Below are 815273 nucleotides of genomic sequence, written 5' to 3' on the forward strand. Positions count from 1 at the left end.
GGCAGGAAGGGGGGAAAGTGCCTGGTATGGAAGTGATTAAAAATGGGATTAACTCCAGAGATAAAACGATAGTTCTCCCACTCTACAAGACTCTGGTCTGGCCGCACCTGGAGTTTGCCATCTAGTTCTGGGCTCCAGTCCTCAGGAAGGATGTGCTGGAACTGGAGAGAGTCCAGAGAAGGGCAACAAAGCTAATTAAGGGACTAGAGGATCTCAGCTATGGGGAAAGACTCCAAGCACTGAACTTATTCTTTCTGAAGATGAGACGCTTGAGAGGGGATATGATTTCAATATACAAATACCGTACTGGTGACACCACAATAGGGATAAAACTCTTCCGCGAAAAGGAAATTTTAAAAGACACGTGACCATTCACTAAAATTAGAAGAGAAGCAGTTTAACCTTAAACTGCGTAGAGGGTTCTTTACTGTCAGAGTGGTAAGGATGTGGAATTCTCTTCCACAAGCAGTGGTTTCAGCAGGGAGCATAGATAATTTCAAAAAACTATTACGTAGGCATCTGAATGACCATAACATACAGGGATATACTATGTAATACTGACATAAAAGCACACACAAAGGTTGGACTTGATGGACTTGTGTCTTTTTTCAACCTCACCAACTATGTAACTATATAACTATGCCATAATGAGGCAGGAATTGGCATCTCCTGGTCCATCTGATCCAATAAAAGACAAAAAGAGGAAAACCTAGTGCTGAACAGCACGGTAATACCCCTCTGGATTTTAGAGGTAGACCAGGTAATGTAGTAAAAAAAGGGTATTTTATTATAAATATACAATAAAATTGCAAATAGCAAGAAAAGTACAGTTACATAAAAAACGTGTGTAACAAATATACTCAGGTAAACATTGGTAACACCAATGAGAACACATTGAGAACACATACTGCAAATTACACCTAACATGTTTCGGACCCTGTAGTCCTTCTTCGGAGGCTTATGTCATTTTTATATAGAAAATCATGAGTATTCTAGAATATAGATATAATAATGTATTAGTAGGATAATAAGTTGGTATAACAGTTCTATCTAATGATTGCACAAGAAAAGAGAGTTGCTTTTTAGTCAAAACAGACATGCATCTCCAATCACATTTAATTTCAACTTAACAACAAGAGAGACTATACTTACAAAGATGAACAAATCTCTGATAAAAGCAACCAGGGGGCCAAGACTAGCTTCCCACAGGGTGAACGCAAAACCAAGGCCTCAGATATATACCGGATGGAAAGAGATGGGCATGCACAGGAGGGTGAGAGAGCAGAGAGGCGGTAACTGTCCCAACTGCAAGGACTTCAGGCGTGTGGAGTAAATAACTCCTGCCAAGATCCTGAACAAAAACAGATGGGTTCTCGATATGTGCTGCAGTAAATTGCTGTATATGGTTCTCTGTATATGTGTAAAAGAGAAAGAAACAAACAAAAAACGGGGTATAAGAAGGAAAGGTACTTATAAAATATTATAAGAATGCAAGTTGATAGGGATATGAATGCCATAGGCATGATTGTAGTGGGACCTAAGCATAGATATGCAGAGACAAATGAAGCAGTAAAGTAGAAAGGAAGTATGTTTCAGTTTGAAAACTAGAGAACATTTTGTGCTGTTCACATACTTCTGCCTTGTATCCCATACAATGTGCCGTCCTATCACCTCCACGGCATCACTATGTATGTCTGGGGTGTGTGTTAATATACCCCCAGTGGAGCAAGCTGAAACCAATTGCACTTAGTGCAAGTGAGATCAGCTGGTGATAACTATGCCATAAATCTATCCCCTATTTTGTAGATGCTATAACTTTTGCGCAAACCAATCAATATACGATTATTGCAATTTTTTTTACCAAAAATATGTAGCAGAATACATATTGACATAACCTGATGAAGAATTTTTTTTTTCATTTTTGGGGGGATATTTATTATAGCAAAAAGTAAAAAATATTGTTTTTTTTTCAAATTTGTTGGTCTTTTTTTGTTTATAGCACAAAAAATAAAAACCGTAGAGGTCAAATACCACCAAAATTAAGCTCTATTTGTTGAAAAAAAAAAAAGAACATCAATTTTGTTTGGGTATAACGTCGCACGACTGTGTAATTGTCAGTTAAAGTGACCCCGTGCCATATCACAAAAAATGCCCTGGTCATTAACCACTTCCCTCCCAAGGACGTCATATGACGTTTTTGACTTTCAGTGGGAATATCTGAATGATGCCTGCAGCTACAGGCATCATTCAGATATCTTTGTTTTCAGCCGGCGATTGCACCATAAGAATGATCATAGCGGCAGCTCCACCACTTGATTGTTTTTACAGGTGATCGGAGGGGACAAACCCCTCCCGCCACCATCCGGTGCTTCTCCAGGCTCTCCCGCGCCATTGAGGACCCGGAGAAAGAATCGGCCGCTGCCAGAAGACGACCATAGAGATTTCCGGTGACCAGATGGTCACCAGTCATCTCTATGACCATCGGTGGCCTGAGCGCAACGTTTTACTCGGTGTAACATCATCTTTCACATTATACAAAAAAAATTGGGCTAACTTTACTGTTTTGTTTTTTCTTTTAAATCATTAAACTTTTTTTTTCCCAAAAAAAAAGCGTTTGAAAAATTGTTGCGCAAATACCGTGTGAGATAAAAAGTTGCAACAACCGCCATTTTATTCCCTAGGGTGTCTGCTAAAAAGAAAATATAATGTTTGGGGGTTCTGAGTAATTTTCTAGCAAGAAAATTATGATTTTTACATGTAGGAAAGGAGTGCCAGAATAGGCCCGGTATGGAAGTGGTTAAGGGGGTAAATCCTTCCGGGGCTGAAGTGGTTAACGCTCTCCTTCCCCGGCCTATCAGTTTAAGTGGACGGCCATGTCTTGGTAAGTTTGCAGTTGCCATACTCTTTCCATTTTCGAATTATGGATTGAACAATGCCACGGGAGGTGTTCAAAGTTTGGGATTTTTTTTTTTATAACCTAACCCTGCTTTAAACTTTTCCACAACTTTATCCCTGACCTGTCTGGTGTGTTCCTTGGCCTTCATGATGCTGCTTGTTCACTAAGGTTCTCTTACAAACCTCAGAGGGCTGTTTAAATTACACACAGGTGGAATCTATTTACTAATTAGGTGACTTCTGAAGGCAATTGGTTCCACTAGATTTTAGTTAGGGGTATCAGAGTAAAGGGGGCTGAATACAAATGCACGCCACACTTTTCAGATATTTATTTGTAAAAAAAAATTGAAAACCATTTATCATTTTCCTTCTATGTCACAATTATGTGCCACTTTGTGTTGGTCTATCACATAAAATCCCAATAAAATACATTTACCTTTTTGGTTGTAAACTGACAAAATGTGGAAAATTTCAAGGGGTATGAATGCTTTTTCAAGGCACTGTATATAAAATTTTGTTAGTAACACTTCTGGTAGTAAAATAGTACATTTTGTACGAAGTATACATCGCACCAAAAACTGAGGCTGCATAGGGACAGAGGGATTTGGTCTCAAAAGAGGGACACTCCCTCCAAATGATGGGAGCTATGGATTCACTATTATCCTATTCTACAACAAAACATTTAATCAGGGCAATTAGTGTATGGCAGACATCCCAAGTCTCCCGAGAGGTGCGGGAGCCTCCCGCATTTCAGGGGCGGCTCCCGGATACCCGCAAGTGCTGCCCGATATCCCAGCTGCGGGGCTGATCCTGGATGGTCCACTGGTTCACAGTCGGGGATAATTGGTGCAGCAGGAGGGACAGCTGTGAACAACGATCTCCCTGCGTAGCTGACATCCCCTTCTCCTTCTCTCCCATGGCTGTTGGCTAAAAAGCTATACAGGGAGATCGGTGATCACAGCTGTCCCTCCTGCTGCACCGATCATCCCCGACTGTTCCCTGCATCCTCCTAGTCCAGCCCCCCTCCGTGTCCTTCTAACCCCCTGTTCTTCTCCCCCGTTCTTCTACGGCTCCCCTCCGTGACCTTCAAACCCCCCTCTTTTCTGCCTCCTCTTCCGCCCTCCCTCGTCCCTCACAGCCAGCTTCCCTCCTCTCCCGCCAGCTGTGGGGATCTGTCAGGATGGAGAGCGGAGGAAGGGACCGGTCATTTACCGCTGTCTCCTGTCAATTCATCTTCAATGCTGAGAAAGGGACTGGGAAATCTCTGTCCTCAGCCTCTTTCTCTGTCTCAAAGGGGAGATGTCAGGGGTCTGTTTAGACTCCTGATAGCTTACCAAAGCCCAACCCCCCCCCCCCCCCCAAACAGGGTTGACTTAAAAAAAAATGCAAACAATATTAAAAAATGTAATTGTAAACAAAAATTATAAAAAATGTAATTATAAAAAAATATATAAAATAAAAAACTTCTGACATCACCCCCCTGCCCTACCAACACTGTCCACTGCCCCAACCCCCTCCCCCCAAAAAGCATAAAAAAAAGAAAAGAAAAAAAATTGTAGAAAAAACAATATGTAAAAATAAAAACTACTGACACCAACCACTGCCCTGCTGACACCATCACCACCACATACTCCCCACCCCTTCCCCAGGAGCACTGTGAAAAAAAATTAATTGGTTAAAGGAAATAATAAACAACAAAATTGTAAAAAATAATAGAAAAAATAATAAAAACAAAAAACTACTGAAAGACTGCTTTACTGACACTGTCCACTACCCCCAGCGCCACTCATTATGAAAAACAAAAAATAAAAAAATGAATTGTAAAAAAATAAAATTGTAAAAGAATAATGATAAAAATAAAGAACTACTGACACCATCCTACACATACTACTCACCGCTGTCTTTGCACTCCTCACATGCACATTATACCCACCTCCATACACTCCGCACTATACTTTCCCTATTTAACATTACTACTATCTGCACTATGTAAGTCATCTCAGACTCTATAAAACCACACCCCATTTAAGCCACGTGCAATCTGTAGCACGGTTTAAGCCACGCCCACCTCCCTGAAATTAGTTTTTGTAGGTTGGGATGAAGGGAGATAAGGGGTGAGCTTAGAGTTGCCACTTCATCCCTTTAAACCCGAACACCTTTGAATTACACAGGTTCTGAGGCTAATTAACCACTTCAGCTCCGGAAGAATTATTTACCCCCTTCCTGACCAGAGCACTTTTTGCGATTCGGCACTGCGTCGGTTTAACTGACAATTGCGCGGTCGTGCGACATGGCTCCCAAACAAAATTGACGTCCTTTTTTTCCCACAAATAGAGCTTTCTTTTGGTGCTATTTGATCACCCCTGCGCTTTTTATTATTTGCGCTATAAGCAAAAAAAGAGCGACAATTTTGAAAAAAACGCATTATTTTTTACTTTTTGCTATAATAAATATCCCCCAAAAATATATAAAAAAAAGTTTTTTCCTCAGTTTAGGCCGATACGTATTCTTCTACATATTTTTGGTAAAAAAAATCGCAATAAGCGATTATTGATCGGTTTACGCAAAAGTTATAGCGTTTACAAAATAGGGGATAGTTTTATGACATTTTTATTAATATATATTTTTTTTTAAATGGCGGCGATCAGCTATTTTTATTATGACTGCGACATTATGGCGGACACATCGGACATTTTTGACACATTTTTGGGACCGTTGTCATTTATACAGCAATCAGTGCTATACAAATGCACTGATTCCTGTGTAAATGACACTGGCAGTGAAGGGGTTAACCACTAGGTGGCAGTGTAGGGGTTAAGTGTGTCCTAGGGGCGTGTTTCTAACTGTGAGGGGCATGGCTGTGTGTGACATGTGACTGATCTCTGCTCCGATGACAGGGAGCAGAGATCCAGTGACACCGTCACTAGGCAGAACAGGGAGATGCTGTTTGCATCAGCATCTCCTCGTTCTTCCTCCCCGTGAGGCGATCGCGGATATGCCCGCAGCGATCGAGTCCGCGGGACCCGCAATCCGACTCACGAAGCGTGCCGCGGCTGTGCACGCGCGCCCGCTGGCCGCCTCTTAAAGGGGAACGTACAGGTAAGTGGTTTTTCCTGTACGAGCCCTTCTGCCGCAGTATATCTGCATGAGGCAGTCGGCAAGTGGTTAAATGCAGATAAGGCACCAAGTGAGTTTAATTACCACCTTAATCAGCCACAGAACCTGTGTAATTAATATGTGTTCGAGTTTAAAGGGATGAGGTGGCAACCACAGACATCTCAAGTCTCCCACATTTCTACGGTGGCTCCTGCACACCCGCCAGAGCCTTGTGATCTCCCGGGAATGCACGATGTGGCGGGGAACAGCTGTGAACGCCGATCTCCCTAGTGTAGATTTTTAGCTGACAGCCGCTGGAGATTGGTGTCCACAGCTGTTCCCCGCTGCACCGAGCATTCCCAGCTGTTTCTTCCTGTGTGCTCCTCCCCCAGCCTCCTCCGTGTCCTTCTCTGCCCCCCTGTTCACCACCGGCCCCATGTTCTCCTCCGCCCCTCCTGTCCGCTGACTCCCCTCCTCTCCCGCCGGTGTTCAAGAGCACTGTGAAAGATGTCTGAATACATGAGTATAGAGGGTCACGTTAAATGTGCAGTGCCCTCTCTAATTATACAGCAAACTGGCGCACATTGCCTGCTTGGATGTCTGTGCCTGCGCCGTGTCATGTACAGAAGGGGGAGTGCGCGGGGAGCGCAGAACCTGTGAGGGAAACTGTGCAGGAAAATAGGTGGGAACTTGGAGGAGGGAGACCTCAACGGAGTCCGGTACTGAGGCGGAGTCCGGTACTGAGGCGGCCACGGAAGGGGAGACGTTCACTGATATCAGGCTTCCCAGTGGATGAAGGGACCTTCATGCTGTCCTTTTCTGACTTACATTTCTGTAAGGAAAAGAGCAGAGTGCAGAAGCTGAGGTAAAAAGAAACGGTCCCCTCCCTCCCATAGTCTTTATTTATGTGGCGTGACATGAAGAACGTTTTATGTATAATATGAAGAGAACCTGTCACTGGCCAGCTCCATGTGGAGACATTTCTTATATAAAATTCAAGAACATCGGCTGCGGGGGGGGAACTGTCAGGAATTGGACACAGTGAGCGAGATCGCTCCTGTGTCCTGTGATAACTGAGCAGAGTAAACTGTGATTACTCTGCTCAGTTTATGAATGGACAGGAGCCGCTGTCTCCTCTTCATTCATCTTTAGTGCTGAGAAAGGGACTGGGGAATGTGTGTCCTCAGTCCCTTTGTCTCAAAGGGGAGATGTCAGGGGTCTGTCTAGACCCCTGACATCTCAACAAAGCCCCCCCCCCCCCCCCGAAAATATTTTTAAAAAATTCTAAAAAAATGAAAAAGTGTAAAAAAATTAAATAAAAAAACTACTGACACCACTCTCCCCTGCCCTACCAAGAAAAAATTGAAAACACTTTTTTTCATGTAGAAATGTGTAGGTTTTCCAAGAATGTCTAATTGCACTAATGCGGATAATTTTCTTAATTCAGGTTATAGTACTCTAAACCTCAACCGTTATTTTATCATATATATTTTTTATTAAGTATCAAAAAGATAGCTGTGTTTTTATCTTCCTTTCTCTCCAGTGCGCATTGCGCCCTGTATACATAATCACAGTCCACACTATCATGGCCTCCGCTCGAGAAATGGAGACACGTACCATTCTACTTTGTACGCCTAGCGATACAAAGCAACTTCCGCCCAAACCTACTTTAACTTCCGGTACAGCGCGGGCTTCCTTTCTGTGTTTTAGTTTTATCGAACGTTGGCTTTGCCATCATTTTTCATTGTATTAGTAAAGGTGTGAGGTCTATCGGCTACGTGTGAAGGAGAGTGTGGTGTGCTGCTTGTGAGCCGTCATGAAGCTGGTCAGGTATGTGAGAGAAGGGGGCAGATGGACGTGGATTGTGAACGGCGGGAAGGGAGATTTATAGCTGCCGCTGATCTGCTGGGATCTCGGCGGCGCCACAAAATGCCGGGGGAGGTTGGGCTGTACATCGGCTGATAGCCGGAGTTCACTGTATTCATTTGTGTTGCAGGTTCCTGATGAAACTCAGTCATGAGACGGTAACGGTGGAGCTGAAGAATGGGACTCAGGTGCACGGCACGATCACAGGTAAGACAGCACTCTGACTGGAATATAATCCTGACACAAGCTTCTCCATGGCTTAGGTCTAACCATGGCGGATTTCATTGTTCTTTTGTCCCATATACTCTGAGCTGAGGAGAAAGAACAACGGCACCTTCCTCCCCCATCACACGTTACTGGGCACAAGCCTTTCCTCTGATCAGTGCTGGCCCTCAATACACGCAGGATGACAGAGCCCTACGTTTGTAAACACTGCATGGATCATCAGGTGTTTCCATAAGGATGTTAGTATAAGGCAGAGGTATGGAATGAAAGTTTAGAGGTCCAAACATTATTTCTTCCAGCAGACGTCCAAGCTGGATATTTGTGCCATGACTGGTCCTTCACATCACAGCTCCCTTCCTCTTATATCACGATCCCTCCTTCACAGCAATGTCCATCTCCTGTCCCCTCCTTCACAGCAATGTCCATCTCCTGTCCCCTCCTTCACAGCAATGTCCATCTCCTGTCCCCTCCTTCACAGCAATGTCCCTCACTCCATTCACATCACCCCCATCCACACGCGCACAGCAGTGTCCTCTGCGCGCCCCCTCACATCACTCCCTCTCCCCTATGGTGGTGTCCTCTGCCCCTTCCTTCACATCGCCACACAGACCAGTGTCTTTTGCTTCCTCGTCAGCCCCCCTCCTTTTGCAGTATTCTCCTCTGCTCCTTCGCATTACCCCCATTGGTGTCCTCTACTCCCCTCCTCCTTACATCAGATTCCTGCAGCTCTGCCCCTGCACTTCACATCACAGCCCCTCCCGCAGCTCTGCCCCTGCACTTCACATCACAGCCCCTCCCGCAGCTCTGCCCCTGCACTTCACATCACAGCCCCTCCCGCAGCTCTGCCCCTGCACTTCACATCACAGCCCCTCCCGCAGCTCTGCCCCTGCACTTCACATCACAGCCCCTCCCGCAGCTCTGCCCCTGCACTTCACATCACAGCCCCTCCCGCAGCTCTGCCCCTGCACTTCACATCACAGCCCCTCCCGCAGCTCTGCCCCTGCACTTCACATCACAGCCCCTCCCGCAGCTCTGCCCCTGCACTTCACATCACAGCCCCTCCCGCAGCTCTGCCCCTGCACTTCACATCACAGCCCCTCCCGCAGCTCCGCCCCTGCACTTCACATCACAGCCCCTCCCGCAGCTCCGCCCCTGCACTTCACATCACAGCCCCTCCCGCAGCTCCGCCCCTGCACTTCACATCACAGCCACTCCCGCAGCTCCGCCCCCCATTTCACTCCTTCCCACATCCTTGCCCTACACACCTCCATGCAGCTCTGCCCCAACACGTCTCACAGCAGCCACCCCCACTTCACTTCACAGACCCCCACAACACAGGAGAGCTGGAGGCAGGAGAGCGCTTGACAGATGGCGGGAGCTGTAGCTGGAATTAACTTTTCATATGAACAAGCTGATGATTGGTTGCTAGAACTGCCCTGCATCCTAGCAACCAATCACCAGCTGGTGAACTTGAAAAGTTAACTCCGGCAGTTCCTGCTCTCCCTTCACAGCAGTTTTGCCTCTAGATCTCCGCGCTTTAAAAATTATGGAGGCTGGGGGAAGGGCCGGCTGCTAAATGGCAGGACTGCGGCAGTCTGTATTGGACAGTGACCCAATCCAGACCGCGGTACACCATTTAGTGATGCCTGTTATAAGAGCTTGTTTAGTCTTGCATATAACAAAAATAGTTGTTTAGTCTTGCGGTTGAGCCGCTTCCCTTTAAAATAGAACTATAGGCAATTTCTTTTTTATTTTGGATAGAGTAATGATTGGTTATAACCCCTGTCAGGGTTTTCTTTCCATCTGCATCCCATAGGGGAGAGTTTCATTTATTTCCTGTCCAATAACCAAAACTAGAAGTGAAGCAAATCCCTGGTTGTCACAAGATCTATGGTCCCCATTGGAAGATTTCATATACCCTTATCTTAGTGTTGCTCGGGGTCTCTGGGCTTCAGCAAAATGGCAGCTTCTGGCAAGAAGAACCAGGAGCAATGCTGGAGGCAATTTACAGCATACACTAATCTTGGTAGTATAATTATTAACGTAGAAAGTATGTTCCTTGCTAAAGAATTCACACCAGCATTCACGGCAATACCTCATATGTGCACACTTGTATGTGTTTGTTACTGGGGACAGGCAACTTCAGTTCTTATTTTTCTTAGTTATAGGTTACTTTATTTTTTCACATTTAGGCCTCATGCACACTGGACGTTTTTACAGCAGCTGTTTTTGGCTTCAGACGTTTTTTTCTACAGTCAATCAACTTTCCATCATGTTATCCTTTGTGTCCATGCACGTCAAATGCTCTAACGTCAAATGCTCAAAAACGTGGCTCATCGTCGTTTGACGTTTTTGATCCATTGAAAAAAATGTTTAAAAAAATGTTCAATTAAAAAAAAAAAACGATATTGGAAAATTGTTACTCACTGCAAAGCTACTGGCGTTTTTATAACGTTATTGTAATGTCCAGCGTGCATGAGGCCTTAATGTTTATTGCTAACAAATGGCCTTCTAGGTGATGGTATGCTGTAGTTGACAGGTTGTCTTTATTGAAATTGAGATGTCAGGCTTCTTTTAACCGCTTGCCGCCCGCCCGCTGTCAAATGACAGAGGGACAGTATGGCTCTCTTTCTGGGTGGACATCCTATGACGTTGCCCCAGAACGGCTGCTCTCGTTCCAGGGGGGTGCGCATCACGGCCGCGCCATGTTTCTAGGACACGGCTCAACCGCAATCTCTGTAAAGAGCCGATCCGTGGCTCTTTAACCAAGTCCGATCGCAGCCGATCACATGTAAATGCGGAAGTGCCGGTGATCGGCTCTCATCGCCTCACACTGACAGCGTATGGCGAGGAGAGCCGATCAGCGGCATCTCCTCGCAGGGAACAGCCGGACATGTAATCGGGGTACTGATCATCAGTGCCCATTTTACAGTAAAGGCCCCCAGTGCCCATTAGTGATGCCAGTCACTTCTGCCCATCAGTGCCCATCGGTGCAGCATATTAGTGCCGCCTCATCAGTGCCCATAAGTGCAGCCTCCTCAGCACCCATCAGTGAAGGGGAAAAATTACTTATTTACTGACAAACTAAGAAAACTTTATTTTTTATTTCTGGTCTTTATTTTTTTTTTTTAGTAAAAAAAATAAAACCAGCAGTCATTAAATACCACCAAAAGAGAGCTCTATTTGTGTGAAGGAAATGATAAAAATTTAATTTGGGTACAGTGTTGCATGACCGTGCAATTGTCATTCAAAGTGTGACAGCGCTGAAAGCTGAAAATTTGCCTGGGCAGGAAGGGGGTGAAAGTGCCCTGTAGGAAAGTGGTTAAACCCCTGTTGTCTCCTCTGCTCTCTGCTGAAGCACAGATTGTGCCCTGTTAGCTGTTTCTCTGGCCAAAGCAGTTGGGGGAAGTGACATTGCTTCCATCTTCTTTTAGCAGAGGGTAGATAAACAAACAGATATTCCCTATGACTACATATATCATGTCATCTGTGCATTTCCCATTGTGGAGTCCCTTTTTAGAAATGGGGTTTAGGGAGGCGAAAATGTACCTAATACAGGATGTGTGAGGCCAGAGCTGTGATGTCATAACATTAGCATGAGAGGCTGGTTGTGCCATCTCACCTCAAAACTCCTTTATAAGGACCTGTTTGGGGAACAGCAATCAAGCCCTATTTGACACAGCCAGCGAGAGCACTTGAAAAATTGGTCAGGTCTGGGCACGTAGGTCCCCATATTTGTTCTTTCTCCTCTTCTTACTCTATTTGGGTTTTACATAGGTTGAAAAAGACACAAGTCCATCTAGTTCAACCATAAAAATAAATAAAAAATATCATACAATCCCATATACACAATCCTGTACCCACAGTTGATCCAGAGGAAGGCGAAAAACCCCAGAAAAGCATGATCCAATATGCTACAGCAGGGGAAAATATTCCTTCCTGATCCCCCGAGAGGCAATTGGATTTTCCCTGGATCAACATTACCTATAAATGTTAGTACTCAATTATATTATGTACATTTAGGAATGAATCCAGGCCTTTCTTAAAGCAATCTATTGAGCTGGCCAGAACCACCTCTGGAGGGAGTCTATTCCACATTTTTCACAGCTCTTACTGTGAAGAAACCTTTCCGTATTTGGAGATGACATTTTTTCCTCTAGGTCTAAGGCGTGCCCCCTTGTCCTCTGTGATGACCTTAAAGTTAGTGGCATTAAACCGAAAAAAGTTTTTTTTTTTTATGTCATAATGTAGAGTATAAGATTTCCTATCATTTGAGCCCAGTCTTGCCGCAAAGAGTAAATCCAGCACTGAGCAATCCTCTTTTATTGTTCAGTGAGATAAAACTTGACAAACCGAGAAAAACTTTGTCAAATCCTCCCCCTTGCTGTGATTGACAGGTGATTTACATATCTTGTGCACTAGCCTAAGACATGCATTATTTTTTAATTCCCACCCCCACTCCTTTCTTCAGCAGCTCTGCAAGGATTGGCTGTTCCACACCTCAGCATGATTTGGCATGTTGAAATCATGTGGTTACTTTCCTGGCTTTTCACTGGATGTTAGAGATCATAGCAGAAGTTCAGTGTAAGAAATACACAGGAGAAAATGCATATTGACAAGGGGAGTGTAGAGGTGGGCAGGAGTCCACTGACATCACAACTCCACCCACCGAGCTCCAGACAACAGACCCACCCACAGAATATGCAGTTTTTCAGCTCTCATAAGACAGAGGGGAGACATTTGACAGGTAGATACATTCAGGAGGCACGTATATCCTTATAGATAACCCCTATGGCAGTAGTTTAGAAAGGATGACATTGGGTTTACATCCACTTCAATAACTCAACACCAAGTTCCCTATATTGACCACTTATGTATTTATACATGTTGATCATATCCCCCCTTAATCTCCTTCTCTAGACAATACATTTAGTTCCTCCAATCTTTCCTCATAGCCAAGCTCCTCCATGCCTCTTATCAGTTTGGTTGCCCTGCTCTGCACTTTCTCCAGTTCCCCGATATCCTTTTTGAGAACTGGTGTCAAAAACTGAACTGCATATTCCAGATGAGGTCTTACTAATGATTTGTACGGGGCAAAATTATATCTCTCTCTCTGGTGTCCATATCGCTACAAGAAAGGACTTTGCTTGCTTTGGAAACCACAGCTTGACATTGCATGTTATTATTGAGCTTATGATCTACCAAACACCCCAGATCCTTCCCCCCTCTACGGATCCCCCTAGTATGTATGATGCATGCATATTCTTAGCGCCCAAGTACATAACTTTACATTTATCTACATTAAACCTCATCTGCCACATAGTCGCCCAATTAAACGGTGCATTGAGGTCAGCTTGTAAATTGGAGACATCCTGTAAGGATGTTATTCCACTGCATAGTTTGGTGTCATCTGCAAAGACTGAAATGGTACTTTTAATCCCAGACCCTATATGATTTATAAAGATAAAAAGTAAGGGTCCCAATACTGAACCTTGGGGTACACCACCGATAACCTTAGACCATTGAGTATGAATCATTAACCACTATGAATTCTTTTAGCCAGTTTTCTATCCATTTTAAAACTAATCTTTCCAATCCTGTTGACATTCCCTTTCACATTAGCTGTGTGTGGGGAACTGTATCGAACGCTTTTGCAAAATCCAAGTATACCACGTCCACAGTCTTTGGTGAGATATTAGAGGTCTAAACAGACCCCCATATCTCGTATTTTGAGACAAAGAGCCTTAAGATAGTCCCTTTTCTCTGCAGCACTTTACTTGAATGAGGAATCTGTATAGAGATTCATTCATAAAATGATAGTCTGTTACATTGTAAAACTCGCGGTTACAATATATCAGCTGTCAGTGGGCATATAGCAGCGATCAGTAATGATCGCTTCATGTGCCCTCTCTACTACAGAGGGCGCTTAGAAAAAATATATTTATTAAGCCCCTACTTCACAAGAGGAGGGATACTGGCTAATGAGTGGAGCTGGTTTGCAGGGGGAGTCAGATCGGGTGGAGGGGGGGGGGGGGGGAATCTGCTGAGGGGGGTGAAGGGGAGAGGAGAGTGGGGGGGGGCAGTTTTAGATTGAAAGGAGAGGCAGGGGACGGGGGGGGGGGGGGGGTGTGTTGTCACATTAGGGGTTAATAACTGATCAGCAGGTTGTAATCCACTCATGAGAGCTTATGGTCATTGAAGTAAACCTAAGCTTATAGGAGAGGGAGAAAGGTGGTGTGTACGCCGTACTGACTTGGCCACCTGCAGGCGCTTCTGTAGGTCCGTACGGTGTACGGACTTGGCAATGAAAGAGTTAAAGGTCCTCGCAGTACACATTTTTTTTTTTTTTTTTTTTTTTTTTGGTGAACGGTCTCGCACCACTGCAATACAGTGATGTAAACTAGCCATAGCAGAGACAAGACTTTTTGCCTTGGCTTTGTGGGGGGGTTTGGGGGGGTTATGGTGGGACTGAGCTGGATTAGCCTCCCAATGCAGTCGCACAGAACCTAGTGTGAATGTAACTTTTCTGGTTAACGTACGTACATCCAGAGTGTGAAGAATTTACAACAAGCTCCATGAGCTTGTGTTTGACTTCTTTCTTCTCCTAGCTGTAATGTGAAAGTAATTTGAACAGGTGGTGTGGCACGTTCAGTTACTTTTACACTGCTGATGGTGTGGCATCCTCCCCTCTGTGGTTACTTGGCTTTTCCCAGGAGCCCAGGACCACAATTGTGCTCAGAATGGCGAGTAGGAGGAGTTTGGGGAATGGACATTCTCCCAATCTCTACTGCTGCGTATAAAGCAGAGGAGCATGTTCAATTTCAGCTGTCATTCCTCTGACTGCTGTGGCCAGGGAAATACACGATCTGTGCTTGGTTAGCTGCAGGGGAGGTATTTGGGGACTAATTGACTCCCAATTTGTGCATAAAAATTATCTATCACTTGCCCAATGCTATCACATAGCCCCCTTGTGATAGCAAAATGGTTTAAAGTTAAAAAATATATTAAAAATAATTTTGAAAGCAACTCAATCACCCTGCACACATGTATGTATGTACAAATGAAAAAAAAAAAGAATCCCGCTCCCCCAGGAGATCATGCAGAACTCTCAGATCAAGACTGCAGGGTTTTTTAACCGTCACCCACCCACAATTTTTGCCGCCGGGACATCTGTCTGGGGAGGATATAGAGGGAGGTAATCGAATCCTGTACATTCGGATCGGAGTGTGTCTGTGTGACGCCTTTTTTTTTTTTTTTTTTTTTTTTTTTTTTTTATGGGCACCAGCATTAATTTTTCAGGATGTTGAGCTACAGTAGCTCTTCTATTAGATCAGACTAGAAGGGCCAGCCTTTGCTCTCCATGTACATCAATAAGCCATGATCCTGTTGTCTTTTTTTTTCTTTCTTGGACCACTTTTGGTATGTTGCAGACCCACTAGGGCAGACCCATCTAGCCATTAGTTTGGCCTCAAATCTTTATGCTTGCCAATTTTTTTGCTAATGAGAACATTGAACTATTTACATATTATTGAAAAACCGTAAAATGGCTAAAAACAGGCCACTCCGGACCTCTCTACCTGCTTTTAATGTGACGTTATTCATTCTCAAAGTCCCAACGAAGACTTGAGTTTGGTTTCAGTCAGTTTCTAGCAGCTTGGCAACACCTAATGATTGGAAGGCTGATAGGCTTCTGTTCTCTAATAATAATAATAATAATTAATTTAAAAAAAAAATGTGCTTGTTGCAAAGTTTGAAAATTAATTTCTTAACAGTGCTTGAAGATAGAGGTGAATGAGGGCCTGTTTTTAAAGTTCAAATATGTGATTAGTGTGCATCACCTGAGCATAGGTTCACTGTAAATCTCTCTGTGGCAAAAGATCCAGTTCAAACTTGTAGCCCCAGACCAGTGGTCTCCATACTGCAGCCCAGGGTCCAGATGTGGCCCTTTGCTTGCCTTTAGCTGGCCAAATTCCACCAACTGACACCAATGTTGGAGCACCACTCCCCCCTACTAACACTATTAATGCAGCACTAATCTTCTCAATGATATTGACAATGGGGCACTCATTCTCCCATTGAAATCAATGATGGGGCACTGGTGCCAGGGCATTCGCTACTCCCACTGGCCACAGCCCAGCCCCCTGAAGGACAATGAACTGGCCAAAATTTGGAGACTCCTGCCCTAGACTAAAGTATGCCACACAATTCACCTGTGCTTCTATAAGGAGTGATCAGGAATGTAACTTAAAAGTGGCTTCTGAGAGCTGTATAGTGCATCTTAATGTCTTTGGGTACTTCTACCTGCAATAGTGTAACTTTTTTGTTTTGTTTTTCTGTTTTCAGGGGTTGATGTAAGCATGAATACACATTTGAAAGCTGTCAAAATGACCGTAAAGAACAGAGAACCTGTTCAGCTGGAGACTTTGAGTATACGGGGCAATAACATCCGATACTTTATTCTACCAGACAGTTTGCCCCTCGATACCTTGCTTGTTGATGTTGAACCAAAAGTTAAGTCTAAGAAAAGAGAAGCTGGTAAGTATTTACTAATGCTATTAATTTTCTGTTTTAGTGTTTGTTTTTTTATTCATTTCATAGTTTTCATATATACTTGACAATTTTTGGTACAGACACTCCAAAAATACAATAGAATGCTACTGACATATACAGCAAAACGTTATATAGATTTGTTGGTTTGAATCTGGTGTCTAGGAGTAGGCCAGGGACAGAGTGCCTGGCTCAGAGCTAAAACAACAAACAGACTGCAGTCCCCAAACGGTCATCATCAAATTTAACTGCACTTGAGCAGTTCTGCAGAAAAGTCTGGGCAAATATTGCAGTGTCTAGATGTGCAAAGTTAGTAGAGACATAACCCAACAGACTTAAGGCTGTAATTGAAGCAAAAGGTAGTCCAACAAAATACTGACAAGAAGGTGATCCTTTTTTACAACTATATTTTTTTGTTTTTTTTTTATCTTTTTTTCTGATATGTTATATCTTTCACTTGGATGTTACACTGAGTAAATACAGCTGGATGAAACAAACTTTCTACACCCACTGTATATTCTTTTCTCAAACAGCTTAAATTTTGGACAGGTCCACCATATGTGGAACACTGTACACATTTGTCTGCAGCCTATAAAACAAACTAGAAAGGTGTCGGAGTAGGTTTTAGCAATCCTAGCCAGGATTAGATCTCGGCAAGCAAGAACTTTATAGTTGGCCTCCTATCAAGGCCATATTAAGTTTTCCTTTTTATGTACTCTAGTGGTCTAGGAAGTCCAGTCTTCCTCGCTGATGTCTTACTTAAATGTAGTTCTCCTGCCACTCTGTGAGGCAACATAGTTGAAATGGTGGAGAACACCTTGTATAGTAAAGAAATGCCACCTTTCTGATTCTCATCCCACATGCACCTGTTCTCAGAAGCAAGTAGTACTGCGATATCATCTGTGGTTTTTTTTGTTTTTTTTTTTTTTTTTTTTAACGATGTGCAGAATATGGTGCATACGGAATGTTTTCTGTGAGGAGCATTTTTTGGTTTCGAAGATACTCCTGGGATTGGATCTCTATGATCAAGAATGTCTGATATGATACAAGTCTTTGTCTAACCATTATTTGAAGCACTGAGTTTCCCTACCTTGCAGGAATGCATGGTGCGGTCACTGGGGTGTGTAAAAATTTTAAGTGTGAATTATTTACAAGACGCAATGAGTGGGAAAGTGTAGGGTGCCCCATGATCCTGAATGGTCATCCAATTTGGTACATAAGTGAAATGGGTCTCTTTTGGATTTACTGGGCTACTCTATAGTATTTTAAGAGATTAGGAACTGCTTGATAGTTTAGGAGTGTGTACAATCTTGTGGGCAAATCTGCATCCTCTGGACCCCAGGTGTATTTTAATATGCAAGACTGACCTCCTTTTTTTTTTTTTTTTTTTTTATCTTTTTTTTTTGGCTAAGGGAGGGTATATTAACAGGCAAGGTGTGCATGTAATATAATATTTTGGCAAGAGGGTTTATTTATTTTTTTATTTTAATTAAAGCTGTCCTGCCTGTTTATAAGAGGATAGGTAGTCCATAGATCTAATTCCTCTGTTAATCTTGCAATAAAAGTAGTGTAGTTTGATTTTGTAGAGGGTAGTGATGTCAGAGGTTATTGCTAAGATATGGCATAGCGTGGGTTGGGCTACGTGAAGGGAAATGGATTTAAAGGGCTGATAAAGTAGTCAGATTATTGTTTAAGATTCTGATTTGCCATGATAGCTTGTATAAACTGAGCGCCTTTGTTGGTTGTGCCATTGCTATTTCGACCAAATGCCTAATTATATTTTCGCCATCAGTTGCAGGCCGTGGCCGAGGAAGAGGTCGTGGGCGGGGAAGAGGCCGTGGCAGAGGGAGAGGTGGACCAAGGCGATAGCTTCACCACGAAAATTAGCTCCACAATAACAAAAAATATTGTTTTTGTACAGATTTTGTTAACTTTTAACAAAGGATTGTTGAACTTGTGCTCGTCCAAGCTGGGGTTTACTCACAATTCCCTTCTCCCTGTATTTTGATTTTTTTTTTTCTTTTTTTGGAATAAAAATGTAAATTTTCAATGAGTCCCTAATGTGTTTTTTTATTTTTTTAGGACTTTTGCTGATTAAGGAAATTGTCCCTTCTGGGCCAATGCAATATGATACTGGAACAGGGTGTCCAAAAAGGATATATTAGTAATAGCTTAAAAGAGGTTGACCTGTTGTGGCTTTTTGGCAAGAGTTCTAAATAAAAAAAACAAAAATGTAAGTTATTGCAGCTTACCATTCATTCATTTTTTTTTTTTCTGTTGGATGAAAAATGCAGACTCGCTGTGCTGTATATTAAGAAGCCATGTTACCCCACAGGACTACACTTCCCCCTCTCTTCCTCTCCATTACATAGGGGGAGGTGTTTTGTGACTTTTAACGTCCTTGTGCTCTCTGCCTGTGACTGACTGTTATCAGTTCACAAGATTTGTCAGGATGAACAGGTATTTTTTTTGCACTTATCGAGCAAATATATGTAAAATATTCAATTTTATTTTTATCAGAAAAAATAGGAGTTTTGGGGTTTACAAACAATTTAGTCTGATAATCTTTAAAGGATCCCATCATGGAGGCTATCACCACAACAGGCAATCTTTTGCTTTTTGGCACTGCACTGCATTAATTTAACTGGCAATTGCGTGGTCATGCAACTCTGTATACAAATTTAGATCATCGTTTCCCCACAAATAGAGCTGACTTTTGGTGGTATTTAATCACCACTGGGTTTTTTATTTTTTGTGCTATAAACAAAAAGACTGAACATTTTGGGAAAAAAAAACCAATATATTTTGTACTTTCTGCTATAAAACATATCAATTTTTTTTTTTAATCGGATTTTGCCAGAAATTTAGGCCAATGTGTATTCTGCTACATATTTGGGGGGGGGATCGTATATTGATTGGTTTGCACAGAAGTTATAGCATCTACAAACTGGTGGGGAAACTAGTTTTTTAACTAGTGATGGCAGTGATCAGTGACTTATAACGGGATTGCAATACTATGGTGGGCTATCTGATGCTGACACTTTGTGGAAACCAGTGACACTAATGCAGTGATCAGTGCTAAAAATATACACTGTCACTGTTCTAATGACACTGGCTGGGAAGGGGTTAACATCTAGGGTGATCATGGGATTAAATGTGTGCCTAACAGTCCTTGGTGCATTCCCTATGTGCTCTTTTTACAAAGGTATCTGACTGTTTTTATTCCCTGCTTTGCAAGGAAACAAAAACCGGCACATCCCCGTTGACAGGACAGAGCTGTCCCATAATCCTCGACCCCGATCAGCGGGTGTCTCTGGCCCATCCAGTTCAGGGAAGCAGTGGCCTGTTGGTGTGCTCCATTCTGTGTGCCTGAGGGGCCACGGGATCTGGGCTGGCAGAAAGGCAGTCTATCTGGGCAGGGACATTCTGGTGAGGGTGTGGTGGCAGGGTGGCTAGAATGCAAGGGCGAAGGTGGCGGTGCTTCCGGTCCCAGCAACATGGGGGTGCCAGGAGGCTCTATTTAAGATGACTGTTTCTTACAGCATTCCAAACATGTTATGCTTACCTCTGTGCAAGGGTTTTGCACAGAACTGCCCCAATCCTCCTCCTTTCCTGGGGTCCCCCGGCGGTGTTGCTGGATCCTCTGCATTGCATGCCCCCACAGAGAGCCACATTCCATAGAGGCACCCATGCGGGCATGCTCCCAAGTCCTGCTGCTGCGTCCATTGACACAGACAGCAGGACTCGGCCCCGGCTCCCATGTCACTGCTATCAATCTAGCCAATGAGGACCCGAGACAGCGGCTGGAGCTGCTGGACTCGTTCTACCCTGTTTCCCCGAAAATAAGACCTAGCGTGATTGTCAGTGATGGCTGCAATATAAGCCCTACCCCCCAAATAAGCCCTACCCTGTTTCCCTGAAAATAAGCCCTACCCTGAAAATAAGACCTACAAGGTCTTTAACTAGGGCTTATTTGGGGGGTAGAGCTTATATTGCAGCCATCACCGAAAATCACGCTAGGTCTTATTTTCGGGGAAACAGGGTAGTTGCTGGAAAGATCGGGTTTAGGTCAGTAACAGTGCTCAGTCTGAGGCTGTGGAACTGGTATAAGTGGTGAGTTAAAAACCAGAGGGAGAGTGAACAAGTCTTGCTTTTTGTTTGTTGGTTTGGATTTTTGGGGCTTTTTCTTTTAGTTTTTCAATCACCTTTTTCTGTCACTTTTTAAATAGCTTTTTTTTTTTCTCTGGTTTAAGGGGGGGTGGTTAATTGCTCACAGGTGCCTATATAACTGTGTGTAGAACTCATTCTGAGCGTACTCAGTGTAAGTGGAACTGGTATAAGTGGTGAGTTAAAAACCAGAGTTGAAAACAGAAGGTTATAACAGGGGTCATAGTACTTGTGTAGTGTGAGTACCTGAGTGTTTTCTGAGTAGTGTGTGTGTGTGTGTGGATCGTTAGTACTTGTGTATTGTGTACTGTATACTTGAGTATTGCGAGTGCACATAGGTCTGCGACTGTTCTGCGATTGCACGTAGGTCTGTGAGTACCTGGGTATTGTCTTGTTGTGTACCTGTGTATTGTTTTGAGTATTAGTGCCAGGAAGCTAGCTGTTAGGTAATTTGGACAGGGTAAAATCCCCAATCCTCACTAAATTTAATAGGTACGATGCCCGGCGGGTGTGGAGAGGCGACTTTTTGTACATCTTGCCGCATGTATGCGTTCCTTGATCATCCGATCGAGGGTGAATACTGCTGTGCAAAATGTAAGCACATTGTTTCCCTGGAAGCCCAGGTTCTGAATCTGGGGAATCAACTGTCAGCACTGAGAAGTCCCTCCATACTAAAGGAGAGCCAGGAACGTACACGGCAGGGGCCAGCACAGAGGCGGGTGGAGACAAAGAGGTGCAGGCACTAGCAAAGAGTAGAGGGGGAAGTGCCAGGGAGGCCGATCCAGGATTGGAGCATCCCAATAAGTACGCTCCATTGAGTGACATTGGTGAAACCAGTCAGGGACCAGCACTGCTGGAGCTGAGGGACTCTCCTAGCTGCCAGGGGAAGAACTCCTCCAGTGAGAGTGGGGGGGGCAGCAAAGGGAAAGGAAAGACAGATTCTGGTGGTAGGGGACTCAATTCTTAGGACAGAGAGGACAATCTGTAACCAAGACCTGAAGCGCGAACAGTATGTTGTCTACCGGGCGCTCAGGTTCGGCACATCATGGATCTTGTGGACAGATTACTGGGAGGGGCTGGAGAAGACCCGGCTGTCATGGAGCACCAATGACAAAGTCAGAGGCAGATGGAGTGTCCTAAAGAACGATTTTAGGGACTTAGGAGCTAAATTGAGGAAAAGGACCTCCAAGGTAGTATTCTCAGGAATACTACCGGTACATCGAGCCACACCAGAAAGGCAGAGGGAGATTAGGGAAGTAAACAAGTGGCTGAAGAGCTGGTGTAGGAAGGAGGGGTTTGGGTTCCTGGAGGACTGGGCCGACTTCTCAGTTGGTTACCGGTACTATAGAAGGGACGGACTGCACCTAAATGAGGAGGGTGCAGATCTGCTGGGAAGGAAGATGGCCAAAAAGTTAGAGGGGTTTTTAAACTAGGCGATGGGGGGGGAGGGTCCAGAGACAGAGATAGCCAGCGTGGAAGATATTCCAGAGGGTAGTATTGGGGGCATTAGTGGTAGGTTAACCAAAGCACAAAAACACAAGGTGAGTATAGTAGCAAGTCCTAGTTGCAATCTCGAAACACCCAATACGAGGACAATATGCGACCGGTCTAAACTATGTGGCATGTTCACCAATGCCAGGAGCATGGCGGACAAGATGGGTGGACTAGAGATACTGTTGTACAAGGAGGATTTGGATTTTGTGGGAATTTCAGAGACCTGGTTCAACAGCTCTCATGATTGGCTGGCAAACATTCAAGGGTATACCCTATACCGCAAGAATAGAGAGGGTAAAAAAGGGGAGGGGTATGCCTATATATCAAGAATAATGTACAAGCGAATGTGAGAGATGACATCACTGAGGGAGCTAGAGAGGAGGTGGAATCCTTATGGGTAGAGCTCCAAAGGGATGAAGCTAAGGGGAAAATAATACTGGGAGTATGCAATAGGCCCCCTAACCTGAGGATCTCCTATCACAAATTGGATTAGCAGCAAGGATGGGAAGTGTTATCATAATGGGAGGGATTTTAATTATCCAGACATAGACTGGGTGGAGGGAACCGCGCATTCATTTAAAGCTTGCCAGTTCCTTAATGTCTTGCAGGACAATTTTATGGGTCAGATGGTAGGCGCACCAACTAGAAATAAAACATTACTGGATCTACTGATTACCAACAATACAGACCTGATCATGGATGTGGAAATATGGGGCAATTTAGGTAACAGCGATCACAGGTCAATTAGTTTCAGTATAAATCACACAAATAGGAAACCTAAAGCGAACACAAAGACACTGAATTTCAAAAGAGCCAACTTCCATAAACTACAAACCTTGCTAAAAGGCATAAATTGGGATAAAATATTAGGAACAAAGAATACGGAGGAGAGATGGGTTTGCTTTAAGAGCATATTAAATAAGGGCATTAGCCAATGTATCCCATTGGGTAATAAATTTAAAAGAGTGAACAAAAATCCTTGATGGCTTAACTCCAATGTAAAAATGCATATAAAAGCAAAGGAGAAGGCCTTCAAAAAGTACAGGGTTGAGGGATCATCCTCAGCATTCAGACTTTATAAAGAATGCAACAAGAAATGTAAGGGTGCAATTAGGACGGCTAAGATAGAACATGAAAGACACATAGCGGAGGAGAGCAAAACAAAAATCCCAAGAAATTCTTTAAGTATGTAAACAGGAAAAAAGGGAGGACAGACCATATTGGCCCCATAAAGAATGAGGAAGAACATCTGGTTACAAAGGATGGGGAGATGGCGAAGGTATTGAATTTATTCTTCTCCTCAGTCTTCACGAGTGAATCGGGGGGCTTCAGTAACCAAAACTGCAGTGTTTATTCTCATGACACAACACAGGAAGCACCTCCATGGCTAACAGAGGACAGAATTAAAATTAGACTTGAGAAACTTAACATTAATAAATCACCGGGACCAGATGGCTTGCATCCGAGGGTACTTAGGGAACTCAGTCAAGTGATTGCCAGACCGTTCCTAATTTTTACAGACAGTCTATTGACTGGAATGGTACCAGCTGATTGGAGAAAAGCCAATGTAGCACCAATATTTAAAAAGGGCCCAAAAAACATCCCTGGGAATTACAGACCAGTTAGCCTAACATCAATAGTATGTAAACTCTTGGAGGGGATGATAAGGGACTATATACAAGATTTTAGTAATCAGCATGGATTCATGAAGAATTGTTCTTGCCAAACCAATCTATTAACCTTCTATGAGGAGGTGAGTTGCCATCTAGATAAAGGAAGGCCCGTAGACGTGGTGTATCTGGATTTTGCAAAAGCATTTGACACAGTTCCCCATAAACGTTTACTGTACAAAATACGGTCCGTTGGCATGGACCATAGGGTGAGTACATTGATTGAAAACTGGCTACAAGGGCGAGTTCAGAGGGTGGTGATAAATGGGGAGTACTCAGAATGGTCAGGGGTGGGTAGTGGGGTTCCCCAGGGTTCTGTGCTGGGACCAATCCTATTTAATTTGTTTATAAATGACCTGGAGGATAGGATAAACAGTTCAATCTCTGTATTTGCAGACGATGCTAAGCAGGGCAATAACTTCTCCGCAGGATGTGGAAATCTTGCAAAAAGACCTGAACAAATTAATGGGGTGGGCGACCACATGGCAAATGAGGTTCAATGTAGAAAAATGTAAAATAATGCATTTGGGTGGCAAAAATATGAATGCAATCTATACACTGGGAGGAGAACCTCTGGGGGAATCTAGGATGGAAAAGGACCTGGGGGTCCTAGTAGATGATAGGCTCAGCAATGGCATGCAATGCCAAGCTGCTGCTAATAAAGCAAACAGAATATTGGCATGCATTAAAAGGGGGATCAACGCAAGAGATAAAACGATAATTCTCCCACTCTACAAGGCTCTGGTCCGGCCGCACATGGAGTATGCTGTCCAGTTCTGGGCACCAGTCCTCAGGAAGGATGTACTAGAAATGGAGCGAGTACAAAGAAGGGCAACAAAGCTAATAAAGGGTCTGGAGGATCTTAGTTATGAGGAAAGGTTGCAAGCACTGAACTTATTCTCTCTGGAGAAGAGACGCTTGAGAGGGGATATGATTTCAATTTACAAATACTGTACTGGTGACCCCACAATAGGGATAAAACTTTTTCGCAGAAGAGAGTTTAATAAGACTCGTGGCCACTCATTACAATTAGAAGAAAAGAGGTTCAACCTTAAACTACGTAGAGGGTTCTTTACTGTAAGAGCGGCAAGGATGTGGAATTCCCTTCCACAGGTGGTGGTCTCAGCGGGGAGCATTGAAAGCTTCAAGAAACTATTAGATAATCACCTGAATGACCGCAACATACAGGGATATACAATGTAATACTGACACATAATCACACACATAGGTTGGACTTGATGGACTTGTGTCTTTTTTCAACCTCACCTACTATATAACTATGTAACAGGGGTGGGCAGCTGCACCACAGAAGGTTTTTCCCATACCTCCCAACTGTCCCTGATTTGGAGGGACTGTCCCTGATTTGGAGCAATGTCCCTCTGTCCTCATTTGTCCCTCATTTTGGTCTGATCTATATAGATGTATATGAAATGGACTTTTTATCTATCAAAAAGTGTTTCCCAGTGCTAAACCTGTCATTTGATTTCTAAATTGCTGAATTTGTAGATTCCAAAAGCCAAAATAAAGGAATAGCAGTGGTTAAAAAAAAACACTCGTGGGTTTAACTAATATATAAATATATATATATATTTTTTTTTTGTACAATTCTCTTCAGGAGGTGTGGCAAGCGCTGTGTCATATGCCTGCATACTCTTGCTGATAGGTGTCCCTCATTCCCATTTCAGAATGTTGGGAGGCCTGTTTTTCCCCTTAATGCATGAAATGCATTAAGGTGAAAAACCATGAGACTTTACAACTCATTTAAATCTAAAGGCCCTCCCCCAGCTCAAAGAAAGTGCCTTTTCTGCAAAAAATACCCTCGGCTACATAGCCCAAACCGCTGTGCAAATCCTGCACCTCAGACCTTCTTAAGGAGTAATCTTTGCAACAATGCAAAGATTCATTTTCCAAGTCATCTTTCAGGACAGCTTACAGAGAGATGGGCTCCTCCCCACCTAGCACAGGAAACGCATGATCCACATTATAAAAGTACAGACACAGGCAATAGCCCCTCAGTATTTGTTTCCTCAGGACAGTCGGGAACAATTTTGTTTTACCGGGCCTATGTGTTAGGTGGCAGGGGCCTCCCTGTGGTCATATCCCTTAACAGGGGAAGTACTCCTGGGGATAGGAATGTGCTTGGGTCATTCTTGGACCAGGTAAGCAGGTCTGGATGAAAATTGAAGGGACCCCCCCTCTCCCTTGTTGGTGTGTAACCTCAGTGAAGGTACCTGTTGGTGGAGTCTAGAGCTGAGGGCCTGGTCGGTCCTTCTTGAGGTGTGGAGGGTGTCTTCATGGCGTCACCGTTCCCCGCTTTTCTTGTTTTTCTTCCTCCTCTGGTAATGGCTGCTGAGGAAGGAAGAATCTTTCCACTGTCTCGTGGTCGGATGACGTCCCTTCTGGCGTCGGGACAGGAAGTGATGCGGCTGGAAGTTGAACGTTGGCCATCTTGGTACACCCTAATTCTTCCAGGAGGAAAAACCTGGGTGTGTGGCTGGGATAACAGCATCAGGGAAGCCCTTATGCTATACAGGTGGCAGCGCCGGATCCACAGCACCGCTCCGGCTATTCCATTCCACCATATAAAATGGTGGTGGCAAAGCATGGCATCCAGTGACTATTCAGGTGAGCCAGCATGGAGGAAGCAGCCACCATAGAAGCAGGTCTGGAGGTGCCATCAGCTGATACCGGCCCTAAGGTAGGAAAACAGGGGGCTAGTTTACTCTCTTCTTTTTTCCTTTTCCTCCTGTGGTGGGGGCACAGGGTTTTTTTTCTTCTGCATAGTGGCCTCAGTGGACAGGGGTCTCGCTGATTAGTGCTAGCTACAGTGGTGGGTGCTTTCCAAATTATTCATCGGGTGTTTGCCTATATATGTGTTACTTCAGGGTATCCAATTAGGGTGGAATTGTTCTCTTTAATATGTTTCAGGACAAGCCCGTGAGCCCAAAGACAGCAAAGCAGAGGCACCTAGAAAGCGGTGTCCGATGTGCACTAGGAAAATGCCTTCTGGTTGGAAAAAGTGTCTGCCAAGATTGTGTTGATACACTCATGAAGTCAGAAACGGCGCCTGTTTTCGAGAATTCTTTGGATTCATTGAAAAAAGAGATGATGCAGACTTTACGCTCGTTTAACCACTTCCCGACCGCCGCCTGTAAATTTATGTCGACACAATGGCACGGACAGGCAAATGGGCATACAGGTACGTCCCTTTAAATTTGCCGCCCTGCTATCGCGTGCGCCTGCCGCGAGCTCCGTGAGTGTGATCGAGGACTCGATGTCCGCGGGGATACCTGCGTTCTGCCTAGTGACAGAACACTGATCACAGCTCCCTGTAATCACATTTAGTGATATGTGATTAATCTACATAATCAGCGTTCTGCATCACATGTGACTATATGGGATCACACTTCCCCGTTCTGCCTTGTGACATGACAGAGATCACCTGTCGTCAGGAGCAGTGATCGCTGTCATGTGAGTTGTAGCCCATCCCCCCCACAGTTAGAATCACTCCCTAGGACACACTTAACCCCTACAGCGCCACCTAGTGTTAACCCCTCCAGTCACATTTACACAGTAATCAATGCATTTTTAATCGCACTGATCAATGTTTGTGAATGGTCCCAAAATAGTGCCAAAAGTGTCCGATGTGTCCGCCATAATGTCGCAGTCACGATAAAAATCGCTGATCGCCGCCATTACTAATAAAAACATTTAATAAAAATTCCATAAACTATTCCCTATTTTGTAGATGCTATAACTTTTGTGCAAACCAATCAATAAACGCTTATTGCGTTTCTTTTTTTTTTTTTTAATAAAAATATGTAGAAGAATACATATTGGCCTAAACTGAGGAAAAAATGTTTTTTTTTATATATTTTTTGGGGGATATTATAGCAAAAAGTTAAAAAAAAGCGTTTTTTTTCAAAATTGGCGCTTTTTTTTGTATATAGCGCAAAAAATAAAAACCGCAGAGGTGATCAAATACCACCAAAAGAAAGCTCTATTTGTGGTGAAAAAAGGACGTCCATTTTCTTCGGGAGCCATGTCGCATGACTGCACAATTGTCAGTTAAAGCAATGCAGTGCCGAATCGCAAAAAGTGCTCTGGTCTTTGGCCAGCCCGATTGCCGATAAAAGTGGTCTCTGCAGCGGATTCACTGCGAGATCACTTTTATCGGTGGCAGGAGAGGGCCCCCTCCGCCGTTTACCGTAGCCGCGGAGGCGATTGGGTCTGCTCACTGGCTTGGAGAGGAGTGAGGGAAAGATGGGCCCCCACCCGTCTCCATACCATTGCACGGCGGAAGCGACGTCAAAAAGTCACTTCCGCCCATAGCTCTTAAAGAGGCATTTTTTTTTCATTGTATTTTAGTGTAACTATGAGATCTGAGGTCTTTTTGACCCCAGATCTCATATTTAAGAGGTCCTGTCATGCTTTTTTTTTTTTTTTCTATTAGGGATGTTTACATTCCTTGTAATAGGAATAAAAGTGGCGCAAAAAAATAAATAACTGTCAAAATAAGCTTGCTCACGTGCAGAAGCGAACGCACACGTGAGCAGCACCTGCATATGAAACCGGTGTTCAAACCACACATGTGAGGTATCGCTGTGATTGGTAGAGCAAGAGCAATAATTTTAGCCCTAGCCCTCCTCTGTAATTTAAAACATGCAACCTGTAGAATTTTTTAAACGTTGCCTATGGAGATTTTTTTTTTTCACGGTTAAAATCTCAGTTTATTGATAAAAGAGTAAGCATGGTATAAAACAGAAAAAGGAAAATGGTAGTCGTTACAGTACATAAAATGTTAGAAGTGATACCCAATATAAAATATCTGCTTATGTAGATGACCTTATGTTCACCCTAAGTAATCCCATAGTGTCGCTTCCAAATCTCTTAAGGGAATTTGATAGATATGGCACTCTTTCAAATCTAAAAATTAATTTTGATAAGTCTGAGGCCATGGGGATTAATATAACACCAAATAGATTGCGATCTATAAAATCACAATTCAAATTTAGATGGTCAGACACCTCCCTCAAATATCTGGGGACCCTGATTCCCAGTGATTTACGATATGCCTTTGACCTTAATCCCCCCCCCCCCCCCCTGCTGACTAAAACTAAAATACTTTTGGAAGAATGGATACATTCCTGGTTCGGCAGATGTAATTTGCTTAAAATGTCCATACCTCCGAAATTCTTATATTTGTTTCAAGCATTGCCAATTACAATTCCACCCCAATACTTTAAGCAAGTACATTCCATTTTCATCAAATTCATATGGGCAAAATCAAAACCTAGACTGCGCAGAAACTCTAATCTAATATTACCCAAACATTACGGAGGACTGGCTCTCGCAGACCTAAAAAATTACTACAGGGCAGTACACCTGGGCAGAATAATAGACTGGAACCGGCATGGCAAAAACAAGCTATGGATAGATCTAGAACAGACACAGTCCGAGGCTTCACTGAAGGGAGCGGTTTGGTGCTTTGATCAACTGCCCGTGACATTGAAATTGCACCCTATAATTGGCACATCACTTCGGGTGGGAGCCTCCACGATACTTGCAAATTCCTTATCCTTTGGTAGCTCTCCTTTGTACCCAATATTGGGTAATCCAGCTTTTCCTCCGGGTCTGGAACGATCAGGGTTTGAAATACTCAATTCGACAGGAAGGGATCAAGCTTCACATTTCTTAATAGACAATAAATGGCCCTCCATACAATCTTTGCTGCTAGATAGTGGCCAATTCCAACTCCCATGTTGGACAGCAATACGTTTGCATAACTTTCTACTTACGATTCCCAATCCAACACAGTTGAACCATGATCTGACGACCTTTGAAAATTACTGTAACGACGAGGGAACCTTATCTCAGGTACTGTCCAAAACTTATGCCTTGATTAACTCCTCTCTGGCACAACCAGATCTGACGTTCATACGTACATGGGAAACTGACTTACAACGTACATTTACTAGTGCCCAAAAACAAACTATCACATTCTCCTTAAAAACATCTATCTGCACTAAAATACAGGAACTTAACTACACGTTGTTAACTAGATGGTACTACACCCCTAGTAGACTTCACAAATACTTCCCGGACACATCAGACAAATGCTGGAGATGTCAAGCAGGTAAGGGGACACTCCTCCACATCTTCTGGTCTTGCCCACTGCTGCAGCACTTTTGGACGACAGTCCGCATGATCACGCAAAAATTCACGGATTACACAATAAGTGATGATCCAGCTTTCATCTTGCTGCATGTGACCACAATCTCGACACGAATATATAAAAAATCGATAGTACGACACTTATTGAACGCAGCTAAAGCGTGCATCCCACTTCTATGGAAGAAGAATTTGCCGCCGACTGTAGGTATGTGTCTGCGCAGGGTGGAGGAGATCAGAAGATTGGAGGATTTGGTTCAAACGACGCAAAACAAACGAGATCAACATTCCCAGACATGGAGGCTGTGGAATATGTTCATACTCTCCGATGAGGGATTAGCCCTACTGGCCACCTAGAGCACAGTAACACAATAGAAGTCGACACACCTGGCCCTAACACCCTACCCCTCCTCCCCTCTCCCCCCCTTTTTCCTCTCCTACATTCTCTACCTCGTTCTTCCTTTCTCTTTCCTTTTCTCATTCTCTTCTGTGTCTCTCTCTGGCTTCTCACTCCCTTGTCTTTTTTTATGGAACCTACTTGTTCCCACTCTTTTACTTCTGTTTTTTATGGTGAAGATATTTCATATCAGATGTCTCACAACACTTCAGGAATGAAGCTTGTACTGCATACAGAATGTGATGATTTGTATTGCCTACAAAAATTGATTTTGTTAGATGGATGTCAACTAGTAATACACTCAAACACTGAACACTCAAACACAAATGCCGTTATTACTGTTATTATAACCGATGTACATCGAATACTATGATGGGAAATGTATCTCAATTTAATCTTTGTAATCTTTGTTCTCTTACTCTTTTTTGAAATAAAAATTTATATTTGAAAAAAAAAAAAAATGTTAGAAGTGGTTACAGAAACCTAGACATTAAATATAATCACAATTACTTTTGGATTTCAGACCTGAAGTAACAATCGTCAGTTTCAATGAGTCAGAACGACATTTTAGCAAAGCATTCCAGACACAATACAGGGGATAAACAGGGGGGAAGGGGGGGGGGGAGCAGAGGGCAGCCCAAGCAAACGGGAAGGGAGGAACCCTTCCACGTTATTTAAGTATGATATCTAAAGTCTTCAAGCCGTCCAGGGTAACCATATACCTTCAAACTTTTTGGGACATTTCCTGTTCAGATAAGTCATTTTATACAGTGGAAGAGCCTTATTAATAGTGTCTTCCCAAAGAGTCATAGTGGGGGGGAAGTAGAGTTCCATCTAAGAAGAATAGTTTTTTTTTGCATAGTATAGTAAAAATGCAATCAGGAGTTTAGTGTAACGTGGCATTTGGTCGTCATTCTGTATGCCAAGCAGTGCTAGCTCCGGAGACTGGACCAATGACATTCCGAGGCGCTCATTAATGGCTTCAAACACCGCAGCCCAAAATCGGGCCACTCCAGGACAGCTCCAGAACATATGATAATATGTCCTGACCTCCTGTCTACATTTACCACACAGGGGGTCTCTCAGGGGGTATAGTCTGTGCAGCCGCTGTGGGGTATAGTGCACCCTATGAAGAAACTTGGCCTGTATCACCTTATCCCTAGAGGAGATAACCAACCCAAAGCTGTCCTCAAAACAGTAATTCCAGTCCTCCCTCTCCAGTGTGGTGATATCTGTCCTCCACGCCTCCCATAGCCTCTCCAAACCGGGAGAGTCTAGACTGAGGAGCGACAAATACAGGGAGGAGAGAGGCTTGGAAAGCGATTCCCGGGCCAACAGCTCCTCTATGGGATCCATGGAAAGGACAATATGCTCCGGGATCTGTGCTCTTGTTGTGTGTCTCAACTGCTGATAACAAAAATACATCCAGCCAGGCAAATTAAATTTGGTGGAAAGGTCTTTGTAGGACATTAGCTTCCCTGCTGGCATAATATCTCGAAGTGACTTCACCCCATATCTCGCCCAAACCTAAGGGTCCGGGATTGTATGGAAGTGTGGAAGACTAGGATTACCCCAAAGGGGTTGAAAGGGTGACCACCGATTCGGCTTATGAAACCTCTTCCTAGCAGCCACCCCCACTCTGAGCGTCGTCCTAGTAGGAAGCGGGAGATCAGGGTAAGCACCAGGACCCCTATACACTAGGATCCCAAGGTCACCGAGGGATCCCAAAAGAGCTGCCTCAAGGCACATCGCAGCATTGGCCCTGGAGCGGACAAACCACCAGCGGACCGACACCAACACTGCCGCCCAGTAGTATACCTTAAAATTGGGCAACGCCAATCCCCCACACTCACAGGAAGACAGAGGGTGAATCGTGCCAGTCAGGGGGTGGAGCCTCCCCTAATAAATGTCCCAATACAGCTATCGAGTTCTTTGAAGAATATGCTTGGAACCCACACTGGAGAATTTCTAAATATATAGTTAAACTTGGGGAGAAAGACCATCTTGATTAGGTTAACACGCCCTAACAAATTAAGTGGAAGATTCCTCCAAGAGGCACATCTAGCTTTCAACTGTAGTAACACGGGTCGCAAATTGAGTTAAAAAAAATCCGACGTGTCTCGGCCCACCTGTATTCCCAGGTATTTAAAACTAGTAACCCACTGTTGTTGGGTGGTGGCCGCATTGGTCCGCGACCCTGGGTCTAATGGAAAAAGTACAGACTTTGCCCAATTTATTTGGACCCCCGAGAAGCGGCCAAACTCATCAAAGAGCTTCAGAGCAGCCCGCAGTGAGGAGTCCGCGTCATGTAAGTACAACAGGGCATCGTCGGCGTTTAATGACACCTTCTCCTCCAAGGGGCCGATCCCCAGTCCCTCCACCTCCCGAGACGCCCTAAGTAGGATGGCCAGGGGTTCCAGCGCCAAAGCAAAAAGGGAGGGAGAGAGGGGGCAACCTGGCGCGTGCCATGTTGCAACGGAAACCGCTTGGAAATCGCACCATAAGTCCGTATACAAGCTGAGGGCTTTTGATAGGGTAACTGCAGCGAGCACAAAAATTGGGGGCAAAACCCATATCTACCCAGTACCTCCCAAAGGTAGCCCCACTGCATCCAGAGAGGCAATGACCCTGATACCAGCGTTATCATGAGGAATAGACAGGTTGAGGTGAAGCCTTCTCAAATTAATATCAGTGCCCTTGCCGGGCATGAACCCCATCTGATCCATGTGGATGAGCTCATCTAGGACCTGTGCCAGATGATTGGCCAACAGTTTCGCGTCGACATTAATTAAAGAAATGGGCCGGTAAGACGCACAGTCCTCAGGGTCCTTACCCGACTTGGGCACCAACACAATTACAGCCTCGGACATGGAATCTGGCAATAATCCTATCTTGGTGAACTGGGCGAACAACATGGTAAGCCTAGGAGCCAGAAGTTCTTGATATGTGGAATAAAATTTGATCGGTATGCCATCTGTACCGGGGGTTTTACCAGGTTGCATCTGGGCCATAGCTAACTGGACTTCCTCAAGGGTAATAACGCTATCTAGATTCTCACAGGCGCCCTGGGACAGGCTAGGAAAGTCCTCCCCATCCAAGTACACCCGGAGGTCTGATATTTCATAATCCACCCTAGTGGAATAGAGGGAACTATAATAACGCATAAATCTAGCAAGGATTTCATCTGAGTTCGTAAGGGGGACACCTCCCTCATCCCGGACACTCCCAATATGAGTACCTCCAGCAACCGCACAGACTGTTTCCGGCTGTTAGCAATGCAGAAGATATATTCCCCCCTCAGCCATCCCTTAAAGGCATCCCAAACCATCCAGGGCTCTGTAAGGTCAGTATTTTCAAGCCAAAAATGACACAGCGCCTCTGGCATATCTTCCTGAACCTTAGGGTCCACTATCCAGTGCCCCGACAGTCTCCACAGTTTCCGCCCAGCAGTGGGCCCCAATAGCACAGTAATCATGAGAGGGGCATGATCGGAGTTGCCTCTAGGGAGGATCTGTACCTTCGACACCCGCTGCAGCACCGCCCGAGTAACAAACCCCAGGTCGATGCGGGAGAGGGTACAAAAGGTGGATGAATGGCAAGTATATCTTCTCTCAGATAGATTATAATGTCGCCAGGCATCAATTAGTTCAAATGTATCAGCCCACTGCATGAGATCAGGTGTCCTTCGGGTTGACTGGTGGAGTCTGTCTAGGGCCGGACACAGAGCCAAATTAAAATCCCCCAATATCATGACATGAGGCGTTCCATACTGTATGACTAGTCTCATAATATCATACAAGAGGGAGGTATCCGCAGGAGGTGGGAGATAGAGTCCCACAGTCACGCACTCTGTATTAGCAATTGTAGCATGCATAATAATATATCTTCCGCCTGGTTCGGTTTTAATATCATGGAGCTGAAAGGGGAGAGATCTGTGAACTAGTATGCTCACTCCCCAGGAATAACTAGAATATGTAGCATGGTAGTGTGAACTCACCCATGCTCTCCTGAGTCCAAGAACCCGTGAGCCCACAAGGTGAGTCTCCTGTAATATGCAAATTTGGGGAGCATACTTTTTTAAATAATTAAATACCAGGGAACATTTAACTGCTGAATTTAATCCCTGGACATTCCAGGAGAGTACTGAAAAACTAGTCATAATCTATATAAGTAGGGCAGGTGACCCAGGAACCAACACCCCGATACCCCTTCCCTGGGGGTAAGGTATCAACCCTAGCGGAAGACCAATTACAACTGCTAACAGCAACGTAAAGACCTGAAATTCCCATGATGCATTTTCTTTTACCATATCCAAGAACATTAAACATTAGTGCAGAAAAAAAGAATCGTGAAAAACAAAAGGAATAAACAAAACAAAACCATCAAGGGCCAGCAATGGCTGCCCACCCCTCCCCCCACCCCGCAGACCCCCAAACTTGGATCATGCATAATTCCCCATACCCCCATGTCTTAGAGTGACCTACTCAGGGAGGCGTGTCTTAGTCAGCAAGGGAGAGCCAGCCACCCCTCTACATCAATTGCACAGGGGGGGGACCACAATCCAAGCTAACAAAAGGGCACCTAAGTTCCCATTGGAGATGCTAGAGAACTAGTTAATAACCAGTCATATGTTAATGCATAAGTTCAAATCACCTGGACTAGCCAGGGGCACGAAACTTAGAAGGGTAGAACTATAGAACCTGGAACTGTGCAGGATAATAGTCATAGTAGGGCTTGTCCTCCAGACACTTATAGGAACAGTTACCTATCACTGCGGTGTGTCAAAGCGGCCGCAGCAGGTAAACCTGCAAACCCTGGTGGCCCAGGACTCCCTCCTGCATAGGGAAGATGGCACCAAAAGACCTGGGGCCCTCATGTAAAATGGTGCATAAAAAACAGCACAACCTCTGCTCCCCAGAACTAAAGACACAGGGCAATTAAGTGTCGCCAGCAAATAGACATTAAACGATCAGGATCCACTCATTTCAGGGAGGGTAGCAACTCCAGCAATGAGGTAGCCTCCCTGGGATTGGTAAAAAATCGCACTGTCTCACCATCGACCACTCTCAGCTTTGCCGGGAAAAGGATGCTGTTTCGCCCTCATGGCCGCCTTGACCGCATTGAAGGATCTTCGTTGTTTCTGGGTCTCCACCGTATAATCAGGGAACAGGAGCAATCTGGAGTTTTGATAGGATATCTCCTTCATCCCCCGTGCAGCCCGCAGAAGTTCATCCCAGTCCCTGAAGTTTAATAGTCGCAGGATCAATGTGCGGGGGGGAACCAGCCGGTCCCCGCTGCGGTGGGACTCTGTGCGCTCTTTCAACTGTAAAATACGGGGACAACTGGGCTCCAGGAAGCAGGGATCGCAGGAGATCTTCCACAAATGTAGCTGGGTTCTGTCCCTCTGCAAGTCCCACTATCCTCAGATTGTTACGCCTGCTGCGATTTTCGGCGTCCTCGGCACGATATTCAAGGACCTTAACTTTAGTTTGCAGGGTCTGAATCGCCACCGAGTGCTCCTCCGTAGCATCTTCCACCCGACCAACCCTCTGTTCAGCAGCTCCCAGCCGGGTACGGATTTTATCTAAGTCCTGCCTGATCAATCTGACATCAGTCTGAACAGCCTCTATCTTCCCAGACAAGGCAGCCTGGCATGCTGTTATTGCCGCCATCACTTCAGGGATGCCAGGGAGGGATGGATAGGCAGTCTCCTCAGGTGCCGTCTGAGTGGCCATATTGGACTGGCCACGTGGGGTTCCCGCTCTGTGCACTACGGGATCGTCAGGCACAGGGACGGTTGGGGGAAAGCGGAGGTTCTTACCGCTCTTCGGTCTGGCGGAGGATCGGGACGGCATAGAGGGCAAATCACCCAGCTTAGGGCTAATCAGTCCAGGTAGGAGAAGAAATTTGGATAAATCTCTAGCAGAGCTCCGGAAACACGTCTGCTCACGCTGACATCTTGGACACGCCGCCTATGGAGATTTTTAAGGGTTAAAAGTTTGTCGCCATTCCACGAGTGGGCGCAATTTTGAAGTGTGACATATTGGGTATCAATTTACTTGGCGTAACATTATCTTATCTTTCGCAATATAAAAAAAATTGAGCTAACTTTACTGTTGTCTTACACTTTTGTTATTATTAAATATTTTTTCCAAAAAAAAGTGCGCTTATAAGACCGCTGCGCAAATACGGTGTGACAAAGTATTGCAATGACCACCATTTTATTTTCTACCCAAAAAAACCCCAAAAACTTGTAAACACCAAATCTCAGAAAGAGGCTCGGTCCTTAAGTGGTTAAATCCCAGGAACAGGATCCTGGTGCAGAGCCAGTCCCTAGTACGTCCAGCACCAGCTCTAAGGGTACAAGGCAGTCTGGTCATCTTCCCACACAAGTTCCCCAGGACCAGGGGACCACTGGAGAGGCTGAATTTTCAGATTCAGCCTCTGATTCAGAGGAGGGAGAGGTCAAAGAGGATAGATCTAGCAAGATCCAGAGGTTTCTGTTCCTTTCGGATGAGACAGAGGAATTGCTTAAAGCTATATATGATACCCTAGAGCAGTGATGGCGAACCTTGGCACCCCAGATGTTTTGTATCTACATTTGCCATGATGCTCAACTACACTGCAGAGTGCATGAGCATCATGGGAAATGTAGTTCCAAAACATCTGGGGTGCCAAAGTTCACCATCACTGCCCTAGAGCTAGAAGATTGCACAACCTTTTTATATACAGGGCTTCAGTCCAAGCAGACCAGAACCTTCCCGCTATATGCTTCCTTAAAGGAGACAGTGATCCAGGAGTGGAAAGATCCAGAAAAACATGTTCTTTCCCAAGAATTTAAAACGGCATTTTCCTTTCAAGGAGGAAGATACAAAGCTGTGGGAGAAGTGTCCCAGATTGGACGCTTCCCTCTCAAAAGTCTCAAAGAAAACAGAACTTTCATTTAAGGATGCAGGCCCTTTAAATAGCAGCTACGGAGCTCATGAAGTCAGATACTCCCCGAGAAGATATTTTGGAGGCTATTCCAACCCTCAGCAAGGCAGTGGCCTTTATAGAAGCTGCCTCCACAGAGTCGGTGAAATTTTCTGCCAGATCTACAGCCTTAATAAATGAAGCCAGAAGGGCTATTTGGATAAAGGCCTGGGAAGGAGATACAGTATCTAAGAGTAAGCTCTGTTCCCTTCCCTTCTCAGGGGAATCACTCTTTAGCAAGGAGCTGGAGTCTGTGTTGGAGAGGTCACTGGACAAGAAAAAAGGCTTTCTTTTTTCCAAAAAGCAGAAGAGAATTTTTTGTCCTCCCCAGGGATCCAGTGAAGGTCCAGGCAACCGCCGTCAGCAATACAAGAATTTCCCATCTAAACAGGAGCAGAGAAAGCGCTGGCAGTATAGAGGGGAGAAGGTCAGGAGTGGCTTCCTGTTTAACCCCCCCCCAAGCCTAAAGACATTTCCCAGTGACTCGGCCGGCCATGTGGGAGGAAGACTGGGTGCATTCCTCCCACAATGGCAGGCTGTATCTTCCAACAGCTTTATTCTAGACCTTATTCAGTTTGGGTAGTACAGGATAGAGTTGTTGGATTGTCTGTCCCAAACCTACAATCCTACCAAGAGACAAGGTGAAAGCTACTATAATGTCCTCACTCCTGCAGAAGGTGTTAGAAGAGAATGTGATCAGCAACATTTTGCTTGGGGGGGATGTAATTCTTGCACCTTTTTAGTACAAAAGTCATCTGGGAAGTTCCGACTCATTCTAAACCTCAAACAGATGACTACTTTTGTCAAGTACAAGCGTTTCAAGATGGAATCCATATATACAACAAGAGAGCTGCTGCACCTGGGGGTCTTCATGGTGTCGTTAGACCTTAGGGACGCCTATCTTCACGTTCCCATTTGTTGGGACTCCAGAAGATACCTCAGGTTCACAGTGCAGAATGGGTTCAAGACGTTATATTTCCAGTTCAATGCCCTGCCATTCGGCCTGGCTTCTGCTCCCCCATATCTTCACGAAAGTGCTGGCAGAAACTCTTCAGACACTGAGGTCAGAGAGGATCCAAATAATCCCTACCTGGACGATCTGCTGCTCTTTGCAGATTCTCCAGGGGAGGTGGAACAGAATCTGAGCAGAACTATAGATCACCTCCAGCATTTGGGATGGCTGGTCAATCTGGATAAATCTCATCTCATTCCCACTCAAAAGATCGTGTTTTTGGGGTACCAGTAGACTCAACAGGGTCCAGGATTTTTTTGACAAAAGAAAAAGTACGGACTTTATCAGAAGTTACCAACCTCTGTGCAAGCCCAGACTCCTCAATACAGAATGTAATGTGAGTCCTCGGGCTTATGCCAATACAGAATGCGAAAACTCCAATATTTTCTCTTCACAGGGAAGATCAGGCCATGGGGCTAGATGCTTTTGCCCACCCATGGACCTACCCCTTGTGCTACGCATTCCCTCATTTCAAAATGATCCCTCTGGTGCTCAGAAAATTCAAGGCAGAGGCCACAGACTTGATCTTTTGGCCAGAAAGGCCATGGTTCATGACGCTACTAAATCTAGCCACGAAGCCCCCCTGGAAGCTACCATGTAAAAAGGACTTAATAGCCCTGGGAGCCCTGAACCATCCAGAGACGGATCGTCTTAAGTTAACGGCCTGGTTTCTGAGGAGGACCTCTTAAGGGCCAAAGGTCTGTCACAAAAGCTTATTGCCATCCCTCTTTCAGTGGCAGCTCTTTCAGTTTTTTGGGAGAAAACTTTATTGCAAGAAGTTTTGGTTAGGTTTTTCAGGGCCTTGGCACGAAACAGGCCTGTGGTCCTTAAAGTTTTGGGATTTATCTCTTGTGTTGCAGGGGTTCACAAAAGCTCCGTTTGAACCCTTAGAAGAAGTATCTTTGAAAAATTTAATTCTAAAGACAATTTTTCTGGTTGCGATAACTTAGGCCCTAAGAATAAGTGAGACGCAGGACTTTCACAGTCGTGGAATCTTTTTTAGTTATTTTCCCAGCCCAGATAATTCTCAGAACGGATTGGGCCTTTCTTCCAAAAATGTCTTCATCTTTTCACCGTACTCAGGAAATACCCACTCTCTCTTCGACCCCAGCTAATCCAGGGGAGGAGGCCTTTCATACACTAGATGTAAGAAAATGCCTGGTACAGTACCTAGCCTTAACCAAAGACTTCAGGAAATCAGATGCACTTTTCATAATCTTTGCGAAAAGCCTGCAAAGGGGAAAAAGCCTCCAAAATTACACTGGGGAGGTGGCTTAAATGGGCAATCAAAGAGGATTACGTGGCTCTGGAGAAAGAACCTTCCTCGGGTATTGTGGCCATTCCACAAGGTTGATGAAGGCTTCTTGGGCCGAAAGGGCCCGTGCTTCACCTGAACAGATCTGCAAGGTGGCCACATGGTCCAATTTTTCTACTTTAATACGGCACTACGGGCTCAAACTACTGTTGGCTGCAGACCAGGCCTTTAGTAGGAAGTTACTGTAGGCAGTGGTCCCACCCTAGGGTAAGTTTCTCAGTTATCCCCTCCAGGTGCCGCCCTGAAAAGCGATTTTGGAAAACCTTAATAAACTAACTGGAACATTACTAACACACGATCAGATTTTCCGACGGGAATTGTGTGATGACAGGCTGTTGGCGGAAAATCCGACCATTTGTACGCTCCATCAGACAATTGTTGGCCAACTTTTCATGGACAAATGTTGGATAGCAGATTTATACATTTTGCACGGACAATGGTCTGTTGTTGGATTTTCCGAGCTTGTGTACACAAGTCCGTCGGACAAAAGCCCACAGTACAAACACGCATGCTGAGAAGCAAGGACGAGCCGGAAGCGGTCGGTCTTGTAAAGCTAGCGTTCGTAATGGAGAATTAACATTTGTGACGCGGCAAATTATGAAATGTTGAAATGCAGTGCACATTCTCTTCTTCTTTAACCACTTGCCGACCAGCCGCCCTCATTTTGCGGCAGGTTGGCACGATGCCGCGAACCGTCGTAGCTGTACATTGGTCCCTTTAAGTGGGATTGCACAGCGGGGGTGCCGATGCTTGTGACCGGCGGTCGTGATGACCGCGTGCCATGAGCGATCGTGGGCACGAGAGGCAGAACAGGGGCGTGTGTGTTTGTAAACACACACATCCCAGTTCTGCAAGGAGAGAGAGATCGTGAGTTCCTACGAGCTGGGAACCACGATCTATCATCTCCTATAGTCAGTCCCATCCCCCACAGTTAGAACACACACATAGGGAACACAGTTAACCCCTTGATCGCCCCCTAGTGTTAACCCCTTCCCTGCCAGCGACATTTATACAGTAATCAGTGCATTTTTATAGCACTGATCACTGTATAAATGTCATTGGTCCCAAAAATGTATCAAAAGTGCCCGATATGTCAGCCATAATGTCGCAGTCCCGACAAAAATCACAGATTTATTTATTTTTTTTACTAGTAATTGCTCCACATCCATCTCCCTCCACTTATTTGCCGTCAGACACCCAAATGCCTCAGCTGCATCTGGGTCCATCCTGATGGCAGTAGTGGCCTGGCTGAGGAAGGCAGCTGTGTCCTCATCCAGGCTCCTGCTCTTCCTGGCCTTTTTAGCAGGAGGACATAGGGGTGGGACCTAGGACTCAGTGTGGCTGCTGGCCATGGGCTCCTCCTGACTGTCCCATTTTCATACACAGGAAAGTATTAATTAGTTTTTGGTCATCAATCACGCACACTTTTGAGCTCATGACTGTTGCAAATTGAATGTGGAGAAATAGAAAAGACTATCATTTTGACCCCAGCATTTTGTAGTCTTGTTCCAATCATTTTTGGGCACTACTGTCTATTGATATGGAAACCACTTTGTTAAGGCCAAAATTTTTGAACAATAACGTCTAGTTATCATCATTCTATTATTGGATACAAATATGTTCAACAATGCTATACCTGGGTCAAGCTGGGCCCACATCCTCATCCTGTGTTGAAAGACCAGGGTGGACCTCAGGATCTGTGGCCTTAGCCTGGGTTCGGTTTGGTCTGACAAAAAACGCAGGCTGTGGTAGTACCACAGCCTGGGGACATACCGGTCATCTGCTGCTGCTCCCAATCGCTCAGATTCCAGGACCTTCTTGTGCTCCCTTTTAAATGTACTACAAAGGTTCCCAAATTTGCTGTTTACAAAATTGAGGTCTCCCCTGGGGTACAAAGGCTTCACCATTTCCAACAGTTTCTCCATTGCTGCATTCTTCTTGATTATATTACAGTAATCCTGACTCTTCACCTTCCAGAGACAGGGCAGCTCCCAGTACTGGTCTATAAATTGAGGCAAAAATTCCAGTGCAGTGAATTTATCAACCATGATAAATTATCAGATGCCTGCAAGACAGAACACAAGACAAACCATAATGTCAGACTTAACTCATAATCTGGTAACAATATAGCCCTCAAACTAAGTAGTATAGGCCACTAACCAACGATGCCCCAATTTACAATTGTACCTTCGTTTTATGGCTCCTTTTGCGTGATGGCGATCGTTCGTCCTCCACTCCCAGATTGTTCCTACGGCCGTTCCATCGATCCCCGCCTCTTCTCTTTCGGGGCAGTGGGAGATTGAAAGGTGGCGAGACAGCAAGTGTGTGTGTGGTGAGAGAAAGCATAGATGAAAACCCAGAGAAAGCGACTTCCAGATCCAGGAGGAGCTATAAGGCCACAAATATGTCCTTTGAAGAAACGGTGGACATCTTAGTGAGGACAGACTATGATGGGAAGCATGGGCCTTACAGAAACCCAAATGCCAGAAAGGCCAAGATCATGGATAAAGATGTGAGAAGTCTGCACAGGAATTTTGGGGTACCACGTAACTACTGAAATGTCAATTTTATTCAGTATCAGTAGAGGACACTCAGCAGCTGTTACGCAGCTGGACGCAGGAGCACCAGTGTGGGACACCATAACACCATTGTTGTGGTGTCCCACGCAGGTGCTCCAGTGGATACTAGGGGTATCTCCATGTGTGCAACTTGCACAAAACAGATAAGTATTCCTGCTTTGGGAAAAAACATTTATTCAGCTTGGATCTCTGCCAAAACAGATAATTGAAACACACTTCAAAATCATGTTTCATATTACTATTTCTAGCCTAACATATCTGTCAGCTAATTTTTTTTTGGATTCACATAGGGGAGAAAAGAAGAGGAACATCTGAGCTGTGTGTGGACACCAGTAACCCAGCACCTCCTGAAGAATCAGAAAGTCAACTCACCAGACACCCTGAAGAAGATGTTGATGTTGATGTGCAGGAAGTACTGTGTGAAGTTCTTGAAACTGTGTCGACGGGGGCGCATGCGTGACTTCTGCGTGACTGGCTGCATGTTTGAGTAGCTCCGTACTACTCGAACCGTCTAGCCTACTTCCAGGGGCTAGAATTGCACACACTTCTCCACAACTACCTCCAACACCCCCCGGATCACGCTGTGCATGCCGCCGAAAAATAAAAAGGGAAAGAAGTCCGCACAGAGGTCTCTAACCAACTATCTGCTGTGGACTCAGGAGAGATACAGCATGTCTCAAGATGGCGCTGGCAGCCCTGCTTCTCCTTTACCACAGACTTTACAAGACGTCTCCGCTCCACTACAGAACAGTGAGTACTTCCCCCCTCTCACAAAGGAAGATTTGGACAGGAGCCTGGAGTCTATTTACAGCAAAATGGCCACTAAGTTCCAAACAGAATTGCACGAATACCCCAACTCAGGAGATTTCTGCTTTAGGAGCCCGTACGGATTGCTTAGTGACTAAGCATGATGAGCTCAATATTGCCCACAATGACCTCTCTAGAGAATTTGAATCCCTTACTGCGACTGTCTCTCAATTACAATCCCAAGTCGAGGACCTCGACAATCGCAATCGCAGGAACAATCTCAGGATCAGAGGGGTTCCTGAGACTACCTCTGACCTTATCCCTGCTATACACAAGTTATTCCAGTCCCTCTTACCAGACCATGAGATTGAATCTTTTACTTGTGATCGCATACACTAGGCACTTAGCCCAAACCCCCCCCCCCCCCCCGATAAACCCCCTTGTGACATTGACCTCTGCCTAATAGACTTCCTCATTAAAGAAGAGATCCTTAGGGCTGCCCGCAACTCACACAATATTACCCTGAATGGTACTCCTGTACAAATCTATCTAGCAACCCTGGACAGACATTGCAAGATGAAAGAAGTGACCACAGTGCTAGCAACTGCACACATTCGCTACAGATGGGGCTTCCCCTTTAAACTCTCAGTTCCATATAATGGTACAACTTATACAGCAACAACACTCTTGGAAGGGAAAGAAATTTTAGTTAAATTGGGCCTCCTGGATGCTGAAGCCCTTCCTCGTCCACCCTGCACTGCCAGATCAACACCTATCTGGCGCACACCCTCTCCGAGACGCGATCGTAGACGCATCAGACATGATGCTGACCAAAACGTCCATCAACTGATTGAATGTACTTTGTTGTCACCATTAAGGTTTTTCTCTCCCACTGCTCACACTAAATCCTGGTGATCCTATGGAGTTTTCTGATGTCTGAGCTCCATCTACTGTCCGCTTTTGGAAGTTCCGGTATACAACATATCCTACACCACAAACTATTTCTTACTCCCATCTACAACAAACTTCCAGACTATCCAAATGACATGATCCCCCCGATCCAGATGACATCTGTACCTTCATGGCAAAAATTCAGGTCACCTGCATACTTTGCCATGTATGCAACCCACATTCTGTGTGGCTACAAACCAATCATCCCCCCCCCTTTTTTTTTCGGGGGGTTGGTTGCATCCTCTTTTATAATCTGGTGGGATGTTTTTTTTTTCCGGGACTTCCCCTGTTCTCTATAAGGTACTGTCCTCAGATCCTCAGTCATGGAGACAACCCATGCCAATTTATTCTTGCATGCACACGCATTGTTTTATTTCTAACTTAGTAGGCTAGTTTGGCGGATGTTGATGCTATGCCACCCCACTCCTCCCATATCTTGAGTTCCACCGGAACTCAAGATATGACCACTGGATTTAAGGGCGCTTTTGCCCCTTACATATCTAATTTCTCAGCTTCAGGTTTTTGCTTTTTGCTTACCTGAACCGACAATAGTCCAGCTCAAAATCATTACGCTGGCGTTCTTTTTTCTTATTTTTTTGGTTGAACATTTTCAAGTTATGTTTTTGTTTTTGCAGTTAACAAAGAATACCAGTCACAGTTTATGTTGCAATGATCTTAATACTGTATACTGTATAAGGTATTCCCCGATTGGTGTTCCCCTTGTGTTGGAGAATTTTGGTGCTGTATGGACGTCGCCACTATCCCTTCCAGGTGAGCTTGAAATGTTTTCCCTTAATAAATGGTGATAACATGTATTACACATAACGTGCAGGGCTTTAATTCTCCTCACAAGCGAAATAAAGCTTTTACTAACTATGAGAAATTGGGAGCTCAAATTATACTTTTACAGGAGACTCACTTCGCCTCTAATAATCATCCAACTTTTTTCCATAGGGCATATAAGCAAGCCTTCTATACCAGTCAAAATGCAGAAGGGTAGCTATATTTTTGCATAACTCATTCCCCCTAGAGGTGAAACAGGTCTATAAAGACCCAGGTAGCAGGTTCCTTATAATTAAAGGTTTAATTGCTGAACGGGAACTCACGATAGCGAATGTGTATGCCCCTAATGTAGCACAAGCTACCTTTTTTGTCGCCTTCTTTAAAATCCTTGAACGATACTCCTCAACAAACATGTTTGTAGGAGGTGATTTGAACTGGTGGCCTACCCCCAGATAGACAGAAGCAATGCTTCCCAGCTCAATTCAGCTTTCCCCAAATCAATGTCCAAAACACTACAGTCCTTCCAATTATCTGATGCTTGGAGAGCACATAATATAGGTGCAAAGGATTTCACCTTTTACTTTCACCCCCACAATTCTTTTGCCAGATTGGATTACATCTTTTGCACTCCCATCATTCTGGCTAACTCCACAAACTCTGCTACCCACCTCTGCCCTTGGTCTGACCACGAGATGGTTACCTTGTCTACCTCTTTCATTGGCTTGTCGGACACTCCCTACACTTGGCGATTAAACAATTCCCTTCTTACTGATCCTGTAACACGCCAAGAAATTTCTACTGCTATCCAATAATACTTCACTATCAATGACACTCCGGACATATCCCCTAGTACTCTTTGGGTTGCCCACAAGGCAGTTTTGAGGGGTCGGCTCATCAGTATAGCCTCACGAAAAAACAAGGAACGCTGGCAACAAATTTATACGTTAACTACTGAACTAGACAAACTACACAAAATTCAAATAGCGAACCCGTCAAGGTCCAAGGTAGCTCGGAAGAGGCTTGAGTTAGATATCCTGCTATCAGCCAAAACTGAAAAAGCCCTCCGCTGGTCCAAGGCCAAATTTCTCTTGCATAGCAACACCGCATCCTCCATGTTTGCCCGTAAATTGAATCAAACCTTGTACCCTCCTCATCTCTATAAAGTCCGTAACTCCACCGGTAATATGGTCTCACACCCCAAGGAGGTCCTGAATATTTTTGAAAATTTCTATTCTAAACTACTTACCCACCCACCTCCCTTCCCCTCCCAAACCTCTCAAGACTGGCTAACCTCCCTCCCCCTAATGCACTCTTAAAATGCACTCTTTACAGAAGAAGAACTGTTGAGGGTAATCAAATCCTTAAAACGCTCTGTGGCTCCGGGCCCAGAAGGGTTTACGGCCAGTTACTTCAAATATTATGCCTCCATCCTAATCCCGTGCTTAACCATTATGTTTAACAAAATTCTTAAGGGAGAACAGTTCCCTACTGAGATGACCCTGGCCAACATGTCCCTACTTCCCAAACCCCTTAAGGACCATTCGCTCCCACAGAATTACAGACCGATATCGGTCATTAACAATGACCTTAAAATCTTTAGCCGTGCCCTAGCTGATAGACTTGCTAATATTATTGAGATATTCTGACCTCTCCTGACCAATCGGGCTTTATTCCAAACAGACTCATCACTGATAATATCCGTTTGACACTGAATGTTCTCCAAGAGGCTAACCTACACAAGAAACAGGTCCTTCTATTGAGCCTAGACATTAATAAGGTGTTCAATAGCACACTCTGGCCTTACTTATTCACTGTTCATATGGGCTTCAGGAACGAATTTCTGATGGGTGTGCGGGCTTTGTACCACCATCCGAAAACAAGAATTAAACTGCTGGGTTGTAACTCTGGGTTTTTCACACTAGGTAAAGGCACCCGTCAGGGTTGTCCTCTGTCACCCTTATTATTTGCCCTAGCTTTAGAACCCCTAGCAACCGCTATTAAACATCATCCAGACATATCTGGATATCCATTGACGTCCACCCTTCCTAAACTCTGCATGTATGCAGATGACGTCATGCTCTTTCTGACCCAACCCCAAATCTCCCTACCCAACTTATTCACCTTACTATCTAAATTTGCCTCCATTTTGGGACTTACAGTGAATGTAACGAAGTCTACTGCACTCCCCATCAACCTATCCTCTGCTCAGTGTGAGACTCTCCGAGAATCCTTCCCATTCCAATGGTCAACAGACAAAATACCCTATTTGGGCATCTATATTACACCACAATGGTCCTCCATCTTCGCTGCAAACTATCCGGCATGTGTGTCCCGACTTCGGAATCTGCTTAAAGTCTGGTGCTTCTACTGCATTTCGTTTCTTGGGAGAGTCACGGCAGTCAAAATGACACTTTTACCCAAACTTTTGTATTTATTTAGAGCCCTCCCTATTATTATCCCCAAATACTTTATTGATAAACTGCTACAGGAGGTTAACAGGTTCATCTGGCAAAACAAACGTCCAAGGTTTTCTAAACACGTTTTATATAACTCTCAAACCACTAGTGGCCTGGGTCTACCGCATCTTTGGCTTTATTTCTTAGCCGCTCGTTTTTCCCAGATAGCTCAATGGAATATTCCGTATTCCAAGGTACCCTGGGTCAGGTTTGAATCTATATCTATCAGACCTTATTGTCTCCCATATATTCTATGGTCTCCCACCAACTCCACACATAAACTTACCTCCCTTAATTCCTTAGTGACTCATTCCCTCACCCTTTAGAACCGCTATAAGGGTAAATTTGGCCTAATATCTCCTGCACCACAAGGCTCATCTTTCCTAGGAGAGCCCTTATTTACCACAGCATTTAAACACCCATATGGTTTCTCATGGTGGATTTCAAACTCTTTTGTCACATTAGCTGATCTCCAACTAGGTGATACATTCGCCACGTTTAACCTCCTCCACACACAAAAACAGATCCCACTTAGAGAACACTACCGCTTTATACAAATAAGGCATTTTTATACCTCCCACTTTGCTCTTTCCCCATCCTCCCCTCCTACACCGTTTAAACAGATCTGCAGTGACTCCCCCAGAGGCAAGGGCCTTATTTCCGTCCTTTATGAAACAGCACTGTCCTCAGGTTTCCCTGGGGAGCCTCCATATAAAAGTAAATGGGAATCGGACTGTGATGAACAGTTCGCCCCAGAAGATTGGGACACAATGTTGGATAACTTGTGCAAAGCCTCAAAATCCTTGGCAGTTAGAGAAAGGGCCTACAAGGTATTGACTAGATGGTATTATACCCCATCCAGACTTCAGGCCATGTTTCCGGGGACATCTGGACTATGCTTCAGGAGCTGCCAGCTCCCAGGTACTTTTAAGCACATATTTTGGGATTGCGTACTACTTTCTCCAGTTTGGAAGAAAGTGACTGCCATTGCTTCTGCAATATCGGGTACTCCTCGACAGCTCACAATCTCAATGTGCCTTCTTGGAGCATCAATCCCAGCTATCTTCCGCAAGGAAGAATGTCTAATACACAATATTTGCATATCTACCCTATGGGCTATTGTTCTGCACTGGAAGACCCCCGCAGTACCCCTGTCCTCCGTTCCAAACAGAATGGATACGATTATGCTAATGGAGAGGATATTGTATACATTACTTGATAGAAGGCACCTGTTTGATTGTAGATGGGATGCTTGGAAAATCCACAGGCAGGTTTTACTATCACAAGACTAAATGTCAATCTAGGTTACCAGACCTTGCATAAGTAATACTCTCAGGTATACCTCCCCCCTACTTTTGTAGGTATATTTTATGTCAGATATTAATGATCAGTATTTTTTTTTGATGACTTTCTTGTATGCTTCGGAAGTTTTTGTTATTTATTTTGATTTCCATAAATGACATTCATTTTATGTTATGTACTGTCATATGACTGTATATTTTCCTTTGCCTTAATAAAAAACGTTTGTAAACAAAAAAAGAAACTGTGTCAACCACAGGTCAGTGTCTGAGACCACTGCTTCAAGTAATGGATGGATGTCTGCATACTTCTAATGGTGTGTTTTATATTTTTTAGGTGATGTGGATGTTGTGGAAGACAAAACTCACTTCAGCAGTGCACAAATACTTATCAGTGAGCTCTTTGTTTGCAATAGGGAATTGGAGAAAATGAAAGAAAACATGCATGATCTCCAAAACAGAGTTATCAACATCATCGATATTTTAGCTAAAAGTTAAAAAGCAAACATGTTTTATTTTTTTTGTTCTGTTGTACATGTGTTTGTCCAGTTTGAAATTGACTAACCTTTGCACATTTTTGTAATAGTTGCAATTGTTATTTTTGAATGTACGATTTCACTTTAGCAAAAGATTGACATGTGAACCTGCAACTCCATGACTTGTCATTATCTTTTTTGTTGCCTATATCATGTTAAACAGGATCAAACCAATGCGTTTCAGCACTTGCAGCCTTCCTCGGATTAGTAATTATGCTTTAGATGAAACACATCAGCTTGTTTCCTATTTACATTTTTTGTGAGAAAAAGAGGAATCATTCAGTTGCCAGCTCCTATTTTAACTTTGCCTATTTCTCAGGGTGGTTTGCTTCCCCAGCTACAGCACCAAATTGGACACAGCACATTGTTGAATATGGTGACCCCAAAAGTTTGTCCAAAAGTATTGTTATGCACAAAGAGCTTGAAGGTGTGCTTTCACACATTGTACAAATATTCATGTTTTGTATATTACTATTTCACCCAAAAACTTGAATACCTTCAACAGTTTTAGTTACACATTTACCTGTAATTTTTGTAGTTTTCTAAAAAACTTTTATAAGAAATGTGGCTGTTAGCCAAGTTACATCTAAAAAAGTATGAACTAACTTTGTGCCTGTCCTTGCTTCTTTAGGAATGCTGTATTTTGTTTGCAGGAAAGTAAAAATACATACTTTGTTAATTTAGGATGCAAATCGGTTTGGGCAACAAAGCCTTATGTGGCAAGTGCAAAAATCAATGTAAGCCCTGGTTCACATTGATGCTACTTTGAAATCGCGCTACTTCACTTGATCAGTATAAATCACACAAACAGGAAACATAAGGGGAATACAAAGACACTGAATTTCAAAAGAGCCAACTTCCCTAAACTACGAACCTTGCTAGAAGGCATAAATTGGGATAAAATCTTAACAACAAAGAACACAGAGGAGAGATAGGTTTGCTTTAAGAGTATATTAAATAAGGGCATTAGCCAATGCATCCCATTGGGTGATACATTTAAAGAGTGAACAAAAGTCCTGGATGGCCTAACTCCAATGTAAAAATGCACATAAAAGCAAAGGAGAAGGCCTTCAAAAAATACAAGGTTGAGGGATCATCATCAGCATTCAGACTTTTTAAAGAACGCAACAAGAAATGTAAGTGAAGTGCTTACCCCCGTAGGAGCGGCTGAATATTTGTTATATCCATAATTCACGTTTACTACTCAACCCTCGCAGCCCATAGATTTAAAAGTCACAGTCCTTAGTGCTTTTTCTTAATGCTTTATTCATCAACATAAACTGGGATGGGAGAAGGACTTTCTTTGAGATGCTCTTCTGTTACATTGTCATTTTTCCATGAATCATACAAGAGAATCTGAGTACAATTGTGGACAATCAAGAGATCATTTCTCAACCTACCTTTTTACCACTACTTCCCACCGACATGGTACTTCCAGATTAAGCTAAAGGAGAGCAAATCTGAATAACTCCTCCCGCTTGACTGATTGGAATCCCGGGGCAATGCTGAACTCAAAGTCATAGGCCATCACTGCCCATCTCACTGACTTGTGCACCAACAACCCTCAGTCTCTGGTATTACCTTTCCCTTGGGCTTTCACTCACGTGATCGATAGTCCACGTGCCACTCATAAACGATCAATCGCCCAGTTTCCTTCCACTTTATTGCTACTTCATCCGCAATGTTTCTCAGTTTCCTTTATCTCTTTGTGGCCCATTCCCCTCCCTGCAGGGGCGGCCTACGACATCCATCACTACACGCGGCAAGATGTCATCTGTTCCTTCACGAGGACCTGATCTCCACCCTTCTCGCTAGGGTGAAGCTCCGTTGGCTCTCCGGAGGGGAAAACCTCCAACTTCCCCTCTGGGAACCAGGCTGGCTCTCTTACTCCTCAGAGCTGGACTGGACTCGAACCCCCGGGCACCATGTGACCCCCCTTTTTATACGAGAGTCCCGGGATTACCAAGCAAATTAATGATTGGCTGAGACCACATAAACACCTGTCACTCAAATATAGAAATCAAACAATACAGGCCTGCTGCAAATAGCATCAGCCTATCTAAATTTACCAAATATAGAAAGCTAACAAGAAAGGTCACCTACCTAAAAGTAGGTGCCCGCTACATACACCCCCCACTTGAATCACAACTGTCCCCAGTTGTAAGGGAAAAATTTCAAAGTGACTCTTTAAAATTTCAAGGAAGAAAGAGCATCTCATTACATCAAGGGGAATGGGGAAATACGGAATAAACATTAAACAGGGTTAACATACCTGTCACAGTATACAATATTAACATTCAAAAGGAAATATTTACATGGCCTAACTGTAGATCCCTACATTTAACACTCAATACAAGTGGAACCAAAGCACTGCTCCCGTGGGAGGAATACTCTGATTACCACAGGCCTTCTTCTGTGGAATGGACAGCCGTCACATCTCCAATATACCTAAAGGAAAACCACACAATCATTTCTAACTACTACACAAACATTACCACGCAGAGGGGGTTATAATCCTCTACCGGGTAATTTAAACAATATACATTTCTTTATGGCATGTATGTTCCCACTGAGATAATCGCTCTCTCAAAAGGAGTCCAATAGTACTCCTGCAAAGCGTATCCCAATAGACATGCTCGGCAGATAAATCTGTTTGCCCGTTGGCAAAATAAACTTTCTGTTTGGCTCTCAAACATGAGTCCTTGAAGAAGTACTTGTGCTACAAAGGGATTCAAGCAGAGACAGCACACCCTAGTGTCCTTAACTTTGTCCCTGTTAGACACCATGAATGCGGGTCTCCTGCTTAACAGTTCAATTGGGGAAAACCCACCCTAACCCATCTGCCATCCTGCAGTCAATCTGGGTAAAAGACATATACTTGTGAATACAATCCTTCTACAAATAATATCTCGGGTCAGGCAACCTCTTGCGACTATCTCCCGGTCCTCTCACCGAGATAGAGTAACTGCGGGTATTTTGTCCAGCTTTTACCACCAACACTCTGTCTTTGTGGATCGCTCTTCCAAGCTTCCACTCTCGATGAATGTCTTTGAACCGAACCCAAACCTCACTGTCAGGTGTCCCTTTTGGCTTGGGAACATGAAGATAGTCCCACACAAGTTCATCCTCCCATGATTCCCGGGAACTTTCCACAATGTCCATAACTTGTTCCGGGACATATGGAAAATCAAAACCCCATTCTTGCGCCACCTTTCACTGCACCTCTCTCTGAAATCTAGAGAGTCTAGGCAAGTCTTTAGCCTTTCCTCGGCCAGGCAGGACACATGTGTCAGTAGCTCTACTGACTCATTTCTGAAATGTAGCTGGCCTGCTAGGAACAATGGTACTTGTCACATTAAATGGAGGTGTTGAAACTTTAACTGAACCAGACACTCCTGTGGAAGCCTCCACTGAAGTTGAACTCTCAATAAAACATTCCTCACTTGAATCAAACTCTTCAGGGGATGACCATTCAAACAGATCACTCATTGATCCATATTTCTGCAAGATCTGTGGTGATCCCCAATCTACAACCCGATCTTCGCTTAACCTGTCTGGCTCACCCGAGGGATCCCCCTCCTGTGGTTTAGGCTCCTTCTGGACAGGTAAATCAAAGGGCTCACTGTTAACTGGCTCCTCAGGGGTTCCCTCCGAAGACTGGGCAACAACTTCAACAGTCCCCAAATCCCCAACCAAGTCACAGGCTTTGTCAGTAGATCCTACCTGATCTCCTGATGTCTCTGATTCAGCCAAATCAGATGGGAGCTCCTCTACTGCTGCTGCAGGTGACACATGACCCTCTCCGGCCTTCCGAATCACCCATTCCCGCGGCAGACAAAGTCCCGTTTTTTCTTTAACAAAATAGTACTTGACCTCCTGTTGGACGGGTCCCAATCTTGTCAACTGGATCCCGCAATGTCCGCACTGAGCCCAGGCGACAACTCCAACCGTAGGCCTCCGACATCCAGGACATCACATCAGACAGCCTGCACATCAGACAGCAGCTGCACAGCAAACGTGTCCTCAACACTTTCCGCCATCTTGCTCTGGCGCGTGGCACGCTGAAACACTGAAACTTTTAGGTGCCCGCTACATAAGGGTGCAATAAGGACGGCTAAGATAGAACATGAAAGACACAGCGGAGGAGAGCAAAAAAAATCCCAAGAAATTCTTTATGTAAACAGTAAAAAAGGGAGGACAGACCATATTGGGCCCATAAAGAATGAGGAAGGACATCTGGTTACAAAGGATGGGGAGATGGTGAAGGTATTGAATTTATTCTCCTCAGTCTTCATGAGGGAATCGGGGGGGCTTCAGTAACCAAAACTGCAGTGTTTATCCTCATGACACATCACATTAAGCACCTCCATGGTTAACAGAGGACAGAATTAAAATTAGACTTGGGAAACTTAACATTAATAAATTACTGGGACTAGATGACTTGCACCCGAGGGTACTTAGGGAACTCAGTCAAGTAATTGCCAGATCATTGTTCCTAATTTTTACTGATAGTCTACTGACTGGAATGGTACCAGCTGATTGGAGAAAAGCCAATGTAGCACCAATATGTAAAAAGGGCCCAAAATACATCCCTGGGAATCACAGACCAGTTAGCCTAACATCAATAGTATGTAAACTCTTGAAGGGGATGATAAGGGACTATATACAAGATTTTAGTAATGAGAACGGTATCATTAGCAGTAATCAGCATGGATTCATGAAGAATCGTTCTTGCCAAATCAATCTATTAACCTTCTATGAGGAGATGAGTTGCCATCTAGATAAAGGAAGGCCCGTAGACGTGGTGTATCTGGATTTTGCAAAAGCATTTGACACAGTTCCCCATAAACGTTTACTGTACAAAATAAGGTCGTTGGCATGGACCTTAGGGTGAGTACATGGACTAATAACTGGCTACAAGGGTGAGTTCAGAAGATGGTGATAAATGGGGAGTACTTGGAATGGTCAGGGGTGGGTAGTGGGGTCCCCCATGGTTCCGTGCTGGGACCAATCCTATTTAATTTGTTCATAAACGACCTGGAGGATGGGGTAAACAGTTCAACCTCTGTATTTGCGGACGATACTAAGCTAAGCAGGGCAATAACTTCTCCGCAGGATGTGGAAACCTTGCAAAAAGAGCTGAACAAATTAATGGGGTGGGCAACTACATGGCAAATGAGGTTCAATGTAGAAAAATGTAAAATAATGCATTTGGGTGGCAAAAATATGAATGCAATCTATACACTGGGGGGAGAACCTCTGGGGGAATCTAGGATGGAAAAGGACCTGGGGGTCCTAGTAGATGATAGGTTCAGCAATGGCATGCAATGCCAAGCTGCTGCTAACAAAACAAACAGAATATTGGCATGCAATAAAAAGGGGATCAACTCCAGAGATAAAACGATAATTCTCCCGCTCTACAAGACTCTGGCCGCCCGCACCTAGAGTATGCTGTCCAGTTCTAGGCACCAGTCCTCAGGAAGGATGTACTGGAAATGGAGCGAGTACAAAGAAGGGCAACAAAGCTAATAAAGGGTCTGGAGGATATTAGTTATGAGGAAAGGTTGCGAGCACTGAACTTATTCTCTCTGGAGAAGAGACGCTTGAGAGGGGATATGATTTCAACATACAAATACCATACTGGTGACTCCACAATAGGGATAAAACTTTTTCACAGAAGGGAGTTTAACAAGACTCGTGGCTACTCATTAAAATTAGAGGAAAAGAGGTTTAACCTTAAACTACGTAGAGGGTTCTTTATTGTAAGAGTGGCAAGGATGTGGAATTCCCTTCCACAGGCGGTGGTCTCAGTGGGGGGCATTGATAGTTTCAAGAAACTATTAGATAAGCACCCGAACGACCGCAACACACAGGGATATACACACATATAGGTTGGACTTGATGGACTTGTGTCTTTTTTCAACCTCACCTACTATGTAACTATGTAGTGCGATTTCTAAGTAGCAAGGTCAGCGCGATTTCAGGTGCTACTTGATAGACAATTGTGTGGCTTCATGCCCAGATGTTTATTGAAGTCGCACCTAAAATCGGAAAAAGTTGTGCAGGAACTACTTTTGCAAATTGGTGCGGCGCCACCAAATCGGTGTTGCACCGATTGGAACAGTGCCATTGCCTCCAATAGGCTGGGACTTGTCACGCAATTTTATCTCTCAAATCGCATGACAAATCGCTCCAATGTGAACCTAGACTTTAGTGTCCGAGGTCAGTGTTTCTCCTCTAGGTTCACCAACAGGTCCTGTTTTCTGTATTTTCCGCAGTGTAAAAACGACTGTGTGAATTACTAACCTAGAAAATGATATCATCACCTGTGCCAAAAGCAAAAACTATAGAAAACATGACCTATAAATGCATCTGGAGAAGGAGAGTTGGGAAACACTGCCCTAAGTAATGTTAATTGTAATCTTTATGTTTTTAAGAATCGCAAAGCCAAAAATTGAAGATGCCCACAAATTATGCCAAAACCTTCTTATTTTCCTCATGATCACATGCCTAAAATGAGTGTCTTTCCCTACAGCTAGTTTGCTAAAACCACAAAACACACAGTGGGGGTTATTTACGAAAGGCAAATCCACTTTGCATTACGTGCAAACTGCACTTGAAATTGCACTGAAAGTGCACTTGGAAGTGCAGTCGCTGTAAATCTGAGGGGTACATCTGAAATGAGGGGAAGTTCTGCTGATTTTATTATCCAGTCATGTGCAAGCTAAAATGCTGTTTTTTTTATTTTCCTTGCATGTCCCCCTTGGATCTACAGCGACTGCACTTCCAAGTGCACTTTCAGTGCAATTTCAAGTGCACTTTTCACTTGTAGATTGCACTTGTAGTGCAAAGTGGATTTGCCTTTAGTAAATAACCCCCAGTGTGTCAACATGTGCTAGCTCCCATCATGGGGTATCAATGGACGTGTTTGGAGGGTCCTTCCTCTGATCTACTTTAATTATAAGGGAGGGGTTGCACCCCCAAAACGCATACATTGATAACCCGTGATGGGAGATAGCACATTTTGACACACTGTGTTTTTTAGGGCTTTAGAAATGAACCCGTTTGTAACTACACACATTTTCGGCAGGGGATCATAAGGAACATTTAAGAGTTATGCCTCTACGTGTACGTGGCTTCAAATTTTGCCTTTTGGAGGGGTGAGATCACACCATCTGAGGAAGGCAACATCCACATAGTCTTGGGATACTAATGTCTCATTTGGCCTTCAGTTTACCAAACTCGAACTTTGTAAGTTCGTGAGTTGGGCATGTGTATCTTATGTTTTCAAACATGCCTGTTTAGCCCCAAAAAAGGCAAATTAATGGAAATCATACATGTTAGTTGGTTTGTTCTAAAACCTTAGAACGCAAATGTGAATGTGTAAAATGAGTAAAATGTTTTTTTAATAAACAAAGTGTGGCTTATTATTTCAATGCTCAATGCCAGTGTATTTGTTAAGTTGTTGTAGTTACAGTGACAATGTGCTCTTAAATGTGGCCAACTCAGGCAATTTTATGGCCTACAAAAAATTAAAGGAGATGAAAAGGCATAATGCTTTCCAACTTATTGCATTAGATACATTAAGAACAAAAACTTTGTGTGTGTGTGTAGCAGACCCACAGCACACCATAATAGTTAGCTGAAGAACAGATTGTCACCCCATGTAGCAAATAAGGTACGTTTGCACTATTGTAGCAAGTGGCCAAAATAAAGGCCATTTGAGAACCTATTATACAGATAAGAAACACAGACAACAGTAGTTCAAATGAAACAGCAGTTTATGATCAAAGAAAAATATTATTTTGAATCAGCTACAGTTTGCTGCCAAGCCACTGCCCCCTCTACCCACAAAATAATACATGTATTTTTGCCGGATATCTCTGGCATTTTGGGAGGGCAATCCAGCATGGCCAGTTTCGAAAGCCGTCATCACGCCCACCGACAGACCAGCTGCAGCCTCTTCAGATGGGCCTGACACTGCGGGGTCCACATCAGTTGGCACTGAGGCAAGGTAGCTGCTAGCATTCCTACGGAAAATTGTGGGGGATACAACAGCACAATACCACATGGTTTACTTTGTATAGTAATGTGAAAAAGGTGCAGTGCTAACATAAGACACATATAAGTGAACTAACAAAGTTCAGTGATAAAAATCAAGTTCATTATGTGTATAAAGAAGGTGATAAAGTCCAAACAATGAGATGAATGGCAAATCCATTAAGACTGAAGAAATCTTCTGACATACGATTCATCTAAGTTTAACTCTTGTGGTAAAGAAGGTGAAAATATTCTTACCAGAGCGGGTGGATTTGAATGCCAATAACACCGAATCAAATAGGCTTAAGGAACCAGATGTAAGGTTCTCCCAGATGGTAATAGAGGTCCAGGATCTCTGAAGGTGTCTCCTCTAGGCTGAAACCACTGTGATGATGTCCCCCAAATTAAGGAAAGCAGCACATCCGATGGGAGCGTCCCGGTTCTCATAGACCAAAAGGTATGGGGAGAAAAATATACCAACCAATATACAAAGATATAAAAAGTGATCACATAAAATATTATAGAAAAACAATGTAGGGAACTGAGACCCTTGTCCGGCGCGTTTCATCCAATTTGGACTTCTACAGGGGAATGCATCCATGCACGGGCATTCCCATTAATTCTATTGGGAGACAGGAGCTGCATGGACACAACCGGTGCTTCCCAATTTGACTCCCAGTAGGTGCGGGTCTGTATACAGGGTCTGCTTTATCTGCATTTTGGGGCCCACGCTATTGGGAGTAGCAGCTGTACCTGTGCAGCTGCTGCTTTACAGTAGACATCAATGCCTGCCTGCATGGAAAACCTGCTCATTCCCTGGAGGTAAAAACTGACATTTAGCCTAGGTTCACACTAACTGCAGAAAACACAAATCCATACCAAGGAAAGATAAGTATAGAAAAAGATGCCACATCTATGGTCAATGCCAACAGACCTTATTTTGTACAGTAAACGTTTATGCGGAACTGTGTCAAATGCTTTTGCAAAATCCAGATACACCACGTCTACGGGCCTTCCTTTATCTAGATGGCAACTCACCTCCTCATAGAAGGTTAGTAGATTGGTTTGGCAAGAATGATTCTTCATGAATCCATGCTGATTACTGCTAATGATACCGTTCTCATTACTAAAATCTTGTATATAGTCCCTTATCATCCCCTCCAAGAGTTTACATACTATTGATGTTAGGCTAACTGGTCTGTAATTCCCAGGGATGTATTTTGAGCCCTTTTTAAATATTGGTGCTACATTGGCTTTTCTCCAATCAGCTGGTACCATTCCAGTCAGTAGACTGTCAGTAAAAATTAGGAACAATGAGTTGACTGAGTTCCCTAAGTACCCTCGGGTGCAAGCCATCTGGTCCAGGTGATTTATTATTGTTAAGTTTCCCAAGTCTAATTTTAATTCTGTCCTCTGTTAACCATGGAGGTGCTTCCTGTGATGTGTCATGAGGATAAACACTGCAGTTTTGGTTACTGAAGCCCCCCGATTCACTTGTGAAGACTGAGGAGAAGAATAAATTCAATACCTTCGCATCTCCCCATCCTTTGTAACCAAATGTCCTTTCTCATTCTTTATGGGGCCAATATGGTCTGTCCTCCCTTTTTACATACTTAAAGAATTTCTTGGAATTTTTTTTGCTCTCCTCTGCTATGTGTCTTTCATGTTCTATCTTAGCTACCTTATTGCACCCTTACATTTCTTGTTGCATTCTTTATAAAATCTGCATGCTGATGATGATCCCTCAACCTTGCATTTTTTGAAGGCCTTCTCCTTTGCTTTTATATGCATTTTTACATTGGAGTTAAGCCATCCAGGACTTTTGTTCGCTCTTTTAAATTTATTACCCAATGGGATGTATTGGCTAATGCCCTTATTTAATATGCTCTTAAAGCAAACCCATCTCTCCTCCGTGTTCTTTGTTCCTAAGATTTTATCCCAATTTATGCCTTCTAGCAAGGTTCATAGTTTAGGGAAGTTGGCTCTTTTGAAATTCAGTGTCTTTGTATTCCCCTTATGTTTCCTAATTGTGTGATTTATACTGAAGCCAACTGACCTGTGATCGCTGTTACCTAAATTGCACCGTATTTCCACATCCGAGATCAGCTCTGTATTGTTGGTAATCAGTAGATCCAGTAACGCTTTATTTCTAGTTGGGGCGTCTACCATCTGACCCATAAAATTGTCCTGCAAGACATTTAGGAACTAGCGAGCCTTAGATGAATGCGCAGTTCCCTCCGCCCAGTCTATGTCTGGATAGTTAAAATCCCCCATTATCATAACACTTCCCATCCTTGCTGCTAATCCAAATTGTGATAGGAGATCTGTTTCCCCTTCCTCCCTCAGGTTAGGGGGCCTATAGCATACTCCCAGTATTATTTTCCCCTTAGCTTCATCCCTTTAGAGCTCTACTCATAAGGATTCCACCTCCTCCCTAGCTCCCTTAGTGATGTCATCTCTCACATTCAATTGTACGTTATTCTTTATATACAGTCAGGTCCATAAATAGTGGGACATCGACACAATTCTAATCACCACAATGGATTTGAAATGAAACGATCAAGATGTGCTTTAACTGCAGACTTTCAGCTTTAATTTGAGGTTATTTACATCCAAATCAGGTGAACGGTGTAGGAATTACAAAAGTCTGTATATGTGCCTCCCACTTTTTAAGGGACCAAAAGAAATGGGACAATTGGCTGCTCAGCTGTTCAATGGCCAGGTGTGTGTTATTCCCTCATTATCCCATTTACAAGGAGCAGATAAAAGGTTCAGAGTTCATTTCAAGTGTGCTATTTGAATTTGGAATCTGTTGCTGTCAACTCTCAATATGAGATCCAAAGAGCTGTCACTATCAGTGAAGCAAGCCATCCTTAGGCTGAAAAAAACAAAACAAACCCATCAGAGAGATAGCAAAAACATTAGGTGTGGCCAAATCAACTATTTGGAACATCCTTAAAAAGAAAGAACGCACCGGTGAGCTCAGCAACACCAAAAGACCCGGAAGACCACGGAAAACAACTGTGATGGATGACTGAACAATTCTTTCCCTGGTGAAGAAAACACCCTTCACAACAGTTGGCCAGATCAAGAACACTCTCCAGGAGGTAGGTGTATGTGTGTCAAAGTCAACAATCAAGAGAAGACTTCACCAGAGTGAATACAGAGGGTTCACCACAAGATGTAAACCATTGGTGAGCCTCAAGAACAGGAAGGCAAGATTAGAGCTTGCCAAACAACATCTAAAAAAGTCTTCACAGTTCTGGAACAACATCCAATGGACAGATGAGACCAAGATCAACTTGTACCAGACTGATGGGAAGAGAAGAGTATAGAGAAGGAAAGGAACTGCTCATGATCCAAAGCATACCACCTCATCAGTGAAGCATGGTGGTGGTAGTGTCATGGCGTGGGCATGTATGGCTGCCAATGAAACTGGTTCTCTTGTATTTATTGATGATGTGACTGCTGACAAAAGCAGCAGGATGAATTCTTGCCCATATTCAGCAAAATGCTTCAGAACTAATTGGACAGCGCTTCACAGTGCAGATGGACAACGACCCGAAGCATACTGCGAAAGCAACCAAAGAGTAATTTAAGGGAAAGAAGTGGAATGTTATGCAATGGCCAAGTCAATCACCTGACCTGAATCCGATTGAGCATGCATTTCTATGCGTTCCAGACTTCAGGCTGTAATTGACTGCAAAGGATTTGCAACCAAGTATTAAAAAGTGAAAGTTTGATGGATGATTGTTAATCTGTCCCATTGTTTTTGGTACCTTAAAAAGTGGGAGGCACATATACAAACTGTTGTAATTCCTACACCGTTCAACTGATTTGGATGTAAGCACCCTCAAATTAAAGCTGAAAGTCTGCAGTTAAAGAAAATCTTGTTTGTTTCATTTCAATTGTGGTGGTGTATGGAGCCAAAAAGATTAGAATTGTGTGGATGTCCCAATATTTATGGACCTGACTGTATAGGCATACCCCGCCCCCCCCATTTTTTTTTAACAAAGAACATGTTTATTATTGTTCAAAAACGTCAAACAGGTGAATTGCATAGCATACAGTTACAGGAAGGAATTAATGTACAATACTTGTGCGTGAGTATGAATGACATATAATATGACAAAATATAGAATTAGGTATAACTTCAAATAATACAAAATTACCATTTCCCCTTTAGATTGTCTTCCTCTGTTATCAGGGTTGTCAACACTAGGTGTCTCCGATGGTTTAGTTCATTGGAGGTATGCAACGTGAAATGACTCCGTCCCTCCCAAGTATTAGTGTTATCTAGCCATCTGTCCCATATCTTGTGGTATTTGGCTGGGCATCCCCTGTGTCTGTACAGCACCTTTTTATATGGCAATGACGCATTTACTTCCCCTACCCATGCCTGGATAGTAGGAGAAGTGGCCCTCATCCAGTGTTTGGCGACTAACTTTCTAGCACAAAATAAAGTTTAGCTGAGAATATCCAGGGACCTGTCCATGTTGGCGTCTGGGAGTAACCCCAGCAGGCATGGTTTTGGGTCTAATTGTATTGGCGAGCCCATGTGGTCGTGGAGGAATTTTATAATTTGTGCCCAGTAGTCTTGTATCACCCCTCCCCCCTTTTTACCCTCTCTATCCTTGCGATAAAGGGTATACCCTTGAATGTTTGCCAGCCAATCATGAGAGCTGTTGAACCAGGTCTCTGAAATTCCCACAAAATCCAAATCCTCCTCCTACAACAGTATCTCTAGTTCACCCATCTTGATCTCCAAGCTCCTGGCATTGGTGAACATGCCACGTAGTTTAGACCGGTCGCATATTATCCTCTTATTGGGTGTTCCGAGATTGCAACTAGGACTTGCTACTATACTTACCTTGGGTCTATGTGCTTTGGTCAACCTACCACTAATGCCCCCAATACTACCCTCTGGAATACAGTGGGGACGGAAAGTATTCAGACTCCCTTAAATTTTTCACTCTTTGTTATAATGCAGCCATTTGCATGTACACACAGCACCCCATATTGACAGAAAAACACAGAATTGCTGACATTTTTGCAGATTTATTAAAAAAGAAAAACTGAAATATCACATGGTCCTAAGTATTCAGTAGAAGCACCCTTTTGATCTAATACAGCCATGAGTCTTTTTGGGAAAGATGCAACAAGTTTTTCACACCTGTATTTGGGGATCTTCTGCCATTCCTCCTTGCAGATCCTCTCCAGTTCTGTCAGGTTGGATGGTAAACGTTGGTGGACAGCCATTTTTAGGTCTCTCCAGAGATGCTCAATTGGGTTTAAGTCAGGGCTCTGGCTGGGCTATTCAAGAACAGTCACGGAGTTGTTGTGAAGCCACTCCTTCTTTTTTAGCTGTGTGCTTGGGGTCATTGTCTTGTTGGAAGGTAAACCTTTGGCCCAGTCTGAGGTCCTGAGCACTCTGGAGAAGGTTTTTGTCCAGGATATCCTGGACCTCATGATTCTCATTTGCTCTTGACATGCACTGTGAGCTGTATAGACAGGTGCGTGGCTTTCCTAAGCAAGTCCAATTAGTATAATCAAACACAGCTGGAGTCAAATGAAGGTATAGAACCATCTCAAGGATGATCAGAAAAAATGGAGAGCACCTGAGTTAAATATATGAGTGTCACAGCAAAGGGTCTGAATACTTAGGACCATGTGATTTTTCTTTTTTAATAAATCTGCAAAAATGTCAACAATTCTGTGTTTTTGTTCTTTAAGGGGGTCTGAATACTTTCCGTCCCCACTGTAATGTTCCACGCTGACTATCTCTACCTCTGGACCCTCCCCCCATCGCCTAGTTTAATAACCCCTCTAACTTTTTGGTCAACTTCATTCCCAGCTGATCTGCACCCTCCTCATTGAGGTGCAGTCCGTCCCTTCTATAGTACTGGTTATCGACTGAGAAGTTGACCCAGTCCTCCAGGAACCCAAACCCCTCCTTACTACACCAGCTCTTCAGCATCTTGTTTACTTTCCTAATCTCCCTCTGCCTTTCTGGTGTGGCTCGATGTACCGGTAGTATTCCTGAGAATACTACCTTGGAGGTCTTTTTCCTCAATTTAGCTCCTAAGTCCCTAAAATTGTTCTTTAGGACACTCCATCTGCCTCTGACTTTGTCATTGGTGCCAACATGCACCATGACAGCTGGGTCTTCCCCAGCCCCTCCCAGTAATCTGTCCACCAGATCCGTAATGTGCCAAACCCAAGCGCCCGGTAGATATCATACTGTTCGGCACTTCAGGTCATTGTTACAGATTGGCCTCTCTGTCCTTCTAAGAATTGAGTCCCCTACCACCAAAATCTGTCTTTCCTTTCCCTTTGCTCCCCCCCCCCCCCACTCTCACTGGAGGAGTTCTTCCCTGACTGGTTTCACCAATGTCACTCAATGTAGTGTACTTATTGGGATGCTCCAGCCCTGGATTGGCCTCCCTGGCACTTCCCCCTCTACCCTTCCTGACTGTCACCCATCTACTCTTTGTCTCCACCTGCCTCTGTGCTGGCCCCAGCCGGCACCTGCCGTGTACATTCCTGGCTCTCGTTTAGTATGGGGGGACTTCTCAGTGCTGACAGTTGCTTCCCCAGATTCAGAACCTGGGCTTCCAGGGAAACAACGCGCTTACATTTTGCACAGCAGTATTCACCCTCGATCGGATGAACAAGGAACGCATACATGTCGCAATATGTATAACGAGTCGCCTCTCCACACCCGCCGGGCATCGTACCTATTCAATTTAATGAGGATTGGGGATTATACCCTGTCCAAATTACCTAACAATTAGCTTCCTGACACTAATACTCAACAAGACAATTAAATGTTTGATAAAAATATCCAAATACACAGAAGCATAAAATCATTACAACCTCCACCATTCACCATCTAATGACAAAGTTGTCGATAGACAAACTAAATAAGGGAACATGTTCACTGCACATGTACCATAGTAAAATGGCCCGTACACACGATCCAAATATCGTACAAAAACTGTCGTCCAAGGAAGAATGGTACGATTTTCGGATCGTGTGTACACTACTTTCGAGAGCCAATCACTACAGTTCATCCAATATTATTCGATCGGACAAGCGCGAAAATTTTCCTCGTACGATACCAGATCGTATGATTTAAGTTTAGTCAGTATAAATACAAATACAATACAACACATGACATCACTTCCGATTTTTTTTCTGTCGTACTAGAATTTTCGTGACCTATTCAATTTCTACTTGTGACGATTAAGCGAAAAAAAGTCGTACGATCTGTCGTACAATATTCTGATGGTATGTATGGGCCATAAGCCATAAAAAGCACTATAAAATAAATGTGCAATGTGGCAGCAAACACCGTGGGGCCAGGCAGTCCTTATAGGAGAGTATTGTGGAATTGTGGAGGGGCAGGAGCCTGCACATATCAAGACCAAAAAATTAAATCAAAAGCATCCGAAAATCAAAAATCAAAGGGTCATTATCTGCAGTCTTTGGTTATTGGGGACATACGGCAGGAAAGGTAAGAAATGTAAGCTAGTAAAATTCCACCTCATAAACACTGATCTTTGCAGAGATCCGGAAAGCAAATAGAAAAACTGACATCATGACAATCAAGGATAAAGTCAAGATAATTTCAGCAAATAGAGCACAATTGGCAATAGGTATACAAATGTTGTAGTGTACTTTACCAAGATAAAAGAGTAGATGCTCTACAGATGATAGACGTTACCATAATTTGCCATGCTCAGTTATCCATTATCCGCAGGGATGAAGGTAACAATAGGGTCCAATGGACTGAATATCAGTACAGCTGAGCGAGGGATCACCTAATTTTCCTACCATTTCCTACTGAGCTTGTCACCGCATATGCCGTATCAGGAGTCCCGTCACCCGGGCTGAATGGGGAGTAACTCCGTAACCACGTCAGAGACGGTAGGCTTATGGATAGCCGCTGGATGTGGTTACCAAAAGTGCCGTTGTCCCGCACCTACATGCCCAAAGTCGTCCGTGCAGAGGATTTCCGACGATGGTGGAAGGTGTACGGAGTGTCAGACGTTCAGAGGAGAGGGAGTGACGTCAAGACGTTTCACGGGGAAACCCCCACTTCTTCAAGACACACTGACAGCCCACACTGACCTAGCACAATTTCATTCCCACATGTCACTTCGAGGGCGATTTCACAGACATCTGTGTGGGCTTCTGCACAGATGTCAAAGGAAATCGCACCCTGAAATCGCCAAAAGTAGTACAGAAACTACTTTGGGGAAGCGGTGCGGCTCCGCAAATGTGGCGTCGCACTGATTCAGACGCTGCCATTGCCAGCGATTTCCGGCAATTGCCGCTGATTTGACATGCGATTTGACATGTCAAATCGCATTAATGTGAACCAGGGCTTACATGAGTGTAAGCTTAAGTACACCCATGCAATGGTAATCCGGCGTTACATCAGAGGGGGGCGGGGTCACCCGTACACATCACTGGGAAACCTCGGCGTTTCCCCTTGTCAGGAAGGGGACGGGGTCACGTGATGAGTGGCCCCGCCCTCAGCTACATAAGAACTGTCAAGCTGGCGCCACGTCATTGGCTGGGTGCCTCCGGTGGAGGCAGGAGCCTGTGCGTGTTCCTCGCTGGAGTCACTGGGGATCGAGAATTGGATTACATTGCTGGAGTAGGAGCATGGATTAATTGGATTACATTGCTGCAATCTCTTTTTTGTTTTTTTATTTTTAATAAAGGACTTATCCCAAGCCGTCTCCTGTGGTTTTTTAACATTTTGACACTTTCTTTTTGTGAAATGGTAGGGGTACAATGTACCCCTTACCAATTCACATGAGGGGGGGCGGGATCTGGGTGTCCCCTTTGTTAAAGGGGGCTTCCAGATTCCGATAAGCTCCCAGCCCGCAGACCCCCACAACCACCAGGCAAGGGTTGTGGGGATGAGGCCCTTGTCCCCATTAACATGAGGACATCCTCCCCATGTTGAGGGCATGTGGCCTGGTACGGTTCAGGAGGGGGGGGCGCTTTCTCGCCCCCCTCTTTTCCTGCGGCCTGCCAGGTTGCGTGCTCAGATAAGGGTCTGGTGTGGATTTTTGGGAAAACCCCACTGCATTTTTTTTTTAATTTTGGTGCGGAGTTCCCCTTAAAATCCATACCAAACTGGTCTGGTATGGATTTTTGGGGGGGAACCCCACGCCATTTTTAAAATAAATTTTGACGCGGAGTTCCCCTTAATATCCATACCAGACCTGAAGGGCCTGGTAATGGATTTTTGGGGGACCCCCACGCATTTTTAAAAAAAATTTTCAATGACTTTTATGTGTATTGTCGGGACCGACAATTCATTAATAGCCGGCACTAGCGCTAGCACTTTTAAATTACTTTGTTTTCCTTTAGAAATGTCATTTTGCTTTCGGACTGTTATAAACACGGGAAACATGCGCTACTTTACAATATTTCACTTTTATTGTTTCACTTTAAGCATTATTAAAATCACTGCTCCCGAAAAAACGGCCGTTTTTAAAACTTTTTAACTTTTAACTTGATAAAAAGTCAATATTTATGATGAACCAGATCGAATGTGTGGATTAGTAAGGTGCGATAATAGAAAAGCCAGTAACCCTAAGTTGATCCAAGTGGGGGAGAGGGGGGGGGGGAGGGGGAGGAAGGGGAAGGGGAACAAGACCTGGGAAGGAGGGGAATGGAAAAGAGAGGGAAAAGGGGGGAGGGGCGGAAAGGAGGGGAGGAAGGTGGGGGAGAGGAAGGTGGAGGAGGGGAGGGGGAAAAAGGGGGAAAGGGAGTGGAGGAAGGTGGGGGGGAAGGGAGGATGGGGGAGAAAGGGAGGAGGAAGGGGGGGGAGAGGGGGAAAGGGGAGGGAAAGGGGGACGGGAAGGAAAGGGAGGAAATGGGAAGGGACCAAAGGAGAAAGGGTGGGGAAAGAAAGGTGGAGGATGATAGGATACGGAAGTGTAAGAAGGGGTGGAAGGGTTTTTTTGCATCCATCGAGGACTCTTTGTTTTATCGATTGCTGCATTTCTCCGAGTGCCTCTATTTATTTTGTGTTAAAATTCATTATTACTCTCTTGATCACCCAATTGCAATCAGGGTTAGGTACCCCGTTTGATATTTTGACAATGGACGTTCTTGGCACTGACTGGACAGGTTTTATGACGAACCTACAGACGGCTTGTCTGAGCCATCATAAAATCAAAGATGATATCAAAAATTTTTTGTGAGGATGTTTAGTTTACTTAAGTGCAAGTCGCATTTATATTGGCATATTACATATTTTAAAATGTACGTAACAGAAAAGATTTGTCCAATTGACCTGAGAGGCCATATTCATCCCACTATTAAGGATCCAACTATTGAATTTAAAAAATCATGAGAAAACATATTGACTAATTGCAGTCTCGACCTGATGAGAGCACTCATTACACAATACACCCTGGACATGATCACTCTTGATGGTAAAATTGAACGACTGAGTATTCCCATCTGACTTATAACACTACGTTTGTCGTTAATGAAAAGAACTCAAAGACCGATTGGAAATTCTCAGTAAGGACATTATTGTCAAAAAGCAAAACCAACTTAGCAAGGACAGATCTGCCTTTGCTGAGGGTTATGCATACCGATGGTCGGAGAGGAGCTCTGGTAGGAGGGGTTTCCCCCGGGCCAACTATAGGAGAGAACCCCCACCACCAAAGCCGAATCCGAGTCATCCTTATCATCTACTTACTCACAACAAAGCAGCTTGCGCCCTACTACTACTCCTTTAACTAATTCCTCATGGAAAAGATCACGTCATGATGGCAGTACTCCAACTAATCCTAAGAAAGACAAAAAAGGCCCTAAGAATACTAAAAGCACACGTGCACCTTCTATTTGCACACCCACAGACACCACTAATTTGGCTGAAGGGGCTGCTGGCCAGTCTACTTTACATGGCAGTATTCCCAAAGTCCTTAACTCGGCACTTATGACTAATAAATACACTAAGGCCAATGAAGACCTAATTTTTTTAGACCTCAAGAAACAGCAAGGGAATCTAGATACCTATATGCTGAAACCTACACAACTCCCACCCAACACCCCCAATACGACACCAACTTGAATATTATCAACCTCACCCCTTACCAACTGACTGATGATGATGAATCCTCTGTACTCCAGCTAGGTCTGGGTTTCTGCCCTCTAGATGCCTTAAAAGTTACGGAGACTATCAAGGACTTATATTTATTCGCCCGTAACCTCACGTTTAAATTTATTTTTGACAAGGTTTGTAACAAACTTAACCTTGAGTGTGAGCTCACGGGCGCACCCGGCACTTCACCATGGAGGAGTTGCAGGCGCTCCGAGATCTCATGCTCCTTTATGACGAGGGTGCCGTTGAGGTTCCTGGACCCCCTTAGACGGCCCCTCCCTCCTCTGCACCTCGGAATGCTTCCACCCTTGCCCGTGGACCTACACCCAACTCCTTCAAACTACGCTCATGCAGATTCCCAGACTTAATGACCTGCCCGACTATATGGGCATTCTTGCAGGCTACCATCAGGGATCTTAAGCAGCAACAGTGGCACGATCCCAATCTCACCAAGCAGTCAACTAAAGCACTCAAAACTTTACAGAAGCGGACTGACATTGTCATCAAGCTGTCAGATAAAGGCGGCAATATCGTCTTGATGGCGCATAGTCAGTATCAATCCATGTGTTTAACTATTCTTAACAATCACCACTGGTATCGACCCATCCCTCAATCTCTTGTATCCACCTTTACCTTGGAGCTCCAGGTCCTTTGCACTGAGGCCTTTCAGGCCTCATTGACAAGGACACTCTTGAGTTCCTGGTCCCCAAGTTTCCACGTGTCCCTACATTTTATTCCCTTCCCAAAACCCACAAAAATACCCAGACTCCTCCAGGTAGACCCATTGTCTCTGGGATTGGTTCCTTAATGGACAATGCAAGCAAATTTGTGGATGCTTTTTTGATGCCCCATGTGCAGAGTCTCCCTTCTTATATCAGAGACACCACAGATCTCCTACAACACCTTGAGGGGATCCAGATTCCTCCGGATGCCCTGCTCGTGGCTATTGTGGCAGGGTGTCCAGATGGCTGGATCCTTTCTCGGAGAACAAGACACCACTACCCGGCCTCTCTTATTTTTGCAGACCCAAGGAGTTGCCATGGGCACGTCATGTGCTCCGTCCAACACAAATCTTTGCTTAGGTGGATGGGAGAGATACATCCATTTGGATGAAAGATTTACAGACTTTCTTGAGGACATACTCTTATGGTATAGATTTATAGATGATCTGTTCCTGGTGTGGACCGGGACTAGGGATAGGCTCTTGGAATTTGTTCACAACTTGAATGATAATGATTTCAACCTCAAATTTACTTTCAACTTTGATAATGGTCAGATCCCATTTTTGGATCTGTCCATTATCAAACAACCAGACGGCACGCTGGGCACCGATTTATAGCGTAAGCCCACTGCCGGCAATACGTTATTATTCACAACCAGTGCCCACTAGTGTGCAGTATACCTTTTGCGCAATACTTGCACCTTAGAAGGAACTGCACACTTGAAAGTGACTTCAGGACCCAGGCCAATGCTTTGCCCGAGTGGTTACTACTGAGAGGCTACTCGCGTACGAATCTCAGAAAGGCATTCAACAAAGCTGTTTCACGTCCCAGAAATTATTTACTCTATAAGCGCCGTAAACCTCCACCTCCTAACGACTCGGTCAGATTTATAACCACGTATTCAGCTCACCACAAGGTATTGAAAATGATTCTATCCAATCATTGGCACTTACTTGCCGAGCACCATATCTTAGGCAAACATGTGCGACCTACGCCCGAATTAGTGTTCCGCAGGGTCCGTTCTTTACGTGACTGTCTGACCTCCAGCCACTATGTGCCCCCAAAACCCTTGAGACCAGGACCTACCGGTACCTTTAGATGTGGGAACTGTCCCCACTGTCCTTGGGTTTTAGAGGGAAAGCAATTTAATCTACCCAATGGTGAAATTCACTCTTTACGCACATTCGCAGATTGCGGAACAAGGGGGGTCATCTATCTCATGGTATGTAGGTGCAACGCCTTTTACGTCGGTAAGACCATCCAACAATTCAGGCAAAGGATAGGTGATCACCTCTACTACTCAGATAGTGGTAAGCTTACTACCATAGGCAGACACATTGGACTTTACCACCATTATGATATCTCTGTGGTACAATTTTTGATCCTTGAAGTGGTTCAGTAAAGCTCCAGGGGTGGCGATTGGGACCAAACCATCCTACAGAGAGAGACACATTATGAATCGAATGGCTAAATGCCACCTATCCCCCGGCCTTAACGAGATGGTCTCCTATAAACCTTTTTTGTAATCCATGATATGTCTGGTTTCCTGGCTTCATATATTCCCCCCCCCTACTCATCCCTATGGTGTATTTATTTTCTTTTATATGACGTGGAATATCTCCCATTGACGTATAATTTCCCTATGTGCCTGTTCTGCCTCTTAGGATGCCGACTATATGCCCTCTAGTCTGACTCATTCGGATTACCTGTATTCCCTGATTGTAGGAATTTGGGTGACGCGCTGGTTATGTAAGTCACCAGTGCTGTATATTTTTATCATCTTCTTCTAAAACTTCTTATAATTTGTAATTGCAATCTGTATGTTTTGCATAAAATACTCTTTTTCTACTGTTGCATAAGAAGATCTGCTCCCCCTGGTGGCTGATTGGGTGGTACGGTGTCCCTTTCCTCTTCCCCATCGGCGGACTTGTGTTTGCCCTGGCAGGTGGGCGGTTCTCACGCCCCTAGCTTGTCCTGATTGGCCTGGGCCTCCGGCCTATGGGCTTCACCAGGACGCACTTGCGCAGTAGCACGGAACCGTGCACCTGTGCAGTGCGGACAATCTGACCCTGTGACGTCAGACGCCGCCTCAGGCGGCGTATGCTGACATCTGCAGGGTTGGGGAACTCTTATAGCGGCCCATCTGGACTGCTAGATGAGCACCAGTGACTCTCCAGGCAGGGCTGCTGTACGGGCAGAATCTATTCAGGTTAGTGACAGCCTTGTGAGTGGATGGGGGCCAGATGTCTCTCCCCCCCTCCCCCCTCTAGTGTCTTCCATGCTGTCTCCTTACTTTTTCCTCCATCCTTCTTTCCCTAATCCCCTTTTCTGCTTCCACACCCTCTAACACTTGGCTACCTCTCCTGGTTTCCCTGCAGCTTACAATCTGTACGAAGGGACTGTAGACTTACCAGTCACTTGTGTCCACATTATTACACTGGCTATTGCACTGTTTAAAGCCACTCACGACGGCACATCTATTTACCTATACAACTGCCCTCCAGTACATCCAGCCCCAGCAATTAATCTTATTTAGCCATGTCTCCAATATGGCGAGTCTTTTACATTCATAAGACACTGTGTGTGGTGTGGTGCTATTTCCATGGTTCTACCACCCCCCCTTCCCTTTCTCCCCTCCCTATCCTGCCCTCCTTTGTCCCCCCCTCCCTTTTTCCCCCCTCCCCCCCTTCTTACACTTCTGTATCTTATCATCCTCCACCTTTCTTTCCCCACCCTTTCTCCTTTGGTCCCTTCCCATTTCCTCCCTTTCCTTCCCGTCCCCCTTTCCCCTCCCTTTCTCCCCCATCCTCCCTTTCCCCCCCTACCTTCCTCCACTCCATTTCCCCCTTTTTTCCCCCCTCCCCTCCTCCACCTTCCCCCCCACCTTCCCCCCCCCCTTTTCCCTCTCTTTTCCATTCCCCTCCATCCCAGGTCTTGTTCCCCTTCCTTCCCCTTCCTCCCCCCCCTCTTCCCCACTTGGATCAACTTAGGGTTACTGGCTTTTCTATTATCGCACCTTACTAATCCACACATTCGATCTGGTTCATCATAAATATTGACTTTTTATCATTACCCTTCAATCAGAGTCACTTACAATCCCCCGTGTCTGCCGTAAGGGGAAATTGTGGGATCCTGTTGCTAGTTGTTCTGGTCCATCTGGGTAAGCAGACTTCCTTGTATCAATATGGATTGTCTGTGAAACTACTGTATTGTAATTTTAATACACTGTTCTTTTTGTAGAGCGTTTTATCCTCCTGAAGAAGCGGTTTTGACCGCGAAACCGGTAGAGGAATTTTGTATACTCCACTCTAACAGAAACATTACCGGGCAACCCGTGAATAGTTAGTCACATGTGGTGTAAATATATATATACACATATATTTTTTAATATATTCCCTGTTTGTTGTTACTCAATAAAATTTGAATTTTACATATGTTGTTGTGATTGTATCAAGTACCGAGATAGTCCATTTAATTACTTCAGGTGGTTATGTGCACTGGTCAGCTTCAGCAACTGCCCTCACATCTCCACCTCTCCCCCATTTCTATATGTCAACTTGGATGATGGTACCTTTACATTGTAAATGACTGAACATTACGTGAGGCTATAATCAAAAATCAACTTGCATATTAACCTTTACAATTAACACTTTTGATTTCTCCCATAAACTTTTAAAGGGCGTTCCGCAAGTTTCCGTTGTAACGGAATTTGGATCCGAAATTCGTCAACGAAATTTCATATTTCGTATAAAATAACAATTCGTATTTCAGATGCTTCCGAATGTACGAATTTTCGGAAATTCATACAAATTTTCGATTCGTACAAAACTAATCGCACATGTCTAGTACTGATAGATATATGGGATGCAAACACAGAAGGACTCAGATAAGATTTTGGTTCAGCCAAAAAAAAAAAAATTGGCTAATGCTCAAATTGGTGTTTGTTCGCAAGATGCAGAAGAGCAACAGCATCTTGCAGAAGCTACAGAGCAATTCAATAAATTCACAACGCAATTGTCACAAAATAGCACCATTAGTTGATGAAAGTCAGGGGCACGTTGATATGTCACAAGAGTCTGCATTGAGTCTTGAGGAGTATAAGGAAAAAGAAGGTAATGAAAGCTATCTGAAAGTCTTGAAGAAATACCAGAATCGGAATTCAGTACATTGGAAAAATCTTATTTTCTAAAATCTGAACTACGTTCACTTACTGGTTTATCAATAGAAAGTACATCATACACGTCAGATAACATTTTTTTAGTATTTGAGTTGCTTAGATGTTCTTCTTCAAATGTTGTCCTGTAAACGTCACAGTGGATGTACCGCACCATCACCAACATTTCTAAAAAATGTACAGGTTCGTTACTTAAAGTTCAATCTGTGTGGAAAAGTCAACCAATGTAAAGAAATATCCAGCAGGCAATATATTGCTGTCTGCTGCTATCCTGTACAGTGGCTCAAATTTTTTAAAAAATTGTTAATTTTTTTCAAATTTTAGGAGCACAATCTATCAGTAAAGATACTCATTATAAAAATCAGTCACGTTACCTTTTCCCTACAATTGACTATAATTGGAAAAAGCATCAGTTGAGCCTTTTTGAAGAGTTAAAGGATAAACCCATATGTTTATTGGATGATGGGCAATGTGACAGCCCTGGCTAGCCAAATACTGCACGCACACATTTATGGAGTCTACTACCAAAAATATAGTTGGATTTACTGTGGAACAACTCTCCAAGGGGAAATTTTCTGTTGCCCTAGAAAAAATAGCATTTAAAAAAACACTTGATGGCCTGCTGTTGTTAAACCTGGAAGTAAAAATAATTTGTACTGATCGTCATGTGGGAATAAGAAAAATTATGTGTGAAAAATACCCTAAAATTGCACATGAATTTGATGTTTGGCATTTGCAAAGTCCATAGGAAATAAGATAATAATGCAAACAAAATTTTTTTTTCAACCTCTGGCTCTTTGGGTAGTTCCAGTAGAAAAAATTATGGTGGTCAGCTACACACTGTCAGTGGGATCCCGATTTACTGGTGCAAATGTGGATGTCATTGATACATCACACATACAACATCCAAAGCTGGTCTGATTTTGATCTGTATAAACAGTAAGACCATCCAACGCTCACAGAGGAGACTTCCAAAAAAAGGATGTGGCAAATACCTGGAAGCTTATCTCACAACAAACTGCAAGACATAATTGGTAACAAGACATACGCCAAATATCAAATTTTTGTCACACGGGTGAACTTGAGGTGTTCCACAGTATGGCCCTAAAGTATAGGTCCAAACGGCACCATTTTTTCATTGATGTTATGTTTGCAAGGACACAACTTGCAGCACTTGACCATAACCATAATGTTAAAAGGAAACGGGCAAGATTTCAACAAGTCACACACGATGGTGACAGTGTAGGTGCTCTGATGCACAAAACACTGTACTCAAAGCCAAAAGGACAATAAGAAGATATATCAGCCTGTTAGTCTTGAATTTGTGGACAAATTAATTGCTGACACAGTAGAATTTGGCAAAGGAAATGTTACATTTTCATGGGCACCCCAGAGACCACTACAGCCTAGTAATGTTGCTCCCAAAGACAAGCCTTCCAAGATTGACCCTGTGCAAAAACATATTTCATGTTTTTCAGAAGTAACGTACTTGTTAACGTTTTTCTTTGTTCCCTGATACAGTCAAATAGTCCTCACCTCAATTTGTTGGTTTATTGACCAAGTTTTCTCCTTATGTTCTTTACATTTACCATTTTTCATTAAAATAATACTTTTGAATGTTTAATAAACAAAATGACTTGTGTTTGCTAATTTTTACTGTTGTTACACTGGTGGTCAGAGAAGAATGCCTCCATTGCAGGGGCTGTTAGAATAACATCCATAGGCAGCCCATACACTTTTTTTCGGCTAGCTTGCTGAACAACAAAAAAAAAATATTTTACGGATTTATATATTCCTGCTAAGCACATAAATCAAGGAATCCACTATACCAGTCCTTTGCTGTCAGAATAGCCAAAACTATGGCTGCGGTCATTGTTTGTCCATTAGTCTTTGCACAGGTTTCTTAAACACAATTCATATGAAAAAATTACTTATGTAGAACAGTGGACTATAGACTTAACAGGTGCAGGGAGAAGATCCCCAGCCCACTATTACAATGGGGATCAGGGGGGTGAGGGGGCTGCTGCATCAGGAACATATTACATGTTACACCCTAAATATGGGAGTAACATGGAACATGTTATGAAAGAAGAAACTATCCTTTAGAGCGGTAGTAAACTGTTGGGTGTTTTTTTTTTATTTTAAACCTCAAAGGCAATGTCATAATGTGCTGGGATGCATCGCATCCCAGCACATTTTTTGAAACTTGCCTGAAAACAAAGACTTCCAGCGGCGCACTGTCAACACTCAAGGTGCTTCCATCTTAACCTAGTCTTCCATCTATGTTCACGGACTTCTGCTGTGTGAGTGGCCAGAGCCGCGATGACATCACTCCGGCATGAGGAGGCAACATATAACCTCCTGTCAAATGCCCTATAAAAACCAATCAACCATGGATTGCTTTGCAGAAGGCACAGCTTGTGCGAATGAGCCCTTAGAACCATCTACAAAGGCCATGGCTTAGCACAGAACTATGCAGGCATCATCAGATGGGAGCTCAATCAATGACACCTCGAGGAATTCCTAGTAACGTCAGGAGGAACCCCAGGGAAAGGCTGTTGTTTCATATTCTTTTACATGAGTTGGGGGGGACGGGGTTGTGTGTGTTAGATATATACATAAAAAGACATGAAAACTTTTTTAAATTTTTTTTATTATTATTATAAATGTAGATAAATATGTGTAAATATTCATAAACAAATTTTAATATTTTTTTTTAATCAAAAAACAATTTAAGCATATACAAGTATTAATAATTTAAGAATATGGAGTAGAGTATTATACATCCAAAGCCATATCTGCTGCAGGACTATCCCTTGCATAAGCAAAACCAATGTAGGTGCCTTCTGGATCAGGAAAGGTGCGACATTTTTTTTTTTTTTACTATTATTATTAGGCCCCTTTCACACTGGGGCATGATGGTAAAGTGCCGAAAAGTGCCGATATTTTTAGTGGTGCTATACCCAATGCTGTATTCTGGCCTAGGCTGACAAGGCCCAGGCCTAGGGCAGCACTTTGCAGGGGGGCAGCACAGAAAGAGTCCCCGCCGGTTTGCGCTACACTGTTAGTATAACACCAGTCTTATGGGGCATACTGGGCTGAGAGGCAAATTAGTCTAGCGCCCTCATAAAGCAACCGCACTGCTTCCGGTATGCAGGCAGCCGGCATTCCACAACTGTGGGGGAGGGGGGCGCCGCTTCTAATTTTGACTGTCCTTTCATCCTGGACCACAGACTTTCCTCAATGTGCTAAATGTTTTCTGCTGCACCATTGGCATGGTTGTATCTTCTTAGTCCTCTCAATAAAATTATCAGAAATTTGTGCTTAAAGTAGAACTATAGGCAACATTTTTTTTTTTTTCATTTTGGATAGAGTAAAGGAGGGTTATAGCCCCTGCCAGTTTATTTTTTTACCATCCCTGTCCCACTGCAGAGATTTCCCTTCACTACCTGCCCCATAGCCAAACAGGAAGTGAGAGGAAATCTATGCAAACTAGGGGAATCCATTGCCCCCCCCCCTCAGGACCTCAGAACTAGTGTCCCCACTCAAAAATTTCAGGGCAGGTCTTAAACAGAAAGGGGTCATATTTAAATTAGGGGGTACTCAAGTTTAGTCTGGCCTAGGGCAACACAAAACCTAAATACACTACTGGCTATACCGCTGCTTTTGCGGGGGTTTTTAGACGCTAGCGGGGCGGCTCTAACCCCCCCTAGTGACCAAAAAAGGGTTAAAACGACCCGCAAATCGCCACTGCATTGGCACTTTGCTGGCGGTGCCCATTCAGGTCAATGGGCAGGAGCGGTGAAGGAGTGGTGTATACACCGCTCCTTCACCGCTCCAAAAGATGCTGCTAGCAAGACTTTTTTTAGAGTCCTGCCAGCGCACCGCTCCAGTGTGAAAGCTCTCTGGCTTTCACACTCGAGAGATAGGAGAGGCTCTTTATAGGTGCTATGCAGAAGCTATTTTTATTGCTGTAGCACTTGTAAAGCGCCTCAGTGTGAAAGGGGTCTTATTATTATACCGGATTAGTATAGCACCAACAGTTTGCGCAGCGCTTTACAACATGAGGGCAGACAGTACACTTACAATTCAAATCAATTCAGGAGGGATCAGAGCGCCCTGCTCGTTAGAGCTTACAATCTAGAAGGGAGGGCAAAAGGTAATACCTGTGGGGGTGAGCTGATGGAGAAAATGAAAATACAGTTGTTAGGTGTAGGTAGGCTTCTCTGAAGAGAAGGATTTTCAGGGATCGTCTAAAAGCTAATAGAGTAGGAGATAAGCGGACAGATTGAGGTAAGGCATTTCATAGGATTGGAGAGGCTTTGGAAAACTCCTGGAGGCGAGCATGGGAGGGGGTGACGAGGGAGCTAGAGAGCAGAAGGTCTTGAAGGAATGAAGAGAACGAGTAGGTTGGTATTTAGAGACTAGACTAGTGATGTAGCTGGGGGCTAAATTGTGGATGGCTTTGTAAGTAGTTGCTAGCATTTTGAATTTAATTCATTGGGTGAGCAGAAGCCAGTAGAGGGATTGACAGAGAGGGATAGCAGAGAGAGCGATTATACTATATTATGTGTAGATACTACACAGGCTGGAATAGGCACCCGTACCTCTGGCCCAAGAAATCCATGTGCAAACCCTGTGTATGATCTGTAGGCTGATTTACGCAGATATCTGCAGATACGTACAAGAAAATATATTATAACTTTGACTGATATAAAATTACATAATAAACATGAACAACCATTTAAATTGTCAATATATTATCTGATGACTGCATGTGTTTATAAAAAAATAATTTGCTTGTTTATAATGGAAGTCTATTAAATGCAACTTGTTTCCTTTTCTTAAGGCCCCTTTCACACTGGGGCGGTGGGTGCGTCGGCGGTAAAGCACCGCTATTTTTAGCAGAGCTTTACCGTCAATTTTGCGGTGCTATTTGGCCGCTAGCGGGGCACTTTTACCACCCCACTAGCGGCCGAGAAAGGGTTAAAACCACCGCAAAGTGCTGCTCCAGCAGCGCTAAGCCGGCGGTATAGCTGCGCTGCCCCATTGATTTCAATGGGCAGGAGCGGTTTAGGAGCGGTGTATACACCGCTCCTTCACCACTTCAAAGATGCTGCTAGCATGACTTTTTTTAACATCCTGCCAGCGCACCGCTCCAGTGTGAAAGCCCTCGGGGCTTTCACATTGGAGAGACAGCAGCGGCTCCTTCAGGGCGCTTTGCAGGCGCTATTTTTAGCGTTATAGCGCCTGCAAAGCGCCCCAGTGTGAAAGGGGTCTAAGAGTACCTACCTGGCTATTCATTATATGGTAACATATTATTTAAAAAGAGCATGCCTAAACCTTTTTTGGCTGTACATATCTTCTTTTACTAATGTACTCCTATGACACAGTCATCAAATAACAGGCTATTGTCCTCAATCGGCTGCTGGGGGCACAGCTATGCCATTGCTGGCCAGGCTCAGAAAAGATGACCACAATATTGTCAGGATCCAACCGCCTGTTTGCTTGACATCTGGCTGTGCTTTTCAGCACGTGGCTGGAACCAGCCGCACCCACCCTCTCCACAGCCAGCACTCAATTGAACGTTGGAGCGCCAAATTAGGGGGTTGGGACTGACACTCATAGCACTATGCTCCAAGCAGACCAAGAACTGAGCGATCATGTAATCACTCACCTCTCATCATAGGTGTGCGCAGCCTATTGCATTAGGGTGTGCACCTCAAACCAAAGCTCAAACACACGTGCGTCTGTGTATATATATATATATATATAAAAATATATATATATACATACACACAGGCTGATCCAGATGATAATAGGCCTGTGATAAACAAGAAAACAAATCCCCAAACTCCTCTATGTAGAGATATATAGTCTATTGGAGGAGGCAGTGCATAATAAAGATATATAATATGGGAAACTACTTCCACACACGGCAATCTGGGATGTGCATCAAAAACAACAGAGGGAATGAATACTCAGGGCTGTGTCAAATGACTTTATGTACAATAGGTACTTGCCTGTGTCATGTACACGAGTTCACCCATCATCATTTATGCACTTGACACTTTTAATGTATTTTTGTACATTTGTAATATTTCTCATCACTTATTATCCCCAGTTGAATACTCACCCCTAAGGTGATCCGTGGGGGTGTTTGTATTCCCTTAGCGCTGCATTTTTTATTACTTATTCTATAAGCAATTTGTCATATTGTTGATGCTAGCTGCTATTTTCTAGTAATTTTTTTGTGTCACTAGTGGAGCAACTTTTCTCACATATTTATATATATATATATATATATATATATATATATATATATATATATATACATATACACTTACTTTTTGCTGACAAGCCAGGCAGGGTTCATATTGATTTGAATTGTGTATATATATATATATATTACACACACACGTATGTATGTATGCATATATATACATTACATATACAATTCAAATCAATATGAACCCTGCCTGGCTTGTCAGCAAAAAAGTAAGTGTGTGTGTGTATATATATATATATATATATATATATATATATATATATATATATATATATATAATAAAAATGCACACTTACTTTTTTGCTGGTAGGGACAGGGTTCATATCGAGTTGCCTTTTCTGTTTTTGGTCCATCGTGTGGCTGCCCTTTCCTGCAGTGCTCAGTGCTGTCTCACTGCCACTGCTCACCTCACTGAGCCACCCACATGCCGCTATCCGATTCCAGGCTCCGCTGAGTCCGCTGCTTCTTCTAAGGGAACAGAGAGAGAGGAGGCCGGAGGGGGGGCGGAGTGCAGATGTATATCACTCCGCCGCCTGCGGGACCTGCGCTGCCGGAACTATAGAAGACCCATCGGCAAATGCGGCTGGATCGCTTCGCCGCAGCTGAGGTCCCGGCGACTACCTAGTCCCTGCAGTGCAGCAAACAAAATGTTTTTTCTTGCCAGGACCAACCCAGGCCAGTGGTGACAACTGTGACATGAGCAGTAGCCACAACTACTCACAGCAGTCACAACTAGGCAATGAGAGCACAGGGATGATTAGGGTGTGCCTGGGCACACCCGGCACACCCCGTGGGCACGCCTATGCCTCTCATTCATAGTGGTGGCATGGGGCTGATGCAGGGTCACAAGAAGGCTGCATCATAGAGGTGAGTATGTATATTCATTTTTTTTACCCTAAAATTTTCTTTTACGTGCTGATTGTGTATAACACAATCTATGCTCCTTTACTGTGTGTGGGTGATAAGGTGGTTCTAAAGCTAAAATGTTTTTTACTCTCATGTATTCCCTGCATTGAGGTAAAAAAAACATTTTGCCACTTGCTGTTCCATTCTCCCCTACAAATGCTTACCTGCGTTGAATCCTGTATCGATCTAGAGCTTTGCTCATCTGCAGTTCTTCTCACCTCTTTTTTCACAGAATGATAGGGCAGCAGCTGGAGGCATTGTCTACTGCTGTCGTCATTTAACTCCTGTGAACGGAGAGCATGGGGCTGGCTGAGGAACACTGTTTGTGTCTATGGATATAGACAGCCCGGCTTGTGAGTTAGCCTGTACGTCTGCCCAATAACAAGGGGCTTGCTATGGGGCCAGATACAGAATAGAAGGAGCCAAGATCACTGGTGTGGGACCCCAGAAGAGGAGGTTTGGCGTATTGAACAGAACAGGTGTGTATACCATATTTATTACTTTAACCCCAAAAATGTTGCCTTTACAAATGCTTTAAGCTTTTCATACACAGTTTGATTTTTCTTTATCGTACAACACAGGACACAGAGCCTCAGTATTCACTAATGGGTTATATAGGCACCACTAGGTGATGGACACTGGCACACCCTAGACAGGAAGTTTAGCCCCCTATATAACCCCTCCCCTAACTGGGAGTACCTCAGTTCACTTGGTCACGAGTAAAGATGTGCTGTGCTGAGCTCCGCTGGAATATTCTTTACTGGGGCAAGCCATGCAACCGGATCCATTCAAAGTGCTTTTTCTAGGCTGAATTGAATGGTACCCGGGCCTTGTGTCCGAAACGAGGTTCTGTCTGTAATGCTTCTCTTCTTAGAAAGCTGGACCCTGGTATCCAGTATTTGTTTTTTTCAGCCATATTCCTGGCGGGATGCTTTACAGAGCCAGAGCTAGGATCCCCCCTTTTTTAAAGGAGGCCCTAGTCCCCCTGAAGGTTTTTTCAAACGGAGCCCACCGTGAGAGGTGAAGATTGGGTCTGTTACCACAGAACCCTGCAGCTGGATAAGGTAAGGGAGAGTCCTAAGGAATTTTTCTAGTTTCTTATGGTAGGATGTGGAATGGGGGGCTTTTTTCTCTCAGAGAATGTCTCCCCACAGCTCTTTTTAATCTAGGGCAGTCAGCGGTACCTGCTCCACCTCCCATCGCCGCTGCCGCATTATGGTGGTTTCTCATCCACCTACCCTCCGCTCTCCTCCGCCCCAGCCCCCCTCCATGGCGATCCAATCAGGATCGGAACCCTCGGCTCGCGTGGGAAAGCAGGGCTTGTTCAGAAGAGGACAAGGGGAGGGGCGGTATGGGGGCTTGGAAAAAGGGGGCGGGGCATTAGCGCGGCGTCTGTCATGGGTTGACGCCCACAACGAGGGCTAATTGAGGCTATAAGATGTACTCTTTTACATGTGCACAGTTTCAAGGAGGGACACAGAGCGAATGGAGGGCATGTAAGTGTGGCTGACACAGGCATCCCCAGGCAGCTTTACTTAGCACGAGACTGGGCCTTTTATAGCAGCGGTAGTTGCTGGACTATATTGCTCAGCAGTACGTGCATTTCTGGTTGTACCTCAGCATTTGTGCTTGGCACTATGGGCAGAAGAGGTACAGGTACCCCGAGAAATAGGGGCTCAAGGGGATCTCCCTCAGGCTCTGAGGACCCCCCTCTGCAGCACCATCTCCTCCTGAAGAACATAGGGAGGTTGGTCAGGATGAGCCGTCGGGGTCAGGGGCTACATCTGCTGCTGGCACTTCAGCCCCTGTATTTATCACTCAGGAGGTTTTTTCCTCAACCACCAAGATTAATGGCCGTGATTACATCTTCACTAGGGGCAAGAAAGCGCATTAGATCCCCTTCTACCCAGGACCCTCAAACAGAGGAACTCTGGGAAAGGGGAGATGATTCCCCCTCTGGAGATGAGGATGACTCCTTTTCCGGGGAATCTAGTGAGGAAGGTCCCTCTCCGGCTTCCCAGGCTAAGAAATTGCTGGTGCAATCTCTTACTGAAAAGGTCTGCTCCACACACAGATTGCCCATGTCTGAGCTGCTTGAGAAACCAATATCTAGTTTGGGTTCACTTAAACCTCCTCAAGCTGTACATACTTTTTCTGTTCATTCCCTGCTGGAAAAGCTTATTTATTCTGAGTGGGATCACCCAGATAAACATTTTTTCCTTCCTAAAAGGTTCTTTACTCTTTATCCTATGGAGGAAAAGTTCACAAAGATGTGGGGTATACTGGCAATCAACACCGCTATCTCCTCTGTGAACAAAAATTTGACTTGTCTGGTTGACAACGCTCAAATGCTTAGGGATCCATCTGATAAAAAGATGGAATTCCTGTTGAAAAACGTTTTTGCCTTGGCAGGTTCAGTAGCTCAACCTGCAATAGCGCCAATTGGGGTATGCCAGTCCTTAAGAGACCACTTGAAACAGGTGCTCAAGGTTTTCTCTGAACAGCAGGCCCAAGAATTAGCCGAGCTGCCAGCACCCTTGTGTTTTGCGGTTGATGCAATCAGAGATTCTATCCTTCAGACCTCTCGTCTTACGCTTGGGCTGGTAAATATTCATAGAATCTTGTGGCTGAAAAATTGGTCAGCCGAAACTCCTTGCAAAAAGCTCCTGGCGGGGTTCCCTTTTCGTGGTAAAAGGCTGTTTGGGGATGGCTTGGACAAATATATACAAAAGATATCAAGTGGGAAAAGTACCCTTTTGCCAGTTAAGAAACGGAGTAAACGTCTTTCATTTAAAAGGACTCTTTCTCCAGCACCTGGGGCATCAGCCTCCAGGCCGTCGCGACAGCCTCCACCATCAGGTTCAGGAGGTAAAACTCAGAGTCAACTCCAAGGACAAAGGAAATCCTGGGGGAGGAAATCTACAAGACAGAACTCTAAAGCCTCTTTATGAAGGGGCGCCCCCACTCGTTCGAGTAGGGGGAAGACTGCTACAGTTCTCAAGGGTCTGGCAGGAGGAATTTCAGGACAGATGGGTGATCTCCACAATAACTCTAGGTTACAAACTAGAGTTCACAGAATTCCCGTCTCCTCGTTTCCTCAGATCAAATGTCCCCAAAGACCCAGAGAAAAAGAAGTCTCTCTTCCAAGCGTTGGATCAACTTCTGTTGCAAAAAGTAATCATGGCAGTTCCCATGCAAGAGCAGGGGTTGGGCTTTTATTCAAACCTATTTACGGTGCCAAAGCCAAATGGAGATGTCAGACCCATCCTGGATCTCAAGGATCTAAATCGGTTTCTAAAGATTCGATCTTTTCGCATGGAATCAATCCGATCTGTAGTCTCCATCCTACAAGCAGGAGAACTTCTGGGATCAATTGACATCAAAGATGCTTACCTGCATGTACCTATTTTCCACGCTCATCAGAAATATCTGCGTTTCGAAGTGGAAAATCGTCATTTCCAGTTTGTAGCTTTGCCTTTCAGTATAGCTAGTGAACCTCGGGTGTTCACGAAGGTCCTGGCTCCTCCTCTGGCCAGGTTAAGGGCCCAAGGTATAACGCTTGTAGCGTACCTGGATGACCTGCTCTTAATAGACTGGTTGGTAGCCCGTTTAGACCAAGGCTTGGTCACCACAGTCAACTACCTGGAATATCTAGGTTGGGTTCTCAACCTAGAGAAATCTTCTTTAAAATCAGTAAGAAGATTAGAGTACTTGGGTCTTATCATAGATACAACCCAAAAAAGGGTATTTTTACCCCAGGCAAAAATCAGTGCAATAAAGGTGCTGGTTCAGCTAGTCAGGGCAAAGAAGAGTCCTTCTATTCGCCTTTGTATGAGATGCCACATCAGTGGCTTATATCAATCACCAAGGGGGCACCAGGACTCGTGCAGCCCAGAAAGAGGTAAACCAGATCCTAATCTGGGCAGAAAAGCATGTGCCGTGCATATCGGCAATCTTCATTCCAGTGGCAGAGAATTGGCAGGCAGACTACTTAAGTTGCCAGCAGTTGTTCCCAGGGGAATGGTCTCTTTACCCCGACATCTTCCTGGCCATATGTCAAAGATGGGGGATCCCGGATGTAGATCTGTTTGCGTCCAGGTTCAACAACAAGATTGCCTTGTGTCAAGAAAAGGGATCCTCTTGCATGCAGGAAGGATGCGTTGGTGACTCCATGGCATCAGTTCTCACTGATTTATGCATTCCCTCCTATTCTGCTGATACCACGGCTTCTTTGCAGGATCAAGCAAGAAAATAAGTCAGTGCTTCTAGTGGCCCCAGCGTGGCTCAGAAGATCTTGGTATGCAGAAATAGTAAAGATGGTGCTAGGGTCCCCATGGACCCTACCAGTACGTCCAGACCTGCTATCGCAGGGACCAGTGTTTCATCCTACTTTACAAATGCTAAATTTAACGGTTTGGCTATTGAAACCCACATTCTGAAGAGTCGTGGGCTTTCAGGCCCAGTAACTTCTACCTTGATTAATGCAAGGAAGCCAGCTTCCAGAGTCATTTATTATAGAATCTGGAAGGCTTATGTCTCCTGGTGTGAATCCAGGGGTTGGCATCCCAGGAAGTATGTTATAAGGAGAATCCTTGCCTTTCTGCAAATGGGGTTAGAGATGAAATTGGCCTTGAGTACTAACAAGCGCCAGGTCTCGGCCTTGTCTGTATTGTTTCAACGTCCGCTTGCTTCACATTCTTGGTCCGAAGCTTTATACAGGGGGTAACGTGGCTTAATCCACCGGTTAGAGCCCCCCTGAACTCCTGGGACTTGAATTTAGTTCTGTCAGCTTTACAGAAACAGCCTTTTGAGCCGATACAACATATTACTTTGGTCCTTTTGACAAGGAATCTAGTTTTTCTAGTAGCCATTAATTCTGCAAGAAGGATATCAGAATTGGCGGCTCTCTCTTGTAAAGAGCCATATTTAATCATTCATAAGGATAGAGTAGTGTTACCTCCTCGTCCTAGTTTTCTTTCGAAGGTGGTTTCAAATTTTCACCTAAACCAGGATATTGTTCTGCCTTCATTCTTCCCAGATCCCTGTTCTAAGGAAGAAAAGTCACTACATTCTCTGGATGTAGTGAGAGCGGTCAAAGCCTATTTGGAAGCGACCGATCAGGTTAGCAAAACGGATGTTTTGTTCATGTTGCCTGAAGGTCCTAAGATAGGACAGGCAGCGGCGAAATCCACCATTGCTAAATGGATTCAGCAGGTAATTTTTCAAGCTTATGGTTTAAAGGGGAAAGTTCCACCTTTTCAAATCAAGGCGCACTCCACCAGGGCTGTTAGTGCTTCTTGGGCAGTGCATCACCAGGTCTCCATGGCTCAGATCTGTAAGGCTGCAACTTGGTCTTCAGTCCATACATTCACCAGATTCTATCAGGTGGATGTGAAAAGGCATGAGGATATCGCTTTTGGGCATAGTGTACTGCAGGCCACAGGACAGGGTCCTCAGGTCTGATTGCTCTCTACTTTGTTTGTGTCCCCTCCCCTCAGGTGGCATTGCTCTGGGACATCCCATCAGTGAATACTGAGGCTCTGTGTCCTGTGATGTACAATAAAGAAAATAGGATTTTTATAACAGCTTACCTGTAAAATACTTTTCTTGGAGTACATCATAGGACACAGAGCTCCCGCCCCTCTTTTTTGGAGATATGTATTACACACGTATTGCTTTGCTACAAAACTGAGGTACTCCGAGTTAGGGGAGGGGATATATAGGGGCTAAACTTCCTGTCTAGGGTGTGCCAGTGTCCATCACCTAGTGGTGCCTATATAACCCATCAGTGAATACTGAGGCTCTGTGTCCTGTGATGTACTCCAAGAAAAGGATTTTACAGGTAAGCTGTTATAAAAATCCTATTTTTTAGGTTCATCTCACAGGCTAAATGGAAAAAAATTAACAGATTCATCCAACCACACATATGGTTTGGATGGATGAATGCTCCTGCCAAGATTTTGCATTCTTACATCTGTGAAGGGCAGCTGTCTAAATATGCTAGAAATAAAAGAGAAGTGCTGGAAAAAAATAAAAAAGTAAACCTTCATACTCACACAGGTGGATGCAGCATTGATCCTGCATCTGTCCCCCGCTGATTCTACACCAAGAACTAAGCAATCAAAGATCAATGATTTCTCAGTTCTCAGTCTTAAATGAACAGAGAGCCATTGACTGATAGTTACCGGCTCTCTGCTCTGTTCCTCCAGAGCTCGGGAGGTGGCAGGAACAGCTGGTTCAGGTACTCAGATGAGCACTGAGAGGCTAAGCCAGTTGACGGTCAGGCATCAGAGTATATACAGACATTTAAGTCAGGGTCTTTGCAGGGTGTGGATTGGCTGAATACAGGTCACAGAATGAGTGCAGAATGGAGTACACTACTGTGATCTACAGGAGAAGTAGAGATAAAGATTTTGCCCTACTTCTCTCAGTTCTGTCTTTAAGGTGGGGCAAACGGGGCAGCTACCCTGGGCCCAGACATTGTTGTGGGGCCCAATATCTCGCAACATAGTGCAGATGCAGCTGAAGGGAAAAGGAAGCAGTAAGCGGCATCATGACTGACACCGGAGCTGGCCGAGTGTGACAAGCAGTTTCAGGGACCGGAGGAGTGAGGGATTATCATGGAGAGGAGACAACTACCGTATTTATCGGCGTATAACACGCACTTTTTTCCCCTTAAAATCAGGGGAAAGTCGCAGGTGCGTGTTATACGCCGATCCCCTGCGATCCCGAGCTGTCACAATTTTAAAATCGCCGACCGCGACTTGAAAATGGCGCCGAAATACACCGAGCCGGTCCTCGGCTCTTTCCGGCGGCTCTCGTTTACTTTCGGCTCCACTCGTAGTCCCGAGCGGAGCTATCCGAACCTACTTGGCTAGGTTCGGATAGCTCCGCTCGGGACTACGAGTGGAGCCGAAAGTGAACGAGAGCCGCCGGAAAGAGCCGAGGACCGGCTCGGTGTATTTCGGCGCCGGCGGCGCCATTTTCAAATCAGCTCAGGACAGGGGATCGAAGGCTGCACTGGGAAAGGCTGCACTGGGAAAGGCTACACTGGGGAAGGCTGCACTGACATGGCTGCACTGACATGGCTGTACTGACAAGGCTGCACTAACAAGGCTGCACTGAGAAGGCTGCACTGACATGGCTGCACTAACAAGGCTGCACTGGGGAAGGCTGCACTGACATGGCTGCACTGAGAAGGCTGCAATGATGGGCATTTAAATGTAAGTTTTTTTTCCTTCAACTTCCCTCCTAAAAGTTTTTTTTTCCTTAAAATTCCCTCCTAAATTGGGGTGCGTGTTATACGCCGGTGCGTGTTATACGCCGATAAATACGGTACATTCCTCAGGCAGCATGGATGAGTGCAAAAGCCAGTGGGCAGTGAGAGTCCTGATTCTGAATGAGCGCGTGTGCTTAGTTGAGCTGATGTTTTCCACTGTTTTAGCTGCTAAAGTTTAAAGTTTAACCACTTAAGGACCGCCTAACGCCGATTTACGTCGGCAAGGCGGCACGGGCAGGCAAAATCACGTACATGTACGTGATTTGCCTCTCGCGGGTGGGGGGTCCGATCGGACCCCCCCCCGGTGCCCGAAGCGGTCCCGTTCTGTTCCCCGGCGATCCGAGATGAGGTGGAGGCCATCCGTTCGTGGCCCCCCCCTCGCGATCGCCGCCGGCCAATGGGAACACTCCTTTGCTGCTGTATGCTAAACAGCAGCAAAGGAAATGATGTCATCTCCCCTCGGCTCGGTATTTTCCGTTCCAGCGCCGAGGGGAGAAGACATCAATGTGAGTGCACAACACACACACACACAGTAGAACATGCCAGGCATACAAAACACCCCGATCCCCCCCCCGATCGCCCCCCGATCCCCCCCCAATCACCCCCCCCCCCTGTCACAAACTGACACCAGCAGGTTTTTTTTTTTTTTTTTTTTTTTTTTTTCTGATTACTGCATAGTGTCAGTTTGTGACAGTTACAGTGTTGGGACAGTGAGTATCACCCCCCTTTAGGTCTAGGGTACCCCCCTAACCCCCCCTAATAAAGTTTTAACCCCTTGATCACCCCCTGTCACCAGTGTTGCTAAGCGATCATTTTTCTGATCGCTGTATTAGTGTCGCTGGTGACGCTAGTTAGTGAGGTAAATATTTAGGTTCGCCGTCAGCGTTTTATAGTGACAGGGACCCCCATATACTACCTAATAAATGTTTTAACCCCTTGATTGCCCCCTAGTTAACCCTTTCACCACTGATCACCGTATAACCGTTACGGGTGACGCAGGTTAGTTCGTTTATTTTTTATAGTGTCAGGGCACCCGCCGTTTATTACCTAATAAAGGTTTAGCCCCCTGATCGCCCGGCGGTGATATGCGTCGCCCCAGGCAGCGTCAGATTAGCGCCAGTACCGCTAACACCCACGCACGCAGCATGCGCCTCCCTTAGTGGTATAGTATCTGATCGGATCAATATCTGATCTGATCAGATCTATACTAGCGTCCCCAGCAGTTTAGGGTTCCCAAAAACACAGTGTTAGCGGGATCAGCCCAGATACCCGCTAGCACCTGCGTTTTGCCCCTCCGCCCAGCCCACCCAAGTGCAGTATCGATCGATCACTGTCACTTACAAAACACTAAACGCATAACTGCAGCGTTCACAGAGTCAGGCCTGATCCCTGCGATCGCTAACAGTTTTTTTGGTAGCATTTTGGTGAACTGGCAAGCAAGCACCAGGCAGCGTCAGGTTAGCGCCAGTACCGCTAACACCCATGCACGCACCGTACACCTCCCTTAGTGGTATAGTATCTGATCGGATCAATATCTGATCCGATCAGATCTATACTAGCGTCCCCAGCAGTTTAGGGTTCCCAAAAACGCAGTGTTAGCGGGATCAGCCCAGATACCTGCTAGCACCTGCGTTGTGCCCCTCCGCCCGGCCCAGCCCATCCCACCCAAGTGCAGTATCGATCGATCACTGTCACTTACAAAACACTTAACGCATAACTGCAGCGTTCGCAGAGTCAGGCCTGATCCCTGCGATCGCTAACAGTTTTTTTGGTAGCATTTTGGTGAACTAGCAAGCACCGGCCCCAGGCAGCGTCAGGTTAGCGCCAGTACCACTAACACCCACGCACGCAGCATACGCCTCCTTTAGTGGTATAGTATCTGAACGGATCAATATCTGATCCGATCAGATCAGATCTATACTAGCGTCCCCAGCAGTTTAGGGTTCCCAAAAACGCAGTGTTAGCGGGATCAACCCAGATACCTGCTAGCACCTGCGTTTTGCCCCTCCGCCCGGCCCAGTCCAGCCCACCCAAGTGCAGTATCGATCGATCACTGTCACTTACAAAACACTAAACGCATAACTGCAGCGTTTGCAGAGTCAGGCCTGATCCCTGCGATCGCTAACAGTTTTTTTGGAAGCTTTTTATTGAACTGGCAAGCACCAGCGGCCTAGTACACCCCGGTCGTAGTCAAACCAGCACTGCAGTAACACTTGGTGACGTGGCGAGTCCCATAAGTGCAGTTCAAGCTGGTGAGGTGACAAGCACAAGTAGTGTCCCGCTGCCACCAAAAAGACAAACACAGGCCCGTCGTGCCCATAGTGCCCTTCCTGCTGCATTCGCCAATCCTAATTGGGAACCCACCACTTCTGCAGCGCCCGTACTTCCCCCATTCACATCCCCCAACGAAATGCAGTCGGCTGCATGAGAGGCATTTTTATGTGCTCCCGAGTACCCCTACCCAACGAACCCCCCCCAAAAAGATGTTGTGTCTGCAGCAAACGCGGATATAGGCGTGACACCCGCTATTATTGTCCCTTCTGTCCTGACAATCCTGGTCTTTGCATTGGTGAATGTTTTGAACGCTACCATACACTAGTTGAGTATTAGCGTAGGGTACAGCATTGCACAGACTAGGCACACTTTCACAGGGTCTCCCAAGATGCCATCGCATTTTGAGAGACCCGAACCTGGAACCGGTTACAGTTATAAAAGTTAGTTACAAAAAAAGTGTAAAAAAAAAAAAAATATATATAAAATAAAAAAAAATAGTTGTCGTTTTATTGTTCTCTCTCTCTATTCTCTCTCTCTATTGTTCTGCTCTTTTTTTACTGTATTCTATTCTGCAGTGTTTTATTGTTATTGTTATTGTTATTGTTATTGTTATTATGTTTTATCATGTTTGTTTTTCAGGTATGTAATTATTTATACTTTATTGTTTACTGTGCTTTATTGTTAACCATTTTTTTGTCTTCAGGTACGCCATTCACAACTTTGAGTGGTTATACCAGAATGATGCCTGCAGGTTTAGGTATCATCTTGGTATCATTCTTTTCAGCCAGCGGTCGGCTTTCATGTAAAAGCAATCCTAGCGGCTAATTAGCCTCTAGACTGCCTTTACAACCCGTGGGAGGGAATGCCCCCCCCCCCCACCGTCTTCCGTGTTTTTCTCTGGCTCTCCTGTCTCAACAGGGAACCTGAGAATGCAGCCGGTGATTCAGCCAGCTGACCATAGAGCTGATCAGAGACAAGAGTGGCTCCAAACATCTCTATGGCCTAAGAAACCGGAAGCTACGAGCATTTTATGACTTAGATTTCGCCGGATGTAAATAGCGCCATTGGGAAATTGGGGAAGCATTTTATCACACCGATCTTGGTGTGGTCAGATGCTTTGAGGGCAGAGGAGAGATCTAGGGTCTAATAGACCCCAATTTTTTCAAAAAAGAGTACCTGTCACTACCTATTGCTATCATAGGGGATATTTACATTCCCCGAGATAACAATAAAAATGATTTAAAAAAAAAAAAAATGAAAGGAACAGTTTAAAAATAAGATAAAAAAGCAAAAAAATAATAAAGAAAAAAAAAAAAAAAAAAAAAAGCACCCCTGTCGCCCCCTGCTCTTGCGCTAAGGCGAACGCAAGCGGCGGTCTGTCGTCAAACGTAAACAGCAATTGCACCATGCATGTGAGGTATCGCCGCGAAGGTCAGATCGAGGGCAGTAATTTTTGCAGTAGACCTCCTCTGTAGATCTAAAGTGGTAACCTGTAAAGGCTTTTAAAGGCTTTTAAAAATGTATTTATTTTGTTGCCACTGCACGTTTGTGCGCAATTGTAAAGCATGTCATGTTTGGTATCCATGTACTCGGTCTAAGATCATCTTTTTTATTTCATCAAACATTTGGGCAATATAGTGTGTTTTAGTGCATTAAAATTTAAAAAAGTGTGTTTTTTCCCCAAAAAATGCGTTTGAAAAATCGCTGCGCAAATACTGTGTGAAAAAAAAAAATGAAACACCCACCATTTTAATCTGTAGGGCATTTGCTTTAAAAAAATATATAATGTTTGGGGGTTCAAAGTAATTTTCTTGCAAAAAAAAAAAAACTTTTTCATGTAAAAAATAAGTGTCAGAAAGGGCTTTGTCTTCAAGTGGTTAGAAGAGTGGGTGATGTGTGACATAAGCTTCTAAATGTTGTGCATAAAATGCCAGGACAGTTCAAAACCCCCCCAAATGACCCCATTTTGGAAAGTAGACACCCCAAGCTATTTGCTGAGAGGCATGTCGAGTCCATGGAATATTTTATATTGCGACACAAGTTGCGGGAAAGAGACAAATTTTTTTTTTTTTTTTTTTTTTTTGCACAAAGTTGTCACTAAATGATATATTGCTCAAACATGCCATGGGAATATGTGAAATTACACCCCAAAATACATTCTGCTGCTTCTCCTGAGTACGGGGATACCATATGTGTGAGACTTTTTGGGAGCCTAGCCGTGTACGGGACCCCGAAAACCAAGCACCGCCTTCAGGCTTTCTAAGGGGCGTGAATTTTTGATTTCACTCTTCACTGCCTATCACAGTTTCGGAGGCCATGGAATGCCCAGGTGGCACAAAACCCCCCCAAATGACCCCATTTTGGAAAGTAGACACCCCAAGCTATTTGCTGAGAGGTATAGTGAGTATTTTGCAGACCTCACTTTTTGTCACAAAGTTTTGAAATTTGAAAAAAGAAAAAAAAAAAAAGTTTTTTCTTGTCTTTCTTCATTTTCAAAAACAAATGAGAGCTGCAAAATACTCACCATGCCTCTCAGCAAATAGCTTGGGGTGTCTACTTTCCAAAATGGGGTCATTTGGGGGGGGTTTGTGCCACCTGGGCATTCCATGGCCTCCGAAACGGTGTTAGGCAGTGAAGAGTAAAATCAAAAATTCACGCCCTTAAAAACGCTGAAGGCGGTGATTGGTTTTCGGGGCCCCGTACGCGGCTAGGCTCCCAAAAAGTCCCACACATGTGGTATCCCCATACTCAGGAGAAGCAGCTAAATGTATTTTGGGGTGCAATTCCACATAGGCCCATGGCCTGTGTGAGCAATATATCATTTAGTGACAACTTTGTGCAAAAAAAAAAAAAAAAAAAAAAAAGTGTCACTTTCCCGCAACTTGTGTCAAAATATAAAATATTCCATGGACTCAATATGCCTCTCAGCAAATAGCTTGGGGTGTCTACTTTCCAAAATGGGGTCATTTGGGGGGGGGTTGTGCCACCTGGGCATTCCATGGCCTCCGAAACTGTGATAGGCAGTGAAGAGTGAAATCAAAAAGTTACACCCTTAGAAATCCTGAAGGCGGTGATTGGTTTTCGGGGTCCCATACGCGGCTAGGCTCCCAAAAAGTCCCACACATGTGGTATCCCCGTACTCAGGAGAAGTAGCTGAATATATTTTGGGGTGCAATTCCACATAGGCCCATGGCCTGTGTGAGCAATATATCATTTAGTGACAACTTTTTGTAAATATTTTTTTTTTTTTTTTTTTTTGTCATTATTCAATCACTTGGGACAAAAAAAATAAATATTCAATGGGTTCAACATGCCTATCAGCAATTTCCTTGGGGTGTCTACTTTCCAAAATGGGGTCATTTGGGGGGGTTTTGTACTGCCCTGCCATTTTAGCACCTCAAGAAATGACATAGGCAGTCATAAACTAAAAGCTGTGTAAATTCCAGAAAATGTACCCTAGTTTGTAGACGCTATAACTTTTGCGCAAACCAATAAATATACGCTTATTGACATTTTTTTTACCAAAGACATGTGGCCGAATACATTTTGGCCTAAATGTATGACTAAAATTGAGTTTATTGGATTTTTTTTATAACAAAAAGTAGAAAATATCATTTTTTTTCAAAATTTTCGGTCTTTTTCCGTTTATAGCGCAAAAAATAAAAACTGCAGAAGTGATCAAATACCATCAAAAGAAAGCTCTATTTGTGGGAAGAAAAGGACGCAAATTTCGTTTGGGTACAGCATTGCATAACCGCGCAATTAGCAGTTAAAGCGACGCAGTGCCAAATTGGAAAAAGACCTCTGGTCCTTAGGCAGCATAATGGTCCGGGGCTCAAGTGGTTAAAACAGTACTGTTTTGAAACTGATCCTGGTCGGCGTCATTAACCCCATCTTTTCTGTCTCATGTTAAATTCTGCTGCAATGCAAGACAACACTTCTACTTTGGCAAGGGGACTGCTGTGAGTTTGTAGCATATTCTATCTAGCAACCAATCAGTTAGCAGTAATGATTTGTTGTAACCTCTAGCAACCATCAGTTAGCAGTAACAATGTGCACTGGTTCATAATGAAATGGACAATATTCAATCATCATGCAGCCAGCTTAACCACTTGCCGACCGCCTAACGCAGATATACTGTGGCAGAATGGCACGGGCAGGCAAAATCACGTATCTGATACGTGATTTGCCTCCCGCGGGTGCCCGATGCGGTGGGCACTGTTAGGGGAGTGATCCATGCTGAGGGGGAGGCCACTCATTCGTGGCCACCCCCTCGCGATCGCTCCCAACGAATGAAAATCTTCCTCTGCTGCTGTAATGTAAACAGCGGCAGCGGAAGTGATGTCATCTCTCCTCGTATCAGTCTTTTTGTTCCGGCGTCGAGGAGAGAAGACATCCAAGTAAGTGCACCAACACTACACTTATAGTAGAACACTCTAGGCACACTTTTCACCCCCCAATCACCCCCTGCACCCCCTGTCACAGTGACACCAATAGCAGTTTTTTTTTTTACTGATAACTGCATTGGTTTCAGTTATTTTTGTGACAGTTATAAGTGGTAGGGTAGTTAGTGGTAGGCCCCTTTAGGTCTAGGGTAACCCCCCTAATAAAGGTTTAACCCCGTGATCACCCCCCGTCGCCAGTGTCACTAAGCGATCATTTATCTGATCGCTGTATTAGTGTCACAGGTGACGCTAGTTAGGCAGGTAAGTATTTAGGTTCACTGTCAGCGTTTTATAGCATCAGTGACACCCATATACTACTTAATAAAGGTTTTAACCCCCTGATTGCCCCCTAGTTAACCCTTTCACCAGTGATCACCGTATAACTGTTACGGGTGACGCTGGTTAGTTAGTTTATTTTTTATAGTGTCAGGGCACCCGCCGTTTATTACCTAATAAAGGTTTAACCCCCTGATCACCCGGCGGGTGATACAAGTTAGGTTTTAGGGTCAGATAGGGTCTGCGTCGCACCAGGCAGCGTCAGTTTAGTGCCAGTACCGCTAACACCCACGCACGCCTCCCTTAGTGGTATAGTAATATCTAAACTGATCATATCTATACTAGCGTCCCCAGCAGTTCAGGGTTCCCAAAAACGCAGTGTTAGCTGGATCAGCCCAGATACCTGCTAGCACCTGCGTTTTGTCCCTCCGCCCAGCCCAGCCCAGCCCACCCAAGTGCAGTATCGATCGATCACTGTCACTTACAAAACACTAAACACACATAACTGCAGCATTCGCAGAGTCAGGCCTGATCCCTGCGATCACTAACAGTTTTTTTGGTAGCGTTTTGATACAGTCGCTAACAGTCAGGAGCTTTTTTACCTGTGAGTCTCACTAGTGTACCACTAAATTTAGAGCCCAAAATGGCAAATCGAAGGTACACTAGTGAAGAGGCCTACACGTTTCTGAGCATGACAGATAGTGAAGAGGAAGTCACTCATCTGTCAGATTCAGGCTCAGAATATGATCCTGTAGAGGACAGCGGCTCCATGACAGATAGCTCTGACGACGCAGTTGTGGTCCCTGCCAAGGTCAGGCGTACTCGACCCCGATCTTCTTCTTCTGTTGTTGATGTGCAAGAACTGCAGGTCCCTCATATCAAGGAGAGCAGGACTAGGGCCGCTATTCCTTCTGGTGAACTGGCAAGCACCAGCGGCCTAGTACACCCTGGTCGTAGTCAATCCAGGACTGCAGTATCACGTGGTGACGTGGCGAGTCCTATAAGTGCAGTTCAAGCTGGTGAGGTGGCAAGCACAAGTAGTGTCCCGCTGCCACCAAGAAGATGAACACAGGCCCGTCGAGCTCATAGTGCCCTTCCTGCTGCATTCGCCAATCCTAATTGGGAACCCACTACTTCTGCAGCATCCGTACTTCCCCCATTCATTGGCCAACCCGGCATTCAGGTGGAAACAGTTGATTTTACGTCACTTAATTTTCATTTGCTGTTTTTCACCGAAGATCTCTATAGATCTATTGTGGACCAAAGTAATTTGTACGCTGGTCAACACATCGCCACTATTCCCCAGTCCTCCCTTGCCAGAGATTGGAGACCAATTACGGTTTCCGAATTTAAGCTCTTTCTGGGCCTATCCCTCAACATGGGCAGAACTAAAAAGAGTGAGTTGCGGTCATATTGGTCCACTGTCCCAATTCACCATATGCCCTTGTTCTCTGCCTCCATGACCAGGGCACGATACGAGCAGATCTTGCGGTTCATGCACTTCAATGACAATGAACTCTGTCGTCCTCGTGGAGACCCTGGATACGATCGGCTCTACAAAATTCGGCCCCTCGTAAACCACTTCAACCAACATTTTGCAGACTTGTTTACTCCCCATCAAGTTGTCTGCATTGATGAGTCCCTGATTAAGTTTTCTGGACGCTTGTCATTCAAACAGTACCTTCCCAGCAAGTGTGCCAGATACGGGGTCAAGATGTATAAGCTCTGTGACAGGGCCACAGGCTATACATGTAGTTTTATGGTTTACGAGGGAAAAGACAGCCACGTAGAGCTGACAAACTGCCCTGACTACATAGGAAGCGCTGGCAAGATTGTGTGGGACTTGGTGTCACCCTTATTTGGAAAGGGGTACCACTTGTACGTGGACAATTATTACACGAGTGTGCCACTTTTTAGTCACTTGTTTGATCAGCAGATTGGAGCATGTGGCACCGTGCAACATAATCGTAGGGGCTTTCCCCAGCGGCTTTCCCCAGCGGCTTGTAGATTCCCACCTTAGGCTGGGGGAGAGTGCCTGCTTCAAGTGTAATAACTTGCTCGCTATGAAGTGGAAGGATAATAAGAATGTTTTTGTTCTTACCTCCCTTCATGCAGACACGACGGTCCAAATCACTACGGCGACTGGTGTTGTGGAGAAACCCCTCTGTGTCCACGAATATAACCAAAATATGGGAGGGGTGGACCTCAACGACCAGTTGTTGGCACCGTACCTAGTTGCCCGTAAGGCCAGACGCTGGTACAAGAAAGTGTCTGTTTATTTATTTCAATTGGCTTTGCTGGACGCTCATGTGCTATACAGAACTTCAGGACGGACTGGATCCTTCCTTAAATTCCAGGAAGAGATCGTCAGAGCCCTTCTGTTTCCAGACGGTGCTCCACCTGACCTTCCCCAACCAAATGCAGTAAGCTGGCTGCATGAGAGGCATTTTCTTTATGTCCTCCCGAGTACCCCTACCCAACAAACCCCCCAAAAAAGATGTTGTGTGTGTGCAGCAAGCGCGGATATAGGCGTGACACCCGCTATTATTGTCCCTCCTGTCCTGACAATCCTGGTTTTTGCATTGGTGAATGTTTTGAACGCTTCCATACACTAGTTGAGTATTAGAGTAGGGTACAGCACTGCACAGACTAGGTACACTTTCACAGGGTCTCCCAAGATGCCATCGCATTTTGAGTGACCCGAACCTGGAACCGGTTACAGTTACAAAAGTTACAGTTACAAAAAAAAGTGTAAAAAAAAAGTAAAAAAAAAAACACAAAAAAATATATAAAATAAAAAAAAACTAAAATAGTTGTCGTTTTATTGTTCTTTCTCTATTCTCTCTCTATTGTTCTGCTCTTTTTTTTACTGTATTCTATTCTGCAATGTTTTATTGTTATTATGTTTTATCATGTTTGCTTTTCAGGTATGCAATTTTTTTATATTTTACTGTTTACTGTGTTTTATTGTTAACCGTTTTTTTGTTTTCAGGTACGCCATCCAGCTGCAGAGTGGATTTATTTATCTTGACAGCAACAGCATTTGCTCCCACGATACATAAAGCCGTGACCCCAGAGCTGTAGAAGGTGATTTCACCACTGCAGTTAAAAAAAAGAGCATATATGCCGAAGCATGGGGGCAGCAGGGGCGGAGGAGCGATTTGCTCCTACCTTTTGGGGCGGATGCCCCCATGCTTCGGCATATATAAACGGTGCATGTATGCCCATCATTAGAAGTGGGTGGATGAAGGGAGGTATTCTAATGGTGGGCATACCCACCGATCAATTTCTTTTTTTCATGCAGCCCACAGGCTGCATGAAAAAAAAGTTTACAATATACTGTATGCCCAACAAGGACCAGCAACGTACTGGTATCTTGCTGGACTTTGAGTGGTTATATCAGAATGATGCCTGCAGGTTTAGGTATCATCTTGGTATCATTCTTTTCAGCCAGCGGTCGGCTTTCATGTAAAAGCAATCCTAGTGGCTAATTAGCCTCTAGACTACTTTTACAAGCAGTGGGAGGGAATGCCCCCCACCGTCTTCAATGTTTTTCTCTGGCTCTCCTGTCCCAACAGGGAACCTGAGAATGCAGCTGGTCATTCGGGCAGATGACCATAGAGCTGATCAGAGACCAGAATGGCTCCAATCATCTCTTTGGCCTAAGAAACCGGAAGCTACGAGGATTTTATGACTTAGATTTCGCAGGATGTAAACAGCGCCATTGGGAAATTGGGAAAGCATTTTATCACACCGATCATGGTGTGGTCAGATGCTTTGAGGGCAGAGGAGAGATCTAGGGTCTAATAGACCCCAATTTTTTCAAAAAAGAGTACCTGTCACTACCTATTGCTATCATAGGGGATATTTACATTCCCTGAGATAACAATAAAAATGATTAAAAACAAAAAAATGAAAGGAAGTTTAAAAATAAGATAAAAAAGCTAAAAAATAATAAAGAAAAAAAAAAAGCACCCCTGTCCCCCCCTGCTCTCGCGCAAAGGCGAACGCAAGCGTCGGTCTGGCGTCAAATGTAAACAGCCATTGCACCATGCATGTGAGGTATCACTGCGAAGATCAGATCGAGGGCAGTAATTTTAGCAGTAGACCTCCTCTGTAAATCTAAAGTGGTAACCTGTAAAGGCTTTTAAAAATGTATTTAGTTTGTCGCAAATGCACGTTTGTGCGCAATTTTAAAGCATGTCGTGTTTGGCATCCATGTACTCGGCTTAAGATCATCTTTTTTATGTCATGAAACATTTGGGCAATATAGTGTGTTTTAGTGCATTAAAATTTTAAAAAGTGTGTTTTTTCCCCCAAAAAAATGCGTTTGAAAAATTGCTGCGCAAATACTGTGTGGAAAAAAAATTAAACACCCACCATTTTAATCTGTAGGGCCTTTGCTTTAAAAAAAATATATAATGTTTGGGGGTTCAAAGTAATTTTCTTGCAAAAAAAAATAATTTTTTCATGTAAACAAAAAGTGTCAGAAAGGGCTTTGTCTTCAAGTGGTTAGAAGAGTGGGTGATGTGTGACATAAGCTTCTAAATGTTGTGCATAAAATGCCAGGACAGTTCAAAACCCCCCCAAATTACCCCATTTTGGAAAGTAGACACCCAAAGCTATTTGCTGAGAGGCATGTTGAGTCCGTGGAATATTTTATATTGTGACACAAGTTGCGGGAAAAAAGACAATTTTTTTTTTTTGCACAAAGTTGTCACTAAATGATATATTGCTCAAACATGCCATGGGAATATGTGAAATTACACACCAAAATACATTCTGTTGCTTCTCCTGAGTACGGGGATACCACATGTGTGAGACTTTTTGGGAGCCTAGCTGTGTACAGGACCCCGAAAACCAAGCACCGCCTTCAGGCTTTCTAAGGGTGTAAATTTTTTATTTCACTCTTCACTGTCTATCACAGTTTCGGAGGCCATGGAATGCCCAGTTGGCACAACCCCCCCCCAATGACCCCATTTTGGAAAGTAGACACCCCAAGCTATTTGCTGAGAGGTATGGTGAGTATTTTGCAGACCTCACTTTTTGTCACAAAGTTTTGAAAATTGAAAAACGAAAAAAAAAAAATGTTCTTGTCTTTCTTCATTTTCAAAAACAAATGAGAGCTGCAAAATACTCACCATGCCTCTCAGCAAATAGCTTGGGGTGTCTACTTTCCAAAATGGGGTCATTTGGGGGGGGGGTTGTGCTATCTTGGCATTTTATGGCCTTCGAAACTGTGATAGGTAGTGAGGAGTGAAATAAAAAATTTACGCCCTTAGAAATCCTGAAGGCGGTGCTTGGTTTTTGGGGCCCCGTACGCGGCTAGGCTCCCAAAAGGTCCCACACATGTGGTATCCCCGTACTCAGGAAAATCAGCAGAATGTATTTTGGGGTGCAATTCCACATATGCCCATGGCCTGTGTGAGCAATATATCATTTAGTAACAAGTATGGTTAGAGAGGTAATTTAATGGGATTTTATGGGCGCCAAGCAAATAATTTTAAACAGACATCAAGATAAAAAATATATAAATGACATTTTATTGAACATAAACAAAGTTTAAAAATTTATGCTGGCTAAGCATAGTATAGAACCAACAGCGATACATATCAACGTGAGAAGTAAAAGGTCACTCAGCACTATAGTCCCGATATGTTTCGCCCGTTGGGGCTTCCTCAGGGGATATGCGTTGGGTGACCAAGCCGGATAATATCACTGCTGTAAAAAAGACCAGGCATGGGAGGACGGACACTGCGCTGTATTATGAAAGATAAACCTAGGTGGGCCTAGTTAGGTCTAAAGGGAAGCAAGGGCTGCCAAACGGGAATGTTTGTCTTATACACAAAGCAACGCCGAGGTGGCAGCCCGTCCATCATCTGGCAGATACCACATGTGTGGGATACCACATGTGTGGGACTTTTTGGGAGCCTAGCCGGGTATGGGGCCCCGAAAACCAAGCACCGCCTTCAGGATTTCTAAGGGTGTAAATTTTTGATGAGGGAAAAAAATGTTTTTTATATATATTTTTGGGGATATTTATTATAGCAAAAAGTAAAAACAATGTGTTTTTTTCAAAATTGTCGCTCTTTTTTTGTTTATAGCGCAAAAAATAAAAACCGCAGAGGTGATTAAATACCACCAAAACAAAGCTCTATTTGTGGGGAAAAAAGGACGTTGATTTTGTTTAGGAGCCATGTCGCACGACTGCGCAATTGTCACTTAAAGCGACGCAGTGCTGAATCGCAAAAAGTGCTCTGCTCTTTGGCCAGCCAAATGGTGCGGGGCTGAAGCGGTTAAACAAGATTTTTACAAAATAAAATTTTAGGATACTCACTGGACCAGGGGCAGTATTCAGTTGTTTCTTCTTCTGGGAAACCTTTTTGTTGAGTAGAAATTGAAGGAGCTCTGTATGCATAATAATTTCATAACAGTAAGATTAGATTATATGACAAGACTTCTAACATTCATGTCATAAAATAAAAAAAAATTAAAAAATGTGATATACTTGTAATCGATGGTGTTTGAGAAAAAGTACATTCTTCTACAGTGCTCGATGATGACCCAGAGGATAAACTTTGGACCTATGCCAAAGAAAGATTATTTTATTAGGTGTTCAGGAGTTTCAAACTGGTCTATGTGCTTTATAAAGACTTGTCTATAAAGATGTATCCGAGCAATATGGGGCTTCCTTATTCATTCCCTATGCAAATGTTGACAGAACAAGATAGAGCAGGCAGCAAGCAACTCTATAGTGCTCTGAGGATAGCACTTCTCTCTCCCAGCAATCATTTCTTGATTATTAGTGCCGGTTCACATCTACGTGGCTTCAAAGTTGCACTACAGACCACATCCTGCGTGACTTCATTGTGGCTTGCTAGCGACTTCATTAACAGAAGTCTATGCAGGTCACGATGAAGTTGCCCAAAAATAGTGCAGGGACCCTTTTCTAAGTCGCTGCGATTTGAGTCCCACCGATTAGAATGGTACTATTGCCGTTAATGGGGTGCGGCTTGTCATTGGACTTTGAACTCTCTAGTGGCATGACAAGTTGCTGCAGGGAGAACCGAGCCTTAAAAGAGAGATATAAGAAGTGATACAGTGATTTGCTCTAGTTTGATTGTTCTATGGACAGTTACAAAGCACGAGCTGGTGTGATCGGGTCCTCCTGTTTGTTTTTCTGGCAGACCCAACTGGACCCGTCATTCTCCTTTATATAGAGGCGGATGTAAATTGACTTTTGTCTGTTTACACCCACCTACCTCCAATCTTATCTGACAATAACTAAACGAATAAGGGTATCTATTCCTCTCCATCTAATCAGATTGGAGGGCAGTCGGTTGTAAAAAAAAAAAAAGCTGGTTAACATCTGACTGCCCATAGAGCAGAGCGGGCTGTGTCCATGTCATTTCCACATAAGCGGAGCAGACACTGACCTGTCCTCTGCCCACTCCGCTTAGCTCAGCAGGGGATCAGCACAGCAGACAGTTATCCTGCCAAGGATAACAGATCCGGGCCTTAATGTTTCTTGTCACTCTGTAGTGTGTGCCTCACAAACAGAGGTCAAATCAGGTTTTTTTTATTTTCTTTAGGTAGCGTGCATAAAACAAATATACAAGGATGAACAAAAAAAACTGATTAGATTGTTGTACTAACTATGCAATGTTTGTGCAGTGATCTCCCCGCTAAGCTATTGTGTCCTCTCCAGAACACACCAGTCAGTGCTCACAGCAATTGGCTGCCAGCGCTGATCGATGCCAATTGGATGCTGTGTTTCTAGGATTCCCATTCAGCTTGTTTCTGTTGAACCGGCTAATGTTTGGCAAGTGTGTTCCAGGCTTTAAGCCGGGTTCACACTGGTGCGACACGACAGCCGTCCTACTTTGGATCTGACGTTGCCCTGCGACTTGAAGCCGACATGCGTCCGACTTTCAATGAACGGTATAAATCTTGAGGGGGAACTCCACGCCAAATTTTAAATAAAAAACCGGCATGGGTTCCCCCTCCAAGAGCATACCAGGCCCTTCAGTCTAGTATGGATTTTAAGGGGCACCCCCTACACTGAAAAAATGGCGTGGGGGTCCCCCAAAATCCATACCAGACCCTTATCCGAGCACGCAGCCGGCCGGTCAGGAAAGGGGGTGGGGACGAGCGAGCGCCCCCCCCCCGAACCATACCAGGCCGCATGCCCTCAACATAGGGGGTGAGTGCTTTGGGGCAGGGGGGCGCCCTGCGGCCCCCCCACTCCAAAGCACCTTGTCCCCATGTTGGTGAGGACAAGGGCCTCTTCCCGACAACCCTGGCCGTTGGTTGTCGGGGTCTGCGGGAGGGGGCTTATCAGAATCCGGGAGCCTACTTTAATAAGGGGGCCCCCAGATCCCGACCCCCCACCCTATGTGAATGAGTATGAGGTACATCGTACCCCTACCCATTCACCTAGGAAAAAAAGTGTCAATAAAAAAAAACACACTAGACAGGTTTTTAAAATAATTTATTAGGCAGCTCTGGGGGTCTTCTTCCACCTTCGGGGGTCTCTTCCTTCTTCTCCGCGCTCTCCGGCCTCTTCTCTGCGTTCTCCGGTTCTTCACCCGCTTTCTGGTATCCTCTGCCGGGCTCCTCCGCTATCTTCTGCTCTTTTGCCCGCTCTTTTGCTAGCGGTGGCCTGGTCTTCTCCGCCGTCTTCTTCCCTCTTCCGATGTTGACACGACGTTCTCTCCCACTGTAATGCCGTGTGCGTGGTCCGCAATGACTTATATAGTAATGGGGCGTGGTCACTGGGTGATTTCACCCGGTGACCCTGCCCCTTATTACGTCACAGTCCCATCATGCCCCGGGACTGTGACGTAATAAGGGGCGGGGTTCTGGGGCCCCCCTTATTAAAGGGGGCTTACGGATTCCGATAAGCCCACCGCCCGCAGACCTCGACAACCAACGCCCAGGGTTGCCGGGAAGAGGCCCTTGTCTCCCCTTGTCTCCCCTGCCCCAAAGCACCCCCCCCATGTTGAGGGCATGCGGCCTGGTACGGTTCAGAAGGGGGGGGGCTCTTGCTCGTCCCCACTCCCTTTCCTGACCGGCCGGGCTGAGTGCTCGGATAAGGGTCTGGTATGGATTTTGGGGGGAACCCCACTCCATTTTCTTCATCGTAGGGGGTGCCCCTTAAAATTCATACCAGACCGAAGGGCCTGGTATGCTCTTGGAGGGGGAACCCATGCCGGTTTTTTATGTAAAATTTGGCGCGAGTTCCCCTCAAGATCATCTGAGCACAAGTCGCATGCCAAAGTCGGATCATGCAAGACGGCGATCCGACTTTGATCCAACTTCAGTTATAGTCAATGGGCTGAAGTAGGATCAAAGTCGGACCAAAGCAGTACAGGGAGCATTTTCAAAGTCGGACCGACTTGTGTCGGACCAGTTAGGACGGCTCCCATAGGGAAACATTGATTTTCACACGTCATGAGCTCCCACTGTCGGAGCGTTTGTCGCACTAGTGTGAACCCGGCCTTAGTCTAGGATCACCTACTGTGAGGGATTAGACTGATTAAGTTTTAGCATGGTTTATTAAACAGTCAACTACTGTATGTTACACATTATCAAAACTCACCGACGTGGACTGATTCTCACTGTGTAAGGAAACCGTGGACAAAGAATTGGACTCACTAGTGTCTGATGTGAACTAAAAAGCAAAAAGTAATTGGATCACAAACATATTTTTTTTTCTAACAAAGATGAAAACAATATCTGTTTACCTCCTCTGCTGATGAAAAAGATAGTGTTTTAGAATGTATTTCTGCTGTGGTTTGGTCTGCCTAAAGAAATACTGTATATTTTAACTGAAGAAAAACAAAAAATCATGTTACAAAAAAATAAATATAAACCATGTCAAAATGTGAGACAGAAGACACCGTGGAGAATAAAATGATGGCAGCTGCAAACAATTTTGTTGCAATTTATTAATTGCATATTTTCATCAAAAAGTACACAAACATTTTTATTAACATACACAGACACAATATAATACATAATTTTGGTGTAGAATATAAAAGTTGAGGTTGCGTCAATTAAACAAATATTGAACATGTCAAGCCTTAAAATTGTGTGCACCAGTGAAATCACAAAAACAAAGCTATCTATAATTCTCTATAAACAACACTTTAAAAGCCTTTACAGGTTATCAGTTTATGAATTATGCCTTTAAATTTTTGCTCTCACTTTAAAGTTTCATACATACCCAACCATGTGTAGCAGAATTTATGTTTACATACACATTTGTGCCCTAGGCTGCACATGTGCATTATAATGTGTACAGGGGTGCTTTTTTTATTATTATTTTAGTATAATTTATTTTTGAACACTTTCTGTCTGCTGTTGGCATGCAGTAAAAAATGTCAGGGTAACATCGGTTGGGAGGTCAGCAGGGCAGATGATAGGGTCAGCAGTTTGTAGAGGACTGTACAGAGGCCATGTATTTATAGGACAGTGTGCAGGGGTCAGCAGGGCAGAGGATGGGAGGTCAGTATGACAGTGTGCAGGATTCAGTACGGCAGAGGACAGAGGTCAGCAGGGCAGAGGAGGGAGTACAGCAGTGAAGATAACAGAGGTCATTAGGAAACAGGACAGAGATCAACAGTTCAGACGGCAGTAGAGGAGAAGACAGAGGTCAACAGTCCAGAGGACAAAGGTCAGCAGTCCAGAGGGCAGCAGTCTAGAGGACAGAGGTCAGCAGTCCAGAGGGCAGAGATCAGCAGTCCAGAGGGCAGCAGTCTAGAGGACAGAGGTCAGCAGTCCAGAAGGCAGAGGTCAGCAGTTCAAAGGGCAGATGTCAGCAGTCAAGAGGGCAGAGGTCAGCAGTCCAGAGAGCAGCAATCCAGAGGTCAGTAGGACAAAGGTCGCTGCTTTGGCAGGACACACATAATTCTCCTCCTCCCCACATAGCACACACTTGCTACAGAATTATCTTACAAACAGCCTGGAATATACACAGTGTACATAGAGATGCATCTTAGACCTGCTCACTGTTTACACAGAGAATGTCTTGATATGCACACTGTATATACAAATAGCCTGCATGTGTGTGGATACTGTATAACTGACTGGTATTCTCTGATTTTATGATGTGGGAGCTGCAGCAAGCATACCAGTCAGTTATACAGTCTCCACACACATGCAGGCTATTTGTATATAAAGTGTGCATATCAAGGCATTTTCTGTGTAAACAGTGAGCAGGTCTAAGCTGTATCTCTATGTACACTGTGTATGTGAGGAGGAAGAGCTGAGTGCCTGTGTGTGTGTGAAGTGACAGGATAAGAGGAGCAGAGCAACCAGTGTCCACAGAAGGAAGGTGCCCTCAAGATCCTGACCAGGGATGGTCCCGATGTTCGTCCGACTCGAACATCGGGTGTTCGCCGAATAGCGAAAAATTTGGGGTGTTCGCGGCAAATTCGAAAGCAGCAGAACACCCTTTAAAAGTCTATGGGAGAAATCAAAAGTGCTAATTTTAAAGTTTAATATGCAAGTTATTGTCATAAAAAGTGTTTACGGACCTGGGTCCTGCCCCAGGGGACATGTATCAATGCAAAAAAAAGTTTTAAAAACGGCCGTTTTTTCGGGAGCCGTGATTTTAATAATGCTTAAAGTGAAACAATGAAAGTGTAATATTCCTTTAAATTTCGTACCTGGAGGTGTCTATAGTATGCCTGTAAAGGGGCGCATGTTTTCCGTGTTTAGAACAGTCTGCCAGCAAAATGACATTTCTAAAGGGATAAAAAAGTAATTTAAAAGTGCTAGAGCTAGTGCCGGCTATAATGAATTGTCGGTCCGGCAATACGCATAAAAGTTCATTGATAAAAACGGCATGGAATTTCCCCACAGGGGAACCCCGAACCAAAATTTAAAAAAAAAATGCGTGGGGGTCCCCCTAAATTCCATGCCAGGCCCTTCAGGTCTGGTATGGATATTAAGGGAAACCCCATGCCAAATTAAAAAAAAAAAAAAGATGGCGTGGGGGTCCCCCTCAAAATCAATATCAGACCCACGCAACCTGGCAGGCCGCAGGAAAAGAGGGGGGATGAGAGAGGGGCCCCCCATCCTGAACCGTACCAGGCCACATGCCCTCAACATTGGGAGGGTTGGGGGAGCCGCTACCCCAAAGCACCCTCCCAATGTTGAGGTACGCCTGGTACGGTTCAGGAGGGGGGGCGCTCTCTCATCCCCTCCACTTTTCCTGCGGCCTGCCAGGTTGCGTGCTCGGATAAGGGTCTGGTATGGATTTTTTGGGGGAACCCACGGCATTTTCATTTTTAATTTTGGCGCGGGGTTCCCCTCAATATCCATATCAGACCTGAAGGGCCTGGTATGGAATTTAGGGGGACCCCCACGCATTTTCTTTTTAAATTTTGGTTCGGGTTTCCCCTGTGGGGAAATTCCATGCCGTTTTTATCAATGAACTTTTATGTGTATTGCCGGACTGACAATTCATTATAGCCGGCACTAGCGCTAGCACTTTTAAATTACTTTTTTTTTCCCTTTAGACGTGTCATTTTGCTGGCAGACTGTTCTAAACATGGGAAATATGCGCCCCTTTACAGGCATACTATAGACACCCCCCAGGTATGAAATTTAAAGGAATATTACACTTTTATTGTTTCACTTTAAGTATTATTAAAATCACTGCTCCCGAAAAAATGGCCGTTTTTGAAACTTTTTTTTGCGTTGATACATGTCCCCTGGGGCAGGACACGGGTCCCCAAACACTTTTTAAGACAATACCAAGCATATAAGCCTTTAAAATTAGCACTTTTGATTTTTCATGTTCGCGTCCCATAGACTTTAACGGTGTTTGCGTGTTTGAACAAATTTTTTGCCTGTTTGCATGTTCTGGTGTGTCTGAGCTGTTCGGCTCATCCCTAATCCTGACAAGCCTTTCAAAATTTTATCTCATATTCTCAGCAGTAGATTAGAGGCACATTGTTTACCATCTGGCCAAGCAGTCAGCTTCTGTTTCCTGTATGAGGTCCTATTACTATGGAAACAGAACCATGTGACCAACGTACTCGTTCATAACACAGCCATGTCTCTCAGGGGAGGGGGGACAGAGGCAGGAGGTGTGTTGGTGTGTTGTTGAAGTTGTATATACCCCCTGAGAACTTTTCAGACAGTTTTTGCCAGCTGAAGGAAAGTTCATGTGCACATGCTGTAAAAACGAAAAGAGGTAGGAAAAAAATATTGGCTGATATGTGATTAATGTAATATGTACTAGTTATTTAACCCATTCCATACTTCTCTTTTAAAGGTCAGCAGTGTTTCCTGGGAAAATGGGTGGAGCTGCGATCTCTCCAGGTGCTGTCCTGAAAGGCTCTTAGAAATACCATCACCGATAAGTCTAACTACGGCCCCTTTCACTGAGGCGTTTTTTAGGGGTTTTAGCGCTAAAATTACCGCCTAAATACCGCCTCCCATGTATCTCAGTGTAACCTTTCACACTGAGGCGTTGCGCTGGCTGTGCATTGAAAAAAATCCTGCAAACAGCTTTTTTGGAGCATATTTTGGGCGCATAAAATAGAGCTGTAAAAATGACTATCCCCATTGAAATGAATGGGAACGGCTGTAAAACCGCGGTAATACCGCTTTAAAACCGCCCAGAAGCTGTGGGAAGGTCACATGACCGCAGTACAGTGGAGGATGCTGGGATACCAGGAAATCCTGTTGAGAAGGGGAGAGGAGACCAGACAGAGCAAGACAGAGTATCATCATGGAGGAGGAATCTGTAGAGATGCAGCCTACAGCTGCAGAAGTCGTAGCAGAAAGACCCTCTGGTATTTGAGATCCAGAGGAATTTATTGACACAATGCGGAGGCACCCAGAACTTTGGGACAAGAAACATAACTGGTACTCCAACCGCTTGAAGAAAAGAACTGGATGGAATGCTGTGGCCGACCTTCATATAGAAAACTGGAATTCCCTATCAAAAAAAACAAAAAGCTGAGAAAAGTAAGTTCAAATCCCAATCTAGTTCCTATTCCCAATCCTGGTATTCTTTACCCTATTTCTTTTCCCATTAGTCCCAAACTCCTAACCCTAATCCCACCCCTCATAGTCCCAAACTCCTAACCCTAACCCCACCCCTCGTAGTCCCAAACTCCTAACCCTAACACTAATCCCACCCCTCATAGTCCAAACCCCCAATCCTAACTCTAATCCCACCCCTCCTAGTCCCAAACTTCTAACCCTAATCCCACCCCTCCTAGTACCAAACTCCCAACCCTAATCCCACCCCTCCTAGTCCCAAACTCCTAACCCTAATCCCACCTCTCCTAGTCCCAAACTCCTAACCCTAACTCTAATCCCACCCCTCCTAGTCCCAAACTTCTAACCCTAATCCCACCCCTCCTAGTACCAAACTCCCAACCCTAATCCCACCCCTCCTAGTCCCAAACTTCTAACCCTATACCCACCCCTCCTAGTCCCAAACCCCCAATCCTAACCCTAATCCGACCCCTCATAGTCCCAAACCCCCAATCCTAACTCTAATCCCACCCCTCCTAGTTCCAAACTCCTAACCTTAACTCTAATCTCACCCCTCCTAGTCCCAAACTCCTAACCCTAACCTCACCCTTCTAGTCCCAAACACCTACTTAATCCCATCATTGTAAATGTGACTTTAATCTAATTATGAAATATTGTTAGTAACTTTATAATGTAATGTAGTAATTTAATATAATTCACTCACAAAAAATATTAACAAGTGAATTTATTATAACATGTAACAGTAGTGAATTGATACATGGCTTTAATAAACATACATCAAACTATTCAAAAGAAATATTTTTTTTTTAACAAGAAGAAAATGTTTGTTCGATTTTTTCAATACAAGCAATGCATATACACAGTTGTTCACAGAAAATAGTTATATGAAATGACACAGGACAAATGGGCTGCACCTTTAAGCAGGAGAAAGATGTGAAGAGCTGTCAAGTTACATCACATTAGGATATGGGTTCGGAGGTAGAAGATTCCAGCAATACTAAATAAGGAGGTCCTGGGGAGGTGGGGGCGTAGGGAAAGGCAGGATACGTGGAAGATAAAAAAGGGGGGGATGGGATGGGAGGGGAAGAGGAGGGGGGGTAGGAGGAGGAGGGAGGGGAGCAAAGGAGGGACCTCATCTACTTTGCTAAGTTCACAAAGCTCAAATAATAATTAGACAATCAGGAGATCGTAGCAGTGGTACACTATTGCAGGGCAGGTCTAGCAACAATATCTTAGTGATTTTCCGCCAGTTCTGTGGCCCAGGCATCTATCCATCCCGACCATATCTTGTCAAATTTGCCATGGCAGTTTCGGTTGGCATAGGTAAGCTTATACAATGGCAACACCGAGTTCAGTGTTAGGCACCATGAGGACACCCTGGGAGGTGTAGCATCCTTCCAATGTATATCTCTCTGCGGGCATAAATAGTAGCATAACTCAGGAATAGTCTAGTGTATTTGCCCCTTACCCTGGGGTCAAAAACATTTAGCAGCATCATTTTGGGGTCTGTTTCCAGCTCCAGGGAGGTGACCCGGCTAAGGGTGTCAGGTATCCCTGACCAATACTCTCCGAGGCGGGGGCATGACCATGTCATATGAAAGAAGGAGGCGGAGCTCTGATCACATCTAGGGCAGGCCACCCGGGTGTTAGGATTCATAATTGTTAACCGCTTTGGAGTGTAGTAGGCTCTGTGGAGGAACTTGACCTGCATAAATCGGTCTCTGGCCGAGATCATATTAGTGACAAAGGAAGATATACATGTCTCCCATTTCTCCTCTGACAGATCTGGGATGTCTAATTTCCACTTTTCTACGTTTTTTTCAAGTTTCTTCAAAGGAGCTATGGACAAGTGGAAGTACAGGGAGGAGAGGAGTTTATCTATTCTCTTGGCAGTAAGTAGTCCCTCCACAGAGTCTGATATCAGTATAAGCTGCACTGGGAACTGTTTCCTATACACATGTCGAAGCTGGTAGTATGGAAACAACATCCACCCCTAGAGTGAGTAGGCACTTTTGAGATCAGAAAAGGATCTCAGTTTACCCCCTGTAACTATATACTTCAATCTGACTATACCCTTCCTTGCCCAAACCTGGGGGTCTGGAACGGAATTCATGTGTGATAGGTTGGGATTGCCCCAGAGAGGGATGTGGGGAGAGAACGTCTGGGGGGAACCGAAACTTGTCCTGGCTTTATTCCATACATTGATGGTTGTGCACATCAGCTCCGTGATGCCAGGGTGAGATCTCATCCCCATGAATACCACGTTGCTGAGGGAGGAGTATGATCCCATTATGGCTGCTTCCAAGGTCATTGCTGGGTTGTCCTGTGGTTGGGAAAACCACCATCTGACCGTCACCAGGACGGTCGCCAGAAGTAGATCTGAAAATCTGGTAGGGACGGGCCTCCCTTGGTGATGGGCAACTGAAGGGTGGTAATGGCTAATCGTGGGGGCCTTCCAAACAAAGGAAGATATTATACTTTTTATTATGGCGAAGAACGAAGCCGGGGGATCAGAGGGGCATTTCTAAAAAGGTAAAGGAATTTGGGGAGATAAACCATCTTAACTAAGTTTACTCTACCCGCTGGTGATAGGGGAGGGTCTTCCAGGCTATACATTTCTGTGAGAAGTTTTTAAGCAATGGTTGAAAGTTGAACTCATAGTATGAGGACAACAGAATCCCGACCCTTACTCCTAGGTATTTGAATTCATATGTCCAATTTAGGGGGGTGCCTGTTGGTGAGTGGGGGCCTAACGCATTTAATGAAAAAAGGAGTGATTTCCCCCAATTAACCTTGATACCCAAAAATGAGCCAAATTCATCTATTATTTGAAGTGCTGGGAGGGAGGAGATGTCTTGATGAAAGAGGAGGGTATCATCGGCATATAAGGATATTTTATCTGTTATTACACCGACTTGGATTCCCTTTACTGAAGGGGCGGATCTAATACGAGCTGCCATGGGTTCCATGGCTAGCGCAAATAATCCAGGAATAGTGGGCAACCCTGTCTGGTGCCCTGGGACAGGGGAAACGGCAAGGATAGTGAAGTATTTGTGCGTATATGGACCGTGGGGTTGTGGTATAGCATCTGGACCCAGCTGATAAAACGAGGGCCAAACCCGAATTTGCAAAGGACCGCGAGTTAGCTCCACTCAACCGAGTCAAAAGCCTTTTCAGCGTTTAGAGAGGCGACTACCTCTGAGCCATCCCCGCTTGCCCTAGAGAGATGTGTAAGGAGGCGTCAAATGTTTATGTCGGTCCCCCTGCCCGGCATAAATCCGGACTGGCCTGCGTGGACCAATGCCATAATCACAGTGTTCAGTCGACTGGCCAACACCTTAGCCAACAGCTTGGCGTCCACATTAAGGAGGGAGATTGGGCGGTACGAAGAACACTGTTCAGGGGGCTTACCAGGTTTAAGGATGACCACTATAACTGCCTCAGACATTGTCGGGGGTAATGAGTCCCCTTCCATGGCTTTTTACAGTACTAATTTGAACGGTGGTAGTATTTCCTCTGCATAAGTAAATTCGGCAGGTATTCCATCTGGGCCTGGCGTTTTGCTATTTTGCAAGGAGGCTACTGCTCTCTGTAATTCCTCTAATCGGATAAGTCTAAAGCTTCTCTAAATGTGGATGTCAGGCAAGGGAGCTCCACCCAGTCGAGGTATGTCATCAACTCTTCGTCCATGCACTCCATTCGAGAACCATATAGGTCTCGATAGAATGATGCAAATCTATCATTAATGGAAAAGGGATCTGTTAGGATCGTCCCATCCGAATCGCATATGGTTGAGATAGTCACCAGGGAGGAGCTTTCCCTCGCCAGCCATGCCAGCATACTACCAGGTTTTTCCCTGTGTTCAAAGATTATTTGGGACTGATGTAGGAATTGAGTTTTGGTTGATGTTCGTAACAAGAGACTATCCCTCAACGCTGCCTGAAAGTTAGGAGTATGCTCTCGGAGTCCCTGACTCTGAGTATTCCTCCTCAAGTACTGTCACCCTTTCCTCAGCCTTTCGAGTCTCCTCCCTCAGATCCTTACGGATCTTGCGGATATGTGACTGCAAGCTACCCCTGGTGAAGGCCTTGAATGCGTCCCAAGACGTGAGACAGAGACACCGATTGATCCAATTCCCGCCAATACTGCATCGCCTCAGACCTAAAGGGTTCAGATATTCTGGAATCAGACAGCCAGAACCTGGACAGTCTCCACAGACTCTCCCCCGGTGTACAGGACATGCTCAGCTTCAAGGCGAATGGGGAGTGATCGGATATGCCACGGGGGAGAATGGGGATATCCCTGACCCTGGGTAGGACAGCCCCCCCACATAGGCAAGGTCTATTCGTGAAAGGGTTTTGTGTGAGGCCAACAAGTGGCATGTATAGGCCCTCCGAGAGGGGTTACGCCATCTTTAGACATCAGTGAGGTTAGAGGCTTCCGCCCAGGCGAGCAGCTCTGAAGATGAGCCCGCTCCGGGTGAGAATCTGTCCATCCCAGGATCCGGGACCAGGTTGAAGTCCCCCAGCATCACCACATTATCTGTAGTATAGGCGGCAACTTTAGAGATAAGCCGGTTAAGTAATCTCGTGAAAGCCGGGGGGGGGCAGGTACAGTCCCACCACCACTAGCTCCAATCTGTCTACCATGGCATGGAGTATAACAAAGTGACCCTCCGGGTCTAGTTCCAGCGCCAGCAGTCTGAATGGTAGAGATTTATGAACAAGAATGCTGACCACCCTAGAGTAGTTAGTGTACGTGGAGTGGTACTGATGTCCCACCCAGGGCCGTCTAAGGCTTAAAAGCTTACTGCCTGTCAAGTGGGTTTCCTGCAGTATACATATTTGGGGATGATAGGTTTTGAGAAACTGAAACACTAATGACCTCTTTACAGAGGAGTTCAAACCCCTGGTGTTCCATGAAACAATAGTACAGTCAGCCATAATTATCTAATGGTACATTTTCAAGCTGTGGACCTCCACCCAAAATTAGATGCAAGGTCCAAACCACTATATGAGTCAGAACGTGGCATCCCAAATATCTAGTGACATACATATTTACATCGCTTGTGAAAAAACAGTTAAAGAACCAAACATAACAAAACATACCCAACCAACTCCCCCACCCCGCCAACCCCAGCCCCAACTTTGGGGAGGCTCAGGATCCCAACTTAGAACCAAGGCGAACACACCTGTTATGGGGGAACATGTGCAAAACGGCATCCGCAGTTCAGCAGTTAGATGTTACATCTAGTCTCTTGCTGGAGACTGGTTCAGAAAGAAGCGGGTGCAGTCTCCCAGCAGCTGCCAGGGGTACAAACTTAAACGTTAACGTTGCAGAGTTAAACAAATTATTCCAGCCATTGCCGAATGAGAAAAACCAGGGTGGCAGGGTGGGAAAAGGTGGCAGAACTGGACATGGCAGACTAGGCCGAAGCCGCGGACTCGCTTAAAAATCCTGCCCACGGCCTCGCGGGGCCAGCGTGTTACCCGTCCGGACGCCGGGAAGGGTGATTTCAGCAAGCTCTCCCTGTCCCCCTCCGCCCCTGGTACCCTCCCGGGATATGCAAAGGAGGAAGATCTAGCCCCGATCCCGGAAAAAGGCAGCGAGGTCCGACAATACAGACAGGGCCACAGCCACGGCCTCGCCTAGGACTCCTGCCCAGATGGAGAACCAGGCCGAAGACCCCAACAAGCTGCCTGCTACGGCGGCCGATTTCAAGGCAGTTCTACAGGCCATAACCACCCTGACTGGTAAGGTGGACCATATTCAAGCCAATGTGGAGTTTATTAGGAAGGACTTTGATGCCTTTCGTGGCAGAATGACTGAAGTGGAGCAAAGGGTCTCCCAGGCGGAGGATACAGTACGTGATCATGGGGCCGACATTCACGCACTTAAAGCCAGGGTAAAGACACTTGAGTCCCATGCAGAAAATCGCAACAGAAGGAATAATTTATGTATTCTGGGACTCCCTGAGGGGGCGCAAGGCATGAACCCTACGGCCTTCGCTGAACGCTTATTGCAACAGCTACTCCCTTCAGCATGTTTTTCTCCATTTTTTACTGTGGAAAGGGCTCATCGCATACCCACCACCAGGGGGTCCCAAGGAGAACCACCCCATACCTTAATTTTTAAACTCCTTCATTTTCGAGACAGAGATATTGTGATGAGGGAGGCTAGGGCCCAAGGCGAACTCCGCTTCCAAAACGCAGAGCTTCTGATCTTCCCGGATTATTCGCTGGAAACCCAGAAGCAGCGGCAATCATTTGATGCCGTAAGAGCGAGGCTCCGCTCTCACCATATTAAGTACAGCATGCTCTTCCTGGCCAGGCTGAGGGTGGAAGATGGGGAATCTGTTCGGTTCTTTATGTTCCCAGAGGAGGCCTTCAGATGGATCCACACACCCCCGCACAGATAAGTAACCTACTTGAACGCCCGATTGAACAGGCTGCTGTCATCTGCTGTTTTCTTCCACGTGCCTTTTTCTACACAATGGCCTGGGTCTTCATACTGGGTTCTGCTACCCTCCACGGCCTACGGTTTCCCACTTCTGAACCCCAAAGGCCAGAAAGCTAAGCCTCGGAATACCCTTTGAGGCCTTATTGATGGAAAGATGGTTCCAGGTCTGTATCCTGCTTCTTCCCTCCTTCCCCCTTTTCCCCATCCAGGACCCAGGCCCTAACCCCAAATGCAACAGCATTTACTCAGCTACTACTATCCCTATGATAGGGAATTCAGCTCATAACTGCCATAGCCACCTGTGGCCGTAAGGACGTGCCTCTCTTATACATTGGCCCGAATAGGGCCCCCTCGGCCTGGATCATCCACTGAGCGCCACTGCATACCCACCCTTTTGGATGATGGGGGTCTTGGGAGATGATGCCCCTCAGCCCCCCTTGAGGCCGATTATGGCATCTTGAAGGGGGAAAATATATGAAGGTTGACTCCTGCCATATCCTCTCCCCCCCCCACCCCCGGCCGGCCGATTCTTTCCCCAGGTACTCTGGAGTGGCCCCCTGTCAGAAGAGATGTGAAGGGGTCTTTTTAGGGGCCTGCACCCAGTAAAAAAACGGATTATTATATCCGGTCCTGGGGAGCTCAGACAGACATTGTCAGGAAGATCCTGCCAGTAACAGGCGTCCTGTGCGTGCAGTTACGCGATCACGAGTGGGCGCGAACGCCAGGCGGGCTATTTAAACCTAGCTGTCACACGGGGATCTTGCTGTCTGCTCTACAGCGTTACGTGTGTTGATCCTTGAGAGCCTGTTTCTGTACCAAAGACCCGGCTTGTTCCTGATTATCCTTGTTATCTGCCTGCATCTGATCCTGGGTTGTCTCCGACCATCCCTGTCTTCTGCCTGCATCCAACCCCGGCTTGTCTGACCACTCTTCTGCCTGACCCTCTGGCTTATCCACAGTCCGCTTGGCTATTGATCCGGCTTGTCTGACGCTCCAGCCTAGTATACTGACTTCAGTTCCAGTCTGCTGTTTGATTCCAGTCTGCTGCACCAGTGTTCCAGTCTGCTATCCGGTTCCAGTCTGCTGTGTGTTTCCAGTCTGCTGCACCAGTGTTCCAGTCTGCTATCCGGTTCCAGTCTGCTGTTTGATTCCAGTCTGCTGCACCAGCGTTCCAGTCTGCTATCCGGTTCCTGTCTGCTGCACCAGTGTTCCAGTCTGCTATCCGGTTCCAGCCTGCTGTGTGGTTCCAGTCTGCTGCACCAGTGTTCCAGTCTGCTATCCAGTTCCAGTCTGCTGTTTGGTTCCAGTCTGCTGATCCAGCTCCTTCCAGGTTCCAGTCTACCTTCCAGCACAGTCTGAAGTTCTACTGCACAGCGCTTCCTGAGTTCCAGACCCACTTCCTGCTGTTGATCCTGCCAGGCACTCGTGCCACTCCTGACTCTTGTATATCCTACCAGGGCCCTCGAGTCGGAGCCGCAAGAGAGGCCATCCCCTGCAAGTCAGGCTAGTACAAGGAACGTGACAGTAGCAGACAGCCATGACCGAGCCCAAGCAGGGAGCCTCTCCTATGGAAGAACTTTGTATGCACCTGGCCGGCCTTACACAGGCTGTTGAGAGTCTCCAGGAAGGATATACATGTCTGGAAGAACGGGTCCAAGTACTTTCTGGTCCCACTGTAACTCAGGGGCCTTCTCTGTCGTCTACTTCTGCCAGCAGTACTACGTCCCCTACATTAGTTATGCTGCCTCCTGAACCAAGAGTTCCCACTCCTGAAAAGTTTTCCGGAGAACAAAGTAAATTCAGGACATTCCGGAATTCGTGCGACCTGTACTTCGTCCTTCAGCCTCGCACCTTTTCACTTAAAGCCACTAAAGTGGGTTTTCTGATCTCGTTACTCCTGGGTGACCCTCAAACATAGGCTCACCACCTTCTGGAACTGAAAGCCGAGGTATTGACTAATTTAACTACCTTCTTTGACACAATGGCCCAACTATACGAGGACCCACAGCTTTCTGCAACTGCAAAAGCCACCCTGCACACCCTTCAACACGGGCGTAGGGCAGAAGAGGACTATGTTGCGGAATTCCGCCGATGGAGTGCAGACATGGACTGGAATGACGCTGCCCTCCAGTACCACTTCCGTATGGGGCTCTCCGATCCCTTAAAAGATGAACTGGCTCGAGTGGGAATTCCTCAGACTCTGGAAAACAGCTTTTCGCACTCGCTTCGGGCACTTTGAGTACATGGTAATGCCACTTGGACTATGCAACGCCCCTGCAACCTTTCAGTATTTCATAAATGATGTCTTCCGGGACTACTTGGATCTGTTCATCATAGTCTACTTAGATGACATTCTCAACTTTTCTTCCTCCCTGGACTCCCACCGCAGACATGTTAAATGTGACTTAGCTCGACTCTGGCTACATGGCTTGTACGCTAAGGCTGAAAAGTGCGAGTTCGAGCGAAGTATTCCATTTTTGGGACTAATCATTTCCGTGGAAGGGATTAAGATGGACCCCCATAAGATTGCTGCAATTCTTGACTGGCCAGCCCCCACTGACAAGAAAGGAGTCCAACGTTTTATTGGCTTCGCCAATTTCTATAGAAAATTTATTAAGGGGTTTTCAGCCATCATTGGCCCCATCACTCAGTTGACCAAACAAGGGGTGCGTTTTCATTGGTCGCCAGAAGCTCAATCCGCCTTTGAATCTCTCAAAAGACTGTTTACTTCTGCTGCTGTTTTGAAGCATCCTGATTCCTCTTTACCGTTTGTCCTGGAAGTGGACGCTTCCGAGAGTGCTGTTGGAGCGGTTGTTTCCCAGCGACAAGGGACCAAAGCTTTGTTATACCCTGTAGCCTTCTTTTCTCGCAAATTATCAACTGCAGAAAGGAATTATGATGTAAGAGATCGGGAACTACTGGCCATAAAATCCGCTCTTGAAGAATGGCGATACCTTTTGGAGGGAGCTGCTCATCCTATTCTGATCTACACAGATCACAAAAACCTGGAATATTTGAAATCCGCAAAGAGGTTGAGACCACGACAAGCCAGGTGGGCCTTGTTCTTTTCCAGGTTCTCCTTCCACGTGACTTATCAGCCAGGCTCTAAGAATATAAAACCTGACGCTCTGTCTAGGATGTTCCACAAGCCTCAAGAAACCTCACCTCCAGATACGATCCTTTCCCCGGGAAATGTTTTCCTGTTGCAAGAAGATCTACTCTCCCGGATTAAGCAAGCTTCAGTAGGGTCGGTACCTGCCAAAAGGACAAAACTACAATCAAAGGATGGTCTGTTTTGATTCGGAAGTAAGATCTTTGTACCTGAAGGCCTACGGGTCACAATTTTAGAACTTTGTCATGATCACGCACTAGCAGGGCATTTTGGTGTTACCAAGATGGCTGATCTTATCCTGCACACCTTCTGGTGGCTCCAAGTGTTTAAAGACTGCAAGAAATACGTGGAATTCTGTACCACCTGTGCTCGGAATAAAGTCAGTAGAACCAGGGCCTGGGATTACTGAAACCTCTACCTGTCCCAAGCAGGCCATGGAAGATGTTGTCCATTGACTTCATTGTCGAGTTGCCTCCGGCTGAGGGGCACACTGCCATCTTTGTGGTGGTAGATCGGTTATCCAAAATGGCTCATTTTATTCCGATGAAGGGTACTCCCGCTGCTCCTGAAACTGCACAAACGTTCATTAGAGAAGTAATTGAACTCCATGGAATTCCGGCTAATATCATTTCTGACTGAGGAGTACAATTTACTTCCCGATTCTGGAGAGCCCTGTGTAAAGCCCTAGGAATTGAACTATCATTTTCCACCGCCTATCATCCCCAGACGAATGGCCAAACTGAGAGGACCAACCAGACTCTCAAGCAATATCATCGTTGTTTCTTGTTTCTCCTTTTCTCAGGATGATTGGTTCTCTCTGCTTCCCTTGGCTGAATTTGCCTATAATAATGCTGTCCATTCTGCCACAAAACAAAGTCAGTTTTTTGCTAATTACGGGTTTCATCGTTCCTTTTTGCCCAACTCCATTCCTGAAAGTTCTGTACCAGCAGTCCAGGAAACAATACATTTTTTCTCTTCCAATAACCAAATATTACAGGAAACCATGACGAAGTCTCAAAAACGTAACAAAGAAACTTTCGACAGGAAAAGACGAGGGGAATTGCTACTTGAACCAGGTAACCTTGTATGGCTATCCACTGTAAACCTGAAATTGACTTGTCCCTCCAAGAAGTTGGGTCCTAAATTCCTGGGTCCTTTTCCTGTAAAAAGGAAAATTAATGAGGTAGCATATGAGCTGGAACTCCCGGACTCACTCAGGATTCATCCTGTTTTTCACATCTCCCCGTTGAAACCTTTTGTCTCCAACCCTTTTCCTGAACAGAATCTGAATCCCCCGGACCCTGTAATAGTGGACGGAGAGGAAGAATTTGAAATCGAAGCCATCCTTGATTGCAGGAAGAGGAATAATCAAGCCCAATTCCTGATCAAGTGGAAAGGGTATGGCCCGGAAGAGAACTCTTGGGAGCCTGAGGAGAACATCCATGCTAAAAGCTTAGTTCAATCCTTTAAGAGAACCCATCCTGAGAAATGGGCCGGTTGGGCATCCGGAGGCTGCCCCTTGGGGGGGGGCAATGTCAGGAAGATCCTGCCAGTAACAGGCGTCTTGTGCGTGCAGTTGCGCGATCGTGCGCGCGCGTGCCAGGTGGGCTATTTAAACCTAGCTGTCACACGGGGATCTTGCTGTCTGCTCTACAGCGTTACGTGTGAGAGCCTGTTTCTGTACCAAAGACCCGGCTTGTTCCTGATTATCCTTGTTATCTGCCTGCATCTGATCCCGGCTTGTCTCCGACCATCCCTGTCTTCTGCCTGAATTTGACCCCGGCTTGTCTGACCACTCTTCTGCCTGACCCTCTGTCTTATCCACAGTCCGCTTGGCTATCAATCCGGCTTGTCTGACTCTCCAGCCTAGTATACTGACTTCAGTTCCAGTCTGCTGTTTGATTCCAGTCTGCTGCACCAGTGTTCCAGTCTGCTATCTGGTTCCAGTCTACTGTGTGTTTCCAGTCTGCTGCACCAGTGTTCCAGTCTGCTATCCGGTTCCAGTCTGCTGTTTGATTCCAGTCTGCTGCACCAGTGTTCCAGTCTGCTATCTGGTTCCAGTCTGCTGTGTGTTTCCAGTCTGCTGCACCAGTGTTCCAGTCTGTTATCCAGTTCCAGTCTGCTGTTTGGTTCCAGTCTGCTGCACCAGTCTGCTGATCTAGCTCCTTCCAGGTTCCAGTCTACCTTCCAGCTCAGTCTGAAGTTCTACTGCACAGCGCTTCCTGAGTTCTAGACCCACTTCCTGCTGTTGATCCTGCCAGGCACTCGTGCCACTCCTGACTCTTGTGCTTCCTGTATATCCTACCAGGGCCCTTGAGTCGGAGCCACAAGAGAGGCCATCCCCTCCAAGTCGGGCTCGTCCACAAGGTACGTGACAGACATGTCTGCTCCCATTGCCATCTTGGACACGCCCCTCAAAGGAAATATTTAGTCTGAAATACAATAAAGGCTGTAAATTGAAGGTTTACATCATGTTTTCTTGCCAACTCAGTGCACTAGCCGGCCTCATAAAGCAGTCCGCAAAAGCATCTCTAATTGTGAATATGGTCCACGTACATGAAGAAAATTGGCAGGTTCAATATTGTGTGACAGTGTATCCTCAAAATTTACTCCATCTCTCTCACCAAATTATGTAATATACACGCGGCCTTAATTACCTTACATGCATGTTAAGGTTTATTGGTTTTAGAAAAATTTGCCACTTGTTCGCCAGTATACCAAAAGCGCATTCCAAAAGTCTACGTGCCTGACACAGCCCGTAATTGAAGATCCTCTTTCTTGTATCTAGATTTCTCAGCGAATATGGTTTCATGAGACGTTCGTCAATAGCAAACGCATCGTCGGCTACAAACACAAATGGCATATCAGGTCCCTCTGTTCCGGGCAGTGGTCGGTTATCTGGTAAATCTAATTCATTATAGGCAAGACGTTTTCCGAATCTACTATGCTGGAAAACAGCGGAGTCTGCACTGCTCCCAAACGATCCAATATCTACATAATTAATTTGTAGTCTGCATCGACCAAAACAACAGAAAAATACTTTTTATAATAGTACAGGCATCCTGTCACGTACCCGGTAGGTTTTGAGCCTGAAGTGCAGAGGGAGGCCTCCCCTACGGCTCCCACTCTCGTTCCTCTGGAATGGAGACAGAGGACACAGGAGTAAGGAGTGGTATGGGTGCCTGGCAGGATCAACAGTCACCAGAAGTTCAGGAGTGGTGGAAACCTCTGGAACCAGGAACTGAAGAGAAGACTGGAGACTGGAATGCAGACTGAACCAGGAACCACAGCAAGTAAGTAGGCAGGAACTGGAGTGCTGGACTGGAACCAGGAACAAGCAGCAGGTAACAGACTGGATACTGGAGCGCTGGACTGGAACCAGGAACAAGCTGCAGGTAACAGACTGGATACTGGAGCGCTGGACTGGAACCAGGAACAAGCAGCAGGTAACAAACTGGATACTGGAGCGCTGGACTGGAACTAGGAACAAGCAGCAGGTAACAGACTGGATACTGGAGTGCTGGACTGGAACCAGGAACAAGCAGCAGGTAACAGACTGGATACTGGAGCGCTGGACTGAAACCAGGAACAAGCAGCAGGTAACAGACTGGATACTGGTATCAGGCAGAGGAATGGTCAAACAGGCCAGTGGTCGATATTGGGCGGACAGCAGAGGTACCAGGGATGAAACAGGAGAATGGTCAGGCAAGCCAAGGGGGTCAGATGCAGGCAGATAGCTGGATAGTCACAACAGGAAGCCGGGTCAGATAACAGAAGGGTTCAGATCAGGTCAGAACGCTGTAGAGCAGACAGCGGAGATTAGTGTGACAGGCAGGTTTAAATAGCCCGCCTGACGCCAGCGGGAGTGCGCGCGTGCCCGTGCGTGACAGCGCGCGCATGCGCGGTAGTGCCTGTGGCCGTGTTCCAGTGCGCCTGAAGCGCCGATTACTGGCAGGATCTTCATGACACATCCACTGACATGGTTTTATTAGCCTAATATGTTTTCCATCAATAGCTCCTAAACAGTTTGGAAAATTGGTCTTGTTCAAAAATTGCTGGGCAACATCTTCCCATTTATCCTTATTTGGAATTGGCATGAATGTACTTCTCAGATTCCAGATTGCATTACATGTTTTCTTCACAATTTCACTTATGGTTGATATCCCAATTCGAAATTCATATTGCAGTGATGAGTAAGTATTTCCTGTTGCAAGATATCTGTAAAAGAAAAAATGTATTTTATCTTTCAGTAAAACTGATCAAGCAGCGATGGAAAACATTAAGAGATAACTTTAAACGAGAGTTAGTGAGACAACAACAAATTAGAAGTGGATCCAGTGGGAAAAAAGGGAGAATTTACTGTTACTACTAAGAGTTGGAATTTTTAAAACCAGTGATGCAGGACAGACAGTAAGTAGTAAAATTTTATACATTGTTTAAAAAAAGTTTGTTTAAAAGAAATGTATAGAAATAATAGCAATAATCATGTAGCACTGTCTAATCATTTATATTTTATTCAGAACAGAAAGCAATTTCAGTAGTGAGAGTGAGGCAGAGCTTACTCAAGAAAACAACACTACTAATGAACCACAAGCTGTCGAAGAGGAAAATGTTGAAGATATTAGAGAAACAACACCGGAGCCACCACGAAAGTCAAATTCCAGAGCCAAACCTAAAAAAAAAACAGCAAACGCAGGAATTCAATGACGTGGTCAGAAACCTGATTGATAGCCAAAAAAATGAAAACGAGATATCATCTTGTACTTAAAGTTTGATTCCTCAGATTGCGCAGGTGAACCAAGAATTCCAATGTGATCTTCGAATTGACATTATAGAAGTGATTAAATCTTACCAACAGAAATCAAATCCTCCAAGTGTACACGCCCAACCCTCAGAAAATCCAAACCCACAACAACATGTTCGTTATGGGAATCCATGGGAATAATCATTTTATCATGCCTCTTCTTATAATCCTCCATGTAGACCAAACGTTATGTCCATGACCCCCCAATTTAATACAAGGTTCCATGCAGGCCAATACGACATGCCCCCTAATTACTATCCCCCAATTCAAGCTCCTCCTCCTAACACCGCTAGAGAGGATTCACACCCTCACCCCTCATTTTATCAAGATCTGTAATTAGGAATTAGTTATATATTTTGAGTTTGCTGATTACATTTGAATTACAAGTGTTATTAAACCTTCATGTCATATTTTTTTCCTGTTTATTGATTATTTTTATTTTAAATCTTCTTATATATTTTTTCGTTATTAGAAAACATTTTTTCCATGAGCTTTTTTTTGGAAATAAAGGTTCATATAGTAAAGATGATAATAAATTATTATATAGATTTCTATTATTCTAAAAAAAATGTACAGTATTACATTTTATGCATATGTTGTGTAATTTGAAAAAATAAATGTTCATTAAAAAAAAAAATGGTAGTATGTTTATAGTTTATGAATGTAAATATAAATGCATGTAATCATAAAATAGCTTACCTCAGCATTATATGTAAGCATTCGCATGGTGATATTGCATCCCTGAAATTAGTATCCTGTCTCAACAACGCAGGTGTCAGCAGATCAAGAAGAAAGTCAAATCTACGAAAAGAAACAGATTTGTTAAAAACCACAGGGAGTAGGAGTTTGGGACTAGGAGACGTGGTGATTAGGGTTAGGAGTTTGGGATATGGAGGAGTGGGATTAGGGTTAGGAGTTTGGGACATGGAGGAGTGGGATTAGGGTTAGGAGTTTGGGACTAGGAGAGGTGGGATTAGGATTAGTGTTAGGAGTTTGGGACTAGGAGAGGTGGGATTAGGGTTAGGAGTTTGGGACTAGGAGAGGTGGGATTAGGGTTAGGAGTTTGGGACATGGAGGAGTGGGATTAGGGTTAGCAGTTTGGGACTAGGAGAGGTGGGATTAGGGTTAGCAGTTTGGGACTAGGAGAGGTGGGATTAGGTTTAGGAGTTTGGGACTAGGAGAGGTGGGGTTAGGGTTAGGAGTTTGGGACATGGAGGAGTGGGGTTAGGGTTAGGAGTTTGGGACATGGAGGAGTGGGATTAGGGTTAGGAGTTTGGGACATGGAGGGGTGGGATTAGGGTTAGGAGTTTGGGACTAGGAGAGGTGGGATTAGGAGAGGTGGGATTAGGGTTAGGAGTTTGGGACATGGAGGAGTGGGGGATAGGGACTACCGGGACTGGCATTAGGGGTTTTGGACTACCGGGAATGGGATAAGGGACTTTGGGACTACCGGGAGTGGGTTTAGAGAACTAGGATATACTTACGTTGCAATGCTCATCCAAGTGTAATTTTTGAATTTATCAGGGTGCTCTCTCAGGTCATGATAAAGCAGCACAAATTGTCCTCTCTCTGAGTGCATTTGTTGGAAGGGAAGAACCCAAAAGCGACGTTGCGGTCTCTGTTGTTGGAGAATATGTTCCCAATCATGTAGCACAAACAACAACAGCAGCTCATGAAACTCCATCTTCTCCCTGTTCTATTTCTTCTCTGACGAAAACACAGGAAGTGCACAGGATGTGATGTAAGGGGGTAGGGATGTTTGCTGATGCTAACGCTTAAAAAACGCGATTAAAACGCATGGGTGTTAGCGCTATTTTTAGCGCTAACGCGGCAAAAACGCATTAAAACCACACTAATAACGCTCATTGTTTTTAGCGCGGTTCTGCAACGCCTCAGTATGAAAGGGGCCTAACTTTTACACCAAGGTGCTTCAAAAACGCCCTAAAACACCTTAGCGTTATTACCGCATTTTAGGGGCGCTAGCAGTAACATTAACGTAATGCTGCAGGCGTTTTAACAGCGTTTTTCAAGCGTTATTGAAGCATGTGTTATTGATGCTATCTTTCTGCTTGCATGTTTATCCTTTGTGAGATCATGTAAAACAAGCAGTGTCTTGTAAAGTAACAAGCAGTGTCTTGTTTTACTTCAAATCTTCATTTTTCTGGGATTAATTCTTTTTTTGGCACTTTGATGGTCTGTTTAATCATTCTGACCCTCCCACAATTTCAGTCCTGTTGTTGTAGATGCTCTCTTTTCTGCTTGCATGTACCTTTTTGTGAGTTTATGTGACTTTTCTACAGTTCAGGGCAGATTATAGGCGCTATTCAGGCGTTTTTACAGTGTTTTCAATTCATTTCAATGGAGAAGGGCGTTTTTGAAGTGCTTTTTTCAACGCCCAAAAGCTGCTCCAAAGATGCTGCTTGCAGGACTTTTCTCAACGCCCCGCCAACGCCACGCCACAGTGTGAAAGGGTCCATTGAGATGCATGGGGAGCGTTTTATAAGCGTTTTAATAGCGTTATTTTTAGCGCTAAAACGCCTTGGTGTAAAAGGGGTCTAAGGTTTTTTTTTTTTCTTGTGGCTACCAGTTTTCTAGCAGAAAGTCATTTGAGTGGCTTTATAGCAATCTGATCACTTCTATATGCTCAGAATCGTGTGCTTAGCTCTAAACACTGTGAGGTTCAGAGCAGGTTCAAAGCAGCTTGCTCTGGGGGCACCCAAGCAGGTGCGCTCCCGAGTCGTGGCTCTGGCCATTAACACAGGAAGCCGTGGCTCAGCCCCGCCCCCCTCCGTCTCCTGATTGGCTCACTGGCTGTGATTGACAGCAGTGGGAGCCCATGACTCCCGCTGCTGCTAAAAGCCAACCAGGAGTGCAAGTCCCCGGAGAGGCAAGGCTTTCGTGGACATCGCTGGATTGAGATGGGGCTCAGATAAGTATTAGGGGGGGGGGGGCTGTTGCACACACAAGTTTTTTTTTTTTTACTTTCATGCATAGAATGCATGAAGGTAAATAAAACCTTGTACCTTTACAACCACCACTGTAGCATTTACTTTTTTTTTTTCTTTGACCGCCCCCTCCCTCTTCCCCATTTACTTTTACCTGGTAATCTGGCCAGTAACGCGCTTCCTGCCTTGGAAGGTTCTACTCTATGGAGGCGCAGTGGATCCATCCTTGGACAGCAGCATTGGCAACCTGTGCCCCAGACCATGACCCTCCCACCACCATGCTTGACTGTAGGCAACACACACTTATCTTTGTACTCCTCACCTGGTTGCCGCCACACACGCTTGACACCATCTGAACCAAATAAGTTTATCTTGGTCTCATCAGACCACAGGACATGGTTCCAGTAATCCATGTCCTTAGTCTGCTCATCTTCAGCAAACTGTTTGCGGGCTTTCTTGTGCATCATCTTTAGAAGAGGCTTCCTTCTGGGACGACAGGCATGCAGACTAATTTGATGCAGCGTGCGGCGTATGGTCTGAGCACTGACAGGCTGACCCCCCCACCTCTTCAGCCTCTGCAGTAATGCTGGCAGCACTCATATGTCTATTTCCCAAAGACAACCTCTGGATATGATGCTGAGCACGTGCACTCAACTTCTTTGGTTGACCATGGCGAGGCCTGTTCTGAGTGGAACCTGTCCTGTTAAACTGCTGTATGGTCTTGTCCACAATGCTGCAACTCAGTTTCAGGGTCTTGGCAATCTTCTTATAGCCTATTCCATCTTTATGTAGAGCAACAATTCTTTTTTTTAGATCCTCAGAGAGTTCTTTGCCATGAGGTGCCATGTTAAACTTCCAGTGACCAGTATGAGAGTGATACCACCAAATTTAACACACCTGCTCCCCATTCACATCTGAGACCTTGTAACACTAACGATTCCCATGACACTGGGGAGGGAAAATGGCTAATTGGGCCCAATTTGGACATTTTCACTTAGGGGTGTACTCACTTTTGTTGCCAGCGGTTTAGACGTTAAATGGCTGTGTGTTGAGTTATTTTGAGGGGATAGCAAATTTACACTGTTATACAGGCTGTACACTCACTACTTTACATTGTAGCAAAGTGTCATTTCTTCAGTGTTGTCACATGAAAAGATAGAATAAAAAATTTACAAACATGTGAGGGGTGTACTTACTTTTGTGAAATACCGTAGATCAGTGGTTCTCAACCCTCTCATGTCGTGACCCCTCGATAAAATTTCTCAAGTTGTGGGGACCCCTAACACTAAAATTATTTTTGCAGCATGATTTTTGCAGCATGGGTTGTCAGCACCTAAGGCAAGACAAGTAATTTGCTCCCCTTACTTGCGGACATTTAGTGCTCCCTGAGTCCCTTCCACTCGTACAGTATTAAAACCCCTTCTGATACATTTTTGGATGTACCATTCTTTCTCTTTGTTCTCCCTTCTTTCCCTTTTATCTCTCTCTCTCTACCCTAATTATTTTATTTTTTCCCCATCTCTCTCTATCTGTCTTTCTTGTTCTTTCTCGAAATATTTCTCTCCCTTTTTCTTTGTTCCTTCCCCTCTTTTCCTCGCTCTTCCATGTATTCTCTCGTTTTTTTTTCTTTCTCTTGCTCCTTTTGGGGGGGGGGGGTTTCTGATCAGCCAACTTAGGTGCTCTTGATCAAGGTCATCTGCTGATCTGAAAACTGTAGTGGGGACTTTTAATGACAACTATAATCACAGGCAGTGTTACTCATTGTGTCTCCGGCTCTGTGGTGTCTCGCAGCAGTGTAACCTATGCCGAAATCATGAGATAGGGTCTCTTCCATCCCCTCCCACTAGACTCTTCCCCCCAGCCATGCCATGAACTGAAAAGGCAGCCTCAGGCTCCAGGAAAAGCCCTGCTGGGAGAGTGGCGTGGGCTCCGGGAACAGCCCAGCATTCGACCCCCAGGTGGAGAACCGCTGCTGTAGATGGACCTGAGTAACAAATTAAAACTGAACTTCAGTTCTTTTTAAGCAGTTACAGCAACTGTTTTTTCTTTGTCCTTTTTTGGGATAAAAATGTTGAATACAGAACAGTACCCAGACCCTGTGCAATGGTCTTGCACAGAGCAGCCCAGATCCTCCTCTTCTTGGGTGCCCCGCCGGCGCTCCTGGCCCCGCCCTCCTGCCACCACAGCAAGCAGCTTGCTATGGGGGCACTTGAGCTAAGCCGCTGCTCTGTATGTCCATTCAGACACGGAGCTATGGCTCGCCCCCGCCCCCTTTCTCTCATTAGCTCACTGACTTTGATTGACAGCAGCGGGAACCAATGACACCCACTGCTGTCTCAGCCAATGAGGGGGGAAGAGACCCGGACAGCCAAGGCTCTCGTACAAGATCGCTTGATCAAGATAGGGCTCAGGTAAGTATTGGGGGGCTGCACACAATAGGTTTTTTTTTATCCCAAAGCATAGAATGCATAAAGATAAAAAATCTTTGGTTCTAAAGGCGAATTTAAGGTCATCACAGAGGACAAGGGAGCACTCTTTACATCTGGTGGAAAAGAGATTTAATCTTCAAATATGGAAAGGCTTCTTCACAGTAAGAGCTGTGAAAATGTGGAACAGACTCCCTCAAGAGCTGGTTCTGTTCAGCTCAGCATATTGCTTTAAAAAAGGCCTGGATTATTTCCCAAATGTACATAATATAACTGGATACTAACATTTATAGCTAAAGCTGATCCATGGAATATCCAATTGTCTCTTGGGGGATCAGGAATATTTATTTTCCCCTGCTGGAGCAAATTGGATCATGCTTTGTTGAAGTTTTTTTTGCCTTCCTCTGGATCAACTGTGGGTATAGGATTGTGTATTTGTTTTTTCCTTTTATTGGTTGAACTAAATGGACTTGTGTCTTTGTGAAACCAAACTATGCAACTATAGCCCTATAACAAGTATGTGAATATCTCTACTTCTTGCAATACACTTATTAGTGTCTCCTAAATAGTATTTGTTAAAACGATTAAACAGGAAACAGGGATCAGGAAATTTATGTTTGACTTTATTTACTCGTTGAAACTTTGAAACTTTGAAACTTCACAGAAAGTACCGGATCACACTGGAACATGTTCAAAATGCGCTGTCTGTGATCTGCAGTGGGCAGCAGTGTGAATTTAACAACCCAAATGCAGATAGCAAACGCCGTGCGGTTTTAAAAGTAGTGCATGCACTTACTTTTGGTGCAATTTCAATTGAATGGGCTGAAAATACACTGTACTCAAATCACACAGGAATTTTACAGAAAGGGAGTATGTTCCTGTGTGACTCGGTGTGAACCGGCCCTAAAACTTCCACCATTCACACTCAGGCCAGCTATAGACTTTCAAATCTCGGCCAGTTCAGCAGGAACCAGCCAAGGTTTGAACGATGTATGGGCAGGCTGAATGTACCAAGTTGATTGATCAACTTAGGTACAACCAGCCTGCTGGATTTACTTGCAATTATTGTGATAATTACGGTCTTCTCCCGGCGGTGACGGCTTCCCCCCACCCCCCTGCCGGGGAGAATACTTCTCCACAGGAGGGATTCCCCTGTCAGCACCGTCTATGTTGATGGAGGAATCGTGCAAATTTCTTTCCTGCAACCACAGGTCAAAGAAATTCTGCACCGTCTAAGGCCTGCCATAGTCTTAGGTGGATGATCAGGTGTTACATCACAACACACAATGCACTGTTACCACCAACTTCGCTCAGAGCCTTTATAAGGTACTCATTTCCCTTTTGCCACAAGGATTCTGCTTACAGGATGGTTGATATCTGGGTTACTGTGTTTTCTTCTACAGACAGGCTTATCCCATTTCTGCAACCTATTCCATGAGTACCCCACAGGAAAGTACCCTTTAGTGATAGCAATAACGTAAACCAGGTGCAAGGGAATTGTAGCAAACATTCTCTCTGCCAATATATAAGTTACATAGTAGGTGAGGTTGAAGAAAGACACGTCCATCAAGTCCAACCTATGTGTGTGATTATATGTCAGTATTACATTGTATATCCCTGTATGTTGCGGTCGTTCAGGTGCTTATCTAAAATTTTTTTGAAACTATCGATGCCCCCCGCTGAGACCACCGCCTGTGGAAGGGAATTCCACGTCCTTGCTGCTCTTACAGTAAAGAACCCTCTGCACAGTGTAAGGTTAAACCTCTTTTCTTCTAATTTTAATGAGTGGCCACGTGTCTTATTAAACTCCCTTCTGCGAAAAAGTTTTATCCCTATTGTGGGGTCACCAGTATGGTAATTGTAAGCTGAAACCATATCCTCTCTCAAGCGTCTCTTCTCCAGAGAGAATAAGTTCAGTGCCCACAGCCTTTCTTCATAACGAATATCCTCCAGACCCTTTATTAACTTTGTTGCCGTTCTTTGTACTTGCTCCATTTCCAGTACATCCTTCCTGATGACTGGTGCCCATAACTGGACAGTATACTCCAGGTGAGGCCAGACCAAAGTCTTTAAGAGTGGGAGAATTATCGCTTTATCCCTGGAGTTAATACCCTTTTTAATGCATGAAAATATTCAGTTTGCTTTGTTAGCAGCAGCTTGACATTGCATGCAATTTTTGAGCCTACCATCTAAAGCCCTATCATGTAAAGCCGTCAAACTGCTCAAAGTGACATTGCATTTCTGCATCCATCTCTAGCTCTATCTCAGGCACCCAAGTACTGGCCTATCCGAACAGGGCAAACTTCTCTGCAAATATGTCCGAATTTTTCTGACAACTAATGGCCTTAATTCAGTCATCATTGGCCAGAGCCTAAAAGTGCCAGACTTCTTTTCCACCTTCTCTAGCTGACTTGGAAGTGGTACTATTTCCTTTAGAAGAAGTAGACATGGAAAACTTTGAAGACCTAAAGGCAGTGCTAGATATTAGCAGATGATTTCTCACTCCAGCCTTTCATACACCTGATGGTATGGCTTCATGCAATATGCTTGCCAATGTAAGTATGCTCTCTTCTACTGTGAAGCCTTGGTATAGTCACACTTGATTGTACTCAGTCTCCCCAGGTCCCTATGGGTACTGAGGCCTGAAAGTGTAAAAAAATAAAAATAAAAATCCCTAATCATGAACAAATGGAACTGGCAATTTATGAAAATTGAGTTTCTTCTGAAAATAATTTCACCCCTCCCGAGAATCATTGTTGATTTCACTAAATTGCAATTCACTTCAAAGTGGACTGTTTTGGTAGTAAAATATGCTGTTTCAGTGTTAAACGAACATCTTACTGTGTCAATAGAGGATGTTCCTTCAAAGATTCTGCAGACTTGAAATCTGAGATGTATTTTGAGGTCTATTCCTGCAACCAGCTATTGTTGCAATCCTGGTTTGTCAGACCGCAGCTAAGTGGACTAGCGCAATAAATGCTCAACAGGATCCTGTCTTTCAGGACTGAACTCTGGTGGAACACCAGAAAAACAGCACCTATCTTTTCAATGTTGATGTACCATGACACAAATTTCCAAAATGGCTCAGAATCACAATGCACAGAATCTTATGACTGAAGGCCTGGTCAGCTGGAAACTGCCTGTAAAAGCCACCTCACTCGTATGCTCTTTGAAGGAGGGTGTGTCTTTGACAAATTCATAAAGGGTCCATTAAAGTGGATGCAAACCCGATTCATGAAATTTGAGCTGGGCACATACAGTGGGGAGAACAAGTATTTGATACACTGCCGATTTTGCAGGTTTTCCTACTTACTTCCTGTAGAGGTCTGTAATGTTTATCATAGGTACTCTTCAACTGTGAGAGACAGAATATAAAACAAAAACCCAGAAAATCGCATTGTATGATTTAAAAACATTAATTTGCATTTTATTGCATGACATGAGTATTTGATCACCTACCAACCAGTAAGAAGTAAGAATTTCCGGCTCTCACAGATCTGTTAATTTTTCTTTAAGAAGCCCTATACTGTTCTCCACTCATTATTTGTATTAACTGCACCTGTTTGAACTCATTACCTGTATAAAAGACACCTCTCCACAATGGCCAAAACCAGAGAGCTGTGTAAGGACATCAGGGATAAAATTGTAGACCTGCACAAGGCTGGGATGGGCTACAGGACAATAGGCATGCAGCTTGTTGAGAAGGCAACTGTTGGCGCAATTATTAGAAAATAAAAAGTTCAAGATGACGGTCAATCTCCCTCGGTCTGGGGCTCCATGCAAGATCTTACCTCGTGGGGCATCAATGATCATGAGGAAGGTGCGGGATCAGCCCAAAACTACACGGCAGGACCTGGTCAATGACCTGAGAAGAGTTGGGACCACAGTCTCAAAGAAAACCATTAGTAACACACTACACCGGCATGGATTAAAATCCTGCATTGCACGCAAGGTCCCCCTTCTCAAGCCAGTGCATGTCCAGGCCCGTCTGAAGTTTGCCAATGATCATCTGGATGATCCAGGAGAGGAATGGGAGGTCATGTGGTCTGATGAGACAAAAATAGAGCTTTTTGGTTTAAACTCCACTTGCCGTGTTAGGAGGAAGAAGAAGGATGAGTACAACCCCAAGAACACCATACCAACTGTGAAGCATGGAGGTGGAAACATCATTTGGGGCTACTTTTCTGCAAAGGGGATAGGACGACTGCACTGTATTGAGGGGAGGATGGATGGGGCCATGTATCATGAGATCTTGGCCAACGACCTCCTTCCCTCAGTAAGAGCATTGAAGATGGGTCATGGCTGGGTCTTCCAGCATGAAAATGGCCCGAAACACACACAGCCAGGGCAACTAAGGAGTAGCTCCGTAAGAAGCATCTCAAGGTCCTGGAGTGGCCTAGCCAGTCTCCAGACCTGAACCCAATAGAAAATCTTTGAATGGAGCTGATAGTCCGTATTGCCCGGCGACAGCCCCGAAACCTGAAGGATCAGGAGAAGGTCTGTATGGAGGAGTGGGCCAAAATCCTTGCTGCAGTGTGTGCAAACCTTGTCAAGAACTAGAGGAAACATATGATCTCTGTAATTGCAAACAAAGGTTTCTGTACCAAATATTAGGTTCTGTTTTTCTGATGTATCAAATATTTATGTCATGTAATAAAATGCAAATGAATTACTTAAAAATCATACAGGAAGTCCCCGAGTTACGAACACAATAGGGACTGTAGGTTTGTCAGTAAGTCACAGTTTTTGGTAAGTCGCAACACTACATTTGTAAGCATAACTTAACCGGTCGGAACACTGCATTCGTAAGTGTAACGTCCGCCTGTGCATGGATGTGGGATGTTCTGGGTGCTTGTTATGTTATCTGGGGCTCTTTTGGCCATGCAGTACTGCAGTATGGGATGTGTCCGCAGGTATCCAGGACCAGCGTGGAGCACAAGTGGTCGGCATTTGAGGCCGTTTGTAAGTAGGAGTCATTCATAACTTGGCACTGCCTGTACAATGTGATTTTCTGGATTTTTGTTTTAGATTCCATCTCTCACAGTTGAGGAGTACCTATGATAAAAATTACAGACCTCTACATGCTTTGCAAGTATGAAAATCTGCAAAATCAGCAGTGTATCAAATACTTGTTCTCCCCACTGTATATCTGTAGTGTTTTCTTATCTCTCTCCAAAACACTAAAGTCCCGTGGTTTTCTCATGCTCTGTAGCTCTGATAACTTCTGACAAGTTCTCCAACACAGGAGATAAAAGCAGCCTAAAATTTGTGTCATGGGAGATGGCTATAAATAGATTAGCAGAGAGCTTGACTTCTCACAGCAGAGCTCTGCACATTACTTCCTTCCTTTGCCAATGTGAAGTAGGGGTGTGTGCCCTTCCTCCAATCAGCTGTCTTGGCTGTATGCCGATAACCCACTCCCAGTGCTGAACAGGAAGAGAGAGTCTGTAACACGATGAGCAATTTCTAAAGGATATATAAAGCTGAAGACAGCAGATATACATGTAAAACTTATGTAGGGAGATTTGTTACATCTCTGTGTATCATCTGAGGCTGTTCACTTCACTAGGTATATGTGAGGGTTTACATCCACTTTAGGGCTATGTTTCCACTATTGCGTCCCCAAAGTCGCGCGATTTTGCCGTGATTTTTTACAGCGATTTTACCGCGACTTTTTACCGCGATTTGAAGCAATGCCTGTATCTATGGACCTCAAGTCGCATCAAAGTGGGACCAAAGTAGTGCAGGGACTACTTTGAAGTCGCTGCGACTTGACGTCGCACAGATATGAACGGTACTCATTGGAAATCATGGGATACAATTTGTCATGCGACTTTTCAGTCCCAAGTCGCATGAAAAGTCGCACTAGTGGAAACATAGCCTAAGGCTCGGTTCACATATGAGCCACATGCGGCTCACAGCAGGGGTCTGGTGCTTGCCGGTACACTGTTTCAGGTCCAATTTCAGACCAAATTTTGGGCTGAATTCGGACCTTAAACAGACCAAAAGACGCACAGCGTTTTTGTGCAAAACGCATCAGACCTGCTGAATCGCCTCCATAGAGAGCCGATCAAAATCTCCTGCTATTGCGAATTGGATGCGGGTATCCCGCACCCAATTCGCAATGGTGTGAACCCAGCCTAAGTCTTATGTTTGAAGCACCCAAATTAACAAAACATAAGTATTAATTAGGGCAAATTAGGAAAACATACAAAGCAAATTATCCTAGCTCTCTATGTAATCATTTATATGCATTTCTATTTTATGTACTTTGATATAATTGTATATTTAATCTGCGTGCGTGTGTGTATATACACACATATATATATATATATAACATTTTTATATTTTTTAAAATATATATACAAACACACACATAGGGGGTTATTTACTAAAGGAAAATTCACTTTGCACTGCAAGTGCACCTGGAAGTAAAGTCGCTGTAGATCCGAGAGGGACATGCAAGGAAAATAAAAAACAGCATTTTAGCTTGCACATGATTGGATGAGAAAATCAGCAGAGCTTTCACTCATTTCAGATCTACCCCTTAGATTTAGAGCGACTGCACTTCCAAGTACACTTGCAGTGCAAAGTGAATTTGCCTTTTGTAAATAACCCCCATAGTTTTTATCTGAGACTCTCATCCATGTTTTTGTAGATGGGTTTATTTTTATGAGAGTATAAATTAATACATTTTGAAGATGTATATGTTATGCTAAATATACTGGTAAGTAGCTTCTGGCCATTTATTTATCTATTGATGTAGATGGTATTGAAAATGCGGCCATCAGAATAATACCTACCGTTTACAATTTACCGGTTGTTTTTAACATTATGGGCCATTTCTCTCCTTTTCCTCCTTGATAGGAGATACAGTATATTCAGTCACTTTATTAGTTTTGGATAAAATGAAGAAAGGATAGATCCACTTTCAATTGTTAACTGCTATCCAGGGCTTCATTAGAGAGATTTCCCTTCACTTGTCCTGCTGACATTTATACTAGAAAGGAAGTGAGGGGAAATCTCCAACAGCAACACAGGTGGAAATGTTCTGTCTGCGTTTCTATTGCAGATTTTCCATCATTTCTTGTTTAATGAAATTGTTGTCATCAACACAGGAAGTGAGGTTAAATCTCACTAACAGAGCACTGAATAGCAATATCTGACAGGAGTTCTAATCCTTTCCCACGCTATCCAAAACAAGAAAAAAGGTTTTGGGTTGACATATACTTTCATTTTTTACTCAGTAGACACAGCTTAGTATAGGGAAAATGTGAAGGGCATCCAAGTTAGCCATATATAAATGACAGTATAACAGATATAAATATACAAACGATATTTTATTTAAACATAAATTGAGTAAATTTGCATGTAGTAATGCTGAGTAACAAAAGCATTACAGTCATAAAGCAATATGTAATTTGTATAAAAGCACTGCAGTACCTGTGTACATTCTTAGAATGGACATAGTAAATGAATCTACTGTATATTCACATTTATTAACTATGATTACTTCTCTAATATGTCATATTAAAAATATAGAATTAAAATAAAACATACACTACAAAAATATTTCAATATTTTAAAAAGATGTGAGATTTCTGATTGGTCCATAAGAAGTCTATAATTAAAACAATATATTTAAAGCCAGTTTATTTTGTTAACGCAGATGTAGTATATCCATAGGAAAAGAACAACATGTAAAAAGAAAAAAAGATGCAAGAATAAGCACATAATACAACGGTAAACAATACATAACAAACATAAAATAAGTAATTTTGGCAATAGCAGTCCATACAAGTGCCGAGCTTTTCAATACATAGCACTATCACATTGAACTGTTTTGGCATAATATACATTTACTAATTTAATTAATTGACCTGTTAGTCATGAATTTAAGAGAACCCGTCAACATAGACTATAGGATCTGGCCTGTTTTTGAAGGTGCATGCTGGAGGGCCTTATCCTTCCTTTCTTATGAAGAAGTGCCCCAACACCCGATATACTCATGCTTGTTTGTGGGTCAGTGACTCGCCAAATAGTGAAGGAAGACAAACCTGGAATGCATCTTTGAAATCAGGTCAGAAGTTGAAACGCCCATATTTATATCTTCAAAGGTTAATTTTAAATTTTGAAACATTCTAGGATTAAAAGTCATTACACGCAGAAAGACCTTAGAATATTCCATCTTGGCACACAAAACAAAGATATGAAACATACACGAGCAATTAATTTGCATAGCATATAAAAATAAGGTTTTAAATTTTTTCTACATTTTGACTGCATCATGGACTAAAGTGTGCAATGTCTTGGAAATAATAGGTTAATTAGAAATGTATATAAAAATACTGTCATTTTCCCCTTCCCCGAAAATATGTTTTAAGAGCAATACTTGAAATAAGAATACTGGGACAGAAAAAAAATGAGATCTCAATTAATTTCTTGTAATTTGGTAAATAAATATGTTTAGCAATTGCTAAACATAGTTATTTAACGAATTACAAGAAATTAATTGAGATATCATTTTTTTTAAAGGCAATTCTAAACATTTTTTTTTTTTACATGGAGGTAATTAAGGCACAATCTCCACTAACTATGGTCACTAACTTCATTACATGAATTAGAAAACCTGGTTACTGGAAGATATTTCTGATGCATGGCTTGAATCTGTCAATGGTAATATGTAATTTAAGAAATTAGTATTTATTGCACATAGTTATGTTTATCCAGCCATTTGAAACAAATATACTGCAACATATACAAGGTAAATGTATCACTTTTGTAGACCACCAACCCTTAATGACATCTAGCCAGAGTAAGATAAATGCTGTAAAATGTCTGAATGTGTGTTTTGTGATCACCGATACTATTCATACTTGGCAGTCAGACATCCCGAATACTGCATGATCCTATCGCTGCTCTATGTCAGGCTGAATATCCTACTAGTTTTCAAAAGCACCCAACAGTGGAAGTCATCTAGAATCAGACTATGGACAGTGTAGGAATTAAAGGTTCCACAACTTCACAATATGTCTGTGATATATTTTCTTTTGATAAGTTTCAAGCCCTTTTAAGCTAGGGTGCAAAAACAAATATATTATGATAAAGAAATATAGGAGACATGTTTGTAATTTGTAAACTAAAATAAAAAATGAACAAATTACAAAACAAAACAAATACAGGCAGTCCCCTAGTTACAAACGATTCCTACTTACAAACGGAGGGAGACAACAGGAAGTGAGAGGAAATCTACCCCTAGGAAGGGAAATTCACTCCTGTAAGAGCTATTATGGGAAAAAGGTATCTCCACTGAAGCTTTATCACCAAGGCTTGTTTCCACAACAACCCAAAATTGTCAGAATCCAATTCTAAAAGGGACAGAAAGTGAGCTGAAATCTTCTGAACAGGGGCGCAGACAGCAAAAAACATTACAGGGGTGTTAACCCTTCCCTATGCTATATCCAAAAAGCTTGAAAACATTTTTTTTTTGGCTGGAGCTACACTTAAAAAATGTACCTGTTCCGACTTACAAACAGATTCAACTTAAGAACAAACCTACAGACCCCATCTTGTTTGTAACCCGGGAACTGCCTGTACAACATATTGTAAGGAATGTGTACTATTGGCGCAGTGTGCTAACTTGTCAGAAGCACAAACCTGTGCTGAGGATGTATGGAGGTTGCAAATGCTGTCTTTTTCTTCTGAATGTACTAGTTGGCTTTAACACTGATCCAAGAGCTTCAGTACTTTTAAAGTCACTGACTTAGAACAAGTTATAAAGATTGGGGGATCTGACAGCAATAGCAGCTTCCATATTTCTCTCCGATTTGCTTCAGAACCGGTTGCTATTGAGCAAGAATATGAACCTTTTGTCCTAAATTACTATAATTTTACAGGTTTACTATTTAACCCTTTTTATTTATAACTGTATTTACATTTACTTAGGAGTCTATTTAAAATCTAGCGATACTTCCATAAAAAAATGCTCTGCACATTAATTAAGCATTTATGCTCTCCATTATAAATAAGCACATCGTTTGTTTGAGGGATAACACTTAGTGCTAAGAATCAGAAATGTGAAGCTCTAAGGTCTGACATTTACTGCACATGGTCTTCCAGCTCCCAAATAACCCTACCACCGTCAAAACACAGACCTCTGTAGCTGCTTACATTTCTTATAATGGCAGGGATCGGTTAGGTTATACTTTTACCCTTGCTTGCACACATTAGAAGACAATGGTTATTACCATGAGGTCGGGCAATTGGCAGAGCAGAAACTGTGACATCTCACCTCTAATTCCAGGGGTCTAGAGCAGTGTTTCTCAAACTTGTTTCAGTCAAGGCACCCTTTAAAATTATGGACAGTCTTGAGGCACCCCATTCTAAAATGTAAAAAACGATTCTAATAATTTTACATAATGCAGCAACATCCACACATGTAGGACACCCAACGTTTGAGGTGATTTTTTTCTTTCAAAGCAAATACACTTTTGCACACTGGTACTCCCTAGTATTCCAATGTTTCTCTTCTCCCTCAATTTATCTTCATCAGTCAGCTAATGTGACTCCAGTGCTGAGGGAGAGAGGTAGAGGAGGGTCAAACAAGAATACTGTGGAGGCAACCGACATCCTACATATCAACTGATGACAACATTGGTTGCCAGTGTCTAGAAAGTCGTAAATGCGTATAATGAAAACCTGTGGCTTTGTGTAACTAAAGGACAGGCTTCATCCACCTGCTGGCTTGAATACCATTTTTGATGCATTTTGCCAAGGCTCCACTAAAGAAGCTTCAAGGCACCCTGGTTGAAAAAGGCTGGTCTAGAGTCATCATCAGATAAAGTCTTTTATGCTAAACAAGGTGGCAATTATGTCTTTTTATGCTAATTAAAGATTTGGTGACTGATTGTACTTATTTATAAATGATGTAGGATATCTCTGAGAGTTGAAAAGACACAAAGTTGAAAAGGCATAAACCACAAAGTATTTGCATTCAAAACAAACATATATTGTACAAGCCAAAAAAAGACAATTCTTAGAGTTGGCACATTACAGTAGCTATGGATTGAATGATTCTAGGTTTATCTTTAAATTGATACAAGCCAAAATACAATTATTCTTCCATCTCTGTAAGGTTATTACAATTTTGTGTACCTGTGTGAGTCCTTTTCACTACAGGGTGTAAAAGGTGTTTATATAGCTGTTAGTAATGTGCATTTCTCTATGAGGAACATATATATTGTACCTGATCTTTTAGAATCCATAAATAAATGGAAAATAATTCCATATCCTAATATTTATATACATGGTCTAGAACCTTTTGCACAGGTGTTAAAGAACATTACAGTAAAATCTGCTCATAACAGACCACAATTGGAAAACAAAACCTGCATACACAATCATCATCATTACATCAACAGCCAATGTAAAATCACCATTGATAAACACCATACAAAATGAAATGATGAAGTTATCCATTTTTTTGCTTTTCCTTACATTTGTGAACTACAATAACTTGCCTGTAAAATTTCACTTACAAATGTGCCTTCATCAGCTCACAGTTAACCTGTAACTTCCACATTATCAGCAATCCAAACTAAACGTATGATAAAAAAAAAAAAAAAACTAAAAAAAAAAAAAAAAAATACCACATCAAAACAATCAGAGGCTTCAAAGTAATAGACAGTGGAGTTCTATACACTTTTACTATGAAGGTTGTATTTTGGCCCTGACTCTGCCACCCCCAAAACCTCCCTGTTGTTCACGGTGTATGATTAGTTTGAGCAACAGGAAGCTTGAGAAAGCCAAAGGGCCAAGCTGAACTTTTTCAAGAAAAAAAAAAATTGTATAGAATTACAGATGCCTATATCCCTGATATGTACTCATCTTTTTGACATGTGGTTTTCAGAGGGTAAGTGCTGTTTTTTGGATTTTTTTGTAACATGCTCAGCTTGAATTGCTCAAGTTTTGCAGCAGATTTTTGTTACATTTTTAAACCAATCTACCACTGTATATTCTCAATTCTTTCAAAAACACTTGCACATTTATTTCCATTAACATTCCTTTAACTCCAATGCTAAAGCACAGTTTTAAATTCTATTAGTTATTAAATGCAAATATAGAGAAAATATCTGACAAAAATATAACACTAAAAAGTGTATGCGCACCACTATCTGTACATATGGGATACAATTCATTAATTTAGTGCATGGTACACTTTCCTTACATGTACAAAGCATAAAGGTGAGAAGAATGGCTTTACTCTTAACTTTTTTTGTTTAGAAATAATATTTTCTTAACATTTTGCAAAGGTTTTGCACTTCAAAACGTGAATTGTATCCAACTCCCTCTGTTCTTGTAGGAATGCAAAGAAAATGTGATTGTGTCATTAAAAATAAAAATTGTAACCAACTTTTTTTTTTCCCAAAGCAAGACTACATTTTCTTCAGGGAACCAATCATGACTTTTGACACAAAATTCACTATAGCACTAGCCGGCTGCTCTGGATCATGTTCTGCAAAGAGGTGGCAGATGTTCTCATTTCCATTGCCCTTTCTGGCTACAAAGCCAAAGACTCTGTGGGGAAAAAATATAAAATAAAAAAAATGTATATCATACTACATAATGCTTATCATGCAATATAAGCCTTTAATTAATGGTTTTCATTTATCATGGTCAGGTATAAAAACAATATATAAGGTTTTCTTTTTTTTTTTAGTCAGGTAAATAGCAATAATATATTTTCAGTTATAGCCAGCAAAGCTCTCTGCTTCTTTTCTCAGGTTTTCCAAGTTATCCTTACTGGCATTCTTTTAAAAAAAGACTGCCTTTACTTACAGAGCTCAACAGCTGAAGCTCAAGTCTACACATAGAAATCAATGATCAGAGGAGGGATTCATCCTCCCTCCCTCCACTTGCCTTCCTGCTGTGTTCTCAGTTTCAATCAAAGGGAGGGAGTCGGAAGGATAATAGCTCATCTAATCTCTGTATTAAATGTTCATTTGTCCAAATAAATGTACACCACTGCAGTTTCTGTTTCATGACATACCCTCCTCCGTTAGATTGTATTAAAAAAGTGTAACCCTAACTGTAGCACCTGTTTAATGCGGCAAAAGCTTGATGGATATTGGAAGCAGGCTGTTTGCTCTATAGTTGTGGGTTGGAAAAGAGAGATGGATAGCATCATGGAGGCAGAACAGTGGATCCATGATGTTAAGAATAAACTTGATCAATTCAAAGACAAATAGTCCGGCTGGATGTAGTACTATGGGATTCCGGATTCTTGAGGGTTTTATGGCATAGATGGCCCTCTCGCTTCGAAATCCCTAATGCACATGAAGAGCTACTCCTACTACTAGCTCCATTGCTCTGCATTCCCCCTACTCAATATACTTGATCTCCGAAACATTGAGCTCAGAATTTCAGCTTGTTCTTACACATGTGGTTTCTGTATGCAGGTACCCTTTTTGGGTTCATTTTGCGTTCATTTTAGGAATAAGATTTTATGTTTTTGCTGCTATGTATGTGCCCTTGTACATTATCTGGCAAGCTTGCTATCTAGTGGCTGGATTCTTGTAGAAGGTCAAATGATGATTGCAATAATCTATATGTACCTTTGTGGTAGCTTGTGACCTTTCTTGCGATGTGAACTATATGACGTGGTGTATTGGGGTACATCTTTCCTTCTCTTTGGTTTATGGTGCGCCTGTATTGTATTGTGTTGTGTTGTATTGTAAACTCCAATATAAAAAAAATTAAAAAAAGCTGTGTGCTATGGGGGCACACACGCTGGCATGCTCCTCAGCTGGGCTCTGTGCATCCACAGACACACATAGCACTGAATAGGACTCACAGCAGCAGAAGCCAATGGCTCCCACTGCCATCAGAGCTTCCACAGCACTGGATTGGGAATGTAAATGTTTAATGAGTAGGCTGGGGTGATCTGATGTTGAAAGGTTTTTACCATTTCCAGTCACATCTTTTATATGTTGCCAAAAAATTGGGTAATTTTGGGTGTGTTTATGTACATTAAATTAATTTGCGTTATTTTACTAAAAATATAGGTTTGATAAATAGCAGCACACTATTTACTATATATTATTGAGTCACATAAAAAAAAGAAACTAAAGGATCGAGCAGCAAAAATGTTAATCTGATTTTGTATACCTGTGGCCAGATTCCCAGAAAGTATCTGACAGGTTCATTGGGAATATACTTCCAGATGTTTGTCCTGTGCAAGATCTAATTTTGCTTTTTGTATTATCAACCACATACAAAAAGGCAGAGTCCAACCTGAATAGCAACAGTGAGAAATTGCTTACACTGTCTTTCTTTGATAGCAGGATTTTATTTGTGAAAGACAGCAAAGAGCTAGGTATGTTTAGTATTAGCTCTCCCCTGTACGCATTCTAAGGTTTATTTTTACATTTTGACAGAAGCGTACCTTTATACTTGACCTGTTTTTTTTTTATATTTATACACATTTTCTTTAAAACATTCTACCTGCACATTAGTGACATGCATTATCACCAAAATAGTACATCTAATTCAAAACAACCTATACTTACTTTGCAGAAAGTCCATCTCTCTTCCATCTAAATGGAAAAACAAAAATTAGCTGCAAACTTTGGATGGATATTCAATATTAGCTTCTGAGTGACATAAATGTTTCTTACTTTCTGTCCTGTGGATCGAGGGCACAGAATATCACAGTATTAACTGGATAATGTCTTCGAAAGAAGAGTCTAGTACAGAAAGTAGGGGAAAAAAATGACTTTTGTTTTAGGGTATATTATTATTTTAGCTGCATATTATTATGTGTATACTCAGGTGGTCAATGAAACAATACTTTACAACAATGCATGCCTGATATTTCTCCTGTTTGCCTGTATTTTTAATTCAGGAACAACAGTACTGGGATATAAAAGATAAGTCGACAAACTATATTTTACGTGGCATTGCAATGTGCTACCTCTAGGCGAACAGTACTTGTGTGCAAAAATACATTCTAAATAAGTTATGGTTTTATGCAAAGCCAGAAACAGCAATGTGTGTGGTATCTTTGAGAACCCTTTTTTAATGACATAGCTGTTATTTTCAAATCCACTGGTGCTTTCACATATCTTTGTGGCTCCAGAGAAAGAGACAGGTTGGCTGGACTTCCTAGATTACTGTAATACACTTTCATAGTGACTATTACTTGTAGGATGTAGAATACATGGCAAAAAAAAGTATGTGAACGCCTTTGAATTAACTGGTGTTCTTCGGTCATTTGCCATAAAATGTGATCTGATCCTCATCTAAGTCACAACAATAGCTGATAACACAAACAATTTTAATGTTTATCAATTTTAATGATTTTGGCAGCTCAGGATCAGACCTGCACAAAGTTCATAAGGAATTTTTGACCATTCTCATCCACAAAACTGCTCCAGCTTAGACTCATTTGTAGGATTTCTGGTGTGAATGGCTCTCTTGAGGTCGTTTCACAGCATCTCTATAGGGTTAAGGTCTGGGCCATTCCAAAGGGTGCATTTTCTGTTTCTGAAGCCAGTCTGTGTTGGATTTACGTGGATGCTTAAGATAATTGTCCTGCTGCATCATCCAACTTCCACTAAGCTTCAGCTGGCGGACAGCCACCCTGACATTATCCTGTAGGATATTTAAGTAAACTTGGGAATTAATTTTCCCCTTGATGATGGCAAGTGCCTGGGGCAGCAAAGCAAGCCCAGATCATGATGTTTTCTCCACCATACTTCACTGTTAGAATGAGAATTTGATGTTGGTAAACTATGCCCTTTTTGAGCCATACATAGCACTGAGTATTCTTCCAGAACAATTAAATTTTTGATTAATCGGTCCATGAAACATTTTCCTAGTAATGTTGCAGTTCACCAAGTTGCCTTTTGGCGTGCAGCAATGTCTTTATTTTGGACAGCAGCGACTTCCTCCATGGTGTTCTGCTATAGACACCCTGCCTGTTCAAAGACTTTTGTATGGTAGACTCATGGACAGAACAGGCACGTGAAATTTGCTTTAAGCTGTTACTTGTAGGTCTGTCTTTACCTTATTGGGGATTCTGCATTGTGCCTTGGGAGTCAGATTGGCTGGGCGTCTACATCTAGGAAGCATAACCACAGTAATAAACAGTCTGCTTTTACAGGCAATTTGTCTAACTGTTGCCCATCCAACCATCAGGATGCCTGAATACTTTGAGATTGCTTTGCATCCATTTCAGCGTTTTGCAGATCAACTATTCTTGATCGTATAGGTCTTCACAAAGCTCCTTTTTGCGCGGCATGGTTCACATCAACTGATACTTCCTATGAACAGCAATCTTAAAATGTTTTAGTGTATTTTATCAATCATTGTAGCGCTAAGCCCTGAATGCGACTTTGAAATCGTACTACTTCACTTGAAGCTGCATGATTTCAAAGCTGCAGGTCAGTGTGACTTCAGGTGCAACTTGGCTGACATCTGTGCAACTTCATGTACAGATGTCCATGCAAGTCGCACCTGAAATCAGCAAAAATAGTGCAGTGCATGTCTTTCATTTGGATGCAGCACCGTAAAGTCGTCATTGCACCGAATTAAACAATTCTATTGCCCACAATAGGGTGCGACTTGTCATGCGATTTGGACCTGTGAAATTGCATGACAATTGCACTGGTTTGAATGGAGGCTAAATTACATCTCCAAACTAATTTCATTAATTGGACTCCAGGTGTGCAAACTACTGACCGCAATTAGCTTTTGTTGAAGTTATTAGTCTATGGGTTCACTTACTTTTTCTTCCAGCACTGTGTTTTTTCAATGGGTGTGCTCAATAAAGACACGAGAAATTAGAATTTTTTGTGTGTTATCAGCTTAAGTACATTGTGTTTGTCTATTGCTGTGACAAATTTTATGGCAAATTATTGCAGAACACCAGGTAATTCCAAGGGGTTCACATACTTTTGTTGCCGCTGTAAATACAATATTCCAGATCTACTTCATAGTAGCCAACCAAGAATTTTGAGACTGACCACTGCACCTGAGTAATAGCCAAATCAGTGGTAGGGTATAAAAGAACTGCAGAGTGCTTAAAGGTTTGATTAACCACGGGCCGGTTTCCTGAGAGCAGAAAGATCAATGGACTACAAGGATGCTCACCAGCGCCCTTGCAGCTCACTGAAAACTACAAGCCGTCAGCCTCAATGGATGATGGTACTCGTAGGCATTCATTTACAGGAAACTGTGAATGAATGATGTGGCCGCGTGGGCGGAGGCCTGCACAGTTGCACTATTTTCAAATAGTGACAGCGGGTGCAGAGAGAAGATCCCCAGCCCGCTGTCACAGAGAGGGTGGGAGCAGGGGGAAAGGCTGTAGACGCTGGAACATGTTACATGTTCCACCCTAAAAACAGGTGGAACATGTAACATGTTCCAAAAGTGAACTTATCCTTTAAGCCCTAAAAGCTGAGAACACACAATCAGGGGGAATTCAATAAAGCACTTACAACACTTTTCAGGCTTTTTCCTTTAAAATGGTCTGTGGCAGATTGGAAATGCTGCCAGCTTCGGTAGCGTTACCAAAATGTGTGGCAGATTCGGGTTATTCTTTCTTTTGTTTTAATTTTTTATTGATTCTGAGAGAAGGGGTCCCATAGGGACAACATTTCAACAATATATCAAATACAAGGAGCATCAAATCACAGGAAATGAGTTACATTACAATATCATACAGATTATCCATCTCATTACTTTCCTTAATGTTACAGGGATTGATACCCCACCAGGTGTGTAGTTAGTAGTAATGGTCTGGATGATCTCTTATGACTGTTCTGGGTGTCACCCATGTTCATCTGTCCTCTTATGAGACCGGACTGTAATGTGATTCTGCCTTCTATTGACGTGAGGGGTTGACTAGCGTCGTTGGGTGGTCGTATGTGTCTCAGAAAGCGTCGAAGCTGTAGTGCTCTAAAAAAGTCTAGGCGAAAGGGGCCTGTGGGATCTACCAACTGTGCTATAGTTTTCCCATCTGCCCTAGGAGCTAAAGTGTGATGCCTGAAAATGACCCACCTCACTCAGTCCCCGAAAGGTTGTGTCGTATAAGCCCTGTTCAAACTGGGGGTTGCCTAGTACAGGGTATAAAGGAGAACTCCGGGAAGGGGAGGCAGCAATGGATATAAGATGTGAGCAGATTTTGGTGGTAGTACCTATTAGTGGGTGTCGCTTGATAGCCATAGGGAGTGTCAAATGGCACCAGGGGGCTCTCCGAAGAGGGATGACATTTTGGGCTTGCTCTATTTGAGGCCACAGTTTCGTCTCCTTGTGTCTGCACCAGTCTACTAAGAGGAACAGGACGATAATAAGTGTGGACATCTGGTAGCGCCTGGCCCCCATATAGTTTAGGGAGGTACAGTATCCTTCTACTGAGACGGGGTCTTTTCCGTGCCTAAACAAACGCTATGAATAGTGATTGTACTTGTTTAAAGTAGCTCACCGGGATAAGTATGGGAAGGGCCTGCAGAAGGTAAAGGAACTTAGGTAAAATGGTCATCTTCAGAATATTACAAAGGCCAAACCATGAATGTAGGCCAGTATTCCACTTATCTAGAAGCTGTTTGACTGTTTTCAGGAGGGGCGGGAAGTTAAGATCAAATAATTTGGAGAATTTCGGGGGGATAAACGTACCTAGGTACTTTAAGGCCGTGGTAGTCCATTTCAGGTTTATGCTAGTCTGGAGGTATGTGAGCTGTGGCTGCGGTATGCCCACCCCCATCGCCTCTGACTAGAAGTTTATCTTGAGGTTGGCAAGAGTACCATAACGTTCAAATTTGCGTAGTAGATTCGGTAGTGAAATTGTCGGGTTGGTAATCGAAACCATCATGTCATCAGCATGAGCCGAAACCTTTTGTTGCGAGCGATCCACCTCAATCCCTGAGATGTCAGGGTTGCGCCTCACATGGCAGAGGAAGGGCTCAAGGGGGACAGGGCGAAAAGCAGGGGCGACGGGACAGCCCTGTCTAGTCCCGTTCATGATAGGGAATGGGTCCGAAGACACTCCATTGGCCCGGACTCTGGCCGAGGGACCTGCGTAAACCGTGGAAATCCAATTGATCATGTTGCTCCCGAGTCCAAAATGGCTCAGGATCGCAAACATACATGGCCAACTCACCCTATCAAACGCCTTTTCGGCGTCTGTGCCTATAAATACACACAGCGTTTTGGTGGTTTGCCACGTGCAACAGGTTAAGGACTTTAATGGTACTGTCCCAGATTCGGGTTATTCTTAGATCTGTTTCACACAGGCTACGTCTTATATATGGAGAGTGTAAACAGCCAGCTTTGACAAAGCACATGGAGAATTTTCAGCAAGCTGTATTAAAGCTTTCAGGGTACCATTCATCTCCAGTTTATAAATATTGAATGCAGATCCTAATGGGAGTGTGGACTGCCACTTTAAGCAAGCTGCTAGCAGGCTTCAGCAGTCTTTCAACAAGCTTCAAAAGGTGGATGTATAGTGAGTGCAGTAATATTAAAGGCAGTCCTGCAGCCCTGTTTTCACTGTGTTATATGATGTCCCAAAAGGGGCAAATTAAATTAGAGTGAAGTAAATTTCCCTTGTTATGTTCAGGTATCGTGGAAGTGGTGTACTGTTATATGCATGTTCATATAAGTTTGCTAAGGTTTTCTTTGAAGAGACAATGGTATAGTATATGAATAATAGGATTTCTCCCCTTTGCTAATATTTGTGTATAGAATTGTAATTATAAATGCTTTATTCTGCTTGAAAAATGTGTAATTTGTTTGGAATACATGTTCATATTTAACATGTTTTGGTGACTCTTGGAATGGTATCGCAGTGGTATTTTGAAGTTTGCAAAAGGGATGTGTTTAGATTGGAGGGGGTTGTTGTATAAGAAAAGGGAATGTTTCCGAGAACGCCCTACGGTGTGATGAGATTAGTGAGTTTAAAGGTGTTTTTAATAAAAACATCTTACATTGTTGAGGGGAAGGTAAGTTAAGTTTGAAGGTGAAGACAGAGGGAGAGAGAGAGAGAGAGGCGTTATTTAGTAATGAAGGTTTCTATCATACAAGCCGATTTCAGAGCAGTTTTAAAGAAATGAGAAATGACACGCAAAGAATAATAGTGCTTTTAAAAACGGGAAGTGACAGTCGGAGCTGTTTGAGATTTAAAGGGGACATGAATGTTGGGACATTTCTATCGGCATGGCATACCAGGCGTGGACGAATTGATTTTTGATCGATTTGTGATTTTTTCATGATTTTCTGTAGCAAGTGCGAGAGATTTTCCTGGTCATGTATTTATTGACTACGAAATATATCTGAGGAAACGGTTTCAGAGGAATAGCCGAGACAGGAGGTTTTGAGCAGTTAACACAGAGAAAATTGAGTACTGTCCGTGATACTTTTTTTATTTGCACTAACATACAATTTTTCAGGACAAGCTTTCGGGGTATGTCCCCTTCTTCAAGGTCCAAGCAGTACTGATTCACAAATTTTTAAGCAGAATGTTAAAGAAGAAGAAAAAAAAAAAAAAAGAGAAAACCAAACACATACAAATCAATGGTAATAAAGATAGCAGCAGAGTTAGTGAGATAAGACAGAGGGAGAGCTAGGGGGGAATGCAGGGGGGGGATACTAGTCACAGAGCGGTCGTAAAACTTTAGCATAATGTGTAAGGAAACCAATATCTAAATTCAGGCCATTATTCTTCGTGTCAAAAAGAAGTATCATTCTTAGTTCAAACGTTTTCCTTTCCTGGATAGTTCTGAAATTCCCTTTAAGAACTAAGACATTGAGGTCTTCTATAGTGTGGTCCGATTGTGAGAAATGATGTCCCACAGGTGTGCATAAACTGTCTTCTTTATGTTCTTTGATGGTATGTCTGTGCAAATTCCTTGTCAAAAGAAGTTTATTGAGTATACAATGTTATAAAGATACATAAAGTAAGTTTACAAGGATCTATAAAGTAAGCTCATTGTTTTACAGTAGGGTTTATATAGGTAAATATCATGAAATTTCAAATATTAAACATTGGGTTCACGTAAACCTAAATTAAAGATATATATCATTTCCTTAGTTACTTTTGTAGGTATTTAAATGATTTATACCTACTATACATATTGTTTACAAATAGAGTGTATATAGGTCAAATAAATTCTGATAATGAGCTTTAATCATAAGATGGAGAAAAGGAAAGAGAAAGAAGAAAAAGGGTTGAAAGGTAGAGGTATGGTCCACAAGGTTGTCCCGCTCATCAGTTTATTATTCTTTTTAGTTCTCTTTGAAGCCTTAGAATGGGTGTCTCTGTAAGTCATTTAATCTGTTACCATGGCAATAGGACAGAGTCATTGAAGTTTGACAGGAACTGTTGTTTTATCCAAGGATGCCAAAGTTTTTCAAATTTTGGAATTTGATTTTGATCGATGGCTACCATCTTAGCATGGGACATTGTATTATTCATTCTGTGAATTGTTTCTGCTAGTACCAATGTAGGAGATTTCCATGCCTTGGCCACTATGTCTGTGCAAATTCATCCTCGCTTGCAACTTCTGTCCTGTTTCACCAACATAAGATCCTTTGCTGCACCTTTTGCATTGGATGAGGTACACAACATTACTTGAGGTACAGCTGTAAGATCCCATGATACTGAAGGTCCCATTTGTGTGTGTAACACTTTTGGATAGATTTATCTGGTTGCATAGTTTGCAGCGTTTTTTATTGCAGGGTTTGCTACCATTATTTGTGACTTCATAATCAGAGTGAAGTTTCCTGCTGATTAGTTTGTGTCTGAGGTTGGGTGGTTGTCTGAAAGCCAATAATGGGGGTTGTTGGAATATTCCTTTCAGAGTTTCATCCTCTGTTATAATGGGTTGTAAATCTTTGATTATCTTTTTGATCCCTTCAAGTGCTGGGTTGTATGTGGTGACTAGAGGTACTCGGTTATTTGTTTTTTTCTCTGTGTATTGGAGGAGATTTTCTCTTTGGGTTTTCAAGGCTGTGTTTATGCTGTTGTTGATGGTTTTGTCTTTGTAACCTTTCTTATGGAAGGAGTCTGCCAGTGTTCTGAGATGTTTATCTCTGTCTTCTGGGTCTGAACAAATTCGGTGGTATCTGATGGTCTGGCTGTGTATGATGGCCCGTTTGGTGTGTTGGGGGTGAAAACTGGAACTATGAAGATAGCTGCATCGGTCAGTAGGTTTTCTGTATATCGACGTGTGTAGCTTGTCATCCCTGATGTATACTGTAGTGTCCAGGAAGTTGACATGTGTGTTCGAATAGTCCATTTTTAGTTTGATAGATGGGTGAAAAGTGTTGATCAATGAGAAGAATTGGTTTATATTTTCTTCACCTTCAGTCCATATCACGAATATATCATCAATATAGCGATAATATCTGTATGGCTTTTGTTGTATGCTGTTCAGAAATTTGTCCTCCAGGTCAGCCATAAATAAATTTGCATATTGGGGTGCCATTTTGCTTCCCATAGCAGTACCCATACACTGGAGATAGATGTCATTATTGAAAGTGAAGTAGTTGTGTGTAAGAATGAATTCAATGAGCCGTGTCACATCCTCAGCAGTGTATTTGTGGTCTGGTGAGGATGATAAGAATCTGTGACATGCCGCCAACCCATCCTTGTGAGGGATGTTACTGTACAGAGATTCTACATCCATAGTGACTAGAAGTGTATTAAGTGGTAATTGTTGTATATTGTTAAGATTGTTCAGAAAATCAGTGGTGTCTTGCAGGAAACTTGCAGTGTTCATGACTAAAGGTTTTAACATGTTTTCTACAAGGCCTGAGATATGTTCGGTAAGTGTATTCATACCTGTTATAATGGGTCTGCCTGGATTTCCTGGCTTGTGGATCTTGGGCAGCATGTAGAAGTCTCCAATTTCTGGATTATCCGGAATCACATTGATGAGTTCTGAATGTAGGTGGCTTGGTATTGTCGCAATGAGACCTTTTAATTGCTGAGTAAAATCCTGGGTCGGATTATAATCCAGTTTTTTGTAGTAAGTAGTATTTGCCAGCTGCCTCTGGCCCTCTTGTATATATTTGTCTGTATCCATCACAACGACTGCTCCCCCTTTATCTGCTGGTTTGATGGTTATGGCCTGATTATTGCGCAGGTCATGTACAGCTCTTCGCTCCAGTGGTGAAAGGTTGTATAATATTTTCTTTTGCTGGGTGGATATCAGGGATGTAACTCGCAGCCTGAAGCTGTCAATATAGGTATCCAGTTTGGGGTTGCGTCCTTGTGGAGGTGTGAAGTTACTGTTCTTTTTCCTTTTGTAACCTCCTATTGTCCTAGGATTCCTTTCCTTACTGTCAAAATATTGTTTGAGCCTTAGTCTCCTAAAGAATTCCTCCATATCTGACCATACCTGTAATTTATCCAATTTGGTGGTTGGGCAGAATGTGAGGCCTTTGGAGAGGACTGTTGTTTCTGGTGTAGTAAGTTGATGATTTGACAAATTTATGATTCCGAGTTCCTCTGTTATATCCACATTTTCTGTAAAGTCAGCATTTACACAAGGGATACCTTGGGATTCTGGATTGGCTTCCAAGTTGCTGATAGCAGGAGTTATAGAAGTTGTGTTTGTTTTGTGTTGTTTAGGTTGTATCCAAAAGGTCTGCTCTTGGTGTAGCTTTTGGAGTTTTTTTTGCTTCCTGTTCATGGCAAGTTTTTGCAGTTGTCTTTGTAAGGTTTCAATTTCATCCTTAATTTGGTTGATGCTTGTGGGGTCCAATGGTGTTGAGGTTTCAAACACCAACTGCTTTTGTTTCCGGATTGTTTCCCTTTTACCATAGAGTTTATGAATGAGGTTGTTCCTTAACCTTTCGCTGGTACGTCTGCAGAGTCCTTCTGCATAAGGAGAGAGCAGTTAACACAGAAAGAGTTTTGTTTAAAATAAGGAAGTTAAAGTGTCACGGGCCAGGTTTAAAATTTGGATTATCAGTATGTTGTTAAAATAAGGATTTTTGTGTAAACGTACCCTGTTTGTTTGTTGAAGTTATAATGGGGTTGGTACAGGTGGGTCGGTAAAATGTGCAGATCACTGTTCAGCAACAGGCACAGGTACAGAGGGCGGTGGGGGCTGATTCCCAGACATCGGGACATGGTGCCTCTACTGCACCAGACATATCTGATGTAGGGGAAGAGGACTGTGAGACCGAGGCTTTGGGGGAGGCATCCACACCTGCACCCACACCAGGAAAAGGTTCGACCAAGGGCAAAAAGAGAGAGAGCTGGTGCGGAGGCTAGAACCCTTGCAGAAAGCACCCCACCTCGTCCAATGAGCTGCCCCCGATGCTGGGGTCTTGTGAGACTTTGCGAGATTACGGTACCAGAGATTTATAGAAACACCGATATGTCAGTTTATTGGGCAGTGATAAAATTATCGCTGCTAGGTACACTAACAGGGGGACACGGTTACTGTTTTGGGGGAACTGAATGAGGTAGAGGGTAGTTAAAAATCTTCTTCCTTCTCCCTCAGATTCCCTCTTCACTCCCCGATTCTCCACCTCTGAGCTGGTGAGTTTGGGGGTGTGAATTCTGACGCTGAGATCGCAACTTCATAAACTGGCCGTTTCTGTGTCGATTAGTGAGGATTCTCAGTGTGCGGAGATCATCGGAGGGAGAACACGTTTAAACACTTCTCCCGCGATTGTCTCTGTTTCATGGACTGTTTGTGGACTGTGATCAGTGACAATCCTTGGGATCGCCGCTGTTCGCAGTTTCATGAGATGGACACCTAAGTAGAGGAAAGTTGTTAATAGAGAGAAACGCTTAATTTTATGTGTATGTGAATTTTTGTCTTGTTTTGGAATTCCAATTTAAAGTATGAGTTGTTTTTTCTTCTGAATGCAGATGGATTGTTGGGTAGTTGATACATGTCCTATGACTCTGCCAAGACAGAGAGCGTTGCTAAAGTGGGCAGGTGAGAGGGACAGAGTAGGGTACTCATCTGTGTGGGGTGCTTTAAGAGGATTGAATCGCGGATTTGGACAAGGAAAAGTTACTATTTGAGTGATTCCTCCTGTCCAAAGTATTGTTTAGCACAATGCATGGAGGTATATATCCGCTCGCAGAGATCTGCTATTTTGCTTCAGGTGGAAGAGGGAATCAAACCACCGACCAGGCCTTCACCACCGCTTTTGTGGAGAGCACACAGCTATATTTGCATTCCATATTCAGCGAGTCAGAGAGACTTGCTGTACTGGAGAATGATTGTCAAAGAAGGATTTAATTGAGAAGAGTTATCTATATAGATTTAAAATGTTGTACATGTTTATTGTTAAAATGTTGCAACTATTGTCAATCTATTCATGAAATGTGTTGGGCACATATTAAGCCCATGTCCACTACATAGTAGATTGAGAACATTAAAAGGGGAATGTGACAGGTCACTGATAAATTACATGTATGCGCTGGTACCAAATGTTTTTTTTGAGGAATCTGATCAGATACAAATTTTTAAAAGTAGCATTTCAATTTATGTATAGGGTATCTTGATTATTTTGGTTAGAGTCTGACTTTAAGGACTGTTTTAGTTGTAGTTGCCAATCTTTACATTATTGAAGTTAAAAGGTGTTTCTTTTCTAATAACAGCAAATGTGCTATATTTGTGCAAATGGTTTTAATTGTGTTGAAGCTGTATTAACAATGATTGGGAATTTTAAAATGTTGATTTTAACCAAATACAAGTTTAAGAATATTATAATTGAGAAGTATATCTGTGCTAAGAATGAGGAAGTTTTATATTCTGGGTGGTATTGCCAGATGAATTGTGGTTGGTAAAGAAAAAGGAAGTGACTTTAAGGTTGTGTAATTCTATGCACTACAGAAAAATATTAAGGTTTTAAAAGGTGTTTAAAGGTGTTCAAAGGGGAAATAAGAAAAAATGGAGAGTGAGTGGATTGGCCAAATGAATGTGGAATGAGAAAGTGGTTGTATTGTGTTTAATGAACGCATAGGGTATTATTTTGATTAATAAAGTATTTTAAGTGTGTGTTTAAAATTTACACAAGTTGTCTCATATTGTGTTTAGGCCCATGCTGGTAACAGAAGTGTGAAATTTGGGAAAAAACGTTGCTGCATATATTGAGTGCATGAGGTACTAAAATGTGATGGGAAGGATTTGTTTGAAATAAGCAATCAGAATGAATATTCTTGATATTTACCTTTTGAATTCCCAGAGTGTCAGTCATGAAGTGTTGATGATGTAATGTTGTTTATCCATCAATGTTTTGTTTGTGCTGATGATCAGACATATTTGCAAAGTTGGGAGACTTCTGAGTCAGAATATGTGTTTGGGTAAAATGTTCTGTTCTAAGTCCCTCGGGTCCACTTGGGTCCCGGGAATAGAAGAAACTAAAGGGGTTTAAGTTTTGTTGAAGTTCTGCTGTAATACTGGATTTGGAAAAATGTTTAGTTAAAAATATTGAATCTATATAATGAAAACCCTTGCTGAGAAACATTTTCATTCCTGCTTGCTTTACTTATGTTTGAGTCAATGAAGAATATTATTTTTAATATCTCCAATGGTTAAGGCCTGAATTGATCAGGTAGATTCTGTGATTACTCATGTCGGATAGGGAGTATCTGCCCCAGCCAGCATTCACCCACAGCCCCTTACACATGAAGAAATGCCCACCCCAGTCATACCCTACACCCCCATTCATACCCTGCCCTATACCCTATCCGGATGAAGAGATGACTACAGTTTTTACATGGAAATCTTCGTCGTTCATCTTTGTTGTTAAAATACCATAGGAGGTGCTTAAATGACTAAAGGCGGACTCCTGCTGGAAAGTGTTCCTGGGAATGACACCTTGAGGGCAAGCCAAAATGACGCAAACCCGAGGTTTACGAAATTTCAGTGAGCACCACATGAGAGAGATCCAGATGTGCCAGCCCGAAGACCCAGGTCTAGCCCAATGCATCAGTTCCAGTTTGTCTGTGGATATCAAGTTCTGTCCTTACAAAGAGGCAGTGTTTCGGGGTAGTGAACTCATGTCTATACATATGAATGATCACAGAACTGAACCAAAGGTTTTGGGAAAAGTTGAGGAGAATGAGAGTTATAATGTGGACATTTCCTTTTCCTTCCTTTTTTTGCAAATATAATGGACATTCAGAAGCCATCCAAGAGACTTTCTTTTTGTGTATTTCTTTGGGACTATTTTTATTTGGCCTAAAGGCTGTCATGCCCCTCCCACTTATTTTTATGGACTGTCACGCCCCTTCCTCCCTTTGCATTCCATGGACAATTGCTATGCAGCTGAGATTACGTGTTTATTGTTTGCTATTTTTGCATGTTTAGAATGTGGTCCAGGTGAGGGTCAGGGGCATATTGGGATTGTTGTTGTAGTGTGCCCAGGACGTGCTCAACCACTTCAGTGTGTAAGATGGTTTGAAACTGCAGCTGTTGGATAATGTTTGGAGGGATGCTGGCATGAGCACTGTACTATATATGTACTGGTTCCCATGTCATCCACCAGCCTCTGTGTTCTGGGGGGGGGCTTAAGGTTATATGTGCCCCACCCGACAACACCACTAATAACACACTCATTAGACATAGAGGGGATGTGTATTCAAAGTCTGAGGGGACTCCACAGTGTTTGACACCTTAGATCGTGCACTACATCACACTATCTATACCTTCATGCATACCTCTGACCCCTATACTGAGATGGCTAGGCTACTCTCACAGCTTGCCCTTACAGGATTCTCTGAAGGTGCCCAATGGGTCCTTAGCAGACAGCCACTGGCCTTGGGCAAGAGCACGTACATTTGTTATGGAAGCACATGCCATCCATGGATTCCGGGTGATCCCAAGGGATGGTGTTACTTGGCCTCATTGGTTCCGATAATGGGAATTCTCGGGGACAGTGAGGAACGTCACTTGCTCAAGGCTGGTGTTCATCCTAAATGCCCCCTCAAACCATTATGCCAGGTCATTGTTTTTGGAAAAGGACATGATCTGGGCATGGTTCCCCTCGGGAACCTAAGGGGGTATTGACATGATGAAAAGGCTAAATAATTACTTGGGAACCCCCTGGGTAACATGGGATGGTTTGGTTTCAATGGAGCATTTTCCTGGATCAGGGATATTGCTGTGTGTATTGTAGTTATTTTGCTCCTGGCATTACTTCTGTGTGCCTGCTTTGAGTTTGTTACGTGTGTGTCACAATACAGAGAAGTCAGTCACCTTCGTGTCTGAAAGAGGGGCTTGTAGTAATATGACTAAACAGAAGTGACTCCATCTTTATATAAGTTCATATAAGATTGACTTGGGTTAATCTGCTAGTTAGTTTACTTTCTGTATTCTCAGACTGTGACAGACTGTAATGCCGCGTACACACGAGCGGATTTTTCGACCAGACTGGTCCGACGGACCGAGTCTGGCGGACAATTCGACCGTGTGTGGGCTTCATCGGACCTGCAGCGTTTTTTTCGGTCGAAAATCTGACGGACTCCACTAGTGAAAGGCATTTGGCTCTTCATAGGCTGTGGGAAAAAGTGGGCAATTAACTATGCCGGTCAAAGTAAGGCATGGAGAAGCCAGGCTGCTAGAAAAAATAGATTTTTAATACAGCTTACCTGTAAAATCCTTTTCTTGGAGTACATCAAGGGACACAGAGCACCATAATAATGACTATCTGGGTTATACACCACCTATAAGTGATTGGACACTGGCAACCAATAGACAGAAAGTTCCCTCCATATAACCCATCCCATACAGGAAGTACCTCAGTTTTTGTAGCAAGCAATGAAGATCCCAGAAAAGAGGGGAGGGACCTCTGTGTCCCATGATGTACTCCAAGAAAAGGATTTTACAGGTAAGCTGTATTAAAAATCCATTTTTCTTTATCGTACATCACGGGACACAGAGCACCATAATAATGACTATCTGGGATGTCCTAAAGCAATGTCCCTGAGGGGAGGGAGACACCATTATAGAAACTGCCACCAAAGGAGGACCTACTCCGTTATTTGTAATACGCTGAGGCCAAAGGCAGTATTTTCTTGACATCAACCTGGTAAAAACCCTGTAGACGTATAAACCAAAGACCAAATAGTGGTCTGCTACCCCTGGGCCACCGACATCTGATGATGGATGGCCCAAGATACTCCCACACCTGGTAGAGAATCTCTCCCCAGAAAAAAATGAGTTTTTTTTTTTTTTTGCCATTTAAACCATAGGCATCATTGATAAACTGGCAGATCCACTGCTAAATATTCAACCTGGATGCCGCCTGCCCTTCCTGGCCTTTTCTGGCAGCACAACCAGGATTCCTGACTTGTGAAGAGAACTCAAGTAGACCCTGAGCGTCTGAACTACCTCTAGAGTAGGTAGCGATCTTTCTCCAGCTGATTGCGGATTTAGGAGAAATATAAAAGGCAAGACACTGTCTTGATTCAAATGAAAAACTAGAAACCACTTCAGCCCCGGACCATTTGGCTGGCCAAAGACCAGAGCACTTTTTGCGATTCGACATTGATAATTGCGCAGTCATGCGACGTGGCTCCCAAATAAAATTGACATCCTTTTTTTCCCACAAATAGAGCATTCTTTTGGTGGTATTTGATCACCTCTGTAGTTTTTATTTTTTGCGCTATAAACAAAAATAGAGTGACAATTTAAAAAAAAACGCATTATTTTTTACTTTTTGCTATAATAAATATCCCCCAAAAATATTAAAAAAAAATGTTTTTTTCCTCAGTTTAGGCCGATACGTATTCTTCTACATATTTCTGGTTAAAAAAAAAAATCGCAATAAGCGTTTATTGATTGGTTTGCGCAAAAGTTATAGTGTCTACAAAATAGGGGATAGTTTTATGGCATTTTTATTAATTTTTTTTTTTTACTAGTAATGGCGGCGATCTGCGATTTTTATTGTGACTGCGACATTATGGCGGACACGGACAATTTTGACACATTTTTGGGACTATTGTTATTTTTACAGCGATCAGTGCTATAAAATTGCACTGATTGCTGTAAAAATGACACTGGCAGTAAAGTAGCTAACCACTAGCTGGCTAGGAAGGGGTTAAGTGTGTCCTAGGGAGTGATTCTAACTGTTAGGGGGCGTGGCTATAAGTGCACGTCACTGATCACCGCTCCCGATCACAGGGAACTGTGATCAGTGTCACTAGGCAGAACGGGGAGATACTTGTTTCATTAGCATCTCCCCGTTCTTCCTCTCCGTGAGATGATCGCGGGTATCCCCGCAGACAGAGTCCGTGGGACCCGCGATCCTACTCACGGAGCCGGCGGCGCGCACGCGATGGCACGACAGGAAATTCAAAGGGACGTACAGGTACGTCTATTTGCGCAACTGTGCAATTCTGCCGACGTAAATGTACAGGCGGCGGTCAGCAAGCGGTTAAGCAATAAAAAATGGATGAGGACGCAACATCACCTTGTGATGTGAGACCAAGCATGGTTCCTTGCATGAAAGAGCCGCCAATACTGACACTCCACTTTGTGAAGTGATAGAAACCAAAGAAGGCACCTTCTGAGATAAAAGGACCAACAGAATCCCCTGATTGGTTCAAAAAGTGGCCTCTGCAAGGACAGTCAAGACCAATTCAAGTCCCAAGGACACAAGAATGGCCTGACAGGTGGGACTGTCCAAGTTACATACTGTATGAGTTATGAAAAAAGGAGTGAGAAGCAACGACCCCTGGAAAAAACATGGATAGGGACGAACCCTGACCCTTAACGGTACTTAAGGTCAAACTCATTTCTTCTACTGATTGGAGAAAGAAAGAGAAAACCTTCCACCCACATATTTTTGCGGGTGCCACTTCCTGGCTTTACGCCAGGCAAAAAAATGTTTCAAGTCCTGTAATTGAAGTTCCCCGAAGCTGGCTTCCAGGGGCTCAACATTGCTGAGATACAGGACTCAAGACCATCAGGTCCCACTGGACTGGGAGTATCCAAAGGAGTAACCCCAAGACCTGCTATGTCTGCGTACCAAGCCCCCCTGGGCTAATTGGGCCAACACTAATATCAGTGTTACCACCTTATGGATTCTTCACAACAGATGTGGCAGAATCCTAAACAGGGAAAAAAGCGTCAAATAAGGGAGAACCAGACCTTAAGTTATTACCAGTGTATGTACCACCATTGGCAGTGGGACTCTTGTCTTGGACACACCTATCCCAAACGGTTGTAGAACTTGAATAAAGGGATATTGCCACAAAGTATTAACAAATTTCACCATTAGGGGGTACCATCATCCTGTATTGATATAGTAGAGAAGAGGGGGAGAATATACAAGGGCTACACCAAAAAATGCCCTAAATCAGTAAAAAATACAATTTATTATATAATTACAAAAGGTACAGGTTACAAAAACAGCATAGTAGTTGTTTCACAAAATACATATAAACAATAACATTTAAAATTAACGTTTGAAAAAACCCCCACGGATGTGTAGAGGCAATCTGATGTGAGTATAGACGTTGACCTCAACAGTTTCGCGGCCAATGCCGCTTCCTCAGGAGGCGTCCAACCATAACATCTACAAAACATATAATCAGAATTACAGTAACACAAATTTGTAAAGTATAATCATATTGCCAAAGGCATAATAGTATTGGAGTATTTAAACAATGTGCAGCATAACTCACCAATAAATGCCCGGGCGGGCAACAGACGGCAATTTTGAGACACTCAAAAACGGGTGTTCCCCCTGGAGGCGGACAAGGATTAAATTAGTATCACATGGGTGATTAGTATCACATGGGTCTGGACATCAGGCTAGTGCCTGTAGAACTTGGAATCTAGTAGATTCCCCTGCAGAGTTCCCCTTGCCACTATCCTATGCCTGGCATATGTATTGGCGATGGAGACAGCACTTGTACTGTCCCAGACAGAATGTGGTACACCTTCCTGAGTCGCATGACCTCTGGTGCTGCCCTGGTGGTTGATATATATATGCCTGCAGAGGCATTTCCAGATTGAACCTACAACAGGTTTGTCCTATAATCCAGAGCAAGGCATACTGGCCAAAAAATTACCAGCTATTGGACAGTATTTTATCCTGTGGAGATCAAGCCCACTGAACTGTAGCCAGCCTTAAGTCAACTTAGAGAGACTGGCATCAGTGGTTATCTTCCAGATACCTGAAAAGGAAGAATATCAAGCACCAATCTTTGCTCTGCATCACCCAAGAAAAAGAGCCTTCCGGCAAAGCAATGCCTGGCTCCTCAAGTTCCCAACAGGGAATGAACCTCTACCAAGACCTGGAGTAGGGCTGTATGTAGAGAACGTGCCTTGACCCAAACACAGCTTCCTTCTGTAGATTGAGGTAAAGAGTATTGAGGTGTCTTCAGCAAGCCCAGCACTGGGGCTAGAAGCTTTGAGAATCCTGAGCTGTGGCCAACCCAAAGGGAAGATTCACAAAAAAATGGCATTCCACTACAATTACAGAAATCCTTGAGCCTGGAAACAAACCGCCACATGAAGATGAGGGCTTACAGATGATTATGAACCCCGAAACCTACCTCTTGCAGAGAGGTCATCACTGAACGTCTAACCTATCTGAAAACAGAAGGATGTTCAGCAGGGTTGGGATCTTAAGACAGACCTCATGTTCCTATTTGACTTTGGAACTGCCACCATTTAATTGTCTCACAATAATGAGCCCAAAACTTCTTCTCTAAGAGCAAATGTAAGGCAAAGACTGACGACTCTGTGACAGACCAACACCCAAGAGGTGCCCTTAAACTACCAGGTTTCTGCTGGAAAAAGATGGAACAAACCACCTTAGAGACTGCCCTAAGTCTTACTGGCCTGAGATACTCTCAAAAAAAAAAAAAATAGCAGCCTCAAATGCTTCCCTCACCCGGGTGGGGAATAGCCTACAGCATCTGGTATCCCCAGGCAGTCTCCCCTCTGTATACTACCCAGGCTTGATCCTGCTTAGGCTTCAATCAACCAAGATCAGGCATGAGCAAGGTGATGTGGCCGCAGTCTGACGAAAAATGAATGCACCAGGACACACTGCAATGCCAAACACCACAGTGGTTCAGATGCACCCAAAACCACTGTCCATCGGGGGATGTGGATACCTACCAGATCACTGAACCTGAGAACCTGAAGCTCCTGCTTCTAGTGCTCCTGCCTCTTTTTTTTGGAACCGTTTAACTGGTACAACACGTAACCTAATAAACAGTCCTCCAAGGATGCAGGCCTAAAACAATGTTGGTTTACCTCTATGCAAGCCCTTAGGTATGCAAGTACCTAGGCATGCAAACATGCAGGTATACAAGTGCTCTTGCCATTCATGTATGCAGTACAGGGTCAATACGCTCATACGGATGTACCCTCAGGCAAACAAGCACCCAGGCAAATAGGCCCATATGTATGTAGATAAATACATGGGTAAATAGTCCCGGAGAAAACAAGTACATATGTATACAGCTTAATGTAATAAACATATGTATGCTGTACAAGTGAAAACATGCCAGCATGTGTTTAAGCAATATGATTCTATGGAAGCATGTGTTCATGCAAATATGCATTTGGGCAAAATATGAAAGTGTGCGCTATATACACGCATTCATGCAACACGTGCCCATGGAGACAGGCATTCTTGCAATAAGCAAGCATGCGTTTATGAAACTTGTTTATGCAACATGTAGACATGTATAAACATGCATCTTTTTGCAACCATGTATTTTTATGTGCGATCATGTATCTTTATATGATCCAGCGTCTATATGCGATCCAGCATCTTTATGCGAACTAGCATTTTTCAAGCATCCTTATATGATCAAGTGGCTTTATGTGATCAAGCAGCTTTATGTGATCAAACAGCTCTAAGTGATCAAGTATTCTTATGCAACCATGGGGGTTATTCACCAAAGGCAAACCCACCCCGCACCACCAGTGTATCGCAAGTGCACTCGGAAGTGAAGTCGCCTGAGATCCGAGGGGGATATGCAAGGAAAATAACAAACAGAATTTCAGCTTGCACACGATTGGATGATAAAATCAGCAGAGCTTCCCCTTTTTTTCAGATGTACCTCTTAGATTCAGAGCGACTACACCCCCAAGTGCACCCGTAGTTCAAAGTGGACTCGCCCTTCGCAAACAACTCCCCACGTATCCTATGTAAACAAGTATGTTCAAGTAAACATGTATAATCTTTATCTTTATCTTATCATAAAGCATTATCTTTATGCAATCAAACATCTTTAAGCGATCAAGCATTTCTGTGCGAACATGCATCTTTATGCGACCATTCATCTTTATGTGATCATAAATAATCATGTCCATTTATATAAACATGTCCAAACATGCATCTTTATGTAAACATTAATAACCATGCATCTCTGTGCGATTATGCATTCTGTGCAACCATGAACATGTATCTTTATGCAAACATGTAAATTCTTGTACATTTATGCAAACATGAAACACCCAATACGAGGACAATATGCGACCGGTCTAAACTATGTGGCATGTTCACCAATGCCAGGAGCCTGGCGGACAAGATGGGTGAACTAGAGATACTGTTGTACAAGGAGGATTTGGATTTTGTGGGAATTTCAGAGACCTGGTTCAACAGCTCTCATGATTGGCTGGCAAACATTCAAGGGTATACCCTATACCACAAGGATAGAGAGGGTAAAAAAGGGGGAGGGGTATGCCTATATATCAAGAATAATGTACAAGTGAATGTGAGAGATGACATCACTGAGGGAGCTAGGGAGGAGGTGGAATCTTTATGGGTAGAGCTCCAGAGGGATGAAGCTAAGGGGAAAATAATACTGGGAGTATGCTATAGGCCCCCTAACCTGAGGGAGGAAGTGGAGACGGATCTCCTATCACAAATTGGATTAGCAGCAAGGATGGGAAGTGTTATCATAATGGGGGATTTTAATTATCCAGACATAGACTGGGCGGAGGGAACCGCGCATTCATTTAAGGCTCGCCAGTTCCTTAATGTCTTGCAGGACAATTTTATGGGTCAGATGGTAGACGCACCAACTAGAAATAAAACATTACTGGATCTACTGATTACCAACAATACAGACCTGATCACAGATGTGGAAATACGGGGCAATTTAGGTAACAGCGATCACAGGTCAATTAGTTTCAGTATAAATCACACAAATAGGAAACATGAAGGGAACACAAAGACACTGAATTTCAAAAGAGCCAACTTCCCTAAACTACAAACCTTGCTAAAAGGCATAAATTGGGATAAAATATTAGGAACAAAGAATACGGAGGAGAGATGGGTTTGCTTTAAGAGCATATTAAATAAGGGCATTAGCCAATGTATCCCATTGGGTAATAAATTTAAAAGAGCGAACAAAAATCCTGGATGGCTTAACTCCAATGTAAAAATGCATATAAAAGCAAAGGAGAAGGCCTTCAAAAAATACAAGGTTGAGGGATCATCCTCAGCATTCAGACTTTATAAAGAATGCAATAAGAAATGTAAGGGTGCAATTAGGACGGCTAAGATAGAACATGAAAGACACATAGCGGAGGAGAGCAAAAAAAATCCCAAGAAATTCTTTAAGTATGTAAACAGTAAAAAAGGGAGGACAGACAATATTGGCCCCATAAAGAATGAGGAAAAACATCTGGTTACAAAGGATGGGGAGATGGCAAAGGTATTGAATTTATTCTTCTCCTCAGTCTTCACAAGTGAATCGGGGGGCTTCAGTAACCAAAACTGCAGTGTTTATCCTCATGACACAACACAGGAAGCACCTACATGGTTAACAGAGGACGGAATTAAAATTAGACTTGAGAAACTTAAGCTGGCCATACACCTATAGATTATCTGCAGATTTTCTATGGTTAGATGGAAAAAGTGGAAGATTCCTCCATCCACACAGTTCAGCGAACATGGAGAGATCTGTTGCACTTTTTCTATCTAACCATAGAAAATCTGCAGATAATCTATAGGTGTATGGCCAGCTTTAACATTAATAAATCACCGGGACCAGATGGCTTGCATCAGAGGGTACTTAGGGAACTCAGTCAGGTGATTGCCAGACCGTTGTTCCTAATTTTTACAGACAGTCTATTGACTGGAATGGTACCAGCTGATTGGAGAAAAGCCAAAGTAGCACCAATATTTAAAAAGGGCCCAAAAAACATCCCTGGGAATTACAGACCAGTTAGCCTAACATCAATAGTATGTAAACTCTTGGAGGGGATGATAAGGGACTATATACAAGATTTTTAGTAATAAGAATGAATAAACATGCATCTTTGTGCATCCATGCATACTTAAGCAACCATGCATTCTGTGAAACCATGATCATGTAAATATGCAAATATGTATAACCATGTATATTTATGCAAATCGTGCGTTTTTAGCAACCGTGCTGTTTCAGCAGGTTTTGCTGGAGATATGCCCACGTTTTACCAAACGTGTATATTTAAACATGCATTTAAGCAACAAGATTGCAAGCATGTATACTACGCTGCACCTGCTTTTAGAGCAGTCAACACTTTAAAGTGAACTGCTAACCATCCAGGGGTGTTTTAACTTTCAGTTGTACAGTCCCCCCCGGATAAGCAGTAAATATGCAGCATATAATCATGACTTGTCTTCATATAATTCTCCCATAGTAAGTACTCACACTTTGTTAATATCTTTAGGCTGCTGCTATTTCTCCAGAGGCTTACTGAACCTGTTGCCACATGGCATGGCCGCCCTTCCACTTCCTGCCTATATAAAAATATGCCATACTGAGTGAGTCTGCACCCTCTAGTGGCTGGAGGAGAAACCGCAGCCACATGAGTAGGAGTACATAGCATGATTAAATGGCACACTGCTCCTAGTGGCCACCGGGAGAACAGACAGCCAGATTTTTCTCTCTCTCTTTTTTTTTTTAAAAGAGAAACTGCAAACAAATGCAGACTTACCATTCCTGCTGCAGGACTCTGAACATAACAGGAGTCCAATCTTCACCCATCACAGTGAGCTTTGTCATAAAAGACCTTCAGAGACTGGGTCCCCCTTAATCTGGGGTCCACTCCCCTGGACCTGTATAGCACCCTGCAGGAAAGCACCTTGGTCAGAACAGACACTGCACAGGTTTCCATTACGCAGGGTCCGGCGTCATAAGGCTGCAATACAGGCAAAACCTCAAGGAATCTACTCTCCTTCCCATGAGGCTCGAGTACCATCCATTTTGGCTTTCATGCCATCCGAATTGATCCGATCATAACGCCCTTTACTGGGACATTATTAAGTTTTGAAGAGCTTCCAACAGCCATGACCATCACCTTCAAGACACTGGCGAAAAAACTGAGGTACTTCCTGTATGGGATGGGTTATATGGGGGAACTTTCTGTCTATTGGTTGCCAGTGTCCAATCACCTATAGGTGGTGTATAACCCAGATAGTCATTATTATAGTGCTCTGTGTCCCGTGATGTATGATAAAGAAATCTTATTTTATCCCAACGTATAAGGGAGTGGTGTATTATTGGGTTCATGATCAGGAGCCTGTCTCTCGCTGGTAACTAAGTGAGATTTTATAAAGGAATTAGGCACCGACTACATCCAAACATGTCGACATGGGTTATTCACTTGTGGCGTCAAAAAATAATAGAAGTGCCACACTGTCAACAGGCGAGTGGATGTAAACCTTAAAATTTTTTTTTTACTTAAGGCTTGTAACTTGTACAGTATAGAATTTCATGTCATCTGTGTCCAGTCTTGCCACAAAGAGTTAATCCAGCTATGAGCAATCCTCTTATCTTTTTTCAGTGAGATAAAAACAGACAGAGAAATACCAGTCAGTTCTTCCGCATGCTGTGAGTGACAGGTGATTTACATATCTCATGCGCGAGCCTTGGGGAGGCATTATGTGTAATTCCCATCCCCCCTCCTTTCATCCTATGTAGACTGCGGAGTATGTGCACATGCGCAGGAGTGATATGGGGCCATGACCGCGCTCTGCTTCTTCACAGAACGCACTCTGCCACTCCTGTGCATGCACTTTAGTCTACCCTGGCGTGAGGCTTGTCCTCGCAATGCTTGCTGGCCAGGGGAGTGTAGTAGCGGGACGGATTGAGTCCTCCGACATCACAACTCCACCCACCGAGCGCCAGACAGCAGATCCGCCCACAGATTCAGGAATATTGCAGGGCTCCACTAAGCTAAAGGGGTGAATTATAACAGGTAAGGATACATGCAATAGGCATGTATATCCTTCTAGATATGTCCTATGTTATTAAATTAGAAATAATGACAGTGGGTTTACATTTTAAGAAGAGGGGGATAGTTGGCCTTATATAAGGCATCATAGGTTGGCTTGAGATGGGTTCTCAAATATGGCAAATTATTGGTCCAAGTAAGTTTGAAATTGAGTTGGGCTTGTTGGGAGTGCGTCCTGCTGCAGGGTGCTACTTATTGCCTTGGACTTAGTCTAATTAATATATAAGCCCAAGATGTCTGCTACAGCTGCGAGCATGCATGTTAGCTTAGATCAACTGTTTTTTTCTTTTGCACTTATCAAACAGATTTAAAAACAAAATTCTAAGAGTAAATTTAACAGATCAAAATGGAGCAATAAGAGAAGTTCATGGTTAGAGTTTACACTTTAGCATAAAAATGAGGGTATAATGTTCTTACTTCCGTTGATTGTCTGTTAGAGTGATTCCTTGAGCAGACACCTTGAAATGCACCACAGTGGACACGGGAGGTGGATCCTGAATTTGGGTTATGCTGAGAGCTTTCTGCACCGCTTGATACCCTGTAAGGGACTCCATTTCCACTGAATTCAGATACCAAACATTACATGCTGCAATGATAAATTAAATCAGAAAATTAACCAGAACATTAACCACAACATGATTGTAGTTTTGATGCGTGTTTTGCTGTGAGTTGTGTTGGGGCAGCCCACAGAAATGGTGCCAAAGAAGTGCATGAAAAAAGGATTAGTAAGACCTCATCTGGAATCTCAAAAAGGATATCGGTAACTGGTGAAAATGTGAAGGGCAACCAAACTAATAAGAGTAACGGAGGAGCTCAGCTATGACAAAAGATAAACTAAATAGAATTTATTCTCTCTTGCGAAGAGGTTATATAATCACCATGCATAAATACAAAAGTAGTTCATATTTGGAATTTGGTACAGAATTATTCATCACAAAGGAAAAGGGGCAAGTAGACAGGAAGAGAGAAAGATGCAGCTCACAAACACTCTTGTTCTGGAATGACACCGCCCTAGTGAGAACTGGTTCCAGGTGCTGGCTTTGCTAGGTGCAATGAGACGAGAAGAAGTCCTGGATAGCCGCACTCTAGGATAAGGACATCTTTATTGAAGTAGAATACAACAATACAGGCAAATGCAGAGAAGTACAGGGTGGTAAACTGCCTTATCCCAGAATGCGGCTAGCCAGGATTTCTTCTCGTCTCAAAGGAAAAGGGGCACTCTTTATGTCTGGAGGAAAACGGAAAATTGTATACTCACCTTTCCGTAATTTTCCTTTCCTGTCGCATCTTCATGGCAGCATACACTTTGGGTTGTGACTCTGCCTCCACAACCTGATAGGACCACATAGCTATAAATTAATGAGTAGGCACCCACCCCAGTATTCTCTGTATATATAAGTCACCTTAGAAGGGTGGGCGATTGTATGCTGCCATGAAGATGCGACAGGAAAGGAAAATTACAGAAAGGTGAGTATACAATTTTCCATTTTCCTGTCGCATCATGGCAGCATACACTTTGGGGAGTAACTCGCCAGACTGGGTGGGAATGCAAAGTAAGTTTATTGACAAGAAATAGAAGAGTTGGCCTGTATAACGGCCTTCCCGAACTCTACTGCTGATAAGCGTGCAGCATCCACTTTATAATGGGATATAAAGGTGTTTCTGGAGGACCAGGTGGCCGCTCTACAAATGGTTTCCGCAGAGACTCTACAGTAAGCTGCCCATGAAGTAGCCACTGCCCTGGTAGAATGCGCCCTTAAGCCTTCTGGAATCTGCAAGGTGCTCAAGTAGGCCTTCTTGATGATTTTCACCAACCATGAGGCGATGGTACGGGCAGATGCTGCTGGCCTTTTCTAAACCCGTGTGGGATGATTAGGTTTTCAGACTTTCTGAACGGCTTGGTTATTGAGAGGTACTGTAAAACGTTGCCCCTGACATCCAGTGGATGAGGAGTGCCCTGATCTGTGACAAGGGCGGGAGGTCAATCTCCTGGTTAAAGTGAAATGAAGAGGAGACTTTTGGGATAAATCGATCCGAAGGTTTCAGGGTTAGCCTGTCCGGGTAGATCATCAGGTACGGTTCTTTGACTAGCAAGGCTTGCATTTCTGGGACTCTCTTCGCTGATGTAATAGCGATTAGAAATGAGACCTTTAGTGTCAGATCCCAAAGGGAGATGTTTTCAAGTGGAAAGAATGGTTCCCTGGATAAGACTTCCAAGACGGTTGAGAGATCCCATGTCGGAAATGAAGGTTTTCTAGGAGGCCTTAGTTTTAGACAGGCCCTTTGGAATTGAACCACCAGTGGATTGAGGGCCCACTTAACTCCTGTCAAGGCAGAGATGGCAGATACTTGTACTTTTAGGGTGCTGGACCCGAGACCTTTGTCCAGGCCTGACTGGAGGAACTCGAGCACTTGCGCTACTGATGGAGAATAAGAGTCCCAACCTTGATCCTGATCAAAGGAGATAAACTTTTCCCAAATCCTTCTGTAGTTGCTATTCGTGGTAGACTTCCTAGCCTGGAGCAGGGTATCCACTACCTTCTGAGAGCAGCCTTGGCCTAGAAATCTAGACCTCTCAGCCTCCAGGCCGTTAGGTGTAGCTTCTCCGGGCTCGGGTGGAGTAGCTGGCCCTGGGTTAGTAGATCTGCCGACACTGGGAGGGGAAGTGGATCCGCTGTGTTTAGCTGTAGGAGGGTAGTGAACCAAGGCCTCCGCGGCCAGAAGGGAATCACAGCCAGCACTAGAGCTGCTGAATGCTTGAGCCTCAGAAGAAACTTGGCTATGAGAGGAGTTGGTGGAAAAATGTAGCCTAGGCGGAAGTTCCAGGGGTGTTGGAGACAGTCCGTTCCCTCCACTGAGGGAAAGGGAATCCTCGACAAAATCTCTGACACTTCGTGTTCGCTGGCGTTGCTGCGAGGTCTATGTCCGGACGACCCCATGTCTGGGATATGAGGGCGAATGCTTGGGAGCTCAGAGACCACTCGTTGTTGGAAACGAATGTTCTGCTGAGTGAATCCGCTAGGAGATTCTGAGTGCCTGGAATATAAGCTACCCTCAGATCCAGAAGGTTCAGTTGGGCCCATTGCATCACCGGGCCGACCTCCTGCATCATAGAGACGCTCCTTTTACCCCCCTGCCTGTTGATGTAGGCTACTGCCACTCTGTTGTCCATCTTTATGAGAACTTGTTTCCCTCTCAGAAAGGTGCTGAATGCCAAGAGGGCCTGGAAGGCTGCCTTCATCTCTAGAACATTCGAGACAGAGTCCTGGGTTTTGAAATGCCAGCGGCCGCGAGCCGCGTAATGTAGATAGTGTGCTCCCCATGCCTCCAGGCTGGCATCCGAAGTTACTACTTCCTGATGGGGGATGACTATCTGTTTGCATATCCTGAGATTGCAAGGACGCGTCCACCACTGCAGAGATAGACTGGCTTCCTCCGAAATGTAAATCAGTTGGGACACGGACAAACCGTCCCACTGGCGCAAGAAGGAGGCTTGAAGGGGTCTGGTATTCCATTGCGCCCACCGGACCTATGGAATGGTTGCCGATAGAGAGCCCAGAAGACTGAGGCATGCTCTGGCTGGTAAGAACGGAGCCGAGATTGATTTTTTTACTTTCTGGATTAGCAGAGGTATTTTTTTCCGTGGCAGTTCCACTGTATTTGCTTGGGTATCCAGTTCGGCCCCTAGGAAGACCATCCTTTGGGTAGGCTGGGTGTTGCTTTTTCCCCAATTTATTATACATCCCAAACTTTTTAGTATGGAGACTAGGATCTCGTGATGTTGCACGAGTGATTCCCGGCTGTTTGAGAGGAGGAGAATGTTGTCCAGGTAGTGGTGAACCCTTAGACCTTTCTCTCTTAAGGAGGCTATTGCTGGTAATAGGACCTTTGTGAACGTTCTGGGGGCTGTCGAGATCCCGAAGGGAAGACTCTGAAACTGAAAGTGTCCGTGATCCACCGAGAAACGCAGGAATCTTTGGAATGCTGCATGAATTGGAATATGCAGGTAGGCGTCCTGGAGATCTATGGAAAGCATCCAGTCTCCCAGATTTATGGCCTGGAGGATAGACTGCAAGCTTTCCATCCTGAATGACTCCACCCGGATGGATCTGTTGAGATTCTTTAAATCTAGAACCGGACGTAGATCCCCCGATTTCTTTTGACGAGGAATAGTGGAGAATAAAATCCCCTGCCCCTCTGTGCTGGCGGAACCTTTACTTTCGCCCGCTTTTGGAGAAGATCCTGAACATAATTCAGTAGTGACAACCTTTTTTCCCGAGATGGAGGAATGTGGGTTGGACGAAATTGATCCCTTGGGGGTCGATTTTTGAAGGACCACCTGTGGCCGAAACTGATGGTGGCCAGAGTCCATGTATCCTTTATGGTCTCCGCCCAGGCCAGCTTGAATCTGGAGAGTCTTGCTCCCACTACCGCTGGCTGGATGGGCGCACCTTCAAAAGGGCTTCTGATCACTGGAAGCGGGAGTCTTGGGCTTTTGGAACTTCATAAAAGATGACTGAGGATTTTTCCAGCTCCTTCGGTACTCTTTCCCAGGTCTGTACGCTTTTGCGTCTCTATACCTCTCCGGAAGGTTTCGCTTAAAGGGAGGAGGTCTCTGCTGTTTGGGCCTTCTATCCGAGGGGATGAGCCCAGATTTGCCACCAGTCACCTTAGAGATAGCTGAGTCCAATTTTGTCCCGAAGAGGTTCTCCCCGTCAAACGGGATGCAACACCAATTGGACTTGGAGGCTGGATCCACCGTCCAGGGCTTCAGTCATAACGCTCTTCTGGCCGTTACCGAGGCCAGCATAGACTTTGATGCAGACCTGATGGTATCGACAGAGGCCTCTGCCACAAAGTCGCCCGCCATGCTTAGTTCTTGCAAAGCTTTAACTATTTTTTCCTGGTCTGCACCCTCCAATACGAGCTTCTCGGTGTTTGCAGACCAGCTCGAGATGGCTCTTCCCACTGCTGCAAGCGCTATCGCAGGCCTGCAGGCGCCTCCTGCCGACAGGTAAGCCCTCTTGAGGTCCGTGTCGATCTTCCTATCGAGCACGTCCCTGAATGTTACCGCGTCCTCTAACGGGAGTGTAACGTGCCTGGCTAGGCACATCAAAGATGCATCCACCACAGGAGGGGACACCAGGGGGGTCACTTTAGGCTCCTTGAGCGGATACAGCTTAAGAAGTCTGTTATTCAGACTAGATTTCTTCTCTGGTCTTTGCCATTCCTCCTTAATCAGGTCACCCAGTTCGTCTATAAACGGAAAGGCCTCTGGATCCTTCTTAAGGTGAGGGAAATATTTCCTTTGTTTTTGTTGAACCTCCTGGGGTTCCTCCCATGCTATTGTCTCCTTGACCGACTTGACAAACGGCTCTATTAGAGAGAAGTCAAAGCCGGCCGATACCTCCAGACCCTCATTATCGGACAGAGAGTCTTGCTCCCTTGATGTGCTGGCCCGGGCTGGAGAGGCACTGTGGGTAGAAAAATCCGCTTCCGCTATCAAGGCCTGCGGAGCTGAAATTCCAGCGGATTCTCCAGTATCCGAGTCTCTTTCTTTTGTGGCCTCCTCTAGGCATTTTTGACAGGCCAGTTTATCCGGGAGGGCCACCGCACCGCAAACCCAGCAGGCGTTCCTGGAGGGATGGGAGTGGCGTGCGGGAGACCGGGGTCTGCGTGAAGGAGATCTTCTATGGCGGGATCGACTGTGTCTAGAATATGATCTAGACTGGCTCCTTCTGCGACTTCCTCTCGAGCGACTTCTCCTGCGATAGGAACGGCTCCGTCTGTGTCTGGAGGGACTTCTTCTATGCAAGGTCACTCTCTGTCTTGAAGCAGACGTTCCTGAGGACCTGATAGGGCTGACCAATTTAGGTAGCATTAGTAGTGCTCTCTTTTTCAATCTTCACTACTTACCATGTCTTCCCCCCCCTTACCTATTAGGCTGGCGGTGATCTGCTGGGGCAGCGGTCTCCATAGTGGAGGAGTGGTGAAACCTGCAGAAACAGTAAGGATTAAGACATGCAGAAAGGAATAAGGTTTAGGGGACAGCTGGACCAAAAGACAGGATACCTACCTTTGTAGAGCGTTTTCTAAGAAAAAAAAACTGTCTCGGGTCAGTCATACAGCAACAGCAAGGAAACACTGACCTTGGGGCTTTTTAAATCTGCTGCCATTAGCGCCGAGCGCTCGCGCATGCGCAGTAGCGCAGCGAGACACCCGGCGCCATCTTGGAACCTGGCAAAGGCAGAGAAGCGCCCTGAAACGACGCACTGCGCTTGCGCGAGAACGCTCGGCAATCACAGAGGATGGTTTGGAGGACAACAGAGCCCAGAAGGTAGGAGAGAGTGGGGGGGGGGAGACCGCTGCACACAACTAAGCCTATTTAAGGCTTATTTCCTGAGGCCAAGCGGAGACTCCCAAGGCCATTCCACCAGCAAGCCTATTTAAGGCTCTATATGGGTTGCTAACACGTCAAGCCTGTTTATATCCTGGTCAGGCAGAAATATGACAAAAAGGGGGTGCCCCTGAGATCACCAGAGTGGGGCTCCTTCCATTTAGCTCGTTTAGAGGCTGTACAGGAAAGACTTCCACCCAGGAGAGGCTAGAACCTGGTTGGGGCGAAGCGGTAAGGGGGTGCTGATCCGTGCGGTCCTGACAGGTGAGGAAAAAAAAAGAGAATACTGGGGCGGGTGCCTACTCATTAATTTATAGCTATGTGGTCCTATCAGGTTGTGGAGGCGGAGTCACAACCCAAAGTGTATGCTGCCATGATGCGACAGGAAAACAGATTTACCCTCCACATACAGAAAGCTTCCGAGCTGTGAAAATGTAGAATAGATTTCCTTAGGAACTAGTTCTGGCCATCTCAGTAGATTGTTTTAAAAAAATAGCTGGAAGCATTTGTAAATACACAAAACATAACTGGACATGAACCATAAGTAATAACACTAGAGATTGTTGAACCAGGGAATATCCGATTGCTTTATGGGGGGGGATTTTGTATTGGTTGAACTAGATGGAATTGTGTCTTTTCTCAACTTATGTACATTTTTTTTAACCACTTAAAGACCGAGCCTCTTTCTGAGATTTGTTATTTACAAGTTAAAAACAGTTTTTTCTGCTAGAAAATTACTTAGAAACCCCAAACATACATTTTTTCTAACCCCTAGAGAATAAAATGGCGGTCGTTGCAATACTTTCTGTCACACTGTATTTGCGCAGCGGTCTTATAAGCGCACTTTTTTTGGAAAAAATATACTTTTTTGAATTAAAAAATAAGACAACAGTAAAGTTAGCCCAATTTTTTTTATATTGTGAAAGATAATGTTACGCTGAGTAAATTGATACCCAACATGTCACGCTTCAAAATTGCGCTCGCTCGTGGAATGGCGACAAACTTTTACCCTTAAAAATCTCCATAGGCGACGTTTAAAAAAATTTACAGGTTGTATGTTTTAAGTTACAGAGGAGGTCTAGGGCTAGAATTATTGCTCTCGCTCTACCAATTGCGGCAATACCTCACATGTGTGGTTTAAACACCGTTTTCATATGCGGGCGCTAGTCACGTATGCGTTTGCTTCTGCACGGGAGCTCGTTGGGATGGGGCGCGTTTAAAAAAATTTTATTTTCTCATTTTACCTTTTTTTGACATTTTTACACTGTTTTTTTTTTTTAAATGTGTCACTTTTATTCCTATTACAAGGAATGTAAACATCCCTTGTAATAGAAAAAAGCATGATAGGATCTCTTAAATATGAGATCTGGGGTTTTGACGTCGCTTCCGCCCTGCAGTAATATGGAGACGGGTGGGGGCCATCTTCCCCTCACTCGTCTCCATACCCAGCAAGAGGACAGACGCCATCGCCTCCGCCGAAAAAATCTTGCGGCGAATCCGTCGCAGAGACCACTTTTATCTTGTAGCTGACCGCCCGCTGAAGAAGAGGATACCGGGGTTATGGCAGCTAGCTGCTGCTATAACAACGATATCCCCCTTCAAAGTCATCACGTAAAACAACGGTGGGTGGTCCGGAAGTGGTTAAAAACACAGAGCACGGGGCGGAGCCAGCAGCTGATATGTGAGCAGCACTGAGACAGAGCTACCTGCAGGACAACTAATCCTTCAGACATCCTGGGTGTCAGAGACACAGATTCTCCACACCAAAGCCTTCAATACCCTCTCTGGACCTGGCTGAACACGGCAGTATGGTTAAATATGGGCGAGCATCCATGGAATCCTCAGCAGACCGTCTCTCTCAGTATGCCTGGGGATCTCAAGATGGCCGCGGCCATGAGGCAGAGGAAAGACACCACAGCAATACACAGCAGAGCGGACCAGATAAATCCCCTTCTCACTCTGGCAAGGTAAGCCCACTGCCTCCTAGAACTAAGGGAATGAGGAAAGGACTCTCCCTGGATGGGTTACCACAGGAAGAAATGGGAGATATAATGCCAGAGGTGGGGGAGGGGGAGCCATCTCTGAAACAGATTATGGAAGCTATATGTACCTGCCAGGCCACACTGACTGAACACATTGATGGCATAAGGGCTGAGATGTCGTTTTTAAAGAATGATGTACAGAATATTAGAGAAAGGGCCACTGAAGCTGAACACAGAATTAGTGACCTGGAAGATGTAGTCTGCCCTTTGGAGAATAAAGTTCAACACATCCACTGTGAAGTAAATGCTCACACAGATAAGCTCAGTGATATGGAAGACCGCCAAAGGAGGAACAATATTCGCCTGGTTGGTTTCCCTGAGAAGGCAGAGGGCAAACAAGCTGAAGACTTCCTTGAAATGTGGCTTAAGGAAAATATGGCGAACGATACCTTTTCACGCTTATTCGCCATAGAGAGGGCTCATAGGGTGCCATCTAAACCTCCCTCTCCTGGGTCTCACCCGCGTCCAATGATAGCCCGGATTCTACATTTTAGAGACCGTGAAAATATCCTTCGCGCTGCCCGCACTATAGGAGACTTGCAATTTAATGGTAACCAAATTTCAATCTACCCTGACTTTTCTGCTGCTACACAGAAACAGAGAGCCAGTTTTGTGCATGTCAAGAAAAGACTCAGAGATCTCCAGCTGGCCTATAGCATGTTGTATCCTGCAAAACAGAGTGGTGGATAGGGGAAAAGTTTCCTTCTTTAGCTCTCCCATTGAAGCCTCTCGCTGGCTGGACACTAGGGGGCGCAATAGCCCTGAAGATAGACACTGAAAGAAAGACACACATCCTTTTGATGGATGCCACTGCAGCATACCTCTCCAATCTTCTTTTGCTTATCAGTCATGAGACTCAAAATAGTGTCCTTGAGCTCTGACACCTCAACTACACCGTGCTTGTCCTGCTCGGTTCTACATGTTGGTTCAAAGTTCATTCTACTAAATTTCTCTTGGATACAAGAGGTTTTTTTCTCCTTCCTTTTATTATTTTAAATTTTTATTATTATTATTTTTTTTTTTTGGGGGAACTTTATTATCTACTCCCCCTGAGTATATTACTGAACTGTGTATTGCCGGGAACTTGTACTTTTAAGATCCTTTTATACAGAAGAAGAGGAGGTGTTTTTTTTTTTTTGTTTTCTCTTTTTCTTCTTTTCTGTTTTTTTTGTCGCCGGTATTGGCTACAGAAATTGTTTCCCTAATACATACAGGGAGGGCAGGGGGCGGTGGTTCACTCTATTTGTTTTTCCCCTTACCACCGCAAGATTCACTACAAACTGGTAAGCAGTGGGTCCCCCCGCTGAAGAACTATAACTTCAGAAGTTGACCACGACCTATGACCCTCTGAGGTCATCCATTATTGTTATAGTTATGGGATATGGGCGCACGGCATGTTGGGGCTGTGTGCAGGGTGGGAAGGGAAGTTATGCTCTGTTGGTTCGTGCTGTTGTCTCTCTCTGTTTTAGTCCTCACAGATTGAAGTGGCTGGCCAAAAGCTGGTTAGCCGATGCTCTCCTAGGAAGCGAGTCCTGGTATCACTCCTCTTTCAATGGCGGGTAAGATAAATATATTATCATGGAATGTCCGTGGTATGAACTCAAAGATAAAGAGGTCTCTTGTCTTTGACTTTATCCGAAGATATAAACCCCATATTGTCCTGTTACAAGAGACACACCTACAGGGGTCCAAAGTCATGGCGTTAAAGAAAGCTAACATTATGAGGGTCATACATGCCGAATATTCAACGTATTCTCGGGGAGTGGCCATCCTGGTTACTAAGAAAGCAGCGGCACAAATTATACAGGTCAAATCAGACCCTAATGGTAGATATGCCATATTAGTGTGTCAAATGTTTGGTATATGTTTAACTTTGGTGTGTGTGTATGTTCCACCACCGTTCTCCTTCCAAGTACTAGAAAGCATTCTAAATGAAACTGTGAAGATAGCACAGGGCCCGCTATTGTTAATGGGCGATTTTAATGTAGTGTCGGATGGGGATCTTGACAGGCATGGATGTGCCTCTGGTGTGCGCCACACCCTTTCATCCTGGCTCGATAGTTATGCACTTATTGATGTATGGCGTCGCAATAACCCAGGAGTCAGAACGTATTCATGCCACTCGGAAACTCATAAGACACTGACTAGAATAGATATGCTCCTGTCCTCCATGGATGGTCTCCAAATTATATCCGGGGTCAGGTATCTTCCTAGAGCTCTGTCGGATCACTCTCCAATGGAAGTCACATTAAATTTGAATGTGCCCATTGGAAGACGACAATGGCGCCTAAAAACACAATGGTTACAGGAGGAATACGTGACACTTGGCTGCAAGACGGCTATTAATCATTACTGGAGGGAGAACGGTGCTGAGACCTCGATACATAATCAATGGGAGGCTTTTAAAGTCACCATGAGGGGGGTGTTCAATAAAGAGACGAGAGCCTTTGCAAATGCTTTAAACTCAGATATTAAACAGGTTGAATGTGATGCTGCAGCGGCTGAACAGGAATATATACAAAACCCCTCACCTCAGACTTATCAGTTTTGGCAAGACTTGACAAGGCAATTTAAATTACTTCTGACTGACCAGACTATGAAGAAACAACTACAACAAGCTAGATCCATATTTGAATTTGGCGACAAAAGTGGCCACCTGTTGGCCTTTTTGGCACGTCCTCTGTATGCCCCCATGTCGGTACTGCACCTTAAACAACCAGGGGGAGACTTGGTGAGGGATTCACGAGATATTCTGAACACGTTTGTAGACTTTTATGACACCCTATACCAGTCCCAATCAGGATGTACTGATCAGGAGCTTTCCTCCTATTTGGGGGACCTGGACCTTCCATCTTTGGCACCAGAAGATAGTGTAGCATTGGAACATTCCATTACCTCAGAAGAGATAGCTGGTGCTATTTCCTCCTTTAGGCCGGGTAAGTCACCTGGACTTGACGGCTTCCCGGCGGAATGGTATCAGCTACACAAAGAAAGCTTAATCCCGCGACTCCAGAAAGTGTTTGTAAATGCAGAAAAAGAAGGTATACTACCAGAATCCATGCGTGAGGCCCTTATTGTTGTGATACCAAAACCTGGTAAAGACCCAAGCGAATGTGAATCATTAAGACCGATCTCCTTGATCAATACTGACGTCAAAATATTGGCCAAAATCTTGGCTTGTAGATTGCAGTCAGTAATCCTTAAATTGATCAACTCAGATCAAACTGGGTTTATCCCGGGCCGTTGTACCCACATGAATCTTAGAAGGCTCTATGTAAATTTACAAATTTCACACACAAATATAGGTAAAAGAGTGGTGGCGTCGCTCGACACAAAAAAAGCATTCGACTCGGTCGAATGGAATTATCTGTTTTCCCTGCTTAGTAAATTGGGCTTTGGACCTAGATTTGTGAACTGGGTTAAGTTACTGTATAACGATCCCCGGGCATGTGTTAGAGTGAATGGGCTCATCTCAAATACATTTAAGATAGGTAGGGGGACGAGACAGGGATGCCCCCTGTCTCCGCTCCTCTTCGCCCTAGCTATAGAACCCCTTGCGGTTAAACTTAGGAGTCGGGATGATATCAGGGGGCTCTTGGTTGGGGATCTGGAGGAACGAGTATCATTATATGCGGATGATATGCTCCTATATTTAGGAGATCCGGAACTCTCATTATCTAATGCATTCAATGTAATTCAGGAATTCGGTAATTTCTCTGGTTTCCGAATTAACTGGTCCAAATCATCACTGTTTCCTCTAGATCCTCAGCCGAACTTAGTACTTCCCACCCAATGCCCTCTAGCAATAACAAACCAGTTTAAGTACTTAGGAATACAGATCCAATTGCCAGTGCAATCATTCACAAAAATGAACCTATGGCCTGTAATCAACGCCTTCAAGGATAGAGTACAGAAGTGGAAAGATCTTCCACTCACATTGTTGGGGAGAGCTAACTTATTTAAAATGATTTTTCTCCAGAAATTTTTATATATACTCTCTAACGCCCCACTATATATACCTAAAAAGACGTTCCGATACATTGACTCCCTGTTGACCTCCTTTTTGTGGGGAGACAAGGCAGCTCGTGTGTCGCTGGCTGTTCTACAGCTACCAGTAAGAAGGGGTGGTCTGGCGATACCCGACCTTCGCTTGTACTACTTGGCGTCTCAACTAGTTCAGGCCCACTGGCGCATGTTTCCGCAGCTGAATAACGCTGCCACTGCAGTGGAGGAAGCTGTCGCGACCTCATACGAAGCACTTTTAAATTTCTTTTTTAGAGGGATGGTGCCTACTCAAGACGGGGTAACTGTACTTCAATCAGCTAAGCGGGTACTTGAGATTTCTATAAAACATATACAAGATGGACCTCCACGCCTATCACCAAATACACCACTATGGTTCAATCCTCGTCTAAAGGACCTTTCTCGCTTGGAGGATGGATATAGGTGGGCCAAATTTGGTCTTACGTATGTGCATCAACTATTTGAGAGGGGTGAATTTAAAACATTTGCACAATTGAAGAGGGAAATGGGTGTCCCTGACACATGGGCGTTCCATTATTCCAGGCTGCGGCATGCTGCACATGCACAATTTGGAACGGGGATGGTTCTGTTAGAAAACACAAAACTTGAATCAATGCTTGCAGAACCTGACCATACGAAACGTATTTCCACTTATTATGCGGTACTTAAGGAAAAAACACAGCCGAGGGAGAAGAAAATGAGAGAGAGGACAGACATTATCCCAGAGTTGACTGAGGCTCATTGGAATGAGGTTTTAACCTCCTATATGTCCACGGTCATCTCTGCGAGGGATAAACTGATCCAACTAAGATACCTACATCAAATGTATTACACCCCATACAGACTATATAAGATGGGCAGGAGAGCAGACCCTATTTGTCATAAATGCCTGGTGGCAGAAGGTACTTTTATGCACATGGTTTGGGACTGTAGTAGGGTACGACCTTTATGGTCACAGGTAACCCAGTTTGTTGCGGAAACCTTTGATCTTCCGAATATATGTAGCCCACTGCTGGGTATCTTGGGGGTGATAGAGGATGATGTAATGAGCAACAATACTAGAATGTTTTTGAGATTATTGTTTTACTATGTCAGGAAGCTGATTGTCTTGAATTGGATAAAGAAGGATCATCTTACCTTAGGAGCTTGGAAAAGATTAATCAATGCAAATATTACACTGTATAAAATGACATATGAAGCAAGAGGAAGGAAGAAAAAATTTAATAGAGTATGGGGCAGATGGATAAACACAAAAGAAACTACACCATGTGACATCTAAAATTATTTTATTATAAAATATAGCCAAATGATAGACTGGGTAGGATGATATTGTGAGAACATGTTCCAGGGGACTGGAGGGATGACAGCGCACAGCACAATTGGTTTAGGAGGTATATACCTCTTTGGTTTAGTTCTTTAACTTTATACATATATACTTTTATATTTTTTTTTTTTCAAAATTTTTTATTTATCAAAGAAAACAGGTCCACAAGGAGCGATACATCGGTATTTAACATTGCAACAATACAACTCGAACATTTATTTAAGTCTTATACCGGAGACTGTCTCTCACTTATTTTAAGGATCTCTTGCGTTGTGGTGTAGTGTGAGATTGGCATATTCCATAGGTTACAACTGTGTAAGATCTTCTAGAGTGGTGGATGACAATGTTGTTCTTTATTGTCTTCGGGTTATAATAGTGTCATGGTGTGTTCGTCAAGTAGTATCAGTATTGTAGGGCCTATTGATTGTTCCCTCGTGTACCCTGTTCTCTTCCTCGTTTTCATTTTCTATAAATTAGTAGAGCCGAGATAGGAGAGAGAGTGTAGAAAGAGAAAGAGCAAAGAGGGGGGGACGAGACGGGTAGAGGGGGAAAGGTGGGTAGGGAGGGGTCTGCGAGCAAGGGGGACTCCTTATTGTCCCGTGAGATTAATTTTCTAATCTGTCAATTAGTTACCTATAGAATTCAAGTATGGACTAGGTATCTGTTTGCTCTCTCTGAAGGGCCTGTCCTTCTGCTGAGTATTTAAATATATTCCACAGCTGCCAAGTCTTGGAGTATGTCTCACTTCTGTTCTGGCTCGTGAGGATTAGATCTTCCAATGTGCTAATTTCGTCTACCTTCCTAAGCCAGCTAGCGATAGAGGGCGGCTCGGGGGATTTCCATTTGAGGGGAATGCAAATTTTAGCTGCGTCTAATAGGTGGCGAACAATTGATTTTTTATATATCCGGGTAGGTGTATCAGTGGCGTGTAGGAGGAAGTAGGCCGGTTCATCAGGGACATTACGATCGGTGAATTTCTGTATTATCTCACGGACCTTTTCCCAGAAAGGCCTTATCTGGGGACATGACCAGAAGAGATGTATGAGCGTGCCTGTGTTCTGCTGACATCTCCAGCATAGTTTCGATGTCTCGGGAAAAAATTTTTGTAATAATGCAGGTGTTCTGTACCATCTCGTAAAAATTTTGTAATTGGTTTCTTGAAATCTGGTACATATGGATGATTTATGAGTAAAGTGAAGTATGTGTGTTCTTGTTTGCGGAGTAAAGTGGCAGTTCAAGTCCTTTTCCCATTTATCAAAACTGGGATGTTGGTAGTCTCCAGGAGGTGTGATGAGCATGTTATAGGTCAGAGACAGCGTGTGCGGTAGCACACCGCTTTCTAGACAGATTTCTTCAAAGGTAGTGTAGGGAGGGTCAGTTACAGTCGGGGGAGTCAGACTGTTAAGGAAGTGTGAAAGCTGGCTTGCCCTCAAAAAGTCCAATCGGTATAAACCGGTCGGATCTGATAGTTCAGTCAGAGTTGCCCACCTTCCGCCGGTGCTGTAATGGGAAGCTTGGTATATCCCTGAGTTTCTGAGTGCGCGGAATGTAGGGTCTGTCATGCCTGGGGTGAATTGTGGATTGCCTATTATGGGTCTCAGTAGTGAATTTTTAGTAGAAAGAGATGCTTGTGACATTAAGCGTGTACAGATGTTCGTTGTGGTTCCAATTAGCGGATGTGATCGTATTCGTGCGGGGAGTGTGGATCCGCTCCATGGAGCTCTATTTAGCGGGATGTCAAATTGTGATTGTTCTATCTGGGGCCATAGCTTTGTTTCCTGGTGTCTACACCAGTCAATAAGCCTACTCAGATGCACTGCTTGGTAGTATGTTTTAATTTCTGGCATGGCCATTCCGCCGTGGTGTTTTTGTAATGAGAGTGTCTTTCTCGGTAGGCGTGGCTTTTTCCCTGCCCATAAAAAGGTTGAAAATAGTGAGTGTACTTGTCTGAAATAGTTTGCGGGTATGTGGATAGGTAAAGCTTGTAGTAAGTACAAAAATTTGGGAAGGACCATCATTTTTAGTATATTGCAGCGTCCGAACCATGAGTGTAGGCCATCTTTCCAGCTGTGTAGTAGTATTTGGACTTTTTTTAATAAAGGTGGGAAATTGTGTTTGAAAATCTGGGAGAGTCTAGGAGGGATATAGGTGCCTAGATATTTCAGGGCTTTGTCTGTCCATTTAAAGTGGAAGTTATTCTGGAAGTGTGCGAGTTGGGTTTGTGGAATCCCTATTCCCATAGCTTCGGATTTGTTAAAGTTTATTTTTAGGTTGGAAAGATGTCCGTAGATCTCGAACTCTTTCATTAAGTTTGGAAGGGAGATGGCTGGGCTAGTGATGGTGAACATCAAATCATCTGCATATGCAGATACTTTATGTTGGGAATCCCGTACTGTGATCCCCTTGATGTCTGGGTTTAGCCTCACGTGGCACAGGAAGGGTTCTAGTGATATGGCGAAAAGCAAGGGTGACAGCGGGCACCCCTGCCTAGTTCCGTTTGATATTGGGAATGCCTCGGAGACAACACCATTAGCCCTGACCCTGGCTGATGGATTCGAATATGCTGCAGATATCCAACTAAACAGCCTTTCCCCCACTCCGATATGTTTCAATGTTTCAAACAGAAATTTCCAGTGTATGCGATCAAACGCTTTTTCTGCATCTGTGCTAAGAAAGATGCTTGGCGTCTCATTTCTATTTGCTATGTCGAGTAGGTTCAGAACTTTGATGGTGTTGTCCCTGGCCTCTCTGGTTGGCACGAAGCCCACCTGATCTAAGTGTATGAGTTGTGGTAAATGTTGCTGTAACCTAGAGGCAATAATTTTGGTAAAAAGTTTTAGGTCGGTATTTAGTAATGATATTGGGCGGTAGCTGCCGCATTGTGTGGGGTCTTTACCCTCTTTTGGGATTACTGAAATCTGTGCCTGGAGTGTCGAGGGGTGTAGTTTTGAGCCGTAGCCAAGGTCATTGAATAGTTTCGTTATGTGGGGGCCTAAAGAAGGGAGGAAGGTTTTGTAATAGTTAATAGTTAGGCCATCGGGTCCTGGTGCTTTCCCCTGTTTGGTGGTTTTTATGGCTGACTGGAGTTCTGTGAGTGTAATGGGTTCCTCTAGGGTTTCCCTTGTCTCCAGCGGTAGGGATGGCATTAGTGATGAGGATATATATTCATGTGTATTGTCTGGTGTGGGTGGTGTCATCTGTAAATTATATAAAGAGTTATAGTACGTTTTAAATTCTTCCGTAATTTGTTTGGGGAGGGAGACTGTCTTCCCGAAAGTGGTCGTGATCTTAGGTATGTATGATGCTAGCTTTTGTTGTTGCAGGGATCGGGCTAACAGTCTCCCACATTTATTGCCAGATTCATAGACTTTTCTTCTGCATATTTGGAGCGCTGCTTTTGCTTTAAAGCGCAAAATGTCTGTGACTTGTGTACGGGTGTTATCTAATTCGGTCCCTAATTCCCTTGTGGGTGTTAGTTTATGACTTGTTTCTAATGTCTGTAATTTCCTAAACAGAGTGTCTAATTGTTCTGTTCTTTTACGTTTTAGTCTGGATCCATGTTTAATAAGCACACCTCGGATCACGGTCTTATGTGCCTCCCACACCAGACCAGCGCCACTGTCAGGGGTATTGTTAGTTTTAAAGTAGTATTCAATTTCTTGTTTTATGTCTGCGCAGACTTCCGGGTCTTGCAGTAAGCTTTCATTTAGTCGCCAAGGTGGGCGCTGGGTCGTGTGCGGGTCAGCAATTGCATATGTTAATGATATCGGTGCATGGTCGGACCATGTGATAGGTTCTATCTTAGTGTGTAGAACAGCCTGTAAGTTTTTGTGGGGTATTAGAAAATAATCTATGCGGGAATATGATTGGTGGGGCCGAGAAAAGAACGTATAGTCCCTCTCCCCAGGGTGGAAGAGGCGCCAGGCGTCCATTAGTTGTGCCGAGTGAAGGGCCATTTGTATCTTTTTGCGTGAGGTGTTTGAGGTCGAGGATGTACCAGAGGACGTGTCTTCTGTCGGGGTTAGGGGCGTGTTGAGGTCTCCCCCTACTATCAGCTGTCCTGCGGTGAACTGTGTAATTTGGTCTAGTCGTTTCTTAATAAATGTGTCCTGGTGTTCATTGGGGGCGTATAGGTTTGCGAAAGTCATTTTTGCGTTTCCTATCAGTCCTTTTAAGTATAGATATCGTCCTTCTGGGTCTGTTTTAGATTCTAGGCATGTCCATGGAACTTTGGCTGAAATTAGGATGGAAACCCCTCTGGATTTTGCTTGCGTATTGGTGGAGTGGTAAACAGTGGGGTAGTATCTGTTTTTAAGAATTGGTATAGTATTGTCTCTGAAGTGCGTTTCCTGAAGCAGGATTACGTCCGCCTTCATGCGTCTCATGTCATTAAGAAGCATCCGTCTTTTCTCTGGTGTGTTTAGTCCTTTTGTGTTTAGTGATATTATGTTTAGGGTGTCCATGCTTGCAATTTAGGAAGGGGGGGGAAGTGGGGAAGAGAGAGGTTGGGGAGAGAGTCAGATAATAGGTCAGAGTAGAAATAGTAGATAAGACAGAGAGAATAGTGTCAGGGCAGATTGCCCCTAAAGTGTAGGAAGTCTAGAGAGCTGTCACTAGGTTGTGCAGCGTGAGAGGATACTAAGGGTGCAAGAAAAAGTACTTGCTGAAGCGCTGTCCGGAGAGAGTCCGGCTATGTAGCGCTAGCCTAGGTGGGTTTGTGGGAGGACACGGTCAAGGGATGAGCCTCCTCGAGTCTCATTCCGCCCGTGGCATAATGTAAAGTCGTGAGTTCAATCGGTATAATGTTGTAGTCTGATATGTAGAATTCAGTACAGGAATTAGCATGCAATATCAGGATATTCTTCAGCGGTAGTGTGACTAACATTTCAAAACAAATAACTAAAATCATCAAAAACTAAAAGATATAAACAGTGATCCCTCACTCAACCCTGAGTAAGTGTCAGGAATTACTCTGCAAACCTCTGAATCTTGTTTCTGGGTACTTACGGAGGGTTTCTAATCCATAGAGGTACCAACTCTCCTCTCCCACATGGAGAGAGCCAGTCCGCATGTCTCGCAATGTATATGAAAGGTGTTGAGATGTCTTTCCAGAGCATGCAGGCTAGAACAACGTCCATCCCTCCCCCTCGCACCCTCATCTATGCAACAAGGTTCAGTCTACAGCGAGAGGCTGTGCCATCCAGGCTTGTAAGGGTATTAAAGTTCCGATAGTTCCTTCATAGCCGACCAGTAAGGAGGATGGTATTTTCTTCTGTGCTGCATAGAAGGGTTTTTCTGTCCCAGTTTCTGACTACCACAAAATGTATTTCTATAGTAGGCTCTCTTACTAGTATGTGAGGAAGTGATCCACCTCTGTTTTGCTAGGTAGTTTGTGGTTTAAACCAGCGGGTCCTCCCGTGGTAGGTCGGAATGGTGTGGGTCCAGGGGACAGAAGTCACTTATCAGGTTAAGCCCTCACCGCGGGGGCGACCCCCCTGGGAAGAGGATGTAGGGGGGGGCCGGCAGTAAATTGAAACATCCCCTCTCTCATCTGCATCAGGTGGGCCCAGCCGGGGTGATAGACATAAAGTATTGGAGTGTTTCAGAGGGGGGGTGTTCGAGGAGAGTGTTTTCCGGGAGTCAGTAATGGTGTGATAAGGGATGCAGGTCAGGTGTGAGCGGGGGTCGCAGGACATCCTTACTCACGTGCAGGACCTCCAGATGTCGAGCGGCGTCTCCTCCTTCCCCGTTGATGAAGCGGCAGAGGAACCCGTGCAGCCGAGGGGCCCGATCTTCCTGTCGGGCGTGGGAGGATTTGTAGCCAGTCCGGGATCGAGATCGGTGGCGCCTCTAGGAATCGGAAGAGTGCTGGTAAGTCCGCCGCTGTTTGCAGTGTGAATGTGGCTGTGTCGTTGCGGAAGGTTACCGAGAGTGGGTATCCCCAGCGGTACGTAAATCCCTTCTGTTTTGCTAGATCCAGAAGGGGTCGCAACATGGCTCGGCGTTTCAGGGTGGCTCTCGATAGGTCCGGCAGGATTCTGACTCGAGATTCGTTGTATTCTGCGTCGCCATGTTCCCAGGCGCGACGAAGGATGGCTTCTTTCTGTGTGTAGCGGTGTAGTCTGCACACCACGTCACGCGGGTTAGATGGATCTGTTGGCCTCGGTCCCAATGTTCTATGCACCCTGTCTAATTCTATGTCCGTATCGTTTTCATCCAGAACGGTGTGGAAGATATTTTTCACTGCATCTGCTAGGTTTTCTGAACTGGTTGTTTCCGGGATGCCTCGTAGCCGCAGGTTGTTTCGGCGGCTTCTGTCCTCGATATCTTCCATATGTAACTGGAGGGAGACGGCTGTGTCTCTGTGTAGGTCTCTGGATTGCTCCAGAGCTGATACTCTTTCTGCCAAGGAGGACACTGCCGTCTCTCCCGAGGAGACTCTGTCTGCCAGGCTGGACACTTCACCCCTCACTTCTTGTATGTCCCGGCGGTGGTTCTCTTCAAGCCGCAGGATCATCGCTTCAATATCGTTCTTAGTGGGGAGTGCTTGTAGGAGCGCTCGGATTTCTGGGTCCATTGGTGTTGGTTCGGGAGGGTATGTGGAGGTCATTTCTCCCGTTGTGGTATTTTCTGGGAGCTCAGGCACCAGATTGAGTGGTGTAGATAGATTCTCCAGGGAAGTCTGGATGTCTCTGGTAGAGGCCTGGTGTGCGAGCTCCCGTTGCAGGCCTCGTGGCGCTGTAGGCCCGGTACTAGGGGAAGTTTCCTGTCTGAAATAGCGGTGTATTTCTCCGGATTTCTGGCTGGAAGGGATCCCTTTGGATACTGCTCTTGTCCTGTATCGTTTAAAAGTTTTCATACCGATTGGAGTGGTATAAAATCCCGGGGTTAGGAGTTTGAGATCGGGAGCTCAGAAAGAAAGCAGCCTCACTCAGCCATGTCCAGGCCACGCCCCATACTTTTATATTTTTTTGCTTTATTTTATGTTTTATGCCAGATATTGGATTGCTGATAATTTGCATTACGATTACAGAAAATAACTGGTATTTTAGAGTTAAAAAATTGCTACCTGTACTGATATATCGTTTATCATAGGATGTTTATCCGAAACTACCCTTGAATGTTAATTATATTTTGACGGTTGCAACCGACAATATACCTTACATGCAATGTGTTATTCTATGTATGTACATCTGGCAAATAAAAACCTTTTAAAAAAAAAAAAAAAAAAACACAGAGCACCACAAGCCATGGTAATAAGTTACATGCGTTGTGGCCCACTGCAATACATGTGCCTTATCAAGCTGAATTGCAGTGCCATTAGGAATGAATAGCACTATAGTGCACCTACAATAAACACGCATGCACAGATGTGAACAAAGCCTAAATGTACAAACCAAATACCATAACTGCATATTTTTAAGCCTCATGAAATTAAAGGCACCTTTTTCCATTATGGATAGAGTAGGAAAGGATTAAAACCCCTGTCATTTTTTGCTATCTGTTTTAAATGTAGACACAACAGATGTAGGAGGAAATATATCCAAAGTGAGGTAAGTCCCTCCTCAGAACAGATGTCCTGATTAGAAGATTTCCCCTCTATTCCTGTTCTGGTAGCAACTCGAAAAGTTGGATTTCTACATCACATTTGGTCACCGTGAATGGTTATCAGAATAGATAGTGAATCTCCCTTGTGGGGGCATAAACTGCAACAAAACCCTAACAGAGGTTCTAACCCATCACCACGCGATCCACAATTTTAAAAAGTTTATCCTTCAGATACACTTTAACCCTTTAAAGGTGAAATGCCAGGAAAAAATACTGGATTCAGAGAAAAGCCCAAAAAGTTAAAACTAGAGACAAAAACAAAATAATCTAATTGTTTCCATTGCATGCATTCTGAAGTTATCTAATTTGGGGCTAGCTCCTATTTTTGCAAATACAAATCGATGTGGTTGCAGGTTCTAAATGAATCATTTAAGACCTCACATTTATGGTTGAAACGTATGATCCCTTGCATATATAACAATATATGCACAGTATTAATATATTCATAATATGATTTCATAGACTGCCCACTGCCCTCTACTAAAGCCAAAAGGCAAATCTCCTGGAAAATCTCTATGTGATCATTTCCATTTTATTGGACAAAGGGAAATTCATTTTTTATGTTACTTGAGTCAGAGAGATTCTGACAAATTTCAGTAACAAAGCAATGTGTACAACAATTGGTAGATGTCACATTGCTCATTATTCCCAGTAAGATATTTGTCCATCTATAGCCATAGCTATTCTTTCTTAATTCTTTTATTAACCCCATTTTACTTTGTCCCTCATAGTTTTGTTATGCCATGATGCTTTAAAATTTGTTAACAGGAAGCCCTTAACAATATATTGGGTTGGGCAGCCACATGGCAGATGAGGTTCAATACTGAGAAACGTAAAGTCATGCACTTTGGTGCAAAAAATACATGTCCAAATTACACATTAGGAGGGGCTCCCCTAGGAGAGCCTCAGCTATGAGAATTGGTTACAATTGATCACAATTGTTCACTCTGTAGAAGAGGCGCTTAAGAGGGGATAGGATTACAATGTACGAAAGTAGCAAGTCAAAGGTGACTTCAGTAATTGTAATAACTGGGTTCCGCATAGAGCAGCAGCTCTCCTACATTGTGAACACATGAGGTCAGCCGTTCGGCAAGGGTGCTATTCAGAAAATGCTTTGCATTTTCTCAATAAATGCAAGACATTTGTTCAAAAAATATCACTGCTCTGCTTCTCCACATTGTCTAATCAGTGAATGATTTGCATTCATTCAGAAAATGCAAAGTATTCCCTGATTGGCACCGATGCTGAGCAGCCGACCTCCTGTATTCACAATGTATCAGGCAAGCTACTCAGCATTGGACCCAGAAGCAAGTAAAGATTGCTGAAGTATTGGTATTTACCTCAGTGATTTCCAGCTTCCAGGAGCATCAGCCACGTATGGTATATACATAATTGCATTGGTCCAAGTTGGACCAATGCAACTATATGTAAAATACCGTGCCTGGAAATATTATTTAATGCTATACAATTGTTGAGTAAGGATCTGAACTAGGCAGTCTATGCAAGGAAGCCTATCAACATCCCAGAGTTGAGAGGCAGAGTTGTTTCGAATAAACTAGAATTCGTACAAGGTAATATAAAGGACTGGTCAACAGAAATATTTATGTGCAGTTACTGCTACCCAGGAAAGCTGTGGGGGACACATTAGTTACCGAAAGCAAAAGTTCACATACTATAACCACACAAAAACATACCATGTTTTAAAAGTTCATATTTATGCATAAATATTGAAAGTTCAAACACTTTAAAGCGGAGTTTCGCTGCCCCCCCCCCCCCCCCCCGCAAAGAATTAAAAGTCAGCAGCTACACATACTGTAGCTGCTGACTATTAATATTAGGACACTTACCTGTCCTCGAATCCAGCAATGTCGGCACCCCAGCCAATGTTTCCACTGGCTCTCGGATACTGCTGCCGCCATTGTCTGTAAGGAAAACCGACAGTGAAGCCTTGCGGCTTCACAGCCAGCACCCTACTGTGCATGTGCGAAGCACTTTCTGAATGGCTCAGCGGCAGAAGGAGGGGGGCCGAACTTCCGAGTGATCGCTTCACGATCTCCTGGAAGTAGGGACAGGCACCAGCTCCCCCCGAAAGGTGCCAAATGTGGCACCGGATGGGGGAGGCGTCAATTAAGCGGAGCTTCCACTTTTGGGTGATACTCCGCTTTAAAGTACCACTATACCTCCTTAACCTCAGTTCGGAAAGCCACAATAGCTATTTTACTTGTGATTGTTATTCAATGGTTTTTGCAACATAGATGTTACATTTTTCAAATAAATATTTTATATGTTATTTTTTTCCCTTGTCCCAAACCTAGAAGCTACCAGTTCCTCAATACCTGAACCAACAGTTCCCTGCTGATCACTAGCAGCAAACTGCTAGGGTCACTAGCTCAAAGTTAATTCTCAAAATCTCTGGAGTAGCCTATCAGTCCGGACAAAGGTAGACAGGTATTTCTTGGGCTTTGAATCTCAATCACACCAAGGTCAGAGTTAAGATCATCTAATGGAGGAATTTTGCAATAGCGAGCCCACCTACAGGTGGCCATCCTGACATAATCTCTATGAGAAATATTAAAGTGGATATTCACTGCATCTGGGCACCAAAAACCGAAACAGTATTTAATTAATTTTTAATAAGCAAAGCAAACTTCCCCACCCACCCTGTCTCTATGCTTTATTTTGTTGAGAAATCACTTTGAAAAACATCCTCCTAGCATTTCTGACTGTGGCCATCTTGAGTAAGGGCAAATGATTCATGTAGCATTTACTTCCTGGGATCTATCTGCCTTTAGCTCAAGCATACATTCAGGAGAGTATGCTTAGCTGAGGAAACCCCTCCTCCTTTCCCACCCTCCTGAAGACCCCTGGGATGTATGACATCATTTGTTTGGCAAGAAACCAGGAAGTAACTGAAGAGATGTAAAAAAAAAAAAAGTTTTAAAAAAAGTAAATTTTAGATACTTTTCTATCTATTTACTATGCTAGCGAGCATGACGAGTAAAAATAATCAATGTTGATGGGATCAATGGGAGTTATGTCATAGATAATTAGAAACCACACCACCAACCTGCTCCCTGTTTGAGTAATTCTGCAGCAGAATTGGCAGCAGTCTGAGGAACTGTCTCTGCAATCTCTTCCAAAGGATCTGAAAAATAAAATTTAGTTATAAAAACTGACCATTGATAAAAAGTTTAGAACTGTAAATATAGTTTAAACACAAACAGTGAACAAAGAAGCACATTCTCTGTATACATATGGGTGGTTATAATATTATGGCTGATATATATATCTATAGATAGATATCTATACATAGATATCAATCCATATAGACATATATAGATATTTATTTCTGAATGTTTTACGATCCTAGAATCAAGGCAAACCTTTAAAAAAAAGTTGTGTGGTCCTAAATATGCTAAAAAAACAAAAAAACAAAAAACAAAAAAACAGACACTGACATACAGTTGTATGCGTTTGAGCACCCGTGGGCAAACTACATACAGTATTTAGTTGATTTTCTTTTTACAACTAGTAAACAATTACTGGAAAAAACTGTAGGAATGTGTTAAAAACAATGCAAACACACAGCCACATATTGTTTTATGAACTCTACAAACACAGTAAAAAATGTAATTTGTCCATTGAGAAAAACAGTTTTTTGCAAGGTCACTGACCCCAATTACCCCATTACACCTTATTAGCATTAGAAATTGTCACCAGTTGACAACTGCAAAGTTTAATAAAATCTCTGATATTCCAAACATTTGACATTCCAACAACCATGGTCTCATATACTTTGCTACATTTTCCTATTTCAATAAATCTAACAGCTAAATGCAATGTCTTGGCAAGAACACCATAGCCATAGTTGCACAGTACTTTCATAGAAAATGACAGTGTTCTACTGTGTCTAATAATTACATGGCTGTTAGTGAGCAGAACCACAGTGTGCAGCAGGTGACTAGGCATTCAACTCTCCGGGGAATTATGCTGTATGCCCAAGATTTTTTCACCTGCAGCTACTTTCCAAGAGTTCAAACAGAGCCTCTGGTCCTAGTCACAGCGGTCCCTTGGCCGACAGCCCCCCACTTCGGTGGCGAGGAGTTCTGTCTGGAGGGTCACCTGCACCATGGATCGTTAAGTACAGTTTCCCCTTTGTGCGGTTAGGGGTGGATGCGGGTACCCTCCAGGGATGGTCAGATCTGCTTGCAGGATCCCTCCTCCCATCCTAAAGCGGAGCTGCGCCGAAATGTTTTTTTTTAAAAGTCAGCAGCTACAAATACTGCAGCTGCTGACTTTTAAAACATGGACACTTACCTGTCCAGGGTGCCCGCGATGTCGGCACCCGAGGCCGAACCGTCTCTCGGTCCTCGGGTGCTGCCGCCTCCATCTTCGGGAAGGGAATCAGGAAGTGAAGCCGTGCGGCTTCACTTCCCGGTTCCCTACTGCGCATGCGCAAGTCGCGCAGCGCAATACGGCAGGTCCCTGCTGTCTCTGGGACCCGTGTGTTTCCCAGCAGACAGCGGGGGGGAACAGGGTGTGGCGTAAATAACCGCAGATTCTGCGGCTATCTACGCCGGAAGTGGGTACAGATACCTGTAATATACAGGTATCTGCACCCCCCTCCCCCCTGAAAGGTGCCAACTGTGACACCGGAGGGGGGGGAGGAATCCGATGAGTGGAAGTTCCACTTTTGGGTGGAACTCCACTTAAAGTCCCCTGGTTAAACTGGGCTTCCCCCTCCCCCCATGGATTGGTGGGAGTACCAGGGCAGGCAGCAGAGACCTCTGGGGGTCTCCCCTGCCATTTCCCTTCTGGGTAGTGTGTCCTGCCCTGGCAGTATGGGAGGGGTTCCAGTGCAGAGGGTGCAGTGGAGACACCTAGGTGCTTGCCCTGCTGTGTGTGTGCAGTTTGAGGTAGTGTGCAGCTTGGGGGTTCCAGTGCAGAGGGCACAGCGGTGTCCCCTTAAATGTTCACCCTGCCTGGTGGTACAGTACCTTTTTGAAAGGGGGTCCCCTTGCAGAGGGTGCAGCAATGTGGAAGGCACAGAGAGGATCCTGGCAGCATGCTTCAGCATGTCAAATGGCCGGCGGCCATTTTTGGGTGGTCTGATAACATCACGTCTTGGTCTGGCTGGTCTCCGGCTGGCCGCCATGTTTGTTTAGCCGTTGAGGTCACGGCAGCCATTTTCCGTTGGTCTGGCTGGCGGCCATGTTTGTGTAGCCGATGAGGTCATGGCGGCCATTTTCCGTTAGTCTAGTGAGACACTAGAGACGGCCAGAACCTCATGGAAATGCCAGAGCTCCTCCTCTTCCTCCCCTATGCTTCTTTTCCTTTCCCGAGATATATGAAAGTCCTTAGCGGTCTCAGCAGCGAGTGAAAAAGCGCTGGTGGAAGCACTTGTTACTGTGGTGCAGGAGACTCTAAAGATGGGGGATGCGGCTGACAGGGCCACAGACGTGGCTATGTCCTTTGGTACGCATAAGTCACCTCGCACACCAAGGGTGTTTCCTTATCTGCCTTATTTTGATAGGTTTACCTATAAGGAATGGGAACAACCAAAATCATCCATTGTGATCCCCAAAAGTTTCTCAGTATGCTACCCCTTTGAAGAATCACTTTTAAAAAAAGTGGACTACCCGACCAGTGGTGGACCCTCCTGTTTCCAGGTTGAACAGAGCAACCATGATCCCAGTAGAGGAATCCCAGTCCTTTAAGGACCCGGCTGACAGGAAAGCAGAGGCTGTGGCATGCAGCATGTTTACTATACCTGGGTCGGCATTGCGTCCAGTCTTGGCCTCGGCCCTGGTGTCACAGACCCTAACTGAATGGGCCAAGCTTTTGCGCCAGGGTCTAGGTAGTGAGCCTGCTTATGTTGATTTAGCGGACCAGTTGGTCCATGGGCTACAGTATATTCGTGATGCAGCCTTGGATGCAGCTTCTGTGCTGTCCAAGCTTTCTATATCAGCGGTGGCGATTAGACGTGTGCTGTGGCTTAAGAATTGGTTGGCAGACCAAGCCTCTAAAAAAGCTCTCATTGATCTGCCCTTTCAAGGCGACTGCGTGTTTGGGGCTAAACTGGATGACATCATTAAGGGTGTCACAGGGGGAAAGAATGCCTCAATCTAGGAAAGGGAAAGAGCCTCGTCGCAGATGGGGGCCTTCCTTCTCAGCCCATAAGAAATTCTTCCGGGCTCCTGGGACGGCAGATAAAGGAAACAGATCTCTCAAGTCTTCCCCGGGAAGTTCCAAGTAATCTTGGTCTGATAAGCCTAGAGGATCCACTGACAAGACTCCTTCAGCATGAAGGTCTGCCCTCACCCATTGCTGGGGTGGGGGGACTTCTTCGCTGGTTTCCAGATTCATGGACTTCCTTCGTGAGCAACAAGGGGGTCCACGAATTTAACCTTTTGGGGGTACCAAAGAAGGGGGACAGAATTTATCCACTTTGGGGGGCCCTGTGTCTCCTTGTGTGGGTATAATTCCTGTAAAGGTTCGGGTGACGTCCGAACTACCCAAGGTCCCCTCTAGCCCTGTCCAGGAAATTGGGCTACCTGGGTCTGACTCTGGAGTGAATACTGACCAGGTTAGTAGTTTTTCTTCTCAAACATCGGCCCCTTCAGCAGGTTCAGTTCCAAGGGAAGTAACTGAGGCTCGTGGCAATCTCACAAGTTCCTCTGGTAGACGCCACAGTCCTAGTGTCACTGCGGTGCCAACGCCTTCCTCTTCTGCGGTGCCTGCAAAAGACCGAGGGCAAAAGTCTTCCGGTGGCCGTAAACGTCCCTTGGAAGCTACCTCTAAAAGAGGACCAGTTGTTCCAAGGGCTGAGCTTCCATTCTGCTTTACAGAAACTGGTTTTAATGGCCTAGCCATTAAAAGCCAGGTACTGAGAGATAGAGGTCTGTCGGGATTAGTGATCCCTACTATGGTGAAGGCGAGGAAGTCGACTTCTAGTAAGATATACCATCGTATGTTGAAAGCGTACATTTCTTGGTGCGAGTTGATTGGCGTTCATCCTTGATCCTTTTCTGTGGCTTGGATCTTGGCTTTTCTTCAACAGGGCGTTGAGCAGAAGTTGGCTTTGAGCACCATCCATCAAGGACCAGGTGTCTGCCTTAGCAGTCTCCTTTCAGCGACCCCTAGCCAGTCACTCTTTAGTACCTTCCTTCAAGGAGTCCGGCATGTGGCTCCGCCGGTACGGTCTCTTTTGCTGCCATGGGATTTAAACTTGGTGCTATCGGTTCTCCACCATTTGAGAATATTCGGGAGATTCCCTTACCTACGTTGTCCCAGAAGGTGGCATTCCTGGTGGCTATTACCTTGGCCCACAGGGTTTCGGAGTTGGCGGCATTGTCCTATCCCTATTTAGTACTCCATAGGGATAAAGTGGTTCTTCGTCCCTGCCCGTCATTTTTGCCCAAGGTTGTTTCTGACCTCCATTTGAATGAGGACATTGTGTTGCCATCCTTGTATCCCAAGCCGGCTCATCCCAAGGAATTTGCTTTGCAAAGCTTGGATGTGGTTCGTGCGATTCCGGTGTATCTGGAATCCACCGAGTCCTTCCGGAGGTCAGACTCACTTTTTTTGGTTACACAAGGACCAAGGATGGGGCTGGCCGCTTCTTCGGTTACCATCTCCAGATGGATCAGACAGACTGTGACTCAGGCCTATTCTATTAAGGTTCTGGTTCCTCCTTTCCCAGTCACGGCACATTCTACTCGGGCGCTTAGTACTTCTTGGGCTTTCCGTCATCAAGTGTCAATATCACAGGTTTGCAAGGCGGCCACTTGGTCGTCAGTGCATACCTTCACTAAATCCTTTAAAGTAGATATTTTGGCATCTGCGGATGCTTCTTTTGGCCACAAGGTTTTGCAGGCTGCTGTTTCAGATGGGGCTCCTGTGACCCGGTTAAGGCTCTTGTGGTTAGCCTTGGGTTATTTTCCCACCCCTCATTTTTCTTTGGCACTGCTTTTGGACGTCCCAATGGTCAAGATTAAGGAGGTGCTGTGTCCGTCGATGAACAAAAGAGAAAATGGGATTTTTGTACTCAACGTAAAATCCATTTCTCTGAGTTCATCGACGGACACAGTGCCCACCCCTCTATGGAGTTTTTGATACTTCTATTACTGCTTGCTACTAAACTGAATACCTAGAGCAGGGAGGGTGTTATATACTGACTGAGGACAGCCCATGGGCATAGCCAGGTGTTTTTTGTTCTGCCTAGTCCTACTCCTGGAGAGGCAATATATCCCAATGGTTAAGATTAAGGAGGCGCTATGTCCGTCGATGAACTCAGAGACATGGATTATACGGCGAGTACAAAAATCCAATTATTTTGCTTATGCCAGCAACACAATAGTCTTAAAGTGTTTGTGAACCTATATATAAAAAAACTACCAGCCCCTCTATTAGAGGTAGGCATAGCACACTGTACATGTCTTTTTATAAAAAACGAGGCATGTAAATACTTTTTTAGAACGATCTTCATTCAGACCAGTCACGTGACTCGCGGCCACTTTACATCTCCGATACATGGCTTCTGCAGGGGGAGGGGGGCTGAGATCTCCCTCTGACATCAGCCGGGGAGGTCACATGGCCGCGCAGCCCATCCTGCAATAGCCCTGGAAACCAGCCGAGAGTAAAGTGACCGACCTGAAGATCGCTCTGAAATTATATTTACATGCCTCGTTTTTATAAAAGACTAATACAGTGGGGTATGTCTGACTATAATAGAGGGGCTTGGCAGTGACCATTTATAATTTTTTATTTGTACTAATAGGGGCTGGGGGGCAGAGACAGAGACACAGAACACGGAGCTGACAGGCAGGGAGGGAGGGGGTGAGGAGGAGAGCAGGGCTGCAGATGACAAAGGAATGTACGATGACCACGGTGGTCAGGGCTCAGCAGCCCTGATTATCGTGGTCAGCGCAGAGAGGGGGATACAGGAAGTGGCAGGATCAGTCAGGGTTTTTACAGTTTAGGGAGGGGCAGATTATACAGCACAAGCACTGTGCTGTTTAATCTGCTTTAAAGGACCATAATTTCTATTTTTTGGGGGTTAAACACTTTATTCCCTCACAACCCTGCACAGTAACTTAACATTCTCTCTGCCTGTTCATTTTTGCAGAGAGGACAGTAATTAAAGTCTGCATATCCAGTTCCAGCACTCTCTGGTAATCAATTTAATCTCAAGTAGGGGGTAGCAGAGTGTGTAGGGTGACCTGAAGGCTTGATCAGTAACCAATTTGAATGGTTACCAATCAAGTGATATGAACGTTTTCTACCACCACCACCACTGCTGCAAGATTCCAGAGCATTTAAAAGGACAAAAACAAAACCCAATCACTTTTACATGCTGTCAGACACCCCATTTCCTCCAGAAAGCTTCAGGATGGAAGGCAGTCTGCAGGATGGCCTAGGTGTTTGGGAACACCTTTCACCGATTTCTTCTCTGAACCCTGAAGTACTCAGCTTTGAGCACTTGTGGGTTCAGAGCTGTCAAAATCTTGGCACATCATCTCAGTAAGCAGCAGATTGGGTACCCTATGTCTCATATCTGCATGGGCTACAGGCTGAGGAAATCTAAGGGGGCTAAAGGACTCATCATGTCGTCATAAAGAGGACCTGTCACTATCCATAGGGGGCTTATCAGATCTCTTGTGACAGAAGTTGAAAAGAAAAAAAAAATCTGTAAAACATTAAAAGATATCAAAATATAAAAAATGTAAATGTGTACTTCATTAAATGCAAGCACATACATACATATATACATAAATGCAGTCAGGACACACGTACATGTATTACACATAATACATCTCTACACATTCCAAAAGGTAGAAAAACAATTTAAGGGTCATCATTTTTGTTTATGTTAACTCTGAATTGATGGCTTGTAACAATTTAGTTTGTTGTCTAATTATTTCAGGTAGCTTAACATTTTTGGCATTTTGCAAGCACATACATTTTTGAGCCTAGAAAAAATATTTAATCAACGCAGTTACATTTTTTTTCTTATTTAACCTATTCAAAATGGTCCTGTTGTTTATTAGGTTTTTCCAGACTAGTTGGTGACTTACAACCATTACACTAAAAATGCTAATATCTAGAAATGTAAAATACGAGCACCTGTTTCTCGAATACAGCTAATGTATGTATCAAAACTGACAAGTATTTGGGGCCCCCATACCCAGAACGAATAGGAGAAAATAATTTAGTAAACATAATTGTTATAGTATTAATTACCATATTTATCGGCATATAACACGCACATTTTTTACCCTGAAAATAGAGGGTAAATCCTGCCTGCATGTTATACGCCGATATCTGTTTTTTTACCAACAGGGGGCGGGGATCAGGCGGTCCACCCCGGGTGCCAATGATTGGTAGGGTGTCAGGCCGGCCGCCCCGCCTCTCCTGGCCGTGGAACAGCACTGCCAGTAAACTCTAAAGGTCAGAAAACATTACTGCAGTGCCAGCCCTTTGTGATATACCGCTCCTCCTATGTAACTCAATGTAAATCTAAGCCTCTGAATCCCTTAACGTGGCTCGTTGTGGCTGCTCTCCTCCTCTCGCTCCGCCTCCTCCTCGTGTGTAGCTTTTGATTGGAGGAGGAGAGAAGTCGCATGACTGGGTCAACGAGAGAGAGCGGCATTAATGGAGATATTTAGAAGCTTTGATTTACAATGAGTGACACAGGAGGAGCAGTGTATGAGTAGGGGCTGACAGTGTGAAGTTTTCTCAACTTTAGAGTATGCTTGCAGCGCTGTCCCTGTCCCAGTGCTGGGAGTGCAGGGTCTTTATAATGAAAGGGGGTCCGTGTACTATGCAGGGGGTCCGTGTACTTTATACAAGAAAGTGAATATTCCAAGGGGAATCACAAGAGAGGAGACCTCCCTGGAAACTAGACAGCTACTATTGGCTAAAGAGGGCAATAAAGGAGAGTGAGTAAAAATCAATACAAAATTTATTAAAGTATCAAAACTACATAGAGTAAAACATTTTGCTTCAACAAGGAAGCTAGATATAGCTGGTCCTCATGAACAACCATGGAATAGTATACCAGATGTAAAGATACATGTGGTATACCAATGGAACAGATAAACAGACAGTAGACAGACAATAACACACAAAGGACACAAGCGGCGCAGGCGCCTATATTATCACACATGCATAGAAACCCCATAGGCTAAACGCCAATGAGGAGGTTATAAATAAAAATAATAATAAAGATAAGTACAAGGGAAACTATGCTTGTGTGGCCCCCCGGGGTGACGGAATAAACTAACGAAGTTGATGCCGCCAAGGATATGCTGCCAATCAGAAGGGTAACTGTCTATTGAGTCTCCAAATTATACTGACAGATAGTTCTTATTAAATATGCTGGAAATGATTCAAATTGTACAATTGCATGCGCATGCAGGAGGCATTTCTTAAAAAAGTATCAATTCCAGAAGAAAGACTGTAACTAAAACAAAGTTCAGCATATCTTTGACAAAGTACATTGAAGAATAGACCGATATATTGGTCAGGCGGTACTTGGGTGACAGTTGTCAAAGGAAAAATGGCCTTAATCGAAGTAGGTTAAATAATGCTACTACAGGTATCCTCTTGACCATCACCAGAGCAACGCGATCACTGACAAAATGTCCATCACAGCAGACTATCCCGGGATCAACATCTATCCCCAGGCCACACAGTTCGTTAATAGCAGAATGTCTAAACTTGGATGCAATCATACATAAGTGAATGTTATAGTTGTAACGTTACCGCCTTCTTTCCCCGTGCAGGGATGCTGGCCGTGAACTCAAATGCTTCCAGAACGGCAGAGCAGTCTCGTCATGTTCCCACCCATCAAGAGAGGATAGACCAGCGGGCGCTGTTGAATGTGCCGTGTTGCGTGTTTGCTGATTCTCAGCTCGTTTTACAGCCGCGCTGCGGCGGCAGCATTAAGCAGATTGCAACTTCACTAGTGACAGCTTCAACTGTGTAGGCTAGGTACTTCGCTCAAAGTTTCTCCACCTTCCATTGTACTTGGGGGATCGCTGTAGCAGTGTCTGCACACTGCAATTACGTTGGCGCGTTTCGCAACGTCATGTCACGTAGCTTCAACTAGACGTGGAAGGGGCAGACATACACCTCTCCCTTAATAATGCCTCGAGGTGTAGTCGCCCCTCCTCCTACTATTTTCTTCATTGATAAGTTTAACCGGAACCTAATTGCGGTGTGCAGACGCCGCTACAGCGATCCCCCAAGTACAATGGAAGGCGGAGAAACTTTGAACAAAGTACCTAGCCTACACAGTTGAAGCGGTCACTAGTGAAGTTGCAATCTGCTTAATGCTACCGCCGCAGCGCGGCCGAAAAACGAGCTGAGAATCAGCAAACACGCAGCACGGCACATTCAACAGCGCCCGCTGGTCTATCCTCTCTTGATGGGTGGGAACATGAAGAGACTGCTCTGCCGTTCTGGAAGCATTTGAGTTCACGGCCAGCATCCCTGCACGGGGAAAGAAGGCGGTAACGTTACAACTATAACATTCACTTATGTATGATTGCATTCAAGTTTAGACATTCTGCTATTAACGAATTGTGTGGCCTGGGGATAGATGCTGATCCCGGGATAGTCTGCTGTGATGGACATTTTGTCAGTGATCGCGTTGCACTGGTGATGGTCAAGAGGATACCTGTAGTAGCATTATTTAACCTACTTCGATTAAGGCCATTTTTCCTTTGACAACTGTCACCTAAGTACCGCCTGACCAATATATCGGTCTATTCTTCAATGTACTTTGTCAAAGATATCTGAACCTTGTTTTAGTTACAGTCTTTCTTCTGGAATTGATACTTTTTTAAGAAATGCCTCCTGCATGCGCATGCAATTGTACAATTTGAATCATTTCCAGCATATTTAATAAGAACTGTCAGTATAATTTGGAGACTCAATAGACAGTTACCCTTCTGATAGGCAGCATATCTTTGGCGGCATCACCTTCGTTAGTTTATTCTGTCACCCCCGGGGCCACACATGAATGGTTTCCCTTGTACTTATCTTTATTATTATTTTTATTTATAACCTCCTCATTGGGGTTTAGCCTATGGGGTTTCTATGCATGTGTGGTAATATAGGTGCCTGCACTGCTTGTGTCCTTTGTGTGTTATTGTCTGTCTACGGTCTGTTTATCTGTTCCATTGGTATACCCCATGTATCTTTACATCTGGTATACTATTCCATGGTTGTTCATGAGGACCAGCTATATCTAGCTTCCTTGTTGAAGCAAAATGTTTTACTCTATGTAGTTTTGATACGTTAATACATTTTGTATTGATTTTTGCTCACTCTCCTTTACTGCCCTCTTTAGCCAATAGTAGCTGTCTAGTTTCCAGGGAGGTCTCCTCTCTTGTGATTCCCCTTGAAATATTCACTTTCTTGTATGCTGTTTTCTGGCTATGGCTGGAGCCTCTAAATCAGAGGAGTGGCAGTGAGTGAGCAACCACCACTACATAAGTGGCGTGAGGTATAAGTGTGGTCACCTGTCTGGTGTTTGTGGTCCATGTAGTTTGCAGGGGGTCCGTGTAAAGTTTTTTTCCGGAAACTTCCCTTGTAGCCTCCCTGGCGGTATGATTATGTCAGATTATTGCGTCTCAAAGCGGTATAATTATTTTGCATAGAAATTTGGCATTTTATATTGTAGGCCTGTAATTCTTAGCAATAACACACTTAAATCTGTCCTAACAAGAGTCTAGTAGATATCCCGGGTATGATGAAGTTTGAAACACAAAATAATAAATTATAATATAATAAATAAATATAAATAATTATAAAAAATAATAATATAAAAATAATAAAATTAATTTCCCCGCGATTCACTATCGCGCAATTCCGCAAGTGTTCTAATTTACTATCGCTGTTTTCTAGCTGGTCTAAAACCACTTTTGACGTAAAGGGACACTTTTTGGTTGCTATGGACAATCTTCAGTTTCCAGGCAGAAAGAACAGTATTTATAATATAAAACTGCATTGCGGGGCATTGGACAAAGCACTGGGGACAAAAAGGGATGTGAAATAATTTCATACAGTAATGTAATCTGCGGAGCCTGGCACAGAGAGGCTTCGGGAGGAGGACACAGCCCGTGTCCGCAGACACAGCGGGGGGACATCGCAGGATCCTAGGGAAAAGGTAAGTACACTGTACCAGGATCCTGCAATGCAATCCCGAGTGTGGCTCAGCGTTACCGCTAATGGGGCTGAAATTTAACCCCAAGCCACACTCGGAAAAACCGCCAGGGAGGTAAAGTTAAGGTGCATGTTATACGCCTGGGCTTGTGATATACGCCGATAAATACAATATATGAAATTTTATGCATTAGGCAAACCAAAACTATTTTTTTATGATATAAAATTTATACTGGGCATTAAAAAAATATATATTATGGCCTCATATGTGCATAGTATACGTAACGTGGTTAGAAAGTTATTGCTATATAAAACAGAACAGACCGCGATTTTTAAACATGGTCTGGTCATAAAGGTTTTGATTACTCCTGAACCTGAAAGGGTTAAAAGGAAGTGATGTGAAGATCTGTATGTTAATTTAGCCATCTACATTTCTTGATCTACTATCGTAGATTCTCTGTCATTTTAATATGGTTTTTACTGAAGTTAAAAACTTTCACTATATGCTTTGTTAGAATCGACCAGGTTTGTGCCAAGATTAAATGAAGTATATCTGAAGTATACAAAGAATCTTGCTTGGTTTATTTTTTTATTTTTTTTAAAGGGTAAATTTATTGGTTTTTCACAAAACATAATACACAACATTAACTATGCATTAAGAAATATACAGTCACATACGCAAACATAAGCATTATTGATCAGTAAACCATAGGAAAGCAAAAAACGTAATCCTAGAGCAAATACAGCAGGTATCATAAGACTAACAGTACTAACAGAGTCATGCTCCATAAACCATAACATGGTATTAATGGGTATTTACGGCTCAATGTCACCAGAAACCGAGGTGAGCCATCCGGACCACAGTTTCTCAATTTTTTTTGGGAAACCTCTAGAAGTATTTGTAAGTTTAAACAGTGGCAGTGCTTTATTAACTAGATCTACCCAGAATTGAACAGACGGGGCAATGAGATTTTTCCATTAGAGCACTAGCACCTTCTTAGCATACAAAAATAGGATACACAGGAGGGCTTTCTTATTTATTTCTTCACTTATTTCATATTCTTATTTCTTCTCCGTTGAAGCTTCCAAGGAGGCACCTCGCGGGGAATAGATGTTTGGGAAGGCCAGTCTATCCTCCAAGAATGTCAATATTGCCCTCCAGAATTATGCTACTCTTGGGCAGCCCCACACCATGTGGAAGTAGTTCCCCTCCCCTTCATGACAGCGGGGACATTCAGGGGAGTCTGCTCTACCCATCCGATACATACGGGCCGGGGTGTATAATATATTCTGTGTAGAAAGTTAAATTGTATTACCTTGTCCCTAGCAGACATAACCGAGGGCAAGAGATCCCCCACCGCTTCCGTCCATGGTTTCATCTGTCAGTGTTGGGATGTCGTAAGTCCACTGTCTCGCCACTTTTTCCATTCTCTTAGCCGCAGAGGACAGGAGAAAGGAATAGTATCTGGATATCAGTTTAGCATGGTCTTCTTCACACATAGGTTTCTCTAACTTAGAGGGGAGAAGCGATACCTCCGTCAGCCCGAACTGCGCTGTGATCGTATGCCGCAATTAAAAGTAGCCATAAAAATACTTGTTGTGGATATTGTATTCCAACTGAATGTTTTAAAGACCCCTGCAGAGAACAATTGGTGTACATATTTAATTCCATAATTAGCCCATCGAACTACATCCTGTATTTTGTACACTTCTGGAAGCTGGGGATTAAGCCAGAGAGGGGCGTTAAGCAATTTGGTCAAAGAGGAGTCCCCCATCTTTTTGTGGCATGTATGAAAGATTTTGTACGAAAGTTTAAGGCTGTTGGTGCCTGCTATGGGGTATGGACCATTTCTATACACTACATCTCTCAACGCTTCGTATGAGTGTACCCAGGCAGCATGCGATGTCAAGGTCCGGAAAGAACCACCAGTGGATGTGGGTCAGTTGGGCCGCTAGATAGTAACATTGAAGATTGGGCAGGGCCAATCCCCCTTCCCTAATGGGCAGGTGTAAGGTTTCCAGAGACACCCTGAGTGGTTTCGAGCCCCACAGGAACGATGTGATCATTCCATTGATTTCAGAGAACAGTTTTTTGGAGATATAGGTCGGGGCATGCCGAAAATATACAGAAATCTAGAGAGACAGATCATTTTGATAATATTGATTTTACCCAGTAGATTGAGGGGTAGTTTGGACCAAGTCTGCAAATTTATTTTCAGGTGTTGTACAAGGGGGGTGAGATTAGAGATAAATGCTTTCAGGGGTATTTGTATCTCCACACCCAGGTAGCATCTGGGGGCATTGTGGGAATGAAAAGGGGGTCTACTGGGAAGACTACAGATTTGCCCCAATTAACCTTAAACCCTGAATATGAACCAAAGTCAGAGATTATGTGTAGTGCCCGAGAGAGAGATCCCTGAGCATCTGCCAGGTACAGCAACACATCATCTGCGTACAAGGATGTCTTTTCTTCCAAGTCGTTCAGCCTACAGCCCCTGACTGCGGTATCTACCCTATCGCAATGGCAAACAACAGGGGTGACAACAGGCACCCCTGTCGCGTGCCCCTACGAATTTCAAAGGTATCAGTGATAATATAGTTTACCCGTAAACGAGCCAAGGGACCGGCATACAGCAGTCTCATCCAAGCAATAAATTTAGGTCCAAAACCCATCCGCTCAAGGGCTACCATTACGTAGTGCCATTCGATATAATCAAACGCCTTGTGGGTGTCTAAGCACACCACAATACGTGTATCAGGATCAGGTCCCATAGACTGCAGGACCGTGAACAGCCTGCGGAGATTAATAGCCGTTGAGCGCATTGGTATGAAACCAGTCTGATCAGAGTTAATAATGGATGCAATCACCTTATTGAGTTGCCTGGCAAGGAGTTTAGCTAGGATTTTAGCATTAACGTTGATTAATGAGATAGGACGATAAAACTCACAGAGCCTATGATCTTTATGTGGTTTGGGGATTAGGACTAAAACTTAAAGCCTCTCTGAGTGAGTTTGGAAGCATACCCTTCTCAAAGGCATCATTGTACACTTCCAGTAACTTTTGTGCTAAGAATTCCTGGTACGTACAGTACCATTCCACTGGATATCCATCCAACCCCGGTGTTTTGTTAGAATGGAAGAAGTGCAGAAAAAATGGAAGAACTCCGAGACAGAGATTGGGAGATCCAGCCCTGCCACCGCCTCCAGAGACAGAGCAGTAAGTGGGATTTATTCTAGGAAACTCTGCACCTCCATCGCGTCATAGCGCATGGAGGATAAATACAGAGTGGAGTAAAAGTGGAGGAATGCACTCCCTATATCCTCCGGGGAGGTGCAGAGTCTGGTGTTCGTCATAAATTTGGGGAATAGAGATAGGTGCGTGTTGTGAATGGGCTAGGTAGTCTAGTATTTTACTATTCTTATCTCTGTATTCAAAAATTAGTTGAGATTGGTAAAGTAGTTCTTTCTGAGTTTTCTCTATCAGTACCAGCTCTAATTGTCTAGCAAGATCTCGCCATACCCTAAAATTAGAGCAGGACGGATTTCTGATATATTCTACCTCAGCATCAGTGGCCGCTTGTTCACAGTCCTTGAGTTTCCATTCCCTGTCCATTCTAATTTTCGTAATGACCCCGGAGGTGGAGCCCCTAAGGGTAGCTTTAAATGCATCCCACGTGATACTCAGGGCGACCTCTCCTCTGTTGTCTTGCCAGAAGTCCCCAATAGCGGTGGCAGAAGATCTTTTGAACAATTCCTCTTTGAGCCAGATGGGGCTAAGTCTCCACAGGTTGTACCCCGGTGAATGGCCAACGGTCACTGTCAGCAGTAGGGGGGAATGGTCTGAGATTGCCTGTGGGAGATATTGTATCGCCACCACCCTGGGTAGGATGTCCCTAGTTAGAAAGGACATGTCTAATCTCGAAAACGTATTGTAGGTAGAGGAGTAGCAAGAATAAGAAAGGGTATCAGGGGTCTTCCATCTCCAGGCCTCCACCATACCATACTGAGACATACAATTTGCTGGTGGAGAGCTGCAGCTGGACCTGGCATTCAATCTATCCTTCTCAGGGGAGAGGACAGTGTTCAAAACACCAGCTAGAATAGGGCCCTCCGCCACTCGTAGTACCCTTGTCAGCACATCCTCCCATCCCGCCAGTGGAAATGGTGGCAGAATGTATACCGTTACAAAAGTATATGACATATTATTAATAATAAGTACCGCCACCGCGAACCTCCCATACGGGTCTGTGACAATGGTCTTAGGAGTATATGTTAGGGATTTGGCTATCAGCACAGAAACCCCCCCTGGCATAATTAGAGTACAGAGAGTGAAAGGCATGGCCTATAAAAGCTTGTTTAAGAGCAAGAATTTTGGATCGTGTCAGGTGGGTCTCTTGCAGAAAAACAACATGGGACTTGTGTTTCTGTATGTAATAGAACACCAGTGCTTGTTTGATTGCAGAGTTCAGGCCCCGTACGTTCCATGAGATTAGGTTAAGGTTTTGTACGTGATTAGCCATAATATCTATAGATCATCCTACAGAGGAAGCCAGGATGTGCCAACAAGGGCTCCCCACAAGGAACACAAATCCAGCTCTCCACCACACACATTGAGAAAGGGTGACCGTAATGACATACAGGCTGTAAGGAATAATGCACATCTTTGCATAGTAAGATCATAAGGAAAAAAGAAAAAATTGAAAACAGAACCAAACCGTGAGATAAGTAAGATAAGCTCACTTAGTAGTGACATTAAACAGTAGAACTTTCCCCAACACCCCCCCACCCTTCCCACAGTCCCAAACACACTATAGGCTTTTCCCCCCAAACAACATGAAAACAATGTCACCCTATAGGGGGGCTTCTTCTTCGTCCATCCGGAGAGGAAGAAAAGGGTGTTGATATGAACATAAAAAAAAAAATAATACTCTGTTTTTAATAAGACTTTATGGTGGCTGTCCGTGAGGTCTAATGAATACTAAGGATATCTTTATGGAATATCACTGCAACACACATAGCCGCTTTGGGGAAGGGCGTTTACCCTTTTGTAATATGGCGATTCTAGTCGCGGGACACCCAGAACTCAGAGCTGTTAGGGCAAAGGGCGTTTGCCCTCTTTCAAAATGGCGTCAACAGCCGCGGGACACCTTGAGCTCAGATGGGGGCGTTCCGGTGAAGTGATAGGATATATATAGGTTGTGAGTCAGAACGCCGCCCGTGCCCCTGGAAGACGTCAGTTGTGACGAAACGGCGTAGGGAGGAGCGGCGTGCTGACGTCACCACTGACCTCGCTGACGGGCAGCAGTTTGTAGCCGGCCGGCATTTGATTTTATACGAATTTTCCACTTCAACATTGTAAGTGTATTTCTTTTTTCTTTTAATAAATTTTATTAAACGTGTTACGCTATGGGAGGTTTCTTTATCTATATTTCCATGGGGAACGAGTACCCATCCATCATTTAGAAGATTCCTGTCAAGGAGGCCTCTTTGGGATCCGTTTACAGTTCATACCTGAGGCTGGGGTAGACAGCCACACGCCCGCATGATCTCCTAACAAGAGATCAAAGGAGTCGGTAAGGGGCAGTGTATTCATAGGTGGAGGAAACTTTCTGTCACCACAATTTCCTGGATGATAAAGTTGTATGTCACACACGCTTTGGATGACTGTCACGCTTTCCTTTGCAAAAGAATACTCCACTTATATGAACGTTTCACTCTATGTACTTTGCAATTGTGTGACGTGTTCTTGCCTCCACCAATAGTCTACAAGCATTATCAAGCCTAGCAGATGAAGATATGACCACATGCATTTGGGGGGGTCTCAGCATCTTCCTAGCAACGCTCAAGCCCTGTTTATGCTTCACAACCACTGCTCAATACACAATACACAGGATCATGATAGCTGTAATAACTGTGCAGTACTTCAAATAGTCGTATTTTAAAAACTATAAATCCTACAGTGAAGAGTTTTATATTGTGAGAATCACAAGACCCTGACCTAGATTTTGATGCATAGTATGTCTCTGAAATATTAAAATTGAAGGCACAGTCGCAGTTTAGATATTGCCCTTCAAATTTGAAGTGGCTAGAGTGGCGTTTCAATGAATGTCAATGGACGGCGTGAGTTGCAAACAAATGGTCATATTATGAAAACTATCAGGACTGTGGCTTAGCCAATGACATGTTTAGTGGCAGCAGGGATAGCTGAACGTTTTCATATAAGATTTGTGTAGGTGGGCTTGAAAACGAGGGAGTGATGGCAGTTTAGAAATCATGTCCTGATTTTTCAGCTTTTGTCACCTCCCACTCTAGTTTTGAACATTTCACCATTCATTCCTATGGGACCAATTTTGCCGCAAAAACTATATTTCGTGAACCATCCGGTGAAACGTTCCACAAAGTAATAGCACACCAATCGGGAACAATCCGCACGTTTCGGTATATTACTTGTCTATGTAGTGTAAAAACTGTGGGAGGAGTTAGGGTGGTAAATTTGGCTATAATAAGAATAATAATATATATGTGAGATAACAGTAAGTGGTCTTGCTATGCAAGAACACTTAATTAAAAACAGAACCACACAAAACTATCTCCTGGTGCTTTATTAACAAAACTCTTTCAGCCCCATGCTAAATATGTATATCTCAAGATGGGTGTGAAAAAAGGCAGGCAAGTAAAACGGAGTAATGCAATCAATCCTCTGTCTTACTGAAACTCCTCTATTTCTGTACTCAATTGTGAGTGTTACTTGAAGCTGAACTCCCGTATAAGCAAATACTGTCTAAATACAAGAGGCATGTATATTTTTCCTTGAATGTTGGTGTACTTTGTGTATTTCTTCCAGATCTGTGCAGTAATCCAGTATAAAACCTTGCCCTTGTGCAGAAGCTTCCGATCACTGCTGCGCTCTCTCTCTCCTTGTACAGAGTGACTGGTCTTGTATCTACCCCCTTTTGTAGTTTTCTGCAGGTAACCTGTAGTGGGTGGCACCTGTTGGTCCCTTTCCACAGCTCTGCTCACTGTACAGGTTATGTACAGCACTGTGATGATGTCATTCTGACTTTTACCAGGTAGTATCTGGGTTTACAAAGGCATTTGGTACACACAAAGTGGATTTATATTCTTTGTGGCTACTGAGGATTTTTTTTTTTTATTTATATGTTTTGTGCACAGAGTTCATCTTTAAAGCAATCAGACATTAAAGAACCACTCTGGAAAATATTGTGTTCTGGCAGCTCCATATGTTTAACACTTGTAATGATGATTTTTTTAAAATGTTTTTTTTTTTATATATGGCAGCGTTACAGCGGTTGGACAAACTCTATAATATCATAAAAACCATGTTTACAGTGGTCAACTTTTAGTCACAGTGTCTAACCCTTTCAGAGCTGGTTTTGCTAATTTTTTTGCCTAGAAATAATTTTAGGCCTGAAGATTAGTTAAAGTTCCCAAACATTATGTATTTTCTGAAAGCAGACAACCTGGAGAATAAAAAAGTGGTATATCTAATTTTTTTATGTCACGTGATATTTGAATGGTTTATCAAGCACAAATCCTTTACAAGCACAAATGTTTTATGTTACGTGATATTTGAGCAACAGTTTATCAAGCACAAATACTTTACAAGCACAAATGTTTACTAAAAATACAAAAATCTGTTGCTGTAACTGCTTGAAAAGCCTGTGTCAGAAAATACTGCACTACTTGCTTAAACCTTCAATCTCCTCCAAGTATCCTCACAAGATGGTACAGGATTCCTGCTGTACAGCACAAATTCTACTGTAGCTTATTTGATTGCTGTTGAAATGCAACCAAGAAACGTGATTCATCATATATTCTGGCCTTGCCCAAAAATGCTTCCCTTCTGGCAAGTGGTTAGTACTTTTTCTCAAAAATGTGCAGAATATGTACTGCCAGAAGACACATCTCTATCTCTTGTACAAATCCCCCATGCCTAGGAGAACCTACTGGAGAATTGTCTTCTTTAACGTAGGAAAAAGCCTATATTGTCCTGATGTGGAAAGATTGCTCACCTCCTTTTATACACATGTGGCTAAACAGATTGGACAAAAATAAGGAAGGAGGAGCTTCCTATGATAAACATGAAATTTACTTTAAAACATGGTTTTATTGGATGGACTTCTTCGAAGAGAAAAAGACCCTTGGGGAATTGGGGTTTGGGGATTCAAAGAACGTGCCCTAATGTAACAATGGAGAGTTAAAGTAGGCTTATAGAAGATTTTTCTGCAGGAAGAATACTTTTGACATCCTGGTATTCAGAATCAACCATATATACTCTTACCATCTCAGAGAGAATCAGAGAGGGCTTCTTCAGGCACAACAACCAGTTGAACTCCTCCAAAATGGTTTCTAGATCCTGATCCTGATGTGAACCAGCCAAGATCAAAAGATTTTCTATGTATTCTACAATGGGAATACCCATTACATGCAGAGGTGCTAACACTAGAGCTAGCTACTTGATGAACACCAAGGGGTTTGATGACAATCCAAAGAGAAGGGCCACAAATTGGTAGTACTCCTCTCCTAACACAAGGAGACAGATGAAAGCGTGAGGTGAAAAAAACACTTAAGGTGGGAAGTCTGATGCTACAGCTTTCCTTACCCAAGTAGTTGAGTGTCAGGACCTGGATCACCTGCTGGTGGTATTGTGGTCCCCTGAGCTGAAGGGCGCCGTTCAGGGGGCCATCAGTGTGTGTCTCTCATCTGAGAAGGTCTATAACCCATCCCTTGATCTGCATCAGTGCTTCAGTGTTTTGTGTAGCCATATCCTTGTTTGCTGATTATCCTGATTCCTGCTTTATCCTGCACACTGCATCTAGTTTCCTGTATCCCCCATCTCTGCTCTCCCTGTTCCCAGTCCTGGTCATGCCCTGGTTATGTCAGCTTAGGGTTGCCACCTCATCCCTTTAAAACGTAGTAGGTTTCTAATCAGTGAAGTACAGCCTAGTGAACTACTAGTCCACAATCATCTCAGAGCCCTGCAATCACTTGCAGGATTCCAGTGTCTGTTACTCCAGTCCAGCCTGATCCAAAGCCTGCTACTCTAGTCTAGCTTGATCCAATGCCTGCTACTACAGTCCAGCCTGATCTAAAGTCTGCTATTCCAGCCCAGCCTGCCTCTGATGGTCCTGAGCCTGCTGCCCAGCCTGCTGTTGCTGATCCATTGCCTGCGAATCAGCCAGGCTCAAACCCAAAGCTCTTCCAGCTTTTTGGTCTGATACCTGTGAGTTTCCACTTTTGTTGCCTGTGAGGGAATGAGTTATCTTCCAAAAAAGGAGAAATACAATCTTCTCCCTTAAAGTGATTGTAAACGATCATCTTGTAAAACAACCCATTCAGTTTAAAATATAAATGAAAGGCAAAACATTTGTGTATAGATATTAAAAAAAACCCATTATAAATACCTCTTTTCCTATTTTTTTATTAGTGATCATATTTCCTCTGCTCTCAGCTGCATTGGAGCTGGGGGGAGGAGAAGCAGCAGCAGCAGCATACCGGGCTTCCCAGTGAATGGCTGTGGAGGGGAGGCATGTTAGGACAAGTCTGATTATTGGAGGAGAGCCCACTGAGTTCCCAGCACAGCTAGAGAACTGACCACTGTACTAGGAAAGCAGAGGGACTGGCAGGAACACCAGGGATTCCACATACAGAAAGCAATACAAAGAGAACAGGATACTTTCTCATACAAGTACATGGTAAAGCAGGCACATATCAGGAATATGTAGTGTTGGGGTTAACAAATGCTTTAAAGTTTAGGTAGATATATTTATTTTTACAGAGATCTCTATAAAATCTGTTACTCTTTACATGGAACATTTTATGTGGTCAAAAATTGAGAAAGATTATAACATAAAAACAAAACAAAAATGTGCTGTAAAAGTAGATTTAACATGCATACCTTTGTCTGGGATGAGTAATTTACAAGGCAATGCCAGAGGTGTAATGGAATGTTGGTAAATCAAAGCTGTCAAACTCCCTAAGTCAAGAAAAAAAAAAACAGATAAATATTTAAAAACAAAGCAAAACTGCTCTGGGTCACATTCAAATAGTAATATGGGTTTTCCTTAAACTTGGATATCCATACAATTTCCATCCATAAAAAACAAAAATGTACATTCTTATTTCATTGATATTGTTATGAACCATTGCTCTTCCTGCTCTAGGCAACTAAACTAACATTGTTTTAGAATTGTATAGCAGATAGATGGGAGAATCTGAGAATTCATGCAGATGATTCTTTTGATTATAAGTTTACGTAAATATAGCAGTGAAACAAAATTTCTACTTTCAATTGCTAGCAAATATCCTATTTACAGGAAGCAGGCAATATGAAAAACAGACGTAACACCAAGCAACCAAAAAGCAGTTTGATTGTTTTGACTTTGTAAGCAAACAAAACGTGAGATATGATTGGCTGCTATTATTCCCAGAATCTTCAACATATTCCTTTTTATTTGCTATATTAATTGAGCCTACTCTTGTTGATTTATTTTTAAACTCTTAAGCCTCATACACACGATCGGATTGTTGGCCAACAAAACCGTGGAATTTTGTCCAAAGGGCGTTGGCCCAAACTTGTCTTGCATACACACAATTGTTGGCCAACAATTACGAACGTAGTGACGTAATACGTTGTTTTTCAGCTTTTTAGCGCCACCCTTTGGGCTCCTTCTGCTAATTTTATGTTAGTAGAAGTTTGGTGAGTGTTGATTTGCACATTTCATTTCATTTTTGAACGACTGTTCGTCAACCAGCCATGTTGCGGAATCGGAGGAGATAACGTGTTATTTATTATTGGCCTTGGAGTTATTGCTTTGACATAATTTTTTTGGTTGCATAATGATTTGATTTTGTATATATTCTATATTTTTGGATGCATAGAATGCACTTTTTGGTTAAGTTCTTTTGGCAGATAGCATGTCTAATTTTATTTGTTTTCTTTTTTAAATGAACAATAAAAAAATTGTGGAGAATAATACTTGGCTATGTGTTTTACGTCAAATTACATTTTTGGAGTAGGCAGTTACATTTTAAAAAATACAATGTAAAATTAACAAGGGACACCAACATAAGATCTTTGATCTTAAAAACTACGGGATAATGGTGTTGTGGTAACTTGCCCAAATAAAAAAACAAAAAAAAAAAGCATAATAATATTATTCTTGATATCACTAGAAAAAAAAAGCCATTGAAAATTAGTTGGCAAGAACTCCATCAGTATCAGCAGCAAAGCAGCTTCATTATTATTAAAGAAGAAGAGAATATGCACTGCATTTCGAGATTGCATAATTTGCCACGTCACGAATGTTAATTCTCCATTACGAATGCTAATTTACAAGACCAACCGCTTCTAACTCGTCCTTGCTTCTGAGCATGAATGTTTGTACTTTGGACTTTTGTCTGACGGACTTGTGTACACACGCTCGGAAAATCGGACAACAGACATTTGTCCGTGGAAAATTTATAAACCTGCCATCCAACATTTGTCCATGGAAAGTTGGCCAACAATTGTCCGATGGAGCATACAAACGGTCGGATTTTCTGCCAACAGCCTATGATCACACATTTCCGCTCGGAAAATCTGATTGTGTGCATCAGACTTAAGGCTCCAAGCGCACTGGCTTAAAAATCGCTGCTTTTACAGGAGTTTTGTGTTCTGCCTGTAGAAGCAGCTCAATGTTATCCTATATGTCTATGCACATTAGGACGTTGAGAGGCATATTTTGAGGTCAACGTTTAGGAGGCAGAAATTAAAAACCCTTCTGGTTTCTGATTGGAGCTTACTGGCAGAAAAAATGTAAAGCTCTCCTAAACTTGTCTAAACTTTGTACATAAAATGCTCTATATGAGTGTTTTTTATGGCCAAGGGAACAGACTTTTTTTAAGCCCAGTGTGCATGGAGCCTTAGTCTAAGCTTTGCTTTTTTACAACATTTTAAAACTTTGGTTTTATGGGAAAAATAGGATTTCTATACTCAACATAAAATCCTTTTATTGTAGTTCAAATGAGACACAAAGGAATTCAAATGCTGTTCGGATATACTGCCGCCTATAGGAGGATTGAACACACAAATAAAAAAAAAAAAAAAAAGTGTAAGCAAGCTTAGGATAACCCCTACTATACCCAACATGCCTCAGTTTGCAGCACCAAAAGCGAGAACATAAAAACACAGAGGGTTCAGACCAGTGTTCCTCGATGGACTCCAAGAAAAGGATTTTATGACAAGTACAAAAATCCTATTTTGTTTTCTTGTCCACTAAGGGACACCAATTCAGATACTGTAGGTATGTCCCCAAAACAGTCTAATGCCCCGTACACACGGTTGGATTTTCCGACGGAAAATGTGTGATAGGACCTTGTTGTCGGAAATTCCGACCGTGTATAGGCTCCATCACACATTTTCCATCGGATTTTCCGACACACAAAGTTTGAGAGCAGGATATAAAATTTTCCGACAACAAAATCCGTTGTCAGAAATTCAGATCATGTGTACACAAATCCGACGGACAAAGTGCCATGCATGCTCAGAATAAATAAAGAGATGAAAGCTATTGGTCACTGCCCCGTTTATAGTCCCGACGTACGTGTTTTACGTCACCGCATTTAGAACGATCGGATTTTCCGACAACTTTGTGTGACCGTGTGTATGCAAGACAAGTTTGAGCCAACATCCGTTGGAAAAAATCCTAGGATTTTGTTGTCGGAATGTCCGAACAAAGTCCGACCGTGTGAACGGGGCATAAGAGGTGGGCAACTAAGCAACAACTACTACCAGGCCCAACAAAACAGAACAGGGGGATGCCTGTAGCCCAAGAGCTGCCTGAATCAGATACCAGATAAGGCTGAGCCCCCTCTACCTGATAGGGGAGCCTGTCAACAGATCAAAGGTAGGACAAGAGGAAATCAACCTGATACTCAAGAAAAAGATAGAGGGTTACCACTAGAGGGAAAAGGCTCCATACAGAAGGGAGCACTGAGCTCTGGACCAAGTGAGAAGCTGATCAACCAGAACCCACCAAAAACAGGTGGAACAACAACAAACAACAACAAATCTCATGCAAGGAATAAAAGACCCACAACCTGATGAGGTCAGCAAGGAAGGAACAAGTCCAGGTCATGGGACAAGAACGCGGTGTTTATAGAGATTATCTGGACAGACAACTAGCCTTGTTAAACAAGACATACCAATGAAAAACCCTGTATACAGCTATAACACAGCAGCGTACAAGGGTTGTGAATTGAATGAGTCTGACAGAGAAAATTGGATTCAATCCTATGATGTCAGCATATCTGAAGTGGTAAGGTGCATGGGAGCACCCCCAACAAGGGTAGGAAGGAGATGAAATTTAGCTAATGCCAGACTAGTGAGATGGAAATAAGCTGAGGATAAAGCTGATACAGCCTCACTAGCATGCAAGATTCCTCCCCCTTCCTCAAGGGCCTGTAAATCAGTCTTGGAAAGAGGACCTTATGTCAGATGAGGATGACTCCAAAGCCATTAAGGCATTCGCCCTTCTATTCAGAGGAAACCTGGAGACTCATTCAGATCCCTATCTGCCTGGGGGACAGCCCACCCACCTGAGGGTCTCCAAATGCAGGGTGGTGTGTATTGCATCAATAGGGGCCAAAAGGACCTCTTGCAGTGACAAAGGGAGACTGTGGTGCCTCAAAAAACGTCAGAGACAGATTGTGAGGGGAGCCGCTTGAATCAGAAATGGTTCCTGTGACTGCTGGCTCAGTTTGTTTCGAAGGCCTAAGGCCTTTTGTTTGCCAGTGTCCAATCCTCCTGTAGATGGCTGTATAACTCAATGGTATCTGAATTCCTGGGTCCCTCAATAGATGAAAGAAATTATATAGTTATCTTGGCTAAAATTTCTGCCTGTGCGTGCCCCACTAGTTTTAATTTTTCTGTCTTAAGTTTTTTGCATTCTTGGGCAGTAGAGTAGAAAACTCTCCCTTTTCACTCTGTTACCCTATGTATAAAGAAACTTCTGACATTTTTAAACAAACTAATTCAGGAAGCTTATGGCTCCCAGTAGAGATTCTGGCACACTCACTTAAGGGTATGGCTATGTGAACTTTTTCCAGGGTCTCAGCTGAGACTATTTTGCTAGGTAAAAAATCCAACATTATCCAGCCATGATGTTTCAGGAAATGTTATACTCACCATTGCATATTTTTTTATTTTCCTGGTGCATCTAATGGCAGTATACCTTACCCTTTCCTGAATTTACTGCTCATGTTCGTTATAGTTCCAAAGATGGTATCTATGGCTGGGGAAATTTTTATATAGGTATTTGGTCCTATTGGGTTGAGAAGTGGAGTTTTAACCTACAGTATGCTTCCCTTACCTGCACCAGAAAAGGAAATTATGAAAATATGATAATACAGTTTCCCATTTTATCTGCAAAAGCCTGCACCATTTATCTTCCGTAGCCGCTAATTAAATCTTTAAGAAGGTAGGAAGCATTTTTGACCCTTTCCAGTTGACCAGTGTTTTTTTAATCCAGTTCTGAATTATCCACAAAATGACATGTTTTCAGAAATGTCATTAGATAAAACAGCTGTGGTAATCAGTGCCAGATTTAGACATTTGGGGGGGGGGGGGGGGCTTGGAGCACTTTAAGTTTGGGGGCCTCTCAAAATAGAATTTTAATTTATATGGCAAATAAAAAAGGGAACTGAAATTAATGATAAACTGCATTTGTTCTAAAAGAAATATGTTAGATTCAGAAGATGACACTCATTTTTTCGTAATTTTATTGACTGTAAGTATTGACATAAAGTCTTTCTTCCTGCACTTTAATTTTAATAATAAAACAAATTTTATAATTATTACATTTTTTTTATAAAGGAAGTCTGGGACCCCCTCTGGCAGGGGGGCCTGGGGTAATTTCCCCTTTTGCCCCAATAATTATCCAGCACTGGTGGTAATTGCTAAATTGGTGACACTGATTGAATTACTTTTGAAAGAAGAAACTTATCAATGCCATGCATAATTTTGGGCAGTCTGATGGCCTGCCAAAGCATTTGAGTCAATCTTTTGTAGATTAATTTCTGTGTTTTGAAACATTATTATGTTGCATAACACAATTCCTTTTGAGATTTAAATCATAGTTTCCCAGTGATCTTAGGCTGAATAAAAGGAATCTAAATGTGTATGGCCAACTCTCCTGTGCCATCATGCCAACTGGTTTCACAAGAAAGAGTGTTTGCGTGGCTGTCTTATTATGGATATAAAGCTATACCTGTTCATATATCATAAAGTTTTTAAGTAGAGTGACATTATCTATACAATCTTCAGATGGGTCCACCCAAAAAGAGTGGTCTCTTTTGTGTTTAAGAACAATTTGTGTTTAAGAACAATTTGTGTTTTGGACCTATTGGCTGCTTTTATCTCTGGATCCATCAGTAATAGAAACATGAAATGTTCACTGAATGTACCATTCTCAATCTTTTTGTGCTATTTTAAATTTGCAAGGTTTGCGACAGGTTAAAGTGTTTGTAAAGGTGTTTTTTTTTTTTTTTTAAAATAACAAACATGTTATACTTACCTTCACTGTGCAGCTCGTTCTGCACAGAGTGGCCCCGAACCTCGTCTTCTGGGGTCCCTCGGCGGCTGTTTCAGCTCCTCCCCGCAAGCATTCACCACCTTAATGCGAGCTCCCTCGCACGGTGGTGAGTGCTTGCGGGCGCGCTCCCGTGATACAGCCGGCGGCTATAGCCGCTCGCTGTATCACTCGGCCCCGCCCCCCGGCGCGCCGCGTCATCGGATGTGATTGACAGCAGCGCGAGCCAATGGCTGCGCTGCTTTCAATCCATCCACTGCAGCCAATCAGCGGCCAGGGTGAGCGGAGGAACAGATGTCGGGAACGCGAAGCTGACTTTCGAGGCGTCAGGTAAGTAAAACGGGGGGGCTGGGGGCGGCGGTTCTGTCAGAAGTTTTTTCACCTTAATGCATAGAATGCATTAAGGTGAAAAAATTTTTACCTTTACAACCCCTTTAATTTAGCCATTGCAGAACTTCACTGCAGCACCCAAACAAAAATTACGCAGTTCCTGATACTTCGTTCTTAAGCATGGAGGTTAGAAAAACCTTGAATTTCAAACTTGACATAGAAACTCCAAAATCTGCTCACAGCTTTCATATTTTTTGTTCAGGAGCTGGACCCTAGCAATCAGATGACTGTTGTCCCTGGGCAAATAAAGCCTGAAGGGGAAAGTCTAGTAGTCCACTGCTGTTCTATTGTGGGTGTCTAGATGAATTTGGAATTTTCATGTTGGGCTCTGAAACTGCTAAAACCTGTAAAAGCTCTATCCTGGGCAGATCCAACATATAAATATGTGTTTAATTCACTGTTCTTCATAGAAATAGAAAGTAATGCAAAGCAAATTCTCTTCCAAAAGATGAGAAAAGTGAAGCATGTAACTTACTTTGGGGATATTAATACCACTATTAACAAAGTGGATTTAATCAAACACCATAAACAAAGTGGATTTATTTAAATCAAACAAATGTATCTACTTGTGTGTATATATTATATTATATATATATATATATATATACACACACACACACACACACACACACACACATACAGTACCTGACCACGAGATTGTGTTTCCAGCGTGATCCCATCGCGCTGGTTCTCGGCGACAGGGTACTGTGCATGTCGCGCTGGCTCACTGATCGGGAAAGGAAAACTTTTTTTTCCTTTCGCGATGAGTGACAGGCAGTGCTGACAGCTGTCTGGTATGAATCAAAACGGTGTGGGCCCCCCCCCCCCCCAGGAGCATACCAGGCCCTTAGGTCTGGTATGGATTGTAAGGGGAACCCCCTACGCCAAAAAATCGGCGTTGGGGTCCCCCCCTAAATCCATACCAGAGCACACAGCCCGGCCGGTCAGGAAAGGGGATGGGGACGAGCGAGCGCCCCTCCTCCTGAACCATACCAGGCCGCATGCCCTCAACATGGGGGGGTGGGCACTTTGGCGCAGGTGGCGCACCCTGCGGGCCCCCCCACTCCAGAGCACTTTGTCCCCATGTTGATGAGCACAAGGGCCTCTTCCCGACAATCCTGGCCGTTGGTTGACGGGGTCTGTGGGCGCAGGACTTATCAGAATCCAGGAGCCCCCCTTTAATAAGGGAGCCCCCTTTAATAAGGGGGCCCCCAGATCCTGGCCCCCCACCCTATGTGAATATGGGGTACAAGGTACCCCTACCCATCACCTAGGAAAAAAAAAGTGTCAATAAAAAAAACACACTACACAGGTTTTAAAAGTAATTTATTAGGCAGCTCCAGGGGTCTCCTTCCGACTTCGGGGTCTTCTTCCGTCTTCTCCCGGTGTTCGGCTTCTTCTCCCGGGCCCCCCCGCTACCGGTCTGCTGCTGCTGTCTTGTCGCCGCTTCTCTTCTTCCGATGTTGACACGACTCTCTCTCCTGTTGGAATGCTGTGTGCGAGCTGCGCAGCCATTTATATAGGCGGTGACCCCGCCCCCTTGTGACGTCACAGTCCCAGCATGCGCATGGGACTCTGGGGTCACGCTCCCTTATGACGCCAGAGTCCCTGCGCATGCTGGGTCTGTGACGTCACAAGGGGCGGGGTCACCGCCTATATAAATGGCTGCGCAGCTCGTACACAGCATTCCAGCAGGAGAGAGCTCGTGTCAACATCGGAAGAAGAGAAGGGAAGAAGAGAAGAGGCGACAAGACAGCGGCGACAAGACAGCAGCAGCAGACCGGGCCCCGCTAGCAAAAGAGCTGGAAGAAGAGGGGAGAGGGGATATGATTTCAATTTACAAATACTGTACTGGTGACCCCACAATAGGGATAAAACTTTTTCGCAGAAGAGAGTTTAATAAGACTCGTGGCCACTCATTACAATTAGAAGAAAAGAGGTTTAACCTTAAACTACGTAGAGGGTTCTTTACTGTAAGAGCGGCAAGGATGTGGAATTCCCTTCCACAGGCGGTGGTCTCAGCGGGGAGCATTGATAGCTTCAAGAAACTATTAGATAATCACCTGAATGACCGCAATATACAGGGATATGTAATGTAATACTGACACATAATCACACACATAGGTTGGACTTGATGGACTTGTGTCTTTTTTCAACCTCACCTACTATGTAACTATAAGATAGCGGGGGAGTCCGGCAGAAGATACCAAAGAAGAACCGGACATCTGCAGCAGACCGGGCCCCCCGCTAGCAAAAGAGCTGGAAGAAGATAGCGGAGGGGCCCGGGAGAAGACGGAAGAAGACCCCAAAGTCGGAAGAAGACCCCCGGGATGCCTAATAAATTACTTTTAAAACCTGTGTAGTGTGTTTTTTTATTGACACTTTTTTTTCCTGGGTGAATGGGTAGGGGTACCATGTGCCCAATACTCATTCACATAGGGTGGAGGGCCGGGATCTGGGGGCGATAAGTCCTCCGCCCGCAGACCCCGACAACCAACGGCCAGGGTTGTTGGGAAGAGGCCCTTGTCCTCATCAACATGGGGACAAGGTGCTTTGGGGTGGGGGGCCCGCAGGGTGCCCCACCTGCCCCAAAGTGCCCACCCCCCACGTTGAGGGCATGCAGCCTGGTACAGTTCAGGAGGGGGGGGGTGCTCGCTCGTCTCCACCCCCTTTCTTGACCGGCCGGACTGCGTGCTCGGATAAGGGTCTGATATGGATTTTGGGGGGGAGCCCAATGCCGATTTTTCGGCGTAGGGGGTTCCCCTTACAATCCATACCAGACCTAAGGGCCTAGTATGCTCCTGGGGGGGAACCCACTCCGGTTTTTTCATTTAAAATTTGGCGCGGCATTCCCCCTCATGATTCATACCAGACAGCTGTCAGCACTGCCTGTCACTCATCGCGAAAGGAAAAAAAAGTTTTCTTTTCCCGATCAGCGAGCCAGCTCGGCGCTGGCTCCCGCGACGGGGCTCACAGGTGTCAAATCTCGCCGATCAAAGCGGCGAGATTGACACAATATCGCGGTCACCTACTGTATATATATATATATATATATATATATATATATATATACACACACACACACACACACATACAGTATAAATATTTCATAATGCACTACAGTGAAAACAGTGAACTATTGATATCAGTTATATACATTAATTGGTTTCAGTTTTTTTTTTAAGACACATTTTCTATATAAGGCCCTAATATTATAATAACAACACTACATCTGCGTGAAGTAATATTTACCAAAATATGGTTCATTTGGACATCCCTTCAATCGAACTCCTTTCTGAATGCATTCAATTAGGAAGTGGCGTACTAACTCATTGGCCATATCGCCAACTAAAGAAAACAAAAAAACATACAATATTAAATCAGGATTATGCCTAACAGGCAATACACAATTAGCTATGTAGGGCCTTAGACATGTTTTTTTTTTTAATAAAGCTAGAAAGGGCAAAATTAGTCTCAATTCTGCAGAGAAACCAATCAGCTTCCAGGTTTTATTGCTAAAACTTAAAGGAGAAGTCCAGCCTGAGCTTTTTAGGCTGGGCTTCTCCTCTGGGTTACAGGAGTGCAATTAGTTTTGCACTACTTTGACCGACTTCCCAAGTCTGGATCTGCCAACTGCCTTGATTGATGGCAGTTTTAGCATCTCAGCGAGCCGCTGAGACACTGAGACGGCCGCTCCTCGTCCCTTCACAGCTCAGTGCTCCAATGAGCGTGGAGAAGCAGAGAGGAGAGACGCTGACTGACAGTTCAGTTGCTCGGTTTTCAGTGCAGAGACGCCGGGGGACAGCTGCAGCATCGGTCTGGTGCTGCATCCACATAGGTAAGTATGAATCAAAAAAAAAAAACAACATACAGGTAAAAGCCAGTAAATTAGAATATTTTGAAAAACTTGATTTATTTCAGTAATTGCATTCCAAAGGTGTAACTTGTACATTATATTTATTCATTGCACACAGACTGATGCATTCAAATGTTTATTTCATTTAATTTTGATGATTTGAAGTGGCAACAAATGAAAATCCAAAATTCCGTGTGTCACAAAATTAGAATATTGTGTAAGGGTTAAATTTTGAAGACACCTGGTGCCACAAACTAATCAGCTGATTAACTCAAAACACCTGCAAAGGGCTTTAAATGGTCTCTCAGTCCAGTTCTGAAGCCTACACAAACATGGGGAAGACTTCAGATTTGACAGCTGTCCAAAAGGCGACCATCGACACATTGCACAAGGAGGGAAAGACACAAAAGGTTATTGCTGAAGAGGCTGGCTGTTCTCAGAGCTCTGTGTCCAAACACATTAATAGAGAGGCAAAGGGAAGGAAAAACTGTGGTCAGAAAAAGTGTACAAGCGATAGGGATCACCGCGCCCTAGTCAAGATTGTGAAAAAAAACCCATTCAAAAATGTGGGGGAGATTCACAAGGAGTGGACAGCTGCTGGAGTCAGTGCTTCAAGATCCACCACCAAGAGACGCTTGAAAGACATGGGTTTCAACTGCCGCATACCTTGTGTCAAGCCACTGTTGACCAAGAAACAGCGCGAAAACCGTCTCACCTGGGCTAAGGAAAAAAAGAGCTGGACTGCTGCTGAGTGGTCCAAAGTCATGTTTTCTGACGAAAGCAAATTTTGCATTTCCTTTGGAAATCGAAGTCCCAGAGTCTGGAGGAAGACAGGAGAGGCACAGGATCCACGTTGCCTGAAGTCTAGTGTAAAGTTTCCACCATCAGTGATGGTTTGGGGTGCCATGTCATCTGCTGGTGTCGGTCCACTCTTTTTCCTGAGATCCAGGGTCAACGCAGCCGTCTACCAGCAAGTTTTAGAGCACTTCATGCTTCCTGCTGCTGACCTGCTCTATGGAGATGGAGATTTCAGGTTCCAACAGGACTTGGCGCCTGCACACAGCGCAAAATCTACCCGTGCCTGGTTTACGGACCATGGTATTTCTGTTCTAAATTGGCCAGCAAACTCCCCTGACCTTAGCCCCATAGAAAATCTGTGGGGTATTGTGAAAAGGAAGATGCAGAATGCCAGACCCAACAACGCAGAAGAGTTGAAGGCCACTATCAGAGCAACCTGGGCTCTCATAACACCTGAGCAGTGCCAGAAACTCATCGACTCCATGCCACGCCGCATTAATGCAGTAATTGAGGCAAAAGGAGCTCCAACCAAGTATTGTACATGCTCATATTTTTCATTTTCATACTTTTCAGTTGGCCAACATTTCTAAAAAATCCCTTTTTTGTATTAGCCTTAAGTAATATTCTAATTTTGTGACACACGGAATTTTGGATTTTCATTTGTTGCCACTTCAAATCATCAAAATTAAATGAAATAAACATTTGAATGCATCAGTCTGTGTGCAATGAATAAATATAATGTACAAGTTACACCTTTTGAATGCAATTACTGAAATAAATCAAGTTTTTCAAAATATTCTAATTTACTGGCTTTTACCTGTACTTCTTTTTTAATTCAACAAGCTGAGGTTAGAAGCTGATTGGTTTCTCTGCATAATTGTGACTATATTTGCCCTCTTTAGCTTTAGTAAATAAACCCCTATATCTCTATTACAAGCAGAATAGGATGGTCATAATAAATAGAGAAGATTTTCCCTGACTTACACAAGGCCTTCAACTTGGTGTTATAGGACTACCTATTTCATACACTGGACAAATGGGGAATGTGACATTTTTTTGTGTTTTAGGAACTTTATATTTTTTTCTTGGATGAACAGTATATTGTAAATGATATTTAAATGACTTTGTAGTTTGTCTACTATTTTGGGGCATTCCGTGAAATTAATGATTAAATCCAAGGTAATAAAATTCATCTGGGGCCAGAAAGATGTAAACTCCTCACAAAATGCTATGACTAAGCAATCTGGGATATTGGACATATCCAACTTAACCAAGTATATATTCAAGGCAAGAGGAAAAAAGAAAGAGTAACATACTTTTCTTACTTAATTCTGATGCTTTATTACTTTATTGTACACTGTATACATAGAAGTCTATTCATAAAAACATTTGTTCCGAAAATGTCAGAAGCATTTGTGCAAGTTGATTGAAATAATATGGGACATCTTGTTCAACCTGCAAGATGTCCCAACAGACCCCTTAATGCTTTTTTGAAAATCAATAAAAACATTAAAAAAGCATAAAGCAGATTATAAATTGTATAGAAAATATACAGTGTGTGCGTCTATCTTAATCTATCACCACAGACACATACAGTATATATCAGGAAGAAGGAACCAAGCACAGCTCTTCATGCATAATTTCTTAGCTTTAGAGTAACCACATGATAGCACACAGCAGTTTTGGGCACCAAAGCTCACCAGTTATATCTGCAGCGGTTATATGGGTACTCTAAAATGAAGCGAAGAATGCATGAATGTTTGGATATCAGAAACTCCTCCTTTTACATAATTTGGTAGTAAAAAAATGACACACACCCTATCAACCAATAGAAAAAAAAATTATACACACACACAAATGGAAAACCTCCATATGAGTGCTATAACCACAGTTGATCCAGAGGAAGACAAATAAAAACCCCCAATAAAGCATGATCCAATTCGCTATTGACATAAACAATTTTAAGCCCCTGTACCTGGAAAAGGCATGCAGTCCAGGTGTTCTGACTTTTTTTCTTTAAAGACATTATTGCCGTATATATTGGGACATACAAATCAGTACAGGATAATGATACACAGGTCGTCATCCCAGTGCAATATAGGCATACATAACAATTCATACAGCTGTATCAACACGTGCCCTTATTCACTGTTCTGTGAATTGTACAAGGGCTGAAACAACTAATCAATATAATCAATTATAAAAATAGTTGTCAACTATGTTCATTATCGATTAGTCAGCAAATTAGTTGACCTGCATACCAAATGCATAATTTGTTTACATATCAGGACATACAGTGCAGCACAAATACAGCTCAGTTTACCGTCCACACGTCAGTAAGTGACAGAGAACTTGTGAATGAGTGAAGAGCAATGCCTCATGGGACATGTAATCCTGGGCAAGAGAAGGAAGAGATTTAAAGCGATTCTAAAGACACAAGTTTTTCTTACCTTGCTATAGGGGCACGCTATACTATACTTTGCGGATTGCTATAGGTTAATGAATGAAGGCAGGAGGAGCCAGAAGCGATGGCGGGGGACCCCAGAAGAGGAGGATGACGGCTGCTCTGTGCAAAGCTACTGCACAGAGCAGGTTATTGAAAAAAAAAATCCAACGTTTACAATCACTTTAAAGGCTCTGTACAGGAAAGATCAGCATTTGAACGCAGAGAAGCTGGAGGCTGACAGATAGGAGGTAATATAGGGCATTACAATTACATTTACAGGAAAAGTTTACCAGTATTGTGCATTTTATTTCAACTGATTACATCCATGCAAAAAAGTTAAGGCCTTTAGTACTACTTTAATATAAATTATTTACATCCCCCCTCCCCTTCATGTAGATTCATATCTGACTCCCAGTTAATATACCCAGTATATCCTACTTCTGGCTATATTTACATGACATTTATATGACAGCAGGCGCATATAGCTTGTATCTAGCTTCCTGTCTATGACAAGAGTATATTACAGTCCCATCTGAAAATCTGATCTGGTATGATGCGTACCAGATTCAACCTCTGATAGTGTGTATATATATATATATATATATATATATATATATATATATATATATATATACACACACACACACATATACACTATCTTCTGTCTGTTATTCTCAGAGTGGATTAGATATTTTGTTCCCCAACGATATAGCTTGATATTTATATATATTTTTATAAAGATATTTAAGAATAAATTGTCTTTTTTAAAACTTTATATATTACTGTATTTATTGGCGTATAACACTCACTTTTTCACCATGAAAATTGGGTGCAAATAGTGCGTGCGTGTTATACGCCTATACTTCAGTTTTAGTTGCCCCGGAGGGGACGGGGGGGGGGGGGGGAAGGACGAGCACTGTCAGATTACATACAGTGAGAATTTCCTGTTTACTTGGCGGCCTCTGTAATAGGAACTCCTGTCTCCTGGGCCGCCATTGGACCACTGTTCTGTCTATCATAGGAGATTCTCACTGTATGTAATCTGTCGGCACTCGTCCTGCCCCCCTCCCTGTCCCCTCTGGGCTGCAGATGGGCATCGATCAGGCTGCACTGATGGCAATGGTGAGGCTGCATTGATGTGGACTGATGAGGCTGCATTGATGGCACTTGTGAGGCTGCAGATGGGCATTGATCAGGCTGCACTGATGGCAATGGTGAGGCTGCAGATGGGCACTGACCTTTATTTTACTTCAAAGTTCCTTATTTAAAATTTAAGTTTTTTTCCTGAAACTTCCCTCTTAAAATTAATGTGCGTGTTATACGCCGATAAATACGGTAACTCAATTATACACCACACGTTTTTCGAGGTTTTTATCCTTTTACCCGATTAGTCAAAATGGACAGAAACTCAAAGGAAAAAGTCAAAACTGTGGGGTGCATCAGTACTATTGATGACCTGGGGCCCTTTTACAAAGGCTTTCTGATCAAGTTTGGACTTGATCAGAAGCTCAATGCAGCTCTATGGACAGGCAGATGTAAACAGACTTGTGTCCGTTTACACTGGCCTACCTCAGAGTTCCTCCAGGTCCATAAAAAAAAAAAAAAAAAAAAAAAAAAAAAAAAGGAAAAAGGACGCAGTCCTAAATGTGACAGATGGAAAAATAGCCGGATATAAATGGACACCACAGTCCATTGATGAAAACATTATCAGATGTGACCAGTTCATTATTGCACCCCAAAAACTAAAAAACAACTTCCCCTCCCAGCTCACCACCCCAAACCACTGTAAAGCTTCTGCCCCAAAACAAGGTTAAAGTATTATGGAATGCGTAAAGAGGGATTAGAACACCTGTCAGGTTTTTATTGCTGTCTTTGTCCCTCTTTTTAAAGCAATGTTGGTCCTGCCACAAGAAAAATGAGATTACAATCAGTCCCAGGCATTAGTGGCATTAGTGGGTACATAGGGTATGGATATATAAGGTTTGGGGGCTAAGGGTTGGGGGGATGATGGAAAGCTCCCCCACTACCTGGCAGTATTGGAACTTTGCTCATTTTAAATGAAAAACCATAAAGAACAGGAAATATATAGCAATACAGATCTCTAAACACTGCTTACTGAAACTGTCTTTGGCTGGGGACACATGAGAATATTGGACAAAAATCTTCTGAACCATGGTGAAAAATCATTTTGACCAATACCTTGTAATTTTACCAGTTGTTCGCCATCGTTTAGTACCTATAAAGAACGGATGTAATTTTTGTTCATTATAGGAGTTGTAAAGGCAGAAAACTTTTTGTGTGTAGCAGCCTCCCCAGCACCCCCTAACTACTTACCCGAGCCCCATCTTTCTCCAGCGATGTCCACGAGTGTCTTAGCCATCCGGGACTCTCCTCCCGATTGGCTGAGACAGCAGCGGCGCCACTGGCTCCTGTGGCTGTCAATCAAAGTCAGTTAGGGGGGGGAGAGGGAGCTGGGCCGGGTCGAGGCTCCGTGTCTGAATGGACACACGGAGCTGTGACTTGGCTCGGGTGCCCCATAGCAATCTGCTTGCTGTGGGGGCACTCGACAGGAGTGAGGGGCCAGGAGCAGAAAAGAGGGATGCGAGAAGAGGAGGATCCAGGCTGCTCTATGCAAAACGTACTGCACAGAGGAGGTAAGTATAACATTTTTTTAGTTTGTTTTTTTTAAACGGGACTTTACATTCACTTTAAATCAATGTGCAAATAATAGGATTTTTTAAAACAGCTTACCTGTAAAATCCTTTTCTTTCGAAGGACATCACGGGACACAGAGCCACAGTAATTACTGATGGGTTATATAGGTATCACTGGTGATTGGACACTGGCACACCCTATCAGGAAGTTCAACCCCCTATATAATCCCTCCCCCTTGCAGGGATACCTCAGTTTTGTAGCCAAGCAATATAGTGTATTAGAAGAGGGGCGGGACCTCTGTGTCCCGTGATGTCCTTCGAAAGAAAAGGATTTTACAGGTAAGCTGTTTTAAAAAATCCTATTTTCTTTCTCGAACATCACGGGACACAGAGCCACAGTAATTACTGATGGGATGTCCCAGAGCAATGCTACCTGAGGGGGGGGAACCACGACCAAGTAGGGTGCAATCAGACCTGAGGACCCTGTACCGCTGCCTGCAGCACACTACGCCCAAAGGCGATATCCTCATGCCTTCTCACATCCACCTGATAGAATCTGGTGAATGTATGAACTGAAGACCAGGTTGCGGCCTTGCAGATTTGAGCCATAGAGGCCCGGTGATGCACTGCCCAAGAAGCACCAATAGCCCTTGTGGAATGTGCCCTGATCTGAAACGGAGGAATCTTCTGTTTCAAACCGTAAGCTTGAATGATCAACTGTCGAATCCATTTAGAAATGGTAGCTTTTGACGCTGCCTGTCCTCTATTGGGGCCCTCTGGCAGCACAAACAAAACATCCGTCTTGCGGATCTGAGTAGTTGCCCCTAGATAGGCCTTAACTGCTCTTACTACATCCAACGAATGTAGAGATCTCTCTTCCGGAGAACAGGGATCTGGAAAAAAGGAAGGTAGAACAATGTCTTGGTTTAAATGAAAATCAGAAACCACCTTCGGTAAAAAACTAGGATGAGGGCGTAGTACCACTCTATCCTTGTGTATAATCAAATAAGGCTCCTTACAGGAAAGAGCTGCTAATTCTGATACTCTTCTAGCAGAAGAGATGGCCACCAGAAAAATTAATTTCCTTGTCAACAAGACCAAAGGAATCTGACTTATTGGTTCAAAAGGCTGTTTCTGTAACACAGCCAGGACCAAATTCAAGTCCCAGGGGTTTAGGGGCGCTTTAACCGGAGGATTAAGACGCATCACCCCCTGCATAAAGTTTCGGACCAAAGAATGCGAAGCAAGTGGCCGCTGAAATAATACTGATAAAGCAGAAACCTGGCCCTTGATGGTACTCAAGGCCAGCTTCATCTCTAATCCCATCTGTAGAAAATCAAGGATTCTACCTATGACATATTTCCTGGGATGCCAACCTCTGGATTCACACCAGGTTATATAAGCCTTCCAGACTCTATGATAAATCATCCTGGAAGCTGGCTTCCTTGCATTAATCAAGGTAGATATGACAGGACCTGACAGCCCACGACTCTTCAGAACGTGGGTCTCAATAGCCAAACCGTCAAATTTAGCGTTTGTAAGGCAGGATGGAACACTGGACCTTGAGATAACAGGTCTGGGCGTACCGGTAGGGTCCACGGGGAACCCACCGTCATCCTTATTATTTCTGCATACCAAGTCCTTCTGGGCCAAGCGGGGGCCACCAGAAGTACCGACTTCCTTTCCTGCCTGATCCTGCGAAGGAGTCGTGGTAGTAGCAGAATAGGCGGGAATGCGTAAATCAGTGAGAACCGATGCCACGGAATCACCAACGCATCCGTCGCATGCAAGAGGATCTTTTGTCCTTGCCACAAATCTGTCTATCTTTTTGTTGAATCGGGATGCAAAGAGATCTACATCTGGAACCCCCCATCTTTGGCATATGGCCCAAAAGACGTCGGGATGCAGAGACCATTCCCCTGGAAGTAACTGCTGGCGACTTAGATAGTCCGCCTGCCAATTCTCTATTCCCGGGATGAAAACTGCCGATATGCATGGCACATGCATCTCTGCCCAGACTAGGATCTGGTTCACCTCTTTTTGAGCAGCTCGGCTCCGGGTGCCTCCCTGATGATTGACATAAGCCACTGCTGTGGCATTGTCGGACTGGATCCTGACCGGACAACCCTGTAGCCTGATAGTCCAGGCTTTTAGAGCTAGATGTATCGCCCGGATCTCCAGAATGTTGATGGGTAAGGTCCTCTTTGTCTTGGACCATACCCCTTGGACCGCAGCCTGTTCCAGAACTGCTCCCCAACCTGACAGACTGGCATCTGTTGTTACCACCGTCCAGGTAACCGGTAGAAAGGATTTCCCCTTCTGCAGGTTTTCGGGTATGAGCCACCAATTGAGGCTCTGACGCACCGCATGCGACAGGTGCATCGGAAAGTCTAATGCCTGAACCTTCTTGTTCCAGGTCGACAGAATACTGTGTTGCAGCATTCTTGAGTGAAACTGAGCATAGGGAACTTCTTCGAATGAAGACACCATCTTCCCTAGTAGCCTCATACAAAGGCGGACTGAGGGACCCTTCTTGGTCCTTACTGTCAGAATCAGCTCTCTCAAAGCAGTGATCTTTGCCTGGGGTAGAAATATTTTCTCCTGGCTTGTATCTATAATCAGACCTAAATACTCCAGTCTTCTTACTGGTTTTAGGAAAGACTTTTCTAAGTTGAGGATCCAACCCAGGTGTTCTAGATACCTGACCGTGGTCCTCAAGTTTCCATTCAAAGAGGCTACCGACCGGTCTATCAAGAGCAGGTCGTCTAGGTATGCTATGACAGCTATACCCTGAGCCCTTAATCTGGCCAGAGGAGGAGCCAAGATCTTTGTGAACACTCGAGGTGCAGTGGCTATCCCGAAAGGCAGAGCCACAAACTGGAAATGGCGCCCTCCTACATCGAAGCGCAGAAACTTCTGATGAGCAGGAAAAATGGGCACATGCAGATATGCATCTCTGATGTCTATTGATGCCAGAAATTCTCCTCCCTGCAGGGTGGGAACTACTGTTCGAATTGATTCCATGCGGAAGGATGGAATCCTTAGGAATCGGTTCAGATCCCTTAAGTCCAAAATGGGCCTGACATCCCCATTTGGCTTTTGGACCGTAAAAAGGTTGGAATAGAAGCCCAATCCCTGGTCCTTTGCGGGAACTATCATAATGACCTCCTGCGACAAAAGTCGCTCTAACGCTAGAAGGAGCGACTGCTTCTTCTCTGGGTCTCTGGGAACATTTGATCTGAGGAACCGAGGAGAAGGGAATTCCTGAAACTCCAGCTTGTACCCTAAGGTTACCGTGGAGACTACCCATCTGTCCTGGAAGTCCTCGTGCCAGAGCTCTGAGAACTGTCGCAGTCTTCCCCCCACTCGAGTGAGCGGGGGCACCCCCTCATGCAGAGGTCTTAGTGTTTTGCCTAGTAGGCTTCTTTCCCCAGGACTTCTTTTGTCCCTGGGGTTGACTCTTGTCTCTGGACCCCGATGGAGGCGGCCGTCGAGACTGCCTGGAGGCTGAAGCCCCCAGCGCTGGGGAAAGAGTCCGTTTGAAAGAGGGACGCTTACTCTTCTTCTTGACAGGTAAGAGAGTGCTTTTCCCACAAGAGATTCTCTTGATATAGTTATCCAAGTCCTCTCCAAACAACCTTGCACCACGAAATGGAAACCCAGCCAGTAGCTTCTTACATGGTGCTTCGGCTGACCAATTTTTCAACCATAGGATTCTACGTATATGCACCAACCCCAGTGAAAGAAGGGAGGTTTGCACAATAGAATCTCTAATGGCGTCAACCACAAAGCATAAGGCCGCTGGAAGGTTAGCAAACCCCTGGGCCTGCTGTTCAGGTAATACTTTGATGACCTGCTTAACATGGTCTCTTAAGTATTGACAGACTCCAATCGCTGCTACTGCAGGTTGGGCCACTGATCCTGCTAAGGAGAAAACATCCTTCAATAGGGATTCCATCCTTTTATCTACAGGATCCCTGAGCATCTGAGCATTGTCTACAGGACAAGTCAGGCTATTATTTACGGAGGAAATGGCGGCATCAATAGCCGGTATTCCCCACATTTTAATAAACTTTTCTTCCATCGGATAAAGTGTTGAAAACTTTCTCGGCGGAAAAAAACGTTTGTCTGGGTGATCCCACTCAGAATAAATAAGCTTTTCAAGTAAAGTATGAACAGGAAAAGCATGTGCTGCTTGGAAAGGTTTCAGTGACCCCAAAGCAGAAGAGGATTCTTTAGCAGTTTCAGGTATGGGCAACTTAAATGTGGAGCGGACCAATCCAGTGAGGATCTGCACTAAGACTTTCTCCTCTTGGGAAGTCGCAGAGGGTCCCTCTCCACCTGAATCCTCCGAAGAGCAATCATCCATCCCATCCCGATCCTCTGAAAGGGATTCATCTCCTTTATCCCAGAGCTCCTCTGTCTGAGGGTCTTGGGGAACAGAGGAAAGCCTAGTGCGTTTTCTTCCACTGAGTGAAGACGTAATCACGGCCATTAATCTTTCCTCTAGACCATTAATGGTTGAGGAAAAAACCTCTTGTGTAATATATACAGGGGCTGAAGTGCCAGAAGCAGGTGTAGCCCCTGACCCCGATGGCTCTCCCTGGCTAGCCGTCCCTGCCCCATCTTTAGGGGGGGAGGATGCTGCCGACAGGGGGCCCTCAGAACCTGAACGAGATCCCCTAGTGTCTCTGGTTCCTGGGGTGCTTGAACCTCTTCTACCCATAGTGCAAAGCAACAAGGTGTGAGGTATACAAATGAACACTGCCCGCTGAGCGATGTAGTCTGGCTAAAAGCCTTGCTACCCAATGCTCAGTCTGGTGTTACTTCAGTAAATGCTGCCTAGGAGAATGCCTGTGTCCCACCTTACATGCGACCGTCAGCTCTGTGTCTCTCAGAAGGCTGAGTGCACCTGTACAGAGTGCCTTTAATAGCCTGCAGCTGGCCTGAGTGGGAGTCTAAACACTCTGTGCTGACATCCCGCCCCCTCCTCTACCCCCCCCCCTCGAGTTTTGAAAAAAACGAGCGCTTCCCGCACTGCCGACTCTCCTGTCATGCTTCTGGAGAAAAGGCAGGGGATGGGGGGGGGGGGAAGGAGGGAGACTGGTAACAAGATCTGCCTGAACGGCTATCTTCAGATATGGTGGCCATTAGGCCGCAGAGCCCGGGTGGTATAACCACTTTCTAGACCCCTGTGGCCCCTCTCTAGCCTGGGGGGAACATTCAAACATGAGAAATCCCCCTTACCTGCTTGCAGCCTGCTTTGAGATGCTGGGACATAATCAGCACTGAACACCTGAGACAGTCAGTCAGCATGTGTAGGTTTGTGCTCTTGGCAGCCCCCGGTGGTCACAATAGGCATAGCATGCATTTACCTTAAAGGAGAAAAGCCACTAGAACTCAAAAATTCTGTGGAATCTCCTCTTACCTTATCCAGCCGCAGGGTGCTGTTTACACAGACCCAATCTTCACCTCTCACGGTGGACTCCGTTTGAAAAAACCGACAGAGACTGGGGCCCCCATCAGTAGGGGGATCCAACAGTTCTGGGACCGTAAAGCACCTCGCCAGAAATTAGGAAGTTTAAAGCCATTTTCTGATCTGCGGGGTCCAGCTCTCTAAAAAGAGAAGCATTACGGGTAAAACCTTGTTTCTTCGGACACGAGGCCCGGGTACCATTCAATTCGGCCATGAAAAGACACTTTGAATGGATCCGGTTCGCCTGGCTTGCCCCAGTATAGGATCTTAGGATATTCCCTTTGGAGCTCAGCACAGGACATCTTTACACGTCCATCACCTAAGACACTGGCGTAAAAACTGAGGTATCCCTGCAAGGGGGAGGGATTATATAGGGGGTTGAACTTCCTGATAGGGTGTGCCAGTGTCCAATCACCAGTGATACCTATATAACCCATCAGTAATTACTGTGGCTCTGTGTCCCGTGATGTTCGAGAAAGAAATTGAATCTTCCTATTTTGGGATCAATTAGTGCTTTGCTTTGATTCCATCATAGAAGTCAATATGTACATGCCTCGTAAACATATCACAAGCCTTCAAGTCCTTAGAATACCTTTAATATATCACATTATCTAGGGCGTGGCCGCGGCATGCATGTGTGAGGACGTGCTTTTAGTGAGCTCCGTGTGATCCACTCTACTGCACTTACAGCAGCTTTCCAGGGGGGAACTTGGCATAAAACTATGCCCCCCAAGTGCAAGCCGTCCCTGCCGTCACAGCGGACCTCTCTGAGCCTTTCTGGCTTGCTGGACAACTATTTCTGAGACCCGCCGGGGAACAGCAGGATTGTCCAAGATGGCGCCGAGTGAGCACGCTGCCCGTGCAGCCTCTCCTATCTGTTCTTCGCACCTGTCACTGTCATTGCTTCCTCTTCCTCCTGCTCTGATAGCCAGGACAGACAATCGGTTGTGGGTGAAGCACTGGGGGATAAGGACCTCTCATATCCTATCCCTCCCCACTAAGGCCGATTTGGAGCTCTCTGCTAACAGGGTGGAGAAGGCCCTGTGCCAGGACATTGAAGCACTTCAGGCGGACACAGCTCATTATAGGGGGCAGAATTGAGGCTTTGGAGTCAAAGTGGAAAGAAACTACCCCCTGCCTTGCAGGCGCTCACTGACAGATGTAAGACACAGGATCAAAGGATTAATTCCTTGCTGGATCAAATTGATGACTTTAAGAACAGGATTCGCAGAGTTAACATCAGAGGCCTGACAGAAGCCACGGTACCACGGGACATAGTCCCCACTTTGCAGGGTGCCTTTAAGCAGATATTATGCCGTGAAGCTCTGGATTACATAGAAATCGATCATGCCCACAGGGCTCTCCTGTCCACTATCCGAGGATCCAGACAAGCCCAGAGACATTATCTGTAAACTGCATGAATACTCCCTAAAAGAACGCATCATGTTTCATGTCAGAGGGCTCCATCATGTGGATTTTGATGGTGCTAAAATGATCCCTCTTTCCGAATCTCTCTAGGTGCACTTTGATGCAACGCCCTGCTCTCAGGCCGCTGCTGGAGGCTCTAGAGCAGGGATATGCAATTAGCGGACCTCCAGCTGTTTCAGAACTACAAGTTCCATGAGGCATAGCAAGACTCTGACAGCCACAAGCATGACACCCAGAGGCATAATGGGACTTTTGCAACAGCTGGAGGTCCGCCAATTGCATATCCCTGCTCTACAGGATGCAAAGTTGATATACAGATGGGGCTTTTCCTTCAGCCTGGCGATTACTAAAGATGGCCAGCAATTCACCCTACAGAATAAGGACGACCTGCCCCAGTTCCTGAAATGCCTTGGTCTGCCTTCTGTGGAAATCCCAGACTGGCGCTCTTCCCTGGAGATCCTACTCCCTTCCCTGCCCACAGCCCTGGCGCCCGGCCCGTCCTAGGGGTCAGAATAGGCCCAGGGGAGACTCCTCTCGCCAGGCCTTGCAATCCTCCTCTCCCCGGGGGACTACCTAAACCTCTGCTATAGACTTTGCTGACTCTTATTGCTGCCCTTCAGTTTTCCCCCCATTCCTGCTGTTTCAATTACTATCCTAAAATTAGGGTACAGGCTTGTACCTTTTATGTAGCGGGTCTCCCATTGGACTCGCACGTGGTGCCTTACCACTCACCCCTAGCTGCTCGCTGGCCTCGACTCTTTCCTCGGCCCGGGGACCGAGTGGAGACCCCCGACTAATGGTATTTGTGCACATTGGTGTGCCTTTTCAGGCTGTGAGCTCTTTTGCTTTTATTTGTTATGACTGTCTCTTGTTTTCTAGGATCTTATCCTTGTTGTGTTTCCTCAGCATTCCTTGATTCATGGTTCAGCATGCTGCAGATCTCTCTCCTCCTCGGGTTGGGGTCCTGGGCGGTCTCCTGTCCTTCCCCTCATCATGGCCTCCCTTATGATCGTGTCGTACAATGTCCGCTCTGTCCCTCGCCTACCTACCCATTTATACAACCTATGGTACCTCAGTAATTCCCAGTGTGCTAAGTCGTGGGTGGGAGGTTGCCATAGCTATTCATAAACAATGTCCCTTTATCCCGACGGACCACTTGGCTGACCCTAATGGCTGGTATGTGTTTCTAAAAGGCACCATCCTTCAACGCAAATTCACCTTTGCAGTTGTGTACGTCCCGGACACTGGACAGCTTTCCTTTTTGGACTCGGTCCTGGATTCCCTATCCTCTTTTAGAGAGGGCCAGCTGATATTGGGGGGTGATTTTAATGCGAGTCCTGAGCCGCACTTAGATATATCCTTGGGCCATTCTACTCATTCTTTTGCCTTTCTAAAGGAATTTCTTAAGTCCCTATATGCTCACCATCTGGTTGCCTGCTGGAGAGTACTTCATCCCACTGGAAAGGATTTTAGTTACTATTCAGCTGTACACATGTCTACACCTGAATAGATTTCCTGATGATGGATCAATTTTCCCTCTAGACTCTCTCCAGCGCGTCCATTGGCTCGCTCACAATCTCGGATCATGCTCCGGTCTCCGTCTCCCTGCATCCACTGCCCTCAGATGCACCGTCATGGACCTGGCGCCTGAACGAGAATATGCTAGATGACGTAGTAGCCTTACAGTGTGTTTCGGACACTATTTCCTTATACTTTACAGAGAACTCGACAGGTGAGGTGGGGAAAGCTTTTGTTTGGGAGGGACACAAAGCAGTGGTTCGAGGGGAGCTTATCTCCCAGGGTTCTAGGCTAAAGAAGGCACGTGAAGGTAACCTGCAAACTCTTCTGTCGTAAACGTCACACTTCAGTCCATCCGCCAGGAGTTGGCTGGCCTACTCGACACTCTGATTCGAGCTCGGCTACGACACGTCTCCCATAAATTCTACGAATCTGGGCATAAGTGTGGGAAACTGTTTGCTAGGGCTCTTTGACTGCAACGCGCGTGGGGTCATGTGCATAAGCTACATACGGCGACAGGTTCCCCAGTAATACACTCTTCAAAGATTGCGAAGGCATGTAGAGACTATTATGCCCACCTTTACCACCATACTCTACTGGGCACTATGGAGGCCCAGAAGGCTGAGCGGATCCTGCAATATTTCCCGCAGCTCTCCACCCTGATTGGTAGTCAGTTAGATGTTCCCATTTCACAGGCAGAGGTTGCAGTGGTTATAAAAGACCTTCCGAAAGGGAAGAGTCCGTGACCCAATGGATTCACAAAACGCCTACTATAGTAAATTCCACTTGATCCTTTCCAGCCCGATCTGTGCCTATTTTAATGCTTTAGCCTCTGGCACTGCTTATGCCCAAAGAGGTACTGCTGGCCCACATTACGGTCATGCTTAAAGAGGGGAAGGACCATACTATTCCTGGCAACTATAGGCTGATCTCCCTCCTTAACACCGACATCAAAATACTTGCACGGATTTTGGCCAACAGGCTCAAACCTATCATACCAACGATAGTCCACCCTGACCTGGGATTTATCGCTGGGAGGGAAGCCAGGGATAATTCTAATCGGGCAATTCAACTAATCCATTGGGCTGAGTCGCAGGCTGACCTTCCACCCTGTCTCCTGCTCTCCACAGATGCTGAAAAGGTGTTCGACAGGGTGGATTGGGTTTACCTCCAGATGGTCTTGGCCAGGCTGGGACTGGGCCCCAATATGCTCTCCTGGATAACCTCACTATATAGCTCCCCAGAGGCTAGGGTTAAGTATCCTCTCTGACTCATTTCCCATCAGCAATGAAACGAGGTAGGGGTGTCCCCTCTCTCCACTCATTTTTGCTCTTACCTTAGAACCACTGTTTAACAAAATACGTCTGAATTCAGCAAAGGGCTTTGTGGTTGGTCCAACAGAGCATAAACTGTCTGATTATGTGGATGATGTCTTATTTTATGTGTCTGACCCGTTAATCTCTCTACCCAATATCATGGTGGAATTGCGGGACTTTCATTTGCTCTCAAACTTTAAGATGAACTATAATAAGTCTGAGATTTTGCCGCTGATTGTGCCCTCGGGTTTGCGTACACAGCTGCAAGCTTTGTTCTCCTTTACCTGGTGCCATACCTCCTTAAAGTGTTTGGGAATCCATCTTCCGGCACATTGCACTCAGTTGTACACCTGTAATCATGCCCCTCTGCTCTTTGTTACCCGAGCAGATTCACAAAGCTGGAACTACTTTTTCATGGATGGGCCGAGCCTGTATCTTAAAGATGAATGTGTTGCTCTGTATCCTCTTTTACCTGCAAATGGTGCCCATTTCCTTACCCAGGTCTTTCTTCTCAACCCTCAACAGTCCATTTGTGAAATATGTGTGGCATGGGAAAAGTCCAGGTTTGGCCCTTTGCACCTTGCAACGCCCTAAGCGGGAGGGAGGTAATTCGTACATACTATGAAGCAATTGCCCTGCAAAGGATATAGGATTGGTTTCACAATGTGACCACCAAATCTTGGGTCCCACTTGAAAAATTCTTGGCAGGCCATAATATATCTCATCCCCCCTGGATCCCCTGGGAGTGCCATGGATTATCTGAGTTTGCCTCTCCCATGGCCATTCATGCATTAAAACTATGGGGTGCCTTAAATAATATGGGGAAACTTGCCCCTTCGATCTCCCCTCTTGCTCCCCTAGGGGGCTTCCCTTGGTTCACTCCTGGGGAACACCTTTCTTTTTTTAGAACTTGGGTGGCTGATGGAGAAATGAGATGCGGTAGATTTATTCAAGACCAGGGATTGTTATCTTTAGCTGTCCTGAGGGAACAATATGGCCACTTTCCTCTAGATGAATGGCGTTATAGGCAGCTCCAACACTTCATCTGCAGCCTGCCTCAGGTTGTTTGATCCCCCATCTTAGCTTCACCTTTCGAAAAGCTTTGTATGTCTAAAGCTGCAATTCCACACTCCATCTCTGTGCTGTATGGGATGTTTTTGGAGAATAGGGGAAAGCCTATTTTCATAAGGGAGTGGGAGAGAGATCTGCAGCATGTATTTACGGAGGTACAACTTGACCATCTTTACCGCCTTACCCATACAAGCTCTGTAGATACTAAAATGCAGGAAAGTGGCTTTAAACTACTCACCCATTAGTACAGAGTACCCTCCAAGCTGGCTAGAATTTACCCAACACTATCGAATGCCTGCTGGAGGGAATGTGGGCATAGAGGCCCATTTGGTGGGAGTGCCATAGGCTACTACCCTACTGGCTAGACATTAGATCCCAAATCAAAGATATTATGAATATTGATTTACCAGACTCCCCGCTGGAGTTATTACTGCATGTCCCCACCATTCCTCTCAGCCATTACCGGAAGTCGGTGCTACCCCACCTTCTAAACACCGCTCGACAGCTCATTCCGATATTCTGAAAGATACCCCAAATTCCTAGTCGGGGGGACTGGAGTTGCCTGGCAAACGATATGATGGCTGTAGAGGAATGGATGGCGACCTGCAAGAACCGTTATATGTTTTATCGTATTTGGGCCACGTGGCTACATTACACCAGTAAAGCCACCTGTGGCTCTCAGGGGGCTCCCTCTAACCCAATACCTGTTCTAGTCACGGTCAGGTTCCCTAAAGCCTAGGAGTTTTAGGTGTCCTTGTTTCTATTTGTTTTAGAGGGTCCATCCCAGGACTTTTGTATTTGTTCACAATTAACCGACCTTGTCTTTTAGTGGAGTGCAACCTTTTACGTCTCCCCCCCCCCATTTCTCCCTCCCCTAGCCCCCCCCTTTTTTTTCTTTTGTTATTGTTCTTTGGCAATGGGTCTATGGTGAAGGTTCAGAGTCCCACCTGGCTTTGGCATGGGGAAGGGGGTTATTTGAGGCGATATAATGTTGGTATTATTAATCAGCTGTAGCACGTTTATGCAGCTCTCTTTGCCTTACCACTTCTCATTCCAGTGTTGTGTTCTGTACTAGGGATCGACCGATTATCAGTGGGGCTTTTTCAGAAGTATCGGTCAGAAAAACAGACTGGTAATATCGATATTGCTTCAAGGATTTTTACTGGTGTGATGCATGCATCACACTGGTACCGTTCTGTACAGCGGACGGTCGGCTTTATTGTATTAACAGCCGATGTGGCTCAGCAGCGGGAGGGGATGTCCCCCACCGCTCCAGGCTCTCCCGTCCCACCGGGAGGCCCGAGCAACTAGCCGATGCTTTGTTTGGGTCTCAGAGCTAGTAACCCAGAAAACGATGTCATGACATCACTTCCCGGATTACTGGTATCTTAAAGGTGTCAGTTTTAAAAAATATAAAGTATTCAAAAATGCCGATCTTCACATTTTGAATACTTTCAAGTGCAGTGGAGGGGTCTTATAGACCCTCAATCCCTCCATAAAGAGTACCTGTCACTGGCTATAACTGTCACAAGGGACATTTACATTCCTTGTGACGGCAATAAAAGTGATAAAAAAGTCAAAATTTTTAAATGTAAAAGTTTAAATGTACAGAATATCGGCAGACAATAACGGCTATCGACCTGAGAGGTGGCCAAAATATCGGTACGGAAAAAACGATATCGGTGGATCCCTATTCTATACCATGACTGTTATTTGCCTGGGCCTGTAGGACTTAAAGATGTTCTTAATTTGCTTGTTACAAAATTTTAAATAAAGATTATATAAAAAAAAAAAATAGATCATATTTTCAAAATAATGCCACCTTTACAGTGGGGCAAAAAAGTATTTAGTCAGCCACCAATTGTGCAAGTTCTCCCACTTAAAAAGATGAGAGAGGCCTGTAATTGTCATCATATGTCATCATATGTGGAAACAAATCCAGACAATCACATTGTCTGATTTTTGAAAGAATTTATTTGCAAATTATGGTGGAAAATAAGTATTTGGTCCCCTACAAACAAGCACGATTTCTGGCTCTCACAGACCTATATCTTCTTCTTTAAGAGGCTCCTCTGTCTTCCACTCATTACCTGTATTAATGGCACCTGTTTGAACTTGCTATCAGTATAAAAGACATCTGTCCACAACCTCAAACAGTCACACTCCAAACTCCACTATGGTGAAAACCAAAGAGCTGTTGAAGGACACCAGAAACAAAATTGTAGACCTGCACCAGGCTGGGAAGACTGAGTCTGCAATAGGCAAGCAGCTTGGTGTGAAGAAATCAACTGTAGGAGCAATAGTTAGAAAATGGAAGGCATACAAGACCACTGATAATCTCCCTCGATCTGGGACTCCTCGCAAGATCTCACCCCGTGGGGTCAAAATGATCACAAGAATGGTGAGAAAAACTCCCAGAACCACACGGGGGGACCTAGTGAATGACCTGCAGAGAGCTGGGACCAACGTCACAAAGGCTACCATCAGTAACACACTACGCCGCCAAGTACTCAGATCCTGCAGTGCCAGACGTGTCCCCCTGCTTAAGCCAGTACATGTCCAGGCCCGTCTGAAGTTTGCTAGAGAGCATTTGGATGATCCAGAAGAGGATTGGGAGAATGTCATATGGTCAGATGTATCCAAAGTAGAACTGTTTAGTAGAAACACAACTCGTCGTGTTTGGAGGAGAGAGAATGCTGATTTGCAACCAAAGAATACCATATCTACTTTGAAGCATGGGGGTGGCAACATCATGCTTTGGCGCTGTTTCTCTGCAAACGGAACAGGACAACTGATCCGTGTACATGAAAGAATGAATGGGGCCATGTATCGTGAAATTTTGAGTGAAAACCTCCTCCCATCAGCAAGGGCATTGAAGATGAAACATGGCTGGGTCTTTCAGCATGACAATGATCCCAAACGCACTGCCCGGGCAACGAAGGAGTGGCTTCGTAAGAAGCATTTCAAGGGCGGCACAGTGGTGTAGTGGGTAGCACTTTCGCCTAGCAGCAAGAAGGGTCGCTGGTTTGAATCCCAACCACAACATTACCTGCTTGGAGTTTGCATGTTCTCCCTGTGCCTACGTGGGTTTCCTCCGGGTACTCCGGTTTCCTCCCACACTCCAAAGACATACTGGTAGGTTAATTGGATCCTGTCTAAATTGTCCCTAGTATGTATGAATGTGAGATAGGGACCTTAGATTGTAAGCTCCTTGAGGGTAGGGACTGATGTGAATGTATAATGTATATGTAAAGCGCTGCGTAAATTGACGGCGCTATGTAAGTACCTGAAATAAAAATAAAATAAAAAGGTCCTGGAGTGGCCTAGCCAGTCTCCAGATCTCAACCTCATAGAAAACCTTTGGAGGGAGTTGGGAGTTGAAAGTCTGTGTTGCCCAGCAACAGCCCCAACACATCACTGCTCTAGAGGAGATCTGCATGGAGGAATGAGCCAACATACCAGCAACAGTGTGTGACAACCTTGTGATGACTTACAGAAAACGTTTGACCTTTGTCATTGCCAAGAAAGGATATATAACAAAGTATTGAGATGAACTTTTGATATTGACCAAATACTTGATTTCCACCATAATTTGCAAATAAATTCTTTCAGAAATCAGACACAATTGTTTCCACATTTTGTGTCTCATAGTTGAACTATACCTATGATGACAATTACAGGCCTCTCTCATCTTTTTAAGTGGGAGAACTTGCACAATTGGTGGCTGACTAAATACTTTTTTGCCCCACTGTATTTTGGTATCTAGCCACCATTTTCAACTGTACAAATGTAAAAAATGACATCAATAAAATAAATGTGTAACTTATATTGCAGGTGTGGAAAAGGGTTTTCTAATTTCTGTCCTTATCAGGTAGGTAGGAAGATTCTTCAGTCATATAAAATAAGTTTGTGTGTATACAGTACATATGTACACTAGTGCTTCTATGTGCACAACACCTTAAATACACTCATACACTGCCATACCTTTCTTGTTCAGTTGCATTACAGATGGAGGTGGTGTAGCTACTTTCATAGCCAATCCATAGGCTCCTCGGAAGGAATGACTATCTCTAACAATAAAGGAACCAGGTTCTTTGTCCTTAAGAACTGCAATAGCTATTTAAATGGAAAAAAATGATTAGTACAATCTCATGCACATCTCCTTTCACGACTAAGTCATTTTTAGGTTTTAAAAACATAATTATTTTTAGTATTTCTAAACATATATAGCTAGGCAATTTTTTTTTTCCACAAAATATATTTTCCCCATATTTTTTACATTGATAGACAGGCTGCTTTTTTGTTAGCTAAAAGTAGGAAAAAATATTGGATGGATTCACATATAAATACATTACACAGGACAGGAGTAATAGAGCAACGGCTTAATATTGTTTCCAATAACTTAACCGCTTGTCGACTGCCGCACACAGATGTACGTCGGCAGAATGGCACAGGCAGGCAAATGGGCGTACCTGTACGTCCCTTTAATTTTGCCACCTATCGGGCACACGCGCGACGCCGCAGGAGCGTGCCCGCAGGTCCCGGGAACTCGATGTTCGCAGGCAGCCCGCGATTGTGGTGTAGAGAGGTAGAATTGGAAGATGCCTATGTAAACAAGGCATTTTCCCGTTCTGCCTAGCGACATGACAGGGATCTACTGCTCCCTGTCATTGGGAGCAGTGATCGCTGTCATGTCAGTGGTAGCCCATTCCCCCCCACAGTTAGAACACCTCCCTAGGACACACTTAAACCCTTGTTCGCCCCCTAGTGTTTAACCCCTTCCCTGCCAGTAATCAGTGCATTTTTATAGTACTGATAGCTGTATAAATGACAATGGTCCCAAAATAGTGTCATAAGTGTCCGCCATAATGTCGCAGTCACGATAAAAATCGCAGATTGCCGTCATTACTAATAAAAAAAAAAATTAATAATAAAAATGCCATAAATCTATCCCCTATTTTGTAGACACTATAACTTTTGCGCAAACCAATCAATATACGCTTATTGTGATTATTTTTTTTACCAAAAATATGTAGAAGAATATATATCTGCCTAGACTGAGAACAAAATTTGTTTTTTTTATATATTTTTTGGGGATATTTATTATAGCAAAATGTAAAAAATATTGCTTTTTTTTCAAAATTGTCGCTCTTTTTTTGTTTATAGCGCAAAAAATAAAAATAGCAGAGGTGATCAAATACCATAAAAAAAGCTCTATTTGTGGGAAAAAAAGGACGTCAATTTTGTTTGGGTACAACGTCGCACGACCGCGCAATTGTCAGCTAAAGCGACGCAGTGCCGAATGACAAAAATGCTCTGGTCAGGAAGGGGGTAAAATCTTCCTGGTCTGAAGTGGTTAAAGTAGCAATAAATACTCACATAAGCCCACAGAATTGATTACCATTTTGTGATACACAGTAATGAAGCAAATCCTCCCACATAAGCTGTACCTCTTTTTTTTTTTGTTAAATTTCTTTTTATTGTTTTTGCAGAAAGTTAATTATACAATAGCCTGATAACCAGGCTTACATAACAAACAACAACACTAGACAGCAGCACAAAGCCATCAGCACAGCTTCAGGCTAATGTAAATCCCACCTAACATAGTATTATTTTCAGAATAGGTTTGTCTATACAAAACAGTTTTTTATAATATTACATTTTTCCGTCTCTCATACTCATGAATTACTACATACATAAGGCAATATATGCCCACATATCACATGAGCAATGCATAGATTTGCCCACATATAGAGCATCCTAGTAGAGAACTCTAGATCACTGTTCCACAACACTGTACATTGGGCAAACCGTCAATTCTAGAGGCGAGAAAATAAAATCGTCTATTCAGATACAGTAGACATATTGATAGATCATCCTCCCCACACTTTATCAAATGTATTAGGAACTCCTCTGCTAGTATAACTTGCCCTATAAAACGGTAAAGCCTTGTTGATGAGCGCTTTTTAGGCTAAGATACTAGGAGCTGCAGATTTTTTCCAAGAGATATTTAGAAGTTTCCTGGCATAATACAGTACTATTGTTTGCAGAGTACGGATTATCTTTTGGGGGCCAAGGAGTCTACCAATCCCAAAAGACATATTTCAATAGATGGCTTTATAAAAAGTGTCGTAACATCTTGAATACATTGGATAACTTCCTTCCAAAACCTTTGTATAACTGTGCACTCCCAGAATATATAGTATCTCACAAAAGTGAGTAAACGCCTCATATTTTTGTAAATATTTTATTATATATTTTCATGTGACAACACTGAAGAAATTACACTTTGCTACAATGTAAAGTAGTGAGTGTACAGCTTGTATAACAGTGTAAATTTGCTGTCCTCTCAAAATAACTCAACTTTTAAAAAGTACTCACTTATATTGCCAGCGGTTTAGACATTAATGGCTGTGTGTTGAGTTATTTTGAGGGGACAGCAAATTTACACTGTTATACAAGCTGTACACTCACTACTTTACATTGTAGAAAAGTGTCATTTCTTCAGTGTTGTCACATGAAAAGATATAATAAAATATTTACAAAAATGCGAGGGGTGTACTCACTTTTGTGAGATACTGTATGTATGAAATCTGACCTAGAAGAAGTGCACCACCAGCAGCTGGGTGACTGAGTGGGAAAGGTCCTAGCCAATCTGGCAAGTGTGGTAAATTCTGTGTAAGAATTTGTACTGTAAGGCTCTAGGCACAATGGCTTAAAAAACGTTGCTTCTACAGGAGTTGTGTGTTTTGCCTGTAGAAGCAGCTCAATTTTATCCTATGTGTCCATGCACATTAGGACGTTTAGAGGCATATTTTGAGCTCAACGTTTAGAGGCAGGAAAAAAAAACCTTCTGGTTCACGTTCCTGGTTGGAGCTTACTGGCAGAAAAAAACGTAAAACTCTTCTAAACTCATCTAGACTTTGTACAAAAAAATGCTCTATATGAGCGTTTTTTATTCCCAAGAGAACAGATGTTTTTTTTTTTAAGCCTAGTGTGCATGGAGCCTTAGAGATGGTCTCTAGCTGACACGAGTCTAGAAAAATTAACCTCCCAGAGATCATCCAAATCATCGTCATCCAGTTGAGGAAAGTCCATCACCCATGCATTTCTGCAAGGTGCGAGGGCCTTAACCAGTGGCGGCCTGTCCATTAGGGGAGCACGAGCGCCGCCCCCCCCCCCTCCATGCGTCTGCCCTGCTGATCTATATACAGGGCACTGAAATTTCAAGTAGCGAAACAAATATGGATTAGGCAAATGATACAAGGATTTCATAATATCAAATTGAAGGAGTATTCTGTTCCGCACTACATGACCAACCTTTTTGATACCCAACTTGGTCCACGTACTAGGGTCCGGATAATTGTAGAAATTAGGCAATTGTAGGTACTTCCACAATGGTGTGTATGGGGAAATCTCATGGCTATCTCCCAGCTCGGTCTGTCTAGCCACTCCCCATGCCCTGATAGTAGCACGCATAGATGCAGTCAGAGTCTCCTCTGAACAACAAATGCGTCAACGCCTCATAGGAACCAACTATGGCTGCCTCGAATGCTATCGCGGCATCGTCCTCAGGAATGGTTGACCAGCAAGTTGTACCTCTTTACCTGCAGCCCCTCTTTATTCCACAGCCTTTCAAAGTACACAGATCACATGGTATTTCTCAGCTACCAGGAGGCAGGGGTCTGACAGGCGTGTTGTCTAGTATTACAGCCCGCTGAAGCGAAATTTGCCAGCATCAGAACCTGCTACACATACCACATTTGCTAACATCTGGTGAAGTTTGAACCGTTAAATTCACTGTATGTGAATAAGTCAACTTAATGATTTTCAGGTATCAAGTCTAGTATCAAGTCTATAGGACTGCTGTAGACAGGGTATTTAGGAAATAGCAAGATTATGGGATTATCTTTATATTGTATATATTTATATAGTAATGGGGAAATAACGGGAGAAACTGAAATTAAGTACTCAGTGACAAATACCTTGTTCTCTTGAAATATCAGGCTTATACCAGAATTTGGAAGTGTCTTGCACAAACTTTACTGTCATGTGCTTATTTTCCGTTGAGTTATCTGAAAAGAGGTGACAATAATAAGTAAAACACAATCAATAAAACAATGCTGCTTTATGCTACTTTTGCTAGCCATGATGTGTTTTTTTTTTGCCTGGGATTGGCTGCCAGTTGTTGAAGTCATAATTACCAATCCAGTTTTAGTTTAAATTATACAGTGCCTTGCAAAAGTATTCACCCCCTTGGCTTTCTACCTATTTTGTTACATTACAGCCTTTAGTTCAATGTTTTTTTAATCTGAATTATATGTGATGGATCAGAACACAATAGTCTAAGTTGGTGAAGTAAAATTAGAAAAATATATACACTAAACTATTTTTCAGAAATAAAAAACTGATAATTGGCATGTACGTATGTATTCATCCCCTTTGTTATGAAGCCCATAAAAAGCTCTGGTGCAACCAATTACCTTCAGAAGTCACACAATTAGTAAAATGATGTCCACCTGTGTGCAATCCAAGTGTCACATGATCTGTCATTACATATACACACCTTTTTGAAAGGCCCCAGAGGCTGCAACACCTAAGCAAGAGGCACCACTAACCAAACACTGCCATGAAGACCAAAGAACTCTCCAAACAAGTAAGGGACAATGTTGTTGAGAAGTACAAGTCAGGGTTAGGTAAAAAAAAAAAATCCAAATCTTTGATGATCCCTAGGAGCACCATCAAATCTATCATAATCAAATGGAAAGAACATGGCACAACAGCAAACCTGCCAAGAGACGGCCGCACACCAAAACTCACGGACTGGGCAAGGAGGGCATTAATCAGAGAGGCAGCACAGAGACCTAAGGTAACCCTGGAGGAGCTGCAGAGTTCCACAGCAGAGACTGGAGTATCTGTACATAGGACGACAATAAGACGTACGCTCCATAGAGCTGGGCTTTATGGCAGAGTGGCCAGAAGAAAGCCATTACTTTCAGCAAAAAACAAAACGGCACGTTTTAAGTTTGCGAAAAGGCATGTGGGAGACTCCCATAATGTATGGAGGAAGGTGCTCTGGACTGATGCGACTAAAATTGAGCTTTTTGGCCAAAGAAAATGCTATGTCTGGTGCAAACCCAACAAGTCACATCACCCAAAGAACACCATCCCCACAGTGAAACATGGTGGTGGCAGCATCATGCTGTGGGGATGTTTTTCAGCAGTCGGGACTGGGAAACTGGTCAGAATTGAGGAAAAGATGGATGGTGCTAAATACAGGGATATTCTTGAGCAAAACCTGTACCACTCTGTGTGTGATTTGAGGCTAGGACGGAGGTTCACCTTCCAGCAGGACAATGACCCCAAACACACTGCTAAAGTAACACTTCAGTGGTTTAAGGGGAAACATGTAAATGTGTTGGAATGGCCTAGTCAAAGCCCAGACCTCAATCTAATAGAAAATCTGTGGTCAGACTTAAAGATTGCTGTTCACAAGCGCAAACCATCCAACTTGAAGGAGCTGGAGCAGTTTTGCAGTGAGGAATGGGCAAAAATCCCAGTGGTAAGATGTGGCAAGCTCATAGAGACTTATCCAAAGTGACTTGGAGCTGTGATAGCCGCAAAAGGTGGCTCTACAAAGTATTGACTTTAGGGGGGTGAATAGTTATGCACATTGACTTTTTCTGTTATTTTGTCCTATTTGTTGTTTGCTAAAAAAAAAAAAAAAAACAAAATGTTCTGTAAATTAAATGATGCAAAGCCTCAAACAATCCATGTTAATTCCAGGTTGTGAGGCAACAAAACCCGAAAAATGCCAAGGGGGGTGAATACTTTTGCAAGGCACTGTATATTGGAATAAAATACGTGTATACAGAAATGATAAATTTGTTTTGCTGACTTTAAAATGTTATCTTTATTTAAGCAGAAGTTCATTCTGGGAACGGGAAGAATAGTGTTCATTTACCAGTCAGGTTTGCAGTGGGTTTAACTGGGATTTGGAAGAGTGTAAGGTATATAATGTATATAGTACTGTATATACAAAAGCATTTAATGTACAACACAGTAAATAGGCAAGCATATAACACATAACACAGTGTAAATGACAGAGCAGAGTAGAATATACAAAATTCAAGTTATAAATTGGTGCAGTATGGAGTATATAACATATAATACTGTGAAGTATATCATTTACAAAACTGTACATACAGTTTAGTAAGTTATATTATATAATGTACAGCATAGTACATAAGGTGTAAAGTAGATAATGTGTAAAGAGTAAGCTAATAATGGCTATATCATTAACAGTAGAGAATCACCCCCTTTAAAATAATCACAGAAAATTCTCCACAAATGTGGCTTATATGGGAGGGTTGCAAGAAAAAAGCCACTCCTCAAGAAAGGCCACATGCAGTCATGACTGAGCTTTGCCAAAATGCACCTTGAGGATTCTGAGGCCACATGGAAAAAGGTGGCCGGTCAGATGAGACTAAAATGTAATTATTTGGCCTCAACTCCAAACAATATGTCTGGCAGAAATCCAATACAGCTCACCATCCAAAAGTTATAGTGTCTACAAAATAGGGGATAGATTTATGGCATTTTTAAAATTATTTTGTTTTTTTACTAGTAGGGGGCGGCGATCTGCGATTTTTATCGAGACTGGGATATTGCAGCGGACAAATTGGACACTTTTGAAACATTTTTGGGACCATTGACAATTATACAGCGATCAGTGCTATAAAAATAATAAAGCGTCGCTATATACAATTATTAATCATGGAGAAGCAATACAAGCGAGGCCCAGAAAAAACTTAGCGGATTGAAGGCCGCACAGAGGAAATTCCTCATAAATTGTCTAAAATACATCCTAGACCATAACTACTTTTGGTATGAGAGTAATTATAAACAGATCTGTGGAATAGCAATGGGCGCCAAATATGCGCCGAGTGTACCAAATTTTTACATGGCTGAATGGGAGGAGGATGCTTTATATAACAAGAAACCACAGCAATTCCTCCTATTCAAGAGATTCATTGATGATATCATTGTAATTTGGGTTGGCGACAGAGAAAGTTTGATGGATTTTGGGTTTGACTTGAATACAAATAATAAAAACATTAACTTGACATGGGAGATAAGCGATGTGAAAATCCAATTTTTAGATCTGGAAATCTCAAAAGAAGAGGGAAGATTGATAACACAAACACACTTTAAGTCTGTTGATAGGAATAGCTATCTCCCACTGGATAGCTGTCATTATGCCCCCTGGTTGGAGAACATACCTAAAGGCCAATTGATTAGGTTAAGAAGGAACTGTACCAAAGAGGAGGTGTTCATGAAACAAGCAGAATTTATTGGTGAGAGATTTATCCAAAAGGGGTATCAACACAATTTCATTAAGGAAAATTAAAGAATGTAACTGCCCTTGATAGAAAAAAAAACGTATTCAAGATTCAACCAGAAATTAAGAATATATGAGTGGTGTCCCATTTGTTATGGCCTTTAATATCCAGCATAAACAAATAGAGAAGATATGTAAAAAATACTGGAATATCGTAAAAGCTGACCGACACCTAGGGCCAATACTATTGGAAAAGCCAAAATTCACTTATCGGAGAGCACCCACTTTGAGGGATCTTATTGCGAAGAATGTGTTGGATCCCCCTGCTCAAAAGTTTTCCTTTTTTGAAAGGGAAGGGATTCTATCCCTGTAAAACATGCTATACTTGCAGGCATACGAAAGAAAGCAAGAAGAAAAAATCAAGTCTTAAATCAACTGTCACCGGCAGAGAATATCAGATTAAAGATTTTATATCAAGTAGAACAGAAGGGGTGGTCTACGTCCTAGAACGTCCCTGCCGGATTCAGTACGTTGGAAGAATAAAAAGGGAACTCTGGAAGGGACTGAGGGAACATACACAAAATATAAAGAATGGTTTCCCAAAACATAGTCTGTCCAGACATTATGACCAGTTTCATAATAGAGACCCCTCCTCATTACTGGTATGGGGGATAGAAAAATATAAACCCCATTGGAGGGGTGATAATAAAGTGATAAAACTTAGTCAATTAGAATCCTGCTGGATACACGAGCTCTGTACATTAATACCACTGGGACACAATGTGGAATTCAACTTAAATGGTTTCATTTCTAATTATTGATATTAGATTCACTCTCTCCCTTTCCTTTTAATCCTTGGATTTTTAATTTGATCTGAAAAGTTGTATTTATTCTTCTCCTCTTTTCTTTTTAATTTTATTTTATTTTTTTAACTTTTTTACAATTTTAAATTAGCAAGTACTCCTTGGATGTTAATGCTGAGTTGCCTTTTAATATATTTAAGGAATCCATTTTTAATCACCTATTATATGGAGCCTTTCTGTGTTTTAAATATTAGGACTGCAATTCCTTAATATATCCACTAGATGTCATGTTCTTGCTACTAGCAGTTATTATTGAGAATAACGTTTAGTTGCTTTTAGTTTTGAAGAGCTGTTATCGACTTGTCCACCAGATGGTGCTGTTTTTTTAGTTATTGTGGTCAAAATTTATTATTATAAATATTTTTTTCCCCCCACATTTGGTAGTTAATGGTATTAGTATTATTATGTGGATGATATTGTATGAATTTTTGAAAGATTTGAATATTCGCTGATGCAATGAAGGTTACTATGACAACCGCTCTGCTATATTAGTCACTTCCGTGCACCCGACTCTATACCCTTCGAAAAAGTCACGTGAACAGTGACACAATGCGTCAGAGAAAAGAGCCGGGTGACGTCACTTCCGGCCGCGGCTGAGACCGGACGTTCTTTGAGACATTACACTGTTGAATATTAACCTAAACGTAAGTTACTTTTATTTAATAAAATCATTATTGCTTATACTGCACTATGGAGCCCCCCTCTCTTCTCCACGTTTGTGAGCCTGTACATCTTGTGACAACGCTGAGGAGATCCGGGGAATCAATTGACCAGTGTAGTATTATCATTAAGGCTTACTTACTGAGCCTATGAGGTGAGAGGGTGGGGAAAACGATTTACACAGTGGATTGTGGAGACCTTTCAGTGGCTGGTGGCACATTGCACTTTTATTTGTGGACGTTTGTTGCTGCACAGTGTTTCTGCTTGGACTGATTTTGCACTGTGTATATATGTATATATAAATATATATATATATATATATGCACATTGAACTTGGGATCTAAAGCACTTCTGTTTCATTTTGGAAATACCTCATTCCCTTACTGGGAGTGATTTTTGGACTATTTTTTGCACTTTATTCATATTGCCATTTTGCACTGTATATTGATATTTGCACAGATTACTGATATTTATTGCACAATTATTTTTGCACATTATTTACCTTTGTTTGCACATTAATGTGCACATGCGTTTATGCCACTGATGCATGTCTTTTATTCACTTATTGGTGTTCTTACCTCCTTGGTTTGGACTTATTATTGAATTGGATCTACATGCAATTATGCGAAGTTTAGTCACCTTCTTAGGACATTATTGAACATTGTTTAGAAAGCCGATTGCTGTTTGCACATTCATTCATGTATTGTTATAGCATTGGTTTGTTAATCATTTGCTATACAATTTATATAAGAGATTAATTTTTAGGACGCTCTCATTTATTTGGATCCTTCCCTATGGAATTTCCAAGTAATTGTTTTATATATTAGGGTTATGAAAATTAATTGTATGTTTTAGATATTTATATATATTCTTTACAAAGAGCCACATTTATTTGTATTTATTAGTAAGCGCCACATTACCTGCTATTACTATAAAAATGCACTGATTACTGTATAAATGTCACTGGCAGGGAAGGGGTTAACACTAGGGGGCGATCAAGGGGTTAACTGTGTTCCCTCACTGTGTTCTAACTGTAGGGGGGATGGGACTGTCTAGGAGGAGAGAGAGATCGGTGTTCATACTTAGTATGAACACACGATCTGTCTCTACTCCCCTGAAAGAACCAGGATCTGTGTGTTTACACACACAGATCCCGGTTCTCGTTCTGTCACGAGCGATCGCGGGTGCTCGGCAGGCATTGCGCCTCCGTCAGCGTGCACCCCTAGTGGCCAAAAGGAAAAGTGACGTAAGCTAACGTCGATTTGCCCAGCCGAGCCAACCTGCTGCAATAAAACTGCGGCGACCGGTCCGGAAGTGGTTAAATATATATATATATATATATATATATATATATATACACACACATATATATATATATATATATATATACACTACAGGTGTATCTTCCTGGTGTGACACGATTAAGAGGCATCGAGAAACTCAGCTATGAAAAAATATAAGATATATTTTTTTAAGCCTGTGAACTAACACACAGTGCAAAAAAAAAAAGTGCACACACAAAAAGTGAGAACATAAAAAAGTGCCACAGAGTGTACACATGGACCTCCTCTGAAAAGGAAGGACCCTTACCCTGATACCCCGGGGCACAAGGCTTCTGACAGGGACTTATGTACTCGCTGGCCCACCTAGCCGAAACCAGGCGGACCCCGTTCTATGGGAGGTCTGCCGAAACAGACCAACCCCAAGTACTAGGAGGGGCTTCTCTGAAGTGAGATCCCATGAGAGAGGGCAAACCAAGCCAGAAGGCCATGTTCATCCCCTCCCAAGACTTTTAGGGAAGGCCCGAGGACCAACACCCTACTAATCATGGTGAGTAAAGTGCACAGTGCAAGTGACAAAACACACAAAAACACAAATAAAAGTGGGGAAAAGGAAGCGGAGAAGTGTAGTAGTACCATAGTGCAATGCCATGGCAGGCCCTTAGGCCAAGAAACAAAATATTCTCTGGTCCCAGCCAAAAGGCCCGGTCATAGAGGCAGGTGCGAAAAAAGTTTGACATGGTTTAGTGACCTTGGTGCCATAAACTCAAAGTGCCCGGTACACAGTGAGTACTACGGCACCCCTGGACTGCCACCCCAGGGGCACATACACTGCAGGCTTCTTTCACAGCCCGGCCCTCGGCCAGACCAGTGCAGCCTCATCAGAACTTGCGAGCTTAAGGAGAGTCTTGCCTACAACTGGGGACACGCCTTGTGCACAAGGCCGGATTCAAGCCAGGAGAAAAAAGCCCCCCCCCACCTAATTACATCAAGGAAATTCTGTCCCCCCAAATTGGCGAAGGGGGTCAGGGTTCTTTCCCAAATGACTGATAAGAACAGATACGCACTTGATCTTAGCCAAAGATTAGCTGAACTGAATGTATTGTCTGTTGAAAAGAGATTAAAAGGGGGATATGATCAACATGTATGAATACATAAGTGGTCCTTATAGTGAACAAGGTGTAGAGTTATTCACTTTAAGGTCATCACAGAGGGCAAGGGTGCACTCTTTACATCTAGAGGAAAAGAAATTTCATCTCCAAATATGGAAATACTTCACAGAAGGGCTGTGAAAATCTGGAATAGACTATCAGCAGTTAAAAAAGGCCTGGATTCTTTCTTAATAACTGGATACTAATATTTTTAGGTAAAGTCGATCCAGGGCGTATCTGATTTCCTCTTGGGGGATCAGGAAGGACTCCCCCACCCCCCGCTGGAGAAAACTGGATCATGCTTTATTGTTTTTTTTTCTTGCCTTCCTCTGGATCAACTGTGGGTATAGGATAGTGTATTTGGAGGTTTTTGATTTGTATGTGTTTTTATGTGTTTTTTTTTATGTGTTTTTTTTTCTGTGAGTAGAACTGGATGGAGTTGTGTCTTTTTTCAACCAGATTAACAATGTACCTATGTAACTATGATTCACCTGCAGTAAATGTTTGGAGAATGCCATTTTTACTGCTTTATAAATATGCCCTATTGTCTGGTGTACCCAAAGTACAGTTAAAACATTATCTTACCTGAGAGTGATGAATCAGTTAGAGCCTTTGAAAAATCAGGAAGAAAATTAGGAAATGGAATACTGATTGTACTGCCACTGTGGGGACTTGAAAAGCCACTCGAAGAAGGAGAAATGGAGCCAAATGATCGTTCACTTTCAGAAAGTCTTTTTTTCTCTGGAAGTGGTGGCTGTGACTGCTCGGTTTTTCCTACATGCTGTAATATTGGACTTCCTTGGTTATAGGAATTGTCATTGTCCACTGAAAGCTGTGCCCTTAATATTTTCGGAGAAGCATTTGTACTAGAGAAAAATGATACCTGCTTCTCACTAAGCGCAGGATTATAGTTAGCATGAACAAAGCCATCATAATTACAGTTTTCCTGAACAATTTTACTTCCTGGTCGCTCTTGGACATCTGCAGCTACATAACTTGGATTGCTTTTTTCAAATGTCTGCAGCCCTGGAGCAAGGTCACTATTCAGTATTATTTTTTCTGGGCTCAGAGACACAGTCATTTCTTGGTTAATCACTGGAATCCTACTCCTCTCCTTTAATGAATATTGATAAGGTAGCGTGGGCTTTAGTGGACTTTCCATCCATACTTGTTCAGCTTCTGAAGCACTGTAAAGGTAAAAAATATTCATATTGGCATCAATTCTAAACAGATTCTACACCAGATAAGGGCAAAGACAGCCTAAGGATAAGAATCTGTGGAACCACAATTTTCCACAGATGTCATTTTTTTTGTTGCCTTCCCATGCATTCTTATATTTCTCAGATGATAAGCCAGTGGTACACTTACCCCACAGTTTCTATCTCTGCATCCAGGCCACTATAATAACTTAACACAGTTTCTGTGCTCTCTATAAAGTAAAATAGGTCAACTGAAATTCTCTTACAATTGCAGCAGCAGGTAGTAGGCATTGGGGTTGATTTACTAAAACTGGAGAGTGCAAAATCAAACGCAGCTGTGCATGGTAGCCAATCAGCTTCTAACTTCAGCTTGTTCTAATAAGCTCTGACAAAAAACCCTCTCCAGTTGCACTCTCCAGTTTTAGTACATCAACCTCATTGGTGGATGCAACCTTCAGGCCAGAATTGAAAAATGTGGTGGGTCAATGTGCAGTCAAAGTTGACTTTAAAAGCAAAATGTTACTATAAAAAAATTTGAAAAAAAAAAAACCGTATGTGAAATATTTGTCATGGTTATGCAATAGAGTTTTCTCTGTCAGCTTACCTGTCTCCATGTGTTCTTCTCTAAAGACCAGCTGCCTCTCACCTGACTGGTTTTATAACCTCTCCTCTAAGTATGGCCCCACCCCAGGCCCTATCAGGGAACCCTATATTAACCTGTGCACTGCAAGCCAGCGGTGCTGATCAACCATTGTGTGTTAGCCTCCATTTGTACTTGCTGTGTTTCCTACGTCTGATTCCTGTTACCGACTTTGGCCTGTTCTCGACTCTCCCTGTCTGCTTGTTACCCTGAACTTTGGTGTGTTATGTTTATCCTTGTCTGCTAGTCGCCCTGACCTTTGGCTTACCCCTTACTTCCCTGTCGTTCCAGCCTGCTGCCTCCTTCCTCTTCTTCTGTAGTCTACGGTGAGCTGTGAGACCCTGGGGGCCGCGACCTGGAGCCAGACTGCAGCGCAGTCCATCCTCACCACTAGAGGCTCTGGTGAACACCCGCTGGCTCTTAGACTCCGCGCCCTGGGGAATCTATGTTCTAGCTCCCACTGGGATCCATGTTAGTTATCCTGTAGACCTGCTTCCTGAACCTTCCAGGGTTCAATCCGCAGCAGTCAGTCCTAGGGTCCACTACCTTAGCGGTGCACTTCCGACTCCTACAGAGTGCATCTGTCACCTGGTCCCAGGTGACCTGACAATATTTTTGAATATAGTGTTGAGACAGAATGTGTGCACTTTCCCTGAGATCCATTTTACAGCTCTAGTTGTTATTTATAAAACTCACCTTTCTTCTCTCATTGCAAAATGAGCATTCCTGTGTGAGGAAGATCTTTGCAGTTCTGTCATGAAAAATACAGAGCTGGTCCCATCAGTGCTGTCAGAGGGTAGTTCTCTTCGTTGAAGGCCTTCACTGCAATTCTGTTTATCTAAAGTAGGAATGAATATTGCAGAAATGATTATATGTAGGCTTTAACTACATTTTTTTTTTTTTACTGAGAGAAATGTAACAAACAAGTTTCAACCAAGATAGTGGTGATCAGTGTGATTAGTTGTGCGAGACTTCAAAGCACTGCAGATAAGAGTCAGCCAGAGCACAATCAAAGTTAAGACTACAACTAAGATGTGCAGAAAAATAATTTTGTGTAAATTAATAGTTCATGAATAGGGTAGAAATGTCAAGCCTGTGGGCCACAACATGCTAATCTTGAGCTGTAGCAGTACCTATTTTAGGTGCGACCCAAGTCACTGCAGGTTGTACCCAAAGGTCGCTGTCCCCAACAGAGGAGAGGTGAAGTGGCCATTTGCAGCTGACAAAACTTTATTAGGACTGCACAAACTGCAGCAGGAGCAGCAAAAGAATGTACTGTACCCCCTAGCTAGGGACCAACAATGCTGCAGTGTAATCAGCCTATCTACTCATCGTATTAGTAGAATCCACAAAGCTAACCAGAAGTCATGTTAATGATGCTCTGAAACTTGAGGGGTTTGCTGTAATTACACAGATTCTTTGAACTGGCCTGTCATATGCAGATTCCTCAAGTACAAGCATTATTTAGTAGGCCACTGTCCAGAGCAGGGCCATTGCAGTGAAACATTTTCTGTAACATTAGGGAGGCGCTGCACTAATTGGCTGACTGGAGAGACACACAGGATCAATATTCTCTGGCTATAACTAAATTTTTATTTGCAGAACAGAGCTGGGGAAAAAAACGCCTTCCTCCTAAGGACAATAGGAAAAACCCTTGGCTCTGTTGCAGTAATGGGATAAAACCAGAAGGTGGAGCTGCCCCCTTTGATTTTTTTTTCTAACATCCTAGTGTCCATTCCTTCTGCAAGTGGCAGCATATGCCCACAAGTCTCTATTACAGCACTGTGCCCATTAATTTTTCAATGAATGATGGAGAAATTACTTTTATCTAAATGTCAAATGAAGTCCTTCCCACCTAGTGCAAAAAACTCTGCCCTTTTCTAGTTCCAGCTTCTCACAATCTCCAGGAAATTAATTCAGGTACGCGTGTCTGTCCCTCACAGTCAATCTTTATTTTACAGTCTACAGCTATCTGTGTCATCACAGTAAGTGAGTTATGTCCTATTTTATGAAATAACCCATCAATGAAAAATAAGACTTCTCTTGAAAAAAAAAAAAATCTCTCGTAAAAAAACAAAAAACAAAACAACCACCAAACATTTTTGCACTGTACATTTTTACAGTTACTAAACATCTCAGTAAATACTATTGCTATAATTTATAGCAGGGTTAACATTATTCCACATGATATATGAACATATAACGGTGTAATATACAATTAAAGCTTGCTGTAGTGTGATAAACACTGCCAGGTGCACAGTACTTCACACGTAAAACATTTCAGATGTATTCTTATACTGAGCTAACAAACTATGGTAAGTTTTTGATATATATATAAACACAATCATAATAGTAAACCAAAAACTCACTAAAATTATAAAATATTTCCATGCACAAAGCATTCATTTTAAATCTTTCTCCATCTACATATATCAAACACAATTCTAACGTACTAAGATTTCTGGAACGTAGAATAGAAGACAGGCAAACCATTTACAATGCCCAGAGATTGTAAACTAATCAAATTCCACAGCGAAGTGTAAAAGAACAGACACCTACCAAAAGAAGCAGACATATCAACCATTCTTAGAAATTGTAAGAGCTTCAGCTGCTAGGAAAAAAAAAAAAATTTTCCAAAGCACTGTGCAGATCTGTTACTTTTCCCAACTATAAAACTTCCTGCAGCCAGTGAACTCAACAAGCGGATGTGTTCAGATAGAGGAGGCTCCTGCTGCTGCTGGTTTGCTCCCTTTTCTTTGCACCCCCCCCCCTTTCTGAATATTCTGACACATGCATTCAGGATAGGGATGTTAGTCTAATCCGCTGGTCGGAGCAAGAGTAAAAAACATTCTCTCTGAAGGTGGGGGCACATGGGACATTTGTCAGCCAGCACTCTTTCTTAGTAAGCTAATTATAGGAAGGGGCGCACAACAGCTTTGCATGCCAGAGTTTTTTTCTTAACAAACAAAGTGACAGCAAGCAAATTCTTGTCTCAGCTGCAGTCACCTTGTGGCATAAGCCGTGTGAGAATGTTTTACTGCTATTTTGAAACTGTCACTTCAGACCTTACTTCAGCCAAAACACATTTTTTTTTTTTAGACACAGCGGGGAAGGGTTTGAGCCTCTTTCAGGTTTTAATTGTCATCTGGGTCCTTATTTGGGCAAAAAAGTGATGAAAAATCTCTCCAATGGAGACAAAAACACATTTTTATTAAAGAAACAATTATTGCTGTCCAAAACTTGCTTTCTGTCCTAGTGCTGAGATGAGATCAAAGCAAAAAAAAGACAAAGGTTTAACTTATTATCTAAAAACTAGACTGGAGTCATGCTTTAAAAGGAAACACCTGAAAAAAGATTTTTATTTGTTTAACCACTTCCCATCCGGGCCAATTCTGGCAGTTCGCGCCTACATGTAAAAATCCAAATTTTTTTTGTAGAAAATTACTCAGAACCCACAAACATTATACCGTATATACTCGAGTATAAGCCGAGTTTTTCAGCACATTTTTTTGTGCTGAAAAAGCCCACTCAGCTTATACTCGAGTCACTGTATACATCTGCAGCCTCTTGCGCCTGGCGCTGTGACATGCAGTCTAGTCGGGCGGCTGTCCAGTGTTACAAAGCCCCACCTTCTCCTCGTCTGTATTAGGCGGAACACTGACTCACTGCTTGGAAACTGAATCAGTGTTCAGTCACGGACAAGGAGGAGGCGGGGCTTTGTTACACTGGTTGGCTGCCGACTAGAATGCATGTCACAGCGCCGGAGATCAGGTACATGAGGCTGCAGATGTACACAGTGAGATGGCACAGTGAGGCTGCAGATGGACACAGTGAGATGGCACAGTGAGGCTGCAGATGGACACAGTGAGATGGCACAGTGAGGCTGCAGATGGACACAGGGAGATGGCACAGTGAGGCTGCAGATGTACACAGGGAGATGGCTCAATGAGGCTGCAGATGGACACAGCGAGATGGCACAATGAGGCTGCAGATGGACACAGAGAGATGGCACAGTGAGGCTGCAGATGGACATAACGAGATGGCACAGTGAGGCTGCAGATGGACACAGTGAGATGGCACAGTGAGGCTGCAGATGGGCACAGGGAGGCATGCAGATGGGCACAGGGAGGCATGCAGATGGGCACAGGGAGGCATGCAGATGGGCACAGGGAGGCATGCAGATGGGCACAGTGAGGCATGCAGATGGACACAGTGAGGCATGCAGATGGACACAGTGAGGCATGCAGATGGACACAGTGAGGCATGCAGATGGGCACAGTGAAGATGGGCATTGTTGACCCTCTTTTCCACTTACAGTAGCTGCTGCATTTCTCACCCTAGGCTTATACTCGAGTCAATAAGTTTTCCCATTTTTTTGTGGTAAAATTAGGTGCCTCAGTTTTTGTTCGGGTCGACTTTATACTTGAGTATATACGGTATATGTCTTTTTAGCAGACATACTAGGGAATAAAATGGCGGTCGTTGCAACTTTTTATGTCACAAGGTATTTGTGCAGCGATTTTTCAAACGCGTTTTCAAAAAAAAAAAAATAGTTTCATGAATTAAAAAAAAAACTGTAAAGTTACCCCAATTTTTTTGTATAATGTGAAAGATGATGTTTCGCCTAGTAAATATATACCTAACATGTCACGCTTTAAAATTGTGCACACTCGTGGAATGGCGACAAACTTTTGGTACTTAAAAATATCCAGGCAACTCTTCAATTTTTTTTTACAGGTTACCAGTTTAGAGTTACAGAGGAGGTCTTGGGCTAGAATTGTTGCTCTTGCTCTAACGCATGCAGAGATACCTCACATCTGTGATTTGAACACCGTTTACATATGTGGGCACGACTTACGCATGCGTTCCCTTCTGTGCACGAGCACGGGGGTGCTTTTACAAATTTTTTGTCTTTTATTATTTAATTTTTACACTTTCCCTTTACATTTTTTTGATCACTTTTATTCCTATTACAGGGCATGTAAACATGCCTTGTAATGGGCGGCACAGTGGTGTTGTGGGTAGCACATTCGCCTAGCAGTAAGAAAGGTTGCCGGTTTGAATCCCAACCACGACACTACCTGCTTGGAGTTTGCATGTTCTCCCTGTGCCTGCGTGGGTTTCCTCCGGGTACTCTGGTTTCCTCCCACACTCCAAAGACATGCTGGTAGGTTAATTGGATTCCATCTAAATTGTCCCTTGTATGTATGAATGTGAGTTAGGGAACTTAGATTGTAAGCTCCTTGAGGGTAGGGACTGATGTGAATGTACAATGTCTATATGTCTATGTAAAGCGCTGCGTAAATTGCTGGCGCTATATAAGTACCTGAAATAAATAAATAAAATAAAATAATAGGAATAGTGCATGACAGGTCCTATTTATGGGGAGATGTGGGGTCTATAAGACCCCACATCTCTCCTTCAGGCTGTACATCCGTAAATCTCCCTTTTAAGAAAGACCCACAAGTACTCAATAGGGTTTAGGTCAGGTGAGGAAGGGGGCCATTGTCATTCTTTTATCTTTCAGGCCTTTACTGGCTAGCCACACAGTGGAGTACTTTGATGCACGCGATGGAGTATTGTTCTAGACTTTTTCCTGTACCACTGCTTGAAGAAAGTGTCTTCTAAAAACAGGCAGTAGGTTTGGGAGTTGATTTTGATTCCATCTTCAACCTAAAAAGGTCCAACTAGCTCAGCTTTAATAATATCAGCCCATACCAGTACCCCACCTCCACCTTACTGGTGTCTGAGTCGAAGTGGAGCTCTTTACCCGTTACTGATCCAGCCAAAGGCCCATCCATCTGGTCTGTCAAGAGTCACTCTCATCTCATCAGTCTATAAAACCTTTGACAAATCTGTGTTCAGATATTTCTTGGCCCAGTCTTGATGTTTCAACTTATGTGTCTTGTTCAATGGTGGTCAGACTTTCTTACCTTGCCCAAGTCTCTGAGCACTGAACACCTTGTACTTCTGGGCACTCCAAGAAGGTTGCAGTTCTGGAATATGACAGCATAAGAGGATAATGGGTTCCTGGTAGTGTCAGGTTTGATTCTTCTCAAATCTTTTGCAGTTAATTTGCGTATTTTTTTCTCAACACGTTTCTTGCGGCAGTTAAGTTAAAGGGTAACTCCACTTTCGCAGGGAAAAAAATAGCAAATAAAGAAAAAATAATATAGTGCATATAACTGCGACACAAGTCATATTGTAATTGAATATTATTAAAAATTACCTTTGCGAGAGGCGTGTCCAAGACTGCGACTGGAGCAGAAGCACAGTGAGAGAATTCTGCTATCCAGCCTGCTATTAATAATGTTTCCCTGCAGATTTCCATCCTTCTGAACCCACAAAGCCCTGATAAGGATTCCCAGACCTGGTATGCCCTATAAGCGCAGATCGACGGTGCACCAGAAAGCCTCACCGTCTCCCTTGCAGCGGGTAAGCGGGGCCCCGCAAGCTCTCCAACATGGCGTCGCAGACAGGAGGAAGCAGACCCCACGATTCAAGAACAGGACAACTTTACTGCCCTGATGCAAGCCATCAACACCTGCCAAACCACCCTGACGGGAAAGACTGATTCCATCCAACGGATGCTGAGGACCTGCTACGTGACCACTCCACTTCCCTCCATACCCTCACTACCAAGGTAGGGGCACCTGAATACCGAGCCGAAGATGCCAAAAACCGAAACCGAAGAAATAATCTCCGCATCATAGGGCTCCCAGAGGGATCGGAGGACTCCAACCCTGCGGCTTTCACCGAACGCCTCCTCCGCCAGCTGCTCCCACAGGCGGCCTTCTCCCCGTTCTTCGCGGTCGAACGTGCCCACAGAATGCCTACTGCCCATGGAGCCCCCCCGTGCACGTTCAATCCTCTGGCTCCTGAATTTTCGCGACAGGCACCTGGTATTGAGCGAGAGCAGGAAGATAGAAACTCTGCGATTTGAAAGCTCCTGACTCATGATCTTACCAGACTTCTCCGTGGAGACACAGAAACAGCGAAAGTCCTTTAACCACGTGAAGCTCACCCTGCGACAAAGAGGTCTAAAATATAGCATGCTCTTCCCTGCTAGGCTGAGGGTACAAGATGGGGAGTCCCTCCGCTTCTTTACCTCTCCAGAGGAGAGCTCTAATTGGATTGAATCCCGTCCACCCCGTTGAAGCCATGGGTCAATATGGGACTTGTCTCTCTCCTCTCCTCCCCTTCTCGGATGGGTGAGTTACCTCTTTGCTTGTTACTGCTCTGACTGTCCCATGCATGGCTAACTATGTTTCTGGTCCCCCCCCCCCGTTGGAATTACCTGCATTTCTGTCTGACTATGCCTGTTCGGGGATGTCGTTATTGGGATTCACCCTGCCACTAGGAGCTGTAGCTGTGGATACCTGCTGGCCCCATCCTCAAGTTGGAGTTTTTACACCTGTGAGACTGGGGGCTCGCTAATGCTACCAAGCTGACTTTTTCTCCACAGAGATGAGAGGGTAGAGACGCCAGTCCTGGCTTATTAGTTTGAAACCAGGTTTGGGAACCTGCCCACACTTCCTTTTAGGATCCTTAGGTTTATTAAGAACTGTGCGCCCAGTGTTAACTGGGGGAATGCCTTCCCGAAGGGAGGACGATACACTAACCCCTTGTCAGGGGCTATTCCTATTCTCTACAGGCAGCACTGTTGCTGACTAGTTTGAATGCACTTTCCATTGTGTCATCTAGGCGCCCTTTTGGTATACTGCTCCCCATAGACTAGTATGTCATGTTTTGTTTGGGATGTCAGATGTGCCGTGGTTTGGGGGCAACTTGGTGTGGGGGGAGTTGGCGTGTTATACCAGTTGCAGCAGCATTTGGGGTTTTTATCTTGGGTTTTATTTGTTTTCCATTTTCTGTTTTTTTGCACTGTTCATAATGAGGTGTGATTGTGCTATATGGAAAATGCTGGATAAAATGTTCTTATAACTGATCTTAATGCTGGCTCTGGATGGAGATCCGGGGGGGGGGGGTTACCACGTTGCTATTATCCCATTTTTACCGTGGCTCCCCTGAGAATGCTCTCCTGGAATGTGCGGGGGTTGAACTCTAAATTCAAACGTTCCTTGATTTTTTCTTTTCTTAAGAAACACCTCCCGCACATCTGCATATTGCAGGAGACCCATATCACTGGATCCAGGGTGCTCTCCCTCAAAAAACCCTGGGTGGGTTCTTACTACCACTCCACTTTCTCCCACTCCCGAGGGGTCAGTATCTTAGTTCATAAAATACTTTCCTTCACGCTGTTAGATCTCCGTCTAGACCTGGATGGTCAATATGTGATTATGCATGCCTTGTGTGATCGAATTGATGTAGTAATTGTTGGTTTGTATGTACCACCGTCCGCAAGCATGGCGGTCTTGCATAGGATCCTGAACATTGTGGCCAAATTTCCCACCATCAACATTATCCTTGCAGGGTATTTTAACATGACCCTCAATCCCAGTGTGGACAAACTGAGCCCTGGCCTGGCCACCGACTCGGCCCTGTCTCGCTGGGCAGAGCTATATGGCCTTCATGACACGTGGCAATGGAAACATCCACATGCAAGACAATTTACGTGCCACTCAGTCACGCATGCCACACTCTCTCACATAGATTTGGTATATGTCAGTGACCCTTTATTAACCAGAGTGGCCACTGTCTCTATCCTCCCACGTGACATCTCAGATCATGCTCTGGTCCTGGTGAGTTTCGCCACTGACTCGGCGGCTGGCTTGGGGCTATGGAGACTTTCCAGGTACTGGATCACAGATGAGAATATGGCGCCACTGATTCTGTCTGAGGTTAGGGACTATTGGACTCACAATGACCAATCTGCACCCCCAGCCATGGTCTGAGATGCATTTAAAGCCCATGCCAGGGTAGATACCAGTTTAATATCGCCAAAAGGTCAGGAAAGAGTCGAGACTCAAGCTCTCTGGGGCTGAATTAAGGGCTCTGAGACTCGAAGAACAATACACGAGTTCCCCGGACCATGGCACACACACGGATATGCTCACAGCTTACAGAGAATTGGTACTGATTCATGCCACTTCCTGTCGGCGCTTTCTCCTAGCCCAGACCCAGCGCATTTTTGAGCAGGGTGAACGTCCGGACCAGCTGTTGGCCTGGTTGGAGGCTGAGAGGACAGGGAGCCCCTGTATTGTGAACATTAGAGACGATGATGGTACCTTGCTCTCAGACCCAATACACATTAATGCCAGATTTGAGCAATACTATAAGCACCTTTATGCCTCTAGGGCTACCTACTCACTAGATGACCTGACCAAGTTTCTTGACACAGTGGATTTTCCAACCCTGACCGCAGAAGCCGTGCAGACCCTCGAGAGTCCTATCACCCTGAAAGAGGTCCAGGGGGCTATTAAATCTTTACAGGCGGGTAAAACCCCGGGTCCTGATGGACTTCCTTCAGAATTATACAAAACAAATCTAGATGTTGTAGGCCCGCACTATTTCTCAACACTCACCAAAGCATTAGAGCTGCAGTCCCTCCCATCTTCTATGTCGGAAGCTGTGGTTGTTGTCATACCCAAGCTCGGAAAGGATCCAGAGCTTTGCTCGTCCTATCGGCCCATATCTCTACTTAACATAGATGCTAAAATCCTAAGATACTGGCCAATAGATTGAACAAGGTCATACTCTCCTTAATACATGGAGACCAAACAGGATTTATGCCGGGCAAGGGTACAGACATCAACATCCATCGGCTGCACACCAACATAACATTATTTAGGGACAAAAACACTGGGGAAGTGGTGGTCTCTCTTGACGCAGAGAAGGCCTTTGATTCTGTGGAATGGGACTTCCTCTGGCAGGTACTGGCTAGATTTGGGTTTGGCCCCAAATTTATCTCCTGGATGCAGTTGATATATAGATCCCCGGTGGCTCAGGTGCGTACTTGTGGTATCCTCTCCCCCCCCCTTCCACCTCTGTAGGGGCACGAGGCAGGGCTGCCCCCTCTCCCCAGGGCTTTTTGCTCTTGCCATAGAGTCCATGGCGATCCTGATCCAATCATCGGACGAGGTGGGGGGACTGCAGGTTGGCCCGCTGGTGGAGCGGATATCGCTGTATGCGGATGATGCCCTTCTGTACCTCAGTAATGAAACAGACTCCCTTGCGGCGGCACTAGCGATCATTGACAGGTATGGTCATTTCTCTGGGGTTAAAATTAATTGGGATAAATCCAATCTATTCCCACTCTCCGACTCTGCTCCCCCCCCATCTCGACTGACTCCTCTACAAAGGGTCTCTCAATTCAGATACCTTGGCATTGGGATCACCAATGAACTCTCCCGTTACCCGACAAACAACCTCTATCCGGCCATGCAGACTTTGATAGACAAATGCCAATCTTGGAGAAGTTTCCCCCTGACACTGGTGGGACGAGTGAATCTGTTAAAAATGACTTTTCTTCCCAAATTTTTATATATATTTTGGAACACCCTGGTCCCCATCCCCGCTGCCTTCTTTCGCAAATTAGATGGGATAGTCACTTCTTTCATCTGGGTGGGAAGGTCCCTAGAATAGCTAAAAACAAACTACAACTCCCACTATCCTCGGGCGGCCTGGCGTGGCCCTGCTTCCAAAAATACCACTGGGTGGCAGTGCTGGTCACTGTCCGCTGGTGGTTTGTCCAATCTAGGTCCAACCCTGCGGTCAATCTTGAGGCGGCTGTGATGGGCTCCTACTCTGCTCTAACCAATATAGCATACAGGGGGGTGAAGGCCAGCCCACAAGCAACGACCTCGACGTGAACCATGGTTCAGGTTTGGGAAAAGGTTACTGTTGCAGTTAAGGCTACCTACACTATTTCACCCCACACCCCGTTATGGGGCAACCTCAAACTTTCACACTTTAGATCCATCCCGGATCCCAGTCTCTGGGCTAGATTTGGGGTGGTGAAGTTGCAACAGATTATGCCCAATGGGGTGCTACTCCCTTTCCCTGAATCAAAGGAGACATTTCAGCTTCCCTCGTGGATGCTGTTTCCTTACCTACAGTTGAAACATACCACACAGGCGCAATTCCCCGCTCCAGTCTCTGTGATGCCGCATGTTGTAGAGAGATTTCTCACCTCCAGGGGCGTAGATAGAATGCTATCCTCTCCGTACCTAAGTCTTACATGTGAAGACTCTGAGAAGGCATTTCCTCTATTCCACTTGTGGAAAACAGTTATCAACTCCCTGTCAGAAGAAGATTGGGACATGGCCCTACAACAATATATCGCAACAGTGATCTCAGCCAGAGACCGCTTTATACAGCTAAAATTCATACACAGAGCTTACTACACCCCAGAGAAGCTAGCTAGAATATACTCTACACAATCCAAGATGTGCCCTAAGTGTCAACAGGCGGTTGGGACATACTACCATGTCATTTGGGATTGCCCACTCATTCAGGCCTTCTGCAGACAGGTGGTCTCAGATATCAATGCTGCCACCAGCCTCTCAGTATCAGTGGATCCTAAGGTACTTCTCCTGGGCGTAACCGGAGCAGTGACACACTCTACACATACCAGGCTACTGCTATTTTGTGTTTTTATGCCAGGAAGGTAATCCTACAGCACTCGAGGTTGGCATCGCCCCCCACAGCCACCCAATGGTACACACTGGTAGACTCTGTGTTGCCCCTGTACAAGCTTACATACATGGGTTGCAAATGCCCCCAAAAGTTTGATAAGGTATGGGAGTCATGGGTGCAAAAGTGTGAACAAGATATGGTGAAAAATACTCCTGCGCTTGTGAGATCGTTTGCTGTAAAACAAAGGTAGTATTGTAGTCAGAGATAGGACTGGGGGAGATGATGGAGCGTGTCCCGCTGCCTTAGCTGACCAGGGGTGGTCTGCAAAGGACTGTTTAGTAGGAAGTGGATGGAAGGCGCGTGATCAGACGCTTACATCAAGAAATGTATGGTTTATTTATGTAAAAGAATACAGACATATAGTCATATAGATATAAAATCATACAAATACTACATAATATTATAAAAAAAAAGGAAAAACAGGTAACAAAATAAGTACTAGGAAGTACGCGCCTTCCATCCACTTACTACTAAACATGGGAGTCATGGGTGAAAGCCAGGTCGCTCAGCCTATAGCCCTTGAGGTTACTGATGGAGAGACCAGTAGTGCTTCATCTCGGGAATAATTTGAGTTCCGTATCTTCTTCACTTGTACAGGCCACACTGAATGGGATCATTCAGCTTAGACCCTTGCCAGCTGTAATCACTCCTTTGATGCAAGAAAGCAACGTGTTTCTTTCTCATCTGGCCCCTTCTCCCACCCAGCCCCTTCCCCTTGCTCTCCCCTCCCCTCCTGACTTCTCCCCTACCCTCAACTAGGCCCTGACCCCTAGGGGAGGAGGGCCCTTTGGTCGATGCTCGACGGACCAGGAGCGGTCTGGGCACATCGCTGATTCCTGTGAAGTCTTCTCCTCTCTCTCTTGGATCAGATCTCTCCTTTAGAATATATAATCTATTTCAGAGTTAGAACTTGCTCCACTCTAAAGACACAATCTTGACCTCTGCATGTCCAGCATTACACCATTATACGTATATGTTTATGTTCTGTTAATATCTTACTTGCCTCATTAATGTATGCTTAAGATGTTTTGTTATTTTTTTTATATATAAATAAAAACTTTTCTGTTAAAAAAATAATTACCTTTGCTTTTCAATCTGCAGCTCTGTAATTTTATGAGAATGCATTGCAATATGGCCACCTGGAGTTGTCCTGTACACAGAATGTGTACTGACCACTCCCCAGAAACATAATTTCCTGCTTGTGTGATTGGCGCACCAATTTCCCCAGAAGTCTGCCTAAGAGACAAGTCAGATTTCAGGCATCCCCTGCAACAAAAATGTCATTTTTGGAGAGATACATTCAATAGGAATATGTCTAAAAGGATGCAGGCCCAGCAGATTGCCTCACAAGTGTCCTGCAGGTGCACAGCTGATAGTTTATTAAGAAACCACTCCCATTAGACCCACTCAGAACAGAGGCACAGACAAACACACATGGATTTCTTTAGAATAACAAAAAGGTAGGAATCTGCAACAAAGTTTGTTATAATCCTTGCAATGTACATAGATCACCCAGGAGGGAATGTTTTTTTTCTCAACAAAAGTGGAGTTACGCTTTAAATATCTTTTTTTGGTCCATTTTGCCTGAGGAAAATAATAATAATATAGGGTGTTGATCTCCTTAGGCCACACCCTCCCTCATTACATAAATACACATCACCTGATATGCTTAAATCCAATAAGCAATCAAGTTTATACAGCTTGGAGTTAGACAATATGCTTAAAAATTATGATTTGGTCAAAATACTCACTTGCCTAATAATCGTGCAGACAGTGTACAAACAGGGGTAGTAGCCAAGGACTTTTAGTGGAACATATAGATACAAGGAAAACACTGCACATATAAAAACTATAACTTAAATTGTAACATTGCATAAAAGCCAAAACACAAACCAGACAATAAAATATTGAATATAGGGTTCAAGTATTTGTTTAGATCCAATACACTCCACATGTAGACTCAATGCATTTCGATAGATCTTCTTCAGGAGTACCTGTGAACGATCAGCATGATAAAACCCATAATTCTCATTGTACTGAAACCACAGATTCACTGGAATCATATGTGTGTGCGTCTTCTCTATCCCATGTGGTTGGGGGGGGGGGAGAGGGGTAGGAGGCTTTCATATAAGGTTTATATATAAAAGGTGTTAGAAAGCCCTCAATGGTCATCCATAATCCAATTAGATTGCCACATCAATTAGACGATAAAGGCACACCATCTATGTTTCAAAACGAGCAAAAGAGGGCTCGGGGCTTATCCACATCTTACTGTCAAACCATTCTATGTCTGGAGAACAGGCAACCAAAAATTAACAGAGGTCAGATGGGTAGGGAGTCATTTCAAAAATGTCCTTTCCTTCACACCCAAAGTTCCAGTGGTCAGTCACAACATTACCAGGTGCTGCAATGGCATAGTTTACAAGAAAGTGTGGCTCTTTCACATGCCCTGGCAATGCTTTCTGGCAGTCTGTATAAACATAGACACATAGAAGTGTGACTGCAGAAAAAAGACCAAATGGTCTATCAAGTCTGCTCCATTTTTTAAAATATTTATACTTTTTTTTTCTGAGCATAGATCTAGATTTGTCCCATGCATGTTTGAGTCCAAAACTGTTGACTGACATGGGCACAGAGACCTGCACAGCATGAAGCCTATTTCAAGCATCAACTACTCTTTTCATAAAATTATACTTTTTAACCACTTCAATACCAGGCACTTTCCCCCCTTCCTGCCCAGGACAATTTTCATTTTTCAGCACTGTCGCATTTTGAATGACAATTGCACGGACATGCAACACTGTACCCAAACTAAATTTTTATCATTTTCTTCCCACAAATAGAGCTTTCTTTTGGTGGTGTTTGATCACCTCTGTGGTTTTTATTTTTTGTGCTATAAACAAAAAAAGACTGACAATTTTGAAAAAAAAAACTGATGGGCAATGATGGGCACAGATTGGTGGCACTGGATAAGCAGCACTGATGAGCAGCTACTGACAGGCATTACTGAGTGGCATCTGAGGGGCACTGATAGGCATTACTGATGGGGCACTGATTGGCACTGTTGTGAGCACTGATTGCCACTTTTATGGGCACTAGAAGGCAACGTTTGTGGGGCACAGGCTGGCAGGTGATGGGCACTGATTGGCAGCTGATGGGCACCTCTGATGGGGGCCGACCTGATAATCAATGTGCTGATTATTAGTGCAGACCCCCCTCTGACAAGGAGAACCACTGATCTGTTCTCCTTCTCAGCGTGAACCGAGGAAAGCCGTTTACCGACACTTCCTGGTTCACGCAATGATCAGCTGTGATTGGTCACAGCTGATCACGTGGTAAGAAGCCTCTGTCAGAGGCTCCATACCATGATCGGAGTTGTGTTGAGTCAGACTGACACACAGTAACTCAGATCGCCGCGCTGCGCGCCGGCTTGTTGTCCTGATCACGTCATATGAAGTCCGATCATGATAACAAAACCACTTTGCTGTCGTCATATTGAAGGCCCCTTGAACCGCCTTTAGAGAAAGGGAGCCTTGACTGTGTCTCTCAGCCATCACATCCCCTGAAAATTGCTGCTCTGACCAGAAGGTGTCTCTCCTCTACACCCAGCAGCCTTCCCCTATGCTCATTCCTTCATGAGATGGGGCCCTTCACAGCAGTTACTGGCGCTGATGGCGCTGGCTCCTCACCTACTTTCTGCCCACAACCTGTGAGGACTTTTACTACAGCATCTGCCTTGATTAATGGACACTGCCTTCCCTACCTAGGATTCCTAGAGCACTGCCATCACATGTGAATGGACCTCAGACTTTGGACACTTGCAGCATCTCACTTACCTGGATTCTATCAGAGATACTGAGTTCCCTGTGCTCTATAGAGCAGGAACTGATGAATCCTGTCAGCTCTCATCCCCTCCATCATATCACTCAGCTCCTCTCACTGCCTGTGTGAGGGATCAGGTTTCATACTGCAGGAGGCAACTACTAACTCTTTCCATCCCTGCCTCAGCCTGCATGCCAGCCAGCTCTCCTCTTCAGTGACATGTGATTTCAGTGTTACAGACTCCCCAAGTGACATGCCTCAGATTCTCTGACAGGGCTTCTGTGTCACTTGAGGCAGGAGGCTCCTTCTTATTAACCCCTCATGTCCCGACACAACCTCTGACACAGAGTCAACTCCTGGACTCCAGACTCTCCTTCCAGCTCTTTCTACAACCAATCATCAGTCCTCCTACTCTACCTCCTTTGGGTAAGTATAATTATAGGGTGGTCTGAGATAAGTCAAGTGTAGCTGTTTTAGGGCCACTGATGCATTTGTGCAGCAGTCCAATCAAATCTTATGTTTACTTTATTGGCTGTCACGTCAGCTGTGGCTCCCACCCCTTCCCAAGGGTCTGGTTCTCACCTGGGCGGCCCTCTAAAATTGATTTCCCCCTGTCGATTTGCACTTAGTACAGGGGATTAAATAAATACATTTTAACAATGGCACCGTGAGTTCACTGATGTGCTGACGCTGGTGCTTTTTAATACACAGACAGCTGACATATAGAAAGATATTTATGTTAATACTAAGGGTGAAAGTCTAAGCAGCTTCCTTGTATTGTTAGGAACTGGCTGCAGGGTTTCTGTGCCTATGCATTGCTCTAAAAATAAAAAAAATAAAAAATAAAAAAAAACAGAATTAGTCCCTTCTTCCCTATTCAGTTCTGTGGATCTCAGTTGGGAGGTCTACAAAATACCCGTATTTATCGGCGTATAACACGCACAGGCTTATAACATGCACATTCATTTTAAGAGGGAAGTTTCAGGAAAAAAAATACAAATTTTAAATAAGGAACTTTGAAGCAATTTAAGGGTCAGTGCCCATCTGCAGCCTCACCATTGCCTTCAATGCAGCCTGATCAATGCCCATCTGCCGCCTCACAAGTGCCATCAATGCAGCAACCTCACCATTGCCATCAATGCAGCAACCTCACCATTGCCATCAATGCAGCAGCCTCACCATTTCCTTCAGTGCAGCAGCCTCACCATTGCCATCAGTGCAGCCTGATCGATGCCCATCTGCAGCCTAGAGGGGACAGGGAGGGGGGCGGGACGAGCACCGACAGATTACATACAGTGAGAATCTCCTATGATAGACAAAACAGTGGTCCAATGGCGGCCGAGGAGAAGGGACTTCCTATTACAGAGACCGCCAAGTAAACAGGAAATTCTCACTGTATGTAATCTGATGGCGCTCGTCCCGCCCCCCTGCCTGCCCCCCTCCGAGGCAGCTAAAATTGAGGTATTGGCGTATAACACGCACACGCCATTTGCACCCAATTATCATGGTGAAAAAGTGAGTGTTATACGCCAATAAATACAGTATATGGAGGGCTGTGCTGTTTAATTTTGATACCCAGTTTTGCCTAAAAATGGCTGCCTGGAAATAACTAAGTTTTGACTGCAGAAATGTTAGTCTATGGTATATGTATATTGACCTGCGTTGGTAGCTGCCAACTTTATTCACTCTAGCGCTGACTTTTACTCTGCATATGGTTATTATTCATGTACCAGCACAGGCCAACTTCTTTTCAGTCACATGCACAGATCGTCAGTGGTATACAACTGCTGACGGTTTAATGAGAGCCACTGTGTGCGCACAACTTTTATTCCCTTGGCGGTGGTGGCCACCCAGTAGTCGACTTTCTGAATGGGGAATACACCACCTACCAAACTAGGTAGTTCATCCCTCCTAAGAGGAAGGATGCCAGTGAAAGTCTCAAGGAAGTTGCACTGGCTAGACCTGTACCCTTTCAGTAGGGAGGCATGGATCTTACAGTCGGGATTTAACTGGGGGTTTTGGATCGCTTTCATCACCCCTAACGCTCCTTCGGGTTTCCTCTCTTGGTGTGGTAACTAAAAAAATAAAAAAATAAATAAAAAATATGTGTGTGTGTGTGTGTGTGTGTGTGTGTGTGTGTGTATCAACTTATACAACACTTTCTTTCCCTGCAGGCTTGTTAGTTAATGGTGGTATTGATCAGGAGAATTCCTGGGACCAATACTCTTTTGATACAGCACTTTCTTAGCTAAATTCTCTGGTGCTTCTACCCTTCTGGTGAAGGCTGACGTGGAATCTGCCTTTCACTTCCTACTGTACACTGCGATTGTTCCATCCCCACAACATGGAAGATCCTGCCCATCTTCTGTCCTTTTTGGGCATTGAGATTGACATTGTGGGGATGGTCTGCCGACTTCCTGGGGTTAGCTTCTTTCCTTGGTTAAATTCCCAAGGGACTCTAGGAAGCCAGGGCTGTAGCAGCTTCAACCTTTTTGGGCCATCTTGTTTTCACATTCCACATACTTCTGATGGGCAGTGCCTTCTGTGGGCCCCTATGATATGTATATCAGATACACGTCATTATGTACCACTTATTAGCTCCTATGCATGATGACTTGGAAGCGCGGTTGTCCTTCTTGCACTTCTCTAATGGTCCTTCTTGGATGAATGGAGGAATTGTCGAACAAGGTTCTGTGCTGGGACCAATCCTATTTAATTTGTTCATAAACGATCTGGAGGATGGGATAAACAGTTCAATCTCTGTATTTGCAGACGATACTAAGCTAAGCAGGGCAATAACTTCTCCGCAGGACGTGGAAACCTTGCAAAAAGACCTGAACAAATTAATGGGGTGGGCGACTACATGGCAAATGAGGTTCAATGTAGAAAAATGTAAAATAATGCATTTGGGTGGCAAAAATATGAATGCAATCTATACACTGGGGGGAGAACCTCTGGGGGAATCTAGGATGGAAAAGGACCTGGGGGTTCTAGTAGATGATAGGCTCAGCAATGGCAGGCAATGCCAAGCTGCTGCTAACAAAGCAAACAGAATATTGGCATGCATTAAAAGGGGGATCAACTCCAGAGATAAAACGATAATTCTCCCACTCTACAAGACTCTGGTCCGGCCGCACCTAGAGTATGCGGTCCAGTTCTGGGCACCAGTCCTCAGGAAGGATGTACTGGAAATGGAGCGAGTACAAAGAAGGGCAACAAAGCTAATAAAGGGTCTGGAGGATATAAGTTATGAGGAAAGGTTGCAAGCACTGAACTTATTCTCTCTGGAGAAGAGACGCTTGAGAGGGGATATGATTTCAATTTACAAATACCGGACTGGTGACCCATCAATAGGGATAAAACTTTTTTGCAGAAGAGAGTTTACCAAGACTCGTGGCCACTCATTAAAATTAGAAGAAAAGAGGTTTAATCTTAAACTACGTAGAGGGTTCTTTACTGTAAGAGCGGCAAGGATGTGGAATTCCCTTCCACAGGCGGTGGTCTCAGCGGGGAGCATTGATAGCTTCAAGAAACTATTAGATAAGCACCTGAATGACCACAACATACAGGGATATACAATGCAATACTGACACATAATCACACACATAGGTTGGACTTGTGTCTTTTTTCAACCTCACCTACTATGTAACTATGTAACTATGTAACACACAGCTGGAGTTTTTTACAGGTCTGCATTCAGCTCCTGTTGCTTTGGCATTTTATTCCAGGATGACTGGTCTGCTGAACTATGGTGGGCCTCTTTGACCCAAATATTTGTTGTGTAACATTATGCTGTTAGAGCCCTTACCTATTATGGTCAAGTGGTTAACTGCCTCTCTGCACGCTCTCCAAGTTTGTTCTCCCTGTTGTGTTTTTCTGGTGCTTGGATGTCTTCAGTTGACTGTGTGTTTTCAGATGTAGCTAATTGCTGTGGGTCTTCCTTGTCCTTCCTTTTTTGTGTAGTCTCGTTTCTGACTCCTTTTTCTCCCCCTCCGTGCCTCCCCTCCCAGACAATCCAGGTAACCTGTCGGCAACTTTCAGACAAATGGGTGCCTGCACCTGTCAATGATATCTACTGTAACCCCTGGGGGTAGGGCATCTGGATCTTTTCTCCTACCTCCTCGACCTGCAGGATATAGTTGTGGCTGGTTCGACAGTGGGTACTGCTCCCTCTGCTGTATTGTTTGGTTCAGACTTTTCAGCTGGGAGGACATCTCCAAAGTTTTCTTATTCAGAGGATTTTGAAGGAAAATGGTTGGAAACATCTGACTTGCTTCCCTTATTCTCGGCACCTGTTTTCTGTGCACAACTTAACCAACATTCTCTCCATTTTGCCTTCAGGGCTCTCTTGTTTCAAGTTTTTTTCTTGGGCATTCTTTGACACCTTTAGGGTTTGTGAACTTACTTGCCGAGGACAAATGCCCAGTTTATGGTAACCCAGAGGATGTGCTGCTCACAGAATCATTTTTTATCTCGCTTATTCTTCCAAACTCAACAAACTGGAATTTTTTCTGGTTTTGTGCCTTTTCCTTTTCCCAGCTGCCTCCTCATGATTTTTCCATGTATTCTTCTCCCATTGGTGCAGCCATTGCTGCCCATGGGGTGTTTTTTTTTTTTTTGGATGACAGAGATGACAGAGATGGCTTTTAGGTAGATGGGAATCATTAGAATTTTTGCTACATGTTTGTCCTCACCTTTTATTCTGATTTCATGTCTCTCCCCAGAATTACCTTGGATCATTGTTGTTTATTGGGCCTCTTGCCATGCTGAATTTTGATATTGTGGGGCGAATTTTCCTTTGCAGTTGGCAGAATTTGTTGTTGCAGTTTTCATGGCCTACACTGGCTGCTGGTATAACCTGAGACAATTTGTTTTAGGCCCCTTCATTCTTATCATACATGTATGGGGTAACAATGTAGGGCATTACCGGCCTGTAGATTCCACCTCCTCTATTAAGCATGGTATTGCTCCGTGTTATGCCAGTTTTAACTATCTATTGTTTGGTCCAACATTGTTCCCCCTTTTCTGGTTTTGGCCCGTCACATACTTCGTTCTTGTTTGGAGCTGTTTCACTGCAAGGTGAATGCCTTTTTTTTAAAAATTTGTCCATAGGATTGGTGGCATTGTTGTCTGCCGCTGGGGTCTTGAGGGAGATAACAGTATTTATTAAGACCTGATGGGGTTAATTTAAATGATCGGCCTAAATATGTTCACCTCGGCCTACAATTTGGTGTCGAGCAGGTGCTGGCTACGGTGGGGCGCTCATTAGTGTACCACGTGTGGCGGTTTTGACCTTACCAGCAATTGATGTTGATTTATGGGCTATGCCCTCAAGTTAAATTCTGGGGTCAGTCTAATGCCTGTCTGGCACTGATGGTAAAGACGGGCCTCTTAGACTATGTGAGTTTATGTTTATGGGTGCACACGGTATACTATGACTGGCATGTTGTTTGGCAAATTCTGGGGTTGGTCTAATGCCTGTCTGGCACTGATGGTAAAGACAGGCCTCTTAGACTATGTGAGTTTATATTTATGGGTGCTCATGGAATACTGTGACTGGCATTGTTTGGTACATTTGGAAAGTTGTACTTTTGAAAAGTTCAATAAAGCTATGGCCTTGCCCTATTTCCAACTTAATCAGCTTCTGTGTCTTTTTGGGGGGGCAAGGTATTGGTTTATTAGTTGGTCATAAATGAGCCTATGCTTCTCAGCAGTCATGCTATATGGCGGGTGGCAAGTGGTTAAGATTCGTTTTGAACTTCCTTCCTGCTAGTTTGAGGTCATGTCCCTGTGCTCTTGATGTCATTTTGAAAATACTGCCCTCCTTAATGTTATTAACCCACTTTGCCTTTCCTCCAGACTGTACACATTAAGTTCCTGTAGTCTCTCCTGATACTTTTTATCCCTCAGACTAATTACTTTATTTTTTGTAAAGATTTCAGAAAGATAAGATGCTCTCTCAGATTTTTATTGCTATGTGTATCAATATTTGGGAGACTTCCCCTCAATTAGAAAGAACAGGCCTTGACAGCCCCCCACTCCATTTTGTCAGGCAGTGTGGAAAGAAGCAAACAATAGAAATACACAAATTAAAGCCGATTCCTATGAATCTCGAAACTCAAGTTGTGTATTGCCAAGCTTTATACGGTTTGTTTAGGTTTTTTTTACTGTTCATTGGGAATAGTTGCCCTCATCCGGGTATACCAGTACAAAAAATAAGAGGAAGAGGTGTCACCATTTAAGAAGGGGGTGTTGGCTATCAAGGTCTATTTTTAGCACAGCATCTGGATAAAGATCCCCAACAAAGCTTCACTTTCACCTTCTGAATGCAAGTGGTCATTATGAAATATAATGGGTAATATTTCATGTTTACCCAGCCAAAAAATAGGTAACTTTTTAGTATTGAACATAAAAAAACATTTTAGTCCTCTTTAGATTTTCAGGCTAAAACAATACAGTTTTCATGGAGAAGACTGCACAATCATAACAATTTAAGATGGAATATTCTGATTTTTATATGAGCAGAGTCGTGTTACTCTCTAAATCAATAAGGCAAGAAGTTTTAGCTAAGCAGTAACACTTCAAGCTAAGTGAAAAAAGCCTGTTTGCCACCATCCTAAAGTGAAAAAAACGGGAAAATAATTAAATGATTGTTCTGCATGTTATGAGCCTCATGAGGCTTAAGACTTTCCTTTGTGTGCCTTCTGTCCTAACTCCACCTCCTCATTTTTTTCCAATCATGTCTGCGACCCTCTCTTAATGTCAATACACAAAGCGCATTGTTTATCACCGTTTTGCTCCCAGTCACAACTACCGCTACCTCTGTAAAGAATGTGAACTATTATGTAGAAATAACAAAATAAATATATATATATATATATATTACATACACACACACACACACACACACACACACCTAACCCCTACAAAAGGGTTTCACACCACAGGTAATATTTGTATTTTAATGTCATTACAAACTAAATCACAGCGGATTTACACAGATCACCCAAAATTAACACAGATTAACCCAAATTTACTCTTCAAAACTACACGCCAGACATTTTTTTATATGGACCTATAAAAAATAAAGCAGCTCAGGCCGCAAAACCACCCTTAATCTGGAATTCTCCCTCATATTACTTCTATTCTGCCACATCACACGCCCAAAGTATGCAACACCTAGCTTGCTTCTTTGTGACTGTTGTGGGGTCATGATTACCTGCGTCCAGAGCTGTGCATCTATCCCTGTACGGATGTAAATACTGGCATGTGCTGTCATTGATTTTTACAGGCTGGCTGCATGGTACACCAGTTAATCCTCAAGTGCATAAATATGAGTTATGGGCCTATGCATCTCTGTGAATGAATACACACAGCACCCACAGCCCACATTGCTCTTTTTTAGGAGGATAGAGGCTACAGCACAGGGCAGAACTTTTCTTTTCAATCTGTAAGGGGTCATTCACAGAGGCCCATGCAGTGTCTGCATTAGGTGCGGTTTCACCCATCCCGCAAAGCTGTCAAACTGGGGAGCGTGGTTGAGTCCATACAGCTGGTGCATCTACATTGACTAACATTGGCTGCCTGAACACAGCTCCACACTGTTCCAGATCCATAAACAAATGGTTGAATCATGCTGTGCAGGTCTCTGTGCCCGTGTGAATGAGCTCTAAGTGTATGTGCTCATGTGTACAGTGCATATTGTGTATACATTTTTGTGTGTATTATGCAGATTGTGTGTGTATAGTGCACATTGTGTCTAAGTTAACTTGTACTGTGAAAATTGTGTGTATATTGCAGGACTGTGTGTTTATGTGTAAAGTGTACAACTGTGTATTTGTATAGTGCATGACTGTGTATTATGAGGCTCTATAGGTGTATACGTTTTTGTGTATAGTGCAAGACTGTGTGTGTTTTGTGTGTATAGTGCAAGTTGGCCTTACCTGGGGAACTTTGGAAAATCAGAATTCCTGAAAATGGGCATGGGAGTAGGGGAAGAGTGGTGATGGGTGGGGCTAATAAGGGCATGCAGGGGTCAGGTGTGTAATGTACAGAGCATGGGGGTTAGGAGCAGGGCAGCCATCAGAAATGTTAGGGCCCCTTACACAGCTTTAAGCCTGGGCCCACTCGGGCTTGACCACCAACATTCACCAGTGACCGCCCACTGACTGTCCCACAAAGGCCCATCCCATGTCCTCCTCATCCTCCTGCAATCCCATCACCTCCATCAAATGTACTCCTACTACAGTCCCATCTCCTCCATCGCACATCCTCCTCCAGTCCCATCTCTTCCATCCCACCTCCTCGTCCTCCTGCAGTCCCATCTCCTCCATCCCATGTACGCCTACTCCAGTCCCATCTACTCCATCCCACATCCTCTGCCAGTCCCATGTCCTCCTCCTCCTCCAGTCCCATCTCCTCCATCCCACTTCTCCTCCGGTCCCATCTCCTCATACTTTAGTCCTATCTCCTCCATTCCACATTCTCCTCCTCCTCGAGTCCCATCTCCTTCATCCCACATCCTCCTCCTTCACCAGTCCCATCTCCTCTATCCCATGTCCTCCTCCTGTCCCATCCCTCCATCCCATGTCCTCCCCCTCCCCCAGTCCCATCTCATCCATCCCATGTCCTCCTCCTCCAGTCCCATCTCTTCCTACCACAGGAGGAGGGAAGTGAGACAGGAAGGGAGCAGTGGGACAGATGGGGGGGCAATGTGTTAGAAGGGGATAGGGAGACAGGAGGGGGGAGTGTCACAAGAGAAAGGCAGCGTTAGACAGTAGGGGGACAGTATGACAGGCAGGGGCAGCGGAACTGGAGGGGGAAGTGTCATAGGAGGAGTTCAGTGGGACAGGTGGGGAGCAGCGGGACAGGTGGGGTGCAGAAAGACAGGAGGGGGAAATTTCGTGGAAGAGGGGCAGCAGGCAGGTGGGGGCAGTGTCACAGGTGGTGGGGGGCATTAGAACAAGTGAAGGGGCAGGACAGGTGGGGGGCATCAGGAAAGGTGGAGGGCATTAGAACAGGTGAACGGGCAGGTGGGGGGGAGCATCACAGGTGGGAGGCAGTGTCTCACACACCTAGGGAAGCAGCAGTCCTCCCAGCTCTTACCTGTCCAGCAGTACCAGGAGGGGTAGCTGAGCCTGTGTCCCATCAGCTGCAAGAAAGAGCGGAGGGGGGTGGGACTCTACTCCATCCTGACCTCCTCCTCCATGGGGCCCTCCGCTGGCACCAACTGGCCTCGCCCCGCCCCCCGCACAATCCGGCGCACACTGTAGTACTGGAGCAGAGCCTGCGGGCCCCGACCTGCACACACAAGAGAGCGGGGGGGTGTCTCCTCCACCATGGGGCCCTCCACTGGCACCAACTGGCCGGTGCACACTGTAGTAATGGTGCAGAGCCTGCCTGATAGTGGGCCCCGAACTGCAGACACCTGGGATCCGCCGCCATCCTCCTCTGCATCCTGGCAGATGGTCCGCTATGACGGCAGCTGCCATGTGTTAAAGATGGCCCGGGCCCTTCGGATGCCCGGGCCCCTTGTCTACAGGCTGTACCCCCCTGGTGGCGGCCCTGGTTAGGAGTAGATAATGCAGAGTGCAGAGATTAGGTGTATGTAACGTGCAAGGCTTAGGAGTCAGAAGTATACACAGCCCAGTGGACAGCATCGCTTTTCTTTTCTCCATCACCCTTTTATACATAGTACTACAGGTACCTTTGCACATACATACATTAAATTGTGAAAATACAATGTTGTCCAATAATTACAATCACTCCGCCTTATATAAATTCCACACGACATAAAATAAACTGTATATATACTATATATCAGCATAAGAAAAATAGAAAAAAGTGCAGCCACTATAGAATTCACATATCGTGTGACCAAAAACAATTGTGCTTTGAGCAACAGGAATATCTTTTTGATAATAAAGATTAAATTTATAAAATCCACAGTAGTGAAAAAATGCAGTAAACTTAACACCTGAAACATTCAAAAATGTAGTCCATGAGTTAAGTGAAAATCAAGTGCTAGCAATCCACTGTGCAGACTTCAGTGCTCCAACACCAATTTCCCTACCAGATAGTTTGATCTAATACTGAGATCAAATGGCACTTGTGTGTAAAGCCATGGAGCAAGGTCACCAAGCAACCATAAGGATAGATGTCATCACTCCACAAAAATCAGCAGTCAGATAGTGGCAGCAGTTTAACCAAGCCTCAATCCCATCGCCAGCACCCTCACTGATCAAAATAATGTTATGGCCCCAAATGACATGAAGGAAAGCAGAGGAACCTAAAAAGATACCCACAAAGATCCAGATAAACACAGCATGTAAAAGTTGGAGCACGCCATGCGAGACATGATCACAACCAAGGCCTTGCCAAACAAGTTTCGTCACAGCAGACATTTTCAGGAGACTCTGATAGGTTGGAGATGACAACAGTCGGCACAGTGGTGTAGTGGGTAGCACTCTCACCTAGCAGTAAGAAGGGTCGCTGGTTCGAATCCCAACCATGACACTACCTGCCTGGAGTTTGCATGTTCTCCCTGTGTCTGCGTGGGTTTCCTCCGGGTATTCCGGTTTCCTCCCACACTCCAAAGACATGATGGTAGGTTAATTGGATCCTGTCTAAATTGGCCCTAGAATGTGTATGTATGAATGTGAGTTAGGGACCTTAGATTGTAAGCTCCTTGAGGGTGTAGGGACTGATGTGAATGTATAATGTATATGTAAAGCGCTGCGTAAACTGACGGCGCTATAGAAGTACCTGAAATAAATAAAAATAAATAAATAAACAGTCCATTTTATACACAGCTAATGGCAAGCAATAGGCAGTAATCCTTCCCTCAACAGCTCATCCTAAATTGTGATGCATCTGCAATATTTGAGCTCAGTAGCATCAAATAGTATACTATACCCCTCAATTCAATGTAAAAAGTAATTACAAAAATTTGCCAAATAATAACATTCCATATAAATTAAAATAATCAAGTTTCGAACTCCACCTTGTGGCCAAATAGGATGGTTGCACTCAAAAAGAGACCACATATATAGATGAAAGGCCAGCAGAATCTATGGGAAAAACAAAATAGAGGTTGTGGGGAGATCTGCTAATTTGCCTTCCCTTGTATTCCAACAAAGCAAATGGCCAATACCATAGAACATATTCGATGATACACAAAATGAAATAAAAAAAAATATTGAACCCCACCTTTTTTTACTTATCTTCTGATATCTCTCTGGCCAGTACATGCAAGAAAAGTGCAGAAAATGCAGTCAGTGAGCAATTTAAAATACAAGCTCAGTTTGAGGAGTAGCTTATCCTAACAGCTTTGCACTGGAACATTGGCGACAAGAGTAATACTCTTAGAAAGGTTTAAAATTATGCTGCAAAAAGAACTTTCCACTTCACATGGGAGATTAGGGAACTGGGCAGCCGCACTGACACCCTTGAGGATAACATGGATGATGTCATTACTGCCGTAGGGAGTCACGAACAGAAAACCGACACCCTTAGAAGTGAACTGGACCAGGTTCTTCTGCAATGATAGGATTATGAGAACTGATCACACAGGGGCAACCTCAGGCTATGCGGTCTCATGGAATCCATAACCAAGCTGACTTCCACAGCCACCTCGTTCTTTCAATGTTGGGTACAGGTAGGCGGCATTGTTGGCACATAATTACTCAAAAGCGGCAAGAGACTTCATTGGATGGATACAAGACACACAGGTAAGAAAAAAAATGCTGTAGTGAGCAGTATTTCCAAGCATCCGTAGGGAAACTCACATACCGCTACATCAAGTTGCTCAGTGGTGTAAGCTTGCCTCCTGTTAGGAAAGAACAACAGCAGGTGTCCCCATCTGTAGCGCAGTTTTTAAAATAGAGCAAGATGTACATCTGGAGGAAACCACAAAAAAAACACAAAAATCCCCCTACCGGGTATAGTATGGTCATCAGAGGGTTAGGGAGCCAACACTATTCACTACGTTCCACAATTTAAGGGTGTAGTGGGTCAAGGGAGAGGCAGTTCTGAATGGCCCTTTAAATTTTCAATGGCAAGGGGGGCTAAATTTCTACCATAAATTTTTCAATGGGTACCCACAGCTTAGCAGAAATACAAAGTGTCAGTTCAATATAGCGCAACTGTCTGTAGCACGTAACCCCAAACTGCTCATCTCCTTAGGTCTCCCCAGGACAAGCATAAGCCAGTCATGAACTGGGTATTTTATGGTGCCCGAGTTCCAGGAGAATGAAAAGACCTGTTACAATTGTTTGGCCATGACTGGAGGAATGGTATTTTAAACTCTCTTTTAACATTGACACACTCCACATTCTAACAGTAAAATCTACATTTTCTAGGAGCTTTGTGAAATAATTTAAAAAAGTGGAAAATTCTCTGCATCAGGAGATTCCCCCTCGGAAGCCCTCTGCTCCTGCACCTATTAAACTAAAAATTTGGTAATCACTGAACTCGCCTTATGTGACTAGCAAAATACCTCTTCCAAGGGATATAGAAAAAGATTACTGAAAAATTAATAACGCTCTTTGTACCATTATGTAACAAATGTTATTCTATGTTTATATACTTGGGTTTTGATTTGATTTTGGTATTGGTTTATCAATACTGATTTTCAGATGCAGAGCATCTTGTCACTATCAATTCCTTATGTAAATAAAATGAAAAAGTTTAAAGATGTACTTGTGTTATGTTCTTTGGTGTAAAGATTTTGTTACATTTGCACTCCATGCTTCCTAACCCATAAATTAACCCTACTCTGAATAGTTGGAAGTCATGGATGCATGAGGTCAATAGGCTCCCTCCTTTCACATGTAAACTCTGGCTCTGCACTCTGAAGGTTTTCTAATTCAACAGCTACAGAAAACAATCCTTCAGTTGGGATAAATACTAAAGAGGCAAAAGGGAAGGAAAGGCAAGGTGGGGTCTGAGCTTGCAGGACAATGTCCTGATGACAGCCTAGAAAGAAAACTTGCATGTTATGAATTGCATGTAAACTTTTTTTTGTGCAAGAGCAGTGTGAATGTGTATAGAGTTACAAAATGGAATTACAAATCCATACCTTGCAAATGTATTTATGTGCTATTTAATGATAGCTTTGAGGTTCTAGTCTCTTTAGACTGTAAACTGCTTCAGCTATGAGGTGACTGAAATTATATTTCCTCTTAAAAAATGTGTTTTTGTTAAGTAGCAGGAAGCTCAGCAAACAAGGAAACAGACCAATTATGTAAGGTAAGATTTATAGTTATAAAGTGCAAACGTAACATGAAACAAAATGTTTTAAAGTAGCTGTCATTGTAAAAGATCACTAACAATATAATTATACCCTTTAGTTTACATACAAATTTGCAAGATGTAGATCATTTTTAAAGAGTACTCAGACCAAACACATTTTTCACTTTTAAATTAAAACGTTTGCACACCCTTATTTCTTCCTTATTTCCTAATATCATACATTGTCTCTGGTCTCTTTAGCATTCATGCCGGCTTGTGGTCTTGCATGATTTTTATTTTTGATTGAAGCCTTTTATTGTCTCATGTGGTAAAGTTATCCATTCTGCTTGGCAAAAGGCCTTCGGGTCCTGCACATCTTGGTTGTCTAGCAAGAACTCCTTAAAGTGGCTTGATCATGTTGAGGTCAGGAGAGAGTGATGGCCACTCTAGACCAATCAGTTTTTTTCTGCTGCAGCCACCAAAGGGTACATTTTGCCCTATGTTTGGGATAATTGTAATGTGTGGCGCATGCGCAGCTTCTGGGCTGACAAGTGCAAATTTTCTGATAATATGCAATAATCTTGCCATCAATTTTAACTAGGTTTCCTGTCCCACTGTGTCTCACGACCCTTCACCCCCTCAAAACAGCAGAGATTCATCTCTATGCTTTGTCGAAAAGATGAGATACTTCTTTTCCTTCTTTTGCATTTGTTAACTCCTCTGTAAACACTGCGTTTATGGTTATAACTAAAGAGTAAAATTTTGGTCTCATCACTGCAAATTTAGAGCAGATGTTTTGGTGCTTCTCTAGGTGCTGTTTGGCATTTTGCCATCAAGCGGTTTTGGGGAACTGGTGCAGCAAAAATGGCTAACATTTCACACATTCTGTCAATGGTATGTAAACTTATGAGCACAACTATACCTCCAATTTTTGGTACACCCTATCCTGGATCCTCTAGCATCTGACACTTTTGGGTGTGCCGGATGCCTGTGTCTCTACAGCTGTAGTTCCACCTGATGGCTGTTACGACACTGCCATCTTGGACTTTCCGTGCTACTTGTCCATACAGTACCAGTGTGTAGGGTATGTGTGTGGTACACTTTTACAAATTAAATTGCTCTAACATGACACACTCTCAACAGGTTTCAAAGAAACAAAATAAAGCTGCTAGAATGACCCAGCCAATCACCTGACTTGAATCCAATAGAAAATCTATAGAAAGAACTAAAGATCAGAGTTCATAGAAGAGGCCCACGGAACATTCAAGATTTGAAAACTGTTTGTGTGGAAGAATGGGCCAAAATCACATCTCAGCAATGCATGCGACTAGTTTCTCTATACAGGAGGCAACTTGAAGCGGTCATTACCAACAAAGGTTTTTGTACGAAGTATTAAATACATTTCAGTTAGCGTGTTCAATACTTTTTCTCTGTGTCATTCCATTTTATTACACAACTTAATTTCTGAACTTATTTGTTTTGATTTCTTTGTATGTATGCATGGGTTGTTACCGATATGTGGTGCAAATTACATGTCAATAGCACCTGTAGAAATATATTTACCTAGAAAAACTGTTGTTCAATATTTATTTTACCTGCTGTATATACAGTATCTCACAAAAGTGAGTACACCCCTCACATTTTTGTAAAAAATTTATTATATCTTTTTATGTGACAACACTGAAGAAATTACAGTTTGCTACAAGTACTGAGTGTACAGCTTGTATAACAGTGTACATTTGCTGTCCCCTCAAAAAAACACACAGCCATTAATGTCCAAACCGCTGACAACAAAAGTGAGTACATCCCTAAGTAAATATGTCCAAATTGGGCCCAATTAGCCATTTTCCCTCCCCGGTGTCATGTGACTCGTTAGTGTTACATGGTCTCAGCTGCGAATGGGGAGCAGGTGTGTTAAATTTGGTGTAAATCGCTCTCACTCGCTCATACTGGTCATTGGAAGTTCAACATGGCACCTCATGACAAACAAACTCTCTGAGGACTTGGAAAAAAGAATTGTTACTCTACATAAAGATGGCCTAGGCTATAAGAAAGTTGCCAAGACCCTGAAACTGAGCTGCAGCACGGTGGCCAAAACTATACAGCGGTTTAACAGGACAGGTTCCACTCAGAACAGACCTTGCCATGGTCGACCAAAGAAGTTGAGTGCACGTGCACAGCATCATATCTAGAGGTTGTCTTTGGGAAATAGACGTACAAGTGCTGCCAGCATTTCTGCCGAGGTTGAAGGGGTGGGGGGGGTCAGCCTGTCAGTGCTCAGACCATACGCCACACACTGCATCAAATTGGTCTGCATGGCTGTTGTCCCAGAAGGAAGCCTCTTCTAAAGATGATGCACAAGCAAGCCTGCAAACAGTTTGCTGAAGTCAAGCAGACTAAGGACATGGATTACTGGAACCATGTCCTGTGGTCTGATGAAACCAAGATAAACGTATTTGATTCAGATGGTGTTAAGCGTGTGTGGCGACAACCAGGTGGGGAGTACAAAGACAAGTGTGTCTTGCCTACAGTCAAGCATGGTGGTGGGAGTGTCATGGTCTGGGGCTGCATGAGTGCTGCCGGCACTGGGGAGCTACAGTTCATTGAGGGAACCATGAATGCCAACATGTACTGTGACATACTGAAGCAGAGCACGATCCCCTCCCTTTAGAGACTGGGCCGCAGGGTAGTTATCCAACATAACGACCCCAAACACACCTCCAAGATGACCACTGCCTTGCTAAAGAAGCTGAGGGTAAAAGTGATGGACTGGCCAAGCATGTCTCCAGACCTAAACCCTATTGAGCATCTGTGGGGCATCCTCAAACAGAAGGTGGAGAAGCGCAAGGTCTCTAACATCCACCAGCTCCGTGATGTTGTCATGGAGGAGTGGAAAAGGACTCCGGTGGCAACCTGTGAAGCTCTGGTGAACTTCATGCCCAAGAGGGTTAAGGCAGTGCTGGAAAATAATGGTGGCCACACAAAACATTGACACTTTGGGCCCAATTCGGACATTTTCACTTAGGGGTGTACTCACTTTTGTTGCCAGCAGTTTAGACATTAATGGCTGTGTGTTGAGTTATTTTGAGGGGACAGCAAATTTACACTGTTATACCAGCTGCACACTTCACAACTTTACATTGTAACAAAGTGTCATTTCTTCAGTGTTGTCACATGAAAAGATTTAATAAAATATTTACAAAAATGTGAGGGGTGTACTCACTTTTGTGAGATACTGCATGTAAGTGAACTACACCTATAGCAAGGGCATTATTCAATTTTGGTCAAAACTGCACAGCTTGTTTTTATCTACAGAAGTCACTTATCTGTACAGGCAGTTTTTTGATAAAGGTAAACTATGCCTTTAAAGTCTATTTATACTTAACCTAACTTAAGAATAAGTAACTATTTGAGTGTCTAAACCCTGGCCACGGCTCTACCTTAAAACCAAACGCATTTTGAATACAACAGTGCAGCACAACTTGTGGAGGGTGCCCATTGGTGGACCACAACAACAACACCAGAAAATTATGTAAAACAAATTAAGCCAATATTTTCTAGGAAATTTAAGCGTTCATGTAAATGTGCTTACCATAAAGTGTTGAAACAGGGAAAGCTGGTGTGGGTGGAATAGCTTCATCAATTTCATTTCTGTTTCTTGTGTAACTGAAGAGATTATCTGTGTCATCAGCATCTTCTTGGTAATTAGAAAATGATTCCTGACAGTAGGAAAAAGTAAACAATTAATAAGGAGTAAAAAAATAATAAAAAGAAAATATGTTGGTTTATTAATAATATCTGCCCCTATTTATGTCGTCAAAATGGACCTCTCGGAGATCCACAGAGTAGGCAAAAAATTAAGCGTTTCGTTGCTCCCATAATCTGTATATTATTGTTACTTAAAATTATGCCCAGTACCCTCCCCCCCCCCCCCCCTTCAAAGCCAGCAGCCAACACTTTGAGCCGGGGTACCAGTCAGAGTCGTTTGAGATTATGTCATTATAATGTCAACTCTGACACAGTAATTGCATGGAGACTGGAGACTTTGACAAAAATGAAAGCCTGCAGATGAACACTGCCATCTTCTGAATGCAATGTTCATCTGCAGACATCCATTTAACGGTGTACTTGTAGGATAGAGTTTTACAATTAAAAATAATAAAGTCATTAAAAAATAGAGAAAAAAAAAATGTTAAAATAAACAAATGATTTATGTTTAGTGTCCCCCACCTGTGACAAAGAGTTTGGAACACTTCCATGGAGAGAGACCATTCCCCTGGATCTAGACGTTGACAGCTGAAAAGTGTCCACCTGCTAGTTGTCCATGCCTGGGATGTGGATGGTCCTCAGGGCAAGAACGTGTAGATATGGTCAAACTAGAACGAGGTCCACTTTTCTTTGAGCTACGCTGCACCTGGTGCCCCCCCCCCCTCCAGTGGTTGATGTGAGCCACTACCATGGCAACGCCGGACTGAATTCTGGTTGGGCAACTCCAGAGTACCATATCCAGTGCTGAAAGGCTCATCGAATTGCCCTAAGCTTCAGGATGTTACTGGGAAGCCAAGCTTCCTCCAGCAACCAAGTCCCCTGATCCAAAAGGCTACCAGTGCTCCATTGTAAGAACTGCCCACCTCACTTGAATTCCTGACTCCAACGCCAGATTAGAAATCCGCAACATTAGAGAGCTCTGACCTTGTTGGTCAAATGTAGAGGGCAATCTGGAGCCCAAATCTGTTTGTCCCAGAATACTGAGTTGCAATAGTCTGGAGTTAAGTTGGACATACTGCTTTGAAGGAGGCTACCACTAGACCCACAGCCTTCAGGCAAAATCATATGGAGGGTTAGCTCTTGGACTGACGGGTCTGAACAAGAGTTGCAGAAAAGGAGCTTGTCCTGGGTAAGAAAGATCTTGGGCAGGTATCAAATACTAGGCCCAGATACGCCAAGGTTTGAACAGGGCTCAGTTCTAATTTCTGGAAATTGAGGATCCATCCAAAGATCTTCAGAGTCTGCACTTTTAATAGGACAATGGGCTTCGATGGACTGGTCCTTTAGCAGGAGATTGTCATGGTTTCCCACTGTGAGCTAGGGCAGGAGCTAGCACATTGGTGATAACCTGAGGTGCCATGGACAGGCAAAAAAGAAGAGGAACAAATTGGTAGTGTTGCATTTCCATTTCCACAGCATAATGCAGATACTGAACATGCCTGCAACTTTAAAGATGTTTTTTTTTTTTTTTTATTGTGAAGCAAACAACAAATAGGACAAAATAACAGAAAAAGTCACTGTGCATAACTATTCATCCCCCTAAAGTCAATACTTTGTAGAGCCACCTTTTGCGGCTATCACAGTTCCAAGTCGCTTTGGATAAGTCTCTATGAGCTTGCCACATCTACCACTGGGATTTTTGCCCATTCCTCCTTGCAAAACTGCTCCAGGCCCTTCAAGTTGGATGGTTTGCGCTTGAGAACAGCAATCTTTAAGTGTGACCACAGATTTTCTATTGGATTGAGGTCTGGGCTTTGGCTAGGCCATTCCAACACATTTACATGTTTCCCCTTAAACCACTCAAGTCTTGCTTTAGCATTGTGTTTGGGGTCATTGTCCTGCTGGAGGGTGAACCTCTGTCCTAGCCTCAAATCACATACAGAGTGGTACAGGTTTTGCTCAAGAATATCCCTGTAAAAAATGAGGCCTTTAAGGTGTTCCTAAACCTTTTGTCTACAGAGTCCTTAAAAACAAGGACATCCTTGATGGGAGGATCCATGACTGGGACTGCCCATTTCTGAAGCAATCCTATTCAATAGGGTAATGCTAAGCAAAACACTTGAAAGAGGCAAAGATATTTTCAGGGGAAGGGTCGGGAAATGTACCACCTAGGCTCCAGGAGCAAATGTGCAGGAAATGTCTTTGCCCACTCATTTTTTTTAGAGATCCCATACTTGTGGATCTTTGGGTCAGCTGACATAGTTCGTTCCAAGGCCAGGCACAAACGTACTGCATCGGATAGGGATCAGAATGGTATTCTTAAGCTTAGGAAAGATATTAGCAGAATGAGCTTCCTCTTGTGCCTATTTCTCAAATTCTAATGAGGTTTCCTCTCCATCCACCTCAGGGAGAGGGGCAGCCACAAGAGGAAGCCCAGAAAGAAACTCAGGTGGGGGGTTGAGGGGCTTTAAGAGACTCAGATTGAAGACTGAACATTCGAGGGCCAACTGAACTAAGGTCTTTAGAGGAAGGACAACAAAGCACCCCCCCAAAGTGTGAGTTGCCAAGACCCGCAGAACCATTTCCCATGCACCTGTGGTGATTCACCATGTGCAGTGAGAAAGGTTCCCCTAGGGGCTACATACAACCACTACTGCATAGGGGGGCTGGAACTCTTTGATGTCAAGCATTGTAGGCAGATGGAACAATCTGATGTCAGTAGATCATTGTGCTGTGTGCTGGTGGCCAGAATCAGTTAGGTCAGAGAGCAGGCAATAAAATGTGCTGCAGATGCTCAGCGAAGAGACCCAGAATGTGACAGATTCAATAAAAAAAAGGAATTGGAGCGACAGCACACCTGGAACCAGATTTAAGTTCGAGGCCCTGGCTTACCACTGCCAGCAACATAGCCCCTAATGAGGGGTTATGATGTCATGGACAAGCCCCATCTTCAGGGTCAGAGAACCACTGGTGTGTGGACAACTGCCCTGAACCTGTATTGCACCCTATGGCTAACTTAAGGCATTGCACCATGTGCGAAGGTGAGCGCCAATAGAGGATTCAGGGCCCGAAGCAACAATACAGGCTGGCCATGCATCTTCTTTCTGGTGGGATCCGGGAACAATGGCCTGAGGCACAGCTAAGTAGTTAACCAATATTGAAAGCTTCAAGAGGAAAGCCACAATGGCTATGGTGCAGCTAGAGCTTGATAGAAGAATCTTGAGAAAAATCAAAGGACAAAAAGAAAGTAGTTAGCTTCTCACAGTAGAGAGAAGACACCCATCACCTATATACACCAAAAAAAACCCGAGGCTTGCTGGGAATAAAGCCGGCCATACAGGGATCAAAATTTCAATCCATGTATGGGCACTGGGGTTGTACAGAAATCGATGTGCCAATCGACTTCTGTACAACTAGCCTGTCAGGTTTTTTCCTGGGAGATCTTCTCCACAGGCTATAGCCGGCAGCACTGATCATGTATTCTGACAGTAGGGGAATACAATAACTCAGCGGAAGGGAGGATTCCCCCATCCACCTTGAAAAGCTTAAGTGCAGAAGTAAATGGGAAAGGGACCTGGGCAATATATCGGATGAACAATGGAAAAAGATACTGGTGGGAGGTCATCAAGTCTTGGTCTCACCCGCACAGAAGTTCTCATATTTAATGCTCCTACATAGGACTTACTACACACCTAAAAGATTGTTTGAATTCGGGCGGAGGGTGGATGCCAATTGCCCAAGGTGCCAGAATACCAGGGACCTGATCCATATGATATGGAAATTCCCTAAACTATTCCGGTATTGGTTGGGAATACTAGAAACTATAAATAAGATCTTTAAATTAGGACTGAAAATGGATCTGAAGTTGTGTATTTTGGGAGTTGGGGAGAGTCTAGGCGAGGTAATAGTAAAATTAAAGCAGTGTTGAGATGCCTCTTCCAGGCAAGGAAATTAATAGCACAAAGGCAGAGAGACCCCCCTCGAAGGAAGACTGGATTAGAACAGTAACCGAAACAGTATGGAAAGAAAAGGTAGTTTATGCAAGGAGAAAAAACTTAAAGGAGTTAAAAAAAATCTGGAATCCATGGTTAGAGGAATTGGGTTATCCTATGTAAGGTGTGTGTAGGAAGGAGATGACATAGAGTTATGTATGATGCCAAGAAACTCACGAAGGTGTATTAGCAAGAATTATAAGACAGGGGGGAAGGTAATAGGTAGGTCTTTAGTGGCGGGGTGGGAGGGTTGGAAAAGGGGGAAAATTTGGCGAGCAATTTCCTGAGTTATTTTATATATGCATTGTAATGTATATGGTGTATGTAAGAATTACTGTATTTGGTAACTTTTGTATATTACATAGAAATAAAGATTATTTAAATTAAAAAATTGAATGTGTGGATCGGGGGATGGGGTCAGTTTTTTTCCGCTCAACCCACTGCTTTAATAAAAAAATAAAAAATGACTTGTATAGTATGGGTTGCCTAAAAGGGGTTATATTCGGGCTGTCCCTGCAGCTTTTGTTTTTTGCCTGTGTCCAGGCACCTGAAGGTAGCTGCATATAACCCACTCTTAAGGCTAAAGATCCTGTGTCCTGTACTATTCAAATTATGATTTTTTTTTACATTTTTGTACATTTGTCAGCCTAGAATTAAAACAGTAGGACTTTTATAAAAACAACACACCAAATAAAAACTGTTTATGTCCTTAAAGTGGTTGTAAAGTCACATATATTATATTCTTCTATCCTCTCTGTTTTAGGAACATAATAAATACAGTGTGTGTATTTTTTTTTTTTTAATTCTAAAGCTAAATACGTTATTTGCCCAGCTCTGCAGTGTAGTCACATGTCCTCTTTCTGCTCTCCTTCTCAATCTAAGGAGTACAGTGGGAGGGGTTGAGATTCCACTCTGATGTATGCAAGCTAGCAGAGGGAGGAAATGTGACCAGAAAGCAGCCCTGGGCAAAGAAGGTATTTAGCTTTAGAATAAAAAAAATAAATACACACTGTAGTTAGAGTGTTCCTGAAACAGAGAGGATAAAAGTATATAATAGATGTTACTTTACATGATACCAAAGGAAAGGAGCAGCTGCAGCAGAACATTCAATCAAGGCAGATGGAGAGGGGAGAGTCAGGGAGATCGGCTTTACAGTTTACACACAGACTACAGAAATGACAGGGAAAGAGGGAGTGGCAGATGCAGAGACGCTGAATATACAGCAGGATGACAGTGGCACATAATCTGACCATGCTATCAGGGATCAGCAGCTATGGTAAGCATGGTCAGCACACACAGGGGAAGACAGGAACAGGCAGGATCAACCAGGTATTGTAGAGCATAGAAAGAGACAATTGCCATGCCAAAAGCACAATGTTATTTCTCATGCCTTAAAGAGACAGGATTTTATTTCTTTTTTCTTTTTAGGGTTTCAACCAAAGTTATAAAGTTATTGTAAAGTTAGCAAATGCAAACATTTCTGCATTCACCCTAAACCCCCTCAGCATAAACTGCTGTATAAATATCTGAATGATATTAAAAAAAAAAACCTTTATGTTCTACATGCAATGCTACATAAAAATATATAAAAATGAATAATTCATACCATAAAAATGTTCTGGTGGAATTGCCTAGGCATTGCCAGCAAAAGTGGGAGGGGTTATCTGACAAAACTAGGTACCCACCCCCAAAATGTTAATTGTGTAAGGTTTTTTTTTTGGTGGTAACTTGAACATGGTACAGTTAAGAGTAAACATGAACTAAACAGATTCAAGATAGATACCTCTCTAGACTGTAAATGCTCCATCCTAGTAAAAGATCTGGATATAGACTCTTCTTCAGGACTCTTCTTCCATTCAAATCTTTTATATGGAGAATGTGGGGTATTATCATACAGACCAAGGCTATGCTTTCTGCTGCTAGCCAATGAAGTGTTGGATTTTAAGCCTGTGAATATAAGCAAATTAAATTGTTTTATTAAGTTTAGAATCTATAAAAAGCAGTGATAACATTACAGTTAATAATGGAAAAGTACCTTCATATAGTTTCACTATATATATCGCCATGCTAAGGTAATTTTAGAGAAAGTTTACCAGTTAATGATCAGTGCAGACAGATGTCTCTTCATATATAGAACATCTGGGGGTAGCCAATGCTATCTACAGCTGTGCTCAAAAGTTTGCAGAGAATTGGAAATATATAGTAGGTACCATTTTTATGGTTGAATATGTTTTATAGTTTTTTTCGAATAAAGCAACATCGGGTACAGAAAGGAAAGGGGGAGGGTAATGGTAAACAAATACCACAATGCGTATAAAACATTGCATTCAGTTCATTTTCAGTACATATACGAGAAACAGTTCTCAAAAACATACTTTTATGTCCATATCAACGTGGATCACATGTAGTAGAATGTAAAAAACAATCAATTAGGGAGGGTGTGGAAAGGGGAAGAGAAGAGAGAGAGAAGGTAGGAGGAGAGGGGGGGGGGGATCATGAACACAATGTATAGGGCATAATCCCAACACCTGTTATCCAAAACGCGGAAGACCGAAGGTAACTATTATTACCCAGAGCATAACCCTGCTGGTCAACCCCATCGGGGCTTAACCAGTGCTATATATCTAGACAAAGGTAAACATGACTCTTATGCAGATATCCTGTTAAGCAGATTGTCCGAGGATGAATAATGAAGCCAAATGTACCACAGTTTGAGGTGTTAGGCTCTGGCGTCTCCTTCATTTGCCTGCAGCTCCTCCACAAGCATGGTGTCGTTAATGATGTCTATCCATTTATGAAGGGGGGGGGTCTCTGATTTCCAAAACTGCATTATTAATTGGCAGGCCACTTACAAAAAGAATCAAGTTATTTTTATGCAGTATAATTGGACCAGGTAGGATGGATAAAAGGGTCACCTTAGGGGGTGGGAATGAGAGAATCATCATACAGGTCTATGTAAATTTCAAAAATCTGGCTCCAAAAAGGGTGAACTCGAACACACTCCCACCACACATGGAGATAGGTTCCGTTTCCTCCGTGACAGCGCCAGCAGACGTCATTAGTGTTGGGGAAGATTCTGTGGACAGTGACTGGATCTATAAACCACCCAGATAGTAGTTTGTAATTCGTCTACTGTGTAAACCCGGAAATAGATGACTTGTGGGTAAATGTAAATGAGGTATGCCATTGTCCTGGGGGTATTTCAGTCCCTGGACCACTTCTGCGTAGAGTTAGGAAATACATTATGGGTATGGGACAGAATTTCTTTATATATCAGACACAGAGTATGTCTGGGGATCTGAGAGAGACTACACATTTCCTCGAAAGCTGCAAGTGCTCTGTGAATCTGTCCAGACAGGTGAAGAGTTTTGCTGAATTGCGACAAGGACAACATAGATAACCAGTCAGATGTAGCGGGGGGTTGGTGACCTGGTCATGGTTGAAAACAGCCTGTCGTAGTGTGAACAAACTGCCGTGCCGTGGGCCATGGAGTCCTTTCATAAGTACCACAGCGCCCCAAGGCATTATTATAAGAAAGAAGCGCCGGGTTATCAAACAATGGGGTCAATGGACTGGGGTCTGTGGATAATGCAAAGGTAGCCTGCCAACGGTACCATAGGGATAGTGCTGCCAGCGTCAGGGGGGAGAGCTCAGTCATGGTGCGGAATTTAGTATTATATCCCCATAGCAGAGCTCGGAGGTCCACTAGAGCCATGTCTTGCTCTACAGTCATAGAGGGTTTGGTTAAAGGGCGGGGGAACCATTCAAGTAGTCTGGAGAATATGGCTGAGGCATGATAAATCTGAAAGTCCGGGAGACCAATTCCCTCATTGAGTCTGTGAGAGCACAGTATTTTATATTTGAGTCTGGAAGGGCGATGTTGCCAAATTAATTTGATCGCCAGCAAGCGGAGTGTGTGAAAAAAGGCACTGGGGAAGGTGATAGGGAGGACTTGAAATAAATATAATAATTTGGGGAGAATGTCCATCTCGAGGAAATTCATTCGGCCAAACCAGGACAGCTTAAGATGGTGCCATGATTCTAAAGAGAGCCTAATCTTAGTCAGTGGGGACAGAAAGTATTCAGACCCCCTTAAATTTTTCACTCTTTGTTATATTGCAGCCATTTGCTAAAATCATTTAAGTTCATTTTTTTCCTCATTAATGTACACACAGCACCCCATATTGACAGAAAAACACAGAATTGTTGACATTTTTGCAGATTTATTAAAAAAGAAAAACTGAAATATCACATCTTCCTAAAGTATTCAGGCCCTTTGCTCAGTATTTAGTAGAAGCACCCTTTTGATCTAATACAGCCATGAGTTTTTTTGGGAAAGATGCAACAAGTTTTTCACACCTGGATTTGGGGATCCTCTGCCATTCCTCCTTGCAGATCCTCTCCAGTTCTGTCAGGTTGGATGGTAAACGTTGGTGGACAGCCATTTTTAGGTCTCTCCAGAGATGCTCAATTGGGTTTAAGTCAGGGCTCTGGCTGGGCCATTCAAGAACAGTCACGGAGTTGTTGTGAAGCCACTCCTTCGTTATTTTAGCTATGTGCTTAGGGTCACTGTCTTGTGGGAAGGTAAACCTACGGCCCAGTCTGAGGTCCTGAGCACTCTGGAGAAGGTTTTCGTCCAGGATATCCCTGTACTTGGCCGCATTCATCTTTCCCTCTATTGCAACCAGTCGTCCTGTCCCTGCAGCTGAAAAACACCCCCACAGCATGATGCTGCCACCACCATGCTTCACTGTTGGGACTGTATTGGACAGGTGATGAGCAGTGCCTGGTTTTCTCCACACATACCGCTTAGAATTAAGGCCAAAAAGTTCTATCTTGGTCTCATCAGACCACAGAATCTTATTTCTCACCATCTTGGAGTCCTTCAGGTATTTTTTTAGCAAACTCCATGCGGGCTTTCATGTGTCTTGTACTGAGGAGAGGCTTCCGTCGGGCCACTCTGCCATAAAGCCCCGACTGGTGGAGGGCTGCAGTGATGGTTGACTTTCTTCAACTTTCTCCCATCTCCCGATTGCATCTCTGGAGCTCAGCCACAGTGATCTTTGGGTTCTTCTTTACCTCTCTCACCAAGGCTCTTCTCCCCCGATAGCTCAGTTTGGCCAGGCGGCCATCTCTAGGGAGGGTTCTGGTTGTCCCAAATGTCTTCCATTTAAGGATTATGGAGGCCACTGTGCTCTTAGGAACCTTAAGTGCAGCAGAAATTGTTTTGTAACCTTGGCCAGATCTGTGCCTTGCCACAATTCTGTCTCTGAGCTCTTCAGGCAGTTTCTTTGACCTCATGATTCTCATTTGCTCTGACATGCACTGTGAGCTGTAAGGTCTTATATAGACAGGCGTGTGGCTTTCCTAATCAAGTCCAATCAGTATAATCAAACACAGATGGACTCAAATGAAGGTGTAGAACCATCTCAAGGATAATCAGAAGAAATGGACAGCACCTGAGTTAAATATATGAGTGTCACAGCAAAGGGTCTGAATACTTAGGACCATGTGATATTTCAGTTTTTCTTTTTTAATAAATCTGCAAAAATGTCAACAACTCTGTGTTTTTCTGTCAATATGGGGTGCTGTGTGTACATTAATGAGGAAAAAAATGAAATTAAATGATTTTAGCAAATGGCTGCAATATAACAAAGATTGAAAAATTTAAGGGGGTTTGTACAACGTTGAAGTCCTGAGGGATCTCAGTCCCCAGATATTTAATCATTTAATCGACCTATATTAAATGAATGAAAAGGGAATTTCTGCCAAATCGTGGTCAAGATATGTTTAGGGCTTCTGTTTTGGAGATGTTCAATTTAAAATTACTATGGGTGCCAAAGCCATTAAGCTCCTGGAGAAAGGCGGGGATACTAATACAGTGGAACCTTGGATTACGAGCATAATCCATTCCAGGAATATGCTTGTAATCCAAAGTACTCGCATATCAAAACGAGTTTTCCCATTGAAGTCAATGGAAACTAAAATAATTAATTCTTCATTGACTTCAATGGGATGCAATACCGCATGCGGCCAGAGGCGGGGGGGGGTTGGGGCTCGCCGGAGAGCCTCGGAAATGGCCGAAAAGCCCCGAGGACACTTCAGCGGACCTCGGCAAACCTCGGAAAGACTTCCTGCCCGAGATTTGCCAAGGTCAGCCGAAGTGTCCTCGAGCCTTTCCATGCATTTCCGAACGGCTGCGATCGGCAACGTTTGGCTCTGCTTGGCTCCAGCACCCCCCCACCTCAGGCCAAAAGTGGTACTGCACACCACTTTGGCCTGAATCGTGCTCGTTTTGCGAGACAACACTCGCAAACCGAGTTACGATTTTTAAAAATACAGTGCTCGTATTGCGAAACGCTCGTTAACCGCGTTACTCCAATCCGAGGTGATATAAAGTAGCAAGTCGCCAGCATAAAGAGATGCCAGAGCACTTTTTGCGATCCGGCACTGCGACGGTTTAGCGGACAATTACGTGGTCGTGCGACGTGGCTCCCAGACAAAATTGACGTCTTTTTTTTCCCACAAATAGAGCTTTCTTTTGGTGGCATTTGATCACCTCTGCGGTTTTTATTTTTTGCTATAAACAAAAAAATTGTGACAATTTTGAAAAAAACGCATTATATTTTACATTTTGCTATAATAAATATCCTCAAAAAATATATAAAAAAAACATTTTTTTCCCTCTGTTTAGGCTGATACGTATTTTTCTACACATTTTTGGTAAAAAAAAAAAAAAAAAAAAAAATCGCAATAAGCGTTTATTGATTGGTTTTGCGCAAAAGTTATAGCGCCTACAAAATAGGGGATAGTTTTATGGCATTTTTATTAAATTTTTTTTTGCTAGTAATGGCGGCGATCAGTGAGTTTTATTGTGACTGCGACATTATGGCAGACAGATCGGACACTTTTGGTGATATTTTGGGACCATTCACATTTATACAGCGTTCAGTGCGATTAAAAATGCATTGATTACTGTGTAAATGTGACTGACAGTGAATGGGTTAACCACTAGCTGCCGCTGTAGGGGTTAAGTGTGTCCTAGGGAGTGATTCTAACTGTGGGGGGGACACGACACTGATCACAGCTCCTGATTACAGGGAGCTGTGATCAGTGTCATTAGGCAGAACGGGGAAACGCTTGTTTACATTAGCACTTCCCCGTTCTTCCTCACCGTGAGACAATCGTGGGTATCCCTGCAGACATCGAGTCCGCGGGACCTGCGATCACGCTCACGGAGCTCACGGCGGCACGCGCACCCGCAAGCTGCCTCTTAAAGGGCAACGTACAGGTACGTTAATCTGCCTGTACGTGCCCTTCTGCCGCAGTATATCTGCATGAGGTGGTCAGGAATCAGTTAAAGAAAACATGAGTGAGCAGGCAAAACATTTTTTTTTATTTCTTATGGGATTCATATTCAACAGTAGGTCATAACAGAATGGCACAATCATAAAACAAAACATGGTATAACTGCCCATTCGTCTTGGCAAAATGCCCCCAGATCAGGCAAAGTCTTTGGTGGTCCAGCATGAACATCACGTCTGAGATCTCCCCAGAGTGACTCGATGATAATAGAGTGATTGTAAACTATCATGTTGTAAAACAACTCAAATGAACAAATGAAAGCCAAAACATTATAAATGCCTTTTTCCCCCCTTTTTTATAAGTGATCACATTCCCTCTGTTCTCAGCTGCATACAAGCTGGGAGAGGAAAAATAGCAGCAATCCCAACCAGTGAATCCAATGGCTGTGCAGGGGGGGGGGGGGGGGGGTGTGTCAGGACAAGTCTGATTATTGGAGGTAAGGACACAGAGTTCTCAGCATAGCTAGAGAACTGACCACGCTGTGTTCTCCTGCTTAGCATGGTCAATTTTTAATAGGCAAGCAGAGAGACTGGCAGGAACACCAGGGACTTCACACAAAGGAAGCAATACAAACAGAATAATTTATCATACAATTATATGGTACAAAAGGCACATATCAGTTATGAAATGCTGGGACTACATACTCTTTAGGCCTCATGCACACTGGATGTTATAAAAAGCCAGTAGCGTTAGCTGTAGAATGAGTTTTGTAGCATTTTTGCAGTAGAGTTTTTCAGCAAAACTATACTCCCACAAAAGCTTATGGCTAAAAAAAATGCTGATAAATGCCGAATAGCCATGCTTTTCCGCTTTTATCAGAGTTAGAGCATTTTTACAGCTGAAAAACTCCTCTTAAAAAACACCAGTTCTGGATTTTTTTACAGCCAGAAAACGCCCCTGCCAAAAAAACGCTGATAACAGCCTATGTTTGTATGGACACATAGGATAACATCAATAAAACAGTAGTTAGTGCAGCGCAATATTATAAGGTAAAAAGTCCATTTCACAATATCAGGACTCAGATGTCCAAAAAGGAGAAAGGCAAGTCCCCTCGTGGCGGAAAACCGGATCAGGTGGACCTCTATATTATTGGAGGTCATAAGCGCATATATCCCCTCAGGGATGTAGGTACACTCAAATGCAACTTTAGGGGTCCCCAATCCGTCACCATGGGACACCGATCCAGCAGCGAAATGCAGCGGTACTGGCTGCAATGAAACAAGGACATACATTACCCTGGGGGAACAGGGGTGCAATAATATAGAGGTCCACCTGATCCGGTAAGCGCATCTGTTTGTCTGTGGTGGAGGATATTGTCACCGATACACTACTGGAGAACATATTTCCTTTTCCATCACAAGGGAACTTGCCTTTCTCCTTTTTAGACATCGGAGTCCTCATATTGTGAAATGGACTTTTTACCTCATAATATTGCGCTGCATTAACTATTGTTTTATTGATCTTATATAGGCTTTGTGATTACCTATAGTGTTCAGCTTGTATTTATTCATTTTCATTCATCTGTTTGCGCTGATTGCTCCCTTTTTTTATACATAGGATAACGTGCTGGGGAGTTTACTCTATGCAGAAAAAAATGCCTGAAGCCAAAAAACAGCAACTGTAAAAACATCCAGCGTGCATGAGGCCCAGAGGTCAGGAGACTGATGGACACTCTAGAACCATCACCTTTTTTTTACTGTAACCACTGGAGGGTGAACTTGGCCTTGTGCTCAGGGTCACTGTCATGCTGGAAAATCCAAGAGTGTCCCATGCGCAGCTTTCATGCAGAAGAATGCAAATCGTCTGCCAGCATTTTCTGATAAAATGCTGCATTCATCTTGTCATCAATTTTCACAAGATTTCCAGTGCCTTTGGAGCTCACCCCCCCCCCCCCCCAAAAAAAAAGCATCAGTGAGCCCCTGCCATGCTTCACAGTGTGGATGGTATTCTTGTCACTATAGGCCCTATTGACCCCTGTCCAAACATAGCGCTGTGAGGTGTATCAAGGTGTTGTCGGGCATATTGTAACTGGGCTTTTTTGTGGCATTAGCGCAATAAAAGCTTCTTTCTGGCAACTCGATCATGCAGCTTATTTTTGTTCAAGTATCATTGTATTGTGCTCCTTGAAACAACCACACTGTCTTTTTTCATAGCAGCCTGAATTTCTCCTGAATTTAACTTATCTTTATATCCTGAACAATTCTTGTGGCATTTGTGGCTGCGATCTTTCTTGGTCTACCTGACCTTGGCTTGGTATCAAGAGATCCCTGAATTTTCCACTTCTTAATAAGTGATTGAACAGTACTGACTGGCACACTCAAGGCTTTAGATATCTTTTTAGGTTCAATAAGTTTTTATTGTTTTCAACACAAGTTTAAACAGAATAAACAAGAACAGGACCAAGTGCCTGACAAAAGGCGTTCTGGTCTGGTAAATTTGGGTTGAGGTCAAGTTCCAAGCATAGTACTAACATTCGTACAAGTGTAATTTCTGTCGGTCTGGGCGCCCCTGCGGGAACCTACTGCGACCGGAGACCGAGGAAATCAATGTATCTAAACTGAACATTGGGTATTATCAGTACAATAGTATTGGTGTACTTTCAGATCCCTTGGATGATTTCAGTGCTCATATAGAGGAGCTAAAATACAAGTGATTTCATAGTATGGCTATATGCAGCCAAATACAGACATAGATGAGAGAGGGGAAAACGAAAGAAAAGGGGGGGAGCTAGATAAAGAGAGGGAGGGGTGTGGGGGTAGAAGGGTGAGGGAGGGGGAGATGGAGAGACAGCAAGCCTCATTCAGAGGGGGGGATTGCTAGTCTAGGATATGAGGGTGTAATTTTGTGGTTAGTATCTCAGGAAGTACTCGTCGTATGCCTCAATTTGTCGAAAGTAGAGTAATGCCTCCAGGTACTCCAAATAAAGGAAAATGTTTTTGTATTTATCTAGAGACTTGGCTTGCCTCTCCTCCATAAGCATAATGTTGTTTATCTCACCCACCCATTCTATGAGGGATGTGGGGGAGGTGGTTTTCCAATGTCTAGGAATTACCTGCTGACCTGCACTGAGGAAAAATTTCAGAAGGTTGTGCTTTTGGGATTTAATAGTACCAGGTAGTATGGAAATGAGGGCAATGGAATGGGAGGGTATGAGCAGTTTGTCATATATTTCAGTGTAAATTTGGAAGATTTGCCCCCAAAATAGGTGGATTTCATCGCATTCCCACCAAATGTGATACGTACGTACCCTTCGCCGAATTACATCTACAGCAGATATCGGTAACTGATGGGAACATGATCTTGAGGTTCGTTGGCACTTGATACCACCTGGACACCAGCTTATAATTTTTTTCCTGGGTGTAGCTCGAGATAGATGAGTAAAGAGAAAGGCCTTACCCCATTCTGCCTCTGATATGTCTCTCCCGAGCTCCTCTGACCAGGCTTTAGTGTACTTAGGTAAAGTACCATAAGTATGTTCTAGGATCAGTCTGTAGATCGTTGATAGAGTGTGCCGGGGCGTTTATGAAAATGTGTGCATAGCTATTCAAAGCCAGTTAGGGGTCTGTGAATTTGTTGAGAATCGTGAAGTTTCTTACAATAGGAGGTCAAGTGTAGGCGGGTCAGCCATGTTATATTGGAGACTGTGGTGTGGTTTGTCACAAAGGTACCCTGGGTGTCATTGACAAATTGTTGTGCTGTGGGCCAGGTGGATCTGTTATAATCATCTATGGTTAGGGCTGATCTACCCTCTGAGAGGGCTGGGTTGTCAAATAGGGGGGTGAGTGGGCTTGGTTCAGTGGATAGTGAGTAGCTGTCTCTTCTGCGGTACCAGATTTGTAGAGCGTCTCTGGTGAGGGGGTATAAAGTTGGGAGAGATTTGTACATCCGGTCTTAACCCCATAGAGGTGCTCAGAGGTCAACCAAGGACAAATCTTGAGGTGGAGGCTTTAATCAGACGGTGGGGGAACCACTCCAGGACCCGGGAGACCACTGCGGATGTATGGTAGAGCTCAAAGTCTGGTAGGCCTACCCCGCCAATGAGGGGGAGAGCATAAGGGCTTGTGTTTCAGTCTTGGGTGATTACCCTGCCATACAAAATGAATGGCCATGGAACGAAGGGTGCGGAAAAAAGCGGATGGAAGTGCAATCGGAAGGGCTTGAAAGAGATACAATAACTTGGGGAGTATATCCATTTTTAGTATGTTCATGCGACCAAACCATGACACTGGTAGGTCCATTCTGTTTTCAGTGAGGCGTGAGTTTTGTGAGCAATGGGCTAAAGTTTAGAGCATATATGTCTGATATGTGTGTTGGGATGGCTATGCCTAGGTATGACATTGAGTTTGATGGCCACTGAAAAGAGAAGTTGGTCTTAAGGGAGGAGAGGGTAGGTTGGATTAAGGAGAGGTTCAGTGCTTTAGTCTTGAAGATGTTCAGTTTGTAGTTGCTGAAACGGCCGAACCTGTGGATCTCTAAGAGTATGGATGGAATGCTGATGTGGGGTTGGGTCACGTAAAGGAGAAGATCATCCGCGTATAAGGAAGGTTTACACTGAGAGCAAGAGGTTTGTACACCATGTATATTTGGATTCGCTCTGATGGCTTGAGCTAGATGTTTAATGACTAGGGCAAACAGAAGTGGGGAGAGGGGCAGCCCTGTCTGGTGCCATTGGCGATTGTAAGCTTCTCTGATTAAATGGATATCTTTTTATATAGTTTTCCATTTTTATAAAGTTTCATTACCTTGTTACACAAGTTTTTTGACAGTTCTTGTTTGCTCCCCATGGCTCGGTATCTAGCCTGCTCAGTGCACCCACGTGAGAGCTAACAAACTCATTGACTGTTTATACACAGACACTAAACGCTAGGGATGCACCGAATGGGTTTTTTGGTGCCGAAACAGATACGGAAAATAAATCTTCCTTGATCCCAAAAACCGAAACCGATACTGAAACAGCACCAAAACTGAAATAGGCTTTTTTTTCATATATTACACAAAAAAAATTATTGGATATACATAATTGTGTTACATTCGTAATATTATTTATATTCAACTTAATCATTCATTTTATGAAGAAAAGAATACTACAATCCAGTAATGTCAAAAAGTACTGCAATAAAAAGTAACCCACATAAAATTGGACAGTGGACACAGAAGATAAAAATAAAATGAAATAAGACTGCAGTCAGTGCACATTGCACCACCATACCACATAAAACAGGCATAAAAAAATCAAATAAATAATAATAATAATAATAATTATTAATATAATAATATAAAAATGCCAAAGACTGACTTTTTTATATTTTATTAATTTCCAACTTACATCAGAACTAGTAATTCAATTCTCTCTCCCTAAGGTGTCAGTGGCTGGATGTGCGATAAGAATGTATGTAGCTGCATGTTACATACATAGTCATACAGTAAACCGCACTGTGTTCCGGCCCCGGGTATGGGAGACATCCTGGAACACAGACTAGTCTACAGCAGCGGTGCTCAGCCAATCACAGCAAGCAATGTAGACTAGTCTGTGTTTATGGAAGTCACCGCCCATACCCAGAATACAGTGCGGTACTGTAGACAGCCACGGATACAGAACAAAGTTTTGCACACGCAGCGGGCTGACAGCTTAGGGATAGACAATGACATAGTTTGGCCCAACAACAGAACAAACTATGTATAAGTAAGTAGTACTTTAAAGAACAACTCTCTCAACCATAACAGAAATATAACAGAAGGCCGTTATTCTTTTTCACAATTTCTGTAAATATAACATAGTACAGTGCTATCTGCTATGCTATAATAACATTTTTATTATATTATTTTCTTTCAACTTAAATGAGAACTAGTAGTTTTTTTCCCCCCCAAGTTCTCTCCCTAAGGTGTCAGCGGCTGGATGTGCCATATAAAAATGCATGTATGTAGCTGCGGGTTAGATACATACTAGTCACACAGTAGACCGCACTGTGTTCCGGCCCCGGGTATGGGCAGAGACATCCTGGAGGTGGAACACAGACTAGTCTACAGCAGCGGTGCTCAGCCACTCACAGCAAGCAATGTAGACTAGTCTAGTCTGTGTTTATGGAAGTCACCGCCCATACCCGGAACACAGTGCGGTATAGTACTGTAGTATGTAGACAGATACAGAACATACAGTTTTGCATTTGCACATGCAGCGGGCTGACAACTTAGGGAGAGGCATAGTTTAGCCCAACAGCAACAAACTATGGTACAGCAGTACAAAAGTTGGAGTTCTCTTTTAAATTGAAGTGCAAAAAACTGTAGAAGAACTACAATGAACAACCAACAAATGGCACAACTAGACAATTGGAACATACTAGGTAGTCAGTCATATTATGCTGTATGTTCCAATTGTCCAATAGCACAGTCCAATACCAATTCATTTACTATGTTCAACATGGTAAATGAATTGTTCTATGCTACAGATTTTTAAATCTATTTCAGTAAAAGTGGCAGATTTCGCTTTAAGAACAAAAGCTGTTCACAGGAGAGACGGTTTCTCTTCTCATCAAGAATATGAGATGCTAGACTGAATAGTCTCTCACTCTCTGTACTGGTGCTTGGGGCAGATAAATATCTGTGTGCAATCTGTGCAAGCAAGGGAAAACGTTCTTTGTTGATGTGCCAGTACTCAAGGGGATTGTCGCTTCTGGCAATAGGCTTTTCAGTTGTGGCACCGCTATGGATTGGGGTGCATTCGTGTAAAATTTCTTCAAACATATCAGATATGGAGGGAGTGTGTTCCTCTTCACTTGTATGTGATCCAACAAACTCACGTGCGGTAAGTAGGATGTTTTTCAATTGAAATTTGTCATCTATCCAATGCGCTGTCAGGCTAAGCATGCTCCTTGGGCTGACGTCTGAACTCCAAATGTCGGTATTAAAACTGATTGCTATGATGTCGGTAGTCATGAACTCATGAACGTGTTTTCTAACACTGCAAAACAATTCAGGTAGACAGGTATCTGCAAATTAGCGTCTGCTTGGTAGTGAGTAACGTGGCTCAATATGTTGCATGAGCCTACGGAATCCAACGTCCTCCACAACAGAGAATGGCTGGTCGTCTAATGCAATAAATTCCATAATTTTATCTGTAATGGCACGAGCTTTGGGACAGTCACTTGTAAATTTTTTAACCTTTTCAAAGACTGTGGCCACAGATGGTATTAAGTCTGAGGCACTTTTTGAAAGTGGCGCTGTTTTCTTATAATCTGCATGCTGAACTGGATGACGTGTTTTCAGGTGGTGTATCAAACCTGTTGTTGAAAAATGCCTTGGCACTGTACACCCTCTTGAAATTTCTGCTGAGCAAAGACTAGATTGCAAATCTGAGGTCTTTATCAGAAACTTTAAAATATTTCCACACTACAGACATGGTCCACCTTTGCTGGTAGCACAGAATAATAGCATAGAATGATTTTTATAGTGGGAGTGAAATCTGAGCGGGGAAAAAAAGGACAAAATCAATTTAAAAGCTAAACCCAGAAGGCAGCTTTAAAAAATAAATAACCAATCTTTTTTTTTTTTTACAGTGCAGCTCTTGCCATGCAAGGTAGTTATGTTTGCACTGCAGTACATCTGACTTGTACTAAAAAGATAATTGAACTGATTAAATTTGATTTGAAATGGAATGGATTGCTTGCAGTTTGCAATTGCATGCTATTTTATTTTTTTGAGCTATTCTGTAGTATACTATAAACTTGTGCTTGTTGTCATTGAATTTGACACTTTGTCAGCATAGTATACTATTATTATAGTTATACTAAATAACTATATTATATTTATTGTATACTGTCATGCCATGTTTAAAAAATTAATGCGCTTGCTGTCATGTGTAGTATAACTATACTCAATGACAACCACAAGCGCATACATTTTATAGCTACAGAATAGCTAAAAAAAAATAAATAGCATGCAATTGCAATCCATTTCAAATCATATTTAATCAGTTCAATTATATAAAATCTTTTTGCTACAAGTCAGATCTACTGCAGTGCAGACAGACAGAAATTTTAAATACTAGTATTGCATGCAAGAGTGCTGGCTTGTTGTTTAACAAAGGCCACGTAGTAAGTAATACATGTTGTTTGACTGCTATAGACAGAAAGATTGTCATTTCAGTTTCAGTACTATAATAAAATAAAATAATACTACTTGTTGGATTGTTTCTATCAGTTTAAATAAGGCAAAATGCTCACCAGTGAATAGTAGTAATGGTAGCCATGCAGGAAGGACAGTGCCCACTGTACTTGAGTATGCTATGTGCAGCCCTCTATGAAGCCGTCTCCTGGGTCCCAGCAGCGTCTCTCGGGTTCCAGCAGTGTCTCTCGGGTCCCAGCAGCATCTCTTGGGTCCCAGCAGCGTCTCTCAACACAAGGAGCGTCCGTGGGGAAGGTGCCAGCGTCTCAGCAGGGAACATGCAGGGAACGTGCTTACGAGTGCGGCGTCTTAACCGCGAGGAACGTGCATGCCGCCCACCGCTACTGCACGATTTTCGGCGAGAATTCTCTTTCGGCATTTTGCCTAAAAGGCCATTTTCGGCCGATATGTTTTGGCGGCCAAAATTTCGGTGCATCCCTACGAATTGCAATTTAAGAACCAACCACAGATGTGGGAAATTAAACTTTAACTGTGATTGTAATGTGTGTGTTTCACTTTGTGTGTCTGTACCAAGGCCAAACATTCCAGGGTATGTAAAATTTTAATTAAGTGTGAACAAACACCCATTAAGGTGAGGGCACGGAGAGCACTGTGATGATTGGGAAGAAGTGGTTTTGAAGATTTCATGCAGCTGAAAGTCGCAATTATTCACTTTTTATGAACTGTCACCACGTCAATATGCTTTAATAATTTTGGACTATTTTTTATTAAGTGGTTATTTTATTTATCAGTTGTGATACACTTTATAATATGTCTGCAACATACTTATATGCATTTGTAGCACGGCATTTATATATTTTTAGTCACACTTTTTTTTTTTTATTTGCATATAAAACATAACGTACACAAACATACAAGAACTCAAAGTTATTCTGGCACGGCTTTAGCAAAAGACCCACGCAGGGGTCTTCGTGAGGTGATACATCAACATGTATTGCATAGATGCCGTGACACGGCAGAAACCAATACCTTTGTTGGCTCATGTTCAAAACTCCAGTACGGTGACCTGCAGATAAAGAGGGACATCTAAAGAAGACCAAAATTTTTACCAAGAGGGGATATATAGGCTTATCCAATAGACCTCTCAGGCAGGGGATTGCAGTGGATGGTTCAGCTAACCATTTAGCTCACACTCGCTGTCATTTTCTTGAGTAGCCTCTATGGCGGTATGTATCTTTATAAAGAGGTAGTACAAAATTTACATGTGCATTCCAAAGAGAGAGGGAGGGGTGGGGCCCGTTTCTTCCAGCATAGGATGATCATTTTCCTGGCAAAAAAGAGGAGCCTGCCGATCAAAGTTCTCTCGGCCACCCTGGGTATCAATTCTTCCACCAGTCATAATAGGCAAATTTGTGGAAATGGAGCTATAGAGATACCTAATATGTCTTTCACCACAGAAAGTATCTGCGTCCAGTATTCATCGATTGCAGGACAAGACCAAAATATATGGCTGTAGGGGCATGGGCATGGGGGCACAGCAACAGCACTCAGACAGGGAGGTTTTCATTTAATGCAATCTATAAGGGGTAATGTATGCCCTATGGACAATCTTGTATTGTATGAGATGGTCTCTTATGGAGACAAGAATTTTAAATGGAAATCCCACATGTCCTGCCAATCCACAGAGTCAAACTCTGGAATATCTTGGGACCAACGTTGACAAAGTGTTAATAGCTTAGGGGAGGAAACTCTGAGGAGATGTGCGTAGAGGACAGAGGCGGGTTTCTCTGCACACTCATATCGCAAGACCCTTTCCAAATCAGGCTGTACCACTTATGTCTCTCTGGGAGGGAGCTGGCTCTTGAAAGCAAGGGATAACTGTAAACATTTAAAGAGGTGCGAAGGCGGGACGTTATAATGAGACATTAGATGAACAAACGAGTGTAGGGAGTTAACTGAGGTAATATCTGAAATTAATTTATTGTTGTGTTTAGCCCACATTTTGGGTTCAGGTAGTGTAAAAAAAATGTGGTAGAGTGGGATTGTTCCACAAGGGGGCATTTGGAGAGACCGCAGACATTTTTCATAAACTAGCTCTGCTTTCCAGGCCTGAAGGGTTGTAAGCATGGAGGGAGTTAAGTCATAGGGTGCTTTAGCTCCCCAGAGAGGTAGATTTGACAGCGCCTCCACAGAGAGGACCACCGAAGCATGGTAGGACATATCTGGAATCAGCCACCAAACCGCTGTGACCAACTGGGCTGCAATAAAATATTTCTGGCAATCCAGAAATGCAAATCCCCCCTGCGACACAGGACGCATAAGGGTGGCTGGCTTGAATCTAGGCGGACTCGGGCCCCAGAGGAAGGAAGAAATAAGTTTGTTCAGTTGAGAAAAAAAAGGATTGGGGAATCCACTGCGGGGAGTTACAACTTAGCCTTGACACTGTGAACCGGGTTTAAATTTAAGGGGATAAAACTTGCAGCGTCTCTCCAGACACATACCCCCAAATAAGTAATTTTGTCTACCCACTTAAGCTGAAGATCCAGCAGGGCCTAGCGTTTGGCGTCTGGATCAATAGCAAGCTGCTGGGACTTGGACCAGTTCATTTTTAGCACTGTTACTCTTGAGAACTCAGAACTTGTACAGCACCTTGTAAGGAGGCGTCCGTGTCATTCAGAAAGAGCAGGAGGTCATCCGCATACAGGGCCACCCTCTCCTCCAGCTAAGCCAATCTAAGTCCTCTAATATGGGGCAAGACTGGGAGCGCCTCAGCCACAGGTTCCATTGCTATAGCAAAAAGTGCTGGGGAGAGAGGGCAGTCCTGCCTAGTACCCCTGGACAGTGAATAAGTGGGAGACACTTGACCCCCCAATCGATATATTTTTATTCACACTTTATTAATTGGTTGAACACCATTTGATGCATGCAGCAACCTATTGATTTTTTTACACTTTTCACATACTATTGTTTGTGATCAACACTATTTTTGAGGGTTGCATTAAATAGAACACACTTGGTGGTGCAGGAGTTATAAACATATATGTAAACTTGATAAGGGCCATTTGGGTGATTTCTGTTATTACTATGATTTAAAAAGGAGCAAAACGACTATGTGACAATAAATGGTTTCATATGATCACTATCCCAAAATAAAAGTTTTTTGGCACGATCAGTCATATTTTCAATATCGATGCCAAAATTTCACGATTTCTGCAGGGAATGCAAACTTTTGAGCACAACTGTATCCAGATCAATCACATTAAGCGTAAGAGCAATTATACTAAACTAAACGAGGGCCACAACCCTAGGCAGTTTTAACTGGTGAAAAATGCCAATAAGCAGAGACACCTTTTAGTGAAAATGTAATGTAAAAGTGTCATGTACCACTTTATAAACTCACCTTAGAGCTCAGGAAAAAGATGTTTGACAAGTTATGGAATCGTTGGGTTTCTAGCCCACTTACTCCAGTTTCTCTAGATCTGGGATGCTAAGATCTAAATGCTGCTTGTCTGCTTCACTGATTTCTCGCACAACTTGGTTTACTGTATAGGCTTTGACTTTGTTACTACGGTTATGTAATGGTAGACATGAGAGACCATTGTTGGTTTATGTGTTTTTTTTCTATGTATGGTCTTTATTTGAAAACCAATAAGAATATACTGTATCTTAAAAAAATGTGGTATGCAGATTCCGAGGTATAGGCAAGTGAAGTTAGATTCAAATGTTGACACTTCTAGTAAAATTAGTGCTTGCCCATGCCCCACACCAAGCCTTCTTATTGTCATTTCAATTTGATGGACTATCTTACTGATGTATAAAGAAACTTAGAGTGGGAACAGGCCAGTTTGACTTTAACAAGAAGTTATGGTGTAACTTCAGCTACTTAAAGCTCAGAATATAAATATCTTCATCTGAAGGAATCACATTAGTGTGGTGGCCCAATCTTCATTTAAATAGAGTGCATTAGTCTGGTTCAGAGTGAAGCTGTGCTCACAGGAGTTAGTCGTCCAAATAGCCTATCACAGGAATCCCCTGCTGTCTCAGTAATGCTAGTAAGCACTTTGCTAAACACCTGGGGAGTGGAGCCCAGACCAATAGGGTAGTGCCACAAATTGATAATGCACCTTCATGAAACCCCCAAAACCATCCTGGGTCCAGAACTGGGGCTATCATGCCCTAGAGAAGTAGATCCCACAACACCCTGTGAAAAGCCAGTAGAGGAGATGGGGAGAGGTGAAGATGGGAAGGAAGGCACTTAACTGCCAATAACCAGAGATCCACGGGTCTCTTAACCAACAAAGATGACCTCCTACTCAGCAATAGGTGGGGGCAAGCCTTCATGGCTGCTGGCCAAGTGGACTTGTGAGGTTAAGTGTGCTTTGTGCCACCCCTGGGAGCCTGAAGGGCTTGGATCGCTAGTCCAGTAACCCTGGTGAGCAAAAAAAAAAAAAGAACGCATTTGTTTAGTAGAGAAGGGAGGACTCTTCCCTGGATAGTAGGAGAAAGGTACTTCTTCTGCAAAGATCTTAAGATGCTGGCCAGGGTAGCATCAAGGAGCTGTTGACCCCGAAGAGAGGGAATTCAGCCTAGGCCTTCTAAGACGTTTCGATTACAGACCAACGCTTAGGCCGGCCAGAGAACTTGCTGGAGTACCACAGTCAAGGCGGTGAACTTTGAGAGCAGCGGACCTACATTCAAGGGTGCATCACACATGTACTTGAGGCCCCAAACCAGTTGGTCCGCCAGTTTCATGTAGAACAGGGAGACCTGCTTTGTGGCCAAAACCAGGCGAAGGGCCACTGTAAACATCGAACGGACGGCCAATTCTATCTTCGCGACGGGTCGCAACAGAATATCCACCGGCCAGCCAGAATCTCCTCGGTACAAATGGGGAAGAATAGAAGCAATGACATTTCAAAGGGGAGGAGGTGTCCTTGTAAAGACTGACCAGCCCCAAATCCACTACCACCTGGGGAAGACACACAGGGAACCCAAGGTCTACCAAACCGCAGAAGGGGAGAGAAGATGTGGGAGGAAGGGCATGGACACAGACAACCATGGCCCAGAGGGTGGAGGAGAGCCTGCAGGGTCGACCAATCCAGGGAGTACCCGCAGCCCGCCACCTCGCCCGAGGAAAACTATGTACTGGTTCAGCAGAGGTAGCAGCTGGTTAACTACCAGCTAGGACTGCCGTCTTTTTTCTGCTTGATGCCCTACTCCTGAAGGTGCTGCTATAACCCTAAGGTCAAGAATAAGGAAGAGATGGGTCGTTCAATGAGAAATATACATATCCCTGAAAAATATATATATTGACATTCTTACTCAGTGCTGCTTCCCTGAATTTTATGTGAAAGAGTTAACAGTTGGCAGTTTAGTCTGATACTGGTCTGTTGGGTTGGAGAAGGGGGAGGGGAGTAGGAGGGAGATGCAGAAGAGTGCCTTGTCATCCTACACAATGGGGGGGCCTTGATGCTGGAGAAAAGAGTCACCCTGAAACAGGAAACCCTAGACAGGGTGACTCTTCAACACATGTGCTGCCGGTTCTTTTTTTGGCGTGAAAAAATGACTAAGTATGAAAATTGGCGAAAAAAAGACTAAGTCCCCACCGTCTGTTCGTCAAAGACCTTCTAAGTACGAAAATCTTCCAAAAAAAGACTAAGTCCCCACTTTTTTGGGGTGAAAAAACGACTAAGTCCCCACTTTTCCCCCCAAGCTGGCCAACGACTATTAAGCTGGGGGGACTTGCTGCGGGGGGGTGTCTCAGGGTCGGGGGAGACTGTGAAAAAAATTTGGGGGGCGGGGGAGGGGGGGTAGGGGGGTGGGGGGCCCCGCCAGGGAAGGGTTTCTGGTCAGCTTGGCGCGACGAGGGGCCTACTTTGAGCACCTGTATCCGGGGACCCTTACAGTGAAAGCCCCCCAAATTTGGCACAGTCGTGCGGAAGACTGATGGCTACACGTGGAAGAAATTTCGGGTCCAGGGAACCTAAGGCCGGCCGGTACCGACGACCCAAAGTTGACCACTCGCGTCGTTTTGGCGCCTGGGGGAAAATGGCGAAGATAGGGGGGCAACTTTGGGCTCCGGTATCCGGGGATCCACCGAGTCGAATCCCCCCAAACTCGGCACACTTGTAGGGGAGCTCCACGGCTACACGTGGAAGAAATTTCGGGTCAAGGGACCCGAAGGACGGCCGGTACCGACTCCCCAAAGTAGCCCGCTTGCTTAACATGGAAGTCTATGGGGAAATGAGGCGAATTTGGGGCTCTTTTCACTTATCGCTTAACCGTTCGAAGACCGAATGGGCTAGAGGCACCAAACTTGCACCCCTTCTTCCCAGATAGCACAGCTACACCTCCAAAAAATTTGGAGGTTCGGGGGTGCTTTACCGGGGACTTACCGGGGCCACAATGTTGACCGTCTTCTCGGTACCGGTGCTCCCGGACCCTAGGTCACAAAATTACCAAACTTGGGGGTGTTGTAGATTCACTCTCTGGGTACCCCCACACCGATTTGGGGCCCGGTACCCCCACCGGAACCTTCCGGTAACCGGAAAATGCCACTTTGAAACGGTATAGCTCGGGCCCGGTTCACCGGGGAAAGCCCCGGTAGGGCTCAAAAGAATATTTCATCGTTTTCCAGTAAAATGAGACCCCCCTCGACTTTCGGGGGTCAATAACCGCTTCACACAACACCGGCAAAGACGTGCGCGTCGCTCTCCGGTTCTATGGGTCTTAAAAATACACAGACACCGAGAGGTTGTGGGGACACACTTCAGGGACTCACTGGCCAAGTTTGGGGTCCAGGGAACCGATAGCGGGCCGGTGGCACCCCGAAAAGTGAAAACCGATTTAACATTGGAGTCTATGGGAAAGTTGGCCAACTTTGGGGTGTTCTAAATCGTCGGCTGTTGGGGTTGGGAACCCAAAACTCGGCACACTTGTAGGGGAAGCGATGATCTACATGTGGTCCAAATTTGGGGTTCCTAACCCTTAAGGTTGCCCCGTGACCGTCTTCCAAAGACGGCACCCCTAGGACCAGATGACCGGCTGAAACCGAAAATTGCCTACCGACCATGGGGCACCAGGGGACCGTTTCCGATCTAGCGGTCACTCGCTCCCCCCTCGGCCGCGGTGGCCACCATGGGTCGGTCAACTTTGGAGGACCCTATCTCCCCCATACTTTGAGCTAGAGACCCCAAATTTGGCAGGTCGCTACAGGTGGATTTTAGACACCAGATCCGGGTGGAACGACCCTCCTGCGAGCCACCGTGTGGAAGTTTCTCTCCGATTGAACCCGGAATACCACCCCGGGAAAGAGGGGACTCATCTAAGGTCACTGGGCCGATCACCTCTCGTAGTGGTTCGGATCAAAATTCGCCTAAGTCCCGCTGGGGAACTTTTCTTCCATAAAAACGACTAAGTCCAAACTTTTTGGATGACCGAGTCCCCCTAATTTGGACCCCCAGATAATCGATTTGGTCCCCGCTTTTCACGCCAAGCTGGACACAGTTCGTAGAGCAGTCCCAGGGCTACACGTGGAAGAAATTTCGGGTCCAGGGAACCCACAGCCGGCCGGTACCGACTGCCCAAAGTGGGCCCCTCGCGTCGGTTTGGCGCCTGGGCAAAAGGGCGCATATAGGGGGGCAACTTTGGGCTCCGGTATCCGGGGATCCACCGAGTCGAATCCCCCCAAACTCGGCACACTTGTAGGGGAGCTCCACGGCTACACGTGGAAGAAATTTCGGGTCCGGGGACCCGAAGGACGGCCGGTACCGACTCCCCAAAGTAGCCCGCTCGCTTAACATGGAAGTCTATGGGAAAATCACAAGTATTCAGGCGAATTTGGGGCTCTTTTCACTTAACGCTTAACCGTTCAAAGACCGAATGAGCTAGAGACACCAAACTTGCACCCCTTCTTCCCAGATAGCACAGCTACACCTCCAAAAAATTTGGAGGTTCGGGGGTGCTTTACCGGGGACTTACCGGGGCCACAATGTTGACCGTTTTCTCGGTACCGGTGCTCCCGGACCCTAGGTCACAAAATTACCAAACTTGGGGGTGTTGTAGATTCACTCTCTGGGTACCCCCACACCGATTTGGGGCCCGGTACCCCCACTGGAACCTTCCGGTAACCGGAAAATGCCACTTTGAAACGGTATAGCTCTCGCCCGGTTCACCGGGGAAAGCTCCGGTAGGGCTCAAAAGAATATTTCATCGTTTTCCAGTAGAATGAGACCCCCCTCGACTTTCGGGGGTCAATAACCGCTTCACACAACACCGGCAAAGACGTGCGCGTCGCTCTCCGGTTCTATGGGTCTTAAAAATACACAGACACCGGGGGTTTATGGGGACACACTTCAGGGACTCACTGGCCGAGTTTGGGGTCCAGGGAACCGATAGCGGGCCGGTGGCACCCCGAAAAGTGAAAACCGATTTAACATTGGAGTCTATGGGAAAGTTGGTCAACTTTGGGGTGTTCTAAATCGTCGGCTGTTGGGGTTAGGAACACCAAACTTGGCACACCTGTAGAGGAAGCGATGATCTACTTGTGGTTCAAATTTGGGGTTCCTAACCCTTAAGGTTGCCCCGTGACCGTCTTCCAAAGACGGCACCCCTAGCGTGGTTTTGGCGCCTGGGGAAAGGGGCGGATATAGGGGGGCAACTTTGGCCTCCGGTTTCCGGGGATCCACCGAGTCGAATCCCCCCAAACTCGGCACACTTGTAGGGGAGCTCCACGGCTACACGTGGAAGAAATTTCGGGTCAAGGGACCCGAAGGACGGCCGGTACCGGTTCCCCAAAGTAGCCCGCTCGCTTAACATGGAAGTCTATGGGGAAATGAGGCGATTTTGGGGCTCTTTTCACTTATCGCTTAACCGTTCGAAGACCGAATGGGCTAGAGGCACCAAACTTGCACCCCTTCTTCCCAGATAGCACAGCTACACCTCCAAAAAATTTGGAGGTTCGGGGGTGCTTTACCGGGGACTTACCGGGGCCACAATGTTGACCGTCTTCTCGGTACCGGTGCACCCGGACCCTAGGTCACAAAATTACCAAACTTGGGGGTGTTGTAGATTCACTCTCTGGGTACCCCCACACCGATTTGGGGCCCGGTACCCCCACCGGAACCTTCCGGTAACCGGAAAATGCCACTTTGAAACGGTATAGCTCTCGCCCGGTTCACCGGGGAAAGCTCCGGTAGGGCTCAAAAGAATATTTCATCGTTTTCCAGTAGAATGAGACCCCCCTCGACTTTCGGGGGTCAATAACCGCTTCACACAACACCGGCAAAGACGTGCGCGTCGCTCTCCGGTTCTATGGGTCTTAAAAATACACAGACACCGGGGGTTTATGGGGACACACTTCAGGGACTCACTGGCCGAGTTTGGGGTCCAGGGAACCGATAGCGGGCCGGTGGCACCCCGAAAAGTGAAAACCGATTTAACATTGGAGTCTATGGGAAAGTTGGTCAACTTTGGGGTGTTCTAAATCGTCGGCTGTTGGGGTTAGGAACACCAAACTTGGCACACCTGTAGAAGAAGCGATGATCTACTTGTGGTTCAAATTTGGGGTTCCTAACCCTTAAGGTTGCCCCGTGACCGTCTTCCAAAGACGGCACCCCTAGCGTGGTTTTGGCGCCTGGGGAAAGGGGCGGATATAGGGGGGCAACTTTGGCCTCCGGTTTCCGGGGATCCACCGAGTCGAATCCCCCCAAACTCGGCACACTTGTAGGGGAGCTCCACGGCTACACGTGGAAGAAATTTCGGGTCAAGGGACCCGAAGGACGGCCGGTACCGGTTCCCCAAAGTAGCCCGCTCGCTTAACATGGAAGTCTATGGGAAAATCACAAGTATTCAGGCGAATTTGGGGCTCTTTTCACTTAACGCTTAACCGTTCAAAGACCGAATGAGCTAGAGACACCAAACTTGCACCCCTTCTTCCCAGATAGCACAGCTACACCTCCAAAAAATTTGGAGGTTCGGGGGTGCTTTACCGGGGACTTACCGGGGCCAGAATGTTGACCGTCTTCTCGGTACCGGTGCTCCCGGACCCTAGGTCACAAAATTACCAAACTTGGGGGTGTTGTAGATTCACTCTCTGGGTACCCCCACACCGATTTGGGGCCCGGTACCCCCACCGGAACCTTCCGGTAACCGGAAAATGCCACTTTGAAACGGTATAGCTCGGGCCCGGTTCACCGGGGAAAGCCCCGGTAGGGTTCAAAAGAATATTTCATCGCTTTCCAGTAGAATGAGACCCCCCTCGACTTTCGGGGGTCAATAACCGCTTCACACAACACCGGCAAAGACGTGCGCGTCGCTCTCCGGTTCTATGGGTCTTAAAAATACACAGACACCGGGGTTTTATGGGGACACACTTCAGGGACTCACTGGCCAAGTTTGGGGTCCAGGGAACCGATAGCGGGCCGGTGGCACCCCGAAAAGTAAAAACCGATTTAACATTGGAGTCTATGGGAAAGTTGGTCAACTTTGGGGTGTTCTAAATCGTCGGCTGTTGGGGTTAGGAACCCCAAACTTGGCACACTTGTAGGGGAAGCGATGATCTACATGTGGTCCAAATTTGGGGTTCCTAACCCTTAAGGTTGCCCCGTGACCGTCTTCCAAAGACGGCACCCCTAGGACCAGATGACCGGCTTAAACCGAAAATTGCCTACCGACCACGGGGCACCAGGGGACCGTTTCCGATCTAGCGGTCACTCGCTCCCCCCTCGGCCGCGGTGGCCACCATGGGTCGGTCAACTTTGGAGGACCCTATCTCCCCCATACTTTGAGCTAGAGACCCCAAATTTGGCAGGTCGCTACAGGTGGATTTTAGACACCAGATCCGGGTGGAACGACCCTCCTGCGAGCCACCGTGTGGAAGTTTCTCTCCGATTGAACCCGGAATACCACCCCGGGAAAGAGGGGACTCATCTAAGGTCACTGGGCCGATCACCTGTCGTAGTGGTTCGGATCAAAATTCGCCTAAGTCCCGCTGGGGAACTTTTCTTCCATAAAAACGACTAAGTCCAAACTTTTTGGATGACCGAGTCCCCCTAATTTGGACCCCCAGATAATCGATTTGGTCCCCGCTTTTCACGCCAAGCTGGACACAGTTCGTAGAGCAGTCCCAGGGCTACACGTGGAAGAAATTTCGGGTCCAGGGAACCCACAGCCGGCCGGTACCGACTGCCCAAAGTGGGCCCCTCGCGTCGGTTTGGCGCCTGGGCAAAAGGGCGCATATAGGGGGGCAACTTTGGGCTCCGGTATCCGGGGATCCACCGAGTCGAATCCCCCCAAACTCGGCACACTTGTAGGGGAGCTCCACGGCTACACGTGGAAGAAATTTCGGGTCAAGGGACCCGAAGGACGGCCGGTACCGGTTCCCCAAAGTAGCCCGCTCGCTTAACATGGAAGTCTATGGGAAAATCACAAGTATTCAGGCGAATTTGGGGCTCTTTTCACTTAACGCTTAACCGTTCAAAGACCGAATGAGCTAGAGACACCAAACTTGCACCCCTTCTTCCCAGATAGCACAGCTACACCTCCAAAAAATTTGGAGGTTCGGGGGTGCTTTACCGGGGACTTACCGGGGCCACAATGTTGACCGTCTTCTCGGTACCGGTGCACCCGGACCCTAGGTCACAAAATTACCAAACTTGGGGGTGTTGTAGATTCACTCTCTGGGTACCCCCACACCGATTTGGGGCCCGGTACCCCCACCGGAACCTTCCGGTAACCGGAAAATGCCACTTTGAAACGGTATAGCTCTCGCCCGGTTCACCGGGGAAAGCTCCGGTAGGGCTCAAAAGAATATTTCATCGTTTTCCAGTAAAATGAGACCCCCCTCGACTTTCGGGGGTCAATAACCGCTTCACACAACACCGGCAAAGACGTGCGCGTCGCTCTCCGGTTCTATGGGTCTTAAAAATACACAGACACCGGGGGTTTATGGGGACACACTTCAGGGACTCACTGGCCGAGTTTGGGGTCCAGGGAACCGATAGCGGGCCGGTGGCACCCCGAAAAGTGAAAACCGATTTAACATTGGAGTCTATGGGAAAGTTGGTCAACTTTGGGGTGTTCTAAATCGTCGGCTGTTGGGGTTAGGAACACCAAACTTGGCACACCTGTAGAGGAAGCGATGATCTACTTGTGGTTCAAATTTGGGGTTCCTAACCCTTAAGGTTGCCCCGTGACCGTCTTCCAAAGACGGCACCCCTAGCGTGGTTTTGGCGCCTGGGGAAAGGGGCGGATATAGGGGGGCAACTTTGGCCTCCGGTTTCCGGGGATCCACCGAGTCGAATCCCCCCAAACTCGGCACACTTGTAGGGGAGCTCCACGGCTACACGTGGAAGAAATTTCGGGTCAAGGGACCCGAAGGACGGCCGGTACCGGTTCCCCAAAGTAGCCCGCTCGCTTAACATGGAAGTCTATGGGAAAATCACAAGTATTCAGGCGAATTTGGGGCTCTTTTCACTTAACGCTTAACCGTTCAAAGACCGAATGAGCTAGAGACACCAAACTTGCACCCCTTCTTCCCAGATAGCACAGCTACACCTCCAAAAAATTTGGAGGTTCGGGGGTGCTTTACCGGGGACTTACCGGGGCCACAATGTTGACCGTCTTCTCGGTACCGGTGCTCCCGGACCCTAGGTCACAAAATTACCAAACTTGGGGGTGTTGTAGATTCACTCTCTGGGTACCCCCACACCGATTTGGGGCCCGGTACCCCCACCGGAACCTTCCGGTAACCGGAAAATGCCACTTTGAAACGGTATAGCTCGGGCCCGGTTCACCGGGGAAAGCCCCGGTAGGGTTCAAAAGAATATTTCATCGCTTTCCAGTAGAATGAGACCCCCCTCGACTTTCGGGGGTCAATAACCGCTTCACACAACACCGGCAAAGACGTGCGCGTCGCTCTCCGGTTCTATGGGTCTTAAAAATACACAGACACCGGGGTTTTATGGGGACACACTTCAGGGACTCACTGGCCAAGTTTGGGGTCCAGGGAACCGATAGCGGGCCGGTGGCACCCCGAAAAGTAAAAACCGATTTAACATTGGAGTCTATGGGAAAGTTGGTCAACTTTGGGGTGTTCTAAATCGTCGGCTGTTGGGGTTAGGAACCCCAAACTTGGCACACTTGTAGGGGAAGCGATGATCTACATGTGGTCCAAATTTGGGGTTCCTAACCCTTAAGGTTGCCCCGTGACCGTCTTCCAAAGACGGCACCCCTAGGACCAGATGACCGGCTTAAACCGAAAATTGCCTACCGACCACGGGGCACCAGGGGACCGTTTCCGATCTAGCGGTCACTCGCTCCCCCCTCGGCCGCGGTGGCCACCATGGGTCGGTCAACTTTGGAGGACCCTATCTCCCCCATACTTTGAGCTAGAGACCCCAAATTTGGCAGGTCGCTACAGGTGGATTTTAGACACCAGATCCGGGTGGAACGACCCTCCTGCGAGCCACCGTGTGGAAGTTTCTCTCCGATTGAACCCGGAATACCACCCCGGGAAAGAGGGGACTCATCTAAGGTCACTGGGCCGATCACCTGTCGTAGTGGTTCGGATCAAAATTCGCCTAAGTCCCGCTGGGGAACTTTTCTTCCATAAAAACGACTAAGTCCAAACTTTTTGGATGACCGAGTCCCCCTAATTTGGACCCCCAGATAATCGATTTGGTCCCCGCTTTTCACGCCAAGCTGGACACAGTTCGTAGAGCAGTCCCAGGGCTACACGTGGAAGAAATTTCGGGTCCAGGGAACCCACAGCCGGCCGGTACCGACTGCCCAAAGTGGGCCCCTCGCGTCGGTTTGGCGCCTGGGCAAAAGGGCGCATATAGGGGGGCAACTTTGGGCTCCGGTATCCGGGGATCCACCGAGTCGAATCCCCCCAAACTCGGCACACTTGTAGGGGAGCTCCACGGCTACACGTGGAAGAAATTTCGGGTCAAGGGACCCGAAGGACGGCCGGTACCGGTTCCCCAAAGTAGCCCGCTCGCTTAACATGGAAGTCTATGGGAAAATCACAAGTATTCAGGCGAATTTGGGGCTCTTTTCACTTAACGCTTAACCGTTCAAAGACCGAATGAGCTAGAGACACCAAACTTGCACCCCTTCTTCCCAGATAGCACAGCTACACCTCCAAAAAATTTGGAGGTTCGGGGGTGCTTTACCGGGGACTTACCGGGGCCACAATGTTGACCGTCTTCTCGGTACCGGTGCACCCGGACCCTAGGTCACAAAATTACCAAACTTGGGGGTGTTGTAGATTCACTCTCTGGGTACCCCCACACCGATTTGGGGCCCGGTACCCCCACCGGAACCTTCCGGTAACCGGAAAATGCCACTTTGAAACGGTATAGCTCTCGCCCGGTTCACCGGGGAAAGCTCCGGTAGGGCTCAAAAGAATATTTCATCGTTTTCCAGTAAAATGAGACCCCCCTCGACTTTCGGGGGTCAATAACCGCTTCACACAACACCGGCAAAGACGTGCGCGTCGCTCTCCGGTTCTATGGGTCTTAAAAATACACAGACACCGGGGGTTTATGGGGACACACTTCAGGGACTCACTGGCCGAGTTTGGGGTCCAGGGAACCGATAGCGGGCCGGTGGCACCCCGAAAAGTGAAAACCGATTTAACATTGGAGTCTATGGGAAAGTTGGTCAACTTTGGGGTGTTCTAAATCGTCGGCTGTTGGGGTTAGGAACACCAAACTTGGCACACCTGTAGAGGAAGCGATGATCTACTTGTGGTTCAAATTTGGGGTTCCTAACCCTTAAGGTTGCCCCGTGACCGTCTTCCAAAGACGGCACCCCTAGCGTGGTTTTGGCGCCTGGGGAAAGGGGCGGATATAGGGGGGCAACTTTGGCCTCCGGTTTCCGGGGATCCACCGAGTCGAATCCCCCCAAACTCGGCACACTTGTAGGGGAGCTCCACGGCTACACGTGGAAGAAATTTCGGGTCAAGGGACCCGAAGGACGGCCGGTACCGGTTCCCCAAAGTAGCCCGCTCGCTTAACATGGAAGTCTATGGGAAAATCACAAGTATTCAGGCGAATTTGGGGCTCTTTTCACTTAACGCTTAACCGTTCAAAGACCGAATGAGCTAGAGACACCAAACTTGCACCCCTTCTTCCCAGATAGCACAGCTACACCTCCAAAAAATTTGGAGGTTCGGGGGTGCTTTACCGGGGACTTACCGGGGCCACAATGTTGACCGTCTTCTCGGTACCGGTGCTCCCGGACCCTAGGTCACAAAATTACCAAACTTGGGGGTGTTGTAGATTCACTCTCTGGGTACCCCCACACCGATTTGGGGCCCGGTACCCCCACCGGAACCTTCCGGTAACCGGAAAATGCCACTTTGAAACGGTATAGCTCGGGCCCGGTTCACCGGGGAAAGCCCCGGTAGGGTTCAAAAGAATATTTCATCGCTTTCCAGTAGAATGAGACCCCCCTCGACTTTCGGGGGTCAATAACCGCTTCACACAACACCGGCAAAGACGTGCGCGTCGCTCTCCGGTTCTATGGGTCTTAAAAATACACAGACACCGGGGTTTTATGGGGACACACTTCAGGGACTCACTGGCCAAGTTTGGGGTCCAGGGAACCGATAGCGGGCCGGTGGCACCCCGAAAAGTAAAAACCGATTTAACATTGGAGTCTATGGGAAAGTTGGTCAACTTTGGGGTGTTCTAAATCGTCGGCTGTTGGGGTTAGGAACCCCAAACTTGGCACACTTGTAGGGGAAGCGATGATCTACATGTGGTCCAAATTTGGGGTTCCTAACCCTTAAGGTTGCCCCGTGACCGTCTTCCAAAGACGGCACCCCTAGGACCAGATGACCGGCTTAAACCGAAAATTGCCTACCGACCACGGGGCACCAGGGGACCGTTTCCGATCTAGCGGTCACTCGCTCCCCCCTCGGCCGCGGTGGCCACCATGGGTCGGTCAACTTTGGAGGACCCTATCTCCCCCATACTTTGAGCTAGAGACCCCAAATTTGGCAGGTCGCTACAGGTGGATTTTAGACACCAGATCCGGGTGGAACGACCCTCCTGCGAGCCACCGTGTGGAAGTTTCTCTCCGATTGAACCCGGAATACCACCCCGGGAAAGAGGGGACTCATCTAAGGTCACTGGGCCGATCACCTGTCGTAGTGGTTCGGATCAAAATTCGCCTAAGTCCCGCTGGGGAACTTTTCTTCCATAAAAACGACTAAGTCCAAACTTTTTGGATGACCGAGTCCCCCTAATTTGGACCCCCAGATAATCGATTTGGTCCCCGCTTTTCACGCCAAGCTGGACACAGTTCGTAGAGCAGTCCCAGGGCTACACGTGGAAGAAATTTCGGGTCCAGGGAACCCACAGCCGGCCGGTACCGACTGCCCAAAGTGGGCCCCTCGCGTCGGTTTGGCGCCTGGGCAAAAGGGTGCATATAGGGGGGCAACTTTGGGCTCCGGTATCCGGGGATCCACCGAGTCGAATCCCCCCAAACTCGGCACACTTGTAGGGGAGCTCCACGGCTACACGTGGAAGAAATTTCGGGTCAAGGGACCCGAAGGACGGCCGGTACCGGTTCCCCAAAGTAGCCCGCTCGCTTAACATGGAAGTCTATGGGAAAATCACAAGTATTCAGGCGAATTTGGGGCTCTTTTCACTTAACGCTTAACCGTTCAAAGACCGAATGAGCTAGAGACACCAAACTTGCACCCCTTCTTCCCAGATAGCACAGCTACACCTCCAAAAAATTTGGAGGTTCGGGGGTGCTTTACCGGGGACTTACCGGGGCCACAATGTTGACCGTCTTCTCGGTACCGGTGCACCCGGACCCTAGGTCACAAAATTACCAAACTTGGGGGTGTTGTAGATTCACTCTCTGGGTACCCCCACACCGATTTGGGGCCCGGTACCCCCACCGGAACCTTCCGGTAACCGGAAAATGCCACTTTGAAACGGTATAGCTCTCGCCCGGTTCACCGGGGAAAGCTCCGGTAGGGCTCAAAAGAATATTTCATCGTTTTCCAGTAAAATGAGACCCCCCTCGACTTTCGGGGGTCAATAACCGCTTCACACAACACCGGCAAAGACGTGCGCGTCGCTCTCCGGTTCTATGGGTCATAAAAATACACAGACACCGGGGGTTTATGGGGACACACTTCAGGGACTCACTGGCCGAGTTTGGGGTCCAGGGAACCGATAGCGGGCCGGTGGCACCCCGAAAAGTAAAAACCGATTTAACATTGGAGTCTATGGGAAAGTTGGTCAACTTTGGGGTGTTCTAAATCGTCGGCTGTTGGGGTTAGGAACACCAAACTTGGCACACTTGTAGGGGAAGCGATGATCTACATGTGGTCCAAATTTGGGGTTCCTAACCCTTAAGGTTGCCCCGTGACCGTCTTCCAAAGACGGCACCCCTAGCGTGGTTTTGGCGCCTGGGGAAAGGGGCGAAGATAGGGGGGCAACTTTGGGCTCCGGTATCCGGGGATCCACCGAGTCGAATCCCTCCAAACTCGGCACACTTGTAGGGGAGCTCCACGGCTACACGTGGAAGAAATTTCGGGTCAAGGGACCCGAAGGACGGCCGGTACCGGTTCCCCAAAGTAGCCCGCTCGCTTAACATGGAAGTCTATGGGGAAATGAGGCGATTTTGGGGCTCTTTTCACTTATCGCTTAACCGTTCGAAGACCGAATGGGCTAGAGGCACCAAACTTGCACCCCTTCTTCCCAGATAGCACAGCTACACCTCCAAAAAATTTGGAGGTTCGGGGGTGCTTTACCGGGGACTTACCGGGGCCACAATGTTGACCGTCTTCTCGGTACCGGTGCTCCCGGACCCTAGGTCACAAAATTACCAAACTTGGGGGTGTTGTAGATTCACTCTCTGGGTACCCCCACACCGATTTGGGGCCCGGTACCCCCACCGGAACCTTCCGGTAACCGGAAAATGCCACTTTGAAACGGTATAGCTCGGGCCCGGTTCACCGGGGAAAGCCCCGGTAGGGTTCAAAAGAATATTTCATCGCTTTCCAGTAGAATGAGACCCCCCTCGACTTTCGGGGGTCAATAGCCGCTTCACAGACCGCGGGCAAAGACGCGCGCGTCGCTCTCCGGTGCTATGGGTCTTAAAAATACACCGACACCGGGAGGTTGTGGGGAAACACTTCAGGTACTCACTGGCCGAGTTTGGGGTCCAGGGAACCGATAGCGGCCCGCTGGCACCCCGAAAAGTGGAACCGAGAGAAACCGCGATTTAACATTGGAGTCTATGGGAAAGTCACTCGACTTTGGGGACTCCTATTTCTTTGGCCGTTGGGGTTGGAAAGGCCAAACTGGGCACACTTATAGGGGAGATGGTGCACTACATGTGGTCCAAATTTGGGGTTCCTAGACCCTACGGTTGGGCCGTAACCGTCTTCCAAAGACGGCACCCCTAGGGCGGAAAAACCGGTTCTGCTACCCGAGAATTTCGGACTTAGGCTCTGGCGGGTCCCGGTCGGAGCACTTTGAGGGCTCGTATCTCCGGCCCCCTTGGGGTGCACACTCATGGGATCTAGGTCTACAACATATCCAAAAATTGGACCCCTAGCTCAAACGGTTCGGAAGTTTACTTTCTTGGAGCCAAAAAATCACTTGAGATTGAAAGTTAGGTTGACACAAAGGCTACAAGGTGATTTCCAGAAAAGTGATTTCGGCCGCCTTTGGTTCCAGAGACCCCAAATTTGGCCTGCACCTAGGGGGGCTCTAGAAACCCCCAAGTACCGAGTTTGAAGTTCCTGTGACCTACGGTCCCGGAGATATTGACCGGTAAACCGAAAAATTCAGGCCGGCCATGGGGCACCAAGGGACCGTTTCCGATCTAGCGGTCACTCGCTCCCCCCTCGGCCGCGGTGGCCACCATGGGTCGGTCAACTTTGGAGGACCCTATCTCCCCCATACTTTGAGCTAGAGACCCCAAATTTGGCAGGTCGCTACCGGTGGATTTTAGACACCAGATCCGGGTGGACCGACCCTCCTGCGAGCCACCGTGTGGAAGTTTCTCTCCGATTGAACCCGGAATACCACCCCGGGAAAGAGGGGACTCATCTAAGGTCACTGGGCCCATAACCTGTCGGTCGTGGTTCGGACGAAAATTCGCCTAAGTCCCGCTGGTAACCGCAGCACATGTGTTGAAGAGTCACCCTAGGCAGCATTTATGACACTAGATAAAACTGAAACATAGGCATAAGTTGCATTCTCAGTAAGTGATTAAAACAGCTGCTGAAAGTTAAGTAAGGTGAGTATTATCACTTTAAGCTATAAAGAAATGTGATGATGCATGCACAAAGTGCTGCAACATTATCAGGCATGGGGACTAAAAGCACAATATTAAATGTAAAAAAGAATGTAATATTAGTCACTATGAGTAATAATATGTACTAATTTACACCCACAATTGTTTAATCAGATCAAAGTGACATACCAATTGAAGTTTTGCAAACTAAAAAGTCAAACTTCTTAGTTTCAAAGAAAATAATTCAGTTCTAAAGAAACAATGACTGCCTCCTCAAAATCTCATTGATGATTTAGTTGAGTGAAGAACTCACTGATGAGTAATGTATAACATGTGAGAACTGTCTTACTTGTTACTATATGATTTTGTAATACCTTAAAGCGGTATTAAACCCAAATGCAAAAACATTGCTGTTTGTATACTGTGTGCAATGGTTAATTTGTTTACGTGATCTGTCATGTGTGCCTTTTCCCATTTTAAGGCCACTTAATGTTTGTTCCTCTGCAAAACTAAGCAGTACTATCTATGCTTAAAGTCATGGTATTGGATTGTTTTATTAAATATTTCTTCTGGGATCGATATCCTAGTGATCTCTGTTAGCCGTTATTATGTGGGAGATTTTTTTGATGATGTACTCAGATGTATCTCACTGATGTCTGTATTTTCCATCACTCTTTAAACAAATAAAGGAATTACAAAAAAACAAATGTAAACATTTATTTTATTGCAGCTGATCCTGCCAGTAAGTCTGTTTTCCAAAAGAAAAAGCTCTCCTGAAAATGTATCAGTTAAGAGTCTTGAGACCATTTAACACTGACAGGGGTACTTACAATAATCAGATTTTATTTATTCATGTAAAAATTTAGTTCAAAAGAAACAAACTGTTGTAGCAACTGCTTGTGCAACTGCAGTGTGAGCTGGAGACTGGCCTGAGTTTGTTAGTGCAGCTAAATCTGCTAGTACAGTCCCTGACAAAAGTCTTGTCGCTTGTGTACAAATTGACCTGTAGTGCCGCTAAAATATATTTCTAATCAAGATTTTGTTACAAGAAATGGGTCATTTTAATTCCAACAGCTTTTGTAATAATGTTTCAGTGCAAAACGAAACTGACAAAAAGTATTCTAATATTCACAGCTTGGTAAAGCCCATTGAGTCAATTTTTGCCAAGACATAAGTGTTGTCACCTTGTTATATGAGCTTCACCTGTGACTAATAATGGATCAATTAGGTCTCAGGTGTGTATAAAAAAAACACCAGTACACTAGACCTTCTCAATTGCAACTAGACCTCTGCAAACATGCCTAAGATTCACCCGGAGACTAAAGTGTTGATTATCAAGAGGCTGAAGACCAGATCCACTGCTGATGTGGCAGACACCTTCAATGTGTCTCAGCGTCAAGTTCAGAGGATAAAAAAAAAAAAAAAGATTTGAAGAGACTGGAGACGTTTTGGACAAGGCCAGGTCAGGCCGACCCCGCAAGACAACTGCTCGAGAGGACCGTTTGTTGGCTCGAAAATCCAAGGCCAGCCCATTTTCCACTGCAGCAGAGCTCCACGAGACCTGGTCACCTGAAGTCCCTGTGTCAACCAGAACAGTTTGTCGGATTCTGTCTCGAAATGGCCTCCATGGTCAAATCCGTGCCCATAAGCCAGCACTAAACAAAAGACAATTGAAAAACCGTGTGGCATTTGCCAAGGGCCAGAGCCTGCTAAGAGGATGGACTCTGGAAAAGTGGCAGAAGGTGGATTTTTCAGATGAATCTTCTGTTGAATTACACCACAGTCGCCGCAAATATTGCAGGAGACCTACTGGAACCCGCATGGAGCCGAGATTTACCCAGAAAACAGTGAAGTTTGGTGGAGGCAAAATCATGGTCTGGGGTTACATCCAGTATGGGGGTGTGCGAGGGATCTGCAGGGTGGAAGGCAACATCAATAGTCTAAAATACCAAGAAATCTTAGCTACCTCTTATATTCCCAACCATAAAAAAGGCCAAATTTTGCAGCAGGATGATGCTCCATCGCATACTTCCATCTCCACATCAAAGTTCCTTAAGGCAAAGAAGATCAAGATGCTCCAGGATTGGCCAGCCCAGTCACCAGACATGAACATCATTGAGCATATGTGGTGTAGGATGAAAGATGAAGCATGGAAGACGAAACCAAAGAATATTGATGAACTCTGGGAGGCATGCAAGACTGTTTTCTTTGCTATTCCTGATGACTTCATCAATAAACTGTATGAATCCTTGCCAAACCGCATGGATTCTGTCATTCAAGCTCATGGAAGTCATACAAGATATTAAATTTGGATCTCACAGCACCACTACTTCATTTGCTGACATATTTTTGGATTTTCAGTAAAGTTGTTCAATTTCTGTATAGGCGACAAAACTTTTGTCTTGCCAAAATTTGACCTGTGTCTTGATTAAATGATAAATCTTTTTTCAGTGAAACTAATTTATTTCAGTGCATTAAACATCATTTGGGAGGACTTCAGCTTTTCATATGAGCTATTTCTAACACCAATTGATTAATTAAAAGTCAGGTTAATAGCAGGAGTTTCTACAAAATAGAGAAGCGACAAGACTTTTGTCAGGGACTGTACATCTAAAACTCCCCACCCTCCAGACTGACAATGAAGCTGTCCAAAGATGAAACAAATCCTCCCTCATAAATTGTACCTGTTTATCTGCAGCCACCTGTCCTCTATAGTCTTCCAAAACACACATTTTACACAACATCTCTCAACTCTGAAAAGCAGGGGGCAGGGATCTGAAGTCTTATGCCCTGTACACACGGTCGGATTTTCCGATGGAAAATGTGTGATAGGACCTCGTTGTCGGAAATTCTGACCGTGTGTAGGCTCCATCACACATTTTCCATCGGATTTTCCAACACACAAAGTTTGAGAGCAGGATATAAAATTTTCCGACAACAAAATCCGTTGTCAGAAATTCCGATCGTGTGTACACAAATCCAACGGACAAAGTGCCACGCATGCTCAGAATAAATAAAGAGATGAAAGCTATTGGCCACTGCCCTGTTTATAGTCCCGACGTACGTGTTTTACGTCACCGCGTTTAGAACGATCGGATTTTCCAACAACTTTGTGTGACAGTGTGTATGCAAGACAAGTTTGAGCCAACATCCGTCGGAAAAAATCCTAGGACTTCGTTGTCGGAATGTCCGAACAAAGTCCGCCCGTGTGTATGGGGCATTACAATGCAGAGCTCAGTGAGGAGAGCTCTGAGCCCTCATTGGAGGGAAGAGACACACCACCCTCCTCACAGTACAGGGGAACAGGCACAGCTGTGGCTGTCAATCACAAGCTGTATGCTGGAACTCTCCTACCCTATAACCAACTATCATTCAGTGGCGGCCGGTGGTAATTTCTTTTGGGGGCGGCAAACAGTATGCAACAACAACAACCCCCCCCCCCCCGGGTCGGTAGCACTTACCCCATCGCTTCACCGGCGGCTTCTCCTGTTCTCCACGGGTTATCATGGCGCTGGCCTCCCGTTCCCCTGCTCTCCACGGATCAACATGGCGGCTTCTGTTTCCTCCCCTTCCTCCTCGGCGGCCAATCGAAAAAAGGGTCTCACACCCACTTCAGATTGGCCTGGATGGAGGATCAGTGTTTCAATAGCAAATATTCATTCGCTGTTGTAACACCTGGGTGGGCCCATGGCGCAAAGCTCTGCGCCACGAGCCCACCCTATTTTGAAGCCAATTAGAGCCTATGGCTCTAATCAGTTGCTTTAACCACTTCAATACCGGGCACTTATACACATTCCTGCCCAGACCAGTTTTCAGCTTTTAGCGCTGTTGCACTTTGAATGATTTGCGTGGTCATTCTACGCTGTACCCCAACTACATTTTTATCATTTTGTTCCCACAAATAGAGCTTTCTTTTGGTGGTATTTGATCACCTCTGTGGTTTTTATTCTTTGCTAAACAAATAAAAAAAGACCGAAAATTTTGAAAAAAATAAGTTTTGCTTTTGTTTCTGTTATAAAATTTTGTAAATAAGTAAGTTTTCTCTTTCACTGATGGGCACTAATAAGGTGGCACTGATAAGGTGGAACCGATGAGGTGGCACCAATGAGAGGTCACTGACGGGCACCAACGATGGGCACTGATAGGTGGCACTGATGGGCACTCATGGGTGGCACTGGTGGGCAATGATGGGCACTGATAGGCGACACTGATGGGCACCGAAAGGCTGCAAAGATGGGTACTTATGGGTGGCACTGATAGGCGGCACTGCTGGGCATTGATATGTGGCACTGATGGGCACTGATAGGCATTGATTGGCAGCTGCCTGGGCACAGATTTGCATTTCCTTGGGGGTCTAGGGGGGGCATACCTGGTGGTCCAGTGTGGATGGCTATCCTGGTGGTCCTGGGCGGCATGATCGTGGTCCTGGGTGGGATCCAAAGGGGGACTGCATTGATAAACAATCAGCACAGACCCCCCGTCAGGAGAGCAGCCGATCGGCTCTCCTCTACTCGCGTCTGTCAGATGTGGGTGAGGAAAGGCCGATCACCGGCTCTTCCCGTTTACAACGTGATCGGCCGTGATTGGACACGGGTTAAAAGGGATAGTTATAACCCGTCATTTTTTATTTATTTTGCCATCTGTGTCCCATTAGGTATATGTAGCTTCATCCCCTGTCTAAAAGCCAAAAACAGGAAGTGAGAGGAAATCCCTCCAAACTGAGGGAATCCCTGGTTATCACCAGGGTGGCCAGATCTAATGTCCCCATTAGAAGATTTTCCTTCTATTAATGTTTTGGTGACAACCCAAAATTTAGGACATTTTTTTACTTTCAATGATAAAAGTAAACATGACAAATAGAGAGGGGTGAAGCACAGACAGCAAAAAAAAAAAAAAAAAAAAAACAGACAGGCATTATAATCACCTCACCTCCCTTCTTCCCCATTCTGTGCAATATTAAAGAAAAGTTTTGCCTTTAGTTAGACTTTAATAGATTGGCTCATTCTTCATCTGTTGTACAAATAAATCTTCTTTAAAGGCTAAGCTTTAAAAAGAAAAAAATGCACCCACATTTGTAAAAAAACAAATGTATTATTATGTTTTGCATATGTTTCTGTTTCATCAGATTATGCGACCCGTCAAAATGTGTAACGGAAGTGACCTTCCGTTGCCGCCATCTTGCTACACCCCGCACTCCTCCATATTAAGGATACTCTGAGAAGGGGGAAGGCGGACATCTTGTTACACACACTGGAGTTTTGCATTTTACACTTATAACAGTAAACTGAGTTTATACAGCGAAATACAGTACTTAGAACTCCGTATGAATGTTTACATGTTGAAATTAAAAATCAGCGAACTTCTGTCAGATAAGCAAACCTATGAGATGAGCAGGCTTGCCGCTGCTTTTAAAATTCAACATCTAACCAGTCAGACGGAGTTCTAAGTACTGTATTTCACTATATAAACTCACTTTACTGTTAAAAATAAGTGTAAAATGCAAAACTCCAGTGGGTGTAACAAGATGTCCGCTTTCTCCCTTCTCAGTGTATCCTTACTATGGAGTTTTTTGGGTGTAGCAAGAAGGCGGCGACAGAACGTCACTTCCATTACACATTCTGACGGGTCGCCAAATCTGACGAAACACCTGCAAGGCATTGCAAGCACACAAGCAAAGCATAGGTAGATGCCAACTCCATGTTCATACCAAGATAAAGATTTCCGGTAACTGAGCTGCAATGAATGCAAATCAGCTATGAATGCTATAATTGACCTGTGCTTCAGTTTGCTGTATATCTGTTGAAGTTTTCTTGGTGCTATAGAAAAAAACGTAACCGAGATGTGGATTTAAAGTGAAAATTTGAAAAGTGAAAATTTGAAATAAAAGGCAAAACATTTGTGTATGGATATGAAAAGCCCATTATAAATACATTTTTTCCCCTTTTTATATATTCCCTCTGCTCGACTGCATAAGAGCTCGGGGGAGGAGAAGCAACAGTATACTGAACTTCTCAGTGATTGGCTGTGCAAGGGGAGTGTGTCAGGGCAAGTCTATATATTGGAGAAGAGCAGGCTGTCAGGGATCTCTTGCAGCAGGTGCTCATTCCTGTTCAGCAAATGCCAAATCTTACACGCATGTCCAGTCACCAGCATAGACCCAGACGAGCAAGAATTGGAATGTGCACACAAATATACATTGGCACATACATGTGGGCACGTGCGTGTACACATAGGTGTGCGTACGCATCCACAGATTCTCGCGCCCAGCAGCCTAGTGCTGGATTGTCTTAAGCTTTGGTTCCTGATTCTAATTCCATTCTAATAAATGTCTGCGAACCTTGTTTCTGACTCAGCTACATCTGAAACCTCTCTTGGATCACCCCTGCCTTCTATATATGCTTCCTGCTTATGCTAACAACCCGGCTTGGATTTAGGACTAAATCTCTGCTTCCTACTTTGGTACCCCTCTGTCAGCATGTTATCGACTTCTGCCTGTTCCTGACCTTGAACCTGATCCTAATTGTGCACCTATCTGCCTGGCTCTAGGTGAACAAGGTTTGTGATCGGACTCCACATCAGCACTGGAAGGACTCTTGTGTCTCCAAGCTACAGCTCACCCCTACAGCTTCCAGGCACCTGTGCCCTTCCACTGCTCTAGCAGTCCCTGTCTCCATTACCAGGGGTGCTTGGATGGGAATTGTGCAAGAGGCCAGCCTGTGATGCAGGCTGAGTTAACAGCACAGCTAGAGAACTGACCGCGGGTGTGTTCTCCTGCTTAGTGTGGTCAGTTTTTAATAGGGAAGCAGAGGGACTGGCAGGAACACCAGGGATTTCACACAAAAGGAAGAAATACAGAGAGAAAAGGATACTTATTCATACAAGTACATGGTACAGCAGGCACACATCAGGAATATGAAATGCTGGGTTTACATACAGTATTCTTTAACGTCAGGAGACTGTGATGACTACTCTAGAACCATCACCTTTTTCTGCTGTAACCACTGGAGGGTCAACTGGGCTTGTGCTTAAGGTCACTGTCGTGCTGGAAAGTCCAAGAGCGTCCTATGCAAAGCTTTCATGCAGAAGAATGCAAATTGTCTACCAGAATTTTCTGAATACATGCTGGATTCATCTTGTCATCAATTTTCACAAGATTCCCAGTGCCTTTAGCGCCCCCCTCCCCCCCCTCCCCAAAAAGCACATATCAGGAATATGAAATGCTGGGATAACAAACACTTTAAATGCTGTGAAAGAACTGCTACCTTGGACACGGATTGCATCTTGGAAGAAGATGTGGAATAATTTCTTCTCTTTATGCAGTATATTAATAATGATTTGAAAAAGTTAATTACTTGGATTTTCTGGAACTACAAATCTGTGCTACGTGTAGTCTGTTATAGACATCTACTTATCAAAAATGCACAGCAACAAATTCTTAGTAGTATTCCCCTGATGCAGAGAGCAACTACAGCTCATAAAGATGACATTTAATCTGCTTAAATTTAGCCTTTCCAGATTTCACCTTTACCCCTCATTACTGTGCTTATATATATTTTAAATGAACCGTTTTCATTACATACATTTTAGACCCAGCGAGAAGCTCACCGTGTGCAGTGAAATCAGAGTAAGCAATTTCAGTAGCGTACAACTGTGCAAAAACTAAAGGTAATGCTGAAGTTCAACTTTAACCTCTATTCCTTCTCTGAAAAGCCTTGTGAAGGACTCTCACAATACTTTCTCAGTATTTAATGGGTGCAAAATGCATTATGGGGCGCACTTTCATACACCTGTATGAGCCATGACCATAATTTGTAGTTATTTTGCTTCTGTTCATCGAAAGATCAGTAATTATCGTTTGTGAGTTAAAAAGAATAACTTGTTTGGCCTCATTAACGCAACAGTACCTATCTGTACACCCATGTGAAGGCCAGTCTTTGCCCATATGGGATGTACAGGTGTTGCCATCCATCTGCGCACAGGCAGCTCTATTCATGTTTACTGGAACACAATCACTGGTCCTAATTTGTCAGCCATGTAGTTGCGTGTACCTGAACGCAGAGAACGTGCATTCAGGGATATGCACCCACACGGCTGTCAAATTGGGACCAGCGGCTGTGTCTGTGCAGCTGTTGCATACCAATAAACATGAATAAGACTTCCTGCGTGCGGATGTACAGAACATAGATAGGTATATGCCCATGTTAAATGAGCCCTTATTGACTGTTGTCATACTCCTCTACTCCACATATCGCCACCATCATAACAGCCATATACAGTATCTCACAAAAGAGAGTATACCCCTCACGTTTTTCTAAATATTTTATTATATCTTTTAATGTGACAACACTGAAGAAATGACACTGTTATACAAGCTGTACACTCACTACTTTACATTGTAGCAGTGTAAATTTGCTGTCCCCTCAAAATAACTAAACACACAGCCATTAATGTCTGAACCACTGGCAACAAAAGTGAGGACACCCCTAAGTGAAAATGTCCAAATTGGGCCCAATTAGCCATTTTCCCTCCTCGGTGTCATGTGACTTGTTAGTGTTTCAAGGTCTCAGGTGTGAATGGGGAGCAGCTGTGTGAAATTTGGTGTTATCGCTCTCACTCTCTCATACTGGTCACTGGAATTTCAACATGACACCTCATGGCATCTCTGAGGATCTGAAAAAAGAATTGTTGCTCTACATAAAGATGCCCTATAAGAAGATTGCCAAGACCCTGAAACTGAGCTGCAGCACGGAGGCCAAGACCATACAGCGGTTTAACAGGACAGGTTTCACTCAGAACAGGCCTCGCGAAGGTTGACCAAAGAAGTTGAGTGCACATGCTCAGCGTCATACGCAGAGGTTGTCTTTGGGAAATAGACTTATGAGTGCTGTCAACATTGCTGCAGAGGTTGAAGGGGTAGGGGGTCAGCCTGTCAGTGCTCAGACCATATGCCGCACACTGCATCAAATTGGTCTGCATGGCTGTTGTCCCAGAAGGAAGCCTCTTCTAAAGACGATGCACAATAAAGCCCGCAGTTTGCTGAAGCCAAGCAGACTAAGGACATGGATTACTGTAACCATGTCCTGTGGTCAAGATAAAATTAGTTGGTTCAGATGGTGTTAAGTGTGTGTGGCGGCAACTAGGTGAGTAGTACAAGGACAAGTGTGTCTTGCCTACAGTCAAGCATGGTGGTGGAAGTGACGTGGTCTAGGATGGCATAAGTGCTTCCGGCACTGGGGAGCTACAATTAATTGAGGGTACCATAAATGCCAACATGTACTGTGACATACTGAAGCAGAGCATGATCCCCCCCTCTTCGGAGACTGGGCAGCAGAGCAGTTTTCCAACATGATAACGACCCCAAACACACCATCAAGACGACCACTGCCTTGCTAAAGAAGCTGAGGGTAAAGGTGATGGACTGGCCAAGTCTGTCTCCAGACCTAAATAAACCCCATTGAGCATCTGTGGGGAATCCTCAAAACGGAAGGTAGAGGAGCGCAAGGTCTCTAGCATTCACCAGCTCCGTGATGTCGTCATGGAGGCGTGGAAGAGGACTCCAGTGGCAACCTGTGAAGCGCTGGTGAACTTCATGCCCATGAGGGTTAAGGCAGTGCTGGAAAATAATGGTGGCCACACAAAATATTGACACTTTGGGCCCAATTTGGACATTTTCACTTAGGGGCTGGGACTGGTCCCCGAGGGACTTCCATTACTTTATCTTTCCTACTCTTAACCCCCCCTTCCCATTATGGCAGTCATACCACCTCTTAATCTAGCATCCTACAATTGTAGGGGCTTTAACACCCCAGAGAAGCGCAGCCAGACCCTCTACCACTTTCAAAAACAAAGAGCTAACATCCTGCTATTGCAGGAGACACATTTCTGTACTGGCTCGATACCCACGATACGCAACCGCCATTACACTACCTGGTTCCATAGTACTAACCCTCTAGCTAAATCTAAAGGGGTCTCCATTGCATTCCATAGGTCTTTTCACCATGAGGTACTTGACTCCTGTTTTGATGACAATGGACGTTTTGTGTTTCTCAAATTAAAACTTAATAACTTTCTCTTTACAGTGGCCAATATATATACGCTCCCAACGTGGACCAGGCTCGCTTCCTTTCTACCACTCTCACCAGACTGTCCTCCTTCGGGGGTCCCTGTGTTATCATCGGAGGTGAGTTCAATGTTGCTCTGTCCTCGACTGCCGACACGTCCTCTAGTAATTCATCCAATCCACAACCTCACTCTCACACATCAAGTTCCTTCTACACTCCCATCATTTAGTAGATGTATGGCGCATACACCACCCCACAGACAGAGATTTTACCTATTTCTCAATAGCCCACAACTCCTACAGCAGATTAGACTATTTCTTAATTTCACAATCCCTCTTAGATACCCCACTACAGACTTCCCTGGGACATGCCCTCTGGTCTGACCACTCCCCGGTATACTTATCCTTTGCTCGACCCCCACAGTCATGCTGAAGTTACTAAAGCGATCCAAAACTTTCAATCTGATCACTCCTCAGACACCACCACCCCACTTAATCAATGGGAGGTCCTGAAGTGTGCGGTCAGAGGCGTCCTCATACAAAATGGCTCCCGGTTAAAAAAAAATTAGATTGGACGACATACGGCGCCTCCTCACCACCATCTCAGATTTGCAATCCCTTCATAAACAAACCTTGGACCCGTCCACCTTTGTTACCCTCTCAAATGCCTGTCGTGACCTCCAATTACTAGACTCCCACTCCCTAATAGTCAGAGACCATGCCCGCAACTACTATTACTCCATAGCCAATAAGTGTGGTCAACACTTAGCACGGGTCATCCACCCTAGACCCCCCCGCCACCCCATCCCCTTCATCACCAAACCAGACAAGACCAAGGTCTTCAACACCAACGGCATATCTACCTCATTCAAAGACTTTTACTCCCAATTGTATAACCTCCCACAAGCAACCCCACACTGCCCTTTATCGTCCTCTCAGGACCCAATGCAGGCCTATATCACTGAAACGGCGTTACCCACAATTGACCCCCAGGAATCCTTGGATCTAGATAGACCCTTGGCTGATCTGGAATTCTTTGGTGCCATCAAAGGACTAAAACTAGGCAAGTGTCCAGGCCCAGATGGCTACACCCCGAGGATTAACAAAACCTTTGCACCTCTGTTAGTACCATTCCTAACTAGGGCCTTCAACGCCATTGACGACAGTACCCTCCCCTCCAAAGAACTCTTATCAGCCAATGTATCCATCCTTCTGAAACCTTGTAAAGATCCCTCCCAATGTAGCAGCTATCGCCCATTTCTTTATTAAATCTTTGCAATTGACTCCCGAAATAGCCCATCTTTCCATCCTACCAGGATCAATAACTTCCCATAAACGGTGCCTACTACGCTTTTTTTATCTGCAGCCCGTCAACTCATACCCCTTTTTTGGAAAACTACTACTATCCCCCCTGTTATCTCTCTGGGCCTCCACGATGAATGATATTATGAGAATGGAAGAGATGTTGGAGCTGGACAATAACACCTATGACAAATACAGTTTTGTGGTCGGTATGGTGGCGCTTCTCATCCTGATACTCTGGCTGCAATGCTTCCTGTTTCCCCGAACTCAGCTCTCTCTATACCCTGATCTCTGACTAAATTCAGAATATGATCCTCAATTGACAAATTAGTGTCCTTCCTTTCCAGTCCCTGCCAGCAGACCCCTCCCCACCCCTCCCTTAACCCTTCCCTTTCCATCTTCTCTCTCCCTTTCTTTTCTTCTCATACTCTTTAATTGTTTGGCATAAACTGATTGTATGACTTTACATGTATTATCAGACGCCAGCACTGCTGTGGGCGATAGCCATTTGGCATGCTGGTTGTCACTTTTCTGTAAACAATTTGTCAACTGTGCTTTTCCTTTCTGATACTTTTTACCAATAACAATATTTTCAACCCTAAAAAAGGGTATTAACTCCAGGGATAAATCGATAATTCTCCCACTCTACAAGACTTTGGTCCGGCCTCACCTGGCGTATGCTGTCCAGTTCTGGGCACCAGTCCTCAGGAGGGATGTACTGGAAATGGAGCGAGTACAAAGAAGGGCAACAAAGCTAATAAAGGGTCTGGAGGATATTAGTTATGAAGAAAGGTTGCAAGCACTGAACTTATTCTCTATGGAGAAGAGACGCTTGAGAGGGGATACGTTTTCAATTTACAAATGCCATACTGGTGACCCTACAACAGGGATAATTAGCGGAAGAGAGTTTAAAAAGACACGTGGCCACTCATTAAAATTAGAAAAAAAGAGGTATAACTTAAAACTGCGTAGAGGGTTCTTTACTGTAAGAGCCGCAACGACCACAACATACAGGGATATACAATTTAATACTGACATATAATCACACACATAGGTTGGACTTGTGTCCTTTTTTCAGCCTCACCTACTATGTAACTATGATACACAGGGATGAAACAAATCTCCCTACATACTTTTTACATGTATATCTACTGTCTTCACCTTGGTTTAGAAAGTGCGCGTGCTGTTAGAATTTTCTCTTCCTGGTTCCCCTGTTGGAGGGGAGTATTGCTAGACATTGTGAGACAGCTGATTGGAGAAAAGGCACACACCCCCTCCCCACACATGCAGAGGTTGGCTGTGAATAATTTAGCAGTCTGCTAATCTATTTAAAGCAACCTCCCACGACACACACTTCTATCTCCCATCTTGGAGAGCTTGTCTAAAGTTATCATGCTGAGAACAGAGGACCGGAGGAGGACAAAGCTACAGAACTTAGTGCTTTGAAGAAAGATAAAAAAAACACTGCAGATATATGTGCCCAGCTCAAATTTCATGAATTGGGTTTACATCCAATTTAACTTAGTTTTGCTTGAAATTGCCTTAAAATGTTTTTAACTTTCTCAACTTAAAATCATCTTCCTTTATTGAGAAATGCAGCTTCTGAAAATTCATGACTTGTGGGATGTTGAAAAGCAGATCCAAAATGAATGACAGGCAAGAGCTTACGCTTAAAGGGTGAGACTTTGAAGCCAAGATAAATCAAGGATTGATCACACAGTAGTCTGCAAGACCTTGCAGGCAAAGGTAGAATCCCTTGAGTTAGCTACATTCATTATTTGGAACTTGAAGGGAAACTGAAGCCTGGTGACAAAAAGCCCAGGAAGAACTTACTGCTTTAGTAGAGTGAAAAATGATAGGAAAATTATCCTAAGGTTTCTAGGTTTGAGAAATATTACTTGTGAATCTAGCTAGAGATGGTCACGATGGGAGCTGCAGTACTTTTATGAGGTGAATGGGCGGAGCATGCACTCTAGAAAAAGCCTACGCCGAGGCATCCCACTGTCCTGACGCCTTCAGACATGTTGCCTGCCCAACCACTTGTTCTGTGAACATTTGTCACAGCTTTATTGGCAGTTGGATTTTGTCAGAAGCATTGCATTTTTTGGATAATGCTCTTTAATTTGAATTTTGGGTCAGTTTGATGCCAGTTTGATGGTAAGGTTAAGGTTTACATATGCTCACAGTATAACTGACTGGCACTGGTTATTTGTTATATTTGAAAATTTCAATAACACTGTGGCCTTGCAATGTAAATCAGCCTCTGTGTCATTTTTGGGCAAAGTATGGATTTTAGTTGGTCGTGACTGAGCCTATGCTTCATGCAGCTCATGGGAAGAGTGCCGGTACAGGTGACCCTTTATAACACTTAAAAACAATATCATTTCATTTTATTCACCTGTTATTCCAGGAATCACACATTGCAACTTTTGAATCTATTAATTTGCACACAGTTCCCAGTGCAGTGTCACTGTGCCAAATGCAATGTGTTTGGATACAGTCACTGTTTATGGTAGAAGATTAACGTGCCAGCATCTGTGTCACACTATGCAGTAACAATGTCACTCTCACCTCATGCATTATCAGAGTGTCATGTATATTATTACTATTAGGTTGTGCCTGCCACTCTGCAGACACTCTCTGCTCCCTTAATTGTGAAAGTGCTAGTATGTGATCGTTGTCATCCCAAGGCAGAAACACTGTGATTACAGTCACCGTGCACATAATCAATATGCCCACACGAAGTAACTAATTCTTACTCTGCCATATTCTTACATCACACACATGACATGTACACACACATATATCTATATATATATATAGTAGATTCTAATGTGCCCTGAATGAACATGCATGGGAAGTGAAAAGGACCTACGGTAAGTCAAATAGTCAACAAGTGTCTCTTCTACTGACATCTCTGTAACATAGAGCAAGAGATGCATATGTGTGAGAAAGAATAGTATGGTATAGTTTTCTGTTTCTGTTTGCAGCTGGGAGACAGGTGGAGATCCATATGTGGGCCACCCAGTTTGACAACACTGATTTGTATTATAAACACATTTTTACCCATGATTTTCAGACATTAGAAGACAATTCTAATATTTTACTTGAACCAATATGTTATGGGGGACTGCAGAGAATTACTGACCACTAGAAGATCCTTGAATTTGTTCAGGGACAACACTGCTCCTAAATCAAGCTTCATAATAGCTGTGGGAGTGTGTGATGAATAAAGTAATTTAAAATGCTGTAAATCTAGTCAAAATATATGTAACCTGTTCTTTTGTTTAAAGAGTATAAGGGCAACTATGATATATGTCACCGAAGGCTAGAAACATTTTTATAACTCTTGCTGTATCTAGTGTTCTCTAAATCATGCTATATTCTGGGTTCAAAACCTTTTCTTTTCACATGTGTACCCTTTGGCAGCCTATTTCCATAAATTGTACCCATCAAGAGGGAGGAACACCCAATTGTGGTTGTGGCCAAACTGCACTTAAAAGTGTATGTGTGTGTGGGGGGGGAGTTTAAAGGATAGGTCATAATGACTGTACTCCTGAGGGTCTATGGATGGAGAGTAGGGTGGGAGATAACTGGCCTCCTATACTTACTGTGCAGGGAGCATTATGGGTCACCTAGCGCTAAGAAGGCCCAAAACCAAACAAAACAAAACCATAGTCATGGCAACAAATCAGGCCTAGACTATTTAGACATAATTTCACTGCATTGCATCTCAGTGACTGACCAGGCTCTTCTCGCAGACGTTTTTATAGTAGGTCTTAAGATTAGGCAGTGGAGCAGATTGTTTGCTTATCATTGTAAATCCCTCAGCTGTATCCCTGCATTTTCCCCTCAGATGGCTGGTGTTCAGGGAGGAGTGAGACTCCAGCAGTGCACTGCAATTTTTCTCTGCATGGCACCAGTGCACATACACTTTGACATCTCAGCTAAGCACAGTGCCTGGGCAGGCAGTGCGAAAAGCCTCTATCTCACTCCGTGCTTCTGATCATGTGACCTGAGCTGCAAAGGAAGTCTGGGTTAGAAGGCTTCCTCACTGCACAGTGCTGCTCTGAGAACTGCATGTTCTAGATATGCACTTGCAGATACAGTTATGCCACTGCCAACACCATCAACATATTTTAAGTTCCCTTTGGGTGTACAGGCATGCATGCCTTCCCCAGGTTGGAAACTGCTGCCCTAATGAATTTTTTACATTTCAATATTTTTATTGAAGTAACAATGTCAATTAAGACACAATCAATAAACAATAATGGAAACAGATGTGAAATTGAGTATCCACACAGAGTGCCTTTCCTTCAAAATGTTCATAAACACAAGACCTTTGAATATGAAACAGAGCAATCTCAACATGAGATGTGCTTGGTGGAAGTACCAATAAAAATGACCAAACAACATAGGAAATACAAGTTATTAACTGTAGAGTCAAGAAATATATGTCCAATCAACTAAGGACCGATTGTGTATTATTCCATCAAGCTACTTTAACATGTATCATTAGGAAGGTTGTGTATTGTCCCATCAAGCTACTTTAACATGTATCATTAGGAATGACTATGTCACAGGGAGAAAGAAATATGGCATATGAGAGAGAGAGAGAGAGAGATGCCTTAAGGCAGTGTTTCTCAACTCCAGTCCTCAAGGCGCACCAACAGGTCATGTTTTCAGGATTTCCCTCAAATCAAACGGCTGTGGTATTTACTAAGGCAGTGAAACTGATCAAATCACCTGTGCAAAATTAGTGGAAATCCTGAAAACATGACCTGTTGGTGCGCCTTGAGGACTGGAGTTGAGAAACACTGCCTTAAGGTGTAGATAAATATTGTATCCATGGATCCCATGTTGCATCAAATGTCTTAGTAGAATTGCAAAGGATACAGTCAAGTCTATCATTAACCATGATCCAGTTAAGTTTATTCTTCACGTAATCAAGGACTGCTTCCAAAATTTAGCATGTTATTCTAGCTGCCAAGAACATATATATTATAGAATACACCAGGTTAAATATTCAAATCCAAAATCTAGTGACTACAGGCAGAGGCGGCTCTCTAATTAGGCAGTCGCCTTAGGCCTCAAACTCACAGGGGCCTCGCGGCCGCCTAATTTGCCTGACGTGTGCGGGAGTGGGAGAGAATGTCCCCAAGCTGGCGGGGTGAGCGAGCGAGTCAGTAAAAAGTCAGTATAAAGCGCTGCACGCCTGCACTGCTATATTAACTGCGGCGACCTGAAGCATTTTCCTCCACCTCCCTCGGCACTCTCCAGTACCTCCCCTCACTATCCTCCAGCTCTGCCTGTGTTCCCGGCTCGACGATTCTGACAGAACACATGCAGACAAATTGTAGATGTGGAGGCGGAGCTGCTGGCTGCTGCTGAACCTGCTAGGAGGGATGCATGGACGCACATGCAGAAGTTCGTTCAGATGTGTAGAGGGAGGTGAGCTGTCAGCTTTTTGGGAGAACTTGGGACTTGAGGAAGGGACTTAAGATGGGGAGGGGGTGGTGAGAGCAGTGTCTGCAGCAAGGAGGGAGAGGCCAGTTCTGGTGCTGTGCTGCTAACTTCAGTTGCTCAATGCATGCCACTGCAAGGTGGCCCCTGCAGTGATGGAGCAATAAATTAGGGCTCATTCACACCATATACCACCTTTATACCATCTGCACCCCTCTCATGTACATGCTAGCCACCTCCATACACCCCGCACCCTTCTCATGTACTTACTACCCACCGCCGTACACTCTGCACCCCTCATGTACATACCACCCACCGCCATACACTCTGCACCCCTCTCATGTACATACTACCCCCGCCATACACTCTGTACCCTTCTCATACATACTACCTCCCCCCCACAATACACTCACCACCCCTCTCCTGTACATACCACCCACCTCCATACACTCTACTCACCGCCATACACTCCACACCCCTCTCATATACATACTACTCGCCGTCATACCCTCCACTTTCCTCTCCTATTCATGTTTACTGCCATTGTACAGTGCCATCATAATAGCATCATGGGCCAAGTAATGTACTGGGGCCCCCACTAGGGAGATGGTGACCTGTGGCATACACAGCGTACCTCAGAAAACAGTGAGTGTGGCTTAATTATGCTACATATTGGGCATGGCTTTTTAGTCTAAATAGAAATTGTCAGATTTTTTTTTTTTTTTTTTAGTTTTATTATTTTTTTTTTACAATTTTTACATTTTTTTATGTTTTGGTGAGAGAGTTTTTTGATCTCTTTGATGAGATATAAGGGGTCTAAACAAACCCCTTAAGTCACACTTTTGAGACTGAGAAAGGGACTGAGGAAACACTTTCCCCAGTCCCTTTCTCTGTAGCCTTAGCTGCACTGCAGATGAATGAACAGGAGACAAAGGCGCCTGTTAATTCATAAACAAATCTTAGTAAACACAGTTTACTATGCTTCAGTTATGAATGAACACAGTGAGTGATCAGTACCGATCACTCACTGTGTTCATTTAGAAAAGGAAGAGGCTGGTAAATTACCTATTTACCAGCCCCTTTTTCCGGCCTCCATCCGGAAGATCCCCCACAGCAGTCAGCGGGAGAGAAGAGGAGGGAAGTAGGCAGCGCTCTGGGGGGCACACAGTTAATTTTTATCGCTTGAATTATTTTTCCCATTTTGGGTGTGAGTGGGGCCTCATCTCTAAGTTTTGCCTAAGGCCTCACAAAGCCTAGAGCCGCCGCTCTGACTACAGGGCACTGCCACCAAACATGAAACATCGTACCCATCTGGTGACAACATCTAATGCAGGTGGGTGATGCAGACGAATGCACCCTTGTGACTCTGGACGGGACCAAATACCAACGTAGAAGTGTTTTATAGTTTGCTTCAATTAGTGTTGTATTAATAAATATTTTGGATAAAGCATAGGCAATATCTTGCCAATCAGATAATTCAAATGTGGTGTTCAAATCCAGTTTCCTTTGAGTCATGTAAGGGAGCTTAGCAATCGGGTCCATAAGGGTAACATATACCGTAGATAGAAATCGAATATTCCGCGCTTAGGATCAATATCAACAAGGAACTGCAGCCCCCCAGGCAAACTGGAAACACCGAAGTGAAATCCACGTACTACAATGTATTCTATTAGGGGAATGGCGCTGTTCACAGACAGTAGAAAAATCAAAAAGCCAGAAAAACAAAAAACACCAAAAAAATGTGAATGAGAAAATATTTAAAAATGTGAATAAAATATTAAAAAATATTAAAAAATTATTTTGTTGGAAAAGAAAATGGACAATGAGTGTGGGGTGTGCACCAAAGTCCACAACTGACTAAGTGAGGGATTCTTGCTGAAATCCTGCAAGCTATTCCATTGTGTGTTTTACATAAGATATGAGTCTGCAATTCACTACCACTGGTGAAAGAATTACAAAATCATACAAAGTAAAAAATAGATAAAAGTGACATTGAAAATTATATCAACATTTGAAGATCCCACTCACGTGCCCAGTGACATAAAAAGTACATGTAAATAGGCCAAATAATAATGAACATCTGTAATCCCTCTTGACATAAACCATGAGAAAAAATGTATATAAGTGCAAACAGAATATGTGTATGTATGAGATGGATTAATCAAAAAATGTATAATGGTGAATAGGTGCAATCAAAAAGATATATAAAATAATGTATGTGCTGCAATCAAAATCGTCCAATGTAAATGTCCAATAAATGTGAAGGAGATCCCTCTACACAGATGGTAGGTCTATCCAACAGACGTGTAATCCCCAGCAAATTTTCAATAATGATGTGTCCGTGTTTGGCAGGCCCCCACTTGTGCCCTCACTCACCAGAAAGCCCAACCCCTGCAGGGGTGAAGGGCATGAATAGATCCTGTGGCCGGAATCCTGGACGCCCGGAATCCCCCTCTCAGGTTCAGCGAGCTCCTTCCCTCTAGATCCACAGTGTTCTTTATATAAGTATCCAGCGGAAAGAATCCATATGTATGGAGAAACAAGGAATCCTCATAGTGTAAGTCCGTAAAAACTCAAAGTTTATTTGCCAAAAAGTTAGTGTTAAGTTAAAAAACGGGGGCTGACAATGCTCCTCTGACAAACAGAAGCGGATGGTATCTGGGGTAGCGAGGTGGCGGCGTGCGTTCCACCAACCTAGCTACCGAAACCGGCAGTGCAGAGTCAGAACGTAGGAGCGACGTGTGCGTACCGTATGACCACGTGGTGGTCATACGGTACGCACACGTCGCTCCTACGTTCTGTAGGACATACAGTACGCACACGTCGGACATACGGTACGCACACGTGGTGGTCATACGGTACGCACACGTCGCTCCTACGTTCTGACTCTGCACTGCCGGTTTCGGTAGCTAGGTTGGTGGAACGCACGCCGCCACCTCGCTACCCCAGATACCATCCGCTTCTGTTTGTCAGGGGAGCATTGTCAGCCCCCGTTTTTTAACTTAACACTAACTTTTTGGCAAATAAACTTTGAGTTTTTACGGATTTACACTATGAGGATTCCTTGTTTCTCCATACATATGGATTCTTTCCGGTGGATACTTATATAAAGAACACTGTGGATCTAGAGGGAAGGAGCTCGCTGAACCTGAGAGGGGGATTCCGGGCGTCCAGGATTCCGGCCACAGGATCTATCCATGCCCTTCACCCCTGCAGGGGTTGGGCTTTCTGGTGAGTGAGGGCACAAGTGGGGGCCTGCCAAACACGGACACATCATTATTGAAAATTTGCTGGGGATTACACGTCTGTTGGATATACCTACCATCTGTGTAGAGGGATCTCCTTCACATTTATTGGACATTTACATTGGACGATTTTGATTGCAGCACATACATTATTTTATATATCTTTTTGATTGCACCTATTCACCATTATACATTTTTTGATTAATCCATCTCATACATACACATATTCTGTTTGCACTTATATACATTTTTTCTCACGGTTTATGTCAAGAGGGATTACAGATGTTCATTATTATTTGGCCTATTTACATGTACTTTTTATGTCACTGGGCACGTGAGTGGGATCTTCAAATGTTGATTTAATTTTCAATGTCACTTTTATCTATTTTTTACTTTGTATGATTTTGTAATTCTTTCACCAGTGGTAGTGAATTGCAGACTCATATCTTATGTAAAACACACAATGGAATAGCTTGCAGGATTTCAGCAAGAATCCCTCACTTAGTCAGTTGTGGACTTTGGTGCACACCCCACACTCATTGTCCATTTTCTTTTCCAACAAAATAATTTTTTAATATTTTTTAATATTTTATTCACATTTTTAAATATTTTCTCATTCACATTTTTTTTGGTGTTTTTTGTTTTTCTGGCTTTTTGATTTTTCTACTGTCTGTGAACAGCGCCATTCCCCTAATAGAATACATTGATATACCGTAGATACCCATCCCCACAAGAGGCCCATCGTTTGACAAGATAGTTCAAAAATTGTAAGTGTAAGGGGTCTAACAGGTTAAGTTTATATCGTTCAAAATAAATAAGCCAATTATACCTAAATAGTTCACCAGAGGGCATCTGTAATGCGTCTTTAAAGTATTGCAACGAGTATGGTTGATTCCAATTAAAATAGTCCCCTATACTAAAAACCCCCTTGTTGAGCCACCATAGGAATGGCATTGGAGTCATTCCGGGGGAGAACTCAGGGTTGCAGAACATGGGAGCTAGTGGAGTATGTGGGGAGGACAGAGGTTTGTGATGTCACACTCCATCCCAGACCACTAGTGAATGAGACAGGGTAGGACACAAAATAGGAGGGCAAAGATGACTAGGGAGCCAATGGCAAGAAGGTCGCACGAAAGAGCCTCAATAGAGACCCAGAGGGGTGTAGATCTCTTGGCCATTGTGTAGGAAAGCTGAGTTATTTGAGTAGCTTGATAGTAAGTTTGTAAATTAGGGAGGCCAAGCCCACTACACAGTTTCGAGATATATAATGTTAGCCTATTCATTTGAGGTTTCTTACTGCCCCAGATAAAGTGAAGGACGTCTGATTGTAATTGCTGTAGATCTTCCCCCAGGACCGCAATTGGTAACGTCCTAAAATAATAAAGTATTCTGGGTAGAAAGGTCATCCTAATAGAATTGATTCTGCCAAACCAAGACAAGGGATAATCTGCCCATCGCTGAAGATCTTCCCGGAGTGGATGGAAGAGTGGAGGATAATTAGCCCGGTAGAGAGAGTGTCAATCGAGGGTGTCAGCTGGATGCCTAAATATGAGATCGACATCATCAAGGGAGACAAAGTAATATTAAGGCCTGTCGTTTTTGGGGTATTTAAAGAAAGCCCTGAGTGCTGGGCAAATTGATGTAACAAAGCCAGTAGATTAGGTAAGGTAATTTGAGGATTTGTGACACACATGAGGACATCGTCGGCAAACAAGAAACCTTTATGCTCTTCTTGTCCACAACATATGCCATGTCCGTGGAATCTTTGTGTGGTTTGGGTATACACTGATGTATGCCCTAAAGCGACTTCTCCGCCATCTCGCAAGAAATTAAAGTAGAGAGCCATATGAGGAGCCAACAATTCAGAAAACTTTTTGTAATAATTAGGGAGGCCGTCAGGGCCCGGTGATTTATGTAATAACAATATCCTAATAGTTTTATGTATTTCCTCACGTGTAATTGGTTGGTCCATAGGTTCCCTATGAGATTCTGTGAGAGATGGCAGAGATGAGGTATTCAGCAAGTCATTAATGGAAACAGGAATGTTACCCTGGGATGGGTTGAATAATTTAGTGTAGAAGTCTTGAAATTTCTGAAGAACCTTTTGGGGATGTTGGGAAAGGTTGCCTCCTGAGAGTCTAATTTTTAGAAAAGTTACATGTGAATGTTTAGGGGTAAACTTATGTGCTAACAAAGAACCTGGACGATCACGCCAAGTGAGGAATTTATGATTGGTCCAGGGTAAACGTTTCTCTGCCTTTGTGGTAAGCCAGATATTAAGTTCCGTACGGGCCTTTTCAAGTTTGATCATCAAGTCAGGGTGTGGGGAACGTTTGCATTGGGTAGCTAGGGCTTCCTACTCCCTAGTCTTGGCAGTGAGCACCTCATTGCGAGCTTTTTTTTAAGTTTAGATGCTAACTGGATCAAAAAGCCCCGCACAGAAGCCTTGTGTGCCGCCCAATTGATGGCGGGGGGTGGTGTCCTCTGCCTTATTGATATTAAAATATGTTTTCAAGTGGGTAATGATATCTAAGCAGTAAGATTTGTTTGCCCTAATGAATTTAAACAATAAAATGTTTCATATGTGTTTTTCCTAATCAAGTGTTTGTCATTTAGATCTTCTGTCCTCAGAGGGAGACAGGTATTGGTCTATGAATAAATGCAGTCCTCTTGATTTCTGGCTTCTCTACAGATAAAATCACTTGCTAGGTTATGTTCTAAGAAGTAGATCTTTCTGCTATTAGGCAGGCCATACACATTTCAAATCTCGGCCGGTTTAGCAGGAACCGGCCAAGATTCGAACTGTGTTTGGGCAGGCTGAATGTACCCAAGTTGATCAATCGATCAACTTGGGTACAACCAGCATGCTGGGTTTTACCTGCGATTATTGCTAGGAGCTGCTCTAGCCGCTAGCAATAACCATGGTCTTCTCCCGACAGGGACGGCTTCCCCCACCAGGAGAAGACAATGGCTTGGCAGGAGGGATTCCTGCATCAACACTGTGTTGATGGGGTAATTTAGCAAATTTCTTTACTGCAACCCGTGGTTGTGGGAAAGAAATTTGCTCCTTGGCCGACCTTAATCTGTGAAGAAAATTTTCTTCAACTGCTTCCATTACTGCAGGTTCCAACTTTTGAAAATATATTTGACAAAAAAAATGAATACATACCTCTGCAGTACATGTACATTTCGCCATGTTTTGTTTTCTAAAACACTGCAAGAACAGAAAATACCTGTTGATCCTGCCAGACACCCAGTGAACTCCTAACTTCTTGTAGTCAGCTGCCAATGTCTCCATATGTCCCTATTTCTGTAACCCCTCATCGTTTACTCTCCTGCTATGCCATGCTCTAAAGTGGCTCATGGGGAGGAGAGGTGTTCTGTAGTCAAGCCGAGGAGAAATCATGCAGGGGTGACAACACTGCTTAGGAATCTGGTGCAGCATTGTCAGCTCATTACAGAAAGTTACAAGCTCACTGGATGTATGACAGGGTCAACAATTATTTTTCAGTATATGTGTTTTTTAAAGGATAAGTTCACCTTTGTAAAAAAAAAAAAAAAATAAATAAATATATGCACATCTTTTTTGCAGGTAAAAAAATATGCATTTATGATTTTTTTTTTTACTAGGAGCATGCAAAGCATTGTACCTGCAATCAGCAGATTGCGGGTGCAATGCAGGGCTCTTGCAGACTTCGGTGTAAGCTGTCTGCTCATACCTTGTACGAGCAGGCAGTTACACACTGACAGGAAGCCTCAATAGTCTACCTAGAGCGCTCAACAGTGCCCTGGTAGTTTGTTGAGTACTACAAGCCGACAGCTGCAAAGGATGTCAGTACTTGTAGTTCTCATTCACAGAACGAATGTGAACGTGAATGAATGACACAGCTGGGTGGGCACAGCCCTGCACAGCCGCGGGCTTTGTAAATTGTGACAGTGAGTGCAGGGAGAAGATCCTCTGCTCGCTGTCAAAACGGATTATCGGAGGGATGTGGGGGGCTTATGCAAGTGCAGTTCACGAAAGGTGAACTTTATCCTTTAAGAGAAATAACATGGGGAAATGTGCATGTAGTGCAGTGATATAATGCAGGTTTTTTTTCTTTTCAATAGATTGTACATTCGCATCAGTCCCTGCCCTCAAGGAGCTTAAAATCTAAGCTCACATTCATACATACACATACTAAGGCCAACTGATACAGGAGCCAATTAACCTACCAGCATGTGTTTGGAGTGTGGGAGGAAACCAGAATACCCGGAGGAAACCCACGCAAGCACAGGGAAAACTTGCAAACTCCAGGCATTTAGTGTCCTGGTTGAGATTTGAACCAATAACCCTAGTGCTGCTAAGTGGAAGTGCTAACCACTTAAACAGAACCGCACTATAATATACTGGAACAAGCATGCAAAATATTTGGCAATTGAGATTATGAGCAAATGCATCACAAAACAAGCTTTGATAGACTACTCCATAAATGCATTTTTCATATACAGCTTATTCATTTTGAATTCATAAAATCATTCTTGTTTTGCTTATATTTTTAGTAAAATAACGATGTGAAATGCTATTGCATTAGAATATGAATAAACATGACACAAAATAATGCTTACCTTCTTGAAAGATTTTTCTTTTCTTTTCTGCATCTAAAGGCGAAGAAAGGATGCTATAACTGGAAGTAATTTTGTTTGCACCTGTAGTATTAGAAACAGTTTGGACTGGTGCTAGCTCAAAAGTTGGATCCAACTCCAGGATTAATTTATTAAGTTGCTCAATTGACTGGTCAATATCCAGTGTTGGAGAGGAAGGCATGTCTTCATTCTTTTCTTCTATCCAATCTGATGATTTTGGTGCCAGTAATAAATTATGGAAAGTTCCAGGCCCATCATCTTGTGTAGACTTTGAAGTGCTCATCTGTACAGGATCTCTGTTGTCAAATCCAGTATTAGATATAGGAAGAGGTATTGATGTTTTGGGCATATTAGAAGATGAATCTAAAGTGTGAGATATACCAAAACGACTTTCATTAGCAGGGGCATAACAGTATTGATGAGAGCTGATCATTTGTTGATGCACCCAAGTTTGAGTAGAATAGTTGCTTTGTAAATCAGTAGGTACTTGAGATACTGTTTGTTGAGTTTGTTTAGGTTCTCTGATATTATATGGCTTTTCATACATTTGATCAATGTTAATTCCCAGGTCAGGTGTGATGTTATAGTTACGTTCATCTGCAGTGTTACTGTAACAACTATCAGAAAGCAATGAATTTTGACTACTTTTATGGCTGCTTAAATGCAAGGATAAAAGGTTGTTAGACTGTTGCCCTTCAGAGGATGACAAAGTACCTATGCTGTCGACGCTATGCAAATCATGATTTGGCATTTCGTCATCTAAAATATCAGTTTCTCTCTCGCTAAGCTTCACGTTTCCATTTCTGTGAATTTGGATTGGGACAGCATTGTTTGCTCCACTATACTTGTTTTGCACATCAGTCATATCCTCTTGTGAGTATAAAGGTGTATACACTCCAAAACCACCTAATAACTGATCCAGTTCAGCCTTTTCTTTTGAACTCAGATCTCGTTTGATTTGGGATCTAATATTTTGCACACTTCTTGTCCTAATGGAATCTGTAGAATGGCCAGAATCGCTGCTGCCAGACAAAGTGGGATCAGTGTTATCAAGGTTGGTCTTCAATGAAACCGCATGATCAGTAACTGCAAGAGATCCATCTGGTAGGCTTTTCTTTCCTAGTCTGGAATAAATGCTTCCATCTGTAAGTCTCTGGCTGTGAGGCACTGTGAAAGAACAAGTAAGAAAATGTAAATATTTGCAGTGGGCCACATGAAAGACATCCTAAGCACCCATACCTAAAACACATAAATGAGAAATTCCACCTAGATCTTGTGTCTGTCGATATAGAACTCTACGTCACTATACAAGGTGGGATTCAACTTAATTTCACTTTATGTGGGCCAGTATTTTTTTTTATCAAACAAACAAAAAAAAGTATAAAAGAAACTGAAAAAAAAAGTGTGTAATAATCTAAGAAATGTACTAGTAATATATAGTCAAATACTAAAACTATAGTAAAACCATCAGGAGACTATTTCAGACCTCTGACATTCCAGGGGAAAGAGTGATTGGCCTTGTTGGACATCTTTGGTGAAGCCAGAGAAGATAGAGATTGGGATAAACTGTGTTGCATCATCTGCCAAGCTCTGCTGAAGTGCTAGAGAGTCCTATATACGGTGCGTACAGACAGTTCTATCTGTTCCGTTAGCTGGACAGCCCTTGGTGAGTTTATCATTAGTGGGGTGGGCCTAGCTGTGGCAAAACAGGAAAGCAATGCTTTAACATGGGTGCTCAACCTCTGTTGCGGAGCTACAAGTCCCATGACACACTGCAAGGATGACAGTTAAAAGCATGACTCCCAAAGGCAGAGGCATGATGGGACTTGTAGTTTCCGCAAAAGCTGGAGGGCCACAGGTTGAGCACCCATGCAAGAATCTTTTGACAGTTCACTCCTTTAGAGAGGCTCCGTGGGGAGAGGTCCCCTGGAAGCTGGCTGTATGCTTGGAAAGAGACTGGAGCTGGGGCCCAGAGGGTATCTCTCTCCTCTATGTGAGCAGGCTGTGTGCTTGGAGGCCATATGGGTCTAAAAGAGCCTGCTAGGCTAGACAGAAGAAATATTCAAACCACCTATTTTGTGGCTGCTACACTCCAGAGGAAGATGTGTGAGGTTCCTGGAAGCTGACATCCTGTCAGTGACTGTTAGCTGAGTAGGAGTCCCTTAGAGTTTTGGGTATTTCTATTCCTCCTGTCCTACCTTCTTACTTTAAGTCTGTAATAAAGAGTTAGTGGTTATAAAGGCAGATTTTTTTTATCTTAATGCATTCCATGCATTAAGATAAAAAAACCTTCTGTGCGCGGCAGGCCCCCTAATACTTACCTGAGCCACATCTCGATCCAGCGATGTTGAATGAGAGACTCGGCTGTCGAGGACTCTCCCTCCTGCTTAGCTAAGACACACAGCGAGAGCCACTGCCTCCTGCTGCTGTCAAAGTCAGTGAGTAAATGAGGAGAGAGAGGGGGAGGAGCCAGAGCTCCGTGTGACATTGTAACCATATGAAAATGTTGTCCTTTTTTTAACAGAAAAAACCCAGTGGTGATTAAAAACCACCAAAAGAAAGCTCTATTTATTTTTGCACTATAAACGAAAAAAACAAAAAAAAAAAAACAAACATTTTTCTTCGTTTGTTCTAAAATTTTGCAAATTAGTAGTTTTTCTTCATAAATTTTGGCCAAAATTTATACTGCTACATATCTTAAAAACGTAAAAAATAATCAAACGCAGTGTATATTATTTGGTCTTTGTTATAGAGTCGACAAGCTATGGTCCCAATCATTGGAAATTGATTCACATCTGATGTACTGACAGCCTATTTAATTACTTGAGACACTAAGCCCCGGTTCACACAGGGGCCACTTGTCAGGCGACTTAGCCACCTGACAAGTCGTGTCCCGTTCCGTACTACGGAACCGTTCTAATAGGAGCGACGCAAGTGAAGTCGCGTGCAGGTCGCCTCGGTGAGTCGACCTGCAAGTCGTGTTGCCCCTGTGTGAACTGGCACTAAGTGTCGGTTCACACTACAGCAACTTGCCCCAAGTCGCTGGACATAAGAAATGCCAAAGAAGTGAATGAGAACCATCTTAATGTACACTACTGAAGTCGCTCCGACTGCAGAAGACTTCGCTCCGACTTCAGAAAAGGTTCCTGCACTACTTCAAGGCGACTTGTACCCATAGATTTCAAGGGAAGTCGCCTCCAGTCAGATCTCCATCTATATTGAAGCGACTTTACAGGAAAAAGAAAATAATTTACCCAGGTACTCCCCACGTTTACCCAGGCAACCCCCTCCCACCCACAGAGCTGATTATTCTGTGATTAGCCACAGCCAAAGTCACCTGTCCTGAAGGCGACTTTAAGTCACATTCTAAGTTGCTGAAAGTCAAGCTGTAAGTTGGGTTGCCCCTGTGCGGCACTAACAAGCCAGGAAAGTACAAATACTCCCCAAATGACCCCTATTTGGAAAGTAGACAGTCCAAGGTATTTAGTAAGAGGCATGGTGAGTTTTTTGAAGTTGTCATTTTTTCCCACAATTCTTTGCAAAATGAAGATTTTTTTTCTTTCTTTTTTTCACAACATTGTCATATTAACAGGTTCTTTCTCTCACACGACATATGCATACTTGCAACTACACCCCAAAACAGATTCTTCTACTCCTCCTGAGTGAGGCGATACCACGTGTGAGACTTTTCCATAGCCTGGCCACATACAAAGGCCTAACATGCAGGGAACACCGTCAGGTGTTCTAGGGACGTAAATTACACATCTAATTTCCTGACTACCTATTACACCTTTGTGAGGCAAGGCACTGATGAGCACTGTAGTGGCACTGATGTGGCACGGATAAGCACTGTGGCATGGATGAGCACTGATGTGGCACGGATGAGGCACGAATGTGGCATGGATGAGGCACGAATGTGGCATGGATGAGGCACTGATGTGGCTCGGATGAGGCACGGATGAGCACGGATGAGGCATTGATAAGCACAGATGAGGCATTGGTAAGCACGGATGAGGCATTGGTAAGCACAGATGAGGCATTGGTAAGCACGGATGAGGCATTGGTAAGCACGGATGAGGCATTGGTAAGCACGGATGAGGCATTGGTAAGCACGGATGAGGCATTGGTAAGCACGGATGAGGCATTGGTAAGCACGGATGAGGCATTGGTAAGCACGGATGAGGCATTGGTAAGCACGGATGAGGCATTGGTAAGCACGGATGAGGCATTGGTAAGCACGGATGAGGCATTGGTAAGCACGGATGAGGCATTGATGAGCACGGATGAGGCATTGATGAGCACGGATGAGGCATGGATGAGCACGGATGAGGCATGGATGAGCACGGATGAGGCATGGATGAGCACGGATGAGGCATGGATGAGCACGGATGAGGCATGGATGAGCACGGATGAGGCATGGATGAGCACGGATGAGGCATGGATGGGCACGGATGAGGCATGGATGGGCACGGATGAGGCATGGATGGGCACGGATGAGGCATGGATGGGCACTGATGAGGAATGGATGGGCACGGATGAGGAATGGATGAGGCACGGATGAGCACAGATGAGGCTTGGATGGGCACTGATGAGGCACAGATCAGCGATGTGGGAACTCCAGATTCAGCCCACTTGCGCTGCTGCACTGGCTTCCTCCTCTCCTCACACGCTGTACCAATCAGTGTGAGAAGTGGAGAAAGCTGAATCAGACATGCGCCGGTTTGTTGACAAGTGATCGCTCCATCATCCGATCACATGGTAAAGGGCCGCTGTCATTTGCTCTTTACCCCAATCCGTGACACGGACACTTCTGGGTGCGCACCCCAGGGAGCCCCAGTTCAGAAGGACTTCGTAGTATGCCCTCCCGGAACTAGCCGACTGTGCTGTAGCCATCATTAAGCTATAGTCTGGTTGGCAAGTGGTTAAAAACGCAAGAAATACACACTAAAAATATTTCTCTTTAAATCCTATGGAACTCTTTACAGCAGCGAAGAGCACCAAAACCATAGCACATAATAGAAGTCTATGAGAAAGCGCAGATGACCATAAAAAAAATCATTGGTTAGCTGCGCTTTGCCCAAAGCGCAGTGTAAAGCCACCCTAACATGGCAGGACCGTTGAAGTAACTGTTAATACCTGTTAAAAATTACCATATCTACAGCTCATGGGTGTGATGGTCACTGGGAAGAATGCCCTTTACATTGGGAAGAACCCCCTCTTACAAATAGCTGAATTGTTGGTGTCAGTGGTTACTTATCGGAGGAGTAAAAATTGCTCATGGAACCACTAGGAACCTCTGGAGGAACCCTAAGCTTCCATGGGACCTTGGTTGAGAAAGGCTGTTATAGTATACGTAAATGGCTTTTCACACCACTGTGCTATGGAATCCATTAGCTCTTAGCTCAGGCATGCATGTGCAAGAGTGTGCTTAGCTGAGAAAACCCCTCCTGAAGCCTCCTGGGATGTATGACATCATTTGCCTAGGCCTGGAAAGCAGGAAGTAACTGAAGAAATGTGAAAAAAAAAGGTTTAAAAAACAAGCAAATATAACCCCTTCCCACCGAGTGTACGCAGATGTGCGTACTCGGCTTTCGAGGAGTTATACCGGGATGATGCCCGCAGCTGCAGGCATCATCCCGGTACTGTTTTTTAGAGCCGGCGATCGGCTTTCCTGGTATAACAACTGATGCGGCTAAAAGCCGCTCGGCTGTTATACCGGAGGAGCGGGAGGGGATGTCCCCCCTCCCGCCGCTCTTACCGGGCCTCCCGTTCCATTGGGAGGCCTGATGACCAATCTGCCTGCTGGAACGAAGCCGTGAGTGGCTTTGTTCCAGCCTCCTAATAGTAAACACAGAGGCGATGTCATGATGTCACTTCCCATTTACTCGGCTGCCAATGACGCCAGTTTTAAAAAAATATACAGTATTCAGAATCGCCAAAAATGGCGATCTGAATACTTTGAAGTGCAGAGGAGGGATCGGGGGTCTTTTAGACCCCGATCCCTCCATAAAGAGTACCTGTCACCACCTATTACTGTCACAGGGGATGTTTACATTCCTTGTGACAGCAATAAAAGTGATTATTTTTTTTTAAACACAATTAATATAAAAATAAATAAAATAAGAAAAAAAATTTTTTTTAAAGCGCCCCCGTAAGCTCACGCAGCAAAGAAAACGCATACGGAAGTCGCGCCAGCATATGTAAACTGTGTTCAAATCACACATGTGAGGTATCGCCGCGATTAGAGCGAGAGCAATAATTCTAGCACTAGACCTCCTCTGTAACTCTAACCTGGTAACTGTAAAAGAAATTGAAAGCGTCGCCTATGGACATTTTTAGGTACCGTAGTTTGTCGCCATTCCACGAGTGCGTGCAATTATAAAGCGTGACATGTTTGGTATCTATTTCCTTGGCGTAACATCATCTTTCACATTGTACAAAAAAATTGGGGTATCTTTACTGTTTGGTTTTTTAAGATTCATGAAAGCGTCCCTTTTCCCAAAAAGTTGCGTTTAAAACACTGCTGCACAAATACCGTGTGACATAAAATATTGCAACAATCGCCATTTTATTCTCTAGATTCTCTGCTAAAAAAATATATATAATGTTTGGGAGCTCTAAGTAATTTTCTAGCAAAAAATACGGATTTTAACTTGTAAACACCAAATTTCAAAAATAGGCTTAGTCATGAAAGGGATAATATACTTTCCTATCCATTTAGTAATGCTACCAGCTTAAGGATTAAAAATAGTCAATATTGATACAGAGTGCGAAGTTCCATTTTAACCACTTCAATACTGGGCACTTTCCCCCCTCCCTGCCCAGGTCAATTTTCAGCTTTCAGTGCTGTCGCACTTTGAATGAGAATTGCGTGGTCATACAACACTGTACCCAAACTAAATCTGTATAATTTTCCCACAAATAAAGCTTTCCTTTAGTGGTATTTGATCACCTCCGGGTTTTAATTTTTTGCTAAACAAACTAAAAAAGACCGAAATGTTTGAAAAAAAAAAAAAATAGGATTTTTAAAAACAGCTTACCTGTAAAATCCTTTTCTTTCGAATGACATCACGGGACACAGAGCCACAGTAATTACTGATGGGTTATATAGGTATCACTGGTGATTGGACACTGGCACACCCTATCAGGAAGTTCAACCCCCTATATAATCCCTCCCCCTTGCAGGGATACCTCAGTTTTGTAGCCAAGCAATATAGTGTATTAGAAGAGGGGCGGGACCTCTGTGTCCCGTGATGTCCTTCGAAAGAAAAGGATTTTACAGGTAAGCTGTTTTAAAAAATCCTATTTGGTTTCTCGAACATCACGGGACACAGAGCCACAGTAATTACTGATGGGATGTCCCAGAGCAATGCTACCTGAGGGGGGGGGAACCACGACCAAGTAGGGTGCAATCAGACCTGGGGACCCTGTACCGCTGCCTGCAGCACACTACGCCCAAAGGCGCCCTCATGCCTTCTCACATCCACCTGATAGAATCTGGTGAATGTATGAACTGAAGACCAGGTTGCGGCCTTGCAGATTTGAGCCATAGAGGCCCGGTGATGCACTGCCCAAGAAGCACCAATAGCCCTTGTGGAATGTGCCCTGATCTGAAACGGAGGAATCTTCTGTTTCAAACCGTAAGCTTGAATGATCAACTGTCGAATCCATTTAGAAATGGTAGCTTTTGACGCTGCCTGTCCTCTGTTGGGACCCTCTGGCAGTACAAACAAAACATCTGTCTTGCGGATCTGAGCAGTTGCCCCTAGATAGGCCTTAACTGCTCTTACTACATCCAACGAATGTAGAGATCTCTCTTCCGGAGAACAGGGATCTGGAAAAAAGGAAGGTAGAACAATGTCTTGGTTTAAATGGAAATCAGAAACCACCTTCGGTAAAAAACTAGGATGAGGGCGTAGTACCACTCTATCCTTGTGTATAATCAAATAAGGCTCCTTACAGGAAAGAGCTGCTAATTCTGATACTCTTCTAGCAGAAGAGATGGCCACCAGAAAAATTAATTTCCTTGTCAACAAGACCAAAGGAATCTGACTTATTGGTTCAAAAGGCTGTTTCTGTAACACAGCCAGGACCAAATTCAAGTCCCAGGGGTTTAGGGGCGCTTTAACCGGAGGATTAAGACGCATCACCCCCTGCATAAAGTTTCGGACCAAAGAATGCAAAGCAAGTGGCCGCTGAAATAATACTGATAAAGCCGAGACCTGGCCCCTGATGGTACTCAAGGCCAGCTTCATCTCTAATCCTAATTGTAGAAAATCAAGAATTCTACCTATGACATATTTCCTGGGATGCCAACCTCTGGATTCACACCAGGTTATATAAGCTTTCCAGACTCTATGATAAATCATCCTGGAAGCTGGCTTCCTTGCATTAATCAAGGTAGATATGACAGGACCTGAGAGCCCACGACTCTTCAGAACGTGGGTCTCAATAGCCAAACCGTCAAATTTAGCGTTTGTAAGGCAGGATGGAACACTGGACCTTGAGATAACAGGTCTGGGCGTTCCGGTAGTGTCCACGGGGAACCTACCGTCATCCTTACTATTTCTGCATACCAAGTCCTTCTGGGCCAAGCGGGGGCCACCAGAAGTACCGACTTCCTTTCCTGCCTGATCCTGCGAAGGAGTCGTGGTAATAGCAGAATAGGCGGGAATGCGTAAATCAGTGAGAACCGATGCCACAGAATCACCAACGCATCCGTCCCGCATGCAAGAGGATCTTTTGTCCTTGCCACAAATCTGTCTATCTTTTTGTTGAATCGGGATGCAAAGAGATCTACATCTGGAACCCCCCATCTTTGGCATATGGCCCAAAAGACGTCGGGATGCAGAGACCATTCCCCTGGAAGTAACTGCTGGCGACTTAGTCCGCCTGCCAATTCTCTATTCCCGGGATGAAAACTGCCGATATGCATGGCACATGCATCTCTGCCCAGACTAAGATCTGGTTTACCTCTTTTTGAGCAGCTCGGCTCCGGGTGCTTCCCAGATGATTGACATAAGCCACTGCTGTGGCATTGTCGGACTGGATCCTGACCGGACAACCCTGTAGCCTGATAATCCAGGCCTTTAGAGCTAGATGTATCGCCCGGATCTCCAGAATCTTGATGGGTAAGGTCCTCTCTGTCTTGGACCATACCCCTTGGACCGCAGCCTGTTCCAGAACTGCTCCCCAACCTGACAGACTGGCATCTGTTGTTACCACCGTCCAGGTAACCGGTAGAAAGGATTTCCCCTTCTGCAGGTTTTCGGGTATGAGCAACCAATTGAGGCTCTGACGCACCGCATGCGACAGGTGCATCGGAAAGTCTAATGCCTGAACCTTCTTGTTCCAGGTCGACAGAATACTGTGTTGCAGCATTCTTGAGTGAAACTGAGCATAGGGAACTGCTTCGAATGAAGACACCATCTTCCCTAGTAGCCTCATACAAAGGCGGACTGAGGGACCCTTCTTGGTCCTTACTGTCAGAATCAGCTCTCTCAAAGCAGTGATCTTTGCCTGGGGTAGAAATATTTTCTCCTGGCTTGTATCTATAATCAGACCTAAATACTCCAGTCTTCTTACTGGTTTTAGGAAAGACTTTTCTAAGTTGAGGATCCAACACAGGTGTTCTAGATACCTGACCGTGGTCCTCAAGTTTCCATTCAAAGAGGCTACCGACCGGTCTATCAAGAGCAGGTCGTCTAGGTATGCTATGACAGCTATACCCTGAGCCCTTAATCTGGCCAGAGGAGGAGCCAAGATCTTTGTGAACACTCGAGGTGCAGTGGCTATCCCGAAAGGCAGAGCCACAAACTGGAAATGGCACCCTCCTACCTCGAAGCGCAGAAACTTCTGATGAGCCGGAAAAATGGGCACATGCAGATATGCATCTCTGATGTCTATTGATGCCAGAAATTCTCCTCCCTGCAGGGTGGGAACTACTGTTCGAATTGATTCCATGCGGAAGGATTGAATCCTTAGGAATCGGTTCAGATCCCTTAAGTCCAGAATGGGCCTGACATCCCCATTTGGCTTTTGGACCGTAAAAAGGTTGGAATAGAAGCCCAATCCCTGGTCCTTTGCGGGAACTATCATAATGACCTCCTGCGACAAAAGTCGCTCTAACGCTAGAAGGAGCGACTGCTTCTTCTCTGGGTCTCTGGGAACATTTGATCTGAGGAACCGAAGAGAGGGGAATTCCTGAAACTCCAGCTTGTACCCTAAGGTTACCGTGGAGATTACCCATCTGTCCTGGAAGTCCTCCTGCCAGAGCTCTGAGAACTGTCGCAGTCTTCCCCCCACTCGAGTGAGCAGGGGCGCCCCTCATGCAGAGGTCTTAGTGTTTTGCCTAGTAGGCTTCTTTCCCCAGGACTTCTTTTGTCCCTGGGGTTGACTCTTGTCTCTGGACCCCGATGGAGGCGGCCGTCGAGACTGCCTGGAGGCTGAAGCCCCCGGCGCTGGGGAAAGAGTCCATTTGAAAGAGGGACGCTTACTCTTCTTGACAGGTAAGAGAGTGCTTTTCCCACGAGAGATTCTCTTGATATAGTTATCCAAGTCCTCTCCAAACAACCTTGCACCACGAAATGGAAACCCAGCCAGTAGCTTCTTACATGGTGCTTCGGCTGACCAATTTTTCAACCATAGGATTCTACGTATATGCACCAACCCCAGTTAAAGACGGGAGGTTTCCACAATAGAATCTCTAATGGCGTCAACCACAAAGCATAAGGCCGCTGGAAGGTTAGCAAACCCCTGGGCCTGCTGTTCAGGTAATACTTTGATGACCTGCTTAACATGGTCTCTTAAGTATTGACAGACTCCAATCGCTGCTACTGCAGGTTGGGCCACTGATCCTGCTAAGGAGAAAACATCCTTCAATAGGGATTCCATCCTTTTATCTACAGGATCCCTGAGCATCTGAGCATTGTCTACAGGACAAGTCAGGCTATTATTTACGGAGGAAATGGCGGCATCAATAGCTGGTATTCCCCACATTTTAATAAACTTTTCTTCCATCGGATAAAGTGTTGAAAACTTTCTCGGCGGAAAAAAACGTTTGTCTGGGTGATCCCACTCAGAATAAATGAGCTTTTCAAGTAAAGTATGAACAGGAAAAGCATGTGCTGCTTGGAAAGGTTTCAGTGACCCCAAAGCAGAAGAGGATTCTTTAGCAGTTTCAGGTATGGGCAACTTAAATGTGGAGCGGACCAATGCAGTGAGGATCTGCACTAAGACTTTCTCCTCTTGGGAAGTCGCAGAGGGTCCCTCTCCACCTGATTCCTCCGAAGAGGAATCATCCGTCCCATCCTGAACCTCTGAAAGGGATTCATCTCCTTTATCCCAGAGCTCCTCTGTTTGAGGGTCTTGGGGAACAGAGGAAAGCCTAGTGCGTTTTCTTCCACTGAGTGAAGACGTAATCACGGCCATTAATCTTTCCTCTAGACCATTAATGGTTGAGGAAAAAACCTCTTGTGTAATATATACAGGGGCTGAAGTGCCAGAAGCAGGTGTAGCCCCTGACCCCGATGGCTCTCCCTGGCTAGCCGTCCCTGGCCCATCTTTAGGGGGGATGGAAGCTGCCGACAGGGGGCCCTCAGAACCTGAACGAGATCCCCTAGTGTCTCTGGTTCCTGGGGTACTTGAACCTCTTCTACCCATAGTGCAAAGCAACAAGGTGTGAGGTATACAAATGAACACTGCCCGCTGAGCGATGTAGTCTAGCTAAAAGCCTTGCTACCCAATGCTCAGTCTGTTGTTACTTCAGTAAATGCTGCCTAGGAGAATGCCTGTGTCCCACCTTACATGCGACCGTCAGCTCTGTGGCTCTCAGAAGGCTGAGTGCACCTGTACAGAGTGCCTTTAATAGCCTGCAGCTGGCCTGAGTGGGAGTCTAAGCACCTGTGCTGACGTCCCGCCCCCTCCTCTACCGCCCCCCCCCTCGAGTTTTGAAAAAAACGAGCGCTTCCCGCGCTGCCGACTCTCCTGTCATGCTTCTGGAGAAAGGCTGGGGATGGGGGGGGGGAAGGGAGAGAGGCTGGTAACAAGATCTGCCTGAACGGCTATCTTCAGAGATGGTGGCCATTAGGCCGCAGAGCCCGGGTGGTATAACCACTTTCTAGACCCCTGTGGCCCCTCTCTAGCCTGGGGGGGAACATTCAAACATGAGAAATCCCCCTTTCCATCTTACCTGTTTGCAGCCTGCTTGAGACGCTGGGACATAAAACCTCGTTTCTTCGGACACGAGGCCCGGGTACCATTCAATTCGGCCATGAAAAGACACTTTGAATGGATCCGGTTCGCCTGGTTTGCCCCAGTATAGGATCTTAGGGTATTCCCTTTGGAGCTCAGCACAGGACATCTTTACACGTCCATCGACCTAAGACACTGATGAGGTGGCACTGATATGTAGAATTGATGGGCGGCACTGATGAACACTGATAGGTGGCACTGGATAGGCAGCACTGATGAGGAGCTGACAGGCATTACTGATTGGCATCTGAAGGGCACTGATTGGTAAATTTATGGGCACTGACAGGTGTTACTGTTGGGGCACAGACTGGCAGCTGATAGGCACCTCTCATAAATAACCACCAGGACCAGATGGCTTACACCCGAGAGTCCTTAAAAAACAGCCAGACCACTATTCCTAATGTTCATGGACAGCATACTGACAGGAATGCCAAAAAGCCCACGTGGTACCATTATTCAAAAAAGAGCCAAGATTTATTCCTGGGAACTATAGGCCTGTCAGTCTAACGTCAGTAGTTTGTAAACTATTTGAGGGGATAAGGGACCATATCCAAGAATTTGCTGATGAAAACAGTATCATTAGCAGTAATCAGCATGGGTTTACGAAAAGGTCGCTCTTGCCAAACCAACCTAATCATTTTCTACGAGGAAGTGAGCCATCTGGACAAAGGTAGGCTGGTGGATGTGGTGTATCTGGATTTTGCAAAAGCATTAGCTACAGTCCCCCCACAAACACTTCATCTCCAAGCTGAGGTCTGCAGGCATGGACAATAACATTTGTTCTTGGATAGAAAAATGGCTACTGGGGCATGTCCAAAGGGTTGTGATAAATAACTTATACTCAGAATGGTCTAGAGTAGTTAGTGGAGTAACCCAAGGCTCTGTCCTGGGACCATTTCTGTTTAACTTATTTATAAATAATATAGAGGGTGGGATAAGTAGCTCAATCTCAGTGTTTGCTGATGACACAAAGATATGTAGGGCAATAACAACACAGCAGGATATAGAGACCTTACAAGAGGACCTGAATAAATGAATGGGGTAGGCTACTGCATGGCAAATGAAGTTTAACGTTGATAAATGTAAGGCAATGCACTTGGGGGGGGTAAAAATATAAGCGCAAGTCACTCATTAGGGGGAGAACACTTAGGGGTTATGAGGATGGAGAAGGATCTGGGGTCCTAGTAGAAGACAGACTGAGCAATAGCATGCAGTGTCAAGCTGCGGCTACCAAAGCCAGCAGATTATTAGCATGCATTAAAAAGGGAATTTACTCCAGAGATAAAAAGATTTTTCTGCCACTTTATAAAACTCTGGTTCGGCCGCATCTGGAGTATTCCATCCAGTTCTGGTCACCAATCATCAGAAAAGATGTGTTGGAGCTGGATAGAGTCCAGAGAAGGGCAACTAAATTAATATGTAGACTGGAGGACCTCAATTATGAGGAACGACTACAAGCGCTAGGTTTATTTTCCTTGGAGAAGAGATGCTTGAGAGGAGATACGATATTGATATATAAATATCTCAATGGTGATTCCAGCGCAAGTACGAAACGTTTCAGTCCCAGGGAGTGTAAGAGGACAGGGGGCCACACAATGAGACTGGAATTGAAGTGGTTTAACCTTAAGCTGCGTAGGGCATAACGTTCTTCCAAAAATCTGTGGCGTCGGCAGACAGTATCGATAGTTTTAAAAGACTCTTGGATGTGCATCTTAGCGAAAACAATATACGGGGATATGGGAAATTTTTTATTTATTTTTTTCTCTACACACACGTGCACTTGCAAACCTACACAGGTTGAACTGGATGGATTGTGGTCTTTATTTAACCTTACCAACTATGAACTATATAAATTGTGTGAAAAGCTGGAGTTCTTCTTTAAGGATGCCAAATTGGAAACTTGTCTTGCATTAGTGATGGCGATGAAAAAGGCCATCCTGCAAGCAACAATAGACAGGGGAATATGAATGATAGCTTTAAAGGGTATATTTTAAAGAGCCAACAGAACTTGGCTGAGATTCTACAGAGTCAATGGGGAATGTACAGAATGAAAAATGTGTGTAACACCCTGTATAAAGGCCTTCATCAGGGAGTGAGAGGCAAGCAGTCTCTGAAAAAAAAAAAGAACTACCAAGGCTGATAACCTATCCTTGATTGCACTCAAGGCCAAATGCAGATCCAGACCAAGCTGGAGAAAAGACAGGATTGGTCCCACACAGAACAACTTCCACTGGAATTTCTTTGTCTCTTTGAATGGAACACCTAAAGGAGTTGTAAAGGTTGGTTTTTTTTATCTTAATGCATTCTATGCATTAAGATAAAAAAACCTTCTGTGTGTGGCAGCTCCCCCCCCCCAGCACCCCTCTAATTACTTACCTGAGCCCCTTCTCTGCAGTAATGTCCACGAGTGTCTTAGTTGTCCCAGACATTTCTCCTGATTGGCTGAGACACAGCAGCAGTGCCATTGGCTCCCGCGGCTATCATTCAAAATCAGTCAGCCAATCAGGGGAGAGGGGGGGTGGGGCTCCGTGTCTGAATAGATACACGGAGCTCTGATTCGGCTCGAGTGCCCCCCCTGTAGCAAGCTGCTGGGAGGGAGGGGCCAGGAGAGCAGATGAGGGACCAGAGAAGAGGAGGCTCCAGGCTGCTCTGTGCAAAACCAACTGCACAGAGGAGGTAAGTATAATATGTTTGTTATTTTTAGAAAAAAAAAACGAGTCTTTACAATCACTTTAAGTAAGGAAGGGGCTTTAGGTGGGGGCGTGTCAGCGCACAAGTCTAATAGTTGGTAAAGAGCAGACTGAGTTCCCAGCAAGGCCAGAAACTTGAACACCCTGTTTGCTTTTACGCCTAGTGTGGTCAGTTTTTATCTGGAAAGCAGAGGGACTGGCAGGAGCACCAGGGATTTCACACAACGGAAACAATACAAAGAGAAGAGTATTTTTTCATACTAGTGCATGGTACAGCAGGCACATATCAGAAATATGTTGGGGTAACATATTGTTAAATGAAAGAGTAACCTACGGTTACTGATAGGGAATTTTATATTACCTCATGGGGGACAGATACATATACAAAAAATATGTAGGGTCTTTTTTATGCAGCTTTGAGGTCAACATAGAAAAACCCAAATCCTTTAAGCTGTTTGAATGCAAGGGATTCTGTAAAGCTACACGTGGGGTTGACGATTTACTAAAACTGGAGAGTGCAAAATCCGGTGCAGCTCTGTATAGAAACCAATCAGCTTCCATTCTTTTTCTTTTTTCTGGTCAAAGCTTAATTGAACAAGCTGAAGTTAGAAGCTGATTGACTACCATGTCCAGCTGCAGCTGATTTTGAATTCTCCAGTTTTAGTAAATCAACCTCACGGTGTTATTGCACAGTGCATATTTTTATGTAAAGTCTCAGAGACAGCCTAGTTTAACAGCACATATTGGACTGTCAATTATATTTTTTTCTTTTAGCCTAGGTTCACACTACTGCGATGTGATGTACTGCGAATTTGATCATTTTTTCTGTCCTGTGTGAGGTGCAAATTTGCCTTCCATTCTGAGGTGGACAGGTGCAAATTTACCGTGATTTTACTGCGAATTTCAGGATGCAGACAGTGAACAATTCGCAGAGATGTGAACTGTGTGCTGCGGGTTTACTGCGAGTTCAATTGAAGCCTATGAAGATAAAATTCGACCTGCACCATAGGAATTTGCATCGCACCCGAAGTCAACGCGCGCAGACCCTTTTTGTTTTCTCTCACCAAATTCGCAACGCATAGTATTCCAAAACCATGGACTACTATGCTTTTTACATGACCAGCGAATCTGTGTGTTCCCAAATGCATCAAACCCGCTGTAAATTGGCATCAGTGTGAACCCAGGCTTACAGTTAACTTGGCTTACACACAGCAGCATGCCCCAATCTGTATCACTGCATTGAAAAAAGGCTTTTTTCAAGTAGTTTTGGCAGTGGCACATACTTTTTCAAATTCATATCCCTTGAGCATAATTTATATGCACCGATGACTCCTTTTAGTGACCCATTAGGAAAATAATTTATCCCTGTATCCTCTTGTTCATGTATTTGGTTTTTCATTGGTATTTTCATATTTACTTTTATTTATTGTTAACTCTTGTTGTTGCTGGGTGATAAGTGAATGCCTTGTCATGCGCTTTTAGATAAAGTTAAACCTAAAGTGTAAGTCAAGCAACCCCCAGACCCACTTATTCACTAATCTTCACAGTGCTCCTCTGCAACTGCTGCAAAAAAGAAGAACAGTGCTTCCAGATATGGGGGAGCATGTGACCTCTTCCCATAATGCAGTGCTTGGGCACAGAAGCCCAAATAATCACTAAATCCGCACATTGTCAGCCAAATGACATCATCCCCCTGTTTGACATGGAGTTTACATGGAGAACTTTGCAGTGGTAGCAATGGAGAAGGGAGCAGCAAAGGAAAAAAAATGTTAGGTCGAGTATAAGGCAGTTTGAAGGGGGGGGGGGGACGGGGGCATTTAAAGATACTCTTTGCCCTTTGCATATTTCCCTAATAGGTTACAGGGTCTGTAAAACAAACTCTACAAAAAAAAAAAAAAAAAAAAAAAGGAAAATTTGAATTCCAGGAAATACAACATATTATTCCTTGATTTAGCCCCATGTTTTTCAGCTTGTTTCCATACAACTGACTATGCTCAACACGCAGAATCCTATAGTCCCTGTTTACACTTGTATGTTCAGTCACCCTACACTCTATGACCTACATTCAAAAAAGCACATCAGCTTTTTTTTTTAGCATTTGCAGACATTTTTGGCCCCAAAGTCTTCAATAGAAGGGCTGTCATTTTTGAGACCGAAGAACACCTTTCTTCCTCTAGAACTGCTCTCCTCCCTTTGCCCAACACAGAAAACAAACGCCTTAAGCTTGATACATATGCAATAATGCCTGTCAAATATATATTAAAAAAATACCTAAAAAAAGAAAGCTTCAAAATCACTAGGTATACTCTCTGCTCCTTAAGTCATTTTATAATTTGACTCATTACCAGCCTCAGTAGAAACACAGATTTTACACAGTCAGGATGTTCTATTCAGGAATACGATGTTTGCAGCTGTATCCCATTATACACAAGCCCCTCTACTGTCCCTTGCACAATCAAGCCATTCAGAAATATGTAGTCATGTTTTCCATTTCGATATTGCTGTTTTAGCAGGCACATAAAAGCAGGCTGCTGCCTAATATGAATACATAAATCGTATGCTTTTCTGGTCCAAATAAGTTGTGAAGCCTAAATAGGCTTGGAAAGCAGAAGACTACCAGCTAATTGAATTACAATTATCTAATATAACATTACTTCATATACAGGGTCATTCATAAAGAAGTATACAGTTTCCAGATGATGTAAAACAGTAAGGGTTGAAGACACGGACCACAACTGCGAACTGCTAGGTAGATGTACTCAAAGTTTGTGTCCTGCTACTGAGGGAAGTGACACATAGGCGTGTGTGTCACGTGACTAGTCAGTCAAAACAGCAGCATCTGCAGTGGAGAAGGTGTTTTGTGTTCTTGAATTGAGCAAAACTGAATCTGTACCTGTTGTGCAATGGCATTTTCACGATTCGTGTTGTCGGAAATTCCGACTGTGTGTGGGCTCCATCGGACATTTTCCATCGGATTTTCCGACACACAAAGTTTGAGAGCAGGCTATAAAATTTTCCAACAACAAAATCCGTTGTCGGAAATTCCGATCGTGTGTACACAAATCCGACGGACAAAGTGCCACGCATGCTCAGAATAAATAAAGAGATGAAAGCTATTGGCCACTGCCCCGTTTATAGTCCCGACGTACCAGAACGATCGGATTTTCCGACAACTTTGTGTGACCGTGTGTATGCAAGACAAGTTTGAGCCAACATCCGTCAGAAAAAATCCTAGGATTTTGTTGTCGGAATGTCCGAACAAAGTCCGACCGTGTGTACGGGGCATAAGGGCCAATTTACACCACTTGTGATGTAACTACACATTTTGTGTGCGCTGGTGCACTGCAGTGCCATTCATTTTTTTTTCTTGTGTTAAGAAGCTGATTTAATAGGTAAAGTCTAATTTACCATAAATGTAGTTGCAGGTAAACAGCATTCACAGATGCGTAGAGGCACCAGCAAACCATGCTCTGTGATGAACTTGGGCACAACCAGTCTTTCTAAATTTTTATAGCTGCTAGCAGTAATCATTGTGCTCTGCTCCCTGCGCCCCCTTCCCCCCGCCGGCAGAACACAAACTGCAGAATGCATTCCCCCATCAACACTGACTGTGCTGATGGGGGAATTGAGGGATTTTCTTTCCTTCCGCCCGTGGTCATCTATGGGCTGCTTTACTGTGTATGTGGTGGAGAAAAGATTAAGATGACGGTTTGAGTAGTTTAGAACAGTGTTTTCTCAACCTTTTTTCAGTTGTGCCACCCTTAAAATTCCATTCAATCTTGAGGCACCCTATTGTAAAATGTAAAGAACTAAACAAATAGATTTACATCACGCAGCAACATCCACACCTGTAGGACACCCAACATTAGAGGTGATTTATTCTTAATAAGCTAATACACTTTTGCACACTGGTACTGACTAATTTTGCAGCTTTCTTCTTCTCCCTCACCCTCTTCTCACTCTCCCTCTAAAGTGACCCCAGTGCTGATGGAGAGGGGCAAACAAGGATGCAGGTACCTAACGTCCTCCTTCTCAACCAACGATGTTATAGATTGCTAGGATACCAGCAGCCAGGTTTCTCAGTGCCCAAAGTTGTAATGCTGCACAATAAAAACCTGTGGTTACTGTAACAAAAGGCAGGCTTGATCCACTTGATCCAGGGCTGATACCACGAAAATATTGTGCATTCTCTGTCCATAACAGAACTTTGAGTGCATTTCTGTCAGATCAACAGGTATTGTTCTGTACTCCAAGCTCCTCATTCACTCCCTTGTTATCTCTCGCCTTGACTATTGCAACTCCCTTCTCATTGGCTTACCTCTCCATAGGCTATCCCCTCTTCAGTCTATCATGAATGCTGCTGCCAGACTTATCCACCTTACCAACCGCTCAGCGTCTGCCAACCCTCTACTCCAATTCCTACACTGGCTCCCAATCACCCAGCGAATTAAATTCAAAATACTAACCACAACATACAAAGCCATTCACAACTCTGCCCCGAGCTACATCACTAATCTTGTCTCCAAATATCACCCAAATCGACCTCTCCGCTCTTCTCAAGACTTCCTGCTTTCACGCTCTCTCATCTCCTCCTCCCATGCTCGTCTCCGGGGTTTCTCCAGAGCCTCTCCCATCCTCTGGAACTCGCTACCTCCATCTATCCGGCTATCCCCTACTCTTGCTACCTTCAGGCGATCCCTCAAAACTCATCTCTTCAGGAAAGCCTATCACGTCTCCAACTAATCTCCTACCACTTCCATCAGCTCATTCCCCACAGTTACAACCTTTTGTACCACCTGCCCCACCCTATTAGATTGTAAGCTCTTCTGAGCAGGGCCCTCTTAATCCTCTTGTATTTTATTGTATTATAACTGTATTGTCTCCCTTTTATATTGTAAAGCGCTGCGTAAATTGTTGGCGCTATATAAATCCTGAATAATAATAATAAAAAAGGAGAGGTTTAGGAGAAGGATGTTACAAAGAGGCAGAAAAACACAGTAAGAAACAATTTCATGAAAAATTGAGTATTGTTTAGGGTCACTTTAATACTGCAAAATGCTCAATTAATATCCTAACTATGCAAACCAATTATAGTATAAAATTGCTCATGCGTTGGTGCATTGTCCGTGGCTCTTGCATGAAGTCCCTGGCTGTTTCTCACTGCTTTAGGAGTTGCAGTGCAGAAGGCACTTACAGAATCTGTTAGTTTGCCCCCTTTTAATCACATCCATTCAGAAGAATACAGTGTAAGACCTGATGAACAAAAAACTATTGACTGCATCAAAAAAGATTTTGTTTACTCAAACACATCTTTACTGTTGCAAAGCAGATGATTGACAGGTAGTCAATTAAAATGCAAAGGTCAATTAAAAAGCAAATCAGTCCTTACAAGGAACTTAAATATTGTATCAGCCTACTGAGGAAGCCCAGAACATGGGCGTAATGCATACAGGGCGCTGAGCCACATCGATGACGGTTTATTGGGGTCACCTAAGTCTGAGTAAGGAGGAGATCGTTCCATTTCATGTATCCATGTCTGTATCATAGCACTAAATGTGTTTTTTTATGCAAGTGCATTTTATTTATTTTTTAGTTTTAATAAAAAGTTTTATACTAGGAGAGATAGACATACAAAAAGAGCGGATATGAAATGGGTAGAGGTAGTGTCTCAGTCCCAAAGTAGTATGCACACAACAAAAAATATTTAGCTCACGGGACTTTTAAAGAGTCATACCTCAAACAAAATATATAAAAAATAATATGAAAAATGTATTCACATACATTTAAAAACCACATACAATGTAATAAAACTTGTTAATGAACATCAACGCATAAATAGTGTATCACATGAAAATACCTTTTTGATAGGACCTACAAATGCCAAAAAGATGCCCCCATCAATCTGGAGCAACTGTGCAACTAATCTCGACGCGTTTCACCAGACAATGCTTGCTTCTTCAGGAGAGGCACAGGGGAGTATGGTTAATTGCATGATGCTTGCTAACTCACGCCATGGTGGTCAGGCTGCAGAGTATATGAAAAAAATCATATATAGCCATGTATATGGTATCCCAAAAGGGAAAAAGAAAAATCAATAGAGGTCCACTATTCTTCTCCCGGAAGCTGTGAAGGGGCGGGGAGATGACAAAAAAGTGATGTGCTCACAAACAGGAGCCCTGGCGATTGATGTTTGATCCAGCAAAGGAAGAAAAACGCCACACACCCTTGAAGGAGAGAGACAAAAATGGCCAGAGATCAGTTCACATGGCAGACACATGTCTGCCATGTGAACTGATCTCTGGCCATTTTTGTCTGTTTGTAGGTCCTACCAAAAAGGTATTTTCTTGTGATACACTATTTATGCATTGATGTTCATTAACAAGTTGTTAAATTGTATGTGGCTTTTAAATGTATCTGAATACATTTATCATATTTTTTTATATATTTTGTTTGAGGTGTATCTCTTTTAATGCCCCGTGGGCTAAATATTTTTGTTGTGTGCATTATACTAGGAGAGCACTATTAGTTCCATTCTGTTTTGCATGTCATACGCATGAGCACAGTTCCAGAAGAGGAAGGAAGAATTCTATCCGGGGATCTGTGGATGATATAGCTCAAGAAGGGGCAAAAGTGCATTTTGACCTTGATTTATGATTGGGGTCAATATTATAAGGATCGGTGCCTGCAACTCTATTTATTGGTTTGCGCAAAAGTTATAGCGTCTACAAACTAGGGTACATTTTCTGGAAATTACACAGCTTTTAGTTTATGACTGCCTATCATTTCTTGAGGTGCTAAAATGGCAGGGCAGTACAACCCCCCCCCCCTCGACCCCATTTTGGAAAGTAGACACCCCAAGGAAATTGCTGAGAAGCATGTTGAGCCCATTGAATATTTATTTTTTTGTCCCAAATGATTGAATGACAAAAAAAGTTTTTTTTTTTTTTTTTTTACAAAATGTTGTCACTAAATGATACATTGCTCACACATGCAATGGCTATATGTGGAATTGCACCCCAAAATACATTTTGCTGCTTCTCCTGAGTACGGGGATACCACGTGTGAGACTTTTTGGGAGCCTAGCTACGTACGGGGTCCCAAAAACCAATCACCGCCTTCAGGATTTCTAAGGGCGTAAACTTTTGATTTCACTCCTCACTACCTATCACAGTTTTGAAAGCCATAAAATGCCAAGATGGCACAAGCCCCCCCCAAATGACCCCATTTTGGAAAGTAGACACCCCAAGCTATTTGCTGAGAGGCATGGTGAGTATTTTGCAGCTCTCATTTGTTTTTGAAAATGAAGAAAGAAAAGAAAAATGTATTTTTTTTTCTTTTTTCAATTTTCAAAACTTTGTGACAAAAAGCGAGGTCTGCAAAATACTCACCATACCTCTCAGCAAATAACTTTGGGTGTCTACTTTCCAAAATGGGGTCATTTTGGGTGGGTTTGTGCCATCTGGGCATTCCATGGCCTCCAAAACTGATAGGCAATGAGGAGTGAAATCAAACATTTACACCCTTAGAAAGCCTGAAGGCAGTGCTTGGTTTTCGGGGTCCCGTACGTGTCTAAGCTCCCAAAAAGTCTCACACATGTGGTATCCCCGTACTCAGGAGAAGCAACAGAATGTATTTTGGGGTGTAATTTCACATATACCCATGGCATGTTTGAGCAATATATCATTTAGTGACAACTTTGTGCAAAAAAAAAAAAAAAATGTCTTTTCCCCGCAACTTGTGTCAAAATATAAAATATTCCATGGACTCAACATGCCTCTCAGCAAATAGCTTGGGGTGTCTACTTTCCAAAATGGGGTCATTTGGGGGGGGGGGGGTTTGGAACTGTCCTGGCATTTTATGCACAACATTTAGAAGCTTATGTCACAAATCACCCACTCTTCTAACCACTTGAAGACAAAGCCCTTTCTGACACTTTGTTTACATGAAAAATATTTTTTTTTGCAAGAAAATTACCGTATTTATCGGCGTATAACACGCACCCCAACTTAGGAGGGAATTTTAAGGAAAAAAAAACTTTTAGGAGGGAAGTTGAAGGGAAAAAAAAACTTACATTTAAATGCCCATCATTGCAGCCTTGTCAGTGCAGCCATGTCAGTGCAGCCATGTCAGTGCAGCCATGTCAGTGCAGCCATGTCAGTGCAGCCATGTCAGTGCAGCCATGTCAGTGCAGCCATGTCAGTGCAGCCATGTCAGTGCAGCCATGTCAGTGCAGACTTCCCCAGTGCAGCCATGTCAGTGCAGACTTCCCCAGTGCAGCCTTGTCAGTGCAGACTTCCCCAGTGCAGCCTTGTCAGTGCAGACTTCCCCAGTGCAGCCTTGTCAGTGCAGACTTCCCCAGTGCAGCCTTGTCAGTGCAGACTTCCCCAGTGCAGCCTTGTCAGTGCAGACTTCCCCAGTGCAGCCTTGTCAGTGCAGACTTCCCCAGTGCAGCCTTGTCAGTGCAGACTTCCCCAGTGCAGCCTTGTCAGTGCAGACTTCCCCAGTGCAGCCTTGTCAGTGCAGACTTCCCCAGTGCAGCCTTGCCAGTGCAGCCTTCCCCAGTGCAGCCTTCCCCAGTGCAGCCTTCCCCAGTGCAGCCTTGCTCCAGTGATCCCAGCCATTCTGGGCTTCAAAATCGCTGATCGCGATTTGAAAATGGCGCCGCCGGCGCCGAAATATACAGAGCCGGTCCTCGGCTCTTTCCAGCGGCGCTCATTCACTTTCGGCTCCACTCGTAGTCCCGAGTGGAGCTATCCGAACCTAGCCGAGTAGGTTCGGATAGCTCCGCTCGGGACTACGAGTGGAGCCGAAAGTGAACGAGAGCCGCCGGAAAGAGCCGAGGACCGGCTTTGTGTATTTCGGCGCCATTTTCAAATCGCGGTCGGCGATTTTGAAAATGTGACAGGTCGGGATCGCAGGGGATCGGCGTATAACACGCACCTGCGATTTTCCCCTGGTTTTAGGGGGAAAAAAAGTGCGTGTTATACGCCGATAAATACGGTACTTTGAACCCCCAAACATTATATATTTTTTTAAAGCAAAGGCCCTACAGATTAAAATGGTGGGTGTTTCATTTTTTTTTTGCACTAAAACACACTATATTGCCCAAATGTTTGATGAAATAAAAAAAGATGATGTTAGGCTGAGTACATGGATACCAAACACGACATGCTTTAAAACTGCGCACAATCGTGCAGCGGCGATAAACTACACATGTTTTTAAAAGCCTTTAAAAGCCTTTACAGGTTACCATTTTAGATTTACAGAGGAGGTCTACTGCTAAAATTACTGCTCTCAATCTGACCTTCGTGGTGATACCTCACATGCATGGTGCAATTGCTGTTTACATATGACGCCAGACCGACGCTTGCGTTCGCATTTGCGCGAGAGCAGGGGGGGGGGGCAGGGGTGCTTTTTGTTTTTTTATTTATTTTGCTTTTTTATTTTATTTTTAAACTGTTCCTTTCATTTTTTTTTTTATCATTTTTATTGTTATCTCAGGGAATGTAAATATCCCCTATGATATCAATAGGTAGTGACCATATTAACAAAGCTTCTTTGATGTGATGCATTGATTTCTGATAAGTGAGATAAATTGCACTTTGGGGGTGGCCATCACGAGCACTGCACAGTGGAAGACATCTTGTGGATGATCTGTGGACACCAATGGTGGAACTTTTAATACACATTTATGTGGTGGACTTTCATAATTTGGGACTAATTTAAATTTCTTCCAAGTTATTTTATTTCACTTTGGCAGCTGTCATTTGTTAAGATTGCGTATGAGATCCTGCCATTTGTGAGCGTAGTGCCACCTTGGGTCTGTTTATCCAAGTTTTTCAGACACTGTTTGAAGACCATGGTGCAGCCGACAGATATAAGGAATATGCAATGTTGGTTTTAAGGGGAAAAAAGTGCGTGTTATACGCCGATAAATACGGTACTTTGAACCCCCAAACATTATATATTTTTTTAAAGCAAAGGCCCTACAGATTAAAATGGTGGGTGTTTCATTTTTTTTTGCACTAAAACACACTATATTGCCCAAATGTTTGATGAAATAAAAAAGATGATGTTAGGCTGAGTACATGGATACCAAACACGACATGCTTTAAAACTGCGCACAATCGTGCAGCGGCGATAAACTACACATGTTTTTAAAAGCCTTTAAAAGCCTTTACAGGTTACCATTTTAGATTTACAGAGGAGGTCTACTGCTAAAATTACTGCTCTCAATCTGACCTTCGTGGTGATACCTCACATGCATGGTGCAATTGCTGTTTACATATGACGCCAGACCGACGCTTGCGTTCGCATTTGCGCGAGAGCAGGGGGGGGGGGCAGGGGTGCTTTTTGTTTTTTTATTTATTTTGCTTTTTTATTTTATTTTTAAACTGTTCCTTTCATTTTTTTTAATCATTTTTATTGTTATCTCAGGGAATGTAACTATCCCCTATGATATCAATAGGTAGTGACAGGTACTCTTTTTTGAAAAAAAATGGGGTCTGTTAGAGCCTAGATCTCTCCTCTGTGTCCTAGTTTGTGCAGTGCTGTACCCTATGCTAACACTCCACTAGTGTATGGTAGCGTTCAAAACATTCACCAATGCAAAGACCAGGATTGTCAGGACAGGAGGGACAATAATAGCGGTTGTCACACCTATATCCGCGCTTGCTACAGACACGACATCTTCTTCGGGGGACTCGTTGGGTAGGGGTACCAGGGAGGACATATGGGGGTACCTAATAAAGGCTTTAAAAGCTGACGGTGAACCTAAACAACAGGCTAACTAGCATCACCCGTGACATCAATACAGCGATCAGAAAAATGATCAATTAGTGACACTGGCGACAGGGGGTGAAAGGGTTAACTGGGGGGTGATCAGGGGTTAAACCTTTAGTAGGGGGGGTTAGGGGGGTACCCTAGACCTAAAGGGGCCTACCACTAATTGTCCTAACACTTATAACAGTCACAAAATGACACCAATGCAGTGATCAGTAAAAAAATTAAAACTGCTATTGGTGTCACTGTGACAGGGGGTGCAGGGGGGTGATTGTGTGCCTATGTGTACTAGTGTGCTGTTGGTGCAAACTCACGGTGATGTCTTCTCTCCTCAGGCTCCGGACGAAAAGACCGACACAATGAGAGATGACATCACTTCCTCTGCTTCTGTTTAGTTTCAGAAGCAGAGGAAGCTTCTCATTCGTCAGGAGTGATCGTGAGGGGGTGGCCATGAATCAGTGGCCTCCCCCTCAGGACGGATCGCTCCTGCAACGAAGCCGACCGCCTCGGGCACCAGGTACTTTACTCTGCCTGCCCGTGCCATTCTGCCGCAGTATATCTGCGTGAGGCAGTCGGCAAGTGGTTAAAGAGGTATTACTACTTTGAGCAGGACGATCAATGTAATGTTGGGAGCTAACCATATTAACAAAGCTTCTTTGATGTGATGCATTGATTTCTGATAAGTGAGATAAATTGCACTTTGGGGGTGGCCATCACGAGCACTGCACAGTGGAAGACATCTTGTGGATGATCTGTGGACACCAATGGTGGAACTTTTAATACACATTTATGTGGTGGACTTTCATAATTTGGGACTAATTTAAATTTCTTCCAAGTTATTTTATTTCACTTTGGCAGCTGTCATTTGTTAAGATTGCGTATGAGATCCTGCCATTTGTGAGTGTAGTGCCACCTTGGGTCTGTTTATCCAAGTTTTTCAGACACTGTTTGAAGACCATGGTGCAGCCGACAGATATAAGGAATATGCAATGTTGGTTTTACATATTCCTCAAGGCCTGATTCACACCTATGCAGGTTGCAGTTTGCATATTGCAAGTGTGTTTTTCATTACAGGCCTTTCATCTACTGAAGTCTATGGAACCAAAAACCAGAAAAAAGTCCTTGTCCCTTTCCATAAAATGCACAGATGTAAACTACATCCATAGGAAACCATGTTAAATGGGCTGTAGTGTGTTTCTGCAAAACTGAAAATGCGCTAAAAAATGCATAGGTGTGAACCAGGCCTTAGACTGCACAGACCTGAACAAACATCTTCAAACTAAGAACATGAGCATTCCATTCGCAGCATATGGACATCATGCACAGAAGAGAAATATGAATTGCGTGCAGCATTGTTTAAAGGGGTTGTAAAGGTTCATGTTTTTTTACCTTAATGCATCCACTACCGCCCCCCCCCCCCCCCAGCTCCCCCATTTTCTTACCTGAGTCCATTCACCTGCTGCGCTCACCCCCAATTTCCTCTTCGCCGCTCAGCCTGGCTGTTGATTGGCTAAAGTGGATGGATTGAAAGCAGCGCAGCCATTGGCTCGCGCTGCTGTCAATCACATCCAATGACGTGGCACGCCAGGGGGTGGGGCCGAGTGATACAGCCGGCGGCTATAGCGTATAGCATCCCGTGTATCACAGGAGGGCGCCCGCAAAAACTAAACACCATGCGAGAGAGCTGTAATGGACTAGTGCACTCCCTTTTGCTTTGTCAGTAATCTGGTGATTTCAGAACTGATTTTGTTTTCCAACTGAATATATGAAAAGCTCTGTCAGCTTTGGTTTCAGTTAATTATAATCTAAGAATAGGGTAATTAAGCTGACTTTAAACAGATCTGCAGTGTTTGCTACTTAGCCTTAGAAGTTCCAAGGAAATGCATAGTGGGTTACAAATATTTCTTTTTTTTTTTTATAATGCGAACGGACATCTGCCAACTATGTTGTGGTTTGCTTAATAAGAATTCGATTTTCACGGAACTAAACTTACGTTTTAGAAAACTGCGAGCTGGCAACTCATTATTGCAGAAAAGATTGGCTTGATCTCTTCCTTCTGCAATAAAACACACTTACCTACTTGCTCCTAGTTTCTATTTAATGTATGCTGAGCTGTGCATGCGCAACTCAGTGTGCATTCACGACAAAGTCCATCTATGCCGGAATTAGTGACTTTTGTGCATATGTGTAGGATGATGATATGCTCATACCATATGGGAATAAACCCTAATTAAGTGCACACAGCTATAGGATACTTTAAAAAAACTTAAAGCTAAATTCCAGGTATTGCGATGTTTACATAGTTTCATTGGTCCTGCTTGGACCAAAGTAAGTATGTGTCATACCTGTGGGATGCCCATGGATTCTGGAAATCACTGTAGTAGGTTCTCCACTAGCTTTCAGATTCTGTGCCAAGCAGCTGCCCTGCTGCACTGTGAAAACAGGAAGTCACTTGTCAATTAATGCAAAGTGTTCTCTGATTAGATGGGGCCATCAAACCAATTGCTGACTAGGTCGGTGCTTGTAAATCACTATGGAAGAAATATTAAAAGGTCCAGCTCACTTCTAGTCTGTTCACATTGTTTTCAAGCCCCGATTAAGTGGGGCGTCTTGGATCCCTGAAATGCATTGGGATACTTTTTGGATTGTCCCTCTGACTTTTTTGGGGGGAATAAAGTTGTAACTAGACCTCTTAGCAATGGTGTGATGTTTTAATCTCCATTTTGGTTATAATACTCTGATTAGAGGCGGCTGAATTTGTGAGGTCACCTTCTTGCCTCTCTACCTCATTCATTGAAAAAAAAAATGCCTCCTGCGTGTACAATGTAGCAGGGCAGCTGCTCAGTACAGGGCTCAGAAACTAGTGGAGATCACTGTAGTAGAGATGCCAACCACAGGGATCCCCCTGGTATGGCACAAACACTTATATAACTATGTAAAAATTGCCATACCTGTAATTCAACTTTAACCACATCCCAACCAACGTACGTTTATATACAGTGCCTTAAAAGAGTATTCATACCCCTTATAATTTTCCAGATTTTGTCATGTCACAGCCAAAAATGTATATGTTTACAAATCAATATGTGAAAAGTGTGGCGTGCATTTGTATTCAGCTCCACTGAGTCAATACTTTGTAGAACCACCTTTTGTTGCAATTACAGCTGCAAGTCTTTTTGGCTATGTCTCTACCAGCTTTGCACAACTAGCAAGTGAAATTTTGTACCCATTCTTCTTTGCAAAATAGCTCAAGCTCTGTCAGATTGGATGGAGAACATCTGTGAACAGCAATTTTCAAGTTTTGCCACAGATTCTCAATTGGATTTGGGTCTGGACTTTGACTGGGACATTCTAACACATAATTATGCTTTGATCTAAACCATTTAATTGTAGCTCTGGCTGTATGTTTAGGGTCGTTGTCCTGCTGGAAGGTGAACCTCCGCCCCAGTCTCAAATCTTTGCAGATAGGTTTTCTTCTAAGATTGTCCTATATTTGGCTCCATCCATTTTCCCATCAACTCTGACCAGCTTCCCTGTCCCTGCTGAAGTAAAGCATCCCCACAACATGATGCTGCCACCACCGTGTTTCACAGTGGGAATGGTGTGTTGAGGGTGATGTGCAGTGTTAGTTTTCCGCCACACATAGCGTTTTGCTCTTAGGCCAAAAAGTTAAATTTTAGTCTAATCTGACCAGAGCACCTTCTTTCACGTTTGCTGTGTCCCCCACATGGCTTCTCGCAAACTGTAAACAGGACTTGAATTGGCTTTCTTTCAACAATGGCTTTCTTCTTGCCACTCTTCCATAAAGGCCAGATTTGTGGAGTGCATGACTAATAGTTGTCCTCTGGACAGATGCTCCCACCTGAGCTGTGGATCTCGACAGCTCCTCCACAGTTACCATGTGCCTCTTGGCTGCTTCTCTGATTAATGCTCTCCTTGCCCGGCCTGTCAGTTTAGGTGGACTGCCATGTCTTGGTAGGTTTGCAGTTGTTTGCACAGTGCTCCGTGAGACGTTCAAAGCTTGGGATATTTTTTTATAACCCAACCTTGCTTTAAAACATCTCCACAACTTTATCCCTGACCTGTCTGGTGTGTTCCTTGGCCTTGATGATGCTGTTTGCTCACTATGGTTCTCTAACAAACCTCTGAGGGCTTCACAGAATAACTGTATTTATACTTAGATTAAATTACACACAGGTGGACTCTATTTACTAATTAGGTGACTTCCTAGGGAAATTGGTTCCTCTAGATTTTAGTTAGGGGTATCAGAGTAAAGGGGGCTGAATAAAAATGCATGGCACACTTTTCAGATATTTATTTGTACAAAATGTTGAAAACCATTTATCATTTTCCTTCCACTTTACAATTATGTGCCACTTTGTGTTGGTCTATCACATAAAATCCCAATAAAATACATTTACGTTTTTGGTTGTAACATGACAAAATGTGCAAAATTTTCAAGGGGTATGAAATTTTTTTTAAGGCACTGTATATCTTTTCATGTGACAACACTGAAGAAATTACACTTTTCTACAATGTAAAGTAGTTAGTGTACAGCTTGTATAACAGTGTAAATTTGCTGTCCCCTCAAAAAAACAACACACAGCCATTAATGTCTAAACCGCTGGCAACAAAAGTGAGTACACCCCTAAGTGAAAATGTCCAAATTGGGCCCAAAGTGTCAATATTTTGTGTGGCCACCATTATTTTCCAGCACTGCCTTAACCCTCTTGGGCACGGAGTTCACCAGAGCTTCACAGGTTGCCACTGGAGTCCTCTGCCACTCCTCTATGATGACATCATGGAGCTGGTGGATGTTAGAGACCTTGCGCTCCTCCACCTTCTGTCAGGATTCCCCACAGATGCTCAATAGGGTTTAGGTCTGGAGATATGCTTGGCCAGTGCATCACCTTTACCCTCAGCTTTTATAGCAAGGCAGTAGTCATCATGGAGGTGTGTTTGGGGTCGTTATCATGTCTGCATACTGCCTTGTGGCCCAGTCTCCGAAGGGAGGGATCGTGCTCTGCTTCAGAATGTCACAGTACATGTTGGCATTCATGGTTCTCTCAATGAACTGTAACTCCCCGATGCCGGCAGCATTCATGGAGCCCCAGACCAGACACTATGCTTGACTGTAGGCAAGACACACTTGTCTTTGTACTTATTAAATTTACTTCTGCCCTGCAATGGTATGGAGCAGAGCGGGGGCCTTCTTCCCCACAGTTAGCTACATACCACAGACCGAGAAGGATCCAATCGCCTCCGCCGCTACCAACGGCGGGCACCGGAGCGCGGCGGGAAAGGGAGGCCCTCTCCCGCCACCGATAAAAGTGATTTTGCCGCAGAGACCACTTTTATCTGAAAGCCGACCGCCCGCTGAAGAAGAGGATACCGGGGTTATGGCAGCTAGCTGTTGCCATAGCAACGATACCCCTCTTCAAACAGCCGACGTAATACGATGGCGGGCGGTAGGCAAGTGGTTAAAGCGTTGCCAATGAAACATAGTTTGTTGCAGTACCAAGGGCGTATCTAATTTTAAAGCGTGACATGTTTGGTATCTATTTACTTGGCATATCATCTTTCTTACCAGAAAAAAAGGTATATTGTGTTTACTAAAATGTATTAAAGCGTATTAAAGTGAAAATTTGTGTTTGATAAACGACTGGGCAAACATCATGCGACATAAAAAAAATTGCAACAACCACCAATTTATTCTCCAGGGCCTCTGCTTAAAAATTATATAATGCTTGGGGTAATTTTCTTGCACAAAAATGCAGATTTTTTCATGTACGTGAAAAATGTCAGAATTGGCCTGGTTTTTTAAGTGGTTAAAATGAAAACTTAAGGCATTTTTATTTTTAAAGACTTGGATAGAGTGGTGAGAGGTAAAACCCCGGTCAGGTTTTTATTGCGGTTTGTAACCTCCTCAGGGAGATGCACTGATCACCAATATCACCAAGAATAAAAAAGTGAGGGTAAATCCAAAATGTAGTTACCAGCAAATCAGCAAGAGAGAAATATTTCAAAGGGGACACTTCTTTCCATGACATCTGCCTAAGGAGAGATTTTCTTCACACTGGTAAGAGATTCTCTCCCTTCTTGTTGAGTCTATAGGGCAGGAACTGAAGAGAAATCTCCTATTGGAAAACAGATTTGCTTGCAGCCAGCAATAGATTACTATAAGGCCCCTTTCACACTGGGGCAGTTTGCGGGCGCTATTGCGCTAAAAATAGCGCCTGCAAACCGACCCGAAACAGCCGCTGCTATCTCTCCAGTGTGAAAGCCCCGAGGACTTTCACACTGGAGTGATGCGCTAGCAGGATGGGAAAAAATATCCTGCTAGCAGCATCTTCGGAGCGGTGAAGGAGCAGTGTATACACCGCTCCTGCCCACTGAAATCAATGGGACAGCGCGGCTATACCGCTGGCAAAGCGCCTCTGCAGAGGTGCTTTGCGGTGGTTTTTAACCCTTTCTCGGCCGCTAGCGGGGGTAAAACCACCCTGCTAGTGGCTGAATAACGACGGTAAAGCGCCGCCAACGCCGTCCCCGCCCCAGTGTGAAAGGGGCCTTAGAAGTAATCTGCTGCTGCACAACTGCATGCATTGGGAAAAGGGGGGGGGCCTGAAACAGATCAGTGGGAACAAGAAGGAAATTATGATGTCATCCACCCCTCCTCTAAGCCTCATCCAATGAAAAAATGTCTTGTATTTATTGAAAAAAATTACAAGACGCTCTCTGACTGGCTGAAGTGCCGAGCTAGCTCATATGTTCAGTATACAAGGCAAGTTGCTCTAGCAGCACCTGGAAGAGGCCAGCACTAACCGCCCTTTGCACAGCCTACTACAGTGAATTTCTGCATCCCCAGCAGCTACCTGGATGTAAGCTATTGAGGATTAAATGTAACCAAGCTGGGCCACTTCAAGTTTAAGAAATGAACATTCCTGGAGTTTAGTTTTAGGGATGGTTCGCACCATGAATGGCACAGGAATGTGCTGTGCGTTCCTGTGCAATTCACATGCGGATCCAGGTTTGGTGCAATTTCAGCCCATTTATTTGAATGGGCTGAAATTGTGCCAGACTGCACCAAAAGTAGTCCATCCACTACTTTACAAAACGCACAGCAACCAGATTGCATGGCACGAGTTTACCACACGATCCGATGCATGCAAACGAACTGCGCTTGCGGCCTGCGTTTGGGTTTTATTAGGTTAACACTGATATCCCCTGCAGTGTGCGGTGCATTTTAAATGTGGTGCAGGAAACAAGGAGGGAACGTGCGTTTCCCACACTGCATTCTGGTGCGAACTTGCCCTTAAGCTGGATTACACACTATACAACTTTTTATTGTTCGATTTCCTTTAGGTTTACCTTCAACTATGTAGTGCAAGGGCCTGCCTAACTGCATACAAATGGAAAAAGTGTTTATAATTGACTTCATATTATATGGTTTTGGCAAATCTAAAGGAAAAAATCTAAAGAAAATTATATCGTGCAGGGGTGGGCAACCTTAAAGAGGGGGAGATCTACCTGAACAACATGGGAGAAGTCAAAGATCACCGGCCAGAGGGTAGCCTCCTCACACCTAATTTAAACCTCTAATTGCTGTACTACCGTGTAGCAATTGTGTGCATTGCACGGCAATCATGGGTTTAAATCAGGTGAGGATGCAACATATCACCTCCTCAGCACATGTCAAACACACTCGGATAGCTTTTCAGGGGAGCAGCAGTGCCTGCTGCTTTTATGAATGAACCCTAATGCCCTGTACACACGATAGGATTTTCCGACAACAAAATCCATGTTTTTTTTTCCGACGGATGTTGGCTCAAACGTGTCTTGCATACACGCGGTCACACAAAGTTGGTCAGAACTTCCGAATGTCAAGAATGCGGTGACGTACAACGAGCCGAGAAAAACTAAGTTCAATAGCCAGTGCTGCTCTTCTGCTTGATTCCGAGCATGTGTGGAACTTTGTGCGTCAGAATTGTGTACACACGATCAGAATTTCCGACAACGGATTTTGTTGTTGGAAAATTTGAGAACCAGCTCTCAAATTTTGTGTGACGGAAATTCCGATGGAAAAAGTCCGATGGCACCTACACACGGTCAGAATTTCTGACAACAAGCTCCTATCAAACATTTTACGTCGGAAAATCCTATCGTGTGTATGGGGCATTACTGTTCTGAGCCCCATACAAGGCTACTTTCACACTGATGTGCTGCGGTTTACCCACACCACGGGTGCAACGCAGTGCATCTGCAAATTTCCTGGGTTAACTGCACGTTACCATAGACTTCTATTATATCCCGCAGGTTCTGGAAGTGCACCAAAACTCCTGCATGCAGGATATAATAGAAGTCTATGGCTAAGTGCAGCAAGCCAACAGGAAAGCTGCAGGTACACTGCACTGCACAGGCTGTGTGGTTAAACAGCAGTGCATCAGTGTGAAAGCAGCCTATACTATTATGCCCAGTGTATTGCTTTACACCTGAAGATCTCTTCTTTCTTGCTGCTGACACCACTCTGGAGACCGCTACCTCTGCTAATAGGTGGAGTGCAGTTGGTATCACTCCACATGGGACAGGAGTCAGCACTATAAAGGAGGCATCAGCTTATGGGGCTCTTGCTCCCTACTACAGCTCCAACTTTACAAGTAGTCCCTCTGCATTGCAGTCTGTTTGATGCTCTGGAATGGTGGGTCAGCAAGCCCAGACTGCGATCTACCAGTCACCTCTCTATGAAATACTGGTTGCTGACCCCCGGTATAGCTTGTTTCCAGCTTTAAAGACTGCAATGAAAAGCATTCCCTCTTTCACTGAATATCTACTTGTTACTACAGGTATACAGGAGGCAGAAAAAATTCCTCGGCTCTTACATTATGCGATCTCTGCATATGATCTGAAATGCAGAGAATGTTACAAGAATGTTACAAAAGTAAACATTTGATCCTGAGTTGATAACAGCAGTGTCTGCACAGTTTGTTTCACAGAAAAGCACAGCCACTGGCCATGTTTTTCTGTCTCTATTTAAATTCCAACAGCAACATGTAAGCAGGAAGGGAGGTACTGCCTTCACAAATGGTACAAGTCATTAAATCATCCACCGCAAACTCTGTTAATGATTTACAGTGGTAGCTTATGAATATATATGTGTATCTGGAGTCATAACTTCATACCCAGTCTCTTTCTACGCTGGCTACAACTTTATTGTTTTTCCTTTAGTTACAGCTAGAAGCCTATATTCTCAAAAGGTAAACATATAAGAAAATAAAAACACACACACATACACTTACACAAAACCCTACTACAAGTGTAGAGATTTGAAGTGTTTCAAAAGAAAAATACATAAATAAAATTAAAAAAAAGCCACAACATTTTTCTACCGCAAATATAACTGGGAAAAAGTAACAGAAAAAATTGGTATATGACATTTACCACTAGATGCTGCAAAACGCGCACACAATCGTTTACAATCTTGCCTGCCAAGTATATGGTCAGTATATACACATTCCAAGTCACTGCTCATTTGCATGACTTTAACCCCTATGAAATCAGAGTGAATTTAAAAAAAAAAAGTATGACAAAATTAAAACATGATCGGTAAGAAAAAAAAACTAAAGGAAGACACAGAAAAGTACGCTTTTTAAGACTTTCAATTGATTCCTGATGTTTCCTGTTTTCAAATGCAAATACCTGAAGCCAGTTTTGAATGAAATACTGTCCTTTCTTTACTTTATGCCACTGCTATTTTTCTTTTTAGCGGACGACTTGCAACTATGCCCTTATCCCTTAGAAAAACAATGGCAAACATAAGCCAACCCGGGAAACACATTCTAGGCTGAGACAAACACAAAGGCTTTTAAGCAAACTCTAAACCAGGACTCCAACAAATAAATCCTTGAAATGCATTGTAGACGTTCCTACATGCATGCTCACAAACAACTTCTGCATACCACTCCCAGCAGATTCCTAAAGAATGGAGTCTGCAACAGGAAAAAAAAAGGTTCTTACCTTTCCAGAGGAATGTGGCAAATCTGTAACAAATTCTCCTTTAAGATGCATTACACTTTAAAACAATGCTAGAAAAAATACACTGCTGTGAGCAGCTGGACATAACCGATACACAGAAAGACTGGATTCAGAGTAAACATGACGATGAACAAGGGGAAGAAAAACCCCTAAACATCTGAAATATGAACTCCTGGAACACAAAAGTAAAAGGGGGAGGTGAGCGGAACCCAGGAGAAATGTGAAAGTGAGCATGTAAGCAATTTCATTCAGCAAGGCTCCACCTCTTCCAGATATGTCATTTAACCATATAACAGCCTCATCCTACAGCACACATTTACTGCTGGGTTGAAAATCAGCAATACCCATTTGTTCACTAGCACAAGATCAAATTAACATGTAGTTTAGAACCTTATAGCATTCTGTCAAGTTATTAATACACATTTCTTAATTATCACCTTTACAACTACCATTTAGTTAATATCATTTTTAGAAATGTATACAAAAAGGATGATGTGTATGGTCCAGGAACAAAGTACATATACCAACTAGGAATGCACCGATACCAGTTTTTTAAGGGGAAAAAAATTCCTTATACATTTTCTCAAGTATTCGCTGATACCAATTACCGATACCGATTTTTAGTGTCATGTGACAGTATTTTCAGGGCTCGTTCACACCATACATGCATTAAAACAGATTTCATTCGCAGAGCCATCCATTTCACATCAGTTTCAGTGCGTTTTTACAGCCTGTTCACATATGTGCAGGTGGCTGCAGTGCGCTTTGAAAAAAAAAAAAAGAGTTCTGTGCAAGTACTTGTGCAAATGATTGGTATCGACACCGATATCAGTATTGGTGCAGACCTATTACTAACATACAAGATCTTACAATCAGAGGCGCCCTATCCCTTTTGTATTAATCATTTTGTGATTATTCAATTTGCTTAATGCTGGGCAAACACTAGTCGAAAAACTTTGGAAAATCTGTCATTTGGACCATTTGTTCGTTTTTCATCCAGTTAAAGCGGAGTTCCGACTAAAAAAAAAATTAAAAGTCAGCAGCTACAAATACTGCAGCTGCTGACTTTTAATAATTGGACACTTACTTGTCCCAGGATCCAGCGATGCAGGGGGAACTCAGCCCCGCTCGTCTCCCCCTCCTCTCTGCAGCGATGGCATTGTTACTGTGGGCACCCGGCTGTGGCTTCATAGCTGGGCACGCACTGCGCATGTGCGAGCCGCGCTGTGACTGGCCGGGCAATCATCTGGGACCTGTGACATGTCCCAGATGATTGCCGAGAGGGAGGGGGGAGAGGTGAATATACTTCTGGCGCCACGGTAGGAAGTGGGAGCTAGAACCCTCTACAAAGAGGGTTTCCACTCCCTCCCCGAGAAAAATGACATGCGAAATGTGGCATGTCAGGGGGTCACCTTCCCTTAAAGCGGAAGTTCCATTTTTGGGTGGAACTCCACTTTTATGGGCACAAATAGAAAACGTTGGAACAGGTTGGAAAATTCTGCTGAACAAACGATAACTTGAAAGGTTAATGTGTTTCTCGCTCGTTAAAGACTGAACGGTTTGCACTGGGCATGTGTGACAAAACGAACAAAAAACTGATTCATTTATGTCCACGGACCGATTTATCAATCAAAAATCAGTCAGTACACAATGGCATTATTGTTTGCTCTCACAGCCGAGTGTTCGTTATTTGAAAACGGTTTGAGCAATTTTTCATATAGTGTGTGGCGAGCATTAGATTTACCTTCAACTATGTAGTTTAAGGACCTGCTTGATTGCATTCAAATTGAAAGTGTTTAGGTTTGACCTCATAATATATGGTTTTGGTAAATTTAATTGAACAAGAAAATTGTATAATATATGGCCAGCCTTAGTTTTTCTCATCCTCAGAGCACTCACTGGAGCAACAGGTACCAACTAAAAGTGACATTATGATTTATGAAATATTACAGAGGAAAATAAACAGTGTATAATTCAGGCAACCCACGATTTTGTATTGTTCCCATTATACCCCAATCAGTCTGAAAAGTTGACAAAATTGCTTAGTGTATAGTCCAGGGGTCTCGAAACTTTCTAAACAAAGGGCCAGTTTAACTAGTTCTGGCTCCCCTGCATGAATCGCCGTCATTGTACATCGGTCGCGCGCGGGGACAGGGGGCGCGCACGCGCCTGCCGTCTCCACAACAATCGGATTCATTCCAGAACTGATCAGTCTCCAGGCCAATGGTTTCTAGCATGGACCTGGTGATCGGTTCTGGCGAATGACAGACTGTCCTATACCTGTATAATGTAAACACAGGCAGTGGAAATAAAGTCATCTCCCCTCGTGGAGCCCTTTTCGGTTCCAGTGCGAGAGGAGAGGACAGGTTACTGTGAGTACACCAACACTACACTAACACCAGTACACGTAGGCACACTTTTCACCCCCCGATCACCCCCCCAGTTAACCCTTTTACTCCCTGTCACAGTGCCACCAAGTGCAGTTTTCAGATTTTTCACTGATCACTGTACTGGTGTCACTTGTGACACTAATCAGCGTTAGGGCAGTTAGTAGTAGGCCCAGGTAGGTTTAGGGTACCCCCATTAACCCCCTAATAAAGGTTCAACTCTCTGCTCGCTCCTATTTAACCCTTTCACCCCCCTGTCACCAGTGTCACTATTATAGTGTACAGATCTCTTTTCTGATCACTGTATTTAGTGTCACGGGTGAAGCTAGTTAGCGTCACCGTCATTTTTTTATAGCGTCAGGGTACCCGCCATATATTACCTAATAAAGGTTTAACCCCTTGATCGCCCCCAGTTAACCCTTTCACCCCGTCACAGTGTCACTAGTATAGTGTACAGATATTTTCTCTGATCACTGTATTAGTGTCACGGGTGACATCAGTTGTTGTCAGTTTGACAGGGTCAGTGTCAATCCCAGGCAGCGTCAGATTAGTGCCAGTAGCGCTAACGCACACACCATACAACTCCCTATTATAGTGTTTGAACAGATCAATATCTTTGATCTGATCAGATCTATACTAGCGCCCCCAGTAGTATAGTGTTCCCAAAAATGCAGATGGGATCAGCCCAGATACCTGCCAGCACCTGCGTTTAGCCCCTCCGCCCAGCCCAGCTAACCCAAGTGCAGTATCAATAGATCACTGTCACTTACAGTGCCTTGCAAAAGTATTCACCCCCTTGGCTATTTACTTATTTTGTTACATTACAGCCTTTAGTTCAATTTTTTAATCTGAATTATATGTGATGGATCAGAACACAATAGTCTAAATTGGTGAAGTAAAATTAGAAACATATATACATAAATCTATTTTTCAGAAATAAAAAAGCTGATAATTGGCATGTGCGTATGTATTCACCCCCTTTGTTAAGAAGCCCATAAAAAGCTCTGGTGCAACCAATTACCTTCAGAAGTCACATAATTAGTGAAATGATGTCCCCCTGTGTGCACATGATCTGTCATTACATATACACGACTTTTTGAAAGGCCCCAGAGGCTGTAACACCTAAGCAAGAGGCACCACTAACCAAACACTGCCATGAAGACCAAGGAACTCTCCAAACAAGTAAGGGACAATGTTGTGGAGAAGTACAAGTCAGGGTTAGGTCATAAAAAAAAATATCCAAATCTTTGATGATCCCTAGGAGCACCATCAAATCTATCATAACCAAATGGAAAGATTATGGTACAACAGCAAATCTGCCAAGAGATGGCCGCACACCAAAACTCATGGACCGGGTAAGGAGGGCATTAATCAGAGAGGCAGCACAGAGACCTATGGTAACCCTGGAGGAACTGCAGAGTTCCACAGCAGAGACTAGAGTATCTGTACATAGGACGACAATAAGTTGTATGCTCCATAGAGTTGGGCTTTATGGCAGAGTGGCCAGAAGAAAGCCATTACTTTCAGCAAAAAACAGAATGGCACGTTTTGAGTTTGCGAAAAGGCATGTGGGAGGCTCCCAAAATGTATGGAGGAAGGTGCTCTGGTCTGATGAGACTAAAATTGAACTTTTTGGCCAGCAAAGAAAACGCTATGTCTAGCGCAAACCCAACACATCACATCACCCAAAGAACACCATCACGGTGAAACATGGTGGTGGCAGCATCATGCTGTGGGGATGTTTTTCAGCAGTCAGGACTGGGAAACTGGTTTACGAAGGAAGTGATAGTCACGTGGAGCCCCCCAACTGCCCAGACTACATAGGGAGCAGCAGTAAGATTGTTTGGGACTTGGTGTTACCTTTATCCGGAAAGGGGTACCACTTGTACGTGGACAATTACACAAGCGTGACACTTTTTTAATTTTATGATTGTGGAATTGGCACATGTGGCACCACGCGATCGAATCGCCAAGGTTTCCCCCAATGGCAATCCTGACTTAGATGGGGGGAGAAAGCCTGCTTGAAGTGTAATAAAATGCTTGCAGTGAAGTGGAGGGACACACGAAATGTTTTCGTTCTGTCCTCCATTCACGCAGATACGACTGTTGAAATTCCAACGGCCACTGGTGTTGTTGAGAAGCCCCTCTGTGTCCACAAATTCAACCTTAACATGGGAGGGGCGGACTTCAATGACCAGAAGAGCCAGAGACTGGTATAAAAAAGTATCTGTATACTTATTTCAATTGGCTCTGCTTGAATGCTGATGTGCTATACAGAGCGTCAGGACAAACTGGATCCTTCCTAAAATTCCAGGAAGAGATCATCACAGCCCTTCTGTTTCCAGACGGTGCTGTGGCCCAACTTCCCAATGCAAATGCAGTGAGCCGGCTGCAAGAAAAGCATTTTCCGTATATCCTCTCTGGTACCCCTACCCAACAAGCACCCCAAAGCAGATGTCGTGTCTGCAGAAAATGCGGATATAGGCGTGACACCCACTATTATTGTCCCTCCTGTCCTGACCAACCTGGTCTCTGCATTGGTGAATGTTTCCGTCGCTACCACACACTAGTGGAGAATTAGCGTAGGGTACAGCACGACATAGTCCTAGGGCACACTTACACAGGTTCTTGAAAGATGAGATGGCCATTACATTTTGAGAGACCCTAACCTGGAACATTTATAGTCAAAGTAAAAGTGGGAAAAAAAGCCAAAAATAGTTGTCATTTTATTTTTCTTCTTTATCTATTGTTCTCCCTCTAATATTACTGTATTTTATGCTTAACTGTAATGTTTTATTGTGTTTGCTTTGCAGGTATGGTATGTCCTACTGTTATACTGTAATGTTACTTTGTTTTATTGTTAACCATTATTTGCTTTGAAGATACGCCATTCAGCAACAGCACGGGTTTATTTATTCTGACAGCAACAGGGTTTGCTTTCACAATACGTAAATCCATGACTCCAGCGTTGTAGGAGGTGATTTCACCACCACAGTTAAAAGAAAAAAAAAAAAGCATATATGCCAAAGCATAGGGGCAGGGGTGGACATAGGGACAGATCGCCCCTATGCGTCGGCATTTTTTTTATATTTGTTGTATGCCCATCATTAGAAGTGGGTGGATGAAGGGCAGTATTCTAATGGTGGGCATATCACCGATCGATGTGAATGGAGGTATCTGTTCTCTTATTTCATTTAACCCACAGGCTGCATGAAAAAAAAAAAAAACATTACAATATATTCCCAACAAGGACCAGTGACGTACTGGTATGTTGCTGGACTATGAGTGGTTATACCAGAATGATGCCTGCAGGTTTAGGTATCATCTTGGTATAGTTTTTTCAGCCGGCAGTCGGCTTTCATGTAAAACCAATCCTAGCGGCTAAAAAACGGCTAGACTGCTTTTACAAGCAGTGGGGGGGCATCCCCCCTGCCCTCTTTTATTGCTTTCTCGGGCTCCCTTGTCCCACCGGAGAACCCAAGAATGCAGCCGGTGGCTCCGCCAGCTGACCAAAGAGCTGATCGGAGACCCAGAATGGCTCCAATCATCTCTATGGCCTAAGAAACCAGAAGCTACTAGCATTTCATGGCTTCGGTTTCACCGGATATAAACAGCATCATTGGGAAATTTGGAAAGCATATTATCACACCGATCATGGTGTGGTCAGATGCTTTGAGGGCAGAGGAGAGAACAAGAGTCCAATAAACCCCAATTTAAAAAAAAAAAAAAAAAAAAAAAAAAGGAGCACCTGTCACTACCTATTGCTATCATAGCATTCCCTGTAATAACAATAAAAATTATAAAAAAAAAAAAAAAAAATTAAAGCATCCCTCTCCCCCCGTGCTCGTGCGCAAAGGCAAACGCAAGTGTCGGTCTCATGTCATATTTAAACAGCATGTGAGATATCAGCTCGAACGACAGATCAAGGGCAGCAATTCTAGCAGTAGACCTCCTCCGTAAATCTAAAGTGGTAACCTGTAAAGGTTTTTAAAAATGTACGTAGTCTGTCGCCACTGCATGGTTGCGTGTGATTTTAAAGCATGTTGTGTGCGCTCAAACAGGTTTTATATGACTCTCAATCTCAGGTTTTCCCTAAACACTGTATTGATTGGGCTGCGGGAGGAGAGGAGGACTGTGCACCTCACGCCCCCCCGGGGCATTATTTCTAATGGCTGATATGGCTAACAAGGGCCTGCTACTCCTATCATGGAATGTAAGGATGCATGGGTGACAAGGTTAAGAGAAATGCAATTTTTAAATTCTTTGGTAGAATGCAACCGCATCTGGTCTGTCTTCAAGAGACACATTTGCAACCTGACTGTCCACCTGCTGTGCTCCCGTAAATATCCAATACAGTTTCATTCTACACACTCCTCCTATTCAAGGGGGGTTAGTATTCTGATTTCTGCCACTGTCACAATTGAATGCATTCAACAGCGGGTTGACAGAGGGGGTAAATATGTTTTCTTATTGTTCAAATTAAATGGGTTTATGTGCATTATTGCAGCAATATCCCTCCAGCATTCTCAGTGGTCCCCCTTCAGAGCCTAGCTCAATTTATGGCGTTATTCCCAGATGTACTGGTAATGGCCCTGGGGGACTTTAATAACACCCTGGACTCACCTCTGGATAGGTTGCCCTTAACACTCAGAGCAGCAAGATCTAATACAGGAAAGACGGCCTTTGCCTCCCTGCTTACTGAACTGGGGCTTCATGATGTGTGGCGAGAAAGACATCCCAAGGACAAATGTTATTCCTGCCACTCGGCCACACATGATGGACTCTCCTGCATTGACATGGGGTTAGGTAATAGTGCATTATTGCAGCGGGTGAGGGACTCTGCATATGAACCACGCCTCTTATCTGATCACTCCCCATTTTAGGTGCGGCTGGATGCCATTGTCTCCTCTGGCCGTCCATTGTGGAGAGGGAACCCCTTTTGGCTGACCCTGTTCCCATCTCCTGATGGGGTATTAAGTGCACTGGGTGAATTTCTGCCAGTGCAACAATGGTTTGGGACTCACTCAAGGCATTCTTAAGGGACTGCGAGAAATCACAGGCATTAAGAACCATTCTAGAGAAAGGGAGGATAGAGTTACGGGACGAAATGAGAGGCAGGGAGCAGGCATTGGTCACTGACCCATCTCAATCCTATCATGAAGCCTGGAAGGAGGCACAGTCGCTGTATAACTCTGTCCTAATGTATGCAGCTGAGAAAAGGAGATACTTCCTTCAACAGGGATATTTTGAGGAGGGGGAAAACACAGGTCATCTCCTGGTCCTAGTGGCCAGAGAGCAAAGGGATTCTGCTACTATTACAGCCATTAAGGCTGCTACCAGGGAAGTACATACATGTAATTCTGACATACTAAATTAATTTTACCAATTCTATAATGGCTTATATGCCTCTAAAACTAATTATACCTCCGCAGAATTAACCACATTCTCACAGAACTGCCCTTTTCCCCAGATCTCAGATGCTGACAGGGAAATGTTGAATGCCCCAATCACTCTAACAGAGTTGACAGATGCTCTAGCAGAGGCACCTCATCACAAATCACCAGGCGCGGACGGGCTGCCGGCCGAGGTATACTCCAAATATGGTGAGGTTCTTCTCCCACCTCTATTGCAGGCTCTTAATGAGGCCTTAGAAACAGGCAGCCTCCCTGATAGTATGCAAGAGGCCATTATTGTAGTACTCCCCAAGCCGGGCAAAGATAAGCTTCTGCTGGATTCATATTGTCCGATTTCTTTATTGAATGCAGGTGTTAAATTGCTGGCACGAGTTTTGGCCACCAGGCTCGTGATAGGAGGATTGGTCCACCGTGACCAGTCTGGGTTTATTCCTACCCGATCCACGGCTGATAATATTCGGCGTCTATTTATAAACCTGCAGGTTCCCCTGGATAATCCGGGGGGTGGGGCCATTTTGTCATTGATGCCGCAAAGGCTTTTGACAGCATGGAGTGGCCCTACCAGGAAATCTTGGCAAGGTTTGGTCTGGGGAGCCAATTTATTGCTTGGGTGAAGGTGTACTTGGGGCCCAAGGCTAGAATCCGTGTCAATAATAATTTAGCCCCCTCCTTTAATCTGCACAGGGGCACCCATCAAGGATGCCCGCTATCCCCATTGCTGTTCGCTTTAGCGGTAGAGTCTCTAGCCATCCTGATTCGCAATGCGCCAGAAGTTGTAGGATTTCTTAGAGGCCTACTGGAAGACAAAATATCCCTGTATGCGGATGACACACTCATCTATCTGGGTGACGCCGCTGCCTCTCTGCGAACAGTGATGGGGATTATAACTGATTTTGGCGGATTCTCTGGCTTTACCATAAATTGGTCTTAAATCAATCTTAATGCCTATTGACCCCCTGGCAACACCTCTGCCGGCAGGAGCAAGTCAGATTGACACTGCACACAGCTTTAAGTATTTGGGGGTGGCGGTGTCCCCAGATCCTACAGATTATCTTGGACTGAACTTGGGTCCATTACTAGACAGGCAGAAGGCTAAATGTAACAGTTGGTGTAAGCTTCCCCTGTCAGTGGTAGGACGAGTAAATTTAATTAAAATGGTATGGGCCCCGCAACTCTTGTACGTGTTCCACAATTCACCTGTGTGGATCCCGAACAAGTGGTTCAAACGCATAGACTCCCTAATGAGAGATCTGATATGGAAAAAGAAAAAAGCAAGGATCAGTCTGACCAGCCTACAATATGGAAAGGATAAGGGAGGACTAGCTGTACCACACCCCAAAATGTATTTCCTAGCCTCACAAATTCAACAACTAGTGGGGTGGGGAAGGGATGCAGGTGACAACCCCGTAATTAACCTGGTAACCATGACTAACCCCTTGCTGAAGGCAGCCTCCCATATGGAAATGGACCTACCAAGTATCCCACACTCAGCCCCCATCAGTGGCCTCCTTAAAAAAGCATGGAAGGGATTTCAGAAGGCGATGGGGATGGGGATTGGGGGTCCAATGCCCTTCACTCCACTGTGGAACAACCCTAGATACCCAGAACTTCGGGAACTGCAGGGGTTCTCCCCATGGAGAGAAAATGGGATCTGGTTCTTCCCGCAGCTTTATGAAGGGACAGTACTGAAAACCTATGAACAGATATGCAGGGAGTTTCACTTGACCCCAAGGGGTTTCTACAAATACCTCTAACTTAGACATGCCCTGTGGGCGCAGCAGCAGACCCAGTCCTTAACAGTGATATCGTCCCCTTAGCTGATGGAGGTCCTCTAGGCTGAGACACGGAAGGGACTTATATCTAGGATATACGCGGAGCTGTTGTCCTCCTTCTAGGATCATGCCTCTCTCAAGTGTAAAATTAAGTGGGTAGAGGAGATCGGAGACATAGATGGTGATCAGTGGGACATGGCCCTGGAGTCAATACCTGCGGTATCTGTTTCAGCATCTCATAAACTGTCACAATTATTTATCCTACATAGAGCTTATAGAACACCAATACAACTCCACAATTGGGGATGTAAAGACTCTTCCCTGTGCCCAAAATGTAAAGTACATCAGGGGGACTTCATACATTTGCTCTGGAGGTGCCCGAAACTCCGCCGGTACTGGGGGGAGGTATCTCAATGCATATCCAGACTAGCTCAGGTTCCTGTTCCCCTGAACCCCCTGGTGTACTTACTTGGGGCAATAGATGAGGAAAAGAGGCATGTATTATATGATTACTAGACTGATGTATCTGTATAGCACAGTATTGGATGGCACCTGGGGTCCCCACAAGAAAACAGTGGATTGCATATGTTAATTCTTTACTTCTCAGAGAGCGGTTGGCCTACAACTGCAGAAAGCCTTGGGGAAAATTTAATCTTATTTGGCAACCATGGTTGGATGACCCCAGCCTAGCTCCACCACAATTTGTAATGGATAGACTCCTTCAGTAAAAAGTCATCAACAGATGGGGGGGGGGAGATAGCAATAGAGAGACAGGATACACAAGTTTGGTTAAGTTTAAAGGTTATGCACTAGACTTTGCTTTATCCACAAACTGAAGAAAAGTATAACATTGTTTTATTATAAAAGGTTGAAAGTGCTGGTTAAACCCCTTTCAATTTTTTCTTTTTTGGGGATGGAAAGGGTAAAAGAAATCTATCATCTGCACCATCTCCTGTTATTGCTCGGACGCTATGTATACTTACAGAAACATATACTGTATGTATTGTTTTTCTTTGTCTTTATAATATGAGCAATTTATCAATAAAAAAGTTTTGATAAAAAAAAAAAACATGTCGTGTTTGGTCTCTATGTACTCGGCTTAAGATACTCTTTTATATTTTACCAAACATTTGGGCAATATAGTGTGTCTTAGTGCATTCAAAAAAATGGATTTTTAATACAGCTTACCTGTAAAATCCTTTTCTTGGAGTGCATCATGGGACACAGAGCACCATAATAATGACTAATTGGGTTATACGCTACCTTTAGGTGATTGGACACTGGCAACTGATAGTAAGACGGTTCCTCCCATATAACCCCTCCTATACAGGAAATACCTCAGTTTTGTAGCAAGCAATGACGATCCCAGAAAAGAGGGGAGGGACCTCTGTGTCCCGTGATGTACTCCAAGAAAAGGATTTTACAGGTAAGCTGTATTAAAAATCCATTTTTCTTTATCGTACATCACGGGACACAGAGCACCATAATAATGACTAATTGGGATGTCCTAAAGCAATGCACCTGAGGGGGGGGGACATAATATTCCTAAGCCCAAAGGGGCAAGAGACTATAAAGCTGCCTGCAACACGCTGTGGCCAAAAACAGTCTCTTGTTGAGATCTAACATCCACCTGGTAAAACCTGGTGAACGTAAGAACTGAAGACCAAGCGGCCGCTTTGCAAACCTGAGCCATAGACACCTGTTGGCGTACTGCTCATGATGCACTAATCCCTCTAGTGGAGTATGCTTTTAAATCCCAAGGTGGAACCTTGCGCCTTAATCCATACGCCTGGATAATAGTTTGGTGAATCCACCTACAAATAGTTGAACTTGTTGCCGGCTGTCCTTTTCCAGGACCTTTCGGCAGGACAAAAAGGCAGTCAGTCTTCCGAAAAGAAGCTGGTATATATAGTGTAGCGCTAGTTTGAATGACAAAAGCTAATGAGATAGCAAAAGAGGATATATCAAACAGTTGTTCATAACACCATGCGTTCAAACTGGTACTGAAAAATACTTCAATATGTATCTATTATATAGAAAATCTGATGACCAAAAAAGTCCCAAACAGATGGTGGTGTTCATACACCACATAGATGAAATGGAAAAAAGTAATGCACAATAATTGGATCCCCTGTATGGAAGCAATGCAGGCTTACCGGAACCGTTGGACTCATAGAGACATATGTCCCCTGAGTCAGTAATGCTTGTATTGCCACCAGGCAATGAGATGGGGTCTCTCAGTGGAACAATATGAAATCCAGATGTTGTTTCTAAGGCTCCCGGCACAATTCTCCCGTGTATAGCCCAGTTTCGTAGTAACTCATAGAAGGTAAAAAAGGGGCCACATAGTATAATACTGTTTTATAAAATAAAATTTAATTAAAGTAAAACACTTACATTCTCCATGTTAAAAAAGGGCTTATAATAAAACAAATGGCAGGCAGTGGACAGATCATTATTAGCTGATACACATTTGTTGCACCTTTACTAAGTTATTTTGTTTCCACAACCACGTTATGACTAGTCTCATAATGAGGGATTTCACACATTTTCTATTTTCTATTTTTTATACACATTTTTTATACACATTAAAATAAACATTAAAATAAACATTAAAATAATCATTAGGCTACTTAATACACATAGCTGTTTATTTATATGGCACACAGTGCGTGCTGCGCAATGGCACGTCACATATCTAGCGGTGGGCGGGCTGTATGACCAGACCGCTGGTGACGACATCGCGCCGTGTTTACTACTACATTGAGGCGTGGTACGCATGCGGCGGACGGCCGCCTAGCTTGCGCTCCACTCGGGCGGAGGATGACGCTATTTGCGTCATGAAGAGCAGCCATTTAGCTTTACTCACTTCCTGTGAGACCACCGGACGATTTCTTTTTTTCATCCACATCACTTCTTCACTATTTTTTATATGTTACATACTTAATATTTATATCACTTGGGAATTTCTTGGCAAATTGGCATATTTTCCTTCTTTATTTTTCATACATAATACTTATAAGGAAGGGCTGGAACGCATATTGGTTACTAGAGAGAGGCCTGGAACGCACGCGGGGCCGCCATTTTGGCGATACCCGGAAGTGCATGTAAACAAGCGGCACATGCCGGATTCTCATCAAAGGGGGTCTTGGTTCCTATAAAAGTGAGTATGGCAGCAGTGGTAGAGTACCCGAGATGAAGTCTGAGTAGACAAAACGCGTCGGGAGACTCCACTGCCTGCCATTTGTTTTATTATAAGCGCTTTTTTAACATGGAGAATGTAAGTGTTTTACTTTAATTAAATTTTATTTTATAAAAACGGTATTATACTATGTGGCCCCTTTTTTACCTTCTATGAGCTACTACGAAACTGGGCTATACACGGGAGAATTGTGCCGGGAGCCTTAGAAACAACATCTGGATTTCATATTGTTCCACTGAGAGACCCCATCTCATTGCCTGGTGGCAATACAAGCATTACTGACTCAGGGGACATATGTCTCTATGAGTCCAACGGTTTCGGTAAGCCTGCATTGCTTCCATACGGGGATCCAATTATTGTGCATTACTTTTTTCCATTTCATCTATGTGGTGTATGAACACCACCATCTGTTTGGGACTTTTTTGGTCATCAGATTTTCTATATAATAGATACATATTGAAGTATTTTTCAGTACCAGTTTGAACGCATGGTGTTATGAACAACTGTTTGATATATCCTCTTTTGCTATCTCATTAGCTTTTGTCATTCAAACTAGCGCTACACTATATATACCTGCACTGTTTACAAATTTCCTTTTTTTGTTGTGTGAGCTGCTATTACTGAGTAAGCGCGGTGTCTTTTGACATATTTTTTTCACTTCCGAAAAGAAGCTGCCATCTTTAAGTAAACTTTGAGTGCCCTCACCACATCAAGCGAGTGAAGCGACCTTTCCTCCCTAGTTTTAGGGTTTAGAAAAAAGGAAGGTAGAATGATATTCTGATTCAAATGAAATTTGGAAACCACCTTTGGTAAAAAATCCGGACGAGTGTGCATGACCACTCTGTCCTGATGAAGATCAAAAAAAGGTTCTTTGCAAGAAAGGGCGGCCAATTCTGACACCCTTCTAGCCGACGTTATAGCCACCAGAAAAACCAATTTCCTGGCTAATAGGACAAATGGAATATGCCCAATAGGTTCAAACAGTTGACTCTGTAAGGCTGACAGCACCAAATATAGGTCCCAGGGACATAAAGGCGGTTTAACCGGCGGCCTCAGGTGCGTTACTCCCTTGACAATGGTTCGTACCAAAGAATGGGATGCAATTGGTCTTTGGAAAAAAACGATAATGCCGAAATCTGTCCTTTAATTGTCCCTAAAGCCAGCTTCAAGTCTACTCCTGCTTGAAGAAAGGCAAGAACTCTTCCAATCGTATACCTACGAGGGTTCCATTTCCTTTCCTCACACCAAGAAATGTATGACTTCCAGACTCTATAATAGATAGCTCTAGAAACTGACTTTCTAGCGTTTATCAGAGTAGACAAGACTGAACCCATAATATCACTGTCTTTCAATACTCTGGTCTCAATAGCCATGCCATCAAATTCAGCAACCGTAAAGAAGGTTGGAATATGGGTCCTTGAGACAACAGGTCTGGACGATATGGAAGGACCAATGGGTCCCCCACTGCCAACTTCACAATCTCCGAGTACCAGGATCTCTGGGGCCACGCTGGGGCCACTAGGATCACTGGCTTTCGTTCCTCCTGTATTCTGCGTAGTAAGTGCGGCAGAATTTGGATCGGAGGGAAGGCATATATCAGCGAGTACTGATCCCAAGGAACTACTAATGCGTCTATCCCGACAGCAAACAGATCCTTGGTCCTGGATACAAACCTGTCCAGCTTAGCATTGAACCTGTATGCCAGCAGATCCACATCTGGGGTCCCCCAGTGTTGGCAGATCTGTAGAAAAACCTTGGGATGCAGGGACCATTCCCCTGGCAACAATTTCTGGCGATTGTCCACCCCGGGTATAAACACTGCCGAAAGAAACGGCACATGCTTTTCTGCCCAAGTCAATAATTTACTTCTCTTTGGGCTGCCAGACTCCTGGTACCTCCCTTGTGGTTGATATATGCCACTACCGTGGAGTTGTCGGACTGGACTCGGACAGGGAGACCCCGTAACCTGGACATCCAGAAGCGCAGAGCTAGATGAGCTGCCCGAATCACCAATAGATTGATGGGCAAGGTCCTTTCTGCCTGGGACAATATATTCCCTGGATAGACGCCTCCTCCAGGACTGCTCCCCAGCCGAGATGACTGGCGTCTGTAGTTACCACTCTCCAGGCTGCTGGTGGAAAAGATTTTCCTTTTCTCAAATTGCTGGTTTTTGAACCTTCGAGAGAGGTTCCGTTGTACCTGTGGGTACAGAACCATAGGATGATCTAAGGTTCAAGCAGACCTGTCCCAGGCTTCCAGAACACTGTTCTGGAACACCCTGGAGTGGAACTGTGCATATGGAATTGCGTTGAAGGATGACACCATTTTGCCCAGCAACCTCATGCACAGCCGAATAGAAGGTTCTTTTTTCACCTTCTGGACGAGTTCCACTATGGAGACGACCTTTAAGGGGGGGGGGGGTTAAAAACACCCTTTCTTGGGCGGTGTCCAAGACCAGACCCAGATATACCAAGGCTTGGGTCGGACAAAGGGCTGACTTGTCCACATTTAGAATCCAACCTAGGCATTGTAAAACCCGCACTGTTCTTGACACGTTTTGGATAAGGATGGGGCAAGAGCAATCCCTCAGGAGAAGATCTCCCAGATATCCTACCACGGAGATCTTCTGGGACCTTAGGGATGCCAATACCGGGGCCAGAATCTTTGTGAAAACCCTGGGGGCCGTGGCTAGATCGAATGGCAGTGCCACGAATTGAAAATGACAGCCCTCTACTGCGAAACGCAGAAACCTTTGATGTGGACCAAAGATCAGTACATGAAGGTATGCGTCCTTGATATCTATGGATGCTAAATAATCTCCTTTTCTCAGAGATTTTATTATTGAATGAACCGACTCCATACGGAAGGACCGGACATTTACAAAGAGGTTGAGAGCCTTGAGGTCCAAAATGGGCCTTACTTCCCCATTTGGTTTTGGCACGGTAAAAAGGTTTGAGTAAAACCCCTTGAATCTTTCTTCGTGCGGAACCTTGACAATTACCCCCTGCTTCAGCAGATGCTGCAAAGCTAGGAATATGCAATCCTTTTTCTCTGGATCCGACGGGACCCCTTGAGTACAGAAAACGGTTTGGAGAAATTTCCCGGAACTCTATTCTGTAACCCTGTGTTATAGTGGAAATGATCCATCTGTCTTAGACCAGATCTTCCCATGCATCCGAAAACAGCCGAAGCCTGCCCCCCACCCGTGAGAGCGGGGGCGTCCCTTCACAAGGTTGACTTGGAGTTGGACTTGGCTGGCTTTTGGTTCCAGGGCTTCCTCTGACCCTGAGGTCTTAACACCAGACGGCTGAGGCCGTCGATACCGCTTAGGGGAAGAAGCACTAGGTCCTGGAGCATTGGGAATTTTATAAGAGGGTTGCTTACCTCTCCTTTTAGTAGGGAAAAGGGCACTCTTTCCTCCAGAGATCTTTTGGATATATTTATCCAGATCCTCGCCAAACGAGCGTTCTCCATGGAATGGAAAAGCTGCAAGTAGCCTCTTGTATGGCGTCTCAGGAGACAAGTTCTTTAGCCACAAAACCCTGCGCATATGTATGGACAGTAACGCAAAACGAGACATCTGCTGGATTAAGTCTTTCAATGCGTCCACTGCAAAACATAAACCATGAGGAAGCCGACAATTCCTCGGTAGGTTCCTCCTGACAAGGCAGGTTTTTTATTAACCTTTTAAAACGGTCTTTTAGGGATTGGCAAATCCCAATAGCTGCAACTGGCTGAACTGCTGCACCAGCCACCGCAAAAGAGGCTTTTAATAAGGACTCTAGCTTTTTATCGGCCGGATCCTTAAATACCTGGGCATTATCCACTGGGCAGGGTAAACTTTTATTCACTGAAGATATGGCGGCATCCACCAAAGGTGTACCCCATCTCTTCCTGAACTTTTCCTCCATAGGATATAAGATAGAAAACCTTTTTGGAAGTAAGTATATCCTGTCAGGATGATCCCAGTCTGCGTAAACCACAGATGCCGCAGGTCTTTCAGGGGAGACTGAGGCTGCATCAGCATGGGGCTGGTCTCCTGTTTTCAAGGGAGGTACTCTTACCCCTGTGCTTGCCCTGCTCCCTGTACCTCGTTTTCTGGAAGACATTGCTTACATACGAGGAAGAAAAGTACTCCCCACAAGCTGTAACCAGCGTTTAACCTGTCGCAACTTTGTCCAAAAAACCTCCACACTCACGTGCCCACATATAGCTCTGTGCTGTCCCAATGCACGCCAGGAGCTCCAGCTCCTTATAAAGCCTAACCTGGCAGTGGACTGAGCGCATGCGACCAGCGGCATGCACGCCGCACGGCGCATCTGCCGAGCCTAGACACACGGCACGCACAACGGCGGCGCATGTGCACACCCACCATAAGTGCGCGCCATACCAGCCATCTGTAATTTCCAAACACAAGCATAAGGTCTTTCAGTGGAACAGAGGGAATATATATATATATATAAAAAAAATCCCAAAGGGAGTACTCACCATCCCAAGCAGCAGGGCCTGTTTTACCAGGCCCAATCTTCCCCCATCACGGCGGGTAGCGCCTCTGAGGACCTTCAAGGACCGGGCCCCCCATTCTTTGGGGTCCACACCTTTGGACCTGTAAGACACCCTTCTGGTTTACCTTGGGCAAGTTATGACCAAGAATACCAACTTAACAAGGGTCCAGCGCCATATAGGACACATTACAAGCAAAACCTCGCTCTTGAACCGAGGATCGGGTACCATCCACTTTAGTTTTCTTATGCCATCCCAATGGATTCGATTATAACATCCTCACTGGGACATTATTTTGAAGAATTTTGAAGAGCTTCAACAGCCATGACCATCACCTTCAAGACACTGGCGAAAAAACGGAGGTATTTCCTGTATAGGAGAGGTTATATGGGAGGAACCGTCTTACTATTGTTTGCCAGTGTCCAATCACCTAAAGGTAGCGTATAACCCAATTAGTCATTATGGTGCTCTGTGTCCCGTGATGTACGATAAAGAAAAGTGTTTTTTTTCCCAAAAAATGCGTTTGAAAAATTTCTGCGCAAATACTGTGTGAAAAAAAAATTGCAACACCCACCATTTTAATCTGTAGGGCCTTTGCTTTAAAAAATATATATAATTTTAGGGGTTTCAAAGTAATTTTCTAGCAAAATAAAAAAAATGTTCATTTAAACAAAAAGTGTCAGAAAGGGCTTTGTCTTCAAGTGGTTAGAAGAGTGGGTGATCTGTAGCATAAGCTTCTAATGTTGTGCATAAAATGCCAGGACAGTTCAAAATATCTCTATATCTCTTTTGTTTTCTTTTGGATTCGCAATATCGGTCATATATTGGACGTAAATAGAATTGATGTTAAGATATACTCTAATACGCATGCAACTAAAGTGTGTTTGTTTATATGTATAAAAATTGTTGGAATAAATAAAATAAAATAAAATATAGAATTTAAAAAAAAAGAAAAATTGCTGCTGTGCTCAATAAAAATGTCCAGAGATTCTTGCAGTCTGAACAATTTATTTAAACTCATCGCTATGGAGACCAGCAAATGTTTTTGCTCAAGTTGTTCATAGACACCGTGGCACAGTGCTCCAGTCCCAGATACAATCTGCAGTACTTTGAAAAATACATAATTGAATCCCTGACAGGCATGGCATATGCTATAAAGAAACATCTAGAGATTCCTAAAGTCCAAGAAATGTATTTAACCTGGTCAATAGATCAAAGATCCACAGTCTGTGTTCTGCACAATTACATGGTCATACGTTTGCAAACAGAAGTATTCAATGTATAACACTGAACTACAATTAGCAAAAGAAAAACATACTGTATCAGGATATACAGGGGATGATGTTAAATATGAGATCAAAATTTCAGAAAATGTTAATTAATTTGATCTGTAAATGTTCAAGCAAGAATTGAGGATAAACATAAGCCAAGTGGATTTAAAGTGGTTCTAAAAAGGCAAGAGTTTTTTTTACCTGAATGCATTCTCTGCATTCAGGTAAAAAAAGCTTTCAGTACCAGCTCTCCCCAGCCTCACCTTAAACACTTGCCTCCTCTCTCGATCCAGCTCTGTGCCCATCTGTAGCAGCAAGAGCCTGTGAGAAGAGAATCGGGCGTGGCAAAGCTGCGCTGTGTCTATAAATGCGCACAGCCAGCTCAGGAGTGCCCCCACAGCAGCCGGCTTGCTATTGCGGCACTCAAAGAAAAGGAGGGGACAGTGCCAGCAGGAGGTTCCAAAAAAAGAAGAAGAGGTAAGGGACCACTCTGTGCCATACCATTGCACAGAGCAGGTAAGTATAACTTGATTATTATTTTAAAGGATACGTTCACTTTTTTTTCTCTTCTAAATTCCAGCTCCCTTATGTACCAATATAGCGTTAATGTACTTTTGCAAAAAGTATCCAGCAGTGCATCCAAGCCACTTTATTCCCTCATACATTCCCTCAAAAAATTATTATGTATGCATATTTTGCAAGCTTTGTGGTGTATGCACTCGTTTTCTGTTGAACATGAAACAAAGAATAACAAAAAATGTAATTTAACCCTGTCATGCCAATTAATATCTGTGGCCTTTATTTTCCATCTCCAAAGCTGTTAATTGCTTTTTAGCAAAACACATTTACATAGTAACAACCTATGGACACAATTTAATTATATTGCTGTTCTTTATCCATGCCTGTAGATTCTTCCATGCTCATAATTGTAACTGCTTTCAGCCCCATGTCTCTCCCCCATGCTAGCAGACTTGAGGATCGCTGGCACACCAAGCCGCCCAGGCTATGTAACCCGCGGTGGCATTGTGGGAGGCTACAGTAATTTTGGACATCAATGACTGGCCTCTATCTTGCGCCCCCAGTAGACTTGCACAGTCCACTGGGGAAGCTCGCTGTGTTGGCGGGTGGTTTGGGCGTAGCCCGATTCAGACGTGCGTGTGTGACCGTGCATGCGCGCCATGGACGGAGCGGCGCGCACCCAACTCAAGGGGCCATCCACGGCTAATCCTCGCCTCCTCCTTCTCCAATTCCATCAGCTGTTGCAATTAGTTGCGCCAGCTGACTGAAGAGGGAGGGGTATTTAATAGTAAACTAGGAGCCAGTCCAGCATCCACTGCATTTAGCTGCTGGATGCCGAGATGGGCTGTCAGGATTTCAAAAGCTCTTGATAAAATATGGGTCCAACTGATATGATTATTTTGCTTAAATTACCACTACTAATATCTCAATAAACACATCATAAATGAACAGCTTGATTATTCTAATTAAACTCATTCATTTATTTAATAATCCAAAATAAAATAAAAATATATTTTTTTACTTTTCCATTACATATATTAAAAATTAATGATCTAAGCAATTTAACTGACTGATCCACAATCTTTCTTTACATCTTTCTAGCCATGATCAGCTATTATATACTACAATCATCACCTATTTGTTGGCTCCTCAACTGCTACTCTCAGGTACACTATATTTAAAAAAACAAATGTCTTTTCATATACTATACAAGACAAATACCCATTTATATTCTTCGAAAAATTCCCCCTTTTTTGAAATAAGAAAAACAATGTACTCTGTTTTGCTATTTACGGGACCCGCCATCTGGCCCCAGCAAATTTTCAGGCCATAAACTGCTTATGCTGGGGGGCTAAGAGAGTTTTGGGCTTTTTTTTACTACAATCCCATTTTTTTACTACCACTTTTTCAAAAATACTTCTTTTTGATCTGGCATGGATGTAAAACGTCCTATAAAACAATTATACTAAGAGCTTTTGGAGCCAAAAATTTGCCTGGCACACCTGTCCTAAATCTCTGTTGGTTTTAACTATAACACTATGGCATGTTAACTCATCACAAATTCGTAAGTGTACTATGTGAAAACTGTTTGTGGAATATTGTATACATGTGATGTCATATATGCTTAGCCTCTGCTTTTCAATATATTTTATTTTAGAATAGAAATCTTTCTTGCTAATATCCCTGAGGAAGGAGATACATGTACTCTGAAACGCGTTGGTTGCAAGAGTATTGTATACTACTGTATGTATACTGGTGACAATGTTGTAAACGCATTCCTTATGATACATGTTTAAACTCTTTTATACTACAGATTTAATAAATTATTTTTGTTTTTAAAATACTCTTTTACCCTTTATGTGCCTTAAAAGTCCACCACTAGGGGTTTTTGTTCTTTAGCATATACAGTAGAACGGTCAAGTATGTTGAATGAACAGTGAGCGATTAAAGTAAAAAAGGATTCCATCCAGATATGTACACATGGAATCATTCATGGTTGCAAATTGAAATTGTCTGTTTCTACACTGTGCAGGTTTCAGATTCAAGAGGGCTTCTTTCGTGTCTCTGCCAAAAAGCGTGTAGACCAACTGGTATATGTATATATGGTAGATCTAGTATCTCCTAATTTTAGGGGATTCCCACCATATGTGTAGGAGAGTGCCAGGAGACTGAGATTCCCTAAAAAAATACAAACCTCACCAAACATTGCACATAAGTAGTTTAAATTTGGACTCCCTTACCAATACATACATAGAACAGTCAGCCCTGCTTTCCTAAATTGGTCTCCAGTCCTCCTGTTCCAAACTGGCCCTGAGATCCTTTTCACATCATTCAACAGAAAGAAGGACCTTAGGTACTTGAAAAGCTCATTAAAAATGGTATAAATATTAGAAATTATACCTTGGATGTAGGAGTCATGTAAGCATATATTGTGTGTTCAAAAGGAGTCAAAAGTTTCAAGGAGGAGGACTGCTTAATAGTGTAAGTGAAAACGTTTTTAATTTGTACAGAATGGCATATTTTAGGCAGAGGAGCGCTATGATAGCTTCATAAGAAGAACAAAGTTATTGATTCCCTTAAAGTGGTTGTAAAGTCACTTTCATTACTAACTAGTATGCCCTCTGTTACATCAGGTTAAATTGTTCAGTACCATTGTTTTTTTGTAAATGATGCAGCGCAATACCTTATTTTGCAGCGCTGCTGACAGCCAGCTGATATCCTGGCATTCTCCTGCCCTGCTCTGAGGACTACAGAGGGAGGGGCTGAGGTTCCCTCTGACCTCACCAGAGGAGAGGAGTAGAGCCTCAGGCAGTCACGTGACTGCTCAGCGGTGGTCTTCAGTAAGGTAATGTGCTGCATCATTTTTAAAATACAATGGCACTAAATCATTTAACTTGATATAACAGAGGGCATACTAGTTAGCAATGAAAGTTATTAGGCATAGTATGGCAGCAGCAGGGGAGGGCACAGCTCACACATGAGGTGACAGGCAGGGAGGGGGGAGAGGACGGGGCAGAGAGGACAGAGAAGGACAGAGCAGGGCTGCGGCTAACGGAGGCACATAAACTGACCACGGTGTCAGGGCTCAGCAGCCATGATATACCGTGGTCAGTTTACAGGGGGAGGGCAGAACCAGGCAGGATCAGCCAGGTTTTTTAGGTTATAGAAAGGGCCAAATGACACAGCACAAGCACTGTTCTGTATAACATGCTTTAAAGAAACAGGATCTTTTTTTTTTTTTTTTTTTTTTTTTAAGGTTAACAAACGCTTTAATCTTCACTAAATTCTAGGGTTTATGAAGACCCTATGACACCCACTAGCAAAATCAAGTTGGCTCTGTGTAAAGTAAATGTGTAAATTCTGAATATAAAATTGTATTCTATTTTGTATTAAAAAAAAAAAAAAAAAGACACCCTCGCCTTGGTGATCTACCAAAGATATCCAAAATTGATTATAGTGATATAAGGAGCCACTGTCTATGCTATCCAACCGGATTAACAAACATTAAGTATAAAATCCTTTGGGTTTATTCATAAAAATGACAGCAGTTGCAGTGTATAAACGTTAAAAAAATGCCACTATGCTGTTGAAAAACACCCCTCTGTGTAGTGAGATGGACACTATCTACTTCCAGGCGTGCGTTCCACTCTCTGGGTCACTCCAATCAGCTGATGCTCCCGTGCATCACTTCCGACCCGGAGAGAGGAACGCACGCCAGGAAGTAGGTAGCGTCCATTGCTCTACACACACAGAAGTATAATTTTCAACAGTATAGTGGCGTTTTTTTAATCGTTTATACGCTGCAGCTATTCTCATTTCTATGAATAACTTTTCATTTATTTTTCACATGCATAATAACGTTTTGGAAGAGCCTCTGGGATCGCAACAGGAAGGAGTCTGGACCTGTGGGAGTTACAGTGCCTTGTAAAAGTATTCATACCACTTGGAATTTTCCACATTTTGTCATATTACAACAGAAAACGTAAATGTATTTTATTGGGATTTTGTGTGATAGACACAAAGTGGCACATAATTGTGAAGTGGAAGGAAAATGATAAAGGATTTTCAAAATGTTTTACAAATAAATATATGAAAAAAAGTTTGGCGTGCATTTGTATTCAGCCCCCTTTACTCTGATACCCCTAACTAAAATGTAGTGGAACCAATTGCCTTCAGAAGTCATCTAATTAGTAAATAGTCCACCTTTATTTAATTTAATCTCAGTATAAATACAGTTATTCTGTGAAGCCCTCAGAGGTTTGTTAGAGAACCTTAGGGAACAAATAGCATCATGAAGGCCAAGGAACACACCAGACAGATCAGGGATAAAGTTGTGGAGAATTTTAAAGCAAGGTTAGATTCTAGAAAAATATCCCAAGCTTTGAATATTTCACGGAGCACTGTTCAATCCATCATTCGAAAATGGAAAGCGTGTGGCACAACTGCAATCCTAAAACATTCAAAACATGACCAACCACCTAAACTGACAGGCCAGGCAACGACAGTATTAAATCGAAGAAGCAGCCAAGAGGCCCATGGTAACACTGGAGGAGCTGCAGAGATCCACTGCTCAGGTGGGAGAACCTGTCCACAGGAAAACAATTAGTCGTGCACTCCACAAATCTGGCCTATATGGCAAGAAGAAAGCCTTTGTTGAAAGAAAGCCATAGAAAAGCTCAGTTTACAGTTTGGGAGAAGCCATGTAGGGGACACAGCAAACATGAAAGAGGGTGCTCTAGTCAGACGAGACCAAAATTGAACTTTTTGGCCTAAAAGCAAAACGCTATGTGTGGCAGAAAACAAACACTGCACATCACCCTGAACACACCACCCCCACCATGAAACATGGTGGTGGCAGCATCATGTTGTGGGGATGCCTTCCTTCAGCAGGGACAGGGAAACTGGTCAGAGTTGATGGGAAGATGGATGGAGCCAAATACAGGGCAATATTAGAAGAAAACCTGTTGGAGTCTGCAAAAGACTTAAGACTGGGGTGAAGGTTCACCTATCAGCAGGACAAGGAACATAAACATACAGCCAGAGCTATAATGGAATGGTTTAGATCAAAGCATATTCATGTGTTAAAATGGCCCAGTCAAAGTCCAGACCCAAATCCAATTGAGAATCTGTGGCAAGACTTGAAATCTGCTGTTCACAGATGTTCTCCATCCAACCTGACAGAGCTTGAGCTATTTTGCAAAGAATAGGCAAAAATGTCACTCTCTAGATGTGGAAAGCTGGTAGAGACATCCCCAAAAAGACTTGCAGCTGTAAATGGAGCAAAAGATGGTTCTACAAAGTGTTAACTCAGGGGGGCTGAACACAAATGCACGCCACACTTTTCACACTTATTTGTAAACAATTTTGAAACCATTGATCATTATCCTTCCACTTCACAATTATGTGCCACTTTGTGTTGGTCTATTACATAAAATCCCAATAAAATACATTTACGTTTTTGGTTGCAACATGACAAAATGTGGAACATTTCAAGGCACTGTACCAGAGGACACCAGAGAGAGTGGAACAGGTCCCCCTAAATAAGACCTACAAGCCTAGTTGACTTTTCTTACTATATAGCAAGGGAGTCACCAACATCTGGTGAGTGTAGAATGAATATACCATTGCACGTGGTGGAAACACAGGGATACCCTGGGATCAAGGCACAATTTCACTTTTTTATTGAAGAATGTATTAGGAATATTGTTTGATATCACCATCCTAGTGGTATTTATAGTATTCACTATAGTGTTTTTAGTATAAATATTAGATTATGCACTAGCATGCGCTGCCTAATTCTTCTTCTATTTTGTATGAATACTGCAAGCATTGTGCACACGGCACTAATAATGTTTTGATTACATGTTGCATTCTTTCGAGTACTGATTGGAATTTAGTCTGTCTATGTTACGCCCCTTGCTACCATAACAGTACAATTGTAATATTAATGTGATACTTACATAATCATGTGTATAAAAAAACTTAAATTGTGTCAAATAAACAGAAGTTATTTTGGAAAGATAATACACTAAAAATATATTGTATGCCAGACCCTCAAGGTACTGATTCCCTTATTATTAAGTCAAAAAAAAAGTAAAACAATACTAACATATGGGGATTGGATACCCTTAAAGACTTTAGAAAAATGAAAAAGGGGGGGAGAAGGAGGGGATGGGAGCTCACGGTATACTCAAGATTAAATGACAAACTTAAAAATAAAAACCTGTAAAAGTTCAACCAAAAGTGAAATATTCCTTTAAATTTCGTACCTGTGGGGTGTCTATAGTATGCCTGTAAAGTAGCGTATTTTTCCTGTGTTTAGAACAGTCCCTGCACAAAATGACATTTCTAAAGGAAAAAAAGTAATTTAAACTACTAGTGGCTATAATGAATTGTCGGGTCCCGGCAATACAGATAGAAGTCATTGAAAAAAACATGGCATAGGATCCCCCCCCCCAGTCCATTACCAGGCCCTTTGGGTCTGGTATGACTATTAAGGGGAAACCCCGAACCAAAATTAAAAAAAAAAAAAATTGAGTGGGGGGGGTCCCCCCAAATTCCATACCAGGCCCTTCAGGTCTGGTATGGATATTAAGGGGAACCCTGCGCCAAATTTTAAAAAAAAATGGCGTAGGGGTCCCCCTCAAAATCCATACCAGACCTGACTCTGGTATGGATTTTAAGGGGAACCCCGTGCCAAATTAAAAAAAAAAAATGGCATGGGGTCCCCCCAAAAATCCATACCAGACCCTTATCCAAGCACGCAACCTGGCAGGCCGCAGGAAAAGAGAGCGAGAGATGAGAAAGCGCCCCCCTCCTGAACCGTACCAGGCCATATGCCCTCAACATGGGGAGGGTGCTTTTGGGTAGCCCCCCAAAGCACCTTGTTCCCATGTTGATGTGGACAAGGGCCTCATCCCCACAATCCTTGCCCGGTGGTTGTGGGGGTCTGTGGGCGGGGGGCTTATCGGAATCTGGAAGCCCCCTTTAACAAGGGGAACCCCAGCCCCCATTTGAAATGGTAATGGGTACCATGGCTTTCCTGGGGCGTCAGAGGGGTGCGGGGCCACCCACTTACGTAAACATGTGGCCCTGCCCCCTCTGACGCCACGGGGAAGCCATTGGGATGTCCCCGTGTGCCAGAGGGGGGCAGGGTCACCCAGGTACGTCACTGCGTGGCCCCGCCCTCAGTTATATAAGAACTGTCACCTGCGAGGATGTGTCAGACGGCGGGAGCCTCCCATGGAGGCATGTGGGGGCGGGGTTTTTTTTCAGTCCATCCGTGGAGCCATAGAAGAAGATAAATGGACTTCGTGGGACATTTTTATTTTTTAATAAAGGACTTGTTCCAAGGTGTGTCTTGTGGGTTTAACATTCTTACACTTTTTTGTGAAATGGTACAGGTACAATGTACCCGTTACCATTTAAAACAGGGGGGGCGGGATCAGGGGGTCCCCTTGTTAAAAGGGGCTTCCAGATTCCGATATGCCCCCCACCTGCAGACCCCCACAACCATTGGGCAAGGGTTGTGGGGATGAGGCCCTTGTCCCCATCAACATGGGGACAGGTGGCTTTGGGGAGGTACCCCAAAGCACCCTCCCCATGTTCAGGGCATGTGGCCTGGTACGGTTCAGGAGGGGGGCGCTCTCTCGTCCCCCCCTCTTTTCCTGCAGCCTGCCAGGTTGAGTGCTCGGATAAGTGGGGGACCCCCACGCCATTTTTTAAAAATTTTGGCGCGGGGTTCCCCTTAAAATCCATACCAGACCTAAAGGGTCTGGTATGGATTTTGAGGGGGACCCCTACGCCATTTTTTAAAAAACATTTGGCGCAGGGTTCCCCTTAATATCCATACCAAACCCGAAGGGCCTGGTATGGAATTTGGGGGGACCCCCACGCAATTTTTTTTTTTAAATTTTGGATCGGGGTTCCCCTTAATATTTATACCAGACCCAAAGGGCTTGGTAATGGACTGGGGGATCCCATGCTGTTTTTTTTTCTATGACTTTTATCTGTATTGCCGGGACCCAACAATTCATTATAGCCGCTAGTAGTTTTAAGTTACTTTTTTTCCTTTAGAAATGTCATTTTGTGCAGGTACTGTTCTAAACGGGAAAAATGCGCCACTTTACAGGCATACTATAGACAGCCCCAGGGTATGAAATTTAAAGGAATATTTCACTTTTATTTTTTCACTTTAAGCATTATTAAAATCACTGCCCTTGAAAAAATGGCCATCATTAAAACTTTTTTTTGCATTGATACATGTCCCCTGGAGCAGGACCCATGTCCCCAAACACTTTATTACAATAACTTGCATATTAACCCTTAAAATTAGCACATTTGATTTTTCATGTTCGTGTCCCATAGACTTTAACGGTGTTCGCGTGTTCGAACGTATTTTTTGCCTGTTTGCATGTTCTGCTGCGAACTGAACTGGGGGTGTTCGGCTTATCCCTAGTGTTGAATCAAGGTTGAACTAGTAATCAAAGAGGGAGGATGAATGAAGTCAAACCATAAGGTTGGAATTGTGAAGGAATATCAGTGGTTCTCCCGATCTGCATTGGAAAACTGTGGACAAGTGGATGATTGTATGTTGAAGTAAAAAAATGATTGATGAAAGGGGGAGCCTTGCTAGGTAACAGTGGTCAAGAGGAGGTATACATGTGGGGTGGTATATGTATTTAAATGTCTAATAAGATGATGCGTGGCTCGCTAGAACCATGAATAGATGAACACAGTCCTGCTTAACCTCCCTCTCACTGTACCAATCAGTCCCTTTGAGACTTGCTCTCAAACCCCAAATGAGGCAGCCATAAGAAGTAGTAAATATTTCCAAAAGGTGATAAGTATACCTAATTTATTAGAAAGGCCTATCAGCTTGTAATCAAGTCCACAGATCCAAAGTCCCAGGGTATGTTCCTTTCTTATCTTTGAAAACAACAGCCAAAATGGGTCAAAAGCATGTAGTCCAGAGATGGGCCGTGCTGGCCTGACCGGTTTCACCGATCACTGACGGCTGCGTTAGAGGCTGGTTGCCAATGCAGTGCCCTCACCATGTGAAACATCCAGGCTTTAAATGGACGCCAAAGCGTGTGTCCATGTGCGTCACTTCCGCTTCATATTGCGCGCCACGCCCCTCCCCGTGCGTCATGACGTCACTGTGTCTATGTACTAGACAGTCTCTTCTCCCCACATCATGAAAAAGAAAGGGGAGGGGTGAGCATGGAAGATGTGACTGCTGATACTTAGAAAAAAATAGAAAATAGAAAAAAAATAATAGCATAACCACAAAATAGTGATGTGGACTCTTTCTTATATGGATTGACATCCACAGAAAGAATACTATCAACGTAAACTATCTTTCAAGCCAGGGGGCTTAGTAGCCTCCAACTCTCATATCCAACATGATTCACTTATACACTGCAGTCAGAAGATGAAGTGAAGTGGAGAGGAGAGGAGAGGCTCATTGGCGGATGTGAATGTAGCAAAAAACACACGCTGTAGGGGGAGACGCAGACATTCCCCCAACCCCCTACACCACACCATCTGCCCCCCACCGTACACATCCTCTGAGTACCCCAATAATAACAGGATCAATTAAAAATCTTGAATTTATCTACATATGAATTGACAGACACACAGACCACACTTTTGACCAGGGGCTTAACTTTCTGTCCCACAATGAAAGGTTATATATTCGACATGTTGGAAGACATCTACTTATTTGCTAGAAAGTTGATTTTCCAGGTGTTCCATGATAGAAAAAAGAATGGTACTCCCCTAGGACCCTTGGGTGACTGGTCAAGTTTGACCAGGCATGAATATCGAACCCTTAGGGATTTGATAGAACTTTGGAGGAGGGACATGTGGATCAACATGAAGAATCAGAGGTAGACCCTACAGAACTTATGCTGAATATAGCTGTGGAAATATGTGAGGATAAGGAGGGAACGAGTTTGGGCTCTGTTAAGGTCACTACATTGAAGGATGTGGGTTATGCAATAGATCAAGAATTTTTCCCCCTTTGTCTGCAGTCTCCGGGGTGGTCTGCTTTGTACGAGCAGTCTCCAATGACATTAGGAAACTCAGGTGGGAACACTGTCCTCGGTACAGTTAGTCTACTGATGAGAGATCAGCACTCCAAACATTACGCTCACACAGATTTGATTATTAAGGCTGCGGACAAAGGGGGTATATTGTTTTTTAATGAATCGCACCAAATATCTCCAAATGTGCCAACGTAAATTAGGCAACAGACAGTGGTATACCCCAATTCCCAGCGTTAATATGGAAAGAGATAAAAGGAAATTATTTGCCATTTTGGATTGTGCCCTAGCAAGGAAGCTTATTGACAAGGAGACAGTTGAGTATCTTAAAGTTGATTTCCTTAAGGTACCAGTTTTTAACGCGTTACCAAAGTTCCACAAGTCATTGGACGATCCTTCTGGATTTCCAATTATCTCGGGAGTGGGCTTACTCACCGAGAAGATTAGTGAGTATGTGGATCTAATTTTGCAGCCCTTTGTGGGCAATCAGTTCTCATATGTCAAGGACATGTCTCACTTGCTCACACTATTACATGACTTGACTTTACCGGAGGGTACTCTTCTAGTTACCTTGGATATAGAGGCCCTTTACTTCTCCATACCCCATGACGGAGGTTTACAAGCCATTAAGAAAATCTTGGATAATAGACCGCTGGATAAAAGAGCCCACAATGTGTTCATTGTAGAACTACTGGTGTTTCTGTTACAAAACAACAAATTCCAATTTGATGGCAAGTACTACCGTCAGGGCCAAGGGCACTAAATGTGCCCGGATTATGCCAATATCTACTTGGGTGATTGGGCGCACTGGCTCTTTGACGGAGGGGGGGGGGGCGTCGTTGTCGTGCCTGTCCAGGATTCTGTCCTGGTACAGGTACATCAACGACGTCCTCATGCTATGGTCCGGTAATGAGGAGGAGTTGCAGTCTTTTATGGACACTTTGGGCATCAATGCCTACAATTTGAACTTTACGTTTGAATTTCATAAGGAACAGGTAACCTTTCTAGACTTGATGATTTTTGTAGACAAGGATGGTCACATTGGGACCAAATTGTTTAGGAAACAAACTGCTGTCAATAGTCTTCTACACACAGATAGCTTTCATCCAAAAACACTGATCAGAAATATACCAGTGGGACAATACCTAAGGGCCCGCTGGAACTGCACAAAGGAAAAGGACTTTAAAGCGGAGGTTTGCTGAAAAAAATATTAAAAGCCAGCAGCTACAAATACTGCAGCTGCTGACTTTTAATATATGGACACTTACCTGTCCAGGGAGCCCGCGGTGCTGCCGCCGCCATCCTCAGTAATGGAATAAGGAAGCCGTGCGGCTTCACTAATTGGTTCCCTACTGCGCGTCCTCTCAGGTCCCTGCTGTATTCTGTGTCTCACAGAATACAGTGGGGGAGGACGGGGTAGGCGGCGGAAGTGGCGTAGGTCACCGCAATCCCCGCAGTGATCTATGCCAGGAAGTGGGAGCAAATACCTTATTTAGACAAGTATCTGCTCCCCCCTCCCCCCTGAAAGGTGCCAAATGTGACACCGGAGGGGGGGAGGAATCCAAAAAGTGGAAGTTCCATTTTTGGGTGGAACTCCACTTTAAGCAGGAAGCTGTGGTCCTCAGTGATTTCACTCAAGGGGGTACTTTTAGAAATGGCTCAGTAAGGCCTAACAGAGCAAAGGACATTGACAGAGAATCCCTAATTTTTCAACCGAAGGGGGAACAAGACCAGGGGGGTAGGGACCCACAAGATTGAGTATACAGTATACCCAACAGGCCAGTAACGTTAGGGATATCTGCTCAACACACTGGCACCTATTGAAGGATAATTCAGTGGGCAAATTTGTCTCTCGGGATCCTCAGTTGGTATACAGACCGGCCCGTTCCCTCAAAGATATTTTGGTACACAGTGACATTTCTTGGACCCCCCCACATTACATTGTATGTGGAGGTATGGCCCGCTGTGGCAGCTGCGACTTTTGCCCCTATGTTATGGAGGGTGACTCATTACTGTTACCAACTTGGAGGCGTCTCGTGAGGGCTAATTGTGACACTATGGGAGTCATTGTGTGCTCCTGCGGCTCTTTTTACGTGGGTAAGACCATCAAACCCATACGTAAGTGGTTCATAGAACACATTTATGAGATTAATACATACCCATCTGAGGGTCCCTGTAGCTACACATGTATGCCTACAACATGGATAGGGACCCCCGTTGTCTCAAATGGTGGGTCTTAGAGGTGGTCCCCCAGGACAGAAGGGAAGTAACTTTGACCAAATTGTTCTCCAACGTGAATCACGTTGGATATGGGAGTTGGAGACTACTAAGCCCCCTGGCTTGAATGATAGTTTAAGTCCCTTTTCTTACATGGTCCTTTGATCAGGGTACATTTAGTTCTGCCTAGGCGGCGACACCGACCATTATGCATTCATTTTTAATTTTCAACATCCATTTTTACATGTGTTTTTTTTTTTCTTGAAACTTCATTTATCGTGTACAATGTGATTGCAGTGTATGTATATATATATATATATTCTTTCTAATGATGTCAATCATATAAGAAGGGGTCCTCCATCACCATATTGTGGTTATCCTATTATTTTTTCTATGCAGTTCAAAATATGTGGACTTTACCTTATTTTGTGCTGCTTACTCCAAATATTGCTCTAGGGGGAGATTGAAATGTATCAAGAAAGTATCAGCAGTGTATTATTCCACATCTTCCATGCTCACCCCTCCACTTCCCCTTTCATGATGTAGGGAGAAGAAACTGTCTAGTACATAGACGTGGTAATGTCATTACGCACGCAGAGGGGCATTACACGCAATCTGAAGTGAAATTGACGCAAGCAGACACATGCTTTGGCGTCAATTTAAAGCCTGGATGTTCCACGTGGTGAGGGGACTGCATTGGCAACCAGCCTCTGACGCAGCCGACAGGGATCGGTGAAGCCGGTCAGGCCAGCATGGCCCATGTCTGGTCTACATAGTTTTGACCCGTTTATGGTACTACATACTTTACAAGGCTGTCATTTTCAAAGATAAGAGAGGAACATACCCTGGGACTTTGGATCTGTGGACTTGATTACAAGCTGATAAGTATATCTAATTTATTGGAAAGGCCTATCACCTTTTGGAAATATTTACTTCTTCATATGGCTGTCTCATTTGGGGTTTGAGAGTGAGTCTCAAAGGGACTGATTGGTACAGTGAGAGGGGGGTTAAGGAGGACTGTGTTCGTCTATTCATGGTTCTAGCGAGCCACACATCATCTTATTGGACATTTAAACACATATACCACCCCACTTGTATACCTCCTCTTGACAACTGTTACCTAGCAAGGCCCCCCTTTCATCACAGTCATTTTTTACTTCAACATACAATCATCCACTTGTCCACAGTTTTCCAATGCAGATCGGGAGAACCACTGATATTCCTTCACAATTCCAACCTTATGGTTTGACTTCATTCATCCTCCCTCTTTGATTACTAGTTCAACCTTGATTCAACACCAGGGTCACTCTTCATAGGTCATGGGACCTGGGGATATTATCCCAGCTGTATTATAGGATTAACAACCTTTGAAATCTGGGTGGAATTATACCACCTATCCAGAGATGGTCCTTTTTGCTTTTATAGCTCCAATGCTATGTATGAATGTTGTTTTTAATGTCCTTTTCTTAACTTTGACATCAATAAATTAGTTTTGCTAATCATGCTTGTATGGTGAGTGAAGAGCCATTAGATATGTACTACCAAAAGGTTGGTTGAGCGATTACAGGTTTTTACTTTTAAGTTTGTTATTTTGAAAAGATGCTGAGTGTATCGTTTGTGTCTGTCCCCTACTGCAGTAGTTATTTATTGAGAACCACTAATCAATATGAGGATAGGAGTTGCCTAGCTATAAAATATCCAGAACATCTATAAAGCCCAAGGGAAGCCAAAGCATGGTGTGAAAAGCAGAAAGCCGAGCGATTTGCACAGCGGAGTAATATTTGGCTATATGTGGAATGCCCCATACAAGGGTATGGTGTTGTCCCAAATAAAAGTAAACATTTGATTCTAGAGGATTTTCAGGATATAAAAGTGAATCCCGATACAGAGCAATAAAGGCGGCGTACAACAATTCAGGAAAAACGGTAATTTTAACTGCTGCGATGCATTCCAGACAGAAAATTTGTTGTAGGAGAGCTGGATAGTTGGCTGAGTAAAGGGTGTAGTAGAAGGAAGTGATATAGACCCCCAGAAATATAGGCTGGTGGATTCCCAAGTAAAGGGAATAGAGTTTTGGACCTGTGAAAAAACATCCTGGATAGGTTTATGTCCAAGGCAAGACATTTGCTATTGCAAAAGGGAAGTTTCCCCCCAAAATGGGGTACTGTCGGCAGCAGAAATTGGAAGAATATAGGATGGTATAATTTATAGAAATATGCTTTTATTGGTGATAACTGTAACAAAATGACATTGACAGTTAAAATATGAGCATATATCATATATCAATTTCATATATTATATCATATTTTAACTGTCAATGTCATTTTGTTACAGTTATCACCAATAAAGGCATATTCCTATAAATTATACCATCCTATATTTTTCCAATTTCTGCTGCCGACAATACAATTTTTGGGGGAAACTTCCCTTTTGCTATTATTCGGGGTGGGCAGCATCTCTCTTTCTCCTCTAGGAGCCTTCCTCTTTACTGAGACATTTGCTATTAATCCACAGACCTGAAAAATTCTGAAACCTGTCCAACACTGAGCATAAATTTGGTATGGTGATGAGTGGGTTTGTCAGGAACATGATGACATTGCAAATACACAAAGTCTGTTTGTAGTCTGCTGGGTCAAGTCCCTTTATATTAGGATTTTGCCTGATCGCGAGTGCTGGTGGCTTGATTGTCAAGGCAAACAGCAGCAGAGACAGAGGGCATCTTTTTCTAGTACCTCTGTTGAAGTCGAATAGGCCAGAACAAAAACTTAAATACTGTATAAATGCCTCTATAAAGGGCTTTTACTAATTTTCTAAAGTTAGGGTAAATCCCCAGTGTTCAAGGAGAAATATCAGGTAAAGGACTGAGTCAAAGGCCTTTTTAATGGCCAACAATGCCAGGCATAGTCTCTTTTTGAAGAAGTGGAAAGGTTGGGGAATGCGTTGCACATTATCACTAGCCTGTAGCCTCAGCAAGAATCCAACCTGGTCATCAAAATTTAGCAGGCCTGGTAGTTGGTATAGTATACCAAGCAGTATTATCTTATTTTTAGGCAACAGGCAGATGGCAGCATTGTTCTCTCTACTACAGTTATATTATCACTGTAAATAAGCACCAGACGGGGGGTGGTGGTGGTGGGGGGGTTTGGGCAGCATGTCTGCTAATTTATCATAGTATAGAATTGGGAAGTCATCTGGGACTAGTCACTTATTCTGTTTTAGATATGTACCAGCTAGTTGTACTTTGGGGATGTCTTACCAATTTTTAGATGTTTGGGATTCATAGTTGGTTCGGGTAGTCGTAGCATAATGGCTGGGAGGGTAGTTATCGGGCATAAAAAATGTTTTCGTTTTGCCAGACTGGGATACCAAAACAAAGATGTAACGGAGCTTTGATATCAGCATGTTTCCTACTAAGGTCAGGAGTGGGAACGGACTGGGCACTCAAGAAATGGATTCTTCTGTTTGAATTTCAGATTCATAATGCATTATTTTTTCATTTGAGAAGCAATTTGGATTAATCAACCCCTGATGACCAATTTTAGGCATTACAAAGAGATTGGAAGTGTATTTTAAGTCTTTTAATCTATATCCAAAACAAAAAACTTCATAAGTACACACATAATGATGATTCATTCAAATCCATGATAAATTGCACATTCATTTATATTTAGTCAGAGGAATACAGGTGTAGAAGCACATAAGCAAAAAAGGATGCAGGATTGATAAGTGGGTCAATCCAGACCTCAGGGAACCAGCACAGTGCCAGGGGGAATCCACTTCCTGGAAACACAGGAAGACGCCTGATGACAATTGACATAAATTCCGGGACGGAAGCAGTACATGGACATGATTAAGCAAAGATAGATAGAAGAAAAAAAAAAAATCACAAGACATTTTTTCAAAAATTATATTAAAAAAATTCAAAAGAATAACAAAAAATTCTCTGACAAAACTGGACCACAAAAAAAAAAAAAAAAAAAGAATAATTGTTAAATATTTCGGAAATAAAAATAAGAATATTAAATTTTTTTTTATTGCGATGAATTTTGCAAAATGATAATAATGATTCCCCAATGTGTAGCAATTAATGAAAAGCGCTGAGCCCCGGAGTACGTGAAAGCCAACCCTTGAATAAAATCTATAAACTATAAAGGTTTGTTACTATAGTAATTGGTAATTAATAGCAACTAGTCGTTAAGAACAATGGTAGATCCAACTATGATTCCATAAAAATCTACAATTTGTCCTCAGTAAGGTTTAGTGAATCAGAACTTGGGTTACTACAGAAAGGCCTTAATTTTGTCCCGCCCTACCCATCAGGTTTAGTGAATCAGAACTTGGGTTACTACAGAAAGGCCTTAATTTTGCCCCCCCCCCCCCCCCCGAACTGTTTGAGTTATTTATAGATTTAAATAGATTCACACGCAACCTTACCCTCAAACGTTTTTTCTCTATCAAATATAATAAGGAGTCTGGGAATAGTACTTATCCCTGTCACCCCAGAGCATATCAGCATTGACCATGACTATGAGGCATTGCAAATGCTAGAGGAGTTGTGGTCTGAAGGAGCCCAGTGTAATGACTTGTCGGCAGCTGAAATTCCATCCAATTATGCCAGTTTGGCTCCCATGGCCCATACTCATTTCAGGCCAAGATCTGTTTTCCATCCCCACTGGGCCAGAGCCAAGTACATTCCTACGTGGTTTACTCCGAATTGGTACAACTTTGTCATGGGGCCAAAAAGGATTATTCTTCCTCCATGTCCTTGTCTGACAAAAGAGTTCTGGCTCCTTAAAGAACAATGATAAAGTGATCATTAGACAGGCAGATAAGGGGGTTAGTCTTGTCATACATGATAGACTTGACTATTTAGCTGAAGCATCCAGACTCCTTGGGGACACCAGTTTCTACGAGAAGTTGGATGGTGATCCGGTTGGTCCATATAAAGAAGCCCTGAAATTATTAGTGGATGAAGAATACAGTGATGGGGTCATTTCGAAGTCTGAATTGTATTTCTTATTATGTCCATGTGGAAAAGAATGGAATCGCGCTAAATACTGATATACATACATATACTCACTAGTTTCAAACCGAAAACTGTATATTTTTTCAATAAGGATTCCAACTTTTCTCAACCTTTATAACAAGAAGAAACCCTTGAAATAACGCTATGGTCTCAGGAAAACCCTGCCAATAATTACTCTATTTACAGCTTGTTGGCTGGTGCAGTCTATACTCCCCACTGTAGATGGTGCCTGATCGAAGCAGCAATGCAGAAGGGCAGATAGGCCATAGAGTTATTTCAAGGGTTTCTTTTTGTTATAAAGGTTGAGAAAAGTTGGAATCTTCATTGAAAAACAATATACAGTTTTCGGTTTGAATTTATTTTTTCTAATTGCTGTGTTAGTTTTAAAAAAATTCCTGGGCTAAAAGCCACGTTTGCTTAACCGCATGTGACATGACATGTTAGGTCTTGATCTGCTAGGTTCTTTACTGCAGAGTGGAAGGGTTCCTCTTTAGGTGTCCATATTGCTGCCCATATTGGCAAGCCAGCAGCCAATTTATCTCAGGCTCCAAAATACTGTACAATGTGAAGATGTCTAGGACTGTTCTACAGCTGGAAATGGCTCTGGCTACAGACATGGATTCAGTAAAACAAGAAGGGCTCAGCTTTGTGTCCAGCAGCATCTGAGTGTCAAGAGAAATAAAGTATCTCACAAAATTTTAAGGTTATACACTATTGGAGCCTTCTATCTATCTGCGAGTTGGAGATAACACGTGGCAGTTTGAAACACACATGTTTCCGGTGGCTACGTTCTGGTTATGATATTACATCCTAAAGACCTTGGCTTATCGGACGTGGTCCGGAGGAATGATTCCTATTCAGGCTCTCTCTGATCCTCTGTAGTGGGGGATCATGAGTCTCTGGTAAGCGGCCAACTTACATCTTTTGGTGGTGGATCGAGCACTATCTTTATATTGATAAGGATCCCACAGTTCTTTGATGGACTTTTCGCATCAATTTATCCATTCATCACATGGGTGATACAGACATTTATGTGTTTGGACTCACGTTTATATTTATTTTTATCATTTATTTTTAATTGTTTATAACAATATTTAATAATTTTTGGTGATGACACTCTTCAAATGCTCACATTTCACGTGATACACATTCAGGAATTTATTGCTGAACTAGTGAGTATATGTATGTATATCAGTATTTAGCGCGATTCCTTTCTTTTCCATTTGTAATACACTGTGGACAAAAACAATAAAAATACTGCGCTTCCCTACACCCCTAAGCTGCAGTTCTCATTCATAGGTAGGAATCAAATTAGTAAAACAGTCAACAGAACCTCGCTATAAATCATATAGTGAATAAATACCCCATTCAACCTATTATCTTGATTATAATGTTATAAATAAAACAACATATTATAATTTAAACCCAGATATCAACAAAACTTGATCGTGATCAGTATCATAAATATTAGATATTGTGACTATAGACAAATAAATCAGTGAAGAAAATGATAAAAAATGATGAGAAAAAAATGATGAGAAAAAGAAGGAATAAGTCCGTGGCCAATATTGACTTCAAATAAAAATAGTCCTTATTGCAAATAATTTCACCAATAGTGACTACAGGCTTGATGAACAAAAAACACCTCGTGAGAAGGATCCACCACCTATAAGGATGTATGCTTACCAAAGGCAAGCTTTCATAAGGCTTATGTATGAAATCCACTCAGCGGGGACACCACCAACGATACCAGCATAGAGGGAGGATCGCCCGGAACTCTCCAACATACAGGCCAAAAACTCAGCATGAGGAACCCAGGGAAATAAAAGACACATCCTCCATAGTGTGAATCGGTATAAACAATTTAATGAATAGAGAATAAAAGTAGCACACTCACATTAAAATCTTCAAGTAACAGCATGTGTTGTATATCAGCCGGCCGGCCTGCATGCACCCGTTCGCAATGGGGTAGAAACGATGACGTCAGCGCGTCTGCCTTCCGACGTACGTTTCGTCCTATTGGACGTTGTCATAGGAACGGGCGACGCACTGACTCATCGCTCCTTAAATACAGATATAGAGCCACACCTCGTTCTGACGCTCTGGTGGCCACATCCCATCTCTTCAGAAACCAGGAAGTAATCTGAGTAAAACCAAGCCTCACTTCCGTTTCAGGATAGTGACGCCGATGAACCCTATCTCATAATGTACGAAGGGATAAAACACATAGAGGACATAGAACCAACCCACACTCCAGCATTAAAACAATGAGAATGCTAAGGGGGCCGGAACCACATATATACATCACTAAAAGTATTAGTAACCTAAATGAACCACACAGGCCAATACTAATAAGATATTTCCCACCAAGTACAAAACTAATTTAAAACCGTCTTTAATAAAATATATCACAAAGAGATTGAAGATATGCCATCTAGTGGGGAATAATAGAAAACATATATTCCTGGATGGCAAATATAATTGGCGTTTATGTGAATGAACGTAAACCTAATCATACCATACCTGGAATGATAAACCACTCTATTTAGGGCTCAATAAATGTCATATACTCCCCTAATAACATCCATAACGTAAAAAATAGGGTGAATTAGATTACATTATAGAACTAGGGATGAAAGAGCCCCATATAAAAAATGACTTAATAAAACTAACCAAACAGCTAATATAAAATTATAATCGGGAGGACAAAAGGCCTCATATTAAAATTGAAATCACCAAACTAATGGACATGATTCTTTGCCATATTAGATAACAATTACCGAGTCCAAAAACTCAAAAATCTAATGAAAAAAAAAAAAAAAAAAAAATTTTTTATATAAATGCAATTATAAACTGCTAAAAAAATCTTAAACATTCTAAAACCGGAAAGCCATATACCTCCATCCCAGGGGTATATAACACCCTGATAGCCATAATAGGCACTCATAGTACTAATTGTTTAGGCTGATAGGAGTTCCTACCAAAAAAGGGAATAGAACCACTACTGGTTACTTGGCAATAACTGATTTGCAATCAAAACGGGCCACCAGAGGTTCAGAGCGGGTTTACACCAAAGCAATAAATTCAAAAAGAAACTAATGGCTAATGGCCAGTGGTCATATAATAAGATATAATTCTCTATTTTAATCCTATAGCCCTCACAACCCCATGTCTGTAATATGGAAAGTGTAAACTCATGAATTATCCAAGAAGGCATTGAGGTCTAACTCAACGTTGAGCCCAAATGGGGTGTAACACCTGAGTTTGTATATCCAGGCCATCTCAAGTCTGGAGATCCCCCTTAAAAGGGAGCCCCCTCTCCAGGGTGTGGAGTATCTGTCGATCCCCAGAAAAATTGTCTTTCTAGGGTCTCGATTATGGGTCTCAAGATAATGTCTAGAAACCGGGTGCTTAGGAAAGCCTGTCAGGATGTTAGTTATATGCTCGTTGAGCCTTACCGAGAGGGGGCGCTTAGTCCTCCCCACGTATTGCAATCCGCAAGGACATTGCAATAAATATACCACACGTTCAGTAGAACACGTAATGAACGATTTGATTTCAAAAGGCTTCATGATGGCAACTGTCGGTGGATATATAAAAGAATTACGGTCAGTATTCTTAAAAAAAGTTGCCGTAGTGAATTGTCCATCTCTAATTCCTATCCTGAGATCCAAAAAATTAATCTCGGTTTGGCTTGCCTCATATGAGAGTCGTATACCACAATCGTGTAATACACTGTGTTTATGTTGTGCAGAGGAATTGCTGCTTCTTAGTTTGCACAACCATTTAGTTTCACTACTTAGGGTTTTGATAATTTACCAGAGCGCAGTTTCTTCCCCTTTTTCTCCACTTATTATGTCCATGCCCACCTACACCATTTCTGTATCACATCCCGAAAACCCATAAGGAAGAACAAACCCCTCTGGTCGGATCATCATTTCGGGCATAGACAGCCTTACTGGTCATATGGGAAGCTATATTGATCATTTTCTCAAAGATTTGGTGGTCCAGCTTCCATCGTATGTTCGCAATTCAGGGCATATGTTGGAAACTTTGACCCACTATCCCTGGTAAACAGGTTATCATTGGCTGTCACTGGACGTGGCCGCCTTGTACACATCTATACAGCACCAATTTGGACTGCAGGCTATACAATATTTATTGGCTCATGAAAATCATTTGCATCCCAGGCAAGCTTCCTTCATCGTGCATTCCATCGAATACGCCCTCACACACAATTTTGTGTTTAAGGATGTGTATTACAGACAAACCAAGGGCACATGAAGGCCAGGTTTGCCCCAAATTATGCAAACCTCTTTATGGGGTATTGGGAGCAGTTCCACATCTTGTCCAATAATCCCTTCAGGGGGGAACCTGGTCCTTTATGCTCACTATATTGATGATATCCTGATCATCTGGGATGGTGATGATAGCCAATTGAAAGCATTCTTGGCCCATTGTCAGAATAATCGCTTTGGGGTTGAATTCACCTATGTGCTTGATAGCAAGAATTTGGTATTTTTAGACCTTGAACTGATGGTGGGTGATGAATTGTGTATTTTTTCTCATACCCATTTCAAACCATCAGCAGGTAATTCAAACCTTCATGCCCGTAGCAATCACCATCCCCGTTGGATCAAAAACGCACCTCTTGGTCAGTTTCCATAGGACCAGCTCTCGGCTAAAAGATTATGATGAACAGAGCAGTGACTGAGTAAAATTTTTTTGGAAAAGGGCTATGATCCGGCCACTATTGAAGATGCACGCACCAAATATAGGCTTAAATACCCCGAGTTCGCCGGGAAGGTGAATTCCTAGCATGAAGTGGGGCGTACCTAATATGATGGGAATGGCTCAGTCAAGGAAAATACTGGTACTTGCATGCCATTCTGATGTGACTTTTAACACTCCTATTAAGTGGATCATAGAAAAATATTTGAGTATTCTCCACTGAGATCCTTGTTTGACCAATGTTATTCCAGAACGCCCGAATGTCATTTTCCGTAAGGGGACATATTGCTCCAAACCCAAAACTGTGGCCAACCAATGTTGGAGCCAAAAGGATATATCTTTAAGTGTGGTGTCCCCAATTATGGAGCATGCCAATATATGTGGCATAGGAAGGAGGTTACAGGTAGTGATGGCCAAACCCATGCCATCCGGCAATTCATCAACTGTGGTTCACAATTTGTAGTATATTGCTTGATATGCCCCTGTGGCCTTCTTTACGTGGACTGCACCATCCGGGTTTTACGCACACGGTTTGGGGAGCATAAAAGGAATATACTCAAAAGTGTTGACAACCATTCACTACCATTACATTTTTTGCACCAACATTATCATAATCCATCTGGTCTTAGGCTACTTGGCTTGGAAGTTATGGGTAAGGATGCCGATACTGGCAGGCCCTTTCGGAGACTTTGTAGAAGCAAAATCTTTTGGATACATCGTTTAGGAGCCTTATCACCTAGGGGCCTGAATGTGAGGCTGGATGTTCAGACTCTTACGTGACCCCCTGGTCCTCTTCCCCCTTCTGTTTTTTGCCTTAATGTGAATGTCCCTCCAGGAGCTCATTATACCAACATGTCCTGTCTCTTTGGTTTCTTTTTTCTTCTTTCGTCCATGTATTTGTGTACATTTTTATCTTTATTTTTACTTTTATTTTCATATTAATACTTATATATTATTATTACAATTTTTACTTGAATCTACCATTGTTCTTAACAGCTAGTTGCTATTAATTACCAATTACTATAGCAACAAAATTTTATAGTTTATAGATTTTATTCGAGGGTTGGCTTTGACGTACTCTGGGGCTCAGCGCTTTTCATTAATTGCTCCATATTAAGGAATCATTATCGTTGTGCAAAATTTTTCGTAATAAAAAATTTTCAATATTTTTATTTCCTGAAATGTATAACAATTTTATATTTCTTTTATATATAAATTATATAATATAGCCGCACTAATGTAAAAACGACTAAATCCATGTCAAAAACCTATATCCAAAACTAAAAAAGGCCATCATAAGTACACAAATAGATAAATAATAATAATACAGATAAATCCATGATAAATTGCACATTAATTTATATTTAGTCAGATGCATACAGGTGTAGATACACATAAGCAAAAAAGGATGCAGGATTGATAAGTAGGTCAATCCATGTCTCATCTCTCCATGCCTGAAGTAGCTGTGGGGGGGGGAAGGGGGGGGGGGGTTGGGCACTCAGAGGTGTCCAAAACCTGCACATTGTGATCACCCGACCGGAAGCTTCAGAAATGCCAGGAACGGGGTGAGAACCCCAACAGCCACCAGCGGGATCATCCCCGCCGATCAGTGAACACCTGATGTCACACAGGCACCTTACCAGACCCCAGGGACCCAGCGCAGTGCAGTTATATATATATATATTTATATTGTATTTATAGTCCTATTAATAATTTCCTATCAACAATTTATTTTTAATTTTTTTTTTTGTTTTGCTTTCCCTCCCCTTTGAGGGCATGGCTCTTCTTGACACACAGTTTTCAATTCTACCATTCCCTATAAAAGCGCTTGCTCATGGTGTATGAGACTAGCCTAGCTCTGAGGAAAGGGGTGTGCCCTGAAATGCGTTAGCTGTACCCCATGTTCTGTGCATGTTCATGCACTGTGTTTATGGCCTTTTGTCAGTTGCATTTTGCGAGTACTCATTTTTATACAAAAAATTCTTATTATTAAATTATCTCTGGTAATGCACTAGGTGTGCGCGCCTTCCATTTCTGTTTTTCTTGTAGTTCCTTTTGGCTTACCCCATCTGAGGAGGGCAGCATCCACCTAGTTCTGGGATACCATATATACCTTTCACACCACCATTTTATCTGACATCTGTTACCCCTCACCTTGGAAGACCTATTAGCACTGGAAGTGACCGTTTTTTGTATCTCTAATGTATTTTAGGCATAATATTCTGCCAGAGTATTGTAACTTTTATGGGGCCCTTTCAGATTTGCTTAAGAGAGACTTATTCAGGGACCAGATAATTTTTTTTTCACAAGAAAAGGGACCAGATTATTTAGCGTTGGTGACTGGGGAAAAAGAAGGTAAATCTATGAAATACCTTCTTTAGCTCTGTGTATACAGAGGAAAATGGGGGAGTTCAAGTCAATAATGGGAACAGCATTGACACAGCCTCAAAAGAACCCCAATGGCCCAAAACGTTTAACTTGTATAGTCTGGGAGATACTAGAAAGTTTGATAAAAGAATGCATAGACAATTTTTTGATAGAAAACAATATTTTAGGCAACAGGCAGCATGGGTTTATGAAAGACTGAAGTTATCAAACACATCTGCTTATTTTTATGAGGAACTCAGCACAAATGTAAATAAAGGAGTGGCTGTGGATATAGTATATGAGCTGTCTTATCCACATAGAAATGGTGGAACAAAAAACTGGTTGACCTTTAGGGGGACCACCAGGAATGACAAAAAGAGTCAGTGACTGTGAGGTAAACTCAGATAGCACAAATTACATCCAGGCATCATAGGGAAATTTCCTTCTGATGAACTGGAGCCAGACAGAGATGGAAAAAAAGTTCTGGGTAAGGAGAAAGGCTACAACCACACGGAGGAAGGAGCCTTTAAACCGTAACACCACCTTATCCTTTTGTAGGACCAAAGGGGTTCTATACAGGATAAGCCCGTCAACTCAAGACACATCTTGCAGAGGTGATGGCAGTCAGGAAATGTCTCACAAAGTATTTCCTGCAATAAAACCTTCTTGTTTGCACCAGGTGAAGGAAACTTTAGATGTGCAATGATAGACCTTGTGAACAGTAGATGACCTAGCTTTTAAAAGAGTGTGAATTACTTACTCCGAGACCCCAATGTCTTAAGAAGCAGGCTTCAACAGCTATGTGGTCAAATCCGAAAACCATTAAGCAGGTTGGTAGACTGGACCTTGAGATGGAGGATCCGGTCAATCTGGAAGAGCCCACAGAGTATCTGCCAGAAGCTTGAACAGGTCAGCAGACAACAACCATTTAGGCCAGTTCGGGGGTGTAAGGAATACTGGAGAAGCCTCCATCTCGATCCTAGATGAGAAAGGCGTTTCAGAGAAGGAAAAGTATCGATCAGGCTATACTGATCCTGTGGGGTCACCAGAGCATCCACTGCTTCCACCAGAGGATCTCTGCAAGTAGAGACAAGCCTGCTCAGTTTCGTATCAAACTTTGAGTCCAAGAGGTGCACATCTGGCATCCCTCACCGTTGACACAGGTCTTAAAACACTAATGGATTAAGTAGCCTGGCTGTCAATTGTCTATGCCTGAATTATAAACTGCAGACAAGGCTGAAACAATGTGTTTGGCCCAGGCTGGACTACTTTCTACCTCTCTTGCAAGTGAAAAGGTAGGAGTGGAAACTTTCCTGCAATGGTACAAGTGCAATAACTCCTGGATTCAAAGGGTCTGCAAGGGTCTAAAACTGGAGAAAGAAAAATATTTTGAAACTGCACAGAAACCATACAGCTTTCAGGTTTTATTGCCAAAGCTTAATTCAACAAGCTGAAGTTGGAAGTGGATTGGCTGCCTTGCACAGCTGCACCAGATTCTGAGTGCACCAGTTTTTAGTAAATCTACCCAACAGGTAGATTGTGCAACATGAAGGAAGACAGAGGGTGGAACTCTAGCTTGTAGACTCTGGACAGTATGTCTCTTATCCAGGCACCGGAAATGCTTTCTGACGAGATGTCGGCAAAGGTCAACAGATGCCCCCCCACTTTGAGAAGTGGGGGCATCCCTTTATTACAAAGTCTTGTCTGCATGCTTTGAAGATTTACAGCCACAAGGCTTGCAGTGGAAATGGGCCCCTCGCATAGGCTTGGCTTTGGAGTGAGAAGCCTGGGAGAAACAAAGGAGCTCTTTTTTAGATTTAGAGGCAGGAGAAGATTTGCCAGACTGAGGCTTAAGCTTCCTCTGCTTGTGTAAATTCGTACTCTTATCACCAATGATTACAAAATTATTCAGTGAAGCATCAAAAAGATGTTCACCGTCTGGGAAATGCCACTAGCAGAGCCTAGTGCCCAAAGGACATATTCAAGGCAGGCCCTGCAATCTTCGATCCAGCGAGTTCCAGGTACAGCTCCTAAGGCATCGCTGAGGATTAGCTGATCTGGGTAGCTATACATAGAGCCCAGCTAAGCAGCATGTCGATGATATCTTGATTGAAGAAAACAATCTTGATAAAAAAAAATTAATAAAACAAAATGGTTAGTTTACTAAAGGGGGTACATTTTTCTCAATAGGGGACACGAATGTTTCTAAAATGTTATCACCACAAACAAGTGAACTGCAGGAGGATAAGAACGTTACCTTCCTAAAGCATGAGCCCTCATTGGGAGGTCAAACAATGGTTAGAGGTGATTACTTTGAAAGAATACGTATTCATACAGCATTTTCTGTATTTAGTTGAGATGAAACAAGCTTGGATCCTAAAGGATAAGTTCACCTTTGGAACATGGATGTTCCAGCATCTACAGACTCTACCCTCTGATCCTTCCTCCCTGTGACACAATTTGAAAACAGCATGGCCGTGCAATGCTCCGCCCACACAGCCGCAACATTTATTTCTAGTTTCCTGTTAATGAATGCCTTCAAGTACCGTCAGCTGTTGCAGCTGACGGCTTGTGGTTCTCAATGAACTACAATGGCGTTGATGAGCGCTGTCGCAGTCCATTGATCTTCCTGCTCTCAAGTAATTGCCTGCCTGTACAAGGCATGAGCAGACAGCTATGCTGAGAGTCTGCAGGAGCCTGATATTGCACCAGCGTTCTGCTAATCATGGGTGCAATGCACTACAGACTTCTTAGAAATAAAAATAATAAATGCACATTTACCTGTAAAAATTTTTTTTTTTTTTTAAAGGTGAATTTATCCTTTAACATTTAGGCCCCTTTCACACAGGGCGAACTCCGTTCCGATCAGCTTTTTTTTATACTTGCTTACCCTTTGATCACCATTTACACCTCATTTAAAGTCCCGTGGGCGACGTTCATTTGCTTTTTCTTTGATATTAGGGATGGAGGTGTTTTATGTTAGGGGTCAGTTCTCAGACATTCTTTATAATTTGTACCCAGGTGGAAAACACCATAATGCCCTCGTCTGATGCTGACCCTAGATCTTAGGGGCTACATTGGTTCGGCTACTACTGAACCTTAATTACTTTACTAACATACCTTCTAATATGATCATGTTGAATTTCCTATCTACTTGCAGACCCAGCTCTTTCACTGCACCCATGTTTGGGCTGAGCGGTCTGTTTACCCTCTGGGAGCTGCGATGCACAAATGGGGATTCATTTCCCCAGCTGTCCCCGTTTCTCTGGCTTCTCCGGAGGGGCGGGGCCACCAGGGCATCGGCGTCATGCTTTTCCACGCCCACCTGGGGATGCTTGCAATCCAGCGGTATCCCCCTCCCCGATGGGCGGGATGTGTCATCCAGGCGGCGGCTGTGGATCGCGAGTGCCTGCCCTATGCGGTGGGTGCGTTGCGGTCTCCTTTGCTCCGCCTGACGCATGACGTTAGGGGCGGAGAACTCGGCGGATATCCGGGTATAAGGCGGGGGGTGACAGTATGGCAACCTTTCCTTCACTACCTCTCCAACACTCAGTCGGGACGCTGCACTATACTGGTAGGCACCTTATCTATTTACTCTAATATGAATACCTGCACCTCACAGCGTACCTATCCTCACTTGCTGTTTCTGACTGACTCCTCCAATCACATTCTGCTTCTTCACACATAAGTACTTTTCCAGTTCATTACACCAATAATCATTTTGCCCCTTATTTCACCGTGCCTCTCCTCCCTTCACTTCACTCACTTTTTCTTTCCTTCCCCCTGGTCCCGTCCCCCCTCTTTTCATTTCTCTTCTCTTTCTTTGTCCTTTTTCTGTTACTATTCACTTCACTTCCCCTTGTTTTCCTCTCCTTCCCTTCCCTCTCCTTTCTCATTCACTCTTTCACCCTGTACCCTCCTTTTTCTCTCTGCTCTGCGGGACACTTTGTGCATATCATGCAAGTAGCACATATTTTGTATTTCTATGACAATACCAATGACATTACTTTAGACCTTGCTTACCAACATACCTTGCATTTATGCCACTACATACATCTCATACTTCCAAACTCTTTAATCTTATATTTATATCCCCATACAGTGAGTCGCCCTGCATTGCATTTGGGATCAATTTGGGTTCACGCTCTCCTTTCTCTCTCTCATTCTGCCATGCTGCCCCCCACGCCTGGCCTCGGTCCTCTGGTTGGGTCCTCGGCCCCTTCAGCTCCCGGGGGAGATGCCCTCCGCCGACCCGTGCCTGGGCTATGTGTCTGTAGCTTTGGTCCTACAAGTAAGTATGGGATTACCAGGTCTGGCTTCTTGCTTTTACCCTATCATAACCGATACTCTAATTACTTTAATCTGTATTTACAGACAGCAGTTATGCACATCAGCCCCTGATGAAGCGAGGAAAGCTCGCGAAACGCGTCGGGTTAGAGATGTACTATGCATACCTGTATTATATGTATTACTATTATATGATGGCTATGTTTTAGGACTACATTGCAATGTTGCTGTTTTATGAACCTGTTCACCCATGCTCATGTCCTACTATGGATTATGCTGTTGTTTTCAATAAATATTTGTACTTTTATACTTGCTTACCCTTTGATCACCATTTACACCTCATTTAAAGTCCCGTGGGCGACGTTCATTTGCTTTTTTTCCGATCAGCAGGGGATCTATGAACTGACCCCTTGTTGATCGGAGCAGAGCAGGCAAATGACACACCCAAGCAGCTCTGCTCTATGGGCAGCCGGGGGTAAATGGACTTCGCTGTCCGCTCACACCTGGCTACCTCTGGGTCCAATCAGGTCCTCTAACAAAATATGGAAGAGGACTCTGTTTTCCATTTTTTTTTAGCAGACCTGATTAGACCTAGAGGTAGGTGGGTGTAAAAGGACACAAGTCCGTTTACACTCACCTGTCTATAGGAATGCATGGACCTTACAACCAGGTCTGCCTGAAAAACTGACAGGTGGACCTGATCGGAATGTCTGTGTGAAAGGGGCCTAAATAGTTTTTACTTTCTCCCTCCTGGAGATTCTGAGGGAGAAATTGAACTGTAGAAAACTGTTCAAAGAAACTGAACTGTAAAAAAAAGTAGACTTTTCCAATAATAATCTGAGGTGCAGAAATACAGAGAACAATCAAATTTCAAAAATATTGGAAGCAGAAATCTGTGACAAATTGGATTCAATTGAAAAAAAAATCAACACAGAGAAAAAAACAAGTTTGAAAGAGAGAAAATGTACCGTGAAATGGACAAAGTATATACTTGGAAAAAAGGGGAAAACAATAATAATAATAATAATAATAATAGGGATATGGGATGATAAAAAAAAAAAAAAAAAAGGAAATCTATTTGGTTTTGATAAAGGAGACAGAATTTGAAGAAACTATGTATGGAAATGCTGATTTCCCATTGGATAAATCAAACAGATATGTAAAGTGCTTGGTACGCACTGAGTTTTATTTTCGTTCAATCAGCAGGCTGAAGGAAAAAAAACTCAGATTCCTGCATCCACACAAATGATCAAAAGAAACAATATATATTTCAGCAGGACCATTTTACAGAAGTCGATCTAACGAACGTCTTCTGCTGAACAGAAAGGGATATACATGGATCAAAATTCAGCTGGTTCCTGCTGAACCGTTCAAATCTGAATCCATTTGTACCCAGCTTAAGTCAATTGAGTGTAGCATTTTTCAGCACTGATGATAAATTCGAGACAAAGGAAAGGTTCCTCTTAGATCAATCAGGGGGAATCCAATTCTCCTACACTAGAAGCCAAGCACAAATTAAGAAAATCAAATATTCCACTCGACTAATAGATACTTAAAGTGATATTAACCACTTCCGGACCGCCGCATGCCGATATACGTCGGCTGTTTGAAGAGGGATATCTTTGTTATGGCAGCAGCTAGCTGCCATAACCCCGGTAAGCTCTTCTTCAGCAGGTGGTCCAGTTTCCAATAATAGTTATCAAAAGGAATGGAGGTTTGTATAAAGGAATCTGCTGCGTGTACCATCCAACATCCCAAACGTAAATTTTGTACATGGTTTCCCCTTGGGGGTGGGACTTTAAAGGCATGGACTATGAAACATACAATATTGTAAAAAATAGTAATTTTATTAAATACTGTATCAAGAAAGATATAAAACTCATACAAACACAAATAGGAAAATCTATACTAAAACAGCTTTACGGTGCATAATGTTCCAGAAGGTTCACAGAAAAGAATGCACGCAAGTTATGGACATAAAACAATAAAAATGCATACAATATTTCCTACGCGTTACGAAGAAACAACTGCTTCAGTAGGACACAGCAATCCCCCAATGTGCAGCCCGGGACCACAGCAGCAGGAGGCTAAGGGATAGAATGAGTATAATGAAAGGTCTAACTGTCTATCACTATCACAGTTAGACCTTTCATTATACTCAAAATAAGAAAAAAATAATCAATTTTTAAACGTGCCCCATCCCGCCGAGCTCGCGTGCAGAAGCGAACGCATACATGAGTAGCGCCCGCATGTGAAAACGGTGTTTAAACCACACACGTGAGGTATTGTTGCAACAGCAATAATTATAGCCCTAGACCTCTTCCGTAACTCAAGACATGCAACCTGTAGAATTTTTTAAACGTCGCCTATGGAGATTTTTAAGGGTAAAAGTTTGTCGCCATTCCACAAGCGGCCGCAATTTTTAAGCATGACATGTTGGGTATTAATTTACTCGGCGTAACATTATCTTTCACAATACAAAAAAAAAAAATTGGGCTAACTTTACTATTGTCTTATTTTTTAATTCAAAAAAAGTATATATATTCCAAAAAAAGTGCGCTTGTAAGACCGCTGTGCAAATACGGTATGACAGAAAGTATTGCAACAACCGCCATTTTATTCTCTAGAGTGTTAGAAAAAAAACTGTATAATGTTTGGGGGTTCCAAGTAATTTTCTAGCAAAAAAAAACTATTTTTAACTTGTAAACACCAAATCTCAGAAAAAGGCTTGGTCCTTAACCACTTGCCTATAGGGCACTTTCACCCCCTTCCTGCCCAGACCAATTTTCAGCTTTCAGCGCTCTCACACTTTGAATGACAATTACTCATGCAACACTGTACCCAAATGAAATTTGCGTCCTTTTTTTCACACGAATAGAGCTTTCTTTTGGTGGTATTTAATCACTAGTGGGTTTTTTATTTTTTGTGCTATAAATAAAAAAAGACTGAAAATTTGGTGAAAAAATGCCTTTTTCTTTGTTTCTGTCATAAAATTTTGCAAATTAGTAATATTTTTTAATAAATTTTGGCCAAAATTTACACGACTACATATCTTTGGTAAAAATAACCCTAATTAGTGTATATTATTTGGTTTTTGTGAAAGTTATAGAGTCTACAAGCTATGGTGCAAACCATTGAAAATTGATGTACTGAAGACTTATCTAATTTCATGAGACACTAATGCCCCATACACACGGTCGGATTTTCCGATGGAAAATGTCCGATCGGAGAGTGTTGTCGGAAATTCCGACCGTGTGTGGGCGCCATCGGACATTTTCCATCGGATTTTCCGACACACAAAGTTGGACAGCAGGAGATAAAATTTTCCGACAACAAAATCCGATCGCGTCAATTCCGACCGTGTGTGGCCTGTTCCGACGCACAAAGTGCCACGCATGCTCAGAAGAAATTCAGAGACGGGACAGCTCGTTCTGGTAAACTTAGCGTTTGCAATGGATACAGCACTTTCGTCACGCTGCAATGTTAAAAATGGTTTAATACAGCGCACTCTCTTCTTCTTTATAATGTGACAAGAATTAAGTAGTTTTGCTGCTCATATTCACACACACTTCTCACAAACTTATTTCGTTACTATTTATCTGGATTCCCTCAATATATTTTGATTTCTCACATCTGACAACATTTTTTTTATATTTTATTTTTTTTTTTGTCTTTAATGTAGATTTTTTTTTTTTGTGTTTCTCTTTTTTTTTTTTTTGATGATTTTGATTTGTACTCCCGAAAATGTTTGTGTGTGTTTTTTGCGACAAGTTCCCACAACACCATTGATATGTTGTTCTATTTAATCTGTAGGAGATTGTTTCGTGTTGTTGTCCCTTGTTAATTTCACATTGTACTTTAGAAATGTACCTGAATCGTCACCAACAAACTGTCCTTTTTGGATGAAAACACACACAGGAGAGTAGAATTTACCTAAAAAATTTTATTAAGGGCTCACAACTAAACAAAGAGGGAGGCAACGCTGGAGAAACTGCAGAAGCGGGTGAAGCCTTGGACCCCCAGGGCAGACATCAATTATTTAAAAGCAAAATTGGTGGCCTGAGGAGTCCTGATCTATGGGAGTGCAGTCTGGTCCAGAAGTCCCAGAGATCTGGAAAGCAGCAGATGACATCTGTGTCCCCAGGCTGTGGTCATACGAGAGACTGCATCTTCTGTCAGACCAGACTGAACCCAGGGTCATCACTCTTTGGTCTTCTTTCCACGCTTCCTTCCACGCTGTGGCTGTGGTGGTGGAGTTGTGGCAGCAGGAGGAGGAGGAGGAGGAGGATCGTCGATCTCAATGACATCCGTCTTGGGTGTTAGTTCCCCACTCAACCCCTTACGTAGGACTTTATAAATCAGGTCCTCAGAGAGCCTGCATTGACCCTCCTGCATGCCCTGCAATTTTGTGGCAGCCATGCAGGCAAAGGCCTCTTCAGGACTGGAGAAGGCTCTGAGGGACGCAGAAGCCTCCTGGATCAGCCTGTATGCTGAATCCTGCACGGGACTCGGAGTCGTCTTCCTGGCTCGTTTATGTGGCAGGCGGAGGGGAGGAACCTGAGACTCAGTCAGGCTGCAAATGGTCCCAGGCTTCTCTTGGCTGACACTTAGCCCCGCCTCCTCCTGGCTGCCACTAATCCCCGCCTCCTCCTGACTGCCACATTCCACAACCTCCTCCTGGCTGAGGTCTTCCTGTGTATGAAAAAGGGACATAGTTTGAGATTTTTAGTCATCAATCACACACAATTTTCACCTCCTGACTGCTGCAAATTTAATGTTAACAAATATAACAGACTATCCTTCTGAGCCCAGCAGTTTTCATTCTTGTCCCAATTTTGGGTGCCCACTACTGTCTATTGATATGTAAAACACTTTTTTTTATCAGCAATTAGTGATTAATAATAACATCTAGTAAACATCATTTATTTTTGACCAGAAATCTGTAGAAGAATGCTATACCTGACTCCAGCTGGGCTCCTCCACTTCTTCCTGGCTGGAAGGCCCAGGTTTGACATCGGAAGCCTCAGCTGGGGTGGAAGGAAGAGTGGAAGGAAGAGTGGAGAGGGATTCCCTGACTTCAGTCTGGTCTGACAGAAATCGCAGTCTCTCATAGTACCACAGCCTGGGGACATAAACGTCATCTGCTGCAGCTCCGGATCTCTGGGAATCCGTGACCTTCTTGCGCTCCCTAAGATATGTGCTCCTCAGGCCACCAATTTTGGCTTTTAAATAGGGGATGGTTGCCGTGGGGACCACCGGCGTCACCAACTCCAGCAGTTTCTCCAGCGCTGCCTGCCTCTTCTGTTTGTGGTTATAGTGGGGGTGTCTCACTTGCCACAGACAGGGCAGCTCCCTGTACTTGTCTATGAACAGGGGCAGGAAATTGTGGTCGTTGAACCCATCCATTTTCTCTGCAATACACAACACAATACAAACCCTAATGTCAGGCCAAACTCCCCTAAACTTGTTACAATATAGGCTTCCATTTCGAAGCAGTATAGGCCCGAGTTTAGATCCTACCTTCGTTAGCACGATCGGCGTCTCTGATGCTCCTTCCTCCGCTCACAGATCGTACGTAAGACAAACGTGTGTTACGCTTTATACACACTGCGCATGCGTATAACTCCGCCCGCCCCTGACGTTCTTTCTAGTCTATTCCCCGCCCCTTTTTGTTCGGCGCAGTGGGGGAAGAGCACATGGCGGATAGACAGCATGATCGTGATAATTGGAGCAACGAGGAGGAGGAAAGGCCGGAGCCTGAAACGTCCCGATCCAGAAGGAGATTAAAGGACTCAAATATGTCCTTTGGGGAGATGTTGGAGATGGTGGACATCCTGAAGAAGGCCGACTATGATGGAAAGTATGGGCCTTACCCCAACCCCAATGTCCGAAAGGCCAAGATCATGGCGAAAGTGGTCAGGAGTCTGCACCGGAAATTCGGGGTACGACGATCGAAAGATCAGCTCAGGAATCGGTGGTCGGACCTGAAATTACGAGAACATGAGCAGTACAGAAAGATCCGGAGAGTGCTGCAAAAAAGTAAGTAGTTGTGCTGTGTTCCTATTCTTTATGTTTATTACGTTCGTGCTGCTCCATGTGCTTTTAGGAACTGCTGTACAGTTTAAAATGGCAACTTTCATGTTCATGGGCACATTTTTCTTTCGGATCACACATTTTTCTTTTGGACTATAAAATATCATTGTTTAGCCCATATGCATTTGGCCAGCATTTTGAGGCCCTATACTTGTCTTCAAAGAATTGGGTTGTGTAGATGGCTTTGTTACTAGAATGAAATGCAAACTAGATTGTGTGTAAGGAGAGGACACTGAGCAGCTGTTTTCACATCTAGACACTGGAGCACTAGTGTGGGAACCCAGAACACCATTTTTATTAGGGGGCCACACAGGTGCTCCAGTGTATACTATAGGGGGGATTACATCTGTGAAGCTTGTACCAAACAGGTAAAGTATTGCAGCTTGACAAAGGCCAATAAAAAATATACATCTTGGAACTCGGCTAAAATAGACAATTGTACCCCACTTCCAAGCAATGTTTCCTATTTCTAGTTCTGCCATCAAATATCTGTGTGCTAATTCTACCATTTTTGTTTTACATAGGGGAGAAAAGACTCGGAGGACACCCCTCATCCCAGGAGAACACAGACCCCCCACCTTTGGAAGAAGGTGAAATACCAACAACCCAAGAAGAAGAGCAGGAGGAAGAAGAAGATGTGGTGGAGATTGGCACCACAACAGGTGAGTGTCTGCGACCACAGGCTCAGGTAAACGAGATGGATGGTGGCAGATTTTTGAGACCTTTTTTTTTTTTTCTTTATCTCTTTTTAGGTGATCGTGATGTGAGGGATAGAGAACGCTTTACTTCTGAAAGTGCCCAGATCCTGATCGGGGAGATCATGGGGTGTAATGCCGAACTGCAAAACATCCAGCAAAAAATCAATGATGTTATTATAAAAAATAATAACATCATTGTTGTTTTGGGGCAAATTTAAACCCCACAAAATCACTTGTTTTATTGTGGTCCAATCTTTTAAAATTTTTTGCAATGTTTTGAAAAGCCAAATTTGGAGGATGCACACAGTGTGCCAACATGTGCTATCTGCCATCACGGGAGATCAATGGACGCGTTTTGGGGGTGCAACCCCTTCCTCAATTATAAAGTAGCATTGAGGAAGGGCTTGCTCCCCCAAAACACGTCCCTTGATCCCCCCTGATGGCAGATAGCACATGTTGACATTCGTAAATTTGTGTGCATCTTCCAAATTTGGCTTTTCCAGGGGTGATTTCCCCCCATCTGAACGCTATATCAAACCCAGTTCCTAAATACTGATGTCTGATATAGCCTTCAGCTTTTACATAATGTGAACTTTGTAAGTTCAAGTTTTTTGGCTTTCTTGTTGGTTTTACACAGGCCTGTTTTATCTGAAATGGATATTTCGATTTTTGATAATGCTACTGCAAAAATTGTTATACAACAAACATGTTGGTTTGTTTTAAAAACCTTTGGTAAATGCACATGTGATTGTGCAGGTATAAAAAATGGGCTTACTCAAGAATGTGTGGAATATTGTCTCAACACTACAACACTTTTGGGGTGATGTAATAGCTGTTTTATGCAAAAGTGGGGGTTATTTCCTAAGGGCAAATACACTTTGCACTACAAGTGCAGGTTCAGTGCAGTTGCAAGTGCACTTGGAGCGAAATGTGTTTTTGCATTTAGGAAATACCAGCCAACAGTGCTTTGTATAATAAGGTTACACAATCACGACATTTTCTGGACTCCACACATTTCTGTCAGGGTCAGCTAAAACAAACACAAGCAGTAAATGTCCACAAAGAATTTCTTTTTTTTTTTTAATTTGAAAAAGGCTTCACATATTGTCTGGCATATTGATAGCCCCCCTACCTGCAAAGAACTCCAGGTATCGTAAACGGACATCACGGGCACTCAGGGAGGGCAAGCCAGGACGGCCACTTTCAAGCGCCGTCAGTGTTGTTGGATGTAGGATTCCGGCCTCTGGCCCAACTGAGCCAGCATAGTTGGCAGAATGTTTTCTTAAAAAATTATGGAGAACACAGCACGCCAGTATTATATGGTTCAGTTTACACTCCGCCATATGGATGGGTGTCAGAAATAGTCGGAACCGGCTGGCCAGGATTCCAAATGTGTTCTCCACCACTCTTCGGGCTCTCGCCAGCCGGTAATTAAAAACCCTCTGTTCCGGGGTGAGGGTCCTCATCGGGAATGGCCGCATCAGGTGGTCCCCCAGCGCAAACGCTTCATCAGCAATGAACACAAATGGGAGACCTTCCACATTGTCCTCTGGAGTTGGCAAGTCCAAGCTGCCATTCTGGAGACGCCTGTAGAACTCCGTCTGGGCGATCACTCCACCATCGGACATCCGGCCATTCTTCCCCATGTCCACATACAAGAAGTCGTAATTAGCCGACACCACCGCCAACATCACTATACTATTAAACCCCTTGTAATTATAACAGTACGACCCTGAGTTGGGTGGTGGGACGATGTGGACGTGTTTCCCATCAATTGCCCCTCCGCAGTTAGGAAAGTCCCACCACTGGGCAAAGTGGGAGGCCACAGTCTGACATTCCTGTGGCGTGGAAGGAAACTGTTGAGGAAACAATAAACATTACTATTTTTTCACAGAAACATGGCAAGCAGATTATACACAAACATTATGGGGCAACCTCCAGATAGCATTTATTAAGGGGAATTTAACAACGCCAAAGTATAAGGTACACCTATCATATTCCCCCTCCACCCCTCTCATGGGCCATTTCTAACATTATAGGGGGGGAACTCTTGGACAGGTAACCCTCTTCACTTCATTGAGAGATGAATGCCTAAATACAGGGTATTACTTGGAACAGCCCCTCCTTAGTTACACTATTGGCAGCCCACTGGACAGGTAAGAAGTGTCATAATACAAAGATATAAATACACACTGTACACATTTGAGGACATTTGGACATTCTGCTATTACAAAAACTTGAAACAGTACCATTTGAAAGTATACAGGCAGGCCCTTGCACTACATACTTTGGGGAATTTATTCATAAATCAGAGCACTAAAGAGATGGGTATAGTGTGTATGGGTTTGGCAAAGTCAGCAGATAGATGATTGAGGATAGAGAATTGGGATCAGCTGACTTAGCAGTTGGGGGAGGGAGGGTTACTAAAAATTATTTGGGGACACCACAAAAAAAAGCCTCTGGCACTCTGCCTGAATTTAAATCAAAAATAACATTACCAAACATTTTAGGGGGTGTTTGGGGTAAAGCACTACTATGGAGCAGATAAAATACATTGTTAAGTGACTACATGAGGTGAATATAGGGCCAAGAGACACCATGCTGGGGAGGTTATTGAAGGGCAAATATGTATGAAGGACCGAAAATAATAATTACATAAAAATCCAGCATGCATGAGGACAAAGGGGACATTCACAGCATATTACAATCATGGTAATTAGGGAATAAGGAAAGAAATACAATATATTATCAAACATTAAAGACAATAAAATGTGATATAAAAGGATAAAAATCTTACCTTCATATACTCCTTCTGCAGGACCTGTATGATGGCAGAACAGGTCTCTGGGATAATGATCCCCAGAGCCTGGGGGGAGATGCCTGTCGAGAACTTCAAGTCCTGCAGACTTCTCCCTGTGGCCAAATACCGCAAGGTAGCGACCAACCTCTGCTCTGGAGTGATGGCTTGCCTCATGCAGGTATCCTGCCTGCTAATATAAGGGGTCAGCGAAGCCAACAGATGGTGAAACACGGGGTCCGTCATCCTGAGAAATTTCCTGAAATCATCAGGATTATTCTCACGGATCTCACGGAGCAAAGGCATATGAGAGAACTGGTCATGCTGAAGCAACCAATTCTTGGTCCATGAACTCCTCCCCACCCTGTTCATGGACTGGACTTGTGTCAAGGTCAGGACCCCAACACCAAGCCCCCGCACAGCACGAACTCTACGAGGAGTACGCATACGAAACATGGCTAGAAAACGGTCGGCTGCTCAGAACGAAGTAACAGAACGCACTGAAGAACAGCCAGGCCTGTGAAGAGCGACCTGAAAAACAGCAACGAGCAGGCAAGATCACACAGAAAACTCCGATACGAACTGACTGCACGCACTGAAGAGCAGATACAATCCCACAAGCACAAACTGAACGGCAGAAAACGATCTGAAAGCCACGAGTCTGAAAAAGCGCGAATCGTCTCTCACCAAACTTTTACTAACACGAGATTAGCAAAAAAAGCCCAAAGGGTGCCGCGCCGCGCTTGGTTCTGAACCGGCCTTTTCTAGTCTCGTCGTACGTGGTGTACGTCACCGCGTTCTTGGCGATCGGAAATTCCGACAACTTTGTGCGACCGTGTGTAGGCAAAACAAGTTTGAGCCAACATCCGTCGGAAAAAATCCTAGGATTTTGTTGTCGGAATGTCCGAACAAAGTCCGACCGTGTGTACGCCCTATAACAAGCCAGGAAAGTACAAATACCCACAAAATGACCCCATTTTGGAAAGCAGACACCCCAACGTATAATCTATGAGGCATAATGAGTGTTTTGAAAGGTTCCTTTTTTCCAGAAGTTTTTGGAAAATGTGGAAAAAAAATGAAAACGCATTTTTTTTCCACAAAGTTGTCTATTTTTAAGATATTTCCAACACATAGCATGTACATAGCAAAAATGACACCCCAAAATACATTCTGCTACTCCTCCTGAGTATGGCGATACCACATGTGTGAGACTTTTACACAGCCTGGCCACATATAGAGGCCCGCCAGGCAAGTAGCACCTTCAGGCGTTCTACAAGCATAAATTACACATCTCATTTCTCAACCACCTATTACAGTTTTGAAGGCCCTGGAGCCCCAGGACAATGGAAACGCCCACAAAATGACCCCATTTTGGAAAGCAGACACCCCAATGTATAATCTATGAGGCATAATGAGTCTTTTGAACGGTTCATTTTTTTCCAGAAGTTTTTGGAAAATGTGGAAAAAAAATGAAAACGCATTTTTTTTTCCACAAAGTTGTCCATTTTTAAGATATTTTCAACACATAGCATGTACATAGCAAAAATGACACCCCAAAATATATTCTGCTACTCCTCCTGGGTATGGCGATACCACATGTCAGACTTTTACACAGCCTGACCACATACAGAGGCCCACCATTGAAGTAGCACCTTCAGGCATTCTACAAGCATAAATTACACATCTAATTTCCTGACAACCTATTATTTTTGAAGGCCTTTATATTTCTAACACATTGCATTTACATACCAAAAATTACACTCCAAAATAAATTCTATTGAGGAAAGGGTAAAAAAAAAGTATTACCTGTGGTTTTAGTAGTGTCCCCAGAGGAGAGAATTGGTGCAGGCAGCAGGCAGGGATGTGCTTAGCAACATTAGTAATTATCCAGGCAGCAGGCAGATATATTGTCTATAGTCAGCACAAGGATATCGTCAGCACAGCCAAAGCATTTGTCCATAGAAATTGTCCAGGCAGAGACAGCCAACACAGCCATAATATTGGTCCTGGTACACTGTTACCTCCCTGCACTCATTATTGTACCGCTCTCCAGCCCTTCATAAACATACTGCCTCTTGCTACAGCTAATTATTTCCATAGTCCAGGTAGCAGGCAGAGGTGTGGTCAGTTTATGCTGCAGGCAGGGGGATGGCGGCAGTAAGTCAGCAGCAGGCTGAGGGCCGCAATCAGGTAAGACCTGTGCACAGGGGCACAGGGGTAGAGGCTTCGACCCACCCAAATCTCTATGAAGCCTCCGGACTCCAGACCCTAATCCAGAAATTACGAAACCCGGAGACAACAAAAAAAATTGTTTTCTCCATCCGGAAAAACATTTCTGGAGCCCCTCACATGTGAGACCCCTGTGTCCTACAGTAGCAGGGCAACAGATCAGTCCAAGCGGTAGGCAAAAGCAAAGTCCATAAAACAGGCCAGGGTCATATGACGTGCAAGCAGTCCAAGTGGTGGGCAGAAGCGTAGTTGGTAAAACAGGCCATGGTCAGTTCACATGTAAGCAGTCCAAACATTAGGCAGAAGCATAGTTGGTAAAACAGGCCAGGGTCAGTTCACATGAAAGCAGTCCAAACAGTAGGCAGAAGCGTAGTTGGTAAAACAGGCCAGGGTCGGTTCACATGTAAGCAGTCCAAACGGTTGGCAGAGGCATAGTCAAAAAACAGGCCAGGGTCAGTTCACATAGAAGGCAGTGGAATGGTTATTTGAGGAAGCATGGGAAATGGTCAGCACAGATCATGAAAACGGGGTAGTGGTTAAGAATATGGGCTAATATTTAAGGGATGTGTGATATAGTCTGAAGCATTCACCAATGCAAAGGCCGGGTTCAAGGGGACACTGGGAACAATGGTAGCTGGTATCTCTTCGAAATACTTTACTGCTGCATACTCGACATCTTTTTTGGCGTCTTCGGCCTGCTTCAGATGGGGGAATGTGGTCCGGGAAGTGGCATTCATGTAGTCGGCTTACAGCATCAGAGCGAAGGTTTTCTGGGGCGGGGTCTTTGATGGTAGATGAGGGACGTGACAACTTCTTCAATGAATTTTAGGAAGTGGGCAGGGCTTTCGGTGGATTTGGTGTAAATTATGTAGGCATTATAAATGGCCAAATGAATTAAATAGAGTGCTACTTTCTTGTACCAGAAACGGAACCTCCTTATTGCTAAATAGGGCTGAAGCATTTGGTCGTTGAAATCCACCCCCCCCCATGTACAGATTGTAATCTTGTACACATTTTGGCTTTACAATGGGACCTCGTCTTCTCTGAACTTCAACTGTAGTGTCGTCATGGATGGTGGACATCATGTACACATTCCTGGTATCCTTCCACCTCAAGGCCAGCACTTCGTTGCATCTCAAAGTTGCTCTTTCTCCCCTTCGCAATTTCTTGTTTACTATGGCTTGTGGGAAGCCATTTCTATTCTTTCTGGAGGTTCCACAGGCCAGGGTTTGTGCGAGGTACAGGTGTTTGACAAGGGGCAGGCTGGTATAAAAGTTATCCAGGTATATGTGGTAACCTTTCTTCAGCAGTGGGTAGGCCAGGTCCCATACAATTTTACCAGTTGTGCCCATGTAGGCCGGGCACTCGGGGCTGGAGCTGGGAATCTCTTCCTTCGTATATGCGGAACGCATACAGATATCCCGTGACTCTCTCGCAAAGCTTATAAAATTTCACTCCGTATTTGGCCCTTTTGCTAGGAATGTAATTTATCGTAATTTGGATGATTGCGGGGAGGGCACTGGGTGTTACCATTGAAATGAAGGAAGCGCATTATCATTTCGTATCGGGACCTGGGCATTACAAAAGAGTAAATGGGCATGTGGTGAATGGGGTGGGTGGACCAATAGGCATGTCCTTCATTTTTTTTTGTAAGCCCCATGTTTATGGTGAGACCCATAAACATTTTCAACTCCTCCAGAGTCAAATCCTTCCACTCGAATGGACGGGCATAAGAAGATTGGGGGTTGTTGGCAATATGCTGCTGGGCATATAAATTGGTCTGGTCCAAGATGAGTTGCAGCAAAGTGTTGGGCAAAAATAAATTAAAACAATCAATTGCAAAAAAATTTTGGGTATTGGCCTGCACACCTGGCTGTGCCGTGAAAGGGGGAATTCTTGCTGATCCTGAGTCGGAAGGCAGCCATGTTGGATTGGCAAGACCTTCTGGGAGATATGTAGCGGCCCTGGCTCTTGGGGGACGTGGCACTCCAGTGCTGGTAGTTGGAGTTCCTGTGCTGGCATTTGGGCGTGATGCTGCGGAAGTGCTAGTACTGGGCATTTCTTGTGGCCTTTCACTGGCGGCAGCTCTAGGACTGGGCCTTTGGTTTTGGGGTCTATCGCTGGCAGCAGCGCTAGTACTAATTTGATCCTGGGGTATATTGCTGGTGGCTGCCTGGTTTCCAGAGTGCCGTGCTCTTTTAGGAGGGATCCATTCTTCCTCTGAATCGTTTGCGATCCACTACTTTCGATTGGTTCAAATGCTGAATTTGATTCACAGGAATTGGCATTTGAATCTGATGAGAGCTCCCTGCTGCTCTCATCAGTCATGGAGAGGATCTGGAACGCCTCATCACTTGTATAAAATCTTTTGGACATTTTTTCTGATGGGCTGTGTGACAGGTGACAAATTACGGTTACTGATGGGCGACAGGTGATGGGTGACAGGTGACGGTCACTGATGGGTGACAGGTGATCGGTGACATGCGACGGTCACTGGTGGGTGACAGGTAACAGTTGACAGTCATTGATGGCAGTCTCTGATGGTGACTGGTGCACTTTATTGGACTGATAGGTGACAGATAAGGGTCACTGATGGGTCACTGACGACGGTCACTGATGGGTGACAGGTGCACCGTTGACGGCAGTCTCTCGACGGTGACAGGTGCACTTTGTGGGCACTGACGGGTGACAGGTGCACTTTGTGGGCACTGACGGGTGACAGGTGCACTTAGTGGGCACTGACGGGTGACAGGTGCACTTAGTGGGCACTGACGGGTGACAGGTGCACTTTTATAAGTACTGATGTGGTGACTGTTGGGTGACAGCTGTAATGGGGGGGGGCAATGTGACAGGTTCTCTTTGTGGTGTTGGTGCAGTACACTACAGAACACACATAGATCGGTCACTCACTGCTCCTGGCTCTTCTCTCCTCACACTGGAAACGGTGTGTGAGGAGAGAAGAGCTGGTGACAGCTAGTAACCGGTCTATGTTTACAGTTAGTGATCGGCTGTGAATCGATCACAGCCGATCATGTGGTAAACAGCCACCAGCCATTGGCTGTTTACCCTTGTCGGTGACGAGCAGTGTTCCTGGGAACACGCCGCCACCGACGTGACCGCGCTGCGTGCTCCCGATCGCGTGCATGCACGGTCTAAAGCGGGAATACCCTTTGTGATCGGCCGTGACGTAATCGCGGCCGATCACATGGTAAACAGCCATGCCCAATGGCTGTTCACCCCTGTCGGTGACGCGCTGTGTCCCGGGGACACGGCGATACCGACAGAGCAGGGCTGCGCGCCCACGCGCATGCCCTGTGTAAACCAGCCGCCGTCATATGACGGCGGCCCAGAACAAGTGCCGCACCGCTCCGCCGTCATATGACGGTGGGCGGGCGGCAACAGGTTAAGTGGTTAAAATCCAAGTTTTCTTTTGTTTTTTTAAAAACCATAAACATGTTATACTTACCTGCTCTGCGTAGTGGTTTTGCACAAAGCACCCCCAATCCTCCTCCTCTCGGGTCCCCCGCTGTCGCTCCTGGCCCCTTCTTCCTGCCAAGTGCCCCCAGAGCAAACAGTTTTCTGTGGAGACACCGAAGCAGACTCGCTTCCGAGCCGCTGCATGTCCATTCATTAAGGAAATATTCACCAGCACACCAAGGATCTTCAATTACGTCCAAATTTAACGTGGCGTCAGTGGCCCTTGCTGACTAGCGTCCCTTGTTACCGGGATACAGCTGGCTGCATACAGCATGTGTTGCTAGCACCCTGGGGCTGGTTGGACTCCTCTGAGCATGCGTGGCCGCACCCTCGGACGGATTGGCTGGCACGGCGGGTTTGTTCAGCAACTGATGACGCTGAAAGGACTCCTCCGATCGGGCGCATTCGACAATTGCACCCAAACAATATATTTAAGATATGTACGGTTTTATGAAAGGCTAAAAAATATCCATCACTGTCCCAATGCCATGATTCCCCAGGCACAACAGACACACTGATCAAGTATAGCAGCATTTAGGTCATGTATATGTGACACTGTAGATTAATTTTGGCAGGACATTTGCTCTCTGATCCTGATGGGTATATATTTAAATACTTTTGTACAACTATATGCACCTATCACATGCCTACGAAGGGGTCCTGCGTGCTTACGAAACATTGCACTACACAGTTTGTGATGTGATCTTCCTTCAATAAAAAAAGATCCTTGGTGTGCTGGCGAATATTTACATTCTGTTGTGTATGTTCCAGTATACAGCTGGTGGTTGATGCAGCATGAGGTACCTTGAGAGCTCATTCCAGGAACGTAAAATATATTGGTGACCCTGCGCTTATGGCAATGAATGGGATGGAGAAAAGAACTGCTGCCCCTACTGGTACAACCACCTAAGTGGAATGTAAATGCAAGTGTTAAATAAGGAAAGGTAGGTGTGGCGCTGTTCTAGGTTACAATAATTGCTTGCCCCTATGTGACACTTTGTGTATCCCTATATTATACTCCCACTAAAAATAATACAAATCAGAGTGTCAAATACTTAGTGCAAAGCCTAGTGTGTGCAAGTGCTACCAATGCACATATGCAAGAGTAAATGAGTGTGTTGTAATCAAAAAATTACTAAAGTGACAACTGCTCTTCAAAACCATGCCTTGGTGATACTCATATATATATCAAAACATTATTTTCATGCAAAAAAATATAAAAATGTGTATGCGTATATATAAATGCATATATATGTGTATATATATATGCATGCGCTGTGATCATAAATAGTCCATAGTTCATTTCAGAAAAAAAAAAAAAAAGTGAAATATAAAAATTGAACATTAAAAATTTTAAAAAATGACAGGTGTTCTTCAAATCTGTGCTCCTTATAGATCCCCTATACCAGGGGTCTCAAACTGGTGGCCCTCCAGAACTACAAGTCCCATCATGTCTCTGCCTTTGGGAGTCATGCTTGTAACTGTCAGCCTTGCAATGCCTCATGGGACTTGTAGTTTCCCAACAGCTGGAGGACCGCCAGTTTGAGACCCCTGCCCTATAGGTATTGCACTCACCCACCACAGGGGTATCTTGCTTTCACAGTATCTGCCATTGTGCAGCAATCATCAGATCTTTATCTGCTGTGTCAGCTACATCTTTCCGTGCTTGCGGTATTAGGTGTATCTTTCTTCTTTAGATCTCCCTCCGCATTTCCCACATTGATTCAAATGCATATAAGCCTTTAACCACTTCAGCCCCGGAAGGATTTACCCCCTTCTTGACCAGAGTACTTTTTACAATTTGGCACTGCGTCGCTTTAACTGCTAATTGCGCGGTCATGCAATGCTGTACCCAAACAAAATTTGCGTCCTTTTCTTCCCACAAATAGAGCTTTCTTTTGATGGTATTTGATCACCTCTGCCGTTTTTATTTTTTGCGCTATAAACGGAAAAAGACTGAAAATTTTGAAAAAAAATGATATTTTCTACTTTTTGTTATAAAAAAAATCCAATAAACTCAATTTTAGTCATACATTTAGGCCAAAATGTATTCGGCCACATGTCTTTGGTAAAAAAAAAATGTCAATAAGCGTATATTTATTGGTTTGCGCAAAAGTTATAGCGTCTACAAACTAGGGTATATTTTCTGGAATTTACACAGCTTTTAGTTTATGACTGCCTATGTCATTTCTTGAGGCGCTAAAATAGCAGGGCAGTACAAACCCCCCCCAAATGACCCCATTTTGGAAAGTAGACACCCCAAGGAAATTGCTGAGAGGCATGTTGAGCCCATTGAATATTTATTTTTTTGTCCCAAGTGATTGAATAATGACAAAAAAAAAAATTACAAAAAGTTGTCACTAAATGATATATTGCTCACACAGGCCATGGGCATATGTGGAATTGCACCCCAAAATACATTCAGCTGCTTCTCCTGAGTACGGGGATACCACATGTGTGGGACTTTTTGGGAGCCTAGCCGCGTACGGGGCCCTGAAAACCAAGAACCGCCTTCAGGATTTCTAAGGGCATAAATTTTTGATTTCACTCCTCACTACCTATCACAGTTTTGAAGGCCATAAAATGCCAAGATGGCACCCCCCCCCCCCCAAATGACCCCATTTTGGAAAGTAGACACCCCAAGCTATTTGCTGAGAGGCATGTTGAGCCCATGGAATATATTATTTTTTTGACACAAGTTGTGGGAATGTGACAAATTTTTTTTTTTTTGCACAAAGTTGTCACTAAATGATATATTGCTCACACAGGCCATGGGCATATGTGGAATTGCACCCCAAAATACATTTAGCTGCTTCTCCTGAGTATGGGGATACCACAAGTGTGAGACTTTTTAGGAGCCTAGCCGCGTACGGGGCCCCGAAAACCAATCACCGCCTTCAGGATTTCTAAGGGTGTAAATGTTTGATTTCACTCTTCAGTGCCTATCACAGTTTCGGAGGCCATGGAATGCCCAGGTGGCACAACCCCCCCCCCCCCAAATGACCCCATTTTGGAAAGTAGACACCCCAAGCTATTTACTGAGAGGCATGGTGAGTATTTTGCAGCTCTCATTTGTTTTTGAAAATGAAGAAAGACAAGAAAAAAAAATGTTTTTTTTCTTTTTTCAATTTTCAAAACTTTGTGACAAAAAGTGAGGTCTGCAAAATACTCACTATACCTCTCAACAAATAGCTTGGGGTGTCTATTTCCAAAATGGGGTCATTTGGGGGGGGGTGGGGGGTGCCACCTGGGCATTCCATGGCCTCCGAAACTGTGATAGGCAGTGAAGAGTGAAATAAAAAATTTACGCCCTTAGAAAGCCTGAAGGCGGTGCTTGGTTTTTGGGGTCCCGTGCGCGGCTAGGCTCCCAAAAAGTCCCACACATGTGGTATCCCCATACTCAGGAGAAGCAACAGAATATATTTTGGGGTGTAATTTCACATATTCCCATGGCATGTTTGAGCAATATTTCATTTAGTGACAACTTTGTGCAAAAAAAAAAAAAAAAATTTGTCTCTTTCCCGCAACTTGTGTCACAATATAAAATCTTCCATGGACTCGACATGCCTCTCAGCAAATAGCTTGGGGTGTCTACTTTCCAAAATGGGGTCATTTGGGGGGGTTTTGAACTGTCTTGGCATTTTATGCACAACATTTAGAAGCTTATGTCACACATCATCCACTCTTCTAACCACTTGAAGACAAAGCCCTTTTTGACACTTTTTGATTACATGAAAAAATTATTTTTTTTTTGCAAGAAAATTACTTTGAACCCCCAAACATTATATATTTTTTTAAAGCAAATGCCCTACAGATTAAAATGGTGGGTGTTTCATTTTTTTTTTTTCACACAGTATTTGCGCAGCGATTTTTCAAACGCATTTTTTGGGGAAAAAACACACTTTTTACATTTTAATGCACTAAAACACACTATATTGCCCAAATGTTTGATGAAATAAAAAAGATGATCTTAGGCCGAGTACATGAATACCAAACATGACATGCTTTAAAATTGCACACAAACGTGCAGTGGCAACAAAATTAATACATTTTTAAAAGCCTTTACAGGTTACCACTTTAGATTTACAGAGGAGGTCTACTGCTAAAATTACTGCCCTCGATCTGACCTTCGCGGTGATACCTCACATGCATGGTGCAATTGCTGTTTACATTTGACACTAGACCGACACTTGCGTTCGCCTTAGCGCGAGAGCAGGGGGGACAGGGGTGCTTTTTTTTTTTTTTTTTTTCTTTATTATTTTTTTGCTTTTTTATCTTTTTTTTAAACTGTTCCTTTCATTTTTTTTTTTAAATCATTTTTATTGTTATCTCAGGGAATGTAAATATCCCCTATGATAGCAATAGGTAGTGACAGGTACTCTTTTTTGAAAAAATTGGGGTCTATTAGACCCTAGATTTCTCCTCTGCCCTCAAAGCATCTGACCACACCAAGATCGGTGTGATAAAATGCTTCCCCAATGGCACTGGTTACATCCGGCGAAATCTAAGTCATAAAATGCTCGTAGCTTCTGGTTTCTTAGGCCATAGAGATGTTTGGAGCCACTCTGGTCTCTGATCAGCTCTATGGTCAGCTGGCTGAATCACCGGCTGCATTTCTCAGGTTCCCTGTTGAGACAGGAGAGCCAGAGAAAAACACAGAAGACGGTGGGGGGGGGCATTCCCTCCCACTGCTTGTAAAAGCAGTCTAGAGGCTAGTTAGCCGCTAGGATTGCTTTTACATGAAAGCCGACCGCTGGCTGAAAAGAATGATACCAAGATGATACCTAAACCTGCAGGCATCATTCTGGTATAACCACTCAAAGTCGTGAATGGTGTACCTGAAGACAAAAAATGGTTTACAATAAAGCACAGTAAACGGCGAGGTATAAAAAATTGCATACCTGAAAAGCAAACATGATAAAACATAATAACAATAAAACATTGCAGAATAGAATACAGTAAAAAAGAGCAGAACAATAGAGAGAGAGAGAGAACAATAAAACGACAACTACTTTTTTTATTTTATATTTTTGTTTGTTTTGTTTTTTTTTTACACTTTTTTTTGTAACTAACTTCTATAACTGTAACCGGTTCCAGGTTCGGGTCTCTCAAAATGCGATGGCATCTTGGGAGACCCTGTGAAAGTGTGCCTAGTCTGTGCAATGCTGTACCCTATGCTAATACTCAACTAGTGTATGATAGCGTTCAAAACATTCACCAATGCAAAGACCAGGATTGTCAGGACAGGAGGGACAATAATAGCGGGTGTCACGTCTATATCCACGCTTGCTGCAGACACATCATCTTTTTTGGGGGGGTTCGTTGGGTAGGGGTACTCGGGAGGACATAAGGAAAATGCCTCTCATGCAGCCGACTGCATTTGGTTGGGGATGTGAATGGGGGGAAGTACGGGTGCTGCAGAAGCGGTGGGTTCCCAATTAGGATTGGCAAATGCAGTAGGAAGGGCATTATGGGCACGACAGCCTGTGTTTGTCTTCTTGGTGGCAGCGGGACACTACTTGTGCTTGCCATCTCACCAGCTTGAACTGCACTTATGGGACTCGCCACGTCACCAAGTGTTACTGCAGTGCTGGTTTGATTACGACCGGGGTGTACTAGGCCGCTGGTGCTTGCCAGTTCACCAAAACGCTACCAAAAAAACTGTTAGCGATCGCAGGGATCAGGCCTGACTCTGCGAACGCTGCAGTTATGCGTTTAGTGTTTTGTAAGTGACAGTGATTGATCGATACTGCACTTGGGTGGGCTGGGCCGGGCGGAGGGGCAAAATGCAGGTGCTAGCAGGTATCTGGGCTGATCCCGATAACACTGCGTTTTTGGGAACCCTAAACTGCTGGGGACGCTAGTACAGATCTGATCGGATCAGATATTGATCTGTTCAGATACTATAACACTAAGGGAGGCGTATGCTGCGTGCGTGGGTGTTAGCGGTACTGGTGCTAACCTGACGCTGCCTGGGGCTGGTGCTTGCCAGTTCACCAAAACGCTACCAAAAAAATTGTTAGCGATCGCAGGGATCAGGCCTGACTCTGCGAACGCTGCAGTTATGCATTTAGTGTTTTGTAAGTAACAGTGATCGATCGATACTGCACTTGGGTGGGCTGGGCTGGGCCGGGCGGAGGGGCAAAACGCAGGTGCTAGCAGGTATCTGGGCTGATCCCGCTAACACTGTGTTTTTGGGAACCCTAAACTGCTGGGGACGCTAGTATAGATCTGATCGGATCATATATTGATCCGTTCAGATACTATACCACTAAGGGAGGTGTACGGTGCGTGCGTAGGTGTTAGCGCTACGGGCGCTAACCTGATGCTGCTTGGGGCTGGTGCTTGCCAGTTCACCAAAACGCTACCAAATAAACTGTTAGCGATCGCAGGGATCAGGCCTGACTCTGCGAACACTGCAGTTATGCATTTAGTGTTTTGTAAGTGTCAGTAATCGATCGATACTGCACTTGGGTGGGCTGGGCCGGGTGGAGGGGCAAAACGCAGGTGCTAGCAGGTATCTGGGCTGATCCCGCTAACACTGCGTTTTTGGGAACCCTAAACTGCTGGGGACACTAGTATAGATCTGATCGGATCAGATATTGATGCGTTCAGATACTATACCACTAAGGGAGGCGTATGCTGCGTGGGTGTTAGCGGTACTGGCGCTAATCTGACGCTGCCTGGGGCGATGCATATCACCGTCGGGCGATCAGGGGGCTAAACCTTTATTTGGTAATAAACGGCGGGTGCCCTGACACTATAAAAAATAAACGAACTAACCAGCGTCACCCGTAACGGTTATACGGTGATCAGTGGTGAAAGGGTTAACTAGGGGGCAATCAAGGGGTTAAAACATTTATTAGATAGTATATGGGGGTCTCTGTCGCTATAAAACGCTGACGGCGAACCTAAATATTTACGTCCCTAACTAGCGTCACCAGCGACACTAATACAGCGATCAGAAAAATGATCGCTTAGCGACACTGGTGACAGGGGGTTAAAACTTTATTAGGGGGGTAAGGGGGGTACCCTAGACCTAAAGGGGGCTAATACTAACTGCCCTACCACTTCTAACTGTCACAAACTGACGCCATGCAGTAATCAGAAAAAAAAAAAAAACCTGCTTGGTGTCAGTGTGACGGGGGGGGGGGTGATTGGGGGGTGATCGGGGGGTGATCGGGGGGCGATCGGGGGTGTAATGTATGCCTGGCATGTTCTACTGTGTGTGTGTGTGTTTTACACTTACTCAGATGTCTTCTCTCCTTGGCGCCGGAACGGAAACTGCCGAGCCGAGGAGAGATGACATCACATCCTCTGCCTCTGTGTACTATACAGAGGCAGGGGATGTTTCTCATTGGCTGGGAGCGATCGCGAGGGGGGGGCACGATCGGATGGCTTCCCCTTCGCCTCTCACCGCTCCCAGACCAAAGCCGACCGCCGCTGGCACCGGCCCGCGGGAAGGCAATCACGTACCAGGTACGTGATTTTGCCTGCCCGTGCCATTTTGTTGACGTATATATGCTTTAGGCGGTCGGCAAGTGGTTAAACACAGGAAGCTGGGACGATCCGCTTTCCACGGGCCCAAAACTGTTAGTGATGCAAAGACACTAGATGCCTCGCCCTATGCTTTTCGTCATCAAGACGTCATCTGGAGCGGAGCATCTAGCATCTTTGCATCACTTCCGGTTTCGGGCCGTGGAACGCGAATCGTTCCTAATGCCTGTGTTTTTTTAAAGGCTTATATGCATTTGAATCAATGTGGGAGATGCGGATGGAGATCTAAAGAAGAAAAATACACCTAATACCGCAAGCACAGAAAGATACAGCTGACACAGCAGATAAAGATCTGATGATTGCTGCACAGTGGCAAATATTACGAAAGCGAGATACCCCTGTGTGGGTTAAATGGTTCAGGTGAGTGCAATACCTATAGGGGATCTATAAGGAACATAGAATGCATGAAGCTAAACAACCTTGAGCCTTTAGAACCACTTTTTGTGTATATGAAGTTAATCTCCTTTCCCAGTGCCTATACTTTGTCCTTAGGAAGAATGTAATTTTAGCATCCTTCTCCACAATTTAAGATGTTAATATGTTTGTCTAAATCTCAAGTTAAAGAAACATATTTGTAGGGGGGTTGAAATGATGGAAGGTGAGAATGTGCAGAGGAGTTGGGACGTTGGTTGAGGATCATAATAAGAATATGTACAGGATGCTAGGGATGGGTCCTGGAAGGTAGGTATGTGTGCCCATTATTTGGATTGTTGTCCCTTTAAGATAGAGTACAGATTTGGAGTACTCAGGGATTCTCACCTATGCAAGGTGAGGGGTACCGGGATTATCCAGGAAAAGGGGGAAAACTGGCTTGCAGTTTCTCCAGGATTGTTTAGTCCTGGTAATGGTACACTAAATTTAGAGGCTTGAAAAAATGTTGGGTGGAAAAAAAGCCTCTGTTCATGACTATGAGGACTGTGGTCCTGAAAGGATTAACCTTGCCTCTGCAGGGAAGGGCTGAAAAAGCGCAAAAAAGTCAGCAGTAGGTAGGTAGGTAGTGTGGAGCAGGACACAGCTGCGTGAGGACAAAGTGCTGTCTGTAATCAAGACATGGCTGAACTGTGGAGACCTCTTCTTTGGCACCCCAGGAGCAGACAAGATTTATACAAGATTTATGGGACAAGATTTATACGGGCGGTGAGCCATATCCTTGTTTTTGAGCCACAAATATATGGACTATTTGTTTTTTGTTTATGCTGAGGGAAGCCACTTTGTTTTGACTATGTTGTTTTTAAACCTCCCTGGCGGTAAACCCGAGTGTGGCTCGGGGTTAAATTTCAGTACCATTAGCGGTAACCCCGAGCCACACTCAGAGCCGGTTCACACGGGGGCGACTTGTCAGGCGACCTAGCCGCCTGACAAGTCGCCTCCCGTTCTGTACAATGGAACCGTTCTAATCGGAGCGACGCAAGTCGCTCCGACTTAGAAGAAAGGTTCCTGTACTACTTTGGGGGCGACTTGCATAGACTTCTATACAGAAGTCGTCTTGCAAGTCGCCGCGGCAGTCGTGTGCAGGTCGCCTCGGTGAGGCGACCTGCAAGTCGTGATGCTTCTAATGTGAACCAGCGCTCCGGATTGCATTGCAGAATCCTGGTGCAGTGTACTTACCTTGTCACCAGGATCCTACAATGTCCTCCCGCTGTGTCTGTGGGCGGTTTCCTCCACCTGATGCCCTGTGTGCCGGGCTCCGTTCCCTGTGCCGCGATGTATGGAGGCGGAGCCCGGCGTCAAATTCAAAAAGTACACACAACATAACACATACAGTACACTGTAATCTGTAAGATTACATTAACGTATCAAATCATTTCACATCCCTTTTGTCCCTAGTGCTTTGTCCAGTGCCCTGCATGCAGTTTTATATAATATATACTGTTTTTTCTACCTGGAAACTTGAGATTGTCCGTGGCAACCAAAAAGTGTCCCTTTACGTCAAAAGTTATTTTAGACCACTTGGAGAATTAAGCAATAGTGAATGATGAGGAAATAAATTTTATTTTATTATTTTTTAAATAATTTATAGTTATATTATAATTTATGATTTCGTACTTCAAACTTTTATACCCGGGATAACAGGTACCCGGAATAATGGTTAAACAAAGCCTTTCATTTACAAACACGCCTAGCTGGTGATCCCAGGCTCCCCCAAATTTTACAAATATAACATCAGGTCATACAATGGATTTTCTAATAGATATAATGGACTGAGAATAGAGAATTTTTTCCTGAGCATGTGACATGTATAGAACTAAATTACCTATTCCATACAATCTAGGGTGATGTTTATCAATGTATTGCAGAGAACTACAGAGAGTGATTTTGCTAGGCTAACAAAAAATTCACCAAGTTATTTTCCATGCAGGCAGAAGAGTAGTGGAGAGGAGAGCATTTATGGAGAGGAGGGCATTGTAGAGGATGCTGAGATAGAACCATGTTTGAGGTAAAACATTTTTAAATATAGTGGATTACATGATACAGCCTAAATGACAATTAAGACATTTGGTATTTGACATTTATGATGTGGTATTTGATAAGGACGTGTTTAGCAAATTGAATAAATTATGCAAATTATCACAAGAATACTTATTTCTCTCCAGGTAGAACTTTAGTGGCAGGAACTAGGTCACTGAAAGAAAATTCGGAACTTCGAGCAGACACCCTTTCATAAACCTTGGTTATTACCCAACTAGCTATTTTAGGAATACAAAACAACTTTTGTCTAAGGTGGATGGCATGAAGCAGTAAAAGTTATAAATGTGCAAATTGAGATTTAAAGATTTTATAATCTTCCATATCACATACTTTGGGTTTTGTAAGCAGTGTAATTTTACCTTTACTGGGACACGGGTTATTACTTAACCACTTCAATACAGAGCACTTTCCGAACCTTCCTGCCCAAGACAATTTTCAGCGCTGTCACTTTTTAAATGACAAATGTGCGGTCATGCAACACTGCACCCAAACAAAATTTTTATCATTTGGTTCCCATAATATGGAGCTTTCTTTTGGTGGTATTTGATCACCACTGGGGTTTTTATTTTTTGCTAAACAAATAAAAAGAGACTGAAAATAATTTTGAAAAAAAAAAAGTTTTTCTTTGTTTGTTATAAAATTTTGTAAATAAGTTTTCTCCTTCACTGATAGGCACTGATGAGGCTGCACGGACGGGCACTGATAAGGCAGCACTGATGGGCAGTGATGAGGTGGCACCAATGAGGTGGCACTGATGTGCACCGATGATGGGCACTAATGGGCACTCATAGGTGGCACCGATAGGCACTCATAGGCGACACTGATGGGCACTTATGGGTGGCTTTGTGACTTCAGCCCACTGTCTGCTAAAAACGAGTCACAGGAGTGCAGAACGAACTGCACTCCTGTAATCCGCAAGAGAAGTACAGCCAAACGAGCTTGTACTTGTACTTCTCCTTTAAAGACAGGAAGTTATTGTTAATGACACTTGCTGATCCTTTAGCCCACAATTTTTTATTTGATGGTATTATTTGCAAATATGAAGAGCTTCTAGTTTTGGTCTTTGCTTCCTTTGCTTTCTATACATGGGGTTTTTGGGGCACCAGTTCCTTTTTTTTTAGTAGCATCAATCCCTTTTAAGCACAGAAAATGTGTACTCACCATGAACTCTTAGGAGTTTACTGAAGAACATAGAATTCAGAATTAATTTGGGTTATGCTGCCTCCTACAGGATGAATTTGACACTTGCAAAAAAAAAAAAAAAATGATAAAAACAGTGACCAGCCCCCCCCCCCCCCCCCCCCAACATGTTTCAGTTCTGTAATAAAGCAGCGCCAAAAGCAAGATCATAAACACAGAAGGATGGGGCCTGTGTACCTCAATGATTTCCAAAAAAATGTATGGCTAGTAGAAAAATCTTATTTTATTCATTGTTCATTGAGAGACAAATGATTTGGATACATTTGGGATGTCCAAAAGCACTACAACTGAAGGGTGCTATACAGCCAAAATAACACCAGCAGGTCCATGGAATAAGAACTGAAGACAACTGGGAACTAAGAAGCACTCACATATCTAGTAGAATATGTCTTGACAGAATGGGTGAAACCCAACCCTTAGTGTTTTTTTAAGCCTAACACAAACATTCCATAGTAAACTGTTAAACTGCTTACCTAAGCGCTTGCAGTTTACTGCTTTAAAAGCTGCTGACTCTCTCTCCCAGTGCCGTTTCCATGAACTTCTGTTTTTTACAGGACAGAGTTAACAGTGGACAGTGCAGTCTGCAGTCAGTCTGTTAGGTTGGAGAAGGGAGGAGCAGGGGAGGGGAGTGCCTTTCCATCCTAGGCTATGGGGCTGTGTGTTTGTTTATGCACTCTATGTAGGGAGATACCGCTCTATTCCATGCATGCAAGGGTGGTTCCATGTTACAATGCAAGAGAAAGCTGCTACCCGGAAACCGGAAATTTTGGTAGCGGTCATGGCACCAGCTTAAACAGGAAAATTGAAAAGGATTAAAAGACGAAGCTGCCTACTCAATAAGTGATTAAATCAGCTGCTGAAAATTTTTAAAAATTAGGGTTATTTTTCTTTTCAGGTTCCTTTCATAGCCCCTTCCCCCTCCTTCTACCCCTCTTTCATCCCTCCCTCCATCTCCCATCCCCCTCTTCCCTTCCTGTGTATTTGTCTATTCCCCTTTTCCATCCTCTCTCTCATCCCTCACTTGTCCGGGATCCCTCCCCCCCTTTGCCCTTCACATCCCCCCCATTTTTTAATTTTTTAATTTTTATTCACTTTCTCTTATTTCAACCTTTCTTATTTAATCCATACACATAACAAACTCACCCACCATAACCCCCTTTATATTTTTTAGTTTTTAATATAAGGATAATTTAAACCTAGTATTATTTCTATTCTATCCTGATACAAATATGCGAATGCTTATATGCTGCTGGTTTTAGAAACACATATAATAGTAAAACTAATTAATATATTTCCATTATTTAATTATTGGGAATACCCTAATACTCCTATCCATGCTATAAAAATGCACTGATAGCATTGTTACTTGATGCTTCAATTGCAGGTGCTGCTTGTTCGCCCTCACGCCCCTTCCTGGCAAATGGGAATCTATCCACCTGTGTGACTCCTCGTAAGTCACGCATGAATGGTTGGCTCCCTCTGGTGGTGTTTCGGCTGGCCAGGGACCCCTGCCGGGATCCATTGAGGGAGGTTCTAGAGGATTTCAGGCTCAGGAGAAATCACTCAATACAATGTGAGTGGTAACTATACTGAAAAATGTCCATCGTCATTATAGTTCATTTTATTTTGCGGTTATATCTATGAATCTCAATACAAATAATATTCCTCTACAGCGCAAAATCCTCTGAAGAAGACCCGGTGGGGTCAAAACGCGTCAGTATTCACTTAATTTCTCACTGTAGCGCTTGAACATTGTAGAATACTATATTTACTTTTACTTGTGTTGTTGCTTTCATATTTCCTGTTCCACGGCTCATATTTTAACTGTCATTGTCAATTTTGAGATTATGCTATTAATAAAATCTATACAATTTTAAACCACGTTATCACCATTCTACTCATTTACTGCCTAGAAAACCCCACATGGGGGACATTTCCCTTTTTTATAAGCTAACCCTGCTTTAAACTTATCCACAACTTTTGCCCTGGCCTGTCTGGTGTGTCTCTTGGTCTTAATGAGGCTGTTAGGTCACTAAGGTTCTCTAGCAAACTTTCTGAGGGCTTCACAAAACAGCTGTATTTATACTGAGATTAAATGGAATCAATTTACTAATTAGGTGACTTCTGAAGACAATTGGCTCCACTAGATTTTAGTTAGGGGTATCAGAGTAAAGGAGGCTGAACACAAATGCACGCCACACTTTTCACATATTTGTAAATAATTTTGAAAACCATTTATCATTTTCCTTCCATTTCACAGTTATGTGCCACTTTGTGTTGGTCTATCACATAAAATCCCAATAAAATACATTTACGCTTTTTGTTGTAACATGACACATTGTTGAAAATGTCAAGGGGTATGAATACTTTTTCAAGGCACTGTACCTGTTGATCTGGCTAGTAAATGTATTATTTTTCTAATGCCGCGTACACACGAGCGGACATTACGGCGGACTTTGCCCGGCGGACTTTTCGATGTACTTTCCGACGGACTTTCTGAATGAACGGACTTGCCTACACACAATCCACCAAAGTCCGTCGAATTCGTACGTGATGACATACGACCGGACTAAAACAAGGAAGTTCATAGCCAGTAGCCAATAGCTGCCCTAGCATGGCTTTTTGTCCGTCGAACTAGCATACAGACGGCGGACTTTTCGACCGGACTCGATTTCAACGGATAAATTTTAAACAAGTTTCAAATCTAAGTCCGTCCAACTTTTGAGAAAACAAAGTCCGCTGGAGCCCACACACATCGAATTGTCCGACGAAATCCAGTCCGCCGGGCAAAGTCCGCCGTAATGTCCGCTCGTGTGTACGCGGCATTACTCTTAACAGACCAAGCTGTCCAGCAAAAGTGTCAGAGGGTTGAGATAAACCATTTAACAGGGTTGCCTACAATTAAGCTTTAAAGCAGGGATGTGCAATTAGCGGACCTCCAGCTGTTTCAAAACTACAAGTCCCATCATGCTTCTGCCCTTGGCTGTCATGCTTATGGCTGTCAGAGTCTTGCTATGCCTCATTGGATTTGTAGTTTTGCAACAGCTGGAGGTCCGCTAATTGCATATCCCTGCTTTAAAGTGTTACTAAACCACAACAGTAAAATCTGTCTGTATATGCAGTAAAGCATGCTTGTTATACTCACTGTGGAACATAAGGGGATAATCCTGCGCATTGTGTAAAAAGGCTGTTTGATGCTGTCTTCTCTGATCCTCCCCTTCTTCCACAGTCCCCAATCCATCTGCTGACAGTACAGAGCCTTGGGGTTACTCTGTGCAAGCTCAGTTTGGTGTGTATTGCTACTAAAGAGTCGTTTTTTTTTTCTTGGGATGCTGCATGTGATCGATGCAGGGCCAATCAGCACTGTCCAGACAGAGGGTCAGGGGTCCTGCAGCCTCATAAGGCAGTCAGAGGAGAATGAAACTACACCTATATGCTTTAATCAGACACTGATAGAAGTCATAAGACTGCTATATATTGCTGATGCGAAAAGGTATTTAGCAGTTTATATTTACTAAATTAATTGCATTTCAATGTTCTGTGTACTGTGGGAGACCAGATATAGTGAATGCAGGGTCCTGGGTTTACTAACACTTTAAATCATTTATGTAAAACCTTTATCCCAATAGGTAAAAAAAAGGTTTCTGTAACTGCGTAAAGGCTATGTTTATTGTCTACTCATAAAGAGTTTAATCACTTGCCGACTGTGGGACGTCCTAGGTTTGTGGGGGTATATCTGAATGATGCCTGCAGCTAGAGGCATCATTCAGTTATTGCCGTTTTCAGCTGGCGATTCCCTACACCATAAGAACGATCATAGCAGCGGGTCAGCCGCTTAATCGTTGTTACGGGCAGCGAGAGGGGACGTCATCCCCCTCCCTCTGGTGCTTCTACCGACTCACCTCTGCGATCGGTGAGTCAAAGAATGGATCCGCCAGTGCTGGATGTCCACCATAGAGATTTCCGGCGGACCAGATGGTCACCGGAGTCTCTATGATCGTCAGAGGCCGGGCGCGATGTTATGACGTCATGCCCGTCCTCTGCATTTAAAAAAACAGCGCCGCCTCAGCTGGGAAGCCGTGATCGTTTTATTATTTTTTTTTTTTTGATTCTAGGCTTCCCAGCCTAGAGGTGAGATGTGGGGTCTTATTGACCCCATATCTCACTGTAAAGAGGTCCGATCATGCCATATTCCTATTACAAGGGATGTTTACATTCCTTGCAATAGGAATAAAAGTGATCAACATTCTTTTTCTTTTTTTTAAAGTGTCAAATTAAATTTTTTTAAGAAAAATTAACAATAAAAAAAAAAAAAAAAAAAAAAGAAATTGCCCCCGTCCACGTGTGCTCGCACACAGAAGCGAACGCATACATAAGTCCCGCCCACATATGAAAACTGTGTTGAAACCACACATGTGAGGTGACGCCATGAACGTCAGAGCGAGAGCAATAATTCTAGCCCTAGACCTCCTCTGCAAGTCAAAACATGTAAGCAGTAAAAAATTTTAAAGCATCGCCTATGGGCATTTTTAAGTACTGAAGTTTGGTGCCATTCCACGAGCTTTGCAATTTTGAAGCATGACATATTAGGTTTCTATTTACTCGGCGCAACTTCATCTTTCACATTATGCAAAAAAATTGGGCTAACTTTACTGTTTTGGTTTTTTTTAAGCATGAAACTTTTTTTTCCAAAAAAAAGCGTTTGAAAAATTGCTGCGCAAATACCGTGCGAGATAAAAAGTTGCAATTACCACCGTTGTATTCTCTAGGGTCTCTGCTAAAAAAAATATATAATGTTTGGGGATCTGTGTAATTTTCTGGCAAAAAAATGATGATTTTTAAATGTAGGAGCAAAGTGTCAGAATTGGCCGAGTTGGTAAGTGGTTAAAAAACCAACTATGCGGAAATAGTGGGATTATAGGAGTAGGGAAGAGGGAAAGAACACTGAATTAAGGGATGAAAGGGGGGGGGGGGGAAGGAGGGATAGGAGGAAGGGGAGTGGAATTGAGTTATTATTAAAATGTTGAAGATGATAATTTTAATGTTTTTTACTTGATTTATTGGAAAAGAATAGATATAATTAAAAAAAAAAAAAACACACACTATAAGTGCCAATTTTTTTGCAATTATCTTATCAACGTATAGTTCAACATTTTCTTAGTTTTATCTTCAAAGTGATATTTTGTTCTACTGCTTCTTATTAGTTCTGCAAAGCTGATGTTAACAGCTGTGGTGTGATTGAAAGGAGGTGGGGATTTTTTTACACAGGTCCCTGTTGGGATATTTAATCAAGAAGAGGTCTATTGTAAACACCTATGTGCGAAATAAGTCAAGGCTCCCTTGGTGCTGTTTGTTTCATATGCATACCTCTTACATATTAACTTCGCAATGAGCAAGAGCAGACTCATTGTGAATTTTTTCATGATTGGGACCAGGCAAGGTCTAAAATCTGCAGTTTTGTTATGTGTTGCACTGCTGTCTTTGTGGCAAGGACTTCACTGTTTGTACACACGAGGTCTGTCCAGAAAGTTAGAGATGTTAATTGAAGAAGATACAAGAAACATTGTACATAGGACAATAACACCCCAGTTCCCTTCAAAGTAGGCACCTGCTTGTTGCAGCCCTTCCAGAACATGGATCATTTTCAACATATTCTTGACCCTCTTTGAAGCGTTTGTGCTGTACTCATTGTACTGTCCCTGAAAGCCTTCTGAATCATCCGAACAGTTTTTGCAGAATAATGTTCAAGCTTAATACAAATTTGATGCAGATTTGTTGTTCGTCTCGCTCAGTTATTTTGAATGGGATGGACACACAGTACACATGTTCACTCAACAGCATCTAATGCCACCACTGACTAGTACAGTTAAGGAGTCATTGTTTAAACATGCTTATTGCAATCCACTCTCCTTTGGCTGCCAAAAGTACATCAATGACGTGCAAACCGTTCTCGTTATATTAAACTTTTGTTTACTACCAATAGCAGTCCAAGAATAGATTCTGAAACTGAACAGGTAACTTTCTTTCACTAAAACCTTAAAGTGTTACTAGACCCACAACAGTAAAATCAGCCTGCATATGCAGTAAAGCATGCTTGTTATACTCACTGTGGAACCTAAGGGGTTAATCCTCTGCATTGTGTAAAAAGGCTGTTCGATCCTGTCTTCTCTGATCCTCTTCTTCCACTGACTCCAATATATTTTCTGATATTTACAGAGCCAGGGAACAGGCTGCACATGCTCAGTTTGGTGTGTATTGCTAGATAGGTTTTTTTTTTTTTTTCTTGGGAGAGTGCATGCGATCAGCACAGGGCCAATCAGCACTGTCCAGACAGAGGGTCAGGGGTCCTGCATTCTCAGAGGACAATCGTGGGAGAATGAAAACACCTCCTACAAGCTTTAACCAGACACTCATAGAAGTCACAAGACTGATCTAACTGCGTATGAGAAAAGGTATTTAGCAGTTTATATTTACTAAAATAATTGCATTTCCATGTTCTGTGTACTGTGAAAGACCAGATATAGTAAATGCAGGTCCTAGGTTTAGTAACACTTTAAATGCAAAGTTCACCTTTAACAAAAAATAATAAATGCACATATTTTTGCAGGTGAAAAAAAATGTGCATTTATTACATTTTTTTTACAGGAGCCTGCAAAATATTGGTGTGCAATGTCAGGCTCCTGAACACTCTCCCTACAGCTCTGTGCCCAGTAGGAAATGTCAATGGACTGTGTAGGAAGTGGACGGTGTAGGAAGTGTTAATGGACTACAAGAACACTTCGCATGCTTGCAGTCCATTGAAACTACAAGTGACTCGTTGGCTTTATGCTTGTGGCAAAGGAAAGGGGTTAAATACGTTTAATGAACTCTTTACACTGGATGGCATCAAATCCGTCAGCTACCTCCAGGGACACTGGGGACCTACCAGCCTCGGAGGCTTTTTCATCTTCAGATTTCGCATCACATTAGAGGCCTCATTAAAAACAAGCCTGGCTCCCGAGGCAATTAACACTTTTGAGAATTGGGGCCTGAAAGATCCATACTCAAAAGGGGCTGATCTCAGACCTTTAGGCCTCCTTTGTGAATACCTTCAGCTCTGTGAAACGTTTGTACCTGGTGAAATGAGAAGCTGACCTGGGCAAGGCCCTGGATCAGGCAACTTGGAACAACATTTGGCTGGCCTCCCCCATATGGTTTCAAAACATCTTGGTTCAAGAGAATGCATATAACTTGCTCTCCCACTGGTATATGACCCTTAATCGCGTGTCCCAGTTTGACCTTAATGCATCCTCGATGTGCTTTCGGGGCTGTAGGGAACGAGATACCTTCTTCCACATTTAGTGGACTTGCCCTAAAGTGATCCGTTCCTGGTCTCAGGTACAGTATAGGCCTCGATCAGAACGGTCTTGGCTATGCCCTGGCGCAAAACCCGTAGGAAGCCTTATTATATAAACCTGTAGCAGCTTTGTCTAAACACCAGTGGAGATGGGTGGGCTTTGTTTTCTTGGTGGCCCGTCAAACACTAGCTAAGGTCTGGTGTCAACAGTTCCTTCACTTGGCCGAGGTTTGGCATCGACTCATGGGGACTATGGTGCACGAGAAGCTCACCTCCGTTCCGAACGATAAGCACGCTCAATTTCTGAAAGTGTGGAACCATAGTTCGCACATAATGCGGATTTGCACCTGGACCGCTCTTTGCTCTTGACCTGAGGATGCTGATGCAGCCCTAGTTTTGTCTATGTGGTGGTCTCCTGCGGGACCCTCCCCCCTCCCTTTTTCTTCTCCCTCTTCTTTCTCTTCATTTACTGTATTGTTTGGGGGCTTATAGGCTTTTGGTCCACAAGCTGGTTTGGTGTGCAATTACTGCCTCCTCCCTAAGGTTGTAGGTGGCCCTGATCAAATATGAGGTTCACACCCGTGAGATCAAATGATCTCCTGCGCAACTGGATACCTGTATTTTGGTTGTGCGGCCTTATTGTATCAACCGCCACCTTGTGTTACACTGCTCTCGATGCCATTGGCCCATATTATCTTAATATTACTTTTCTATGTATTACTTTCTATATTGAGATCTTGTTCTGAAGGTTTATTTTTGAAAATCTCAATAAATAATTTGTAAAAGAAACTACAAGTGGCAGATAGGACTTTCGCTGTGAATAAATCATGCGGCTCAGCGGGCAGATTTTAAAACATGACAGTGGCTGCGGTGGACAAGAATCCCTGTCCGCTGGAAGGAAGGGGGGTGCTGAACATGTTACACCCTGAATACGGGTGTAACATGAACTTATCCAATTAAGTAAAAATGTTACATAGTTAGGTTGAAAAGACACAAGTCCATCTAGTTCAACCATAAAAATAAATAAATAAATAATATCAAACAATCCCATATACCCAATCCTATACCCACAGTTGATCCAGAGGAAAGCAAAAAAACCCAGCAAAGCATGATCCAATTAACTATAGCTGGGGAAAAAAAAAACCTTCCTGACCCCCAAGAGGCAATCAGATTTTCCCTGGATCAACTTTACCTACAAATGTTAGCACCCAGTAATATTGTGTGCATTTAGGAATGAATCCATCCCTTTCTTCAAGCAATCTACTGACTGGCCAGAACCACCTCTGGAGGGAGTCTATTCCACATTTTCACAGCTCTTACTGTGAAGAAACCTTTCAGTATTTGGAGATGAAATCTCTTTTCCTCTAGGCATAAAGAGTGCCCCCTTGTCCTCTGTGTTGACCGTAAAGTGAATAACTTCAAGTTCACTATATGGACCCCTTATATATTTGTACATGTTGATCATATACCCCCTTAATCTTCTCTTCTCAAGAGTGAATAAATTCAGTTCCTCTAATCTTTCCTCCTAGCTGAGCTCCTCCATGTCTCCTATCACTTTGGTTGCCCTTCTCTGCACTTTCTCCAGTTCCCTGATATCCTTTTTGAGAACTGGTGCCCAAAACTGAACTGCATATTCCAGATGAGGTCTTACTAATGATTTGTAAAGGGGCAAAATGATATCTCTCTCTGGAGTCCATACCTCTCAATACAAGAAAGGAATTTGCTCGCTTTGGAAACCGCAGCTTGGCATTGCATGTTATTATTGAGCTTATGATCTACCAAAACTACCAGATCCTTCTCCACTATGGATTCCCCCAGTTGTACTCCCCCCTAGTATGTATGATGCATGCATATTCCTAGCCCCCAAGTGCATAACTTTACATTTATCAACATTAAACCTCATCTGCCACATAGTCGCCCAATTAGAGAGTGCACTGAGGTCGGCTTGTAAATTGGAGGCATCCTGTAAGGACGTTATTCCACTGCATAGTTTGGTGTCATCTGCAAAGACTGAAATTGTACTTTTAATCCCATACCCTATATCATTTACACAGGTATTAAAAAGTAAGGGTCCCAACACTGAACCTTGGGGTACACCACTGATAACCTTAGACCATTCAGAGTAAGAATCGTTAACCACTACTCTCTGAATTCCGTCTTTTAGCCAGTTTTCTATCCATTTACAAACTGATATTTCCAAGCCTGTAGACTTTACCTTACACATTAGCCATGTGTGGGGAACGGTGTCAAATGCTTTTGCAAAATCCAAGTATACCATGTCCACAGCCACCCCTCTGTCCAAGGTTTTACTTACCTTACTTCATAAAAAGAAATCAGATTTGTTTGACAACTTTCTGTCTTTCGTGAACCCATGCTGTCTGTTGCATAAAATATTTTTTTTCCAGGAAGAACTCGTCTATGTGGTCCTTTATTAAACTCTCCAGTATCTTCCCGACTATAGAAGTTAAACTAACAGGTCTATAGTTAAGTCTATAGGTAAAGACTTTGTTCCCTTTTTAAATGTAGGCACCACATTGGCCCTACGCCAATCCAGTGGCACCATTCCCATGATTAATGCGCCCCTAAAAATTAGAAACAATGGCTTTGAAATGACAGAGCTCAATTCTTTTAGGATCCGTGGGCGGATGCCATCTGGTCCAGGTGCTTTATCGACCTTTAGTCTGTCTAAATATTTCTGGAACATATCACTTTTGAGCCATTGTGGATCATTTGGGGCTGTGTCAATACCATCCCCATTATGGACTTAAAGCTCCCCCATGCTCCTTTGTATAAACAGAACTGAAGAATGTATTTAATGAATTTGCCTATTCTTTGTCCCCAGTCACCCACTCTAGATTATTTTGTAAAGGGCCTACATCATGCTCTGACCTGACCTTTTTACTATTAATATATTTGAAGATTTTTTGGGGGTTTGTCCTACTATCTTTTGCAATCGGTCGTTCGTTTTTAATTTTTGTGTCCTTGATTTCCTTTTTACATATTCTGTTATATTTTTTGTAACATTTAAACGACAATAGTGTTCCTTCATTTTTATATTTTTTAAAAGCTCTTTTCTTATTGTTTACAGCTTTTAACTTTGGCTGTGAGCCACATAGGTTTTATTTTTAGCCTTTTAAACGTATTACCCATTGGAATATACTTTGCAGTGCGTTCACAGTCTTTTTTGAAGAATTCCCATTTCTGTTTTGTGTTTATCGATGCCTATATTCCCTCCCAGCCTATATCCTGGGGAGCAGCCCTCATCCTTGGAAAATTTGCTCTCTTAAAGTTGTGTTTTTATCTTTCCCATGTGTGTTTTTTGCTTACAGCTAACATCAAATTAAATCATGTTACGGTCATGTTATGTAAATGAGGACAGTCACTTCAAGGTCCATGGAGATACATTGAGATTATCTAATTTAGCACTGGAGAACCCAAAACAGGTTTATTTAAAATCCAGGAGAAATAACTAAATAAAGAACTAACTTGTCACTTCTATCTTTGGCTGATTGATATCAGCATTTAAAACACCATTACACTATCAATGGTTGCATGCTGGAAATATATGGCATTAGTTGACAGATGAAGAACCAACAAAAATAAAAGTTACCATCAGTAGTCCAGTATTGAATATTATAACCGGTATTTTATAACTAGAATTTAAATTGATCTACATGACCCACACCTAGACGTCTGTTTTTTTCGATAACTGCTATAGTGGAAGCATATACGGTAGCCATATATTGAATTGGTTCATAGAATTATCCATAGGTGATGCTTAAAAAGCCTTTACAGGTTACCAGCTAGAGTTAAACAGGTCTGACAGTAGAATTATTGCTCTCACTCTGACATTTTCAACGATATCTCACATGTGTGACCATCATAATGTTATCATAATGGGGGATTTTAATTATCCAGACATATACTGGGCGGAGGGAACCACACATTCATCTAAGCTCGCCAGTTCCTAAATGTCTTGCAGGACAATTTCATGGGTCAGATGGTAGACAAACCAAACAGAAACAAGGCGTTACTAGATCTACTGATTACCAACAATACAGACCTGATCATGGATGTGGAAATACGGGGCAATTTAGGAAACAGCAATCACAGGTCAATTGGCTTCAGTATAAATCGAACAAAAAGGAAACACAAGAGGAACACAGACACTGAATTTCGAAAGAGCCAACTTCCCTGAACTACAAACCTTGCTAGAAGTTATAACTTGGGATAAAATCTTAGAAACAAAGAACACGGAGGATAGATGGGTTTGCTTTAAGAGCATATTAAATAAGGGCATTTGCCAGTGCATCCCATTGGGAAATAAATTTAAAAAAGAGCGAACGAAAGTCCTGGATAGCTTAACTCCAGTGTAAAAATGCATACAAAAGCAAAGGAGAAGGCCTTCAAAAAATACAAGGCTAAGTGCCGGTTCACACTAAACGCGGCACGACTTGCAGGTCGCCTCACCGAGGCGACCTGCACACGACTGCCGGGGCGACTTGCAAGACGACTTCTGTATAGAAGTCTATGCAAGTCGCCCCCAAAGTAGTACAGGAACCTTTCTTCTAAGTCAGAGCGACTTGCGTCGCTCTGATTAGAACGGTTCCATTGTACAGAACGGGAGGCGACTTGTCAGGCGGCTAGGTCGCCTGACAAGTCGCCCCCGTGTGAACCGGCTCTAAGGGATCATCATCAGCATTCAGACTTTACAAAGAATGCAACAAGATATGTAAGGGTGCAATTAGGGCAGCTAAGATAGAACACGAAAGACACATAGCGGAGGAGAGCAAAAAAAGACTTAGTGTCAGAGAGGTTACCTGGTTGGGCGCCGGTGCACGTTGGCGCACGCGTTCCTGTGCGTGCTCCTGCTGGCACTAGTGGGCATGTTCCAGCTGACCCTGGTGTGCGCGCGTGTGCCTTTGGGCACTGGTCTGCGGGTGCTGGTGCGCGCGCCGGTGTTCGGGGGCGCGCGCACACGTGCACCGGGTTTGCCGCCAATCGCCCTATTTAGGCCTGCTTTACACTCTCCTCGGTGCTGCCTGATCAACAGCTCTTCCGTGCCTTGTTCCTGTTTCCTGTATCTGTGCTTTGATCTCCTGACGACCCGGCTTGTTTCTTGGATTCCTCTGAACTCTGCCCGCACCTGACCTCTGCCTGTTTGACTGCTCTTCTGCCTGCTCCATTGTACCTCGTAGCCTGCCTGTTGCCGAACCCAGCTTGTACCCGGACTTCCCTGCTCTGCTCCTGCTCAGCACCTGTTGCCAGTGTTCCTGATTCCTGACTGCTGTTTGACGTTCACTTCTCTTCCGGCATCTGGACTCCTGCATCAGGCTCCCATACCACTCTGCACTCCTGTGCTTCCTGTATACTCTACCAGGGGCCGCGAGTCGGACGCGTAAGGGAGCCTACCCTCTGCCCAAGCGGACTCACCAGTCTTGTAAGTAGAGGTCTGACAGTTAGACTTACCGGTGACAGCATTTCTAAGAGCCTTTCAGGACAACCTTTGAGAGAGCGCAGCTCCGCCCATTTTCCAGGAAACACCTACAGCCTTTAAATCCCTCCTCTTCCACCGTGGCTTCAGTTATTATGTGGTCTCCGACATACTGGAAAGCAAAGCAAAGAAAACCACCATGGCAGACACTTAAAACCACTTCTAAGGTAAAAGGGAGGGAAGTAGCGGTTGTCCTGAAAGGCTCTTAGAAATACCATCACCGGTAAGTCTAACTAAGTCTTTCTCAAATCGCCTTTCAGGACAACCTTGGAGAGGATAACCGAGAAACTTACCCTAGGGGTGGGAATACTGCCTGCAGTACCTTCCTGCCAAAGGCTTGATCTGCGGCGGACAGTAAGTCCAACCTATAATGTCGGAGAAATGTCGAGTAGTTGGACCAAGTGGCAGCCTTACAAATTTGTTCAGGCGTAGCACTGGCCCTTTCGACCAGGAAACTGCCGTTGATCTCATAGAATGAGCAGCAATACCCCAGGGGGATATTTCTCCCTCAGCTATGTAGGCCTCCGAGATTACCCATTTAAGCCACCTGCCCAGAAGGCTTTTGGAAGCTTTTTCCCCTTTACATGACCCTGAGAATATCAAGAAGAGAGCATTTGATCTTCTAAACTCTGTGGTGACTGTTAGAAAGTGTAGCAGGCATCTCCTCACATCCAGTGTGTGGAAAGCTTCTTCTCCTGGAATGGCAGGAGCTGAGGAAAAAGTGGGTAGGACTATTTCCTGTGAACGGTGAAAACTCGAAGAAACCCTAGGTAGAAAAGCTGGATCTGTTTGAAGGATTACTCAGTCTGAAAAAACTTTTAGAAAGGGTTCTGTGACCACCAGGGCCTGAAGCTCGCTGACTCTTCTTGCTGACGTGATGACTACCAGAAAAATTGTTTTAAAGAACTACATTTTTTAAGGATGCTTCCTGTAAGTGTTCAAACGGAGCTCCTGTAAGACCCTGTAAAACAACAGACAAATCCCAACTGGGAAAAACTTTAAGGGCTACCGGCCTATTCCGTGCAAGTGCCCTAAAAAAATCTTGAAATGAAGACCTCTCTAGATAGAGTCTTCTCGAAAAAAAACTGAATCAGCCACCTCCTGGGTTTTTAGGGTGCTGGCTGCCAGCCCCTTCTCCATCCCATTATGGAGAAATTCTAAGAATGACACCAAACTTTTGACCTGGAGGCCCTTAGAAGTGCACCAGGAATTGAACTTTTTTCCAAACTTTCAGGTATAAGGCCTGAGTTACCTCCTTTCTACTGGAAAGAGGGTCTTCACTAATTTATCAGACAGTCCCTTGGCTTTTAGGAGGTCTTCTTCAGAAACCAAGCAGTTAGATGTAGCCGGTCTGCTTTCGGATGGTACACAGACCCCTGCGTCAGCAGGTCCTTTCTGGGTGGCAGCTTCCTTGGAGGTTCAGCGGCCAGGTTTAGTAGTGTCGCGAACCAGGGTCTTTTTGGCCAGAAGGGAGTGACCAGGCTCAGACTGGCATTTTTCTCCCTGAATTTCCTTAGAATGAGTGGTATCAGGGGAAAGGCGTAGCACAGCTGGTAATGCCACGGATGGGCAACAGCATCTATGTCTACTGCCTGGTCTTCTCTGTGGAGTGAGAACTTCTGTACTTTCGAATTCTGTTGGCTGGCAAACAGATCTATTTAAAGGTTGCCCTCAAGTTTCAGAGATCATCAAGAAAACGTCTTGGTTTAGACTCCACTCTGCTTCTACCACTCTCCTTCTGCTTAGTAGGTCTGCTAGAAGATTCTGGGATCCCTTCAGATGGACTGCTGACAAAGAGGCCACATTCTGTTCTGCTCAGGTAAGTAGATGACTGGCCAGTTCCAGGAGTCCTCTGCTCCTGGTTCCTCCTTGTTTCAATACAAAACTGCTACTGCGGTTGTATTGTCTGAGAGAACCTGAACGTGTTGCCCCTTTACCACTTGTTGAAAGACTAGGAGACAGAGAAAAATGGCCTTTAGTTTCCTCCAATATGAGGACTTGCGGGCTTCAGCTTTGGACCAGGCCCCCTGAGAGGTTTGGCCGTCTAGGTGGTCTCTCCAGCCCCAAGAACTTGTATCTGTTAGACGCTTGTCTAGGGGAAAAAACCCAGGAGAGACCTTTTTCCAGGTTGATTGAATTCCTCCACCACCAGAGCGCCTGTTTTACGTTTGAGGTAAGTTTGATCTGTTTCTCTAGCGACTCCTGGAGCAACCATCTTTGTAAGATATTCATCTGAAGAAGTCTGGAATGTAGTCTGGCCCACTGAATAGCTGAGATTGATGCTGTCAGAAGGCCTAAAGACTGGCTGATCGGACCGAAACTGAGAGATTGGTTTTTCATCTTCTCCTGTGGCAGAAAAACTCGGTGCTTCAAAAAGTTTATCATATAGCCCAGGAACTTAATCTCCTGCGTGGGTTCTAGATTTGATTTTTATAGATTCAGGAGCCACCTCAAGTTCTTGAGGTGAACCTGAGATACCTGGAGATTTGTCAAGACTTGTTCTTTGGAGTCCATGAAAAACAACAGGTCATCCTGATGGGGTGACTGAAATCCCTCTTAGCTTCAGAGGCTCCAGGGCTTCTGCCATTATCTTTGTAAAGATTCTGGGGGAGGATAAAAGTCCGAACAGCAGAGCTCTGAATCGGAGATGCCAGACTGAAGTCCCCAGGTTGAGGACCAGATGGAAAAAGCACCGGAGTTATCGGGACGTGTAAATAGGCGTCCCTTAGATCTAGGGATGCCATGAAACAGTTTGGAGTCAGTAATTTCGTGATTGAATGGATCGTGTCCCTCCAGAAATTTTTGTAGCGGATCTGTTAAGAATCTTTAAGTTCAGAATCAACCGATACTTCCCGAAAGCTTTTTCACCAAGAAGATGTGGGAATAGAAGCCTTGGCGTTTCTGATGTTTTGGGACCTGGATAAACACTTCCTGTTGAATCAGATCCTGTAGCAGGCTCATCATTGTGGAAGCTTTTTCTTGATCCTTTGGAATAGCCATAACATAAAATCTGCTCGGGGGGTCTCTGAAAACTCCAGACGGTATCCCTGGGAAATGAAGTTTTTCACAAACAGGCTCGTAGTTGTTTTGTTCCACTGTAGGTGAAAGTCAGACAATCTTCCCCCTACTGGGGGTAAGATTGTCATTTGTTTTTAGGGGCTGGTCTGAGGTAGATCTGAAGAGAACTCCTACTCCTCCCTTATCCCCTTTGGGAGACCCAGCGGTTCTTGTGGTCTTGTTCCCTGTTTTTGTAGGGCTGTTGAACAGCACAAAAATTATTTTTGATCGGTTGTTTCTTTTTGGAAGAAGCCTTTTTTTTGTCGGCTGTCTTGTCCAAGACTGTTTCAAGGTGTGGACCAGAAAGATCACCCGAAAAAGGTAGGCACATAGCTTAAATCATGGAAGCTGTGTCACCAGACCAAGTCTTTAGCCAGACAGCACGTCTGGCTGAATTCACCAGCACCGACGACCTTGCTGACATCTTAACTGATCCAGCTGATGCATCAGCCATGTACTTTACTGCCTTCAGTATCAATGGGAAGGACTTTAGAAGATCTTTCCGCAATGTACCTGCCTCTACATGGCTGTTCACCTTCTCTACCCAGCATTCTAGGTTCCTTGCGACAACCGTGGAAGCCATAGTGGGTTTGAGGCTGGCTGATATGGAATCTCACACTTTTTCCAATAGGGAGTCCACTCTTTTATCCATCGCATCCTTCAGCATCGTCCTCGAATGCTACGTCTGTGCGATGGGAAACCTCCACCTTGGAGAGAGCGCAGTTCTCTGGTTCCATCATGCAATTCCACCATTGTGGAGGAAACACAATAACTGAAGCCATGGTGAAAGAGGAGGGATTTAAAGGCTGCATGCGTTTCCTGGAAAATAGGCAGAGCTTCGCTCTCACCAAGGTTGTCCTGAAAGGCGATTTGAGAAAATCCCAAGAAATTCTTTAAGTATATAAACAGTAAAAAAAAAAGGGAGGACAGACCATATTGGCCCCATAAAGAATGGGGAAGGACATCTGGTTACAAAGGATGGGGAGGTGGCGAAGGTATTGAATTTATTCTTCTCAGTCTTTACGAGGGAATCGGGGGGCTTCAGTAACCAAAACTGTAGTGTTTGGCTTCATGACACATCACAGGAAGCACCCTCATGGCTAACAGAGGACAGAATTAGAAACAGACTTGGAAAACTTAACATGAATAAGTCACCGGGACCAGATGGCTTGCACCTGAGGGTACTTAGGGAACTCAGTCAAGTAATTGCCAGACCATTGTCCCTATTTGTTACTGACAGTCTACTGACTGGAATGGTAGCAGCTGATTGGAGAAAAGCAACACTATTTAAAAAAGGGTCAAAATACATCTAAGGGAATTAGAGACCTAACAGTTAGCCTAACATCAATAGTACATTGCATGTGGGACCTACGTGCGCATTCACATTTGCGTGTGGGCATGGGGGATTTAAAAAGTGATTTTTTTCATTTATTTTACCCTTTTTTTGTTAATCAACTTTATTGCTATTGCAAGGGATGAACAACATCCCCTGCGATAGCATGGGCAGTGACAGGCACTCTTTTTTTTTTTTTAAATATATATGTTTTATTAGAAAAAGGTATAACGACTAGAAAAGCTACAATTTCTGGGGAAATTGTGTGAAGTGTTCTTGCCTCCACCTACAGTAGTCTACAACTGGAGTGGGCGGAGTAACTGGGTGGAGTGGCTGAAGTAACTGTGAAAAGTGTTAAAAAGCTTAATATTTTAAAAAGTATAAATAGTAGTAAAAAAGTTGAAGAAGTCCCATCATTTTTTTGAAAAATGATTTTTTTTTTTTTGAAAAATGATTTTTTTTTTTTTCAAATTATTATTTTTTTTTTCATGGGGTGGTCATAATGTTTTGGCTGATCATGTTGTGGTCATAATGTTTTGGCTGATAATGGGGTGGTCATAATGTTTTGGCAGATCATGGGGGTGGTCATAATGTTTTGGCAGATCATGGGGGTGGTCATAATGTTTTAGCTGATCATGGGGTTGTCAGCTTTTGTCACCTCCCACTCTAGTTTTGAACATATCGCCATTCATTCCTATGGGACCAATTTCGCCGCAAAAACTACAATATTTCCTGAACCATTTGGCGAAATGTTCCACAAAGTAAAAGCACACCAATCGGGAACAATCCACACGTTTTGGTATATTACTTGTCTATGTAGTGTAAAAGCTGTGGGAGGAGTTAGGGTGGTAAATTTGGCTATAATAAGAATAATATATATGTGAGATAACAGTAAGTGGTCTTGCTACGCAAGAACACTTAACAGGAGAAATAAGCAACATATAAGGGACTTTCAGCATTTACATAATACAATCTCGGTTGAAATATCATAACATAGCACAGTGGTGTAGTGGGTAGCACTTTCGCCTAGCAGTAAGAAGGGTCGCTGGTTCGAATCCCAACCACGACACTACCTGCCTGGAGTTTGCATGTTCTCCCTGTGCCTGTGTGGGTTTCCTCTGGGTACTCCGGTTTCCTCCCACACTCCAAAGACATGCTGGTAGGTTAATTGGATCCTGTCTAAATTGTCCCTAGTATTTATGAATGTGAGTTAGGGACCTTAGATTGTAAGCTCCTTGAGGGTAGGGACTGATGTGAATGTACAATGTATATGTAAAGCGCTGCGTACATTGACGACGCTATATAAGTACCTGAAATGAAATAAAATAAACATAGTAGTTACCCAGCTAACAATTAGATGGCATCACAGTGGGTACACAGTGATAAAAAAAAGGCAATAGTTACAGCCAACAATAATGATAAGAACCTGAATCAAGCATAAGAACATTGAGGTGAAGTCACTCATAAGGAGTCCTACGTACTGTAGGGAGGGGTGGTGGGAAGGGAATAGGCAGAGCAAGATATGGGTGGAGAAGAAATCACAGAAATAAAATATTTAATCTAAAGAAAAAGTAGTCAGGCACCCATCACGGTGGTAATGGAGGATCATCATCTGAGCCCCAGGAGTCTTATTATCCATGCAGACCATGTTTTGTCAATTTTTTGGGGGCAATTTCTATTGTTGTAGGTGAGCTTATACAATGGCCATGAGGCTACAGTGGGTGAATTAGTGGATTTGCAATGACTGAGTATCTCCCTACGTGCAAAGAAGTAGGCACAACATATAAACAACTTCATCATATTGCCGCAGAGTAAGGTCCTCAATAACATTCAGAAGTAATACAGTTAGATCCAATCCAAGGATCAACTCACACATCCTATTGATATTAGCCACAACATTCATCCAAAAAATTTGAGGGAGTGGCAAGACCACACCATGTGAAGAAAGGACATCTCAGTCATATGGCTGCGAGGACAGGAGGAGGAGGCAACAGGTACCCTTTACTAAGAGATCTGGGGTGAAACTGGTTTGATAAGATACTCTGATCCAGTCTAGATTTTGCAATAGGAGATTATGGAGTTAAAGACTGAACACTTAGTTTAAAGCAAGCATATACTGTACACTCCAGGTGGATCAGAACAAAAAGGTGTGCAAAGTCAGATGTTTTTTCCTATAGCAGCTACAGACCATTCCCTACCAGCAGCTGCAGAGTGGGGCCCTTGCTCTCTGTGTAGAAGCAGTGATCTCACAGTAAATGTCCAATAGGCTTTAGTATTGAGTCAGACATTTAGCTGTGCAGTCAGCAAAGCTCATGCTTCCCACTGATTGTAGAGCTCTGACACAGCAGGAGCAAAAAAATTCACTTCTTCCCCACAAAGAGCATAGGTTCTACTCTGCAGCTGCTGGCAAGGGTCAGGCTTTTCTACTCTGGTTGTGGCTGCTTTAGACCCATACACTGCCATGGAGCAGTGTATTTGTGCCTTGGGTAGCACAGGTGGATACAATCTGCCACAGCCAGCAAGCCTGTACAAATCAATGAAAGGCTAAGGGGTTTAACTGGGCTTTAAGACATCTATAGAAAAGTGTCTGACCTATTCTCACCTAGCTACTTTGGAAACATTAAAGTTGTCTAAATATACTGTATATAGTTAGCTGGTCACCTATATGTTCATTAATTTGAAAGTGCCAGAATGCATTCAACTTCTAGCTTTTTCTATAGAGACAGTCATCTCCAGTAAAGATTGAGTAGACTAATCACAGATGGTGCTTGAACAATGTTGATCTCAAATAAGGCAGTATGGTTTTGGATATAAACATATAGTCTATTCTATATAATGTATGCTTAGCAATAGTATGGCAAGAATATACTAATGTTGAGGAAGGTCTAAAAAAAAAAAATAAATAAATAAAAAAACTTGGATCAATCCAGTCTAGCTCAAAAATAATATGGGCTCATGTCAACGGGTGTTTTACTTAATTTGACATGCATTTGGAGCACGTCAAGCGTAGGTCAGCAAAATCCCATTTAACTTTAATCTACACATTTAAACAGTACACATGGCAGTTCAGAGGCTGTGTTTGACCTGCTTTGTGTTGTGCCACATTTCTTTTGATGCAGCATGTCCTATTAAGGTGTATTTGAACTGCAGGTAAAGCAGGTCAAAGGCAATCTTTTTTTTTTTTTTGCAAACGCTGTTTTGTCATTTGGAATACAGCTTCATGCATTTCAGAGAAAAACATAGTGTTTGACTACAATTCTCGTCATCATGAACCCTGTAATGTACGGCATGCTAATACATACGAGGGTCTGGATCACCCTTCATATCTTGTCCCGAAGACACAACAGTATGTGAGAAAGAAGCTCTCCAAAGTGAGCAAATCCACACTTAGTTGTCATTGCAAGAAGAGTCTTCACTGAAAAAAATTACCGCTATTCCTGTTCTGGTGGCAGCTTACAAATTTGAATTATTCTCACTTTTAATCTCAGTAAAAACTGTCACCAGGACAGATTAAGAGAGTGAAAGAAAAAAAAAAACTGACTAGCTTTTCCCTACTCTAGCCAAAATGTAAAAAAAAATTGGCTTTAGACACACGTTAGAAAAAAAAATTTATAAAAAACGGGAAACACCTACCAGAGAGTTTTTCCTGATTTCTTGAAAATACCAGTTCGATTTTTCCATAGTCCGGAAATCTATTATCTATATAAAGGAAAAAAATATGTTACATTAAAAAAAAAAAAAAAAAGAAGCAGCCACACTGATAGTCTAAATATTATGTGTCTATATATAAAAAAAAAAAAAAGTCCTAGGTAATATATGATGCATCAATTACGTGGAATTTTGCAAAGGTACCATGATGAAATTCACAGTTCATGTCTTTATTCAGAGTTTTGTCTTCAGGATCAGAGCAGTTTTCCACTGATAAAACTATTAAATGCCTTTTGGATGGATTAGAACCTTGTCAAGGTTGGGAGGTTTTCATGTTGTAATCTAGAGTGCGATGCTGCTACAGACACAATATGAGATGGTTTTCTATCCAGTTGAGTGAAAGGCAAGTTAGATTGACCATCTGCTGAACAATGGTACCTAAAAACACTCACTAGTTGATAAAGTGAGACATGGGCTGTATGCACTCAAATCACTATATGTAAACCATAATTAAATTTGCCAAACCAAAACACCGACTTTGGAAGAATGCTCTGAAGCACTTGAGGACATAGACTTTGCAGACTATATATCTTTACTGTCCCATGCTGGCTGCTAGATGCAAGAGAAAACTTTTGCCAGAGAGGTTGGATTAAGGCCTCATGCATACTGGACGTTATAATAATGTTATAAAAACGTTATAAAAATGCCAGTAGCTTTGCAGTGAGTTTTTCAATGTTTTTGCAATAAAGTTTTTTGGCATTATTCAGCGTTTTTAAGCGTTTTTTTTTTTTTTCAATGGGATCAAAAACGTTAAAGAACGCTGGTGAGCCACGTTTTTGAGCGTTTCTCTGCGTTTTTTGATGTTAGAGCGTTTTTACAGCTGAAAAATAGGATAACATGCTGGAGATTTTATTGACTGCAGAAAAAAAAAACACCTGAAGCCAAAAACAGCAGCTGTAAAAACGTCCAGTGTGCATGAGGCCTAAAGAACAGCGAATGAAAAACAGACTATGGAGTTGATTTGCAAGGATTGTGTCAATGGTAGTAAAAGATTATAAATACCACAATCTTCTGGCTAGTGATAATTGGGAGGTTCTCTGAGGTATCTACAATATCTTTAAATGTATGTGATCTGCTAATGTATTCCAGTAGATGAGTGATGGAGGTGGGTCTCTGGCTGTACAGTTCTTACAAAAGGGGCTTCAACACACAGAGATAAAAGAGCTTCCTGCAGCCCTGTATTGGTGGCCATTAGGGTAATTTGCAAATGATTACAAATGCACAGCCTTGGAACTCACAAGTAATAAGTACATATCACAACATAACAAGGCACCAGGAATATAACCACAACTTGACATGGGTGACTATATATCACATTTGAAACCACTATAGCAAGGGTCACCAAACTTTCTACAGAAAGGGCCAGTTTACTGTCCTTCAGTCTTTAGGGGGCTGGTCTGTGCCCAGTGGGAGTAAACAATGCTCGATCTTTGGTATTAGTGGGAGTAATAGTTGGTGTCATTGGGATGAATAGTACCCCATTTCAGTGGAAGGAATTATGCCCCATCGTTGGTGTCGCTGGAAGGAAAAGCGCCCCGTTGTTGGTGTCAGTGGCAGGAATTATGCCCCATCATTGGTGTCAGTGGCAGGAATTATGCCTCAAGGGCTGGATAAAGACAAGCAAAGGGCTGCATCCAGCCCCAGGTCCGCACTTTGGAGACCACTGCACTATAGTGTACAATCACAAGTTTAGTCAAAGGCAAACAGAAGTGCAGCTTATACATTCCAGAGGGCTTAATAGGTAATGATAATGAGAATTAGTTTGAATGACATATATGTGATATGAACAGACATCTACCAGATAGTCAAAGAACTGCTCAAGTGAATTTGACTGCTCAAGAATTTTGACTTACCCGTAAATTCCAAATCTTGGAATAAAGTACAGGACATGGGCAAAGTATTCATAGACCCTGGGTTATAGGTTCGCACCTTCAGGTGATTGGATACTGGCAAAGCTTCTTAGAAAACGCCCCCCTGGGCACCTTCCCTAAAACCCTACTCCACTCCGTGAATACATTTTGTAGCAAGCAATGCATATTAACAAAGGAATAGAAGGGAGATTGTCCTGTGTCCTGTACGCAAAGACATGGAATTTACAGGTAAGTCAAAACCCCTATCTTAATTGTACAGTACAGGACACATAAAAAGTATTTATAGATCTTGGAACACCTCCAAACAATGAATGAAAAGGGTAGTCAACATTCAGGCAAATAGAACTGTGCCATCAGGCCCAACAAGGGTCAAAATACCCAACTTCAGACTGCCGCTGCTAGAACTTGCAGCTGAAAGATGCAACCGCAGGAGATTGGACATCCACTTGGTGGAACTTAAAATATAAACAGAGAAGCAGGTGGCTGACTTACAAAGCTGGACTACAGAGGCATGATAACAAAATGCACAGAAAATCTACCGATATGGTGAAAAAGGAGCATAAAAGTGCAGGAAAATATTTTCCCTTGAGGGAGTAAACTCTAGTGATCAAATTTCTTATCCATCTTGATTGTGAACTTGGAAGCAGAGCGTACTGTGCAAGGTCCTGAAAACAGGACAAACGGTGAACCCGTTTCTCTGACAGAAGCTGTACCTTTCAGTTAGACTCTGATGGCACTGACCATGTTCAGGCAATGTAAATAAATGTACTTATGATGCTTTGGAACAGGGCATATTGATGATAGGACTATGTCCTCAAAAAAAAGGATGGCCTTGGACATAAGATGATCCTGTCTGTATGAAGTATGATGAACAACTCCTTACAGAAGAGGGCCGCCATCGTCTGACTGACCTGACAGCAATCAAAAAGTTTACTTTGTAGGAGAGGTCATTATAGTTACACAGTCAGTATCATGTACCTGGTGGATGAGTCTGACGTGATGAAAAAGGCCTCTCACACCTCCGGCTCGGGGCCCCTAGTAGAGTGAACAAGTGGCACAAGTGCCCGATGGTCTTAGCCAGTAATGGAGATGAGCAGGGCCTTAAAGTGGCAACATAAGTAGGCCGACAGCAGACCACAACAGGATAGGCTGGGTGAGCAACAGCAGATGACTGCCTGAACAGTAGGCAGGAATGAGCAGGTACCGACCAGTCAGCAGACAGGTGTGAGCAGGAACTGGCTGGACAGCAGACACGTAAAGGGCTGGCACCAGCTGGTCAGCAAACCGGTGTAGACAAGAACAGGTTGGCAGTAGGAAGGTACTCAAGGCGAACGGCTAGGCAGCAGATGGAGGCGCAGCAGAGTCAGGCATACTGGGTCAGTAGCAGATAAGCTGATCGGGTACAGACACAAGGACAGGACTGTGGTCAGGGTATAAGCCGAGGTCAGGAACAGATGAGTGGAACAATGAAAGAAATTTGGCCGCAGCCCTCTGAAGCACCCCACAGGTCCCAGTAGGCTGCGGGAACAATCATAAAGCGCAGGATGGCTCATGCATGTGCAGTGGGAAGCCAGATGTGAAGCCGCAAAGAGTCACAGCAGTTTTTCCACGCTAAACATGCTGGCACCAAGAACCCAAAGACCAGGGTGAGGAGAGCGCTGGATCCTTAGAAAGGTAAGTGTCCTTTTTCAAAAAGTCAGCAGCTACAGTACTTGTAGCTCCAGACTTTTAATTTTTTTCTTTCTAGGGTGAAAATCCTCTTTAACCACTTGCCGACCGCTGTCAGCACATATACGTCGGCAGAATGGCACGGCTGGGCAAAGTAACGTACCTGTAGGTTACTTTGAATTTCCTGCCGTGCGCGTGCCTGCCGCGAGCTCTGTGACCGTGCCCGCGGGACCCGCGGACTCGATCGCCGCTGGGATACCCGCGATCGTGTCATGGAGCTAAAGAACGGGGAGTTGCCGATGTAAACAGCATCTCCCCGTTCTGCCTAGTGACAGGACACCGATCTTCTACTCCCTGTCATCAGTGTCATGTCACTGCTAGCCCATCCCCCCCACAGTTACAATCACTGCCCAGGACACACTTAACCCCTGCTAGTGGTTAACCCCTTCACTGCCAGTGACATTTTTACAGTAATCAATGCAATTTTATAGCATTGATCGCTGTATTAATGCCAATGGCCCCAAAAATGTGTCAAAATTGTCCGATGTGTCCGCAATAATGTCGCAGTCACGATTAAAATCTCTGATCGCCGCCATTACTAGTAAAAAAAAAAATTATTAATAAAAATGCCATAAAACTATCCCATATTTTGCAGACGCTATAACTTTTGCGCAAACCAATCAATAAACGCTTATTGCGATTTTTTTTACCAAAAATATGTCGAAGAAAACGTATCGGCCTAAAAGGAGGAAAAAAAATGTTTTTTTTATATCATTTTGGGGGATATTTATTATAGCAAAAAGTTAAAAATAATGCGTTTTTTTCAAAATTGTCGCTATTTTTTTTTTATAGCGCAAAAAATAAAAACCGCAGAGGTGAACAAATACCACCAAAAGAAAGCTATTTGTTTTTTTTTTTTTTTTTTTTTTTTTTTTTTTTTTTTTTTTTTTTAAAAGAAAGCTATTTGTGGGGAAAAAAAGGACATCAATATTGTTTGGGAGCCACGTCGCACGACCGCGCAATTGTCAGTTAAAGGGATGCAGTGCCGAATCACAAAAAGTGCTCTGGTCAGGAAGGGGGTAAATTATTCCGGAGCTGAAGTGGTTAAAGGTACAATCCTGAAAAAGAGTCATGGCTGTTCATTGTCCTAGTCCAGTTAGATGCAGTTTGACATACTCAAATTGCAGAAGGAAATGGTTGCAGGAGAGCGTTTAGATAGATGCATCTCAAACTTTCTACCTGCAGAATCTTTGAAAGAAGGAACATCTTTTTTAGGTACACAGACTACTACAAGAGGGGGGAGTAAAAATCCTGGAGTGATCCAATTGTCAGACTGCACATTCTGTTTATGAACAGAAAAAGTTTTTGAAGATCTCTTTGCACCCAAATTGTACCAATTTTTGACCTAGGCCAGAAACCAACTGAAACAAATCTATTTACTAATACTAGCAGCTTAAAGTTTAAAAATAGTTTAAACATAGTTAATGTGGATTGTGAGAGTTTAGTTCTGCTTTAAGACACTAACACAAAAACAAAGGATTTACAAAGTGGGTTTATAGGGGAGGTGCCCAGGGGGAATGTCCTCAAAAGCTTTGCCCATGTCCAATCACCTGAAGGTATGAGCCTATAATACAAGATTTATGAATACTTTGCCTTTGTTTTGTACAGTATGTTTAGGATATACGTATGAAGCTACTAAATAGGCCAAATGCATGTAAAGAAATAGTTTTTTGTTAAAATGGACTTAGACTTAGGCATGTTTAAACACTGTGAGACAAGTCAGTTGTAAAAGATATATGACTGTAGTCACCATACCGGTAAGGTGCGAGTGATCACTTAGCCTCCTAATGACATCAGTGAAATCCAGTATTCAGAATCAGGAGTGGGCACAGCATGCCCCTGAAAGGCTTATGTGAAGTTGGAAGAACAGAGAGTACCTAAGCTCTGTCACATTTGAATTGCTCTACTGCTTCTAATCAGAATTATAGGCTAAACAGACATTCTTTTGTAGCGGTCTCCCAGACCTCTAAGGGCCTGATGGTGACCCCCAGAGTCAGGGAGAGCTGACATTCCTCCTCAGGGGGCAGGTTACTAGGCATGGTGGGTGTAGTACAAGATGAAAAAATGGGCACCAGTCACTTTTAACCACCTCAATACTGGGCACTTTCAACCCCTTCCTTCCCAGACCAATTTTCAGCTTTCAGTGCTCTCTCACTTTGAATGACAATTACTCAGTCATGCTACACTGTACGCAAATGAAATGTTTATCGTTTTCATCATTTTGTTCACACAAATAGAGCTATCGTTTGGTGGTATTTATTCACCACTTCATGTTTTATTTTTTGTGATATAAGCGAAAAGAGAGCGAATATTTTGAAAAAAAAACCAAAAAAAAACCCAAAAATGTTCTACTTTCTCTTTTAAAATAAACAAAAAAAAAAAAAAAAAAAATCACATTTTGTTGAAAATTTAGGCCAAAATGTATTCTACTACATGTCTTTGGTAAAAAAAAATCCTGATAAATGTATGATCATTGGTTTGTGTGAAAGTTACAGAGTCTACAAGCCATGCTACGCATTATTGAAAATGTATCAATCCTAATGCACTGATAGCCTATCTCATTTCTTGAGGCCGTAAAATGTCAGGACAGTACAATAACCCCCCCAAATGACCCCTGTTTGGAAAGAAGACAGTCTGAGGTATTTAGTAAGGGGCATAGTGAATTTTTTGAAGTTGCAATTTTTTCCCCACAATGCTTTGGAAAATTAAGAAATGTATATATATATTTTTTTTCTTCATTTTCAATTGCAATTACACCCCAAAATACATTCTTCTATTCATCCTGAGTATGGCGATACCCCATGTGTGAGACTTTTCCACAGCCTGGCCACATACAGGCCCAACATCCATGTAGCACCATCAGGTGTTCTAAAGGCATAAATTACACATTTCATTTCCTGAGTGCCTATCACATTTTTAAAGGCCCTGGAGCACCAGGACAATGGAATTACCCACAAAATGACCCCATTTTGGAAAGAAAACACCCCAATGTATATTCTATGAGGCATAATGAGTCTTTTGAACATGTCATTTCTTTCCAAAAGTTTTTGGAAAATGTGGAAAGAAAATGAAAATTTATTTTTTTCTCACAAAGTTGTCAATTTAGAAGATCTTTCTAACACATAACATGTACATAGCCAAAATGACACCCCAAAATACATTCTGCTACTCATCCTGAGTATGGCGATACCCCATGTGTGAGACTTTTCCACAGCCTGCCCACATACAGAGGCCCAACATCCATGTAGCACCTTCAGGCTTCTAACATAGCATGTACACACCAAGAATTACACCCCAAAACACATTCTGCTGAGCAAAGGGTAAAAAAAAGGCTCACCTGTGGTTTTAGCAGGGAGGAATACCGTTCCAGAGCAGTCAAAGCATTTGTCCAGACAGCCAAAGGAAATGTCCAGGAATTGTCCAGGCAGCAGACAGATATGGAAAAGTATGAACATGGTTCAGTACAGTCCAAAGTTTAGCAGGCAGTTCAGGTAACAGGCATAGGCATGGCCAGTTCAGGTGGCAGGCAAAGGCATGGCCAGTTCAGGTGGCAGGCAAAGGCATGGCCAGTTCAGGTGGCAGGCAAAGGCATGGCCAGTTCAGGTGGCAGGCAAAGGCATGGCCAGTTCAGGTGGCAGGCAAAGGCATGGCCAGTTCAGGTGGCAGCAGGCAGCACTTTGTACATTGGGCCTTGGTCAGGTAAGACCTGAGGACAGGGATAGAGGCTTCTTCCCACACAAATCTCTACGAAGCCTCCGAGTCTCCAGACCCTAATGCAAGAAAACCAAAAACCCGGAGAAAAAGGTTTTCTCCACTCGAAAAACCTTTTCTGGAGCCCCTCACATATGTGAGACCCCTGTGCTGTACAGTGGCAGGGCAAATGATCAGTTCAGGAGGCAGGCAAAAAGCATGGTCACTTAACAGGCCGAGGTCAATTCACGTTGTAGGCAGAAACATGTTTGGCAGAGGCATAGTCGTTAACAGTCCGGGTCATTCACAGAAATGGCAGATAGTGGAAACTGGAAAAAAATCATCTTCACTTTACAAATAGTATAGTGAAGTATGATAGCTCTGATAGCAGATTCCAATACAGAGGCCTGGCTGGGAGGGACATTGGGGACAGTAGTATCGAGTGTCACGGCAAATTCCTCTACTTAAACACACACAACATTTTTTGGGGGTTTGCGACCTGTTTGGGTAAGAGAGATTTCGGGAAAGTGCTTTCATGGAGTCTGGCTAATGAATCGGAGCAAATTAGTTGAGGGGCTTGGCCATGGGGATAGAGAAGGGCTGTGACAACGTCTTCTTGGAATTTTAGAAGGAAACTTTGGGTGCACTTAGAAAAAATAATATATGAATTGAACAGGGCTAGTTGCATCAAATAAATGGCAACTTTCTTGTACCAAAAGAGTGATCTCCTGGTGGCCAAGTAGGGCTGCATCATCTGGTCGTTCATATCCCCCCCCCCCATGTATAGGTTGTACTCATGCACACATTTTGGCTTCTGGATGGGGCCTGTTCTTCTCTGCATTTCCACAAAGGTGTCATCATGCATTGTGGAAAGGATGTAGACATTTCTTTTTTTAACTCTCCACTTCAGCGCTAGTACCTCTTCAGTCCGCATACTGGCCATTTCACTCTGTTTCAATTGCTTCGCGATCAATCTCTGTGGGAAGCCTTTGCGGTTGGTCCATGCTGACCCACAAGCCACAGTCTCTTTTGGTACAAATGGCGGAAAAGTAGGAGACTTGTGTAGAAATTGTCTATGTATAGGTGGTAACCTTTCCCAAGCAATGGTTAGATCAGCTGCCAGACAATTTTGCCACTTGTTCCCATGTAGGTAGGGCATCCAGGGGGGGGGTTTAGCTGTCTGTCTTTTCCCTCATAACTGATAAATCATATGTGTGACCCGTGGCCCTGTCACACACCTTATAAAATTTTTCCCCACATCTGGCTTTTTTACTGGAAAGGTATTGCTTTATTCCAAGTCTTCAGGTGAAGTGTACTAGGGATTCATCTACACAAATATTTATATCAGCGGTAAACATCTGCTTGAAGCTGGTGCAAAAATAATTGATTAGGGGCCGAATTTTGAATAATTTATCGTAACTGGGATGATTTTGAGGGAGACATTGGGCATTGTTGTTGAAATGTAAAAATCTCATAATCATCTCATAACGGGTTCTGGGCATCAATGACGAATAGACCAGCATGTAGTGGATAGGTTGGGTAGACCAGTAGAAATGGAGTTCATTTTTTTTTTGTCAGCCCCATATTGCGGGTTAAGCCAAGGAAAATTTAAAATTCTTCCACGGTGAGGGGTTTTCAAACAAAAGGAAGGGCATATGAAGAACTTGGATTGTTGGCTATATGTTGTCTGGCGTATAGATTACATTGCTCCACAATGTAGTTTAGGAGATCATTGGTAAAAAATAAGTGAAAATAATAAAGTGGGGTTACATTTTCCGTCTGTATCTAAGGGCCTGGCTGGGCTGTAAAAAGGGGAATTACAGGTTCTACTGACGTAACAGGCAGCCATGTTGGATACAGTAGAACATCTGGGAGGCTAGTATGGGCACTGCCTCGTTGATGGGATGCTCTGTTGCTAGCATCTGGCCTATCCTCTAGGAAGGTTGCAGAACTACTGGTGGATGCCTGCCTATCCCAGAGTGCTGCTGGTGGATCCCTGCTGGTGGATGCCCTGGAGTGCTGCGCTGCTGGTGGATGTCTGCGCCTGCTCATTTCTCCCGATTCTCCTTGTTAGGATTCTATCTTCTTCGGTTTCCATCTCGGAGCCACTGCTTTCCACTGGTTCATAGTCGCTATCCGAGTCTGACAGAGAGTTCCCCGCTACTCTCGTCCGACATACTCTGGAGTATCTGGAGAGCCTCCTCTGCGCTCTATGATCTTTGAGTCATGTTAGCAGGTAGATGTGTCAGATGGCGGGCGGCAGATGTGCCTGATGTTGGCAGGCAGCTGTACCTGATGTTTGCAGGCTGACGTGCCAGCTGTTGGCGGGCTGACGTGCCAGCTGTTGGCGGGCTGACGTGCCAGCTGTTGGCGGGCTGATGTTCACTGTATGACAGGTGTTTTCACTGTTTTGGGGACACTGTGTTTTGGGGCCACTAGCTGAGTGATCAGTGGGTAAACAGCAGACAAACAGCTATAAACTCACTGATGTCCGGGCTGCAGCACAGATCTCTCTTCCTCTCCTCACTGACAAGCTCTGTGTGAGGAGAGGAAGAGATGAGAGCAGTTACAACAGCTCTCTATTTACATTACATGACCACTGTGATTGGGATCAGGAGGGCAAATCACATTGCCCTCCTGCCGTTCCGAGATGTGGCGTGTCCAGGGGACACGCGCGCATTGGGATCGCGTGGCTGGTCGATCAGCTTTTTCTGAAGGACGTTCAGGAACGTCCACTCAGAAGGAGGGAGCTCCCACCCGGCCGTTTATGTGCAGTGGCAGGGTGGGAAGTGGTTTTCTCTTAACAGGGCAGAGAGGGTTAGGGCACAGGACACCCTTAGGGAAATGCAATAGCAAATTGGCAGACTCTGCAGACAAAAATAGAACTAGGCAGACAGCAATATAGAAAATTAAACTGAATGCAGCGATCTGCATCTTGTAGCAACTGCTGCCTCCTATCGCAACAACTTCACTCACAGTATCCCATTGTAGATCCTCAAGCTTAGCTCCCAGCTACCCGCTGGACTTCTCAAGCTTCACCCACGCTACCTGCTGGGTTCCTCGGACTCTCAGCTACCCACTGGATCCCTCAGGCTTGACTCATAGCTACCCGCTGTACTTATCTTCAAGCTCTACTTACAGCTACACGCATGTACTCCTTCAGGCTTTGCTCACAGCTACCCACTGTATTCCTGGATGAGTCTCTACTGAAGCGTTCCCACTTAATACAGCGTCCCTGGCTAGTGAAGCTTCTGCTCTGGTACTCCTTCAGAACTCCATCCCTTTGACACTTGCCTCTGGCAACAAGAGTGGTTGACCCTCTGGCAACAACTTCTCCTATGCATCCTGGCAATGATCAGGCTCCCCTCGGGCTGAGCCCCGTTACACATGGCTAGGCCTCAGGCTTTAAGCCTACACCTCTGCTGCTGCTCCACACACACCCACCCACCCACCAAGGTCGCAGCCCGGATGGAAAGAACCCCGATCACTTGACTCCTTCAAAATAAATAGACTATCCCAGCATGCTCAGTGGCCAAAGAAAACTTCTGCTAGTTGGCTGAGACAACATATTAACTCATAGCCTGACTTCACTGCAATCTATTATCCTAATGCCAAAGGCAACAGTGCCACCTATTAAAGAGAAGAGAGAGACTACAATTAAACTCAAGCTTAGGAGAAAACCCAGTTGATCAAGACTACAAATTAGCCAGGCCAGTTACCACCTAGCACAACTAAATTTACAAGCAGCCCTGTTTAGGACAAGGGTGCTAAACTTTATTGACTTTTTTCATGTTTTCCTGTCCTAAAGAATCCCTATTAGACAGCTAAAGCTTTTTGTGTATACAGTGGGGAAGATTTACTAAAACTGGTGCATTTAGAATCTGGTGCAGCTGTGCATGGTAGGCAATCAGCTTCTAACCTCAGCTTGTTCAATTAAGCTTTGGCAATAAAACCTGGAGGCTGATTGGTTTCTATACAGAAGTGAGCCTGGTTTTGCACTCCAAGCTTTAGTAAATAAGTCTGTGTACCTAAAAAAGATGTTCCTTCTTTCAAAGATTCTGCAGGTAGAAAGTTTGAGATGCATCTATCTAAACGCTCTCCTGCAACCATTTCCTTCTGCAATTTGAGTACGTCAAACTGCATCTAACTGGACTAGGACAATGAACAGCCATGACTCTTTTTCAGGATTGTACCTTTAACCACTTCAGCCCCCTAAGAATTTACCCCCTTCCTGACCAGAGCACTTTTTGCAATTCGGCACTGCGTCGCTTTAACTGACAATTGCGCGGTCCTGCGACGTTGTACCCAAACAAAATTGGCGTCCTTTTTTCCCCATAAATAGAGCTTTCTTTTGGTGGTATTTGATCGCCTCTGCGGTTTTTATTTTTTGAGCTAAAAACAAAAGCGACAATTTTGAAAAAAACGCATTTTTTACTTTTTGCTATAATAAATATACCCCAAAAATATATAAAAAACATTTTTTTTCCTCAGTTTAGGCCAATATGTATTCTTCTACATATTGTTGGTAAAAAAAAAAAAAAAAATCGCAATAAGCGTATATTGATTGGTTTGCGCAAAAGTTATAGCGTCTACAAAATAGGGTATTGATTTACAGTATTTTTATAATTTTTTTTTTTTTTTACTAGTAATGGCGGCGATCTGCGATTTTTATTGCAACTGCGACATTATGGCGGACATATCAGACAATTTTGACAAATTTTTGGAACCATTGGCATTAATACAGCGATCATTGCGATTAAAAATCCATTGATTACTGTAAAAATGTCACTGGCAGTGAAGGGGTTAACACTAGGGGCCGGTGAAGGGGTTAACTGTGTTCCCTGGGAGGTGATTCTAACTAAAAGGGGAGGGACTAACTACAGGAAGTGACAGATCGTGGTTCCTAGCTAATAGGAACATACGATTTGTCACTCTGGTCAGAACAGGGAAGCGTGTGTTTACACACACGCGTCCCTGTTCTGTGTCTCCAGCTCACAATTGCTCGTGGCCGGCGGTCATTGCGTGCTGTGCACTTCCAATTCCCATTGGAAGATTTTCCGTCTATTCCTATTCTGGTCACAACCCAATATTTGGGATTTTATTTCACGTTCAGTAGCGGTAAAAACCTGACAAGTGTTCTAATCCCTCTCCACTCTAAAACTAAAGAAAAGTTTTGCCTTTAGGTGATCATTACCCTAGCTGAATCAGGTCATGCATCTAGGAGAGCGGAGAAATTCCAAATGGAAGTCACTGTGGCCACAGTAGCCACTCCTAAGCAGGCCTGCATTTCTCCTTTCAGCTGGTTATATTTCATACAGGGGCATTTGTCAAAACTCGAGCAGCCAGAATCTGGAGCAGCTGCCCATGGGAATAAACGGTCTATTTTTCATTTCCAAAGCATGACTAAACAAGCTGAAGATAGAAGCCGATTGGTTACTATACAAAAATGCTCCAGATTTGATAAATACCCCCCAACGATGTGTGGTCAAAGTAGGTCCTTTGAAGCTCCCTGGACAGTAAAACTGCAATGATGTCAGTTCTCTCAAACATGGTAGAATAGGACACACGGAGGAGCACTGGTTTGATGCAGCACTTTATAATTGCACAAAGTGTGTGGGGCACGTTGCATAGGACATTTAGGCACACAAATTTTGGACACTGATGGACTTTTATGTTAATGCATTTTAACAGTGGTGACATTATATTGCTAATTTATCATTGAGGTTTTCAATTTTGAGGGTTGTATGTTGTTTGAAAAAGTACTGCCTATCAAAGTTTATGTGATTTCTAAAGCTGGGCATCTAGGGAAGTCAGGAGACAGGCTTGCAGCAACACAACTGTAATCAACATCTAACTCCAACCACACCCTTAATCAACAAATATATCAATACAAATATATATCAAATATATAAACACTGCACACACACACCTTGTTATGGTGACATCTGGCATTCACCTTAGCACATTACATCTATATTAAAATGGAATTACTGTATTTATTGGCGTATAACACTCACTTTTTCACCCTAAAAATTGGGTGTAAATAGCACGTGCATGTTATACGCCAATACTTCAATTTTAGATGCCTCGGAGGGGACAGGGAGGGGGGCGGGATGAGCGCTGTCAGATTACATACAGTGAGAATCTCCTGTTTACTCGGCGGCCTCTGTAATAGGAAGTCCCGTCTCCTGGGCCGCCATTATACCACTGTTCTGTCTATCATAGGAGATTCTCACTGTATATAATCTTTTGGCGCTTGTCTCGCCCCCCTCCCTGTCCCCTCTAGGCTGCAAATGGGCATTGATCGGGCTGCATTGGTGGCAATGGTGAGACTGCAGATGGGCACTGACCCTTATTTTGCTTCAAAGTTCCTTATTTAAAATTTCCCTCTTAAACTTCCCTCTTAAAATTAATGTGCGTGTTATACACCTGTGCGTGCTATACGCCGATAAATACGGTAATTTAATATAAGGCTCTAGTTACACCTGCACTTTTGGTGTATTGCAGGTGTCCAGCTTTCTGATTCTTTTATGAAGTTTCCAGGGAAAAAAACTAAATATAGGAATTATTAGTAACATAATTATTGTAAAACATGCCTAAAATGTGTAAGACACTGCCAATGCATTCCGAGATGTAAACTCAAGGGATGAAAACACTAGGGTGATCAAGTAAAAGCAGCAAAAAGTAGGCATGGTCAATTTAAATAACAGGTGTGTTTTTCCAATAAAATCAATTCGCCACATAAATGCTTCACATCCCATAAAAATGTTTCATCATGCAGAAAATACTGGCAATTGCCAACATTTCTCAAAGTACATGGCTTATCAAATCCTCTTCACTCCACCACTCCAGACCAAAATCACCATACAAAGTCACATTTTCAACAGGTAGACAGAAAGCTCTGAACTGAATCTTTTTCAGTCTCCTGCTCAGTGCTCAGAATTAGTGCTCTACCATTGCGCAGGATGCTGCTGATGTGAGGCTGACACTGTTTTAGACAAACAGGTCCTAGGATATAGTGAAGAGAGAGTTTAAGTTCCTTTATCAGTGTCAGTGGGGAAAAAATATATTTTAATCACTGGTGTCAGTGGGATAACGTAGATCTCAATTGTTGAAAAAACAAGCTTCAACTATTGGTTTCAGTGGAAAAAAATGATTACAAAATCTCTAGAAGGTAAACCAGTATGCATCGAAAGCAGACACAACTGCATGATTTGTGCCCTGCCTGATGACCAAGTTACATTGGTGTAGGTTGGGAGGATCCAGAGTCTTTAAAATTCTGCGTAGAGTTGCTGGATCCATCCTGACATCAGTATGACAGCAGAGAAGGAATTTCTTGATTTCTTCCAGCATGCTGAACAGCTGACAATGTCCACAATGTTTGATTAGTGTCTCTGATGACCAGAGGAGGTCAGTAGAGGACTAAGGCCCGATTCACACTGGTGCAGCATGCCCTCTGACTTTGGGAGCACAAGTCGAATTAAGTGTACAAATCAATGGTTCCCTATGAGAGCCGTCTTAACTGGTCCGACACAAGTCGATCAGACTTTAGAAAAGGTTCCTGCACTACTGTCAGAAAAGATGAAAACAGGCCGAGACAGAAGTACAGTTAAATCACACTTGTTTAATAATAAAAGTAAAAAGAACAAAAGTAGCCAAAACATAGCCAAAGTTCAGTAACCGGAACGGATAGTCAGCCAAGCCAGAAGTCAGGGATCAATGTAGTGGAACAGCAAGCAGGATCTGGAGCCAGAAGGGATGTCAGCAAAGCAGGTATTGAACAGGATCGCAGGAGATAGTTTCTGTGATGTGACCAAGGCGAAGGCAGAGCTCCTCTGGACTGGACGACATAAGTAGGCAGGACTGACGAGCAGGATATCATCAACAGCGGAGTAACTGTGGAGAGATAGGAGCTGGCAATTAACCGACAGCTGAGCGGCCAGCTAAGAGAAGGAAGGGCTGAGCCCAGCCCTGACAGTACCCCCTCCTCAACGACCGTGTTGTAGGAGGCCCAGTGGAAGGAGTTGTGGAGTCTTACTCTGAGCACACATGGAACAGGCAGCTATGAAGGCAGTTACATCAGCACGTAGACTAGGCCACCAGAACTGTTGGGAAATGGTCCAAAAGAATTGATTCTTCCCAGGGTGGCCAGCAGCCTTGGGAGAATGGTAAGTCTGGAGCACAGCCGTACGGAGACTGGCTGGGACAAAGCAGCGGTCACAAGGTCTCTTAGGAGGAGCATGGACCTGAGCAGCAAGAATTTTGTCAACCAAAAGGAGAAGTGAGACTGGTGCGAACCGTAGCCAGAATAAGATCAGGAGGAATCACAGGAACCGGAACAACTCCAACTTGGAAGTAGAGTGTCACGCAGCTGCAGCGGAATCGAGTGCTTCAATACAGAGGCAGCATCCATGAACAGGCCTGCAGCCCCAGAGTCGATAAGAGCTTGTATCTCAACAAACGACTCAGCCCAAGAAAGGGTGGCCAAAACCAGGGGCTTATCCTTCTGGATAACTGGGGATGAAATGCCGCCACCTAAGGTCTGTCCGTGACAGGACCCCAAGGTTCAGGCGTTCCCTGGACAGGTAGGACAAGACTTCAAAAAGTGACCTGCCTGGCCACAATAAAGGCACAATCTCTCCCTCCTCCTGAAGGCTCTCTCATCCGGAAAGAGACGCGTGAAACCCAAGTGCAAGGGTTCACCTTCACTGACCGACTTGGTACCAGGAGGCATGGGAGGGGACTGCAAAGCTTGGAGACAAACGTACAGGAGGCTTCCACAAGCGCTCCTTGAAAGAGTCTTTCTCTGAGTCTGGAGTCAATGAGGATGGCAAACGTGATCAACTTCTCCAGCTCAGTGGGTATGTCTCGGGCTGCTATCTCATCCTTGATGGTATCCGAGAGACCATGAGAAAACGCAGCCACAGGGGCCTCATTGTTCCACACAACCTCTGCTGCCAGAGTACGGAATTCAATGGTCGGCAACAGTTCTCATACTCTGTTTGATGGACATGAGGCACTTGGCAGCAGAAGCGGAGCGTGTGGGAACATCAAATACCCTTTTAAAGGAAGCCACAAACTCAGGGTAGCTCAAGACAACAGGTTTTTGCGTCTCCCATAGAGGGTTTGCCCAGGCCAAGGCTCTCTCAGAAAGCAAAGATATCACGAAACCTACTTTGCTTCTGTCCGTGGGAAATGCATGGGACAGCATCTCAAAGTATAACTCAACCTGGTTGAGAAACCCTTTGCATTAGACTGGATTGCTCCCAAATCGCTGGGGAAGCGGAGCGGAACCAGACATACCTCTTATAGAAGAAATACTCGAGGTGGGTGCCTGCACAGAGAATGGAGCAGCAGCAGGGTCGGCCTGAAACATAGGCTGTACCGGGGCGGCCACAGTGGGAGATACCAGGTAAGCCATGTGACTCAGGAGCGTTTGTAACGCCATGGCAAACTGATCCATGCGGTGATCCAGTTCATCCAATCTGGAAAAAATATTACCAACAAGTGGATTGATTGCATCTTCTGAATTCATGGCCTTTGCCTACAGTCAGAAACCATGAAATCGAGCCAAGACAGAAGTACAGTTAAATCACACTTGTTTAATAATAAAAGTAAAAAGAACAAACGTAGTCAAAACATAGCCAGAGTCCAGTTACTGGAACGGAAACCCTGTTAGGTAATTTGGACAGGGTATAATCCCCAATCCTCACTAAATTTAATAGGTACGATGCCCGGCGGGTGTGGAGAGGCGACTCTTTGTACATCTTGCTGCATGTATGCGTTCCTTGATCATCCGATCGAGGGCGAATACTGTTGTGCAAAATGTAAGCAAATTGTTTCCCTGAAAGCCCAGGTTCTGAATCTGGGGAAGCAACTGTCAGCACTGAGAAGTCCCTCCATACTAAAGGAGAGCCAGGAACGTACACAGCAGGTGCCGGCGGGGGCCAGCACAGAGGAGGGTGGAGACAAAGAGGTGCAGGCACTAGCAAAGAGTAGATGGGTGACAGTCAGGAAGGGTAGAGGGGGAAGTGCCAGGGAGGCCGATCCAGGACTGGGGCATCCCAATAAGTACGCTCCATTGAGTGACATTGGTGAAACCAGTCAGGGACCAGCACTGCTGGAGCTGAGGGACTCTCCTAGCTGCCGGGGGAAGAACTCCTCCAGTGAGAGTGGGGGGGGGGGGGGCAGCAAAGGGAAAGTAAAGACAGATTCTGGTGGTAGGGGACTCAATTCCTCAATTCTTAGAAGGACAGAGAGGGCAATCTGTAACCAAGACCTGAAGCGCCGAACAGTATGTTGTCTCCCGGGCGCACGGGTTCGGCACATCACGGATCTTGTGGACAGATTACTGGGAGGGGCTGGGGAAGACCCAGCTGTCATGTTGCACGTTGGCACCAATGACAAAGTCAGAGGCAGATGGAGTGTCCTAAAGAACGATTTTAGTGACTTAGGAGCTAAATTGAGGAAAAGGACCTCCAAGGTAGTATTCTCAGGAATACATCGGTACATCGTGCCACACCAGAAAGGCAGAGGGAGATTAGGGAAGTAAACAAGTGGCTGAAGAGCTGGTGTAGTAAGGAGGGGTTTGGGTTCCTGGAGGACTGGGCCGACTTCAGTCGATAACCGGTACTATAGAAGGGACAGACTGCACCTAAATGAGGAGGGTGCAGATCTGCTGGGAATGAAGATGGCCAAAGAGTTAGAGGGGTTTTTAAACTAGGCAATGGGGGGAGGGTCCAGAGGTAGAGATAGTCAGCGCGGAAGATATTCCAGAGAGTAGTATTGGGGGCATTAGTGGTAGGTTAACCAAAGCACAAAAACCACAAGGTAAGTATAGTAGCAAGTCCTAGTTGCAATCTTGAAACACCCAATACAAGGACAATATGCGACCGGTCTAAACTATGTGGCATGTTCAACAATGCCAGGAGCATGGCGGACAAGATGGGTGAACTAGAGATACTGTTGTAGGAGGAGGATTTGGATTTTGTGGGAATTTCAGAGACCTGGTTCAACAGCTCTCATGATTGGCTGGCAAACATTCAAGGGTATACACCCTTTACCGCAAGGATAGAGAGGGTAAAAAAGGGGGAGGGGTATGCCTATATATTAAGAATAATGTACAAGTGAATGTGAGAGATGACATCACTGAGGGAGCTAGGGAGGAGGTGGAATCCTTATGGGTAGAGCTCCAAAGGGATGAAGCTAAGGGGAAAATAATACTGGGAGTATGCTATAGGCCCCCTAACCTGAGGGAGGAAGTGGAGACAGATCTCCTATCACAATTTGGATTAGCAGCAAGCATGGGAAGTGTTATCATAATGGGGGATTTTAATTATCCAGACATAGACTGGGCGGAGGGAACCGCGCATTCATTTAAGGCTCGCCAGTCCCTTAATGTCTTGCAGGACAATTTTTATGGGTCAGATGGTAGACGCACCAACTAGAAATAAAACATTACTGGATCCAACCAACAATACAGACCTGATCACGGATGTGGAAATACGGGGCAATTTAGGTAACAGCGATCACAGGTCAATTAGTTTCAGTATAAATCATACAAATAGGAAACATAAAGGGAATACAAAGACACTGAATTTCAAAAGAGCCAACTTCTCTAAACTACAAACCTTGCTAAAAGGCATAAATTGGGATAAAGTATTAGGAACAAAGAATATGGAGGAGAGATGGGTTTGCTTTAAGAGCATATTAAATAAGGACATTAGCCAATGTATCCCATTGGGTAATAAATTTAAAAGAGCGAACAAAAGCCCTGGATGGCTTAACTCCAATGTAAAAATACATATAAAAGCAAAGGAGAAGGCCTTCAAAAAATACAAGGTTGAGGGATCATCATCAGCATTCAGACTTTATAAAGAATGCAACAAGAAATGTAAGGGTGCAATTAGGACGGCTAAGATAGAACATGAAAGACACATAGCGGAGGAGAGCAAAAAAAATCCCAAGAAATTCTTTAAGTATGTAAACAGTAAAAAGGGAGGACAGATCATATTGGCCCCATAAAGAATGAGGAAGGACATCTGGTTACAAAGGATGGGGAGATGGCGAAGGTATTGAATTTATTCTTCTCCTCAGTCTTCACGAGTGAATCGGGGGGCCTCAGTAACCAAAACTGCAGTGTTTATTCCCATGACACAACACAGGAAGCACCTCCATGGTTAACAGAGGACAGAATTAAAATTAGACTTGAGAAACTTAACATTAATAAATCACCGGGACCAGATGGCTTGCATCCGAGGGTACTTAGGGAACTCAGTCAAGTGATTGCCAGACCGTTGTTCCTAATTTTTACAGACAGTCTACTGACTGGAATGGTACCAGCTGATTGGAGAAAAGCCAATGTAGCACCAATATTTAAAAAGGGCCCAAAACACATCCCTGAGAATTACAGACCAGTTAGCCTAACATCAATAGTATGTAAACTCTTGGAGGGGATGATAAGGGACTATATACACAAGATTTTAGTAATAAGAATGGTATCATTAGCAGTAATCAGCATGGATTCATGAAAAATCGTTCTTGCCAAACCAACCTACTAACCTTCTATGAGGAGGCGAGTTGCCATCTAGATAAAGGAAGGCCCGTAGACGTGGTGTATCTGGATTTTGCAAAAGCATTTGACACAGTTCCCCATAAATGTTTACTGTACAAAATAAGGCCCATTTCCATGGACCATAGGGTGAGTACATGGATTGAAAACTGGCTACAAGGTCGAGTTCAGAGGGTGGTGATAAATGGGGAGTACTCGGAATGGTCAGGGGTGGGTAGTGGGGTTCCCCAGGGTTCTGTGCTGGGACCAATCCTATTTAATTTGTTCATAAACGACCTGGAGGATGGGAAAAACAGTTCTCTGTATTTGCAGACGATACTAAGCTAAGCAGGGCAATAACTTCTCCGCAGGATGTGGAAACCTTGCAAAAAAGATCTGAACAAATTAATGGGGTGGGCAACTACATGACAAATGAGGTTCAATGTAGAAAAATGTAAAATAATGCATTTGGGTGGCAAAAATATGAATGCAATCAATACACTGGGGGGAGAACCTCTGGGGGAATCTAGGATGGAAAAGGACCTGGGGGTCCTAGTAGATTATAGGCTCAGCAATGGCATGCAATGCCAAGCTGCTGCTAACAAAGCAAACAGAATATTGGCATGCATTAAAAAGGGGATCAACTCCAGAGATAAAACGATAATTTTCCCACTCTACAAGACTCTGGTCCGGCCGCACCTGGAGTATGCTGTCCAGTTCTGGGCACCAGTCCTCAGGAATGATGTACTGGAAATGGAGAGAGTACAAAGAAGGGCAACAAAGCTAATAAAGGGTCTGGAGGATCTTAGGTTGCGAGCACTGAACTTTTTCTCTCTGGAGAAGAGACGCTTGAGAGGGGATATGATAAGAAAACTAGCCAGGAGAAGAATAGAATCTCTCATGGCGTCTATTGCCAAACATAATGTCACTGGTAACTCGGTTAAATCCTGGGCCTGCTGATTAGGAATAATCTTGAGCACCTGTTCAGATTGGTCTCTCAAGGATTGACATACACCAATTGCTGCTAGCGCAGGTTAAGACATATGAAAAAAAAAGTTTCTTTTTGTTTTTTTTTTTTAATAGGAATTTCCAACTTTTTATCCGTTGGATCCCTAAGCATTTGAGCATTGTCTATCGGACAAGTCGAAACTTTCATTCACAGAGGATATAGCGGTGACAATTGCTGGTATCTCCCACTTCTTAGTGAATTTTTCCTCCATAGGAAAAAGTGTTAAAACTTTATAGGAGGAAAAAAAATGTTTATCTGGGTGATTCCATTCAGAATATATAAGCCTTTCAAGCAATAAATGGACAGGAAAGGCATGCACAGCTTGAGGAGGCTTTAGTGAACCCAAACAAGAAAGTGGGCATTATCAACCGACTCAATGAAAAGTAGCAAAAAAAAGTGGAGTGGACAAATTCAGTAAGAATTGCACCATCAATCTTTCAGATTGTGAAGTTGATCCCCCTGCATTTGACCCCTCAGAAGAGGAGTCGTCAGCCTTCTCATGGTCCCCTGAGGGAAATCGCATTTTTTTCCATTCTGGGATGCGAATAAAGCCGCTAGCCAATCATGGCTTGAGGAAAACCCTCTTCAGTAATATAGAAGACAGGGGCTGCAGTGTTGAAAACAATTGCAATATTTGATAGCCCTGATCGCTTACTCTGACCGGCCACCCCAGAACTCTCATGGGGAAAATGCCAATGTAGAGTGTTTAGAGCTTGCAGGAGTCCCTTTTAAGCCCTTTTGGAGTCCAACGCCGCGCTAAACCATGCCCACTCTGTGTTCCCACCGTGCCCTCCCCCTCCTCTTTTAAAAAAAAAGAGCATTTTCCCACGTGAGCGCGGGCTCCGATCCGATGGGTTCGTGGGGGGAGGGCAGCAAGGAGAGCTGTGACAAAGCGCCGTACAGAGGCGGTGGAGAACGGAGCGGCATCCGCCAATCGTTCTGCTTCTCCCTCTACTCAGAAAGAGGAGGAGAGTGTTTTTTTAGAGAAACCCCCCCAATATCTTACCGGAGTCCTGTGACTGCTAGCCGGAGAGAAATCTGTCAGCGTCTGCTGACACAGCATGATCTGAAAAAGCATGACAAGGTACGTGCTCTATACAGCCTCCAGTGGTGACTTTTAGGCATGACAACATTTACTTTTTAAAGGAAACAATTCAAAAGACACTTTAATTCTTTAGAAGTCTCCACTTACCTTTCCCGCCACAGGGATTTCTGTGGTAAAACCAACAGAACCAATCTTCACCTTTCACGATGGGCCCTGTTTAAAAAACCTTCAGGAACTGGGGCCCCCTTTTTATCGGGGGATCCGCACTCCTGGACCCGTAATAGCATCCCCCCAGAAAAAAACAAAAGCACTGGATCCCAGGGTCCAGCTCTCTAAAAAGAGAAGCGTTTCGGGCTAAACCTCGTTTCTTCCGCCACAAGGCCTGGGTACCATTCAATTTGGCCTAAAAAAACACTTTGAATAGATCCGGCTGCATAGCTAGCAACAGCAAAAATTGCTCCAGTGGAGCTCAGCACAGCACATCTTTACTCGTGACCAACACCTTAGACACTGGCGAAAAAACTGAGGTACTTCCAGTAGCGGGAGGGGCTACATAGAGAATGGACTTCCTGTCTTAGGGTGTGCCAGTGTCAATCACCTGATGGTGGCCTATAACCCACATAGTAATTACTATGGCTCTGTGTCCCATGATCTTTGATTAAGAAATCAATGGTTCCCTACGAGAGCCGTCTTAACTGGTCTGACACAAGCCAGTCAGACTTTTGGTCCTGCTTCAGCCCATTAACGGCCAGTGGGGCAGCAAATCAGCGGGTCCGCCGGCCGCCTGCAATCGTTCCCCAGAGAGACAGAATGGGATCTGCATTTGTAAACAAGGCAGTTCTCTGTTGTGACAGGGGATCACACAGAGATCCTGTCTTTCTGCTATGCAGGAAGACGGATCTGTGTGTTGTCCCAAGCAGCCCATCCCCCCACACAGTTAGAAACACACTGAGGGAAACAGTTAACCCTTTAATCGCCCCTGATGTTAACCCCTTCCCTGCCAGTGTCATTAGTACATGTTAGTGCAATTTTATAGCACTGATCGCCGTAATAATGTCACTGGTTCCCAAAAAATGTCAAAAATGTCAGTTGTATGACCCATCTGTCCGCCTCAATGTCGCAGTCGTGCTAAAAATTGCTGATCACCGCTATTACTAATACAAAAGAAAAAAAATTATTAAAAATGCCATAAATCTATCCCCTATTTTGTAGACGCTATAACTTTTGCACAAACCAACCAATATACACTTATTGGGTTGTTTTTTTTACCAAAAATATGTAGCAGAAAACATACTGGCTTAAATTGATGAAGAAATTAGATTTTTGAATTTTTTTTTAATTGGGTATGCTTTAAAGCAGAAAGTAAAAAATACTGTTTTTTTCCAAAATGATATATTTTTTTTTTTGTTATAAACAAAAAAAGACCGACAACAATTATTTTACATACACTGGTAAAACCCTCACCATTATTTGCATGATCCAAGTTTTCTTTCCCAAAATAAAGTCTCTGGCCATGAACAGCTCCTGTATGGAATTGCAGCCTGAAAATGACATCCTGGTTTTCAGTGTAATATGATTTATGGTAACATTTGATCTGTAAGAGAAGGATAACATAATTGTAACTAATCAAAAGTAAAAAAATAACACACACCTGATTCCATTCAAGTTAGCCATTTTTTGTGAATAGCCTAACTCTGCACAGCCTTTAACCATGGTTTGAACCTCAAAGCAGCCGAAAAAAGTGGGAGCAAGACAACTCAGCCTCTACCTACAAGCGGTGGGGGGGGTTGGGGTAGAGGTTGAGGACAGCCATCTTGTTAGCAAACTGGAGCTGCTGGTAGCGACAGAAAAGGTAGGGCTGTTCTATGGGAACACGGTGTAGGCAATTTATTGAATAGCACACTTGCACATTATAGCACACCTACTTTCGGGTGTGCTCTCCTCTGGCTATGTGAGGTCCTTGCCCCCCACCTCCACTCTATCGCTGCCCTCTTCTTCTGGGTTTGGCATCTGCTTGGATTGGCCGTTTTAATGCAATTGATTATGTAACTCACATGCATTACATAAGTTACATTATCTTGGCCCTGGCTCCATTCTTAGCATTTTACAGATGCCGGAAATAGGCTTGGATTGTACACTGCATATGCACCACAGAAGATAACAGAAATTTGCTGCCAGAAGATACTTATAAAATCTATTCTAATGAAAAACTGTACTTTCTAGCAATTTTTGTGTACCGAGATTAGTTCCATTTATGAAATAATATCTGCCAGAAACTCATTCATTTTCATCTGTTATTCCCCTGGCAGCAGTTTTTTGTATTGCGTTTATGTCTGTGTGTTCCATAACTAACCATATAAGTGCAGTTTTGTTTGAGTAGTGGGTCTTTGTAGTTTGCACAAAGCTGTTTACACTAGCACTGCATAATATTACCACTTAGTAACCTATCAGCAGCACCAGTAGGAAAATGTTAAAACAAAAAAAAGCAAAAGTAGTTAGGAGTTACAGCACTCAGGCATAGGTAAGTGGGTGGGTAAAAATTGTGCAGTGGCACCAGAATTGACTAAGGGAAAGAAAAAAAGGTGCCAGGAAGTATGTTGGTGCTTTGCAACACCAGGACTTCTTACACAGGCTTAAACAGCAGCACCAAAAATGGTGTCAGTGTCTTGTCTTTTCCCTTAACAAATTCAACAAAGAGAAGAGTCTCAGAATAAGGATTCACAGGATGAGGACAATGAGGAGGAAGGAGTAGAAGTGACAGAGCTAGTAACATCATCCATCAAACAGGCATCGCTCTTGCTTCATCCTTAACAGCAAACAAAATTTACCCAGTGTATATTGAACAACTAATGCTATCCCTGCCTGGTTTGGCTTAACCAGTTGTTGGTGACATGGGTACCCTGCTGCTGACCACATGGTCTAACGAGAGGATTGCATTTTGCTTCATGATTGTGGAGGACAGGAATGGCCTTCTGAGAACAATAATACAATTAAAAATAAATATATTAATATTAATAAACATTTAAAATAAAAAGATAACATAGTTAGAAAGATATTTATGGTGGCTGGGTATCTGCCACTGTGATGCTGCAGAGGCAGGAACTGCAAGAACTGTATGTTTTTATTAAGTGATATGGGAAAAGCTGCAGTGTCAGGAACTTGAAACTCGCATTCTGATGCTGCACATGGGGTAGGTTACAAAGAAAATTTTATTTCCATCCCAGTGACTGGGGAGGAAAACCTGATGGATGACAGTTTTTGCCCAAGTAGAGCCAAGTGAAACATGTACATACTACATACCTAGGAAAACGCCTTAAGGAGTTATTTGGGACAGGACTGCACCAGCAGGTGTATCTCAGTCCTGGATCAGAAAAATGCTCTGCGGCTAAGCAACAGTGTACCAGGGGTCTAAAAAGTGCCCAAGGTGACGTTACAGGCTGGTCACGCACATTCATCATTAAAAGAGGGTCCAGGTACAACTTTCATGGCTATGCCAAGTACTGGCCGATCCAGAAAAACTGAATAAAAGAGCACTCCTGTCTCAGCAGTAATTTAAGAAGCTTGAAGAAAAAAAATAGTATTTTTTCATCATACTTACCTGTAAAATCATTTTCTTTAAGAACATTATGGGACACAGAGTTAGGCAAATATTACCTACTGGGTTATACGCCATCTCTAGATGAATGGACACTGGTAGACAAAGTCTTAGACAGGAAGTGATCCCCTTTATAACCCCTCCCATACAGGAAGTACACCAGTTATGTAGCAAGCACTGAATCCTCAAAAAAGAGGGGAGGGGTCTCTGTGTCCCAAGATGTACTCAAAGAAAAGGATTTTACAGGTAAGTATGATGAAAAAATCCTATTTTCTTTTTCATACATCATGGGACACAGAGTTAGGCTAATATTCATTACCTACTGGGACGTCCCAGAGCAATAGCCTTGAGGGGAGGAAGACACCCTGCCAAACAATAGCCATCAGACCTTATACGGCAGCCCACAGTACACTGCAGCCGAAAGCCGAATCCTCGGCTGCTTGAACATCCACTTTTTTTTTGTGAACGTATGCACTGAAGACCAGGTAGCAGCCTTACAAATCTGAGCCACAGATATCTGATGGCGAAAAGCCCAGGAGGTTCCTACACCCCTGGTAGAATGAGCTCTCACCATAAAGGGAGGAGCTTTACGTTTCAGACCATAGGCCTGAATGACCAATTGACAGACCCAATTGGCAATGGAAGCTGCCTGCCCCTTCTTGGGTCCTTTTGGTAAAACAAAAAAGGAGTCTGATCCTCTGATCTCCACAGATCTAGACAAATAAACCTTGACTGCCCGGACAACGTCCAAGGAATGCAGTCGTCTCTCTACCACCAAACGAGGCTGAGAGAAAAAAGAAGGCAAAATAATGTCCTGATTTAAATGAAAGGCTGACACCACTTTTGGCAAAAACAGGTCGTAACACGACCCTGTCGTGGTGAAGGATGAAGTATGGTTCCCTGCACGAAAGGGCGCCATCTCAGACACCCTTCTAGCCGAGGTGATGCCCATCAGAATTTCCTTGTTGGGCTCAAATGGTTGTTTCTGTAACACAGACAGCACCAAGTTCAAGTCCCAAGGACACATAGGTGATTTAATGGGGGGAAGCAAATGAGTTGCCCCCTGCATAAAGGTTTGGAACAGCGAGTGGGAGGCTAAAGGCTTTTGGAAGAATACTGACAGGGCCAAAATCTGACCTCTGATTGTACTCAAAGCCAATCTGATTTCCACAGCTAACTGTAGAAAAGAGAATTCTCCCAATCACATATTTCTGAGGATGACATTTTCTGGCTTCACACCAAGCAGTACAAGTCTTTCAGACCTTATGATAGATCTTCCTAGTGAAAGCTTTTCTAGCAGTAGAGTAGATACCACTGGTCCCGAGATGCCACGGTCCTTCAACAACCTGGATTCAATATCCATGCCATCGAATATGGAGACTGTAAATTGGGGTGGAATATAGGGGAGATCGGGGCGACGTGGAAGCGTCCATGGCCTGTCTATTATCAGTCTCACAATCTCTGGGAACCAGGGCCTTCTGGGCCAGGCTGGTGCTACCAGAATGACTGGAACCCCCTCTCTCCAAATCCTGTGCAATAAATGTGGAAAGAGAGGGATCGGGGAGAAAAGCATAAACCAGGGATTACTGGCTCCATGGAACTACCAGTGCATCTGCTCTGATTGGATCCCTTGTTCAGGACACAAACTGCTGTAGTTTGTTGTTGAACCTGGATGCCAATAGGTTGACCTCTGGCCATCCCCAATGCTGGCAAATTTTCTGGAACACACCTGGGTGTAGGAACCATTCCCCCGGGTAGATCTGCTGGCGGCTGAGTTAATCTGCCTTCCAGTTCTCTACTCCCGGGATATGGACTGCCGATAGAATCGGCACATGTCCCTCTGCCCAGGCTAGTATGTGGTTCACCTCCTTCAGAGCTGAACAACTCCTGGTACCGCCTTGGTGGTTTATATAGGCCACTGCAATGGCATTGTCGGACTAAACCCTGATAAGGCAGTCAGGCAGCTCCAACGTCCAGGACCATAGGGCCAGACATACTGCCCGTAACTCCAGGACGTTGATGGGCAGGATCTGTTCTGTCCTTGACCATTTCCCCTGAGCTGTGAGCCCCACTAGGGTCACTCCCCAGCCTGAGAGACTGGCATCTGTGGTCAGTACTCTCCAAGTTACCGGGAGGAAGGATCTTCCCTTTTGCAGATTCTCATCCTGCAACAACCAGTTTAGGCTTAAGCGTGCCTGAGGAGATAAGAACATTGGATAATCCAGGGCTTGTCCTCTCCTGTTCCAAGCCAACAAGATGTCTTGTTGTATAGGCCTGGAATGGAACTGGGCATAGGGCACTGCCTCGAAGGAGGACACCATCCTTTCCTAGAAGAATCATACAGAGCCGAGGGCTTTTCTGGTGCCCCTTACCTGACGCACCTGATCCTTCAGGGCACAGATCCTTACGGGTGGCAAAAATACCCTTGCTTGGACCGTATCTAGGATCAGACCTAAATACTGCAGACTTTATGCTGGTCTCAAGGCTGACTTTTCGTTTTTTATGACCCAGCCTAAGCTTTCCAAATACCGCACTGTGCCGGTTATGCTCTGTTCTAGGGCCTGTTGTGAGTGATCTCTGAGCAGGAGGTCGTCCAGATACCCGAGCACCAAGATCCCTTGGGCCCTTAAAAGACCCAGTACTGGTGCTAGGACCTTTGTGAACAACCGGGGATCTGTGGCAAGCACTAAGGGTAGAGCCACAAACTGAAAATGACATTCTTCTACTGCAAATCGCAGGAACATCTGCTGAGGCTGAAAGATAGGTACGTGTAAATATGCGTCCTTTATATCGATGGAGGCTAAAAAGTCTCCCATGTGGAGTGAGGATACAACTGAGCGGACAGACTCCATCCGAAAGGACTGGATTAGTAGATACTGGTTTAGGGATCTTAGATCCAAAATGGGCCTTGTGTCCCAGTTTTTTTTTTTTTTTTTTGTTTGTTTAATTAGTTTTTATTGAAAAAGAAAGAGGTGTACACTGTATTTCTTAACATATAACACCGATATGCAATACATAGTTGTTTTGGACAGACATGTCATATATGTTTGTAATAACAGGGCGTACCAAAGATACACACTACACATCAACTATACCTCCTATCAAGGTTTCAGGTACCTCTGATATACGTACATCATCTCAGAGGTACAGGCGTTGTCCGCTTCCCTGTAAATGATCTTAGATAGAGTACACATCTTTAAACAGTGTAAATTTAAATAAGAAAGAAGAAAAAGTGAAAAGCGAAAGATAAGAAAGAATAGGAATAAGGGAGGTTGGGGGGGGGGGGGGGGGGCATACAGCTGCCTCGGTCCAAGTTCACTTATGCAAATTCTTATCTATTAACATGTTACATGGGTTGAGACATAATTTCCGCGTATGCGGTGGTGAATTTGAAGGCAAACCAGCAGGACCATATCTTCTTTGCTAGGACAGATTTGTTTCTAAGGGAGAGAGTCATATCCTCCATGTAGTAGGTGTTGTCTACTTTCACCAGCCATTGACTTAGTCATGGAATGGTGTTTTTTTTCCAATATTGAGGAATAAGTGCCTCTACAGCATTAAGAAGGTGTGGTGTGATTGATTTTTTTATAGGGTCCCGCTGGTTTACCTGTACAGTGAAATAAAACAAACCACGGTTCATTGGGGACCTCCCAACCCTGAATTTCCCTGATCTAGTGTAGAATAGTCAACCAAAACCGACGTATCTGTGGACAGAACCACCAAATGTGAGCGTGTGTTGCTCTTTCTCCGCAACCTCTCCAACATGTAGATGAAATTTGTGGAAAGGTTTTGTGGAGTACCACAGGTGTATAGTGCCACCTCGTCAATAATTTGTAGTTTACTTCTGCCATTCTAGATGCACCAGATGAGGTGTGGGCCAATGAGAATGCTGGACCTTTGAATTGTTGTCAATTCTCTTTGTAAATCCTGTTCCCAGTTGCGAATAAAGGTAGGGGTTCTAGTGGAAGCCAGAGTTAGCAAAATTTTATAGAAGTGGGAAAGAGGTTTCTCTACAGGTCGATCTTCGGAGAATGTGGCTTCCAAAGGAGTCAAATCTGAAAAGGATCTCAGGGGTTTCGGGAGAGAATGCACAAAAGCCGCTAGTTGTCGGTATCTCCATTGATCCATGGTAGAGATGGTGGAGTTAAGTAGTAGTGTGGATAGAGGTATTATACCTGAGGGGTTGGTAACTTGGTTTAAAAGGATCTTGGACCCAAGGTTCCACGTATGGATCCCAGGGTCAATATTTTCCGGGGGGATAGTAGTTATGTCCAGTCAGAGGCAGCAGAGGAGAATTATATGGCCATTTACGTGCCTTACACAGAGAGTCCCATGTCATGAGGGAGGAGCGTGTTAGTGGAGATGTGGAAGAGGACAAATTTTTGTATTTCCACAGTATCCAAATTTGTGTAGAAAGATCCGTGCCGCTGAGCTCCATTTCTAAGGTTACCCAGAGTTTAGTGTCTCTGATATTTTCAGTCAGAAATTCTATTTAAGACAATTGATCGAAAGTACTTCTTAAAGTCTGGTAATGCGAGGCCTCCCTCTCTCTTGGGTCTAATTAGAAGGGACCTAGAAAGTCTAGGTCTTCTCCTGTTCCATATATATCTACCAACTAGAGAGCTTAATAGTGTAAAAAATCCTACTGGCATACCATATGGTATCATTTGGAACAAAAACAGCACCCTGGGCAATATATTCATCTTTACGACTCCAATTCTCCCCAACCATGAATGAGCAAGCTGGGACTATTTCTGCAGGTCAGATCTAATTCTGTTCAGAAGGGGGAGAAAGTTAGCGCAGAATAATGTGGCCGGATTTGGAGAAAAATACCTAAATATTTCATTTTTCTTGCCTGCCAGCTAAAAGGAAAGGCTTGTGTCACAGTAGAAGAGGGGCAGATAGGTTTAGAATCTCAGATTTGGTCATATTAATTTTGAAATTAGAGATGGTACTATATGTTGAGAATTCCACCATGAAGTTAGGGAGGGTTATCAGGGGCTGTTGAATATAAAACAAAATATCATCCGCATATGCAGCGTATTTATGTTCTGATGTACCTGTGACTATCCCGTGAATACAAGGATTATGTCTTACTGTAGAAAGGAAGGGCTCCAATGATAAGGCAAATAAGATTGGTGAAAGGGGGCAGCCTTGGCGTGTGCCGTTGTGTAGGGTAAAGGGATCACTTAGTGTGCCATTTATGCGTAATTGTGCCGTGGGGTGATTGCATAACACGGAAATTTGGGATCTAAGAGATGGGCCAATGCCCAGAGGGGTCAATGTTGAAATTCCCAGTCCACCCTATCAAACGCCTTTTCAGCATTGGTCGAAAGTAAAAGGGTGGGCTGGGAGGTTCCGCGAACATGCACCATCAATGAGAGAGTGCGAAGTAAGTTGTCCCTTGCTTCCCTACTCGGGAATAATCCCATTTGGTCTTTTGAAATCCATTGCGGGATCAGAGGGAGAAGTCTGTTTGCGATGGTTTTGGCATATTACTTAGCGTCGATATTCAACAACGAAATGGGCAATAACTTCCACAGTTACTGGGATCTTTTCTGAGTTTAGGGATGACTGTAATATGCACATGAATAGTCTCGGATCGGAGGTTACCACCTTTAGAGGTCACGTTAGCATAGTCAAACGAGGTAGCAGTATATCTGCAAAAGATCGATAGTAGGCTACCGTAAGCTAAAAGTAAGCTTTTAGGGCAATGCGTATCTCAGAGGCGGTAAGCTAAAATATCAGGTGAGAGACTAGGTAGGTTTGCGCACTCTAATGCCCCATACACACGGTTGGACATTGATCGGACATTCTGACAACAAAATCCTAGGATTTTTTCCGACGGATGTTGGCTCAAACTTGTCTTGCATACACACGGTCACACAAAGTTTTCGGAAAATCGGATCATTCTGAACGCGGTGACGTAAAACACGTACGTCGGGACTATAAACGGGGCAGTAGGCAATAGCTTTCATCTCTTTATTTATTCTGAGCATGTGTGGCACTTTGTGCGTTGGATTTGTGTACACACGATCGGAAATTCCGTCAACGGATTTTGTTGTCGGAAAATTTTATAGCCTGCTCTCAAACTTTGTGTGTCGGAAAATCCTATGGAAAATGTGTGATGGAGCCTACACACGGTCGGAATTTCCGACAACAAGGTCCTATCACACATTTTCCATTGGAAAATCCGACCGTGTGTATGGGGCATTAGTATTCCCTAATGTGTCTCGTCTTAACCTCTCGATCAACAATCGAATGTTGGACATGAAATAATTGTTGGTAAAACTCTCGAAATTCTTTAGCTATATTTGGTGTGTCGTGTAGCATAGTTGCTGAAGAGTTTTCAATTTTTGCTATGAAAGAGGCAGATTTCTTTTGCTGAAGGGAATGGGCTAGCAATCTACTTGGTTTGTTTCCCCATTCATAAAAACTTTGAGCCACTAAGCGGGTCCATTGCTTTTGATCAACATGTAAGAAAGATTTCAGTTCTTCTCTCTTCTCAGTCAGGGTGTGAAATATCGCCTGGGACTGTCTAGCTTTATGTTGTTCTATTAATTTGCCCCGAATATGGGCCTTATGGGTCTCCCATAGTGTCCCTGATGAAATATCAGGGTGCAAGTTTTCCTTAAAATAAAGAGATAATTCTTCACCTATCATTTTTTTATCAATTTTGTCCATTAGGAGTTCCTCATTCAATTTCCAATTAGTGGATTTAAAAGGTAGGGACGGGATTTTAACAGTGAGCGTGATCGGTGCATGATCAGATATGGGTGAGGTTTCAATTACAGATTTCACTAATAAAGATAGATGGTGATGGACAATAAGGAACAAATCAATTCTGGAGTAAGTCTGGTGAACCTGAGAATAATGGGTGAAATCTCTTTCCCGTGGGTGCATAATCCTCCAGGCATCTACTAACTGGCATTCATGCAAGCATTTGCAAAATGTATCTTAGACATGTATGTGACATGCTAGAGCTCCCTCTGGAGGTGTCTAAAGCAGGTTCCAGGGGCGTGTTGAAGTCACCTGCAAGGAGAACGCACCCACGTGAAAAGTCTCTTAATTTCTTAAGTGTGGAAGCTATGAAACCTGCCTGGTCACGGTTAGGAGAATATAGAGTCGCCAAGGAACAGGGCATACTACCCAGGGTGCCCTTCAGAAACAAAAATCATCCTAACGGATCACTCAACAGACTCCAGTGTAAACGCAGTTCCCCTGCGGAACCCAATGGCCACACCTTTTGCTTTATGTATATCCAAGAGACTATAATACCACGTGGGGTATTGTTGCGAGTAAAGATTTACAGAGGTAGTATGTGTAAGGTGGGTCTCCTGCAGGAAGATCACATCCCCCCACAGGCGATCCAGCTCTCTATATAAACTGTGCCTCTTTCCAGGGGCATGCAGGCCCCGTACATTAAAGGAGAGTAGATTTACCGTAGCCATGGGGACCAGAAGAAGGGATCTGCAACACTGGCATCACGAAGAGTTGGACCTGAGGCAGAATGAGAGGGGTTAGGGTAAATGGGGGATGGGGACGGGGAGTGAAAGGCTGAGAATGGTAGAGAGAGTAAGGAAAGAAAAAAAAGAAAATTAGTATCACACATCGAGAAAGGTACAGACCACCGTGGGGGAGTGACTGCAAGTTCACGCATGAATCTGCAGTGCATAAACAGGGTAAACACAAGGTCCAGCATTCCCACATCCACAACCCACAAAAGGGCAGGAATATGAGGACGCAAGCCCACGCAGCCCCTGCTAAAGGGGGGGGGGGGGGGGGTGATGATTCCTGGGCATCCAGACACAAGCTCCAGGGGGAGTATAGGCAGCGTCCCGATGCCCCAGCTTCCACACCCTATATGAAAATATAAAATTAAACTCAGTAAAATAACACTAAACAGAAAAACATAAAATCGTTACCAGACCACCATACGTATGAAACGCTTGATAAAGAGCGAGAGACCCAGGAAATAGTCCACTAATTTCACCCAGTTCGGGGGGGGGGCACGGCCATGGTAGGTAAACTTAGATAGAAACTGTCAGGTATATGTGACCGACTAAAAGAACTGGTATAGTACTATGAAAGTCAGGGTATGCTTGCAAATAGAGACGGCCCATCGCCGTCCGGTGATGGATGTGCGTTTCTTAAGGTAGCAGGTCGAATGTTCAGCTTGGCTGGTGCAATGATCCAGAAGCTGAGGTGCGATGTTTGTGATCCACCTTCTGCCATTTCGGTTCAGAGTTTACCGGGTAAAGGCGGGATGACATCTTGTCAACCAGGAAGCTCCGGCCGGCATATGTTCAGATCCATGCAAAATTTCTCCAGGTCCTCTGGGAACCAAAGGACAGCCGTTTTGCAGTCTCTGCTTGCTATTAGGGCTGCTGGGAAGCCCCATCTGTAGTTGACAGATGCAGCACGTAGCTTCTCTGTGAGGGGACGTAGGGCCCTACGCCACTCAAGGGTCTCTCTCGCCAAATCCGGATAGAAAGAGAGGGTTTCTCCATCAAAGTCCAGTGATGTGGCTTCCCTGGCCTTTTTCATAATCAGCTCCTTTTCAGGATAGTGGTGCACTCTGCAGATAACATCGTGCGGGGTGTCTGAGGAGAGATTACGGGGACGGAGAGCCCTGTGAACTCTGTCAATTTTCAGGAGATTGTCTGCGGCTAGACCCAGGAGGGTATTAAAAATACCTTGGGGGTGCGCATGACCGGGTCTCCCAACATGGCCGCGTAAACCAGGAGCTCCGCTCTGCCCGAGCCAACAAGCCGCACTAGCGCAGGAACCGGACCTGAAGGAAGCCCGCATTTAACGGGGATAGCATGGGGAGTAGTCCTAGCACACTGGGATGACCAGCAGCTCGGTCCGCCGCAACCTGGGGCCACAATTCATGGCCGAAGGAACACAGGCCGCTTCCAAGATGGCGGCCGCGTCTCAGCCACAAGACTCACAAGCAGGGGGACATTCGGAGCTCAGGCAAGTGATAAACCCAGCCACTCTATCCTTCACCCCCCAAGCGAATCTAGGCTGCCATAACATCACAACCCCCTCGCCTGCATCAACAGTATCGCTGCGTGAACGCACATTTGAAAATTACATGCTGTCTCCCATGAACAATACACCAGGCCCAGGGGCTGATAATTCCCCCTCATGTAACCAGAAGCAGGCCTTGGCTCAGATACATGACATTCCCCTAAACGCAGGGGATTTATTCATTAAATTTTCCGAACTGCTTGAGCGAGGTCTTGCCATTACAGCCAGTAAGATCACTACAGATATAAGAGCAGACTTCCAGAACCTGGGCTCTAGAATAGAAGCCATTTCTTGGATGGCGCCTTTGATGTCTGCACCTAGTGCCCATGAGGGTAGCGTATTTTTGTGAGTAATTCCAACCAAATTTCGACCTTTGCTCGCACTTTGGCTATACATATATATTATAATTTATTATTACTTTTATTTTATGAATATTTTGAATACAGTGGTATTTATACATACTTATATGTTACCTATAGATGGATGGTTGTCGCTTGCTCCTGATGAGTGATGGTTCACGAAACGCGTCGAGCATACTGTGCGACAACTCTATTGATCGACCAATTAATGACTAATTTTATGTACCTACCATTGATGTGATTATTGTATTTTTATTGCTGCAAATTTGCTGTAGCTATGATCTTAATGTAACATTTTGATTCCTTTATATTTTGCAACATGGTTACAATTGTAAAACAATGTTCAATAAAGTATTTTATAGAATGTGCATTCACCTTTGGTATATGGATCAATGCATTCACACCTAGGTCTTGCCTATTGTATCAACTTTTGGAAACACACCTCATTTAAAGTCCCAAACTCCTCTCTCTATTTTTGGCAACGCCACAGGGATGGAGGTGCATATCTATTGTCACCTCATTTAAAGTCCCAACCTTTTTTTCTTTTGTTTGGCTCAGATACATGACATTCCCCTAAACGCAGGGGATTTATTCATTAAATTTTCCGAACTGCTTGAGCGAGGTCTTGCCATTACAGCCAGTAAGATCACTACAGATATAAGAGCAGACTTCCAGAACCTGGGCTCTAGAATAGAAGCCATAGAACACAAGTTAGACATAACGGTCTCCAGGGCTAATCAAAATACAGACCATATACAAGTAATACAGGATCATTTGGAAGTGGCGTTAAACCGTATTGATGACCTCGAAAATCGCTCCAGGAGAGACAATTTTAGGGTGAGAGGTATCCCTGAATCAGTTACTGATGCACCTAAAGCCATACAGGACCTTATACAATCTCTAATCCCTGCAATATCGCCACACAAGTTGGAACTGGACAGGGCACATAGGTCACTGGGACCCCCTAGGAGAGACGGGAACCCCAGGGACATAGTAGTAAAACCACACCACTACAGTGTGAAAGAAGAGATCATGCGGATATCCAGGAAACAGTCACGCATCTCATTCCAAGGTCAAGACATTCAGATCTTTGCGGACATTTCCCCGATGACCATTCAAAGACGCAGAGCATTAAAACCATTACTACTCGTTCTTTCCCAGAAAGAAATAAAATTTTGGTGGTCCTTCTCTTTTGCCCTTAAATTTACCTTTAATGGTAAAACTCACTCTTTCTCCACCTTCACAGAAGGAGAACAAGTTCTTCTTGCCCTCAAACTCATCACTCTGGAGTCAGACATGGACACAACTAACCTGCAGGCAAGTTCATCCAAAAGATCATCACCCGCCAGCCCCCTCTCTCCATTGTGGAAGTCGACCAAGAACAAGCGAGCGAAGGATCAAATGCCAACCTGAAGAAGATCACCTATGCTCTTCTATATTTTCTTTTTCCTCAGGGCGCGACCCTGATAGGAGACATCTACGAGACCCTCGTATCAATCCTTGTAGTCTCGTATCTCCACTAGAATTTAAATATTTCACCTCTTCTGTCAGAAGTTTTTTTTTTTGCATTCAAATCGGTTACGGACCCTCAGCTCACACACTGCAGGGTCTGGACTATCTTCATTTCTTAAGACCCTCTTGAAGAAGAAGAGATCGTTCCACAACAGGGACCAGGACCTGATCCTATTGGTTTAAGCAATAAGGACATCATCAACCCTGGGCATCAGATACCGGGAGGTCCAAGGACTTCTCTACTGAGGACACATATCTTAATGGAATGTTATATTTGCAGAAAGCAGTCTTAGTCTAGCACCCTCCTCCATGTAACTCACATGAGGGGATTTCCCCTTTCTCCTGGACTTTCAGACTGCTTTTTTTGTTTTTTGTATGTTTTTTTTGTTGTTTTTTATTAATCTCCCTCCCCTCCCAAATTTTTTTTTTTTTTTTGGGATAAATTACATAGTAATAGGTGTGTTAGGTGCAGATGGACCGGTTCCATTTATAGTTTTTCATTTATACTGTTGGACTCTGATACAAGTATTATCTTTTATATAAGCTAGGTTTAACGAGTTTCAAGGTCCTTAATCGACTGTGGCTCGGGCAGCAGTCATGCGCGCCCTCCCATCCCCCCAATATGGCTTTTCTGTATTTGGGCGATGGGAAGTCAGCCCTCTCAGAGGGCTGCTCAAAGTTGTTACCCACTAATGTAGGAGGGGGTTCCTCCCCCTTTCTTCGTTACAGGCCTATGATTGGCCTTCTTGCCTTTCTTCTTTATTTTCCTTTTTCTTCTCTAACCTTTTCTTTTTGATTGCCAGCACTCGGTGGATCCTCTTTTGTCCGGAGGCTCCAGGTCCCAGGTTTTATCACGCAACACTGTCAAGGTTGATCACATCTAGTCTTCCTGGGGTAAGTGTTAAACACATTGATACATCTCTTTTTACATCAGATCATGCCTTCTAATACCGTAACCTCACCGTTGCTCAGAAGCGTCTCCCATAACGTGCAGGGATTAAACTCAGCGGTCAAGAGAAGGAAGATCCTGCAGGAATACCGCTCCCAGAAAACGGATGTGGTGTTTCTGCAGGAAACACATTTTCCAATACAGTATAACCCTTCCTTCCTCCATGCTCACTATACCCTGTTTCACTTAGCAAACGCTCAGGACAAAACAAAAGGGGTGGCAATTTTGTTTGCTAAATCTTGCCACTTTAAGACCACACAGGTTTACAAAGACACGGAGGGCAGATTTATCCTGGTGAAAGGAATGCTAAATGATCAACTGTACTCCCTGGTCTCATACTACTCCCCCAACAGAGGTCAATCTCAATTTTTCCACCTCCTGTTCCAAACGTTAGAACCCTTGTTAGAGGAGTAGTGATATTAGGAGGGGACTCCAACATAGCATTCGACTTATCCCTAGATAAATCTAAACCTCTTTCATCTCAACTCACGTGCCCCAAAAAAATTAGTACTAAAATTGCGAAAATGATCTTTAATCAAGGTCTTGCTGACATTTGGAGAGAAACCAATCCGACCCTGCAGGGACTACACTCATTTTTCAAATCCCCATCAATCCTATTCCAGAATAGACCACATCTTCATTTCAGCTCTTCATATACCTTTAGTTAAGAAATCCCTCATCAAAGACTCCTCCCTATCGGATCACTCGATGGTCATCCTAGTGATACAAGGGCTACAATCCAAACCCCCCCCCCAGTGGAGACATAGGGAATCCATCCTTAAAGACCCTATCCAGGGTCACTATTATTGAGAAGTCTCTGAAGGAGTTCTTTCTACTAAATGACGTAGAGGGAACCTCGGCTGAAACAGTTTGGACTGCCCATAAGGCTACCATAAGGGGAAAACTGATACAAATGACATCACAAATCAAAAAAGAGAAAACCTCTGATGTTATTAAACTTGAAAATAACTTTGAGGCTTTATGTAAGCAACATAAATCAGACCCCTCTAAGGTCAATACTGCACAACTAGAAGCCGCGAGGGTGGCTCTGAACTTAGCCCTCACGGTTAAAGCCGAGGTTTCCCTGCGTTGGACCGGTGCAAAATTTTACCAGCAGAAGGATAAAATGAACACTCTTTTGGCCTCCAAACTCTCCCCCAAAACACGTAATTTCACCCTACCTAAGATCAGGCAGAAAGATGGCACGTCCACTTTAAACCCTCAACGTATTCTACAATCATTCCAAGATTTTTATACAAACTTATACAAAAAGGGAAATCACATTGGGTAATCCGGAATTGAGGTATTCATGGCAGATCTAAAAATTCCTCGCCTTCAGAAAAGTCATGCAGATTTGATCGACGCACCTTTCTCTACAGAGGAAACCCTAGAAGTGATTAAAAATTTAAAAATTAACTCCGCCCCAGGCCCAGATGGTTTCTCCAACATTTATTACAAAACATTTGCAGTTACTCTAGCTCCTCATCTCAATAAATTTTTCAATTCCAAAAGAAAAGGCGAAGCCATCGAAACCCATGCAAACTCAGCCTTCATCTCAGTTATCCCCAAACCTGACAAGGACCCATCCCTAGTAGAAAACTATAGACCCATCTCCCTAATTAACAATGATCTGAAAATCCTAACCAAAATTTTAGCCAATAGACTAAGCTCTTTTATAGGACAATACATTCATAAGGACCAGGTGGGTTTCATCCCAGGGGACAGGGCCCGGACCAAATTAGGAGGGCGACTGATATTGTTTCAATCCTCCAGTCTGCCTGGGATGGAAGCCCTCAGCAGGAGGGCCTTTTGTTGTCATTAGATTTATGGAAGGCTTTTGACTCGCTATCGTTGTCATACCTGTTTTCTACCCTCCGCAGATGGGGTTTTGGGGAATATTTTATGGGGATCTTACAATCCCTATATTCAAGTCCGGTGGCCAAGGTCAAACTGCAGGGCTTTGTTTCCAATCCCATACCGATCTCCAGAGGGACCAGACAGGGTTGCCCTCTCTCTCCAATAATCTTCGCCATAGCGATTGAATCATTGGCCATAGCAATCAGAACAGATGTCAACATTCAAGGGGTTAGGTGTGGACAATCAGTCCATAAATGTGCCCTCTTCGCAGACGATATTCTGCTCTTCGTTACTTCTCCAATCACATCATTACCTAATATAAACAAGCTCTTGAACTCTTTTGGTGATATCTCGGGTCTACAAGTGAACATGGCTAAATCACAAGCTCTGAATGTTTCTCTTCCCATAGCCCTAGTTGATCGATTGAAACAGTCCTTCAAATTTAAGTGGAGCGACACCTCAAATCGTTATTTAGGGATAAATCTTACCTCAAAATTTGAACTCTTATATCAGGCAAATTTTCCCCCCATGTACCGTAAACTAGAGAAGGATCTTCACATCTGGTCCCTGCACAACATTTCATGGATAGGTAAAATTAATTCCATCAAAATGACCCTATAACCCAGATTACTCTACCTTTTTCGTTCCCTCCCAATTCCTATTAGGAAAGATCATTTAAAATCATTCCAAGGCAAAATAATCAAATTTATTTGGGGCAAAAGAGGCTATAGACTAGCTAGAAAGGTCCTATACAGCCATAAAACGAAAGGAGGACTGGGTCTTCCAGACCTTTTTAAATATTATCAAGCAGCCAGAGTAGCTCAACTCTCAATGATCTACTTTAGATGCAAAATCCCAGATTGGATCAATATATAGGCGGTCCCCACATACACGTTAGACTTCCTTCTATGGTCTCCTCGCAAAACTAGACCTCCTATCATGTCCCCCCGCTCTCTCGCATTCCCTGAGGTTATGGAATGATATAAAAAACTCACCTTCTCTGACATCTGAAATACAACCGCTGGCTCACATCTTTCATAATCCCCTCTTTAGACCGGGTATGGATATCAAATCATTTCAATGGTGGTTGGATAAGGGGATGTACAGGATTGGACATTATTTCACTCCTTCGGGCCCTGTCTCCCTGAAATTCTGTATGGAAAAGCTGGAAATTCTGGTCTCAGAAAAATTCAGGTATTATCAAATTTCCCACTTCCTTAACGCAATTTGGAAAAACAAACCCACCCCCTGGTCTTCTCTAATTATGAACGCTGGTGCGGCCAGGGTACAGAGCAAAAATGGGGCATATCCATAATTTACTCTTCCTTATTAGAACCCACCGCCAAATTCTCATACATGGAAGCCTGGGAGAGGGACTTACAAGAAACCTGGAGATATGGCACAGAAGAGGAATAAGAGCTCACAAAGGTATCCTGAACATTTCATTAATAGAAGCTAATTGGAAAGTGATGACTTGATGGTATTTGGTTCCGTTAAGATTGTCTAAGATGTTCCCCTCCTCATCTCCTCTATGCTTTAGGGAATGCCAAGCTCAGGGTTCCATGCTTCATATTTGGTGGGAATGCCCGAGAATTAGAGGTTTTTGGAATAAAATTTTTAATCTCATCCGCAAAGTTACAAACCTACCGATACCGAAGACTCCACAAATTGCTCTACTGAACGAGCAAATCCCCAAGATTCCTAATTTTTCTCATCGTTTGATTACTTTCATGCTAATGGGAGCGAAAATTACGATTGCCAAAGCCTGGAAGACACCAAAAATTTCCTATGTAGCGGCTAAAAGAAAAATCTCGTGGATAATGTCCCAGGAGAGATTAGTGAGTAAAATTCTGGACAACACCAAAGCCTTTGAAGCAACATGGGAACCCTGGGCTGGGCATTTAGGTATATCCCTGGTCCCTGGGATTTCCTAGCCTGGATAGTCTTACATGAGCTGAGTGTTGACTTTCTTTCTTTCTTTCGATCTCTTTCCTCCTTTCTTTTCTATCCCTTTCCTCCTTTTCTATCTCTCTTATTTCCCTGATATTGAAAGAATAGATGGCTATCATTCTTTTGCCATTATAAGTTAATGTTCATCACTTATCTGATTTTGTATGAGTTCTTATATGTTACTCTTTCATTAATCTAAAGTGTTCTCCCTTAGGGGGTGGTGCAGTCTCTCCGTTGCGATTCGGTGGCTCCAGAGGGGGGGCACATGACCCCTTCTATACAGGGCAATCTCTATTTAGTCTATATAAGGTCTAGACCAGGACACAGTGTGATCCCATCAGGGGTGTCTGGTCAGCCCCTAGTTCATAATGCTCTATTAAGCAATAGATATAACACGGATGCTGATTTTTGAACGGCTCATTTCTCTTTTTACGTTATGTATCCTTAGAGTAATGGATGTTAGGAGTTGAGGATTTGTACTGAGCACTGTATTGTGATGGATATTCTTTGTAATATGATATCTCTCAATAAAATAAACGTTAAACTTAAAAAAAAAAAAATACCTTGGATAGAGGGGAGATGATCATCATCCCTTGTTGCCTCAGGGAGACCCCTAATCCTGATGTTATTACGCCTGTTTCGATTTTCCTGGTCCTCTATTTTGTAAAGGGCCATCCTGTGAGCAATAGCAAGTTGGCGTGTAGACGTCTGTAGGGTCCTAATGGCGGCCGTGTGGCGATCTAAACGCTGCTCAGATTCCTCCATTCTCTCTAGCACATGAGAGAGGTCAGAGCGGACCGCGGATACCTTTCTTGATAACCCGCTCAAGGCTCAGTAGCATAGACGCTAGGTCAGTCTTAGTAGGTAGGTCACTCACCAAAGCCACGACCCCCGAGTGCCTGTGTGTGCTCTCCTCTCCTTCCAATCCGGCCGATGAATCAGGGGAACAGCGTCCAAGCTCAGGCCTGTTGCAGGAGGCGGGGCATGCGCCAGAGTGCACGCCATGAGGTGAGTGGCCTAGTCCGTCCATTTCTTCCCCCTCCTCAGGTTCCGTGGCTAGGAACCGCTTTATAGAGCCAGCTTTTTAGGCAGGGGCTTACCGGATCTCTTCCTCATGCACTAGTGATGGTGGTGTGTCGGTAAAAGCTAATAGATCTGTGTCGGAGCCGGAGCCCCTTACAGGTAGAGGAACCTGCACAATCACTCCTTGATGCACTAAATGATGTAGTGCCTGAAACAATAAGTTTCTTCTTGGAGGAACCACGGGAACGCTGGATCTTAGAAAGCTCTGAGGGGGAACCCTCCATAACTCCAGCTTGTAACCAAGGGATATAGTCAAGGTGACCCACTCGTCCTGAACCACTGTTCTCCAAATGTCCACAAAGTGCAGCAGCCTTCCCACCAACTGATAGAGTGTGGGCATCCCCTCAAAAGGAGGGCATGGTGCTGGGTTTAGAAGAGCTTTGGATCCAGGGATTTTTCTGGCCCTGGCCTTGCGACTTGTCCCTGGCTCTAGCGCCCTGTTGGCGGCGGAACTGTCTTGGCGCTGACACACCTGAGGAAGCAGTCCCTGAGGTTTTAAACGGTGGATGCCAGGTGCTTCTCTTTACTGGAAGTAGAGAGCTCTTGCCTCCGGAAATCTTCTGGATATATTTAAATCACCAAACATTTCCCATGAAAGGGGAAACCTGTCAATAACTTCTTACAAGGAAGCTCGGCTGACCAGTTCTTAAGCCACAAAAGTCTGCGCATATGTACAGACAAGAGAGCCAAACGAGAAACCTGCTGTATTGAAGACTTTAAGGCATCAACGGTAAAACACAGCGCTCGAGGAATATCTGCCTTATTTTCAGCAAGATCATCCTCCTGGTTAGGCCTGTCAGGCCATCTGACCTGATCCTTTACGAACTGGCAGATACCAATTGCTGCAACAGCTGGCCAAATAGCTGAACTGGCCAAAGAAAAGGAAGCCCTAAATAATGACTCCAGTTTCTTATCAACAGGGTCTTTCAAGCCCTGTGCATTATCCACCACACAAGTTAAGTTCTTGTTTAAGGAAGAGACTGCTGCATCTACGGCTGGCATGCTCCACTTCTTAATGAACCTTTCATCCATGAGATATAAAAGTGAAGACCTCTTAGGAGGAACAAAAATCCTGTCATGATATTCCCAAACAGCATACACCGCCCGTTCCAACAGTAGGTGTAAGAGGAAAGCCAGTGCGGCCTGAAGAGGACTCAGTGACCCCAAAGAGGACCAGGGGGGCTCAGTAACCTCAGCAAAAGGCAACTTAAAGGCAGAACGAACCATCTTGGTAAAAGTCTGGATCAAAAGCCTCTGTGACTGAGAGGCAGACACCAACTGGATATCTTCTTGTCCAGATTGCTCAGAAGCAGACTCATGTGTCAGGCCCTCCACAGAATCCTGAACTTTTAGCTCTTCCCCATCCTCAACCCATTCCTGCTCCAAACTAGGAGGCTCAGGGGAGGGGGATCTGTCACGATGAAGGACAGTTCATCCTTGTGATAAAGGGTAAAGCAGCAGCGTTGACTGTAGGCACCATACAAGATAGGCGCAGCGGCTCAAATTGCCCAGAAGGCTCTGGTCTTTCAGGGGATACAACACTAGGAATACGACTAGGTTCATCAGGAGCTACTGGCAACATAGGTGTGCCCTTCCCTATAGTGTTAGTCCCGCTACTCTTTTGAAGACATTTACAAGCCACAAAAAGGAGTACCTGGGTGTAGTATTAACACACCTCAGAAGGAAGACCCTTTAATAGGGCTCACCAAGCCCCTGTGCAACAATCCTGCTAAGCACCTTAGCCTGCCAAGCACCACCTGGTGACTCGCGTGACCCGGGTAAGGAGAAATTAACTGCTGCAAATGCCTGGTTCAGAGCCTGCTCTGTGTCCCAAAGCTGCTGAAGCACCGCATGCTTGGCATACACAGCTTAAATAAGCTGGCTGTGTGCCGGGACATTCTGCACATGCGTGCGCACATGCGCGATCCCGGCAAACAGGCGCGGCTGTATTCGCATATGACGCAAATCTCCGTGCACCCAGATTAGACTACGGCGCATGCGTGGCTCCGAGTGTGCACAATGCAATGGTGAAGCTGCATTCGCCATGGCCGCCAAACTGCTGAGCATAGCAGAGCTCTTGTGAATGCACGTGCGCCATGGTGAACTAAGGCGAAATGGTATAAAACAGCCAGACGCAAGCAAAAAAAAGGTACACTTTACAGACACCCACAGCTGGCCCAAAACTCCCCTGTATGGTCACTGCACACAAGTCCAGCCTCTAGCTAGCTTGACTGACTGTTACAATCACTGGGACACTCCACAATAAATAAGGGGGTTTCACTTACCGTCCAGGCACAGGGCAGCTTAGACACTAAGAGCCCAATCTTCACCCATTACAGTGAGTTCCTGTAACTTGAGGGCCTTCAAGGACTGGGTACCCTTTTCATGTTTAGGGTCCACTCCCTTGGACCTGTATAGCACCCTGCAGGAATGCCTTAGCTCTGTGGTCTCCAGGATTACACTTTGCAGGGTCCAGTGCCCGAAGTTCGCATTACAGGCAAAATCTATCAGGATCTTGTGTCTTCTTTGCAAGGCTCGGGTACCATTTATATAAGCATATAGAGCCTGTGTCAAATGGATCCAATTGGTCAATCCCTTGATTCATTTAAGAACTGTTAGTGGGACTAGACACCTGGAGCTCAGAGAACTCAAACAAACATACCCATCCAACTTGCAGACACTGGTAAAAAAACGGAAGTACTTCCTGTATGGGAGGAGTTATATAGGGGATCACTTCCTGTCTAAGACTTTGTCTACCAGTGTCCATTCACCTAGAGATTGCGTATAACCCAGTAGGTGATGAATATTAGCCTAACTCTGTGCCCCATGATGTATGAAAAAGAAAGACCTTGAGAAAAACAGAAAAAAGTCTACTGAAAAGGGTTTGTTTTTTTCTAAGCAGAGAAGATGTTCATTCTCCTAGGACACAAGCAAAAAACCAAAGCATGATGTGAGTGGGAGGATGTTTCCTGGCAGACCAACCGCTTTTCGTGTCCGTGACAAATCTGCTGTAGATAGCAGCATTAAAAAAAAAAAAAAAAATTAGCAGCACACACTATGTAATTGAAGCTTTGGAGAGTGGAGTAGAGTTATAGGCGTAGGCCCAGGGGGTGAGTTCAGCAAAACTTAGCCAGTGTTCAATCACCTGTGGCAGCCTATAACCCAGGGTCTATAAATATCCAGCATGGGTCCTGTACTCCAAACTGCTGTGTTCATCACGCATAGGGCAGCCTATTCACTTGAATTGACTGCCCTATGCATAACAAAATGCTCCAAAGAAGCTCCAGAACTCTTTTTCGAGTGGAGCATGGTGCATTTCTTTACCTCGCTTTTTGGTGCATTTGCAGCACGTTTCTCGTGTGAGAAAATACATGGCAAAAATGTGCCTGATATCCATGCTTGGGGTGCCATTAACATTAAATGATAAGGCAAGAGCCATGGCATTTGCAGCACATTTTTAAAATGTGTGGCAAAGTGCGCATTTTTTGTTCAGAAACGTGCAGAAGTTAATGGAGCCTCATTGTTTTTGTGTAAACACACCAATTTCACTTTCAGGCCCCATTCACACCTAACATAGTGGGACCAGGTGTTTTTTGGCTAGTTTTTCCCACAACATGCATAGCAGAGCTCACTGATTTCAAGGGGCTGCCCTAGATGCAGCAAAGTGGCTCATGGGAGATTTTGGCGTGTTGCGGTGTGGAAATTTTTTACTGTGTGTTTTGCTGCATTTGACGCTTGTTTTTTTTCATGTGGCACAATGTGTGTTTGCTTCCACGTTTGGGGTGCCATTAACAATCAATGGCACTGAAAGCAACTAGCTCATTTTGGTGTATAAAGTTGATCATACACTATACAAATCTGATAGTACAAGCTCTGTACAATTTCCTTTAGCTTTACCAAAATTATGGAATAAGAGGAGGACCCACCTATCTATCCATTCACTCTGTATCCAATCAGGCAGGCCCTTGCACTGCATCAGGGGTGTCCCACCCGTGGCCGGCATGTGGCCCGGGTTCATCTGGAGAGACACTAGGGATGTGTGCAAGGTGTGTGTGCTAATGTAGTCAGCTGGTAAACTGCTTCCTGTGTCTTAATGGCTCTCACGTCCCAAAGCTACATACCAGGAAATCATTACGTTTTCTATGAACAAAGCAGGGGCTGTAAAGCCTTTGTGGCATAAAGCTTTTATTTGGTACATTAAATAGTATATTGGTACATAGGGGAACTAGATTTTAGAAAAAAAAAAGAAAAGGTGAACTTAGCCTTTAGGGAGAAATAATATATCACCTTAGGAAGAAAGGTAAGTTTTTTGTTTGTTTTTTTTGTGCCCAAAAAATAAGGAAGCACATTAAAATTAACAATGGTTGCACTCACATGTTTCATACAAGAAAGCGCTTTGTATGTTGGCAGTAACAACAAGCTCCTATGTGCAGCTCAGCCTAGTGTGGAGCTGTGTTGTATGCCTTCCTGCAGCCTGTCAGCCTGCAGTGAGAGATCCAAACTTCATGCTGAGCAACCACCAGACATCACTGGTCATGATGTGATAAATTCTCCAACTCCAGCAAGATTGGGCTGCATACAAGGCGGTTTAAGTACCGGAACGACTAGTCCCTCAAACAAGAGATGGTTCAGGGCAGCCTGCAAATTTTTATGAGGGGGTAAAGTTTTTAACTCTATTTTGCACCACTTTGAAACAGGTTTAACCCAAACGTCTTAGACATCTGTGACCCAGAGAAAGGTATATTGTAAAAGACATCCCACACTCTTAGGAGTGAGGGCTCCACTTGTCAAAAGGGTTTTGGAAAGGACCAGGTAAGTCCTGTGCCAAAAGGAAGAACTAAGTTTTTTGCTTGCCCGGTGGTCTCTGTATATTCCTGCCCATGGTGTTATCATAAAGAACAGCACAAGACATGAAGTCTGTAAGGTAATAAAAACCAAAGATGGGGCTATGTTCCTCCTACTAAGCACCAACGATGGGGCATTTATTACTCCCACTCATCCCCAAAGTTTTGGATTATTTTTTGTTTAATGATACTGAAACTGGTTGAGAGTGAATTGGCCTTTTGCTTGAAAAGTTTTGGAAGAATTGTTCTAAACGGTGTATAAACATACCCTTCTAGATCAACGGATGCCATAAACATTTCTTTTGGGATGTTTATCATTCATTAGATTGATTATATCCAGATGTGTCCTATAATGAAGTTTATTTAGATAATTGTGTTTCATGGTAGAACAGAAGATGCCACCTGGCTTTTTCATCACAGTTTATTTGAAAATAGTGTAAAGTTTGGGGAACCAGCTAGATCGCAGGACACAGACTTTTCAATCAAAAGGAGGTTTATTAAATTTAAACAGCTTCACAGCAGCAAAAACAACAGAAAGAAATATCAGTCTCACCGACTTGCAGAGCTCAGAACTGCTGTTGCAATTTGTATTGCAGGTAACTTTCCCTGCTAGTAGGTTTCCAGGCAGGGCACTGCTGTGCACTTTCACAGCTATTCACTGTCCACCATTCACCATCCACAGTCTCCACTATACTCCTCCACACCCACCTACAACCTCAAGTCTTGTTTTAAACCCACTTCCTCTGACAGGTGAGTTAACCCTTTCTTTCCCTTAAAGGGACCACAGTCCAAACAGAGGGGAAATATAGGGTCCTTCCAGGACCCAGCCACGCGTCCTGTACAATAATCATAACAACTCTCTTCTATAGACTTTGTTAGTGACTTTTCTGCTTGTCTGAATGCGATTCATCAGCAATCACTGCAATTATAAAGAGTATGCTAACTGAAGAGAAACCTGAAAACTACTTACAGAAACTCTGCTACCACTATGTAAGACAGACAGCTTGCTCATCCCTGGCTTCTGGTATGGCATCACTTAAGGTACTGTTTTATAATGTGAGGGGTCTCCGCTCTCCACACAAACGCACCAAGCTATGGTTAGAACTTAAACGTTTAGGTTAGGGGCCCAGATAGTATTTTTACAGGAGACACACTTTAGGCAACAGTCCCTCCCCAAGATGCCCACACACCTCTGCAACCAATGGTTCTTTAGTAACTCCCCGGTTGCTAAATCTCACGGTACAGCAATTGCATTCCATAAATCATGCCCGTTCCAACTCTCGGAAAGCTGCCTAGACCCTCAAGGCCGCTATGTCTTTGCGAAAGAGGTCATAGCCGGCCAGAAATTGACCTTTGCGACCCTCTACGCGCCCAATGCTCAACAACTTTCCTTTCTAGATACAGTTTTGGAGAAGTTGGCAGACTTCCCTGAGGGCCTCCTGATTCTTGGGGGGGGGGATTTCAATGTCAGCCCAGAACCCCCTTCTTCCTCTCATGGCTACCGAGTACACTCAATCGCTGCAGAACAACTTCCTTATTGACACCTGAAGAGCGTTAAAGACTCCAGACAGGGACTATAGCTACTACTCCAGGGTGCATGAGGTTTATACCCGCATAGACCTTTTGTGTGTGGATCATGACACCCTGGAGTTGTTGCTATCGGCTGAGATAGGGAGCATCACTATCTCTGACCACGCACCTATCCTAGCTACGTATCCTAGCTACAATACAAATTCCTGATGGGTCCCCTAGGGCGTGGTCTTCGAGACTGAATGAGAACTTGCTAGATGATGCCTTGGTGGTATCCAAGGTGTCTGATGCCATCTCGCACTATTTTTCGGAAAATGTGTCCAATGAATTATCGGAGGGAGTAGTATGGGAGGGCCATAAAGCGGTGCTTAGGGGTGAGCTGATTTGGTTAGGATCTAAACTTAAAAAAAAAGGCAGATTGACTTTCAGAGAGTACTGACCGCCTTACAACAGACAGAGCTCAAGCATAAACACCAGGGGGATGCTGAAGCCCTTAGGCGTTTGGCTGACCTCAGGGAGTTGTTCTCGTGCATTTTGTCCATAGGCAACTACGCCATCTGTCTCACAAATACTATGAGCATGGCAGCAAGTGTGGCAAAATGCTTGCCAGGGCACTTCGGAAGAGATTAGTGGCTACCCACATACATAAACTCAAATCCCCTGGTGGTGAGGCGACCCAGATGGTTTCATTATTTCAGGACTATTATATGGAATTATATAATTTAGATAAGAACGACCCCCTGGCAGAGAAAACTTCTAGTTGTGCGCCATCCGCTAATACCTCGCGTCTACGGGTCTCCCTTCTCTGACGTCGGAACAACAACCAGATCTTGAATCTCCTATTTCCACTCAGGAAATTTCTGCAACAGTAAAATCTTTGCCCAATGGGAAAAGCCCTGGTCTGGATGGATATACCAAAGCGTACTACGCCAAATTTTTCCCTCTACTGCTAAATCACCTATGTAGGTATTTCAACTCATTCGCCAATAGTAGCCCAATCCCACCCGAAGCCCCGTTGGCTCATAGCACAATGCTTCCAAAAGAAGGTAAAGATCCTGCCCTCCCCCAAAGTTATCCGATATCACTACTCAATGTAGATGTAAAAAAGTGTGCAAAAATATTGGCAAACCGTTTAAAAAAACCCTTTACCGTCTATTATACATCCTGATCAGATGGCAGTTATATCAGGTCAGGAAGCTAGGGATAACTCCATCCGGGCCACGCAGCTTATCTATTGGGTACGAACTCGCCAGGACTCCATACCCTACCTCATTCTGTCTACCGATGCCGAAAAGGCATTTGACCGGGTTGACTGGTCGTACCTCAGAGCGGCCTTGGAGGCCCTGGGCTTAGGGCCTCACATGCTAGAGTGGATTATGGCCCTCTATACGACTCCAAGTGTGATGGTTCGGGTAAACAGCCTCTTCTCCCTTAGGTTCCCAATATGGAATGGCACGAGACAAGGATGCCTCCTCTCTCCCCTTCTTTTTGCCCTGGTTCTGGAACCATTTCTTTAAACATTTAGGGCAAGTGGCGACATAAGGGGGATAACAGTGGGGTCTACTGAGCACAAACTCTCAGCTTATGCTGATGACGTTCTCTTCCACCTTACGAATTGTCTCGCTGCCTCACCTTATGCAGGAACTTCAACTTTTTGGGCAACTATTAAACTTTAAAATCAACTACGCTAAGTCTGAGGTTTTGCCTATTACCTTATCTACAATGCTAGCTACCACCTTAAGGGAAGTCTTCCTGTTTACTTGGGCTACATCCTCCATTAAATATCTCGGGATTCAACTCACTGACCGTTTTGAAACGTTGTACTCTGCCGACTATCCTCCACTATTGGGCATGGTGCGTAGGGATTTGCAAAGCTGGACAAAGATAACCTTCATCTGGCTAGGTTGGGTTAATATAGTTAAAATGAATATCCTCCCTAGGGTATTATTCCTTATGCAGATGCTACCTGTCTCCCTCCCTAAAAGCTTCTTCACCCAATTTCAGAGTTTTCTAATGAAATCTGACTTATTAAATATCTCATTACCTAGAGACGAGGTTTCTTCATTGGTAGCGTTATTTCCTTTTCATTGGCAAGAAGTATCAGTGGAATATTTAGGAGTTAAAATTCCAACAGATCTTACTCTGGTTTACGAGCTAAATTTTCTCCCACTTCTATTACGAACACAAACCGAATTGTTATCATGGTCGAAGCTTTCTTTACCATGGTTTGGCCGTATTAATTCTATTAAGATGGATACTCTCCCAAAGTATCTATTTTTATTCCAAACCTTACCTATTAAATTACCTAAAACATTTTTTAAAAAATTGAACAGTTTTCTATCACAATTTGTTTGGAAAACTATCAAACCTCGAATTAACTGGAAAACACTTTGTCGATCCAAAAATCGTGGAGGAGCAGCTTTGCCAGATTTTGAGTTTTATTATAAAGCAGCTATATTTTCTCATATTCTAGATTGGTTCCATCACCCCGACGATAAACAATGGGTTCAATTGGAAATTGGCTCTTCCCCACTGAATCCTAAAGCTGCCTTGTGGTTCTGTTTCAAAGATATAGGATTGCGGTCTTCTTGGCCTTGGCTTACTTATACGCTTTTGGAGAGCTGGCATCATTATTTAAAATTATTCCCTCTGTCTACTATCCCAGCTCCACTCACTTCTTTAAAAGACAATCCTTCTCTATCTATCGGTGTGCATTCAAATGCTATTCTAACCTGGGACAAATTCTATTGGCCTCAGATTAGGCATATGATTTTGGAAGATATCTTTATGCCATTTGTACATTTTCAAGCTCTACATGATCAAAAAAAGGTACCGTACATACTCGAGTATCCACTTCAGCCCCGGAAGAATTTACACCCTTCCTGACCAGTGCGTTTTTTGTGATTCGGCACTGCGTCGCTTTAACTGACAATTGCGCGGTCGTGCGATGTTGCTCCCGCATTTTTTAAAACTTTTTGATATAATAAATAATCCCAAAAAATATTTAAAAAAACACTTTCAGCACATTTTTTTGTGCTGAAAGTGCCCCCCTTGGCTTATACTTGAGTCAAGCACTTTTCTGGTGCAAAGAATGACATTTTCCAAACCGATTTTGGGGCCCCGTATCTCGGGGCCATTTGGTGATAGGAACCCGAAATTTGGTGTGCAAACCCAGTGGAGCTAGCTGGGGTTCCTAGCACCAAGTGGCCCCGAGATATGGGGCCCCAAATTCGGTTCGGAAAATGTCATTCTCTGCTGCAGAAAAAGTGCTTGACATTTTCTGAACCGATTTTGGGGCCCCGTATCTCGGGACCACTTGGTGCTAGGAACCCCAAATTTGGTGTGCAAACCCAGTGGAGCTAGCTGGGGTTCCTAGCACCAAGTGGCCTCAAGATATGGGGCCCCAAATTCGGTTCAGAAAATGTCATTCTCTGCTGCAGAAAAGGTGCTTGACATTTTCTGAACCAATTTTGGGGCCCCGTATCTCGGGGCCTTTTGGTGATAGGAACCCCAAATTTGGTGTGCCCAGTGGAGCTAGCTGGGGTTCCTAGCACCAAGTGTCCCCGAGATATGGGGTCCCAAAATCGGTTCGGAAAATGTCAAGCACTTTTTCTGCAGCAGAAAATGACATTTTCTGAACCGACTTTGGGGCCCCATATCTCGGGGCCACTTGGTGCTAGGAACCCCAGCTTTGAATATGTTGTAGTGCTAGTCCCAAAGTCGGTCAACTGTGTCCATCTGCAGCAATGTCATTTCGGGACCCCTTGGGTCCAGAGACCCCAAATTTTGGCTGCAGCTAGGGGGCATCTAGGAACCCTTAACTACCGAGTTTGAAGTTCAGGGGACCTATGGCTGTAAATGGGCACAGTGAGGCATGCAAATGGGCATTGTTGACCCTCTTTTCCACTTACAGTAGCTGCGTATTTCTCACCCTAGGCTTATACTCGAGTCAATAAGTTTTCCCAGTTTTTTTGTGGTAAAATTAGGTGCCTCGGCTTATATTTGGGTCGGCTTATACTCGAGTACATACGGTATATGGTTTGTTTGCAATTGAGGAGTTTTTACTCCTCTTTAACCCAGAAACACTCTATCCATCTACCGCTTACAAATTTTAAGCAGCTATGCATATCTCTGGAACCACCAACACATACTATATCTAAGATATATATGTTATTATCTATCTTTAACTCACCTGGTTTACCATCATATACGGCCAAATGGGAGATGGAGCTAAATAGATTAATACGAGCGGAAAATTGGGATCAAATTTTTATCAATACCCATAAACTTTCAATAGCTTGTGATACTCAAGAGCGCAATTTTAAACTGCTATCTAGATGGTATGGTATGGTACTCCAGTTAATTTAAATCAAATTTTTCCATCACAATCAGATATATGCTGGCATCTCATCTTTGGTGGGCTTCTCCCCCTATTTACAAATTATGGGATCAAGTAATTAGCTTATACAATTGTGCTACGGGTGAATCAATTAACAACTCGGTTGAAGTAGCTCTCTTTTCTTTTTTACCTCGATCATTATCTAAAACCAAAAAATCTCTTCTTTTCTTTGTTTTATTCTCTCAGCTATTAGACAAATGATACCCAGATACTGGAAAACTTCTACTGCTCCCTCAATTCCGGAGTGGATTGAGACTCTTAATGGTATTATGCATTTGGAGATATTGGTAGCTGAAAATAATGATATTATACAGAAGGTTAATGGGGTGTGGCAGACCTGGATAACATTTAAAGATTCATCAAAGTTCTTGGAATTTTTTTTAACTCCTAAGACTGTTTTTTGGAAAATACATATTCTATCTTTGTTTCAAATCTGTAAAAAGTTGAAGAAAGAACCTGTAATTGTAAGAAAGTGACACCATTATATATGTTCTCCCCCCGTTTTTTTTTTTTTCTTAAATCCCCCCCCCCCCCCCCTTTTTTTCTGTCCTTAATACAGAGGGTTTTTTTTTTTTAGAGGGATGTGTTTATTCTATAAGCTAGTAACTACACAATTAATGAACATCTCAGCTATCAATATGTATTCAGGATGACTGTATTGGTTTGTGTATAGTTTGTTGTTGTTTGTGAAAAACTTTGAAAATTAATCAAAATATATTGGAATAAGTTTTCTGGTCGGGTTTGTACGGAACAAAAAAAAAAAAAACACGGTTGGCCATGTCCCTACTTCAGAGATCTAAAGGGATGGGGAGTTTAAGCCTCTCTGACATACGCCGCTACTATAGGGCCATAATACTCCAACGTATCCTAAATTGGTGCTTTCATACCCGTTCCAAAGTGTGGGTCTCTTTGGAGAAGAGTCTGGCAGGCCGCAACCTATCGTATGCCCCTTGGTTGTCCCGGGAACACAGAGGGTTCTCAAAGTCAGTCTCCCCACTGACTACTCCTGTTTTACGAGTCTGGGACCGCGCCCTGTATTGCCTGGTCCCCTCTGGGTCCCCGCTGACACCACTAGGAGGCTTCTTATAGTTCCCTCCTGGGGAACGCATGGGTCCTGGGTCACTGACAGCAACCCTAGTTGTGGCAAGTTCTTGGAGAATGGCAGGCTGATCCCCCTAGAAACTCTCAGGGATAGATTTGGGTGCTACCCAATGGGACTGGTGGCGATATAAACAGTTGCACCATTTTTTTGAGACCCATGTAAGTTCTCTTAGGTAGCTCACTACCCTTACTCCATATGAACGGCTGTTCATTGAGAAGGAACCTGTCCCTCATACCATGCCAAAGCCGTCCTTTATCCGGGAGTGGAAGCGTGACTTGGAGCTGGAATTCTCAGCGGAACAAACTACACACATGCTTAACCTCACACATACTAGCTCTATAGACTTCAAGGCAAAGGAGACTAAAAAACTGCTGGCACGCTGGTACCAGTTACCTGCAGCCCTTTCCTGTATCTACCCCTCTGTCAACCGTTGCTGGCGGGGATGCAGGTCAGAGAAGCACACTCCTTCAGCTTTGGTGGGAGTGTCAGGTGATTCGTTCATTCTGGTTTGACATTCAAACTCACATAAAAGATGCTCTCGTGGTCGACATCCCGCTTTCTCCAGCTCACTTTCTCCAGCACATCCCTACCCTCCCGTTGAGTCACTACAAGAGGAGTGCGCTACCGCACCTCCTTAATGCAGATAAACAACGTATACCTCTCTACTGGAAACATCCACAGGTGTCCACTACAGCTGAGTGGCTCAAGAAAGTGGATGAGATTAATGAGGCAGAGGAATGGGTGGCAACGTGTAAGGACATACACACGCGGTTTACCAATATCTGGACACCTTGGCAGAAGTACACTGCTGACCCGGACCCAATGCCATCCAGCCTGGAGGTTGCATTGTTGGAGCTGGCAGAACCCTCGCTGAGAGTACCTACTAACTGTGATGCTTATGCCTGAACCCAATCTTTACAGTCCTTCCTGCTGTTCTGATTTGTTTTTTTTGTTTTCCTCTTCTGTTAGCTGGTTCTTGTGGGAGACTACACTAAGCTAAATTATATAATTCTACTATTTTTTTTTGCTTTTTCCTTTATTCCTTTATTTTTATGCTATATGATGTGTTTTTCTTTCAGTTCCCGTTCTTGTAATATATGGTATACTGCACTAAGTAAAGTACTTGACCTATAATCCTATTGCATTAGCAGGGCTCCTGCCCTGGGTGGTCTGGGATGGGCCTGGGCAACTGTACCCCTAGATGGTTTGATGGTGGCCTTGTTGCCCCCCTCCTCCGGGGGTGGAGCCGGTGGGGTCTTCCGCGGCTTCTTCACGGGGGGAAGCCGCGGAATTTCTAGAGTTGATCTATAGCATGGATCTCGCATTTTCCCCAGGGTCACCTAGGGGATATCCCCCTAGAAATGTAGCTTCATGTGTTTCCCCCCTTCCCAAGTTTCCCTCCCCATCCCCCTTTGTATCTTATGTTTTTGTATTCAGACATGCCAAAGCATTTATCTCTGCTTCCTTATATGCAAACCCTCATCAGTGTGGCATCGTTTGATATGTTGTATTCTGTGTCAAAAATAAAGATTATATTAAAATAAAAATTAAAAAATTTAAAAAAAGCACCTTATTGGTTCCATTAGGCACCTTCTTAGCAAGGATTTCACTCACTTTATCAAATGTTCTACAGTATATAAGCTTTACCCAGCTACTGTTCCTCATGGTCGGTCTTTAAGTATGCCTCTTACCATGTTTATGAAAGCTGTAGCACTTGCCACCATCCCTGCCCATATAGCTGAGAAATTGCTGTTAACTGGTTTAGTTACAATTAGCAGAGAATTTGCTACACAATCTCTAGGGATTTGGCTGCAACACAATGGGGTTGATTTATGGGGTTGGCTTTTTTTCAAAGCTTAATTTAACAAGCTGAAGTTAGAAGCTTATTGGCTACCATGCACAGCGGCACCATATTTTGCACTGTCCAGTTTTAATAATGTTTTCTGTGACCTAGTCAAATGCTATAACCCCAATAGTCACAGTTATTGCAACTGCTTTATAATCCCAGTAGTTGCAGTGATTGCCACAAACAGCCTCTAAGAAGTTATGCAACAAGCTCCATGCTTTATGTCAATTTGGTTTTTGAATTCAGACATTTTAAAATGACAGTCAATCTTTTTTTTCATGAATTTAGTGAAAGAGTTTGCACTTTTGGAGAATGGTCCTAAAATGTTAAAAATTCTATTTTGTTAACATTATTTTGTCTTTTCACAACTTTAAAGCCCAGATACAGATGAAACTGTTTTACTTAATTTAAAGAGAAAGGGAGGGCTCATAACCTCCATTAGGTTCTATGGAACAGGACCCTTCAGTTTAATATCGGAGAGGGTAATATAAGCCTCCTGTGTGAATTTCTCCTGGATGTCACAACCGCTATCTTTGGATTCCTCCTTTTCACACTTGGCAGAGGACTTTTATGGGACTTTTTACATTTATTTTATACACTGCCACACTGGTGTTTATAATTCATTTGCATAATGTTATATAAAGTATGTTATTTTGTAATATTGAGTTTCACATGCACTGGTTATAGCGCTGCACTTTATTTCAGTCACTCCATTAGGTTCTGTCTGTGTTCCTGCTGAGATTTTCCTTCGCTTATTATTCTGTCTGATGTCTATTAGCTCAACAAGTAGTATGGAGAAATCTCCCCTATGAGGAAAGATTTACTAAAACTGGAGAGTGCACAATCTGGTGAAGCTCTGCATAGCAACTAATCAGCTTCCAGTTTTTTGTTTTTTTGTTTTGTCTAAGGCTGGCCATAAATGGGTCGAATTCTGAAAGAATTTTTTTTTTTAAAATCTTATCTAAGAATTTTCGTTCAAATTTTGCACCATTAGTGGGCCGCAGCAACGGGCGCTTTTCATGCAGTCATTGAATTTGAGTGATGTTGGAAATTTTTTTTTTAAAAACGATTTTCTAATGATGGGAGATATAAATCGAAAAAGAAATGCACATGAGCACAAGAAAAGAAAAATTCCCATAAAGAAAAGAAAAAAGTCCCAAAAAGAAGATTCCTGGCAAAGAAAATTATTTTCTGTAGCAACAGGAGGTGAAATTGAAGGCTTGGTTGGTCGAATTTCTAAATCAATGATAGCATCATCAGATCACAAAACGCACAAAATTTCTGATTTTCTAAAGAATATTTGTTTGAGAATTCGACCCATGTATAAGCTTAATTGAATAAGCTGACGTTAGAAGCTTACTGACTACCATGCACAGCTGCACCAGATTTTGCACTCTGCAGTTTTAGTAAATTAACCCTACAGCAACTAAAACCTAATAGAAGTTAATACTGGGTTGATTTTTGTTTTATATGTTGCCACTTTGAGGAGATTCTCCTCACTTCCTGATTTGTCTAACATCAGTCAGACAGACAGGAAGTGAGGCGAATTCTTTCAAACGAGGACAAAGACAACAACAAGGTTGTAACCCCACAAAACTTTTCACTCTGTCTTTATAATGTTCTTAAATTCCTACAAATCAGCAAAGCAGATTTACATTTTTTCAAGAGTCCCATATAATTAATTCTCAATAGATATACCTCTTCCTTAACCCCATTTACTGCAAAGTCACTGTAATTGACTGACAGTTTTCACGTGATCCAGAACCTGACCTGGGAACACACAGTGAGCACGCACTCGGCTCGCAAACCTGCCCTTAAAGTGATTGTAAACGATCACCTTGTAAAGCAACCCATTCAGTTGAAAATAGAAATGAAAGGCAAAACATTTTTTGTATAGATATAAAAAAAATACCTTTTTCCCCTTTTTTACAAATGATCACATTCCCTCTGTTCTCAGCTACATAAGAGTTGGGGGAAGAAGCAGCAGCTCACTGAGCTTGCCAGTGAATGGCTGTGCAGCGGGGGCGTGTCAGGAAATGTCTGATCTTTGGAGGAGAGCATAGCTAGAGAACCGACCATGGTGTGCTCTTCTGCTTAGTGTGGTCAGTTTTAAATAGGTAAGCAGAGGGGCCGGCAGAAACACCAGGGATTTCACACAAAGGAAGCATACAAAGAGAACAGGATACTTTCTCATACAAGTACATGGTACAGCAGCCACATATCCGGAATATGAGTTGGAGTAACAAACGCTTTAGGGCAGAAATTATCTCTTACAAAAACATCCAAGGCTCCCATGGGTCAGCTAGGAGGGAAGGGAAGCAAAACCAGCAATACACATCTAGGTAAGCGGGCACAGGTCTATAAATCTTTCTAGGCAGAACTGTGTTGGACAGCACCATTTGAAGGGCCATGACTACCCAGTGGGCGACCTGTATCTGAAGGGTACAGCAGCTCCTGGTAAGCGGCAGAGCAGGAAAAGATCAACCAAGGATACCAAGTGTCACAACATTTCTCCTCCCTGTTGTTGTAAGGCATTCCATGCGTTCAATGTTATTGAGTTTAGACAGCCAGAGAAATGGGGGGAGTGACTAGTTGTTTCCATAGGGCAGGGATGCAGGCCTTGGCTGCACTCGGTAAAATTAACTTTTTCATAGCCAGTATAATCTTAGATAATTTAAACATGATATGAATCATGTAAAGGAACAAAGATTAAAAGCCCAACAAAAAGAAATACCCTTGCACTGGGGCCCCACCACACTGCAAGGGTTACATGCTCATTAAAGGTTACCTAAAACAAAAATTTAAATACTGCATCTTACCAGTTCTTACATGTGGTGGCTGCATTAGCATTCTTTTTCCAGCCATTATTTTATTTTCACTTGCTGATCCTGCAAATAACACTTCCTGTCCTTGAGTGGCTATGCTCACCTCTCCAATGTATCTATGAAATAAATCATGGTTGGCATCCAGGCTTTCCTTTAAACATATCGGTCTTTGTTTATATGAATTCTACATATGAGATGCTAAGATTAGTAGTTTACACAAATTATTAGTTTTTTTGGTTAAGCCCATGTGCGCACACACATGTGGTGCAGGACACCGCATGTAATTTACACAGGAATCGCAGCACATTCCTGTGTGAATTACATGCGGTGTCTCTGGGATGCATTTTGAGCCATGGATTTGTATGGCTCAAATCGCACAGCATTCGCACCAAACTCCTGCAGGACCCTTATTTTGTCTGCCCCGGAATGGAATTGCACTGCGTTTTACAAACAGATTGTGGGGTGTCATTAACTTAACATGCACTCCGCAGTCTGTTCACATGAATGGGTTGTGATTTTCATGCGGTGCAGAATTTGCTGTGAATTTGCACCGCATCTAGTGTGAACCGAGGTTCAAGGTCAGCTCACAGAAAGTGACAAGGAAACTACATTTCTGGCAAGATCCATAGAATGATAAGCAACAATATATTACAGGAAGATTTTTTTTTTGGCCATCCTATGGATCAACTGTGGGAATAGAATTGTGTATATGAGGGTTCTCTATTTATTTATTTTTTGCTATTGGTTCAACTAGCTGGACTTGTGTCTTTTTTTCTCAACCTTAACCTAACTATGTACTGTAACTATGTAGCCATTTTTTACTTGGGTTTAGTTATGCTTTAGGTCTAAGGTTGAGTAATAAGGTGCGACGTTTACCTAGTAGTTTCACTACAAATCGCAAAATGCAGGTTCAAGTGCCATTATTTTTAATGGCACGTAAAACGCGGTATGGTTTTGCTGTGATTTACTGTGTGGCAAACTGGATCGCGTGAGCTTGTTGCCCGAAACAATCTTCTTTTAGGCAACAAGCTTCAAGTGATGCAATCTGCCGTGACTGCAGCGTGATAAATCGTGTTAAAATGGCGGCAAAACTGCACTGCCATTGAAAATAATGGCACCTGAACATGCAATTTGTGATTGCAGTATGTTTTGAGACCGCTGACAGAAACGCAGCGATTCTGCCCGAGATCCCAAAAATAGGATTTTTATAACAGCTTACCTGTAAAATCCTTTTCTTTTGAATTACATCACTGGACACAGAGCCATAGTAATTACTATGTGGTTATAGTCCACCTTCGGGTGCTGGACAATGGCACACCCTAAACAGGAAGTTGCCTCACTATATAACCCCTCCCACTACTGGGAGTATCTCAGTTTTGTAGCAAAGTAATACACGTATATACTAGAAAGAGGGGCGGGACCTCTGTGTCCCGTGATGTACTTCAAAACAAAAGGATTTTACAGGTAAGCTGTTATAAAAATCCTATTTTCTTTAATTGTACATCACGGGACACAGAGCCATAGTAATTAATATGTTGGATGTCCCAGAGCAATGCAAACTGAGGGGAGGGAGACACAACCAAAGTAGGGCACCATGAGATCAGAGGATTTATACTGCTGCCTGCAGTACACTGTGTCCAAAGGCGACATTCCTCGTGTTTTTTTACATCCACCTGATAGAATTTGGTAAATGTATCGATTGAAGACCAAGTTGCAGCCTTGCAGAATTGAGCCATGGAGTCTTGGTGATGCACTGCCCATGAAGCACTAACAGCCCTAGAGGAGTGCGCTTTGATTTGAGAGGGTAGAACTACCTCTTTAAACCATAAGCTAGAATGATTACTTGTCAAATCCATTTAGAAATAGTATATTTCGATGTTGCGTGTCTTCTTTTAGGACCTGCAGGCAACACAAACAAAACATCCGTTTTCTGAATCTAAGCAGTCACCTTTAAGTAGACTGACTGCTCTCACCACATCAAGAGAATGTAGCGATTTTTCTTCCATAGAACAGGGTTCTGGAAAAATGAAGGTAGAACAATATCCTGGTTTAGATAAAAACCTGATATTACCTTCGGTAAAAAGTTAGGATGAGGACGTAATACTACCTTATCCTTGAACAATAAAAATATGGCTCTTTACAAGAAAGAGCAGACAATTCTGATACCCTTCTTGCAGCAGATATGGTTAGTAGAAAAAATAGTTTCCTTGTCAAAAAAGGACCAAGGGAATATGTCATATCGGCCCAAAAAAAGGCTGTTTTGTAACGCCGACAAAACTAAATTCAAGTCCCAAGGGTTCAGGGGTTACCTAACCGAAGATTAAGCCATGTTACCCCCTGAATAAAGTTACGAACCAAAGAATGTGAAGCAAGTGGTAGTTGAAATAATACCGAAAAGGCCAAGACCTGTCCTTAGAAAGCACTCAAGGCCAGCCTTATTTCTCACTCCATCTGCAGAAAGTCAAGGATTCTACCTTTGAATTATTTCCTGGGGTGCAACTCCTGGTTTCATACCAGGAGACATATGTTTCCCAGACTCCATAATATATCATTATGGAGGCCGGCTCCCTTGCATTAACCAAGGTAGAAACTACAGAACCTGACAGCCCATGCTTCTTCAGAGTGTGGGTCTCAATAGCCAGACCATTAAATTTAGCGTTTTTAAAGTAGGATGGAACACCAGACCTTGCGAGAGAAGGTCTGGCCGCGATGGTAGGGTCCATGGGTCCCCTACTGCCCTCTTTACGATCTCTGCATACCAAGATTTCCTGGGCCCGCTGGGGGCCACAAGAATCAACGACTTCCCTTCCTGCTTGATCCTGCGAAGAAGTCGTAGATGCAGGCAGAATAGGAGGGAATGCATAAATCAGTGAGAACCGATTCCACAGGAATAGGAAGGCATCCGTTCTGCATACTAGCGGATCCTTTGTTCTTGACACAAAGTTGTTGATTTCTTTGTTGAACCTGGATGCAAACAGATCTATGTCTGGGATCTCCCATCTTTGACATATTGACAGGAAGATATCGGGGTGAAGAAACCATTCTCCCGGTAACAATTGCTGGCGACTCAAGTAGTCCGCCTGCCAATTTTCTATTCCTAGAATAAGACTGCCGATAGGCAAAGTACATTGTTTTCTGCCCAAGATAAGATATGATTCACCTTTCTCTGGGCCGCACAACTTCTTGTGCCCCCTTGGTGATTAATATAGGCCATTGCTGTGGCATTGTCAGATTGAACCCTGGCAGGATAATAACGTAAACTGACCGTTCAGGCCCTCAGGACCAAGAGCTCTGCCTGAATTTCTAAAATGGTAAAAGGCAAGTCTATTTCTGATCCGGTCCACTCTTCAACTCTTGGACAGTTGCCTCTTACAGGACTGTTCCCCAACCTAAACAAAAAAGGTTGGCATATGTTGTTACCACTTCCCAGGTAACTGAAGGAAGGATTTTCCCCTTAGTAGATTTTTGGACATGTCTCCTAGGTTGAGAATCCGACCTAGATATTCCAGGTAGTTGAATGTGGTGACCATACTTTGGTCTAAGCGGGCTACCGACTGGTCTACCAAGAACAGATCGACTAGGTAAACCATGATCGTTATACCTTGGGCCCTTAATCTGGCTAGAAGAGGGGCCAGAACCTTTGTAAACACTCAAGGTGCAGTAGCTGGACTGGAAAGTAGAGCTACACACTGAAAATTAAGATTTTTCCACCTTAAAAAGTAGATATTACTAGAGAGCGGTCCCCTGAGGGAATTTGTCTTCTCCTGCCCCTAGTTCCTCAGTTTGAGGCTCCTGGGTAATGGAAGAGAACCTGTCGCATTTTGACCCACACTGGGATGCAATGAAAGTCGCTTTTTTTTTTTTTTTTAATTATCATAAAATCCGACGGGATCGGCTGAGTGAGGGAGGGATGGTGTGGAGGAGACCTGGAAGCCGCCGCCGTGTAGGGGCGGAGAAAAAAAACAGCATTGCCAATCATTTTTAGTTCTCCCTTATACTCAGCCTCTTGAAGAGGGGAAGAGTTCAGCTCAGATGGGGATGTCTGGTGGAAGCAAAACCCTCCAAACTTACTGGAGGTCTGTCTGCTAGCCAGAGGAAAAATTCTGCTGCTTCTGTGACACAGCGTGATCTCTGAGCAAATCACGAGAAGGTACGTGCTCCATACAGCCCCCAGAGATGACACTTAGGCATGACAACATTTACTTTAAAAATTCCTTAGAAAAACTCCACTTACCTTTTCCGCCACAGGGTTTTCTGTGGTAAAACCAACAGACCCAATCTTCACCCTTCATGGTGGGTTCTGTTAGCAAACCTTCAGGAACCGGGGCCCCTCAGAGAACCCACAATCCTGGACCTGTAAAAAGCGCCCGCCAGTAAAACCTTATGGCCTTAATACCAAAAGTACTGGATCCCGGGGTCCAGCTCTCTAAAAAGAGAAGCATTACAAGCAAAACCTTGTTTCTTCGGATACAAGGCCCGGGTACCATTCAATTCTAAAAGACACTTTGAATGGGTTCGGCTGCATAGCTTGCCCCAGCAAGGATTGCTCCAATGGAGTGCAGCACAGCACATCTTCACTCGTGACCAACACCTTAGACACTGGCGAAAAAAACTGAGATACTCCCAGTAGTGGGAGGGGTTATACAGGGAGGCAACTTCCTGTTTAGGGTGTGTCAGTGTCCAGCACCTGAAAGTGGACTATAACCACATAGTAATTACTATGGCTCTGTGTCCCGTGATGTACGATTAAAGAAAACACCAAGTGTGAATGGAGCCTTATTCCTTACTCTAAAATGCTCCCTCCATATGTGTAACTGGTCTCCCGCAGCCTTCTCTGTAAGGCACTTTGGCCAGCGGTCATGGGCTCCCCTTCTCATATATAATGTAGGATGAATAATCCTGCATTGTATGTGATAAAGCTGAGGAACCACCCACAACCCAGAGTGACAGGAAATGGAGGAAACTGCCAGAGCCTACAATAGAGTAAGGAATACCCCTTCTTCCTCTATTCCCTAGCATTAACAAGCATTTAACCCTTACAGTGCATGGTCTTAATTTTACATCCTATAGTTGGGCTTTAATGTACACAAAAATATACAGAAATTAAACTGCTGTTACCTTTTCTCATCAAAACCCACAAGGTCACTTACCATGATGTCACCCTTGATAAGTTGAGCTGGTTCAACGGCTATATAAATCCTGTTCTGTGCCTCAGGAGTAATATTGCTAAAGAGAAATAAAAACAATCAATCCATACCATTTCTAAAAATCAAAATAAATATAACATTGTGATAACTATTATTATAGTTAGAAAGAAACACTTATAATGAAAAAACAGGGTAAGGACCAGAGAAACATGCTGTATTACACACAAAAACTGTCAGGGAATGCTGAGGCAGATCGTAGGGAGGATATGGAGAAGGCTGGGACTGCAGATCAGCATACACAAGCAGAGAGGGAACAGGATGCAGAAGATCTGTTTAGCAGCCCTGGTGATGCTGATGACACAGCCTCTCCTATTCCCCTGCTTGCTGACACTGTACAGGATGAACTGAAACAGCCTACTCTGGCAGGAATACCGCGTGCAGTGCATATGTGAACAGCGTCGGTCAACACATTTAGACCCCTTTCACACTGGAGGCATTTTGCAGGCACTTTAGCGCTAAAAATAGCGCCTGTAAAGCGCCCAAAAAAAGTCTCATCTGCAACCTCAGTGTCAAAGGCAGAGTGCTTTCACACATCAAAAAAAGTCCTGCTAGCAACTTCTTTGAGGCACTTTAGGAGCAGTGTATACACCGCTCCTCACGCGCCCCTGCCCATGGAAATCAATGGGCAGCGGCGGCAAAGCACCTGCAAGGTGCCTCGCGCTTTTAACCCTTTATTCGGCCGCTAGCGGGGGTTAAAAGCTTCCCACTAGCGCCCAAAAAGCTCTGCAAAAACTACGGTAAAGCGCCGCTAAAACTAGCGGCGATTTACCAATGCCCCCGCACTGGCAGTGTGAAAGGGCTCTAAAAGATCAATTTGGGTGCCTGCAGGAACAGATGTCGCTGCTGCGCCAAGACCTCCAAAAGATCCGGGAGAGGACGACTGCAGTGGAGAGTAGAGTCAGTGATATTGAAGACAAGCTGCCACCTATGGCTAGGGAGAGCTGGGCAGCTCACAGCTGGCACAATACACTAACAACAGGGCGGAAAACATGAAGAACAGTCTGTGACAGAATAACGTCCGCATTGTGGGGCTGCCGGAAAAAACAGAGGGCAGAGATCCCACCACCTTTGTAGAAAGATGGCTTACAGAAGTGTTTGGTAAGGGGCTTTCTCACCTTTTTTTTTTACTGTTGAAAGAGCTCATCGCACTCCAAGCCGACCACTCCCTCTGGTCCGGCCCGCCCCCCCCATTTTGAGGTGTGCAAGGGAACGTGCTACCATTCAATATAATGGCACCAGAGTGTCTTTTTTTTTTCTTATGAATTTATCTATTTCTTTAACAAATCCATAGCTGCATTGGTCTTATTTTACACTGCCTTGGGTTTGACTTTCAAAATGCCCCTATCAAGTGCAGTCCATGTTACCTTCAGGCCAGGATTTAGGGGGTGCCCTGGCATTCCAGGAGGAGCTCCAGAGGGTCCGGGGGGGGGCATGGCAGGTCCTGCCATTCCGTGAGGTCTGTTGTAGCAGGGTGGCACAGGTCCCGAGGCAGGTACTGGGCCAGTCCCAGAGGCTGCAGGTTGAGGTAGTGTTGGCATCTGTTGCATGCCTGGCATGGGCCTTTTGCCCTGCACAGCCATCTGTAAGTGGTCAGGTAATGGTTGACCCCTGGCCAGCATCTTGTACGCCATTATCTGTGCTCGTAACTGATGCAACTGATTCTGGTTAAAGGGGGTCAGACTGCGGCTCGCCTGCTGCTGTTGCTGAGGGTCTGGGTTCTCCATGGTCACTCCTCCTGAGCTAGAGGGGATTGGAGGTCCAGGTGGTGGGCTATTGGAGGGCACTGGGCTTGGGACATGCTCTGAGCTGCCTAACGGAGACGGATAGCCTTGAGAATGCTGATCCATTGGACTTAGTGGGGGTCCCATACCAGAGAGTCCACCAGGCCTCATTGCCATCCCTTTCATCTGGTTATAACGTGGGTCTTCCGGCATGTTCTTCTCATGTATGGATTCCATCGGCTTGTGCATCTGATGCATGTTCTCTGCAGGATATCCGCTAGGTCCCTGGGAAGGGATAGGAGGACCAGGGCTTGGTCTCATCATACTGTGCGCTGATCCAGGCTAGGGGCCAGCATAGCACCAGGAGAAGGCCCTGGCCTGGGGGACTGCACAGGCCTAGCTAGGGGTGCCCCCCACAGGCGGATCGGGGGTGGACATTGCTTTCTGGAAGAGATTTGGTCAGTCCAAATCTGCTAAAGTGCTCCTCCTCCTCTCCTCCCGCAGTCTCCGCTCTCCACCAAACCCGCAGCCCTTCCCGGCCGCCTCCAATGCTCAACTCAACAACCAGTGTCTTTCTATCCTGATTTCTCATAAAACAAAATAAGTGCAGCGCATTGATATTTAAGACAATAGATGAAAAAAAAGTCCCCAAGAATTCAATTCAAGCAGATGAAATCTGTCAGATCAGATCTTTATGTCACTGGTCAAAGGAGATACAATCCCAGTGTGATATATTCGCTTACCAGATGCTGTGGACCCCTGCACAGCAGAGGTCAAACTCACGTGTTTCCCCTCAGGGATGTTGGTGTCCTGGAAGCTGTCACTGGAGCCGAATCCTGATGTCCACACACAGGCACGAGTCTCCACAGGAAAGGGCCCCCAAGCACTATAAGAATCTGGAGCGGGATATCCTCACAAGTATCTCCCCGGTATCCACCAATGAAAGACAGAGAGAAAAGGTTCTCTAAGAGTAGTCCGTTTATTCAGCTTAAAAATGTGGTAACAACCACAAATGAGAAGGCGCTCACAGGCGCTAAACATCAATTTCACAGTGTAGAGTCGGGCTGCGGTGCACGAGCAGACCCGACAAACAGGCGGAGGCAGCGGGTGACGTCCGTGGTTAGGCTCCTCCCCCCGTACGCGGCGTTACGTCCTCTAGGACTTCGTCAGCGAGGGGTGGAGCCTGACGTACACCCTTTGCATTTATGTGTTACGTTTACGGTGTCCTCACAGGGTCACAGGTACCAGGAAGCAGAAAAGCTTCCTTAGCAACTGTGCCCTAGATACAGCGCGTCCATTGGGGGACAGCAACGTTACATAGATAAATCTATGCTATAAGACAAGATTAAAATTGATCGCTGGATGGAGATACCCGATGCTTTATATTCTAAAATAAGCAAACGGCCCTTAAAAGTAATATATGATATAAAGACATGATAAAGCATCTTATATATCCTCATACAAAGAGCAGGGCGGACATCATCCAATACTAAAATACTCTAAAGAAGTCTCCCGCTGTCTCCTCTGTTTACATAAATCATCCTTAATAAAAAATACTCTAAAACCAATAAGAAAAGGGGGCACATAACACTTAAAGTTACAGCGTATAGAATAATGATGCAGTAAAAAATCACACTATGTATAAAAATGACAAAACTCAAACACTATATTTTATAAAATGTAATACGACTATTTGTTGGAAATAAAACAATTAAGATCGAATTCCACATTCAATCCGTTAGGGAATAGTACCTGGGTCTCATGAATCCACATGGATTCCCGCTGGCTTAACTGTCTAATAGAGTTACCCCCCCGCCAATGTGGATTAACTCTTTCAATACCCCAAAATTTTAAGTGTCTAGGATTGCGGTCATGACATCTTCTAAAATGTTTGGAGACACTATGAGTAATGAGTCCTTTTTTAATGTTGTTCACATGCTCCGCGATGCGGACTCCCATAGGTCTGGAGGTCCTCCCTACGTATTGGAGCCCGCACTCGCATTCCAGCATGTAAACAACCCCCACCGTGTTACATGTGATGAATTGTTTGATATTGTATTGCTTATTGGTGGTAGACACTATAAACTCTTTCTTTCTTTTCATATTCCCCTTGCATTGCTTACAGGCCGGACACCTACCACATGCGTAAAAACCTGTAAGCAAATTACAAATCCTATTTTCTTCCTTGAATGTTGGGGGATCCACAACACTGGGTGCCAAAATATTTCTTAGTGTTGTTGGTTTCCGATATACAAATTTTGGACGGGGAGGCAGTGCTGGGCCCAACACGTTGTCTCTTTTAAGAATTTCCCAGTGTTTAGAAATTATTCTCTCGAACTTTTTATATTGGATGTTATAATCCAGGATAATTTTATACTCAAAATTATCGTGAGATGAGTTGGAGTCAATAGGTTTTTGAGCAATAAGAGAAGTGCGTTGTAAACCACCCATTGCGGTATGATAATTACCAACCAGAAGAGGGTTTTTTAGGGAACCCCCAATCCCAATGGCCAATACCATGGGAGGGCACCCCGGGTGGAAACAATGGGGGAGGAAAAAGAAGGGAAAGAGAGGGCGAAGAGCCGGAAGAAAATTACAAAAGAAAAAAATCACACTAGGGACAGGGATCTATAATATTAGCGGTACAGTCTTGTCAGAGGATGAACTGAAGGTTTTAGATAAAGGTCTCAAGTTTGCCCCTGTAAAAAATTTTAATAAATTTCAGACATACATCAGCCTCCAAAAGTTCATTAGGACACTCAATATTAAAAGATACTTTTTATCTAAACCAGGGGAGAAATCCAGTCAGATATGTAACACTGCCCCCACAGGTGGCCATTCAGGCCTGGCTAATAAATCCATTTTCCTTGTCAAAAGAAGTTTATTGAGTATACAATGTTATAAAGATACATAAAGTAAGTTTACAAGGATCTATAAAGTAAGCTCATTGTTTTACAGTAGGGTTTATATAGGTAAATATCATGAAATTTCAAATATTAAACATTGGGTTCACGTAAACCTAAATTAAAGATATATATAATTTCCTTAGTTACTTTTGTAGGTATTTAAATGATTTATACCTACTATACATATTGTTTACAAGTAGAGTGTATATAGGTCAAATAAATTCTGATAATGAGCTTTAATCGTAAGGTGGAGAAAAGGAAAGAGAAAGAAGAAAAAGGGTTGAAAGGTAGAGGTATGGTCCACAAGGTTGTCCCGCTCGTCAGTTTATTATTCTTTTTAGTTCTCTTTGAAGCCTTAGAATGGGTGTCTCTGTAAGTCATTTAATCTGTTACCATGGCAACAGGACAGAGTCATTGAAGTTTGACAGGAACTGTTGTTTTATCCAAGGATGCCAAAGTTTTTCAAATTTTGGAATTTGATTTTGATCGATGGCTACCATCTTAGCATGGGACATTGTATTATTCATTCTGTGAATTGTTTCTGCTAGTACCAATGTAGGAGATTTCCATGCCTTGGCCACTGTTTGTTTTGCAGCCGTTATTAGTTGGATCATTAGTTTGAATTGAGAGAGTGTTAACCATTCCGGTTTTAGATTAAGTAAAGTTAAATATGGATCTGGTTGTATTATTTTTTTAAATATTTTAGATGCAATCACGAAGACTTCCTTCCAGAAGGTTTGGATTACTGGGCACGTCCACCATATGTGTAAATATGTGCCTATTTCTGGGCATCCTCGAAAACAAAGAGCTGAGGTATTAGGTGAATATTTTGCCACTCTAGCGGGTACAAGGTACCAGCGAGTTAGGAATATATCCATTTTCAATCCACCTAAAAATGACCATCGTCACATTGAAGTCTTTAGGAATATGGTTAGCAGTGATCTGCAGGAGATGAAGGTCAAAAGGATAGGTGACCCTGCGTATCTTAAAAGGGGTATTAGTACATTGGAAAAAAATAAAGACGTTGTCATCCGCCCCGCGGACAAAGGGGGAGGGGTCGTCGTTATGAGTAAATCATATTACAAATCGGAAATGGAGCGACTTTTATCTGACAACAAAACTTATCAATTATTAAATAATGACCCAGTATTTAAATTCAAGGAAGAACTAAACCAGCTTGTCACATCAGGCAAAGCACAGGGAGTATTGAACAAAAAAGAGGCCTCTTATCTTAATCCCAGTGCTTTCAGAAGACCCATAATCTATTTTTTGCCCAAAATTCATAAGGATGCCAGGTCCCCCCCAGGCCGTCCTATCGTTAACGGTATAGACTCGGTTACTGCTCGCCTGGGTCAATATATAGATTATTTTTTAAAACCCTTAGTGTCCAATACCAAAGCATATCTGAAAGACACTAAACACATTATTCAGATTCTGGATAATGTTATATGTAAAGAAAATAGTCTTTTAGTTACTGCGGACGTAAGCTCTCTCTACACCATTATAGGCCATAGGGATGCCCTTGCGTCTGTACAATGGGCTCTTAATGGTTCTAGTCTCCCCCTCCCTGTAAAAGATTTTATATTGAGGGCTCTGGATTTCTGCCTATCCAGAAATTATTTCTGGTATGGTGGGAGATTCTTTCTCCAAACGCTTGGAGTCGCAATGGGGGCTCGGTTTGCGCCCAGCGTTGCCAATATCTTCATGGCACTATGGGAGGAGGAGGTGGTCTTTGGTAGTAGACCGGCTCAGCTGGTCTGCTACCAAAGATACATTGACGATCTGATTATGATCTGGGAGGGAGATCTCATAAGCCTGCAAATGTTCATGTCCAAACTCAACGGCAATAATAAGGGGATCCACCTGTCCTGGAATGCAGATTCCACGTGTATTTCTTTCCTAGATCTTGAAATATTTAAGCAGGGGGACAAGTATGCCACAAAAAACTTTTTTAAACCTACGGACAGGAATGGTTTTATACCGCTGGACAGCTGTCACCACCATTCCTGGCTGTATAATATCCCCACAGGACAGTTTATCCGGTTGAGGAGAAACTGTACTCTTGACTCCGACTATTTTACCCAAGCTGAGATTCTAGCGAACCGCTTTTTGCAGAAGGGTTATAAGGAGGAGCAGATTAGAAGTGATCTGGCTACTGTGGGTGGTTTACAACGCACTTCTCTTATTGCTCAAAAACCTATTGACTCCAACTCATCTCACGATAATTTTGAGTATAAAATTATCCTGGATTATAACATCCAATATAAAAAGTTCGAGAGAATAATTTCTAAACACTGGGAAATTCTTAAAAGAGACAACGTGTTGGGCCCAGCACTGCCTCCCCGTCCAAAATTTGTATATCGGAAACCAACAACACTAAGAAATATTTTGGCACCCAGTGTTGTGGATCCCCCAACATTCAAGGAAGAAAATAGGATTTGTAATTTGCTTACAGGTTTTTACGCATGTGGTAGGTGTCCGGCCTGTAAGCAATGCAAGGGGGAATATGAAAAGAAAGAAAGAGTTTATAGTGTCTACCACCAATAAGCAATACAATATCAAACAATTCATCACATGTAACACGGTGGGGGTTGTTTACATGCTGGAATGCGAGTGCGGGCTCCAATACGTAGGGAGGACCTCCAGACCTATGGGAGTCCGCATCGCGGAGCATGTGAACAACATTAAAAAAGGACTCATTACTCATAGTGTCTCCAAACATTTTAGAAGATGTCATGACCGCAATCCTAGACACTTAAAATTTTGGGGTATTGAAAGAGTTAATCCACATTGGCGGGGGGGTAACTCTATTAGACAGTTAAGCCAGCGGGAATCCATGTGGATTCATGAGACCCAGGTACTATTCCCTAACGGATTGAATGTGGAATTCGATCTTAATTGTTTTATTTCCAACAAATAGTCGTATTACATTTTATAAAATATAGTGTTTGAGTTTTGTCATTTTTATACATAGTGTGATTTTTTACTGCATCATTATTCTATACGCTGTAACTTTAAGTGTTATGTGCCCCCTTTTCTTATTGGTTTTAGAGTATTTTTTATTAAGGATGATTTATGTAAACAGAGGAGACAGCGGGAGACTTCTTTAGAGTATTTTAGTATTGGATGATGTCCGCCCTGCTCTTTGTATGAGGATATATAAGATGCTTTATCATGTCTTTATATCATATATTACTTTTAAGGGCCGTTTGCTTATTTTAGAATATAAAGCATCGGGTATCTCCATCCAGCGATCAATTTTAATCTTGTCTTATAGCATAGATTTATCTATGTAACGTTGCTGTCCCCCAATAGACGCGCTGTATCTAGGGCACAGTTGCTAAGGAAGCTTTTCTGCTTCCTGGTACCTGTGACCCTGTGAGGACACCGTAAACGTAACACATAAATGCAAAGGGTGTACGTCAGGCTCCACCCCTCGCTGACGAAGTCCTAGAGGACGTAACGCCGCATACGGGGGGAGGAGCCTAACCACGGACGTCACCCGCTGCCTCCGCCTGTTTGTCGGGTCTGCTCGTGCACCGCAGCCCGACTGTACACTGTGAAATTGATGTTTAGCGCCTGTGAGCGCCTTCTCATTTGTGGTTGTTACCACATTTTTAAGCTGAATAAACGGACTACTCTTAGAGAACCTTTTCTCTCTGTCTTTCATTGGTGGATACCGGGGAGATACTTGTGAGGATATCCCGCTCCAGATTCTTATAGTGCTTGGGGGCCCTTTCCTGTGGAGACTCGTGCCTGTGTGTGGACATCAGGATTCGGCTCCAGTGACAGCTTCCAGGACACCAACATCCCTGAGGGGAAACACGTGAGTTTGACCTCTGCTGTGCAGGGGTCCACAGCATCTGGTAAGCGACTATATCACACTGGGATTGTATCTCCTTTGACCAGTGACATAAAGATCTGATCTGACAGATTTCATCTGCTTGAATTGAATTCTTGGGGACTTTTTTTTCATCTATTGTCTTAAATATCAATGCGCTGCACTTATTTTGTTTTATGTCATTTTTCAGGTTTTTATTGTGATTACCTGTAGTGTACAGCTTGCAATTTGGGTGAGGGTTAAGGTGGTTGCGCTGATTGTTATTCCATATATTTATCCTGATTTCTCTGCAGAAGTGCAGAGAAGCCGTGGAGCTCAAGAAATGCCTGCTTAATTTGCAACTTACCTATGCCATGTTATATCCTGCAAAACTGCATGTTACAGCCAGCGGGCAGGCACAGTTTTTCGAATCGGCCAGGGAGGCCTTTGCGTGGTTGGATCGCAACGAGCAAGCTCTGTGAAACCGCCAAGCTGGCGAGGCTGGCGAATGATCAGTATGAAATCCCTCAGTGCCATGCTTAACTGGTTTACAGTCATCTAGAGAGTTTTCCTGGCCTATTTACTCACTTTCCAAGTATTTCCACAAGAGCTAGGAACACAATTCGACTTTACGATGAGATGGCAGATCAACTGCTTAATTTTCTGTTGCTTCAATGCCTTCTGATCTGTGCTGTTAGCAGATGGGAACTTTTTGTTCTTTTTTTTCCTACTTACAGTTTTGATAGTTACCTGGATTATTTGAGCCTTATTATAGGCCTGGATACAAGAGTTGGCACCGTTGTGCCGCATTGGTTGATAATCTGGTTTATGGCCCACTGCCCATGGCTGAGCAATATATGGAGGGCTTCTACAAATGTACTCAGCCAGAACGTTATCTGCTCAAGTTGCACACTGCTCTGCACAGTTATAATGCCTACTATACGATTTTGAGAGTTATGTGCTTTCCTTTGTTACTGACTGCATGCCCATGACGGAGATTCCTGTGATTTCATGGAATATTAGAGGCCTGAGCACCCCTCTGAAACGAACGAGGATTCATACTTGCCTTAAAAAGTTTCCTCCTGCCACTTTGTGCTTTCAGAAAACTCACTTGACTGTGGACACCAAGAGCTGCTTAAGATTTCCCTGGGTGGGCTGGGCGTACCATTCCACTCATACCTCATTTTCCCAGGGTGTAAGTGTAATGGTGCATGGTTCCTTAGATTATCAGGAGTGTGATGTTAACATTGACTCAGAGGGACGTTTTCATACATTGCCACATTGGGATTTTGATATGTATCTTGGCTAGTATTTACATACCCCCGCCTTTCACTGTACGGGTACCCTGGCTTCTCCTGACATACCTTGAGGGGAGGCCGGATCTCCCGTTGTTGATAGTGGGGGATTTTAACTGCTGGTTGAATCCTTCTCTAGATAAACACCCACCCCCGAGGGGTCTCACTCCCCAGAGGGAGACCCCCCTGGTCGGTTTAATGATGGAAGTGGGATTGATAGATTTTTGGAGACATCATAATCCTTTAAATAAGCAATACTCCTGCTTTTCCAAAACCCATGGTATAATATCCAGGATTGATTTGGCGGAGGGCAACCTAGACCCAGATGTGTCTGACCACTTGCATGTGGTGGTGCGCCTTCTTGTGGCCCCACTTTCCAAATTGCCCAGGGCACCCTGGAAATCCAATGGCTTTTGGCTAAAATTATTCACCTCTCACAAGGAATTAGATTGGAGCATCCAAGCATTCTTTACTGACCAACAGGGTACAGCATCCATTCTTGTTCAATGGGAGGCGTTCAAGGTATATTTAAGAGGGCTTCTTATAGCCGAGCTCACCAAGATTAAAAGACACTTGGAGACAAAAAGGAAAGGATTCCCCAAGTGGGGTTTTTAGGCAGCAAAGAGGAAGGTAGGAGGCCAATATGTAAAAGTAGATAAATTTTATTGTACAAAAGTAGCTTCAACACACTGGTTAAAAAATGAGCTCCAATACAGAGTGTTTACAAATCACATGACACTCAACACATACAATGTAAGCACGTATTCATAACAACATTGCATATGTGTTGACAAATATCTAGATTGTAGATCTGACGCATTTCGACCTATATATTCCAGGTCTTCTTCAAAGGTCAATCTGCTAAAATTATACCACAAAGGTGCATATGTCAAAAATTAAATATGTATATTTGAAAACAAGTATATCACACATTGACATGGCATAATTACCCAATGATGAGTGTCCTAGAGCGAAAAGCTTTCTGTTAGAGAGATCCCCTTAAAATCAAAGAGTTGCCTGTTCACCTTCCCCCAGAGGTCCCATGACACACCGCCGCAGCCCCCAATCCCAGGGGAAGATCCCAAAGATGTGGCTTACAAGAGATCACACTGTGAAGCACCCCCTATCTATGGCACGGACTCCACGGTCAATCCGATGGGGAGGACACCTGCAGCAATAACCCAGGAAGGAAAAAACAGTTCGAAATGATATACATTGTATGCACTCCAACGTTAAGTTTAGAGAGTGTATATATATATGTAACTGCTTGGTTGTAAACTGCCATAGGTACATGTATGCACCTATTGAGCTGGCCATAGCCTTCATATACTGGGTGTGTATGTGTGCGTGTAAAAACCTACACACATATGTATGTGCACACATATATATATTCATACTTGTAATTTATAATACATCTTTAAGTATAGAGAGTATCACAGAGTGCATGCGTAGGGTATGTGGAATAGGAAAGAGTAATTGATGCCAAAAAGAAACCTCAACCATATAGGTAAGGGATGTGAATAGAATAGTCAGTGTTGGTGGTGAAGAGTAACACTTAGATGTAAAAAGTGGAGGAAAGTGTGGAAACAAAAAACCGTAGATCCCTGGTGTGGGCAACAAGGATGTGTAAAAAGTGAACACACAGGAAGTGTGAACCAAAGGTAGTGTAGGTGATGAGTGAATAAAAAGAGAAAAAATGGTGAGAGAGTGCCTACATGTGGGAAGAAAAGAGGGAAAGACAAGTGAACGAGGTATATTACCTAGTAGACAAGGTGAAAATAAGTGTAGAGACCGCACTGTGTTGCCCTATGTGCTTGCACTTGGGTGTGACCTGACCCGGGATTGGTCACAACCTTGAACTGGGCTCAATAAACGCCCGTCCAAGTTAGCATTTAGCAAGTCTGAAAATATAGAATAGAAAAATGTTGTATACATTCAAGTATTTAAAATGTATGTATGGTCATTGTAATAGACCAAGTATTATATATGGGACAACAACAGTGCGAAAACAATTTGTCATAATGTGTACTTACAAAGTGAGACTGCAGAGTGAGCCACCAACCAAACGAGAGGATACTCGGCATAGTGTGGAAAAGGATGGAAAGGTATATATGCCCTTGATTTAGGGCGTGTATCCGACGAGGGTTAATTGATGGCAGGTGCGGACGCCCCATCCGATAGGACCACTCAAGGGGGACCGTGCTTGGGGGCATGGCAGCCGTAGCCGGCCTCGTGTGGCCCCCCCGGCGTTCAGGGCGGGTCGAGACTCCGTCCACTGACGTCATCGCCGTCGCAATTGCGTGACGCGTCCGCATCACGTGGCATGCGCGGGGCAGTGAGCGGAAACGTCCGGGGATGTCCCTGAACACCGCCGGCAAGGAGGGAATCCCCAACGTAGTAGCCAGGACCAGCCTGGGTATCCAATGGGGAAAAGGGGGAGGAGCCGGCCATGCAAGGGGCCCTCCCCCCCGCCTTACCTTGCCGGGAAGACACATCTAGGGAAGAGAACCCTGGTACGTGGGCAGCGGCAGCAGCCATAATGACTGCTCATGTAGGAAAAGGCGAGCAGAGCATAGATGGAGCAGGGGCTCAATTGATATACAAGATCAAAAAAAAAAAAAAGGAAAAATACATATGGACTGATGGTCCATCACATATGTATACAAATAAAAAGTGCTGCGCAAATAAGAATCCATAAACAACTAAAAAAATTGTAGTGTGGTAACAGTATGAAAGAGCAGGAACCACCGGTGACAATAAATATCTGGATGGTGACTTTATCCCTCCACCACTCTTAGATGGCCCCTCACCTCAGATATTCGACCTGAAACAGGTCACACCGCTTTAAGGATTGAATGGATCAGTCTTTATAATACTCATTCACTTCCTTCAGCTCACAATGCTCAGTAGGCAGATGATGAATATAGAATAAGATAAAAAGCAACAAACCATAGTGTTCTCCGTATAAAGTTTATTAAAATTGATAAAGAAAAAGCACGTCAATAACACTCACATATAACCGGCACTCCGATCCGAGTGCCGGCCAGCGGGCTTGTAATCGTATCTGTCGGATGACCGCGGGTGACGTCACACGCTCCTTACCCCGTACGCGTTACGTCCTATGGGCGGGACTTCATCGGCGTGGGGCGGGATGCGTAGTGACGGCCCGCATTGTTGTTATTATACTCCATGGTGACGGCGGCACCAATCAGAAGGACAGGAGCAGTGATCAGGAGGGCAAACGCCTCCCTATCATTATTTAATGGCCATTGGTTCCTATTATCCTTTACTCCCAACGGAAATTGCATAGATCAGCACCGCCAGCAATAGACAAACTTAAAATGTATGATATACAAAAAAGATTGCTTGCAATATCCAAATGGCATATGTCCTCATGCATAGCAAACTTTCTAAATGTATATGTCATAATGTTTTTAAAAAATATACGCATAAGTGATGCAAAGTCGCATGCAAAATAAACGCATATCATATAAGAATGATTGCTTACAATGCCCGAATGGCATATATCACTATGCACAGCAAACACTCTAAATCTCCAAGTTGGAGTATTTTAAACATAAAAATTGGTAAAAATTAAATGCGCATAAACTAATGCTGCAAAATCGCATGTGAAAAAATCGCATGCTTAAAACCCCATACATAATATGTATGAATAATAAAAAAGAGAAAAAAGAAAAGACATCAACCCACGGGAATCCGTCAAACATGATCACATGTACAGTATTAAAAAATAATAAAATTAACAACAATAATATCATCTATTTGAAATAAAACAATTTAAATCAAAATCAACGTTCATTCCAAAGGGGGAGAGGACTTTGGTCTCATAGATCCAGAACGATTCCCTACGGCTGAGCTGTCTGATGTAGTGACCACCCCTCCAGTGTCGCGGCACCTTTTCTATCCCCCAAAATTTTAAGCATTTGGGGTCTTTTTGATGAAAAAGGCGAAAATGTCTAGAGACACTGTGGGTTTTTACCCCCCGCTTGATGTTACTAATATGTTCTCCAATTCTTACATGGAGTGCTCTTGAGGTCCGGCCCACATACTGAAGGCCACAATCACACTCCAGCATGTAGACCACCCCCACTGTCGAACACGTAATCAAACCCTCAATTTTGTAACTTTTTTGTGTTGCATATGAAACAAACTCCTTGCGTCTCTTAATGTTTCTGCAGGCCTTCCTGCATGTGGCACACTTCCCACATGCATAAAAGCCAGAGAGAAACCTAAACAGGCCACTAGTCACAGTTTTAGGCGGATCAATGACCCCAGGTGCCACACGATCACGCAAAGTCGGAGCCTTACGGTATATAAACCGAGGTTGATCGGGAAGCACTGGGCCAAGGGTCCTATCTCCCTTGAGTATAGGCCAATGTCTGGCTATAATGTGTTCTAATTTTTTGTACTGGATATTGTAATCGAGTATAATACGATAATTGGATATATTGGCACTATCCTCCAAGGGTTTAACCTTGTCTGCGACTACGGTATTTCTATCAATTGCCAGTACATTGGCTATTTCCGCATCTACTGAAGCTTGGGTGTACCCTTTCTCCTTGAACCTCTCCGCGAGCACCTGCGACTGTGCAAGAAAGTCATCATCTGAAGTACAGTTACGGCGTAGGCGGATAAATTGGCCTCTGGGTATGTTACAAAGCCAGGATTTATGGTGGCAACTGTTGAGAGGGATATATGCATTCCTATCAGTTGTTTTAAAATGATTCCTGGTGTGGAAAGCCCCTTCTCCTTTGAATATTTCCAGGTCAAGGAATATAATCTGTTGGTGGCTAATCGTCCAAGTTAGCTCGATGTTTTTATTATTGGCATTCAGCCCATCCATGAAAATCTGTAGACTGGGCATGTCCCCCTCCCAGACCATGATTAGGTCGTCTATATATCGTCTGTAACACGACAATTGTGGGGGGGATCATGAAATATAGTGTCCTCCTCCCAGTGGGCCATGAACAAATTGGCCACACTGGGAGCGAACCTAGCCCTCATGGCGACTCCTCTTGTCTGCAAGTAGAAGTCCCCATTGAACCAGAAATAATTGTTTAACAAACAAAACTCCAAACTTTCCAATAAAAACGAAATGTGATCACTTGAAAGATTGGAGGTCATCAGGGCCCATCTAACTGAATCTAGGGCCTGTTTGTGATCAATGATAGTATAAAGAGAACCCACATCAGCGGTAATAAGAATGCTAGATGGGGTACAAGGAAGAGTAGATAAGATTTTTAGAATTTGCTTAGTATCCCTTAAAAATGATTTGGTTTTTAAGACAAGTGGCTGGAGGAAGAAATCAAGATATTGGCCCAATCTGGAAGTCACGGAATCAATTCCGTTTACGATCGGACGACCAGGTGGTTGTTCTGCATTCTTGTGCAGTTTGGGTAAAATATAAATGATTGGGGTCCTACAATAGAAGGGGTCCAGGTAAGCAGCTTCTTTAGAATTTAGGATCCCCTTGTTTTTACCTCTTTCTATAAGACAATGTAAATTGTTCTTGAAAGGCAACATAGGGTCACTCCTCAGAAGCTCATATGTATTCCTATCATTCAACAGTTTCTCCATTTCTGCTTGGTAATATGTTTTGCTAAGCACAACCAACCCACCACCCTTATCCGCCGGCCGGATAACTATGTCTTTCCTCTGTTCAAGGGAAGTGATAACTCTCTTGATGGCCTGTGAGTCTCTAGCCCTTTTGACCTTGAGTAAATCGAGATCATGGCACACCATATTCCTAAATACCTCTAAGTGTTTGTTGTCATTACAAATAGGATTGAACACAGAGCGATTCCGAAGGTTGGAATGTCTAGAACTAGTAGTTACGGAAGAGGTGGTATGTGGCACCACATTGGAGAGAAAGTATTTTTTCATATTCAGATTACGTACATATTTCTGAATGCTGATGTAAGCTTGAAATTTGTTCAGGTTGCGGACCGGAGCAAACTTCAGGCCCCTATCTAGGACTAGTAATTCATCAGCAGTGAGAGGAATGCCACTAAGATTAAAGATGCCAGTACCTAGTGGGGTCTTGACCTTTTGGAATCGTCTTCCCCCCCTGGACCCTCTCTGTGTTTTCTTTTTAAACTGCCTTGATCCCTCCTTGGGTCTTGTGGACCTCTCCTCTGATTCTGGGAATTCGCTTGTTTGGCCGGTTCTCTCACCCATAGGGGGGTCCTTGGAGGTCCCCTCCAGGGGGTCCTCTCCTGCCCTAAAAAATGATTTTGATTATGTTGTGATACACTTTGAGAGTTTTGCAAGGGGGCATAGTAATTGGAGGTATAGACAGGTGTCTCTCTTATTGAGTTCCTTCTCCCTTGAGATTTACCTTTTCGTTTAGTAGGTACTGTTTGCCACGAATGGTTCTCAGGTTGTAGGGATTGATGGTCATACCCATTTCCATAAGACCTAGGGTGGGGATGATGGTTCTTTTTACCTCGACCACGTTTGTTCATTCTAGGGGGGCCCTGTCCCCTCCCTCTTGGTGTGTTAATCAAATTTGGTACATTTTGGGGAAACTGAGAAGGGGGTATTTCATAATTAAAATAGCCTTGTGGAGGTAAGTTAGTATCTGGTGGCGGGATCATGGCTGCTGCGCCTAAGGGATTATTGGCTGGAAATGTGTCTTGTGTTTGCCATTTAAAAATCTGTTTTCCCTCAAAATCCTTAATATCTCGTAGAAATTTCTTCCTCTTTTTGTCTCTAGTTTCCCTATCCCATTTAATGAGTTTAGATTTTAATTCACCAGATAATTGAATAAAATCATTGGAATCTTTGTGACTCTCAATACGGTCAGTAATTTCTTTGATCTGATTCTCCAGGTATTGCTTTTTCTTCAATTTGCGAGCAAGCAGAAACCGGAGAAGATCAAAGCTTTTCCCAACAAAAAAGTTACACCATTCTGTGTTAGACTCATTATCAACCAAACCATCATTAGGTGGCAATTCCCACCTTAAACGCCTGGGGACAATATTGGCAGACAAATACTGTTCAAAGGAAACAATATCCCACCAAGTTTTTATCTTTTTTTCAAACAAATAACCCAGTTTTTTAAAGGCATATCCAAGGTCGTCATGTTGGGAAACAACCACATCTCTTGAAAAGACTTCTGTGAGAATGATTTCTCTGTTCTCAACATATGTAAAAACTTCCATAATCTGCAGCTGAATTAGTCTTGAATTAAATAAGCATGGAAATAATGTAATAAATTCAGCGCTGACTGATATGACAATATAAATGCAGGCAGGCACTAAGGTCAACTCAAAAAATACCTCAAAAACATATATACAAATAAAAAGTGCTGCGCAAATAAGAATCCATAAACAACTAAAAAAATTGTAGTGTGGTAACAGTATGAAAGAGCAGGAACCACCGGTGACAATAAATATCTGGATGGTGACTTTATCCCTCCACCACTTTTAGATGGCCCCTCACCTCAGATATTCGACCTGAAACAGGTCACACCGCTTTAAGGATTGAATGGATCAGTCTTTATAATACTCCTTCACTTCCTTCAGCTCACAATGCTCAGTAGGCAGATGATGAATATAGAATAAGATAAAAAGCAACAAACCATAGTGTTCTCCGTATAAAGTTTATTAAAATTGATAAAGAAAAAGCACGTCAATAACACTCACATATAACCGGCACTCCGATCCGAGTGCCGGCCAGCGGGCTTGTAATCGTATCTGTCGGATGACCGCGGGTGACGTCACACGCTCCTTACCCCCGTACGCGTTACGTCCTATGGGCGGGACTTCATCGGCGTGGGGCGGGATGCGTAGTGACGGCCCGCATTGTTGTTATTATACTCCATGGTGACGGCGGCACCAATCAGAAGGACAGGAGCAGTGATCAGGAGGGCAAACGCTTTTATGCATGTGGGAAGTGTGCCACATGCAGGAAGGCCTGCAGAAACATTAAGAGACGCAAGGAGTTTGTTTCATATGCAACACAAAAAAGTTACAAAATTGAGGGTTTGATTACGTGTTCGACAGTGGGGGTGGTCTACATGCTGGAGTGTGATTGTGGCCTTCAGTATGTGGGCCGGACCTCAAGAGCACTCCATGTAAGAATTGGAGAACATATTAGTAACATCAAGCGGGGGGTAAAAACCCACAGTGTCTCTAGGCATTTTCGCCTTTTTCATCAAAAAGACCCCAAATGCTTAAAATTTTGGGGGATAGAAAAGGTGCCGCGACACTGGAGGGGTGGTCACTACATCAGACAGCTCAGCCGTAGGGAATCGTTCTGGATCTATGAGACCAAAGTCCTCTCCCCCTTTGGAATGAACATTGATTTTGATTTAAATTGTTTTATTTCAAATAGATGATATTATTGTTGTTAATTTTATTATTTTTTAATACTGTACATGTGATCGTGTTTGACGGATTCCCGTGGGTTGATGTCTTTTCTTTTTTCTCTTTTTTATTATTCATACATATTATGTATGGGGTTTTAAGCATGCGATTTTTTCACATGCGATTTTGCAGCATTAGTTTATGCGCATTTAATTTTTACCAATTTTTATGTTTAAAATACTCCAACTTGGAGATTTAGAGTGTTTGCTGTGCATAGTGATATATGCCATTCGGGCATTGTAAGCAATCATTCTTATATGATATGCGTTTATTTTGCATGCGACTTTGCATCACTTATGCGTATATTTTTTAAAAACATTATGACATATACATTTAGAAAGTTTGCTATGCATGAGGACATATGCCATTTGGATATTGCAAGCAATCTTTTTTGTATATCATACATTTTAAGTTTGTCTATTGCTGGCGGTGCTGATCTATGCAATTTCCGTTGGGAGTAAAGGATAATAGGAACCAATGGCCATTAAATAATGATAGGGAGGCGTTTGCCCTCCTGATCACTGCTCCTGTCCTTCTGATTGGTGCCGCCGTCACCATGGAGTATAATAACAACAATGCGGGCCGTCACTACGCATCCCGCCCCACGCCGATGAAGTCCCGCCCATAGGACGTAATGCGTACGGGGGTAAGGAGCGTGTGACGTCACCCGCGGTCATCCGACAGATACGATTACAAGCCCGCTGGCCGGCACTCGGATCGGAGTGCCGGTTATATGTGAGTGTTATTGACGTGCTTTTTCTTTATCAATTTTAATAAACTTTATACGGAGAACACTATGGTTTGTTGCTTTTTATCTTATTCTATATTCATCATCTGCCTACTGAGAATTGTGAGCTGAAGGAAGTGAAGGAGTATTATAAAGACTGATCCATTCAATCCTTAAAGCGGTGTGACCTGTTTCAGGTCGAATATCTGAGGTGAGGGGCCATCTAAGAGTGGTGGAGGGATAAAGTCACCATCCAGATATTTATTGTCACCGGTGGTTCCTGCTCTTTCATACTGTTACCACACTACAATTTTTTTAGTTGTTTATGGATTCTTATTTGCGCAGCACTTTTTATTTGTATATATGTTTTTGAGGTATTTTTTGAGTTGACCTTAGTGCCTGCCTGCATTTATATTGTCATATCAGTCAGCGCTGAATTTATTACATTATTTCCATCACATATGTAGACATATCATCTTATGTTATTACATACATTAATTGGCGTTTTGAGAGAATTACACATGAGGTATCCATTATGCAGAGTAAATTCACATGTCTGGGTGTATAGAGAATAAAGAATAAAACACATGTTTGAGCCAAAAACAAAAAAGAACAAAAAAATAAATTAAAATATAAACAATATATACACTAAATATGCAGAAAAAACAAAGATCAGTACCTAAATAATCATAAATGCCACTAGGCTACCTGGGGGAGAAAGAAAGGGGAGGGGGAGGGGAAAAGAAAAAGGGAGGAAGAACAGGGAAGAATATTCGGAAGTGGAACAGGGGGAAGGACCATAAAAAGCAGGATTCCTTTATGTTGCTTACAGAGGGCAAAGAGGGCTTTATTGGGTCTTGCCCGAAACAAACCCTTTTAAAAACGGAGCAAATGAGATGGCCTCATTTAGTCCCGGAAACGAGGTGGCATTTAATTTAAATATCCACCTTTGTTCGTGTTGCAACAGGATTTTGTTCCAGTCACCGCCTCGGTTTGGTATGTGTACCCGATCAAGGGCGGTGAAGGACACTTTTGGCATTCTGTAGTTGTGTACTGACACTACATGTCGACCCAATGGTAGATAGTAGTTGCCAATCTGCATATGATAAATATGCTTGGACATACGGCGGTGGAATTCCTGCTTGGTCTTACCAACGTAGTAAGCACCACATTCACATGACATAAGATATACAATCCCTCTTGTTTGGCAATTAGTGAAGTGTTTGGGCTTGAATAGTGCCCCATTTGGAAGACGGACACTCTTCAAAGTTAGCATGTATATCGGCGTGCGGCAGTTCGGAAGTGGTTAAAGACCTTTAGGATGGTTAATACCATATATTGCACATTAATCTGGAAAAACTAGCCCCCTAGAATAAAACTAGAACACCTGCAATGCCCCAAAATCTGTGGCTATACTACTTGGCCTTGCAACTGCAACATCTGATAGGCACTATGCGTATGGATGCTGAGCATAGCTCTTCAGTGAATGTTATGCTCCATACGGTGGGAGGTAACTCTATTCCGACGGCCCATGAAGCACAGGCTTTTGGGAAACCACATAAGAAACTTTTACAACGTATAATTTAATTCAGAAAGTGTGGGACAAAGTCAAATACCTTCAGGGAGCTGCGGGTATTACAGAATTTAGCCCCATTTGGTCAAATAATACCCATCTTGAGTTAGCCAAATTACAGCATGGGGCCCTGTGGAAGATGCACGGCATTGTGTATTTGAGGCAAATCTTTCAAAATGGCAAGCTGCTCACTTTTGATGCTTTACGGGAGGCATTTGATCTTCCACCCTCCATGCACTTCTATTACATGCAATTAAGGCATGCAATAGTGACCCAGTGTAGAACTTCTAATTGGTCCATGTCTTCGGTACCCCTACTCACCCTGATTAAGGAAGCAGCAACCTCCAAGAGTTTTTTATCTCAAAGCTATGCCATGTTGCTTCAGCTGTATCTACACAAACATCCCCTAAGAGTAAGGGCTAAGTCAGAGGGTGATGTGGGTCCATTAGTTGGGGATCAGTAGAAGAAGGCTCTGCAGGCTGTAACGACTTGCTCCTTGAATGTAACTCAGAGATTCCCGAAGCCCTATATTCTTTTGAAAGTGTACTATACCCCTCATAGTTTGCACAATATGGGACTGCTGCCCACGCTGATGTGCACTAGGGCCACGGTGATCTAATTCATTTATTGTGGAGGTGCCCCAAACTGCACCTATATTGGAGGGGAGTGGTGGACACCCTGAACAGAGTATTTAAGTGGTCACTTCCTCTGGGCCATAAATCTTGTTTGCTTAATAGATTAGATAAGTTTGATTGGGAAAATCATACTAGAGAGGCTGTTACAAGGACCTTTTTTTAGATCGTAAAATGATAACGCTGCACTGGAAATCGGAGACTCTTCCTACGGTCAAAGAGTGGGTGGCTGCTGTGGGAAACACTATGTACATGGAGAAACTTCTACCAGAATAGGGGGTGCTCACGAAAATATGAGAAACTTTGGGAACCGTGGTTGGATGTACCTGGTCTGGCCCCGACAGATCTAACCATGGATAGGCTCCTGGGTTTTAATATAGGCTAAATATATAGTTTGAACTTAACCTAGGAATGATGCTGATGAGGATGTGTATTTCTGTTATGTCCGTTGCACTATATATTTGTGTTGACTGATTTTCAATGTTAACATTTGGCAGGCACTGTCGATGCAATTTTGCTTTGTTTTTATACTGTGCAGTATATGTGGATGAATATGTAATGGGAAAGACATCTATATGAGAGAAAAGTCTGCACACCCCAACTGAATTGTAAATGGGAAAGGTTCCCACACTGGGTTTTTTAGCAACATAATATCACATATTATTTAATGTATAAAAGTATTTTATTAAATGAGCAAAGGTCACATATTAAACATTAAAATATGAGCTCTGGTCGTGAGGCATTGTACACGTACCAGGATGCAGCATTGCAAACATACATTTGTACAGTATTACAGATAATAATTGTTATATCAAAAAACTTGATGCATTTCGACCTGATTGTAAAATTTGCAATTAAACTTTAAATGCCATTTTAAACTGTGCGTGTCAGTTTCTGTGTCTGTACCAAGGCCAAACATTCCAAGGTATGTAAACTTTTGATCAGGGACATTTGGGCGATTTCTGTTATGATTAAAAAAGGAGCTAAGCAGCTCTGTGATAATAAATGGCTTCATATGATCACAACCCTTCAATAAAAGAATTTTTTGGCATGATTAGTCATATTTTTAATATCCATGCCAAAATTTCACGATTTCTGCCTGGGTATGCAAACTTTTGAGCACAATTGTATTACTAGTTTGAAATAAAAAAAACAATAGTAAAAATAAAGAGCAATTTGTCATACAATTAAAAGTCCATGAGGATATTTGTGTTTCTCAAAAACACACAAACAGGATCAACTATGTGAACTACAAGGATTTTGGCAGACATTGAGGATTGTACAGTACATGCTATCTAGTGTCATGTTGGACATTTTGCTATTACTATATTCACATGACTAGTCCAGGTGTTCTGATAATCGCAATATACCCAATAACCAGTTAAAATACCTTACAAAAGGGAAACATGAGGACATTGCTGGGGATGCCAAGAACAATCTCTGCCTGTAATTTAACCCTCCATTCCATGCAGACACGCATGGACATGCAGGAATATGGCAGCAACCCATGTGAAACACCATCTACAACCTGGATACAGTTGTCAAGGTCGCAAGGAAGAATCTTTTAAAAAAACCATACATGTCTGCCAATGGAAGTGGAAAGAAAAAATAGGATTTTTATTACAGCTTACCTGTAAAAACCTTTTCTTGGAGTACATCATGGGACACAGAGCAGCATAGTAATTACTATGTGGGTTATAGGCCACCTTCAGGTGATGGACACTGGCACACCCTAAACAGGAAGTTGCCTCCCTATATAACCCTTCCTCCTACCAGGAGTAAATCCGTTTTTGTAGCAAAACAATATACGTATACATATATATAGATTATATATAGAATTGATAAAATTCTGGTGAATGTATGGACTGCAGACCAAGTTGCAGCCTTGCAGATCTGAGCCACGGAGGCTTAGTGACGCATTGCCCAAGAAGCACTAACCAACCTGGTAGTGTGCGCTTTGACTTGAAAATGAGGAATCTTTCCCCTTAAATCACAAGTCTGAATTATACCTTGCCGAATCCACTTAGTGGATTTCAATGCTGCCTGTCCTTTCTTAGGACCCTCTGGTAGAATACTGTAAATTAGACATCAGTCTTTCTAATCGGAGCAGTTGTCTTTAAATAGATTTTCACTGATCTCACAACATCAAGACAATGTAGTGACTTCTCTTCCCTGGAACATGGTTTTGGAAAAAACAATGGCAGAACAATATCTTGGTTCAGGTGAAAACCTGAGACCACTTTTGGTAAAAAGTCTGAACGAGAGCATAACACCACTCTGTCCTCATGAATAATCAAATATGGCTCTTTACAAGAAAGAGCAGCCCATTCCGAAACCCTCCTCGCTGAGGAGATAGCATCCAAGAACACTAGCTTCCTTGTCAGAAGGACTAAGGGAATATGCTGTACCGGTTCAAATGGCTGTTTTTGTAACACTGACAAAACTAAGTTCAAGTCCCAAGGGCTCAAAGGTGATTTAACTGGTGGATTAATCCGCATGACTCCTTACATAAAAACCCCAGACTAAAGAATGCGTAGCAAGCAGTCTTTGAAATAAGATCAATAAGGCTGAGACTTGGCCCTTAATAGTACTCAAGGCCAATTTCATCTCTACGTCTAATTGTGGAAAGGCAAGAATTCTGCCTATGATATATCTCCGAGGGTGCCAACTCTTGGATTCACACCAGGAAACATAAGCCCTCCAGACTCTATGATATATAGTTCTGGAAGCTGGTTTCCTTGCATTAATCAAAGTAGAGATAACTGACCCGAAAAGCCCACGTTTCTTCAAAATGTGGGTTTTAATAGCCAGGCCGTTAAATTTACCATTCGTAAAGTAGGATGGAATATCGGCTTCTGCGATAGCAAGTCTGGCCTTAGTGGAAGGGACCTCCACTGCCATGTTTACGATTTCTGCATACCATGACCTTCTGGGCCATGCTGGTGCTACCAGAATCACCGGCTTTCTTTCCAGCTTGATTCTGCAAAGAAGTCAAGGTAGCAACTGAATAGGGGGAAATGCATAGATCAGTGAGAACTGATCCCACGGGGTCACCAATGCATCTGCTCCGCATGCGAGTGGATCCTTTGTCCTGGACACAAAGTTGACTAACTTCATGTTGAATCTGGACGCTAGAAGATCTACGTCCGGAGTCCCCCATCTTTGGCAAACAGCCCAAAAAATGTCGGGGTGAATAGACCATTCCCCCAGGAATAATTGCTATCGACTTAGGTAGTCCGCCTGCCAATTCTCTACTCCCGGAATGAAGACTGCTGATAGGCACGGAACATTCCTTTCTGCCCAAGTTAGAATATGGTTCACCTCTCTCTGCGCTGAGAGACTCTGGGTGCCCCCTTGGTGATTGATATAGGCCTCAGCCGTGGCATTGTCGGATTGGATCCTGACAGGACAATCCCTTAACCTGGAAGTCCAGGCCTTCAGAGCCAGACGCACTGCCCGAATCTCTAGGATGTTGATGAGCAAGGCTCTTTCGGTTCTTGACCACAGTCCCTGGACAGTCGTCTTCTCTAGTACTGCTCCCCAGCCTGAAAGGCTGGCATCTGTCATTACTACTTTCCAGATAATTGGTCTGAAGGATTTTCCTTTCAGCAGATTCTGGGTTAGTAACCACCAACTGAGGCTTTGGGACACCCTTGGGGACAGCTGTATTGGCAAGTCCCAAGCTTGGATCGTTTTATTCCAAGCAGACAGGATACTGTTTTGCAACAGTCTCGAATGGAACTGGGCATAGGGGATTGCTTCAATTGAAGCCACCATCTTTCCTAACAACCTCACGCAAAAGGCGAATTGAGGGATTTCCTTTCGACCTGAACATCCGCGTCTTGTATGGCGTTGATTTTTGCCAGAGGCAAGAACACCTTTTTCTGGGCTGTGTCTATGATCAGGCTTAAATAATCCAGCTTTTTTAGCGGTTTTAAGGAAGACTTCTCTAGGTTGAGAATCCAACCCAGATTTTCCAGGTAACTGGTTGTAATGTGTACACTTTGCTCCAAACAAGCCACTGACTGGTCTATTAACAATAGATCATCTAGCTAAGCCAAGACTGTTATGCCCTGTGCCCTTAACCTGGCTAAAGGTGGGGCCAATACTCTTGTGAACACCCGGGGTGCTGTAGCTAGCCCGAAAGGCAAGGCTACAAACTGAAAGTGCTGCTGTTCTACTTCAAATCGCAGAAACATTTGGTGAGTGGGAAATATAGGGACATGCAGATATGCAACCCTAATGTCAATGGATGCCAGAAGTTCTCTTCCTTGTAGGGTAGAAACTACTGACCTGATCGACTCCATGCGAAAGGAGCGGATTTTCAGGAACTGATTTAGATTCTTTAGATCTAGAATGGGTCTGACATCCCCATTTGGTTTTCGTACCGTAAAAAGGTTTGAATAAAATCCCAAACCTTGCTCTTCTGTGGGGATCTGTATGATCACCCCCTGAGCCAGTAATCGGTCTAATGCTTGAAACAGAAATTGCCTTTTATCTGGATCTTTGGGAACGTTTGATCTCAGAAAACGAGACGGTGGAAACTCCCGAAATTCTAGTTTGTATCCTAGAGACACCGTGAAGATGACACATCTGTCCTGAATTTCCTCTTGCCAGACTTCTGGGTATTGCAGAAGTCTTTACCCCACTCTGGCGAGGGGGGGCACCTCTTCATAATGAGGCTTTAGTATTCTGCTTTGCAGATTTCCGGCCCCAGGTCTTCTTTTGCGCCTGGGCCTGACCCTGAGGTTTTCCTTTAGAGTCTGGCAGCGGAGGCAGTCGCCACTGCCTAGAGGCGGATGCCCCTGGCGCAGGAGAAAAAAGGTCCACTTAAATGAAGGACGTTTATACTTTCTTTTGACTGGCAAAAGAGTACTCTTCCCACTAAAAATCGTTAGGATGTATTTATCCAAATCCTCCCCAAATAGACAATCCCTAAAAGGGAAACTAGTCAGAAGCCTTTTGCAAGGTGCTTTGGCTGACCAAAAAAAAAAAAACTTTTTTCATATTTTAGCTACAGGTTAAAAGCACAAGCGCAAGGCGGGATGCCTGGTGAATAGAGTCTTTCATGGCGTCTATGACAAAACATAGCGCCCTTGGTAGTTCGGGAAATCGCGGGCCTGTGTGCAGGGAGTGACCTCTTCAAGGGCCCGTCTAAACTGGTCCCAGACAGATGCCTATTGCTGCAACTGCAGGCTGAGTAACCGCACCTGCCAAAGAAAGAGGATTTTAACAGAAATTCCAATCTTTTATCAGTTAGATTTTTTTAAGCATTTGTGCATTGTCTATTAGACAAGTTAGGCTATTATTCACACTGGAAATCGCAGCGATAACTGCTGGTAGCTTCCAGCTTTTGGTGAATTTCTCCTCCATGGGATAGAGTGATGTGAATCTCTTTGGAGGGAAAAAATGTTTATCTGGGTGATCCCATTCGGTATAAATAAGCTTTTCTAATTAATGCATATACAGGAAACGCATAAAAAGGCCGTGAAGGTTTAAAGGAACCTAAGAAGAAACAAAACTATCAGCTAACTCTATTAGAGGTAGCTTGAAAAGAGGCACAAGCCATCTCTGTAAGAGATTATACAGGCAATCTCTCAGATTGCGAGGCTGAAAAGGTTCATCTACCATTGTTTCCTCCGCAGAGGAGTAATCAGTTTGGCTTTCTTCCTGATCTCCTGAGGGTACCACCTCATCCTCTACCCACTGTTCCCTTGATAAGGGGTCTAAGATGGGGAGGGTGATCTAATGCGCTTCCTATCCTTTTGGATAGCGGATGCGATTAACGTAGCTAATCTTCCTTCTAAGCCCTGCAGGGCGTAAAAAAACGCATTTTCAGTCATGTATGCAGTGGCTGAAATGTGAGAAGCAGTTGCACCACCAATTGGTCCCAATGACTCACCCTGGCCTGCCATATCTGGTAACTCAGGGGAGGATGACAGTGTGGACATACGACTGAAATTCCCAGCGCCTGGGGGTGGAACTTTTGGTACTTTTGGGGTGTCTTCTTTGGGAGCCATAGTGCTAAGCACAATATAAATGATGGCCAAGTGTACACAAAGCCTTAGGTCCCATTCACACCAGAAACTGCACATAACTGCGCATTTTTGACTGCATATTTACATGCATTTGAAGCACGCTTGACATGCACTTGAACGCATTTTGCATGCGCTTTGTGCTGCATTTAGTACTGTAAAACAAAGTCAACCAGCGCAAACCACAAACCCTAGCCAAACAGCAGCTGTGATACTGAGGGTAATTTATCAAATCCCATAAAATTGCATATATAAAAAGCAGTACAGCGCATAAAAATAAAATATGAAATAAAATAAACAAAGCTAAAAGTCCAATAAGAACAAAATGCAGGCAAAATCCAGTGATTCCTCCAGTGACACTAGTGACATGAGAAAAATGCAGGGTGACTGTGATGACAAACGTGGACCTCCACCTTCGGTGATACTAGCCGCTCACCTCAATAGATGGACCCCTGAATATATCAGTCAGGTCAAAACAGCGGTTCCCTCACAGGGATAATACCAGGAAGAGATGTATGCACGGTAGGCATCAGCAGCAGCAGCTTCAGTAGCCAACACACAGGCAGTGATCACATGTAAAAAATGGAAAGAATCTAGTGCTCTCTGAATAGTACTCAAAAAGATTTATTAAGATAAGCGGAATAACTCACAATAAGATGCACTGTGCCCCTGTGCGTAGGATAAAAGCATGGATGGAGTGGATATCCCATACAGGATGGACAAGCGGAGCGTGGGTGACGTCATGATCAGGGCACGTACACAATGCCGTACGCATTACGTCCCTCGAAGTGGGCGGGACTTCCTCAGCGGCGATGGCTGAGCGTGATAACACCCATTTACATATGTTTCCGCTCCTCCCAGGCAACCAATAAGCTTGAATGTATACTGATCACTATGGTAACCAAAAAGTACTTCAAACCAGAAAGTGACTGTGTCCATAGAATAGCCATGTAGACTATAGATAAAAAGGCTATTAATGAATAGCATATAGTTAATGTACCGAGGCAACATATCTCTAAAGCTTTAAACATATAAAGTAGTGAGACAAAAAATAAATATAAAAATGTGGATAAATGCAAAAATTTAATATAAAAACAACGACGACGTAAGCCCCGCACATCCGCTCATCAACCTGGGTCATCCAATACCATAATAATGGATACATATAATAACAACATAATGAACTTGAGATAAAAAAGCATTTAAGATAAAAAAGCAGTTACTAGCGGTCAGAGATGAAGCAGTTAACATCAAACTCGACGTTCAAGCCCCCTGGAACAAGGACCTTAGTTTCGTGAATCCAATGAGATTCTCTATGACTAAGTTGGCGTAAGAAGTTGCCCCCCTCCAATGTTTATTAACTCTCTCTATACCCCAGAAGCTTAGACTCCTGGGGTTTTGATTGTGTACCAATTTAAAATGCTTTGAAACATTATGTGTTTTTATGCCTTTTTTAATGTTGTTGACATGTTCCCCTAAACGAACATGCAAGGGGCGGGATGTCCTACCAATGTATTGTAAGCCACACTCACACTGTAACATATAGACAACTCCAATAGTGGTGCACGTAATGAGTTGATCTATTTTGTATTCTTTACCTGTGGAGGTGGCTCTAAAACTTTTATGTTTTTTAATTGTTGCACTTAGAGTGCCTGCAGGCTGTGCACCGCCCACAGGCGTAAAATCCTGAGAGAAAGGAAAATAATCTACTTTCAGATTGTATGGGGGGATCCACCACACCTGGGGCTAGGCGATCTCATAAGGATGGGGCTTTTTTGTAAATGAATGAAGGACGAGGTGGCAGCAGGGGACCCAGCACGCAATCTTGTCTAAGAATTGACCAATTCTTCAAAACAAGTTTTTCAAATTGTTTGTGCTGGATGTTGTAATTCAATACCATTTTGAAATTGGAGACATCTGAACTAGTATTTTTGACTCTATCAGAAATCAAGGAGGCTCTATCCATGGCCAGGACCTTCTCAACCTCGCTGTTTAGTGTGTATATATCATATCCTTTTTCTACAAACCTTGATGAAAGTAAGGCAGATTGGGAGACAAAATCACTATCTTGTGTGCAATTTCGTCTGAGTCTGACAAATTGAGCCCTGGGAATGTTACAAAGCCAAGATTTATGATGACAACTCCCCAGGGGAATGTATGAGTTGCGGTCTGTAGGTTTAAGATAATTACATAATCTAAACCCCTCATTATCTTTCCAGATCTCAAGGTCAAGAAACACTATTTTTTCTTTACTAAAATTCCAGGACAACTGAATGTTCTTAGTATTATTATCAAGTTTCTGGATAAAGGAATCCAAGCTAGGCTGATCCCCATCCCAGATCATGATAAGGTCGTCTATATACCGTTTGTAGCATACGAGCTCCGGGGGGTGATGCTTGAACACTACGTCTTCCTCCCAGTGGGCCATAAAAAGATTGGCCACACTGGGAGCAAAACGAGCACCCATCGCAACGCCCCTTTTTTGAAGGAAAAATTGGCGATTAAACCAAAAATAATTCTTGGCCAAACAAAAGGCCAGACCTCTCAACAGAAACTTTTTATGTTTCTCAGGGAGGTCAGAAAACACAGATAGGGCCCATTGGACAGAAGATAAAGCGTCCTCATGACCAATTATGGTGAAGAGGGGCCCTACATCGGCTGTGATCAATATACTGGAGGGGGAGCAACTAACAGATTAAATACTGGGCTGAGTGCAACTTCCATTCTCAGTGTCTTGGTGGTGTCCCCCTTGCGTTTTGGAGCCCGCATGGTATGTTTTGGGCGTGTGGGGGGTGGGAAGACCGTGGGATATGGGGGGGCGGCAATTTGACCGCTATGCGATGCGATTGGTTTGCCTCCAGCATTACAAGATTATGTTGATCCAATAATGCATTTTTTCTTTATTATAGTGGTTTTACTCTCTGCAGTACATCTCTACATTCCCCTGATGAAGCCAATGTTTTGGCGAAACTAGTTGGGAACATAAGACTATGATCACCCTTCAACATCTTTGGTGACGGTCATTTATTTGAACTGTATTTCTGTTTTTGTTTTGTATATTTTTTGTACTCTTTCATGTAAACATTTTAGATGTTTTGATATCAATAAAATAAATGATTTTATATAAAATATCATTCTAGTAATTTTGAATTTTGGTGGCACCGTAATAATCCCATCATCCCCTTTTCCCCCATTTTTTGAGATCTTCGACTCAGGATGAGGTGCCGTATCTGGTAGAACACACCACCCACCATCCGATTTGAATAATGTGTTTTGTGTCCTTAAGGAAGGCCTCCGTTTTGAAAACTAAGGGCTGAAGAAAGTGGTCAATATATTGGCCTAACCTGGAGGATATAGAGTCAATACCATTTACTATGGGCCTCCCAGGGGTGTTGTTAATATCCTTATGAATTTTTGGGAGGCAGTAAATGATAGGGGTTCTACAAAAGAGGGGATCTAAATAGGAAGCCTCCTTCTTATTGAGAACATTCTCCTTTTTTCCTTCCTCTATTAGCCAATGGAGCTCATCCTTGTAGACTAACATAGGGTCCTTGTTCAGAATTTGGTAGGTGTCACGGTCTTCCAATAACCTATTAAGTTCTTCCAAATATTTAGACTTATCTGGGGTGGGTCTCTTCTCCCATCATTGTTATGATAAGGATATGGACCATGTTTCTGATTATCCCATCCCCGAGATGACCCATAATCATGCTGGTAGTGTGGATGGTCAAAATTATCTCTACCGGGGGTATTTAGGGGGCCCCTTCCTCTGCCTCCACCTCTCTTGGAGTTCCCTCTATTTCCCTGGCCCCCTCTAGTGGGCGGGGCAGGTGAGGGGTGACTATAGGAATTAAATATAGCAGGAGGTGGTGCTGATGTGCTAATTGGATTTTTTTGTGTAATGTGAGGGTTGGTCCCGGGTGGGTTAGGAGGGGGAGAAGCCTGCCATTTAAATATGTTCCCACTCCTAAAGTCATCTGAGTCTCTCATATATTTTTTCTTTTTCTTATTTTGAACCTCGAGGTCCCATTTAGTCAGTTTATTACCAAGATCAGTGGATAGCCTAAGGAACTCTTCACTGTTTTTAAAAGGTTCAATGGTATTCTTAATGTCGCGAATTTGCGACTCAAGAAATTCCATTTTCCTTTCTTTACGTGATAATAATAACTGTAATAGTTCAGAACCTTTTTTAATGAAGAAATCTCTCCATTCAATCATAGATGCCTCATCTAGGAGGCCATCATTTGGTGGAATATCCCACCTAAGCCTCCTAGGGACAAGATTAGGAGAGATATTGTTTAAAAGAGGCAATATCCCACCAGGTTTTCACCTTCTTCTCAAAAATGTGATTCAATTTTTTAAAAGAAGAGGTCAGATCATTACTTTGTTCTGATATGGGGGTATGTGAGAAAACCTCATCCAATTTGATTTCTCGTTTTTCAAGATAATAAAATACATCCATGGTTGCAGCTGAAGTTGTGATAAATTCAAATAAACATATGTAAAACAAAGTCAACCAGCGCAAACCACAAACCCTAGCCAAACAGCAGCTGTGATACTGAGGGTAATTTATCAAATCCCATAAAATTGCATATAAAAAAAAAGCAGTACAGCGCATAAAAATAAAATATAAAATAAACAAAGCTAAAAGTCCAATAAGAACAAAATGCAGGCAAAATCCAGTGATTCCTCCAGTGACACTAGTGACATGAGAAAAATGCAGGGTGACTGTGATGACAAACGTGGACCTCCACCTTTGGTGATACTAGCCGCTCACCTCAATAGATGGACCCCTGAATATATCAGTCAGGTCAAAACAGCGGTTCCCTCACAGGGATAATACCAGGAAGAGATGTATGCACGGTAGGCATCAGCAGCAGCAGCTTCAGTAGCCAACACACAGGCAGTGATCACATGTAAAAAATGGAAAGAATCTAGTGCTCTCTGAATAGTACTCAAAAAGATTTATTAAGATAAGCGGAATAACTCACAATAAGATGCACTGTGCCCCGGTGCGTAGGATAAAAGCATGGATGGAGTGGATGTCCCATACAGGATGGACGAGCGGAGCATGGGTGACGTCACGATCAGGGAACGTACACAATGCCGTACAAGTTACGTCCCTCGAAGTGGGCGGGACTTCCTCAGTGATCGTGACGTCACCCGCGCTCCGCTCGTCCATCCTGTATGGGACATCCGCTCCATCCATGCTTTTACCCTATGCACCGGGGCACAGTGCATCTTATTGTGAGTTATTCCGCTTATCTTAATAAATCTTTTTGAGTACTATTCAGAGAGCACTAGATTCTTTCCATTTTTTACATGTGATCACTGCCTGTGTGTTGGCTACTGAAGCTGCTGCTGCTGATGCCTACCGTGCATACATCTCTTCCTGGTATTATCCCTGTGAGGGAACCGCTGTTTTGACCTGACTGATATATTCAGGGGTCCATCTATTGAGGTGAGCGGCTAGTATCACCGAAGGTGGAGGTCCACGTTTGTCATCACAGTCACCCTGCATTTTTCTCATGTCACTAGTGTCACTGGAGGAATCACTGGATTTTGCATGCATTTTGTTCTTATTGGACTTTTAGCTTTGTTTATTTTATTTCATATTTTATTTTTATGCGCTGTACTGCTTTTTTTATATGCAATTTTATGGGATTTGATAAATTACCCTCAGTATCACAGCTGCTGTTTGGCTAGGGTTTGTGGTTTGCGCTGGTTGACTTTGTTTTACATTTGTTTATTTGAATTTATCACAACTTCAGCTGCAACCATGGATGTATTTTATTATCTTGAAAAACAAGAAATCAAATTGGATGAGGTTTTTTCACATACCCCCATATCAGAACAAAGTAATGATCTGACCTCTTCTTTTAAAAAACTGAATCACATTTTTGAGAAGAAGGTGAAAACCTAGTGGGATATTGCCTCTTTTAAACAATATCTCTCCTCTAATCTTGTCCCTAGGAGGCTTAGGTGGGATATTCCACCAAATGATGGCCTCCTAGATGAGGCATCTATGATTGAATGGAGAGATTTCTTCATTAAAAAAGGTTCTGAACTATTACAGTTATTATTATCACGTAAAGAAAGGAAAATGGAATTTCTTGAGTCGCAAATTCGCGACATTAAGAATACCATTGAACCTTTTAAAAACAGTGAAGAGTTCCTTAGGCTATCCACTGATCTTGGTAATAAACTGACTAAATGGGACCTCGAGGTTCAAAATAAGAAAAAGAAAAAATATATGAGAGACTCAGATGACTTTAGGAGTGGGAACATATTTAAATGGCAGGCTTCTCCCCCTCCTAACCCACCCGGGACCAACCCTCACATTACACAAAAAAATCCAATTAGCACACCAGCCCCACCTCCTGCTATATCTAATTCCTATAGTCACCCCTCACCTGCCCCTCCCACTAGAGGGGGCCGGGGAAATAGAGGGAACTCCAAGAGAGGTGGAGGCAGAGGAAGGGGCCCCCTAAATACCCCCGGTAGAGATAATTTTGACCATCCACACTACCAGCAGGATTATGGGTCATCTCGGGGATGGGATAATCAGAAACATGGTCCATATCCTTATAACAATGATGGGAGAAGAGACCCACCCCAATATGCATATGGGGGGTCAATTACCCCTGTCTAACAGGTTTGCTCCATTACAGCAGGTTAGTAATGAGGGAGGGGATTTTTTATGGGTTCAGAGTGGACCGGGGAGAGGGTCGCAGTCCTACCAGCCCAATCCGGGAGAATGGTGGAAATATCGACCACAAACTCCCCCCCCCCCCCACAAATAACAGGTCCACCTCGAAAAAGAAAAGAGAGAGAGGAACTAGAGGGGGTAGGCGATTACAAAAAACAAAGACCCCACTAGGAACAGGGATATACAACTTAAGTAGCGTCGTTTTGAGCGAGAGTGAGGTTCAAGTCCTAGACAAGGGGCTGAAGTTCGCTCCTGTTCAAAACCTGAACAAATTTGATACCTATGTCAATATACATAAATTTGTCAGACATCTTAACATGAAAAAGTATTTTTTGTCAAATTCTAGTAGACCAGCCACTATTGCAGGAGGTCATCACTCCAATTTACGCAACAAATCGACTTTCAATCCTCTCAATGCCGATAACAAGTATCTTGAAGTATTCAAGAACATGTTATTTAATGATCTGGATAAAATGAGAGTTAGAAAGGCTGTTGACCCATTACCCATTAGGCAAGGTATTAAATCCTTGGAAACAAGGAATGATATCATCATCCGCCCAGCGGATAAAGGAGGGGGTCTAAATATTTGGAAGAACTTAATAGGTTATTGGAAGACCGTGACACCTACCAAATTCTGAACAAGGACCCTATGTTAGTCTACAAGGATGAGCTCCATTGGCTAATAGAGGAAGGAAAAAAGGAGAATGTTCTCAATAAGAAGGAGGCTTCCTATTTAGATCCCCTCTTTTGTAGAACCTCTATCATTTACTGCCTCCCAAAAATTCATAAGGATATTAACAACACCCCTGGGAGGCCCATAGTAAATGGTATTGACTCTATATCCTCCAGGTTAGGCCAATATATTGACCACTTTCTTCAGCCCTTAGTTTTCAAAACGGAGGCCTTCCTTAAGGACACAAAACACATTATTCAAATCATCGAATCTGTTAGTTGCTCCCCCTCCAGTATATTGATCACAGCCGATGTAGGGTCCCTCTACACCATAATTGGTCATGAGGACGCTTTATCTTCTGTCCAATGGGCCCTATCTGTGTTTTCTGACCTCCCTGAGAAACATAAAAAGTTTCTGTTGAGAGGTCTGGCCTTTTGTTTGGCCAAGAATTATTTTTGGTTTAATCGCCAATTTTTCCTTCAAAAAAGGGGCGTTGCGATGGGCGCTCGTTTTGCTCCCAGTGTGGCCAATCTTTTTATGGCCCACTGGGAGGAAGACGTAGTGTTCAAGCATCACCCCCCGGAGCTCGTATGCTACAAACGGTATATAGACGACCTTATCATGATCTGGGATGGGGATCAGCCTAGCTTGGATTCCTTTATCCAGAAACTTGATAATAATACTAAGAACATTCAGTTGTCCTGGAATTTTAGTAAAGAAAAAATAGTGTTTCTTGACCTTGAAATCTGGAAAGATAATGAGGGGTTTAGATTATGTAATTATCTTAAACCTACAGACCGCAACTCATACACTCCCCTGGGGAGTTGTAATCATAAATCTTGGCTTTGTAACATTCCCAGGGGTCAATTTGTCAGACTCAGACGAAATTGCACACGAGATAGTGATTTTGTCTCCCAATCTGCCTTACTTTCATCAAGGTTTGTAGAAAAAGGATATGATATACACACACTAAACAGCGAGGTTGAGAAGGTCCTGGCCATGGATAGAGCCTCCTTGATTTCTGATAGGGTCAAAAATACTAGTTCAGATGTCTCCAATTTCAAAATGGTATTGAATTACAACATCCAGCACAAACAATTTGAAAAACTTGTTTTGAAGAATTGGTCAATTCTTAGACAAGATTGCGTGCTGGGTCCCCTGCTGCCACCTCGTCCTTCGTTCATTTACAAAAAAGCCCCATCCTTACGAGATCGCCTAGCCCCAGGTGTGGTGGATCCCCCCATACAATCTGAAAGTAGATTATTTACCTTTCTCTCAGGATTTTACGCCTGTGGGCGGTGCACAGCCTGCAGGCACTCTAAGTGCAACAATAAAAAACGTAAAAGTTTTAGAGCCACCTCCACAGGTAAAGAATACAAAATAGATCAACTCATTACGTGCACCACTATTGGAGTTGTCTATATGTTACAGTGTGAGTGTGGCTTACAATACATTGGTAGGACATCCCGCCCCTTGCATGTTCGTTTAGGGGAACATGTCAACAACATTAAAAAAGGCATAAAAACACATAATGTTTCAAAGCATTTTAAATTGGTACACAATCAAAACCCCAGGAGTCTAAGCTTCTGGGGTATAGAGAGAGTTAATAAACATTGGAGGGGGGGCAACTTCTTACGCCAACTTAGTCGTAGAGAATCTCATTGGATTCACAAAACTAAGGTCCTTGTTCCAGGGGGCTTGAACGTCGAGTTTGATGTTAACTGCTTCATCTCTGACCGCTAGTAACTGCTTTTTTATCTTAAATGCTTTTTTATCTCAAGTTCATTATGTTGTTTTTATATGTAGCCATTATTATGGTATTGGATGACCCAGGTTGATGAGCGGATGTGCGGGGCTTACGTCGTCGTTGTTTTTATATTAAGTTTTTGCATTTATCCACATTTTTATATTTATTTTTTGTCTCACTACTTTATATGTTTAAAGCTTTAGAGATATGTTGCCTCGGTACATTAACTATATGCTATTCATTAATAGCCTTTTTATCTATAGTCTACATGGCTATTCTATGGACACAGTCACTTTCCGGTTTGAAGTACTTTTTGGTTACCATAGTGATCAGTATACATTCAAGCTTATTGGTTGCCGCTGAGGAAGTCCCGCCCACTTCGAGGGACGTAACGCGTACGGCATTGTGTACATGCCCTGATCGTGACGTCACCCGCGCTCCGCTCATCCATCCTGTATGGGACATCCACTCCATCCATGCTTTTATCCTACGCACTGGGGCACAGTGCATCTTATTGTGAGTTATTCCGCTTATCTTAATAAATCTTTTTGAGTACTATTCAGAGAGCACTAGATTCTTTCCATTTTTTACATGTGATCACTGCCTGTGTGTTGGCTACTGAAGCTGCTGCTGCTGATGCCTACCGTGCATACATCTCTTCCTGGTATTATCCCTGTGAGGGAACCGCTGTTTTGACCTGACTTATATATTCAGGGGTCCATCTATTGAGGTGAGCAGCTAGTATCACCGAAGGTGGAGGTCCACGTTTGTCATCACAGTCACCCTGCATTTTTCTCATGTCACTAGTATCACTGAAGGAATCACTGGATTTTGCCTGCATTTTGTTCTTATTGGACTTTTAGCTTTGTTTATTTTATTTCATATTTTATTTTTATGCGCTGTACTGCTTTTTTTATATGCATTTAATACTGCATTATAGTGCATTTTGCCATACTGGCAATAAAGCTCAGCTTTAGTTGTTTATCAGAACGGTGGAGAGATTGGCGTCTCATCCTGCTCCCTGATAAGAAAAAAACAGGTAAGGATTAACCACACTGATAATTTGTTTGCTGTACTGGAAATGCCATGCATGCCTTACGTGCCCCCAGCAGTGTTCGCTGCAGCTGTTGAGCTGTGAGAGTGAGCGTCTGTCTCTGTCCCCAGCGCTTGTGCCGTGTGCCTCATGTACTCACATCCTGCACACAGCGCCGTGCCTTAGCCACTCCCGTAAGCCACGCCCCCGGCAATCAACATCCTCCCTCTTTTTTTTTTTTTTTTTTAATTTGTCCATAGTCCGCGCACGCGTGGACGGCTGACACCCTCTTTGAGCGAGAGGCAAGGGAGGGCTGGGCGGCGGGAAGTGAAAAAAACTTCTGTGGGGAATAGAAAATTTTCTAATAAAAAACCCGCTGCCGCTGCCACCACCACGCCCCATATTACTCCCTCTAGTGGAGACTTTAGGCATGACAACATTATTACTTTATGTAAAGTAAGAAAAAAGCATAGATGGACTTTTTACAGTTCCTAGGCTTCTTCCCTTACCTTTTCCTCACTGCAGGATACTGCTGTAACAGACAGATCCAAACTTCACCCATCACGGCGGACTGCGTTAGCAAATCTTCAAGGACTGGGTCCCTAATATAAGGGGTCCACGGCCTTGTACCTGTATACCACCCCTCAGGTAAACTTTAGGTAACGTAGCATGACCAAAAAGTCTTGGGTCCTGGGGTCCAACCCTCAAGGAGAGGCATTACAGGCAAAACCTTGTTCTTCTTAAGCGAGGCCCAAGTACTATTCAGCTTGGCCTTAATGGCACTTTGGATGGATCCGATCTATGGAGGCTGTTTAAATCCAGCATGGGATCCCTCCAGCTTGGAGCTCTTTCAGAGCACATCTTCACTCGTGACCAACACCCTAGACACTGGCGAAAAAACTGAGTTACTCCTGGTAGGAGGAGGGATTATATAGGGAGGCAACTTCCTGTTTAGGGTGTGCCAGTGTCCATCACCTGAAGGTGGCCTATAACCCACATAGTAATTACTATGCTGCTCTGTGTCCCATGATGTATGATAAAGAAATAGGATTTTTATAACAGCTTACCTGTAAAATCCTTTTCTTGGATTATATCACGGGACACAGAGCCATAGTAGTTACTATGTGGGTTTTAGGCCACCTTCAGGTGATGGACACTGGCACACCCTAAGACAGGAGATCCACTCCCTATATAACACCTCACACTACTGGGAGTACCTCAGTTTTGTAGCAAAGCAATATACGTGTATTAGAAGAGGGGAGGGACCTGTGTCCCGTGATGTACTCAAGAAAAAGATTTTACAGGTAAGCTGTTATAAAAATCCTAATTTATCGTACATCACGGGACACAGAGCCATAGTAGTTACTATGTGGGATGTCCCAGTACAATGCCAACTGAGGGGAGGGAGACACAACAAAAGTAGGGCAGCATGAGACCAAAGGACTTATACTGCTGCCTGCAGCACACTACGCCCAAAGGCAATATCCTCACGCCTTCCTACATCCACCTGATAGAATCTGGTAAGTGTATGGACTGAAGACCAAGTTGCGGCCTTGCAGATTTGAGCCATGGAAGCTTGGTTATGCACTGTCCATGAAGCACTAACAGCCCTAGTGGAGTGCGCTTTGATTTGAGAGGGTGAAATCTTCCTCTTTAAACCATAAGCTTGAACAATTACTTGCCGAATCCATTTAGTAATAGTAGATTTCGATGCAGTCTGTCCTTTTTTAGGACCTTCAGGCAACACAAACAAAAACACAATCAGTTTTTTCCAACCTGAGCAGTCGCCTTCAAGTAGACCTTGACTGCTCTCATCACATCCAGAGAATGTAGTGACTTCTCTTCCGTAGAACAGGGTTCTGGAAAAAATGAAGGTAAAACAATATCCTGGTTTAAATGAAAACCTGACACTACCTTCGGTAGAAAGTTAGGATGAGGACGCAATACCACCTTATCCTTGTGAATAATTAAATATGGCTCTTTACAAGAAAGAGCAGCCAACTGATACCCTTCTTGTAGAAGATATGGCTACCAGAAAAATTAGTTTCCTTGTCAAAAGAACCAAGGGAATATGCCGTATCGGCTCAAAAGGCTGTTTTTGCAATGTCGACAGAACTGAATTCAAGTCGCAAGAGTTCAGGGGTGACCTAAATGGAGTATTAAGCCGCATTACCCCCTGAATAAAGCTACAGACCAAAGAATGTGAAGCAAGTGGTCGTTGAAATAAAACCGATAAGGTCGAGACTTGGCCTTTGATAGTACTCAAGGCCAGCTTAATTTCTAACCCCATCTGCAGAAAGTCAATGATTCTACCTATGACATTCTTCCTGGGGAGCCAACCCCTGGATTCACACCAGGAGACATATGCCTTCCAGACTCTATAATATATGATTCTGGAGGCCGGCTTCCTTGCATTAATCAAGGTAGACACCACTGAACTTGATAGCCCACGCTTCTTCAGAATGTGGGTCTCAATAGCCAAACCGTTAAATTTAGCATTTGTAAGGTAGGATGGAATACTGGACCCTGCGAGAGAAGGTCTGGACGTGGTGGTAGGGTCCATGGGTCCCCTACCGCCATCCTTATGATCTCTGCATACCAGGATCTTCTGGGCCACAAGAATCACAGACTTCCCTTCCTGCTTGATCCTGTGAAGAAGTCATGGAAGCAGCAGAATAGGAGGGAATGCATAAACCAGTGAGAACTGATTCCACAGGAACACCAAGGCATCAGTTCCGCACGCTAGCAGATCCCTTGTTCTTGACACAAAGTTGTCGATCTTTTTGTTGAACCTGGACGCAAACAGATCTACGTCCGGGATCCCCCATCTTTGGAATATTGTCAGGAAGATATCGGGGTGAAGGGACCATTCTCCCGGGAACAACTGCTGGCGACTCAAGTAGTCTGCGTGCCAAGTTTCTATTCCTGAAATGAAGACTGCCGATAGGCAAGGTACATTGTTTTCTGCCCAAGCTAGTATATGATTCACCTCTCTCTGGGCCGCATGACTTCTCGTGCCCCCTTGGTGATTAATATAGGCCACTGCTGTGGCACTGTCGGATTGGATTCTGACAGGACAATCCCGTAACCTGTATGTCCAGGCCCTCAGGGCCAAGCGCACTGCCCGAATCTCCAGAATGTTGATGGGTAGGTCATTTCTGATCTGGACCATTTCCCTTGGACAGTCGCCTCTTCCAGGACTGCTCCCCAACCTGAAAGGTTGGCATCTGTTACCACCTTCCAAGTAACTGGTAGGAAGGATTTTCCCTTTTGAAGATTCTTGGTTATCAACCACCAATTGAGGCTCCAGCGCACCCTTGGAGACAGACACATTGGGAAATCTAGAGCTTGGACCTTCTTATTCCAAGCCGATAGGATACTGTTTTGCAGCAGCCTCGAATTAAACTGAGCAGAAGGAACGGCCTCGAATGAAGCCACCATCTTTCCCAATAACCTCATGCAAAGTCGAATAGAAGGATTCTTCTTTGCCTTGACCACCTGAATGAGTTCCTTTATGGTACTGATCTTCAACTGGGGCAAGAATACCCTTTTCTGGGCTGTATCTATGATCAGACCCAAGTATTCTAATGTCCTTGATGGTTTTAAGGAGGATTTCTCTAGGTTGAGAACCCAACCTAGGTATTTCAGGTAGTTGACTGTGGTGATCATACTTTGGTCTAAGTGGGCTACCGACTGGTCTATCAAGGGCAGATCTTCTAGGTAAGCTATAATCATTATACCTTGGGCCCTTAATCTGGCTAGAGGAGAGGCCAGGACCTTTGTAAACACTCGAGGTGCAGTAGCTAGACCGAAAGGCAGAGCTACAAACTGAAAATGAAGATTTTCTACTTCGAAATGTAGATATTTCTGGTGAGCGGGGAAAATAGGCACATGGAGGTATGCATCCTTGATGTCGATTGACGCCAGAAGTTCTACCCCTTGTAGGATGGAAACTACTGATCGGATTGACTCCATGCGAAAAGAGCAGACATTCAGAAACCGGTTTAGATCTTTGAGATCTGGAATGGGTCTGACATCTCCATTTGGTTTTGGTACCGTGAAAAGGTTTGAATAAAACCCCAATCCCTGTTCTTCCCTGGGGATCACTAAGATCACTTTTTGAGACAAAAGATGGTCCAATGCTTTAAAGAGAGAATTCTTTTTCTTTGGATCCCTGGGAACGTTTTATCTGAGAAAAGAGGAGACGGGAACATTCGGAACTCCAGTTTGTACCCTAGAGTTATTGAGGAAGTCACCCATATGTCTCGACGCTCTTCCTGCCAGACCCTTGAGAACTGCAGAAGTCTTCCCCCCACTCGAGCGAGCGGGGGCGTCCCTTCATAAGGAGGCTTTAGTGTTTTGTCTCGTAGGTTTCCTCCCCCAGGACTTCTTTTGTCCCTGGGGTTGATCCTGAGGTTTACCTCTTGAACTTAACGGCGGAGGCCGTCGTGACTGCCTGGAGGCAGATGCCCCTGGCACTGGAGTAGGAGCTTGTTTAAATGAAATACGTTTACTCCTCCTCCTAACTGGCAAAAGGGTACTTTTTCCACTAGAAACTTTTTGGATGTATTTATCCAAACCATCACCGAACAGCCGTTCACAGTGAAAAGGAAAACTAGCCAGGAGCTTTTTGCATGGTGCTTCGGCTGACCAATTCTTCAGCCATAAGATTCTACGCATATGTACCAGCCCAAGCGTGAGGCCTGGAGAATAGAATCTCTCATAGCATCTATTGCAAAACATAAAACCCCTGGTAGCTCGGTTAAATCCTGGGCGTGCTGATCAGGAATAACCTTGAGCACCTGTTTAAACTGGTCTCTCAAGGATTGCCATACACCAATTGCTGCCAGCGCAGGCTGAGTCACTTTACCTGCCAGGGAAAAAAATGTTTTTAATAGGAATTCCAACTTATCTGTTGGATCTTTAAGCATTTGAGCATTGCCTACCGGACAAGTCAAACTTTTATTCACAGAGGATATAGCAGCGTCAATTGCTGGTATCTCCCACTTCTTAGTGAATTTTTCCTCCATAGGATAAAGTGTTGAAAACTTTTTAGGAGGAAAAAAATGCATATCTGGGCGATCCCACTCATAATACATAAGCTTTTCCCAGCAATGAATGGACAGGAAAGGTATGCACAGCTTGAGGAGGCTTTAGTGAACTCAAACAAGAAGTGGGCTTATCAACCGACTCAGTTAAGGGTAGCATAAATGTGGAACGGACCATCTCAGTAAGAGATTGCACCATCAATTTTTCAGATTGTGAAGCTGATCCTTCTGCATTTGATCCCTCAGAAGAGGAGTCATCAGCCTCTTCACGTTCCCCTGAAAGAAATTTGTCTTCTCCCGACCCTAGTTCCTCAGTTTGAGGGTCCTGGGTAATGGACGGGGACCTGTCGCGTTTTGTCCCACCTTGGGATGCGATTAAAGTTGCTAACCTTTCTTCCAAACTATTCATGGCTGAGGAAAAAAAAAAACTTCTTCAGTAATATTGACAGGGATTGCAGTGTTGAAAACAGTTGCAACATTTGCCAGCCCTGATGGCTCACTCTGACCAGCCATCTCAGATCTCTCAGGGGAGGATGCCATTGTACAGATGAGTTTAGGCTTTTTAGAGCTTGAGGGAGTCCCTTTTGAGCCCTTTTTTGGGGTGATTATACCTCCCCTTCTGACCATAGCCCGATGCACAAATGCAGAGGTACTACCAGAAGAAAACTGCACCCACTGCTTGAGCAAATAGTCCAGCAACTGCAGCTGCTATTAATACTCAGCCTAGTGCTTTTTTGTAAATGTGCCAAGGGAATACCTGTGTCACCACTTACATGCCCCCTTTTTGCTCTTGTGTCCCTTCAACAGCTTGCAGTCAGCACAATGAAGCTTTTTAAGTGTACTCCCACGCTGGTCGCTGCAGCACGCCAATGTCGCGCTAAGCCACGCCCCCTCCATATTCCCACTGCGCCCCCTCCTCTTTTAAAAAAAAAAAACTTTTTACCGCGCGGGCCTCCAATTGGGATGTGGGGGTGTGGCGAGGAGGAGAGCTGACAAAACAGCCATACAGAGGCGGTGGGGAACGGGGCAGCATCCGCCGATCGTTCTGGCTCCCCCCTCATCTAGGGAGAAGGGGAGAGCTGCTATCCAGGTGGGGGGTGTTTTTGGAAAAAATCCCCCCCCCCAATGTCTTACCTGGGACTGCAAGCCGGAGGGAAGTCTGCCATTTCTGCTGAGACACAGTGATCTATTGGAAGCATGACAAGGTACGTGCTCAATACAGCCCCCAGTGGTGACTTTTAGGCATGACAACATTTACTTTTAAAAGGAGACAATTCATAAGAGAATTTAGAATTCCTTAGAAATCTCCACTTACCTTTCCCGCCGCAGGGATTCTGTGGTAAAACCAATCAGACCCAATCTTCACCCCTCACATTAACAAACCTTCAGGAACCGGGGCCCCTCCTTTTTATCGGGGGATCCACACTCCTGGACCCGTAAAGCACCCAACCAGGAAAACTTTATGGCTGAAAAAAACAAAGTACTGGATCTCGGGGCCCAGCTCTCTACAAAGAGAAGCGTTACGGGATAAACCTCGTTTCTTCTACCACGAGGCCCAGGTACTATTCAATTCGGCCTAAAAAGACACTTTGAATGGATCTGGCCGCATAGCCTGCCCCAGCAAGGAATATTCCAGTGGAGCTCAGCATAGCACATCTTCACTCGTGACCAACACCTAAGACACTGGCGAAAAAACTGAGGTGCTCCCCGTAGTGAGAGGGGTTATACAGGGAGTGGACTTCCTGTCTTAGGGTGTGCAAGTGTCCATCACCTGAAGGTGGCCTATAACCCACATAGTAACTACTATGGCTCTGTGTCCCGTGATGTACAATAAAGAAATGAATGTCACCAAAATAGCCAGGAGCAAAGACAGATAGATATTACTACTAATATATCAATAATCTTAGTTACTACTACTAAAAATCGTGTGTGTAAATTTATACTTACTAAATTCCAGATGTGTAAATGTGCTGCATTGCTTGGAAAACCATTATAAATGGCTGACATACTGTAAGACAACAGTAAAACAAAAATATTTTTATGGTTGTTGCAAAAGTGTTGTAGCATAATGCATATTTTAAAACAATCAGTGCACTAATAATAAACACTCTAGCTCCTGTTATATACCTAGAAAAATCAGGTATGTTTGCAAATATAAATCTTTTCTTTTCTGCAATTCTCTAGGAGCTACACTTCACCACAGATTAGCTGGGACACTCTACCTACATTCATAACAAGCAAATATTTTAAATTTGTTTTATTTCAGCTTCGGTTTACAAGGAAACGGCCGGGAATGAGTTTGGGTGTCCTTCAAATTCATCTCTAACCTGAACTTGGATGTCTGTTTTTTTTTTTTTTGTACTTCAGTAAGCTTCGGGGCAGGGAATGACCTGGCACACAGCTCTCTGGAGCAAAAAAAAAAAAAAAAAGTGGAAGCTCAGAGTTAAGGTTAGAGAGGAGTTCTGTGGATGCCAAAGCTCATCTTTAGAAAGGACCAAACACTCTCTTGTTGCAGGTGCTGCTTACTCCAAAATAAGAACTAATGGTGCTGCCAAATGTTCACATTTCTGCCTCCTTGGATTTGATCAACTTTTACCCACCTATATCTGAGGGTTGCAGCTCCAATTTTATAGTAAGACAGACACCAACCTGCAGGTAGTGTCTTCACACGTAAGCCTTTTGGTGTTGTCATCAAAACCACCAAGGGCTGTAGCTCTATTCCTTTAGAAAAAAATTTCCCTGTTGTGGCTTCTCACTTCACATCTAGTCATGCTGGCTTTTTCTTACAAACATGGCTGTCTCCGGTCAATAACAAAAAATAAGTTTTGAACCCCAAAAGCATAACAGAAGTTTTCCAGCCCTCATAAGTGAGGCCTGGAAATACCATTTGTACTGGAAAGGTTGTAGTAGTCTTAGAACTCACAGGGATTTGTGAGACGTTAGGTACTGCCAAAATCATGGAGGTAGGCAGTGACAAACATACTCCCCAGATCTTGGATCCCTCATGGACTGTAAGCCTGAGCAGTGCTAGTTCCCCATCATTGTATAAAACCTTCCTGTTAGGAGAGTGGAGGGTGTGATGTCGTCAGGCAGCACCCACACATTTACCATACATAATATGGCCTCTGGCACCCAGCCACAACATGACTGCTGGAGCTTCTCAAAGTAAGACACACAGCCAGGCCAGACAGTACAGACAAGCCACATACATTACGGGAAAAAAGTATTTGATCCCCTGCTGTTTTTGTACGTTTGAAAACTGACAAAGAAATGATCAGTCTATAATTTTAATGGTAGGGATATTTTAACAGTGAGAGACAGACCACCACAAATATCCAGAAAAACGCATTTCAAAAAAGGTATACATTTTGCAAATTAAGTTAAAAATTTGCATTTTAATGAGTGAAATAAGTATTTGATCCCTTATCAATCATCAAGTAATTACTTGGTGGGTTATGGGCCTACCTTGGATTCACACCAGGAAACATAAGCTTTCCAGACTCTACAATATATAGCTGTAGAAGCTGGCTCCCTAGCATTAATTAAAGTAGAAATAACTGCCCTGGAAAGCCCACGTCTTTTCAGAATGTGGGTCTCAATAGCCAGGCCGTTAAATTTAGCATTCGTAAAGTAGGATGGAATATCGGCCCCTGTGAGCGCAGGTCTGGCCTTAGTGGAAAGGGACCACAGATCCTCCACTGCCATCTTTACGACCTCTGCATATCATGACCTTCTGGGCCATGCTGGTGCTGCCAGAATTACCGGTTTTCTTTCCAGCTTGATCCTGCAAAGAAGTCGAGGCAGCAACTGAATAGGGGGAAATGCATAGATCAGTAAAAGCTGATCCCACAGTATCACCAACACATCTGTTCTGCATGCGAATGGATCCTTTGTTGTGGACAAAGTTGACTAACTTTATGTTGCACTGGATGCTAGAAGATCTACATCCGGAGTCCCCCAGCCTTGACAAACAGCCCAAAACATGTCGGGGTGAATAGACCATTCCCCTGGGAATAATCTGCTGGCGGCACATGTAGTGCGCGTGCCAATTCTCTATTCCCGGAATGAAGACTGCTGATGGGCACGGAACATTTCTTTCTGCCCAAGTTAGAATATGGTTCACTTCTCTCTGCACTGAGAGATTGTTGGTGCCCCTTTTGGTGATTGATATAGGCCACAGCCGTGGCATTGACGGATTGGATCCTGTTGGGACAATCCCTTAACCTGGAAGTCCAGGCTTTTAGAGCCAGACGCACTGCCCGAATCTCTATGATGTTGCTGGGCAAGGCTCTTTCGGTACTTGAACACTGTCCTTGGACAGTTGTCTTCTGTCATTACCACTTACCAGATAAGTGGTCTGAAGGATTTACCCTTTAGGACATTCTTTAGTAACCACCAATTGAGGCTTTGGGACAGCCTTGGGGACAGCCGCATTGGCAAGTCCAAAGCTTGGACCATTTTGTTCCAAGCAAAAAGAATACTGTTTTGCAACATTCTCGAATGGAACTGGGCAAAGGGAACTGCTTCGATGAAGCCACCATCCTTTCTAACAACCTCATGCAAAGGCGAATGGAGGGACCTCCTTTTGACCTGACCATCCGCACCAACTCTTTTATGGAGTTGTGTTATTTTTTTGTTTTTCTCTTTCAGGGCAAGATGACCCTTTTTCTGGGCTGTATCTATGATCAGACCCAAATACTGCAGCCCTTTTTTAGCGATTTTAATGGAGACTTTACTAGGTTGAGAACGCAACCCAGACCTTTCCAGGTAACTGGTTGTAATGCGTACACCTTACTCCGAACAGCGATTGGTCTATTAGCAATAGATCGTCTAGATATGCCAAGACTGTTTAAGCCTTGTGCCCTTGACCTGGCTACAGGTGGGGCTAGCACCTTTGTGAACACTCGAGGTGCTGTAGCTAGCATGAAGAGCAAGGCTATAAACTGAAATGCTGCTGTTCTACTTCGAACCGCAGAAACCTTTGGTGAGTGGGAAATATATGGACATGCAGATATGCATCCGTGATGCCGATAGGCGCCAGAAGTTTTCCTCCTTGCAGGATAGAAACTACTGACTTGATCGACTCCATAGAAGGAGCGGATCTTCAGGAACTGATTTAGATTCTTTTAGATCTAGAATGGATCTGTTGAATTTCTGCGTGGCTCTGTACATGTACAGGAAACGCATGAAAAAAGGCAGTGAAGGTTCCAAGGAACCTAAGAAAAAACAGAACTATCAGCTGACTCTACTAGAGGTAGCTTGAAAGAGGCACAAATCATCTCTAAAAGAGGTTTGTACCAGCAATTTCTAAGATTGCGAGGCTGAAAAAAAAGTTCAACTCTAGTTGTCTCCTCTGCAGAGGAGTACTCGGTTTGCCTTTCTTCCCGATTACCTGAGGGTAATCCTTCATCCTCTACCCACTGTTCCCTTGATAAGGGATCTCAAGTGGGGGATCTAACATGCTTCCCATCCTTGGATAGCGGATGCGATTAAAGTCGCTAATTTTCCTTCTAGGTCCTGCAGGGCGGAGGAAAAACGCATCTTCAATCATGTATACAGAGGCTGAATATTTTCTCCTCTCAGGCTCAGTTTCCACTATTGCAACCCCAAAGTTGCGTGATTTTACCGTGATCTTTTGCAGCCGAGAATACGTTGGGGCGCGATTTTGATGCAACAGGAAACAATGCCTGTGTATTCTAGAGGTTTATGGACCTCAAGTCGCATCAAAGTGGTACCAAAGTAGTGCAGGGACTACCTTGAAGTCGCACAGATCCGAACAGTATTTCTTGGAAATCATGCCCTAGAGACTGACGGTGAAGGCCGTCACTGCTGCCTAGAGGCAGCTGCCCCTGCGCAGGGGAAGGAATCCGTTTAAGTGACTTGTCCAAGGTCACAAGGAGCCAACGTGAGGACGAGGTCCCACGTCTTTCAGGAAGCCTCCCATGGCTACGCTGGCTGTCAGAGTAGTTAACCTGTTAGGAGTGGCTCCTTCACTAGTGAACGCCGACATGTGGATCTGAACCCATGTCTGTCAGGAAGTCTCCCATGGCTGCACTGGCCATCAGAGTGCTTAACCTGTGAGCTGTTGTGGCTTCACTTTAAATAAAAGGACATTTATACCTTCTACTGGATAAAAGAGCTTTACTGCTAGAAATCATTTGGATGTATTTCACCAAACCCTCCCCAATGAAAAGGGAAACTAGTCAGACACCCTTTTTTGCAAGATGCTTCGGCTGACCAACCCTTTTAACCACAGTGTCCTAAGCATGTGGTTTAGCACAAGCGCAAGGCGAGACGCCTGGTGGATAGGGTCTTTTATGGCATCTATGGCGAAACATAGCGCCATTGGTAGGAGGATTTTAACAAAAAAATTCCAACTCCCTATCTGTTGGATGCTTAAGCAATTATGCATATTTATTGATGCTGGAAATCGCAGCATCTACTGCTGGTACTTTCCAACCTTTGTGAATTTTTCCTCCATGATAGAGAACTGAGAAACTCTTTGGAGGGAAAAAATGCTTATCCAGATGATCCCATTCAGCATAAATAAGCGCTGTAAAAGGTTTTTTTTTAAAAAAAAAACAAAGAAGGGACCTGGACTTTCAGCTTACTCTGTTAGGAGTAGTATAAAAAGTGGAATGAACCATCTCTGTAAGAGTTTGTACCATCAATCTGTCAGATTGTGAGGTTACATAAGGTTCATCAACTGTTGCTTCCTCTGCAGAAGAAAATTTGGCTTGTTTTTCCCCGTGATCACCTGAGGATAACACCTCACCCTGTGCCCACTGTTCCCTTGGAAAAAGGGGTTTGAGGTGGGGGAGGGGGATCTAGCATGCTTCCTATCCTCTTGGATGGAGAATGCGATTAAAGCCGCTAATCTTACACAGGGGCTGAAGTGTGAGAAGCAGCTGCACCAATTGCTTCCAATGATTCACCCTGGCTTGCCATGTCAGGTATCTCCAGAGAGGATGACAGTGTGGAGGCATGACTGGAGTTCCCAGCGCCTGGGGGTGGAATCCTTGGTACCTTTGTGGTACACTGGAAATCAAATGTGCTAAGCACAACAGCAGAGGCACTTTAACAAATTATGGTATTTGCTGAACAATAGTTTTAGCAAAAGAAAACAATTTCACCATAAGGATCAGCCTTTGATGCTGAGTAGCATAATATTTCCTGTGCTGAAAATGCCTGTTTACACACCTTTACATGCCCAGTGCCCCTGTGTCTCCTAGTGTGACAGACTTCTGTCTTCAGCATATGAACTGAGAGCGTCTGTGTTAAGCCTCAGGTGAGAGCCTGATTACACATAAGTGTCAGCTGTTACCACACCTCTCCAGGAGGAGAGGGGAGGGGGAGGGGAATTTTTATCAGCAGTGTTTGTTAACCACTTGGCGACCGCCTCACGCCGATATACGTCGGCAGAATGGCACGGGCAGGCAGAATCACGTACCCCCCCCCCGTGCCAGCGGCGGTCGGCTTTGGTCTGGGAGCGTTTAGAGATGAGGGGGAGGCCATCCGATCGTGGCCGCCCCCTCACGATCGCTCCCAGCCAATGACAATCATCCCCTGCCTGTGTGTAGTACACAGAGGCAGAGGATGTGATGTCATCTCTCCTCGGCTCGGCAGTTTCCGGCACAACACACACACACAGTAGAACATGCCAGGCACACTTTACACCCCCGATCCCCTCCCCTCCCACTGACACCAAGCAGTATTTTTTTTTTTTTCCGATTACTGCATGGTGTCAGTTTGTGACAGTTAGAAGTGGTAGGGCAGTTAGTATTAGCCCCCTGTAGGTCTAGGATACCCCCCTAACCCCCCCTAATAAAGTTTTAACCCCTTGATCACCCCCCGTCACCAGTGTCGCTAAGCGATCATTTTTCTGATCGCTGTATTAGTGTCGCTGGTGACGCTAGTTAAAGACGTAAATATTTAGGTTCGCCGTCAGCATTTTATAGCGTCAGGGACCCCCATATACTACCTAATAAATGTTTTAACCCCTTGATTGCCACCTAGTTAACCCTTTCACCACTGATCACTGTATAACCGTTACGGGTGACGCTGGTTAGTTCATTTATTTTTTATAGTGTCAGGGCACCCGCCGTTTATTACCGAAAAAAGGTTTAGCCCCCTGATCGCCCGGCGGTGATATGCGTCGCCCCAGGCAGCGTCAGATTAGCGCCAGTACCGCTAACACTCAAGCACGCAGCATACGCCTCCCTTAGTGGTATAGTATCTGAACGCATCAATATCTGATCCGATCAGATCTATACTAGCGTCCCCAGCAGTTTAGGGTTCCCAAAAACGCAGTGTTAGCGGGATCAGCCCAGATACCTGCTAGCACCTGCGTTTTTCCCCTCCGCCCGGCCCAGCCCAGCCCACCCAAGTGCAGTATCGATCGATCACTGTCACTTACAAAACACTAAACGCATAACTGCAGCGTTTGCAGAGACAGGCCTGATCCCTGCGATCGCTAACAGTTTTCTTGGTAGCGTTTTGGTGAACTGGCAAGCACCAGCCCCAGGCAGCATCAGATTAGCGCCAGTACCGCTAACACCCACGCACGCACCGTACACCTCCCTTAGTGGTATAGTATCTGAACGGATCAATATCTGATCCGATCAGATCTATACTGGCGTCCCCAGCATTTTAGGGTTCCCAAAAACGCAGTGTTAGTGGGATCAGCCCAGATACCTGCTAGCACCTGCGTTTTGCCCCTCCGCCTGGCCCAGCCCACCCAAGTGCAGTATCGATCGATCACTGTCACTTACAAAACACTAAACGCATAACTGCAGCATTCGCGGAGTCAGGCCTGATCCCTGCGATCGCTAACAGTTTTTTTTGGTAGTGTTTTGGTGAACTGGCAAGCACCAGCGCCCTAGTACACCCCGGTCGTAGTCAAACCAGCACTGCAGTAACACTTGGTGACGTGGCGAGTCCCATAAGTGCAGTTCAAGCTGGTGAGGTGGCAAGCACAAGTAGTGTCCTGCTGCCATCAAAAAGACAAACACAGGCTCGTCGTGCCCATAATGCCCTTCCTGCTGCATTCGCCAATCCTAGTTGGGAACCCACCGCTTCTGCAGCACCCGTACTTCCCCCATTCACATCCCCAGCCAAATGCAGTCGGCTGCATGAGAGGCATTTTCTTTATGTCCTCCGGAGTACCCCTACCCAACGAACCCCCCCAAAAAAGATGTTGTGTCTGCAGCAAGCGCGGATATAGGTGTGACACCCGCTATTATTGTCCCTCCTGTCCTGACAATCCTGGTCTTTGCATTGGTGAATGTTTTGAACGCTACCATACACTAGTTGAGTATTAGCGTAGGGTACAGCATTCCACAGACTAGGCGCACTTTCAAAGGGTCTCCCAAGATGCCATCGCATTTTGAGAGACCCGAATCTGGAACCGGTTACAGTTATAAAAGTTACAGTTACAAAAAAAAGTGTAAAAAAAATAAAAACACAAACAAAAATATAAAATAAAAAAAAATAGTTGTCGTTTTATTGTTCTCTCTCTCTCTATTGTTCTGCTCTTTTTTACTGTATTCTATTCTGCAATGTTTTATTGTTATTATGTTTTATCACGTTTGCTTTTCAGGTATGCAATTTTTTATACTTTACCGTTTACTGTGCTTTATTGTTAACCATTTTTTTGTCTTCACGTACGCCATTCACGACTTTGAGTGGTTATACCAGAATGATGCCTGCAGGTTTAGGTATCATCTTGGTATCATTCTTTTCAGCCAGCGGTCGGCTTTCATGTAAAAGCAATCCTAGCAATTTTGCAGACCTCACTTTTTGTCACAAAGTTTTGAAAATTGAAAAAAGAAAAAAAAAATTTTTTTTCTTGTCTTTCTTTATTTTCAAAAACAAATGAGAGCTGCAAAATACTCACCATGCCTCTCAGCAAATAGCTTGTGGTGTCTACTTTTCAAAATGGGGTCATTTGGGGGGGGGGGTTTGTGCCACCTGGGCATTCCATGGCCTCCGAAACTGTGATAGGCAGTGAAGAGTGAAATCAAAAATTTACACCCTTAGAAATCCTGAAGGCGGTGATTGGTTTTCGGGGCCCCGTACGCGGCTAGGCTCCTAAAAAGTCCCACACATGTGGTATCCCCATACTCAGGAGAAGCAGCTAAATGTATTTTGGGGTGCAATTCCACATATGCCCATGGCCTGTGTGAGCAATATATCATTTAGTGACAACTTTTTGTAATTTTTTTTTTGTCATTATTCAATCACTTGGGACAAAAAAAATGAATATTCAATGGGCTCAACATGCCTCTCAGCAATTTCCTTGGGGTGTCTACTTTCCAAAATGGGGTCATTTGTGGGGGTTTTGTACTGCCCTGCCATTTTAGCACCTCAAGAAACGACATAGGCAGTCATAAATTAAAGGCTGTGTAATTTCCAGAAAATGTACCATAGTTTGTAGGCGCTATAACTTTTGCGCAAACCAATAAATATACACTTATTGACATTTTTTTTACCAAAGACATGTGGCCGAATACATTTTGGCCTAAATGTATGACTAAAATTGAGTTTATTGGATTTTTTTTTAGAACAAAAAGTAGAAAATATCATTTTTTTTCAAAATTTTCGGTCTTTTTCCGTGTATAGCGCAAAAAATAAAAACGGCAGAGGTGATCAAATACCATCAAAAGATAGCTCTATTTGTGGGAAGAAAAGGATGCAAATTTCGTTTGGGTACAGCATTGCATGACCGCGCAATTAGCAGTTAAAGCAACGCAGTGCCAAATTGTAAAAAGTGCTCTGGTCAGGAAGGGGGTAAATCCTTCCGGGGCTGAAGTGGTTAAGCTCCTAGTTTTAAAGGAAGACTTTATACAAAAAAAATGCAAATGGCTGGTTTTGTATGTTCATAAACTACTGCTGTAACCCCTTTAGATCCCTCAGAAGAGGAACACCATCTGTTCAATTAAGAACTCCCCTTTGGCTGCAGGGACCACACCCGCTGCTATACAGTAGCCAGACACAGAGCTGCTGAAAAAGCATTGTACTAGGTAAGTGTAACAGGTACAGTGCCTAGGCTTCTCCCCTTACCTTGTCCTCGCTGCAGGATACTGCTGATTTAACAGACAGATCCAACTTTCACCCATCATAGCGGGCAGCGTAGTTAAACCTTCAAAGACTGGGGCCCTTTTTAAAGGGGTTCTGCTCCTTTGGACCTGTATAGCACCCCTCAGGAACAACTTTAGGTAATATGAAAAACCAAAAAGAGTCTGACTGAAAATCTCAGTCGTGTAGTGGACAGTCATTTTAAACCTTTTGTAACATGTATGTCATCTTATGCATGGGATACTATCCACTTTCTGCAAATAATTCAAGATATGCATATTGAGGACAATACCCAATTGGTCGCTATAGATGTTGAGGCCCTGTATAGCACCATTCATCATGAGAAGGGCCTTGCAGTGATAAGTCATGTGTTCTCACAATCTAGCGAATGTGAACCCAGTTACACCGATTTTATTCTAACATCTCTTGAATTTATACTTTACCATAACGCCTTTGGCTTTGATGGTTCCCACTACCTCCAGGTACAGAGGGTGGCGATGGGGACATGCTGTGCCCCATCGTACGCCAACCTGTACCTGGGGGAGTGGGAACATTCACTGCTCCCCAATGACTCGCTATCTATGTTACATAGTTACATAGTAGGTAAGGTTGAAAAAAAAAACAAGTCCATCAAGTCCAACCTGTGTGCGTGATTATATGTCAGTATTACATTGTATATCCCTGTATGTTGCGGCCCTTCTGGTGCTTATCTAATAGTTTCTTGAAACTGTCGATGCTCCCCGCTGAGCCCACCCGCCTGATTTCACATCCTTGCCACTCTTACAGTAAAGAACAAGCGTCTCTTCTCCAGAGAGAATAAGTTCAGTGCTCGCAACCTTTCCTCATAACTAATATCCTCCAGACCCTTTATTAGCTTTGTTGCCCTTCTTTGTACTCGCTCCATTTCCAGTACATCCTTCCTGAGGACTGGTGCCCAGAACTGGACAGCATACAAAGATATGGGCCATGTACTTGCATGGCACCGCTACATAGATGATGCGTTCATAATTTGGGATGGATCGGATGACCTTTTACACGGGTTTATGGCCTGCATTAATTTAATTTACTAATTTAAGATGTACTCATTAAAAAACAGACAGATGGCGGCCTTTCTAGTGAACTATACCATAAATCTACAGCAGGGAACTCCTTATTACATGCATCAAGTTTCCATCCTAAACCCTTACTTGCATCAATCCCTTACAGCCAATATTTGAGAGCTCACCGGAACTGCTCAGATGACGCCAGTTTCAAAAATGAGGCTGACACTGAGAAATAGATTTCTAGAAAGGGGATACTCCAGTACCTGTCTCAAGAAAGCCTATAGAAAAACAATTAATCTATCTCGCCGAGATTTATTAAATGCACACAAACAATCCTCAAACGACGATACAACTAGAATTATCAAATGTGGCTATTGCCAATACATGGATAGGCGTAAACACATTGATTTGCCCAATGGACGCAATTTCCTTCCTACACATTATGTAAATTGCAGTACTCCCGCCATAATGTACCTACTCCACTTGTGATTGTGGGTGCTACTATGTCGGGAAGACCATAAATGAATTTTGGAAACGAATATACCAACATCTATCCACCATACACAAACGAGACTCCGATGTCCCCATTGGTCACCATATGGCCCTAGTTCACCCAGAATCTATCCCTAAGGTATATTTCCTGGCACTTGACCGTATACATTTCAACAAGCGTCTCCTCCAATGTGAGTTGAGATGGATATTTAATTTACAGGCCACCTCACCACCTGGCCTAAATGAGGCATTTAACTTTAAATCCTTTCTTCCGGGCTTTGTCTCAGGGGGCTGTGAATTAAACCTATAGCTCCCCCTTCAAAGTCCTGCTTTTAATGACATCTTACCTTCCCTGCTCCATGCTATATCTTTCACACTATGGCTTCATAGATTCATTAGCTATGCAAGTGCCCCTTTTGACACTATGGGGACACTATGATTAGTGACACTATAGCTTCCCTATATTATGATGCATCTCTCAAATACAATCTTGTGACTGCATTATTACCTTCATAATTGCATGTATGCAATATGGATGATTTATTTGATGTTTTTGCATTGTAAACACATTGGCTGTCACTGTCCTTTTGGTCCACTGGGTGGTGCACGGTGTGCTCCCTGGGCTGCCCCGTTTTTTTTCACACCACCCGGCTGGTAGGCTCCAGCTGTGCATGGCTGGTGGATGACAGGGATCCCTCCTACCTGTCCCCGCTGTGTCTACAACACGGACAGAGACTTCCTTTTCACCGCTCCGCGTCAGAGAGACACTGAGTCCGGCCTCAGCTGTTCTCTATAAAGCAAATAAGGCCGGACAACCAGCACCACCCCCTGTGAGAATTGGCTCCCTCATCAGGTGATTCCCTATTTAACAGCGCTCACACACAGCTGGCATGTCTCGGTCTGAGCACGGCCGCTCTGATGTCTCCTAAGGATCTGAATCAGTGGCCGGCCCGGAGTTGCATGCCTGTCCACCCATGTTGTCCATGCAGACTCTCTCAGCCAACGTGGAATCTTTACAATTGTTTTTACTATTTCCCCATGTCCTACAATGAACTCTTTATGTAAATACCTTTAAGCCTAAAAACCATAAAGTTTACTGTAAAACTACTTGCTTTTTTTTTTTGCAATATAGTACAAATACTATGTAACTTCATCTGTGTTGCAAATAAAGATAAAGTCACCCAAATGTAAACCACCCCTGATGAAGGAAAAAATATATACCAATACATTTCCGAAACATGTCAGGATGTATGCTACAAATCTTCACGGACTGACCGCAGTGCCTGGATTATTAGCTTTGGGTTTGATATATACATTTATGTATTAAATGGTTCATTGGTATACTTTGTATATTTTATTGTTACTGTTCTTGTTTATAAAATTTATTACATATTGTGTACTCAATAAAAGTGGCACTCTGTTGCCTTTTACCTACTCTTCTACTCCTATTTCTGCCTTAAAAGTTCAAGGGGACGGCTCCTGCTAAACTTGTTGCATGTCTCTTCATTTTAAAATTTCTGGCTCCCAGGTGTCTTCTATACTGGTAACAAGTTGAAATTAGGAGCACTCTCTTAAAGGGAGTGCTCCTAATCTCAGCTTGTTACCTGTATAAAAGACACCTGTACACAGAAGCAATCAAAACAAATTCCAATCTCTCCACCATGACCAAGACCAAAGAGCTGTCCAAGGATGCCAGGGACAAGATTGTAAACCTACAGCACACAAGACTGGAATAGGCTACAAGACCATTACCAAGCAGCTTGGTGAGAGGGTGACAACAGTTGGTGCGATTATTTGCAAATGGAAGAAACACAAAATAACTGTCAATCTCTCTCAGTCTGGGGCTCCATGCAAAATCTCACCTCATGGAGTTTGAATGATTATGATAACGGTGATGAATCAGCCCAGAACTACACGGGAGAATTTTGTCAATGATCTCAAGGCAGCTGGGATCATAGTCACCAAAAAACAATTGGTAACACACTACGCCATGAAGGACTGCAAGGTCCCCCTGCTCAAGAAAGCACATGTACAGTCCCGTCTGAAGTTAGCTAATGAACATCTGAATGATTCAGAGGAGAACTGGGTAAAAGTGTTGTGGTCAGATGAGGACAATATCGAGCTCTTTGGTATCAACTTAACCCGCCGTGTTTGGAGGAGGAGGAGGAATGCTGCCTATGACTCCAAGAACACCATCCCCACCGTCAATCATGGAGGTGGAAACATTATGCTTTGGGGGTGTTTCTCTGCTAAGGGGGCAGGACAACTTCACCGCATCAAAGGGACGATGGACAGGGCCATGTACCGTCAAATGTTGGGCAAGAACCTCCTTCCCTCAGCCAGGGCATTGAAAATGGGTCCTGGATGGGTATTGCAGCATGATAATGATCCAAAACACATGGCCAAGGCAACAAAGGAGTGGTTCAAGAAGAAGCACATGAAGGTCCTGGAGCCTCCAGACCTTAAAGCCCCCACCCAAAAGTGGAACCTCCGCTTTTTCATGTCCTCCCCCCTTCCGGTGCCACATTTGGCACCTTTCAGGGAGTAGGGCGGGGAAGGGGACCTCTTCTTGAGAGGTCCCCTTCCCCAATTTCAGAGACGGTGCCGCGCCGAAGCTCAGCCCCCCTTCTCCTTCCACTGCCGCCAGGCCAATTAGAAAGTACAGTGCGCTCTACGCATGTGCAGTAGGGAACCGGCTGTAAAGCCGAAAGGCTTCACTGCTGGGTTCCCTTACTGGCAATGGCGGCGGCTGCACCCGATCCGAAGATCGGCTGGGGTGCCGATATCGTGGGCTCCCTGGACTGGGAAGTGTCCATATATTAAAACTCAGCAGTATTTGTAGTTGCTGACTTCTAATTTTACGTGGGGTGGGCGGACCTCTGCTTTAAGCCCATAGAAAACACCTGGAGAGACCTGAAGGTTCGAGTTACCAAACGTCAGCCTCAAAACCTTAAAGACTTGAAGAGGATCTGCAAAGAGGAGTGGGACAAAATCCCTCGTGAGATGTGTACAAACCTGGTGGCCAACTACAAGAAACTATATTTGATGTCATATGGACTTTATGCACTTTATATGCACTGGCACTGTTGGTTTATACCATTTTATCATTATCGTTGTGATATTTTATTGTTGAGTATTTTTGTTTTGAATATTCATTTATCATATTCACCTTATATTGGTCAAATTTTATTGCTTATTTCATCTTCATCAGCGCTGCACTATACTACTTTATTTGTTCACTTATTCACAGATTATCTGATGTGCTGGCAGCTATCACTATAAGCGCGTTTTATTCACAATTTTAACTACAAGAATCGTCTGACCTCTGATTGCCAACAAGGGTTTTGCCACTAAGTACTAAGTCATGTTTTGTGAAGGGGTAAAATATTTATTTCACTCATTAAAATGCAAATCAATCTATAACTTTTATGAAATGAGTTTTTCAGGATTTTTGTTATTCAGTCTCTCACTGTTAAAATAAACCGACTATTAAAATTATAGACTGATCATTTCTTTGTCAGTGGGCAAATGTACAAAATCAGAGGATCAAATACTTTTTCCCTCACTGTAAATATAGTAAGACCATTAGCTGTACCCATCATGTCAGCAGGGGCAGAAAAGGACCAAATGCTGCCCACATGTAGAGAGACTCTAGCTATACAAGTGCACCAAGCACCATTGGGGTTGAACTGAAATAGGGTACCAACTGACTGCTCCAAGCCACACAGGGAGGGTATGAGGGTGAGGAGTATGCCTACTTACCACAACATAAGGATGAAAGATGGGTACCTTCTCTGTGACAGGCCAACTCATAGGCTGCCCTAGGATCCAGGGTAGGATTGTCACAGAAGAACTCACACGTAGCAAGGATCAGCATGCACTCAGAGCTGGGGGGACTACAAGGATTTAGATTATCCATCTGGTCACCCAGCTCAGGTGTTGGAAGACTTTTACAATATTTTTATTGAAAGACATTTTAACCAGAAAACGGATATCAAAGTCATAAACTGGTAGTGACAATGAATCCAGCCATCCACATAACTATCAAATAGGCCTCGCGCAAACAAGAGACAAAGAATTGGTCTAAAGATAAAGTCCCAAAAGATGTAATATTTTGATAGAGGAAAAGATCATAACTACTCCAGGATCAGATACACAGTCAGGTGTAAAGCAGAATCTAGATGGTTTAAATTGAAACCAAAAATGAGATACAGAGCAACTACCGCGGTCGACCTGCGGACAATATACAGAGCTAAAAGACAAGGCCAAAGCTTGGTGGAGCCTCCAAATAAACCAGCTCATATGGTAGGCTACGTTAGGTTTGCACAGAAGTGAAGTTCTCAGTTCATAAAAAATGAGAACACAAGGGGACAAAAAAATGTTGTTAGGTGGTGGTCTGGTTGCTGTGCTTTGTTTTTGTGCCTAGAGTCCAACTCCTGAAAGCAGCATTATGACCCAATGGTCAGATTCAAGATCTCCACTATGTCCTTCAACAAACAGAAGAGAAAAAACTGCTGATGTACCAGAAATAAATATAGTATGCACCCACCTTCTGCTTTTAAATGGCAACACAGGTGGGGAAATTAATAAAAAGTGTCTGATGAAAAAACTGTAAACTGGAGTGCAACCAAACAGCTTTAAAATTTAAATTTTCTAAGCTGTGTGGAAAAAATGCAAGCTAGAAACTGACTCGTTGCTATGGGCAATGGCACCAGTTGAGACAGAACCCCCCTTTCTCCTCCCAGCTCTAACTTTTCCTTTTGTACAAGCAACACAGAAAGTTATTAACTCAAAAATCTTCTGGCAAAATCAATAGGTGATTTTTAACACTTATTAATCAGATATAATAATAGCTTTCAAAATGTATTTTTAGCTGACCAAAGGTCAGCAAATAAGAGAAGTTAATTGTGAGGGTTTACATATACTCTGGTGGTGCATTTAAGTTAATGTGGTGGTGTACCTTCCACCAAGCGTGGATTTATTTTCTTTGACCATCTGAAATAAACCTTTAACTTAATCACTCCTTCTACAGATATTTAAATCACTAGAATTCGATGTACAATTTAATATTTGATCTACTTCAAAACTCACCATCACCAGAAAATAGGTGATGTGCAAATACCACCTCCTACAAACAGAAGCATTTAAGCCTTTCGATCAGACTCTGGCTCCCTGAACCAAAACCATGCCACAGCATTTTGCAGTGCAATACACTCTGGTCTATGGCTTGTTGATGAGGGGTTCATTTTATAACATAATGACCCAAAACACACTTTCAGGCTCCGTGTCAAAACTTCTTTAATAAAGAAAAAAAGTAGTGGTGGTCAAGTGTGGCCACCGGCGCTTCCACAGTGCTGCATAATAGCAGCACATTTTCACACCCAAAAATGTTGGTTCTCCTGCATTTTTTGCAGCATATCGCAATGTACACTTAAAGTGGAGTTCCAACCCAAAAAAAAAAAAAAAAAACTCGCCTCTAACTCAACTTACTCACCTCTAAATGCCTGTTGCTAGGGGGTCCCTTCGTAGTCTGCCTCCTTCGGTGCCTGGGCTCCTGAAGTCACTTCCCTCAGCGCCGGGAGATCGCCTCTCCACCCTCCCTCTTGTCAATCATCTGGGACACGTGACCAGTCCCAGATGATTGCGGGGCCAGTGACAGCGCGCGGCGCGGCTCGCGCATATGCAGTGGGTGCCCGGCTGTGGCTTCGCGTGCCCACAGTTAAAATGCCGGCGCTGCTGAGCGGAGGGGGGGGGACGACCCGGGGTTCGATCCCCCGCATCGCTGGACCCTGGGACAGGTAAGTGTCCGATTAAAAGTCAGCAGCTGCATTATTTGTAGCTGCTGACTTAATTTTTTTTTTTTTTAATGGTAACCCCGCTTTAAGAGGTTGGAGTACATTAACCCTAAGCTTTGGTGTTCTTTAATGCAATAACCTCTTATCATTAACGTCAGCGAGTGCAAAAATAACCCCCATCAATGGTGTCAGCGAATGCAATACCCTTCCCATAGAACTGGTGTCAGTGGAGGTTATAACAACCCCCCCCCCCAACACTGATGTTAGTGGATGCAATAATAACCCCCAGCATTGGAGTCAGTGAGTGCAAAAATAACCCCCTGCACTGGTGCCTGTGCACGAAATAATAGACCCCGACATTGGTGTAAGTGGATGTAATAATAACCACCAACAATGAAGTCAGTGAGCTCAATAATCACCCCCTGCATTGGTGTCAGTGGATGCAATAATAAACTCCAACATTGGTGTTAGTAAGTGCAATCAAAACCCCCAACATCGTTGTCAGTGGACACAATATTAACCCACAAAATTGGTGTTAGTGGACACAATAATAATTCATAGCATTGGTGTCAGTGAATGCAATATTAACCCCCCCCTGCATTGGTGTAAGTGACTGCAAAATTAAACCCCGCCATTGGAGTCAGTGGGCACAAAAAAAAATAAAAAAATCTCAGCACTGGTGTCAGCGGACGCAATAATAGCCCCTAGCACCTAGTTGTCAGTACTATTACCCCCTCCCCCCTACCTTGGTAATAAGTGGCAGTGAACATTAACCCACTAATACCCCCTGCACTGGTAGTTATTGCAGTAAAAGTTACTCCCTTGACAGAAGAGAGGGAAAGGAAAGCAACAAATTTGTGGGCAAAAATGTGAGTCTCCTGCGAGCCACAGATGGATCAATGCCTCCTAGGTTGTGAAACCCTTAATAAAAAATTTTTTTTAAAGCAGCAAACACTAAACCACGTTTCATAGCGTGTGATATAATGCATAAAAATAATTGTGCCTGCGCTAAAAAAAATACTAAAAAATGACGTGCAAAAATATTTGAATTAAACCACAATAAATATGCTAATAAAATCATACATGTGTAAATATATATAAATGTGTGCGATCTTTTATATTAAACCTCAAAGTGCATACAACATTGTGCAATATTAATATAAACCATTGAAAGTGCACCGTGCATAAGTAAATTATAAATGCCAAGTGCTATCCTGTGAAATACGAGTGTCCAACTCAATCGGCAAATTCAAACTAAAAAGAGTGTGCGTAAACAGTGTCCATGAAATAAATGTTCATCAAAATTCTTCTGAACGGTGTCCAAATCACAGCAAACAATATGTGCTCTCCCGTGACACCCCACATGTGCTTGCGCTCACCTCCAACCGTGTGACACAGTAACTAAACTGTGTCAAACACGCAATGGGGGCCACTCCTGGGCTCCCTCAGGCTAAAATGATGTGAATACAATCCTCACAGGTAAAGCCAGAATCCACATTCTGTGAATATAAAGTATTTCTGGTAGTTGGCGATCCCTCTGCTTCAGGATGGTGACTCCAACAAACCAGACAATGACAGCCAAGCTTGGTATGGTGTGTATGGATAGATCAATATCCCAGATTCTGGTGATGTGCTTAGGATCCTCTCTTTCAAATATCTGTGAAGAAGTACCTAGAGAAACAGGGCTTGCTTTACTGATAGTGACAGCTCTTTGGCTCTCATATTGAGAGTTGACAGCAACAGATTCCAAATGCTCCATTTCAATGCTCCAATCCATTTGGAATCTGTTGCTGTCAACTCTCAATATGAGAGCCAAAGAGCTGTCACTATCAGTGAAGCAAGCCCAGTTTCTCTAGGTACTTCTTCACAGATATTTGAAAGAGAGGATCCTAAGCACATCACCAGAATCTGGGATATTGATCTATCCATACACACCATACCAAGCTTGGCTGTCATTGTCTGGTTTGTCGGAGTCACAATCCTGAAGCAGAGGGATCGCCAACTACCAGAAATACTTTATATTCACAGAATGTGGATTCTGGCTTTACCTGTGAGGATTGTATTCACATCATTTTATCCTGAGGGAGCCCAGGAGTGGCCCCATTGCGTGTTTGACACAGTTTAGTTACTGTGTCACACGGTTGGAGGTGAGCGCAAGCACATGTGGGGTGTCACGGGAGAGCACATATTGTTTGCTGTGATTTGGACACCGTTCAGAAGAATTTTGATGAACATTTATTTCATGGACACTGTTTACGCACACTCTTTTTAGTTTGAATTTGCCGATTGAGTTGGACACTCGTATTTCACAGGATAGCACTTGGCATTTATAATTTACTTATGCACGGTGCACTTTCAATGGTTTATATTAATATTGCACAATGTTTTATGCACTTTGAGGTTTAATATAAAAGATCGCACACATTTATATATATTTACACATGTATGATTATATTAGCATATTTATTGTGGTTTAATTCAAATATTTTTGCACGTCATTTTTTAGTATTTTTTTAGCGCAGGCACAATTATTTTTAAACAAATTTGTGGGCACTTCTACAACAGCACTGGAAATAACTTTCATAATACTTGTTTTCCTTTAAAGAAAAAATGCTAGGAGTGTGTTCATCTGTTTTATCTGCAAAGGGTGGCCACTTTGACGAGTCAAAAAAATCTATTTTCATTTAATAAAATAATTTCCATGATTTATTTTTATTTCCAATTGTTTATTTGGCTTTAAAAAAAATGTAAAAGGTATTTTACTGGGATTTTAGTGGCACATCATTGTGAAGTGGAAGGAAAATGATAAATGGTTTTCAAAATTTTTTACAAATAAATATCTGAAGGCAATTGGTTCCACTAGATTTTAGTTAGGGGTATCAGATTAAAGGGGGCTGAATACAAATGCACACCACACATTCAGATATTTATTTGTAAAAAAACATTTGAAAACCATTTATCATTTTTCTTCCGCTTCACAATTATTTTCCCCTTTGTGTTAGTCTATCATATAAAATCCCAAACAAAATATTTGCATGTGATAAACCAACACAACCACAATCTAGTGGAACCAATTGCCTTCAGATATTTTTTAAAAATTTTGAAAACCATTTATCATTTTTCTTCCACTTCACAATTATGTGCCACTAAAATGACAATAAAATACATTTACGTTTTTGGTTGTAACATGACAAAAGAGTGGAAAACGTCAAGGGGTATGAAAACTTTTTCAAGGCACTGTATATTTGTTTTTGGAAGAACAAGCCCCTACAGTTTGTTAAACGTACAAATCATGTAAAGGAAAAGTACCCATACCTTAAATTACTTACCACCAGTTGTATCAAAATTTGGAATGCCATGAAGAATAACATATTGCAAATATACTGGGGCCGTGTTCATTTTCTGCACTCCAGAAAGGAGTTCATTGAGAAAATTGACATACCTATGTAAAAAAGAGAAACCAAGAATATCTGAATGGCAATACAAGATAAGTGAAGTAATGTACTATGTTAACCACCAAGCAGTATCTTTCATAATACAACCACACAATAATAAACTATTTGCACTATAGCATTTACCTAGCAGGTCAGCAGCAACATTTGGCCATTTGAGCACAGGTGAAATTGATTGCACAATAGGGTCTGATAAAAATAACAGAACATTGCTGTAAACTCCACAGTAAATCAGATACAAGAAAATCAATTACAATTGGGATATCATGCATGGTTTTCCCATAAGACACTTCTGGGAAAGCCGAGAGTTCTTCTAGCATGTGGTTTGTGGTGTAATGATTTGTGTTTTTTCATCAAAGTCAACTGACTGAGAAGTTCAAAACTGTATCACATCCGCTTGAAGATTTTACTTCTCACCTCATTTGCAAGTGGGAGATGTATGTTTTGACCCAAAAGTCCCCAAAACAACAAACTAGATATACAAACTAACCCACTCCTTTAATATAGCTAATACATTCTAAAAAAGGGAACAAGATCCTATCTCATTGTTACCAAATTCCAGCAGTCCTCCACAGGTTTTTCAAACAAGGAGGTGAGAATCTGAACAAGGCACTTTATTACATCTTTTGGTTTTGCCAAAAACTCAGCTTTTAGGACGCAATTTAGAAGCATAGTGAGAGGTGACCTGAGTAGACCAAGGAAACAACTCAGCCACATACCTTATACATTGAAGTGACCACCCCATTAAAAAAAAAATGGATTTTCGTACGCACCATGAAATCATTTTATTGGAGTGCACTCTGGGATATAGGAATTTCTAAAAATTTCCACACTGTTGGGTTATACTGCCACCTATAGGAGAAATGGACACCAGCAACAGAAAAAGCCCTTGGCACAGGATAAACCTGCCCACAACCATCTTGTCTAAGGATGGCCATAGAGGAGTCTGTATTTCTTGTTCAACCAGCGGGTTAAATGAAAAAAAAAAAAAAAAAAAAAAACAGACCCAATTCCCCCATCCACATATTCAAGGTAGATGGGGGCATCCTCCCTACTGTGCCCTTACATTCTGACAGCAGGGAGACTTCCCTGCTGTCAGAATATGCTGCAGGTTCCATACAGAACTTTCCATCAGGCTAATTGAACAGAAGTCAATCGGTAGATCAACTTCTTTTCAATCCAAGTGCCCATGCATACATGAAAATTCGTTCAGCAGGGAATTTCAATCCATGTATGGCCAGCTTAAGTTTTGTAGCAAAGTAGTATTGAGAAAATGAAAAAAAAAAAAACACTAATTGGAGGGGTATGTTCTTTCTCGCCCATTGAGGGACATTAGAATCTTTAGAGTGTAGGGACATACAAAAGCAAACAAATGGATGGGCAACATAGCAAAATAGGCTAACAGGCCCAAGAAAAGAAAATGGAAAACTGGGGCCTCCTTGCATCTCAAAGAGCAGTCTGAAGGAGCTAGCACCTAAAAATGGCAGCAGATGAAGCTTGAATATTCACCTAGTAAAGCTAAAGACATTTTTTTGATAGAGTAAGGGGCAGGTAGAACCCCTGTCAGGCTTTTTTGCCATCTTTGTTCCATCAAGGATATTTCCCTTCACTTCTTGTCCCACAGATGGAAGGGAAAGTGAGTGGAAATCCCTCCAAGTGAGTAAATTGCTGGTTGTCGACAGAACAGGTTTCCCCATCAGAAGATTTTTCTCTCTGTTACTGTCCCAGGGGCAACCCTACTGAACACCTTTGGCATAAACTGGGACACCAATTGATTGAAAGCCTTGACTTCTAATTCAACATCAGTACATTACCTTCAAAATTATAAAATACTGCATTTTCTCAGCAAATTGACCCCAGTATGAAAATTTTCCACCTTCTATGTCCAGTAAATACCAGACATGGTGCAATATATTATTATAAAAATTCTAAAATAACCACAAGGAAGAAGAAGAAAAGAAGAAAAAGTGCCTGTACTCAGAGATTTATTAGAAAAAAAGTATAGATAAATATAGTATAGATAAATAAAATATAAACTCACTCATATAAGTAACTGGAAATAACAATGTTGTACATAGTAATACAAACATAACCCTTTTTCCTTCCAAATTCACAAAAAAACTAAAAAGGTATCCTACTTTAAGGCTGCTGTTGAAATTGCAACCATGACTGTGAGGGCACTTTAAATCGTTCATCAGGTAAGACTTTCTTCCTCTCTGTTTTCACCTGGTGATCTGGCCAATAACACACCTACCTTATTAGAGTGCCTACACTAGGGGGTAGTGTTAGATGCACTAGCAGATTTAGACAATTTGAAGCCAAACTCCAACACTTTTTTAAGCAGTTGCCGCACAGCTTATTTTTTTTCTTTTGGGATAAAAGTTTTAGATAAATAAAAGCAGATTATTGTAAACACCCCTGTCAGTGTTAAATGGTTTGTCTCAACTCTCTAACTGCTACTTCTGCAGGACAGCTTGTCCTGTTAACCACCTGCCGACCGCTCACAGTAAATATACTGTGAGCAGACAGCAGGTGCAGGCTCTGCAACGTTCATGTACATTGATGACTTTATTCCGGGTTTGGGGCATGCATGATTGGAGACAGCAGATTTCAGCCAATATAATATAAAGAGTGATCAGCGCAACTTATTAACAGCTGTGTGTATCTTAACCACTTGCCGACCGCCTAATGCAGATATACTGCGGCAGAATGGCATGGGCAGGCAAAATCACGTATCTGATACGTGATTTGCCTCCCGCGGGCGGGGGACGCATCGCGCCCCACGGTGACCGAGGCGGTCGGCATCTTTAGGGGAGTGATCCGTGCTGAGGGGGAAGTCACTCATTCGTGGCCACCCCCTCGCGATCGCTCCCAACAAATGAAAATCTTCCTCTGCTGCTGTAATGTAAACAGCGGCAGAGGAAGTGATGTCATCTCTCCTCGTGACGGTCTTTTCGTTCCGGCGCCGAGGACAGAAGACATCAAGTAAGTGCACAAACATTACACATTACAGTAGAATACTCTAGGAACACTTTTCACCCCCCAAATCACCCCCCTGCACCCCCTGTCACAGTGACACCAATAACAGTTTTGGGTTTTTTTACTGATTACTGCACTGGTGTCATTTTGTGACAGTTATAAGTGATAGGGCAGTTAGTGTTAGGCTCCTTTAGGTCTAGGGTACCCCCCTAAGGTTTAACCCCGTGATCAACCCCCGTCACCAGTGTCACTAAGCGATCGTTTTTCTGATCGCTGTATTAGTGTCACAGGTGAAGCTAGTTAGGGAAGTAAGTATTTAGGTTCACCGTCAGCGTTTTATAGCGTCAGGGACCCCCATATACTACCTAGTAAAGGTTTTAACCCCCTGATTGCCCCCTAGTTAACCCTTTCACCACTGATCACCGTATAACGGTTATGGGTGACGCTGGTTAGTAAGTTTATTTTTAATAGTGTTAGGGCACCCGGTGATACAAGTTAGGTTTTAGGTTCAGATAGGGTCTGCGTTATGTTAGTGCCAGTACCGCTAACACCCACGCACGCAGCATACATCTCCCTTAGTGGTATAGTATCTGAACGGATCAATATCTGATCAGATCTATACTAGCGTCCCCAGCAGTTTAGGTTTCCCAAAAATGCAGTGTTAGCAGGATCAGCCCATATACCTGCTAGCACCTGCATTTTGCCCCTCCGCCCAGCCCAGCCCACCCAAGTGCAGTATTGATCGATCACTGTCACAAAACACTAAACACATAACTGCAGCGTTCGCAGAGTCAGGCCTGATCCCTGCGATCGCTAACAGTTTTTTTTTGGTAGCGCTTTGATACAGTCGCTAACAGTCAGGAGCTTTTTTTTACCTGTGAGTCTCACTAGTGTATCACTAAATTTAGAGCCCAAAACGGCAAATCAAAGGTACACTAGTGAAGAGGCCTACACGTTTCTGAGCATGACAGATAGTGAAGAGGAAGCCACTCATCTGTTAGATTCAGGCTCAGAATAAGATCCTGTAGAGGACAGCGGCTCCATGACAGATAGCTCTGACGACGGAGTTGTGGTCCCTGCCAAGGTCAGGTGTACCGGACCCCGAACTTCTTCTGTCGATGTGCAAGAACCGCAGGTCCCTCGTATGGAGCAGAGAAGTACTAGCGCTGGCAAGCACCAGCGACCTAGTACACCCTAGTCGTAGTCAATCCAGCACTGCAGTATCACGTGGTGACGTGGCGAGTCCCATAAGTGCAGTTCAAGCTGGTGAGGTGGCAAGCACAAGTAGTGTCCCGCTCCACGAAGAAGACGAACACAGTCCCGTCGTGCCCATAGTGCCCTTCCTGCTGCATTCGCCAATACTAATTGGGAACCCACCACTTCTGCAGCACCCGTACTTCCCCCATTCGCTGGCCAACCCGGCATTCAGATGGAAACAGTTGATTTTACGTCATTTGATTTTTATTTGCCGTTTTTCACCGAAGATCTCTATAGATCTATTGTGGACCAAAGCAATTTGTATGCTGGTCAACACATTGCCACTATTCCCCAGTCCTCCCTTGCCAGAGATTGGAGACCAATTACGGTTTCTGAATTTAAGCTCTTTCTGGGCCTATCCCTCAACATGGGCAGAACTAAAAAGAGTGAGTTGTGGTCATATTGGTACACTGACCCAATTCACCATATGCCCTTGTTCTCTGCCTCCATGACCAGGGCACGATACGAGCAGATCTTGCGGTTCATGCACTTCAATGACAATTAACTCTGTCGCCCTCGTGGAAACCCTGGATACGATCGGCTCTACAAAATTCGGCCCCTCATAAACCACTTCAACCAACATTTTGCAGACTTGTTTACTCCCCATCAAGTTGTCTGCGTCGATGAGTCCCTGATTACGTTTTCTGGACGCTTGTCATTCAAACAGTACCTTCCCACCAAGCGTGCCAGATACGGGGTCAAGATGTATAAGCTCTGTGACAGGGCCACAGGCTATACATGTAGTTTTATGGTTTACGAGGGAAAAGATAGCCACGTAGAGGCGACAATCTGCCCTGACTACATAGGAAGCGCTGGCAAGATTGTGTGGGACTTGGTGTCACCCTTATTCGGAAAGGGGTACCACGTATATGTGGACAATTATTACACGAGCGTGCCACTTTTTAGTCACCTGTTTGATCAGCAGATTGGAGCATGTGGCACCGTGCGACCCAATCGCCGGGGCTTTCCCCAGCGGCTTGTAGATTCCCGTCTTAGGCTGGGAGAGAGAGCCTGCTTCAAGTGTAATAACTTGCTCGCTATGAAGTGGAGGGATAATAAGAATGTTTTCGTTCTTCCCTCCCTTCATGCAGACACGACGGTCCAAATTACTACGGTGACTGGTGTTGTGGAGAAACCCCTCTGTGTCCACGAATATAACCAAAATATGGGAGGGGTGGACCTCAACGACCAGTTGTTGGCGCTGCACCTAATTGCCCGTAAGGCCAGACGCTGGTACAAGAAAGTGTGTTTATTTATTTCAATTGGCTTTTCTGAACGCTCATGTGCTATACAGAGCTTCAGGATGGACCGGATCCTTCCTTAAATTCCAGGAAGAGATCGTCAGAGCCCTTCTGTTTCCAGACGGTGCCACCTCACCTTCCCCAACCAAATGCAGTAAGGCAGCTGTATGAGAGGCATTTTCTTTATGTCCTCCCGAGTACCCCTACCCAACGAACCCCCCAAAAAAGATGTTGTGTCTGCAGCAAGCGCGGATATAGGCGTGACACTCGCTATTATTGTCCCTCCTGTCCTGACAATCCTGGTCTTTGCATTGGTGAATGTTTTGAACGCTACCATACACTAGTGTAGTATTAGCGTAGGGTACAGCACTGCACAGACTAGGCACACTTTCACAGGGTCTCCCAAGATGCCATCACATTTTGAGAGATCCGAACTTGGAACCGGTTACAGTTACAAAAGTTAGTTACAAAAAAAGTGTAAAAAAAAAAAAAAAAGTAAAAAAAAAAAGTAAAACAAAAAAAAAAAATATATAAAATAAAAAAACAAAAATAGTTGTCGTTTTATTGTTCTCTCTCTATTCTTCCTCTATTGTTCTGTTCTTTTTTACTGTATTCTATTCTGCTATGTTTTATTGTTATTATGTTTTATCAGGTTTGCTTTATAGGTATGCATTTTTTTTTATACTTTACTGTTTACTGTGTTTTATTGTTAACCATTTTTTCAGGTACGCCATTCAGCTGCAGAGCGGATTTATTTATCTTGACAGCAACATCGTTTGCTCCCACGATACATAAAGCTGTGACTCCAGCGCTGTCGGAGGTGATTGCGCCACCACAGTTAAAAAAAAAAAAAAAAAAAGAGCATATATGCCAAATCATGGGGGCAGCAGGGGTGGAGGAGTGATTTGCTCCTACCTTTTGCGAGTGGATGCCCCCATACTTTGCATATATATATTTTAGGCACAGTTTGCGTTAAAAAATGTTTTATTTTTTACTATTTTTTTTTGTATTTGCTTTGCAGTTATGGTAAGTCTTACTGTTATACTGTAATGTTACTTTGTTTTATTGTTTTATTGTTAACCATCATTTGCTTAGCAGGTAGGCCATTCAGTTGCAGCGCGGATTTATTTATGTTGACAGTAACAGCGTTTGCTCCCATGATACATAAAGCCGTGACTCCTGCGCTGTAGAAGGTGATTTCACCACCACAGTTAAAAAAAAGAGCATATATAAAGCATGGGGGCAGCAGGGGCGGAGGAGCGATTTTCTCCTACCATTTGGGGCGGATGCCCCCATGCTTCGGCATATATAAACGGTGCATGTATGCCCATCATTAGAAGTGGATGGATGAAGGGAGGTATTCTAATGGGGGGCATACCCACCGATCAATCTCTTTTTTTTCGTTCAGCCCACAGGCTGCATGAAAAAAAAGTTCACAATATATGCCCAACAAGGACCAGCAACGTACTGGTATGTTGCTGGACTTTGAGTGGTTATACCAGAATGATGCCTGCAGGTTTAGGTATCATCTTGGTATCATTCTTTTCAGCCAGCTTTCATGTAAAAGCAATCCTAGTGACTAATTAGCCTCTAGACGGCTTTTACAAGCAGTGGGAGGGAATGCCCCCCCCCCCCCCCCGCCGTCTTCCATGTATTTCTCTGGCTCTCCTGTCCCAACAGGGAACCCGAGAACGCAGCCGATGATTCGGCCAGCTGACCATAGAGCTGATCAGAGACCAGAATGGCTCCAATCATCTCTATGGCCTAGGAAACCGGAAGCTACGAGCATTTTATGACTTATATTTCGCCAGATGTAAACAGCGCCATTGGGAAATTGGGAAAGCATTTTATCACACCGATCTTGGTGTGGTCAGATGCTTTGAGGGCAGAGGAGAGATCTAGGGTCTAATAGACCCCAATTTTTTCAAAAAACAAAAAAAAAAAAAAAAAGAGTACTGTCACTACCTATTGCTATCATAGGGGATATTTACATTCCCTGAGATAACAATAAAAATAATTTTTAAAAAAAATGGAAGGAACAGTTCAAAAATAAGATAAAAAAGAAAAAAAAAAAAAAAAAGCACCCTGTCCCCCCCTGCTCTTTCAATTGCACCATGCATGTGAGGTATCACCGCGAAGGTCAGATCGAGGGCAGTAATTTTAGCAGTAGACCTCCTCTGTAAATCTAAAGTGGTAACCTGTAAAGGCTTTTAAAAATGTATTTAGTTTGTCGCCACTGCACGTTTGTGCGCAATTTTAAAGCATGTCGTGTTTGGTATCCATGTACTTGGCCTAAGATCATCTTTTTTATTTCATCAAACATATGGGCAATATAGTGTGTTTTAGTGCATTAAAATTTAAAAAGTGTGTTTTTTCCTAAAAAAATGCATTTGAAAAATTGCTGCGCAAATACTGTGTGAAAAAAAAAAATCAACAACCACCATTTTAATCTGTAGGGCCTGTGCTTTAAAAAAAATATATAATGTTTGGGGGTTCAAAAGTAATTTTCTTGCAAAAAAAAAAAAAAAATTTTTCATGTAAACAAAGTGTCAGAAAGGGCTTTGTCTTCAAGTAGTTAGAAGAGTGGATGATGTGTGACATAAGCTTCTAAATGTTGTGCATAAAATGCCAGGACAGTTCAACCCCCCCCCCAAATGACCCCATTTTGGAAAGCTATTTGCTAAGAGGCACGTCGAGTCCATGGGATATTTTATATTGTGACACAAGTTGCGGGAAAAAGACAATTTTTTTTTTTTTTTGCACAAAGTTGTCACTAAATGATTTATTGCTCAAACATGCCAGGGGAATATGTGAGATTACACCCAAAAATACATTCTGTTGCTTCTCCTGAGTACAGGGATACCACATGTGTGAGACTTTTAGGGAGCCTAGCCGCGTACGGCACCCCGAAAACCAAGCACCACCTTCAGGCTTCCTAAGGGTGTAAATTTTTGATTTCACCCTTTACTGCCTATCACAGTTTCAGAGGCCATGGAATGCCCAGATGGCACAACCCCCCCCCCCCCAAATGACCCCATTTTGGAAAGTAGACACCCCAAGCTATTTTCTGAGAGGTATAGTGAGTATTTTGCAGACCTCACTTTTTGTCACAAAGTTTTGAAAATTGAACATAGAAAAAAAAAAATACAATTTTCTTGTCTTTCTTTATTTTCAAAAACAAATGAGAGCTGCAAAATACTCACCATGCCTCTCAGCATAGCTTGGGGTGTCTACTTTCCAAAATGAGGTCATTTGGGGGGAGGGGGGGGGGGTTGTGCTATCTTGGCATTTTATGGTATCCCCATACTCAGGAGAAGCAGCAGAATGTATTTTGCGATGTAATTCCACACATGCCCATGGCATGTTTGAGCAATATATCATTTAGTGACAACTTTGTGCAAAAAAAAAAAAAAAAAGTTTGTAATTTTCCGCAACTTGTGTCAAAATATATAATATTCCATGGACTCAACATGCTTCTCCGCAAATAGCTTTGGGTGTCTTATTTCCAAAATGAGGCAATTTGGGGGGTTTTGTGCCATCTTGGCATTTTATGGCCTTCAAAACTGTAATAGGTAGTGAGGAGTGAAATCAAAAATTTACGCCCTTAGAAATCCTGAAGGCGGTGCTTGATTTTCGGGGCCCTGTACGCGGCTAGGCTCCCAAAAAGTCCCACACATGTGGTATCCCCATACTCAGGAGAAGCAGCTAAATGTATTTTGGGGCGCAATTTCACATATAGCCATGGCATGTGTGAGCAATATATCATTTAGTGACAACTTTTTGTAAATTTTTTTTTATCATTATTCAATCACTTGGGACAAAAAATGTAATATTTAATGGGCTCAACATGCCTCTCAGCAATTTCCTTGGGGTGTCTACTTTCCAAAACGGAGTCATTTGGGGGGTTTTGTACTGCCCTGTCATTTTAGCACCTCAAGAAATGACATAGACAATCATAAACTAAAAGCTGTGTAAATTCCAGAAAATGTACGATAGTTTGTAGACGCTATAAACTTTTGCGCAAACCAATAAATATACACTTGACACTTTTTTTTACCAAAGACATGTGGCTGAATACATTTTGGCCTAAATGTATGACTAAAATTGAGTTTATTGGATTTTTTTTATAACAAAAAGTAGAAAATATAATTTTTTTTCAAAATTTTCGGTCTTTTTCCGTTTATAGCGCAAAAAATAAAAACCGCAGAGGTGAACAAATACTTTCAAAAGTAAGCTCTATTTGTGGGAAAAAATGGACGCAAATTTCGTTTGGGTACAGCACTGCATGACCGCGCAATTAGCAGTTAAAGCGACGCAGTGCCAAATTGTAAAAAGTGCTCTGGTCAGGAAGGGGGTAAATCCTTCCGGGGCTGAAGTGGTTAAAATGAATATGTAAATATTGATTTCAGCCAATGATTTCCGCAGAAACCTGCTTATCAGCTGTGTCCAAATCACAGCAGAGTTCAGTGTTTACAAACACACAGCATCGGAAGAAGAGAAGACGACAGAGAAGACCGGGCCAACGCTAGCAAAAGAGCAGAAGATAGCGGAGGAGCCCAGCAGAAGAACCGGTGAGCGGGAGAAGAGGCCAGAGAGAGCGGAGGAGTCGGAAGAGACCCCCAGAGCTGCCTAATAAATTACTTTAAAAACCTGTCTAGTGTGTTTTAATGACACTTTTTTTCCCACAGGTGAATGGGTAGGGGTACGATGTACCCCCATACTAATTCACATAGTGTGGGAGGCCGGGATCTGGGGGCCCCCCTTATTAAAGGGGGCTCCCGGATTGCAATAAGCCCCCCGCCCGCAGACCCCGACAACCAACGGCCAGGGTTGTCGGGAAGAGGCCCTTGTCCTCATCAACATGGGGACAAGGTGCTTTGGGGTGGGGGGGGGGGGGGCGCAGGAAGAACAAAAGAAAAAGTGCCTGTACTCAGAGATTTATTGGAAACAAAGGTATAGATAAATATAGTATAGATAAAATATAAACTCACTCATAAGTAACTGGAAATAACAATGTTGTACATTGTACAAGCATCCACCCCCCCCCATGTTGAGGGCATGCGGCCTGGTATGGTTCAGGAGGGGGCGCTCGCTTGTCCCCACCCCCTTTCCTGACCGGCCGGGCTGCATGCTCGGATAAGGGTATGGAATGGATTTTTTTTTCGGTGTAGGGGGTTCCCCTTAAAATCCATACCAGACCTAAGGGCCTGGTATGCTCCTGGAGGGGAACCCATGCCGTTTTTTTATTTAAAATTTGGCGTGGAGTTCCCTGTCATGATTCATACCAAACACCTGTCAGCAATGCTTGTCGCTCATCGGGAAAGGAAAAAACAAGTTTTTCCTTTCCCGATGAGCGAGCCAGCTCGGCACTGGCTCCCGCAACGGGGCTCGCAGGTGTCAATTTCGCCGATAACAGAGGCAAGATTGACACAATATTGTGGTCACCTACTATAAAAGCAGCACACATTACACTTGTTAGGCTCACACCCCTTTATGTTATCCCCTTTCCAGCCAGTAAGATTACTACAATGTACATTATTATCACTGATCCCTGTATTAGTGTCACTAGAGACGTCAGTGTCAGTTAGTGACCCTCCCAGCCAGTGCCTGTTAACGCCAGATTGCACGCCACACTATCACCGTCACACTATAAGTCGCTGTTTGCCATCATTACAAGTATAGAGTCTTTAAACTGTGTATATTCCAGTATACAGCGGGGACGGAAAGTATTCAGACCCCCTTAAAGTTTTCACTCTTTGTTATATTGCAGCCATTTGCTAAAATCATTTAAGTTCATTTTTTTCCCTTATTAATGTACACACAGCACCCCTTTTGACAGAAAAACACAGAATTGTTGACATTTTTTCAGATTTATTAAAAAAGAAAAACTGAAATATGACATGGTCTTAAGTATTCAGACCCTTTGCTGTGACACTCATATATTTAACTCAGGTTCTGTCCATTTCTTCTGATCATCCTTGAGATGGTTCTACACCTTCATTTAAGTCCAGCTGTGTTTGATTATACTGATTGGACTTGATTAGGAAAGCCACACACCTGTCTATGTAAGACCTTACAGCTCACAGTGCATGTCAGAGCAAATGAGAATCCTGTGGTCAAAAGAACTTCCTGAAGAGCTCAGAGACAGAATTGTGGCAAGGCACAGATCTGGCCAAGGTTACAAAAAAAATTCTGCTGCACTTAAGGTTCCTAAGAGCACAGTGGCCTCCATAATCCTTAAATGGAAGACATTTGGGAAGACCAGAACCCTTCCTAGAGCTGGCCGTCCGGCCAAACTGAGCTATCGGGGGAGAAGAGCCTTGGTGAGAGAGGTAAAGAAGAACCCAAAGATCACTGTGGCTGAGCTCCAGAGATGCAGTCGGGAGATAGGAGAAAGCTGTAGAAAGTCAACCATAACTGCAGGCCTCCACTAGTCAGGGCTTTATGGCAGAGTGGCCTGACGGAAGCCTCTCCTCAGTGCAAGACACATGCAAGCCCACCTAGAGTTTGCTAAAAAAAAAAAAAAAAAAAACACCTGAAGGACTCCAAGATGGTGAAAAATAAGATTCTCTGGTCTGATGAGACCAAGATAGAACTTTTTGGCCTTAATTCTAAGCGGTATGTGTGGAGAAAACCAGGCACTGCTCATCACCTGTCCAATACAGTCCCAACAGTGAGGCTGGGTTCACACTGGTGCGACACGACAGCCGTCCTACTTTGGATCCGACTTTGCCCTGCGACATGAAGCCGGCATGTGTCCGATTTTCAATGAACGGGGATCCGACTTGGATCCCCGCCAATGCCCGGCACTGTGTTTGGTATGAATCTTTAGGGGGAACTCCGCGCCAAATTTTAAATAAAAAACCGGCATGGGTTCCCCCTCCAAGAACATACCAGGCCCTTGGGTCTGGTATGGACCTTGAGGGGAACCCCCTACGCCGATAAAAACGGCGTGGGGGTCCCCCCCAATCCATACCAGACCCTTATCCGAGCACGCAGCCCGGCCGGACAGGAATGGGGGTGGGGACGAGCGAGCGCCCCCCCCCCCCTGAACCGTACCAGGCCGCATGCCCTCAACATGGGGGGTTGGTGCTTTGGGGGAGGGGGCGCGCTGCGGTGGCGCGCTGCGGTGGGACTGTGACGGCATAAGGGGGCGGGGTCACCGCCTATATAAGTCAGAGCAGAGCGCACAGAGAGCATTCCAGCCGGGGAGAGCGTCGTGTCAACATCGGAAGAAGAGATGAAGAGAAGAAGCGGCGAGACAGCGGCGACAAGACAGCGGCAGCAGACCGGGCCCCTCGCTGGCAATAGAGCTGGAAGAAGATAGCGGCGGGGCCCGAGAGAAGAGGTGGAACACCGGGAGAAGTCGGAAGAAGATACCGGAGCTGCCCAATAAATTAATTTTGAAACCTGTGTACTGTGGTTTTTTTTATTGACACTTCCCTAGGTGAATGGGTAGGGGTACCATGTACCCCATACTCATTCACATAGGGTGGGGGGCCGGGATCTGGGGGCCCCCTTATTAAAGGGGGCTCCTGGATTCCGATAAGCCCTCCGCCCGCAGACCCCGACAACCAACGGCCAGGGTTGTCGGGAAGAGGCCCTTGTCCTCATCAACATGGGGACAAGGTGCTTTGGGGTGGGGGGCCGCAGCGCGCCCCCTCCCCCAAGGCACCAACCCCCCATGTTGAGGGCATGCGGCCTGGTACGGTTCAGGAGGGGGGGGGCGCTCGCTCGTCCCCACCCCCATTCCTGTCCGGCCGGGCTGCGTGCTCGGATAAGGGTCTGGTATGGATTGGGGGCGACCCCCCACGCCGTTTTTTTCGGCGTAGGGGGTTCCCCTCAAGGTCCATACCAGACCCAAGGGCCTGGTATGCTCTTGGAGGGGGAACCCATGCCGGTTTTTTATTTAAAATTTGGCGCGGAGTTCCCCCTCAAGAACATCTGAGCACAAGTCGCGTGCCGAAGTCGGATCATGCAAGACGGCAATCCGACTTTGATCCGACTTCAATGATAGTCAATAGGCTGAAGTAGGATCAAAGTCGGACCAAAGTAGTACAGGGAGCATTTCTAAAGTCGGAACGACTTGTGTCGGACCAGTTAGGACGGCTCCCATAGGGAAACATTAAATTTCACACGTCATGCGACATGAGCTCTCAATGTCGGAGCGTTTGTCGGACCAGTGTGAACCCAGCCTGAAGCATGGTGGTGGCAGGTGTTTTTCAGCTGCAGGGACAGGACGACTGATTGCAATCGAGGGAAAGATGAATGCGGCCAAGTACAGGGATATCCTGGACGAAAACCTTCTCCAGAGTGCTCAGGACCTCAGACTGGGCTGAAGGTTTACCTTCCAACAAGACAATGACCCCAAGCACACAGCTAAAATAACGAAGGAGTGGCTTCACAACAACTCCGTGACTGTTCTTGAATGGCCCAGCCAGAGCCCTGACTTAAACCCAATTGAACATCTCTGAAGAGACCTAAAAATGGCTGTCCACAAACGTTTACCATCCAACCTGACAGAACTGAGGATCTGCAAGGAGGAATGGCAGAGGATCCCCAAATCCAGGTGTGAAAAACTTGTTGCATCTTTCCCCAAGAGACTCATGGCTGTATTAGATCAAAAGTCTGCTTCTACTAAATACTAAGCAAAGGGTCTGAATACTTAGGACCATGTGATATTTCAGTTTTTCTTTTTTAATAAATCTGCAAAAATGTCAACAATTCTGTGTTTTTCTGTCAATATGGGGTGCTGTGTGTACAGTACATTAATGAGGAAAAAAAATGAACTTAAATGATTTTAGCAAATGGCTGCAATATAACAAAGAGTGAAAAATTTAAGGGGGTCTGAATACTTTCCGTCCCCACTGTATATACCATAGTTTGTAGACGCTAAAACTTTCATACAAACCAAATAATATACACTTATAGGGATTGTTTTTTTGTTTTTTTTACAAAAGACGTGCCAGAATATATTTTGACCGCAATTTTCGAAGTAATTTTATTATTTTACTGGATATGTTTTAGAACAGAAAGTAGAAAATATTGTTTTTTTCAAAATCTTCAGTTTCTATAATAAAAAAACAGTTTTTCATGTAAATTAACCGCTTCAGCCCCGGAAGATTTTACCCCCTTCTTGACCAGAGCACTTTTTGCGATTCAGCAATGCATCGCTTTAACTGACAATTGCGCGGTCGTGCGATGTTGCACCCAAACAAAATTGACGTCCTTTTTTTCCCACTATTAACAAAAAAAGAGCGACAATTTTGAAAGAAAAAAAAAACAATATTTTTTAGTTTTTGCTATAATAAATATCCCCCAAAAATATATAAAAAAATATTTTTTTCACTCAGTTTAGGCTGATATGTATTCTTCTACATATTTTTGGTTAAAAAAAAAAAATCGCAATAAGCATATATTGATTGGTTTGTGCAAAAGTTATAGCGTCTACAAAATAGGGGATCGTTTTATGGCATTTTTACTATTATTTTTTTTTTTATTAGTAATGGCAGCGATCTGCGATTTTTATCATGACTGTGACATTATGGCGGACACATCGGACACTTTTGACACATTTTTGGGATCACTGTCATTTATACAGCGATCAGTGCTATAAAAATGCACTGATTACTGTGTAAATGACACTGGCAGAGAAGGGGTTAACCACTAGGGGGGCGATGAAGGGGTTAAGTGTGTCCCAGGCAGTGATTCTAACTGTGGGGGGGGATGGGCTACAACTCACATGACAGCGATCACTGCTCCCGATGACAGGGAGCAGTGATCTCTGTCATGTCACAAGACAGAACAGGGAAATGCCTTGTTTACAAAGGCACTTCTGCATTCTGCGGCTCCGTGACACGATCGAGGGCACAGTCACGCTGTCCGCGGCGCGCTAACCCCGCCAATTAAAGGGGACGTACAAGTCCGCCCATTTGCCCACTGCTGTCATTGTGCCTACGTATATCGGTGTGCAGCGGTCGGCAAGTGGTTAAAAATAAAAAACCCAGTGGTGATCAAATACCACCAAAAAAAAAGCTAATTTGTGTGAAAAAATTACATAAATTTAATTTGAGTACAGTGTTGCATGACCGTGCAATAGCCAGTTAAATTAGCACAAAATACGTTATGAAGGGGGTAAAACCATTCAGCAGTCAAGTGGTTAAAAAAAAAAAAAACAACAGACTTACTGGCAAAATCACCAGGGGAAAAATAGGGAAAGAAAGCCTAAAAAAGTAAAATATGCATCTATCACATCTAAAAAGTGGTTAGCTGCATAATAATAAATGTTTGCTTTTGGATTTAATACCACTGTAATAAATGTTCCCAAAGATGTGCACACTAAGTTTGCAAAGTGTACACTTCCACACTATTAGTATGCACAACACCATTCTACTGAAGCAATATTGCACAGGTCCTCATAAGAACTTTTCAGTGTCCCATATGAGCTCACAGAGTTGTGCATCCCTCCAGCACATCCCTATTAACAGTCTCTATGAATGTTTAGGTTGAAAATAAAATTGCACAAACTCCCGTATGATTATATTCAATGTGCCATGTGAGCCCACAAACAAGAGTTTTGAAACAGTCTCTGCTTTTAGTGGTCACTCTTAATGCATATGAAGTGTAATAAAGTAGTGTAGATGTGAAGCTTTTTCAAGCCCTTATGTACAGTTTTTTGCATACCTTTGATTTTCACCATTGTGTAAAAAAGGCATGATTTCATATATTTGTTATTACAAACACATTTTTAGATGTTTTATATTTAGTATGCAATTTAGAAGTTATAACGAACATAGAAGTTATAAAGAAGGAATATCCATACTAGATGTGCTTAAAAAGTAAATCAATTATAAAAATAGTGAATGATAAAGACAGCTGCTAGCACGGGTCAATAGATAAAACAACCAATAACAATCAATAAACATATAGTGCAGCGCTATCACTCAATGAGCATGTATAGCAAGATCTCAAAAATGTGATAAACATTGTGAAAGGTAAATGTGATGAATGAGAAAAAACAAAAAAGGGGTGTGATAAGTTCATCAAAAAAAAAAAGAAGTCCATAAAGCATCCAAAAATCAAAAGTCAATGAAAGAAGAAAAATGAATTCCAGTGTCCCAACAGATCAAAATCCACAGGGGAGTAGAAAAGATTATTATGTGCATAAGAGAGCCAGCTTCCCCAGATCCTCTGTGTAAAACACCTCCAATGCAAAAGATGGCAGCTTACCAGAATGTGGTGGCTTTCAAATTAATGGAAAAGCCAACAGCGCATTGGGGAAAACCTTTCCCAGGTGTATCCATATAGGTGCTGGCGGTCCTGGCGTGCTTCAAATCAATCTCATACCAATTTTTCATCTACAGTGACGAGTTGCGTGTCTTGACTTTGGGTCTGTGCCAGCCTCCATGTGGAAGTGTTCAGTGACCTGCTCGGGTACAGTAGCGCCGCCACCGCTCTCCTCACCGACATTTGCCTTTTTTTTTTTTTTTTTTTGATCTGTTGGGACACTGGAATTTATTTTTCTTCTTTCATTGACTTTTGTTTTTTGTATGCTTTATGGACTTTTTTTTTTTTTTTTAATGAGCTTATTATCACACCCCTTTCTGTTTTTTCTCATTTATCACATTTACCTTTCACAAAATGTATCAAATTTTTGAATTCATGCTACACATGCTCATTGAGTGATAGCTTTGCACTATAGGTTTATTAATTTAGAAGTTATGTTGTATTTGTGTGCGTTGATTTTTGTGTATTTTTATTGAAAATTTAGCTTTGATAAACACTTGTGCATCTATCAACATCTTTTAATTCTAGAAAATATTTAGTTTGGGGGTGGGGTCATTTATTAATGTTCAAAGCGGATTATAAAAAAAACTGAAAAACAGCAAAAACAAAAGTTAAAAATAAGCCAAAATAGTATAGCCATTTGAGGTGTAAAATGGGGGGACTGGGCCCAGCAGCAAAAGGGTTAATTAGCCCTTACCAACAATTGAAATTTCCTTATTTATCAAAATTTCCTTCCAAGTATGTGGCAACTAGTCAGAGGTCCTTTGCTTACACATGAGAAGATTAAGAGAATTAAGAAAACTTTTTTAAATTAAGAGCAGGGACTGCTGGTCTTCCCTGGAGGATTTTAAAACTGTTACAGCTTTCTCATTGCAGAGACACAAAAAAAAAAAAAAAAAGGTAGAATAGATTTACCCCAGGCCAGGGACAATACAGACGCAGGTGGCCCGGGTCAGGCCAAGACTCTTAAGCCTCATACACACGATCGGATTGTTGGCCAACAATACCGTGGACTTTTGTCTGAAGGGCGTTTGCCAAAACTTGTATTGCATACCCACAGCACACAATCGTTGGCCAACAATCACGAACTTAGTGACGTACTACATGGTTTTCAGCTCTTTAGCACCATCCTTTGGGCACCTTCTGCTAATTTCGTGTTAGTAGAAGTTTGGCGAGTGTTAATTCGTGCTTTTCATTTTGTTTCTGAAGGCCGTTCGTCAACCAGACATAGTTACATAGTTACATAGTAGATGAGGTTGAAAAAAGACACAAGTCCATCAAGTCCAACCTATGTGTGTGATTATGTGTCAGTATTACATTACATATCCCTGTATATTGCGGTCATTCAGGTGATTATCTAATAGTTTCTTGAAGCTATCAATGCTCCCCGCTGAGACCACCGCCTGTGGAAGGGAATTCCACATCCTTGCCGCTCTTACAGTAAAGAACCCTCTACGTAGTTTAAGGTTAAACCTCTTTTCTTCTAATTGTAATGAGTGGCCACGAGTCTTATTAAACTCTCTTCTGCGAAAAAGTTTTATCCCTATTGTGGGGTCACCAGTACAGTATTTGTAAACACGTTTCAGAATCGGAGGAGATAATGTGTTATTTATTATTGGCCTTGGAGTTATTGCTTTGACATTATTTTTTGGTTGAATAATGATTTGATTTGGTATATTTTCTATATTTTTGGATGCACAGAATGCACTTTTTTATTAAGTTCTATTGGCAGATAGCATGTCTAATTTTGTTTTCTTTTTTTAATGCACAATAAAAAAAATTGTGTAGAATAATACTTGCCTGTGTGTTTTACGTCAAATGACAGTTTGGCAGTAGGCAGTTACATTTAATAAAAATACAATATAAAATTGACAAGGGACACCAACATAGTTGTATCTGTGATCATAAAAACTACGGGATAATGGTGCTGTGGTAACTTGCCCAAATGGAAAAAAAAAAAAAAAAAAAAAGCATAATATTCTTCTTGATAGCACTAGAAAAAATAAAGCCTTTGAAAATGTTTTTGCAATAACTCCATTAGTATCACCAGCAAAGCAGCTTCATTATTATCCCATTAAAGAAGAAGAGAATGTGCGCTGCATTTTGAGATTTCATAATTTGCCACATCACGAATGTTAATTCTTCATTACGAATGCTAGTTTACAAGACTGATTGCTTCTGGCTTGTCCTTGCTTCCGTGCATGCGTGGTTGTACTTTGGAATTTTATCAGACGGACTTGTGTACACACGCTCAGAAAATCAGACAACAGACATTTGTCCGCTGAAAATTTAAAAACCTGCTAGTCAACATTTGTCTGCGGAAAATCCGACAATTGTCCAATGGAGCATACACAAGGTCGGATTTTCCACCAACAGCCTGTCATCACACATTTCCCGTCGGAAAATCCAATCGTGTGTATGAGGCTTTAGGCTTCATGTACACTGCTGCTGGTAAGCGGATGTTTAGGAGCAGTTGGGAGTTTTTTTCCAACTGCCCCTGAACTCTCCTCTGTGTTATCTTATCTGTCCATGTACACAGGGTCATTTACAGTGATTTCTAGGCAGTTGAGTTTAGAGGCATATATCTTCCAATGCAGGACCACAGAGGACATTACCATGTTTAGGATGTTAACGGACATGTAACTGCTGCCTGTGTCTCCTTTACTTACATCCTCGGGACCCCGCTGTGTGCCAAATACTCTCAAATACCCTATTGGGTCCTGTGTGCTTTCACTCTGTGTGCCAAGTAACTAGCATAAGACTGTAGTCCTTTAGCAAGAGATTTGACAGTGATGTGGGGCATGCATAACTGTAGGTTCATAAATCTATTTAGGATTTATGCAGCTATAGAAGAAATACAAGTGTAGATGAAATGTATACCAAATTCTTCCACAGATAAGAGTAGTTCCCTCTGATGTTTGCATTACTCTTTCATTAATTGGTGTGCAGTAACCCCAAAAACACATGAAGGGCCCAAGGGGTAATGGCACACATTTGCAACAAAACACTCTTATGCATTAACAAAAAAAATAAAAAAATCCAAAAAGTACATTCTGAACTAAAACCAAAACTGATTTTTTTTTATTTATTTCAGAAAAAGTATAGAAAATGATTAAAATCACTATCAATTTTTTTTTTTTTTGCTTTCAGGAACATCTCACTTCCTGATTCCAAAACACAACAGGAAGTGAGACTAAGTAATTTCAAATGAGAGGAAATCCCCTCTTAGTCCTCACTGAAACAGATGTCCTTACTGGAATGTATCCCCTTCTATTTTATCACATGTATAATGTTGGTTCTCCTATCATTCTGTGTCCCAGGTACAGTTGTCAACTGGATAAATAGAGAGGGAAACTGACAACAATGAAAATCTGAGAGGGGTTTCAACACTTCTTCAACCATAAATAAAGAAAAAAGTTTGAGCTTGGAATATATAAGGGGTCTTTTATATTTTCTTTAGAAACTGTGAGGCCAGGAGGAGTAGTAATTGGTTGTGTCTGAGAGTGTCATGTGACGAGTCTGTCTGGCAAGCCAGCTGACCTTGCAGTTTAGTAGAATTTGTAATTTGTTTTTGAAAATCTTAATAAAAACAGTAAGCGCCGGTTCACATTAGAAGCGGCACGACTTGCAGGTCGCCTCACCGAGGCGACCTGCACACGACTGCCGCGGCGACTTGCAAGACGACTTCTGTATAGAAGTCTATGCAAGTCGCCCCCAAAGTAGTACAGGAACCTTTCTTCTAAGTCGGAGCGACTTGCGTCGCTCCGATTAGAACGGTTCCATTGTACAGAACGGGAGGCGACTTGTCAGGCGGCTAGGTCGCCTGACAAGTCGCCCCCGTGTGAACCGGCTCTTAAAGTGTGGAAAATTTTTGAAGAACCCTCCTACTTTTAATTATGTGGCCACAGCTGATCTTCAGTGCCAAGCCGTGTATCTTTTCCAATTCAGTATAGATAAAGGATGAATATGTATGCCCTTGCATATAAAGAACCTACCTTTTCTGGGAAGGTTGCATCAATACTGACACTTTATCATCAAAAAATTTCTTCATTGCAAAGCGATCAAGAGCTTGGTCAGCCCTGAGAAAAAAAAACAAAAAAAAGATAACTACATGAGTTTATGAAGAGTTACCAGGAATCTAGAGATATATAGTATAGGAGGGCAAATCTCCCGGTGTGCCTCAGTATTCTGACATATGGCCCTGCCAGTTACAAAAATATCTAAACATTGATTGCATCAGTCTGGATAAAGTCAATTTCAGCTGACGAGTTTCTACCCAGCTCCACAGATTGAGCCAGTCCACAAGTGGTTAACTTAATTTACTTAATTAACCCTGTCTGTACTACATTCGCAGTTCATTATCTGCTGTAAACTAGATTTGATCAGTCTGTCCTAACAAAGGTACAAAGACACTTGAGACTATCCAGAAATTCTTACAATCAGCCATGACACTGTCTCCTTAACAACATCTACAAGCCCAGGTTCACACTGCCCCGACATGAAAGTTGCACAACTTCCGAACCGACTTTGCCCTGCAACTTCAGTCTGACTTTGATCTGACTTAATGTGACTTTTTAAACTTTATGGCAGGCATGCCATCAGCCACCGTCCCATCCGGATTCACGGTCACGTCATTTAGGAGCCGCTTCTTTTCCCCAGCCTCGGCCGCTGTCATTCTCTGCATGTCGGGAGGCACAAAGGTAATATCCCAGGTGCGGGAGGCACAGCTCTGCATTGGGGGCGAGTAATAAGCTGAATGCTGGTATTAAGCGGACTTTGGGAGCAGTGTTGGGACAAGGCCATTTGGTGCCCAGGGCGAGATGGCAAACTGCACCCCCCCCCCCCCCCCGTTTTTAATAAAGAATCAATGTTGTTTCAAAACAAGAATATACTTAAAACAATACAAGTTCAATTATGTTTAATGCGATAGAAACAGAGTTCACTCACACATTTTAATATGTATTTTTATTGGAGGCACTTTGAAATAATAATGCAACAAATGTGCTTGTAGAAAGGCCTGTTAACTGTTTTTTCTGTCAAGGCTCATGTGAACATACTAAAGTTTTCAGTTTTGCATTATTTTGTGTGAGGTAGTGCCCCAATACCAAATATTCACATAAATAGGAAAAGTGCAAAAAATCAAAAAATTTCACAAACTTCTCAACCAACATACATGGCCTTCAGCAAAAAAGAACCCTTAATACAAAATATTAATATATAAAAGTGCAAAATCAAGGGATTACACTATTTCTCACTGAAACATATAACATTCAACTGTAATCTTTCCTAAAGGTAGTCAATGCCCGAATACAAAATATTCATATAAATATGAAAAGTGCACAAAAAAAAAAACAAACAGACATATTTTAAACAACATACAGGGCCTTCAGCCAAAAAGAACCCCTTAGTACAAAATATTCATTTAAAAAAGTGCAAAATAGAAATCAAGGCAATAAATGAAAATTTCTGTAAACTTGCCGAAGACAGTTGCAAAAATGTCAAGTACAGTGGGGATGGAAAGCATTCAGCCCCCTTAAATTTTTCACTCTTTGTTATGTTGCAGCCATTTGCTAAAATCATTTAAGTTCATTTTTTTCCTCATTAATGTACACACAGCACCCCATATTGACAGAAAAACACAAAATTGTTGAGATTTTTGCAGATTTATTAAAAGTTACAGGGAAGGTCTAGGGCCAAAATTATTGCTCTCGCTCTACCGATCGCAGTGATACCTCACATGTGTAGTTTGAACAACGTTTTCATATGCGGGCGGGACTTACATGTGCATTCAGTTCTGCATGCAAGCACACAGGGACAGGGGCGCTTAAAACATTTTTTTTTTTTTAATTGTTCATTTTACTTTATTTTAGTATGACGCTTTTTTCCAAAAAAAAAAAATTTTTTGACCACTTTTATTCCTATTACAAGGAATGTAAACATCCCTGTAATAGGAACATGGCATGACAGGTCCTCTTTACAGTGAGATATGGGATCAATAAGACCCCACATCTGACCTCTAGGCTTTGAAGCCTGAAATAAAAAAATTTAAAAAAAAAAAAAAAAAACGATCCTGGCTTCGATCAAAGCAGTGAGTCCGTAGAAGCACCGGAGGGCAGCGGGAGGGGGGGTTGTCCCATCTCGCCTCCCGTAAGAAAGATCAAGCAGTGGAACAGCCGCTATGATCATTCTTATGGTGTAGGGAATCACCAGCTAAAAAAGCTGATATCTGAATGATGCCTGTAGCTGCAGGCATCATTCAGATATCCCTGCACAAACTCAAGGACGTCGTATGACAGCTGGCGGGCAGGAAAAGGTTAAAACGCTTTTTTTTTTTTTTTTAACACAAAGTTGTCCATTTATACAATATTTCTAACACATAGCATGTACATACCAAAAATGACATCCCAAAATAGATTCTCCTACTCCTCCTGAGTACGGCGATACCACATGCCTGGCCACGTACAGCTGAGCATGGCCGAGTATGGCTGAGTATGGCTGGGTATGGCAGAGTATGGCGGGGTATGGCAGAGTATGGCGGGGTATGGCAGAGTATGGCAGGGTATTGCAGAGTATGGCGGGGTATTGCAGAGTATGGCGGGGTATCGCAGAGTATGGCTAAGCATGGCTGGGTATGGCATGGTATTGCAGGGCATCGCCGAGTATGACTGGGTATCACCGAGTATTGCAGGGTATGGCAGAGTATTGCGGGGTATTGCACAGTATTGCGGGGTATTGCAGAGTATTGCACAGTATTGCGGGGTATTGCAGAGTATTGCACAGTATTGTGTGGTATTGCAGAGTATTGCAGTGTTGTGGGGTATTGCAGAGTATTTCAGGGTATTGCACAATGTTGTGGGGTATTGCAGAGTATTGCACAGTGCTGCGGGGTATTGCACAGTATTGTGGGGTATTGCAGAGTATTGCACAGTATTGTGGGGTATTGCAGAGTTTTGCACAGTGTTGTGGGCTATGGGCCAGTTAAGTGGTTAACCTCGCCTCCTCCCCTCCCCCAATCCAGCCATTTATTAATCTTTTTTTTAGTACTTTTACACAAGTTCAGTCAGAACACTGGCACACACTGCAATCTAAATCTTCTACCTTAGCTTCCTTCCAGTCTCCAGAATCCAGCAGCAGCTACACTAGTAGAGACAGCCAGCCAGGCAGGCAGCAGCTCCTCAGCTCCTCGGCTCCACAAGGTAACAGCGCGCCGACTCCGACACAGCTCCCTGCGCTCCTCTGGGTCCTCCCTCGCCTCCGGCCGTGAGTGACGTCACGGCGCTGGCAGGGGCTACGGGACTCCTCCATAGGGGAGTAAACTGTCTGTGACACAGAGTTGTGCTGAGGTCCGGAACTTAGGGATCATGCAGGAGGCAGAGCACAATTATACAGTGCCGCTGGGCGCTGACATTATGAAACATAGGTCACTTTCACTTATACACTGGCAGTGGTGGGAGGCAGCCGTGGCAGAACTTCGTCTGCAGGCTGCGCGCCCCCCCCCCCCCATAGCAAATGGTACCGCCCAGGGCACGTGCCCCTTCCGCCCCTGCCTTGTATTCTCCCATCCACACAATCGAGGAGGATGGGTGAACTGTCCCCACTGCGCTACTGTATGCTGACAGCAGAGGGAAGCATCCGCTGTCAGAATACACAGAGTAGCACTACAGCTGCTGATTAAGAAGCTTTTTTTCCAATTCAACAGAAGTCGGATTGATAGATCAACTTCTGATGACACAAATGGTTTTGAAATTCGGCAAGTGCCTGCCAAAACTGCCAAATTTCGATCCATCTATGGCCACCTTTCGAGAAGAAAGGTTTTGTAGAGCAGTGAAAGGATTAAGCTGGCCATAGTGTAATTTTCCCCAACACTCGATTCCCCCATCAACCCAGCCATTTTTGATTGGGGAACCATTCCCGCTGAGCTATTATGTGTTCTCCCGACAGGGAGGGGGGGTTGGGAGTTGAGAAGGCGCAGGGAGCCGTTCCTGTCAAGAGAACACAGTGATTATTGCTAGCTGGCAATAATCACATGAAATATCCAACATGCTGTTTCTTATACCAAAGTTGATCGACTAGGGTACAATCAACCTGCCCATATATGGTTGGAATCTCAGCCGGTACTTACCGAACCGAACGAGATTCAAATGGTCTATGGCTTACTTTAGTTGTGGGGAAAAAAAGAGCGAAAAGATATGGGGTGGCAAGGCAATCACTAGCAGTGAAAAAAAACATACTTCAGACAACATAAAATGAAAGCCATTAGTACGTACTGATTATTTTGTATTTTGTTTTTGTCAGATTTAATATCAACAAATGCTTCTGGAGGATTTAAGGCAAGTTTGCACCAATATTAATTAGGATTATGACTTAAAGGGTTACCTTTAAAATTATTATAGCATATATGTGTCTATAATGCCTCATGCACACAGGGCATTAGAAAAAAAGAGCTGCAAATCCACTACCAACGCCAGGAAAAAACTGCTGTAAAAACGTGCTTTTAGTAGCTTTTTGCATTGGCATTAATGCATATTTAGCCGCGCCAGCTTTTAGCAACGTTTCTCTGCCTCTATGCAAAATCAATGGTTTCTATGACAGCCCATTGATTTGAATAGAAGCCGCACCACAACACGGATCATGATGATCCGATTTGCGGTGCGGCTTGTGCGCCGAGGATCTTGAAGAGGAATCCTCACCAAAATGGGAAAAAGCAAACTGCCATGTGATTCCCCCCCAAGAGCATACCAGACCCTCTGGGGTGGTGATGTCACAAGGGGGTGTGGCCTCCAGATGATGTCACCGGGTGGCCCTGCCCCATGGCTATAAAAGTAATGGCACATGGCGGACCCATCATTACAGCGGGAGAGAGCTTCAGGAGAACAGAGGGAAGAGACACGGCAGAGGGAGAAGACAGCGGAGGGAGGAGAACCGGCAGCAGGAGAAGACAGCGGAGAGAGGAGAACCGGCAGCGGGAGAAGACAGGGGAGAGAAGAGAACCGGCAGCGGGAGAAGACAGGGGAGAGAAGAGAACCGGCAGCGGGAGAAGACAGGGGAGAGAAGAGAACCGGCAGCGGGAGAAGACAGGGGAGAGAAGAGAACCGGCAGCGGGAGAAGACAGGGGAGAGAAGAGAACCGGCAACGGGAGAAGACAGGGGAGAGAAGAGAACCGGCAGCGGGAGAAGACAGGGGAGAGAAGAGAAACGGCAGCGGGAGAAGACAGTGGAGAGAGGAGAACCAGCAGTGGGAGAAGACATGAGAGAGAAGAGAACCGGCAGCGGGAGAAGACAGGGGAGAGAGGAGAACCGGCAGCGGGAGAAGACAGTGGAGAGAGGAGAACCGGCAGCGGGAGAAGACAGCAGAGAGAGGTGAACCGGCAGCGGGAGAAGACAGCGGAGAGAGGTGAACCGGCAGCGGGAGAAGACAGCGGAGAGAGGAGAACCGGCAGTGGGAGGATGAAGTCATCGACGAAGGGAGAAGAAATCATAAGGAGAAGAGATGCCGGAGCTGCTTTAATAAAATTACTTTGCCAAAAACCTGTGTACTCTTTATTTTTGAAACTCTTTTTTTGTGAATGTATGGGGTACAATGTACCCCATACTCATTCACATAAGGTGGGGGGACGGGATCTGGTGGCCCCCTTGTTAAAGGGGCTTCCAAATTCCGATAAGCCCCCCCCGCCCAGAGACCCCAACAACCACCGGCCAGGGTTGTCGAGAAGAGGCCCTTGTCCCACATGGGGACAAGGTGCTTTGGGGGTGGGTACCCCCAAAGCACCCACCCCCCCCTATGTTAAGGGCATGGTATGCTCGAGGAGGACCATACCAAGCGTGCCCCCCCCGCGCACGCGCGCTTTCCTGGCCTACCAGGCTGCATGTTCGGATAAGGGTCTGGTATTGGTTCTGGGGGGAACCCCATGCCGTTTTTTTTTTTTTTTTACATTTTGGCGAGGGTTCCCCTTCAAGATGTTCAGCACACAAGCCACAGCGAAAGTCGAATCATCATGATCCGACTTGTTGTGCGATGTCTAATCAAATCAATGGGCTCTCATAGGGAACCATTGATTTTGACATGTCAACATTTTTTAAAAAGCCGCTTGAGGCTTAAAGTGGCTGTATCCAGCATTGAGCTGCGTCTAGCAGCTTTTACTCTAACGCTGGTCCTCAGAACGCACTGGCCCTGGTTTTTTTTTTTTTTTTTTTTTTTTTTTTTTTTTTACAGCTTGAAAACTCCTATGCCACTTACAGCTCCTAAAAGCCTGTGTGTGCATAGACACATAGAATAACACGGAGAGGGGTTTTTAAGCTGCAAAAAAAATAAAGAAATAAACGTCTAATGCTGCTAAAAGCAGCTGTAAAAATGCCCTGTGTGCATGAAACCTAATGCCCCGTACACACGGTCGGATTTTCCGATGGAAAATGTCCGATCGGAGCGTGTTGTCGGACATTCCGACCGTGTGTGGGCTCCATCGGACATTTTCCATCGGATTTTCCGACACACAAAGTTTGAGAGCAGGCTATAAAATTTTCCGACAACAAAATCCGATCGCGTCAATTCCGACCGTGTGTGGCCTGTTCCGACGCACAAAGTGCCACGCATGCTCAAAAGAAATTCCGAGACGGAACAGCTCAGTCTGGTAAACTTAGCGTTCGCAATGGATACAACACTTTCGTCACGGTGCAATGTTAAAAATGGTTTAATACAGCGCACTCGCTTCTTTATAATGTGAGAAGAATGAAGTAGTTTTGCTGCTCATATTCACACAGACTTCTTACAAACTTATTTCTTTATTATTTATCAGGATTTCCTTAATATATTTTGATTTGTCACATCTGACAAAAATACATTTTTTTTTTTTTTTTAAAGGCAGATTTTTTTTTTTTAATTTTAGGTTTGTATTTTTTCCAAGGCTGATCTTTGTTTTATTTTATTTTTAGTTTTACTCCAGAATATTTGTGTGTGTGTTTTGTGTGTCAAGTTACCACAACACCATTATTATCTTGTATTATTTAATCTCAAGAAGATTGTTTGGTGTTGGTGTCCCTTGTTAATTTCACATTGTAGTTTTGAAATGTACCTGAATCCTCACCAACAAACTGTCCTTTCTGAAGGAAAACACGCATAGGCAAGTATAATTGCAACCAAAAATCCTTTATTAAGGGCTCAGAACCAAACAAAGAGGGAGGCAACGCTGGATAAACAGCAGAAATTAGCGAAGCCTTGGACCCCCAGGGCAGACATCAATTCTTGAACATCAAAATTGGCGGCCTGAGGAGTCCATATGTAAGGGAGTGCAGTCTGGTCCAGAAGTTCCCGAGATCTGGAAAGCAGCAGATGACATCTGTGTCCCCAGGCTGTGGTAGCACAAGAGGCTGCATCTTTTGCCAGACCAGACTGGACCTAGGGTCATCACTTTCTGGTCTTCCTTCCACGCTTCCTTCCTGGCTGTGGCTCTGCTGTTGGAGATGTGGCAGGAGGAGGAGGAGGACTAGTAGGACCTGGAGGAGGAGGAGGAGGAGGACCATGTGTGAGGTCACAAATGTGGGTATCAGATGTTATTTGGCCACTCAACCCCTTATTGAGAGCTTCCAACATTAATGACTCACACAGGAGTTGTTGGCCCTCCTCCATCCGCTGCATTTTACACGCAATTATGCCAGCAAAGTCCTCCTCCACAGTGTGTGGTGCTCCCAGGGCCTCTGTAGCCTTCCAAAAGAGGCCTATGGCAGCCTCCTCTAGGGTACTCCTCTTCCTGCCACTTTCTCTTTGCGGGTGTAGGGGAGGGACCTGCATATCAGACAGCCTGCTCGGCCCGGCCACCTCCTGGCTGAGACTTCCCTGTGTATGAAAAAGGGACATGGTTTAATGTTTTGCATCATCAATCACAATCCTAAATTATTACTCCAAACTAACATCTAGTTAACATCATTGATTGGACAAGCAGAAATATTTAGAAGAATGCTATACCTGGCTCAAGCTGGGCTCCTCCACATGTTGCTGCCTGGAAGGCCCAGGTTGGGCGTCAGAAGCCTCAGCTGGGGGGGGGGGGAGACTGCCAGAAAATGCAGCCTGTCATAGTACCACATCCTGGGGACATAGATGTCATCTGCTGCTCCGTATTTCTGCGAATCCTGGACTTTCTTGCGCTCCCTTAGATATGTGCTCCTCAGGCCACCAATTAGGATCTTCAAATAGGTGATGTCTGCCGTGGGGATCACCTGCTTCACAATTTCAAACAAATGATCCAGCGTTGCCTTTCTCTTTGTTTGGTTCTTATAATGTGGGTGGTTGATCTCCCACAGACAAGGCAGCTCCCTGAACATGTCAATGAAGATTGCCATAAAGTCGGTATCGTTCAAGATATCCATTTTCACTGCAAGACACAACACAAGACAAACCCTAATGTCAGCCAAAACTCTCCTAATCTAGTTACAATATAGGCCTCAATCTAGAAGCAGAATAGGTCCAAGTTTGGCTCTTACCTTCGTTATCACGATCGGCGCCTCCGATACTCCTTCCTCCACTCACAGATCGTATGTACTACGCACGCGTGTTACGCTTTATACACACTGCGCATGCGTGTAACTCCGCCCGCCCCTGACGTTCTTTCTAGTCTATTCCCCGCCCCTTTTCGTTCGGCGCAGTGGGTGTAGAGCACATGGCGGAGTCAGAGCAGGGGCGTGCTAATTATAGCAACGAGGAGGAGGAGGAAAGCCCGGACCCGGAAATGTCCCGATCCAGAAGGAGACGATTTAAGGCCTCAAATATGTCCTTTGGGGAGATGTTGGAGATGGTGGACATCCTGAAGAGGGCCGACTATGATGGAAAGTATGGACCTTACCCCAACCCCAATATCAGAAAGGCCAAGATCATGGCGAAAGTGGTCAAAAGTCTACACCGGAATTTCGGGGTACGACGATCGAAAGATCAGCTCAGGAAGCGGTGGTCGGACCTGAAATTAAGAGAGCCCGAGCAGTACAGAAAGATCCGGAGATTGCTGCAAAAAAGTAAGTAGTTGTGCTGTGTTCCTATTCTTTTTGTCTTTATTACGTTCGTGCTGCTCCATGTGCTTTTCTTAAGTGTTGTACAGTTTAAAATGGCAACTTTCATGTTCATGGGCCCATTATTCGTTCGTATCAAACATTTTTCTTTCGGCCTATAAAAGTTTAGGCCATATGCACTTGCCAACATTTTTTAGGGCCTACTTGTATGAAAAACATTTGGTTGTGTAGATGGGTTTGTGACTAGAATGAAATGCAAACTAGATTCTGTGTAAGGAGAGGACACTCAGCAGCTGTTTTCACATCTGGACGCTGGAGCACTAGTGTGGGACACCAGAACACCCTTTTTATTAGGGGGCCCACACAGGTGCTCCAGTGTATACTATAGGGGGGTCTCCATCTGTGAAGCTTGTACAAGACAGGTAAAGTCTTGAAGCTTGACAACAGACAATAAAAATGCTACATCTTGGAACTCTGCCAAAATAGACAATTGTACCACACTTCCAAGCAATGTTTCATCTTTATATTTCGGCCATCAAATATCTGTGTGCTAATTATACCATTTTTGTTTTACATAGGGGAGAAAAGATTCAGAGGACACCCCTAATCCGAGGAGACCACAGACCCCCCACCTCGGGAAGAAGGGGAAATACCCCCAACCCAAGCAGAGCAGGAGGAGGAAGAAGACGTGGTGGAAATTGGCACCACAACAGGTGAGTGTCTGCGACCACAGACTCAGGTAAGAGATGGATGCCGGCATATTTATAATACCTGTTTTTTTGTGGTTTTCTCTCTTTTTAGGTGATTGTGATGTTGTGGACCCAGGGCATTTCACCTCTGAAAGTGCACAGATCCTGATTGGGGAGATCATGGGGTGTAATTTAGCTTTGGAAAACATCAAGAAAAACATCAATCATGTTATTCAAAAAAATAATAACATCATTGATGTTTTGGGGAGAGTTTGAAACCCCTCCAAATCACTTTGTTTTTTTGTGTGCTACAATGTTAAAAATGTGTTAGCGATTTTTAGAAAAGCCAAATTTTGAGGATGCACACAGTGTGCCAACATGTGCTATCTGCCATCACGGGAGATCAATGGACATGTTTTGGGGGTGCAACCCCTTCCTCAATAATAAAGTAGCTGAGAGGAAGGGGTTGCTCCCCCAAAACACGTCCCTTGATCCCCCGTGATGGCAGCTAGCACATGTTGACATTCGTAAATTGGTGTGCATCTTCAAAATTTGGCTTTCCCTGGGGTGACTTCACCCCATCTGAACGCAATATCAAACACAGTTCCTAAATACTCATGTCTGATATTGCCTTCAAGTTTTACCATATGTGAACTTTGTAAGTTCAAGATTTGTGTCTTTCTTGTTGGTTTTACACATGCCTGTTTTATCTTGAATGGACATTTCTATTTGTGATAATGCCACCCCAAAAATTGTTATACAACAAACATGTTGGTTTGTTTTAAAAACCTTTTCTAAATGCACATGTGATTGTGCAGGTATTAAAAAGATTGTTAATCAAGAATGTGTGGATTATTGTCTTATGCTAGAACACTTTTGTGGTGATGTAATTGCTGCTTTCTGTGAAAATGGGGGTTATTTCCTAAGGGAAAATCCTCTTTGCACTACAAGTGCAGTTTCAGTGCAGTTTCAAGTGCACTTGTAGTGCAAAGTGTCTTTGCCTTTAGTAAATAACACCCAACAGTGCTTTGTATAAAGTTACACAATCACGCCATTTTCAGGACTCCCCACATTGCTTTTAGGGTCAGCTAAAACAAACACAAGCAGTAAATGTCACCAAAGATTTTTTTTTTATTTGATAAAGGCTTCACAAATTGTCTGGCATATTGATGGCCCCCCTACCCGCAAAGAACTCAAGGTATCTTAACCGGACATCACGGGCACTCAGGGAGGGCAAGCCAGGATGGCCACTTTCAAGCGCCGTCAGGGTTGTTTCATTTTGAATTCCGGCCTCAGGCCCAACTGAGCCAGCCTAGTTGGCCGAATGTTGCCGTAAAAAGTTATGTAGAACACAGCAAGCCATGATTATATGATTAAGTTTATACTCCGCCATATGGATGGGTGTAAGAAATAGGCGGAACCGGCTGGCCATGATTCCAAATGTGTTCTCCACCACTCTTCTGGCTCTGGCCACCCGGTAATTAAAAACCCTCTGTTCCAGGGTGAGGGTCCTCATCGGGAATGGCCGCATAAGATGGTCCCCCAGCGCAAATGCTTCATCCGCAACGAAGACGAATGGGAGTCCTTCCACATTGTCTTCTGGAGACGCCCTTAAAACTCCATCTGGGCGATGACTCCACCATCGGACATCTGGCCATTCTTCCCCACGTCCACATACAGGAAGTCGTAATTAGCCAACACCACCGCCAACATCACAATACTATTGAACCCCTTGTAATTATAATAGTACGACCCCGAGTTGGGTGGTGGGACGATGTGGACGTGTTTCCCATCAATTGCCCCTCCGCAGTTAGGAAAGTCCCACCGCTGGGCAAAGTGGGAGGCCACAGTCTGCCATTCCTGTGGCGTGGAAGGAAACTGTTGAGGAAAACAAAAAAAAAAATGTAGTATTTTTGCACATAAACATGGAAAGCAGATTAGACACAAACATTCTTGGCTAACATCCAGATAACATTTATTAAGGGGAATTTTACAACACCAAAGTATAAGGTACACCTATCATATTCCCCCTCCCCCCCTCTCATGGGCCATTTCTAACATTATAGGGGGGATCTTGGACAGGTAACCCTCTTCACTTCATTGAGAGATGAATGCCTAAATAATGGGTATTACTTGGAACAGCCCCTCCTTAGTTACACTATTGAAAGCCCACTGGACAGGTAAGAAGTGTCATAATACAAAGATATAAATACACACTGTACACATTTGAGCACATTTGGACATACTGCTATTACCTATCAAGATAATAATAGGATTCAAAAACTTGAAACAGTACCATTTGAAAGTATACAGGCAGGCCCTTGCACTACATGCTTTGGGGAATTCATCCATACACCTGACCACAAAAGAGGTGGGTATAGTGTGTATGGGTTTGGCAAAGTCAGCAGATAAATGATTGAGGATAGATAGAGAATTGTTATCAGCTGACTTAGCAGTTGGGGGAGGGAGGGTTACTAAAAATGATTTGGGGACACCACAAAAAAAAAAGCCTCTGCCACTCTGCCTGAATTTAAAGCTAAAATAACATTTCAAAACATTTTAGGGGGTGTTTGGGGTAAAGCACTACTATGGAGCTGATAAAATACATTGTTTTAAGTGACTACATGAGGTGAATATAGGGCCCGTAGAGCTTGCTGTAGAGGTTAGTGAAGGACAATCTGTATGAAGGACCTAAAAAATTAATTACATAAAAATCCAGCATGCATGAGGACAAAGGGGACATTCACAGCATATTACAATCATGGTAATTAGGGAATGAGGAAAGAAATACAAGATATTAGCAAACATTAAATACAATAAAATGTGATATTAAAGGATAAAAATCTTACCTTCATATACTCCTTCTGCAGGACCTGGATGATGGCAGAACAGGTCTCTGGGATAATGATTCCCAGGGCCTGGGGGGAGATGCCTGTCGAGAACTTCAAGTCCTGCAGACTTCTCTCTGTCGCCAAGTACCGCAGGGTAGCGACGAGCCTCTGCTCCGGAGTGATGGCTTGCCTCATGCAGGTATCCTGCCTGCTGATATAGGGGGTCAGCGAAGCCAGCAGACGGTGAAACACGGGGTCCGTCATCCTGAGAAAGTTCCTGAAATCATCAGGATTATTCTCACGGATCTCACAGAGCAAAGGCATATGAGAGAACTGGTCACGCTGAAGCAACCAATTCTTGGTCCATGAGCTCCTCCCCACCCTTTTAATGGACTGGACTTGTGTCAAGGTCAGGACCTAACACCAAGCCCCCTCACAGCACGAACTCTACGAGGAGTACGTATACACAACATGGCTAGAAAACGGTCAGCTGCTCAGAACAAAGTAACAGAACGCACTGAAGAACAGCAAGGCCTGTGAAGAGCGGCCTGAAAAACAGCAACGAGCGGGCAGGATCGCACAGAAAACTCCGATACGAACTGACTGCACGCACTGAAGAGCAGATACAAGCCCACAAGCACAAACTGAACTGTAGAAAACGATCTAAAAGCCGCAAGTCTGAAAAAGCGCGAATCGTCTCTCACCAAACTTTTACTAACACGAGATTAGCAAAAGGAACCCAAAGGGTGCCGCGCTTGGTTCTGAACTGGCCTTTTCTAGTCTCGTCATACGTGGTTGACGTCACCGCGTTGTTGGCGATCGGAAATTCCGACAACTTTGTGCGACCGTGTGAACGCAAAACAAGTTTGAGCCAACATCCGTCGGAAAAAATCCATGGGTTTTGTTGTCGGAATGTCCGATCAATGTCCGACCGTGTGTACGGGGCATAAGGGTTTGTCTTTGCCACAAAGAGTAGCCTCCTGTGTTTCAGTTTGTGCCTTCAGATACAAATACCTGGTGATTCCGTCAGTCTCTGACATTTACTTTTCTAAATTGAACATGCTAAGCACAGAAGCACATCCGTGCTGGCGTGATCAGTTTGTGTCCAATTCTTTCCTTGATAGAGATACAGGAACGCCATGCATATCCATGGGGTGCCTGTCTCTCTGTACTCAGGTTTACAGACACATCCCCTGGCCAGCACTGCTGCTTCAAGAAGACTGGGACAATGACTGTGAACCATTAGCCAATCACAGCAGGTTCTATGCAGCTGCAGCTAATAGGGGTGTGCTGTGTATGACATCACTCACAGCCTGGAGCACAGAAGAGGCACACTCCTGCAGTGCAGTGCAACTTACACAGCAGGAGAAAGTACTCCCCACTGTGTTAAACAGCCCACCCACCTTAAAACACTGACACACACCCCCACAATCCCAGGATACAACACAGGAGAGGCTTTGGGGCCATGTGACTGATGAATTAAAAAAAAAAAAAAAAAAGATGCCAGATTTTTTTTTTGGGAAATGTATACATATATAGGACAAACATATAATTTACTCTTCAAAGGGGTGCTTTGCATAAAGTGTGTTCAGATACTTTAAAAATGGCCAGGAACAAGCAGTTTGATAACCTGAGCACAGTAACATCAAAATTAATAGGAATGTTACAGACCACTAACTGAAATGAGTACTTAAACCAACAGGGGATATTTTGTTGTTTAATTCTTGGATTGCCAATTGTTCAAAAATCCTCTTAACCACTTCAGCCCCGGAATGTTTTACCCCCTTCCTGACCAAAACATTTTTTACAATTCGGCACTGCGTCACTTTAATTGGTAATTGCACGGTTATGCAATGCTGTACCCAAACGAAATTGGCGTCCTTTTTTCCCACAAATAGAGCTTTCTTTTGGTGCCATTTGATCACCTCTGCAGTTTTTATTTTTTGCACTATACAAAAAATAGCGACAATTTTGAAAAAAAAAAGAACAATTTTTTTTTACTTTTTGCTATAATATAATATCCCCCAAAAAGTTTTTAAAAAATAAAATTTCTTCATCAGTTTAGGCCAATATATATTCTACATATTTTTGGTAAAAAAAAAGTTATAGCATCTACAAACTATGGAAAAGATTTATGACATTTTTATTATTATAATTTTATTTTTTTTACTAGTCATAGTGGTGATCTGTGATTTTTAGCAGTATTGAGATGGACAGATCAGACACTTCTGACACATTTTTGGGACCACTGACAGTTATACAGCGATCAGTGCTATAAAAATGCACTGATTACTGTGTAAATGACACTGGTAGGAAAGGGGTTAACACTAGGGGGCGATCAAGGGGTTAAATGTGTGTTCCCTCAGAGTGTTCTAACTGTACAGGGGTTGGACTGAGTAGGTGAGGAGACACAATGCTGTTCCTACTTACTAGGAATAAACAACATGTCTCCTCTCCTCTGACAGCACAGCTGGCCACGCACATCATGTCCCCTGCCGTGCAGGGCGTGTCCTCTATCGGCTCTTAAAGGAAACCCGTACGGGGTTTCGCGCAGGGGAGCCATCCTGCCCCCATAAATACACGTGAGTCGGTCGGGAATCGGTTAAACAGCACATAGAAGTCAATACGAGAAAACTGTTGGCAACTTTTTAATACTGTACTACTACTCTCCTGTGTAGATTAAAATGTAATAAAAGAATTTAATACATGATCAATATGATGGGAGGGTATATAGAGCAAACATTAGTAAGAAAGATGTAGTCCAACAAGGTTTGTCTGTTGAAGAATAAATATTAGAGGAAGTTCTGCACTTCCAGAAACAAGTACAGTACCTACAGTTGGAGCCTAAAGCCTAGTACACATGATCAGAAAGGCGGACAAAAAATACCACTTTTAAAACGTTCGTACAATAATCTGATCATTCGTACGCTTTCGAGAGCAGATTACGACAGTTCATACGAAATTATCCAAAGGGGCAAACATGAAAATTTTTCTTGTACGATATCAGATTGGGTGAAATCCCGTCTTTAATGGTTTGCACCATAGCGGATGTCCCCATTGGCAGATATTCCTTCTACTCTAGTGAATAAAACCCATTACATTTTGGTTGGATCTTCTTTCACTTTCTGTCCCTATGACAAAGGTTACTAAGAAGTCTACTGGTGAGGTTGGATCTCACCAGTGGGGACACATACATTTTAAAAACAAAACTGACAGGTTCTAACCCTTCACCACTTTTGTAAAAATGGATAAAATGATTTGTCAAAAATCTCTGATGTGACTTTCATGTTTTATTACACATACTTGCTCTTCCATAATTCTGTTATTATATTAAAGAAGAATTCTAGGTAGGAAAATGTTATACATACAGTGCCTTGAAAAAGTATTCATACCCCTTGAAATTTTCCACATTTTGTCATGTTACAACCAAAATCATAAATGTATTTTATGATAGACCAACACAAAGTGGCACATAATTGTGAAGTGGAAGGAAAACGATAAATGGTTTTCAATTTTTTTTACAAATAAATATCTGAAAAGTGTGGTGTGCATTTGTGTTCAGCCACCTTTAGGCCCCTTTCACACGAGGCGGGCTCCGTTTCTACGGAGCCCGCCTCGGTCCGCCGGCTCAGCGGGAGATCAGTCCGTTGATCTCCGCTGAGCCGGCGGATGTCAGGTCCCTCTCTGCTCACTGAGCGGGGAGGGGCTTGTCAGGCGCCGCTGCCGCCTATGGAGGGATCGGACGAAAACGGACAGCGTGTCCGTTTTCGTCAGATCTCACCCGATCCGATAGCGACGGATCTGGACGTAGAGCCATACATCTGCTTTTAGCGGATCGGACAGGGTCGGATGTCAGCGGACATGTCTCCGCTGACATCCGACGCTCCATAGGCTAACATGGATCGCCCGTTCAGGTCCGCCGTCAAAACTGACAGGCGGACCTGAACGGTCCGATCGTGTGAAAGGGGCCTAACTCTGATACCCCTAACTAAAATCTAGTGGAACCAATTGCCTTCAGAAGTCACCTAATTAGTAACTAGATTCCACCTGTGTGTAGTTTATTCTCTGTATAGATACAGCTGTTCTGTGAAGCCCTCAGAGGTTTGTTAGAGAACCTTAGTGAACAAACAGCATCATGAAGGCCAAGGAACACACCAGACAGGTCAGGTTTAAAGTTGTGGAGAAGTTTAAAGCAGGGTTAGGTTATAAAAAAATATCCCAAGCTTTGAACATCTCAATACATCATCCCCACCGTGAAACATGGTGGTGGCAGCATCATGTTGTGAGGATGCTTTTCTTCAGCAGTGACAGGGAAGAGGTTGTCAGAATTGATGGGAAGATGGATGGGGCCAAATACAGGGCAATCTTAGAAGAAAACCTGTTAAGAGTCTGCAAAAGACTTGAGACTGGGGCGGGGGTTCACCTTCCAGCAGGACAATGACCCTAAACATACAGCCAGAGCTACAATGGAATGGTCAAAGCATATTCAAGTGTTAGAATGGCCAGTCAAAGTCCATTCCTAAATCCAATTGAGAATCTGTGACAAGACTTGAAAATTGCTGTTCACAGACGCTCTCCATCCAATCTGACAGAGCTTAGTAACATAGTAACATGGTAGGTAAGGTTGAATAAAGACAACAGTCCATCCAGGTCAACCTGTGTAGGGGTGGGTGTGTGTGTGTGTGCGTGCGTGCGTGCGTGTGTGTGTATGTGTGTAGGTAGGAAAATCATTTCCCATAGCACCATATATTGTTTTTACTAAGATGCACGTCCAAGAGTCTTTTAAAACTATCCATACTTCCTGCCAACACCACCGATTGTGGAAGAGAGTTCCACATCCTTACTGTCCTGACAGTGAAAAAACCCATACGCACCTTAATATTAAACCACTTCTCTTTCAGTCTCATCGTGTGGCCCCGTAAGGCCCATACACACGATCAGACTTTTTTACAACAAACATGCAAATTACCTGTTTTAAGGCAACATCTGACCGTGTACGCTCCATCGGACAAACTTTTTCGGTTTTCATCGGACAAATGTTGGCTGTGCAAACAGACAAACTTTCCGGCAACAAAAGTCCTATGGTGCAAAATCCTATCGTGTGTACACAAGTCCATAGGACTTTAGTCCAAAGTACAAACACGCATGCTCAGAACCAATGCAAAAGATCAGACAACAACACAGAAGTTGACCAAAGGGTGGCGGTAAAGATCTGAAAAACCACGTGATTTGGTGAAAGTTGGCTGAAAAAGTCCTGCTTGTGTATGCATACCAAGTTCACGGCCAACGCCCTTTGGACAGAATCCCACAGAAAAGTTTGTTTGAAGTCCGATCGTGTGTATGAGGCTTTACACTCCCTGGGACTGAAAAGTTTCATACATATGCTGGGATCACCGTTGCGATATTTGTAAATCGCAATCACATCTCCTCTCAAGCATCTCTTCTCCAGGGAGAATAAATTTAACGCTTGTAGTCGTTCTTCATAATTGAGGTCCTCCAGTCCCCATATTCATTTAGTTGCCCTTCTCTGGACTCTCTTCAGGTCCAGCACATCCTTTTGGAGGACTGGTGACCAGAACTGGACAGAATACTTCAGATGCGGCCGAACCAGAGTTTTATAAAGCGGCAGAAGAATCGTTTTATCTCTGTGGTAAATTCCCTTTTTAATGCATGCTAATATTCTGCTGGCTTTGGTAGCCGCAGCTTGACACTGCATGCTATTGCTCAGTCTGTCTTCTACTAGGACCCCTAGATCCTTCTCCATCCTGGAAGCCCCTAGGGCAGTGATGGCGAACCTTGGCACCCCAGATGTTTTGAAACTACATTTCCCATGATGCTCATGCACTCTGCAGTGTAGTTGAGCATCATGGGAAATGTAGTTCCAAAACATCTGGAGTGCCAAGGTTCGCCATCACTGCCCTAGGGATTCTCCACCTAAAGAGTAACTTTATATATTTATAAAGTTTATATTTTTTACCCCCCCCCCCCCCCCTCAAGTGCATTACCTTACACTTACCAGTATGAAACTTAATTTGCCATATAGCAGCCCACTCCTCTAATTTATTAAGGTCCTCCTGTAAAGTTTCTATATCCTGCTGTGTTATTGCCCTGCATATTTTTGTGTCGTCAGCAAACACTGTGATCGAGCCATTTATCCCATCCTCTATATCATTTATAAATAAATTACCAGAGATGGTCCCAAGACACAGCCCTGGGGTACCCCACTAACCACTCTAGACCATTCTGAGTACACATTATTTATCACCACCCTTTGGAAAACACCCCTGTAGCCAGTTTTCTATCCAGGTACATACCCCATGGTCCATGCCTACAGACCCCAGCTTGTAGATTGAGTGTTTGCGTGGGACTGTATCAAATGCTTTTGCAAAATCCAGATACACCACATCCACCAGCCTACCTTTTGTAAATCTGCGCTGATTTCTGCGAATGATAATATTTTCATCAGCAAATTCTTGGTTATGGTCCCTTACCATCCCCTCAAATAGTTTACAAATTACCGATGTTAGACTGACAGGCCTATAATAGTTCCCAGGAATAGATCTCTGCCCTTTTTTGAATATTGGTACCACGTGGGCTTTTTGCCAATCAGCTGGTACCAATCCTGTCAGTATGCTGTACATAAAGATTAGGAATAGTGGTCTGGCTATAACCTGAGTTCTTTAAGGACTCTCGGGTGTAAGCCATCTGGTACCGGTGATTTATTTATGTTAAGCTTCTCTCTAATCCTTTCTGGATTCTAGCCTCTGTTAGCCACAAGTGTATATCCAGTGGCGTGCTGCTAACAATACTGTCGTGGGCGGTATACCCCTCCTTTTCCTGTGTGAAGACTGAGGAGAAGAAAGCATTTAGCACAGCTGCCTTGTTCTTGTCATCTGTAACCACCTTCCCTTCCTCGTCCTTTATGGGGCCTGTGTGTTCCATACTTGCCTTTTTACTGTAAATATATTTTAAAAAACGGCTTGAGCTATTTTGCAAAGAAGAATGGGCAAAAATGTTACTCTCTAGATGTGCAAAGCAGGTAGAGACATACCCAAAAAGACTTGCAGCTGTAATTGCAGTGAAAGGTGGTTCTACAAGGTATTGACTTAATTCTGAATACAAATGCACGCCACACTTTTCAGATATTTATTTGTAAAAAATTTTGAAAGCCATTATTTTCCTTCCACTTCACAATTATGTGGAACTTTGTGGTGATCCATCACATGAAATCCCAATAAAATACATTTATGTTTTTAGTTGTAACATAACAAAATGTGGAAAATTTCAAGGGCACTGTATTTGTCCAGCTTAGACAATGTACCTAAGCATATACCATATCTGGTCGATCCCCCTGGAAATCACTGAAACAAACACTGCTACTCCAGTGATCTTTGCTTGTTTCCAGGTACAGTGCAGTCGGAAAGTATTCACACCACTTCACTTTTTTCACATTTAGTTATGTTACAACCTTATTCCAAAATAGAATAAATTAATTATTTTCCTCAAAATTCAACAAACAATTAACACCCCATAATGACAACATGAAAGAAGTTTATTTGAAATCTTTTACAAATGTATTAAAAATAGAAAACAACTCCAGGTCCTTGTTTTCTACATATACAGTATATGTTTTTGTTTTGTTTTGCTTGTTATGGCTTGTACTGTATCAAACTTTTCTTGAATGTGTTCCAGTTTAACACTGCCATAAATGTGGTTTCTGTATTTTACCATGTGCTGTTCTAAAATAAAGTATTGGAAAAAAATAAATAAATAAATGAAAAAAAATCACTCACAGCCTTTGCCATGACACTCAAAATTGAGCACAGGTGCATCTTGTTTTCACTGATCATCTTTAACCCCTTCCCGCCGAACGTACGCAGATGTGCGTACTCGGCTTTCCGGGGTTATACCGGGATGATGCCCCCAACTGCAGGCATCATCCCGGTACTGTTTTTTACAGCGGGTGATCGGCTTTCCGGGTATAACAACCGATGCGTCTAAAAGCCGCTCGGCTGTTATACCGGAGCAGCGGGAGGGGACGTCCCCCCTCCCGCCGCTCTTACCGGGCCTCCCGTTCGATCGGGAGGCCCGGTGACCAATCAGCTGCTTCCGGCACCTGGGGGGGGGGGCTGGAACGAAACTGTGGGCGGCTTCGTTCCAGCCTTCTAATTGTAAACGCGGAAGCGACGTCATGACGTCACTTCCCGTTTACTCGGCTGCCAATGGCGCCGATTTAAAAAAAAATACACAGTATTCAGAATCGCCGTTTTCGGCGATCTGAATACTTTGAAGTGCAAAGGAGGGATTGAGGGGCTTTTAGACCCCCAATCCTTCTATAAAGAGTACCTGTCACCACCTATTACTGTCACAAGGGATGTTTACATTCCTTGTGACAGCAATATAAGTCATCAAAAAAAAAAGTTTTTTTAACACAATTTATAAATATAAAAATAAATAAGAAAAAAATATATATATTTTTTTAAAGAGCCCCCGTCCCCGCAGCAGCAGAAAACGCATACGGAAGTCACGCCCGCATAGGTAAACGGTGTTCAAATCACACATGTGAGGTATCGCCGCGATCGTCAGAGCGAGAGCAATAATTCTAGCACTAGACCTCCTCTGTAACTCTAACTTGGTAACCGTAAAAAAAATTTAAAGCGTCGCCTATGGAAATTCTTAGGCACTGTAGTTTGTCGCCATTCCACGAGTGCGTGCAATTATAAAGCATGACATGTTTGGTATCTATTTACTCGACGTAACATATTTCACATTATAGAAAAATATTGGGGTAACTTTACTGTTTGGTTTTTTTAAAATACATGAAAGTGTCCCTTTTCCCAAAAATTTGCGTTTAAAACACCACTGCACAAATATCGTGTGGTATAAAATATTGCAACAATCTCCAATTTATTCTCTAGATTCTCTGATTGATATATATATATATATATATATATATATATATAAATAATGTTTGGGGGTTCCAAGTAATTTTCTAGCAAAAAATACGGATTTTAACTTGTAAACACCAAATTTCAAAAATAGGCTTAGTCATGAAAGGGTTAAGAGGTTTCTACAACTTGAATGGAGTCCACCTGTGGTAAATTCAGTTGATTGGACATGATTTGGAAAGGCACACACCTGTCTACATAAGGTCTCACATTTACCAGTGCATGTCAGAGCACAAACCAAGCCATGAAGACCAAGAAATTGTCTGTAGACCTCCGACATAGGATTGTATTGAGGCACAGATCTAGAAGGGTACAGTAAAAAATTTCTGCAGCATTGAAGGTCCCAATGAGCACAGTGGCCTCCTTCATCTGTAAATGGAAGAAGTTTGGAACCACCAGGACTCTTCCTAGAGCAAGACACTTGGCTAAACTGAGCAATTGAGGGAGAAGAGCCTTAGTCAGGGAGGTGACCAAGAACCCGATGGTCAATCTGACAGAGCTCTAGGGTTTCTCTGTGGAGAGAGGAGAACCTTCCAGAAGAACCACCATCTCTGCAGCACTCCACCAATCAGGCCTGTATTGTAGAGTGGAAGACACTCCTCAGTGAAAAGGCACATGACAGCCTCCTGGAGTTTGTCAAAAGTCACCTGAAGGACGCTGACCATGAGAAACATAATTGGTCTGATGAAACAAAGATTGACCTCTTTGACCTGAATGGAAAACATCATGTCTGGAGGAAACCAGGCACCGCTCATCACCTGGCCAATACCACCCATACAGTGAAGCATGGTGGTGACAGCATGCTATGGGGATGTTTTTCAGCAACAGGAATTGGGGGACTAGTCAGGATCAAAGGAAAGATTAATGCAGCAATGTACAGAGACATCCTTCATGAAACCTGCTCCAGAGCGCTCTGGACCCCAGACTTGGGCGAAGGTTCATCCTCCAACGGGAGAATGACCCTAAGTACAGCCAAGATAACTAAGGAGTGGCTCCAGGACAACTCTGAATATCCTTGAGTGGCCCAGCCAGAGCCCAGAAGTGAACCCCTCTGGAGAGATCTGAAAATGGCTGTACACCGACTTTTCCCATCCAACCTGATGGAGCTTGAGAGGTCCTGCAAAGAAGAATGGGAGAAACTGCCCAAAAATAGGTGTGTCAAGCTTGTAGCATCATGCTCAAAAAGACTTTGGGCTGTAATTGGTGCCAAAGGTGCTTCAACAAAAGTATTGAGCAAAGGCTGTGAATACTTATGTACATGGGATTTTTTTTTTGTTTTTTATTTTTAATACATTTGCAAAGATTTCAAACAAACGCCTTTCACATTGTCGTTATGGGGTATTGTTGGTCGAATTTTGAGGAAAATAATTAATTGAATCCATTTTGGAATAAGGCTGTAACATAACAAAATGTGGAAAAAGTTAATCGCTGTGATACTTTCCGGATGCACTATGCCGTGCTGAGTGGCTGCCCTGCTGCATTCAGAACCCTGGAGGTCTGCTGTTCAAACCTGAATCATATATATATATATATATATATATATATATATATATATATATATATATATATATATATATATATATATATATATATATATATATAAAGCCAATCATCATAAGAATGACAATCGATTTTTACCTGTTTTGTTATGTAAAACAATGATAAGAATATGTTGTGTACAGAGAGACAGATAATTAGCTAAACTATTTCTTTAGTATACCTATAACAAAACCTTCCTTGTTTTAGATAGCACAAAAAATACTTTTTTGTCTGAAGGCTTGTGAGGCGACATCCCTTTACTTCCTGTTCCTGGGACTCAATGAGATGTGACTAGAAATCTCTACAAAGCAAAACTATTGAAACAGTTTTATAGTGTCTTATACACAACTGCCACTGGAGCAAGTGTTGCTAACTGGAAGACTTCCTGTTCCAGTAACAACCATAACAGTTTAAGTTTCCATCACCTTTTGGCTTAGTGACAATGGACAATAGCCATACAAAGGGTCGCACACTTTAAGTTAAAAAATATTTATGTAGGAATTCAAAGCCAGATGTACACATAACAAGATTTACTGTACATATGCCCACAGACATCTGAGAATATTTCCTCAATCTGGCTGTTTATAGCCCAGTCAAGGAACATTTGTATACCTATTGGTCCTTATTAACCATGGCAGATGCCCTTTGCCCAAACTTTCTTAGCGCTCTTAGTAGCTCATGACCTTAAGCCCAAAAGGTGTGTAATAGTAATGTCACATGTATGCTAAAGTTAAACAAGGATGCATCTCTAAACAATCACAAGTTGCTGGAAGCTGAAACCAGTTCTTTCTGTACTGCAGCGGCACTAAATCCCGATGAGGGCTCCCCATTTGTTTTTAGTTGCATTTTTTACCTACTGAGGCCAAGAGTACCACAGAAATCACCCTGTCTTATCTTCAACATCTCCTGGGTGACCTCAGTCCAGGGGCGGACTGACCGGTCGGTCACTTCGGCCTTGGTCCAAGGGCCCGCCGCCTGCTGCAACGTGCGGCCGTGGCGACCATCTTTTCTGGGCCCGGGCCCCAGCGTGCACTATAGCTGGGTGGTTGAAGTCCCGCACGCTGCGCGCACATATCCGTGGCAGGCTGGCATCTGGCATCTCTCCCCATGGCTGCATCTGATACACAGACAGAGCCCACTAATCCAAGCGAATTGATCCCGCCCCTCCTCCTCCTGCTGTGATATGTTCCTGTGCACAGACAAGGAGGAGGAGGCACACCACTCAGCCTTATCCACACTGTTCTGAGGTCTGTATATAATATACCGTACATGCGACTTGCTGGGAGAAGGATATGGAGAAGGGGGTGAGGGGAACAGGTTTACAGAGATCACTTAGTGTGATTGGAGGGGGGGGGGGATATGTGCTAGGGGCACCTTGAGAGGGAATGGGAGAAGGGGACTTGTTTTAGAAGGGGGTTGGTTGGATATAAAGTCCATCCTCCCCCCTCAGCACAAGTCTTCTCCTCTCACAGAGTGCCCCCTAGCACATATCCTTCTCTCCCTATCCCCCCACCCGCCCCACCCCCCCCAAATCACTCCAAGGGATCTCTGCAACACACAAATTGCACAGGAATGCTCTATGCATTCCTCCTGATGAAAGAAAAAAATGCCCATGAAGACACCTGGGATGTATGACATCATTTTTGGCCGAGGTCAGAAACCAAAAAGCAAGTGAAAAAAAAAAAAGAAAGGTAAAAAAAAAAACAACAAAAAAACAAAAAAAAAAAAAAACACAATTTTAAAACATGTACAGTAAATATAATTTACTAATGCTAGCAGCATACTGACTGAAAATAGTTAATGTTGATTGAGAGAGGTTAGTTCTGATTTAATGAGAAGGTATAAAAAGGGAAGCCAGTAATTCCAGATTTTATTTGCAGTTTCACATCAGTCATATAAAAATATTTGATAACTCACCCTAGAGAAACTTCAGTAAAGTGCATATATGATGATATAACAACTCCAATTCTTCCCTTTCCACCCTAAAAAAAACCAATGACACAAAAATAAAAATGATGTAGCATTAACAGAAGTTTGTTGGTGAAAGCAATCTAATGGTCTTCCTAGCTCAAACACAGACTGAAAACACAGAAAAAGCTCTATAGTAAATTAAATCTCAAAATCTACTTAGAAAGCAGATTGTTTTTTTTTGTTTTTTAACTCGGAAGCTGTTGCAATGAGGGATGAGCCGTTATTGTCAAAAAAGTGTTTGGGGACCCTGGTCCTGCCCCAGGGCATATGTATCTATGCAAACATTTTTTTTTTAAAAAACAGTCGCTTTTTCGGGAGCAGTGATTTTTTTAATGTTTAAAGTGAAACAATAAAAATTAAATATTCCTTTAAATATTGTGCCTGGGGGGTGTCTATAGTACATCTGTAAAGTGGCACATTTTTCCCGTGTTTAGAACAGTACCACAGAAAAATGACATTTCCAAAGGAAAAATTGTCATTTAAAACTGATCGCAGCTGTAATGAATTGTCAGGTCTCGGCAATATAAATAAAACTCATTGAAAAAAAGAGCATGGGATCCTCCCCAGTCCATTACCAGGCCCTTTGGGTCTGGTATGAAGATTAAGGGAAACCTGAACCAAAATGAAAAAAAAAAAATTGTGTGGGGGTCCCCCTAAAATCCATACCAGGCCCTTCGGGTCTGATATGGAAATTAAGGGGAACCCTGCGCCAATTTTTTTTAGAAATGGCGTAGGGGTCTCCCCCAAAATCCATACCAGACCTGATTTTAAGGTGAAGGAACACTAGTGTCGTTTAAATGTTACAAAGAATTTAACAGAATATATAAAAAGGAAATCACAGATGCAACATTTCAAAATGAACAACAGATTGCAAAAGATAGGACAAACCCCAAAAAATTCTTCAAATATATTAATAGTAAAGAGATCAGGTCTGAGCATGTAGGCCCTTTACAAAATAATCTAGAGTGGGTGACTGGGGACAAGGAGAAGGATAATTTATTAAATACTTTCTTCAGCTCTGTGTATACAAAAGAGCATGGGGGAGCTCATGTCCATAATGGGGGTGGTATTGACACAGCCCTGAATGATCCACAATGGCTCAAAAGTGATATGGTCCAGAAATATTTAGACAGAATAAAGGTGGATAAAGCACCTGGACCTGATGGCATCCACCCATGGATCCTAAAAGAATTGAGCTCTGTAATTTCAAAGCCATTTTATCTAATTTTTAGGGACTCATTAATGATGGGAATAGTACCACTAGATTGGCACAGGGCAAACGTGGTGCCTATATTTAAAAAGGGATAAAGGTCTTTACCAAGTAACTATAGACCTGTTAGTTTAACTTGTATAGTGGGGAAGATACTGGAGCGTTTAATAAAAGACTACATAGATGAGTTCTTGCTGGAAAAAAAAAAAACATTTTAAGCAACAGACAGCATGGATTCATGAAAGACAGAAGTTGTCAGACAAACCTGATTTCTTTTTATGAAGAGGTGAGTAAAACCTTGGACAAAGGGGTGGCTGTGGACGTGGTATACTTGGATTTTGCAAAAGCGTTCGATACAGTTCTGCACACACGGCTCATGTGTAAGGTAAAGTCTACAGGCTAGTGGTTAATGATTCTTACTCTGAATGGTCTAGGGTTATCAGTGATGTACCCCAAGGTTCAGTGCGGGGACCCTTACTTTTTATCTTTATAAATGATATTGGGTCTGGGATCAAAAGTAACATTTCTGTCTTTGCAGATGACACCGAGCTATGCAGTGGAATAACGTCCTTACACGATGTCTCCAATTTACAAGCCGACCTCAATGCACTGTCTAATTGGGCGACTATGTGGCAGATGAGGTTTCATGTTGAGAAATGTAAAGTTATGTACTTGGGGGCTAAGAATATGCATGCATCATACATGCCAGGGGGAGTACAACTGGGGGAATCCATAGTGGAGAAGGATCTGGGGGTTTTGGTAGATCATAAGCTCAATAATAGCATGCAATGCCAAGCTGCGGTTTTCAAAGCGAGCAAAGTCTTTTCTTGTATTAAGAGAGGTATGGACTCCAGAGAGAGAGATATCATTTTGCCCCTGTTCAAATCATTAGTAAGACATCATCTGGAATATGCAGTTCAGCTTTGGGCACTAGTTCTCAAAAAGGATATTGGGGAACTGGAAAAAGAGCAGAGAAGGGCAACCAAAACTGATAAGAGGCATGGAGGAGATCAGCTATGAGGAAAGATTAGAGGAACTGAATTTATTCACTCTTGAGAAGAGGAGAATAAGGTGGGAGATGATTAACATGTTCAAATATATAAGGGGTCCATATAGTGAACTTGGTGTTGAGTTATTCTCTTTACGGTCAGCACAGAGGACTCTTTACGTTGTCATGGTTATGCAATAGAGTTTTCTTTGTCAGCTTACCTGTCTCCATGTGTTCGTCTCTAAAGACCAGCTGCCTCTCACCTGACTGGTTTTATAACCTCTCCTCTAAGCATGGCTCCACCCCAGGCCCTATCAGGGAACCCTATATTAACCTGTGCACTGCAAGCAAGCAGTGCTGATCAACCATTGTGTGTTAGCCTCCGTGTGTACTTGCTGTGTTTCCTACGTCTGATTCCTGTTACCGACTTTGGCCTGTTCTCGACTCTCCCTCTCTGCTTGTTACCCTGACCTTTGGCGTGTTATGTTTATCCTTGTCTGCTAGTCGCCCTGACCTTTGGCTTACCCCTTACTTCCCTGTCGTTCCAGCCTGCTGCCTCCTTCCTCTTCTCCTGTAGTCTACAGTGAGCGTGAGCTGTGAGACCCTGGGGGCCACGACCTGGAGCCGCAGCGCAGTCCATCCTCACCACTAGAGGCTCTGGTGAACATCCGCTGGCTCTTAGACTCCGCGCCCTGGGGATTCTATGCTCTAGCTCCCACTGGGATCCATGTTAGTTATCCTGTAGACTTGCTTCCTGAACCTTCCAGGGTTCAATCCGCAGCAGTCAGTCCTAGGGTCCACTACCTTAGCAGTGCACTTCCGACTCCTACAGAGTGCATCTGTTATCTGTGTCCCAGGTGACCTGACATATGTCTAGAAGAAAAGAGATTTCATCTCCAAATACGGAAAGGTTTCTTCACAGTAAGAGCTTTGAAAATGTGGAATAGACTCCCGTCAGAGGTGGTTCTGGCCAGCTCAGTAGATTGCTTTAAGAAAGGCCTGGACACTTTCCTAAATGTACATAATATAACTGGGTACTAACATTTATAGGTAAAGTTGATCCAGGGAAAATCCAATTGCCTCTTGGGGGGATCAGGAAGGAATTTTTTTCCCTTGCTGTAGCAAATTGGAGCATGCTCTGCTGGGGTTTTTTGCCTTCCTCTGGATCAGCTGTGGTTATAGAATTGGGTATATTGGATTGTACGATATTTTTTATTTTATTTTTTTATGGTTGAACTGGATGGACTTGTGTCTTTTTTCAACCTATGTAACTATGTAACAAGACACAGCTTAGGAAAAAGTCCTTTATTAAAAAATAAAAAAGTAAAAAATGTCCCATGATGTCCATTCATCTTCTATCACGCCGCGACAGACCGAAAAAAAAAAATTTAAATCTGTAACCAACCCGCCTCCATGGGAGGCTCCTGCCGTGTGATGCTTCTTCGCTTGTGACAGTTCTTATATAACTGAGGGCGGGGCCACCAGGTGATGTAACCGGGTGACCCAGCCCCCTCTGACGCACGGGGACTTCTCCATGGCTTCCCCGTGGTGTCATAGGGGGCGGGGCAACCCGGTTACGTAAACGGTGACCCCGCCCCCTCTGACGCCATGGGGAAGCCATGGGAAAGTTCCTGTGCGTCAGAGGGAGAAGGGTCACCGTGTGGGGCCTCCCTCAGTTATATAAAAGCTGTCACAAGCCAAGAAGCGTCAGGCAGCGGGAGCCTCCCATGGAAGCAGGTTTTTTTTTCTTTTTCGGTATGTCGCAGCGTGATAGAAGAAGATGAATGGACATCATGGGACATTTTTATTTTTATATTTTTTTTTAATAAAGGACTTGTCCCCAAGCTGTCTTGTCGTTTTTAAAATTTTGACACTTTTTTGGTGAAATGATAGGGGTACATTTGTACCCCGTTACCATTTCACACTGGGGGGAGGCCGGGATCTGGGGGTCCCCTTGTTAAAGGGGTAATTATTTGTCAGTGGATCTACGCTTCAGGATATTTTTGCAACTGCTGCCCCCCTATGTAGGCAGGGGACACTTCCATGTAACCCCAAAGGAATAAATTCAGAAAGTAGGGAGTGGCGCTGTGCATAAAAGAGGGAAAATCGGTATATAATAATCCAACTATTTAGAGTGACTGGCGTGTCTATATAATATTCTCAAGAATACAAATGCCAATGTAGTATTGGATACAATAGTGTATACCACACATGTAAAGTGATAAGTGCTAATTGGTGTGAAAAATTAAATACTATATATTAGTGCAACCATAATCCCATATACTCAAAAAGAGAGAAATTAAAAACTAAATATTTTTGTTAGTGTAATCATGATCCCATATACAAAAACAGAGAGAGATCATGAAATATAAGCACTAATGGCCTATACGGTGATCCGCTTTGTGTTAATCGGTCTGTTTTATAAAAAACAAACAAACCAAAAGTGACAAGTGCAAAGTGACGGGTGCAGACCAAACTTCATCTCTCATAACAGCAAGACAAGATTCAGATGTACAATCCCTTCTTAGTCTGACCAGTTGTCCCTTTGGAATATTCAACAACCAGGATGAATGATGACAACTGTCCATAGAGAGGTAGCTGTTCCGGTCGACTGTTTTGAAGAAAATCTTGGTCTTGATTCTTCTCTCTTCCTACCAGATCTCTAAATCTAGGAAATTGATTCTTGATTTATTTATTTCCCAGCGGATGTTCGGCTGGGAACAGGATTGGAATAGGGGATAGCGCACCTTTTCCCCCTACCTCCTCCCTTTGCATGAGTGGATGACCCAGATCGAGGGATTTGAAATTGAAAGGATATCAACACCTAAGGATTCGGAAGGACATCGGAACCTGGAAAACAAACATCTTACGCTTATAGCCCTGCAAGGGTATAGCGCTCCGGTGAGTGCAATCACATCAGGGGGAGTCTGTTAAGATCAGGAAGAATTCAGTTGGAAGACATATTATGTCACTTTATGAACATTTGATATTGCACATTATATAGGACTCTTTTCTTTGGTTGAAGACTCAACATAAAAATACATATTATATATATTTTTTTGAGAATATAGAGGATTTACTACAGAAATGTCATATATTATTTGGAGTTTACCTGCACATTACCACTTAGGGGTGTGAATATTATTATTTGGTTCATTTTGCAATTGTCATTTTTTTGGTTTTGTTCTATACTGAGGATTTATTATAGGATTATTACATATTATTTGAAGTATATTTGCACATTACCATTTAGGGGTTGAAATACCAATAATTGGTCTGCACCCGTCACTTTGCACTTGTCACTTTTGGTTTGTTTGTTTTTTATATAACAGACCGATTAACACAAAACGGATCACCGTATAGGCCATTAGTGCTTATATTTCATGATCTCTCTCTGTTTTTGTACATGGGATCATGATTACACTAACAAAAATAGTTAGTTTTTAATTTCGCTCTTTTTGAGTATATGGGATTATGGTTGCACTAATATATAGTATTTAATTTTTCACACCAATTAGCACTTATCACTTTACATGTGTGGTATACACTATTGTATCCAATACTACATTGGCATTTGTATTCTTGAGAATATTATATAGACACGCCAGTCACTCTAAATAGTTGGATTATTATATACAGACTTTCCCTCTTTTATGCACAGCGCCACTCCCTTGTTAAAGGGGGTTTCCAGATTCCGATAAGCCCCCCGCCCACAGACCCCCACAACCACCGGGCAAGGGGACAAGGTGCTTTGAGGAGCTCCCCATGTTAAGGGCATGTGGCCTGGTACGGTTCAGGAGGGGGGGGCGCTCTCTCTCATCCCCCCCCCCTCTTTTTCTGCGGCCTGCCAGGTTGTGCGCTCGGATAAGGGTCTGGTATGGATATTGTGGGGGACCCCTACACCATTTTTTTTTAAATTCTGACACAGTGTTCCCCTTAATTTCCATATCAGACCCAAAGGGCCTGGTATGGATTTTAGGGGGACCCCCATGCAATTTTTTTTTTAATTTTAGTTTGGAGTTCCCCTTAATATTCATACCAGACCCAAAGGGCCTGGTAATGGACTGGAGGGGGATCCCATGCTCTTTTTCTCAATTGCCGAGACCCGACAATTCATTACAGCCGCGATCAGTTTTAAATGACAATTTTTCGTTTAGAAATGTTATTTTGCTGTGGTACTGTTCTAAACACGGGAAAAATGTGACACCCCCCCAGGCACAATATTTAAAGGAATATTTCATTTTTATTGTTTCACTTTAAGCATTAAAAAAAATCACTGCTCCCAAAAAAACAGCTGTTTAAAAAAAAATGTTTTCATTGATACATGTCCCCTGAGGCAGGATCCCTAGTTGCAATTACTTAACCACTTGCTTACTGGGCACTTAAACCCCCTCCCTACCCAGGCCAATTTTCAGCTTTCAGCACTGTCACAATTTGAATGACAATTGCAACGCTATGCATAATTGAAATTTTTTTTCACACAAATAGATACATTTTGAAAACAGGTAACTTTTCTTCTTCGTTGATGTGCACTGATGAGCACTGATAAGGCAGCACTGATGGGTGGCACTGAGGGCACTGATGGTTGGCACTGATGGGTGGCACTGATAAGCACTGATTGGCAGCACTGGTGGGCAAAGGTAGGTGGCACTGTTGGGCACAGATGAGGCAGCCACGGCTGTGTGAGGGACCGATGTCCCTCTGACGGAAACCGGTGGAAAAAAAAAAAAAAACCGATGACCGATCTTCTGTTTATATCAGGTGATCAGCTGTCATTGGCTGACAGCTGATCACATGGTAAGGGGCCGAGATCGACCCCTTACGCCGATCTGTGATCAGCCGAGTCTCAGACTTAATGATCACAGAGCGTGCCGTGCATGCAGGCAGCTTATGCATGGGAGGACGTCATCTGACGGCCTCCCGGCAATTAAGGTCCGCGCTGTAGCCATCATTCAGCTATAGCGCGAGCAGGTTAAAGCAGATCTGAGCCTAGAAACAACAAATTCATATATTGCAGCTTACCAGGCTTTAGTTGTGGTGGCTGCATGAGTTTTAATTTTTCAGGGTAAGACCATTTTTAGCAAGTACAGAAAATACCTTTTAAACTTCTTAAGAATGCAGCGTTTGGGCCTGTTCACAAGAGTGCAGTGACCGGTATTTTTCCACAGGCAATGCCAGTCACCACTGGGGTACATAGCAAACAAATGTTTTTTGTGCCCCGTTTTCACCACAACACAGCCCGGAAGGGCTGTAAAATGCAGACAGGCTGCACCACGTCACCACACAGCAAGCGCAATGCACCACGGGCTGTGTGGTGACAGGCATGAAGTGTCACTTTGTACTCTTCAAATACATTTCCCCCCCAAAAATGGACCTCTGATGTGGATGAGTCAATGGTTGAGAAGGATCTGGGTGTTCTTATAGATCACAGAGACTTAATAGAATGCAATGCCAAGCTGCAGTTCCTAAAGATAAAGTAAAATACATTTTTGTATTAAAAGACAAGAGAGACAGAGAGAGAGAGAGAGAGAGAGACAGAGAGAGAGATCATTTTGAGAGAGATCATTTTGACCCTGTACAAATCATTACTAAGACCTCATCTGGAATGTGCAGTTCGGTTTTGGGCACCAGTGTAAAAAAAGGATATCGGGGAACTGGAGAAAGTGCAGAGAAGGGCAACCAAAATTATAAGAGGCATGGAGGAGCTCAGCTATGAGGAAATATTACAGGAACTGAATCTAGTCCCTCTTGATAGGTGATATGATCAACATGTATAAATACTGTATATAAGTGGTCCATATAGTGAATCTGGTATAGAATTTTTAACATTCGGGTCTCTACAGAGGACAAGGGGGATGTTTTACGTCTAGAGGAAAAGAGATTTAACCTCCACATACAAAAAGGCTTCTTCACAGTAAGAGCTGTAAAAATGTGGAATAAACTCACTCAAGAGCTGGTTCTGGCACGCTCAGGAGATTGCTTTAAAAAAGGCCTGGATTGTTTCCTAAATGTACATAATATTAGGGCCGAGACAACTAATCGATTATGAAAATAGTTGTCAACGATTTTCATAACCGATTAATCGGCCAGTCGATTAGGTGCCCTGCATACAGAATGCAATATTTGTTTACATATCAGGAACTACAGTGCAGCACACATACAGCTCAGTACACCATCCATACATGTCAGTAAGTGCCTGAAACCTTGTGAATGTGAATGTGTGAGTGGCGATGCCTCATGGAAAATGTAGTCCTGAGCAGGAAGTGAGTGGTTCTAAAGTCAGAAGTTTTTTTTTTACCCTGCTATACTATACTTTGCAGCTTGCTATAGGGGCACTCTGAAGGCAGGAGGAGCCAGAAGCATCAGTGGAGGTCCCTAGAAGAGAATCAGGGCTGCTCTGTGCAAAACCATTCACTGAGCAGGTAAGTATAACATGTTTGTGGTCTAATGAAAATAACTTTAAAGACTCTGGGAAGATCAGCATCTGAACCCAGAGAAGGTGACAGCTGATAGACTGGAGATAATATAAGGCATTACAATTACATTTAAAGTCAACTTTTACCAGTATTGTGCATTCTATTTAAAATAATTATATCCATAAAAAAAAATAATTAAGTAAAAGTCTCAGCTTTTAGTACTACTTTAAAATAAAAAAAGATTTATATCTCTCCTTCCACCCTTCATATAGCGTCATGTCTGACTCCTAGTTAAAATGTCCATATATCCTACTTCTGGGTGTACTCATTATTATATATATATGATATAATATATATTATTACTTTCACTGTTTCACAGTATAAATGAACCCCTTATAGTAGCGATTAGCTGCTGTTTTTGTACTATAAAGGGCTAATTTTAATTTTTTTAAACCCCATTATGACAGGTGATACAAAAAAAGCATGCTGCTACTAAACGTCTAATGCCCCATACACACGGTCGGACATTGATCGGACATTCCGACAACAAAATCCATGGATTTTTTCCAACGGATGTTGGCTCAAACTTGTCTTGCATACACACGGTCACACAAAGTTGTCGGAAAATCCGATCGTTCTGAACGCGGTGACGTAAAACACGTACGTCGGGACTATAAACGGGGCAGTAGCCAATAGCTTTCGTCTCTTAATTTATCCTGAGCATGCATGGCACTTTGTGCGTCGGATTTGTGTACACACAATCGGAATTTCCGACAACGGATTTCGTTGTCGGAAAATTTTATAGCAAGCTCTCAAACTTTGTGCGTCAGAAATTCCGATGGAAAATGTGTGATGGAGCCCACACACTGTCAGAATTTCCGACAACAAGGTCGTATCACACATTTGCCATCGGAAAATCCGATCGTGTGTACAGGGCATTAGACCTGGTTCACACTTCTGCGTTTTTTGGTGCTTTTTGCAGAAACGCACTGCAGTTCATTTAACATGGTCTCCTATGGGACACATTCACATCTATGCTTTTTTCAGCGGTTGCATATTTGGAAAGGGTCAAGGACTTTTTCAACGCAAAACAGTGCTTTTTTTGGTTCAATATACGTCAGTGGAGAAGCTGCAGAAAAGTATGTAGTGCGTGCATGTAACACTTCAGTCCCAGAACGATTTGCCCCCTTAATGACCAGGTCATTTTTTTTTTTTGCGATACGGCCTGCATCGTTTTAACAGACAATTGCACGGTCACGCGACACTGTACCCAAACAAAATTGAAGTCCTTTTTTCCCTACAAATAGAGCTTTCTTTTGGTGGTATTTGATCACCTCTCCAGTTTTTTTTTGCACTATAAGCAAAAAAAGACCAACAATTTTGAAAAAAACTTTTTACTTTCTGCTATAATACATATCCAAAAAAAAAAAAAATCTATAAAAAAACAAAATGTTTTCATCAGTTTAGGCTGATATATATTCTCCTACATTTTTGTTTTTCAAAAACATCACAATAGACATATATTGATTGGTTTGCGCAAAAGTTATCGCGCCTACAAACTATGCAATAGATTTAGGGACTTTTATTTTTATTGTTTTTACTGGTAATGGCGGCGATCTGTGATTTTTAGCGGGACTGTGACATTGCAGCGGACAAATCTGACCCCAAATGACACTTTTTGTGGACCAAAACTAAAAATGCAATGATCAATGTAAAAATTACACTGGCGGGAAAGAGGTTAACACTAGGGGGGCGATAAAGGGGTTAAGTTTGTTCCCTCGGTGTGTTCTAACTGTAGGGGGGATGGACTACCAGGGACATGACAATCACCAGGAACAGAAGATCTGACATATCATCTGGTGAACGGGGAATCACCTTGTGTGGCTGAAGGATTGTGTATATGGGATTGTATGATTTTTTTTTTTTTCTGGGGGGGGGGATTTTTTCCCCCTTTTTATTGGTTGAACTAGAATGTTAAATAGACTCCCTCAGGAACTGGTTCTGGGCAGCTCAGTTAATTGTTTTTTAAAAAAAAGCTGAATGCATTCCTAAATGCACAAAATATAGATGGATACTAACATGTAGAGGTAATAACACCGGCGGGTAGTTGATCCAGGGAAGAGAAGATTGCCTCTTGGGGGATCAAATTGGATCATGCTTTTTTGCTTTATTTTTTTTTTGCTTTCCTCTGATTAAACTGTGGGCAAATGGTTGTGTATATGGAGGTTTTCTTTTTTTAAATTGGTTGAAGCATATGGACTTGTGTCTTTTTTTCACTATGTAATAAAGGACATGCTGAATTGCAGGAACAATAGCATGGAGTGTGTGTGCACAACACATACCAGACTAGTCATTGTTTTTTTTGTCAGTGACTAAATCCTCTTGTAGGCAGCAACATAACCCCATCTGTCGCTATGTGTCCCTTGTTACATACAATTAGTATTTCCACTGGAATCTGTTAGATATCCACCTGATGTAATACCTGCAATAATAGAGGGAAGGGCAACACTTTCAACCAAGACTATCAATTTGCAGAGAGTTGATCAGCCTAAATCTAGGAGGTTGTAACTGTACAACTGCCTTTAGATTTACCAACAAGTGTGTAGTGGGAGGACCTACCTAAACAATCCATTCAATTTATATCCAATAAGATAAGCTCTCATCCTACATAGGGTGCTGTTGGCAAATCTAAAGACGATCGTGCAATCAGATTGCAATAGGTAGGACCAGCTTACCAGAGAACATATTTTTAAGGGTGAGAGGAAAAGAAATGACTTGTCCAAGCAGCAGGTAAAAAGAGAAGTGATAAGCACTTACAGTGATAAGAATTTCAGCAACCATTTTCCTATAATTATTTGTCAAATGGCTGAGAACATTATTGAAGGAGAAGAGAGTTAAAAAGGAAAGAATGTTAGCAGCTGTAAGGCCTGGATCACACCTCTGCAGTTTTATGTGCGTTATACAGCATATAAAAATATATTGGGGTTGATTTACTAAAACTGGAGAGTACAAAATCTGGTGCAGCTCTGCAGAGAAACCAATCAGCTTCCAATGTTTTTGTCAAACCTTAATTAAACAAGATGAATTTAAGCTGTCCATACATAATACAATTTTCCTTTAAATTTACCAAAACCATATAATATGAAGTCAAACCTAAACACTTTCAATTTGTATGCAATCAGGCAGGTCCTTGCACTACATAGTTGAAGGCAAAGCTAAAGGAAATTGAATAAGAAAATTGTATAATGCATGGCCAGTCTTAGAAGCTGATTGGCTACCATGCATAGCTGAACCAGATTTTGCACTCTCCCGTTTTAGTAAATCAACCCCACGGAGTCCTTTGAGGCTGTTCCCATCTGTGTGCTGAATTGAAAAAAATGAGGCATGTCCAATTTTACATGCATTTATCTGTGTTTTCTGGCTCATTGAAGTCTATTGAAGCACATAAAAAGTATTTTCAACTTGTTGTTTGTGAGCACATTGCAGTTTGTCATCCCATGGTAACAAGCACCGTCCTCCCTGTATAAATGCCTTGTACTCCTCTGCAATGAAGACTACAACAGTTGCTGTGGCTGCAAATAGGGATGTAAAATCGGTCACGTTTGCTCAGCTCCATACATTGAAACCAGGAAGCAAATCCCCTCATGTCACTACACAAAAAGCATTCTCACTAGTTAACAATAAAAATTCACAATGCATGAAAGGCATGCAAAACAAACTAAAATGGCCATAAACAAGCACTTAAAAATGCCCGTAAAAGTGCACGAAAGTAAAAACAAAATGATTTGAACAGGGCCTAAGAGTAGGGTAGGATATACTGTATGTATGGGTATAGAACAGAAAGATTATGATTTTTGTCAGAAGTTGCGAAAACTGCTCGTCATCCACTTATTCACAAACAGCCTACAAATATATTATATCAGACACGCTTAAATGTTGAAAACAATTTTTACCTTTGCGTTTTGGGACCAAAGGTTGATTTGCTAAAACTAGAGAGTGCAAAATCTGGTGCAATCCGCCTCCAAGTTTTGTTGTCAAAGCTTAATTAAACAAGCTGAAGTTAGAAGCCGATTGGCAACCATGCACAGCTGCACCAAATTTTGCACTCTCCAGTCAACTCCTAGATGACAAAAAAAGAGATCTGGCTATTCTCAAACAAATTGGGAGACATTGATGAGGTACCACAGGAACTGACAGCTAACACTCCTTCGGGGATTACAGGAAATGTAAATCCTACGAATTAATTTATTTTATTTGCTACCCTTTGCTCCGTGCAAATGTATGATTATAATGCATTGTGTTAAATTTGTTGGATAAATGCAAAAAGTTACCTAATAACCTTGTTAGAAACTGGAAGCTGTCTTGTGCCCTGTGCCTACCCTGTTCTTACCTGGTTATCTTGTGAACAATGGATAAAACATGGGGAACTAGGCATGTATTGCAAATTTTTTTTCTTTTTTATTAATTTAGCTGTGGCTTACACTTTACAGTAAAAAAACCCTATTCTCTTTTTTAAAAATGTCATTATTTACCCCCAGCAATAAGCCAGCATTAGAGTGTCCCATGGTTTAGCTCCTTTAGGTATTACTAAAATAAAGGAAGCTTAGTACAGAATTTAAGCTTCTCAGCCAGATAAAACAAAAAACACTGTAGCATTTTAAATTTACATACATTTGCTACGCACTTACTCTGCAGTGAATTACAACTACATGCAATGGGTCACTGTTCATCCAAGATTCCATTGCCTTACAGATGGAACACATTTTATCCAGAGGGGGAGCATGTAGCTCAGGCCAGCCCATGTCCATTACCTTTGTACAAAAGAAAATGTGTTTAATCATTTGAAACAATCATGTGTAAAAATAACTTTATAAAGCCCAAAAAATCTAAACTTTAATTTTGCTTTGGATAGAGGGGAAAATAGAGAGACTCTGTCGCATTTTATTGTTGCCCGCGTCCCTATTTGGAAGATGTTCTCTCACTTACTGTTAGGAGAGAAAGTGAGAATAATTTCCTTCAACAGGAATAGAAACAAATACAAAACACATTTTAAAGGGCTGATGTACATGAACAGTTTGATGCGCAAATGGTCTCTAGCGTAAATATTTTAGTGTTTTTCCACAGCTGGGGAGCAACAGGTAGCACATACAGCCAGCCATACGAGTAATGGCTGTATGTAGCTGTACTCAGGTAAACGCTGATGCTTTTCATATTATTATACAGGATTTATATAGCGCCAACAGTTTGCGCAGCGCTTTATAACGTTAGGGCAGACAGTACAGTTACAATTCAATAGAGTAGAAATCAGAGGGCCCTGCTTGTACGCGTATAAACACTGATGTGTGCAAGCATCAGTGTTTACTTCAAGCACAGACATGTGTATAGCTATTCACTTCTATAGCCAGTGTATGTACTGTATCAAAAGTAGCAAAAAGTAAAAAATAATGCTTTTTTTTTTCAAAATTGTCACTCTTTTTTGGTTTATAGCGCAAAAAATAAAAACCACAGAGGTGATCAAATACCACCAAAAGAAAGCTCTATTTGTGGGAAAAAAAGGATGTAAATTTTGTTTGGGTGCAACGTCGCACGACCGCGCAATTGTCAGTTAAAGCAACGCAGTGCCGAAACGCAAAAAGTGCTCTGGTCAGGAAGGGGGTAAAATCTTCCGGGGCTGAAGCGGTTAAAATAAACACAGTCTGGAATTGAGTTTAATATAGAACACTGTGCATAAAAAAAAGTTCTCTAAAAATAATGAATTAAAGTGGAAGTCCATGCTAAAACTAAAATCCCTGCATCTATAGCCACCAGCATTCCAACTCTAACCTCTCTAGCCCTGTAAAGAAAAAATTAGTACACATACCTGTTTTGCAGGCGATTCGACCCGATCCCACGCTGAGCTGTCAGCCGCAGCTTCGCTGTGGAGGTGGGTGCAGAGGACATGTCTGACAACGGAAGCCCCATAAAAAGTCTATGAATGACTCCACATCCCATTCATTTCACAGCCGTTGTCGGCCGTGTCCTCTGCAGAGCTTCCACCGCTGGAGATCGGGTTGGATCGCCTGCAGAAACGGTATATATATTCATTTTTTCTTTACAGGGCTAGAGAGGTTAGTGTTAGAATGCTGATGGCTATAGATTTTAGGGATTTTTGCAGGGATTTTAGTTTTAGCATGGACTTCCACTTTAATTTTAAAGCACAGTACATTGTGTTTTACCAAAATATCTTTCTCCAAGGGTCTTCTTGCTGGACTGATGACATTGGTCTTTCTTCTTCTCTCCTAGTGGCAGCTAAGGGGCTCCCTCACTACTATATAGGGCATCGCGTGTGTAATGACGTGCAAGAGCCATCTAATGCAGAAATAACAGGTCCACTAGAGCCTGGGTTGGTGCTGAATCAGAGGACTTTCAGTAAGTTTATACACAGCTTTAAAGTGGTTTTATATTATTATATATTTTATATATATTATTTATAATAATTAAACACGTTATACTCGTGCACTGGTTTTGCACAGGAGCACCCCTAAACCCTCTCTTCTGGGATCCTCTGCCGGCGCTCCAGGCTCCTTCTCTTCTCCGTGTGCCTCCACAGCAGGCCACCTGCCATGGAGGTACGCATTTTTGATAGCGCTGCATTTTTTGGTAGGGGAAGGAGACTGGATGCTGGTTGTTAACCCCTCCCATATGTACACATACAGTATATGCAGCCTCACAGAAGCAGGTCTTCAACCATGGGGCCGCATATAAGCGTACATATGTTTGTGCTGCAAGCACGCTGCACAGCGTGCTCCCAGTAAAGGGACTGGGCTCTCACCAAGGGACCCAGGTCTCGTATTAACGCCCTTGTTTTTTTCCTCCTTTTGAATGGAGAAAAAGATACATTTGTATCTCAGCCTGTTTTGGCTATGGGACAAGAAGTGAAGGTAAGGGGAAATAGACTGCAAAAATAAACCTACAAGAGTTATCACTCTCCCTAGCACTTTCCAAAAAAAAAAGAAAAAGTTAAACAGAACCATAGCAGAAATGTAAGCCTGCTCTGGTCCATAGGTGTACAGGGGTGAGAGGGGAAGATGATAAAACAAAAGACAGTGTTGTCAGAGTTCTGATCTAAAATTAAGAAAACACGAAGACTTGTCAGCTAGAATGGAGACACTACAAAAATCATAATTTAACCAGTCCGGCAGTCAGCTGCTTGATAGTAGTAAAGTAGTTTCAGTAGCTGGAAGAAAACAGGTCCCTACTCTTTCGTACTAGGTGGTATACTGACACACACCAGCAGTTGGGGGGTTAGGCCTCCTAAAGGAGTTGTCCTCCTAGTCGCCCTTTTTACATAGTAGGTGAGGTTGAAAAAAGACACAAGTCCATCAAGTCCAACCTATGTGTGTGATTATGTGTCAGTATTACATTACATATCCCTGTATATTGCGGTCATTCAGGTGATTATCTAATAGTTTCTTGAAGCTATCAATGCTCCCCACTGAGACCACCGCCTGTGGAAGGGAATTCCACATCCTTGCCGCTCTTACAGTAAAGAACCCTCTACGTAGTTTAAGGTTAAACCTCTTTTCTTCTAATTGTAATGAGTGGCCACGAGTCTTATTAAACTCTCTTCTGCGAAAAAGTTTTATCCCTATTGTGGGGTCACCAGTACAGTATTTGTAAATTGAAATCATATCCCCTCTCAAGCGTCTCTTCTCCAGAGAGAATAAGTTCAGTGCTCGCAACCTTTCCTCATAACTAAGATCCTCCAGACCCTTTATTAGCTTTGTTGCCCTTCTTTGTACTCGCTCCATTTCCAGTACGTCCCTCCTGAGGACTGGTGCCCAGAACTGGACAGCATACTCCAGGTGCGGGCGGACCAGAGTCTTGTAGAGCGGGAGAATTATCGTTTTATCTCTGCAGTTGATCCCCCTTTTAATGCATGCCAATATTCTGTTTGCTTTATTAGCAGCAGCTTGGCATTGCATGCCATTGCTGAGCCTATCATCCACTAGGACCCCCAGGTCCTTTTCCATCCTAGATTCCCCCAGAGGTTCTCCCCCCAGTGTATAGATTGCATTCATATTTTTGCCACCCAAATGCATTATTTTACATTTTTCTACACTGAACCTCATTTGCCATGTAGTCGCCCACCCCATTAATTTGTTCAGGTCTTTTTGCAAGATTTCCACATCCTGCGGAGAAGTTATTGCCCTGCTTAGCTTAGTATCGTCTGCAAATACCGAGATTGAACTGTTTATCCCATCCTCCAGGTCGTTTATGAACAAATTAAATAGGATTGGTCCCAGCACAGAACCCTGGGGAACCCCACTACCCACCCCTGACCATTCTGAGTACTCCCCATTTATCACCACCCTCTGAACACGCCCTTGTAGCCAGTTTTCAATCCATGTACTCACCCTATGGTCCATGCCAACGCACCTTATTTTGTACAGTAAACGTTTATGGGGAACTGTGTCAAATGCTTTTGCAAAATCCAGATACACCACGTCTACGGGCCTTCCTTTATCTAGATGGCAACTCACCTCCTCATAGAAGGTTAATAGATTGGTTTGGCAAGAACGATTCTTCATGAATCCATGCTGATTACTGCTAATGATATCATTCTTATTACTAAAATCTTGTAAATAGTCCCTTATCATCCCCTCCAAGAGTTTACATACTATTGATGTTAGGCTAACTGGTCTGTAATTCCCAGGGATGTTTTTTGGGGCCTTTTTAAATATTGGTGCTACATTGGCTTTTCTCCAATCAGCTGGTACCATTCCAGTCAATAGACTGTCTGTAAAAATTAGGAACAACGGTCTGGCAATCACCTGACTGAGTTCCCTAAGTACCCTCGGATGCAAGCCATCTGGTCCCGGTGATTTATTAATGTTAAGTTTCTCAAGTCTAATTTTAATTCCGTCCTCTGTTAACCATGTAGGTGCTTCCTGTGTTGTGTCATGAGGATAAACACTGCAGTTTTGGTTACTGAAGCCCCCCGATTCACTCGTGAAGACTGAGGAGAAGAATAAATTCAATACCTTTGCCATCTCCCCATCCTTTGTAACCAGATGTCCTTCCTCATTCTTTATGGGGCCAATATGGTCTGTCCTCCCTTTTTTACTGTTTACATACTTAAAGAATTTCTTGGGATTTTTTTTGCTCTCCTCCGCTATGTGTCTTTCATGTTCTATCTTAGCCATCCTAATTGCACCCTTACATTTCTTATTGCATTCTTTATAAATTCTGAATGCTGTGGATGATCCTTCAACCTTGTATTTTTTGAAGGCCTTCTCCTTTGCTTTTATATGCATTTTTACATTGGAGTTAAGCCATCCAGGATGTTTGTTCGCTCTTTTAAATTTATTACCCAATGGGATACATTGGCTAATGCCCTTATTTAATATGCTCTTAAAGCAAACCCATCTCTCCTCCGTATTCTTTGTTCCTAATATTTTATCCCAATTTATGCCTTTTAGCAAGGTTTGTAGTTTAGGGAAGTTGGCTCTTTTGAAATTCAGTGTCTTTGTGTTCCCTTCATGTCTCCTATTTGTGTGATTTATACTGAAACTAATTGACCTGTGATCGCTGTTACCTAAATTGCCCCGTATTTCCACATCTGTTATCAGGTCTGTATTGTTGGTAATCAGTAGATCTAGTAATGTTTTATTTCTAGTTGGTGCGTCTACCATCTGACCCATAAAATTGTCCTGCAAGACACTAAGGAACTGGCGAGCCTTAAATGAATGCGCGGTTCCCTCCGCCCAGTCTATGTCTGGATAATTAAAATCCCCCATTATGATAACACTTCCCATCCTTGCTGCTAATCCAATTTGGGATAGGAGATCCGTTTCCACTTCCTCCCTCAGGTTAGGGGGCCTATAGCATACTCCCAGTATTATTTTCCCCTTAGCTTCATCCCTTTGGAGCTCTACCCATAAAGATTCCACCTCCTCCCTAGCCCCCTCAGTGATGTCATCTCTCACATTCACTTGTACATTATTCTTGATATATAGGCATACCCCTCCCCCTTTTTTACCCTCTCTGTCCTTGCGGTATAGGGTATACCCTTGAATGTTTGCCAGCCAATCATGAGAGCTGTTGAACCAGGTCTCTGAAATTCCCACAAAATCCAAATCCTCCTTGTACAACAGTATCTCTAGTTCACTAGTTCAGTTTTTACTTTTTGTGTATCTAGCATCCTACTTCTGTTGATGGTACTGAAACCCATTCGTTTTGATTGATCTTCATTCAAATGTCTGCGTCTCTTAATGAGCAAAAGAAAAATAGAAATCTCCTTGAGTAGTTTTCACACTCTACTAACAATGCGTTCCAAAACCTTAATAAATGGTATAATAAAATAGCGTGTGTGTGTTTTTACTAACACAGTGGGGGAGATTTAATAAAACCGGTGCACGCGGAATCTGGTGCAGCTGTGCATAGTAACCAGCTTCTAATTTCAGCTTGTTCAATTAACCTTTCGCAATAAGCCCCCGGTTCACATAGGTGCGATTAGACATGTCAAATTTCACTCTCCCAATCGGTGCGACGCTGACTTTGCGGCCCCGCACCGACTTCCAAATGTAGTTCCTGCACTACTTTTGGCAACTTCAGGGGCGATTTCAATAGACATCTGTGCATGAAACTGCACAAATGTCTTTCAAATCGCACTGAAATGCAGGTTTGAACTCGCATGATTTCAAACACGCATTTAGTGGGAACAAGAGCTAAAACCTGGAAGCTGATTGGTTTCTATGCCTAGCTGCACCAGACTCCGTGTGCACCAGTTTTAGTAAATCTTCTTCTCAGTGCACACATGTATATTAGTCTTCCCTCACAATATAGGAAAATAATACAAATGACACTGTTTAAAAGCTCTGTATACTTTTAGTTCTTGATATCTTTTATTGCTCCATTTAGCATCAATGACAACTTGTAGTATTTTTGTCATGTAATAAAGCTGCGCAAGAAACCCCGCTAGGTATATTCTTTGGTTGTCTAGCAAGAAATTCATTTTTAAGATCTCCCCAAAGTGGCTCAATGATTTTGAGGTCAGGAGACTGTAATAGCTACTCTAAACCTTCAATTTTTTATGCTGTAGCCACTGAAGGATCAACTCAGCCTTATATTTCAGATCACTGTTATGCTGGAAAATTGTTGTAAATTCTATGCCTTAGAGTGAAAAACCTTCTGTGTGCAGCCCCCCCTATTATACTTACCTGAGCTCAATCTCTATTCAGTGTTGTGCCCAAGAGCAGTGGCTCTCGCCTCACTGGACATGGTAGCAGCAGTGGGAGCCTTTGGCTCCTGTTTCTGTCAATCGCCTGTGAGAGGAGCTGTGTGTGTGTGTCTATCAACATACACAGCATGTGCTCTGTAAAAAGCGGCATGCTATGGGGGCACTTGGCAGGGGGAAGGAGCCAGGAGCGTCAGCGGGGAACCCAAGAAGTGGAGGATCTAAGCTACTCTGTGCAAAACCATTGCACAGAGCAGGTAAGTATGACATGTTTGTTATTAATAAAAAAATATTTTTACAATCACAAGTGCTAGTTCACACCAGATTTTTTCTGCACTAAAAATGCATGCAGTGTTTTCCATGCATTTCAGTGGCTCTAGTTCACACCAGTGCAGTCAGTTTCTAATGCAGAAAAAAAAAAAAAAAGTAGAGCGTGCTGCATTTTTTTCTGCACAAAACTGTAATGGAAAATAGTAAATTGTATCAAAAAGGCACTGGAACTGCGTGTAGTGTGAACTGTAAGCAAAAACTGATGCGGAACGTATCTGGAGTGCATTTTTCTGGTATGAACTGGCCCTGAAAATGCATGCACAGTGAAATTTCTCTAATGGCTCTAGTTCACACCAATGCAGTCAGTTTCTGGTCAGTGTCCGGTTGCAGAAACTGACCGGAAACTCACTGCATTGGTGTGAACTAGAGCCGTTGGAATACATGGAAAACACTGTGCATGCATTTTTAGTGCAGAAAAAAGCACACGAAACTGCATCTGGTGTGAACTGGCCCTAAAAGTACACACCACAAGCAGCTTCTGGATGAATTTTCTTCTAATATGCTGCATTAATATTGCCTTTGCATACTCTTCAAAACAGCAGAGATCCACTTCCATATTCAAAGTAGGGATAGTTTGGTTTTGTAGACCTTGTTCACTACACACACAGTGTTTATGCTTGTGATCATAGAGTCCATATTGATCTGATCACTCCAAAAGATTTTGCTTCAGAAGTTTTGAAGCTTTTTTAGGTGCTGTTTGGCATACTGAAACCGGGCTGTTTTGTGGAGTTGGTGCAGCAGACATGGCTAACGTTTTTTTTTTTTTTTTAACTCTTTTCTCTTGTTTTTTTTCATCTGGTGATCCACAAAATATAAAATGCAAAAAAAAAAAAGTTAATTTTAAATACCTTTGTGTTAAGTCTGGAAAGCTCATAACACTTTTCTGATAGATTCAGTACCTGTAAAACAATGAGAAAACAATATTGCAGTAGCAGCTATATAGGCCATAAAAATGACTATTATGATGTATAGGCACCCATTATATAGATCTTGCTTATCTATGAAGCATCCCTAAACAACCTGATTGCATTTGTTTTTACCTACTGTGCAGTAAATACTTTGTATGTATTCACTGACTGTGCAACAATCATTCAAGATATAAATAGAAAATATGCATCGTATACTAGCACATTATGTTAAACTTACCTTAAAACGAAGCCTTCCAGCGCTGCCCTGTCACCACTGCAGGTGCTCCCATCTTCACCCGATGCATGCGCATGGGAGCTGCAGTTTACGGCACAGGACTCTGAAGGAACGGCCAGGGTGGCCGTTACTTCAGAGCGCATGTGCCGGTGAGGTCACCGACTGCATGTACAGTAAATATGTACTAAACAGTGCATGTTTAGGAGATATTTAAACTATCTATAGTTAAGCCTTATTAAAGGCTTACCTATAGCTAAAAGTCAGAGATGGGAGTTTCTTCCCACTTTTAGCATAGTAAACACCAGCAGTTTTTTTTTTCAATTCTTTATTACACGGCAATATATACAGTAGGGACGGAAAGTATTCAGACCCCCTTAAATTTTTCACTCTTTGTTATATTGCAGCCATTTGCTAAAATCATTTAAGTTCATTTTTTTCCTCATCAATGTACACACAGCACCCCATATTGACAGAAAAACACAGAATTGTTGACATTTTTGCAGATTTATTAAAAAAGAAAAACTGAAATATCACATGGTCCTAAGTATTCAGACCCTTTGCTGTGACACTTATATATTTAACTCAGGTGCTGTCCATTTCTTCTGATCATCCTTGAGATGGTTCTACACCTTCATTTGAGTCCAGCTGTGTTTGATTATACTGATTGGACTTGATTAGGAAAGCCACACACCTGTCTATATAAGACCTTACAGCTCACAGTGCATGTCAGAGCAAATGAGAATCATGAGGTCAAAGGAAGTGCCTGAAGAGCTCAGAGACAGAACTGTGGCAAGGCACAGATCTGGCCAAGGTTACAAAAACATTTCTGCTGCACTTAAGGTTCCTAAGAGCACAGTGGCCTCCACAATCCTTTAATGGAAGACGTTTGGGACAACCAGAACCCTTCCTAGAGCTGGCCGTCCGGCCAAACTGAGCTACCGGGGGAGAAGAGCCTTGGTGACAGAGGTAACGAAGAACCCAAAGATCACTGTGGCTGAGCTCCAGAGATGCAGCCGGGAGATGGGAGAAAGTTGTAGAAAGTCAAACAACACTGCAGCCCTCCAGTCGGGGCTTTATGGCAGAGTGGCCCAAGACACATGAAAGCCCACATGGAGTTTGCTAAAAAACACCTGAAGGACTCAACTCAGAGAAATAAGATTCTCTGGTCTGATGAGACCGAGATAGAACTTTTTGGCCTTAATTCTAAGCGGTATGTGTGGAGAAAACCAGGCACTGCTCATCACCTGTCCAATACAGTCCCAACAGTGAAGCATGGCGGTGGCAGCATCATGCTGTGGGGGTGTTTTTCAGCTGCAGGGACAGGACGACTGGTTGCAATCGAGGGAAAGATGAATGCGGCCAAGTACAGGGATATCCTGGACGAAACACTTCTCCAGAGTCCTCAGGACCTCAGACAGGGCCAAAGGTTTACCTTCCAACAAGACAATGACCCTAAGCACACAGCAAAAATAACGAAGAAGAGGCTTCACAACAACTCCGTGACTGTTCTTGAATGGCCCAGCCAGAGCCCTGACCTAAACCCAATTAAGCATCTCTGGAGAGACCTAAAAATGGCTGTCCACCAACGTTTACCATCCAACCTGACAGAACTGGAGAGGATCTGCAAGGAGGAATGGCAGAAGATCCCCAAATCCAGGTGTGAAAAAATTGTTGCATCTTTCCCAAAAAGACTCATGGCTGTATTAGATCAAAAGGGTGCTTCTAGTAAATACTGAGCAAAGGGTCTGAATACTTAGGACCATATGATATTTCAGTTTTTCTTTTTTAATAAATCTGCAAAAATGTCAACAATTCTGTGTTTTTCTGTCAATATGGGGTGCTGTGTGTACAATAATGAGGAAAATTAACTTAAATGATTTTAGTAAATGGCTGCAATATAACAAAGAGTGAAAAATTTAAGGGGGTCTGAATACTTTCCGTCCCCACTGTGGATAGATAGATAGATAGATGGAATAATACCAGGTAGGATTAAGGTTTCAACAGAAGAGGGCCGTGTGCCCATGTAGTCTGATTATAACAAGAAATAATATCCACTGTAACAGCAAGAACCCATCTAAGAGAGGTTTTTAAATATGAGAAATATGAGTGTTCATTAAAAGGAATTTTGTATCAAAATAACCATAGTGGCATAGAAGTGTCATCCCGGTCTGGTTGAATTGGAGGAAAAGAAGAGTCTGTCTGGGACTTTGAAAACACTTCTAAGCACACTCAAATAGGAACAAACCAAAGAATTTTATATATAAAAAAACCCAAATTTTATTTTATACAGTTTAAAATATCAAAGAGATGCAGCAACACCACAGCTACCTAAAATACACCACATTAACCAATGCACTAATCCTCAGTCGTGGTCACAATCTAAGAGGGGTATGTAGCATCCGCAAGTTCCCCCTTGGAGACCAAGGGGCTACGTGGTTGGTTGTCTCTGTACCTAGTGTTTTTCTTTAAATATTATGGATAGCAAGAATAAAAGATAAAGAGGGAAAATAAAAACAGATTTCATTTAAAAATGGGTGGGGGGAGATAGGAATGCGGAGAGGAGCAAGGTCCACGACATCCCCGATACCTATGGACTCCGCAGTCCAGCAGTACGACTTCCAAACGTCACAGAAGGACAATTAAACCCATCAGGGAAGGGTACTCATCTGAAAATTAAAAATTTATGCCAGTAGAACCACTTCTAAAGGAATTTGTTCCGAAGGCCCTTTTCGTGGCCACCAGATCCTCCATCTCATTAATTTCTGAGATCTTTTTTCAGGCAAACAGAGATCAAATGTGCTTGCGACTGCTTCCAACAGAGCGGTATGCAGCCTTTCGTGGCAGTGAGCAGAATTGGTACAATAGAACTTCTCTGAGATTTGGTGATGATGCAGGAGAAAAAACGCTGTGTCCCATGGTATAGCTTGATCAGTACATTTCTGAGTAATGTGACGCACCCCTGACCAAAAGGCATGCAGAGAGTGGCAGGACCAAAAGATGTGAAGGAGAGAACCAGTCTCCTCCCTGCACCGCCAACACACATTGGGACATTAGGGAAACATCTTATTGATCCGAACAGGGGGTTACCTTGCGGGCGCGCTCCAGAGTCCAGCATTTGCATCTATAGAGACAGAATGCCGGACTCGACCCCGCCTCCCATCATTGGATTTGATTGATAGCAGCGCGAGCCAATGGCTGCACTGCTATCAAGCTATCCAATCAAGAGCCAAGGGCCCGTGGAGAAGGAGCCAGCGCGTCCCTGTCAACTGAATGAAGGGGTTCAGGTAAGTAAAACGGGGGGCTAGGGGGCAGGTGACTGCCAGGTGTTTTTTCACCTTAATGCATAGGATGTTTTGCTTCTTGCCATGGTTAATCATTTTCAGTTTCTGTATTTATCAATTTATGGTATATTCAGCAAGTGGAGGAAGCTAAGACCTGATCTTGCTTAGGTTACATATAACTTATTTTTCTATAATAAAAATTGTCATTGATTAACTTTGCTGTTCTGTGACTTACATTTTAGTTCATAGCCTTACTAAATGTATATTCATTGCACACTTTATTATTGTTGTGACAATTTCACCAGTTCTAATTGAGTCAATCCAGGTGACATTCAGGATCTACTTTAACACTGAGTAGTTTAAATTTGGGTTGTAGAGTATATAGGCACAATCACCTAAAGCCTTTTGATATTTGGCATTTTTGGATTGTTGTTTGCATATTTTGTTCACCATTATTGTTTGTGAGATTTTTAGAAAAACACTTGAAGCTACATATGCTATTACCCTTTAATTAGTACTTTACAGTCAAGTGTAGTGATCTAGTATATTAATATTATATTGGGTGTATAGATAATTAATATTTAGGTATTATTATATAATGATGATGATATAAGTACTCTTCCGCAGCAACCCAATTCTTCCAGAGAGATGCACTTTATTGATTGGCCAACATATTACAACATCAAGGTTGTCTTCCCTTGGAGTATTTCTTTTTTATTATAGGGTAGCTGGGTTTCCTACTCAAAATTTTGCTCTAATCTCTTCCATGCAACATTAAGGCCCCTGTCTTGTTCATGGATGTGATCAGTTTAAGGCCTCTCAACATAATCAGACAACTGAGGACCTATTTAATTAAATTGAAGTCTATTAAGACGAAACGCGTAGGGTTAATACGCCGGCCCTGGCCACCCTTCACTGCGCTCTGTTTTTATTTGCTGATTACCTTTATGGAAATTGTATTTTTTGGATATCCCTTTTTATTTTGTTACCAATAAATCCTGCACGGATTTACACCATGTGGAGATTCTTTCTTTCCCTTTGTCAGAGAGTGCACCTCGGCAGGCAGGGTGCTCGCGGTGGTGTGCGTCAGGGCCCGTCGGCGCGCGCGTTCCTGCGGGTTCCGCTGCGCGTGTTCCTTGCAGTGCTGGCATGCGTGTCCTGGGCGGGTCTGTCGTGTGTGCCGGTGTGCGGGGGCGAGGGCCTGTGCTCGCACGTGCACGTCGTTTGGTGCCAAACGGCCCATTTAAGCCGGCTTCCCTCTGTGATCAGTGCTGCCTGATCAACAGCTCTGCCGTCCTTAGTGCCTGACCCTTGTACCTGTATTGATCCTGATATCCTGACGACCCGGCCTTGTTTCCTGAACCTCCCATTGAACTCTGCCTGCACCCGACCTCTGCCTGTCTGACTATCCGTTTGCCTGCTCCACTGTACCTCAACTGCCTGCTTGTTGCCGAACCCAGCCTGTCTCCTGACTATCCTGCTCAGTCTTGTTGCCTGTGTTCCAGCCAGCACCAGCTGTCATAGCCTGCTCTTCCATCTGCATCTGGACTCCTGCAAACAGGCTCTCATACCACTCCGCACTCCTGTGCCTCCTGTTTACCTTACCAGGGGCCGCGAGTCGGACGCGTAAGGGAGCCTACCTTCTGCCCAAGCGGACTCACCAGTCAGGTAAGTAGAAGCCTGACACCCTTGCATGTTTTTTAACATCCTTTATCTGAACCGGAAGCAAGCGAACATCTGGTTGGCCGGCGCTGCCACCTTCCATCCATCTCCATACTTGACGCCCTGGAGGGTCATTCACAAATTGAAGGGGCCATTGTCCAGTCCCGCTTGAGAGTTCGGCCTCAGATCCTCCGATTTATGCCTGACTGACCCGCCACCGTATGGTGAGTTGGGTCCACCACTTCTGGTAAGGGTACCCCTCTTCTTCCTGTGTCCCCTCGATGGTGACAGCACTTCCGGGTGCACCCTTACCACCGAACACATCTACCCCAGAGACTGTTTGATTTCTGTTGATACTGCCTCTATTTACCATCAGCATTTTTGGGACTCGCACAGCTTTTAGACCTTTTATTGGATTTTTCTACATATGTCACATTGTTTGATTTTTCTTCACCAGCCATTGAACGTTTCTTTTTAGTTTAGTAGAGAGAGAGAGAGAGAAACAGAAAAATGAGCACCACTCAGAAAATAGCTCCTTAGTTCTAAATAAAAAAAAATAAAAAAAACTTTAAGCACGGTACATTATATAGAAATATATAAGCACACCCTTCCTCAACCCATAAAAATCAAGACAACGTTATCCTCACACAAGCATACACACTCACCACAAAGGACTGTCTGTTGAAAGATAACCTGGGAACTGTAACAAAGCACATGGACTGCCTATGATATTCAAGCTGGTCACAACTGATAGGAAAAAGGCAGATGAATTAAAGTGGTTGTAAAGGCAGAAGGTTTTTTTATCTTATTGCATTCTATGCATTAAGATCAAAATCATTCTGTGTGCAGAAGCCCCCCTCAGCCCCTTGAATACTTACCTGAGGTCCCTCTAGCTCCTGCAATGTTGCAAGAGTGTCTTGGCTGCCCAGGACTCCCCTCCTCATTGGCTGAGACAGCAGCGTGGCACCATTGGCTCCCGACGCTGTCAAAGACAGTCAGCCAATGAGGAGAGAAAGGGGTCGGGGCCGGGCAGCAGCTCCGTGTCTGAATGGACACAGGGAGCTGTAGCTCGGCTTGGGTGCTCCCATAGCAAGCTGCTTGCTGTGGGGCACTCAACAGGAGGGAGGGGCCAGGAGCACCGAAGAGGGACCTGAGAAAAGGAGGATCTGGGCTGCTGTGTGCAAAATCACTGCACAGAGCAGGTAAGCATAACATGTTTGTATTCTTTTTAACTAAAAAAAGTGAGACTTCACAATCAAAGTAATTTTCAACTGTCAGTTTTTACAGATGTAAAAAAAGGGTTTGATAATCTTTAACAGTAGTAATAAAAATATTTCACCTGTTGACTGAAAATCAGATACAAAATAAACTAGAGAGGTTTATTGTCACCAGGTCCTGGTGGCTTACACCTGAGAGTACTTAAGGGAACTTAGATCAGGTATAATCAAGTCACTTTTTAAAATTTTTAAAAAGACACCTTACTGACTGGACTGGTACAAACTGATTGGTGTACAGAAAATGTGGTACGAATTTTCAAAAAAGAATAGAGATGCATGCCCAGAAACTACAGAGCAGTCAGCCTAACCTCAATAGCATTTAAGGTATTTGAGAGAATGGTAAGGGACTTTATACAGAAATTTGTTTGCGATAAAGGTATCATAAGTAACAACCAGTGTAGATTTTTGAAAGACCATTCTCATCAGTCCAACCTGTTATTATTCTAAAGGATTGGGAGGTGCTTGCACATCACAGACTTAGCATCAGCATGCGAAGTAGCAACTAATAAAGCTAGCAAAATATGGTCATGCATTAAAAAGGGAATACTTTCCACTTTTTAGAGATAACATTTTCTACCCCTTTACAAAACACTAGTTTGGCCTCATCTTGAATATACAGTTCAGTTTTGGTCACCAGCACTCAGGAAACAGGCTGTTGAATTAGAGTTCAGCGAAGGGCAACAAAATTATTAAGGGGGGTGGAGGACCTTAGCTATGAGGATAATTTACATAAACTCCAGAGAAGAGGTGAGGGGGATATGATTAACATCATAGGTGACTTTAGAAACGGATAAACTGTTTACTCTAAGATCCCTAAAGAGAACATGTGGCTACGATCTGAAGTTAGAAGAAAGGAAATGTAAAGCGATTGTAAGACTTCATCTTTTTTTTTTAAATAACAAACATGTCATACTTGCCTACACTGTGCAGCTCGTTTTGCACAGAGTAGCCTCGGTCCTCGACTTCTGGGGTTCCTCGGTGGCTCTCACGGCTCCTCCTCTTATCAGATAACCCCTTAGGAGAAGCGCTCTCCCGGGGGGTTACCTTGCTGGCGCGCTCCCAAGTCTAGCATTTGCGCTGCTATCAATCTATCCAATCAAGAGCCAGGACCCCGTGCAGTGAGGGAGAGCACGTCTCCGCCGAGTGAATGAAAGGGCTCAGGTAAGTAAAACTGGGGGGCTTGTTAGTGCCAGAAGTTTTTTCACCTTAATGCATAGGTGCAAAAAAATTTCCTTACAAATTATATTTTATTACACATTATGCTATTTATTATTTATACACTCCTATTACATATCATATCGGTTTACCAAATAATTTTCTCCATGTTTTAATTTCAGCATCTGGGTCACTTCCCGTATGTTGTGGAGGTATGTTTCATTTGAGCAGTTACTTGAGAACGACACGGATATAATCCGCTCTGTTATAAAAGTGAGGTCAAGTTCTCCTTCCTCCATGTTGCAATTAAAGTCCACGTTTCTGCAATTGGAAAATGAAATGTATTATTTTTCCTTCTTTAAATTTCCTTTAGAATCATAATATAAGTACAATAGTATACAGGTACATTTAGAGAGTATATAAAAGGAAAATGTATAAAACATGAAAAATAAATTTAAAAAAAAAGAAAGAAAAATGATAAAAAAATAAATAAATGAAAATAAAAATGAAAGTAAAAAATAAAATAAATAAAATAAAAATAAAAAATAAAAATATAAAAAAAATTAATGAGAAATAAAAAAAAAGGGGGGGGGGTGAGGGCGAGGATTACAGGTAGATGCCTTTAAATTAAAATCGCATAGGTTCCTGTGTTGAGGTCACGGTTGAACATTTCCGTTTCAAATAAACATTTATATATGAAAACAATGGGTACACTGGATATTGTATATATCCTAAAATGGTTCTTACATTAAAGGAGTGTGTGTGGTTAAGTGCATCCTCAAGAGAGAGGAAATAAGGGGGGGGATTCAAGATTATGGAAGAAGCACAGTAGAGGTTAGAAAAGATGAAACCAAGGTATAAAGTTATAGATTTATAAGCATGGAGCATAACTGATGGCATCATTTAACCCTGGTGGCTGCCCGTAATTTAAATATCCACCTGGCTTCGACTTGAGGGAACTTTTGGTTAAGGTCGCCACTTCGAATTGGAGGATGCATTCTGGCAAGTACTTGAAATTTCAATGAATCTGTTATGCAGTTGTGAAACTCTGTAAAGTGCCTAGGTTTCTCAATGATCCCTATTTGTATGTCTGTGACATGTTCCTTAACCACTTAAGCCCCGGACCATTTGGCTAGCAAAAGACCAGAGCATTTTTTGTGATTCGGCACTGCGCCGCTTTAACTGACAATTGCGCGGTCATGCGACATGGCTCCCAAACAAAATTGACGTGCTTTTTTCCCACAAATAGAGATTTCTTTTGGTGGTATTTGATCACTTCTGCAGTTTTTATTTTTTGCGCTATAAACAAAGTAAAATAGCGACAATTTTTCAAAAGACGCATTATTTTTTACTTTTTGCTATAAATATCCCCCCAAAAAATATTAAAACCCATTTTTTCCTCAGTTTAGGCCGATTCAATTTATACAGCGATCAGTGCGATTAAAAATGCATTGATTACTGTGTAAATGTGACTGGCAGTGAAGGGGTTAACAACTAGGGGGCAGTGAAGGGGTTAAGCGTGTCCTAGGGAGTGATTCTAACTTGGGGGACGTGGCTATGTGTGACACGACACTGATCACCGCTCCCAATTACAGGGAGCTGTGATCAGTGTCCTGTCACTAGGCAGATCGTCTCACGGAGAGGAAGAACGGGGAAATGCTGATGTAAACAAACATTTCCCCGTTCTTCCTCTCCGTGAGACGATCGCGGGTATCCCCGCAGACATCGAGTCCGCGGGACCCGCAATCACTCAGGGAGGTCGCGGCGCGCGCAAACCGGTTACTAAAGGGCAATGTACAGGTACAGTAATCTGCCTGTACGTGCCCTCCTGCCAATGTATATCGATGCGAGCCGGTCGGCAAGCGGTTAATACTCCTCCAAAAATTGCGTGGTTTTACCCACGTAATGGTTTCCACACCAACACGTGAGTAAGTACACAATACCAATTGTGTCACAGTTCACAAAGTGATGCATAACTAAATTTTTGCCTGTAGGCAGCTGAACATTTTCCCCCGTTTTAATGAATTTACAGAAACCGCATTTCCCACATTGGAAAGTGCCTTGCGGCAGAGAACTGCAGGGATCCATGTTCTTTTGAGGTGAAAAAGTCCTTGACACCAAGATGTCTTGCAACGATTGGTTGCATTTAAATATCAAATGTGGCTCAGATTCAATGAAAGGTTTCAGGGCTGGCTCATCCCTTAGTAAATGCCAGTGGGCATTTATAATGTTTCTTAAGGCTTGATGTTGATTGTTGTATTGTGTAATTGGGCGTATAACCAATGGGTAAGAAGATGTGGATGTTTCGCCTTGGAAGGTCACGGGGATTATCGTTTGCATTTTTAAAGGCCTTTTTGGAGGGACTTTCTACTATATTCACAGTCTAAAAATCGTTTTTGCAGACGGGATGCCTGCGCCTTGAAATCCTCCTAATTACTGCAATTGCTCATAGGTATTGTCCCTTGGGATAGAATTTATCAGGTGGGGTGGATGGGCACTTGTAAAATGCAGCAGGGAATTTCCCGCTGTATCCTTATGATGAAGGTTAGTAGTAATCTCGCCCTCTATATTTTTATGTATGACCAAATCCAACAATGGAAGGGTATCCCTGTGCCAGTTGAGAGTGAAAGAGAGATTGTAGTTATTCTGATTGAGTCCCTCAACAAATGCCAATAGGAACTCAATTGTCCCTGTCCAAAAAAAAAATCAAGATATCGTTGATGTACCTGCATCACAACAAAGCGTGGCACAGGTACATCGAACAATAGTTCGAGGCAAAAACCTCCCGCTCCCTCCTCCCCCCAGGTGCAGGTTGGCGTACGATAGGGCACACTTGGTCCCCATCGCCACGTCCTGCACCTGAAGGTAGTGGGAGCCATGAAAAGTAAAAGCATTACGGGTCAAAATGAAATGCAACATTTCAGTAATAAACATGTTATATGGTATTATATCTAGGTCCTTTTCGTTCAAGAAGAGTGATGTCATTTTAATTCTTTTGTGGTAAGGTATACTTGAATACAGAGCCTCCACATCTATTGAGGCCAAAATTGTATTGGGAGATACAGATAGGCCCTCCAGCACAGTAAGGACATGAATGGTGTCCTTTAAATAGGTAGGTAAACTCTCCACGTGTCATCAATAAGGGAGCTGGCTTGCAGGGTGAGGCAGCCAATTCCTGAAATGATGGGTCTAACTGGTGGTTTGCAGAAGGATTTGTGAGTTTTAGGTAAAGCGTAAAATGTGGGGGTAATGGGATGATGAATTTTCAAAAAGTCCCATGTGTTCTCAGATATTAAACTTCTGGATAAAGCTCCATCAATAATCCTGAAGAACTCCTGTTGGTAATCGCGGATCCTCATAGGAGAGATCCGACGGTACCAATAAAAAGAATATTGTGTCATAAATCCTTGATTTTGTTGTTTTAGGTCCAAGTATATTTGTGTTTCTTTTATAACATACTTTTATACTGCAAATTTAATCCCCTCTCAGTTATAGCAGTCAGTTTAGGGTTAATACTAAGGCTTGCTGTACTATTATTATTATTTTTTTTTTTAATCAGCTAGCGAAGCGTTAATACCCAATACAGTCATACTGGCCTAGCCACTGAATTTTGATCAGTGTATGGACAGCTTTACTCTGAAGCAAACTGCATGCTGCGCAGGAAACAAAAACCAAGCAAACTTTGCTGGGTACCTTCTATTTTAACCCCCCTCATTTAAAATAAATTATTATTTGAACCCTGACTGGGTGTGGCAGAAAATGTCATACATTTCTTGTATTTTTTGTTTTGTGCATATTTCCATTAGAATACATGGGACAGTTACTGATCGTGTATGTAAAGGGTTAACTGCAACCCTTGCATTAGCAGCAATAATTACCCACAGTCTGCTGGCACTTAGATTATTTTAATGAAAACTGGAAAATCTCTATGCAGGTTGAGGCTGAGAGAGCAATCATCACTGATGGCAATGAGAAACAGACTGCTGTGGTCAAAACTAACAGACTGAAATGTAAAGGTTGTTTAGAGTAAAATAGCTTGTGTAACCATTAACCACTTCAGCCCCGGAAGGATTTACCCCCTTCCTGACCAGAGCACTTTTTACAATTTGGCACTGCGTCGCTTTAACTGCTAATTGCGCGGTCATGCCAATGCTGTACCCAAACGAAATTTGTGTCCTTTTCTTCCACAAATAGAGCTTTCTTTTGATGGTATTTGATCACCTCTGCCGTTTTTATTTTTTGCGCTATAAACGGAAAAAGACCGAAAATTTTGAAAAAAAATGATATTTTCTACTTTTTGTTATAAAAAAAATCCAATAAACTCAATTTTAGTCATACATTTAGACCAAAATGTATTCGGCCACATGTCTTTGGTAAAACAAATGTCAATAAGTGTATATTTATTGGTTTGCGCAAAAGTTATAGCGTCTACAAGCTAGGGTACATTTTCTGGAATTTACACAGCTTTTAGTTTATGACTGCCTATGTCATTTCTTGAGGTGCTAAAATGGCAGAGCAGTACAACTCCCCCCCCCCCCCCCCCCCCAAATGACCCATTTTGGAAAGTAGACACCCCAAGGAAATTGCTGAGAGGCATGTTGAGCTCATTGAATATTAATTTTTTTGTCCCAAGTGATTGAATAATGACAAAAAAAAAAAATTACAAAAAGTTGTCACTAAATGATATATTGCTCACACAGGCCATGGGCATATGTGGAATTGCAACCCAAAATACATTCAGCTGCTTCTCCTGAGTACGGGGATACCACATGTATGGGACATTTTTGGGAGCCTAGCCGCGTACGGGCCTCGAAAACCAATCACCGCCTTCAGGATTTCTAAGGGCATAAATTTTTGATTTCACTCCTCACTACCTATCACAGTTTTGAAGGCCATAAAATGCCCAGATGGCACAACCCCCCCCCCCCAAATGACCCCATTTTGGAAAGTAGACACCCCAAGCTATTTGCTGAGAGGCATGTTCAGTCCATGGAATATTTTATATTTTGACACAAGTTGCGGGAATGTGACAATTTTTTTTTTTTTTTTTGCACAAATTGTCACTAAATGATATATTGCTCACACAGGCCATGGGCATATGTGGGATTGCACCCCAAAATACATTTAGCTGCTTCTCCTGAGTATGGAGATACCACATGTGTGGAACTTTTTGGGAGCCTAGCCGCGTACGGGGCCCCGAAAACCAATCTTTGCCTTCAGGATTTCTAAGGGTGTAAATTTCTGATTTCACTCTTCACTGCCTATCACAGTTTCAGAGGCCATGGAATGCCCAGGTGGCACAAACCCCCCCCCCCCCCCCCCAAATGACCCCATTTTGGGAAAGTAGACACCCCAAGCTATTTGCTGAGAGGCATGGTGAGTATTTTGCAGCTCTCATTTGTTTTTGAAAATGAAGAAAGACAAGAAAAAACATTTTTTCTTTTTTAAATTTTCAAAACTTTGTGACAAAAAGTGAGGTTTGCAAAATACTCACTATACCTCTCAGCAAATAGCTTGGGGTGTCTACTTTCCAAAATAGGGTCATTTGGGGGGGGGGGGGTTGTGCCACCTGGGCATTCCATTGTCTCCGAAACTGTGATAGGCAGTGAAGAGTGAAAACAAAAATTTACGCCCTTAGAAAGCCTGAAGACGGTGCTTGGTTTTCGGGGTCCCGTACGCAGCTAGGCTCCCAAAACGTCTCACACATGTGGTATCCCCGTACTCAGGAGAAGCAACAGAATGTATTTTGGGGTGTAATTTCACATATTCCCATGGCATGTTTGAGCAATATATCATTTAGTGACAACTTTGTGCAAAAAAAAAAAAAAATTTGTCTCTTTCCCGCAACTTGTGTCACAATATAAAATATTCCATGGACTCAACATGCCTCTCAGCAAATAGCTTGGGGTGTCTACTTTCCAAAATGGGGTCATTTGGGGGGGTTTTGAACTGTCCTGGCATTTTATGCACAACATTTAGAAGCTTATGTCACAGATCACCCACTCTTCTAACCACTTGAAGACAAAGCCCTTTCTGACACTTTTTGTTTACATGAAAAAATTATTTTTTTTTGCAAGAAAATTACTTTGAACCCCCAAACATATATTTTTTTAAAGCAAATGCCCTACAGATTAAAATGGTGGGTGTTTCATTTTTTTGTTTCACACAGTATTTGTGCAGCGATTTTTCAAAAGCATTTTTTGGGGAAAAAACACACTTTTTTAAATTTTAATGCACTAAAACACACTATATTGCCCAAATTATTACCAGAGTCTTGTAGAGCGGGAGAATTATTGTTTTATCGCTGGAATTAATCCCCTTTTTAATGCATGCCAATATTCTATTTGCTTTGTTAGCAGCAGCTTGGCATTGCATGCCATTGCTGAGCCCATTATCTACTAGGACCTCCAGGTCCTTTTCCATCCTAGATTCCCCCAGAGGTTCTCCCCCCAGTGTATAGATTGCAGACATATTTTTGCCACCCAAATGCATTATTTTACATTTTTTTTACATTAAACTTTATTTGCCATGTAGTTGCCCACCCCATCCACCAGGTAGTTTATGAACAAATTAGACAGGATTGGTCCCAGACGCGTAGCTACACACGGCATGCGATAGGACGTGTGAGCTAGCTCCGCGGAAGATCCTGCCTAATCCTACTTAAAGCACCGCCATCCTTAGCAGCACAGACCCAGGAATACCCGCGTTTACTGCCGAGGCTAATCCGCTACACTCGGCTGGGTATGTTGCTGCACTGACATGTCCAGGAGAGCAGCGAGGCCTAAACTTCTTCCGGACACCCCGGGCCATGATGGCGGCCTCCCACCCCGCTCAGCGAAGGAGGCCACGCAAAGATTGTTTGGTAAGGGCTCAGCCCTGAAAGATCTGGCATCCCTCCAGCAGCTTGATTACGGTGAAGAGCACAGCGAGCCGGAGATGGGATCGCTGGATGGTGTCCCCAGGCTCCTGGACGATTCCCAGGCCACATCAACTGAGTACTAGGCCTTAGGGCTCCAATATGGCAGCGACGTCCCTGCCCCAGAGCCCACATTAAGGGACATACTTGCAGCGGTGACTACATGCAGCTCTTCCATTGCAGACCTGACAGGGGAGGTGAAGAGCATGAAAGTTGAGAAATCCCTGGTCAGGCAAGAACTTGCGGGAGTGCACATCTGCCTTAGAGGGACGTCTCAGCACATTAAAAGATGAATGGCAGCCCCTGCAAAGAGATGTTAGACACATACAGTCCATGGCCTCGGCTAAAGCAGCCCGTTTAGAGGACATGGACAACCGTTTACAGAGAAATAATATATGTGCAGTGGGTGTCCCTGAAGGAGTGGAGGGTAAAAACCTGGTGGTCTTTATTGAAGCATGGCTCACAGATACCTTTGGCCATGATGCTCTGTCCCCTATGTTTGCAGTGGAAAGGGCGCACAGGGTCCCAGCAAGGCCCCCACCGCAGGGTGTTTCGCCAAGACCCTTTTTGTTTTGCCTGCTGAATTATAAAGACGCCATTTTGAGTAAGGCCAGGGCTGCTGGTATACTAAAAGTGGACAATGCCAAGACTTCCCTATTTCTGTATTTCTCCGCAGAAGTTCAGAGGCAAAGATCCAAGTTCATGGATATAAAGAGGCTGCGTGCTCTCACTGTCCAATACTTCATGCTCTATCCTGCAAAGCTGAAAGTCATCTCCAACGGCAATTCATACTTCTTCGACAATCCTACGGCTGCAATGCACTGGCTTGACAGGGAGGAAAGGCATCCGGCGCAGCAACCGCCCTATTAACACTGGGAAACTCCTAACTCATTACAACCACTTCATAGGTGCTTTTGCTGAATCCTAGCAGACCAGCGGGGATGGCTCATGCAGTCTGACATCTCTACATCAAACAAAGTTTGTTCAGTTCGTTTCAAATGTGCACCATTATTTATGGCACAAATTGGCTATCAGCCACACAGCTACTATTGAGCCTCCAGAAGATGGTCCTGTGAGGACTTGTCCCCCTAAGTGTTTGGGGGTGTTACTTTGCTTTTTTTTGGGCCCAGTTAGCCAAAGACGGTATTGATTTTTGCTTCTCCAATATGTTGCTCTCTCTCTCCCCTTGATGCTTATATCTCCACAGAAGACACAACTGATGACTCTGACTTTGATGGCCATGCCCCAAATATCCACTAGGTGGTGCAAGATCACCTAACAGTTGGGTAAAGTTGCTGTGTTCAAGCACGTTTTATATGACTCTCAATCTATGGTTTGCCCTAAATGCTGTACTGATTAGCTACAGGGAGGAGGGGTATTGTTAATTTCACCCCCCCCCCTCCCCCCCCGGGCGTTATTTCCAATGGTTGATATAGCTAATACAGGCCTGTTGCTCCTGTCATGGAATGTAAGAGGCATGGGAGACAAGGTTAAGAGAAATGCAATATTTAAATTTTTTGGTAGCCTGCAACCGCATCTAATCTGTCTCCAAGAGACACACTTGCAACCTGAATCTGTTCACCTGCTGCGCTCCCGCAAATACCCAACACAATTCCACTCTACACGCAACTCCTACTCAAGAGGGGTCAGTGTACTGAATTCTGCCACTGTCTTATTTGAATGCATTCAGCAGCGGGTTGACAGAGAGGGCAAATATGTTTTCCTATTGTGCAAACTAAATGGGCTCATGTGCATTATTGCAGCAATATATATCCCTCCGCCATTTTCAGCGGTCCCCCTCCGGAGCCTGGCTCAGTTTATGGCATTCTTTACAGATATACCGGTGCTGGCCCTGGATGACTTTAACAACACCCTGGACTCACGCTTGGATAGGTTGCCCTTAATACCCAGGGCCGCAAGACCTAATACAGGAAGGTCGGCTTTTGCCTCCTTGCTTGCTGAATTGGGGCTTCATGATGTGTGGCGAGAAAGACATGCTGATAATAGATGTTACTCCTGCTATTCGGCCACACATAATGGACTCTTCTGCATTAACATGGGGTTAGGAATAGTGCACTATTGCAGTGGGTGAGGGACTCTGCATATGAGCCATGCCTCCCGTCTGATCACTCTCCATTTTGGGTGCGGCTGGATACTGCCATTTTGCCATTTCCTCTGGTCGTCCATTGTGGTGAGTTAACCCCTTTTGGCTGATCCTGTTCCCATCCCCTGATGGGGAAATGGGTGCACTGAATGAGCTCCTACAATTCAATAGGCGATCTGCCAGTGCAGCGGTGGTTTGGGACTCGCTCAAGGCATTCTTGAGGGGCTGCCTCAAAGAAAATCACAGGCATCAAGAAACGTTCTAGAGAATGGGAGGATAGAGTGTGAGATGAAATGAGAAACAGAGAACAGGCATTGGTCACTGACCCATCTCAATCCAATCATGAAGCTTGGACGGAGGCACAATCTCTTTACAATTCCATTTTAATGTCCGCAGCAGAGAAGAGGAGATACTTCCTTCAACAGGGCTATTTTGAGGAGGGGGAAAATACTGGCCATCTCCTGGCCCTAGTGGCTAGGGAGCAAAGGGATTCTACTACTATTACAGCCATTAAGACTGCTACCGGGGGAAACACATACTCTTAATTCTGACATATTAAATGACTTTCACCAGTTCTATAATGACTTATATTATGCCTCTAAAACTAGTTATGCTTCCACAGAATTAACCTCATTCTTACAAAATTGCCCTTTTCCCCAGCTCTCGGATGCTGACAGGGAATTGTTGAACTCCCCAATCACTCTGACAGAGCTAACGGACGCTCTAGCGGAGGCAACACATCACAAATCACTGGGTTCGGACGGTTTGCCGTCCGAGGTGTATTCTCGTTATGGTGAGATTCTTCTCCCACCTCTACTGCGGGCCCTCACTGAGGCCATCGAGACCAGCAGCCTTCCTGATAGTATGCAAGAAGCCATTATAGTGGTACTCCCCAAGCCTGGCAAGGACAAGCTTCTGCCGGATTCATACCGCCCGATTTCTCTATTGAACACAGACGTTAAGCTACTGGCACGAGTTTTGGCTACTAGACTTTCTCGAGTGATAGGCGGACTGGTCCACTGGGACCAGTCTGGGTTTATTCCTACACGATCCACAGCTGACAATATTCGGTGCGTTTATGAACCTGACCTGCAGGTGCCGGTGGATAATCCGGGGGGTAAGGCCGTTCTGTCACTGGATGCCGCAAAGGCTTTTGACAGTGTGGAGTGGCCCTACCTCTTGGAAATCCTGGCAAGGTTTGGTTTGGGGAGCCAGTTTATTGCCTGGGTGAAGGTGCTATATTCAGGGCCCAGGGCTAGACTACTTATCAATAAGAATTTGTTCCCCTCCTCTAATCAACACAGGGGCACCCGTCAGGGATGCCTGCATCCCCACTGCTGTTTCGCTTTGGCGGTAGAGCCTCTAGCCATCCTGATTCGCAACGCACCAGAGGTTGTAGGACTTGGTAGAGGCCTACTGGAACATAAAATATCCCTACATGCGGATGACACACTCATCTATCTGGGTGACACCGTTGCCTCTCTGCAAACAGTGATTGGGGTTTATAACTGATTTTGGCTGATTCTCGGGCTTTACCATAAATTGGTCCAAATCAATTCTGATGCCTATTAATCCCCTGGCGGCACCTTTGTCGGCAGGAGCAAGTCAGATTGATATTGCGCACAGCTTTAAGTACTTGGGGGTGGTGGTGTCCCCAGATCCTGCAGATTATCTTAGACTGAACTTGGGCCCATTACTAGACAGGTAGAAAGCTAAATGTAATAGTTGGTGTAAGCTTCCATTGTCGGTGGTGGGACGAGTAAACCTAATTAAAATGGTATGGGCTCTGCAACTCTTGTACGCATTTCACAATTCACCTGTGTAGATCTCGAACAAGTGGTTCAAACGCATTGACTCTCTAATGCGAGATCTTATCTGGGGCGACATCAGGTATAGACGAAACGTACGTCGGGAGGTTGACGCTCTGACGTCATCACACCTTGTCACGAACGGGCGCTCGCTTGCCGGCCGGGGATCTGCTCTTTTTATGCTACTTATTTGTAAGTTTTCTTCTTTTTTAAATAAATTGCTCTGTCGGAATTATGCTATGGCTGCTTTCTCTTTACCCCTATGCCCTGTAACTCGGGTTGGTGTGTGAGTGGAGGTACGCTGTACAGAGGGACACCATTGACAGGACTCTGGATCGAGCCTTTACACGCTTGAGATGCTTACCATCCACTGAGATATCTGAGGAGTGTGTCAGTGCTAGCTGTCCAATCTGGATGCAACCCTGAGACGTGCCTGTTTGCGTTTGCCATCTGGTAAGCGCATATTTTTGGTGGTGGAGGATCACGGTGTATGGTGTATTATATTTTCCATTTCCATCAGACTTCCACGGAGAATTGTTGGGGGATTCTTCCCATCCTTTCACTAGACCTTTTTCACCTTTCTTTCACCCATGGACTTTGTCAATATGTATGCATTATTTGATGCGATCTGATGTTTTTGTGATATTTGCATATATTGAGGTTTTATGCACTTTTCAATCAAAATGAGCGCAGTTTTTTCTTAGTTTTTGCTGGCTGTACCACACCCTAAAATGTATTTCTTAGCCTCACAAATCCAACAACTAGCGGGGTGGGGAAGGGACGCAGGTGACCACCTCATAACTGAACTGGTAACTAAGGCTGCAACTAACGATTATTTTCATAATCGATTAGTTGGCCGATTATTGTTTCGATTAATAGATTATTCGGGTTAATAACCTTAAAAAAAAAAAAAAAAAGTGTGGTGTATAATTTAGTTAATGTGTAAAGTTTTAAAAAAAGGTTATATAGTTACATAGGTTGAAAAAAGACACAAGTCCATCTAGTTTAACCATAATAAAAAAAAATTAAAAAAAAAAAAAAATATCGTACAATCCAATATACCCAATTCTATACCCACAGTTGATCCAGAGGAAGGCAAAAAAACCCCAGCAGAGCATGCTTCAATTTGCTACAGCAGGGGAAAAAATTCCTTCCTGATCCCCCAAGAGGCAATCGGATTTTCCCCGGATCAACTTTGCCTATAAAATGTTAGTACCCACTCCCTGGTTATCTCTCGCCTTGACTACTGCAACTCACTCCTCATTGGCTTACCTTTAAACAGACTATCCCCCCTTCAGTCCATCATGAATGCTGCTGCCAGACTCATCCACCTTACAAACCGCTCAGTGTCTGCTACCCCTCTCTGCCAATCCCTCCATTGGCTACCACTCGCCCAACGAATTAAATTCAAAATACTAACAATAAGTTACAAAGCCATCCACAACTCTGCCCCCAGCTACATCACTAACCTAGTCTCAAAATACCAACCTAATCGCCATCTCCGTTCCTCCCAAGACCTCCTGCTCTCTAGCTCCCTCATCACCTCCTCCCATATCCGCCTCCAGGACTTCTGCCGAGCCTCGCCCATCCTCTGGAATTCCCTACCCCAATCTGTCAGACTGTCTCCAAATTTATCCACTTTTAGGCGATCCCTGAAAACTTTCCTTTTCAGAGAAGCCTATCCTGCCTCCATCTAACAACTGCACTATTTTCTCCATTAGCTCATCCCCCACAGCTATTACCCTTATGTATAACTTGACCCTCCCTCCTAGATTGTAAGCTCTAACGAGCAGGGCCCTCTGATTCCTCCTGTATTGAATTGTATTGTACTTGTACTGTCTGCCCTAATGTTGTAAAGCGCTGCGTAAACTGTCGGCGCTATATAAATCCTGTATAATAATAATAAAGTACCCAGGGGGCAGCATGCGCGAGGCGCGATATGGACGCTTCCTCGTAGAGCTCCGCCGCCGCAGACACGGGACCGCATAGTGCGCCCTGACCGCTCAACCTAATTAAATTACCAGCGATCACCTCCCGCATTGGTAGAGCCTCATCCGGGATGGTTTTGACGGGCCACAGAGGCAAAAATAAGTCCAAACCGATCGAGGCCCTGGCCCGCGCCTCTTCCAAGATGGCGGCGAAAGCCCTCGTCAAACAACACGCTGCATCCCCAGCTAGATCGGGACAGGCAGACAGTGAGGAAGAAGATGAGACAGACCCTATCTACAGCGGCTCACCTACTCCACCACAATCAGGTATGTCTCAGCCAGACTTCTTAAAACACATGGAGATGTTAAATAAAGCCCTGAAAGCTACACCTGATCAAATCACAAACAGACTGTCACGTGAGATAAGGGAGCTGGGTCAGCGCACTGCAGACCTGGAAACCAGTGTGGATGATATAGAGCTTACTATTCAGGAACATGCTCAGAAATAGGCAGCACTCCGTGAGAAAAATGCTACACTACTCTCACGCTTGGAAGACGCTGAGAACCGCTCACGCAGATCTAATTTACGACTCCGGGGCATCTCTGAAGTGGTTGATGACATACAATCTTTTACCACGGCACTCTTCCAAGAACTTTGCCCCTCCGTTCCCATTGAACGCCTAGAATTTGATAGGATTCACAGGGCAGTTACTCGCCGCCAGCCAGACGGCCCTCCATGGGACATAATAATTAAGTTGCACTTTTTCCGTACAAAAGAACAACTACTCGCAGCTGCCCGGAATAAGGACGCTCTCCTGTTTCAAGGCCACACCTATCAAATTTTTTCTGACCTGGCACCCCTTACCATTGCTAAACGGCGGGCCATGAAACCGCAGCTACAAATCTTGATACAGCATCAGATAAAATATACCTGGCGTTTTCCTTTCTCCCTCCAATTCACGTTCCAGGGGCAGAAACACTCCTCCACTTCTCCAGAATCCCTACAACATCTTCTGGAATCTCTTCACTTGACGCCCCCTGCTCAACAATGCGAGACTTCGCTACCCCGCACCCCAGCTCGCTCAGCCGCATACTCATACACCACCACTCCAAAACGGAATCAACCTGGCCCTTCCTCTATCCGAAAAGGAACCCCGTCTCGCCAAGCAAGCCTTTTTGATCAGAAATAACATACATCCCGCTGAACACGACCTGATCGTTTATTACTCTTCCTTAACACCACCTGTGAATTTTTGGTTATACAATTAATACCACGTTGAATTGCGATAATTGTGGTTCTTCTCCTTACCAAGTCACAGGGGTTTGTAGTGTGGTAAGAACTCCCACTGTTGGGCATGTCCAACCCTATAATGGGGTACAAAGGTTTTGGATACATTCCGTTTGTTTTGTTTGGTTAAAATTTGTTTTTCTTTTTTCTGGTTCACACATGTCTTTAAATTGAGCACTAACGCTCGGATGCTTGTAAATTCCAAATGTCATATTCCACCCCCCCCCTTATTTGTTTTGCTTTGATCATATGAGTACTAGTTATAGTACTTGTAGGGTTATCGGTGTGATGTTCCCTTTTTAGAATGTCACACCCCCCTTTGTGATTCCCATCGCAGTTGTGCCAATTGCCTCTCTCCCCCCCCCCCCCCCCCCCCACTCCTTTCCCTACTTTTCTCCCTCCTCCTCCCCTCTCCCTTTCTTCCCCTCCCTACCCTCCTACGTCTCCCTGACTCCCTCCCCTCTCCCTTATATTTCCATTCTTCTCCAAATAATTGGCACTACGTTTCTCCCACAGCTGGGGGCTACCCCTTATTTGTTTTATATGAGTATAATGATAAGGCATTAATACGAAATGTTAATTTAATTTGAGCATTGCAACATGTTATGTTTTCCCGGTCTGCGGCGGGGAGCTGTCACTGCTCCCCCTTTTTATGGTGCACACACTCCCTAGCCAGCTGGCTGGTTGGGAAGTCGGTACATTTGGTTGGGCTATTATGCCCAATGCACCAGTCGCTACTGTACCTACTTACCTCCTCTACAAAACTCTTGCTCTGTCTCGACACTTTTTTCTGTTTTTTCCTCCACCTCTCTCCCTGCTTCCTTCTTTATTTCTCACTGGGTCGGGTGGGTCGCATGATCTTCTTAGAACTGCTCCATAATTCCTCTACCCGATTTCTTAAATGGCCCCCCTGAATATACTCTCCCTTAATGTTAAGGGACTTAATTCACCTATTAAAAGGGTTAAGGCCTTTCGCACCTTCGCATCCCTTAAGGCCAATATAGTGGCCCTACAAGAAACTCACTTTTCAGCCCAAACAACCCCAAAATATTTCAGTTCCAAATACCCTCAAGTGTTCACCGCCTCGACTACCACTAAGCAACGCGGTGTCCTTATTGCATTCCACCATAGCCTACCGTTCACTCTGAAAAATGAAATTAAAGACCCTGAGGGTCGTTACATTATTTTAGTTGGACACTTACAATATGTGATGACCACTATAGTCTCATATTATGCCCCCAACAATATTCCTAATCCCTTATTTTACCACCTCCTACAGGTAATACAGTCGCACTGCAAAGGCACTCTTTTCATGTGCAGCGATTCTAATCTAGTACTGCACCCACATCTTAATAAATTTCCCTACGCCCCTGAACAACATTCTCCTTCTATACAGTTTCGTAAGCTATTTCAACAGGCCTCCCTGTTAGATACCTGGAGAGAATGTAATCCCTCTAGGAAAAACTTCACTTTTTATTCATACCCACACAAATCCTTCTCTAGGATTGACCACATCTTTATACCAGTATCATCTTCACCAACCCTACTCCATTCATGCATTCACCCAATAACTTGGTCGGACCACTGTGCAGTGATCACAACAGTCTCTTCCTTGATCCCGCAATCCAGAGACCGCACTTGGTGTATAAATGAAGCATATTTAACTAACCAGTCATATTGTTTTGACATACAACTTGCCCTTAAAGAATACATACAGCATAATTCCACACCTGACATCTCACCTGTCCTCTTATGGGAGGCACACAAACCCGTGATCCGAGGGACCTGCATCTCTGTATCTACTCACCTCAAAAGGGATAAAAAACTTAGAGCCCAGCAAATTGGAGGAAGAGGCGGACTTTCACCGCCTCTTCCTCCAATTTCAATCCGCCCCAACTGAACCCCACAGAATCTTACTAGAAAAGACAAAAACAGAACTGGACCTGCTCTTGGCAGAATCTGCGGACAAAGACATTCGTAGATCCAATCACACAATTTATACTAAAGCCAATAAACCTGATACTTTTCTAGCACTAAGACTTCGCCGTCCGGAAAGGGTGCATAACCCCATCAGACTCAAATTGGCCAAGGATAATCACACGAGCAATCCTGTGAAGGTGCTCTCTGAATTCCGTAGAAGGCTGGCTGAACTATACACATCAACACTTCTCGGTGAAACAAGCCGAAACATTATTCCAGAATATTTCAATTCCTAAACTATCAGAGGCCAATCGAGAGTCTATGGAATGCCCCCTTACGTCGGAAGAGGTTCTTCTTGCTATAAAAACCCTTAAACCGCATAAGCGACCAGGCCCCGATGGACTCTCCAGCTCTTACTTTAAAAAAATTTGCTTCTATCCTGGTTCCCCTTCTCACCAACACCTTTAATGCCCTCCTTAAACAACATACCTTTGGTCGAGACACGTTGACAGCCATCATCTCCATGATACCCAAGCCCAACACGGATAATTCTCTTTGGTCTAATTACAGGCCCATTTCTTTACTCAACCTGGACATAAAGATCCTGGCCAAGATTATGGCGTTATGCCTTAACCCAATTATAGGTGGCCTCATACACAAAGACCAAGTTGGCTTCATACCACAACGTCAAGCCAGCGATATCCGTCGCGTTATCCTACTCCAACATCTAGCTCGAACACGGCTAATCCTCATGCATACCCTTTCTCTCGACATACGTAAGGCATTTAACACGGTCTCTTGGCCTTACATACACTTTATATTACAAAGCTGGGGATTTAGCCCCAACTTCCTGCAATGGATAAACTCCCTCTAAAACCAACCGCAGGCCTACCTTAAGTACTCGGGATTTCGATCGGACTGTTTCCAAATACAATGTGGTACGAGACAGGGTTGCCCCCTCTCTCCCCTAGTGTTTGCACTAGCAATTGAACGACTAGCGGCCCTGCTTAGGGAAAACCCAAATATTAAAGGCCTAGATATAGCCTCTACATCCCATAAACTGTGCTTATTCGCCGATGATGCACTTTTATTTGTCACCTCACCACGCTCCCAAATCTTATCCAACTTTTAGACAAATTTGCCCTAATATCAGGCCTGGAAGTCAACCAGTCCAAATCTAAGGGTCTCAATGTGTCTCTCCCACAATCAGAACTCAAACACATACAAGAATTCTTACCCTTCACCTGGTCTACATCCTCGATAGCTTATCTTGGTATTAAATTAACTAGCGATCCGGCCCATTTATTTCGAGTCAACTACCTTCCTATGTTAAAACATTTAACAGCCTTACTAGAATCATGGAGACCGTTATGTATCTCATGGCTTGGTCGGATTGCGGCCGTAAAAATGTCTCTGCTTCCAAAACTTCTCTATTTATATAGAGTTCTCCCGATCCCTATTCCCTCTTACTTCCACGGAATTATTCAGACACGAGTGTCCAAATATATATGGGGCTCCACTAGACCTAGGGTGTCTACGGCCATACTACTTCGTAGTAAGCTCAATGGGGGTTGGGGCTACCTAACTTTCTGAGATACTATCACTCGGCCCAGCTAGCCCAGATCCCTCTCTTCCATGCAAAGACTGAAATACCACTATAGGTTAGTCTGGAAGCTATTGACCTTTACCCCCTCACTGTGTCTAACCTACTATGGTTACCTTCCTCAACCCGTGGTCCAATAAGTAACCCCATTACTGGGCACTCCCTCAAGTTATGGGACAAACTTTGAGGCCTGTTTAAACTGATATCAGCTCACTCACCATTACTTTCTTTTCTAGATCACCCGAAATTTTACCCGGCCCACGTTAATCCAAGATCATTTCAAATCTGGCTGAGGGCAGGACTATATCGCATATGCATATGGAACCTCTATAAAGACGTTCTCTTCACTACAAAACCAAGCAGAAATACCCTCGACAGAATACTTTAGATATCTACAGATATCTCATTTCGTTCGCACAACTATAGGCTCACACCTTTCATTAGACGAATTCTCCATGTTTGAAGGAATTTGCAACTCCGACCCCATGCTCCGGGTCTTATTTCACGTTTATACACTCATTTGACCTCTCCCCAGCCAACCGGCCCACTTACGCTGTACAGTGGTCCAAAGACCTTTCATTAGATCTTGACGCGGAGGACTGGTCTGGTATCTGGTCCAACACGAAAATTTCATCTCACAATGTAATCGCTATAAAGTACTCATGAGATGGTATCTGGTTCCAGCCAGGATCTCTAAATTTCTCCCAAATTACTTCTCAGTATGTTTCCGTGGCTGTGGTGAGAGGGGTTCATATATGGTGGACGTGTCCGATAGTAAAGCAATTTTGGGTTGCAATATTCCGAATGGCTTCCACCTTACTTCAACATACCATTGATTCTGACCCTTCTATTGCACTGCTGAACCTTATCCCCTCAGATTACACCAGATCCCAGGCCTGTCTCCTCCAACTTACTACAGCAGCTAAACAGACAACAGCCAGAGCCTGGAAATCCCCAAAACGAAATCTTGCCGAAGTTAAGAATAGGATTACTCAAGCCATGATTCATAGTAAAATCAAAGCAACAATTCTGGATAGGATTCCCCAACACCTTAAAATTTGGAACCCCTGGGCTGAACATTTTTTACCCCCAGACTTCGACAAACACCTTCTAGAGATCTAGTTAGACCACGATAACGTCAGACTAACTTAGTGGTGTTCTGATAATCAATGCGACCCCTCGACCACTCTTCTCCCCACTTTCCTTTTCTCTAGTCTCTCTCTGCTTACCCTTTTCTCTCCTCTTTCTTATTCTCTCTTTACTAACTACCACCTTACCCACAGATACTTCACTGGTAATATTTCTTATAGATTGCACAACGTCTACTAGGTTTTGACCTTTTACATGTTCGCGGATTTATCTTTCATGTAAGCTTATAGATATATTGTTCCTGTTTTATCTTTATTTACATAATGTGATAAACCCAATGCGTCCGCACGTACTACTTTAATGCTGACTTTCTGTATCCTTTGTTATGACAATGATCTTGCTGTCCATGTTACTAATTAGACGCAGAAAAAGAAATTGTGTAACTATCATTGTTTTTTATCACACAAATATTACCTGTTGAACTTCATGTCTTCTTTTCAATAAAAAAAACTTTGAACACAAAAACGTTAGTACCCAGTTATATTATGTACATTTAGGAAAGTATCCAGGCCTTTCCTAAAGCAATCTACTGAGCTGGACAGAACCACCTCTGGCGGGAGTCTATTCCACATTTTCACATAAAGTGTGCCCCCGTGTCCTCTGTGTTGACCGTAAAGAGAATAACTCAACACCAAGTTTACTATATGGACCCCTTATATATTTGAACATGTTGATCATATCCCCCCTTATTCTCCTATTCTCAAGAGTGAATCAATTCAGTTCCTCTAATCTTTTCTCATAGCTGAGCTCCTCCATGCCTCTTATCAGTTTGGTTACCCTTCTCTGCACTTTCTCCAGTTCCCTAATATCCTTTTTGAGAACTGGTGCCCAAAACTGAACTGCATATTCCAGATGAGGTCTTACTAATGATTTGAACAGGGGCAAAATTATATCGCTCTCTCTGGAGTCCATACCTCCCTTAATACAAGAAAGGACTTTGCTCGCTTTGGAAACCGTAGCTTGGCATTGCATGCTATTATTGAACTTATGATCCACCAAAACCCCCAGATCATTCTCCACTACAGATTCCCCCAGTTGCACTCCACCTAGCATGTATGATGCATGCATATTCTTAGTCCCCAAGTGCATAACTTTACATTTCTCAACATGAAACCTCATCTGCCCAATTAGACAGTGCATTGAGGCTGGCTTGTATATTGGAGACATCCTGTAAGGACGTTATTCCACTGCATAGCTTGGTGTCATCTGCAAAGACAGAAATGTTACTTTTGATCCCAGACCCAATATAATTTATAAAGATATTAAAAAGTAAGGGTCCCAGCACTGAACCTTGGGGTACACCACTGATAACCTTAGACCATTCAGAGTAAGAATCATTAACCACTACTCTCTGAATTCTGTCTTTTAGCCAGTTTTCTATCCATTCACAAACTGATTTTTCCAAGCCTTTACCTTACATATGAGCCGTATGTGCGGAACTGTATCGAGCGCTTTTGCAAAATCCAAGTATACCACGTCCACAGCCACCCCTCTGTCCAAAGTTATACTTAACTCTTCATAAAAAGAAATCAGGTTTGTCTGACAGCTTCTGTCTTTCATGAATCCATGCTGTCTGTTGCTTAAAATGTTTTTTTTTTGTTTTTTTTCCAGCAAGAACTCGCCTATGTGGTCTTTTATTAAACGCTCCAGTATCTTCCCGACTATAGAAGTTAAACTAACAGGTCTATAGTTACATGGTAAAAACTTTGATCCCTTTTTAAATACAGGCACCACGTTCGCCCTGCCCCCATCCAGTGGTACTATTCCTTTCATTAATGAGTCCCTAAAAATTAGATACAATGGCTTTGAAATTACAGAGCTCAATTCTTTTAGGATCCGTGAGTGGATGCCATCAGGTCCAGGTGCTTTATCCACCTTTATTCTGTATATATATTTCTGGACCATATCACTTTTGAGCCATTGTGGATCATTCTTGGCTGTGTCAATACCACTCCATAATGTATGGACATGTGCTCCCCCGTGCTCTTTTGTATACACAGAGCTGAAGAAAGTATTTAATAAATTAGCCTTCTCTTTGTCCCCAGTCACCCATTCTAGATTATTTTGTAAAGGGCCTACATGCTCAGACCTGACTTTTTTACTATTAATATATTTGAAGAACCTTTTGGGGTTTGTCCTACTAACTTTTGCAATCTGTAGTTTTGAATTTTTTCATCCTCGATTTCCTTTTTACATATTCTGTTAAATTCTTTGTAACATTTAAACGACATTAGTGTTCCTTCATTTTTATATTTTTTTAAAAGCTCTTTTCATATTGTTTATAGCTTTTTTAACTTTGGCCACCTAGGTTTTTTTTTTTTTAGCCTTTTAAACTTATTGCCCATGGGAATATACTTTGCAGTGAGGTCCCAAACAGTCTTTTTGAAGAATTCCCATTTCTGTTCTGTGTTTATCGATGCCAATATTCCCTTCCAGTCTAAATCCTGGAGAGTAGCCCTCATCCTTGGAAAATTTGCTGTCTTGAAGTGTTTTTATCTTTCCCATATGTACCAGTATTTCTTGTTTACAACTAACATCAAATGAAATCATGTTATGATCACTGCTACCCAGGTGTTCCTTTATTTGAACATTAGTAATAAGCTCTGCATGGTTTGAAATTACCAGGTCCAACAGAGCTTCATTCCTAGTTGGGGCCTCAAGAAACTGGACCATACAATTGTCCTGTAATAGGTTTATAACTTTTTGCCCTTTATAACTGTCCCAGCAGTGCCATTACTCCAGTCAATTTCTGGGTAATTAAAATCCTCCATTATTATTACCATCCCAACCCTTTCCATCTGTGCAAGGAGCTGAGTCTCCACCTCTTCGTTAACATTGGGTGGTGTATAACAAACTCCAACGATTAACTTTGAACTACGCACATCTATATGCAGTTCCACCCATAATGCTTAAGACTCAGGTTATTTATTCTTAAATATCTCTATGCTGTGGTAAATATAAATAGCCAACTATATGGTTAGGGAGCAAAATATCGAATCCACTCTGAGAATAACAGACAGAAGAGATATACCGTATATACTATTAGAAGAGATATACTGTATAAACTATTAGGAGGATATATATTGTATATACTATTAAAGGGTGAATCTGGTAAATATCAGACTCAATGATCAATTTTTTTTTTTTTTTTTTATTAAAAACAAAAACATAAGTCTTCCTTAAAAAAAAAAATGTCATTTTAAGAACGTTCGTTCGATTTTCTAATTGTTAGTGTGGTCAAATCGACATTAATTTTCAACCACAGTGACAGGAAAATTTGGAAATAATAGAAAACTTCTTGGTCAAAGGAATTTTCAGACAGTGTATGTGGTTTTCGTTCAGAAATTACATTCATTTTAAAAACAGAATGTTAAAAACAAGTGAAAATTTCAAACAACATTCTTTCATTCAGTGAATGTACAAAGATTTTTCGTCTGAATATTCTCATCTGAAAATTGAACCATGTGGCCAGCATAAGGCTCAGTACACACCTATGCAGTTTGCTTTTGATCTGTTTCTGCAGTGCTTTTTGCTGTGCGTTTCAATTTTTGTGCATGTGATTTTGCTGCGATTTGCATTTTGGCATTTTTTTTTTACCAATTTGTTGTTGGGCAGATTAAACAACACAAATTGCTGCAAAAACACATTACATGCTTTTCTGCAGCTTCTCTATTGAAGTATATTGAACCAAAAAAGCACCATTTTGCGTGAACGTGTCCCATAGGAAACCATGTGAATTAACTGTAGTGCGTTTCTGAAAAAAGCACCAAAAAACACATAGATGTGAACCAGGTTACTGGCCGACTAATAGATTATGAAAATAGTAATTGATTAATTTCATAATCGATTAGTTGTCGATTAATCGATTCGTTGTTTCATCCCTACTGGTAACCATGTCTAACCCATAACTGAAGGCAGCCTCCCATATGGAAATGGATCTACCTAGTATTCCGCACTCAGTCCCCACCAGTGATCTCCTTAAAAAGGCGTGGAAGGAATTTCAGAAGGCGATTAAGTAGCGATTAAGGGCTCATTGCCTTTCACTCCATTGTGGAACAACCCCAGATACCCAGAGCTTCAGGTACTACAGAGTTTTTACAGGGGTTTTCCCCCTGGAGAGAGAATGGGATTTGGTTCTTCCCACAGCTATATGAAGGGACAGTGCTGAAAACTTAAGAACAGTTATGTAGGGGCTTCTATAGATACCTCCAACTTAGACATGCCTTGTGGACACAGCAGCAGACCCATTCTTTAACAGTATCATCATCTCCACTGCTGATGGAGGTCCTCCAGGCTCAGACCCGGAAGGGACTTATATTTAGGATATACACAGAACTGTTGTCCTCCGTCCAGGATCATGCCTCTCTCAAATGTAGGAGTAAATGGGTAGAAGATATTGGAGACATAGATGGGGATCAGTGGGACATGGCCCTGGAGTCAATACCTGCGGTATCTGTTTCAGCATCTCAAACTGTGACAATTATTTATTTTACACAGAGCCTATAGAACGCCAATACAACTTCACAGTTGGGGAAGTAGAGACCCCCCTTTTGTCCAAGATGCAAAGTACATCAGGGGGACTTTATACATTTGCTCGGTAGGTGCCCGAAACACCGCCGGTATTGGGCGGAGTTGTCTCAATGCATATCCAGACTAGCTCAGGTTCCTGTTCCACTGAACCCCCTGGTGTAGTTTCTCGGGGCAATTGATGAGGAAATGTACCCAAAAGGAATGTATTTTTTTGATCACTAGACTGATGTATCTGGCCAGGAAACTTATAGCACAGTGTGGGACGGCACCTGTGGTCCCCAGCTTAGCTCCACCACGAAGCTATCAGCTGATGGGGGGGAAGAGTAAGAGAGATGTGGGAAACGTAGGTTTAATTAAGTTCAAAGGTCATGCACTAGACTTTGTCTCATCCATTGATTAAAGAAATGTCTACTACTGTTTTATTATAATAGGTCGAAAGTGCTGGTTAAACGTTTATTGGGTTGGGGGGGTAAAAGAAAATATATCATCCGCATTATCTTCCGTTATTGCTCAGATACTATGGATACTTACAAAGACCATATTCTGTATGTATTTTTTCTTTTTATATACTGCAACGATTATATGTGTCATATAAGAACTCTATCAAACAAGTTTTGATTAAAAAAAAAAAAAAAAAAAAACAGGATCCCAGCACAGAACCCTGGGGGATCCCACTACCCACCCCTGACCATTCCGAGTACTCCCAATTTATCGCCACCCTCTGAACTTGCCCTTGTAGCCAGTTTTCAATCCATGTACCTACCCTATGGTCCATGCCAACGGACCTTATTTTGTACAGTAAACGTTTATGGGGAACTGTGTTAAATGCTTTTGCAAAATCCAGATACACCACGTCTACGGGCCTTCCTTTAGCTAGATGGCAACTCACCTCCTCATAGAAGGTTAATAGATTGGTTTGGCAAGAACGAATCTTCAGGAATCCATGCGGATTACTGCTAATGATACCGTACTGATTACTAAAATCTTGTATATAGTCCCTTATCATCCCCTCCAAGAGTTTACATACTATTGATGTTAGGCTAACTGGTCTGAAATTCCATGGGATGTATTTTGGGCCCTTTTTAACCACTTACGGACCGCCTGTGGTCATTATACGGCAGCTGTTTGAAGGAGGATATCGTTGTTATGGCAGCAGCCAGCTGCCATAACCTCGGTATCCTCATCTTCAACGGGCGGTCTGCTACAAGATAAAAGTGGTCTCTGTGGCAGATTCGCTGCGAGATCACTTTTATCGGTGGTGGAAAAGGGCCCCCCTCCCGCCGCGATCCAGTGCCCTCCGCCGCTTACCGGAGCCGTCGGCAGCGGTGGAGGCGATCGCATCCTGTCAGTAGCTGGGTATGGAGACGAGTGAGGGGAAGATGCCCCCCCCCCCATCTTCATACAATTGCTGGGCGGAAGCGACGTCAAAACGTTACTTCCGCCCACTGCTCTTAAAGGGCCATTTTTTTAAATGACAATTTTTTTTTTTATATATTTATTGCATTTTAGTCTAAATATGAGATCTGAGGTCTTTTTGACCCCAGATCTCATATTTAAGAGGTCCTGTCATGCTTTTTTCTATTACTGTAATAGGAATAAAAGTGACTTTTTTTTTTTTTTAACAGTGTAAAAATAAAAAGGGTACAATAAATTAAAAAAAAAAAAAATAATATATATATATATATTTTTTTTTTTTTTTTCAGAACCAAACGCATACGTGAGTAGCGCCCGCATATCAAAACGGTTTAAACCACACATGTGAGGTATCGACGCGATCGGTAGAGCGAGAACGTCATATGACGCCCAGTCAGGATAACGGAACCAACGCCCGGCCGTCAATCTGCTACAGGCCGGGCGGGAAGTGGTTAAGGTTAAAAGTTTGTGGCCATTCCACGAGCAGGCGCAATTTTGAAGCGTGACATGTTGGGTATCAATTTACTCTGCGTAACATTATCTTTCACAATATAAAAATAAAATTGGGCTGACTTTACTGACGTCTTATTTTTTAATTTAAAAAAGTGCACTTGTAAGACCACTGCGCAAATACGGTGCGACAGAAAGTATTGCAACGACCGCCATTTTATTCTCTAGGGTGTTAGAAAAAAAAATGTATAATGTTTGGGGGTTTTAAGTAATATTCTAGCAGAAAAAACTGTTTTTAACTTGTAAACAACAAATCTCAGAAAGAGGCTCGGCCCTTAAGTGGTTAAATATTGGTGCTACATTGGCTTCGCTCTAATCAGCTGGTACCATTACAGTCAGTAGACTGTCAGTAAAAATGAGGAACAATGGTCTGGCAATTACTTGACTGAGTTCCCCAAGTACTCTCAGGTGCAAGCCATCTGGTCCCGGTGATTTATTAATGTTACGTTTCCCAAGTCTAATTTTAATTCTGTCCTCTGTTGACCATGGAGGTGCTTCCTGTGATGTGTCATGAGGATATACACTGCAGTTTTGGTTACTGAAGCCCCTTGATTCCCTTGTGAAGACTAAGGAGAAGAATAAATTCAATACCTTCCCCTTGTTCTGTTGACAACCAGCAATCCACTCACTTGGAAGGATTTCCACTCACTTTCTCTTCCAGCCGTGGGACAGGAAGTGAAGGGAAATATCCCCGATGGAACAAAGATGGCAAAAACGCCTGACAGGGGATTTTACCCGCCCCTTACTCTATCAAAAAAAAAAAAAAACATTTGCCTTTAACTTTACTAGGTGAATAGTCAAGCTTCATCTGTTTTGGTTACTGAAACCCCCTGATTCCCTTGTGAAGACTGAGGAGAAGAAGGAATTCAATACCTTTGCCATCTCCCCATCCTTTGTAACCAGATGTCCTTCCTCATTCTTTATGGGGCCAATATGGTCTGTCCTTTTTTTACTGTTTACATACTTAAAGAATTTCTTGGGATTTTTTTGCTCTCCTCTGCTATGTGTCTTTCATGTTCTATCTTAGCCGTCCTTATTGCACCCTTCCATTTCTTGTTGCATTCTTTATAAAGTCTGAATGCTGATGACCCCTCAACCTTGCATTTTTTGAAGGCCTTCTCCTTTGCTTTTAGATGCATTTTTACATTGGAGTTAAGCCATCCAGAACTTTTGTTCGCTCTTTTAAATGTATTACCCTATGGGATGCATTGGCTAATGCCCTTATTTAATATTCTCTTAAAGCAAACCCATCTTCTCCTCCATGTTCTTTGTTCCTAAGACTTTATCCCAATTTATGCCTTCTAGCAAGGTTCGTAGTTTAGGGAAGTTGGCTCTTTTGAAATTCTGTGTCTTTTTATTCCCCTTATGTCTCCTATTTGTGTGATTTATACTGAAGTTAATTGACCTGTGATCGTTGTTACCTAAATTGCCCCGTATTTCCACATCCGTGATCAGGTCTGTATTGTTGGTAATAAGTAGATCCAGTAACGCTTTATTTCTAGCTGGTGCGTCTACCATCTGACCCATAAAATTGTCCTGCAAAACTGGCGAGCCTTAGATGAATGCGTGGTTCCCTCATTATGATAACACTTACCATCCTTGCTGCTAATCCTATTTGTGATAGGAGATCTGTCTCCCCTTCCTCCCTCAGGTTAGGGGGCTTATAGCATACTCCCAGTATTATTTTCCCCTTAGCTTCATCCCTTTGGAGCTCTACCCATAAGGATTCCACCTCCTTCCTAGATCCCTTAGTGATGTCATCTCTCACATTTACTTGTACATTATTCTTGATATATAGGCATACCCCTACCCATTTTTTACCCTCTCTATCCTTGCGATAAAGGGAATATACTTGAATGGTTGCCAGCCAATCATGAGAGCTGTTGAACCAGGTCTCTGAAATTCCCACAAAATCCAAATCCTCCTCATACAACAGTATCTCTAGTTCACCTATTTCACCTGTTATTCTACTTGAAGTGATTGCAGCCGTATTAGTGCAATTGTGACAGAGAAAATTGAGTACTGTCCGTAATACCTGTTATTCTAAGAAGCTTAAAGTGGTAATGAACCCAAAAATATATTAAAATGTTTGTTAAAGCGGAGTTTCACCCAAAAATGGAACTTCCGCTTTAAGTGATGGTGACCCCGACATGCCACATTTGGCATGTAATTTTTTTTGGGGGGGGAGGGGGTGGATATCTTCTTTTTAGAGGGATCCAGCTCCCACTTCCTCCCGGGGCTCCGTGGCACCGAAAGGAAGTTCCTCTCCCACCTCCCTCTCGGCAATCATCTGGGACACGTCACAGGTCCCAGATGATTGCCCGGCCAGTCACAGTGCGGGCCCAGCTGTGAAGCCACAGCTAGGTGCCCACAGTGACAATGCTGGGGCCGCTGAGAGGGGGGGGAGAGGAGCGGGGCTTCGTACGTCCGCATCGCTGGACCATGGAACAGGTGAGTGCCCAAATAAAAAAAGTCAGCAGCTACAATTTTGGTAGCTGCTGACTTTTATATGGGTGGAACTCCGCTTTAAGCCTAATTTGCAAGTAACTGCCAGGCCCCCTATTAGAGCATGGCAAACCACACTATGGAAATTATGTGACATCAGCCATGGAAATCACATGGCCGCTCAGCTACTCCCGCAGAAGCCCTGTCTCATAGCTGTAAAGTGCCCGCGAGCCATGTGACCAGCCTAAAGACAGCTGTAAATGGGCATTTAGTAATAACTTCCAGTGTGGTGTGCCAGGCTCTAATAGAGGGTCTGGCAGTGACAATTTTAGGCTTTAAATTTTTAATAATAGAGGCGGGGGGCAGAGACAGAGAGAGGGAGGTGACAGGCAGGAAGGAGGGGGTGAGAGGAGAGCAGAGGGGACAGCAGCGCATGACAGAGGGACACACACTGACCACTGTGGTCAGGGCTCAGTAGCCCTGGTTATCGTGGTCAGTATAGAGAGGGCATACAGGAAGTGGCAGGTTCAGGGAGGTTTTTTACAGTTTAGAGGGGGGCAGATTACACAGCACGAGCATTGTGAAAGCACAGCACAAGGCCCCTTTCACACATGCTAACCGTTTGTTTTTCATCCATCCGTTGATAGATGAAAAACGGACAGCAATGAATCTCTATGGAAAAACGGATGATCATCCATTTACATCCGCTTTGGTCAGCATTTGTTTTTTTAGGCGGAACAGAGCCCTGTTTTTCTTCCATTAAAAATGAGGAAAAACTGATGTAAACAGACAGTCTGTTTTGCATGAAAAATGGCTCCAGTATTCAAGTGGTTAAAAAGTCTAGCTGGCGGATGTAAAAAACTGACGACAAACTGATGTAAACTCCATCCGAAAGGAACGGTCGACAGGTGCGAAAGGGGCCTTACACTACACTCCCTCCCCACGCTGACAATGCTGCTGTCCAAAAGGTGTCTGCTCTACTGCTTCTTCCTGACTGCAGAAACCCTAAGACATGAAGTGTGGTACTGGCTGGATCACTAGGAAAAATGCCTAAAAAAAGATAAGCGAATACAGTCACCACATCTAAGGATTGGTAAGCTGCAATATTTTACTTTATTGTTTTTTGGTTTAATACCACTTTAAGAAACTAAGAGTCAGAGGGAAAGCATCTGGAAAACCTCTTGCATGAACAAGCACTCCTTTTGGCCTTAGGGAACTATTCTGTGCAGATATTACTTTACCAGGGATGTTCCTACATTGTTTCAGTAGTCTAAGTAAAACTCTAACTCGTAACGATCATACATTAATGCTGCTGAGTCCACAACCAATGCTAGGTGGCTTTTTTCTCACAAACCATGTGCTACTGCACCCCTTCCCCTACCTCTGTCTGACCATGCTGCTTAGAAGGATACAAAATGCTTTATTAGATGCGATTGACAGCACATACAGAGAAGGGGGGGGGGGGGGGGGGGACACACAGCGCTCACAAATGAGGAGGGTGAGAGTGACAGGCGAACACAGAGTAGACAGAGATAGTCAGCAGAAGATCTTGCACAGGATGACTGCAGGTATGATCTTGTTTGAAATATAGATTCACGTTTGTTCCACTTATAAAAGGTTTCCTTCACCACACATTCAGTACACTGAGAAGAGAGGGCAGTGGATACAGTGCTGTGCTGTAGATACTCCAAAGGAATACCCATAAATTGGGCTTCAACCTGGATTGGAGCTACAGCCAGTTAAAAAAAAAAAAAAAAACCTGAAGTACTTAGCTGCAAAACATAAAGAAAGTTTAACTACCAGAGATCTTTTTTTGAATTTTTTATTTTTTATCCTTAAGGCCCCATTAATACTTGAGCAATTTGTCATGCTTATGCCTACGCGTGACAACGCTCAACAAGAAGAAATTCATTTATTTAAATTAAACCTGTCGACATTAGTACCGGAGATTTTATTTGAGCAGATTAGAGTGCATTTTGCCACACAGAGTTCAAAATGTGCACCTGAACATGCAGGACACAAGCATTTATGTGCATTTTACGCATGTTTTTCAAGCTTTCTCTGCCACACCAAGCAAAATCGCTGCGAGATACAAAAAAAAAAAATATATATATATATATATATATATATATATATATATATATATATATATATATATATATATAAAAACAGTTGATGTCACAGATTCTAAATTCATTGCACAAGAGAAAAAAACCTGAAGCTTACAAATCACATGTACAATGGGTATAGAAAAGAAACACCCCCCCTCCTAAAAATGACAAGTCAGGTGTACAGTAGCCAACCACCTTCTCAATGGCACACAAAGCCATTTGACTTTCAACTGTGATCAGCTGTGGTCATTTTTATTAGCTCAGCATGAAAAGAGCTTTCCTGGAGCATTTCAGTCCCTGATAGTGCAACTGAAGCAAACAATCATGGGTGGCAAGGCACTGTCAAAAGATTTCTGGGATAAGGTTGTGGACCGGCACAAGTCAGAAGATGGATACAAGTGCAGTGACAGTGCCTCTCACTGGGCCCCCTACTGGCCACGGGCATTACTAAAATGCCCGAATGGTCAATCTGCCCCTGCAATCAACTACGGGTAGCAAGGCACTGTCAAAAGATCTCTGGGATAAAGTTGTGGAAAGGCAAAAGTCAGGAGATTTATCAAAAAAAAAAAAAAAATCAAAGGCTTTATCAATGCCTAGAAGCACAGTGAAGTCTATTATTAAAAAGTGGAAGGTATTTGGTACAACACAGACCCTCCCTGCATCAGGGCGTTGCTCCAAACTGGATAAAAGAGCCACAAGAGGGAACTGGTCAGAGAAACTACCAAGAGGCCCACAGCAACTCTGAAGCAGTTGCAAGAATTTATGACAAAGAGTGGTCATTGTGTGCAGGTGACAACAATATCACAAAATCTGCACAAATGTGGCTTGTATGGGAGGATTGCAAGAAAAAAGCCACTCCTCAAGAAAGGCCACATGCAGTCACGACTAAGCTTTGCCAAAATGCACCTTGAAGATTCTGAGGCTACATGGAAAAAGGTGTTATATACAGATGAGACTAAAATTGCATTATATGGCCTCAACACCAAACGATATGTCTGGCGGAAATCCAATACAGATCACCATCCAAATAACGCCATTCCTACAGTAAAGCATGGAGGTGGTAATAACCTGCTATGGGGTGTTTCTCTGCAGCAGGGACTAGAGCACTTGTCAGGATAGAAGGAAAAATGGATGGGGCAAAATACCATCAAGTTCTTGAGGAAAATCTGCTGCCCTTTGCCAGAAAGTTGTCCATGTGAAGAAGGTTTCTCTTCCAACACGACAATGACCCAAAGCACAACGGAAAAATTACCACACAGTGGTTGAAGGAGAAAAAGATGAATGTCCTTGGCATGGTCTAGTCAGAGCCCAGACTCAAACCCTGTTGAAAATCTGTGGAATGACTTGAAGGCTGCAGTCCACAAACGGTCATCATCAAATTTAACTGAACGCGAGCAGTAATGCAAAGATGAGTGGGCAAATATTGCAAAGTCTAGATGTGCAAAGTTAGGAGAGACATATCCCAACAGACTAAAGGCTGTAATTAAAGCAAAAGGTGGTTCAACAAAATACTGACAAGAGGGTGATCCGTTTTCCAACTCAGTTATTCTGTTTTTGATATTTTTTTATGGCATGTTGGTGTTATTGCTTTCACGTGGATGTTGTAAGTTGCACTAATTAAATACAGCTGAATAAAACAATCTTCATTTCATCGATCTTCATTTCAGGCTGCAAAGCAACAAAATGTGATTTTAAAGCGGGGTGATCCTTTTCTATACCCACTGTATAACACATGAGAAATGCTTCAAAATTATGTATATACGCATGACAAAAAGCACAAAAACGCTGGTAAATAACTTGATATATGCTTTGATCAGGTGTGAATGCAGCTTATACAACAATCACGGCAGAAAAGCAGCAAGAGGGACGTGTGCAGCTCATAAAACACCAATTTGTCATAGGTGTTTGGATGTAAACAGACTGCCTATCTGTTAATACCTGATTGCCATCCGATTCGCTAGATCCCCATTTGTCTGTTTTTAGTGGAACGGATCGAATGTCAGCGGGTGTAAAACAGACACATTTCTGCTCATCCGCTGCTCCACAGACTGACCCAATCAGTCCGCCCATGTGAAAGGGGACTTAGAACCTCTATGATGTTCTTTTTGCTGCCTGTGTCTAACCCTCCCTACTTTTCATTTTTTTTTGTCCTGTGACATAAGAAAAATAAAGCAAGGGAACATTTCTTCAGTGAAGTCACAGACTGCAACAAAACTGAGAGAAATATTAAAGTGATTGTACACCTATGTTTTTTTTTTTTTTTAAATAACAAACCTATCATACTTACCTCAACTATGCAGTTTGTTTTGCACAGTGTGGCCCTGATCATCGTCTTCTGGGGTCCCCTGGCGGAGCTCACGGCTCCTCCTAGCATCAGTAAACCCCCTGGGATAAGTGCTCTCCCTGGGGGTTACCTTGCGGACGCGCTCTCGTGTCCAGCATTTGCGTCCATAGACACAGAATGCCGGACTTGGCCCTGACCCCCCCCCGGGTCATTGGATTTGATTGCCAGCAGCAGGAGCTGATGTCTGCGCTGCCATCACTCTATCCAATCAAGAGCCCTGAACCCTGGGCAGAGAGGAAGAACGAAGGGCTTAGGTGAGTAAAACGGAGGGGGTTGTGGAGCTGGTCAGTGTCCAGAAGTTTTTTCACCTTAATTAATAGGATGCATTAACCACTTCAATACAGGGAATTTTCACCCCCTTCCTGCCCAGGCCAATTTTCAGTTTTTTAGCACTGTAGCATTCTGAATTACAATTGTGCGGTCATGCAACACTGTACTCAAATAAAATTTTTATCATTTTTCCCCACAAATGGCGTTTTCTTTGGGTGGTATTTGATCACCTCTGCGGTTTTTATTTTTTGCGCTATAAAGAAGAGCGACAAGTTTGAAAATTAAATAAAAACACAATTTTTTTTTTAGTTTTTGCTATTCTTATACAAATTCTTTCCTCAGTTTAGGCCGATATGTATTCTTCTACACATTTTTGGTAAAAAAAAAACAAAAAAAAAAAAAACAAAAAAAAAAACAATAAGCGTTTATTGATTGGTTTGCACAAAAGTTATAGCGCCTACAAAATAGGGGATAGATCTATGGCATTTGTATATTTTTTTTACTAGTAATGGCGGCGATATGCAATTTTTATCGTGACTGTGACATTGTGGCGGACATATTGGACACTTTTGACACTATTTTGGGACCACATAGCGATCAGTGCTATAAAAATGCACTGATTACTGTACAAATGTCACTGGCAGGGAAGGAGTCGGTCAAGGGCTTAAATGTGTTACCTAGGGAGCGATACTTGGTATGAACACACGATCTGTCTCCTCTCCCCTGACAGGACGTGGATCTGTGTGTTTACACACACAGATCCACGGTCCCGCTTTGTAACGAGCGATCACGAGTGCCCGGTGGACATCACGGCTGCCGGGCACGTGCATCGACTCCTCGGTGATGCGGCAGGCGCGCCCCCTTATACTGCTGGGAAGCCGAGGATGTCATATGACGTCCACCCAGGATGGGAGATCCCATATGCAGACGTCATATGACAATGGGCCGGCAGAGAAGTGGTTAAGGTGAAAAAACACGAGGGTTTACAACCCCTTTGAATTACAAATACAAACCTCCTTCTGAATTCTTTTCAATACAAAACAAAAAAAAAAAAAAGAAGGTGGTACAAATCTACAATATAAGCATATTTTCCCGTGTTTTGTCCCTTTAACCACTCCAGCTCCGGAAAGTTTTACCAGTTCCTGACCAGGCCATTTTTTGCAATATGGTACTGCGTCCCTTTAATTGACAATTACACGGTCATGCGACGCAGTACCCAAATAACACTGAAATAGAGCTTTCTTTTGGTGGTATTTGTTCACCTCTGTGGTTTTTATTTTTTGCGCTATAAACAAAAAAAGAGCAACAATTTTGAATAAAAAAAACAATAAATTTTTTACTTTCTGCTATAAAAACATTCCTAATAGAAAAATCGAATTTCTTCAACAATTTAGGTCAATATGTATTCTGCTACATACATAATCAAGGGGTTAAGTGTGTGCCTGGGAGGTGTTTTCTAACTGTGCGGGGGATGGACAGACTGGAGGAAAAGAGTTTGTGATTCAGCTTAGCTGAAACACAAAGATCTCTCCTTTGCTCCCTGACAGATCAGCGATTTGCCTTGTTTACATAGGCACACCGCTGATCCGTCTCTCCACGGAACGACCGGCATGTCGCGACGGCCATCCCGGCCACCAGACCCGCTGATTGGCGTGCGCCCTCTACAAAACGTGCACAAAATCACATACAGGTACGCGATTTTGCGCAGCCAAGACACCTTGCCGCAGTATATGTACAGTGGGCGGTTTGGAAGCGGTTAATGTTCTTTGGACTACAGAAAAATACTTGATCTGCCAGAAATGAACTCGGCTTCTAAGTGCTGTTGTGGGCTGACAACATACAGCGTTTTTTTTTTAAACTACTCAACCTGTCCCACTCTCCCCAACATAGACACTAATAATTCTGTATATATGTGGCCTCATTGAAGTGGGTCTTCTTCCATGGGGCGGCACATGTGCGACTGGCATGAATTGCCAGTAATACCTTCATGCTCTGTCTGTCTGCTTCCTCTGGTCTGTGTATCAGCCTTGGGCCTGCAATCTCACACCTGCATGGTTAAGTAATCTTCCCTCAGCGTGGCTCCACCCTAGCCTCTGCAGCAGGGGTCTCAAACTGGCGGCCCTCCAGCTGTTGCAAAACTACAAGTCCCATGAGACATTGCAAGGCTGACAGTTACAAGCATGACTCACACAGACAGAGGCATGATGGGACTTGTTGTTTTGCAACAGCTGGAGGGTCGCCAGTTTGAGACCCCTGCTCTAACAGATACACTTTTTAACAATGTGCTGTCCAAGCCTGCCTTGCCCGAGCAATATTGTGTGTTTAGTTTCCAGTCTATGTCTGTTTCTGTTACCGATCTTGGCTTGTTCTTTGACTATCCCTGCCTGCTTGTTACCCTGACCTTTGACGTGTGTTCTGTCTATCCTTGTCTGCCAGTTGTCCCGACCTTTGGCTTATCTCCTGACAATCCCTTGTTGTCCTGGTCTGCGGCCTCCTCCCTAACCTCCTGTAGCCTACCCCGAGCGTAAGCTCGGAGACGCTGGAGGCCGCGACTTGGAGCCATTTGCAGTGTTCAGCCCTTCCTTCTCTGAGCTGGCTGCTCAGCTGTTGGCTAATTGCCAGCTCCAATCTCTCTCCACAGTTACCCAGCTGTTGTTGATATCCTGCTCATCAGTCCTGCCTACTTAAGCCGTCCAGTCCAGAGGAGCTCTGCCTTCGCCTACATCACAAGAAATATCTCCTGCATTCCTGTTTAAAGACTGGCTTTGCTGACATTCCTTCTGGCTCGGGATCCTGCTTGCTGTTCCACTACTTTGAACTGTGACTTCTGGCTTGGCTTACTATCCGTTCCGGTTACTGAACTTTGGCTATGTTTGTTCTTTTTACTTTTAATATTAAACAATTGTGATTGAACTGTACTTCTGTCTCGGCCTGATTTTGTGGTTTCTGACAGCAGTCCATCCTCACAACTAGAGGCTCTGGTGAACACCTGCTGGCTCTTAGACTCCTTGCCCCAGGGAATCTTATGCGCTAGCTCCCAGTGGGATTCGTGTTGGTGCTCCAGTGGACCTGCTTTCCCTGAACCACCCAGAGTTCCATCCGCAGCAGTCAGCCATAAGGTCCACCACCTTAGCAGTGCACCCCTGACACCAACGGTGTGCATCTGTCACCTGGCCTCAGGTGACCTAACAGCGTACCTGTGTTTGCACTGGGAGCGTGCTGGACAGTTTGCTCCCAGCACAGAGACCGAGCCATCACTGACAGCCCCCATCTCATACAAATAACTGGAAGCCGGGGGAACAGCTCTTGATCACGATTGCTGTGATAGCCTGTGTTCAGTCACTGTACAGTCCTCCCCTGTGTTTTTTCCCCCCCTTCAAAAATGGAGAAAAATGCAGTACAACGTAGCTTTTTTTTCTCCTTGCTAGGGGAGAGGATTGGTAAGGGAAAAAAAAAAAAAAAAGAAAAAAAAATGATAAAACTGCTAGGCCATGGGCTTATGCTAGGTCACGGTCAAAGGTCATGGGCAAGGTTGTTTTTTCTTAACAACCCATGAGATAGAGTTGGCCATCGCCTCGCTACCTCCCTCTAAAACCCCTGGCTGAGGTGGTCTCCCAGGTGACTGGTACAAAAGATACACCAAGATTATAGCTCCCAAGCTTCAGCTACTCTTCTCCCACTGCTTAGAGGTCAACTCCCTACCACCACTATGTACGGAGCCAACATTATTCTCATCCCCAAACCGGGCAAAGACCCGAAACACTGTGCCTCTTACAGGCCTATTTCTTTATTGAACTATGATCTAAAAATTCAGGCCAAGGTTCTCACCACTAGGTTGGTCAGAGTTCTACCAGACCTGATCGACACTGATCAAACCGGGTTCATGCCAGGAAAATCTACTGACATCAACCTGAGAAGAGTCCTCACTCATCTGCAGCTCCCAAACTCTCATTCACAAACCCGGGTAATGGTAGCACTAGATATTGAAAAGGCCTTTGATATGGTAACATGGCAATATATGAAATTAGTCCAGCAGACCTTTGGTTTCGGTCCCTCTTTTTGCAAGTGGATAGATATATTGTATAAATCACCCATAGCACAGATCAAACTAGGGGGCCTGCTGTCTGACCCCTTCCCAGTGGAGAGAGGAACTAGGCAAGGGTGTCCCCTCTCTCCATTTTTGTTTGCCTTGGTCATGGAACTCCTAGCCACGGCCCTCAGAAACTCAAATTCTGTGAGGGGTATTAAAGTAGACACCATCACTGAAAAACTCGCTCTATACGCGGATGACCTCATGCTGTTTCTTAATGACCCGGGACCCTCCCTCCGTGCAGCTCTGAGTATTATCTCTAAATTCTCTGAACTGTCTGGGCTCAGAGTCAATTGGGAAAAATCCCAAGCACTACCTATTGACTCTCAGGCAAAACTTCATGCAGACCCCTCTGTCTCACTAGCCTGGACCTCCTCTATCCGTTACTTGGGAATTACCATTACCCCTAGAGTCTCTGACTTTGCTAAGTTAAACCTCTATCCCTTACTAACCCAACTCAAACTGAAGCTTCAGGCTTGGAATAACCTGCCATTATCCCTCATTGGCAGCATAAACTTACTTAAAATGAAATTCCTCCCAGTTTTTCTATATGCTCTGAGGCACTCCCCAATTTGGATCCCCAAAGCCTTCTTGACTCCATTATAACCCCCTTTCTGTGGAAATCTCACTCCCCCAGAATCAACAAATCTATACTCAAAAGGCCCTGGACAGAGGGTGGCCTAGCCTGTCCGGATCTTCAGAGATATTTCTATGCTGCACTACTGTCACACGCCCATAACTGGCTAGCCTCAGATATAACTAATGCTGCTGTAGTCCTTGAGGCCGCCCACCTCAGTTCCTACGAGGCGCTGAGTAATGCTTTATACAGGGGAGTCAGAGCCCCCTATCCTCTCACACCCTCCATAAAAGGCGGTGATCAGGGCGTGGCAATTGTTGATCTGTAAACTACAAAGGGACCCTCACACTAGATCTCCAGACACCCCCCTGTGGCTCAACCTGCATTTACCAGAGTTTCTGACTATCCCAGACCCAGGGTTCTGGGCTACGAGAGCTATCAAAAACCTGGAGCATATCTGTATTAGTGGCTCCCTTCTGACCTTTGACTCCTTCAAGGAGAAATTTGGGCTCACCATCAGACAATTCTTTAGATTTCTTCAAATTCGCCACGTCTTCGCTACCCAATTTGGTTCCACCCAGGTACCTCTCCTCCGGTCCAACCTTGAATCCACATTAAGGGTTACTCCTCTGGTCAAACCCACCTCCACCATTTACAAAGCTTTATTGCCTTCAGTCCACTTTGGTCTGGAGGACTTGCTCTCAAGGTGGCAGGGCGAGATCCCGGATCTGGATTCGGAAGACTGGGAGGACGCCTGGGAATATCCTTTCTTACAGCTCATCTCTGTCAGAGATCGGTTGATACAATTTAAACTGGTCCAGAGTCTATTTGTCACCCCAAAGATTGTACAAAATGAACCCGAATTCCTCCTCCATCTGTTGGAAGTGTGAAATGGCAAATGCCGACTTCAACCATATGTTGTGGTCCTGTCCCAGAATCCAGCCCTTCTGGGTGGAGGTCACGACCTTCATTGAAACCTTGACCATGATTCATGTTTCCCTGAATGTATCGATCTGTTTGCTTGGTCTGGTGGGCTCCTTGGCCCACCGCCAAGCAACCAGAACACTAATAGGACTTCTATTATTCTACACTAGGAAGGCTCTATTCATTAAATGGAAACAGAGGTACCTACTTTGAACACATGGAAATCGCTGATCAACTCAGCGGTGCCACTATACAAAGAGGCCTATCTCGCCAGAGGCTGCCCAGCCAAGTTTGACAAAATATGGCGCGTATGGTTAGAATCAGACACCACAAACGCACCTCAATAGGCACTATTCCCATTGATTGGCTACTTCAGCTAAAAGTCTTGTAGCAGTGAAGACCTAACTTTGTCATTATCTGAAGGTTCTCCTATAGGCGTTATCCTCAACCTCAGCAGCACTTCCCGATGTGTCATCTGAAATGCATGACACACTATCCTCCCCCTGTCCTTTCAAACTTAATGACAGGAGTAGTTTCAGTTATAGAAGTTCTATAGATAAGTATAAATGTATAGGATTGTCTTATTGGTTGTTACCTCAGCCGGGGTATGCTCAGAGGCTGTATTATGTAACTTTTTTGTTTTATTTTACAAACTTAATAAAAAAAAAATTCTAAAAAAAAAGCAAAATGTACACCATCTTTCTGGGCACTGGGCTACAAAGAACAAATATCATACATATGTGGTATCGCTGCAATTGTCAGAAGTAGAGTTTGTTTTGGGTTTGGTGGTGGTAGATCATGGTAAGGGCAAGAAATATACAGCTAACTTTTTAAAATTATATTGATTTTACTATTTTGAGACGATTTACTTGAATAATAAAAAAAACAAGGTATAGTTTAAAAAAAAGCAAGGCATAATTCACCTGGATACACTATGTAATTGTGGCGACATGTACAGTTTTACTAACACAAGTCAAAACTTGCAAAACTGAGTTAAAAGGTAAAGGATGCGTTCACCTTTTGAAAAAAAAAAAAAAAGGACTGTACGAAGTCCATGAATACTATTTTATGATTTTAAACTACTCGGACGGTAAAAATATCCATTTATGCTCCTCCCATACCTGTAGAAACCTGCCCAAGTTCTTCTGATATTTTCAACAGCTCTATCCTGTCCTTCTTTAGGATGGACCAGCCATGAAGATCCCCTAGCAGTAGAGGAGGGAGCACTGTCCTACTTCTGAGCCCCGCACTTGTGCATTGTGTTCTCTGCTGAGCAGATGAGCTGAATGGCTGCAACAGGAATAGTGCTGCACATGTGTGGGGTTCAGAAGGATGGCATTCGCTCCTGTATCAATAGAGGGCACTTGTCCTAACAGGTGATCCCGTACTAGATAACAGGGCAAAGTTGTGAAAAATATCAGAAGTGTTTGAGGCAGACTTAACTTCATGCACAAATGGCTTCCAGGTATGGGAGATAATGGATATTTTTAAACTCATATTAGTTTAGCATTATGGAATGGTGTTCATGGACTGTATAGGGCATTTTTTGTTGTGAACTAACCTTTCAGGATTAGTTTTATCCTCATCATGGAACATACAATGTCATAGACACTTTCTAATACAGTTATAATTATGCTGGCACCATAATTGTGTTTGCTTTATTTCAGAAATGATCCTTCTTACCTTTATTACAAGGTGAAAATGTTCTATCACGTGACCATGCATCCCTTTCCCCCCCCCCGATAGTGGGGGGGGGGGGTTAAAAGACACTGTGCACACACACACAGTGCGCTTGTATTTTATAGTCTGTTCATCCTGACGCAAGATGCAGGCTGTACTTGAGCAGGGGGCGTGTTCAAGAAGCAGAGTTGTGATTAAAGGGGTTGTGTGCCAGAGGCAGGCTGTGATTGGTCAGGGGGGCATGGTGACTGAACAAACTAGGGTTGCACCAATACTGATACATGTTCCTACCTACTACCAGGACCAATACTTTGGCACTGCTGACAATCTATGCCTGCACTGACCTTGGACTATATTTGGACAGTATGCCTACCTGCTGCCTGTACTGACTATGGACAGTATTCCTGCCTGTTGCCTGGACAATTGCGTTCGCTTTTGATGACCAAGTCCCTGCCTGCTGCCTGGACCAGTGCTAGCCTCCTGTGGACAACTGCGCTACTAAAACCACAGGTAATCTTTTGTTTACCCTTTGCTCAGCAGAATGTATTTTGGGGTGTAATTCTTGGTAAGGGCATGCTATGTGTCCCTAGAACACTTGACGGTGTTCCTTGCATGTTGGGCATCTGTATGTCGCCAGGCTGTGTAAAAGTCTCACACATGTGGTATCGCCATACTCAGAAGGTGTAGCAGAATGTATTTTGGGGTGTCATTTTTGCTATGTCCCTTTCCCTGTCCCAAAAGGTAGATGTTCCGGGTCTGATTAGACCCCTGATATCTCACCAAAGCCCCCCAACAGGGCTAATAAAAAAAAATAAAAATAAAAGAATTGTAATAGATGAATATTTAGAATGAAAAAAAATAAAATAAAAAACACTGACACCGTCCACTCGCCCCACTCCAAAAAAAAAAAAAAAAAAAAAAAGCATTGTAAAAAACAAAAATATATATATACAAATTTTAAAAAATAAAAAGCTACTGATAGTCCACACCTCATAAGTGCTGCATAAAAAAATTTCCAGAAAATCAAGTACCGTATTTATCGGCGTATAACACGCACTTTTTTCCCCTTAAAATCAGGGGAAAGTCGTGGGTGCGTGTTATACGCCGATCCCCGCTATCGCTATGTGAATGTCGGCGATCGCCGCCGACATTTACATAGCGAGTAGTTTCAAATATGGCGCCGCGGACTTCGGAAGGACTCGGCGGTGCTGAACGAGCGCCGCCGAAATCACAGAGCCGAGATACACATAGTCGGGTGTATTCGGCTCTTTCCGGCGCCGCTCACTGTCACGCCCAGTCCCGCCATTGGACCTGTGTTATGTCCATCATAGGGCGGGACTGGGCGGGACTGTGAGCGGCGCCGGAAAGAGCCGAGAACCCTCGGCTATGTGTATCTCGGCGGCGTTCGTTCACTTCCGCCGGCGCCGAGTCTCTCCGAACTCCGCGGCGCCATATTTAAAACTACTTCTATGTGTATGGCGGCGGCGGCAGCGGCAGGAGGCATGGACACTAGGCTGCACTGGGGACAAGGCTGCAGGGACAAGGCTGCACTGGGGACAAGGCTGCATTGATAAGGCTGCACTGGGGACAAGGCTGCATTGATAAGGCTGCACTGGGGACAAGGCTGCATTGATAAGGCTGCACTGGGGACAAGGCTGCATTGATAAGGCTGCACTGGGGACAAGGCTGCACTGACAAGGCTGCACTGGGGACAAGGCTGCACTGACAAGGCTGCACTGGGGACAAGGCTGCACTGACAAGGCTGCACTGGGGACAAGGCTGCACTGACAAGGCTGCACTGGGGACAAGGCTGCACTGACAAGGCTGCACTGGGGACAAGGCTGCACTGACAAGGCTGCACTGGGGACAAGGCTGCACTGACAAGGCTGCACTGACAAGGCTGCACTGGGGACAAGGCTGCACTGACAAGGCTGCACTGGGGCAAAGCTGCACTGACAAGGCTGCACTGGGGCAAAGCTGCACTGACAAGGCTGCACTGACACTGAAAAGGCTGCAATGACACTGAAAAGGCTGCAGATGAACACTGATGAGGCTGCATTGATGGGCATTTTAATGTAAGTTTCTTTTCCTTAAACTTCCCTCCTAAAAGTTTTTTTCCTTAAAATTCTCTCCTAAACTTGGGGTGCGTGTTATACGCCGGCGCGTGTTATACGCCGATAAATACGGTATTTCTCACAGAAAAGTATTGCAGTAACATGTTTTGCTATACACATGTTTATTCACTTTGTGTGTATTGGAACAAAACAAAAAAAAGGGAGGAAAAACAGCAAATTGGACATAATGTCACACAAAATTCCAAAAATTAGCTGGTCAAAATTCTTGGCACCCTTTCAAAATTGTGGATAAATAAGATTGTTTCAAGCATGTGATGCTCCTTTAAACTTTCCTGGGGCAAGTAACAGGTGTGGGCAATATAAAAATCACACCTGAAAGCAGATAAAAAGGAGAGAAGTTCACTTAGGCTCCATTCACACTAGCGCGTTTTTTGATGCATTTTGCATTTTGCAGAAATGCACGGGAATTTTTTAACATGGGTTCCTATGGAACATGTTCACATCAATGCCTTTTTGTTTCTCTGCATTTTTGGAAAGGGTCAGGGACTTTTTTTCATGCAAAATGCAGCGTTTTGTATGTAATAGAATTCAATGGACAAGCATCAAAAACGCAAGTGCACCGTTTTTGCAGCGTTTTTGGTGCGTTTTTGCTGTATTTTTTTTTTTTTTAAATTTTTTTTTAGACTGTAAAAAAAAAAAAAAAAACGCAAAACGCAAATCGCGGCAATAACGCTGCTCAAAAACGTGGCAAGCATGAAAAAAAAAACTCCAAAAACGCTCAAAAGCAACATGCATAGGTGTGAATCGAGCCTAAGTCTTTGCATTGTGTGTCTGTGTGTGCCACACTAAGCATGGACAACAGAAAGAGGAGAAGAGAACTTTCTGAGGACTTGAGAACCAAAATTGTGGAAAAATATCAACAATCTCAAGGTTACAAGTCCATCTCCAAAGATCTAGATTTGCCTTTGTCCACAGTGCGCAACATTATCAAGAAGTTTGCAACCCATGGCACTGTAGCTAATCTCTCTGGGCGTGGATAGAAGAGAAAAATTGATGGAAGGTTGCATAGCAGGATAGTCCGGATGGTGGATAAGCAGCCCCAAAGAAGTTCCAAAGAAATTCAAGCTGTCCTGCAGGCTCAGGGAGCATCAGTGTCAGCGCAAACTATCCGACGTCATTTAAATTAAATGAAACGCTATGGCAGGAGACCCAGGAGGACCCCACTGCTGACACAGATACATAAAAAAGCAAGACTACAGTTTGCCAAAATGTACTTGAGTAAGCCAAAATCCTTCTGGCAAAACGTCTTGTAGAAAGATGAGACAAAGATAGAGCTTTTTGGTAAAGCACATCATTCTACTGTTTACCGAAAATGGAATGAGGCCTACAAAGAAAAGAACACAGTACCTACAGTGAAATATGGTGGAGGTTCAATTATGTTTTGGGATTGTTTTGCTGCCTCTGGCACTGGGTGCCCTGAATGTGTGCAAGGCATCATGAAATCTGAGGATTACCAAAGGATTTTGGGTCGCACTGTAGAGCCCAGTGTCAGAAAGCTGGGTTTGCTTCCGAGATCTTGGGTCTTCCAGCAGGACAATGACCCCAAACATACGTCAAAAAGCACCCAGAAATGGATGGCAACAAAGCACTGAAGAGTTCTAAAGTGGCCAGCAATGAGTCCAGATCTAAATCCCATTGAACACCTGTGGAGAGATCTTAAAATTGCTGTTGGGAAAAGGCGCCCTTCAAATAAGAGACCTGAAGCAGTTTGCAAAGGAAGAGTGGTCCAAAATTCCGGGTGAGAGGTATAAGAAGCAACTGATTTCAGTTATTTTTTCCAATGGGTGTGTAACCAAATATTAAGTTAAGGGTGCCAAGAATTTTGACCAGCCCATTTTTGGAGTTTCGTGTGACATTATGTCCAATTTTCTTTTTTTCCTCCCTTTTTGTTTTGTTCCAATACACACAAAGGGAATAAAAATGTGTATAGCAAAACATGTGTTACTGCAATACTGTACATGTAAAAATGCATATAAAAGCAAAGGAGAATGCCTTCAAAAAATACAAGGTTGAGGGATCATCATCAGCATTCACACTTTATAAAGAATGCAACAAGAATTGTAAGGGTACAATTAGGTCGGCTAAGATAGAACACGAAAGCCACATAGAGCAGGAGAGCAAAAAAAAAAAAAAAATCCCAAGAAATTAGTTAAGTATGTAAACAGTAAAAAAAGGGAGGACAGACCATATTGGCCCCATAAAGAATGAGGAAGTACATCTGGTTAAAAAGGATGGGGAGATGGCGAAGGTTTTGAATTTGTTCTTCTCCTCAGTCTTCACGAGGGAATCGGGGGGCTTCAGAAACCAAAACTGCAGTGTTTATCCTCATGACATCACAGGAAGCACCCTCATGGTTAACAGAGGACAGAATTAAAATTAGACTTGGGAAACTTAACATTAATAAATCACCGGGACCAGATGGCTTGCATCAGAGGGTACTTAGGGAACTCAGTCAAGTAAATGCCAGACCATTGTTGCTAATTTTTACTGACAGTCTACTGACTGGAATGGTACCAAGTGATTGGAGAAAAGCCAATGTAGCACCAATATTTAAAAAGGGCCCAAAATACATCCCTGGGAATTACAGACCAGTTAGCCTAACATCAAATATATGCAAGCTCTTGGAAGGGATGATAAGGGACTATATACAAGATTTTAGTAATGAGAACGGTATCATTAGCAGTAATCAGCATGGATTCATGAAGAATCGTTCTTGCCAAACCAATATATTAACCTTCTATGAAGAGGTGAGTTGCCATCTAAATAAAGGAAGGCCCAAAGACGTGGTGTATCTGGATTTTTCAAAAGCATTTGACACAGTTCCCCATAAACGTTTACTGTACAAAATAAGGTCCGTTGGCATGGACCATAGGGTGAGTACATGGATTGAAAACTGGCTACAAGGGTGAGTTCAGAGGGTGGTGATAAATGGGGAGTACTCGGAATGGTCAGAGGTGGGTAGTGGGGTCCCCAGGGTTCTGTGCTGCAACCAATCCTATTTATTTTGTTCATAAATGACCTGGAGGATGGGGTAAAAGGTTCAATTCAATCTCTGTATTTGCGGACGATACTAAGATAAGCAGGGCAATAACTTCTCCACAGGATGTGGAAACCTTGCAAAAAGATCTGAACAAATTAATGGGGTGGGCAACTACATGGCAAATGATGTTTAATGTAGAAAAAATGTAAAATAATGCATTTGGGTGGGAAAAATATAAATGCAATCTATACACGGGGGGGTAGGACCTGGGGGTCCTAGTAGACGATAGGCTCAGCATGCAATGAAAAGCTGCTGCTAACAAAGCAAACAGAATATTGACATGCATTAAAAAGGGGATCAACGCCAGGAGATAAAACAATAATTCTCCCACTCTACAAGACTCTGGTCTGGCCGCACCTAGAGTATGCTGTCCAGTTCAGAAGGATGTACTGGAAATGGAGCGAGTACAAAGAAGGGCAACTAAGCTAATAAAGGGTCTGGAGGATATTAGTTATGAGGAAATGTTGCGAACACTGAACTTATTCTCTCTGGAGATGAGGTGCTAGGGAAGTGATATGATTTCAATTTATAAATACCGCATTGGTGACCCCACAATAGGGATAAAACTTTTTCGCGGAAGGGAGTTTAACAAGACACGTGGCCACTCATTAAAATTAGAAGAAAAGAGGTTTAACCTTAAACTACGTAGAGGGTTCTTTACTGTAAGAGTGGCAAGGATGTGGAATTACCTACCACAGGCAGTGGTCCCAGTGGGGAGCATCGATAGTTTCAAAAAACTATTAGAGAAGTACCTGAACGACCGCAACATACAGGGATATACAATGTAATACTGACATATAATCACACTTGATTGGACTTGATGGACTTGTGTCTTTTTTCAACCTCACCTACTATGTAACTATGTCAGAAACTGGAAGCGACAAGGATTTAGTCACTTCTGGTTTCGGTCTCATGTAAACAAGCCATTACCGGCTTGGGAAAGCATTGGATAAAACTGATCTTGGTTTGAACTGATTCTTTGGAGGCCAGAGGAGATCTCCATAAAGGGGACCTGTCACAGCCCATGCCATCACAAAAGATGTTGTTCATCCCTTGTAATAGCAAAAAAGTTTATAAAACAAGTGTTAAAAAAAAAAAAAAAAAAAAAAAGGAAGAAGGAAGAGGTAGTGTTGAAAAATAAAATAAAAAATGCTTCTTCAAGTCCCCAACGCCCCCCGTGCTCACTCACGCACAAAGGCAAACAACACACATATGAGGTATCACAACGAACGTCAGCACAATAATTCTAATGCCAGACTTGTATAAGTTTAAACTAGTAACCTGTAAAGGCTTTTAATTTTTCACCTAAGCAGGTTTTTAGATAACGTAGTTTGGGGTTTAAAAAGCCGCTGAGCAAATATCATGTGACATAAAAATATGTAACACCCATCATTTTATTTTCTGGGGGGCCTCTGCTTAAAAAAAATATATAAATGTTTGGGGGTTGTATAGCAAAAAAAATGCTGTTTTTTACATGTAGGAGAGGAATGTCAAAAAAGGCCAGACTGGAAGCGGTTAAACATATAGAAGTTGTTTTAGGTCTTATCTCCAACCCAGATTATGACTGCACAGTGAAAGGAAAAGCTGCAAATTGATAAACTCATGTCACTTTGCATCTCTTTCAGCACAACTGATTTATGCTGCTCTCCTCACAGTCTAAGTTCTGCTGTACAGTGGATTGCAAGGGAGTAATGCCAGATAGAATTAATGTACTTCCACTGCTTGCATTTAAAAAATACTTTTAATGATGTATTATTAATATATATATATATATATATATTTATATTTATATTAATATTAATTAATTAATATTAAATTCGTATATTTTATACCTGCCTGGAGTTTAGCTTTAGTTTTAAATTGAAAACACATTTCCATTGAGCTGAAAAAAAAAAAAAAAAAAAAAGTCAACAGTTATAGCGTGCCTCATGGGTGTGTACCTTTTTCTGCTCTCAATATTTACTCACTATTTTTACACAGATTAGGACTCAACAAATAAAAGGAATTCTGTAACTGACACACTAGGACAGTGTCTTTATCTTTGCATTCAATGATGTTGAATTTGATCCAAAGAGCAATTAGCCCTCATGCACACAGGCTGTTATGAAAACGTTATGAAAACGCCAGTATCTTTGCAGTGATTTTTTGAGCGTTTTTCCGCGTTAGCGTTTTTGAGCGTTTTTTTTTTTTTTCAAATTTTTTTTTTTTTTTCAATGGATCAAAAACGCTAAAAAACGTTGGTGAATGACGTTTTTGAGCGTTTTTACAGCTGAAAAATGTCTTTCAGAACTCACTGGTCCTGGGTTTTTTTTACAGCTTAAAAACGCCTATGCCACTTGCAGCTCAAAAACGCCTAGGTGGGCATGAAGCCATAGACTAACATAGACAGGCCTTTTTAAGCTGCAAAAAAAGCTAAAAAAAGCAGCTGTAAAAACGTCCGTGTGCATGAGGACTTATAGGTAAACTTCAGAGAACTCTAGTATAATAAAAGCAGAGAATGAAAATAAAAGTGGAAGCTTTGGATTTATATGCTATAGAGAGCTTTGGGTAACCATACTCACTTCATCTTATTTCTTTTGTTAAAGCGGAACAAAACTCTGCATCATGGAGGGTGGGCTTTTGCCATGATGTGCACGCATACACAGCATATTTGCAGAATATGGTATAATTACAAAGTGCCCCCCTCCAGCAATGCAACATCCGCAATCTCCCTCGCTGCCACTGGCATACTTACCTGGTCTTCTCTGACTCAGTTATATAGTTAGGTAAAAAAAAAAAAAGGGAAGAAGGACACTTATCTTAGTTTTACAAGTAGAAAAAAAAAATAAAAATACATAAATAGAACACATTCATATACAGAATCCTTTACCCACAGTTGGATCAGAAAAAAACCCTAAAAAAGCATGATCCAATTTGCTCCAGCGGGCAAAAATTAAATCCTTCCTGAACCCCTGAAGGCAATCAGATATTTCCCGGATCAACAATCTCTGATGCAATTAGCTATAAATTTAAATATCCAGTTATGTTTTGTTCAATCTGAGCTGGCCATGACAAGTTACTTATGACAGTCCATTCCACAGGTTTACAGCTCTTAAAGGGGTTGTAGAGGCAGAAGGTTTTTTTTTTAAAAAGGAATCTGTGTGCAGTAGCCCCCCTCAACCCCCCTAATACCTGAGCCCCATCTCTCCATGTCCATGAGTCCCTCGGCCGTCCAGGACTCTCTCTTAAATTGTGTTTGTGCAGACTAAAATTAATTTTGTGTGTACTATCTCTTGAACATATAATATAGATTTAATAAACTTGCACATAATTCTTAAAGCGCAGCTGTCATCTCTGTCCCGCTGCAGGTCCTCCTCTGACCCCCTGTTGACTCACCAACAGTCTCATTCACTTTAATGGGACGCCTAGTGATTCAGCAGTGACAGAACAAGGTGAGGGACATGGAGGTAGCAGGTGAGTGGACGCCGCTAACAGGCGCCATGATGGATCCGAAATGACAGGTGCTCTTTAAATGTAAGGACTTCTTGCTGGTAGTTAGAATCTTTAATATTTGTGAACAAAATGAAGGTTTGCTATTTAGAATAATAAGCTGTCAGGTCTGTAAAACACCAATATCAGAACCGATTCAATCATACAGTTTGTAGAGTACACAGATTTGCAAAACAATGGGATAAAGAAATATTCCTGAATTTGTTTTATCTCATAGTTACTGTGAAATTGTATGAATGCATCAATGCAGTACATGTTGTTATCCCAGCTTGCAGAGCTTGAACTCATTCAATGAGTTTACCAAAATATGTAAATATTGCAGAATATACAGTGCCTTGAAAAAGTATTCATACCCCTTGAAATTTTCCACATTTTGTCATGTTACAACCAAAAACGTAAATGTATTTTATTGGAATTTTATGTGCTAGGCCAACACAAAGTGGCACATAATTGTGAAGTAGAAGGAAAATGAAAAATAGTTTTACATTTTTTACAAATAAATATCTAAAAAGTGTGGCGTGCATTTATATTCAGACCCCTTAACTCTGACACCCCAACTAAAATCTAGTTGAACCAATTGGCGTCAGAAGTCATCTAATTAGTAAATAGAGTCCACCTGTGTGTAATTTAATCTCAGTATAAATACCGCTGTTCTGTAAAGCCTTCAGAGGTTTGTTGGAGAACTTTCATGAACAAACAGCATTATGAAGGCCAAGAAACACACCAGACAGGCCAGGGGTAAAAGTTGTGAAGTTTAAAGTAGGGTTAGGTTATAAAAATATATCCCAAGCTTTGAACATCTCATGGAGCACTGTTCAATCCATCATCCGAAAAATGGAAAGAGTATGGCACAACTGCAAACCTACCAAGACATGGGAGAATCTGTCCACGGGACAACCATTAGTCCTGCACTCCACAAATCTGGCCTTTATGGAAGAGTGGCAAGAAGAAAGCTATTGTCGAAAGAAAGCCATAAGAAGTCCCATTTGCAGTTTGCAAGAAGGCGTGTGGGGGACACAGCAAACATGTGGAAAAAGGTGCTCTGGTCAGATAAGACCAGACTTTGAAGCAGCCCCAGTGTGAACTGAGCCTTACCATTCTGCAAGAATATATAATAGTAGCATTTATAAAATCTAATTTTCAGCAGCAGATTTTTAGGATAAAATTAGGACAAATCTATTGGTGTTTGAGAATGAGGTAAATGTTACATTTGGAAAAATTACAGGGAAATGCAATTTTCTTTTTTTTTTTTTACTGCTTTTTACCAATAAAAACCTAGAAAATTAAAATTTTCTATCAATTTTATGCACTAATTGTCCCAAAAAAATAAAAAAGGAAGGAGGATTTAATACAATAGTATAGACCAAACACTAAAAAGTTAAACTGTTTGTAACCAAGAAAAAAAAAAAAACCTGGGAGACTCAGGGGGTTTAGGGTAAAAAAGTGGTTAACCTATGGAACAGAGAGGGGAAGACAAAATGCAGACCTTCCCAGTGTTAACTTATCAGGAGGAAGGAATAGCGATTATTCAAGGATTTTCCAGCCTACAAGAACACTTTCCCTGACAAATGTCCCCCAGCTGGTGCTCCATGAAATTAGTTTGATCAGAAGATGGCCATTTAAGCTCTAACACTGGCCATGCAATAGTAGCCTTTTGTTTTAAAATTTTCATTTTAAGAACATTCATTCAAATTTCTAATCATTAGTGTGGGGGGGGGGGTGGAAGGGAAAAAAAAAAAATAATAATAAACTGCTGTAATTTCCAACCGCAGTGATGAGAAAAGGGAGCAGCAGAATGGAATTGGTTTTCTCAAATCCACAAATTTCTAACAGCGAATTTGGTTGCGCATATGCAAGATGACACCCTTCCATCCCCGGCCAATCAAGAAGGAGAAAATAGCATCTAGTGAGGGATGTAACTGCCACACTGGTGGAAGGTGGAGGCGAGTATATTTAGGTGTTTAGTTAAATTAACTCAAATGACGCCCGGTAAGTACCTCTTAGAGACTGCTTTCACACTGAAAGTGCTGATCGTTAGTGCTAAAGCGCCACCCGTTTTAGCGGCTGCTGGCGGGGCGCTTTTAACCCCCAAAAAAGGGTTAAAAACTCCCATTTTGCAGTGCTTCAAATTGCTTTTTAAGGCACTTTGAAAGTGCTGCCCATTCATTCCAATGGGCAGGGCATTTTGGGAGTGCTAAATACAGCGCTCCAAACCTGCCCCAAAGATGCTGCTTGCAGGACTTTTCGGAACGTCCCGCAAGCGCACAACCCAAGTGTGAAAATTCACACTGGAATGAATAGGAGGCGGTTTTCAGGCGCTTAGCGGAGGCTATTTCCAGTGCTAAAGCACCTAAAAACCGCCGCAGTGTGAAAGGGGTCTTACAACGGTTTGTTGCCTACACCTTTCTGTCCCACCGACTACTGCAATATTAACCCCAAAAGCAAACACTATACTGCAGCCTACCGATTCTAAGATGTGATGGTTGCATTTGGTGTCTTTTTTTAGGCTTTCTTTCTAATTTTCACCTGGCAATCTAGTCAGCAAATATGTTGTTTTTTAAAATCACAAGTTCTCCAGCAAAATATGTTTGCATGAAAAAAACATTTACTGCTGGCAAGAAGTTTATAAAAAAATTTATTTTATGTAAAACTTTTATCCTAAAAGGGGAGGCACTAATACAGGCGGTGTGTTGCTGGTAAGATCATCAAGTTAAAACAGAGGAAAAAAAGACCTAAAAAATAAACAAAAAAATAAATAAATAAAAACACAAATGCAGCCACCACATCTAATGATTGGTAAGCTGCCTTATATTACATTTGTGGTTTTGTATATATTACTGCTTCAATTTTGCATGGGTGGCACAGTATATAGCTAACAGATAAATTATGCATAAACAAGCAAGGAATTACGTACACAAAGCATTTGTTTTGTATCTAAACATGACAGAGAACTGTGCCAGATTTCCTTTTTAAGATTATGGAAATTTATACCTAGAAAAAAATGAAACAACCATAAAAAAATAATCTTTCCATTTGTATGTTAACTGAATTCTTACTGTACCTTCTAAAAAGGTGTGCAAACCTACAGTCCTACCAAGACCACTCATTCAGCATGTGTGCTGAATGAGTGATCTTGCCTCTCAGCATGCTCTTTGGGCAAAGCGGGTTTTAGCTTTGTCATGCACATTCCTCCAGTGTTATTATTTCCTTGTTTTTACCTATTCTCCACTACAAATGGCTTGTACATATGGTCTACATTATGTGATAATCAGCAATATCAATTGTGTCCTTCAAGAGGTTTTTGCCAGTGCTCCCTCAAGTAAGCCATTTTAGAAGTGAAGGGCTATAGTGTCATTGCAATCCAAGTTGTTTTCACACTGGCAGCACAGCAAGTCATAAAGGCGCACAGGAAAGTTGCCTGAGTCTCTCTGAGAAAGTGTTGTTATGGAGCAAAATGTACAACTGAAGGCAGAATTTTTTTTTTGTTTGTTTCATAGTGCAGAGGGACTGAAACACTAGTCAAGTTTTTATTGTAGTCTGTGCCCTCATTACATAGATTCGCCCTCTCTACTTGCTATGCTTAGGGTTATCGAAAAAGAAAGGAGATGCTAAATCTTGGGCTGTCCCACAACAGTAACAAAGAGCAAATCTCTCAATGGGGACACCGGCTCTCACTTTGGAGGGATTTCCTCTCACTTCCTGTTTAATTTGTTCATAAACGACCTGGAGGATGGGGTAAACAGCACAATCTCTGTATTTGTGGACGATACTAAGCTAAGCAGGGCAATAACTTCTCTGCAGGATGTGGAAACCTTGCAAGAAGATATTTACAAATTAACCGCTTGTCACCCGCTGGCTGTCATATGACGGCCAGGTGGCACGGCTCTCATTCTGGGAGGGCGTCATATGACGCCCTCACCTTCCCGGCCCACCAAGGGGCGCGCGTGCCCGCCGTGTCACTGGGGACCCGATGCGCATGCCCGGCGGCCGCGATGTCCGCCGGGCACCCGCGATTGCCCGGTAACACAGCAGGACCGTGGATGTAAACACACAGATCCACGTCCTGTCAGGGGAGAGGAAATCGATGGTGTGTTCTCAGTACAGAGGAACACCGATCGCTCTCCTCCCCTTGTGAGTCCCCTCCCCCCACAGTTAGAATCACTCCCTAGGAAACAGAATTAACCCCTGGATCACCCCCTAGTGTTAACCCCTTCCCTGGCAGTCACATTTATAAAGTAATCAGTGCAATTTTATAGCACGGATCGCTGTATAAATATGAATGGTCCCAAAAATGTGTCAAAATATCCGCCGCAATATTGTAGTCACGATAAAAAAAAAAAAAATTGCAGATCGCCGCCATTACTAGTAAACAAAAAAAAAAAAAAAAATGAATAATAAAAATGCTATAAATCTATCCCCTATTTTGTAGACGCTATAACTTTTGCGCAAACCAATCAATATACGCTTATTACGATTTTTTTTTACCGAAAATATGTAGAAGAATACGTATCGGCCTAAACTGAGGAAAAAATTTGTTTAAAAGAAAAAAAAATTGGATATTTATTATAGCAAAAAGTAAAAAATAGTGTTTTTTTCAAACTTGTCACTCTTCTTTTGTTTATAGCACAAAAAATAAAAAACGCAGAGGTAATAAAATACCACCAAAAGAAAGCTCTATTTGAGGGGAAAAAATAACAATTTCATCTGGGTACAGTGTTGCATGACCGAGCAATTGTCAAAGCGTGACAGAGCTGAAAGCTGAAAAATGGCTTGGGTAGGAAGGGGGTGAAAGTGCACTGTATTGAGGTGGTTAATGGGGTGGGTAACTACATGGCTTTTCTCGCTGCTAACAATGGACTAGATTCCAACTGGGCCAGCGCAGCAGTTTTGATTAAACAAGTCATTGTCAGTTAAAGCCAGGTAGGCTTATGACAGGGCCTGGAATACCTTCCAGGCTTTCTAGTCTAGGTATCCTAGGTGTGATTGCCACAACATTTTAGATCTACTTGCGTTTATTGCTTTCTGCCATTCATAGCTCAATCTATCCTACAGTACTATAAAGACATATCTGGTAGGTGTTCAGCATTGTTGCCCTTGCTGGACCCTAATAGGCCATCCATTTTTGCAGCACATCCTATCTAGGCCATTTTCAAGTCGATTCATAAGAGTAGCCCCCCTATCACAGTTAGCAGACTCCAGGGCATGTTTTTCGCGGCATGTCCGTTTTACTCTGCTCCAGGGCTCCTTTTCGGGCTGCTACCCAGCTTGGTGCTCAAGGTGGCCTTGTATCTGGCTTTCTATGGTTTCTTCCGGCCAGGTAAGTTCATTCGTACTGGACGAGATCCCGCATACTCTTGATCTACCAGTTAGTTAGGTACACCGGTTGCATCTGGACGCTTGCAAGACGCAGCAGACAGGAGCCGGTACTGACGTTAGAGTTTGAGACCAGCGATGTCTGGTGCCCGGTCACAGTTTTAGATCAGTTCATGGTGATCACTGTGGATAAACCCAGGGATAGTCCACTTTTACCTTTCCTTAGTACTCCCCTCTCCACAGCACACTTCATGAAACTTTGCCACACCCTGCTGTCAAACCTAGGCAGGTCCCCAAAGCTTATTCCGACCATTCTTTCAGGGTAGGGGCGGTATCCGCTGTTTCTCACCAAGGGGTCCCTGTTCGCGTTATTATGTTAGGTAGGTGGAATTCAGCATGCTTCTCCATATAAATCCCGGTTCCACATGTGGAGATGTCACGGGCATTTCATGCCGTTGGCTGATTTATGCTGCATATGGTGACTTTCAATAAATCTGTTATACTAGCTCATCCTACTGTCTTTATTTTTGCCCCCTTTAGGCATACTGGCCACGTGACCTGGGGTGTGCCGTAGGCAAGCTGTATTTAAGCCCGCCCTCTAGCCTCCATTTCCAGTCAACGTTTCTTTCGTGTCCCACCCGCTCTTTCCCGTTTCTTTATATTTCTTCTCTTTTACTTGGGTACGCCCCCTTTAGGCATACTGACAACAGCACACCCCAGGTCATTTCCTGTTTTCCCTTAGAGACTCTGAGTACAAATGAGGAGGTTTAACTCCCCCCCCCCCCCCCTCCGGTGCCCTCTGCCGCTTACCGAATCCATCTTCACCCTGACTGGGCATGGAGACAAGTGAGGTGAAGATGGCCCCCTCCCGTCTCCATAACAATGCAGGGCAGAAGCGACGTCACAGCTCTTTAAGGGGCCATTTTTTTGAATGACTATTTTTTTTTTTTTTTTTTTGCATTCAAGTGTAAATATGAGATCTGAGGTCTTTTTGACCCCAAATCTCATGCTTTTTTTCTATTACAAGGGATGTTTACATTCCTTGTAATAGGAATAAAAGTGACACAATTTTTTTTTTTAAAAACAGTGTAAAAAATAAATTAAAAAAAGGCAAAATAAAAAAACAAAATTAAAAAAAAAGCAAAAAACAAACTTTTAAAAGCGATCCGTCCCGCCGAGCTCGCGTGCAGAAGCGAACGCATACTTGAGCAGCGCCCGCATATGAAAACTGTGTTAAACCCACACATGTGAGGTATCGCCGTGATCAGTAGAGCGAGAGCAATAATTCTAGCCCAAGACCTCCTCTGTAACTTAAAACATGCAACCTGTAGATTTTTTTTTTAAACATCGCCTAATGAGATTTTTAAGGGTAAAAGTTTGTCGCCATTCCACGAGCGGGTGAAATTTTGAAGCGTGACATGTTGGGTATCAATTTACTCAGTGTAATGTTATCTTTCACAGTATAAAAAAATAAATTGGGCTAACTTTACTGTTGTCTTATTTTTTCATTCAAAAAAGTGTATTTTTTTCCAAAAAAAGTGGGCTTGTAAGAACGTTGTCCAAATATGGTGTGACAAAAAGTATTGCAACGACCGCCATTTTATTCTCTAGGGTGTTAGGAAAAAAATGTATAATGTTTGGGGGTTCTAAGTAATTTTCTAGTAAAAAAAACAGTTTTTAACTTGTAAACAACACATCTCAAAAAGAGGCTCTGTCCTTAAGTGGTTAATGTAGAAAAATGTAAAAATAAGGCATTTGGGTGGCAAAAATATGAATGCAATCTACTCATTAGAGGGTGAGCCTCTGGGGGAATCTAGGATGGAAAAGGACCTGGGGGTCCTAGTAGATGATAGGCTCAGCAATGGCATGCAATGGCATCCAAGCTGCTGCTAACAAAGCAAACAGAATATTGGCATGCATTAAAAAGGGGATTAACTCCAGAGATAAAACAATAATTCTGCCACTGGAGTATGCTGTCCAGTTGTGGGCACCAGTCCTCAGGAAGGATGTACTGGAAATGGAGGGAGTACAAAGAAGGGCAACAAAGCTAAAAAAGGGTCTGGAGAATATTAGTTATGAGGAAAGGTTGCGAGCACTGAACTTATTCTCTCTGGAGAAGAGACACTTGAGAGTGGATATGATTTAAAATTTACAAATACCGTACTGGTGACCCCACAATAGGGATAAAACGTTTTTGCGAAAGGGAGTTTAATAAAACACATGGCCACTCATTAAAATTAGAAGAAAAGAGGTTTAACCTTAACCCTTTCATAACTATTGTCTTATATGAGCGATGGGGGATGGACGAGATTATCTGAGTGAATCACTTTAAATACAAAGCCAATTGCTGCAAGGGTTTCTGATCTGCGTCTTTACATTCACCGGGACCAGATGGCTTGCATCCGAGGGTACTTAGGGAACTCAGTCAGGTGATTGCCAGACCGTTGTTCCTAATTTTTACAGACAGTCTATTGACTGGAATGGTACCAGCTGATTGGAGAAAAGCCAATGTAGCACCAATATTTAAAAAGGGCCCAAAAAACATCCCTGGGAATTACAGACCAGTTAGCCTAACATCAATAGTATGTAAACTCTTGGAGGGGATGATAAGGGACTATATACAAGATTTTAGTAATAAGAATGATATCATTAGCAGTAATCAGCATGGATTCATGAAGAATCGTTCTTGCCAAACCAATCTATTAACCTTCTATGAGGAGGTGAGTTGCCATCTAGATAAAGGAAGGCCCGTAGACGTGGTGTATCTGGATTTTGCGAAAGCATTTGACACAGTTCCCCATAAACGTTTACTGTACAAAATAAGGTGCGTTGGCATGGACCATAGGGTGAGTACATGGATTGAAAACTGACTACAAGGGCGTGTTCAGAGGGTGGTGATAAATGGGGAGTACTCAGAATGGTCAGGGGTGGGTAGTGGGGTTCCCCAGGGTTCTGTGCTGGGACCAATCCTATTTAATTTGTTCATAAACGACCTGGAGGATGGGATAAACAGTTCAATCTCTGTATTTGCAGACAATACTAAGCTAAGCAGGGCAATAACTTCTCCGCAGGATGTGGAAATCTTGCAAAAAGACCTGAACAAATTAATGGGGTGGGCGACTACATGGCAAATGAGGTTCAATGTAGAAAAATGTAAAATAATGCATTTGGGTGGCAAAAATATGAATGCAATCTATACACTGGGGGGAGAACCTCTGGGGGAATCTAGGATGGAAAAGGACCTGGGGGTCCTAGTGGATGATAGGCTCAGCAATGGCATGCAATGCCAAGCTGCTGCTAATAAAGCAAACAGAATATTGGCATGCATTAAAAGGGGGATCAACTGCAGAGATAAAACGATAATTCTCCAGCTCTACAAGACTCTGGTCCGGCCGCACCTGGAGTATGCTGTCCAGTTCTGGGCACCAGTCCTCAGGAGGGACGTACTGGAAATGGAGCGAGTACAAAGAAGGGCAACAAAGCTAATAAAGGGTCTGGAGGATCTTGGTTATGAGGAAAGGTTGCGAGCACTGAACTTATTCTCTCTGGAGAAGAGACGCTTGAGAGGGGATATGATTTCAATTTACAAATACTGTACTGGTGACCCCACAATAGGGATAAAACTTTTTCGCAGAAGAGAGTTTAATAAGACTCGTGGCCACTCATTACAATTAGAAGAAAAGAGGTTTAACCTTAAACTACGTAGAGGGTTCTTTACTGTAAGAGCAGCAAGAATGTGGAATTCCCTTCCACAGGCGGTGGTCTCAGCGGGGAGCATTGATAGCTTCAAGAAAGTATTAGATAATCACCTGAATGACCGCAATATACAGGGATATGTAATGTAATACTGACACATAATCACACACATAGGTTGGACTTGATGGACTTGTGTCTTTTTTCAACCTCACCTACTATGTAACTAAGCCTATTTCTGACATTTGTTGCTTGCAAGTTAAAATCCATATTTTTTGCTAGAAAACTACTTAGAACCCCCAAATATGAGAGATTATATATATATATATATATATATATATATATATATATATATATATATATATATATATATATATATATATATATATATATATATAATTTTTTTTTTAGCAGAGACCCTAGAGAATAAAATGGTGATCGTTGCAATATTTTATGTCACACTGTATTTACGCAGCGGTCTTTCAAAAGCAATTTTTTTTTTTTTTTTTTTTTAGGAAAAAAGACACTTTCATGAATTAAAAAAAAAAACTAAACAGTTAAGTTAGCCCAATTTTTTTTGTATAATGTGAAAGATGATGTTATGCTGAGTAAATGGATACCCAACATGTCATCCTCTGAAATTGCGTACACTCATGGAATGGCGACAAACTACGATACCTAAAAATCTCCATAGGCGGCGCTTTTAAAAAAAATAACGGTTACCAGGTTAGAGTTACAGAAGAGGTCCAGTGCTAGAATTATTGCTCTCGCACTGACAATCGCAGCGATACTTCACATGTGTGATTTGAACACTGTTTACATATGCGGGCACGACTTACGTGTGCGTTTTCTTTGCTGCGCAAGCTCGTGGGGACGCTTTAAATTTTTAAAAATTTTTTATTTCTTATTTTTACATTTTTATTTACATTGTCACTTTAAAAAAAAATAATAAAAAATGTGATCACTTTTATTGCTGTCACAAGGAATGTAAACATCCCTTGTGACAGTAATAAGTGGTGACAGGTACTCTTTATGGAGAGATCGGGGGTCCTCCTTTGCACTTCAAAGTATTCAGATTGCCAAAAACGGCAATTCTGAATACTTTGATTTTTTTTTTTTAAACGGCGCCATCGGCAGCCGTTGTGACGTCGCTTCTGTGTTTACAGAAATAAGACTGGAACGAAGCCGTTTCCGGCTTTGTTCCAGTCCTCCTCTAGCCGGTTGAAGTGCCAGATCAAGTCTCGGGTCTCCCGGTGGGACAGGAGGGACGGAATTTCCGACACACAAAGTTTGAGAGCTTGCTATAAAATTTTCCGACAACAAAATCCGTTGTCGGAAATTCCGATCGTGTACACAAATCCGACGCACAAAGTGCCACGCATGCTCAGAATAAATTAAGAGAAAGCTATTGGCTACTGCCCCGTTTATAGTCCCGGCGTACATGTTTTACGTCACGGCGTTCAGAATGATCGGATTTTCCAACAACTTTGTGTGACCGTGTGTATGCAAGACAAGTTTGAGCCAACATCCGTCGGAAAAAATCCATGGATTTTGTTGTCGGAATGTCCAATCAATGTCCGATCGTGTGTACAGGGCATAAGAGTTCTCACAGCATTATTCCATCTAGCTAATTGCTTAGTTAGAATAACATGGTCCACGGGAGGACAAATGGACTAAATGAACGTCCGTGCCCCAGTGGTCAAAGTGGGGAACTTCCAGACACATCCGCTCACTATAACACATCCAGATACTACCTTGTAAAACTATGAGAATTATATGCAATTGTTGCTATATACCAAAATCTTCATCCATAAACAGAATAATAAAGTGCTAGTAAAGAAAATGTGTATATAAAAAGCAACACAAAATATATATATGTAATATCCTATTAATAGTCCAAAGTGACTTGTGCAATCAATGTCCATAAATGTGACTCTCCAAAGTGGCTGGTGCCGAATTCCAAAGTGACTATATACACACACGACAAATTGGTCACAACTTCTGTGCAGAAAGCGATCAACACTCGTGCTCCCCTCTCGGTTGCAAACTCACCAGATAGCTGCACCCCCAGAGGGGTAAAATGCTCGTAGTGAGATCAGCCTTTGTTCCAGGTATCTAATGCAGCGACCTCTTCCACGGTGTGTTAAATCACAGGATATCAGCATGTGGATGGGTGGAAAGGGACACTCAGTGTAAATCCAAATTAAAAAAAGGTTTTTTTCTTTATTTATAAAAAAAGGCACTCGCTAGTGCCAAAAGCTTGAACAGCGTGAATTCAACAGATCTGGAAAGTCGTGTGTTCTACAGACCAGATACAGGAAACTGGAAGTGATGTGATCGCTTTCCAAGTTCTGACTTACGCGTATCATGATCAGAAGCAGTGCCACCGTGGTACTTCTCACGTCTCTTTATACAGTATGTGGAATCGCTAAGCCTACCCCATAGATTGTCCGAAATGCTCAAAATCAGAGCTGTTTTTTTTTTTGGGGGGGGGGGGGCAGAATTAATCATTGGGGCCATCTGGTGAATGTGGAACCGAGAATGGAACATGAGTGTTGATCACTTTTTGTACAGAAGTTGTGACTAGGGATGAGCTTCGAGTTCGAGTCGAACTCATGTTCGACTCGAACATTGGCTGTTCGCAAGTTCACCGAACAGCGAACAATTTGGGGTGTTCGCGGCAAATTCGAATGCCGCGGAACACCCTTTAAAAGTCTATGGGAGAAATCAAAAGTGCTAATTTTAAAGGCTAATATGCAAGTTATTGTCATAAAAAGTGTTTGGGGACCTGGGTCCTGCCCCAGGGGACATGGATCAATGCAAAAAAAGTTTTAAAATCGGACGTTTTTTCCAGGAGCAGTGATTTTAATAATGCTTAAAGTCAATCAATAAAAGTGTAATATCCCTTTAAATTTCGTACCTGGGGGGTGTCTATAGTGTGCCTGTAAAGGGGCGCATGTTTCCTGTGTTTAGAACAGTCTGACAGCAAAATGACATTTTGAAGGAAAAAACTCATTTAAAACTACCCGCGGCTATTGCATTGCCGACAATACACATAGAAGTTCATTGATAAAAACGGCATGGGAATTCCCCAAAGGGGAACCCCGAACCAAAATTTAAAAAAAAAAATGACGTGGGGTTCCCCCTAAATTCCATACCAGACCCTTCAGGTCTGGTATGGATTTTAAGGGGAACCCCGCGCCAAAAAAAAAAAAAAAACCGGCGTGGGGTCCCCCCAAAAATCCATACCAGACCCTTATCCGAGCACGCAACCTGGCAGGCCGCAGGAAAAGAGGGGGGGACGAGAGTGCGGCCCCCCCTCCCTCCTGAACCGTACCAGGCCACATGCCCTCAACATTGGGAGGGTGCTTTGGGGTAGCCCCCCAAAACACCTTGTCCCCATGTTGATGAGGACAAGGGCCTCATCCCCACAACCCTGGCCGGTGGTTGTGGGGGTCTGCGGGCGGGGGGCTTATCGGAATCTGGAAGCCCCCTTTAACAAGGTGACCCCCAGATCCCGGCCCCCCCCCCTGTGTGAAATGGTAAGGGGGTACATAAGTACTACCTACCATTTCACGAAAAAAGTGTCAAAAATGTTAAAAATGAGACAGTTTTTGACAATTCCTTTATTTAAATGCTTCTTCTTTCTTCTATCTTCCTTCATCTTCTGGTTCTTCTGGTTCTTCTGGCTCTTCTGGTTCTTCCTCCGGCGTTCTCGTCCAGCATCTCCTCCGCGGCGTCTTCTATCTTCTTCTCCTCGGGCCGCTCCGCACGCATGGCATGGGGGGGAGGCTCCCGCTCTTCTCTTCTTCTTTTCTTCTCTTCTTCTCTTCTTCATTTTCTTCTCCGGGCCGCTCCGCAATCCATGCTGGCATGGAGGGAGGCTCCCGCTGTGTGACGGCGCTCCTCGTCTGACAGTTCTTAAATAACGGGGGGGGGGGGGGTGACCCCGCCCCCCTCTGACGCACGGTGACTTGACGGGACTTCCCTGTGACGTCACGGGGAATGCCACAGGGAAGTCCCGTCAAGTCACCGTGCGTCAGAGGGGGGCGGGGTCACCGGGTGGCCCCGCCCCCCGTTATTTAAGAACTGTCAGACGAGGAGCGCCGTCACACAGCGGGAGCCTCCCTCCATGCCAGCATGGATTGCGGAGCGGCCCGGAGAAGAAAATGAAGAAGAGAAGAAGAGAAGAAAAGAAGAAGAGAAGAGCGGGAGCCTCCCCCCCATGCCATGGGTGCGGAGCGGCCCGAGGAGAAGAAGACAGAAGACGCCGCGGAGGAGATGCTGGACGAGAACGCCGGAGGAAGAACCAGAAGAGCCAGAAGAACCAGAAGATGAAGGAAGATAGAAGAAAGAAGAAGCATTTAAATAAAGGAATTGTCAAAAACTGTCTCTTGTCATTTTTAACATTTTTTACACTTTTTTCGTGAAATGGTAGGGGTACTTATGTACCCCCTTACCATTTCACACAGGGGGGGGCCGGGATCTGGGGGTCACCTTGTTAAAGGGGGCTTCCAGATTCCGATAAGCCCCCCACCCGCAGACCCCCACAACCACCGGCCAGGGTTGTGGGGATGAGGCCCTTGTCCTCATCAACATGGGGACAAGGTGTTTTGGGGGGCTACCCCAAAGCACCCTCCCAATGTTGAGGGCATGTGGCCTGGTACGGTTCAGGAGGGAGGTGGGGCCGCACTCTCGTCCCCCCCTCTTTTCCTGCGGCCTGCCAGGTTGCGTGCTCGGATAAGGGTCTGGTATGGATTTTTGGGGGGACCCCACGCCGTTTTTTTTTTTTTTTTTTGGCGCGGGGTTCCCCTTAAAATCCATACCAGACCTGAAGGGTCTGGTATGGAATTTAGGGGGAACCCCACGTCATTTTTTTTTTTAATTTTGGCCGGGGTTCCCCTTAATATCCATACCAGACCTGAAGGGCCTGGTATGGAATTTAGGAGGACTCCCACGTCATTTTTTTTTTTTAATTTTGGTTCGGGGTTCCCCTTTGGGGAATTCCCATGCCGTTTTTATCAATGAACTTCTATGTGTATTGTCGGCAATGCAATAGCCGCGGGTAGTTTTAAATGAGTTTTTTCCTTCAAAATGTCATTTTGCTGTCAGACTGTTCTAAACACAGGAAACATGCGCCCCTTTACAGGCATACTATAGACACCCCCCAGGTACGAAATTTAAAGGGATATTACACTTTTATTGTTTGACTTTAAGCATTATTAAAATCACTGCTCCTGAAAAAACGGCCGTTTTTAAAACTTTTTTTTGCATTGATCCATGTCCCCTGGGGCAGGACCCAGGTCCCCAAACACTTTTTATGACAATAACTTGCATATAAGCCTTTAAAATTAGCACTTTTGATTATTCATGTTCGTGTCCCATAGACTTTAACGGTGTTCGCATGTTCGAACGAACTTTTTTCCTGTTCGCATGTTCTGGTGCGAACCGAACAGGGGGGTGTTCGGCTCATCCCTAGTTGTGACCAATTTGTCGTATGTAGTCACTTTGTAATTTGGCACCAGTCACATCAGTTTATTCTGCTGGCTCTGGAACCTGGATGAACCAACCAACAAATCTTCTGATCTACAATGCAATACCTGGGCTCTGGCTGTCTAGATATACCAGTCTGGGTAACATCTGGCCCTCAATCTGTCAAGACTTCTGCTTCCTTAAAAAATATCAGACCATGAGAACAATTAAACCCCAAATTCTATTATTATTGTGCGGTATAGGGTTGGCTGAGAGTCAAAAGGAAAGTGACAGCTGGCTCTCAAAGCCAAAATCGCGGTTTGGAATACCTGGAACCCTGAGAAGAGTTGGCTGCATGGAATAGAGTGCTGGACTGCATGGGATGGCAAGTATGTTTCTTAAGGCCTGGCTCACACCTATGCCTTTTTCAGTGCATTTTAAGTTTCGCAGAAACGCCCTACAGTCAGTCAATTTAACATGGCTTCCTATGGGTCACATTTACATCTCTGCATTTTCCACTGTTGCGTTTTTTTGGAAATGGTCAGGGACTATTTTTTTTCTTGGAGCAGGTTGCATTTTAGGTTCCATAGACTTCAAACGGAGATGCATCAAAAACACAGTGCTTCAATTTTTTATGCATTTTTGCTGGTTTCTCTCGCAAGGCAACAGACACCTCCCAAGAACGCTTCAAAACCGCACTAAAAATGCATAAAAAAAGTGTGGGAAAAAAATGCACAGAGAAAACGCATCAACCGCAACCTGCAACCAAGCCTTGAAGTACAATATATACAGCGGGTAAAATAACTATTGAACATGTCACCATTTTGCTAGGTAAATATACTACTAAAGGTGCTGCTATTGACATTAAATTTTCATCATGTCGGTAATAACCCATGCAATCCATACATACAAAGAAGACCACACATATATGTTCAAAAATGAAGTTATGTGTAATAAAACGGAATGACACAGGGAAAAAGTATTGAACACATGAAGAAAGGGAGGTGCAAAAAGGCCACTTGTGGAGAGCTATAGAAAGACCTGCAATTAGCAGGTACAATTGTTTCAAAGAAAACAATACATAATGCCCTCAAACGCCATGGCCTGTATGCCTGCTCACCACGCAAGACTCCACTGCTGAAGAAAAAGCATGCTGAAGCTCGTTTAAAGTGTGCTGCACAACATTTAGACAAGCTTGTGATATACTGGGAGAATATAGTCTGGTCAGATGAGACCAAAATTGAACTCTTTGGATGCCATAATACACACCATGTTTGGAAGTAAAATGGCACTGCACATCACCCTAAAAACACCATACTAACAGTGAAGTTTGGAGGTGGGAACATCATGGTGTGTTGCTCTTTTTCAGCATATGGTACTGGCAAACTTTATTTTACTGAAGGAAGGATGAATGGAAAACTGTACCTAGACATTCTTAATAAAAATCCACTGCCATCTACCAGGATGTTGAAGATGAAACAGTGGTGGACATTTCAGCAAGACAATGATCCCAAACACAAAGCCAAGGAAACTCTCCATTGGTTTCAAATAAAGAACATAAAGCTGCTAGAATGTCCCAGCCAATCACCTGACTTGAATCCAATAGAAAATCTATGGAAAGAACTAAAAAACAGAGTTCATAAAAGACGCTCACGGAACCTTCAAGATTTGAAGACCGTTTGTGTGGAAGAATGGGCCAAAATCATACCCGAGCCATGCAACAAGTTTTTCTATACAGGAGGTGTCTAGAAGCTGTCGTTCCCAACAATGGATTTTGTACGAAGTATTAAATAAATTTCAGTTAGCGTGTTCAATGCTTTTTCCCTGTGTCATTCCATTTTATTACACATAACTGAATTTCTGAACTTATTTGCTTTGGTCTCTTAGTATATATGGATTGCATGGGTTGTTACCGACATGTGGTGACAATTTTATGTTAATAGCACCTTTAGAAATATATAGAAAATGGTTACTTGTTCAATACTTATTGTTCCTGCTGTATAGTTGCTGACTTCTAATTTTTCTGAACCCAGGTGAAGTTCTGTTGCATGTGCTTTAGGTGCAGTGCCTTAAAAACATCCTATTTGCAGAATCTTTGATACATTTTCTTTAAAATACAGGAGGAAGATTGTAACGCACCAGACCTAAAGTGCACACTGCACAGGTGTGAACACAGCCCTAAGACCCCTTTCACACTGGGGCGCTTTGCAGGTGCTACAGCGGTAAAAATAGTGCCTGCAAAGCACCCTGAAAGAGCCGCTCCTGTCTCTTCAGTGTGAAAGCCCCGAGGGCTTTCACACTGGAGCGGTACGCTAGCAGGATGGTAAAAAAAAGTCCTGCTAGCAGCATCTTTGGAGCGGTGTGTATACCGATCCTGCCCATTGAAATCAATAGGCAGTGCGGCTATACCGCCGGCAAATCGCTGCTGCAGCAGCTCTTTGCGGGTGGTTTTAATTCTTTTTCGGCTGCTAGCGGAGGTTAAAAGCGTCCCGCTATCGGCCGAATACCCCCGCAAATACGACGGAAAAGCAGTGCTTTACCGCCGAACGCCCCAGTGTGAAAGGGGCCTAATGGGACTCTGCCACTACGAAAGCACAATTTCAGTTGTGTATATACAATGCAGACACCTACAATAACTGCCTGTTATCTGCTAAGTATTCACAGTTTGTCACATTTTCAAAGTTCACAAGTCTCTTTTTTGTTTTTTCTTTGCATATGCTGTTACGTTTTGAATACAGTAGAGAAAGGTTACAACAGGTTTTCATTGCTGTTCGTGTCCCCCTTGTAGAAATCCCTCAACCAGAAAGAAAGTAAAATGCAGAGTTGCTTCAGTGTGAACCTAGCCTTCCTGTATGAAACGCAGGTACAGCAGTTCATTCAAATGAATGGGCTGCCATGCCTGCGCAAACGCGGATTTCAGAGCCACAGTAGTGTGAACCAGGCCTAAAATCACCAGTGAAGTCACAGAAAGCAACAACCTCATGACTGGAGTTGCTCTTTATACTGTGCATTTTAAAGAATATTAAAAAAAAAAAAAAAAATACTACAAATCAATATTTATAAAAGTTTTTTCTGCATGCAGAATTTTATCACAATACTGATATGGCAGACCTGGAAAGTACAGGCAACCACAAAGAAATTATTATTGTGTTGAAAATGTACAATTAGCTACAAAATAATTAGAGGACTTACAGAAGCACCCATTCACACTAGCGTAGCGTGACTTTGGGCACTGCACGTATGTATGCTTTGATGCTTCATATGTATGACAGCCAATTCATGTCAATGGGCTGCCCTACGTGCAATAAACGTGTACTTTTTTTGCACTACCGGCTTTGAACTTTGTGTGCAAGAGTGCACTTCCTCTTAACTACTTCAGCCCTGGAAGGTTTTACCCCCTTCATGACCAGGCCATTTTTTCTGATACAGCACTGCGTTACTTTAACTGACAATTGCGTGCACGTGCGACGCTGTACCCAAATAAACCTCTGCGTTTTTTATTTTTTTGTGCTCTCAACAATTTAGAAAAAAATACTATAAGAAGCGACTACAATACTGCCAGAAGCGACGTACAAGTCGTTTCATGTAGCCGGGCCGCCTTGCTGTAGTAAAATGTGTGGAAGGCAGTCCGGAAGTGGTTAAACACACTTGGGGCGGCTTTAACAACGAATGGTGCCACATCCATGACACATTGGGGTTGATTTACTAAAACTGCAGAGCTCAAAATCTGCTGTGCATAGTAGCCAGCTTCTAACTTCAGCTTGTTCAATTAAGCTTTGAAACTAAAAAACGTGGAAGCTGATTGATTTCTATTCAGAGCTGCACCAGATTTTCCACTTTTAGTAAATCAACCCGTGGTTTTTGCATTTTCGTGAATGTGTGCAAAATTGCGTGATTTTACGGGCTACCCTAGTGTGAATGGGGACTTGTAGACTGACTTGTTGACTTATAGAATCTTGTACCTATTGGATGATGAATTTAAAGGCAAGCACTACGGGCTGAGGTACAATGAGGCCAAAGTGACCATACAGACACTCTAACCTCAATGCAGCTAAACTCCATACCTGACAAACAGACAGTGCAGCATGAAGGGATGGACACTACACCCTGTTCCAAATTATTATGCCAATGATATTTTTCTCATTTACCTAAATAATTGATGTAAACAACAGTCAGCATAATTCTCATGTTATCAACTATTAAGAGTACAATTCAAAATGTTATTGAACAAACCTCCCAATGATAAGTTTTTATATTTTTTAAAATAAAAAAAACGTACAATGCACCGTTCCAAATTATTATGCACAGTAAGCTTCAAAACACTTTATAGGTTGTAGAGAACTTAAAATTGTCATTTGTTGTGTTTGCAGCATATTTCCTGAAATCAAAAGCTATTTCAATCAAACTTTGAACAACATTTTAACTTTTTAAACATTTTAACAGGTCACGTTACATTTTAACATAGGACCCCTTATTTGATAGCAGCTTGACAAGTCTTGCATCCATTGAACTTGTGAGTTTTTGGACAGTTTCTGCTTGAATTTGTTTGCAAGATGTCAGAATAGCCTCCCAGAGCTGCTGTTTGGATGTAAACTGCCGCCCACCCTCATAGATCTTTAGCTTGAGGATGCTCCAAAGGTTCTCAATAGGATTGAGGTCGGGGGAGGATGGAGGCCACACCATGACATTCTCTCCTTTTATCCCCATAGCAGCCATTGATGCAGAGGTATTCTTTGCAGCATGAGATGGTGCATTATCATGCATGAAGATGATTTTATTACAGAAAGCATAATTCTTCCTTCTGTACCAGGGAAGGAAGTGGTCAGTCAGGAACTCCACATACTTTGCAGAGGTCATCTTTACACCTTCGGGGACCCTAAAGGGGCCGACCAGCTCTCTTCCCATGATTCCAGCCCAAAACATGACTCCACCACCGCCTTGCTGATGTCGCAGCCTTCTTGGAACAGGGTGGCCATCAACCGACCATCCACCTGGACCATATCCAGGGTTGCACAGCACTCATCAGTGAACAGGACTGTTTGAAAATTAGTCTTCATGTATTTTTCTGCCCAATGCAGCCATTTCTGCTTGTGAGCATTGGTTAGTGGTGGCCGAATGGAAGGTTTATGCACAGTTTCAAGACTCAGGAGGATTCTACACCTTGATGTCTGTGGGACTCCAGAGGCACCAGCAGCTTCAAATATCTGTTTGCTGCTATGGAATGGTGTTTTAGCAGCTGCTCTCTTGATCCAATGCATAATCTTTGTGACACTGAAATAGAATTTGTATAATAATTTAGAATAGGGTGTAGTTCCCCATCAGGTCCGCTCCCCTTGTAATTGACAGCAGATAAGTTAGTGGATTCCAAAGCCAATAGGCAGCCTGATATCCATCACAAGGGGAGCAGACCCGAAGGGAAACTAGTCCCTAAGCATCCCTCATCAAGCCCTGCCCACTGTCAAATGACACTGATAGCTGGGAGAATGTTGGATTAAAAGTGTGCACAGTATACAGACAGGCACTCCGCTTGTCTCTGTTCACCAACCCACAGTTGATCTTAAAGCAGAACTGCAAGAGGGGCTCCAGTCACCTGTGTAAAAATTTAAAGTCAGCAGCTACAAAAACTGTATTGTACTGCGCATTGTGAAAGGTCCCAAAGTCTTCTGGGACCTGTCCCGTGCCCCAGAAGACTGCAAGGAGGGAGGAGGGTGAGAAGAACTTCCGCTCCGATCTCTTGGACGGTCAGAGCAGGCACCTATCAAAATTAGGCACCCGCTTCACCCCTTCCCCAAAAGTACAATTTCGTAAACATGAGCTGAGAAGAAGGCCTTAAAAATGGAATTTCCCTTTTGGCTAAAGCTCCGCTTTAAAATATATATTTTTTTTTAACCACTTAAGTCCCAGAAGATTTAACCTCCTTCATGACCAGGCCATTTTTTGCTATCCGGCACTGCACTACTGTAATTGCGCGGTCATACAACACTGTACCCAAACGAGATTTATATAATTTTTTTTCACATAGTTTTCTTTTGGTTATATGTTATCACCACTGGGTTTTTTATTTTTTTGCGATATAAGCTTAAAAATTCTAAAAATGTTGAAAGAAAACAGAAAACAATAATTTGTACTTTCATAACATATCCAATAAAAATTTACAAAATGTTATACATTTTGGCCAAAATGTATTCTGCTATATGTTTTTGATTAAAAAAAAAAAAAAAAAAAAAATTTAAAAATCCCAATAAGTGTATATTGATTGGTTTGTGTGAAAGTTTTAGCGCCTACAAACCATGGTATATATATACTGGAACTAAATATAGTGATCAGTAATAATATACATGGTCACTGTACTAAGACTGGCTGAGAAGGCGTTAACATCTAGGGCAGGGGTAGGCAACCTTAAAGAGGTGGAGATCTACCTGAAAAACATGGGAGAAAGCAAAGATCACCGGGCACAGTGTCGCCTCCTCACACCTGATTCAAACCTCTAATTGCCGTATTACTGTGTCGCAATCGTGTGCACGGCAATCATGGGCTTAAATCAGGTGGTGAGAAGGCATATCAGTGAGAAATCAGCCCTATACTATTATGCCCAGTGTATTGCTTCACACTGACCTGAAGATCACTTCTTTCCTGCTGCTGGCACCACTCTGGAGACCGCTACCTCATTTAACAGATGGAGTGCAGTTGGTATCACTCCGCAGGGGACAGAAGCCAGCACTATAGAGGAGGCATCAGCTTATGCAGCTCTTGCTCCCTACTACAGCTTACTCTTACTTTACAAATAGTCCCTCTGCATTCCACTCTGTGTGATGCTCTTAAATGACAGATCAGCAAGCCCAGACCGCGATCTACTGGTAGATTGCAATCTACAGGCTGCTGACCCCCGATCTAGGGCAATCAAGGAGTTAAATGTGTGCCTAACAATGTGTAATGTGTGCTGCTTTTATTACTAGATATCTACGTTTCTCAGACGAGAAACTGACAGATTGCTCCATGTGTACAGAGCTCTGCATTATTTTAGCAGGTCCTAGGTCATTGGTCGGGACTTGCTGACAGGTAGCAAATATGCGTGTGCCCTAAACAGGGAAGTAGGCAGTGACGTGCATTGCAGACAGGCAGTCCACAAATGGTTAAAGAGCCGTACGGCCAGAAAAATGTTAGGGCATTATTGAATGGCCCACACTTTTCTATTAACTATCTGTCAATTGGCTTAACTAAAATGCTTCAGCCCAAAAACACTTGTAAAGACAGTTGAAGCAGCGCAAGTATGAGCCAACATACAACATACAGCCAACATACAGAGGACGGGTCCGATTGCCCATCCGAATAAGCTCTTAAAAAAAAAAAAAAAGAAAAAAATGAAGGACATGTAAATGCATTAAAAGTATATGTATACCATCACCTTCTAAAACAACCCATTCAGGTTAACAAAGAAAATCAAAACATTTGTGCATAGATACAAAAAAACAAAAACATTTTCCTCCTTTATTAAAGATGAGCACACAATCTCTTTTCTCAGGTGCATAAGAAGCTCAGAGAGCTGGGGGGAGGAAAAACAGCAGCACACTGATCTGTCCAGTGAAAGCCTGTGTAGGGGAGGCAAGAACTGACCACCATGTGTTCTCCTGCTTAGTGTGGTCAGTTTTTAATAGGAAAGCAGAGGGACTAGCAGGAACACCAGGGATTTCACACAAAGGAAGCAATACAAAAGAGAACATGATACTTTTCCATGCAAGTACACGGTACAGCAGCCACATATCAGGAATATGAAATTTTGGGTTTACATATTCTTAAAAGCTGAACTCCAGGAATGGATGTTATTGCTTAGATCTTGGAAAAGTAGAACATGCTGCATTTTTTTCTGCACAGAACTGTACTGGAACACGGCAAAATGCATCAAAAACGCATAACAGCAGAAAATAAAAAAGACCCAGAAAAGATTTTTTTTCCCCAAAAAAGGGAAGGGGGGAACGCATTGAAAAAGCATCAATAACGCACTGGAACCATGAAAAATGTGCATACAGAAAACGCATTTAGAGAGCGTGTTTATGGTGTGGACCGGCTCTTAGGCTCGGGTCACTGGTTGCAGGAATTGCATCCGTTCCCGCACCCGCAGCCAAATCACGCTGCTCTTAGGAGACGTGTGGGGGGTGCCATTCATTTTGAATGGCACCCCCACACATCTCCGTCCTCAGCACCTTTGCGGGTACCAGAGGATAATCGCATGGTCAAAAAGACCACTAGTGATGGCCGCAGGAGCCGCCGATACTATGTAACTATACAATCCATATCTGGAGGTCAGCTTTCAATGAAACATACAAATACAAAGTTTGGTCTTCAGAACAGATAATGTGGCCGGCTGCTCCTCACCCCCTAGTACTATGAAGTGTAGTCACAGAAGTGGACTTTAACCTGCTTGTTCCATGTTTACTTCCCCATCCAATCCCTCAGAGCGGAGCGCTCCTTGAAGGGAATGCGGCCACAACGTACCTGAAATAGGTCTGCTGGAGGCGGGGCTCTGTGCGATCAATCAGTTCAGGAGGGAGCTGGGAAATCCACCATCGAGCTGAGGGAACGCCGCATTCCACACTCTTCCATAGAAACCTCCGGAGAACATTTGTATTCGAGGTGTGTGAGAGGAGCGGAGTGAAATGTCTTCTCTTCCCCTTCCACTATCACTCCGCACGGGGAACTTTCTAAAACACTAACGTGACAGTCAGCAAAAGTAGTTGGAGAGTCCTCCCCCCTCCACCTCTGTGCTCTGAGCAGGCGCCTTCGACACAAGGCACCACCCCATCCTGTGTGAGGCCGGCCACACCGCTCCATCCCCTCCCACCTCTATTGTCTCCACTCAGGACTCTGTGTACTCCAAGGGCGAGAGCACCAATGGAGGGGGCTGGGTTGCTTTGGTTCCATGGATTACCTGTGTATGTATTGAGAATTCCTCACCTTTCTGCTAGCAATATTGTACTTCTATTGAGGCTTACCAAAACATCCTATGGATAATGTATTAATGGAGAAAGGTATACAGTTTTACCCCTAGGATTAAAAGACAAGTATGTATGGCCAAAGCTTTTCTGGTCACACGTGTACACTTACTTTTGCTCTCCTGTGACCCATAGTCAGCCAACAGTAGGCTTTAGCCCGACGTCACAGACCCGCTCTGGAAGGATCCCGACCATATTGTCAGGATTCACCCAGCTGCCTAATTGACAGCTGACTCTCGGTGCTTACTGGGTGCCAAACTTGGCTGCACCCGCCCCCTTTTCAGTCTGGTGCTAAAGGGACAGAGCAGAGAGCGTTGGCTGACAGTCACCGCTCTCTGTTTAGAACAGACTGAGAATCAAACCATGAGTAGGCATGTGATTTCACAGTTATCGGGTCTAGAGCTGGCAGGGGTGCTGAAAAAAAATACTCTAAGCCTTGTACACACGATCGGGAATTGTGTGATGACAGTCTGTTGGCCTCAAAGCCGACCGTTAGTACGCTCCATCAGACAATTGTCCAACTTTCCGCCGACAAATGTTGGTTAGCAGGCTAGTAAATTTTCGGCGGACAACAGTCTGTTGTCAGATTTTTCTATCGTCTGTATACAAGTCCGTCACACAAAAGTTGAAAGTACAAACACGCATGCTCGGAATCAATGCTCACCAAACACGACATTAGCAGAAGGTGCCCAAAGGGTGGCGCTCAAGAGCTGAAATTCCTCGTAGTACGTCACTACGTTCGTGTTTGTTGGCCGACAATTGTGCACCGTTTGTATGTAAGACAAGTTCCTGGAACACGGCCTTCGGAAAAAAGTCTGACGCCTCGTTGGCCAACAATTTGATCATGTGTACGAAGCTTAAGACCCCTTTTACATAGGCGTTCTCTGTTTGTCATCCATCCGTTGACGGATGAAAAATGGACACCAATCTATTTCTATGGGCAAGCAGATGATCATCCGCCTCCATTAGCACCCATATTTTTCTTCTATTTAAAAAACGGATGTAAATGAACGGTACAATCTTGCATTGGTAGTTGATGTAAGAAAACTGATGTAAACAGAATCCATTTTTCTCTTAAAAAAACATGACTGAACTGATAAAACAAACAAAACGCCTCTATTCCATTGTTTCTCAAATTTTTGTCAGTCACAGCACCCTTTAGTCTGGGTTCACACTAGTGGGAATTGGATGCTGGTTTCCTTGCATCCAATTTGCATGTCAGGAGATTGTGACTGGCTCTCTATGGAGCCGGTTCACACATCTTCGGAGCAGCTCCAGTGCGAATTGCACCGGAGTCTTGTGCATCTTCTGGTCCATTTCAAGTCCAAATTCAGCCAAAAATTCTGACTGAAATCAGACCTGAAATGGTGAACAGGCTTGCACCGGACCCCTGCTGTGAGCCGCTCCATGCTGCGGTGTGAACCCAGTCTCAAAGAGCGATTCATACCAGAACACGGTGGGAGAAACCCACATTGCGTGTGCCTTTCCCGCACCACGTTCAAAACGCACTGCGTTTGTGATCTGTTGCAGATGTTACAGTATTCCTAACAATACTCCAAACACACATCACAAACACAGTGCATTTGCCTTCACCAGTCCATACTGCAGTATCATGCGATCCAGTTGCAGTGCGTTTTTAAAAGTAGTGCTTGCACTACTTTTGGTGCGATCCAGTGCAATTTCAGCACATTCAAATGAATGGGCTGGAATCTACACCACACCACCACACTAAATCAAACAGGATTGCGACTTGCGTTCATGTGCAATTCACTATGCAGTTAGGTGTGAACCGGCCCTGAGCCTGGGTTCACAATGCGATTTCTGTGCAATGCCAATTCAGCCATACGGTTTGTATGGCTGAACTCACATTCGGAGAAAAAAATGCTGCAGGAACCTTTTTTTTTTGCTCTGGAATCGGATCGCATGTGTGTTCACTCCCATGCAATCCAATTCCTGTCTGAATTCACAGTTTACACTGCGATCTGCGAACTGATCTGGGGGTGTCATTAATTTTGTATTGACAACCGTAGCGGTTCGCAGAGTGCAGTGTGAACTGCCTGCAAGGGAGATGCAATGTGGGAACCGGCGCTGAAATTGCCCTGGTTCCTGCATCACAATAGTGTGAACTTGGGCTAAAAGTATGCAAAATTACAAGTCTTATGCCGCGTACACACGATCGGACAGTCCAACAACAAAACCGTGGATTTATTTCCGACGGATGTTGGCTCAAACTTGTCTTGCATAGACACGGTCACGGTTGTCAGAAATTCCGAACGTCAAGAACATGGTGACGTACAACACGTAGGACTAGCCGAGAAAAATGAAGTTCAATAGCCAGTGCGGTTTTTCTGCTTGATTCCGAGCATGTGTAGAATTTTTTTCCGGCGGAATTGTGTACACACGATCGGAATTTCCGACAACGGATTTTGTTGTCGGAAAATTTGAGATCCAGCTCTCAAATTTTTGTTGTCGGAAATTCCAACAGCAAATGTCCAATGGAGCCTACACACGGTCGGAATTTCCGACAACAAGCTCACATCGAACATCTGTTGTCAGAAATTCTGACCGTGTGTACGCGGCATAAGATGTATAAAACATAGCAATGGGGAACCTGAGCCCCAGACAATGCACAGCACCACCTTGATGAAGTTCAGAGTCCTCCCTTCATGTCAAAGCCCCCTATACATGAGAGCCCCCATCACATCAGAGTCATCCCTATACACAGGGCCGTCTTTACTATTGATTGGGCCCTGGGCAAAAAAAAAATTCTCCCACAAACTGTTGGCGCTATATAAATCCTGTATTATAATAATAATAATGATGGGGGGAAGAGATAGAGAAGTCCAGGATGATGGGTGGGGGGAGATATGGGAGTCCAGGATGATTGGGGGGGGCAGAGATGGGGGAGTTCAAGATGATGGGGGGAAGGGGGGAGATAGGAGTCCAGGATGACACACAGGGATTGGGGTGTGTACTTTGAGGTGTTTGTATCATACAGGGCTCAGAAAAAAATCAGCACAAGGGGCAGTACTTGCATATCGTCCTCCCTCCCACAAAGTAACTATCTATTGGTCACCTCTGCACATCACTTTGCTTACCTCTGCTCCCTCATCCACAGCTCACTTCTGTATTCCCTGTCTACCTCTGTCCCCCCCCCCCCCATACACAGCTCACCTCTGTACCCCTCTATCCACAGCTCACTTCTGTATCCCCTGTCTACCTCTGCCCAATTCTCTGTAGTGTGCACATATAAATCCTCTTCCCCTTCTCTCCACCTTGTTCTTTCTTACATGATCACACGGCGGTGCAACACAGTCCCAGCCTATCAGACCCAGCACACAGCCAGAAAACTTCACTCAGCTGTGTGCTACACAGGTCTGCCAGGCGGGGGTGGGAGGAACACGGAGCGCCAATCTCGCTCTGACATTGACTCCGGTCCGCAACTCCTGACAGAGGGAGAAGCGGGACGAGAGGGCTCAAACACGTGAAGCCCACAGCTGTCCTGCTCTATTGTATAATTAATGTGGCCGCCGCTTGGTTGAGCGGGGGGAACGGCTCCCCCCGTTACTCCGGAAAAACTATGGGCAGCGCAGGGCTTAAGTGGCAGCTGCTTTGGGCCCAACAGCAATGACAGGGCCCAGGGCAGCTGCCCCTTTTGCCCTGCGTTAAAGACGACCCTGCCTATACATTAGAGGGCCCCCTATACATGAGTCCCTCCACTACCTCAGAGTCCCCCCATCACAGAGTCTCCCAGTTACACATGCCCAGAGGTGGACGGGGGTACAAAGGTGGACATGGGGATGTACAGAGGGGGACATGGGGGGCTACAGAGGTGGACAGAAGGATATAGAGTAAGCACTTCATGTAAGTGTGAAACGCGTCAGCTGCTGTTCTGTACCAAACACAGTGGTGCCCTATGTACCCCATGATCCTGCTTCACAAATAAAAGACGAATATAATTTATTCCGGTGTGTGGCTGTCCAGATCTCTTCATCCATCCATAGATAACAGCAGCGCTTGAACTGGAAAGAACATTAAGAAAGTTCTCCATGACCAGTGAATCGATCTCTGAGTCTTTTTATGCAAATGTGATAGCCAGGAACAAGGCGAACTTGACAGAGAGGCCTTTAACGGAAACAGCCCTAAAACACTCCGCTGAAATTCTTGAGAGGGAGTTAAGAACAAGAGGGAGACTCCACTTGGATAGCAGCCGCTTACTCCGAGGTCTGAGCCCAGCTGTTCCCTTGAAGAAATATTTGGCAGGAAAAGATGCCTAGACCGGGATACACCCGTGAATCTGTCAGCAGCAGACATGTATTGAACAAACTTTGACCAGATTCTCCCGTAAACTTTGTGTTCATTCTTCTAGTATTCAAGAGAGCAGAGATCACTCTGGAGGAGCAGCCAAGGACCTCCAATCTCAACCAGACTGTCAGACGCAACCGTGCTGGACATGGATGTAGAATTGCACCCAGTGACAGAAGGTTTGTCCTGAGGAGACACTGGGTTCCAGTAGCTGAACTGTGCTAGTAAGGGAAACCATGGCCTAATTGGCCAATAAGACATCATTGCCACTACCTCCACAACCTCTGTTCAAAGTCTTCATAGAAACCCGAGGTTGACAAGGACTGGAAGAAATGCACAGGTCCCACTGCATTTCCAATGATCCGTCAGGGCATCTGCGCCTGAAATCCTCCACATATAGAGACCATTCGTTGTTGTCCAATTGGGCTCTGGAAGTCTGTTAGAATATTTTGGACTCCGGGGACATAAGCCACTGAGATGTAGGCTTGATTCTTCTGGGCCCAAGACATAATCAGCTCCGCTTCCTGTAATAGAGAACAGGCTGTGAGTCCCCCTTGTGTTTTAATGTAGGAGACCGCCGTCATGTTGACTAACCTAAGAGCACTGACGCTCCCTTCGTTATATGCTGAAAGGCCTGTAGGGTGCAGAAGGCTGCTCGTAGCCTCAGAATGTTCAACACAATCTTGTAAAATTAACAGCCCCGCCTGCTTTGAGCTATCCCCGACAGGCAGCAAGCCCCCCAATCCCATATTGCTAGCATCGGACATGGTTGTGAACCAGGAAATTGGGCAATGGAATGGCAAATGAGCCAGTTTCTCCATTGCAGCCACCAGGAGACTCATTCTCATGACTGAGATTATGTAGATAATTTGAATTCTGCTTTCTGGCTCCCACTGCTGGAGAAACCCCTTCCGGAAGGGCTGCCTTCTCCAGCTTCCACTTGACCCTCCGAACCGTAGACACCATAGTGACAATCATTTTAGACACTGAAAGATAGGGCCAGGAGTATTCTGTTCCAGAACATTGGGATCCAGAGTCAAGACAATGGTCCTCTTGATTATATTGAACTGAGCCCAGAGGCACACAGAACACTGATTGGGCTCCAGGTGACTCTTTTCTAGATTCAGCTGCCAGCCGAATTTGAGGAGCATTGAAAAGACCTGAGCTCTGGGCTCTGGCAACTGCCCTCTGCTTTGGGACAGTAGGAGAAGTACATCCACATAACTATGCAGGTGTTTGCTCCTTGTTTTGATAAAGACTATAACAACCAATAAGGTCCTGAAAACACACAAGGTGATGTTGAAAGCCCAAATGGCTGGAGCTGGAGATGGTCTTGACCTACAGCGAACTAAAGGAAAAAAACAGGAAGACGGAGGCGCGTCTGGGTGCAGACTGTATGACAGCTTTAATAGTTAAAAACAGCAAAGATGTGTACTCACATTTAGGCACAGCAAATAGGGCATGGAAAGTCCCAAAGGCAACCGGGGTGATCAGTGAGGTCAGTCTCTCATGGCCATGGATACATATCCTCTGTAGTTGTCTCTGGTACGCTGGGTGTAATCCGGCCGACAGCAATGAATGGACATCAGAGTGAGGCTTGGAAAGCAAGCTGTGATCCAGGCGAGAGATAGTGACGTCACAGAATGTGTAACGCATTTTTCGAGCCGGCTGGCCGTGAATGGCGTGACGGCCGCGCTCCTTTGTCAAGCTGGTTGGAAGGGACCAGTTGCGAGATTCATATAGGAGGGGATAGGGGGAGTGGCCAAAACGGGGTAAAAGCTGTGCACCAGTTGCAGTGCAAAAGTACACAGAAAATGTGACACATAAAAGGCACTCGTTAAGAAACATCATCATTGAAAAAATAAGGATTAAATAAATGTGATATGATACTAAAGTTAAAATGTATAAAAAACAAATATATATAGAGCACGGAACGCTAAACAGCATGATTGCAGGAAGCCTATCTAATGAGAAGCTATGTGGAAGGAATTGGACACAGCTGTGGGAAGCTGCAGTTACTATGACATACATATATGGAAGAAATGTGTGATGGGGAAATATGAAATATGCTAGATGATCATGTGGTTGCTATAACACAGGGAGAGACGAGGGAGAACTGAAACTAAAAGTATGTAATGAAAAAGATACTGGATGATAAGGATGTTGAATGGGGTGGGGGAAGGGGAGTGGGGTGGGGGAAGGGGAGTGGGGGGGAGGGAGAGGAAGGAGGGAAGGTGAAGGGGATGGCGGGAGGAGTGAAGGGATGGGGCAGACAGAAGGAAAGGCACAAGGTGGCCAACTGCTGAAAAGGGGCTAGTGACCCTGGGAGGGGGGGGGGGGATGGACTGATGAATATAGGATGAAAATAGTGTATCGAAGGGAAGGGAAAGTCAGTAAAAGAAGAAGATGGGTTTCACAGAATGGCAGATGTTTTGATACACTCATTGATGCCTCCAGGTGAGAGGACATCAAGAAGGTAGATCCAGTAGGTCTCTCTCGCACATAATCTTTTATACCGTTCGGCTGTCGGGAGAGATCTAGGGATCTGTTCTATGACCCAAACTTTTAGCCCAGAGTTGGAACCTTTGTGGACCATGGCAAAGTGTCTCCGTACACTATGTGGGTCTGTTCCACCCTCAATGTACCTCCTGTGCTCCCCAAAACGCTGTCTGAGGGGCCGAATGATGTGACCAACATATACAGATCCCTAGATCTCTCCCGACAGCTGAACGGTATAAAAGATTATGTGTGAGAGAGACCTACTGGATCTACCTTCTTGATGTCCTCTCACCTGGAGGCATCAATGAGTGTATCAAAACATCTGCCATTCTGTGAAACCCATCTTCTTCTTTTACTTTGCCCGACTTTCCCTTCCCTTCGCTTTGATACACTATTTTCATCCTATATACATCAGTCCATCCCCCCCCCCTTTTCCCTCCCCCCCTTCTACTTCCCCCCCCCCCTCCCAGGGTCACTAGCCCCTTTTCAGCGGTTGGCCACCTTGTGCCTTTCCTTCTGTCTGCCCCATCCCTTCACTCCTCCCCCCCATCCCCTTCACCTTCCCTCCTTCCTCTCCCTTCCCCCCCCTTCCCGCACCCCACTCCCCTTCCCCCACCCCATTCAACATCCATATCATCCAGTATCTTTTTCATTACATACTTTTAGTTTCAGTTCTCCCTCGTCTCTCCCTGTGTTATAGCAACCACATGATCATCTAGCATATTTCATATTTCCCCATCACACATTTCTTCCATATATGTATGTCATAGTAACTGCAGCTTCCCACAGCTGTGTCCAATTCCTTCCACATAGCTTCTCATTAGTTCTAATGTTCTATATATATTTGTTTTTTATACATTTTAACATTAGTATCATATCACATTTATTTAACCCTTATTTTAAATTGTTGATTGCATTGTTTTTAATGGAATTTTAATGATGTTTTTATTCAATGATGATGTTTCTTAACGAGTGCCTTTTATGTGTCACATTTTCTATTTGCTTTTGCACCGCAACTGGTGCACTGGTGCATAGCTTTTACCCCGTTTCGGCCACTCCCCCCATCCCCTCCTATATGAATCTCACAACTGGTCCCTTCCAACCGCTTGACAAAGGAGCGTGGCTGTCACGCTATTCACGGCCAGCTGGCTCGAGAAACGCGTCGCACATTCTGTGACGTCACTATCCCTCGCCTGGATAGCTTGCTTTCCAAGCATCACTCTGATGTCCATTCATCGCTGTCGGCTGGATTACACCCAGCGTACCATAGACAACTACAGAGGATATGCATCCATGGCCATGAGAGACTGACCTCACTGATCACCCCGGTTGCCTTTGGGACTTTCCATGCCCTATTTGCTGTGCCTAAATATGAGTTTACATCTTTGCTGTTTTTAACTATTAAAGCTGTCATAGAGTCTGCACCCAGAGGCGCCTCCGTCTTCTTGTTTTTTTCAGTGTCTTGGGAATATGGGTTCTGCTCCCACCGGATGGCTGCCGTGAGTGTGGACTTCTCTCACCATCTCTACACTCTTCCCCCATTTTTTTCTCCCTCATCCAGTTCATCTCCATTGCCACTGGCAGATTGCATCCATAATTGCCACTATCATGGACTTCATTAAATCCACTTTCCAGGGGCGTGTCCTGAACATGGAGCAGTGAGGACGTGCTTGGTCCACGCTCCGCTCCCACCGCTACTTCACCAGCAGCATACCCGCGATCCTGAGCCATGACATGGCTCGGGACATGTCACAGAGGAGGCGGAACACGACCCACGACTCAGGGACGGACAAATTGAGGCAGGGGCAGCTGGATTCTTACTTTCCCGGGACCCGCAGCAAGGCCCAGGAAAAATCCAAGATGGCGCCAGTCAGCAAAACTGCAAAGCAGCACATGTCGGCACAGAAGCAGCTCACACAGCCTACCATGTCCCCGCAACAATCACCCGGATCGGTGAGTGACTCTGCACCCCCGGCCTCCCCTGGGTCCACTGTTTCGCGAGCAGAGGGATCCAACATTGCGGACCTCATGGAGGATGGAGACATTAAGAGGCATATATGGTCCCTTCCCACTAGAGAGGACCTAGAGAGATTTACAGCAAGGATGGAAAAAGCATTTAAGGAAGACATAGCACAGCCTAAGGAGGACACTACACACCGGGGCACGCTAGAACAACGGCTAGATGAGGCCCTCTCTTCTATGTCAGCCCTGCAGATGAGGTGTGCAGCCCAAGACTAGAAGCTGGACTTACTGTTGTCACAGCTTGACGATTTTGAGAACCGTAGCAGGCGGGCAAATATCCGTATCCGAGGCATGCCAGAAGCTACAGCCCCCAGGGATATCATCCCCTCATTTCAAGGGATATTCCAGGAAATCTTGGAACTCCCAGATACAGCACCCATCAGATTGACCGAGCCCACCGGGCCCTGAGACCACCATCCCAGGATGTTGACAACCCCAGGGACATAATATGCAAGCTGCATAAATATACCATTAAAGAACGGATAATGCAAAAGATGCACAACAGGCCCTTCTTTGATTTTGATGGCGCTCACTCTGTTTTTTTCAAGACATCTCTAGACGCACACTTATGCAGCGTCGGGCACTGAAACCTGTGTTAGTAGCCCTCAAGGAAGCGGGCCTCACATATAGCTGGGGCTTCCCCTTTTACTTACAGGCTACCAAAGACGGCCGTTCAGCCACTCTGCGCACCAGAGATGACCTCCCTCACTTCCTCACGGCCCTGGGGCTAGATAAGGTAGACTTTCCAGACTGGCGTGGGGACCCAGAGATGGCAAACTTTCCAGCCATCAGACTGCCCCAACCCTGGACACAGATGCCTCAACGCCACAGCCGTAGACGCAGCCGCCACCATCTGGATGTGGATGCCCCTCCTGGCCCCTCTTTGCTGAGGGACTGATGGCCAAACCTGGATCCCAAACTTCGCCCCTATTCCCCAACACGGAAGCAAACATTACTACCAGGCCGCCCGAAGACTGGAAGCTTAACACCTACCCTGGACCTATATGTATATGATCTGATTCAGCTTTGATGGGGAACTTTGGTAGCCCAAGAGACGGATCAGACTTTGCCCTGAGACCAAACTAACCACGTTAGCTTTGCTCCCAGATCCCTCCCCCATATAGATCTATCCCTCCAGGACTCATCCACATTCATGCAACCCCCCCCCCCCCAAGTCCCGTCATCCCATCCCCCTGACACCCGGAGTCCCAGAGAGGCTCCTATGAAGTGGAGGCGGAGCGGACCCTCTCCTCCTACCCCCCTTCATGTTGGCCCACGACCCCCCAATAGGCCACCCACATACGGGTATTAATCCCATTTGGGACGCCAGGTCTGGGCAAGACGAGCCCCCTGAGATGGGGGGCTCCTCGGGCCCAACCTGCAGTTATTTCGAACCACTGTTAGGTTCTTTTTGAAAGTTTACATCGCCAATGCTTATATTGATGTTAACGATTGTCTTTCTCCCCCCCTTCCTTTTTTAACAGGATCTGCCTGGACTATCGTTACCCACTGTGGACCTCGCCGCCAGGATCAAAGCCAGCACACACCACCATGCCTAAATGGCAGCTATCAAGGAAATCTCATATAATGTCCGTGGTCTCTGCTCCCCCTGTAAGCGTAGTAAATTATGGTGGGAACTGAAAAAATTTAAAGCACAGGTAGTCTTCCTACAGGAGACGCACTTTACCCACCAATCCATATCCAAGTTACCGACCCACATATATAGTCAATGGTACGTCAGCACCTCCCCGGTCAATAAGTCCAGAGGTACTGCAATAGCTGTCCACAAAAACTGCCCCTTCCAACATACAGGTGACTTGGTTGATCCCCTGGGGAGATACGTCTTCCTGAAGGGGACCATCGCGGGTGCAAAATATACCTTCGCTAATATTTACTCCCCTAACTCAAATCAACTGACCTTCCTTGACACAACCATAGAGCACCTAGAGAAGTTCAGGGAGGGGTCCCTAGTTCTAGGAGGCGACTTTAATGTAAGCACAGACCCGTCCCTGGACACCTCACATAGTCGACCTTCACACTCACATGCCTTCCTTAGACATTTCCGGAGGTCCCTCCAGACAGTAGGCTTGGTCGACAGCTGGAGGGTCCTGCACCCCACAGAAAGAGACTACAGCTACTATTCAATGGTACACAATGTATACACACGCATAGACTTGCTCTATGTTGACCGCCCAATCCTAGAGCTCCTCCAGAGCTCATCCATAGGACACATTACTATTTCGGACCATGCTCCGGTCACCGTTACCTTCATCATACCAGTGGGCTCCCATAGAGCTTGGAACTGGCGTCTCAACGAATACCTGTTAGACGACCCTGTGATGGAGACCAAGATCTCAGACACATTAAAGAATTACTTTCAGGTGAATACCGCCGAGGATTTAAGCGAGGGCACAATTTGGGAATGTCACAAAGCAGTGATAAGGGTTGAGCTTATCGCCCAGGGCGCCAAACCGAAAAGAGAATAGCAGGCAGACTACCACAGAGTCTTTACCGCACTTCAGCAAGCGGAACTTAAGCACAAAACTGGGGGTGCCCCTGAAGCCCTACGGGAATTAGCAGAGCTTAGGGACCCATTCTCGCGTTTACTAGAACGCCAGGCACGAAGACAGTTGCGGTATTTATCACATAATTACTATGAACACAGTAATAAGTGCGGCCGCATGCTGGCAAGAGCCCTGCGCACAAAGCGAGCCCAAATGCAAGTACACAAGCTCTGCTCCTCCTCAGGGGACATGACATTTCAATCCTCCAAGATAGCAACAGGGTTTAGAGACTTACGCCGACCTCTACAACTTAGACGCAAACATTACCCCAGACGCCAAAGTAACCAGACTGACAAAAATTCGTAACTACCTATCCGTTAATGGACTGCCCCCCCTAACTGAGGACCAACAAGCTGACTTGGACTCCCCTATCACCACTGCAGAGATCGAGTCCACCGTCAAATCACTACCCAATGGGAAAAGCCCAGGCCCTGACGGGTTCACCAAAGCGTATTATGCTAAATTCTCCCCAATGCCCGCGAACCATATGTGTAGGTACTTTTACCTCCCTAGCGAAAGGACGCAATATCCCCCCTGAGGCTCTCCTTGCACACATATCGATTATACCGAAAGAGGGTAAAGACCCTACAGTCCCACAGAGTTACCGCCCCATATCCCTCCTGAACACTGACATAAAAATATTGGCGAAAATCCTAGCAAACCGACTGAAACATCTTGTACCCCATGTAGTACACCCAGACCAAACAGGTTTTATCACAGGACGTGAAGCCCGATCCAACTTATACACTGGGCCAAGAACAGAGAAGACCCCCTCCCCTACCTAATACTTTCTACTGATGCCGAGAAGGCATTTGACCGTATTGACTTGTCCTACCTGAGAGAAGTCCTAACCACACTAAGGTTGGGCCCAAACATGTTAACCTGGATACTGGCCCTCTACTCAGAACCTAGTGCACAGGTTAAAGTCAATGGAGTTTTCTCAACCAGGTTCCCGATCAGGAACGGCACGAGACAGGGGTGTCCACTCTCCCCCCTCCTCTTCGCCCTGGCTCTTGAGCCGCTATTACACAGAGTAAGAGCAAATGCGGATATCACAGGCCTTACAGTGGGAGCTGTGGAACATAAACTTTCGGCTTACGCGGACGACGTACTGTTCCACCTATCCAACCCCCTGATCTCGCTGCCAGTCCTGATGCGGAACTCCAACATTTCGGAACGCTCTCCAACTTTAAGATTAATTATAATAACTCAGAAATCCTGCCCATATACCTATCTACACCTATGACAAAAGATGATGATAAGATAGAATGAAAAGATGATATGATAAAAGACGCATTCCCTTTCACATGGACTAGAACTTCCTTACGCTACCTGGGCATACAACTGACGGACAGCTTCAACACTTTATACACAGCAAACTACCCAAGATTACTGACTGAAATCCGACAAGACCCAGTACGCTGGACAAAAATTGCTTTCACGTGGTTGGGATGAGTAAACATAATAAAAATGAATGTCCTCCCTAGAATATTGTTCTATATACAAATGCTCCCCATACCACTACCATGGAAAAATACATAGTTACATAGTAGGTGATGTTGAAAAAAGACACAAGTCAATCAAGTCCAATCTATGTGTGTGATTATGTGTCAGTATTACATTACATATCCCTGTATATTGCGGTCATTCAGGTGATTATCTAATAGTTTCTTGAAGCTATCAATGCTCCCCGCTGAGACCACCGCCTGTGGAAGGGAATTCCACATCCTTGCCGCTCTTACAGTAAAGAACCCTCTACGTAGTTTAAGGTTAAACCTCTTTTCTTCTAATTGTAATGAGTGGCCACGAGTCTTATTAAACTCTCTTCTGCGAAAAAGTTTTATCCCTATTGTGGGGTCACCAGTACAGTATTTGTAAATTGAAATCATATCCCCTCTCAAGCGTCTCTTCTCCAGAGAGAATAAGTTCAGTGCTCGCAACCTTTCCTCATAACTAAGATCCTCCAGACCCTTTATTAGCTTTGTTGCCCTTCTTTGTACTCGCTCCATTTCCAGTATGTCCCTCCTGAGGACTGGTGCCCAGAACTGGACAGCATACTCCAGGTGCTGGCGGACCAGAGTCTTGTAGAGCGGGAGAATTATCGTTTTATCTCTGCAGTTGATCCCCCTTTTAATGCATGCCAATATTCTGTTTGCTTTATTAGCAGCAGCTTGGCATTGCATGCCATTGCTGAGCCTATCATCCACTAGGACCCCCAAGTCCTTTTCCATCCTAGATTCCCCCAGAGGTTCTCCCCCCAGTGTATGGATTGCATTCATATTTTTGCCACCCAAATGCATTATTTTACATTTTTCTACACTGAACCTCATTTGCCATGTAGTCGCCCACCCCATTAATTTGTTCAGGTCTTTTTGCAAGATTTCCACATCCTGCGGAGAAGTTAGTGCCCTGCTTAGCTTAGTATCGTCTGCAAATACAGAGATTGAACTGTTTATCCCATCCTCCAGATCGTTTATGAACAAATTAAATAGGATTGGTCCCAGCACAGAACCCTGGGGAACCCCACTACCCACCCCTGACCATTCTGAGTACTCCCCATTTATCACCACCCTCTGAACACGCCCTTGTAGCCAGTTTTCAATCCATGTACTCACCCTATGGTCCATGCCAACGCACCTTATTTTGTACAGTAAACGTTTATGGGGAACTGTGTCAAATGCTTTTGCAAAATCCAGATACACCACGTCTACGGGCCTTCCTTTATCTAGATGGCAACTCACCTCCTCATAGAAGGTTAATAGATTGGTTTGGCAAGAACGATTCTTCATGAATCCATGCTGATTACTGCTAATGATATCATTCTTATTACTAAAATCTTGTATATAGTCCCTTATCATCCCCTCCAAGAGTTTACATACTATTGATGTTAGGCTAACTGGTCTGTAATTCCCAGTGATGTTTTTTGGGCCCTTTTTAAATATTGGTGCTACATTGGCTTTTCTCCAATCAGCTGGTACCATTCCAGTCAATAGACTGTCTGTAAAAATTAGGAACAACGGTCTGGCAATCACCTGACTGAGTTCCCTAAGTACCCTCGGATGCAAGCCATCTGGTCCCGGTGATTTATTAATGTTAAGTTTCTCAAGTCTAATTTTAATTCCGTCCTCTGTTAACCATGTAGGTGCTTCCTGTGTTGTGTCATGAGGATAAACACTGCAGTTTTGGTTACATGGCAGGCAGGAACCTGTCCTATGCCCCGTGGCTTTCGTGGGAACATAGGGGGTTGTCAGAAACTAAGTCCCCATTAACGATATCTACGCTTAAAACATGGGACCAAATTAACCGAGCACTAAGCTTGCCCCCCCGTGTCCCCACTGACGCCTCTGGGAGGATTCCTCTGGTTCCCACCGGGGGAACACGCGGGCTTCTTTGGAGCCTGGGTGGAAGATAAGAATGCCAGCTGTGGTAAATTGCTGAGAAATAGCAAAATATTACCCTTTGAGTCCCTGGGGGACAGGCCTGGTAGACCACAACTAAACTTCTGGAAGTATAGGCAGTTGCACCATTTCTTTGAGGTACACAGTAGCTCTATAAGAGATATCGCATTGCTCACACCTTTTGAAAGACTGTTCATAGCGGAGGATCCGATCCCGCGCATGATTTCAGAGCTCTACCTACTGATAGGGTCCTCGGCCTCCAAACCCATATGTATACGTGCCTGGGAAAGGGACCTAGGAAAAGTGTACTCTGGATCTCAGTTAACACATTTATACCAACTTACACACTCCAGCTCAATAGATTCTAAGATGCAGGAGACAAATTATAAGTTATTGACACGCTGGTATAGAGTCCCCTCAGACTTAGCACGGATATACCCGGCCAGCTCGGATGTGTGCTGGCGGGGATGTGGAGGCCGAGGTACCCTACTGCATCTGTGGTGGGAATGCCCTCGAATAGAGGCATATTGGTGTGATATTAGAGACCAGATTAAAGATATCCTTGGGATAGATGTTCCCTTCTCCCCAGATCAATTCCTCTTACATATCCCTCCCATGCCAGTCAGTCGCTACAAGAAGTGCGAACTGCCCCACTTACTAAACGCTGCTAAGCGGCTACTTCCAATCTTCTGGTCTTCTGGAAGAAGGCACAGATTCCGAGCAAAGAGGAGTGGATACGTAAGGCAAATTAGATTAGAGAAGCAGAGGAATGGGTAGCAAAAAGTAAGGGTACTACGGACAAACGCACAACCATATGGTCAATATGGACGGAACACTTCCCTGACACTACCCATGTGTCCTCCAGTCTGGATGTGTCCTTATTAAAGCTAACAGACCCAACATTGGGTCAACGTGACCTTCCTAAGTGATAACCACTACTGTAATCCCCTAGACTAATGCACAGACCACGTACATACTGTAGCACATCTGTTCTTACCAAGAGGCCGCTGTATGGCGGCGGACTGTCCGGATTGAGCTACAGAAGACTTATATGGATTTAAGGTGCGATCCTGTCCTTTTTCTCACCCCCACTACCCCTTTTTCCCCTCCCTGCCTACCCCCCTTCCCCCCCTCTTTTTCTCTCTTCCCTCTCTCTACCATTTCCTATCTCAAATAGTTATTGTAACTGGAAGATTTAAATGTTGAATGACCAGAATGTAGGCAATTAATGACGACCAGGTTGACGATTACTCTGTTACAAGGTGGGAGGGGAGTAGGGCTGTGCCCCCTGCCGGGGAGGCTGGGGGGGCCGGGGCACGCCTGGGGCCTGGGGGATGCACTAGGGGAGGATAGTAGGAGGCCATGGTTGCCCCCTCTTCTGGTGTGGATCTTGGGTTGGGGCGGTCTCGTGCTCCCCCAGAATTCTTTCCCCCGGCGAGGGGGACCAACACGGCTCAGGTGATGGATCCCACAGAAGGATAGTGGGCCCGGCTAGCCGCTACTCTAATGGCGGCTGAAGCCTAATGTCAACCATAGCTGGTCAACGAATCACCAAGGCCGTGAATTCTTAATGTATGTATTGCCTTCTTAGTATCACGATATTCCTTTTTCTTTTTTCTTTACTATAACTACTGTTGAAATGTGAAAATGTCTGTCACTATTAAGCACATACTGTTCAATGTTTATTAGGCTGTGACCGAACACAATAAACAAAGTTTAAACAAAATCCACTTTCCATGGTCATACTTTTCCTTGTTTGTTCTTACTTTTTTAAGCATTGCTGTTTTTATCACATTGGATTATTGCCTTTTGCGTCTAATACTTGTTTGATTGTTGTATGGAACTAAAGGAACTTGCGGAAGTCTTCTACAATGGGCACACGAAAGTAAGCATCTTAGGTCTATTAGAAACAAGCCAGTCACCTGGCTGGACCCCCTATGAATCAGGGACAATGTTTCCACCTTAAACATCTCCTTTGCTGAAAATGGTCTCAGGTGCGCAAGGTCTAAAACCAGCCTCTGCAAGCTGTTCCTCTTCAGTACCTGCCCTGAAATTTCTCGCATTCAGAGACTGGCATGGCAGCACTTTGCGACATCAGTGACTTACATAAAGCATGAGTATATGCTTCCTTTATCTCAGAGTGAGGCAAAATCCATTGAAATGAATCTGAGATGAGGAGGACTTCTGATGGGCCATGCATGTCACGAAAAATAGGATTTTTATTACAGCTTACCTATAAAATCCTTTTCTTGGAGTACATCATGGGACACAGAGCCTTAAATAAATACTTAATGGGTTATGGGCCACCTTCAGGTGTTGACACTGGTATACCCAATCAAGGAAGTTCACTCCCTCTATAACACCTCCTCCTTCCAGGAGCACATCAGTTTTTTTGTAGCAAAGTAATATACTTAAGTCCCAAAAGAGGGGAGGGACCTCTGTGTCCCATGATGTACTCCAAGAAAGGGATTTTACAGGTAAGCTGTAATAAAAATCGTATTTTCTTTATCATACATCATGGGACACAGAGCCTTAAGTAATTACTTAGTGGGACGTCCCATAGCAATGCTACTTGAAGGGAGGGAGAGACAACCCGCAGGGTACCCCCAGACTTGAGGACTTATACTTCTGCCTGCAGCACACTGCGCTCAAAGGTGATATCCTCATACCTCCTTACATCCATCTGCTTAACATTTTTGTGAATGTATGCACTGAAGACCAAGTTGCGGCCTAACAGATCTGAGCCATGGAGGCCTGGTGACGCACTGCCCAAGAAGCACTAACTGCCCTGGTAGAGTACGCCTTAACTTGAAAAGGGGGAATCTTACCCCTTAAATTATAAGTTTGAATTATAACTTGCCGAATCCACTTAGCGACAGTGGATTTCGACGCTGCCTGTCCTTTCTTAGAACCCTCTGGTGGAATAAATAAGACATCAGTCTTAAGAATCTGAGCAGTTGTCTTTAAATAGATTCTCACTGCTCTCACCACATCAAGACAATGTAGTGACTTTTCTTCCCTGGAACATGGTTTTGGAAAAAATTATGGCAGGACAATATCTTATCTATCGAAAATATGTCGGGGTGAAGAAACCATTCCCCTGGGAATATTCTGCTGGCAAATTAAGTAGTCCGCCTGCCAATTCTCTATTCCCGGAATGAAAACTGCATGGAATATTTCTTTCTGCCCAAGTTAGAATATGGTTCACCTCTCTCTGCGCTGAGAGACTCTTGATGCTCCCTTGGTGATTGATATAGGCCATAGCCGTGGCATTGACGGATTGGATACTGACAGGACAATCCCTTAACCTGGAAGTCCAGGCTTTCAGCGCCAGACTCACTGCCCAAATCTCTAGGACGTTGATGGGCAAGGCTCTTTCGGTTCTTGAACACTGTCCTTGGACAGTTGTCTTCTCTGTCATTACCACTTTCCAGATAACTGGTCTGAAGGATTTACCTTTTAGCAGATTCTTTAGTAACCACCAATTGAGGCTTTGGGACACCCTTGGGGACAGCTGCATTGGCAAGTCCAAAGCTTGGATCATTTTGTTCCAAGCAAATAGAATACTGTTTTGCAACAGTCTCGAATGGAACTGGGCATAGGGAACTGTTTCAAATGAAGCCACCATCCTAACAACCTCATGCAAAGGCGAATGGAGGGATCTCCTTTTGACCTGACCCTCCACACTAACTCTCTTATGGAGTTGTTTTTTGCCTAGGCAAGAACACCTTTTTCTGGGGTGTATCTATGATCAGACCTAAATACTCCAGCTTTTTAGTGGTTTTAAGGGAGACTTCTCTAGGTTGAGAATGCAACCCAGAATTTTACAGGTGACTGGTTGCAATGCGTACACCTTACTCCAAACACCGATTGGTCTATTAGCAATAGATTGTCTAGGTATGCCAAGACTGTTTATGCCCTGTGCCCTTAACCTGCCTAGAGGTGGGGCTAGCACTTTTGTTAACACTCGGGGTGCTGCAGCTGGCCCGAAGGCAAAGGCTACAAACTGAAATGCTGTTGTTCTACTTCGAACCGCAGAAACCTTTGGTGAGCGGGAAATATATGGACATGTAGATATGCATCCCTGATGCTGATAGACGCCAGAAGTTTGGAAACTACTGACCTGATCGACTCCATAGAAATGAGCGGATCTTCAGGAACTGATTTAGATTCTTTTAGATCTAGAATGGATCTGTTGAATATCTGCGTGGATCTGTACATGTACAGGAAACGCATGAAAAAGGCAGTGAAAGTTTTAAGGAACCTAAGAAGAAACAGAACTATCAGCTGACTTTACTAGAGGTTGCTTGAAAGAGGCACGAACCATCTCTGTAAGAGATTTGTACCAGCAATCTTTCAGATTGCGAGGCTGAAAAAAGGTTCAACTCCAGTTGTCTCCTCCGCAGAGGAGTAATCGGTTTGCATTTCTTCCTAATCACCTGAGGGTAACCCCTCATCCTCTACCCACTGTTCCCTTGATAAGTTGTCTAAGGTGGGGGAGGGGATCTAACATGCTTCCTATCCTTTTGGATAGCGGATGCGGTTAAAGTCGCTAATTTAACCACATTTTCAATCATGTATACAGGGGCTGAATGTTTTCTCCTCTAGAGTCTGATGGCGGAGGCCGTCGCCACTGCCTAGAGACAACTGCCCCTGGCACAGGGGAAGGAGTCCGTTTAAATAAAAGGACATTTATACCTACTTTTTGGCAAAAGAGTACCTTTCCCGCTAGAAATCATTTGGATGTATTTGACCAAATCTTCCCCAAATAGTCGCTCCCCATGAAAAGGGAAACTAGTCAGAAGCTTTTTTGCAAGATGCTTCGGCTGACCAACTTTTTAACCACAGGGTCCTACGCATGTGTTTTAGCACAAGCGCAAGGCAGTGCGCTCAGTGAATAGAGTTTTTCATGGCGTCTATGGCAAAACATAGCGCCTTTGGTAGTTCGGCTAACTCACGGGCCTGTTGTGCAGGGACCTCCCTAAGGGCCTCTTTGAATGGGTCCTTTAGGGACTGACAGATGCCTATTGCAGCGACTGCAGGCTGAGAAACGGCACCTGCCAGGAAAAAGAGGATTTTAACAAAAATTCCATCTTCTTATCTGTTGGATCCTTAAGCATTTGTGCATTGTCTACTGGACAAGTTAAATTTTTATTGATGCTGGAAATCGCAGCGTCTACTGCTGGCACTTTCCATCTTTTGTGAATTTCTCCTCCATGGATAGAGAACTGAGAAACTCTTTGGAGGGAGAAAATGCTTATCCGGATGATCCCATTCAGCATAAATAAGCTTTTCTAGTAATGCACGGACCAGAAACGCATGAAAAAGCTGTAAAGTTTTAAAGAACCCAAGGAAGGGACCGACCTTTCAGCTGACTCTGTTAGGGGTAGCATGAAAGTGGAACGAACCATCTTCATAAAAGTTTGTACCATCAATCTCTCAGATTGCAAGGTTGCATAAGGTTCATCAACTGTTGTTTCCTCCGCAGAGGAAAAATCGGCTTGTTTTTCTACGTGATCGCCTGAGGGTAATACCTCATCCTGTGCCCACTGTTCCCTTGGTGAAGGTTTTGAGGTGGGGGAAGGGGAAATCTAGCACGCTTCCTATCCCCTTGGATGGAGGATGCGGTTAAAGCCACTAATCTTCCTTCTAAGCCCTGCAGGGCAGAGGAAAATGCACATTCAGTCATGTATACAGGGGCTGCAGTGTGAGAAGCAGTTGCACCACAAATCAGTTCCAAAGACTCACCCTGGCTTGCCATATCTGGTATCTCCGGAGAGGATGACAGTATGGAGGCATGACTGGAGTTCTCAGCACCTGGGGGTGGAAGTTTAGGTGCCTTTGTGGTAACCTTGGAAGCCATAGTGCTAAGCACAAATGCAGAGTAACGTACTATTTGCTGAGCAATAGTAGAAATAACAATGCAACATAAGGATTAATTTGATGCTGTATTTTCCTGTACTGGAAATGCCTATGTACACTCAGGTGTAAGCCTGATTGCCTGTGCACCATGTGCTCCACGTGGACGCTGAGTCCCGCACGCGGCGCCGACTGCCTTAGGTCACGTCCCTTCCATTGACCTGCCCTCCTCTTTTCAAATGAACCTCAGCCCGCGCGCGGACAGCACGGCATTCGGGTCTGAGACACAAATCCGAAGGAGAGGAGGCTGCAGCCGCCATGCGGCGTTACTGGCAGGAACAGAGGGATTTCCTCTATATGAGAGGAGCTGGCTTCCTTGCATTTAAGAATAATGCTAAAAGGCAGGTAAATATAAAAATTTTCGTATAAGAAAGCCGCCCCGCACCCCTTGCGGGGGGGGGGGGGTTATTGTGGTTTCTAGCAGTTGAAGCTTACCTGTGAAACAGCCTTTAGTGCGTCACATTCTGAATAATCCCTGCTCAAACATCTTGTGCTTAGAGATAGGATTTAATGTACCTTGTGCACTATATATAATGTACCCCCAGCTCTTTAGTTCCCCCCCCCCCCCGATACAGGGACACACCATGCTGTTGTAGCTGGACACAGAGCTGCTGGAAAGGGAATGTTTATCTTTACTCCCTCTAGAGGAGTTTTAAGGCATTACAATGTTTAATATATGGACGAAAAGGCATAGGGCTGCGTTAGTAAACCTTCAAAGACCGGATCCCTTTTAATAGGGGTTCCACTCTTTTGGACCTGTATAGCACCCCTCAGGAGCAACTTTAGTTAATGTAGCAAGACCAAAAAGAGTCCTGGTTCCTAGGGTCCAGCCCTCAAAGAAAAGCGTTGCAGGCAAAACCTCGCTCTTCTATGCGAGGCCCGGGTACCATCCTGTGGCCTCAGTGGCGTGGATGGATCCGGTTGTGGAGGTTTTTTTAAATTTACCATGGATCCCTCCTGGAACTCCTCAGAGCACATCTTCACTCGTGACCAACGCCTTAGATACTGGCGAAAAAACCGATGTGCTCCTGGAAGGAGGAGGAGTTATATAGGGAGTGAACTTCCTTGATTGGGTATACCAGTGTCAACACCTGAAGGTGGCCCATAACCCATTAAGTAATTACTTAAGGCTTTGTGTTCCATGATGTACGATAAAGAAAGACCACTTTGATGTCCCAATAGTCTGAGGCCCAAACTCTGTAGCTTCTTGGATACCCGAGTTCAAGTTGGTCTCCTCACCAGCTCTTCCTTAAAACCCGACCTGGTCTGTAAAAACGTGGGACCCTCGCATGCTCTGAACTTTGTTCTCTAGAATGTCATCTTCTGGCCTATTGGGTGGCGGTCCTGAGGCAGGACGCCAACTTGCCAACTGTGGCCCGGGTTACAGTGCTATCCAGCTTGCCAAAAGATGAAGCTCCCTCAAAAGGAATGTTATATTATGCCTGTTAGAGACAGGATCAGCAAGCCCAGGCCATAGCAATCACTTGCCTTAACTGACGAGAGCATAACCCGCACCACTATGCAAATGATGTCAATTGGAGACTCACCATGGAAACCAACACCAGCTCTGGCTCCTGAACTAAAGAGTTTCTGAAAATGTTCTGGAATACTGCCTCCACATTCTCCATCTACATTTTCATGGGGGATGGAGTTCCTGTTCCGGTGGTTGAGGAGAGGAATAACGATAGGACGGTGTCGATTGCCTGGTGAAAGGGTCCTGCCTGGCACCCTGTGTGCCTGTTCGATCATGAAACATGGTGAAAAGCATTCACAACCAAACTCCTGCACAAGCCAGCTTTCCAAAAAACGGAGTTACTTACCGGTAACATCCTTTTCCAGGAATCTTTCAGGACAGCACCATAGAGAGACACCGGCTCCTCCCCTCTTAGGAAACACCGCCTTCCAATTCAATATTTAAATCTCATCCTCCCACCGGCCCCTCAGTTCTTCAAGAGTTCCTCCGGCCAGCTGGGGAGACACAAGAATACGTCATATAAATCTTTATCTTACCTGACGCTCTTATGCGATGAGTTCTCATGGACAGTCAATAACCTGGGTGGGTACTAGTGCTGTCCTGAAAGATTCCTGGAAAAGGATGTTACTGGTAAGTAACTCCGTTTTTCCCCATTCATCTTTCAGGACAGCACCATAGAGAGGATAAGCGAGCACCTTACCTTAGGGAGGGACCACTGCCTGCAGCACCTTACGCCCAAAAGCTTGGTCTTTGGCTGACAGCAGGTCCAAAGTGTAATGGTTCACAAACGTGGAAAAACTGGACCACGTTGCTGCCCTACAGATCTGCTCCGGAGAAGCACCAGCCCACTCTGCTTGAGAAGTTGCCACTGCCCTGGTGGAATGTGCTTTAATACCCTCCGGGGGTTCCAAACCCCCGATTACATAGGCCTGGCTAATGGCCAACCTTAACCATCTGGCTATTGATCTTTTAGAGGCTTTGAACCCTTTCCTAGCCCCTGAAAATAATACAGAAAAAGAATCGGATTTTCTAAACTGTTTTGTACTATCTAAGTACTGAAGGACGCACCTTCTAACGTCCAGTTTATGAAAAACATGCTCCTGTTCCCTCACAGGATTCGAACAGAAGGTAGGTAAAATAATTTCTTGCCCCCTATGAAAACTAGAGGCCACTTTTGGCAAAAAGGCCGGATCCGTTTTAAAAACCAAACGGTCCGGAAAAACCTGAAAAAAAGGCGCCCTAATAGAAAGGGCTTCGAGTTCACTTACTCTCCTTGCTGTGGTGATCGCCACCAAAAACACAGTTTTGAGGGTGATCAACTTCAAGGTACAGGATTCCAATGGCTCAAAAGGATCCCCTGTAAGAGCCTGTAAAACCAAGGAAAGATCCCACACTGGGAATGGGGAAATTTTAACTGGCCTCTGTCTGCCTAAAGCTCTAAAAAACCTAGCTACCCAAGGATCTATAGCTAGCGGCTTTTCCAGGAATACGCTTAGTGCCGATACCTGTCCCTTCAAGGTGCTAAGGGCTAATCCTTTGTCCGCTCCTGCCTGCAGAAACTCTAATACTGCTACAGAACTTCGTACATCGAAGGAGCTTTCTGTGCACCAACTATTAAAGCGTTTCCACACCTTTAGGTAAATGACTTGCGTCTCTCTTTTCCTGCAATTTAAGAGAGTTGTCACTAGCCGATCCGAGAAACCTTTGCCCTTCAGCAATTCTTCCTCAGTAGCCACGCTGCGAGGTTCCATCGCTCCACCTGAGGGCAACAGATTGGACCTTGAGAGAGAAGATCCTCCCGGATAGGCAGAATCCAGGGAGGTTCCACTGTCAGACTCTTCAAGAGAGAGAACCACGGCCTCCTTGGCCAGTGTGGTGCTATCAGAATGAGGGTTGTGTCTTCTGACCGAAATTTTCTCAGAACTGCTGGAATCATTACGGGAGGGGGGAAGGCATAACACTTTGAGAAACGCCAGCTCTGAGCTAGTGCATCCACCCCGGCTGCTCCGTCCCATCTGTTTAGGGAAAAGAACAGACGAGCTTTTGTATTCGCCTTTGAGGCGAAGAGATCCACAGAGGGGACCCCCCACTTCCGAGTAATCATCTCGAAGATGTCCTGGTTTAAGACCCAGTCTCCTTCCTTCAGCATTTTTCTGCTCAGAAAATCTGCCACTTGGTTCTGCTCCCCCTTCAGATGTATTGCAGAAAGAGAGAGAATGCTCCCTTCGGCCCACCTGAGGATGGATTCTGCCAGATCCCACAAGGATCTGCTCCTGGTTCCCCCTTGCCTGTTGATGTAGGCCACTGCTGATGAGTTGTCCGAACGGACCCTCACATGCTGCCCCAGGAGTTCTCTCTGAAAAGCTCTGAGGGCCAACTCTATTGCTCTCAGTTCCCTCCAGTTCGAGGACTTCTTTGCGTCTTCTTTTTCCCAGGTGCCTTGCATCATCTTGGAATCTAGGTGTGCTCCCCACCCTGTGCCGCTCGCATTGGTCGTAACCGTTCTGGACACTGGAAGAACCCACTCCAGACCCTGTGAGAGATTGGACCCTTTCCTCCACCACCAGAGGGACCTCTTGACCTGACTTGGCACAGATATAAGGGAGTCCAGAGATGCTGGACTGTGGTCCCAGACACTCAGAATAAACAGCTGTAGGGGGCGAAAGTGCAACCCTGCCCACTGAACTGCCGGAAGCGTGGAAGTCAGTAAGCCCAGTGCTGACATTGCTTTCCTCACTGAGATCTGACTGTTGCCCTGGAGCAGTAATATTGCTCTGTCCACCTTCTGGATTTTTTCTACTGGAAGGAACACTTTTTGTTTTGTCGAATCCAATACATAGCCCAGGAAGGTGACCTTTTGGGCCGGAACCAAACTGGATTTTTCCAGGTTCAAGAGCCACCCCAGGTTTTCTAAGCTGTCTCTTGCTACCTGAAGATCCTGGTACAACTGCTCCGGGGAAGGAGCAAACAGGAGTAGGTCGTCTAGGTACGCGACTACAGAGATGCCTCTGAGCCGCAAGAAAGCCAGGACCTCCACCATCACTTTGGTGAAGATGCGGGGGGAAGAGGATAGTCCAAAGGGGAGTGCTTTGAACTGTACTGAAACGTTCCTTTCCCAGTTTTCACTGCCAGTCTGAGAAACCTCTGGTAACTTTCTGCGACTGGAATGTGCAGATAAGCGTCCTTTAAGTCTATTGACGCCATGAAGCAATTTGGGGGAAGAAGCGCTTTCACCGAATAGATAGAATCCATCCGGAATTTCCTGTAGGTGATTGAGACATTCAGAGGCTTCAGGTTCATGATGAGCCTGAATTTTCCCGAAGGCTTGCGGACCACAAAAATGTGGGAGTAAAAGCCTCTGCCCGTCTCCTCTACAGGAACCCTCACTATCACCTCTTGTTCCTCTAACTCTTGTAGGGAGGATAGAAGAGCTGACGATTTCTTTGCACACTTTGGCAGCTCGGTGACCAGAAGTCTGTGCTGAGGAGGTTCCGAGAACTCTAGCTGGTAACCTCTTCTTATGATCCCTAACACAAACTGGTTGGAGGTGATCATCTCCCACTGTGGGAGGAAGGCCCCCAATCTTCCTCCCACCGTGGTTACCCTGTCATTGGGTCTTCTTGGGCTGTTTAGGAGGGCGAAAAATCGCCCCTCCCCGCCCCTTGCTCTTCTGCCCCCAAGCTTTTTTCTGCCGCTCTCCTTTTGGGGCTTCGAACTTTCTCTGAGGACGAAACTTTCTTTTAGCCTGCTCCCCAAATTTCTTTCTAATGGGAAAGGCCTTTTTCTTATCGGCCGTCCGGTCCAAAACGGTCTCTAACCCGGGGCCAAACAAGAGATCCCCTGTGAGAGGAATTCCACAGAGTTTAACTTTAGACGCGCTGTCTCCTTGCCACGTCTTAAGCCATAGGGCCCTTCGAGCCGAATTAGTGAGGGCTGAAGACCTTGCGGACATGCGCACTGATTCGGCGGAAGCGTCCGCAATATACGCTACACCCTTAAATAGCATGGGGAAGGAAGCCAAAATAGTCTCTTTTGGCGTTCCTGCCTCAATGTGCGCCTTTATTTGAGTAAGCCAATACTCCATGTTGCGGGCCACTACTGTGACTGCCATGGCAGGCTTAAGGTTTCCCTGTGATGAATCCCAGGACTTCTTCAAGAGAGAGTCCATCCTCCTGTCCATGGGGTCTGCAAGAACCCCCATGTCCTCGAAGGCCAGATCTGTTTGCCTGGAAACTTGAGAAAAAGCAGCATCCAGCCTAGGGGTCTTATTCCAGACTAGAGACTCCCCTTCTGAAAAAGGAAACCTTCGCTTCAAAGCCCTTGAAAAGAAAGGTTTTCTCTCGGGATCTTTCCATTCATTCTTTATGGCCTCAACCAATACATCATGGACTGGGAAATCCTTCCTTTTTTGTTCCCCAAGACCTTTGTACATTTGGTCATGGAGCGATAACACCTTCTTTTCTTCCTGAATTCCAAAAGTGGTGTGAATAGCTCCCAAGAGCTCCTCCACTTCGTCCAGGGAAAGCTTATAGCGAGAGGATTTTGTGGATTCCCCATCCACCTCCTCCACATCCGATTCCCTTTGAGAATCTGAAGCGGTGCTATCTGGCTCCTCCTCAATTTCCACTCTGGAGCCCCCTGGTCTCTCTCCACTAACAGAGGGAGTATCCACTGGGCTAGGGGCAACACTCTGCTGCACTGGTAAAGGATTGCTTTGGGCTTGCGGCAACTGGAAGCTAGAAAAGAGTGCTTTAAAGGACTGAAAGGTGCTAGAAAGCTCCTTGACGGATGCAGCAAGATCTGTACTCTGTTCTGCTGCCTGCTCCCTGACTAATCCATCAATACACTCCTTGCAAAGTGCCTTGGTCCAGGATTCCCCCATACTAACTCTACAAGAGGGGCATTTTTTCTTTGAACCATGAGGCGACTTGCTTTTCTCTGTGGCTTTCTGAAAAAAAAGAGAGAGAGTTGCCATAAATGCCCATTCCTACCAGTGCTCTAACAGAGGACCACCAGGAGTGCCCCCCCCAGGACCAACCACCACCAGGGTCCCAGACACACTCCCCTTCCCCCCCGACCACCAGTGAGGGGAGAACACCCGTGAAGCTATCGGGATTAGGTAAGGGAACACCACCCCAGGGTTCCCCTTACCTTAGCATGGCTGGTGCTACTGTCTCCTGGAGCAGTTCTAGAGACCTCTGTCTCCGACATGTCCACTGAGGATGGTGGTCGAACGCTTCCCCCGACAGCTGACTCTACAGCAAACAAGAGGGACGCACCAGCCGAGCGCTCGGTCCGTTTTCTCTCTCCGCGTCCGGAACCGGAAGACGCGGAATCGTCGGAAGTGCCCGCCCTCGCCGGAACTGACGTCACCCGTCATCCGACCCGGCCATAGAGCTTCAAACGCTGGCTGTTTTAATAAACAGGAGAGACTCAGGCACTTCCCACAGCGCCCCCCTGGGCAGGAGAAACGCGGACCTCCTCAGCTGTCCCTTTCCCCAAGAGAGGCTGAGGCGCGCCAATTCAGTTTTAAAAACAGGTAAGTATGGCTTCCCCAGCCTTTACCTGACTGAATAAAAAGACAGTAGAGGAACAGAGCTAGAGAGACCCGACTCCCCCTCTTCCTCAGAAAAATTCTTTTGGCTTCAGCCTCCCTGACTGATCCACCACGGCTCCCAAGCAGTGTCTCCCCACCGGAGGAAACACCTGAACTGAGGGGCCGGTGGGAGGATGAGATTTAAATATTGAATTGGAAGGCGGTGTTTCCTAAGAGGGGAGGAGCCGGTGTCTCTCTATGGTGCAGTCCTGAAAGATGAATGGGGAAAATACAATAGGGTTTGCGCCCTCTACAGGGAGAACCACTAACCTAAGGTTTTTCCTCAGTAGCCAGTTTCAGCCTTATCCTCCAAGCCCCGAAGTTTGCCGCCATGAGTAGTGATTTTAGAGAGGAGCGTTTTAATGGTATAGTCCAAATCTCTTTCTCTGTAACAGAAACCCACTCTCTAATTTTGTGCATATCTTGGTGCAAAATTGTAAAATCCAGCTAGGTTCCTCCACCTTCCCCATAAGATATGAATGGTTTACCTTGGTAGTTGGAAGTTCCTCAGATAAAGTAGGCTCCGATCTTCTCTCTGATGTAGCAGAGCTCAGTGAGGTTTGCAAGATCAGAAGGGGCCAAGGTAACCCGAGGTAGACGATAGAGAGGATTCCATTGTTTCCTCCGAAGAGTTCAGGTATGGAGGCAGGTGAAGAGTGGGGCTTGGTGGAGCGTCAGCCATCTTGGCAGGAGTGGGTGGTATTACTCATTTTGGCCAGAAGTTGTTTCTTGTGCTTGCCCAACCGCTAAACAGGCCTTGGCGTGTAGAGCAATTGTCCCCATTGTTGGAGGTGAGGCAAGGAGCAGATTTGTGATGGTGGTGACCCAGGATGGAGCAAGATTGTACAGGGATGTCACAGAGCTGCTGAGGAACGTGGAAAGATAGCACTGGACCCATAGATTTATTTACTGGTATTGCTATCTTAAAGCGGAAGTTTGCTGAAAAAAAAATATTAAAAGCCAGCAGCTACAAATACTGCAGCTGCTGACTTTTAATATATGGACACTTACCTGTCCAGGGAGCCCGCGGTGTCGGCAGCCGAAGCCGATCTGTCCTTCGGCTCTTGGCTGCTGCCGCCGCCATCCTCGGTAAGGGAATAACGATGTGAAGCCGTGCTGCACGTCCTCTCAGTCCCTGCTGTATTCTGTGTCTCACAGAATACAGCGGGGGAGGACGGGGGAGGACGGGGTAGGCAGCAGAAGTGGCGTAGGTCACCTCAATCACCACAGTGATCTATGCCAAGAAGTGGGGGCAAATACCTGTATTAGACAGGTATCTACTCCCTCCTCCCCCCTGAAAGGTGCCAAATGTGACACCGGAGGGGGGGAGGAATCCAAAAAGTGGAAGTTCCATTTTTGGGTGGAACTCCACTTTAAGCTATTACTGTTGGTGTAAATTATCTGATTCCTGGGGAGGCAGCATCTACACCCCAAAGGATCTCCACAGTCTCCTTGGCTTATAGTGTGATGTAAAAAGAGTTGAAATTGAAGCCCCACACCACTGCTAATAGGTCCAGATACAACTTTATCCCATTAAAGGTCAGGGATACAATTTAAAAAGTAGCCAATGTGTTTAGGGGGTCTAAGTGCCCCCTTCATCAGGGCTTGACTGGCAACAAAGTGAACCAGCAAGAAGTGACCTGGACCTACAATGGTATTTTATTTTCTGCCAAACAAGCTGCTGACTAAGCCTGTGCTTTGAATTCACATCAGAAATAATACCATTGTAGGCCTAGTTCACTCTTTTGTTGCCAGTCAAGCCCCTATGAAGGGGCACTTAGACACCCGAAATGCCTTGGCTACTTTTTAAATTGTACCCCTGACCTTTAATGGAATAAAGTTATATCTGGACCTCTTAGCAGGGGTGTAGTGTCAATTTCAACTCTTTACAGAGCTGCTGAGCGAAGCGTCTGCTCACATCCCTCCTAGCTGCCTTGTTGTTAATACATTCTCTCATATAATCACAACATTCATTATGTCAGTATAATGAATTTCAATTGTGCTAATGCTGCAATGGAATGGAGATCTCTCTTGCGTTTCACGAAAATACATTTCACATTTTCAGGAGTGCATTTGAGGCTCCTTTTTCATGCCTGTCATTTCTACTGAAGTATAGTTTTTAAAAAATATATCCCCTGGGGCTAGTGCAGGAGCACCAGAAGAAAAGTAACTTGACACGCTCCACCATAGGAATACACAGATCTGCGCTTGCAGCCAGTTTTCCAGCATGACTGTTCGACAGAAACCAGTTGTTAGACCAGCTTCCGTTGGACAGACCCAAATTCGTTCCTGCTGAACTGGACAAATTTAGGTACGTGTGTATGCGGGCTTTACATGTGCTGTACGTGTGTATGTGGGCTTTACAGGTGATCTAAACATACACCCTTACTAATGTCATCTCCAGGGCTGTCATCAATCTAGACCACCAGGGCAATATGGGAAGGGGGAGTGTGGGGAGGCCCCTTCCCATGCTTCGTGAATCTGTGGCCGCAGACAGCGGCTGGATCCCTCCAGCTGTTCGCCTGTGTTACCAGAGCGATGCTCAACTTCACAACTTATAAGGATAAGCGCAAGTAGCTGTTTGTGTTCTGAACTGTTTTCCTGAAGTAGCGATTCTCAGCTATACTCTTTGTTGCTATAGAGCAGCCTTTACTAAATGGCAGACTGCAGTCTGGATCCGGACCGACTGACAGCCCATTCCAGACCATCAGCTTGCCATTCTGCTGCATGGATCCTCACTAAGCTGCAGTCATCGGTTGCTATGACCACTGGCGTAATGGCAACCAATAATGTCACGTGTGTGCGTTGCCCTCCATGGCACCCCCCACCCCCTGCCTGCCCAATTCTAATGGACTCTAGTGATCTTTGGTGAAACTCTGATGGGGGAATCTGATATATGGGGCATGCTAATGGAGACCCATTATGTATTGGGGCACTCTGATGGGGAAAATTTGATGTTTGGGGGAGCTCTGATGGGAAAACCTTATGTAAGGGGGTACGCTGATGGGGGCAACGGATATATGAAGGTTCCTGTTTTATGGGGTTACTCTGATGGGGGCAACGGATATATGAAGGTTCCTGTTTTATGGGGTTACTCTGATGGGGGCACCTGATGTAATAAGGTACTCTAATAGGGGCACCTGATGTATGGGGGCACTCTGATGGGGACTTTTAGACTTCTTAGGTAAAGGGGGTACCCTAATGGGAACACCGTATGTAAGGGGCACTGTGATTGGGACATATGATGTAAGGGGGTACTCTGACGGGGACATCTGATGTAAGAGGGCACTCTGATGGGGGGACACCTGATGTAATGGAGTACTCTGATGGGGGCAACTGATCTAAGGGTGTACTCTGGTGAGGACACATTATGAAAGGGGGTACTTTGATGGGGGCACCTGATGTAAGGGGGCACTATGATGGGAACATCTGAAATAAGGGGGCACTCTGATGCGAACACCTGATTTAAGGCGGTATTCTGATGGGGCAACTGATCTAAGGGGGTACTCTGGTGGGGACACAATATGAAAGAGGGTACTTTGATAGAGGCAACTGATCTAAGAGGTACTCTGATGGGGACACCTTAGGTAAGGTGGTTCTATTTTCTTTTACTTGAAATGTGGATGTGATTGGCCTACTTTTATGTTTTATTAAAGAGAGTTTTGGACCTCACCTGGAAGAAACTTTTAGCAACAGGACCTCCTTGAATTTTAAATAATTACCCCTGCTATAGAGTCTTATAGGGAATGTGCTATGCAGACACATGTTATCCTGATTGAGACACAGAGACATTGATGTGAGGAGTGCTCTTTGCCATTCTGATCCTGTATTGCATTGTTAATTCAACTTTGCATCTGTTTAGTAAACTGCAAGTTATAGTTTTGTAGGGATCTGCTGCCCTCTGCTGTCTGTAAGTGTCTGTGCAGCTTTATGTTCACAGAGTTGTTTATTCATCGCTTTCTGTCCCTGTGAGTCTGTGTTGAAAACCCCAGAGGAAAGACGTAAAAAGAGAGAGTCTAACACCACATGTCCTGCTGTGGAGGAGCTGCTGCTAACTCAGGCCACAATGGGAGATTATTAGGCAAGTGTTCCTGTGTTTAATAGTTTGCTCTTGTTGCCCATAGCCTCTGGGTGTATATATGTACATATGTTTAAAAACCACTGACAGAGGTATATCTATCACCTTGTTATCTCACATGCTGTATACCAGACAGTTCAGTCTGTGACACAGTAGGGTTGATTTACTAAAACTGGAGAATGCAAAATCTGTTGCAGCTGGGCATGGTAGCCAATCAGCTTCTCACCTTGTTCAGTTAAAGCGGAGCTCCACCCAAAAGGTGAAGCTCTGCTTATCTATCTCCTCCCCCCTCCACTGCCACACTTGGCACCCTTTGGGCGGGGGGGAGCGGGTACCTGGTTTTGACACTTCCTGCAAGGCTTCACTGATGGTTTCCCTTAGCCAAGATGGCGGCGGCAGCACCTGAGAGCCAATTCAAGAATCAGCTCAGGTGAGGACACTGCTGGATGCCTTTAACAGGTATGTACCCTAATATTAAAAGTCAGCAGCTACAGTAATTTTTTTGGGGGGGGGAGCCTGGCTCTCCTCTAAGCTTTGACAAAAAAAAGGGACCTGAAAGCTGATTGGTTTCTATGCAGAGCTGCACCAGATTTTTGCACTCAAGTTTTACTAAATCAACTCCAGTGTGTGTGTGTGTGTGTTGTGTCTTAAACCTTTCCTGATCTTTGTGTAGCAATATGGCTGTTAACAGAAAGCTTTGTACCTTTCAGTGTTCTAAACTTTGTTTGTCCCTGTGATTATTCGAGCAGCCAGTGACCTCATATCTGTGTGCCAACAGAGTGAGTTATGAGGCGTATAGACCTCTTTGAATCTGCTGCTATGCATCCATGTACCCTAAGACTACAAATCCCAGGGACCCTTGCGTTGCTCTGAAGGATGCTGCGAGAGATGATAAAAGGAGCTGAGAAGCCCGCGCACGCTCTCTTCCTCCTGGGCCTGATGCAAGACAGACCTTTCTATTTTACAGAGAGAGAGAGAGAGAGAGGTCGCGGCCTACAGCGCGTAACGCTACTCCCACCACGAGGCCTAAGAGGCCTACTCCTGTTACCCGCTGTCGGACATCCTGTTACTAGCATCACTATTAGTGCCTACCCATTGGTGCGGACGTGTGGGGAAAGTCCCTACAGGAGGCCAAGACAGAGGGATCCGTTGCTGGAGTGTTGCCTTCTGTGTTCCTGTCTAGAAGACCTTGGATCGATTTGGGTCATTGGTGAGAGAGCAAGCTGCTCAATATTTATCTATTCACTACCACCAGTACAGAACACCGTACACACACATCTCTACCCAAGAACACTTTACTGCATTGCTGCAACACTGTGCTCAGAATGCCTTAGGCCTTCACCACCCGAAACCTATTGTTTCACCTACAACCAAATGGATTACAGTTAACGAGCTCCAACTAGCTAGCGAAGAATAACGGATCTGCAACGTGGAATTCTACTGCCAATACTTATAGGAGAATATATATATATATATATATATATATATATATATATATATAGTGGGAGATTAGCCCTCTCATTAGAATAGCATAGGCTGTCTAGATTACATCTAAGTGTGGCCACATATTTAGTTAACTGGAACATCCACTAGGAGGTGACTGGTGGATCTGAATACAGTGTACACTTGTGTATATAGCATTATCCATTGTTTAACCATTGTTGTGTCTTCGGAAGGAATCTGCTGAGTTGGTGCTGTTATCTCAGCTCAGCGGATCTATGCCTTCCTTTTGTGAAATAACTTTTCCAATTTGGGTTCAAGTAAAATATTTCAGAACCTTATACTACTGGGTTGTTTCATTCTTGCTTTATAGAGTTAACAGGATGTCTGAACTGTGCAGATGAGCAGGTAATTCTCAGCAGTCCCCAAGGGGACCATGCTACATTTGGGGGCTCATCCGGGATGCTATCTGCAGCAGGCCCCAGTCAACTTAGATTGGAGCCACAATCTGAGTAGTAAGCCACATCCATGGCCACAGTTGCTTGAGGTCGAAGTTATGGGACTCCAATCAACAGAAGCACCATTCTGGAGATCTCGGAGAGTGAGCATACTGAGAGGGAGATCAGAAGGTGGCTGAGAGCTTTAGTGCCAAGACACTGGGCTTACCTGGTGAAAACTGAAGCCTCCGCGGAGATGGATCAAGTCAGGGCACTGATAGAATGGCAGGAAGTGTCAGTGTGTTTTCAGGAGGCAGAGATCAGCTTAACACAGGAAGTGATGGCAAGGGTATTCCCACTCAGAAGCGAGAGAGGAGGGAATAAGAAGCCACCTCTGACAAAAGCCTACAAGAAAAGTCCCGTGCCTATGGGGACTGACTCTCAAGGGGTCAGCGCCCCTCCACTCTCTTTTTACACAGATATGAGTGATCTGGTCGATAGCCTGGTGAAGAATGGGCCTGGGAATGCTAATCAAAGTTATTGAAGACTTTTTCTCGGGGGCAGTTGCCGTCGTGGGAGAAGATGTGTTTGAAACCTGGATGAGTCAAGCTTTATAGGCTATGGAAGAGTGGAGTGTTTCAGAGGCCCTGAAACTACAGCGACTTAGTGAGAGCCTTTGAGGTCCAGTGGCCAACGTGATCCGTAACCTAAGGATGGGCAAGAGGACTTGTGTTGTCATGGACTACATTGAGGCTTTGTGTGCTATTTTTGAAAGAGTTGAAACAATTGCTGATCTGATGTACAAATTCAACCACACCCATTAACAGAGGGGAAAGTTTGTCTGAATACATCTCTCGAGTAGACCAGATGCTACATCAAATCATCCTCAAGAAAGGTCTTGACCCCAAAGACGCTGATCAGGCACGACTGAACCAGGTGCTACACGGGGCCCAGCCCAAACATCCTATTGTGTTAAAGTTGTTACTGAAAAGGACTCAGGTGTTATCAACCTATCCTGAACTGATAAGAGGGGTTCGAGAGGAAGAGGCTCTGCTGGAAGAAAAGAGTCAACGACCAAGAGATGTGAATCCTGTGCAAAAAGAGAAAGTGGTGGCCTGCGCTATTCATGCTGAAATGGAGTTTTCCAATGACAACAGTGTAACCGAATCTGAACCCAAGGGATTGACTCCCCCTGACATCCATAAAACAGTTGTAGAACTAGGGACAACGGAACTGATGGCACAGGTAGCACAGGCTCAGACTCAAATGTACCATGCACTGATGCGAGTAATGGAGACCCAAGTGAAAGTTCAGGAGCAGGGGACTTGGGCAAGTGAAACAAAACAGTACTCAGGATTAGAAAGGAGATGTTATGGATGTGGAGAAGCCGGACATTTCCAAGCCAAGTGTCCCAAGGCAGATGTTAGCCCTCAACTCCTCAATTAAGTTTTGAGAGCGTTACAGAAACTCCTTTTTCCCAAGCCGGTGGAAAATTTCAAGGGACCTCCAATGAGGGAGCTAGTTGGGAGTCCCAAGGGAAGGCTGTGCTCGAAGGAAAGAAAAGAAATTGTAAGAAAAACAAGAGAGGAAACTGCAAGCTATCAATCCTCTCGCACTCATCCGTGCCCAAGCACGACCCAATGGGAGAAGGGAAAATGGGAGACGGGAACAGGAAATCAATGCACACCTCACTAAACAAGCAGTTAAATCTCAAACACCGCCTCCAAGGAGGTCTGTTAGGGCACATGCCTTTGAGGCACCTGGAGGAAACCTACCCAAGAACTTAGTGGGGCCTTCCCCTATAGCATCAGTCCAGATGGAGGGCATCTGTATGCAAGCACTGTTGGATACTGAAGCCCTAGTAATGCTGCTGTATCAAGACTTCTACCATAAGTATTTGAAATGCCCTTACGATGGTTACATACCTATCAAGATAACCTTTGACTCTGCTTTAGCTGGAAGGCCAGAGACATTTGTCACGTTAGCAGTTGTATGCCCTTGACCGCCTGGAGCCGGCAGAAATTCTTTGCTGATAGCAACTAACTCAATTTAGTGAGAAGACTACTCATCCCCTTGACTGTAGAAGGTGCCCCTGTTGGGAAAATCCATCCTCAGTTGAAGCAAGCATTTCAGAGGGTATTGCAAGAAAAGAAGGCACCCGCCGAAAGAGTGGGGAGGTTGTGGCAACTAGACACTTAAGAAAGGGTGCTGCAGCCTGTCTCAAAGCCACTGTCAAGTTGTCCTGGGACCAAATGGGTCCATACGTGGTGGTAGAAGCTAATCCCACAGAGGAGGAAGTCGGGATAGAGTTAGTTCCCGAAATTATACCCACTCGGGCTCTGTTCCGGAGTGGGGGGCGAGTTCCCGTTAGTGTGCGCAACGTCACTAGTCACCCGTTCAGCCTAAAGCCTCGAATCGAGATCGGGAAAGTGAGTGCTGCTACTCCGGTGGAGAAGAATGAGACAACCCAAGTGGGAGATGAAAGAAACACCACAGCTCACTGCCCAAGCCTCCCCCCTGTTTGGGAACAAAGGATTAAAGCTCAGATAGATCGGTGGGAGAAGATGTTCTGGAAAAATGACTTTGATGTGGGCTGTGCTAAGAGTGCTCAGCATCGTATCCGATTGACTGAGGATAAGCCATTTCGAGAAAGAGCAAGACGGGTCCCTTTATGTGATTTGAAAGACCTTCGGGAACAACTGTATAAAGTAAAAGAAAAATATAAGAGTCGCGCTACCACATTAGCTGAAATAGTGTGTGAAATAACAATATTAATACCCGTGAAACATAAATACAAGTGGCATAATCAGATTCCACAAAGTGATTTGGTGCCAATAATAAAACAAAAATAGACTGATATATGTAGAATGTTATGACATATGATATCATATTCAACCATAAATAAAGTCCAACACCGTGAGCGAATGAATATTAAAAAAAAGTCCATAAACTCATAAACATATGAAATTTTCTGTAACGTAGGAAATGCTGTGTTCAATCCACCACCAGTGAAAAAAATTGGCCGCTTACCAGAGCCCCATGACCCCCCTCTACAGAGGATCAGGGGAAGCCTGTATAAATAAGCACTCCAGAGCTTAACGAATGGACTTGGATCCAAGGTTCATAGGTGGTAATTGGACATCCAGGAATGCCAAAAGGGGTTATTGGAACTCAGATCCCATCATGTCTCCCCAGCTCATTAAGATAGATATAGCATGAAAAATAAAAAGCTCCAATAGTGTAAAACGCTTCGATTTACTAAAGATTAAAACAAACATGTATTGCACTCACATGGAAACAGTGGATAAAAGCACCTATAGTGTCCGGTGCTCCGGCCGGTGAGCACACAGACAAACCCGTCCTGCTGAGACAACCACAATGATGCGAGGTGACGCAAGCACATCACTCCACCCTACGCGTTTTGTAATAGGGGCACTTCGGGAACAACTAGCTGAACTGAACTAGCTGAACTGAAAAGGTCAGGAGTGATTAAAGAGTCCCGAAGCCCTTACGCTTCCCCGATTGTGGTGGTGAGGAAGAATGGGTCTCTCCAGATGTGCCTCGATTATCGAACCTTGAATCGAAGCACTATCCCTGATCAATAAAGAACCCCTCACATAGAAGAAGCCTTGCAATTGCTTATCCAGGGCCAAATGGTTCAGTGTGTTGGATTTGAAGAGAGGGTACTACCAAATACCTATGCACCCAGAAGGTCGGCACAAGACTGCCTTTATTAGTCCACTGGGATTCTTCGAGTTTGAGTCGGATGCCTCAGGGACTGACCGGGGCTCCTGACACGTTCCAGCAACTGATGGAGAATACAGTGGGTGATGTAAACCTGGTAGAAATACTGGTTTATCTTGGTGACATCATTGTGTTTGGCCCAACTTTGGAAGAGCATGAGAAGGTTTTCTAGCGATTACACGAAGAGGGGTTGAAGCTGTCATTGGAGAAGTGCTGATTCTACCAGAACTCTGTCACCTACTTAGGGCATGTGGTATCTGCAGAAGGAATAGCCACTGACCCACAAAAACTGAAGGCGGTCACTTCTTGGCCTCGGCCCACCACCGTCACCGAGTTGAGATCGTTTTTGGGTTTCTGTTCTTACTACAGATGGTTTGTGAAGGACTTCTCTCAGATTACTCGGCCATTGAACGAGATGTTACAGAAGCAAACAGATGGAGAACAACAGAAAACCCTGAAAGGAAGAGGCAGAAGGCCGAAGGAATCTATCAAGGACCAGTGGACTGTGAAGTGTGAGAGGTCCTTTGAGAGGCTGAAGGGGAGTTTGGTCAAAGCTCCGGTGCTGGCCTACATTGACCCCTCAAAGCCTTACGAATAATGTGGATGTCAGTAGAGATGGTATTGGGGGAGTGTTATATCAATTTTCAGAAACGAAGCTCCGTTCAATAAACAGCATTGGGGAGATCATATTGCTGCAATAGTCCATGCCTATAATAGTACCTCAAATTAGGCTACCGGATACTCCCCTTACAGACTGATGTTTGGGAAAGGGGCTCGCTTACCAGTGGATCTAGCCTTTGGAACCTCCGCTGATCATACCTCTCAAGCCTCTTACAAGGGTTATATTGATAGGCTAAGGAAGAATCTGAAGGTAGCCTATGAAAAAGCAAAGGAAGCCTCTCACAGAGAACAAAGGAATAAGAGGAACTTTGATCTTAAAGTAAGAGTTCAAGATCTGCAACCTGGCGATCGGGTGTTGTTACGCAATCTAGGAGTGCCAGGAAAACAAACTATCAGATAGATGGCGTTCCCAACCTTACATTGTTTGTCAACAACTACCAGGGTTTTGTGTATATCAGATCAGGCCAGAAGGGAAGACAAGGCCATTAAAGACTTGGCATCGGAATCACCTATTGCCTATCTCAGAGGCTGTATGGGTACCTTCCACCACTTATTCTGAGCCATTTCAGCCTCCAACATTGAGTTCTCGGAACAGAAAACCATGTACCCTCACACCTCTAGAAGAGTAAAATGATGATGAGGAAGTACCTTTGGATTGGTTGTGGGTCTACCCTATGGGAGATGATCCCCTAGATCCTGCAGCTGGGGCGGAAGACTGTTTAGGGACAGACCCTCACATGCCTTATACTGAGGCCATAGCCTCTGGTCCGCTGTTGGAAGCTAAAGAAGTCAAGCTGGAACACAGTGAAGTATTTGCTCCGGTTGATGCAACCCTTCCTCTTACTAAAAGAACTGAAGGAGAAATAACACTAGAACCCGAACCTGAACCAGAATCAAAACATGTAATTGAACCAGGACCTGAAATGGAGCCAGGTACTGAAGCAGAGTCTGAACCAGAAGCTGAATGCAGCCAATAGGGAACAGAACAGGGATCTGATTCTGTGGAAGACATGCACTCTCGGCTGAGACGGGAAATATGTCCTCCAAAGAGGTTGACCTATGATACCCTTGGAGAAAGCTCTGATGAACTGCTCATCGGCCCACCCAAGCACTTGCCTCCTTTACCGAGTCTTTGGGGAAGGATGACCTTGATCCTCCCACTGACACTACTGGGTGGATCACTGATCTACTTTTGGCTTGTCATAAACTTAACATGATTTCCTCCTTTGCTGATGTATATAGTTTATTATCAGAGGATTCTTCATTATGCCAGTTGTTAGCTGTTACAACCTCTAGTTTAGTAGACAAATGATTGACTATCATGCAGTAAAGTGATTTGAAGTGGGGGGAGGATGTAGTTATATGAACTGTTTCCAGAAAGCTTCGTACCATTCAGTGTTCTAAACTTTCTTTGTCCCCATGATTGTTAGAGCAGCCAGTGACCTCATATCTGTGTGCCAACAGAGTGAGTTATGGGGCGTATAGTCCTCTTTGAATCTGCTGCTGTGCACCATGTACCCTAAGACTACAAATCCCAGGGACCCTCGCAGTGGCCTGAAGGATGCTGGGAGAGATGATAGAAGGAGCTGAGAAGCGCGTGCACGCTCTCTTCCTCCTGGGCCTGACGCAAGACGGTCCTCTCTGTATGACAGAGAGAGAGAGAGGTCGCAGCCTACCGCGTGGAACGCAACTCCCACCATGAGGCCTAAGAGGCCTACTCCTGTTACCCACTGTCGAACATCCTGTTACTAGCATCCTGTTACTAGTGCCTACCCATCAGTGCGGACAAGTGGTAAAAGTCACTACAGAAGGCCGAGACAGAAGATCCGTTACTGGAGTGCTGCCATCTGTGTTCCTGTCTAGAAGACCTTGGATCGATTTGGGTCGTCGGTGAGAGAGCAAGCTGCTCAATCTTTATCTATTCACTAGCACCAGTACAGACCACTGTACACACACATCTCTACCCAAGAACACTTTACTGCATTGCCGGAACACTGTGCTCAGATGCCTTAAGCCTTCACCACCCGGAACCTACAGTTAACGAGCGTCAACTAGCAAGCGAAGAATAACAGATCTGCAACGTGAAACTCTATTGCCATTACTTATAGGAAGTGTATATGTATGTGTGTATATATATATATATATATAAAACACTAGCGGGAGATTAGCTCTCATTACAATAGCATAGGCTGTCTAGATTACATCTAAGTGTGCCCACATATGTAGTTAACTGAAATATCCACTAGGAGGTGACTTTGGGTCGGAATATGGTGTACACTTGTGTATATAGCATTATCCATTGTTTAATCATTGTTGTGTCTTCGGAAGGAATCTGTTTGCTGAGTTGGTGCTGTTATCTCAGCGGATCTATTCCTTCCCATTGTGAAATAACTTTTCCAATTTGGGTTCAAGTAAAATATTTCAGAACCTTATACTACTGAGTTGTTTGATTCTTGCTTTATAGTGTTAACAGAATGTCTGAACCCAGAGTGTCAGGTGGGTTGGAAGGTTCACTTGGCCATGGCCATGCAGTTGAGCAGGTAATTCTCAGCAGTCCCCAAGGGGGCCATGCTACATTTGTGTGTGTTTTGTTCTGCCCACAAAGTGGTGGCTGCGGCAGGATCAAAATACTGAAGTGTATGGAGAACCGCAGCATCCTAACCTTGGACCTGACCAGGGGTAGGGAGTATAAGAATTAGACTGTGGTGATTTTGCAATTAAAGGCTCAGGAGATAGGCCTCAACTGCAGGGACCTTTCCAAAGAACAGCTAATTGAAGTGATAGAGGAAACAGGCCTTCCAGATGCAGACAGTTTGAAAGCCTCACCACCCGGTACTTGAGACCCTGTGTCAGACAGCCCAAGCCCCAGGGGTCCCTGGGCCACCTGGTATGAGAAAGAGATGGCCATCCTTGATCCTGAAGCCATCTTAAAGGTCAAGCAGGAGGCTAATTGAAGGGTCTATGAGAAAGAAACTCTGAGGACCATAAGAGTAGAAGACTACTCCCTGTCACCTGTAAAGACTTTAAACCATTTTGTGAAGCTACAACACAAGTGTAAGGATTATTCCAATTTTTTGGACACTTATATTGACCGGTGGAGTGGTCCTGAGTGGACTGGGTGCATCGTCTTGGGCCAGCTAGAAGGCAGTCCAGCTGCCACACATTGGGCAGCAGACCCCAATGGAATTGGGACTATAATATGATTTAACAGACTGCTGAATACTATGCTGTGACTCAGCTCCTATCAAAGATAGAAAGGGCTGCGACAGTTGTAATAATTAGGGATTTTAACTACCCTGATATTGACTGGAGTAATGGTACTGCTGGAACAGAAAAGGGATCAGGGGGGGTTATAAACCTATTATAAGACAATTTTATGGTACAGCTTTTAGAAGCCTACAGCTTGAAATTATGCTCTGCTGGACCTGCTAATCTCAAACAATGCTAAATTTATTACCAAAATTCATATAAATGAACATCTGGGTAGCAGTGACCATAATGACAACAAGCACATAATGGAAGGATAAAACATTAAATTTAAAAAGAACAAATTAATCAAGGCTGAGGACTGCTCTCCAAGACAGAGACTTGGAGAAAAAATTGTGTCTTGAATATTTTGAATCAACTGTTTTCAAACATGCTGCAAAATATATTCCCATGGGCAATACATTTAAAAGGCTAAAAGTAAAACATATTTATTTCATTACCAAAGTAAAAAAAAGCCATAAAGAATAAGAAAAAGGGTATATAAAATATAATTTCATTTGAGAGTTACAAAGAATATAACAAAATAGACAAAGAGGAAATCAAGGCTGCAAATATTCAAAACAAATGATAGATTGTAAAAGAGAGTAGAACAAACCGAAAAATTATTTAAATATATTAATAGTAAAACAATCAGGTCTGAGCATGTAGGCCCTTTACAAGATAACTCAGAGTTGGTGACTGGGGACAAAGAGAAAACAAATTTTATTACATACCTTCTTCAGCTGTGTATGCAAAGGAAAATGGGGGGAGCTAAAGTCCATAATAGGGATAGTATTGCCATAGTCCCAAAATAAAAGGGAATAAAGCACATGGGACCAGATGGCATATACCCACATGTCCTCAAAAAGTTGAGCTCTGTTATTTTGGAACCATTGTTTCTAATTTTTAGAGACTAGTTCATGACAGGCTCGGTACCGCTTGATTGGTGCAAGGCCAATGTGGTGCTTTATTTATAAAGAAATCAAAGTCTTTACCAAGTAATTACACATCAGTTATTCAGGGAGAATTTGATTTAAACAAAACATAAAAGAGTTTTTGCTAGAAAATAATATTATAAGCAATAGTCAGCATTGATTCACGAAAGACTAAGTTTGTCAAACAAATCAGCTTTTTTTTTTTTTTTTTACAAGGAACTAAGAGTTTGACACAGTTCCCTACACATGGCTAATGGGTGAATTAAAGTTTATAGGTTTAAAAAAATTAAGTTTGTAAATGGATAGAAAACTAGCTAAAAGACTGTATTCAGAGAGTAGTGATTAAAATTCATACTCTGAATGGTCTAAGATTATTTGTGGTATAAAGTTTCAGTATACAGGTTCAGTGTTGGGACCCTTGTTAGCATACTCGATCCTGAGCCGGACTGTTTGCGTCTATTCAGTAACACAGCCCATCTTGGCCCCTGCACCCCACTCTGTGCTCACTAGTTTTGACTGACAGCACTGCTCTCAGCAAAGCCTGTGAGATAGGGTAAAGGGGAGAAAAGCTGCTGCAGACGTGCACATCGCTGGACCAAGATCAGGCTCAGGTGAGTAGTTGGGAGAGGCTGGGGGGAGCTACTATTAAAAGTTTTTTTTTAGCCTTAACCACTTAAGGACCAGAAGATCAGGCCACTTAATGACCAGGTAATTTTTTTGCGATACGGCACTGCGTCGCTTTAACTGACAAATGCGCAGTCGTGCGACGCTGTACCCAAACAAATTGACGTCCTTTTTTTCCCTCACAAATAGAGCTTTCTTTTGGTGGTATTTGATCACCTCTGCAGTTTTTATTTTTTGGAAAACATGGGATGGGTGCAGTGCTAATATCAGTGTATGTATCCAAATAGAAAAAACAGGAAAAATGAGGTTCCTTTCAAATATTCAGAAGTGGTGAAAATCCTGAATTTATAAAAAGAAAACTAAGGCAGAGTCTTAGTAGCAGGTTTTTATTTTTTGCCCTATAAACAAAAAAAGACTGACAATTTTGAAGAAAACACAATATTTTTTACTTTTTGCTATAATAAATATCCAAAAAAATAAAAAAATAAAAATTCCTCATCAGCTTAGGCCAACATGTATTCTACATATTTTTGGTAAAAAAAAAAAAAAAAAATAGCATTAAGCGTATATTGATTGGTTTGCCCAAAAGTTATAGCGTCTACAATATAGGGGATAGATTTATGGCATTTTTATGACTATTTTTTTTTTTTACTAGTAATGGTGGCGATCAGCAATTTTTAGTGGGACTGTGACATTGCGGCGGACAGATCTTACACCTTTGACATTTTTTTGGGACCAGTGACATTTATACAGTGATCAGTGCTATAAAAATGCACTGATTACTGTATAAATGACACTGGCAGGGAAGGGGTTAATACTAGTGGTAATTAAGGGGTTAAATGTGTTCCCTGGGGGGGGGGACTGACTGGAGGAGGAGAGAGATGGTTGTTCCTGATCACTACTCCCCTGTCAGAACGGGGATCTGTTTGTTTACATTGACAGATCCCTGTTCTGGGTCTCTGTGGAGCTATCGCGGGTGGCGGATGGACATCGCGGCCACCGCAGGGGTGGATCCAGAGTCTAGTCTCCGGAGGGGCACTGCCAGAAAATGTTTTTTTGCAGGCAATTTATCAGGGAAATGGCTGGTGTTGGCGCTTCAATCATCATGGCACCATAGTTGTTATGGTGTCAGGATGATTGAAGCGCAATATTTCTATTATTACATTGGAATATAAAATAAAATAGTTCAACTCACCCTAATGCAGAATCAGTGGGAGCCCTGAGTGTGAAAAGGGAGGTCAGACCATATTGGCTCCATAAAGAATGAGGAAGGACATCTGGTTACAAAGGATGGGGAGATGGTGAAGGTATTGAATTTATTCTTCTCCTCAGTCTCCACAAGGGAATCGGGGGGGTGCTTCAGTAACCAAAACCACAGTGTTTATCCTCATGACATATCATAGGAAGCACCCTCATGGATAACAGAGGACAGAATTAGAATTAGACTTGGGAAACTTAACATTAATAAATCACCGGGACTGGATGGCTTGCACCCGAGGGTACTTAGGGAACTCAGTCAAGTAATTGCCAGACCATTGTTCCTAATTATTACTGACAGTCTACTGACTGGAAAGATACCAGTGCATTGGAGAAAAGCCAATGTAGCACCAATATTTAAAAAGGGCCCAAAAATACATCCCTGGGAATTACAGACCAGTTAGCCTAACATCAATAGTATGCAAGCTCTTGGAGGGGATAATAACCCTTTCATGACTAAGCCTATTTCTGACATTTGGTGTTTACAAGTTAAAATCCGTATATTTTGCTAGAAAATTACTTAGAGCCCCCAAACATTATTGATATTTTTTAGCAGAGAATCTAGAGAATAAAATGGCGATTGTTGCAATATTTTATGTCACACGGTATTTGTGCAGCGGCGTTTTAAACAGGGACACTTTCATGAATTTAAAAAAAAGCTAAACAGTAAAGTTAGCCCAATTTTTTTGTATAATGTGAAAGATGATGTTACTGTAAATAGATACCAAACATATCACGCTTTATAATTGCACGCACTCGTGGAATGGCGGCAAACTACGGTACCTAAAAATCTCCAAAAGAATAATTGAAAAAGTGCTCAATGTCACAGAATACGCACTAGATTATCCCACATCTCGAGTAACAAGACATTGAAAAAATAGAATTTCCTCTAAGTGGGATATTTTGAAAGGGATAAATAGCGCAATGAGGTATGAGAGTAGTGTAAAAAGTATATGAATTTTTATTAAGAAACATAGGTTTAAAATAATGAGCACACATATACACTATACATATCACAAAATATCATAAATGGATACTGGACAGGACTAATCATATAATCACATTACAGAAAAGACATCTAGTAAATCGCAAAAATCTGTTATGTTGGAGGTGAGCACAACAGAGAAGACCCAACGCGTTTCGAAAATGCTATTTCTTCATCAGGGGTGTATGCGATTATATCGCAGAACCTACAACCGTCTGAAATTTAAACAAAATACACACACATTAGATAAGTAATATTGATTATACACAAGCTAATTGGTACGTGTGTGATCACATCGTACTTTGCGTTTTAGTGTGTTTAAACACTCCGTATGAACTGTGTAGTACTAGAGTGGATTTTCTGTCCAGATTTTGACATTTAAAAGCAGTTTATATGTTGCAGCTTTCAGCTTGTGGGGCCCAAAGCCCGACGGGGTGAGTAAATGCACCAACGCAGAGGGATGGGTCCAATGGTGGCACGAGGGGAAACATGGGCAGAGTCCCACACAAAGGACAAACCAGGCTGGCCCTCCGAAGTGTATCCCTTACTGTAATAATGAAAAAAAAAAAAAAAAAAGGAGAGGGACAGAGAAAGGACAGGTATTAAATGGATTGCTCGAATTGTAAACCCCCCCACACACACATGAGACCACCCACTGTAAAGAGTTTGCATATACATGAAGGAAGGTGCGCGTACATCCAAAAAGGTACATGCACACAAACATGCATACGTGCATGTCTAACAGATGCACATGTGTGCATCTACACAGTTGAAAACAGCTTAGTGGAATGATCTACCCACCATAGAGACATCCCCTATGTAATACATGTCAGGGGAAGATGAGCGTGCATGCATCCATGCGCATACAAGCACGCACACATGTATGTACACACGCATACGTGCGCGCATGTGCATCCAAACAGTTTGAATAATGCGTTTAATGCCAATGTAAATATAAAGGAATGTAACTTGCCTAGGGGTGGTCGGAGTGGAGAGGGAGGAAAGGATACTAGAGCCAAGGCAAACGAGGATCTATACCTCCACAGATCCCTGAATCAGGAGACCAGAGGTGGCACCCAAGAGGTTGATCTGTAACGGTGAACAGAAAGTAGGACATCAAGGGGCAGCAATCAATAGGGCCAGTCCTGGGGGCGCATCAGGCATCATGACTGAGCGCTATCATAGTAAGGACATGGAGACTGTAAAGAGTATCCAGGGTGCAGGAGCAAGGAGGTATTACCTGATAGTTGTACGGGCTCTATGGCGTTGGATCCTCACCAGTATCCACCCTCACAGCGAGCAGACATCAGCTGGAGGGTGGAGGGATTTGAAATAGCATGAGTGATTGGAAATGGACCAATCACTGCATGCCTATGTTCGGAGGGGCGGGGCTAGCCGGGAACGTCCCCTGGGACGGTGGTGCGCAGACGGCGCCTCCAGACAGCACCAGGGGGCGTGTGGTAGATGACGCACTGCTACCAAAAGCTGCAGTGACGTCAAGCCCTGGAATACCCTGTGTGACAGGGAAAGCCTAGTGAGTCATCTGCGCCGCCGCGCGTCGTCCTCCCGCGGCGCACTAGACATGGAACGCACAGTCCCCAAAGGGGCCGGCGATATCCTGTCAACAAAGGGAGGCCACCCATGCCAAAAGGCATTGGGCGGCCCCCGTGCGCCGAGTGTGGGACCCCAACCACCATGGACCTATTGCGCAGCTGCACAAACATCCCACCAAGCATGGGGCCACACACAGGCTGATCAAATGGTGCACTGATCTGAGGGACATCACTGTTGAGAGGGGGAACAGCATTTCTAGTGAATCTTAACCATATATCCATGTTTACTATATACCATAATACACTGAAAACTGAAATAATGACAATAATAATGTACATCATAATCATACAGTTAACATTAGTTTTAGTGCATGTCTACGCCCGAAGGGACAGTATGTATATCTATTCTAAACGGTACATTAGGTTAGAATAGGATTGATATCATAATGGACATAATTTGCATTGTTAACAGTACATTGAATTGAAGTGAAATATATCTCATAATCAGGAGGTTACCAATAGTAAGGTTATTTTTACAAAACCCAAACAAGCATATAAGATTGCTGGGGATATAGTACATAGAGAACACAACGAGTGACAATTTTTTTATATAATGACCTAAAATTGTCTAATATGCACATAATTAACATTTGTCAGTCGGCATATATAAGTTTAGATTTGAATGGAAGGGAGAAAGAGACGTAATGATGGAAAGGATATTGAGATGTTCAATGATAATAATATGACTAGAGACCAGAGGAGCTTGGTCCATACAGTATTAGTAGACCAAAGGGTTCTGAGATATTCAGGTTGGGTCTGGTGGTTCCCATTCTGACCCTCCAGAGGAGAAACCCTTGAGAAAGGGCCTATAGGAAATTGACCTATGTACTATATCCCCAGCAATCTTATATGCTTGTTTGGGTTTTGTAAAAATAACCTTACTATTGGTAACCTCCTGATTATGAGATATATTTCACTTCAATTCAATGTACTGTTAACAATGCAAATTATGTCCATTATGATATCAGTCCTATTCTAACCTAATGTACCGTTTAGAATAGATATACATACTGTCCCTTCGGGCGTAGACATGCACTAAAACTAATGTTAACTGTATGATTATGATGTACATTATTATTGTCATTATTTCAGTTTTCAGTGTATCATGGTATATAGTAAACATGGGTATATGGTTAAGATTCACTAGAAATGCTGTTCCCCCTCTCAACAGTGATGTCCCTCAGATCAGTGCACCATTTGATCAGCCTGTGTGTGGCCCCATGCTTGGCGGGATGTTTGTGCAGCTGTGCATTAGGTCCATGGTGGTTGGGGTCCCACACTCAACGCACGGGGGCTGCCCAATGCCTTTTGGCATGGGTAGCCTCCCTTTGTTGATAGGATATCGCCGGCCCCTTTGGGGACTGTGCGTTCCATGTCTAGTGCGCCGCGGGAGGACGACTCGCGGCGGCGCAGCTGACTCACTAGGCTTTCCCTGTCACACAGGGTATTCCAGGGCTTGACGTCACTGCAGCTTTTGGTAGCAGTGCGTCATCTACCACACGCCCCCTGGTGCTGTCTGGAGGCGCCGTCTGCGCGCTGCCGTCCCGAGGGACGTTCCCGGCTAGCCCCGCCCCTCCGAACATAGGCATGCAGTGATTGGTCCATTTCCAATCACTCATGCTATTTCAAATCCCTCCACCCTCCAGCTGATGTCTGCTCACTGTGAGGGTGGATACTGGTGAGGATCCAACGCCATAGAGCCCGTACAACTATCAGGTAATACCTCCTTGCTCCTGCACCCTGGATACTCTTTACAGTCTCCATATCCTTACTATGATAGCGCTCAGTCATGATGCCTGATGCGCCCCCAGGACTGGCCTTATTGATTGCTGCCCCTTGATGTCCTACTTTCTGTTCACTGTTACAGATCAACCTCTTGGGTGCCACCTCTGGTCTCCTGATTCAGGGATCTGTGGAGGTATAGATCCTCGTTTGCCTTGGCTCTAGTATCCTTTCCTCCCTCTCCACTCCGACCGCCCCTAGGCAAGTTACATTCCTTTATATTTACATTGGCATTAAACGCATTATTCAAACTGTTTGGATGCACATGCGCGCACGTATGCGTGTGTGCATACATGTGTGCGTGCTTGTATGCGCATGGATGCATGCACGCTCATCTTCCCCTGACATGTATTACATAGGGGATGTCTCTATGATGGGTAGATCATTCCACTAAGCTGTTTTCAACTGTGTAGATGCACACATGTGCATCTGTTAGACATGCACGTATGCATGTTTGTGTGCATGCACCTTTTTGGATGTACGCGCACCTTCCTTCATGTATATGCAAACTCTTTACAGTGGGTGGTCTCATGTGTGTGTGGGGGGGTTTACAATTCGAGCAATCCATTTAATACCTGTCCTTTCTCTGTCCCTCTCCTTTTTTTTTTTTTTTCATTATTACAGTAAGGGATACACTTCTGAGGGCCAGCCTGGTTTGTCCTTTGTGTGGGACTCTGCCCATGTTTCCCCTCGTGCCACCATTGGACCCATCCCTCTGCGTTGGTGCATTTACTCACCCCGTCGGGCTTTGGGCCCCACAGGCTGACAGCTGCAACATATAAACTGCTTTTAAATGTCAAAATCTGGACAGAAAATCCACTCTAGTACTACACAGTTCATACGGTCAGTGTTTAAACACACTAAAACGCAAAGTACGATGTGATCACACAGGTACCAATTAGCTTGTGTATAATCAATATTACATATCTAATGTGTGTGTATTTTGTTTAAATTTCAGACGGTTGTAGGTTCTGCGATAAAATCGCATACACCCCTGATGAAGAAATAGCATTTTTGAAACGCGTTGGGTCTTCTCTGTTGTGCTCACCTCCAACATAACAGATCTTTGCGATTTACTAGCTGTCTTTTTTGTAATGTGATTATATGATTAGTCCTGTCCAGTATCCATTTATGATATTTTGTGATATGTATAGTGTATATATGTGCTCATTATTTTAAACCTATGTTTCTTAATAAAAATTCATATACTTTTTACACTACTCTCATACCTCATTGCGCTATTTATCCCTTTCCAAATATCCCACCTAGAGGAAATTCTATTTTTTCAATGTCTAAAAATCTCCATAGGCGACGCTTTACATTTTTTTTACGGTTACCAGGTTAGAGTTACAGAGGAGGTCTAGTTCTAGAATTATCGCTCTCGCTCTGATGATTGCTCCGATACCTCGCATGTGTGATTTGAATACCGTTTATATATGCGGGCGCGACTTCCGTATGCGTTTTCTTTGCTACGCGAGCTCGCGGGGACGGGGGCGCTTTAAATTTTTTTTTTCTTATTTATTTTATTTATTTTTATATTATTAAATTGTGTTAAAAAAAAAATGATCACTTTTATTGCTGTCACAAGGAATGTAAACATCCCTTGTGACAGTAAGAGGTGGTGACAGGTACTCTTTATGGAGGGATCGGGGGTCTAAAAGACCCCCGATCCCTCCTTTGCACTTCAAAGTATTCAGATTGCCGTTTTTGGCAATTCTGAATACAGTATATTTTTTTAAAACCGGCGCCATTGGCAGCCAAGTAAAAAGGAAGGGACGTTGCTTCCGTGTTTACAATCAGGAGACTGGAACAAAGCCATTTCTGGCTTCGTGTCAGTCTGTCCCTAGCTGCCGGAGGGGGCAGATCGTCAAATGGGTCTTCGGGTGGGACGGGAGGCCATTGAGAGCGGCGGGAGGCTCTCCTCCGGGATAATAGCCGAGCGGCTTTTAGCTACATCGGTTGTTATCCCTGGAAAGCCGATCGCCCGCTCTAAAAAATGGTACCGGGATGATGCCTGCAGCTGCGGGCATCATCCTGGTATAACCCCCGAAAGCCGAGGTCTCACATCTGCGAAATGCTTGGCGGGAAGGGGATAAGGGACTATATACAAGATTTTAGTAATGAAAACTGTATCATTAGCAATAATCAGCATGGATTCATGAAGAATCGTTCTTGCCAAACCAACCTATTAACCTTCTGTGAGGAAGGCCCATAGAGGTGGTGTATCTGGATGTTACAAAATCATTTGACACAGTTCCACATAAACGTTTACTGTACAAAATAAGGTCCGTTGGGATGGAACATAGGGTGAGTACATGGATTGAAAACTGGCTACAAGGGCGAGTTCAGAGGGTGGTGATAAATGGGGAATACTCGGAATGGTCAGGGGTGGGTAGTGGTGTCCCACAGGGTTCTGTGCTGGGACCAATCCTATTTAATTTGTTCATAAACGACCTGGAGGATGGGGTAAACAGTTCAAACTTTGTATTTGCGGATGATACTAAGCTAAGCAGGGCAATAACTTCTCCGCAGGATGTGCGGAGAAGATCTGAAAAAATTAATGGGGTGGGCAAATACATGGCAAATGAAGTTTAATGTAGAAAAATGTAAAATAATGCATTTGGGTAGCAAAAATATGAATGCAATCTATACACTGGGGGGAGAGCCTCTGGGGGAATCTAGGATGGAAAAGGACCTGGGGTCCTAGTAGATTAAAGGCTCAGCAATCAAGCTGCTGCTAACAAAGCAAACAAAATATTGGCATGCATTAAAAAAGGGATCGACTCCAGGGATAAAGCGATAATTCTCCCACTCTACAAGACTCTGGTCTGGCTGCACCTGGAGTATGCTGTCCAGTTCTGGGCAGCAGTCCCTCAGGAAGGATGTACTGGAAATGGAGTGAGTACAACGAAGGGCAACAAAGCTAATAAAGGGTCTTGAGGACATTAGTTATGAAGAAAGGTTGCGAACCCTGAACTTATTCTCTCTGGAGAAGAGACACTTGAGTGGGGATATGATTTCAATTTACAAATACCATACTGGTGACCCCACAATAGGGGTAAAACTTTTTCGCGGAAGGGAGTTCAACAAGGCACATGGCCACTCATTAAAAGTAGAGTAAAAGAGGTTTAACCTTAAACTACGTAGAGGGTTCTTTACTGTAAGAGCGGCAAGGATGTGGAATTCCCTTCCACATTAGGTGGTCACAGCGGGGAGCATCAATAGTTTCAAAAAACTATTAGATAAGCACCTGAACGACCGCAAAATACATGGATATACAATGTAATACTGACATAATCACACACACATAGGTTGGACTTGTATCTTTTTTCAACCTCAACCACTATGTAACTTGCCACCGTTACCTGCCACCAGATGCAGATTGTCACTTGCCATGTCACCTGACACAAGTTGCGGATTGTTACTTACCACATCATCTGCCACATGTTGCGGATTGTCACTTGCCACGTCACCTGCCACATGTTGCAGATTGTCCCTTGCTGTGTCATTTGCCTGCTACAATGTGCGGATTGTCACTTGCCACGTCACCTGCCATAACGTTGCAGATAGTCATTTGCTGTGTCACTTGCCACATCACCTTGCCACCAGATGCAGATTGTCACTTGCCTGCTACAGCTACACAGTGCAGATTCTCACTTGCTTTGTCCCAGCGTGAAGGCAGGCAGTAGAGAGATGATGTAATCTCTCTGCTACTCGCGGCTACACAGTGAGGGCAGGAGAGCGGTGATGCAGGGCGGGCGGTGAGAGATGATGTCATCTCTCTGCTCCCCTGTCCGCCCACTCACCTGCTGACTGGCCTGTTTGGCCGCTCACCCGTCGGCACGCTGACTGATCCACCTGCTGGCCCGCTAACTGATCCGCCGGCTCCCCCGCCGACCCTGCTGACTGATCCACCCACCTGCCTGTCACTAATTTCTTTTTTTGGGGGGGGGGGGGGGCAATTGCCCCATTAGGCTGCAGGCCACACGCAATGGCTCCCCCACCGTGCAGTGGGCATGCGCCTGCTATAGCTCTGAGAGGAGCCGACGTACACCTATGGCGATTTGCGGGAACGAGCCAAGCTGCCGCAGTATAATGACGACGTCTGGTCAGCAAGTGGTTAATGCAGAGAATGCATTAAAGGGATTGTAAACCCTTGTTTTAAAAAACAAAAAAACAAACATGTCATACTTGCTGCCACTGTGCAGTTCGTTTTGCACAGAGTGGCACCGATCATCCTCTTCTAGGGTCCCTCAGCGGCGCTGGTGGCTCCTCCCCACATCGAGTGTCCATGTTGGAGAAGTGCTCTCCTTGGTGGACACCCGTGTGGGTGCACTCCCGAGTCCTGCATCTGTGTCCATTCACACAGAATGCAGGACTCGGCCCTGCCCCCCTGGAGCCGCGTCATTGGATTTGATTGACAGCATTGGGAGCCAATGGCTGCGCTGCTATCAATCTATCCAATCAGGACACGAGACACCAGGTAGAGCTGGTGTGCTCATTCCCGGCCAGAGAAGGATCGAGGTCAGGTAAGTAAAACGGGGGCTCGGGGGGGCTTCAGCACCACATAAGGTTTTTCACCTTAATGCAAAAAATGCATTAAGGTGAAAAACCATGAGGGTTTACAAGCCCTTTAAGGTAAAAGACCTTTTACCTTTAGAACCACTTTAATGCTCTGTTTGATTGAGCAACTATGTGGCAATTAAGATTTATTGTTAATAAATGTAAAGTTAAGCACTTGATGGCTAAAAACATGCATGTATCATACATTTTACTAGGAGTACAACTGGGGGAGTCAGGCTCCTCGCTGAATCCAGGATACAGGATAACTGTGGATATATGGTTCTATATATGGAGGAACTAGAACTAGATGGACTTGTGTCTTTTTTTGACCAGACTAACTATTTAACTATGTGACTTCAGAAACCTGCAAGATCCAATTTCGGGATCTGCCCTGCCACTCAAAGAAGTGCTCACAGTTAAGTCACAATGGCACTGTATGCCCCCCGCAGGGTCATGCCTCCATCCACTCTGCCCTATTGACAACTTACCATAACTGCTGCTAGCACCTTTTTTACTTCCACCCCAACCCTGGCCTTCCAATTCACCCTTGGACCAGCAGTGCTATGAATGCAGACAACCCAGGCATCTTCTGGCTTGCTGCCAGCAATATATGTGTATGTATGTAGTTGCATTTGTCCTGTCCCCAGCAGTCTTGCTGTTGTAGGCTATGATTCTAGTTGGCTATGCAGAAATTTAGCCATGATGAAGTGGACAGTAAGGTGCCAAAATTTGGAGACAACCCAAAATAGAATATATAAAATATTACCTTACCACAGGGAGGCAAGAATTAATGGCTATTTCCCTCTTTATAACTATCATTAGTAAGGAGTGATGGGACATGTTGTGACCTTTTCCCAATACTGATATTTATGCAGGAAAATTGCTTCTTCCTTAGACAAGTGTAGAGAACTGGTCTCTGCAGGGAGATTTTTCCTTTAAGACTATTTGAGGGGCTTTTATCAACCTCTTTAGGGTCAGAACTGGCCCAGCTAAAGGTAGAAAATACTCAAAATGTGGAACAACATTTATTTTTTATCTGGTGTGAGGCATTAACTCCTAGGACTGTTGAAGGTGTATATGTGTCACCTAGGTTTCTCACACATGGTGAGGGGATCTGTGGCGTGTGTCTGATATGAAAAAAAACAAATCTTTTGTTTGCTCGGAATCTTAAGTCCTGTCCTGGAGCCTAGAGGCTTTAGGTGGGGACAGCATCTATTTCTAGGTCCACATTTTACCTGGTAGCCAGACCTCATTAGTCTCAGATGTCCACAACATTTATATATGTGAGCTTTGTGGTGATCAGGGCTTACTACCACACTTTCTCCGCTGTGAAATTATTACCTACCTTGTTTCTTACTCTAGCCGGGTCCCTCTGTTGAATAATATTTTATATAATATACAGTATCTCACAAAAGTGATGTGACAACACTACAGAAATTACACTTTGCTACAATGTAAAGTAGTGAGTGTACAGCTTGTATAACAGTGTAAATTTGCTGTCCCCTCAAAATAACTCAACATACAGCCATTAATGTCTAAACCTCTGGCAACAAAAGCGAGTACACCCCTAAGTGAAAATGTCCAAACTGAGCCCAATTAGCCATTTTCCCTCCCCGGTGTCATGTGACTCGATAGTGTTACAAGGTCTGAGGTGTGAATGGGGAGCAGGTGTGTTAAATTTGGTGTTATCGCTTTCACTCTCTCATACTGGTCACTGGAAGTTTAACATGGCACCTCATAGCAAAGAACTATCTGAGGATCTGAAAAAAGAATCGTTGCTCTACATAAAGATGGCCTAGGCTATAAGAAGATTGACAAGACCCTAAAACTAAGCTGCAGCACAGTGGCCAAGACCATACAGTGGTTTAACAGGACAGGTTCCACTCAGAACAGGCCTTGCCATGGTCGACCAAAGAAGTTGAGTGCACGTGCTCAGCATCATATCCAGAGGTGGTCTTTGGGAAACAGACATATGAGTGCTGCCAGTATTGCTGCAGAGGTTGAAGGGGTGGGGGGTCAGCCTGTCAGTGCTCAGACAAATTGGTCTGCATGGCTGTCGTCCCAGAAGGAAGCCTCTTCTAAATATGATGCACAAGAAAGCTCACAGTTTGCTGAAGACAAGCAGACTAAGGACATGGATTACTGGAACTATGTCCTGTGGTCTGATGACACCAGGATAAACTTATTTGGTTCAGATGGTGTCAAGGGTGTGTGGCGGCAACCAGGTGAGGGGTACAAAGACAAGTGTGTCTTGCCTACAGTCAAGCATGGTGGTGGGAGTGTCACGGTCTGGGGCTGCATGAGTGGTGGTGGGAGTGTCATGGTCTGGGGCTGCATGAGTGCTGCCGACACTGGGGAGCTACAGTTCATTGAGGAAACCATGAATGCTAACATGTACTGTGACATACTGAAGCAAAGCATGATCCCCTCCCTTCAGAGACTGGGCCGCAGGACAGTGTTCCAACATGATAACGACCCCAAACACACCTCCAAGACGCCCACTGCCTTGCTAAAGAAACTGAGGGTAAAGGTGATGGACTGGCCAAGCATGTCTCCAGACCTAAACCCTATTGAGCACCTGTGGGGCATCCTCAAATGAAAGGTAGAGGAGCGCAAGGTCTCTAACATCCACCAGCTCCTTGATGTCGTCACGGAGGAGTGGAAGAGGACTCCAGTGGCAACCTGTGAAGCTCTGGTGAACTCCATGCCCAAGAGGGTTAAGTCAGTGCTGGAAAATAATAGCGGCCACACAAAATATTGACACTTTGAAAGTGTAATTTCTTCAGTGTTGTCACATGAAAAGATATAATAAAATATTTACAAACATGTGAGGGGTGTACTCACTTTTGTGATATATACACACATTCAGTAATATATATTTTATACTACATCACTACAACCTCCAGCAGTGCAACCAGTCCCCCACAGTCTTTTCTATAAAATACTATCTGCCATAGTCGCATTCTCGCCCCCACTGCATATAATACAGGGTATATAGCCTTGCTTTGTATGTAATGATGTTGGGGGACTACCCATAGACGTAAGCCTGAGGGAGAAGAGGCCAGCACTGGAGCTGGACAGAGAAGGGAGTCAAGTAATGCAGCTTCTTCCTGTACCCCCTAGACTTAAAGGTGAGGTGTGGGGTATAGAAAAACAAACATCCATCAATACTCACCTGTGTGGCTGCAGCATCAATCTCATTCTGCAGCTGTCCCCAAAAGGATCTAAGACCGAGAACTGAGCGATCACATAAGTGATGACCGCTCAGTTCTCGTTCTTCACTGAGCAGAGAGGTGACTGTCAATCACTGACTCTCTGTTCGACCCCTGCTCATTGGAGCTCCAGGTTGTTGGGGGTTGGGGGAGACAAAAAGCAGGAGGAAAGCTCCCAGAAAAAGCAGGTACCTAATGCGACCCAATTAGTATGACTAAAAGAACACAATCTTTATTATGGTCGTCAAAAAGTAAACAAAAATGATTTTTTTCCAAAACGTTGTCAGTGCTAAAAACAACACCAGAGTCCAGGCTCAGAAATTAGTACATTCTTATAGCTGATCACCAGATATCTATTAGCTCCTTAGGTACTCCCCGGGTCAAACAGAGCATTCACCAGTAAATAGTAAATTCATCTTCATCAAAATAGGGAGTAAAAAAATGGAGCAAACATCTAATGGTAATCGCTCTCATGGCTGATCAGCAATATGAAATAAACGTCAAGCACTAGCAATGACATAATCAAGCTGTAAGCAAAGAAGAGAGCATTAACGGTATTAGAATTGAGCCAGGTTGGGCAGGCATACATGCATCAAATAGTGAACCGTCACTCAGGACTAATGATAGCTAGTTATCCCAATCTCTGCATAAGGTGATTGCAGCTTAATTCCACAGGGAGAGTACTACTCCATACCAAGGAGTTGGAAAAGTTCAGCCTGGGTGTTAGCAAAACTTGATTTCTCAATCCTGTCACGCAAGGAACAATAGCTGCAATTAATGCATGTATATTATAGAGACCTCCAGGCTGTAACACCAGTGACTTTTACATCTGCTATTCAACTTAAAATGTCAGTAATGCTCATGCAAGCCAGCCGCCCCTATTGCCAAAGCTCCTTGCCAGTTTGGGAGGAGGACACCATTGACTCCAAACAAACACAGAGCCCTTGTGCTGACAGTTCAGCCGGTCACCATTGTATGACACAGTGTAAGCATGGACCCAGTATGGAAATAATGCTACAGCTGTCAGATAGACTTACTGTCAATAGCTGGTGCCCATAGGGGTAGGCTCAATCATTACACACGTTTCTTGCAGTAAGTATTCACATAGATGCGGAGTATGCGTCTGGTGTGCACTGGTATCCACTCAAACTCCAGCAGCATAGGTCTGCCATGTGGCTCAATCAACTCATCAGAAAGTCATTCCATTCCGGACTCTTAAGCGTGAAAGCTAAAGTCTACATGATTCGCCCACTCTCAATGAACGCAGGCTTAAGTTGGGGGATGGGCAGGAGAGGCTGAGTCAGTGGCACACAGAGGGCTGCAGAGGCACACAGAGGCAACCAGCTGCCAGTCAGGCATCTGGGTGGATCCTGACATTATAGTGGGGATTCCTGCAGAGCCTGGACTGGCAGTGTGACTTCAACCAACAGCGGGCTTCAGCCTGCTGTCACCTAAATCTGAGTCACAGGAGTGAGGAATTAAGTGCACTCTTGCGACTCACATGAGAATTATGGCCAGAAAAGCTTTGGCCATACTTCTTTTTTAAAGCAGAACTAAACTGCATCTGAGCACCACAAACTGAAAATGCTATTTAATTAATTTTTAATATTCAAAGAAAACTCACCCATCCATCCATGTTTATTTTGCTAAGAAATCACTTTGAAAACATCCCCTAGCATTTCTGACAGTGGCCATCTTGAGTAAGGGCAGATAATAAATGTAGCAATTACACCTTGAAATCCATCTGCCCCTTGGCCAGGCCTGCATGCAGAGGGGTGTGCTTAGCTGAGAAAACCCCTCCTTCCCTCAGGAGGACTCCTGGGATATATAAAATCATTTTGTGTAAGCCTTGTAACCAGGGAGTAACTGAATAAATTAAAAAAAAAACACTTTAAAATAAGTAAATATGATATACTTTCCTATCTATGTACTAATGCCAACA

At 43.7% G+C, this 815273-nt stretch overlaps 2 protein-coding genes and 1 long non-coding RNA gene across 5 annotated transcripts; 2 read left to right on the forward strand and 1 right to left on the reverse strand.

Moving 5' to 3' along the window:
* Positions 1-7628: 7628 nt before the first annotated feature.
* On the forward strand, positions 7629-18679 carry SNRPD1 (small nuclear ribonucleoprotein D1 polypeptide). The gene is made up of 4 exons (XM_073630676.1): positions 7629-7821; positions 7988-8064; positions 16426-16617; positions 18422-18679. The coding sequence occupies exons 1-4, from the start codon at positions 7808-7810 to the stop codon at positions 18496-18498; spliced, it is 360 nt and encodes a 119-aa protein (XP_073486777.1). The 5' UTR covers positions 7629-7807; the 3' UTR covers positions 18499-18679.
* An 89069-nt stretch (positions 18680-107748) lies between these two features.
* LOC141145868 (uncharacterized) lies at positions 107749-123493 on the forward strand. Its single transcript, XR_012244684.1, has 4 exons — positions 107749-107929; positions 108011-108708; positions 122566-122725; positions 122836-123493. It is a non-coding gene; the product is annotated as an uncharacterized lncRNA (long non-coding RNA).
* A 12318-nt stretch (positions 123494-135811) lies between these two features.
* On the reverse strand, positions 135812-756840 carry TNS3 (tensin 3). 3 transcript variants are annotated; one of them, XM_073630677.1, is made up of 25 exons: positions 756521-756840; positions 685428-685596; positions 677606-677656; positions 669898-670020; positions 656542-656606; positions 631621-631704; positions 610740-610852; positions 590952-591012; positions 546639-546714; positions 506066-506195; positions 482634-482699; positions 351748-352932; positions 294095-294258; positions 288204-288330; positions 256658-256799; positions 254708-255309; positions 246813-246902; positions 242812-242943; positions 221517-221612; positions 212204-212281; positions 191180-191257; positions 167136-167304; positions 143166-143234; positions 143058-143084; positions 135812-141066 (listed from the first exon to the last, which is right to left on the reverse strand). In XM_073630677.1, the coding sequence occupies exons 2-25, from the start codon at positions 685572-685574 to the stop codon at positions 140925-140927; spliced, it is 4017 nt and encodes a 1338-aa protein (XP_073486778.1). In that variant the 5' UTR covers positions 685575-685596; positions 756521-756840; the 3' UTR covers positions 135812-140924. The 3 variants fall into 3 exon arrangements, with proteins under 3 accessions (XP_073486778.1, XP_073486779.1, XP_073486780.1); XM_073630678.1 differs by lacking the exon at positions 669898-670020; XM_073630679.1 differs by lacking the exons at positions 631621-631704; positions 656542-656606; positions 669898-670020; ... (1 more) ...; positions 685428-685596; positions 756521-756840 and having other exon boundaries at positions 610726-610824.
* Between the last annotated feature and the right edge of the window lie 58433 nt (positions 756841-815273).

Source organism: Aquarana catesbeiana, linkage group LG05 (genome assembly GCF_042186555.1).
Source record: "Aquarana catesbeiana isolate 2022-GZ linkage group LG05, ASM4218655v1, whole genome shotgun sequence".
Taxonomy (NCBI): Eukaryota; Metazoa; Chordata; class Amphibia; order Anura; family Ranidae; genus Aquarana; species Aquarana catesbeiana.

Excerpts from the sequence above, each read along its gene's own strand:
- TNS3 (XM_073630677.1), bottom strand. The coding sequence starts at position 685,574 with ATGGAGGAAGGAGAACTTGACCTCACTTTTATAACAGAGCGGATTATA. Across the intron at positions 677,657-685,427 it reads AACATGGAGAAAATTATTTG|GTACTGAATCTATCAGAAAA; the intron begins GTAAACCGATAT and ends ATTGTTTTACAG. Across the intron at positions 482,700-506,065 it reads CTTGGATCATGCAAATAATG|ATAATAGATTTCCGGACTAT; the intron begins GTGAGGGTTTTA and ends TCCTTTATATAG.
- SNRPD1 (XM_073630676.1), top strand. Across the intron at positions 8,065-16,425 it reads GGTGCACGGCACGATCACAG|GGGTTGATGTAAGCATGAAT; the intron begins GTAAGACAGCAC and ends TTCTGTTTTCAG. Across the intron at positions 16,618-18,421 it reads GTCTAAGAAAAGAGAAGCTG|TTGCAGGCCGTGGCCGAGGA; the intron begins GTAAGTATTTAC and ends TTTCGCCATCAG.